The sequence below is a fragment of the Ictidomys tridecemlineatus genome, chromosome 3 (assembly GCF_052094955.1).
Source record: "Ictidomys tridecemlineatus isolate mIctTri1 chromosome 3, mIctTri1.hap1, whole genome shotgun sequence".
NCBI classification, from domain to species: domain Eukaryota; kingdom Metazoa; phylum Chordata; class Mammalia; order Rodentia; family Sciuridae; genus Ictidomys; species Ictidomys tridecemlineatus.
Window position 1 is genome coordinate 192,459,828 of NC_135479.1, and position 1,153,433 is coordinate 193,613,260.

A 1,153,433-nucleotide genomic window follows, 5' to 3' on the forward strand; every position below is an offset into this window, starting at 1 on the left:
AAACATAGAAAAATACTTTGAAGGCTGAAGAAAGAAAAATGTCTCCAAACTAAAGTCCTGAGCAGGCAGAATTAAAGATAAAAGAATGCAAAGAAGTACACATAACTTCATTGAGAAATGTAACTTCTCATACATTCTTCCTGAAAATTATTTCAGGATGCACCCTAACAAAATAAGTAAGAAAATATCAAAAGGGGAAAAAAGGGAGGAGTCCAAAAAAATTGTGGAACAATATGGAAGCTCATTAAAAAGAAGAAACTCAGTACTGTGGCTGAGAAAAACCTCTGAAACCAGTGAATAGAGATCAGAAGATGATGTTAGAGAACTCCAAGAAATATAACTTTTGGACAAAGAATGAAATAAAAATCATAACAGATTACATGTTTGTTAATCTAAAAGATCATAATTATGTGATAAAGAAGACAAAGCAGAAGTCCACTAGAAATTTCAGAAAAAGCTGTGCAAGTAGCGAAAGGCCCAAATATGAAATAAACTAAAATTAAGCATTGATTTGAGCAAATGTTGAAATATAATACATTTAACTTTGATATTTGGAACATTCTGCTTTTAGTGACAGGATTATTTTTATCAGCTGTAAAGTCAATTACATGACTTGATTCTATCGTAAATAACATTTACATCTTCAAAGTATTACAAAACTCTTTGCTTCTAATGTTTAGAATCAGTGTACAAACATAGTGCCTAAAATAATTATATTGGCACAATATGATGTCAACTTTACGCTTCCACTGTAAAGATGTAGTTGACAGCTGTTTAGAAAGTGAAGTCTGATGGGAAGAGAACTGGAAAGAATTAATTTCCTCTTCTTACGTGAAAAAAAATCAGAAATTTGCATTTAGCATCTAAAGATGTAAGGGCTACCAACAGAAAAACCAAATATGACTTGCAATTGGTAAGCTAAGGAGTCTGAGCCAGTCAGAATCAAACAGGAGTCATCTCCTTTTTCTCTAAACACTAGAAACTTCAGAAAAAGCTGTCCATAGTGCTCTGCGAGATTTCTCTTTCCTTCCATAACTAATGTTGGAGTAGATCCCTGGTTCTCACACCACTCTCACCTATGGAAACAATGTAATGATAGACTTTCAAGTTAAAAAGATACGCTTTAGGCTGAATTAGAACTTCACATTCAGATTCAATTCAAAGCACCTTCCTTTACTTCAAGGCCTTTCCTTGGCTCTGAGCTTTGGGCCCAAGGAGAAGTCACCATCTGACATCCCATTTTATATACGAAGCAAAACTTGGGTAAGGGGAAAAAGTATAAGTGAGATAAAATTTCTCAACTTTCATGCCTTGAAATTTGCTACTTTTAAAGTTAATTTAGCGAGAAATAGAGGCACAAACACACCATAAAACACAATGAGAGTAAAAAATGTAGTTTAATAAAATTTTTCTGCCCCTGGATTACATGGAGATTGGAAGTGAAATCAAGGTCAGTTAGAGAAAAATAAAAGTCTGTATTGTTTTTCAAAAATGACGTATCTGTGCCAATTTTAATAGCTCTCTAAAAACTGGCAAAGTTGTCTTGCTTTTCTGTCTTTGATCACATCTCTCTGACAAAACACTGCCCTTGCATCTAACACACCTGCTTTCATGCTCAGCAGACCACTACCATCAGAAGTTCCTTAACTGGACCCTTAACATTGTCCAGTAGCCTGATATACTACTGGTCAACTCTCAACTCCCATTCTGTGCAGGATTATTTCAAAAAAACGTTTCTGTTCTCCTCAAACTTCTGAATGTAAGTTGGTTAGCTCCACAGAGCATATAGAAATCACCATATGAATTTTCTCCACTTACCTTCACCAAATCTATGTGCTTGCTCATAGATTCAGGCACCTACATTCATTTTCTCTTCTATTCTCCTGAAACAATGAATTAAGTATCTTTCTTCCAAATGTCCACTCTTCCACTCCTTGCCTCCCAGTCATATTCCTTCTGCTCTTCTCAAGAAATTTATTAGCAAACTTCCTTTTTTCCAAATCATTCAACCTGCATCCTTTATTTAATTCTTCACATGTACATTTAAATGTGTGATAGTAAATAGTAATGATAAAGACTAAGTATCATATTGACTCCACATTCTAACTACTTCTATTTCTATTTCTAAATCCATATTCTATTTCTATTTTTATAGCCTTATTTCTGTTCTCCACATAAAGGAGAAATTTCAGATATTAATCAGAAAAAGTCAAATATCTTGAAAAATTGGAGTTTACTCCCTTGCATTCCCAAACCTTTCTCAGTTAATGACCAATGACCTTCACCTGGTTAAATTCAGGGATTGTTCTCCAGTTATTTTATTTGACTTCTCAGCAGTTGTTGATGAACTGACACCCTTAACTACTCTCTCTTCCTTCTAATGTTATGCTTTATTGCTAGTTTCATCCTTTGATTATCAATGCAAATGTAATATATGCACAGAGTAAATATGATCACAGGATATCAATAGTATTAAATGGATAGGAAAAGTCACTTCTCCATAGTGCCTCTTTCTAGGGTAGCTTTAGTCACAGGACAATGTTAAGAGTACAGCTAAGGAACTTATGAGAGCAGTAATCTGCTGAGTTCATGGTTTTCTATAGCTGTGCTTAGGCACATGCTTAGAGAAAGGAGATATTTAGGTAGATGCAGGGTTGATATTTTGCCAGAAAAACATGATTGAAGACAGAAAAGCAAACCAATTTTGCCTGTTTCTAAGAGCTATTTAAATTGGTAATAGATATGTAATTTTTTTAAATACAGTATTTTGTTTTTCTCTGGGCTTGATTTTACTCTCATTCAAAAAAATAAATTAATACATGGAATCTAAGCTGAAGAGGAAATAAAATAAAGATGAGAGAGGGATAATGACCAGGGAGATAACACAAAGGAGACTGGGCCTAATTCCCACCTATGGATGACAAGGAGGCTTAAATGTTCTGCCACACTGGTCCAGAATCTTAACTGGATAACACTGGATCCGAAGTGTTGGAACTCTCTGACTTAAGATGATCCATACTAGGGAAGGCAGAGGCCCACAATAAGCTACTGCCAGATGCAAAAGATGACAAGAATAATAAGAAGCCCACATCGTGGCAATTATAATACCCAAGGGCCTTTTCATTCGTTTTTGCCAATCCTGATGTTATCATGTGATTTTCATTTAGATGAAGAATAAAGATACTAGGTCATCACACTAGTTTCATTGAATGCTTCAAAGTGAATTTACCTTTAATTCTTGTTTCAAAGACAAGTGAAATTATCTCTAAATGCATAAACAAGGTGGTATTTAGTAGTCTAAACCCCTCTCCTACATTTAAAATTGGTCTCTGTCTCTGGTATGTAGTTATACAACTGTCTACCCTTTGCATTTTAAGTGAATTGCAGCCACAAAAGCTTACTCAGCTGGGTTGTTTCTTAATCCTATCAACTCCAGTCAGAGTCATCCTTTTCCACCCACATACACTTAGCTTTCAAGTCTAAAATCCAAAGAAACATTTAAATTATTAAAGTCGATCTTGTGAAACAGGATTTGTCTCACTGTAAGGCAAATAATTTAAAGAAATTCCACTATATATTTGAACTTCCGTTGGCTAGCCAAGACTCATTCAAATCAAATCAGTAAAGAAATATTTCTTTTATTTTGGTGGTTTTTTTAATGACCAAGTTTGGATATTACTTTTATGTTTTATTATTTTTATTATCCCTATAATATGGAGTTGGTAATCATAAAATAATCAATTTAACAAATATCTATTTAGTATCTGCTAAGCTTAAGACAAATACTTGTTACCCCAGCTTAAAAAGGGGAAAGGCACAATTTTTGCTTTATAGATTCTAAATCCCCTGATGTGTGTGTAAATGAAGTGCATGAGCAGAACCTCAAACAGCCCTTGAACAAAAATGGAGGAGCATAAAGATGTGAACTGAAGAAGTGATAGGCAGAATTGAAACAATGGGACAGAAGAATAAGATACCTAATTAAACAGAGATGAAGGACTCCAACAAACCTCCATATTTTTTACTCTGAGTCACTAGGAGAAAAGTGTTATATTTGGCAGAAATTGGATATTTAGGAATAATAAGTTGTTTTGTGGAGGAAGGTGATAAATGTGTTTCGAGAAATTTTTAGTTAAAAGAAACTGTGGAACATGCAAATAATGATGTCTAGCAGGCAGTTGGAAGTGTAGCTAGAGTTTTGGTGGAATTAGGGAGCTGAGCTGTGGAACTGGGAGTCATTTGCATGAAGCAATAAAACCTGCTGCAATCTTGAAGGGTGAGAAGTGGATAAAAACATATTGTGCATGAGGTGAGATGGCTGTATGAGAATAGGTGGGGTATTACGGGAAGAAGAAAAGACCCAGCAAGAAAAGGCAACAAAGGGAAGATATGCAAAGTTAGTGGCCAGAGAGAGCCAAAAAGCCAAGATAATGTCAAAGAATTCAAAAAAGGGGGGAAAAAAAGTCTCATTAAGAACAGTGTGATCAACTCTGTCAAAGGCCACCAAGATTTTGGAAATCATGTCTGAAATAATTCAGAATTCTCAATCTGAGACAATCGGGTATGTCTCTTATTACTCCTAACAATATCTGTCAGCCTTACTTAATTTTCAAACTGATAATTATATTTTAATTCACTTTTCAAGTTTAAGAAAGGACCATCACATGAAAGTGAGTCTTTGCGCTAGTCTGAGTGGAGTTTTCCTTTACTGGACAGGGATATGGGGGACCACCACAGGTGGCGGCTCCTTAGTCCTCTTAACCACACACCCTTCTCTTCATATAATTTCCAAGGTGTGGACAGTCTCAGGAAAGGTGGGCTCCTCTAAATTCCACATCTGTTCAAAATCTTCCCTGTTCTTCTGCTTTTGTCACTCAGTGCCCCCATGACAGCCTGAGAAAGGGTTGAGGGCCAGCTTGGAGGGTCATGGCTGCTGAGGACAGAGGAGTATCTCACCAAAAAAAATCAAATCAACTAAAAAAGAAAATAGTAATCCTGGCAAGGGATTTCTAAAGATCACAGTACTTAATTGCAGATGTATTTAGCAAAAAGCCACCCCTTAAAATAATATCACATAGAAACCTCTAATTTAATTTCTCTTAAAATTGGCATTAGGAGTGCACAGTTTGAGATTATTCTGTGAATTTTTTTCAAAGTCGGAGCATGATTCTATTACTCCAATCCCAAAACCACTTTGCTCAAGAGGGCAACAAAGATTTGAAAGGTAAGGGAGTAGCCACTCACAGTCTTTTTGCATTTCAGGGTCTTCTATTTGAGGCTGGAAAGGAAATTCTTTGCCAACTTTTTCTAGAAGTTACCTTTCACTAATAGTTGCAAAGAGACCCGCAGACGGCTAACTTACATTTGCCTCTACACAGCTCTGCATTTTCTCTTTGAAAAGGCTTGACCATCTTCTTCCTCAAATGGTGTTTCCTTATTTTCCCTAGACTATGAAGATAAATATAAGTTAAGTTATATAAGTTAAAGATATATAAGTTATATAAGTTAAAGACAATATTAAAAATATTTAGTGGAATGCGGATGTGGCTCAGTGGTAAAGTACTTGCATGAGGCATGCATGAGGCCCTGAGTTCAAATACCCAAGCACTGCCCCCCCCTAAAAAAAATTATAACCAGTTAAATACCTGGGGCCTGGGAGAGAAGCCAAGGGAGCCAAAAAACTGGAATGCTCTTTGGGAGATTCCAAATATGATGGCCATTTAGCAAAGAGTTTGTTCTTACAAATTCTAACTAGCTGAATTTCCACCCTGAGAAAACTTTTTCTTTAAAAATGATTCCCCTTAAATCCAAATTCTTATTTGTGAAACCCCAGGAGATGCTTCTCATGTACTCTCTTCTCTTTGAGTTTTGCTAAACCTGCCAGAGATGGCACATCCATAACCCAGGGCTCAGTTCTAGCCAGTAAGAAACAGGAGATGGAGCAAGTGCCCAGTGTCACTTTCCATTGCTGATTATTTTGCCCTCCCAACACTTTTTGCTTCCTACACTGTTTACCCTGAAAATATCTCCATGCCAAAAAAAAAAAAAAAAAAAATCAACCTGAGAACTTGTCCTCAGAAGCTCTTGAGTTAGAACACTCAGACATTTCTCAGAAATATAACTTGAAGGTATAAAAATATAAGAGTCATAGAGTTTACCAATTTATGGAAAGGACTTTATTTTTAGTTATATGGTTAGCATGATCCTATGTCAAGGATATTGCATTTTGAAATTTTTACACGGTGTTTTTTTTTTAATAATGTTCTCCATTATCTGGTTTAGTCACTATAGTCTGTAACTAAGAGCAGATAGTAAGTTTTCTATAAAGCTTGAAAGTACTTAGTCTCTGAAAACGAAGGCCAAAAATAAGAACAAATACATGGAGAGAAAATATGATATCTAATGGGTTAATATACTTCCTTTGTACTTTGTATATTACTCAGGAAATGGTCAATGAAATAAAGGGTATGGAAACTATCTTTCTGCTATAAATAACCAGTCCCAAGTAGACCATGCATGAAAATGTATATTTTTCCTAAGATAAGTCAGTTAGAACAAAATCAACACTGAAGCCCTTCTTAGGACTTTGAGGATCAATGATCTGAAAGAATACCATTATTTGAAAATGTAATTTTAATGTATTCCGACCCAAATTGTTTCTCTTCACCTGGTATATACAAGTCCCAAATGCAATCACATTTTATTAATAATATCAAAAACTTATGCTCCATTTTTCAAAACACCCACTTTGATTTATAAAATCACAAAATCAAAAGCTGAAATTGATTGTCTTATTTTTACAGCAATTATATTGGTATGTTCACCGGAGGCTCAGCCTTGTATTCCACAATTCATCCCACAGAGGAGAAAACTGAAACCTAGAGATTTTCAATGTCTTAACCAGGTTCACAAATCAGGATAAATTTGTCCTAAAAGACAGAAAGGAATAGTCTGTGTGTATGAAAACTAAGTCACTTTAAATCCAGATATTAATATAGCTGGTTTCCTTCTTCTGAGCCTTTCAGGAATTATTAATATAGAAAAAGAAATCTGCTGTCAGAGACAAACCGTATGTATCTTGCTGCAATAAAGAACTTTATAATGATCAGATCACCCTAAGAATCACTACATTAGTAAAGATGTTTTAGGTCCCATAACTCAAAGTATGGTCTCAAGGTCAGCAGCTTCTGGGAGCTGGTTAGAAATGCAGAATCTTCAGCCCCCTTCCAGAGCTCCTGAATTATTCTTGCATTTTAACAATATCCCTCAGGGATCTGTATATGCATTAAAGTTTGAAAAGCACTGTTTAAAATGATCTTGGAAATAACTTTTAATCTTCAAAATGTGTAAGCTTTCTGGGTTTAAATGGCATCAAGTGTACATTATTATTCAAAGCAATTCTGGTCTGAATATTTTCATGAGATAAAGAATCCCCTTTAAAACAAATTATCTCCAATTTATCTTCAGTGTCAATGGGGAAATTTTTTTAGATGAACTTCCTGTTGCATAAGATACAGGAATCACAGAAACAGAACTATGAAGAAATAAAATTTTCTCAAAAGAATACATTGGACAAGCAACAAATAAACTGCTTTTATTTCGGAATGTACTAGTGCTTCTGCAGTTTATTATTTCAAAGTTGATTTACATAGAATTCATTTTGATTTAGTCAAAGAGTAGGTAAAATCATATTGCACTATTTATAGACAAGGAAGTCTCTTAAATACATTAATTCCAAAGAAATTTTTTCCTCTAGAAGAAAAGCATTATTTTACAAATTTGCAAGTCTCTCGTTACACACAAGTAATTGCTACATAAGCAAGAACAAGTGTTGTTATGTTTGTACACTCAACTAATTGCAAATGATCCTTAACTAGTAGTTAAAGTAACTTTTAAAAGGCAACATTTAGTTTACTTAGTTTGCCTGACTGTGAACATAAAAATAATATAACTGCTTTAAACCCAGAAGACTACTGATAAATTTAAACAAGTCCAGGGGCTAGAAATGTAGCTCAGTGTTCCAGCATTTGGCTAGGATTCAAGAAGCCCTGGGTTCAATCCTCAACATTGCAAAAAAGAAAAAGAAATGTAGACTGCTCCAAATTAGGCGCGTTGTTGAACTTTAATAGATAACTCACTTAGTAACTGAACACTTTCCTCTCCTAAGATTCTTCGAAAGTGCTTAAGTACAATGTTATCATTTTTATTTCATGAACTTTTAAAATCTAAATAAAGTAGAAAGTATATTTCTACTGAATCAAATTCAATCTTCCAATATAAAAGTGGCATCTTTTTAAAAATTGTTTTATTTGTTCTAATTAGTTATATGACAGCAGAATGCATTTCAACTCATCATACACAAATGGAGCACAACTTCTCATTTCTCTGGCTGTACATGATGCAGTGTACACCATTCATGAAATCATACATGTACGTAGGGTAACAATGTCCCTCTCATTCCACCATTCTTCCCAATCTCACACCCCTCTCCTCTCCCCTCCCTGCCCTCTGCCTAATCCAAAGTTTCTCAATTCTTCCCCAGGCCCACCACCCCCTGCCATTATGGATCAACATCCACATGTCAGACAAAATATTTGGCCTTTTTAAAAGCATTATCTTAACCTTTAGATGCAAAATCTTGTTTTGTAGAGAGGAAAAACTTGTAGGTTTGAACATACAATTTCAGTAAGTCCACAATGCCTGGTAGATGTCCTCTGATCATCATCTTTACAACAATGACCCCCATTTTTAGTGGCTGTTTCCTATCTGCAATGACATGATTTAGTGCATATTTTGAGGAGTTTGCATAAAACAAAAATATAGAAACTAGTTGGTTTTTTTTTTTTGTGGATCTTTTTGAGCATTACCATGAAAGTGCTGTGATACACATGCCTGAAATTTCCAGTTACCTATTTACACTACCCTTCATAAAAAGAAATTGATTTAGAAAACACATGTATTATTATTAGCACTGTTGGGAGTACGCTGCATTTGCCAATTTCTATTGACCTGTGTCACTGTCATTTGTAAAATCTGTAATCACTCTAGCAAATATAATTTCACATGTCTTCTTAGACAGCCTCTGAACTTCAAAGTTTGCAAACAAGATGACACGTAAATTTAGTGGTACATACAGCATATGATCTTACTACATTTAAATCTTTACACTTTAATCTTTATTTCAGTTATTTAAAATATTTCATTATATTAAGAATTCTAAGGATATTCATAGCAAACATCTGCTGGCCATTTTCTTTCATTTTTATATAACTAATATGTAGCATCAGTTATTTAGTGGCCCTATGTAACATCTCCTTCCCTGAAAGAAAGTTATGATCAGGATTCAATACTGAAAAGAGTTAAAGAATACATTTACTCAGTTCTATAAATGGACTATTTATGATAATTCAAATGAAAATGAGAGCAAAGCAAATATTTTCTAGCCTTCTCTAGAATGCTAAGCAGTGTTAAGGAGTGGGTTAATGAGAAAGAAAGTTAAAAGTAAATAGTGCTTGTATGTAGTTTAATAGCTGTCTCTTAGGACACTGTGTTATGAAGATCCTACGGAAAAGAAATTTTCTTCTGACTGCTTGTGCTGTGTAAATATTACCTCAGATAAATGCCATATTTTGGCTAAATAAGTCTGCATAAATATAACACTGTTTTATGTTTGTTGTCCTTAGTTTTTCTGCATTAATTCAAAATTCAAACCATAATTCCCCCAACACACTCTATAAAGTAGTATTCATGACTTCATAGAGTAAAGATGATATTTTCCTTTATAAATGCCACGTTAAAACTGTGGTAAATTTTAAATAAAAAATTGTGAAAATCCCAACATAACCACAGATTGCCCTCTGTCCTCTGTCCAATAAATTTCTAACTTTAGGTTTTTACTGTCTAATAGAAATCCTTTATTGTCTTCACGGGGAGAGAGCAAGCCTATTTTCTTGTACATTTGCCTGCGTGACTTTCTGTGTTCCAGTTGCAAGGGCATTGATGATAATGTTATAATTCATATCTGCACAAGGAAAGTTAAGGAATACATTTTCTCTAGAAACAATCTTGAAAAAACTTAAAAGAGAATTTTACTACATAGAAAGGAAAGAAACAAATAAAAATTGAAGTCTTAAATACATCTATAGCTACTAAAAATATGCTGGAGCCTAAGAGAACTACTCTTCCACTGAAAAAGCAAATAACAATAAATGGTATTTGTATTAAATTGATTTTGAATATTATAGTCATGCATAAGTGTATATCAAGCCTAGAAGTTTAAAGCTTGACTTATATTCTCATTTTAGAATGAAAGTTTAAGTTTTCAATCACCAAAATTCTTAGCAAATGTAAGATTTTTTTTAAGTTAGCTACAAAAATATTGCATTTATCTTTATATTAAAATATTGGAAACAGTCCATAGTCATGTTCAAGTCTTACTGAAAGTGAAACCATTTTGTTTTATATAATATAGTTGATAATAAAGCACCAATGGAAAATTTTTCTGCCTTAAAAATAGGATAAGAGGAGCAGATAGCTAATAATGCAACTGTTTTATATTCTAATTTTTAAAAAATTTCTAGTTGTTGATAGACCTTTATTTTATTTATTTATATGCGGTGCTGAGAACTGAACCCAGTTTCTCACACATGCCAGGCAAGTGTGCTATCGCTGAGCCCCAGCCCCTATATATTTTAATTTTATATGGGTGGTAGCTCCTTTAACTTTCTGATTTAAATTCTAAAATGCATTTATTTAAGAGGAACTAACCTCTCTGTTGCATATAAAATCAAATTTTGGTTTCTACTCTATAGCTGAGGTAGACGAATTACCACTTTGGCAACCCATGATATCATTTCACCTCAGGTAGAAGGCTTCTAAAGCTTTTTATTCTCTACATTCAGTGCTCTCCCACCCCTCTTCCTTTTCTTATTTTTGTAATTATTTTCGAGATTTGGGGGAGGCAGAGTATCTTATGTATACACAGTATTTCCTATTCTTTTTTAAAAACCTGAATCTGTGGTTTTTCAGCTCCCGATGTGGTATCTAGAAAAATTAATACAAGTTAAATCAGTACTCTGCTCCGTTGACTGTTAGAATGTCTTTCTTATTCTCTGTCCTAGATAAAATATCTCACATTCCAGACATGAGGTTAGAAACACAGAAAAGCAAAAACTGTGTTCAGCAATGAAAAAGAGATTTGCCACACGGCAGGGATTTCCCCATTGACCAATTAAAATAAGAAACCCTATCTTCTCTCCTTTAACTGGAGGAGAGTCACAACAAAGGACTGCTTGAGTAGAACATAAAATAGAGAACTGATGAGCATCTTCAAGGCTTCTCAGGGACATTAAACATCCCTAACAAAGACCAGACAGAAGAAACAAACTGGCATGCTGTATGTTCTTTTGGAATATTTGGGTATCTTAGGGAAGAACTAGTAATTTTGTCCTCCGAGATAACAGTAAAAAACTATGCATTCAACAAATTTCAAACCCACTTCAGAAAAGCATGAACTATGCATAACCCATTAAAGCAGGCATTTTTCCTCTTTTACATATATCACATGACCTCAACTTTAAAAAAATGAATATAAAAGTAATATTCACCACTAAAAATAAATACAGATTATATTTTGACTCATGGTTTAGTGTTGTCAAAGCTCATTATATCTCAGTCCAACTCTTCTATTTGCTATGGATTTATGGGATTTGTTTTTCTAAAGTAATTTTTTTATTTGTACATTAAGTATTAAAAAACAAAAAAAGAATATTAAAGAAAACCAACACATATGAGTAATGTCCTGCAGTAAAATGCTTCTTTTGGCTCTAAGAATTCAAATGTTAATGAAGTAGACAAGCTGCACTTTCAAGAACATGAAGCAATAGACATGAGAGACAAAGAAGGTAAAAATATTTAATGAGTGAGGTGTCAACATCAAGTATAAATCCCCATTACCAAAACTAAAGACTATTCACTGCAGGTGTCTCTGAGTCCATATCTTAAATAAACACAATTACCCCACCTTAAGACCAGCCAAAGAGCAAACTAAATGATTCTCTGTGGATGTTTCATCTCTTTGAAAATGGCTTCCTTGAATGGACTAATAGTGAACTTGACCTAGTTAAAAAGTATGCTCACAAAAATTATCTGTCTTTGCCTGATAAAAGAGAAGGTTTATTGATAATGTGGACTGTAAGGATTAAGTGAGTAACTATAAACACGATCCAGAGCCCCTAGCATCTAAGGTTATAATATAGTTAGATAACTTTATTCATGGGTTACATATATTTCATTTCTTTTTCCAATATAAGCAACCAATATAGGCAGAAAAATAGAATTAGTAAAATCTGCATAAAGGAAAGCTAAATTATAAACCATTCTTTTACTAATTCTATGACTCATCCTTGACAAAATTAAGCCCATCCTCCCACCAATGGGACTTAATATAACATATATATTTCTTGGGCATTTGCATTTTAAAAGAAAAATTAAGATTAATACAAAGTAATAAGCTACTAGTCATAAAACTCTCTCCCATGTTCTACAGAACACAGTGAAAAGAAATTGCTCCTCCTAAGAAACTGAAGCCATTTCTCTCTGTTGATACTGCAAGTAAGTTGCATGGAATAGCAGGAAACAGCCAAAGTTACAGACCACCTTTTTAATTAATTTTTTCAGATCCTAAGCTTATATTTTTCCCACTCTTAACCTGTGATAATTTATATTTTCTCTAATCCTGAGTTTTTATAAGCTGATTTGCTCACTGGGAAATTAGACTATGTCATCCAAGAATTCGTCTTCCCCACCCAATCTCACCTGCCCTCCAACTGTTTGGAAGTTTCCTCTTTTCAGCTGTCTTCCTTCCAAATTTAAGCCTTTATAAGTGAAATTTAGTTTTATTTGTACTCTAATTATTTAAAAATCAAAAAAAAGAATATTAATGAAAAACCAATCCATGTGAAGAAGTATCCTGCCCTAGTTCTTTGTGCAACATAGCTCTCTTCTACCTGAATAAAAATTAATTCAGAGTGACACTAATGAAATTGTGAAATAAAATTTTCCCTCTGACCTTCCTGGAGTCCTTGTGGTCACGCTCCCAGGACCTCCAACACAGAGGCCTTGTTCCTCTACCCAGCTGCTGCCCCTCCTTAGCTCCATGTCCTCTGTAGAGCTAAACTTCATTCCTGTTCCAAAACAGGTTTGGAATTTCTCACTTCAGTAACAAAATAGCTTTGTTGCAAAGCTTGAAGTGGGTTTATCTAGTTCATGTTGGTCTCTTACTATAACCTTAACATTGAACCAAGCCAATTTTTCTCTACAAATGCAGATGAGTAGTGCTTTCTAATTCACTCACTCAGGGTTTGCACCCTACCTCAATCACTTAAGCGCACACACACACACACATACACACACACATGATTATTATTACTACTGTAATATATTCATATTTCCCAAAGAACCATCTATTGAATTTGCATTATCTGTATTCATTTTAAATATTTCTGGGAAAGCATTCCTAGAGAACATTTTTATTTTCACTTGTTGTCAAAAAGGAAATGAAGTATTTTTTTTCTTTTATATCTATTATAGAGCATTAGCTGATATAAATATTCCTTGTAGAGTTTCCACACTTCTAATTAAATTTCAAACAGGCTTCACTTTTTAGAAAGCACACCTATTAATGCCCTGAGTCTAAACCAAACCAGATGAACTGCTGCCTCATAATGCAAGCTGAGCACCACTCAAATGCCTTCTCAGTTTCCCAGCAGGTTTCATTCTGTAGTAGCTGCTGCTGTTCCAATGCAGAAGATCTTCATTTTGTTCTTTGTATCATTTAAAGAAATAATTAGTGTGTTTAGATACTTTTCTGCATGTTCTTAATTTTCTCATTACCTTTTAACTCTTGCTGATATTCAACATTCATTCCTCTTTGTTTTTAGAAAGTATTTCTTTTAAAACTTGTTAACATAGGGCATAAAGAGTTCTATTTGTTTCATTTTTGTGTTAAATTGAATAAAAATTCCTGTAAACTTCTATTTGGGGGAATAAACTACTCCCATCTACCTCTAGATGTGTTCAAATGGATTTAATGAATCATATTCCCTTACATAAGGTTTTAGGAAGTAATCATTAATCATCATTACTTAGGAGGCGATAATTATGGAGACAATTGTGGCAATAAATCACCTCAAATAATCTCACAAATGAAAGGGTTTTCTGGGTTAATGTTGTAAAAACTTTGCTGTCCTAAATTGTTTCCTTATTCTACATTACTGAGATATGTTGTTTTAACATATTTCAGTAAAAGTAGAGATGTCATTTCACATTTGCTCAACTCATTGACATAATAACCAGATGAGAAGGTAAGAGAACCACAACACATGTCATTTTCTCCAATATTCCAAAGAAATTGTTCATATAGATGAAAATTCACTGACTTGATTATGCACTCTAATTGCAAATATTTTGAAAACTCCTCCAAACAAAAGGAATCGTAACAGACTCAAGAAGATTTTTTTTAATATTATGAAATTTGGTCTGGACTTCTAACGCAGTGTTTTATAAAGATACAAACTAGGAAACAACAACAGTATCTATGAAAAAATATCTATTTTGGTGGAAAATTTTTAGTTCTACTCAATAAAGTTGTCATTTTTAAGACAAGCTATAGTTACTTATCAACTGCTACTTTATAAAGTAACTGTGCCACTGCATAAAAATGCCTTTTCCCTTCACAAATAAACCTTATCAACAATTTAAGGTTAATTGCTATTTTATTTGAGATTTTTTAAGGTTAATTTCAATTTAGAGCTAATTTTTTTAAAAAAAAATTATTACTCAAAGGTGATTTATTATAATAAGTAGGCAATATAATCAAAATCATGACACCAAATTATCTGAGTAGACTATCAGCTGAACTAAGGATCTAGATTGGAGATAGGGAGGAACAACTTGTCTTTCTAACTGAAAACATGGTGAGATAACAAAACAAACTCCAAAGCACACCCCAAATGAAATTTTATGACCAAAAGAAGCTATTTCCACATATAAAAGTGCGTCTGGACTAAGGTGAATGTCTAGTACCATCTATGAAGCACCCATATTTGGACTAGGAGAAAAGTTGGCATATTCTCCTGGCAAATATTTTAGAGTCTATCATTAAGTTACTAAATATGTAGAAAGCTTTTAGCAAAATAGCTAAACTTCTGGTTGGTGACTTTAAGACTTGGGGGGGAAAAAATAAGTTCATTGCTGCAAATGAAAAGAATTAATTTTTCTTTCTCTCCGAGAAAAGTTTTAATTAAGCATCCCGCACAGGACTACCTCCTGCTCTTTTGTGTTAACTGTTTTTCAAATTTCACTCAATGATCTTGGAAACCTCTAGGGTCTTAAATCATTAGGAATTATGAGAGAGTCACATTGATATGCTATTAAAGCAAAGATAACTCACATTTGTAGCACTAGTTATAAATAATAATAGGACATTAAAGGGGTTTTTTTATTCGAAGAAAAATTGCCTGGAAAGCGTCTTTCTATCGGGTTAACCTTCTAGAACTTCTCAGATAAACCAATTTCCTCAAAATCAAAGCCAATATATGAGTCTGTTTATAAAATTCACCAATTCAAAATGCAACCATTTGTCCTCTTCACTTGTTCGCCTTTGTGTTTTAGCTGAATTTGTGCAGCATATCTTCATTTCAGCTGTAAAATCTCCTGTGCAGCAAGGGCTTGGCAGCCCCAGGGAAGGCAGGGAACACTGTTGAATTCAGTGCAGTGAATCTGGTAACACAAGAGCATGAATAATATTTAGAGATCTAGCACACCTTAGTGGAAACAATGATAACTACAACTGCTCTGAAAACATTTGAATTTTAAATTCCATTGTCTTAGTGAAATTTAATTTTACCTAAATAGAAGGACTTTGCTTAGTCTTTTTCTCCCCTTAACTGTACGTGTTTTTTCCCCAAAACTCCCCACAGGAGATAAATAAGAAGATAAATTTGGTCATAAGTTTCTAAAAAGTAGAAATCACAATTTCTTTTCAGAATATGCATCAGATGATAATATGACCCCCTGAAGCTATCAAATTAGATTCATTTCTGTTTTATATGCCATCATGGTAAAATATAACTGTCAGATTTTTCTCATTAAATGATTGTTGTACGTTTAACCTACAAAACATGTTGGTTCAGGTCTCGGAAGGCTTCAGGGATTTTTGGTTTCAAACAGGTTTATGTATTTTGTTGGTCGTGTCTGACCTCCTATATGTTGTACTCGCCCAGAAAGAGAATGGAAAGGATGTCACAAATACCCATGCTACTCTCTGTACCATTTCTAACACCTTCCGTTTTATCTCCTGTTCCATTATTCCCCTTCATGGAGCTGAGATAGATGAAGAGTTAGGGTTTGGATGGTTTTGTTTTCTCCAAAATTCATGTAGAAACTTAATCCCCAAGAAGGGATGGTGGCACACACCTATAATCTCAGTGACTCAGGAGACTCCAGGTCAAGAAATAAATTTCTGTTCTATGTAAAGTTTCCAATTTGCAGTTTTTTGTTATAGCAACACAAAATACTCCAAGACAAAGTATCTAAAATAATGTAAAATATTCATTCCAGTATCTGAAGAAAATCACCCGTGCTCAGGTATATCTCAGTATTATAGATATATTTCTAGAAATCAGAATATAAATGGTACAAAAGTTATGGTGGTTTAATTTACAAGCTTGTCACTTTATGATTCCAAAGAATATGCATTCTGTCAGACCTGTGCTTCAAATCTGACTGTTGATCTTATCCCATGCTGTCAATATTTAGTACTATACTCCCTCATGATGCTGGGCAGCAGCAGAGAGCCGCAGTTCCCAGTAAGCCATGTGCTCATGAGAGTAAACAACCAATACCCTGCAGAATACTGTGTTGCTAAGATTGATGTTAAAATAAGTGGGATGTATTACTATATCTTTAACTTGTAGTGGGTTTACTCATGATGTAATCCCATCTGAAGATGAGGAGCATCTGTATACTATTGATGGAGCCAGAGGTAAAAGATGCTTATTTTTTATCTGGCATCTCAACCACTTGACACATGATTGAAAACTAAAAAGGAAGTGAATTGTAATTATTTCAGATAGGAAACTACCAAAATAAGAAGCTCAGCAAATACTCTCCCAGAAAAAAAAAATGTAGAAAAAAATTGCCAAAAATAATGATTTCAGAACTCCAGAAATTGTCCAAAGGAACTCAATAAATTGAGAGGAAATTATTTAAAAAAAAAAAAAAACCTTCAAGAAGAACAGTGAGATCTGCAGTATTTTTATCTGTGGTTGCTTCCTCCCCCACCCCACCCCCCGTCCCTCAGCTTTATTGGCATGGTAGTTGTGAGGACAGCAAACTGTGAGAAACAGCAGCTTTGCTGTTGGAGTAGATTCACGTTTGGAGTGGAGCATTGAACAACTCTCTGACCAGGGGGACACTGCCCCAAACAGACACAAACCTGTGACAAAGAAAAAGGAAAGGCCAATGACACAGTTACACTAAGATGGCATTCCTGGTCCAAGGAAGTGACAAAATATCAGACTAGTTAGAAAATTAACAAGATTAGTAAATGAGATGGCTTTAATGGGACTTGATACGCTCCCTCAAGTCTAGAAATTTGGTAGGCTATACAGATATGCACATGTGCAGGAGAAACTAGAAAGGGCTGTGGCCACTGATTCATCCTTATACATGCACAGAAGAGATGTGAAGGCCTGAAAGAAATCTAAAGCTGACAGACTTGTAAACTGCTTGGATTTTGAATATTCAGACACATAGATCAATACAAAGAGGGTGAGAGTCTTACTGGCCCAAGATATTTGAGTACAATTATTTATGGAGCTCTAAGCTATGGTGTCATAGAGGTGATCCCTAGGAGAATATCTTTAAGAACATAGACAATGTTTTTTAAAAATAGCAGAAATATCAGATGATGAACACTTTGCAAAAGAATACATTCCATGAATTTAGTCCAAGCAAGTTACTAAACATTCATCTACAAACACATACAACACACACACACCACCACCACCAACAACAACAACAACATCAACACCAACAATGTGCAAAAACAAAAAGAAGAATCCAGAGTTTTTTCAATATATTATCTGAAGTGTCTAGTTATAGAAAAAAAAAGCCCAAAATTCATACAGAAGAATCAAAGACCCAAAATAGCTGTTTCAATCAGCTTTTTCACTGCTGTAACCAAATTACCTGAAAAGAAAAATTTTAAGGAGGAAAAGTTTATTTGGGGGCTCACAGTTTCAGAGGTCTCAGTCCACAGACAGCCAACTCCATTTTTCCAGGATCAAGGTGAGGCTGAACATCGTGGCAGAAGAGTGTGGTGGAGTAAAGCAGCTCAAGGTCAAGAAGCAAGAGAGAAAAACTCGACTTGCCAGATACAATATAGACAATATATACCTCAAAGGGTATATATTCCCACCTCCTGCAGCCACACTCTACCTACCTACAATTATCACCCAGTTAATCCCTACCAGGGGATTAATGCACTGATCAGGTTAAGTCTTTCGTAACCCAATCATTTCACCTCTAAATCTTCTTGCATTTTTTCTTATGAGCTTTGAGGGACACCTCATACCTAAACCATAACAATAACTAAAGCAATTCTAAGCCAAAAAAAAGCAATGTTAGGGATATTATGCTACCTAATTTTAAATTATACTAGAGCTAAAGTAACAAAAGGAGTATGGTACTGGCAAAACAGACCCACAGACCAATAAGCTAGAATGGAAAGTACAGAGACAAACCCATATAGATGTAGTCATCTGATCTTGACAACAGTGCCAAGATATATATTCATATTGTTGAAAACTAAAATTGTATATAACTAAGTTGTATAATGTGGTGTTTTGATACATGCATATATTATGATTACCAAAATTAACATCCATCACCTTATATAGATGCTATTGTTTTGTTATGAGAACATTTAAAATCCATCTTAGCAATTTCAAGTATACAATACATTATTATTAACTACAGTTACCATATTGTACATTAAACTTCCAGATCTTATTCATCTTATAACAAAAAATTTGTACCCTTTGACCAAAAGCCTCCTGTTTCCTCCATCCCAGGCCCTGGCAGTCACTCCTGGCAGTTCTACTCTGTGTCTCTGTGGGTTCCACATCTTCAGGCTATGCATATTAGAGAGATCATGCAGTCTTTATCTTTCTGTATCTGGCTTATTACACTTAGCATGATATCCTCTAGGTTTATCCTTGTGGCTGTGAATGGCTGGATTTCCTTCTCTTTTTTTTAGGACTTAATTTCTTTCCATTTTACACACACACACACACACACACACACACACACATCTGTGTATGTGTGCATGAGTGAATGCACATGCATATAACATTTTCTTTTCCTTTGACCCCTTGATGGATACTTAGGTTGTTTCTTGACTTTGGCTATTGTGAATACTGCTACAGGGAACGTGGAATGAAAATGTCTCTCTGCAATAATGATTTCAATTCCTTTGTAAATATACCCAGAAGTAGGGTTGCTGGTTTTTAGCTTTCGTTCTGTTAATGTGGTGAACTATATATATTTGATTGATTTTCATATGCTGACCTGTCTTGCATTCCAGGAATAGATCCTACCTCTTCATGGTGTATAATATTTTTAATGTGTTGCTGAATCTGGTCTGTAATTGCTTTATTTAGGATTTTCGCATTAATATTCATGAAAGACTTTGATCTGTAGTTTTTTTTTGGTTTTGTTTTTTTTGTAATGTTTTTGTCTGGTTTTGGTGATGGTGCAATGCTAAGTAGTGGTATAACTCTGTCATATGGTGGTTGTTCCATTTTTCTATTGAGGAGCCTCCATACTGATTTCCATAATGGTTGTACTAATTTCTAGTCCCACCAATACCATGTAAATGTCCCTTTTCCCCCATATGTTTGCCACCACTTATTATTATTTTTATTCTTGACTTGCCATTCTAACTGGAGTAAGATACTATGGAGCCATTTCTGTTTTTTCTGTTGAGAAATGTGTATTTAGTTCATTTGCCCATTTATCGATTGGGCTATTTATTGTTTTGGAGGCCAGCCTGGACAAGATCCAGTCTCAAAATAAACAACAAAAAGGGTAAAGTATCTACCTTAGTGGTAGAGTGTTTTCCCTAGCATGCACCAGGTTCTGGGTTCAGTCACCAGTACAAAATAAAACAAAATAAAAAGATAAAAAATTAACAAATGTTAGCAAGAATGGAGAGAAATTGGAACCCTCTTATATTGCTGGTAGGAATATAAAATGGTGCAATCATTTTGAAAAGAAAATTAAATATAAATTTACCATAGAACCCAACCATTTCATTTTGCCTGGGGTTAGAAATGAGTGAGAGTTGGCACCAGTACAGCACAAAGAAACTCTGAGGCAATGGAATGTTTCAAACCTGGACTGTGAGTTTCGCGTTACGTAAATTAGATTTCAATAAGGTCGGTAAAAACCAAAACACCAAAAGAAACTATATGTCATGTTAATCTTATTTAAAGGAAAGCCCCTTTGAACCCTCATATAAAAACTGTGGACTCTTTTTACCCCAGAATTCTAACAAATCTTTATTCCCAACAATTTTTGATTAAGAAAAAAAAAGAATAATATTGCTGCTATATTCAGGAACCCAGATAAGAAGAATGGCAATTACTAGACATGAAAGAATATGGAAGCCAGCACATGATATTGAAAAAGTACAGTAGTTTATTCTGTTTAGATTACACAAAAATACAATATTATCTTCTTCAACTTGTTCTTGGTGGCCTCCATAAATTTTAGTACAGTAAGTAGGTAACATGATAAATAAACTAAGCTCAAAAAATCTAACCTAAATTTTCAATTCAGATTGTAAATATATATTCATGTGACATCCTTCTCACTTCTAAATTATTTTTAAAGTAAACATATATACAGGAATACACATAGGCAGAGGCCTCATCTTAAGTTTGGATATCAAATTAATGTCATCACTTCTGCCTTCAATAGTTCCAACTGAAGCTCTCCACTTTGCTCTCTCTCAGGAGGGAAACATTTTCAATCCCATTAGTGCTGTCCAGGAGTATTTATAGTGATGCTATAAAAACTGAATCTGGACATGACTTCCTATAATTGAGTCTATATTCCAGGCTACACATGGCTGCCCTAAAATATTTTTAAATATACTGTTGTGTTACCCAACACATATTTGAGGTTTTCCCTTCTTAACTTTCAATTCCTAAAATGCTATAGGATAGATCAATACCTGTAACTTTCCGTAGTCCTCTGGTCTAACAACTGGTTGACTGTTTGATTTGAGACTAACTACTAGAAAAGTATTAAAAATGTAGCATCTACAATTGCCCCACATCTAGTCCTCCTAAGCTAGGAGCTAGACCACCTTTAAAATTGCAAAAGGCTATGTCCAATAGATTAATTTCTAAGATCTTTTGTTCTTTTTAAAGACTCTATTGCTTGATATGGATGTCACCATATTATATGATCAAGCCTTCAAATTTTTTAAAAAAGCAAACACATAATTTGATCAAAACTGTTTTACTTGTTTGAGACAGTATATCATAAGAAGTTCTAACTGGAAGAAGAAAACAAAATTCTTCTAAATTTCTTTCTTTCTAATATAGGGTTACTACAATCAGCTATGGCTCTATGTAGCATAGTGTTTTATTATTCTTTCCTTTCATTGAATGATGGACACATTCATCTTCTTGTTCCCTTTTTCTTTTAATGAGAAAATTGCACTATTTTTACTGCTGGAAAAGGGGAAAGTAGCCAACTTTCCAACACCTGCAGTTTGTTGAAAGAGTTCTATTATGCTCCATCAGATTCTGTTCTCATAAGCCATATTAAACCTACATGAGTGTTGATATTTAAATATCCAAATGGTCATGGCTTTTTGCCTAGAAAATTTACCAAACCCTTATTCCTAAAAGGCCTAGATCAACTGGCATTCTATTTTGGATGGTAGTTTTCCATGACTTTAATCAAAGGACTTAAGAATAATGTGTTGCCCTTCAGTGGGTCTCCTGCATTCCAAAAATACTCCTCCCTCCTGATATTAGATAGAAATAACCTAGTTTCCTCTTATGGTAATGATCCATCATCCCAGGTGAAGGGGTCGGTAGGAAGACTCCTTCTTTACCTGTTGAATTTACCAGTCCAATAAAAACAAGATGTGTTGTGGTTTAGATGTGAAGTGTTCCCTAAAAGCTCATGCTTGAGACAATGCAAGAAGGTTTAGAAATGGAATGATTGGGTTATAAGAGTCTTAACCCTAATTGGTGAAGTAATACCCTGCTAGGGATTAACTGGGTAGTAACAGCAGGAAGGGTGTGGCTGGAGGAGGTGAACCAGGAGGAATGCCTTTGGGTTTATATTTTGTCCTTGTTGAGCAGAGCATTCTATCACTCCCTTCTCTCTCTCTCTCTCTCTCTCTCTCTCTCTCACTCTCTCCTTACTGATACCCTATTCCCAGTTGCTTTCCTCTGCCACACACTTCTGCCATGATGTTCTGCCTCATACCAGGTCTCAAGGAACAGAAAGGACCGTCTATGAACGGAGACCTCTAAAACCACAAGACCCCAAATAAATTTTTACTCCTTAAAATTGTTCTTGTCAGGCTAGGCACTGTGGCACATGCCTGTGTTCAAGAAGGCAACTTGGGAGGCTGAAGCAGAAGAATTGCAAGTTCAAGGCCAGCCTCAGCAACTTAACAAGGTCATGTCTCAAAATAAAAAGGAATGTAGCTCAGTGGTTAAGTGCCCCTGGTTTAATCCCCAATACAAGAAAAAAAATGTTCTGGTCAGGTCTTTTGGTTACAGCAGTGAAAATACTGATTTAAACAGTGGTCAAGCATCAGGCTCAATTTTCAAGTGAAGGGAAGCATTGCTGTATTTTCTAGTGGAAGCATTTCTCCCTTGGGAATAAAAAAAATTCGCATATAGCAGAGCTCAAAGTTTTGGAAAAATAAATTATTAGTACATCTCACTCCCATTTCCATGCTTTGATTCCCTAAACAGTGTACACTGGCAATGAGAGGATGAAAGCCATGTATTACCAACTGATTGCAAACATATACTGCATCCTAAAGGAAATTATAGTCCAACAAGATATCATCACCCAGCTAGCATCGTAACAAGCTTCAAAAAACCACTCCACCATTGTACCAGTCTAGCTTTTTTAAGGAGAGAGAATGCAACATGAATAATGAATTACATGAGCATGAGCTCAGTACCTCACTTTGTTTGGTATAAAATGAGTTCCAAGCAATATTATATGGAATATGGGGGGTTGTTAAGTTCATGGGGGGTAGTTTTGACACAAATATTCCAGGAAGAAAAAGTAAATGTGTGTCCACTGTAAAAATCCATTCCAATAAAAACAAACACTACCTCTTCCATGATATATAATCCTAGGTAACCAACCTGCTGCCATGTAATTAATTGGTTAATACTCTCAGGAGAGGTGTCATATTGGAGGCTCAGAGTGGGTCCCTCCTTGTAACAAATTGGACCCTTAACAGTGTCTGAAGACAGATGAACTTTAGTGAATGAAATCTATGCTGGGAAGTCCATGTTTAATCCTTGTCCTTGTCACCATAGTTACTCTATTCATATGCTCTCCAGCAAAATCAGGGATGGCAAAGTTAAGAGGTCTTTATCTCCAACCATCTACCCTTCTAGGCAAAGCTGCTTGGAGTTCTCTAATTGGGATATTTTCCTTCTCTAGTGACATTTAGTGCCATCCCAAAGGGGAGCTATAGTGCTGTGGCCATCTACTTTGGTTGGTGTCAGCATAATGTGTAGAACTATCTTCCTCTGCTAACTGGTAATGGGAAAATTCCATGAGATCATCAACAGGCAGTATAGAAGGAGTTTGAACCATGGCTCTCTGAGTACTTCCATATACAACTTACAGTCTCTGGCCGATTTAAGCCCAGTTACAATATATATATATATATATATAACTTCTGTTGGAGGACGGAGTGTTGCTGTGCATGTTTAACTTGTGACTATTCTTTTGAAAATCAGCTTGACCATGGACCATCCAGTTACTATGGAATGTGAGCTCCCATCATAAATGGGAGCACCCATCATAAACGAACCCTCACTTAGCTATCCATAGTTACACTGTTTTCAATAGGAGAAATATTACCTATAGGTGATAGTAGCTTTGCTTCAAAATCATAAAAGTCAGTGTGCTATAATTTAACTATGGGGTCCTGCCAAAGACTGTGTAGCAATCCTATCCACCACTGACACTTCAACCACCATCATATCCTCTGGATTTTCTCAAGTGGCAGAATAGCTTGCATAACAATCGGGCCTTGTGATAGGACTTTCTCTTACTTTTGGCATTTTTAAATACTGGGAGCTTTTCAAGTTATCTAGTAAATGGACCAGAATAACATACCTGAATGAAGTATACATTACCTCCCAAGTTAAACGGTGCTTACTAGGCATCGTACCACTTCCTTCATGGTAGAAAAGACAAAATACAGAAATTTGACCTTCACTCTGCCAAAAAAGAAAAAAGAAAAATCTGAAAATACCCTAGTTCTAGACCCTTTCAAATTTTACTGTGGTCATAGATAACTTAAATTTTGTGGTATTTTCCCCCCGTACTCTGATATGTATGTGTTTCAATAAGGTGTCTGGAATTATTACTTATGCTATAGTTTGGATGCAGTTAGTCTCCTAAAAGTTCGTGTGTCAGAAGATTGGTCCCCAGTATGAAAATGTTAAGAGGTCAGTGGGACCTTCAAGAGGTGGAGCATGTGAGGACATGACGTCATTGAAGGTATGCCCTTGGAAGGAATTAATGTTGTTCTTCGGGGACACTGGTCTGTCTCTCTCTCCTCTCTCCTCTCTCCCCTCTCCTCACCTCACTTCACTTCTCTTCTCTTCTCTTCCCTTTCCTTTCCTTCCCTTTCCCTTCCCCCTCCTTCCCCTCTCCTCCCCACCTCCCTCCCCACTTTCTTGTCTTGCAATGTCATGATTCTTTCCTGCACATGCACCCACCATGATCTGGTTTGCCAAGAGGCCATTACCAGAATCCTCCAGAACTGTCAGCTAAAAAAAAACCTCTCTTCTTTATTAATTATATAACCTCAAGTTTTTCGGGATATAACAGAAAATAGGTTGATACAACTGATATTTTTATCCAATACTGATATTTTTATCCAATCATCATGCTATCATTAATATGATGATTCTAAGTAAAATGTGAGATGGAGAGGTAACCCTGAAGACCCAGTTATGACATAAGGATGAAGATAGTGAAGGTATATTGTTATTCTGTCAAGAGAGAGCAGTTTGTGACAGCTTTAATTATAGGTCTAGAGAAATCTTTTGCTGTTAACAACTGCTTATCGGGTACCAGAGTGTGGATTGCTTTGTTTCAGCAATAAATTATGTTTGGAACAGCATCTTTAATTGAAATCACCCCCTGTCTAAGTTTGGCGTAATCACTGTCATTCTTCAAGATCTCTCTGTCCATTTTCCGCACAGGCTGAAAAAGTGAATTGAATGAGAATACGGAAGGAATTACCACACCTGCATTGTTCAAGTCTTTTATGATGGTATTAACCTTTGTAGTCCTCCAGAAATATGGAATTGTTAGTGGTTTACTATTTTGATAGAAAGAGGCAGCTCAGGTAACCAGAACAGAGCTTCCCCTACCTAGTCAAGGAAAGGTCAAGGAATCTATGCGAGAATTCTACCATTTTCTGAATATGTCCATGCTGCTTATACATTCTAAACTGAGGACTGACCATAAGAGGAATCCACTATTCAATGAACACAAGTCAAAACCCGAACTCTGATTGGGATCTTCCCATAGGATCTTCACAAATTAGCTGCAGTCCAGAGTCAGTGTCAAACAGTCCCTGAAAAATGTGATCTTACTCTTCCCCCATACATAATCATCATGATAAACAGTCACAGGCCTCTCTCAGGAGGGCTATAAGGAATATTTACATTATATCTTTTTGCTGTGTAGCAAGATTCCTTTTCAATGGGACCCAGCCTTCCCCCAACCCCATTCATGTAAGAGACCTTAGGTCTATGAACTTGTTTTAAGTTTAGGAATTTGTTGCAGGATCACTCTTCTCTTCTATCACTAAGGTATAGCGACTCCCCCAAATCCTCTCTAGGGCAGATTGTCTTCTCACTGTACAATCTTACCATAGTAAATTTATTCCCACATTGGATGACTTCAATTACCAGCTGTAATCAAATGCCTTATATTTCTATCTCCAGACAGACCACTCCTCTGATCTGAAGACTGTGCCAAAATACACTCCAGATTCAATCCCAAAACAGACAAAATCCCTTCCCAATACTCTACCTCATAGCAAAAGGTTTCACCACCTATCCATCCAAGAGAACCACAATCCTAGGAATCACTTTTAATTCTATCATTCAATCCTTCACTGAGATGCTTAGATTTTATATCCTAATATTTCCCAAGTCTACTACTTATCTCTATTTCCACAACCACCAACATTGTCGAAATCTCTCCTGTACTATTTGCAATAAATTCATGTTTTACTCCTCAAATCCACATTTTCATTTTCTCTAATTTTTATCCACACTGAAGGCAGGATTTGTAAGATTTTAGGACCCTCGAAGGCAATGTATTCCTTCGTAACTCAGATACCTAGCACAGCATCCTGCCCAACTTTTCAACAGGTATTTACTGCTTCTGCTGATGTCTATAGTTGACGATTATTGTGAAGAAACTTTAAATGGAAACAATAGTGCTTTGTCCAAGGAACCGTGGAGAAACAATCAATAATAGTTTGATTATAGACAGACAGCAGCATCCATTCTAAGCTTCTTCCTGCTTATGTGAATGCTCATGTGGTTTTTTTCCTGATGATTGAAGGCCTCATCATCTTCCACATATCCTGCAATGTCAAGGAGCCCCACAGACAAGCCTTTGTCTGAGCCTGAGATTCATAGAGGATTAGTTGGCTTGAATATCAGAAGAGAGTTAAATGCCGTAGAAGATCTGAGCCTTTATTCTGACTGAGAAACTGCTCTTATTAACTTAAAGATACTTGATTGAATTTTTTTGCAACATGATCCTTCTTACCAATATTGACTTATATCCTTTGCCAGAAATATTCTTTTGTTCAGTTAAATCAATATCTAGCAAAATTTTGTCATACAACTTCATTTATCTAGAGAGAAGCCTATTCAATAAAGCTCTTATCTATATGTTTGGAAAAGAGAGAGGTGGAAATACAGCATTATTGCCAATAAAACACTAAGAATTTTGCTCTACTTGTTTTTTAAATTTTTTATTATATATTTTATTGTGTACAACATGACTTTTTTAAGGGGAACACCTTTATTTTCAGTACTATTTACAAAATTTCATTGATAACAACTTTTTCATAGTTCAAAGAATAAGACATCCAAATTAAAATTTACATTTCACCTCAAATATTCCAAAATTCTTCTGGCACTATGGTGCACACCTATAATCCCAACAACTCAGGAGATTTAGGCAAGAAGATCACAAGTTCAAAACCAGCCTCAGCAACTTAGCAAGGCCTTAAGTAACTTAGTGAGACCTTGTTTCAAAAAATAAAAAGGATTGATGTGACTCAGTGGTAAAGCCCTTGGTTCAGTTCCCAGTATAATACATTATTTCATATATATATATATATATATATATATATATATATATATATATATATATACATACACACACACACACACACACATATACATATATACATTCCAAAATTCCATCCACATGGACTTTGGAATTTTAATCTTGCCTAATACTATGGTATTTCTCTTAAAGATAAACTCTGATCAGTACCAAATTCTTCATTTTTGCTATCTAACCACGTTTTTTAAATCTTGTTTTCTGATTCTATACATCCCAGACTATTTTGTGGATTTGTTTAAAAAAAAAAATCTAAGATGAAGAGTGATAGTTCTTATTCATTATTTGCAAAATCTTGGCTTGTATTCATCTTATTAAACTAAAAAATGCTTAAAATGCCTAAAAATTCAGCTACTAAAATTCCTTTAAAGATCTCATTTGCCAGTGATTCCATAATGTGGGCCAATCTGAGGAAGCCCAACCAAGCATATTAATATACTCATCACCTTTTATAGTTAACTTATTGTTTCTCTCTCTCTCTCTCTCTCTCTCTCTCTCTCTCTCTCTCTCTCTGTGTGTGTGTGTGTGTGTGTGTGTGTGTGTGTGTGTGAGAGAGAGAGAGAGAGAGATAAGCACTGAAAATTTGCTCTATAGCAAATGTTTATTCTACAATATCATCGTCATCATCATCATTTTGCAGTATTCATGTTGTCCATTAGATCTTTAGGCTGATTCATCTTGCATTGCTGCAAGTCTGTACTCTTTAATCCACCTCTCCCCATTTCATCCTGCTCCCAGCCACTGCTAACCACCAAGCTACATGCTACTTCTACATATCTGATTGTTTTAGATTCCACATATACATAAGATTGTTCAATATTTTTCTATATGTGTCTGTTATTTCACTTAGCATAACATTCTCTTTTTTAAATTTAATGAATATTCATAGATGATAGATAGATAGGGATATAGATGCCATAATTCCTTTACCATTCCTTCATGCATGAACACCTAGGTCATTCCACATTTTGTTTTTGTGAATAATGGCTGCAATTAATATAGCAGTACCAATATCTCTACAAGGTACTGATTTCATTTCCTTTGGAAATATAATCATGGAGGGATTAATAGTTGTATGGGAGCTCTATTATAAATTTTTCAGAAACCTCTATACTGTTGTTTTTCATAATGCTGTACTAATTTCCATTCCCACCAACAATATATAAGGTTTCCTTTTCTCCACATCCTCACCCACACCTGTTATCTCTTATCTTTTGATGATGACCATCCTAGGAGGTGTGGGGTGATATCTCATCATGGATTTGATTTGTAATTCTCTGATAATTTGTGATATTGGGCACTTTTTCATATCCTAGTGCCCATTTTTATTTCTTGTTTGGAGCTTTTTTGCCCATTGAATTGAGTGAATTTCTTATATATTTTGGATACTAATCCCTTACCAGATATATGATTGTAATTATTTTTTCCCAATATATTTGCTGACTCCTCTCTCTCTCTCTCTCTCTCTCTCTCTCTCTCTCTCTCTCTGTACTGGGGATTGAACCTAGGGACATTCAACCATTAAGCCACATCCCCAGCCCTATTTTGTATTTTATTTAGATACAGGGTGTCACTGAGTTGCTTAGTGCCTTGCTTTTGCTGAGGCTGGCTTTGAACATGCAATCCTCCTGCTTGAGCCTCCGGAGCTGCTGGGTTTACAGGAGTAATCCATGCTGAATTGCATGGTTGATTATAATCTTCCTTTGCTGTAAATGCTTTTGAGTGTGGTATATTTCCACTTTTTTTCTTTTCTTTTTTCTTTTTTTTTTTTTTTTGCCTGAGCTTTTAGTGTGACAATCATGCAGTCAATGCCAAAGTAAATATCCCTATATTTCCCCCAAATTTCCCCTGTATTGCTTCTATAAATCTTACAATTTCACATGTATGCTTAGATGTTTAATCCATTTATGCTAATTTTTTGTACATTATAAGATAAGGGTTCGATTTCATTTTTTCACAGGTGGATATTCAATTTTCCCAACACTATATATTTAAAAGACTATTCATCCCACATTGATTATATCTGCTTGGTTGTCTTGTCACGAATCAGTTGGCTATATATGCTAGGTTTATTTCTGGCCTCTCTCTTCTGCTCCTTTAGTATATGTATCTATTTTTCTTTCAGCACCACATAGTTTTGGTGACAATAACTGTGTAATATAATTTGAAATCAAAAAGTATTATGCCTCCAACTTTGTCTTTCTTTCTTGTGATTGTTTTAACTACTAGGGGTCTTTTGTGGTTCCAACAAATTTTAGAATATTTTTTTCTAGCTTCTGTGAAAGCATGAATGGAATTTTTGGAAGAGCATGAGAAGATTAACGTTAAACAGGGATGAGAGGTGGGAGGGAAAGGGAGAGAGAAGGGAAATTGCATGGAATGGAAGGAGACCCCCATTGTTATACAAAATTACATATAAGAGGAAGTGAGGGGAAAGGGAAAAAAAACAAGGGATCGAAATGAACTACTATAGATGGGGTAGAGAGAGAAGATGGGAGGGGAGGGGAAGGGAGGGGAGGGGAGGAGAGGGGGGGATAGTAGATGATAGGAAAGGCAGAAGAATACAACAGATATTAGTATGGCAGTATATAAAAACGTGGATGTATAACCAATGTGATTCTGCAATCTGTATACGGGGTAAAAATGGGAGTTCATAACCCACTTGAATCAAATGTATGAAATATGATATGTCTATAGCTATGTAATGTTTTGACCAACTAATAATAAAAAAAATGCTAAACTTTTGCTAGATGAAGTTTCAATTCCTGACAGCATAAAACACTAAGTCATCTATAAAGCTGCAAGACCCTTTAAATATATTTGGAACAGGGTGGGAGGAATGAATGAATAAACAACAATAACAACAAAAAAAAGAGAAATGCCATCATTATACAAAATACATGTATGAAGATGTGAATTTGTCAACATATCTCATATACAAATATGATAAATTGTGGTATAAAGGTGTATTAAGAATTGTAATGCAAAAAAATAATAAGAGAGCTCATATATAATGGCATAATTTGGTGTGAACATACTTTATATAAAGAGTTATGAAAAATTGTGCTGTGAATGGATAATTATGATTGTAATGCATTCCACTATTGTCATGTATGTAAGAAATAAAAAAAAATTTTTTTAAAGAAATGCCTCTGATCAGGCTGGGGTTGTAGCTCAGTGGTAGAGTGCTTAACTAGCATGTATGAGTCACTGGGTTCAATCTCAGCACCACATATAAATAAATTTTAAAAATAAACAAATACCCATTGACAACTAAAAACATATTTTAAAAAAAATGTCTCTGATCAAAAATCTTCTAAGAAGAAACACCCAGGACCTAATGGCTTCTTCACAGCTGAATTCTAACAAAAATTTTAAAAGAATACCAATGCTTCTAAAATTCTTCCAAAAATTAGAAGTACAGGAAATCCTTCTAAATTCATTTGATGAGATTATCATCACCCTGATACCAAAGCCAGCCAAAGACACTACAAAACAAACAAAAAAATACAATCAAATGTCTTTGATGAACACTAAGACAAAACTCTTTAATAAAACACTAGCAAACCAGTGGTGCACGCCTTTAATCCCATGGCTTGAGAGGCTGAGGCAGGAGGATTGTGAGTTCAAAGCCAGCCTCAGCAACTTAGCAAGGCACTTAGCAAGACTCTGTCTCTAAATAAAATATTTTTAAAGGGGCTCGGAATGTTGCTCAGTGGTTAAACTCCCCTGGGTTTAATCCCATTGCCCCCCCAAATAAAAATAAAAACTAGCAAACCAAATTCAACAGCATATCAAAAGGATTATACACCATGACCTAATGGAATTTGTCTCTATGATGCAAGATTGGTTTAACATTTACCAATCAATCAATGTGATAGGCCACATTAATAGAATGAAAGTTCAAAGCCACATGATCATCTCAATGGATACAAAAAAGCATTTCACAGAGTTTAACAAAACCTCTCAAAAAATGGGTGTAAAAAGAAATTTCTTACAATAATACTGCCACTTCTGAAAAGTCTACAGTTCACATCATAATCTATGGGGGGAAATTAAAAGCTTTTCCACTAAGATCTGATGCAAACAATGACATCTGTTTTTGCCAATTCTATTCAACATGGTGCTAGAAGGACTAGCAAGAGCAATCAGATGAAATAAACCAGAAAAGAGATAAATCAAAGCCATCTAGATTGGAAAGAAAAAAGTAAAAATAATCATTTGCAGATGACATAATCCTATGGATAGAAAATCCTAAAGAATTCATTTACACACACACACACACACACACACACACACACACATACACACACTGTTAGAACTAATAAATGAACTCAGTAAAAGTGGCAGAATCCAAAATCCGCTAATTTTTTTAAATAAAATTCATATTATTTCCCCATTTTTTCAATTAATCATCATTATGCTACCCTTTTAAAAACATTTCCACTCACATTCTAGATAACTATAGTTTCCACCCTAGCCCAATCCCCCTTTTTAAAGAATCAGCTATATTAAAGTTTTAATAAGAGGACTGTAGGAATCCCATTATTATGTATAATCATAATGCACTATTAAAAACATTTTTAAAAGAGAACAATAGGACAGGTGTGTTCATCATCTGGTAACAAGCTGTAACAATGGGTGTATTCATTTCCTAGAGCCTAAATAACAAAGACCCACAAACTAGATGGCTTAAAACAATAGAAATGTATTGTCTCGCAGCTCTGAAGGTTCCAAGTCTGAAATAAATTTGTTTTGGGATGGTCATGCTGTCTCTAAAATCTGCCAGAAACCCTTCCTTGACTTTTACTAGCTTCTGTTTATTGCTGTCAAGTTTGCTGTGGCTTTGCTTACAACTATAGCACTCTGACTTCTGCCTCTAAGGTCACATAACATTGACCCCTCATGAGTCATATTGGTTTAGGGATCCAATCTAATATTATATAACCTCATCTTAACTGTTTCCATCTGCAACAGCCCAATTTCCAAATAAGCTCCCGTTCTGAGATACCAGAAGTTAGGACCTCAATACTTCTTTTTAGGGAACACAATTCAAATAGAATAAAACACCTGACATAAACCAGAATGCTTCAAAATGGCATCCCTGAAAAGCAGAACCTGTGAGCAAATCAAATATGGGGAAGAAAACCAAGTGAGCAGAAGTCAGGGAAAGAGAAGAGTGAGACCAGGAAGAGCCACTATAAAGGTATCTTATTGTAATTACCACTATGGACACAAGGGCATGATTCTGCTTGAACTTCCAGAAAAGTACACAGAATACCTCCTAAAATCACCTGCTGGAAGTTTGGAAAGCAGAGCATTTATGCATCAGCTCCCAGTCCTTGTTGGATGTCACCTTCCTTAGATGTTGATTCCTCACACTTAGAAGTCAACACACATAGAAAAAGGGAGCCCCCAAACCCTTGCTACTCCACCCTTAGCATCAGAGGAGCTCCTGGGCAAAGAATAAAAATTTGTGGCAAGAGATTGTCATCCTGAAGTGGGTGGAAGCTCTGTCTTACTCTCCTGGAGCCACTTCTGCCTCCAGTGCTTCCTGAAGCATCCTCTGACCCAATGATGTCATCCTTCATGAGCAGTTCAGCCATTTCTTTGCTTTCTTCAATCCAACACAATCTCAATAAGGATTTTTCATTTAAAAAAAGATAAATATCATATGATTCCACTTATATGAGTCACCTAGTGTTCTCAAATTCACAGAAAGGAGAATGTATGATTAACAAGGGATGAGGAGAAGGAAAATGGGGAGATATTGTTTTATGAGCATAGTGATACAGTTTGGAAAGATAAAAAAAAAAAACTTCTGGAAATGGTGCTAATTGAACAACAATATGAATGTCCATCATGCCACTGAACATTTAAAATGATTAAATGGTAAATTTTGTTATATAACAAGGCACTGTGGTACACACTGTAATCCCAAACACTCGAGAGCCTAGAACAGGAAGATCATAAGTTCAAGGCCAGCCTTAACAACAGAGCAAAATAAAAAATAAAAAGGACATGGAAGGTAGCTCAGTGGTAAAGTGCCTCTGGGTTCAAACTCCAGTACAAAAATATTTTTTATTATATATATTTTACCACAATTATAAACAAATTAAATTTAAATCTGAAAAAGAAATCATTAGCTTATTAAGTTTTATTGAAGATTTTGGAAGATTTCAAGGAGCAATCACTTTATGCCATTTCAGTCTTCTACCTTCCTCTGTCTCCCTCTTCCACTTCTGGTCCTCTCACCCTCTTCTGCCATTGCCTGGGGCACAGTAAATTCCACCTCTTATATTACAGAGATAATGATTTTCCTAAGTAAAGGCACCTCTATGCAAAAATGATTCTGGTGATTTTTTTTGCAACAAAATTACCTCCTTATTAATTCAAGTTAGACTAACTTTATGAGTTTAAGAGGCGAAAATTATTTCTGACTAAACCACAAGTGCTTATACACATCGCTTCTAGAAAGAATGAGGTAAGCTTTCTTAAGAAAGACATCCTTCAATCTGTGTATGTGTGATATGAATCCTATAAAAGTGTAGCATATGAATGGGGCATGTCACACATGAATAGTTCCCAAAGTTCCAACTATATTCCAGCAAAAATAGGAAAAAAATGAGGTGTTAGAGAGACATTAAAATAGAGCTTTCATCTTTTGGCTTCTAAATTAGCAGTTTATTAGAAAGCTATGCTTGGATATCTGAAAACATCAGAAAGGAGAGCTGCGCCTCTCTAATTTAATGCCAAACTCCCAGGAGTGGTTTACTGTCAGGGCTTTATCATGTATTATGGAGACGAGTATTGGCAAGCTTCCATAAGATCCATATAAGCTTTTATCTCTTCCCTAGATCAGGTCATGTGACCAATAACTGGATCCTTACATGGGCTTTTACCATCCTTTTAGTAATACACTTGGTGATTGAGTTGACGCCCATAAATAAATCTAGTCCAGAACTACTATCCCACTGGGGTTTATGCTACTGTTCCCCAGCCACTTGTCACACGTGTGCATTAGTGTCTCACAAAAGCTCTGCTTACAGGTATCCTAAAAGCTTTCTCAGATATAGACTAGAGTCTTCACAGCTCTTTTTCTTTCTCAAAAGCTGAAAATCGTTGTCATTCTTGAATAATAATTTAAAATCTGAACATGACTAACTTCTGCTGTGAACTAAAGTACTAAAATATGTCATTTGGACAGCAGCATTATACCAAAGTTGTTAGCAGTGGATCCCATGATTCACATTCTTCTTTGTTACCTACCCCTGTAGAATCACAACGTACCAGTATTTGAAGACTGGTTAAAAATCAGCTAATCAGAGGTTTCAAACTGCTCAGCCATAGAGTGAATGTGGTTTGCACATGCAATCTTTTTCCACACATGGAATTATCTACCGCGTTTTAAAGTGTGGAGATTGCAACTCAATATTTAAAGGTCTGGCAACAATAGGCTGGTAATCCTATGTAGCGATGACAGCTGCAGCCTCATGGCTGCTGATACCTATGTTCTCCATTTTTCTCCAAGTCCTTACCACAATGTGCCATTTTTTGCCATAAGCTTTATTCACCCAAGGATGCTACCTGGATTTTGTACATATTTAAGATTTTGACTCATTTCATTTTAGAGATTAGAAAATATGAGAGGGTATTTAATCAGTTTTCTTAAGAACAAATTGCAATGAGTAGAAGAAACAAAGAGGACTAAGGGAAGTAAGGAGTGAGGAGAATGGGGAAGTACCAGGGAATAAAACTGGCCAAATTATACTGTTCGTTATACTGCATACATGTGTGCATGAATGAATATATAACAATAAATCCCACTATTATGTATAGCTATCATGCATCAGTAAAAAGAAGAAAAAGAGCAGGCAGGTATATAGAACACACCAGTTAAAAAAAATCCATCTATACTGGAGACTGAGAAAAGAGAATTGCAAGTTCGAGCCCAGCCTCAGCAACTTAGTGAGATCCTGTCACAAAATTAAAAATAAAATAAACTGGGGACACAGCTCAGGGGTGTAGTACCCATGAGTTCAATATCCAGCACCAAGAAAATAACCAGGGGGAAGGGTGCAAATAGCAAGTAAGTGACAAAGGTGTCTAAAGCCATATCTTGTGTCCAAATTTCTTGTTGACCATAGAATTTGTTCTTCATGAAAGGCCAAGTGATTCTGAGGGACACCAGTTGAAGAAATCTGCATTCTACAACCATAACTCTTCTCTTAAAGTTGTTTTTCAACTTTTTAAAATACTTTGTTACCTCAATTTATTTCCTAAAACAAGCCTCAATTTATGCCATTATTATATTTCAGAAGTCTTACAGGCTTTAGTTATGGTTTTTATTTACTAAGTAACTATAATTAGATTTTTTAAAGAATCTAACGTATTTTATAACAAAAATGAAAATGTAACTGGTATAATAAAGGCAATTTTTTCCTCTGTATCTTGAACCATTTTTTTAAAAAAAAAAACTGTATTTTATCATATGGAGTATGTATCTAAGTATCTATTAAAATAATGCCTTCTTTGTATTGATACTTAGAGTATACTTTTTAAAGCAATTACTGTTGAAGTTTTTTTTTTTTTTGCCCAAAGTAAATCAGACACATCAGTTCCTATCACTTATCCTTCAAGCTGTTAATTTATAATAATGACTTAGAAGAAAAAAATAATACAGCTTGAAGGAAGAGACTTTGGGTATGATGGAGTAGGATTCTAACTGACAACCCTCCTAAAGATAACTATAAACTTCAGACAGAATTTTAAAATCAACTACTGGAAGAAATTATAACAGAAACATATCAGTCGGATTTTAGAAGGAGCTAAAATTTGGAAGAAGGGACCAGAGAATTTAAACTGCTAGAACTATCTTTCTGGCCTGAAGAACCTGAGGAGAGAGTCCAGGAGAAAACATAGCCCTGGAAATTGATAGGACAATCCCCAAAAGAGGAGAACCAAAGACTACTAGTCACAAATTATTTTAAAACTTTACACCAAAACTTTGACCCATGTACAAGGTCCTGGGTTCAATCCTTAGTACTAAGGGATATATCTATCGATATAGATATAGATATAGATATAGATATAGATATAGATATAGATATAGATATAGATATAGATATAGATATAGATATAGATATAGATATAGATATAGATATAGATATAGATATAGATATAGATATAGATATAGATATAGATATAGATGTAGATATATCCTCTTAGGCATGCTTGAGTGGGGGAGATTCAAAGCAACTTACAGCTAAGGATAAACAAATTTAACTTAGATTTGGGTTTTGAGTTTTTACCAACTATAGGGGAAACAGCAACAATTTTAATCTAACCAACCTAGCTAATTACCTGATAAAACAATATCATCAATACGCTTTGGAAGAATATAATGAAATTTAGACTCTCTAAAAAGTAATATTAACAATTACAAGTTACATTTTGAAATGGGTTGACATATCAAAAAATTCAGGAAAATAAGATCCATCCTAAACAAAAACAATCTGAGTTTTCAGCACCAATATGATCCTGATGTTATTATCAAGCCAAGAGCTCGAAATATGTATCGTAATACTACTCAGTGAGATAAAGAATGTGCTTTAACTAAATGAAAATATACGAGATTTCAGCAACCAGATGGAAAATATTTAAAAAAAAATAAAAGAATAATTCCAGAACAGATAAAGAAAATAAATAACACAAATAACAAAAAAAAAAGTGAGCTGAATTAGGTTTAATATCAGAATACAAATGACATAAGAAAGAATAAGTTAGCTTGAAATAAATAAATATAAATAATAAAATCCAAAGAAGAAAGAAATGTTTTCAGAAAATAAATGGAGACTCGGGGATATTCACGAAAATACCGAAAAATTGAAATATATTACTGAAGTACTAGAAGTAGAGGAAGGGAATAGAGGGGGAGGGAGGAAGGATAAGGGAAGAACAACAGAATAAATGCAACTTAATGTTCCTATGTACATACCACCGTGACTCTTATATCACAGTGACTTTTACCACAGTGACTCTTAGCTTTATGTATATCCACAAGACACTAATTTTTAAAAAACTATAAGTAAATAGCAGAAAGATCAGTAGAATAGAGGAAAGGAAATAGGGGGTGGGAGGAGAGGATAGAAAGGGGTCGTACTGGTGACTGAATTAGAGCATGTTATATTTCATGCTTTTATAATTATGTCAAAATGAATCTGAAATGGTTCATTTGAATTGTCAACTTGATTGGATTAAAAGATGCTGAAGATTAAGAGGTTTCTGGGTATGTCAATGAGGGTGTGTCTAGGAATGATTAAGACGTGGGATAACAAACTGGAGACCCTCCATAATTGTGGGCAGCACCATCCAATAGGTTGGAGTCTTGGATGAAATAAAAGTTGGAAGAACAAGGAGGCAGCAGTAGATGCAAGCTCAATTCTTCTTGACTGGGTTCTTGATTGCTGCTGTGATCACCTGAGGACATCAGGCTCTCCATCCTTCATTCTTCCAAAGCAGATTCTGCCAGTGATTCTCCACGGAGTTTCCAGAAGCCTTCAGTCTCTGACTGAAGTAGCATCATTGATCCCTCTTATTCTGAGGCGTCAGCATCTTGGACTGCACAGCTACTGATTCCTCCAGCTCTCCATCCTGCTGACAGCCATTGTGGGCTATTCGGTTCTGGTTGTATAAGCCAATCTGATAAATCCCCTTTTAGAATCATATCTCCTGTTGGTTCTGTTCCTCTATCAAACTCTGACTAATACAAAATCCTAATGTTGTGCATAACTAGTATGAACCAAAAATAAATAAATAAATAAATAAATAAGTAGACGAGAGAGAAAATGGGTGGAAGATGTATTTGAAATAATAACAACCAAAGCTTCTCAAATTGGTGAAATATGCATACATAAAAATGCCAGTAACATCAAATGAGACACATATGAAAAGAAAACCACAATTAAGTCCTCATAGTCAAACATCTAAAAAGCATAAATAAATCCCAAATCTTGAAAGAAGCAAAAAAAAAAAAAAAAAAAAAAGGAAACAATGCATACTAAGGAAAGATGATGAGAATAACTGTACACTTGTCAACAAAAACTGTAGAGGCAATAAGATAGAGCAATAGCCTCTTCAAATGGATTAAAGATGGGGAAAAACCTTTCCACACAAAACTTTATGTCTAATGAAAACACCACTAAAGAATAAAGATGAATAAAAACACTTTTAAGTAAAAGAAAACTAGAACAATTTATCACCAGTAGAACTACAGACCAAAAAAAAAAAAAATTACAGTTTAAGGAATTTCTGCAAACTAAAAAGATCAGTCACTAGAGGGAAACTTGAATTTTCCAGAAGACATTAAAGCATCAGAAACATAAACTATCCAAGTAAATAAAAAAGCTTATTTTATCTTATAAATATTTTTAAATACATGTGCTATTTAAAGCAAAATTATGCCATTGTCTTGTGAGTTTAATAAGGTATATAGATATATTAGATGTAATAATATGAAGAATAGTAGAAGAGAATGTATCTATACAATTGTAGAAATGTCTTATATTTTATTTGAAGTAATAAATATCAATTCTAAGTAGAATATGAAAAGTTATGTTATATGTTATAATATCTCAAGCAACCACTGAAATAGTAATGCAAAGAGTTGTGGTTTTAAAATTAGCAGATAAATTAAAATTTGGATTCTATTAAGTATTCAAATAAAATATTAGAAATATTTGGGTTCCATTAAGGTTTGGATTGGAAATGTCCAAAGGCTCTTGTAGGAAAGGACTGATTCCCAAGGCAGCAATGTTCAGAGGTGGGACAATGGGAAAGTGATTGTAAGTGAGGGCTCAGACCTCAGCAGTGGGTTGATTCACTGATAGATTCATAATCTGACAGCTTTATTCTACACTGATGTTTCTGCCTTGGAGCTGGTTGACTATGGACTGAAACTTCTAAAACGATGTACAAAATAAGTCTTTTTCCTTTACTAAGTTGTTTATCATATCATAGTTATTTTTTCCCAGTGACAAAAAGCTGACTAATGGTTTCCCATCAAGTGATTTGGAGTTTGATGTGTTTAGAAGTTCTATATTCCAATAGAAGGATGTTTTTTTTTCACAGAACACGAAATGGTTCTGTTGAATTGGACCCTTGACAACTTGGAATTACTCATAACTCTGAGCCACCAGACAGAAAAGGGAGATTAATTTTATTGGAGGATGTGATTGATATCAGTTAACTGAAGAAAACTGAGATGCAAATACATATAAGAGTCTAGAAAGAATATTTGAAACCCCAGGGATACACTAGAATATTTCTCAATAATTTCATGAACTAGGTAAAGAATCATATCCTGTTATGGTTTAGATATTAGATGTACCCCAAAAGCTCATGTGTGAGAAAATACTAGAACATTCAGAGGTAAAATTACTGGGTTATGAGAACCTTCCCCTAATCAGTGTGATACTCCACTGATGTAGATTAAATGGGTGGTAACCATAGGTAGCGTGTGGCTAGAGGAAGTGGGTCACTGGAGGTGTGACTTTGGGGTATATATTTTGTCCCTGGTGAGGGGAGTCTCTCTGCTTCCTGATTGTCATGTCCTGAGGTGCTCTTCTCCACCACACCTTTTCTCCATGACATTTTGCCTCACCTTAGGCCCAGAGCAATGGAGTCAACGGTCTGTGGACTGAAACCTCTGGAACTGTGAGCCCCAAATAAATTTCTCCTCCTCTAAAATTATTCTTGTCACGTCTTTTGGTGACAGTGGTGAAAAAGCTAACTAAATCTTATATAGGTGTTGGCAGATGGCAGATAAACAAAATCAGAGGTAAAAGAAAGTAGATGTAAATTGCCAATTTGGGTTTCATGGTGATCTATAAATGAGGCAGGAATGTAGCAATTCCATTTTATCTTGCTTATATTTTGTTCTCTCCTTTACTCCCATTTACTTTACAGAGGTAACATTCATGGTGGCTAAGGTAGGTTTCAGTAGGGGTATGACTAAGTTAATATTACCCTGTGATGACATAATAACCCATTCAAAAGTACTAAGGGAAAAGGATGAATTCTAAGGGACCTAAAGTTTAAAATATATATGTATTAAAAAAAATCTTCTATTATTCCCTTATAAATCCACAGTCCACCCTTCTTTCTGCCCCAGGAAGTGTACCTAGGCCAAAATTCCTATAGCTTGTGTCTTTTGGCTCCTATCAATGGAAAGACCTCAAAAAGTTGAAGGAACTGGTAGAATAAAGTCAATATATTTATTTCCATAGAGTACTTCTTGCAAGGTTACCTGAAGTTACCTATGCCCTCCATGCAAAAGCCTTCATACAAGGTGAGATTCCACATGTCTTTTTCCTTTCAAATATGTATCCTTGTGGTATAGGACTTAGTGACTGTGTGATAGTTTAATTGCCACTAAGTTCTAGGTTAATGCATCATCTGTTTGAGGCATTGGCCATCTTATAAATCCATTAAGTGAGGTCCCAGTTCCTTTGCTCTCTCAGACATCATCCCCAGTACAAGTTGTACCTTGAATCTCTCTACTGTAAGCGTGCCAGGATGGATGGCAGAATCTGTGGTCATTTTCTAGCTTCTTAGGAAACAAAAACATCCACATTTGATTGTAATTGATTAGACAATTAATTTAAGTAGGCACAGCAAGTCAGTTCTGAAATCTGGGGAATCTGAGGCAGTCATCTTTGTTACATGATACCGGTAGTCAAAACCTTAGAAACCCACTCTCCAACAACCAACCTTGTTATATGTTAATATCTTACTGTCACCTTTCCCCACACACCTTACCAATGGAAAAAAATGGTACAAGTTTGTTAGGTAAACAACCCTACAACCCTACATTTTTCTTCTCACTTTTGAAGATGATGTTAATAACCATAGATTTCATGTCAACATCATTCTGTCCTTTTCTCCTAGATTTCTATTGTCTACATGATATTTGCAGTGTTAACTGATATTGATATTTGATTGACTCTTCCATGCTTTGTCTTTAAGTTGATGTAAAATTTGAATGTTATTAAAAATATTAAGAACATAAACATGGTTTCCTGCAGATTCCATGGGTTGATTATTGTAAAATGTTTTAATAGTCTTGACTTTAATTTTCTAATCATACTCATTTTTTCCTTGTCTTTTTGTCAGTTTCATTTAGAAGGCATTCTATTGACTTGCCACTTACTGATGTCTGTTTGGAGTGGCTGCATATCATGCCTGTTGCATTTTTGTGATTCAGGGATTCCTTTTATGGTGCTTTTAGAGACAAATTGGCTGCACTATTTCAAGGACGCCAAGATTTTTTTCTATCTTAATTTTCTTCTTCATTTGGATGCCACCCAACCTGAAATAACCTGTCTTGAAAGTTTGCAAGAACTATTTTGTGAATCTTTTGACATCATTCATAATACTTCTGAATTCAGCTTTCTCTTCCTTCTACCATTCAACATTGCTGATAGAAAATGTGATTCAGGCTTGGCCTTCTTTTTCTCTTTCTTTCGAGGTCACATCTTTTTTTCCTCAAGAAAAAATTGAGACTCTTTTATCTTTAGTAATTTGAATGTTCACAATGATATGTCTAAAGATGTGTTTTTATTCATTGATCTAAGAACTCAGTGCAGTCTTTAATTGGGAATTTCAGCACTGAAAAATCACTGTGTGTGTGTGTGTGTGTGTGTGTGTGTGTGTGTGTGCATGTGTGTATGTGTTTTAATTTGATAATTCTCCATACCATTTATTTGTTCTCTCTTTCTGGAATTCTAGATAGCCTGTCTGTTATCTCTTAAATTATTCATCATTTTTAGCTTTTTTTCTACTTTATAGAATTTCTCATCTTTACCTGGCCACAATTCTTTTTTTTTTTTTTACATTTATATATTGCAACCATATATGGCATATTTTATTTTAATGTGTATCTATTTTAGTATTTCTCCTCCTGAAGTGAAACTTTTTTTATTGGTTGTTCAAAACATTACAAAGCTCATGACATATCATCTTTCATACATTTGATTCAAGTGAGTTATGAACTCCCATTTTTACCCCAAATACAAATTGCAGAATCACATCAGTTACACATTCACATTTTTACAAAATGCCATATTAGTGACTGTTGTATTCTGCTACCTTTCCTATCCTCTACTATCCCCCCTCCCCTCCCCTCCCATCTTCCCTCTCTACCTCATCTGCTGTTGTTCAGTTCTCTCCCTTGTTTTTCCCCCCTTTCCCCTCACAACCTCTTGTATGTGATTTTGTATAACATTGAGGGTTTCCTTCCATTTCCATGCAATTTCCCTTCTCTCTCCCTTTCCCTCCCACGACTTGTCTCTGTTTAATGTTAATCTTTTCCTCATGCTCATCCTCCCTGCTCAGTTCTCGGTTGCTCTCCTTAAATCAAAGAAGACATTAGGCATTTGTTTTTTAAGGATTCGCTAGCTTCACTTAGCATAATCTGCTGTAATGCCATCCATTTCCCTGCAAATTCCATGATTTTGTCATTTTTAGTGCTTCGTAATACTCCATTATGTATAAATGCCACATTTTTTTATCCATTCATCTATTGAAGGGCATCTAGGTTGGTTCCACAGTCTAGCTACTGTGAATTGTGCTGCTATGAACATCGATGTAGCAGTATCCCTATAGTACGCTCTTTTAAGTTCTTCAGGGAATAGTCCAAGAAGGGCAATAGCTGGGTCAAATGGTGGTTCCATTCCCAGCTTTTCCAGGAATCTCCATACTGCTTTCCAAATTGGCAGCATCAATTTGCAGTCCAACCAGCAATATACAAGTGTACCCTTTTCCCCACATCCTCACCAGCACTTGTTGTTGTTTGACTTCATAATGGCTGCCAATCTTACTGGAGTGAGATGGTATCTTAGGGTGGTTTTGATTTGCATTTCTCTGACTGCTAGAGATGGTGAGCATTTTTTCATGTACTTATTTATTGATTGTATGTCCTCCTCTGAGAAGTGTCTGTTCAGGTCCTTGGCCCATTTGTTGATCAGGTTATTTGTTATCTTATTGTTTAATTTTTTGAGTTCTTTGTATATTCTGGATATTAGGGCTCTATCTGAAGTATGAGGAGTAAAAATTTGTTCCCAGGATGTAGGCTTCCTTTTTACTTCTCTTATTGTTTCTCTTGCTGAGAAAAAACTTTTTAGTTTAAGTAAGTCCCGTTTGTTTATTCTTGTTATTAACTCTTGTGCTATGGGCGTCCTATTAAGGAATTTGGAGCCTGACCCCACAATATGTAGTTCGGAGCCAACTTTTTCTTCTATCAGGCGCAGAGTCTCTGATTTCATATCAAGCTCTTTGATCCATTTTGAGTTAACTTTTGTACATGGCGAGAGAAAGGGGTTCAGCTTCATTTTGTTGCATATGGATTTCCAATTTTCCCAGCACCATTTGTTGAAGATGCTATCCTTCCTCCATTGCATGCTTTTAGCCCCTTTATCAAATATAAGATAGTTGTAATTTTGTGGATTGGTTTCTGTGTCCTCTATTCTGTACCATTGGTCCACCCGCCTGTTTTGGTACCAGTACCATGCTGTTTTTGTTACTATTGCTCTGTAGTATAGTTTGAAATCTGGTATCGCTATACCTCCAGATTCACACTTCCTGCTTAGAATTGCTTTTGCTATTCTGGGTCTTTTATTTTTCCATATGAATTTCATGATTGCTTTATCTATTTCTACAAGAAATGCTGTTGGGATTTTGATTAGTATTGCATTGAACCTGTAGAGAACTTTGGGTAATATCACCATTTTGATGATGTTAGTTCTGCCTATCCATGAACAGGGTATATTTTTCCATCTTCTAAGATCTTCTATTTCTCTCTTTAGGGTTCTGTAGTTTTCATTGTATAAATCTTTCACCTCTTTTGTTAGGTTGATTCCCAAGTATTTTATTTTTTTTTTAGGATATTGTGAATGGGGTGGTTTTCCTCATTTCCATTTCAGAAGTTTTGTTGCTGATATACAGGAATGCCTTTGATTTATGCGTGTTGATTTTATATCCTGCCACTTTGCTAATTCATTTATTAGTTCTAGTAGTTTCTTTGTAGACCCTTTTGGATCTTCTAGGTATAGAATCATGTCGTCAGCAAATAGTGATAATTTAAGTTCTTCTTTTCCTATTTTTATGCCTTTAATTTCTTTTGTCTGTCTAATTGTTCTGGCTAGTATTTCAAGAACTAAATTGAATAGAAGTGGTGAGAGAGGACATCCTTGTCTTGTTCCAGATTTTAGAGGGAATGCCTTCAGTTTTTCTCCATTTAGGATGATGCTAGCCTGAGGCTTAGCATAGATAGCTTTTACAATGTTGAGGTAAGTTCCTGTTATCCCTAGTTTTTCTAGTGTTTTGAACATAAAGGGATGCTGTACTTTGTCAAATGCTTTTTCTGCATCTATCGAGATGATCATGTAGTTCTTATCGTTAAGTCTATTGATGTGGTGAATAACATTTATTGATTTCCGTATATTGAAATCTGGCCACAATTCTATCAAACTGTTTCCTAGCAAAACTTTGACACCATATGGGTCAGTACCTTGGATAGATCCTTTAGCAGCAGCATCATTGTTGCATGGTGAGGATAAAAGACACGAACCTAGTGTGAGGATGGAAGGAGAATCAGAGTGGGAAAATGAAAGACCTGTTTGTAAAACCAGAGTACAATCCCACAAACACAAAATAAACATGTGAGGGATGGGTGAGGCAGGAATTCAAATTTAATGGGCACATATTAAGTTACATGCCCAGCACTATTTTCTTTGATTTCTCTACAACCCTATATTCTTTGATTTCTCTGTTCCTCTACACATACATATTCCCTCTCTCCCCCTCCCTTCTTCTTATTTCTTCCATTCCTCCCTCCCTCCCTAACGTGACTACCACCACAATAAGTTGCCATATTCTTGGAGCCTAGTATCATCATCCTTGACCTCAGTTGATTGATTTAAGGTTGATATCAGAGTAAAACAAGTTCATTAGTTCCTTCACCCATGATATTACCAAATAAACTTTTTTAAAGATTTTAGAATAGTAAGAGATTCGCAGAAAATCTATGAAGATATATACCCTCCACCCACACAAAATTTCCCCATTATTAATAATTTTATATTAGCATAGTACATATCTTGCCATTAAGGAACCAATAATGATCCAATATATCAAGTCTTTCTTTGTTTTTGATGACCCTGAAATATTTAAGTGCTCATAAGGTATTTTGTAAAATTGGATTTTATCAGATTTTTTATTCCCTGATTAGACTGGGGTTTTGGAGTTTGGGAGAAATACCACAGGGATCAATTGTCATTCTTATCGACATTTATCAAAGAGTTTTTACTTTCAACATGACTTGTTGTTAATGTCAATCCACCTTTATCATATGGTTGATACAGTGCTCGTCAGTTTTTTTTCACTGTAAAGTTGTTCTTTTCTCCCTTTCCATACTGCATTATTTGAAAGGAAGATGTTATGGGCAGTCCACACAGAGAAGTGGGGAGTTAGGTTCTATCTCTGTCACAACAAAGTTCCCACAAAAAATTATTTCATATTTTTCTGCACAGATTTATCTCCGCCATTCATTTATTACTTAATCATTTATTTATCTATATCAGCATGAATTAATGGATATTTATTTTATACTTTGAATTAGAATTCAGTAATTACGTGATTGCTCCAAGTGTTCCAGCTTTGGCGATTGGCAGCTTTTGTTACTCCAGAGCTGTAAGAATATACTATTAACATGATTGTAAGATACTGTTTAACCTCTCTGGGTGGCTAAACTTAACTTTATATAGAATTTGAAAGCTCTGGGAGACCAATTCTTGTTTCTTGCAGGGGCTGGGAACCAAAGCCAAGGCCTTGCACATGCTAGGCAAATGTTCTCCTACTGAGTTGCTCGCTAAGCTCTGGAGACCAATTTTTTTTTCTTCCAGAGTAAAGAACTAATGGAATCAAGAGTGCAGGCAGAAAGAAAGAATTAAGCAAATGTAGAGTGAGATGATCAGAAAAGAGGCAAAGTATACACCTTTAGGTCTTTGGTTCCTTAATTATAGACCTATGTCCTGAGACCCTGTTATACCAGCCTGAGGTTTGGTGTGTCAGTCCAGTTCCTACATACAAAATCCTCCTCTTGGTTTAAATAGAGTCTACTTCTTCAACCTAAAGACTTCAAAAAACTACAGGAAGGCACTACATTATTCAGGGGAGAGCAAAGTCAACAATGAATGTATTTGTTTTGCCCACCAGAGATGTTTCTCTTCTTCACTCTCCTTCAGAGCCACTTCCAAGGTCTAAGGTTGAGCCAGAGTCCAATTCAGTCTGATATATACCATCAATAAACAGACTTGTCATGCTCCTCATTCCCAATCATCTGATCTAGGGAAAATCCTTCTCCCATCCCAGGAAAGAGTAGTAGCCTGTGCAGCAAGAATAGGCATCTTGTGGGTGAGGAGCTCCTGCTTATTCAACTTGATCTTGCCCTTCTTAGTTAAAGTACACCATTTCAACTTCACCTTAAAGGACTGATGAACCATCGAAGTATATGATTTGGGTTCGAATGTTGCCCAATTCTTGGTGGACAGTGCAGATCCTTGGCACACCTTAGGGTGCCATGGTCAGAAATTCAATCTCTAGTAGGAAAAAGGAGAAAACCTAGAACTACTTCTTAAAAGCCATAAAGTAAAGTAAAATAAAATAAAATAAAGGAAGTGTGACTTTACTCCAAATTTTTGAGTACCTCAGTTGTAATTCCCCTAATACCTGCCATAGCCTTCATACAGCATCCAGATCTGCCCCAGAAAGGTGGATCTACTGGGGTGTTAAGAAAACATGCCAGATCTGTTGGACTAACTAAAGTGCTTCCTTTTGCTCTGGAGCCTACTCTGAGCTACCTGGTGGCCTCACAAGCTACTTGGTTCAAGGTTTGGAATAAAATTCAAAGAAGATCACCATGCTTTGTGTTGCTTTTTAGTTGTGGAGGAAGCAAATCTCACGGACATTGAAAAATAGAAACAGATGTTTTTCGTTCAGATCTATATTATGTCTGTTTCGTAGACCTGAGAACAAAAATAAAATTTTGAGAAGTACAGTAGCTGAGAATTTATCCTCGTGTTAGTCTCTGGAAGGAAGGAAATAAGAAGAAAAAAATAATGTAGAACAATGAAGCTTAGTAGTACCTATTCTTGGAATTATTTATCTTACTTAATCTTTTAAGCTGATAAATCCTTCCTGTACTTCTGAAAAATATGGAGATTAATAAGGCACCTGTGCAAAGACGACTCATCACCAACAACTTCATATGTTCCCAGTACCTACACAGTGTCTAGCATCTTTATGGCCTCAAGAAATCTCTTACAATGACCGACAGGATTGTTGTAAAGGTGTCTTACATCATTAGTCAAGTGGTAGAGCAGAAATAGTGTGAACTTCAGAAAAAAGAAATCTCTAGATCCAAATCTCCCCTCGAATACTTACCAACTCTGTGACTAAGGGAAATTAGTGAGGCCTCATGATAGTCTGAATAATGGCCCACCAAGATGACCTCATCCTAAACCCTGGAACCTGTGAATGCTTTACCTTCTATAGAAAAAGAGACTATGAAGATATAATTCAGTTAAGGATCCTGAGGTGGAGATATTGTCCATTAAACCCAAAGTTATTACCAGGATCCTAAAGAAGAGGAAGGTAGGAAGATCAGAGTCAAAGGAAGAGTTATGGTCATTCAAGCAGAGACTGAGGAACACAGCCATACTGAAGACATTTTACACCCTCAGACCTTCCAGAACTGTAACACTCTAACAGGTCAAATTTGAGCTTTAGGTTTTTTGTTTGGTTGATTGGTTGGTTTTTTGGTTTTTCTTTTTTTTTTTTTTTTTTTTTTTTTGGTACTGGTGATTGACTCCAGAGGCACTTAACCACTGAGCCATATCCCCAGAACTTTTTATATCCTTTTTATATTTTATTTAGAGACAGGGTCTCACTAAGTTGCTTAAGGCCTCACTAAGTTGCTGGCTTTGAACTTGCAATCCTCCTGCCTTAGCCTCCTGAGCTGCTGAGAAAGTTGTGTTGTTTTAAACCACCCAAATTGAGGTAACTTTTTTACTGTGATAATAGAAAATTAATCCAAGTACCTGGATTCTTAGTTTTTTTTTTTTTCTTCTGGGAAAAAGGAAAATAATTCATTTGTAATGTGAGGATTAAAAAACAGTTTTAAAGCACCCACCATTAGCATGTACTCAATAAATGTCACTCATTGTGGTACTGTATTGTCAGAGCTGCAGCCCAGCTCTGGTTAAAAACCTGGGCTCCAGGCTCTATCCTCAGACAAGTGTTCCTTTTCAGTCTGTACCATTTGCTAACTCGTTCATAAAAAGGAGTTAAGCATAGACTCACATCATAAAATTGCTATGAGAAATCACTGAAATATTTCGTATAAAATGCTTAGCCCCATGCCTGACACAGGGTCAGCTCGTATTAATATTGGCTACAATCAGCCTGCTTCTACTACTACTATTGTTTGTTTTTTGCATTTTCCCTCCAAAAACACTGGAAAACTTCCTCTGTAATTTCAAAAGCTGTGCCTGTAATTTCCTGCCACCAGATTAGTATATCTTGCTGTGGTCACTCCCTCTGATCTTCAAAGGCTAAAGTTTGCCTGGAGCTAAAAATGGTAGCTCTCTCCTGAACTCATCCAAATTGAACCTTAACCATTAAATCCCTCCATTCCATGCAGAAAAGAAAAGAAAAAAATCTTTTTATTAAAATGAATAAGCCAGGCTTCAGTGAACATACTAAAATCAATAATGCTTTAGCTTTAGTAACTAAACCCTTAATATACAATTACATTCTTCTTTCTTGTCCTAAGCATTTTTACCAGCTTATTCTCAGCTGATCCCTTGAGTAAGGCCAAGTATTTCTTCCTGATCTTTATATAATCTAAAATATGTATCCTAGGGCTCACGTCTTAATAAATAAATCATAAAGGATGACTTAAACAACCCCTTTCAGTTCCCCCTTTGTAAATTACAAACTTTAAATTATAAATTAAAGATTTTAAAATATGAAGAAAAATATGAGAAAAAAAGCCAAATGTTCAGTATGTGTGGACATAATTTATTGCTAGCTCTAAAGCAATTAGAGGACTGGGGATGTTGGTCAGTGGTAGCATGTTTGCCTAGCATGTGCAAGGCCCTGAGTTCAATCCTAAAAATGGAGGTGGGGGTGGAGTGGGGGTGTGAGGACAAAAAAGGAGGAAATTAATTTCTGATTTTTATTGTTTTATTCTACTATATTCATGAACATGATAATAACTGTCACCACCAAAAAAAATGTATAAACATTTAGCTATGTGGCAACTTGATTCATTCTCTTGATTCCTTAGATGGAAGACTAAAGTATTTGTACTTACAATATTGTATTTTTATTCATTCACATTATGAGTCCGTCAACATTGCATGGAAATCAACTGTTTTAGGAGCTAAATTTGAATTATAGTACATATATAATTTTCAATCAAACCATGACATATTTGAGAGTAAAAGGTACCACCATTAGTAATTATATCATAAATATATATAATAAACTGAGACTGTCCTGGACATCCTTGATGTGTAGACAAGGTGGCCATTGAAATTCGTGGACTGGACACTACCCTGGATGGGGAGTTGTGGGCCCAAGGGAAAAGCTACTAGCAGTGTACCTTGTTAAAGAAGGCCTGCCTACTCTGCCTCCATATTTACCATTCCCCTTTGTCTGTTATCAAAATCCCTTTCAAGGTTTGCTTGGCCTTCTGGGTTTCAGACTAAACTAGAAGAATGATCAGAAGCTTTTCAATGCTCATTGTCTTTCTTTTCATCCTTATGATTATCATCTTTCACAATTGGTTTTCTGATGTAATTTCTTGTACATCTATTATTCAACAAGCTTTGGCACCTGTTATGTGCTAGCTACACTTATACATGAATAAGAATTCTTAAAGAGCAGCAAATCATATAGTCAGATTTAAACATGAGAATCCATAATATTCTCAAATTAGTGTTGTCCTTATTGTGTTAGTGGGGGTTGAGAAGTGTGTGTACAAGGTGGAACGATAGCATATGGGAAGGGGTACCTATAAACTTAACAGAGCAGGTGGCTCATGCCTGTAATCCCAGCTATTCAGGAGGCCAGCCTCAGCAGCTTAGTAAGATCATTTCAAAATAAAAAGGACTTGGGATGTAGTTCTGTGATAATGTGCCCTGGGTTTAATCCTCAATACCAAAAGAAAAAAGAAAAAAAAGAAAAGAAAAAAGAACTAAAAGAAGTCTTTATAGAAGGCATAGCCCTAAAAAGAATGAGTGTTCTAGGCATCCCAGGCAAAAGAAACAAAAGAAAAGGAGCCAGAGGCTTGAATGCTTGGTACTGAGAGGAATATGAGTAGTGATACTGATAGGGGAGTGAGGGTGAAAGTGGATGCACAGATTCTGGTGGAATCATGAAGGAGCTTACATGAAAAGGAAGCTAGGGAGGCCATTAAGCAGAGCAGGGTATGATGAGATTTCTCTATCATCAGTTCACTCTGAGTCAACATTGCAATCCACTGGGGAGGGTGGACAGACCCAGGGAGATGGCCAAGCAGTCACTGCATTGTCAGAAGAGTCAGAGGCCTCAACCCTGGATGAACAAGAGAACAATAACCTTGGCAGTTTTTAAAAATACTGATGTAGGTTCTCATTATTAGTTTCTGGTCCAGCTGGCCTGGTTTAAGATCAGCAATTGGCCTGTTAAGTTCAGGAACATTTTAATACCTTACTAGTGTTGAAAGCCACTGAGACAGGGAAACACTTAAGCCAGAATAGGAAAAGGGGTAGATGTGAGAACCTGAAGACCAAGGTTAATGGCATGTGGTGGTTGGATGGATAGTGAAAGGGTGAGGGTCAGAAATGTATGTAGAATTCCGATATATACAATATTTCTGGCTTTGACAACTGGGTTTATTTTAATGACATTGAATTAATGACTTTTATTTTAATAATGATGTTTTGGAAGACATTACACAAGGAGTAGGATGTTTCTCAAAAAACAAATAAATAAAAGTAGTTTTAAGAAGAAAACCAAGGAATCTTGACTTTATTTGGTGAGAGATTAAGAATTTGGAAAATGCTGACATTCTGCATTTTTTATGCCAAAAGTTCCTTACCTTCCTTATCTCTGCAGAGGGTGGAGCGGGAGAGGGCAGGAATGTCTCCTGAGTGATACAAAATCATTCCCAAGATCTCAGAGAAGATGCTGCAGACCGATGTGTTAAGTATGTAGTTGGTAGTGTTTAAAACCAGTTGCTTTAGTTTTTAATTCAGTAATGAGTCTTAAGAAGAGAGTTTGGCATGCTGCTCAGTATCCTTCCTTTTTTCCAGATTAAACAACTAAAGATCACAGCTGAGGACCAAAGGTCTGATGCCAGAAAGGATACAATGCTCACCTTTTCTGCTTCTTTTCAAATGTCTAACTATTTCTTTGACAGACAGAACCTTCTATTTTCCTCTTCACGTCACTCTGATATGAAGAAGGGGACTTAAGAGATCGAGTGGAGCCGGAGAAAGAAAGAAGAAAAGTAGAAATACTCAGTGCCTGTTACATGTCATACACTGTTTTAAACACATTTGAATCTGTTCCCCTAACAACACTTTGATGCAGGGACATGAGCACTCTTATTGTTCATATGGAAACAGAGGCAAAGAGAGGTGAAGTAACTTGCTCAAGGTCCCACAGTCAGTAAATTAGCAAAGCTGGAATAGGGAAGTGTCTGTGGGCTCCGTGGTGTCCATCATAACCACTACCATCCCCCCCTTCAGCCCTGCAATGATGTGTTTCCCTGGAATAGAAAGATATCAAGTTGTCTTGGGGTTATACCAATCTGCCAGTACCCAGTAAGAAGGCAGGTCACTAAACATATGTTTATATGTTTAGGAGAAGGAACCAGGAAAGAGAGAAAGTAAAAGATGGAGGAGAGGAGAATCATCGATGGGACAAGGTTTAGAGCAAGATGAAGCTTTCATAACCTAGATGAAAGAGTGTTTTCTTAGGGAAAGTAACAAGAGGTAGGGATGCAGGTAACTTTTTAAATACATGTTAGGCAGTGGGGTGATTTGCACCTTTGGAAGCAGAAAGAAAAATCTGTGCTCAAAGTGAAAAGTCAGGAGTGGTTTGGGGGTGATGAAAGTTTGGAATTTCTGTTTCTACTTAGAGACTGCTAAACAGGTTCAGCAGCATCACATGCAGGACTGGTCCTTTGGCTTGTAGCTACAAGTTTAAGACCTAATGCAAACTGAAAGGCAGAGTTCTTCAGAAATATTTAAGAATTTTAAGATAACAAAAACTCAAGCATTGAAACAATTAGACCTTTCTGAGTATGGAATCTTGTGAGATTGACAGGTCCATGAAGCCGGCCTGATCATAGGTCATGAGTAATATGGGAAAGGGGATCAGAGGTGATACCACAAAATATGTGTCCGTGTCATCAGGATCATTCTGAGCTGAAGGCTATGGAGAGAAAGCAGATACAGGAAACATTCCCTTTCTGCCTACAAGTAGGGTGTAAACCTCCCTTTTGAAAAGGTCACATGAATGACCATCCCTACATGTTTCTCTCTGTCCCACACAAGGAAGAGAATGCTCTTAATTGCCAGAAACTGCCCTTACCAATGGAGAAGGCACCAACTCATCTGCATCACAAATTTTGCTAAATAATTCTGCTGTGGTCTGAGTGTTTGTGTCCCTCTCAAATTCATCTGTTGAAATCCTGGTCCCCAAGATGATGACCTTAGAATGTTAGGTCCTGAGGACAGAGCCCTCATGAATGGGATTAGTACCCTGATGGATCTACTTCACATCCGCCTCCAAGAGAGGTTATGGAAGACAGTATCCCTGAACCCAGAAGCAGGCCTACCTCAGACACCAGATTTTCCAGTGCTTTGCTCTTGGGCTTCCCAGTCTCCAGAATAGTGAGAAGGACATTTTTGTTGTTTGCAAGCTACGAGGTTTATAATCTTTTCATAATAGCAACCTGAATGAACTAAGATAATCTTTATCTTCCATTAATTTCCCATGTATATTTACCTTTTCATAAGTTACCTTCCCTAGAAACCTGAGTCCAACTCCCATGTCCTTTGTCTACTTATGTCTTCACAGTTTATCACTCTGTTAAAATGGCACATAAGGCCCCAAGCCTAAGCCACTTCTGTGGGTCTGTGTTTCTGTGAAAGTTGACATATGCATATATAATAATTCAATCAGTGAATCATTATATATGCATATATAATAATTCAATCAGTGAATTTTAGAAAGCAGAGAATTATACTGGCAGTGGCCTGAACCTAAACATTCCAGATTATTCATTCATTCTACTAACAGAATCTTTCTCCATGAGAAAAAAGAATAAACAGGTAGTGAGGAACACCATCTAATCGCATGCAGTTTTCCATCTCTTGATTTTATAGCTGAATAAAAAAATAAATATTCTCTTCTTTCCAGAAAGGAAAATGTTGGTTATATTTATAAACAAGTCATTCTTATTATCCCAAAGTTATTTTTCAGATTGCTCCATAGTAATAATAGCATATAAACTCTTAACTTAAAATTAACAGTATTTCTTTAAACAAAAGTCACTTCATTTAACAGAACAAAATTATTTCAAGAAATTAGGGAATATCATTACGGGGTAATAGAAAAAAGTTATTTTTATGAAGGAATTCTGAAACTAGCCAATTACCTACGTTCACATAGAGACTGAATGAATGAGTAGTAAATCACATTGTACATTGCAAAGAAATTTTCAAGTTATATCTTAATTTCAAAAAATAGACACTGCGTCGGTGTTTACTTCCAATATAAATCTCTCCTTCTCCCCAAAATTAGTATTTCTCAAATAAAAATATAATCATTATTCAGAAATATTTATCTTAAAAGTAGTGAAATAATCAAATATTTGTTTAAATACTTATAGAAACTGACTTATGTATATAATTGTTATAATTATCTTTGTTTCCCATGAATTCTCAAGATACTGAGCGTACCTGCTGGTTTTGTTTTTAAAAACATTTGTATTATAGGAGAAACCAAAACTATTTTAACTATGTTTGGAGATATTTTGTGGTAGCCAGAATGCACCTGAAGAAACATTTTCAAAATAAGTAAAATCTCAAGAGAAAAAGAAGCAGGTGGTATAATCTACTTCTCTCTCTTAAGAAAATTTACCAGTATAAATACACCATTTTCAATAAAAACTCCAGAAATATAAACTACAATCCTTTGATGTACATATACATTAATGATTGTTTGTGTACTTGTTTCTGCCACTGTAGAATTTTCTATAAAGTTAGGTTTGGATCATACGTTGAGCCTGCTAATCATGATGATTATACATGGGCAACCTGTCAAAATCTGAGGCTGTTTATTCATCTTGCAATGGAAGTTATCTTTCCAGAAATGACAATAAACGCACCTTAGAAAACATAAAGCATCCATTTTTTAAAAGTTTTAAAGAGCCATGAGCGAATCAGGACATACAATCTTCCTGAACCACAGTCCTCAGCAATAATTGGAATATAATAGCAATGACAACGCTGACGAGCTTAAATGAGGACCACATGAGATGATATTATTTGCTCAGTAATAATTATGTGGCTGAATGGTTGCAGACAGAGAGACAGACAAACAATAGAGAGGGGCATGGTGCTATGGGAACATAATTTGTATTTTCAGAAGTTTCCAATGAATAGAGACCAAAATGGACAGATACTCAAATGACTATAGTACATGGAAGACATTTCTTCCATGTACTATAGTCATTTCTTCTCATTTCTGCTGAGCCATTCAAACTTCCTGGTCTGAATAACTTGTCCTTCAGAAAAAGAAATATTAAATCAGTTAACAGGGTTAGGTACAAGAAGAACCAGATGTATAACCAAAATGTGGACTTCTTATCAAAATTGTTAGGAATTTCAAAACAGTAATAGCCTTATGCCAAGAATAGCCCTGGATTAGCCTATTGAAGACATCATAGACACTGCCTCGAAATACTTCCAGCTATAGTTGGAGTTACTGCCACCATAAATTGACAGTTTAATTTTTATTGCATCTACCATCAATGCTAACGAGAAAGTTTTCTCTAGTTTCTACATTTCTGTGGCTCACTAGTTCCTGATTCAGTTTCTAGGGCAGATAACTGATGAACACAGTCTAAGCCGTGTGCTTATGCCAGTCCTCTTCTGCTAGGACTCTACCTGCCAGTACATCATAGAAAATATGAAATTTTCCCAAAATAAGGAGGGTTATATTCTAAACAGCCATAAAAGATGTCAAATTTCATTAGAAAAATAAAATAATTTTCTCAGGCACAAATCAAAGTAATGACATTTGACATACTTATTATCTTTATCCTAAAATTCACAAGTTTATCCTCTGAAGATGCTGATAGTAACAGACATGTATAATACACAAAAGATGCGCACAGGTGCCCTCTTTTTTTCATTTTCTTTCCATTGGAAACCATCTTGGAACTCCCCAACTTGTTTTTAATATTTTCTCAGGGATAAAAGTAACCTTAAACCAAATTGTGGTTTGCCAGTTGCAGCAATAAGGAATTGCTTTTTTGCTGTCCATTTGTATGTTTCTTCCAGATTATGTTCTCTCACTTCAATCATGTGACTATGATCTTGCTACCCCTTACCCTCATGCTTCTATAATCATTTCAGTGCCAATGAGACTGAGGCCCCAACAATTATAAAAGCACCATTTGCCTGGTCATAGCCTTCTAATATAGAGAATCACAAATTAATGTATACGCCCATGACCTAGGGAATCTCTTAATGTGTAGATTATGATTCAGTAGATAGGGGTACATTTTTAACAAACTCACAAGATGAAGCCTATGTGACTGATCCATGGAAAATACTTGGAATAGTAAAAAATAGATATCTCCTGGGGTCCAAAGTTTCTTACTGTAACCAAACCAGGCCATTTGGTCAATATGGGGTAGCAACAGTGTGGAGAGAACTTACTATAAATTTGTTTTGTCTTTGAGCCAGTTGGGCCTCGAGGTTCCTCACTCCAGTTACACAGAGCAGTAAATCCACTCTTTGTTTAAATAAGGCTGCCTTGAATTTCTCTACAAATATAAATTTTCTTTCAATGTAATCTAAGTGTCCAAGTTGTCCTGAATGTAGCTATTCCTCATCTGCTACATTTACAACCTACCTTCAAGGATTATGAATTGTGACTCATGATTTTAAGAAACAACTAAAAATGAAAATCGGTTGTTTTTAATTAACAACAAAAAAAGATAAGTTGAGATCGTTTTTAAAATTGGGCTTTCCATTAACTGCATTGTTGACTAAATCAGTCCTCTTCTATTCAGATGGCATAAATTATTAATCATCCCTGGAGATGGATGGCAATTTTGAACACAAGGTGAAGTAAATACTTAGAGAAATCTTTCCGGTGAAAATGACTCATTGTTCTGAGAGGTGCTAATATCAGTCCTCTGAGACAAACAGAAAAGATATTCTCATCCTAAGTACAAATAGAATAATTAGCAAATTCACAAAGCATGTTGTTACCCTTTTGTTACAGGAATTTATTTTTAGTCCAAGCAACAGTTTTTAAGCCTTTATTTTATCAAGCTAGGATAAATCAAAACAGCAAAACAACTTTACCAGATTTCCTCTATCTCATGGACTTTATGTGCTTCTTCCTGGAGGATGCCTGGTCTCTTCCTTCAGAACCAGGTGAGATGCATTGCATGGACCCCCAGAAACCCCTGTCCTCTCCACTTAATCCTTGGGACCACACCCACTTGCTCATTTTTCTGAATCTCTCCCTGCCTCTTCCATACCTCTTCACATCATTAGGGGTTTTGCACAAAGGTAGAAGTTTAAATATTTATTTACTAGATGAAAGAATGCCAGAAGAGGCGCACTGCAAATCATGAGAGACACCTCTTGCTTGACAGTTGCTTGCCTAGTGCTGCTGCAATCTGCTTTGAAAAAATTTCATACTTCATCGAACTGGGTTTTGTTTTGGTATTTAATGCATTAATATGAAAAGCAGTTTGTTTTTACTTCGTAAAATAAAGCTACACAACACTACCGACTTTGACTTTAAAGTCGGTGGTGTTGTGCTTGCATTCAATAAACTACAATCCCAAAGCCACAACCAAGGGTTTAATTTTACCAGAGAAATAAAGAACAGGTTAAATACCTTTCAAATACTGTCTCAAGGAAACAAGAAAGGAATTGTTGGGTTGTTTTTGGTTTTTTTTTTTTTTCTGACATTGAATTATATCAATAATTACCACTAGGGGGTGCTTTGCCTCTTTTTATTTGCAGAAAAGAGATCACGGTGTTGAAAAGGCACACACTGCCTTCCTATGTCCATAAACTGATATTTGCATTCTTCTTTATATGTGAAAGTTAGTTTACTCTAAAATTTTATATTAGCTCTTACATATTTGACATCTATAAGCCAATAATTTCCTTCATATTTGTTTAATTCTAGTCAATTTACATTCAATTTTATTGATGTAGATTAACAAGAAACTTTTTTTTTCAATTTTCATGGCTTTGCTGACATAATAAGAAAAAAAATGTGTTCAGTATCAATATAAATTTTTCCATTTCAAAAATAGACAATAAAGATACAGCAACTACCTTGAACTTAATAAGGAGTTTCCCAGACTTTATACATGACACATTTAGTGAATGACGCATTTAGTGTCTCAATAACTTTTTCATCACATCCTAAGAACCATGAAAAAAAAAAAGTTATGTTTATTAAGAAGTTAAGTGTAAGAACTGAAGTATTTAGGTTCTAACAATTTAATAGTTATTAAATTACACATATGATTGGAAAAATATTTTTACTTAATTATCTCACACAGATTCTATTAATTATCTAATTACTCCCAAATCTGTGAATTAAGTAAGTACTTAACAGGGCTTGATGGTGCACACTTGTTATCCCAGCGACTTGAAGACTGAGATAAGAGGATCCTAAGTTCAACACAAGCCAGGCATCTTAGTAAAATATAATAAGTTCTGAGCATATAGATCAATGGTAGAGATCCTAGTACATGCAAGACCTTGGGTTCAAGTCCCAGTGCCATAAACATGCACAGTATTTATTGTCTCGCAATTACTTTGAGTCAGGAATCTGGGGGAGGGGTGGCTTTGGCTGATGCCTATGACTTGGGATCTCTCATGAGGTTGCATTTGTGATATTGGCCAGTGATACAGATGCTGAAAGGCTTTGCTGAGGCTGGAGGATCCACTACTAAGATGGCTCTTTTACAAGGCTAAGTAAACAGGAAGACTCAGTTACCTGCTAGTTGTTATCAAATACTCCCCAGGTGGGTACCTCCAGAGGGTTGCTTGAGGATACTTACAAGATGGTAGTGGACTCCCCAAAAGTAAGTATCCAAGGAAGAAAGCCAGGTGGAGTAACATTCTGATGACTTTCATGAGTTTTGACTTGAGAGTCTTATACCACCACTTCTACCACATTGTGTTTTTTAGAACTAGTTGCCAAATTCAGTTCATACTCAAAGGTGGGGGAATGAGGCTCCATCTTTTAAAGGGAATATTTTCAAAAAAAAATTGGACAATTTTAAAGCCATCATATGTACCGATGATTACATGCACCTGACAGGCACTAAATAACAAACTCTGGAATCAAGCCATTTCCTGTTCCACATTCATTTTCATATGGCATCTGATTTTTATCACAGCAACCTCTGAAAAGCCAGCTTCACAAAGATAGGTCTTCTGTAAAAGCAATGTGGAATCATCTAAGGTTGAAACTGTAAACTACTGTGAGCTAGTAGTAGTTCATGCTTTGGCCAACAGATGTTGCTGTTTTTCCCTAGAAATTTTTAAATGTATCACACGGTCCCTGAGAGTTTTCTAAATCTCATTGGAGTGCCTCAGTGCACAGTTTCAGAAAAGACTTAATGCTTTTTCTCAGAGATAAAAATTAAGGTTGAAAGTATGTTTGAAGAAGTATTTCTGGCATGTCAACAATTTCTCATCTATTCACACTCCAAAGAAATCATAAAAGATGGGGTTCTGAGAAGGAACAAAGAGAAACATTCATTCATCAAGAAAAAGAAAGGAAGAACGTTCATTATTTCATTATTTGTGCTTCCTTTTTTATCAACTATTAACTTCCTATGAGTGAGGAAGTAGATGTACTGTGTAATCACTTGGCACAGTCTCGGGGTCATCACTAAAATACCATTATATTAGGAAAGGACAATAAGGGGGTTTTTAAATATATAAAAGGGAAAAAAATATTGGATACTAGCTTTTTCTTTTCAAACTGATTTTTTTTCCCCCAGCACTAGAGGTGGAACCCAGAGGCTCTGTTCCACTCCCAGAACTTTTGTCACAGCTGAGAAACCCTGAGCTAGGGCAACTCAAGCCTTTTATGACGACAGAAAGCAAACAAACATGACTTTTGCCCCAGAGGGAGACACTGTGTTTCCCATACTAGGCACACACCTCTCTTGACACTAACACTACCTTCCAAAGCTGTTCATGATACACATACATGCTCCTTGACTTAAATTGGGTTCACATTCCAATGAACCCACTGTAGGCTAAAAATAATTTCTGATACACCCAGCCTCGTGAACATCATAGCTTAGCAACACAGCACACCGACGCGTTAATTAGTGTCTCCCCTGTGATCTCAGGACTGCCTGGGAGCTGCAGCTGACTGCCACTACCTAACATCAAGAGAGAGTATCTAGCACAGATTGCTAGCCCAGGAAATGACCAAAATTCAAAGTACAGTTTCTACTAAATTTAATATCACTTTCTCCATCAAAACGTCAAAAAACCATAGGTCAACCATCATACATTAGAGATCGTCTGTACTTACACCCTTGAAATGGCAGTCTGAAATAAAACTATCCCTGCTTCTGTTCACAAAATGTGCAGAAATGCAAAAGATCCATGGAAATTGTTGCTAAACCACTATGTGACTTAATTTTGAAAATAATTACACACTTTTAAAAGGTAAATGTTGGACATGGACTTAGCCAGAAATTGTCTTAAAAATATTGGGAATGAGGAGACATGAACAGTGTATTTGGAAAGCAAGACAGGCACAGGAGACAATGACGCCTATATCCTATGATAGGAAATAATGAGATAATATCAAAATAGAAAAATCAAGAAAAAGAAAGAAAACTATCTTAAAGAAGGAAATTATGTTATTTTTTAAAGATGGAGAAATAACTGAAAGTGTTCAATTTGGTATTGCCACTTAGATACAGTTTTCATCAGATGGCTCAGTGGGAACAAGTTACTCATTTACCCATCATAAGCCATTTGACCTTTTAAACTATATACATAATTATCTTTGTGAAATTAAAATATAGACAGGAATGGTGACTTATGTCTGTAGCCAGCTATTCAGGAAGCTAAGGCAGAAAGATCACCTAAATCAGAGGTTGAGACCAGCCTGGGCAACATAATAAGATGCCATCTCAAAATTAAATTTAGAGAAATAAAAAGAAATAGAGAAGAAGAAATCTTGAGGAGCAAGAGTTGTATTATAACCATTAAATCATGGCTTTAGAAAAATTAATCTGCCATGACTCTGGGGCCCTAATGGGAACATAGTGTTGAAAGTGTGGCTTTTGGAAGCATAAATGAAGCCCCCTTATCTCAAAGAACAGATATTCACTGGAGGTGCATAGGATTGGATTTCCAGTCTGACATTCAGTGGGTTCAACATCTCCATGTCCTTCTCAAAGGACTCTGGGAAAGAGAAGATGATCTCATTGCTGGTGCAGTGTCTGCAGTAATCTCTCCCAGTTGCTCTGGGCTGTGTTCACAACAAAGGAGGCTTGACTTGTGCAGCCTTCCAGACTGTTAACTCTCAGGAGCCCATCCATCTATGCCAGACTTTGTAGCTGGGAGCAGTGGTGGACATGATGGTGGAGAAAAGACAGTGGAAAAAGAAGGAAGGCTAGGGACTGGGTTTGTGGCTCAGTGATCGAGCGCTCGCTTAGCACGTGCAAGGCCCTGAATTCGATCCTCAGCACCATATAAAAAATAAATAAGTAAAATAAAGGTATTGTGTCCAACTGCAACTAAAAAATAAATATTAAAAAAAAAGAAGGAAGGCTAATGTACTTCAATTTTGAAAGGAGTCAAGTGTTGTTACTTGTAGAACAATTATGCAAATATATGAGTAAAATGAACAAGAGATAAATTTCATATATGCATGATACGATATTGCAATGGGTGACTAACGCAGGCCTGGATACAAAATAAACTGAGGACACTGTCCCTAAGAATTAGAGCCTGGGAAAAGGAGAGTTCCCTTCCCCTCCCTTTTCTAACCAGCTGGGTTTCGGGGCACTTAATCAGCTCCATTCACCTTTTGGATTGTAAAAGACTTCCTGTAGGATCAAACTACTTTCTTTGGAAATGTAAACGCCCCTGTGAGGGATCCAGGCCCAAGGCTAGAAATTTACTGAAGGCATTTTAAGAGGAGCCTGTTCCCCCTTAACCACACTCTGCTTCTCGAAACACGCTTCTGCTTGAAAACTCTGACTCCTATCATGTATCGTTTCTTTTGAAATCCTGTGCACATCCATGTATCGTTTTAGACTAGAGAATTTATGACACTAGATAGCCTATAAATGTTGTGAAAAACTGGTAAGGGGCGCTCAGAATTTGAGGTGCTAATCTCCTCTGGGCCCGCCGGCATTAAATAAGTTTGATTTCTCCCATTCTTCCAGTGCTGTTTGTCACGTCTTGCCTGATTTCTGCAACAATATTAGTTAGGTAAAAATACATAAAATCAGTATGGACATACATATGCAAGCATAAATAATTGTATTTCTCAAGAGTGTATCTGGAAGAAGACATTTTGAACTATGAAGATGGTTCTTTCTGTACTGCAATCTGTACACGTGGAAAAATAAGAATTCATACCCCATTTGAATCAAATGTATGATATGCCAAGATCATTGTAATGTTTTGAGCAACTAATAAAAAAAAAAAAGATGGTTCTTTCTGAAAAGTGGAAGTGGGCAATGGGATGGAGTAGGATGGGGAGCTTTAGCTTTCTACTTTATGCACTTCCATAGCTTTCATTTTTATTTTTTACTAAAATGAATCTACAGGTGAAATGAAAGGTTAAATGAGATAATATAGGATCTTCCTTCCTCATTTTTTCTAGTGACTACATAGTTACCTTAATTTACTTAATAATTTCTGACTAATAAACATTTAATTTATTCTTATTTCTCCTTATTATAAATAATATCCACACTTTTCACTGTATTATTGTGTTATATGAGTATTTGGGGATTTGTTTCATACAAGGATAAATTCCTCCAAGTGGAATCTGTGTCAATGGACATGTGGAAGTTTAATATAGATCCCCCATTCAGTCTTTTTGGACATATTATAAATAAGGTTGATAAGATTGCCCTTATTTTAATGCAAGAAAATTGAGAATCGGAATGGCTGGTACTTTATCTGTAGTCTACCAGATATTGAGTGCCAAACTATTGCTTTGGATTCCAAGTCTGAGGGTGATTCAGATGCATGACTGCAGGAGCAGCAATAGGGAGAACAGAAGCTTCTGGGTTGAGCAGCAGTTGGAAGCTTTGGGACAGAGCTGAAATATTTCAACTGAGTAGCTTCAGTACTGACCCAGCTCTAGGGCTCCAGCCTTTTGCCTTTTCCCTGATAAGGACAGCTTTGCAGAGATCATATTGTCAAAGAAAAGTTTTTATTTTAAAACACATATATTCAAAGCCAGGTCCCGGGACACTCACATACAATCCCAGCAACTCAGGAGGCTGAGGAATGAGGATTACAGGGTTGAGATCAACCCAGACCCTTTAGCAAGACCCCACCACAAAACAAAAAATAGAAAAGACTGAGGATGTAGCTCAGTGGTAGAGTGCCCCTGAGTTCAATCCCCAGTTTCATAAATAAATAGATAAACAAGAAATAAAACATACATGTTCAAGTTTTCTCTGATTATAAACTGAAAAACTTACTTTCTCTTTTATTGCAATAGGAAAGTGGCAATTGCTTAATACTTACAACTTCCAGGAACAGTGCTAGAGGCCTTTATGTATGTTATGTTTTCTTTTAATCTTTGCAATGTTAAAGATATTTTATTTTATTTTTAAATTTTTTTTTTTTTAGTTGTTGGTAGAACTTATTTTTATTCATATATGGTGCTGAGAATCGAACCAGTGCCTCACACATGCTAGGCAAGTGCTCCACCACTGAGATACAACCCTAACCCCTTTATGTAAAACAAAATCTAGGGTTGGGGATGTAGCTCAGTGGCCAACAACTTGCCTAATATGTGCAAAGCCCATATTTCAATCCCATCCTCAGCACAGGAAAAAAAAAAAAGCTATGATTATACAACCAAGAATTGGCAAACATCTACAGAAAACCTCTAATAAATTGTAGACACTACAGTAAATAAACAGAAAAGAAACTTGGAAAAACAAAGAAACTTTCAAGAAAAGAAAATTCAAAACAACTTATTCTAATGTCATCTGAGAAAAAGGTTGCATATATAAAATTAAAATCTATATTCTTAAAACAACATTCAAAAAGCCAAAAGAGCATTTACACAAACAAAAAAATATGAAATCAGTAATTTATATGGGTATGGGTAGATAGATAAGACTTAGAGAGTTTTCCATAAACCTGGGCTAAAATAAGAAAGAAATCATGAAAATTAAAGAGCCGTATAAGAAGATCAAACATTTCCCCAAGAGGAAATAGGGCAAATCACTGAAAAAATAAAAATTTTAAATTAACCAGAACTTTATGACACGAATCTCCAAGTTGAAAGGCTTCATTACACACCCGCATAATGAATAAAAATTGACCCATGTATTTTATGAAACTTCAGAAAAATGACACAGAAAAAGAAGATTATAAGAGTTTCCAGAAAGAAAAGAGAGAAAAGTGATATACAAAGAACAAACAACTAGAAAAACATTAGCCTTCTCAACAGCAACACCAGAAAATCAAAGGCAAAAGAACAATGTAATTTCTAGAATATCCTCAGGTAATTGGCAAACACTTTAGGTTGAAGAGCATCTTTTCTAAACTGAGATATACTGACACTAGACAGATGTTATTATTTATTACATCAGACTAACAGACATGAATTAGCATGAACAGTCACATGGGTGTGAACAAAAGAATATTCAAGGAAGAAAAGTGATCATAATTTACAAATAGCAATCTTATGGATATTTATATAATAATATGACCACTGATTACTAATTCAAACAAAATTACAATATTACCATAGTGGAAAGATGAATGAGTAGAAAGAGTACACAGATAAAATGAGGAGAGAGAGAAAAGAAAACAAAATTATCTTCTTCTTTAATCAGAAACTGATGAATAATGCATAAAACTGGAAAATCAAGAAGTAGCTATATCAAGGTCATAAGGTGGTTCCATTCACAGTCTTGTGAGGAATGGAACCACCATATGACCCAGTAGTTCCAATCCTTAACATTTATACAAAAGAATTAAAATCCTCATACTGTGATATACATGCATACCAATGTTTATAGTAGCATAAAGCATAATAGCCAACTAATAGGACAACCAGCCTAGGTGTCCACCAATGGATGAATTAATAAAGAAAATGTGATATATACACACCCAGTGCAGTTTTATTCAGCCATAAAAACAGAATGAAATCATGACATTTTCTGGCAAGTGGATGGAAATGGAACTATGAGGCTAAGTGAAATAAGCCAGACTCAGAAAGTCAAGGGTGGAATGTTTTCCTTCATAAGTGGAAGCTAGAGCAAAAAAAAAGGAATTAAAAAGAGATCTCAACAAAATACAACGGAGAACGTAGAGTAGAAGAAGGAGATCAAGGGAAAAGGAAGAGGGGATGAAAAAGGGAGAGACTAGGGAATGAAATAGACCCCAATTATGCTTTGTGAATGTATGAATATATCACAATGAATCCCACTTTATGTATAATTATAATCCACCAATTGAAAAAAAGAAAATAGAAAGGAAAACCAATAGAGTAGAGGAGGAGTACCAGAGAAGAGAGGAGAGAAAGGGGAAGTGCAAGAAGCCCTTCACTGGGCATGGAAGCCAGGGAGAGACAGGCCTGGCATTGGGAACTTTCTCTGGCTCTCCCACGGCAATAGATTGCCCAGTGCACATGACCTTTCCCTCCACTCTGCTAGGAACGTTCCTCACAGTAGCTCTGGAGATGGGCATAACATGTTAGGAACGGAACAGCCTACCTTTTTTGGAGAAGAGCATTATATGGAATCCCTTTGATGTTTCCCAATATAAATAAAACAGGCACAGGCACCATCTTTGCCAGAAGTTCAATCAGTGTGGTCGGCTAGCCCATCTTGTCCCCGCTTTTGAAACCACTTTCTGTGTTCTGTGGTTTTCTCAACATTCTATTTTTCCTAGCTTTTATTTCTCAGCCAGCCCATTCCACCAAGGGGAATCCCATCTCCACAGGTGACGTGGGCAGGAGGGAAGTGCTGGGGAATTGAATTAGTCAAATTGTTATGTGCATGTACAACTGTACAATGAATCCACTATGATGTATTATTATAATGCACCAATAAACACAAAAGAACTCAAAATACTGCAAAGCTTAGCTATATATTGTTTTAGAGAATAAAAATATAAATACAAAACTCAGCAGCTAAACTGGATGAATAGACTTTCCTCTGGAAAGAAGAAGAACAGGGACTACATTTTTTCAAAATTATTTTTCTTTAAACTTTATACATTAATATCTTTGATGCAAGTTAAAAGTAAAAAACCAAAAGAGGAAAAGAAAGTAGAAAGAGGAAGAAAAGAAAAGAGGGAGGAAGAGAGCAAGTTTTTGACAGTTAATACAAATATTAAGTTCAAACTATGTTTGACTGGTTTTCCCAGGACATATTTTTATTTTGTTTTGGTGAGTCACACAGAAAGGGGCAGGCAGAGCCTACAAAGAAACCTCCTTCATATTTGTAAGAATAAGGACATGAAGGTAAGCAGCTAATACTATAGCACGCCCTGAAAAATACATATTCAGAGATGAGTTACTCAGTAGTGTTTATTTTCAAAGTCTTTGATTTTCTTAGCTGATTTTCAATATCTAACAGACTTTACTAAGCAGGCTGGAAAAGGAAATTGTGAAAGAATAAAAAAAAAAAATCCATCGCCCTTCATCTTTCTTTTAAACATCCTCGTTGTTTAATACTATTTCACTTTAGCAGGTATCACCTTTTATGAAGGCACCAACTGCCTGATTGCAGTTTTATTTTCAGAAATTTCAACCTAAATTCTTTCATTAGACCCAAAGAAAATGTCGTGTAGCCTATACCTTTTCACCATTGACTTACCTCCCTCAGTGGTTTAGGGGGGGGAAAAATGTCCTTTTAAAAACATTTTTCCATCAATGACACATCTGTGCAAAGCCCTGCCTGTCTGAACATCCCCAGGGTCCCAAACCCTCCAGTGCATATTTCCTCCCCTTCTCTTGGGTGCCCTTTATGTATAAAGGCATGAAAAATGGATAGATACAAAGAACCTCAGTTGGCATAGATTCCTGTCAAGGATATAAGGCATACTTCTTTTTTTATAACTAGAACTACATTATATAAAATATTTACTAATTCAACTTAAATCTTGAACTTAAAAACAGAGATATAAACTAACTTAATGTCAACAATGGCTGAAGGCAGGAGACTCCTCCCAGGGCCACCCTCTGCTTTTTCTGGCACAGAGGAAGCAGCATGGTAGGACCGGCAAAGGAGAAACACCGTGGATGGAGGACAGACTCCTGGAGTCTGTAGCAGTATAATTTTTGAGACGCTGGTCTCTGTTCAGTATTTACATAAGCTTTTTCCAGAGTAAACACCTCATTTGAGGGAGGCGCTCAACAAGCACCAGAGTTCCCTCTCTCTTATTTCTTGGGGCATGAAGAAAGAGGAGGCAGCCTTCAAGCCTACTGTCCCTCTTACATGGCCCAGGCTCTCACTGACGACCCTGATTTGGGGGACGAGGAGAAAGTGGGAAAAAATGAGCTCATGAAATAACACCTTGTGAGCTTGCATTCACTTCACATGAAAAGATCAGGACAATCAGAATCTAACCCCCTGGGTTCTGCTCTTTCACTCTCAAGTCTGGACTTCATTCCCTCACACGCAGAGATTTTATTATTTTATTTTATTTATTTATTTTTCATTTCTTCTGGTGAAACTGCCAAATCAAAAAGACAGCCTCAGCCAGCTGAGTTGCCCTCTTTGAGAAGGATCTCTTATCAGAGATTTTGTGATAACGGTGACTCCTTTGTGTTCCTTTTCAGGAAAGTTAGGAGGAAAGGGGAGTAAAAAAAAATTTAAAAGCTATATAGGAATTTTTTCATGAATTGGCAAAAAAAATTATAATCATTTAAAAAAAAATTATATGAGTTTATGCACAGGTCATTTCCTGTATTAATCAGACCTAGAGATGGCCTTGAAGGGTCAACCATTTAAAGTACATTTTCAGTGCAATAATTAAGGAGAATACATAAATCTTAGAACCAGGAATGATGTTAAAGATCCTTAATATCAATAATCTCAATTTACATATATAAAAACTGTTTACAGTGGTCCAGAGCCTTTTCTAGCCTAGGACAGCTAATTAGTGGTGGAACCCACTTTGACATGTTCAAGTATGCATGAGAACTCTTCTTTTGTGTGCTATAGATTTACATCTTTGGTTTTTTTAATATATATTTTTTAGTTTTCGGCAGACACAACAGCTTTGTTTGTATGTGGTGCTGAGGATCGAACCTGGGCCGCACGCATGCCAGGTGAGCGCGCTACCGCTTGAGCCACATCCCCAGCCCCAGATTACATCTTTGTATTCTTCTGCTAGTTAGGAATTAACTAATAGGCTTTATGTGTATTTTAAAAAAAAAACGCTCACAACAGTCCAGCTGCTTATTTGGTCAGAAATTTAAAGGAGCGTAAACAGAGAAGCTGGGTATTTTGAGACTCCAAATAGAGAATAAGGACACTGTGTGACACTTTGTTTCTAAGTCTGGGAATAAAGATGAGACTGTTACTTGCCCTCCTTTCTGTTGTTCTTAGGTTCTGCTTTGAGCACAGAAATGTCGAAGGTGGTTTGCTAAAACCCAAAAAGCTGCTACGCAACCTAATTTGAAATTATTTCCCCTACCTTGAATCCTGAGGGATCTATAATTCTGTCATCCAAGAAACACACATACCATGTGAGAAGAAAGGAGAATATAACAGTAGACATCTGAATTGATGGTCACTATAGTTTCCCAGCTTGTCATAGCTCCTTAGATCCTGTTTGAGGAAATCTCACAAATGGAACTGATTTACCATAAAATGTGCCTATTTTCCATTTAATCTGGCTTATTGCTTCACTGAGGCACTGAAATTGCCGATGTTTCAGTGGTTGACCCTGCAGGGCTATCTCTAGGTCTTGTTAATCCAGAAAATGAACCATGCATAAGAGAGGCCTTGGAGGAACAGGTTTTATTCGCATCAGTTGCTTTGCACATTGCTAAAACTAGAGATGTTAGCAGCTCCTTGAAGAGAGCAGCAGTAGTCAGGCCCTTGAGGGCTACAGTGGGAAATGCAACTTAACTGTCACATGCTTGATAGAAACATGACAGTGGAGAGGCAGAGGGCAAATTATAAAAAATCTGTTGTCAGAGCCTTAGTGGAAAGCGTGAAGGCTTTGGAGCCTTATCATATCTTGGTTAAAATCCCAGAGCTGCTACTTACTCATTGCAAAACTTTGATAAAATTAACCCGCAAAACTCACTTTCTTCATATAGACTGGATGTGATAGAAACAACTCAAGGAGTTACTAAGAAAATTAAATTTTTAAAAAATGCAAGATGTTTATTCCAGATGTGATAATCAGTATTACACAATAATGCCAGCAGCCTTTATGATCATGGTGAGGATAGCTTTTCTACATGAAGAGCTGCCATTGACCAGCTGTTTGTCCTAGAATGATCATGTCCTCAATGGGAAGATGAGGACAATAAAATTTACCTGGCAAGGTTTTTTGAGGACTAGAAATAGGGGGAGAAAAGTAGCAGTGGGATCTAGCCTATCACAGGTCGACTTTTGATAATGTGGGTTCTTGTCATTTTCACTAACACCTAGTATCTATATAACAATAATTAAACTTTGAAAGAAGTCATGTTTCATATGTAGTTTGGCTCCTCATGACATAATCAATATTATGCACTGTTCCCACTGATAACTGTTCACTAAAGAGACATTTAATTTCTTTGTCTCCTAAGTCTCTGTTCAAGGTCCCCAAAAAGTTGTGGTCGATAATCAAGCCAGTCTTTTCTACCTGAGCAGGGTTTATCAGAACCAGTATGAAAGGGACACACACAAAAAGAAACCAGATAAAGACAATGTACACTGCCAGCAGTTTGGTGGGTCTTAAAACAACAACTGTCACCAGGGTTAGCGTGCCTAAGGAACATTTTGTTCTCTTTGGCCTTGACCTTCTGAGTGTCTTATTATCGCACACTAGTTTATCAGTCAAAGAAGAAAGAACTTTATCCAAGTAAGGTCTGCAGGAGCTGTAGCCACTCTGCCCACAGGAACACCAGCTTCTTGATTCAATTATAGTTGAATTCACCGGGTTCCAGCATATCTCTTAATACCAAAATATATTTGTTTCAACTGATAAAATTAGAAGAGGTTAGTTGAGGGAGCAGAGCCAAAAATATGGAAGAAAAATGTATGATTGCTTTCTAGCCCCAAATTCTGCACTAGTTTTGCTCTGCAATGCCAGCCCCTCTTTTACCAGTTCAACCTTCACTGGTAGGTGTAGTTTAAAAATTTCACTAGAATTAAAATTATTTTGTGGAGATCTTGTCTGAGCTCTGGGATTTTTTAAAAGTTCTACCCTTGAATTTAGCCACTGTTAGCTGAGCTAGCTATGTTTTCAAACTAATTGGTTGATAAAATTGAATCTCGCTAAGGCTTTTTGTTTTATTTAACCAATTGTCCTATGAGATGTCAATCTAGTGTTTCTGTCTTCACCACCTGAGTTCACTGACACAAGATAAACCTAACTTGGGTCAGGGGGTGGGGGCAGCGGGGTTGGGGGTGTTGCAGTAATCTTAAGGAAAAAGAGTTTGGTAGAGAGAAAGAGGAAAGAAAGCAAGACCACAGATGTATTATCAACCTGGTCATCACTGTGGACCACTGGGTCTTGATCCTACAGCCTCCCACAGGTTCTCTGAGAAGCCATGTTAAAGGTGATCAGAGCTGTCCACAGCAGGATGACAAAAGAGAGTGTGTGTCCAGTCTCTTTCCACTCTTCACTGGTTAAGTGTGGCACCATAAAATGTTAATATTTTCTCTCTTTAGGGCTTTTCCTTGCAACAGAACGTCTGAACAGGTTTCCATAGGCATCTCTGCAGACTGTCACAGAGAAGCCCAGTGAGGAAAGCAAAAGAATCACAGTAGAGCTAAGACAAGAATCAGGCTGATTTCACTTGCCATGGCTGATGGTCATAGCAATAACCCAAGTGAAATTATTTATTCTGAGGAGACATAAGTAAGCCATGGAGTTGACCACATGCTCATTGACCTAAAGGGTAAAATTCACATAAACTGATATTTTGCAATATTTTATTAACTCATAAACTTTAAGTAAAATTTTTATCATTTTCATTTCAAAATCTGAACTCTGTTTTGGAGAGAGATGCAGTTCTTTCAACAGTTAATGTATATTTTTAAACATTACCAATGATATTGCCTCACAGATTGTTATAGAGTTGAGTATTTTAGAAGTGAATTTTTGAAATCATTCATTGAATATTTACTATTCTAGATATTTCTGAAGACAGAATACAAAAAGAATAAAACAAGGTCCCTTACCCTTGGAGATCATAAAGGGTATGATCTCCAAGGGTAAGATAGGATAAGATGAGCAAGATAGGATAAGATGTTTGTCTTGGGAGGTAGAATGGAGCTAATAGAATAAGAGCAATACTGAATGTGCACTAACTTTGTAACATTTAGCAGATATTCAGAATCCTACCAACATGTATAGAAACATGATAGATTTATGTGACATACATGGAAATAACAAATAGAATTAACTTGATTTACATGATTCTGCTCCAAAGAAGAAAAGAGGTAGTACAAGGAGTCAAAACAGAAACTTCCCCATAAAGCTGAGATATTAATACTTGTTAGGCAATAGGGTTATGTCTTCAAAACTGGAGGAGCTAAAATTAAGCCTCCAAACAATAGAACCACAAAGAACTTCCTAATTTATGAAAAATGAACCAAAGTAACATTAAAAAAAAAAACTTGCCATTTAGATATAAATGTAAGCCATTCATACAGTGCAACTCACAAGCCAAGAAATGAATATCCTGGCTCATCCAGACTGTTGGAATTGCTAGGGTTGAAGCAGAGAAAACTCAAAACTGATCATTTACATTTATAACCTAGGAAGAATTCTTTACTGCAAATAGATTTCCATAAAAAATTGTAAACTTCATTTTAAAAAATAAATCATCGAAATGAAGAATTGAAATGAAGAAATGAAAAAATTCATCACTTTGAGAACTGAAAGTAGTAAAATAATTTGAAAGACACTAAAATAAATGTTTGCCCCAGTTAGCTTTTGCTGCATAACGAGGTTCTCCAGAACTTTATGGCTTAAAACAACCAAACAACCTCCATTTTGTAGTCAGCAATTCAACTGATTCTTCTAGACTGAGTTAATCTCAGGTGGCCTCACTCATATGTGTGTGAGCATCTTATGGATTGGCCAGGTTCAGCTGCTTTATGTTGGTGCTGAGATGAACAGAATTCCTGGATCCCCGATCCACATGGTCTCCCATTTATAGAAAGCTAGTGAAGTGAGTGAGGTTTGTTGCTATGCTAATTTAAGGGTTCTGAGAAATAAGCAGAATCGTGGACACCCTCTTGAACCCTGGGCTCTGAAGTCATGCCAGGACCTTCCTTCCACAGTCTGTTGAGCTAAGCAAATCATGAGGTCAGTTCAGATGCAAGGGCAGAATAAGAAGGTGCTGCATCTCAACAGAAGAAGGATCTATGGGCATTCTTGCAACTTGCCACAAAATTGTAATAAAAAAACTTAAAAAGGAATAGAAATTAATGAAAGAAAAGGCCAGATATAAAAACAAGAGGAAATTTTTTGATTAAAAAATTTTTTTTTCCTCAAGTGTCAAACTAGAAAAATGCATGGCTTTTTTTTTTTTTTTTTTTTTTTTTCTGTTCTGGGGATTAAACCCAGAGGTTCTCTACCACTGCCAGGCTACATTCTGAGCTTTTCCTTTCCTTCTTTTTTTCTTTTTAATTTTTATTTTGAGACAAGATCTTGCTAAATTGCTGAGGCTTACCTAAAACTTGTGATCTTCCTACCACAGACTCTCTAATCATACAGGGATGGAATTTAATTTTCTCCATTTCAATCCCCAGTTCATCTGCTTTCACTCCCCTTTTCTCTCTCCTCTTCCCCTTCCTCTACTCCACTGGTCTACCTTACACTTATTTATTTATTCATTTATTTATTTTTAATTGGTCCTTTATAGACATAAAGGTGGAATTCACTGCAATATATTTTTATGTGCACATGAGTAATTTTGCCAAATTCATTCCACATTTTCCCTCTTTTCCCATTCCTCTTCCCTGCCCTTCAATCCCTTTCTATTCCACTGACCTTCCCTCTATCTTTATGATATCTGATGCCACCTCCTATTTTTCCCCCTTACTTTTCTCTAGCTTCCACATATGAAGGAAAACATTCAACCATTGATTTTCTGAGTCTGGCTTATTTCACTTATTATGATAGTCTACATTTCTATCCATTTACTAACAAGTGTCATAATTTCATTTTTCTTAATCCATTCATCTATTGATAGATACCTGGACTGGTTCCATGTCTTGGCTATTGTGAATTGTGCAGCTATAAATACTGTAGTGGCTGTATCACTATAGTGTGATGATTTTAGTTCTTTTGGATAAATACTGAAGAGTGGATAGCTGGGTCATATGGTGGTTCTATTCCTACTGTGGAAAAATTAAATTTCATAACCACCACGGCAGGTAATAAACTAAGTGATTTAGATTTACAAAGCTCTAAGAAGACTGCTAAGTACTTTGTATTTGCCTTTCAAACCTGACCAAGACAATAGAGAGAATCTCAGCAAGTGGAAATGGGTAAATCTTTATTGGTGCCCCTGTCTAGAGTCTCAATAGTCTAGAGAAATGTGACTTTTAATTAAAGGCATTTAACTTGAGGTTCCAGACTAACAGTAAGTAAACAGGCTACTAACCCAATCCATGTGGTTTAATGGTAATGATAGATTGCAAAGAAAACAACCAGTTCTAACTACATTTCCAGGAGTTCCCAACCCACTTGTTAGGAACAGAGGAAGGAAGAACAGCCATTCATGCCCACCATTCAGAAAGTTTCCCTGGAATATTTTGTACTCTGATGTGTTTGTCATACCATAATTTCACTATGCACTATTCACTTTCAAAAGTGGATTAAGACATATATATATACATAAAGGAACTCAAGAGTGAGGGAAATTTAAAAACTAGCTATGTTTGTTGGTGGCCTAGTGCTTCATTATTTATATTCATGGAAACTTATTTATCCTTGGGTAATCCCATGGTTTAGTAGAGGAAGTGTTCAGACTTCAACATTGAACTCCCAACTGTGCCTATTTTTTTTTTATAAGCAAAATGCCTGGTAAAACAAAGAGGGAAATTAGTTGGAAAGTAGGTCAGAGGTACTTTATCATATTTTGAAGCAAATATGATGCTACCTGTTTACTCTAATAGTCCTACATTTCCTTGAGCTCATTTTCAGAGGCAACAGAGGCTACCATTTAAAAATGTACTTACCTGTGTTATAAAGAAAATTGCAGTATTTTCAAGTAAAGAAAGTAAAAAAAAAAAATGAACCACTGGATTGTATCCTAGTGAAGCTAGTCAGGAAGACTTTTGATTCTTTTTCTTTTTTCTTTCTTTCTCTCTGTATGAATGTGTGTGTGTGTGTGTGTGTGTGTGTGTGTGTGTGTGTGTGTGTGTGTCTGTGTCTGTGTCCACCCACACCCCCTAGGGATTGATCCCAGGACATACCTCATCATGCTAAATACACACTCTACCACTGAGCTATCAACCTCGCTTCATCAGGGATTCTTGCTCCACTGGGGAAAGAATGAGTTTGTTTTCAGGCATTATTATACGAAGTGGGAAGATCTCTTTCATAACTGTAAATAGGAGAGAAAGGCGTGTAGGTGAAGCCAGATTTAAAGATAAGTAGTTAGATAAATGAGGTCTGATACTGGCTGTGATAGAGAAAATGGAGTCCAGGAGAGTCTGGGAAATCAGAAACTGCCCCTGAGAGATTGAAATGTTAATCTCCCCAAAGCCCAGCCTATACTGCCATCCTAAAGAACTGTTAATGAAGCAACTCCTAGCAAATAGGGGAATTGCTAATTAATTCACCTGGGCCCCCTTCCTGCCAGATCACCCCCCCCCCCAGCCAATCCCCATCAGCACTCGTGTTTGGCCTTCACACCTGCATCCTGTATCACAGCATGATGAAGGGAAATAAACAAGATAATGGAGAAGAATGTAGAGGGACAAAGAAAACTTTAGATATAAAAGGGATGGGACTCCTCATCCCTCAGATTCTGCCTTTCTGGTCCCATTCTTCCTCTGGGGAGAGGTCTGTTCTACTATTCGTTAAATAAAGCCTTTCTACCCTGCACTAGCTTCAGTTTCAGGGTAGCCAGTGGTATCACATGGACATTAGAAGGCCATTAGAGTAGTCTTGGTTGGATCGAGCCTCCCATCTCCCAATATGAAATCTGAAGGAAACCAAGCCTTCCCTTCCCACCCTGTAGTCAGGACACAATCAAATACTCAGATTCAGTAGTTCAGGTTCCTGCCCAGGACTTAGAATTTTAAATAACACCATGAAAACCAAGCAATTAAGAATTCATTCTCAGGTGCAGGAACAGTGGCACAGTCAATAGTAGTCATATCTTCTTTCCAACCGCCAGATTTCTGTTGAGCTACCTGCCTTCTGATCCTCTGGAACGGTCCTCGTTCTTGTTTTTCTGTCAAAATTTTCCCGCACTCTCTCTTTGATTCCTGGAATTCTCTATAACCTTCTTTTTTTAATTTTTTAATTTTTTTATTTTTTTTATTGTTGGTTGTTCAAAACATTACATAGTTCTTGATATATCATATTTCACACTTTGATTCAAGTGGATTATGAACTCCCATTTTTACCCCGTATACAGATTGCAGAATCACATCAGTTACACTTCCATTGATTTACATATTGCCATTCTAGTGTCTGTTGTATTCTGCTGCCTTTCCTATCCTCTACTATCCCCCCTCCCCTCCCCTCCCCTCTTCTCTCTCTACCCCCTCTACTGTAATTCATTTCTCCCCCTTGTATTATTTTTCCCTTTCCCCTCACTTCCTCTTGTATGTAATTTTGTATAACCCTGAGGGTCTCCTTCCATTTCCATGCAATTTCCCTTCTCTCTCCCTTTCCCTCCCACCTCTCATCCCTGTTAATCTTCTTCTCATGCTCTTTGTCCCTACTCTGTTCTTAGTTACTCTCCTTATATCAAAGAAGACATTTGGCATTTGTTTTTTTAGGGATTGGCTAGCTTCACTTAGCATAATCTGCTCTAATGCCATCCATTTCCCTCCAAATTCTATGATTTTGTCATTTTTTTAATGCAGAGTAATACTCCATTGTGTATAAATGCCACATTTTTTTTTATCCATTCGTCTATTGAAGGGCATCTAGGTTGGTTCCACAGTCTTGCTATTGTGAATTGTGCTGCTATGAACATTGATGTAGCAGTGTCCCTGTAGTATGCTCTTTTTAGGTCTTTAGGGAATAGACCGAGAAGGGGAATGGCTGGGTCAAATGTCTCTATAACCTTCTAATGAGATTTCTTTTTGCTTAAGATCACTGCAGAAGCAGTTTTACAGTAAAAGACAAGTTAACGGATAACACCAGCCAAGCAGACAAAGGTGTGTAGAAATTCTGATCCCAGTGGGGTATCAGGTCAAAAGCCAATCACAGAGCTTGGGTCAAAAGCCAATCACAGAGAGTTAAGAGAGAAGTAAAGGTCAGTGACCAGCAAGTCCCTTGAGGCTTTCTGCAGGTAGCTGAATTTTAACCCTTCAAGAGCTTAGCTAATTTCCTTGACATCAGCCGGTAAGGTTGAGGTTCCCCCTATACTGTTCTGGTCAGCCAGATCTCAGGGAATGGCTACTATTAAGTCTGCCAGGACTAAGAAAGCATGTGACAGTCTCCATGAAAACAGAACCAGAGAAATCCAGGACTGAGAGCTATGCACACAGGTACACACGCAGACATAACCCACCATTGGTTAAAATTCCAGAACTGTTTATAAGCTCAAGAATATCCATGGAGGGAAGGGTCTTTTTATACTAAGCTGGGAAATCCTTGAAGATGGCAAAACTTGGCAAGGGGGCAAACGAAGCATCAGGCTTGGAGATAAGAATAAGTGAAAAAATATGTGGCTTCTATTTTGTATATGAAACAGGAAGCCAGACATCTGGCCAAGAATGAGAGAAGGAGAGAATAGATAAAGGTTTGAAGAGTAGGTACAAGTTTTGAATGATCAATACTGGGGGAAAGGCTGCATAAAAAACAACACTGAATGATATTTGTTTTTACATGAGTTAAAAAACAAAAACCATAAGTGGATTCAGTCTAATTTTGTGCTTTTTTTCTTCAATAACTTCCTGCCCAGAAGTACTAGATATAAAAACAGTGGTCAAATCACTTAAAAGCTAAGGACTGTGAAAGTACCAGAAGGTCAAAGGAAAGAGCTGATGAGAGGGCCATGGGGATGTTAAAACAGGTTCTGTCTAGTTCAGTGGGGGGAGAGAAATAGGAAGAGGTTGAACAAATAGGAAGCTAAGAGGGCAATAGGTGGGGGTAGGAAGGAAAATAGGGATTTAGAATGAGAGGAAGGAAGTGAGACAGGTACGGGAAATACCATGGATAGGATTTTACGGTCAGAAAACGGAACAGCAGATTTTATGAAAATGCAACTTCAAAAATCAGTGTTGGGGAAGAACAAAGGTAAATGTCATCAGGGTAGAATTCATTGTACCTGGTGTAAAGATGCCAAATACAACATCCTGAGGACATTGAAATGCCCATGGATGGGGCAGAATTTGAAGAGAGAAGGTAGGTATTTATCAATTTCCTAAATAAATATAAAACAGTGACTTAAGAATCTAGGTGATGGTTGTGGGAAGGAACTAGTGTTACCGCATAGCGGTGCTGGGTGCTGGGTGCTGGGTTCATTGTCTCAGCTCAACAAAGAATTGAAGAACAGGACACATGGATACCAAGCAAGAAATAGAATTATTACAAAAGCAACAGAAATATACTTCTATGAAGAGAAGGGCCCCACTGTGTCCAAAAGCCCTTTCTTCAAACAGTAAGTTGACCTCATCAGAAGACCCTCCCCATGCTTCTTTGTTCTGGCCCACCTCCTCACCCTTGCCATTTTGCCCTGGCTGCCTAAGCCCTTCTATGTCTCCTTCACTAGCAGAGCTGAGTGGCATCCTTATGACACTGAAACAGAAATGGAACACAAACATATTTAAACCATTTTATTTTAAAGAAATATTCTAATTACCTCAAATGGAAATCCAGAAGTGGGATGGGTTTTGAGAGTAATTGAAAGAGCCAATCATTACATCAAACCTTGGTTCTTTCTGTCTTTATGCTCAGCCCAGATCTTCAATCTAACTTGACCTGGAAGTTTCACAATGGTTTCCAGTAGCAATCAGAGTTATGTGATCCTTGTTCACATTCAGCAAGAGATGGAGATTGGTTTCTCATCTAGCACTTTCAAAGTGGGGAAACATTTCCTGAACACCTCCAAGAACCTCTCCTTGCATCTCATTGACTGGAACTGGGTCACATACCAGCTTTTTGAACCGGCAGGGGAAAAAAATACATAGCACTTCCTTTAGACAAGACACACCCAGCTCTGGAGATGAGGTCATCTCCACATTTTACACCATTGCTTCTCTATGGAGAGATGGGGGAGCAGATGTTGGGGAGTCTAGCCTAACCTCCATCACTCACTTCATTTAAGACTACAAGGTTTCCAGAGTTTCTTCTTGTAATGTGGCAGATCTAGAATGGGTAACAAATAGTGACTTCAATTCTCTGAGTAAACAGAATTGTGTCTTTCTAGTAAAGAATCAAATTTATATTGGTGCCACTGTTTAATTCATAATCCTGCTCAGGAGAAGAATCCTCATATTTGCAAATTGAGTTTAGTGCCACAAGCATATTTCATTCTGTTATAAAAATGCTGCAATTTTGTGAATCCCTCACTAAGGCTCCAGGACAGTCCTTTTGCTAAATCTACAGATATTCTCCTCCAACAACACACTCTAAAGACCATGTTGTTTCGGAGTTAGGTCCCTACATCCTACTTGCTGAAACTGGAGACCATGAATGATACTAAAGCTCAGAAGATGGAAGTCTTTACTCGTGTAGCAGGCAAAGAGACAATGGACAAGGGTGCGGATCAACCAATGCCAATACAAATACAAGACTTTCACAATCTTGCTTCAAATCAACTGGTGGCTCCCACACATAGGACAATGTCCCAACTCTTTAGTCCTACATAAAGAACTATTAACAAGCTGGCACAACCAACCTACCAGTTTCACTGCCCTTCTTGCATTCCAAATATATTCTTGACATTCCTGAACACTCCTTTTGTCTCTATGCTTGTGAAGGTTCTTTTTCTGTTATCAAGAAGACCTCCCCTGCTTTTCCAACATGTGATTCCCCTCTCTTCCTTTAGGAAGTGGAATATCCCCTCATCTGAACTCTTCCAAGCATCTCAAGCACCATCCATCATTCCTCTGTGCTCCTGGAGCAGTTTCCATTTGCCTCTGCTATTGTGACCATGTGTCTTTGTATTTGTCTCTATTAATCAAAGGATGAATAACTTAGCAACTTTTTTCCTCTATTTTATTTCAAGAACTTAAAAAGTAAAAGTTGTCTAGGTTTATTGGCTAAGTGGACCATTTATCTTGAGAAAAATATTAACTCACTATATTAACACCCTTAGCCAAACTCTGTAAGAACAATAGTCAATACTTGATGCTTTAAAAGAAAAGTTTAGTAGGGAGTGCTGGGGAGTGATATAGGTCAAATTATATCATTATACTGTGTGCATGTACAAATATGCAACAACAAATGCCATCATTATGTACAACTGCGTTCACCAATAAAAAAAAATGTGGAAAGAAAAAAAATAAAAATTCCAGCATCTTCTGAATTTCTCAACTTGGTATCAAAAGCTATAAGTAGTTAAGTACATCTTTGTGAATAAATCATTGGACTGCTCAATTGCAGCAGGGGATCTGTTATCACACGGCCACAACTTTAGACATCTGTAGTTGATTGACATAGAGAGATGGTACTAAATGGGGTGAAGTGAAGCAAACCAGTAGGGCAGGATGGAAGTGTCAAAACTGATTGGTCAATGTAAATTCTTAAAATGGGTGAGCAGTTTCCCTGGAGGCCAAACCCACAGGGTGGCTTGTTTTGGAAATAACAGCATCACCCTCTTAAGCAATTTTTAAAATACATTTAACAGAAATATAAAACTACTGCATTAAGACAATTAATCATTGTATTTACCTTGTTCCTCTGCTAAAGAAACAGAATTTTTTTTCTTTCTTTATAAGATAAGGAAATACTAGACAGTGTTCTAAGCCTGAGAGAACATGAGACCTGTTACTCCCACGACATACTTCTGGGAATTTCTTGGAACAGAGAACTCCCATCTGACCTAGGGCCGTGTCTGGCCTTGTTATTTCCAAATTGTATCATCCCTCTCTCTATTAAGAAATGACATGAGCTTTCAGTTTCGTTCTTGAATTAAAGATCATCTCTGAATATTAGTATAATGCAAGAAATAAATGTAAACTGTAAAATTTTCTTCTTATTTCCTTCCAAATCCTGGTAGTAAATAACTGATATGCTGAAGAAGGAAAGGAAAGGGAACAAATGGCACCCAGCAGGTGCTCAGTAAACATTTATTTATTAACCAGTCTAAATCTATTCCAGATAAAATTTCATTCAATTCTTGCTATGGTTTGGATGTGGTTTGTCCCCCAGTGGTTCATGTGATGGGACCGTGGTCTCCAAAGTGGTGGGTGCTAAGGTGATGGAAACTTTGAGACAGGGCCCAGTATAGATTCCTAGGGGATGGGCCTCCACCCTCAAGAATGGATTAACGCTGTTCTCACTGTGTGGGATGGGTCTTGCAGGAGTGAATTTGCTGTTGCCAGAGTTATAAAGGAAGGCCATCCCACATCTTTGTCTCTTTTGCTTGCTATTCTGTTTCTCATTTTGCTTCTCCTCAATGTTGTTATCCAGCCAAAAATGTGGGTGCCAGGCTGTTTGGACTTTCTGGCCATCAGAATTGTGAGCCAAATAAACCTCCTTCCTGAGAAATTACATAGGGTCAGGTATTGTTTAATAGCAATATAAATGGGCTAAAAACAATCCTCACAACCACTGAGTTGGAAAGAAATTTCTTCATTTAACAGAAAGATTGCATAACTTGCCCAAGGTCACACTGAAAGGCTTGGATTACAAACTAGGGCTATAAGATTGAAAAACATCTCTGAATCATCTAGAAAAAATGTAATTCTTTTATAGATAAAACATTCAATGAGCTGACTGTCTCATATAATACACTGCTATGAAAGTGAAAATCAAGACAAACACATACATTCTTAATTAAACCATTCTAGATAATGAGTCTGACCAAACATAATAATTAATGCATGTGATTCAACTAACCTTTATTAAGAACACTGAGTGTCCCTGCAATGTGGCAGGAACAAAGATGACTGAGCAACAGACCCCATCAATGTAAATCTGAGCAGAGAGCAAAAGTAAAAGGCAGAAACAGAAATCATACAATAAAGCAGACCCTGTATCTTCACAGGGTTATGATCCAAGTGCTGTGGGCTGTGGGGAATGAATGGCTTTACAAGGAAGAAGGGCTCCCCATGTAGCTTAGCGGTACAGTGCTTGCCTCATACGAGGACCTGGGTTTCATGCCCAGCACTACCAAAAAAAGGATATTGCTAAAGAAATAAGAGCAGGACAAAGGACAAAATCACACACACAAAAAAAACTTCATGTAGAAAGACAGTTATGAGGAACTCCACAGGGTGGTTCCTTAGGATACGTGGGAGGAAATACTAGGATATAAGTTTGGAAACACAGATATCAGATGTGAAGGACTCTGGTAACCCAGTCCATTTGCTAAAGGGATATGAATCTTTCCCTTAAAACTTTTTTTGCTAAATACCCAATATGTGGATCTACTCATGGTATGGCTATACATAGAATACTTCCTTTAACTTCCACCGGCTCGCTCAGCTTGTTGTTGTTCTAATTAGTTATACATGGCAGTAGAATGCATTTTGACACATCATACAGAACTAGAGTGTAACTTCTCATTCTTCTGTTTGGACTCTTCCAACTTTACAGCTTCTTTTGTTGATCATTCTAGAAGGAAAAACAGAGTCCAAATAATTGAATCTTGACCCAGAGTCAAGCAGTTACTTCTTCACCCAAACTTTCCATCCTTCAAACCCAATTTCAGTAGTGTAAAAGTGCTCTGTTCTCCTAGTACAGAAACCAAGTAAGAATTTCCTTATCTGAGCGAACCTACCTTCTTCCCATGATAGAAAGAGTTGGTGTACAAAAACTTAATTAAAAAAACATACACATGAGGCAATTTAAATAGAGCATGTAGGTCAACAAGATGGGTGGATAGGTTGGAATCCCAATGCATAGTTAAAACAACTTAGGCAATTGTTTTTATACTAAGTTTTGAGAACTGATAATGAAATTTCATATTAAAGATATCCAAATGCTTTTAAAAGCATTACTGGAATCTGTAATTATTTTTGAATAGGTAATATAAACTATAATGTTTCCTAATATTCGAGAGGCTTTTAAGCCAAACACTAGTACCACATTTCTTTCCTAAGCACATGGAACTAAAACAAGCCTGTGTACCTAATGATGGCATGAGTATGTGACATCATGATTTCACTTACCAAGGGATGAAATGAGTCAGATTTGAAATTGCTTCATGCCCTGTAGGCCAAACAACCTGTGAGTTTAAAGAATAGGGGTTCAGTTTATTTGACAGAATGTGTAGGCTAAAAATGCATGTCCTATTCTATTCTACTGAAGTCAAAGAAGAATAATATGTTGGTGTGAGACGCATCTCCATATCTACTTCATCTTGAGGAACTCACGTTTCTTCCAGACAGCAGGAAAATTTTTTCTGCCACAACTTTTTCTTCACTTGTGGATGTATCAGTAGGGTTCCAATTCCTGGTATGGTTCCTTTCCTCTTTTCGACAGGCTCATCTGAGTTTCAGACATTTCACTTATTTTTCAAGTTGGTACAGGTGGACTCTGCATTCCTTTCCCTTTGTTTTCTGAGATAATCACTTATTTTTTTCCTAACACACTCTGCTATATTTGGCCTTAAGGAATGTACACTATTGAGAAATAGAGATTTAATGATTTCTGGGATTGCAAAAAATATCTGTATTCCAAACAAAACCTGTTCAAACATATTTCCCTAGTTTGGATCTTATTACCTTCTCATTAGCCTAATGCAGATCTCAAACCTGATTTCTATTTAGTATTGGCGTACCTTTCCTGGGGGTCTTCACATATTCTGAATGTTATCCATATGACATGTACTTTACAATCCTCCCTACTTACTGCAAATGTATCAGATGGAGAGTCATGGAAGAGGGCCTGAGGCATTCCTGGCTAAACTTTCAAGTTTTCTCCTTCCAAATCTGTCCACCTATCTATACCCTCCTTCTGTAACTTTGTCAGCCTTTGAGGGCTGGTTCTCCACTGATGATTACTTACTGTCTGAGCTTTCTAAGGCACACCCCAAAGCTTTCTCAGATCCTCGTTCCATCTGGTGAAGTCAGTTCAACATGACCTCTAGAATCTTGCCATTCTTCTGATGCTGGAGATCTTTAGGCAATATTCCTTTTTCTTTGTCCCATCTTTAAGAGTAATTGGGTTGAGTTAAACAGAGAAAGGAAATTATTGGAAGGACATGTGGTTGTCCATATTCTCAGGAAGACTAGGGAAGCAAGTTCAGAATGGCCATTAAAGAAGGAAAGCCACACAACCAAAACCATAGACCAAATCCAGTGATAGAACCAGTCCAGCAAGACATCCAAGCAAATCAGGCCCACTGCTGAGACCATCCACCCTGCCAGCATTGATACCAGCCCACCACTGCTTCAGTCACCAGCATGCATGCCAACACCCCTAGCCAAAGAGGTCTCCCCCGGGGTGGTTCCTGATCCTTTGCTTCTGGCTTGCTTCTGACTCCAAGTCTGAGACTCACCATTCTGATGGCCACAGCTACGTCCTGGGTCTTCAAGATCTGAGCTGCAAGGGAGGTTGGGAAATAGATTTCAAGTCTATTTCCCAACTTCCTCTTTAGATTCCATAGTAAAATTTGAGCTCTACTCCCCGAAAGACCCAAATAGTACATATTTTCCAAATATAAGGAGATTCGGATACCAAACACACAAAAGAAAAATATGTCTGTATGCCACACAACACTAGGAGTCCCACGGAGAATGCCTCTTTTTCATCCTCCTTCACCGAGCCCTGCTTTTGCCACGCTGGGCCCTGAGGTGCCCTGTGTGCCACAAGAACTTGGAAGACTCAGCAGGATATTTTAAATTTTTGAGGATAGGACAGCAGCATACATCAGATACCACTGGATCCATCACTCAAGGTGGTTCAGTCTTATCAGATCAGGCTCTGTTCGCTTCAGTGACATGCTTTTCTTTGTAAAGCTGGGTTTTCAACAGTTAAAACAAACACCACCTGAAAAAGCAGGAAACAAGAGTAGCAGTTCCAGTCTGAATCCCAGGTAGGTGAAGGGCTGTTTCTCCAAGAGTGAAACTGAGTATGACTCTTTATTTATCTATCTACCTACCTACATATACATATATATATTTGCTTTATAAACAATTCTTGATTATTAAAACTTTAATTATGCAAATAATTAAAGTATTAAAACATAATACTTTCATAATCTCTTGATAATAAAATGGTGTCTTGGGGCTGGGGTTGTGGCTCTGTGGTAGAGCACTTGCCTAACATGTGTGAAGCACTGGGTTCAATTCTCAGCACTGCATATAAAATAAAATAAATGAAATAAATGTCCAACAACTAAAAAATAAATAAAAATAAATTTTTTTAAAAAATGGTTTGGTTTTGAGGGATTTGGTTTTAGTTTCGGGTTTGTTGTTGTCTGTAATGGGGATAAAACCCAGGTGTTCTCTACCACTGAGCTACATCCCCATCCTTTAAACTTTTTATTTTGAGACAGAATCTCACAAATTTGCCAACACTGGCCTCTAGCTTGCAATTCTCCTGCCTTAGCCTCTTGAGTTGCTAGGATTTTTTTTTTTTTTTTTTTTAAGTATCAGGGATTGAACTGAGGGGCACTTAATCACTGAGCCACATCCCCAGCCCTTTTTATTTTGAGACAGAGTCTAATTAAGTTGTTTAGGGACTCACTCAGTTGCTACGGCTGGCTTTCAACTTGGGATCTTTCAGCCTCAGCCTCCCTAGCCACTGGGATTACAAGTGTGCACCAACTCTCCAGGCACTTTAGTCATTTCAAGTTTGTTGTGGTTGTTTTGCCTGGCAGTGTTGTGAAAAGATTATTAAGACATTAATGGTGCCACGAACCAAAAAGAGCTTGGGAATCCCTGAACTTGCGCAAAGTCTATTGATTTAAACTGTCATTGATAAACAGTGTTATGTTTCACTCTGCACAGTGTTTGTTCATAGAAGCCTCCACTGCTCTCTCTAAAAGAATAATTTGTGAATAAAGTCAAAGGTAACAGACCAGCTATAGTCTCCACTCCTAGGACAGGTGTCAAGTTGATGACTAGGATTTTCATAACTGAACCACTCAGCTGGGGGACACAAGGAGGTGAGTGCCCACATAAGACAGGCAAATGCTCAAAGTCCCCCAGGGGATAAGGACAGAGTCTGGGAACCTCCCAGTCTTTTGGAGAAATGGATCCTTGTGCTAATTGCCTAGCAGGATTGTGTTGTGTCTCTGCTGATAAACAGACATGCTTATATAGATAAGTAGGCAGGGTTAGAAAATTATTCTGTGGAGAAAGTATTGAATGTAAGGGAGGAAAAATCCCAAATTTGGAGAGCAAGAACTTGGTTATGGACCTTGTAAAAATAATGCAATGTTTTTGGAATATTACAAATTGGAATGCTTGGGGATGAGCTTCAAAAGAGAATACAGATAACAAGAAGAACCCTGTGATATTGCACAAGCCATGTAATTCAATTTTCTCTTCCATAGAAAGCATGTGTTCACAGAGCAAGCAGCTTGCTATAAATCCTCCTCTGAACTCAGTTGAGGCCGCCCAAGTCCTCAAGAGTGAATTTTGTACATAGAAAAAAAAATCTAAATGGTTACTTACAGAGATTATTTAAATCTATTAAAGTTATAGATGCAAAATACCTTCTTTTTAATATTAGGCTTTTAGGATCAACTTGTAAATATGATTTTCTTCTTTGTAAGTCTAGTGAGTCTCAAGGAACACTAAAGCATTCTTGAATTGTTTAATCCCACATGTGCACTTGAATACGTAGCTTCAAATGTTTTCAACTGAATTAATAAATTTAATATATTCCCTGTCCTTTTAACATATTTCAGTAGTCTAACTTAGCAAAACTTTCCTATTTATATTAGTTATCTGTTTATTAATAATGTAATTCTGAAGTTTCTTAAGTGTTATAATTACATAAAAATAAAAAGTGTTATATTCTTTTTCAATACAAAATATTAATCATATGGCTTTGCTTCTCTTAAATGTTTCTATAGTTCATTTTAAAGCTTCTCAAGGCAAAGCTTCCCAATCACTAAATTTACCTACCCATTAGGGAAACATTTACAAACCCAGTTAACTGAGATTACTTGTGACTTCAAAGCTACAGTAATGTCAGCTGATCAGTAGACCTGGAGCTACAGACAAACACAGCAAGTCTTCTCGTCACATCAGTAGCATACCAACTCCCCCCCTCCCTTTTTTTGTAGCTGGACACAATACTATTTATTTATTTATTTTTATGTGGTGCTGAGGATCAAACCCAGGACCTCACACATGCTAGGCAAGTGCCCTACAGCTGAGCCACAACCCCAGCCCCATACCAAAACCCTTTTTATATCACTGTCATGGGCTTTAGAACCTGAGGGCATGGAGCTTAAATAACACATGCCTTTAAGTAATCTGTTATATCTTCCATACAGTCACCATGAAGATATTACAGTTGAAAATTTCACTGCAAAGCCCTCGGGTATAAGATTAGAAGTCTTGCTATCACCCTAGAGCACCAAATGGGAACAGGTTATGGAATCAGCCAAATTTCCAAATACCTCTCTCAGTCAGCCCGTTTCCACCTCAGCTAACCCTAGAAATCACTCTACTTCCTGCCCAATTCAGCTCCGAATTTAATTTCCAGCAAAGAAACCTGGATGGAGTAGTCTTCTGGATAACAGACAACTTTGGATTCAGCAATGCAAATCCAGGTGGGCCACCCTCTTAGAAGTGGACTAGGTAAAATACTTTAAGCAATAAGAACTGATTACAAATTATTATCAACAAATTATCCTGCCACAGAAGCCATATATTTTGCCCAATAATAATGACTGCTCAAAACATTTCCTAGAATTGCTTTTAAATGACTTAGCAGTTGCCTAAGGGGAAGATAAGGCTCATCCTATAAATCACACCCAGTGATGATAAGTACCCAGAATTGGCTGTGAGCCTTTTATAATAATACCTGTCAAATTGGGACAGTTTGTGGTTTATGAAGCATGTAAGTGTAAAAGTATATGTGGTTAATATTTAGTAAATGTTACATTGGAAAGCATAGTTCATAATTATGATACTTCAGTGAGTATTTAACTATAACAAAAATACTGACTAAAGCACATGAGGGAGAATCCAGGATGGCAGGCTAGAGGGAGGCTGCATTCTGTTTTGTTCTGTGACCCGAGATTCAAGTAGTGGGAATACTGTTTCTCTGCATGTGATTAGAGGAGCCCCCAACAGCTGCTCCTGCACAGGAACAATGGCCACCTGCCTGAGCAGGTCTCCTGGCCTCAGTAGCAGAGCAAAATTTCCAGCCACTCATCCACGCAGAACTTCTGGATGCCCGAGCAGGACCAGTGGCATCAGCACCTTCCCAGGACTCACGGCCACCACTCCCAAGGCTGCCACTCCCATGTGGACTCCCATCTACCAAAGTGGGGATCCTCCAGTCACCTCCATCTTGGGGCACTGCCATAGTCCCCTACATATGGTAGCCTGCACCTGGGGACACTGCACTGGGTCTGGAGACAGCCACCAGCCACAACATGGCATGCCACTGAACTGAATCTCTGAACATGCCACCCAGCCCCATCTGACCTGACACTCCATTGCTGAAAGCAGCTGCCTTCATCTTAGAATACCTTAGTCACCATCTTTAGTTGGGGCAACCCTCAGCTTGGAACACCAGCTGGGGCTTAGAAGCAATATCAAGGTATCTTTAGTCCCCAACTCCCCTATCTCCCAGCAGTTGCTAACCCAACACAGTGCTTTCAAATACTCACCAGTCTGTAGCTCACAAAACCTGGTTCTGAACTGAACAATACTAAACAGCTCTCCGTGACAGGTGCGCAGCCCCTAGAGTGCAGCCCACAACACCTCTGGAGGAAAAGGTTCCTGATTGGGAAAGTAGAAAGAGAGGGGGTAAGTGAGATACAGTTGAGAGATTAAATTAGAGACCAGGAACTGTGAGGTTTACAGGTGATATAAGGAGATAAGTCCAGGCACCCATAATACACGAGTGGGCACCAAAGAAGATCCTTGGGATGCAGTCTCCCATTAGGGACCAGCAAGTGCTATACCCCACATTTAGGAGCTCTGCCCCCAAGACCAACCCTCCCACCCTAATAACCTTCACCATCCTAAGGGTGGAGATAGCAGCAAATAAGAGACACCCCCACCTATTGGATGAGAAGGGAAGCAGGAAAGCTACTGATCTCCAACAAAAACAATCCTTGTATCTTCCTTTAATTTTTTTTTTTTTGTTGTTGTTGTTGTTTTGTTTTTTCTCTCTCTTTTCTCCTGGTTTCACATCCCCAACATTTGTGAAATCAAGTACTTTTCATAAATTAGGCTACTGAGGACTGGGATATCTGAATAGTATATTATAGTTGTGTTGTATATTCTTTTATCTCTTATTTTACATTTTTAATTTTTATTAATATTTGTTTGTTCATTTTTTGTAATCTATTGCCTTCTCACTTATTTGTCTCCCCCAAATCACTTTCTCTCTCTTGCTACTAACCAACTCCTTTAGATTCCTCTTTCACACTTTCTAAGCTCTAAAAACTCTATATTCTCACCTCTTACCCCCTTAACATCTCATCCTATACCTCACCACTGGTTCTTTGGCCACAAGCAGAAACTGTAGACTCTTTTTCAAACTTACTGTTTATATTGTAGATAATAATTGAACTCAACATTTCTGTATTTTGTGACAAAACCATAAACATCTTAATAGCAGCTATTTGGTTTAAGGTTGTATATGATTTGTATTGTGATCTGTTAATATTGCTCTCCCCCTTAAAGGAGAGGAATTGGAACCCTGCAGGGACACTATAAGCCTATATGGTAAAAATGTAACGCCTTGGATCTGCAGTGCTAAAGGGAAGACAAACAAACAACATGAAAAAACAAGGGCAGGAAATGCCCCAAACAAACCAAGATACTACATTATTAGAATCCATGGCCAGCACAGCAGAAGAAATTACCAAGAAGGAGTTCAAGGTGTACATAATTAAAATGTTCTGTGAATTAAAGGATGATATAAGAGAGCAAATACAGGCAGCAAAAGATCATTTCAATAAAGATCAACATAAGCAAATACAGGAAGCAAAAGATTACTTCAATAAGGAGATAAGAGTTTTCTGAAAAAAAAGAAGAAAAAAAAGAAATTCTTGAAATGAAAGAAACAATAAACCAAATTAAAAATTCAAAAGAAAGTGGCAAAAAATTAGATAAATAACTTGGAAGAGAGGACCTCAGACAATGAAGACAAAATATATAATCTTGAAAGAATGTTGACCACACAGTGAAGATAGTAAGAAACCATGAGCAGAACATTCAAGCAGAACATTCAAGAATTATGAGATAACATTAAAAGACCAAATTTAAGAGTTACTGGGATAGAGGAAGGCATAGAGTTCCAAACCAAAGGAATGAACAATCTATTCAATGAAATAATATCAGAAAATTTTCCAAACATGAAGAATGAATTGGAAAATCAAATACAAGAGGCTTACAAGACATCAAATGTAGAAAATCACAACAGATTCACACCAAAGCACATTATAATGAAAATGCCTAGCATACAGAATAAGGAGAGAATTTTAAAAGCCAAGAGAAAGAAATCAGATGACATAGAGAGGTAAACCAATTAGGATAGCTGCAGATTTTTCAACCCAGATCCTGAGAGCTAAAAGATCCTGGAACAACACATACCAAGCTCTGAAGGAAAATGGATACCAACCAAGAATCTGATATCCAGCAAAATTAAGTTTTAGATTTGTTGATAAAATAAAAACCTTCCATGATAAATAAAAGTTAAAAGAATTTACAACTAGAAAGGCTGCACTACAGAACATCCTCCGCAAAATATTCCATGAGAAGGAAATGAAAATCAGCAAAATGAGGTTTTACACTAAAGGAAAAACTAATCAAAGGAGAAATCAAGTCAAGTTAGAAACCAAAAATAAAGAAAAAATGGCTGGGAATACAGATTATGTCTCAATAATAACCTTAAATGTTAATGGCCTAAACTCACCAATTAGAAGACATAGACTGGAAGGCTGAATTTTAAAAAGGACCCAACAATATGCTGCCTTCAAGAGACTCAACTCATAGGAATAGACATCCACAGACTGAAGGTGAAAGTTTGGGAAAAACATACAACTCACATGGACTGTGGAAACAAGCAGGGGTTTCTATCTTCATATCAAATAAAGTAGACTTCAAGCCAAAGTTAATCAAAAGGGATAAAGAAGGACATTCCATACCGCTCAAGGGAACCACACATCAACAGACATAACAATTATAAATATATATGCCCCAAACAATGGAGCATCTATGTTCATCAAACAAATTCTTCTCAGGTTCAAGAGTCAAATAGACCACAACACAATAATTCTGGGTGACTTTAACATACCTCTTTCACCACTGGATAGATCCTCCAAACAAAAGCAAAACAAAAACTATAAAACTCAATAATCCAAGCAATAACGTAGACTTAGCAGACATATAAAGAATATTTCATCCATGGATGAGTGAATACACTTTCTTCTCAGCAGCACAGGGATCCTTCTCTAAAATAGACCATATGTTATGCCACAAAGCAACTCTTAGCAAATACAAAATAGTAGAGATACTACCCTGCATTTTACCAAATCATAATGGAATGAAATTAGAAATCAATGGTAAAATAAAAAATAGAAGCTACTCCAACACCTGGAGACTAAACAATATGCTACTCAATAAAAAATGAGTTGCAAAAATACATCAAGGAGGAGATTAAAAAATTCTTAAAAGTAAATGAGAACACTGATACAACATATCAAAATCTCTGGGACACTAAGAAGGCAGTAGAAAGAGGAAAGTTCATTGCAAGGAGTTCATTCCTTAAGAGAAGAAAAAGTCAACAAATGACCTAACATTATATCTCAAAGTCCTAGAAAAAAAAGAACAAATCAACACCAAAAGTAGTAGAAGACAAAAAATAATTAAAATCAGAACTGAAATCAATAAAGTTGAAACAAAAGAAACAATTTTAAAAATTGACAAAACAAAATGTTGGTTCTTTGAGAAAATAAATAAAAGTGATAAACTGTTAGCCATGTTAATAAAGAGAAGGAGAGAGAAAACTCAAATTACTGACATCCACGATAGAAAAGGAAATATCACGACAGACACTGCAGAAATACAAAAGATAATTAAAAGTTATTTTGAAAATTTGAACTCCAATAAAATAGAAAATATCAAAGGCATCAAAAATTTCTAGAGTCATATGACTTGCCCAAACTGAATCAGGATGATATACACAAGATAAACAGATCAATTTCAAGCGATGAAATAGATGCCTACCACCCCAGGAAAGCCCAGGACTGGATGGATACACAGCCAAGTTCTACAAAACCTTCAAAGAAAAACTAATACCAATACTCCTCCAATTATTTCATGCAATAGAAAAAGAAGAAACACTTCCAAACTCATTCTATGCAGCCAATATCATCCTAATTCCAAAACCAGACAAAGATAGATCAGAGAAAGCAAACTTTAGACCAATATCTCTAATGAACATAGATGTAAAAATTCTCAATAAAATTCTGGCGAATCGTATACAAAATGATATCAAAAAGATGGTGCACCATGATCAAGTAGGGTTCATCCTAGGGATGCAAGGTTGGTTCAACATAGAGAAATCAATAAATGTAATTCATCGCATCAATAGACTTAAAGATTTAAGAATCATATAATCATCTCAACAGATGCAGAAAAAGCATTTTAAAAAATACAGCACCCTTTCATGTTCAAAACACTAGAAAAACTAGGGAAAAGAGGAATATATGCCAACATTGTAAAAGCTATCTATGCTAAGCCCCAGGCTAATATCATTCTAAATGAAGAAAAATTGAAAGCTTTCCTTCTGAAAACAGGAACAAGACAGGGATGCCCTCTTTTACCACTTCTATTTAACACAGTTCTTGATACTCAAACCAGAGCAATTACACAGAAGAAAGAAATTGAAAGAATATGGATAGGAAAAGAAGAACTCAAACTATCACTATTTACTGACAATATAATTCTGTACCTAGAAGATCCAAAAAATTCCACCGGAAAACTTCTAAAACTAATAAATGAATTTGGCAAAGTAGCAGGATATAAAATCAACACCAATAAATCAAAGGCATTCCTGTACATCAGTGATAAAGCCTCTGAAAGAGAAATTAGGAAAATTACCCCATTTAATATCCTCAAAAAAAAAAAAAGAAATATTTGGCAATCAATGAAAGAGGTGAAAGACCTCTACAATGAAAACTACAGAATGCCAAAGAAGGAAATTAAAGAAGACCTTAGAAGATGGAAAGATCTCCCTTGTTCTTGGATAGGCAGAATTAATATTGTTAAAATGGCTACACTACCAAAAGCACTATACAGATTTAATGCAATTCCAATCAAAATCCCAAAGACATTGTCATAGAAATAGAATCATCTGGAAAAATAAGAGACCCAGAATAACTAAAGCAATCCTTAGCAAAAAAAGTAAAGCAGGTGGCATCACTATACCAGACCTTAAACTATACTACAGAGCTAAAGTAACAAAAATGGCATGTTATTGGCACCAAAATAGACTGGTAGACCAATGGTACAGAATAGAGGACACAGAGACAAACCCACATAAATACAGTTTTCTCATATTAGACAAAGTCAGCAAAAATATATATTGGAGAAAAGATAGACTCTTCAACAAATAGTTCTGGGAAAACTGGAAATCCATATACAACAAAATGAAATTAAGTCCCTATCTCTCTCTCTTTTTTTTTTATTGGTTGTTCACAACATTACAAAGCTCTTGACATATCATATTTCATACATTAGATTGAAGTGGGTTATGAACTCCCAATTTTACCCCAAATGCAGATTGCAGAATCACGTCAGTTACACATTCACAATTTTACATAATGCCCTATTAGTAATTGTTGTATTCTGCTACCTTTCCTATCTCCTACTATCCCCCCTCCCCTTCCCTCACATCTTCTCTCTCTCCCCCATCTACTGTAATTCATTTCTCTCCTTGTTTATTTTCCCATTCCCCTCACAACCTCTTATATGTAATTTTGTATAGCAATGAGGGTCTCCCTTCATTTCCATGCAATTTCCCTTTTCTCTCCCTTTCCCTCCCATCTCATGTCTCTGTTTAATGTTAATCTTTTCTTCCTGCTCTTCCTCCCTGCTCTGTTCATAGTTGCTCTCATTATATCAAAGAAGACTATCTCTCACCATGTACAAAAGTCAACTCAAAGTGGATTAAGGACCTAGGAATTAAACCAAAGACTCTGTACCTAATAGAAGCAAAAGTAGGCCCAAATCTTCATCATGGTGGATTAGGCCCAGATTTTCTTAATAAGACTCCTATAGTGCAAGAAATAAAATTAAGAATCAGTAAATGAGATGGATTCAAATTTTAAAAAAAATCTTCTTTTAAAAGTTTTAAAAGTTTCTTTTAAAAGAAATTTAAAAGTTTCTTTCTCAGGAAAAGAAACCATCTATGAGGTGAATAGAGAACCTACATAATGGGAGCAAATTTTTGCCACATGTACATGAAATAGAGCACTAATCTCTAGGATATATAAAGAACTCAAAAATCTTGGGGCTAGGAATGTGGCTCAGGCGGTAGCGTGCTTGTCTGGCATGCCTGCGACCCAGGTTCGATCCTCAGCACCACATACCAACAAAGATGTTGTGTCCGCCGAGAACTAAGAAATAAATATTTAAAAAATTCTCTCTCTCTCTCTCTCTCCTCTCTCACTCCTCTCTCTTTAAAAAAAAAAAAATCTTAACACTCCCTGTGGGAGGCAAACCTTACATTCCCCGGCTGGGTGCTGAGGTGCTCAGTCACAGAAATGTGGTCAGTATCTCGTGCATGGGTGTGTCTTGCTATATCCCCATGGGTGAAGCTATGCTCACCTGTCCCTTTGTAATATAACCCTTGCCCTGTTTAGGATAGAATCTTCCATGGAAGTGCCTTGTGTGTGTCCCCTTCTCTTACTGTGCCTTTGGGTGTGGCCTACCCAGGTGTTAGTCAATCTGCTGACAGTGGACATCATGAAGATACTCAGCCCCCTGAAACCTGACCCCTTGCCTCATGTGAATAGCTTCTCTCAATAAAAGGGGTCAGCACGTGCTCTCGCTCTCTCTCTCTTCCTGTGGGCCCTTAAGGTCAGAGGAGCCATCACAGCAACCCCAAAGAAAAAGGTATTTGTATCTCTTGTGTGGTTATTTTGTGCAGCCCAGTTAGCCCAGTTTAACTGGAGTGACCCCTGAGCCTTTTAGTCGCGAGAACAGACCTGGCAACCCCCCACCCCCCAAAAAACAAATAACCCAATCAATAAATGGGCCAAGGAACTGAACAGACACTTCTCAGAAGATGATATACAATCAATCAACAAATATGTGAAAAACTGTTCACCATCTCTAGCAATCAGAGAAATGCAAATTCAAACTACTCTAAGATTTCATCTCACTCCTGTCAGAATAGCCTCAATAGAGAATACAAACAACAATAAGTGTTGGGGAGGATGTGGGGGGAAAGGCACATCATACATTGCTAGTGGGACTGAAAACTGGTGCAACCAATATGGAAAGCAGTATGGAGATTCCTTGGAAAACTTGGAATGGAACCATCATTTGACCCAGCTATCCCACTCCTCAGTTTATACCCAAAGAACTTAAAAACAGAATACTACAGTGACCCAGTCAATCAATGTTTATAGCAGCACAATGCACAATAGCTAAATTGTGGAACCAACCTAGATGCCCTTCAGTAGATGAATGGATAAAGAAAATGTGGTACATATATACAATGAAATACTACTCAGCATTTAAAGACAATAAAATCATGGCATTTGCGGGTAAATGGATGGAGTTGGAGAATATTATGCTAAATGAAGTGAGCCAATTCCAAAAGACCAAATGCTGAATGTTTTCTCTGATATGAGGAGGCTGATTCATAATGGGGATAGAGGTGAGGAGCATGGGAGGAATGGAGGAACTTTAGATAGGGCAAAGGGGAGGGAGAGGAAGGAAGGGAACATGGGGGTAAGAAACACAGTAGAATGAGATGGACATCAGTACCCTAATACATGTATGAAGACATCATTGGTGTAACTCTACTTTGTGTACAACCAGAGATATGAAAAATTGTGCTGTATATGTGTACTATGAATTGAAATGCATTCTGCTGTCATGTATAACAAATTAGAATAAATAAATCAAGTTTTTAAAAAGCACATGATGATTTTATTATAAATGATGTTACCTTACTGTTCAGTATTAAAACTACCAAATCTATGAGTAAATTCTTAGTTCAAAAGCCCAACTGCTATTGATAAAAATTTGCTAAGTTATATGGTCATTCAGTGGGAAATTCATAATAATTTTTTTTATTTTATGAGGAAAATTATTAAATAAATAAATGCGAGTATAAGAAAGAATAAACCTAAATATTATTGATTTCTAGTCTCTCTTATAGTTTTAGGAATCTTAGGTTGTTTGTTATATGATTGATCCTTTTACTTCCTAATAATTATTTAAGATAGACTGCAAAACTAAATAAATTTAATGAAGATGTCAAATTTATAAAATGAGATGGTTTAATGAAATAAATCATTCAATATACAGTTAAATCCATGAACACTTATTGATAATAAACACAAAAATAAATAAATGAGGGTGAAAGAAAACCCTTCTTTAATCTGAATGATAGCTAATAAACACTAAGGTAAAATACAGACAGAAATCACTATTTTGCAACCACCATCCTAACTGACTCATGTATGAATCATCTCAGAAATGATTAATGGATAAAAATTTGAGAATTCAAAGGGAGGTTATTTACAAAATTTCAAATGATTTCTCCACATACTGGAAATCTGCCCTGAGGATCCAAGAGATTAAGCCCAGGTAACTAGAGCCCACAAATAGTGAGCCAGAATCCCTAAGGGGAGAGAGCTTGGGGAGACTAACCCCAATTCTGGTATGAGCCTATGCACATTGATGACTGGTCTCAAAAACACAACACAAACACACACACACACACACACACACACACACACACACACACACACGCACGTTCTAACTCCAAAAAGCTTACAGCTGAAGCTATGAAAAATCTCAAGACTTACTGTCAAGATTTTCATTGACAATTCCCACAGGTGGAACAGACCTTGTATTTTGAGACCAATCAAATTAATTTCTTTTTTACAACAAAAACATCAGTTCTCTTTGAATGAATATAACTGAAGATAAATTCTTCATAATATAACACTCACAATGCCTGAATATAGATCAAAATTTCTTAACACATGAAGAATCAGGATAAAGTGATCACTTCTCAAGGGGAAAAAATTAAAAGCCTCAACCCTAAAATGATGTCATAATTATGAAAGACTTTAAATAACTATTTTAGCTATGCTTGATGAAGTAAAGGAAAAGATACTGTAAATTGAAGAAAGGAAAGGAAATTTCAGCAGAGAAATTGAAAATATTTTATAAATCAAGTGGCAATTTCAGAATTGAAAAGCATAATAATGTCTCCAATTACAAAGAAAAAAAATATAAATTTATTATTGAGAAATTTGGTGTTCACCACTTGAATCAAGTGATTCAATTTTACATCAAGAAGACAACAAACAAATATCATGTTAATTCTAATAAGACACACTGAGAATGACACAGTATTTGATTCCATGATGTTCCTGCCAAAAATGTGTGACACAAATTTAAATCTGGGGAAACTTATCAAGGAATTCTATCTATACCCTTCAATGTAATGAAAGACTAAGACAGGTTCTTTCAGATTAAAACCATGATAGACATCCTCTAAAACTGACTCAATAATCTCTGGCTCCTGATATTTTCACCCTCTCACAGTTCCCTTCCCTGAAGTGTGGGCTGGAACTAGTGACTCAATTCTAATGGAGAGACTACAGCAATAGTAATAAATGCCCCTTTCAATATTAGTTTTCAAAAATACTCTATTTTTGTCTTGCTCAGAGTCTTACTCTCAGTCTGATGGAAGTCAGATACCATGTGCCAGCTGCTTACCATACAGGCTACCCTAGGTACATGTGGCAAGGACCTGAGGAAGGCTTCCAACCAACAGCCAAGGAAAAACTGAGGCCCTCAGGTTAGCAGCCCATAAACAACTGAATGCTGCCAAAAGTTCCAAGTGATTTTGGAACTGGATCTTTCCCCAGTCAAGCCTTCAGATGAGACTGATCCCTACCTAACCCTTTAGTTGCAACCACTGAAGGATCTTAAACAGAGGCACCAAGGTAAACAGCACGTGGGTTCCCTGTCCAACAAAAACTGAGTCAGGGTTAGAATTGTTGCACAGTGGTAGAGCCCTCCCCTAGCATGCATAAGACCTTGGGTTCAATTCCTAGCTTTGGAAAAAAAAAAAAATCTGTGAGACAACAAATGTCTGTTATTATGATCTTTAGCTTTGGAGTAATTCTGATGCCATAATAGATAACGAATACAGAGTATAACAGTGACATAAAAAACTAAATATAGTGTGTGACCCTGGATTGGACATTGGAGGTAGCTGGGGGTGCTGTAAGGATATAATTGGACAATTGGCAAAACATGAAAACCGGCAATTTGTTAGGCAATGATATTAAACTTCCTGAATGAAATAGTGGATTGTGGTTATTTATATAAGACCAAGTTCTCTTCATTAAGAAATACACATTGAAGAATTTAGAAATAAAAAGACATGATAACTTTTTTTCTACATGGTGCAGGAAAAATTAATAATACATATTGTAAGTGAAGGAAATGATACAGTAGATGTTGCAAATTGTTAGACTGTGGATCTGGAAACAATGGTAAACAAGGATTGTTTCTAATATCTATAACTTTGACAGTTTTTCTTTTTTAGGTGGTTTAAAGGAGCCATTGCACATACATGGTTAAACCAAAAATAGATTGTTGTAGCATTCTAAAGTTTAATAAGATTCACATTTCTTTAGTAGGAAAGAAAAGCTTTAAAGTTTTTTTGTTGTTGTTGTTTTGGTTTTTTTTAGTAATGATGATCCTTCCCTCATGGTGCATTTAAAACCAAATACCAGCATAAAATATTATGCATATTATATTTTCAGGAAGGCAAACTTAGATTAAAATTTTACTAATAATCTTTTTCATTTAAATCCTATACTTATTCTGAAGTGGAGTATTTGGTCAAGAAAGAAGACTCATGGGAACAAATTGAAGGGTTAACCTTCATACTCTAAAGCCTATCTTGTGCAAAAGTCAACGTTTGACTTTCGTGCCTTCTTGACCTTCTATATTGTCCATGCTTCCTGTTGACTTAAGTTGTCACCATCCTCATCCTCTTTTCTGTGCTACTTCAAGGATATTTTCTGGTTAAAAAGTTTCATGTTACTTAAATTTTTCACATTTTAAAGCACATGTTGTGAAAACTAATATATCCCTATCCCTTTCATCAATCTCCTCGTCTTCTACTCCCTTGCCATGCTACTCTTTTTTAAAAATCTTCTTTGACTCTCTTGCTTCATTTTCTCTCCCGTATCTTTCTCTATCTCTTTTGACACATTTTTTTTCCTGCTCCTCCATACTAACTCCACCTTAATCCCAGCTTTTATCATCTCATGTTTGGGTCATGGCTATCAACTCAGAACTGGCCCTTTGCCTCCAGGCTCTCCCACCCACCCTACACGTTACAGAAACCTCCACCTTTAGAAGATCAGACTTGTCTATCATGTCCAGCTTAAACATTCCAGGTCTCTACTGGAATTTCCTGACCTCCAAGAGTCCAAGCCAGTTTGTTTAATCCTTTGACCAATTTGTGCTACTGTCCCTCTCGCCCTTTGGGGTTACCTATCACTAGTGTATTTTGGAAGAGGGCACACATGAAAAGTCATCACAGTTTGCTGTTGGGCTCCCTCTGCTACTCAATCTTCACACTTTGCTAGGGCTCATCCGGTCAAAAGGAATCTGGACCCTATTCTCTTGCATCTCATCTGTCACTCCTCTCCCACCCAACTTCACGCATTTTTGAGAGGAGAGATGATAAGGGAAAACATCAAACGTAAAAAGAGAAATTTGAAACCATTCTCTACTGCATACGACTTTCCCCAGAGTCCAAGTAAATGACTTCTAAGGAGTTAAGCTTTTTGTAGGGAGTTTCTCTGTGAACATAAGGAGCAGCCATATTTAGAAAGAGATTACTCAGAGTGGTACAACCTTAGTTACACAAAGATCTAGCCACAGTTTTAAAAGCACTGCTTCTGAGGAAAGAGCTTGGGAATATTCTCCCAGGAATGTAGCTTTTCTTGTGGACACTTTCTCTCTATTTCCAATTCAAATTTATGACTGTATATATATAATTTTATATAAATTTATTGATATAAATTATGTAATTATATATATATAATTTATTCAATATATATTGATATATATGTGTGTGTGTGTATATATATATATATGCATATATATATACACACATGCATGTTTATATATTTCTCAATAATGTCCTTAGTAGCAATATTTTTCCCATCCAAGACCCCACATTACATTTTGTTGCCTGTCAGGTGTCCTTAGTCTTTTTTCACCTGGAACAGTTCCCTGTTCTGTCTTTGTCTTTCATAGAGTTGTCATATTTATAAAGTGTATCGGTCATTTGTTTTATAGAATGGCTCTTGCCTTGGGTTTGTCTGATAATTTCCTCATGCTTAACCACAGGTCATGCATTTTGGCAGGAATAGTACAGGAATAACATTGTGCCCTTTTGGGTACATGCCATCTGGTGGCCCATGATGTTAATTTGTGCTACTATTAGCAATGCTAAACTTCTTCACTCCTACACTTGAAAGCATCTCTTTTTACTGTTGTGATTAATTAGTAATCTGATCTGTAGCAAGTCGGCTCATAATTGTCATAAACTGGAATCAATTCCAATGTTCTTCAATGAATGGATAAACAAAGTGGTACATCCACACACTAGAATAGACTCAGTAATAAGAAGCTGTCAATAACCTTAAAAGCATTATGCTGAGTGTACAAAGACAGTCTCAAAAGATGATATATTGTATGATTCCATTTTTATGACATTTTTGTGAAGACACAATTGCAGAAATAGAGAACAGACCAATAGTTGTTAAGAATTAGGTGAGGTATGACTATCACCAGATGGTAAGGAAGAGTCTTGAGGTAACAGTAATGTTCTGTATTCTGATTTTGGTGATAATACATGAATCTATACTGTGCTAAAACTCATAAAACTATATACCAAAAATAAGTAAATTTTAAGGTATGTTACTTTTTAAAATAAAATTTTAAATAACATCTGTAGGAGATTCTTGGAGATGTGGAAACATCCCATTTCCTTAATAAACACAACAGTTTGTATATCATCCAATTCTTCCTTTCAGTCCCCATACGAGCCCACATCTCTACTTGTACACAAACCTGACAGCAGCATGAACATTTTATAGCTCTTGTAATTTTTTTGCTATGCTGAATCAACCCCAATTATACAGATGGAAAATTTTTGTAGACAGGGACCATGTTTTGGTCACAACCTCTAGTATAGTGTTTTCTCATCTAGGCATAGTTGGGGAACTCAAGAATGAGCGTGACTTGGCATGGTACCTCTTATGTCAGCACCCATACACCTAGACACTTCCTGATGTCCTGGCACATTTTCTTAATCATTAAATTTTTAGTGCATAAAATATAGTTACTTTACATATTAATTTCTTCGATCTAGTTAAAGAAATTAAAGTGCACATAACACAAAACATTACACTATGGACATGGCAGAGGCATTAATAAATAGAGCACATTTCTCACTATAAATGGGAACTTCCTTTCTCATGATCCATGAAATCCGTCACCTTTACATCTGTTCCTGTCATTTACTGGTCACAGAATGTGAAAGAAATATCTCATGTTACATTAATGAACTGTGATGTGCAGATTTTTTTCTATTATTTTGAAATTTGATGTATTAAATCTTATAGAAGAGTGGAAAAACTCAATGGGGACCCTTCATGTTAATAGAATAAATTTAATTGTTAAAATGATAAGGCATGCATTGTGATATGGAGAGGAAGCAGAAAGAAGGAAAAACTAATATTTACAGAGCACCTACCACTTGCCAGGCTCTGCCTTAGTTGCTTGATAAACATTTCCCCAATCCCCACCCAACCCTAAGACACAAGCCCCATTATGCTTACTATAGGGTGTGGCCCAGGTTAGTTCTACTCTGGTCAGAGGGTTAGTTCTACTCAGAAGGAGATGCCTCATATGCCCGGTTCCCATCCCCTAGCCCACATGACATTAGTGCCCCTAATGTGGACAGCTGCATTCGTGGCAAGTGCGCGCCACATCCACTGGGCATTGTAGTGTCCCTTGGGGGAATTCTCCACCAACATGGAAACTTACAGAGCCTGAACAGGGGCACAGGCTGAAGCATGGGGGAGTCAATAAGTAATTGGAGATGGACATCAGTGGACAAAGGCCCCAGTCTCCTTGTCCTTCAGTGGGGCAATTCTGAGACACAATCTATGTGGTTCTACTGATGACACCCAGAGCAAGTCGGCCTCATTTTTCCATGGTGGTTTCCAGCTGAAGAACACTTCCCTTATTGGCTTTCTCCCTTCCTTCCTTGTCTTTCTGATCTCTCACTTCTCCTGTCCAGGATCAATATCATCAGTTATTAGTTAAATGTAAAAAACCAAAAAAACAAAAAACAAAAAAAAACCTACCTAGATCCAAGTCCTTGCCTTAGGTTCTGGTTTGCAGGAAAGCAAACTAAGACACACAACCATATTCATTATTAAGCTCTTCTTTCAATAATGAACCCCTATGTTTTAGCTGTCCCCATGACCATTTCGTTATATGCTACTTTTTCTCCACCATCTTTGCAGATAGGTATGACTATGTTAGTTTAAAAATATATATATTCACTTTTAGTTGTAGTTGGACACAATAACTTTATTTATTTTTATGTTGTGCTGAGGATCGAACCCAGGGCCTCACACGTGCTAGGTGAGCACTCTACCGCTGAGCCACGACCCCAGCCAAAGACTATGTTTCTTTTTGAAACTAGGATATAAATGATCTTATATACCAAGTCTTGCCTTTAAAAAGAAGGTGAATGAGTATTTCTCTCTCTTTTTTTTTTTTTTTTAATTTCCATTCCCACAGACACAGATGTGAAGGCAAGAGGTAGCGCAGCTATCATGGCCCAGAGGTAAAAGCTATATCCTGAGATAGACTGACTTGTCCATCCACCATGTGCTGCTATAACAGTGTAGATTGTTACAGGAGACAGAAAAATTTAAAAAAATCTTTTTCTTAAACTACAGTATTGTTTAGATCTTTCTGTTAAAGTTGCTTAGACTGTATCCTTACTGAGGATAAGACACTAGACAAAGACACACAGCTTTTGAGAAAAGTATAGACAGAAGGTTTGTATCCAATTCTATGCCCTTCTCTTGAGTTGGGTACATGATATCCCTTCAAATGCTGGGTTAGCAAAAGATTGAGAAATGCTGCAATATCTACAATACCTCCCAGAAAGAAATGTTTCTGTTCTCCCTTTTTCTTATGGGAGAGAGAAAAGTTGGTTCTTTTCTCATCAAAAGACAAGTGAAAAATGAAGCTATGGAGAAAGCTTAAGTCTACTAAAGTCAGTACTGTCTTTTTCATAAGAACCAAGGGGAAATATTTAATTTATTTTATGAGCTGAGTTGTGTCTCCCTCCCAAATTCATGGGTCAATGTCCTAACCACCCCCCAGGACTTTCCTCCCACTGAAGTTAAAGTCATTGAAGAAGTAATTAAGTTAAACTAGGCATTAAAGTGAAACCTGATACATTCTAGCTACTTCCCTCATAAGAAAAGGAAATTGGGGCCAGGTGCAGTGGCGCAGATCTGTAATCCCTGTGACTCAGGGGACTGAGGCATGATGATCCCGGGTTCAAAGCCAGCCTCAGCATTTTTTCAAGGCCCAAAGCACCTTAATAAAATAAAAATCAAAAAAGTCTGGGGATTAGCTCAGTGTTTAAGCACCCCTGAGTTTAATCCCTGGTACCAAAAAGGAAAAAAAAAAAGAAAGAGAAAAAAAGAAGGAAATTTGTACAGAGTCCCCAGAAGAAAAGATCATATGAAGAGGCAGCAAGAGAAGGACCATCTACTACAAGTAAAAAAAAAAGAGTCCTCAGAAGAAACCAAGCCTGCTGGCCCCTCCAGGACTGTGAGGAGTAGATTTCTGTTCATGAAGTCACACAGTCTGTGTACTTTGTTATGTCAGCCTTATAAACTAATACAATCATATACTTCTCAATCAAGGGAGGCTATAACATCTGTTTCCACTGGGAAAATAACTATGTAAATGAAAAAAAAATAAATGATAGTGTCACAGTATTTGACAATAAGACCATTTTGTTCTATAACATGCCATTCATTAAACAAATGTATTTCATTCAGCTTGACTAAGGGAAATGAATGGTAGCATGGCCCAGCTCAGGAAAATGTTCAGAAAGAACACAGGAGTCTCTGTGAAATAGTCCAACTTTGCTAAATACAAAATGACCTAGGCCTGAATGCATCTGTAGCCAAGTCAAGAAATTTGAAATGATGAAACAGCAGAATTCAGAAGCACAAGCTATATGGTTCCATGAATTTTCAAAACTGAAGGATTTCTTAAGTGAACCACTAAAATCTTTCCAAAAGCAGACTATAGCGGGAAACCAGAGGAAAATGAAGTTGCACAATCCCTAAAAGAACAATGTCTCATATTTGAATTTTTTTCTCCTGATAATGGAGAACAAACCCAGGGTTTTGCACATTTTTGCCAGGTAAATGCTCTATCACTGAGCTACATCCCCAGCCCTTTTATAAAATTTTTATTTTTGACACAGGGTTTCGCTAAATTGCTAGTCTCACACTTGCAATCCTCCTGCCTCACCCTCTCAAGTCCCTGTGATTGTAAGCCTGCACTGCTGTACACGGCTTCATGTTTGATCTTTAATGAAACACTTCCATGGTTATAGGAAACTTCCTGTAGTCCCATATAAAGCACCTTAAACACAAAATGCCCCCAAACTGAATATTTTTTTTTTCCTGAAAATTGCTGTCTTACATATTCAGTTTGGTTTATTGGCACCATCATCTTCTTAGCCTAGGTAGAATTTCATTTCTGTATAGGTCTAAGACAAAGCTTTCTCTGCCATATCTTTTTATAAAATATTATCCTGAGATCCCTAGGTAATCCATTTTAAAACTGTTACCATTTTCAACCACATATCTGGGTGAATCAAAATTATCTTGTGCCACAGACACAACTCAGACATAAACGAATTGCAATGCTAAGGCTAACATGTCCGCTGTCACTCCTAATCTGTGTATCAACTTTATATTCAAACAAAGGTCGTGATTTCATTGTTTTAACTTATAAGGAAAATGTGTACAAATTACATTTCCTCTTAACCTAACTTTTATGGGGTGTGCCATATCAGATTAAACTTGGAAAAAAATGTCTGTTGCCAAAAATCCCTTGGGAGAAGAAATCACTGATCTCAAGAAAAAAAGCAAGAGTCTTAACAAAAGGCATCACAAAATGACTCTATTTGCTTCATAGCTCCATCATTCACTACTCAGTCACACACAGATCCCTGGGAAGTCATCTTACTCCATTCTTCCTTCTGCCAACCCCATCTGCAACACCCTCTCTCCTTTGCTTCATGAAGGGCTCACTCGGGCACATGCTTTAGGACTTACTTCAGACCTCCCCAAAGATACCTCACCCACCAGGACATGGCTCCACATATCTCTTTCATACATTCCTTACAACATATGTTTTCAACTCTTATAATTACCTACTTTGTCCACTAAAATGAGTTCTGGCGAAGGGATTGTGTTGGAAAAAGCCTGACATGTGGTAGGCATTCGGAAATATTTGATGACGAAGGAAAGGAAGGAGAGGGAAGAGAGGAGGAAGACAAGAGCACATTTAAGGACGTAACGAGGTTAGTGTTGCTGTTACGGTTGGATTTGAAGAAAACATTGCATGATATATTCCTCAAAACTTCTTTACTATCCAACTTTCAAGCTACTTGAAAACCCCACCAAAAGAGACTCATTTGGTTAAAAATCAGGAGGCTGAGAGCAGCAATTCAAGTTGGAATACTCCTAAAATGTGAAAGCAAGTCCTTAAATCTTTAGCCCAGGTTAACCAGAGGAGAGAAGGACCTGGGGAGACAGGACAGAAAAGCCGAGGATGACACCCTGTCCTGCCAGTATCCTAGGTGGGTGGAAAAGAAAGGGCAGAACAGTACCCGCCCCACAGCAACAACTCAGCACCCAACTCTGACATGCTCCAACTCCCCGCCTTTTTCTGCATTTTTTAGCAACTCTGTGACATGGAAGGGTAGCATACATTTCTTCATCTGGAGAAACTGAGCCCTTGAAAGATTAGATGGAGGCAAAACTGGCAACAGCAGCCAGACCTTTCAATAGCCTTTTCTCTCCCAGACCAGTGCCTTGCAGAAGGGAGAGAAACTACATGGCCTCCCTAATGATAATGTGCTGATCCTGCTTGTTTAACTAAAACCACACCAGATTAGCAGACCATAATTACAGCTGAAATCCTTGTCTCTGATACAGTTGACAGAATGTCTGCTTCACGGAGCTGAACTCCCAGCAAAGGTTTTGCTCAAGGTTAAGCCAGGCTGCCTGAAAGCAATAGTGCTGTTTCAGTGCCCTCTGGATACCTTATCTGAGCAGTGGGATTTCCTAAGGCTTAGGTTTCAGATGGTTTACTTTGATTTCTTGGGGCGATAAACAAGTTTGCTCATCTTTAAATGGTATCCTTAGTGGCCACACCATAGTAAAACCTTAGGTTACTTTCCTTTGTGTCTAGGTGGGAAGAGATCCGCCTTTTTATTGTTCCCGGCTTAATTAGGGCTTCTTTTAGGAAACACATACACACACACATAATCTCTCCTTGCCTTCAGGCTATGCAGAAAATAATGAAGTCTGCTCTTAATTGTCCTTCCTTCATCTGGTCAACTTTGAAGTTTATTCTTGATTCCTTGAGATTTAGAAATAACAATCAGTCAATGGTATCCATCTGTACTGGGTCAAGAAATGTTCTTACTATGTCTGGTCCCCTTTCCTATCTGCTTTGTAAATCATCAAGCAAATTATAAATCAAATGTAACTAAAATTTCAAGCATAAATGAAGACAGGGTCATTAAGCTGATGTTGCTCCTCTTACAACCAGCCCTGAAAGCAGGGCTGGTTGTAAGAGGAGCAACATCTCGACAGACCTGTTTCATGCCCTCCACATCCAGACAGCCAATCATCCCAGACTTCCCTTAAATAAAACCCACAGTTTGTGGGCTGTCTAATGAATAGTGGCCAAGGGGCAACCCCATACTGTAGGCATGTTATTACCTTTTTAACATTTTTTTTTTCATTCCCTCTCCTTAATTAGGGGCTTTAGAGGGCGGATGCGCATAGTCTCTGACAGTGTTAGTTCCTGAGATGCAATGCCTGATCCCAGAGCTCTTTCCTAAAGAATCGTCTGTTTTTGTTGAAGCAAAGTGGGTCTGTGACATTCTCTGCAACTGTAGAATGCAATGCGGGAGGAAGACCAGGACTGAGAGTCAACAGTGGTGCTTATGAAATCCTAAATCCTAAAGACCGCCCCTTCTAGGACTTATTTTATTGATAAGACAGGAAGATGAGCCAGATCCATTTACACTGGGCTTCATGGTGTGACTGAGACCTAGGAGAAAACACATTTTTATAAGACTTGTGTTGGAGCACTTGCCTCATGTATCTACATGTCTGAGGTACTAGATTTGATCCCCAGGACCAAAAAAAAAAAAAAAAAAATTACCTGTAGCAAACAAACAAACAAAAAATTCATAAACCATACTTACCCCTACCACCTGCAATGCCTTCTACTTCCCATTCTATTTCATTGTTTAAATGCAAATCTCCACCCACTGAATTGATTCCTTCACACTAAGGAGTGGCAATCACGGTTTGGAAAACACTCAACGGGATGTCCTTTTATTTTTCTAACCTGGTAATTCAATATGGGGTGATTTGGAATTGAGGACAAGCTTGATGAGTTTGAGGTATGGAATAAAGGAATTGGTTCGTCTCTGAGTTCATTGTGTTTTTAAATCTTTCTCTGTGTGTTCATTCTCTTCGCTGCAGAGAGGACTCTATTATCTTTGCTCAAAGAGCAGACAGTGCTCTGGCTGTTTCCCCTGGTTTCTCTTTGATCCCTGCAGCTAGTCTCAGCCCTTCCCCCCAGCCTCCCCTGCCTGGCTGGCAAGGCAGTGGGGTCTCTGGGGTATTCTGGGTGGGGGGGGGGGGGCGTCTCAGTTCCCACCTCCAACCTACTCTGCCAGGGACTGTGCTTTTCCAGATCTACCAAGCTAACGGGATTTCTGTACTTGTCTGATTATTAATGCTTCTATTTCATACAGGATTTAACAATTGTTCATGGGGGCAATTTTTAGTTTGCTGTTCAGATGACAAAAGTGGATGAAGATTTTATTTTAGGCATAAGTGCCTGTTAGCTAGGATTTAGTGTGGGAGGATTTGGTCCACTCAAATTAATTACTTTTGGAGTTGACTCAAAAAAGAAAAATTTTAAACAGATTTAAGACAAATGCATTATATCTGTTGCTGCTGCTACTGTTGTTTTGGTGCTGGAGATGAGACCCAGGGTTTCACGTGTGCTAAGCATGGAGCTACACCCCAATCCCCTGGTGCAATGTATTTTACACCACAGCCACATTTTCAAAATTATCATCATCAAATCAATACATGCAGCATTTTAGTTTCAAAAAAAATTTTTTTGTTAGAAAGGTAAATGGATAGGCTGATTATGTCATTTATTTTACCCATAATATTCAAGAATATTTAATAAGCATCTGTCAGGTACACAACATATTTCATGACCTCAAGGCCTCTAGACCTTCAGAAAGGAGATAAGAAATATGTGCAAATTTCTATCCTTTAAAATAAGAAGATAGGAAAGAAATCCATGCAGGCAGGCCTGGTGGCACAGGCCTATAATCCTAGCCACTCCAGAGGCTGAGGCAGGAGGATAGAAAGTTTAAAGCCAGCCTCAACAATTTAGGGAGGCCCTAAGCAACTCAGCAAGACCCTGTCTTTAAATAAAATGTAAAAAATGGCTGGGGATGTGGCTCCTTGGTTGAGTGCCCCTAGGTTCAATCCCCAGTACACACACAAAAAAAAACACACACAAAAAAAAGACTTCAGTAAGTGACTTAGTATACAGTGCAGTACCAAGCCTAATCATAGCATCTCTCCCTTTTCAAAACTCATAAGAATGAAAAAAAAAATCATTCATTCCTAGTACATCTGTCTTGTCACCAAATTCCTCTAGCCTCCATTTGAACTGAATGCAGGATTGATGGATGGAATGAATGAATGAATGAATACTGAGTGCCAACTTTGTGTCTTGTGCTATAAAGATAACTAAATGTCCTTCGTATTGATCTTTTTCTAGTTTCTTGATGTTCTTCTCAAATGAATTGGCTGCCCAAGTACAGGACTACATCAGGAGAGAGAGAGAGAAAGAGAAAGAGAGAAATGGAAAGACAGGTGGAAGTGAGGCTATGAGGACTCAGTTCTTCCCTCCCCCCTCCGATCGTCTAGGTTACTATTATGCTATAGAAATACAAAGTGATAACAAAATATAGAAATGTATAGTAGCCACATTTGAAAAAGTCAAAAAAGAAAATAGATGAATTTATTTTAGCAATATTTCTTACATAACCCAACATATCCAAAATATCATCATTATTACATGTAATCAATGTAAGAAAAATTAACAAAATAGTTTACATTCCTGAGTGGGGACTGTCATTTTCAAAATCTCGCATGTGTTTTCCACCTATAGCACATCAGTTTTGACTATTTCTATTTCTATTGAATCCTATTTCTAGAGTTCAATACCACAGTTCATTGGGAGCCACTGTATTGAACAACACAGATCCCAACAAAGAAGCAGAAATAAAGAAAAATCCAGTTATTCATGGGTTTCCTTACCACTTACACAAAGGATTCTTTGGGGCAGGAGGACCCTAAAAATGATTTTTCCCTTCCTTTTGAGAGAGAAATGGGAGTTGCCAAGTCAAGAACCTCTCCTTTCTCTTCTTCCAGCCTCAGACTCAGAACTTGGAGTGAAACCTCCCTAATTCTCCTGAGTGCCCCAAGTTCAAGTATCTGCTCCCAAAGAAAACAGAGATGACCTCACATTAATATCACGCCTGACCACTAATAAATGCTTTCACATAAGACGTCTCACTGAATCATTTTAATCATACCATGAGGTCGCCAGTGGAAGTATTATTATCCCCATTTTACAGATGAATGACCTGCAGTTCAGGAACATTAGATGATTTGCCCCAAAGTAGCCCAGTTAGTATCCAAGTATTTTGAAATTTAATCACTAAACCACAGCTGCCTGGTGAAAGGAAGTAAAGAAAATATTTACAGAAGTATGAATCTTTTCTTCTTCTTTGGCAAAACCCCATTTATGTTCCCAAACAATAAAAATAAGAAAAAACAACAACTGGTGATCACTTCACAAAGTATTATAAAATTAACTTTTTAGCCAATTAAGCCTTTAACGAGGGTTTTTGTTTTAGGTTGGATTTTGTTGTCTAGTTTAACAATTTAGAGCATCTAATTTTTAAGAGAAAGTCAATACATTACAATCGTGGAGTTTTTGCATGGCCTTCCAATCATTTTGTCTGGGAAAATAAACAAAAGCAGATCAGCACAGTTGTTATATGAGATGCTGGCAGAGTTCCAGCCCCCAGGACATTGGCTTACCTACCAACAATACCTCCCTTTCAGGCAATGCCAGCTGTTTTATGAGAAGATCACAGTTCTCTGGAAGTGAGCTTTTGTGTTTTGCTTTAGTCAGCAGGATCTAACTTTACTACTGTTGTGTAGGGAATTACAGCAATTTGATCAACTTTTAATTCATCCTTCTTCTGACACTGTGTGAAAGACAGGGTCTAGAAACTGAGAATCAGTCACTCCTTGAGAATAGGAATTCTGTCTTTTGAAAGGTCCCTAGAATAAAAGACATTTAATAGGTTTATCACTCTCAAGAACCACATTTTCATTGGTCTGTTTCAACTGCTCATGTTTTTTCTGTACCATCCAATTGTGTTCCTAGTTTTTATCCATTTCATTCTACTCTGGAGCCAGATTGCTCCCTGGTTAGCCCACCATTTAAAACAAGTAATTTTTCCCCCTTTCATTTTATATCATTTTCTTAATTCTTGGCTGTTACATTTTTTTTTTGGTTAACCTTTGGCAAATCATAATGAAGTTAAGTTTAGCTGCCTGTAGAGAGCAAGAGTCACTATGGAAATTGGGATAATCTAGAAGCAAATTAAAAATCATTGGGATAACCCTCAGAATGTGGACAAGTAGTGAGATATAGCTGAGTCAATGTGTCCAGCTGGTCTTTTTCACCCTTTTATAGGCTCCACAATGATGCTAGTAATGGTGACTCCTTGGTTAAGTGCTGAGTAGTGAATCCTTTGCCCTAGTTCTTTTCCATGTGTAGTGATTTCCTTAACAGTAAGCAGATATTAGAAGCACAAAAGGACACTATGGCCCACTAAAACACTTTTATTGTCCAGTTTATCACCCCAATCTGTCCCTTCCTTCCTCTACTGAAAATGGAGATGAGTAATATCAAACTTGCAGAGAAATATTAAAATATCCAAATACTTGCGTAGTAATCAGCATCATTCTTAGTAGAGGTCAAAAGCACACATAAAGGAATCTACCATCCTCAATTTCTATCTCCTCAGTAGCTTCTTCTTTAGAAATCCCACTCCCAGAACCTAGTTAATGGGCATTATAGCAAATTACTTGCTCTACTAGACCAATTTGAGTAGTTTATTGGATATCTTTCTTTAGACTTGCATTTTAAAATAATGATTAGCCCAATTGCAAATCGGGGAAAGTAGGCAAACTTCATTGGTAGTTTAGAGTTAACATTATTTAAAAATATGATCCAAGGGAGCACATGTTGGAGCAAACATACCTTTATTCCATAATCACCTACAAGACAGAACACATCTATGGCAGTTCCTATTTGTAGTGTAAATTCTACTCTGCATTAAAGGACCTCAAAGGATTCAGATAATACTAAGATATTTCACAGGTAAGATTTTGTTCTGTATTCAAAACTCAAATGGTTTCTTTTTTCTAGACTACCTATAATTTTTTTGTTGGTTAAATGATGTGTTAACATATATCAAATTATGTGGCTGTATAATTGGCCTATCTGACTCATATAGTCTTTCTCAATTTCTATACTACTAAGAAATTTCATCTTTTCAATAAGCAGCTTCAGAAGTATCTTAAAGGGTATATTACTTGAGTTTAAATACAAACACCAATGCAGCTTGTAAAATACTTAGAAAATTAACAAGTACTGTGAGCTGATTGTCCTCACATCTGAGTATTGGTGTTAGGACTTCTGCCTGAAGTCCACACTCACAATCCCAGGAGCTTTCATCCAGCTCTTCTTTTGTTGGTTTACTAGATCACTTCGCAGAATCTCTCTCTCTCTCTCTCTCTCTCTCTCTCTCTCTCTCTCTCTCTCTCTCACACACACACACACACACACACACACGCACACAAAAAAAAAAAAGGAAAGAAAGAAAGAAAAGAAAACCATTAAGTTATTGGTTCACTAGAATTGCCTAGGGAAATTGTGTCAGGACAGATGTCAAAATAGTAAAATTCTTACCTATGAACACTACTGGGCACTGGGGCTTACAAGAAGGCCCTGACTCTTTATACAGCTCTTCCATGCCCAGAACTACAAGGAAAAATGCAGCTCCCATAGGAAAAGGGAAGGAAGCTCTTACCTCATTTTTAGCGAGAAGGGTTTAACATTATGAACGAGAGTGAAGTGATATGATAAAATCAATTATTTTTCAGGGAATAGTAAAATATTAGAATCCTAAAAGATCTGATGGGGACCAAGTCTTCCTTTCTTTATCTTTGTCAAGTGAATTGTATTTATTAAAAGTATAGAAAAATATACAGAAATTATTATGATCCCCTGCAATTCCTCTTCCTACTTGTACATCTTTATAGACTATGTGTGTTAATCCCTCATTTGGAGATCATTTACGGATAGATGAAAAATAGATCTTTTCAGTCTGGTAGGTGATAATTTGTATTTCTCTATCTTTGTGTGCTTTACTTTGGTATTAATAGTTTTTTTAATGTTTGTTGACCATATGTAGTTTTATTTTTTAAATTCTCTTTGCCATTTTATTTCTTGATTTGTCACTTTCTAACTGAACTGTGAGAACACTGTTACATAGGTTACTAAAACTTTGTCAAAAGCATTGCAAACATTTTTCCAAGGAAACACAGATTTCAAATGTATCCTAATTTAAAAGAAAGGAGCCAATTGTCCATATCTCTGCCTCTGTGTTTGTCCCAGGCCTTATGACTACCAAGACACATGAACCCAGCCTGTCTTCATGCTCTTAAAGAATCCTCTCATGCAAAAAATCTGAGTGAACATATAAACATGAGCAGAGTTTTCAAAGAGAAGATGGAAAACAGGTTTTGCAAAATATACTCCATAAGAAAAATCCCTCCTAGACTTGTCTGTTCTTATCCCTGGGGTTGGAGTGGGGAGTTTCTTGCAAGATCCAGTTCTTCTCTCTAAATTGCTTCCTCAAACTTGCCTTAATGCTCAGCCAAACAAAGGGCCCTCTGGTTCCAGAAAGTGCCCTCCTTAGAAGATAGTTAAGCAATCATCTTCACTTGTTTTGAACATGCCCTTTGGGGTATCATGCCCATTGCTGGCAGAGTATTGCTTCAGATCCTTTGGTGTTAAATCCCCCAAGAGAGTTAACATTTTGCATCTAATTTCTGAACATTTCCTATCAACTTTACTTCAGTGTATTCTCTCTTCTTTTGCATTTTCTTTACTTCTCTGTTTTTATTAATATGTTATATCAATTACCTACAAATAATGATAGTTGTTAGGACTTAGATATGAGGTTTCCCCCCAAAGTGTGAGCCCAAGAATTTTCAGAGTTGAAATAACTAGATTATGAGAGCTGTAATCCAATCAGTGGATTAATCCACTGATCTGGATTAACTGGATGGTAACTGTAGGCAGGTAGGGTATGGCTGTAGGAAGTAGGTCACAGGGAGCAGGGGGTGCCTTTGGGGTTTATTTCTAGTCCCTGGTGATCTCTCTCACTGCTTTCTGGTTGTCCTGTCTTGAGTGACTTTTCTCTGCCACTCCCTTCCTCCTTGCGGTTTTGCCTCACTCAAGCGCAGAGTTAAGAAGTTGGCCAACCATGGACTGAACTTCTGTGAGCCAAAATACATTTTTCCTCCTCGAAGTTGTTCTTGTCAGGTCTTTTGGTCAGAGTGACCACAAAGCTGACTAAAACTTGAGTCACTTAATGACATGGATATGTTCTGAGAAACGTGTCATTAGGTGATTTGCCATTCTTTAAACATCAGAATATATGCTCACAAACTAAGATGGCTTAGATGTCACAGGTGATATAGTTTAATGGGATCACCATCTTATATGTGGCCTGTTGTTGACTAAATTAGGTGCAAATTAGGGCAGTATGTTTCCATTCATATTTCTTCTTTCTGATGTCTAATTACATTGGCTATATATTTCTAAACTAGGAGTACTATGCTAGTATTAATGATGGGGTTTCTTTGCCTTTAATCAAAAAACACTCCAAAGTTTCCATTAAAAGTAGTGTTGGCTTTTGTATATTATGTAAATATGCACATACATGTATAAAATTTTACTGTCAAAGGAGTTTACCTCCATTTTTTCCTCACTGATGTTTTAAATTTCTTATATATATTTGCTTTTTTTCTTATAATATAGGTTTTGACAAAGGCCTTTTAAAGATAGCAGTCAAATGAGTCATAGTAAATTAAATTATCACCTTTTAAAAACACATAAATATTCTTACATATGTTTGTGGGATTTTAATTCTCTTGAACTGATTTACAAGCATTTCTAACACCAGCACTATACAAGTCTATTTATTGAACATTTTAGCAGTCATAATCACTAGCAATACAAGTCCCTTTATCTTTGATTTTTTTTAAAGAGTTGAGAGAGAGAGAGAGAGAGAGAGAGAGAGAGAGAGAGAGAGTTATTTTTAATATTTATTTTTTAGTTCTCAGCGGACACAACATCTTTGTTGGTAGGTGGTGCTGAGGATCGAACCCGGGTCGCACGCATGCCAGGCGAGCGCGATACTGCTTGAGCCACATCCCCAGCCCATCTTTGATTTTTTTACTATTTTCTTGGTTAGTACATCTTATTAACCTAATCATTATATGTATAACTACCATGTAGATAACAAAACAAAATAATAAAAATAAATTGGAACACTTTGATTTAAAAAATAAAATAAATTGCTAAACACGGTGGCACACATACCTGTAATTCCAGCTTCTCAGGAGGCTGAGGCAGAACAATCACAAGTTCAAGACCAGCCTTGGCAACTTGGTGAGACCCTGTCTCAAAATTAAAAAAGAAAAAGGACTGAAGATATAGCTCTGTGGTAGAGCACCCCTGGATTCAATCCCCATCAAATACATAAAAATTAAAACAAATCAGTACCATAAATGCTAGGGGAGACAGGAATCAAAACGAGCTTAATGAATGATGAAAATTTTTTTCCCAGCTAATGAAGATAAAAAACAGGAGGGGGAATTACAGAGAAATGAAATCATGCACATGATTAAGGGAGAAATATGTATGTATAAGGAACCACCCTCTTTCTATTTATAAGAAGGATGTCTGTGAAGAAAAGCAATTTATTTAGCCAAACAGTAACAGGAAATAAGAAATTATAATTTGGGATAAGAAGTGTAACCCTCGCACAATGATAATATTGGATTGATCAGGAATGAGAAAGAATTTTTGAAATCTTAACAGGTGAATAAGTTTCTCTAAACCAGAAAACTGTTGTAAGCATGTTTGAAATCATTCTCTTTCCTGGTGAGTTTATTACCATTTGAATTTTTTTAAATATAGTAATATACATTTCTGAAAACACCTAACTAATGTCATGGTGGTCCTTATAAAAGAAGAGCAGTTGAGCAACTCCATTAAGGTTTAGGGGGGAAAGGTAATTAGAAAAGTAAAGTTCAAGTAAATCTCTTGGCATGATCTCCCTCCATAACTTCTCTATCTTATCATCGCAAACTGCCCACGTTACACTGATTTGTGCTTCACAGAGAACAGCATCCCACCCTCCAATTTCTACCGCACGTTGCTTTGGATACCATACTTTCAGACACAGGATTGCTCTCAATTAAAATGTCTCACACTCCCTGGCATCTGATTTAACTTATCTGATTTGGCCAAGCAGTAGTATTTTTAAAGTTCCTCAGATTCTTCTAATATTCACCTAGAATTGAGAACAGCTAATCTTCTTCATTTTGCTGATGAGACAAACATCAAGCCTCTTGGATACACATGAAGGGATCACTCTGAAAAACCACTGAGCTTACTCAACATGAATCTAGTCATCTTCCCATCAGATCATATGTAATTAACAAATTGTTTCTGGAACAATGAGTACATGGAATAAATCCTGCAAGGTCTAATGGAATAGGGTGCTTCATTATAAAAGGGAAGATCAGGAAGATCAAGAGGCCAGGAAGAACTGATTTACTTAGATGGCTACTATGAGTACATGAGTTCAATTGAAAGCAAAGTAACCAGGAGCTTCATGTGATGTCACTTCAAACAAGAGAAGTGGGATATAATGTGAACATGAGAAATGTCTCCAACTGGTAAGCATGGAGGAAAAAACCTAGCTGAAAACACAGAACTAGCTAAGACTGTTACCCGAACATTGAGATTTATTTCTAAATTAGACAAAGCTGAACTTTATAGCAACTCTACTTTTAGTTTCTAGGAAACTAAATCTTACACTGCTAGTGGGTGTTTATTTATAGCACTGTGCAAGACTTTTTCCTCGAGAAAAGAAATATAAAAACGACTTCCAGGTTCAAAGGAACTGAGAACAGAAGTTATATTAGTACAAGAGGTCAGATTTTTCTCAGATTTGTCTTGCAAAGTTGGAATGTTTAAAAATTATAGTGAGGATGCCTTTCTCAATTGAAAGTGAATGATTATGATAAGGTTTTTATAAACATAGATAACTGGGTTCAAGACTTACCATCTTGAAGTAGAGTTACTTCTCAGTTCACTTGGGAAATTATGACTCTCCTTTCTTCTTTAGCTTCCTGGTCCATGACACTGGCTCAGATCACCAAGGACAACTCTGCCTTTCAGCTAGACCTTCCATGTGTAGAATGCAATGATTCCAATGTGGGAGAAAAGGTACACTCATACATTGCTGGTGAGACTGCGAATTGGTTCAGCCACTATGAAAAGCTGTATGGAGATACCTCAGAAAACTTGGAATGGATCCATCATTTGACCCAGCTATAGCACTCCTCTGTCTATACCCAAAGGACTTAAAATCACCATACTATAGTGATGCAGCCACATCAATATTTATAGCAGCTCAATTCACAATAGCTAACCATGGAACCAACCCAGATGCCCTTCAACAGATGAATGGATAAAGAAAATGTGATATATATATATATGTATACATATATATATATATATGACGGAATATTATTCATTCTTAATGAAGAATGAAATTATGGCATTTGCAGGTAAATGGATGGAACTAGAGAATATCAGGCTAAGTAAAATAAGCCAATCCCCCTAAACCAAAAGCTGAATGTTTTCTCTGGTAAGTGAATACTGATCCATAGTGGGGTGGGTGTGGGGGTGGATAGGAAAGAATGAAGAAACTTTGGTTTGTGTAAAGGGGAGTCAGGGGAAGAGTGGGGCTGTGGGGATGGGAAAGATGGTAGAATGAAATGGATATTATTACCCTATATACATGTATAATTACTACTGGAATGACTCTGCATCATGTACAGCCAGAGGAATGAGAAGTTGTGCTCCATTTGTGTACAATGTCAAAATGCATTCTACTATAAAAGAAAGAATGAATGAATGAATTCAATGATTCCACAAACTTGGATTTCTACAAAAATCAACTATGGAGGCTGAGAAGGCCCATGACATGCCATCTGCAAGATGGAGAACCAGGAACACTGGTGGAATAATTCAATCTGGATTTGAAGGCCTGAGAATCAGGAGTGGAGGAGATAGGGACACTGATGTAAATTCCTGAGTCCTAAGACCACAGAAGCAGGAGCTCTGAAGTCATAAGGCAAGAGAAACTCTTCCTTGCATTCTTCAACAGAGTGTACTGAATATGATTTCATACTTTATATTGATGACTCAACACAATGAGGTGATACATTGCCAAGAAAGGAAATTCAATGAGAGTACACATAACAAAGTTCAGGAAAAAAATAAGAAGTGGAGATGATTTGCTTTCTAGTTAATCACTTCAGCCCTGAACTTTGGTATAGATACTGCGTGTGCCACTCCAGGAAGCACATTGGCATAGTGGAATATTCTAGAAGAAGAGTTCACTGGGATGCTAAATGATCTTGAAACAAGACTCAATGAGGGAAATGACTCAAAATATTCAAAGTGAGTGAGGGCTGTCTCCAGCCTATGGCTGTAGTCCAACTTCCCAAGAACAAGCTGGGGTGTATGACTGGACAGGAACCAGCTCCCAGGATAAGATAATCAGACACTTCTGCAGCTTCTAGTCTGGCATAAGGGTCTCCCATGATCCTCAGATGAAATGGTTCCAGAGCTTATGGAATGGTACACAAGATCCATGATCCCCATAGTGGCCACTTTGTAGTCCTCAAGAACATGTCAGTGCCAGATAGAGAAGGATTGGAGGAGGCTTCTCCACCAGTACAGATATTAGAGTAGCCTTACTGAGGTGGGTAGAGGCTTTTTAGAGAACCACTGTTATCCAGCTGTGGACATCTGGGATATCGCCTGAGTTGAATGGAAGATCAAAGTGACCCTGGTGTTTAAGTATGTCGACCAAGACCTAAGGACACATCTGGACAAGATACTCCCACCAGAATTGCCAGCAGAGACTGTCCAGAGTCTGATGAGCCAGTTTCCAACTGAATCTCTTTCACTGCATCATTCACTAAGACCTAAAGCCTAAGAACATTCCAGTGACAACAGGCAGGACAGTTGTCAGGCAGGCAGACTGTGAGTTAGCCAGAATCTACAGCTACCAGATGTCACATAACCCTGTGGTTGTTACTCTGGTATCATGCTCCTGAATTCCCCCTGCAGTCCACATATACATTACCAGCAGGTGTGTGGCACGTCAGGTAGGCCTTTGCCAGATAGTTGACAAAAGCTCTCTTCTGTGGAAACAGTGAAGTTGACCAGCTAGGCAAGATCTTTGACCTGATTCTCCTGATTGCCTCTGGAGAATGCCTGGCCTGAACGGTGTTTGTGCCCTTAGGACCCTTCCTTCCCACCCCCAGGGCTCATTCAGTGTAATTAATGCTGCCCTAGGAAGAGGAGGGAACCCAGCTGCTGCTGGAAATTCTGATTTCTCAATCCACGAAAGCCCATATCTGCCCTCTCGGCCCTGCAGCACTTTTACCTACAGAGGGAAAGAGGCAATTCCCAAAGACCAATAGAGCAGCTGCCACAGAAGGAAGAGAAGCTGCCACATCCCCTTCTTAGGATGCCCAAGTGGAGAGAAGCTCAGTGAGAAGGCAACCTCAGCCTTCCCCTCAGAGGCCAGGGAGACTCCTCCTCCAGCTCTTCCCCATCCCCATCTCTGTGTAGACTGAGAGCTTTGTCCCTTCTTCTCCTCTTCCCTACCATGATCTCCCGGTCCTTTCTTAATACAGGAAAACAAAATGAGACAAAGAAATATGAAAAAAAAAATTTTAAAGAATTAGGCTTAACTGAGAGAAAATTTACAAAGAAGATTTAAATATTAAATGGTTAGATATTTAGAGATATCAATATATAAACATTGAAAGTCTTGTCTTATGAAGATGCTCTACATATTAATTTGTAAATATCGACAGCAGCAAACCAGGATCAGTGTGGATGACTGTGATTACAGAGAAGCAGATTTGGTTCAATATAAAAGGAACTCTTTGTAAATTCATTTCAGTTCACAGTTTAGGTAGGAGATCCTACTCGTTTTGCCCTTCATAGAATGATGCGCAAATAGAAAATGTCTCAGCCTTAAAAAAAAAAAAAAAAAAGACAAGGCCCTACTGCAGTTGGAATTGAGACTGCAATGTGAGGAACAAAGAAAGTTGAAAAGCTAGGTGGAAATAGATCACAGAGCACTGGGAAGGTAAGTCTGGGATACTGAATTATTTTAAACAGGCAATTAGGAGTAATAATGCATTTTAAGATCCTTTATAACTCAGAGTTGAATTTCAAAAATAATCATTATAGAAGTAAAGTTTGTTGTTTAAAATTCATATATATATATATATATATATATACACACACACACACACACACACACACACACACATAAAGTGAAGTTATACACCAACCTCAATTCCCAGAGGTATCCATAAGCCATTTAACTTACGTATTTACCTAACCTTCTCATTTCTCAGGTGTCTCATCTATTAAATGAGGTTAATAATAGCATCAACTTCATGTACTTGTTATGAGAATCAAGTAAATTTTTGCCAGTTCCATGGAGGCAGGGATTTTGTCTGATTCGGAGTTTCTCAATATCTGAGTTTCTCAACATCTATTGACATTTTAGGCTAAATAATTCTTGGGTATGAGTGGGAGCTACTGTTCTGTGCATAGTAGGATGTGTAGCACCATCTCTGGCTTCTGCCCACTAGATGTCAGGAGGAAATGCTTTGTACACACACACCATGACAACAAAAAGTGTTTACAAACCACCTTGGGTTGAGAACCACTGATCTGATTTACTTTTGAATACCTATCACCCAGCACAGCATTCAATCAATATTCATTGGACTGAATAAATTAAATGAATTAATACATACAGAGCTCCTTAAGTAGTTCACATGCATAGGTGGCTGACAGGACATGTGAGCAGAGTTAGTCATTTTTATTGTACTATTTTCCTATTAGACTATATACCATATAACTATTTCCCACATAAATGGGATCAAATTATGTATACTTCACTGCAGTTTGCAATTTTTTTACTAATAGTCTATCTCAGGCACTACTTTATGCCACCATCACCATTTTATATAGTTCTACTATAATCAATTTTGAAGGCATAACAGTATTGTACCTTATGGGATATGACCTGTTATAATTCATTTATTCAATTTACTATTAATATGTATTTAGGCAAATCTCCATTTGTTTTGCTTTTGCTTTTGTTTTTTGTTGTTGTTGTTTGTTTGTTTTTTGTGGTTTTTTTTTTTTGGAGATTGAACTCAGGGGCACTCTACCACTGAGCCACATCCCCAGGGGTATTTTGTATTTTATTTTAGACACAGTGTCTCACTGAGTTGCTTAGCACCTCTCCATTGTTGAGGCTGGCTTTGAACTCGTGATCCTCCTGTTTCAGCTTCCTGAGCCACTGGGATACCTTTGTTTTGCTATTATTGACAGTGATACAAAGAATATTTTCCATCAAGAATTATTAGTAATGACATAATCAGAGCTATGTAATGTTTCATGTCCTGATTTGCAAAAGGATTCTGTATTAACCAGGGTTTTTCAGAAAAACAGAAGCCATGGGGTACACACACACACACACACACACACACACACACACACACACTTACTCACTCACTCACATACACATTTATTTATTTATTTTAAGAAATTGACTCACATGATTATGGAAGCTGCCAAATCTAAAATCTGCAAAGTGGACCAGCAGGCTGAAGACTCAGGCAAGATGTTGCAGTTCAAGGATGAAGGTCATCTGCCACAAACTTTTTTCATGCTCAGGAGAGGTCAGTTTTGTTCTCTTTAGGCCTTCAACTGGTTGGACAAGGCCACATTAGAGGGGCAATCTGGTTATTCAAAATCCAATGATTTAAATGTTAATCTCACCCAAAATGACCCTCACTAAAACATCCAGAATGATGTAAAGATATTTGGGCACCATGGCCCAGCTAAATTGACACATAAAATCAATCATCAGGCTGGGCACGATGGTGCACGCCTGTAATCCCAGTGGCTCAGGAGACTTGAGACAGGAGGATCATGAGTTCTAAGCCAGCCTCAGCAATGGCAAGGTGCTAAGAAATTCAGTGAGACCCTGACTCTAAATAAAGATACAAAATAGGGCTGGGGATATGGCTCGATGGTTGAGTGTCCCTGAGTTCAATCCCCAGTACAAAAAAAAAAAAAAAAATCAATCCTCAGGGATTCCTTGTAAACTCTAGAGAATTTCATCCCTGTCAATTCATAAACAGAGGCTGTCAGGCCACCCGAGAAGAACCGTCGAGACAAATCACATGTTGACTGGGGTGCTGCACTAGACTTGACTCACATGGGGGTCTAAGAATTCTGGCGATGTGTTTTGGAAATGGGGGTCTGTGGCTCTCTACGTCCCTCTGACTGTGACTGCAGACTAGAGTGTTCTTGTGGTTTATATGCCTCCTCTTTCCAACTACTTATGGTGCTGCCAAGCAGTCAACTGCCACTTCTTGGTGCTACTGCTATGTCTGCCTTGAACAATGAATAATGGATGTGAAAACCCTTTGTGTATCAGTTAATGCCAAAATAAAAATGTGCAGCTATGTGCTGCTCTGGTTTCCTAGGACCTGAATAAACCCTGATAACCAAGCTTATTATGTCTACAGTTGAACAAATAATGAGTGAGGGCCTGAGTGGTTTTACTATGGTTGACAGTCCTGACTGACTTAATGCCTGAATCCTGTAGCATCTATTTATATGCACTGAGATTTGGGAATCATTCTAGTTTCCCATCCAGGTTCTAGATATGTCAGATAGCAGGGTAGGAGAGTTTTGCATAGATTTGGTATTTTCCTAAGGTTACCTATCATTTCTGTCTAAATTGTTTGTGGAGTAAGGCACCAAAATACAAATAAAATAGGATAAATAAGCAAACAGACAAGTAATTCTCTAATCTCTGTGCATCCAGGCTCATAAAATCAGCACGAGATTCCTTTACTTTTAAAATCAGATTTCTGTTTGTGAAATCGGGTTAGAAATCCAGCAGAGGGAAGAAATCTACTATTTAAAAATACACCACCACATTTTATTTTTAGCTACCACTATCCAGCACCTAGGCATTAAAATCCATAATGAGAAGGGTCTAAGTGCAATCTAAGTCATCATTCACTCATCCCAAGGCCCCTCATTAACCTTTCCATTAGTTCTATATATTTTAGATCTTCCTAAATCAACACCTATGCTAAGTTACTGCTCAAATTAAAGCCTACATCTGCGCTCTTTCTGTTCTAGTCTGAAAAACATAACAGGCTTTTCTGTCTAGGCCTCATTTCTGCCTCACTTCAGAAACTGGCTTGAAGCCCTGGACTTTACAAAAATGTTCTCATACCCGGCTGCTGGCAAGCGAGTCTTCGTAACAGACAGCTCTCTCACATGTCTATGTATTAAAAATAGCTAATAATGACTCACTAACGCGGCACAGTTACTCACATTAGAGGACAGCTCCTGAGGGCCCCTGGTATAGAAAGAGGAGGGCAGAGTATGAAGAGAAACACCAACAGAAGCATTTTCTTGTAAAAAAAAAAAAATTATTATAAAAATATTTGTTTCAGTACTGAGGACTTAACCCAGGGCATTGTGCAAAAGAGAGAGAAAAAAAGAACTTTTAATTTTAATTGACGCATACTAATTGTACACATGGATAGGGTACCTACAATGACATTCAGTGCACATGTACAATGTGTAATGACCAGATCAAGGTACTCTGCATATTTCTCATCTCACTATACATCATTTCTTTGTTTTTCTAACATTCAAAAATCCTCTGTACTAGCTGTTTTGAAATATTCACTTGGTTGTTGTCAAACAGAAATGATTTTCTATCTTCATTAAATGATAAACTTATCCCTGGTATTTCCATCAGGAAATATATCTTCAAGTGGTTTTATGTAGAACTGTCCTTTCTGATTGCCTGGGGAGGCACATTTTAAGTGGCTGGTATGGCTCATACAGCACTGTCACGCTTCTTCCTTCCATTTAGAGTAATTGGGTAACAACCATTTAGAGTAATCCTGATTTCAAAAAAGCCTTTGTCAAATTCTTCTGCCTTAATTTACTTCCTTCCTTCAAACAATTATTGAATGTCACCTTCTATGGAGGCAGGGCTGCTGTGACCCCACCTGGAGAGGGTGCCATTCTCAGCAGTCTCTGGGGTTGAGCTCTGAAGGCTGAGTTTCCTGAAGTTGTTTATTTAACAAAGGGGTTAGAAGAGCAGATGTGACATGGTCCCCTACGCTATGCCACCCAGGGAGTGATTAATAAGCATTTTTTCAAAAGAAGGAGATGATTGTGCATGTGTTCTTCATTCATACCTGCTGGTTATTCACTAGTGAATAGGCCAGGCTTGTTTTTTTTCTTGGCCTCCATCTAGGGGCTTTCTCAATGTCTCTCTGTCCCTGACATGAAAGTACACTTAGCAATCAAATGTAAACACAGAACAGGTAGAGATTCAAAACCAGCTACGACCTAGGCAATAAAAAATACTGACTTTCGTATTAGGTTTCTGTCTTATAAAAGTGGATAACTCTTATCAACCAGAGGAATAAAGTCCAACACAGCAAACTATATATAAAAAAAAAATTGTTTCTCTTTCATACCATCAAGCCAGGCAAGTCATCATGTCTAGTTGCCAGAGGTATATTTATTATCATTTACAAAAATGTTCTCGTTTCCATAATAAAAGTTTTCCTGAAATAAGTAACAAATTTTTGTCATAAAACTTTTCACCCTGTCAATCCTTTCTAAGACTTGACATAATTACTTAATATTAGTTGAGTGAAAAACATGTGATCAGGTAGAACTAATTCCTCAGAGGAATTTATATAACTGACTTTGAACATCCATTAAGCAACTTATTATGTTGGGTCTACTTGTAATGTGTACCAATGTCAACTTGTAGGAGGAAATGACTTTCGGCATTTTCACTAGTTTATAATTAGAAATCACTATTTCAAATAATCTTCACTAAATACTCCTCTGTACTGAGCCCTGCACAGAGGGTGGTGTACAAAGATAAAGACGGCTCTATGAAAGCTCTCTACATGTGTATACCTGGTGCCTGAAACCAACATCTACTCAAAGAACATGACCAAAAAGCAAACAGGTCAGGAGCTATGGCACACACCTGTAATCCCTGCAACTTCAGAATCTGAGAAACAGAAGGACCGAAAGTTCTCTCGAAAAATAAAATGGTCTGGGAGATGTAGCTCAGTGGTAGAGCACCCCCAGGTTCAATCTCCAGTGCCAAAAGAATAAATAAATAGGTTAAATTTAAAAATGTATAAAGCAAACTAGCAAGAAACTAGCAAGGGTTATAACTGTGGATTAAACTGAGTGCCTTGAGAATACAGGAAGATGAATTCCAACTGGGGGATTTGCCAGTGTGTATAGCAACCACGTGGGGATGTCAGAGGAATGGGAAAACAAGGAGATTAAGGGATGAAGAGAGACTTGAAAATTTTAAGAATGGAAGTCTGTTTTGAAGAATTCAGACTTTAACTCATGAACTCCTGAACTTGGAAGTAACATGCTTAGACTTTTCTTAGCCAGGGCTTACATGTTCTCCCTGCTTCATACAGGATGCAATCTAAAATATATTATTTAAGGTCTACAGAAATTTCCCCATAATCTGTCTTCTGTTGCTGATCCTCTTACCCATCCATACCTGTAAGAGAGCACTTCATTTCCACCAAGTGGACCTTCTCTCTGACCTCCCAGGGGTCTTCGGCTCCATCAGCTCTGTTGTTTCCCTCAAGTTCTGCCACCACCTTAAATGCAAGGAATGCAATAGTGAGCATTCACTCCTCTTCAGACTGAGGCACTGATTGTCCCCACAACTGGCCAGTGGTGCCTGATGAGGGTTTGCCCCAACAGAGCCACTTTCCTCAGGGGCAACCCACATCTAATAACTACTCAGTGGATAAATGGTGAGTGGAAAGATGGGGCCTAATCTTCTTGCCCAGCTCCAGAACTCTCTGTGAAACGGGCTGAGAACTTTGTTGTAAATGTATTACTTCTTTTCAATATGAATTTCTTCACTCCTCAATAAACTTTTTATATGCAAGTGTCCATCTCAGGATCCTCCAGAACAATGGACTTAAGGCAATGGGGTATATAATCTTGGATACACAACAACAAAACAAAGGACAACCCATAAGAGTAGGATATTGCTATGGTGTGAACATAGGCAGTGTTCCCCAAAGGTCCCCAGGATGGTACCAGGAGAGGTACTAGAACCTTTAGGAGGTAGAGCTCAATGGAAGATCCTTAGGTTACTGAGGGAGTACCCTTGAAAGGGAATGTGGGACCCCACCCATCCTCTTCTCTCACTCTGTTCGTGGCTCCAGATGCGACTGCTCATTCTGTCACTTGTCATACACTATTTTCATCAGAGACCAAAAGGTTGCCCATTTTAAGACTTGAATCTCAAAAACTGTGAGCCTGTGAGCTAAATAAAACTCTCATTACTTCCTAGGTAGCCTGTGTCAGGTATTTTGCTATAGTGACAGAAAACTGACCAATATAGATATATAACTAACTGATTAAGCCAAACACACACACACACACACACACACACACACACACACACACACATAAAGCAATAATAACATTAAGGCATAAAACAATGAGACAGAAAAAAACTAGATCTGGAGAAAACCTTTAATTTCATGTTAAGGAATTTATATTTTAACCTCTGGATAGAGGTTTCCAAAGTGGAATGGCCAAAATGATGCTTAGGGGTATAGGAAGAGAATTATTATTATTATTCTGCTTTTATAGACCTTTTTAATTTTTAGTTTTTAGTTTACTTTTTTTTTATTTTTTTCAGTATGTTTTTCATAATATATATGTTAGTAAAATAGGACATCTCTATAATTTTAAATGTATACATGTAGAAACTTTGTCATGTGTTCTAAAATATTTTCTTTTTAACCAATAGATGTGTGAGTTAAAATTGGGAACCATACTGCAGACAATGGAAGAGTCAGTGAGGTCTTTTTTTGTGAAGAAGGATATACTCAGAATATAAATTAGAATAGTGGTCCTCGCCCGGCCACTCAGGACAATCTCCTGGAAACTAATAGAAAACACTGATAACCAGATAACTTCCCAAACCAATGATATCACCTCTCTGGGATAGGAACTGGCATCAGTGTTTTTCTTTTTCTTTGTTAATTCTAACATGCCATGTTTAAGACCACCATATTAGTGTTATAATCAAGGGCGATCTGAAGTGGTAAATGAACTATTTTAATAATTATTAATTAATTATTAATTACTTCAAAGGGTACGAGAAACAAAAGCTAAAACTTCAAGAAGTACTAAGTGTTAAATATGAAAAATAATGAGATTTTTTTTCCTCCACTATTTTTTTCTCCACTATTTCCTCATGAAACCTAGGAGTCATGTGACCTCCAGGAGCTGTTCCCTGGGAAGTAATGAGTAACTCACTCATTAAAAGACCTTTTACATAAAGCCACTTTCTTATCTGCAGGAACTTGAGTGAGCTCCCTTAGCCTCTCAGCTTGTTTCCCCAAGTTTACACAATAATCAAATACCCTCAATAACCCTCTTACAATTCTTTTACCAGCTTTTACTTAGTACTGATTAGCTTTGAAATGCAAATAGCCCTATCAAATAGCAGCTCCTTGCCTTCACCCGGGTTTAAGCTACCTTGGAGTGAAAGTCAAAACCATTTTATGCAAAGACAAATAGTCTGTCCAAAGGCCCCTAGAAGATCTTCAATATTCTCAGGATTATATTCAGGATATGAAAATCTCTGTACTTGACTAACAGATTATCTCTTGGACTAAATTCTTGTTTCCAAACTCTCAGTCTGCTTCAGCATGCTATTAACCCTTTACCAACTATTAGCTGAATTTTCAAACCAAACATAATGCTTTTATCATTTGTACCTGTATCACAATAGGTACAAATGCTATGTCAGTCAGTCAGCATGAGAGGGAGTTTTAATAGAAGAATCTTATCTAGTCTATTATATTGGCACCATTATTTGCTGTTTCTAAGCATACAAATTTAGAGCTACAAATACCTTTAATTTTACCTAATCCACTGTCTTCAACTCACAGATAAGCACAGAGGCCAAGCATGACTTTACTAGGTCAGTTGGACTGGAGCAAACAGGGTTGGGTTGCTGAATAGCAAATTCCTGGTGGGGTAGAAACTGAGCTGGTATTGGCAGGCGGGTATCATACTAACTGGAGTCCTGGGCCTGAAATTCAAGGCTTGAAAGGAGTCAGAGGCTGAACAGGACTTAGGAAAGATTCCAAAATTAGGGCTGATTTCTCAAAAGCAGCAAGACTCTGTGAGGCTGTGGTCAGGCCCTCTGGCCCAGACAGGATATACCAAGGACTCTGGAGTTGCTGGGTGCTGGCTGCTCCCAGGTAAGCTGTCAAACTGGGTGCCCCTCCTCAAAGTCCATGCAGAGAAGCTGGATTAAAATCTCAGTAGAATCGTCTGAAAAATGACACAGATCTGGAGCAGAAATCCAGTGCTTGCTACCAGCTATGGAAATACCATCCTATTTCCTCTGTCCTTAAAAATAACTGCCATTAAGCCAAGCAAGGTGATATGCCCTGTAGAAGCAGAAGGACCATTTGAGCCCAGGATTTGAAAATCATCCTGGACAACATAGCAAGACCCAGTCTCAAAACACACACACACACACACACACACACACACACACACAAGAGGTTAAAATGGTATATTTTATCTTATAAACATATATTTTACAATAAAAGTCTGCCATTGGTTTTGTTAATCCAAAGATCTTGAGACCAAGGATTCTCTGAAATAAAAGGGTTAATTGAAATATACTAGTAAGAACCAGATCCTGAAACATATTCCACCATTACCAGCAGCAAGACTGAATAGCAGTTGGAAATATGTCCACCAGACCTAAGAAGCAAGAGCATCTTTATACTAAAAATTGGGGAGAGGATGTGCGTAAGTTGTTGACACTGAACTTACATTGGCTATGGATGGGAGGGGCAGAAAAACATGGAGCAAAGGAGTCTGTCTTAGACTCTGGTCTCAGCCTCCGGAGCTGCTGGAATTAAAGGTGTGTACCACCGCACCCAGCTGAGCAAAATTGTATAAAATTTTGTCAGAAGCAGTTGGTACTCAACAAACACAGCAGTAAATTTCAGAGAACCTAATTTTCTCACAACTCCAAATAAAAATGTTCATTCCCAGGATTAATTTCCCCAAATAGCAAATATCTTAAAAACAAATAATTTTCTCCCTCTAAGTGTTTAAAAAGTGTGCAAAAAAATATCATTTAATTGCCATTTTGCAGCCAAGAAAATGGAGAACTTTAAAAGTTAATTATCTTGCTCAAGGTCACACAGTTTGTCTTATATTTGAATCTAGTGCTATCAGACTCCAAATTCTCATTGTTAACAATTTACTATTCATATGTAAATGTGTTTGTGGTTTTTTTTTTTTTTTTTTGCTTCCAGCTACGTGATAATTATAAATAATGATGTGGGATCCAGGTAAGGTAATGATATTGAGAAATGTCCCCAAGTAACTGTGAAGTAAATTGCTTCTAAACAGTGGGAGAGAGTTCTCATAAAGCTCTCTGCCTTGAAACTTCCCTCCAATAGCTGGTAATCAAAAATACCCTCCCACTATAGGAGGGAGAACCAAATAAAAGATACTTTATGGAGGGTAGAGGGAGAATCATACCATGCATACAGAACTAAATGTAGCAAATAGAAACAGAAATACCTTGAATAAGTAGCATGGGAAAGAAGTTCAGTCTGAACCTTGAACAACTGTGAACAGAGACTAAGAATTATATAGTTTCAATATTCAGCTTTGTTAAAGGAGAAAATTATAACAACTTAAAGATCTTAATTGCCTATGGTTTTCATTCTAGAATTGGGAGAATTGGGAGACACTGCTGCTATAAAATAGAATAAATGTTCTAAGAAGCTGAACAGAGGAGGTTGATTTTTAAACAGAAAAGGACTGAAGAAAGCAGAAACAAACTAGAGCAGAGTGGTTACTGTAGATAGGACAATGGAAATACAATAAGTTGGTTAAAATCAGGTAAATTTAGGTTATCTTTTTTTGTTAAAAGATTAAGACAGTGGGAAATAAATTATGCCAATCGAAACTGGCCTGTTCGGGTTATTTGGCTGTTACCCATCTCTCCTGATTTCAAGGAAGTTCAGATAAACAGCATAATTTTATCCTGGTGATGTGCAATTTTAATGTAACTAACTCCATTTTTATTTTCAGCTTATTTTCTTTTGTCGCTTTCCAAAACAATGTCCTCCTGTAATTTTTATTTAATAGCCCGATGCCAGGATATTCCCAGCCTGGCATGAAGCTGGTATGGCACAGTCCATGGCAGATTGGCATGAGTTTCAAAGGGATTGGAGCCAGGACAGGAAAGAAAACAAGCACAGATCTGTTTATCTTACTTTGAGTACAGGTTTATTCCAAGACCTTACCGAGAAACTGTTATGAATCAATACCCTCATGGTCATGTACAGCATAAATATCTTGGTTTTCATGTGTTCTGAGAAACTGCACATAGAGACATATTTACACTCAGGAAAGCCAGGCCTGGGACAAAACTATGAGAAAAGGCAGCCCTAGATCTGCTCCTTCTATTCTTGGGGAACTCCCATTTTCTCGTATTCTTTCAAAATCATTCTAGGAGAGACTGAAGAACATTTTCCATGAGCAGCTTGGTCTAGTTCTTGGAGCCCTATGAGTCCCTCTCCTCTTCCAGTTATTAGATGGGACTGGTCACTTCAATCTGAAAAGCGATAACTGTGATGCCAGTGTCTGCTGAAGATCCCTGTTGAGCATGCAGCGGTGTGCCCCTGTCTGATGTAGCAGATGACGTGTCCTTTACCTGACATTTGAAGTTGGAGAGCTGGAGTTCAAAGTACAACTTTGTCATTCATTAGGTATATTGATAGTGACAAACATTTGTATCACTCTCGGTGATCCACGTAATAAATTGCTTTGCCAGTTTTCACTTAGTCTTTCATTGCAGTACCTCCCTTTAAAATCTAGACTAGCCTCGAAAAACACCAATGACAGATATTGAACTACACTTAAAAACAGTCTTCTGCACAGACGTAGATGTGAACCATGTGGAACTTTATTGGTATCCAGAAAATGTAATAATTTTTACCTGGTTCATTAGTTACATAATTCCAGTTCATTGTTCACTTTTGGTCTTCAAGTACCAATTAAAAATTAACAGAGCCGGGGGCTGGGGATGTGGCTCAAGCGGTAGCGCACTTGCCTGGCCCGGGTTCGATCGTCAGCACCACATAAAAACAAATGTTGTGTCCGCCGAAAAACTAAGAAATAAATATTAAAATTCTCTCACTCTTTCTTTAAAAAAAAAAAAAAATTAACAGAGCCAAGCATAGTTGCCCACGCCTAGCAGCTTGGGAGGCTGAGGCAAGGAGGATCATAAGTTCAAAGCCAGCCTCAGCAATGTAGTGAGGCCCTAAGCTACTCAGCAAGATCCTGTCTCTAAATAAAATGTTTTTAAAAGTGGCTCAGTGATTAAGCATCTCTGGGTTCAATTCCTAGTACCAAAACAAACAAACAAAAACAAAAAAAGCAAACAATCTTATCTGTGAAAAGAAACATAATATTCAGACACTTTTATGAATTGTTATAGAGGAGCCCCAATATGCCAAACCCCACTAAAATGTGAATTTCCCAGTCTCAAAAGGAGATAAAGAAGTACCTTTTTCTGAGTAGTGCCTGGTGAGTCACACCAAACTTACATTTATAATTTCATGAATCCCTCCTTGAAACTTATTCTAGTAACTCATGCACACATATACACAAATAGCTATATGAACAAAGATGCTTATTGCAGCAGTGTTTACACGTGCATAAAAAGAAAGAAGCTGGGCACAGTAGCACATGCCTATGTTCCCAGGAACTCAGGAGGCTGAGACAAGAGGAATGCAATATCAAGGCCAGCCTGGGCAATTTATTGAGACCCTGTCTCAAAGCAAAATATAAAGAAGGCCTGTGGAGTAGCTCAGTGGTGGAGTACGCCTCAGTTCAATCTGAGTACCACTAAAGAAAATAAATACAGAAAAAATTTTCTGTAGAGAACTGTAACTAAATTATGATACTTTGGGGCTAGGGATTTAGCTTAGTTGGTAAAGTGCTTGCCTCACATGCACAAGGCCCTGGGTTCAATCCCCAGTACCACCACCCCCCCCCCAAAAAAAATGATACTTCTGGAAAAAAAATCAAATTCAATCTGAGTTTTATATGTAAACATTTCAAATATTAGTAAGTAAAAGTAGGTATAAAAACGAGGCTCTAGTCCTCGTTTATGTAAATCTGTATTTTAAAATATGATATGTATCAATTCCAGAACTATGTACTAGAAATTACCAGTGAAGAAGTCAGTGGCCAATAACAGTTTCAGATATTTTAGAAAACCTTGTTGACTTTGTTTTTCATAATTTTATGAATGGTCTCAAAATAGGCAAAAAACAAACTAATCATTTCTGTGATATTTAGGAATCAAAACAACACTCTAAGTCCCTCCCTCCTGATGGTTTTGCAATATTTAATTTTGAAAAAAAAAATTCAAAGAAAGAATTGGGATACTCTCTAGGAGTTTTTGTAAAAAGGATCAATGATTGTATAATTTTAGGAAGAAAGATTAATTGTAATTTGTTTTTACTAAACCTGCATCAGGGTTGACTTTCCTGGATTCCTGGGGACATTTCACAATGGATAAGGCTACATGGTTACCTGCTAGGAGGGAAGAGAAAAAAAAAAGCACTTCTATTTCAGGGGTCTCAGACCTAGGGGACTTGAAAGTTGCAGAGTTATTCAATATTATTGCATGTTCTCCATTTGGTTATTATGATCCAATCCTACTGGAAGATATTTAGGGCCATCTATTATAAATAAAATAATAAAAGAAAATGTCTCATGATGTTTTACACTAAAAATGGCTTAATGAAAACATGAATTGAATAAATCAAGAAGTCTCAGATAAAATAACCAAAGAATGATATTTTAGAAAAAGATAATTATTGCAGTCCTAAAGGAATAAAAAATGACAACCAAAACAACACAAGTATATAACCAATGAATTGATAGTAAATGGTAAGGAATATAATAAACACAGATTATAAACTGTCACTGAAAGAGATAATCATATTGAAAGCAGAATGAAGAAGACAAAAATTAAAGCTACTAGAGAAGGGCTAATATATATGAAAGTTGATCTAAGAACAATTGGTGTTCTTGAAGAAGAGAATCCAAAAAATGCCAAGAAAATCTTATTTTCTTCAAAGATATAATGTAAGAAATATCTCTGAGATGAACCCAAAACTAAATCTACATAATGAAATGTCACCTCCAAGAAAATTTGGTAAAAATATTCAACTCACAGACAAACTAATGAACCTCAAAAATATTTTCTTTCAGGCATTTAGGTGTTTGTTTGCTTGTTTGTTTGTTTTTTTAATTACATAAGTTACTACCAAAAGGAGAATTCTCAGGCTGCTTCAAAGTGGATTTCAATGAATGCTTTCTGGCATTCATATTCTTGTATAGTTTCACAAGGTAGTCTCTGACCAATGGAATCCTGCAAAAATGACAGTATATCATTCTTTTTTTTTTATTACTACAAATCTTCATTTTAATCATACTCTAAAGAAAAGTGATGCAGAAAGATAAGATAATTGGCAAGGGTAGGTGGCTGACCAGTATATCATTCTTAAGACTAGGTTATAAAAGAAACTGCTGCTTCTGTCCTGTGGCATTCTCATTTTTCCTTGGACCACTCAAGTCTGGGGTAAGCCTGTTGCTATGCAAAGGCTACTATGACAAGGAACTGAAGACTTTTGCCCACAAACAAACGAGGAATTAACTTCCCAGCAGCAACAACATGAATGATCTATCTTGGAAATGGATCCTCCAGCCCTACCCAGCTCTTGAGATGACTACAGACCTCACCCACAGCTGGAAGGCAATATCTTTGAAGAGATCCTGAGCAAGGCCAAGATGCGAAGCCACTCCCAGATTCCTGATCCTCAGAAACTATGTACAATAATAAAGGTTTGTTGGGTTAAGAGGCTAAAATTTCCCGTAATTTGTTTCACCCCAATAATTAAAACAATTCTCAGAAAGGAAAATAGAATGTGACCCAAAAATAATATACATTGTGACCCAAGAATAATATATTCAGACAAGATGTTATTCAAGAATAAAAGTAAGTACATATTTTCATAGATGAAAATTGTTAGGCAGTGCAAAATACATTTAAAAAACTATTGTACTCGTTAAGGGAAAAGAGCCAGTTAAGACATTCATGAAAACAAAGCATTCAGAAATGAGAAACCCCCCGGTGAAAAAAACTGGTGATGAGCCTTGACTCTGCAGTGGAAGAGATGATACTCAGTTACTCTAGAAATTTTGATACAAAATAGAAAATAATTATTCAAATTATACAGTGTATTCATAATAATAATGATGTGATTAAAATCCAGAGCAACTGTGGGAGTTCTAAGGCCTTCAAGCTTTTTCTAAATGATGTTAATTGATATCAACTAAAATGCAATGATTTTATGTAAAAGTAAACACAACTTTAACCCTTTTGTATTTTTCATCAATTCATTGTTAGCATAGAAGAGACCTTTTAGGAATTAGTGTCTCTTATGGTGACAATATATGTTGATTTCAAATTTCAAAAATTCTTTTAGTTTTACTTTTTTCTTTTCTTCTATTATAAATTTGAAGTAATGCTGTATTTAGGAGTAGGATTCATATGATGAACTGATTTGTGGAAAACTTTGCCTTTCATTTGTTTCTCCCCCTTCTAATAATGTCTTCAGCAAAGTTACCACTATGTTATTTCTTAATGATAGTAGGTATATAAAAAAAATCAAAATAGTAGGTATATGAAAAATCAAGAATTTCTTGATTGTTTTCATTTTCCTTTTTGCACCTTTCTGTATTATATAAATTCTTTGTAGCAAGCATATATTGTTTTCTATAATAATTGAATAATTCTTAATAATAATTAAGAGAAAATGCTGGAAGCATTGCCTTGGGCTTTCTCTAAAATGGAGATAATAATTATTTATCCTATTGTAAAAATTAAATAAAACAATGTAAGTGAAATTTAGTAGTGCCAATGCAGGAGCTCAATATGAGTTAGTTATCTAATCACTACCATTGTTATTTATAAAACTCTGAATATACCTTGTGTATTTTCCATAAAACCCTCCCGGGAATGTTGTTGACAGATTTGTGGAACTGCAGACTATGATGGGTTCTGAGTGCTAAGAAAAATACTTCAACAAAAATGACATGCAGCAGATTCCACTTCCTGTTGTTTACATATCATGTATACCTCCTAAAGTTGTTATTTAGATTTGCCCCACTAAAATTCCTTTCCATTTTTTTTTTGCTGGTATTCACTTTAGAAAGGAAATTGTAGATAAGTGGGAAAGCCACAGAATACTTTTGGTAAGTCAAATTTTTTAAATTAATTTGATGCTAAAGTTCTGGTTAATGAGGACAAAACTGAGATTGTTTGAAATTACACAGAGAGAGAGAGAGAGAGAGAGAGAGAGAGAGAGAGAGAGAGAGAGAGAGAGAACTGAATATTCTTTTCTGGTTGGTGTTTGAATCACTAATAAAGTAGATTTATAATGAATTTATAAGTGATTTTGTATCGATCCTTTGCACTTCCTCATTGAAGTAAATTGCATTGCATAAATGTCATTGCTTTAATCAATATTTTCTCACAATTTGTGATTCATTTACAGTAATGATCTCAAGAATTAAAAAATCAAACATAATTGTTTTCAAAGTACAAAAAATTTTGATGATTACTTTCATCAAAATATGAAAATTAAAACATGAGCTAGATTTTTCAAAAAATGTCATTTTTCTTTTAAAAGACTTTTAAGTTAAAGGTAAAAATACAAATAAGAATGAAAGAATACCAATTTTAAATCAACTTTATTAGGTGCTGAATTTTAACTTTTTGGAAATTTAATTCTAACTCAATAGTTTTTAAAATTAAAATAAGCATAATTCTAGCATTCAGTGTTCCTCTAGTTGCCAACATAAAGAATAAAGATCCTATTTCAGTATGTCCAGGCATATATATGTACATTTATGACTAATAGAACTGTCCATCCTCATGTGGCACTGTTCCAAATACTATGTGATTCTTTCTGTTTTGTTTTTTAGACAGAGTTTCACGCTGTAGCTCAGGTAGGTGTGGAACTGGTGGGCTCAATTGATTCTCCCACCTCGATGTCCCAAAGAGCTGGGACTACAGGTGTGCCCACCAGGCTGGGCCACGAGATTCTGGAATACCTTCAGAGGTGCTCACGCTTGGGAACATGAAGACAGCAGAGAAATGGAAACTCCTCACTAACTAGAAAATAGTACTTTTGTTAAACTAGGAAGGATTTGACCACTTGTCCCATCTCTTAGACGCTGGTATTCCTGCCCTGCTCTCTCCCCACGTTCTGAGGCAGTGCATATTTCTGAGATTGGCAATGGCCTGCCTTCACCTCACATTTGGTTACAGTGGCCTTTTGTTTCAAGGACATTTGTGTGGAGAATCAGTCATTTCCCTGGGGTGTGGATAATGTTAGCCTTAGGAGGGACCATTTAAGGTGGCCATTCTGGGCCAGCATGCACATTAGAATGACAAAGGTGCCCATGTCCTTGAATATATTTGGAAACATATATATTTGTTTCTGTGATGTGTGTGGCTGACTCTCGTGTGAGACCCGAGGTCAGAGAGCAGAATGACTACAGGAAAGTCAGTATTTCAACTGTCTTCAAAGCCTTTGTCCAGAGCTCCCAAGCAGACATTGCTATTGTTAGGGCTGCTGGCACCAAGCCCTTTAAAATATGAAGCAGAGGAAGTACTGGTATTCTCTGAGACACCAGATTTTCAAGAAAGACCTCTAAGAGGCAGGCTCTACCTTTACAATAACAGCAACTCAGGTAGCAGGTGGCCCAGGACAGCTAATTCAGAAGTTGGCCTCAAGCCCTCCTTGCTCCCACATCTTCTTCCAGAGTGTCTGCTGCATGACTTGCAGCTGTGCCTTGGCCAGAACTACCCTGGTCAAACCTCAGGTGAAAAACTTGGGAAGCAGTTACCCAGAAACTTTCCCAGAAGCTTCTGGGTTCCTGGTAGTGGTTTCTTTCCACTTCTCCATTTAGGAACTGGTTTTTAACAAAATGGCTCTCTTTACTTTTGTGCCATTTTACCTCTATGAAAATGAATATAGGGGCTGGGGATGTGGCTCAAGCGGTAGCGCGCTTGCCTGGCATGTGTGTGGCCCGGGTTCGATCCTCAGCACCACATACAAACAAAGATGTTGTGTCCGCCGAAAACTAAAAAATAAATATTAAAATTCTTTCTCTTTCTCTCTCTCTCTCTCTCTTTCTCTTTCTCTCTCTCTCTCTCTCTCTTTAAAAAAAAGAAAATGAATATAAAATTTCTTATCACTTCCAGACAAAGAAGATAAAATTAATATTTTGATAGAAGAAAACATAAGGTCAACATTCCATTACATATGTGCAGATACCAACATCCTCAACAAGACCTCCAAAGTTCAAGAAATAAACCAAGAATCAGTAAGTGCAATGCCTTCATATTAGAAAGGTTCTGCATACCAAAAGATACTATTAGTAGCATATAGAGGGAGCCTACAGATGGGAGAAAATCTTCGACAGCTACTCCTCTGACAGGGGATTAATATCCAGAATATATAAAGAACACAGTGCCAAAAATAAATAAATAAATAACCCAATCAATAAGTGGGCAAAAGAACTAAACAGAAATTGCTCAAAAGAAAAAATACAAATGACCAACAACTAAAAATGTTCAATAATCAGGGAAATACAAATCAAAACTACACAAAGATTTCATCTCAGTCCAGTCATAATAGCAATTATCAAGAACATGAATAATAATAAATTCTGGTGAGGATGAGGAGAAAGGTAGACTCTTACTTTGTTGGTGGGACTGGAAATTAGTACAGCCACTCTGGATAGCAGTGTGGAGATTCCTCAAAAAATTAGAGATGGAACTACCATACAATCCAGCTATCCTACTCCTCAGTATTTATCCAAAAGATGTAAAATGAGCATACTATTAATACAGCCAGTTTAAGGTTTATAGTAGCACAATTCAAAATAGCCAGATTTGGAATCAATCCAGGTGTCTGATAATAGATCAAGAGTATGTGGTACAAATATACAGTGGACTTCTACTCAGCCATAAAAGAAGAATGAAATAGTAATATTTGCTGGTAAATGGATGGAAAGGGGGAAAATCATGCTAAGTAAAATAAGCCAGACTCAGAAAATCAAGGGTCTCATATGTGGAAGTTAGAGCAAAATAAGGGAAAGAAGACAGTTGGGGCAGGGGAACAGATACCATAAAGCATAAAGATGTAGGGAAGATCAGTGAAATAAAAGGAAGAGAATGGGAGGGAGGGAGGGAGGAAGATCTCCCATGCTCCTGGATAGGCAGAATTAATATTGTCAAAATGGCCATACTACCAAAAACATTATACAGATTTAATGCAATTACTATTAAATTTCCAATGATATTCTTCATAAATAGAAAAGAAGCACGAAACATCACAATACCAGACCTTAAACTATACTAAAGAGCTAACAGTAACTAAACTTGTAAACCAATGGTACAGAATAGAGAACACAGAGACAAACCCACATAAATATGATAATGTCATACTACACAAAGGTGCCAAAAACACTGTAGAAAAGATAGCCTATTCAACAAATAGTGCTGCAAAACTGGAAATCCGTATGTAGCAAAATGAAATTAAATCTCTATCTTTCACCCTGCACAAAAATCAACTCAAAGTGAATCAAAGACTTGGGCACTAGAACAGAGACCCTGTGCCTGCCTAATAGAAGGAAAAGTAGGCCCAAATCTTCACCATGTCATCCTAGAATCTGATTTCCTTAAATAGACTCCTAAAGCGCAAGAAGTAAAATCAAGAATCAATAAATGGAATGGATTCAAAGTAAAAAGCTTCCTCTTAGCAAAGGAAACAATCAATAATGTGAGGAGAGAGTCTAGAGATTGGGAGAAAATCTTTACCACATGCACCTCCAATAAAGCATTAATCTCTAGAACATATAAAGAACTCAAAAAACTTAACACCAAAAAAAAAAAAAAAAAACCAAACCCAATCAATAATTGGGCTAAGGAACTGACCAAACACTTCACAGAAGAAGAAATACAGTTGATCAACAAATATATGAAAAAGGGTTCAACATCTCTAGCAATTAGAGAAATGCAAATCAAAACTACACAAAGATTTCATCTCACTCCTGTCAGAATGGCAATCATAAAGAATACAGGCAACAATAAATACCTAAGAAAAAGGTACCCTCATACATTGCTGGTGGGACTGAAAATTGGTGCAACCACTATGGAAAACAGTATGGACATTCCTCAGAAAACTTGTAATGGAACCACCATTTGACTCGGCTATTCCACTCCTTAGTTTATACTCAAAGGACTTAAAATCAGCATATTACAGTAATGCAGCCACGTCAATGTTTATAGCAGCTCAATTCACAATAGCTAAACTGTGGAACCAACATAGATGTCCTTCAATAGATGAATGGATAAAGCAAATGTGGTATATACATTCAATGGAATATTTCTCAGCTTTAATGAAAAATGAAATTATGGTATTTGCCAGTAAATGGATGTAGTTGAAATAAGCCAATCCCCAAAAAATCAAAGGCTGAATGTTTTCTCTAATATGCAGATGCTGATTCACAATAAGGCAGGGGGCACTAGGGAAGAATAGAGTTACCTTAGATTAGGTAGAAGTAAGTGAAGAGAGGAAAGGAGAGGGAATGTGGGGATAGGAAGGATAGTAGAATGAAACAGGCATTATTACTGTATATATATATATATATATATATATATATATATATATATGTGACTATATGACCAATGGGATTCTACAACAGGTACACTCAGAAAAATGAGAAATTATGTACATCTATGTATGATATATCAAAGTGCATAAATACATTCTGCTGTCATGTATAACAAATTAAAACAAATTTAAAAACTTTTTTTTTAAAAAAAGCACTGGCGATATGGCTAAGCACCCTGGTATAATCCTCAGTACAAAAAAAAATAAATAAATATATAAATAATTTCTGGTTTACTATTGTTTATTCAAGCAAATTTCTAAAAGTAGAAATTTGGGCTAAAATATATCTATATATGTTGCAGTTTCATGATACTTCCTGCAAATTACATGCATTTACCCCATGTTCTTTCTCACTTTCCACCCCACATTAATATTAAATAACTAGTTAATACCCTCACAGAAAAAGGCATACAAAAGCCTGATCCTAGCATCTTCTGTCATGGAGCATTATATGTTTTCAGTATTGTTAATGTTTGTAATTACTAGAGAAGGTTTTCTTTTTTATATCTGATTTCTTAGGTTGCTTTACCTATTTTTAACTTGGGTGTTCAACTTTCTTTATTATTTTTTACCTTGAATAAAGTAAATCTTAAAGTAATATTTTCCTAGTTTGTCATTTCCCCCTGTATTTTGTTTGACATTTTTTGATACACAGATGTTTTAAATTGTTTATGTAGCAAAATTTATCAATCATTTTCTTTATTTTTTTTTTCCTTTGGTTTTATGAAGTCACTTAGGAAAGTTCACTTGGTGAAAATTATCTACCACATTTGTGATTTGTACTCTTTTCCATGTGTTTGTTATATTTTAATAAAATTATAGAAAATAGTAAAGTCTTTTCTGGTTTATATGCATTCTTTCGATATTATTATTATTTTTTTCAGTGCTAAGAAATGAGCCCAGGGCCCAGCAAGTTCTCTACCATCAAGTTACATTCTTTTTTTAAAATATTTTTTAGTTATAGTTGGACACAATAGCTTTATTTTTTATTTTATGTAGTGCTGAGGATCAAACCCAGTGCCTCATACATGCTAGGTGAGCTCTCCACCTCAGAGCTACAACCCCAGTCCCAACTTGCATTCTTCAGGCCTCTTCTGATTACTTATTATTTTTTTAAATTGTTTAATACATTTGTTCATGTTGTTATAAATTGAGCCATATATTTTTCCAAATTTGCCAAATAATTTTAGCAAAATCATTTGTCTCTGAATAATGGATATAGTAGCTGACCTCCTCTCCAACCTCAGCACTGACATTTCTAAATGAATAAGAGAGATTGATGTCTTGGCTCTTCTCTGTGTCTAAGGTTCTATGACTTAGTAACACAGATGTTAGAGAATAACCCATGGTAATTTAAAACCACAAAGAAGACACTGAACTAAATACATCCATTAGGCACTTCATCTAACATTTCTGAAAAGTCTTGAATAACAACGGTTGAGATCCTAAAAATGAAAAACTAAAAAGGAAAAGTGTTTCTTCCAGATGGCTTAGATAAATAGTTCAGAAAAGAAATGATCAGAATCAGCCAGGATAGCCACATTAACAACACAGCAGCTCTTTATTTTATGGGAGGGCTGGCAACATGATGCCACCTTCTCCTGCCATTGGTAATGGTATAGTCATTTGGTCCAACAATTCCTGCACATCTCTATATCCTTCGATCAGTTCTTGATATTGATCTTGGAAACACTGTAAATTCTGGAAATTGTACTGACATCACCATGTCACATGATTTGTCCCTGACCTAATTTATACTTAACATCTATAGAGTATCCATCACATATTTGTTGGAAAAATATTTTTAGTTCTTTATATTTTGAATAGATAATGCATGCTGCTATGGTTTGGATCTAGAATATCCCCCCACAGCACCATGTGGTATAGGATTGGTCCCCAGCTTGACATTATTGGGAGTTAGGCATGGTTGGAGGTTTTTAGGCCATGGGAGAGTGTCCTCTAAGAGAACAGTAACCTCAGCCCATTCCTCTTCCCTTCTCTTTTATTACGTAGCCATGAGGAGAGCAGTTTTGCTCTGCCTAGGCTTCCACCATGATGTCCTGCCTGGACACAGGAAAGCAGTGAAGCCAGTCAATCATGGACTGCAGCCTCTAAAACTGTAAACCAAAAGAAACCTTTTCCCTTTATAAATTTATTAACTCAAGTATTTGTTATAGTGATGGAAAACTGACTTAACACACAGAAGAATACAAAACATAGTACAAAATTCAAAAGATATAAAAAGATGTATAGTGAAAATTGAGTTTTCGTCTCCCAGCCACCAAACTCCCTTTCTTTGAAGCAACCACTGTCATCAGACTTTATCTGTATCTTTCCAGAAATAATCATATGCATTTAAGCATACATACATAGACATATTTAACACAAATCATGATATGTGATGGACATGTTTTTATATCTTGCTTTGTTTTCAACTCACGAAATACCTTGACATTGTTATTTCACAAAGAGAAAAATATTTATATTTCTTTAAGTGCTTCCTCAATGAAAGAAAATCTTACCTTTTCACCCAGGTAGTATGTGAACTTAGTTAAGACTATTTCTGTCTTCCCTTGAGAATGCTGAAATTTATAAATATGATTTTTAACTGAACTTCTAAAAATAAGGGAGAGAAAATGAATCCAGAAATTCTCTATCCTCCTGGATTGGAATATACCCTATAATTCAAAAATTCTTCCAGAATGTCCTAGGTTTCAGATAGATTCCAGCAAAGTCCTTTCAAGATCAGCAAGATGCTAAAAGAGAAAAGGCCTCTCTCTGAGATTGTGAGTGTTAAATCCCCATATGGAAAATACCTACCCGAAGTAAAGCTGAACTGAGGAGAAAAGCCTACAGAGCTGAGACATGAGGTGATTGTTTTAATTTCTGGGTCCAGCTATGCCTGCAACTGGCTCAGGATGAAGGTGTGATAAGTGAATCACTTACCTCAGGAGCAAAATTCAAGGGGATGAAACACAATTCAGTAATCAAGAAAATAATATTTTTTAAAATAAAAAATACATACAAAAAAACCATGAAAAAAATATCAAATTTTAAAATAAATCATGGTCCCACTCTGCACTCATAGATCTTACTTCAGTTGCCTTTGTCTAACCAAGCTCCAAAACATCCCAGATATTACAGGAGTAGTTAAATTCTACGCATTCTTTTTTTTTTTTTCACTGAAATTAACTTTCCTTAAGTTTCTCTCGTTTGCATTTGAAAGAGTCCTGCCTAGTGTATCACTTTGCAGTTACTCTAGGCATTCCATTATTTAATGCATGTGTAGTAAGGGCTTGGTGCACATGTGCGTTGTTTTTGGTTGCTGTTCTTCACTGAGACTTTGCTGTATCTCGGCTACCTTCTGGAAACACTTGAAACTCCTACAAAAACTGAATGTAAATATCTTCAAAATTGTAAAAACTGCCCTGTTTTCACAGGTGCCAAGGGATGATTCCAGAACTGAATTCACCACAGCCTGGACACCCAGGTTAAGCTTCCCGCCCTGGACGGCTCTGAGCCAAGGATCAATTGTGGTGGGAAGACAAAGGCAGACCCATTCCTATCCTGACACCTTGGTTGACCCCGCCTGGGCCATGCCAAGACATTCTCAGCACTGCACTGTAGGCTAAGATGCTGCTTTCTTCCTCCCCTCACTCCTTCCCAGGCTCAAACCAGATATGTGACCTCAAATGCTTTCAGCCTCCCCTGATCCCTCTCCATTTTTCCTCACGGGCATTTTCTGCAAGAAATTTCTCATACTATCTTGACATCAATTACTTTTTTTTTTTTTTTTAGTTTTCACTACTTTCCAATTTAAATGTTGTTTATTTTTGACTTTTAATTCATTTTTAACTAGTACCTAAAAACATAAAAATTCTACATATCAATGGGTAGCATGATGTTTTCATATGTGTGCATTATATAATGATTAAATCAGTTTAAACATTATATTCTTAAGTCTTAGTCATTTCTTCATGGTGAAAACTTTCAAAATCCTTCTTTCTAGCTTTTTGAAACATGTAGTACATTATGTTTATCTATAGTCACTCTACTGTGCAATAATAGCATGCTGTAAGTTTTTGCTATTATCTAACTGTGAGTTTGCATCTGTTGATCAACTTTTCCCTACCCTCTCCACCACAGCCTCAGTAACCACCATTCTATTCAATTCTAAGATCAACTTTTTTAGATGCCACCTGTGAGTGAGATCATGGGGTACTTGTCTTTCCATGTCTGCCTTATGGCACTTAACATAATGATCTTCATTTCCATCCTTCTTGTCACAAATGACAGAACTTCAGTCTTTTTATGGCTGAATAGCATTCCATTGTAAATATATACCACATTTTCTTTATGGGTTCATCAGTTGATGGACACTTAGGTTGTTTTCTTGACACCAACTTCTGGAAGGACCTGAACTAACACATGTCTATAATCTGTCTTGTCGTTACTGTGTGCACATTTCTCCCTAAGTGACTAAGGCCAAGCAGAGATATCAAACTTGTTAAACATACACATACAAACATGCACACCCATACTCCAAACCAGAGGCCAAAACTGGCTGGTCATCAGGAAGACTTTAGGGACTGAGTGGCAATACTTAAAGGAAATCAGGATGGTTAAAATAGAAGACAAAGAACCACAAAGCACTGGCAGTTTATCAAAATGCTGAATCATGGACAATTATTCCTCCTTGTTCTTTGTGGGGGTTTGTGGCCACAACTTATTTAAATTAATCAAGCAGTAGTATTTTACACAACTAAATATCTTATTTAATTTTCTGAAACACACATATTTCTGGTACCCAAGAACCGGAACTTCTGGTGCACAAGTCATAGATCCTTTCTCCCATTCCTCAACTCTGGTGACTCAGTGGTGGCCTCATGCAGGCCAAACACTTTGCCATCATTATTTTTCTCCGGAGCAACAGGTCCACTCAAAAAACAAAAGTACAAAATTCCCATGTCCTTATGATGTCTACCCTGACCAGCTCCCAGTTAAGAGAAAGGCTCTCTCTAGGCAGTGAACCTGACTGCTGCCAGTCTAGCCTGCCGTGTACACCAGAAGCCAGGATCTTCACACACAGACCTCACCAGAGGGTCACCAGGTATTCTTTAAGGTGTAACCCAGCCACAGGGATGTGCAGTGAAGCCTCACCCACCATAATGGAAAAAATGTTCATATCACAACATGCAAGAAAGAAACCAAAACCAACCAACCAAAAAACCTCCTTTGTCACCTGGAGTAAGCATCATGGATGTTCTTACTGGTTTTATCGTGTTGCCTTTCTTCCACAGTCATGATGGCATAGTAGCAATTATGAATACTGTCTTAGTAATGGTTCATTTTCTTAGGTACTAGGACTATCATTCCCACAACCATTCATATCACCATGCTAGAAACTGATAGCAGTTACTGCTTCTGAAGGAATTCTAGATGACTAGCAGTCAGACATAAGGAAAAAAATTACTTGTATATCCTTTTGTGCCTACTGGAGTCATAACTGCAATACCTACTTAAACAAAATACAATTTAAAATCGACTATTGCGCTGTTCCTCCAGGACTGTTGGATGGCCACATCAGTATCAAATTAGGGTCTACCGTTCTCCTAACTTGGAAAGATATTATTTTTTTAGTCTCTAAGCGTCTCTCTGGCACGATACCTTTACAATGACATTTTCATGATTTTGCATGCCCTATTAACACCTGACTTTTCCTCCTTCATATAACTGAGTTCTGCCAGGACGGTTATCCATCCCTCAATCAAGATCATGGTGTTTCCATATAACTATAGACTCTGTCATTCAGATCTCCCAACACTTTTTTTTTCATAAGACCATCCAAGATTGATAATTCTCTAGCTAGTCCCAGCCATTTTGTATTTGTCTTCCAGCATGCTGAAAAGAGGTAAAAATATTCTATAAGCCAGCATGAATTCCTAAAGATACAGACTTTGGTACTTCAGGTGAAAATCCCAATAAATTAAATGAAGAATCATACACATATCTGCATTTATTATTTTTTTCTAATGAGATAATAACTTTGATTCGATAAGTGATTGATAATAAAACACACACACACACACACACACAAATTAAAACCAACAACAACTGAAGAATTATGCAGCAAATGCTAGAGGTGCCTTTCCCATATTCATTCAGCATTAGCTGGCCCCACAGTTCCTACAGGTAAGCCCCAAAGGCTGACTGCCTGAGGGCTTTCTCCAGCGGCTGAAGTGCTAAACTCCTAAGGGACAGATGAGGAATGCTTGGGAGTTAATGCCTCTTGGACAGCCTTCAACTATTGGCAGATGGTGAATAAATATCCCAGCTACTTACCGCTCAAATAAGGAACTCCAAGACCAACTCTAACACAGTCTTTCCAGGCTCTCCCAATGGGACTGACCCAATAGTTAGCCTGCTCATAAACATACCCTCTATGACTTTATTCCATGGTTGTCTCACTTCCCCATTCCCCTGCCCGTGTTTCCTGAGGTCACCTTCCAACCTGGACTTCAACATGTACTTCAGGGTCCACCTCTGGAGGAATTCAGCCCAAGTCAAAACACTATCCATTAGTTCTCTTATAGACAATCTATTCTGGCTATCAACTGGGTCATCCATAGTCAAACCTACCAATGCTAACGTCAGCTTGCCTGCGAAAAGGGCCCAATTCTGTAGCCATCTTTGGCTATATCCACGTTCATATTTCATTGATCTTCCCTCTAATGGGAAATAAGACTCTACTTTATGTTCATACTTTCCCCCCAGCCACAGCACACTAGAGGTGGCTTAAGGAGAAAAAAAAATTGCTTTTCCTAATATTTTAATTTTTTATGTTCAATGCAGGTGCTTAAAAATGCCTTGGAGCCTTGTTGGTGTGTGTGTGTCGGTGGGGTGTCGAATGAATAAAAATGAACTAGCTTGGGATATCATGGAGGCTAACTATTTAACTGATCTTATTTTGTGGAAGATCACAACATATTCTGTTGGTTTTTTATTTTATTTTTTTTAATCCTTCCTTCTTTCTGCCTTTGCTTGGCTCTCATCTTTCTTTGAGAGTAATTGTAGTGTTAGTAACTGTTACAAGAAGCTGGACTTGAAACTATAGGCATGTTGTCCGGCAGATGGGTTTTTGCAGTTCTGCAGTCTAAGCCTAATTATCCATTTTGAGTTTTTATTTGAGTTGCCAATGTTTGTCCATTTGACTTTTCTCCTGTCCATTAAGCAATTTTACTGCATGATAGAACATCTACACAAAAAGAATGTCAGGAAACCAGCAGCCGTGTGTTGACAGCAATAGGAGATAGGATCGCACTCTTCACCGGAAGTCCACTTCTCTCCTGAATCCAGCGTGTAGGAAATGCATGATATTAGAATAAAGAATGCAAAAAAGATGGTCTAACATATCTATGGAACAGAGTCTGGAAAATTCCTATTGGGTTAGTAAAATCCAACATGTGCACCGAGTGCCTTTCTACTTGTTTAAGCCAAAGAGCATTTAATCTCCATCTGAATAACAAAAACTAAGAGGCTATAAATTGCAGCCACCAAAGATTTTTTTAATCAATGCATATTAAATATGTTTAAATGTTATTTCCTCATTTTTCTCAAGTTTCTACAAAGCACCAAAGGCCACGCCTACCCAATATCTCCTGCCAAATGGGAAGTTTATCTGACTCACTGACACTGCAGAAGTTCATCTCCCTTTAGTGACACCTCTTAAGAGATTCCTTCCTCCATTTTATCATTGCTCAACAATAGCATTGGGGAAAAAGGAAAACACACACAAAAAAAGAATAAATTCAACCACCTTATTTTTATATACAATAAATTTCAAATTTTATACTAAAATGAAATCATGATGCTTAACACCAAAACAAATGCTTTTTAATGATAAGGGAACTTCAACGTTTCAAGTACTTTTTCTTTTCTTTTTTTTTTTTGACATGGGGGTCTTGCTGTGTTGCTCAAACTAGTCTCATATTCCTAGGCTCAAACCATCCTACTGCCTCAGCCCCCTGAATAGCTGGGATTACAGGTATACATCAGCACACTGGCTTCAAGTGTTTCTGAATAAGAAATTCTTAACTGACTTTTTTATTTATCTATTTTTATTTGTTCTAATGACAGTAGAATGCATTTTGACACATCATATATAAATGGAGTATAACTTCTCATTCTTCTGTTTGTACATGATGTAGTTACACAGGTCATGTAATCATATGTGCACATAGGGTAATAACGTTTGATTCATTCTACTATCATTTCTACCCCTATACCCCCTTCCCTCCCTTCACCCTCCTCTGTCTAGTCCAAAGTACCTCTATTCTTCCCCTCCCCCTTATTGTGAATTATCATTCACATATAAGAGAAAACATTCCATCTTTGGTTCTTTGGGATTGGCTTATTTCACTTAGCATAATATTCTCCAGTTCCATCCATTTACCAGCAAATACCATAATTTCATTCTTCTTTAAGGCTGAGTAATATTCCACTGTGTATATATACCACAATTTCATTATCCATTCATCTCTTGAAGGTTGGTTCCATAGTTTAGCTATTATGAATTGAGCTGCTATAAACATCGATATAGCTTCAACACTTTAGTATGTTGATTTTTAAGTCCCTTGGATATAAACATGGGAGTGGGATGACTGAGTCAAATAATGGTCTTAACTGACTTTTAAACCTGTAAGAGTAGGGCCAGTTAAGATCACCTAGACAGAATTTTTACTTTCACAATAATAGAATTCCTCTGTTATTGGAAGTTTAAAAGCTTTCTAGTTCTTTAGAGCCTGATTCATCAGAAGTATATGTTCTCTCTACCAGCAACCCTGCATTAAATCAACATATTGTAGAACTGGTTGTTCTAACCAGGGACTCACCTGGTGTCAACAGAACAGCATTTGCCTGCCTAGTCCCACTGCTCCTGGGTACCCCTCCTATTCACCTTCCTTCTTTTCACTACTGATTAGCAGGATGCATGACTGGTATCCTCCCAAATCACCAAAGTGGCCCAGGATCTGTGACTCCCAGGCCTCCCATTCTTTGTTATCCATGACTCACTCTTCTATCAATAATCAGGGTCCTTCACTCCAACTTTTCACTCCATCACACCAGCCCCAAACATGCTAAATCACTTTTCCATACCTGAAACATCTGCCAATTCTCCCTCTTACTTCTTTAAATGAAAATGTAGCCCCTTCTCCCTAAACCTACAGAAAGAACTAACTCCCCACTACTTACCCTTAAACAATCTATGCTCTGTTGTTACTGGGAAGAGAAGAAGTTTGGGCAAAGAAGTCTCAACTAACAATTGTGTATCGGAGCAAGAAAAGATGTTCTATTGTAGTACTGAAGTGGCCTGGTGAATGCAAGTCCCCACAGAAACATTCTTACAAATGACATTTCATCATGTTCTTTCAGGAAAACTAGAGGCTGAACGGGCATCTGTGGGCTTCCATGGGAAATTAACCACATTTGTTATGAGATGAATTAAGGTTTACCACTGATATAAAATACATACTAATTCCTCAAAGGAGTGTAATCTAGGTTCCTAAATCAGGTCTTCTGTCTTTCTGGCAGATCCATTTGCATGTCCCCCGGGCGCCAAAAACCTAACTTTTGACCCACTAAACCTGCTCTTCTGCTCTTCCCTATTTAGTTAATAGCACACTTACCCAGAGATTGCCCAAACCTAGAAACCTGAGACAGCCTGGATGTCTCCTTGTCCTCACTGCCCACATCCACCTGGGCTCAAATCTTTCTAGTCCTTCTCCCAAATCCTCTCAGACCTCATTTGTTGCCACGACTTGAGTTCAGACCCTCCTGCGTTCACTGAGACCACGGCAATGATTTCTTCGCTGATTTCCTTCCTTTGGTTTCTTTCCATCCCCTTCCGAGCTGTCTTTCACACTGCCTCTCGAGTGTTCTTCTCAAGTCCCAGATGGGATTATGATAGGCCCCTGTGCCAAGAGGAGTGGGGAGGTGGATTGTTATTTGTACTAAACCCAAGAGCCTGACTTCAGAAGAAAAGGGATTCTTGCCCATTCTGTCACACTTGAGCACCCAGACAGTATGACTAAGGTCTCTGCTGACTGTAGATCTCCAGGAGTCTCAGATGTGAACCATTCAGTAAGGCCTGAGAGTAGACGGCTCTGATGTATTCAGTCTTCTCACCTCAAGTGCCCTCAAAAAAGAAAATCTACAGAGGAGCTAAAGGAATGTGAGAGAGGAGTCCACCTCATGGATTCAAGTGGGGCCTCCTGTTACAGAAACAGTCTAGTAGCTTTCTTGTCTAATCTCTTATTTCTAAGGACCAGAGATAATTTTCCCATTAGTTATGGTATCTCTCCTCAATCTCAGTTTTTCTGAACCTTCCTGCTTTCACCAACCACATTTCTAATTTGTTTCAACTTACTCGAGAGTTTGAATGGTTTTATTTGAAAGTAAGTTGCTACATATATTCTACACATTCTTTTTATTAAAATATGTTAAAGTGACGATTTAGAGCGTCAATTTCAAGTTGAAGTTCCAGGATTTGGATTCAAATTCTGAAAAAAAAAAACAACAACAACACATTTTTCCCTAAGAATACAAATCAATTCAGTAATAAATCTGCGTAAATTCCATATTTAGCACAAAGTGTTAACCTCATGGTGGGGTTACAATGGTAAGGAAAAAAACAGACATGCTCCTTGTCTTCATGGAGTCTACAGTTGGGGGAGGGACGTAGGCCTTCATAAAACAATCCAACAATGCGTACATTCAAATATGAATTGCAATTGCGGCAAGTGTTCTGACTGGGAAATACCCTAAAACTAAAATACCAGTTCCACCCATAGAATCTGCAACTGACCTTTGTACAATCCACGTTCCATCATCCATCTATGCTTTAGAAACAATAATGCTAGAAGTTGAATTAATTGGAAGTACACTTGCCCAAGTCCCCCTTTGGGAAGGGACAATGAACTGAAAGGCGAAGGGATCCACTAGGAGATATCCACTTGATAAGTGGTAGGTATCCAGGCAGAGGGAACAGCATCTGCAAAGGGGCTGTAGTTACTGTAGCAGATGAACTTGGAGAGGCAGGTAAGCACTGCACTCTTCAGAGTTAAGAATTATTATCTTTCTTGTAAATGTAATTGAAACCCTTGAAGACATTTATAGGGAGGGAGTGTGTGCTGTTGGTTACAGTATAATCAAAGAAAGGAGGATTTATTCTGAATTCCATCTCTGATTCCTGAAGTGCCTGGTCAATACTTACACCACCTCCAGTTTTGTAGAGATAATTTAAAGAACAATGAGTCATAATTACTGAGTTCTTTGAACTCCTTGGATGAAAGATGCTTTACTGCCTATAAATGTAAAGCATTGTTATTATCAGACAGAAAGCTGTCTCCAGCCAAAAAGAGACCAGTGAAATGTAAAGTACACAAGACTCTATACACTTCTGTAATATATAAGTTTATAACCTGGGTATAAATTAAATAGGTGTAGTGCTGAGTAAACCAAGTATCTTTGATCTCTAATGCCCAGAGTGCTATGCAAACATTAAATCATCTAGTCTCCAAATGCCCTATGGGTGTGCAGGTCATCAACATCAGGCGTTATGACTTGTTCTTTAAGCTTTCTTTATGAAGTTCACTACCAACTTTAGTAGAAAATCTCTGAAAGTGGGTTTAGGGAATGTAGCTCAGTGGTAGAGCACTTGCCTAGCGTGCATGAAGTCGTAGGTTCAATCCTCAGTACCACAAAAAATTTTTTTTAAAAATGAGGGTGAGGAACCTCATTTGAGAATTTATTTATAAGTAGAAGCCTTTCCTCAGGCTCATTTCTGATACAAACTTAGAAATGTACTTTGGTCAGCAGTGCCCTAGGATCCTGGCAAAAGCCAAATCGAATCCCCTCTCAAGGAGAATTTCAAACCTTCAAATAATGCACACAGATAAAGTTCCATAAACATGAGCTCACAATAAAAAGAATCATAAAACACACGAAAAGAGGAACAAGAATCTGTGTGAACAACAAAAAACAAAGTGAGACACTGAAAGCTTTCAGACAATCTAATTATTGTACATAATATATGTACAATATATATTTATATTAAAGTATGTCATATAGAAAGTACAGTTGCTGTGTTTTAAGAAGAGGAAGAGAAATTGGTAGTATGAGCAGAAAATAAGAAATCAATGGATGTGAAAATAAGAATAAATATCTATGAAAACATAATTTCAATTAAAACCCATGCTATGGTTTGACTATGGACTACTTGTTCCTCCCAAGCATTCATGTGATTATAAAGTATTGACTCCTTGGGTGGCACTCTTGGAAGGCGATGGACTCCTTTAAGAAGTGGGGCCAGTGGGAGGTTCTTAGGTCCTGAGGGTGCTGCTCTTAGAAGGGAATACCAGTCTTCTGTAGTGAGCTATGGAGAGTGACTTGTTCCAATGTTGCAGGAAACAGGTCAAGAAACAGCAAGCAGCACTCGGAGAGGAAGAGAACTCCAAACTTTATTTTACACCAACAGGCCCAGAGGAAAACAAAAACTCCAATTCTGACCCCTGATCCATAATTTCTCACAATATGTATAGGTTATTTGACATCATCTGAGACCCATCCTATCATTGGGCTTTTTCTTCTTAAAAAAAAAAAAAATTCCTAATCTATGTGGCTGAAGGCCTTGTGCAGGGTTTCTAATATAAAGCATGCTTACAGATAGATAAGAAGAAAGCGCCCTTTTCGCAGGCATCTGTTACATTTCAAGAGGGAGTAGTCAGACTCCCAGGGCAGTTATTTACAATCCAAAATGTAGGGAACCATGGTTCATTAGGTTTCCTGGAGAAAGACTGAGAGAGGGGAACAGAACTGATCCCTTCCCCAGGCATTAGTTTCTTACCACAATGTTTTTGTAATTTCATTTCATAGCTAGGTCTGCTTTTGCCATCACACTAAAAGTCTAAGCCTGTTCTAAAGTCCACCCAGAGTTCTTTGCTTTCTGGTTTGAGATGTCCCAGATATGTGCTCTTTCCATTGCCACCCACCATACACCATGTTCCACAGGGCTCTCCCCAGAATCAAGCAGGTACTAATGACCTTGAACCTCCAAAACTGTGAACTAAATCAATATCTATCTATCTATCTCTCTCTCTCTCTCTCTCCCCCCCCTTTCTCTTCCCCCAAAGTAGGCTGTGTCATGTATTTTCTTAAGTGATGAAAGCTAATACAACCCACAAAAAGTAGTGTATAGATTCAATATTCAGTACAATTGAAGCGCAAGGTTGTTAACTAGTAGAAAAAACTGCAAACATGACCCAGAATTCAGCTCAGAATATAAAATACATGCAAAATAAAAGAAAATAAGATAGAACGAGAAGGTGTAACACATACCTAAGTGGTACCCCAGAGGATGAAATTAGAGAATATGGGAAAAGCAACATTCAACAAGAACTTGAATATTGAGATTTCTCCAGAATTCAGGGATAACACAGATACTTTTAGACCAACATAAGCAACACAGATCTTTTACTTTAAAGAGATTGTCTGTGAAGAAGTTTGTAAAGTACACACTTCTGAAAGAAGGAAAAAGATCAAGAAGTGGTTTGAGATGACAATGAAATAGTGAAAAAAGATACATGGTAAAATCTAACTGAATGTTGACTATATGAAAAACATGACAATATATTGTTCACAAGGCAGACAGAAAACATGTTAAATTACAACATAAATCAGGAGAGGAATATGAGAGTCAGAAGAATGAAGATGTTCATTCTTTTTTAGACTTTTAAATTTTAAATATGCATGGGGACATTTCACTGCATTTGAGGGCAGATTTCTATGGAAAAGTAAAGATTCAAACACATACATTCACCTCCACTTCTCATGAAAACTTCATTATAATTACAGTAAATACAGCTGGGGATATGGCTCAGTGGTTGAGTGCTTGCCTTGTAGGCATGAGGTTCTAGGTTTGATCCTCAACACTAAAAACAAAACTATAGTAAATGAAGTTTTCAAAAGACCTGTAAGCAAAGGACAAAGAAAACAGGACAAAAGATAATATCTGAATTTGGGACTAGAATGCAGAAAGATGATTATTTTCTGACAACATACTCAAGGAAACAGATTCTAAGCCAGCAGTAGTCAAAGTGAACATTCTAAGAGATTCAGAATTTGGTAGAATCAGGATATTTGAGAGTGGATGGAGATAAGGCTGAACAGAAGGAGATTGACTCACAGTTAATTTTAAAATAGTTTTAAACACCGAGATCTCATCTCTATCCCTTGTGCACTGTGACTTAAGACTGGATGTTTATTCTGTGAAATGAGAAAAGAAGAGAGATTAGGGGATAGGAATATAGCTCAATGGTAGAGTATTTACCTAGCACATTCAATCTCCAGTGCCACAAAGTAAGTCTTCAGAGAAGGAGTCATCAAACCAGTCAGTTGGGGGAGTACCCTATGGAATACATAGGGATTAAATAAAAGTTCATAAATGGGTACTTAAATTGATGCTCCCATCCTTTTCCAGTCTTCTTTCCAGAACATTGGCCACCCTGTGTTTATAACTGTGTTTATACTTGAGGCTTGGAAATTAGTGGAATTTTTTTTAAAGCAATTACTATGGGGTCCTCCTTCAAAAGACCTAATCTGAGGCCACATTGAAAATGTAATACCTACAAGCCCAGAATTTCCATATTTCTTTTTTTTTATACACTATTTTAACTGTTTGACAGAAATCCATGAAATACCAGAAATCAGACGAAGAAAACTAGCATGAAATGACAAGAGACAGAGAGGGAAGCAATATGAAGAAATAGATTTATCTTTTTTCGTTTTTTAAATTTTAATTTGTCATATAGGACAGCAGAATGCACCACAATTCATATTACACACATAGAGCACAATTTTTATATCTCTGGTTATATACAAAGTAGAAGAAACAGATTTTTCTTGGATAAGATATATAAAATAAAAGCTCAATTTTGGTCTGTATAAATTTATCACTTTGCGTATTCATTTTTGCAGTCTGTATTACAGGAATCTAAAAGACTTTTGGTCACTGGTTAAAGGTTAATTTGTAAATATTATATATATGGCATAAAACTAAAATTATATATATTTACAAAATCATTGCTTAGGGGTAAATACTACCTTCTTGATGGATCAAGAATCACCTTTCTGTTGGTTTAGAGGCTATACAACGTGGGGTACTTGGTACTTTACATAGCTTTTGGATGGTATTACCAATGTCCGTAGTAATGTTAATGCTAGTAAAGTGAGAAACTTTGGTTCCTTATTAAAACAGCACTATGGTTTCTCCCCAAAACATAAAAATCAACAGTGTCATGTGTGATAGAAAATTTCTGGGGATATAGCTGAATCAGTAAAGTGCTTGCTTTGTATGCACAAGGCCCTGGGTTCAATTCCCAGCACTACACACATACACACACACACACACACACACACACACACAAACACACACACACAAAATAAATATATAAAAATTCTGACTTTAGAGTCAGAAGTGGGGACACATCCATGTAATTTCAGTGATTCAGCATTGGGCGTGGATGGAGGGGAACTGAGACTAGAGGATCACAAGTTCAAGGCCAGCCTCAGCAAGTTGGCTAGACCTTCATCAAGTTAGCAAGAATTTGTCTCAAAGTAAGAAATAAAAAGAACTAGGGGATGTAGTTCAGTGGTAAAGCGCCCTTGGATCTGGATTCACTCCTAGTACCTCCCTCCCAAAAAAAGTTTCTGACTAAATATGCCTTCATAGTCTAGGCTGGGGACAGGTGATGATCCTTTAATTCTTAAGTATAAATTAACCTTTGAATGTACTTATAGAATTTTAATTACCTGTGGTGTGGGTGTGTTCAGAGATCCATTACTGCTGACAAATTTGTATAAGGATGGATGTTTTATTAACCACAGAGTTATTTATGTCTCTCTAATTACTACTGTCTTGATGGACCAGGAATCACCTTTCTGTTGGTTTAGAGGCTACACAACGTGGAGTGCTTGGTACTTTACTAAGAAAGAATAATTCATTTAATGATTGTGCACTATTTTCTAGCTTGGTTTAAGCACACAAAACAGTGAATAATTAGACTGTTCCAGGGTTAATGAGATAATCTCATTACAGCTTCCAGAAGACATATTTTCCAAGCTGACAACAGCACAAAACTTTTTTAAGGTGTCATTAATAGGTCTCACCTAAATGCATAATTTTAGCAACTATTTACATGAACTGTTAGTCACAATCCAAGAACTAAAGACAATTTCTTATAACTTTTCAAAGAACAATACTCCTCTAAAAGACAAAGTGTTCCTTTTATGATTACTTATATCAGAATGATACAACTGTAAAATTTTGCATTCAGCAAGAGGCAGAAAACAGTAAGTTTATAAAATTTACATTGTTAAGAAGTACATTCTCAAAAGATACATCAAATGTAATGATTTGCAATTGCATAAATACTTAAACATGATATTATATTAACATATAAAAATGTTTTAATATATGAAAATATTTAATTCAACAAACACTTGAGAACCTAAGATGCTCTGTGCTTCCATTTCATTTTCCAATTGAAATGAATAATATGCCTAATATGCCTTTTCTTGCTTTCTAGGAATATTTAGAGTAAGAGAAATGAGTAATAGATATGCAAATTCCTACTACAGAAGGAGGCAAAATGTGAGGATTACAAGAAAAAGTGCCAGGAAGAGAAATAAAATGAAAATTCATTTGGATAACTTCTAAGATTTATTCTAGTAAGTGGTTGAATGACTCCTGAAGAGTGGGTTTGATTTCTTCTGGAGACCTAAGCTTAGCAACATTATGACAAATGTGTGCTTCTATGGAGCAGTGCATATTAAGGAAAGTTTTCAGAAACCTGTGGAGAGAAACAACTTTAATGCTTGATCTTTTCTATTTATAAAGTATAATGTGGTGTGTCAGCCTTCCACTACTCTGACAAAATACCTGATTTAAACAGTTTTGCAGAGTTGTCAAGGCAGAGGTCAGGAGGGAGAGATGGCAATTTTAGTTTCAGAGTGTCAATTTAAAGTATCAGTTTGGAGTGGCAGCTTGTAGTGGACCTGTGTGCCACGGGAGGAAAGATTTATTCTGACTCATAGTTTTAGAGGTTTCATTCCATGGTTGCTTGGCCCCCATCATTTTAGCTTTTGGTGGTGTAGAATAAAATGATCCGGAGCATAGGGCAAGGTGGCTGGTAGGCAAAGAGAGAGGGGAAAGGGAGAAGAAGAAGGAGGAGAGGACAAAGATGAAGAGAAGGAGAAGGAATAGAAGAAGATGATGAAGAGAAAGAGGAGGAAGTGAAGGAGGAGAGAGTGGGAGAGAGGAAGACAGAAAAGACCAGGGAACAAAACATAACTGCCATGCGCAAGCTATGCCATTAATGTAGACCAAACATGTTTTTGTCTTTCCACAATGTCAGGATTTAATAACAATAGATTCACAAGTTATACCATTTTCAGTGGTTGTGATTCACTGAATACTTACATATCACCTGATAGTCATAAATCGGGCAATGACAAATTCTTTTATTCCATTTCATTCTTAATTTCTGGTATCTGTAGCACTTAATTTACACATCATGCTTTACACAAGAGCAAAGAAAGGGTTAACCCTTTCTGGTGTATGGTTAGGGAATGCTGTGTCAAGAGCACAGGTAGATATGAATGCAAAGAGTCAACAGTCAACGTAGGTGGTCAGATAGGGATTTTAGGAAACCAGTTTTGCAGAGTTGTCAAGGCAGAGGTCAGGAGGGAGGGATGGCAATTTTAGTTTCAGAGTGTCAATCTGAAGTGTCAGTTTGGAATGGCAGCTTGTAGTAGACCTATGTGTCATTAGCAGGAGAGACTGGGCTGTGCGGAAGCCTGGAGGGACAGAACCAGGTCTCATTGCTGTGGCAATTGTCCTGAGCAAGTGACACTAGAGGATGGAGTCAGGATGCTGCCATGTCCAGTCTTGGGGGACTCCTGATTTTATGGGTCTTAAGTGAGGGGGTTACAACAGGTAAGGCTGATAAACTCCTGTGTTTCTGATGATTTAGAATCACTGTCCAGATGCTTCTCATTTAGTTTGATAGTTGACATGAATAAGTTATTTATTAATTTGTGCTTCATGGTTGTGGTAGGCAAATAGGCGTTGTTCACTTGGACAAGCAAGGTGTAGAGTCATTCTATCTTACTCAGAATGGAGTAACTCATGGCAAACTAATGCTTTCACAAAACAGAATTGCTCAGGGTTAGGCACAGCTTGAAAACTACTGTTCTATATCATGGGTAACTCAGAGCAGGGCCCAGTCTGCTTTCCACAACCCTTCAAAGTCCCCATTGATCTACTAGACCCCCACTTCCAGAGCTCCTCCCCTCCCCCATAGCACCACCTGCTGAGGAGGCAAGGCTTTTGAAGGACATTCCAGATCCAAGCTATAATATGTGATTAGTAAAAATTTGAATTTCAAATATTATATATCTGCAATTATATCCAGTAGAAATTCTGTTTCCTCAGTTAATAGTAAGTCCCTGTTATTGATGTTCTCTCACATCTACACTTGGATTTATTTTAAGATAAGCCAGATTCCACTCAAATCATAGTAAACACTAGTGTGAGGCTTAGGCATTGTAGAATACTTTTGAAAATTTCTACACATAATTTTAATGTGCACCCATGATTGCAACCCACTGGGATAAACTGAAGCTGAGCAATTTTGGTCTTCTAGATAACTAATTTATTTACTTTGTCCTTTCTCCTTTCTGATTCAATAAATAAAAAGAATGTTCCACTGTTATTTTTATTAGCTTCCATTTACAGAGAATACTTAACTAGGTGCAGTGTCAGATAGGGAACGCCCATTTTTATGCATTAGCTCATTTAATGTTCCCTTCAATCCCCAGGTGGGTGCCACTTCTGGATAACTTGCCCACAAGGAGTGCAAGCTTCTTCTAACCATGGCGCAACACTGCAGCTTTTTTCTACTTCACTTCTGATATGGGACCATTGTGCAATCCAGTCTCTCAGCAGTTATAAATAAACGTTATCTGGGAAAAGCAACCAAGAACAAGCCACAAAATAGCACAAGAACGAGTCCGTGGAGCACACCAGGAGGCGGGAGCGACACTGCAGGGTTGAGGAGACTTTGAAGATCCCTAATTCTCCAGATCCCCCTATACCCCACCCTACCTAAAGCCTTGACCTGCCCCCACTTAGTCCCACTTTTAAAGGTCCCTGTTGGCCAATTTCAGGGCTAGGATAACTATCCTACACATGCAATGAGGAAAAAACTGAGCGTTTCCCAAATCGTAGCCGCAGTTGATAGGTTCAGTCATTCCTGGAGAAGGAAAAAAAGCCTTTTCTCGCGCCTTTTACATCAGCCCACCGAGTCAGTAAGAAGACAGTTAAGGCTTAGGGCTGCCCAGCTCGCTTTCTCACAGCACCTCGCGGAAGGTGGGACCGGCGGCTGGAGTCCTGCGCCCCTTACCACCCCGAGGGTGCCGGCGGACCGACAGGCCTGGGGAGAGGCAAGCAACCATTGTCCATCGCCGCGCCCCAAGGGAGGGCGTGACTGCAGTTTCAGCCGCCCGGCCCGATCCTAGGGCACAAACACCGATTTAACTGAGATGAAGGCTGGGTCCAGGGATTACGTTTGGGAGCGTGGGAGGAGGCTACCAGGCGACTCCCGACGGCCCGCAATGCAGTCGGAGGAGTACTGGACCTGAAGTGTCCCCAGTGCTGCGGCGCGCTGCACCCGGTTGCCATGGCAACCCCACGCGGTTGGTGCTGCAGGCACTTACTGCCCAGCTCCGATTGCTGCCGGAAGTGACGCTAGTTCACCTGCCGAGAGGGGGCGGGGGAAGGCGGGGGTGCAGAGGTGCCGCCGCCGCCTGCCAGTCGGGAGCGCGCGAGGCGCGGAGAGACCCAGAACCGGAGCTAGAGCCGCCTACCTGCAGCCGCCGCCCACGGCCGGGCAGCCACCATGGCGCTTCTGCTGCGCTTCGTGCTCCTGTGCGGAGTCGCGGGTGAGTGGGCGCTGTTTGGTTTCCAGCACGCTCCCAGCCCGGGGGCGCTCGCTGCCCGCGGCCACCCGGGAACAATGGGTGTGGGGGAGGGGGCGAGATTTGGGGGTCGCTGCGGCACTGGCGGGTGGGCACAATTGCACCGGAGTGATTTTGCAATGCCGAGCGCGCGAGCCGGGTGGGTGGGACGGCCCTGAAGGGAGCAGCTCCGGGGGAGTGGGGTGCTTGAGGTGCCACGGCAGGGCTGAGGACCGGGCGAGGTGGTGAGGGGTGGGCGCGGCGCACGGCGCGCGTCTGGTCTGTCTCCCAGAGCGTTCTCTGCCTCGGGTACTGCTTTGCGTTCTTTGCTCCTGCCTATGCCGGTGTTAACCCTGGTCCAGCGTTACCCGATTTCCAAGCCTTGGGCGGCGAGTTTCAGGTGTCGAGTAGCCCAAGCCGGGAGGCTGAATTACGAACGCCATTATTCAATGGACACTGAGCTGTTCCAAGCCTCGAGTCTTCCAAGCTACCTCTAGGAAAGAGGCGCTGGACGAACACTAGCCTGGACATTCGTAGTCTCCTAGAAGAGACTGCTACCTAGAGGGGAAATTGGGAGTAGACCGTGGGAAATCAAAAGTAGGTGCCTGCAAAAATGTGGTATCGATTTGTGCGGTCCTGGGCAAAGTGCAAGGGAAAATCTAATAACCTTGGTTTGAGTTTGTGATGAGTTGGTTCATGTTAAAGATAAGATATGGCAACTTGTACGGGGTAATTCCTAGAGGACTACGCCTTGTACATTTTTTGACTGCACCTTTTTTTTTTTCTTTCTGGGAGGAGAAAAGGCATTTAAAATATGCGTGGACCATTAGACAGCGTAAATATTTTGACACTTGCAAAAACTGATCTGTTTCCACATGTCTGTTTTAACCACCTGATCTTAGCCCAAGCACTTGCGGCCTTTTGTAACTGAATGATTCTTTAAAAAATAAAATCCATAGGTGGGACTTTATGTAGCCTACGGAAGAATTTTTTTTTCTTTCAAAGTGCTCTGCAGCAATATCGGGTGGCCTTGTCTGTTGGGATGGCTCTCAGCTTCCTGTTGAAATGTTAATTTCATTGTTGGATGCCACAGCTGTGAGCATTACTCATGGGATCAACATTCTATTAACAAGTCTAATCTTCGATCTGAGTCTAAAGCACTACCTCCACTTTTTTTTTTTTTTTTTTTGATACATATCAGTTAGGCTGGGCTGAAATTTCGAAAGAAATCTCCTGGGGGAAAAAATAAAAAGGTCAAATAACCAGTTTACTTTCCCACCTTTGTTTTGTCAAGGCCTAAACTGAAGTTAAAGTTGAGAACATAAGATTTGTGTTGTCAGGAAAAAAAAAAAAAAGTCCTAGTCTGTATCTCCAGCAGAATATAAACCACCACGAGGAGATATCCCCACCCCCGCCCCGGGGTGGGGGTGGGGGGGTCTTCAGGTAATTAGACTTAATTTTTTTTCCCCCAGAATACTTCACTTTGGTAGGCACAATCCCAGTTGAGGATTTATTAATACTATGTAGTCATTCTGTTCATGAGGTATGTGTACATTAGGGTTCAGTGAATAACTATATTATTAAAAGATAAACGTCTTCTGCCAAACAGGACAACTCTTTTCCCCCCAGTGTTGCGACTTAAGAAACAACTCAGAAACTGTGTAATTGATAAATGCTCAAGCATTTCTTTAGATATTTCAGACCACTGTAGAAATGCATTGCTGTGAACTCAAGTTCATTGTTAACATTATTGAATCCTATATTGGCAAAACAAGGCTTGCATATTAAAATTACAGTGCTATATAACAGCTATTCATCTAGATTTGTCTCTTGAGTTTTGTGGTATACTGTAGCTGGTGAGGGGACTCTCTGGTGCATTTTTTTTTTTTTTTTTTTTGCAAAGGTGCCTTTTTATTTTTTAGTATCTTTATTTATTTATTTCTTTAATGTGGTACTGAGGATCGAACCCAGGGCCTCACGCATGGGAGGCAAGTGTACTCTACCTCTGAGCTACAACCCCAGCCCCTCTCTGGTGCATTTTTTTTTTTAAATTTTTAATTTTTAATGTTTATTTTTCAGTTTTCGGCGTATAGAACATCTTTGTTTGTATGTGGTGCTGAGAATCGAACCCGGGCTGCACGCATGCCAGGCGAGCACGCTACCGCTTGGCATGCCAGGCGAGCACACTACCGCTTGAGCCACATCCCCAGCCTTCTGGTGCATTTTTAAGGCCTGTGTGGCAGCAAGTCTGACTGTCATGAATAGTAGCAACAGTAGAGCAGTGGCTGTAGCAATTGTAGTATTAAACCCTTGATTCAGCAGTTATTAAGTGCCAAACTCTTTTCCAAGGACTTTACATGCACTCAATCTATTAAGTAACCCTTGAGGGTATTTCTTATAATTATTCCTGTTGTGTAAGCAGAGAAACTGAGGCATGGAATAGTTATGTAACTAAACTTGTCAGGGCATAAATTTGCATTCCAGTCTGTGCTCTTATCACTATGCTATTATGTGTCTGAAACAGCCACTTTTCTCTTTGATTACCTCTAATTGAAATCCTAATTTCTGTCATTGGCCACCTGTCATTTATTAAGAACCTGTTGTTGGGTTGATTGGATACCAATTATTAACGACTTTTCTTATTCACTTTTAAACTTCATGATCTTAGGTGAATACTTTCAGGCACTGTGAGTGCTCTAGGATATTCTCCAGAGCTTAGACTGGTGTTGGAAACTGTGGCCCATGCCTAAGGCATCATTATTAGACTTGGCTAAAGTAATAGGGTGATGCTGGTTTTCACAGCACCAATGAGTGGGAGCTAAAAAATGTTCAACCAATAGCTAAAAAAATGTTAGCTATTTGATGGTGACCAGGCCACTATCCTCTCTATGTGCTCCATTTGCTTTATGTGTCAAGAATGGAGATACTGCAGAAGGTGTTTGGGAGGTTTGGTCAAAGGATAAAATACTTCATGGAGATAGGAGGAATAAGTTCAAGAGATTTGTTGTTCAACATGCTGGTATAGTTAATTGCAACGTCTTATTTTTTTGAAAATTGCTGAGAGTAGATTGGAAGCACCACAAAAAATAAGTATGAGATAATGCACAAGTTAGCTACATCATAGTTATTCCCCAGTGCTTTATCTCTGACCTTACTGTTGTATCTTATGTCCCCCACTCCCCAGTTGTCATAGATAATAACTCATGTACCAAATGCACTTATCTCTTTGGAGCTTCATGACACCTATTTTGGTTCTTTTCAACCTTGTTAACCTGCCCTTAATTGCCTTCTGTAACAGGTCCTTTAAATGTCATCTTTCCTATGGTTTGGCCCAAAACCCTCTTCTCAATTTCAATCTTAACCCTGGATGACCTTCTCTGTCATCACTGTAACCACCAAGTAGTTGCAACTGTGTGAAAATATTTCCAGCCAAGTCTACTTTGAGTTCTGGGCTACTATTTTCAACTAATAGTCAGTTTTTGAGGTTCTTGAGTACCTTAGACTTTCCAAGTTTCCCAAAATGAATTCATCTGTTAATTGATTTATTAAATGATTCAGTCACCCAGCACTTTATGGTCTATTATGTACTAGGCCCTGTGCTAGGTGCCTCTAAAATAGAATGTGGCATTGCAAATTGCACGTGGTGTGGTTTTCCAGGTAGATGGTAGTTTTTTTGCAGAGACATGAAGATGTGAAGGGTATGATGTATCTTGAGAGTTGAGAAGTTCAGTGTATATAAAGCATCTAAAGAACACTGCTCAGACATTTAATATGCATCTGAGTCATTCTTATGAGGAGGACTCGGGTGGGGCCTGGGATTTTTTTATTTTAACAGGTTTCACGTGATGTCACTGCTGACCTCATTTCATGTGGGCAAAGAGCTAAAAGTTGTGCTTGAGAGCTCCATAGGAAATGATAGGTCAGTCACACTATGTCCCATACCCCTATGGCACCAAGAAGCCTATGGAGGTAATGAAGAAATAAGATTATTCTCTTGAGTGGTATTAATGCAGCAGTTCTGGAAGCAAGTAGAACCAATGGATCTGACACAGGAGTTCCTCTGGGATGATCTGGATGGACATAAGCAGTCCCTGTAGAAACACAGTCGAGCAAAGTTAGGCTTTCTTTTGATTTGGAAAGCTTGTCTGAGGAAGTAGAACTTGGTAGTTGCTTGAATGAGTGGCAAGAAAAAGCTGAAGAAAAGCAATCGAATTTCTGACTTGAGTATATGATAATGTCACTGACCTACAGGAGGAATACATAAAAGAGGAGCAGGTTTTAGGGAGGGAGCAATGAACTTAGCATTTGAGGTGCCTGAGAATGTTGGAAGTTAAAAAAAATAAATAAAACCAGTAGAAAGATTTAAACAAAGGACTGAATCTTAAAAGAGAAGCAATGATTGGTGTTGCAGAATTGAGAAATCCCTGCTGTTACGATTCACCTGTGTGAGGCTAACCTGGAAATGCAGGTAGGACTAGTAGATAAGGTGAAAATGAGGCAGGAGAAACACCAACCTCTAAGAAGTAGACACAAAATGAGGAATGTAGGAGGAAGAAGATAGGAGAACCAGAAGGTGACAGTGTCTTAGGGACTGATGGAGAAATGAGGCTGGTCTTACCATCTGGCGACTATTGAGAAATTCAGGAAGTTATTGATTCCACAGGAGGGACAGTTTTTGTACTGGTGAGAGCAAAAGCTGGATTTCAGTAGGTTGACTGCATATCAGGTTAGTGGAAGATGTGCTGTACTTTGCACTTGCATGTAGTGTGATGGTGAGGCACCACCCATTGGCCTTAATCCCAGAGGGCAGTGCATACCCCAAGAAAGAAGGTGGAAGCTAGCTAATAAGGACTCTCTTAACTTTCCTCCTTTTAGACCTGTAATCTTATTCACCTCCTAATTTCCCCCTAGAACACTGTATTTCTCCTTCAGATTAGTTCCTGAACCCTTCAGCTTCTCAGTGATGTCATTCTCTCTCCTCTCTTAAATCTCCATCTCATCAACTTTCAGCAAGCTTATTTATTCCTCTTTATAGCCCTTCTCCTTTCAACACTGCTCACCCTTCTCCTGTCTTAACCAGGCTTCTTGAAGGAGTTGCCTGCATTTACTGACTCCATTATCTCCTTTCTTATTGCTAATTCTTCCATTCTTTGAAATAGAATTTTCACTCCCTTTACTGTAGACTGCAGTTTTCCAATGGGCACCTCATGCCTTCAGCCTCCTAAAACCCTCTCAGCACGAATAGGTCTGCTGAACACTTTCCCCTTTGACCTATTCTTCATCTTCTTTTATCGTTGTCCCTTTATAAATGCAGAGGCTCCTCAATTTATGGTTTCATTCACCATTTTTGTGTGGATAGCCTGCAGTCTATTTCTAGTTTCTGTCTCCCAGGCTTTACCCGTAAATAATATCAAACCACCTTCCTGGCATCTCTGCTTAGACTTATCATGGGCATCTCCAACTAAACCTGTTTACACATTATTCCCACTCACATTAAGTGGCTTTTTCAGCTACAAAAAATGCCCAGGCAGAAAAACAGGTCTTAGATTTGACTCTTCTTATACTCCCACCTGCTCCCATCCAATTTTGAAGACCCTTGTATCCCTCCAGCCACTACCTGTAATCCAGGTTAAACCACCATCTCTTGTTGAAGTATTTTCATAATTGGCCTTGGATCAAGTGAGCTCTTCACTGCTCCAGGCATATCCTGTTACAGCAGCATGTCCTAGCATTTATCAAACATGCCTTTATTGTAATTGTTTTCTCTCTCCATGTGCTACATTTCATTAGGTCAGGGACTATTTACATTTTGTTTCCAGCATATGGCACAGTGATGTTCATTGAATGTATGGGAAGAGGTGTGCTAGACAGGAATCTATATGCTTGTGGCTTGGAAAGGATCTACAGGGGAAAGAACATTTGTAGATCAAGAATAGGCACATCTTGGAAGACATGGGCAAGGCTGGGCTCTGTATCATGCACAGTCAGCTTTGTGTATGTTGGCTTTGTCAGGGGTTCAGGAATGGAGTGAATGCACATCTCAACACCAGTCTCAAATTTTAATCTCCTGTTTGCAGTCTGTTCTCTTCCCTCCCCTTCTCAGCATTTCTTCTTTCATACATAAGTCATTATTGGGTGAAAATTGATCCTTTCTGTAATTAAAGAAAATAATAGGGGCTGGGTATTTTGGATTGGATTGATTTGATGGCCAGCAAGTAGTAGATGTGAACTTTAAAGTAATTACTAAAGTTATACAGAAAGTAATTAAATATTATCTAACCAAAATGACCTTAGGGCTTTATCTGATTTTCATCTAACTTGTGTTTTTTAAGTAAACAAATTTCATACTCTAGAATAATAACTGTTGGATTGGTTTGGATTTAGATTATTTTTTATGGATTGTGGTGCTACATAAGAGAAGAAAGTAAAGAGGAATGACCTTTTTGAGTTCTGGTTTCTTAACCTTTTCTACTTGATTTCTCCAGTGGGGTTGGAAGTACAGATGGCAGTATGTGGGGGATATGGAAGAAGGTCACCTTGGCATGGGGAAGATCCATTCAAGAAGCTGGCACCCAGGTCATGGTTTACGTTGGTAGTCTGTATGGGGCTCTGTTATTTGTATTGCTTTGTAAATGTTCAGAATTTAAACATGGAGTTTTGTTTGGTTTTGCTGGGTATGGTACACAACCTGTAACCCCAGCAGTTTAGGAGGCTGAAGTAAGGGCATCACAAGTTCAGAGCCAGCATCAGCAATTTAGCGAGGCCCTAGGTAAGTTAATGAGACGCTGTCTATATCTGAAGACTGGAGATATATTTTCTTTCTCTCTTTCTCTCTCTCTCCCCCCAACCCCCCACCCCTTCCTGATCATCTTGTGAGCCATTTCCCTCCATTACACTCTTCTACCATGATGCTCTGCTTCACTTAGAGCCCTGAGGAATGGAGCCAGCCTTCTGTGGACTAAGACCTCTGAAATCATGAATCCTCAAAAAAAACTTTTCCTCCTCTACAATTGTTCTTGTTGGGTTCTTTAGTCACAGCAGCATAAAAGCTGATTGAAACAGAAATTGGTACCAAGTTGGGGTCATTGATGTTACTAACCTGACCGTGGGGTTGAGAAGCTTTTTGAGCTTTTTGGAATTGGTGGTAGGAGTTTTGAGATGCTTAGCAGTGAAAGCAGAAAATATTTTAGATTTTGCAAGCAGAGCTTAATGGATGATTCCGATGGGCATTCAGAAGATAAGAATGCCAATTGGACTGTGGACGTTGAAGAAAGGGCTCAAGAGGGTTCACAGGAGGACTCTATTGGAATTTGGACTAGAGGCCATTCGTGTTATGTTCTGGCTGAGGGGTTGCCTGCATTATACCTGTGTCCTGGGACCTTCTGTGAGGCTGATTTTAAAAGCAATGGACTTCTTAATCTGGCAAAAGAAATATCTAGGCAGCATAGAATTCAGGCAGTGTCATGAATATTGGCTGGAAGCTTTTAGCCAAATTTATTGTGATAATCAGGAGCAGAAAGCAGAGCAGAAAGATTTGAAAACATAAGACTTTAAAGGTGGGAGTAAAACTGGGGCTAAAGTAGTTGCATTTGTTAAAGACAAAAGAAATGTTACTAAAGAAATGCTAAAGACTTTGCTTGGAGACAATGGGAAAGATTGGCCTGAGGGGATCTCTAAAGCTAGCAAGATCACACCCATCTCAAGATGGAGGGAGTAAGAGTGAAAATCCTCTGGAGAAGTGACCAGTGGGGAATCCTTCTTGCACTGAGGGCCTGGGAAGTTTTTTCAAAGTGCTCAGACACCTAGACACTCAGAGGCTGGTGCATTCTGCTCAAGATGGTGGCAGACCTTGGCATCAACCACATAGTGCTGGTTCTGCTGGAATACAGGATGCTGGAGTTAGGAGGTCTTGGAGGCGTCTACCAAGATTTCAAAGGAAGGCCTGGGAGGTCAGACAAAGTGCAGCAGGGTTGAAGTCCCTGCAGGTAGCCCACGAGAGAGTGAAGCAGGGAGATGTGAGGAGGAAGCCAAAGCTGCAGTGGAGACCCCCAAGATTAATGCCAGTAGTAATGTGGGACATCATCCTAGGAAAGGTGCAGGAATTGATCAGAGAAAAGCCAATAGAAAGGCCACTTGGGCTGCAGCCAGCAAGGCAACAGGGGTGGAGCTACAGAGGTCCCTTTAACAGAACATGACCATGCCAGGTGCCGGATGTGGAGCTACAGGACTTGTTTGCCCAGCTGGATTTCACTCTTGCTTTGGTCCTATCACTTCTTTCTATACCCCTATTTTTTGGAATGGAAAAATTTAGTCTATATACTTGTATATTGTATACTTGTAAATTGCTTTCAATTTCATAGGCGCTCACAATGTGAGATTGCCTTGAATTTCAGAGAAGACTTTGGACTTGAACTTTGAGCAAATTCTTGGAACTTTTGAGACTGTGGAGACTCTTGGGAATGGACTAAATGTATTTTGCATTGTCAGATGAGTGTGAGCTTTTGGGGACCAGGGGTGGAATGTTATGGTTTGGATGTGAGGTGTCCCCAAAAACCTCATGTGCGAGACAATACAACAGGGTTCAGAAAGATAATGATTGGATTATTAGAGCTTTAAGCAAATCAGTGAATTAATCACCTGATGGGATTAATTTAGTGGTAACTGAAGGCAGGTGGGGTGTGGCTGGAGGAGGCAGGCATTGGGGGCATGGTTTTGGGTATGTATTTGTATCTGGCAAGTGGAGATCTTGCTCTCTGCTGCCTAATTGCCATTGTGAATCATCTCCCTCTGCCACACTCTTATGCTAAGATGTCCTGCCTTACCTTGAGCCCCAAGGAATGGAGCCTGCTGCCTGTGGATTGAGACCTCTGAAACTGTGAGCCCGTCGATAAACCTTTCCTCCTCTACAGTTGTTCTGGTTGGGTCATTTAGTCACAGCAGCAAAAAGGCTGACTTTAAAAAGGGCTGGGGATGTGGCTCAGTGGTTAAGTTACCCTGGGTTTAATCCCTCGTACTGCAAAAGAAAAAGTTAAGCATGTTTCTGTAATCAGTGACAACATGGTAATGGAATAACATTTTAGCTCTTCTGTGAATTTCCATTTGTCTTTTTAAATACCCTTCTCCACCTCACAGCCCCACCCATTCTGATGTAGAATAAGGAATTAGGCAATTAAAGTCTTACAGGTAACTTAAGTCAGCAGTTTTTGCAGTTTAGTTGGCAGAGTGCTTATAGGAGAAAAAGACTGTTTCCTGCTCTGTGGGCAAAGTGAAGATAGGAGAAGAGAGGGAGATAATAACAACAGTCTGTTTTTAGGGTAGGTATGAAATCAGTGGCAGGGTTTGTTTTGTTGTTTGGTATTTGGTGAGAAGAAGGATTAACAGTTAAGTGAACAACATGTTTACATACTGAGGAAAGGCAAATTTCTTCGGAAACCATTAAATCATTTTGATGCCTTCAAAGGTAGTTTACAAATTGGATTGGGAATGATTTTTACTTCATTTACTTCTAAGAAATAAAAATATGTTTGAATTTCTCAAAGAAACAAAAAGTTGTGGTTACTTTTGTATCATCCTGTGGTATAGACATGTTTTCTACGTGAGCTTTACAGACTTATTCAAAGAAAGATGGTCAGTCTGCATAGACAAAGTTCTCTCCAGGAATCCCATGGGACATCCAGATACAGGGAACCACCTTTGTTGAGCCATGTCTTTGTTAAATCCAAAGTGTGACTATCGCTGACCCACCTCGGTCTTTACAAGTAAGTGTCTTGAACTGTTGAATACCAGAACATTCTCAAATAGGATTTCTCTAATGGACTAGACAAAAACTTTTGACTTTGTGCCAGAGTAGTTCTTCAGTAAGAATAGAGAAGACTCTAACTTAAGTCAGTTGTACAATATGAAGTCTGATATTTCTAGAATGAACTGTTAAGTCTGGGCTCAGCAGTTAACATACCTTATTTATTTATTTATTTTTTTAACATGATTTCACACACATCATGTTTGAATCCACTCAACAATCTCAGGGCAAGAACGACACAGCCTAATGTTCTTATTGAACATTCTGAAGCCAGGTTCTGAAGCCAAGACCTAAGTCCAACATGATGTGGCAATAGTGTAAAGCAGCGTTGTCCTGCATAAGTATCATGCAAGCCACAGGTGTAATTTAACATTTCCTAGTAGCCACTTTAAAAGACCATAGGAAAGAGGTGAATTAATTTGAATGTAATTTGTTTAACCCAATTTATACAAAAGATATATATATATTTACATAAGTAGTCAAATTAAAAACACTAAGCTGTTCCTGGTTTTCATGCTATCTTTGAAATCTGGTAAGTGTTTTACTTGGCTAAAACCGCTCATTTTATTGTTTGATAGCCCTCTTTACAGTGTTGGGCAGCTGCCTTAATGGTCAGCATTGGGCTAGAACTTGGAGCTTTACTTCTGTTTAGTCCTAGAATGTCTAACCTGAAAAGGTATGGGTGCACAGTGCCTTCAGAACAGCTTTGTCCAATGGAACATGCCTTTGGAATTGTTCAAGTGAGGGTTCTCTAAAATGATTATTCATGTCATAAAGTATTTCCTTGTTGGCAGTGAGCTTAAAGACTATCATTTCTTAGTTTCTTGTAATCATGAGAGAATTTGTTACATGCACACAAAATTATATCAGTTGTCCTTATCAATAGTTAGGAACATTCACATTTTAAGTATAAGGCAGAAAAAAAAATAAGTCTGTGCACAGAAATCATATTTTTAACTTGACCATAGCGGGGAAAATGCATTTCTGTAGAGGTGCAAAATAAACAGGATAGAATGGCCCTCCTAATGCTTGTGAGGAGATTTGAATTCACTATAGTATGTTAAAAAGGAATTTATACCAAGATTGAAGCAATGAATTGAGATATGCTCCCAGTGGGCATGATTTTCTTATTGTGAGTAACCATTTCTGTGTTGACTTCAGGCTTTTTTATAAGGAGACACATTATTTACTCATTTTACTATTTCTGAGGTTTTTTATTTTCTGTGATTTATAAGATACTTATTTCATCTGAATGCATTTTTCCTTGGGGGCAGGGAGAGCAAAAAGACACTTTTTCTCTTATGTTAATTAAAAAAGAAGTAAGCTGAGGTTTTTATGAGCAAGGAAGCAAAGGAAGATTTCCTAAAATGGAGTGATACATATTCTATGAAGGTGATGAAAATATTCACCATGGCAACTGGTCTGCTTTACCCATAATGCAAAGCACCATATTTGCATTTCTCTTTTTTTCTTTTTTGTGAGAGAATTCTGAAATTAGCATCTGTGTATGAGAGGCCAAGGGAGAGATAATATTACTGTTTAGATTGAAATGAAGGACTAGGATAATTTGGATTGGAATTGAGAGTTGAATGCTTCCCTCAGATTTATGTCTGCTCCGGGGAAATAGGGAAGGGGTGGATCTCCATTTCAGGAGATGCTTGTGGAAAATCTGTCTGCTTGTGTACTTTAACTCCCTCTCTGGCTTTCCATTAGGGTTTACATTTCCACTAGTCCTGCTTTCTAAGAAATACTAAATATTTCTCAGAAGCCACCTCAGTCCCTGTGGAAGTTCCAGGGTAAATATGTACTATAACACAAACAAATAGCCAAGGTGTTGTGATGGTGCTTCAGAAGACAGAATTAAGACACCATTCCAGTACTCTTGGCAAGTTTAAGTCCTGAGACTGGAGTTTTCGCTCTCTTTATTCTAAGTTAATATAGTTTGCCTCCTTTGTCACAGAGAAAATAGAGCTTTGCAGGTATAAATTCCCTTAATTTCTTGAACCCCAATATGTGAACTTCATCATAACTGTACCAATCCTTAGGTCCTTCTCTCCCTCTAGTATTTTTCATTTATTTGGTTTTAGAGTGCTGGGGGTGGAACCCAAGGGCATCTGAGCATGTTAGGCAAGCACCCTACCACTGAGCCATGCCCCCAGCCTCTTCCCTCCAGTCTTAATTAAAGGTGTCTTGTCTTTTAAGTTGTCCAGGCTGGTTTTGAACTTGTGATCCTTCTGTTGGTATTCATTTTACAGAAGAAAACACCTGGTCATAATGAGGTTAGAAATTGCCGGTGGCCAAACGTTTAATTTGAATTTGAACTCGGATCTGACTTAGAAATCCATACTGTTTCTTTCTTTTTTTTTTTCTTTTAAGTTTTATTTATTTATTTGTTTTTGGTACCAGGGATTTAACCCAGGGATACTTAACCACTGAGCAACCATCCCCAGCCCTTTTGTATATTTTATTAGAGACAGGGTCTCACTGAGTTGCTTAGGGCCTCACAGTTGCTGAGGATAGCTTTGAACTCTCAATCCTCCTGCCCCAGCCTCCTGAGTTGTTGGGATTACAGGCATGCACAGCCAGTCACACCCACACTCCTAATGGGCTAAACTGCTCCCATAATTCAGGATGCCAGTATTTAAGAAAAGTTCTCATTTGGGGGGAAGGGGACTCAGAGGACTGTTAATGCCGTTGAGATGTGTGGAGGGCAGGGGAAGAGACAGTGTCAGAAAGACTTCTTATTAGTTGACTGATTGATGGCCTAGAATTAGAACATATTTAGATCTGAAATATGTAGTTTAGCTTAACACCCTTAATTTATGTTTGAGCCCTAGAGAAGCAGCTTGTCCAAAATGATTCAGAGCTTGTTTGTTTGTTTGTGATCAATTTGACAATAGATTTCTAGTCTGATATTTAGTTCTGTTAAGAAAAAAGAAAAGAAGAAAAGAATTATTACCCCAACTCTACCTAAATGGCTACCTAGAAATCTAGTGTGGAAGAAAAATACGGTAAACTCTAGACCTTCCTCCACTATGGTGATTGGAATGGGGTTTCTAATGGTGTACTCACTGAGTGTTATAGTGATTTCAGAAATGAAATCTCTGTGCGGTGTTCACTGATTGACTCTTACACCCAGGATCAATGTGGCTGAGGAGTCATCTGCCTGGGTTTGTAATATTGTTCCATTAGTTCACTGTCCCTTTTTCTACCCCCTAAAATGGGAATAATACCAGTAGTACATCTTTCAGGGAGTCATTCATTATGAGACTGGAAAGAAGTGTGAACAAGGTATTTTGAAAAATGCTTTACTATTTGTTGTTGAGATGATGGTTTCCCCACTTTCATCTCAGCTTATTTCCAGTGCACTTGCTTTTTTTATTTTCAATATTTTTATTTTTGGGTTTTAGGTGGACACAGAATCTCTATTTTACATTTATGTGGTTCCGAGGATTGAACCCAGTGCCCCACGCATGCTAGACACGCACTCCACCTCTGAACCACAATCCTGGCCCCGTTGCACTTGCTTTTTGATTCTCATTGTGGATAGGAAGCCAGGAGTTGACATTTTTTAAAAGTACATAGAAAAGCAAAAACTATCCTTGTGGCATTTCACTCGTTGTTAGTAATTTATTTGTTGATTTTCTTAGTTCTGAGCACATATTAGTATTCTACATATGGGAATTAAACCACTAAAACTCCTAGACAGCAGAGGGCCTAATTTCTACCTACCCTTGTTTTCTTATCTCCCTTAAAAATGTTTAGAGGCCCCGTTGGAGTAGTTAATTATATTAACATGTTTAAAGTGTCTTTCTTTTTTATTAATAGAAATAGGAGCATTTGCCATTTAGGTAACTTTCACAAATATCTAATCCCAAAGCAAATTTGGTAAGGAGCAAGTTGGCACAGATGGTTGAGGGGGAAAGGATATAGTACTGCTGTGCTTTTTTTTTTTTGCATAGGTTTGGAATGTCTGCAATTTGCCAACCTAGACATCTATAGTATTTGTAGTCAAACGCACACAAAATTGTCCTTGTCCTTATCAGTCCCTTAAAAATACTAGTTCCTGGTTTTTCTAATTTATTTCTTAAAATTTCCCTGGTGAATCATTTTTCACTATTATGGTTTGATATTAAGGTTGATGAGTTCTGGGATCTGAACTCAGCAATATTACTGAATGTGTCCTCTCTAAAATAGTGACACTGATGACATGCTCTGACATGTCTCAAAAAGCTTAATATTAAGTAAGTTTCACATAACACTTGACATTGAAGTCATTCTAACATCCTTTTGAAAAAAAATATGCAAGACTTTTGGAATGTGAATGTAAAGTTCTTTTATTATTATTTCTAGTTTTTTTTTCCCTTTTGCTAGTATTTTGGGATAACTAGATACTTTGCATAAATGTGAAAATTTTTTTCTTTGTGCTTCATTTTGTGTTAGAGATAGTTGAAAGAGAGTCACACAAATTTTCGTTATATGTAGTTGTGCTTTTAGAATAACTTCATGCAAACGTTTTTCTTAACACATTTCTCTTGTTAAAAATACCCTATCGGTAAAAATAGTAAGTATTCTATTCCATGTATAGCAGGCAGCAGTGACCAGGATTGTTCAGCTCCTTCTGAGCCATACTTCATGACTGATTTCTTTTCTTTCCCTGCAGGTCTGATGGTCCTCTCTGCCATCCCTATTCCTCTTTCAGATAGCTCCTTCACTTCACCTTCCCTTTGCTCTGAGTCCCTTCCCTCCATTTGCAATTTAGTTACAAGTTTTATCCACTTGCGTGGTCCACAGCCCATTGAATGAGGCTTAGGAATGCCCCCCCCCCCCCCGCCCCCCAGGTGAACTCGGCAATATTATCAATGTTACCAGGACCTTGTTAAATATGTGCTTCATGAGAGGTATATGAAACAATTACCTGTAATGGAGAAATTTGATAATGCAGAGGAGGAAGCAGTTAACACTGCTTTTGGGAACCAGGGAAATTTCAAAGAGGAGAAGACAGGTTAGATGTACTTTAGTGAATGGCTGGAGGTGCTCTTGATTGGAGAAGACAGAGCAAGGAAAAAATAGACCTTTCAGACCTAAAAGACAGAGCATATACCAACATGGGTGTTCCACAACTATAGACTTAGTTATTTTTGTTCCCTTAATGCTTTCTCTGATTTATTCCCTCAAAGATTGGACCTAGACCAGGACATTTTTACTATTGTGGTTACAGCTTTAGTAGAGAAGGGACTTAACTTATTCTTGTCTACTTTTAGTTGCATTTTATCTTGTTAATTTCCTCCCCACCATTTTGGAATATTTCATCTTTCATCTCTATAGTGTATCTTCTTTTTTTTTTTAATGAAGGTACTTAAGCTTTGCTTTCTCTTCCCTCAACATATTTCAAACATGTTATCTGCTTACCTCTAGACATTCAAAATTGTTTGGTTGGTGTTTTATTCTGTTGTAATAAGCACTTTCTTGATTGCTTAGCTCTCGAGACAGGTTATATAGTTGCTTATCTCAAAATTCGTAGCCCCTTTCTGCACCCAGGTGAAAAGATGTCACCTGTCACTGCTTGAATTCTACATGATATACTCTTTAAAATCCTTGTACATAAGCCATCACTGTCCAGATTTCCCATTTAGTATCTTGATTAGATAAGTAAAAACATAGAAAATGTTTCCAAACATTCCTTTGTTTGTTTCCTTATGATAAAACAAAGAAAACTTTCATTCAGCAAGTATTTAGTGACTTCTAGCTGAGTACTTGAAATTTTTCTGTACCAAAGGAAAACAGTGATGATCAAGACCATCATGGTCTCTGATTTCAAAGTCAAATGTGAAATGGTCACTAGAGGTGGTCAGAGTAAAGCAGTTTTTGGAGATCTCTATTTGTGATGGTGGCATTATCATTGGCCTGAGGAGTGCATGGAACACCTAGTTCAGTCACATATGGCACAAGAGATGCTTTCTGAGAAAAGACTGAACTGAGGCTGTGGTGGTAGGAGTTATCCTCAAAGATAGGATGGAACAGAGGAGGTATCTTAAAAATGTGCACATGCACAGTGGGGAATGAAATGTAGCATGCTGTGAGAGTGGGAGTAGGAAGAAACGAAGGGTGGAGGGTTTCAGATCACACAGGGCATTGGAGGAGAAGTCAAGTACCTGAAGCAGTGTGGAGCCATTGGAAGTTTTCAGACATGACAGTGACATCTCTTAAAAAACAAACATACAAAGCACTCTATAGAGAACACTTTGTAGTATGGAGAATAGGTTTGAACGAGAAGCGATGGATACAGGGAAGCCAATAGCAGGCTCTGTTGAGGCTGTGGGAGAGGTGATAGTGGGCTGCATGTGGATAAAAGTGGTTGGATTTGGAATATATTAAGAAGGCAGAATTAACAGGATGTAATATTTGGTAGAGTGAAAAAGGAAGTGAATGTTGCTGCCCCTTTAAATTTATTTCCAGGTTGATGCAAATCAATTGGTAATGCAGATGTTTCTTGTATCCATGATCTTACACAGGGCTTGATTGCCACTGGTGATGGTGGTAGGTCTCAGCACCAAGATTGGGCATGAAGGAGATTCAGTGTTTTGCTGGGGGAACAAACTTGATGTCACTGGGCCCCTTTCCCCCAAGTCAGGTATGTGGGTTGAGTTCTGAAATTAACCTCATTTTCTTACACCATAAAGGGTCTTCCAGCCCATTTTTTATTTTTAAGAGAGAGAGAAGAGAGAGGGAGAGAGAATTTTTTAATATTTATTTTTCAGTTTTTGGCGGACACAATATCTTTATTTTATTTTTATGTGGTGCTGGGGATCTAACCCAGCGCCCCGCGCATGCCAGGCGAGCGCGTTACTGCTTGAGCCACATCCCCAGCCCCTTCTAGCCCATTTTTAAAACTGTTGGTGGTGTTGCGCTTTGCTCATTCTAGATCCTTAGGGGATCTACAAAGATCACTCTTGCCTAATCAGTTTTTTTTCCTGCTTATGAATTTTCTTGCCTTGTTTTCTCGTTTTTCTTATACCAGTGACTTTTTATTATCAGTTACGCCCCTTTTCTCCTTCTTATGGGTCTGGAATAAGTAACTGGTGTTATTCAACATTTACCCAGATTTCACATGAACAGTTCCTTGGTGTCATTGTCTGTAACACCTATTTTATATATTTTGTAAAGACTAAATGAAGGTGTGGGGGGCCGAGGGCAGAAGTTAATTGGATTAGACAAAGGGTAATGAAGGGAATGGGGAAAGGGAATAGGAAAGATAGTAGAATGAGTCAGATATAACTTTTCTATGTTCAAGTATCAATACATGGACAGTGAAACTCCACATCATGTACAACCACAAGTATGGGATCTTAATTAGTATTTAACTTATATTCCATGTATGTATAATATGTCAAAATATATGCTACTGTCATGTATATCTTTAAAAAGCACAAATAAAAAAAGATTAAATGAAGTAATAAATGTAAGGCTCCTTGATAGTGCCTACTTAGAGATAAGCGGTAAATTTAAATTTTCATTTACTCTATACCTTAATAATTATCGATTATTTTTACTTCCTTGCCTGGGAGGGTTATTTAAGGAATTCTCTCACAGTCATCTTTACTGGCTGTGGATTGATTTGACTATGGATTGATAAGTACATTTCCCCATTGTTTTGTGAATTTCCAATATGTTTTTTAAATCCTCTTGAGAATTTTTGTCCTGTTGAACAGTGTACCTCTTTCAAGGAACTAAAACACAAGGTAGTGTATATTAGGCTATTCAAGTGGCCATAACAAAATACCATACACTGGATGGTATTGGTTTTTGTAATAAAAAAATTACATAATTAAAAAATAAAAAACTTGATTTTTATAATACTGGAGGCTGGGAAGACTAAGATCAAGATATGAGCAAGTTTGGTTTCTTTCTTGTTTTTAAGCAGCTGCCTTCGAATCATTTTGGTCCTCTCCAGGTGGAGAAAGAGTTCTGGTGCCTTCTTTTCCACCAGTTCTGTCAGTACAGAGCTCCACCATTATAATTTCGTTTAACCTTAATCACTTGAAAACCATATATATATATATTTTTAATTTTAATTTTTTGTGGTACTGGGGATTGAACCCAGGAATGCTTTAACACTGAGCTATACCCCCACCCTTTTTAATTTTTTAGTTTGAGATAGAGTCTCACTAAATTCTTCAAACAGGCCTCTAACATGCAATTCTCCTGTGAAAGGCCATATCTTTAATGCAGTCATATAGGGGATTGGGGCTTCCATATATGAATCTGGCATTCGGCCTATAACACAGTTCTCTCCCATAAGTATTTTTATTATATTAGTGTGTTTATTATCACACATTATTATATATTTAAAGCCATGTGTTTTTTTGTTTGTTTGAAAGATATAATTTAATTAGATGATTCATCTTGTTGTCAGGTGAATGGAAGTAAATCATAAGTGGCAGTGTTTTGTCTTACTTCCATTAATATGAAGGAAGTAGATTGTATGGCTTAAGCCAAAAGCCAAATTTTTGCTGGAAGAGGAGTTCTACCCTGATATAGTTATTCTAGGTTTTTATCACAGGGAGATGAGCTTGGATTATTTTTACCCTAACTTTCCTGCCTGTTATTTGAAATTTAGATTTTTTTGTTGTTGTTGTTGTTGTTGTTGTTGTTGTTTCAGAATATATCAGGAAATAAGATTGTGTTGGTAAATGATATTCTCACTCATGTGAACTCTTCATCCTGGGAGTTCAGTCCACAATTGTCAAGTTGTGCTAAAACTGTCAACATTCCCCAGGCCTTCTGTTGATAGTGGGTTGTACTGATTGACTTTCCATGTTGCCACAGTTTCCAACAGAGTCGCCAAGGTTGCCTTTCTTCTTCTTTTTCATCATTATCATCATCATCATTGAGCCAAACACTGGGCTTTTTATTTTATTATTTTGAGATAGGATCTCACTAGAAAACTTTTCTGCTTTAGCCTTTCAAGTAGCTGAGGTGACAGGACAATGCCATCATGCCTGACTTATTAAAATTTTTAAACACTGAGTTTTATATGAGAAATAAAGTATTACATTGTTTGAATTTATATTTCTTCAGTTATGAATGTGGTTGCATATTCTCTCATTGTCTTTTTTAATATAAAATTTGTATCGCAGTTTTAGGTTTACAAAATTGTGTAGATAGTCTAGGGTATTCTCTTATAACCCCTTATAACCACCTCTACACATAGCCTCCCTCATTGACATTTCCTCTCAAGGGGTACATTTGTTAGAACTGATGAACCTGTATCCACACATTATTATCACCCATGGCCCATAGTTTACACTAAGGTTCACTCTTATTGCAGGTTCTTATAGATTTGGATGAATCATAATGACATGTAGCCACTGTTGCAGTGATATAGAAGAATTTTGTTGCCCTAAAAATCATTGACTCCACCTTTCATCCACTCTCCTCTCTAGCCCCTGTCAACCAGTGATCTTTTTACTGTGTCTATAAGTTTTGCCTTTTCTAGAATGTTGTATAGTTGTAATTGAACAGAATGTAGGATTTTCCCATTGGTTTTTTTTTTTCACTTAGTAATATACACCTTAGGATTCTTCCATGTCGTCATGGGTAGGTTATGCATTTTTTGTTTGGTGTGCATTCCCACGAAAGTATACGTTTGAATTAGGAGGCACATGATGTTCATTTGTTCTGAAGGTAACTTTGATCATTTGGTTAAGGTGGTGATTACGTGAATTTCATGTTGTGAAGTTTTTACTTTTCTCTCTGTAATTGATAAATATTTTGTGAGATTTTTTGACATTGTGTAAAACATCCTTTTTCTGATACTCTTACACACTAATTTTCAGCATCTTGCTTGAAGCAGTTATAACTCTGATTTTGCTAAATGGTGATTTTCTAATTGAAAGTGTTTATCATAGTCAGATTTTTGGTTTTCCTTCATAGGTTCCTTTTGTCTTTTTCTGCTTTTCTCAAAACACTTAAAAATTCTCACATGAGATATATCACAAAGAGGTCTCTTTTTTTAAGAAGCAACCACAAAATTTCCTGAAATTATAATCATTCCTAAAATTATAACCCATAATTGCCATACTTACTTTGATTTTTAAGGCTGGAAGGAAAAGATCCTTTAAATCATCTAGGTTAACAAGTAACTTAAACTTGGAAAATCAGGTTAAAGAAATCAAGGCTTGTCGTCTGTTCAGAATATTGCCTGCCTTCCAAAGGACTGGCTCCTTTCATTGTCCCAGGTTATACTCTATTCTTAGTTTAGAAACCAAGCTTCTAAGGTCTTAGTAGGAGGTGACTTTAAGGGCTTAAAAATACTCTTTCATGGACTCATGTCACTTTGATGCTCAGATAGAAGTCAGACTAGACAGCAGAGTAGTTCTAGAGAGCCAAATGATTTGGTATTTTGAGATTTTTTAAAAAGCAAGTAGAAAACCAGTAGATGTTATTTTAACCATTGCCAATGTGGGATGTGGTTATATATTGTTTATATACTCCAATATGAACCACTTATTAACTGGACTCTAAAATACACATAGCTTATGTATGTGCTACATATTTCATCACATTCTGAATGTGAGGTTGAATAATAATATAAGATTTGAAAATTGATTTAGTTTTCAAGTCATCTTTGAACCTGCAAGTGGCTTGCAAATTAAATTATCACTGAATTTGCTGCACAAATAAAATTGGGCAGTATTTGGAAAGAAGCCTCAGGACACTACATGAGACCAAGTGTCTGCCCTTTGTCTCATACAACTAGTGACTGTTGGGAAAAAAAAAAAAAAACCCTATGTGTCTGTGAGAAGAGACCTTTCATTGTTGCTAGGAAACCCAACTGTTTTGCACAATCTTGAGATTTCAATTCATTTTTAGTTCAACACAAGAGCAGTAGAATGTTTTAAACATTGAAAAAGAAACCCTGACAATCATCTAAAAATCTGTTTACAGTTTCTTAAGCAGTATAGTTATCTCTCGATATCTGTGGGTTTTGGTCCAATGGACCCCTCACAGATTTTTAAACCCACACATGCTCATATTTCTTATATAAATGGCATAGTATTTCCATGTAACTGAAGCATGTCCTCTGGTAGACTCTAATCATCTCTGGATTACTTATAATAACTAATACACTGCAAATACTATGTAAATAGTTTTTAAACTGTTTCGGTGATAAGGGTAAGAAAAAAGTCTGCACGTATTCAGTATAGATGTAATTTTAAAAAATGCATATTTTCAATCCAAGAATAGTTGAATCTGTGGATGCTAAACCCACAGGTGGATGGTCATCTGTATATAAATAAAATTTCACAAAAAAGTAGAAATGGACATTTCCCTTTCTCAAAATCTCAGCTCTCAAAACTAATTGCTGTAATCAGTTCAGCCTATATTTTTACAGATTTGTATCCAGATACTGTTATAGTTTGGATCTGGAGTGTTCCCCGTAATTTCACAAATTGAAAGCTTTTTGGCTAGACTCTGTTGGTGTTTGGAAGTGGTAGAAATATTAGGGGGCAGAGCCTAGTGGAAGGAAGTTATGTCACTGGGGGCGTCCCCTTGAAGGGTATGTTGTGACCTTAGCTGCTTCCTCTCTTTTTCGCCACCATGAAGTCAGCAGCTTTGCTCTACCATGTGTTTCTCACCATGATGATTTGCCACACCACAGGCCCAAAGCAACCATTGAAAACCATAAGAATAAATCTTTCCTCCTTGTAAGTGTTTATCTCAGGTATTTTATTACAGCAATGGGAAATTCACACACACACATATAATATTTTTTTAAGGTGGTTGTACAAAATAAAAGTATTTTCTCTACGTTAAACAAGAAAGAATGAAAGATAATGTCAAACTAGGTTGCATTTTATTCTGATGACTTTGTATAGTGTTAAGTACTGAGAGCATGAATTAGACTTTGAATGGTTATACATTTAGATGTCTAATCGATGTCATTTAAATTTTTTATTTGATTTCTATAAAATGAAAACTCCAAAAACATATTGTGACCATGAAGTTTTAATTGTTATTTATAGTAATTTGGCATTCTCACTTATGTGGTTTTTTCCCCTTCATATTTTTGGACTATGTCTTGATTCATTTTGAAAAGGAATTTTTATTCTGGAGTGTACTTATGGTATTCTTATCTTACTTGGTACATATTAATACTAGACAAATGCAGACAGTAAATTCTAGTAGCTATTAAAAGGACTTGAAGTAGCGGGAATTTCTTATGGTATATTAATGCTTTTAGAAAACATTTTTAAAATTTATCAAACTTATATAATCTAGTTACCAGTTATTTTCCACTGAATGCAGGGAACCACCTTAATAGGTAGATGTATCCATGATTTCTCCCAGCCTTAATGGAGCTAATGATTTAATGGCAAACCAATTCCTAAGAAGACAAGGTAGGAAGATAATGGGAAGAAGATAAGCTCATCAACATCTAGGAGATGTGATAAAACCCTGGATGCAATCAAAGTCAACTTCACCATAAAATTGATAGATGTGGGGGAGGGGAGAAGAATCCAAGTAACCATATGCTAAGTGCCAAATAGGTGACCCAGATGTTGTAAAGTACTGTGAGCATTCATAGAAGGAAGGACAGAAAATCATTGTCAGGTGGAGAGTGATGAATGCCTAGAGAATATGGTAGGAATGGAACTAAGTTTATTAGAAATGATAAAAAGAATTAATTCAGAGGTTTAAATATTGGTTCAGAAACATTTGCAATTGCACACATAAGTATAAAGTAACATAATTTTAAATAAGATATGTGGGTATGAAGAGGAGATGGAGTAATTTGGACTTTTGGTAGTGATTTGGTCTGAACCAGTGGGTTTGGATGGTGTATCATCAATATTTGCTGTATAACAAACCAGCCCCATCTTAAGAGGCTTTACATGAAAGTCATGTATTCATGATCTTGCACAATGCTCGGCTAGATTAGGCTGGAATTGAAAGTACTGGGCTCATGCGTGGGACCTGCAGATAGTGAACTGAACTGGGGCTGCGTGTTCTAGGGTGGCTACATTTGGGTGGGGGAAGCTGTTGGTCAGACTGCAATTCTTTCCCATGTGGTTTGATACGTAGTGGCTGGAGTCCAAGGAGGGGAGGATGAGCACAGAAAGTGCTCTTGAGAACTGAAGTCTCAGTTCACACAGCACTCTGGCCACAATCTATTTATTGATTAAAGCAAGGTCAGACTCTTTATTTTATTTCATTTTGGTATTGGAAATTGAGCCCAGAGGCGCTTTACACTGAGCTATATCCCCAGCACTTTTTAGTTTTTATTTTGAGACAGGGTCTCAGTAAGGTATTTAGGACTTCAATAAGTTGCCCACACTGACCTCGAACTAGCAATGCCTCTGCCTTAGCCTCCCAAGTCACTGGGATTATAGGAGTGCACCTCCTTGCCCAGCAGATGTGTTTATTTTTATGGGTGGAAGCAGGGGGACAGGAAGGAAAGAGAGGCAGGCCTCTCCCAGCTCATCATCCAGCCATGAATGTTGGTGTCAGGCAACAGGGTGGTCCAAGTGGCAGTGCTGCTTAATAACAGACAATAGTGGAACTTTGGGTTCTGTACACATTAGATGCTTGAGTTTATACTTAAGAAGATGTTAGGTTATCAACAAGGAACCACAGATGTGACAGTTCGTGCTGTGCATACTTTCATATTGTAAAGAGTAAAAAATACATGTTTTATATGATTTTTTCTCTTATAGATGAAAAACTAGAATAATTTTGTTTATGGTTTATTTCTACACTTTATGCATCTAGTATTATAATAAACTATTACATACAGTAGTTATATATAATAATATAGTACACGTGTAACAAACTATCATATAGTTCATATAATAATTTATATATGTACATATATATATGTATGTATATAAAATTAACTATTAGCAAGGAGGAGACTGTGAGATCTTGCCTAATTGCAGGTTAAGACCTCTTTAACGAACCTAACTGGAAAAACGTTTATGGTAATTTTTTTTTGTAGCTTAGGATATCTTATTTTACATATTTTTCAAATGTTGCCATCTAGCATTGATTTTTCTCTTAATTAGGATGTAAATGAAATTTTTGTAGAATACAAATTTCAGAATACATTATGGGATTTGAAGATATCTTTTTAAATATGATTGGTAGCTTTTCTAGAAGGAAAAAGTAAGGGGTGAACAGTACAAAATGTCTTAAAGATAATATTGAAGTTAATTATTTGGCAAATTAAAAAAAATTCAGTGATGGGTCACTTAATGATGGAGGTAAGTTATGAGAAAATGCATTCTTAGTTGATTTTGTCATTGTATGAAGAGTGCATTTACATAAATCTGAAAGGTACAGTCCATTATGGACCCATGCTATATGTTGTACCCACTGTTCCTAGGCTATAAAACTGTATAGCATAGTGCTGTGCTGAATACTGTAGGTAATTAAGACAAAATGGTGTTTGTGTAGCTAAACATAGAATGGGTACAGTAAAAATACTTTAGGTAATGGGAATTTTTCAGCTGCGTTATAATCGTATAGCTCCACTGTCAGATATGCAACCCACCTGACTAAAATAGTTATGCAGTGCATTACTGTGTATAAATCAAGTGTTTCCTTTCATTTTGAATTGTCCTCATTGAAATTTCTTGCTTGTAAATATTTAAGCATTTAATAGAAACTGGATAATCGAGTTTAATAAAATTTTAGAATTAAATAAGGCAGAAAATGTGTCAAAATTTATCAGCTTGTGCCCCATGAACAATGAGTTCTCAGTGCTTCACGGCAGTTTGGCAAACATGAATTAATGTAGCCTTGAATCTGGATGACATAACTGACCTTTCAGATACTCTGCCTAAATACATTTTTAAACATCTGCTGGTGTGTAGAGACCCTCTGTTAGTAGAAACTTTTTAATTTTTACACAATGCTGCAAAGTTCACAGGGCTCTTACAAGGAATTGTATGGTGTCAGATAATATTAATAGTGTGATTCCATTTTTCTGATGGCACTGCTTGAATTTGAGCTCCATCCTTCTGGACCCAAACCCTCTCCTGTGTCCCTCACATCACTGTGCTCCCTTCAGTGGCTGCAAGGCCATATGTCAGAATCATCACAGATGCTCAGTTCTGTGTGTGTTTCTTTATACAGATTTCACCAGAAGTCTGAGTATCACCACTCCTGAACAGACGATTGAAAAAGCCAAAGGGGAAACTGCATATCTGCCATGCAAATTTACCCTCAGTCCAGAAGACCAGGGACCACTGGATATTGAATGGCTGCTCTCCCCGTCCGATAATCAGAAGGTGGATCAAGTGGTGAGTCTGATATGTGCTTATTCGCTAGTGGATGTCTGTGCCTCTGTCTCCTGTGTCCATCACTGCTTATCACATAGATGGGGTATAAGCAGCTGGGAAGAGAGCCCCCTAACTGCCCAAAAAAACTGGGTGCAGATGAGGAAGGCGGTCACACTGGTGGACACTGAGGACTTCTGAAATGGAGTGGAATGGATAAGTGTCCTAAGATTACAGAAGGGGACAGTCACTAGATTTCTTTAAGAAGGCTTCAGAGAGGAAGAGGAACTTGTGAAAATTCTGGAGATTTGGGTTTGAGGCAGGGCATAGGGAGAGTTGCCTGGGGTAGGCAGACCACTGCTCTGATGGTGTGGGCAAGACAGGAGAGTGTGGACTTCGGGGCTTCTGTCTGAGGCACACAACACGTGGGAAGCCTGTGACAAGTGTGTGCAGAGACTACAGCACGGTGTCACCTGAGCCTGGAGTGTCCTCATGGAAGGAAGACCCAGATCTTCCTGGCTGAGTGACAGACACAGCCTTGTTCTCCACAGGAGTTGTGAGATGGGTGTGAAATTGGGTGCTCGGCCTTTAGTGTGTCCATTTCTGGGTTAAAAACCTAGCCTCAAACCTAAAACACCGTAAGATCTGACTAAAAGAAAAGTGGAAGGATTAGAGAGCGATTGCAGGAGAAGAAGCTTAATAATTTAAGAATTATTAAGAATTTCAGGTATATATTATGTTAGCTGAATGTGTATCTCAGTTTATTTAAGCTAGTAGACAATGGTTACAGATGAGAATTTGGAGGACTGGGCTGGAGAAATTTTCATCCTTACTCCTGTGCAGTTACTTCAGTTAGCAGTTAGCATGAGCTGCATGCAAGGCAGGGTTTGATATGCTCTGTACAGTCCTTCATGGCTGCCCATCTAGAATATATTCCGAGAAACTTGAGATGGCTGTGAAGTAATCTGATGATACCACCTTTGTGTATATGCACTTCTGGTGGACCGAAATATTGTTATGTAGTTTGTGACTTTATATTGTTTAAGCCTTAAAACAATGCCCTGTAGTGTTGGTTTTTTCCCCCCTTTTTTCACTGAGCTGGTTTTGAACCCAGGGCCTCATGCATGAGCTCTGCCATGCAGCTACATCCCCAGCCCTAAAGTGAGAATTATTGTACATATGAAAAGGAGGAAAAAGGCCCGGAAATTTGAAGAAACCTGCACAGAGTCACATAAGTGACCATAGATACGGTAGAGATTTTAATCTAGGTCTCTGTTATTCTCACACCTGCACTTATTTAAAAAATCTATTGCACTGGCCTTTCCTGCCTCCCATATTACATAAACCTCTGTTTCTTCATATGTGCAACAGGGACAGATATACCTACCATTTCAAGGTTGTTTTGAGATACTGTATGCACAGGCATGTTGTGGGCTGATACAGAAATGTCAGTTGTGTACTGTGCCACATCAAATAGATCAGGCTTACATCTTAGCTGTGTTACCGGGTAGAAGTTGGTGTGTGCAAGCCACTAGCTCTCCTTAGGCTAATACATGAGGACATGTAAAATTGCCTGGTAAATAAATATTAATTCCTCACTTTGTGACCCCTTCTTGGGAAGATACTAAGGTAGTTTACAAGATAACTACCAGTGAGGACACATCTTGTTTGCCAGGCCTTTCTACTAAAGTGTGCATGTAGCAAAATGAGCTACTGAAAGTAGAATAGATTGAGCTTTTTGGCCTTTCACAGCAAATAAGCCAGTAGTTTAATACAAAGGATGCTAGAGCAGTCCATTTGTGGGATTCACAGTGTTGCTGCTGACAACTGGGTGTGGCAGGAGGATGGAGTGAATAAAGTAATCGTGTGTGTGGCATGAGCCAGCTGGGGACCGTCCACCTGATTTTTATATTTACTTAGCAAACTGGTTTGAGTTCATCCTAGTTGCAGATACTTGGTATAAGTAAAAGATCTTTAAGGGATTAAGGATGGGATCATTGTGGTAGGGGAGGTGAAAATAAGAAAAGAATCCAAATTCCTCCATTCAAGAGGTTCCTAAAGAATAAACAAGGTATTTTTAACTGGCATTTATTCTGATTATACTGCCTATAATCAGCATCTCAGATTTAAAAAAAAAATCACTTGCAGGGTAGTTGTACTTGTTTTCTTGATTATTATTTGAGTTTGGCACTCACTGCTCTCTGGCCCTTGAGTCTCACGTGACCCAAAGAAAGAATTCATTAGTTCCTCCAAGTGATAATGTGAAAAATTATGAAATGTTTTAAACTAATTTTAGAGATTATTTGAGTTGGTTACCACAGTTTGCTTCTAAACCAAATTTAACACAGATTTTCTTTCTAAATCTAGCTTTTAGTGGTTCCCATTAAAACCTATCAGAGTGCATTGCTCTGAAAATGCAATGTAATAGGAAATGGTCTTTGCTTTTAGTCACAGAAGATTCATTGCCAGATCCTGTTAACCTGAGTCCACTTATCTCGGCCTTCTTTTATGATTTTTGTATATTAGAGTCTAGAACCCTCAAGTGCTTTTAACTATTAAGATTAAAAGCAGTTTTCTTTTTTGTTAGATTCTACAGGTAAATTATGATAAATCTTTTGGGGAAGGGGCAGTATATGTTTGATTTGTACCCTAAACTGACGCACTGTAACCTTCGAGGCAGTGGAAAAATAGAGTACATAGGAAGGAACAAATTTGCACCCTTTTGCAGTTTCACTAAATCTCTTTCTTGCATAAGAGTGTGTTATATAGTAATGTTGAGTGTGCTTTCCTCCATTTAAAATGGGAGCATGGGACTATATTCAAGGATCCCATTGATCTCTTTCCATTTCCTGATTCTGTCATTTGGATGGTGGTTAAGTTTTGTCTTAATACAGTGTTTTTCTTCTTTTTCTGTTCTTGGATTCTACAATGTCATAGTGTATGCAGAGATCCTTTAATGATTCAGGTGTTTGTCCCACTGTTTTTATTTTGGCTTTCTTTTAGATTATTTTATATTCTGGAGACAAAATATATGATAACTACTATCAAGATCTGAAAGGACGAGTACATTTTACAAGTAGTGATCTCAAATCTGGTGATGCATCAATAAATGTAACAAATTTACAGTTGTCGGATATCGGCACATACCAGTGCAAAGTGAAGAAAGCTCCTGGTGTTGCAAATAAGAAATTTCTGCTGACAGTTCTTGGTAAGTTGCTTTATTTGTGTTAACGGGTTACTTGGTTTTAGAGTCAGTGGTTATAGTATGGTAGTCGCAGCATTTATGTGAGACAAAGCTTAAGTTTCATAGAGTAACAATTTTAAACATTTGAACTACTTCTGATGTTAGTTCTCAAGGAACCTAAGACAGAAAACCCAGTATTGGTTTTTTTGGTTTGTTCATTTTTTTTCTTTGTTTAGGATAAGGAAAATAAGAAGTGTCCCACTTACTTGTGAAATTCTTAAGAGTTTAAAAATAAGGGGCTGGGGATGTAGCTCAGTGGGAGATTACTTGCTTAGCACATGTGAGGCCCTACGTTTGATCCTCAGTATTGCAAGTCAGTCAGTCAGTCGATCAATCAATCAATGGAAGTATCTTGTGGCCAGGAGATAGAACTCTTCTATGGTTTGAATATGGTTAGTCCCATCAAAACTCACAGACTTAATTTCCTAATGTAACAGTATGTGAGAGCTGAGTAGACCTTTAAGAGTTAATTAGGTCATGGAGGCTCCCCAGGTAGTCCCTATGGTAGTGGATTAGTTCTCATGACAGTGGGTTGTTAAATGGGTCATCTTCATTTCCCTATTCCTTTTTTCCTCTGATGCCCATTTTCCTTCTGCCATGAGGCCTTCTGTAGAAGCCAAGCAGATACTGATGCCATACTCTTGAACTTTCAGAAATGTGTGTGCTAAATAAACCTCCTTTCTTTATAAATTATCCAGCCTCAAGTATTTTGTTGCAGCAACAGAAAACAGACTAAGACAAACCCTAAGCCAGGAGTTAAGAGATCTAAGTTTTTTGCCTTGTCCTCATAGTTAAATAGAACCTGCACATTTCCTTAAGTTTTAATTATTAAGTCTATCAGATCTCATTCAGTTCAAAGTCATTTCTGTGTGCTTTAAAGTTTTTACCTTTGTTATTCAAAGAATAAATGAGGTTTCTATGATGAATAATTGGAGAATAATGCAGTGTGGTAGCAGGAGTACTGAATTAGAGCAGGGCCATTAAACATCAGGTCGTTTTTTGAACCCCAAGTATCAATGTCTTTCATCCTTCAGGTGGAGGAGTTAGACAGTTGCTAGAATGTCTTGAGGTTCGTTTGGTAAGGAGGTGAATGTAAGTTACTTTCTAAACTGTCCAAGACTCCGGATTCTGTGATAATGTGTGTAAGCATTTTTAATCTCTTCAGATTGAGAAACTCTGAAATTTCAGATTATAGCGCATAAATAAACTTGTAAAATTTTGTTTACACAAAATGTATGATGGCTACCATGTAGAAAAATACAGCTGTCCAGTTCTCTATTCTGAGCCTGTCAGTCCTCCTGTTCTGTGACCTCTAATTTTGTTCTGGATGTCATTTGGAGATCTACTTTTTGTAAGAAATGGTGACTGCTAGAATTGTTTAGCATACCCAGAAAATAAAAAATCAGGGAGTGTCTTCCCATGTCAAATGTTACCATATTCTTTTGTTTTAAAGATCTGGTTAGGGGGGCTGGGGTTGTGGCTCAGTGGTGGAGCACTTACCTAGCATGCATGAGGCACTGGGTTTGATTGTTGGCACCACATACTAATAAATAAAATAAAGGTCCATCAAAACTAAAAAATATTAAAAAAAAAAAAAAGATCTGGTTAGGGATAGGATAGAGAAGTAAATAGTTGTGTTTGGGGCCAAACTCCTTTTGAACACCATCTCTTTTCTTAAGAATGAGTATCAGAACAGGGATTGTCTTGGTCGGTAAGGTGGGCTTCTGCTGGCAGCCTCATTGAGTGGGCATCTAAGGGGTTCCTGGTAAAAAGGATTCTATACTAAATGGCACTAGTTAAAATGTTTCCTGTGGTATGAGAGCAGATGAACTGAACAAGAAACCCAGGGAAGGTCCGGGGTTACATTGGAAATCCTAGCTTTCTCGGTCTGTATTTTGTACACATGTAGTAACCTTATTTTTTTTCTTTTGTTTTGTTTTTAAAATAAATGTGTAAGCAGGTGAATGTTTCTTTAGCCATGGTCTGAACTCTTATCCTAGGCCTAGAGGTATCTGAGATTATAACTCTGACCACACCTTCTTTCACTGCTATTCTCTTGGAAACATGAAGGTGAATATGGTCTTTTAATTGGTTCACGATATACAAGCAGATCATACCTGGTTATGGAATCAGCATCTGATTCCTCAGAATGGATAAGTGAGAAGCACTAACTGTCCTGTTAGCTTTGTGGAGGATTATTATAGTCAAGTAACCTTTGAATTCATATCATGGAGAAGGGGGTAAGTTGGGGATATAAGGAAGTGGTAGCTGAAAGTAAGCAGGAATGACTAATGCTGTGATCTCATGAGGCTGTCACAGATCCAGAGAGGAACTTCTCATAACTCTTTCTTGCATGTTTGTAGATGAGTCATGACCTCTGCTGGGAGAAACCACCAGAATTGTTTTCTCTAGAAAGTAAGAACTAGAAGGAAGCTTAGCTGTTAGCTTTGCCTGAAAATTCTGCAGTGGACAAATGAAGTGCCCTGTAGTGACCCAGCTAAGTGGTAGTCATAGGAGCTCTCACTTGGTTTGCTGGTGTGGCTCTGCCTATTAATCCTTTGATTCTGAAGGAATCGCCACCATGACATTCACAGGGTGTAATGGTAGTTCATTCACTGAACCTGTATTCTGTGTGGCCATGAACCATGTGAATCATGACTTAGTTGACTGGATGTGAAGGGTGGCATGTTGCTATAACTTAACTGCATTACCAGAGCCTGCCCTGGTTTTTCAGATAGCCCCAAAATTCATAAGGTAAAGAAGCTGAAATGGGTAATGATCACAGAGGTAAAGGTTGATATTGTGGTCTTATATCACTAATGCCTTCCCCTGGAGCTCTGGAAAGGTCTTTTGTGGAGACCTTTTTACATGAAGAGTTGTTTAAGAGTATAGTAAACGTAACTGATGGTCTCCTAGATGTAAACGATAAACAATACCATGCTATCAACTCAGGCAGGGCAGTTTGTATAGTGGTTCAGTCAACTCTGACCATAAATGCCCTGGAGGATTTGCAAGCCATTGATACAGGCCAGAGCCTCCCTAACTCTTTTTAATTGAAATAATTTTTATTTAATAGAGATGTTGGGAAAATACTAGAGAGTTTCTGAGAATATAACCATCATCTAATTTCCCCCAATGTTAATATCTTACAAAATCCTTGCAATTGTCCAACTCAGAAATTAACATTGATATAATACTATTAACTAAAATACAGACTAATTTGAATTTCATAGTTTTTCACTAATGTCCTTTTTATACTAAGATGAAGTCTAGAATCCATGTTGCATTTATGACTCCTAATCTCCTCCAGTCATGTCAAGGGGTACATGATGTCATATGTTATTGTTAATCATAATTTCTTGGTTTAGGTTTTATCTGATGTGTTTCTCCACCATAAAGTTGCTATTTTTCTGATTAAAATATAAAATATATGTAGATAGATAGAGGATTCTATTTTAAGGATACTAAGATATATATATCTTAAGGATACTATGACTGTGAATAAATATCCTGTTTCTCTTAATTTTTGCCCATTAAATTTAGTATGCATTGATGACTTTTGCCTAGAGTCTGGATATTTTTAAATCAAGCAGAAATGGCATTCTTAGAAGGATGACGTAAGATAAAAGTGTAATTTGTCCCATGAAGGGCTTTAGAATGTATTTCCTGAAGGCTACAGTGGCCACTAACATGGGAGGATGATTCAGTACCAGTGTAGAGCACAGCACTACTAGGTTGATGGGATGCTATGGCCAAGTGCAACTTGGTGGTCTCAGTGATCTTAGGGCCACACTGACAGTCATGGAGACAAATGTTCCAAGGACAATGAACAGGTATTCTGGAAGCCTGACCAGAGAAACACACAAAGGGCGAGACATTAACTGTGTTGCCTTTGTGGTTTTCTTTCTTCCATGTCAGCACCGAGTGTCATGTGTGAAGAGGTAATTCTCCCTGTTGTATAATGACTGGGAATTGGCATAAAAGAAGACTTTCTTCTCCATTGGAAAGGAGTTGGGCCACTCCTAAGTAAAGCTCAGAAACCACTGTTGATAAAATCTTTTTTTTTTTGATTCACTGTCTCAGAGACACTGAATATCCTAAACAGCCACTTTAAATAGCCACCTATTATTGGAAGTGTTGGTATATCAAAGAGGAAAGTTTACCATAGAAAAGATAAGGATTTGAGTTAGGGTTTTAATACTGTATTACCGCTAGCTGTTTGATATGCAAAACATTGCTTTAATGTCTTATTTTCTGTTAGTATATTCTAATAAAGGATTCATTGATAGTTCAAAGAAATGGAGACAAATAAGACTCATCTCATTGAAGATTCACAGGGTAAAATAATTTACCAAACTTATTTAAAAGTTCAATGGATATAGTCTCTAGATCAGTCTGGAAAAAAAAAACTTAAGAAAAATTAATAATGCAGTTAAGTACTTCAGTGGATTCTTATTAATTAAAAAGTATGAGTGGTGAAAGGGACATAAAAGGGAGAAATCAAATTTGCTAAGAGTAGTAAGAAATTTTGATCATGATTGACAACCTTATTTGAAGATACCCCACTGGCATGGTCTCATGCCTTGGGACCATCACATCCTGTTGTCTGCCTCTGGGAAATACTTTGGCATTTTTTTTATAGAATTAAACATACACTCACCATATGACTCAAGCAGTTGCCAAGAAAAAGGAAAATATATGCCAATATTAGAGTGTTCAAGCAGTGGTGTTCGTAATCGTGCAAAACTATAAACCCCATTCATCTTTCTTCATAGTAACGAAGGAATAAAAACGCTTCCAGGACTGTAAGAACGAAAGCCAACTTAGACTGAAAAAGAAAAAAAGCATTCCTAGCAGATATTGGGCTGGGAAGAAAAATTATGAAGTCAACTATAGAATTTACAAGAAACACCGTTTCTCTCAAGGTCATAGAGCAGCAGCAAAATATTGACTATAATTGTTTTTTTAATGTTGTTCCCAGACTCCCTTTGCACTACACATCCCCCACTAGGGTGCCAATTACTGAAGGGTCCTACCTACTGACAGCACCCATTCCACATTTGGTTCCCACTTCTGACCGCTCCTCAGAAACAGCTGATCAAGAGCTGCTGTTTTCCTGAGTCTCCTTAAAATCCACAGGATCCCCCCTGGCCAAGTAGCATTCCACAGAGCCTCCTAGTGCCTTCCTCTCTGGTCATTCTGATATTGACAGATGACACACTTGCTCCTGGTCAGTTTGGCCAGTTAGACTTAAACAGTAACCCCCTAACTGGAAATCATGTTCATTAGCAGGTAAATGGAAGAGCTCATGTGCTATAGCCATTCATTGAGTCTAATCTGCAGTAAGAAAGAATGGCTCCTGACATATCCACCAACATGGATCAGTCACAGAAACATGCTGAACAAAAGATGTAAGATAAAAAAGTACATACTGTAATGTTATTTTTCACTCGTGTGATTCTAGAAGAAGCAGAACTAATCTATAAGGATGGAAATCAAATTAGGGGATGCCTTGGGACCAGGGTTTTGAATTGAGATCGACTACAGTCAGTATGAGGGAACCGTCTTTGGAAAGAATTGGACTGGGTATACAGTTGGTCCTTTGTATCTTCCACAGCCTCAGATTGTACAACTGTGGATTGAAAATATTTGAAGAAAATTTTGAAAGCATACAGGGTTTTTTTCTTGTCATTTTTCCTTAATCAATATATTATAACAACTATTTATGTAGTATTTAGATTGTATTAATATTATAAGTAACCTAGGGATGATTTAAGTCTGCAGGGGAAGGTTATATGCAAATACTGTGCTATTTTATATAAGGCACTTGAGTCTTATAGTATTTTGGTATCTACACTGGGTTCTGGAAACAGTTTCTTCCACAGGTACCAAGTTATAGATGTATATAAAGTTTGCTAAATGTGTTAAACTCACATGACTAACACATGTTAATTTTATTATTTAAATATTATGCCTTAATGCAATTCAGCATTAAGGAGGGCATGTAATGCCAGGGTGTTAATCCAGGTTTGGGGTAATGGGTTGGCAGCTACTTTAAAGAGTTACTTAGAGAGATACAGATGACAGCCTCTGATTTACCTTTATAACACTGTTCTCTCAATGGATCTGAGCTAATATAAATATAGACTGTTAAGTGTCTCTGCTGCACTAAGTGAATTGTCCCTGTTATCAGCATTATTGATTATAAATCCCCTGATTGTCGGGTAAGGGCACCAAGAGATGTAACTTGGCACATACTCCAAGAGGGCTACATTTCAAGCACGACGGAGAGTAGGTAAGGAGGGAAGTGGGAGCTTTCTAGAGTCTCAAGTGGCCCAGCCCGCATCATCCTTGCTTTTTTATCAAATGTGCCTCATGGAATGGAGGGCACCAAGCTGCGCCTGAGATGTTGCCCGACCTCCTCATGCAATGGCTGCTTTCCCGAGCTTGTTATTACCTGTTTTGTGTTTGATAAAGCTGGATAAACTGTGCTGACAGCCTATTGTGATCTTTCATTCTTTTGTCAATTCTGAACCCAGGACCAACTGATAATGAGTCAGTGGTTGTACACCCCATGCTGTGTGCTTTAAGTCATGTTATCGAGATAATTTCCTTTCTCTTGTATAAAGTTGTAATTTCTTTTTTTTTTTTTTCTTTTAGTTAAGCCTTCAGGTACAAGATGTTTCATTGATGGATCAGAAGAAATTGGAAATGACTTTAAATTAAAATGTGAACCAAAAGAAGGTTCACTTCCATTGCGATATGAATGGCAAAAATTATCTGACTCCCAGAAAATGCCCACTTCATGGTTAGCAGGTACTGCTGATGATACAAACTGTACCATGTGCCACTGATTTGGACTTAAATCCAGTAGGGTTTGTATGAGTATTTACATACTAATTCCCTTTTCTGTCCAGAACAAATTTTCCATGGGAATTATTCAGTGCTTTATAATGACAGCCTAGTGTCATAAATGAAGAAATATTTCTGTAATGATTTTACTTTTTAGAATATTATAATTACTTACATTGGTACATTTTATTTTTAATTGGTGGTAAATGTTCATGACCATAAATTATTTAGTGGCTAAAGTAAGTACAGCAAGAGTTGGATCTGGAGTGTTTTGCCTAGATTCATGTTGATGCTACAGTAAACCAGAAAGTTACAAATGGTCTAAAATCTGATTGCTCATCCGTTTATTATAATTGACCTATTAGTTCAAACTGATTACCATGCTCTACCTTCTTCCTTTCCACCACACTCTGATCTCCAGTAGGTTTTCTCTACCCTTCTCTCTCTCTCTCTCTCTCTCTCTCTCTCTCTCTCTCTCTCTCTTTTTTTTTTTTTCAAAATAGAGGCCAAACTGCGTGAATGATGCCTTCTGACTTTCATGTGTATGTTTTTCTTCCATCTAGGGCGATAAAATAGATCTTGCATATTTTCCTGCTGAATGAAAGAGCCGTTGTGGAATAAGTTGTTTCTTTTTTTAATAATCAGATGTGACCCAAAATGGGATTGTCGCTGCTGCACAGTAGACTAGCACCCTTGCTTTAGCTGAGGCTCTGTGGATGAGGGATTGTGGAGACTTTTGCCTTGGCTGTAGGAATGTCAGGCATGCTTATTTGAATTCTAGAGATGTGCATGTGGCTTCAGGGCATTTTGTTTGCGCCCAGCATTTTCTGTCTTCCTTTCAGTTGGATTGTCAAACTTGGTAGGGTTTAACTTTATTAAAAAGGTCAGAGTGATACATACTGTAAACGTGAGTTTGCTTGTGGGTAAGGGTGTAGCTCAGTGGTGGAGCTCTTGCCTAGGTCTGTGTTCCATCCCCAGCACAGCAAAGAAAAAGACTGGTCTTTTTTCTTCTTCTTCTCCCCCCACCACTCTACCATAGAAATGACTTCACCTGTTATATCTGTAAAAAATGCCACTTCTGAGTACTCTGGGACATACAGCTGTACAGTCAAAAACAGAGTGGGCTCTGATCAGTGCCTGCTGCGCCTAGATGTTGTCCCACGTAAGTATCTTTCTGTTTTGTTATTTTTTTACATTCTTCTTTAGTTGTCAGCAAGGGTGTATTGAGGGCATGGGGATGCTAACTTTGATTAGAACACATTTTGGCTGGGTTATTACCTTTTCTAGCCCATGGAGAGGGAAAGTACATTTTATTGATAAAACCTGCATCTTTTTAATGAGCTACATTCCCAGCCAAGCTTATTTTTTTTATTTCGAGACAATCTTGCCAAATTTCGTGGATGGCCTTGAACTTGTGATCCTCCAGCCTCCAAAGTAGTTGAGATTACAGGTTTGCACCAGCATGCCCCGTTAGAACATTCTTATATGCCAACAAAGATGATTTTGAATATTATTTTAGTCTGGTTTTACCATTTTTATGCTGGAAGTATACAGTTCAGAAGAAAAGTCTTTTAATAGATTTTTCCTACTGGATCACAAATGACTAAGTAGTTTGTCTCTTAAAAGTTAATATATGCAACAAAATCAATCAATTAGTGTATATATCTCCCATTTTCCATATCAATAGATTTTTTTAAGTATTCTTATTAACATCTCATTCTAGCTTCAAATAGAGCTGGAACAATTGCAGGAGCTATCATAGGAATTTTGCTTGCGCTCGTGCTCATTAGTCTCATCGTCTTTTGCTGTCGTAAAAAGCGCAGAGAAGAAAAATATGAAAAGGAAGTTCATCATGATATCAGGTATTTAAGTGAAAAGAGGGGCTGACAGATTTATATCACCTGTATCTCTGAAGAATTAGTTCTCTTAAGCATCTGCAGCATGTTATTTCTTTCTGAAAATTGAGTAAAAGTGTTGGCTCCTCCCATAACACATTTCAGAGCATTTACTTTGAATTTCAAATATACTGGCCCAACCATATTTCATTATTCTCTGCCCAGATTTTCTTGTATCCCATTTTGAGAACTACTGCAAAATATCAAGACTACCTTGCCTGCCTTTTCACAATAAGATGGCAGGAATGAAGTTTTAAGAAATGGAGCAGATGTTGAGGTTTGACCTAATTATATCAAGTGATATGGATAGTTTGTTGAACTGTTGGTAGTGTAATTTTATTTTTCTAACCAGTAGATAACATATTGGATTCTAGAAACTTAAAAAATAATAATACAGGACATAATTTAACACCCTTAAAGTTGCATTTGGTAGGTCTGGGGTGGGATTTGAGCACTTATACTTTTAAAGTACATTAAGAGTTACTCAGATATATGTCCTTTGTTGGTAGTTGGTATGAAAATTCTTAAGTCTCAATTCCCAGGTTTTATAGATTTAGATTTGCAAGGTTTTCAGCTAGACAATTTTCATAGCTAAAAGGTTTTTTCCCTCCCTTTCCTGTTTTTTAGGGGATAAAATTTATATCTGTGGTGTTAATACTTTTAGAAAGTATTATATCACTATAATTAGATTCTCTTCATCATAGATACTAGAATATGGAGCTATTCAAGATTTAATAAATAGAGCCTTAAAAAAGCATACACATTTGTGTAGAAATCACATTTCATGTTGTGAAGTTATACACTCTTTAATCAATAAAGCATATCAGTTAGGCTCAAATACACAGTTCATGACACTGTGCCTTATTCTGTTTTTTTTTTCTGTGTGTGTGTGTGTGTGTGTGTGTCTGTGACACACAATTTTATATACTTTGTATTTAAATAGAGGCCCTTCCGCATGATTCATATCTTACACAACAGTAGATTTTTAAAAACTTGTTTATTTAACTTGCATTGCGGACTCTGCTTTCCAGGGAAGATGTGCCTCCTCCAAAGAGCCGAACATCTACTGCCAGAAGCTACATTGGCAGCAATCATTCATCCCTGGGATCTATGTCTCCTTCCAACATGGAAGGATATTCCAAGACTCAGTATAATCAAGTACCAAGCGAAGACTTTGAACGTGCTCCTCAGAGTCCGACTCTTCCACCTGCTAAGGTAGCTGCCCCTAATCTAAGTCGAATGGGAGCGGTTCCTGTGATGATTCCAGCACAGAGCAAGGACGGGTCTATAGTATAGAGCCTCTTACCTCTCTTCTTTGTTTTCAGTGTTTCTTTTCTTCTCTTGATATATTAAAACCTATTCTAATCTAAATTTTGTTACCAGCCTCAAAAAAAAAAAAAAGTTAACCAGAAACTGTAAGAAATATGCTTCACAAAGTTTTGTTTGGTTATATTGAAACAATAAAGTTATTATAGTTAGTAAAGACAAATTCATCATCTGGAAAAGGTGGATTTTTTTAAAGAGGTTGATTTCAAAGGTATCTGAGTATTAATATATAAGCACTTTGAATATTAAATCACAGGTGAAGAAATTTGTAAACATACATGTATACTAGATTGATACTTGAATCATCTGAAAGTGGTAATTTATAATTTCTACCATTATTTTAAAGATGTTTGTCTCATTTATTTATGACTCAACAATGTCTCCCAGATTAGTAAAGAAATACCCATGGCAAAAATACTCATGTATGTTTATACTTGTTTTTCTAGCCTCTTTGAAAACACTAAAGATGTTTGGAATATCTCCAATAATGGAAAACACTACAGTATTTTAGAAATGACTAGTTTTACTGCTAAGCTATTCATAAGCCTTGGGTAGGAAATGATTTTTAATTGATAGACTGCTACAGGCAACAGGGCCATCATAACCTCTCTTGTATGCTCGAGAACAGAAGCATCAACAGATTCAGTTAGAACATTTGCTTCAGCTACATATAGAGTTGGCACCATTGGTCTAATAGTAGGGGCAGATTTTAAGTGTTGAATGGTCTGATGCCTTGAGGCCTATGGCCATCTGCATGTGGTGACCAGATAGATCCAGATGTATTTCACATTGTCCAACTAAACACTGGCTCTCCACTTTAGGTGATGTTTTTCTAATAAGATAATGTTGTAATTCATTTATTATTTGACAGTTATAAATGAAAATTCCCTAATTATTGATACTAAATTTTAAGTGGTGTTTCGTTTGTTTTGGTGTATTTTTTGTTTGGGGATGGTGTTGCATATTATATATACTTACCTTCTTGAATGCAATTCCTGGAGGGTATTTTCATCATAGACTCAGAGATTCAATACATTTTACACAAATAAAGATCCTCCATCAATTCTGTACTGCAGACTTTGGAGGATGTACAGTTGCTGTTGTGTGGCCAAACATGTCATTGTGTAGTTTCAGCAAATCAAGTTGAGCTTTGAAAAAATTTGAGTCTTAAGTTTTGTGAAAGCAATTTATTCTTAAAAGAAAATGGAGTAAAGGGAATACTCCTGCCTGCCAAATGTGTTCAATAATGTTTAAGTAGAAGAGAGTGGATTTATTGTATATCCCTTAAGATTGTGAGGGAATGTGCATATAGTAGAATGAGCCAACAGTTTTATAGTATATAAGGTCTGTAATAAATTATTTCATTAGCTCTAAAGCCTTTTCCCTAGATTTTAGTAGGGAGTTGGTTTCTGTTAATCTCTTTGGGTGCTGTGGTGGTAAATGCTACATTATGAATTAATGTTGGCATGTATTCACAATTAGGAAGAGTGTTGTGTATACTTTTTAATAGTAAACTTAAGCTGAATGTCTGCATAATGGATTAGTGTACAGTTTTACATATTTGGAAACATTTTAAGTAGATTTTTAACCTTACATAAAGTTGCTTTTTATACTTGTGTTAACATCTTCATCTGTGCCTTTTTGGGTAATTTAATTTCTATTATGATCTGGTGCCTATGAGCTAGCTATCACCTACCTGAAAGGTGCTTAGAGGTGAAGGTACTGTTTCTGAAAACACATCACTGTGACACCTTTCTACCCTCATTCTTTGAATCTTGACTCTTCCTTTCTTTTCTTTTTCAAAGTAACTTAAATAATTGTATTCTTCATAAAAATTTAAAAACTTTAATATCCCCAATACTCTTTGACTGTGTTTCTGATTTTGAAACAGTAACTATTTTTGAATGCTAGATGTTTGGCTTGTTTTTTAAAGATATTAGGAGACTAAAACAGAACATAGACTTTAATAACAAAAGATTTTTGGCCTGTCCTATTTCTGATTTTCAAATAGTGAAAATTATGCTATTAATCAAAGTAGAAATTATTATGGAGAGTATACCTGTGTAAGGTTTTCCTTATGTTAAACTCTGTATTGGATTTAACTGTAAGTAAATCAGAATCTCTTCCAAAAAGTAGTTTAGTTTAGATCCATAGCAACTATAATCCAAAAAACAAGCTTGTGAAAAATCACTTGTATAACCTGAACAAACCTTTCAGGTATGATTAGGTTTAGAGGACCCAGCTCAGTTTTAGGCTTGATATTTTCTTTATTTACTTTTATTGTAAATTTCACTTGATCTAAAGGTCAGATAGTACTAGTAATTTCCCAAATAATTCTCACTGTTAAATTTTAATTGAACCAGATATCAACTATTTATTCTAGAATTACTACTCATGATGATCAAGTAGTTCAATAAAAAAAATTATAAGACTATTTCAACTAGAGCATAGTAATATCAGTCAAGGACAACACTGCATCTTCAAAGCAAAACTGTTTGATTCCACTTTATTCCTGAGAGACTTTAGTACCATCTTTTAAATAAGTTACATTGGATAATTTGAAGAGAAACAATATTGTGGATTAATAAGGTTCTGTGTTTTGAATATGGAGTAGTTTATAGGTATTCTTATTATTATTGACCAGTGTTACTAATATTTTCCTTAGAAAGCCTACCCACCTAAAAAAAGGCTCATTGATTATATTTACCAGTTATTGTGGGCAAATTTTCTTTATATTTAAGCTGTCTGCCAATGATTTGTTACAGTAGAAACACAGCCTGAGTGTATCATAGGGGGAAGTTAATTGAAAACTTAAAAATCCATATAGATTACAGATACAAAGAAATATCTGATTTCTGTTAGATAATTTTAAAAATTTTAGAATGGGTTCTGGAAATTTGGATCAAGTAAAGGGGCAAGTAAACATTTTGATTAAATATAAGAAAAACTCATTGCATGAACTTGGCTATCAAATTCTGTAATATGTGGCTTATTAAAATAACTTCTCAGTCTCTTTTTGTGTGTGTGCAGCATGTAAGTTTGAAGTTACATGTGAATGTTTATAGTTTTTTTCTAATTCTCATTTCAACAGTGTTTAGGGCTTTCAGATGCCTTATTCTAGTGTAAACAGGAAAAGTCCATATTTTTTGTGGTTAATGCTTTGGTGTGTCACATATGGAGTAGTTTGTAGAAAATGTTGGCACAATTTTAGATTTTCAGTGGCTTGTGACATATATTATATATATATGTATATATATATATCTTTATAACATTTCTGTGTTCACTAGTATAAATGTTCTGGGCAAGTTTTAATATTTCAAACGCCTTTGGATATTCCAGCAATAAAGGCAACATGTTCTGCAATAGGATTTCATACTTATTTGCCTGCTTCAATACTAAAATAGTCTATAACTGAGCACAAACTCCTTTCATAATTGTTATAGAAGCAGGGAAGAATGATAAATAAATTCTGTGAATTGTGGTTCTGTTTATTTCTCTTAAGGGAAGGCTGATCATTTATCTTATGGATATTAACATTGGTCTATTATTAATTAAAATCCAATTTTACAAAATACGTATCCTATTTTGTAATTTAAGAAGACATCGATTATAAGTTGGGTTTGGTATTCATCATGGACTCTAAAGGTTCCGTCAAAGAAGAGCGAGCTCTATTTTCTGCCAGCTTGTTTGAACAACATAAGTATTAAGAGAACCACAATTCACTGATGCACTTATTCTTGTCCCTAACTGTGAATTTTAATGGTAAATACACTTGTACTACTGAGAACTATTTTGACACTTCACATTTGCAAAATAGAGCATTGGTAATATCAGTTGCAGATTTTGTATTTAAAATTCCTGGCTTACATATCCAATGGTGCAGATTTTGAAATTTGTAAGAACAAAACTTGTTTAAAAAACCAAGAACTTGCTCTTATAGTTTTGTGACCTTGTGTACTTTTGAAATAAAACCAAGAAAGCAGTTCTCTCTGCCTTGTGGTGTGGCTTTATTATGCCTTTTTCAAAATGTGTACTAAAGCTTCAATATGTTATTTTTTTTTTCCTACTTTTCTACATGGAGGTTTCCTTTCCCCAGCCCCCATGTATCCTTTAAACAGGAAGAATAAAGATTGTAACAACCATATATCAGTGAATATGTGTCAAATATACATATTTATTTTCTCACCCCTGTGTCTTTATATGATGGTATATATTTGAGATGGAGCCTCCAAAGTTATGTCATTTCAGAATTTATAATATAAATTCAGTTTTTCAGCTGAATTAAAAATAAGCACACATTTATGTATTAAATGCATAATTGAACAAAATCTCTTGGACTGGGTAATTTATAACAGAATTTTTTTTTCCATTTTTGAGATGGGATTTCACTGTGTAGCCCAAGCTGGTCTCAAACTTGTGGACTCAAGTTAATACTCCTGCCACAGTCTAGCTGGTGCTGGGACTACAGGCTTGTGCTGCGTTGCCTGACTGAAGAACAGAAATTTACTGGGATACATGATAAAGGAAGACATGCATAGATTAAGTGTCAGGTGGGGGCTTGGCTCACTCCTTCAAAAGTGGCACCACTTCCTGTGTCCTCAGAAGGTTCAAGTCTCTTACGTAAGGATGTTAATTTAAAAGGGTGAAACCCTTGTGACTCGATTTTTCCCAAAGTCCTTATCTCTTAATACTATCACATTGAGTATCAAGATTTCAACATAAGAGTTTTAGGGATAACTAAAACATTCAGACTATAGCAACATCTCATTGTAGTTTAAATTAAGCTATTCTGATTGACTTTAAACACTGATTTCAGGATAACCCAGGATGGAATATTAATAATGCTTCTGTAAGAAGACATCTTCAGGAAGGCTTTGTTCATATGAGGTTTTCTCAGCCTCAGCACTACCAACATTTTTGGCTAGATAATTTTGTTGTTGTTGTAGGGAACTATTTGTAATGTAAGTTATAGGATATTTAGCAGCACCTCAGGCTTCTACCCACTAGATGCTAGTAGCACCCTAGTTCCTACTCCTATAATTGTGGTAATGAAAAGTGTCCCCAAACATTGTCAAAATGTGCCCCCAGTGTAGGCAAATCACTTCCATTTGAGAGCCAGTAGCTTACACTAATGTGAAATTTTTCTACTCTGGGATTAAGAAATGAAAAGCACAGGACTTAGAAGTGTTTCAAAATTGCTTATTACTAGTTGCTTTACTTCAGTTTCTCAGTGTTTAAAACATAGATAAAAATATCTATAACACAAGGGTATTTACCAAACCACACGGGACATTAAAAAATTGTAAAGAGACAGAATTAATGTAATAAGGAAAATTCTTTGTATTTATTCCTGATAGCTGAAATGTGAATGACAGAGACTTAAAAGAATCAAGATTATATAATAAAATATGCTAAGTGAAATTACTGAGTATAATTTAATTCCATTAATTTAGATCATAGTTAAAAGTCTCGTAGCTCTATACCAGATCATATTTCTGGTTCATTAAGTAACAAATAGCAAAGCTGATTAAATTGAGATGACATTGAATAAGAAGTAATTTGTCATTATAGTGTATGTCAGAGGCATACATAATTAAATGGAATTTTTAAGATGCAATCATGACAGCCATGAAAAGATAAGGAAACCAGTCCTCGAAACTAAGCTTCTCTTGTATAAATCAAATGCACTTTAGTGTTAGATATTTTAAAATTATTTTTAAATTATATTTTTAAATTTTAAATTATTTTTTAAGTTATTAAAAATTTTAATTTTATTAATTATTTATGGGGGGAAAAGAGTTGCCGCCCTAAGGTAACCACAGAAAGAGAAGATATTATGTTCTTGATCATGGTTATTAAAAGAGGTTATTAAAAGAAGAATCTCTAAAGCTAATGAAAAGCTGAGAATTAAATATTCAGTCTAGGTAACCAAGGACTAAGTTCTTGATCAGTTTCTTCGTTATTGCTGAGCTATGAAAATTCTAACTGTAATGGTGAATGGGAGAGGTGAGAAAAATACAGGAAATTGTGGAGTTGGATGTCAATTCCAAACAATGTATTAGAAGCTGTTGTGATCTTGGCTTGTCCTCAGCCATTCTTCCCAGTCCTAGTGGATAGATTGTATTAAAAGGTAAACATGATCATATTAAAGACAAGATCATTTTAACATGACACAAAATGCTTCTCACAGTTCATTATGTTTCTCTATGGTTTATTTTCTCCATACGTCCACATAGAACTGGATGATAGTCGTACTCAATAGCTAAGGGGCTATAGTTTATTTCTGTGAACATGCAACTTCTTCAACCAGGCAGCATCCTTTTCTTTTTTTCTTGCCCACTGCATATTTGCCCTGCAACTTTTAAATTCAAACACTCTTTTTTCCTGATTCACACCTCTACTTCTTGAGCCCATAGCTAAAGCAGGGGAACTTCTGGGCCCTCTTCATTGCCAATGAAGTCTTCTATTTCACAAAAAGTCTTTGGCATTTTCTAATTGTTCCACATGCTTAATATACCTCTCAGGAGTCTGAAGGTGGTTTATGTACCTCAGCCCCCAATGCCTGACCATATGACTTGCAAATTGCATAGTTAATGTTGAATTGATATTTAATAAGGAAATGAACACTTAGGGATAGGCATTCATTTATTAAGTTAGGTGTCATAGGGTCAGCAAAATGCCTGACCTGGTCTCTAAAAGGTGATTTCATGAGAAAAAAGGGTGAGTTAAGTACACATAGGTGGAAAACGTTATACTTGGCTTAAAAGGTGAACTTGCCCAAATATAGAATGGGGTGACCTGATTGAATAGGAGCTGTCACTAAAATAGGATTCATTACTACAAAATCTGGAGAAGTATCTTACAGATTTCTAAAGACCTCCTTAGATATTACAACTGAGTAGGTCTGGGGAGAAGTCAGTGATAACTCTTCTCTGCCAGATTATTTCAATATCTGCAACTTTGGGAACCTCTGACTGATCTAAGAAATTCATATAACTGATTTCCAAGTTCAGTCACTAATGGCAAAATATTTTTTTCTTACAAACATATCTGACTATATTTGTAGTATGTTTGAAGAAAAACACACTGTTGCCTAATTTTTGGTAGAGTAATATTTTTTGGTATCAGAAATTAAGGAAACCTGCTTAGATATCCTAAAACACCATTTCTTAGAAGATTTTTAGTTTTCAAAAACAACAGTATTGTATCAGTTATTTTCAAGTCTTTTAAAATGGCAAATTATATGAAATGACTGTTCATTTACAAGTCATTTCTATGTGTAATTCTATTAGTTTGCTAGGGCTACCATAAGAAATAGCCACAAACTTTGTGTCTTAGATACAGAAATCGAGTGTGTCTTACAGTTCTGGAGGCTAGAAGTCCAAAATCAAGCAGGGTTGGTAACTTCCAAGGAACTGTGAGGGAAGGATCTATTGTAGATGGCTTGTTTCTTTTCACACTGTCTTCCTTCTATGAAAGTTGTCCAAATTTCCCCCCTTTTAAGGACACTAGTTGTGTTGGATTAGGACTCACCTTAATGACTTGATCTTAAATCAGTTGTATCAGTAACAAATTTATTTTCAAATAAGATCATATTTTCAGTTACTGGGGAGATTAAAACTTCAATATGGCAACTTAGGATGGTGGGGACAATTCAATTCAACAGTAATTGAGTACAAATTATGAAGAAGGACTAAAAATAGTGAAAGTTGGTGTGGAACACATACCCAGAGGGTTTTCTGTTTGTTTAATTTTCAGTGATATAATAAAAATACCAACACCAGGGCTAGGGCTTGGACTCAGCAGTAGCGCACTTGCCTGGCATGTGTGAGGCACTGGGTTCCATTCTCAGCACCACATATAAAAAAATAAAGGTCTATCAACAACTAAAAAAATATTTAAAAAAAAAATCAACACCAGAAGTTACATCATGACCTTAAATTGTCTCCTTCTCACTCTAGGAGTATCCTGCTTATATTTCAAGTATGGATGACTATAATACACTTTTTAAACCTCGCATCTGCTTGTCAAGTGACAAAGGAGTAGTTGATGGTTATGAACTTCTTTTTATGAATCTTGCTGACACGGTGAAACTTATTCAGGGAAGGACAGCTTTCAAGAAGTTTTTAAAGTTATTCATAGGTTTTTAAAGTTATTCACAGGTTTAACTTTATAGATTTAAATATTTTTCTATAGTTTTTTAGTATTTCAAAAAGGCAATAATGCACAAAGTATAGAATGGAATGTAAGTTACCCTCCCCACTCATGTTTTCAGCTTCTATTACCACTTGCCCTACAAAAGGCATAACAAAATTGTTTTTTAAATTTAATTAATAGTTTATCTATTCACAGAACACAAATTCAAAAGTATGAATATATTGTGAGAAGTATAATCAATCGTATTTTATCCTTCTGGGAATGTTCTGTACACGCACACACACGTTGTGTTTTTGAGTTTGTCCTGAACATTTATTAAATGTTAAAAAGTTAATGTGAATGGATTGCTCATGAAGGATGAAGGGATATTAGGTTTTTGTTTGGAGCAATTGAGTAGAGAATTGAGGTGGGAAAGATAGGATTAGTAAATTTTAAAGTAGAAAGAGTCCTGTTATAACCTTGCAACATGTAAAATGTTAGAATCTAGGGAAGATGATAGTTGGCAGGTGAATCACAGACTTGAACCAAAGAAATTAGAGCTGTGATTCTTCTAATGTGTGAAAGTTAAACAAAGGAACATATTGAGTTTGAGTTTATTAAGAGTATGTAGGTGGAGACACTGGAGTGTATGATTTATACATATATGCATATGTATATATGATTTTTCCCATTAACATTATGTTAGCTTTTCATCACTGAGACCAAAATACCTGATGAGCAATGTAGAATAGGAAAGTTTATTTTGGGTTCATGATTTTAGAGTTTCAGTCCATGGTCAGCCAACCCCATTGTTCTGGATCTGAGGCAGAACATCATGGCAAATGGGTGTGAAAGAGGAAAGCTGCTCAGCTCATGGCATTAAAAAAAAAAAAAAAAAAAAAAATGAAGCAGAGAGAGAACCAGTAGCCAGGGATGAGATCTAATCTCCAAAGGGATACCTCCAGTGACCTGCAGCTTTCAGCCATGCCCAGTCTACTTGTAGTTACCACCCAATAGTCCCAACTATTAATCCTTCAAACAGATTAATTCACTGATAAGGTTATAACTCTTATCACTGCCTAAAAGCCTACCTCTGTACTTTGCTGTGTTGGGGACCATGCTTTCAAAACATGCCAGACAATTAGACAAGCTACATTTTTATTGATGCAATGATCTGTACACCACAATTGAAGGAACCTGGTAAGGAGAAAAGTGAAGTCTGGCTCTCTCTTTTTTTTTTCTTTGCCCCACTCGTCCCCATCCCAGTTATGGTAACACTTAACATGAAGTCACAGTAGTAACATTTTAAGTGTTCAATATACTATTGTTAATTATAGGAAGTGTTGTACAGCTGTTATCTAGAACTTAATTGTCTTTTATATATAACTGAAATATTTTACTTGTAGAATAACAACTCTTGATTTCTGCCTCTCCCCAGCTGTCAGCAACCATGATTTTACAATTTGTGTGTGTGTGACTTTTTTATATAATTGATACAAATGGTATTACACAATATTTGTCCTTCTGTGACTGATTTCTTAGAATAATGTCCTCCAGGTTTACTCATGTTGTCACATATGAAGGACATTTCTTTTTTAAGGCCAAATAATGCTGCTTTGTATGCATATACTACATTTTCTTTATCCAATGTATTAACATTTTGATTGTTTCCACATCTTTGCTCTTGTGAGTAATTCTGCAGTGAACAAGGAGTGGAAATATCTCTTTGAGATTTTTGATTTCATTTTCTTTTTGGAAAAATACCCAGAAGTGGGATTTCTGGATCATATGGTAGTTCTATTTTTACCTTTTTGAGGAACCTCCGATGTTTTCCTTAATGGCTACATCAATTTATATTTCCAAAAGTGTACAAGGGTTCCATTAATTTCCATATTTTTATCAACATTTATCTTTTGGGCTTTTTGTTTCTTTATTTTTAAAGGTGTTAGGTGAAAATTTATGGTTTTAAAATTATGGTTTAAAGTTAAAGACACAGGTTAAATCCATAAGAAGGATTAAATAATCAAGAATGAGTGTGTAGAGTGAGATGAGAACCCAAGTGAGTACCCAGGGCACAAGAGAACTGAAAAGAAACTATTTTGAGAATGATATCATTCATGACAGACAAGTTCCAGTGGAATGGTCCTGAGAATGCTGGTAAGATTTGGATCATAAATTCATTAGGCTTGGCCTATTCAGGGCATAGTACATTTTGCTGGCAAAGAGTAAGTGCTCGATAAAAGTGTATAAAGGCATGATTTGTTTCATTCCTTCTATTTTATAAATAGTAACAAACTTTCCTATTCATTTTCTACTGTTTATGGAGAATTTGGAAGCATATGACTTTAGGAAGACATGAAGTGGCCATGGACCACTTTAGAAATTAGAACCCCACCTGGTTATAGAAGCAAATAGATGACTATTTGACATATAAGTTCTCCTAGATGAAAGCTGATTAAAACTGTTGCTTCCAGGTTTATTTTCTTGAAACATTATGTGCACTCTCTTGCTCAAAAGCTTTTCTATCTAACTTCTAATTTAAAGTCCAAACCTTTGCTGGGTGCAGTGGTGTATACTTATATCACAGCTATTTGAGAGGCTAAGGGAGGCCTGCAAGTTCAAGCCAGCCTGGACAACTTAGGGAGACCCTGCCTCAAAATGAAAAAATAAATAAATAAATAAATAAAAGGAGTGGAAACAGCTCAGTGGTAGGGTGCTCCTGGGTTTAGTCCCTAGAGTCCAAACTTTATCCTGGCTTTTCACTTTTACAACTGACTCTACTCTCATACTTACTCTGCCCTAACACTTGCACATACCTGTGTTTATTATTTTTTTTTCTTTAGAAAGAAATATGTCAGGCTGGGGATATGGCTCAAGCGATAGTGTGCTCGCCTGGCATGCCCATGGCGCTGGGCTCGATCCTCAGCACCACATACAAATAAAGATGTTGTGTCCGCCGAAAACTAAAAAATAAATATTAAAAAAAAACTCTCTCTCTCTTAAAAAAAAAAGAAATATATCATTTTACATATATATAAAAATATCTTAAGATAAATGCCTGAAAGGAGAGGTATAAGTACAGTATTTTGATTGTAAAAATACTCTCCTAAAGTGTGGTAGAAATTTATGGTCTCAGTGGATGAGAGTGCTTTATCAATATTCTACCCAAATTTCTGATCTTTCCTGATCTCAGGAGATAATGATTTTGTGGTCTAAAATTCTATGTATTTGTTCACTTGATCAATTTTTCCTTTGTCTGAACAATATTTCTATTTTGGAGAACTGGTTTGGTATCCTTTGCCCATTTTTCTTTTGTATGATTATTCTGCTAACTTGGAGGAGTTTTAATTTTTTCCCCCTCAGGTTGTTATTTCTACTTTGCTGTTTATGGTTTTGCCCTTTCTTGACCACACAATCCTAATTCTTCCCTAAATCCCACTACCGAAGAAGCTACCTCCATATTGTTCTGATTCAATCTGGCTTCTCCCTCCTTGTACCCTCAAGGAAACTGAGGTTCTCAATTCTCTGAGCAGATGTCAGACTTCTCAAAGGTGGAGACATCTTTACACCTAAATATTCAATATATAATAGATTCTCAGTAAACTTTGTTGATAATTCTAACAGCTTTGTTCTATGTACTTATTATGTTACTGTCACATTATCCCCATCACATCGCAGTGTCTCTCATTTATTCATCGTTTTTTTTTTTTTTCAAGCTGTAGGAGTTTTCACCTAAAACAATTTTATGGAATCAGTACTAAACTAATGAAGAAAATAAATTTTCTTACACCTAAAAAGAAGATGCATCTAGGTCACGTGTGTTAGGTCAGCTGTCATACACTATTCCAAGTTGAATGTTGGCTGCTGGCACTGTGCTCTTCTAACATTGCTAAATAGGACATCTTTCCTCTCACATAGTCCTAGAACTGTCAACAATAAGAACATTTCTATGGAACAGTAGAATGACCCTACAATTCTGGGAGGACAGAGTGTGATACAGTTAAAACCAGTAAACTGAGTAAAAAACAGTAAACTGTTTGAAAACTACTATCTCCCAACATTCACCAGTCTTTTAATCTGACTAGTAGGGGACATTTTATGTGTTCACACAACATATACTTTGGTACCAAAGAAATATTTAAAATACAGTGTCTTCTCCAAAGTAACCACAGATGATTTGGTATGCTGACACACAGTTTAAAATTCATTTGGCTCTGCAGAATTAAAGTAAAACTATTTTAATGTTAAAATACTCAGATGTTAATAAAGAAATAAAGTTATCTCTTCCATTCCCATTTGCTCAAAGAAAATTGTTTTAAAAATTCAGCACTATCCTAATTATTTCATGAGAATCCTTTTTGGATCCTTTCTTTGAGAATTTACAGAAGCAACCAAAAAGACATTAAGATCTTGTCTCATCTGTTAAAAAACCCTGCAATGGATTCCAAGGAAATTAGGGCTGCTCATAGGTATAGCATTTCACCTAGATCTTAACTTGTTTGTTTTTGCTGTGCTAGAAGGGGCTTCGTCATGCTACAAGTTGGAGTTTTTCAAGGCTTGCAATGAGAAATTCATATTCCTGGCTTTTTTGGGGGGTGGGGATTGTGGTACTGGGATTGAATTCAGGGTACTTGAACACTGAGCCACATCACCAGACCTACTTTGTATTTTATTAAGAGACAGGGTCTCACTGAGTTGCTGAATGTCTCCCTTTTGCTGAGCCTGGCTTTGAACTCGCAATCCTCCTGCCTCAGCCTCCTGAGCTGCTGGGATTACACATGTGTGCCACCGCACCGGGCCTTATTCCTGGCTTTTTTGTTTTTTTAAATGCAATCAACTTGGAAGGGAAAGGTTTATGCTTGCCTGTGACTTACAAAGGATTCAGTTAGAAGCAGTAAATATAAGTGTTAAGAGGTAGGGATCAGGAAATGTGGATCCTGGCTCAGCCATTGAGAAGATAAGTAACTAACTGTTCATGAATATATATACGATAATGTGCCCAGCATAGCACTTGGCTGGTGTTTGCCATTAATATGTGGTGATTCTTATTAAAGATGAAGCTTTAGCTTTTATCTTACTTGTTTTGGTCCATAATAGGGATGTGAAGATAATCTTCTAAGAGAATAGAGTACTGTGGCAGAGGTTAATGTACATGTTGTGTCATCCTTTCATTACCTTGGTCATTATCTTGCAAACTCTCAGATTTTGCCATGAAGGACTTGCAAATGTGAAAATTAAAATTCCTGCTCCCAAGATGACAAAGCTAGAGTAGGGAACAAATGCTTTGGAAAGAAAATGCTTACTTGATGAAAGATGGCAGTTCAGAGGCAGGTTTTTTTTTCAAACAAGATACAGAGAAGTTGAAATCACTAAGAATGATATAGTAACAAAAACTACTATATAATACTGTTCTAGTTCAATATCATTTTATGAAAAAAAACAAGATCCATAAAAGTTTTGATTTCCCAAGGCCATATAGTTAGAAACAGAATCTATGTCTCCTGATTTCTAGTCTACTATTTTCCTAGGAACCTTGAGTTCTTGGCACTAGTCCCTATGAAAACTGATAGGAAAGAGTGGAATAGTGTAAGGTTTCTTCATTCCTCTCACAGTTCCCCTTGCCAAAACCAGCCAGAGAGAAGGCTTTTGGAAGGCCAGCTGACCCTCATAACTGGTGCCTACTGTCCCCTATTTGAAACATGGTCATTGCTACCCTGGACACATCGAGTGTTAGGAACCCAACTCTTCTGATATCCATGGTGGCCTCAGTGGGGTGTATATAATGAAAGTAACCTTTGTTTTGGTACCAGTTGCTTGTGATTGTTATACTTGTTATAATTATATAATATAAGTAAATAGTACATATCAACTATGCTAAATATGATGAAGACAACATATCTAAGGAAAAATAAAATTCTGATTCTGGGAATGGGGCTGTCTATAGCTCAGTGGTAAGAGTGCTTTAAGGTCCTAGGTTTGGTTCCAGCACTGGGGGTGGGGGAACATGATTGTGCTGCCATATTGCCTTAAAAGTATATTAAATTTTCACTCTCCCTAAAAAAAACCAAACTTCAAGTGAGGATCCATGTTATGGATGGAGATTACAGAAAAAAACAGATAAACTTCTAACAATAGACCCTCCCCCCACCCCCCCTTTACTTGAAGTACTAGGCCTTGTACACATACTAGGCAAGCATTGTACTTCTAAGCTATATGCCTAGACCCAAAACATTCTTTACAGCAAGCCACTGATTTATGGTGGTCTGTCTTAGGACTTTTCAACTTTATGATGGTGCATCCTTTATGATGGTGTCATCATAAAGTGATAGGCAAAAAAACGCAAAAAACCCACAAAAATTGATAAGTGTTCAGCAGAAACTATATTTTGAATTAAAATGTTTTTCTGCCCCCTAGGCTAGCAATATGCAATATGATACCCTGGCAATGGAGGGCAGTGGCAGTGTGCCACAGCTGTTAGTCAGCTTTGGGGTCTCAAAATGATGCTTTATAATATACTATGTTGGTAAGCTATGGTGTTGAGTAGGTTCAGTATATTAAATGCCTTTTCAAAATCTTGATAATTTGAACTTATGATGGGTTCATCAGGATGTAACATGATCATAAGGAGTATCTGTAGAATAAAAATCAGTGACTAAAATTATATTGATGTGTTTAAACATTTAAAATATTTAAGGAATTTGTTGTATCTAATGGATCCCCATCTACATTTTTTTTTTTTAAATTGCCTGATTGTGTCAGGGAAGAGGGACTGTAGTGTAAACCTGCATGGCAAATCTTTGTCACATCCTGCATTTTAACTTATGTATGTTTTTCTCTAGATATGATATTTTTAGCCAAATAATCTTTTTTAGTTACCAATATCAAATTTTAAAATACAATCTATCTTATCACTGGGCACTCACTTTTATCAGAGGGATTGAACCTAGGGGTGCTATATTACTGAGCTACATCCCCACCCTTTTATTCACCTTATGTCCTAAATATTTGTGCTTTTTTTCCCCTAATGGCAGCTTTACTAATATGCCAGCCTAAACAGGTGTAGTTATTTTTAAAGATACAAAAAAATTGTAAACATCAGGAATACATTTATACACAGCAAGCAAAAGTTCAGCAATGCAGTCTATCAGAATTTTTATAGAAAGATTTGATTATCATAATGAAATTTTCTTAATCTCTTGCCATCTTTTTTTAATATTTATTTTTTAGTTGTAGTTGGACACAATACTTTATTTATTTATTTTTATGTGGTGGCTAAGGATCGAACCCAGGGTCTCGCACGTGCTAGGTGAGCACTGTACTGCTGAGCCATAGCCCCAGCCCCTCTCTTACACTCTTTAGCAGAAAGAATTACAGGTTGCAATTAACCAGACAAAAGAAACATGAAATAGGTTTCACTTAGTAGTTTCTTTTAATTTTTTTGCAGTGCCAGGAATCAAACCCAGGGCCTTACACATGCTAAGCAAGTGCATTGAGCTACATCCTCAGCTACCGTTTCATTTTTGATCATTATATTTTATTACTACCTCTTCTCTAGAAGTGTTTGATGGATGATTTATATTGCTGCAAAACAATGTTTGCTTCCCATTGAATTTAATCAAACAATCACACTGGCTATTTTTTCTGTTGAATTTTACAGCTTTACATATTAATTTGACTCTAATAAATGTATTATACATATATTTTCTATGAGTAAATTGAAAAAATTTTGCAGTTGTTATGAGATCAACTTGTCCATTCATTTCTAGACCTTAAATGAATAATCCCCATTCACCCCAGATGGCATATACTGAGATACTTGATGAAAAGACTTTTTCAAAAGAGATCTATAGCTTAGTGTCTACTGGTAAAGATTGACTAAATAAATTAAGGCACATATATATGAATACTATGAAAACTCAAATTTAAGAAAGAAATCAGTTATATAAAAATATTCGATATTTTCAAATTATGACCATAAAATTAATTTTTCATAGCATAACACACAGTGCAAGATCATATAGAAGTAAACGCTCCTTTGTTCTTTAAAATATTAATAGTAGCTACATTTTCTGAAGGGATGATAGGTAATTTTTACTTTTTTTCTTTGTGCTTCTGTGTATTTTTTAATAGAAAAAATAATAAAGAAACATTTATGATATATAATAACTACAACATCCTAAAACTATTGAAAACACAGTGCTTCAGAATATCACCACTAATGTTTTTCATATTGATGCTTTGAAGTTGGAAAACAATATCTGATGCCCTCTTGTGGTTTGTAATTTTTATGGGTAATTTTTCTTTTCATTGAAATCTGGTCTAAACAAAGAAAATACCAAAATAGTATCTATTTTATTGCTTTCTAAATGACAAAAATAATGATCATGCACTATTATTAACAGTTTAAGTTGTAACCATTACTAACAATGAAAGAACTGTATTCACAACCCTCTACCTACCTTCTAAAAGCCAATGTCCTGAAATACCAATGCTGGGTTAGAGTATGAGGGGCAAGTTATTTGAATATTTAATTTCCTCATCTGTAAAGATTAATATACAAAGGTTTACCATAGAATGAAAAGCACTTAGCAGTACTTAATTCACTAGATAAAATGTTTTTTATTTGTATGTACACAGATGAACCATAATGGTAACATTAGCCTGTGATAAATGTAGGTGGATTCTATTACTATCCTTATCATACTCATTTTCACCCCTTCTGTAAACATAATAAAATTCATGCAGCATTTAATACTTACTGTACTGCAGTTTTACATTAATCATTTCATTCTACAATAAACTTATAACTATTATTACCCTCCTCTTTTGTACCTAGTTTCACCTCTCACATGAAATATTGTGGACATCTTTTCACTTCAGTAGACACAAAGCATTCTTTTATTGATTCATTCTCTTACATAGTATGAATGAGTTATAATCTTTTATTGTCACAAATGCTGTAATAAAACATTCTTTTTTAAAAATATTTTTTAGGGTCAGATGATGCCATTACTGTATGTTTTAGGCAAATTACTAATGAAGGGAAACCGTTTACCATTATACCATTGGATTAAAAAGTTAATCACAAATATATATATATATTTTTAGTTGTAGATGGACACAATACCTTTATTTTATTTATTTATTTTTATGTGGTGCTGAGGATTGACCTCAGTGCCTCACACAGGTGAAATGAGCACTCTATCTCTCAGCCCCAGCCCTAGCCCCATAAAACATTCTTGCATGCCAATTTTTGTATCTTTGTGACAGTATTTCCATAGGCTACTCAGCAATATGTTGTGTTTGCATTTTCTAAAAATAAAATCCACTGAACTTGTATTAAGCATTTCAAAAAATGTCTGTCTTCTCTAGTTACATAGTAATAACGCTCATTATAAGAATCTAAAGATTAAAATGTACAAAGTAGAAAAATAAAATTATCTGCACTTGTCCCCTTTGCCCTGAGACATTAACTACTGTAAACTTGATATTTTTTCTTCTGATAGTATATAGACATTATTCTAGACATAGCATTTTCATTGCCCCACTTGCAATATTTTGTTCTAAGTCCTTATATATTGTTATATTCTTTTTCCATGGCTACATGGTATTTTCCACAGTATTTCTGAATACATGTGTATATTTTATTTAATTGTTCTTATCTTGGTGGTTACTTAATTTTGCCATCCAAAAATTTTTTTCTATAAACATATTTACTGGCCCCCTTATTTGAGTACTTCCATAGGCAAGTTTCTAGAAGTACAGTTGCTTGATTAAAGCATGTACTTCCTTCAAAAAGTTTATATACCTTTAAATCTCCACTAACACTAAGAGAATACTTATTCACATATGCTCACCAGCAATGAGATTATTATTTTTCAATTAAATTTATTTTTAACTGATAGATAAAAACATAGAAGTGTACATACTTGTGGGAAACCATGTAGTGTTCCAATACATGTACACAACGTATTATGTTTAAACAGTGTGTATTATTTTTTGTGTGTGTGGTGCTGGGGATTGAACCCAGGATCTTGTGCATGCAAGGCAAACACTCCACTGAGTTATATCCCTAGCCCCAACAATGGGTATTCTTAAATGAGGGGTATTATTCTGATTACCAACTCTATTTTAACTTGTATTTAATTTCTAGTGATGAGGATATATTTATTGGCCAGAACACTAATATTATGTCCAGAAATAATATATTAAAACTTTAACATGGGTTGAAATAACTTTAAGCTTGTAGATTTATATTTTATAAACTTTTTCTATTTTACACATAAAAACATGGTAAATTTTTTTTTTTTTGCCATGCTATGGCTAAATTGATTGTTTCCAATTCATATGAAAGCCCTTTCTGTAGCCATATAGTCCTTTTATTTTGTATCAGGTATTGAACCCAGAAATGCTTAACCACTGAACCACATCACCAACCTCCCTTTAAAAAAAAAAAAAAAATTGAGACAGGATTTCAGTTATGGTATTGCTGTTACTAAAACTGGCTTTGAACTTGTGATCCTCCTGCCCTAGGCTCCCAAGTCACTGGGATTACAGGTGTCTGCCACTATGCCCAGCTAGATATTCCTTTCTTGAGAGTAGAAAGAAAGGAATTCAATACTTTTATTTGTGCTGATTGTGTGCTTTAGTAATAAATCCCAAATCACTCTAATTGCAATGATGTATCTGCTACAAATCCTAATGCTTTTTCCTAAGGGTTAAGTGTGTTTCCTTTTTTTTTGAGATGGGAGTCTTGCTGTTACCCAGGTTGATCTTAAACTCTCCAGCTCAAGTGATCTTTCCATCTGATTTCCAAGCAGCTAGGACTGCAGGCATGTGCCACAATGTCCAGCTGTGTTTCCATTTTGGGTCCTTATGTTATTTTAAAAATTACACATGAAAGAATCCTGGAAGATGGCCTAAAGCTATGAAATTGGGAAGGTAATGGTTTCTGCAATGATAAAGTGTACACATTTTAAACTGGAATTGCATGAGCCTTTCCTATTCCTTGTGCTTGTGTGACAACTTGCCAGAACAATATGTCAATACCATGCCATCTGAAATGTATAGATATTATGTTTCCCTAAGAACTTCAGTGTTATTGTTTCACCCACTGGAATATAAGCAGGATGAAATTGCACAATGTTAAATCACAAAATACTTGATAACTTAAAAAAATAAGTTAAAAATTGATAAATTTGGATATTACAAAAATTACTAGATCTCTAGGAATTACTAGTTCCCTTGATGAATCATTTATAGAGTTGGCTTTCTTATTTCAATTTTTGTCCAATGGACTATACTGCAATTTGATTTATGGTTTAACTTAATAAAATTGTTATCAAGTTATTAGTTCCTTTCCAGAAATACCAGAGTATTTTGTAATAAGGAACTGTTATTAGTAATATGGACACTTTTGTGTCTCATATTCTCAATTCAATATAACCTTTGTATTAGTCCTTTTTTCTTTTTTTTCCAAATATGATGAATCTTATTTTTTAATTTGTTCTAACTAGTTGTGCATGATAGTAGAATGCATTTTGACATTGTACACAAATGGAGCATAACCTCTCATTCCTGTGGATGAAATATTGATCTGATATTGAACATTTTCACAAGTTTCAAGAGTTGATAAATTTTGTAGATAATAAACAACATGGTGCCAAGGCAGGAGCACTGGCTTTTTAAAAAAACCCAACTTGTTTCTAAATCAGGAATTGTTACTTAGCTTTCTATCATCTTTGGCATTTTTAACTTTTCTAGGAGGCCTTAGCTGAACCAGGAAAATAATGGTAGTTATGAGGATTGAACAAAATTTTGGCACATAATAATAAAAACAAGTTTACAGTTTACTATTGGTAAAATGAATAGAATGGCTACTCTGCCAGGTAAAATATATAGGGTCCGTGTGTTTTTTCTTTTCTTAATCATCAAGTAAGAAATTATCAAAACATGATGGCCTAGTAGAATTCAACATAAATGCTTTCTTTTAGCTTATAAATTATAGTTTACTGAAAAGGTAAATACTTTTAGATAAATATTATGCTAAAAACAAGCAATAAATACTTTAGTATTAAGGCACTAGAACTTACCAAAAGAATTTGTACTTTTCAAACATCCATGTCCAATTTTAACCTTTAAAATTTAAGAGTTTTGAAGTTATGTCTACAAATATAAAACGGGGAATTAAAACAAATTATCTTCAGCATTCAGTCACAACCACTCCTGCTCAAAATAGCCTGAAAATATTTTAGAGCTGTAATTATGCAGCCATGTCTTCATTTACAGCAGTCCTGGAATTTTGTGAAGGGGTTACAAACATGAACTCCAAGTCCTAATTTCCATTACAAAGGGTTTTGGTACATTATTCTGTATAATTTAAAAAGAGGTGGGGAGACTGTGCAGTGGCACATACTTGTAATCCCACCTACTCAGGTGGGGGCTGAGGCAGGAGTGTATCAGAATCCAGGTCAGTCTGGGCAACTTAGTGAGATGGGATGAAGCACAGTGGTAGAGTGCTTCAATCCCTAGTACTGCAAATAAAAAACAGGGGTGGTGGTGGTGAGGAGGATGTCTGGTAAACTTTTATACCCCAGGTTTACTAGAATTAAGACCCAAAAGCTGAGAAAGTGATGATTTCTCTCATTAATAACAGACTAGAAAAGTTATATTGATGAAGGTTTTCTATATTATTTTGACTTTAATACAATTTTAGAATAAGGTGAAGGATAGACAGTTAATAAAAGGCAAAATGTTCAACAGGTAGTAACCTAAGATGAAGTCAAACTCGGAATTGGCATTTTCTTTTAAGAGGTTGTCATTTAGTTGTCTGCACCAATGAAGCAATTTAAAGTTTGTACTGATGTGGAAAAAATAGTATGGTTATGAGGTGTGTCAAAACAACAAAAAAAAAAACCTTTTCATTCCTATACTGGCTATTATGCTTCCAATTTTCCCAAGGAACTTATACCTACAACATAAGCAGACTAATAAAATAAATTATACTGGCCAAATCTTGTAATAAAAATACTTGAAACTTTCCAACAATTGTCTACCAAAATCTCTCATTATCACCCTAAAACTCTGTAGGACCTAAAAGAAAATAGTGAGATAAATGACAGCTAAACTTGTTTTTTATTTTAAAACTCTGTGATGCCAATTACTAGGAAAAAATTTCAGGGGGAAAAAATGTAGATATTATGGTTTAGAAATATAAGATGTTTATTACTTAATAGAGAACAAAATTAAGACTAGAAAAGTCTCTACAGTTTGAAAATGTTTCCTCATAAAGTTAAATTCCGTCAAAACTGATTTCATATTTTCACAAAATTTAGCTACACCTTTATGATTTTTGTCCTTTTCTGTATTCTATACTTAAAACAAATTTTAAAAAAATGACAACAGGAATTTTTGGAATTGCTAAGGCCATCCAATGCGTGGCTTTCATAATTAAGTCAACTAATTTAATACTAAAAATTTAAAGATGGAGATGATGGGAAAAGTATTGCTGATCTCAGTTTTTAAAAACTTACTTTTGGAAAAAAATATCCAAACTCTTAATAGATGTGTCTCTTTTTTTCTTTTTGTAGTTCAAGTACACTTACAAGACTGATGGGATTACAGTGGTATAAATAGAAGGACTACTGAAGAATCTGAAGTACTGTAATATTTGACTTTATTTTAGACCTCTAGTAAAGACCTAAACATTAAAGTGTCCAAAAGAACATTTCTGCTTTATGTAAAGGTATAAGGCATGTAAGTCAAATGTCATATCAAAATTACCACAGGTCAAATTCTTGGTTAGAAAAATCATATGTATAGTGACTGTGATAGTTAAAAGGTATTTTATTATATTTATTTTCAATTAGTTACCACTAACAAATTTTAGGCTTTTTATATGTCGATTTTGGCATGTGACCTTTGGGAGGGTATGATTAATAAAGTTGACTTTTTAAAGGAAAACTTAAAATTCTTATTGTTTTTCTTTTTTTGCTAAATATTTAGTTAAAATACATTGAGGTAAAATAAAATGTTCCTTCTGCTTTTTCCTTTGTTTTTTAAGGCACAGAACAAAAACACACATTATCATGCCTCAAACTACTTTTTATTTGCAACTACATGATTTCACGCAATTTTTCTAAAGAATGACATAAAATAGATTTCCTTGTATATAAATAACTTACATACTCTCCATAAAGTAAATGCTTAAAGGTGCTAGAACAAATCGTCCACTCCTACAGTGTTTTGTATACAACAGAGTTGATGCACAATATATAAATACTCAAGTCCAATATTAAAAACTCAGGCACTTGACTAACTTTAATAAAGTTTCTCAAACTATATCAATATATCTAAAGTGCATATATATATTTTTTAAGAAAGATTATTCTCAATAACTTCTCTATAAAAATAAGTTTGATGGTTTTGGCCCATCTAACTTCACTACTGAGTATGAACTTTGAACTTTTAATGTGTAGTAAGATATATTCTATCTTACTCTCAACATGACACTCACAGAATCAAAAGGAGCTAATGAGGTGCTAACATATGAGGATTAATCCAGTGATTCCGGTCACAATGCATTCCAGGAGGAGGTACCCATGTCACTGGAATTGGGCGATACGGTTTATTTTTCCTTCCCTGATTTGGATAACCAAATGGAACAGGAGGAGGATAGTGACTCTGATGGCCATTCCCTCGGTACATTCCTGGTTTTTTCCTGGGCAAAGGGTGCCACACTGGGAGAGGTGGGAATATCAGTTCTGAAATCTGTAAAGAGAAAATATTGAGTTAATTCAAAGGAAAAATCAGTCATGAGTTCAACAAAAAAACTACATGATTTTCCATGTATCTCATTAAAGACAAAAATCACTCATCTATAACCCCAAAAGTAGATCTAAGTAGTATATGGTTAAGTCTAAATATGTTAAAATCTTCATCAGTGATAGGTGATCAGTTTTCCCAAATGAAGAAATGAATAAAACTCAAAACACATTTAAGACAACTTCAATCAGAAAAGATCAAAACATGAAACAAATCGAACCTTATATGAACATACAATGTTTTAGACCTGCAGCTTCCACAGCTAGCTAAGTAAGTAGTCATTTAGGGAGCTTCTAAACACAAAACATTCATATTTTAGCCTTTATTTACTGAACAATAATAAAATCTTAGGAATAGAGGCTAAATATTTTGACAAAACTCTCCAGATCATTCTGTTGTAGCCAGTTTAGTGTTTGGGAACAAAAGTCTTAAATTGGCCCGTAGGTCAGATAGACATCAACTTCACATTATTCAAAATGTTTCTACCAGAAGTTTTGGAACACCTCTGCTCAAAATGCTGCATGCTATATCAGAAGCAGTGGCATATTTCTGTAATTTTAGCAACTTGAGAGACAGGCAGGAGGATTCTAAGTTTGAGGCCAGCCTGAGCAACTTTAGCAAGGCTCTAAACTGAACAACTCAGCAAAATCCTCTCTCAAATAAAAAACAGAAAACATTGGTGATGTAGCTCACCTGGGTTAAATTCCCAATACCAAAAAAAAAAAAAAAAAAAAAAAAGCTGCACCTTGTGAATTTCAGGTTTCTCTTGATCTCTAATCTGACCAAGTATACATTTTAAAAAATATTTATATTCTGTATAGCATTATATTCATGATAGAATATAACGATAAAAAAGATAGGGCTAGAGTTGTGGCTCAGAGGTAGAGCATTCGCCTAGCATGCGTGAGGCACTGGGTTCGATCCTCAGCACCACAAAAAGCAAAATAAAGCCATCGTGTCCACCTATAACTAAAGAATAAATATTAAAAAAAAAAAAAAGATACAAAATGGTGGAGAGTGGAAAGTCCCTGTTCTTTATTGAACTAAGCTGCCTAATTACTTTCCTCAGGAGCAACTGACCTAAGGGAGATTCTATGCATGTACCTATGAACGTATCTATACATTTTAAAACACACATACTATTCCTTTTTTTTTTTTTTGTACTTGGTTATATAAACATGTTTTTTTTCCTTTTGGCAATACTGAACCAGGGTCACATTACCACTGAGCTAATATGTATGTATATACATATATACATACGTAAACACACACACACACACACACACACACACACACACACACACACACACAATTTTGTCTCAGTGTATGGTTTGACCATTCATTTTCTTAGTTCTTTTTTGTGTTTTCAGTACTGGGGATTGAACCTAAAGGCATTCCTCAGCCCTTTTTATTTTGAGACAGGGTCTTGCTAGGTTGTTAATGCTGGTCTAGAACTTGCTGCCCATCTCTTCAGTTGCTAGAATTACAGGTATGTGCCAGTGTCCAGTTCTTAGTAGTTTCTTTTGATGAGTGAAAAGATTTTTTTTTTTAAATTTTTTGTTTTCTATAGTTGTAGATGGACAAAATGCCTTTATTTTGTCATGTGGTGCTAAGAATCAAACTCAGTGCATCACAAGTGCTATGCAAGTGCTCTGCCTCTGAGCCATGCTTCAGTCCCAAGATTTTCAATTTATGAAGTCTGATTTTTTTCTTTTTGTGTTTTCTGTGATTCCTAGAAGAAATATTTGCCTCTATCAAGATAATGAAGGCACTTCCTTATGTTTTCTTCTAAAAGCATCAAAGATTTAGCTTTTATGTTTATGTTCCATCTGTAATTTTTGGTGTGTATGGCCTGGGCAGCATATCAATTTTTTTAATACAATTGTTTCAGTACTAGTCCCTGAAGATTTTTCTCAAATGAATTGCTTTATTACCTTTATATTTATGCTAGAGGGGAGACCAATTGTACATATATGGGTTTATTCTTAACTTTCTATTCTGTTCCATTGATAAGGATGTGTTTCTTTAAACCATTAACACACAGTCTCAATGAATGTAGTAATAGCTTAGTATTAGTAGTGAGAGTTTCCCAATTTGATTCTGTTTTAAAATTTTGAATCATTTGTCACTTTCTAAAAAAAAGTGTTTAGGATTTTGATTAATATTGATAAATACTAAAAGCCAAGTCTCTAGGATCAATTTGGGCAGAACTGACATAATCTTCACTTCTTGATCTGTGGGGAGCTGACTCAAGGAATACCTTTCAAAAACACTCTAGTACAAAGACCATAAGCTAGGCATTTTTTTGTCCTTATTTGATAAATCCCTTTAAAGCTTTTGGCAAGCCCAGATTCAGGATGAAGAAGGGGACAGAAAGAAACGATTACAGTGGCCCATTTGCCCTGGCTTTCTACACAAAGGCTTGTAACTGGAATGTTTCTCTGCAGAAGCATGTAAAAGCTTGACTTTCATGCCTTTCTATTGTCCTATTGTTCTTTCATGATGGAGGAAACTAAATGCATTTTAATTTTAAAAGAAATCCTAAAAATTAAGAATCTATTTACTTATAAAGAATAACCAACAATCAATTCACTTTGAGACTTAAATTCTTGCTTGAGTAATAAAATTGCTACACATCTGAATGCATTACAGGAAATTTAATAAAGGTAATTTACAGTACATAATGCATGATACTGAGAAAAATAATGTCCAAAATATTTAAGGCAAAGGTTTAAAAATGATCCTGAAATGCAGATATATTTACTTATCTATATAGGAAATGTCTATGGAAGTATACCAAAACAAAACAACAAAAAACCCTGGTGATGAATGTCTCTGTGGAAAGGTACAGGACTGGCCCCTAAAGAGGGAGGGTGGACACCTAATTATTTTACTCTTTTATATTGAAGTTTTATAAAGCAGGTGTGTGTTGACATATACATATATCCCTAGTATGATAACCTTCACAACTAATCTTCCTCTCAAGCCTAGGAAGGATAATTCAGCAACATCTCCCTCCAAAAAGAAAGAAATCAAAAATAACTGTCACTGAAAAATTGTTCATTATATAACTATATGCTAAATTCAGAAGTTTTGTTTCTCATATTCAAAACTCCCATACCCTTATTCTTACTCATTAGATTTAAATTTTCATTTTAGTCCAATTCTAATCTATAACATGGTATAATAAATGATGTCTGAGACAAATTAATAAAAACAGGCACATTAAAATATACTTAAAATTAGATATAAGTACATGTACAAAATAAAGCTCAATCCAAAAGATCTCCATATTTTTCTACTTTTAAAAACTTTCTTCTATTCAAGAATACTGTTGGCCAAACTTTTTTAAAGTACATTAACTATTCTTTAATATAGATATAAGTAAGTGAAAGAGTCTCTAAATGTATCATATGATTCTTTAACTATTAAAGCCATGAGGGAAACTTCGTTTTGGCTTAAATAAAAAATTAACCAAAATATAATTTAGTGAAATTTCTCTTTAATAATGGAAATAGGAAGAACAAGAATAAAGTTAAACCCAAAGATAAAATTGGAAATGTTCAAGAGTACAAAAAAATGAGTGGCAATTTTTGAATAAAATATCAGGTATATTTTAACTTTTCTATTTTTTTTTTTGGCAGGGGGAGGGCACATATTCTGAAATATATTTACCCTAGTCATTGAGTAGTTGAGTAGACTTTGGAAAAAGTGATGCAGAATGCCAATTTACATCTCAGAGAACCAGGTTCCCTGTATATGGGAAAGGCAAATAACTGAATATAAAGACAGAATACAAAGTCAGAAACCACAGGCAACACAGGCAGGAGTACCTGCAGAACACAAGCAATTCCTACTAATGTCTTTAATATGAGACTATTACCTGGTACACAGGGCTTGGGGCTGCAGTCACAGAATTGGGTTTCACTTCTACTTCCTTACTTGTGTCTTCATCTGAAGAGGAGGATCCTGAGTGATAATCAGATGTAACTTTATCAAGGGCCCTGGTAACTTTCTTGGAGATCTCATCCTTGTTCTCATCCTCATTTTCAAAGCTTGCAACAATGAATGCATTGTTTTTCTCTCCATACCTAATAGTATATAAAAAATTAACAAACTTTAAATCACATCAACAAAGCAAGAAAATGTCCATAAAAACAATCATATTGATCTGGATATGTAATTATTCCAAGGAAACAAAGAAAGGAACCATCCCAGAACTGAATTTGACATATTTAATAACCTAACCCAGCTACATGCCAGCAAGAATGCCATAATTTTCTACTTCTGGAGTGATTCCATTTTCTTTCTTTCTCTACTGATTTAACAATGTTTAAAACATCACAAAAAGATTCATTGTTTTGACTACATTTTTGTATACATCAATGAAATTGCTTGTAAAGTAAAATTTTCCAATTTACTTCTGAATGACCACTGTAAAATATATCCTAGTAATTTAAGTCACAAATCAACTAAACATTTATTTTTTACCATGGTTATACTTAAAAGGGGCCTGTTTCTTATGTTCACACTGACAAAAATTAGATTTCAGACAATTATCGATACTGAAGAAAAAAATTCTTCTTTGGGAAAATAAAGGGGTTTTGCTTGAATTATACTGCTTACTCATATATTTCAAGAACTACTCAGTTCTTAATTAAAAAAAAAAAACAAAACAGGCTGGGGATGTGGCTCAAGCGGTAGCGCACTCGCCTGGCATGCGTGCGGCCCGGGTTCGATCCTCAGCACCACATACAAACAAAGAAGTTGTGTCCGCCGAGAACTAAAAAATAAATATTAAAATTCTCTCTCTCTCTAAAAAAAAAAAAAAGAAGAAGAAGAATACAACCTAACTCAAAATAAAATAAAAACAAAATAAAAATTATTAAAATAAATAAATAAATAACATATGGCTTTTTATCCTTCCAAACATTTTTGAAAGCCTGCTATAGGAAAACTAATTATCGAAATATGAAGTGTTGGGTGTTGATTACTTTTAAAAAGAAAAATTCTGCAATGAGAGAAAAATGCATAAATTTTACTCAAAAAGGACAAAGGAAAAACCCACAAAGCTATTCAAATAGACTATACAATGTAAATACTGTGAAACAATTTCTAATCAGTGTTAGAACAAAAAAAATTATTTTTTGAATAGTTCACATAATACATACTTTGAAGTTAGAAACACAAAGTGATTCAAGGCTTGAAAAAAGATTAAACAAGTAACTTCAAGTGGAAATGTTAAACTTGATAGACTTTAATAGAAAAATAAGGTTTTACTGCTGTTATTTAATTACATTATTTTTTAATCATGGCTATTTCTTTAAATAAGTGTGCTGTGTTCCATTTCTATAGGTTGAATAAAGATATCAGTGCTACCTAAATGTAATGTACAACACTTCTTTCCTCTTCTTTTTCTTTTCTTGTTTATCTCACAAATGGAGTTGTTATAGGTTGGTACAAAGAACATTGGACTAGTTTTTTGTTCTGGCTCTGCCACTAACTAGCTCCATGACCCTCAGAGACAAGTCACTTAATTTCTTCAGGCCTAACTTTCCTATATGCTGAATGAGGAAGCTGGAGTTGACTGGATAAACTCAGATATCTTCAACTAGAAATTCTTCTTATAAAAAGCCTAAGCAATTGGGTAAGTTCCTTACAACACAGAATGCATGTATTATATATTATTTCCAAGTTTATTTAACATGAATGTTTTAACAACAGAAACTTACCACTATGTCTTCTCCATGTTTTAAAGGCTCAATTTTGACACAATCAAAGCTTAATTCATGTTAATAACAGTAATATTAACAATGGTTAAGTATATCTTGTTTTGTCCATTAATGAACTTAAATTTCAAGCGAAAGAGAAAAGCAAGAAATCTGTGAAAAATCCTTTGTAGGAAAAAGGTAGCCATAACAACTGAAGAATCAGCTTTATAAATTCAGATTTCTTTGACACCAAATTAGGTTCTGTATCTTTCCCTCTGTAGTATTTTGGTATGAGGGCCTCATTCACAGTAAGGATAGCTGCTGGCTGTATTACTGTAACATTAGAATGTCCAATTAATTCCTTAGGAGAATTAGTATTGGACAACCTCTAAACTTTCTAGTTTTCAATGATGCACTGCTAAAACAGGTTAATTTAGTCAATATGAAACAAATCAATAGTTATCTAACGTTCTTTATCACAAAAAAAGAGACAGCACATATCGTGTAAAAAGTTATACAATATGTTGAATAGGTAATAAAACTGCCAGCTATTCTCAGAGTTTTTTCATCCTAAAAAAAATCTGTTATCTATGCTGTCTCCTCAAATATTTCACTAAATGATAACCTTTTTAACCATATGGTATTCTTTGTACTCATTCACCTTTTCATCCTGACAGAATAACTGAGGACTATGAAGAATGTTCTGAATGCACCAATTCTTTTTTATAATCTCAGTTTCTAGTATACCAATGAGTTAGTTAGCACATGCCTATAATCCCAGCATCTCCCGGAGGCTGAAGCAGGAAGATGGCAAGTTCAAAGCCAGCCTCAGCAAAAGTGAGGCACTAAATAACTCAGTGAGAACCTGTCTCTAAATACAAAATAGATCTGGGGATGTAGCTCAGTGGTCAAGTGCCCCTGAGTTCAATCTTCGGTACCCACCCCCCACCCCCAAAAAAGCACTTAGTGTTCTGGTATCTCTGATTAAGTATATTACATACTGGAGGTGAATTCTATTAGCAGTGGGAAGAAAAAACACATCATAGCCATTTTGGGGCAAATTTTAATTATGTATAAATTATTAGAAGATTAATGAATATGAAGACTTTTTAAAATAACAAGATGAATACGTAGTGTTTTTCATCATCTGGTATTGTCAAATAAGGCAAATATCCACTGAAGTAAAATGTCCATATAACTAAAGCTTTTATCCTCAGGTTCTAAGACTTATTTTAAGCATTCAAAGTAAATATGTCCAAAATATTCATACAATTACCCAACTTCTTAAACATCCTTAGATATAAAAATTTTCCCTAACGATTTAGAATCATACTATTTAACTATGTGATAATACATTTGTGCTCAACTTTTTAGCTTTTTACTCTTATCTCTGTCAAGACTAGATAACAGTTTTTTGTAGTTTTATGACTACCATGAATAATTTTCTTTCAAATGCTATTAATTTTTTTTAATGGGCAGAGAAACTATACAACTAACTTAGAACTATGTGTTAAATAAGAGTTAACTATGGTAAACAAGAAAGTAAGCAATTCAATATGACAGTTTTTCTTGTAAACTGAAGTCTTCTGCGGGAGTCCAGTGACCATAGTCTCCAAAGTCAGACACCAGCCTAAGACGATCTATCCTTAATTTGTCCCAGAATCTTAACATTCTCAGACCTAAACTTGTGATGGCTTACCCTTCCTTTTTCCTACCTGAAAAGAAGTGCTGGAGAATCTAAATCTCTATAAATCTCTACTTCCTCCATGAGGTTTCCCAAAGCAATAAGTTTATATCAACTACTGGCAAATCAAGTAGTAATTTCCAGGTGTTCCTGATAAAATTTAGTGGAAGAATAACCATATATTTTTAGCACTACATATCTTTACTCCCCCGCTCACTGCTGAAGCTGAGAAGCATAATTAGGTTTATAACCAAAGGAAGCTCTACTACAATCAATACAGAGGCCAATAGAATTGTACCTTAAAACCAAAGAGAAACACCCTTCAGGTTTGGTCATAGGAAAATTCTTGTGGGGATTCCATGCCTCTGGTTCCTCCCAGAGGAACAGCATTTCTGCTTTGTCATCTAGTCAACCTCAAATCATCATTTCTCTGTCAGCTTGAGTTTCATCTTTTCTGACCACCCCCCCGCCCCAGCACAGCCTCTAAATTTCTCCTTGGTGTCACCTATCACTGCACTTATGTATAATTTCTACTTTTTTTTGTTTATTTGTTTTATAGTACTGGAGATTAAACCCAGGGACTTGTAGTCTACCACTGAGCTATATCCCCTTTTATTTTAAGACAGGGTCTCATTAAGTTGTCCAGGCTACCCTCAAACTTGTGATTCTTCTTCCTCAGCCTCCAGAGTAGTAGTGATGCAGCATGTGCTACTGTACTTGGCTACATAGATCCAACACAGCACAGATCAGACTATGGTGTCAGGGCTTACCCTTTCTTCTTCCTTATTACACTATGAACTACCTAAAAGGTGAATGTTGCTTTTATTTTTTAAAATCCCACAACTAAAAGCATCTAGTCCATAATTTTTTTTTTAATAGAGTTCAAACAGATTTCACACCTAGCACTCATCTCTTACAATTCTGTGAGATAAGTTAAGTTCCATTATGAAAACAAAACCTTGAAAATATCCCTCAGTTAACTGCAAATCAAAATAGGGAAGGGAAATAAAAAGAGACCAATCAAAAATTATTATCCAGTATTATGTGGAATTAGCTTCTTTCCTAAATTGAAGGGAAAGTATACCACTATGAAAGACAGCCAGGGCACCTTAGCAAAATCCTGTCTCAAAATAAAACTGAAAAAGAAAGAAAAAGAAGATAATATCTGGGGATGTCACACAGGTAGAACACTCCTGGGTTCAATCCCCATTACCACATGCAAAGTATTTCATAAAATAAATATTTGAGAAGACCAAACCACCAGTTTACAATCATAAATCTATGTAGGCAGGCCACTCATGAGAGAATTTGGTAAAATCAGTTTAGTTGTCAAAGTTTAGAACTCACCGACAGCACACCTCACATGGATCCACCCAGAGAGTGAGCTCCTTTGGCAAACCCAGGTCACTGTATAAGATGCAGCTGTTCTCACAGGCTTTTAGAACATCAGGATCAACTCTCTGAAACTTATTGACACGAATGCATCTACAATAAAGTGAATTATATTCATAGTCTAGGGTTTAGCTAAATCTTAATCATAATCATACCAATCAGCATTTGCCAAAGTACATAATAATAACAACAAAATCCCTGATGGAGAACAAAGGAGGATATTTTACCCTAAATAGATATATATGTGAACTACAAACTAGGAGGTACATTTAGACTCCCTACTCTGCTGAAAAGAAGGCACCTATATGAGCCCAGAGTAATCACTAGAACTGGCTCTACCTCAGTTTACCCAGAGACTATTTGACTGCACATGTACAGTTCATGTGCATGGAGTATGAAAGCTGCATGGAATTACTTAGAACTCCGAAAGCAAAATTTTTGTGTGCCAAGTTCCTAGATAACAAAATTTTCACAAGCTAGGAGGCAGCATCAAGACAACAAAATCTATAACTAACAAAATACCACACCAGTGTTTCAAATGATATTTGAAAATTCTTGTGATATTTTAATGTGTCACGAACCTGTTTTTTTTTTATCTCAGATAATAATGTTGAGGACCCTTTGCCTTACCTATAGCTGTTCTAAAAATATAGAATTAATCAAGGACATAGAATCATTCATATTACATACTTATGATTAAATTGATACTAAAATGTTATTGGTTTATTTCATATAACTTCTTTATTAAAAAGAAAATAAGTGACAACTAAAGCCTGTTATGGTTTTATCTAAGAAACAATATTTATTTATCTAAGAAACAATAAATACATCTACAATCAAGAGAACCTGAGTGTTAGCCCATATTTACTGGTGATAAATCATTTACCCTCTCCCTCAAACCTTAAACTATAAATATGATGGCACAAAAACAATTAGTAATTGTGTCACAAGATACAAAAAATGAAAAAGTTCTCATTAGTAATAGCTAATAACAACTGTCTGAATGTTTACTATTCAATGGGCAATTTCTTAAATGCATTGATTATATTAATTCTTAATTCTGACAATTATCACATGAATTAAATATTATTTTCAACCTTATATGGAAACAGGAGGCAGAGAGTTTTAGTAACTTTCCAACATCATACAACTAGTAGCAATAGATCTAGATTTCAAATCCAGGCACCAGACACCACAATTCATGTTATCTGACAATACCCAGGGTTGGGGATGTAACTCAGTGTTAGAATGCTTGCCTAGCATGTGTAAGGCCCTAGTTTCAAGCTCCAGTGCTGCAAAACAATAACAACAAAAAATACAATAATACGGGTATCTATTCTGATTCTCTGTACTTATCTTAATATCATTAACAATAGAATGTAAGAAGGTGCTTAATCCTTTATAGACAGATTCTAATGTTGTGTAAGGTTAATTCAAAAGCCCCAGCATCAAAAGCAGTTAAGGATAAGGAAACAGATGTTACCCATAATGAAGGTGATACAGGCTCTAAGCCTAAAAATTATATGTAAATATAGATGCTTAAGCAGGATTTTTCTTCAACAAATGTACACAAGTGTGTGTGAGTGTAGTTGTTACTGGATATTAAACCCAGTATCTCACACATGCAGGTGTTCTACCACTGAGCTACATCCCCTGCCCTTGAGACACAGTCTTCCTAAGTTGTCCAGGCAGCCCTTGAACTCTAGGAATCCTCTTTCCTTAGTCCCTGAGAAGCCTGATTTACAGGCACATGCCACTACACCTGGAAAGTACCTTATATATTTTTATGCTACTTGTTTACACACTGTGACTACTTCTCCTTTAACTACTCTTGAAAAACAAGACTTTAAAAGTTGCATAAAAATAGTCTACCACTCAATGTTGTCAGTTTAGTTCTTTCCAATTACAAAGTGTAAGAAACATCCATATTCATATATATTTGTCTGCATTTCTAATTATGCTTCCAGAATAGATTCTTAGACTTAATGCTTAAAAGGCATGAACATTTTTACAGTTCTTAATGTCAAATTGCCCTTGGTAAGTATCTTATTAGTATATATTACAGAGAAAACATATTTAATGTATAAACATTTGGAAGAAAAAGAATGCTTCAACCTACTCTATAAATTGAAGAGATTTTAATAACTCTAGTTAATACTATATTTTCATATCTATAACATTAACAAATTACCATGAAGTCAAATGGTATTCTACCTCAAAGACTTCACTGAGTTTTAAAATGAGTCAATGATACTTCTGATCACTTGCCAATTTAATCCTGTTCAATTAATTTTTTCTCTAGTTTTTAGAATTAGTGGAAATGAAATCATACAGTGTTTGACCTTTACTTGACAGTGTCACTTTTTGTTGTTGTTGTTGTTTTTGCTGTAATAATACAGTGTCTTGGCACTTCCAAAAGCCTTCATCAATTAGGTCCGTATAAAAACTCAAAAGCTATTCTATCAGAAATGTAGATGTGAAAAAGTCAGATGTGGTGATACATGCCTGCAATTCCAGCTACTGGGGGATGCTGAGGCAGGAGGATCACAGGATCCAGGCCAGTCTCAGCAATTTAGCAAGACACTGTCTAAAAATAAAAGGGGTCAAGGATACAGGTCAAAGGTTAAGTACCCTGGATTCAATTTCCATCATAGGGAGTAAAGGGGAAGAAGAAAGAAAAGTACATGTGCAGAAAAAAAGGAACCCCCCAAAATGACCAAGCCTATGTTAACATCCACATTTCTACTTCAATCCAACAATCCACTACATTTTTTAATTTATTAAGAAACCTCTTTGGATATATGTGAAAGAGGAAATATTCTAATCTTTATTCCCTTGTCAATAGGACATTAGATCTTGTCTTTCAGCAAATGAGAAATAAAGGAATTATATTTTCACCCCCTCCGAGATTCCCTGAATAGTCCTATACTTGCAATAGCTCAGTAAGAAAAGAACTTTTTACATAAAAACACAGAAGACTGATTTGCAGAATAAACTTTAGGGATAGCAATAGGCTCAAATAAAAGAATTTGTTGTATTACAGTAGTCACAACTGTTCCACTTTTATTTTATATGGCCACATGTAAAATGGGGAAAGGTTTGACAGCTAAGTTTAGGAAGAGATTCTCAGACCCAGTTCTAAGCGGTCACATAAATATTAGGTAGTGAACATGCCAGGACACATTTTGTAGACACCTGCTTTTCTTTACTTCAAACTTCAAATGTAACTCATCAACCAGAGTATAAAAGATAGTTCAAAGAAGAATTTTCTTCCTTCTCAGTGCCAAGTGGTAGGCAGAAAGCTCATGACAATCTGGTGAGTTAGACTTGAGTTTAAATCCTAGACTCAAGGATTATTAGCCATGGATCATAGGTGAGTTATTTCATCTACAATATTGTTAACCCTGGCTTCTACCAAAAAGAACTATGCATAGCAGCCAAGCATAGTGGTGTATGTCCAAACTACTTGGGAGGCTGAGGCAGGAAGATGGTAAGTTCAAGGTCAGCCTGGGCAACTTAATGACATCCTGTGTCTCAATATAAAATAATAAAAAGGGCCAGGATGTAGTTCTGTGGCAAAATGTCCCTGGGTTTAATCCCCCCAAACTGTATAGCATATAATTTACTTTTGGATATAAGAAGACTCAACTCTTACCATGCTTAATTATGAATGATTAGGAGTCCTCTAGAACTGTGAAAAACCCCAAGTACCTATGATACATAGAGAAATGTACTCAGTCATGAACCATTTTATAACCACAAGAGACTAAATCCTATGAGCCTACAGCACTGGCCGCCCAAGTCTAGGCAGTAGGAGTCCATCAACAAATACTTTAAACTGACACCTCAGAAATTGTCTATATTTTGCAGGTAAAATCGTTATAGGGATGTTTGGCACATCCTTCAATCCTCTGGCCTTGCACCTTTTCAGGAGTTGATTTGCCTCTAGTTCAATCCAACTGTCCAATGTAATCATTTACCTGTAAGCTTGTCCTTTTGATGGTTTTTCTGGATACCAGTGATTTTTATATTTTTCTTGAAGTATTAGAGTCAATTTCTCAGCAAATCTCTCAACTGCCTCTTTTTTCAACTTATCATGTTTTCGAACTAGCTTTGTGAAAAAGAAGACAACGGCAGCAATTTCATTCTTCATTTTTCCCTGCAAAGATAAAATAGATTTTTTTCAAATAAAACAAAATATAAAAACTGGAAGATAAAGCTCTGCAAAAAATCCTCCTTCAGCTTTTCTTCCTCCTTCCAATTTAATGCTGTATTTCATTAGCTCATATCTGAAGTAGGGAACAATCACTGATTTATGTTTATACAATAAAGAGCTTATTATAAAATACTATTTCAGAACTGTATCACTTAGCTTTGCAAAGAAGTAAAAAGAGCACACCAAATTGTTCCTGTTGACTGAAATGATATCAGATATTAAAGAGAACCACAATAATAAATGATATTATTATACAGATTTCACTAAACATGTCAGTAATTATTTCAGCTTTAAAACATGCAAGAAAGTCCATTTTAAAATTGAGTATTGAAGAGATATTTTAGAAGTTTATAGTTCCTAAAACTGTTATAAATAGTTATCATATTATCCAGTAATTCCACTTCTTAGCTATATGCCCAGGAGAAATGAAAACACATGTGTGTACAAAAACTTGTACAAAATATTTACAGAAGCATTATTCATAAAAGCCAAAAAGTAGAAACAACCCAAGTGTTCACCAACTAATGAATGCACAAATTATGTATTTACATGCAGTAGAATATTATTTAGCAGTAAAAAGGAATGAAGTACCAATACATTCTATAACATGGATGAACCTTGAAAACATTCTAAGAGAAATAAGCCAGTCACAAAAGATCACATATCATATGATTCCACTCATATGAACTGTCCAAAATAGGCAAATCTATAGACAGTGGTCTAGGGGCAGGACAGAAGGGGAAGAGGAGTGATGCTAATAAGTTTAAAGTTACTTAGGGTGATAAGAATATTCCAAAACTGGGTATGATAATGGTTATACAACTGTGAATATACAAAAAACCTTGAACTATGTATTTTAAATGGGTAAGTTGTATGGTATGTAAATTATATCTCAATAAAACTGTTATACATAAAAATTTCAGCATTGACTTTCTGTAAGTACTCTTTCAGGAATAGATATAAAGTTCTTTAAAAGATAAGACAAAAAATAGTGGCTCCTACAAAACGTATTTAAAAGAGTAGAAATTCAGGGTTGCTCATAGAAGAACTAAAAGAAATAATTAGAGATGTAGCTGCATTTTGAAGAAAAGACTCTTTTAAAATGGCAGATCTGATTTATCACTAATTTAATCCATAAAGACAAAAATCTTGTCTTGGGATTGTTTTGATATATATTCTGTTTACTGGATGAGCTCATTTCTTTGGCTGCTGTAAGTATCTTAGAGTTATTTGGATGCTGCATTTACTAAGCAACACCACCTTTTTGGGAGACTCTGCTATGTTTAGTATAAAACCCAACTAACTTAGCAAAGAGTTTGTTCCTACACATTTTAAAACAAAGCTGATTCTGTTAGCTTTCTTTCTTTTCTCAACCTGCTCTTTTAAGTCTCTCTTCATAATGTGATTCTTTTGCTCTATGTATAAATTCAAACATGGGAACTTACTGTGAAATAAATTCTATATAATTTGAGAAGTGTGGTGGCAGTTATGTGCTTTCTGATCCTGGAACACACCTGATTTTTTCCCCTAGGGCCCTAGAATGTCAATTCAGCTTCAACTGCTAGGTACCAGGAGCTGGGCACAGCTACTTACATAACTACTTCAGTGGACTGCAACTGCTATGGAACTCCCTCCTGAAAAATGTAAGCCATTTCCACTTTATAAAGCTACATTTATACTCTGCCACTTTATGATGGAAAAGAAACCTACTGCAATTTAATACACCGTTTGGGAAGAAACTTGCTGAAGGAACTATAGTAACTTCTATCCCACCAAAGAAAACAAGGAACCACACTTTAAGAAATGGACTGAATTCCTTGAATCATTGTCCTCATTCATTAAACTTGCCAACTATGTGATACGTGTATCAGAATTTGGTGATTTACTCTTGTTTGCTTAGTTTCATATAAAAAATAAAAAGGAAGAAGGAAAGGAAAGAACCACTTAGTGGCTGCTTTTGGTTGTAACACAAGATGAGTCATATGGACTTTATTTATTTTTCTGTTTGAAGCAATGGTGACTGGAATAGCTAAAAAGCTAACCCACCCCCAGCCGTATTCTAGGATTCCCAAAGAGTAAAAGAGGGAGAGTTATAAAGTCAGAGAGAGAACAAACAGAAGCAGGAAGGGCCAGTAAGACCATAGACATTTCGAGTAAGTGGCCACAACCCTTCCAACCACCGTCAGAGCAAAGAGCTCCCATTTTAAATATCGCACGGTGACGTCATCCTGGGACGTCGTCACCGCCGCGGCTGCTCCTCAAGTTCTACTTTTGTTCCAGTCTCCTCAGCTCCTGGCTGCGTGGATAAAACCAAAGGAAAACCAAGCCCGGCCTTCGAGGAGTTCATAAGTTTGTAGTTTCCCCTCCCTTGTAACGAAGAGCTAATCGCATCCGTTTCCAGAAACAAATTTCTCTAGATAGACGTCCCAAGGTTGAGGGAGCGGAAGGCTGGCCTCGGGGATGCGGAGTCCGTGACGGGCCTCGGCGGCGTCACTAGGCGGGATCCCGACCATGAGGTGGGGGAAAACTTCAAGGGACAAGAGTTGGACTTTCTGAAGCCATCAGAACCAGCTGCTAGGCACTCCCGCTGGGGATTTAAGAGGGCTGGGCCGAGCGCCACCAAACATCTCCACCCGCTCTTGAGGACGACCTGCAAGCCGGTCGGACTTCTGCAATCCTGGTTTTCCCCCAAGTTCAGGGGGACGGCCCCCGGGCCCCAATTCCCGGCCTCCCACAGCATCCTCGCTAGGGCGGGCTGTCTCCGGTTGGCGGCCAGCACCCGGGGACCCGGGTTCGAAGACCCGGCTTCCTTGAGGAGGGACCCTCTGACAGCAAGCCGGGCCCCCGGGCCGCGGAAACGCCACCGACGCGAAAGGGGCTGGCAGAGGGTGGGAAGGCGCAGGGCAGTCGCCCACCCTAAGGCGGAAGGTAACGCGAGGTGGAAACGTGGCACGAGCCTCGAGGCGGCGTCTCCTCGCTCTGGGGCCCGCCGGGGTCCCGCGGAAACCCCCGCGAGCCGTCCCCGCGGACCCCAGCCCTTCCCAGAGCCGAGCTGGAGCCCGTGCACCCGGGTTCGAACCCGCACCCTTCCCCTTCCCCCCCGCTCCCCGCCCGCCAGCGAGCCTTCGACGTGGCCGCGGGAGCGCTCGGACCACCCTCTCCCGTTGCCCTCAGACCCGCCATCACCGCCTCCCCCAGTTTGGGTCTCCTCACCGCCGCGGCGCCGCTTCTCTGGGGCTGCAGATTTAGCGGCCGTGACCGTGTCCGGGCCGGAAACCGAGGGCGCCGGCTCAGCGGCCCGCGCTGGGCGACAGGGAGCGCTGCGAGCCTCGTCCGGCGCGTGCGGCTCCCGCGTCGTCGGGCCGCCGAGCGCGCGCTGAGGGGACCCGCTGGCTGGCGAGCGGGCAGGCAGGCGGCGAGCGCGCGTACGAGCGAGCGCGGTCCCGAGGCGGCGCGCGGGGGTCTAGAGGCCCGGAAGAGGGGAGGGGCGATGACCCGGGAAAGGGTTGGCGCCGCGCGGGACCCACTCGCGCGCCTAGGGGGAGGAGCAAGGGGCGGGGCTTCAGTAAGGGCCCGCCCCCCCGAGTCCTGGACCTTGCCGCGCTGGTCTTGGCGCTTCTGTGACCCTGCTAGGAGCTGGGCACAGAGCCTGGGTGTGGGTGGCGATTCCCACCGCGCCGCGGACTTCCCTTCTGAACATCTGTACAGAGACCGCGCCGAGGACCGAACGGACCCGGGTCTGGCCTCCATACCTGCCGAGGTGCCTTCGGGGGTCGTGCGGGTCACATCCCTTGGTTCTCGGGATGCTGCTTCCCGCTCTGGTCACTCGTTTCTACTCTGCGTCCTCCCGTGATACTTTTAGATTCTGTTCTCAGGACCCAGGGCTTTTCCGAATACAGGAATGGCAACTTCACGTTTATGGACTGGTCCCCATCCTTCTTGCTAAAGTAATTTCAGGAGCATTAACTGTGCAGCTCCTCTGCTATATTTGAGGTAGTTAGAACTCCTATTCCGACTCTTCTATGTGGCGCCCTGTCTCTCTGCCCAGGGACTTCCTCCTGTTGACAGTTGTGGCCCTATCTTGCCCTGATCAGCGTTTTGTCCAAAATAGAGGTTTCAAGGATGTTGGCTGAATGAAGCCTTGAGTCCAGGCTTTCTATTTCTGAAACATTTCTGCTCAAGGACTTGCCACATACAAAGCTCAATTTTTGAACAAAAGGAAATATGGAAAAAAGGAACATCAACTTTGTGAAGAAAGGATAGAATATCTCCCCATCTTTTCATATTGAATTGGCATCACACCGAGGTATTAGTTTTGTGAAAGCACTTTATATCAATAGGGTCAGAAAAGTACTTTAAAAAAAATTGAAAGAGGGCTATAAACATATGTTACTCAAGAACTGATTGTTAAATTTATATATTGACCAGGTGTTTTACTGCCCACTAGGCTTGGGAGCATGTGTTTAGTCCAGTTTTATGAATATTTAAAATTTTTGTTGCTGATGTTGGTGATTATAGTTTATTATCAATTCAAGCTTTTTTTGACCAATAATAAATATACAACTCCCAAATCAGTACAATAACTTCATTCGTTTAAAAAAAATTTATAGTGTTCTAGAGCTAGGGTTACCTACTTCTCAATTTAAAGTTATGCCTTGGACTCTTCTAGAAGATGTGAGGGTGTTTTCATTTTAAATTCATGTTCATCAGATTGAGGTTATTTTACTGATACAGATTTTTTTTTTTTCTCTGACTGGTACTGGGAATTGAACCTAGGGCTTTAAACTGCCCAGATTGGTCTCAGCCTTTCTAACAGCTGGGATCACAGATGTGTGCTACTGGGCTTCACTTCAAAAAAACTTCTAAAACATTTTCATAGCTGAACATGTGAAACAGATAATAGTACATACTAAACATTATATACGAAACAACTTTCTTTTCACTCTCATCCACTTGTCTCCCAAATAGTAGCTGTCTTTTAGAACTTCCCCAATTCTTCTTTGGTCCTATCTGTGTGCTTTAGATCTTTCTCCTCAGCCAAAAGCACAAAATCAAATAAAATCTAGCAAGACAAACTCTCTACTTCAGGGAATGAAAGGGAGAAGCTGCTATGGTGTAATATTTGTGTCCCTTCTAAATTCATGAAAACTAAAATCCTCAATATAGATGGGGGTCTTTGGAAAATGATTAGATCAGGAAAGTAGAGCCTCATGAATAGAATTAGTGCCCTTATAAGAAGATACACAAGAGAGATGATCAGTTTCTCTGCTCTTTGCCAGAGGACCCAAGAGCAGACTGCAAACCAGGAAGCATACCTGTACCAGATACTGGGAACTGTTGGCACCTTGATCTTGCACTTCCAAGTTAGTCTCCAGAATTGTGAGAAAGAAAATAATTTTTTTTTTTTTTTTTTTTTTTTGGTGGGGATGCCAGAGATTGAACTCCGGGACACTCAACCACTGAGCCATCCCCAGCCCTATTTTTTATTTTATTTAGAGACAGGGTCTCACTGAGTTGCTTAATGCCTTGCTTTTGCTGAGGCTGGCTTTTAATTTATGATCCTCCTGCCTCAGTCTCCTGAGCTGCTAGGATTACAGGCATGTGCAAATATGCCTGGTGAGAAAGACATTTCTATTTTTTAAACCACTCAGTCTATGGTTTTCTGTTATGGAAACCTGGACTAAGACAGAAATAGTTAATATAATTAATTACATTTTGGTATGTTTCTCTTTAATAGCTAACTTTAAGTGTTCACTACTGTTTTCTGTTAATAGGTATAGTTTGCTTCTGTCTATGTGGTTTCTTTTGAAAATGAGCCACCATGATAGAGCTGAGGCTTTATCATCACATACATCCTGTGGTTGTTTTGCAGAGAACAGAGTCATAATCAACAACATCTGTAAATAACTTTCAAAATTTTATTTTCAGTAAATAACTGTATAACTTTAAAATCTGTTGTTCCTTTGAACTCAGAGAAGTTCAGCATTGCAAATAAAAAGTCTCAAATATCATATTCTCAATACACAGAATCTGAATACAAAACTGTCACTTTAAAGACCAAGCCAAAAAAAAAATACAAAAAGAGAAAAAGCCCCTTCACTTTTATACTGGACATAGAAGGTTCTGTTACTGTATGTAACATCAGGGGAAAAGGTATAGCCATTGGGGGTCATTGGAAGTCAAGCAAGTGGAATCTAAGACTTTTAATTCTAAAAACACTTCAATACATTTTGCATCAGTCAGCTGTTTTAGTAAGCTTTTTCATTGCTGTGACTAAAGGACCTGACCAGCACAATTGTAGAGGAGGAAGAGTTTATTTGAGGGTCCACAGTTTCAGCAGAGGTCTTAGTCCATAGAAGGCCAGCTCCATTCCTTGGGGCTTGAAGTGAGGCTGACTGTGTGGTAGAGGGAAACAGCTCACATGAGATAAGGAAGCAGAGAAATAGAGACTCCACTTGCCTGTTACAAATATATACCCAAAGCCACGCCTCAAATTCCACCTCCTCCAGCCATATCCTACCATTTCAGTTACCATTGTTAATCCCTATCGGGCAATTAAATCACTGATTGGGTTAAGACTCATACAACTCAATCATTTCTCCTCTGAACCTTCTTGCATTGTCTCACATGTGAGTTTTGGGGGGATACCTCACATCCAAACCATAACATTCCACCCCTGGCCCCCAAGAACTCACAACCATATCACAATTCAAAATACAGTTTTTCTATTTCTAAGAGTACCCATAGTCAACAGTTTGGAGATTGTTCAAAGTTCAAGTCCAAAGTCTTCTCTGAAGCTCAAGATAATCTCATATTGTGAGCTCCTATAAAAGTAAAAGCAACTTACAAGTATTCAATATATAATGGTACAGAATGGGGCTGGGGCTGGGGCTGAGTGGATGAGCGCCCGCCTCACATGTGTGAGGCACTGGGTTCTATCCTCAGCACCACATACAAAAATAAATAAAACAGATATTATGTTCATCTACAACTAAAAAAAAAAGGTCTTTTTAAAAAATATATATAATGGTACAGAGTAAATGTTTCCATTCACAAAATTAGGGGCATAGAGAAAAGGGATAGGACTAAAGCAAGACCAAAATCCAGCTAGGCAAACAAGTCCTGTAGCTCCACATCCAGAATCTGGGCACTGACATCTTAATGTTCTCTCCAAAGGGCATTTGTAGCTCCACCCCTGTAGCCTTGTTGGTTGTAGTCCAAGTGCCACAGTCTGGCTGGGCACAAATCACCGAGCCACCACAAAGCACTTGTATGTTCAAACAGGAAACTTTATTGCCCGAACTCCCCCAGCACTCCATGCACACTCCCCGGGAACTCTCTCAGCTCAGCTCTCCACTCGGCTCTGCCCCAACTCTCTCGGACCCGGTGAGAACTCCACGGGAACTCCAAAGTAGTGGGCACCTGAGGCAGCAAGAGCCGCCCTATTGCCGGACAGTAAAGGTCTATATACTATTGAATACACAGCTTAACATACCCATCATCATCTCAATGGCTCGCTGGCTTCACCTCTCAACCACTCCCTTCTGGCAAAATGCCATGCAACATCCCACTCGGCTGTGGCCCTCAACATCCAAGTGGTATTTCTGTTGGCTTGTCTCAGCTCGATTCCTGCAGCTTTTCTGTGACTATGTGCCATGTTACTGGCATTTCTTAATCTTGGGGGTCTCCACTGCTGCTTCGACTTCCTTCTCACATCTCCACATTTTTGGCTTCACAGGGGGTGCCTGTAAGGACTCCTAACCTGCTGCACTTTGCCAGGCCTCCCAGGCCTTCCTTTGAGGTCTTGGTGGAAAGCTCCATGAACCTCTAGCTCCAGCATCCTGCATTCCTGCAGAACCAGCATCACGTGGTTGATGCCAAGATGGGCTGCCATCTCAAGCAGTAGCCCAGCCTCCAGGGACCCTTCATGAAGCAGCCTCTGAGTGTTTGGGTGGCTGAGCATATTGAAAAAACTCCCTAGGCCCCTTTGGACAAGAAGGGTATCCCACTGGTCTCTTCTCAAGAGAATTTTCGTCTTTACTCCCTTGAGCTTGAGATGAGTGTGGTCTTGCCAGCTCCTGAGATGCCCTCAAGCCATCTTTTTTTTATTGTCTCTGGGCAAAGTCTTTAGCATTTCTTTAGTGGCAGTAATATCTTTAACTACAACTTCCTTAGCCCAGTTTTATTCCAGCCTTTCAAGTTTTCATTTTTTTCAAATAGTTCTGCTGTGCTTTCTGCTCTTGAATATCACAATAAATTTGCCCAAAAGGCACCAGCCAATATCTATGCAACCTCTTGAATGCTATGATGGCTAGACATCTCTTCTGCCAGATTAAGAAGTCCATTGCTTTTAATATCAGCTTCACAGAAAGTCTCAGGACACTGGCAAAATGAAGACAACTTCTCAGCCAGAACGTAACAAATGGCCTGTACTCCAAATTCCAATAGTTTCCTCCTTTTCTGAACCCTCTTGAGTCCTGTCCTCACTGTCCACAGAACTCCCACCAGAATCAGCTATTAAGCTCTGTGTAGAACAGTCTAAAGCATCTCAAAATTCTTCCCAACAATTCCAAAACTCTGAAAAATCTTCTGAATCACATGGTCAGCTTAGGCTTAGCAATGACCCCACTTCTCGGTACCAATTCCTCTCACAGCAGCAAAAAAAGCTGACTAAAACAGTCAGCTATCCCTCACTATAATGAAATATCTGAAATAATTAACTTATAAAGAGAAAAGGATTATTTTGGCTAACAGATTTGAAGGTTCCAGTCCAAGATCAGGTGTACCCATTACTTTAGCCTTCTATTAGATGTGCTAGATGGCAGTGGTGAGGAACAGGTGGTAGAGCAGGGTCTACCATGAGGTGCTGCTTACTTCATGGCTAGGAAGCAAAAGAGAAAGAAGAGATCAAGGTCCCACAATCCGCTTCAAGGGTATGCCCCCAATGAACTAAAGACTTTCTTCTAGATCCCACCTCCTAAAGGTTCTACCACTTTCCAATAATGCCACCAAGACCAAGCCTTTAAAGCAAGAACATTTGAGATATATTCAACCTCCAAATGGCAGCAAAATTTATTGAAAACTTTCCAGAACTTAGCCATTTACTTGAATTAAACTATTTCTATTTTTTAAACTTCTCAAATATCCATAAGCTGGCAATGATAAGCATAAAGAAAATGTGTAATCTTCATTACTTTCTCTATTACATTATTTCAGAAAGCTAATTTCTGAAAGTCACAGAACAAACTCTTCATTCGTGATGCAAACTGGACGTACCAACCTTCTATTTGGGGGTTACGTTCACTTTGAAATTCTCCTTTTTGCCCCAACCAGACCCTGAACATGGCCTCTCTTTTTCAGAAAAGAATAGTTGGAGCAAATCTCTCAGTTCTTTATTTGTAAAGTTAAGTTTTTGTATGAACTAGGTTAAGATAAAACTTACATGTGCTAGACACTCTAGACTTAGTTAGAACTTTATATTGGAAGCCCCTGATGTAAAATTTCACTGCTTGGCAGGGAGAGATACCAGAGTTGTTGGATTCCTTTGACAATATTCTCCCTCCTTCCCTCTCTTCCTTCCTTCCTTTCTTTCTCTCTCCCCTCCCCATATCTACACAGAGAGAAGGGAGGGATTTATTTTAAGTAACTGGCTTGTGTGATGGGGGGAGTTGGTAAATCTAAAATCTATAAGGACAGCAGGCTGAAAACTCAAACAAGAGTTGAAATTATAGTCCAAGCCAAAAATCTATAGGTAGGATATCTATGTTATGGTCTTGAGGCAGAATTCCTTCTTCTCTAGATAAAAAAACAACTCAGTTTTTGCTTTTAAGGCTTTTAACTGATAGAGGTCCAGTCACATCATTGAGGGCAATATTCTTTACTTAAAGCCAACTGATTATAAATGTTAATCACATCTACAAAAATACCTTTCACACCAACACATTAGACTAGTATTTGATCAAACAACTGGGCACTATAGCTTTTACAAGTTTACACATAAAATCAACTATCACAACAACATTTATTCCATAGTATTTCCTTAAAGTCTTGTTTTCATTAAGAAAATAAACTCTACCTAGCATGGTAGCACACACCTGTAATTCCAGTGACTTGGGAGGCTGAGGCAGGAGGATTTACAAGTTCAAGGCCAGCCTAAGCAACTTAATGAGACCCTGTCTCAAAATAAAAAGAGGTAGCAGGAAAAAAGAAAAAGAAATTCCCTCATTTTATTTTTCTTTGCTCTTTTCAGTCAGTTATGTGGTAGTGAGGATAGGTGGGGAATGGGAGAGGGAGGATTGGATGCCTGTTTTCAGACTGTCTTCTATATAACCATATCAAACGACCATATCAAATATTGGTGTTAAAGCATTAAGGACAGTGCATCCATTATGATCAAAAGCAGATATGTTGGTATCTATTTGAAGATAGAGACATGGTGCTATGATTTGAATGTGTCCCCTCCAAAATTCAAGTGTTACTGATGTGATAGTATTAAGAGGTGGGCCTTTAGAGGTCATTAGGACAGGAGAGCTCCTCCTTTGTGAATGGGATTAGTATTAAAAAAGGCCTTGACGGAGGGAGTTTGTCTCCTTTGTCCTTTTATTTTCCTCTAAGTGTGAGTACAGCATTTTTCCCCTCCAGAGAATGCAGCAGTAAAGTGCCAGCTTGGAGGAAGAGAACAACCTTCACTAGACACAATTCCGCTGGCCTTAATCTTGAACTTCACAGCCTTCAGAATTGTAAGAAATAAATTTCTGTTATTTATAAATTACCCAGTTTTTGGTATTGTGTCGAAGCAGTACAAATGGATTAAGACGCATAGGAACAATCTGTCTTAAAGTTTATTACAAATTATGGACCACATAAAGATATAAAAGCAACAGTGGTGTAAGTGGATATGACTGGGCTCCCAACTGAAAGAAAGTTTTATAGACTTATGAAGGCATCCTTGCAAACCTTCCTCACAAGTTTTTCAATGCAACAGGTAGATGGGGAGAGGCCATAAATGTAAGAAAATTGCTTCCAAGGCAGAGTCATTCCTTTAATGCAGGCAACATCAGTTGCACCACAGAGATGGCTAGAATTAATCAAATTTACACAGCAAGTCCTGACACTTGATGGCCTAATTAGAGTGATTATGGGTAAGCTTTAAAAATCTGCTTTGTCAGCAGATGATCCAATAAGATGATACTCTAAAGAGCATCATCCTACCACACCCTGATCTAGTTAGTTGTAGTTTAAAACATGGACTGAACTTAGGACATTAATAATTGTTTGTGATATGGTTGGCAAAAATATTTTATAATGGTGCTTATAGGAGTGATTTAGAAGATGATTGAGGTAGGTCAGTTTTTTCTTTTCCTTGCAGGAAGGTTTTTATTAACTTTTTAAAAAAGTGTGTGTGTGTGTGTGTGTGTGTGTGTGTGTGTGTGTGTTATAGACACTTTATTCCTGGGGATAATTAAAAGGCAGAGAATTTATAACAGAGAGCTCCTCCCCGCCTCCAGTGTTTATAAATATATATATATTAATCTGAAGTGCTCAAAAATCTTTATTTTTTTCTTTTTTTCAGGAGAAAAGTTACTAACTATGACCTATATTCTTAGCCACAACTGAAACACGATGGTGACATCATGTTTGGAAGAAAATGGATCAAAGTTGTTGGGTTGGTAATTTGCTATTTTGTTTTGCTTTTGTTTTTAACTGCGTTGAATCCTCATGGTGCTGGGGAACTTTAATGAAAGAATAATATTTCTTTCCAGATGTTCAGCATAAATGTTATATAAAAAGGATCACAATTCTAAGACTTTAAATCATCTTAGAGCGACATCAATTTGGGAATACGAGTCATTTGTCGTTTAATATGAGTGTGGAGCTTCTGCTAATTTCATTGGGCTTTTTCAACTATATAATCTGTTTAATTTGGAAGAACTAAAATCAAGTGATGACTCTTTATATTGTTGTCAGTAATGGTATGGTTTTTATTCAATTTTATTACTTTTAAGGCAGTAGATACATAGCTAAATATCTTAAAAATATTTTGGTTTGTGGGATTCTCCATATATTTGTATTTAGAAGTCAGAAAAAAATTATAGTCTAGGAAAGACTTCCAAAAAGAGGTAAACCAAGAGGTACCAATCTTCTCTCTTTATATTCATTTCTTCCACGTTTGAATCAATCATTTCATAGCTTTGTTTTATGTGTGGAGGGAGGGGTACTAGAGATTGAACCCAGGGGCACTCTACCACAGAATTATACCCCAGGCCTTTTTATTTTTTATTTTGAACTAGGGTCTAGCTAAGGTGCGCAGGCTGGCCTCAAACTTGCTATCCTTCTGCCTTAGCTTCCCGAGTAGCTGGGATTATAGGTGTATGCCACCACACATGCTACCTCATGGCTTTGCAAACCGTCTATGAGAAAGTACTCCTGCATGAATAGTTTCAGCTTCAGACAATCCTCCGAACTCCACACTGTACCTAGCAGTTTAGTGAACATCTCCTATTGGCTGTATGATAGGTATTTCATATTTATATGTTCCAAGATGAGTCCATGTTTGTCCCTGTCCCACAAATTCCACTAAACTTGCTCCTCCTTCACTATTTGCCTTCTCAGTATGACTCTTATCTATGGCTTAGGCTAGAGATTTGAGTCAATAGTGACTCCTCTCTTTCCCCACCACCCCATAAGCCTTCCATGAACAAATCTCTTGACTCATCTTTTGGTTTTCAACTCTTTTGACTCTCTTTAATAGCAATCTTATAGAGTGCAACCTAGTATAATCTGAAGCTGATCATTCCCATCTTCATTATGGTTTCTCTAGCTATTACTTGACCTATATCCAGCATCTGTTTAGCTGGATTCTATACAGGGTAGTTCATAACTATCCTTCTATAAGTCTGATCCTGTCTTGCCTCTGCTCCAATGCCCTGTTGACTCCCTATTTTCACCCATTGTAAAGACAAAGGCTTTACATGGTCTACAAGACCCTATGGTAGCTGCTTCCTCATTTGCTCTCTTTTTCCAACTCATGCTCCTACCATATTCCTCTCATATCTTTATGGTCTTTATTAGTTTGCTGTTGCTGGCATAACAAATGATCATAGATTGCCACACACTTAGCAGCTTAAAACAATATCTGGATTGGCTCAGCTGTTTTCTCTGGTTGTTGGAAGAATCCAGTGTCTTGAGTTGGTACAATTGAGAATCCTATTTCCTTGCTGCCTGTCAGAGTGTCTAGGGGATACTCTTAACCTATTAGAGGATTCTCTCTGGTCCTTTCCTATAGGACATTATGTATCAGAGCCAGTAACTGTGTGCTATCCTTCTCATATTTGGAATATCTAATTTCTCCTGAAACTGAACTTTTCTGCTGTATCCAGAGACTGTTCTCTGCTTTTAAGTTCTTGTGATTAGATGGGATCCATCTGGATTATCTAAAATTAAAATTCTGAAACATAAATTCTATCTGCAAAGTTCTTTTGCCATGTAATATAATAATGGGTTCTGGGTTGTAATATAATCATGGGTTCCAAGAATTAGGACATTACTAATGTTTGAATATGGCTTGAGTATGTCCCCTCACTCAATTAATCCCCATAGTGAGATGGAAAGAGGGTATAAACTTAGTTCAGATGTAGTGTTTATAGATGGGCCTTTGGGTAGAGATGAGGATGAAGTTAGTGGAGTGAAGCCCCATGGTTGAATACTGGTGACTTTATAAGAAGAGGGAGAGAGAGAAGAAGATATGTACATACATGTGTTCTCCATGTTTCTTGCTATGTAGTGGCCTGCACTGCTTCTAGACTCTGCAAGCAAGCAGGCCATCCTTATATGTGGAATCTTGAAATTCCATAACTATGAGCTAAATAAACTTATTTACTTTATAATGTTACTCAGCATCAGGTATTTTGTTATAGTAATGCAGAATGGACTAATACGGGCATGAACATCTTTGGGGAACGATGATTCTGTGTATTATGCATCCTCTTGGCCAAGCAGGTTTATATCTCAGGCCCTTATGCTTGGGTTCCTGTTATCTTAATATTCTTCCCCTTGAGAATTACACAACTCATTCCATCATTCCCTTCAGGTTTCTGCTCAGTTATCCCCAGATCCTATCAGCTTCTCTGACCAGCCTTTAGAAGAAACATTCCTGTTACTGTTTTTGTACCTTCCACTTTTTCTTTATTTCACCACAACCTGATACAGAACACATTTGCTTACTTGTATATTATCTGTCTCCTTTTACTTTTATTTATTCCCTTGAGAGCAGAATTTGATTTATTCACTGTTGGATATCCACTATCTAAGGCAATTCCTGATAAGTAGTAAAGTGTTCAATAAGTATTTGGGTTTTGGAGTACTGGGGATTGAGCCAGGGGTGTTTTACTACTGAGCTACATTGCCAGCCGTATTTACTTCTTATTTTTAAATGGAGACTAACTAGGTTACTGAGGGTTCTGGTAACTTCCTGAGGCTGGCCCCAAACTTGTAATCTTCCAGTCTCAGCCTCCGAAGTCACTGCAATTAAGACAGGTTCCACCATGCTTGGCCGATAAGTATTTGTTACATGAATGTAAATCACCAAAAAAGCTGCAAAGGCTTCATTGATTAATCATGTCTGAGAAAAATTAGTCAACTAACTCGGAATTGACCTCAAAGAAATACTTTTAAAATATCTTTAAAAAAAATTTTTTTTGTAGTTGTAGGTAGACAGCATACCTTTATTTTATTTGTTTATATTTTATGTGGTGCTGAGGATCGAACCCAGTGCCTCACACGTGCAAGACAGGCCCTCTGCCACTAAGCTACAGCCCCATCCCCTAAAATATCTTATTCATAAGAAAATAATTAGTTTGTCAAACACCTTGTCAAAATCATTAGTAATAACTTCTTTCATCATCTCCTGATCTGTCAATGAAAACTTGCAACTTTGCATTATCGTCCTTGGTACACCTAAATACTCAAAATCTTCATCTCTTCCTCACTAAATGCTGGCAATATGTTTAATAATCTGTGCTAAAATCTTGAAAAAGCTCAAGAACAAGTCTGTAGTTTTCAGAGTTCACCCTTTTAATTCTTTCAAAATAAGGACATGTCACACTGTCCAGTTCTTGCTATTTGTCTTATTTTAAATATTTCCTCAGAGATTATTGACAGTAAACCCTAAATCTATGAATGACTTTAAAGCTAGAGAGATATTAATTAGTCCACTCAAAGTTACCACTCCTCCTTTTTCTTTAACTGCCCTCAGTATGTGTTGTTGTTTTCTTGATCAGGGTTGCTTTCTTTGGATTAAAGACTGAAGCTTTTGTTTTCAGCTGCACTGAGCAGGGATCTGAATAGTCTCTGAACTTAGCTAAACAGCCCCTTGTGAAGTACCAGCTCATTCTGACATTCAGCCTTTTCTTAGTAGGAGTTTTAGCTGATATCTTTTACATTTGTAACTGATCTATCAGGAAGCATCTGATACAGTTTCTTCAATTTTCTAAGCACCCCCCCCCCCATTTTCTTTTCTCCTGTGTATTGTTTTTGTTAATACAGTTACCCATCCCTCATGAGTCATTTTCTATTTTAGGTCTTTGTCAATGCAAGTGTACCTATCTCTTAGAATTAAAACAGATTTAAAAGAAAAACAATTTTGAGCCTATGCTAAGTATAAGAAAAAAAAAAAAAAAAGTGTGCTATACACAAGTGAAGCAGTTTTTCTTTAAAGTGTGGTTCCCAGATCACTTGACTTAGAATCATGGAGCAGGGAAGATGGTCCTTATTACAGTATAGATTACAAATTACTGAATCAGAATTGGAAGAGGAAAGTTGATTTAGGATTCCGCATTTTTCAGCAAATGTCTCAGGTTTTACTCTTCAGAGTTTGAGAACTTTATCTGTCAAGGATCTGCTTTGCATAAATTCCTGCTATTAAGAAGCTAATATTGTATTTAGTATGACAAGGCATAAAATGTGTATACATATACATATATACATACACACCCACACATATATAGTGGAGGTACCCACATCTCAAATGAATAGCATAGACAATGTACTTGAGTCAGCAAATTCAGGTGTTAGGGATGAGGTAGTGAAAGTTAAGGTTAGATTCAGAGAGCAGATGCTTCACTCAAGAACTGTTGAATTAATGACAAAAGTTGTCCTAAAAAGTAACCATAACATTTTTTAATTGAAAAAGAACTTGAGATTATTTTTTCTTTCCCCATTGTGTCATGCAGATAAAGAAGTTGAATTCCAAAAGGGTTGATTGACAGTTACTCCATGTCACAGAACATGGCGATATTGAAAAAAGTGAGAATCAAGTTTTCATAATTCCAGACTTAGTGATTCCTCTACTGGTCTCTGAGATAATTTGGATTGGCTAAGAGTAAGGGAAGAATGTGTTTTACAAACTGGAGTAAATTCAGTTCAGTGTATATCAAAGACAAATTCATTAATTAACATTATAAGAAGGTCAGAGGATTTGATTGAGAGATTGATAATAGATAAGCCCGAAGAGGCAGAGTGGGATTAAATTGTGAGCAACTTGAATACCAGGGTAAAGGGTATAGATAGTGGAGAGATGCTAAAAATTTGAGGACAACAGAAAACCGATATATGAGGAATATTAACCTATAATTGCTAATGGGAAAGTTGAGAAGAGTAAGAGGCCAGAGTCTGGGAGACATGTGAGAGGAACCAGTTTCATGATCCATAAAGAGAAAATTAAGACTCAGATTGATAAAAGGATGGATATGTAAAGAAATTTAAAAGTTTAGATCAATAAAGCATATGATATAGATTAATTCTAATCTAGTCTAGTAGTAGTAGTTTCCTTATTTTAGTTGACTAACTTTCTAGTTGCATTTTTTTTAAAAAAGAGAGACAGAAGAGAGAATTTTTTTAATATCTATTTTTCAGTTTTCAGTGGAACATCTTTATTTTATTTTTATGTGGTGCTGAGGATCGAACCCAGCGCCCTGCACATGCCACATCCTCAGCCCAACTAGTTTCATTTTTTAAAAAGCAAGGGATTTACTTTTTCTCGTATAATGCAGAACCCAAATTTTCTTTTCCCTACAGTTCGACTTTTACTTTAATATAACTATAATCAGATTTAAGTCTTAAACATAGGAGACTATAAAAGTACTGTATTAAAATACCAAATAATTCACTAGACCTTTAAAAGAAGCACCTACTTTTTTTCAGGTATGTACCAAGTTTTGGGATCTCAGAAATGCATAAGGTATGATTTCTGTTTTCATCAGTTCTCCAGAGAAAGAGAACAAATAAGATATATATAAAAGAATTTATTTCAAAGAATTGGCCCATGCAATGATAGAGTCTGGCAGGTCCCAAGATCTGTAGGATGAGTCAGGTAGCTGGAGATCCAAGAGAACCAATAGAATAGTTCTTGACTGAGGATAAGGAGAGCCCAGGGTGTATATCTAATCCAATCGCTTGCAAGCTTAAGACCTAGGAAGCACTCTGGTTGGAGTTTGAGTACTGGAAAAGCCAATATCCCAGTTTGAAGGCAATAAAAAAGGAAAGATTCTCTTTCACTTGGAGGAAAGACAGCATTTTCGTTTTATTCAGGCCTTTCACTGATTAGAGTACATCACAAAGGGCAATCTACTTAACCATTCAAATGTTAATCTTATTCAAAAGCATACTTACAGGAACACCTAGAATAATATTTGACTGAATATCTGAGTGTCCACTTGAGTGGACACTAATTTAACCATCTTCAAGGTGCTTAAAATTTACTTGAGGAAAGTGTACAGTAAAATAATAATAATAGTACATAATTTTAGTGCTGAAAAACCCAAACTCCTGAGACCAAGAGGTCTCTGAACCTCTATTAAACCATTACAGACGCTAACCATAAAAACAAAAGACAAACACTGGAAAAGCCCATGTTTCTGTCCTGGGACAAGTTCTCATAACTATCAGCAGTGTCTACAGGACCTATCAAGCCAGAATACTTCTAAATGAAAATTTTGAACAGGAAGGAACAAACTATTTACATTGAATCTGGACTGGTCTGGCTATTAACAAGAAGGGCAGGGTTATCTGAAGTGGGAAGGCTTTTGAGATGGGAGGGCGTCTATAAGTTGAAGCAATCATTGTTTCTGAATTGGTTGGGCTAGCAAGCAATATGCAGTGGCAGCTAGGGAATCACCATAGGACTGTTTTTTTTTTTTTTTTTTTTTTTCACAGTGGATTAAATCCAGGGTGCTTTAGCATTGAGCTACATCTCCAGTTCTTTTTATTTTTATTTTGAGACAGGGTCTTGTCAAGTTGCTGAGGCTGGCTGGATTTACAATCCTCCTTCCTCAGCCTTTCAAGTAGCTGGGATTTTAGGAGTGTGCCTCACCACACCTGGCTTCAGCAGAGGATTTTAGTTAAAGTTTGAACATACATTCAAAAATGTAAAATTATCTTTGTTCTTTAGGTCTGTAGCATGTTGTTATGGTTGGATATGAGGTGTCCCCCAAGAGCTCATGTGTGAGACAATGCAAGAGGATTCAGAGGAGAAATGATTGGGTTGTAGCCTTAACCTAATCAGTGAAGTAGTCCCTGATGGGATTAATTTGGAGGTGGCTGGAGGCAGGTGGGGTGTGGCTGGAGGAAGTGGTTCATTTGGGCCGTAGCTATGGGGCATATATTTTGTATCTGGAGTTGGGAGTCTTTCTCTCTCTACCTTCTGATCGTCAAGTGAGCTGCTTCCCTGCATTATACTCTTCCACCATGATGTGTGCCTCACCTCGAGCCTTCAGGAATGGAGTCTGCTGTCTATGGATTGAGACCTCTGAAACTGTGAGCCCTTAGATAAACTTTTCCTCTTCTACAGTATGCTGGTCAGGTCTTTTAGTCACAGCAGTGAAAAAGCTAAGATGTATATTGCTGATTAACTTACCCTATCTTTATTTCCTTCCATACGCCAGCCCTTTTGTAATTAAATTTAGGACTTAGATCTAAGAATGATTCTCTTGTCAATTGCTCCAATGCAGTTATTTTTTTTTTAATTCTATGGAAATGCAGTAAAAGAATGATAAATTTTGCCTGTGGATAAAGGGGAAATCAATGAAAATTATAGGAAAAATAGTATTTGTTTAGGGAAATACCTGTACGAGCCATTTTGTTTATGGACATCAGCTCTCTGACAATTGCCAGAATAACCCAGGATTTCTAAATTGTCTGGATGCGAAATAAGTGGGCATTAGAAGAAAATGGTCTGTAGGTTAGGTTGTGAAATGAAATCAAGTCTATCCAAAATATAATGGGCCAATTCTTGAATAGAGAAAACTCTAATACAATTTTCTAAGACTTGGGATTTATCAAGAGTCCTAAAACAGGAATATGTATTTTTTATTTTTAAATTTAAAAATAATATGAAATGAAAAATTTAACATGCACAAAAAGAGGGAACACAATGAAGTCCCCATATCCATCAAAATTTGATAGTTACCAAGATTGTGCCACACTTGCTTAATCTCTTTTTCTTTCTTTTCTAAATATTTGAAAACGATGTTCAGAAATCCTGAAATTTACTTCTATGTACTTTAAAATGTGTCTATAAAAAATATGAACTTTTTAAACAACATAATTTAATGCCATTTTTATACCTACCAAAATTAATAGCAATTGAGTATGGTTTGAGGTATGTGGAAATTAAAAGCTTCATAGGACAATTTTGTGGTTGTTAATGGAAGCCAAGAGGGCACATAAAGTGTTCTGTAGGAGTCAAGTTGTGAATATTGAGAAGCACTGTACCTGTGTAGGATGCTGTTTTGCTCCAATTGATGAATGGAAGGAAAGCAGTTTGCATTATCATCTCTTTATCTAAAGATTCAAGACTTTAATGATGCTTCATTGTTCAGTTTGTTTAGAAAAGATTTTTTTCATATTACCCAATATAAATCATTGTGAGTTAAAATTAATAGCAATTCTTTGATATCATTTTGTCATTTGCAGCTATTCATTCCTAAATATTAAATGTCCTGGGGCCTGTCCATAGTACTTGCCTAGCATCTTAAAAATGTCCCTAGTTGCCTCAAGATTTTCTTTATGACATTTGGTTGATTAAGTGATAATACAAACAAAGTTCACACATTATATTAGAATATCTTGCTTTCATGTCCTTTTAATGTAGAAAAGACTTCCTTCTTTCCATTTTTTGCTTCACATCTTTCACTTTATTAAAGGGACTGGGTTTGTTGTTCTTAAAAATTCCAATGTTTTGAGTTAGCTCTAGTATTTGTTTTCAAGTTATTTTTTTCTATTATTCTGCAGTGTGACTCTTTATATACTTTTAGTAAATTCAGCTCCCTACGGAGTTTTGAATCAGAGGATTTGATGAGTACAAAAGAATTAAGGAGATACTTTCCAGCACAGCAGTTGATTATAGCAAAGAGAAAGGAACTAGTTCATTTTGACTTTGATATATAAGGCATAGATCAAGAAGACAAAAGAAGCAGGAATGGAGAGGAAGAAAATATACCATATCTCCCTGGCTACCTGATGCTTATTAAAGGAAGTGAACCAAATTTGAAAAAATGGGGTGAAGGGATGCAGGATATTTTCCCTTTGCCCCCTGAAGGTTTGTTAAAATGAACTGACAATAGACTGATTAACAGGAGGAAAGTCATACAGATTTATCAATGTTCATGAAAGCATCCCAAGAAGGTGATTACTCATGACCAAATGGGATTCAGGAATTTCTATGCCCCTTTTAAGATTTTATTTATTATTTGTTCTTATTAGTTATATATGATGGTAGAATGTATTTTGACATATACATATATGGAGAATAACTTCCCATTCTTCATGATGTGGAATTACATTGGTCCTGTATTCATATATGCATATAAGAAAGTAATGTCCTTTTTCATAATGGGAGGGAGAGTGGGGAACATAGGCAATTTTAAGGTATAAATGATTTTCAGGGGACTTAAATGGGCCCACAATAAAATACTTTGTAAATGATTCTCTCAAAGTTGAATGGACTGAAGAAAATAAATAACTGTGACAAAGTTTGTCTAGGAGTGATGACAGTCTTCATTCTTCCTTCCTGCGATATGAGTTTAATCTTTCTTGGTTTATGGAATCTTAGGGAGGGGATCAAAGGCAATTGTGTGCTTTTTGGGCAGATCTGGTCTTTAGGTTGAAAGATAATTTTAGAGAATAGTTCTTCTCTGTGCTTGGGGTAGAAGGAGAAATAAGAGAAGACTAGAGAAAACCTTGATTCAAGGCAGTCTTTCGATTTCTTTTTAATTCAGAGGTCTCAGCATATTAAACTTACTTCAGGGTTTTATACTCTCTAAGATAGTCATAGAAGGACTGACTCCTTATTAAGAGGATTATGGAAATCTGAATGCTAAAATGCATTAAATCCACTAAATAGATTATTGATACATTGACTTTGTAGGTCCTTTAGCCTAAACATAGAATTTGTGCATCTTTCTTGAGGAAGAAATAGATTATGATACTTATTGTAGAATCATGTAGAATTCCAGGGCAAATAGTATAGTTTTGTACAATATAGTTTTATGCTTTGTTGCTTTTATGGTGTTAGACCATAAAATAAAACAAAGCAGTTGAACTGAAAATATCTTGCTCTTACTCATTTTCATTGCCCCACTGCTTTTCACGCTCTTTTGCTTTTTGTTGGCCAGCACACTAGTTCATTTTAAGCCAAGTATTTCAAAGTGTCAAATAAAAGTACTGCTGCAACCAGGCAGTGCTACCTTTGTTTTTACTTAAGTGTGAGATAACACTCACAGCTGTCAATTTATATTCTTTTTGCATGAAAAATTTTTTTGTGAATTCCTAGTATACTAAAACAGTGCCAGAATGCCCTTTGAAAATTTACAGTAGTCAGGGCAGATTTCAGCAACACTGCAAGTATAACAAGTATTTCTCCTTAACAAAACCTATTGCAAGCACATGATAGTATTAATAATTTAAGCTTTTAATATTCCCCTTGATATCATTTTCATATTTTACATTTCTCCACAAGTTGTCACTTCATACTTTTTTCCATATTACTGCCATCTAAGACAGATTGGGAGTTCAAGACATTTGTTTGTTCTGCTTAGTCACCCCAAGTGCAGAAGACTAGATACCACTTGATTACAGTGACAATGAAGGTAGACAAAGCATTTCACACTATTTACAAAATTTAAGAGACTTCAACAGAAAGCAGAAAACATGTTTGAGAATTTGGGTATGCATAACTTATTTATTTCCAGTTTGAGTACCACAAAGTAAAAGATTCACAGTAAACCATTTGAGATCTAAAAGATTTTACAGTCTTATAGCTAAGAATGAAGCCCGAATGGAAATGTCTGTGAAACACAAACTTTAAGGGTTCAGAGGGAAACTTATGGGGATACAATATGAGTTAACTTTCTACTAGGAAAGATCAAGGATGGGAAGAAGTATTTAAAAGAACAGATAAGGATGGCGCTCAGAATAACAGTGGTGTATTGATATAGAGACTCAGTTTATCTGTTTGGACAAGCTGATCAAGGTTTACAAAGGGCAACATTTATGATACACAAACTATGCTGTTCAGTCAGGTGGTCATTAAAGATGTAATTTGTATATGTCTTAGATCAAAGCATAAAGGGAATAGACTTGGATCAAAGCATGAATCTATTGGTTTGAAGGACAGAGTTAAAATTCTAGCTAGAGCTAGGGTCATGATGCTCTTGAGGATGCTAAAGTAATTGGATAACATGGAATTTTCTTTATATGTTGCTTATACCTCAAAATGGCCTAACACACACACACACACACACACACACACACACACATATACACGTAAAAAATTAGTAGATCATTTGGACCAATGTGTGCTTTGGAATAATACAAGAGGAAAGAAAATCTCTTAATGTCATAAATCCAAGAGTATAATCTTCAGAGGAGAGATTCCATCTCTTTCTATCTCTTTTTATTTTTATTTATTTATTAGTTTATTTATTTATTTGCAGCACTGGGATTGAACCCAGGGTCTCACATGGGCAAGCACTCTTCTCTTCCACTAATCCATACTCCAGCCCGATTTTTTCATAAAGAATAGAGGATATTTTCCCTGGGATTTGTCTTGGCTGAATAAAGTAAAGTTACCTCATTCTTTATAGCTAAAGAACAAAGTACTTTTTTGCGAAATTTTGTTCATGTTATTTATAATTTTGAATTTTGGCTTTCTGCACAGAAAAGAGGTAGCTTAAACAGGGCTCTTTTTGGATAAAGATTGTTACGAGCCTGTTGTTTCTTCCAATAAGAAAAGAATTAGACTAACAAGATTCTGGAAAGGAGTTTTTCAACTGCAGCTAGAAAAGGGGCAGGTGGACTTGAACTTGTCATTTTGGTTTATATAACTGACCATTTATTTAGTTTATGTAACAAATCTTCCAATATTCTTGACTGCTTTGGAAATCATTAGAGAGAAATAATGGTGGTATTTCATGTAGGTTATGTAGCAGAGACTACAGTTTGGAAGGCTGTGGGAAGAAGAAAAGCAAAAGTATTCATAACTGGTAGTTGATACATGTTGCTAAATCCCTTCTTCACTAGTCCCTGATGGTGAAAAGGAAGACCATTTTAGACCCTTTGATTCCTTGGATGCAAATAAAATAATCTCATGGTAATAGTCTCTAATAAACATATGTAAATTATGAGAAGTTGGAGTCTATAGAGAGGAAATGAATGAAAGTTGTTTCAAAATATAGCAATACTGAAATATTAATAAATAAAATCTTGGCAAAAATATAAAAATAACCCTTCGATAACCCCTTTTTGAGGGTTGAGGTTGTGGCTCATGGTAGAGTGCTATCCTAACATACATGAAGCACTGGGTTTGATCCTTAGTACCACATAAAGATAAAATAATAAAGATATTGTGTCCATCTAAAACTAAAAAATAAATATTTTTTAAAAGTCCTTTTTGAAAATCAATGAGGCTAACATGTGGAGGGATGAAGTTACATACCCTAAATTAACTAGCTGGCTAGTGACAAATTCAGAACTTAGCTTTATATCAGCAGATTCTCAATTCAGTGTATTTTCTGAAGCTTCTAAAACTTAATAAGTTAGTTACAGTTTGCTCTATTAAATCATATGTATTAACATCAAATACTTATAAAACATGTATAATAGAAAATATTTACTTTTATTTCTTAGTAAATTTACTACTATTTGTCACCACATGAATTAATTAATGTAGTGGTACTTAATTAATTGATTTTTAATTTTATTTGAAGACAGGGTCTTGCTAAGTTACCCAGTCTGACTTCGAACTTGCAATCCTCCTGCCTCAGCCTCTCAAATATTTGAGATTACAGACAAGAGCCACCATGCCTAGCTATTAATTCATTTAATAAATTAGGGAATTTTCCCTTGTCTATAATAAATGTCAGCAGCAAGTAATCTCATCCATCCCATTTCATTCTCACCTGGTCTTCAAAGGGTCAACTCAGGCATTTCTCATCTCTTAAAATTTTCCTATTTACTTTAAAACTATTTAACATTTACAAGGTTTTTGAGCTCAAAATTTACTTTAATAATATGTTGGTTTTCTTAAAGATATTCCTGGCCTTTTATCCACTAATTCTACTCCTAGAAGTTACTTCCAAGTAAATATTTTTTATGTATATATTTTAGTTGTAGATGAACACATCGTATCTTTATTTATGTTTATGTGGTGCTGAGGATCGAACTCAGTGCTTCACACATGCCAGGCAAGTGCTTCACCACTGGGCTACAACCTCAGCACCCCCCCAGAATATTTAACACACACATATACTGCTTTCTGCTTTTTTTTTCCCCCCTTATTTGTTCTGTCTATGCTAGGTCTTTTGTGCTTTCATATATATTTTAAAATCAGCTTGCCACCTCTACAAAGTAACCTGCTGTGATTTTTATTAGAAGATCTTAAATCTACAGATAGATTTGGAAAGAAATGACATTGTAACAACATCTGCTCTTCCAATTTGGGAAAGTGGCATATCTCTTTGTGTACTTATTAGGTCTTTTTAAATTTTTTCTCAGCTAATTTTGTAGTTTTCAGTGTATTGGTCTCAAACTTCTTTGGTCAAATTTATCTTTAAGACTTTTTTTTTTTATATCAGAGATTGAACCCATTGATTCTCTTAGTTTTTATTTTGAGACAGGGTCCCATTAAATTGCCCAACTTGGCCTCAAACTTGGAATCTTCCTGTTCTGGTCTTCTGAGTCACTGGGAAGATATGTATGTGCCACCATGCCTGGCTTCCTCCCTTTTATCATGCTTCTCTACTTGAGCTAGGACATTTCATCTCATATGCTTTGGGACTGGGATTTTTCACCATAAGCTCCCTTTCAGGCCTTCTGACAGACTGAATTTTACCCCTGACTTTCCCTGTGTCTCCAGCTTGCAGACAGTATATTGAGGGACTTCACAGCCTTTATAATCCTTTGAGCCACTTCCTTATGATAAATCTCTCTCTTTCTTTCATGTGTCTGTTTCACTGAAGAACCCTGATTAATATACCCCTGCCTTGTTCCCTGTCTTGGGAGGATTGGGTTGTATACATTATATTTGGTTACATATATGCTTATTGGATTTTCATATATGCTTCTTCTTGGGTTAAGGGAGTTTACCTCTATTTCTATTTTTCTGAGGTAATATGCAAACTGCAAAATAGTTGTCAGGTTGGTATGATTATGAGTAATTAAAGTATTGTATTCTAATTCTTCAGTTTATATATATATATATATATATATTATGATGATGATAATGATGATGATGATGTTGTTGTTGTTGAGGATTAAACTTAGGGCCTTGCACATGCTGGGCAAGCAATTTATCATTAAGCTATATCCCTACCCTCTGTATATTACAAGTTAATAAAATTTCATCTATAATAATGGCTGCGTCAGTCAGAACTCTTCTTGCTTCTGATAGAAAGTTCTGTCCCCATTGATTAAAATAAAAAGGAGGCTTATTTGATCATATAACTGAAAGTTAGCTACTGAGACGTGGGTGTTGCCATTAAGGCTGTTTCTCTCAGGCTTTCTGCTCTTCTCCATTTCTCTGGGACTGTTCTTATCTTCTCCTTTTATGATGGCTACAGCAGCTTCAGATCTTACATATTCTCAGCTCAAGGCCACCAGAAAAGAGCATCTGCCTCTGTCCTCAAAAGTTTCAGAAAGTTTTGCTACATTTCCTTTCATTTGGGACACTTGCCTATCCTGATGTGAATTGCCTGGCTTGGAAAGTATGAATAGTTGACTGACTGAATACTGTGTCCACTGTGCCACCAGAAATCGAGATGTGTTGCCCATGTCCCACGCAGGCGGCGGAATCAGGGTTACTCCCGCGTGAATTGGGCTGGCAACGAAAAGACCATATAATTACAAAATACTTTTTTCAGGGGGCAAGGACAGCTCTGTGACCTCAGGGGTCAGCTCCACGCTGAGGCAGCGCTGGAAAAAGCAAGAAAGAAGGAGCACAACCTGGAGCCCCTATATTTACTAGGAGAAAGGTTTGCTAGAAAATTCCACCCAAATAAGGCAAGGGGGAGGTATTACAACAAACAGGGGGGTGTAGCCCAGTCCCATTGGCTGACGCCCAATACCAGAGCTGCACTTCCTTGCAGAGTGAAGGTATAGCGCCAACCATGTGCTTTGCACTGTGTGAGATGTCAGTTCCACACCCCATTACTCAAGGCTAAGGGGGTGTACTTAGCTTCTGTTCAGGGTGCCTGACAGAGGTGGGTCTAGAGCCAACAAAAATCACATGGTCTGAGAGTTACTGGGGTACTGTTTCAATGGAAAATTGGGATACACTGGATTATGTTAGCCAGAATTGATAACGGTCGCTTATACGAGTACTTTTTTAGAATACATGTTTAAGACACTGCATATTTCCTCACTTATTCCCCCTCAAAACAGCCACTAACACAGGAACTTTTATTTTCCTTATTTTACAAGTGGAAACTGAGGTTCAGAAGTGTTACAAAGCCCCAAACTCATTCATCCAGGTTGTTCGACTTCAAAGGCCAAGCAATCAAAATGCCAATGCAAATGCCTTTTGATTAAGCTACTGTCAAAATAATATATGATCTAATTACAATAAAGAAATAAAATAACACTACAGTCAAACCTAGCAAGAAAAATCTTTTGTAAAATATAGTTAAAGGTGACATATTTCGATTATAGAAATTGTCTTCAGTGTTTTTCTTTTAAATTGTATTTTTCAAAATAGACTATTTTCAGAGCAAAACCTCTTTATCAACATCCCACACCAGAGTGATGTTTATTATTAATGATGAACCTACATTGACACATCATTGTCAACCAGAATCTCTAGGAGCTTTTTTCTTTTCTCTTTTTTTGTGGTTACAGATGGAACCCAAGGTCACTCTTCCACTAAGCTAAATACCCAGCCCATTTTCTTTTTTTATTTTAAGACAGGGTCCTGCAAAATAGCTCAAGCTGGCCTCAAACTTGTGATCCTCCTAACTCACCTCTCAAGTCACTGAGATTATAGGCATGTAGCACTGCACCTGACCAGAATATGTAGTTTATATTAGGGTTCACTCTTGGTGTTGTACATTCTCTGAATTTTGAAAAATGGATTCTGACATGTATTCATCATCATAGTATCATGCAGAATATTTTAACCTCTAAAAGTCCTCTATGCTCTTCTTGTTCATCTTTTCTTACCCCCAGAATCTGGCAACTATTGATCATTTTATTTTCTCCATAGTTGTAGTTATTTTTAAATTATAAGTGCAGAATAAAACAAAAAATTAAGCAAGTACAAATACTATCCTAAGACTTGGGGAAAAAAAATAAGCTTGCTTAGGTTTGTTTTCCTAAACAGGCTATGAAAAGAGATAATAAAGTCATTGAAGCAAACTACATTTCTGGGTTAAAGGCAAAACTAAAGGACAGTGGGCTGGGGTTGTGGCTCAGCGGTAGAGCGTTCACCTAGCATGCGTGAGGCCCTAGGTTTGATCCTCAGCACCACATAAAAGTAAATAAAGCTGGGCTGGGGATGTGGCCCAAGCGGTAGCCGGCTTGCCTGGCATGCGCAGGGTGCTGGGTTCTATCCTCAGCACCACATAAAAATAAAGATGTTGTGTCCACCGAAAACTAAAAAATAAATATTAAAAAATTCTCTCTCTCTCTTTAAAAAAAAGTAAACTAAAAATTAATAAACATTAATAAAAACAACTAAAGGACAGTTAATTATTGTTTAATAGTTATATCTATTAAATGTTTATTGACTGATTTCCTTTACCTACTATCCCAAAAGGATAAGTTAGCTTTTTAAATAATGTATTAAATGGAATAATTTCTTTATGTGTCTGAGATCACTGGTATATTGTAAATTCCTTGAGGGGAGTCCTGTCTATAACCTGGTGCCTAGACTTAATATGATTAATATGATTGTAAGCCTTGTTCAATGCTCCAGAGAGAACACAGGGATCAGTGAAAATGTCTTGGCTCTTATGCAGATTATTGTATCTAATAGGGGACATGTCAGTATCAGTTATGCCAGATCTAAGAAGACAAGAATAAATGCTAAAAAAAAAGTATATCATTAACATTGAATTCTGCTCAATGACTTCTCAGTGAGATAAAAAAGAAAGGGGGTTATGCTTCTTACATAATAAGAAGCACATAGGAAAGAAATCTGGATTGATATAGATCTCCAGGGAGATTCCAGTGAGTCTTCAAGGATACTAAATCCTTCTCATTTAAACTCTACTTACTTTGGAACCATGACTGGCTATGTAATTTGTTATGTCTGGTGCAAAATGAAAAGGCAGACCCTTGTTTAAATATTAAGAATTCCAAGATGACACCAGGCATATAATACTAGCAACTCAGCAAGCCAAGGAAGGAGGTTCACAAGTTCAAAGCCAGCCTGGGAAACTTAGTAAGACCCTGTCTCAGAAAAGAGCTGGGGATATAGCTTAGTGGTAGAGCACCCCTGGACTCCATCCCTCATGCCGAAAGAAAGAAAGAAAGAAAGAGAGAGAGAGAGAGAGAGAGAGAGAGAGAGAGAGAGAGAGAGGGGGGAAGGAAGGAAGGAAGGAAGGAAGGAAGGAAGGAAGGAAGGGAGGAAGGAAGAAATTTCAAGATGGTGATGACAAAGCATTAAACCACAATGTGCCTTATGTGACTGCATGGGTTGCACACATGAAGCTGGACCTTTATCTTCATTGTTGCAAGATGGCTCCAGACCCATTTCTAAGCAGTAGGATGAGAAAGGTGAAGGCAAAAGGCATATTAACTAAGTCCATTTCTTTTTGTTAGGAATAAAATGCTTTTCTAGGAAGCCCTAACCAGGACATATGCATTTATATTTCATTAGCCTGAAATGAATCATATGCCAATTCCTTTTTCCAAATTATCAGGGGAAGTAAGTTTTGTAACTGAATGTTTTACTGCTCAAATGGAAGTTGGAATTTAGACAGAAAGTGAGAAAGACTATTAGGTACACAAATAGCAGACATGATATTAATACTGATAGTTACTGTTTATCTAATACTATGCAACAAATCACCCCAAAATCTAGTGACTTAAAACAATTACAACATTTAATTTGCTCATAAGTTGGAAGTTTGGCTGAAATCAGCACTCTGATCTTCTCTGCCTCAACTGTGGTAGTTCAAGGCAGAAGGTTAGAATCATTTGAAGTCTTACTCAATTGTCTAGAAGCTGATTTGGGCTATTCACTGGTATTTCTGCTTGGAAAAGTGGCTGGAACACCTTCATTGCCTCTTCCATATTGCTGTTCGTCTTTGACACATAATGGGGGCTAAGTTGCCTTTTATGACTTAGCCTGGAAGTCACATGATATCATTAGTGCTGTAGTCATTGCCCCAATTAATTCACTGGGAGGGACCTAGACCCCATGAATTGATGGTAGAATGCCAACATCATATCATAAAAAGAGCATTTGGCTGAACTATGTTGGTGCTATCATCTTTGGAAGATGGAAGGCCATTATTTTCTGACACTGAGTCACATCTCCAGCACTATTTTATATTTTATTTAGAGACAGGATCTCATTGAGATGTTTAATGCTTTACTTTTGGTGAGGCTGCTTTGAACTCCGCAATCCTTCTGCCTCAGCCTCCAGAGCTGCTGGGATTACAGGCATGCACCACAGTTCTTGGTGCTTGTACATGTTTTTTACTCCTGCTGGGACATTCTTCCCCAGTGTATTGGATGGGCCAAACTCTGTTTATCATTCTTTATTTCTCAGAGGGCGTTTAAATAGGTGATCAGCCAAGATATCATATATTAACATTGATTTTTACTCAGTTATTTGCTCATTCTCCCTCTGAAAAGAAGCTTCACAGCTGCAGAAACCTCATCATTTTGGCCACTACTGTAGATCTGCTACTACTGTGCTTGGCATTTCATCATAAGATGATGAGCTAAGTACTATTACCATTCCCATTTACTGATAGGAACTGAAGCCCATAGCTCATAAATGGCACAGCCAGGCCTGAAACTGAGGGACGGGGACTCAAAGCAATACTCTTTTCTTGTAAGAGAAAAGAGGCATTCAGTAGACCTGTTGTAGCTGATCAGGAAAGGGCTTCATATAGGCAAGGTCATTTAAGCAGGACCTTGAATGATGGGTACAGTTTTATCACATAATGATGGGGAAAAGGATATCGTAGGTGGTGGGAACAGTGTGAACGAGAGCAGAGTTGGTACATTCTGGGGATGATGAGTAATTGTGGAATAGGATGTGGAGGAGTTAAAACTGGAAAGGCAGGTTGCTTTATTCTGTAGGTAATTAGAAGACATTAATTTTTTTGTTGTTGTTTTGTTAACAGGAGACTCTTATCTCATTTTGGAAGAGAAAGCTATACAGGAGAAGTGTAAGGAGTCAGTTATGAATTTTGAATATATCATAAAAATACTCAGAGTCCCATTTTCCTTATTTTTAAAATGATGCAAATATCACCATAGCCATAGTTTTTTGTGTTAAGTAAGATGATCTATATGAAAATACTTTGAAAGCTAGAAAACACTATATAAATATTAGCCAGGATTTTCAACATAGAGTGTTCTTCATGTTCTGGAATAGGGAAAATGTAGAAGGAAGCAAGCAGGCAGGCAGGCAACCAGGGAGTTGATAAAAGGGCAGAGAGCCAGGTAAAAAGGAGCCAAAGTCTAAAAAGAGGATATGATTGTAAGAGACTTGTGGAAGAGACTGTCTCCCCTGCCACACCCAATGCTGGGGATCAAACCCAGGACTTCACACATGCTAGGAAGTCCCTTTACTGCTAAGCTACATCCCGGCCTCCAAAGGCAAGTTTACATGGAATTGTATTTAAAAAGTTCTTGGAATGAGTATCTGGCTCATATCTCATATGTGATTATATGTCTATATCTGGATTATATATATATATATACACACACACATACACACACACACATATATATGTATATATGTCTATGTCTGTATATCTATATTTATCTATTATCTATCTAACCTACCTGTTTGTCCATTTATGTTTGTTAAGTAATAAAAATGCAAAAGACATTTAAAGATAGAACCAATTAAGATTATATGCTTGAGCTGGGCATGATGGTGCATATAATTCCAGCTGCTCTGCAGGCTGAGACAGGAGGATTGAAAGTTTGAGGCCATCCCCAGCAACTTAGTAAGATCTCTGAAAAGGAAAAAAAAAAAAAAAAAAAAAAAAAAAGGACTGGGTATGTAGTGGTACAGTGCCCCTGGGCTCAACTCCCAGTACCACAATGAAAAAAAAAAAAAGATTATATGCTTTATCAAATGCAGGTTAATTGCAGAGAAGAATCAAAATTAATTTAAAATATAACCCAGAGGTCCTTAGAGTGTGTTCATTAATGAGATAGGAAAGAAAGAACAGTTTTTAGAAGATATCAAGACCTCCTTTGAATGTACACATTGTCCATTAAAAATATAGCATGTGGGCACTGTGGTGCTTGCTTGTAATCCCAGGCAATTCATTAGACTGAGGCAGGAAAATCATAAATTTGAGGTCACCCTGGTAACTTCATGAGACCCTGTCTCAAAATAAAAAATTTAAAAGGCTGGGGATGAAGCTTAATGGTAGAGCACTCCTTGGTTCAATCCCCAGTATTGGAAAAGCAAAAACAACAAAACCACAAAATAGATGTTCAAAACTTCTTGAAAATGGGGACATAGTGTACAAGATGGAATTAGTTTATGGTTGGAGGAATAGACTATGGGATTTTTGCTTAGAATGCTTAGTTGGAGATTGGACAAAACCATCTGGGATAAGGAGAAGGTAGAGAAGGATAGAGACAGGAGGTGTTAAAGAATATAGCCAAGGGCAGACTCTTAGAGTAATGCTTCTCAAGCTTTATGCATATTGCAATATCCTGAGCATGTTATTAAAATGCAGATTCACTAGATCTGGGGTGGAACTGGAGATGCTGGACTTATAAAATGATTTCCTGGTTCATACTTCATCCATGGCTACACTGAGTGGCAAGGTCCTCCAACATGGGATAACTAAAGTAGAAAATTCAGAAGAGAGAAGTGGGGAGGTGGGGGAAATAGGAAGGGAGAGGGAAAAATAATTAACAAAGCAACATAATGAAGAGAGTGAGCTTCTTAGTGCATGTCAATAAATAAGGCTGTTGATTTTGGCAAATTAGTTGAAATGTAAAAATTAAAGAATAGTTTAAGTAGATAGAAGATAGAAGTCAAATTATAGGTAGTAGGAAGAAAAATTCATCAGTAATTGTTAACCATCTGGTAGAAAAATTCAGCAGAGAACAGAAGATGTGTGATAGTTCATAGTTTAATAGGGTGGTAATTTTAAGGCAAAAATTGTTTTAGGAGTAGAAAGACTCCCAAGTTCAGAGGCAAAGAGAGAAGAAGCAGTAGAGAAGAAATGACTGGAGAAAGAAGAGAGGAGGACAGACAGAACACACACAAGAGAACAAAAATGAAGGGTTAAATCCAAAAACAAACAAAAATTAGACTTGGAAAGAGGATAAGGGATTTCAGAAATGAGTTCAAGCAGAGAATATGCTAGGAAATAAAATTAATTTCAAATGGTTAAGTCTGCTGAGGTTGAAATACAGAGCTAAGGCAAGGTGATTGAAGGAGCACAGAAAAGATTTGTAGCAGTCTTTCTGGTTGACATGACAAAGAGTGAAGATGAGTAAAATAAGGATGACCACACAAAATGAGGACACTCTGAAGTTAGGTGAAGTGAATACATAGTAGTACCATTAAGTGATTTTCTTTTCTTTTCTTTTCTTTTTTTTTTTTTTTTTTTTTTTTTAGAGAGAGAGAGAGAGAGAGTTTTTTAATATTTATTTTTTAGTTTTCGGCCGACACAACATCCTTGTTTGTATGTGGTGCTGAGGATTAAACCCGGGCCACACGCATGCCAGGCGAGCGCGCTTCCCCTTGAGCCACATCCCCAGTCCCAATTAAGTGATTTTTTAAAACCATGCACAGCTTACAAATGTCTATTTTTATATAGGTGTTGGAAAATGAACACATGGGTACATGTGCTGGTCATATTCTGTTGTCTTTGCTACCTTAAGGTTGAGTAAAGAGCCAGGTAAAACCAGAGGAGAAGGCACAATCATCAAGTCAAAGCAACAATACAGAAAAATGAGCACCAGATTAAGGTTCCAATCCTGTCTCACTGTTTAGATGATCAACTTAAGATAATATTATTTCTTCATCTTTGTAACCAAATTATTGAATTAAATCAATTTGTAATATTGGCTAAACATGGAATTGCTTGGGAAGTTAAAAGAACATTGTTATAGTGCAATTAAATCAGATTGGGAGATGCGACCTGGATGTTTGTTATTTTTAAAAGCATGCCTTGTGCTATATAATAAGCAGCTAAGGTTGAAAACCACTATGGCAGATGATCTCTAAAGTTTCTTTTTCAATTTAGTCTTTTTAAGATTGAAAGTAAGATAATGGTAAAAGCCTAGAAGCAAAGCAGTCCACTCATTCTGCTATAATAATATTCCAAGTTAGTGCAGTGGCTAACTGTAATTCCAGCGGCTCAGAAGGCTAAGGCAAGAGGATCCCAAATTCAAAGCCAGCCTCAGCAAAAGTGAGGCACTAAGTAACTCAGTGAGACCCCATCTCTAAATAAAATACAAAATATGGCTGGAGATGTGGCTCAGTGGTTGAGTGCCCCTGAGTTCAATCCCCTGTACCCCTTGGAAGCCGGGCAGTTCAACAGTAAGTGCTGATAGATTTACTATCTGGTGAGGGCCCACTTCCTGATCCACAGATGGCTTTTTGTTGTGTATTCATATGGTAGAAGGGGCAAAGTAGCTCTCTAGATCCCCTTTATAAGGATGCCAGTCCTATTCATTGAAAGATCATGACCTAAAGATTCTACCTCTATCACACTGGGGATTTGGTGATGGTGGATGGGTGTTAAATCATTTGCAGTGAGTGATAATGAATGTTAAAAAAATAAGTCAGGACATGAAACTTCAGATTAATGGTGAATTTAGGGTAAAGACACCCCCATGTTGGTGGCAAACACTACTTAGGACTGAATTTGTGACATTACAGAAACAATTTTTTACCTCCTATTAGGAACACTGTTCAGGGTCTGTGAAATAAATGCCAGTCAGAACAGTCAGTAGCACCTGGGTTCTAGCCAGTGTTAATCTTAGCATTTACAGACTGGGCCACTGACTAACACCATTGGTCACCTGGAGCCTGAGCCCAAGCTGACACTCAAAAAAACCCCCACAGAATCTTATTTACTCTTAATTCTTCTTATTTCTCTAATAGCTGTCACCCACAGGTCTAGAATGTAGGTTCCTCAGACATCCCTCTTTTTCTTTTTTCTCCATTCTGCTCTATGTTTTCTTTCTCTGAGTCATTTTCTTATTGCTTCCCACTGTTGACCTCTCTCACAACCCTTTTGCATGCTCTCAGGAAATCTCATTCTATTTTCTATAATAGCCTTAATCTGTTTGCAGAATTTCTATGTTCTTATCTTAATGGAAATTTGACTTTTCCTTGACATCATCACTCCACAGGCAGTTTTTGCTAAAGAAATTGGCATTCTTGTTTCATATCTATCTCTAGGTAATTTAGACCATCACTGGCACTTCCAAAACTTGACTCTCCAATCATATCCCAAAAGCCTTCTTCCTTTGAGTGGTATGGCACACAAATCTAACACTCACTACCCTGCCTCAGTGAATGTGGTCATCTTGAAAGGGTAAAGTTTCTAAGCTGCAAGGCCTGAGTTAAAAAGTGAAGGACCAGGTATTGTTAGGTTCCTCTGCCACACCCAGAACCTGAAATTCCTGAGGCAGTTAAGACAATGCCTTACTGGCCATTTAGTTGATTAATAGCCTAGGGCCCTGTGCAGCTTGTCACGTAGGCATACAGGGCCCGAACCAATCAGTTTGAATGTGTACCCCGCTTAGGAGTGACCAATCACCCTCGCCTGACCTGTTCCCGCCAATGAATGTACTAATCAAGTTTAAGAATTGTTTGATTTTCCTGTGCCTCATGGTGATTTGTCCTGATGTATGCAAAGCCTCCGCCCTCCCCAAAAAGTGTACTTAAGCACCGCTTAACCTCTGCTCTGGGCTCTGGGCTGCTCTCCCTTCTTGAGTGAGCATGGAGCCCCAGCGTGCTGAAATGGATCCCCAATAAATCCCCTTCTGCAATTGCATGAGTCAGTCTCTTGGTGGTCTCTTCCTCTGACGCTTCGCCGGACCCTTACAATCTACACCATGACCGAGAACTGTGGCAAGTGGTTCCTCATTAAAATAATATAAAATGAAGCCACGAGCAGTGTTGCATGTCTGTTCTCCCCCACAACCTGGTGTTACCACTGTTTATAGCTCCTTGCTTCCCTGAATGCTTAAGTATAACACCAGAGAAGCACACAGAGGCAAGTGTAGAGTAGAAAGTGGAGGGCTTTATCTAAGGAGAGCAGAAAAGACTTCCTCCTGGAGGAGGAGGAAGAAGGGGGCCAGAAAGGTGGAATCTGTGGAAAGGGAAGGTCTTCCCTTAGTTATATCTCAGGTCTTCTTTTAATCCTCCCACATTCCTATCCTTTGTTTCCCTCTGTCCTGCAAGGATAGAAAGTAGGTGAGAAGGCCAAAAGGTGGGAGATGGACTGATGGGGCACTGATAAGAGGAGTAATCTGGGCAGGCAGGGCCTGGGTGGTTTGATTAGCACCTACAGGTTTGCTGAGAGCTACTTCATTAACATTTCTTTAGGATGGGTTCCTGGCCTTGGGTACCTTAACATTTCATTCCCCAGGTGTTGTTCTGGTTTCCTGGACTCCTTTCTCAGTATGGTCTCCATTTTCTTTATGTACTGGATATTAGACCCGATTTACCTAACTAACTTCAAATCTGGCTTCATTGGTAAGCTGAAGCAAGAAGCCTGCAAGTTCAAGGTCAGCCTCTGCAACTTAATGAGACCCCATTTCAATTAAAAAAAAAAATGGCTGAGAGTTAGACCATTCCTGGTTCACTCCCTGCTAGTGCACACATACACATAAAAATTCAATGTTACATTTTACAATTGTGCTTGTATAAAGATAAATATATTGATATATATATTAAATCTTTTTCTGATCTCAGTGTTTATTCTTTTTATTTAAAAAAAAAATGAGAACATTTCTGTGGGTATCACGAGCTTTGTAGACCATAGACTCTGATACTCTTGTGTCTGAAGAGTCAGCTAGCTCTGCTTCTAGGCAATAGTTCACTACTTTATCCACTTTATTGATAATACCTTCTGCTCTCTTGGCCCTTTTTCCGAGCATACCTGCACTGCCAGCCTTCAACTCTAGATAAATCCACTGCACTCTACATAGAAAAGTTATAAAGGTACTGATACTTTCACAGATGCTCTCCATATAGTTTAGCAATTTTCTACCTGTCCCCGGTCAATGATCTGTTTCATTGCTCATATTAACTATTCCAAATCATTTAGAATTTGCCTCCATTAAGAGAAAATAAAATATGAGCTTTCTCAATTCCCTTCTGTAATGCCAGATTCGGTGGGACCCCAATAGACTTCCATGAGCCCAATCCGACAAGTCTTTATTGCTAGCTCGAGCCTGGACTCACAACCATTTCCGATGCAGTGGTCCCGAGGAGTGAGCCCTGGTCCTTTGTTCAGTGAGATTTTATAGGTTTTTGGTGATACTCTCTGTGTCATAACAACACACAGTAAATCATTTCACACCATGGGAAAATCAAACAACTCTTAACATTGATTAGCACATTCACTGGCGAGAACAAGTTGGGTAGGAGTGATTTGTTTGAACTAATTGGTTTAAGCCATGAGGGGTGTACACGCGCTAAACGACAAGGTTTCCCAACCAAGACTATTGGGGGGTCATCTGGCATCCAAGGTATTTTACCTTTCTCATGCTGATTGGTGGTTGCTAGGTGGTTGCTATGGGTCCTCACCTAGCCTAACTGAGTCAGGGACATCTGGCGCTACAGATCTCTCTTGTTATTTGAGGCAGACAACTCAGCAGGGTGGCTATCTGCCTAGGAGTGCTCTGTGGGTTTTTCCAAGGACAAGGGTCACGCCCCCTCCCTCTGGACAGGCCTTGAGGTAGAAGCTGTTTTTTAAAAATGGAGTCAATGTGGTATATATACACACAATGGACAGTAAATGTTTACCACTGTAAGGGTCTGGCGAATTGTTGGAGAAAGAGACCACAAGAGACCAGCTTCATGCAATGAGCAGGAGGGAGTTTATTGAAGAGGATCCTAATTCAGCGTGCTGAGGCCCAAGGCTCACTCAGGAAGGGAGAGCGGCCCAGAGCCCAGAGCAGAGGTCAAGCAGAGCTTAAGTACACTTTTTGGAGAGGGGGGGGGGCTTTGCATACATCAGAACAAATCATCATGTGGCACGGGAAAACTGAACAACTCTGAGACATGATTAGCACATTCATTGGTGGGAACACGTCGGGCGGGGGTGATTGGTCACTCCTAAGCGGGGTACACATTCAAACTGATTGGTTTGGGCCCTGTGACAATCTGCACAGGGCCCTAGGCTAAATGGCCAGTTGTTTTAACTATCTCAGGAATTTCAGGTTCTGGGTGTCTCAGAGGAACTTAACAATACCTAGTCTTTTACATTTTAATTCAAGCTTTGCAGCTTAGAAACTTTACAAATTCCCGGTCTTTTACATTTTAATTTAGGCTTTGCAATTTAGAAGCTTTACAATGCCCAGTCTTTTACATTTTAATTCAGGCTTTTGCAGCTTAGAATCAGTTTAGAAATTTTACCTTTACACCACGTGCACCTGAGATACAGTATTAATCTCTAGGATATATAAAGAACTCATAAAACTTAACACCAAAAAAAACAAATAACTCAATCAATAAATGGGCAAAGGAACTGAACAGACTCTTCACAGAAGAAAAAATATAATTGATTAACAAATATATGAAAAAATATTCAACATCTCTAGCAATTAGAGAAATGCAAATCAAAACTACACTGAGATTTCACCTCACTCTAGTCAGAATGGCAATTATCAAAAATACAAGCAACAATAAATGTTGGTGAGGATGTGGGGAAAAAGTTACACTCATACATTGCTGATGGGGCTGCAAATTAGTGCAACCACTCTGGAAAGCAGTATGGAGATTCCTCAGAAAACTTGGAATGGAACCACCATGTGACCCAGTTATCCCACTCCTTGGCATATACCCAAAGGACACAAAATCAGCATAATATAGTGATGCAGCCATAATAATGTTCATAGCAGCTCAATTCACAAGAGGTAAACTATGGGAGTGCCCTTCAACAGATGAATGGATAAAGACAATGTGGTATATATACACACAATGGAATATTACTCTACCTTAAAGAAGAATAAAATTATTTGATGGTTAAAAAAATAAAAAAAAAATAAAAAAAATGGAGTCACATCAGTTTCTCACTTCCTTCTGTGTTATGATAAGGCTTCACTAGGTAACAAAATACCCCAAGATTTAGTAACAAAAATTATTTTAATCTCAAGATACTGTAGGTTGAAAGTATACAGCTGGGCATTTATCACTTTCAATCTCTCAGTAATGCAGACTGATTTATAGATAGTCAACTTGGCCTGTAGATAAAAATTTGACTGGGCTTAATGATGTCTGGCAACTGATGCTAGTTGTAAGCTATAAAATGGGTTTGGGCTGTTGTTCAGAATACTTACATGGGGAACTGGGGATGTAGCTCTCTATGGCTTGGGCTGCTAATAGCATGGTGGCTGGGTCTCAAAGGTAGCATCCCAAGAGCAAGCAAGGATTCTAAGACATTCAGATCTTAAGTCATGGATGCCCAAGAACATCTGTTCTACTGTATTTTATTGCTTAGACAAGTCACCCAAAACAGACTGTATTCAAGGGTTGGCGAATAAGACTCTACTTCTTGGTGGAGAAATGCTTGGTCACATTATTAAAAAGCATATGGTTTGGAAAATTCAATATGCTACATGCTAACACCAAATGCGTTGCCACCATGTCCATTCTTTCCTTTTTTTCATTCCATCTTGGAGGAATTTTTTTTTTCCCCATTCATGATTGATCTTTCAAAAGCTTGCTCTTAGCCTTGCTCACCTCTTCAAGGACTTCATTTTATCAAATCTCCTCTTGCATGCTCAGTCTTCTCCTACTCAGTGCTTTCTTCTTAATATCCTCACCTCCCCCCCCTTAAGGATAAACATTTATTTTTGCCTCTATGGTCCACTCCAGGTAACTAACTCATATTTTCCTTTCAATATATATAGTCATGATTTTTTAAATTTGGATTTATCCTTATTGATTTCTTTTTTCTTACTTCCCATTCACTGCTCATTTACTAGATACTGCATATGGTTCATTACCTTTATTACCATATTGAAACTGTCCTTTTGGTCACTAAAGACTTCTTGGTTGTTTAATAGGAAATTTGCAACTTTTATCTTGACATTTTAAATTTTAACTTTAAATATTATTAAAGATATTCATCACTCCTGTTCTTGATTCTGTTCATAGGCTTTTATGAGTCCTTTTTTCTGTATGACTTCTTGGCACAATGTAGACAGGGAATCTCAGAGAAAGGAGGTAAAGAACAGGACAGTCTATGATTTTAATATAGTTTGTGTCCCTGGAGGGTCCATTGTGATTAAACCTTTGTTCCTTGGGTGGCACTGTTGGGAGGTAGAAGAACTCTGGGAGGTGGGTCCTCTAACAAGTCAACAAGGGCATGATGAATTTCTTGTGCAACCCCTTAGTAGTTCCTGGTGACTCCTTTGGTTATTGTCACTAAAATGTAGTTATATAAGGAGCAAAGCTAGTCCTACTCCTCCACACCCCCCCCCCCCGCCTTTTTTTCTGTTCTTGGTTTGAGATGTGACTGCTTACTCTGACCAGAACTCCTACCATTGTTACCTCACTATGCCTTGAGCTTCCAAAGCTGTGAGATATATAAACATTTAATCTTTACAAAGTTAACTGTCTCCCATATTTCACTGTAGTAAATCAGAGGTGATTAATACAATATGTACTTGTATTAACTGTAACAAGTTACCCCACAAATTTGGCTTAGGCCAACAGAAACTTGTTCTCTCACAGTACTAGAGGTCAAAAATCAAATGTCAGTACCAGCGGATGGAAATAAAAGTGTCAACAGGGCTGTGTTTTCTTTAGTAGTTCTGAGGAAGAATCTGTTTCTTGTCACTTCCAGCAGCTGATAGCTGCCAGTTTTCCTGGGCTTGTGGCCACATCACTGCAAACTTTTTGTTTTAATATTCTTTTTAGTTGTAGATGGGCACAACTAGGGCTAGAATATGTGGTGCTGAGGATAGAACCTAGTGCTTCACACATATGACGCAAGCACTCTATCACTGAGCTACAACCCCAGCTCCATTACATCTCTCCAGTTTTTAAGGCCAGAATCTTCAAATCTCTTTCTGTTCTTTTTTCATATTGCTAACTCTGTGTGTACTGAATCTCCTTTTCCTCTTTCTTATGAGAATATATGTGACAGCATTTTGGGCTACCCAGATAATCCAGGACAATCTCCTCAGCTCAAGATCCTTAATTTAATCAAATATACAAAGACTCTTTTCAAACAATGTGACACATAAAGGCTTCAGGGATTGGGACATAGCTATATTTTGGAGAACTATTTTCAGCCTCATAATGAAGAAGGAAAACTGACCTGGAAATTCAAAACTTGACTCAGAGTCAAGGATAATTGACTGAGTTGGGCCTAACTAATGCAAACAAATAGTATGAATCTCAAATGAACAGTATAAACACATGGAGGATGATTTTTATTTTTTATTTTTGGCTGGAGACTATATGGTCTGGAAGAATAAAATGATAATTCTTTTGTGTGTGTGTGTGTCTGTGTGTGTGTGAGTGATGCCGGAGATTGAACCCAGGGTCTTGTGCATGCTAGGCAAGCACTCTACCAACTAAGTTATATCCTAGCCCTAAAGTGACAATTATTTTGCAGTTTTAGGAAGAATAGAAGGATGTGAGTGTCATTGGAATGGGATGCAAGGGAAGGAATCAGAAGAAAGCTGAATTTCGGTTAAGAAGATAGAAGTAGGATTAGATGAAACCCTACCTTAATATAATAGTTATGATACCATAAAATCTTGCTAGCATATAGAAAGACCATTATAAATCAACCTGAAATATGATATATTTCAAATGAATAGTGATAGCAAAATCCATTTACCATAGTTTCCAAGTTACTGTCCTGGAAGAGATACTATATAGTTAGTGTATAATTGATTAATTGGGCTTGATTTGGGAAGACGACTAAAATTTCAAACAATAATGTCTGGCTATGCATTTCTTCAACCATCTTAGCTGAATGGAATTAATTAAATTATTGATCTAATGAACATAGTGATCTTTAGGACTTGTAGTCTGACCTCCCACAGCTGGCGAACAGTTGTCTTTGGAGACTGATTTGAGCACTGACCTGTCATGAGAAGCATACTTGCCTGTATAACCAAGTAGTCATTCAAATCCACAGCTCCTTAAATCTAATTTATACACTGTTTCCTTCTTCTTTATTTATTATCTGAAATGGTAAGAATTTAAAAAGCAGTCAATTCTTAATCACAGTAAGATCATATTTCAAATTATCATGAATTTGCTTTAAAATATAGAGAAAGATTTTAGTGTTGGACATAATAGACTGAAATTCAAAAAGAATAAAGTAAAAAAAAAATGCACCATAATTGCTCCTGAAGCAGAGGCTATTGATTTCTTCTCCATTATCTCATCAAACATAAAGTGAAGGGAGAAAAATAAAAGTTCAAAGGGACCTGCTACTCAGGTAACAGGCAGGAGCTTGAAGTGAAAATTTCTGCCTCATTAAAAACATATAAAGGAAGCAGCTTGTCTTCATGTAGGAATCATTATTCTCAGTTTGAGTTCATCCTCTGGAGTTTTCACCTCTTCAGAGGTTCATTCTGTGCTATTTCTAAGAAGTACTTCTTTAATGGGAAGGATTTATGTTAAGTTGGTTCAGGGGACGTAGACAATTGTGGAGCCTTTTTAATGGACTACAAAAGACTGTCGAGTAATTAAATAGATTTCTTTTCCCTTAGACTGTTCCATGGTTTTAAAAACACTCTGCTGAGCATGTAAAATCAATTTCCATTACTGGCCTTGACCTTTGCAGTTTTATAAACATGTTTTTCCCTGGGTTTGGAATGTGTTTCAAAGGCAATAATAGAAGTCTAGAGGATGAGGAAAGTTCTTTTAATAAAAGTTACTTCTTTTATAGTGAAAATCTTTTTTTCTCACAGTATTCATTCAACTGTACGATATAAATATAATTATATATATATATATACATATATATGTATACATATATACTTCTCTTTGTTTATAGTGTTTATGTATACATATATTCACATTAGAATAGATAAATATGTGTTGTTACTTATAATTGGCAAATCATAATTGTATACATTTATGGGGAACCGTGTGATGTTTTTGTACATATATATGTGGAATGAATAAATCTAGCTAATTAACATACCCATATTCATTTACTTGTCATTTTTTGTGGTGAGACATTTGAAAATTACTAATTTGAAATACACAATATTTGTTACTGAGTGTAGTTACTCTGCTATGTTGATAGATCTCAAAGCTTATTCCTCCTAACTGTAACTCTGTACCCTTTGGCCAACAACTCTCCTGTCCCCTTCCCCCTCCACATATGTGTATTTATACTTTTTTTTTTTCTCAGCAGTTCAGATTTGTACTTTGTTTTCACTGCTAAATGGTATTTTTCCCCTTCCCATTCCAAGAAAGTAGCCAAGCCATTGTGTTCTTTTGCCCCAGGGGCTTTGGATTGCTGAGTGGAAACCTAATGTTGCCAGAGGAGGACTTCATTCCACTTTTGTTTTGTTTTGTTTTGTATCTTTAGAGCCCTGGTGGTATTATACCATGTCACCCAGAGTGGAAGAGGAGATGAGATCTTTTGGGAGGTGCTGGGAGGCTGAGACAGACTTGACCTCATGTAGCAATTCCTTGAGACAAAGAGAAGGAAGAGAGTTTGGATGGTTTCCAAGAGGGTAGTAAACATCCTCTGTTAATCCCCAGTTGAGTGGATTGATACAGGATGCTAGGAAATAAGGACTCTAGCAATGGTGGTCTTGGGAACTGCCACGATGAAGACCCTTGTCCAAGCTTATCAAAATTACAACTTCCATCAGGGACAGATCTTATGGCCCTGGATAATGAGCATAAAAGTGGAGACCAGTGGGGCCTCACTCCTTCCTTTCAATATTTTTGGCTGCAGAAAATCATTCCCATCATTCCCAACCTTTGCTTCACCTGGAAGTGGGAGCATAGGAGGGAAGTCCAGAAATGATTGAAATGGAATTTCCTGCCAGCAGATTATTACTCTCAGCAGCTTAATTTGATTTAAGTAAAATACAGAAAAGTGATATTTCTACACAGGGCTATGATAAATTTTCACTGCTTTCTCCCCCCCCCCCCCACTTTTTAATTCTTTCCAAAATGGTAGCTATTAAACTCACCTTACAGAGTTGTTTTAACATTAAACTAGATTACTCAAAGTGACTATATGTTCAATAAATTGTTACCAGGAAATCAGTATGTGTACATACTGTTGCAAAAATGGAATAAGGTACTAGATTTAAAAATGCACAAAACATCTAGTTCTCAAGGATTTTATGTTATAATTGGAGTCACAAATTAAGTATGTAGAACTATCTGGAAAGACTGGTTCAAATCTCTTAGCAAGAAACACAGGTAGGTGAATCATGACAGCAGACAATTAGATGGAAGAATTTGGAAGCAGGAGTCATGAGTGGGACAGAAATCCTATGGGAAGTTTAGAAGAGAGATGGCAACAGGAGAGGTGAGAGGAATTTGTGTATGCTGCTATCATTGGAAAATTTTCTGTGAGAGATAAATAAGTGTTCATATAACATCTGGACAGCAGGTTTTGATTTTCTTCATGGTGCCTTTTTACCATTCAATTTTTTTAAATTAAAATTTAGTGCATAAAGTTTAAAGAATAAAATAACAGAATGTGTCAAACAAACCATAGTTACTCTCATCCATTTCTCTTTACCCAGAATCAACCATTTTAACTTTGAATTTTTTTTTTTTTCTCTTAGGAATAGGACCTTCATGTTTCCAAATAATGTGCTAATGTTCTCATTCTTTTTGAGGGAAGGAGGAGTACTGGGGATTGAACCCAGAGCTCTTGCATGCTCAGTAAGTACTCTCAAGCTGAGCTACACCCTTAGCCCATGTTTCCATTCTTTTTTTTTTTTTTTAAGAGAGAGAGAGAGAGAGAGAATTTTAATATTTATTTTTTAGTTATCGGCGGACACAACATCTTTGTTTGTATGTGGTGCTGAGGACCGAACCCGCGCCGCACGCATGCCAGGCGAGCACGCTACCGCTTGAGCCACATCCCCAGCCCCCATGTTTCCATTCTTGATCTTTTTTTCTTCTTCCTTTCTTCTTCTTTATTCTTTCCTTTCTCTTTCCCTTCCCTTTCCTTCCCTTCCCTTCCCTTCCCCCTTTTCTTTCCTTTCCTTTTTTTCTTTTGTAGTGGCACTGCCTTTCTCCACAGAAAAGTCTTAAGTGGGCTTGTCCAGAAATCTTCACCGTGGCTGATTTTAGGACTGTCAGCAAAATAATTCAATGTAGATAAACTTCCTATTTTTATGTTGCTCTGTTTCATTTGGCCACTGGCTGGGAAGAAATCTGCATTCCAGGTGCTGGACACCCCCCTACTAGTTTTTCAAACATGTATCCAGTATAGTAGTTTGTAGAAATGTGTAAACAAGGCCTCTGGCCTTGAGCTGGAGCTTCACAAAGATGTTTACATTTCTAAGATAAGAGAAGTTACCAATTGGGCTCCAGCTGGCAGGGGGGAGGAAAGAAAGGGAAGAAGAAGCTCTCCCCTTCTCTGGTGATGTCCTTGAAGGGTTAACTTGCCCAGAACATTGAAAGAAAAAGCTGCTTTTCTGTGAACTTCTAAAGACTGTGAACTTCTGAGCCCCTCCCCTTACGTGCTGGGTATAAAATTCTGAAACTACCTGAACTTGGGGTTCAGGGAATTGATTGATTACTACAAAAGCTGTGCCCTCTGAACATGGCTACAGCCAAATAAAACTGTTTCCTGCTCTCTTGGGTGCCTTGCCTGTCAGTCCCTACAACACTTTCACTAGGGAATGAACCCAGTGATGCTCTATCACTGAGCTGCATCTCCATCCTTTTATTTAATTTTGAGACAGGGTCTGGCTAAGTTGCCAGGATGGCCTTGAACTTAAAATCCTCTTGCCTCAGCCTTCCAAGTAGCTGATTACAGACATCTACCACCATGCCTAGCTTTGATTTTTTTTGTTTTGTTTTGTTTTAGACATTGTCTATTATTATTTATTTCCCATTTTGGAATATGATACTTTTAACTCTATTTCTCATACATACACCCACACCTCTACTCCATCCCATGAATTCCTTCTTTTGCTCTTCATCTTTCCAGTGTAATTATATAATACTTTGATATAAAGCAAAATTATTGTATTATTATGGTAACGCAGATTCTAAACACAGCTATACTGTATAGAATACAATAATTTATGCAAGTTCATTATCTTCCCATTCACAAACTATGTTTTTTTGGATTATATAATTGTCCTTAAATATTTAAAAAATCATTTTTTTCTATGTGTTCCTAATTTTCTGAAAATTTCTTCTTAGTGTATTCAGAACTATAAGTATTCTGGTATTAATATATCCCTGAAGCAACCCTTTTTGAAGAATGATAACCTGTTTTAATATGAAAAGAGTGAACTCAGAGCCAGCCACACATTTGTGATCATGAATTTGCTTATGAATATGGTTCTTTCAGGGAGAGAGATGGAGAGAATATTTTTCTTAAAATATATATTTCTTTTCATTTATCCACAGATTTTAGTAAAGCATACTCTGTAAGTGGCTGAGAGAACGCACAGATAATGCAAAATTTTCGATACCCTGAATGTTTGAAGATGTTCTTATTCTTCTTTCATACTTAATTCACACTTGACTGGATATAAATATTTCTATTGATAAATATTTTCTTTCAAAAATTTTAAGGTATTGCTCTTCTAACTTCCAACTGCTGCTGAAAAATCCAAAGCTATTTTGACTCTTGGTCTTTTTAGGTGATAATTTTTCCCTGTCTCCTCTAAACTTGTATTTGTCACCAGTGTTTTAAGATTTTTATGATGATGTGGTTTTGGTGTATTTTATTTCAGTCATCAGTGAGGTACTCTGATCTCTTTTATTCTGAATACTTAGGTCATTCTATTCTGGAAATTCACCTATAATGTTTCTCAAATGATTTTTATCTGTTTGTTTTTTGGGACTACATTTTATTTGAATGTTGAACTTGTGAATTTGTCCTCTTTCTGTTTTTTTTTTTTTTTTTGGTTAGACTTTTCCGTGTCTTTGTCTTTTTTGTTGCTGTTCTATTTTCTGGAATATTTCTACAGTTTTATTTTCTGACATTTCTATTGAGTTTTTCATTTATGCCTTTATATTTTTAATTTTCATTATTTTATTGGTTGAATTTTTCTCTTTTTATAGCAAGCTGCACTTATTTCATACAAAAATTATCTCCTCTTACCTTCTTCAGGATATTAATGCTTATGTATTTTCTTCTGCCTGATTCTTCCAGTTTGTTTAACCTTGTTCTCTATTTTGTATTGAAATGTTGTGGGAATCTAGTAACACTTTATTCATTCTTTGTATGTATTTAAGAATATAGCACACATAGAGTGTGAGGGTCAAGATTTAATTATTAAAAATTACTTTGGGGAGATTTATCTAGGCTAGTGCTATGCAATAAAATTTTGGGTAATAATGGACATATTCCATATCTGTGCTCTATAAATACCATGGCCGTTAGCCATATGGGCCTGTTGATCACTTTTCAGTGGTTAGTGCAACTAAAGAAATGGTGTTCAAACTTTACTTAATTTATAATTTTTAAAATGAATTATGGGGTTGGGGATTTATCTTAGTGGTAAAGTGCTTTCCTCACATGTGCAAAGCCCTGGATTCAATTCCTAACACTGAACAAAAAAAAAAAAAAAAAAAAAGGAAAAATAAAAAGTTGCCAATTGTAATGTAAAATAATAATAATAAAAATCAGTATACTAAAAAAAAAAAAAGTTGCCACAGGTTGTTATTCGTTACTATACTGGACAATGGGGGTCTAGACTTCCTCCATGCTTTTCTTTTTTCTATCTTTTTTTTTGTTGTTGTTGTTGTTGTTGATTTGGGTGAATTTATTAGGAAAAATAGTTTAAATTTTGGGGAGATGGTTTAGATCTGATTGCTAGCATTCTGAGAGCCAGGTAGAGAAAGAGGATGAGGCAGCAAGAATGAGTTTTAGTTTTCAATATGTCAACATCCACCAAATCCTATTTTTCTGTTCAGTGTTATAGCTGTCACCTTTTCCAGAGCCTTCTGTTTCAGTTTTTTTTTTCTCCAAATAAACTTCCAGACTCTCACTGAGAGCAAACAGGGGATTTAAGGTTCTAACAATAAGTTGTTTTTGCTCAAATTTTGATCTTTCTTCCAGAACTAATCAGCACCACCAGTTTCCAGGACTTGGGTGTAGTTAATGGTTTCTTAGTTTTTCTTCCACTGTCTTGGGACCCAGCACTGTTGAGTCTGCCCCATAAGTGAACTTTTACTCATGTCCTTCCCAATTTCTGAATTTTGATGCTATTGTATCTTTCCTAATTCTTTGTCCTGAACAAAACCAAACCAAAACTCTTTGCCCTGTTTTTAGTGGGGCTTCAAAAAACAAATGAACATACGTCTTTGCTCCATAGTTTATTTCATACATAAGTCTGTTTATGTCCTTTCCAAAATCACCATTTACTTTTCTGCTTTTTAAATTGATCTTTACATGGATTATTTACAATGTCACTGTGTTTGTCAGCTTCCTGCTATTGTGACAAATGCCTCAGACAATCATAAAGAGAAAAGGTTTATTTTAGCTCACAGTTTTCAAGACTTCTGTTCATGGTTAGTTGGCCCCACTGCTTTTGACAATGGAAAAATAGTACATCAGGGCAGGAACATATGATGGATCAAGCTGTTTACCTCATGGTGATCAGAAAGCAGACAGAGAGGGAGGGACAGAGTTCTACAGTGCCTCTCAGGGGCACACCTGCAAAGACTTGAAGACTTCTCAATAAGGCTTACCTCTTAAAGTTTCTACTATGTATCAATAACACCAATCTAGGCACTAACCCTTTAAACCATGGACCTTTGGGGGACAATTCAGATCCAAATTATAGCAATCATCCAACTGTTTTAATTTAGAATTTATAATTTGAGGAATAATTATAAATCTGTATAAAATATTTTTTGCCTCTAACTCTATCAACTCTATTGGCTGACCTCTATAAACATTTAAAGCTTTTACTCACTTTTTTATTTGTTCTAATCAGTTATACATGATAGCAGAGTGCTCTTTGATTTATTGTACACAAACGAAGCACAGTTTTTCACTTCTCTGGTTGTACACGAAGTAGGGTCACACCATTCGTGCAATCATACATGTACTTAGGGTAATGATATCTGTTCATTCCACCATTTTTCCTAACCCCATGCCCCCTCCCTTCTCCTCTCTCTCCTTTGCCCAATCCAAAATTCCTCCATTTGTCCTATCCCCCCACCATTATGGATTAGTATCTATTTATCAGGGAAAACATTTGGCCTTTGGTTTTGGGGGATTAGCTTACTTCACTTGGCATGGTATTCTCCAACTCCATCTATTTACCTGCAAATGCCATATTTTATTTTCTTTTAATGCTGTGTAATATTCCATTCATCTTTAGAAGGGCATCTAGGTTGGTTCCATAGTTTGGCTACTGTGAATTGTGTTGCTATAAACATTGTTGTGGTTGTGTCACTGTAGTATACTGTTTTTAAGTCCTTTGGGTATAGATCGAGGAGTAGAATAGCTGGGTCAAATGGCGGCTCCATTCCAAATTTTTAAACGAATCTCCACCATACTAATTTCCAGATTGACTGCACAATTTTCAGTCCCATCAGCAATGTTTGAGTGTGCCTTTTCCCCCACATCCTTGCCAACACTTATTGTTGCTTGTATTCTTGATAACTGCCATTCTGACTGGAGTAGTTTTGATTTGTGTTTCTCTAATTAGTAGAAATATTGAATATTTTTTCATATATGTGTTGACTGATTGTAGAAGAAGAAGTTTCTGTTCAATTCCTTAGCCCATTTATTGATTGGGTTTGTTGTTTTTTTTTTTTGGTGTTAAGTTTTTTGAGTTCTTTATATATCCTGGAGATTAGTGTTCTGATGTGCATGTGGTAAAAATTTGCTCCCATTCCATAGGCTCTTTCTTCACCTCATTTATTGAATCTTTTTCTGAGAAGAAGCTTTTTAGTTTGAATCCATCCCATTTATTGATTCTTGATTTTTATTTATTGCACTTCAGGTGTTTTGTTAAGGAAGTCAGGGCCTAATCTGACATGATGAAGATTTGTGCTAAAAGTTCTACTTACTGAGACAGAATTAAGATAATGTGTCTTCTTAAAATTAACTTTTGAGAATAATTGTATAGGCCTCTCGTAACAGGATAGAATTTGTACCCATTCAAATATAAGGTGAATTTATATTACTAAGAAAAAAATTGGAAAACCTACCTTTTATTCAGACACATACAACTAGTTGTTTAAAATGATTGGATTGGACCCTTATAACTGAAGATATTTTGTAAAACCCTGAAATAAAGCAATTGTTTTATGAAATAATTTTTTGGGAAACTACCATCTTATATTCAAATCTGGTCGAAATATAAAGCATGGGTATAACTTGAACACCCAATTATTGCTATAGTATTTTCCCTCCTCTTCTTTCACTTAAGAGGGTGGTCAATAATGACTAAGACTGAATTTTCCTTGAGTAAATATTCTGATTAGTGATGATATACAGAGATAAAGTGCCACTTATTATATCTATGTTTATGGAATTGGGCATAAGCTCAATATATACATAAAAAGGAACATATGAAGCAAGGTACAGTGCACACACCTGTAATCTCAGCTACTTGGGAGGTGGGAAGATCTCAAATTTGGGACAACCTCTGCAACTTATTGAGCCCCTGTCACAAAATAAAAAATAAAAAGGACTGGCGATATAACTCAATGGTAGAGTGCCCTGGGTTTAGTACTGGGTAGTGTGTGTGAGGGGAAGGAGTTTATGACAATGGAGATCAACAGAGTCATAGGGAGACTAAGCCATTTTAACTTTATACAACAATAGTTTTTAAACTTGCATTTTAGTTTGGACATTTTATGAACTTGGATGACTTATTTCTGCTCCCTGCATCCTAACTTTCAACCAACTCTTCCTGCAAAACAAAGATGGTGATTCATCTTGTATCCATCACAGATAAACCCAGTGAAGGATCATGTTTAGAACTTTCAAAGTTCTTATTTTCCATAATATTTTTGATAATATTGTGGAAAATAATTATTCATAACTTATTGGTTTTGATTGCATGTCCTTCATCTATTAAAATGGGCCTCTTCTTGTTGAATTTGTCTTCTGCTTTTATTAAATCTATATATAAGTTCTGTGTAAATCTTAGCAGTTTGCAAATCACACTTGTGTTTATTTTTCTGTTTAATGCTTGAAGTTATGCTTCACTCTCATTGTTCTTCCTTTTCACTGAGTTTGCCCCTCCTAGAATTTGTACAGCAAGATCTTCTACCTAATTATATAGTGCCATTTTGCTGCTGCTTTCTTCATACAGTCCTACCACCCCACCACCTCCTCCTCACCAACATTTAAATTTTGATGGTTTAGAAGACAAAAGTCATGCATTGTACATTTTTGTAACCCACATAGTGCTTGCTTGCAGAGGTATTCAGATAAGACTCTGTAAACAAGAGACACAGCTATGATATGTGCCACCACTTATCTTGTACCTCCTCACTCTCAAGAACCGTGTAGGCACTTTACATACTATTTCTCATCCTTATATAAATCCTGAAAGGGAATTGATATTTTTACCTCATTTTCCAGTTGAATCTAAAACAAAACAGAGAAGGCAAATAACTTGCATGTAGTTATTAAGTATCTGAGTCAGGACTTGAAGCCAGGTTGAATCCAGGATCTGAATACATGCTCTTTCTACCACCACGTACCAGCTCCCTTCATTCTCAGAGCTCACCTATAGTCTGCATATTATGGAAATATACAAGCTCTCAATTGCAGCATTGTTTAGTTTTTATTTAGATCTGTAATTTGGACTACTAACCTGTATGGAATCCCAGTCCTATCCTAATGATTTTCAGGGTTAGCTCTGTCCTTTTGAGAATTAGGGGACCAGCTTTCTGAACAAAAGTACTTGTCTCTTGAGGGCCATTGGAGCTGGGGAGAGCCTGGAAGGGTAAGATATCATTGATGAACAGCCTGGTCCTGAAATCCAGGAACCCCTTCTGAGTCTAACAATGGCAAGATTATTATACACACAAAGTTTATAACTCATCCTTTACTTCCTTCTCTGTTTCATCACTCCTACATTTGAAAAACAACAATCTCTATGATACAATAGTGGGCAAGTATGCTGAATTTTCAAGTGATAACTTAGTGCCAGAGATATCTTATTTGTCATAGAAAGATGTAAATTCTTGGGTCTATATAGATTCCAGTGGCTTTCAGAGAGACAGAGCATGCTGCCTTCCTTAAGAAAGGCCACCAATGAGAATGATTTCTGGTGATGCAATGCTGATATTTTAGTACCATTCTGGAGAAGGGAAGAGGTGGGGTTTCTCTGGAGCCAGATGAACTCATAATTAGTTCTCACCCAGGCTGCTTAAGCAATTATGGTGAAACCAAATCACATTACTTTTTTCTGCTGCCCTGATAAAAGCCTCAGCCCCACTCCTTCTGCCTATAGGGCTCTTGGCTGGCCATTATTCCTAACACCACAGACGCTCTTCTTCACTTTTGTTTCCAAGATACAACTGTCACTGTGTAAAATAAGAAGTGTGGGGGAAATAATGTACACCTCTCGGTCTCACTACTTCAGAGGCACCTAGCAACCCTGTCTCCAGGCAGGCAGTGTGCATCTCCCTGGTAGTTTACTGCCCACTCACAGCAGAGGAGGCGGCATGCTCTCTGCAAATAGCCTGTCTTTGCCGGTGCCAGCTTGGCGGTGGGGTGGTGGTGTCATTTGGTGTCCTTTGGGATGTTTGGTTCTTGTTCTGGGAAGACTAGGGCAATGCAATGACTATTTCCTCAAAGCTGTTTATGGAATCAGAAATTAGGTCAAGAAGATCCATATTTGGGGATACATGGTCTAAAGTTAAAGCAGTGGCTTTCAACCTTGGTTTTTTCCAGTCTTTGGTACTTTTATTTCATGAACCATCCATAATGTGCTGAAAGGTAAAAGGGGATGTTTTCCAGGTATATTTATGCAATGAGCAACCTTCCTGGTTGTTTTGTTCACTTGTCAACCCACCCAACAATGTGATACATGTCACTCATTTCCATATCCCATATCCATCCTCTGTTTCCAAATGAAGGAAGCTTTCCCCTGGTTCACAAACCAACCCGTGTGGACCTTCTATTTCAGGCTCACATATCAGAGGACATTACCCTATGAATACTGAGACTTGTAATCCATTTGATTTCTGTTGCTCAGGGAATGTGTAGATTGTTTCTTTTTCTCCCTCCTTTCCTCCTTCCTTTATTTTCCTTCCTCTTTCCCTTTACCTTCCTCCCTTCCTCATTTCTTTCTTTCTTTCTTTTTCTTTTTTAGTACTAATGATGAATCTAGGGGTGCTCTACTGTGGAGTTGTACCTCAGCCCCTGCAAATCTTTTTAAAATTTTAAGTCAGGTTCTCCATAAGTTGCTAAGGCCACCCTTCAAACTTTCAATAATCCTGTTTCAGCCTCCCAAGTAGCTGGTATGACATGCATGCACCACTGCATCAAGAAATTCTGTTTTTTTTTTTTTTAACTATTTGCATTTTAAGCCTCCCCTAGTAGAAGAGTCTTGGAGGATGAAAATCGCATCTTTTGGGGAAGGAAGCAAAGATTTTCCTCCATGGTGGCTTGATCAAAGAATGGAAAGACTCAGGTTCTATGAATATAAAGCTTGATTTGGGAAACTCAGAGTGCTGCTGGGTAGAGGGATGATCCCAGTATTCCAGGTCAGGGAAAGGTGGCAAGAGTCATCCACTCACAAAATTATTATTATATTCTTACCATGTGCCACATCCTCTGTCAGCAAAGGAGACAAATATGAATGAGAAATCTTATTTGCAATCTCAGAGTCTGGGGGATATTTTAGTGAAAATAACAATTGGGAGCCATGTCTCGTTTGTTGTAACAAGTCTTTACAAAGCGCTTTGGGATCTCAGATAGGAATGGGAGGCTCTTCTAGGGAGATGGGGGAAGAGAGGGAAGTTTATATCATTAAACTTTTAATAATAACTATGTTGAACAACTGGCTCAAAAATTCCTTTGATGAATGTCTGTTATCCTATATATGTAAAACTCATTTCTTAAAACTCAATAAGAAAACAAATAACCTCATTAAAAAGTAAGGAAAATTCCTAAACAAATACTTCACCAAAGAAGACATGCAGATGGCAAATAGAATACCATTTTATATATAATTAGGGAAATGAAAATTAAAATAACATTGAGATATTATGAGATATTTGTTAGAAACACCAAATACTAGCAAAGATATGCAGCAACAGAAACTATCATGTATTGTTGGTGGGGATACAGAATGGTACAACTCTGGTAGAACTTTGACAGTTTCTTACAAAATGGTATATAGCCCTACCATAAAATCCAGTAATTGGACTTCTTGATATTTATACAACTGAATTAGAAACTTTTGTCCATGCAAAAATCCCATTCAGATGTTTATAGCAGCTTTATTCAAACTGAAAAACTCAGAAGCAACAAAATATCCTTCAGTTGGGGAGTGGATCAACAAATGCTGATAAGTCCAGACAATGGAATATTATTTTACACTAAAAAGAAAAGGGCAATCAAGCCATGAAAGACAGGGAGGAAAGTTAAATGCATGATACTGAGTGAAAGAAGCCAGCCTGAAAAGGTTTCATTCATATATATGATTTTGACACAGATGCTCCTTATTTTATGATGGAGTTAGAGTCTAAAAATCCATTGTAAGTTGAAATATCATAAGTTAAGAATGCACTTAATACCCTACTGAACCTTATAGCTTAGCAATACAGTATACTGTAGAGTATCAGTTGTTTCCCCTCCTGATCACATGACTGATTAGGAGCTGCAGCTCACTGAGGCTGCTCAGCATCATAAGAGAGCTTCTGCTGAATCTTGCTAGCCCAGGAAAAATTCAAAATTCAAAATTTAGTTTTTATTCTAATACATATCCATCCTCTGCTTTCAGCCTTTCTGTGTGGTACTACAATGGTGGATATATATCATCATACACTTGTCAAAACCCATAGAATATACAACACCCAGAATGAACCCTAATGTAAACTATAGACATTGAGTTTGTTAAACAAAATTCATAGGAAGCCATTGTTTTGGATTAGCTATTTGGACTAGGTGCAAGAACAGTCGACCAGGTAACAATAGGGGCACTCATGTGCCACAAAATCAAACTGAATTTAGAAATGGGCAAGTTTTCCAGAAAAACAGGAGACTACAGTCAACCTGAATCAGCATAGTAAGGAAGTCCCCTCTATTTTAACATCATAAAGATACTTTGACATGGCCAGTCTGCTTTTTGTTTCCTGCTTCTGCTTTCTTTAGCTCTTTTCTGTATATGAATCCAATTCCTCTGCTCAGCTAATCAAAACAGTCTTTCCATTTTATAACATGAGGACTTCCCAGTTCTAGAATCTCAAATTAAAGTCAATTTGATTATTTTTTTTGGCACTGTGGATTGAGCTATGGCCTTGTACATGTCAGGCAAGTTCTCTACCAGTTTTTATTTTATTTTGAAACAATGGGTAAGTTGCAGTGGCCTTGAACTTGCTGTCTTCATGCCTCTGCCTCTCAAGTAGCTGGGATTGCAAGAATGTGCCACCACCAATCAGATCTTTAAACTAACTTTGTGACAGTTTTGCCTTTTAATAGTGTTTAATGATTTGTTAGTGTAGGTTCATCAGTTTTAACAAACATACCACTCTAGTGCAAGATGTTGATAGTGGGGAAAGCTGGCATAGAGCAAGGAGCATATGTGAGCTCTACTTTCTACTTGGTTTGGCTATAAACCTGAAATTGTTCTAAAAATAGAATCCTCTTAAAAGTAGAAAAACATTAATCTGGAAGTTAGTATGAGGATTCATGATTCCAGTACCTAAATGGTAGTTTTGAAAATCAGAGTATTTCTATATCGCCTGCAAATGGTAATCTGACCAGTAGGCTGCATTTATATAAAGATCAACGAGCATGTCAATAAAAACACATGTCAGTGTGGCAGGAAGAAATTTAGATACATTGATTGTTATGAGTATGTGTTGAAGAATAAAATATGAGAATTTGAACCAATAGTTCCATGAACATTAGGTAGTTTTGGACTTCATTGGAATCCTCTAATCATTAGGTGGGGTGCCAACTCTGTTTCTAACGCCCCACCCCTCATCTTCCTACCAGAAAGTTGTAGCAAAAGTACTTTTCAGACCACGTTATTGTAAGCAAACAAATACCTGCTAGCAAGCAGGTAGAAAACAAATAGTGTGTGTATACTTGGAATATTTTCACTGTCAACCATGAAGAGCACCTTCATGATAGAATCTGAGAGAGAGGGGTGTGTTTTGATGGACAAAGGCTCAGGACTTTTGGTCTAATCATTTGCTAATGGGAGGAGCATGGAGCCAGTGGAATCTGGAAGCTTCCCTTCTGTCAGGAACTACTGGCCCAGGCAGGTCATTATTTATGTGTTACTCATGGAAAGGTAGAGGTGCCTAACTTCTTATAATTGTACAACTTAAACTCTACTCATTTCACTGATTAAAAAAATTTTCTAACATTAAATAATAAACCTGTGTGTGTGTGTGTGTGTGTATTACATACTCAAAGATTTCTGAAATGAATTCCACATGTCAAAAATCCTTTTGAGCCAGATAAGTGCATATGTCTATAATTCCAGTGACTCAAGAGGCTGAGCAAAGTAGACTGCAAATTCAAGGTCAGCCTTGAACCTGGTATAAGGAAGTGATCTTGAAGTTGCTCTATCAGTTTCAGAGTGTAAAGCGCTCATGAATCTTCTCATGAGAATTGTCCTCAATAACAGCAAGGATCAGTAGGATACTAGGACATAGGGAACTAGTGATAGATACTTCATAGGATATTTGTAGAACTAAAAGTAAGATATATAAAACCCCTCCAGATGAAATAATGAGGCACAGAGAAGTTGAGTTGTTCAAGACACATCAAAAGTGGTAGAGCTTGGACTCAAATTCAAGACTGTCTAACAACCATGCCTCTAACTTCTCCACTGGCTGAACTAGTAAGTGATTGATAACTGGTAGGAGTTTCAATTGTCATGTGATAATACAGCAAAACATCACAGCATTTGTTGATTGTTTCCCCTTAAGTTTAATTTTCCTAAAGCACATGGAAGAAAGTGTCATCTGGATGACAACCTCTTTGTTTTCTATTCTACCCTCCTCACTTCTCAAATGTAGGGCTCCATGCTGCCCCAGCCAATCTACTGAGTTTATAAATTGAAACATAATCTTAATCTTAGTCCTCCTACAAAGTTCTAAGAAAAACAGAAAAATTCTCTTTACCTCTTTCTCTTTCTTTTCTCTCTCCCTTTCTTTCTCCCTCCCTTCCTTATTTTCTCTTTCTTTCTCAGATGGCATTTCCTTACTACACATTACAAATATTTCAAGGCCCTATGTTATGGGCTTAGTGTTGCACCCAATTCCTATGTCATGGTTTTAATCCTCAGTTAAACATCCTCAAAATGTGACTTTATTTAGAGATATAGTCTTCAAAGAAGTAATTATGGTAAAATGAGGTAATATAATTGGGCCCTAAATCATTATAATTGGTTGGTATTATAGAACAGATTAGGACATAGACACACAGATGAAAGACCATGATGGGAGGAAGACAGTGTTGGGGCTCAGAACATGATACCCTATTTTATTTTTGGAATCCTCTAATCACTGGGTGCAGTGCCAACTTAGTGCAGTACTAAGAATTGAACCCAGAGGTAGTTTGCCATTGAGCTACATCCCCAGCACTTTTAATTTTAAGGCAGGTTCTCACTAAATTTCCCACACTGGTCTTGAATTTGTGATCCTCCTGCCTTTGCCTTCCAAGTTTCGGGGATTACAGGGGTGTGCTACTGCTGTAGCCATTCTGAGTACCTTGAACTGAAGAAGATTGAGAGGGCCTCAGAAGGCCCTGATCTTTTTCTACCTTTCTGCCAATTCTTTCTCCCCCAAGGCAGGTCACAGAAACAAGTTTCCTCTTTTCTGAGCTGGTCATAGAAACTGGAACTCTGTTCTCCCAAAGCAAACCATTAAAACCTAAAAATGTCACTCTGCAGCCTTCTTTCTTCTTCCCTGAAGAGCCTCATGTGACAGGGGTCCTGCCCTGTGCCTTGAGGAGTGTTTCCTATGTGCAATGGGCAAGAAAAATCTTTAACAGTTAATTACTATTATCTCAGACCATTTTTGTCCAATCACATTTCCACACAGCTGTCCATTCTTCACTGTAAGTATATAAATATACATTTTCCTTTGGGTTTTGGGGTTTTCATTTCTGAAGTGTCTTTTGTCATGTAAAATTCTGATTGAATATATTTGTTATGCTCTTCTTTTGTTAACCTGTTGTTAGTCATCTTTCTATCACTACAACAGAGATAATCAACTTATAAAGGGAAAAGTCTTATTTTGGCTCTCAGTTTTAGAGGTCCCAGTCCATGATTGGTTGGCTCTGAGTGCTTTGGGCCTGTAACAAGGCAGCGAATCATCATGGGAGTGTGTGGTGGAGCAAAACTGCTCACCTCATCTCTAGGAAGCAAAAGGGAGAAAGAGGAAGAATCCAATGTCCTACAATCCTCTTCAAGAGATTGCCCCCAGTACCTAAGGACTTCCCACCAGGCCCCACCTCTCAACAGTTCTACCACTCTTAAATAGCACCATCCCGTGACCAAGCCTTTAACCCATGGGCCTCTGGGTGATATTCAAGGTACCAATTTTAGCCGGGCATGGTAGCCTACACCTATAATCTCAGCTACTTAGGAAACTGAGTCAGGAGTATTGCAGGTTCCAGGTTAGCTCCTGCAACCTAGGGAGACCCTGTGTCAAAATAAAAAATAATAAAAGGGCCGGGGGTGTACTTCAGTGGTAGAGTACCCCTGCTTTCAATTCCCAGTGCCCAAAGAAAAGAGAATCCAAATTTCAGCACCTGTCTTTTGCTTAGTGGTGGTAGCTATGCCCCTTGCAAAGGGTGGTGAAAGAGTATTACTCTTTTATTCCCTACAGTGGCCATCTACAGGTCAGAGAGAAAGAGAGAGGTGTCAGATGCAACCAACACTTTTGAGTCCTTGATCTCAAACTTCTAGGCTCTAGAACTAAGAGGAAATATACTTCTGCTGTTTAGGCCACTCAGTCTATGGCCCTTTGTTATGGCAGCCCTGTCAAATGAGTATATATCATAAAGTAGTCTAAACAACAAAGCAATATTCAAAGCTGTGACACCTTTTCTTCCTTTTTCTCTACTCTTGGTGTCCCATGACTTTGTTCCACAGTCACTGAGCATCAGGTGAAGAGTGAGAACCATTGTATAAAAGGGTACAGGTCCACTTTGGAGTTGGCCATGGGGTGGGCTGAACTAGGAAAATTAATCAAGGTACATGCTTTCCTTTGTGTTCTTATGCCTGCCTCCCACCTGCTGATGCTCTCCCAGGGAATAGTGCCTTCCTCAAAGCTAATACCACACTTTGTTCATACCTAGACACAAGTTCTTACAGGACCGCATCACCATTAATTTTTTATATGTATGTTTACTGCTTTCAGTACATCCCCAATGAAATTCTGAATTCATAGACATTGACATTGTAGCTATAAATTATTCATCTCAGCAGTCCCAGCATCTACTACAATTCTTGGTTTAAAGAATGCATTAGTTTATGTTTAGATTTCCCTTTATTTCTCCCTCCTTCCCTCCCTCCCTCCTTCTATCCTTCCTTCCTTCCTTCTTCCTTCCTTCCTTCATTCCATGGAGACTGAACCCAGGAGTGCTTAACTACTGAGCTACATCTCCAGGTTTTTTTATTTTATTTTATTTTTTATTTTGAGACAGGATCTCACTAAGTTGTTGATAGTCTCGTTCAATTACTGAGGCTGGCCTTGAACATGTGCTTAACCTGCCCCTGCCTCTCAAATGGCTGGGATCACAGGAGTGTGTTACTGTGCCTGGATTAGATTTCTTGAATGAATATATTTAAATTTTTTTCTTTCTTCCTTTCCTCTGAAATTTTTGTAATATATTTTCTAGGGAAAGAAATTTTAAACACATTAAATATGTTATGCTATTAGCAGTAGCAATGCTATAATAAAAATGATTTGACTTTATTTTAAATATTCCAATTAGAAGAATCTGAAATTTCTGCGTTTTCTGAGAAAATCAGTCATCAAGGATCTTACTGCTTACTCTACTCCCAAGACAGAGCCGGCACCTCTGGGAGGGGTATAGGCATCTTCAGTGAGGCCAGGAGAGAAAGGAGATTGTAGACAAAAGAGCCTCCCAGGTGCCCACTCAAGGCAGATTCTGAAGTACTGTCAGGCACCATATTGGAAAATAAGTATTTTGTCTCGGGACATTCTTAGGACTCCTTGTATGTCTGCGTTAGGTTTAAATTATTATGAACTATATCCAGTTTGTCATGTTGAATCATAGAAGCACAACACAACACCTCTCATTCACTTCCTAATTCTGATCAGAAGAAGGTGCCTGCTCTTGTCTGGGAATTTGGTTGGAAAGAAAATACAGTTGACCTTCCTATACGTGGGTTCCATATCCATGAATTTAATGAACCATGGATCAAGAATTTTTGAAAAAAATAGCATATATACTGAATATGTATAGACTTAAAAATTTGTCATTATTCCCTAAAGAACACATTATAACTATTTATATAGCATTAACTTTATATTAGGTATTGTAAGTAATCTGGAGATGATTTAAAGTATATGGGAGGATTGTGCGTATGTAATAGTGCAAACACTAAACTATTTCACATAAGGATCTTGAAAATCTACAGATTTTGCCTCTATAGGGCATCTTGGAGCCAATCCCCTGTGTATACTGAGGGATGGATGTACAGTCTTTCTGCCCTTCATCCATTTCTCCCAGAGACACAACCCAAGCTTCTAAAAGTCTTAGTGAAAAGCTGGGTCCTGAGCTTTTGCTATTTTTAGACAGCAACAGGAGGTGGATGAATCATGATATATAACCAACAACACAAGTTTTTGCACTACTTGGAATGCAGTCCACCTTTAGTTTACTGTTTGTAAGACAATTGCCAATACCCCACAGACTTGTGTTTGGGAACACCAAAGAACTAGAATCAATCATTTGTGGAGAAGCAGAACAATCTTCTATTAGACTTTGTATATTACTAAAAATGAACACGAGTGAAGCTCAGATCTGCCCTGTAGGTCCCTAATTATAATTCAGAGAGCCAGGAAGGAAAGGGAATGGAGAAAGAAATTTAAAAAAAATGAAAAGACTGCCTGGAGTTTGGAAACACTAAACTGAGATGGAAGATAGTTCCGTCTTTGAAGCCAAGCATCCTCATGTTCACTTTTCCCTCCTAAGGGATTTAACTTTGCAGGATTAAATTCTCCTCTCTGACACCTAGAAAATATAAATGCCAACTGTTTGATCTCATCTGGTTTGTTTGAAGTCTGTTTGTTTATGGGTAGGGAAGTTAATACCACAAAAACCATTAAAATCTTACAACATGCCAGCAACAGCACAGCAGTCACAATATGGGTCAGATGGTATATTTCTGACCTTAAAAAAAAAAAAAAGAAGAAGAAGAAGAATAAAAAAAAAAGCATGTGTCTAGAAAAAAAGACAGTTGTGCTGTTTATTATACAATGAAGGCTACATAACATAGGAACATGGTTATTTTAAGTTACATTTTGAAAAAACAACCCCAATTTGGGTGTGGGGTGGGGCAGATACCAGGTATTGAACTCAGGGGTATTTGACCACTGAGCCACATCCCCAGCCCTATTTTGTATTTTATTTAGAGACAGGGTCTCACTGAGTTGCTTAGAGTCTTGCTTTTGCTGAGGCTGGGTTTGAACTCTCAATCCTCATATCTCAGCCTCCCAAGCCACTGGGATTACAGGTGTGTGTCACTGTGCTTGACAACCCCAATTATTACTGAAAACAAGACAAAAAGGAATCAAAATTGATAATTTGAACACTTTTTTTCCTACTGGAGATTGAACCCAGGGATGCTTTATCTTTGAGCTACATCCCCAACCCTTTTTATTTTTTTTAGTTTGAGCCAGGGTCTTACTAAGTTGCTGAGGCTAGCCTTGAACTTGTGATTCTCCTCTTTCAACCTAAGTCATAGATTATCAGCGTGCACCATCATACCTGGCCAGTTGTTTTATTTTGTTTCTATATTTTGAGTGCTGGTGATAGAACCTACAGCTTAACACATACTACGAAAGCTGAACAGTTTTGAAAATTGCAAAAAAAAAAAAAAAAAAAAAGAGAGAAAAAGGTCTTTCACATAAAATATAAGGGAGATTTGTTGAAGAAAATGAGCTTCTACAGAAGAACTGATAATGGGACACATACTCATTCTGATCTAAATTTAGCACCTTCTCATTTTCAATGTTCCAGTGACCTTCAAGTTACTATAGTGATCATAACTTGCTGCTCAACATTTAAATTCCTAGGTAACAGACAACAGTCATGAATACCAGGGCGGACATAAGCAGAAATCTGTTTAATATGATCTGCTTGAAAAGCATGTCTCACTCACTTTCTTTGTCTCTCTCATAAGCATACTTAGGCTTACCTAACATAATGAAGAGTTTGAAACACTTCCAAATATAAGTTGGATAAGAAGAATCACGAAGCATGTATAGTCCCCAATTCTGAATTTAAGAATCTTGACATATTAAAGCATTGCTAGGGAAACAAAAATTGAGGGTTCTTAAATTAGCATTTTCCAGCAAGAGCTGGCCTAGAAATTTACTCTTGATGATCTATGAAAATGTGAACAAGGATACCCTCAGATAGCTAGAATAGCTGTTTCATCCAAAAATGTCGTATCATACTCAATGTTTATTCTTCTCCTAAAATGGACAGACAGGACTGGACATGTGCTTAGTGGTAAAGAGCATGTGTAGCATGAATAAAGCTCTGGATCCAAATCCCAGCACTGCATAAAGGAAGTAATAATAATAATAATAATAAAATAAATGCAAAAGTAATACATGCTGTGGGAGTTTTTTATTAACAAAACCAACTTGCTATAGAAACTTCTATATAAATGCAAAAGAATCTCTTGACCACTGGGGGCGGGGTGAATATTAGATTCTTACATATAAGGCTAGCCCTACTTGTAAAACATCTATCTGGGGGCATTTCTTTCAGCTCTCCAATAAAGTTTCATACCTAAATAGCTTAAAAATACTCCACCATTTACATTTCTAGGTATTGGTCTTATAATGCAATCTTCCTGTATTAGAAATAGCAATAAGTCAACTTCTGAAACAGGAACCCAAACTTTACAATCTAGCTTTTCCATTGCCACACAGTAAGCAAAGGCAAACATACAAAAAAATAACAAAATAGACCAACCCATGTAATAGAAAATTGACCAAAGGAAAGGGGGATTATTGGGAGAATAAAGGGTAAGAATATATTCAGAAAACCTGGAAATCATACAACTATAATATTTATGAAACTTTTTCTATGTTCCCAGTCTCATTTCAGATATCTAGTGATTGGAGGGAAAGGGAGGGGAAAGGGGGATAGGAAGAGCAGCAGAATAAAATAGACACTAGTATTGCTGTATGTATATACGTGACTGTATGACCAATGTGATTCTGCAACCTGTACACTCAGAAAAATGAAAAATTATACCCCATTTGATTCAAATGTATGATATGTCAAGATCATTGTACTGTCATGTGTAACTAATAAAAAAATTTCATTATTGTATTTTATCCTCATGACAGTTATATGCGGTTACCATTATTAATATTTCCATTTTACAGATAAGGAATTAAAGCAGAAAGTCTTAAAGGAAATTGCCCAAGGGACCCCATCTAATTCAGTATAAAGGTGAGAAGTTGTGTGGATACCCTTCCTCACCATAAGAGTCTGTTTTTATGCTTAGGTTCAATGAAGAATGGACAGCTGTATAGAATGTGATTGGGAAAAATGACCTGAGATAATAAATTGAGGGGGAAACCCAGTAAGACCTGTCTGTTCAAATTCTTCTTGGCTTCTCTGTGTAGCATGCCTTCCTCCAAGAGATGGGGCAGGACCCATTGAAATGAGGGTCTTTGAGGGAGAAGGGAGAGAAAAACCTTTCTAGGCTTCAGGGCTTGTTTTGAAGAAGAGGAGTTGTGGTTTCTGTGACTCCACTTGCTTCAGGGGAGAGGTAATCGTGGGAGGTAGGAGGGCAGAGAATGTCAGAGAGAACTTGCTTCTGAGATCTTCCAAACATCTCGAGTGCAAAGTACTTTGCCTGCCAATAGTCATACTTTAGGAAACTGCTTTATGAGCCTCAAAAATCAGTAAGTGGTAGGACTTGCATATGTTTAAAAAAAAAAAAAGAGTCCAAGCAATTTGGAGACCCAGATCTGAACTTCCAGTGGATATTATAGAAATAAGGAGAAGATTAAACCTATTTTTAGGTAACAAAAGAAAAATTAATATGTGTTGTGTCCACAGGTGATATCGCAGGTGGTTTTTCTCACAAGTGCCAGAATATAATCAAGAGGATCCATGAGACTTGCACTTTATCCCAAACCAATGAATTCACAAAGTCAAGTAGCCAGAATAAATAAGTACCCAAAGGTTCCCTTGAAAGGTAGCAGCCAGACAATGGGATGTAGAATTGACTTTCACAAAGCCTTTTCATTCTTCTAACTAGGAGAATTTTTATGTGCTTTTGATAAAATTGTTTACACCTATTTATGTATTCACATGCTCAAATTGGAAAGCAGAATAGACAGAAATTCTTTATAACTTCTGACACGCAAGAATATAAGATCATTTTACATTTTCCTTGTGCAAAGTAGTCCTATGGACTAAAAATGTATGGCAGGTTAATAGATTTAACTCAGGGTGGGTGTGATAATCATAATATATATGGTTGAAGGTTAATTTTAGCAGTACATATTGCAAGTTCAAGAATGTATGATTGGCCGGGCATGGTGGTGCACTCCTGTAATCCCAGTGGCTTCGGAGGCTGAGGCAGGAAGATTGCGAGTTCAAAGCCAGCCTCAGCAAAAGTGGGGCACTAAGCAACTCAATAAGACCCTCTCTCTAAATAAAATACAAAATAGGGCTGGGGATGTGGCTTAGTGGTTGAGTGCCCCTGAGTTCAATCCCTGGTACCCCAAAAAAAGTATTATTCTATATGAACCAACTCTAGATGAAATGTAAGATAGGGTGATGTTTTGTAAAACGAGTTACATGGAAGTTAACAGTTCCATACCAAACTTTTCAATTAGTAGTTAAAAAACAACAAAACAAAACAGTAGTTGCAGCATTCCACAAGAGGGCGCACTGGTACTTTTAAATATCAAGATGACGGGCGCACAAAGACAAGGTACAGAGACAAGTACAGGCTGACTTGATTTTTTTTTTTCCTTTTTCATTTTTGGTTCTGGGGATAGAACACAGGGGTTCTTTACCAATGAGCTACATCCTCATTTATCTATTTATTTATCTATCAATCAATCTATTTATTTATTTATTTAGAGTCAGGCCTGGAACTTGTGATCCTCCTGTCTCAGCCTCCTGAGTCACTGGGATTAAAGGTGTGCACCACCATACCTTGCTCAACTTGCTTTTAAATGCTAACTGAATATGAAATCTGAAAGATTTTCTTGGTAACTTTCATGAAATTTGAAAAAAAAACCAGGGTTTTACTCATTACTAAATAAGCTATACTGCTTCTTACTTTCATTGAAAGAGATGAGCATTTTCTCTAAAAAATTATGTTCCTGTGGTAATATTTTATTAGATACATGTTTTGGGTTGTTTTTAAGGTATACATTTTGTATCATTATCAAATATCCAGAAGACTTAGGGAAAAGTAAATGAAAAGTCATTTCTTTTTGTTATCAGCAATACAAATTACATATTGGTGAAATTGGGGTTTATTTTAGCAGATAAAAGGTTAAGAATTATGTCAGAAAATTATAGCAAATTTATAGAGATTCATGTAATCTCCATACTACTTCCTCTTATACATGTAACTAGGTGATTCACTATTATTAAAGAGGAACTTTTTGGGTTGTGGGGATGGGAGAAGGATTGAACCTAGGAACCACTCTACTTCTAAGGTACATCTCAACCCTTTTTATTTTTTATTGTGAGACAGTGTCTTGCTAAGTTACTGAGGCTAGCAACTTACCCTCAAACTTGTGATCCTCCTGTCTTAGCCTCCCAAGTCACTGGGATTGTAGTCATGCACCAAAGAATGACTTTTTATTGATAAGGCTTTATATCATTTTTAGGCCCATATACAACTTTTTAAATAATCAGTAAAACCTGAAAATGAAGTTGAAACAATAATCTATATGTTGTGTCTTCAACCAAATGATTAAAAATAAAAAAAATAGGTAAACATCAAAATTCTCACAGAATATGCATTTTGAGGTGATCCTGGAGCTACATGTGATGTTTGACTTAGAAGAAGATTAAAAAAAATTTTTTTTAGTTGCAGATGGACACAATATCTTTATTAATTTATTTTTATGTGGTGCTGAGGATCGAACCCAGTGCCTCACACATTCAAGGCAAACATTCTACCACTGAACTACAACCCCAGCCCTAGAAGAAGATTTTATACATATTTTCACTGGAAATTTTCCTTTCATCCAGGGATCAATAAACTTTCTATACACATTCTTAGTTTTGTATTACTATAACAAAATACCTGAGGTAAACTACTTTTGAAGAAAGGAGTTTATTTGGATCACAGTTTTGGAGGCTGAAAGTCAAAGATCAGGTAACCCCATTGGTTCAGCCTCTGGGGAGGGCTTAATGGTGGATGACATCATGATTGGAACATGTGTGAGAAGAAGAGATCATATCACCAGACAGGAAGTCAGAGAGTAGTTCAAACGTTGCACTTATAACAACTTGCTTTTAAGAGAACCCAGGGTTCAACGAGGACTACCTTAATTGCTTCCAAGGGAAGCAGTCCAATGACTTAAGTACCTTCCACCAGGCTCCATCTCTTAAAGGTCTACACCCTCCCAAACTAGGGATCAATCTTCTAATGCAGAAATCCCTAGGAAACAAACCACATTCAAACCCTAACAAACCAAGGAATAAATATTTCTAACTTTGAAGACTGTATGGACTCAGTCTACTTCTGATTACCTTGCCACTGTTGTGTGCAAGCAGCCAGAAATAAGCAAATGAATGGACATGGTTGTATTCCAATAAAACTTAATTTAACAAAACAAGTGTGAGGCTAGTTTTGGTGCCAGTGTTGTAGTTTGCTGAACCCTGCTTCAGTCCAGCCGTGGATCATTTCATAACAAAGGAGTGAACGAGAAGGAAAAATAAACTTTTGAGACCTGGACATAGGGACATAAACAACCTTTAACTGGAGAACAGAGTAATAGAAAAATTCCATCTCAGGTCTCAGGAATCCTCAACAGAGCCCTTAACAAGAAGCAAAAATTGTCTTAGGAAAACGTATGTTTTAGGAAATTGGTTGAAACACGTGCACAGATCTACACCTAAAATAAAGTTCTGGAGGTGCAATAAATCTACAAATGTCAGATGGGGAATTTGTCCTGAGTATCAGAAGCTCTAGCATTGTGAGCTACTGAGAAGTTAAAAAAAAAAAAAAAATCTTGAACCTTCAGAAAACTGGAGTTTTGAAGCAAGACTATTGTGGGTGGTAAATTAGCCCCAAGAATGCATCCTCATTTTCTTAATGTAAGGAAGTATCCTTTAAGTCCCAACTCAAGGACATTTTTAAAAGACCACTGAAACCAGAACACAGTTTCATAGGTCACAATGTAGAGTTACTTGGTTCAATTCTCTGAAGCCTGTGACCCATGCCCAGATGGGTCTTGGTAGGGCCCAGGCTAGCACCAATTCAGGGATAAGTATTTGGGAGCCAGGGGACGAGGGACAAACTTCTGTTTTGAGGTCTGCCATGTCCCGTTCACCAGCTCTGTCATTTGTCCCTGAGATGATGATGACTTAACATTTCCAAATTTCTGTTACCATCTTTATAACATGGGGCCAATGCCTGCGCCTATGGTAAGGATTGAAAATATAGCTAGGTGCGGTAGCATATGCCTGTAATACCAGGGTCTCAGGAGGCTAAGGTAGGAGGATAGTGAGTTCAAAGCCAGTTCACAACAGTGAGGTGCTAAGCAACTCAGTGAGAACCTGTCTCTAAATAAAAAAAAATAGGACTGGGGATGTGGGCTCAGTGGTCGAGTGCCCCTGAGTTCAATCCCTGGTCCTTCCTCCAAAAAAAAAAAAAAAAAAAGAAGAAGAAGAAGAAGAAGAGAATATGCTGATGTGACTCTGTGAGGGCTTAGAACATAAATGTGATGGCACTTTGATATCCCTCTTTTCTTCCGGGGGAAAAATTTAACTGGATTTGCTCCACTTATACAGAATTTTACTAAAAACAAAAACATTTTAAAAAGATAATGCAATTCTAGTTTTGCTCCATAGAAGCAATTCTTTTAAAATTTCCTTTGAACTCTGGGCTCTGGTGACATTAGTGGGAATAAGGCAGCAAGGGCAATGTAGTAACATGCCTGCCATTTCTACTTTTAAGTTCCAGCTGGGGAGAAGGGCATGTCAAGGCCTCCAACAGCCCATCATGTCTTAGCCTGTACTGACTTTCTTTGCATTTTGGCATAAGGTAATTAATTCCATCTCTTGTTGCTTGAAAACTGGCTTTCAATCCAAATTCCTGTTGTAGAAGAGCTTTGTTCTTACATGTAGGTTGTCAGAGGTTGTTTTTTTTTGTTGTTGTTGTTGTTTTTTCTTCTTCTTTGTTAGAAGTTCAGCTCAGGTGGTGATGGATTAGGCCATACCTGTTGCTTATTTTATTATTTTTCTCCCCAGTTTATCTGAACAAAGAAAAACATCATTGCTTCTGCATTTGGAGTGTGGAAAATCAGCCTTTGGATTGTTACTTGGCTGGGGACCTGATAACAAGTATCAAGCCGGCAACTCCCTTCCACAGCCAAGAGCTTGCTTCTTCCTTCTAAGCAATTACTCATCAGCTCTTTGGAGGCGGGGTTTCTGCTTCTTCCTGAACACACTAGGTTAACAGACTCATCAAGGAAGTAAATAATTTCACAATGTGTATTGTTAAGTATTTATGTAACAGAAGAAAAGTGGAGATGAGCAATCACTCTGTTATTTTCTTAAAAGAAAAAAGCGAAGGAAAAATCGTGGTTAAAGGAAATGTTGCTTCAGTTTACAGGTCCTCCAGGTTTACAGGTTCCTACATTGAGTGTGGCCTGCATATTAGGAAACCAGATTGACATTTCAGAGGTTGTGGACTCAACATATGAGTCAGCTTTCTCTGCAAATAACACCTGTGGGAGTTTTGTTGTATTCTATATTAAAGTTGGTCATTAGCGAAACTAAGAAAAAAATCTTACTTCCTTTGCTACTGAACACCACTATTGGTTCTACTTAGCAACTTTAAGCACTTTGAAGGAGGCAGCATAGTTTTTCAAGGAACCAAGATAGGACAGTAGACAACATAGTATATTACATCTGCAGCCCTTTTGAGGGCTGTCTCAAAATATTGAGACAGAATTTCACCAAATTGCTCAGGCCAGACTAGAACTTGCAATTCTCCTGTCTCTACCTCCTGAGCTGCTGGAAATGCAGGTCCATGCCTGGCTTAGTGTGTCTTTTTAAGGATGATAGCTCTATAACTGTAATGACAATTCTAATGTCCAAGAGTAAATACAAATATAAATTTGTAGTTCCTTTAAATCTATGCATATCTTAGAATCTCAGGAGAAATAAATATTCTAAAAGAAAAGCATGACTTTGTATTATTTTTACACCCCCCCCAAACTGTCTTCCAAGCCAAATATTAAAGTAACGCACAGCTGTTCAAATTAATCAGAAATAGCTTTGTTAAATAAAGCTGGAATGCTTATGTGTGTGGGGCAGGGGAAGCAAAAATAGAATTGATAGCCTGCCACTTTTTAAAAAATTGTTTTGTTTTCACGTTAGTAGACCCGAATAGAGAGTTTTACCTCTAAGATAAACTATATAAATATATTTTCATTTTTCTAAAATAACATTTCATGGGATAATATGTTGGGGTAAGAATCATATTACTTTTGGTGGTTGAAAATGATTGCTGTATACATTTTAAGCATTTTTGTTATTTGTGATGGAGAAAACTGGTTCAAGTTAAGGGGAAAATATTTGATGTCATGGAACTTAGAGTGCTTTATACAGACAGACTGTGATACCCAGTGACATAAATTAATAATGGTGCTCCTCCATGCATGAAATCTTTTGAGTACGGTTAAAAACCAGGGAACCAAGATACAGAAGCAAAATATCTGATCAAACTAATAAATCACTTCATAAAGTTAGATACCATGGTGACATCTTTGCCTCTGTCCTCTCTGCCTATAATCTGTGATCAAGTTTTCAGATCCTTCCTCTCCATTCTCTCTGCCACTGCTTTGCAAAATTCTTCACTCTTTTCCCGAACTACTAAAACAGACTTCTAAATGTTTTCCTGCAATTACTCCTGGAGTTTTCTAACACATCTTGATGAAACATAGATCCAGTTTTGTCAGCCTCCTGCTGAAAGCCTTTATTTTTATAGTGCAGATGATTCTGGCAAGGACCTCTGTCTCTCTGTTTTGGATTGAGACCCTCACTAACAAGTAGGAGCCAGCCACACAGAAAAGAGTGTTAAGATTTGGTAGGTTATTGTGCCCCAGCCAAGCAACTCAGGATTTTTGCAGAAGCTTCTAGACTTAGTCAGACTAGAATACTGGTGCTGACACTGAGACAGAAGCCGAGCTATATGTATCAGGCATCTGTGGGAAAGGATGGAAGAAGACAGAAGGCCCAATGGACATTGAGTGTCCAAGTATATTGGGCAATGGTTAGCAACACCAAGACTTTTAAACCCAACGCCCATGCTCTGACGGATATGGGATAACAAGTTGACCTCCTGCCCTATTTAGGAAGTCTCCAAGGTCAAACCGACCGGTTTTATATCTTTGTGATCCCAGTCGAACAAGACGAAGAAGGGCTTTTTCTAAAGTTATAATTTCAAGAGAGGCTGATCATGTGAATCCTGGGAAGATTTCAGAGACCAATAAAAAAAATACTACAATGATACCCACTATTCTGTATAATTAATATGTACCAATAATTTAAAAAAGAAAAATATCCTGAATCTGATTGTCCAGATCTGACTCAGAGAATATTCATCTTAAGCAAGTTTTCCAGGTGATTCTTTTTTTAAAGTTGTCAATTTTCTATTTATTTATAGGCAGCATGGAGATTTGAACCCAGTGCCTCACACATGCTAGACAAGCACTCTTCTACTGAGCCACAACTACAGTCCCTCCAGGTGATTCTCAATTGGCCAGTTTGGCACAGTTTAGAGAACCTGTGAATTGGAAGGAGAAAGGGAAATCAACATTCCTTACCCTGACATTCAAGGCTCTTTGCCAGAACTCTATTATTCTGTAGCTTTTATCTTTGTGGTTTCTCCCACCCCTTGTTCATGATCTATCTTTCTTCTTCTCATTTGCTCATATTTTTTATTTCTCTTTGACTTGAACAATCTTATGCATTTGGAAAAAAATCCTATATTTACTTCAATATCCAACTGACAATCCATTGTGAGGTTTCCCTTGATCCTACCATCAGAGTTAATTGCTTCTTCTATATTCCCAACCAATTTGTTCATACAAACAATATACAACTATTTATCATACTAAATTTATCATTACAAGTCAAGCTAGTCTGAATCCCAAATGAGGACATATGACCTGGCACTATTAGAATTGTCCCTGATTATTTAAGATATTTGATTATCACCGTTAACAGTCTTATATCTTCCCTGATAAAAGCATGAGCTCTTCTAGGCTAGAGACAGAGCTGAATTCACCAATGTAAGATATAGCCTTTAATATAGTACAGGGCACATAGAGGGTGCCTAATAAATATTGAACATCTCTGTGAGCATGGCAGTACCATTGTGAAGATCATGATACTTTTAGCATTACTCAGATTTGACAGCACAACTCTCCTCTCAGAAAAGTGAATGGGAGTAAGTTTTGAGTTGTTCTTTATCATATTTTAATTAAGGTATAAAGCCTGCTGGAACATTCCTGGAATTGGGCTAGGAAGGTGAGAGAAAATATATACATATGACTTGCTGAAGGGGACTGGAATTGGCTGTATAGCATGTGCACAAGATCCTGACTTTCATAAAATTTAAATTCTAGTAGGGAGATGGGCTAAAGGCAAGTTAAACAAATACATTTCTAAAATTATAAGTGTTTATTCTGATAGAGGTAATAAATGATAAGCAAATACACAAATCAAATAATTTAAACAGTGGTAAATGCCATGAAGAAAATAAAAGGATGATGTGTCCAAAAGGACCTCCTTGTTGAAAGAGGTGGGTCAGGATTAGGTGGATTAGTGGTTGGAAAGGGCTCTCAGAGGTGCCTTTTGTGTTGAGAAATGGATACGAGAGAGGAGCCAGCCTTGAAAAGAACTGGCAGGGACAGTTCCAGGAAGAGGAAACCTCAAGTGGCACAACCTTGAGATGTGAATGAACTCGAGTGTTTGGGAAACAGAAAGAGGAACAAAGTATTTAGAGCCCAGTAAAAGAGGAGCCATGTTATATGAGAGGGACAGATGGCAGAATATGTAGAACCTTGAAATATTCATTTGATATTGCGTACAATGGAAAGCCATTGTAGAGTTTTAAGTAGAAAGTAGCACGATCAATTCTGAGAAATAGTAAAGAGGTATAATTACCAGAATTAGGTGATTTCTATGGTACTTTTTCTTTTATGCTGGTTCTTTTTTGTTTCTTTTTTTTTTAAAAAAATTAGTGCATTAAAATTATACATAGCAATGGAATTCTTTGTTATCTGTTTGTATATGCACACAATACCTATGGTAGTTTTCATATTTGTATTTTAATGCTGAATAGGATAGGCTGTCAAAATAAGGAAACCAGCAAGATTTCTCCTTCAAAAGTTTATAGAGGAATATGAGCTGCCTTAGAATTTTTCAGAACTGTGTCTTACTTTCTGGAAATACTATGTATATTACTTCTATAGTTTTCTGTCAAAGGTCAACATCCAAATTTTATTCAAAATATCTTTGGTTTCAATGAGCACTTATTTCATTCTGTATTGTAGAATCAGTTGTCTCATTTTTATTCTGAAAATGGTATATTTTACTTTAAAATTAAGATATCAATTTTAATTATCAATATTCTCTCATTAATCCAAAAAATCTACTATGTAAGTTTCTGGTGAATGCATTAATATAGAAATGAGACGAAGATCATTTTATATCTTAGTCATATTTACTAGATTTTTAACTCCTTATTTTTTCTACTGGTTTTGCTTCAGTTTTGAGAGATTTGCCACTACTCAACAAAATCAGAAGCCCCTAAGAAATCCAGACTCTGACATTACAGTAAGTTATAAGAAAATAAAAGATTATTAGAATATTTTTAAAAAGAATTAGCTACACCCAATACACTTAAAACTTTTTCACTAGGGTGAAAAAGTTCAAAGATTCAAAGGTAACTCTCAGGGCTTCAGTTTATCTAATCAGATGAAGGTTTCTTCTACAGAAAGAGAAAGCTTTGTATGAAATTTGCTGGGTTACTTTGAACCTTGTGAATCTGATTTTTCCATGGGGCATCCAGATGGAAATGTTGGTTAGTACATAGTACTTATAAGAAATTAGACATATGTGCCTGAAGCTTTGGGGAGAAGTCTCAGTCAGAGATACAGATCAGGGACTCATCTTGAAATAGGTGGTTGTTAAAGTTACAAGAGTGGCTAAAATGACAGAGTGTAAAGCATGTATTGGCTGAAAATGAACCCTTGGAGCACCAGTATTTTAAGATTAATAGAGATAACAATAGCCACAAAGGAAATGTGGGAGGAAATCAAAGGAATAATTTTTACAATAAAGACTTATATATGTTCGTTAGATTTGATAGTATAGAGTCATCCTTGACCTTGGTGAGGGAAATGGAAGCAGAATGTGAATGTTGATTGCTTTTTGAAAACCTGGCAGATGTATATATATATATATATATATATATATATTAGTGTTTCTGGATCATAGACTAATCTATCTATCTCTTTTGGTACTGGGGATTGAACCCAGGGCACTTTACCACTGAACTATTTTATCTTATGTTTTAACTTTGAGTCTTTTTTATTTTTTATTTTGAGACAGGGTCTTATTAGGTTGCTGAGGCTGGCTTGGGACTTTGGATCCTCCTGCTCTACCTCCTGAGTAGCTGAAATTACAGGTGTGCACCACCATATTAGGCTAGACAAATTCTCTTTTTGAAATGTTGAGGAAACTTTATGTGCTTTTCATAGTGGCCATACCATTTCATATTCCTACCAGGAGTGCACATTCTCACCAGCACTTATATTCTGTTTTCTGTTTGTTCTGTTGAGAGTGGCCACTCTCCTAGGTGTGAAACGATATCTCATTGTGGTTTAGATTTGCATTTCCTTTTTTTTTTTCTTTTTTTTTTTTGAGAGAGAGAGAATTTTTAATATTTATTTTTTAGTTCTCGGCGGACACAACATCTTTGTTGGTATGTGGTGCTGAGGATCGAACCCGGGCCGCACGCATGGCAGGCGAGCGCGCTACCGCTTGAGCCACATCCCCAGCCCCTGCATTTCCTAATAATTGGAAGCATTGAACTTCTTTTCATCTACTTGTTGGCCATTTGTATATCTTCTTTGGAGAAATGTCTATTTAAGTCTTTTGCCTTTTTAAAATTTTTTATCTATTTTTTAAATTTATTTTAATTAGTTACACATGACAGTACAATGATCTTGACATATCATACATTTAAATCAGATGGAATATAATTTTTTATTTTTCTGAGTGTACAGGTTGCAGAATTACATTGGTCATGCAGTCACAGATATACCCACAGCAATAATAATGTCTATTTTATTCTGCTGTCTTCCATTCCCCCCTTCTCCTTCCCTCCCCTCCCATCACTTCCCTCTACCCAATCTAATGTGACCCACTTCTGTTTTCCCTCACATCTTCATTCTGTATAATGAAGGGGATCTTCTCCCCTCTTCCTTGCAATTCCCATTCTCCCTCCCTTTTCCTCCCACCTCTCTTCCCTATATAAAGGTAATTTTCTTCTCCTGCTCTTCCTCCCTACCCCATTTTGAGTCACCTCCCGTATATCAGAGAAGACATTCAGCATTTGTTTTTTTGGGGATTAGCTAACTTCACTTAGCATAATCTGCTCTAATGCCATCCATTTCACTGCAAATACCATGATCTTGTTATTTTTTAGTGCTGAGTAATATTTCATTGTGTATAAATGCCACATTTTTTTTATCCATTCATCCATTGAAGGGCATCTAGGTTGGCTCCACATCTAGATATTGTGAATTGTGCTGCTATAAACATTGATGTGGCTGTGTCCCTGTAGTATGCCATTTTTAGGTCTTTTGAGTACAGTCCAAGAAGAGGAATAGCTGGGCCAAATAGTGGTTCCATTCCCAGTTTTCCAAGGAATCTCCACACTGCTTTCCAAATTGACTGCACCAATTTGCTATCCCACCAGCAACGTATGAGTGTACCTTTTTCCCAGCATCCTCTCCAGCACTTGTTGTTGTTTGACTTCATAATTAAAGGCATAAATATAAGAAAAGAAGAACTTAAACCAGCACTATTTGCTGATGATATGATCTTATACCTAGCAGATCCCAAAAGTTCTACCAAGAAACTTTTAGAACTAGTAAATGAATTCAGCAAAGTGGCAGGATATAAAATCAACACCCATAAATCAAAGGCATTCCTGTATATCAGTAACAAATCCTCTGAAATGGAAATGAGGAAAACTACCCCATTCACAATATCCTCAAAAAAAAAAATACTTGGGAATCAACAAAAGAGGTGAAAGATCTATACAATGAAAACTATAGAACCCTAAAGAGAGAAATAGAAGAAGACCTTAGAAGATGGAAAGATATACCTTGCTCATGGGTAGGCAGAATTAATATTATTAAAATGGCCATATTACCAAAAGCACTCTGCAGATTCAATGCGATTCCAATCAAATTCCCAACGACATTCCTCCCAGAAATAGAAAAAGCAATTATGAAATTTATCTGGAAAAATAAGAGACCCAGAATAGCTAAAGCAATTCTAAGCAGGAAGAATGAAATAGGTGGTATCGCTATACCAGATCTTAAACTATACTACAGAGCACTAGTAACAAAAACAGCATGGTACTGGCACCAAAACAGGCTGGTGGATCAATGGTACAGGATAGAGGACACAGAGACTAACCCACAAAACTACAACTACCTTATATTAGACAAACGTGCTAAAAGCATGCACTGGAGAAATGATAGCATCTTCAACAAATGGTGCTGGGAAAACTGGAAATCCATATGCAACAAAATGAAATTGAATCCTTATCTCTCACCATGCACAAAAGTTAACTCAAAATGGATCAAGGATCTAGGAATGAAACCAAAGACTCTACATCTAATAGAAGAAAAAGTAGTCCCTAATCTCCATCACGTGGGGTTAGGCCCCAAGTTCCTTAATAAGACACCTATTGCATATTTTTTTTTATTAGTTGTTCAAAACATTACATAGCTCTTGACATATCATATTTAATACATTTGATTCAAGTGGGTTATGAACTCCCATTTTTCCCCCATATACAGATTGCAGAATCACATCAGTTACACATCCACGTTTTTACATACTAATGTCTGTTGTGTTCTGCTGTCTTTCCTATCCTCTACTATCCCCCCTCCTCTTCCCTCCCCTCCCATCTTCTCTCTCTACCCCATCTATTGTAATTCATTTCTCCCCCTTGTTTTTTCCCCCTTTCCCTTCAGCTCCTCTTATATGTAATTTTGTATAACGATGAGGGTCTCCTTCCGTTTCCATGCAATTTCCCTTCTCTCTCCCTTTCCCTCCCACCTCTCATCCCTGTTTGATGTTAATCTTCTTCTCATATTGCATATTTTTTAATAAAGATTTTTTAGTTTTTATTTATTTATTTATTTATTTATTTTTTATTTTTTTTAAAGAGAGAGTGAGAGAGGAGAGAGAGAGATAGAGAGAATTTTTAATATTTATTTTTTAGTTCTCGGCGGACACAACATCTTTGTTGGTATGTGGTGCTGAGGATCGAACCCGGGCCGCACGCATGCCAGACGAGCGCGCTACCGCTTGAGCCACATCCCCAGCCCAAGTTTTTTTTTAATATTGAGTTTAAGAGTTCTTTAAGATCTTAACCACTTACCAGATACATGGTTTACAAATATTTTCTTCCATTATGGAGGCTGCCTTTTCATTCTGTTGGTTATTTCCTTTGAACGTAGAAGTTTTAAAACTTGGTGTAGTCCCATTTGTCAATTTTTGCTTTTGATGTATGTGCTTTTGGTGTTGTGTCCAAGAACCAGTTGTCAAATTCAATTTCAGGAAGCATCTCTTCTATGTTTTCTTCTAGTGGTTGTAAAATTTCAGGTCTTATCATTAGGCCTCAAAACCACTTTGAATTAATTTTTATATATCTTTCTTTTGCAAGCAGATACTCAGTTTTCCTAGAACTATTTCTTGAAGAGACTACCCTATCCCCATTGTATAGTCTTGGTGTTCTTATAGAAGATAATTGACCACATATGTGAGGGTTTATTCCTGGACCCTTCTTATGTGTTGGTCTGTATATCTTATCAATGCCTTTACCATATTATTTTGATTAATGTAGACCTCGTGAAGTGAGAGGTCTTTGGCTTAGTTCTACTTTCTTAAGATTGTTCTGGTTAATGACCCATGGGGCCATTAATTTAAGTTCCTGGACCAGATGGTGAGGGGTAAAGACAAACAGACACACAAATAGAGAGTCTTAGTGGTTGACTACAACCCCAGTAAGGAGGTAGTGATACACAAGTTCAGCACATTTATTATATAGGTATCAACATCAAAAGGATTTATTGTGAGAAAGTTTCTTCAAAGTAAGCAGCACCAAGGTCATGAGTATGAGCAGCCCCATTATGATTATCAGCTTGTGCCCATAACTTTCTACTCCCTGAGTAGCTGGCATCTGAACCTCAAGGTGAAGAACTGAATAGTTTTGTGGCTGGCACAGAACTTCCTATTGAACAGAGCATCACCTTAGCAACTGGAAAGTCTCAAAGCATTGCCTTTGCACCAAGAGTTCCCAAGAGAGGCAAGTCCTCTGTCACAGGACAGTTCAAGACCCATAATTCAGTTGCCATTCCCGATAGTTGTCCATATAAATGGGGTTTGTTGTTACATATTCCTACATGCATACAATGTAACAATATAATTAATCAATATCACTCCCCAGAACTTCCACCTTTCTTCTTTACTGTTCACCTGTCCTCTATTGATCTTCCTTTGATTTTGGACAGATCTATCCCCATCTTTGTTTTCTCTTTTCCTCTCTGAATTCTGTATATGAAAGAAAACATAAGACCTTTAAACTTCTGAGTTTAACTTCTTTTGCTTAACATGTTGGTCTCCAGTTTTATTCATTTTCTCGAAAATGCCACCTTATTGGTTTCTATTCTTAAGGGTTTTTTTGTTTTGTTTTGTTTTTTTATGGTACCACAAATGGAATTGTTTCTTAATTTCCTTTTCAAATTTCTCATTGTTTATAGAAATGAAATAAATATTTTTATGTTGAGTTTACATCCTGAAACTTTGCTGAATTTGTTCATTAAGTCTACCAGTTGTTCATTTTTATTTTCAAACTTTTTTAGTGGTTTTCTATGTACAAGATCATATAATCTCTAAAGGGAAGTAATTTTACTTTTTCCTTTCCAATTTTGATATCTTAATTATTATTATTTTTTGCTAACTTCTCTGATTATAAGTTCTTATATATCATTGAATACAAGTGGTTAGAAGTAGTATTCTTGCTTTTTCCAGAGGAAAACTTTTCAGATTTTTACCAGTGAGTATGATGTCAGCAGAATCCTTTTTCTATCTGGTCTTTGCAGTTATTGAGGTTATTTTCTTCAGTCACTACTGTGTTTTTTCTTTTCTAATTTTTAATTTTTGTTATACATGATAGTAGAGTCTATTTTGATATATTTATACAAGCACAGGATATACCTTATTCTAATTAGGATCCCAGTTTTATGGATGTACACAATATTGAGACTCATTGTGGTATATTCAGATATGTACATAGAAAAGTTATGTCAGATTAATTTTACTGTCTCTACTGTTCTTATCCTCCCTCCCTTCCCTTCATCTTCTTTGTCTAATCCAATGAGCTTCTATTTCTGCCCTCCTCCCCCGCTTTTGTGGGGAATCTCAGCAGATAGAACATTTGACTTTGGCTTTGGGGAATGGCCATATTTAACTTAGCATGATAATTTCCAGATCAATCCATTTATCAGCAAATGGCATAAAGTCATTCTTCTTTATGTCTGAGTAATATTCCATTTTATATAGATACCACATTTTCTTTATTCATTCATTTGTTGTTGGGCATCTAGGTTGGTTCTACAGCTTAGCTCTTGTGAATTGTGCTGCTATAAACAATGATTTGGATGTATCACAGTAGTATGCTGATTTGAAGGCCTTTGGATATGTACCAAGGAGTGGGATAACTGGATCAAATGGGCGTTCCATTCCTAGTTTTTTGAGAAATTGCCATACTGCTTTCCAGAGTGGTTGCACTAATTTGCAGTCACACCAACAATATATGAGTGTACCCTTTCCCCCACATGATCACCATCAGTTGCTAGTTTGTTAAGTGTTTCTGGTGTGGGAAAATCTTGAATTTTATCAAATATTTTTCCTGCACCAGTTGAGATGACCAGGTGATTTTCATCTGTTGTTCTCTCAATACAGTGCATCATGTGGATTTTTTCCCCTACAGCTTCATTGAGGTAAAAGTGAAGTACAATAAAATGCACATATTTGAAATATGCAATTTGATCAGTTTTGACATGTATGTAGCTAATACAATCAATATAAAAATCATTTGCATTACTTTTTTTTTCATTTGAAATCATGCAGGATGTGTTCCTTCATGATTTATTACATTAGAAATCAGTCACTTTAAGATAATATAGAATCCCACTCTCATGAAAACTTTTTCAAGATTAAGTGGTACACTTATAATACTCTCAGAGGTCAAGGAAAAAAGCACAGGAAAAGTAAATAAAAAGTACTTTGAACTAAGTGATAATAAATGCTTAAAACATCAGGATATCTTGGATGAAATGGTACTCAGATGAACATTTATAAAGTACTTATATCAGAGAGAAGCTAGAGTAACAATCAAATTATTTTCAAATTATGTAGTAGGAAGGAAAAAAACAGGTTCAGAAATACATGAAATAGAGAAAAAATATGACTAAAATTTGATAATAATCAAACAAGTCTAATCAAGAAAGAAGCAAGAACATAAAAATTAATATAAATGGAAAGGGAGCTATCAAAATAACCCTACAGATGCTAAAAATATATTAAAGTAATATTATTGTATGTCAACACATGTGATAGATAACATGAGCTGTATTAGAGAAGGGTATGTGTGCTGCTGAGAAGAAAGTGTATTCAGTAGTTGATGGATGAAATATTCTATATATGTCTGTTAAGTCTAAATTATCAATTGTATTTTTTACTTCTATAGATTTTTATTTAGTTTTTGTTTGGAAGATATACCAGTGGTGACAGAGGCATGTTAAAGTTACCTGGTGTTATTGTGTTGTGGTCTATTTGATTCTTGAAATTGAGAAGGGTTTGTTTGATATATATAGATGTTCCATTGTTTGGGGCATGAATATTTATGATTGTTATGTCTTGTTGATGTGTATTTCCCTTAAACAGTATGAAATGTCCTTCTATGTCTTTCTGATTAATTTTGGCTTAAGGTCCACTTTATCTGATATGAGGATAGAAACCCCTTGTTTACTTGATTCATATCACATGGATTTTTGTTGTTGTTGTTGTTGAGACATCCCTGCATTCCAGGGGCAAATCCCACTTGGTAAAGGCACATGATTCATTTAATGTGCTGTGCTATTGAATTTGGTTTTTCAACTAGTGGTTTTTATGTTTGTTTGCTTTATGTGTTACTGAGGATTGAGTTCAGGGATGCTCTACCATTGAGCTAATTCTCCAGCCCTTTTTACCTTTTTATTTTTTATTTTGAAACAGGGTCTCACTAAGTTGCCTGGGCTAGCCTTGAACTTGAAAACCTTCAGCCTCAGCCTCTGAGTGGCTGGGATTACAGGGTGCATTACTACACCCAAATCAACTACTGTTTTGTTTTGTTACGTTATGTTAGAATTCCATTTATATTTTTGAGGCTCTAGACAGCAGGATAAATTATAGGAGCAAGGCGATGACTGGATGGGGAAAAGATAGTGAGTCTCATCCTCTCTGGGTAAGAGTAGAGGATAGCAAGTTTACATGATGGAGCTGGAGTATTCAGAAAATCACCAGCTAGAAATAAGGAGAGCCAGGCAGAAGCCTTCAACTGAATCAAAATATTTAATAGGGAAACAAAAGACACCAACTCTAAGAGGTTTGTTTAGTATTCTAAGATTCCTAGTAGATGGGTAACTGCGGAGTACTGCTCTTCTTAATTAGTTTCCAGGCTCTGTCCTAGGAGTCTGATTTCATTTGAGACATTTCAGAAGGGACACTGTGAACAAGTAACCTTCTGACTATATAATAGGGTGAAGCAAGAGCTTCTGGTGGGAGATGATCATCAGAGACCTTCCTTGGCTTCAGGGAGCAGGAGATCCAGGGGCTGGGGAAGCCAGGAAGAAGTCCAGTATTTGCTTTTAAAATCTCTTTACTTTCCTTACCCTCTTCTCCCTTCTCTTTATCCTTCCTCTGTCTCCCCTTTCCTTTCTTCCTCCTTTTCTCCTTCCCACTCACTCCTTCTTCTGGTTGCTATTGTTCCTCTTAATTCTTCATGGACACTCTGTACAGATAATAGGTTGGGAGTAGCTTAGAGGATCTATCTTTACTTACTCTTGTTATCTTTGTACTGTCAGTTCCCTGCAGTTTCTTAGTTCTTTGTAGCCACGGGACAACCAAGGAGAGTCTGTAAGGGCAGCACCACCATTCCTGGCAAAAGAACCCATGGTCACCTGATGTTTTTCAAAGAAAAAGCCCAGATTCTTTCAAGGGCTCTACCATGCTCTCATTGACAGCTGAGCAAGTGTGTGCCTGCCTGAAGTTCTCTCTACTTTCCCTCTCCCACTCCAGATTTAGAGACAAGGAAGGAGACTGTCTGCACAGCCCCAGGCACCTATAAAGAGGATGAGAAGTCAGACACAAATGCAGCATTTGGCAGGGGTGGCTTCTCTTTGAACTTCTCACCACTCCCTTAACTGGCTTGGTGACATTAAATACTTCTTCTTCTTCTTTTTTTAATATGTATATTATTTTTTCACTGGGTTGTTATACCTTCCCCAAACAGAGACATTCAATAGTAATTAGAATGGCCATTTCACAATATTTTTAAAAAAGAAGAAGAAGAAGAAGAAAAAAAAAGCCTGCACCCTCCAATTGTGAGCGAAGTAAAGAGTAGTAACCTGGAGTTTAGCTGAGTAAGCCACTGTGAGGGTTAAATGCTGAAATCTTTCAATTTTAGAACAATGTGTTTTCAACTCATACCATCATTTCACTGGAAAACACATACTTTAATTTTGGTAAAATCAGATTCATCTCCTGACAGGATTAGTAACAACATTCACTAAGTTTCACAGTCTTCTTTTGTGAATTGTGAAGATAATAAATGGTAGCTAGAAGATCAATGTGATTCCAGCTCCAGCTGCAGATGAATGACAATATGCCAGGGCAAAAACTCCTATATCTTGACTTACAAAGCTAACAGCAGTTTTAAATCTGCCATTTAATTCCAGACCAACAATACCACAGCCTTTTCAAAGGGCAAAAATACAAAAAAGTGCTACAAAAATATTTTAGTAAAAATGCATAGTCTAAGTGCATAGTAAGTAAAAGCACTGTACAATATCTTGTTGGAGGGAGTTTATCTTGGAAAATTGATCACCAAAGCTCAAAAATTTTATTTTATTCTCACTGTGATCAAACATTGCTTTATAAGATTAATTTTTGGCTGTGAGTATCAAAGGTTTATTAGTCAAGAAAAATTGACGAGGGTGGTTATAGAAGAACACACAAGGCTCATACCCCAAAGGTTCTGGCTTACTAAGATTTCTTTGTTATTAAGGTATCAAAGAAATGCGTCCCTTAATGGAAGAATGGGAAATCATAGAATTAATTGTTGTAAAAGTAGTTTTCAAATAAAAAAAATTAAATTTGACACAATCTGACCACACACATGTCAATTTACAGTTTTAAAGTTATTTTATAAAATATGTATATTTGTACAATAGGCTCCTGGCAGCATTTTCAGTCAAGTGTTCTTTTTTTTTTTTTTTTTTTTTTTTTTTTCTGAAATAGCTTTTTATTAAACAGCAAAGCAGAACTGTGTAACACAATTTTAAATATCTATAAATTAGGTCACAGAAGGGATGCAAAATGTTTGCAGTTTAATTATATATTCATACAGCTAAAGTCACATATCAAATCTTACACTAATACATAAGATTATTTCATGATTAAAAGTAGTCCAAATCTAATAATCATAAGCTATATTAGTGGGTCTCTTTTCCTATTATCTTAATATTTCCAATACTGATTCCCTTACCAAATAAACTAAAAACTAAATTTTAAAAAAATTTAAAAGAATGACTAAACCTCTGCAAACTAAATGGTAGAATTTACAGAAAATTCTGGGAGAATAAGTGAGCTAAAATACTAAGATTAAAATTACCATTATTGTACATGTATACTCTACCATGTGTTCATGATTCTGTTACTAATAAACTCTCAAAGAATTCTGCAAGAGTTGATCTATTGGGTAAATGTCCTTGAGACCAAATGGTAACTGGTCTCCCTATGTAGCTTACATAAAGTTATTCAAACTTAATGCACTTTCATATCTATCTTTTGTCCGCCAAAAGTCTATTCTGCCAGAGAGAACACAAATCTGGAGTGAAAGAATTTGAAGTAGTATTTACCAAGTTCTTTCCTGTCCCATTTCTATTTTTTCTCAAGATAGATCTATCTTGAACATACATCCATGACCAGAACTCCTATCTTTTCAGGTCCCAAGTGGGTTATTTTGTGCAAAAGGAAGTTTTAAACAAATCTTCCCAGTATGAGACCATTTTTATAGTTTCAGTCCATCTTCAACTGCTTAAGAGAAACCATCAATCCTATCTTATTATTAAATACCACACAGGACAAGCCCTAGCTAAGACAGTATCTTATTTTGGTTAAGTTTCAACAATTAGAGTCATGTTACTCTCATCAGTGATTAACTATTAAAATTACTTTTACAAATGTGAATTTTTTTTTTTTCCTTAGGGGAAGGGAAATGGGAAGGAAGAGGCAAATGGAGAAGAGGCACAAGATGGTGGACAGGGTACATAAAGCTGTGCATTCAGTACATGATTTTGGTCACTTTTTCACAACATGGTGGTTATTTTTGTATATATTTTACTAAGCCTATATAATAAAAGACAGTGCTAAACCTATATATCAAAGCAAATTTGATAAAACATTCATCTTCAAGTCTCATAAATATATGCAGTTCTAATTATAAAGTCTCTACAATACATTTGCACATTTTCATAGACTAACATAATACACAAACTCTCTTGTTATGCAGTTAATTTTGCCTAGATCTGCCATTATCTTCATAAATATTCAATGAAGCCACAAACAAAGGTACTGTAACTTTTGAAATCTATCCAAGTTTTAAAGGGAAAAAAAAAAAACTGGTCAGCAGCAATTCCTTAAAACAGAAGGGAAACCAATCCCTTACTTTCTTTTGCTTTTTGTATCAGTTGTTTGAAAAACACTAGAAGCAGACATGAGGTTTTCTATATATTGTCCAAGAACTTGGTTTTCTGATTTTAGCTTCAGATTTTCTTCTTTAACTGCATCTACTCTTGCAGAGAGATCTTCAAGTGTGTGTTGAAGTTCCAACACTTGATTAATAAGTCGTGTTTTTTCTTCAAGTTCCACCTGATTTTCAGCATCAACTGCATCCATGTCAGCACTCATCATCTTGGGTAAAAAACTTTTAGATTTTCGATGTAAAATTCTTGATGAATGATCTTCCGTTTGAGGCGCTGGGAGGGGGTGGGATCAGGAGGATGTCTCAGGCCGGGACACCTGGACCAACTCAAGTGTTCTTTTAATTAATTTTGACAAGCTATAAAACAATAAATTATACTATTTAAGGAATTATCATCAATAGATTTTCTTTCTCTTGGGTAAGAGAAAATTAAAAGAATAACCAACTATGATTGAGAGGAAGTACAGGGACACAGGTAATCTATAGAAGAGGGTGGGGGTCTAGAGAGGGTCAACCATCACTTGAACTTCACACAGTGTGATGTTCTTCAAGGTTAAGAGTCGACTGCTTATAGCCATTTCACAAGTATTTTAAAGAAAAACATTTTGTAGTCCAACACTTTAAGGCTTTCATTCTTACTCAGAGTCAGTCTAGCTGTTGGTCAGTGGCAGCAGGAGTTATAATGCCAACTTCTGGCAAGTGCAGTACTGGATATTATGCCTACAAGTCATGAAAAAAAGAAAGAAAGAAAGAATGCCTTTTCCCTTCAGACCAAAGGAAAACAATAAATTAAAAATGAGAATTTATAACACTAACTCTTAATAGATTTATAAAGTAATATCATGTAATAAGTGGCTTGAAGTAATCTATCAAAAAATCAAGGATGTTTATATTTCATAGTGAGTCAGCAAGGCATTTTGTTGTTCGTTTTTTAAAATATTTATTTCCTTATTGAAATAGTTTTTAGTGTTTAGTGAACTTGTAAACAGAAAGCTCCCATTTCAAAATAATAACCAAATCCCAGATGATGGAGATGTTTACAGTGATTACATTTATCAAAGCCATATGTGTGTGTGTGTAGAATCTTAAGGATAAAATATTAGTCACTAAGTTTTTCTTAGGTCTTTATTTTTTTTTAATTTTTTTTGGAGGGGGTGAACGAGGGATTGAACTCAGGGGCACTTAATCATTGAGCCACATCTCCAGTCCAATTTTGTATTTTATTTAGAGACAGGGTCTCACTGAGTTGCTTAGAGCCTTGCTTTGGCTGAGGCTGGCTTTGAATTCGTGATCCTCCTTCCTCTGGTTCCTGAGCCAAACTGCTGGGATTGCAGGCATGTGCCACCATGCCCGGCAGTTCTTCACTTTAGGTGCTGTTATTTCTTAAACAGATAAGAAAGCAGACTCTCTCATATGCTCTAGTACTAGAATGTGGTTGCTCCCATAGCTGGCTTGCAAACTAGAAGACAACCATTTGAAGAATGTTTTAAATGAATAGTTGCAAACCATAGAAGTGGGGAAAAAAAACCCAAGAATGCATAATTGTGAGCACTTATAACCATCACAAGTGTGAATGAAGACTATTAATACCATTTTTCTGAAATGAAATCTCAAAACAGTATAGTTCAAAAGAAAAATTTCAATAAAAAATGCTATATGCAAGATTTTACCAATTTATGTATTGTCAATCATATACTTAAATTTTCTGCTTGAAAAAAATCAATTGAAAACCAGGTACTATGTTTCACTATTGCAAGGTTTTCTCAATTTGCTTGTCTCTGGGGGTTTAGATTTGCTGGCCCTACCCGTTGGAAGAGGTTGCCTGTGTTGCTTTTACATTGTCCAATAAAATTTGTAGCCATATTCATGGTTCAGGGGCCTGAAAGGATGTGAAATAGCTGCCTTGGATAGGCTCATGTAATCCAAGACTTCTTCCAAGTGTAGATTAGGACAATATTTGAAGTACATAGCAAATTCTACAGGAAACCCCTTACATAAAATTTATCAAGAGTGGACATTTTTACATCACTAATCTTTTCATATTTTCTGTTTCTTTGTTGCAGCCTTCATTCCTTGCTATGGTAGGATGGTTTTATTAAAATATATCAAAACATCCTAATGATTTCTTGTCATCTCAGTGACTGCACAATAACAGGATGTGCATTGATGCCAGCATATTGGGCAGTGCCAGAGAGGTTTTAATTTTCTCTTTGTGGTATGTGTATCCTTATCCTATCATCTCTGTTCTTTGTTTGTTTGTTTTTTGTTTGTTTGTTTTTGCCAAGCTAAAGTCAATGTGGAACAAAACCACAGTGATGCCCAATACCCATTAGAAAGTTATCAGGTTTAATGTCTTTGTATATAAAATTCTTTGTGTGCACATGTTCAATTCTGGTCAGCTAATATAAACACAGTTGTCATTGTGAACTTTCCTGAGCAGAAATTGATGGGATCTTCAAGGCTGGGTCCCACAAGATCCATGACTAGCACATTATTGTCTTTTTCCTAATCATAATCCCATATGTGGGAGATGCCAGTTCCACCTGAAGGCTAACAGTTTGTGCTCCTACAGCAACTAGGGGATGCATTCTACCTTCAGTGCCACTTCCTTACTGGTGGTGATGTTAATTGCCAGAACTATATCAGCAAAGGAGCAAGACTGGATCTTCAGTACCAGCTTATACCCTCTGCCCCCACCAAATGAATTTGACCTTGGAATTACTGCTGCTCACCACACTAAGAGACCAAAAGGGAGGCAGGCAGGTGTCAAGCCCCTGTACCTCCAAAAGATGAGGGCAGGACAGGGGCCTCCTGGCTCCTTTCACCCAGCAAGGCTGCCAAGGAGAGCGACAGGAAATGGCCTTTCCCAGAGTCACAAACAAAACCTGACCATCACCACTCACTCAAGCTCCTTTTTGCCTGAGTGATTGGTGAGAGGATCTTATGGTGAGTGAGGTGAAGCCACTGGTTTCTGGAGCAGTAGCTGCTACCTCGATTTTGCATTGCAGGCTGGAAGAGGGTGGTTAGGGCGGTGATATTGCTGACACCACTGTGAGGACTCTGTCTAGAGGGACCACTGTTACTCTGCCTGCACTGTGTCTTGTTACCCAGCTCCACGATGAACTCTTCTTATGGGTGCAGAGTTCAAAGTCTTCAGTTACTTACTCCTCTCTTGTCCATGCCAATCCACCAGAAAGTCTTGCTTCAGTGAGCCTGCAGGAGCCAATTCACAGCTAACATGATTACAGAGGCAAGTAGGAGGGGTTGAGGAGGCCAGCTTTATGCTCCCCAGCTGGGGAAAGAGGAGAGCAGAGGGACATTACCTGCTATATGCTAACCAAATGAGTAAGGAGTGCTTCTTAGGTATTCTGCTCAGCAATCCACAGTCTACCCAGTAGTGACATTTTTCATGGACTCATACTTATGTATTTCCTTTATTGTACCTTTTAGTTGTTGATACAGTTTCCTTTAAAAAATACTCATCTTCTTTTGTTTTGGCCAGAGAGAGGGGAGAATACAAAGTCTTGGCTTATGTCTAGGGTTGCAGAAGGGAGCTATTTAGCACAGAAATTTAATAAAGCTGTTAAAAGTAGCCCAGGAAAAAGGTGAGGATTCAATAGGAGAAGGTTTTGTTAGAGACCCCTTGACTATTTCTCCCTGACCACCTGGGATTGTCTGTTGCATAAACTTATCTCTACATATTATTTGGAGGAATTTTGCTTGATTTGGCTTCCAGTGGTGAAAGTATTTGCTTCTGATTGTTTAGCAGGTAGATGGGGGGAGAATCAGGAGGACTCTGATTCAGCAAGTAGGTCTCAAAGGGGAACTTTGAGTAGAGTGTCATATAGCAATCATCTATCAACTATAGTTGCATTCAGTGATTTTTGTCTACCTTAGGTGACAAATTTGGAGCCTGTCAGCACAGCCAATACATTGTTTATGAAAATATGGTTCCAAATCCTAGATAACTGCATAGACATGAATTCTTGAAGCACCAATATTTAGACACTATCTGTATGAGAAGTACCTTTGTTGTTTCTTGTTCTAGAGTGAATCATATTAGTCATAGTCAGATTCAAGACAAGACTAGTCTGGGATAATTCCTCTTGGCCAGCTGTGGAGGAAGAGTGGGTACCTACATTGTGCAAAAAAACCTAAGCCTGATGAACATTGAAATTTTCATTCTCAGGAAGTTCAAGTTTCTAGTCATTCTTCTCTGGACTTAGGACCCAGTTGTACTGCAGATGTTGTGAAGACAATAACACTGATGATGAGCCTGTCACAACCATGTGATCTCTGATATGTGGTTGAAGAGAATGTAGACTATCCCTTGGTAAATGAGAGTGACCTTTAGAATCAGACAGGGAGTTGATTTTATAATGTTTATGTCACAGGAAAGGATCAGAAAGGTTATCTCTTAGCCCTTCTTAGAAAGTGATGACTCAATTAGAGGAAATCTCTAAGGAGACTTCTGAGTAGCTACTGTGCCAGGTAGTCAGATAACACACCAATCTCACACAAAATGAAAACATCTTTGCTCCTCTCCACAGAAGTTGGAGAATTCCTATAGAACAACTTTCTCAATGTTTTCCACTATATTTTATTTTTTCCCCAACATTTCTTTTTCTCTTATGCCTTTTGTTTTTCCTTTCTAACTTTCAGGTTGCCAAGGGGCATTTAGGATCACCTAGGCTGTTTTTGCTAACAAACATGAGAACTCATCTGTGTTAGTCAGCTTTTCATCTCAGTAACAAATAACCACAAAAAACAACTTAAATAAGGAAAGATTTATTTTGGCTCACAGCTTCAAAGGCTGTAGTCCAAGGTCAACTGGCTCCATTGTTTTGGGCCTTAAGTGAAACAGAACATCATGGCAGAAGGGCATAGGAGAGGAAAGCTTCTCAGCTCATGGCAGCCAGGATGTGGGGTGAGGAGGGGTGGGGGTGAAGGGATGAGGGGTGGGAAGGGTCAGGGGTAAGATATAGTCCATAAGGGCATGCCTCTAGTGACCTACTTCCTCCAGGCATGCCCCACCTGCCTACATTTTCCTCCACCTCCCATTAATCTGTCTGAATTATTAATTCATCCAGGGGGGTAATCTACTTGCTGAAGATTATAGTTAAGCAGATCTGGAATGGAGCCTGAGATTCTGCACTTTTAACCAGCTCTTAAGTGATACCGAAACTGCCTGTCCAGGATTCTGCTCTAAATCCAAACATTTGTCAGCCCCTGTGCTCCCTTTGCATATGCTTTGCACATGTTATTCCTCATTTTCTTTAATATTTTTTCCTCCTATCATCATTTAAACACATTATGCATATCTTGATTATTGTTACTTCTCTGGGAAGTCTCCTCTAATCTCTCTGACTAAACCAAGTCCCCCAGCCCTACTGTAAAGTCTAACAGAGCCATATGTGTCTCCTTCTGAGCTCTTAGCATAGTTGAGTTCTATGTGTTCTGACATTTTCTGATCAAATATTTTCTCTCCTATTGGACTATACAGGCTCCATAATGGAGCGCCTGTATCTGATGCCAATTCATCCTAAAGCCCCAAACAATGTGGGGCTCTTAGAGGAACACTCAAATATTTGTCAAGTGAATTAATTGGTGGCACCAACTCCCTACTAGTTTTTTCCTTGACTAGCAGAGTAAAGGAATGACTTAATCAAGTTGTTGCAATAAATATTTAGAGCCTCAGGAAAAAGAAATATGACTTTGTTTTTCCCTTTTTGTAACTGAGATTCTGACACTTCTATTCTGGGTGGCTTCTGATGATATCAACAACCTTGGTATCTACTCTGGATTTGTTTCTGCCTTGTGACTGCTCAACTCAGATAGTGACTTGGAATTAATAAAAATATGTCTCTGTGGGCAACAAAGAGTCTCCCTAGTTTCTCCAAACAACAGGCTTGATTGTCAGACGGATATGGAAATAAGGTAGATGAGGAGCCCAGCTGGAGGGATGGTTGTCGAGGGTTAAATGCAGCTCTTGAAGCAGCCTCCTTTCACTGTGTCAACAGTGTGACTGATTACTCTTTGCTGTGTGGCTCCACTACTAAGACAGCTCAGCTGTTCTCCTGTCTCTGGATTACTTGGAGTAGCTTTCAATTTCTGTTTTTAGTGCCACTTGGTTATCTCTCACTACCAACTGCTCACTGATAGTTTCTACCACTTCCTGGTTTCTGTGGCATCACTACGTCTGCTGGCTGCCTTCCTAGCTTTTAATCCCTGGTATTTGCTGCTCTTATTCTTTACATATGTTGCATTCAAATCATATTGCTTTGTTTAATACTATTATTTTTCTCTGATTCTCATGTCAAAAGCCTAGTACTGATGACAGGCCTGTTAGATTTGCTGCCCATGAGTTCAGTGCTTATCCTAGTCCAAGAAGTTCTGAAACACGAATGATTTGCTGGTAATGGCACCTACTGGTCCTTAAGAACTGATTGTAAAATATTTGGAAAATTGATGAACACAGTTGTAAAACAGTTGAAGCCTGAAATCAGCCAAGGTAGGAGAATTTATACTCCAGATTTTGGCAAAAAAAAAATTACAAATCAATGTCTTTCCACAGAGCCAGCTTTCAGCACACTACTAAATGGAATAGAGAACAAGGCTCCACCTTGAAGACACATTCAGAGTCATTTCCTGTGGTTGTATGGTTCCCATTCTGAGGTTTCCCCAGCGGGACAGTATAATTGACGCATCCTTGCATGGCCTGTTCAGTCTAACCTGGTCACTCCCAGAACTTCCAAAGTAAACACAGACTCCTTTCATCAGAATTATTCCAGTAATTGCTGCTGTGCTTATGTTTTGGGTTAAGTTTCCTGGGAAACAAACTCTAAGATGAGGATAGGGAAAAGGAGATAAGGATTACACAGAGGAAGGAGTTGAACAGTAATGTACTCATCGAAAAGATTTCAGCCAATCCCACGAGAAAGAACAGCAGCTAGATGGGGGCAGCCCATTGGACAACGTGGCTTTTTTCAGAGTGAGGTGAATTCCAGGGAGGAACTCAGATGAGAAGCCTAGACCACCAATTCTGGGAGCAGCTAGAGGAAGAAGTGCTTCGGTCTTGAAGGGGAAGTGAGTAGCTCACATACATTCGCTATGTAGAAGGGGAACAAAAGTTTGTAAAAGTTTCCCTAGAGTACATTAAAGTTGTCTTATTAAATTCCCAAGCAAGAAAACTTTAATCATTTTTAGTAAATGTCTAAGGGCAACTGTGCAATGTCATTTCTGCTCTTTTCTGTTGTCAAGGCAATTACTGAGTCACATATTGTCAAAGCAAAGGGATATAGTTATCCCACTCCAGCCCAACCTCTTGGTAGAAAGAGATTCAAAGAACTCTCCCTTTTCCCTCCCTCTTTGAAATATATTCCTTTTGATCCTGATTATAGCCCTACAAAAAGGAATATGAAGAAGATGATGAATAGAGAGTTCAAAGTTTTGTTGTTTGGAACATTCTGCTGTTCCACTGCAGAATGGAGTAGTATCCTAGGACATATACCATTTATCAATTGGAGGATTTATCTTTCCACAAGGCATAGAGTTAGATTCTCAATTCTTGGAGACAGTATATTTATCCATTTGAAGCGAAACTGCAAAAGTCTGACTTTTCTACGAAGGCATTGTTAGCTACTCTCTTTCCAGAGGAAAATCCAACACTTTGGAGAAGGCAGAGAATCAGTTTTCACTGAAAACTTTCAATTGTTTTTAAAAAGAGAGAAAATAGAATTTTCACTGAACTGCACTGAAATTATGGACCTCATAGAAGGAAATACAATTGAGAAATTATTCCTAAACTAAATTGAATAAAGCACAAGAAGTACATAATTTCTACATACTGAGGCTTAGCCCCTATGAGCCTTGCTATTGTAAAATCTCATGTGGTCAGAGAAACACAGATGCTTTGAGAAGCCTCCTGAGAATTCTTTGCAATTTAGTTAATTTTGCATTCCCTGTCCTTCTTTGGTGTATTGTTGGATAAGTATAGAGAGGACTGATGAACAGATGGGGGAAATAGAACAGAAGTGTTAACTACTCTGTTCACAAGAGCAATCACATTCTTCTGTGCATTAGAATTACAGGTGAAGAGGGATTTGAACCAAATCCCTCTTCTACTAATGAAGTGAAGCGAAGCTCAGATAGTTTAGATAACTTGTCCAATATTACACAGCCAGTTCTCAGAAAGTTGGGATTGGGGAAACAGTCTTTGTGTTGTTAATGTAACCACATTAACTTCTACTGTTTTAAACATATTCATTCTTTCCAAAATACCTATTGATTTCTATCTTATTTTGTGTATTGTAATACTTGTAATGAAGAGCCAAATAAGACAGGTAGTCTTAGCATCATGGAGTTCACTCAATGCAATCTGGTGGGCTGAATCAAAATAGTACTTCTTAATGGGTAATAGAATTAACAAGATGACAATAAAATTAAACTTTTCTTGGCATAGTCTTACTAGTTGAACTAAGGTGAGATCCAGCATAGTTTCCTGTATATCCAAACATATCCAGCATAGTTTCTTATATCCAAACGTTCAAAGGGGAGAAAAGTTAGCACTTCTTTTCTTTTATTAAAAAGTTAGAGCTTAAATTTACAGGCTTTGTTTCTGTTACTTTGCTACAACTATTGCCCTTGTTGTCACAGAAACTTGTTGGGTAGGAACTCAACTTAAGTTCTCCCTGCTAAGTTTAAAAGCCCTAGAAAGGTTTATTAGTCTAGCATTAGTGTCAGGGAAAAGAATTTATATATTCAGTGAATTTTGGTTTAAATTTTATCAAGTGGAACCAATTGGTAAATGTGACAAATAGATAAACTGATATAGTTGTTGGAGGTATAGTAATATTGATAATTCTGGAATGTTAAAACTAGTGTCTGGAAGAAGATTCTAGGGGCATAAGAAGCCAAGCTACAATCAGACTTCCTGTCTAAACATGTCAGAGCAAAGCTGAATAAGAAATACACATAAAGATGGGATGGAAATTATTAGGATAAGGCATGCAGAATTATCTATTTTCAGTGATTTATGACCTATAGAAATGGAAATGTTGTATAATTCAACCAAATATATTCTATTGCATGTTTCATATCAGCTTTTTGTTTAATAAATGTTTCTTTTTGATCAAGGGTTATGGGTAGTTTTTCCCCTACATGGAGTAGGGATGATAACAACAGAATTTATTTATATATTATTTACTGTTAGAGTCAGTTCATCTTTTCTGGCACACATTAATTAGTCCTTCCACAGACAAGAGCCCTAGGTGCTATCCTCTGATTGGCTGGCTCTCATCTTTACCCTGCCTTTTGAATTATCTAGGTCTTTCTTTGTTTTTATTTTGAAACAGGGTCCTGCTAAATTGCCTGGTTCGTCTCATACTTGTGATCTTCCTGCTTAATCCTCCCAAGTCACTGGAGTTGCAAACATTCTCTACCATACCTACTATGCCTTTTTTATTGAGGCTCTTGGTTGCAGGTTAAAATTACTCTGTCCAAAGTCACATGCATCTTAATTCATTGGCTCTAGCACATTTATGTTGCTTCTCTTATCTTTAAGGTCTACCTTTTTAGATCAGTGGTTCACATCCTTGGGTGCATGTTCGATCTACCTGGTGAGCTTTTAATAGATACTATTGCCTGGAGTCTATCCTAGAGCTTCTGAGTTCATTATTCTGTGGAGATACCAGGGCATCAATACTTAAGTAAAAATCTTCTTAGGTGATTCAAATATGGAGAACAAAAATGCCCTGAGAAATCACTCTATATTCATGCATCTTGATTAATGATTCTTTTCTCCTTCACAAGGCCCCAGAATCCCAAGGACTTATCCAGATCATATTTATTCTGCTTGTCTGGTTTTGATATGCTGCCCTTCCTATCTTACTCCCTATCCTTCTGCTTCAGTAAGTTGTGGGTGAGGAAGAGGTTCTTTTTCCTGACAGTCTGTGGAAGAGAGGCACTCCAAATAGGGCTCCTGACACTGGAGACTGAGGGTAGGTGGGAGGAAGCTCTGGCTGCTACTGCTGCAGGGAATCTTCTGTTCCTCATGGAATTCCCAGCAAACATGAACATGGTGGTAAGACCTGCCCAGGGGATTCACAAGGTAAACCTTTGAGGTGTCCTGAAATATGTTGAATGGGATACCATGAGCTATCTTTTGTACCTTATACCATCTCTTATTCATTTATTTGTTCATTTGGGTACAACGTGAAAATAAATCATTGTCCCATTATCAATATCTTTGTTGGCCCATTCTTGATTCTCATCTTTCTAGCAGAAATTCTATCCACCCTTGAAAATTGATTCCAAATACATCTTGCTCTATGAAGCCTTTTTTTTAAGTCCATCCCTTGCCAGCCTTCTGTGTTATTTTGAACTTGCATAACATCTAGCAGTAGGAAGAATAAAAATAACAATGAATTAAAGACCAGACCAGGATCCAGTTCTGTGCAAACCAATCTGAGCATCTATATTCCATTTTTTTAAATGACTGCATGAATGGTTTGATTTGGGTGGGAATCTTTTCTGTGTCTCCATTATTTTAGCTGCAAAATAAGGCCATTGTAGAGAGGGTTTTACTCAGCTTTGTGTCACTGTGACCCGTATATCCAAAAAGAACAACTTAGAGAAATAAAAGTTTATTTTGGCTCAGGTTTCAGAGGTTCAGTCCATGGCTGGTCAGCTCCATTGTTCTGGGCCCAACATAAAGCAGAACATCAATCCATAACAGAGAGCTTATTTCCTTAAGAGCGGTCCTTGGAATGCCTGTGTTAAAATTATCTAGGCTTGTTTAAGTGTGGAGTCTTCTCCTTCCATTTGAATCCAAATCGCTGGAAGATTGTGAATCTGTGTTTAAAATGTACCCCTAGGCCTTCTTTGTTTTTATTTTGATTAGGCTTAATAAAGTTAGAAAACCATGGAATTACTGGGTTTTGGTCAATTAAAATATAATAATGGTAGTTGAAAATGTAAAACCTTGGTAGACATAGAGATACAAAATTCCATTGTTTTTTTTTTTGAATTTTTAATATTTATTTTTTAGTATTTGGCAGACACAACATCTTTGTATGCGGTGCTGAGGATCGAACCCGGGCTGCACGCATGCCAGGCAAGCGCGCTACCTACCGCTTGAGCCACATCCCCACCCCCCCATTGTTTTTAAAGGTAGACAGAAGAAGTATTTTGTGGTTTGGATATGAGATGTTGCCCCCAAAACTTCTGTGATAGTGCAGGTAAAATGACTGGGTTATGAGAGCTGTAACCTAATCATTCCATCATAGTTTGAATGGACTAATAGTGTGGTAACTGCAGGCAGGTAAGGAGTGACTGGTGGAGGTGGATCACTGGGAATATGCCCTGGAAGAGTGAATTTTCCCTGTGGCCCCTTACCCTTCTCTCTCTGCTTCCTGGCCCCCAGGAGCTGAATAGCTTTCCTCTGTATGTCCTTGGCCTTGATGTTTTACCTTGTCTTGAGTACATAGCAAAGGAATTGGCTGACCATGGACTGAACCTCTGAAACCATGAACCAAAGTTAACTTTTCCTCCTCTACTTTGTTTTTGTTGGGTGTTTTGGTCACAGCAGTGAAAGACTGATGCAAGCTCTCTTGGTTGGAAAGGTATCAGGTAGTGTAAAGAACTTGAGATACTCCAGGACCATAGGTATTATCTCCACGTGGAGGTAAATTGAGGCACAGGAATAGAGAAACATTTGAATATTATTGATTATTTACATATTCTCGAGGATTCTTTTTGCATCAAGGATTGTGCATTAAATACCTGCTTATCTGGTTAGGCTAAGCACAGGGGATAAAAGTTTTTTTTTTTTTTTTTTTTTTGCCACAACTCTTTCGTGTGGATGTGGCCATTATTATTATTCATGCCTGGACCAGAAGCCCCAGAAGGTAACTGAGTCATATTTTCAAGATGTTCCCTTGTCCACTTTTAGATCTTTATCTATGAAATGCAACTTCTTTTTCAGCTAGGGTCTATGAATTTTTTTTATAGGAATCATTTTCTGAATTTTATAAATGGGATAATTAGGGAAGAATAATTTTTTCAATGCTAGGTATCAAACCTACATGCTAGGTAAACAATGTACCCCTGAGCTATACCTCGAGTCCCAAGATTTTTTTACAATAATTTTTTGGTAGATATACCAAATTCAAATGGGAGTTACATGTGATTTTATAGGTTTTTAGACTGAAATTCTCCCAAAGATAAAAAACCCCTAGCTGCAATGACTTCATCCCTGCCCAAATTGGCATTTAGCTTTAGATAAATTTTCTAGTCATCAAAGACTAGACTTGTGCTGCTGATTAATTGTCAGAGAACTTCTTGTTATAAAACCAGATTCTATTTCTGACTGAGCTACTGTGTGACCTTAAGTATGTTAAAGAGCTTTGGGATATCTTTGTTTCACATTGTAGAGTGAAGATAAAAATACATTGCAAACATCTTAAAAAAAAAAAAAAGAAAAGAAAACCAATGAGGATTAATGAGATAATGTTAGCAGGCATATTAAAGTCACCCAGTTTTTTTCATATTTAAATTTCTGATCCATTTCCTAATACTAAAATGGGTCATGTATTTAAAAAACGAGTATGCAGGATTAAGATTATGGTGAACAGTAATAGTTATTCTCCCCCCCCCCAAAATGAGCAGATGACAAGTAGGATTATTAAACTTCTTTATATAAAATTTCCCTTTTACTTTAATTCCTGTTATGTCCATACTTTAGAAGAGACTCTTTCATAGTCCGAGGAATCTTGATCCATATGCCAGACTGTTTGCTCAATTTAAAAGCCACTGAAATGTACTGAAACCTTACATCGTAAGTAACAGTTTGCTTTACTGAGTAACGAGGATGTTATCCCTAAGTAAACCATAAGCCCACTGCCCAGTTCCTGGTAGAGTGTTGTTATCTCTGGGATAATTCAGTTCTTGCTGGAGTAAACCCATGAACCATAATTCATGGAGAGGAGTGATTTATCCAGCATTGCCTGCCCATCCATCATGCTGCCGCCCTGCATTGTGCAGGGAGTTTGCTTGCCAGCATTTCATCATTGGCGGTATTTCATAAGTCAAGCCTGGTGATCAGATAGGGTCACCCTGAAATCCCATCTGCTGAGCAAGGCATCACGTGGCTACATTTCTCTTCCAGACTGACGGCATTTCCCAGCATCCATAGGTTTTAAAGATATGAAAAGCAGCTTAGAGAAGGCTAGGGGAGCAGCTCTGCCACTAGTGGACACAAGCAATGGGAATTAGAGACTGAGCAGGAGGAAAGGGGATAAAAAATTAAAAAAAAAAAAAAGAGTGAACAGATAAAGCAGAAAATAGAACATACAAAAATGAAAGCCAGGTAGGGGGAAGGAAATATCAGAATTATATGTCAATGTGGGGATAAAGAAAAAGAAAGAAAGCACAGATGAAAATAAGCCAAAATGTTATTTTGTTTACATTCACCGAGATGATAATTTGGAGGGTAAGTCCTCCACAAAGTTTCCTGTCAGGTCTAGATGTTCCTGTTATCCTAGGAAACTTTCATTTTCAAAATATTTATGTATTTTTTCCTTACTCTATCTTTTCAGTAAGTGAGGTTAATATTAGCCTTATTTTACAGAAGAAAAAGGAGGCAGTTTTGTTGTGAAACAGAAAATCTTAAACCTTTTAGTTGGATACAATCCCATTTACCATTTTTGCTTTTGTTGCCTGTGCTTTGGGAGCTATATCTGAGATCTGGAATAGTAAGATAGAGGATATCATTGTTACAGAGACCAATGTTATGGACTTTCTCCCTGTGCTAGCTTTTAGTAGTTTTTCATTTCAGAACTTACAGGGTAAGTCTTTAAATTCATATTAAGTTCATTTTTGCCTAAGATAAGGATCCAATTTCATTTTTTCTTCATGAGACTCTTCAATTTTCCTAGCATCATTTACTGACAAGACTGTTCTTTTCCCATTTTGGTACCTTTGGGAAAATCAATAGACCGTAAATGTGTATGCTTATTTCTGGGATCTCTATGCTATTCCCTTGATCAATGTATCTATTTTTATGTCAGCATTGCACTATTTTCACTAGCACAGAATTCATCTAAAGCTTCTAACAATGTGATCACATTAGCACATGTTTTTGTAAATTTTACATAAGGAATCACAATCTTTCCTTTCTGTCTTTCCCTCCATCATGCATTGCCTCATATTGGATGACATTTGGACATTTTGGGCAACTGGGTGAGAGACATTGAGATAGGGATGCATTTAGATGAAGTAGAATTTATGGAGGGGGGTTGTTGTTCTAGGTCTCTTATGTATGGCTATCATTTGCTGTTCCAGGGTAGATGTAGTTCCCAGATATATCCCATGGAGCCTGGCTGTAAGCAACAGAGAAAACAGAAGACTTAGAATGGAGACATCAAGAAGCCACTTTGGGGAAATTTTTTCTAGTCATCAAATCTATAAAATTGTAAGCATAAAGATTCAGTTGTTTTTGAAGCCTACTCAAAGTGGTGATTCCCTCCTGTCAGGAATATATTCAATAATGTAGCATGTATGACGACAAGTAAACAATTTTTATTTTTTTTCAGGCAAGATCAATAGAAGTAATGCAAACTTCTATTGTGTTATTATTCTATTGTATGAAGTTGATTTATTATGAATCCTAACTATAATAATAGAGGAAAAATATCAATAGTCATGCTGGAAAAAACTTTTATTTTTGTTCCCTTTAGAAAACATTACAACATTTTCATATGAAAAAGTTACCAATGAATTTTCAGCAAAAATTTAGGGGGAAATCTATTGTAAAGGTATGTCAGACAGCATAAAAGTATCTTATTTTTCACAATTTTTGATATCTATGGTTTTTGTCAGCTTTAAAATGTTTCATTATTATTTCATTTCTCACTGTGAAATAATATTTATGTTCATGCTTAATTTTTGATTAGTAAAAAAGTATTGTGAATTTTTCTTAAAGAAGATCTCTAAATTGCAAATAATTTTAGTTTCCATGATACCTGGATTTGATCCTAGAGGTAAGTCAGGTAGTTTTCTAAAGATCACATGACAATTGAGCACAGAACTGCTGAATTCTCTTCAACCTTCTGTCCAGCATTTCAGACTGCTTTGAATGTGCATTCTAGGAGTTATGCACATATTTAATAATGCCAGAAACACATGCATATCAGAAGATTGCAACCCAGAAGGAAATGACTACTAAGCCAATAATGTTATTCAATGGCAAGTTTAAGGATATTAAAAGGGAAAGCAAAAAATACCTAATCTGCTATTTTCTTTTTAAATATAGATGAATGGAAAGTATAAATATAATTCAACAATCAATTGGAATAACATCAAATATGAAATACAAAGACCTTGATTAAAGTTCTTGCTCCATTTCTAAGGAGCCTGGTGATTGTGTGAGATCTGATTAATTATTCCCATAATACTTTCTTTTTCTTCCTTTTAATGTTATTCCCTAAGATGTAGCCTTCCAACTAGACTACATTCCCTGCCTATCTCTGGGTTAGATATAGTCATATGACTGAATTTTGGCCAATGGTTGCAAGTGAAAATTATGTGGATAATTCTGCATAAAATTTTTATGTTTGTCTTTCTTTCTTTCTTTCTTTCTTTCTTTCTTTCTTTCTTTCTTTCTTTCTTTCTTTCTTTCTTTCTTTCTTTCTTTCTTTTTTTCTTTCGAGATAGGTGAGAAAGGGTCTTACTAAGTTGCTCAGTCTCGCCTTGAACTGTGACCTCCTGACTCAGCTTACTGAGGAGCTGAAATTACTATAGTGGACCATCATGCCCAGCATCTTGACAGATTTAAAGAATACTGGTTGGAAATGTATGATATGTCAAGACCATTGTATTGTCTTGAACAACTAATAAAAAAAAAGAGTACTGGTTGGGAATATTTGTGGAAGGTTCCTCTATTTGGGTTTATCTGATGTTTTAATGATTGGATTGGGATCATGTTTTAGAGGCATTTATTTATTTTGCAGAATCAAACTCAGGGCCTTGCCCATGCTAGGCAAGTTCCCTACCACTGAACAACATCCTTAACTCTTCGAGGTTTTTAATTTTAACATAAAGGTAATATAGAATAAAAAGGAAAGGAGAGAAGGGGAGATGGAGAGAGAATAAACTCACTGTTCTAATAATTACTTCATTAGCTCTAACTGCTGTTCTATTGGTATGTTCCTATAGTAGAATAGAATTTTGTACTCTAGCTCTATGATTACTATTTGTTTTGCTTTGTTTTTGTCATTGTTGTTGTACTGGGGATTGAATACAGAATTTACCATTCAGATACATCTCCAGCCCTTTTTATTTTGAGACAGGATCTTGTTAAATTGTTAAGGCTGGCCTCAGACTTTCGACCCTCCCGCTTCAGCCTCTCTAGTTGCTGATATTACAGGCGTGCAATACCGTGCCCAGCTCTATGAAGTACCTTTGAGAATCACAAGAATATATTCTGCTTCCTTTCTTTCTCCTAATACTGCTGAACAGACCTGAGTTGCCCTCTATCTGTCCATGTTGTCATCCTGGAAAGATGCCTTATAAAGCACACAATATGAGTACAGAACTTAATAACAAATAGGCAAGGGTACACTGGAGCTGGCATCTAGTCTAGTTGTACAAAGGTTTATTTTATTTTTTAAAAAGTATTTATTTTTTAGTTTTAGGTGGACATAATGTCTTCATTTTATAATATGTGGTGCTGAGGATCAAACTCAGTGCCTCAAGCATGCTAGGCAAGCACTCCACCACTGAGCCACAACCCCAGCCCCCAAAGGTTTATTTTAGAAAAGCTGACTACTGAGAGCTCCATACCAGAGTGAACTGTCAGCAAATGCTTACTACTTTGGGAAGGTTTTTCATTGTTGTTTTTGTCTTTTTAAAGGAGAGAAAAGAGAAGAGAGGGTGCAGGATAGGAGAGAGGGAAGGAAGAAAAAAATTACGATATTACAAAATCAAATGCTAATTATAGATGAGAAAAAAGATGAGACTTGGTGAATTTAGGAAAATGAAGGAAAACAAGGAAACTGAAATCTTTTGGGGTGCTCACTTTTAGTTTGATTTCTCAGACACAGTAAGGGGAAACATCATTTTGATTGGGACAGGAATTAGCCTACCTATTTCTTTATTGCCCTTACTTTTCAAATTGTGCAAATCCTGGGCAAAAGCCTGCTGTAACTGAAACTTTGGGTTTTTTACATACCTGCACTTAGTTATGATCCAAGTACAGTTAATTAGCAGTTGTGGAAGGGGTTGCATGCTTCCAGAAGGATGGATTGACAAGAAGCAGAAAGTGTAGTTATAGATCATGGTAGCAATTCCAAAAATATTCAGAACCAATGTTCCAACACTTCTATATACTCTATTCCTGTGTTGAAACCTTCAACATTTAACATTTATATTCTCTCATCCTTCTTTTTTGGTATATGTTGATATGTTTAATCATAAATCTTTTCCCTTTGAAAGTCCTATGCATTTTTCCTTGGTAATTTCTTGAGAGAAGTTTTCAAGTTATAATGACAGCTTTTTATTTAATCTTAAAAATTTTGCTTTAGTATCAAGAAATCTCAATATTGTTCTTTAGAAGTTATTGAACACAACTCACAAATTTCTGTCACATATATCTACTCACATTTAAGGTAAAGGGCATTCATATCTATTTATAGTGCTATGTTACTAGGGATCCTATGTTTTATCCTAACAAAATATACTGTATTATGGAAAAATATACAAGATTGTTCCATTAGGACTTATGATTGGCTTGCTGTGACATTCCATCCTACAAATTAATACATCGTAGGTGCTAAAATGTCTTCATTCCAAAGAAATACATAAACAAGGAAGGGAAGTAATTTAATTTTAGCTCTTATTTAACTTTGACTTAGTGGTTCCTACTTTGGGGTGACAGCCACAAAAAGTCAAGCAAATCCCCAGGATGCCAAACCACAAGGCAGTTTCCGGCAACAGCAAGGGATTGCAGCTCTGTTCCTAGAAAAGTCCCCAAATATAACTTTTTCACGACAAGTGTTTAAAGGCAAACAGGATTACATTCTCTTGCTTATGAACATCCATCCACCTATTGTATAAACATGTGCACTTCCCTTTTGCAGCTGCTATCATGTCTCTCTCACCCTGAGGTTAGGGACTTCCTTATTTTATTGGTCCAGCTGACAGCATCCTGTCGTCTTCTCTACCCAGTCCTCCACTTGCTTGCCTCCTCCCCCTCTCCTAGCACCACTCCTGGCCTTAACTGTTTTTGTCACTCTTCTCTTCTTTGATGACAGAGCAGAGTTGAGTTTCATAACTCTGGATTTGTGGACATGCTTGATTGAGTCCAAATTGGAACTCAAAATGTGTTTCTCTTTGGGAATTCATGTGGTAGACCACCACCTTCACTTGTGGGTTTTTTTCTTGACTTTGGAACCAAATCATCACACAATAATGGTCACATGGAAGGTATGTTTAACACCAGTTAGGGGAGGGAAGGTGTCGATTTATGAAAAATTGAAATTATCTGAGCTTCTAGCTCTATTCATGTACTATTCATATTCACTTAGTTTAAAGAATGGATTGTGATTTTTAAGAGATCTATCAGTTTTGAAGTAATCAAAACTGCTATTTACTGTATAATATAGCAATTCAGTCAAAGTGAATAACAGACCTCAGTAGACTGGCTTCTCAGGGAACTTTGTTCTTATTTACAAAAGTGTTGTAATTCTAAAATTTTGCCAAAGAACAGCTATGTGAAATCTGGATAATGGAAGATAATTTTGAATCTCTTCCACTGCTCCCACATCTAAAATGTGTGTGTTTCAGAAGCAGATTTAGAAGGTAGATGGTGTTTTACTAGAGTATTTATGCTTTAAATTTTTTTTTCTCCTAAACGAAATGTGTCCTGAGGCCTCCTTGGGAATTTACTGAGAAATAATTGGGTAAGAAAGAAAAGAATCATTTGTTTTGGTGAGACAGAATATACAGCTGATCAACAAAGTCCTATGGCTGTAGAAGTGAGGATAGTCTCATTAACTGAAATGAAAAACTCAAAATGAGAATCACACAGAAAATAAAACATTAAATGAAATAAAAAGCAGGTTTTTAAAGTTAGAATTAAATGATTAAGTCACGCAAAAATAGTCTGTAGGGGGCCACTTTGAATGACCCACACTTTCCAGTCCTGAAGCAAGAGGCTCTGACCGATCACTACATTTCGGGTGACTTGGGCGTTGTCCCAGCTCAGGAAGTAGAAGGTGTGTCTGCAGATGTAAGTGTCATCCCTGAGGCTGAATTACACTCATCTGTCCCTTGTAACCCTGCCCCTTCTGGCCTTTTTTGGATAGAACTTTCTAAGGACAAGAGTACCCCAATAAAAGCCCACTTCCAAACGTGCTCCATCTCTATTGCCAGCCTCTCGTGACTTTCTCTTGCTCTCCCTTTTGGAGAGCCTGAGGCCAAGAGCTGAGAAGCCGTCCAGAAGCTTCTTTAAAGGTAAAGTGTGTCTGCATTTTATTTGGAGTCCTTGGAAATTCACATGAGTGACCCCAAGTTCAGCTGCTCATACAGAATGGGGGCAGCAATAATATTTTCTTTGATGAAAGAAAAATGTATAATTTTGGGGATAAAACATGGAGGAACAGAATGGGAAGAATAAGCAAAATATATGAAGGATTTTCATTCAATAGACAAAATCTTCCAATTAATGCTTTATTCTTTTTTAAAGTATGGCGGGAATTAGGTTTTGTAGGGGTAAAGAGAACTTTCCCATCATCCTCTGAAGTTTTGATAAAGTACATCTTTGAAATAAACAGACATTAGGTCAACAGGAGAAAATGCTTCCAAATTTATTATATGTACAGGTATATCACAAGGGAAAAAAAGTGAGTACCCAACAATCCAGTGAAATGTAAGAGTTTATATGCTGACTTCAGTGGAGAGAGGGGAGGGGCATGTGGGCAACTTAGGGGAGATAATCGAGGTATCTGAACAACTGGTGATGGACTGTGACGTAGACTGTCTGGATGTGCTGTTAACCTTTGGTCTTCTTTCCTATGCTTTGAGTCAATTTCCTCCAATGAAGAGATTCCTGGGGAGGGGATATGACACAATTTTATTCTTTAAGGAGGATCCATTTTCAAGGTAGGCAAGGAACATTTAGAGAAAATTTCTGTCTGTGCTTTGGGGAAGAAAGAGAAATGAGAGACAGGAGGGCAAGAGGAGGTCAAAGAGACCTTGGTTCTCATTTAGTTCAAAGCAGGGAGCAATCCAAAGTGCCATACTTTGGAGTATCATTTCCTGAGCCCCAGTAGTTCTTTCTAAAACATGAATCTCTCATGTATGACTGTGTCTTTTACTGTTTGACTTTTAGACTTTGAATTTCTTGCCTTTCTAAAAGCAGCTTTATAGAAATATGCAATCTAAAGTATCAAGGGACTGATGAGTAGCAAGGAGATGGGACTGCCTGAGAAGAACCAGGACAGTGAGGGAACGAGAGGAGGTGAGAATGCAGAAAAGAAATTGCATCTTACTGCAGAAACATCTGTTCTTGGGGAAAGAAGGACATGAGGGGCCCTGTGCTTATAGAAAGGAAATTCCAAGTCAAATGTCACATCAGACTAGAGGGAAGGAAAGACCAAGACCAGGAAACTAGGTCTGGGTCGAATGGTTTAACATGCAGAGATTCAGGTCTATATTGTGAGATTCACAAAGATCAAGTTCAGGACCAATAATCAGAATTGCAAGTCAGCAGAACTCAGTTCACATAGTTGAGTACATGAAGAGCATATGCTATGCCAGGAACTTTGTTGAGTGCAGAAGGTGCAGCCAGAGATGCAAGGTAGGGTTTGTGGGTATCCAGGGCCTTAAATGATAGGGGGTATTAGCAGGATGAGATGTGGGTAAGTGAAGGGCAGTATGGGGTGGAGGATATCTTTTTTTAATTCATTTTAAGTTTATGGTTGAGGCCCCTACCATAAAAGACAGATTAACAGGAGATAATCACATAGATTATTTAAATGTTTTATGTGACACAGGAGTTTTCATCAGCAGATGAAAACTTGAAGGACTAGTTAAGCCTAAGTGTATAGTTTTAATTAATAGGTTATTATAAAGAGTAGACAGTTGGCCTGATTTCCATCCACAGTACCCCCACCCTGCCAAAAAAAGTAGGCAGACATGGAGAAATATAATGGTAGAAAGCAGGTATGAACTAAATGTAATAAGTTAGGGAAATTTAGCAAGTCCTATTTGTTCAGATTTTTCTCTGTGTCCCTTTGAGGTAAGGATGTTCCTTTCCTTATGCTATAGAGAAGGTACCTTTCACACCAGGGTCTTATGACCTGCTTCAGAGGATAGTAAAATTTTCCTTAGATTTCATGACTTGTTTCAGGGAATAAGGGCAGAGGAAGTTCAGAGAGACCTTCCTGCTTCTGTGGTTTTTCTCAAATTCCTTCAGCTTAAAATACTCTGGAGTAGTGTTTCCTGAACCCCATCATTGGCAAAGGCAGGCAGAGATATGAGTGGATGTCTATTACTTTCGATTTAAAAGAAAAAAAGTCCCGTTAATATTAGAGTACACACAATTTTAAAGGAGGTACAAGTGAGTTTATCCAGTGACATTTCAGAGCTATATTCCTGAGTTTTCAAGGGGACCAGAAACTGAACAAATGGTGGTGACATTCTTGAACATGAGTCTGGTAGCTCACTGAAGAAGGAAACTTATCTTAGTCTTCTTTGGGTCACAGGTTCCAGAGCTCAGAACTGAGTTGTGGTTCAGTAAAGTATTCACTCTTCTTTATATCATCCTTTCAAATTCTTTGTTAGTGACTTTGGAAGAGTAGTTTTTATCATCCCAGAAAAGATTTAAACACTTCAAAATAGATTCTATCGATGGGTATCAAAGTGACAATTGCGAAGCAAATTTAGCCTACTGACTTATGGTCTCTCTCTCTCTCTCTTTCTCTCTCTCTCTCTCTCTGTGTGTGTGTGTGTGAGAGAGACAGAGAGAGAGAGAGAGAGAGAGAGAGAGAAAGAGAGAGAGACAGAGAGTGTGTGTGTGTGTGTGTTCAGCTCAGATTTTAATTTATTGTTGCATTTGGATTCCTTGGAAGAGGGAGAAATTCTCCAGTCATTCTCAATCACAATCCCTCCTTATTATATGATGCAATTATTTCAACAGCCTCATACTTGATGGCATTTGAGTTTGTCCCTTTCTCAAAACCTGGGAAGCAAAGAGTGAACTCACATGTAAGAAACATAATTTGTTAAGTTTGAAAACAGGATGTTTTCAAATTTGCATGGCTGCATTAAGTTACTTCCTAAACTAGAGATAGATAGATAGTCATGTCCTCTTATTTGCTGAATTAATTTGTCCAGTAAACAGTTACCCTGTCAGGAAGACTACAACATTCTTTTTAAGGATCTATCCAGTGGTTTAAGCACTCCAGCCAGCCTGGTCATATTTACAAACACCATAATTTCCAGATACCATCAGAGACAGATGGCAGTAGGTTTACAAAATTCTCTTGGTACATATTAATGCTTAGTGCTAAATTTTCTAAACACTGATGCCAGATTTTAGACCTGGTCAATGTGTCCAGCATCAGCTATCCTCTGTGGTCAAAGCAACACTTCCCCTGCCTAAAAAACTGCTTTGCAGTTCCTTCTCAGACTTAAGTATCCATTCAGAGTAAAAATCCCTTCCAAGTAACTATGGACTCTGGTTGACCCTGAGAAAGTTTTTCTAGTTTGGGATCCTGTGAACAGAGTTGGACCTTTGGTAACTTGCCTAGATTCTGTATGTAAATAAACACATTTGATTACAAGCAACAGGTTTGCTTACCTCCAGTTTCCTTGAATCATTAAACCTTGCTGGAATAACAAGTTTCCTTTTCACCTTTGAGCACTGTATCCACCCTACTGCTTCAAGTTCGTCTACATTTACTTAACTAAGAAATACTTCTCAAAACTTTCTAAAAGAGAGAAGATTTGCCTGGGCAAGACGTCCTCTAATTTATTTTCAAACCATATCAGGTATCTTGTGTGCTCCTGCACAGGTACCCTATTGCATTTATGTGTTTTATGTGAGGATTTGCATTGATTTAAAAAATAAAAAAACTTGAATATGAAGAATACATGAAGAAAGATGATCAAATCTAGTAGTGTGGGTAAATTGAATACTTGAATTATAAAGTATGTGAGGCTATGGGATTCAGTTTTTAGAAAGCTCTTTTTGAAGATTGGAAGATGACAGATTAGAGGCACCAGCACTCACCTGCTTCTTCACCAGATTAAACTAGAACAACAGGTGTGTAGGTATAGTTGAGGTGGGTGTCATAGGAAAGGGCTGGAGTGCCACGCTAGAGTAAGTGACCAGGTGAAACTCAGAAATACTGGGTATATTAGAATAGCAAAAAAAAAAAAAAAAAAAAAAAAAATCAGAGCTCCCCAGCACCAAGTTTCTTTTTCACCTTTGAGCACTGTACCCAGTGCTTGGGGCTCAGCAGGAGGAAGGAAGTATCCTCCAGAATAAGTAGAAGAGAGAGGGTCTTAGAGAACTCCACAAGCAGAGCACTCAGAATCTTGCAAACATACAGTCTAAGCAAATAAGAGACCAGCCAGCTGGTTCTAGGGAAGAAGTTCTCTGCACTTCCAAAAGTATTCATACAGTTTCTAACTGGGAGCAATCTTAGGAAGGGTTCTGTTATGTGAGTTTACTGCTCTGGTTGTCAGAAGCCTCTTCATTTTTCTATCTTCAAGACTCAGTGAACCTGCTGCGCTGAGAAACGGTTTGGACTCAAGGAAGTGACTTTGGCATAAAACTGCTGAGAGTTCTCTTTGGTGAGAAACAAGGTTTGCTATCTGGAGGGAAGTAGAGGTGCTTTCTTTTAAGAACTGATTTCGGGAAATCCAATATTACAGCCTGCCAGAATAGAATAGTTGTGTGTGATTTGTTCTCTTCTTTGTTGTTATTGGTTTTGGTATTATTATTGTTACTATTTTTACTTAGTTTTTACCTTGTTTCTTTATCTGATTTGTTTTCATTTGTTGTTATTACTTGCTTTTCTTTTTTGTGTGTGTGGGGCTGGGAATTGAGCCCAACACTTTGAGCATGTTGGGTAGATGGTGTGCCACTGAACTACCCTCCCAACCCAGCTGAGAAAAATATTACCTTATTTCACCTATGACCCAACCCTGTTGGAACCTTGGTAGATAATTCAACTTAAAGAATAAAGAATATAAAATCTCCAGTTGATTACCTGCACCAAGTAGGCATGGCTAGGTGTGGGGTGGGGGCTGAGGACCTGTTTCTTGTCATTCACCTTTGTAGCAACAGCAGTGAGCACACAAAAGTTGGACACTTCACCTATATGGGACCTCAGCCTAGGTTTCTTCCTGCACATTGATGACAAGACTGGAGGAGTAACCACAGGGGATGTACCTCATATTTTTTGCTGTCTACATCATACCTATCCGAACTATGATGGTCAGATGACTGTATCTTTGTGGATTTGTCTCTGTGTCTTCTATTCTGTACAGTTGATTTGTGTCTGTTTTTGTGCTAACATCATGTAGTTTTTATTATAAGCTATATATTATAATTTGAATTCAGGTATTATGGTGTCTCCAGCACTGCTTTTTTGGCTTAGAATTGCCTGGACTATTCTAGTTCTTTTATTCTTCCAAATAATTGACAATTTTTTTTTCCTAGTTTTATGAAGATTGTCATTGGTATTTTAATGGGGATTGCATTGAATCTCTATATTACTTTTGGTAGTATGGGCATTTTAGTCAATATTATTTCTGCCTATCTGTGAACATTGAAGGTCTTTCTACTTGTGTTGTCTTTAATCTTTAAGAAAATGGCAATAAAATTATTAATTCAACAAGGATAAAATAAATATATGAGTGAATTAAGGAAATCAATATAGAATATGAAACATCAATTAAATAAAGAATTAGGGATTCTGAAAAGGTACCAGATTGAAATTTTAGAAATAAAAAGCTCAGTAAGTCAAATTAAAATGCAGTTGAAAGCCTTACTAAAAGACTAGGTTAAGCAGAAGAAAGAATCAGGAAGTGAAGGCAAGGTTGATAAATTATCACATTCAGATCATAATGAAGAAAAAAATGAGAGAGAATGAAAATGACATATAAGGTCTGTGGAACACCATCAAAAGACTAAATGTATATATAATTGGCAAAGACAAAGCAGCAGAGCTATAGGCTAAAGGCATAGAAAACCTATTCAGTGAAATAACAGCAGAACATTTTCTAAATCTTGGAAAAGATATGGACATTTAGGTACAGGAGGAATTTATATCCCCAAATAGACATGATCAGAAAAGAACCTATCTGTGACACATTAAACTGCCAAAAATATAGAAGAAAGAATATTGAAAGCTATAAGAGAGAAGCACCAAGTCACATATAAAGTTAAACTCATCAGAATAACATCATATTTCTCAGCAGAATCTCTTCAGGCCAAGAGGACATGGAATGATATATTTTAAGTCCAGAAAGAAAATAATTGCCAACCTATATTACTATATCCATTAAGTTATCTTTCATACTGAAAGAAGAAATAAAGATCTTCCAAGATAAGCATAAACTAAAGGAATTCATGACTACTCAACCAGTATTACAAAAGATATGTTTAGGAAACTTACCTACAGAAGAGAAAGCAAGATAAACACCATGATGAAAGCATGGGAAAGAGCAAACCTCACTAATAGAGTAGGTAAGCAAGTGAGAATAAGAAAATAATCAAACTTTAATTCTGTAATAAATACTTTAAAATGAATAAGGAAGAAAGAGACGAACATAGATCACTCATAACAACTAGAAAAACAACAAAATGGTGGGAACCAGTACATACCTTTCAATAATAATATTGAGTGGAAATGGCCTTGATTTTTCAATTAAAAAGCACAGAATGGCTAACTGGATTTAAAACAAACAAAGAAAATGAAACCAAAACAAAAATATAAGACCCAACAATTTTCTGCCTGCAAAGACATACACAGACTGGAAGAGAAAATATGGAAAACAATGTTCCAAGCAAATGAAATCCAAAAGGAAGCAGAATTAGCTATACTCTTATCTAACAAAAGAGGTTTCAAGCCAAAACTAGTCAGAAGAGACAAAGAAATTCACTACATTTATATTAAAGGAACAATTTATCAAGAAGATTTAATAATTTTAGATGTGATGTACCAAATATCAAACCATGCAATTTTATAAATCAAATACTATGAACATAAAGGGAGGTAGGCCCCAATACAATAATAGTGGGTAATTTCAGTACCCCACTCTCATAACAGAAAATCCTGACAAAAATTATCAATAAGGAATCATCAGAGTTAAATCACACTATAGATCAACTACATTTAACAGATTACCTAGAGTATTGCATCCAACAGTTACAGAACACATTCACATTCTTTTCATCAGTACATTAAAGTTTTTCCAAGTAGATTATATAATAGACCACAAAGTAAGACTTAACACATTTTTAAGAATATAAATAATCTTTTGCAACTCATTAGGTTATAATGAAATGAAACTAGAAATCAACAACAAAAGCAACTCCAGAAATTATGCAAACACAATATTCTTTCTCCATATTTTTTATTGGTGCATTATGATTGCACATGTTAGGATTTGTTGTTATATATTTGTACATGCACATAATATAATAACAAATATTTGGCCAATATCCTTCACCAGTATATTCCTTTTCTCTCATTTCCTTTCCCTCCCTCTTGTCCCTATACTCGATTGATCTCCTTTCAATTTTCATGAGTCACGCCCTTTCCCACCTTTCTTCTCCTTTTTCCTCTATAGTTTCTACATATGAGAGGAAAAATACAACCCTTTATAGTTTCTGAGTTTGGCTTATTTCACTTAATATAATAGTCTCAAGTTCCATCCATTTTCCTGCAAATTATACTATTTCATTCACTTTTATGATTGAGTAAAACTGTATTCTGTATATATGTCACATTTTCTTTACCCATTTATCCATTAAGGGACACCTAGATTGGTTCCACAGTTTGGTTATTGTGAATTGTGCTACTATAAATATGGGTATGCCCAAAGGACTTAAAAAACAACATACTACAGGGACACAGCCACATCAATGTTTATAGCAGCACATTCACAATAGCTAAACTGTGGAGCCAATCTAGATGTCCTTCAGTGGATGTGGCATATATACACAATGGAATTTTACTCAGCATTAAAAGAGAATAAAATCATGGCATTTGCAGGTAAATGGATGGCGTTGGAGAAGATAATTCTAAGTGAAGTTAGCCAATCCCCAAAAAACAAATGCCGAATGTTTTCTCTGATATAAGGAGGTTGACTCATAGTGGGGTAGGGAGGGAGAACATGGGAGGAATAGATGAATTCTAGATAGGGAAGAGGGGTGGGAGGGAAAAGGAGGGGGCAGAGGATTAGCAAGGATGGTGGAATGTGATGGACATCATTATACAAAGTACATGTATGAAGACTTGAATTGGGTGTCAACATACTTTATATACAAACAGAGATACAAAAAATTGTGGTGTATAGGTATATTAAGAATTATAATGTAAAAAAAGTACATGTATAAAGGCATAAATTGGCATGAACATACTTTATATACAGAGATATGAAAAATTGTGCCATATATGTGTAATAAGAATTGTAATGCTTTCCACTGCTGTCATATATTTAAAAATAAATAAATAAATAAATAAATAAATAAATAAATAAATAAAAAGATAGCAACATGGATCACTCTGCATTAGAGATTGTTATGGTTTAGATATGAGCTGTCCTCCAAAAGCTCATGTGTGAGACAATGCAAAAAAGTTTAGAGGTGAAATGATCTTGTTATGAGAAACTTAACATACTCAGTGCATTAATCCACCTGAATGGATTAACAGGGTGATAACTATAGGTCAGTTGGGTGTGACTGAAGAAGGTAGGTCTCTGGGAGCGTGCCTTTGGGGTTTATATTTTGTCTCTGATGAGCCAAAATTAGTCCCTCCCTGAGCTGCTTTACTCTGCCCACCCTTCCATATCCTCTGATGTCCTGTCTCATGTGTGGCCCAGAGCAATGGAGTTGGCTGTCTATGGAATGAGACCTCTGAAACCATGAGTCCCAAATAAACTTTTCCTCTTTTAAAAGAGAATAAAATCATGGCATTTGCAGGTAAATGGATGGAGTTGGAGAAGATAATGCTAAGTGAAGTTAGCCAATCCCCCCCAAACAAATGCTGAATGTTTTCTTTGATATAAGGAGGCTGATTCATAGTGGGATAAGGAGCAGGAGCATGGGAGGAATAGAAGAACTCTAGATAGGGCAGAGGGATGGGAGGGGAAGGGAGGGGGCATGGGGTAATTAATGATGGTAGAATGTGATGATCATTACTATCCAAAGTACATGTACGAAAACACGAATTTGTGTGAATATACTATGTATACAACCAGAGATACGAAAAATTGTGCTCTATATATGTAATAAGAATTGTAATGTATTCTGCTTTCATATATAAATTTTAAAAATTACATTAAAATACTAAAATAAAATAATTATTATCAGAAAAAAAATGGGTAGGCATATAATGCCATAGTATATTGACTTTAATTCTTTAGGATAAATACTAATGAGTGGTATAGCTGGGTAATATGGTGGATCCATTCCTAGTCTTTTGAGAAACCTACATACTAATTTCATACTAATTTACAATCCCACCAAAATGTAGAAATGTTTCTTTTTCTCCACATCCTCTCCAGCATTTTTTGTTTGTTAGTTTGTTTTTACATGAAGAAATTAAATGATAAACTTAAAAATTCCTTCAATCAAACAAAAAATGAAGGCACAACACACAGGATTATCTGTGGGATACAGTGAAAGCTATACTAGGTGGGAAGTTTACATCTATCAGTGCCATCATTAAAAAACAGAGAGATCATAGTTAAAGAACCTAACACTGCATCTCAGGGTCTTAGAAAAATAATAATAAATGATATCTAAAATCAGTAGAAGAGAAATAAATAATAAAGATCAGGTAGAAATAAATAAAATAGAGAATGAAAGGACAATACAACAGATTTATGAAATAAAAGAGCTAGTTCTATGAAAAATAAATAAAATTTACAAACCATTAGTTAGACCTACCAAGAAAAAAAGAGAAGATCTAAATAAATAAAACTAAAGATGAAAAAGGGGACATTACAATGGGTACCAATGAAATTCATAGCATCATTATGGAATACTTCAAAAAGCTATATACCAATAACTTGAAAACCAAGAAGAAGTGGACAAATTTCTGGACATATGATCTACCAAAATTGATCCCAGACGATATAAAAAAACTAAATACAGAACAAGCAATGGAATTAAACAGAAATAAAAACTCTCCCAACAAAGAAAAGCTCAGGACTAGATGGATTCACTGCTGAATTTTGCCGGACTTTTAAGGAAGAAAAAAATACTGTTGCTTCTCAAATATTCTATAAAATAGGGAAAGAAACCTCCCAAACTCATTCTGCGAAGCCAGCATTATCCTGATACTTAAACCTGATATGGACACAACAACAAAAACAAGAAAACTTTCGACCAGTATCCCTGATCAACAGTGATGCAAAAATCCTCAAAAAAATATTTGCAAATCAAATTCAATAGCACATTGGAAAGATCATATACCATGATCAAGTTGGTTTTATTGCAGGGATTTAAGGGTGATTCATCATATGCAAATCAATAACTATAATAAACCACATAAATACAACAAAGATAAAAAAGATCACATAAACATCCCATCCGATGAAGTAAAAGCTTTTGAAAAATTCAGCATCTTTTCATGACAAAATCCCAGAATAAATAAAGGAGATATATAAAATAAACCCCTAGCTAACATCATCCTGAATGGGGAAAAGCTGAAAGTATATCCTCTAAAATAAAAAATAAGACCTGGTTGTTTACTGAAAGACTTTTGGAACTGATAAGCAAATTCAGCAAAGTAATAGGATATAGAATTGACAGACAAAAATTTGTACATTTTTTAATATAAAAATAATAAACTCACTGAGATCAGGAACCTTAATATAAGAGCCAAAACTTTGAAACTGCTTGAAGAAAACAGGAAACTCTTCAAATAGTTTCACAGGCAAGGATTTCCTGAATAGAACTCCAGCAGCCCAGGAAATAAAGGTAAGAATGGACAAATGGATTACATCAACTTGAGAAGCTTCTGCACCGTGTTATGGTTTGGACATGAGGTGACCTCTGCAACCACATTATTATATTATGAGTGCTGTAACCTAATTAGTGATTAATCCCTTGATGAATTAATAATTTGAAAGGACTATTATAATGGGTGGTAACTGTAGGCAGGTGGGGTGTGGGGTTACATCTCATTCACCTGGCTCCTCCCCCTCTGCTTTCTGGCTTCCATGGGGTGAGCGACTTTCTTTCCTCTGCCACACTTTTTTGTCATAATGTTCTGCCTCACCTCTTGCCCATACCAATTGAGCAAGGTTTTCACAAACTAACCTCTGAAACTGTAAGTCAGATCAACTTCTCTTAAAGTTGTTCTTGTCAGGTATTTTTGTCCTAGAGTCTAATTCAGAGACTGATTAGTCAGACTAAAAGTTGACTAATACAAAAGTGAACAATCAATGGAATAACAGACAACCTATTGAATGAAAGAAAAATCTTTGCCAGCTAGTCACTTGACAGAGGATTAATATTAAGAATATGTAAAGAACTTGAAAATTTTAACATAAATTGAACAAGCAATCCAGTCAAAAGTGGGAAAATGATCTGAGCAGACACTTCTCAATCAAATGCCAATGAATACATGAAAACATACTAAATACCTTTAGCCATCTGACCCTAGTCAAAATGGCTATTATCAAAATAAAAGTCACAAATGCTAGTGAGGTTATGGAGAAAAAGGAAACCTAAACCCTGTTGGTGGGAATGTAAGCGAGTACAGCTGCTAAGAAATGCCATGGAAAACAATAGTGAGTTTTTTTTTTCAAAAACTGAAAACAGAACTACAATCTCACTCAATATTCACAATAGCTAAGTTATGGAATCAGCCTAGATACCCACTAATGGATGAATAAAAAAAGAAAATATGTATAGCTACGTGATGGAGTATTATTCAGTCATAAGGAAGACTGATGTCAATTGCAGGAAAACAGATGGAACCAGAGAGATAATCAGTGAAATAAGCTAGAAAAACAATATTTTTTCTCATATGTGGAAAGTGAAAAAAAAAAAAAAGACCTGAAAGTAGAAAAGGGACTATTAGAGAAAAGGATGGTGAACAGGGAGAGGGAGGGGAGAAACATGGGAGGGTAAGAGAAGGTCAAAGGGAGGGTAGACATGATCAAAGGACAAGACATGCATGTATGGAAATGGCACAGCAAAACTCATTAATTTGTACAACTAATATGTTTTAATAATAATAATGAATTATTGGTGTAAAAAATGAAGTGTCAAAAGTTAAAATAGACATTAAAAATATGGCTCTCTTTTTACCAAATATAACAATTAATCAGTTACCAGAATAGTGTAGATGCTAAATTGCTTCATTTATGCTCCCTTGTGTTTCACACGTATTTTAAAATCCAAAAGGAGTTACCCTGAGAAAACTGTAAACAGGAGTGCAAATCTTGGCCAATTAAAAGAATTACTTTTCTTTTTTAAAAATTTTATTTGTTCTTTTTAGTCATACATGATTGGAGAATCTATTTTGACATATTTATGCAAACATAGGATATGTCTTATTCTAATTAGGATCCCAGTCTTGTACAATAACTAAGCTATGAAATCAACCTAGATGCGCATCAACAGATGAATGGATAAAGAAAATGTGGTTTATATACACAATGGAAAAATTTTTTTTCAAACAGTTCTACCAATGTGTGTCCATCTGATTGAATTGAGAAAGTAATTTATCACATTTGGAAAGAGGGTAACCTTTTTACTAAGTGACAATTATGTTAATTAAATGGAACTATCTGTTTATCTAACTCAAATGCATTTTCCCTTACTCATTCACTGCAGGTCTGAGTATCTCAGATAAATATTCAATGAAAGGCTTCAGGCATAGGGTTTCTATTACTGGCAATTTAAATAATCAGATATAGAAGTGTTTTAAGAAAAACGTGGGCATTTATGATTATAATAGACTTTTCTTCAGTTTTGAGTCAAAACAGACTTAGTTTAAATGGCACGTGTTCACTCTCTATTGACCCTCCTTTAAAAAATATTTTAAAAATAGTAATGGATCAACATGGTTAAAAATATCTCTAAAGAGTTACTTGGTAAGAAGTCTCCTTCCCACTCTGTCCTGTATTGCCCCTGTGACAACCTCCATTCAATAAGGTAACCATCTTTACTCAATTAATCTGGAAATTTTAAATGTATATGTATGTACATAAATATATACTCATGATATATATGTACATATGTGTACTTATTTAGTATTGTGTGTGTGCCTTGCAGGGGTAAGGGGCAAAGAGAGAAAGAAGATGTGAGAGAGAAATGGAAACTAACTCTTTTAATGTATAAAAAGATAATAATGTGATTTTTTTTGCCCTTTTTATACATATGACAAGCAGCACACTGAAGGAGGTTGGTAAATACCATCCCTTAATATGTCATCTTCTGGACTTCAAACTGAGGGCACGTGGGGTGCAGTGAGCATAGGGAAGGATTTTCTCTGAGCTTTCCTTGTCTGATTAAAGACAGATTCACCAGAGGGAATAAAAGTGCCCCAAGTCTCTCCAGGAATTTTTGTCAGCGAGGGAAGATTGTGTCACCGGAGAGGAGACTGAAGGTAAGCACCAGGCTCAGGCAGACTTTGTCCTAGGTATCACTTACTCTTCTTAGGGCCATTCTTATTCCCCCAAAACTGTTTACTATCCCCTAAGTTGCCTAAAGCCCTCTTTTACTCTCCCATATGAAGAGAGTATATAAGATTCTTGGTTTTACTGGCTTTTGGAGTAATCACTTTTCCTTTATAAAGTTCCTTCCAATGCACATAAAAAATCCGAGTACCTTTTCTCTTGTTAATCTGTCTACTGCCTGTTTATTTCATCAATTTAGTTACTGAGCCTTCAGAGGGACCATTTCCTTTTCCCTACAGTACTATGCAAATTATTCTACATCTTGGGGTATTTTTTGTATGTATTAATATATCTTGAAGATAATTATATGACAGTATATAAATTGCTTCCTCATTCTTTTGACAGCTACATGGAGTTTTATTGGGATGTTTCCAACTTTGTGCAATTACAAATAATGTTCCAATGAATAACTATGTGTGTGTGTATGTGTGTGTGTGTGTGTGTGTGTGTGTGTACACACAATTGTACCTATGTGTGAAGAGTTTAGAATTAAAACATTTCAAAAATATATTCTGAATGTATTATTCTTATAGATATTATCCTATTCCATTCCACTAAGTATTGTGCCAACTTACAATCTCACCAGCAAGACTTTAGAGTACAATTTTATCACAGTTTAATCAACATAAATGTATGATTTTTTTTACAATTTTTGTCCTTCTGATAGATAAAAGTGAGCAATTCAGTCAGTTTTAATCTGTGTCATAAATGAGATTACACATTTTCTCATATTGTAACCGTGAAATGTCTGGTTCTCTTGCCATCTGGTAAAACCAATGACTTGAGAAACAATAATAGGAGTAGAAAGAACTTTACTGGCTCCATGCTGGCAGGTTTGAAGATGGCAGACTCCTGTCCTGGCAACATCATCTTCCCTAATAACTGCAACCCAAGAGAAATTTAAGGAAGTGTATTCTTCCCACAGATGGGTGGGTGCCAAGAGTAATCATTAATACTGTGGTGGTCCATTTCTTTTCTTTCTTTTTTTGGTGATGGTAAGGATTGAACCCAGGGCCTTGTGCATGCAAGGCAAGTACTCTACCCACTGAGCTATATCCCCAGCCCTGTAGTGGTCCATTTCTTGTTGCACATTCTGATGTTACCTGAAGATGACTTGGTGTTCTGGGTTCTGTTAATCTAAAGAAAGATCAATGATTAGGAGGTCTTGTGACCAGTGTTTTTCTTGTTCCTTTTTCTTGGAATAGCTGACTCTAGCAGTTAATACCTAAAATCGTGTAGGTGCAGTTTTTCTTTTGAATTTTGAATACTAGGCAAAGAGAAAAATTTGAAAAGAACAATTTGTAAAGGATAATTTAACCCAGTAGGTGACTTCAACATATTTAAGATTCATATTTTCTTTTTCTTTTTTTTTTTTTTTGGTGAACTGTCCATTTGTATCTTTTATCCTTTTAGTTGTTCTTTTCCTTATTTTTTGAAACATTTATTATATTTTAGGGTTAGTAGGTCTTTCATATAATATCAATTTCAAATGTATTTGCCTATTTGTTATTTGTTTTGCTTAGTGTTTTTCTTGTTTCTTCTCTGTTTTTCCCTCTCACTCTCTTTCTCTCATGGTGCTCAGGATTGAACCCAGGGCCTTGCACATGCTAAACAAGTGCTATACCACTGTCCTTCAGTCCCAGTGCCCCCCGCCTTTTTTTCTTGCTTTGTTTTATTTTTTACACGGTTTTTAAAAAAATATTATTTAATTGAATTCATTAATCTTTTAAGACTTCTGGACATTGGAGTCACAATTTAGAATGGTCTATTAATGTTTTCTTCATGTACACTTGTATCTTCCTTGTTTAATTTAAAATTTGATCCATTAAAATTTTTTTCTAGCATTCATTTTGAGATTTGAGTTCTATTTTAACATTTTAGCAGATGGCTACCCAGCCCAGTAACATATTTTAAATGGCTTTTCTTTTCTTGACTGATGTGAACCACCATCATTAATATACACTAAATCCCCTTATGAGATTTGGTTTATTTTTAGACATCTTATTCTGTGTCTTGGTCTGTTTGGTAATCTGTTTTTAATGTGGGAGACAATACTATTGTAATGGTTAAGGCTTTGTTACATATTCAATATCCAGGGAGGCAAATCTTCGTTGTTCTTCATTGTCAATTTTCCTGGCATTTTTGTTTATTTACTTTTTCAAAAGGGCTTCAGTGTTATCTTGTCTAATTGAAAAACTCCTATTTTTACTGAAGTTGCATTAAAGGGATAAAAATCTGTGCACTTGACATTTTCATGATGTTGGGTTTTTCTCATTTTAACACGAAGTATGCCTTGCCTTTAGATCAGTTCTTTTGTGTTCTTCAGAGGATTTTAAAAGTTCCATTTTTCATTCTTGTTCATTTCATATTTAGACAATTCAGAAGTATTATATGCTTTTCTTCCTACTATAAGTAGGATGCTCACTGGTTACGAATATGAATAAAAGCTATACCTAAGTAGTAAATTAGTAAGAGTGGCCTCTTCCTGGGTCAGCTGATATTACATAACAGAATACAAACAAGTTCATTTCCAGCAAAACTTTCGTCTATCACAGTTTTTAAACTGGAGTTCTAAGTAAGGAATCATCTCAGATAATTTTGATGGATCTTACCTTTTCCAATCTCCTATTACCAAAAAAAGAATTATAGAAGGGTAATAATTTCTTCTATAGATGGTATATTTTATTGTTTTATAACAAGAATACAATAGGCAACTTGATCTGCTACCTAAATATTACCAGTGGAAAAATCAAATTTTTCTTAGAGTTGAATCCTGATCTATCTTTTTTAAATGAAGCAATGCACCCAACTAAAAGACTGTTCTGCAGCTGTCTGGGATGCTAAGTGTATCCATTTAAGGAAGTACTGGCTAATAAGATATAAATGGAAATTTTTCTGAGATTTCCAAAAATGTTCCTCAAAGGAAATTGATACATGTAAGAAAAATGCAAATTAAAAGTAAGAGGCTTAATTTTCCCTGTTCAAAGTAAAGCTAGAGATTTCCCTTCCCTTAGCTCAGAGCATTTATTTTGGAAACTTGTAACTGGAAGTACTTTCCTGCCTCTTAGGAAAGTACAAATCTTTTTAAAAAGATTGGTCTAGGAATACAGGTCCTCAAAACTTGGGGATCCATCACCTCTAAATGTAAATAGCAAAGGAGAAGAGTTCTGTATCCCCCACATTATGCAGGAGATAATTTTAACCTGGTGACAAGTTGTAAAACTATCTCTTGTCCCCAAGAAATTGATCATTATTTTTCCTTTGTTTACAGTCAGTTAACCAACTTCAATTACCAGCTAGATTTAGGCTGAACTAAGTGCAATAAAATGTAAGGGACAAGTCCTATTACTTGAAAACTAGTCATTATTTATCTTGAGAACATGTATGTAACGGATTGTGCATTTGGCTACATGAAGGGTGAGGTCTTACTCTGTCTTTTCAATCTTATCATATTGCTTGTGATGTGCATTATGGTTTCATGCTTATTCAAAAATAAATGCTTTCTTTCTCCACTACCTTTGTTGGAAGGATTTCTGGATTCAGAGATTTTGCTTTTAAATTGTATTTCTCCAGCACTCAGTTGAGAATTGTGGTCCCTTTTCTCTCCCCTCTTCATATTTGTAAAGTGGTTATGTGGGAAGAAGCCAAAGCCACCATCTTGGATTATGTGGGTGTCTTTGAAGATGGATATCATCTAGGATGCTCAGAAGGAAGGGAGGAGGAACTTTGGTCCTGATGACTATGGAGACATTGCACCAGCCCTAGGACTTCTTTATGTAAGAGAGAAATAAAATTCTTTTGTTTCAGACAAGGTTATTTTGGTCTTTCTGTTAAATGAGGTTTAAATTTATTCTAACCAATACACTGCCGGAAAGAGTAACTTTGGATAAAATATAGCCAAACCAGATTTCTTAGTTAGGCATCCACTAGCATGTAACCGGGTTTTTGCTTGCTTATATCCATTACTGCAAGTCAACTGATTTAGTTACCAAGGCATACATTTTGTAACCAGTTTATTTTTGGTCCTTTACCATGAAGTCATTTGCTCAGGTTTAAATATCCTCTGACTACTTTAAAAAATGGCTTGAAGGGGCCAGGTAAGGTGGTGCACGCCTGTGGTTTCAGCGGCTTGGGAGACTGAGGCAGAAGGATTGCAATTTCAAAGCCAGCCTCAGCAAAAAGCAAGGTGCTGAGCAACTCAATGAGATCCTGTCTCTAAAATAAAAATACAAAATAGAGCTGAGGATGTGGCTCAGTGGTCAAGTTCCCCTGACTTCAATCTCTGGTACCCCCTGCCCTCCCCCCAAAATGACTAAAAATACATTTGGCTGTATTTTTTTTTCAGGCAAAAATGTTAAATTTTGGTAAATTTTTGCCCATCAATTACTGTATTTGTGCATATTTTGGAATGGGCCTAAAATATTTTCAAGGAAAGACTTGACCTCTCTTAACTTACTTTTATGCAGAAGAAGCTAAAATTTATATTCCCACATGGGACAGAAAGCCTCTTCAGCTTTAGTTAAAGGATATTAATTCTGGATGAACTTTGCTGATGATTAGAATCCATTGTTCTGTCCTACAGCTGTACCTGTTAATATCTCTAGGCATGTGTCAGAAACTATAACATTAAATTCACAATCACTCTGTATGAAGCAGTAGCCTACTGAGAAAAGTAATATTTATGGAGAACAGCTTCAAAGAATATGTAATCCTTGCTTTTCTCAGATGATCTGAATCCATTCTTAATTAAAACAGATTATAACAGGACTTTCATATGGGACCCATAGTTTTGGTCCCTCATACAATAGTTTTTGTTCAATTATGTTTGTTATCATGATACCTTCATGTTATTAATACAATAATTACTGTGAAGATGTTGTTGGCTCACTTACTCATTACATGTCATGATATGTTTTCTTTATAAGGTCACATGTAATGACTTTCTTTTTATTTTATTGCAAAATATTGCATATCCATTGGGAGAATGGTTAATTTTTATTGAGCAACTGGTTTATTTGGGGGCATTGATTTTTTTACTGTATGTGAATTACTAGTCTGCATGACATTTTCCCTGAAATGAGAAAATCAAAATAAATAACTTGGCTTATTAATCCCCTTTCTACTTTCACATATTGTCCTCCTTTTTTAAGATCACTGTTTCAGTGACATTTTCTTACCTGTCTACTATGGTCTGAAAGTTTGTGTCTCCCTAAAAATCATGTGAAATCTTAACTTTCAAGATGATAGTATTTGAAGGTAGGACCTTTGAATGGAATTAATAGAATAAATGGAATTAATGCTCTTATAAGTGAGGACTAAGAGAGATGTCTTTCCCCTTCTACCATGTTATGATCTGGGAAGAAGGTTCTAAAGCAGGCCCTCTTTGGATTCTTAATCTATTGGCAACTTGATCTTGAACACCCCAGCCTCCATGACTGTAAGAAATAAATTTCTGTTGTTTATAAACTCGCCAGTCTATTTTGTTATAGCACCACGAACAGACAATGCCTTTATTTTTTTAGCTTTGATTCTTTTGGGTAAAAGTGATACTTGGATCTTTTTCTCTTACTTGGCAGGATAAAACATTTTATCTATCTATCTGTTTATCTACCTAACCATCTATTCATCTAATCTGTCTGTTCATTATCTATATCTATCCAAATCTACTTATCATCTAGCATCTATTTTTCAATTTTTATTTTATTTTTTTTGTGGTGCTGGGGATAGAATCCAGTGCCCTGTCCATGCTAGGCAAGTGCTCTATCACTGAGCTACGTTCCTGGTCTCTATTTTTTTCCTTTTATTTATTTATTTTTATTTTTATTTATTTTATTTTATTTTTTTAAAAATATTTTTTAGTTATTGATGTACCTTTTTTTTAAAGAGAGAGAGAGAATTTTTTAATATTTATTTATTTTTTTTAGTTCTCGGCGGACACAACATCTTTGTTTTGTATGTGGTGCTGAGGATTGAACCTGGGCCACATGCATGCCAGGCAAGCGCGCTACCGCTTGAGCCACATCCCCAGCCCTTTATTTTTTTTTTTAGACTGGAGAAATTTTGTTGAATATTTATGAAAAAGAACTTCAAAGTGACAGTCTTTCAGAAGGATTAAGAGAAATGAGATTTTCTATTTTACTTTTTAGGCTGATAATTTAGTTAATTTTAAAAACCTGTTCAGAAATCTTATTTTACTTCATTTAATTTTTAAATTAAATTAATTTTTAACTGCCACATAAAAATACATGAATCATACCTATTTATGGCGTACAATGTGATGTTTTGATACCTGTAAACATGGTATAATATTTGAATCAGGTGCAACATTATTTATCTCTTTAGACATTTATAGTTTATAGTGAAAACATTCAAACCCTTTCTTCTACATTTTTGAAATATTCAGTATATTATCATCTAGAGACACATTACTGTCCAATAGCACACCAGAACTTCTTACTCCTATCTAACTGTAACTTACTGTGCATTGATTAACCTTTTCCAACCCCCTCTTCTTTATATTCCCCAGCCACTAGTAAACACCATTCTACTCTCAGCTTCTGTGAGATCAACTTTTTTATACTCTACATATGAGCTCATATGGTGCTTATCTTTCTGTCCCTGGCTTCTTTTACTTAACATAATGATCTCAGTTTTTTCATGTTGTCCCAAATGACAGAATTTCATTCTTTGTTATGATTGAATAGTATTCTATTGTGTGTATTTACCACATTTTTAAATTCATTCCTCAGTTAATGGACATTTACATTTCTCTGAAGTTGTCAAAAGAGTGCTACAGTAAACATTGGAGTGCAGATGTCTCTGACAGATTTATTCCATTTCTTGGATAACTCCCCAGTAGTGGGATTTCTGGATAATATAGTAGTTCTATTTTTAATTTTTGAGGACTTCCATATTGTTTTCTGTAATCATTGCACTAATTTACATTCCCACAACAGTTTGAAAGGACTCATTTATTCCACATTCATGCCAGAACTTATTATCTTTAGTCTTTTTGATATTAGCCATTTTAAAAGTGATGAGATGTTATTTGGTTGAGGTTTTGATTTTCATTTCCTTAATGATTAGTGACCTTGACAAATTTCTCATGTACCTGTTGCTCTTTTATGTGTTTTCTTTGACAAATGCCTATTTAGAGCCCTTGCCCATTTTTTTTAAATGGGATTATTTGTTGTTTTGCTATTGAGTTTTTATAGTTCCTTATATTTTCTGGATATTATTCCCTTTTTAGACAGTTTGTAAATATTTTCTCCCATTCTACAGTTGATCTCTTAATTTTGTTGATTATTTTTATGGTGCAGGAAATTTAGTTTCATATAATCCTATTTGTCTATTTTTGCTTTTCTTACCTGTGCCTTTGGGGTCTTATTGAAAAAGTCTTTGTCCATTCCAATGTCTTGAAGTATTTTCTGTTTTCTTCTAGTAGTTTCAGACCTTATACTTAAGTTGTTATTTCAAGTTGATTTTTGTAATATTCAGAGATAGGGGCCATTTACTTTTATATAGACAACACATTCATGCAGCTGTAAACCTAAGGGGCACAAAAGGGTATGCAGTGAAAAGTCTCCCAACTGTTTTCTCTCTTTTTTTTTTTTTTTTAGAAAGAGTGAGAGAGAGGGAGAGAGAGAGAGAATTTTAATATTTATTCTTTAGTATTTGGCAGACACAACATATTTGTCTGTATGTGGTGCTGTGGATCGAACCCGGGCCGGGCCGCACGCATGCCAGGAGAGCGCGCTACCGCTTGAGCCACATCTCCAGCCCCCCAACTGTTTTCTCAACCACTTAGTTCCTTTCCTCAGAAGTTGTCAATGTTATCTTTGTTTTGTATCTACATTTCTTGAATACTTTTGTTTATTTGTTTATTGGTACTAGGATTGAACACAGGAACATTCTACCACTGAGCTATATTTTGTAAAATTTTGAAACAGAGTTTCACTAAATTCCCCGGTTGGTCTGGAACTTGTGATCCTCCTGCCCAGCTTCCTGAATCTCAGCGATTACAGGCACATACCACTGTGCCTGGTCTTGTATTTATTTATTAATTATAAATCAGCATATAAATCCTTGTCCCTGATTTTTTATGTTAATATACTGACCACATTATGCTGTCTCTGTCATTTGTCAGGAACTGTATATGATGGAGCTCTTTCCATATTAGTATATAAAGTACTTCTTCCTCCCCTGCTCTCGTTACCAAGTGTTCTACAAATGTTCTTTATTCAATCATTTACCTATTTATGGTCATTTTTGTTGTTTACAATCTTTTTAAAAATTGTTATTATAATTTATACTTTATTGGCTGACCTTGTACAGAGCCATTTTGCCTATTTGAGTATTTCTATAAGATAAAAATCCTAGAACTATAACTTTTGGCCTGCATTTTAGATGTATTTTAAGTCTGCATTTTCATTGCCAAATTGCTGTCCATAGAAGTAGTACTAATTTACATTTTCCTAGCTATTTTTGCATTGCTTTTTAAATGAGGCCTTCAAAGCATTTGAATGCTGTATAGAATTAACCATAGATAGTCTTTGCCCTCAGGAACTAACATTTAAAAGATTAATTATTTTCTAAGCACATACACATTTTTAATAAGTTGTTTTGCTTATTATAATCCATTTGTCTACATTTCTGTACCTTGCCTTAGAAAAGTCAGGAAGAGTGAGTGTAATGAAGTCAGCATAAAAAGCTTAAAAGCTAGCTAACAAGTGATATTACTCCCTCTCCTTAGGGCCCATCATGTTGTCACAGATGTCTCTTGCCCAGGGATTTAAAGAGGATGCCTATTAATCCATCCACGACACCACACAGGAAATGAGGGTGGAGAGAGAAAATGAGTTGGAAGTCTAGTGTCTAAAAGTGGAAGCTTAAACACACCCTTGCTCAAAAACTCTCCAAACTACAAATTACTTGTAACGTAAAAAAAAAAAAAAAAGCCATAAACAAAAACCAGAACAAACCTGTCCTCATGAGAGATTTCAATGTGAAAAAATAAAAAAGCAATTTACAAATAGCATCTTTTGCATTGTCTGGCAAGACCATAAAGAAGCATCTAGTTCAAAAGGATGGAGCAGCAATTGCTTTTGCCGCCACGTGGCTCTCAACACATTTCTGCCCAACTGACTTTACCTTTGAAATAAAAGGACAAATGTATTTTTCTCTTTGTGAAAATAGCATCACAGACTGATTACTTGTTTTCTTGGGGAATCATACAGTGGAAATGTGGCTATGATTAAGCAGGAATTTGAAGGAATGAGCGCTGCTCACCCCCATTACAGGACTCAGAATACTGTTTTCACCCTCATTCTGAGAAGCCTGAATTCCACCTTGCAACCCAAGGCCTTTACTCCAAAAGTTGGCCTCATACTATTATTCTGGTTTATTCTCAGATTAATCCTTTTCATAGAACTCAAATCCAACACAAGAGAATTACTCATTCATCTGGAAATACACTATTCTTTCCCAACTCATGCCTTTATGTTTTTCCTGTGTGGGAAGGTTCTTTTCCCTATTACTACATGTCAAAATTCCAGTTATGGAGTGCTTTTGCTAAATGTTGCTAACCCTGTTTTCATAAACTCCATGTTTTCTCTCCTCTTAGTCATGCCCATAGTACACTTTCTGGTACTTAGTTTGAATTCTGGGCAGTATTATTCTTGTCTATAAATTTGCTTTTCTTATTCTGTCCATTAGGTTGTAAACCCTTTTACAACACACAATTAGTCTTATATCCATTCCAGTGCCTGGCTTACTTCAGACACACACACACACACACACACACACACACACACACACACACACACACACCACACTTAGCATATGTATAAAAGTAACTATGATTGAAGTACATGAATGAATAAATGTAACTTTCCTCAATAGGTTGAATGGTATAGGACATTTATCACAACTGATGCTATATATTTGCAACTAGAAGTATTGGTTTCTTTTATGTATAAGAAGCCAGTAGTTTTCAGAGGTATCAGAATCACCTGGATATTTGTTAAAACACAGGTTGCTACCCCTGCCCCTATGATTGATTCAGAAGGGTTGAGGTTGAACAGTTCTAACAAATCCACTGAGCCACAACCCCAGCTCCAAATGATAGTCATTTTTAATACAAACACTTTCCCTACCATCTCTTTAGAGGGTGGAAAGAAACCTGTGTTTCTAAAGAAATGTTGATGTTACAGGTTCAGGTTTTGAGACCTATTATAGTTGTACAGTAATATCTAGTAATCATGTGTATATAGTAAGAGAACTATACCCCATCCCCTTAGTCCCCTTTACCCTCATTTGCTTACCCAGGAGGACGTTTGGCAGACCCTAAGAACAGTTCTGACTGGACTAGTGTATCAATGGACTGTGACTGAAGGGAGAGCAACCTTTCTAACTGGCACTGTGTTGGAAATTATTGGTTCTTTGAGTCTGCGATGGAATCCAAAGGAATCCCTTTATCATGGTCCTTACCTCACCTAGGAGAATTGTTGCACTTGAAGGTCAGTCACTATTTTGTCTTCAGTATGCTTTTATGGTAATGCCTGGGATGAAAATACCTTATGGGAGTTGGACACTGTGCTAATATGGAAACTGTACAATCTTGATCTTAGATTTCAAGAGTCTGAGGTCACAAGAACATCATTTGTGATTCCTGTGCAAAATAAAAAAAAATGAGAAATCCTTTGTTAAAAATTAACTATTTTCCTATGACAGACAGAGGACATTTAACCAAGTATGAGGCCCGTTTAAGAGCAGAACTTGTGTGTCTGTCCAGGTCACATGTCTGTAAAGTTATTTGTGGAAGAGAAAGTAAATTCCAGGAATGAGCATGGAGGGTGAGGTACAAGTTGCCGTGTGATGCATACGTGGATGTTGTGGCAGGTCACTGATGCTAGAAAGAGATGACTTTCCTAGCCATTATTTCTCTCTATATTGTTAGAGAGTTGCTTTTACGGGGAGGGGGACATCTGAAAATCTGGTGCCTGAACCTATACCATCAGCATTGCCTGGGAAGTTGGGAGTTTTCTGGAACACAGAAAGCAGAGAATGTCTGGTTTGTTCCTCAGAATGGATATGGACTATGATGGGTTAAGAAAGAATGCCAAGAATTCAGTTAATAATCTTTAATACTCTCTAAAGCAGTGAAGAGCTCTGCAAAGCACCAGGCTGGTGGGAAGCCACCCAGGGAGAGGTACTAGAACTTAGGGTCACTGCTGTTCTCTTCCTTTACAGCATCTCTGTTTTCAGGAGCTTTCCCTTAACTTTTTAAAAATACATGCATTATTTTTCTGTGGAAAAAAAATTCTCTCAAGAAAATCTTGTATTTGTTTTTTAAAACAAAGGAATATGTAGGTTTTCCAGTAAGTGCTACTAGATAGCAAGCTCCTCAGGAGTTAGATCTGCTTCATTTGTCTTTCTGTCCCAGCACAGTATCAGGAACACAGACGAACCATGATACATATGTGTGGAAAACGGAATGGAATTATTTTTTATATTTGCTCCAAAGTGTCAACTTTTCTCCATAGTATGAAGCACAGTGTTATTGCTTAAATATTAAAAAAGAAAACAGCTAATTGGAAGCCCACATTTGCATTATGTAATAAGTCATTGCCAGTCTTATTGTAGAATTTTTCTTGTTATAGTAAAATTCTTTGCTAGATTATATATTCAAAAAATATTTGAAGGATTTTGGGGAGATTTACTTTGTCACAAAGCAGCTGTTCCAAAGTCAGTTAACAAGTCTGGGTCTCACTTTCCTTATGCATTAATTTATCATTTAATTTAGTAATGAATGAATTGATGCCCATTTATTGAGTCAGTATAACAAAGTACCATAGACTGGGTGACTTATGAACAACATAAATTTATTTTGCAAAGTCCTGAGACCTAGAAGGTGAGACCAAGGTGGCAGCATGGTTGCATTTTGGTGAGGGCCCTATTCTGGGTTTCAGATTGCCACCTTCTCCTTGTATGGCAGAAAGAGGGTTAGAGAACTCTCCAGAGTTTTTCTTCATAAGGGCACTAATCCCGTTGATGGGGGCTCCACCATTAGTGTCCCTGCATCCTTACATGACCACATGGAAGTTAGGATTTCAATGTATGAATTTGGGGGAGAGGATGTAAACATATCAGTCCAGTTTAGTACATGAGTATCTGGTTCTTACTTTCTTATCATTTGGTATCCATTTGCATGTAAAGAAATGATATTGCAATTGTGACATGTGCCAACATAGTGGTAGAAAGAGGAGCTCTGTGAACATAATGGAGAGCCCCTCTAGCCCTGCCTGGGCAGTTGAGACAGAGTAGTGTCTACTCAGAGTAGTGTCTGAGGAGCCTCAAACTTGTTCTTGGTGTGTCAGTCAGCAGAAGAGTCTGTCATCCCCTTCAGAACTAGCATATGAAAATACAGGGATTAAGGGATTGTCTTAAGAAATGTCTGAGAGCAGCACATGTTTCTACTTCGCCTATTTTTTTTTCCCCTCAGATACTCAGCTCTCTCTCATTGCAAGACATAACTGTTCTGGCAAATGGTTCTGTTTTTTCATGGATAACAGATTGCTCCTTAATATTTCTATTTAGGAGCACAATTTCTGCACTTACCACTACCATGTACTGATTTCTTCTTTTTCCCCACTTTCTGTTTATTTTTAAACACTCTAGGAAAAGTCTTGTTTCACAGAACACTCTTGAAATAGAATTAATTCGCTTTAATTCACGAGCCTTTCCATAACCCTGATTTCTTGAATTTCTGGTGAAATTCCCTTATCTTCTGAACATATTTGATGCTATGCTAGTCATTTTTTATACCTTTATTTATTGATTTATATGTGGTGCTGAAGATTGAAACCCAGGGCCTCACACATGCTAGGCAAGCACTCTACCACTGAGCCACAACCCCAGCTCCAGATGATAGTCATTTTTAATACAAACACTTTCCCTACCATCTCTTTAGAGGGTAGAAAGAAACCTGTGTTTCTAAAGAAATCAAATAATATGGAATATTTTATGATGATTTTATTTTAGGAAACATTTTAATTTGAGCTGTTTTTTTTTGTTGTTGTTGTTTTAAAGAAAAGCTGTAGAGTTTCATCCTATCAATTTTCCAGAATCTGAGAACTTGTTGAAGACAGAGGTTCCCTAAGATCCAGAATTTCCACAATAAGCAGTCTAAACCCTGAGCAGCATTCCTATGTTCTGAAAGTCACTGTAAGGAACCTGTAAAGGCTTGAACCTTTGTGGGCTTGAAAAACAACAGCGGTCTCTTAGAACCTTTGTTTCTCTATGTCAAAACATCAATTCCCATCTCATGATGATGTTGCTTCAGTTTTATTTCCTCCACATTGGGGGTGGGTAGGTGGAGGTTGGGAATATCACTGGATGGGTGATTTTGTTTTTTTTTCTTTTACAGAGTGACACGTATCAGTATTTCATAAGGCTCTCTTGGCATTGCATGTGGCATTCTAGAAAAAAGAAGGGAACCTGCTGAGTTTTGTTTTTCTCTCTTTGTGCAAAAATTCTTGGACCTTTATGCAAATTTTGTTCGGCTTTTTGAGGATGTGAGTGGGCTGGGCAAACTGTATAGAGATAAGTTTGATGGGGGGCAAGCACTCAAAAGCTTGCTGTCTGTCCTTAGTCTTTATACTATTCTTAGACTTCATACTTCATACTATTTGGTAAAGACTAATTTTTGTCTATTTTATGACATCGATCTGATTCTCTCCTTCCCTGTTACTTTCCCCTGAAAATTCTGAACTGTATGGTATAAAAAGATGCTGCAACTGGCACTCAGCAGTTTCAGGAATGCTGAGAAGAATGAAATATTTGAGTTTCATTCTCTCCCCAGCATGTTTGTCCATGGATTTAAAAAAACAAAACAATCCAATTGCTGAAACAGTATTTATTGGGTAACTATTATAACTGCTAGAACATTATTATTCTCTCAATTTACCTTTCCCTGTGTAGAAATTGTTTCTTTAAAATATTGCTTCAGTTGCTAAATCACAGGCAAATAAAGATGAAATATGATGACAAATTCCTAAGATATGCTCCACTACTTGCTCATTCAGTAGAAGGTGCAGCCAATCACTTAGAAAAAATTACCTCCTCAGCAGAATTTGCTTCTGTTTCCTCCCTATAATTTACTACTTGGTTTTAGTTTAATAACAAAATAAACTCTAGTTCACGGTCCTCATAAAACCTGCAGGCAGGGAAACAGCTACATAAGTCAGAAACATTCTGAACTTTGAGAAATGAAGATTTTGAAGTTGGATCTTGGTGGAAATGGAACTGTGAAATTAAAAGGCATACTGAGTTTACCAGTCATTTTTGCTGAGATCAGGATACCAGACTCAACTTGCAAACCTCCTGGGGGCCTGTTTCATCAGCACACTCAACTGCTCTTGCTCAGTTTAATTTCAGAACATTTATTTGTGTTGATTGTTATTGCCAAGTGATATTATGTTGCAAGGGTTCTAAGGTGAATTGAATAGTGCTTCTAGAACTTTCCTAAAGAAAAGAAAACACTCTTAAATATCAGATGAGGTTAAATCTACACAAATTTTGGCATATTTTTGATTTCTGTTTTTTTTTTTTTTTTTTTAGCAAACATTTCATTTAGTAGTGAGGAGAAGGAGATGTAGAATTATTGAACATGGAATGCATCGGTTTAGGTGCCTGTTACACATGGGGATTTTTATGACTCAGGAATAGATATATGAATAGGCATTTGCATAACTGAGGAAATGGTATCTTTGTTTCCTTTCTTTTTTTTTTTCAGTTCTAAGAATGGAACTTAGGGTCTTATGTATGGTAGGAATATGCTTTGGCTATTTAATTAATATTGCATAACTGTTGGAATGTATAATTTCAGCCTGAGGGTTGTTTGAATGGCAAATCCATCAATGCTTAAAAACCCAAACAAATGGGACAAGTAAAAGGAGACAAGAACAGTATGTTATATAAGTAGAATTTAGTAGAACTAATTGGAGCTAGTGATCAAGAGTCCAGATCTTGTTATCTAGCATGCCTGGTCTCATTTCCCAGCTTTACTACTTATCCCTGTGTAATGTAGTTACTACTTCTTGTGCTCCCGTTTCCTATCTGTAATGTAATAGTATCCACTTCTTAGGTTTATTAACAGGACCTATTTAATACATGTAAAGCAAGAGAACAACTTGTGACACATGGTGATCCCTGTATGATTGTGTTATGACTATTTACTATTATTTATTCCAAGTCCTCTGGATTTTAATCCAGTACTTTATTTTTTAATATACTAATATTACCTATAAAATAAGGAAAAGAACCTAATCTGTAGGCTCAAATATATTATTCTAGTAAAAAATTATGTATACACGTATGTGTGAGTGGATCCCTAAATAGTCTATATTTCAAATAATGGTAGAACAAGAAACTTCAAATAAATATCTGTCTTCTTCTAGACTATTGTAGGTGCCTCCTAAGTAGTATCTCTTTAGTCACCACTCTTACATGGAGTTTCTTTTCAAAGAAACATTGGAGCTTCTTATACTTGTAGAATTTCGAAGGTCACCAGTGATAAAGCCAGATGTTTTTTTAAAAGATGTTTCTCAAAGAAATGTCTCAAAAGGCAAGTTTATTATAGAATGTTGACATCAATCATCTGTAGGGGACTTTAGATTTGACAGCTTATTAGTAGGAGTCACCAATACAAATATTAGCCCCAAGATCAGGAACATACCTACAGAAGCTATGTATTTTTTTAAGGGATGTCAGGATTTCATCACTGAGCACAATCAGCATTGAATTTATTGTTTTAGTTTTCAAGAATCTTGCTCTGTTCAGAAAACCAAAAAAAGTGCCATCACCTAAAGGCCAAAATGTAAATGTGTGACACATATTTCCCCCCAGGCAAGTGACTCACTGCAGATGCAATGACAAGCTATCTTTCTGTTTGATAGTTGATCAGTGACCTGAATGTGTAACTGCAGCAAATCTGCAAAGCTAGGAGATTAGATAAGCAAGATTATCTCTAAAATAAACCTCTATTTTTAAAAATGATCTGTTACTCCAGCCAGTTTAATGGCTATCAAAATTTGGAAAGAGCATATTCATAAATTCACTTCATTCTCTCAGCATTAATTTAATGGCACCCATTAACTACAGTCCCTGTGCAAGGGGTGAGAATATGAAGACCAGGAGATATTGTGCTTGCCTTTAGGGCATTTTCAGTCTTTGACTGAGATGGACCCTAAACAAATATTTGCCAATATAGAGTTGAAGCAAAGTGTTATAGGAGCATGGAAATTTGGGGAAAATCTTGCCAAGAAGATTACTCACTTAAAATAAGTCTAATAAAGAAAAAGAGAATTTCTGGGAGAGAAGGGAGGAAAGGGTATTCTATAAACCTCGATAGAGCTTACATAGGAATAGAGAAGGACTAATGGCATGGTTTGAACAAGTACCTAAATATTCATATGTTGGAAACGTAATCCTCAAACCCATATGATAACAGTAAAGGGAGACTTTTGGGAGGTACTAAGGGTTAAATGAAGGCATCCATGTAATGGGACATGATGGTGCTATTGGCTTTATAAGAACAGGAAGAGAGACATGAGCTAGCACCCTTGCACTGTTCTCTGCTACGTTATGATATAGTAAGAAGGACCTTACCAGATTCCAATGACCATGCTCTTGGACTTCTCAGTCTCCAGAACTGTGAGCTAAATAAACCTCTATACTTTTTACAAATGACCAGGTCTTAGGTATTTTGATATAGCAATGAAAAATGGTTTATGACAGATATATTTGCAGCATTGATTAGAGAGAACATTTCATAGAAAAGTGTGGTCAGAATTGAACATGATGGTACAGAGCTTTGAATACCCTCTGGGAAGTTATGAACCCCATCCTCAGCCAAAAAGTACCATCACACTTTTTTATTTTATTTTTGCAGTGCTGGTGATTGAACCCAAGGCATAGTGCATACTAGGCAAATGTAATGCCACTGAGGTACACCTCTACCCCGTACTTTAACTTCTGCCTTACCAGTCTGGTCATAACCCATGTGCTTTTTCAAAGGTGGCCATGAAAAAAAATGGAAGCCCCAAGATCATCTACCCTTACTATGTGATTTGTAATGCTCTGGAAGGACATGGAACATCTTTTGAAATAAATCTTGATCTGTCTATTTTGAGCCTCCCATGAGTTAATGAACTTTTGGGGTGGAATTGGGCTTCACTTAGAATAGAGGATCATAGCTGAGTCTAATTTACATTTTTGGTACAATTTAGGATTTTTAAACAAGGTCTGAGAAGTCCTTAGGGTTGCACAAACTCCCTCAACTTGGGCCCCCTCCTCTGTGTTGGGCTAAGTTCTTACATTCTTTGTACCTCACTTTTTTCATCCATAGAATGGGGATAATAATTTTACCTACTTCATGGAAAAATTGCGAAAAGTAAAATGTGATAAGGCATATAAAACACTAGCAGGGGTGCTCTATAAATATTACCCCTTCCCCACCCCCCATGGGTTGCTGTCTCTCTCTCTCTCTCTCTCTCTGGATATAGTCTTCATTCTCCCTTGACTGAGTAGCCCTTGGTTTACCTTAAAGGCATCTCTCTGTGAGATCACCCCCACTCCCCATTCTCCCTTGAATATGTATCTATTTCCCTAAATAGGCCTCTGCCTATGCCTAACCCCCCCCCCCCAAAAAAACTCGTCTTTCAGTAAAACTCTGAATAAAATACTATCTACAAATAATAAAATAGTATTTTATTACCTATATATTGAATAGTGTGACCAGCAATTTAGAGCTTCTTTCAAATTGTAAACATCTGAAAGTATAGGAATCAATGATTTGTGTTGAAAGCTATTAGGTGATTTTTAAATTTATTTATTTGTTTTTATTCTGTTGTTCTGTATTGAACCCAGGTCCTCTCTCATGCCAGGTAAGTGCTCTACCACAGAGCTTCATCCAAGCTCCATATTTTGATTTATATAGACAGTCATGGGTTTGCCCCATTATCTTTAGTTCCTGCTAGACTCATAGGGTTCATTCTAGTTCTCTCCTTTTCTGTATTTGTAACTCTTTGAGGGATGAGAAACCAGGCTTCCATTATCCTTAATATATTTGCTTATCTGATCACCTTCCTGTACATAACCAATCTTTCATGGCCACTTCTGCCCCTTTCCCCTGCACATGCCCTCTTCAGTCCACTGAGGCTCTGACTTAAAAAAGGTCTCTCCATCTCCCTCTGCTGCCCCCAGGGGTGTTCTCCTAATCCCACTATGGATCTGACATTGTGCATCAGGCCAACCCTCTCACCCCATGGGAGATCTTGTCTCCTTCATCTCTGGTGACCCTTACCAACAGCCCTATCCCCTATACTCCTTTGGACACCTGCTTTGTTAGTTGTACCTAATAGCTCTAAGACTGTATTGTTCCAGAAGGAGATGAGCAGCGTAAGTGTTTGGGGTTTTCTTAGGGCATTTTGCTGGTACTATTTCTGACATCTCTTGTAATGACATTTTACCTAGGTCAAGAACTGATCAGAACCACTCAGCACACCCAGCCATGTGGCCAAACTGCAAGATGCATGCAGACATGAATTCTTGCTTAGCAAGAATTCTCTTCCTGTTCATTAGCACAACAGGAAACCAAGCAGTGGGTAATTAGATAGGTTTTCCTTTCACTTCTAATGAGCATTTAAGTTAGTGGTAATGACTAAGAGAAGGGCTACTTACCTAAGATTTTCAGTTTGTGTTTGAAAGTTCTATGTATCTAACTGGGTTTCCATTGCAAATTCATTCATGTATAAGATTGGAATTTGGCTTCTTAATGAGCTTCTTTGTTGCTCCAGCTACCTTAAACTTCTTCTCATTAGTTCCAGGGTGCAATATAGAAATATAACATTTCTGCCCAAGAGATGCTTGTATTAATAAAGGACATTTGGGGCTTTTGTACATATCATTGTAATTTCCTTCTGTTGACACAGAAAATCTTAACCACACCATGCACAAGCCTTTGAAAATACAACTACAAGAAATAATGGTTGGAGCTCCTCTGTTTTGAAGACTTAGTTAGAAGCAGCAAGGTATGCATTTTCTTTTCTTTTTTTTTTCCCCGCTAGGTAATAGCAATGGACATTCATACACTTTGACATTTCCTTGTTATGAATTTTGCTGAGACTGGCTTTTTGATGTAAGGAAGGCACTGCTGTATTCAGCTTCTAATGATTTGACTTGTTCTCATAGTTTTTGCTGTTTGCCTTTTAGAATAAAGACAACTAAGATGATTCTTGATTCAGTACAAAACTTACACTGCCTCTCTTGGCTATTTCTGTGGTCCATCAGTGTGGAGAAATAGACTACAAGTCCATTAGACAGAAGATCTTGTGTGACAAAAATAAAAACTAGAAACCTAGTTGGAGACGGTCTCATGTCATGGGAGCTCTGGAAATAGAATCAGGAGATTTTGTGATTTTGTCCTTATCTCTGGGACTAACAGTGCAGAATGTTTGAAAGTTTCTTAAGTGACTTAGGCCACCTGAGGTATTAAAGTAGATAAGCAATTTTAAACTGTGCTTTGTAGGCACCCAGGGCGCTATAGGTCTCTCAGATCTGCCTCAATGGCTTCTGGTGGCAGGTCAGTAAACTGGGAGGATAGTCACTGAGAGGGATATGAAGGGGTCCTTGCCCTAGGAATCTCCCTTGTCTTTTAAATAAAGCAGCAGCTTTGTTTTCATATGTATTATGTATTAGTTGGTCCTGAAGGATGTTCTTTTAAGAAAGGCCTCTGTTATAAGAAAATCAAATTGAACCAGTTCAGAACCACAGACTCTAAAAGACCCCTCTAGCTCTAGTTAGTGGTTTCCTGTGATATTTATATATCTCACATGCTGGTTTATTTTATCCTATGAGATGAGACCAAAGCATCAATCTGGAACATGAATTCTTTCCATTTTGATGAAAAGCAGTGGTTCCCTGTAGGATGTGGGAATATTGCCCCATATGTGGTTCACACCAGTTATGAAGATGAGAAGAGACAGAAGCAGCTAAAGAAATGTGGTTTTGCATGTCACTAGTTCTACTCTCCTGCATTTTCTTTTAAGTGTAGCAAACTTCTTTGATCTCTCGGTAGAGTAGCAGCAGCAGCAACAGCAGCACAAGGGGCCCCCACATTTTTTCTGTTGCTTTTGTGCAGAACAGTTTGGAAGCAAGAGTAGAGGGAAACTTAGCAGGAGGTCCAGATGCTGCCTCTTCTAACTTCAGAGCTATCTAATCAGGACTGCAAGGAACAAACGCACCCACAGTGAGACTGCCAGCAGTTTAGTTGTTTACCCAGTGAGACTTGGAGAGTTTTGGAGCTCTTCTGACATCTCAGACTATCTACATTTGTTTCAAGGGAATGTGTGCTTTGAGCTGGTGGTGGTGCTGAATAGTATCTTTCTGACACAGACTAACTCTCTTATGTATGTCCTTTGTGCGGTGGAGATGAGGAGGAGTAAGAGATGAACATGGCAAACATTCAATGTGAACAACCTTTGATAATTTACCTAAAATTTTTTTGGTATTGAATCTACTTAGAGCAGTATATTCATTACTTTTTATATAAAACTAGAATTCAAATTAATTTAGTATTGAACATGAGAAAAAAATCAGATAAATGTCTTATTTGTCTTTGTTAATGAAGAACTGTTAAAAAATAATAAGAAGCTCTGTTAGAATACATTAAAAAAAATCCAGGATACTATGAGTCTGTTGAATACATTTCCTTCTTTAAAGATTATAAAGTCTGCTGGAGGGTGTGGGGAGTGCTGCTTAGAGACAGCTGTGTAAAATAAATAATGCCAGATTTGTGGTTTACAGACTTGTCAAATTCATGGAGTATTAAAGTTGAAAGGAGAGACTCACTGTCATGGTCAATTTTATGTGTCATGTGGACTATGCTGTGGTGCTGCCTGTTTGGTCAAACACCAGTCTAGATGTGCATGGAAGTATTTTTAAAAGACATGATTAACATTTAAGTGAGTAGACTTAGTAAAGCAGATTTCCCTCCACAATATATGTGAGCCTCATCTAGTTGGTTGGAGACCTCGAGAGAAAAAAACTGAGGTCCCTAAGCAGGAAGGAATTCTGCCTCCAAACTCTGTTTTGGACTCAGTATTGTGACATTAATGCTTGCTAGAATTTCCATCTTGCCTGCAGATTTGCGACTTGCCATATGAACCTCTCTTCCTCGATATATATGTGTATATATGTATATGGTGTGTGAGTATGTACACACACATACACACACACACACACACACACACACAGTCTGTTTCTTTGAAAATTCCTGACACATAGGATCGTGCTTTTAATTTGACCAAGGACTTAAAATTTTAAAAAAATCTAAAACACCAAATAATAAACCAAATAAAAAAAATATGAAGACCTATCATCCATTGTCATCTTCCCTATAATAGGAAAGATGTAATCTCAGAATAAAGGAAAACTCTGATTAAATAAAGTATGTTCTAGTAAACAGCTTACCACACCACCTTCACACTTCTCATTTTCCGTGCACAGGTGGAAATGTCTCTGTCATTAGGAATTGTGTTCCTGGGACCCATCTTCTGATGGTGTGTCAGAACCATCCATGCCACTGTTACTCCTGAGAGAGCATCACTCCAAATAGTTTCCCCTGATATAAGAATGTGGAAGAATAACAAGTTGTCAAAACTTTTATAGTGCTTTTCCTTCCCTTTCTGCAAACTACATGCTCAAAAATAGTATGTGGAGAATTGTGTAGCTTATGTACTAGGTAGACCCAGCTGTCTTTTTTGCTATAGCTGATAATAGAAAGATCTTGCTGTAACAAGCTTCTTCAAGGAAACCACACTTCCTTTGTGCCTTAGTGGCTCAGTACTGCTGTTTCTGCAGGTGCTGGGGTGATTTTCCACTGCAAATTTCTTAACATTCATATTATCTGTAGAATGTGATTGCCGGAAGTTCCCCTAAGGATCAAGTTCACTTCTATTTTCAGTAGATGAGAGCACAGAAGTGAAAAGAGGTAGAAAGGTGCCCAGTGTGGCAGAGAAGGATTAGAACTGAACTTCCTGAGTGTGAGGCTGCAATCCCCTTGCTCATTAGAACTTCCTCTTCTGCCTTCCTTACTTTTCAATTCAATTGCTCTTTTCCCCTAAAGTGGCTTGTCTCCTTTTACTTTGCCTTTTCTTTGCTTTGAAGTTATAGATCTGAAACTCTGAGGTTGGCTGTGTCTTGGCTTTCATCCACATTCTGTATGCTGACCTATAATCTTCTCCAATTTAGGTCAGGTTTTTCCAGAATTTATTTTGGTAAATCTTGATACTTAACTGACCTATAAGGGCTTCGGCCTTTGAAACAGTCTTAGTTCACTTTTGTCTCTATAGCGGGCAAATGAAATTATTACTTGAAAAGAATTAAGTTAAAGCTACAGAATTCTGATTTTTCTCCACACACCATTTATACTAGCTCTTCAAATTTCTTATTTTTCCAGCACTTGCAATTTCATCTATTGAGTAGGGTTTCTGTGGATATTCTTGAGCCACACATTTATCTGAGTTACAGTTTGTTTTCAGTAGCACTCTCAGTTTAGTTTACTCCAATTAAAAATATACAACAAAATATGAATGCAAATTTAGAGAACTTTATCCATTGGTGATTCATAGACCTCAGTTCCCACCTTTTCTGAATAGTCCAGCAAACTTCCTGTGGTAATCTGGGCTCCTCTCACTACTCCGGAAGAAACTGTGAAGCCCTTCACCATTTCCCTGAGCCTCTGACTCCATTAGCTCTTTCTTTTCTGCCACAGAAAATAAAGGCAATCAAGTAAGGATTTTCTCAACTTTCTCTCCAATGAATTTCCTTCAAATACACTCATCTGCAGTTTTACCTTTTTCTCAATGTCAAAGCCTGAGGTGATCATAAACCTCATTCAAAGACAAGTTATTCTAGGGGGGATGTCCTACTCCGGCTCTTCAGGTCTTGATTCTTTTTAACTATTGCAACCTCTTCATCTTTAGCCTTTCTACTATATCTGTCATCTTAGTATTTACTCATGCTTAAGTACTTTCCAACTTAAACAAACAAACAAACAAAATACTTGGACCCACATCCTGACTGCCTGAACTTTACTTTGGCTAAACTTCTTAAAAGAGATCCTACCCCAAATCCAGAGATCACCTGTACCCACAATTTAAAAAAAAAAAAAGTAGTTGTAGATTAACAGCATGCCTTTATTTTATTTCCTTAGTTTTGGTGCTGAGGATTGAACCCAGTGTCTCACTCTTGCTAGGCAAGCGTTCTGCTTTTGAATCCCAGCCCTAGCACCCACACTTCTATCCATTGTGATCCAACTTTGCTCCCAGAGATCTTTTAAACTGTTCTTAGTAAATTCTTGGTTGATAAATCCAATGTACATTTTTCAATTTTGATTTTTTTTATTTGTAATTTTTTGGCGGGATCCTTTAGTTGACCAACAGTCTTATTGGCTTCTATGTCCCCTGGATCCAAAGTTTGTAGGGTTTGGTGGAGTGCCTGGCACATAATGTTTTGATGAATTGAAATGGAAAAAAAAATGGATCAGATGGCATAGGCTATAATATCTTGCTTGAAAGATCTTTGAATAGAAAAGCAGTATCACATTCTTTTGGAAAGTGAACTATAGGGCAATGGATGGTTTGAAGCACTGGTTTGCTAAGTGCTGTGTGGAACCAATTAAAGGAAAAATTCTTGGGCTTCACTCCTGACCTACTGATTCAGAAAATCTGGAGGTGAGGCCCACTAATGTGCATATTTGATGAAACACAAAATTTAGGGAATCACTGGTTTAGAGGAGAAATGAAAACAGCTATCAAAAGCTATAAAGTCTGGAAGGTGAAATAGAGTGAGGTACGTGCAGAGAATATGTAGTACTTAACCACTTACTGAATAGGGGGCTCAGACATTTTGGGGGATTGGGGTTGGGGAGCTACTGATTTAGAGGACAGGCAGCCCCAGTACTGTCTATGAAATCTGTCATTCACTCATTCATTCAATAGATGGTTACTGGAAGGCTTGGTATTACCAAAAACACAGGCTGACCCCTGCATGATCATCACTGTTCTATCAGACCACTCCTTCCAAGATCCTTGTAGATAGAAACTGAGCAATTTTAGTTATTAGTGGCAGACAGTGGGGTTTCTCTAAGACACATCTCTGTGAACACAGAATATTCAACAATCAAACTTAACATCTGCCATTACCAAGAGGTTTAATTTTTCTTCACAAAAAGTTTCAGCTGATCCAATAGGCAGTCACGAGGCCCTGAGGAAGTTTAGATATGCAGTGGCTCTCAGTAGTACAGTTCTACAAACCAGTTTCCTAAGATCTCCAAGGTAGGAGTGTACTACATATAGAACAGAACTCTTGATTGTAAGCTAGAGAAAGCCAACTAATTGATTTAGGCTGAAAAGAAATGTAATCAATGGACAAAAATCAATCACAAAGCTGGGAAACCACAGGAACAATGGCAACTAATCAGTTAGGTTCATGTCAAATATACACATAGCAATGGCTACTATTCAACGCCAGATGCCAGCTCACCTATGGCCTCACTGAATGTGGGTAGTGGCTATTGTGCCCTATTGATAATTAGAACTGATGCTTTCAACATGGACTCCCGCTTATCCAGCTTTTTTTTTTTCTTTCCCTTTTCCCTAGACAGAGAAGGATGTCCCATATGCAAAGGAGGTTGGGATATGAAATTTTTGCTTCTAGAGGTGGTTTGGTGGATTGTGCCATCCAAACTCTGGGATGGGATTCATATGTGGAGGGATGATGATTATTATTATTTTTAATTAAGAAAGAAAATCCACTGATGTAAACCTGCAGGTCATAAGCAATTTTCAAGTTAGAAAGAACTTAACACATTATTTAGATCAGACTCCAAAAGTAAACCCCCTTAAAATGCTTTTTAAAAACCAATATCAGTAAATTATATAAAAGGGCATTTTTTTTCTGTCTATAGCTGCCCTTCCTATTTTATTCAAACTTACACTTGCTTGTCAACCTCTAAGATACCTACAAAAAAATTCTGAGTTCTATTGTGACATTAAACAAATAAAAAAACCAAACTATTTTAATAGTTTTAAAAATTTCTAGAAGGCTGAGCAACTGAGCAGGAACAAAATTTAGTGAATCCAAGATTAGAAAAGTCAAGCTGAATTTACTTTAATGTCATAGAGTAGTTAGAGCTAAACAGGAGAACTTTGTGGTCTACTATCAACATTTTTTTTCAAACCAGACTCTTAGTCTCCATTTCCTGAAAAACAAAGTACTACGACTTAAAAGTTTGAAGAGTTTTCCCAGGGTTAAGATTCTTCTAGCAAGAAAACATAGGGGAAACACTTGATTGGCACAGGTAATGATTAACTGGATAGGAACTTTTGGGCAGGCACAGTGTGTCTGGAGATGCATCACTGGGGGTATCCCTTTGGGGTTTATATTTTGTCTATGGTGAGCAGAGCTGTTTCTTGGTGGCCATGTCCTGAGCTGCTTTCATCCCCCATGCCCTTCTGCCTTGATCTGTCCCAGAGCAGTGGAGTTGGCCCTCTAGGGACTGAGATCTCTGAAACTATGAGCCCTTAATAAACTTTTCTCCTCTAATTGTTCCTGTCAGGTCTTTTGCTCACAGTAATGAAAAAGCTTACTAAAACATGATCTGAATAGATACTTCTCAAAAGTATAAATGGTCAATAAATATATATATAAAAAAATGCTCCATATTTTTAGCTGTCAGGGAATGTGAGTCAAAAACTGTACTGAGATTCCAACCTACTACAGTTAGAATGGCTATTACCAGAACTAGAACTGCCCCCCAACCCCCAAATCACAAATGCTGATAAGGGTGTGGAGAAAAATGCTTATATATTGTTGGTGAGAATGGGAGTATGATAATTAGTACATGCACTATGGGGAACAGTATTGGGGTTACTCAAAAACTAAAAGTATAACTACCACATGATCCAGTTATTCTACTTCCTGGTTACATATCCAAAGGAAATGAAGTCAGCATATAAAAGCAATACCCATAGGGGCAGGGGATGTGGCTCAAGCAGTAGCACGCTCGCCTGGCATGCGTGCAGCCCGGGTTCGATCCTCAGCACCACATACAAAGATGTTGTGTCCGCCGAAAACTAAAAAATAAATATTAAAAAATTCTTTCTCTTAAAAAAAATAAAAATAAAAGCAATACCCATATACCCATGTTTATTGTGTTACTATTCACAGTGGCCAAGATCAGCAATAAGCCTTCTTGCCCATTAAATGAACAAAGAAAGAAAATAAGGTATATATAAACAATGATGTACAACTCATCATAAAGAATGAAATCCTGCCATTTGCAGGCAAATGGATAGAATTGGAAGACATGTTAAGTGAAATAAACCAGGGCGAGTTTTGCATGTTTTCTTTCCCAAAACAACAATCAATTAGTCAAAGAGACCTGAAAGCAGCAAAGGGACTCTCAGGTTAGGAAAGGGGTATAGGAGAGGGTAGAAGGGAGGGTAGACACGAAGAAAACATGATATATGCTTGTATGGAAATGCCACAGTTAAACCTATTAATTTGTATAATTAATCTGTGTGTTAATTACAAATTATTTTTTCTATTAAATGTTTCAATTCGCAAATATTTATTCATAATCTGCCTCTGATCTTTTGAAGATTTACCTCGTTTTAAATTATTATCACAAACACATCATATAAAAATAACTTTAAGTATTATTAAAAGGGCAATTTGTTACATCCAGATTCATAATGCTAATACCACCCAAAGAATATTAAAAATAGATCAAGATCTCAAATATTTTATTTTCCTATTTTTAATATTCTTTAAAAATCCAGTTAAAAAAAATTCCTAACAGTTTTATTCTTAGTAGTTCAAAGTGGAAACAACCCAAACACATCTATGAACTTCAGAGTGAAGAGAGGATAAACAGACTGATTTCAATACATTCATACAAAGGAACACCAGTCAGCAAAAAATGGGAATGCACTATTGATCTAACATGCACTACACTGAGCTAACATAAATGAATTTCAAAAGCATACAGATGAGCGAAAAAAGTCAAAGGCAAAAGAGTACATACTGTATGAGTACACTTAAAATTCTAAGGCAGGCACAGGAAAATTATGGTGATAGAGATCAGAACTATAGGCGGAGATGGAGTGAAATAATTAGAAAGGGGAGCAAAGGTAGTAATAACTGAATACCTATATACATTTGTTAAAACTCAAAACAATGTCCTTAAAACATTACACACTAATTTATTTACTTTGCAGTTTGTACTTGCCTAACACATTATTAGGCAAATACTCTCCACTGAACTTCTCCCCTAGCCCTGCACTCCAATTTAAAAAATTACACATATATCCAGTAAGTCACAGGAATCCTTTGAATCTTTATTTCCTGCTTCTGGAATCTTGGGACACAGGGACTATCAAGTATCAAAGACAATGTAGAGAGAAAAAAATAATGTAAGAGTCTCATAAGCCTTATTTTTTGGGCACAGTGTTGGGGATGGAGCCCATGGCCTTGCACATGCCAGACAAGCACTCTAATGTTGAACTATGTCTCCAGCAAGACAATTCTAAGTTAGACTCCCTAAACATGAAACATAACTCTCATTACAAGTCAACTTTTAAAAAAACAGGCACTCTTAAATACATGCGCTGAAGGTAGCAGATAACAAAATATTTATTTTATTGTAAAATTAAAAATAGTAGACAAGCATATATACAGTTCCAAAGCAGAATACAAATATATAAATTATTGCAATTTTCAAAGAAAATATAACAACAAATAATGTCTAAATAAACTTTTTTGAAACAAAGCTAGTTTTGACCATAGCAGTTTCATTTTCTTTTTTCAAATGTCTTAGCACAATTTTGTAAAATATATTTGTAACATCAAGCAAGATTAGCTCAATGATCATAGTATATGTTACTCAGATTTAAAGCAAGATTTATACATACAGACACATTATAAAAGTAGAAGTGGCATTCAACAGCAATTACTACCAAATACTTTCTAAATTGCCTCTTTTGAAAGTAGTAGGATAGGGAAAAAAAATTAGACAAGTTTAAAGGAATCTAAAACACTCTTTAGTGCACTTGGGGGAAATTCAATTAACACTTTTTTGGGGAAAGGGTAGTATTCATCTCCATGATTTTTGTTGTTGCACTTTGGTAAGTTTAAAATTCAAAATCACTGAGATGCACTTCTAATATGAACTAAACTTAAAACAGCAGAGAAAGATATGTTATAAACTAGGTGTTAAAAAAAAGTAATGGAACCAACTTGCAATAATATGATTCACAGCAAAGTAATCATATAACCATAGCCTGAAGTTACTTAATAGGTTAGCCTACACCAAAACAATGACAAACGTGAAAGGCAAATATGGAGATGCAAGATGGAACCTCAATATCCCAAACACAGAATTGTAGCCCTCCTCCTTTGGGCCAAATCCCATTATCTTATTACTCTGGTAAATAAATGCTCCTTTATCCCATTACCACTTAACTTCGCAAGCATAACTTGTTGAGAGCTTTATCTCTTACTAATTTTTACCACAGATTTCCTCAAATAATCATTTCCACAAATCTTAAGTGAAAAATGCAATCATATACTGAAATCAAATCAGTTATGTTTGCTTTACAGTCACATCTGAACAGATGGTATCTGAAAATCTTATAGAATATTAAACTTAATATGTACTTAAAATACTCAAATATCTTATTTTAGCATAAGCAATGTTATTACATGTCTATAAATGAACTGGCAAAAGTCATAAAATATAACACTACAAGGACTTTACACAATATTCCATTTAGAAGTTTTCATGTACATCTAACTTTACAGTTATTAATCTGAACCTAATAGACTATACAAATAGTTTAAAATTTCTACTTAACTTTAGAGCTCAAACATTTTTTATGACATTTTATAATGTTAACAATAAAAGCAGACTTCCTCTAAAATAAAACAATAAAATCAAAATAGGTAAACTTTAACACAAAAAGAGATCTAAAAAACTTATTTAAAAAAACTAGCAAAAACTGGTAAGTCTCAACAGTGTAAACACCAAGGTAAACAATTATTTTAAAAAACCCCAAACACTTTAAACCATTTTCAATGGCAGAAATACTGTAAAACAAAACCAAGAAATCTATCAAGATGACAATAAAATATATTTCAATTATATTTTTGTAATAATTTTCCAACATGAACTTTCTATTTAAAAATAACTCTTAAATGCATATAAAAATGGGCACTTTATGGTAAAATGAACATGTACTTTGAAAAACTAAGAACATCTCTTTGCTCTGATATCAGCATATGGGAAAGAAACTACATAATGGAATAGAACATCATTTGGCTGCCTGAATCATGTTATTGGTATCTCAAGTGCATGTCTTTTTAAGGACTTAGATATTAACACCAGGATTAATGGATAAGATGATGAATCTCAAAAGTAAATATTACAACAATTTAAACACTTTATTTAGTTACTTATCTTTTTGTGATGCTGGGTATCAAATCCAAGGCCTTATCACATTTGACTTCCAGTTTTCTAAAACTCAATTTGTCTAATTACGAAACTAATACAAAAAAAAAAAAAAAAAAAAAAAGCTCTGAAAATGTCAGTAGTGTCTCACTGGCAGTGATTTTTTTTTTTTTTTTTGCCATTTTTGAAACTGAAGTCATACGTGAGATATTTTTCTAAACTTTCTCAAAATGTACTAACAACTGTACAAAACAGCCAAATATGGAATTTGTGATTTCATGTTCTCTCAAGTTATAATTCAACTCTGTTCCTGAACCTTATTTTAGCATACAATACTTGCATATTCAATCAACAAAGGATGAGAATATATAAGTTTACCAAATATTTGGATAGACTGCTATGCAAAATATTTCAAAATTTTTTTCCTAGAAGTTCATCTGAGTAAGTACTAGTGTGAATACCAGCACCATAGACAGTTTAGGAGCACCTTTCCCTTGAAAACAAGCTTAAGCAGAACTATCTAAATGGAATAAATAGAAGTCCTCAATTAAACCTTAGTACATGCACAATCCTACCCAATCATTCTGAACTCATTAGTAAAAGCTATGTATTTGCCAAAAAACTCTAAGGGATAAGCAAACATTTCCTTTGGATAACACTACTGTATTTAGGACTGTACCATATGGCTCATATTCTGGAAATATGCTACTCCTGATATGAAATGCAACACATCCCAAACTTTTATGACTGTCCCAAAGTTATCTAAACAGAAGCCCAAATATGTGCAACTACTCAGGCTGGTAACATTCTTAATGAATTATGCTAAAAAAGAGTAAAGTCAAATTTGAAAATGTAACCATAACAACTAAGCACTAAAATACTAACTGGCATAATCAGCACAAGTCTTTAGTCAACGTATACATTTGGATATTTTCATATTGCACGTATTCAATTTAAAGCTTATTAAAACTAAGGCAATGCATCCACATTCCTACTCCCTGGATTTAAAATTCATTCTGGATGACTCAAAGAATTGAGAGAAACTGAAAGAATATTTCAAGAGCTCCCTATAAAAAGCTTGACAGTTATGTCATATTTTAAAGAAAAATTAAATCAATGAGATTAGCAATTATTATCCTCAGTCCAGTTTCATACATCTTAGCATTATAGAAAGTTCCCTTCAATGAGACTGAAGAATATCTTAAATACTGTTTGTGTTTAAGACTAAAATCTGACCCAACCTGGGATAAGCTGCCAAATTTAAGCAGAAGTCATTCATATCTTTATGTATGAGGCTGCTGAGTGAATAGACAGACTTCTCTGTAGATTCTTTCAACCAAAGGATCTACCTCATAAATACATTCTAAGCACCAGCAGAAAACAGAATTTAGAATCCACTGGTATTTTTCATTGATTATAGTATTTGCTGTAATACATCATTAAAACTATCTAGCTGCTTGATAGTTAACAACTCTTTGGAAACATCATAGGCAGCTTATAAGCATAACCTTCTAAACATAGGATTATTGAATTAGAAGCTTTATTTTTCTAATATCAAGCAATGTTATCTTAGATTCTAAAATTTAGAAAAACACCTTACAAAGCTTTCTTGGAACACTAATTTCAATGACACTGATAACAGAATTCAGACAATTTAAGAATTCTTGAAATTATGTGAAGTGGAAAATAAGTTTTTTCCAAAATAGGACACTTTCAGATTGAAGATATTACTTTTGACGTGGAAGTGAGGCTTGACTTACTCTATCTAAATTTTAACACAACAAAGTCATTAGAATGAAAGTAATAATAAAGTAGAAAAGGTTTTCACTTCTATGGAGGCAAAATTAGATTAGTATCTTCTTCCTAAGCCATCTCAGAACTACTTTTGTTAGAAAATAATAATGTATTTTATATACTTGGATATTTACTTTAAAAAGTTATTCTTATTTTCATAAGTTATTAGAAGTTAAAACAACTCAATTAGATAGATTTCTACTCCAAAATACATTTATCTTTGGAAGGAAAGATAACAACTGTAAAAACATCATATTTAAGAGAATAAAATGAAGTGATCTGAAATATAGGTGAGCATATTCACACATATAAGTGTAAATATACAAAGCCATTCAAATACACATTTACAAAGAGAATGAAAAGGTACCTAAAATAGCATTTTTATATATAAAATTTTTTATATTAAAATATTGCTCATAGTAAATAAGAGGTGTTTATTATGAATCCCATTTCCCTTTTAAAATTATTTTTAGTAATTCAGGCTAATATATGGAGTTTGTTAATCTATTGTTTTGACAATAAAATCACACTGTAACAGTATTTTTAAACATACACGTGATAAAAGTTAGGGAGAGACATTTAGTGATTATGAGAAAGATTCCCAAAATGAAGCCAAATGATTATCCTAGAAGACTAGGGTATAATGATCTGCTTTATTAGACAAAGATGTTAAATACTGTGCCTTAAGCTTTGCAAATTTAATGACCATAAAAAAAATGGACCGTAACCTTCTTTAAAACTTCTTCAAGTTGCATTCTTGGCAGACTGATAAAAAATAATTAGTTCAGTTGTTTATGGGTAGGTGTGTCTTCATTCCTGTTCGTCCTACTTGTAGGCATGGTAACTTGGAATAGTTCTTGAGAAGCTGTTCAATGGCGACATGACGGACATGGAGCTCTGAAGATAAAGAATCTTTTTCTTGTACTTGATGTGTTAACTCTTCAAATACTTCTGTAGAGATTTTAAAAAATTGCCTTTTTAGTACACAGAAAACTAAAGCGAATCCTATGACTTATATTTTCAAAATATATAAGTACTCTGAAAGGAATGCATTGGGAAAATTTAAGCAATGAAATTGAATTGACTTCAAGGAAAGAGCTGGGTTCTCAAAGATTATTTAGTTCTGATCATCCTTGGAAGTCTCTGTAGTTTGAAACTTAAAAAGAGTCACAAGCAATAACTACAGACCCACACAGCAGAAATGGTGGTTACCATTATAGCTGAGCCACTTCTCAATTAGGATCTCTAAATAGGTTTCACCAATACGCAATAAAATTTATGTGTGCATAGAAAGTGCCCATTAATAACCAGGTCTGGAAACTTCTCTAAGAGGCTTTGGAATCAGATTATCTAAATTTTCAAATTCTTAGTCCTACTATTATGTACCTCAAGCAAGTAATTTACAGCTTTCTATTTCAAATTTCTTTTATGTTTAAGATTGAAAATAATAGTGCTGGGGCACTGTGGCTTATGCCTGTAATTCTAGCAGCTCAGGAGCCTGAGACAGGAACATTACAAATTCAAAGCCAGTCTCACTAACTTAGTGAGACCCTGTATCAAAATATAAAATAAAATGGGCTGGGGATGGTTAAGTGTCCTTGGTTCAATTCCTCATACAAAAAAAGAAAAAAAAAAAAAAGAAAGTAAACACTAAACAGGGTTACTGCCAGGATGAAATGAGATCATATTTGTAAAATACAAAGAATAAGTACTTGATGAATACAAATTGCTATTACTATCATCATCATCATAATCACTCTCAGTCTATAGTTAAGACTATTAGCTTTGGAGTTAAAAATGGTTTAGAATCCTTGATCTGTTACTGATTGAATGGCATAACTTTGTAAAAAATGGCTGAAAGTCTCCAAAGTGCAATATCCTCACCTAAATGGGAACAAATTATAAAGAAAAAAAGAGGGAGATAATTAGAGCTTTATTAACTCTTGGTGTTAACATCATATTTGATGATGGTAAGGAATTATTAGCATTTTAAAAGGTATGAGATAATAAGATTGTAGGATTTTTCTTCTTTTTAAAGTCATCTTTTAGGGAAAATCTTGGAGTGTTTATGGACAAAAAAAATGTTTTCTGGGACTTGTTTTTAAAATAATCCAGGCTGGAGAGGAAGTGGGGCAAGAGGAATGGATACAAGTAGAAATGAAGAAAAATTAGCTATGCATTGATAATACTGAAGCTGGTAAAGATGGGTAAAATTTCACTATGTTGGTGTCACTACATTTATATGTTTTAAAAATTGTTCATAATTAAAATAAAACAAGCCAGGCACTGTGGCACATTTCTGTAATCTCAGGGGCTTGGGAGGCTGAGACAGGAGAATTGCTAGTTCAAAGGCAGCTTAAACAACATAGGAGGGCCCTAAGCAACTTGGTGAGATCCTATCTCCAAAAAAAGGAAGGGGATGTGGCTGAGTGGTTAAGCACCCTGGGTTCAATCCCTGGTATCCAAAACAAAACAAAAATCAGGGCTAATATTATCTTCCTTAAAGAACTATCAGGGAGCACATCCACAATCCCTGGCACAGTAGTTCATAATCAGTAAAATGTTAGTAACAGGTTAACTCTAGTATCCATTTTTAATTAGAAAAGGAAAGGACCAATTTCCCCTGCAGTTCATAAAGAAGTTGTTTTCTTATTCTCTTTGCTCTGTAAACTAAAAAATTCAAATTTCTATTTTCCAAATATAAATGCTGCTAAAGCCAATGGTGTCTTGTCACAGAGGATTTCTGATTCAAAATTTTCATGTGAAAAAACATTTAAGAATGATTCTTTACCCTGGATTTGTTGCCGGAGCTTTGCATTCAGTTGCTCTACCTCACCAAGAGTCATCAAATTCACTGAAACATGAAAATACATTCATTGTTACCACTACAATATAATTTGCCTAATATAATAATATTATTTGCCTAATAAGTTGCCTAATACGGCATCCTATTTTTAAAAATTGCAGTTATTTGCCAACGTAACACTAAAGAGTACCCCAGAATTCATTCATTAGCTCTTATTAATATGGAGAACTTTTCAAATACACCTACCACATTTGACATTTCTAGCAGTAACAAACCCTCCAGCAGAAGCAAAAGTTTCACAAAAAATATTTAATAGTAGGTCTGTTGAATTGTGGTATCTCCAATTCTATTTTAGGTTTTAAAAAGTGCTAGTCTTTACCCATCAAGTCCCTTCTGACTCTAAGTATCTGATTCAAAGTCAATTAATATTACCTTAGTTTCTGTGATTTTTATTCATATAAATAGGCAGTTACTTTTTCTAAGTTTTAAATAAATGCATACATTATTTTTTAGCCTTTAGTAAAAATGTCAGATTTTTGCTTTTAAATGCCACACCCAGTCAGTATGGTATTGATTAGCAATGTGACAATGTGTATTAGCCAATAGTTGAGGCTATACTTCTGAACTATATGAACCCTGAACTTGCCAATTGAGTTTGCTGATTCCATTCAATTTAATCATTAAAATAGCAAAACAAACGATAGAGAACTCCCAAACATCAACACGTGAGACATACACATGACTATTCTAAAACATAGTGTTTTAAAAGCTGCTTTAAATACAAATCATTTTTGCTAAGGTGAATCTTTTATTAAATACTATGCTTAACCAATCTGTGGTTCTAAATCAAAATTCTTGACACATCCTTCATTTATAAAACTGCAAAAACCCAAACAAAACCCCTCCAAAACAACCAAACAATACATCCACTCCAAACTTCTGTTTACCTCTCTTCCCATTTCACTTACATTCCTCTCTGCTGTAATGTAGACTCTGGGTCTGGCCATTAGCATCTGGACTTGAGAGAGTCTCTTCTTTTTTTTGTGCCTGGTTATGACTGTGAGGCCATAACATGCTGTCATGGCATAAGGTGGCACCTGAATCTTGTAACACAGCAAGGCCAAAGTCTGTATTTTCCCTCTGCTCCAAAATTGTTTGTGTACAGTTTGAGATGGCACCTGTACTTCCATCTATCCATTTTGCAGAATATTTTGGTACTTGAGAGTCAAACTGTGGGAGTAATTTTTTATCTGTTTTATGCCTAAAATTAAACAGATGATGTTGGGGATTTTTAGAACATTCGGAATCTGATTCCAGGTCTTTATTTTGTGCATACTGTACAATCCAGTTTATCTTCTTACTCAAAATAGTTTTAACTCCTTCATAAGTACTTTTGGTAAGTTTAGATCGAGAACAATCCTGGTTTGCAATTAAATGGTATTTTTCAAAGCAGTCTTTATGGCCCCTTAATGACTTGGTGTGCAAAAGATTAGATTTTGGTACTCCTATAGGAAGAAAAGAAAGAAACGTTTATGTTTATAAGCTACTTTAAATACAAATCTTAGTAAAACAGTCCCTTATAGCTTATAAATTAGAGGAAAAATGCTACAGAATATTGGCATTAATAATATAAAATGTGGCCTAATAACTTGTGTTTCAATTTAACTATATATTCAGTAATATTCTTATAAAAAAACAATGCCTTCCTAAGAACTTAACGATTCAATTTTAATCCTAGTCCATCAAGAGTCATTACAAAAAACATTACTGAACCCAGAAGTTTATTCTTCTTTTGGGTGTAGGGTACTGGAGATTGAACTCAGGGGTACTTAACCACTGAGCCACATCCCTAGCACTTTTCTGTATTTTATTTAGAGATAGGGTCTTGCTGAGTTGCTTAGGGCCTCTTTAAGTTGCTGAGGCTGGTTTTGAACTAGTGATCCTCCTGCCTCAGCCTCCTGAGCTGCTGGGATTACAGGTGTGTGCCACTGTGCATGGCCAGAACTTTAATGACTCCTGGCCTTTTCATCAATGCTTTCCTTACAAATCTTCCTGAAGTGCACACCTGCAAAAGTTTCTTTTATAAGGCTCAATATCAGAAATGCTCAAGCCTCTCCTCCCCCAAACAAAAGATAAATCATGTTCTTAAATTACTAGTTCTGTTTTTATTGGAGAGATAACCAGAACCAGAAAATATACAATAAAAGACTTAAAAAGTTAATAAACTGTTTGTCAAGTTAAAAAAAAGAAAGAAAAATGAAAGCATCTAATATTTTCATTTTCATTTTATAGTAAAACTTTCAAGATAATTTTATCTTCAAGAAGAAATGCATTATACACAATTATTATTTATATAGCTGTAAGCTCAATCAGCCAAGATTCAGTAACCAGTACAATTCAATTCACAAAAATTCATTATATACCATAAATAATGAAATTATTTATATTATATACTATAAATAATGAAATTATTTATATTCCACTTTATATTTCCTGATTTCCTAATAAACTATTCTAACTTGATTTTTTAAAATTTAGAATACATTTTCAAACATATAACAAATACATAATCATATGCTAAATTATCTATCAGTTCCTTCAAAAGTTATCTTAAGCTATGTGAGCATACCTCCAGAACATTAATATTATAGCCACATAGGAACAGCTGTTCTCATGAGGTACATTCAAACATCGAACTTTGTTTTTTCCAATGTGCATAAAAATTGTTAAATAATTTCATAAGACTTTCCTACTTACATGGTAAGTACAAGTTTTATTTACTACTTTGCTGGTGATGATGTGGGAAAAAGATACACTCATACATTGCTGGTAGGACTACAAATTAATACAACCACACTCCATAAAGCTGTATGAGGATTCCTCAAAAGATTAGGAATAGAACCACCATATGATCCAGCTATCCCACTTGTGGGTATTTATCCAAAAGAACTAAAATGAGCATACTACAGTGATACAGGCACATCAATGTTTAAAGCAGTGCAATTCATAATAGCCAAGTCATGGAACCAGCCCAGGTATCTATCAACAGATGAATGGATTATGAAAATATGGCATATATACACAATGGATTTTTATTAGCCATAAAGAAGAATGAAATTATAGCATTTGCTAGTAAATGGATGGAAAAGGAGAACATCATGCCAAGTGAAATAAACCAGATCCAGAAAGTTAAGGATTGAATGTTTTCTCTATTATGGGGAAGCTAGAACAAAATAAGGGAAAACAGTGGGGGCAGGAAGGACAGAGCCCAAAGAAATCAGAAGGGAGATCAGTGAGGCAGTAGAAGGGGACCCAAGGGAGGCATGAGGTATAGGAAAAAATGAGCACTTGTGAAATGAAACTGACCAACTTGTACTCTGTATCTATATGAACGTACCACAGTGAATTCCACATTATGTCTCTAGAGGAAGAAGAATAGGGTGTGGGAAGTGAGGCAAGTATTGAGGACAGAAATGGAGCAATTATATTCCACAAATACATGATTATGTCCAAATGATCCCCACTATATGACTATAATGCATCAATAAACTTTTTTCTATTTTTTAAAAATTTTATTTATTCTAATTTTTTATATATGAATGCAATTCAATTCATAGTACACACACATACAGAGGACAATTTTTCATGTCTCTGGTTGTACACAAAGTAGAGTCACACCACTCATATCTTCATACATGTACTTGGGGTAATGACGTGCATCTCATTCCACCAACTTTCCACCTAACCCTAACCCTAACCCTAACCCTAACCCTAACCCTAACCCTAACCCATGCCCCCTCCCTTCTCCTCCTTTCCCTTTGCACTATTTAAAGTTCCTCCCTTCCTCTGATCCAAGCCCCCCAATCCCATTATGGATCAGTATCCTCATATCAGAGAAAACACTCAGCATTTGGTTTTTTGAGATTGGCTTACTTTACTTGGCATTATATTCTCCAGTTCCACTCATTTACCTGCAAATGCCATGATTTTATTCTCTTTTAATGCTGAATAATATTCCATTGTGTATAAATACCACATTTTCTTTATCCATTAATCTACTGAAGGGCAATGGTACAGAATAGAGAACACAGAGACTAACCCACATAATTATAGTTATCTTATATTAGACAAAGGCACTAAAAATGCTCATTGGAGAAAAGATAGCCTCTTTAACAAATGGTGCTAGAAAACTGGAAATCCATATGCAACAAAATGAAATTAAGCCCCTGTCTCTCACCATACACAAAACTCAACTCAAACTGGACCAAGGACCTAGGAATTAAACCAGAGATCCTGCATCTAATAGAAGAAAAAGTAGGTCCAAATCTCCATCATGTCGGATTGGGCCCTGACATCCTTAATAAGACTCCTATAGTGCAAGAATTAAAATCAAGAATCAATAAGTGGGATGGATTCAAACTAAAAAGCTTCTCAGAAAAAGAAACAATCAGTGAGGTGAACAGAAAGCCTACAGAATGGGAGCAAATTTTTACCACATGCACATCAGATAGAACACTAATCTCTAGGATATATAAAGAACTCAAAAAAACACCAAAAAAAAAAAAAATCAATAAATGGGCCAAAGAACTGAACAGACACTTCTCAAAAGATGATATACAATCAACAAATATATGAAACAATGTTTAACATCTTTAGCAATTAGAGAAATGCAAATCAAAACTACTCTAAGATTTTATTTCACTTCAGTCAGAATGGCAGCTATTAAGAATATGAACAACAATAAGTGTTGGCGAGGATGTGGGGAAAAAGGCACACTCATACATTGCTGGTGAGACTGCAAACTGGTGCAGCCAATATGGAAAGAAGTATGGAGATTCCTTGGAAAATTGGGAATGGAACCATCATTTGACCCAGCTATCCCACTCCTTGGTCTATACCCAAAGGAGCATACTACAGGAATGCAGTACTTCAATGTTTATAGCAGCACAATTCACACTAGCTAAATTGTAGGTCCAATATAAACATTTTAAAAGATGTTTTTCTATCTACCTTAATAGATTTTTCTCCCATAAACCTAGCAATTACAACATCTTAAATCATTCATTTCCCTCCATTCACTGCAAATTGAAGTCATCATCATCATCCGTGTAGTTCTCACCTTCTCTAAGAATCCTTCTCTAACCAATACATCTTGGATAGTTTATTTAACAACTGCCTCTTTATTAGAGGTTATCTCTTGATACTAGGAAAGTTCTATTTAAGAGGGGATTTTCCTATTTTTCTATTTTCCACATATGCATTCTCAGTGTTATTGTGTCTGGCATATAGCAGGTACTCAAGAAAAAGCAACTATATTAGAAAAAAATTAAAACTATGTTTTTAAAAATCCCAAACAAACCTTATTACCAATTATCATTTACAGTCTACTACAATGAAGTTTTGCCAGTACTAGGAAGAATGTGCAGTTCTACCAGGCTGCTCAGAGAATAATTAAGAGCAACTTTAAGTAAAGGTACACCTATGTTTAATCTGACATATTTTTAAATATAAATTTACAGACAGTGCAAATATAAAGAGGGCTGTTTTACTATGTACACTGTAATTCATTCTTTGAGATTTGCACCTCTAACTTCTTTAGCTATATCAATTATACTAACATTTTTAAACAACTTAATTTTAAAGTTCAATTTGGACATGTTTGTTTTCTAAATATACTTTAAAATATCCCATGCAGTAGAGAAAACAAAAGAAAAAATTTTAAAAATACACTACTTCATATAACAAATTACTTTTTAGTCTAAAAAAATAATGTAAGTAGTTCAATTTACAACAGTAATATAAATGTCACTTTTTAAATTGAATTCTTGAAGCTATATTTTTTCCACTTCATCATTTCAAATTAATATGGGAGAAACAACCATTGCTATTATTAGAGATCTCAGTGAGTTTCTCAACTCACTTTTCTATTTTAATTGCATTTACAAGTGTAAATAGCTCTCAGCACTAATTTGTTTCTTAAGCAGCTTTTGAAAAGGAATGAATTTAAATGTAATTAAATGAATGGATACTTTTGAGGAACTGAATTATAAGGAATTTCCAAATCAGTTCAAAGATTTCTTTACAATAAAAATTCTGAAGGCCAATGTCACATAGTAATTATTATGAAAATTTCCTTAAAACATGCCTGAAAGATACCCATGTCACTTTTTTGGTGAAAAGGTCATTACTATTAGAGAACCAATACCTTACTTGGCAACCATACTGGTGTATTTTTTTTTTTAAAGTACTAGGTTCTTCTGGATAAGATTTTAGAAATTTCTGTATGAACAGTGGCATTTTACAAAGTTAAGCTGTTCATATTGAACAGTTATTTTTTTCTCAGATTTTTTTATATAAACCACTTATATACTTTGAAAACCCTCCCACTAACCCATCTGGCATGCTATCCCCACATTGGTTTTCTTTAACTCTTTCATGGTAATTCTTTTATGTAAACTTAGTTAAACCCAGAGAAACTCAAAGGCTACTAAAATGTAAATATCTTTAATTACCACTGTTACTCTTACAATTAAGAGTATTCCTATACCTATATTTAATATGCCTATTGCAGTAATGCAACTTTTTTCCTAATAAAGATGATACTCCAAATAGCACAAAAAAGTCGTAAATACCAAAACACTTAAAAACTTTTATCAGATATCCTATTATCCTCTGCCTTTTATCCCTAATCTCCCAAAGATCTTATTTAAAATATGGAGGTAATAAAGTAAGCAAAAGTAATCTTTCCTAATGGTTCACCAGCTAGTCCTGTCAATCAGTCTCTACACTGATGCTGCATAGTTTTATACTTCACATTCCTGAATCACAGCATCTGACTGCCTTATGCATGTTTAGTTGTTATCAACCAGACTTTATTTTGAATTTAATTATTCTATCTTCCAATCAAAGGAATGGTCTTATATACTTTGTTGCTCCATAGGTAGACTGAATATGAACAGTAGCTGGTTGTAAAGTTGTAAGATACATGTATCACAGCACGTCAACTTTAACCTCAAACTCTGAGCTGAATTAGAGAATTGGCAGCATGGGTTTTCCAAATGGTGAGTTTGTATGTTCTTCCTTGATGTTTAAACATGGCAAGAAAATTAAGTTATGATTTAAGTTCCAGGTTGTTAACATGCTGTGAAAAAGTTTTAAGTATACTGCCATCAAATATCATAAACATTTGTACAATTTGTGTAGAAATAAACTGCTTCAAAATCTTTTATATGGAAATTCACATTTTACCCAGCTGAAATAATTTCCCAAGATGTGAGGTGTTTTTCTTTTTGTGATAATCTTAGTTCCTAAGAAAGGGAATACAAGCATCTGCATTTATAGGAGTTTCCCATATTAAAAAGTATTATTGTGCTTCTTTAAACAAGCATTGTTTATAAAAATGGGAGGAGGGCCAAACAGTTACAGTGGGAAAGACTAAAAGCACTAAAAGATTACTTTATTCTCTTGAGCAAATAACCATTTCTTATAAAAGGAATATAGGAAAAGCCCTATTAGGTACAGGTGGCACACTCACAGCCTATGGATTGGATCCATACTGCAGACAAGTTTTGTTTGGCCTTCACGTGTCTTAAAGAAAATAAACATTAGGTTCATATACAATTCTCAGCTTTTTGTTTTATCTTTATAATCAAAATCAGAGATCTGGCAGCCAATAGGTTGTACTAAAGAGCGCTACCAAAAGAAAATAGAGAAGTGTTCTTCAATTCAAAACAGTTCTTATCACTCTCTTAATAAATGTCATATAACTAATTTCATGGGCTCTTGAGCCACGCCAGGCCACCTGTCCTGTACTAGGTCTATATACTGATATCTCTATGGATTGCTGCAGTTAAATACTGCTTGTATGAGTGATGCTTTGATACCCAGTTTGACTAAACTACTATGCATCTGATGAGCAAGCAATAGCCATGCCATGATTCAGGAAAAGCTATTACCATCTTATCTATTGCCAATAACTAACTGTTAGTGGGATGATGTTCAAATTGTCTATCCTATCATGGAACTAAATATGGTAGACCAAAAGTGGGAAGGCAAGATTAGAATGCCTACTTCTGAATCCAAAATAGGATAGATTTATGCTTCTTGGAAAATTTTATCAGCTGTTCTATGAAATTTAGAGAGTACTACAGTAAAGGAGTGCCACATTCTTTTCCCTCCAGACCTTTAGTAACTCAAGAGCCACTTAAATGACTAAATAGAGTCTGCCATGTTCAAGTACCCAACATACTGTTTGAAAGTAAAAGGTAATTGTTTATTTCTGTCCTAGTAGCAGATGGAATTATTGGCAAGCACACCAAGCCAATAAACAGATGGGTCCAGCAACTTGCTTCTCCACATGTGAGAAGTATTGCCTTAAAGAAAGATATGCCAACAAGTGGTCACTAGACAGAAGATTTCAGCTTAGGGATGTCTGTAGGGATGTTCAAGTTTCTGTATATGTTATGAGAAGGATCAAGTAGTTAATCAAATCAGCTTAATCCAATAAATGAACTGGAAGGGCCATTGTCACTAAGAATTCAGACAGATAATATTAAAAAGAAAGACCTTAATCTCAAATAACCAAGAAAGCCGTAGAACTGGGTTGTTTTATTGACAGGATATATAAACTTCAAATGACTTGTTAAAACAATAACAACAAAAAACATCTATCTCAGTGAATTCTACGTTTTCATTCTAACAGTTGGAAAGTTGAGGAAACAAACCTACATAACAACTGTTTATTATTAAAACGGTACAAAAAAATAACAATTCATACTCAAGTCTACTCCCTAAATTTAGCTACCTGTTTTTAAACCAGCAATATCCAAAAGAGCTTTATGTGATGGACATGACATATTCTATATCTGAGCTAACCAATAAAGTAGCTGGCAGTCACAAGTGACTATTAGCATTTGAAATACAGTGCATATGATTTAGGAACTCAAGTTTTAATTTAATTTAAATAACCACATCCTGGCTAGGCTACTAAATTGAACAGGGCAGCTCGTATATAGTTAACTGATAAACAAAAGGCTACTGGAAAGCGAACATGGATGTAAACCATTACCATGTCTTTAATATAAGATTAATATAAGATACTAAGCTCTTAGCAACACTTAATATAAAAGGCTAAATATTTTTTGCAGTATTAAAATACATCAAATTTAGACTATAATTTTTTAAGTAGCACAATAATTTAAATTATACTACAAAAATTTTAAGCCAATAATTCAATTTACCTAAGTAACCTTCTCCATAATTCACTTTTCCATTACGCAGCTTTAATTCAGTGCACTGACACTTATTCTAAAATAATTTTAACATGAAGTTGTCATAAAAGACTCCTAAAAAAGCTACTCAAATTAACTATGATAGGATTGATTTATTAGTTATAAATATCCACTTAAATGTGACATACAGAGACACTAACTACACTGTAGTCAAAGACAAATGTTATTTAAACAAAACATAGCCCTAAAAATACCTCATAATAATATGATGAATGGAGGTGAACCATTATGACAATGTAAATTTACGGGTTCCAAATCAAGAAATGTGATAATTGGATGAATTCTTTGCCTTTCATCTCCTCAACTGCTATCTGCTCAGTTAATATTCTGAGAAACTGATTTTCTTTAGATAAGAGAAACAAAAGGAAAAGCTGATCCAAAACTATTAATTCAACTTCTTCACATATATTTGAATTACTTATCCTGAAATTCTAGGTAAATGTTCTTCAGGATAAGTATTTTATAACAGCATTTAATAAAGAGACTAGTGAATTTTAGCTAGTGAAGTTGAGGTACTTCTAATTCAATTACTATTCTAGGTAATAAATAGTAAAAATTAAAGCTAATTTGAAAACAATCATTTCAACTTACCAATCACTAGTAAGAAAACTAAAGCTAAAACGAGAAAAAGAAATAACCGAGGAATCATTGCAAAAAGGTAAAATAGAAATAAGAAATGGCAGTGCAGACCAAAGTGAACTACATAAATGTAATGATATAACAACATACACTTTAGCTGATCTTTATTTCAATCATATTTTTATAAGCATTTCTTTTAATTACACTAACTATACACAAAGACAAGGATTTGAAACTATTATTGGGGCAAGAATATACTGATTCATAACCAGGAATCTGAATTCTACTTTTAATTGGCATTAATATCCTTAAATACTATGACTCTTTTGTCATAAATATCATAGCAATTCTAGAGTAAAAAGAACTTTCATCTAAATACGGGGATTACAAAAAATTAAGATGAAGTATTTCTGATAACAGAATAGCTTTTTTTTCTAATTTTTTACTGTTATATTACAATTATACATAAAAGTGAATTCATTATGCCATACTTGTAAATGCACATAATTTTATCCCTCTCCTTCTCCCTCCCCTATCCAATCTAATGTTTTCCCTTCTATTATTACTATTATTATTTCAATTAGTACTTAATTTTATGTGTGTATATATATATATGTATGCATGCAAGATTCATTGTGCTATATTCATATGTGGACAAAGATAATTAATTAATAGATTTGCAATGAATCCTTTTATAAACAACAGATTACATGCTATCAATTTAGTAGTAATAGAAGACATTAAAACAAATGATGCTTGTAAAATGGGACATGACTGACCTATAAGCTTAGTTGTGGATATTTAAGCCACAACACAATAGGAATTTAACCAGACAAGCAAAAAAAAAATACCATGTAAGAAAGTTTTAGTACTGGTAAATTGGAAGTATAAACAGTCATCACCAATGATATACTGTTAAACGAATTATGAATGAGATTCAACGTTAAAAAAAATTGATGTAAAATTTTACCTACTGACATGAAAAAGATGTTCCTTAGATATTAAATGAAAAAGCTGGTTATTTCGTGGCATAAATGCTTAAATTTTATTTTTTAAATACAATTTACCTCCTCTTTAAATGCCCTATTGCCAAAAATTTAGAAGCAGAACACACCAAAAATATTGAGATCATTAGTAAGTATGTATGATTAGGAGTCTCTATATTCATTTTGCATCCTATATTTTGACTGTCATGTAATAGGTAAACTTTGTGTTTTCAATGAAATAAAGAAACTTTATTTTGGGAAAACAAAATTTTTATCATTTTAAGTAGTGAAAGTAAAAATTTAAAACATTACTAAGGTGCCCATGAAGAAATACATCTTGGTTTGGAAAAAAACAAATTGTTCCTTAGTCCAAGAGAAACTAGACTTTAGGTACTAACTATACTGTGTGTTCCAGTGAATTAAGTGAACAAAAAATTAAGAAACTGAATCAGAGAAGATTCACCCTAAAAAAACTTAAAATATCTTAAAAATCTGAATTTTTTTTGATTGTGAAAATTTGTTTAGACTAACAATCTGTCTAGCAAAGAAAAGTATTTAACCCTCAAATGAAAGCTGTCCCCCTCCTTCAAAGTAAACTCATAAACACAGTATGGCTTTATTTGCCAATTCTTGTTGGATACACAAATACTGCAGGAGTATTAGAGAACGCTTTTTGCTGTAGTAAAGAAGAAACAGGAAAACTGAGGGAATTTCCCCCATTTAATAAAGTACATCAGTAGCGGCTGATTGAACACACAAACTGGTAATAGTAATCTTTTAAATAAATTCCTCAGTAAAGTCCAGAGTATGCAAGGAATTGAATCTCAAGAGTTTCTCTCATTTGTGGGTATGCCTGTGTAGGGGAAAGATGTTAAATGAACACAATGCATTGTACGATTAAAAAAATGGTGAAAGCACTTGGTAGGTATTTGGTACAGGAAGAAAATGAAGGAAGCCAGAGCAGAAAAACCTACTGAAAACCACAGAAGGGCTAACTCAACATCAATTTAAACCTCCTCAGTGTCTAATACTTGTTAATGGAGAAGTTGTTCAATATATCATCCAAATAATAGCTATACCTTCAGTAATATTTCACCTTTTCAGATAAGATGAAAAGCCTCTGTACTTCGATTTGAATACTAACATTTGCCTCACATCCTATATATATATGTATATTTATATAGTTCCTATAGTCATCATTTTTTTCTTATCTCTACGGCAGCCCTGTGACATAAGCAATGGTCTTATTTATGATTCTTTCTTTTTCAATAACATACTCCAAAAGTAAGCAGTTGCATATGAGGAGGAAGGAAAAGAGAGGGAAGTAGATAATCAAAGTAGAGAAGTCAGAACGAAGGGAAAGGAAAGAGCAGAGCATGAATGGCTTGTAGAGCGTCTTTCTAAGGATGACAAATAATGAAGATGGTCTCTTTAGGGAGTTAATAGCTTAAACTGAAGAAAATGGTAAGAAAAATAAATGTCACGTTCAGATTTTTATTTTAAGACCTTTCTGATTACAGTGAGAGGACCTAAATATGTGAAGTAGGGATAAGGGATAGAGGATAAAGTCAGTGAAAGCAATAAGCGGTTTTGTAGGAAACACTGGTAAGAAGGAATAACCCTGTACTGAGGTATAGCAGAAGGAATAACAAACAAGGAACAGATTGGAGAGAATCAAGAGTCAGAGACAGATTACATGGAGAGGGTAAGGGGGAAGGAAAGAGTGAGGGTGACAGGGCTGCCCATATCATTTTGCAAACTGGAAAACTATCCTCTGTCAATGTACACAGCTTGAAAAGCACAGCTTAGACTAGATTTCAGTGCTACTCAACTCATCACTACACCTACACAACTCAACATGTTAAGTCTTTAAGAACCTGGTCCACATATCACCTGCATTTAAGTGTCTGCTGGGATTCCTGTTAAATGTAAATTCCTAAAGTTAACTCTAGATTTCAAATGAATCAAAATCTCTGGGAGATGGGGCTCCATGTGAACTGATAATGAGAGCAGGTATAGAAGTAAGGAGATACATTTAGTTTAAGAAACTTAAATTTAAGATAACTACAAAATATCTACTTAGAGAGGTCTAGCAGTAAGTTGTATATAAAACTCTGGTGCCTAGATGAACTATTTGCCTGGCAAAACAAGTTTGTGGCATTTCAGCTAACTTCACCAAGCTTGCAAATGTATAGTTGAAGACATGGCAGTAAAAAAAATATATAACTACAAGATAGGGGCAGAATTCAAAGAAGGACCTAAAGTAGGAAATGAATGTAGGAAAACAACAAAAAAGTGGGAAGAAATAGAGTTCAGAGTTATTTTATCATGGAATCCATGGAGTCCAGTATTTCAAGAAAGAGCAAAATGTTAAATGTCAGACTTTGAAAACTGCAAGAACATGAAAAGTATTTATGGTGTTGATAGGTAGGAGATTACCAAAGCAAGAGGCTGGCAAATTATAGGAGGCTGATGACTAAGTTGGAAGGAGAGAAAGAAGATACTGAACAATGCTCTTTCAAGTTTTATAGTTTGAGGGAGGAAAAGGAAGATTTTTTCCTTTTCTTTTAAATATGGGATACGTGAGCATTTTTGCTACTCTAATCCTTTTGAGCAATATGCTAGGTTATATAGAAGATTCTTGCAGATAACTGTTTACTTAGATTATCATCTATATGGAAACCATATCACACCACTCTCTTGAGGTCATTCAAAACAAATTTTTTGGATATTCCATAGAATGTATATTAATTAAATAACTGCACAGGTAGAATTATTTTAAAATTATGTATCTCTAATGATCCAAATTTTGTTCCTTACTTCATTGTAATTCATTTAGACTTTATTTCTGAAATTCTTGAGAGTCCATGAAATTTTCTTTGGGAACAGAAATGATTTAAGTCCTTTGGCTTTCTGCAATCAAGAGACTCTGAGTTTGAACATCTAAACTATAATTTTGGACTAGTTCTACATTTTCCTTATTCATGAAATTGGGATAACATAGCACCTGTCTCATACAATTGTATTAAAATGAAATAAAATAATGCATATAAAGTATATAATATATGGCCAACAACACCTCACTATGATTTGGATAAGGCATTTATCTAAAGTACAAATTCCTTCAGTATTTATTTAGAACAGATTAGAAGTCCCTTCTCCCAACTAGAGGGTGGGACCTCTCTTCTATAAGAGATAAACCTCTTTGTCTTCTTTCTTCAGGGGCCATTGTCATTTACATGTGCTTGAGAAGTTACTTTTTACTCCTGAGCAGCTTATATCTCTTTGTCAATTCTCCAGGAACAGTATTATAAATCATTTCAATCATGAAAAATGTATCCTTTGCTGGGAATAATTCCGTCTCAAGTATTAAAGCCTTTCAATCTTGATATAATCTGTTTTCATATCTCACAAAACAGTTTTTTTCATTTTCTGTCATTTACTGGGATGAATAAACTGTGACTCTGAACCAGAATGTCATTTTTATACATTCAAATAAATCCTTTATTTAAAATTATGATATTCTTATTAACACCTATCCTGAGTTATATGTTCTGCATACTTGTTTTAACTTTATATTATTCTACTGTGGTGTCCAGAAATAGTTACAGTGTATCAAATGAATCTAGAAAAGTCATTCTAAAGATAGCCCTGCCAAAATTACTTGCTCTATGTTTGGGGCAAAATGCTGTTTTTTATTCTCCTGATTAAATAAGGTAACCAGATATCACTACTGGTATCATTACTGGCTATTATTATATTTCTCTTCTGATTATGAGATAAAACTCTTCCACTAGTAAAGTTCACAAAACTTAATAGATTCTAGAAAGATCTCATGGGATTTGGTGAATGAATGAAAGAATTTCACAGTGGACAAGTTTAAAGGAAGAAACTCAAAATGGCAGTTCTCTAAAGTCTCCTTTAGATTAATTCATTTATCAAATAGTCTTTCATTACTCTCTGACAGTCCTAGCACCATGGCTGGTCATATACTAGTAAATAAAATAAACTCTAATCCATAGTCTTATGGAACTGCAAACACCAGAGGGGACAGTGTATTAAATGAACATGTAAGAAAATTACTATGTGTTAGACAGCCCTTTACCTTCTCTTCTCCATATATCATTTTTAACCTCACTATGGAATGAGTAGAATAATAATGTCTATTTAGATATGCAGTTTGAAGTGCTCATGGACTACACAAGATGTCTACATCTTGATAGCTTGAGAAGGAGATGAAGTAGAAGGTGATCTACTAGATACTATATAGACAGGGTCACAAAAGACCAGGGAGAGTGAGTCTGGAAGACCCAGGATAGAACATGCCATGCCAATATTACCTTTTCTTTCTTTCTTTTTTATTTTTTTTGGAAACCAGGAGTAATCAGAGGCATTGGGAAAACCAAGGTGGATGCCACCATCATAGAGGGAGTGGTCTACAACTTTATTTGTCTGAGTGCCTTCATTTCACCATATATAAATGAGGATGATAATATTCTTTCTTCTTATCCCTGATGGGAGAGCTCTATATATTAGCTATGATAAATGATCAATTATACTTACAAATCATTTTATAAGGTAAGGTTTTCAACCTTCCTGTTTATCTCTACAGGCATTTTTGCTATGTTATCAATTCCTGTTGAAAACTTAGATGGGCCAACCTGACTGAATAATACATGCAAGTAACTTGCTCAACATCACACAGTAAATGGGGAACCAAATAGGAGAGCTCTATATATTAGCTATGAAGAGATTTTCTAATTTTATAAAATATGAGAACTTAATTATGCTTAATCACACAAGTTTCTGACAATAAAGAAAGGGGGTTCTCTTTATGGGCAGTAGCATTAATCATTACATTTATGTACTGAGATGGGTTAAAAATTCAAAATTTGACCCAACTTTCTGGCAACAAGTCCACTCAAGGTCTGTTTGCATGCTCTTTCTCAGAATATAATCTCTTATTTTGCTAAGATCGCTTTCCGTTCAAACAGTAAAAATAAAGATTCATCAGAGCATTTATTGTTGGTCTTAATTGTAGCTCAAATAGTTTGCCTCAAATGTAAGATATCCTTTAATTACTAAAAAGGCCTCTTTGTCGCCAATTTCATGAGTGCCCTACTCAGTATCCATTGTTCCTTTCTTAGTAAAATACTGATTTAATTTGGAGCAGCTTCTCTTGTATTAAGAGCAGTGAAATGGGGAATTACAAGGGACTTTAAGGAAAAGCTTCTTTTAGATACAGGAGTGAATCTAACATCTCCTTTTTTTTTTTTTTTTTTTGGAATAAGGAAGCAATGGCTAGAGTTCCAGTAGCCAGTAACCTGAAAGATCGAAATTGGGTATTAAAGGAAGGTAGAATAGAAAAAAAATATGTATTTCTTACATAAGAAATACAAATATTCATTTATTTTTTCATTATATTTGGATTTCCTATTACATACAGACCTAATTCCTAACAGGTATATCTTCAAAACCAAAATTTGTGTATGATTTAAACTTGTTTTTACCAGATTTTGTTAGCTTATTTTCAATTACTTTTCTTTTAAAATATTTTAATTTAATAATAATTTAAACTTATCATCAATTCATCCCACATTCCACTTTTATCCCTTCTGTCCAAATAATCAAGTTTTACTATTAGAACCATTTAAAAAGTACTCAAATGTATTTAAAGTGACAATCAGAGGCATTTAAGGAGAAAAATAAATCTTTCAGTATTTAATTCCAAGTATATAAAAGAAAACCAAGATAAAGGTCAGAATTTATGTTAGGCTTCATATTTAAAATGCTACTTTAAGTTAAAATATGATGTTGTCATTATATGATGAGAAACAAGAGAAAGACTGAATTTGCTATTTACAGTTTAGGGTGGGTCCTTTTACTTACATGCAAAGATGATATGTCAGAAGTAGGACACAGAGAAAGACTCATAGATCTTAATCAGTAAATAACCAGTTCTGACTTCCAAACTAAGTCAAATTTAACACTAAGATTCAAACTGATTCCTGACTATTAACCATGACCAGTATACAGTCAAAATCAGAGAAGTAAGGAAGAAAAGAAGCCACTAGGTGCGGTGGTGCATACCAGTATTCCCAGAGACTCAGGAGGCTGAAGCAGAAAGATCACAAGTTGCAGATCAGCCTTAACTTATATCTCAAAATAAAAAAATAAAAGAATGAGGACACAGCTTAGTGGTAAAGTGCCCCTGGGTTCAATCCACAGCACTGCCAAAAAATAAAATAAAAAAAAAAGTAATAATAAAAAGTGTGTTTACCTGTGCCTTAAACAAGAGAAAACACCTACAAATTTGTATTGCTGAAAAGATTACTAAGGAGCTGAATTTGCTTCTGCTTCCTGGAAAGAACACTTAGAATAGAATGAAGTCCAAGATGGACTACACATAGAGTGGCCAGAAATATGCTTGCTCATCAACTAGCAAGGTCAACTTATACTGAAAACTTTGTTTGCTTGGTATAATAGGAATCAGCCCAATCTTCTAAAAGAGATTTTCTCCATAGAAAAGAAAGCAAGTTAATTATCAGAAAAAGTAAAAATGATCTTAGAACTATTTGCATAATTTTCTGACACAAAATGAAAGTAGAAAATATGAAGTTACAGTATTGAACCCTGGATTTCCCCCCTCTGGTCTCATTTCTGACTGTTACATTATATTTGAGTTTTATTATTGGCTGCTGACTATTCTAGGCTGCCTTGCTCTCTGCCTCAGCTAAGGGAATAGTAGTGAATAGCTTCAGAGATTTTACCATGGTGATCTAGATGTGTATATGGTCATTAACATGTATGAAAAAAATGTGGTGTCTCAAGTCAAGGTTAGCCCATAGGTAATAGGAAGTTTATAGTGTCTTAGTGCCAAGGTTAGGCCACAGGGATTAGAAAGTTCATGCATCTGTCTCCTCATCTTAAAAGTTGACAAATTACACTAATAATGAATTATAGGCTTAAAACAAATCAACTTTGAGAACATTTAAAAACATTTGTCAAAATCCATTTTTTAGATCCTTGAAGCATATCATCTATGGCTGGAAGTACATAAAAGTTAGATACCCCATTCCTTTTAACTACTGTGAAGTCACAGAAAAAAAAGACAACTTAGAGCCATGCCCAGAATACAGAATCTCTACAACAAGATTAGACTGTCTTTTGTTGTTACTCTTTTCTTCCTTTGTTTTGACTTCATAAACCTATGCAAACACATAGCTTTTAAACAAGAAGCCAGTTGATTAGTAGGAGACTGGTGTAATTTGATATAAATCCAAAAAGTATAAAGTATTATTTTTATTTATTACAAATGTGTGGACTCAAAACTATCTTAACTGTTAACATTCCTCAAAAGAATTTATTTTTACTAAGCCTCATTGTGGAAAAAATGAAAAGCAGAATTATTTAGCTCAAACTTAGCAGTTATTAAACCACAAAACCAGGTGACTATGGTATTACCATACTACAAAGAAAATTATACCAAATTACTAGTTAAATGTCATGTTTTAAGAGTGAGTGTGACTTTTGACTGGCATTGTGTTGAGAATTTAGCAGTTGAAAAAACTCTTTGAAAAGGTTTTCTAGGAGCATTTTTTTGTTTTTGTTTTGTTTTGTGGTGCTGGAGCCTTGAGCAAGCTAGGCAAATGCTCTACCACTGAGCCACATTCCAAGCCCCCCAAAAGTTTTCCTAATGAAGAATATAAGCAATAATAATCTGGTATGTGATTGCTTTACCACTCTTTTTCTAATTTTTAAAAACCTGTAAACTGATATAAAAAGTGAAAGTCCACAAAATATAGAGCTGGAAACAAACACTAGATACCTTGAGAAGAAATTTAAACTATTTTTTCCTCACTAAAGTTAAACTGGCATTTTAATACACAATATCTAAAATACACATAGAATATCAAATGAAGTAGTTTAAGTTCAAAATGAGAATGGTTTTTGTCTTTCAAACTGTAACACAGTATTACTTCAAAAACATAGGACTTATGCTTACATATCAAAAGCTGAAATGTTTACAAAGATGACACCTGAGGACAGTTTGTATACTTTCTATATAATGATTGAGAACCAGTTAAAAGGCATATTTAAAAAGGCTAGAAAATCAATTATGAAAATTTAGGTTTTGCAAAAAAGTTTTAATATAATGTGAACCCCTCTAATGATGACTTAGCAGGAAGCACTGGTTAAGAAAAGCTGGCAGAACAAACAGCAAGTATAACGAACTGTAATTCAGGAGGACAGGTTTCTAACATCAGTCTTAAAATTAAAATAACTATTGATAGTAAATAAATGGATTATATACACTAGAACCAGATGGTCATGAATCAAAGCCCAGGACTGTCAATTATTAGCTGTATGACTTCAAAGTCCATTTCTTAGGTCTCTAAGGTTCAGTTCCATCACATTTAAAAAGAATAATCACAGTAGTCATTCCAGAGCTATTCTGAGCAAGATAATCCATGTAAGGTGCTTAGTATAATGCCTGGTACAGAAGTTTTCAAAGTAAATGCCTGGCATAAAACAATAGCCTACCATCACCACTAAAATAATCTTTAGCAGTTCCAACTGTCTTGCCCTCAGTTTCCTCAGATGTAAAACACGGGGTTTGGGCTGGATAATTTCTAATGTCTCTGCTTATCTAAATGTGAAATTCTACAACACATTGGTATATCCAGGGACAACTCTATATCCAAAAAATATTAATTTTATATCTTTTACTCTAGTATGATTAAGAAAATAGTAATTTAAATGCTATAGAACACTACTTTTACATCATCCTTTTGAAATTATTTGTAATTACTACATTCATTAAAGCCAAAGTTATAGGTATTCTACATAACTCACAGGAAATCCATGATGCTCATCACACACTATTTGGTGACTACACCATTTCTGAATAACAAGTCCTAACAGGAATTTCAAGGTACACAATCATAGTGTATATGCGTGTGGTTTGTGTTCATTATAAGAACATTTCAGGATTGGGATTGTGGAACACTTATCTAGCATGTGTGAGGCACTAGGTTCGATTCTCAGCACCACATAAAAATAAAAAGTTCAGCAACAATTAATAAAATATATTTTTTTTAAAAGAGAGAGAGAGAGAGAGATAGGGAATTTTAATATTTATTTTTTTTTAGTTTTTGGCGGACACAACATGTTTATTTGTATGTGATGCTGAGGATCGAACCCAGGCTACACGCATGCCAGGTGAGCGCACTACCGCTTGAGCCACATCCCCAGCCCCTAATAAAATATTTTTAAAAAATTTCATATCTCTTAACAAACAGAATAAAGATTAGGAAAAATTTCAACAGTCCAGGAAAAAGGAACTCCTAATATTTAGAAATAGTTCACACACAATCTAAAGGTCTAATAAAAATCCTCCTACAGATAACCTATCGGTTAATAGTCAAAATTTAAATTTTAGGGAAATTTTTATTTTTGCAGGAATATTAATTTTTTTTAGAGCAACTCAAAAATATCTAAAAGGATTGAAAGTTTTAATATAACAATGTCAAGATTAAGGAAACATATCTCACGTTTCCTGGAAGCAAATGATTGATATCCATAGATACATTAATTGTGCACCAACACAAATACCTTCAATAAGAGACTTTTTAAATCTCTAGAGAACTTTTTTCTCAGGTATCTAAGTAATATTACTAAGAAATTTTATAAGCCTTTTTAATTTTTAAAAATTACCAAGTGTGTGTGTGTGTGTGTGTCATCACTGAAAAGAGTTTATAAAAAATTTCAGAAACAGGGTGCATGAATACAAATGGCAACAAACTAAAAAAAAAAAAAAAGAAAGAAACATTTTTCCAGATGATGGAAACACTAAGGGAAAAGAGTTGGAGCTCACTTCATTCAGGTACTAGCATGGTAGGACCTAATTACATTTGCTCATCAATTAAATGGTATGCTAGTTCTTAATACACACAAGGGATGCACACACACATTTAATAAGATCTCAACCAGAAAACGTGTTTAGGAGGCAACATCCATACCTTGCTTTTATACTGGCAAAAAGGGGATGGTATGTAGGTGTTTAAAAACAAAGCTCTCTCTTATATTCATCATTTCAGCTTCATTTCCCTTTTAATTTCCACACTTTATACTTAGCACAATTTCCAATCATTCAATAAATGTTTATTTTACCTTATAACCAGTTCAGCATAAAGTAGTTGTGTAAAATTCATGTCACAAAGTTAAATTTATACTATGTTCTTACCTTCAATATTTAGCTCAAAACAAATGTGGCAAAAGGAGAGTGTTTCTTTGTCTGTTCCCAGTTTACAAACGCTGCAAATATTGTCATCATCCAAATCAATGTTTACAAACTGCTCCTCTTCGTTCATACTGCCCCTATTAAGAAACAGGAAAGTTATACAATTTCGAGAACTTGACATTATGGCATGCAATATCTGACAACTTCTAGGAAACAAGAAAGGTGCTCTTCCCCACAGCCCCATCACACAAGCATCGCCATACTTGTAGTTCAATATCATACTTTTAATGTGGAAAACCACAAAGCCAAGTAAAAGCCTGGCCACAGGTGACACTACATCCATCCATCCACCCACCCCCTTCCCATATTTCACTGGGCTATGGGGATCTAAAGGCAAAAGCTCTGCGGGTATTCTAGTCCTCCCTCTTCGTCCCCAGACCTTGAATAATCATACACAAGGAGTTTAGCGCGGCCTTTCAGCCCGGGTTCTGTCAACCAACTTAACCCTGTTAAAAGCAGAAAAAGGACCCTGCTCCAGGCACTGCTTTGCTAACTTCATTGTGGGAACCTTAGAGGCGTTTTTGCTAACTCGGCGTAGCGAGGCTTCCCATCGAAGGTCTGCGGTAGGGAAAGGCACGTGGGAAGGTGGATACCCGGGGAACACGGGCCCCGTCCCGGATGCTCGCACCCAAAGTCTGACGGCGACCGGTGAGGCACGGCAGAAGGGACCCTAGCTGGGGTCAGGGCGGGAGAAGGGTACCGGAGCCCGGCTGCCGGGAGCGCCCGTCCACTCGCCCCGGGTTTCCTCCCACTCGGAAGGCTTCCGAGGGCCACAGCAGCCGTCCGTCAGTCTCAGCGTCTCGGGAACCGGGTCACCATCCGGCCTCCAGCACTGTGGGCGCACGCCCGTCCCTCAAACAGCCTGGACCCGCGTCCGTCTTTCGGTCCTTAGGGGCACTCGGCGCGCAGCAGCGATAGGGGCTATGGGACGTGGGGCTCGAAGGAGGCAGGACGACCTGGGAGGGGGCGCGGGCAGGACAGGGACTGGACTGTGGGGTCTTTACCGTCCGGCTCCGTGGGCCGCCGCAGCCGTTCTGCGCGGCTCGGGCTCCTCCACTATTGTTTCCGGCCGTAGCGGAGGCGGCCGCAGCACAGGCTGCGGCCGCGCGCCGGGCTCCGCCCCCTCCCGCCGGCGCCATGCGGGGCATGCTGCGGGGAAGAACGGCGTGACGCGGGGTAAAGCCGTGCGTTCGCACGAGGGCCGCTGGCCAGCTGCTCCCCATGCTACACCGACGACAAACCTTTGACTCGATTTTTTTAATGGTCGTAGGTCTGCTCGCCCGGGTTCCTTACCGTTCAAAGGAAAGTGGCTCCTCACACACCCCTCGTCGAAATGCATAGATAGATGAGCCCGTTACTACCTCCCCCTTTAGCGTAGTGGAAACTACTGCCCTGGGGCGCGGGCTGCCGCGATGGGGGCCTGGAAAGTGACGGGTGAGTGGGAGAAGGGGACCGAGAAGCGTGGGTTGTGGCACTTGATTTGAAATCAGAAGACTAAAGCGAAATACTACCACTGAACTTCCAGTTAGATGCCCGTTAACTTACATAACGAGGGACAACTTCATATTTTATGTGTCTCGATTTAAGCGTAGTTTAAGTACAGAAGCTTCTTTGTTGAATATTATTTTTGATGGGGGCGCCCCTTTCCCGTAATATGGTACATTCCTTTCAAACCCCGGGAGTAATCCCGTAGCCCCAACTCTCTCGTGTTTAGGTCCTGCCTCTTTCTCAAACTCTGCTGGACTTTTAAATTCTTTCTTCCTTTTTTTTTTTTTTTTTTTTTTAAGGTTACCGTTCTTGTAATACTTTGGCGTACATTTTATATTGTGTGTTCACAACAGAAGGAAAAAACGGGAACTGATTTCTCATTTTGCAGCCTACAGTGACTAACCCAAGTCGTCAGGGTTACAAACTGAGCTAGGATTTGAACTCAAACTCAAGACCACTGCTTTCCACAGCATCATAAGCACCTGTTTCGTTTACATTCACCAAAGGGAAGGGAGCTGGGTTGACAATTTACATGTAAATATTCTTGAACTGGTAGAGAGTGGATTCCATACATCTTAGAAATTTATGGACTAAACAGCGCTTGATGGCAGGGCTCCAATACCCCAGGAAATGATCTGCTACTAGAGTGTAGTCAATAAAACAACATGGACATCACCAGATATCCTGTTACAAATGCAGAATCTTAGGTCCTACCCCAAATTTCTTCAATCAGAACCTTCAGTTTAACAAGATTCCCAGGTTATTCCTATGCTTTTGAAGTCTGAGATACACTAACTGAAAGAGAAACATCTATGTTATTTTTATTTGAATTTCTCATTGTAGGTTAGTGTGACTATAAATCTTTCATGGTTTTAAAAAAAGTGATTCAGTAAAAATTTTCCAAAATTATTAGTAATTTACTTCTATTGAAGTTGTTTTTGATTCTTAGTTATGTTTGTACAGTTTACTTGCTGTCTTTAAAACTCTTTTATTTATTTACTTTTTTAAATTGATTGTTCAAAACATTACAGAGCTCATGATATATCATCTTTCATACATTTGACTCAATTGGGTTTTGAACTCCCATTTCTACCCCAAATACAGATTGCAGAATCACATCTGTTACATACTCACATTTTTACATAATGGCATATTAGTGACTGTTGTATTCTGCTACCTTTCCTATCCCCTACTATCCACCCTCCCCTCCCCTCCCCTCCCATCTTCCCTCTCTACCTCCTCTGCTGTTGTTCAATTCTCAAAAGCATCTAATAAATTTACAGAAATAAAATTTTCACATTTTGAAAACAAAGTGTGATGAGTTTTGACAAAAGAATACACTACTGTAATCACAACCACAATCAAAATATAGAACATTTATACAATCCAGAAATTCCTTTCTCCCCCTTCCTATCAAACTCCCCCAACAGAGAATCTAATTTGTATCACTAAAATTTTTTAACCTTTTCTAAAATTTCATATATGTAAAAGTTAAACTGTGGATGGGGGCAGGGAGAGGGAGTCGGAGCAGGATTGAGAAAGTAAGTTTTTGGACTAGAACTGCTTTGAACTTTCATGTACAGATCTTTTTATGTACTTAAATTTCTTTTTCTCTTGGTAAATAACTAGGAGAGCTATTGATAGGTCATGTGGTAAGTTTATGTTTAATTTTACCTTCTTTTTTTACAATGCTGGGTGTTAACTCAGGGTTTTGCATTTGCTAGACAATGGCTTTGCCCAACCCTATATGTTCACTTTCAAACTGCCAAACTCTTTTCTAAAGTGGTTATATCATTTTATACATTGATTGTTAATGTCTTCCCAATTAATTGATCTGTTGTTCCTAAAAAAGAAAAATAAATTATCTCTGGTAACATTCCTTCTCCTGAAATCTACTTTCTCTGATATTAATATAGATACTTCTGCTTTCTTATGATTGGTGTTTACTTATGTATTTTCCTATTCTTTTTAGCTTTACCGCCAGGTGTCCTTTCATTAATGTATATATTTTTGTAGACAACATAGTTTCATCTTGTTTTTTGTTTATTTGTTTGTTTTTTCAGTGCTGGGAATCCAACCCTAGGGCCTCACACATACTAGGCAAGTGCTCTAAGTACTGTTCCACTGAGCTACACATCCAGATCTGATTTTTTTTTTTTTTTTAAAGAATGGGTCATACGGGGCTGGGACTGTAGCTCGGTGGTAGAAAGCTTGTCTTGCAGGTGTGAGGCCCTAGGTTTGATCTTTGGCACCACATGAAAATATTAAATAAATAAAGATATTGTGTCCATCTACAACTGAAAAAAAAAGGGGGGGTCTTATTTCAGCTGCCAAGGATGGCCTTGAACTAAAGACTCAAGTGATACTTCTGCCTCAGGCTCCCAGGTAACTGGAGACTATAGGCATTTTGTTTTATTTTGGTTTTGTTTGTTTGTTTTTTAGGCAGTACTGGGAATTTTATCAAGGGTCACTTTACTACAGAGCCATATCTCCAGTTGTTTTTTGAAAAAAATATTTTGGAAAGGGTCTATGTTATTGAGGCTGGCCTCAAATTTATGATCTTCCTTCCTTAGCCTCCCCAGTTGCTGAGATTACAAGAGTGTGCCACTGTGCCTGGCTTCTTTCCTCTCTTTGCCTTCTTTAGATTAGCTGAGATTTTTTTCTTCTTAGTATTTTCTCTCCTTTTTAAAGTCTTATATATACATATTATATATATATATATGATACTATATATAATATACATGTATAAATGTATGTATAAATTTATCCATTTATTTTTGGTTTATTATAGGATTTAATCCATTTTAAAAAAAATTATCACAGCTTACCTGAAATAATACAACACTTCATGTAAAACATAATAACATTCTTATTTTCTCCACTCTCCTCATTTATTGTCATGTTTCACTTTACATATTATAGACTCCAAATATATTATATTTTCTTAATTGACTGTCTTTTAAGTAAATTTTAAAAGAGAATGAAATATCTTTTATATTTACCCATATATTACCAGTTCCAGTGTTCTTCATTCCTTTATGTATATTCAGATTGATCTGTTATCATTTCTTTCACCCAAAGGGCTTCCTTTATCATTTCTTGTATCATCAAGGTTTTCTCAGATAAGCAGAAACTGAAATAAATTATTACTAGTAGAAATAATAATTTCTTTTAGCTTCTGTTATCTGAAAGACCTTGATTTCACCTTTGTTTTCAAAGGCTATGTCATCTAATTATAGAATTCTAGGAATATAGTCCCCACCCCTTTAACTTTTTAATGATGTCATTCCATCTTTTTGGGATTTGCACTGTTTCTGATGAGAAATCAACAGTAGTTCTTAACTTTTCCCCTTGTTTATGTCCTTTTTTTTTTTTTGTCTGTCTACTTGAAGATTTTCCTTTTTATCATTATTATTGCTAATTTTATTATGAAGCATTTTGGTTTGTTTTCTAGTATTTATCTTATTTGGGGTTTATTGAACATCTTAGATATAGGCTATTTTTTTAAAATCAAGCCTAAGAATATTTTTATTTTACTTTATTTTAGTTTGGGATTTCAGTTACACATATGTTTGTGACCAACTCAGAGATTACTCAAGATTTGTTTTATTTCTCAGTATTTCCTCTCTATACTTCAGTGACTGATCTTTAATTCTATAGTGTCTATAACCTGTTACTAAACCCATCCAGTGAAAATATCATTTCAATTATTATACTTTTCAAAAATAGAAATTCCATTTAGTTCTATTTGTTAGTTTTAATTTCTTTCTTCAGCACCTTCATGTTTTTCTTTAAACCATGACATACATTTAAAATAGCTATTTTGGAATCCTTATCTGTGAATTCCATCATCTTCAAAGCTGTTGCCTATTTCTGTGGATAGATTTGTTTTACCTACTGGTTACTGGTATATTCTCCTGTTGCTTATCTGGTATGCTTTGATGGATACTCATGTTGTAAGTGTGACATTGGTGTCCAAAAAGATCATACCCCATCTCTGCTTCCTGTGAATATTTTTATAACATATTAAAAGGTAGGTGAAAACCCAGTCTAATCATATGAATTCTTAAAGGCAGAGATTTTTTTTTTCCTCTAACCAAGCTCAGAGAGCAGCAGTAGAAGACTAAGTCAAAGCAACTGGAAACTTAAGAGGGAATTGACCCTTTATTACTCTGTGACAAAGATTAGCCTCTACCTTGGAGAAAGACTTGCATCTACACCTTAGGCAAAGACTGACTCTACCCAACAGTCAGAAAAGTTCAACCTCAGTTCTAAAACTGCAAGGAAATGAATTCAATCCACAATGTGAAAGGTGTAGGAAACTAATTCCAATACTCTTCCAACACCTTGATTTTGGCCTTGTGAAATTCTGTTTATTTTATGTATTTTTTTGGTACTGGGGATTGAACTCAGGAGCACACAACCACTGAATCACATCCTCAGCCCTATTTTGTATTTTATTTAGAGACAGGGTCTCACTAATTGCTTAGAGGCTTGCTTTTTGCTGAGGCTGGCTTGGAATTCAATCCTCCTGCCCCATCCTCCCAAGCTGCTGGGATTACAGGTGTGAGCCACTATGCCTTGTGAAATTCTGAACATAAAATTAAACTTAACCACTCTATACTACACTTCTTAGCTACAGAACTGTGAAATAATAAGCAGGTTGTTTTAAGTCATTAAATTTGTGTTTGTTATGGCAGCATTAAAAGAGGGCTGGGCTTTGTTTTCGAGGCTATTATTCTACTAGTGATCAGCTTGAACCCTTCAAGGCTTGTTTTTATTTTTATTTTACTTATTTATTTATTCAAGGCTTGTTTTTATTTTTATTTTACTTATTTATTTATGCTAAGTGGTTCAGTCTACCACTGAGCCACATCCCCACTCCTTCAGGCTGTTTATAAATTTAGTTTGTAAAGATCTAGACTGTTGTTGTAAGGGTATTTTAGTCCTATCCTTAAGGAGTGGCTCCCTGGGCTCTCTATTGTGTGTCACAGATGTTCAATAAAGATTCTATGCAGATTCTACGCTCCTGCTGAATAAAGCTCAAGTGACTCATGCTCCTGTGGGTTTTAGTAGGTGTTCAGTTCACAGTTCCCCAGTAATTGTCCTTTCCCTTGTGGTTAATTTTTGCCTACCTTCTTGGAGTCTCTTACCCCACACATGCGTAGTTCAGTCTTCCAGTGAAAGGCTTAAAATTCTGAAAGTTTCTATGTATAGTTCTTCCTTTCTAGTGCTGTGTATTGCAAATTCCAGTTACTTCAATATTCTCCAAGCTGAACCTTTTTGTCCTTAGCTCATATGTCCTTATACAGACCATAGTCTGAAAATACCTCCAGGCATAACAAAAAGGCAATTGTAAGCTATATCTCATTTGTTCCTTTCTATTAAGAATCACATATTCCTATGGCCTATGCTTTGGTGTCAAAAATAGGTGTTTCATATATTTTGACCAGTTTTCTTTTCTGGTACTCCTTACTCCATTCTGGCTGGAATCCCCTGATCTTATGTAAATTGATTTTTTATCTGTATTTAAGTCCATCCCTCAGAGTCTGCATCTGAAACAAATGCAGATGACATACTCTTCTAAAAAAATCATGATGGCTTTGTGCCCTTCTCATAACAATAATAACATGAATCTATTTAGCATCTAGGCAGTTACAGATAGCTTTCAAGTTTACTTTTGTTTTGGTGAAGCCTCATTTATTTACTTGTATAGTCAAAAATTGTATCTTTAACCACAGCCATTCTAATCTAATTATTCAGTGCAGTGTGCAAAAAAAAAAAAAAGTGTGTTTTCAAAAAGTGAGGCAGTATACAGGGGCTGGGATGTGGCTCAAGCCGTATCGCGCTCGCCTGGCATGTGTGCAGCCTGGGTTCGATCCTCAGCACCACATACAAACAAAGATGTTGTGTCTGCTGAAAAACTAGAAAATAAATATTAAAAACATATTCTCTCTCTCTCTCTCTCTCTCTCCCTCTCTCTCATACAAAGATTACAAAAATTAGTTCTTGACTTAAAAAAAACTTTACCTTACCTTTAGGTTTAATTCAGCTAGGAATCCTTTCAGATAGATGGAAGTCAACAGAAAAATCAGCAGTATCTGAATCAAATGAGGGTTTATCTGTTTCACAGAACAAGATCAAGGGAACCAAATGCTGTCAGTCCTCATTGTTGTCAAGACTACCCTCTCTGCAACCTATCTCGGCTTTCCTTCCAGGTCACTGTCCTACAATTAGACAGCATATTTTATTCCAGGGCAGAAAACAGGAATAGAAGATCTGAGAAAAGCAGGGAGGGAAAGCTGTATCTCCCCCTTTGCCAGGGGAGAAACTGTTGTATGATCACTGAAACTGTTGTATGACCTTTGGTGACAATGGGCTTTGGGAAAATGAGTATCTTTTTCAGCCACCATGACAGAAAGCAAGAGATTTTGCAAATAAGCCAACCGTGTATGCTGGAGAGGTCATACAATTTTCATGTTTACTTGTGTGATGGTGAATATCATTTTCATCATCAAAAGTCCAAATCAAATGAATGAATGCTACAAAAATTTCTCCAACCTTCCTACTTTTCTGGATTTCCATAACTTGCCAATGCTGCTACTATTTTGTCTTTTTTTTTTTTTATGGCAGGGTTCCATTTTAAATAAAAGACTTTAGTATATTCAGTATCTCCATTTACTCATTTCTTTGCTTCATGTGTTATCTCATTCTTTTGTGTTGGGAGAGGTACTGCTTCCATTTAGCTAGGAAGATTGGCATATACAGAACCAGGCTTACAGCCTTCAGTTACTATGACCTTAAAACTATGGGAAACTCAAGGTGTTTGGAAAATCAGTTGCATTATTATTTCCACTTCCTTAGTCTCTATCATGTGATCTTATAGCTCATTAAAGTGAAAAGAATACATTACCTTATTCTGGAGAGATAGTAAGTGACATAGTAATGAACAGAGACCTCAAATGTATTGTATAGTTTAGCTTGAATTCTTTTGCCCCTGTCGCCTATCAAGAACTTGACCAAGGTATTTGCTGGTCCAAGGCAGATGGGATATATGTGAGAAGGACGAGGGCCCAATCTGTAGCTTAAGGCTATGTAGACCTAGCTGACTTTGAGAGCCACAATAGATGTTTGCTATTGAAGCACTGAATTGTGGGTTATTTTCTGCACCAACAACTGAATGATACAGTGAGGTTCTGAGTGGCTAAATTAATTTATTTAATTCATATGCTTATCCCTGAATCAATTTTAGTGATTTCGACTTTAATTGGCCAGGTTTGATTATTTTTCCATCTCTGCCCCTGTCCCCAAATATCTGAAGTTGGATCAGGAATGGATGTATAGAGATTAAAATTCAATATTTTCATGTGGAAGAAGAGTAGACATTGTTACCAAAGGGAGTATGTTGGTTTGAAATGTAGTAAGTGGGAAAGAAAAAATCTGTTTCATAATCTACACCAGTGGTGTAGGCACATTAATTTTCATTATTCAATTTTAAGTTGGATGTGCAACAATTGTGTTATTCATTTGCATTAATTTTAATACTTACTTAGTATCTCATAATTTTTGGTTGCATCATTAAGTTTTATGGTTTGCATCTGGAATTGCCCCAAAGGCTCATATATTGAAGGCTTTGTCCTCAATGTGGCAATATTCAAAGATGGAGTGATTGGATCATGAGGGTTGTGACCTCATCAGTGGATGAATTCATTGATAGCTAAATGGACTACTAGGAGACAGTGGATGCTTTGGAGAAGAGTCCCAGTTGGAGGAAGTAAGTCACTGGGGACATGTCCTGGAAGGGTATTTCTTGGGCCCTGCCCCTTCCTGACTGTCTCTGTGCTTCCTGGCTGTCATGAGCTGAGCAGCTTTCCTTCATGACACTGTTTAGTCATAATGTTCTGCTTTGTGATCAGTCCATCATGGATGGAAGCCTCTGAAAACATGAGGTAAAATAATTCTTTCCAGTTGAGTGTGGTGACACCTGTAATCGCAGTGGCTAGGGAGGCTAAGGCAGGAGGATAGTGAGTTCAAAGCCAGCCTCAGCAAAAGCAAGGCGATAGATAAGCAACTCAGCAAGACCCTGTCTCTAAATAAAGTATAAAATAGAGGTGGGAATAAAAAACAACAACAATTTTTTTCTCTCTGAGTCCCCCCCACCCTCAGGTATTTATAACAGTGACAAAAATCTGACTAAAACATTAGGATTAGGTTTTGCTGCAATTAATGTAAAACCCCCAAATAACAGTGACTTAAAGAGATAGGATTTATTTATTTGTTGTTCAGGGATCTAATCCAGGCGTGTTCTACCTCAGAGGTACATCTCCAGCCCTTTTTATTTCTTACTTTGAAACAGGTGTTGCTAATTTGCTGAGGCTGACCTCAGATTTGTGATCCTGTTGCTTCAGTCTCCTGAGAAGCTGGGACTACAGGCGTGAAAAACTGTACCCATCCAAGTCGTTATTTTTTTCTCTTGCTTTAAGTCTAGGTGTGGGCAGTCTGGGCAGGTTTGCTCTGGTCCACAAAGTTCTCAGGTATATTTGTTGCTTCTAGTTTTCTCATGGCTATCCCTAGTTTTGTGAGTCTCATTTTTTTATGCAAGTAGTTCCTTTCATTAGAACTGTTTTCTTAACAGCAGTGGGGCAGGGGACTGGGAAACTGAGACTATATACCAGTTGCCTTTAAGGATGTTTCGAATAAGCTTTCACATAATTTCTCTGGGTAGTTGAAAAGGAGACTTGAAGATCATGCCTTTATTCCAGGCATCCATATGTCCAGCTAAAAATCATGGATATTGAAAGAGACTACAAGCAATCTCTGTTGTGGTGCTCAATAAATAGTTTTCAAATGAAGGTGTGAGTGATTGAATCAATATTAAAATTAAAATTGGTTAATAAAAAATGAAGACTTAATTTTCAATCATAGATTCAAAATCACCTTAATAAATTTGAGGTTAAAATACCTATTTAAACACTCTCATTTTTAATAAGCAAGAAAGCACTAACTATTTGTTTTAGAATTTCTTTTTTATTTCCAGTTGACTTGAACAGTGTGGCAGGCTTATTTCAGTTTTGTTGATCCATTTTCTAAAAATCTAATCCTTTCAGGATTCTATACAGGGAGTCAAGTGCTGCTCTTTTGAAATCCTTAATGCTAAAGAAAATATCACTGTTAAAATTATGACTTTTGTTAAGCTTAGATAAGCATCACTTGGAAAGTTAGGGATACAAATATTTGCATTAAAGGGACTTACCATCTATAGTTTTCGTAATGCTGACATTATGAGTAGGCTGTCTGCTGATCCATTATTCTATTGTATAAGCAGAACAAACCAAACCTATTTCCAGGCTCTGGATAAATTCTGTGTTGGCATTTCCAGGTAAAGATTGGGAGTTAACTGCCTTGCTATTGATTTCTTTCTTTTCCCACTGGGGACCAAATCCAGTCTTTAATAATGTGCACGATTTCCACTGTTCAATTCAAGGTGATAAAAGGAAAGTTTAGGGTTGACGTAGCTGAAGTTAGAAGGGGGTCTGTTTCATAATATTTTACCAGAGGTTTATTTTCTATTTCTTTGTATAAATATCAAAGTCTGGATGTGAATATTTAAACTAGAAATTGAAATCCAGACATATTTCAGAGTTAACTATTGGTGTGTGCCCATTGAGCTAGGCATAAAATTTAAGGTTTCATTGTAGTTCAGAAAGAGTTATTGGTGAGAGAAGATAACATTAAAGGGTAAGTGAAAAAGAATACAATGTTTTTGTTTTTTGAGTTTCTAGAACATATCATACCTTTTCAAAAAATAAATTAAAATCTAAATAATTTCACTCAAGAAATCATATATTAAATGTATATAAAATGTGAGATATTGTGCCAGGTGTTATCTGTAAAGTAAAAAGCAAAGCAGAATTTATTTTATAGAGAAATTTACCTTTTTTGTGACAGGTTTTAAGTAATGGCATTTGGAATGGAGTTTTTAATGGCACTGAAATACATTTGCATTTCAATTGTTGTACCATTGTAAAGATGTCTAGTACTACATTGGCAAGTAACATTGTTATTTCCTGTTTTTTTTCAGTGTTTTGTTAAATCTTATATGTTAAGTACAGAAATAATTTATTATCTATAATATGGGAAGAGATCAATGAATAGCATAGCTAAATAGAAGAAGTTCTGATGTGTTATTGCAGAGCAGCATGACTAAAGACAACAATGTATTATATTTAAAAAAGCTAGAAGAAAGGATTTTTAAAGTTTCCATCATAAATAAAGAAATGGTAAATGATTGAGGAGATAGGTATGTTTAATCTGACTTACCATTACACAGTGTATGCGTGTATCAATGCATCACATGGTACTCCATGAATATGTACAATTTTCATGTTTTTATGTATAAGTTAAAATACATTTAATTTAAATTTTAAAGAGAGGGGTTCTATCATAATATTTTTAAAAAGCCTAGAAAAATGTAAGGTTTAAGAACTAAAATCTCTTAAGCTATTTTTGGGGAAAAAAACTTTCTAAAGAGTATTTCTAAAGTGTATTATATTCTTTTTTTTGCCATTTTTAAACATACAGAAGACAATTTCTACAGTAGCCAAATTTTATTTTAGAGTAAATATGTTTTTATAAACAAAGTCTTAGAAAATCAGTGACTTAATGAACAAGGAGATGATTTCTTGGTTAAGGACAGGTGCTCCAGGTTATTAGCAGCTCTACATGGTGATATAAGGGTTTATCCTTCAACTAGCTTGTGGCTCTTTTGTCTCCTAGGACTCTGGTCTCAAGTCCAAGTCTTGGCCATTATATTCATATTTCAGCCAGTGTAAAGGAGAAAAGTTGGAGGAGGCAAAATTCTCTTAAAGTTTTTAGTCTTGAAGAGGTGGGGCACATATCACATTCAGGTTTCATTGCTGAGCATTTAATCACATGATTACATAAGTCTACAAGGGAGACCAGGAAATGCTCCCTAATTATGTGCCAGGAATGAAAAGCAGATGAATTTTGGTGGATGTTCAGCTATCTCTTCCATTGTCTACAATTCTGGCCATCAAGTTTCTGTGTGTGTCTTTCTTCTTACACTTTTTTTTTTCTCCAAGCAAGACACAAATGGCACTTTCCCCCTTTCCCCCCAAAGAGACAATTCAAAGTTCTGTCTCCTTGGTGTATCCACCTCAAAGTCCACAATCCCTGGGTGATATTCATTCCTCTCACTGAGGTTCCCGATGGAGCTCCTAGTTGTCTGGTAACCTATTAACTGAAGGTAAGATGCCTTACCCTCCATGTCACTCCTCTCCCTCCACTAGAATAAATGGTGGATTAGGCATAGTATAATTATAACTAATGCTCTTATTCAGAAACAGTAAGAATAAGAAATGTAGCACTCACTTGTCCATATCACTGATAGAAACCAGCTCTAGACGTTAGTCTCAAAGACCTCCATCCTGGAAGTGGAAGACATTTCTTGAATGGATCCTGTTTCTGTTCTCTGAAAGGACATTTTTTTGTCTTAACCACATCTGAAAAGGGGTTTAGGATTTGTTACCCTTAGGGGCTACATATTTTGCAGCTCTCTTTGCAGGCGTAGAGTCATTGCTATATGATTCTTAGGCTCTTAGAGTCTTTAACAACAGTTTCCTCAGTTATAGTATGCTCCTACTTATTTATTTCCATTGGACTTTTTAAGTATAACCCAATTTTTTTCTGGATGTCTTCTACACAGCATTTCAGTTTGTGACTTCATGTTCTTTTCCCATCATGCTCTTTCATTTTAATGGTGGCTATCTGAATAATTCAGCTTGGCTAATTAGCAATAGCCCAACTTTTCCTTATTCAGAATCCAGGCCCAGTCAGCTTTTCAGAGGGAGGAATGCTTAATCTTTGGCATTTTCCTCTTCATTATTTTCTTAGGACATCTTTCCTTATCACTCCATATAAAACTTCCATTTGGATTCTTACCTTATCCTGATTTTCTTGAATAACACACACACACACACACACACACACACACACACACACACACACTCACACACACACACACCCCTAATTATTTATTATCCTTAATGTGTATTATCTATCTTCCTCCTCTGGAATGTAAATTCACTGAGGTTTAGAAGTTTTATTTTATTTTCTGAAATCTCCCAAAGAAAGAGAACTGTGACTGTTGTGTAGAGTATGGTAGAGTCTCAACAAATATTTCTTGAATGAATGATTTCAGAAAGTGCTGACTTCACAATCTGCTACATATGGTGTAAGTTAACCATGCAAATACTGCAGGTTATAGCCTTTGATTTCTCTCCCTTGTAAACAGAATTCCCACTTTGTTCATTTTGTAGAGTAGGGCAAAGGAACTGCATCTTTTATACCTAGTACTAGAAGGGAAGTTGAATGTACCCGGCTCCTATTTATTTATTGATTGATTGATTGATAATTTAAGGTCAAGTGAAAAATGCTCAGGATGAATCTTAATCTCTTAAAAGTATGTCATTTAATATTAGATTCACTGGCCTCTTTTTAAATATTAGGTTTATCTAGAGAAAAGTTTAATCTAAAAAACTTAAGAAAAAGTAATTACATAGGGTAGTACTCTGATTTCTGACAAACTTCCCAAGTACATGAATTTATATGTCCATTGAAACTGTTCAGGAGCAATTTTTTATTTGCTTTATGTATTTAAAGTTTGTGTCAAATACTTTTAACTCTAACTGTCTCAAACTTTGTCTCTCTGTTGAAAAATGCTTTTGGCATTTCCATTCTTTGTTTCTCTCTATGCTGTGATTACCACGTTCTCTTATGGCATTTGAATATTTCCTTTGTTAGCTTTAGATTTGTGAAATTATGACATATGATGGCTACAGGGAATTAATCAGATAGAGGGGAGAAATTATGATTTTCACCTTTGATACATGTAAACTATTAGTTTAGAAAGGGTAACCATTTATGTATATATTTGTAGGGAAAACCCCCCAAAGATTGTGAAAAATGTAGAGGAAATAATACTAGCAGCCCTACCTGTACTAAAGCATATTTTTTATTTTTGTAGTGCTTTCCTCTAAGGAGATCAAAGATACTTTAAATATTCCTTATGTTAATTCTTGCTATTGTATTAGAGCAGATGACATCTCCACTCTATACTGTGGCATTGAAAAGTGACTTAGAGTAACTCATCCATAGTGACAGAGATAAACATGACTCTAACAGCAGTGAATGTCCCATCAATCATGAAAGGCAAATTCATGCACTACCACTCTGTATTAGGCATTTGTGTTGTGTACAGACTTATTGCAATGCTCAACAGGGTGTCTCTAAAAATTCTGACTCACAGGACTTCCATAGGGCATATTTGACATCAGATTCTATTAGAAGGTTATAGGGCAGCATCAGGCATTCCTCCTCAGCAAGACTTCATGCAGGAGTCCTCATGCCAGGCGGCTAATCTCTGGCTGCCAAGTGGACAGTTCAGGTGCAAGAAGATGAGACACATATATGTAGTCCATCTTTCTCAAACAGGAAAGTTTATGTCTTATAACAACATTTGAAGTGTCAATTCTAGAGTCCTTGCAAGCAGCCTTGCTATGAGGGTCATTGCATTCAGAGAGCCCAAAGCTATGATTTCCCACCAGGTATTTATAGTTCATATATAGCTTCTCTCCTGCCAGATACAATTTGTCATTTTTTTATCATAAGAAATATTGGTGCCGAGTAGCACCACTTCCAACTTACCATTTTCAGGTTTCCAGGGAAACAGTGATATAAAGTTAACTCAAGGTCGAGTTTGTTCATAAAGGACAAAAGATTTTGTTGATCCTTTGCCCACCGTTATTTGGTCTCTTCTATACTCTTGTGATGAGTTCTGAGATTTGGCAGATGAACTTACTCATCAAATGACACATTTTCTTTGGACCTTAAGAAAAATGAAGTGGGAGACATTTAATTCTACAACTAACAAAAATATTTCCAATATTGTTGTCTTAAAATAAAATTTGGTAATATTGTATTTTGTGTTGACAACTGTAGGTAGAGAAATAATTAATTCTTGGTAGTAGAGAAAAGAACCTCACTATTAGAAATTTCCATTGTATTAAAGCATTGTGGTCCTGAGTGCAACAATCCCATGTATAATCTTGACTCTGCACTTATACCTAAAAAGATAAAAGGACAGATCTTTCTTGGTAGACAGGAAAAATGGCACACTCCAACAGAATTTCTCTCAGTGTTTTTCCAGCAGAATGTGTTATGATTTTTAAGTTTATAAAATGTACATCTCTCTCAACTTCTGTACATTTTAAAAACTCAAAATGGTGTGCATTTTTGAGGTAAAATTTGCATGTGATGAAACATACCAATTGCTAATATACTATTCAATAACAAATGAATACACTATTATCATTACAATCAATGGAAGTCATATCATTGCCAATACCAATGTGGACCACACTATTGTCAAGATATAAAGCATTTCTATCACTTTAGTAAAATCCTTGTTTCCTGCTTGGATCCCACCCGAGATAATTTTTCTGATTTATATCAATATAAATTAGTTTTACCTGTTTTGAATTTATGTAGATGGAGTCATTAAGTATGTATTTGCTATGGTTTGGATAAGGGTCTCCCAAATGCCCCGTGTTAAAGGCTTTATCACTAATCTGTAATGCTGTGTCACGAGCCATCCATGTGCTGTGTATGAATTGTGTTGCGCATAGTAGCCTCTTGAGGGGACAGGCCTGGCTCTGCCAACTCCCAGTCAGGGATTGAATGCAAGATGCAGGTTGGTTTCCCCTCTAGTTCTGCCTAAGTTTCCACACAGCACCTGAGATGGGTATGACTCACCAAGATGTCAATCTGCTGACCATGGAACATCACAGAGCAAGACTCCACCTTTGAAGCTTTATCCCTCTCTGATGCCCCTGCTATAAATAAAAGGATTCTGGGTGCAAGCACTCTCTTCTTTCCTGTGTTCTTTCCAGTTTGGAAGCTGACCCTTAAGGTTGAAGAGCTGTCTGTCTCTCCCTCGATCTGAAAAACTTATGTCTGTATTCCATGATTTTTTGCCACTTTCTGAGCTTAATGTTGCAGCCAGCTCTTTTAAACCCAGTTCATCTGGTCTTTAAAAAGAGGTGGTAGAACCTTAAAGAGGTAGACCTAATGGAAGAAAGTTAAGCAACTAGGGACAGGCTTTGGAAGGAGATATTGGAACACTGGCTCTTTCTGCTCTTTCACTTTCCAGCCACAGTGAGGTGAGGAGCTCCCTCTGCTAGTATTCCCACCAGGGTGTTCTTCTATCTTGTGGAAGTCAAGCCCTTGTCCCAGAGTGGTGGATCCAAGCAAGCTGGAGTGCAGGTGGCAAGCACAGGCCATGTCAATGAGGAGTCCACCATGTTGGTATGGGCCTGAAGCACAGTGAGCCAGGGCTGAAGCAAGCCGGGGCACGTCTTCCTGTTGCACTGAGGCAGCCTGACCTGGCCAGGTGTGGACACCTGCTCTGTACAGCACCACAGTCCTGAACCCCTGAGCATCCATGATCCCATGACCTCAACCTCCTGCTTTCCTATGAGAGGTGAAAAAACGGAAATGAAGAAGACCAGGATGGAAGTTCAGACTCAAGAGTTAATCAATAGCAATAGTAATTTTCACAACCCTAGTTGGCATAAATTTTGAGCAATAATGTTAGCATTTTTCCAAACTCTAATTAGTAAAAATTTGGACCAAGTGCTATGTAAACCCCTAGAATAGCATACTCAGGTGGCAACCCTTATGGGCTCCCCTTTGACATTGAAAGAGTCCTGTTTCCATTTGTCATGATTTAATAAACTCTATGCCTTTCACTATTGCCTTTTTTTCAGTTTTTTTACATGACAGTAGAGTATATTTTGAAATATTATACATAAATAGAATAAGTATAACTTGTTCCAATTGGGATCCCATTATTGTGGTTGTACATGATGTGGAATTAGGTCATGTATTTATGAGGATAGGAAAGATATATCTGAGTCATTCTACTGTCTTTCTTATTACCATTCCTCCTCTCTTCCCTTCATTCCCTCTTGTCTAATCCAATGAACTTCTTATCTTCCCCTCCCTTGTTGTGGGTTAGCATCCATATATCAGAGAGAACATTCTGCCTTTGGTTTGGTGGGATTGGGTTATTTCATTTAGCATGATATTCTCCAGTTCCTATTTACTGGCAAATGCATAATTTCATTCTTCTTCATGGCTAAGTAATATTACATTGTGTATACATATCACATTTTCTCTATCCATTCATCTATTGACAGGCATCTAGTTTGATTCCATTGTTTGGCTATTGTAAATTGAGCTGCTATTAACGTTGAAGTGGCTGTGTCACTGTAGTATGCTGATTTTAAGTCTTCTGTGTATAAACTGAGGAGTGGGATAACAGGGTCAAATGGTGATTCTATTTTAAGTTTTCTGAGGAATCTCCATACTGCTTTCCAGAGTGGTTGTACCAATTTGCAGTCCTACCAGCAATGTATAAGTGAATCTCTTTCCCTAAATCCTCACCAACATTTATTGCTGCTTATGTTTTCCATCATTGCCATTCTGACTTGGGTGAGATGGAATCTCCATGTAGTTTTGATACACATTTCTCTAATTGCTAGAGAGGTTAAGTTCCTTAGCCTTTTATTGCTTGGGCTGTTTTTTTTTTGGGGTGTGTGTGTGTGTGTGTGAGTGTGTTTTGTCACTCTTGCCTTCTGTTGTCCCACGAATCTTATTCTTCAGATTCGGGGAGAAAAGAACTTGGAAAGAAGTTGGCAGTGAGTAGCTGGGGTCTGTTGCAACATGGGAGGGCACAGCCCGCCATCTAGATCTGTAACATGCTGCTGGATAGCAGCAGAGAAGAACCTGGCCTTACCACCTGTGACCCGGGGAATGGTTGCCGGTAGGCCTGCTGTGACCAGCTGCCCACACAACAAGTGTCTTTCTCTGTTGAAGAGGCCTCCAGCTTACAAAGATCTCACCTACCAGCAGAAGCAGAGATTGGAGTTTTGTCTCAAACTCCAGTTTCATTACTACATTCTCAAAAGCAATGGAACCAGTTGACCTGGGATGGAAACTTCTAAAACTATGAGCCAAAATTATCCTCTTATCTTTTTTTTTTTTTTAGTTTTATTGATATTATTTTTTAAAAATATATGACAGTGGAATGCACTACAATTCTTATTACACATATAGAGTACAATTTTTCATATATTTGTATATAGAGTATGTTTATGCCAATTTATGCCTTTATACATGTACTTTATTTTTTTGCATTACAATTCTTATTACACATATATACCACAATTTTCCATCTCTGTTTATATATAAAGTGTGTTGACACCCAATTTGAGTCTTTATTTGGATAATAATGTCCATCACATTCCACCGTCCTTGCTAATCCCCTGCCCCCTCCCTTTTCCTCACACCCCTCTTCCCTATCTGCTCCCTCTCTCTACCCAACTATGAGTCAGTCTCCTTATATCAGAGAAAACATTGGGCATTTGTTTTTTGGGGATTGACTAACTTCACTTAGCAACATCTTCTCCAATGCCATGCATTTACCTGCAAATGCCATGATTTTATTCTCTTTTAATGCTGAGTAAAATTCCATTGTGTATGTATGCCACAATTTTTTTTTATCCATTCATCCATTGAAGGGCATCTAGGTTGACTCCACAGATTAGCTACTGTGAATTGTGCTGATATAAACATTGATGTGGCTGTAATATGCTGTTTTTAAGTCCTTTGGGTATAGTCCGAGGAGAGGGATAGCTGGGTCAAATGGTGGTTCCATTCCCAGTTTTCCAAGGAATCTCCATATTGATTTCCATATTGGCTATACCAATTTGCAGTCCCACCAGCAATGTATGAGTGTACCTTTTTCCCCACATCCTCACCAACACTTATAGTTGTTTATCTTCATAATAGCTGCCATTCTGACGGGAGTGAGATGATATCTTAGAGTAGTTTTGATTTGCATTTCTCTGATTGCTAGATATGATGAGCATTTTTTCATATATTTTTTGATTGATTGTATATCCTCTTCTGAGAAATGTCTGTTCAGTTCCTTGGCCCATTTGTTGATTGGGTTATTTGTTTATTCAGTGCTTAGCTTTTTGAGTTCTTTATATACCCTAGAGATTAGTGCCCTATCTGATGTGTAAGGAGTAAAAATTTGCTCCCAGGATGTAGGCTCTCTGTTCACCTCACAGATTGTTTCTTTGCTGAGAAAAAACTTTTTAGTTTGATTCCATCCCATTTATTGATTCTTGGTTTTAATTCTTGTGCTATAGGAGTCTTATTAAGAAAGTTGGGGCCTAATCCCACATGATGAAGATTAGGGCCTACTTTTTCTTTTGTTATGCACAGAGTCTTTGGTTTAATTCCTAGGTCTTTGATCTACACAGAGTCTCTGGTTTAATTCCTAGGTCCTTGAGTTACGTTTTGTGCATGGTGAGAGATAAGGGTTTAATTTCATTTTGTTGCATATGGATTTCCAGTTTTCCTAGCACCATTTGTTGAAGATGCTATCTTTTGTCCAGTGCATATTTTTGGCACCTTTGTCTAATATAAGATAATTGTAATTTTGTGGGTTAGTCTCTGTGTCCTTTATTCTGTACTATTGGTCTACCTGCCGCAACCCGGCTGGGCACAGAATCACAAGCCGCTCGAGCAGAAACAAAGTTTTATTTTAAAAAGGCCGCCAGTGATCCGTGTGTGCCCCACTAGCAAGCTGGTCCACACACGTGTGTGTCTACCGGAACCAGGGGCCCAGACCTCCCCCAGAAATTCCCTCCTACTATCCTTCCCCAACCAATGGGAACTCTCCGGGAGTCCCGTAACATGAGTCCCGTAACATGAGTCCTGTAACATGAGTCCCATAGCAGGCAAGGTGAACAGCAGGAGTCCAATTTCCATATGAATGTAAATCTTAACATAATCATATCATCTCAATGGCTAGCTGGCAGTCACCTAAAACAAAGGTGCCATGTATCATAATACTTTTGCTGTGGCTCCTAGCATCTACCCATCTCTTTTGGTGCCAATACTATGCTGTTTTTGTTACTATTGCTCTGTTGTATAGTTTAAGGTCTAGTATAGCTATGTCACCTGCTTCACTCTTCCTGCTAATGATTGCTTTGCCTATTTTGGGTCTCTTATTTTTCCAAATGAATTTCATGACTGCTTTTTCTATTTCTATGAGGAATGCCATTGGGATTTTGATGGGAATTGCATTAAATCTGTATAGTGCTTTTGGTAGTATGGTCATTTTGATAATATTAATTCTGCCTATCCAAGAGCAACGTAGATCTTTCCATATTCTAAGGTCTTCTTTGATTTCTTTCTTTAGGGTTCTGTAGTTTTTATTATATAGATCTTTCACCTCTTTCGTTAAGTTGATTCCCAAGTATCTTATTTTTTTTTTTTTTTTAGATTATTGTGAATGGGGTAGTTTTCCTCCTTCTCAGAGGCTTTGTCACTGATATACAGAAATGCCTGGGATTTATGAGTGTTGAGTTTATATCCTGCTACTTTGCTGAATTCATTTACTAGTTCTAGAAGTTTTCTGGTATAGTTTTTTGGGTATTCTACATAGAATAGAATCATATCTTCAGCAAATAGTGCTAATTTAAGTTCTTCTTTTCCTATATATATAGTCCTTTTGTCTTTTGAAGTTGATCATCTCAGGTATTTTTGCTACAGTAGAAAAAAATAACAGTGTGCATTTGAGTCCATTTTTTTTTTTTTGCTCAGTGTTAACATTTCTGTGGTTCATTTATGCTATTGTATGTATCAGTAGTTCATCCACCAGCATATAAATGTATTATAGTTTATTTGTTTGAAACTTGTTTTTGGATAGTGATGCTATTCCCAGTATGCTTTCTTGTGGGGGCTGTCTGTGCATTGGGGATGTTTAGCAGTATCTCTGGTTTCTACCTACTAAATGCTAGTGCATGTCCTCAAATTGTGACAACCCAAACTACTTCCAGCTACTGCTGACTGTCCCCTGAGTAACAGACTACACTCCACATCCCCAATTAAGAAGGACTGATGTAGAATTTATCCTAACAACACATCCATTTCAATAGTTAATGATCTTCTCTGAGTTCTCTAGACTTCAGCTGAGACAAGAATGGATTGGAAATCTTTGAATTGCTGAAGAATATTGACTAGAATCACCTGATGACACAAACACAGATTAAATTAAAATTAGAACATGCTTCACAGGAGCAGACCAGGGAGGAGAAAAATAGTAATTCACTTTGTTAATGTCAATTTAGTGTTGAATCATTTCAATCGATGATTTATTATGTTCTTTTCATTTTAAAATAACACACGCCATAGTTCCCCAAAGAGAGATCTTAATCCTTAAAAAATCCAGTAAACTTCTTTATAATTGTTAAAGTATCATTTTTATAGCTCCTAAAGTGATACATGCAAAACAGGCATTCTATTTTCCCTTAATTGAACTTAATTTCTATCATATGCCCTATTTCCTTGATGGTAGAAAACTAAATCTAGTTATTTCCAGGTGAACTTAGCTTTTATCATGCTTTCTTGATCACTTCAAGATTAAAACCATCTCACTTCTGAAGTTTACTTTTCTCTCTTCTTCAGGGTGTTAGTCCTGTTTCCAGTGTAATTTTTGAAAGGATGGAGATGTGGGATTGAGGGTGGTCAGGTAGGAAGTTGGTCATGGCGGTTGTCATTCTTTCAAAATCTACTTCCTTAAATCTCTGAGATTATAAAAGTCTCATGCTTGCATTTGGGTTAAGAATTCAAGTCCCTTTCACCCTCAGCCATGTCTTCCAAGTAAATTCTAAGCCCTGTTTGTGGAAGCAAGGAAAGTTTATTTGTCCACTTCTGAGGTAGGGTCAGAGCTGTTATCAGAGCCTTTTTGTCCCTTGATGTCACACAGAATCACATCTAAATACTGGCCCAATATCATTATTATTTAGAGATCCATACTACAATTTCTGCCCTGATGCTGGAGTACCAAGTTAATGCACTATATCTAAAACACCAAACTCTCCTCCAACTTTTCTTCCCAGGCTACACACCTAGGGATAGGGTTAGTTTCTAGTTATCATTGCATATGCACATAAGCCTTTTGCTGCTACTCCATGAATTCTTTGCATCCTACTCAAAAGGCTCTTACCTGCTGGGTAGTGGAGCTTGCATGGGGAGAAGGATGTGACTTGTTTCTGCGAGCACTCTTCCAATGTCTTTGCTGTCCTACAGCATTGCTTTTGAAGCTAATAGCAAAGAATATGTCATCCTTTTATTCTGTTCTGCAGCAATGTTTCCTGAGTTAGAGAATGCCTCAGAAAGAATAGGGATGAGGGAATGGTCTTAGGGCCACAAGAAAATTACCATTACATCAACAATTTAAAACAAATAAACTTCATCTTTTTGTTACTTGACATATGACACAGTTCTTCCATTCTTTTTTCCCCTAGAATTAATTAGATTCCAGATCTTAGTTTTATCACTTGCATCCAGCTCTTCTTTTCCATTGCCATGGATACCTTCTTCTATGTGCATACCCAGCACTTCACAAAAGCCTGCCAGCTAGGCTGTGTCTCACTCTCTGTTTTGCATCCCACACACTGACTCTATATGAGTCCTACTAATAAGTAGTACAAAAGCCTTCAATGGAACCATATTGTCTCTGAGATAAGTTACACTGACATGCTCCATAATCAGACACCAACCTCTTTTATAAAATTAATCTCCCATTTCTTCCATAAGATCCCTACTTTATTTGTGTAGAAGCAAGACCTGAGGGCTTACTATGTTCCAGGCATCATGCCAGATACTAGGGAATGAATGAAAGATTTCAGTCACTGTGACTCAAGGATTCTTTGTGATGAGAACAGTGATCCAAGGACCTAAAGAAACAGTGGGAGTTCTAATGACTTTGCTAGGTTTCATGCATCTGTATGCATTTTATAATTTGGTCAGGACTGGTAAAAAGGGAATTCTGGAAATAGTTCTCAAGGGAGCTGAAGAAGGAGGTATTGAGAGAGAGAGAGAGAGAGAGAGAGAGAGAGAGAGAGAGAGAGAAGAAGAAGAAGAAGAAGGAGGAGGAGGAGGAGGAGGAGGAGGAGGACTGTGTTTCAGGCATGGTTGTAAGCTATGGAGACAAACCATATTATGATACATGGAATAGTATTTGGTTTTTGTTTTGTTGACTTAGCTAGCATGAACATTTTGTATTGGAGAATTCTCTGTTTCATTGAACAGAACCCATCTGCACTGCAGAAAGTTAAGATGCCAATGTGAAGCTAGGGCTTGACTTAGGTTCCATCCATCAGACTTTAAATTGAGATTAGTGATTCCAAATGTCATGGACCACACAAAATTCATTCTGGTGCTCCTGGCAGTGGCAAAGGGTAGTACCATCCAGTGAGTCAGCAGTGCAAACTCAAGTTTTGAGGTTCAGAGGGAGGATGATGGAATTTCCACTGGGCAGGTTCTGTGGCTTGATTTGAGACATTATATTTTTTAGATTTTACTGTATAATAAGTCATCCCAAAATGAAATGGCAATTTACAAAAGGTATCTTTTACACAAAATTTTAGACAGGCTACTTTTTGACGAGGCCTCAACTGAGGCTTATAAAAATTGTAGATTCTCAGTGCTTGTGATTTTGCCCCCACCATCCCATTCCATGAATGTACATGCACATACACACACTGAATGACTTGAATAAACAACAACATGCTTTCCAGTTCAAGGCCACATCCACAGAGTAGAATGCCCCGGCCCCCTTTAGATGTCTGCCTGGGAAAGCAGAAGGTTGCCATGAGAATTACTGTTTGTTTTTTTAACCTAAATCTGGTAATAGAGAGATGGGAACTGAACTCCAGCTATTGCAACATGTTCCTTAAAAAACTTGCAAGATGGTCAATTCTTTCTCTCTCCCTTTGAGATGTAGATCTTCTACCATGTGTGGGAAGCCACCTCTGAGCTATTTGAGTGTCTTCTCTGGTCCTTGAGCCAAAGAAGTTTAGGTTGCAATCCATTGCAATCTATTTTGTGGCTCCTCCCACTGGATGGATTGTACAATGCAGTGACCTCTGTCTTTGTTCTGCTAGGGAGACCAATCTCATAGCTCCAGAGATAGGCTAACCAGTTGGAAACTGTACAGCCCACCTCCTACCTAATTTGGCAAAAGAGCATTCCATGGAAAAAACTTTGATGTTTCCCGCATATAAATAAAACAAACACAGGCTCTTGCTCTCTCTTTCCAGTGCAGAAGCTTGACCCTTAAGGTTGAAGAGCTACCCCATCCCCTCTTTCCAAAATTTCCTCTACGTAAGACCTTGTGGAGAAGCTGCCTATCTGCTTTTTTGGTTTCATCCACAGAGCAGACAGAAACAGGACTTCCTCTATTCCGCCATCTTGTGATCCCTCCCTCTTTCCAAAAGTACTTCCTGAGTCCTGTGGTTTCTTCGCCATTTTCTCTTTCTTAGCTTTTATTTTGCAGGTAGGTTACACGCAGAGGAAACTCAAATTCCATCGCCAGCACGGAGTGTAGGGCAGAACCACTCATAACTGTCTTCTCAAGTATGTGAGAAAAGCTAATCTCTTTGAAATATAAATATTAAGAAAATAACTCCTGCTCAGCTTTCCAGCCCTTTAGGTGACTTGCTCCAACTTATACCACTATGTCCTGTCCCGAAGACAAAAGAAGTTTGCTTCTCCTTCATTTAAACAACAATTAACGAACTAAGTCTCTGCCCATTTCCATCCTTTCCCTATTTCCTCATTATCCTTTTAAAAAGCTTAGATACCTCTTTACAAATTGAAGTTGAGTTCATTTTGGTGCTGGACCTTCTTTCCCCTTGCCATGGTTATTATCTGAATAAGGTCTACCCTTTAAATGTATCTTTGACACATGACACCTCAGAGCTTTGTAGCCTGTTTAGCTCATGATTCTGTGGAAACATCAATTTGAACTGGTTTTATCTGAGTAGCTCTGGGCTCATGTGTTTGAAATCAGCTGCTGATCAGCAAGGCAGTTCTGTTTTTGTGGTTTGGGTGACTGTCAGCTGAGGTCTGGGAACAACAAAATTTCATATCCCTGTCAACCACCATGCCAGCCTGAGTTCTTTCAAAGGGCACCTGAACAGGGTTCCAAGAAGGAAAGTCTTCATGAAGACTGGAGAAATGATGCAGCTGTTTCTTCTGCTACTTTCTCTTGATCAAAGGAAGTTACAAGTCCACCCCAAATCAAAGAGTAAAAAAAAAAAATGCACTCCACTTTTTGACAGAGGGGCTTTAAAGGCATGTTCCCATGGGATTGGTTATAGGAAGGGGAATAATGGCAGCCATATTGAAACTGTCTAAAAATGGTGTACTTGACTTTAGCCTCCTTTAATTGTTAATAAAATATTTTGTGCTTACATTAGCCTAAGTTTTCTGTGACTTATAGTTAAATATCTTGCTGAATATTCTGAGTCATGCACACATTCTCTTTCTCTCCTTCATATATATATATATATGTATATATATATGTATATATATATATGTATATATATATATTTTTTTTGTCTCTCTCTGTTCTTATAAAAATAACTTTTACACAAAGTCTAGGGCAGTGCTGGCTGTACAATGGAAGTATAATAAATCACTAAAATAGTTTAAAATTTGTTGGTAGACCATATTATTAAAAGAAGACACAGGTGTATCAATGTTAATCATATATTTGATTCAACCAAATATAGAAGTATCACCATATCAGCAAATCAATATAAAAATTATTCACAAAATATAGTCTCTTTTCCCCTTACTTTTTGAAATGTTTTGCAGCTTACATTATTATCACCTCTTAATTTGGACTTGCACATTTTAAGTCCTCAGTAGCCTTATGTGACTACCCTTTCTAGAGCACTGTTTTGTCCAGAATGAGTTATTGCCAAGAACTGGAAAGCTGATTCACTAGTAAGCATTACTGAAGAGATTCAGAGAAGGGAACTATCATGAACCAACTGTGAAATTTTGTACTGGGCACTGTTGAAAGCACTTTATATAACATCTTCATTTAGTTTTTTTCTGATAGCCAAATCTCTAAAAACCTTTGAGTGAAGGTAGGTTATTTGAAAGATGTTCCAGGAAGCCAATTATGGATGCATTATTGAGCCAGTTATTTCTATGGGTAATTGGTGCTTGAATTTAATGGGGACCCCTCAGGAAATTATATATAATGGGCTTCAGAATTGTCCTTCCAAGGAACAGAAAACTGGGACATTTATTCATTGACTCCTCTTCCCCATTGACTGAGGGTGCTGACGCTTCCATGTTTCTGGATTGTCCTGCGTAACGCTGAGGAATCATATCTTCAGAATGAGTTCTGAGGCAGAAAAACTGAACAACAAGGCAGACATTTGGGTGATGTTTTGCCAGTATGCATGGAAATTTTCTGCCATCAGTTGGAATTGGAGTCATTGAAAGGGTAGGCTCATGGCAAAACTGCTGTTGTGTGTTCACTATACAACTGTCTTCGTCTTTGGGTTATCGTAAAAAAAATGACAAAAACTGGGTGGCTGATAAACAACAGAAACTTATTTCTTGCATGTTAGGGAGCTGGGAAATCCAAGATTAAGAGACCAATAGATTTAGTGTCCACTGAGGGCCCATTTCTTGACTCATAGAATAGTACCATCTAAGTAGTGTCTTATATGGTAGCAGGGAAATACCCTGGTCCCTGTGGTCCCTTAAAGATCACTATTTTCCTTTATGAGTGCTCTACCCTCATGACATAATCACGTCTTGATATACCCACTTCTCAGTACACATTGGGGATTAGGATTCATCATATTAATTTTAGGGGAACACAAATATTTAGACCATAACAATAATACATGCTAAGTAGACATTATTATTTCCAATTTAAAGAAACTGAAGATCAGAAAACCTCCAATGCCTATTCAAAGTGGTGTAATTCTCTTTCTATACACATGACGCAAAGTCCACAAAAGTCATATTTCAAGGGATTTTTCTCCTTTGAAAAAAACCTGCAGACTTTTTTCTTTATTGCATATTACTTATTACTTGAGAAATATATACAATTCCACAGTGTTCATTTTGCTTGAGCCATCTTTAACCAGGGTAACAACATAAACCACAACAAGGTATTGTAAGCATGTGATGTGCTATTTTTTAAAAGGCACATTTGACACTGTGGTTGGTATCTAATAAATTTTGTAAACTCACTTATTTCCATCACTCACCACTGAATCTGTAGTGCAGATCTCATTTTCAAATCAATTATTATCACAACAGTTCCTTTATAAATGGATATCACAGACTGAACAGCTTCTAATATCTAAAATAGTGGTTTTACAGCATAGTATTGGCACCAAAATAGTCTAAGTAGACCAATGGTACAGAATAGAGGACACAGAGACTAACCCACAAATATACAACTATCTTATATTAGACAAAGGTGCCAAAAGCATGCACTCGAGAAAGGATAGCATCTTTAACAAATGGCACTGGGAAAACTGGAAATCCATATGCAACAAAATGAAATTGAATCCCTATCTCTCACTGTGCACAAAAGTTTACTCAAAATGGATCAAAGATCTAGGGATTAAACCAGAGACTCTGTGTCTAATAGAATTGGGAATAGTAAGGGATGATGGAGGCAGGATAAAAGGAGCCTTTTCTGTTTCGATATTTGCTTATTGCTTTATTTGAATTTTTAAATACATAAACATGTATTATGTGTAATTTATGCAACTGAAATAATGTTAAAAGAAAATGCATGCAGAGACTATTGTTTCAGTTTTATCTCATGACTATTGCCTCTAATCTAACTTCCACATCTAATTACATGTGGTAAGAATTCACTGGACATTCACAGAAGAAGGAAGGAATTCCTCAGAATTTCTCATGTTTTCATTAATTTCATTTTGCACTAGCTTCCTTGATGTTTACTCACAAAGTAAATTTTACTCTTAAATATGATTTATGCCAGTCAGACTCATTCCATGCTGTGAAGGACATGATGCCTCAAAGGAAGATTTTTCAGAAATAACAATCATGAAAAGCTACATGAAAAAAAAAAGAAGGAATCTTTTTGCAAAAAGAGGGAAACTCTGATTTTTAAAAATATTTCTTGGTACCTTACATGTTAATATGTATTTGAAACTACTTATATTATAAAAATCATAGTACTCTTTTGGAGTTATATTTGGGGTCCTGCATGGCCATTTCATTTGCAGTTACCTCTCATCCCCACTTTTGGCTGAAGTGGTGTGGCGTGACTGCCGTATTTTGACCGGCTAACCTCCTATTTTTAGATCTGGTTCACTGAGCCAAATAGTGAGACTTGATTCAAGTTGAGGCAATCAGCTTGCCTCTGTGGGTTTTATCTAAGACAAAGACCCAGCCATGTGATGATTGTCTCTGGAACTATGAGCTGAGAAGAAGAGCAGCCACTTTGCGGTTCTGTGCTTCATTTGGCAAGCAGAGGGACCCAAGGCATTGATGCAGAAACCCAGAGAGAAAATATACACAAGTGAGAGGGTGTAGTGGCACCCCCTTCTCCACAGAAAATCTTAATTAAGCTTCTCCAGAAATCTTCACCATAATTGATTTTAGGACTATCAGCAAAAGAGTCTCTACAAAAGAATTCAATGTAGGTAAACTTACTATTTTCACGTTTCTGAATTTACTTAGCCACTGGCCTGGAAGAAATCAGTACTCCAGGTGCTGAACGCCCCTTTACAAACATTCATCCAGTATAGTAGTTTGTAGAAATGTGTTTGCAAATGCAAAATGTGATTTAAAAAAAAAAAAAAGCAAGACAAGACAGATCCTTTATTTAACAAGGCCTCTGGCCTTGAGCTGGAGCTTCACAGAGATGTCTACATTTCTAAGATAAAAGAAGTTACCAATTGGGCTCCATGGTAACAGCTGGCAGGGGGAGGAAAGAAAGGGAAGAAGAAGCTCTCCCCTTCTCAGGTGTTGTCCTTGAAGGGTTTCCCAGAACAGCAAAACAAAAAGCTGCTTTTACTGAGTCCCTCCCCTTATATACTGGGTATAACGTTCTGAAACTACCTGAACTGGAGGTTCAGGAGATTAATTGATTATAGCTGTACTATCTGAACTTGGCTGAAACCAAATAAAACTGTTTTCTGCTATCTTTGGACCTTGCCTGTCTGTTCCCTATAACAGGGGGAAGACTCAGAATTTTTTATTTATTTTAATTGCTTTCAGATTTAAATTTCTAATGGTATCTGGCTTTACTTCCTGCCTTTGGTTATATGAGGTAGTCTCAAATACTAGCTTACATAAGATAGATTGAATGAGTTGATTTTTGCAACTAAGAGAATGTAAAAGAAAAAAAGTATTGTTTCTTAAACCATTGATGCCCATAAATTTTCTGTCCCCCCACCCTAGCCCCACTCCATGGAAGCACTAAAATTATCCTCTAGTGAAAATTTTCTTTCTTTCTTGTTTTTACAAAATTTTGAGCATTCCCCATTTTGATAATTCCAACCCTGCTTAAATACAACTCAGTTTATCAGGATCCATCCTTTTCTGGCTAAACATGCCCAGAAGAATATACAATCTTGCTGATTTGTCTCATTTTCAGTGCTTTGCTACTAACTACAACCTGATGTTTAATCTGCCTGGTACTACACTGTGTTGCCCTTGGTCCAGGACCCAGCCATTGACTGTTTCCCTGTTTCTTCTCCTTCCATGGTGCCTCCCCCTGCCTCTTCACTCTTTACTGAAACCTTGCTTTCTCTTTCACTTGGATGGCAGAAGACACCAAAAGATCCCTCCTATCTGCTTCTGCCACCACAGCTACCCAGCTGCTTAATCTCTGCCCTCCTTTTCTGCTTTTCTTATTAGGGTGACTCTCTACACCCCAGGCTAAAATCAACTCCTCCCATCTCCCTGCCCCTCCATATTCCAAAGCATCACATCAGCAGTAGGACTCTCTTCTGTAAAATAATGCTTGGCCATTTAATGAGCTTATAAATGCTATTATTTTGGCTATCTTAAGGAGAACACAATTTTTCAGACTCCTTATCTCCCTGCAGTTACTGGATTATTTATCTGGTCCTGTGAAAAGTAACTCTTCTCAATATTATTTCTACTTGATATCTGTAATTTGCTTGTTTATGAATCAGGCATTCACTCTCACAGCTTTTACAAAACAGCACTTGTCAAATTGCTATTGACTTCCACATAGCTAAACTGTGATGGATCACAGTTTTCATCTTACTTTAGCTGTTGGCAGCATTTGAAAGAGTCCATCACTCTTCCCTTAAATACTTTCTTTACCCTAGAACACTAAACTCTTGGGTCTGTTTGTATTTTATTAGCCCTTCCTCTTTGGCTGCTTTGCTGGTCCCATTATATATAACTATCCTATAGGCACTGGCATTCCCCAGACTATGTCTCAAATCTCTCTTATTCAATTTCTACTAGTACAGTGGTTTTGAAGTATTATGTACATGTTAAGAAATCACAAATTCACTTCTTAATCCCAGACCTCTTCTAAATTCCAAGTGTCCTTCCCCAACCTCCTATCAAAATTTCATGATGGATGTTGGAGAAATGTCATAAGCCCCCAAGTGTTCAATGACCCTAGGATTTAAACCTTAGAATAACAACAACTCCTCCTCTTCCTCCTCCTCCTCCTTCTTTGGTGCATCTCACAGATCATTTATTCATGCCACATAGTAAGTGGTACTTATATAAGGTTATGTCGATGTTTTGTGTTCCCATTTAACAAAGCCTGCTTAGATTTACAGGCATACCAACGATTCTTTACTCAAGCTAGCTGGATAAGTACTCAAGCAAGCTGGCTAATGATGACCATGAGCAGGTGCAGGACTTGAACCTTTCCAAGCTTTACTTCTTTTATTAGCACTCCTGATTTTATAAGCAATGAAGCTCATCAATCTCATTTCTACCAAAATCTCTTGGTAAACCTGAGTATAGTAGGGCTTCAAGGGGACCCAGTAGTTTTTAATAATGGTTTGAAACATCTCATCAGAACCAATATCTCCGGCTGCACTAGACAGTGAAGCTGATCCGCAAAGGTCACCGAGTGCACAGTAAACCTTAGAACTTCTTAAGAAACAACTTTATTGAAATATAATTCACAAAGCACAATTCAGTTATTTGAAGAGTACAATTCAATGGCTTTGAGTATATTTACAGAGTTGGGCAACTATTACCATAATCAAATCTAGAACATTCCCAGGGACAACCTTCACCTTACCATCCTCACCCTCAGGTGGCACAACATTAGCATCTGTTCTAAACTGGGTCCTAAAGGTCCCCAAAGGATTGAGCCACAGTGGCCCTCATTAATGAACTGTTGAATTTGATCTTCCTACTCTTCCTTCAGAACTTCTTACAGATGCCTCTAGGGTCATTTTGAAATAAGAACAAAGGAAAGGCATTTAGTGTAGATTAGTGATCCAGTGGGTTTGGAAGATGAAAGCTGACTTGGGTCTGGGAAGATAGAGACTGCCTCTGGGGTATTGAAATGCCAATATCTCCAGAGCCCTTTACCCCTCCCTACTCCTCACCAAGGTTACCTGCCAACCAGGAACTGTTCCTCCCCAAAGGCTGTTAAAGAAGCACCTCCTGAGTAGCCCTTCCCCTGCCCATTTACTCCTCACCTTTAGGCTCATCCTCTGGCCACTGGTCACACATGCAGAATGGGGAAAGGAAAGAAGCAAAATAATGGGAGAAGAGGACAGGAAAACAAATAAAAACTAAAATGTATAAAAGGGACAGGACATCCCTGTCTCACAGATACCAGCTTTAGGTCCCCTTCTTCTTCCAGGGAAAAGTCTGTTTCTATCGTTAAATAAAACTTGCTTTGTTCTACTGCCTCGGTGTTTCTCAAATATTCAATCTTTACATCTAGGGAAATGGAACTTGTTGACACTAGTAACAGTTTCACAAATGAACTGTTTAGTTCTATGTCTGTTCCTGGGAGGAGTATCTAAGAGAAAAATCTTTGCTTATATTCTTATTTCTCTTTTAAAATATATTTTTGGACGGGGAGCACACAGCATAGCTGTCCTGAGCCCTGCTGCCTTTGCAGCGTCTCCCGGTGTTCCTGGAAATGTCAGGCGCAAATGACAGGGTCACTGAGAAGAACTTCCTTAAGGAGCAATTCGATGAGGAAAATGTGATTTTAACACTGGTCCCAGTTACAGAGGAACAAGAATATCCAATAGAAACAAGTGTTTCTTCAACTGCAGAAATCCATCAGGAAGTCTGCTTTCCTGAAACAAAACCTAATTGTAAAATACTACCCCTTCCCTTGCCGACCATTTTGCCTCCAATTAGTAAGGTTTCTCCGGATACTTTGCGAAACTGGTGCCAACAATATAATTTGAGTACTGATGGCCAGAAAATAGAGGTTTATTGGAGGCTACAGAAGCATGCATATCCCGAACAAAAATATGATATTCCTGAAACATCTCAGGAGGCCAGATTGAAGCCAGTTTCCAGGAAATGGAAGGCAGTGGCCAATGCGGCAGGGCTTCAGGAAAGTCATAATAAGGTTAAAAGAGATGAAGAGACTAACATGATTGAAGTGGTAAATTCAGCTCAGGAGTCCATATTGGCATCTTGGGCAAGGATCACTGCCAGAGCCAATCAGCACAAGGCTGTGAATTCGTGTCCCATTCCCACTTCTGTGGAGGCCTTTTTGCTGCAAACCTCTGGTGTCAGGTGGTGTGTGGTCCATGGCCAATTTCTTTCTGCAGAAACAGCAGGCTGGGTTCGCCTGCAGTTCCATGCAGGTCAGACTTGGGTCCCTGACACTCCCAAGAGGATGATTTCCCTCTTCCTGTTACCTGCCTGTATTTTTCCACCCTCGGGACTAGAAGATAATATGTTATACCCCGAATGTGTAAAAAGGAATAAGATGATGAAAGGATTAATTATTACAAGAGAAAAAGCAATGCACTGTAGGATATCAAAAGGTGCCACCTTAAGCAATGTTGAAGTACTATTTTGATCTGAAGGCAATTGAGAAGAAACAGACAAAAAGTTTTCTGCTTTCCAACTATTGGCCCCAAAACAGGACATAAATTTGCAAATATTCCTCTTCCCTCCCAGGATAAGTGGTGGAGAGCCCATAGGTAAATCATCACACAGCCTGATGAATGCTGGGCTGGTTTCTGTCCATCTTTCATTTTCAGTGTCTTCTGATGATTTGTGTCAGACTCAAGTATTAACTATATATATATATTTCTTTTTTTAAGCAGAGCTGCTAGGTTTATGGGGAAACTGAGCAAAAGAGTTCTTTTATGCTTCTCTTTAATATTGATTTTTTTTGTGTGTGTACTAAGATTGAACCCAGGGACACTCTACCACTGGCTATAACCCTAACTCCCTGCCTCTTTTTTTTTTTGTTTATTTTTTGGTACTGGGAATTTAACCACTGAATCACATCTCCAGCCCTTTTAATTTGAGACAAGTTCTTCCAAGGTTGCTTAGGGTCTCACTAAATTGTTGAGACTGCCCTTGATCTTGGAATCCTGTCTCAGCCTCCTCTAAGTAGCTGAGATATAGAGGTGTGCATTATCTCACCTGGCTTTAATATTAACATGTCCTATAAGTGTTGTACATTCCTTAATTGATGAGTAAATATTGGTATATTATTAATTTTGGTGGTGGGTGGGGTACCAGGGATTGAACTCAGGGGCACTCAACCACAAAGCCACATCCCCAGCCCTCTTTTACTTAGAGACAGGGTCTCATGAGTTTCTTAGCACCTTGTTAAATTGCTGAGACTGACTTTTAACTTGAGATCCTCCTGCCTCTATCTCCAGAGCCACTGTGATTACAGGCATGTGCCACCACGCCCAGCCTATTATTAATTATTAACTACACCTATTATTACTAGTTATAATGAATTATTATCTTTATGTGGCACTGAGGATCGAACCCAGGGCCTCACACGTGTAGTCAAGCACTCTACCACTGAGCTACAACCCCAGTTATATATTTGGTTTCATGCTTTTTATTGAAAGTCTTATGATTTTGATCTGTGTGTGTGTGTGTGTGTGTGTGTGTGTGTGTGTGTTTTACTAGGGATTGAACCAGGAAAACACTACTACTAATCTATATTCACAGCCCTTTTTTTTATTTTGATATATAGTAAATTACTGAGGCTGGTTGGGTGTGGAGATACACATTTGTAATCCCCCAGAGACTTGGGAGTCTAGGTCAAGAGGATTGCAAGTTTGAGATCAGTCTCAACAGCTTAGCAAGACCCTGTCTAAAAATAAAAAGACGGGGTGTGGCACAGTGGTAAAGCATCCCTGGTACCCCCCTCCCCCCCAAAAAAAAGTTGCCAAAGCCAGCTTTGGATTTGCAATCCTCCTGCCTCAGTCTCCCAAGTAGTTGGGATTGTGGCCCCCACCACACTTGGCCACTGACTAAGGTTTGACGTGTATCCAACATTCTGCATGATAATTCATAATTATCTAGGCCCTAATGCTCCATTCCTTAGTTCTACCTGTTTTTTCCTCCTGCCAAGCCTCTATAAATCAGATCTTTTTACTAACATTGTAACTTTGCACTTTTTAGGATGCTTTATATTTAGAATCATACACATGTATTTTAAAAAAACTTGCAATCCTCTTGACCTAGTCTGAAATATGTATTTAAGGTCTCTTCATATCTTCATGGATTATTTTTTTAGTGCTGAGTATATCCATTCTCAAGATATACCACAGTTCATGTATTCATTCAGCAACCGAAAGACACCTTGGTTGCTTCCAAGTTTTGGCAGTTATGAATAAAGCTGCTATAAACATCAAAAAAATTATATTTTTGTCTTAACATATAGTAATTGTACACACTTATGGAGTTCAGGGCTACATTTTAATGCATGCATACAATTTGTACAATGATAAGATCAGGTAATTGGCATACTTATCGCCACAGCCACATTAGCATTTCTTCAAGTTGGCATTAAAAATCTTTTTTTTATGAGCTATTTGGAGACATTCAGTAAATTGTCAACCATAGTCATCCTCCAGTGCTATAGAATTTTAAAACCTGTTCCTCTTCTCCAGTTGTGCCTCTGTGCCAAATAATCATCCTCTCTCCATCTCTTCTTTTTTTTTAAAATTTTTTTATTGGTTGTTCAAAACATTACAAAGCTCTTGACATATCATATTTCATACATTAGATTCAAGTTGGTTATGAACTCCCAATTTTACCCCAGATACAGATTGCAGAATCATATCGGTTACACATCCACATTTTTACATACTGCCCTATTAGTAACTGTTGTATTCTGCTACCTTTCCTATCCTCTACTATCTCCCCTCCCCTCCCCTCCCATCTTCTCTCTCTACCCCATCTACTGTAATTCATTTCTCTCCTTGTTTATTTTCCCGTTCCCCTCACAACCTCTCCATCTCTTTTGTATTTTAATTTCTTAAGGTTATATTCCTTATCAGGGAAATATTAGGTCAAAGAGTGGAATTTTTTAAAGTGACTTTGAGCACTCCATGTCAAAACCTCTATCAATATAGGGAATCCTGCTTTGTGTGTCTGAGTGGGAGGTGAGACTTTATTTTCTTCTGAAGACTCTGCAAAAACTTTGTTGGCCTATTTTAAAACCAGAGCATGGGCATGTGACCCAAGTTTGGCTAAGCAGAAAGATCTGTCCCAGATTAAAAATTTGGAGGAAGTGGAGATGTGTTATGGTTTAGCTATGAGGTGCCCTTCCACCAAAAGTTCATGTATCAGACAATGGGTTGATCCACAGATATGGGCAGTAACTGTAGGCTTGTGGGGTGTGACTGGAGGAAGTAGGTCACTGAGGCTGTTAACTATGGGGTTTGTATTTTGTCCCTGGTGAGTGGAGCTTGCTCTCTCTGCTTCCTGGTTGTCATATTTTGAGCTGTTTTTGTTTGCCCTTCCACCATGATATTTGCTTCACCTTAGGCCCAAAGCGGTGGAGTTTGCCAACCACAGACTGAACTTCTGAAGCTGGTAATAAAAATGAAACTTTTCTTCCTATAATTTGCTCTTGTCAGGTCTTTGGATCACAGTAACATAAAGCTGACTAAAACAAGATGTAAAGAAGACAGAATAGGACAAAGACTTTCCCCTGTTATTTTAGCAGCTTCCTGTCTCTGGAGACCTCATGGGGTAGTGGTGCCAGCAGCAGTTACTTACATCCAGTGCCAGTAGGGTAGGCTGCAAAACCTGCTGTGGTCAAGAGCTGTGCTGCCCAGTAGAAATGTCATGTGAACCACATACGCCACTTTCTAATAGCCTAGTAAAAAAATAGAAATAGATAAAAATAATTTAAAGAGCACATTTTATTTAATCCAAACGTCCAAAATATGGTATTTAGTAATCTGAAGCAAAATAGAATTGGAGGACATTATATTCAGTGACATAAACCAGACACAAGGACAAGCAAGTACTGAATGTTCTTTCTCATTTTTGGAAACTAGAATAGTCAACCTGAAAGGATCATAATGACTAGGGATTACTGTGTGTGTGTGCATGTGGGTGTGTACAGAAGCAGGATGGGAAAATAGTAGTTGGGTATGATTAATGCATGATGTAAACCTGTATGAAGGTATCATACTGAATTTCATTCATATGTACAATTAATATATGTTAATAAGTGAATAAAATATTCACTTTCCTTCTCTTCCCACTGTGGGTGCAGTACATGACTTTGCTGTTAAGTTTTTGATATGAGCTATCCCTCCAAAGCTACTGTGTTAATGCAGGAATGTTTGGAGGCAAAATTATTGGATTGTGAGTGCTATAATCGAACCAGTCCATCTTAGTTTGAATGGACTAAATGGGTGGTAACTATAGGCCAGTAGGATATGCCATCCATCATGTGATGTAGCTAACAGGCCCCTCACCAGAGTGAAGCAGATGTTGGCACCATGTTTTTGAACCTTCAAAACTCTGAGTTAAATAAACTCTCTTTTCTTTATAAATTACGTGGCCTCAGGTATTTTGTTATAGCAATGGAAAATGTCAAACTAACTGAAATCAGAGATGAAAATGTTGGTAAGTGACAGGTCTCTGACAACCTATGGTATCTACACAGTGTATTAAATTATTTACCCTGGAATGTAGCATTAGTTTTAGCATTTCAACCAGAATTTATTGATCATTTGTGAAGAACTAAACTGGAAATACTTTTTTCTAAATTATTATTTATTTGTGGATATAATTGTATGTAATATGTACTGCTAATTGAAGTAAGGTTTTGGGGGACCAATTAGCTTCTGTTCAGGGCTAATAGGAAGAATTATGCAAGACCTGGACCTGTAGTCTATAACATTGCTGTTAAAGTTTCCACACAGTTTAAAGAAATAGATTAATGATTAAACATTGTACAATTTTCTATGTAATATATGGAATAAAAATCTTTTTTTAACTCTGAAAAAGAATAAAAATTACATTATTTTTTGCAGCTCAGTGGGTTAAGAAAACCGACACACATGTGCACACACACACACACACACACACATACACACACAAACAAACATTGAGACTGCATATTGCCAAAATTAGGGATTAGTTGAATTTTCAGCTTTGCCATGTTTTTCAGATGTAAGGTTTGAGTGTTGATCAAGTAGTAGGATGTGCAAATGGAAATTTTGTTATATGTGAGGACCTTAAACTCCCCAGTGAGCTTTATTGGCAAGTAAAGTTGCTCTTCTCTGACGATGCTCTTCCTCCTTTGCATGAAGACTCTTTAAAAAAGTCCTTTAACAAGCCCAACTAAGCGTCTTACCTGGCTAGGGGAAGCCACTTTGTCATATGTCCCATCCTCAACCTGTTGTCTCCAGCTTAACTATTGTCAGATCCCTATGTATTCTTGAACCCAATTTAAAAATAAATATGTGTTATGAAAGAATACTCATGAAAATTTGCAAAACTATTTCCATCAGAATTGTTTTTGTATGCTAGTGGGTGGGTATGTGGATATGTCTGTGTGTTTGTGCATTGCAAGTAGGCCAACAGGGAAGTGATAATTTTAGATCAGGCTGACTTTAGTACAACGAGGACAGCTCACTTAGATTCTGGATTCAATGTGCCTCTTTAATCTGGGAGTGATTCTAATTGTTTGTTTGCTTGGTTGACTTGTCTAAGAAACAAAACCTCACATTGTGTTGAATCTGAAACAACAAGTGGCATTATTATTCGAAAACCCAGCAGATGTTGGTAAAGAAGAACAAATTGAACTGCCTTCTCCTTGCTTGAAAGTTTATATAAATGTGAAGGATGTGGGGCAAAGAAAGAGAAAATAAGTTGGGGGTATTCAACAATGTAGGTTAACAAAATAGACCCATAATTCATAAAGTAATACTTTTTTTTGACCCACTGAGATACTCATACAAAATTTAAATTTTGGCAGGATTTTGAAAGAGAATAGTTTACTCAACATTTCAAATATTTATTAAACATTTAAAAGGTTCAGACCCAGTATTATGGGTATTATAGATATAGCAGTAAACTAGGCTGGATGAATATTCTTTCATGTAACTTATTTATTTTTTTTAAAGAGAGAGAGAGAGAATTTTTTTAATATTTATTTTTTAGTTTTCTGTGGACACAACATCTTTATTTTATTTTTATGTGGTGCTGAGGATCAAACCCAGCACCCTGCGCATGCCAGGTAAGCGCGTTACCGCTTGAGCCACATCCCCAGCCCCGTAACTTATTTTTTCAATGAATAAAGTCAGCAAGTGAACAAATGAATGAACATGTATAATATGTCAGAGGGGACTTGAATAAAAGGAGAAAAATAAATCTGGATAGATCAGGATGCCAGGATGAGAAGGGTGGAATTTTAAAAAAAATTGTCGGAGACAGTGTCACTGAGAATGTTACGTTTGAGCAATACCCTGAAGGAGGTATTGAAGCAGCCTTGTGCATCTCTAAGCAAGAGTCACCTAGACAGAAAGAACAACCAAAGCAAAGATTTTGGGTGTGACTGGCTTGTGTCACCTCAGTATGACACAAGTAGGAGATGGGGTCAGAGGTATAAAGCAGAGTGAGATCAAATGATTTCTTTTCCTAAAAGATGAAGGATAGATGATGGTATCAGAAATAGTGAAGAATTAGAAACCCACGTTGAAGTTGGATGTGGCCAGAAGTCCTCCATTAGTGAGTTGAACTGCTTTATCCAGGATTAGGTCCAGGCCAGCATGAAGGCAGAAATAAGTTACATAAGTCATTTCTTTGGCTCTCACCTTGCCTCCTTGCTGCCTTGCACTTCACTCTCCTGAGGGAATTCCTTCAGCTCAGTTGACTGAAGAGGAAAACATTTGATTGAAAATGGTGTGAAAGTGGTGAATGTTTCTGCATGTGTTTGTACCATCCAGAAGCAGATTGCTCAGGTATTATTTCCTCCCTCAAAAGTGGTCTTAAAGGATTGAGCAGAAAGGAAATCCTCCCTGTGAACAGAAATCCAAACAATTTATCTTATTGTTCACTCTGTCTGTTAGTAGAGAGCCTGAGGCAAGTGTCCATAGTGATGGACGGTCAGTCTGATGGTACAATCAGATAGTCAGGAACCTAAAAGAAACAGAATTGTAAGATTAAACACGAAGTATTTCGGGGAAGACAAATATGGATGACCTTCTTTGAATGTAGTTTCAAAGTGTGACTAAACATCGTATGTGAATGACCAACACAAGGTCACAGTGGATGAAACCTGTAATTAATATTAGGTGAACAAGATGACTCACTCTATTTATGTCAGTTTACTTCTTTCCCAAGCCTCTTTAGTCCTGATCAAAGTGGATATGGTGATAGACATTAAAACATGGACTTTTTCTAGAAAATTTGACCTTCTTGCAGTTGCAGCAACAGCTATTAACCTTGAGTCTTTATAGTAAGTAGTACAGTAGTACAGCCAGCTAGACTCCTTCCATTCAGGAAGGGGTGTATGATACTTTAAATTTGAATTTTCCTTCCTTCCTTCCTAGTTTTTCTTCTTTCAACATCATCCTCCAGGGAATATTTTATAGTTTATTTTGATATTCTACCAAATCCTTCTGACCAGGAGAGTTTATTTTACAGAGAAAGAAATGAAGTAAAGGCTGATTGACAAGTCTAAGGATTCCTAGAAATAGCTGTGTTCTAAAGGAGCTCACCTACAACATGGCTGAGATAACACCTTGAGAGTAGAAGACTCACTTATAATATCCTTTTAGCCAAGATCAGCATAAAGTATTATATCTTCCATAGGTTGAAAATGTGGACTTATAAACAAAAGTTTGAAAGTGAAAGTGGAACTTATCCTGTTGTACATAATAGTCAATTTGCAAATATTTCACTTTCTGTCTCCACTCTCTGAACATAATTTGTTTGAAGATCTTAGTATTGAAGAATTGAATCTTTTTTTTTCTACCTGGAATTTATATTCGATCAAATCTGAAGCATAGACTCTATCTTAGCTATTTAGAATTCTTCATACCCCTGAGTAAATGGGCAAAAGGAAATTATGGTCACTGATTGATTAAGACTACCAAAGGTGTCACTACACATTGGGTCCAGAGATAAGCATGAATAGAATTAAACCTATGTTCTGGATTTTCTTCTGGTAATACCACACTCAGTGTTAATTTCATAAATGATTAAAGCAATGCTTATAAGCAGAATAATCAATGGCTGACTCAGATGCATTAGGACTGAAAGTTTGAGTCATTCACTGCTTGAACAACCAGGACTGTCTGGAGTACTGATTGAAAGCACCTAAGAGCATACAGGCTGTGTCATGGAGAAGGTCAGCCATGAGTGTTTTCCTTTCTCATGCCAAAGCTTCAGTATTGATCAAGGACTCCCCCTTTTTTTTGGGGGGGGGGTCCTAACCTTGCACAGATGCATGAGACTATCACAAGCTCTGGTTATTCCGGAGCCTCCAGTAAGAATTAACAAATGCCCTCCCTAAGAGGAAGAGTAACTCTGTCAGGTTCACCTCTTTGCACTTTCCTCCTCTCTTTCTGGTCCATCAAGTACAGGTTTGGTAGCTTTGTGACATATTAAGATTTTTTTAAAAATTCGATTTTTCCAGTTTTCTGAGACAACTTGTCTGAAACCACCTGTCAACAACTCATAGAACGACATTTCTTTTCTTCATAGCATTTGCCTCAATTAACTAACTTCCGTGATGATTTTTCTGAACACTTGTCTTCCTCAGGTAAATGTAATAAGGTACCATACCTGTCTTTGCCTCCTAGAGGATCTGCTCCCTAGTTCAAGGCACATGGTAGATACCTAATATTTACTGAGAAAAGGGATGAATGAAGCTTGGGCAAATTGCTTATCATTAAACAAGAACAAACACCTGACATATACCACACATCAGGGGCAAGTTCTGGCAGGTGGAGACTAAAGCTCTCTGATCTCATCATATCCTATAATTTATCCTTCAAAATAAAATAAGACAAAATGTTTCACCCTCCAGATCAAGGCTTTGTCTTACATGGATTTTTAAATGGCTCAATGTTTCAGTCAATAATGAGCCACATATATAATGGTGGTTCTATAAAATTATAAAAATTTTATAATTTTATAGAACCAGCCGAAAAATTGTATCACCTAGTGACATTGGAGGTGTCACAACATTGTAGCACAATGTACTACTTATAAGTTTGTGGTACTGTTGACATAAACAAACCTATAGTGTCAGTCATGTAAGAGTATAGCAATACAATTATGTAGAGTACATATAGATAATAATAACTATGTAACTGTTTTCCTCTTTATCAACAGAGTATACATATTTTTTTGTGATTAAAAATTAAAGTTTACTGCTAAACTACAAATAAAACATGAAGTTTAAAAAAATAAAATTTGCTGCTATGTTGTGTTGGCAGTAGCCTCATATATCTTACATTTATTGTGTCTATTGATTGTATCAAGAGACTGGTTATATTGAGGGATGAACCTATACCATTTGGGTTTGTGTAAGTTGACATTCACATGATGAAATCACCTAATAACACATTCCTCAGAACCTTAGCTTGTAACCCTAAGCTTCCTGTTATATTCTCGTTGACCCACTCTTAAATTTGGTGTATACATGTTGTTGTTTTCATTGTTCTATTTTATGTTTTTAAAAATGAAGATGCTAACTTAAGAATTTATGTTTTCAATCCACATAAAGATTTATAAGTATGCATACATACAGATACATGTAGTTCAGAGTATATAAAGAAGATTTATTGATGGTTTCTTGGTTTATAAATCCTTATAAAAACTCTAATAATTTGTCTTGGGTTTTTAATTAGACATTATGATGCCCTTACATTAGCTAATAGCTACAAATAAGAGTACTAGAAAAGTTACTCAAATAATTGACTCACAAACTCCAATGTAGCAACAAATTATAAATATTGAATTAAAACTAGAAAAACAAAGTAATTCACTACTTTTTCATATTAAAAGTCATTTTGACTTCAGTTCCCGGGTGAAGTAGACCAATATATTTAGAAATAGAAGTGTGTTCCATACTAGATAATCCTGCTTAAGTATTATTTCATGACCAATTTTAACTTTCAGTTGTATTATTTAAGAAGAAACTTTTATTTCAGAGCTAACAGCTAATGTGCATTCAGCTGCAGGTAAGGAAGACGAGCCAGGCTAAACAAAGTATGGGTCATATTCTTTCATGTAATAAAAGGCTAAAAAATGCTATCATGGGCTCTATAAAAGCTCCATGGTTATTAAGAAACTAGACTTTTATCTTTCTTTAGAGCATGGCTTTGCATCTTCAAGGGCACATGATGTCTCCTAGAATTCCTGTCATTTGAATATATTTTATGCAGCAGGAAGGGAGGAACAAATGACAAAAGAACATTTCCCCCCCAGCTGAGTCAGCTTCCTTTAAAGTGGTTTCAGAAAGCTAGCAGTGAGTTCTTACATCTTACTGATCTATCATGGAAAAGGAGAGTGAGAAAATGAAGTTATTGAGTGAGGGGCATTGTTACCTATACAAAAATTGAAATTCTGTTAATAAGAAAAAAAGGCTAGGGGCTGGGATAGTGGCTCAGTGGTAGAGCGCTTTCCTAGCATGTGTGAGGCACTGGGTTCAATCCCTAGCACCACATAAAAATAAAAACAAATAAAATAAAGAGATTGTGTACAACAAAAAACAATATTAAAACAAGAAAAAGAAAAAAAGGCTAAAACAGATAATGGATTGTGTCACAGATATTCAAAGTGACCTCAAAAATTTCAATGCAATAACTTTTCTTAAAATTTATTCTGATTAATTATACATGATAGTGTCAAAAATGCACTTTGACACCTTGTACACAAATGGAGCACAACTTCAAATTACTTTGGCTGTCCATGGTGCCGAGTCACACTAGTAGTGTAATCATACATGTATATAGGGTAATAGGGTCTGTCTCATTCTACCTTCCTTCCCATCCCCACACTCCCCCCATTCCTCTCTGCACAATACAAAGTTCCTTTATTCTTCCCTACCCCCACCCCTACTATGGATCAGCACCCACTTATCAGATGAAACATTTGGCCTTTTTTTGGGAGGGAGGATTGGCTTATTTCACTTAGCATGATATTCTCTAGTTAGGACCTGACTTCCTTAGCAAGACTCCTAAAACACAAGAAGCAAAATCAAAAATCAATAAGAGGGATGCATTCAAACTAAAAAGCTTCTTCTCAGCAAAGGAAACAATCAATAATGTGAAGAGAGAGCCTACAGAATGCAATAGCTATTTTTGATACTCATATGTACTAGTCTATTCACAACATCCTGGGCACAGAGACAAATATGTCATCGGGCCAGCTGTCAAGGAACGGATTGTTTAGTGGAGGAGACATACTATAGGCAGTTCATCTCAGTGCATGTAGTGATATTGAGATGTTTGCTGAGTTGTGGGAAAGTAGAAATGAATTCAATTTGACCTAAGGGGTCTGAGCTTCCTGGAGGACATATTCCCAGAATTGAACCTTGAGGGATGAGTTAAGAGCTGGGTTGCATTCTGCACTGGAGAACATCACAAAGAAAGTGAGGAACGAGGAGGGAAACATCATTGTTTAATAGAAAATACAATGGTTGGAGATTATTAGAAGGTAAAATAGGAGGTAGAAGTGAAGAAGTAAATAAAGAGTGAGTTTAAAGAAGGCCCAGTATGCTGAGTAACAATTCTATGAATAGCCTTGGAAGAAGTTTAAATATGAAAATTTTATAGCCAAATTCAATTTTAGGTGTCATTCTGACTTATAAGTTGTGGAATTCCAAAGGAGGGCCATTGGGGTGCTATGTCAGTAGTCAAGTAAGAAAGAATGGAATCTTGATTTGGCAGTAGTAGTAGGGATGAAGAGAAGGGTTAAGAACCATGTAGGAGGAATAATTAGTGAATGAAAATATGTGGGTGGAAAGAGAAAAAAAAAAAGAATTTAGAATGACTTCAAGATTTCTGCTTTAAGAAACTAGGTAATTTATAGCACTATTAATTGAAATTATAAATGTAAAAGGAGGAGGAGGAGATGAAGGAGTGGGAAAAAGATGAAATCAGTTGAACATGTTGAGTTTGAAGTGTCTGTAATGTTCAGTCGGAAATACTTAGTAGGTGATTAGTATAAAAAGTGCACACACTCAATACTCAAGTTGAGTATTGTTATGGTTCTATGCAAGAATAAGAACAATAGGATATAATGGATATGTAGATAGAGATGGCAGGATATAGTTATAGATATGGCATGTGTATCAATGTACATACATGGAGGCTTTTTAAAATGGGAATTGACTTAAGCAATTAGAGGTCAAGGAGTTCCATCACCTACTATCTGAAAACTGGAGAAACAGTAAAGCTGATGCTTTAATTTGGGTTACATCCAAAGGCCTGATAACTTAGGGGACCTATGGTATAAATTCTGGTCTGAGTTTGAAAAAGGCGATGAAGGATGGCAGTTGTGAAAGGTCAGCCTGAGTCCCAATGCCTGAAAACCTGGAGCAGTGCTGTCCAAGAGCAAAAGAAAAAGAATATCTCAGATCTGAGAGAGCAAATTCATCATTCATTTCCTTTTCTTTTCTATTCAGGTTCTTTATAGATTGGCTGTTGTTCACTCACATTAGTAGGCATGGATCTTCTTTGCTAAGTTTCGCTGATTTAAATCTTAATCTCTTCTAGAAATCTCCTCATAGACACATCCAGAAATAATGTCTAATAGCAAGAAATCTGGGCATTACCTGGCCCAGTTGAGTTGACACATAGAATTAACCACAACCAGTCCACCCTTTGCCAATTTAGCACTGAACCACATCTCCTAAGAGCATATTAGTCTCCAAACAGAGATAATGACAAGGTTATAATAAGGCAATGTGGTAGTGACATAAATATATACATAGACCAGTGGGACAATATAACTCAGCAATAGCCCCATACATATAAGGTCATGTAACATGACAAAAGTGCCACACTATAATAAGTCTCTGCAAAATATGTGTCTTAGCCTACTTTCTGATGCTATAGTAGAATACCACATACTGGATAATTTATAAAGAGAAGATAGTTAATTGATTCCTGATTCTAAAGTCTGGGAAGTACAAGATTGAGTGGTTGCATTTATTGATGGCCTTCTTGATACCCTTGTTCGATGGTGAAAGGCATCAATTGATGAGGGAGGAGAAAGAGAGAGAGAGAGAGAGAGAGAGAGAGAGAGAGAGAGAGAGAGAGAGAGAGAGAGAGAGAGAGAGAAAGAAACCAAAGAGGGTCAGACTTTTATAATAAGCTCACTCTCAATATAACTAACATACTCTTATGATAAGGACCTTAATCCATTCATAGTAGCTCTGCCTCATGCCCTAATCATTTTCTAAAGGTCCCACTCTTACTATTGTCACAGTAGAAATTAAATTTCAACCTGAGTTTTGGAGAGGGCAACATTCAAATCATAGAGAAAATATTCTGGGTAAACCATTTAGCCATGTGTAAAAAAAATGAATCTTAAATACCACTGTAGATGATATTTATCAATCAACTCTAGGTAGATTATATCTAAGTAAAAGATATATGTGTATATGAAAAGATAAACACATGAGAATACTTAATGGCACATTACGGCAGGTAAAATTCTTTAAGAAACTATAAAAAACACTGTCCACTAAGAGAAAGATTGATAATCTGAACTTCTTAAACATTAAGAATTTCAAACCTCAAAAAATTTTGTTAAGAACTAGAAATACCAACTCAGAGATTATAGGAAAGGAGATAATTGCAATATTGCAATGTATATTTCTGGTAAAGTGCTACTAGAAATATAAAAGATGACAGAATACTAATGAATAATGACAAATGACTTTAGCAAATACTTCACATTCAAATGGAAAAAATGCACTTGTAAAGGTACCTTAGTGACTGTAAAATGCAATTTGGAATACAATGAGATAACAATAGATACTCATGGGGACACCTATCATTAAAAAGTCTTAGCATATTAAGTGTTGGTGAGGATACAGAGCTATGAGAAATTCCTATTTTTATTAGTAGGTACAACCTACTAATTAAGTGGTTGGTACAACCACTTAAAAATTATTTTTTGGCAATATCCACTTTTATTTACTTATTTATTTTTTGGCAATATCTACTTTATTGGCAAACATAACCCTATCAAGTAGGCATAAAACTAATAAAATACATACATGTTTGCACCAAAAGGAATGTATGAGTGTTCATAGCATCTTTGTTCATGCTCATCATGTACTTGAAACAACCAAAATTTCCATCAGCAGTAGAATTAATAGATAAATTTTATATAATGTAGACTCACAAGGTAATAAGAACAAATAAGCTATTGTCATGTGCAACACTGTGGGGTGAATCTCACATATATTATTTTGAGCTAAAGAAGACTGATCCAAAGAATCACATGATATGATTCCATTTATGTAAAGTTAAAAAACTGGCAATGTGAATGGGTAGTAATGAGAGTTAGGATGATAGTTTTCTTTGGGCATAGATGAGATACTGGTCATGTCCTACTTTCTGTCTGTGGCAGTGACAAGGGCATGTGTATACTTGGTGAAAACTCATCAAACTGTACATTCTGATTTGTGTGCTCGTTTTAAATGAGTTATATGTAAATAAAACACTTATTTAAAAGATGAGTAGAGTTTCAAGAGGGGATGTTTGTATTGGGATGAATGCTTAATTATTTTGGCAGTACTTGCAGATTAAAATTTGGAGAGCAATACAACCGAGGATCTTTTTTTCTTTACCATATTTTTCCCCTCAATATTCCAATCTTCATCATTTCAGGTGGTGGCTTTCATTATCTAAAGGAATAACACAATTCACCCTAGAAAAGAAGACAAGAGTTATCTGAAACTCATAGCAGTGATATGATCTTAAAAGCTCAGTTTTCTATGAAAAGCCTAGCTCTTGAGCCAGAAAAGTGTTTATGAATATCCCCAAAGTAGGATTTTTTTTCTTGCCCCTAGATAACACAATGGGGTGAGAATAAATTCAAATCCAGTTTTCTTCTGACATTCAGAGAGGAGATTTTTAAATGTTTCTCTTTTTAAAAACATTTAAATACTATTGGCCCTTTGTATGTGTGAGTTCTGAATCCAAGGAGTCAACCATGCATGGATTGAAAATATTTAAAAAAGAAATTGCATCTGTACTGGATATGTACAAACTTTTTTTTTCTTGTCATTATTACCAAAACAATATACCATAATGACTACTTACATTGTTTAGGTATTTTAAGTAATTTAGAGGTGATTTAAAGTATGCAGGAGGATACTTTATAGGTTGTATGCAGGTACTGTACCATTTTATAAAAGGGACTTGAGCATCTGCTGGTTTTGCTATTTGTGGGGATCCTGGAACCAGTTCTCTGTGGGTGCTGAAGGATGACTGTATTCTTGGCAGGTGAGTGGAATTTCAGGATTGTGACAAGGAAGTAAGAGAGAAAGCAGCTGGTGTGGGTTTCCAAGGAGTGGGACACCATTCTTAAGATCTAGATCTCTATGGGTAGAGAGTTGGGGGAATTATAGGAATGTCTGACCCATTGGGTGCAACTGAGTCCATACCTTGCATTCTTGGGAGTAAATTGGGGTTACTGCTGTTGTTCAAGAGAAACCTCATGCATAGGGTGGCACTAGAGTGACAGAGGAGTGGTTACTCAGAGAGATGTTGGATTGAATGGGTTTAAGGGCAGACTGAAAAAGTTCAGCACACCCATGCAGTGTGGTGTGCGAGAAATATTACAGGTCTTGAGTTTCCTAAGAGGGAGAAAACAATGCACAAAAGTGCATGCTGAGGAAGGTAGGCCCAAATGATTATGGATTTAATGAATTGATGTATGTACAGATTTAGAATAAAATCCAGTTGTTATCATCACTATTATCAGTGAGTTGACTATCAGAGGCTATGGGAAAGATGGAGGACATCGTTTGTACAGGTCACTCAGGATGAGAGAAATCACAACAGAGCTCAATGTGGATGAAGGATGGTTATGAAAATTGACTGCCTACATCACCCTTTTGTGGATATAAAATTTGTAATCATCACTGGATTATAGATCATCCTTCAGTGGAAGACACAGTTTGGAGAATCTTAAAAAGAAAATTGAATTGATTATTTACCCCAAATCACATATTATACCTTGATCTTTGAAAGATTCAGTTTTCTACTGATACAAACATTTGAGGGCTTTAAAATAAGGCTGATTTTTACAGTCATAAAATAAGCTGCTTCCCAGAAGATTTGAATTCTGACTCTAAGGAAGTCATACTTATTATACATTTACAAATGCTCACTCTTGCTCTTGTGTTGAAAACGGATTGGTAGAAGGCAGCCAGCAATTGAGGAAGATCATTAAGAGAATAATGTACTCTTCTAGATTAGGGTTCATTTGAATACTTGGCTGATGGTGGTGTTCTTTCAGAGAAGAGAAGCAGACGTGATCTGAGATGTACTTAGAAGATAGAATCATTAGCCTCTAGTAGGTGGGCAGTGAAGATAACAGAGACAAAGGTGCCAGGGTTTTTGACTTGAGAAATTTAATGAGATAGTGAACACTGCTAGAAAAGCAGGTCTCAAGTTTAGTTTTGAATATATTAAATAATGAGGTGCTTATAAAACATACAAATAAAGATGGTGCATAGGCTGTGGACACCTGAATTTGTCTGAAAAAGGAAGCCCTAGGCTGGAAATACAAAGATGAGGTTATTGACAAAGAGGTGATTGTGGAAGCCATGGAGTGAAGTGATCTTTGCTAACAAATCCTAGCTCTGTGTAAGAATGGACAGTGAGGTTAGAAGAAGGTTTAGGGTACTTTTCTGAAAAAACCCAATGTATATTGTTAGGCAAAGATGGAAATGGTACCAAGAGAGGAGAATTAGAAGTAATGGCCAGAGAACAAGAAAAAAAAATCTTGTTTAATAGTTATCTGGGAACAAGAGGTCTTTAAGAGAAGGAATTGACCAAATGTGTTGAATGTTATTGAGTATTCAAATAAAATAATTAAAAATTGTTCTTTAGATTTCTTTACAGGAGACTGCGTTAGTCAAATTTTCATTGCTGAGACAAAATACCTAAGGTAACCAACTTAATGGGAAGAAAGGTTTATTTTGGAATGGTTTCAGAGGCTTCAGGAACCTTTGGGCCTCTGGTAGTATAGGACATCATGGTGGGAGCATGTGCCAGAGGTACTTGTTCATCTCATGGCAACTGGAACGCACAAAGAGAGATAGGAAGGGCCAAGGCCTCAATATCTCTTTCCAGGGCACCTCCCGGTGACCTCACTTCCTCCCTCTAGGCCTCACCTCCTAATAGCACCAGTCTGAGCACCAAGCCTTTTAAACACATGAACCTTTGGGAGAACCCCAGATCCAAACGGTAGCCGAGGACATCTAGTGATTACTGAGATGGCCTTTTTTGGAGAGATGAAGGGAGTAAGCAGAGGAGTCAAGGAAAGATAAAAAAGGTAAAAGCAGATTTATTTTTAAAAGATATTTAGTTCTACAGGGGAGGAGAGACATAGGGAGGACATTAGTGGGAAAGGAGAGGGTAGGAGACACTGCCCAAGAGAACCATAAGATCTTTAGAGAAAATCCTATTTAGGAGTGTAGCTACCCTTCCATCCCCACCACCCCTGTCCCACCCCCCGGGCTCAGGCTAATTCCAACAATACAGAATTATTGGAAGTTGTATGTTATCAATAAAGACATGGTGAAGGTTGTTCAATTCAGGTTTCAGAGAGCATTCAAGAAAAACCCCAAGAAGTGCTGAAAGCAAGGGCAATCACTTATTAAGAAGACAAAACACTTTCATATTTCTCTCTCCACTTCAACAAGGCAAAGAGTTTGAAGGAAATTAAAAGTCTATTTACAGGATAAAAATTGAACTTTGGGGCCCTTAACTATCCCCGCAACCCTCCCCGGCAGCGACTGTGCTTCATTTGGCTTTGTACAACCCCAACCCCAGTGGTTGGACATGGAAAATAATCTGTGGCTGTTGAAATGAATGGATGTACTTTTCATTGAGAAAATTACACGGCAGCAGCTAGAGCCCACAATGTACCACACATAAGGAGCCCTGCAGACCAGGGGATAGTTGTGCATTTGGGAAACTATAGCCAGAATCAACAATCCTGTTACAGCTTCCCCACTCTGCTACTCTAATTGCTGACTAGTCTCTCAGGAGTGAAGGAAGATCTTTTCATCTAAAGTTACCCAGTTGAAATACCTATGTTTGCCTCATCTTAACTCTCCCTTGTTAGTAGATCAGCATGTTAGCAGAAGAGGTCAACTCTCTCTTGTCCCTGTAATCTCTAAAGGAGTATCCCTTGGATATACTACCCTTGGGTTCTATGGCCTATCCCTGAGTGTTACTTCTCAGCCTATCCACAATATAATCCCTGCAATTCAAGCAGTGGTGGGAGCTGGCAGCCTTAATCAGTGCTCAATATTCTTGACATACACTTCAGCAAGAAATGTATCTCCCTTAGAGACCCTGAAGGGGTAAAGATTACCCAGAAATGCTTCCTTTAGATATACTAAGAATTATTAGGCTGCAACAATATTCCAGACCCCATGTAAGGTGGTGTTGAGTTCTGTACAGATGCTGCAGCTTCCAGGAATTTCAGTTTGTTTTTATTTATATTTCTATCTCCTCACCTATCCCCTCTCACAGTTCCAAGTGGATTTGCAGAAGCTTATAACAAGCACATACAACAAACTAACGGGGAATGAGAAAGTCAGAGTCATGACCAGAGGAGACATTAACAAGTATATGGAGTCAAGAAAAAATGTCCAGGCCATTACGACCTACCTGGTGGTTACATTTGCTCTGCCTTTAGCCTTGAGTTTTCTGTTAATCCAAGGAAGTGGGAATACTTACTGCTTCTTTTGACAAAATAGAAAGCCTCACGGGTCCTTAGGGAAGGCAAAACTTTCGTTTTTAGCACCAAGTTCTGCAAAGCGTTTTTAATGCAGTCCTTTATACAGGGCACTGAATAATGGGCACCGTTCTTGACTTCCTCCAAATAGCAGCTGCAGGATTTCATATGACTGTTCTCTGTGCTGTCTTTATATAATAGTGACATACATCTCAAGGAATTATGTGAAGACCCTCCTCTGGGCAAAATCTCCCTGGAAGTCTGAATTTCTAAGACATGCCCAAGGAAAAGAGTTGAATACATTCAGTTTTTCTCTTTTTTGGAAGAGTCCATCTTTACTAATAGCAGAGCACTTTCTTAGTCATTTAAGTGCCTCATTCTAATCTTAGTCCAGTGGTCTCTCTTTTTTGTTGTTTATTTATTTATTTATTTATTTATTTATTTATTTTGCTGTCTTACTCCCAAATAGCTGTTAATGTATATAATTCTCTAATAGGCATAAGAGCCACAATAGTCATATGAATTCTGGATTTGTTGAGTTGAAAATTCTTTTTCAAACATTGTTGTATTCTTTGGTCTTTCATATGCTAATATACATTGTGACAGTTTAAGAGAGAAAAATCATGTTAATATTCCTGGACCTTATATGAGCAATAAACACCTTAATCATGTACTAAACACCCGTTTGGAAATGTTGCAGAAAAGTTATTCTTTGATAATGTCTTTTAATATTTACATTAAAAGGGATACTTGTGCTTTGGTATAGGATTAATGATGGCCAACACATCTTTGAAACTGAAAGCTATGAATCTCTAATAGATCACCTTTGGTGTCCTGGCAAGTAGATGAAATATATTTAGGCAGATGGGTCTTCCTAGAGTCCCTCAGGTCAAACCATGTATTTTATAAGACACAATATTAATCATGGTTTAAAATATTTCTTTTTTCTATGAAATCAAAATTTTTTTCTTCAGCCTAATCTTTGAATTCCAAATGAATAAAATAACCAATATAAATATTGTTGAGATAAGAGGAAACAGTCATTTAAAAAAACACTATTACTAAAGAGAATAGTAAGAATTATAAAGAATGTGTAAAATGATGACTTTAGAAAATGAATATTACACTCCAAATGATGTAAACTAACATGAACAAACATTTTTTTTAAAGAGAGAGAGAGAGAGAGACGGAGGGAATATTTTTTAATATTTATTTTTAGTTTTCGGTGGACACAACATCTTTGTTTGTAAGTGGTGCTAAGGATCGAACCTGGGCCGCACGCATGCCAGGCGAGCGGGCTACCGCTTGAGCCACATCCCCAGCCCGAACAAACATTTTTAGTAGTGAAGACACTTCAAAATAAAACAGTTAATTAGTGACACCAAACACCTCCTCAAAAATCTTTACAGGTGGAAATCATTAAAGACCTTGTGTTTAAAGAGAATAAATCATTTCATTTAGAATAAATATTTGTAACCATCTAGAATCTATTTTCTGGATTGAGGACAAGAGCAATAATCTCACAAATTTATCTTTGGAATGTCATTTCTAACTTTTAGTGACTAAATAATACCATAGTTTTCCCATTACATTGAATACATTATTAAATATTTTCTTTTTAAAAATAGAATTGTAACATTTTTAAATGAAAATAGTTTCTATCCTCTTAGCTACAAAATTAGTCACCAGAGAACAGAATTTTGTCTGAAAATTAGGTTTATTATAAGACTAAACTGACTACTCTTAATTATTCCACTCTTCTGTGACTTTGGGTTATTGTTATATTTACCTGCTGGGAACTCTTGCCAATGCATAATGAACTCTTATTCATTCTTTAAAATCCAACATGGTTTCCTTTTCCAAGAATATTTTCCTTAACCTCCTTCTAGCTTTTAGATACATCTGATCAGTCTTTTGTTTGTTCTTCTTTTGTGTTTACACCTATTTCTATTTTCCTATTTATTGTGTTGTGTTCTTATGGAGTGTTTTTTCCCGATAGAGTATGAGTTGAAGGATGATATGAACTATGTGTTATTCATATCTGTATTTTGAGGCTAAGGTTTCCGCTGAGATAATGATCTGCACAAAATATGCTACTCCTTTGATTTGCTGTAATTGATCTTATCTAGCTCTGTGTACCCAGGTCTGTTACTTAGAGCAGCATGAATGGTAGAAACACTTAATTGACCTATTAGAAGTTTAATGAAATTTTCTTTGCGATTGATTTAATCTTTGTTATTAATTTTTTAAAAATATTTATTTTTTAGTTGTAGTTGGACACAATACCTTAGTTTGTTTGTTTGTTTGTTTGTTTATTTATTTATTTATTTATGTGGTTCTGAGGATTGAACTCAGGGCCTCTCATGTGCTAGGTGAGCGCTCTACCGTTGAGTCACAGCCCCGGCCCCTCATTGTGATTAATTGTCTTTAGAGTGGTAGTGTTAGTGCAAAGTTCAAGACTTTTCCCCCTCTTCTCCTAAAGGCTCCCCTTTTCCCTCCTTTCTCCTAAGATGGCATGTTTGTCTTGAGAGAAGACTGAATTGCTTAATACAGTATGGAGCAATCTTCTGGTGTTGGGCTGCCTTCTTAACTTTCTGTTCCGGATTGGTTAGACTGTTCAGTCCCCGATTTTCTTAGGTTAGTATCTATGGTATAGGTCATCCCACCTACTTGGGCTTCCCACTGGGACTTTCTCTTGAAGTTTAGTTTCTTCCACTTATGTGGCCTTTCCAGGGTACTGTATTCTATAATCTCACTCTCTTGGTATCAAATTCTTTAAATATTTCAGCATCAAGTACCCCAAACTCCTTATCCAGAACAATGGGAACTCCAAGTTCTTTTTTATGCCAAATATTATTCATGGAGAGTAGGTATGTGTACTAGCATCTGCTTGTTTATAATACTCTAGTTTAAGTGGAGGAGTGAGGAATAACTGGACTCTCTTTTGCTCTCTCTCAAATAAAAACAGTCTCTCAGGGGGTCTGCTTTTTTTCATTACTTGACTTTGAATTTTGGGAACCATGTTCCTTCTTAGAGACTCAGGCTATATTCTTATTCTAGTGAAATCCTTTCCAAATTGTTCTTTCCTTTTTACTGAATGAGATGAATCCCTCTGCATCAAATCCTTACTCTTTCTATTCTAGAACTTTTAGTAAAACTCTCTGATCCAAGTTGAGTTGTTCAGGTTTGGCTCCTAGTATGAGAATGAAGTTTAGAGGTTACTTTTCTTTATTAAAATAGCCTGTTTTACCAAATGAATTCCTCACTGTGAATTGACGAGTATATTATTTTGTTAGTCAAAAGCTGAATATTAGTATATTCTTCTTTGAGTTCCTACTTTAATGTTTATGTTCACAGTCAGTAAGGGGAAGATCGATCATCAGCACCTGAATGTTGATTTGGATTTTTCTTCTTTGCTGAGCTTATTGCTTTTCTGACTATCCACAGATGTTTGCTGTAGTCAATCTATAAAATTGTCATATTGTCCCAGTTGCTCATAATTGTACAGTTTTTGATCAGTCTCTGCAGAAAAAAATGTTTCTCTGTGTTTCTTTTTCCTCTGTGTTCAGAGCTAAACTACATTTTTTAGCTTCTTTGCAGTTAGGTGGGACCATGTGTCTAAAAGTTCTGGCCAGAGAATGTGGGTGGGAATGATGTACATCACTTGAAGGCTGCCCACTAGAACTTCTTTTGCAATTCTTCATTACTCCTATGGTTCATCCGTTGGCCAGAGGAAGAGGATTCACTGAAAGAAGGTCCTACAAGATGACATAGATCAACGAGTGAGGTATGCTTATTACCTACTAACCTCTATTTGAAATTTATCATTCAGTAATAGATATAATCTAAACTTGGAGAATGTTTGCATTATCTTTTAGTTTGTCACTTTTAGAATTACAGGTATTTTTATATTGCATTACAGATATCTCAAAATATTATGAATGCTCATCTCATTTTGATATTGAATTTGTTATTACACTTGCCTCTGGATTTGTATCTATTGCATTAGAAACAAATAGAGGGGCTGGGGATGTAGCTCAGTGGTAAAGCACTTGCTTAGCATCAGTGAGGCCCTGGGTTCAATACCCAGCACCACAAGAAACAAAACAAATATATATATATATATATATATATATATATATATATTTACTTTATTTCAAATAAAAAGTATTTTTATAACTACATCTTGATATAATTGCTTTCTTTCTCATCTTATTTTCTCTGTATTTTCCTTTTTTCTTCAAAATTTTGGTTCTTTGCCTATCTCTTGGTATATCTGATAATTTTTGTTTAAGTTCTGGATATTGCAAAAAAGTATTTTTAAAAATAAATTTTAGAAGGAAAGCCACTTAGAATAGTTGACAGACAAGCACCTATACTTAAATACTTACCTGTCTTAACTCCTTACCGTAGCATGTTTCTCAATTTGGTTTAAGAGAAATACCTTATAAAAAATGAAATGAATGTGTGATTATTTTCCCATTTCTGCCACAGATGTTCTTTAACTGCTATTATTCTAGATGCATAAGGAAGCAGTTCATTATACATGATAGGCTACTTGTGACCTTAAGATTAGTCTCTAAGAATGCTGGTTGAGAAAGGCTGTTCTAGATGATAGGAAAATTTCAAGAAAGAAAATAGCTTCAATCTGTCTGAACCCAGAAAAGGGAGTGACCAGTCAGAAAATCATTGTTGTAAGGTAGCTGGGAGATTTAACAAAGGTTAAATTTTAACAAAGGTTTAATTTAAAAAGGTCAATTTTGCAATTCTGGTTGGTGAAAAGTGGGCATTCAGTTAGCCTCTGCTGGGCTATTCAGCTGTGCTAGAAAATGATGGTTATGTCAAAACAAAGAATTAATCTAGAATTACTGAAGAAAGCATAAACTGGGTTTTCAGCTTTGCATACCTTGAAGACTCAGGCTGTTTCGAATTGATGCATTCAGGAAAGCTTAGAGAGATATTGTCAGTTTTTTGTGTCATGATTTCTATTATTAGCTGTCAGTAAAAAAAAATACTGTCAAGGTTGGCGAATGGGATTTCTTACTTGTAATTGCCTAATCCTTGGGGAAATAAATAAATGTGATATTAGTCTTTGTACTTCTTTCATTAAAGCACTGCTGTGAAAGAATAGAATCTGGTGGGTAGTGGGTAGATAACTAAAGTAGTGAACAATATAGTTACTCTCAGAGATCATTTGGCTCAGCATCATTTACTTTTCCCCTTCTCTTGAAAATCTCTAAAAATGTTTGAAAAGCTGTGAATATAAAAAATTATGACTAAGAACTCCCAGCAGGCTGAATTATTTGCTGAAATGCTTAGGACCAGCAGGTATTTTGGGAACACATGGCATCACAAAACATTTTCTTTCCACTGCAACAGTTTTTTCATGTAGAAGTATGAAATGGTATTGAGATCCAGACAGGAAAAATGCTGAAGCAATCCGTCCTCATCTCTGTGCTTATTTTTTTCATTTTAAATCATTTTAAGCATTTTATCTTTTGCTTCTTTCTGGTGTTGAGGAATCAACCCTTATTTACTATTTATTTCTTTGGACTTAATCATTAATACCCAAATAAAGCATTTATTATACAATTAGTTAATTATAACTTCTTGAATTATACTGTATCTGAAGTAGTATAGGAATTATAGGTATTATCTTTCAATTTATCACCTAATTGAGTGTTATTTTGTCATTACTTACCACTACTTATTATGTATATCTTATTTCTTTTCTAAATGAGAGGCTTTTTGTATATATGGATGTGATGGTTCAACTTTTGTGTCAATTTGTGCCATGGCTGCCCAGACATTTGTTCAAACTTTACTCTGGACGTTTCTGTGAGGATGTTTCTGGATGAGATTAATATTTGAATCAGTAAACTGAGTATAGCAGATCTCCCTTTGGCCCTTCCTGATGGACTCAAGACCCAAATCAAAGAAAAAGGTAGAAGAAGGAGCTCCTCCTGCATGGCTACTTGGAACTGAGCATCTGTATTTTCCTGCTTTTTGATTCTCTTAGTTCCTTTTGTGTTGCTATAATTTAGTATCACAGAATCATTTATAATGATCAGAAATTTATTTATTAGCACTCTCCAGTCTGAATAGTCCAATGTCAAGGTGCCAGACTGTGGTGAGGACCTTTTTGCTGCATCTGTACATGGTAGGAAGCATCACGTGGTAGAAGGCAACATGGAGAAGGAAAAAAGTGTGGGGGGGTGGTGGTGGAGAGAGAGAGGGGGAATATCTTCTCCCAGGATAAATAAACCCACTCCCCTGGTAGCAACATTAATGAGTGGAGGCCTCATAACCCAAACACTTCATCACCCACACTTCTTAATACTGTTACAATGGCAGGTACATTTAAAAATAAGTGTTGGGTCAAATATTCAAAACATAACAGACTTGAGATGAACTCTAGGCTCTTTCTGGATATTGAGCCTGTTGATCTTCCATCTGGAACTTACATTCTTGTTTCTCAGGCTTTTGGACTTGGACTGAAATCACACTATCTGTTCTCCTGGGTTTCTAGCTTGCTGATTGCAGATCTTGGCACATATACCCGATAATTGTATGAGTCATGAGATGTGTGTGTGTGTGTGTGTGTGTGTGTGTGAGAGAGAGAGAGAGAGAGAGAGAGAGAGAGAGAGAGAGAGAGAGAGAGAGAGAGAGAGAGGAGGGAGAGAGAGAGAAGAGAGAGAGAGAGAGAGAGAGAGAGAGAGAGAGAGAGAGAGAGAGAGAGAAAGAGAGAGAGAGAGACTGAGAGAAAAAGAGATCTCTGTCCTGTTGGTTCTGTTTCTCTGGTTAACTCTGGCTAATACAATAGATCATGTCTTTGGTATTCATTTCATACTCACATTGTTATGTTACAAACTTAAAATAGACTTTTAGAAACAGCGTTCCTTGATTAAAGTGATTCATGAAACACAGAGCCAGTTACTCTGAGGTAAAAAGTTGACCACACATTTGTTGAATCTTTGAGTGCATGAACTACTGCATGTGTCAGTTTTGATATGGATGGAAATAAAGGCAGTGGCAAATACATATGGATCTTGATTAGGTGGTGTCAAATGAGGTGAATTGCTATGTTTAAATGACGAATTGCAATTACCACAATAATATAGCTTGATTTTCATAACAAAAGATATTATTTAAATGATAGTTTAAGCTCATTTGCCACAGTTGAAAGCCCATGTATATATATCATCTGAAAATTCATGATATTAAGTCACATAAGAAAGGCTCTATTTATCACTGCTGCTTGTAAGATTTGTAAACCAATTAAGACACATCATTTTTCCTGTAGCAATTCGAATTCTTGACCCAAGTCAGAGATGTGTTTGAATTTGTTTTTAGAATTCTGGTGATGAATATCTTGTCTGGTTTCACCTGTGTTCCTTGACATGAATGTGTAGGAAGACTCATCAAGATATAAGTTTAAATGTGTTTGCTTCTAAACAGAGTGAAGCTATGACTAATTTGTGTTAAATTGAACTCATTGATTTGTGTTGTAACTAAATCAATGGATTAAAGTCAGAAACTGTGCCAAACCATAAACTAGAAGTAAGTGAGCAGAGAACTACATTTATCCTTAGTGTATATCATTGTGTTCACATCTGAGTCTGATCGTATCCTCACATGAAAGACAACTGTCGTCAACTCTTACATTTATTGAGACCAACAGTTAGGTTCTTTTAAATGTGAACATAATTTATGAAGGTATGAAATGTTCCTTGCCACTTGAGATGTTTCAGCTGAGATATCTGAGAAGAAGAAACATCAGATTGCCAAATATGAAAGGAAATTCTTCTCTGAAATATCTGAAATTTTCTATCAATATAACTTTTATTCACTTTTAGAAAATAATTTCCCCTGATACTTTGCTGTGCTAGAAATATTGAAAAACAAATCTTAGGCTAATGTTACGTCTCTGAGCATGAAAGAGTTAGATTCCTGAGCTGCAATTTCTAGGTCAAAAGTCAATACTATTCCAGATCTAGGTACAATATACCTGTTACTGTCCAGGATGGTATGTATTTTTAGCTCTGCTTTCATTAGGTAATTTTTTTTAATTTCAAATATGAGAAAAATAAATTCTCTCAATAACATTAACATGAAGTGAACACAAAGTTAAAAACTCCTCGTGGGACACGAACAGAGAAAAAGGGCAGATGGTATCTTGCAGATACATTGGAGAACAGTGAAGACAACTGCTTTAGCCAAATATCAGACTGAGAAGAGTGGATATTAAATGGAACATTGAGCAAGATTGTGAACAGATAGTAAGCATAACACCTCTGCTAGGAGGAAATGAACTCCAATACATGTTTATAAAACAAAAAGTATGTGGCTTTTAACCAAAGGGATAGAGAAATTGGATAAAGGTAGAGAGAGAAATCAGACTCAGATTGAACACAAATATCAATGATTCTCTTAATCTTCTGTATCTGGGGATTTTCACCAAAGATTTACTGAGAAAAATGTTAGAAGTTTATATTAAAACTTCCCTTTATGCTTTTACTCTTCATTTTCAGTATGTAATTATTATTAATGAAGTAGATTATAATGTTTACTTTGCAGTGCAAATCCATTCTGTCTAATTTAATCTCTTTGTTGTCATAAAGTTCTTTTTTGGGGTGGGGAGCTGGAGAACAGGAGATCAAATCTAGGGGCTCTTTATCACTGAGTTACATCCCCAATCCATTTTTATTTTGAGAGAGTCTCATTGAGTTGCTAGAATTTGCAAACTTCTTGCCTCAGTCTCTTGAGTAGCTGGGTTTACAGGCATGCACCACCATCCTGGGGCATCACGAAGTTTCTGAGTTAAAGAGTGCTTCACTTGTTATTGTAGATGCTTGAATATGGAAGACATTATCTAAAAACAGCATTCAGCATCTGGATCCAGAGGAAAAAATTCTGGAAACTGGTCCTTTATTTAGATAGAATTCTGCCTCACCATGCACGTTTCGGTATAACAGTGCAAGAAATATCCATATATTTTTTAGGGATCACTAAAGTGTTCCCAAGAGGATTTGAGGGGAAAAATTAATGTGATAACAGAGTGCCTTTAGCATTTTACTTAAATAATTATGTTCAATTTCTTACTAAGTGTGATTAATTCTTGATTGTGAGAAAATGCTAGAGAAGAATGTAGACATTTGTTATTCCCTTCTAAAATTCATGAATTCTAAAGTGATACCCCTCCTGCCCAACTCCAGATGTGGAAGCAAATAAAGTAGTAAATATGTATTCATCATTTTCTATGGGTCTCATTTTGAGCTAAATGTAAGGAATACAAAATGCAAATAATTGCTATTCAAATTCCATGAAAACATTTATGAAAGAATTGCACTGTCTAAAATGGTTCACATTAACTAGTGAGGCAATAAAATAAACTAAGAGAAATTAATATGATTTCAAGGAAAGAATTTTCATCACAGAGGCATAATTTTTGAAGTACCTTGATGGATAAAATATCAGAACTTTCAGGATAGCACTGGCAAACCCATTCCTGGGTTTGTGCATCATCGTTGAGCTTCAGCCTAGCTTTTGCAGGTGTTGATGCACCCGTATTTCTACAACTCATGCCATGATGCCAGAAAATAGGATAACTTCTGTGACTGTTTTTTTTTTTTTCCTTTTCTTTGTGGTGCTGGGTATTGAACTCAGGGCTCTGTGCATACAAAGCAAGCACTCTACCAACTGAGTTATATCCCCAGCCCCCATAACAGCTTTCTTAAAATTCAGTTTCTGATATTAAATTTCCTCCAAACTCAATTCCACTCCACTATCTTGACTATTTGTTTTCCAAGACGAAAGAAAAAGTGTGTGTGTGTGTGTGTGTGTGTGTGTGTGTGTGTGTGTGGTGAGGGCAGGGGTTTCTGGTATCAGGACTTAATGGATATCATTTCCTGAACTCGCTTTTCTCTGGAGGAAGAGTTATTCCTTCTGTTTTTCAGCTAAACATTTCCAAATCCTTGTTAAACAACCTACTTACTATGACAAAGATTTTAGGTTCATCTATTTCTTGAGCACACTTTCCAGGCTCCCTTGCAGGTAAGTAGAGCCCTGGGAGTATCCTGGGAAATGGCTGCTGAGCAGGAATGATGGGACCATTTTCAGACTAAATCAAAGAAGATCTCTTGTGTACAGATGTCTTTTATTTTCTGGCTAATTGGAAAAGACTCTGAAGGACAAAAGGAGAGCGGAGCCTTTGGTGGGAGGGACCCTGTGCCACTCTCTGAGATGTGGGGATGCATCAGAGTCTCTCCTTCCTCCCACTGCACTCGTATCAGGCTACGATGTAATATGATTGATAAAGAATGCTAACTTTGTATTGGCTGAATCACCAGTTGATTATCCATTGATCCATTTAACATATATCATTTGTTTTTTTTTTTTTTTATTGGTTGTTCAAAACATTACAGAGCTCAAGACATATCATCTTTCATACATTCAACTCAATTGGGTTTTGAACTCCCCAAATACATAATACAGACTCACTTCTGTTACATACTCACATTTTTACATAATGGCATATTAGTGACTGTTGTATTCTGCTACCTTTCATATCCCCTACTATCCCCCCTCCCCTCCCCTCCCCTCCCAGCATCCCTCTCTACCTCCTCTGCTGTTGTTCAATTCTCTCCCCTTTTTTTCCCCCCACCCCCTTGCCCCTCATAACCTCTTATTATTTTGTGTATCACTGAAGGTCTCCTACCATTTCCATATGTTTTCCCTTCTCTCTTCCTTTCTCTCCCCCCATTCGTCTTAGTTTACTGTTAGTCTTTTCCTCATGCTCTTCCTTCCTGTTCTATTCTTAGTGGCTCTCTTTATATCAAAGAAGACATTTGACATTTGTTTTTTAGGGCTTGGCTAGCTTCACTTAGCATAATCTGCTCTAATGCCATCCATTTCCCTGCAAATTCTATGATTTTGTCGTTTCTTAGTGCAACAAATGGGCCAACGACCTGAACAGACACTTCTCAGAGGAGGACATACAATCAATCCACAAGCACATGAGAAAATGCTCAACATCTCTAGCAATCAGAGAAATGCAAATCAAAACCACCCTAAGATACCATTTCACTCCTGTAAGATTGGCAGCCATTATGAAGTCAAACAACAATAAGTGTTGGCGAGGATGTGGGGAAAAGGGTACACTGGTTCACTGCTGGTGGGACTGCAAAATGGTGAGGCCAATTTGGAAAGCAGTATGGAGATTCCTGGGAAAGCTGGGAATGGATCCACCATTTGACCCAGCTATTGCCCTTCTTGGACTATTCCCTGAGGACCTTAAAAGAGCACACTATACGGATACGGCCACATCAATGATTATAGCAGCACAATTCACAATAGCTAGACTGTGGAACCAACCTAGATGCCCTTCAATAGATGAGTGGATAACATATATCATTTGAACACTTCTCACATTCAATACCACACTTATATTGATATTCTAAAGTAATATTACTATCAATTTAAAACATAGGAACGGATATCTTACAATGGAGCATAGACATTTTTGGTAAAGATAAGAAAAGTTGTGAAAACAGAACAAAGAACACCTGTATGCTCTTGTTCTAGGTTCACTTGTGTTTTATTATATTTGCTTCATCTATTGTTCTTTCTTTACATGTGCACATTTGATTTTTTCCCTGTATCTTATTACTTCCTAATAATAAGGATACTGTCCTTTATAACCTCAATACAGTACTGTTGCCCCTCATCTCCAACCAATCCACTGTCTATATTTCTGTCTGTGAATTGACTCCATGTTATCTATAGCATTTCTTTTCTCTCATTAGAACAACATCCAGCCTAGGAACATGTACTGATTTTTTTTTTTTTTAAGAGAGAGAGAGAGAGAGAGAGAATTTTTTTAATATTTATTTTTTAGTTTTCAGTGGACACAACATCTTTATTTTATTTTTATGTGGTGCTAAGGATCGAACCCAGCACCCCCCACATGCCAGGTAAGCGCGCTACCGCTTGAGCCACATCCTTAGCCCACATGTACTGATTTTAATTATCTCCCATAATCTTTGCCTTTGCCTTTAATTTTTGTCTTTTATGAAACTGATAGTTTTTGAAGAATACAGTCTTACATTTTTAATAAGATGGTTTTCATTTTGAGTTTTTCTCACCTTTCTTCATCATGAGAATCACGTTACATATTCTTTTTGGGAATTTATCAAAGTACAATAAGCAAAACATTTTGAACCAAAACTTTGAATAACACAGAGCAAGAGTTAGAGATTGAAGTATCACGAAGCAGTTGTTTAGTTGCTGGGTTACCAGGTAGAGAGAGTTTCTAAAAACAATTACATTCAACATAGCCAACAGAGAATATTGTATTTTTTGGAGAGGGAAAATTATATGCAAAATTAGGGTATCAGAGGTTTGTTGATGGTGAATCACAGCTGCCCTTTCTTTCTGCATTTTACAACCTCCACTACTCCAAGCTTTCAGAATGCCTCAGATTTTTTTTGTCTGGAGAAAAATAGGTGATAACCTGGCACGCATACATTAGTGTCTAAGTAGGCATATTAACCTATAAGGGTGTATGCATTTTAAGATGACATCTAGAAAGAGCAATTCATGTCTCAAAGTGTGGTGTTCCAAGGTTGGCATTTCTGGGACATGGCACCTAGGCAGGGAAATGTTTTGGAGAAGGTGTTATGGTTTGAGCATGACATCTCCCTCAAAAGCTCCTGTGTTAATGCAAGAATATTCAGAGGTGAAATGACTAGATTCTGGGAGCTGTCACCTAGTCAGTCCATTCTAGTTTGAATGGTCCGACTTGGTGATAACTGTAGGCAAGTGGGGCATGGCTGGAGGAGGTGGGTCACTGGAGTGGTGTCCTGGAAGGGTAGATGTTCTCTGTAATATGCCCCCTTGCACTAGGCTTCTTGCTCATCATGAGTGGAGCAACTTCCCTTCTGCGCCCTTCCCTCATGATGTGCGCCCTCCCCTTGGATCCCAAGCAATGGAGTCTGCCCACCATGGTCTGAAAACATAGGCCAATATAAACTTTTCCTCTTCTAAGTTGTTCTTGCTGGATGTTTTGGTCATAGTGATGAAAAGTAACTAACATGGGCAATGATGTTTAATTATATGTGTTGGGCTTGATGGGGTGTGGTACCCAGCATCTAATCAAATACTCAAACAGATGTTGCTGTGCACGTATTTTGTAGATGTGGTGAATATTTGCAATCATCAGTTAACTTTAAGAACATTGACTTTGATGGGCCTCATTCAATCAGTCAAAGGATTTAAGAGAAAAAAGCAAAACAAACCCTCTCCCCCGAAACCTGGGGTTTCTGAGAGAAAAAGAAATTCTGCCTTAAGATTGCAGCATTTTTTCCTGTGTGTGGATTCCCAGCCTTATGGTCATCACTTTAGGTCAGCCCTCATCCCTGTATGAGCCAATTTCTCACAATAAATCTCTTTATATACACACACTCACACCCCACACCACACATATTTTAATATTATACTTTTCTTTCTATTTCTCTGGAGAATCCTGATATAATGACACAGGCGGGCAGTCTTTTTTGTTGTATCTCAGAGCATTAATTACTAGGTCAATGATTTGAACATGAGATGTGTTCAAAGAATATATGTTAAATGGGTCAATGAGTAACTGGAGATTCAGCTAATATAAAAGTTAGTACTGAGGATTTAAAGTAAAAATGGCTTTAAAATGTACAGCCTTATGATCATATTTCTCCATAATATTGAACTTCTCTGTAAGTAAGCAGTACAGTGGTAACTTTTTAGTCTTAAGAAATAAATTCTTCAAGTATTTCCCCCCCTGCATAAACTCAAAGTAATGTTGCCGTCTAGTACTATAATGGTATCCTATTTGTAGAGATAAAGTTCACTCCCAATTTCTATATTGAGTAAATATAATTCACGTATTGCTGCCCTCTAGTGGATATAGTTCAACAAATAAAAAATTTATGAATATATACCTTGTTCTATAGATTAAACAATCTGCTATTTGAGTATATTCTCAAAGTTCCTTTCTATGCTTTAAATACTGACAGCATTTTTCTTTTGGCTCTCTTTTTATTCATTCTTTTTAGATATACCTGACAGTAAAGTATATTTTGACATATTATACACACATGGATTATAACTTCTCATTCTTGTGGTTGTACATGATATAGAATTACATTGGTTGTGTATTCATATATGAACTTAGGAAAGTTATACCTCTTTCATTATGTCTTTCCTATTCCTTTCCCCCTTTTCTTCATTTGCCTTTGCTTAATCCAATGAGCTTCTATTGTTCCTCACCCCACTTATTGCGTGTTAGTATCTGCATATCAGAGAGAATATTTGATCTTTGGTTTCATGGGATTGGATTATTTCACTTAGCATGATAGTCTCCAGTTTGATCCACTTATTGGCAAATGACATCATTTCATTCTTTTTTTTATGGCTGAGTAATATTTTGTTGTGTATATATATACCACATTTTCTTTATTTATTCACCTTTCGAAGGGCACCTAGTTTTGTTCCATAGCTTAGTTATTGTGAATTGAGCTGCTATAAACATTGATGTGGCTCTGTCACTGTATTATGCTGATTTTAAGAGCTTTGGGTATATACTGAGGAATGGGATAACTGGGTCAAATTGTGGTTCCATTCCAAGTTTTCTGAGGAATCTTCATACTGCTTGCCAGAGTGGTTGTACCAATTTGCAGTCCCACCAATGATGTATGAGTGTACGTTTTTTCCCACATCCTTGCCAACATGTATTATTACTTGTATTCTTGATAATTGCCCTTCTGACTGGAGTGAGATGGAATCTCATAGAGTTTTAATTTGCATTTCTCCAATTGCTAGTAATGTTGAACTTTTTTCATATATATTTCATATGTATTTAACTGTATTTTTTCTTCTGTGTAGTGTCTGTAATTCTTTTACCCATTTAATGATTGTGTTTTTTGGTTTTTTTTTTTTTGTTGTTGTTGTTAAGTTTTTGAGTTTTTTTTATATATCCTGGAGATTAATGCTTTACCTGGGGTGCAGGTGGCAAAGATTTTCTCCTATGCTGTAGGCTCTCTTTTCAAGTTCTTTTTTTAAAAAATATATATATTTTAGTTGTTGATGGACCTTTATTTTATTTGCTTATTTCTATGTGGTGCTGGGAATCGAACCCAGTGCCTCACATGTACAAGGCAAGTGCTCTGCCACTGAGCTACAACTCCAGCTCCTCAAGTTCTTGATTGTTTCCTTTTCTGTGTAGAAGCTTTTTAGTTTGATACATCCCATGTTTTGATTCTTGAATTCACTTCTTGCACTTTAGGAGTCTGGAGGAATTTGGTTCTTAAATTGAGATGATGGAAAGTTAGGCCTACTTTTTCTTCTAGAAGGCAGAAGGTCTCTGGTCTAATGCCTAGGTTCTGGATCCACTTTGAGTTGAGTTTTGTGTAGAGTGAGAGATAGGGGTCTAACTTCATTTTGCTACATATGGATTTCCAGTTCTCCCAGCACTGTTTGTTGAGGAGGCTATCTTTTCTCCAATGTATGTTTATGGCACCTATGTCTAGTATGAGATGACTGTATTTATGTGGGTTTTTTTTCTGTGTCTTTGATTCTGTTCTATTGGTCTTCATGTCTGTTTTGGTGCCAAAACCATGCCATTTTTGTTAGTATAGCTCTATAGTATATTTTAAAGCCTGGTATTGTGATGCCTCCTGCTTCACTTTTCTCACTAAGGATTGCTTTGGCTATTCTGGAGCTCTTATTTTTTCCAAATGAATTTCATGATTGCTTTATTTATTTCTATGAAGAACATTATCAGAACCTTAATAAGAATTGCATTAAATCTGTATAGTGCTTTTGGTAGTATGGCCATTTTTACAATATTTATTCTGCCTATTCAAGAACATGGGAGAGCTTTCCATCTTCTAAGGTCTTCTTTGATTTTTTTCTTTGGAGTTCTGTAGCTTTTATCATAGAGAGATCTTTCACCTCTTTTGTTAGAATCATCCTGCAATATTTAATTTTTTTGCGATTATTGTGAATGAGATAGCTTTTCTAATTTCTTTCAGTTGATTCATCACTGATGTATAGAAATGCGTTTGATTTATGGGTATTAATTTTATTTCCTGCTAATTTGCTAAATTCATTTTTGAGATCTAGAAGTTTTCTAGTGGCATTTAATGGGTCTTCTAAATATAGAATCATGTCATTGGCAAATAATCATAGTTTGAGTTGTTCTTTTCCATTCATATCCCTTTAATTTCTTTTGTCTGTCTAATTGCGCTGGCTGAGTTTCCAGGACTATGTTAAATAGAAATGGTAAAAGAGGGCATCCTAATCTCATTCCAGTTTTTAGAGGCAATGTTTTCATTTTTTTCTCCATTTAGAAGGATGCTGGCCTTGGGTTTAGCATATATAGCTTTTACAATGTTGAGGTATGTTTCTATGATCCCTAGTTTTTCTAGTGTTTTGAGCATGAATGGATGCTGTATTTTGTCAAATGCTTTTTCTGCATATGATTCTTGTATTTAAATCTATTGATGTGATGAATTATGTTTATTGATTTATATATGTTGAACCAACCTTGCATCCCTGGGATGAACCCCATTTGATCATGGTGCATTATCTTTTTACTACATTTTTTTTGGTATGTGATTTTCCAGTGTTTAATTAAAAATGTTTGCATCTATGTTCATCATGGAGATATTCAATAATCTTAAATTTTACTTATTTATTGAACTAACACATCAATGTGAAATGTGAAAAATCTATGTTTAACAAATAAACTTGTCACATAAGAGTTTATCGACTCATTTATCTTTTGATGATTGTTATCATGATAACAGTGCTGAGATAACTTGTGTTGAGCTATAACTGATACTATTTTTCTTTAGACATTCTTACCTCAATTTCCTCCATTTGAACAGTTAGTCATTCTGCCATCATTGATTTTAGGAATGGACAGCACAGATAAATCAGATTACAAAAGACTTGAGTTCTTGGCTAATTGATTTCTAATTCTTCAAAGATTTGGAAGATGAGATAAAAGATTATTTTTCTATCTCCTGATTCTCTGATCCCCTGAAGGAAGAAAATAAAAAGGTAAATGAGAAACTCCATGTGATGATGTCACTGAAAGTAAGAGGCTGACACTTGATTTCTTTCTTTCCTTAATTGTAACCCTAGAGGGATGACAGTTACCCCAGATAGGTTTGTGGGCTTTGATAATCAAGGGGAATTAAACCACTAGGTGTTGGACCTGCGTGATTCTAGCTTGTGAAAGCCAATTATTGAATTTTTAGTAGTTTTGTGAGCTTATTGGAATTACATTGGTAACTTGAAATCAGCCATGGTGAGAATTTTTCTCCATGGAAATGGGTAAATGCTACAAACCAGTCCCCCACCCTCTTCCCTGGGGAGTTTATTATTAAACATTTATCAGAACTCTACTCAGTCTGTGCCTCCCTTCCTATGTGGAGTCTAGAAAGTAGACAAACTGCTCAGGACACATTATCTTCTTACAAATTTCACATGAAGTATAAAATTGTGATGTGTTCAGGAAGACATGCCTCTTCCTATTTTTTTTTTTTTTTGTGCAATAGGGAAGAGCAGAATAATTTACCATGCATTCAAGAGCAGGACAAAATTTGTAAGACATCTCAGATAACCTGAATAACTGACCTGAAGCCCCAGGGTGGTATGGGAGAGCACACTCATTTTCTTAACTCTTTCAAATGATCATGACTATGATTAAACAAGGTCAGAGTATGAAGGGCCTTGAAGTTCAGATCTAATGATAATGTGTCAGCAAATATGTGTGCTTCAGTAACCTTGGATCAGATAAGTACCATGTATCTCAAAGTAAGCTAGAGTAGATAAAAACCAAGCCTACTCTCTTCATTCTATCTTGACACAACAACTATAAGCTACTGGATCTTAGACTTGATCCCAGGGAAAAGAGGAGGAGAAGGGTTGAGATTAGGGTAAGGTGACTGAGACACAAAACCTTAAGTCTTAGGTGCAAAATTTAATGTGGTATCAAAATAAAAAAAAACAAATAAGCAAGATAAATATCATTTTAATGGTCTATTTGAAATATGAAAATGAATATAAAAGTGCATGATGAGAAAATATCAAAATTTTCAGTAATGATAACACCAATGTCACTGTTTTCCTTTTGCCTCCAACATGTCCACAGGGGTCACCATTAGTGATCCTTCTTTACTTGTCCCTCTCTGGTCTTGGGTAGAGGTGGGACTGGAATGGGGTTTGAGATGCTTGCAATTTAGTTTCTATAAGGGACTTTGAGATAGAAAATGAGTTGAATTTCAGAAGAATAAAGCTGTATTTCTGTATGTGTGACTTGTGGGCTCAGATTTGTATTTCCTGTGCCTACATCCTGCTGCAAACTATGTTTGCCTCTGTAGTTTATAAATGTCTTATATCTTCATGTAGAATTAAATATTTGGTTAATTGTTGGTAATAGCTGAAGTCAGGGATACCTTATCCTTATAGAACTATGTTCCTATTTCCTGGAGTGATTTCAGATCTGTAGGTATATTTATGTTTCTCTCTCTCTCTCTCTCTCTCTCTCTATATATATATATATATATATATATATATATATATATATATATAAATTTTTTTCCCTGAATTTTATTACAGTGTACTAGCTTTTCTGGTACTAAAGTTAGAATCAGTATACTATAGTTCTTATGATCCCTCCAGCAATTTGTCAAAAATGATAGACAAATATTTCCACCAACAATTCCATAAATTCACCCTTTACTTATTTTCTAATGGCTTCAGTAATGTCAGCTTCCACTTCATCTCCCAGGCCCTGCCATTTCTAATAATGATAAAGCAGAACTATCTGACATTTTATCATTCTAAATATGCATTAAGAACTTTTGAGATTACATGACATGCATTAGCTCATTTATTATGACAGCCCTATAAGTGATAGGCTATTAAAATGTCCACTTAAAGATGGTCACAGGGCTGGCGAGTGGTAGACTCAAACCCACGTTGCTTGGTTTCAAAGCCCATTTGTATACTTGCTATACCACACCACCAAATCTAGTGCCCTGAGTCTCAGGATGTGGTCTACAGGTCCCTTTCCCCAACCTTGAGACTATGTTTTGCACCCCCACCCTTTTAAGAGCATTTCTAGTTTTCAGGAGATGCATTATCTCTACTTGTTCTTATGAACATAAGGACTTATGAAGTATCACAACTAAATTTTTTATGACAAGTAAATCCCAAAAAGAATCTCAAAAGATAGTGCTGATGGTGGAAATAAATAGAAACTTAGAAAGCACAAGAAAAAAAAATCATCATTCTTAGGCACAAAACAGAAGATTTACAGAAACAATGACAGATTATGTTGATGTTTGTAAATTAGATCAGGTTTCTTTCCTTTGCAAGTGACAGGAACTTTTCTTGCATAAGACATTCAGAACTGAGCTGGTTGCACTGTGAGGGTAGACTGGAATGCAGATCTAAAGTGGCAGAAGTATAGGGGATATTTGCCTATCAGAGCCAGAATAGTGGAGTAGTTTAAAAGTCAGGGAGCCAGAGTGAGACTGGACAAAGAGGGTAAGACAAGTGTTATATAGTGGGCATCTTAGTGCACTCAGGTTGCTGAAGTGAAATCTCATAAATTGGGAGGCTTATAAACAATACACGTTTGTTTCTTACAGTTCTGGAGGCTGATTGTAAAATCTTAAGATTGCCAGCACACTCTGCGTCTGGTGGGGGCCAGCTTGCTCATGAATGGCTATAATCTCACTTTATCCTCTCATGGCAGAATGGGTGAGGGGTCTCTATTGAGCCTATTTTATAAATTCAATCTTGAAGACTATTGTCCCTATGATCTAATCACCTCTTATAGTATTCCCCCACTCTTACTACTATCATGTATCTATCATGTATCCCATGTATCTTCATGGGATGAAGATTTCAATATATCAATTTTAGGAGGACAAAAAAAATCCAGACAATAGTACAGGACATTGACATATAATTTTTTCTTACCTCTCATAAGTTTGTAGTTGGGTCAGATCACTGTAACAAATGAGAGATTAAAGAAACAAATAAGTAGGCTTATTAATGTGCAATGCACATCACATGGGAGAAATCTCAGTGAACAATGACTCAGTACAGTGGCATAAAACTCTGGTTTATATAGGATCCTCAACAAAGAATAAAATATTTTAGAGAAGTTGTAGGACAAAGGAAGACTATTTTTGGCTTTCAGAGGTGGAAAACTATGAGAAGGTACATTCATGGGGTGGGGAATCAGTAGTAGTTAAAGGCTTGCTAAGAGCTGTCTGGGCTAAGAGCTGTCTCTGGTAAAGAATTTATTTCCTGTCTTTTGGTAGAAAGGGATGATGGTGGTAGAAAGACCCCTTCCTCTGTGTGCAGCTTCTTGATTGCTTTCAGCTCAGTAACGAAGTCGAAGAGGTATATTTTGGAATGACACATTATGGTTTTCTTTAACAGTAAAATGGGAAGATAAAGGTTTATTGCAAGAGTCACAGAGGGGATATAGCCACTCCCAGAAATCCACCTGGAAGAAACAGAGGACAGGATGGTGGGGCTGAAATCTCCAACCCTCTATTCATGCATTAGTGCCTAATCCCCCATCATCCTAAGACTATTAGCTGGGAGCCCTCACTCTCTAGTTCATAATGTACAAAAGGACATTTTTACCATCTCAGAAATTCCAAGATTTTTCTGAGCTGTGTGCCAGAAATGAGGACAATCACCAAATTTATGTATGGCGAGAGAAAGGGATTCAGTTTCATTTTGTTGCATATGGATTTCCAGCTTTCCCAGCACCATTTGTTGAAGATGCTATCCTTCCTCCATTGCATGCTGTTAGCCCCTTTATCAAATATAAGAAAGTTGTAGTTTTGTGGGTTGGTTTCTGTGTCCTCTATTCTGTACCATTGGTCCACCCGCCTGTTTTGGTACCAGTACCATGCTGTTTTTGTTACTATTGCTCTGTAGTATAGTTTGAAATCTGGAATCGCTATACCACCTGATTCACACTTCCTGCTTAGCTCTAGTAGTTTCTTTGTGGACCCTTTTGGGTCTGCTAGGTATAGAATCATGTCACCGCAAATAGTGAGAATTTAAGTTCTTCTTTTCCTATCTTAATGCCTTTAATTTCTTTTGTCTGTCTAATTGCTCTTGCCAGTATTTTGAGAACTTTATTGAATAGAAGTGGTGAGAGAGGGCATCCCTGTCTTGTTCCAGATTTTAGAGGGAATGCCTTCAGTTTGTCTCCATTTAGAATGATGCTAGCCTGAGGCTTAGCATAGATAGCTTTTACAATGTTAAGGTAAGTTGGTTCTTTGAAAAAAGAACAACCTAGTTATCCCTAGTTTTTTTAGTGTTTTGATCATAAAGCGATGCTGTACTTTGTCAAATGCTTTTTCTGCATCTATTGAGATGATCATATGGTTCTTATCTTTAAGTCTATTGATGTGGTGAATAACATTTATTGATTTCTGTATATTGAACCAGCCTTGCATCCCTGGGATGAATCCTTCTTGATCATGGTGCATAATTTTTTTGATATGTTTTTGCATCCGATTTGCCAGAATTTTATTGAGGATTTTTGCATCTAGGTTCATTAGAGATATTGGTCTGTAGTTTTCTTTCGAAGTGCCTTTGTCTGGTTTCGGGATCAGGGTGATGTTGGCCTCATAGAATGAATTTGGAAGAGCTCCCTCTTTTTCTATTTTCTAAAATAACTTGAAAATATTGGTATTAATTCTTCTTTAAAGGTTTTGTAAAACTCCGCTGTATACCCATCCAGTCCAGGGCCTTTCTTGGTTGGTAGTCTCTTGATGGCTTCTTCTGTTTCCTCCTTTGTTATTGGTCTGTTTAAATTGTGTGTATCTTCCTGACTCAATCTGGGCAAATCATATGACTTAAGAAACTTATCAATATCTTCACTATCTTCTATTTTATTGGAATATAGGGTTTCAAAATAATTTCTAATTATCTTCTGTTTTCTGTAGTGTCTGTTGTGATATTGCCTTTTTCATCCTGTATGTTAGTAATTTGAGTTCTTTCTCTTCTTCTCTTTGTTAGCATGGCTAAGGGTCTGTCGATCTTATTTATTTTTTCGAAGAACCAACTTTTGGTATTGTCAATTTTTTCAATAGTTTCTTTTGTTTCAATTTTGTTGATTTCCACTCTGATTTTAATTATTTCTTGCCTTCTGCTGCATTTGCTGTTGTTTTGCTTTTCCTTTTCTAGGGTTTTGAGATGAAGGGTGAGCTCATTTATTTGTTGTTTTTTTTCTTTTTTTTTTTTTTTGAGGAATGAACTCCAGGCAATGAATTTCCCTCTTAAAACTGCTTTCATTGTGTCCCATAGATTCTGATATGTTGTGTCTGTATTTTCATTTATCTCTAAGAATTTTTTGATTTCCTCCTTTATGTCTTGGTGTCAATTTGGTTGTCTCACCAATGTAGCTTGTCCTCTGAGATTTTAACTTACCCTTATTATCAATTTCCTGTATACTTTTCTTCTGATTTAAATACTCACTGGCTTTCATTCTCTGGTCTAATCCTGAATTATTCATGGTGCTATCTTTGCTTTTTCATAAGCTAATACTCTGGTAATATGTTTTTTAAATTTTTTTTTTTAGTTGTAGATGGACATACAATATCTTTATTTATTTTTATGTGGTGCTGGGGATCGAAACCAGTGTCTGACACATGTGAGGCAGATGCTTTACCACTGAGCTACAGCTCATTAAAGGCATAGTGTTTAGAGAATTTAAATATCAAAGCAAGAAATATATATTAGAGCTAGTGTTGTAACTTAGTGGTAGAGCACTTGCCTCGAATGTATGAGGCACTGGGTTCAATTATCAGTATCACTTATAAACAAACAAACAAATATATAAAAGGGCCATCAGCAACTAAAGAACAAAAAATAATCAAAAAAAGAAAAAAAAGAAAAAAATTAAAAAGTTTCTTAAAAAGAAAGAAATATGTATCAAATTTCTTTTCAAAGCAGGACAGTGAATGGGATGAATTGATGGTAGGTACAAGGTGAGAGTCCCAAATACATTGACATGAAGATTGGAAGAAACCAGTAGACAAGGTGGGTAATTGATTAAATAAAGATTCTAGTGTTGCCATCTTGAGGTGAAGGACATATATGGGAAGGGGAGACAACATTATTCCTAAGGTGCAAATAAATGGATGTGGTAGAAAAAGAGGGGTGTTATTAGAGACTGCTTTTTGCTGCAGTAAAGAAGAAACAGGAAAACTAAGGTAATTTTCCCCATTTAGTAAAGTATATCAGTAGCGCTGATTGAACACACAAACTGGTAATCTTTTAAATAAATTCCTCAGTAAAGTCCAGAGTATGCAAGGAACTGAATCTCAAGGGTTTCTCTCATTTGTGGGTGTGCTTGTGTTTATTATTTTCAAGTGGGCAAGGTGATTCTCTAGTTGGTCTTATTGAGACATATGAGGACTCTTTAAAGGATCTTTTTATATGACAAATATAGCACTTTTTAGATTTTTGAAATTCTTCCATATTTGCCTTCACCCCTTTGCCCTTTATTCCTTCTCCCCCCGCCTCCTCCTTCTCCTTTTTGTGTACTGGAAATTGATTGAACCCAGGACACTCCATCACTAACATATATCCTAAGTACTTTTAATTTTGAGAAGGGTCTACCTAAGCTGCTGGCCTTGTTTCAGTCCCCTTGCTTCAACCTCCCAAGTTGCAGGGGTTACAGGCAGATGTCACCATGCCTGACTGTGTTGTCTAAAGAGGAATGTGGAGGAAGAAAACAGTGAAATCAAAATGTTTTTCTTTCTTTTTCTGGCTTTTCTTTCCAAAGTGTTAAGCCCCTTAGGGAATAAAAAGCAGAGTTGGGGGTTTGAAGAGGGTAGAGCTTCTTTAGGCTGATAGTAAAATTTCAGATCAATTTGTGGAATATGAGTAGAGATATAGACTTGCTCCTTAGGAAGAGCACTGGGGAGATGGCAAGATTCCACCTGTTTTGCTGCTTTATACATTATGTAGTCTATCATCTGTCATTTTTATAAGCCTATAACCAATAATAATTTAATCGTTAGATGTGTACATATTAAGGGCCAATAAAAATTTAGCACAAAAATGCCATATTTTGGAAAAAATGACTTCGTAGCACTCAGAGGTGACACCTGAGGCAATCACAGAGATGACTGATAGTTCAGGGTAGCATGGATGTAAAATAAGACTTAACCCTCAGGAGTCTCACAGAAGTAGCAGAGATTGTATTGAACCTGAAGGGACCGTGCAGACAGGGATGAAGCATGTCTCCATATATCTTGCTGTACCAATAATTAGAAGAAAGAAATGGGTATGCTAGTGTATGCCATTGGCATTTTTGAATGATACATAGGACCAGGTAATTTATGTGTACACATAACCCAAGAACTCAAACACAAACAAGGAAAGTGAAAAGGAAGCACAAATTAACTGAGATTAAGAAAGATAACTTTATTTTTTAAAGTTTATATCCAGATTTGTTCTCAAGTCATTTGTTGTAATAGTAAAATATTTTAATGACATACTAGATTATTTTTATGTTTAATCTATGCTTATGACTTCCCTTCTATGCCAATGGATTGTTTATTTATTCTTGATCAGTTACTGCAGTTTTCTAAATATTTCAGCCTTGTAATAGTTTTATTATTAGTAGGACAACTGCTTCTTCCTTATTACTCTTCTTTTTCATGTTTATTTGTACTGATTATAATTTTATATAAACCTTAAGATTAGTTTTTTTTAGTTAAAAGTATTGCTAATGTGTTTACTAGAATCAAAATTTAAAATTAAGGATTTATTATGGTTCTTCTTCCTATTCAAATATATGATATGTTTCCCACCTATTTATACCTACTTTTGCATCCATTACAGGTGTTTTGTAGCTTTTTCATACAAATTTTGCTTGTTTCTTATTGTTTTCTGCTAATGTGCTTCAGCCAAATTCCCACCAAGAAAGAAATAAAATATATTCAAATGGGGTAACGGAGGAGAGTTTGATGAATGGACTGCTTTCAAAGATGTAGAAAAGGTCAATGAAACTCAGCAATGGACAGCAAAATACCCTGGAACTTAGCACGAGCAGAAAGTAGTAAGAGGGTGGAGGGAGTGGCTACCAGGCACTGGAGGGAACACTTTTAAGAGAGGCCTGCCCCATAGGAGCTGTGGCCATCTGTAGGGCAGCACAAATAAGCCAGGGGAAGAGATCCCCTGATCTTGCTCTTCTCTTGCCATCTGCTTACCCAACATTGTCATCCATTGGTTGAACTCAACATAAGCAAGACTATGAAGGAGATCAGTGATATCGTCCACCAGTGCCACACATTTGGGGCAGTTAGTGAAGAAGAGAGGGATAAAGAATGCATCTGCAGAGGCAAATGAGAGATATTTAGCATACCAAATCTTCTATTTTAAATAAAATCCTTCTCTGCTGTGTGTAACTGGTGTGTGTGCGTGCGTGTGTGTGTGTGTGTGTGTGTGTGTGTGTATGTGTGTATAGTTCTGCTATCCCCCAACCTAAACTCTAAGGAAGATAATGAACAATAAGATAAGTAGTTGCAATAAATGCACCATTTTATGGAAAATAAATGTTTCTGCGAATGCTTTAGCAAACAGACCTAGTGAAGTAGAGTTATATATGGCTCTCAAAAGAAGAGACATTTAAATTGATATACTGAAGATCAGAAGATGTTAGGCATATGAAAAGGCTGGTGGTTGTGGGCTTGGCAAAGGGAAAATGGGGATGAAGGGAATTTTCAAGTTAAAAGAAGGGTTTGAATCTTGTTTTAATGTTGTGTGATATTTATATTTTATGCAACAATATTTCCTTCTGTAGAGTAGTGATAATACTTACTTTCTGGGGTTGTTGTAAAGAGAAAATGTATTTAAGCTTTTGGGACCATGTTAGATAGATAGTAAGCACTCAATAAATACTGGCTATTATTATCAACATGTTTAAGGAAAACCTAGAGATCCATAAAAATAATTCATGGAGGATATACTACGAGTGGAAGAGGGTCTGAGATACTACTAGAGATGTAGATAAAGATAAAAATTTGGAGACTCTATGGTTTTGACAATTTGGACACTGTTGATAAATTTGGATACTGTTTTGAGGGCAATGGAGAGTCTCTGATGGACTTAACACAGGATAGTTTTGTGGCCAGGTGTCTGTTTGAGGAAAGTCTTGGTGTTCAGTATTCTCATGTTGCTTTTTCTTCCCGGGCACACAAGCAAGCTGCATTTCTGAACCCCCTTGCAGTTAGGGGGCGTAGGCCTAACTTCTGGCTGAGAGGGTATATTTAGTCAGGGTGCTCTGGAGAAACAGAATCAATAGGATGAATGTGCATATGGATTGGCTCTGGTGATTGTGCAGGTTGATGAGTTTCTGAAATGGGGGCTAGTAGGCTAGAGACTTAAGAAAGTTGATGGTGCAGATGAAGTCTGAAGGTAGTTTGCTGGAAAAAATCCTTTTTGTTTGTGCATGTTGGTATTTTTGTTCTATTCAAGTCTTCAACTGATTGACTGAAGCTGACCTATATTGTGGAAGACAATTTGCCTTACTTAAAGGTCACCAATTTAAAAGCTGATTTAATCCAAAACCACCCTTAAATTGATACATAAAATTAACCAAAATAAGGATTGTGCAGAAATGATGTATGGCCCTTACAGACTGGATGTCTAAACCTTGTATTCACAATGATTAATGCTTGTTTCTTTGCTCCCTGGCAGGGGTGAGGCAGAGGATCTAGAATAGCACTATAAACTCAGGGGAATGAAGGAGCCACTAGATAGAAGAAAACTGTGCCACTGAAAGATGTGATGGATCAGAACCTTCACCCCACATCCATCTTTCATTGAATTACGGTGCATGTCAGATTAAGTATATGTTGTGCAAAGGTTTGGGAATTTGAGAGGCTGTTTATTATGGTAGTTAGTGTATCCTGGCTGATGCCAGCATTCTGGCAGCAGTGAGGAGAATGTGTTGAAGCAGGCAAAGGGTTGAGTCAGGGAGATCAGTTAGGAATTTGTGGTACAAGTCTAGGCAAGAGATAATGTTGTTGTGGACTAGACTGGTGCTATGGGTAGGCAGCTGATGTCTAAATTAATCATGCTGCATGATACAATTTCTGGTTTCTTAGTTCATGTTGGATTAAAAACAAAAGTCTTAGACAAAGTTGATGCTTAGTTAGGAGGTATATCCCAATGTAACTAGGGAAAGTGTGAGAGAGAAGGCAGGAAGCAAATTCAAGGTGGTGACCATGTGGACTACTGCCACATGGCTCTAAAGAAAAACTACCCCTCAGAATAACCCTGATGTTGGAGGGCTCCAGAGGAATTATATGCCTGCTTACTCATTTCTCCTGTCCCCTGGTTATAGACCATCCTGGAAGGAATCCCCTATACCATTCTGCTGCTTCAGTTGTGGTGGGAGAGTCAGAGACTCTGGACAATTGGACAGCTGGACAGCCGGACAGCCTGCAATAACTTGCCTTGGCTGCAATGGCTGCAAAGCAAGCAGCCCCCCAAACAGGTTAGGTTGAAATATCAGAGGAGGCATCAAAGATGGGCCGATAAACCTGGTTTGGAATTCAGCGGCAGCTCTGATGAGAAGATTGTTGGTGTTGTTATCTTAAAGTGCTTCAAACAGGGGGTGTTCTAAACCTCACATTGCCCGTGTGGTGTGACAATATTATTGCTATTTATGTGGAAATTAAACAAAAAGAACAAATTTTGCATTAGGCTATCAGAAATGTGGAATGGCATTTGCTATTCCTTAGCTTTATAAGTTTATTCTTCTACTAGATGTACTGAGATCAAGTTCCTGACAGTTTTCCCTGACACAGAGAAGTTTTTGTCCTATTTCTGTTTACTCTGACAAAATCTGCATTATCACATTTAGGTCTTATAATGGACCTATGAAGTAGTGGCAGTAGGGCCCTTATTTTACACTTTTGTAAAATAAATTTTGAAAAGGTAAAAAACTTTTTCAGGGTCACATATGACATTGTATACAACATTTTTCTTTATCCTTGAGCTTTATCAAAAGCCCCAAAGGCCAAGAACAAAAAACTTGGTCTCAAGAATCCCTAAGTTGTTAAATATATTGAACAATCTACATAATATTTGAAAGATGGTGACAAAAAATAAGGATTAGACAAACACCTATTTATGCTTCGGAACAGGTAGAAGTTATAGAAACGGAGAGTTAAGAAATGACTGGAGACTATAGGTGTGCTGTTCCTCCTCTCTCATTTTGTGGAAGAGGGAAAGGATGTCAAGGAGACTGGGTCTTCTGGAATTTAAGCGAGAAATAGGAACCCACATTTGGCTCATGCCTGAGGAGGCTAAAGGTGGGAGGCTGTGGATGGAGATGCTTCTGCCTGTTAGTGTACACAGAAGGCTGCACTGAGCAAGGACTGTCACAGGTTGGATAGAAAAAAGAGGTGCTTCATGTGAAAACATTGTGAATACAGGAAAGACAAGGATTGGCATCTCACCCTATAATATGTCTGAGTGTGAAGGGAGTTAAGGAAAAGAAAGCATAAGCCAGGTCTAGGAAAGGCAGAATAGTAAGCCCACGTGCTGCAGAAAATGCAGTTGTTACCCCTAGTGAGAGTTTCTCCAAGAGTCTGCCCCTCAAATCCTTTCAGGGAACAATCAGCCTTGTAGATCAGAGGGCAATGATGAAAGGTCACAATTGTACCATTTCGTGTGAACTGGCTTTCCTGCCAACTCCTTTTCCCTAGACCTGACCTAGCAAAAGAGAAAGGTGGGGGAAGACATGGAAGAGACAGGAATGCCAACTTTATTCTGTGTGCCTATTGCAGGATTCTAAGCCTGAAGCACGTGAAAGATAGTAGAAAGAAGAAGTTTTAATTTGAAATTTAGACTGCACTTGTGTGATTAGTCTGGCCTGGACTGAACTGAGCTGACTCTCTCTCTCTCTTTTTTTTTTTTTTTGAAATCATCTAAAAGATGCAAGAGAACTCTTTATTTTTATTTCTTTATTTATTTTTTTTATTGTTGGTCTTTCAAAACATTACATCTTTCTTAATATATCATGTTTCACAATTTGATTCAGAATGGTATGAACTTCCATTATTACCCCGTATACAGATTGCTGAATCACATCGGTTACATCAGTTACATTTCCATTGATTTACACATTGCCATTCTAGTGTCTGATGAATTCTGCTCTCTAACCTATCATCTACTATCCCCCCACCCCTCCCCTCCCCTCCCCTCTTCTCTCTCGACCACCTCTACTGTAAAACATTTATTCCACTTGTGTACTTCTTCCTTACCCCTTACTTCCTCTTGTATGTAATTTTATAAAACCCTGAGGATCACCTTCCCTTTCCCTGCAGATTCCCTTCTCTCTCCCTTTCCCTCCCCCCTCCCATCCCTATTTAATGTTAATCTTCTTCTCCTGCTCTTCGTCCCTACTCTGTCCTTAGTTACTCCCCTTATATCAAAGAAGTCATTTGGCATTTATTTTTTAAGGATTGGCTAGCTTCACTTAGCATAATCTGCTCTAATGCCATCCATTTCCCTCCAAATTCTATGATTTTGTCGTTTCTTAATGCAGAGTAATACTCCATTGTGTATAAATGCCACATTTTTTTATCCATTCATCTATTGAAGGGCATCTAGGTTGGTTCCACAATCTTGCTATCGTGAATTGTGCTGCTATGAACATCGATGCAGCAGTGTCCCTGTAGCATGCTCTTTTTAAGTCTTTAGGGAATAGACCGAGAAGGGGAATAGCTGGGTCAAATGGTGGTTCCATTCCCAACTTTCCAAGAAATCTCCATACTGCTTTCCAAATTGGCTGCACCATTTTGCAGTCCCACCAACAATGAACAAGTGTACCCTTTTCCCCACATCCTCGCCAGCACTTGTTGTTGTTGGACTTCATGATGGCTGCCAATCTTACTGGAGTGAGATGGTATCTTAGGGTAGTTTTGATTTGCATTTCTCTGACCGCTAGCGATGGTGAGCATTTTTTCATGTACTTGTTGATTGATTGTATGTCCTCCTCTGAGAAGTGGCAAGAGAACTCTTTAGCTGAGCGTGACCTTAAAAAAAAAAAAACGGCAATAAGGCTTGGTTGATTAATGAGTCAATGAATCCAGAGAACAAATTAAAAGTCTGGATTCTTTTTTGTACACCATCACATCCATCTTGTAAGATCAACTAGGTGCACTTGCCTGTATTGCCACGAAGGTTTCCCTTATTTGAATCTGATAATAATAAAAATAATAAAATAAATAATAATAGTAATAATAAACCACATGAGAAGATAGAAACATCAATTAATGATCTGTCATTAAGATACAATTTAGAGTCAGGATTAAGATAACAATCTGGAGCCCAGGGCACTGGGAACACTGGGGTGAGGAATACAGTAGTAGTCAATTGGGGTAAGCTAGCTGAGGGGAGAGGCTCTGGTATCTGGGTGAGTAGGAGAAAGGACAGCAGGGCCATTCTGCAGATGGGCAGCCTCAAAAAAGTCCACGTGGCCCGACCTCTAGTGGCCACTCCAGCACCACATTTCAATGTATATTTCCAAAGTCCTGACAGGTAGAACTTCAAATTTTAGAACTTTTACACTGTGCAGGCAGGGTTCTTAATACATGTTAATGACTTGATTGCTCAGGCAGATAGAGAGAAGAGGTGAATGTGAATGTACCTAGGTCAGTTTTCTGATAGCTCTGATTTTGATGCTGAATGTAAGTTTGGTCACATGCTTCCATTATCAGAGGGCATATAGGGGAGAATTAAATAATTCATTGGTTTCTCAACTGACCTTTGATGTTATTCAGACAGAATATGTGGAAGACTTGAATAAAAGTTTGATGAATAAATAAATGGGATCTACACTTACAGGATTTGCTTCTTCACCATCATGAATTAGGAGAAAAATTTAAGCAATAGAAACATCAATATATTACTATCCACAAGTTTGAATTCACCTACAAACAAAGGAATAACTTAATTTATAGTGGATTTGAGTGTGTCCTCCTTTTGAATCATTTTTATTTATTGAATTTTATGTAGAGAATCCAGGACTATGAATTGGAAACACATTTTCTGAATTATTTTGAATTAAATTCTTATTCCACATCATTTGGCCATAAAGGTTAAGTAATAGATTCAATACTTTATATTGGTATGAACTTGAAATTTAAATTTTAGAGTTTAATAATGTAGTGATTTCAAGTTTTTTGGAATTTAAAAGACAATTTGTATTGTAGTAATTTTTGAAATTTATGACTTGATTGATAGAGTCGGTAATTTAATAAGTCCCAAGAATACTAATATAATGACAACATTAAAAAGTGCTCAATTTTTGGAGGTGATGATTCATGACTCGCCTCCAGAGGGCAGCAAAGCCGCACAGCTCAGTTCTCAAGGACAGGATGAAAATCTTAGAGACCTGTTCTCAGACATTCCCTTAGTCATATTTGACCAACAAATTAAACATAATATTTGTTGATTCTGGTATTTGCATTTTATGGAAGATTAGCCTTTCCTTTGTGAAATAAAAAAAATTCTATGTTTTCCTCTTAGGTTAGACAAAAGAATTATACTTGTTTAAGGGTTTCAAAATGCATTGTTGAAACAGGACCAAATGTTTAAATAAGGTCTTTGGATAATAAAGAAAAAAGAGACTTTCCCACCCTGAAATACTGAATTTGTAACTAGAAAATTGTTGTGCTTGAATTTCTCTCTCTCTCTCTCTCTTTATATATATATACATATATATGTATATGGAAAATTTGAAGATTGGCTTCAGGGAAATAGGAAAATGAGAGAGAGAGTCAAACACATCCCTGCTCACCTGTATGGAAGGAGTCTGGGTGTTTTCTAGGCAGATTATAAGGAAGTTTACCTTTAGCAATTAACACATTGCCTTCCACAGTCATCTCCAGTACAATTCTTGCATTCAGACAATAGTTGAATAATCCTGGTAAATGTGGTTCACAATACATGGCTCAAAATTTCCTCTTTCTATTTGGGAGTTTTTTTTCCTCATTTTTCAACTCTTTTGAAATCCTGTGAAAATTAACATTCATATTTATCAAGCACTTATTCTTTGAAAATCTTTGTGCTAGTCCACTATAGAAATGCACTGCAGAGTATAAAAAGAAGTGTAAATGTCTTAAATAAATTTATAATCTCCCCAGAGTCCCAAGACTAGCACACAAGAAAATATCAGCAACCATAAAAGTATAGATTATGAATGCAAATGAGTGAGTGGCATGCCTCAGGATTAAAAGGGTTCTGAAGAACCAGAACCCAGTAAGTTAAGGGACCTTGGGGAAAGCTACACACAGAAAGAGAACCTTGAGCTAACTCCTAAAGTGTAGGTAGAGTTTGGAAACAGAAAGATGATGACCTAGGAAGGACAACTTGTCTATAGATGTAGAGGTGCTGAGCATGGTATGCTGAGCTGGAACATGACTACAAATTGGGTAATAGGGTTAGAGTTGGAAAGAAAATAAGTTTTTTGAAATTGAAACTATATAACATCCTTAAGTTGGTGTATAATGAAATGATAGGCATTTTCCTAGAAAATTAGTCTCTGCATTTTCATGCTGTGGAAATCACCAGGAAGGAGAGGGATGTTTGGGGTGGACAAATGACAGTGGTATTTGCTTACTCCCGAACTGTGAGTGATGTTATGGTTATTGAATTGAATTATATGTCAAACTTATATAATAGTATATGTTTATAAAGTAGGTTAAGAAATAATCTATGGGCCAATTTTCATTCTAATATAGTATTAGTGATAGATTTCAACCTGGAACTCATGCATGTATCATACTTACTATAAATCCACTTTGAATGAATGATGAGATCCAGTGGTGACATATTTTATTTTTCAATAAGAAGCTGTGTCTAACACCAAACACTGATAAACTTATGGTTTCTTGGAAGAAAATAGACCTTTTAATAGGAGGCCAACACATTTCAGTCAATACAATTTTACTTGTTCCAAATGGAAATAATGCTTTTTTTTTTTTTCCTTTTCTGAAGTGAACATATATTGCAGAAACAGATGCAGGATATTTTTATACATTAAACTTATGTCTGCCAGACTGCTATTGTGTACTTTCATGATGTGACTATTGTCATAAAAATCTTTCAGTTCTAAATTAGATTTCACTTCAAGTTCTCAAATTGATCATTTAATGACATTTAAAAATTTTTCTCACAGAAAAAGTACAAATAAACAATAAAGTTAAAATAATACATGAAAGAAAGTATAGCACAAACTGCAGAAAATAGGAAAAATAACTTCCTAAAGTTCCAGAATTAGGGGTATTTCAGCACTGATGAATTTGGTAAATGGAAAGAAGGAACTGTGTAATACCTCATTAATTGTCTCTCTTACTCTTTCAACTTTCCATATTTTCAGTAGGCATTGTTTCATAAATGTTTTAAACTTGGGCATATTCTTACCCACGGTTTTTCCTTCTTTTCACCTGTTTTTATTCAAGCTGTTGTAAACACCTGATTTTTTCCCTTTAGTTTCTCAAATTGTATAATTTGTACTTTTCTAACTGCAAAGCAGTATTTTCATTTGTACTTTTGTACTTTTCTAACTGCAAAGCAATATTTTCATTTGTACTTTTGTACTTTTCTAACTGCAAAGCAATATTTTAGGGTTTTTTGATTATACATTTTTCTCAATAAATATCTTCATCTTATTTCTTCTTTCTATAATTTTCTGTGGAAATTTTTATGTGTGAGGAGGGCCAAAGGGGTCACAGGGAAGATGAACCTTTGTAGGGGCACCCCGTGACTCATCTCCTCCACTTACGTCCCACATTCCTACAGTTATCACTCATCACTCAGTCACTTCTATCAAACTAGATGGACAGATTAGGTTACAGCTTTCATAGTCCAATCATTTTCTTTCTTTTTTTTTTTAATACTACACATGAAACATTTATTTTTTTATTTTTATTTTTTTTCCATTTTTTTATTGATTGTTCAAAACATTACAGAGCTCATGATATATCATCTTTCATACATTTGACTCAATTGGGTTTTGAACTCCCCAAATGCATAATGCAGACTCACTTCTGTTACATACTCACATTTTTACATAATGGCATATTAGTGACTGTTGTATTCTGCTACCTCTCCTATCCCCTACTATCCCCCCTCCCCTCCCCTCCCCTCCCATCTTCCCTCTCTACCTCCTCTGCTGTTGTTCAATTCTCTCCCCTTTTTCCCCCTCCCCCTTGCCCCTCATAACCTCTTTTAATTTTGTGTATCACTGAAGGTCTCCTACCATTTCCATATGTTTTCCCTTCTCTCTCCCTTTCTCTCCCCCCATTCGTCTTAGTTTACTGTTAGTCTTTTCCTCATGCTCTTAGTCCAATCATTTTCTTGCATTAACAGGAGGTTTTGGGAGACACCTTACATCCAAACCATAATAGCCAGTCACTGTTATAAGAACTTGTCACATATTTGTTTATTTCCTCATTAAAACAGTCATGTTATCATAATCATCCTTATCTTATAAATAAGAGGTAATATTGAAACAAAAGGTGAAGTAACTTACTAATGGTCACCCAGCTGGTAAGTGGGGGAGCTATGGGTTTAAACTCAGGTAATCCATTTGTAAAACCCACAGTCCTAATCACGGTTGCCTTTCATTTTGCTGCATTTCGTATCCATTGCCCAGAAGCTCACTCTGGTTAGGGGTTGTCTGTCTCACAGAGTGTCTTAGACAAATTATAAATTTCTACATCATAGAGACATTCAGGAAGTTACTAAAAAATCAGTAACTTCAGTGACCAATATTAGGAATTTTTCTTGTTTACAAAGTGCATTTAATATCATTGGAACAATCAAATCTATGTGGGTGATACAATTGGTGAGCAAACTAGAAATATTCATACTAAATTTTCATACTTCCAGCCCTGAATTGTGTTTTTACAAGCTCTCTCTTTTTTTCTTTTTGCTGTGAGCTAGGATATTTTTTGGAGGGTTGGGGGTCAGGGGCTGATCTATTAGATTCAATCACAGGAGAGGAAGCAAGAAGCAGATTCTTGTAATAGCTCATATCTTAAAGTAGCACTAAAACATTGTTGTCCAATTTAACTTGGGGGATCACCTATTGATGTAATATTTCCTACTTTACATAGTGAGCTAGTAGGCGGTTTCAATATCCTTAGTATAAAGGGCCAGGGATTTGGGTAATGAAGAACAGGAAGGAAATCTGGAAGTCATTATGAATTGAAAGAGCTTGGCAACTGGTCAGTGGTGAGGTGCAAATATTTAAAAGAAACTGGCAAAAATGATCTTAGTGTTTCTTTATTTTGGAGAACAGATTACTTATGAAAAATGAGGAAGTGAGTATGGAAGGCGAATTTGAAAGACAGGTAGGAGAGAGATCCTATGATCTTTTTCAAGGAGTCAAAGACCTTACAATATGAATAATAAAAAAAAGGAGTTATCAGGCAGATTTCAATTAGAAATATTTGGCAGTTCAAAAAAATTCCACAGTATATAGAAGGTGGTACAGATTCAACAGAAGATTTTTATCTTATTTTGTTTTAAAGTTAGGCTCTATATTTGTGTATTCAAAATCATAATAAATGTAGGGATGCATTAGTGTGGAAGAATTTTGGGGGTAGATAAGTGATAAATATGGTATTCAAAGCCCCCAGAAATCAGGGAGAGGTATGAATGAGAACACATACAGAGGAGGGGAGAAAACATCTCCCATTAAAATTTTAGGAAAAAAGGATAGACACAGACAGAAATAAACTCTGATGAGTACAGAGGTAAAGGTCAAGAGCTTGATGATCCCAGTGCCTCAATTTTCTACTTAAGTAGGTAAAGCTTTTTGCCAAGCAGAGAAGAAAAAGAGAGGGCAGGTGAGAAATGAGAAAAGAAATTTTGAAATAGCCACTGAAAACCTGGCTATAACCAGGATTGCCCAACACAAGGGCCCCATTTGAAGTTAAACTGCATGAATTTGTGATATGCCAAGTCTAAATAGTTCTCTGTCTTCTCTCAGTAGTGTTCACTATCCTGGGAACGGTCAGAGAGAGCTCACAGTGAAGGTAATTCAGGTTTGTCATTGTTGTGGATTAAATTGTTTGCCTTAAATCATACCTACATTTTTCTCTAATCCACTTGCATGGTTTTTCTTTCTTCCTTTTTTTTTTCATAAAAATACAACGTCTCCCTATAGATACATTTTAAATTCCTGCAGTTCTGATAAGCTTTACCCTGGCCTGAAATTCATCTCTCTAACCACTGGTGCCTAAATTTTATTTTTATACTTGGCTGTTTATTATAAACCATGATTTCCGTTTTCGGATAATTTTTTATACTTTCTTGCTTTTCCATTTTGATAAGCTTTTGCAAATCACATTTATTGATGGAAACATTTTCTATAATTCTTGATAAAAGTTTTTCTCCTCATTTAACCCAGCCCCCAGAAAGCAAACACTCATATTATTGAGTGTTTACCGTGTCAGGTGCTGTGCTAAGAGCCAAGGATTTAAAGAAAAATGAAAATGTCCTTGGTGTGCTTGTAGATTGAAATGCTGTTGATGAGGTGTATAAGTAGAAACAACTTCAACACTACAAAAAAGTGTAACAGAGTTTCTTAAGCTCCTAATATTTTATAACTTGTGTAACAGTGGCTTTTACTCTCATGTTGTTTAGCAACCTACTTTCCCAAAAAAGTCCCTTCCTGTTCCTCCCATAGTACAGGTTTGCTTTTCATCAGATTTGGCTAGTTACTGCATGGGATGAACCATTTTCCCCTACTCTTCTTTGGTTCCCACCTTATCACAGTAGGCGCCATGGTTTCTGCACTGAGTTTTGACATGTCTGTGCAGAAATACTGCCTCTTTTAGAATCTGTATCAATGTCTACTCATGTACCAGAGTCCTTGAGTGGTAGAGACAATTGCTGATCGACTTTGACAAGAAGACACATTTCTGTTTTTCTATTTTGGGATGCATTTATTTAGAAGAAAACCAGTGAAGGAATACAGTGGCTATCAAAGTATGTGGGCATATTTTTACAGTAGCTTCTCCCCCTCATCTGCTGTTTTGTTACAGTTTGTTTTCTGTGTCAACTGGGGTCTAAAAATGTTAGATGGAAAATTCAAGAAATAATTCATAACTTTTAAATATCATTTATTGAAGCATATTACAAAAGTCCTATTTTATTGTTATTGTTTTAATCTCTTGCTATTTAATAAATTAAAAGGAGTCTACTTGTGTAGACTCCTTCCCTACTGTTCAAGAGCACAAAATGTAAGAAAAATTTTTTGAAAACATGGGCAAAGAAATGATTTTTAAACATGATATTAAATAACAAAGAAAAAAAGAACTGGTAGCTGAGAGATTGCTCTTAGAACCATGTGACTGTACTGTGCACAAAACAACAAGCTACTCAAATAGAAATAACAATTACTATTTTTCTAGCTTTGTAAGCTTGTTTCATCAAATTGAAGGACATTCTCCTATTTCTTATATATAAACTGAATAAATTTCCCCATATGGGATATAGAAAAATGATACCAGTGACCTGTAAATAAAGAATGTGTTTTCCATGGTTTCTCCATTCTTGGAATTGTGGTCATTCAAGCATAATCTGCTCATCCCTGTTTACCTTGTGACCAAGCACAAACATTTTAGAGAGAATCTCAAAATGTCAGGGAGAGAATCCCTGGGTAGAAAATTATTATAGCAAGGAGGTACAATGCATTATCTTCATGTTTGTGATAATACTGGTGAAAATAAAACTAAAATGCTGCCAGTTGTATAAAAGTATAGTGCCTACATTAGGTATGGTACATAATATTTGGTAGTGATAAGTGACCATGTTACTGGTTTATATATTTACTACATTTTGATTTTTATCATTATTTATTGTACATTCCTTCTATTTATTAAAAGAAATCTACTCTAAAATAGTATGCCATGTTAATGTGAGCAGCAGCCTCAAAGTATGCTACTTTCATTTTATGATTATTATTAAATGAATAAATCAATTAAAAAAATAACTGATAAATTTTGTCATGGGCCTGGCTATACGGGCAATGATCTAACAGACCCCATGTTATGTAAGAAATGCATATGGGGTAAAAATGGGAGTTCATAACCCACTTGAATCAAATGTATGAAATATGATATGCCAAGAGCTTTGTAATGTTTTGAACAACTAATAATAAAAAAAGGATACACAAAAAAAGAAAAAAGAAAAAAAGAAATGCATCTCCCATGGGAACACCCTGCCTCTGTATGCATCAACAGTTGCTTAGCATAGTATGTTTGACAACACAAAATGGCAACAATAAATGTAAAATTGTTCACTTTTTGGTTCCTGTGTTTCCTAGACAATGTACCCTCTCAAATAATGATTGCCTAGACATTAGTAACCATTCTTTAACTTGTACTCAACTAGGGTCATTTTGACCTACTTCCCGTTCTGCTTATGATTTTAGATCTCATCATGTTTGTTTATGTTCTTGAATCAGAGCAATAGCCACTTATGATTAATGTGGTTTGGGGGCTATAAAAGTGGACTCAAAGCCCAGGAGGGGGTAAAAGAGTGTAGACCTGCAGCCTACCCCTTGACCAGCCATCTGGTGGATCAGGACCACTGGCTGGTGAATAAAGGTGGTTCCATCTCCTGCTTTCAGATTGACTCTGTGATTTATTGCAATCTTGACATCACAATTTGATACATCACTAGAAGTAAGTCTATTTAATTAAAAACATCACATAAATTAAAGACCAAAATGCTTCAACTTGCAACTTTTCAACTTTATGTTGGTGCAAAAGCAACGTGCATTCAGTAGAAACTGTACTTTGCATGTTAAAGTCTGATCTTTTGCTGGGATAGCAATATAAATTATGATAATTCTTCAGGTTTGCAGGACAGTACAGCAAGCTCTGTTCTCAATCAACCTTGGTATCATGAAGTAAACAATGGATACTTTATAGTGTTCTGTGCAGCTAAGCTGTTTGGTAAGTTAGGTCCAATAAATGCATTTTTGACTTAGGATATTTTCAGCTCACAATTGGTTTAAGAGGATGAAATCCTATCACAAGTTCAGGAACATCTGTAACATGGTGTTTGGCTTTATATGTCTACTTGTGTAGACTCTTTCCCCCCTATTCAATCAAATGCTAATGTAGGTGTTAACATGAAGGTATTTTGAAAATGTGATTGAAGTCCATAATTAGTTGACTTTAGTAAAGGGGAATATCCTATGTAATAAGAATTGGCATGATTTAATCTATGAAAGGCCTAGAAAGTAGAATAGAGATTTATCTGAAGGAGGAGAAACTCTACTCTATGGACAAAAGTTTTGGTTTGAGAGTTCCATCTTGCCCTTACTGGCAGCTTGCCCTACAGATTCTAGACTTGGCTAACTAGTCCCTCAAATTGCATAATCCAGATCCTTGCAGCAGTAACTCTGTTGATATATATATATATATAATGATATATATATATATGAATAGAGTATATATATATATATAATGATATATATATATATATGAATAGAATCACTAGGAGATATATATATATATATATATATATATCTCCTAGTGATTCTATTCACCTTGATTAAAACTGACTGATACAAGCAACAGACTTGAAGAAACTGTTTCTGAAACATTTAAAATGAGACTTAGGAATAAAAAATATTAAAACAATATTCTAAAGAAAAATGGCACAGAGGTGGCAGGGTTATAAAGGGGTGAGAGTAGAGTGAGGTTATCCCTGGATAGTAACAAGATGGAATTAGGGGAAAGTTACTCAAAGAGGAATTTACATCTTATCTGAAATGTTTGAATACTCTAATATATTTAGGATTTACTGTTTAATTAAAAATATACATATATAAATATTTACAAGTTTATAAACAAACACATATGCATGTATGTACTAATATATATATTGTGATGAAAGAGACAGATATATAGAGAAAAGAGACTTTTCTTCTTTAATAATTTTAACTGCTTGCCTTTACTCTTTGTGCTCTCAATTAAAGTTGCAAAAAGAATTCTCCATGCTTTCTGTGATCTAACATTATGTCAGTCACAGGCTTCTCTATTCTTTTCCCAAATTACTCATTAGAAGAATAATTGCAAGGAATGTTTAGTATGACAATTAATAAAGTATTCAGGGAAATTTGTTGTTAGCATACCAATTTTGCCCAAACTGTACCATGGTCTTAAACAGAAACTTTTGTGGGTTGGAGGGGGTAGTCAGTGACAATGGAATCTGTGTTACCTCATCAGCAGAGCATCAGCATCTAACCTCCATTTTCTGGGTTTCCTGCTGAGATCTGGATGTCAGACTTATTGACGCCTATGCCACACTCGTAAGAGTGACTAGCAATCTGTAGCTGCCATGAGTTCTGACCCATTTCTGTTGCTAGGATTGTATTCTTGGTACAAGAAATCAGAAAATGTTCTTGGACCTTTGTTTCAATGAAACATGAAAAATTTTTTTGTACTTGGTAAATATATAAACAAAGGGAGTTATTTCTAGTTTGAAAAAAAAGTCACTCTATAATAAGATATGTACCCAATTTATTAGTTTCCAAAGTATAAATGAACATGAACTACATCAGAAACAAAACCAGAAACACAGATGTTTTTTGGCAATGGACCATGATCAATTTGACAGACAATAAGAGGAGCTTCCTTTTCCTCCATTGACAGGAATGTTTTAATGTTCTTCTACTATTAATCTGACTTATTATACCATATGATTCCTTCCAATATGAATCCTGTTCCTAGGGAGGTGAAGAATGAAGGGCAGATGATTCAAATGGCATAAGAAATATGGAATACCTACAGTTTGGACTGGTCATGGCATAGACTTGCCAGGAGAATTCAAACGAAGTAAAACAAAGACTTCTATTAAAAGGGAATAATTGGAAAGGAAAGATTACTTTTAAGATATTTTAAAAAATATTGGATACTGGGCTGGGTTTTCAGCTCAGGTAGCATGTGTGAGGCCCTGGGTTCAATCCCCAACATGAAAAAAAATCTTGAAAATTGTTCTGAGAAAAATGCCTGTAGCTTGGAAGGTGTATATAAGCAATGATGAACTCCAACATAGCCAGAAGCAGGAGACTTCTCTAGAGCAGATACTCCATTTGAGTATCTGAAAAATTGGATTAAGATGAGAGAAGAGGTAGACAAATTTTAATCCCTTACCTGTTTACTCCAAGAGACACTGTACAAAGAGATACAAATGAGCTTGTGAAAATTTATTTTTCCCTTTTAAACTGTAACCATATCTTATGTAAGAAGCTGTTGCTATTTGATATGAGATATAAAAATTGAGAGTAACTGATTAAAATCAATTTTCAGTTCTTTTCAAAATGCTTATTTTAAAAGCACACTTCCTGGGCTGGGGATGTGACTCAAGTGGTAACGTGCTTGCCTGGCATACGCGGGGTGCTGGGTTTGATCCTCAGCACCACATAAAAATAAAATAAAATAAAGATGTTGTGTTCATCGAAAACTAAAAAATAAATATTAAATCTCTCTCTCTCTCAAAAATAAAAAACACACTTTCTTAGACCAATAATTAAATTGTTTTGTTGGGACCTTGTATTCTTGATATAAGAACTGTGGTGGATGGGAAGTTATATTCCATTTATGTATAATATGTCAAAATACATTCTACTTTCATGTATATCTAAAGAGAACAAATACATTTTTTTTAAAGGACTGTGGAGGTTTTTTTTGTTTTGTACATTTATTTGTTCTGGTGTGGAAATTAGTTCTGAATAAATGCAACTGGTTATTGTAAAATAATGGCTCTTAAAGGATTACATAGTTCCTAGAGTTTTCTTTTGAGTTTTAAGGATGCTTTACCTTATCATGTTTAGAAGGGGCTGAATTATAGAGAGCAGTATTTGTAGAACTATTGTATAGTCTATTGGTACCTCCCTTCTGCCCCACCTACATTTTTGCTGAGAAACACACTTTTTCCTTTTCTACATATGACCCATTTGGCAGTGACAAGAAGTGGTGAAAGTGATAAGCAGTTAGGTACGAATGTGGTAATTTATTGTTAGCCTCATTTTATATGAAGTGGACTAATTGAGAGTTGATTAGTTAGCTTCTACTGATCAAGTTTGAGTGTGAAAAGGGATATTAAACTGTTTCAGAGAGTTCCACTTTTGTCTAATAAGAATGACCCTTTATACCTAAAAATATTTAGTTATAGTGCTTTGTTGTTGACTGGGAATGTTTTGAATTTTCTCCATTGCCTGATAAATCAGGGTCATAACATAAGAATCTAGTTAATGCTAAATTGGAAATATGGACTTAGGATCCTTTGCTTTCACCTTGGTAGGAGATGCTTAATGTATTTATTAAGTGCTGTTTTGAAAGCATTTCTCAGTTTGGGAATGTATTACTGGTTGGAGAAAAGGAGAAAGTGGTCACAGATTAATTAGATTATTATTGTGTGATATTTGAAAAGCACTTCCTGTGATACATATGACTCTATGACATGTTAAATTTAGATATGGACTTAGAATGCCTGGCTATGTAACAATTTGATTACACTTGGCTGAATTCCTCTAATTGGGAACTAATTTTGCTGGTTTTATGAATCCCCCAGGGCAATGTTAGCTTCGGTCGCAATTGTGACATGTAGGAGGCATAACAACTACCCAGTGTTCATTTCCTCTTGGAAATTGTTTCTGGAAGGAAATGGAACCCTAGTTCTTAGTTGTGATTTAGCTGCAGAATAATGTTTGATAATACAAGAAGTTTCCCAGCTTAAATCGTCTGGGTGAGAATAATAAAAACATACATATTCTGAAAGTACAACCTAATTCTGTCACATCCTTGGCTTTTCAGTTGGAAGTTACATATCAAACATGTATTTGAAGAAAGAATTTTAGTTAAAGATTGTGGAGAAAAGGCATTTTATCTTCATTTCTTTCACTCAGTAACTGCTGAAGAAACAATCTAATAAAAAAGCTGTATGTTTGTGGGAGAGAGCAGGGAAGTGCAGAACAGGTGAAGTTCTTCTGCATTTTCAATGAAAAAGGAAATGGCTATAATACTGTATTCTGAATTTGTCACAAACCTGCCAAAAATATGGAATGTGGACTGAAGTGAGGAAGATCATGCTTATGGTGACCTGTCTCAACTGATTTTGGCAGGAAATTGTAAACATAAATGTAAGGATCATGAAAGGGCTATTATTTGATTAAAGTGATGTGAGCCAGAGGAGAATGGATAGGCAATCTAAGAATAAAGATCGTGAATCATTTGTCACACCTGAGATCTAGCTCTTGGTTAAGCAAAAATGCTAGGAGAGGAAAAAGTGAACACGGGCTATTTCCAGATAACCTACAGAGCTTGACTGACAGACACTGACTTCTTAAACAGAGGCACACCCTCAGGACAAGGAAGAAAGAGATTTTGTAGAAGAGTGATTAAGACAGTACCCTAAGCATAATTCCAAAGTGCTTCACTTTTCTCTCTTTCCCACAACATTTTTAAACAAAAATATTAGACTTATTCAAAGATAATTTATAAGTGGAAAGGGAACAGTTTGAGACACATTTTGTTTTTTAAATAGAGGATAAATTGCATATAAGAAGAAAAATCAAAGGAAAATCATGTATTTAAGGGAAATAGTTTTCTACATTTGGAAAAATTACAAAATTAACTCTTAAAAACTGCTATAAATCTCCTTCTTATTTTAAATTTCTTTTTTAGTTTTAGATGAACGCAATACTTTTATTTTATTTATTTACTTGTATGTGATGCCCAGGATTGAACCCAGTGCCTCACTTGTGCCAGGCAAGCGCTCCATCACTAAGCTACAACCCCAGCACAGGATGTAAATTTTATAATGTGATAGACATCATCATCCAAAGTACATGTATGAAGACACAAATTGGTGTCAACATACTTTATATACAACCAGAGATATGAAAAATTGTGCTGTATACATGTAATACGAATTGTAATGTATTCTGCTGTCATTTATTTATTTATTAAAAAATCAATTGAAAAAGAAACAACAACAACAAAAGAAACAGACAAGTGAATATTTTAAAAAATGTAAAAAATTAGATGAAGATGAAGAGTAAACTGGTAGAACTTGAGAATTTAATAAGAGAGAAAAATAGAAATCCTGCTGAGATGAAATGTTGTCTCTGGTTAGGATGTAGAAAAAGGTGAAAAGCTTATGGTTTTATCAACAAGAAACCCCACTTATACTGAACATGTACATGTATACACATGCACACACACAATTTTTTAAAAAGCTATCTTAGAGCTGTGGATGAAAAGCTGTGGTTTTGATATAAAGTGTTTCCTCAAAGCTCCTGTGTCAAAGCAGCAGTAATCAAAGGAGAAATGATTATATCACAAGAGCTATAATCTAGTCAGTGGGTTAATCCACTTGAATGGATTAACTGGGTAGTAACTGTAGGCAGTTAGAGTATGGCTGGAGGACGTTAAGTCACCTGGGGAATGCAGTTGGGGTTTATATTTTGTCCCTGGTGAGTGCAGCTCCCTCTGCTTCCTGGCTGTCATTTCTTGAGCTGTATCCTGTGCCACTTCCTTGGCCTTCAAGCCCAGAGCTATGGAGTAGGTTGACCATAGACTGAAACCATGAGTCAAAATAAACTTTTCTAAGTTGTTCTTGTTGGATATATTGGTCACAGAAATGCAAAGTTGACTGAAAGAGAAGGTTAACGGAGTCTAAAGAAGTCTGAAGATTTCAGAGGGATGAGGCCTTCCTGTTTCCTATGTCAGATGGAACTGAAGGGTGCAATTGAGCCACTTGCAGTGACTGGGGGGAAGGGTAGACAGAGGAGTGTCTTTTGTGGGTTGGAGAGGAACTAGTCACATTTTGGTGAGCCAGGGAGATATCATGCCAGACTTGAAACTGGAAGAGCACCACACATACCCAATCTTCTCTGGCCAGTATTTCTTTCATGTGGGAATTTTGTGGCATAAGTACAGATGGGGAGAAAAAAAAGTCTGAAAAAGAGAAATGGATTTGCAATCTTGAAATATCATGATTTTGACATCTCATTGTCCTGCATTCTTTTGGTCTTATTATCTCACAGTCACAAATGCTTGTGACTCAAAGCATTGTTATTTTTGGTCATTCTATTTTAAACCTGGCCTTTGGCATTTGTCCAGTCCTAAGACACACACACACACACACACACACACACACACACACACAAATACATATCTTACGCATGAGAAAATACTCCATTAGGGATGGGGCATTGAGTTCAATCAGAAGTTAAGCTGTTTGGGACATGTTGATAGCTCAATTCCCTCTGGTGGGACTTTAGGAGTAAACCAAGAAGTCTAAGGAGACCTCTAATTTCTTTCAGCCTAGGCTTCAATTTCCTGTGCTGTCATGGGGCTCATATGTTTGATCTGTTGAATCTGCCTTGGAACAGGCAGGTAACATCTATAGCTGGACTCAGTTCAATTGTGCCTTCAGGCACTTTGAAGATGAAGCAAGGGTCTTCCTTCAGGAGGGGAGAAGGACAGAGCACCAAACTTCAATACTGGGAGTATTTAAGAATAAAGAACCATGGAATTTCAAAACTGTAAGACTGTAAATCTATGAAAGATCATAACTTCAAAGTTATAAATAATAAAATTCTGTGTATACATATACACACAATTCAGATAATGGATTTAGCAGACTAACTTTACAGTAACTCTAAAAATATATTAAAGAATTTGTAGGATAAAAAGAGAAGAGTTCAGGAGTTATTTTAGCATCCAAAATGAAACAAAACTAAAACCCAATTTAGAATTAAAAAATTTGAAATAAAAAATATTTGATGGGTTTACATTAGCAAGGACACAGAAGAAAAATGTATCAGTGAACTTAATTATGAATCAAAAGAAACAATCCAGCTTAAAGCACAGAGAAGAATAAAAAGATTGAAAAACTGAAGAGAGCATCAGTAACCTGTGGGAGAATTGTACGTAGTCTGACTTGTAATTTTATTCTAATTAGTAGGAATACTAGGAAAGACAAGAGAGAAAATGGTACAGAGCAATGGTTGAAGAGATGATGACCATATGTCTTAAAAAATATTAAGAAAGATGTAAACCTGGAAATCCAAGAAGGATGACCATAGCAGAATAATTACTAGGAAAACCACTTTTAGGTACTTCATGGTTGAATTGCTAAAAACCAAAGATTTAGGTTTTTAGGTGTCTGGAAAAGTTAGACATATTAGTATAGAGTAACAATGGTGAGAATGACGTCTGTCTTTCATCCGAAACAATGAAGGCCAGAAGATTATGGAACAACATTGTTAACAAAGATCAGTGGAGTAGAAGAAAGGAAAGAGAGGCGGGATGCCATAGGAAAGACAGTAGAATGAATCTCACCTAGCTTTCTCGTGTATGTACATGAATATGCCACAGTGGATCTCACCATAATGTCTATCTACAAGATACAAATTTAAAAAATCCTCACAACTATAAGTAAATAGAAGAAAGATCAGTAGACTAGAGAGAAGGGAATAGGGGAAAGGAGGAAGGGGAAGTATTGGGGACTGAATTAGAACATATTAGATTCCATGCTTTTATGATTATGTCCAAATGAATCCCAATGTTATGTATAACTAAAAGGAACAATTAAAAAAAGAAGATGAAAGATTAACATGGAATTATATATCCAGAAAAAAATACCTTGTAAAAATGAGGCATAATATAGACTTAGGATAAAGGAAACTCAGGGGAATTTATTTCCAGTTGAATTGTCCTATAAGAAATGCTAAAGGAATTTCTTCTGGTTGAGGAAAAATGACACCAGATAAAAACTTGGACCTATAGGAGAGATTATGGGCATCTGTAAATAATCAATATGTGGGGACTATAAATGACCATGTTTTCATCTTAAGAAAATTGACTATTTAAAGCAACAATAAAATAACTTATTTTAAGATATATGTTGAAATAAAATACGTGTCCATGTAACCTGAAGAATGAGGTGGAAGTAAATAGAATTGTAAATTATAGCAAATAAGTGTATAATATTCACTTGAAGTAGACTATAATGTGTTAAAGAAGGCTATTGTAACCTCTAAAGCAAACATTAAAAATATCATAGATATAGCTAACTATTCCATTAAGAAAATAAAATACTCTAAATACTTAATACTGAAACCAAAAGATGAAGAAAACAAGTACCAAAAGACTAAGAAATACAGTGGACAGAAAAATCAAATAGCAAATGATAGGCTAAAACCCAACTTTATCAATAACTACTTTAGAGATAAATGGGTAAAATATGAAATTAAAATATAGAGATTGTCTGACAATTTAAAAAGTAAAACCAGATGTTTTTCAGTTCATAAGCATGATGACTGGGTATTCATGTCATCTAAACCTTGTTATGATGTTAGCACATGACTCAGATGGCATTTAAAACAAAACAACAACAGATTAATTTATAAATTAACCAATTTATTAGGAAGAAATAACATTCTTACACGATTATTCATCTAATAAGAAAATTTCAAAATACAGCCTAAATGGGAATAAGAGATAAGCCATAAGCCTAGTTGAAAATTTTAACATTCTTGTGATGGATAATTTTACATGCTAATTTGACTGGGCCAGAGATATCTGGTTAAACATTACTGCTGGCTATGTCCATGCTGGTGTATCCTGAAGAGATCAGTATTTGAATTAGGGCACTGAAAAACACAGTTTACCCTGCTCAGAACAGGTGGGCAACCAATCTTTTGAGGGCCTGACAGAAGAAAAAGACAGAAGAAGGAAGAATTTGTTTTTCTTTTGCCTGGCTGCTTGAGTTGGGACCTCAGACTTCTCCTGGACTTGACTGGACTTATACCGTCAGTTCTCATGATTCTCAGGTCTTTGTATTTGGACTAAAACTTACACCATTGGTTTTCCTAGTTCTCAGGCCTTCATACTCAGGATGTAACTGTACTACCATTTTTCCTGGGTCTCCAACTTGCAGATATATGCCATGAGACTTCTCAGCCTCCAAAATTACATGAGAAAATTCCCCATAATCTCTCTCTCAATATATGCCTGCCTATCTATCTATCTATCTATCTATCTATCTATCTATCTATCTATCTATATTAGGTCTTTCAGGTGTTTTGAAACACCATAATTAGATAGCTTATAGATGCCATATTTTTTTTTATTTCTTACATATATGACAATAGGAGTGCATTACAATCATAATTATCTATTCACAACACCATTTTTCGTAACTCTGCATATAAAGTAGATAAATTATTGGTCACAGTTTTAGAGGACAGTAAGTGTAAGATCAAGGTGCTGGAAGAGAGTTTCTGGTAAGAGCCTGCTCCCTGATTTGTCTTCTTGCTGTGTCCTCATGTGGTGGAAATTGTGAATGAGGCCCCTCGGCTTATTTTATAAGGGCATTAATCTTATTCACAAAGGTTCTGTCCTTATACCTAATAATTCCCTAAAGCCTTCACACATCCTAATACTATCAACCTGGGAGTTAGGATTTCAAAATATGATTTTTTTTTTTGGTGTGTGTGGAGGGGGTGGTACACAAACACTGAGACCATAACATATACAAAAGGTCCCAAACTTATGATGCTTTGACTAAGTTTTTACTTTACCATGGTACAAAAGTGATATGTTTTCAATAGAAACTATGCTTCAGATTTTGAATTTTGATCTTTTCCTTTCTTTCAATGCTGGATGGTGGCAGTGAGCTGCATTTCTCAGTCATTTATATGATCTACAGAGTAAACAACTACTCTATATTGTACTGTGTTGCTATGCTATGATATTTGGTAGGTTAGGTATATTAAATGCATTTTCAACTTATAAAAAGTTTATTGCAAAGAAACTCCAGTGTAAGTTCAGGAGTATTTGTGTGTGTGTGTGTGTGTGTATACACATGCACACATGCATACATGTGCATGTGTATATTCTATTATTTCTGTTTCTTTTGAAAAACACTAACTTGTACATTCCTTTTATGAATAACTGATAGAACTATTAGACAAAATATCAATAAATCTAGAGAAGATTTGAATAGCACTATAAATCAATTTGACCTAATTGATATTTATCGAACACAGAATCTACATTATTTTTATGTGCACCTGGAGTGTTCACTAAAATAAACCATATGTAAGGTCATAAAACAATTATTTGTAAATTTCAAAGGATTAAAGTTACAGCACATACATTTCTTGATCTCAGAAAATTTAATTGGAAATCTCCACAAAATGAAATAACCAGAAATTCCAAAAATATCTGGAACTAACAATATGCTTTCTAAACATAATGTAGTTAAATTTATCAAAGAGGAATTGGAAAATACTTTGAGTTGAATGATAGTTAAAATATAACATATTGACATTTATGGGAAGTAGTAAATTGTTTGCAAAGGTTGGCTGTAATAATGTGTATTTTAGTCAACCTTTTCACTACTGTGACTAAAAGATCTGAACAGAACAATTGTAGAGGAGGTTAGGAGCTCATGGTTTCAGAGTTGTCAGTCCAGCTCCATTCCTCAGGGCTTGAGGTGAGGCAGAATATCGGCAGAAGACTGTGGCAGAGGGAAGCAGCTCACAAGATGATCAGAGAGCAAAGAGAGATTCCACTCACCAGATACAAAATATATACCGCAAAGGCAAGCCCCCAAGTACCCACCTCCTCTACTAGACAGTATCCACTTTCAGTTACCATTCAATTAATCTCATCAGGGATCAATTCACTGATTAGGTTAAGGATATAACTTAATCATTTCTCCTCTGAAAGTCTTGTATTGTCTCATACATTTCGGGGACACCTCACATCCAAACCATAACAATGTGTCTCATCCCTTTGTGAATGCTCTTTTTGCAATATGACATTGCTTCTCCTCCTTTCAAGAAGTGGAATTAGTTTCCACTCTCATATTGGGTTGGCTGTGTGATATGCTTCCTTACCTACAGAGTGTGGCAGAAGTGATGTTGTGAGGCATCTGATCCTAAGTGAAGTACATCTTTTCTTGTGTCAATGTAACTGGAGATTATCACACGAAGAAGCCAAAGTTGGCTCCTTGAGGATGACAGGCAAGGTGGGGTCAAAAATGCAGTAGAAGTTTGGTTCCACAGTTTGGCTATTGTGAATTGAGTTGCTATAAACATTGATGTGGCTGCATTACTATAGTATGCTAATTTTAAATCTTTTGGGTATAGATCAAGGAGTGAGATAGATGGCCTTCAATAGATGAATGGATAAAGAAACTATGGTATGTATGCACAATGGAATATTACTCAGCATTTAAAGAGAATAAAATTATGGCAGTTTCAGGTAATGGATGGGGGTGGAGAATATAATGCTAATCAAAGTAAGCCAATCCAAAAAAAAAAAAAAAACAAAGGCTGAATGTTCTCTTTTGATAAGTGGATGCTGATCCATAATGGAGGAGGGAATGGGAAAAATGGAGGAACTGTGGTTAGGCGGCAAAGGGTAGGGAGGGTAGGGAAGGGGGCATGGGGACAGGAAAGATGGTGGAATGAGATGGACATCATTACGTACATGTATGACTCTACATATGGTGCAACACTACATCGTGTACAATCAGAAAAATGAAAAGTTGTGCTGCAATTGTGTGCAATGAATCAAAATGTATTCTGCTGTCATATATACCTAATTAGAATAGATAAATAAGTAAATATATAAAAATAAATAAATAAATAAATATCACCAAACAAACAAACAAACAAACAAACAAATGCCCTGGAAGGTCAGCACCAACTACTAAACATGTGAATCACGTGAGGTGTGGTCCTCTTAGGGACCCATCTCCAGAAATCCAGCCACACAAATGGTATCATGGAAGAGGAATCATTGATCTGAACTCAGCTCAAATTATTGGTTCCCAGGATCATGCACAAATAAAATAGTTGTATTTCCAGACATTAAATAGAGTTATTTAATATGTAACACTAGGTAATGGATACAGAAATAGAAACCAAGAAACAGGATACTGCTATAAAGAAGTCCAAAATATGTGGCATTGGTTTTGGTACTGGTCAGCAATAAGTAGTTGAAAGAGTAGTGGAGATAGGAGAATGTGAATGGAATATTAGAAGTTTGAAAAATCATGACTTGTCTCAAGTGTTAGTTATTACATTGTTAAAATTCTACCTGAGCCAAGTTGCAAAAACAGGAAATGACTCTAGCCATGGAGATTATCAGGAAATATTATACATTTAACAACTGGTTTCTTTTGCTTATACATAGTAAGTATGGATGGGTGGGGGAGGCGGGAGAGGAAAGAGAGAGAGGAGAAATAAGGAGCAGGATATCCAGTTTGGAAGCAAAACTTAAAAGGAAATAATATTGGAAGTGTCTTTTTTTTTTGTACCAGTGATTGAACTCAGGGGTACTGGACTACTGAACCACATGCCAAGCCCTATTTTGTATTTTATTTAAAGACTGGGTCTCACTGAGTTGCTTAGTGCCTTGCTTTTGCTGAGGCTGGCTTTGAACTCCAGATCCTCCTATCTCAGCCTCCAGAGCAGCTGGGATAACAGGCATGTGTCACTGTGCCTGGCCATGGAAGTGTTTTTTTTTTTTTTTTAATTTCATGGTTAAAAAAATAGCTATTAGATATTTTGTTAAGACCTACAAAATATTTGGGATAGTAGACTCAGCTAGACAAATGGGATTCAAAGAATTATAAGGAACTGACTCACAGTATTCTAATGCATGGTGCAAAGTTAATAGGAGAAGAGATAGAGTTGTTTTATGTCTTCACTTGAATAATACTGACATGGCTGAATATAATTGACAAACATCAAACTGTACATAGAAAATTGGTATCTTTTATCATCTGTAACCAATATTTTCCCAAACATAAAAGAATATTATAGGTATGAAAACCACGTGAACTAAAAATAAAAATATACCTTGACCAGAAATTTCATGAGAACATATAATCTCAGAGATGGAAAAGAACAAAGACCCAAAAATGAATGTGTCATACATTCTACAAAGAAAGACTGACAAAAGATAAATGATCTATATTGGTGAATGTGAAAAAGGGAAGAGAGTAAAGAGAATAGAAAACATTCAAAGATATAAAAAAAATCCCAGCCTTCCTTGTCTGTCAAAGGAAAATGAAACTTTTTTTTGTTAATTTATTATGCTGAAGATTTTAATTTTTTTCTTTTTAAAAAATTCTTTCAATTTTCTCTATGTCCATTTGATATTATTTTTCATAACTAAATATTGCCTGCTAAGGTATTCTAAACAAAATAGCAATTTTTCTTCTATGAAGTTTTTAGCCTATTGCACCAATTGAATCAATGTTCAGCCAGTTTAAAAATAATTGTAATTCTTTTCTTTCCCCTTAACCCACCTTACTTGCCTGAAGTCATGGATTAAACCCTAAGGATTATTATCCTGAGGGTTCACTTCATGATTGTAGGTGGCATTCAGTGCATGATTAAATGGCTACTCTTGATCTCCTCTTGTCTATCTCTAAGAAACTTTGCTGGAGAATAAAATATTTCCTTAGAAGGGTTGTGCTATTATTGTCATAGCTGTAAATGCTATCTGATTGTTCTACTCCTTGCTTGTAATCTTAAACCTGACTTTAAGCTCTTCTGTTATATTACTTTTCTTTCTTCTTGGAAACACTTACCTTTAATCTCCAGGAGAGTTTTAGGCAGATTCAATTAAAACTCTGCACGATGACTCTTTAGACAGACACCAGGGGACAGCTAATGCACAAGCCACCACAGCAGCTTATCTTAGAATTGCCAAATAAACCAGAAAATCATATAACAAGTGGATTCAATCTAACAGGTAGGTTTCAGAGTAGCTGAAGTTTTGAATTGCACTTGGAAATGATGTGCTTTAGGGCAACGTTTGTTGAGTTTTGGGAATAGGATTCTATAAAAACCTGAAGTGTGGTAAGGCAAAGCAGGGGAGGATATGGATGCCATGCCATGTTCAGTTACTAATTGTACGGTTAGGTGTCTTCATATTTTTATTTGTCAATTTCTGGTGCTGTTTTAAGGATTAAACAAAGGGTGTCTCTGAAAAGAACTTTAGATATATGTTAAAGACAAGCCAACTATTTGCTTAATCTAATGCCCTTAATCCATGAATAAAAAGATACAAAGATTTTGGGGAGTTCATTCACCTGCCATTGAGCCTTTTTAAAGGTATTCTTGGAGTTTGTGAGATACAAATAAGTGAATAAAAAAGAAGGGCTTCCACCCTCCTAATCTTTTTTTTTTTTTTATATCCTGTTTGGACTAGTATAACAGAAACACCATAGACTGGGTGGTCTATAAACAGCAGAAATTTATTAATCATAGTTCTAAAGAATGGGAAGTTCAAGATTGAAGGGCTGGCCCGCTCAGTGTGTGCTGAGGGTTGGCTTCCTGGTTTATAGATAGTTACCTTCTCACTCAGAGCTCTGAGCATGCAAGGTGGAAACAGTAATGGAGCTGTCTTTTGGGGAGCCATATTGAGGGCTCTGCCTACTTGCCTACAAGACCTAATCACCTCTCCAAGGCCCCATCCTCAAATGCCATCATATTGGGGATCAGGTTTCAATTCATGAGTTTTGCTAGGACACAAGTGTTCAGACTATGGCAATCAGATATCTGAGAATTGTCCTGAAATTTTCTCTCACTCTTCCACCCTCATCCTCCCTCCAGCCAATCATGATGCCTTATCAACTGTGCCTCGGAGATCCCTGGAATCCACTTGATGTGCTCCATCTTGACTTCTGCTACCATGTTTAAGCTATACCCACATCACACATCTCACTCTATTTTATTCTCTGCACTTGCGGAATTGTTTTAATTAAATAAACGTTGGATTATGTAACTTTTCAACTTGAAATCTTTCAATGCTCCACCATCCCTGAAGGATCAGTTTCAGCTTCTTATGCTCTTCTTTCATGCTCCACAATCTTGTTCTTACTTCCCTCTTGTCTTCTTCTTTTGTAATTCTCCTCCATGCTTTGTTTATCAAGCTTTAGGGAACCATATGGAGTAGGCTATTACAGTGTCGTAAAATAAATTCACCTGTGAAGAGACCATGGGTTATAGAAATTAGAAAAAGTTTATTTTATTATAACCTTAGCTCAAAAGTCAATTTGGATGTCTCAGATTCTATAAACCAGAATGTCTTTATCTTCTGTTCAATAACCTCAGAGCCCAAAAGGGCTTAAGCTGTTAAACGTAGATGATTTTGCAAGGAAAAAAAAAGCCGCATTATATAAATAATTTAAAAATATTTTAGTGTAAACTTCTGGTTTTTAAATCTAGTCAAATAAAACTTGGTATTGTCAGAATCCTAAATATTGTTTATGAAAAAATAAAACAACCTTTGGGCTTGGAAATTTCTGCCTGACTTTACCTGTTAGGTAGCTAAATTCTTATAAATATGCCCCCAAACTGGGACTTCAAAAGGTTATTTGATTTAATTTTTTTCTTTTGGTGACAGAGAAATGCCTTCAATTAATTCAGATTGTTATTGATGTTTCCAAGAAATTTTACAACATTTTGTTTTTGGCAGTTTACTCCAAAGTTTCAGCATCAAGGCCAAGAATGTCTTCCTTATGCCTAATCAGACTCTCTCCCCCTTTTTCTAATTTTAACTTGTTTCCTCTCATGGTTTCCTTGGTCAAGATGAAGAATAGCTAATTTTTGGTCACTAGGATACCTGACATACATTTTTTTTCCCCATAGATGTTCCTTTTCCAAACTAAATGATCCCAGTGCCTTTAATCTTTTCTCTAAATAACAGTTTTCTATTATTTACATTTTATTTTTCCCCATTTTTAAGATCCTATCAAATTTCTTCATATTCTTTGAAATTGCAAAGACAAACATAGGACACAGTATTCTTTTAGCATCAGATCATTGCCAAAAACAAGTAGAATGTTGCTGCCTGACTCTTGGCAAGGTGCACTATTGTGAATATACCCTGGTATTCAGTTTCCCGCCTTCCAATAACATTATCTTCAAAAGCATTTGTTCAGTGTCTGTGTGAAGAGCCAGCTTGCAAAAGTATCAAAAGAAATTCAGATGCTCATCTGCTCCCATCAGACTTGTGGTAGGAATAGGCATCCAGTGTTGTAAGCCAGAGAGCTGTAAATAAGAAAGACTATAAACCAAAATTAAGATTTTTGTCAGTGAAGGTTAATGAAAAAGTAGGAATCTAAGATGATTTTTTATGTCTTAAATGGCTGGAAATAAATACAAAAAGAGAACAACACAATAAAAGCAGGTTTATTTAGCATCAAGCCTTCCATATAGATAGGAAAATTCACTCTGTTGCTTAATTGTGTGGGAAATACACATGGATCTTTCAGTGACAAAACTAAAGGTCCTTTCCTGGTCCAGAAGGGTTAGGGTGTTTCTTCTTTTGCAAGTTTGGGGGACTTGCCTGATGTGCCCTTCTTCTCTGGATGACACTACTCTATTCCATGGCTGTGTTTCCTCTTTTGAAGTCTTTGCATCTTGTTCTTTCTGTTTGCCTTCCAAAGATAAAAACACAGGCTCCTTTATGTGGATGTCATTACCCTCACTAAAAGGAAATAAGCAAATGGGAAGATCTTTAAAAAGTAGGGAGAATGTACATTAATTACTAAAAGGGACCAATGTGCTACAATGTTTCCTCCTTCATTTTTCTCCTGATTATCAGGCATTCCAAATCTCTTGTGTCTTTCTGATAGTAGCCTAGAGGTCACCAAGGTCAGGTCATCAACTTAATATAGAAAAATGGCGAATCTCTGGCTCATGTGGGAAATGTGTGTTTCTGAGACTTCTCCATCAATTGTACTTGTGTTCACTGGGATTGTGACCTTATTTCCTCAGTAATCCTCAGTGTATATAGATGTGTGATATTGTGAGCACTAAGTTCAAGGAACTCTCTTTTCTGAATTAGCCACTTGGAATTTAGAAAAGATCTGGAAATTTTATATTCTGATATTCGATTAAAATCATGTGTAATAGTTTGATTATGTGTATTGACTTTAGAAAATTCTCCCTTATCTAATAAAGATGAAGACAATAAAAAAATGAACAAAGAGGCATAGACTATAACACTTATTACAAGTAAGGCAAAAATCTAACATAAATAATACAAGTTTAACTCACTCAGGAAATTACCTCCTTTCCTCTTTTAATTTCTAAATGTTAACAGACTGAGTCAATTGGCATTTATATTTGTTATTTAGAGAAGTCAGGTCTTACCAGGGAAAAAGAGACAAAATTATTTTCATATATATTCATTTTTAGGGATTTGAATGTTACGTTGAAATGGGTTTAAATTAAAAAGGTGATTCAGTGTTCTAACAAATATGTTAAGTACAATCGTATTTATAAATTTTCAGGAAATAAAAATATAATTACTATCTTTTGAACGAGATTAGAGACTCTGCTATAAAGTATTATTTAAAACTTGTTATCAGCATTGACATCGTCACTGGTGAGTGGTGCCTAGGAGAGCCCATGGCTTTGTGGAGAAGAGTTGACAGATCTTTCCTGAGTTGGGCCACATAGCAGGGTGTATGTAATGTGTGCATTTTCTGTCCCAGATGCTTTTGCTGGAACCCTGCAGATAATCCTTCATCTTTATCTACTCTTTTGTGGCTCAAATATAGTAATTGCTCAGTTTCAATCCAAGAGGCCTTGGAATCTTAGAACTGAAAGATCAAGACTCTGGAACTGGAGGAGACATTAGAACACAAGTAAACCAAAGAATTCTTTAATATACAAGGCCAGCTGAGACCAAAGCAGCAGCAGCATCAAGAACAACAACAAAACAGACAAAATTTTTCCTTTCTCAGGATTCCACTATGAAACATTAGAGAGAGAAGCATGAAGTTCTGGTCTACTGACATCTAGCCAAAGCCTGGCTTTCCTCTACCAACTGACTTGCAAGTTTCACCTTTGTTTATTTAGTGACAAATATGTGCATGAAGGACTAATAAAGACTGTCAATCATATTTACAAAGAAAGCATTTCCACTAATAACTGATTTTTCAGTACAAGTTTCACCTCTGAAAACCCTCTTTAAATAACGTTATTCAATTCGATCATTCCCTTGAGCTTGGTTTTACATCTATCTATCTATAATATATATATATATATATATATAAAATTCCTTCATTTCCTCTGAATTACTACATCATTAGTTAGTGTTAGTAATTATTTTCAGCTATTTTAGGTGTACACAATTTGTTTCTCTGAATAGAAATTAGGGTCAGATGGGTGTGAGCCTTCTACCTGTCTTAAATCTTCCACTATCTAAACCTGTTAGATTCTCCAACAAAAATATATTCCCTATGTACATACTGAATAAAAGATACAGAAGGCATATGAAAATATATATTTTGTCATTTATGATTAGAAATCTAATAAGTTTAACCTGAAATTATCTGTGTGGGTCTAGGGATGTGCCTCAGAGGTATCATGTTTGCTTAACGTGAGCAAAGCCCTGGGTTCTATCCCTAGCATCATGGGGGAAGAAAAGAAATTATCTGTGTGATTAATTTTGCATAAGTATAGATATATTGCTATTCGGTTCATCTCTGATCCTTTTCCAACTCAGGATTTCAGTCCCTTCTCATCAGATTTTCTAGACTTCTCTATGTTGACAGAAAAAAAAGGGTTAAACCTATCACAAGGGTCTTCCAAAGACCCAGCATACCACCATCACTGTGGGTGTCCAAGTTTTTTAGATTCAGAATATTTTGTGAAAGTTGACAAAAACTGTCTCTTATAGTTCACCTGAATACTTCTGTATAAAAAGCTGAGACTAATCACCCAATAAATAGTCTAGTGTCTCAGCCAATGTGATTTTTTCTAAAGTTCTTCAGTTAAAGTTGTGCTGGATGATAGATTAAATGACTCCTAGGGTACCAATATACCCACTGCTATGCTGCTTTCAAGGGTCTGTGGACTGCTTGATTGCTCCTGCCATGTTCAATAACAATTTCCTAATTTTCAAAGTCCCAGAAACATTTTCTCAGTCCCTGTCTTCACTTTTCTGAGACATGTGATACAATCGACTGATTCCTGTTTTGAAACTTTCCTGGGTATCACGGAAGTCACTGTTTTGGTCTCCTTCTTCACCAAATGTCATTTCTCACTTCCTTCATCAGATTCTTTTATTCTGTCATCTCCTCACATATGATGTTTTTTAGAATCATTTCTTGGTCTTTTCCCTGTCTCACAGGATAACAGGCTCTCACCCTTTTCCAGGATTTCCATCCATACCTGCCCACTGATCACTGCCACATCTGGACCTCTTCTTCTGGCCTCTCTTCTGCATTCCTCCTGCATTTTCTATTCAGTATCTCAAACCTGAATGCATCTCTATCCACACCACCAGTCTTCAGGAAATGACGCTTGTTGTTATTTCTTAAGTTTCTACTCTCTTTTCTGCTGGGTACTTCTCACTCGAATCAGATCAGGCCATCATTTTTGTTTCACTTCTTTATTATTTTAGTAACCTTCAAATTAAATAGCAATGTACTTGCTTATCTGTCTCTGTCCTTAGAAAACTGTGAACTTCTGGCATGTAAGGACTGTGGCTTGTTGCCTCTCTATCCCTAATGCCTCACAATGTCCTCTATATTAAGTGCTCCATAAATGCCTGTTGACTCAACAGTTCACTGTATTTGGATGTTCATTTTTTGGGGGGATTCTTTTGTCTCTGTGCTTTTGTATCAGACTTTGATGCTATTGTGTCCTATTTGTTTATCACTCCTTATGCTTGAGAATCAAGCTCAGGATCCTTGGAAGTGTCCACAGTCCCTGTGTTTATCAGTTCAGCTAGTGCTACCTAAAAGCAAGTTTGGCCCACAGTGAGCATCTTGTTATAAGTGATCAGCTTTGAAAGGCTCCACTGGGAATCTAATCAATCTCTGTGAGTACAGACATCTTTTGCTGCTGCTTTCCAGGAAGCTGCCAGATGGCTCACAGAAAAGCATCCTTATTTAAAATCCTTTCAGAAGCGTCCTGGGAAAATATTTTGGGCAAGCATTCAAACAAGATCAGTGAGTGAAGCAGTGGCTAGGGGAAGGACATCATTTAGCATACCTATCCCCAGCTGATCTTTGTGCTTGCTTCTGAGCAAAGACTGATTTATCAACTCATCACAGTTCCTAAACTCAAATTGCTAATTCTTAACAAGCATCTCCTATGAGCAGAGCACAAAGAAATATCTTAATGATGTCTTTAAAATATGCCTTAGATATGGGACCATGTTGATAATAGGATTTTCATTAAAGAAAGACTAGTGGATGGGGCTGGGGATGTGGCTCAAGTGGTAGCCTGCTCACCTGGCATGCGCAGGGCACTGGGTTCGATCCTCAGCACCACATAAAAATAAAGATGTTGTGTCCACCGAAAACTAAAAAATAATTATTAAAAAATTCTCTCTCTCTCTCTTTCTCTCTCTCTCTAACAAAAAAGAAAGACTAGTGGATAATAATAAGTGGTTCTCAAATATAAACAAGCTTTTGATGATAAATGCTCAGTATGTGTAGCTCAAAAAAGAATGGACAATAGTGAATGGATTTATTTGAAGAAAAACAAAGGCTCTAGTGTTTGCTTCCCTAAGGTTTTCATTGTGTCTTCCTCAGTCTTTAATGTGACCACATCAAAAGAGCTTGGGATATTAGAATTGGAGGCAAGACAAATTCAATTCTATGAACAGAGTTTCTAGGAATTTTCCTGGTTCTGGATAGATCAAACCACATCAGTAAAATGAAATCTTCCAAACTGGGGACTGGATTACCCCATAGGTCAATGGGCATGTGTCCAGGGACCTGTTTTAAAGGGCAAAAAAAGACAGAAATACTTGGATTTTCTTGAAAATGTAGAATCCAGAACATTCATCTTTTCTTAAAGTATATAACTTAAACGTATAAAAATGGAGTACCTAACTTAAGCATAATAAATAAAATCAATAATCAATAAATGGGATGGATTCAAATTAAAAAGATTCTTCTCAGCAAAGGAAACCATCAATAATGTGAGCAAAGTACCTACACATTTGGAGAAAATCTTTACCACATACACCTCTGATAAAGAATTAATCTCTAGGATATATAAAGAACTCAAAAAACTTAACACCAAAAGAACAAATAATCCAATAAATAAATGGGCTAAGGAACTGACTAGACAATTCACAGAAGAAGAAATACAATTGATTAACAAATATATGAAAAAAATGTCCAACATCTCTAGCAACTAGAGAAATGCAAATCAAAACTACACTAAGATTTCATCTCATTCCAGTCAGAATGGCAATCATCAAGAATACAGGCAACAATAGGGGATGGGGTTGTAGCTCAGTGGTAGAGTGCTTGCCTCACATGTGTGAAGCCCTGGGTTTGATTCTCAGCACCACATAAAAAAATAAACAACTAAAAATAAAAATATTGTGTCCATCTACAACTAAAAGAAATATTTAAAAAAAGAATATAGGCAACAATAAATGTTGGCGAGGATGTGGGGGAAAAAGTACACTCATACATTGCTGGTGGGACTGCAAATTGGTACAACCACTATGGAAAGCAGTATGGCGATTTCTCAGGAAATTTGGAATGGAACCACCATTTGACCCAGCTATCCCATTCCTGGGTTTATACACAAAGGACTTAAAATCAACATACTGCAGTGATGCAGCCACATCAATTTTTATAGAAGTTCAATTTATAATAACTAAACTATGGAACCAACCTAGGTGTCCTTCAATAGATTAATGGATAATAATGAAATATTATTCAGCTTTAAAGAAGGATGAAATTATGACATTTTCTGGTAAATGGATGAGTTGGAGAATATCATGCTAAGCAAAATAAATCATTCCCCCAAAACCAAAGGCCAAATGTTTTCTCTAAAATGTGGATGCTCATTCACAATGTGGGAAACACTAAAGAAGTTACCTTAGATTATGTGGAAGGAAGTGAAGGAGGGTAGGTTAGGGGATGTTGAGATAGGAAGGACAGTAGAATGAAACAGACATTATTGCTTTGTGTATATATATGTGACTACATGACCAATGTGATTCCACAACATTACTCTCAGAAAAATGAGAAAATATTTCCTATCTATGTATCAAAGTACATAAATGCAGTCTACTGTCATGTATAACTAATTAAAACAAATAAAAAATTTAAAAAAAATTTCCCTTTTTTGAAAATTGGAGCACATAAATAGTTTTTTTTTCCCCTGATAGATTGAACTTCTGTTCTACAATGTGAAGAATTGATGATGTAATCAATTCTATTAGAGTGCGTTGAATGGGAGGTCAGGTTTAAATGCATTGAAAGTTTTGGTCTGAAAAGCAGATTTATCATGAGGTGAAGGTAGATTTGGGCAGTGATTTCTGAAACACGATTCTCCTGATTTCTCTTCCAGGAGTCAGATGCAGATGGGCTAGCTGACCCTGAGGATGTGTCTGCTGTCTGGGATGGAGTAGCTTACTGGCCATCTGTGAGCAATTATGCATAATATCCATACCTGGGAGTAGGGAGCTGTTTTATCACCAGATGTGACCATTAAAAAAGAAACTCTCAGAAAAACTGGTGAGAAGCCAACTAGCTGATAAAATGACATTCTTTTCCCTGAAACACAAAAAGCCTTGAGAAAATAAGTTGTGTTATAAACACAGTAAGCAAATACTAGATTAATAAATCTAGTGAAAACTGTTGTTAAGAAGGAAAACTTCCTCCATGGAAAGATGGTCAACTAATTCTTCCCCAAAGAGCTGATGATGAAATGGATTTCCTTCACTTGATCTTTTATTCAGGTTAGATGTGCCAGGCAATCCATTCTAATATCCATGGCTGTTCACTGCATGGATCATGTTCCAAAAAGGAGTGCGTTAAAACCCTCCTAATTTTCTCATTTTTTTTGGACCAATAGTTTACTCATAATTACACAGAGAAACATCTGATTGAGAAAATGGTGGTAGAACAGAGCGCCATCATTGTCATCGTGCTTCCAACTGGTTAAAAAGACTTTCCCCCTCTCTTTCTTTGCCTTTGGTTTCTATGTCTTTTTAAAACTCCTTCCTGCTATTCATCTGTAGGTATGCTGCTATTGTGTTCTGCCTCTCTCAAGTCCCTGCAATCAGTTCACCCATTTATGACCCTTTTCATTAATGCTAAGAGAAAAGCATGAGAAAAATAAAGGGATTTAGCTAAAATGAAATCACTTTATATCTAATCTGTTAATGGCTTTTATTCTCCCTCAATAGAACAACTTGCCAAAAAAAATCACAAACATACACAGTTAGGAGAAAATGTATTCAAAGTGCATAATCATACCCTGTTATTTGTGTTTGACTATGAAAGTCATAAAGTATTTAATCAAGAGACTTGTTAAATCAGAGATTATACAAATTAACATGACATTCATGTTTTGAAATTACTTTTAGAAAGAAAAACTACCTTTGAAGCTGAAATTAAATAAAAGAATTCTTTTAGGGATCAAACCCATCTCATCTAGACAATGATAGATACATGTGTTTTGTATTTTACATGTGAATAACATGAAGAAAGCAATAAAACTTAGGAGAACAAAAAGGAAATTAAAAATACAGAAAGGATTGGTGGAATGAGTCCATATATATGCACAGATATAAACACATACACATACATCCTGTGCATGAAAATGGTCAAGCCAAAGGGAATTAGTATATTTAAGTTTATAAAATAAACAGTTCAGTTTAGCAGAGATTGCATGGGACGTGACTGTGGCCATGCTATAAAGGGGAATATCTTTTTTTTCACAGTAATTAGGTTACATATATTTGCGGTGAGCAGAACATGTTGTCTTTTATGCAGAAATTTGTTCCAGTCTGTTTCAGTGTTGTTGTTTTTTTTTCCCTCTAAAGGTATGCTTTAAATTATTTGTTTCCAACAGATTTGAGGTTTATTTTCCAGACAAAATATTTCTGGTTTAACTATTAGTGAATGCCCATCAGCATTGCCAAATTCTCCCTTCCCTTTGTGAACTGTCTACCATAATTGATGTTCACTGTCAGTCTGGATATCTTAAATTTGGTTTGCATGATCTGTTTCAGGTTTGCTTGATTTATTTTGATCAAGTTAACCAGATAACTGTCCATTGCCATTTTTAATATGTGCCATGGTGCTACAAATGTGTTAGAGAAGAAACGGCTGGTTTCCCCCTGTCCTGTTTTAACACTTTCCTTTGTTACATGTAGACAAACGGAAATCAAGAACATCTGGAAACAATCAGTAAACAACAGTTTGGAAATTTCTGCTTCATTTAGACTTGACATTCTTCAGAAAGAAAAAAAAACTATACATAGAATAATTAAATTAACATTTTAATTTCATCTGGAAAAGTCATCTACTTCATATCTCTAAAACCATTAATTTCCCATTTTCATTGTCATTGTCCTAATCTAGCGATAATTGTACTCTGCCCCCTTGCCTCTTCAAAATGTACACGTCTGGTCTCCAGTCATAAGAATTTTCTTCTTAAAACTTACAATGAGGCATTCTGTCACTTTTCACTTCATAAATGTCTGAAGTCTGCAAACAGACCCATGCTGTCTGCCTGTCTTTTTGCATAGTTTAGTGTTGACCCTTAGGTTCCTTGCTATGGTCTGCGTTTCCCAATATTCTTGTCAGGATGCCTTTCTGTATCTTAAATCATTAGTGTTGGATCTTTTCCATATAGGGTGATATTTGGACTGAATGGTTTACTTATTGAAATCCATTGTCACCCAGTTTCTACCCAACTCAGACCAACCCCTAAACTTGTCCTACTTTAGAGTTTGGCTCACTTCTGGGAGCCACCCCTTCCTTCTAATAACCAGTTTTGATGAAAGTGTATGTTCAAAACATGTGTATTTTACAGTTTTCATTCTTGACACATTAACCATTCCTCAAGTACTATTTGTATAATGTTAATTATATGTACATCTTATACACAAACAAAAGTATAAACCCCATGAAGGAAAATCCAGGTCTTGTGAAACTCTGAATTCTCCTTCTCTTCTCCCTAATGTTTATCATAGTGACAAACACAAAGTGTGACCTGATAAGCTTTGACTAAATGGAAACCAATAGGAACAATACAAAGTTTATTTGGAACTTTTCATGTTACAGTGCATTTCTCTTAGTTGGAAGAAGACAGCTCTCTTTGTTATTCTCACTGTTAATTCTTATGTACTTGGAACTTTTGCCATTTCAGAGCCCGGGGATTGTGTCTTTCAACTCTAGAAATCAAAGGACCTTTAAGAATAACTTTCTTTGTACTCCAGGATTAAGGGTTTTCTAGATGCCATCAATGGTTTTCTTGTAATTTTGAAAAAATTATATATTCCAGGAATGTGAACACCTAGGGTATTTGTTTAAGTTGTTACTTTTAAGAATTATCAATTTATTCTTTTGCTCAACATAACTAAACGAAACCATTGCTCCCCTGATTTCCTCCAATTTATGGATTGAGAGCATAAATAAGTTGCTTCAAATGCCAAAGTCTTGGGTAATTTTTTTTTCATATTCACTTTATTCTAAATACTCATCTTCAGCTTTCTTAAATGATGAAAAGATAAAATAGGTCAGGAAAGATAAAATAGTTCTACAAATTATATTGTAGAGCACTTTATGGTCATATAAAAATTAAATGATAAATACTTACATGAATATCTTGAGTTTTTTGAATTCATATTTTGGATATGAGAGAAAAGAGATGAATACATAGCAGAAGAGAAGACAAGAAAAATATGTGAGATATAGAGAAGGAATATGCTAAAATAGTGCTAAGAATGCCATTTGAATTACTAATACCTCTCTCTTTCTCTCTCTCTCTCTCTCTCTCTCTCTCTCTCTCTCTCTCTCTCCACACACACACACAAATTTGCAACAAGCTGACAACTAGAGTTTTTTTCATTTTAAATGCTGAATACATTTTCATTAGAAAATTAGTATTTGATTATATTACATTTTGAAGAGGTCTTACTTTTTTATTTTCCTTAGTGATAGTATACCACAGAAGCTTGAGACTTCATTACTAGACATTTCCTAAGGATTCTGTTCCAAGAATTCCACATACTTCTTACTTACTAGCCTTGTTAGGTTAATATCTACTAGAAAATGCATCCAGGACAAAGTAATACTTAGGTATTAACAAGACTCTTGTTCTACACTTTTTTCCGCTTTGCAATTCTCTTCTTCTTGTCAACTTCTAGCAATGAAAAGATAAAGTTAAAGAATTGATTCAGAAAATACATGTAGGGTAGAGTCAGTTAAAAATCCAGATACAGTGAATGGAATGAGAACTTGCAATAGTCTATCTGTTCTTCTGTGGTGGAGTGGGAGTTCTGTAGAAGCAGGTGCTCCTTCTTACCATATTCATTTCTCATTCTGAAAGCCTTATAATTTCTTTAATGAACTTTGAAAAATAAGTAATGATGGGCTGGGGACACTGATCAGTGGTGGAACACTTACCTAGCATGTGTAAGGCCCTATGTTCAATAGATAGCACCAGGAAAGAAAACACAAGAAAATAAGTAATGTTTTACAAAACAACATCAATGAAGATATGAAGTACCAAGATAACAATTATAATAAATAATCTGGTTAGAAGGGAATCAAGTATGTTAAATATTGACTGCCTCTCTGGTTCTTTACTTATTTTTAGTTTAAATATAATTTATTCAAATAAAGATATCAATGTCTTCTAACAGACTATCCACTGGAAAAGGAAATAAATAAATGAATGAAAAAATGACTTGATAAAATTATCTTTATGAAAGTTAGTTTTAAAGTCTTGAAATCTTGTGTATTTTATATCATGGTAGATATTTGAAAACTTCTTTGGTAAAAGATACATCAAAGGAGATAATTCCTTGAAAAAATAAAAATTAATCACAATGAAAGGTTCATTCATAAGTCAGTAAAGATGGAAGGTGAAATATATCAGGAGAATAGGCACTACCAAATATGAAATTATTTTATGGGGGAGGTATATTAGTGATGGGGTAATCAAAATATTCTTTTACTCTTTGTAGAAGAAGATCTACTCTGTTCATCATTCAAGACAGTCATTTGAAGTTGTGTTTGGAAAGACCAGTGATGTCTTCTCTAAGTTGCTAGTTATTATGCAATGTATGTTAATAGATTACAGATTCTATTATGCTTAGAATTTTATACCAAACTCTTAAAAAGATGATTAAAATAGAAGTAGAAACTAAAAAACAATTTAGAAGAAATACATATACTTCAAACAAATTTTTTTTCATTGAATTTACAGAAAGTCTGATTTAAAATGGTTTATAAACCCTTTCAGTGGCTGACTTCTATTTTTCTACTTCATTTAGTATTATTTTTCTCATGACATACTATATTCTTGGCAGACTGTCCATTTTTTACTTTCTTGAATCTATTCCATTTTCCCCTAAACTCAAGGCCTTAAATCCAGTGTTCATTCAATATTCTGCCACAAATACTCTTTCTTCACTCCTGGAAAACTCCTTACATTCCAAGGGCTGGTGTCACCTTAAATATCATTTCCTCTTCAGTGCTTTCTCTGATCACACTTACTCCAACATCCAAGAATCTTTGATTCTTATATTTAATTATATTCATAAATATAAGTGGCATAAGGTTTCTAAAATTTTATAACCCTTATTAAAATGCTAAACAATAAGGTCAACAAATATTTTAACTGTTTATAAATACCCAGTACAGATTTTAAAATTGTTTTGAACCATGAATCTTAAAATAATCAGTTATAGTTTTTAAAAGACCATGTTATGTTCTAATGCCTATAGTTTCTATGAGTGGCAGACTTTTGTTAATGTGACAAAATAAAACTGATAAAAGAAAAGACACAATTTGCTTATTTTTTTTCAAGTTTCTATACTTTTAGTTGGATGTCTGAGAAAGTAGTGAGTAGATAATTGGTGCTTTTTTATTTTAATCATCATCAGAATAATATATTGTTCCAGGAATCTCCAAGTTATATTTAAGGCCAAATATAATGCCTATACACATCATTCATTCAGCAAATATTTAATGAGCACCTTTTATATGCCAGTGAGAAGCTGGCCAAATTCTTGAAAGTCAATTCTCATTAATCAATTCATCAAGTTAAAAGTCATTGCTAATTGTTTCCTAACAGGCCTTTAGCTATTAAGTTATCAGGGTACATTCTATACTATAATTTTTAACATTACAATAGGGCAGATTACCCATGTTTGTTCAGCTTTTCCTGTTATGCCCCTTTCCTTAATTATTTCTTTTCTGTTTATATCTTGTTTTTTGGGGTATGAGGGATATATCTTTTTTTCCCCAATTTACTAAGACCATTTCAGTTTCTATTTCTGTCACTCAGATTGTAAGCAAAAATTACACGCCTAAATAATCAGGTTTTCATCTTTTATTAGAATCATTACTGTGTGTAGTAGTAGTATGACATCATCCTTGACTTCTAGGAGATGGTTCTTGAAATGCTTTCCAGGAAGATTTCAATCAATGGTATTAGCTTCTCCATAAAACTGGTTGTTCCTTTGTGTGGTGCTAACAATGATTGTTGTACTGGGGATTGCAGCGTGCAGAAAGCTTTAAAGGAGACCATGGAAGAACAAAGTAAGAGGGGTTCCACATTTTAAATATGCTTTTACATTTATAAAATCATTCCTCATGACAACCCTGTCAGGGAGATCATATTCTTCCAGTATATAGATGAGGAGACTAGCCCTTTAGGAGATTAACAAACCTGCTTGCCATTTTTTCATTAGTTCTTTACAGTCTGCCATTTTACCTCTGTGAGAGGCTGTAGGAGATGATCTCAAGAGCAGGCATTAAATACCCTATCAATGCAAGTTTGGGGATCATACTGAAGCCAGAATTAGACAGGCAGTTGGTATAGATAGGTAAATTGAGTTAGGTTGGCTGACCAGGGAGGCCAATTTGAGTGAGTCCTGGAAGTTGGAGACTGCCCTCTGAGGAACTGAAATGCCTTCAGAGGCATTTCTCCACCCTAATCAAGATAACCTGGCCCTACCCCAACCTGTTGCTAAGGTAACCTGTCCCAGGGATTGTCCTTTTCTACAGGGACTTGTTAATTAGGCCCCCTTCCTACCCAGATAACTCTGACCATGGCTCCTCCAGCCCATCTGCTTCTCATCTTTTGGCCATCCCACTGAGCATCTCCTGGGCCTAGTCACATATGCAGGGAGGAGAGAGATTAGGGAAAAAGATCAGGAGAACAAAGGAAGCCTACAATATACAAAAAAGACAGAACTCCCTCACTTCTGGGGATAGCAGGATACCAGCTATGGCCCCCTTTTCTCTCCCAGGAGAAGTTTATGTTACCCCTTTTTAAAATAAACCCTGCTTTATATGCTTGCCTCAGTGAGCTTCTCTAATATCATACTTCAACATATGAGGAAACAGGACTTGTCACCAGTAACTGGTGGCATCAATATCTTAAGGCTACCTTAAGGCATTGTTTTTATTTATGTATTTATTTTTTAATATTTCCTCTTTCTTTTGGTGACGGGGATTGAACCTAGGCAAGCACTCTACCACAGAGCCACATCTCTAATCCTCACTGTAGACTTTTAAAAACTTCTTAAAAAAATAATTGAATGGTAAAAGGTAGAGGAAAAACAAGTTTTGGCTTTGGAGATACATTTGTTTTCTGTTGTTGGCATAACAAATTACAATGGATTTAGCAGCTTAAAAGAATTCTATTTGTTATCTTGCAGTTCTCTAGATCAGAAGTTCTAGTTGCTTTGTCTGGGTTCTCTGCTCTGGGTATCACCAGAAAGAAATCAATAACTGGTCTCCTAATGGGGGGTACTGGAAGAAACCATTTCCAGAATTAATCATGTTGATGAAAGATTTGAGTTTTTTTCTTTCTTTTTTTTTTTTCTCTCTCTTGCTTTCAGCAGAGAGCTGCCCTCAATTGCAGCATGAACTCTTTGGTTTGTGAATGTGCATTGCCACATCTCAGTCAGCAATGGTGGGCTAACTCCTTCTCATGTGTGGAATTTCCTTTGCCTTCCTCTTCCCCTTTCATTTGTACCAACATTTCACCACTTTCAAGGGCCTGTGAGATTGGATGAGGCCCATCTGGATAATTCAGGATCCCTTACTTTTTGATATCCTTTTCTATGTAAATAAAATGGTCATAAATTCCAGGTATTAGGATGTGGACATCTTTGGGATCATTCTGCCTACCACAGGCAGGAGTGAAAGAGGAAAAACGTTTTCTCTATTAAGATATATACTCAAAGGAATTCTTAAAATATTTTGTTAGATAAAATTTAAGTACAGGATGTCATGTTTAATGTTGGTTTTCATGCTTAGTTGAAATTTGTGGGTAAATATGCAACATCATAGTTTAGGGTCTTTTTATCTTCCACTTTTGGTGTAGGCCATTTTATTTATATATTTCTTAGTTCTAATTTATAACTTTTCAAGCATAATTAAATTTAAATTTTTTTGCTTGTCCTTTTGCTATACATTTTTCTTGATCACTACTAATGTAGTTTATACAGCTTTATTTGAATTTCTATGGTGATTTACATCATGACTGAAGACAGAGGTTTGGAAATCCTGTTTCACTTCTAAAGATCTGAAAGTTGAAGAAGTAAAAGGTTGGCAGTAATGAATTATGAATGGTAACTTGTATTTCATTTGGAAAATTTTTTCCTTGAGGAATTGTGCTTTGTATTGTTTTTCAAATTAAATGTCACTTAGGGCTTTATGCAGTTTCTTAAACTCTTTAAATTAGCAAATTATTCTTATTCCAAAGAACCCAAGCAGTTCAAGGTTCAACTGGGTTTCATTATGATGTCAGGGGTGCCTCTGCTTCACTCCTCCAAAAATGTTCTCTTCCATGGTTTCTGTTCCTACTTCAATAGAAAAATATTGACATAAATTAAAAGTGAGCACTGAGTTGCTCTTTTGGGAATTGCCCCTTCCTTTTCTTCCTGTACTGACATTAACATCATCCATTTCATTTTGCCTGGAGACAGAATCTGTTATATCAGTTTCTCATCTACATTTTGCTTGAGAAAAAATGTGGAAGACAGCTGTTTTTATGTTGAAATGGATCCAGTTTCTACTAAGTCTCTCCTAAGAGCTTTTGGGGGGTTATTTTTAATTCTGTCAGAATTAATTTGGACTAAAGTATAAATGACCACTGTTGTCCCTACCTAATTTTTAAAAGAATGTGTGGTTACCCCTGCCTCTGATTAAGCAGTAGACATGTATACTCCCAAGTAAAATAGAAAAATACCACTTCAGGGAAAACTAACGTATTTACTCAATTCCTGTTGTGGTCCTTTGACTTGACTAATATTTTCACCAACTGATCAGGAATTTAAAAGAAGTTATTAAATCACTTAAGCAACAAACCTGAGTAATTTATAAAGTCTCTATGTAAAGACATTGCTCTAATTTATGTACCAGTTTGTGGCTGATGGTGAGAGTAAAGTGTGAAGAGGAAAATTATGTTGCATTAAATTCCATTGAAAATCTTCCCCCCTGGGAGATCAGCTTCCATTCTTGGGCTTTGGGGAAAACTGGACTTTCTTTTCATGACCTGGTAAGAGAAAAAACATAACAGTTCTTAAACACTTCTGAGGAGCATGACTCCCTCTCACCTCATTTGGCCTCTGGTTGTTGAGTCCTCGAATTGCATCTGAGTGCATGTGACTATGACACATGCCTGTAAGTTGAGGGTAGGGATAAATTCCCATCTCTCTCTCTGTTCCATTCTTCACTTTGAAAATGATGAGATCAAAGCCTTGGCTCCAGAGTGGACTTGATCTCCTTCTGATTCATAGTTCGATTCCTTGTCAATTTATATGTGACCTTCAGTGAGTCTTAGTTTCCATGTGAAATTGGGAGCTTAATACTGAGGACTCCAGTTGTGTATGTAGAACACTCTGGACTTTCCAGTCTCATTGCAGGCAGTTAGCAAATAATAATTAGTAGTTATTATTATTGTTCACTATTATAGAAACTCTCAGGTCCCTGTATTTAAGGAATGTATTCCAGGTATGGGAAACACATATGAATAGAAACAAAGCAGTTATTGTCATTGCTTAAGAAACACATGTTTGGAACCCTGCTCTGCAGGTGGCTTCACCCCCACAGTGTGCTCTGAGTGCGTAGGTGCAGCCAGAAGGAACTTTCAGAGCTCTGCTTTGTCTTTGTAGTTTATTAATCTGCTACCATGGAAACAGGTATTTAAATTCTCAAAAAAAAAAAACCCAAAAAAACAACAAGAAAACAGATTTAAACAAAGCCCTATTTCAAATAATATGTTGGTGATGGGCAGTGTGTTTCTTTCTTCTTAAGAAAGTATGATTCTTAAGTGACTAACCTCATTTTTGGCAATCTGATTTGAGTTTCCATGGAAACGAAAGTGACAGCTGAGATTTCCAAGCTCTTGTAACTGATGGGGTTCAGGTTAAGTCTTGTAAATGTCAGTTGTCCCAAGGCATCTAAAGGAGCCAACAGAAATAAGAGTCAGCTAATCTCTAGGGAAAAGGAAGGAACAATAAATCAAACATTTACAAAATTATACATACATAATCCTACAAGTTGGAGAAAAGCATGTGAGATGGGTAGGCTGAGAGAGACTCATCATTGTAATCGTTGTAGTTTGAGGTTGAAAGTTATGTGACCTAGCCTTATACCAAACATCATTTCTTATTGGCCAAGCAGCTTCTTTACTAAATATTTTTGTTACTCTGAGTACAAGCATATTGGAAAAGGCTGAAAAGTTGAAGTACTAATAAAATGTCACAAAATGGTCATACTGTTTGTTAGCATGAGAACTGTGAAGGAAGAAAAATGAAATGAAAATGTATAAAAGCCAAATTTAGAAAGACAGATGTGTTTGTATGACATAGGCCCAAATACTTGTTTGTATTTTTTGTAGAGTTCTTTCCTTTCCTTTTTTTCTCCCCTTTGCTCTCTTTTGTTGCAGTGCTGGGCATTGAACTCAGGACCTCACACATGCTAGGAATATGCTCTACCACAAGGTATAACTCAAGCTCCAAGATTTTTCTGATTCTTCATTGTTAATAATGATGCTATATATTTTCCAGTTAAAAATAAAAAAAGACCTTCCAGCAATTCCACATTAAATTAGAAGAAAAAAAATTAGACTTTCATGTCTGTCTTGAATTCCTAAAATGTAGTCTAAAACCAAAGGCCACTCCTCATCCCCAACTCAAGTATATTTTGTTGTTAGAGTAAATAGGTCACGAGAAATGAAAAAGGGAGGTAGGGAAAAGAAGTTCCTGAGGCTGATACCAAACATGGAACCTCCTGCCTCAGCCTCCTAAGTCACTGGAATTACAGATGTGCATCACTGTGCCCTATTTATGTGAGTCTTTATTGCTTTATTATATCCCTATGAGAAGAGATGTACCTCTCAATTGTTTTGTGATTGGTGAGGATCATCCAGCATAGGCTACTGTGACCACCAGATCCTTTACTAAAACTCTTATTTTGGACTTGTGGGTATTTATAAATTTTTAAGTATATAAGAATTTTCAAAAACAAAGATTTTTATAAAGGAAACAAAAGATTTGGTTGAGAACTAAGTTTGCTTTATGGCATGAATTATGTACACTTTCTTAACATTTAAGCACAACATTGGAAAATGATATTTATATAAGGAAGTAACCTCATTTTTTATCTCTCTTAGAAATTATTATAGAAAACTTTACTATTTCTTTGTTATAAAACTACTGCATACTGCACTCTTCTCAAAAAGCTTTTATAAATACAAGAGAGTATTTAAAAAGTCATTCAGATCTTGCTATCAAGTTAGCATTCACATGTGAAGCTTCACATATAAAATCCCCTCACTTACGTTGTAAATTTTGACATAATTCTAATCATAACATTCTTTTCCATCTATACTCTCGTATATATACTTACATAATTCCCCTCCCCCTGCAGGGCTTGTTATGGAACCCAGGGTTCCTATGTGCCAGGCAAATGCTCTATCACTGAGCTACACCCCCAAACCCTTTACATGTATTATAAACATAAATTTAATCATAATTCATGTACACTTTCCAACCTACTCTATTTTAAATCTTGAATGTGTCATAAGAACCATTACATACATATAACCAAAGGAAAGAAGTAATACTAGCATTAGTAGTGGCTTTGCTGTATTCCACTGTGTGTATGTACTACTCAACATTTAACAGTGTCCCTATTTTGAGGACACATACATCATTTTTCTTTCACATTATTTATAAATGTCTTATAAATATCTTTAAATGTACATCTTATGAATTTGGTTATTTTCTTAGATACATTTCTAAAAATAGTATTTTATAGTTAGGGGATATATACATGTTTAAGGTTTTAGGTAGAAAGTATAGATTTTCCTCCAGAAACTTGTAACAGTTTATGCCACTTCCTCAATGCTTAAACAACTCATTCCCCACATCTTCACTGAGACTCATTCTTCGCATTTGATTTTTGTTAATTGGATAGATGAAATATTTCAGAATTGTTACTTTATTTGAATTTCCTTTATTACTAATCAAACTTATTTCATGCATTAAAAGCTAATTGGTTTCATGTTATTTGCCCATTTTTTGAGAAATATATATATATATATATATATATATACACACACACACACATATATATAATAATAGCTTATATTGAAGTATAATTGATATACAAAGAAATGCACATATTTAATATGTAGAATTTGATGAGTTTGGATGCATGATCCCATCACTGCAATCAAGGAAATAGGCATAGAACTTCCCAAATTTTCCTGTTTCCATTGGCTGTGTGTATATATATATATGTATGTGTGCATGTGTGTGTGTGTGTGTGTGTGTGTGTGTGTGTGTGTGTATTAAGAACATTTAACATGAGTTATACCTTCCTAATAAAGTTTGAAGTACACAGTATTGTATTGTTAACTATAGATACTAGGTTATACAGTAGACCTATAGAAGTTCTTCATCTGGTTTAATAGAAACTTTGTACCCAATGAAGAACAATTTTATTTCCCCCCCTCTGCCTAACTCCTGGCAACCATCACTGTAGTCTCTGCTTTTATTTGTGAGTTTGATTATTTTAGGTACTGCTATAGACGGAATCATGCTGTGTTTCTTTCTGTGACTGGCTTATTTGATTTAGCATGATGTCTTCCAGATATACATATTGTCACAAATGGAGAATTTCCTTTAAGGCTAAATAGTATTTCATTGTGTGTATACACTTCTGGAACTGTTCATCTCTCTGTGGACTCTTGATTTGTTTCTATATTTTGGCTATTGGAAATAATGCTACAATAAAAAAGGGAGTGCAGCTATTATTGTGAGGTGTTGATTTTAAATCATCTTGATATATATATATTCGTTAGTGAGATAGCTGGATCATATGGCAGTTCTTTTTGAAAAATTAAGAGGAGCCGGTGTACGATTTTCCATAGCTTCTACATTATTCTCTTTATATAGAAATGATAATAACCCTTGATCAAAAATATAAAAATATTTTTCGGTTTATCTTCTGCATTGGAAAAAATTTTTAATTTAAAAATTTCATTTTTTATGTAGTCAGTCATACTAGTCTTTTTCTTTATTAATTTGGCCCTTTTTACAATTTGTTTAAAGGCTTCCCTTACCAGAAATGTATATCAACAGACATTTAGACTTCCTTCTAATTTTTTCATTCATACTTACGTTGATTTGTAACTTATTTTAATATAAGATTTGAGATATAAATATTTCTTTTTATGAAATTGAATTCATTTACTTTCACATCAGTTTTTCTACTGATTTGAAATCCTCCATTGTAAGTTATTTGATCTTTAGAGCCTTACCTTTAGGAGTCTTCTTTTCTATTGATAAGTTTTCTAGTTTGGCAGTAACATTGCACTATTTATTCTACCTTTCTAACAGATCTTAGTATATTTTTTTAAAAAAATTTATTCTAATTTATTATGTTTGACAGCGGAATGTATTACAATTCGTATTACACATATAGAGCACAATTTTTCATATCTCTGGTTGTATACAAAGTATATTCGCACCATTTGTATCTTCATACATGTATTTTGGATAATGATGTCCATCTCATTCCACCATCATTTCTAACCCCATGCTTCTTCCCTCCCCCCTACCCCTCTTTCCTATATAGAGTTTGTCTATTCTTCCCATGCTCCCCTTCCCTACCCCACTATAAATCAGCCTCCTTATATCAGAGAAAACATTCGGCATTTGTTTTTTTGGGATTGGCTAACTTCACTTAGTATTATCTTCTCTAACTCCATCCATTTACCTGAAAATGCCATGATTTTATTCTTTTATTATTGCTGAGTAAAATTCCATTGTGTATATATGACACATTTTTTTAAATCTATTCATTTATTGAAGGGCATCTAGGTTAGTTCCACAGTTTAGCTATTGTGAAATGTGCTGCTATAAACATTGACGTGGCTGTGTCCTTGTAGTATGCTGTTTTTAAGACCTTTGGGAATAGACTGAGGAGTGGCATAGCTTGGTCAAGTGTGGTCCCATTCCCAGTTTTCCAAGGATTCTCCATACTGCTTTCCATATTGGCTGCACCAATTTTCAGTCCCACCAGAAGTGTATGAGTGTGCTTTCCCCCCCACATCCTTGCCAATGGTTATTGTTGTTTGTATTCTTGATAGCTGCCATTCTGACTGGAGTGAGATGAAATCTTAGAGTGGTTTTGATTTACATTTCTCTAATTGCTAGAGATGTTGAACATTTTTTCATATATTTGTTGATTGATTGTACATCATCTTCTGAGAAGTGTCTCTTCAGGTCTTTGGCCCATTTATTGATTGGGTTATTTGGTTTTTGGTATTTAGCTTTTTGAGTTTTTATATACCCTAGAGATCTGAAGTGTGAGGGATAAAAATTTGCTCCCAAGATGTACGCTCTCTGTTTCCGTTACTGATTGTTTCTTTTGCTGAGAAGAAGATTTTTAGTTTGAATTCATCCCATTTATTGATTCTTGATTTTAATTCTTGCACTGTAAGAGTCTGATTAAGGAAGTTGGGGCCTAATCTAACATGATGGTTCAAACGGTGGTTTCATTCCCAGTTTTTCAAGGAATTTCCATACTGCTTTCCATATTGGCTGTACCAATTTGCCTACTTTTCTTTCTATCAAATGCAGTGTTTCTGGTTTGATTCCTAAGTCCTTGACCTATTTTGAGTTGAATTTTGTGTAAGTGAGAGATAGGGATTTAATTTCATTTTGTTGCATAGGGATTTCCAGTTTTCCTAGCACCATTTGTTGAAGAGGCTATCTTTTCTCCAATGCATGTTCTTGGCACCTTTGTCTAATATAAGATAATTGTAGTTTTGTGGGTTAGTCTCTCTGTCTTCTATTCTGTACCATTGGTCTACCAGACTGTTTTGGTGCCAATACCATGCTGTTTTTGTTACTACTTCTTTGTAGTATTGTTTAAGTTCTGGTATAGTTATGCCATCTGCTTTACTCTTTCTGTTAAGGATTGCTTTAGCAATTCTGGTTCTCCTATTTTTCCAGATGTATTTCATGACTGTTTTTTTCCATTTTTGTGAGGAATGTCATTGAGATTTTGATTGGAATTGCATGAAATCTGTATAGTGCTTTTGGAAGTATGATCATTTTGATAATATTAATTCTGCCTATCCAAGAGCAAGGTTGATATTTCTATCTTCTAAGGTCTTATTTGATTTCTTTCTTTAGGGTTCTGTAGTTTTCATTATCTAGATCTTTCACCTCTTTCATTAAATTGATTCTCAAGTATTTTTTTTTGAGGCTATTGAGAATGGGGTAGTGTTCCTCATTTCCCTTTCTGAGGATTTGTCACTGATGTACAGAAATGTCTTTGATTTATGGGTCTTGATTTTATATCCTGCTACTTTTCTGAATTCATTGACTAGTTCTAGGAGTTTTCTGGTGGGACTTTTAGGGTCTTCTAGGTATAGAATCATATTGTCAGCAAATAGTGCCAATTTGAGTTCTTCTTTTCCTATGTGTATCCCTTTAATTTCTTTTGTCTGCCTAATTGGTCTGGCCAGTGTATCAACAATTTTTTTAAATAGAGGTGGTGAAAGAGGGCATCCCTATCTTTTTCCAGATTTTAGAGAGAATATCTTCAATTTTTCTCCATTTAGAATGATGTTGCCTTAGCATTAGCATAGATAGCATTTATGATGTTGAGATATGTTTCTGTTATCCCATTTTTTCTAGTGTTTTAAATATGAAGGGGTGCTGTATTTTGTCAACTGCTTTTCTACATCTATTGAGATGATCATATGGTTCTTATCTTTAAGTCTGTTGATATGATGAATTACATTTATTGATTTCCATATGTTGAACCAAACTTGCATCCCTGGGATGAATCCCACTTGATCATGGTGCACGATCTTTTTAATATGTTTTTGTATTCAATTTGCCAGAATTTTATTGAGATATTACACTATGAGTACTGCCTTCAATAGCGTCCCAGAGATTTCGATATCTTGTGTCAGTATTCTCATTCACCTCTAAGAATTTTTTAATCTCATTCTTGATGTCTTTTGCAACCCATTGTTCATTCAGTAGCATATTAATTTTAGTCTCTGAAACTTCAGATATTGGTCTGAAGAGTATTGGCATTAGTTCTTCTCTAAAGGTCTTGCAGAACTCAGCTGTGTATTCATCTGGTCCTGGGCTTTTCTTGGTTAGTAGGCTTCCAATGGCATCTTCTATTTCATTGCTTGATATTAGTCTGTTTAAATTGTGTATATCATTCTGTGTTGTGGCCAATTTGACTCTTGAACTTGAGAGGAATTTGTTTGATGAGCATACGTGCTCCATTGTTTGGGGCACATATATCTATAATTGTTATGTCTTGTTGTTGTATGGTTGCCTTGAACAGTATGAAATGTCCTTTTTTATCCCCTTTGGTTAACTTTGCTTGACATCTACTTTATTTTATATGAGGATGGTAATTCTTGCTTGCTTCCACAGTCCATGTGAATGGTATGATTTTTCCCAACCTTTCACCTTCAGTCTATGGATGTCTTTTCCTATCAGGTGAGTCTCCTGGAGGCGGCATGTTGTTGAGTTCTTTCTTTTTTTTTTTTTTTTAATCCAATCTACTAGCCTACGTCTTTTGATTGGTGAGTTTAGGCCATTAAAACTCAGGGTTATTATTGAGACATGATTTTCCAGCCATTTTAGTTTATTTTTGTTATTTATCTTGACGTGGTTTCTCCTTTGACTAGTTCTTCATTTAGTGTAATACTTCCCTCTGCTGATTTTCATTGTTGTTTTTTGTTTCTTCATGGAATATTTTGTCAAGGATGTTTTGTAGTGCTGATTTTCTAGCTGTAAATTCTTTTAACTTTTGTTTATCATGGAAGGTTTTTATTTCATCATCAAATCTAAAGCTTAATTTTGCTGGATACATGATTCTTGGTTGGCATCCATTTTCTTTCTGAGCTTGATATATATTGTTCCAGGATCTTTTAGCTTTCAAGGTCTGTGTTGAAAAATCTGCATTTAACTTAATTGGTTTCCCCCTATATGTAATCTGATTCCTTTCTCTCATGGCTTTTAATATTCTTTCCTTACTCTGTATGTTGTGCCTTTTCATTATAATGTGGCTTGTTATGGATCTGTTGTGATTTTGTACATTTGGTATCCTTTAAGCTTCTCGAATTTGGTTTTCCAATTCATTCTTCATGTTTGGAAAGTTTTCTGATATTATTTCATTGAATAGATTGTTCATTCCTTTGGTTAAGACTTTTATACCTTCCTCTATCCCAATAACTCTTAAATTTGGTCTTTTTATGCTATCCAATATTTCTTGAATGTTCTGCTTGTGGTTTCTTACCATTTTCACTGTGTGATCTACATTCTTTTTAAGATTATATATTTTGTCTTCATTGTCTGAGGTCCTGTGTTCCAAGTGGTCTATTCTGTTGGTGATGCTTTCAATTGAACTTTTAATTTGTTTATTGTTTCTTTTATTTCAATAATTTCTGGTTTTTTTTGAACCTCTGTCTCCCTATTGAAGAAATATTTTGCTTCCTCTATTTGTTTATGTAGATCATTTTCAAAATGATCTTTTGCTGCCTGTATTTGTTGTCTGATATCATCCTTTAATTCACAGAACACTTTAATCATGTTCATCCTAAACTCCTTCTCTAAAATTTCTTCCACTGTGCTGGCCATGGATTCTGATAATGTGGTGTCTTGATTTGTTTGGGGCACTTTCTTCCCTTGTCTTTTCACGTTGCTGGTGTTTCTTTTCTTCTAGTGCTCTCGGTCCCAGGCGTTATCGTTTTTACCCTATAGGCTTATAGTGTTCCTTTAAGGTTCCAGTACCTCTCCTTTGTGGGGAAGGACAATGTTCACAGATCCTATATGAACAATATACCACCTATAAACAATTTGTTGCTGTTAAGACGTAACAGTTTGGTTACAATGTACAGAAATGTTGAATTTGATTATTATTTATAATATAATCAGTAGGTTTGTAAAAGGGTTTACAGTTTCTGATGGTGAACAATGAACTGTGGGTCAGGCATAGGACGATATGCTGAGGAGACAGGATGTAAGGTTATAGAGTTAGTATATATTAAGAAGTGTGAAAGAGAAATCTAATGAGGAGGGTTAGTAGCAGGAGAATAAACAGGATGTAATTTTGGGTAGATAAGAATGAGGGAAGATGGTAGAGTATATAAAACAAACACACATATGTATTAAGAAAAGTAAAGGATGTTAAAAATAGTAGAAATTGGAGGAAAAAAAGGAAAGAAAAAGGCATACACAACACAAGTATAATATACTATTGTGATGAGCTAGTCCTCAAAATCATAATTCATGCAAAGTACTTGGTTTCACATATGTTGGGTATGTGAAGGCGGGAGAATAGATAGGGAGGAAAAAAAAGAGAAAAAAATCTTCAAGGAAGAAACCAGGACTGTTAATTGTTTTGGTTGGAGAGCAGTATCTTTCCTGCTTCCCTGCTCATCCAATAGGTGGGATCGTCTGTTGTTAGCTGGTATCTTTGACTTCAGGATGGTGAAGGTAATCAAAGTGGGAAGGCTGGTCCTGGTGCAGGGCACCTCGAAGTAAGGTGTGGCTCTCCCCCCACCCCCAGTCCCTGAAGGGAGACTGCACTTCAAGGGTCTTTTTTTGGGTTTGCTTGTATGACTTGAGTGCCCAGTCCTATCTCCATATCTTGCCTGAAGATTTCCTAGTTCCTAGTCTCTCTGTTAGTCTCCAAACTGTTGCACCCTGTCTCCCTCTCTCTTAATAGTTCCCAATTAAGGGACCTCTCTCACTGGGGCTTCCATAGGCAGCATCCTGGTTGCACTGTGCACACATTCCACTGAGAGCTGTTTTGTGTTGGGCAGTTACTGTGCTGGGTTACCAGCTGCTGGGGAGAGGGGTGAGTTGGAAACCAGATCCCTGGCAGCAGCTTCCAATGCCCGGGTTGGGTGGGGGTGGGACCTGGTGATGGCATTGTGCAGTGTATCCAGAGATGAGCTCTGTGGCATGCAGCATTGTGGCTTTTGACTGTCTTCAGAGCCTGTGGGATGTCTCCAAGTGCAGGCAGACTACAGGAAGACTACCAAGGACTATGTCGGTAGCTGCCAAATTGCAAGATGGAGGCAACTGGGGAAGACCCATGTTGGTAGAAGGGGATCCATCAGGGAGTGGTGGCTGGAGTTCCTATGGATGGGTAGCAGCTGAGTGTCCTGCTTGGGAGTGCAGTGGTGTCTGGGAGTTCTGCGCCGGTGCTGATGCGGTGAACCTGCTAAGGCTCTCACAAACTGTGGGAGGCCATCCTCACACATGATTTGAGTTACCTCCCTGGCTGGGTGAGAGGCACTTAGACACAGCTGTGTCAGAGCTTTTCCCACCCTTTTCCAGATCCTAGGACTTGTCCGTGCAGAGGTATGTCTGGCCACTGCCCTGAAGACCCAATCGTCACCCCTGACCTTGGGATGCTGCCCCCCTTAACCTCCATTGGATGGGATTTTCCCTTGAATTTTTTGTTCCCCAATAAATGTCCACTCCCTGGCGTGTTCTCTCTCTCTCTCTCTCTCTCTCTCTCTCTCTCTCTCTCTCTCTCTCTCTCTCGTCTCTTCTATAAACCTCGGTACTGCATTAGGTGGCTGTAGGCGGGAGCTAGGAGAAGCCGTCTTGGAGCTGGTATTAAAGGTAATAAGAGTCTTGTCTCTTTAATTTAAAACTCCCTAGCATTTATTCATGAATTGAACATTCTTTCATGAAGCCAGCACTGGTTGCGCGGCAGAAGAAACCCTGTTTGGGCTAGTAGTTGGGAGTTGGGTGTTGGTAGTCGGGAGTCCTGCTCTAATGCTGAGGCCTGGTGTCCTGCATGGGGGCACAGTGCTGGTGATTTATGCATGAAAACAGTTGTGTAGCAGTTCCATATCACTCTTAGAGAAGCAGTATTCCTACTAGTTGAGATCCAGGTCATGGAGTGACACAGAATGCTGCCTCTCTCTTGCCTGCCATATTGGATCCTCTCACTGGTTAGTACCTTGAAAGGGAAGTTTCTCTTCATTAGTGTTTGTTTTCCTATGTTTCTAGATGAAATTGAGTCATACAGTCTAGTTTTAAGTAGATTTTGATTGGGATTCCACTGAATTCACAGATTAATTTAGATAAAATTTATGTTATTATAATAAAAACACTTCCTATTCAGTGACCATCACTGTCACTTAATTTTTTCAACTGTTCTATTATGTCCCTCAGTTGTTCATAGTTCTCTTTCCCTAAACTCAGCATTTTACTTTATTACTCTTGTAGCTGCCATCTTTCTTCTATATGTTAAGAGTGTTACTTTATGGACAATTCCTGTACCTAACATTTAGGTGTGTGCTTCTGAGCATCCACTCTCCTATGCATCACTCTGGAATGTACTATTTACCTGTTTTAGTTGCTCCAAATTACAGCAAACCCTGCCATGTATTATGCCTAGACGTTTCCAAAGAGCTACATGGTCATGGAGTAGTATTTCTACAGGGAAAGAAGGAAAATTCCAGTTGTTTTCCTGCCTTCTAGTTTCAATTAGTTCCTGAGATAAATTGTTCTGGCTCATATGTTGCAATTTCATGGTAACTACAGGGTGTGAATCAAAGAGCAAAAAAAGTTTTCTGTGACCTAAAATTTAGTTTCTATTTGTCTTCCAAGAAAGGCTGAATTCTACAATTTCAGGGCCATTGTTTTGGATTGAATCTTTGTCTCCAAAAAAATGAATGTAACTCTTAGAAGAATAATCTTAGTCCATTGTGTTAGTCAGTTTGGGCTGCTATAACAAATTTTCATAGACTCAGAATCTTAGAAAGCTAATATTTATCTTCAATAGTTCTGGAAACTGGAAGTCAAAAGTTCAAGGTGCCAGAAGATTTCACATGTGAAGAGGGCTCAATTCCTTTTTGCAGAAGGCTGTGTTCTCATACAGTGGAGAGTAAGGACTTGTGCTTCTTCTTATAAGGGAAATAATCCCACTTAGGAAGTCTCTGCTTTCACGAGACTTCCTAAAGGCTCCATTTCCTAATAACATTTCATAGGGAGGGGTTAGGATTTTAGCATATGAATTTGGATAGGGAGACACAAACACTCAGTTTATATCAACTATTATAACCCACTAGCACTTCAGTTAATCAGAGTATTTCCATCTGGATTGCTATATAAGAACAAGAATGTGAATATTACAAAATACTAGACACAGGTTTTCATAGTGGTGGGGAAGGACCAAAATTAGGAGAGTAGCCCACGTAGAAGACCACAGGTGCAAAGTGATGAAGTTGAAGAAAGAGGCATGGGCTTCTGGAGAGAGAGAGGATATTATGAACTTAGGAGAGCTCAGAAAACAAGGCATTTTTGTCTACAGATTGTCTTGCCTGCTAGTGAAGAAAAATTGCATTAGAAATAGACAGGGTGGAGGTTATAGCTGCCTTTACAGTAAGATCCATTAAGCTTCCTCCCGCTAGCCCATTCTCAGCCAACAGAAGACAGGGTTATTACTACTAAAAACTGAGCCAGCAGCAGGAGTCCTACCTTAGACAGATTTCTACCACCATCAATGCAGTCATTTTTAGTGACATATCCAAACAAACATCCAGGCCAGAATTACTTCTTTAAAATATGTTTTCTCCCAACCGTAATCATTAGGATATCATTCAATGCGGCATTTTCTAATAACACATAGCCACTTTATTCTACCTAGCAATCTATGTGGCATCATTACTGATATGACAAATTTTTAAAAAATCACTTTCAAGCAGCTACATTTTATGTGCAGCACACACAGCTGCCACTTGAAGCTCAGCTCACAATCAACTTGATAAGTCAATCAATTTTCATTTTGTCCTCATCTCCTAGGTAACCAGAGCATCCATCCAGACCCTTGCCAAGGAAGAACATTTAAAAAGTAATATGTATTCATAATCTGTTTTCTTCGAACACTGACTTAATAGAAAAGCAAAGAGCTACCCATGCAATATTTTAAATCATAGTAGCACAAAATTTTCTTTGATTCTGATGAGAGAGCTTGAGGGGAAACATACCATGGAATATAACATCATTATATTTTAGTCTCTTATGATCTATCAGGAATGAAAACTGCACCACCTGCTTAGTCTATTATGTATTTAATGTGAATAACAAGCATCCCACTGCTGGTTATTAAAACAAATTGTGTGCCATCTGACATTATACTTATAACCCATACCCTGCTTTGTGGCTCTGAGAAAGACACAACTTGAGGAGGGTGGGTGCATTGGGGAGAGTCTTTTGATGTAAGTACAAGGCATTTGGCCTCAAAGGAAGACATTTATCTGCCAAAAAAAAGCATTACATAAAATATAATTATAAAAGAACATTATTGGCACAATGTAGACAATAAAAAATTCTAGCAGTTGCAAAAAGCATTATGTTTAACCTCTACCTTATCATGGTGTGTGAAGTCATGAGAAAAAAAAATGGCATTTTAGAAATCACATGCAGGAAATCATAGATCTTGCTTGACTCTAGGCACAGTGCAACATTTTAACTGCACAGGCTTCAAGTTCACCTGGGCCTACTTCATCTACCTGGACACAGATAATTGTTTATTGGTTTATTGGTATTGTAGGAAGTTTTACTTCCTGCTCTGTAAAGGTTCAGCACTAAGTATGGCTACACGTTGGAGAATAATGTTTGCCAATTACCTATTAGAATTGAGAAGAGGAAGAAATAAAATAATATGAATGGGAGCTTCAGTCCTTGACTTTCTATGTAGTAATTATTCTTTTGCTAGAGTATTTTGAGGGATTTGGAGATAATCCAAATAATCCATATTTTGAGGGTTCTGAAATAAGATGAAAGGGAAGACTGGAAAGTTATCTTTTTGTGAAGGCCACTTGCCTGAAAAATCTGTCCCAGGTTTCTTTGAATCCTTTTGTGGGATTTTGAAGAAATGACAAATTGCTTTTTTTTTTCTTTTTTTGCTTTCTTTCTTTTTTTTTTTTTTTTTTTTTTGTGGTGTTGGGAATTGAACCAAGGTCCTGTGCACGAGACGCAAGTACTCTACCAACTGAGCTATATCCCCAGTCCGAAATGACTAATTTCTTTTTGGGTATCATATATAAAATTAAAAAAAATGTTGATGAAGACAGCACTGAGATTTTCCAACTCTAAAATTATGTGGCTGAATCTCATAGGCTATGAGTTCCTTATGAGTTTCTTCCTATCCACACATATATACATATAGACTATATTTAAAATGCCCAGAAACTCTGAGGAACAGAAAATGAAGTAGAGAATACATAGGTCAATTTATATTAGAAGTTCAAAATGTGATTTGAGTAGTGTCTATAAAATATAACAAACCAAAAACCAAGCAACACCATGTTTTTGAATTTACGTGAGTAATTTTATTTCATATCAACCTGAATTGAAAGAGCCAAATCCCAACAAGTCTGAGAACTTTTAAGTTAATAGATGAACCACATGTCAATTAATGCAAGAATCCTGAAGATGTTTACAATCTAAGATGTTTACAATCTAAGTACATACATTGCATTTTGTGGAAACAATTGGGTCTATAGGTAGACTGAGCATTCAGCATTTTACAAATTTGTTAGTTGAAGGTGCCACTCCTGAGTAAACATTTCTGGTGGTCTCTTGATTTTTTTTGGCAAGCATAAGAAATGCAAGCCTTTTTTTTCTAAACATAAGAAGAGACAGAGTAATAATTTAAATTTAGTGAGAACTATTCTCTGTTTTATTTAATTATTGTTTTTTATTTGTATATGATAGCAGAATGCATTACAATTCTTATTACACACATAGAGGACAATTTTTCATATTGGTGTGCAATTTTTGTCTTCATACATGTACTTTGGATAATAATATCCATCACATTCCACCATAATTTCTAACCCCATACTCCCTTCTTTTCCTTCCCACCCCACTGCCCTATCTAGAGTTCATCTAATCCTCCCATGCTCCCTGTCTCTAACCCACCATGAATCAGCCTCCTTATATCAGAGAAAACATTCAGCATTTGGTTTGGATTGGGGGATTGGCTAGCTTCACTTAGCATTATCTTCTCTAACTCCATCCATTTACCTGCAAATGCCAAGATTTTATTCTCTTTTATTGCTGAGTAATATTCCATTGTGTATACATGCCACATTTTTTTATCCATTCATCTATTGAAGGACATCTAGGTTGGTTCCACAGTTTATCTATTGTGAATTGTGCTGCTATAAACATTGATGTGGCTGTGTCCCTGTAGTATGCTGTTTTTACGTCCTTTGGGTATAGACTGAGGAGAGGGATAGCTGGGTCAGATGGTGGTTCCATTCCCAATTTTCCAAGGATTCTCCATACTGCTTTCCATATTGGCTGCACCAATTTTCAGTCCCACCAGCAGTGTATGAGTGTACCTTTTTCCCCACATCATCACCAACACTTATTGTTGTTTGTCTTCATAATAGCTGCCATTCTGACTTGAGTGAGATGAAATTTTGGATAGGCAGAATTAATACTATCAAAGTGACCATACTTCCAAAAGTACTATACAGACTTAAAGCAGTTATAAAATTCATCTGGAAAAATAAGAGAACCAGAATAGCTAAAGCAATCTTTAACAAGAAGAGTGAAAGAGGTGGCATGACTATACCAGACCTTAAACTATACTACAGAGCAATAGTAACAATAACAGAATGATATTAGCACCAAAATAATGGTACAAAATAGAGGAAACAGAGACTAACCCACAAAATTACAATTATCTTATATTAGACAAAGTTGCCAAAAACATGTATTGGAGAAAAGATAGCCTCTTCAACAAATGGTGCTGGGAAAACTAGAAATCCATATGCAACAAAATGAAACTCAACACTTATTTCTCACCATGCACAAAACTTAACTAAAAATGGATCAAGGACCTAGGAATTAAACCAAAGATTCTGTGTCTAATAGAAGAAAAAAATAGGCCCTAATTTCCATCGTGTGGGATTAGGCCCCAACTTCCTTAGTTAGACTCCTTTGGCGCAAGAATTAAAATCAAGAATCAACAAATGGGATGGACTCAAACTAAAAAAATTTCTTCTCAGCAAAAGAAACAATCAGTGAGGTGAATAGAGAGCCTACATCTTGGGAGCAAATCTTTACCCCTCAAACATAAGATAGAGCACTAAATCTCTAGGGTATATAAAAATTCAAAAAGCTAAACACCAAAAAAAAAAAAAAAAACACCCCAAACCCACAAATAACCCAATCAATGAATGGGCCAAGGACCTTCTCTTCTGAGAAGAACAGACACTTCTCAGAAGATGATATACAATCAATCAACAAATATATGAAAAAAATGTTCATCGTTGCTAGCAATTAGAGAAATGCAAATCAAAACTACTCTGAGAACTTATCCTCCTATAGAGCTCTGAGGGTGTCTTGTGGTCTTTTCTGAGAAACAAGCCAGGGTGTCTATATTTTTGTATAAATACAATACATAAAATATTATGAAATAATATTTTACTTAATTTAAAAATATACAAAATAAAAAAAATATATATTCCTTTTCTCTTCTTTCTTTTTCTGTCTCTGTCTCTTTGTGTCTCTTCTCCCTAAATTTCTTTCTCTTTGCACTACACACACTTTCAGGTTGCATGCTTTTATAATTGAAGTTATTTTTCTATTCACTGGGCTATATAGATCTTTTTTATATCCTTTTTCTTGCATTGAAGATGAGAGGATTTCCTTTAGCCAACATGCTTATATGTAAGCATTTTTATTATATCTTTACACTCTGCATACTAATATTTACAGTAGAGTTTCATGTAATCTACATAATTTTCAGTGCTGAATTTGAGTATGTTAAAATCTAAAAATATCAATTTGTTTCAAGTTGAAAATTATCCTAAGATTTTAAAATATTAGTATATTCAAGGCAATCATGTTCTTAAATAATTCTAAGTAATAATTCTATCTCTTATGCACTGAGCCCTTGTCCCCACTGTTACCACCACTTTCTTCTTCTATGTCTTTGACTCACTTCTTCATATTTGGCTGATGAACACTGGGTCAGCCAGGACTGGGTATTATGCCTGTGACCTAATTACTGAAGTTTTGAGAGAAAAAATCAATTCTTCAAGTTTGAAGTGAGAATTAGAGCCCTGAATCTCATTGCTTTTGTTGACTTTCAGATGAGACAGAAGGTTGTTTGTAATTTGAAGCCTGTCTCTTTACTGTGATTACCTGATAAGGTTACCCTCATATTCCCCATCTGCCGAATGGAGTGACCTGCCATTTCCTGTATATGTTAGGTGAGGTCTCAGTGAGTGACTTCTTATTCAACATTTTATTTTCTCATTATCTTTATTTTTATTTATTTATGTTTATGTGGTGCTAAGGATCGAACCCGGGGCCTCATGCATGTGAGGCAAGCGCTCTACCACTGAGCTACAATCCCAGCCCTCTCGACATTTTATTTTCTCTGCAGATTCTTTTCACTTATGACCACGTGCTACCTTGCCTGTCTTGAAGTGTCTAACTCAAATACCATTGATTATATTGATGTTCTCCTAGTCTCCAAGTCAGAAAATTATCAATCAGTGCCAATTGTTAGTAAGTTGAAGTCTAGAGGCTAGAGAAAATCCAGACTACAGTGAGGGTACTGTACCAAGAGAGGAAAAAGTAATGTTTTTCCTTCAAAGGTCTGTTACCTCCCTTTGACACTGGTTCCTTTGGATTTTTGTTAAGGTTATCAGTGGATGTGTTTTGTCCTTGATTGTGGATTTAATACAACTCAAGGGCAGGAACCATTTCTGGTTATCGTGGGTCCTCTGTAAGACCTAGTACCGTGGATTAGCATCAGCTCTCCTGAAGGAGGCAGCCTTATAAGCCAAGGAGAAAGTGTGTTGTGCTAAATTGCCTCATGTGGCCAAGTAAGAAATGCAGTGAGGACCCAGGAGGGGATCAAGCAGACTCTTCTGAGAGTTATTTGACCTTGGATTTGAACGATGAGTGCATTTTTGCTAAGCTGACAAGGCAGTAAAGAGCTGGACGTTTAATAAGAAGAAGGACTTTTTAATAATACTCACTCTCTAAGAAAGCCTGAAGTACCTCATAAATTCATGGATCTGGAGATACATAATCAGAAGCCAGTCGACTACTTTTGCAGAGATTATGGAGGAAATTCATGCTCTCTTTGGTGAGACCTCTGATGAACCTGAAAAAATGAATTTATGTGATTCCTTTCATAAAATCCTAGAGGAGTTTAAAGACTAAAAAATTATTAGTGAATTTTTATTAGCTAGGCACATATTACTTTAAAATATTGACCAAATACCATTTTTTAATTTTTTTTTTTGAGACAGGGTCTTGCTATGTTGTCCAGACTGGCCTCTAAGCCTGGGCTCAAGTGGTATTTCCATGTTAGCACTGTGAGTGACTGGGACTGCAGGCATGCACCTCTGTGCTCAGTTCATTATTATTTTTTTTTAATAATAGAAAAATATATTTTATTCTGCAAAGGAAATTTGAAAAGTTGCTTTTGTAACCAGAACATTGAACTCACAAAACTAAAAAACATCCATTTTTATTTTGTTTCCTACCTTCCCCTTAAATCCATATTAGAGAACTAGTTATTCATGAGTCATATTCATTATCTAAATAAACTCAGTTCAATAATTTATGTCTAGACAGAGTGATAATCAAAACTTTATTCTTGACTTAAAATCAAAGCTTATTCCTGTTCCAGGTGAGGTCTTCTACAGACCAAAACCTGTGTGGAAAACTTGGCAGACTAGGCAACACAAGCCTCTTTTCCCCCACTCCTGGCTTTTCTCTTTCTCCTGGCTTTCATCTCTCCTCCCTCTTCTTGCTAAGGAGGTTTCTGGCTAAATCTAATCATATAGAGGAAGGAACAAGAAAGGTCTCGCTTAACTAATCCTGTATGAGCAGATATCAGCTTGGTAGAGTTGGTGAATGGCTCTTGGGTTGTGTGCGGGTGGGTTGGTTGTACACACTCTGTAGACTTTCAGAAACCCTGAAGTTTCTTGACTTGGATGGTCATCCTTCAGTTGGAAGGATGTTGGAAGACATGTGCCACATTTTTCAAATAGTGGAATCTTTCTTTCTTTCTTTCTTTCTTTCTTTCTTTCTTTCTTTCTTTCTTTCTTTCTTTCTTTTTCTTTCTTTCTTTCTTCCTTTCTTCCTTTCTTCCTTTCTTTCTTCTTTCTTAACCATGCTCAAGGTGGGGAGAGAAATATTCCCTCTTTCCCTCCATACTCAAAAAGAGAAAACAAGCCATAGTACTCTAACATTTTTTCTCCCCACAAATTTCTCTCTGAAATATCAATTTTCAACTTCTTAAACACTGTTGGCGGCTATAATGAGAGTTGTAAATTTAGGTTTTGACTAGTTCCTTTTCAAATATTGTTGTGTTTCAATGAACCAGGAAATTTCACATCAGGAAAATAATTGGTATTTTTAATTTATGGCCTCAATCATACTGGAAACGGAGTCCTATATTAACAACCTCTATCTTAGGATCATCCTAAACAAACCACAAAGGCAAGATTCACTATTTTTTTTTTTGCTTAATTTCCTGAACATCACAGGCTTGTCCTCTGGCTTGGAAGGAAATATGTGACAATAATGATACTTTAATTGGTTTATAGCCTTACAGTATTTTGAGTTGGGAGTGTTCTTTTGTTTGTCTCTCCTGATTTCTAGAAGTCCTTTATGAACTTTGATAACTATGTATTACTTGACAGGGCCAGATATTGAATTAGATACTTATATTTGCTACAATTGTGTGTCTTTTTTTCCCCCAGTAATTACTCTTTTCACCTACATTTTGGGTATAATATTGTTCAAATAAGGGAAACATGTCAGTTCTACCTCTTTTGTGAACTTTAAAAACTTCATTTGGGAATTAAAAAAAGGCTCATCTGATTTTCCAAGTGTTTATCCTGCTTCCATGTAGGAAGGACTTCCTTAGATTCCCCACACTAATAATAAATTAATAAAGCAGTCTCATGAGCAAGAGGGGGGAAATGTGGGTCTGCTGACAGTACTGTGACAAATATTCACATTAATTATAAAAAATAACAACAGTAACAGTGAAAGTTCAAAATCCAAGTTTGCTCTCAGAGCAGCTTTTTATCCCATGAGATAGGTTTCAACTTTCAACATTAAATTTTCTGAAAAAGAGACTGAAAACTGATCCCAAAGATTAGTTTAGCATATTCCACTTTTTGCTTTGGTTTCTAAAGAGAAAAAGAAAATGGCAGGAATTGATGATCATCATCATCATCATTCAGAGCATGATAAGTTCAGTGTCCTGGTTCAGCTAAGTAGGGAATGAGAAGCTGTTTCAAATGCTGGGCATGGGTCACCTTCTAACACAGAGGTAAGACTTGTCATCAGAGATTAGAGAATAAATACAGGATAAAATAGATTAAAAATAAAAATAAATAAGAAATTAAAAAAATCAAATGACTTTGGACTATAGCTGATTTGAAAATCAGAGGACATTTTCAGTTAATGGAGGCAGTGTATGAGAAGGAGGGTCACCCACTTAAGGGAATTTTGATAACAAGTTGATAACATGCCAAGCTTTGGCTTTATTGGTCTTACTGCCTACTTGGGAATCTTTCCTGTGGGTCTGTTTAAAGGGCCCGTGAGGCTCTTGGCAAATGGTCTGTAAGGATGCCTTTCTTTTTGTTATAAATACAGGGTAATCACACGCCTCATTTGCCAGTTAAAGCTGTAATGGCTTATTCAGATCCATCATGCTAAGGGCTACTCAGGGACTGTGCAACAGACACATTGCTGCCAGTAAACACATTTAGCTCTCTTGTTACTCTACATTGTGATGTGCTGTTTTTTTGAGTTGTTAAGAAAGAGTAGGTAAGGAAGGGAGAGAATTGTGTCCCGTACTATCATTATAGTCCATTTCTTTGGAAAAAAAGAAAAGAAAAAAAAACATGCAAAGTTAATAATTAGAAAATAGGCTGCTTTTGAATAAAACATTTGGATATTGATGTATTTTCCATGAATATAATACATCAGTTTATTAGTCAATCCACTAGTTTTCTGGACATGTTTAGTTATATGAATTAAATGATTAAAACTTAATCTACTGACCCTAACTATGACCCTATATTCTTCTTTAAAGATTATATTTGGTGGTTCATGTGTGTAATTCCAGAGACTCTGAAGACTGAGGCAGGAGGATCATAGTTTGAGGCCAGGCTCAGCAATTTGGACCCTGTCCCCCCCCCACCCCCCAAAAAAGTTAAAAAGGATGTAGTTCAATGGTAGAATACTCCTGGGTTCAATCTCCAGTAAAAAAATCAATCATCAATCATATTTGCAAAGCTACTACTTAAACCTATATAGAAATGACTCCTAACAGAATTTCAGTCTTAAGAGATGTCAACAATCGTTTGTTTCTATTTCTCTTGTTTTAACTGTTACAATTTTCTTTTTGAAAAAATTTAAATATTTACTTTTTAATTTTAAATGCTTTTGATACATTCTGTCTTCGAACAGAATGTAGTGAGATAGCTGCTCTGAGACACATGAAATATGTACATAAAGTTCTGACCTTGAAGCAGGATATCAGCAAGTGGCCTAGAACTTTTTGTCCATAAGCATACCGTGGTGGATACTTTAGCATCTCAAAGAAGAGACTGCCACTTTGTTTCTCAGTCCAGCACTCAGGCTTCAACAGGCCCCACAGCCTGTGGGATGGAAGATGCTTCTTCGTTTCACTCTTAGCTGTTAACAGGGATCCTGGTCTATGGTTTGATAGACAGATATCTTCAGGGGACCCATGACACTAGGGTCACTGGTGTCATTTAGATTGATACTCGATGGGGCTGAAGACGTAGCTCAGTTGGTAGAGTTCTTACCTGACTTGCACAAGGTCCTGGGTCCAATCCCCAGCACCACACACACAAAAAAATTAAAACAATAAATTGATAGACTCTGGTTGGGGACAGAGTGCTCTTAAAAACAAGACCCTTAGAGTTCACCCTCACTAGCTTCATCTAGCTTCATATGTATTTCTTTTCTGTCTTAGAAGACTACGGCTCAGTACATGTCAAACTTTCCCTAAATGCTGGATAACATTCAATGACAAACCTCCTTGTGAAGATCACTCTCACTTGGATAACATTTCTGATACTGCTTGCACTTGCACATCATAAGACTTTAGAAAAATATTACTTTAATACTCTAAAGCATAATGTTAAAAATGAGACACAATACTGACTGATTGCTTTCTAAATGGTAGAAAGTTAGGTGCTTAATGTGTACTATTTCATTTAAGAATACATGTGAATTTCACAGTATGTTGAAAGGATGTCACTTATTTTACATATAACTCACAAGTAGAGGCAAAATTTCTTTATTTCTGCCTTATGTAGAAGTATACTGTTTACCAGCAAAGAGAAATGATTTATTTGTAGTATTTTCCCTAGAAAAAAAATAATTAATGAAGTAAATAAAAAATAAATAGTCAAATCTAGCCAAACATTATTGACCTTAGAAAGGCAAGTTAGTAAAACTGGTACTATTCTCATGTTATTGCCAGATTGAGGGGATGCATTTAATCATATATATTTTAATTACTTATTGTACTTAATGGATATTATAGTGGACAACACTCTCTTGCAATCAAGAATAATATGTAAATTGGTTTTTAAAAGAAAGAAGGTTTTAGCCTTTACTCTGTGAGTGGTGTCAAAGGTCTAAATCAATATGTATTAGCATGCTGAACTTATACTACATTAAATCTTCCTCAAGGATTAAGACACCCACATACACATCAGTAACAACAGAAATACTCTTGGGAAGATAAAAATAGAATGATGTGAATGTTATGCTTGTTTATGTACCTAAAATGTATGCCCATGACTTTTAGGAAATATAGTATGCACTCATCTGAATTAAATGGAAAAGAGATCAAATGAAGACCAACTTTTATCATGTATCTATTTATTCATTTGTTCACATGATAATTTAGTCACACACACACACACACACACACACACACACACACAGAGACTCAGGCACTCTGTGGCCCCTGCTTTATTTTATTTTCCTCTTATATACCCACATACTATTTCATAGATGTGAGGTCTCATGCTTTCTATTTAACTTTAAGGTCATACACACACACACACACACACACACACACACACACACATACACACACATATACATATATGTGTGTTTATATGTATATGTATATATATAATTATTTTTTTAAAAACAGCTTTTGTTTATTTATTATACATATTTATTATGTAAACATTTTGCATATCATACAGTTCCCGCATTGAAAGTTTATATAGCCCAATGGCTTTTAGTATGCTCACAGATAGTACAGCCATTCCTACAACCAAGCCTAGAGCATTTTCATCACATATAATAAAGAAAAAACTATAACTGTTAGTAGTTACTCTTCTTTTCTCTCCCCCTCCTCCACTTAACCCCACTCCACTGTCTCAGGCAATCACTTATCTACTTTCTGTCTCCTATATTTACCTATTTTGGACACATAAAATAAATTAAAAATATTCCTAATATCTAACTGTAATTATTTATCCTTTGACCAATATATCTCTATTCTACCTGCTGCCAACTATCTACAAATTCTGGAAAAAGTTTATTCCACTATCTCTATTCTGTGCTTCTATGATATCAACATTTTTTAGATTCTGCATATGAATGAGATCATGTGGTGTACCTCTTTCTGCACCTGGCTTATTTCAATTAACATAAATATTCTCTGGGTACATCCATGATCTACAAATGATAGGGTTTTGTTCATTTTTTTTACGGCTTTTTGAATAACATGTAAGTGCAGATATCTCTTAACATACTAATTTAAATTCCTTTAGATATACCCAGTAGTGAGATTGCAGCATCATATGCTAATTCTATTTTTAATATTTTGAGGATGCTTCATATCATTTTCCATAATTACTGTATTGATTCACATTCCTACTAACAATGTACAAGAGTTTCCCTTTCTCTACAATCTCAACAACATTTGTTACCTTTTTTTTAAATGTAGTTATTCTAACTGGGGTGAGGTGATGTGTCATTATGGTTTTGATTGAATTTCCCTGATGATTAGTTTTGTTGAATATTTTTTTCATATATATGTTGGCATTTCTTTTGAGAAATACCTATTCCTATCTTTAGCCTATGTTTTAATAGGGTATTTGTTTTCTTGCTATTGAGTTTATTTCCTCATACATTTTTATATTATCTCTTTATCAAATGCATACTTCATAAATATTTTCTATAATTCTCTAGGTAATCTCTTCACTTTATTGATTATTTCCTTTGTTGCACAGAAACATTTTAGTTCAATGTAACACCATTAATCTATTTTATTTTTTGTGGCTTTTGCTTTTGAGGTCCCATACAAATTATTGCCCAATGATGTTTTATTTGTTTCTAATATGTAAAACAGAAATCATGTATTCCTTGTTCCATTTAATATATTTAAAGGATCAAATGAGAAAACAAATTGAAAAAAATATGTAAGAAGTCCTCTTGGACACTAATAGCTACTATAATTTTATTTGTGTAATGACATCCTGACATCACTATTGGCAATGATGTGATAAAACTTATGACAGTTTGTGGTACACTTACTAGGTGCTAGATACTGTACTGAATTTTGCTTTATATATAACAGCCTACTTAATTTTTATAGATAATAGTAGCCTTACTTTACTGATAGAGAATATGGATTCAAATATACAATTATTGTACAACTGCTGTGCTATTTGTGAAAACAGGAATCGCTTCTGAGAGGCACATAGCAGAGCAGCCTGAACTCTGGGGACAGAGCCTCTGGGTTCAAACCCTGGGCTCTGCCACTGCCTTGCAGCATGATTTGGGCAAACTGCATATTCCCTTCCCTTCAGTGTCTTTGTGAACTCTAGTTAACATTACTTAACTCACAGTGGTTATTGCTATTAATGGAGATCATGTCTGCAAGGCACTTTAGAATTCTGCCTGGCACATAGTCATAGTATGTGCTATAAAAGTGTCTGCTTAATAAAATAAAGTGATTCTCAGTTACCTTTATCTGATAGGAAAAATTCATAGGCAATTTACAAATGTATTATTCAGGAATCTCTGTGAGTTTGTTGTAATTTACAGATCTAAAAAGATCATGTAAAGTTATTTGGAGGTAATACTAGATTCAGGAGAGGACAAATTACCAGATATTCCTCAGATAATAAGAATCTTTTGTGTAAGTCATGTCTACATGATGTCCCATCTTGCTGAAGCACCACCAAAATCTGACTATACCAGCTCCAGTCTGAGGGCTCAGCCCAGACTAGAGCCTATAGAAACCCATTCACTTTAGAAAACATGGAACTCCTATCCTAACCTCTCCTCCTCTCTAGATAGGAACCAAATGGTGACCTGTTCACTTACAAGCATTAGTCACTTCTGTTGCTGGTGTATTATGCTTCTCTTCCTGGGCAGGAGCACTGAGGGTCAAACAAACCAAAAGGAAAGAACTCAGTTATATCCATACTGATATTTGGATTCAGTATGAGTGCTAAATGATATAAGTGATAAAATGATTATTCTTGTGCAAAACATACTTTCCATTCTGCTGTTAGAATCATAGTGAGTGCTCTTGTAGACTAGAGTGATAAGATTGCCCAGAGACTGTCTCACAAAGGTTATCTTTCTATTGAGAAATATCTCTTAAACAGACTTCATATACATCCTTGGTAACTCTTCTTAATGCTTAAAAATTTCACTACCAGGAAATGGGTGGCTGAATTATAACGTTGCCTCCGGTCTACTCTGACACCCTTTTGCAATTTGGCAGCCTCACGAAGCACTTAAGCTGCTTAGTGCCTTCAGTCTGACACTTGGAAATTGGTCATCAGCTAACAATTCTTGGCTTAATTTTACCGATGCAACTCTGAGGCTACAAATGAAAATGAAGAAGTTTTTATTTTCTAATTTGGGGTTCAAATCTGCAGTTATTACATATTCAGGTTTTGATTAGATGTATGCATTGTGCTTTGTGTCTCATAAATTTTGATGTGAAGATTATATAGGCATGTATGGATTGCATACTTTGTGTAAGTTGTACAAATTATTTCATAATTCCTAAAACAACCTGGGGAACTCCTTAAATTGAATTACTATTTTTTGGAAGTATTTCTCTTAAAAAATTTTATTTTTGACTGTACTCAAACTTAAAGTAGAAGTTCTCAGAGAAGACAGGCTGTGTCTCTTGGTGATTTGTTCCTGGCATTTTTCTTTGGCTTCTTTCATTCTCTTGGCCCAAAGTGTAGCATATTCTGAAGCCTCATCCTTATTCTCCTTAGTATGCTGTTTCTTTAGAGCAATACACTGGCACTTGTGTTACAAGACATGGGGAGTAACAAGACACTAAATCTTTGGTGCTTTGGTCCTGTTTTTTTTTTTTTTTTTTTTTAATTTCCTTGTTTTAAGGGTTTTCTGACCGCATATTGGCAGACATCATCTTCCTTAGAGAGACTGAAAAGTTTGTGGATTCTGCTAGCTCTTTTGAGTCCCAGTCTGCAAGGCACAGTAGTATCCCTAAATCCAGGAATATCCTTCTCTTCTTTTCTTACAATAACCAAGTTGAGAATAGATTGGCATTCACAATGCAGCCTTGAACAGATTTGCACTTTCTCTTTCCAGTTGGAGTTGATCTATAACAGGAATGTCCCTTACTCAGTAGCAGACAAATACAGACATGGGTCAAGACACTCTGCTTCATGGGGAAACCTTGTTTGTTGCTCCCACCACAGATATAGACCACATAATCCTTCTATTCTTCACCCAGAGCATAAGCAGCAACTTCTGTGCGGGTACGATTCTCATAAAATGTTTGAAGTTTGCATTCATCATCCACTTCCATGGGTTTCTGGCAATGAGTGGCCAAAAAGGAGATATTCAGCTTCATCTTGGTACAGCTGATCGCCTACAAGGCGCCATGAAAAAGAGCTGAACTGCTATTTTTTTCTTTTCAGATTAAGATACAGAAAATAAATGAACCATGTAGCAGAGGTTATACTGACAAAGAAACTTCCTGGAAAGTTTTGCAATTTATAGAAGAGGTACAGTGGCATCAAGCATGACTCAGTAGAGATTTTAAATCTTGAGAGTTTCTGTATTATCTAAATAGGAATTGTATCACTATACATACTTTGGATGTATTCTTGCATAACATAAATTTTATACCCTTTGCAGAAATAGTCTCCCTTTTATCCCCCTGACCCTTATAAGCCATGGCAACAACCACCTATTCTTTCCTATGGTCTTGCCTATTTTTGGTGCATTATATAATTAGTATCATGCAGTGTTTGTCGCCCTGTGACTGGCTTATTTAACTTAGCATATGTCCTATAGTTTCATTCATGTTGTTACAAATGGCAGGACAACCTTCTTTTTCAAGGCTGGAATAGCAGGAAAACATGATTAACGTGTTATAATTCCCCCTGTGCAAATTGTTCCAAGTTTTATAAGAGTAGAGATGGCCAAATCATATTTTATTTTGCATTACTCTCTTGGCATATTGGTTTCAGGTAGATGGCTCAAAATTAGCCCAGTCTGGCATTCTTTAAAAAAGGTTAATTAAAGTGGATGAGATGTCTCAGAAATAGACTCTGATTACTGATGTTTTGAAATAAAATCACTTTAAAATGATATTGGATTTTAGACATTTAAGTCACATAGAGTTGTTATGAGAAAGGAGAAAAATATCAGTAAGTTATTTGTTATGTTGCTTTTCTAACTTGTGATATACTGAAGATTTGCTTTCTCATTTCTTTTCCACAACACATAATTGTGCCCAAACCCTAGTTAGGATATTCTTCATTAGTATGGCTATATTTAGTTGAGAAGGGTCAATGCTCATTTATTTATTTACAAATTTTAGCTTATATCATTAAAAACATAGGGGATGCAATAGATGTGTGGTGATTTCTCTTCTAATCTCCTTTGTTTTGAACTTCTGTTCGACAGATAATTCATTTTAAAAGAAACTAAGACTAAATTTTAAAAAAACTACCAAGGAAATGCACTTTTTATTCTGAATGTACAAACTCATGAGTTGAGAAGTGACTGATATATGCCTAGTGAACACAATGGGGTTATAAAATATAAATTACACAGGTCATATTTTATTTTAAAATGTTTTATATAAGTTAGTTATGTATTAAAGCATAGAATGAGAAGAGTGTTAAAAAATAATCCATAACTTGAAGACTCCAAGTTTATTCTTAGTGCCATACAGTCTAACTGAAACTCATAATACATTGGAATTGTTGGTTGGCTTGCTTTTCAGAAGAACAGAATTTGAGTCAAAAACAGTTAGGCAAATAATTCTATCCAGACATACAGACTTTGCTTACATTGTTTTGAAATCACTGCCATATTCTCACTCTCAAATAGCCAACTTGAACCATCCATAGTTAAAAATAATTTAAAAAGGAAACTGGTTCCATCAGTGAGTGTTCTGATGGGACAAATATGTGAACAGGCAGCCAGAAAAGTTTCATCTAGTGAAGATCTAAAGTTGACACTGTTGATAATTTGTGCCAACAAATTTGCTTCTTTATGGGTGTCTTATATTTAAACTCTTCATAATAGTATTACTGATCCCTTCTCAAAATCCCAGAGTTCTATATCTTTTTAAAATCTGTTTTATTTAATCAGAAACCCATTTTTCCACAAACTTGATTTTCTTGTTGTGCTGTCTATTTCTTCCACAGGTAGCCTTTATTGTTAATGTGAATTATTCATGAGTTATAACCAGGAAAAGTATGGTATTCAAACCCTAGCTATTAAGAGAGATAAAAGGAAAACACAAATTTTACTTTTTAAAGAAATCTCAAAATTTTTGAAACTGACTGCTTCCATTTAATTTTATTTTTAGTATGGGATTATGAAGGTTCTACCAAGTTCTGGCAGCCTATTGTTTAAGCAAGATGAATGTAAAACACAACAATTATTTTTAGCTTTTAGAAAGCAAGCTTTAATTTTGCCTTTGTAAGTATTAACAAGAACCACTTGCTAATATGGTTAGAAGAAGTATTGGCTTCTGAACACTTTTCTAAATATTGCAACAATAGGGCTTTTTGAATTTAGGATTTTGTTTGGAAAATATTTTTTAAAATTTTCATATTTACTACTGCCAATTTTCATATTTACTCTTTTCTGGGGCAAGTTTGTGGTAGTGCAGATAGGAAGGTGAGAAAAAGAAAATTATATATTCTTGCCCAAATATCGAATGATTGTTTTAAACATTAATGAGGAGGTAAGTATTAGAATTTTTGGTTAATTACTTGGCTGAGAAAAAAAGTAAAATAATGCTTCCACTTTTTCCCTCTATGCTTCTCTATGTCAGTTTATTATTTCTTGCATATATACCTGGCTGTAGTTAGTAGTATTTAGTGCTGAGTAGATGGCAAGAAAAGAAAAGATAAATTCATGGAAAATAAATAAATTGGTATTTTAAGAGCAAATTTGGAATTTGGCTTTGAAGATGCAGGTGATGGAGTTTGTTTTTCTTTTAGAATTTAGAAGAAATAATATAAAAATATAATTTGGCATAACAATTTTTTTCTCTTAGCAAAACATTTTCCCTTTCTTTAATAAAGGGAAAGGAAAATTTTGTCCCTATTAGTTATAATAGTTTTTTGCTAAAAAGTAGAAATTTTTATTTTTGAAGGAAGCTGAATTTTGGTCCCTAGCTGTAATAGTTTTACTGTTAATAAATAATTCATTGTCTTAATATGTGGCAGGAAGTTTTAAAATTTAGGTAATAGGAAGTTGATGGCTTTATAAATGCTCTTACACTGTTGATACTTACCAAAGACAGAAACATTTTGGTAAAGCAGGTTTGCCAAGGGAGAATTCAGATATTTTGCATACTGTAGAAAATATTCTTCTGCAAGATTTTTCTCTAGGGTTTCTCAGAGCATTCCTATTTCTTTTTCAGAGAAGATGACAAAAATTGGACTCAGTACATTTAATAAATATTGAGTGCCTACTATCTGTTAGACATTGTTCTGGGTGCATCTTCAATATATATTTTTTAAATTGAATGAAAGTGATGTCTTTCAGTCTGACAAGTACATTTAACTTTCCATTTGAAGTGTATGCATGTTTCATCTCCTCTGTTTTGACATGATTCTGACACAATCAAGAAGGATTGGTGGCTGGGCATTGGAGACTGGTGCTGCGAGTGTTTGGGCATTCAGTCAGTGGCATTATGCTCTTCCCAGACACCCAAACTAAATGACATCGTGACTCCTGCTCCCTTGATCCCATTTGTCATTGCAAACATCTTTTTTTCTCTAATACATCATTCCCCCCTGTCTTTTACTTTTAATTTCCACTGACAATCTCTGTGTTGGTCTCTTCTTTCACCCTTATGTTACTGAAGTGGCCTCCGACTTTCTCACTGTCTAAATGGTACTCTACATTAATCTTTCTCATGCATTCCTATGAATCTGTTCAAAAATTGAAGAATATGTCTTCAAATAATCTTCAAACACATCATATCACCTTTATTGTTGCACACAGGATTATAAAATAATTTAATTGAGATACTCTAATTAAGCAGAGAACTAGACAGTCGAAGAAATTGAAATCTAAAAAGCTTAGCAGATCCAGGCTTATTAGTTATAAGAAAGGGCTATTGGAACTAAAACACAGATCTCTTAAATTTCAGGTCTGTGCACTCTTACTACACACTGTCTTGTGTTTAATTTAGTGTTTTCTCCTTTCATATAAGAGGTCTTAAAATCAGATTATGATAAAGCCTCCAGAAAAAATAGAAGAGAATTTTGGTAAACCAAATTTCAAATTTGGTAAACACTGTGCTGAAGGACTTGTAAATCAAAACTGTCCTCTTTAGCTGATATATGTATTGTTCAATTAAAATTACATCTAAATTGTGGCTGGAGTAGGATGATAGTTCAATAAATAGATGAATAAATTAATAGAAATTGCTACTGCAGGAGTCTTGTGTTTAAATTTTACATTTATTTGTCTACAGAGGTAATGTCATCTAATATGCAACTATTTGTTAGTTTAATTTACTCCTCTATCTCACTTTCTCACTCTCTTACCAGTGTTTCTTGGAATTACCTCTTAAATAAATTGCTGTCTCTCAAGTCTATATTTTAGTGGTTTTTTTTTCCTTTTTTTTTCTGCAACCCAAGATAAAACAATTATTTGGGATAAAAATTTAAAGCTAGTTGTTGTGCCTGGTCATAAAAAGCAGTTCTAGTGGACATCCCCTAGGAATTTCCCCCACTGTGTAGTGCTGCCATTTTGATTGGAAATCTCCTAGACATTGCTTCGATGGCTCTCCTGATAGTTTTAGAACTTCTTTGTACTTCCACTTGAGGTCCTTGACAAAATTAGGAGAGATCCCTGCCTACTGTGATGAAGTTTTTAAGGTACAGTATGGAGAGAGTTTAAAGTTGTATTTATTTGTTTTTTTCTGCTCTTTACACAAGACAGCATCAAATTATGATACATATTATTGATTGTTGATTTTCTACTTTGGTAAGACTGACAACACAACTTACCATCACTAGATGTTCATTTAGTTGGATTTTGGGGATGGATATGAAAGAATTTTCCCAAAACATACTTCTAGACTTTGTGAGCAAAAACAGTTTGATTAGTATGTCAAAGAAGGGAGGTAATCTTATCCCTCCTAGTACCTTTCCTGTGGCAATAATGTGATGCATTTGCTATGGTAGCTGGTAATATTCATTCTGAACTATATTTTCTAGTTGGGAGCTGATAAATGGATAGGCTTGGCTTAATCTCTTTCCTAATAGCAGAACCAAACTTGTAAGTAGAAAAGAAAAACATACAAATAGTGAAATTTTGATGCACATTAGGTGGTCTTTTGGTTCATGAATGAGAGTCTGAGCACAAACCTCCCAGAATAGTCTTCTACTTCTTGTGATATTTTTCATCATTATCTTTCCCTTTGAACATCTTACCTTCCAACCCATGAAGATATGATGAATCCAGTTCACCAACCAGTTCAGATTAATTCTCTTGAATAGATCACTTGAACCAGGTAGAGACTTGCCTATTTTTTGAGATAAGAGGAAAGGACAATGGAGCTGGAAGAAACTCATGACACTCTAAAAGCTTCTGCTGGGACATGACATCCCACTGACCAAATGTATCATCCTCTTATCCTCATCCTTATAGCCAAGCCCACATCCTCTATATTGGAATCTTTTTTCACAGGAAGCATGGGCAAGTTTTGTGGAAATAAATGGGGATGGAGAATCTTTCTTCAGGGGAATGTGATACTGAGTAATTGTAAACAACAAAACAATCTACTGCTAGCAGACTTCAAAGTATGTTTCTTGAACCCAAATTTTGTTTAATTTTCTCTTAGGAAGTTGTTTAAATGGCTCAACCAAGTACTCACTAGAAGTTCCATGGAATAACTATGGATTACTGGTCATGTAAGACACAGATGCATGCAAATTTATATGAAAAATTGTAGTCTAGGTCAAGGAAGTAGAGGAGGTAAAAAGATACTTATAATATGACTAACTATTTGTGTTTCGAAGTGGTTTCAAATTACAGTTGTATCCCAACTTATCAAGCATAGTCTACTTAAATATTGACCTTTAGTCATTATCTATCAATCACTAACATAAGTAATGTGTGATAAAGCATGAAGCTCATTCACCTTCCTTTTTGGCTTTTCTCCTTTTGAGAGATCAAACTATTTCAATCATTGACTTATTCTTCAGTTTTGCTTGCCTCTTTTTACTTCATTTATTATGGACTGAAAGTTTGTACTGTCCAGATTCATGTGTTGAAGTCCAAATTCTGTTGTTGAGATTTGGAAAATATTTTAAAGATAGAGCTAATAAAATCTATTGATGGATTGCCTGTGAAAGAAAAGAAGAGTCAAGCACTCCTAGATATTTGGCCTAAGCTTTTGGGTAAATTGAGGTACATTTTAATGAAATGAAGAAGTCTGAAGAAGTGAACTGTAGGGTGGAGAGCATAGACAACTATTTGGATTTGTTCTGAAATACAAATATCTGCAACAAACTCACACTAAATGTTAGGAGAAGGATTAGAAATATCTGTTTGGAAGTTATCAGCATAGAGAGGGCATTTAATATTATGTCTTTGGATGAAATTGACTAGGTTTGAATACAGTTTGAAAAGACACTAGTACTAAACTCATAAATGACTTAATATTTAGAGGTCAGTCAAAGAAAGAAGTTCCAGAAAATAGGAGCGAGAAGCAGCAGCCAGAGAGGTGAGGTAAATAATCACTATTAAACTTGAAGCTACATGACAGTTGAGAGAGTCCTCATCGTAGCTTTAGTACCTCAGGCATATTCATCAAAGGTTGACCTACATGGTCCTCATACTCCTGATCATGTTTTTCTATTCCAACTCTAGTCCACCTTTTCCAGTGAACATTTTCCTTCCATACCAGGGAGAGATAACATGAGGCTTGTTTTCTTTTTTTGTTCTGGTGGAAGGTAGTTCAGGGCACTATAGATCAAAGTATTCCATATTCTGGATGGCATGACAATGAAACAGTTCTAATCTCCTCTACTTTGACCTTTAGGAATGTCAATTAAAAATTGTTTAATGTGTGTGTGCATATGTGAATATGTTTATCTCTATATAATTATTTATTATAATATGTATGGCATACAAGAATATTATATATTCTTTATTTGTATATATAAAGATGTAAATATGCATAACTATTTTATGTAAGTAAATATGTGAATTTCAGAGTGACAATATTAATAACGAGAGTAATAGACAAGAATGTTTAGAAGTTACATGCTAAGTCTCTATGCTTTTCCTACTACCTCATATTGGCAAATATATAGGCACCTCTTCCTGAGTGGAAAGGTATATGAGAATATATGATGTTAATAAAAAGAGAACTAAAATATCCCTCTGAGAAGAATTTATGCTCTTAAAGTATCACTGAAATAGTATTAAAGATCAAATATTTGTGTTTTTCCCCTGCTGAGACATAACACCCAGTCTGATAATATTTAGAGCCTTTTGGAGGTAATAAAATTTGGATAAGGTCATGAGGGTGGAGTCAGTTTGATGTGATTAGGGCATTATAAGAAGAGACACCACAGAGCTTGCTGCCTTTCTCTTTTGACTGTGTAAGGATACTACAAGATGTCCAGGAATTGGTCCCTCACCAGCCACTGAATCTGCTGACAACTTGATCTTGGACTTCCCAACTTCCAGAACTGTGAGAAATAAATGTCTGTTATTTAAGCCATCTGGTCTGTGATATTTTATTACAGCAGCCTGAATAGACTAATAGAAGAGTTTTTATCACTGTATTATATTCTCAGGGTTGCCATGACAGATTACCACACATTTTGGTGGCATTAAACAACAGAGAAATTTATTCTCTCATATTTCTGGATGCCACGAGTGTGAAATCATGGTGTCAGCATAGTTTGCTTCTTCAAAGGTTCTTGTGGAGGTTCTGTCCCTCACCTCCTCCAGTGTCAGGCTGCTGTGTCACTCCAGTCTGTGCCTCTGTGATGGCTTCCTCTCCACTTCTGTCTCAGATTTTCTTCTCTCTTTCTCATACAAGAACAGTGTTCATTGAATAGAGGGCACACCTCAAAAATACCCAAAGATTCATTTTAAACTCCCTAAATTAATAAAAAAAAAGAGCAGTTTTCCAAGTAAGAGAACATTCATAGGCCACAGTGATTTGGTGTGGGTATCTTTTTTTTTAATATTTATTTTTTAGTTAGTAGTTGGACACAATACCTTTATTTTATTTATTTATTTTTATGTGGTTCTGAGGATTGAACCCAGGGAGGATCGAACACATGCTCAGTGAGGGCTCTACCACTTAGCCACAATCCCAGCCCTGATGTGGGAATCTTTAGGGAATGTTTTCTGGCCAACTATAGTCCCTGTTGAGTAACACTTCTTTGAGATTTGGACAATTTGAAATTAATCAAGTGGAAGATTTTTTTAAGGAGAAAAATGAATGTTTGGGAATCTATTTTTTCCATTCTCAAAGTCACAAATTTCTAATGAATTTAGAATAGCTAGAGTTGTGGGCTGTTTCAAGAAACCCTTGCATTTACTCTCATTGTTTCATTCTTTTGGCATGGGAAATCTTTTTGAAAATTCAATTCAAGTTTTGTTCATATTGTTTTAAATTCTCTAATAAGCATTATCTTGTTTAGTCTTCACAGCAAATGCAGGATCTTAGTGATTAAGTGGTCACCTTCTTTTGGAGCCTAATTTCTTGGTTCCAAGTCCAATGCTTTCTACTGTTCCTTAGAAATAAGCCTGGAAGAGCATGGTTAAGCAAGGAGGAAAGAAGGCACATGTTAAGTTTTTAATAGCTGTGGCCTAAATGTCTAATCAAAGATTAAGTAGGAATGATCTCATAGCTTCCTGCAAGCAGAAATGGATCTTGGGTTGCCCTGCAGAGGCTAGGAACACTTAAAGGAGAGGTAACCCACTTACTTCACTAGCATTCTTGGGTTTGGCCTATGTGAGGATAGAGGAGTGTCTGATTGCTTAGCTGCAGCAGCTGGCTGGGACCAGCTGGGTATAAGTGGGTGGGGATGGCTCACTACAAAGAGATTCCTCAGCTGGAGCTGCTCTCAAGAGGAGGTAGCATAGGGCCAAGCTGCTGTGAACAACTGGGTGGGCCAGTTGGTTGTGGTATGCACCAGACTGAAAGGTATGCTATTCCCAGGAGCCAATTCCAGCTGGTAGTCTTGCAAGATGGAGGCCACGCTGCAGAGGTGGAGGCAGGCAGGTGTGGGAAAAGTTCAGGCTAGGGAACAGCTTGAGGAACAAAAAGAATGTGATGAACCCAGTCCAGAATAAAGAGCAGCCAAATGTCCAAATGTGTGTTCTTGGAAGTACATCTGGGTCTACTCTTCTCCATTCAGAGGCAACTGGTTGGGGCAGGTATGGTGCCCGACACTGTTCTGATCTTGATCCTTGAATCATCTTGCAGAAATGCTGAAACTTATTTTCTCCCTCTAAACAACTACATAAGTAAGGGAGTCCGTAGGATTAGGTTTTAAAGCAGTAGTTGCCATTTACCTTTCATATGATCTTAATATTTTTGATCTGCCCAATGTAAATATTTCCACATTCCATGTCTCTTTCTCATAAAATAGGTTATGATTATCAATAAAAGAGTATACAGATGACTTTCCTGGAAAGAATTACTGTGTAATATAAACACGACTTGGAAAGGAATTGAAACAGCATAGAATATCTGATTTTCAATGCATGAAAACCCTGTGATTAGTTACGGTAAAAGAGAAGCCAGGAGACAAGTTTTCCCCCCTAAGAGAATAATTTTGGCAGCCTTGTACCCTTTAATGTATACTTGGTCACAATGATAAAACTATTTGCCCAAGATTCTCACATAACTGTTTTTGCTGCATTTCTACCTAAAACCATTTTTTACAATTAAGGTGCTGCTTATAAGGAAATCTATATGTTTGCAATGTATTTTAAAAACCCCTTTCACTATGATGATACAGACTTGGTCTTATTTGCTTGCCTTGGCACAATTGATACCTTTTTCTTGCTTTGATTCTGATCGCTATACTCCAGTAAGTGGAATTCTGGGCATGACAACGGTAGAGAAAAAGTAGGACCAAGAACAATTTGTGACTGCTGATCTATAAGATTTAGAAGTTCAGATGAATAAGATCTTTTAACTGATTTACTTGGGACTAAAGATTAAAAAAAAAAACAAAAAACCCCAAACTTGAGGATAATGAAATTTTTGCCATATTTGTGAACAACTCTCAGGATGTTCTCCAGGGGTCATTTTGCTCCTTTACTTCCATGCCTAATTGAAAAGAGGAAATTCTGAAGAAAACAAGTCCATGGATGGTATTTTTCTGGAATGGGAAGTGTGTATCTCTGGATGAGGAGGAAGCTGGTGAGTAGTGGCCAAACCATCTGACTCATTCTGTACCACAATTTTTTTTTTATGATATCATGAAACATTTTGCCAGGTTTCAGAAGTTCTATTTTGTTAGGTATCATGGTCTTAGAAAATTCCAAGCATTGTTGTAATTTCATGGGAGTTTATTTGGCTAACCCACAGAGGATGGCAGAGTTGCATACTTTTTATTTTATATATATATATATATATATATATATATATAGAGAGAGAGAGAGAGAGAGAGAGAGATTTTTTATGTACTGCCTATTGCTCACTGGTCCAGAGAATTTTACATTATTACATAGAATATTTCACAAGGCTAATTAAATGGAGTACTTACTCCACAGTCTAATCTACTTGTATTCACATCATTTAACTAATGTCTGGGCTAGTCTTAAGAATAGTGAGTGTATCTTGTGAGCTACTCCCTGCCTGACCAAGTCTGCACACCAAAATGAGATCTTCCAAAACCAAAAGGACAAGACAGTTTTGTTTCTACTATTACAGTTAAAGGGGAAAAAAATTCTCAGTATGTTGTCCTTGATTTCTGCTATATCAGATTCAAAAGTACTGAATTTTGGACCCGAGACATGTAGTTACATAATATTATAAAAGATTTAAGAATAAACATTTATATTTGTTCTAGAAAATTGATCAAATAAGATGCTAAATATTAAACAGTCTGGTTCAATATTGGTCACTTGAGCAACTTAACCTTAAATATTAAACACATTAGAAAATTTTAATGGTGCACAGCCTACCCATGCATGGTAATGTGCTCTATGATCATTATCAAAGAAGAATGTAAAAGAAAAATAATTGGTATTGTAGAGTCTTCATGAAAACATTCCATTTTTTTAAACCAAGAATTCCTCTAAGTGTGGTCTTATTAAAATAATATCAGTAAGTTTTACAATTATTTTTTTCAGAGATAAAAAAATAAATTAATGCTGACCCTATTTCACAGTTCTCTTTTATTCTATTTTCTTTTTATTATTGTAATCATTAGCATATTAATTCTAAAATTTAATGGGTTTCACTGCGACATTTTAATATATGATATATATCATGCATAAATCCTGTCCACCCTCCCTTCTACTCTCTCCTGCTCACCTCCTCCCTTACTCCCTTACTAGAAGCTAGTAATCACTGTTCAATTTAGGACTTTAATTTATTTTTATTTTATTTTTTTATGGCTGAATAATAATACTCTACCGTGTATATTTACATATATTTATACTTATGTGCATATATATCCTATTTACATTATCTGTTCATCTGTTAATGTTGACAGACACCTAAGCTATATTTTCCAGTTCTGTGAAGAATTTCATTGATATTTTGATGGGGATTGCACTGAATCTGTAGATCACTTTGGATACTATGACCATTTTAAGAATATTAATTCTGCTAGTCATCAACATGGTGCGGGGAGGAGTCTTTCCACCTCCTAGTGTCTTCTTCAATTTCTTTTTTCAATGTTTTATAATTTTCATTGTAGAGGTCTTAGATTTATTTCTATTTATTTATTTAGTTACTGGAATTACTTCATTGATTTCTTTTTTAGTGACTTCATTATTGTTGCATAGAATAGTTATGAATTTTTGGATGTTGATTTTGTGTTATACTTCTTTACTGAATTTGTTTATCAGTTCTAAAAGTCTTTTGAGAGAATTTGGAATTTTGTATGTACAGAATCATATCATCTGAAAACAGGGAGTATTTGACTTCATTTTTTCCTGTTTGTATTCCTTTTATTTTCTTTTCTTGCCTAATTACTTAGTGTAAAATTTCCAGCACTATATTGAATAAGAGTGGTGAGAAGGGACACTCCTATGTTTTTCCAGATCTTGGAGGAAATGTTTTCAGATTTTCCCTCTTCAGTATGTTGGTTTTGGGTTTGTCATATACAGTATTTATTACATTGAGATATTATCCTTCTGGATCTAATTTATTTAAAACTTTTATTACAAAGAGATGTTGAATTGTATCTAAGAATAAATTTTTCCCCATCTATTGAGATGATCATGTGATTTTTAATTTGATATGATTATGTGCTGCATTGCATTTATTGATTTGTGTATGTCAAACCATCCTTGCATTCTTGTATAAAATATGATCATGGTATATGATATTTTTAGTGTGATACTAAATTCAATTTGTAAGTATTTTGTTGAGAACTTTTGCATCTGTGTTTATCAGGGATATTTATTTGTGGTTTTCTTTCTTCCCCTTCCTTCCTTTTTTTCTACCTTATCAGGTGTTGATAGTAGGATAATACTGGATTTGTAGAATGTTTCCTTCTGTTTCTATTTTATGGAGAAATTTGAGGAACATGGATATTAGTTTTCTTTAAAAGTACAGTGGAATTTCACAGTGAATTCATCTAGTCCTGGATTTTCTTTGTTGGGAGACTTTTATTACTGAATCAATTTCATTGTTTTCTATTGACCTATTTAGGGTTTTTTATTTTATCTATTTAGTTGACTTTTTACAGGTGATGTGTATCCAGAAATTTCCCCATTTCTTCTAGATTTTATAATTTATTGTCACATAGTTTTTCAATGATTTCATATTAATTCTTTGAATTCCTGTGGTGTTTGTTATCTCCTTTTTTCTCTCTAATTTTATTTATTCGTGCTTTTTGTCTGTTCTTTTCATTAGTTTAGCAAAAAGTTGTCAGTTTTGTTTATTTTTTTAAAGAAACAGCTCTCCATTTCACTAATTCTTTGTACTGTTCGTTTAGTTTACATTTCATCTATTTCTGCTCTTATTTTTTTTCCTTGTACTGATTTTTCTCTTGTTTTCTTGGTATGCCCCAGTAGGTTTGTTATTTGAGAACTCTTGCTCTCTCTTTGTTCATCTGTTCATCTTTCCTTTTTTCTTTTTTTTGATATGGTACTAATTGTTATAAATGTATCTCTTGGCACTACTTTTTTCTATATCTCACAGTTTCTGGTAAGCTGCATTTTCATCTTCATTTGATTTAGGAAATTTTTTATTTCCCTTATGATTTCTTCAGTGATTCATTGTTCAATAGTGCATTATTCAATCTCCATGTATTTGTATAATTTCTGCAAATTTTTTTTGCTGGTGATTTCTAATTTCATCCCATTATGATACAAGAAATTATTTCAGTTTTTAAAAATTTATGAAGACTTGTTTTGTGACCTAATATATGGTCTATTTTGGGAAAAGTTTCATGTGTTGATGAAAATAATGTGTACCTCTAACTGTTCAACATAATATTCTGTAGAATATTACCTGCAGTATAATTTAACTGTGTATAACCTGCAGTGTAATTTAACTCTGATGTTTCCTTGTTGATATTTTGTCTAGATTGATGAAACTGGGTATTGAAGTTGTCAACTATTATTATATTGGGTCTTATCTCGTTCTTTAGGTCCAATAGTGTTCATTTTATAAAGTTGTGTGCTCTGATTTACATTTTTAATTGTAAAAATAAAATTTTATGTGTATTTATAGATGTTATTTCTTCTTGATGTATTATTCCCTTGGTCAAGATATAGTTACCTTCTTTTTCTCTGAACAGATTTTAGCTTAAACTCTGTTTAGTCAGATTAAGTATAGCTCTTCTTGGTGACTTTTGGTTTCCATTTTCTGGGAATATCTTTTCTGATTTTTTCATTTTCAATCTGTGTATTTCTTTACAGATGAAGTGAGTACCTGACAGGCAGCATATTGTTGGATCTTAGTTTTTAATCTACTCAACCGTTATGTGTCTTTTAACTGGAGAATTAAGAGCATTGACATTCAGAGTTATTATTGAAACATATGTACTTATTTTGGATATTATGTTAATTTTCTTAGCTTTTGAATATTTCTCAGAATCTTCTGAGAAATCTGCTTCTATATAATGGGCACATCCTATACTTTAGCAATTTAACTGTAGTATGTCATGAAGAGATTCTTTTCTGATCATGCTTATTTGGGGTTCTAAATAAGAACCTCTTGATCTGGATGTCCATGTTTTCCTCAAGATTTAGGAAATTTCTGGTATTATTTTACGGAATACATTTTCTATGCCTTAAGCAATAGCTCTATCTCCCTCTGGAATGAATGCTAATTATGTAGATTTTTGACATTTAATGGTGTTCCAGAAATCTTGTATGTTCTCTTCATTCTTCCTTTATTATTTATTGCTGCCTCAGTATAATATTTTAGAGTTATCTTCAAGTAGTATTTCTTCTGCTTGACCTAGTTTTTCATTGAAGTTTTCAAAAGAGTTTTTCTTAAATTTTTTAAATTATTATTTTATAAATTGACATTGTGAGAAATAGAAAGTCTGGTGGTCCATTTTCAAAGTATATTATTTGGCATTTAATGTAAAATATTAGGGGATATAAGAAAAAAAAAAACAGCTGGAGGAAAAATAAACTACATTGGTTAACAGCAGTTAACACCCGAGTGTGACAGATTCACACCCCTTGACACACAGGAGGTAGAGGGGAAGGGACTGGTCTGATCAATAAAGATGAACTGTGTATTTGTCAAGATGCACTCATCCCCAAAAGGCCTTCCTGCCACACACACACACACACACACACACACACAAACACACAAACAAACAAACAAACAACAACAACAACAATAAAACACTAAAAGGAGGTGGAGAAAACTAAAGGTATCTTTCTTTAAATAACCCAATAGGAGACAATAAAACTTAGGTAAGATCATGAAGATTGTGCATCATGAAGATTGTGTAGCCAATGAAGCTACCTTGTGCTCTAGTGGATAAAAAGGTGATTCTAATTGTTCTGGGTGTGCCTGCTCACCCAGATACTGGGATCTTGCAAAACCATCAGTAAAAGTCTTGCTTTCTCTGCACATTTTGTCTCTCATTCGATCCTTCTTTGGGTTTCACAGGTGAGTATGTTTCTCACATTATGAAATTTTTCATTTCCAAGTGTTTTACTTTTCCCCAAATCTCTTTTACTTTATTGAATTGTTCACTTATATTCTGCATTGTCTTTCTTCATTCAACTGTGTATTTGTAGTCTCTTGAATTTCACTGAGATTAAAAAAAATCATTATTTTGGATTCAAGTGCATTATGCCTACTTCACTGTCTGAAATCTGTTATTATGGAGTTATGAACTCCAGTAGGTGACATATTACCTTTTTTTTGTATTTTTTGTGTTTCTGTGTTGAAATTTTTGCATCAATTGAAATGGTTATTTCTTCTTTTAGGTGGTATCCATCTTCGCCAGATATCAAAGGAAATCAGTTTGGTATGAAATGTTGAGGTAATTTCCAATTCGAATACATAGTGTAATCTCTCTGTAGTCTCTTTGAGTGTGATTCTTGGGTTTGGGCACAGAGCATAACATTTCAGAGTTAGAAAGATCTAACATCTGCGCAATTCTTTTAAGAGTGGGAACTTTCATTTACTTAAGGCAGAGGTGGTCGTAATAGTTAATTTAAATTGCCAGCTTGGTTGGATTAAGAGATGCCAATGACTAAGAGGTTTCTGAGAGTATGTCTAGGAATGATTGGCATGTGGAACAGCTGAACTGAAGTGGAGACCCTCCCTAAGTGTGGGAAGCACTGTCCAATAGGATGATGGCTTGGATGGAATAAAAGTTGGAATAACAAGGAAGCAGCAACAGATACAAGCTTGATTCTTCTTGAATGGGTTCTTGATTGTTGCTGTGATCCATCGATTGTCTGAGGATATCGGGACTCTCTTTTCTTCATTCTTCCAAATCGGACTCTGCTAATGTTACTCCAGGGAGCTTCCAGAGGCCTTAGGTCTCAGACTAGTGTAGCATCTTTGTTCACTTTTGTTCTGGGGCTTCAGCCTCTTGGACTGTACAGCTACTGGTTCTTCCAGCTCTCTAGTCTGAAGACAGCCCTTGTGGACTATCCAGTTTTGGGTGGCATAAGCCAACCTAATAAATCCCCTTTTTATAATTATACCTCCTGTTGATTCTGCTCCTCTAGAGAATCCTGACTAATAGAGTTGTGTACACAGTGCTTACTCCTACTGTGGTTGTGGCAGTGTCTATCAGGGGTTAGGAATTTCTGCAATCCTTTTTATTTTTTCCTCCTGTGCTATGGACTTAATCTAGTGATTCATGCCTACTAGGCAAGTGCTCTACCATTGAGCTACATCCCAGCCCTTCTACAGACACCTCTGTTACCCAAAATAAATTCTAATGTTGGTTGCTCCAGTCATGTTAAAGGGTCTGAGTCTTTTGTACTCTCTTTGGACTCTGGTGCAGATGTAGGTGTTTCATGAGGAAAAGTTGGGCTGAAATCATAGCTCCCTCTCAGCAGAATTCACCTTCAGTCTTTTCAACCATATTTGAACTGACCAGGTGTGGCCAGGATGCAAAGAGGGAGAGAGGAGATATACCCTCCGAGAACATGCCCCAGTGATCTACTTCCTTCAAGTAGGCCAGTTTTCTATAATTTCCACCACCTTCTAACAGTACCATTTCCCAATCACTATTGGTCCTAACTGGGGACCAAGCCTTCAACACATGAGCTTTTTGAGACATTTCAGATCAAAGGATGTCTGTCCAGGAGAAAGACCTCAGCCTCCCACCATCTGAGCCTGCCTAGAGACTGGACAGCAACTAGGAGCTTATCCTCCTCCTCCTCCTTTTTTTTTTTTTTAAGTAAAAACATCTGCTAGGGTTTGATCAGACTGATTGCAACTAGCATTTATTACTTTATCTCAACTGAGATGAGAGCAGAGCCCTGCACAATGTACATGAGGCCTTGGGCTTGATCTCCAGCAGTGGAAAAAAGATTAAAAAGATAAAAATAAAAATGGACAAATGAAAAGGAGAAGAAAGAAAAAATAAAAACTAAACTAGAAATGGAAAGAAGAATGAGAAATTAACTCTTTAAAGATCTAATCTTCAAATATAGTTGCATTTGATGTACTAGGATTAAGAGTTCAAAATAAGAATTTTGAAGAAGGAAACACAATTCATCTCATAACAATTGGTTTATCTCTAGTTACTATAATACAGGTTATGCGCACCTAGAGAATTTTGTCTCTTTTGGTTCACTTCTATATCCTAAGAACCACATGAGTGCCTGGAACATAATAGGTACTAAATTAATATTTGTTATATGAATAAATGAATGAGTCAGTCAATGAATAAAACAAATAAGTCCACTGACAAATACGTAAACCTCAGAGTTCTCTGCATATAACAGATGTCACATTTGCTACTGAAGATAATTTGGACTTGAATTAGTAAGATTTGAACAGTCTTAGTTATGCTTTTTCTGGCATATGGGCATATCAGTAACATTTGTGGATAAAGTCTGTAATTAGAAATAAGTACCAAAGAAAATGCATTAATAATTTCAAAGTAAACTGATGAAATGCACATCAACTATGGGGAGAGACAGAGAACAGTAGGGGTTCTTTCAAGCCAATAAAACTTTAAGGGCAAAGATTTGTAATTAAAACTGAAGTGAATTTAATCTTTCTTGCTAATCACTCCTGCACTGTTAGCCTATTTCCATCAAACTAATTGATGGCAGATGGAACAGATGCATGGAGAGATTATAGCTTCACTTTATGGCAGGGTTATAACAAATGTGGCTTTTCTTCTTTTCTATGCATTAAACATGTGAAAAATGCACTCCTTTGCTTTCTTCACAAACTGAAATTTCTTCCTCATTTTTTTTTTGGGAGACAGATTCAATAAAATTAAGGGATATTTAGTATAAATGGAATCTATTTGATTGTTTTAGGTCAAACTTAAGCATTTTTCTAGTGCTCTGTGCATCATAATGTGGGGGGATACACATTCCTAAGTTCAAGGTATCTACAAGAAAATTTATAGACATAAGGGTAAACACAATCATTATTTTCTTTTTACATATTTCAAAATTACACTTTCTGCAGTTTATGAGGCTTAGAATTGAATCTCATAAAATTTGCCTCTTTTTTCTCTGTGTCAAGATAGCATAAGAGAAAAGCTAAGAATTTCTGTCCAGGGTTGTGGGTACACCTCAGTTGCACACCAATTTCTTAGCATATACAAGACCCTGTGGTTGATCCCCAGCATCATCAAAAAGGAAATACAGCAACAACAGAAAAGAATTTCTGTTCAGAAACAACATTCCTTTTTTCATCAGTTTTCTACAGCAATTATTAAACAAAAATTTTAATAATTCTGTTCAATTTTAGATTTGGAAATCATTGAAGGAATGTGAAATACAAATTACTATTATTAATTATGATCACTCTATAATTACACACAAGAGTTGAATGTGAATCACCCAGAATGCGATATGATTCATGTATGTTATGTTTAACATAGGTAAGAAAGTAGTGTTAGGTGGTGGGGCTTTTGGTAGGTAATTAGCTCATGAGGGGCTCTCATAATTGGAATTGGTGCTCTTATGAGAAGAGACATGAGAGCTTGCTTTCTGTCTCCACTCTCCACGGTGTGACGGCACAGAAAAGAGACATCTGTGTCCTCATCAAACACCAGGTGGGTAAGCACCTTAATCTTGGACTTTTAGACTGCATAATTGTGAGAAATAAATTTCTATGGTTTAAGCCACCCAGTCTATGGCAAGATGGCAGCTCAAACTCACTAAGCCATGGATCCTCTAGTCAGTAAAAATATACCAAATGGAAGAATCATGATATTTCTGTATGAACTCAAATATCATCTCTCTCTGGAGAAGGATGCTTCAAGCTTCACATAGATTAACTACTCCTACTGTTTCTTGCCATCATAGCACTTTTTTGTTCAGTCTATCTATCTATGATCTTTGTAACTTGTTATCTATATTTACATATATTTCTGAAGATCAGAGACTAGGTTTTCCTTGTTAACTGTTTTGTTCCTAGTTCCTAGAAATTACCACCAAGTAATATATACCTAATAAATATTTATTGAATATTGTTGAGTAAATGATTTCAAAATTTCTTATTAGCCCAGCTCAGTTTGTTTTGTTATCTAAGATAAGCAGTTAATTATCTCTTTCTATGATAAAAATGAAAGGAAATTTTATAAATTCATTCACTCTTTTCAGTCCTTGGGCCTGATCTGGTTTAGAACAAGACATGAAAAATTATGAAGTGGACTAAGTATGTTATGTTCCCTGATATGCCTCCTTTTTGTCACTCACCTTAATTTCTTAGAGTTCTTAGGGCCTTTTAAGTTTTTTCCCATTTAAAAAAAATAAGATGTCAGTTTCACTTGGGTATAAATGAACTAATAACATCTCTCCTAAAGATATGTATATATTTATGGTGTTATCAGCTTTAAATAAAATGAATGGTATGTCAGACTCTAGGCATGTGTTCTGATAGAGAATGGGGAGAGTTTGTAGGAATTCCTATATTAAATTATGGCATTAGAATCATACTCTGCTTGAAGCCAGACATTTGGTGACATGTCTGATCTTGACTGAATCTGTTATGAAGCCAGTCTGTGTACATTTAATATTTTTTTCAGAAATGAAAGAATAAAATGAGTTCCATCAAAAGTATAGAGATACAAATGAAAACATGAATATTTTTGAATTATAATCAAAATAATCTATTGCTTGTTTTCACCTGCAAATGAAACAATTCAAGAAAATCTATACATCAGATAAGTATAAGGAAAATTCTATCTATGTATAAATCTATCTAACTCTCTATCTGTCTGGTTATTTATTTCTGGCTATCTAGAATCTGCAACCCTTCATATTTTAGGGGGAATCTCAAATAGGCTGCACTTACCACGTTGAGAAAGGGGCAGATACTCTCAATTTCCTGTCTGCTAGGGTGTAGGCAAAGGATTTAGCCTGAGGAAAATGGATGTTCAAACCCAGGTCACTGAACCTCATAATTTACTGAAAGCTTTTACATTAGTGTTAACAGTGAAGTTAAGTCCAGAAGTGCAGCTGTGCCAGTGAATACCCAGAACTGAGACCTTGTTATAGTAATATGGATATCACTGGTGTTCTTAGTAACATAGACTAGGGTAAGGCAAGGGATGAGTTTGCCTTGAGTGCCAAAAATCTCAAAATCTCAATTAAATGCCATTTTAATGAAATATTTTCAAACGTTAAAAACTGCCAAATTCACAGTATCAAAAGTTTAAATAATGACAGAAATCAGTAACAGCACTATGCTGAACCATGTTAGAAACTGAGGGAAAGGAAAGATCAATAATATGAAAACTATTCTAATATGGTTTGGATGTGGTGTCACCAGAAAGCTCACATGTGAGACAATGCAAGATGGTTCAAGGGAGAAATGATTGGGTTGTGAGAGTCTTAACCCAATCAGTGAATTAAACTCCTCATAGGGGGTAACTGAGTGGTAACTGAAATGGTAGGGTGTGGCTGGAGGAGGTGGGAATTGGGGCTAGCTTTGGGGTATATATTTGTATCTGGCAAGTGGAGTTCTTTCTCTCTGCTTCCTGATCACTGTGATGTGAGCTGTTTCCCTCTGCCACCCTGTCCTGTCATGATGGTCAGGCTCAACTTGAGCCCTGAGGAATGGACCTAGCTTTCTATGGACTAAGACCTCTGAACCATGATCCCTCAAATAAACTTTTCCTCCTCTATAATTGTGCTGGTATGGCCTTTTAGTCACGGGAGCAAAAACGCTAACTAAAACACTGCCTTCATTTAAATTTTATTTATTGTGATCTTTTGGATTAATCTTAAAATTTAAATATTATATTAGGATTATATTGAGTATTGTACTTTTAACACTGCATAAATTTTGTACCCAGAAGTACCACACTTAACCTCACCCTGGTGCCATCTCTGCTTGAGAAGAGATCTTTAATTTGAGGGATGAAAGAGAAAGCCTAATTGGATGTTGAGAAGAGAGTGCTGGTTAATTGTGTAGACAGAAGAGGAACTGGATAAGGAAAGAGATGGATGGCTACTCCTTAATCCTGGGTCCAAGAGTAGTAGATGTAATAGACAGAAGCCAGTCACAGTTTACTTGCAATTTGTTCATAACTTAAAGGAAAATAAATCTTTGTTCTTGTCAGCTTCTGAGATTTTGGAGTTGGTATCACAACAAAGATGATCAAGTGTGGCTTTCATCCTTAATATAAAAACATTTGAGGACGCTTACTAAGCAAACAGTTTTGATTAGTAGAGGTGCTTGTCTGTCAGTTGAGGCTGCCATAATGAAAGGCTCTAGAGTAGCTGGTTTAGAAATCTACAGGAAGTTACTTCTTATAGTTTTGGAGGCTAGGAAGCCCAAGATTAAGATGCTGGCAGGGTCAGTGTCTGATAAGGGACCATTCCTCATTGACAGCCCTCTCTTCACTGCATCCCTGCATGATGAGAGTAGTGAATAAGCTTCCTTGGACTTTTTTTATAAGGGCACTAATCCTGTTCTTGAGAGATCCACCATCGTGACCTAACATTATTACCTTGGGGTTTAGGATTTCAATATATCAATTTTTGGGACAGAAATATTCAAACCACAGCATACTGTCCTAAGGCAAAGAGAATACAGAGGACATATCCAAGCCATAAATATTGATTACAACCTTATAGACAATGAATGCATAATTGTAAACTATAGTCTATGTCTATATTTTCTTCTTTGCTATGCTTTGAATACTTTTAGTTAGTTGAACTTGTTTTCATTTTTTACACATTTAATTATTTTTTCTTATTTCTTTTCCTATTCTAATACATAGAAAGTTGGGTGTGGCGAGATTTATGGTTTAGTTCACTGATTGTATAATATCCACATAAAATTGTGAAAAAACTGTAGGCAGATAGTTATCATCTAGATGAAGTAATTTCTGAGGCTTTGGGAAGACACGAAAACTTGTGCAACTATATCAGGACAAATTGCATTGTGTCAATAACATTTTACTTTAGAATGGCAAACATAAAATGAAGTCAATGGGGATTCTGGGTAGTGAAAGTCCTGAATACTAATGAGTTTGGAAGGCCTCAGAAAATGAGTGAGAGACACAAATCTGGGGTAGCAGGTGTTTTAAGCTCATTGAAGTGGATTCTTCTGCCTGGGTTTAGAAATCTTTGGGGAAAAATACAAATTCAGGCTCATAAACAAAACTTAAAAGGCTTTGATGTTGAATATTCAACTCTGTGTAGGTTAGTGTGGCATTAGATATCTTCTTGCAAAATTATGTCCTTGGTAGGACATGGGTGCTTTTCCTCCTTGTTCTTAGTCTGATAGTCCAGCTTTCTCTCAGTTGTGTTAGTTACTAATTTTCTTCCCGATTGGACACTGGTACGTTGTAAACCAAGTTGATTTCTTTTGTTGCAAATAAGAATCCTGACTAGTACACCCAGACTCTGAAGAAAGGCAATTAATCATATCTCCAAGCATTCATAAACTAAAAGCCGGAACAAAACTCATCTAAAATAAGATACATTTTGGAATTACTTCAGATGTTAGTTTGTAAGCCTTATTAAAAAACTCCCACTTATGGGAATCTAGACCACAGAAATAAAATCACAGTAACAGCACGAATATTTTAGGATGTTTTTGACAACACTGTTAATCATGCATGAAAACTGGAAACAATGCAAACTACTAAAATAGGTCAATAATCAAGCAAATGATTGTACGTCTATGTTTTGAAGAAATATGCATCCATTGGAAACAGTAAATTAAATTGATGTCCATTATCTTTTAGGAAATTCCATGAAATATTTATTTATAAGGGTTAGAAAAATATGCAAAATTGTTTCATTTTGCAAATATATCAGTGTTCAAAGCAGAAGTAGAAAAACAACCAAACTTGAAATTATATTTTAGGAAACTGGCTTTTGCTTATCACTCACTGGAATAATTATTACATTAGAACCAATGTTCACACTTGATGTGAATACACTTGTACAATGTAGGGTGATCTTTCTGTTCTATACTATTATTTTTTTTCTATCCTATCCTATTTTATTTTACATTCTGAAATATTGATAAAGACCAAATGATTGATTTCATGGTCTACAGATTAATTCTTTGAAAATCACCATTTTTCACAGGCACATCTTATCCAGTGCACACTTTAGTGGATGGCCATCATGCACTATCTTGTTTTCTTCAAGTGACATCAAGAATTAATTCCTCCTGAATAACAATAAATGCCAGCCAGGATGGAGGGTGGAAGAGGAACTCTTATGTACTGTTGGTGGGAATGTAAATTAATAGTCACTATGGACATCAGCATGAAAATTCCTCAAAAACCCCAAAATAGAAGTACCATATGATCCAACTATACTAGTCTTTGATATTTACTCAAGAGAATGAAAGTTAGCATACTTTAGAGATACATACATACCCCTGTTCCATGTAACACAATTCGCAATAGGTAAGTTATGCAATCAGCCTAGGTATCCATCAACAAATGAATAGATAAAAGAAAATGTGGCATATACATAATGGAGTTTTATTCACCAACAAAGGAGAATGAAATTATGTTATTTGACCAAAAATATTTAATGGAACTAGAGTATATCACATTAAGCAAAATAGGCCAGACTCATAAAATAGTGCATGTTTTCTCTCATATGTGGAACTTAGTGGGAAAAAAGGCGGGGAGAAAAAAGGACATAATGAAAATAGAAGGGAGACTACTACGGTACAGGAAGAGAATTTTGAGGAGGGAGGAGAGGAGGGGAAGGGGAATTGTTGGGGAGTAAAATTGATCAAATAATATTATATACATGTACCAACATACAAGAATGAAACCCACCATTCTGTATAAGCGATATGAAACTATTCAAGAATAATTAACTACATCTGTGGCATCCTGCATAATATTGCAATTTTAATATAAATGTTTAGATTTATTTGTGGCAAGATCCCATCAGGTAATAAGTCTATAACTTCTGGCTACAAGGACCAAGTCACTATAACTTGGGTAATGACTAGAACATGGTATTCACTTCCAGCATGGGAAATATGGGAGTGACAACCCATTTGTATTTTCTAGTTGTCAAAGTTCTTCCAAATGTAGAGCAGAATGTAGCCTTGGATCTGCATAACTCCCCATTTCCAAAAAATCAGTATACTAGAGCCATCTAGAATGTATGTACATAATGGACCATGAGAACATTTGGGAAAGAACTCAAGATAAAAGAAGAATCAAAGATGAAAAGGAAAATCAAGATGCAAACACACAGCAGTAATTCATTTAAAATACATAAGGTTTAAGGGGTATTGATATAACTGCTCCAGTATTCTTACAAAAATTACTGTGAAACATAAATAAGGAAGAAAACTCATAATGCCTAATAATATATTTGAGCATCAATCTAACTGTAGAATCTGAGAGTAATTTCCACTAACTTAAAGCTTTATGAAGTTGATTTCAGAACTGTCAATGGCCCATCTAAGCAATGACAGGGCAGGCCTGCCCACTGTGTTCCTCCTGTCAGTTGGGATATGACTGGACTTTCTTCTGGGAATGTTCACACATTAAAACTGTCACCAGGAATGCTCAGTACAGACAGTCTAAGTACATTCTATTCTTATAAAATGATTCCTATAATTTGTAATGATGGAAATGTTATGAAAGATAAAATACCTTTTAGATTTTTATTTCTTGCACTGTGTTATACAGACTTTTATATCCTTGGTTCTTTGAAGTCTCTATGTGGGAAACTACAGGAGTGTCTTTTCTCTGTGTATCAGGTGAAGTAAAGTGAGTTATATGATGTCTACACAATTTTTTTTCTGGGAAAACTTTACAATTGGCTCAGTAACGAGGTACATTAGGGGGTTCATATGATGTTGAAGTCCATTTCACCAGGGAGGAGAAAGCCACTGGTCACATGAGAAATTTGTGTGTAAATTCAGCCTGTTTGACTAGAGAAGGAGAAATAGCCTCAATTGGCTTATAAGGCAACTAAGAGAGAGCTATAGCTGCACCATTGCCAGTCATCTCAGATAAGGGAAAGTCACCACACGTAACTCTAGTCAGCCCTCTTTGCTCATACCTTCCAGATGAATGGAGGAATAGAAATTAAGGAAATTAAGGAAATTAAATTAATAGAAATTAAGGCTAATTTCTATTTGAATTTTTCCTAGTAGAGGACTAAAAAGTAACCTCAGTTTTAGATTACCCTTTATATATGTCTACATGTTTACTGTTTTCCATATTCATTTCCTTTTGTGGGTCCATTTTTCCAGTAAGGGTTGCTTTTCCCCCTTCCTGAAAGACTTTGTTTGGAAAGATATTTTGGCCGTGTGTCAGTTATTCTCATTCTTTGTACCTAATGTGTGCATTTTTCTGATTTTAAGATTTCTTTTTTATGTAACCTGTTTTAAGCAATGTAATTATGATTGCTTTGGTGTAGTTTTCTTGATATTTCTTGTGCTTAGTGTTTTTTGAGCTTTTTGGTTTGGTGCAGCTTATAGTTCTCCAATTTGGAAAAAGTTTAGGTCACTTGTTTTAGTCAGCTTTTTTACTGCTGTGACCAAAACATCTGACCAGAACAATTTTAGAGATGAAAAGTTTATTTGAGGACTCATGGTTTCAGAGGTCTTAGTCCATATAAGGCCGACTCCACTCCTCTGGGCTCAAGGTGAGGCAGGACATCATGGCAGAAGAGTATAGTGGAGGGAAGCAGCTTACATGATGATTAGAAGCAGAGAGATTCCACTCACCAGATACAAATATATACCCCCAAAGTCATGTCCCCAGTGTCCTGCCTCCTCCAGCTACGCCCCACCTACCTTCAGTTCCCACTCAGTTAATCCCATCAGGGATCAATCCACTGATTAGTTTGAAGCTCTCACAACCTAATCAATTCCCCTCTGAACCCTCTCAAACTGTCTCACACATGAGCTTTTGGGGGACACTGCACATACAAACTGTTAACACCACCTTATCTTGAAACATTTTTTCTTTTCCCTTTACTCTCTCCCTTCTTTGGTAGAGTCCAGTTACATTTTTTCTAGCCTATCTGAAGTTATCCCATATCTTATGAGCAATGTATTTATTATTTATTTTTTCAGTTCTTTTAATCATGTGTTTCCTTTTTTAGAGAGTTTCTAGTGGTAATGTTCAATATCTAAGCTGTTGTTAATTTTATTCTGCGTATCATTTATTCATACTTTAAAATTTTACCTCATATATTCAATTTGGGTATTTTTTTTTTATCTTTTGTGTTTTTACTTAAAATGCTTTGTCCTCTACATTGGCAAATCTTTAGAAAATGGTAATGTGAATCTTTTAATTTCTGTATCTAAAATTGCTATCATCTCTGACATTTCTGATCAGTTTCTGTTGATTGATTTATCCTCATAATGGATCATATTTTCCTTCTTTATATGTCTGATAATTATTGAGTGGCTGGCAGACATTGTGTGTTTTATCTTGTTATTTTTGTATTTCTGTAAGTATTTTTGAAATTTATTCTGAAATACAGCTAAGTTACTTGTATACTAATCTTTCATTGTCTTTCTTTAAAAATTTGTAGGTGGAACCTGTAGTCTAGGGTTAATTTTTCCCTATGACTAAGGCAATACCTTTCTGAATCCTCTACTTGATGGCTTATGAATTGTGAAGTTTTCTAGTGTGGCTAGTGGGAACACAAACTCTTCCTGGCTATATGAGCTCTAGGGAATACTAGGAGATCATTTTGTGTGTGACTTTTTTTTTTTTTTTTCCCTTCTGGATTTGCATGGTTTCTTCACAGACATACAAAGATCAAGATCAAGAGAGATCCTCTGTTTAATTTAAATCAATCTCTCTCTCTCTCTCTCTCTCTTTCTCTCTCTCTCTCTCTCCCTCCCTCCCTCCCTCTCTGTAGTTCTGTTTTGTATTTACCCTGTCTCCTGTGAATTCAGGCCTCCTGGTTTCCTGGGACTCTTAAGTTTTCTGTTCAATTCAGAAAAAATCACCGGGCTCTGCTTAGGTTCCCCTTCCTTACACTATGGCCTGGACTCTTTGTCCAGGCAATAAGGTAAAACAATGATAAATCTCACCTTTTTTTGTTTCCCCTTTATTAGAGGACAGTCTTTTTTTTTCCCATCTTGATTGGAAACAGAAACCCTGATGTATTTATCATGAATAAATAAAAATTCATGACAAAGAAATGTTGGAAAACTCTTCTGATACTTTTTGCTTGAGATCATAAATGTTTTTTCATTATAAAAATAAGCTATTTTTTTTTGATTTGGCAAGGATAAGGGTGACTTCAACAAAATTCCACTAAAATAATTGGAATTAAATATTGGCTGGAAACTTGGATAGTGTTCTTTCCCCTGTAAAGATTTTACTGTCTGTGGCAGCTTGAATAATATTTCCTTAATGTGTATAGTCATTGCTAATAATATTTCATCTAGGCAAAGATTACACTTTCTGCAAACTAGAGGAATTTGTGGAAGACTGATATTCTAGAATATTAGTACTCCCAAAAAAGGACAGAGAACCCTGGTAGCATTACCTTTTGGAGATTTTCCTATATAACATTTTTCACAATGTTGGACAACAGGAATAAGAAAATATATTTACATTAATAGAACTACATAAAATTAAAACCTGCAAGATACTGTTAATTAGGAAATATGTATATCAACGTACCCTATGTCTTGAAAGATGATTTGATACCCAATAAATAGGAAGTAGGGCTGAGTAAAATCTACATGCTCTGACTTTTATGAAATTCTGGCTATGAAAAATTTTCATTTTATCATCAAGAGTAGACAATATAAATGGGGGGAACCCTATAAAGTTTTCTAGAAGAAAGATAGAAAGCATATCCTAGAATGGGAGGGGAAGAAAAGACCTTTAAAAGTGTCCATTGTGGGAAACAGGAAAAATTATTAGAAGACTATTATCTGTTATAGTGCTGTGAAGGTATATTCTCTATGAAACACAAACAGAAAGTCATTGGGAGAATGGAGAAATTCATTAGAAGATGAAAAGGCAACATGATAATGGAAGAGACAATGGAAAATTTTAAGAGTTAAAAGAGTGGAATTGGTACCATGGAAGAATTAAATCAGTGATGAAGGATATCACTCACAGAAACTCCCCAAGACTAGAGAGAATAAAGGCTGACCCACACAAAGAACAGTAGCAAATTACACATATGGAGGGAAAGAATATGTAGTTGGGTGCTTAATACTTGTATGAAATCTGACATAAAAAATAGAGACCTTGTCTGCAATAACCAGTCTTAAGAGAGGAAAATAAAGTAAATTAAAACAAAAATCAAGTATTCAGGTTTAAAGTTTATTTTTTTTTTATAGAAAATCAATTACACAAGTATACACTTAAATATAGCCTTATGAAATTTTGGGGAAACAAATCAGAAGAACATCTGACAACTTGTAGTTAGGGAAAAGTTATTAGATTGCTGAGAGAGAGAGAGATTATATAATCTCTCTCTCTCTCATATATATATATATATATATATATATATATATATATATAGAGAGAGAGAGAGAGAGAGAGAGAGAGAGAGAGAACAGAAAGGAGTTCTAGACTTCTCTTCAGCACTAAATGGCACAATAAAGTGAAGCATTTTGAAAAGGAGAATTGAAGTACTAAATTTTGCATTTAATCAAGTTGTCTCATGTTTTTGAGCAGTAGAAAGACATTCTCAAACAGCCCACAATTCAGATAATACATCTCAAATATAAATCAAACAAAAGTAAAAAAAATTAATATCAGGCATTTGGGTGATGATTAAAAATTTAGAAATTCAAGAAAAGTGGCAATTATGACAGAGATTGATTATGAGTCTTCCTTTAGTCATTTTGATATGAATTTGTGAGTGCAGTACAATATTATAGTTTTAGTAGGATTTGATATCATGGGAATAAAAATTATTTCTACAATATTTCACTGAAATTTTGTTTTTCTGCTTATACTCCAATTCCAATGACAAGAAAAAACATTTCTTATGCAAAACCAGCTAAGAGGGGACTCTCTTTCCATGTTTGGTGAACACTTAAAATAAGTGGTAACATACTTGCCAATAACTGCTAACTTGCCTGAAGTATTGGGACACCCCTCAAAAATTACTGAATTTGTACTTCAGAGTAGAAGCATAGAGAACAACTTAATGTCCCCTGGATATGAGTGACTAATTTCTAATCATTGAAACAATGTAAATGACTTAATGAGGTAAATTTTGGGGAGTTTTAGATATTGGGGATGTCTATCAAATAATCTAGTGGCGAACATCAATTATGAATCCCCTCTTAAAAGTCATCTTACACACAGAACTTTTGAACATTCTGTTATTTAAAAATTAGAACGGAAAATTTGTTTCCAGGTATATAAGCAGAATATATACTTGCTTAAAAAATCACAAGGAAATTACCAAATAAGTTCATGGGAGGCGCAAAATGATTGTTAAAATTCATGGTCCAAAGTAAAAATTTTAGTCACATTTTATCCCACTTTCAGATAGGAGACATTTGGTATATTGATAATTCTGATTTGGAGGATTCTTAATGGTCCAGGATTTATGCTGCCTCAATGTCAAGGATGTATTAAATAACTCTTCTGTGTGAACACATTGTAAATAATTCTGAAAGATTTACAACTATTATTTATTAACTCTGGGATATTTGCTTATTAAGTTTGCTATTCTAACATTTTAAGAAGGAATGCATTTTAATTTTGTATGAAAATATAATAAAAATTATAAATTCAAAGTTTTAGCAGTTAGGACTAGGTGTAGGGTAGAGAGTGAAACATGTAAGGTTACAGAGTCCTGTAAAAAATTATGGAGTTTCCATTCAGTTCCCTGAACTTGACATCATGTATGAAATACGTTGTTTGCCTATTCCTTCTTCTCTGTAGTAGGTATAACAATATTGGACCTGAGCTGCTGCTGCTGCTTCTTTTTTTTCTGAACCTCTTACTTGAGATTTCCTTTATATCTCTTTCCATTTGCTTAGTCTAAATATTCAAATATTAGCCAACTTTTCTTTCTATATCCACCGAACTCTAAAACTCTGAAATTGACTTTGACTGTGTGGATGTGTGGAATTCCATTCTAATTTGTAGTTCCTTAAGAGACCATGATTATAAGCAACTCACTATCTCTATTACTTATTAAAAAAACAAAACAACAACAAAACAAAACTCAAATCTAATCCTTGTCTATCCTATCCTGATGTCACCAAAATTCAACTCTGTGTAATGTTATTTTTAAAAGTTAATTAAAAAATTGAAAGAATAATTAAAGCCATCAGGTATTACTTTTCAGCGATTTATGGTTTGTAATGTTGCTATTTAACATCACTGGAAGGGATTTGACATTTATATGGCTATCAGCTTCTGTTTAACATATGTTGAGACTTAAATTAATCTTAATTGATTCTCAGTGAACTTAACAAATATGAACCAAATTCATGGGGGTAATTTTTCTACAGATGAGCCAAATCACATAAATAAGAATATGATTTCACTCAGAAAATTCTTCACAAAGAAAGATGTTATTTAATCATTCAAACCACTTGTAAGAATTGAGTCTTATAATTTATTTATTAATGGGGCATATATGTCTTTGCTCATGAAATAAAATATTCAAAACCAGCTTATAAAGGAGCATGATCATGCCAGCTTGGTAGAAAACCCAGAATACTTCATGTTTGCTATTTTTCCTACACGTGAACTGCCCTTTGCTGTATCCACATCTCTTATCCTTTCACACTTTATTATCTTTACAAAAGAGAAGGAGACAACATTCAAAATTAATTTAAGTAAAGGTCTGCATTACAAGTAAAAGCCATTAACTGGCAGCCGTTTACCAAAGCACAGGCAAAAATCAATTTTAATTAGTATTTTTGGCTTTAATGAAAAGTGATTACAAAATTGGCATTTTAGCTAATACTGTTGAGATTTATGGTGAGCTGATGCTAATTAATTTTCTGTTGAATTGCTGCGGGCCTTTATTATCTGCAATAAAATGGCATATTTGCTGATACTAGGACTGCATCAGCATTTCAGAATTTTGTTACAAAAGGCTTCTTAATGGTTTACAGGTATATTTCATACTATTGCTCCCCAGCTGTAGAGTATTATTGTTTTTTCCATAAGATACTGTTACAGGCAATCAAATTTCATGCTATTTTATAAATTGGGGCCATTTTATTTTAATGTATCTTGAGTGTTAGCCAAGGAACCTTTTATTTCAAATATAGCTTTCTTTTGTCTAGTTTGCAAGTGATAAAAAGGTAACATGAAATACTTTAATTAGAGATCATTTAATGAATGATTTCACTTTATTTCCCCACTTTTTCTTTGCTTTTGATTATATTGTTAATAAATTGGCTTCTGTACCTAGTTACATGTTTTAGATCCGTCTGAAAGCAGGAAATAAAGAACTAAGCTTTATAATTTACTGTTGTCAGGATTTGAGTTTCAAATGCTCTTCAGCTTGCTTTAACTGAGCTATTTCCTCCCTTTTTTAAAAAGGAAAAACAATATTTATTGAAGGCTTTAAAATTGTGTAATATTTTACTACAGGTTCAAAGTCTGTGTCTTTGTATTGATTTGATTTGACTTGTGATTGGAAAGTCATTTTTTTTTTCTTCAGTTGTTTTTGCTGTTGCTATGGTCATAGACAGACTCAAGATGGCATAAGCTAGACTCAGTTAAAAGAACAATGTGAAGACAAAGGAATAGTGTTGGGATCCTGACTCCACCATCATTGCTCTGGGGCCTTGAGTAAATTGCTTGACCTCTTTAAGCCTCAGTTTTCTCAACTATGCAATGGAAATAATTAAACTCATGTTCCAATATATTTTTAGCACGAAAATATATGAATAGACATTATTTTATTTTGCAAGCAAAATCCTGTCTGTTACTGTTAAAGCATCATCTTATTGCCCACTGGAATGAATATATAATATATATAAATATATATATATATACACATACATGGGTGTGTGTATATATATATATATATATATATATATATATATATATATACACATGCATATATAAATGTGTACTTTTTTCTGGCATAGCCCAGTGATCTTTCCTTTATTCCATATATCCAATATCCCAGAAGTCAATAAAAAATTTTGTTCAAAATGTGCTTCAGAGCATATTATTTACATCATTTTGTGTTTATAAGCTCTCGTATAAAATATTTTAAAAGAAAAATTCTCTTGAGTATGGAAGTAGTTAATGGGTGTGCACAGCTTGCACATTTTTAAAAAAATTGGTGCATTGTAATTATACATAATAGTAAGATTCATTATACCATACTTTTACTTGCACATAACATAATTTGATCAATCTATTTCCCTAGTACCTTCCCTTCCCCTCTCTCTCCCCCTGATCCATTTACTCTTCTCTACTGAGTTCTCTTATATTTTTATTCTTGTGATCAGTAGTAATAAAATGTAATTATATATGAAAGCAGAATTCATTGTACTATATTTGTGTATGGACATAGCATAATTTAGTACATTTCATTCCCCAGTACTTCTCTACTCCTCTCCACTCTCCCTCTCGATTCATTTCTTCTAATCTGTTGGTCTGCCTTCTAATTTCATAAGATCTATTTTTTATTTCTTTTTTACCTCTAGCTTTCACATTTGAGAAAAAAGAAACTATTCAACTTTTTGAATCTGGCTTATTTCACTTTGTGTTGAATTTTCAATGTATCATCTTCGATCATTATTTAGTCTTTACATAAATAGGTCTAGAAAACTTTATTTTAAAAGTATATTTAATAATGGTCAAGTTTGAGTATAATATATGTCTACATATTTGGGATATAATATTTATTTAGGACCCAAGTATAAAACATACAAATTTATTTTTTGTAATAATAAAAGCTGAAGTATAATGTAGGATTAAACTGTTAATCAAAAAAAACGGAATGACAGAAAATGTAAACTAGAAACTACAGATTCTTAGAATTTTAGAATTCACTCAATAGAATAGGCTCAACTGGAAATAACTGAGGCATTCAATATAGTTTCTTTTAAAAATGAGTTAGTGGAGATTTATAGAAATAATTCTTAGGGTTCACAAGATGAGTAAGAATTCCTCTCATTCTTCAGAGCCACAAGTACACATACTAGGTTTTTGTTTTTCAGGTATTATAGAATTATAGAATTGTAAATCAGAAAAGGGACCTTAAGGAATATATATTCTCAAATCCCCATTTTACACATGAAGAATTTAAAGCAAAGAGGAGTTATAAAGCTTACTATAATCTGCCAGCCAGTTTGAAACAGGTCTGGGAACTATAATTCAGGCACTGTAAATCATGGCCTAGTGATCTTTTCTTTATTTCATATATTCAATAGTTTATCAATGTTAAACATTTGGTTCAAAATGTGCTTCACATCCCATTACTTATATCATTTGATATCAAAAAGCTCTCATATGAAATATTTTAAGAACCACCCCTCCCTCCCCCCGCGCCCATGAGTATGTTTTCTCTCTCTTAATTTGTACCAGGGATTGAACCCAGCGGCACTTATCTACTGAGCCATATCCCCCGTCCTCTTTTGTATTTTATTTAGAGACAAGATCTCATCGAATTGCTTAGGGCTTCACCAAGTTACTGAGGCTGGCTTTGAATTCATGATCCTCCTGCCTCAGCTTACCTGGTTGCTGGGATTACAGGCATGCACCACCACACCCTAACAATAAAGATGTTTTCTTGAGCACCTGAAATAATGGAGATAGGTATCTTTGATGGGTTCTAGGACATGGATATACACAATTGTTGAAATTTCAGCTTATAAACTTTGGCCATTATTTAGTCTTTAACTTGTATGCCCAGAAAGTTGATATTAACATATTTAATAATGTTTGTTTTTAATTAATCAATTCAAATTACCCTTAGGCAAAATGACAATATAGAATTATATTGAGGAATTTAACTTCTGAGTGAATTAATAAATTTGCTATCTGGAGAAAAGTCTATATTATTAAAACAAATTGTGAGATTGCTAATTCATCATAGGCACAGAGTAAGGGAAATTGGTTGTATGGTCCTAATGATTCAGGTTAGTAAGATGATTGCCTGAAGAATCCATCTCCGCTTAGGAATATGTTGGCTTAAAATATCATAATACTCATTGAAGAACTGGCTTCAAAGGTGTGTAACCTGTGTAGTCACATAGAGGCAATACTCAAAAAAACCCATTTTTGGTTTAAAGCTCTGCTGTTGGACTTGAAATTCTTAATAATGAACTTGTGTTTTGTAAGTGACATCTGTTAGGACAATATACCCAATATGTGTGTCTGCTGCTTCTTTCTGCTCCATTCTCATATTGCATTCAAGATGCTTCATGAGCATAAACAGGCCCATGATGTACGGAAGTTCAGAGAGATTCCAAGTATGTTGCTTGTACTAAGCAAACAGAGTGTTGACAGCCCCAGAGCCCATGCTTTCCATTCTAACCAGAATTTTCTAAGTATGCAGAAAGATAGTAATGGTGCTACAGAATCACAAATGACCATGGATCCCTCTCTTCTTCTTTCTTACTCATTTTATTTGCCTTTGTTACCCAACCGCTTGCACTAAAAATGATGGTGTAGTAGGAAAAATGGAAATAGAATAACCTATACTGCCTTTTAGTTTACTTATATATGTTTTTTGCTCATCAGTATGCCGATGATAGAAAATGTTGCTAAAATATACAAATGTCAAGAAGTGAAATAAATAAGAACAGTTGGGTTAGTTTTGTGCTATGCTTCCACTTTCCTGGTAAGAATGAAATACACATGAATGTATGAGCTACAAAATATGAATTGCATGTTTTCAGTGGTTTGCCATACAAATAAATAAACACACTGATGTTTGCATTTAAAATTAATATTGCACAATAGAAGATAAACAGTAAAGTGAATGCTAATAATTTAAAATATTAATTTTCCCTAAAGTAGGGAGAGAGCAAAAAATAAAATGGCACATTTTTCAACTGTATTTTTTTTTTTTTTGCTACTGGAAATGTTGAATTCAAAAAAGTTCTATCACTGAGGTACATTCTGAGCCCTATTTATTTTTTATTTTGAGGTAGGCTCTCACTAATTTGCCCAGGCTGGCCTTGAATTTGCAATTCTCCTGTCTCAGTTTCCTAAATAAGTAAGAGTATAGGTCTGTACCACCATGCACAACAAATTCTGCTGTTTTAAAAAATGGCCCTGCATTTTCCTTTCATACTGAGGCTCATTAGTTATAGATACAGTGTGACTCATTATAGCCCAAAAGAAGTGAGCAACCTATGGCATCTGGATGTATGCTGCCATTTTCTTGTTTTAGGACTTCCAATTTTTGATTTTCAAGCAGATTATTTTCTTTCTGTTGATAAAAGAAAAATAAATTTATTTCCTTTATTTAGATTTATAATATAATTGGTTAGATAACTTTTTAATGTATCAATAACAATCAATGTCTTTTTGAGATTGCATCCCTGGTCTTCTTGACTTTTGGTGTCATTTTTGAACTAACCTATTTTTTGTGTGTATTTGTTTATTGGGTTATTTAGGAATCATTGATAAAGCAAGTGGTACAGAAGATAGAGGTATATAAACAAACCTTTAAAATTCAGGCATGTAACATGTTAGAAAAAATAAGTGCTATGCATGCTGTGCGAGGGGATGAGACTGGACCCCAGGATCCTCAGGATACCTTCTTCCTGCACTGAGTGTGCAGTCTGTCTTCTTTTCAATGAGGTGGTCTGTGCAGGCTCTCCACATGCTTAGTATTACAGGTTTCAGAGGTTCAGTCCATGGTCAGCTGATTCCATTGCTCTGGGCACAAGTTGAGAGAGCATCACAGCAGATAGACATGGGAGAGGAAAATAGAATTAGCCTATGTTTAAGTTTCCTACTCACATGGCTAATTTCATCCTACTTTATCAAGTTTTGTGGACTAAATTTATGTGTTCAATATTTACTGAGCAGCTAATACACATGAGGTAGTATGCCAGATCTGGGAACTCGGTGATAAGTTGTACTCTGAGAAGACTGACTGAATTCTTTTGTGAGAGGCAGACAATCATAAAAAGAAAAACCTCTTGGATTTGGGTAAAGTTGTGATGAAAGCAAGTATGGAGAGAAAGAAAAAAAGTAATGAGAGGAGTCCATTTTGAGTAGGATTGTCATGGAAGAACTAAAGACACTGTATAATATCTGAGCCAAGACTGAAATTATGAGAAGAAGTTCTGAAAAGGAGAAAGTTCTAGTGGTGATAAAAATTACAAAAGCCTAAGACAAACCCCCCCTGGTGTTGTGAGTTGAAGGGTGGCCTCCAAAAAGATTATATTCACATATTTGGAAAAAAGTCTTTATAGATCTAAATAAGGATCTAAAGATGAGAACATTTTGGAATAACAAGATAAGCCCAAAACCCAGTGAAAAATGTGTCTATAATGGAAGTGGGAAGACATAGACACAGAGGAGGAGACTATGTGATGGCAGAAGCAGAGGCTGGAGCTATAAGGGATACCTGGAGTCACCAGCAGTTGGAAGAGGCAAGGAAAGGATTTCCCTGGAGCCTCACAAGGCCAATGCATTAATCTTGAGTTCTTGGCCTCACAAACTGTGCCGGAATAAATATTTTTTTGTTGTCATTTTAAGGCACCTAATTTGTATGATTTGTGTGGTAGTCTAGAAAACTAATATATTTAGTGAAGGTGAGATGAAGTAAGCAAAGTGGAGGAGACTGAGAAGAGATTAGAGAAGGTTTAGGAGTCAATGGAAGCAATGGAAGAGTGTTAAGCTAGAGTATATTTTTCCCCCATATATTTATTTTGTGATGCAGAGAATGGAAGGTCAGATATAGAAAGCAAAGTAGACTAAGGTAGTTGAATTATTGAAAGAGCATGGTGCATAGACTGCTTGGTTGTTCCAGAGACAGAATGAGTGGACACAGTGACATTCTGAGACTGAAATGGCAGGATTTGTTAATGGATTAGATATAAAAAGAATCAAAAATGAATTTTGAGATTTTCAAAGTAAACAAATGGGTAATGGTATTTTATTTACTAAAAATGGCAATGACTAGTAAGAAAAGATATCCACTGGTGAGGGTGGGAATCAGGAGTTTCTTTAAATGTAATTAAGGATTAAAAATCCAAATGGTCATGCTATTTAGGTAAAATTAGTTGAGATAATAAAATTAGTTGAGATAATACACACCCAAATCACGATTAATTGCAATTGCACTTATGTATTGTTCAAAAATGAATGTGTCTGCTAAGATTTAATGACTTGATTTTTTTTTTTGTTTAGTTTAGTGTTAACAAGGTAACAATTATATCTCTTGAGGACATCACTCCAGCATTGTTATCACTGTAGCAATTAATTCTTACCTTCATTTATTTTTAGAATAGACTAATATTCTTTTATGGCAAGGTTCCAAGAGCCAAGCTGGTTATGAAGTCTCCATAGTTTATATTTTTACATGAATCCATAGAATATAATAGTAAGTTGAGGGCTTACTCAACTTACTCAATATAATAGTAAGTTGAAGTTGAAGATTTATTTGTATTAAAAATTAGCTCTTGAACCCCCAAAGGAAGTAGTTCCCTCAAGCTGGTAATTTGTTTGAGTGCTGAATCCACTAAAAGAAGCATAAGAATTAACTTTTTGTCCAAACTCTACTTTAATCTTGGCTCAAGAATGTTGAAAATCTGGGCTCAGAGATGCTCTTTCTAACCCTTTCCATTTAATCAATAATAACACTGGCAGAAAGAGAGAGTATATCTTTTTCCCCTAACACAGATAATTGAATATTGCCTAATTAGATTAACAGCACTACTTTGATGCCATAGTGATAGATGATTTATGGGAGGCCTGACAGTGATAATTGTGTAAAATATTATTTAATTAAAGTGGGAGATACAAGGTCTAGAGGTCATGGTTTTGAAAATAGTGTCCTCTCCCCCACTTGAAGTTTGAGTATATATTTTTACATTAAAAACAACATCTTTTGAACTACTAAAACATGCTCCACTCCTTTTTATGTCCTATAACTTTATCTATTTTGGATTTAATTACTTAAATTTGCCTGAATTATTTCTGGCTAGGTAGGAGACAGCATCTTAGTTCTCTTCTGAGCAGTGTAAGAAGGGGTATACCTATGCATTTCCTTATTCACCATATTCATCTTTGCAGTAAATGTGAAAACAATACTGGGAAAAGCCAAGGTGCCATGTACAGTAGTCCTTTTAGTCACATTTTCATTAGATTCAGGCTCAACTACTGTGTGTTCTAAGAGTCTGGGTAGCTTACCTCCTTTGAGGAGGAAATTAGACATAGAATGACTTGGAGAAAAGCTACCATCTTAGGCATGATGCTACCTGTTCAAACCTAAAGCATTTCGGTAAAAGGTGAACTATGACAAAAATGTGCGAATCTTCACAATTTAAGGGGTGAGGACAGGAGACCATTTATAAGAAAGATATGGCAAAGGTTCCATATATGTAACCTTAATCAGTAATTTTAGGGAGATGGTCACAGACCTCTTTTTGTATTGCTTGTGCTATATTTTCACAGTGTTCAGGAAAAGGTTTACTTTCTCTCTTGTCCACTTAGCAACTATTGAACACTTATTTTGTCCCAGGATCATAAGGAATATGTGGGCTTGTTTTATTTGATTATGTGGTAGCTGTATATAGAGAAATGAGTGTACATTGGTCTCTGACCAATCAAATAAAAGAGGACAAACTTTAAATATCTTCTTATGAATAAGAAGAATTGACATGTTTATTTCATAATACCTGAGCTTTCATTTTTCCCTGAATACCCACATAGAGGTTTAGAAGGGAAAGTTATGAAAGAATTTGAAAATGCTTCTTGGCATCTATACAACTATGAAATGTTTATGAAAGCAACATGGAATTCTGTAATTTAAAAATACATTTTTCTCTTTGAAAAATGAGATAATTCCTGAGTAGACAATTGGTGTAGGATGAAAAAAAAAAAGAAACATGATTGAAAGAACAAAATATCAGGACCTGTGACTTTCCATACCCACACATTTTTTGATGCATCATTTTCATGTCCATAAATTTAGGAAAACATAACACTTAATAGTGGGAAATAAAAGAGCTAGATAATATAGCAGTAAAGTAAAGAGAATTAAGAAATTTTAACCACATTAAAGCCTATTGACAAAAACAATTGGCAAGATTCTATATTTGCATATTAACTCTATGACAAAATCTGTTTATGATCTTTAAACTTCAAAGTGAATGGCATGGCAAATGACTGAATAATGCTTTCAAATGAGGAGTAATTGTAAGCATCAGAACATAGCAAAACTATTGATGATGTTGTAGACTGAAATTCTTTTCCTGGGTCCATTCTGGATTTACAGAACATATGTTCCTTGACTTATGATGGAGTTATGTTTTGACTAGAAGCCATGGCTCACCACCACTGTCCAGCATCATAAGATACTAATGCATATCTATTAGCCTTGGAAAAGATCTAAATTCAAAGTAGATTTACACTGTTATACGGAGTACCACTTTCACACTTTGTAAAATTAAAATTGTAAGTTGACCATTATAAATCGGGGACCATCTGTAGTCAATACAACAACCATATGTAAACCTATGTTTGACATCTGTCAAAGTAGCAAAGTTGGTTGGGGAGGGGAGGCAGACATGCAGCCCATCAGAACAGTTTAACTTTAGCCTGATAGAATTTGTCTGCAGATTTTCCTAATGTTCAGAACTTCAAAATTTTGAAAAAGATAGAAGAGTGCTCTATGTCTTCCAACTGGCTAGTGGGGAGCTTAGGTGGGGAGCCATTGTGTTGACACTTGATGCTGTGGGAGCTGGGGAGATCACAGCAAATATTGCCAATACTGTGTGGCCTAGGGTGTCCCTAGAAGAATGTGATTGAAACAGGTACAGAGATTTTACCCAGGGAGATTCAAGTCAGAGATATGCTGGAGAGTACAACTCACTTTTTCCTTGAGTCCAGCTGCTCAGATAACTGATTGAAGAGGGTTGGGAAACTGAATAGGCAGTTGTGATCATTCTGGGGATCAGAGCCTGAGGTCAGTCTTGTGTAACAGAGCATGTGAGACCTGTGCAGAAGGGGTGGTTCCTCTGCCCTACAGGTGGGAATTCTTCAGAGGCTCCCGATGTCCAGAATCCCAGCAGAGATATGCATCTGGACTAAGGATGTGTCTATCTAATCTCTCCAGAGCAGGTACCACCCAACAAAGTCCCAAAGGCCTGATTAGAACTAAGCCTTAGCTGTGGGAACTCCCCACTTAGAACTCTGCAGTATCTCCACCCTGGGAGTACATGGATCCAGTTTGTCTGGACAAAACTTGTGACAGTATTTCCCACTCCATCCTACCCTATACTAGGGAGAAGGGAAACTGAGAGCTATTTCAATCAGCTTCAGTTTTAGGCCATGCCAACTGGCAGCTCAGTGACAAACACAAAAATAGGAAGGGGTTAACAACCCCTAACCCTTGCTCTAACAGGTACATAAATATCCCAAGAAGAAATTGAAGGATAGTCAGGCATAGAATTTTGGTTTATAATAATTTTCAGATGATAATAAAGAATAATTGAATATTCTTTAATCATTTAAAACTTGTTAGGGAAAGAAGTTCTATGACTATTTTGTTTGTGGATAGTCTATGCAACATGATCCATTCCATTGTTGGTGAATTATTTAAATGTATCACAGTTTTTAAGCTTCAGCTTCATCAATAGCTGCTGTGATACATTTAAATAATTCACCAACAATTGAATGGATGAGGCTTATTTGAATATGTTATTAAAGCATGCCATTAGTCAATGTTGTCTTTTAATGCAGATCAAATTATATTAGGTTGGTAAATAAGTTGGGGAAATTTTAGAAGTTTGCAAAGTATATATGGAAAATATTAGAAATTTTCTGTTTTTATTAAACCAAATCGACTACATAATGACCTGATGTGCAATTCACTGGACACTGTTCTAATTATGAATTAAAGATCAAGCATGACTAAAATACATAACAATTCTACTTGGGAAAATAATGAGATTTATTTTTCTATTTATATACAAATTCTAATTGTATTCATTTACTAAAGTTCCATAACAAAATACTATAAACCAGGTGGCTTACCCAACATAAATTTATTTTTTCATAGTTTTAGAGGCTGGAGGTCCAAGATCAATGTGCTGGCAGGTTTGGTTTCTTTGGAGGCCTCTTTCCATGGTGGGCAGATGGCAGCCTTCTGACTGTGTCCGCACAGGTTCTCTTCACTGTGTGCCTCTGTGTGTGTCCAAATTTCCTTTTATTATATAAATATGAGTCAGATTGGACTGACTCACCCTAAAAGCCTCACTTTAAAATGAGGCTTTAAACATGTTATATGTAATTATGGTTACATTCTGAGGTATTGGGAATTAGACTTCAATATGTAAATTTTGGGGGCAGGGAGGTGGGGGACACAATTCAGACCTTAGTTCCAATGTAATTCATACACCCTCCAGTATTTATTTAGCTTCTGTTGGACATCTGCACTGAGCCAGGCACAGGCTATACTTTCAGGGTGGATTCTTTGCCCTCCTGGAACTAGCAGTTTTATAATAGAGAAAAAAGTCAATTAAGAGTTAGCAAACAAACAATTGCATAATTACAGAGGGTTAATTGCTAATAAAGGCAATGAAATGAACATGTGATGGAGAGCAAAGAGGTAGGAGTTGGGAAGCAGTGGTAATGTTGAATTTGACAAAGATTGCAGCAAATCTATGAAGAATTAAGATTCAATATTTTGGGCTGAGGTTGTAGCTCAGTGGTAGAGTGCTCACCTACCATGCATGAGGCACTGGGTTTGAACCTCAGCACCACATAAAAATAAAGAAATAAAGACTCAATATTTTAAGGGTAGTAATGACAAGACTTGAAGATGAATTGAATGTGTAGAGTGAGCAGTGTAGAAGAAAGAATAGCTCCCAGGTTTTAAAAGTGTAGTAGGTGTTGGTGTCATTTAATGTGAAGAAGTAGGAGGAGAAAGATTTACATAGGGAGCAGGATTGAAAAGATCCCAGAGTTTAGGTTCATTCATGTTGACTCTGAGGTGCCCATTAAGTTCTTCTGGAAAAGTTGTAGGGTCAGTCGTTCAAGTAAGAACACGATATGGAAACCAAAACATAAAAAGTATATGAAGCTGGAGTAAAATACATCTATTTGCTAATGAACATGAGTGATCCATAATTTGAACAATATCTGTAAACTGGGATAATTTCTTTTTAAATTAAACTAAAGGATTAGGTATGACATTGTCCTTTTTCCTGTATAATAGATGTTAGACATTTATAAGTAAAGGTAGACTCTGGACTCATTCAAGGGGTCTCTATTTTGTGTTCCTGTTTAACTTAATGACACTGTTACTAAAGAAGTCTTAGAGGGGCAATGTCAAGTTTTTTGAAACCATGCTAAATTTTAGAAGCATAATAGGAGAGTATTTTGAAGCTTTAATTGAAAGTGCCGAGAAAAATGCTTTTAGTGTGACTTTGCAAATTGTAAATCTGGCAGAGATTATAAGAAATGTTTGGCTCCTCTTGCTTTAGTGATTTAGTGATTTAGTAAAGACTCTGTTAACAGTTTCTTAAATATTTAATGCTCTAGGCAGAATGATAGGATGATAAAAACTTTGCTGTTGATGAATAAAGTAAATCATGTGGCTTACCTCAAACTATCAGAGCCTAAAAAAATATTTTTTTAATATTTTGATGTTAAGAAAGACTATTGTGTTACTTTTAAAGGTTTTATAGTTTTGGAAACATTTTTTAATGAAAAAAGTGTGGGCAAGAAAATAGAGTTTAATATGCATAAAACATGCACATTAGAGGCAAAATATTACTGAGCATTTTATATAGATGTTAAATATTTGAATATAATTTTAGAGATGATGTGGAATAACAGTTTAGCTTTTTGTGGAAGGACTTTTCTGAAAGCTTGTTTTACAGGAAGAATTATATTTTTGGGGATTTAAATTGGATCCAGGAAGAAAGTATGGTTTACTAGGAGAAGTTTATTACTAAATTGATCTGTAGAAATCTTTGAAGAGATTAGTGCTCTATCTGACGTGTGAGAGGTAAAAATTTGGTCCCCAGATGTAGGCTCTCTATTAACCTCACAGATTGTTTCTTTTGCTGAGAAGCAACATTTTAGTTTGAATCCATCCAGTCAACAAATGGGCCAAGGATCTGAATAGACACTTCTCAGAAGATGATATACAATTAATCAACAAATATGTGAAAAAGTGTTCATCATCGCTATCAATTAGAGAAATGCAAATCAAAACTAATCTAAGATTTCATCTCACTCCAGTCAGAATGGCAGCTATTATGAAGACAAACAACAATAAGTCTTGGTGAGGATGTGGAGAAAAAGGTAGCCTCATACACTGCTGGTGGGACTGCAATTTGGTACAGCCAATATGAAAAGCAGTATGGAGATTCCTTGGAAAATTGTGAGTGGAACCACCATTTGACCCAGCTATCTCTCTCCTCAGTCTATACCCAAAGGACTTAAAAACAGCATACTACAGGGACACAGCCACATCAATGTTTGTAATAGCACAATTCACAATAGCTAAACTGTGGAACCAACCTAGATGCTCTTCGGTAGATAAATGTATAAAAAAAAATGTGGCATGTATGCACAATGGAATATTGCTCAGCAATAAAAGAGAATAAAATCTTGGCATTTGCTAAGTGAAGTTTGCCAATCCTAAAAAAACCAAATGCCGAATGTTTTCTCTGATATAAGGAGGCTGATTCATAGTGAGGTAGGGAGGGCGAGCATGGGAGGAATAGATGAACTCTACATAGGGAAGAAGGGTGGGGGGGGAGAGGGGACATGAGGTTAGAAATAATGGTGGAATATGATGGACATTATTATCCAAAGTGCATGTAATGAAAACATTAATTGGTGTAAATATACTTTTATACAATAAGAGATATGAAAAATTTGTGCTCTACAGTGTAATATGAATTGTAATGCATTCGGCTGTCATATATAAATAAAAAAATAATAAAATAATAACAAAAAAGAAATATTGGCATTTGTATGTGCTAAGGGTATTCTGTATTTACTCAATAGTAGGGCAGTGAGAATCAGTAGGGCACCAGATTATTTTCCTGAAAGTAGTGACTGACTTTATAGGATGGTTTAAAAATATTTTTATAAAAATTTCCCCCTATTTCTCTTCCTTTTACAGATGAGGAAACTAAGATGCAAATTGATGGAGTGCAGCCAGCACACAGCTGGTTATTGGAAGGACTACAGGTAGAACCCAGGGATTCTGATTCTAGACTAGTGTCTCTCAACTCTATGAGGTTCTGTTTTATAGCCTGGTCTCTTACTCTGATAAATAACAAAATGCTTAGTTCCTTTGTTAAAAGTACTAAACCTGTACTTTGTTAGAAGTATTAACTAGAAATCAGGGTTTTTTTGGGGTAGTTTTGCTATAAATCAAGATGGTTTGCAAGGAAAGGTTCACTAAGTTTAAAACAGTTTGGGTCTGCCATGCTTTCACTCAAACATTTTGGTGTCTTTTAACTAGTACTGATTCTGTTTGGCACAGTCTAGTTGTCCTTCATGCTATATCTTATTGCCACCATTGTCAAGTATGAGGGACAAACTGTTGTTTTTATATATATATATAGAAGGAGAGACCAATTCTGAAGGAGTCAAATATGCTGGCTGCACTAGAGTTAGTCTAAGTTCCAAAAGTTTAGGAAACCGAATGAAAACTATACTGAACAGCTAAAGATATTGGAAGAGGAAGGATGTAATAATGTAAAGTAAATTTTGGCAAATAAAGGTAAATAGTTTTTCTCTTGCCACGAATCATGGGATCTTTACATCATTGATACTGGCATTGCTATCCTAAAGTATTATTTATTGAAATGCTGACGTAGATGTTCTGTATTAACCTCAGAAGACATTTTGTTGCCCATAGAATTGCCAAAGACAGAGGTAGCCAAAACAGTTTTTGATTTCCATTAAAATACTGATCTAGTCTGACACTGATTAATTTGTGGTGGCTAGAAGAACAGAATTTTATAGTGACTTCACTGCAAATAGCGTTAATATTTAATACCAAGGTTCTATTTGGTCACTGATGATATTAAACTCTCAAGCAGACTTACAAAGGTAAATCAACAGTAGCATGATTTAGGGGAAAATTAGGAGATCTGTTTGTCTATATTCACTTTCTAATACTTAGTTTGGAAAACCATCTTCTTTCTCATTTGAAAGAAGTGGAATCCGTGACACATACAAAGAGCTAGAAGGAATTGTGCAGGTGGCAATAGATTTCTTTCAACATTATTGCCATTCTGAGGACCAAAAAGCTTAAAGAAGAAAGTAGCTTCATATCAGTCAATGTCTGGATAACTAAATTCATAGCCACATATCTGTATCACTAATAATACCTGTATCATTTAAATCTGTATTTCTCTATATTGCATACCTACATGTAATAATACCTACATGCATATTCATATATATAATATGTACATATATGAGATGTAACATGTGACACATGTATCACTTATGATATATACATATATAAAATTGCATACATATTATATCACACATGTGTGTATTGTGTGTGTGTGTGTATGTATGTGTGTGATGAAAATATAAAGCTGTGACCCATACTGAAGAGTTTATGTGGAGAGTTTATAATAATAAAGACTTAGAAAAAATAAGCACACCTGTCACAGGAGAGTGGGGCGCCCAAGTTCCAGACCTCAGCTCATGTGTGCCAATGAAAGAGAATTTAAAGTCAGACACCAAAAGCCATGCAGGAGAACTTTGTTGTAAGTGAAAGTAAAGTGAGATTCAAGTAAAGGATGCTCTTGAGAAAGAGTGGGCTGTCTTGGAGCAGAGAACGTCAAAGGAAATAATGCTGCTTTCAAATGAATTACTGTTTGATGTTTGCCTTGAGAATTGAGGACCACTCTTGGCAGTCTTTGCAATCAGCTGTTCAATTTCTCCTTCACATCAGCCAGTGGAGTTTTGTCCCCTAGTTGGTCCTTTCCAGAACTGTCATAGTGGCCATCCTGTTGGGATGTATAAGAAAGGGAAAATCTTCCATGAGTACAGGAGGCCTAACAGAAGCTAGGTTGGATGGGGTCTCTGGTTCATGGTCTCCAGGCATGAACTTCCTTGAGATTTATAAGTACCTTTCTCTGGGAAATTAGTGGGCAAGAGCATGAAGTAAAATGTGATAAACAGAGGGCTCACCCCTGTCAGGGTGGCTAGTTCTTACATATGGGAAATTGTGGGCAGAGTAAATAGCCACTCTGTACTTTCTGCTTTTGAAATCATAAAGATTTATCTTCAGGTCTCCAGGCTAAGTCAAATACTAGTGTGTGTGTATTTGTCATTATGTGGAAGAAGAACATCAGAGGAAGGTAGGAATCTTATAGATCATGTTCATGACAATCCTAGTACAGAAAATACTCTAGGTCTGAGTTACCTGGTCATCCTATCTTTAGGTTAAAATAATAGATAGTATGATGGTAATATAATAACATCCATTTTTCTATCTCTTTTGTTATATGGTTCCAAATGGAATGATTACTCTTTTCTACTGGATGTTAAACTGATATCCTGGGGTCTTCCTTTCCATCTTTTATATGGAGTGCCTTTGCTTTGTCTGCTGTTACAAAGTTCTTGTTCTCATATCTTCCTCTTTTTTAGGATTTTCTTTCTGATTACTTCTTGATAAAAAGTGCATGAGGGTAAATTTTTTGAGAACTCTAATGTCTGAAATGTTTTAAATTCAATCTTCTTACTTTTCTGATTTTCTTTTTGAGGAATATAGAAATCTGGTTGGCAAACCATTAACCTTTAGAATTTTGAAAACATCTTTTTAGTGTCTATAATATTTTAATGTAATTTTTAAAATTTATATATGACAGCAGAATGCATTACAATTCTTTTTACATATATGGAGCACAATTTTTCATATCTATGGTTGTATACATAGTATATTCACATCAATTTGTGTCTTCGTACATGTACTTTGGATAGTAATGATCATCACATTCCACTATCATTAAGTACCCCATGTCCCCTCCCTTCCCCTCTCACCCCTCTGCCCTATCTAGAGTTTGTCTATTCCTCCCATGCTCCTGCTCCCGCTCCCTATCCCACTATGAATCAGCTTCCTTATATCAATGAAAACATTCAGCATTTGGTGTTAGAATGTTTCTTTGAAATTTTATAATGAAGTTTCTTGGCATCTATTTTCATTTTTTTTATTATTATCATTGTTATTTGATAGGAACTCTTACTCTATAAGGTTTTATAATCCCCAAACTCAAACTCATGTCCTTCAATTCTGGAAAAATTTCTTGAGTTCAATAATTAATTAATTATTTCATTTTTTAAAAGAAAATTTTCTCTGCTTTCCAGATGTTTCACCATACTCTATTTTTTTTCCTCTTACTTGTTGTCTCTTCAACTTTTTGTCCTCCTTGTGGGAGATTTCCTCAGATTTATCTTCTATCCAGGCTGTTGTGTTTTTCCTTCTTGTTATCATGTTTTTAATGATTTTATGAATAAAATATTTCCTCCATTTTTTTCAATAATATTGATGGTAGATATTTTACAGTTTTGTCTTAATGATTTTTTCCTCCATTCTATTTCTTTTTTTCTTTTTTTTTATTGTTGGTCGTTCAAAACATTACATCTAACTTGATATATTTCCCAGTTTGATTCAAAAGTGTTATGAACTCCCATTTTTACCCCGTATACAGATTGCTGAGTCACATCAGTTACATCAATTACATTTCCATTGATTTACATATTGCCATTCTAGTGTCTGATGAATTCTGCTCTCTAACCTATCCTCTACTATCCCCCCTCCCCTCGACTCCCCTCCCCTCTTCTCTCTCAACCCCCTCTACTGTAAAACACTTCTTCCACTTGTATTATTCTTTCCTTACCCCTCACTTCCTCTTGTATGTAATTTTGTATAACCCTGAGGATCACCATCCCTTTCCATGCAATTTCCCTTCTCTCTCCCTTTCCCTCTCCCCTCTCATCCCTATTAATGTTGATCTTCTTCTCCTGCTCTTCATCCCTACTCTGTCCTTAGTTACTCCCCTTATATCAAAGAAGTCATTTGGCATTTGTTTTTTAAGGATTGGCTAGCTTCACTTAGCATAATCTGCTCTAATGCCATCCATTTCCCTCCAAATTCTATGATTTTGTCGTTTCTTAATGCAGAGTAATACTCCATTGTGTATAAATGCCACATTTTTTTATCCATTCATCTATTGAAGGGCATCTAGGTTGGTTCCACAATCTTGCTATCGTGAATTGTGCTGCTATGAACATCGATGTAGCAGTGTCCCTGTAGCATGCTCTTATTAGGTCTTTGGGGAATAGACCGAGAAGGGGAATAGCTGGGTCAAATGGTGGTTCCATTCCCAGCTTTCCAAGAAATCTCCATACTGCTTTCAAAATTGGCTGCACCAATTTGCAGTCCCACCAACAATGAACCAGTGTACCCTTTTCCCCACATCCTCGCCAACACTTGTTGTTATTTGACTTCATAATGGCTGCCATTCTTACTGGAGTGAGATGGTATCTTAGGGTGGTTTTGATTTGCATTTCTCTGACTGTTAGTGATGTTGAGCATTTTTTCATGTACTTATTGATTGATTGTATGTCCTCCTCTGAGAAGTGTCTGTTCAGGTCCTTGGCCCATTTGTTGATTGGGTTATTTGTTGTCTTTTTGTCTAATTTTTTGAGTTCCTTGTATACTCTGGATATTAGGGCTCTATCTGAAGTGTGAGGAGTAAAGATTTGTTCCCAGGATGTAGGCTCCCTATTTACCTCTCTTATTGTTTCTTTTGCTGAGAAAAAACTTTTTAGTTTGAGTAAGTCCCATTTGTTAATTCTAGTTGTTAACTCTTGCGATATGGGTGTCCTATTGAGGAATTTGGGGCCCGACCCCACGGTATGTAGATCATAGCCAACTTTTTCTTCTATCAGACGCCGTGTCTCTGTTTTGATATCAAGCTCCTTGATCCATTTTGAGTTAACTTTTGTGCATGGCGAGAGAAAGAGATTCAGTTTCATTTTGATGCAAATGGATTTCCAGTTTTCCCAGCACCATTTGTTGAAGATGCTATCCTTCCTCCATTGCATGCTTTTAGCCCCTTTATCAAATATAAGATAGTTGTAGTTTTGTGGATTGGTTACTGTTTCCTCTATTCTGTACCATTGGTCCACCCACTTGTTTTGGTACCAGTACCATACTGTTTTTGTTACTATTGCTCTGTAGTATAGTTTGAAGTCTGGTATCGCTACCCACCTGATTCACACTTCCTGCTTAGCATTGTTTTTGCTATTCTGGGTCTTTTATTATTCCATATGAATTTCATGATTGTTTTATCTATTTCTACAAGAAATGCTGTTGGGATTTTGATTGGCATTGCATTGAACTTATAGAGAACTTTTGGTAATATCTCCATTTTGATGATGTTAGTTTGGCCTATCCATGAGCAGGGTATATTATTCCATCTTCTAAGGTCTTCTTCTATATCTTTCTTTAGGGTTCTGTAGTTTTCATTGTATAAGTCTTTTACCTCTTTTGTTAGGTTGATTCCCAAGTATTTTATTTTTTGGGGGGATATTGTGAATGGAGTAGTTGTCCTCATTTCCATTTCAGAGGATTTGTCGCTGATATACAGGAATGCATTTGATTTATGCGTGTTGATCTTATATCCTGCCACTTTGCTGAATTCATTTATTAGCTCTAATAGTTTCTTTGTAGACCCTTTTGGGTCTGCTAGGTAAAGAATCATGTCATCTGCAAATAGTGATAATTTAAGTTCTTCTTTTCCTATTTTTATGCCTTTAATTTCTTTCGTCTGTCTAATTGCTCTGGCCAGTGTTTCGAGGACTATGTTGAACAGAAGTGGTGAGAGAGGGCATCCCTGTCTTGTACCAGATCTTAGAGGGAATGCCTTCAATTTTTCTCCATTCAGAATGATGCTGGCCTGTGGCTTATCAAAGATTGCTTTTACAATGTTGAGGTATGATCCTGTTATCCCTAATTTTTCTAGAGTTTTGAACATAAAGGGATGCTGTACTTTGTCGAATGCTTTTTCTGCATCTATCGAGATGATCATATGGTTAGGTATATTAAATGCATTTTTTTATACATTTTCAACTTATGATGAGTTTATCAGGACATAACTTGATTTTATATTGACGAACATCTGTATTTGTTGATGGGAACACTTCTGAAATAGTCAAATTATTCCTATGTGTGGACTTTAGGAACTCACATGAGGGGTCAATGGGTAAAAGCAGATCACCAATTATTTAGTCCAGGGTGAAGTGATGTGAAAAAGTAGGAAACACCTTCTGTAAGTGGGTTTAACACCAAAAAGAAAAAAGAAAAAAAATCTCTGAAGCTGAATTCAAGAATCAGGTGTTTCAGTCTTGTATATTCCATGGTAAGAATCATAATCCTTTTGTAGATGGGGTAGAGAGAGAAGATGGGAGGGGAGGGGAGGGAGGATAGTAGGGGATAGGAAAGGTAGCAGAATACAACAGTTACTAATTGGGCATTATGTAAAATTGTGGATGTGTAACCGACGTGATTCTGCAATCTGCATTTGGGGTAAAATTGGGAGTTCATAACCCACTTCAATCTAATGTATGAAATATGATATGTCAAGAGCTTTGTAATGATGTGAACAACCAATAAAAAAATAAAAAAAGAATCATAATCCTTTTATATGTAAAATGAGATGCAGAAGAGAATATTCCTATTACTAACTTTCCATGTTCAGATGTTTTTTAAATTTTGGAATAAACAACTAGGGAAATGGTCAAGTATCCCTATCAAGTATGCCAAGGGTGTTCCAGGAATGGACTAAGAGAGTAAGTACTAAAACTACGCCAGAAGGTAAAAAACAAATTTATTTTCAGCAACAGCAATCTCAAGATGTATATTTATGAGAACATAGGGTTCGGAAACTGAACAAATGAATTAGAGAACTAAACTGACTTCCTGTAATAAGTTCACAGTGACTATGATGATAATTCTTCAATGGAAATTCACAGGAAATACTAGCAGTGAGAAGAAGTCTTAATGTAAGTGAAGGGGGTACACTTTGATGTCATACCTCATAGGAAAATAACAAAGTGATATTGTGGGGTTTAGATAAAGATGCTGAGTGATGATTCATCACAGAAAAGAAATGAATAAAAATATTTCTCAAATGTATTGTGTTTTTTGTTTGTTTTAGTTTTTTATACAGAGCCTTGCAATGATGCCCAGGCTGACCTTGAACTCATGGTCCTCTTCCCTCAGTCTAATGAATAGCTGGAATTACAGGCCTCACCACTACACCCTACTGCTTAAAGGCAGAGATGTGAATGTGATGCTGAACTTAAGTCTAAACTGGATAAAGATGATTCGTTTTTATTGGTTCTTGGTAGATTTGCAAGCCAGATATCTGAAATAACAAACCTAATGAAGAGAGATGTTTAGCAGAAAATAGTGCTTAAAAGAAGCTGTTGAGGGTAGATTTATGAGACAACATACAGTGTGAAAATGTTTTGTTTTCGGGTTGACATTATCCCTGGGTTGAATTCTGATAGAAGCAAAGTAAGTGAAGCAGGAATTGAAAAACAGTAAAGAAGAGAGGAGAAAGTATATAAAAATTAAAGAACCACCTAATAGTAAAAATATTAAAGAATTCAAATTCAGAGAGAGAGATGAGTTATCAAATAGCACAAAGTTTAAAACTTTTGAGAATGACAAGCAGCAGCTTGGTCTTTGATCTGAGTACCACTAATTTTGGAAGTTAGAATTTTATTTCTTTTTATTTTTTTAATTGGTTGTTCAAAGCATTACAAAGCTCTTGACAGGTCATATTTCATATATTAGATTCAAGTGGGTTAGGAACTCCTATTTTTACCCCAAATACAGATTGCAGAATCACATCGGTTACACATCCACATTTTTACATAATGCCATATTAGTAACTGTTGTATTCTGCTATCTTTCCTATCCTCTACTATCCCCCCTCCCCTCCCCTCCCCTCCCCTCCCCTCCCATCTTCTCTCTCTACCCCATCTACTATAATTCATTTCTCTCCTTGTTTTTTTTCCCCATTCCCCTCACAAGGAGGTTGGAATTTTAATTTTGATGTAGGAAAGCTAAATTTTAAAAGGGAAATAACCAGAATTAATAGAGGAAATAAAGAAGAGAAGAAAGAAGAATAAAAGAAGGAGAAAAAAAAGTGAGCCCCTTGATAAAGAGACATAAGTTCTTCTGTTATTTATTTTATTTTTTACAATACTAATCTACTTAATGGGAAATTTCAATCACAACTGCAGAAAGACTCAAAAAAGAGTGAGAAAACAAAATATGTTCCAAAAATGAGGGATAAACTAAAGTATTGCTTCAAAGGCTAACGGTAAAAATAATCTTGGGTCCAAAAAATTTGTAAGAAAAATGATTAGATCATTTTTAGATTAATTTCCGACAATCTAGAAATGTGTGGTTCATTTGTGTGTGAGACCCTGAGGAACAAAGGAATCAAACCAATGTAGAACTGTTGATGGTCTAAAAGTTCAGAGAGGAGAATGCAGAGAAAAATGGCAGAAAAGACTGGAATGATGTGTCAATGGTAGAATGAACTTAGAAATTAAGATTCGGTAAGCATACTGCCAAACTTTACTGACTTCCTTTAATTCATTAGTGAAGGAAGATCTATTGAAGATCAACAGCATGGCATTAATTAATTTAAAGTGGACTGTCTCTGTTTTTGTACAGATTTTCCTTGGGAAAAAATTGATTTCAGAGAGAATCAATTTTGTGTTCTTCTTGGGGTAAAAATAAATGTTTGCAAGAAACCAACCCAGACTCACACGTTTTGAGAATAAAGAGAAATAATTGCAATTATTTTCAAATACATTAATTTTTATACAGATTTTAGTGTTTGGTTGGGTAAGGAGTGTTGAATTGAAGTATGTTTAGGAGATTTACAATTTGCAAGCATAAAAACAATTCCTGTATAAGTAATTATGTAAAGAGTATTAATTAAAAATACTTGAGGGATTCCTATTGCTCTTAGTACTAAGATCAAAAATTTAACATGGTCTTCAAAGTCAAGTATAACCTGCACCCACCTTTCTCCTCTACATCTTCTCCCCCTCTCCCCAAACATATTTCTCATTCTATTTTCTTTTTTCTTTCTGCTCGGTTCCTCAGTGTGCCTAGTTGCATGTTACTAAAGTTCGTTTTTTCCTCCTAGATAATGTCCCTCCTCCCATTAAGCTTGTCTTCACCTCAAACTTCCACTCTTCCTCTGAGATTATAGATCCATTTTCGCTTCTAGGAATTCTTCATTGGTCTCTTGCCTTTGGTCAGAGGATCCTCTCAGTGCCTTTCTTTGTTAGTACTTTTAACAATTATAATTTATATTAAATTGTGTTATAGTTTTAAAAAAATCCCTATCTGTCCCATAAGAACTCCAAAAGACTAGAACTTTATTAATTTTTACTTAGTAATATATTTTCAGGGCCTGATACTGTTCCCAAAACAAACTCTAATATTTTGGATATAATTTTTAAAAACATATTCAAATTAAATGTGTGAATGAGTGTTTCATTAATATTTCAGTAGTTGTCTATACTTATGATGATTAATGGCTGAGGAAATGGAACTCCTGCTACCTGATTGTTTTGAGCTGGAACATTGATCTTTTCTGAATCTTTAAATTTGAATTGAAACATTGTCTTTTCTTGGGTCTTGAGTCTGCCAGCTTTGAGACTGAAACTTGAACCATTAACTCTCTTGTTTCTCAGCCCCTTTGTATTGTCCTGAAACTACATTATCAATGCTCCTGAATTTACAGGTTGCCCCCTACAGATCTTGGGTGTTTTTCAGCCTCCATAATCATATGATCCAGTTCCTTACAGTAAATCTCTTCATATATATGTGTGTGTCTGTACATAAATATGCATATGTGCATATATGTGCATGTGTAATATACTTATTAGTATCTGTTTCATATATATTTACATCTCCTTTTGGTGCTGGTTCTGTTTCTCTAGAGAACTATAATACCATAATTTATTAGGTTACATGAAAATATAACAAACAAGAATACCATTATAAGTATACATGGAATCATAACCTCAAATGATTTGTGTCTATAATATTAAGCATCATTTCATCTTTGTGTGCCAAACAAGGGCTATTTGTGAATCAACTAAGCTCATGCTTCTGAAAATGGTGGTTATCATCACCCTCTGAAAGACAGCATTCATGGATAGGCTTAGCTGAAAGGATGGGTGCTTATCACTACTGATAACAGTATGGCTATCTCATCAGTACTTTCTTTATGAACACTAAGGGCACATACACAAAACCACATGAACACACACACACACACACAGACTCTCTTTTTGTAGTCAGTCATGCCTACTTTCTGATTTAAACTAGAGTTAGAAATCTCACATTTGAATAGGGATTATAGGTCACTGTAAGCCTCCTGTGGGCATAGACCATCTCTTTCGAAAATCTTTGTATTTCCAAAACATCCAGTATACTTGGTCCATAACATATACACTTAAAAATCTTGCATGATAACCGAGTGAATTTAATGAATAAATGTATTCATAAGAGACATGATCTTTTCTGATTAATATATATTGCACTTATTTCACTAATGGTCATTTGAGAATTAAAAAAATGTCATGTGTTTGGATACTTGAAGTTTTGCATCAGTAATGTAATTTCTTTCCTAATAAGATGGTGTGTTTAATGTTATTTAATAAGTGAAGGATTTTAACCAGGGTGCTAAACTCTTGGAGATTGCAATCAAGATGCTGATGGTCTGTGGATCATCATTGCATTAAATATTTTAAGAAGTTTAGGAGGAGAACATCAGTGTTTTAGCAAAGCAAGTGATCATTTTTCATGAAAAGTCACTTATTAAATGCAGTACTGGAAGCAAATTTGATAGAATATGAGAGACTATGGCCCTTCAGTTTCCTTGGCAAGAAGAGCTCGAGAGAAGTCTTGGTTAATTGTTTGGAAGTATTAAGAAATGCATTTTTAAAAAAAACTTTTAGCAAGAATGCTGTGATGGCACATTTGAGAAGGAGGAAGCCTACAGCTGATAGTGATGCATTGCTATTTAACATAAGCAACCTAATCCAATTTAGCTGCTTCATCAGAAAATTAGAAAGGCAAATATTTGCTAAGTTTCAATGTCCACCCAAATCTGTAAACATATAGTACATTTTATTAAGAGAGTTTCTGGGGGATTTTGGTACTGACTGCTGACTCTAAGACTGGGTTAAGAGTGAAATTTGTGGAAAACTTTAAAATTCTTTTTTTATGCCCCGAATTATCACTTATGCCACTAAGTTAAATTTTCTGTGAAATATTAGGTTATGTGTTTCACTTTATGTTATTAAAAAGCTGGAAAATCATATACTTGATTTCCAATCTTATTTCATAAATATGCAACATTTGTTTTCCTGTAAACTGAGATTTCAGGCCAGTAATTTCTCAATTCTAAGAAAGATACTTTAGCAGCTTTCTCTTTTTAGTTACATACCTGGTTTTGCATCTGATTTTGAAGCCATAATATGGGAATGTCTCAAGATGGTTTAATTTACATTTGAATATTGTTTCTTGTCATATGATGACTGGTGACTGGTGAGAGCCGCTCAGCTCTTTCTATGAGTAAGTAAGTGATCTCATAACATCTTTATGGAACAAACCTTCTAATAGGGATAGAGAAAACGACATAGAGGGAAGAACAGGTAAATCAACACCATTACCCAAACTTAGACTTGGCTTCCGGTTACCACATTTTCTGGGAAAGTAGCTTAGAGGGCTGTTATGGCCTAAATTATACTGTCCTCTCAAATTCACATATTCACTCAGTACCTCAGAATGAAACCCTATTTAGATATAGGCTTTAAAGAGGCAATTAAGTTAAAATGAGACTGTTTAGGTAGCCCTAATACAATCTGACTGGTATCCTTATAAGAAGAAAAATCTGGACGTGTAAGGAGACATTATAGGATTGCACGCATGGCAAGAGGGCCATGTGCATAGACAGCAAGTGGATGGCCACCTACAAGCCCAAGAGAGGGGCCACAGGAGAAGTCAAATCCACTGACACCTTGATATTGAACTTTCTGCCTTCAGAACAATGACTTAAAAAATTCTGTTAATTAAGGCACCCAGTCTGTGGAATTTTTTTTTTTTAATGGCAGTCCTAGATAATTGACACAGGAACATAGAAGCTACTTAGGGAGTTGTTTCATTTTAGATGGTACCGGGCATTCTTGCAGGCATGTACCTCAAAACACGTTGGTATCCCTTTCAAGCAGTGGAGAAAGATGTCTGAGCTATCAATCGAGACTTTTCTTTGAACAATGAGTATAAAGTTTGTTATGGGTTTGTGTTCCCCACAGAAAAGATGCCGAAATTCCAACAACTCAGAACATGAAGGGAGACATCAGAGTGATGCCTTTACAAGCCGAGGAACTCCAAGGATTGCCAGCAAATGACCAGAAGCTAGAGAGAGACATGGACTAGGTGCTCCCTCAAGCCATTCAGGAAGAATAAATCCTGCTGACACCTTGATCAACCTCCATAACTGTGAGACAATAAATTTCTATTGTTTAAGCCACTGTATGTGTAACTTAACTATAGCAGCCCTGGAAGACCAGTGTATACTTGACTGGGCTTCTTCTTCTTTCATACCTGAGCAATGTGGATCTCTAAATCATTACTAGCGATTATTTATTATCTCTAACTATAAGCTTCTCTGAGCATTATATACCAAAGATAATCTTCCTTTTTTTTTGTTCTGTCATATTCTTTTTTAAATTTTATTTATTTTTTATTAGCTACACATGACATTACAATGACCTTGGCAATTCATACATTTGAATTATTGGGGTATAATTTCTCATTTTTCTGATTGTACAGATGGTAGAATCGCACTGGTCATAGAGTCACCTATATACATACAGCAATCATAAGGTCTATCCTATTCTGCTCCCATTCCTATCCCCCCTACTCCTCCCCTTCCCTTCCATCATTTCTCTCTAGCCAATCTAATGTGACACACTTTTTTTTCTTTTTCTCATCACAACATCATACATGTATTCTGTATAACCATGAGGGTCTCCTTCCATCTTCCGTGCACCTCCCCTTCTCCCTCTTTTTCCCTCCCACCTCTCTTCCCTATTTAGTGGTAGTCTTCTTCTCATGCTCTTCCTCCCTATCCCATTTTGAGTCACCCCCCCTTATATCAGAGAAGACATTCGGCATTTGTTTTTTAGGGATTGGCTAACTTCAATTAGCATAATCTGCTCTAATGCCATCCATTTGCCTGCAAATGCCATGATCTCGTTATTTTTTAGTGCTGAGTAATATTCCATTGTGTATAAATGCCACATTTTTAATCCATTCATCTATTGAAGGGCATCTAGGTTGGTTCCACATTCTAGCTATTGTGAATTGTGCTGCTATAAACATTGATGTGGCTGTGTCCCTGTAGTATGCTCTTTTTAGGTCTTTTGGGTATAGTCCGAGAAGGGGAATAGCTGGGTCAAATGGTGGTTCCATTCCCAGCTTTCCAAGGAATCTCCTTACTGCTTTCCAAATTGGCTGCACCAATTTGCAGTCCCACCAGCAATGTATGAGTGTGCCTTTTTCCCCAGCATCCTTGCCAGCACTTACTGTTGTTTGACTTCATAATGGCTGCCATTCTTATTGGAGTGAGATGGTATCTCAGAGTAGTTTTAATTTGCATTTCTCTGATTGCTAGAGATGGTGAGCATTTTTTTTCATGTATTTGTTGATTGATTCTGACTGTCATATTCTTAGACAAAAGTTTTGGGGCTGGGGATGTGGCTCAAGCGGTAGCGCACTCGCCTGGCATGCGTGGGGCGCTGGGTTCGACCCTCAGCACCACATAAAAATAAAATAAAGATGTTGTGTCCACCGAAAACTAAAAAATAAATATTAAAAAATTCTCTCTTTCTCTCTCTCTCTCTCAAAAAAAAATTTAGCCAGAAAGGTAATTTGTGGTGGATTTAACAGATTTTATTTCTTCACTCCCAAGGAAATGCTAAGTAGATTTAAAAGAAAAAAAACACCTAATTTTCACATTTTCAATTTTTGCCATTTTATTTATACTTCCTAGTAATCTTCCGTCTCTCTTTTCAGCTAAATATTGGCTTTTTCCTTTTATTTTTATGATGTCTCTCCTTATTTTTAAAAATAAAATAATACACAATTTTTTTCATTAATATTACCCTTCCTTAACACTATAATATCACATATTTACTTCATTTCAAGATCAACTTTCTTTATATGTTTGAAACTGTTCTCACCATATCTTTCCCTGAACTTAATTTCTTCATCCAATTGGACCTCATTCTTACACTCTTTTCTCACCTTAAAAGTGCCCTTGTTGCTATAACCAAATTAATTTGGACCTTTTGAAGTCTTTACTCCATTCTATACATTTTTTAACATTTCTTTTTTAAAAATTCTTTCTCAGTTTTGTGTGAAGGAGCATTTCATTGTGTCTAGGTGACTACCCCTTTTCAATATCATAAATAAATCTTTCATTTCAGTCCTGAACATTGAGGTTTTGCAGGTGTTAATAACTGTGATGAGTCTAAGATTTTACTTTATTTGTGAATTAACCTATGACAATTTCTTAAATTCTTTGGTCAGAGACAAAGAATATTTTCACTCTTAACAATAGCAGTGGCCAGAGAACCATCATTTGTACCATTTGCTATAACAGGGTGACTCAAAGGGCCTGGCAGTGCCACCACATTTGGTGAATTGCATTATAGCAGAGGAACCTTGATCTTAGAATAACTGAAAATTTTGTAATAGACGGTAAGTCTATCTGACTTTTTTTCCAGCAGAGAGATATCTTAATTATTCTGGGCAGCAAAAATACCCTCTTTATCTCTGGAGGGAAATGCTATCTCTATCATCCAAGATCACTATAGAAACATCTTTGAAAAGACAATCTAGAGCAAAGGCTATCATAGCCTCTGCTCCCAAGACATGCAAAACCCAAACATGTCAATTGGGAACTGCCTCCCAAATGAAAAAAACTTATTGTCTATCTTCCAGGTGTGTCTATGTGTTCCTCCTGGATGACTTCAACTTCATCATAACCTCAACTACTATTTATACCTCTAAATTTCATTCTCATTTGTTCTTTGTAAACTCATTAATTATGAAACATGGATAATATGTCCAAATAGCAGTTTTGTTTTTTTTCCTTACCCAATTTGTACTTCTTTTGCATTTCTCTGTTTAGTTGATGTCATCAATACCTATCTGTTTTTTCCAAATTTGCAAAATTAGAGATATCATTTGAACATGTTTCCTTCACTAAAATGAGTTATTAAAGCCCTGTGTATTTTTCATGAATTATATATATATATATATATATATATATATATATATATATATCTCCAATTGTAACCCCTATTAACTATATCTGTTTTAGTTCAGAATCCTACTCTGGACTATAATTGCATTTTCTTAATTAGTTGATCTGTTTCCATGACCAGTCCTTTACTTCTATCCTCTACATAGTTGCCTGAGTGATCTTTCCAAAAAAGGATCTATTTCATTTCAGGCTCAAAGCCCCTTAGTAATTCCCCTATCAACAGTATTTAATGCCTGTCCTCTTTCCTTTGAAAGATGTGGATAGATTCCTAGAAAGATAGAATGTGGATAGAGATTTATCTTTGTGATATACATTTCTATTATATTTGGTAGTAAATCATACTTGCCTGAATTATATGATATTTAATGTTCAAATTAAGTTTTACCTTCATCAGTAGATATTATAAATGTCACAACTGCCTTCAAATATTAGACTTACTTTTGTCTTAATTTATGTTTCTACTCTGTTGGTATAGATGTGGTTAAAAATTTTATTTTGTTATGGGTTTTATATAGAAATTTTCAAATTTTTTTTTTGTAGAATGATACAGTAGTTTGTTTAAATAACTCTGTTTTTAAAATAGTTGAACTGAGTAACAACTATATGTCGGAGTATTCAGCAACTAGCAGATCTTGAAGCTTCTTCTAAGATATCAATAATAGATTTATAAAAATGAATTCTGAATGAATAACAATTTGAAAGATCTATGATTAACTAGAAGCTTTCCTGTGGCTTCAAAGTGATTTCTGTCACAATGTATTTAGTTACCAGCATTAAAAGAACCACCTATAGCTTGTCATTTGACGTTATAGTGAGAAATATTTTTCAAGATACATGGTCAATGACATGGATGAAGCCCTTGTTCTTTTAGAAGAGTTGGTGCAAAGGCTTCACACTAGAGGCAGGAATTGGGAAGAAAGGCTTGAGCAAAAGTGAATTGAAAGATTGTTCAAAGTTATGCTGAATGTAGAAAGATCAATAACACATGAAATTTTAATAATTCTAAGTTATTTCCAGAAGAGTAAAATTAAGCTATAAAGTCGAGTCTCAATTTTGTGTATGCCAAGTAGCAGTTCATTAGATCTTTTCTTAGGAGAAAAAAAGGTTTATTTCAAGTCAAGGAGGAGTAAAATCCTGTGTATAATGTAAGGCAATTTTTACTGACCATCAAGAGTCTCATTACATGAGCATAACCTTGGCAGATGGACTTCCAAATGCTTCTTGGAAGGGTCACAGTCTGCCACATCCCCTGAGGCTGGAAAACTTCTTATCCTAAATACATCTATACCATTTTTTTTAACATCCAATGGCCTTTTAATTTTGAACTATGTTATATTGAAGTTTATTATAATTGCTTTTGAAACATGTTAATATCTCCATGCATTTTGATATCTCTTATTATTAAAGTTTATATTTTGATCTATAAAGACTCAGCCTTTTGGAAGGCTTCTTATCAGTGTATAACCTCTTCAATAACAATGGCATTTAGATAAGGAAGTGTATTCTTGTGGCGTTTATCTCATTTGTAGTGACTGTAGTCTGTGTTGATATTGAAGAATCTATTAATATTGCTACATTGGAAAACTTGAAAGAGTCAAAGCATTAGTGATTTTGATCTGGAATATAGAGTTAGAGTTAGTTTAAAATTTTTAAAAATTAAAATTAAGATGAAAAATCTAAAAGTAATGCCAAGCAATTGGTCTAAAAACTGATATCCATAAGGTAAATAAATAATTTAAAAACAAGGGAAAGAGTTTGCATTTTGAGTTGGTTTCAGATTGTAGTTTTATCTTAATAAATTCACCCATTGCAGTTTTCCTGAATAATTACCTTTACTCACCATCTATCTTTTGCCTTGGCAGGATATGCCTTGGCATGAAGTCTCTTTATACTTACAATGATTATACTAAATTGATTTAAACTTTAAGTAAAATTTTATGAATTTTTCTCTTTTTAACTATTCACCATAACTATAATAATGTTTCTCATTTTATTTTTTACTTTATGAGTTATAATAATTATTTAGCCAGCATTATTTATCTGAATTAAGAAGTACAGTGTTCATATTCAAATTTCAATTAATATCTGTCTAAATTTATCTTTTAGGAAGAAAAAATGTCTAAGGATAAAGATGGCTTTAATCAAGGATATATTTTACTTAATCTGTCTCTAAAACTCACATATCTCAATATATGTGTCTATTAGTTATTCAGTATTTTAATTTTATATTTAAATCACTCATGTAATACATTATATGTTAAATTATTTTCAGATTATATGTGGATTATACTTACTTTGATACAATTTATTAAGATGACCTTTACTTTTTGAAGAATAAGGAGTTAAAATAAATTTCATAAATTTAGTTTGTAATATAAGCTCATTTTATTTTCTTATATTTTTTATTTTGTATCACTTAAAGAATTAAACTGATGTGTGAGCTGAAATGTTGAAGAGAATACTTTATTTTAGTGCCTGAGACAAATGAATCTAATTGATTACTGCTGAATGAATTGCTGAGCTATTGACCATCATAATGGCTGGTGGATTGATTATATAGAAAAACAGCCACTCTTTTCCTAATGATTGAGTGATGGGAAAGCTCTCACTTTGCCAGTCAGTCCTTATGGATTCTTCTTTGGAAAGAAATATTAACAGACTATATGCATGCCTATTAAGACATTAGAAATAATTGCTAAATAACTTCTGACTTAGATAGGAGTCACTTGCCACGTGAGCATAATTTACTAGAACTTAAGTAATGAGCTTTTCAATGTTGTAGGGCTCTTTAAAAGGAAGTTTTTACTTGGTATGGTTTGCTGTATTGAAGAAAGGTATATAGGCTTTATGTAAGTTTAAGACAAAATAGCAATGTGTATGAGATAAAAAAAAAAGGTATGAGTGAGACCCTGCTTATAAGGAATAGATGAGATTGAAATGGATGAAAATAAAGTATTTTCCCTGTGCTTTTTACAATTTTCACTTGATGAATTGATTCAAATACTTGAGGAACAAAAGGGGAAAATATCCCTAACTTGTGGTGGAATGCTCTTTTTGAAATATTCCTAAGAAGTTCCTTTTGAATTTTCTTCTTCTTCATTTTTCTTTCACAGTCATTAATAGGCTTTTATATGTTTACTGCCTGGTGAAAGAAAACAAATATAGATAAAAAAAATTAATCCACTCCTGGCAAAGACAATGTGCTGAGTCATGGAGAATTTCTTTTTGAAGCTTAGATTAAATTTAACTACTGATGATGGTGAGAGAAACAGACTTAAGGAGCCTCAAAGAAGGAATGGAGAGCTGATTCCCTTCAGAGACCAGAGGCTGAGGACCAGATGTACGGAGTGTGTTTGTGCAGGGGCCAGGGGCCATGGTGCTTTAATAGGTAGGGCTACCAGTGGGATATTCCAAAACCAGCTCCTTGGACTTAGACATGACCCTAAAGAAAGGGAGCAATGAATCCAGTGTAAAAATCTAAGGCGTTTTTTCTAAATATCAACTTATAAATGCATTTGAATTTATAAGTTGATATTTAGAGTCACTTGCAATGACTACCGTGTACATAGAGAAGGCAGGAAATTTAGTCTTTAGTTATAACCACACAGTTCTCAGACACAGGACTAGAAGAATGCTTTCCTTCCCATTCCACCTTTTCTGGGTGAATATCACTCCTGAGAAGATGGACTATGAGTTATAGAAGTTGCCAAGCTCTTAAAATCTACATTATCTGTGTCTGTGGTTTTAGGCAAAAAATATTCTAGTACTATAGTTCTAGAAAGAAACTAAACTAAGATTCTTCTGTAAATACCAAAACAAATTCTAAGAAATCTTTTTATATTTATAATCCCCTATGACCATAATCAAAACCACAAACTCATACTTCCCTACTTCTTACTGCCTGTGATAAGTTGGGCAAGATACTTAACTTCTCTGTGTCTCAGTTTTATTATTTTTATAATATGAACATTGGTATTTGTATCTTACAGGTAACAAATGGAACATTGGTAGGTAGTATTGAATCAGTGTCAGTTGCTATCATTATGATGATGATGATGACTGTTACCGATCAAACTGTCCCACAAGATTTTATCCATCCTTTGGCTGCTGATGACCGCTCTTCTATTCTGTGTCCATCTGTACATAAACCCTGTGTCTGCTTTTGTCATGGTTTGAATATCTGTATCCCCCACTCCCAACTTCATACATTCAAATAGTAACCTATAAAGCTGATAGTATTACAAGGTGGGCCTTTGGAGGGTCATGAGGGTAGATCCCTTATGGGGGAGGATTAGTGCCCTTATAAAAGACACCCCAGACAGAGAGAGGCTTTGTTCCTTCTGCCTCATGAGTATACAGCAAAAGACACCTGACTGTGAGCCAGAAATTTGGCACCATTCAGATACCGAGTCAGCCAGCACCATGATTCTGGACTCATCAGCTTCCAGAATTGCAGTAAATCAATTTCTGTTTCTTACAGGCCATGTAGTCTATGGTGTTTTAGCAGCCTGAATGGACTAAGGTAGAAATCGTATAGTGATAAAGTATTATACATTTCAAAAAGCTAGAAGCAGATATTTAAAAAAAATTGTTTTTAGTTGTAGATGGACACAATACGTTAATTTAATTTATTTATTTATATGTGGTGCTGAGGATGGAACTCTGCCTCACACATGCTAGGCAAGTGCTTTACCACTGAGCTACAACCCCGGCCATAGGAGAGGAGATTTTGAAAGTATTCATCATATAGAAATGATGAATGTTTGAGATAGATGTTTAGTCTCACGTGTGTTTAAGTATCACATAATATATACATGTATTGAAACATTGTGCTACCATATTAATATATACATTTTTTATATATCAGTTATAAAATAAATTTAATTGGAAAAAGGAAAGGATTTGTACTGAACAGTGGGGGTACTACATTTAAAAAAAAACACCTAAAAATATGGAAGTGGCTTTGGACTAATGGGTAGGGGCTGGAAGGGTTTTGAAGCAGGTGTTAGTAACTTTATCACTTTATCCCTACTCTGACAAAATACCTGAAAAAATTAACTTAAAGGAGGAAAGATTTATTTCAGTCCATAGTCACTTGGCTCCATCACTGTGTCTTGTGGTAAAGCAGAACATCATGACAGAGAGTATATGGTGGAGCAAAAGCACTCATCTCATTATGGCCAGGAAACAAACAAACAAACAAACAAAAAATAAAAAGAGAGAAAGAAAGGGCCCAGGGACAAATTATACCCTTCAAAGGGGACACCCCCACTGACTCACCTCTTTAACCTAGGCCCCACCCCCTAAAATTTTCACCACTTCCCAATACTGCTACCAACTGGGGACTAAGACTTCATAGGAGTTTTTGAGAGACATCCCAGATCTAAAGTACAACAAAGTGCATGCTAGAAATAGTTCACATTACCATGGATGGACCTTTAAATGCAATTCTGATGAAGCTATAGAGAAAGCCTCAATCTTCTCAGATAATATCTGGACAGAATGTCAGTAGGAATAAGATTGGAGAAAGTCATTATGATCCAGTCTCAGATGTAAATTAGGAACACATTGAAAAATGAAGGAAAGGCCTTCTTATTATAAAAAGAGGGGGAAAAAAAGAAATTGGCAGAATTGTGTTCATGTCCTAGTATTGTGTGGAAGGTAGAGCTTGTGAACGATGAAATTGGCTACTTGGGTAAGAAAATAAGCAACAGATTGAAGATAAGGCTTGTCTTTTATTGACTGCTTACTGTAAAATTCAAGAAGAAAGAATGATTTAAAGGTAAAATTGTTAATCAAAAGGGAAGCAGAATGAAGATTTGGAACGTTCTCAGCCTATCCATGCTGAAAAGTTGGAAGTATCAGAGAACACAAAGGATGTGGCCAAATGACCATCTGATGAGGAGGTTAGTTGGCCAACTCTACAGAAGCCAGGCTTTATTGTCCATGAAGAGAGAGGAATGACTGTGAAGTCCATTTACATCATGGGCGCAGAGTGCCAGAGGCCCAGTGAGGTAGAGACCTGCTATTAGATAATGCCTAATGGAGTCATGGGGAAGGATCACCCTATAAACTCAGACTGGTAGAGGCAACAGAATGATTCTAGCCTTGAGGAACTGTGTCTCCAGGCTGAGGCAGAGAGGTGCTGCGGAAGCAGGACCACTACCAAGCACCACAGCACGGGTTCCAAGTAAACTCTCTTCAGATTTACTACACAATCTCCTGTGACCACATCCAAAAATTATAATGTCACCCTTACGTTCGAAGGTGATAGGTATGTGACAAAAGATGGAACATCCCAAGTGATGTGAGCAGAGCTGCCTGGGACCTTGGAAGCCCCAGGGCACCACTCCATTGGATCTGGAAGGTGAGACCTCTGCCTCAGTTAGCCTGGACAGCACAACTTTAAACCAAAGATTATTTTCAAATCTTGATGCTTTGGGCTTGTTCAGAGCCTTTCATGCTTCTTTCACATTTATTTTTTTCCTTTTGGGATAAGAATATGTTTTTGCATGCATGATGGTTGTATTTTGGAAGCATATAACTTCTTTGATTTCATATATTCACAGCTGAGAGAATTTTGCCTCAGGCTGAATAATACCTTGAATCTCACCCATATGTAATGTAGATGATTGAGTGAGATTAGAGTCCTTATAAAAAGCCAACAGACCAACTTTGCTCCTTTTGCCAAGTGGGGACACAGAGAAAAGACCACTCTCCAAGAAGCAGGTTCTTACCAAACACTGAATCTGCTAGTGCTGTGATTTTGTACTTTCAGCTTCCAGAAATATGAGAAATGAATTTCTGTCATTTACAAGCCACTCATTGTATTTTGATTTAGCAACACAAATGAATTAAGACTTGATTATCAGAATCTATAATTATCCACCTGTTTGTTCCCCATTCTATATCAGGGTTCCACCACGCCTAAAGTTATATAAAATAGACTAGAAAAAGGATGAGATATTTAAGAGCAATTTCAGAATGTTGTGCAGTTAGGAATATGTATTCTTGAGTTGGACCACTGGGGTTTATAATCCAGGCTCAGCCACTTACCTGCTGTCTCTCTCCCACTCTGAATAAGTGGTTTAGTCTCTCTGTGCTTAACCTGATTCATTTGTAAAATGATGAGATAACAAGTAATATTTACTTTATAGAGTGGTTGTGAATATTAAATGAGTCAATATATGCACAGTATTTAGAACATCAAATCCATTGAATAATAAGTACTTGAGAGAGGTCATTGTTATAGTTGCAAATGTAATTCTTAAAAGACTTTTGAAATATTAATGACCTTTCTAATAGATAGATTCTGCTTATACTTTTATTAATATTAGTTTCAAGGATAAGAATGCCTTTTCCATATAATAAAAATCATCTTAATTTTTACTCTTCTTCACCACATATTACTTGCTCAAATATGTTTTGAAGGCCATTTATATCCTTTCTATGTGTTATGAATTTTATGGATGTTGTCTCAGTTAATTCTCCAAGAGCCTGTGAGAAAGGTAATATTTTCCACAACTCAAGAAAAATATGTGGCTCAGAAATGTTAGAGTTCATGTAGCTGACATGGGTCAGATCCAGGGTGTGCACTCAGGCAGTCTAATCAGAGCTTGTATTCAAAATCAGTCTACTACATGGCTTGACTTACTATTGAAGATAATAAAGGTGCCACTGGTCAAATTGACTCTCCACTGCCAAAGACTTAAATGAGCAAGCAACTCCATAACTAAATGTCAGAATTCCTTCCCTTAACTTCCTATATTCACTTTTACTCTAATTTCTGACCAATTGTTTCTCAGTGATGAGGAGAAATGTATTCTCTTTGTATTCAAATACTGTATTATAAACCTCTACAGAGGCTGGGGTTGTGGCTCAGCAGTAGAGTGCTCATCTGGCACGTGCAAGGTCCTGGGTTCGATCCTCAGCACCATATAAAAGTAAGTAAATAAAATAAAGGTATTTAAAAAACACTTTAAAAAATAAAAAATAAACCTTTACAAATAGGCATACATATTTACATATAGTATATAAACTACTATTTATGCCACTAAAGATACATGTGTGTGTTTACCTCTACATATGAATGTATATCTCTATCTATTTTTGACAAGCATCCACTCCTACCCCTTACATGCTGTCTCTCACATACTGGGATGTGGAGGTCAAGAAATACATTCCCTAATTAAAAGCAAGTTTCAGTTTTTGATTTTGCCATTGGAGGGCATAGCATGAGAGTTGGAAGGCAAAGATGGAGCAGAAGCCATATTACGTCTTTTTTGTCCATCCTGGCTGATGGTGGGCTTTGACAGATGGTAAGTTTTGCAATGGCCCTTGCAATAGCCTGTAAGTCACCCTCTGTGGTGCTATCAGCAGGAGCCTCTGGTTCCTAATCTTTTGGAAGCTGGCAGTCAACTCAGTCAACTGGAGAGCTTAGGCCAATGTAAGAATTTTATAAATAACTGATTTTTTGTGTTAGAGTCCTTCTTGATTGAAATACCTGGAATGTTTTCTGTTTCCCTGAAAAAAAACCTTGACAGATATGATTTATGTATATATTCAATGTGAAATCCTCTACAATTTTCTCTTTCAGTCTCTCCTATTTAAATGAACATATCGTCCAAATAATTTTCCCGAGCCAGTTGGTTTATCAGGCCAATATTTCAAGATAAAGTCCAACAAAATCTGCCCCAGTTTTAACTTTCTCATCTATAAACTTCCAGTCCTCCATGAGGTCCCCATATCCTGTAGAGTCTGCCAAATGGTTTATCTGCAGCCATTAGACAGGATTACACCTGCTTATCCTAGCTCACACTATCATCTCATTTATGTTTTCCTGTGGGGTACATTGCTCCAACTATCCATGGTCACTAGTGCTTCAGGATTAGGCTAAGACCCCTATTTCCTTATGTAGTTTTCCTTGGTTCATCCCCACTCACCGTAATCTCATTTACCTTTGAACTTCTACCATCTGTATCATTCTTTTTGATGCTCCTGTTTTGTTGTTTGTTGTTATTCTTCATTATTGTGACTTAGAAATAAATTTAATTGCAAATATCCTGAGGGGTAAATATATTTTCATTTGTAAATTTCTGCCCCAATTCAAGTTGTATCCAAGATGAAACAAGATATAGAAAAAAATACATTATTGTAGATAATGTGAGTTAAATACCTCCATCACTTCAAAAAAGCATTGTTGATCTCACATTATATGTAAAAAAGCACAATTTCCTATATTATTGTACATGAAGCATTGATCAGTTTTCCTTAGAGCTCTAGTTGAACTCTTCTGTTCCAGGCTGCTGCTTGTTATAGGCTATGGATGAACTTGTTATCCTCATCATATCCTCCTTCCCACCTTAACTATCCATCACTTGGAGCATCTGCTGCTGAGCTGTACTTTCATTTCTACAGATGTTCATTTATTTTTCTTTCAAAGATGAAGTTTCCTTGTCCTGAGGTTAATTACCAAAGGAATCATTCTATTCACGTAAAATATGCATTTCTTTCTACCAACACAAAGTATATTCCTAACAAAAATAACTTTTATTTCTCTGAATAGTATAAATCCTCCAAACAAAATCCTATAAAATTAGATCTCATTTTGACATGAGGCCCCAGGCCAAAATATGACTTTTCAGACCTCTTCCTGTTGTCCCATCAATAGTACTATAATATCTTATGGATTGTCTACCCTTTTTGCATAGTCCTCTAACGTATTCAGATGCAGCTTGATGTGGTCACCATCTATAATAAACTTGTTTTTGCATATGTGTTGCCCCCGCAGTGTACTGCCTTCCTGAACCTTCATTATTTCTTGGCCTAGTTATAGCCTTTTAAATGATCCTGAAAACTCAGCCCCATCCCATTTTTAATCTATTGTTTATCTTCCTTCCAAATTGCTCTAATCATACTTGGATCTATATACTGTCCACTTCATTAAAATAAAAGTAGCAACATCTCAAAACTTTCTATCCCTGTGCCCCTAATTGCTGGAGACAGTGAAGGTAAATTCTCAGGTGTGGCTAGCATCACACTTAAAATATCTTTAATGTTGCACATTTTAATATTAAAGTCGATTAAAATGTCATTATATTCTAACAGTGAAAATTCTATCATTATCAATCTCTGCTTCAGTATGCCAAGAACATTTTCCAGGGAGTATGTGAACTTCTGGCAATTTCTGCCTTTTCTTGTGTCTTCACATGAACCAGTTTGAGAAGCACAGCCTTTTGTAAATGGGCCTATTTCTCAGCCTGTTGCTCACCATCACCTTCTGTGTTCTGTGCTCCAGCTGGTGGATAATTCCATGCATCCTTTTCAGTTCTTTTGTTCATCCTGTTCTGTGAGCAATTTCTTTTTCCTAGCTATTATTTCAACTTTTCAGTTTTTTTCTTTCATTTCTTCTCTCATATAAAGGTATATAAGTACAGTTATTTAATTCAGTCTCATCATATCCTTGTGCCATTTATAAATTTAAAAACTTTGCTAGGAGTTCAGTTTCTCTTCTGCTCATAGTTCTGAAAGCGAGTGGAGTGTTTTTCTCACACTCTATATTGCCTTAAATCATGTCAGTCATAGAAAGATTTATATCATAAACTCTCTAGCCCATTTTGTTTGTCACTGCATCTGACATGAAAACATCACACAGAATTCCATACTGTATTTCATTTTATAAATGAAGTCATAAAAGTATTGTATTTTGTAACTTGTCTATACTGTCTCCATCAAAAGACAATTGATTCTAGGGTATGAAATAATTTGTAGTTTCTGTTTCAAGACTACAGATTGAGATCATGTGTACATATCCTTTTCTTCTGAGAGACATCGTTAAAATGACCATTAAAAAAAAATAAGCTTTTGAGCTCACAGTGAATAAGAGGATAGGTGGAAGGCTATCAGGAAATAAGATATTTCAACATATTTATTGCAAATGGAAATTAGATGGATGATTTCATCTTAATGAGCCAAAGTAAGGAAGATTCCAATGTAAATATTTATTAAAAGTTTTATAGGGGAAATGAGTTGCATACTGAGATATTGCAAGAGAAAGAATGTCAAGTGAGAAGAACGAATCTAAGATGAAGGGCATTAAGTGGCTATCGTCTGAGGTCATAACGAAAATACTTGACAAATGATCCAAAATAGTGTCAACCAGTCAAGAATTAAAAAAGTTTTAAGCATAGAATAATAACCCTATCAGTGCATACAGACCAATTATAAACACTGTAAGCCTAGAACAGTGCACTGCACCTACACTTGAGCACAGAATGCCTATAGTAGTTTGATATTCTTCCCTGGCCACAAAAACAACAACAAAAAATACACCTTTACTCCCACCTCCCTTAAACAGCAAGACAAGCAAAAACCAAAGCAAAACCCCAAACCAAGAGAGATTTCTTTTCTGTAGAAAAGTAAAAAGCTGAGTAGTAATAACCACAGCAGGTAATATAGCATGTGTCTGTCTACTTAAGGGACACTGACTGTAGTGTCTTGGATACCCATTTACAGCAGAACCAAAGAGCCTGCCAATCAACACACCCCACCATGGTGCTCAAAACAGTACACATTTGAGAAAAGCCTGAAACATAAAAAAGAGTAAGATGATTGAACAGAAGAAGTATTCCTAGGGGAAACAGAGAAATCTCAGGTATAGGAAGGTAACTTACAAAAATTCCAATTGAGAACTTCACAACAATTGGAAGGATTTTACATCTTTAAAGGATCTTACATCTTGAAAGTCTTTAAAATAATGTGGAAGAAGTATACTAGAGAACATATAAAAAAGAGAACAGAAAACATGAGAGAGAAGATTTAAATATGAAGAATATCATTTCTAAAGTATCAGAAACATGTTGTAAAATGAGTTTTAGAGAAAAATGAGACCAGATATATTATATTACAATATAATTTATAGAATTCAAAAAGGGATGTATTTTCCATTTTAAAAGTCTCACTCATGCCAAATTCAATTAAAAATAATAAAAACTGGCTCCCAAATATTATTATAAAATTTCAACAAAGGAGAATAAAGCTATAATCCTAAATCTTTCTGAAAATTACCCAATAAAAGATCAAAATAAATCAAACTTAGAATTTTACCAGTAATAGCTAGATGATGAAAGACAAGCACTTTCTAAGTTCTAATAGGAAAGTATTTTCAATTAAAAACATCTATACCCATCAAACTATTAAACAAATATATGTATGTGTACACACACACCCCATAAATTCACATGATTCAGAAAATTACATCTGTACACAATTTTCAAAAGTTACTTCAGATGTACTTAAAGAAAATAAGGAAATAAACTACAAAACAATCCTTGCATATGTGTGATCCAGACCACTAATACAGATCCAGCTTTGAAGAGAAATAATGTGAAGTTCTCTGATGATTTTTATGAAAGGAGGATTAGACAGTCTTGATTGGGACAGGAAGCTTGAGGGCTTTAGAAGATATCAGAATAAAAAGTGTATTGCACAGTTAGATTATTATACTGGACTGGATAAACTAAAGGGCATGACAATAGTGAAGAGTGAAAGAGAAAAAAATTACAATTAAAGATTCTAGAAAAAGTAAAATAATTAAATAAAAGTTATATAAGAGAGGAAAATAATAATACTATCACCTTATGTAGACTTAGATTAAAAAAATATGTATTCCAGGTAATGCAATTGCTATTTTTTCATATCTGACATGTTGAATCAGCATGAAGAGTGCAGGAAAGGACACATTACTGATCTTAAAAGTTTATAAAGGCAAAGATGCACATATCAGAAGTTGAAAGATGAAAGACAAACAAGTGGCAAAATGAATAGGAGTGATGATATCCTCATAAGCATCAGCTGATTTTGAGAATGTGTGTTTTGAAATAAATGTAAAGGGAATATGAATATTTAATAGAGGATGTAAAAGTAAAAATATAACAACACCAAGAAAAGGACATGGGAGACAGAAAGTAGGGCATGGTGGGTAATTGGTTTTGAAAAAGCTAAAATATTTATGTGTGTGTGTGTGTGTGTGTGTGTATGTGTAGTAGGATAGGAATTCAATATTTAATGCCTAATGGTGATAGATAAATAAATATTGGTTTAATATCATTTAAGATGGAAGGACATCCAAATAGCTGTGGAATTAACTTGTTTGGAGGAATGGAGCTGGATGGGTGGAAGGGGTTATAAATTAATGTTCTTATATAATGTATGTATTGTTTTGATAGACACAAAAACTAATGCTCAACTAATATTTTATTAAGATTTTTCTTCAGCTTGTTGAATACATACAAATGATCTGTGTTTATGTATTGTTTTAGAGAAAATCCTATGGTTTTATGAGTTACACCTTACATAGAAATAGTGGTCTCTTAAAATTTCATTCCAATTCCATGACTTCAGGAAAATCAATGAGTGTTTCAAAAACTCAGTCTACTTAGCAGTAAATTGAGAGTACAGGGCTAGAGATGGATGTGTATTTTTATATATTTTAAACAATACCGTCTTTATTCTTGTTTTGCAAGTTGTTTTTCTTAACTAAAATTCTTAAGTTGTCTTAATTTTCACACCTCCATTTTTTTTCTGTTTTCTTATTTCTATTCTTTTCATTCAGCTAAGGAATTTTCCAGGATGATGTATGTAGATATTTCCCTTTATTTATGTATTTATTTTTATTTTTCATGGTATGAGGGATCAACCCAAGGTCTTATCAGGGATTTCCTTTTAGTACCTACAAGGGAGACATTTGAATATTTTTGTCATAGTTTAAAAAATATATCTGATTTGCATTTGAAATATGTCATCAGAACATAATTGAAAATATGATAATACTAAAAAAAGAGAAAGATGAGAAGTGAAGCCAGTTGTTGCATTTTCAATACCATAATCTATTTCCATTTACCACATTTTTTCCTTATGTCTATACTTAAAGAGTATTTAAGAAAGTTTCTTATCCAGAATAAAGAGCATTACTGAAATTACTGTGTTGCACTTTTTGAAAAATGAGAGAAAGCTGTATTTAGTTTTCATAAGGAAATTGATATTTGCTTGGTTATGGTCCAAATTGGTTTTGAAATGTATATATTTAATTGAGGCAGATGAAATGGTCCCAAATTTAATAAGGATAAAAAAGAAGAAAATTTTGAAGAGAACATTTCCAATTAAAGATGAGTAACTGTTGATTGCTCAGGTCCAAGAATTAATACTGATTAATTTTATACAATTCAGCAAATTTTGCCAGAATAAAGAGGTGTATGAGTATAAGCCCAGTGCCTTAAAAAACAATTGCTTTGTAACTTGCACCGTTACATCTGTCTTCATTTTCTGGTCTAAACTCTCAGGGTGGAATTTTGCTTCAATCAGACTGAATTTACCATTCTAGAGAAATTCTTTCTTATAACTTCTGGATTCTCATACTTGTCAATTACTCAGGAAATGCTCAACACTTCTTTTTACCATATTAGGATTCTGCTTTATGTCCCTTTCACTGAATATTTTCTGATATGCTTTTCAATACAGCACGTTTCTATAGTACACTGCACACTGAGTGCTAGTAAGTTTTGGGTGAATTTTCATTTTGTGAGAAGACTGAACATGTAAACAATGGCTATTCCATTTTATATGGGGAAAATGTCGATAAAAGCTGTATGTATTGTGGTTTATTTTCAATTTATTCTTGCAGTTATTTTTGAAAAATTTATAAAGCAATTAATGATACAACAAGGGGTGAGGGTTTAAAAACAGTCAAAAGAGTATAGGGTATATCATGTTCAACTCTAAAAATGTGCTTTATAGTTGTTTAACTCATTTATTGGTTTCATACTTTTTAGACAAGTAGGGCCAGTCATATAAATGAACATTTGAGGAGAATAATGAGCATTTTGCTGATAGAAATACTTCCAGAATTTCTATGCCAAGTCAAGGTAATGCTCTTTAATACAGGGAGAGACAGCTTTAGAAAAATGGGATGCTATAAAACTTAAAGTAAGAATTGGAACTGAAAGGAGCAATATTAATTTCCTTGGCATAAATTTCTGCTTTCTCATCCTGAAGTTTTATTTTGGCATGAAGACAGCAATAACACTAAGCCCTCCATGGGAATCCAAACCAAAGATAGATGATTTTGTTTTAAAAATTTAATTATAAAGGACTAAGTATGGGATAGATTAAAAGTATTTTAATTTAGAGTGTCCATCTTAGAATCAGATAACCAAGATTTAAGGCACAGTTTCAATAGTGTGTAGCCTCCTCCCTTATAAAATAGAAATAAGATTTAATGAGAAAAGTGTGAAATATTTTTCAACTATAAGTTATGATACAAAAATGATGTTAAAATAATACTTCGATATTTTGTCTATGTAAAGATATATTTGAAGTATAAATATCTAATCTCATTGGAGGCCCCATGGAACAAGTAAATTATAGGCCTCAACATTAAAACAATCTAAGTTTGACTCCTGATTTGAATACAAGTAAAATAAAGAAAACAATTATTGTGCAGAGGGTGAGGCACAGGCCTCAAGGTTTGGGGCTCTGGTATCTGGAAGAAGATGTGAGGTATGGTTAGGATATTAGTCATGCTTTACTTGGGGGTGGCAATAGCACTTAACCAGCCCCCAGTTTCAGCTTCAGCCCTTAGCCAGTTCCATTTAGCACCCCCAAGTCTTTTCCATAGTTCTTTTTTGAATTCAGCCTGAACAAAGGAGGCACACTGCCAACAGGTAACACAAGTGGGCACATGCTCACAAATTAATGTTTATGACCTTGAGGATATATGCTGAACCAAGGTGTTTATGACCATGACTACACACTGACCAGAGCATAGCCAAATCATGGCCTTGGTTATACACTGAAAACCTAACATAGCTTGCCAGAAGCCCTGGTAATGGAGCCTAACTATAACCATATGGGGTCTGTCCCGATACCAATTAATGTATTTCATGTATTTCCTGGCTATCTACTGCTGTGAAAAAAAATTACCCCCAAACGGAATGGCTTAACCTAACAGCGTTTTATTATATCTCCTGAGTTTGTGAGTTAGTAATTTTGAGTGGGTATGATTGGGGATTCCTCAGCTCCCTGTGGAATTTGCTGTTTCTCAGAGGTACTCAGGTAGTGGGTGGGCTGCTCTGGGGTGGCCAGGTGAACTTCTGTTGGCGCCATGATGGGGATGATTATAAGGCTGGGCTTGGCCTGGGCTGAGGAACAGCAAGCCAATGCCTGATGAGTCTGGCATGACAGTCTACAGAAACTTCCATGGAGTCTGCTCTTCTGGGTGAGCATCCTAGGGAAACCAGGCAGGAGTCACCAGGCTTTGTGTAATGTAGCCTTAAAAATCCCAGAACTTCCCTTTCTGTCACATTCTTTTCATGAAGGGAGACAAAGTCTAGCCAAGAATAACACATAGGTCACCATATTTCACCTCTTAGTCTGTCATAGTATCTCTGAGTCTTAGTTCTATTTTTTTTTCTTGTGTAAAAGCTACTTCCCAAGAGCAGTTATGAAGGTCCAGAGGGATAATATCTGTAAAGTATCTCTTGTAGAATCTTACAAAGAAATATTCTCCTCTCTTCTTCATGCCTCAGGACATCAAGTTTCTCAATGTCTCCGTGAGAGTTACGCAGCGTTGGAGTGAACCCAATTAGTTCTCTCTCCGAGTGTTCAAAACAGCAGTCAAATGGGTTTATGCACTTTAATACAGAAAATACCTGAGGCCCACACCACACAGTGGCTTTAGCCCAGTGAAGAGCTGGGCTGTTATATGTAAAACACAGAGCACCAGAGCTTCTGTGCTTTTTAAGTGTGGTCACAAAAGGCTTCCAACATCTCAGTAATGATAGCTCTACATCCTAAATTTACTGATTGTTATTCTATACACTAAGTTACTGATTGTTATTCCTCATTTTTTTCAGTAATAGAAGTTTAAAGTCTGTTTTGTGTCTTCTGTGAGTATGAGATTCTATAATCTATTTTAGAATGATTTTTAACCATAATGGTTACCATTAAGTGTATATCTCATGTAAATTAGTAAGCTTCAAGATTTCCTGTGTGTGGAGTTTCTTTTTCTACTAATACTGCTATATAATTGATATCTCTGTAGAATGCTCTGGCACAGTATGGGAAACAGTCATTCTTCAATATCCACAGGGGATTGCTTCCAGGAAGCCTTGCAGATACCAAAATTCAGATGTTCAAGTCCATTATAGAAAATGGTGTGGTATTTGCATAAAACTGATACATTTCATTCCATATATTTTAAGTCATCTCTAGATTACTTACAATACCTAATATAAAGTAAATGCTATATAAGTAACTGTTATACTGTGTTTTAAGCGAATAAGGACAAGAAAATAGTCTGTACATAGTCATGAGAAAGAAATTATTTTTTCAAGATATTTTTGATCTGTGGTAGGATGACTACATGAATGTGGAACCTATGTATATGGAGGGCCTACTATATTTGTTATGTTTTGGTTGCCTGAAATCTGAACCCTCTTATAAAATTTTGAGTCAGAGTGAGACTCAGAGAATATGCTTTAATAAGAAACTGAAAGTGGGCAGGTATTTCTTTTTCTTCCTGGCAGCTGAGGTAGACCCAGGAGGTAGGCTTACAAAGTCAGTGCTGTTCCAGATGAAGACAGAATGACCTAAAGCCATCAGGGTCTTAGAGAGCATATTCTGAAGGCCAGTGGTTCCAGCTGCATGTTGGTATGAAGAGCAGCATGTGGGGTGGTGCATCAGTAGCCTCTTGCCTCAGGACCAGCTTTAGCCCAGCAAGCTGTGGTCCCCACAGCAGAATTGTTCTGTTGCAGGATTTTACCCTAATCCTGGCAGATGCCTCCCTTATTATCTGTGCCTTTTCCCAGGCCAGGTTCTTCAGTTTTCTCTGCAGTTTTGTGACTTATGAAGTATCTACTCTCTAGATATCTTTGTTGAACTCAGTTGAAGTCAGATTACATTGTCTGCAATTAAGCTTTGTGATTATTAAAGAACTTTCTATCAACAACACTCACAAGTCCACAGACCCACAGGGAAAGGGAAGTAGCAGTTGTCCATTTTGGCTGCAGATTGGAATCCCCCAGAATATGTGAAAAATACCAATGCTTCCAAGAAACCTAGATCAATCTCCTTGAATGTTCATGGGTAGAAAACCAGAAATAATATTTTTTAAAAAGAGATTTAGGTGATTTTAATGTGAGAATTGATATAAAGAAAGAAATATAATGTCTGCTGGGAATACAGATGTGGAAGGGGATGAATTATGTGCAATCTGACCATCCATTTCCAAATCAACTCCATGACGAGGGCCTGAACTACACTTTCTATTTTCTCCCCCCACCCCCCACAAGATCTGGGTGAGTACACGCATTGTTGAAAATCACTTCTGTAGCTGTTCTCTGTTCTTCAGAGATGATGGAAACATTGCCATGGAAGTAGGTTTTCTGATACCACTCAAGATAACATAATCTGGCAGTTGCTGACCAGTCATATCTAACTTCTAGGAGCAAAGAAGGGCACAGTTATTGAAGTAGCCTGAAGGGCCTTCCCAATGATCATAATGATTGGTCCAGCTGAGATCTTCAACTGCCAAAGTCTGGCTGGGCACAAAATCACGAGCCACTCAAGCAGGAACAAACTTTATTTTTGAAACTGCCGCCAATACCCCTGTACATGTCCAGGAAGAAACCGGTCCACACATGCGGCAGGCGTTCTCCCCGCCCCCCGGAATTCCCTCCTACTGTACTTCCCCAACCAATGGAAATTCTCCAGGAGTCCCGTAGCAGGCCCAGGTGAACAGCAGGAGTCCAATATCCATATGAATGCAAATCTTAACATAATCATATCATCTCAATGGCTAGCTGGCGTCACCTTTCAACCAAAAGTGCCATGCATCATATTACTTGGCTGTGGCTCTTAGCATTCAACGTTGACAATTAATCATGGATTTCCAGGACGAAAATGGATGAGAAGCCCACAATGTTTTTATTTGATCTGTATAATTGGAGAATTTCCAAGTCTAGCAAATGGAAGGTTGTCTTAGTTCATTTTTCGAGAGTCATGGATCCATATCTAGTTTCCAAACTTAAGTCAGTTCACACACCCAGAGCCCATGAATAAAAATAGACTATACTCCTGAGGATGGAATGTGTGATAACATAACTATTACTAAACAAGGCTGTGACTTCCAGCCTTTTGTGAAGGTCAGTTACCAGATAGGATAAAGGGCAATATAAGACCTTTCAAAACACCCTTCTTTCCTTCCTTCTTTCTTTCCTTCCTTCCTTCCTTCCTCCCTCCTTCCCTCACTCCCTTCATCCCTCCCTTCTTTTCTTCCTTCCTTTCCTTTCCTTCCTTCCATCCCTTCCTTCCTTCTTTAATTTCTTAGATTTATGTTGATTATAATTCCTGGGGGTGAAGAACACCACTGGAAGTCAGAACACAGATGGAATCTTGGTCCATCTGCCTTATGCTAGCCCTGTGGGACCATGGTAGCACACTGTGGCTATTATCCCTGTACTCAAGTATACAGGAGGAAGGTCTATGCTCAGTAATGGGCAAAATCTGCTTTTATTTCCCACCCTTAAAAGCCAGTTATGATGAGAAGACCCTGTAGACCCTAAGCTACCTCTTCTTAATACATTCAAGGATATACAAATAATAGTGCCATTTTAAAACTTGAAGAAAGAGTGGTAATGAGTTCTTTACTACTCTTTTTGGTTTTTGTTTTGGTACTGGGGATTGAACTCAGAGGTACCGTACCACTGAGCCACATCCCCAGCCCTATTTTGTATTTTATTTAGAGACAAGGTCTCACTGAGTTGCTTGGTGCCTCGCTTTTGCTGAGGCTGGCTTTGAATTCATGATCTTTCTGTCTCAGACTCCCAAGCTGCTGGGATTACAGGTGTGCACCACTGCACCCAGCTTCATTACTATTTTAAAATCTATCAATATGGCCATTGTTTATAGAGGTTGGATGTGAATGATACTACATTGCTGGAAGCTTGATCAAATGCTTGTTTCTATAGTGGCTACAGTTTCCTGTTGTGGTCCCTTAATAGGAGCAAATGGAGCACTAAGCTGTTGGTATGCGGATAACAGTCTGGCTAAAGTTTTTTACCTATGCCCCCAAAGTAGAGAATATCAGATGCATTCTGCTTTCACCTTGGAAAGAACCATGAATGATAGAAGTAAAAGGCAATTCTTCCCCCAAACACAGGGGCCTGTCAGCTTAGAGTTAACTGTGCTAGGCCATAAGATCCTGAGGGCACACGCAATGCAAAGAGCTTAGATGTGTCTATTTTGCCATTGTGTCATTCTGCCCTCAGATGACTCCATCAGCCATGTGAAGAGTTTCTTAGAAGTGGGCCCTAGTGTGACAGGGAATACACTGCTGCAGCATTGTAGCCTACATCAGGTTTTCCCTGAGGGAAAAAAGTGAAAAAGAAAATCTTATGGAGCAGAAACTTGAGCACTACACCCCATTCTCTATAGGGCTTAAATGAAGAAATGCTTGTATTCAGTAGTTGTATTCTTTCCTAGGTCAGAGCTAAAAGTTTCGTGGTGAGGTTAAAGGTAGATATGAATTCTTTGCCAGGATTTCCATTGAAAGGTGATCCCCTTACCTAGACTCTGAATTGGTCTCCTGACCTATTTTCATCAAAAGAATGTAGCAGAAGTTGTGTTGGTTGTTAGTACATGAGGCCGGCCCCTAACAGACCTGCAATTTCTGAGATGTTCCTTTTGGCCACCGAGTGGCCCAAACCACACATAACCACCCATCCCAGACAACACCTAGATTTGAGCTCTCCCAGACACCATCACTGAAGATGGGAGTCTTTAGGACAAAAGTTTCATAAAATTGGTTTTCCTTTTGGAATATGATTCACAATGGGAGTGGAGAGGACACCATTGTTGGCTCGATAAGGTATGGAAAAATTTAAGATTGCTTTGTAAGTAAAAATCATGAGTCATATGCCTGTGTCATGGGACAGATCCAAGTAACAGACCTCAGTGTGCTCAAGACTTCCCATCTCTTCCAATGACCAGGGTTTTTTATTTTTGTAATTTCTCCTTACTGAACTGAATTCATTGTGCCTAGATTCTTATTTTTTAAGGATTTTTTAATATATATAGAAGCTTCCTGAGTTACTCTGTAAATGGAGTCCTTGTATTTTCCCCGAAGTTCTACCCATGAAAGTTCTCCATCTCACTTAGATTCAAACAGGTACAGCTTCCATGGTAGAATATTTAAGCACATGTGCTAGAGTTGCAATCATGACAAATATTGAGCTTTCACACACTCACACACTCTACAAATGAGTGTGATGTACAAAGCCAGTGAGTTTGTGCACCAGGGCATAAATGAGTTCTTGGAGATCCTTTGTGGTAGCTAAAAAAATATTCTCGTTTTTGGAAAGAGACTTTCACATGTCTTGCAGTAGCCTTTTCACACTAAAATTAAAACAACTAACAATGGAAGCAGGAGAGCTGGTACAAATTCAGTTCACATTTCTTTTTTAACTTACTGGCTTTCACTAATTTTATCACTCCACTGAGGGGTCACACGTATTATTCAAGAGTTGCCATTTGTTATTTATGTGTGATATCCCGAAGAAAAGAGGTGAGCTGGGTCAGTGGAGGGGTGGGATTCTCCTAGTATTTAATGGTCAAGATTTTCCTTGGCAACGAGATAATCTCCTGTTGTTTTAGGCCACCTGGACTCAGTCTGATTATTGCATCAGTTTTATTGACCTTTACCGAATGACAGGCTGGTTATTATTTCTTTAAGCTGCGTAGTCTGGCTCAGATATTTTAATCACAACGTAGGCATAAAGTTTTTCTTCAACTTTTGCTTTTATGAAGTATGTGATAGTTCATAATACACTTTTGGTCCACTGGCAAATGATTCCTTATCAGTTACTTATTTATATCACAACATAAATTGATTATACCAACTCAATTGATTTATATTCATGACTTTAAAAATATTACCATTATTCCTAGTGTACTTTGAATTACATTGCTCTGTGTTTTATAGATTTCTTGGGTGCATCCAAGAGAAGTGGTTTGCTCAAAACTGTAGAGTAACTCAGGTGAACTTCATGCCCCTTCTGGGGGTAAAAATTCAATCAGCAAGTCTCTTTTGTTAGTCTTGAATATTGGAGGATGTGAAAAACTATTGCTTAGTTAGATATTTCTTTACTCAAAACATTTATTGAGTATATCTATGGTATGAATATGCACTATGCCAGGTAAAAATGTGAAGATGAAGTCTCTGCCCTCAGCCTGCTAGAGAGAACTATTGCACTATAACAGTAATTATAATATATTGAGATAATTTCTATCAGAGGTATGTGTAAAGGATTGTGGAAGTCTTGGGGGTTGATGGGAATGACTGTTATGCAGAGTGAGGTAAGCCTTGTGAAAGAAGCAAAATCTAACCTTGTCCTTGAAAGTACAACAGTTCAATAAGTAGACCCAGAAGAAAAGGAGCCTCAGTAGTGCCAGTCATTCAAGGCAAGATCACCATAAAACAGCCAGCTCCAGATGATAGCAAGCCAATTGCCAGACATCTGAGTGAAGCCATCAATGTCCACCAGGCAGCAAATATTTGAGTGAGTCCAGTGGAAGAACTGCCAGACATAACCCAGCCCAAATTGCCTTTCATGCATTCATAAACTAAATAAATGCTGTTGTTTTAGGTGCTAGATTTTAGAGTGGCTTATTATACAGCAACTAATAACTGATAAAATCATACTTGCCTTTTAGGTAGATTAAAGAAGAGTTGTAGAGGATACAGTATAGGAGATGAGAGTGACTTAGATAGAAAATTTAGGAAACAATTGCAAGATCCTAGGAAAAACAATTTGCTGCTTCTCAGGAGATTTAATGTCAGAAGCTTAGAACTTAGACCCTCTTCCTGAGGTCTTGTGCAAATAATCAGGGTCCTGTCTGACTGCTCCCAGAGTACAGCCTCAGCTCCTCTACCATCAAAGGCTGTTGATTTTTCCAATATGAAAGTGAATCGTGTAAAATAATGGTCCTTCTAGTTTACTTAACAGGACTAGCATTCTCTTAGCAGAACTCCTAGCGAGACAATACCAGACTAAATTCTGAGATTTTAGGAAACCCCTCTGCCCTTCTCTCTTCTTTCCATATGCCCATTAGTATCAATTCCCCTATGAATTATTCATTTGGAGAACTTTTAGAGAGAGTCAACCACACCAAGTCTTTCTTATGTGCCATTCTTTTGTATTGTTCAAAGTTTTAACCTCTGACTCAACTTCTCTCATAGTGCTCTTCTTCTGCCTTCACCTTCTATGACTTTACCTTCCCTTCTGCACAAATTTTTGCATTCAAACTCCACTATTCATGATCCATGATAAAAATAAATCTTCTGATTCTTCACTGACTGTTTCTTCTATTGTCCCAAACTTGCTGTGAGGACACTGCTTTTCCTGCAGGTCTCTCTCAAACACAGGCTGTTTCATCTTCTACATCTTATTAATAAACTTGGGAGGTAAAAGCAATGACTTCCTTATTGCTCCACTCGATCTACTCTTGAAAGGTAATCAATGACTTACTAAATGAATTCAGTGGATACATATTAGTGACTTTGGATGTGCTTGTCCACTGTCTTCAAAATGCTCTTTTCTTTTCAATTCTTTAAAATGTTTCCTACTTTTCTTATCTTACCCTTTAAGCATAGTTTATTTATCTTTCTTTATTACTTAAATTGTGGTATTGTTTAGGGCTACATGCAAAGCCTTATTTTATTTTTACATACTTTATAAAACTTTCTTGAATGGTTTAATCTTCTCATGGCTTCAGTTACCAACTCCACGTCCATGCCTTAAATGCAGCAAAGTTTGTTTCTGAATAACTGACATGTATAAGAAGTTTATGTGGCTCTTTTGGGTTTAAGTCAAGTCAACCTTTCATTTAAACTTATTTATCTTTCTTTCCCTCCTCTATGTTATCTCATTTAATGGATTGCAGTAAACATAGCCAAAAACCTAGTTTCCATACCTCTGCCTTGACCTATTCTCGAAAATCCTATTGAATCTGTCTTCTGCATACCTCTATGATCTCTCTTTGCACTTCCACTGTTCTAGCTCAGGTCAACAACATCTGACTTCTAGATTAATTAAAAATCAAGTTCTCTCCGTTTTCTGAAGGGAAGGGTGGAAATTGAAAGATGGAGAAACACATCTGATGGACCATGGGATCCCTATTCAGTAAAGTGGGGTTGAAGAGAAGAGTCAGAGACTAAACTCTAAACTCTTGATGAGTGGAGGGGAGTGGGGATCCAGGACATCATTCAGGTACCCCTGCTAGGTGAAGTGGTACTTCTTGGAGAGAAGGATGTGGGCCAATCAGAAAACATCTCCCACTAAGATGCAAGAACATTAGGGGCTGACGCATTTGAAATATCCCGCAGCAAATACAGAACAGGAGCACCTAAACTCTCTGACACCCATGCATGAGCCACACTGAGAGAAGAATCACCCTCCTCCGTGTGTTCGGGAATCACTGTGTGCCGAATGAATGAGCAAAGATGCTAACAGAAAGTGGACCACTGAGGAAGCCAGGGCAGGTTGCTCCACTGGGCTCACATTTTTATAAATAGCTAGATATTTAGTGAGAAGTTATATTGCCACTGCTTTTCTGAAGGGGTCAGAGACTAAGCCACCAACTGTCAGCAGGCATAGGACCCTGGTTGGGCTATAGCACTGTTTTACTATCAACAGCAAAGAAGTAGTACAGTAGGTGATACTATGTGGGTCACTGTATGAGCTGTCATGCCAGCAGAAGCTTTGAATCAGTATCATTGCTCCCCAGCCTGTGGCAAGTGTTTACTGATGGGTTATTGATCCCTTCAGCCCTTAGGATGGCTGGGCAGAGACTTGGACAGCTGGAGCCCCCAGGACTGTTGTGTTGGCTCATTTATTCTAACATATTCATGATGAGATAAATATTGGAAGTGCTGTGATTTAGGGAACTCTAGCCATCTGCTAGATGAAGTGACAGTTCCATTCCCCTTATGTTAAGCACTGAGTGCTGCCTGATGCAAACTGAAAGCGCACGGCTCAGAGGCTACCCCTGTCTCCTGGGTTGTTGGCTTAAGACACCCAAGAAGTCAGTTACGTCTGTTTCCAGTCTTGCTTCTGACAGTATTTTACTGAGTCATTATAATAATTATTCCCCTAGTCCCAGATATAGATTGACCAAAAGATTGATGAATTTTGTACCTTCACAAGTATCTTATATTTTAGGAAGGGAGAAAAACAACAAATGAGTCATAATTTTGATTTTAATTAAATATCTCGTAAAGCTTTGCAATAGGAATTTTTAATGGAGAAAGCTATTATCAACTAAATTCAAATTTGGAAAACTTGATATGGGTGAATTGTTTAAAAATTGCCGTTAAATTAGCTTTAAGAAAGAATCCTTAAAAGTTAAAGAAAAGTTATACTTATAATTCTATATTTGACTTGCTGCATAAGAATCTTTAAGTTTTCACTACACTTTGAATAAACTAAAACCTAAAATCATATCTATATATGTTATGGTGGCTTACGTATAAAAGTAAACAGGGAGAACTCCTAACCAGACTTTGCATCATCTAGGCCTTGAGTTGAACTGGAAAAATAATGTGCGTTGACCTGTTTCAACTTGAAACACAATGTTTGAAGCACACGAACATTTTTGTTTTGTTTTGCTTTTTAGATTTTTTTAATATATGGCAGCGGAATGCATTTTAATTCATATTACACATATAGAGCACATTTTTTCATATCTCTGATTGTAAATAAAGTGTATTCACACCAATTTGTGTCTTCATACGTGTACTTTGAATAATGATGTTCATCACATTCTATCATCATTTCTAACCCTATGTCCCGTCCCTTCGTCTTCTACCCCTCTGCCCTATCTAGAGTTCATTTTTTCCTCCCATGTTCCCCCTCCCTACCCCACTATGAATCAGCCTCCTTATATCAGAGTAAATGTTCGGCATTTGGTTTTTTGGGATTGGAAGCACACGAAGACTTTACTTCATAATTTTCAGTTTTAATTGAAATCTTTATGAATTCACAGTGTGATTTGTTTTATGTAAAAGACATCTATCCTAATTCACTAAATAAATGTCTATTGAGCATCAACGACTCCACCAAAACACTGGCACACTCACAAGAATCCCATTTTTAATGACCTGTTGTTGGAAAGAAATAAATGCAAATAACTTGAATGTAGTAGGATTGAATGTCTCCTATTTTCCCTCCTCAAAAATACTGACATCCTTAAATATTTCTCAAAAGTCTTTTAAGATCTTATTCTAAAAGTTACAAACTTCTGTATATTGTCTGAATAAGCCTTTTCCACCATTATCATCTGCTCATGAATCACTCTTCCAGTAAAAAGTATAAAGCAATGGCCAATACTGGAGTTTCTAAGATGCTAACAAATGCAACATAAGTAGGTCTTATATTTCAAGTAATTAGGTTGACACCATGTCTAGTAAGGAATTGATAATTCTTTTCTAAATAATTAACTTAGGAAGGAATAGAATAGGCTTCTAATACCACTTAACAGCATAACAACTCCCTCTAAGTTCCCCTAATACTTGTCTCTTCCACTTCTCCGTCATTAATGATATGTTTCCTTTCATAGCTTTCTAACTATCTTGAAAGAGCAGTTACTATGAACACAGTTGTATATTCAACATTGAGCAAAATAAGGACTTGAGACTTCTAGGTACTTTTTAAGTGCCTAGAATCCTTGCATATATATCTTTCTCTTCAAATTTCTGCCTCTTTCCCAGCCCCATTCTCCAAGTACGAGGAAGAGGCAGCCTGGCTGGCTTCATGTACAGTAGTCAATTTTAGTTCCTAATTCTCTCTCCCCTTCTCCTTTTGTATATGTTTTTATTTCTTTTTAATTCCACAATTTTTTAAAAGCATCTTATTATTGAGGTATAAGTGATGTGATAAACTGCACATGTTTAATGTGTATAATTTGATAAGCTTTGACATAGGTATATACCAGTAATAATATCACCACTCTCAAGATAATGAAGACATCTGTATTCTTAGGTTTCCTTGTGCCATTTTTACTTCTCCTTCACATTCTTGCCTGTTCCCATTATCAGTCAATTGCTGATCTATCCTCTGTTCCAGGTTCCAAAGTCTGGCTGAAAGGCAGTAGACAAGAAGTATTGGTATGCTGAGTAACTGGCTGCTTACTTACCTTCTAAGGTTGTCTAACTAGCTGGAGGCTGATTCTAATTCGGCTTCCTACTTCTCTCCCAAATGTCATAGACTGCTTGTAATGCAGAGTTCACAATGTTATTCATGGTTGTGGGCAAGGAAGGGGATGCTTATAAAATGATTTAGGCATGTGCCCCCCAAAAGAAAGGTAATATGACTTAAAAGCTGTTAAAGTAGTGATGGGAAGGATTTCTGGATGCATGGATCAAGCAAGAGGAACAGAGGTCAAAGATTTGGGACATGAAATGTAGGATTTTGATTCCTTCCTTCTTTCCTCCCTTCCTTCCTTCCTTCCTTCCTTCCTTCCTTCCTTCCTTCCTTCCTTCTTTCTTCCTTCCTTCCTTCCTTCATTTCTTCTTTCTTTCTTTCTTTCTTTCTTTCTTTCTTTCTTTCTTTCTTTCTTTCTTTCTTTCTTTCTTTCTTTCTTTCTTTCTTTCTTTCTTTCTTTCTTTCTTTCTTTCTTTCTTTCTTTCTTTCTTTCTTTCTTTCTTTCTTTCTTTCTTTCTTTCTTTCTTTCTTTCTTTCTTTCTTTCTTTCTTTCTTTCTTTCTTTCTTTCTTTCTTTCTTTCTTTCTTTCTTTCTTTCTTTCTTTCTTTCTTTCTTTCTTTCTTTCTTTCTTTCTTTCTTTCTTTCTTTCTTTCTTTCTTTCTTTCTTTCTTTCTTTCCTGTGAAAAGGTACCATGAACTCAGGGTAGACATTAAGAGTGGAGGCAAGAGAACATAAACTAGTGATGGAAATAAATAGACATTTCTGTAGCTTTTTAAATTATATTTTAGTGTTGGAAGTAGCTTTGAGAACCACACAGTCAGTGCTCTTGATTTAGAGTCATGGAAATGAGGTAGTGAGGGTCATCCAGTTCACTTGTGGCAGAGTTGGAGCTGGGAATTAAACTTCCTGATTTGGAATTGGTAGGGATTGTTTTTTGTTGTTGTTGAATTAATAATGCTGTAGATAATGGCTAAACATATCCAAATCTGCTAAAATTATCTGCTATGTTTGGCACAGATTCAGAAGTTCAACAGTTCAAGAAGTGCAACAGTGGCTATAGGTCAATTTTCCTTAGAGAGTAGGTGAAAAATAATCTCTAGTACTTCTTGGATAGCCCTAAAACCACTAGAACAAGAAAAAAAAAAGAAGCTATGGGTGTAGATTTTGAGAATATTGTTTAACATTGTGCTGATGATATTAGATGTACAAGTGAATCTGTATCCAACACAAGGTTGTTTTCTGATTTATGCAGAGTCAGACTTACCCTTTGTATGGGATAAAAAAATGGGGAAATAATATCAACAATTGTCGTTGTTAATTTGTTTTCTGTAGCCAGTTTTCTTCCACTTTCTTGTCATTTTTAATCTGACTCTTAAGTCTGTGAGCTGAAACTAGAGAGGCTGAAAATTCCATCCTCTTAAACCTTTCCTATTTTATCTTAGTTTTGTTCCCTTTCCTGATAGTGGATCCCATGGACTCAAATGAAACATTCATCAGTAACCAAAATGAATCTATTTATTACTTGTACTTTCTTGTTTTAAAAATGGATATGACCATGTGCTTATAAAACATACATCTATCTATCTATATATCTATCATCATCATCATCTACCTACCTAATTATCACCTTTAATATGTTTATATATTGTCCATAGGCTAATTAAATTTTTTACCTTATTCTGACTCAACATTGAGAAAAGACCTCGGTGAATAGGCTGATAATATAATGGGCTAATATGGGCTGATAATCTATTCATTTCAATCATCTTATATGTAGGAATCTAAATTCCTACATTCAAATTGCTTGTATTTTTCCACATGTACTCACACTCCATTATAAGCACAACCAAGAAAAACACAGTAAAAGTGTAAATTTTTAATTATTTTTGGCAAATTTTTGGAGGATAGCATGACAAACAATTGTTATTCAGTTACCTTTCATTACAATGCTGGAATCACGTTGGCAAAGCATTAATAAAAATGTTTTCTAGTTTCTTATATTCTCTCCTTTTCAAATCCCAACTCACTTGCCTTTTCTTTTGTTTGTCTACTTTGACTTTTCTCAAATTCAAACTTTTCAAGTTATCTAGGGTTCTTTGACAAGATCCCTTCTCTCAGGGATCTCATCCATTTCCATGGGTTTTTAAAATATCATCTTTAGAAGATGATTCTAGTCCCCACTCTATCAGAATTCTAGCCTGACAGCCAGCTGGTTACTTGAGATTTCCACTTAAATACCAAAAAGGCATCTCCCATTTAACATGCCCCAAACTCATACTTTCTTGTTCCTCAAATATGCTCCTTACTCAACTTCCTCATTTCAGTTAACACCACAATATTTTGCTTCTCCAAATGACTTTGGTTTAAAATATCAAGTTATTTTGTATTTTGTTTTTGTTGTGATCATTACCAAATCCTTTGAACACATTTGCCTTCCTTGTGGTCCTCCTTTGACAGATGTGTCTGGAATCCTTTTTCCTTGTGAAATCAGAGTGATTGTATCACACCTGTTTTAACTCTCTACTTGCCACTGATCACAATTAGAATAAAACCCACCTCTTTTCCTGGTTTATTAATCTTACTTGCCTGTCTTTACTTTTCCAAATAGTCTCTTACAACTTTTTCTTTTGCATACCACACTGCAACCACATTAGACTTAATTTCTTTTCATGAATTTCTACCTTGAAGCCATCAGACTGGAATGATCATCTCCCTAATATTTATATCCTTTTATTCATATTCAGAAACAAGCTTAAAGAACACTTTTCAGAGTGGTTTTCCTAACTACACAATTGAATGTAACACTATTTAACATTATCATTTAATTTTATTAATTACATAGTGTTGATCATTACTTAATATTTTTTCTCATTTATTGTTCCTTTCTCCCATCCTTCAAAGTATAAATTCCATGAATGTAGGTTTTTATTGCCAGTTCTAAGTACTTAGTAAATGGTCTGTCTGTCTATCTATCTATCATCTATCTATTAGTCATCTATCATCTATGCTAAATAAATGAATGCTGTGTTAATCCACATGAATTATAGCCTTTAAAGAGCAGCTATCATCTTAAATTTACTACAAATTATTATTTCAATCTCCATTCATGAAGAAATTAATTTTATGCTAAAAACCCTGAGGTTACAGAATGCTAAAACTGTTCCAACTGAAATGATTCTTTTCCCATTTTTATTGATGTGTTTGTTCTAAACTCCAAACATAATAATATATGAGATGCTTTTAGAACTACCAGTGGGCATACATTCTTTCTAGTCTTTTAATATCTTTTAATATCATATACTTTCTTACAGTCACTGGATAAAGTCCATATGCTACATTAAATTCTTGTAAAATATGGGTTTTCTACTGAAGGAAGATAATTAATTTGGGCAGTTTAAATAGAAAGTTAGCATATTGTTGCACCATTTTCTGGAAGAAAGCCCCAGTGTGCTTGAGTGGCTAATTAAAAGACTGTGCCAAATCTAGCAACTCAAAAACTATGATAAAACTCACCAACACATTTCTCCTCCATTTTTGTTATATTAATGCACTCTGTCAATGCCAAAGAGGTCTACCACATCAATATGGATATAGTGATAACATCACCAAAGAATAGAACACAGTTGAAAACAGCCTAGGAATGAGGGTAGTTTACAAAGGAATGGTACAGCTATATTAGAAATAAAGCATATAACAGCTAGTGGCTGAATATTTAGAAAATGCATTCATCACATAAATGTACATTTCCTGTCATCTGTAACAGCAGTGTTTCCATTAAAGGCTTATTCATTTACCAAGTTTAAGGTGTCTGTCAATTTAAAGTGGTTTCATTAATCACTTTATGTTTACTGTTTGACATAAAGCAACATCAGAGCTGTATGTTCAAATTTATGTATGTACAAATTTACAAAATTTCGTTTCCGAGTTTATTTTGTTTTCCTTATGAGATTACTGAGGTTGAATTGGATTTTAATGTTGAAGGCTTAAGGGTTGACACCGAAGGCATCTAACTGACAGAGTAACACAATAAGCAGCCCAACTCTTTCACGTATAAGTCTGCTTATGGGAGTGTCTCACAGACAGCATGGACTTGTGCAAAAGAATGCTTTAAAGATCTCCTTCAGGAGTCTTTTCAGTTGTTCTTTCCCCTCAGGTATCTAAGGTATCTATCTTCAGATAGCAGAAGATAGCATTTTAAGGTAAAAATATACCCTAATCCAATTTAGAGATTCAACATAATTCCTATTAAAATCTTAGAAGACCTTTTAATTTTTTTGGGGGGGGGTAAGAATTGGCTAGCTAATATTAATCAAGAGAGTATAGTATTGGCATAAGTATAGACATATAGATACAATTATAGTTGAGAGTTATACCCTTACATTTATGCTTACTTAATATTTTGACAAGACTGCTAAGAGAATTCAATAGAAGGAATAGTTTTTTCGACAAAGTGCCCAGATTACAGGATGTTCCATGCCAAAAAAATGAAGTTTTTTGCCCAAGCTTGTGAATTTTATCCCCACTTTGCTAAAAGAAAAAAAAAACTTAAAATGAATTATGTACTGCTACAGTTGGATTTGGAACATTCCCCAAAGACTGATATGTTAAAGGCTTAGTCTTCAGTTTGGTGCTCTTGGGAGGTAGTAGAAGCTTTAAGAGGGGGGACTTAGTGAGAGGTCTTCCAGTCATTGGTGTTGTGCCCTCAAAGGGGATAGTGCGACTCTACCACTTTCTTTTCGTTCTTGTTCATGAGGTGAATAGCTTTGTCCCATTTACTGCTCCTTCGATGATTTACCACCCCAGGCCAAGGCAACAGGGCCAGTCAGTCATAGACTGATCTATGAGTCAAAATAACCTTTTTCTTCTTACGAGTTTCTAAATCTCAGGAATTTGACAGAGTGATATAAAACTCAATACTACACAAATTTAACTGAAAGAACTAAAATTGTAAAAGTATTAGAACATAGGAATACATATTTGTGATCTTAGATTGCATACTGTCCTCTTAGATGCCATGCATGCCCACACCCAAACACACACACACACACACACACACACACACACACACACAATAAATTTGACTTCATAAATTTAAAACATTTTGTTCCAATAAGGACATTATCAAGAAAGTAAAAAGACAGCCCACAGAACTAGAGAAAATATTTGCAAATTTGGAGCAAAATTTGTGTCTGAATATCATGTCCAGAATATCTAAAGAACTATAAAACTCAACTACAAAATAACAATCCAATTAAGAGTGGACAAGACTCTGAGTGCCGCAGTCTGATGGGGGGGGTGGGTGACGAATAATTTGTGTACGTTGATACAGCAGGAGTAGGAGCCGTTTATTGTAGGACAACAGAGCTATTTATACATTCCACACAGCTTATCTTAATTAGCATAAACTAGATACATCAGTCAACCAATAAAGAATCTCCACACTTAATGGCTTGCTTTTGTTACTTCTCAAACCACTCCCTCTGGCATTTTGCCAGGCACCATCCAGACTTGTTTACGAACTCTAACATTCCCCTGGCAAAATACCAGGTGTTATTTTGACTTGTTTACAGACCTTAACATCTGAGCATTCCCTAGAAGACAGGAAAAGACAAATAGCAAATGAAAAGTTCAATATTTTCAGCCATTATAGAAATGCAAGCCCAAACCATGAGATACCATTTCATAGCAAACTAGGATGACTAAAATGAAAAATGACAAACAATAACTGCAGGTTATTCTCTGGATAGGATTGGGCCAACCTGATTCTCCAATTTCTTAAGTGTAGTTCTCAAGAATTACTGTAAAATATGCTGGTTTTGTGACATCTTAACATTCAGAATATCCTTGTATCTTTTCCAGTTTCCATACCCCCAACCAACAAGATGTCCTCAATAATTTAACCTCGTAATTTTGTGGAGTGTAAGTGGAGTACATGCAACTGAAGTTCTATTTGCCCTGGACAATTTTCTTGATTATTAAGGGACCAGCTCACACTGAAGCCTAGGCTTCTATGGTCCCTTACCACCTATCTCTTAGTAATAAATCCACTTCATGTAACTTGTGTGTTTGAGTGTTCTATATCCATGGACTGACACAAATTGGTGACCAGTGTGCAGTGAACCTGCTTCACAATAACAAATGTTGGTGAGGATATGGAGAAATTGGACCCCTCATACATTGTGAGGGAGAGGATTGTAAAATGGTTCATTTGTTTTGGAATATAGTTTGGCAGTTCCACAAATTATTAACAGAGTTATTGTGTGATTCAGCAATTTAATTCCTAAATATTAGTGAAAATAATTGAATACTTGAATCCACATGCAACCCTCTACAGGGATATGTATAGCAGTATTTTTCATAATAGTCAAAAAATTAAAACAGGAAAAATTCCCATCAACTGATATATATGTAGACAGAATATGGTATATCCATTCAAAGGATTAACTATGAGCAATAAAAATAGGAAAGAGTTACTGATATATGTTAAAACCTTGAAATTACCCTGTTTGGAGTGAAAAATGTGCAAAAGAAACCTGGAACCACAGGTCATGTCAGAAAGAAAGGAATCTAATAGCATGTGTCACTAATATTTAGAAGCCAATGTGAATATACTAAGGTTGGCCAAAAGATGAAAGAATTTAAATATCAGTAAGGAAAATAATTAAAATAAATTGAAACACATAAAATGTATTTAATTCTAAGAATTGATAATGCAATTATGAAACTATGTCTATCACTGAGGTAAATTTCTAGTTCTATGTATTGGATAACCAATTACATGCACTGTGGTTTAAAATAGCATTATTTATTATTTCTAATGGGTCATAATTTAGGCAAAGCTTGGTTTGCTCTTGACCTCGTAAAGCTGAAATTGAGGTGTCAGAGCTGTTTTCATCTGTGTTGGCTACGACTGGCTCTTATCTGAAGCCTAACATCTTCTCCTAAGCTTAAATTATATTGGAAGACTTTATTTCCTTGTGGCTGTATGATATTCTAGCTAACTTCATGTTTAGATATTTCTCTTCATTACTGGGGACCATTCTCAGGCCCTTGATATATACTTAGAATACTTAGAGGGAGGCATATGGCAGCTTACATTCTTTGAGAAGAAAGTGTTGTCACCAAAAATGTTAGAGTAGAGAACTACAAAATGTCATTCTCCCATTAAAAGCAATGATTAATTTCAGAAACAAACCCCATTTTTCAAAGATTTTAGTCAAATTAAAAAAAAAACAGCTCAGAAAAGCTACAGGAATGCTCAATGAAGAAAGAAATTGGTAAACTTTAGTTAGCAAGTGTTGTGTGGTATTTTAACTTATCTGCAGCCCACCTGCCACTCCCAGTTTGGCAGTAGCACTGGGGATGACAGTGCACCTTTTTAGTGAGACTTCCTGGTACTAGACAAGGTAATGCAATTCATCTTCTTACATAATTGTGTAAATATTAAAGGCTGGAAAAAAAGTGAGTTTTGATTTGTTTGGTAGTTCCTTAAGAAATAGGCATAGGGACTTGTCCTTGTTTTGCCTGACTTGGAAGTTTGCCAGGGCTGAAGCAGTGGCTTCCTGGTGTTGTGTCAAAATCATGTAAATGAAAATACATTGACTACAAACACTTGAGACAAGGGATAAAAGATGGTGCAAATAGAAGATGCATCAAAAAAAAAAACTTATGAAAGAATACACTGGGGAGGGAAAGACGTAATGGAGTAAGGGCTTTGAAAAGCTTTGGTGTATATTAGAGAACTAGAAGGATTGTACATACTTAAGTTGAAGATGCACTCAGAAAATAATTGAGAAGATCCTGAGCTTTTGACTCTGTCTGACTTTTTGGACTATATAAACAAAAGGTGGAAGTTAAGGCAGAGTCACAAATGGCCTGCCTAAGCTCTAAAGGAGTCCCCAACAGAGACTAGACTTTATATATATTTTAAAGGAGATAACTGCTGATCTCAAAGCTAAGGAAAATAATCCTCATGAATTTTACATGTCAAAGAATACAGTTTTTACAAAAATAGTTAAGCAAACAAGTAAACAACTAGAACTCACATTAAGCAAAAACAGCAAACACTGGGGGAAAAGGAGACTCTGATTTTTCACAGTTCCTCATAATACTTGAAATGCCCATTTTTCAACATAAAATATTGAGACATGTGTAAAAACAAGAAAGTATAACCCGTTCAAAGAAAGTAATAGAAATTGTCTTTGAGGAAACTCATGGTTTATTCTAATCTCTCTTAAGTATGCTTAAAAAGCTGAAGGACTCCATGGGGAATGAACTAAAGGAAACCAGGATAATGGTACCTCGTTCTATAGGAAATATCAACAAATATATGTAAGTTATAAAAGGAAGGGACAAAATGGAAATTCTGGCACTGCAAATAAAATAGCCAGAATGAAAAATGCGATGGAAAATTTCAACTACAGCTTTGAGCAGCCAGAAAAAAAGAAAAAAGAAGTTGAGGATAAAACAATTGAGACTGCCCAGTCTGAGTAGCAGGAAGAAAAAAGAATGAAGTAAGAATGAACAGCTACTAACAGACCTGTGGACACCCTTAAGCCGACCAGTATATATCTGATGGGAGTTCCGAAGGAAAGGAGAGGACATGGCAGAAAGAGAAGCTGAAGAAATAATGGCTAAAAACTCCCTAAATTTTGTGAAAGATGTGGTTTACACATTCAAAAGTCTCCAAAAACTCCAAGTAGAATAAACCTAAAGATTCAAACACCAAAACACATTATAATCCAGCCACTGAAAGACAAAACAAAGAGGAAATATTGAAAGAATTAGAGGGAAATGACTCATAACATATAAGGAATTTTCAGTAAAAATAAGGAATGATTTTTTGTAACAGAAGTTATAGAAACCAGTAGGTAGGGACAGGAAATATTTTAAAAGCTGAAAGGAGAAGAAAAAGGAATCCTGTGAATGAATAATTTTATATCTAGCAAAATTACCCATCAAAAGCAAAAGGATAAAGCAACATATTTCCCAATTAAAAAAAAAAACGAGACTCATTAGCAAGTGACAAGAAATGATAGAATCCTTCCAGCTGAAATCAAATGACACTAGAGAGTAATTCAAAGCCATTAGAAAAATAAAGAAAAACTCTAATGGTATCTGCTTAGGAAAAAATATAAAGCTATTATTATTGGTTTATGGATTTCTTTCTGTATTCATGATAAAAAAGCAAGGAAGAAATATCTTTCTGGAAGATTCAGTCTTTCTTTTAAATATTAATTTCTTTATCACCTGATTAAGTCAGAATAACTAGGATAATCTCTACTGTGATTAAATTCATTTCAATTCATGACCTTCCATCATATTCACAGGCCCTACCCTGAGGAAGGGCTTACATTAGGGAGAGATTTATTGAAGATCTCTCAGAATAATGCTCACTGCCGTTGTATTTTGAGTCATGTCATGGAATTAATCCATCTTAAAACCTGCTAAATAAGAGGGAAGAATTAAACATTTAAACTACTTTTTTAAAATAACTTTTTCCAATTTGGCCAAATGATATTGTTATCATGGTATTGTGGGCATATATGAATATGTAACAACAAATTCCTGTATACATCACTATGTACAACTACAATGAACCAAAAACAAAACTGGAAAAGAAAAGATTAAAAATGGAGAGACCATGAGATATTACTTATGCATGTGGAAGAACAAATTGATTATAGTGAGAGAACAGCATGGATGCAAAACTACAATCAAGAAGATGAGGTTGCTAGTAATTGTAAATGAGGATCACAGCATAGGTAGTAAGAGAGACGGATGAATTTGAAAGACATTTCTTTGTTTTCTGAAAGCACTCATTAGAGTGGTTCTTAACCCTCTGTTTCATTAGAGTCCCAAATTACTAAAATAAAATGAAATAAATTTTCCTTGTGCCATCAACTATTTGATGAGGGGAAGTTTCTGTATATATGTGTACTAAATCAATAAAAAAGAAGGGATGCTAAGAAGAATGATATCATTATTTAACTCTCCTAATGAAGTAGTCCATCAAGGAACCAATCATCGAACACTGTTAATATATTAAATAAAACAAAGATAATGAGATAGCTTGACTGAAGAAAAAGCACTATACATATAACTGACCTTGCCAAAAATGAAATTGAACTTGAGTTTGATCAAGAAATTGAATTTGATCAAGCCTCTAGGACTTACCATCAATCTGTAAGAAAAACAAGCAACCAAGAACCATGATATACTCTCGCAGGGAAATATTCAGGAAAATCTATTCTGTAAAGTACTGTACAGAAATTAACAAAGAAATTATAAGTTAAAAATAAATAAAGCCAGAGAGATGAAGTGGGAACTTAGAATGGACAACTCAAGCAATTACAATGTTTCAGTAAAGAAAATTTTCTTGAACTCTGAGCAAGTATAAAGACTTGCCTACTACATGATCCAGAGTATGCAAGATGGAAGAAGTTGGGTAGTACTATGTAGGTGGGACCATAACTTCATGGAGAAATAGATGTAACAAACAGAACCTGTGACTGTCAGGAGTCTGTGATTCAGCGGCACAATCCATATTCAATTAAGGGAACTGGGAGTGGGAGTTGGGGACAGAGCAGCAACCTGCCTCTATTCAGTCTAGTCCTACATTGATGAGTGGCGAGCTGTTTTGAAAGACTAATAATTTTCCCTATAATGTTTTGAGGATTTTACATTGCCTCTACCCTCACCCTTGCGTTTGGTCTGGATGACAGTTTTCAAAGGGACTTTTGTAATTTTGGACATTCCTGTATAAGACTTAATTCTCAATATTTCACCTAATGGTTTGAATATACTTTATCAGTTACTCTGAAGTTCCTATCCCACAGAATCTAGGTTCTCCGGGTTGGATCAAGTTTTCCCTACTTTGCCTAGTAATAAGCATATCTTAATATTCATTGTCTTGTATTTCTTTTCTTTTAATGACAATTCCTTATTTGAATCCATATTCAAACAAACAATTGTAAAAATAATAAGCAATGTAAATAGTGAATTTAGAATATCGATTAAATAGTTGATGTTAAGATATTGTTGTTAATTTTGTTGATGTGTAATGCTATCACTTACAGTTACATGTTTTACAATCACTATCTTACGGAGTTACAGTGTGTGTACACAAAATTTGATAATTTTATAAGTTGGGTAATGAGTACATAGAGGTTCATTATACTATTCTGACTGCTCTGGCATGTGTTCAAAAGTTTATGTAATAGAGTTTTTCAGAAGATATCATTTACATAGATCATGCATTCTAATGGAAAAGAGACAGCCAATAAACAATATATTTATGATGTTATAGACTGAATATTTGTGTTCCTCCAAACTACATATATTTGAAAGCCTAACCCCTAAAATGATGGTACATTAGAATGGAGGCTTTGGTCTGTTATTAAGTCTTAGGGTAGAGCTATTGTAGATGGGATTAACACCCTTATAGGAAGAGACTCTAAGTCTCCTCTCTCTCTGCTCTCCACTGTGGGATGATACAAAGAAAAGTTGGCCATCTGCAAAAAAGAAAGTAGACCCTAATCATACCCTGGATCTGGTGGTAACTTGGTCTCAGAATTTCTAGCATCCATAACTGTGAGAAATAAGTGTTTGTTGTTTAAGTCACTCAGTCTATGGAATACTTGTTATAGAAGTCCAAACTAAGACATGGTAATTGCAATTTTAGAAGGCATAAGTGATATTGTAAGGAGAATAGGGTATGAGGAGAATTCAATATTCAGTAAGAGAATCAATAAGATGTGCAATTTCTATATAAATATATGCTTCCATATATCATCATCTCACATATATATCTTCTTACATACATATTCATACCTTATTTGTACATATTCATACCTTATTTGTACAATTATCTTATTATTCCCATTCTTAGAAATGATACTGATATGGAATTTACTATATATTTGTGAGACTGTAGTTCTTTAAATCCCCTAAAATCTAAGTGAAGCATATTCTTTATTTAAATAATTTAGACCCACTTCATAGTTTAAGGTTATCTACTTCCACATAGAGCCATATTTATCCACATGATATATATATATATATATAATATTTAATATATAATATATATAAAGCTATCTGAAATATATTTAAATTAAATAAATCTCATATATTGATTTGTTTTCTTGTCACTTGATGTATATTCTGCATGAAAATTTCTATTAAAGGAAGTTTACTTAATTATAAAAAGAAAATAATGGTAGATTTATTTTAATAAAGTTCTACCTTCTAAATATTAAGAAAAATAATTTTTATTTTAATAATATTAGATCCCTTATTAACACTTACTAAAAATCTGACAAAGGAGTTTTTTTTTTAAATCATGTATCATTTATGGAATTGCTTTATGGAATTGCTTTGGCCTATTGCCCTGTAATTCCAATTCTAAATTAACATTTTCCATGACAAGCTTCATTAATTTTCAGGAACTATTCTTTCTGGCAACATCTGTTCAAAATGCATTGTAATAGAAGGGCATGCAGTGGGGGCTGGAGGGAAGGATGGAAGTGAATAATGTAATCAAGAGGAAAGTGTGATGCCACAGTGCCAGACGAAATTCCATGGATTTGAATAATAGATGCTGAAAGGTCTTGAGTTCTTCAGAATGTTACCATCTCTGTAATAAAGCTTGACATTTGGAAGGACCCTCACAGATCATCTGGCATTGCCTTACCTTCAATAGAGCCTCAACTAAAGCAGGTTAGGCAGAAGTAGAAACCCATTAGAAATCCTCTGCAGGAGGACATTTATCATATTCTCCCCATGGGCCACTTATCCTTGGGAAAATCATATTCAGATAAGTTTCTGATAACATAGAAATGGTGTGATGTTCCTGGAATGTGGCTGATGAATGATGCCTGGCAGTTATAATGCAATATATTTATTGAATGCTCACACACCAAGAATCCTAACAGCGACTATCTCTCTCTGATAGATATATTTAAGAAAAACTTATTTTGGAAGGCCAAGAAGTGTCTTTCTACAAAGAACTGCACTGCAGCAACGTGATATACAAAAAAATTGATATCTCTGTATGAAATGGCAGCTTTTTTTTTTTCCAGTTTTGGTTTCTATTTTATGAGATCCTAGCTATAAGTGAGTAGTATATAATGCATATGTTCACTTAACTTCTATAAACTTCAGTTTGCTCATTGGTAAAGTTGTGTTTTAGTCAGCGTTTTCTTCACTGTGAACAAAATACCCAACAAGAACAAATTAGAGGAGGGCAAGTTTATTTGGGGCTCATGGTTTCAGAGGTCTCAGTCCATAGATGGCTGACTCATTGCTCTAGACTCCATTGAGGCAGCACGTAACAGGGGAAGGGCCCAGTGGAGGAAAGCTGCTTGATGCCCTTCCAGGGCATATCTCCAGTGACCCACCTCCTGCAGTTGCCATCCAGTCTGTTCATTCAAACCAGGATGGATCAATTAGATTACAGCTCTCATAATCTAATCATTTTTTTTCCATGTGAATATTTTTGCATTAACAGGAACTTCGGAGTGAGACCTGCTAAAGGTCTGTTCTTCAAATCAGCTGACAAGAGCACAAAGTCAAATTGTGAAAGAACACATGATATTACTCCAATAACACCAGCTTGGCAAATGTTTTTTGCCCCAATTTGGGATAGGTATAACTGTGTTCTCATAGAAGACTTCTATTTATCCCAATTACTTACATGTTTGTTTATTTATTTTTCATTTCATTCAGTTACTTATTGAACTATGATGTTTACATGTTATGTTTACATGTTGTCAAATTCAAAAAATACAATAATATATTTATTCAGTGAAAGGAAAATCCCCCAGTGCTGACTCTAGATCCCATTTTTCTTCCTCCAAAGCAACAACTGTAGGCAGTTTCTTATGCTTTCTTTCAGAGGACTAAGTAATAAATGAATACTTGCACAAGCATATAGAGGATTTTTTTCCTATTTTAGAAAACTTTAATATCAGGATATTATATATTATTCTGTATAATTTTTCTTTTTATTTGGTTGTTTTGAAGCAATTATAGTTATTAACACATGTTGATTGTAAAAATTAATGTGATTCACAGACATTTCCACACATGCCTGTATTATGTGTTATTCATGTCCACTCACCATTTTTCTATTCCCCCCCAGTGCCTTGTGTCCCCTACCACCTTGTTCTCATCCCAGTACCTAATAGTCAGTCTTCTACTTTTAGGTTTGTTGTCATCTTCTTCTTTCTTCTTAATTTCCATGTGTGAGAGAAAACATGCAATGCTTCTCTTTCTGGATCTGGCTTATTTTGCTTAACAGGATATCCTCCCAGGCCATTCATTTTCCTGAAAATGTCAGGATTTAATTTTTCTTTATGATTTAGTAATACTCCACAGTATTTAGATACCATATTTTATTTATCCATTCATCTGTTAACAGGCACCTATTCCACGTGTGAACTATTGTGAATATTGCTACATAAATGTGGGTATACAGGTATTTCTTTAGTATACTGACTTTATTTTTTTCAGGAGTGGATAGATAACTGGATCATGTGGTTAATTATCTTTTTTAGTTTATTGAGAATCATTAATATGGTTTTTCTTAGTGGCTATACTGATTTATATTTTCACCAATAGTGTATAAGACTTCTTTTTTCTCCATGCCCTTGCCAACATTTCTTATTTTTTTGGTTTGATGATAGCAATTCTAGTTGAAGTGATATGAAATCTCATTATAATTTGATTTGCATTACTTTTACGGCTAAAGACATTGAGCATCTTTCCATATATTTATTGGCCATTTATATTTCCTTGTTTGAGAAATGTCTATTCAGATCATTTGTCCAATTATTTTTAGATTATTATTTTTATGTTGGTAAGTTTTTTGAGTTCTTTATATATTCTGAATATTAACCCTCTGTCATATAAATAGCTGGGAACATTTTTTTTCCCATTCTATAGGTTGTGTCTTCACTCTCTTGGTTATTTCCTTTGCTGTGTGAAAGCTTTTTAATTTGATACAATCCCATTCCCATCCCATTTGCAAATTCTCAATTTTGTTTTCTGAGTTATTCCTATCGAGGAAATCACTGTCTGTGTTAATATCTTGAAGTGTTTCCCCTATGTTCTCTTCAAGTAGTTTCAGAGTTTCATGTCTTACATGAAGGTATTTAATCTATTTTGAATAGATCCCCTCCTCCACAGGGTGAAAGACAGGGTCTGGTTTCAATTGTCCATGTGCAGATATCCAATTTTTCCAATAGAATTCATTGAAGAGGCTGTCTTTTTTCCAATGTATGCTTTTGGCAATTTAGTTGAGAGTCAGTTGGCTGTAGAATCATGGATTTATTTCAGGATCCTCTGTTTAATTAGTCTTACTATGTGGTTTTATGTCAATACAATATTTATTTCTTGTTGTGGCTCTGCAGTATGCTTTGGAATCAGGTATTGTGATGCCTCCAATGCTCCACCTTTTGCTCAGAGTTGCTTTGGCTATTCAGGTTCTTTGGTGCTTTCATATTTGGGGATTTTTTTTCTGATTCTGTAAAGAATATCACTAGGATTTTGATGAAAACTTTAATGAATTTGGAAATGATTTTGTGTAGTGTAGTTCATTTAAACAATAGTTATTATCTTAATCCATGAATATGGGATGTCTTCTCATCTTCTAGTGTCTTCTCCTATTAATTTTTGCAGTTATTATAATTTTCATCAAAAAGTTCTTTCATATTCTTATTAATTTATTTACTTTCTTATTTTTGTGGCTATTATGAATGTGATTAATTTCCTGATTTCCTTCTTATCAAGCTTTTTATTGGTATACGGAAAAACCACTGATTTTTGTATATTCATTTTGTATTCTACTGCTTTATTGAATTTCTTCATCAGTTCTAAAAGTATTTTGGTATCTATGTATAAAAAATAATACAATCTGCAAACAGGAATAATTTGAATTTCCACTTTCCCATTTATATGCCTTTTGTTTCATTCTTTTGATCAACTGCTCTGCCTCAAAGTTTTAGTACTATGTAGAATAATAATGGTGAAAGTCTTGCCTAATTGCTGTGCCTAAAACTTTTGGTACTATATTGAATAAGAGTGGTTATAATGAACACCATTGTCTTGTCCTGAACTTAGAGGAAATTCTTTCAATTTTTTCTATATTCATATGATATTGACTCAGGATTTGTTATTTATAGTCTTTATTGTGTTGAGGTATGATCCTTCTATACATAATTTACTCAGAATTTTTAATATAAGGGGATGTTGAATTATATCAAAAGTTTTTTCTGCCTCTATTAAGATGATTATGTCACTTTTTTTAAAGAGAGAGAGAGAGAAAGAGAGAGAGGAGAGAGAGAATTTTTTAAATATTTATTTTTCAGTTTTCGGTGGACACAACATCTTTATCTTTTATTTTTATGTGGTGCTGAGGATCGAACCCAGCACACGGTGCATGCCAGGCAAACGCATTACCGCTTGAGCCACATCTCCAGCCCCTAAATTTCTTCTGGATTTTCTACTTTTATTGATAGAAATTTTCAAAATATTCACTAATGTTTCTTTGAAATTCAGTAATATTTCTTATAGTGTCTTTCTAAAGACTTGTCAGGTTTGCTTATTTTTTTCAAAGAACCAACTTTTTGCTTATTGATCCTTTGTATTATTTTTTCAGTCTCTATTATATTTATTTCTTCTCTGATCTCTATTGTATTTTTCCTTACACTGATTTCTAGTGACTTGGGTTTTGGTTTGTGTTTGTTTTTCTAAGGTCTTGATATGCATCAGAAGGTTATTAGGAAAGGGAGCAGAATACAACAATTACTAATAGGGCATTATGTAAAATTGTGAATGTGTAACTGACGTGATTCTACAATCTGCATTTGGGGTAAAATTGGGAGTTCATAACCCACTTCAATCTAATGTATGAAATATGGTATGTCAAGAGCTTTGTAATGTTGTGAACAATCAATAAAAAAAAGAAGGTTATTTGGAATCTCCCTATTTCTTATGTGGGTACTAATTACTATAAACTTCCTTCTTAGAACTTCTTTTGATGTATCTCAAAGGCTTTTGCATGTTTTGTCCATTTCCATTTGATTTAAGGATTTTTAAAATTGTTTCTATGATTTTTTCACTGTTAATTTAAAAGAGTGTTGTTTATTCTGCATATATTTCTATAATTTCTGACATTTTCTGCTCTCAATTTCTAGTTCTGTTTCATTGTGATCAGAGAAGATGCAAGCCACTATTTCAATATTTTTTAAAAGAAAGACTTCCTTTGTGGTCTTCCTTTGTGATCTATTGTAGAAAAAATCCTATGCACTTATGACAAGAATATGTATTCTGTAGCTGTTTTATGAAATATTCTGTAAATATCTGCAAAGTCTATTTTTTGTTTCTATACTTCAATTGTGATATTTCTCTGTTGATTTTTTGTGGGGGGGGGGTCCTAGTGATCTATCTTTTGGGAGAGCAAGTTAATGAAGTCATCCACTATTGTTGTTTTGGGCCCCATTTCTCTCTTTATGTCTTATTTTATAAAATATAAAACAGGATTTGTTATGGTTTGGATGTGATGTGTCTCCTAAAAGCTTATGTGTGAAACAATGCATAAAGGTTTAGAGGAGAAATGATTGGGTTGTGAGAGTCTTAACACAATCAGTGAATCAACCCCTTGAGGGAAATTAACTGAGTGGCAACTGAAGGTGGGTAAGGTGTCACTGGAGGAGGTGGGTCATTGGGGGCACGGCTTTGGGGTGTATATTTTTTATCTCGCCAGTGAAGTCTCTGTTTCTTGATCATCGTGTGAGCCTCTTTTCTCTGCCACACTCTTTTACCATGGTGTTCTGCCTCACCTGGAGCCCCAAGGAACGAAGCCTGCTTTCTATGGATTGAGTCCTCAGAAACTACGAGCCCTCAAATAATCTTTTCCTCTCCTAAAATTGTTCTGGTCAGAACTTTTAGACACAGCAGTGAAAAAGCTGACTAAAATAGAATTTCTTGTTGTATTTTTAATTGTAAACATGAATACATATACATTTATAATTTTTATTTCTTCTTGATGTATTGTTCCCTTGATTAATATATGGTGACCTTCTTTGTTTTTTATAATTTTGGCTTTAAGTCTGTTTATGGCTTTAGGTCTATATTGTCAAATGTAAGTGAAGCTTCTCCTGATGGCTTCCATATTACATTATCTTGGAATAACTTTTTCTGTTCTTTTACTTTCAGTCAGTACATAACTTTGCAGGTGAGGTGAGTTTCTTGTGGGGAGTATATTGTTGGTTTTTTATTTGTAATCCTTTCAGCTAGTCTTTGCCTTTTAATTGGAAAACTATGTTTGTTTATATTCAGAATTTATTATTTGAAATTTATTCTTAGAAGTTTGATGGTTTATGGTGTTGAGAACATTTGAGACTTCTGCTTTTCATTTGTATATCTACTCTTCTAGTAGACTTTATTCCTTCACATTTCCTCATTATGTTGTATATCATTCTTGCTCTTCTGGGTGTAGTACATCCTTAAGCATCTTCTGTAATGCTCATCTAATGATTATTAATTCCCTTAGTTTATTCTTAACTTGGAATGTCTTTATTTCTTCTTTGAATCTGAGGAGTTGTCTTTGAGTATAGTAAGCTTGATTGGCAGTTGTTTTCTTTTAGGACTTGAAAGATATCATTCCATAACCTCATGACCTTCAGGGTTTCTGTTGAAAAATATGTTATTAGTTTAATTGGTTTGCCTTTAAATATGACTTGGTTTATTTCTCTTGCAACTCTTAATATTTTTTTTTGTTGTATGCTTTTGGCCATTTAGCTCTGTATGGCATGGAGAGGTTCTTTTCTGGACATGCTTACTAGGGGTTCTAAATGCAGTCTATATCTGGATGACAATACTTTTTCCCTAGATTTTTGAAATTTTCTACTATTATTTTATTTGAATAAGCTTTATGTATTCTTAACATGCAGCTCTCTTCATTGAGCATGCCAATTATACAGCTATTTGATCTTTTTGTCTTAGAGATCTTGTGTGGTTTGTTCATTTATTCAGATATTCAATTACTTTATATCTGTCTGAATGTAATATTTCAAAAGACTTATTTTCAAACTCCAGTATTCTTTCTGTTGTTGATGCTTTCAACTAAGTTTTTTTTTTTAATCTAGTTGAAATTTTATTTCCAAGATTTCTGTTTGGTTCCTTTTTCAAAATCTCTTTACTGAGTTTCTCATTCATGTTATGTGTTGTCTTCCTTAATTTATTGAGCTCTTTATCTTACATTTATTGAAATTTTCAAAATCATTCTTTCAAATTATTTATACAATATTAATCCACCTTATTGTTATTGGAATTTATTAGTAGACAGCTATGAATTTTAGGATGTCTCATCTTGGTTTTCCATTTACTCGTGTTTCTATATTGAGATCTGTGTGTCTGTTGGTCTTCATAGCTCTTCCACATTTATTTGATGGACTTGATAGTAAATGCCTTTTTCTGGACAATTGTCTCAGGGTTTCAGTTTGTTTTGTAATGCTCAGTTTCTATGGTATTGGACTCCATAGTATAATTGCCATGTAGTTTCTTTGGCTGTGATTAATGGGTTTGGCTACAGAGTGTATTATATTAGAATTTGAGAGACCCATTATTTCTGTATATCTTTCGATTATGAAGGCCTTTTGATAATGTAGGCAGGTATGATGTAGACAGAATATGTGAGGTACACCCTTACAATTACTTTTATGGTAGAGAAAGCTCCTGTGTGATTATAGGGTTTTCACAGGAACTACTGACATTGGCTTTGTTACTAGGAAGTGATTCTGATATTGGTTGCTCCAATATCAGATGTGGTAAAGGGCCTGAAGCTCCTAGCCTCTCTTCAGACACTGGTGTAATTAATAGAATTTCATGAGGAAAGGTAGGGGCTGAGATCACACTACCCACATGGCAATCACATTCAGCCTTGTCAAAGATGTGGGATCTATCAAAGTGTGGGTGTGACCAATAGGAATTTCATAAGTCTGGTATACACAATAGTTTTGTTATTTTTTTCTGCTGTCATTATAGGAGTATCTTCCTGGGAGTGGGACCTCAGACATGCTCCCCTGGTACACCTACCTGGGGACAAGTAAAAGTCTGAGATCCTTTATTCTTTCTTTCTTTATCTTTTCTTCTCAAAATATTCATCATGGTTTGTGTGGGACTGGGTTGCAACTATATCTGGGTACAATTACTCTCAGCTGTGTTGGGGTGTGTAAATTAGTAGTATAGCTCCTTTCCCAGATTTGTTCTCTAGCATGACAAAGAATTTTAACAATAAATAGTTAAAAAAATTAACAAGTCCAACAACAACACATAGAGTGAAAAATTTAAAATAAATATATTTTTTAAAAAAACCTTATGAAAAGAAGCAGGGGAGAGAATATGAAAAAAAGAAAAAATAAATAGGAGAGAAAAAAAAGAATGTTATCCTGCATGAGGTGCTCAAGTGAGGGATGAGGGCAAATGATCATAATGATCATGACATTTGCCAATCAAAGTTTCTCTTCCCCTGGGGTCTTCTTAGGCTCTGTGGACAGAGCAATGGATAGGACAATGGAGAAGGATTTTTTAGCCCGTGAATTTTCAGTTATGTTGACTACCCGGTGACTAACAGGAGTGATTCGTGGCTGAAAGTAGTTGATTGAAATTCCACTCAACTGTATTGCACAGTGAATCAGAATACAGAGCACTGCAGGCCAAAATTCCCTCTGGAGATTTTTAGGCTGTATGCTCTGGGGTAAGGGCAAAAACATTAGTGCTTCAGTATGTCCCTGTATGCCTATGAGGGTTGGAAACACAAGATCTGTGTTGGGGATGGGGCATGATCCATGAGATCTGTTGCCTTCAATCTTGGTGCCTTTGGATTTGGGGATCCCCCTAAGAAACCACATATTCAATCCCCTGGACTCAGAGGGAAGCTTCCCTGAATCACCAGTTTTACAGGGAAGTTACCTTCTGTTCCTCTCTGCATCGCAGTCAGTATCATCCACAGCATAGAACTCTCACTGAGATTGTGTCAGTTACTTCTCCAAGCCAAGACTGCCTCAGAAGGTGGCCACTTGGTATGATGGTAAGTGTGGTGAAATGGTCACAGGGTCCTGGAGATAGAAAAATGCAGGGGTTTCTGCAGAGAACCTTTCTCAAGATGGCCTCTAACAATAGTAGCTTGAAAATTTGCTGGGAGATTCATCAAACTCCTATAAAGCCATCTCGCTGTGCAGATCCCAAGTCTCTTATTTATTTAGACTGTATGTCTGTAAGGTACTGATTTCTATACTAGGACCGTTCTCTATTTTACCTACATCCCTGAATAAGGTCTTCCCCATCCACTTCCCTGCACAGTAGGTGCTGGAGTGCTCTAATTCTCTTGGTATATTATTATCCAAATTCTCTGGGTTTCACCAGGTCTTGTCTCTCTAAAATTGAATTCTAGTACTGTCCCATAACCACCCATCTTCACGTGCAGATGCCCACTTGTTGTTTTGGTTTTGTCTTATGGAGAATCAGGCAAGTGCTGGTTGCCTCTATCCTGCCATATTAGATTATACTATTAGTATTTTTTAACTTACACATGACATTTGTACAAGAGGTATAATTTGATGCATATATTTGTTTCACATGCTGGTGAATCTTTTCAAATATTAAAACATTAAAATGGATTTTTTGGTGTGACATATTTGTATTCCTATTTATTTGGTTAATGAATCTGAGTCAGTTCATGCTGCCATAAAAAAAAATACCATAGACTGGGTAACTTAGAAATTATTTTCTCACAGTTACGGAGGTTAGAAAACTGAGATCAGAGTGCCAAGCTGACTGATTTCTGAAGTCCTCTCTTCCTGGCTTGCAAATACGCATCTTTTTGCTTTATCCTCATATGTAGGGGGCGAGAAAGAAAGGAAGCAAGCTCTGTGGTGTTTCTTATTAAAACACTAATGAGATCTGATCAGGGCCCTTCCCTCATGTCCTAATTGCTTTGCAAAGGAACCACCTCCTACACACTGGGGATTAGGGCTTCATTTTGTTAATATGTGGATGGGGCAGGGACACAAATAGGTCATACAATGTCTTAAAATAATGAGGTAGAAAAAGTTGTTTCATGCCGAGGCATTTCCACATCCCATTATGGGTTGATATGCCTGCAAGACTCACTGTTCCTGGTAGGTTTAGGCAATGATTGGAGACATCTGGTTACAATGTCTTGTTCAAGACATTGTAAAATTTGGCACTTGACACTCTATTATAATATTCCTGCAAATGAAAATACTTTCCTTATTTTCACCTTGGTGCCTAGCCTGAAAGAAGAGGATTTTCAGATTTAGATGAACATTTCTTTAATTAAAATGGCTATTAATATGACTTCAAATTTAAGGTAATAAAGAAGAGTGATACAAAGTGAAGTCAGAAATTCCAAGCTTCTATTCTGTACTTAGTTACCCATCATACATCTGTATGCCTATGTGAAGAGTCAGTGCTTCTTAGCAAAAGCAGCCTCTAAGTCACTTTTATTTACATGCACACTCATGCCATAGATCTCTTGTATTTCTATATATTTTGTATTAGCTGTTATTCTCCATGATCTTCACAGAGTATTTGTATAGCCAACAGAGTTTCCTTGAAACAGAAAGCAGATAAGTTGGCCGTCTAGAAGGATAACATCTCCTTAGAGACTTGGCAGATTTGTTTGCACTCTCTTCGTAAGATTTGGGGTTTCCTAAGCTTAGAGTTCCTCAACTGAAAGATAAACCAATTGTATGTGCAGTAGCCTTCTGGGCATTGCACCCCATGATTTAGGGATGAAAGGAACCTATATGGGTTTGAAGCTCATGCTTCCTTCTTGCATTGTGAATAATAAATCCTTTTGTGTCTAACCCAGAATTCTCAGTCTCTGAAACTGTGTCAGGATGATGTAACTTGCACGTAGGTTAAAATCTCAAGTTCTTCACAGTTCTTAATCTGTTTATGTGTGTATATACTATTATATCATTCATAGGAACTATTTATCTGCAGATATGCACATGAGAAATTTTCTTTGTCAATAAGAATAGGCTTTCCACTCTTTTATTTTCCACAATGATAAATATTCTTTTTGTGTGTGTGTGTGGAAAAAAAGGACATATCACTTTCTCATGTTTCTTTTTATATTTTCACATCTGTGTCATTCTATACAAATCCTTCAGGGCTTTTTCAGTGCTTTCTTGATGAATGAGGTTGTTATTTTTCTGTAGAGTGGGTGTGCAAGTGTTACTTTTCCTGGTCTTGTTTTCATATTTTCATGATACCTTCTATCTCTGTCAACTTCTGGATGTTTCCACTGCTGTTGATAAATAGTGGTGACTCTAGTTTGCAGTCCTTCTAGTGAAGGGTAGAGGTGGCTTGGATGAAGCTGATACCTTGTTTCTGTAATTATACCTCTACGTCTGTCATCACTTCCTTGGTCCATCTTGTCTTGCTCATTTCCTTCAGAATGAAAACACTGAACTATAATATTGGTACTACAGACCTGTGACACAAGAGCTGCAAAGCTTTCCACATATTAGCATGGGTGCTGATGTACAAAGATAGGTATGGTGTAGAACTAGTGGTCTTGGGAATTGTGAAAGTGAAAATGTTTGTGCTTGTAGCCAGTAGCCATCTGTTCTACTTTTTCTTCCCTTTTCAGCTATCCATTTAAATTATGCATGATGAGACACTTCCTCTCTCAAGGTACTTGCCTTCTCTCACAAGATGAGGAGATTCCTCCTTAAGTCTTCAAAACTTGGACAGATTTCGAGGTTAACCCAAATGTTAATGGATCTCTCCTCTGATCAAACTGTAAAAAGTTTGGAAAGTGGTGTTAATTCTAGTTGTGTCCACCACTAGAGAAAGCTACCTTAGTCTATAATGGGTTATGTAAGATGTAAAGTTTAACCAAGGTTAAAGTTCTTTTGGAAAAAAATTAAGCTTAGAAGTATATTTTTTTCCATTAGCCTGAGTTTGATCTTGCTCTGAGTGGTAGATTTTACCATTATCTTAAATAAGAAGAATTTAGGGTTTTTTTGAGCTATCTAAATCATACTTGGATTATAACATAAACTATATTTAATGAATGGCTCTTGTTTTCTCCTTTTTTCTATTGAGGTGTGATGGTGACAGTTCTGATTAGAAGCTTGCATCCTTATATAAGAGGAAAGTTTTATTTCATCTTGTTACACTTAGGTTCTCATTGAATCAAGTTTACAATTTACCCTTTGCCAATCCTGTTGATTTAATTTTCTACCATTTTCAAACATACTTCTCAGTTGCAGCTATTTCAAATTTCTCCCTGTTTCCTACTATAAGCTCCTGTCCTTTCTGATTAGATGAAACTTAAAAATATAGAACAGATCAAAACATAGTTGCTTTGTGGAAGCAAGGCAGTGGCCCAAACACTGTGTTCAGATATCTTCTTCTAGCCCATTCTCATACTGCTGTGCTCCTACTGAATTCTGTTTGTCTCTTTTTCCTTTATCTAGCCAATGTCTTTTTCTTATCAAGGTTTTTCTTCTTTGAAGTTGTTTCAAACCTATCCTGTTCTCTAAGATGTCATACTAGCAAAATCTACCTGCATAATATGTCATGCTAATCTATTAGGGGAATATATTTGCTGAATGAATTCATGAATATGTAACATTTTGTATAATACCATCTCTGCCTTAAAGCATCTTTAGTAAGTTAGTTTTACCCAAAATTTATCTGATCTTGATTGTCCAGTTTTGTGGAAGAAGAGGAATTAAATCCAAAATATTAAAAATAGAGTCTACTTCCATACTTAGTGGGAAATATAATCTTTGATTTTCTGGACTATCCCAATGTTTTACTCAAAATGACTGATAAAGTTACCTCATGATAAAGTTGGCTTATGGAGAAGTTGAACAGTTTTGAGTTTTGCTATTATATTTCCTTTTAAAATAATTTCCATGTCCCAGGCAGCCCAGGAACAGGGAGCATCATCTCTTAAATGAATGATAATCACCATTTTGAAATGAGTCACCCTAGAGTGTTTTATTAGATCTTGAAACTTCCCCTGGGGAAATTACTATTTTTTACAAATTATGTTTTTACTCAGTAGCTTATTGTCTATGCATCCATGCCTGTGTGTGTTGGGGCAGGAAGGATCTAAGGTGTAGACTGTTTATAGAGAAAGTTTACAGAAGCAGAAACCTTCAACAAAAAAAGTTAAAGCATATATATGGTAGACACATAATGTATTAGCAGCTTTTGTTATGAGGTACATTGTATAATCTGTCCCATTGAGATGATTTCATCAGATGTACTTAGTTTGAAAATTAAATGCCACCACAGCATGAGAAAGAGGAAAAAAATTTACTTTTTGTTCATCTCATTTCACATCTGAATCACACTGCATTATCAGTTTTATAATTCATTCATGGATTGCGCTAGCTCTAAAAGTACTAATGATAAATGGCAAATGTTTTGAGTATTCTCAGTAGTCCAAAGTCTTCTTTCTAATATCTTCTTAAAATAAATAAATAAATAAACAGAAAAATAAATAAATAAATCCTTTGCCTATTTAGAGCATGAAACCAGCACTCTCTTCCTGATTTCTGAAGATTTTTAAGTGAATTTGTGTTTTCCAAGTAACTCTCATTCTGCATTCCTTTTCTTACTAAATTATGAATTTTTATTAATCTACCTTCCCATCATTGCTCCTATGATTGCTTTATTTTCTCCATGAATAATAAGTGTATATAAACTTATTTTTTCTTTAATCCTCACTTTCAAAGAATCCAACTTTAAATAGCTATGATGATCAGTATTTTTAAATGGACTCAGGACGGTGAATGGGAAATACAACATGCCAACATCTTCCACTTGCATATGTGAAATACATTTTCTTGTTTGCCCTACTAAAAGCATTTCCCACAGCTACCTTTCTGTAATGATCCATCCAAATTGCCAAGATCTTTCTACCTTTCCATCAGTTCCGTCTCTCAAACCCTGAATTAATTTCAGGTCACTTTTATTCTCAATCTTGATTCTACACTAGGCCAATAGAACTAACTTTGCAGGTCTAAAAATGTCCATGAGCAATCTTCTTGAAGAAAATTGTCATCTACTTCCAAAATAAATAATGTCTTACTAGAAAGTGTAAGTATATTTTATTTAAAAATAACAGTAGCTGATTTTGGTGGCACATGTTTATAATCTCAGCAACTCAGAAAGCTGAGGCAGGAGGATCCCAAATTTGAAGCCAGTCTCAGCAACTTAGTGAGCACCTAAGCAACTTAGAGAGATACTGTCTCACAATAAAAAATAAAAATGACTGGAAATGTGGCTCAGTGGTTAAATGCCCCTGGGCTCAATCCCTTGTATCAAACAAACAAACAAACAACCAGAATAGGATGGTATTTATATGTATGTACATGCACACATGCCTTCTTATATACCTAGAGGTACGGAGATAAATGGTTCAATAGTACCCACTTCTCCATTACCATAATGACATGTGTAAACATCAGCACTTATATATGTAACATAATATACAGTGTGTGCATTTTTATGTTTGTACACAATAAAAATATTTGCTTCCTGAATAAAATCTTAAAGACTCAATTTATCTCAAAGGATTCCAGTACAAAGAGCTCAAAGACATTATAACTTTAAAAAAAAATTACTCAGGAATTAAAATATGTATTGTCAAGCTCATTTTCACTTTTCCAATGAAATAGCATTTTGTTATACAAGTTCATCATTAAAACAGATTATTTTCCCATGTGTCTAACAACTCATATGCTGATACATCTTTTACTTTTTAGAAAAGAGTTTCAGAATTATAAAAACTGAAAAAATTCCCCTTGCTCTGTTTTCCACTGCAAAATCCTGTATATTTCATTTATGTCTATATTTGGAATTTGACCACTTTTAAATCAAATTAAGGAGTTGTTTGATGCATTTTTAACTTAAATTATGGAATCTGAAAAAGTTTTAAATAAAATCCAATTAGTATCATACCCAGCTTACTACTTTTATGGTATTTAAAACATTTTCCTGAGGCAAAAGTATATTACCATGATAGAATTACCTCCCTTCACATTTTTTAATTTAAATAACCATCAATTAAAATATGACAAGTTTTTCTGTTATCATATTTATAGTCATATTGATGGAGATTCATTTTATTTACAGAGTTATATTGATTTTGCAAGTTCCTAAAAGGCACTTGGAAAGAACAGTAATGGAATGGATGGATGCATTGCCTTGTAGATCAATCAGTGAGAATTTCATGGATTGTAAAGTGAGGACAAATTTACTGAGCTCAGCATTTTTATTCCTGCTGCTGTTTCTGGAACTGCAGCCAGAGACTTATTAGTCCTAGTTATATACTTTCTGGAAGAGCAAGCATATAAGAGCACAATACAGGAGATTTCTTGGCAGGGAGTTGCATTCTTTTAACTGCTTTAATTCTGGTGATTGCATTAGATGCCGTTCATCTCTGATGAAATGCTCTCAGCCAAGACCTAGGAATATATCAAATAGGAGCTGATGCCTCATTTCTTTGAGCAGGGTACTCAACTGCAGATGTAGGCATGGATAAACTTAAATGCAGTTGCATTAGAAATGAAAAAGCTAACAAATAGTTTCTGTAATATTTTACCTTATTCCCTGTAATGTCATTCTGTGGAAGATAATAATGCTACAACTTGGCTGGTTGTGTGTGTGTGTGTGTGTGTGTGAAAGTCTATGAGTAAATATGTGAATTTGTATATATGGGTGTGTTTACACCAATAAAACCCATGTTAACTCGAGTCACATATGCAAATCCAGTTGATTGTGATAATAACAGTGCAGGTAGGAATTTTTACATTTTCTGGAAATTACAAACATATTAAGGATGGGCTGGAAAGATGCTCAAAAACAGAATATTAAGTAGGGTGAAAGATTACTGGAGAATCTACTGGAGACAAAATTCATTCTATGACAAAAAAGAAGGGATACAAATGAGAAAACAAATGGCAATCTTCAATAAAAGTGATAGAATTCCCCTCCAATGAAGTGACAGACGTTATGGAGTTCTGTAGTATAAAATTTATTATTGGAATTTGAGGCATGAAAATTCAGAGTCCAAGTAACCTGGGAGCAGAGCCTGGGTTGAAGGAAATGAAATGCAACAGTTAATGGCTTGTCCCAGAGCTAACCACAATTTCCTGGTTACATGAAATATTCACCAGGTACAATGGAATCCTGGGAAATTTGGGATCTGTGCTCTGGTACTCTGAGGCTTTGAAGTTCCTTTCAGAAAACTAAACATAACATCAATGGTTACAGATCATGGCAATGAGTTTTATAGCTAAAATAACCTAAGAAATTTCAATGTATATTCCAGGCTACAAGCTTAGCATTGGCCATATGCACTATGTAGTATTTTCTTAACTATTTTTTAAAAAGACTACTATACTTAAATGTCCAAAATTGATAGAGAAAAAAGTGGGAATGGAGTTGGGAAAATGTACCTGTATTTCGTGACTCTAAATACTTAGGTGAACTGAAGAAATATACCACACGGATTGTAGTGTAAAGAGAGCTCTGTTATCTATTTGAATTATTTGTCCCAAATAATTATTTGTCACAAATCTTTATCTCATTGTTCTACCCCATCTTCTGCCACCTAAAATTTGCAGAAGAAAAAAAATTCTAGTGTCTCTCTTCTCCTTCTTTTACAAGACTAATTTAATAAAAATGGCTGGATTTCTAGGAAGAGCATCTTTTTAGAGTCCATTCTTCGTGCACTCTTCTAGGATTTGAGGGTAATTGGAAAGATGAGAAAGGAGTTGAAGAATTTGAAGCCATGGATAATTTACTTTGACTTTTGTCCAGTTTAGTTAACCTTATTACATGTCATCTGCTTTCTTATAAAACGGGAGGCTAAACTCAATAATCCCTAAAATTTAAAAGGCCTGTAATATTACATAGTAGGGACAGTGATTAACTCAGAACCACTGTCCTTTGAACACACTTATCACTTTATGACAAATATATAACCCTTTTAATGTAACACTGATGTAACACTATTCCCCGTTTGACTCACCAATGACTTTCTAACATTTATTTTTTTCTTAGACCTCAAAATATTATATGAAAAACACTTTTCAACCTATTTGACCCCAGGGGAGGGGAGATATGTGAAGTGTGAAAACTGAATATTAATTTGAAGGTCTTTCCACAATGGCGGGCTGCTTGTTCCAGGACTGAAAATTCTCAGGTACAAGAATAGCTGGTGTTTTAGTCAGTTTTTTTTTTTTTAATTGTGACTAAAATACTTGACAAGAATAGGTTTTAGAGAAGAAAAAGTTTATTTGGGGGCTCATGCTTTAAGAGGTCTCAGTCCATATATAGCCAGCTCTCTTCCTCTGGGCTCCAGGTGAGGAACAAGATCAGGGCAGAAGAATGGGGCACAAGGAAGCAGCTTGCATGATCAGGAAACAGAGACTAAGCTCAGCTCACTAAATACATACCTTAAAGGCATGCTTCCAATTACCCTCCTTTTCCGACCACACCCTACCCACCTGCAGTTACCACTTTCCTTAATACAATCAGGGGATTAATTTATTGGTTGGGTTAAGGCTCTCTTAATCAAATAATTTCTCCTCCAAACTTTCTTGCATTGTTTCACACATAAGCTTTTGGAGGACCCCTCACATCCAAATCATAACAACTGGAGAGATGGAGGTGGTGGGTCATACCTGAATTCCCAGCAACTCATGAGGTTGAGGCAGAAGGATCCTAAATTCAAGGACAGTCTCAGCAATTTAGTGATGCCCAAAGCAATGTCGTGAGACCCTCTATCAAAATAAAAAAAGGGAATGTGGCTCAGTGGTTAAGTGCCCCTGGGTTCACTCTTCAGTACCCACCCCCCTAAAAAAAAAAAAAGGAGAGAGAGAGAGATCCAGCATATGGGATTAAGAAAGACTCTGAATAGTACAATTGTCCATGCTCTTGCTGTCTTTAATAATGTGGAATTTGGTAATGGAGGTGGTATTGGTGATCGGGATTTTGTGTATGTGTAATTGAGTATATAAATATAATTACTTTTAGATCTCTAACAGTTTGGTAATATTACTACTTTGTGGCACTTTCATCATATTTAAATATGTGATTTTTTTGTTTACATAAAGACTTTTGTATTTGCTGTTTTTTCATTTTAAGATGTAAAATGTTTTATTAGCTTAGTTGTTTTTCATTCTTAGATATTAGCAAAAGATAGCATTTTTGTTTGTTTGTTTGTTTAGGTGTTAGTGAGTCTCACCTGAGGTCGATGATGTAGTTCATTACCCAGGCTAAGCTGTGCTATTTCATAGGTTTGGAGTATCAAATGTATTTTCACCTTACAATGTTTCACTTTATGATGGTTTTATCAGGGTGTTACCCCATTGTATTTCAAGGAGTATAAAACAAAGATAAAAGTGATATATATATACACACATACATCAATTATAAAAGAAAGCCAGTCAACATATTGAAGACCAGTGGAGGTAAACCTAGAAAATGGGTTTGCTGCAATGAAGGATTCCTGAGCTTTATTTGCAAGTAAAGCCTAAAGCTCCTAATGTTTTATGTGCTGTGCTTTAAGAATGATTTAGTACAAGTGTTTAAAAGAAAATGAAACATGGAAATACTAAAACTGGGGAATAAAACTAGAAAGATATTTCCATACTACTCTCAAGTAAGTAATAAAAGAAACACACACACACACACACACACACACACACACACTTGCAGAATGGAATCAACAGAGGAAAGAATTTCTGGATGACAGGGTTTAGTGTCTGAGTAATTGTGTTACCATTAGAAATGGGCCACACAGGAGATGACTGGATTCAATTGGGTGTTTTTTAAAGAAGATAAAGAATTTATTCTGAAAATTGAGTGTTGGAGATGATAGCATGCTATACACATGAAATTTCCATCCAAGTATTTGGAAATGCTGTGAAAAGTTAGGGCTTAGAACAAATATTTGTGGGTCACTGTCATGGGATGGTGGCAGTGAAATGGGAGGATATTTCCCTTGACAAATAGTAGGAAGAAAAAAGAAAATGGTGATGTGATATTGTGGAAATGCTTACATTTACAGATTATCAGGAGAAAGCTAGGCTAAGGCAACAAAGAAACTGAAGATGAGAATTAAGAAGCATTTCAAGAAACCACATTGCCTCTGACTAGTTGACCTGAAGAAATTGTTGGCAACTGCTTGAGTAGTATTGATCTGCTGTGAACTGATGTGTGCTTCACCTAAAATTTAAATTCTCCAATCTTTTATGTCAAATAGATCACACAATGGGGAATAAATAATGAAAGTTATAGGAAGGTTCCCCTAATGAACTTAGAAATAAACATTTTGCTTTTTGAGAGTAAAACAAAATAAAACAGAAAAAGGTCAAACTCAAACCTACTGAGAATAGAAATCATTTTCTCTAGATATGCGTAGAAAATTTTGATTAAAAGATAAAATGATTGGCTTACATACAGCAGCTCCTTTTAGAGAAGTAAATTTTGGAATTTCAGTTCTAACATTGTCCTGGAAGAGAGATGTGACATTTTAGGGACTTGGATCAATCATAAGCAAAAGGTTCTCTGCCATGGGCAGAATTAATTTCTTGAGACTTTACTGGAGTAAAATACTCCCCATGTCAATCCTTGGGTTTTGCGTTAATTCTGTTTCATCAATCAACTTACTGGTCCAATTACTGGGTATATATATTCAAGGATATGTGAGCACTGGAAGTGGATTCTCCACTATGAATTAATTTTGTGAGAATTTAGTAAGTCATTTAATCATTTATTTGGGATTGCAGTGTTACATCTGGGTTTCTGGCTGTGAAAAGTTGAAAGAGCAGATTTCAGATAGCAGTAAATCCTTTTGAGCTATGTCACCAGAGAGGCTACAGTGCGTCCATTGCCACGGGAGTTTTCTTCCTTCTCGACTTTCTGCCATCCATTTTCTGCTGTAAGAATTCTCAAATCTGGAGTTCCCTGGTGTTCAAAGGTCTTTTCTTATTAACAATGTAGTCAGATCTGCTAGGAGAATCATCAGGTGTTACACGACTTTTTGATAAATACGTGCAGACCATAGCTGGCTGAATGCCTAGATCAGTGTGTGGTAAACATACTGACTGATTGACTGGGTTCTACTTTGCATTATATGGATGCAGAATACTTAAATGCTTTCCTCATTTTTATGTTCAGGATGCTGCAAACATAGAGTCCTAATGTTTTAGAAATGCAGTATTAAATATGTATCACAAAATGAGAAACAACAGAGCTGTAGTTAAGACTTCACTAAAACCAGAAGAATCATCAATTCTGATAGCTCCATTATCTTTCCTTCCATATTTGTGTTCTCTTTCAGTGTCTAGAATGGATTGACTTCTAAGAAATCCCAGAGAAAAATATTTTAAAAATTAATTGGTAATTACATAAATATAGTATTTGTCAAGACACCAAGTGCTAGGAGCATAGACTTTGGGTTAAGTTCCTCCTTAACATACTAAGAAGATAAATGGAGAAACACTGCAACATGGATATATTCTGCTGAAATGTTTGTCAATTGACCTGTTTTATTTTTTCTCAATACGCAATAATTTTCCAATATCTATTTGTCTAACATCTTCAACATCACAAGTAACAGAAAAACTCATAATTTAAATTGTTATGGCCAGTAGTGCTTTTTATATAGAGAGATGAATTTCCTTGTTTATTTTTGCCAGTATTATTGTAAATAAATTCTTTTAAAACAAATATGATTAAGAGTATGAATTATGAAGCAAGATGGCTTGTTATTAAATCCTAGTTTTCCCAGATATTAGCTGAACGGCACTGCACAGTTTACTTAAACTCAATGTGCCTCAGTTTCTGCATCTGAATCATGAGAATAATAATAGTTCTCAGTGGGCTGTGGGTGCAGCTTACTGGTAGAGCACCTTCCTAGCAAAGCCCCAGTACTGCAAGAAATAGTTCCTAGTGTTGTTTTTAGAATAAAATGTTTCAATATATGTATATATCACTTAATATGTCCCAAAATATTAAACGATATAAATTGTTCATCATAAATATTATCATATATGTATTATTTAGATAATAAAAATCACACAGAGATTTTTCAGTCTTAACATCCTAATTTATGTAATATTGCTTCGTGCTGATAGATATTAATTAGTCATCCATTGACAGAATTATATATTCAACATGTATTCAATATAATTGAACATTGATTTCCCTTTTATATTGAGATATCATAATCCCATCATCTTTTTTAAAACAAAACATGAATGATTACATTGAGACAATAACATGAGCAAGATTATCAAAACTTGCAGAATTGCACTAATACTTTGCTAGCTACCCAGACTGATCTGAAAGTTTTTTTTTTTTTTGCATGTAATTAGTTGGAGTACTTGAGTTTGGTCAATAATATTATCTGATTGAACAATTAGTATCTGAGGCTAGCTATATCTATTTGTATGTAAAACTTGACTTACTTAAAATTCCTAGGATCTTTATTATAAAGGAGATCGTATCAGATTTATTTGATATTTGAGAGAATAATTTTTTATATTTCATAATTATTATAATCCATGTGTCATTTATGGTATTTTTTCTATGAATCTCTTAGCTTAAAGCACTGAAATGCAATGTATTGTATTAATGTAAAACAATAGAGGTATTTTATTTTACCCTTAGGGGAGCTGGTACAGCTTATTCCAGTTATCACTCTTCATTCTACATACACAACACTGACCTTAAGGCCATGTTATGTGGAAGTTGGTTCACTTCAACCTGTATCTCTGTCACTTGCAATGATTTCTAGTCTGTATCACACACAGTAATTTCAGTAAGTGCTTAATTCAAGTGATTTACATTCACACATGGACCTCAGGTTTTGCACTTATAGATTCTATTCCACAATAAGCTCTCTCATAACCCTCTATTTCTCTATAAAGAAGTTTAGACATTTATATTAAGCTATCTTGTTTAAAATATTAAATGTTTTTTACTTCTTCTTTCCCTATATGTTAGGGAGAAAATGTAACTCCCTCCTACCTTCCTGTGTATGAAGATATTTATATTTTTATTTCTACATTATTATTGAATTTGAGGTGAAAGCAGGGCAAGTGAGTTTAGAAAGTAATAAATATTAATGTGTTCTCTAAGAGAAAAGAAAAAGTCTTCCAGAAAACAGGTTATACTCAGAATCACATTCACAAAGTAAAATTTCAAAACATTATTTTTAAATGAAATATCACAACTTTGAAGCTTTGAAAATAAGTTATGATGATGGTAATTTCATTTATTTTTAGTTATTCTTCAGAGTAACAAAACCCTCTAAGAGTGATCTTTCTCATGTTAAAAACTTGCTTTAATTTACTATGAGGAAATTGTGTGAATAAATGGGAAATTAACTGAATGACATAGAACACACACATAATGTTCATCAGAAACCAGCATCCAAAATGATGTTAAGTTCACCTTGCACCTATGTTATGAAATGACTGAGTGGCAGTCACTGTAGAATTAAAGCTTGGCTGTATACTATGGAATGGGGAAAGGCTGTAACAATGAAGCAATAAGCTGTTTCATTCAGAGTTGATTGTTCAAGAAAGAAATACTTAGGTCTGCCAAGTGTTTATGAAATATATTATTGTATTTTTTCAGCTTTTTTCTTTTTAATTTATTAGTTATTTTTAGAATGCATATTAGGGTCCATTTTAATATACTATATAAGCATAGAATATATCTTATTTTAATTAGGACCCCAGTCTTATGGATGTACATGATAGTAAGATTCACTCTGGTATATTCATACATCTACACAGGAAGTTTAGTTCAGATTCATTCCACTGTCTTTCCTATTCCATCCCATCTCCGTTCCCTTCATTCCCCTTTGTCTAAACCACTGAACCTCTATTCTTCCCCTCTCCTCCTTATTGTTAGTTAGTTTCCACATATCAGAGAAAACATGCGACCTTTGGTGTTTTGGGATTGGCTTATTTCACTTAGCATGATAGTCTCCATATGCATCCATTTACTCACAAATGTCAAAGTCATTCTTTATGGCTGAGTAATACTCCATTGTGTGTGTGTGTGTGTGTGTGTGTGTGTGTGTGTGTATTACATGTTTTCTTTATCCATTTGTCTGTTGAAGGGTAGCTACCTAGGTTGATTCTATAGATTAGCTATTATAAATTGAGATGCTATAAACATTGATGTGGCTACATTACTGTAGTATGCTGACTTTAACTCCTTTGGATATATATACTGAGGAGAGGAATAATTGGGTCAAATTGTGGTTCTATTCCTAGGTTTTTGAGGAATTTCCATACTGCTTTCTACAGTGGTTGCACCGATTGGCAGTGCCACCAACAATGTATGAGTGTACCCTTTTCCCCATATCCTCACCAACATTTATTGTTACTTGAATTCTTGATAATTACCAAACATCTGAGAAACTTCCAGTTAAAAGCCTAAGAATGAGGACTTAGTGCTTTTATTGAGAAAAATAAACCAAATGATGGTAATTTTTCCTTTCACTCTGATGATTCCTTTGATAATTGAGAAAAATTTAAACCTTTTACTTTCGTGAACCTGTACACAAAAACGTGTCTTTTCCGTGTTGTTTTCCTGTTTGCAACATTACAAAAAAGAATACTTTTAAATCAACTCTTTTTAAATTTGGTCTCATCAGAATTATTTCAAGTTTGCTGGACTTCATAGTATTTCTGACTAATGTTATTTTCATCAAACCTGAAGTGTCTACCTTCTTTTTTTCCCATTGCTAGTTTTCTGGGATCTTGGAAGAGGGTGAAAAGTGTCTCATCGTTTTTCTAACCCTTTTCTAATCCTTTAGCTTCACCTTCTTGGCCCCATGTACTTTTCTTGGCAAAGGGAAAAGAGCTTCATGTTCTAACCATCGGAAAATAGTTTTGATGTGTTTTAAACGTGCTACAACCCTTGGAGATATGCAGCTAGCCAGGCTTCATGTTTGTCTGAGTTCTTCCTTTCACTTCTGTGTTTCCAATTAAAAATAACTTGAAGAGTACATTTGGTTAGTAATGCTTTAGTTTGGCTGCATGTGTACAGAGAAGAGGAACTGTGTGTTCTGCAGACTGGGCAAACTATTCTCCAGAAGGCTCCTGATCATGTGGAAATAGGTAGAGCCTTCCCGCACACTAAGGTAGTACCCTTCTCTCCAAATGCTGACTGTCGTCTTGCTGCTCCTCTTCTCAGCAATTACATTTGCTTTGCCAAGCCTTATCTCTGTTGAGCAACTGTCTAACCACTGGCTGAATCTGCTAACTAAAAACACCAGACTCTAACGTAGTAAGTTCTGTATGTGTGGATCATAGCTAAGTCTCAATTATTATATCTTATATGATATTATCTCAAAGTTGAACAATAAATACTAAATCACCATTGGTATAAGATCGGGTACGCTCTGACGAAAATTAGTGTAACATAGGGTAGCATATATTTCAAATGCTAGAAGAAACAACTTTGAATGCTTTCACCGTAAAGAAATGATAAACATTTGAGGAAGGAGATAATGCTCATTTAAACATCACACAATATAGGCAGCAATGAATAATGGTCCCCCATTATTGTGTAAAAAAAAAGGTAAAACTTAACAGATTTCAAATACAACATATTTGAATTTAAAATAATCATAATTTTCTTATCATAATTATAATGAGTGGTTCTAGAACTTTTTAATCTTTGTTATATAAGTTGTGAAAGATACTTCTGATTGCTTTAGTTCAGGGATTGGCATACATTTTCTGGAAAGAGTCTGGTAAATATTTCAGGTTTTGTAGGCCATGTAGTCTACGTCACATCCACTCATCTCTGCTTTGTAGTGTGAAAGGAGCCATAGACAACATGTAAACAAAAGAATGTGACTGTAGCTTGCTACCACCTGGCCTATCAATTAACTGTTTTCTTCATTTCTCTTTTGAAGCCCAGTTTTGTTGAGCTATTAGGTTGGTGAGCACATGCTCAGGAAGGTAGGCTCCACCCTCCAATTCAGTGATGAAGCAGGATTAATTTAAACAGTCATTCCAAGGATCACCTTTTGTCTGTGGTTGGTATAATTAATTTCTGGTACATACATAAAAGGAAATTCATTGGGGCCTTCTAGTAACTATATTTTCGGAGAAGTGGCATGTGAGAAAACCAGGTTATTTAGGCAGCCACACAATGAGGTTGTGAGAATGAACATCTATTAGTACAAGACAAAGATAATAGCAATCATTCATGGTAACTTCAAGTAACTCATTATCTGCAGAGCACATTGGCACCACATTTTTTGGTAGAGATTTTCATATTTAAAAAGGGATTTTTAGGGCTGGGGATGTGGCTCAAGTGGTAACGTGCTCGCCTGGCAGGCGCGGGGCGCTGGGTTCGATCCTCAGCACCACATAAAATAAAAAATAAAGATGTTGTGTCCACCAAAAAGTAAATATTAAAAAATTCTCTCTCTCTCTTAAATAAATAAATAAATAAAAAGGGATTTTTAAAATTAGGATTATAAGCAACTGTAATTCATAGCAAAGACAAACTTTAGATCTCTAAAAATCTAATTAAAAATTCCATGAAGATCATAAATATTTTTAAAAACTATATTTTCAAAATATATTGCAAAATAAACACTTTAAAAAGTCTCTCAGAGAGCAAAGAATTATTGTTTAATAATTTTTATGTATACAAGAATATTTTCTAAGATTTAAGAGAAGTTATAAAATAAAATTTAAGTTAGGGTCTTGTGGGAGAATAGATAGGTTTTAGAGAGATTTATTGTACTTACATGCATACATACTTTATTCTTTAATTGGGAATGAAAAAATACATCTCACATTGAGTTGGTTATGAGGTGTAAAGCCACATAAGCCAGGCTCCAAATATTAAAAATTAAGCAAATTACTTTTTCTTTCTGATTTTTTTTTCTTGTACAAGATATATCACTATTGCAGGTCACATGATAGTGGATTCCTATAATCCCAGCATCTGTGTAGGCCTAGGCAGAAGAACTGCAAAATGTAGACCAGCCTCAGCAACTTGGCAAGACCCTGTTTCAAAATAAAAATAAAAAGGACGGGAGATGTAGCTCAGTGGTACAGTGGCCTTGGGTTCAATCTCAGAACCAAGAATAAATGAATAAATAATAAGAAAGAATAAAAAGAAAAATGAAGACTCATTACCATACATTTATACTCTACATATTTCATTGTATCTTGAAAGTCCATACAGCTAAGCAGTTTAGTTACTAAGACTGGAAAATTTTATATTAACCCAGAAATATCTTTGTCTTTCTATTTATTATCAATATTCAGTGGAAATTTATTTCAAATTTATCCAGGGTGTAAATCTTAATTCTGAATCTTGGCTGTCAAATGGGAAAACGTTCAGTTGGAACCCCTTTACCATTTGTTAGTCGTTGGATAAAAACACCAATTTATTATAAAAGCAAGATTTTTTTTTGCCTGGAATAATCTCTCCTTAATATAGGGCCTTCCTGCTTTCTGTTTAGTGAATTTTTTTTTCCTTGCTGGACATTCTGTTTTAATTTGTTTCCTTGTCATTTTTAATTTCTTCCTGATTTATAAAAGTAAAACATAACCATGAGAGGCAGGTTTGGGATTCAGCTTTAATGACATCTGAAGGAAAAAGAAGAAAAAGAAAATGGCTTTTTCCATGAATTGTTCTCTTGGCCTTCTTTTATTGCTCTTCCCTTTGGGAATAATTGTCAGGTCTGGTCAGTATCAGGAAAAGGGGTCTCACAGTGAATGACACATGTATAACTCTGAGGTATAAATGCTGTTTTCCCAATAGATAATGAATACTGTATGTGGTATGTACATATAGTTTGTTTTGTTGGCAGTGGTATTTGGTATTATTTAGAAAGATTGTGGAATATTCAGAATCATATATATCAAACATTTACAAGAAAATTTGGTGGTTTTTTTTCCTAAGAGAGAGAGTCTTATGAGTTTGTAATGTGAATATCTTTTTGCTTATGGAAGCATGTAAGGTCTATTCTTTCAACTACCCTGAACTGTTTGGACCCTAAGTGATTTTAATAAGTGAGAACAGACACAGACTTCACTGTGGTACATTCCAATGAGAATATCAAATTAATTACAAATATCAAAAAATTTAAATTTTCTGGAGGAGAGTTGCCCCTGTCTTGTAGAAGTTAACATCACCTAAATGGCTGTCAGTAGGTTGAATTGTCCTTTGATAGGAAGGTTGCTAACTAGGATGCAGCAATATCTCAATTCAAGCTGTTATGTCCAGCTACCATAGGTAGGATGGCCTATCAACCTAGAAACTTATTTCTTACAGGTAAGAAGGAATACCAAGACCAAGGTGTCATCATGGTTGGATTCTGGGGAGGGCCCTCTTCTGGACTGCAGATTTAGGACATCTTGTTGCATCTTTGAATGATGCAAATAGAGAACTCTCTGATATCATTTTCATAAGGGCACTAATCCTATTAGGGGGGATTTATTATCATCACTTAACTACTTGTGAAAGGCCCTTCCTTCTGATACTATCTCATTGTGGGCTAGGATTTTAACATTAATTTTAGGGGGAAGATTTCAATCAATTTTAGGCAATATGTATTTACTTGTGTGAGGGTACATGTGTGTGCATGTGTATGTATGTATGAATCTGTTTTAAGTCTATTGGTATTATAGTATAGGAATTATTTTAATTGTTTGATAAAAGGTATGGAATAACTTGGAACACATGAGTAATCCATTCGACAGATAACAGTTATATATCTCATGAAAGCACAAAACTAAAACCTGAATTTTAGTACCAACTCCACAACTCACTAGCAGTTATGCATTTGTAGGATTATTACTCTTGAAAGGATCATCTAGGAAATGATAGGCATGGACTAATTTATCAAATCTATATTTGTTATATATTGTTGCATAACACTTTACTATCACAAAGTCTAAGTCTGATCAATAGAGACCTCTCTTCAAGGTGGCACTAGACTCAGATCAACGTATTGGCTGAAGCTGATTTCCCATCTGGAGCTTAGGGTCCCCTTCACAGTTCATTGAGGTTGTTGGAGGAAATTATGTACCTTGCAGTTGTAGAACTGAAGTCCCCATTCTCTGGCTATCTAGGGGCCCGGGGTTGCTCTTAGCTTTTAGAGGCTTCTTTCAGATTCTAGACATGTGATCCTCTCAAACTATGGCAGCTTACTTCTTCAACAGAAGTTTAATTCTATTTACCAATATTAAAATCCTATTCCACATTGCTGTGTATATCTTACAAGATGTGATATAAAGCTATCCCAGCAGTAGCATAGATCCTCAAGTGAAAGAATTGTTCAGAATGTGAATACTAGGGACCAAGGATCTTGGGGGACCATCAGAATTCTCCCTACAACATGGAAATATTAAGATATATATTGCTACAATAATTACATGACTACTAATACATCTTCTGGCAAGAAGTGAAGAGGAGGAATGTCCACAGTCATTGCATGGATGAAAAACCCTGGTTTGGGGCTATCTCACAGTCTTGATGTCCTGTAGAGATTCCCGTATTTATCTTAAGTATCCCCTTGAATGCAGCAGACTACACATAAATGATTAGTTATTATTCTAAGTAGTATTCTCTCTGTGAATTTTTTATTGCTGCCATGACACATTGATAAAAATGGCCCCTTAAAAAGCCCACCAATTTATTTGTTTAGAAGGACAAAAGTTCAGGCACAGGTAGGCTTAGCTAGTTTATATTCTATGAAGTCAAACTTAAGGTACCAGCAGTGTTGATTTCCTTTCCATTTGTCCTGGGGGCAAATGAACTTCCAAGCTTGTTAAATATACTGGCAGAATTCTGTTCCATGTAACTACAGAGCTAGGGGCTTCATTTTCTTGTTGACTGTCCATTGAGGGTCATTCGTAGCTTCTAGAAGCTGCCAAATTCCTTGATTCATCCCAACTTTCTTTGTCTTCAAAACCCACAATGGCAGATTGAATCATTCTCATGCTTCGAAAGTTTGACTCCCTTTTTGAATTATATATCTTCTGTCTTCCCCTCTGATATTTTTTTGCCTTAATTTTTTTGCTTTCAATGGATCATATGATTAGGTTTATATATCTTGGTAAATACAAAATAATTTTCCTATGTTTAGGGGATCAGAATATGCCATTCCATAATATGCTACCTTAGCATAAGAATTATTTTGAGCTGATGTCATTTGAGAATCAACAGGTATAGGTCGAGTTCTCTGTTCTACTCTTATGTGCCTGAAAGCAGGGTATAAATTTCCTTTTAAGGGAGGTGCCTCCCCTACTCCTATACCAAGGAGGGAAAAAATACTCATAGGAAAGATGGGAAGTTGACACCAAACAAGTTTTCATAAGCAGACCTTACTAAAATAATCTTCATCTTCCATTCCATTAGTTTCCTCATATATTTTCTGGTCACTTCCCCAAAATTAATTATTTATGTAAATATTAATAAAATTACATGTCTATCTTATTTTTTATTAATGTAATTCATAGACACCCTAGATGCAGAAGTAAGATGATAGGGGAAATATTTTTCTTCATCAACAAAAGTAAGTTAATAAGTAACTTTAACCACATCTACCAAAGCCCCTCCACAGTATTTAAACTGAATAACCCAGGGATGGAAATCTTGGGATCACATCTTTAGAATTCTGCTCACCATATCATTTATATCTAAAACAGTGAATTAGCAAATATTTATAGTGTAACTTCTCTGTTTAATGTTCTGTATTAAAGATGGAGGAAAGAAAAAATGAAGATAATGTGTTCACTGTTCATGAAGAGCTTAAATTTGATGGAGAAAAGTGGTCCTTAAAAGAGATTCTAGGATGGAGATGAGCAGAAATTGTAGTTGGGAAGGAGAAAGACTGGGATGTCAATGGTGTGCAGGAACAGTCATCGCCACACAGGGCATAGCTTGGCTTATTGAGGACAAACCTGAAGTAATCCTGGGGAAAGAAGCACTTAAGAGGGTCTTCTGGCAAATCTGAACTATGAATTATAATATGGAGGTTAGACCAACACATTTCTTTATTCTGTTCACACTATAGGGGACTATTTATAATACTCTGTTTCCCACCAGAATATGGAACCAAATGAGAAGTGGAATAGAAGCTAGGCTGAGAGATCAAACTGACACCAACATTTCTGATAAATCTGATACCAGAGCACAGCTTAATAAGTCAGCCTCACCCAGTCACAGTGCCCAAGGATGTCAGGCTTTGTGTTCCTTTGTAAACCCAATGGCATGGAGGGACTCATAATTTGTGCTACTGTGTATAAACTAACCTCTGAAACCTTCTTACAAATTTCCCTCTGAAGAAGAGAAAGTAAACTTTTGGACTTCGAAGTTGGGGATATTAGTAGAGTTGAACTTTTTCCGCCAAAAAACAGGAGCCAGGAGAATATGTGCTTTTCCACTAATTCTGCAAAGACCTTGCTCTCAACTAGAGATAGCAGTGTCCACTCTCAATATATCCCTTAAGAATAATTTAAAGGGGATGAGACTGGAAGAAGGAGCTTTGAGCGTTTTAGAGAACACTTGAAGTATAAATACAAGGCCATCAAAGTTTGGCTAAATCCTGTTACTTATGTAACTTGTCAATAAGAAAGCTGTTTTTCTCAATCAGGCTATTGGCATAGAAAGTATATCATGGAAACAATGATCTTGACTGGAATTTTTCTTTCAGATGGAGGCTTTAGGCTTCAGTCTTGTGAGAAAGCTACTGATTTAATTCTAGTCCTTTCAAGGCTAGCTTAAATGGCTAAGTAATGCCAGACTAAGGTCACTGACACTAAAAAGTTTTAAAATTTAAGGGCTATCAATTCACTAAAAGGAAATCCTGGAACCAATGTCCAAGACTTTGTAGACATTGAACTTTCACATTCAGGTCAGAGGTCAATTACTAGTGGGGTTCAATTTTGTAGTGATGGATACTCAGACAGCAACTGGGAAATTATATTGCTTGCTCAAGTGTGTGGCCTGATGCATTTCTTTCCACCTTAGTCTCTGAGAGGGAAACAAAAGTGACTCATTCACTTTATCTAAGAGATCTGACGAAAATTTTGTACTGTATGGGTAAAGAGACACTCCAGACATCCGGCATTTGTTTTTTAGGGATTGGCCAACTTCACTTGACTCAAAATGGGATAGGGAGGAAGAGCATGAGAAGAAGATTACCACTAAATAGGGAAGAGAGGTGGGAGGGAAAGAGGGGGAGAAGGGGAATTGCACGGAAGATGGAAGGAGACCCTCATCGTTATACAGAATACATGTATGATGTTGTGAGGAGGAAAAAAATAAGAAGTGTGTCACATTAGATTGGTTAGAGAGAAGTGATGGGAGGAGAGGGGAGAGGGAGGGGGATAGGAAGGGCAGCAGAATAAAGTAGACATTATTATTGCTGTATGTATTTATGTGACTGTATGACCAATGTGATTCTGCAACGTGTACAATCAGAAAAATGAGAAATTATACCCTTTTGATTCAAACGTATGAAGTGTCAAGATCATTGTACTGTCATGTGTAACTAATAAAATAAAATAAAATAGAGACACTCCAAAAAGCCACTTACTTTTAATAATTTATCTTCAAAGGAAAAAAAAGGGCTACTCAAAAAGTTCACATTTGCTTACAAATTTGGGAATTAAACATTTTACTGTTAAAAATAATTTTAATAAAAATAAAACCCAATCATCTATATAACTGGTAAAGCAAAATCTGTTGAAATTATTTAAAGTCTACTTTCAGGAGGCAATATAATATCAGTAACGTTCAATGTTCAATACTAACCATAGATTTGTCATTGTTCTTGTTAAATTTAACATGAACATCATATTGAAATATATTTACCTATGATTATCCCATGTGTTCATATGACTATTTCCCTGAAACAAACATGTTCAAATTTAGTGATATAAATCAAGTGTGTTCAAGGAAATTCCTACATGCAGAGTGGAAATGGCTTTTGTCTGCTCTACAATGTCTGAGACTTCAGGCAAAAGATTTAACAGGTAGGAAGAATGTTTGGGGTTTAGTATTATCTGATGCATAGTCATTAGAATATTACCCCTGTCCTGGGAGAACTCAGACTCTAGGACTGCCAGCAACTGGCCTCTCCCAGTGGTTTTACTTCCTCATTGCATGGCAGCTGGCATGCAAGTTCAGGGTTTCAAGAGCAAGGGTTGCAGTGAACAAGGGAAGAAAGCCGGTGGGACCACTCTCATCACCATCTTCATATCTATTGGTTACAAGCAAATCACACACTCACTCACATTCAAAGGGAGTGTTGCACAAGTACTGCCTCTCAGTTGCAGAAGTGTAAGGCCATGTCAAAGAAGCCCAGAGTGTATAAAATGCAAGATATGCTGTGGCTATCTTTGAAAATGCAATTTGTCATAATGTTTATGAGGGTGTTTCTATTTATTAACCAATTGAGAGTGTCCTCCTACTACAGCCTGTCTTCTTTACCATTATACATCTGGGAACTATTCAGAAAGAAATTTTTGTGATTAAAAATAAATGGAATCACATCTTCTATAATCATGATGAACAAATGTTGAACTGAAAAGTGCATTCTTTTACTATTTGACTTGCCAGGAACATTGTAGATATATTCTGCTAAAATTCTATTTGTATATTTCTCCATGAAAACTTTATTTCTCTTCATTCAGGCAGGTGGTGCCGGCCAAAGAGCAGATGGTGTGCCCATAATGCCTTGGGGCAGATGTTCTCATTTGGGCCATAACATGTGAATAAAAAAAATGCCCTATTCCAAACTATCTCATCATCTGGAGTAATTACTGGATACTGTCCAATGTGTACACAAGTCTTTTATAGCTGTGGATTATATTGGCCAGACCTACTGCTGGAGGCTTGGTTGATAGTAATACTATTTTGCTAAGTTTTGGAATGGATTATTTCACTCTATTCAATTTAATATTTTCCAAATGTTCATAATCTATATAATGTCTTTGATAAGGTCACAATTATTTTATTCATTCTGACTTTCTGGTTACGAATTTTATAGATTATGTTGCCCAAACAAATGAGTATAATTATACTATAATATATTAGAAAATTGAAAATAAGTCCATTCTGGAAAAGAAGTAAAAAGAAGAAAAGCCAATAATAAATCAGTTAATTAGAACAGGAATATGATTTTAAAGTGTGCTTTATTTGAGGATTCATTTCAATAACAAAAGATTCCAAGAATCTCCCCACCCCAAGATTCAGGTGTTCATCATTAGCAGAATTTCTAGAGATACTAGAAGCCAGAAGCAAGTTATTATGAGTGGTGGGAGTGAAAATAAAAGACAATTTTTCCATTTCATGAAAGAGGAAAATATTCAGAGCTTGATATACAATAGGCTTCATGTAGATAATTTTCTTTCAATCTTGAATACTATTCAATCACTCCTACTTTCTTTATCCAACCTCCAGTTCTAAGAAGATGACCCCTTTTAGCATTTGCCTGAAACTTTGAAAGTGGCAACAGAAGGCACTACGTATGAAAAGTGCTTATTGGTGTTGCTCTGCTAGGGAAAAGACAGAAGTACAGATTATTCAAAAGACTTAATTAGAGGACAGACTCTCATATTACCTTGCACCTGCAACTTCTTTTTATGCTATTCACTTTACCTACATACTCAGGCAACATTGCTGAGAAAAATGACATTTTAAGAAATGCAGGCATCAGAATAGATACTCTTCAATTTTATTGGTATATTATGCATGTAGGCATTTATCACAAGCAGGTTCATTTTTTACAAACATTTTGGCAGTGTGTTCAAATTTTACTTTTAGTGCTATTCTTCAAATGTGACTCCATTAACCAGACAGCTAATAGATTTAAGTTCAGAGCAATGGTTCTCAACTGTAGGCAATTTTGACCCCCCAGGGATATTTGGCAATATCAAGAGACACTTCTTTTTTCACAACTGGGCAGGGCAGAGGGTTCTGCTGACATCTGATGGGAAGAGAATAGAAGGCTGCTACAAGTCCATAATACATAAGACAAAAAATGTTCCCCACCCAATAAAGAATTACCCAGTACAAATCACCAGTAGCACCAATATTGGGAAACTCTTTATATAGGTTGAGAAAATTTTGGATTATGCTTAAACACAAATGATTGGCAGATAATTAACTGGTACATAAGGTTGGAAATGGTAATGATCATACTATGTGAACTATTTTCATTTCTTCTACCTCCACTTATTACAAGTTATCTGTTGTCTTGAGACCATTTTTGATTTAAAAGAATCCATATCAGAGATTGCAAACTTTAGTTTTGCAGGATATCTTTAAATATTATTGGAGTGGGTTTTTCTTACCAAATGATGACTTGTTTGTTCGATAAAAAACTGGAATTTAAAAACAAACTGACAGTTGAGCACTGGTTAGTATTGGGGTAAGTAGACCCACCCGTCCATACTCTAATCCTTAGAACCTGTGAATGTGTTACTTTAAATGACTAAAGGGACTCTGCATGTGTGATTGAGGATGAGGGTCCTGAGATGGGGATTCTTTAGGTGGGACTAATACAGTCATGGGAGGCATTAAAAATGGAGCACCTTGTGGTCACAGGGTGAAACAGATGTCAGCATAAGAAAGACTTGATCAGACTTGCTGACATTGTTGGCTTTGGCAGTGGAGGATCAGGGTCCTGAACAAAGAATGTAGTGGCCTTTGGCACACAGAATAGGCCAGGAAATGGATTCTTCCTGAGACTCTCCAGCAAGGAATACTTTCCTCCAGACACATTGAGTGCCCTAGTGAGACTCTCATTTTGGACTTAGAGAACTGTAACATAATGTATTTGTGTAAAATGATTAAATTTGTAATAATCTATCATGTATAAAGAGAATTCTAATACAAGAATTTTATTTGTGAATCTCATTTAAAGATATTGATTTCTTCCAATCACAGATGGGAAATGAACATCTAGAGAAATAAAGTGATCTCCTTAGTGTCAGAAGGCTAGTGGGCCTGAGGACATGGTCTCCAAGGCAGGTGCACTTAAGTTTAAAGCCAGTGCTTTCCTAATAGACCCCTAAATTATTTTTTAGGTTAAAGTTCATACCTTTTCAAAAACATAAAACATACACCTTATCTTTGGTGAATGTACTTTGTATAAAATGTCAACCTTGCAATTAATTTGAACAAAAAATCCTTTTCTGGAATTTGCAGGCTCAATTCCATTTTGCAAAGGGAAGAGTTCATATTTATGGATTTATACATGTTTCCCTCAATAACTGAAGAAAAGCATTGACTGGTTTCTAATTAAGTCATAGCAATGCCTAAATGCCCTCCAGTTTCTTTGAAAGCTCTCCATACTCTAGCCATTGTTCTTTCTCCTGCCTCCTCTCTCCAGGTGTCACACTTTCCACTTTAGGTGCCAGTCAAGTGGAGCAACTTCTAGTTTCTTAAATGGGTCATGGTCTCTTTTACTTGTTTTTCCTTTTTTCTGTTACAGTTGTAGATACTGTTTGCTATTTGTACTCATTCTTCAAGTACCAGTTTTCTGTCATTAAATTCTTCTGAAAGTTTATTCTCTGTCCAACTCTACCCACCAAGACAAAGTGTTTCATTTTTACTTCAACTGTATTCCTTTTCAGAATTCATTTCAATATTATAATTTCTCCTGACTTTGTCTGTATCTCCCTTTAGACTGAACATGAAAGTTCCTCAAAGGAAAAATATTAGTAAATATTTCTCTTTATAAATGTGTGGATCTAGTGATGTATAATGTATAAACTGGAAAGTGCACAATTTTTTTTGAGAGAGGGAGAGAATTTTAATATTTATTTTTTAGTTTTCGGCAGACACAACATCTTTGTTTGTATGTGATGCTGAGGATCGAACCCGGGATGCATGCATGCCAGGTGAGCGCGCTACCACTTGAGCCACAACCCCAGCCCCAAAAGTGCACAAATCTTAAGCATACAGCTGGTTGAGCTTTTATAGAATGATATGCACATGTAACTAGCACTGGGATCAAAAGAATGCTAGTTCCCTCCCTGGCAACTTCTTCTCTCTACAAGTGGCTGTCCCTTCCTCCTCTCCACCCACCCAAAGATAGTCACTATCTTGACTTCTAATGGCACAAATAAGTTTTGGTGTTGCATTAGTTTGCCAGTAGCTAGCAAACTCCAGTAGCTGCCATAACAAGATACCAACAAATAGGTGATTTAAACAACTGAAATGTATTGTCTTGTAGTTCTGGAGGCCACAAATTCAAAATCAATTTGTTGGTAGGGTTGGTTCCTTCTGAAGGCCATGTGCTGGTGTATGTCTTTTCTCTAGCTTCTGATAGTGGGATGCCAATCTTTAACATTCTTTGGCTTGTATAAGTGTCAACCTTATCTCTGCCTGCTTGTTCACGTGATGTTTGTATGTGTATCCAAATTGAGCCCTGTTATAAAAACTCCAGTCATGTTGGATTAGATTCACACATTATTGCACTATGACCTTGCCTTATTTAATTACAATTGCAATGATTCTATTTCCAAATAAGATTACATTTTGAGGTGCTGAAAGTTAGGTCTTTAACGTTTGGGTTTAGGGCAAAGGACCAATCCAATTTTGAATAAATAGAACCATATACTACGCATCATTTTGTTTGTTTCAAATTTGCTTTCATGCAAGTTGTCCCTGTTGTCTTGTTATTAGTCACTTCTTCATTTTGATGAATGCATTGTGTAATACTGCACATGATTTATCTATTCTACCATTGAAGAATATTGGAATATGTATCATTTTGAGCTACAATACATAGTTCTGCTATGCAATGTTATACATGAATTTTGGAGCATATGTGAAAATACATATCGAATACAAGAATTTTTACAAGGCCAATAAAGTGCTTTATTTATAGTCTAGTAGCTTTGTTAAATGATCAAATGTTAAAGTTTGGGTGGGGTGGGAGTTGGGGAATCAAATCTTTTTCCAAATATGTTTCTTGGACTATTGATGAGAAAAATCTTACTGTGTTTCAGTTTCTAAAACAGTTTCAAGGCTTAAAAAAAAAGGAAATATTATATTAAAAAAGTAAAACATTTTATACAGGATTTTCTTTTGAATTGCTAATGTAAATTGTGCTTCTTCTAGAAAATGAATAGAAAAGACATTTCTTAAATTTGACAGGAAAGTGTTTTGGTTGTTTTGTGGAAGATATAGGTAGGAAGAAAAATTCCATTAGGATCTATGCTTTTTTTTTTTTTTTTTACCAAATAGGTGCTTGATTATCCTCTTTTCAAATGACATATTATGAGTCCTTTGGTAAATTAATTTAAAAATGTCAAGAAGATAAAAACATGGTTTGGGCCCCTGTCTATCTGCTTAATAATCTTCATGTGTTTCATTTGTTTGGGTGAGAGTTTAAATGTTTTTGTAGCAACGTGTATATTCCAGTGCTATTCTGTACTTTTAGAAGGGCATCTCTTCACACACAGGTTCCCTTTAATAAAAAAAAAAAATTATCTAGCCAGGTCTGATAGCTCATGCCTATAATCCCAGCAACTCAGGAGGCTGAAGCAGGAGGATCACAAGTCTGAGGGTAGCCTCAGCAATTTAGTGAGACCCTAAGTGACTGAGCAAGACCCTGTCTCAGAATCAGAATAAAAGGTAAAATGGATGGAAGATAGCTCAGTGATAATGCACCCGTGGGTACCAAAAAAAAAAAAAAAAAAAAAAAAAAGACTTTCTTTGTTTTTACAAAAGAGAAGCCTCAAAAATTAGCAAGAATAGTTAGTAATCAATCAACCAAGGCTAAGCACATGCTATCCTTTTACTGATCCCTGGTGTAATTAATGCTTAAAAAGGAGGAACAACCCCATTTCAATTCCTTTCTTGACTTCTTTCTTAGCAGTACAATGGATTAAATGCTCGCAAGAGGAGTTGTTCCCATTGTATATCTTAAAAGAATTAAATTTTAATTACCAAGTGCATTAAACCTGTATATTAATTAAGTGGTTTTGAGTTGCAGTGGTCAGGCATCAGCACTTTTCCTGATGTCTCATTTTGCTGACTGCAGTCTGCAGGGAAGCTTGCCCCCAGACAGCAGCAACAGGACCATGCTGCCAAACAGCACTGAGGCCAAACAAAAGGGCTTGCACCCCAATTAAGTTAAAAGTCTCTGAGCTGCTCTTGCATTCCAGATGGCAAGTAAATTCAAATCTACAGGAGGGATTTAATTAAGATACGTTGATTGCAAGCATGAAGCCAGGAATTCAATCTTAAGCAAGAACAAAAAATGTAGTGGCACTTAAAAATGACTGCAGTATAAGTATGCTCTAGGCCACAGTCAAGAGTCAGAGACCTGATACCTAATAGTTCCCTTCGTTTTGCACTTATTACTGCTTAGACAACTTTAAGTCTGGCGTTTTGGGCTGGTAGTCACTTCAGTGTTTTGTTCTTGGTGGCTAAAAAGACGGTCTTTGGAATTAAACCAATTTGGTTTCAAAGGCTAGTCATGCAATTACTAACTAACTCTATGACTTTTCCTGGAACCTCTATTTCCTCAATTTGGGATGAGGTCACCTATGTCATAAGATTGTTGTGAGGACGGAAAGAGAAACATACTAATCATTCTCAAGAGTGTGTCACTAGCCCTGGTCTTTCTGCAGATATAAATTTGTCTATCCAATTGCTTGATTGCTGCATTTACCTGGATTTGTAATAGGCATCTGAGTCAGAACAAAACTGTGAAGTGTACCCAATACAAAAATCTGTTGTTCCCCAGCCCCTTTCTCAGTACTACTATCTGTCCACCTGCTCAAGCCAAAGAACCAGAGCTAATGTTCTTCCTTTTCCATAATCTGCCACAAGTGTCCAGTCAACTCTCTCTCTCTGATGGGTATCTTGAATATGTCCCCACCTCTTTCCAGGTCCATTGCTGTTATACTAGTCCAGCATTTATCAAGCTTGATACTATTGGTAATTTGGAAAAGATGGTTCCTTATTGTGGGAAATTGTTCTGTGTATGCAGAAACCCCTGATCTCTACCCACTAAATGCCAATAGCACTACCCCAGTTGTGAACCATGCAGGTCTCCAGATACTGGTGAAAAAACATTAACCTCAGTTGCAAACTACTAGATCATCATTACATATTGACACAAAAAATTAGCTATCATAAACTCTTTGAAATATTTTATATTTGCTTTTATTTCAATAATTTATTTGTATTTTTCTGTTATCTTGTCATGTAATTCACTACTTCAGTAAAGGTAGTTTTGCCTCTTTTCAAACTTTAAAATGTTTTTCCTTTGTCTTCTGTTATTTGTTATATTATTTATTGCTACATCAAAGATGAACTTAATAGTTTAAAATCATCTAATGTTAATTTTGCTCACAAACTTATGGTTTGGACAGAAGTTGGTGGGAACAGCTCTTGTGTGATCAGTGCATGGCCCCAGGATAGCCAGAGTCTAGACACTGGACTGCACTACAACAGGGTAAATGACTTCTGGGAGTGAGTGGCCCAAGAAGGAGAGAACCAAATTATCTCCTAGGATCTAACTCCAGAATATATACAATGTCTCTCCTGTAATATTTTTTTGTGAATTTCAAGGACAAGGAAAATAATTTTCACCACCCCCCACCGCCACTGAGGGAATGACAAAATCCCAGAAGAGTGTATAAAATCAAAAGATGATTGTGGCCTATTGTGGAAAATACTACCTGCTGTACTGTTATTTCAAGATGAAAGTTGAATTGGAAGTTTATGCTTTTGTCTTAACTTTAAAGTGTATTGTTTTTCTATTTTGTATTACAATTTGCCAAAGACTTAGAGCTGAAAACCACAGAATTTCACTTTAAGGCTTATGTAAATCAGAAATATGATCTTAGCTTACCTGGATTCTCTGTTTAAGATTTCTCAAGGCCTCAAGTTGTCAGTAGGTTGTGTTCTTCCTGGATTCTGATTTCTCTATTAAGTCGACACAATTATTGGTAGAGGGCAGTTCTTTGTGGCTATGGGATTGTTCTTTTGCTGGTTGTCAGGTGGTGTCCATCCTTGGCTTCTAAGAGCCACCTTGGAGTTTCTTGTCTCTATCCTTCTTGCTTACCCCCAACCCTAATCGTTGTGACATTTTTGGTGTTAGAATTCTGGAAATATTGCCCTCATAGAAAGAGTTGAAAAGTGTCCCATCTTCTTATTCTGCTCTTCCCTCACCCCCCCACCCCCGCTTTTTTTTTTTTTGCATACATCTGCAAAGCATTGAAGTTATCTTATTAGTTGTTTGACAAAATTCACCAGCAAAATCAGTAAGGCATGGAGTCATGTATTATTATTTGCTTACCTGAAAATGTTTTAATTTCTCCTTAGTTTTTGAAAGACAGTTTTGCAGCACATAGAATTTTCATATGGCATTCTTATTTCAGAACTTTGGATATGTTATCCACTGCCTTATGCCCTGAATGGCTTTGGATGAGAAATAAGCCTTTAATGTTATTTAGATTTGCTTCTGTGAAATGCTTTTAAGAGTCTCCCTTTGTCTTGGTCTTTTGGACAGTTTGATTATGGCATTAGGTGTAAGATCTTTGATTTGCCAGCTAGTTGCATTTTTTTGATGTGGAGGTTAGTATCTTTTCACTGAATTTGGGGTGTTGTCTGTGGACATTTTTTTTCATACATTAATTTTGACTTTTTCATTATTTTTATTTGGGGAATCTCCTTGTGTATATGTCAGATGCTTAGGCTCTGTGCCTTTTTAAAACATTTTAATATTTTATTTAATCCCAAACATGTAAAATACTATCATTTCAACATTTTATGAGCACAAAATTATTAGATCTGTAATATCATTTTTTTTTGTAATAGCAACTCTTTAAAATTTAATTCTAGATGCATTTGTTTCTTTTTATTGATATATAATTATACATATTTATGGAGTAAAGTATGATAATTCAATACATGTATATAATGACTAATGATCAAATCAGGGTAATGAGCATTTCCATCTCCATAAACATTTATCATTTCTTGTTGGAAACCTTTGATTTCTTTTCTTCTGTTTTTTAAAAATACATAATAAATTATGAACTATAGTCACTCCATGCTGTGTAACATTAGAATTTATCCTGCTGATGTACCCGTTGCTAACCTTTCTCTATCATTGTCTCCCAGCTTCTAGTAATTGCTATGCTACATTCAGATTCACTTTTTTAAAAATGCTTTCAAATATGAGCAAGGATGTGAAGTATTTGTCTTTCTATGCCTGACTTATTTCACTTAACAATCACTGTCTTCCTCACATCATGTTGTTTATTCTTTTCTTTACCTGTAGACACTTGGGCTTATTCTATGTCTTGGCTATTGTAAATAATTCTGTGATAAACATGAGAGGTGAGGAATTTATTTGAACAACTGATATTTTCCCCTCTGGATATACATCTACTAGTGGGAAAACTGGACCATATGATAATTATATTTTAAATTTTTTAGGAAACTCAATACTGTTTTCCATGATGGCTGAACTAATTTACATTTCCACCAACATTATAAAAGAATTCCTCTTTCTTCACATCATCACCATAGTTATCTGTTTCTTGATTTTATTTACTTATTTTTATTACAGTCATTGTAACTGAGGTTACAGATATCTCATTGTTTTTTCAGTAGGCATTTACTTGGGTTTTAGTGATGTTGAACATTTTTTTCACACATTTGTTGTCAACATATATCTATATTTGTAGAAATGTCTATTTAGACTATTAGAATATTTTAAAATGAGATTATACATATTTATATATTATATATATATAGCTTTTGTGGTTATATGTATATATATATTATATATAGAATAAAACTGAAATGTTTATCAAAATGAGATTATTTGGTATTTTTCCTATTGCGTTTTTGGAGTTCTTAGTGTATTCTGGATATTAATCTCTTATCAAATGAACAGTTTCCATATATTTTCTTTTCATCCTACAGGTTATCTCTTAATTATTCATTGTTCCTTTGCTGTTATAGAAGTTTCACAGTTTGATATAATTCTATCTATAATACAGTCTGGTTTTGCTTCTGTTGCTTATGCTTTTGAGTTCTTATCCACAAAAAGTCATTCCATATACTGATGTATTAAAACGTTCTTCCTGTTTTCATCTATTAGTTTCATAGTTTTCAGTATTACATTTAGGTCTCTCATAATTTTGAATTAATTTTTGTATATGGTGAGAGATATGCATCTAGTTTCACCCTTTTTTGTATGGCCTCCAGTTTTTCCAGCATGATAAATAAATATTTCAGAGACTTTCCTTTCTCCAGCATATATTTTTTGTTATTGTTATTGAAGAATAGCTGGCTATAGATGCACTTGTTTATTTATAGATACTTTATTATTTACCATTTGACAACGTGTTCATATTTATATCAGCACCAAGCTGTTTTGGTAACTGTAGCTTTATAGTATGTTTTGAAGTCAGGTATTATTATGTTAATGTTGTACTTTTTTTTAATTTTTTATTTTTTTTTATTGGTTGTTCACAATATTACAGAGCTCTTGACATATCATATTTCATACATTAGATTAAAGTGGGTTATGAACTCCCAATTTTACCCCAAATGCAGACTGCAGAATCACGTCGGTTATACATCCACAATTTTACATAATGCCCAATTAGTAATTGTTGTATTCTGCTACCTTTCCTATCCCCTACTATCCCCCCTCCGCTCCCCTCCCTTCTTCTCTCTCTACCCCATCTACTGTAATTCATTACTCTCCTTGTTTATTTTCCCATTCCCCTCACAACCTCTTATATGTAATTTTGTATAGCAATGAGGGTCTCCCTTCATTTCCATGCAATTTCCCTTTTCTCTTCCTTTCCCTCCCATCTCATGACTCTGTTAAAATGTTAGTCTTTTCTTCCTGCTCTTCCTCCTTGCTCTGTTCATAGTTGCTCTCATTATATCAAAGAAGACATTTGGTATTTGTTTTTTAGAGATTGACTAGCTTCACTAAGCATAATCTGCTCTAGCCCATCCATTTCCCTGCAAATTCTATGATTTTGTCATTTTTTATTGCTGCATAGTACTCCATTGTGTATAGATGCCACATTTTTTTTATCCATTCATCTATTGAAGGGCATCTGGGTTGGTTCCACAGTCTAGCTATTGTGAATTGTGCTGCTATGAACATCGATATGGCAGCATCCCTGTAGCATGCTCTTTTAAGGTCTTCAGGGAATAGTCCGAGAAGGGCAATAGCAGGGTCAAATGGTGGTTCCATTCCCAGCTTTCCCAGGAATCTCCAAACTGCTTTCCAAATTGGCCGCACCAATTTGCAGTCCCACCAGCAATGTACAAGAGTACCCTTTTCTCCACATCCTCGCCAGCACTTGTTGTTGTTTGACTTCATAGTGGCTGCCAATCTTACTGGAGTGAGATGGTATCTTAGGGTGGTTTTGATTTGCATTTCTCTGACTGCTAGAGATGGTGAGCATTTTTTCATGTACTTGTTGATTGATTGTATGTCCTCCTCTGAGAAGTGTCTGTTCAGATCCTTGGCCCATTTGTTGATTGGGTTATTTGTTATCTTATTGTCTAATTTTTTGAGTTCTTTGTATACTCTGGATATTTGGGCTCTATCTGAAGTGTGAGGAGTAAAAATTTGTTCCCAGGATGTAGGCTCCCTATTTACCTCTCTTATTGTTTCTCTTGCTGAGAAAAAAACTTTTTAGTTTAAGTAAGTCCCATTTGTTGATTCTTGTTATTAACTCTTGTGCTATGGGTGACCTATTAAGGAATTTGGAGCCCGACCCCACAATATGTAGATCGGAGCCAACTTTTTCTTCTATCAGACGCAGAGTCTCTGATTTGATATCAAGCTTCTTGATCCATTTAGAGTTAACTTTTGTGCATGGCGAGAGGAAGGGATTCAGTTTCATTTTTTTGCAAATGGATTTCCAGTTTTCCCAACACCATTTGTTGAAGATGCTATCCTTCCTCCATTGCATGCTTTTAGCCCCTTTATCAAATATAAGATAGTTGTAACTTTGTGGATTAGTCTCTGTGTCCTCTATTCTATACCATTGGTCCACTCGCCTGTTTTGGTACCAGTACCATGCTGTTTTTGTCACTATTGCTCTGTAATATAGTTTGAAATCTGGTATCGCTATACCGCCTGATTCACACTTCCTGCTTAAAATTGCTTTTGCTATTCTGGGTCTTTTATTTTTCCATATGAATTTCATGATTGCTTTATCTATTTCTTCAAGAAATGCCATTGGGATTTTGATTGGCATTGCATTAAACCTATAGAGAACTTTTGGTAATATCGCCATTTTGATAATGTTAGTTCTGCCTATCCATGAACAGGGTATATTTTTCCATCTTCTAAGATCTTCTTCTACTTCTCTTTTTAGGGTTCTGTAGTTTTCATTGTATAAATCTTTCACCTCTTTTGTTAGGTTGATTCCCAAGTATTTTATTTTTTTGGAGGATATTGTGAATGGAGTGTTTTTCCTCATTTCCGTTTCAGAAGTGTTGTCACTGATATACAGAAATGCCTTTGATTTATGCGTGTTGATTTTATATCCTGCCACTTTGCTGAATTCATTTATTAGTTCTAGTAGTTTCTTTGTAGACCCTTTTGGGTCTTCTAAGTATAGAATCATGTCATCTGCAAATACTGATAATTTAAGTTCTTCTTTTCCTATTTTTATGCCTTTAATTTCTTTCGTCTGTCTAATTGCTCTGGCCAGTGTTTCGAGAACTATATTGAATAGAAGTGGTGATAGAGGGCATCCCTGTCTTGTTCCAGATTTTAGAGGGAATGCCTTCAACTTTTGTCCATTCAGAATGATGCTAGCCTGAGGCTTAGCATAGATAGCTTTTACAACATCAAGGTACGTTCCTGTTATCCCTAGTTTTTCAAGTGTTTTGAACATAAAGGGATGCTGTACTTTGTCGAATGCTTTCTCTGCGTCTATTGAGATGATCATATGGTTCTTATCTTTAAGTCTATTGATGTGGTGAATAACATTTATTGATTTCCGTATATTGAACCAGTCTTGCATACCAGGGATGAATCCTACTTGATCATGGTGCACAATTTTTTTGATGTGTTTTTGTATTCGATTCGCCAGAATTTTATTGAGGATTTTTTCATCTAGGTTCATTAGAGATATCGGTCTGTAGTTTTCTTTCTTTGAGGTGTCTTTGTCTGGTTTTGGAATCAGGGTGATGTTGGCCTCATAGAATGAATTTGGAAGAGCTCCCTCTTTTTCTATTTCCTGAAATAACTTGAAACGTATTGGTATTAATTCTTCTTTAAAGGTTTTGTAAAACTCCGCTGTATACCCATCCAGTCCTGGGCTTTTCTTGGTTGGTAGTCTTTTGATGGCTTCTTCAATTTCATCCATTGATATTGGTCTGTTAAAATTGTGTGTATCCTCCTGACTCAGTCTGGGCAAATCATATGACTTAAGAAATTTATCGATGATTTCACTATCTTCTATTTTATTGGAATATAGGTTTTCAAAATAATTTCTAATTGTCTTCTGTATTTCTGTAGCATCTGTTGTGATATTGCCTTTTTCATCCCATATGTTAGTAATTTGAGTTCTCTCTCTTCTTCTCTTTGTTAGCATGGCTAAAGGTCTGTCGATCTTATTTATTTTTTCAAAGAACCAACTTTTAGTTTTGTTAATTTTTTCAATAGTTTCTTTTGTTTCAATTTCATTAATTTCCGCTCTGATTTTATTTATTTCTTGCCTTCTGCTACATTTGCTGTTGTTTTGCTCTTCCTTTTCTAGGGCTTTGAGATGAAGTGTGAGCTCATTTATTTGTTGGTTTTTTCTTTTTTTGAGGAATGACCACCAGGCGATGAATTTTCCTCTTAAAACTGCTTTCATTGTGTCCCATAGATTCCGATATGTTGTGTCTGTATTTTCATTTATCTCTAAGAATTTTTTGATTTCCTCCTTTATGTCTTCTGTAACCCATTGATCATTCAGTAACATATAGTTCATTTTCCATGTGATGTAGGATTTTTCCTTCCTTCTTTTATCATTGATTTCCAGTTTCATTCCATTATGATCAGATAAAATGCATGGTATTATCTCCAACCCTTTATATTTACTGAGGGTTGCCCTGTGGCATAATATATGGTCTATTTTTGAGAAGGATCCATGTGCTGCTCAGAAAAAAGTATATCCATTTGATGACGGTTGATATATTCTATATATGTCAGTTAAGTCTAGGTTATTGATTGTGGTATTGAGTTCTATAGTTTCCTTATTCAACTTTTGTTTGGAGGATCTGTCCAATGGTGAGAGAGGTGTGTTGAAGTCACCCATAATTATTGTGTTGTGGTCTATTTGATTCTTGAACTTGAGGAGAATTTGTTTTATGAATTTTGCAGCGCCATTATTTGGTGCATAAATATTGATAATTGTTATGTCTTGTTGGTGAATGGTTCCTTTTAGCAGTATATAATGTCCTTCTTTATCCCTTTTGATTAACTTAGTCTTGAAGTCGATTTTATTCGATATGAGGATGGCCACCCCTGCTTGCTTACGAGGACCGTGTGCGTGGTATATTTTTTCCCATCCTTTCACCTTCAGCCTGTGTATATCTTTTCCAATCAGATGTGTCTCCTGGAGGCAGCATATTGTTGGATTTGTTTTTTTAATCCATGATATCAGCCTATGTCGCTTTATTGGAGAGTTTAAGCCATTAACATTCAGAGTTAGTATTGATATATGGTTTGTACTTCCATCCATGTTTGATTATTAATCCTTTTTTTTAAAAAAAAATTTAGTTTGTTTCTCCATGATTATTTTTCCCCTCGCCCTCTGTCTTTACCGAGGCACTTCCCTCTGATGGTTTTGGTTATTGTTTTTCATTTCTTCCTCGTGTAGTGTTTTGCTCAAAATGCTTTGCAATGCTGGTTTTCTGGCTGCAAATTCTTTTAACTTTTGTTTATCATGAAAGGTTTTTATTTTGTTGTCATACCTGAAGCTTAATTTTGCTGGATACAGAATTCTTGGTTGGCATCCATTGTCTTTCAGTGTTTGAAATACATTGTTCCATGACCTCTTGCTTTCAGTGTCTGTGATGAAAAATCCGTTGTTAACCTTATTGGTTTACCCCTGAATGTAATCTGTCTCCTTTCTCTTGTAGCTTTTAATATTTTCTCTTTGTTCTGTATATTGGATATCTTCATAACAATGTGTCTTGGCGTTGGTCTACTGTGATTTTGTGTGCTCGGTGTCCTGTATGCATCTTCAATTTGTATATCTGTTTCCTTTTTTATTTCTGGAAAGTTTTCTGTAATTATTTCATTCAGCAGGTTACTCATTCCCTTGGTTTGAATCTCTGTACCTTCTTCTATCCCGATGACTCGTAAGTTTGGCTTTTTTATGTTATCCCATAACTCTTGCATGTTTTTCTCATGATTTTTTACCAGCCTTTCTGAGTTGGCTAGACTCTTTTCAAGATGAAATAATTTGTCTTCATTATCTGACGTTCTGGCTTCTACTTGTTCCACTCTGTTAGTGATACTCTCAATTGAGTTTTTAATTTGGTTTATAGTTTTCTTCATTTTTAAGATTATGGTTTGATTCTTTTTTATAATCTCTATCTCCTGATAAAGGTGCTTAACTTCTTCTTTTATCTGTTTGTGTAATACATTTTCAATGTGTTCTTTCGCTGCTTGAATTTGCTGTCTCATATCCTCTTTAAGGTTCCATTCCATCTGTCTAAGGTATTCCTTGAGTTCTTTATAAGACCATTTTTCTGATGACTCTAGGTCCTCCTGAATATTTAGGCTGTCCTGCATTGTTTGTACTCCTTTTCTTCCTTGCTTTTTGAAGCTGCTCATGTTACTTCTTGTTCTGTTTGACTGCTGAGTTACTGTTTACTCCTATAAATTTATTTGATGCTTGGGAGGAAAGGTATTAGAAGGGAAGGGAAAAAGTCACTAAAGAGAATGAGAGTAAGCAGGTAGAATTCAAGGAAGGGGGGATAAGATAATTGAAAAGAAATGAAAAGACAAAAGAAGAAACAAAATAGGAAATAAAAAAAGAAAAAAAGAATTTTTTTTAAATAATAAAAAAAATTAAAATTGGAAGAAAAAAAGATTTAAAAAAAATTGTAAAAAAAAAAATTAAAAAAACAAGAAAGAAAAATGAAAATGAAAGAAAACCCCAAATCAAAATTAAAAAACAACAACAACAACAAAAAAAAACAACAACAACAACAACAAAAAAAAACTAATAAATGCAGTCTTAGAGTTTGATTAACTTCTCTTCCAGTAGGTGGCGCTGTGACCACCAGGCCAAGTTTCTCCTATCAATACGCGGAAACCAATCACTGTGCAGCAGCTCCTCCTCCCAGACTGGGCAAGTCTCCAATCCTGGGTGCCTAGGGCGTCCTCTTGTGTCTAGTCACTTCCCCACTTTTCCTCTAGCCAGGCCCCTCTCACGGGTGCCGCTCACCACAATACTGGGTACACGCCAGGTCTGCTGCTCCCGGGAGCCCTGTTGTCATGAATGACTGGGCACACTCTTCCAGTTTGCCATTCCCTCAGACCCTAAGTTTGTAGAGCTTGGGGCTGAGAATCCTCAGCGAATTTTACTGCCCCTCCGGTAGCCACACTCCCAGTAGCTGGTGCAAGAGACCTCAGCTGTCAGCACTGGTGGGAGTGGTAGTCCCGCGCCGCGGGTCCCGCGCCACCTCTAATTCCCTTGGTCTGGCTACCGTGCTCACGGGAGAGCTAGGAGGGGCCCTTACAGGAGAGCTGAGATTGGCCCTTAAGGTTTCCCTGATGTGTGGAGAGGGAAGGCTAGGGGATTACACACCTGTAGCCGCAGGTTTCAATGAAGTTATCTCCTCCGCCGCAGTCTGATGACGTCAGTTGTCTGCCATGGTGGTATCTCTTGCAAATGGCGACAGTTCATTTCCCTTTGCCGGGTGATCAATGCAACGGGTGGGTCTTTACTGTCTCTCCCAAGCCCCGTTTCAAACCTGTGGCCACTACCTATGAAGGCTCAGTAGGCATTTACCTCCGTAGGATCAGAAGGGCTGACCAGTTATTTCAGCCGGATGGATTAGTGCTGAGTCACAGCTGTTTGTCTGCGGGAAGCAGGCGAACGGGAGCTTGAATTCAGCTGATCCAGGTTCAGTGTGTGTTCTGAGAGGCCCAGACTGCTCGTCCCAGATCCACGTCAGCTCAGCATTGCCTAGTGATCCTGAGCAAACAGAATTAGGCTGTTTATGACTCTCTATGCCTGCACAGCTGAAGAGGTCAGAGACTTGATCTCTCCGCTCCCGCTGCCATGTTGGAATCCTGTACTTTTTGCTTAAGATTGCTTTGGCTACTTGTGTTTTTTCATCGCTCCATATTAATTTTAGAACTTTAAAAAAAATTACATTGAATGCTAGGCACGGTGGCATGTGACTGTAATCCCAGCTTCTTGGTAGGCTGAAGCAGGAGGATTTCAGGCTTGAGGCCAGCTTTAGCAATTCAAAGAGAACCTTACTCAAAAAGAAAAAAAGAAGAAAAAAAAATAGAAAAGAACTTGGAATGTAGCTCAGTGAAAAATTGCTCCTGAGATCAATCCCTAGTTCTGCAAATAAATAAATAAGTAAAAAAGAAAAATTTACATTGAAAAAATATGACTGGTATTTACTTTTTTAGGAAGTCACTTTGGGCAGTATGACATTTTAAGAATATTAAGTTTTACAATTCATAAACATAGGACGTCTTTCCATTATTTAGTGTATTCTAAATTTTTGCCAATGTTTTACAATTTTCACATTATATGTAACTCACTTTCTCAGTTAATTATAGTCCTAGGAATTTTATTTATTTTTAGCTGTCATAATATAATTTATTTTTAAATTTTTTTCAGCAAGTTCAGTATTGACATATAAAATACTGCTGATTTTGTATGTTTATATTGCATTCTCCAACTTTATTGAATTCATTTATGAGTTTTATTGCTTTATTTGTGTGTTTATATGTGTGTGTGTGCGTGTGTGTGTGTGCGCGCGCGCGTGTGTGTGTGTGTGTGTGTGTGTGTGTGTGTGTGTTTTATGGTACTAGGGATCAAACCAGGGCCTTATGCCTGCTACACAAGCATTCTATCACTGATCCACATTTCTAGTCTACTGGTAGAATCTGTAGGTTTTACAGTCTATAAAATCACATCACCTTCAAACAGGTAATTTGACTTCCTCCCTTTATATTTGTGTGCATTTTGTCCCCTCCCCCGTTTTTTTGTTGTTGTTGTTGTTTTTTTTGCCTTATTGGTCTGGCTAAGTCTTCAATATTACATTTGATAGGATATGACAGTGGAATCTCTGTCTTGTTCTTAATCTTAGAAGAAATTATTTTGGCTTTTTCCTATTCAGTATGATGTTGTCTGTGGGTTTTTCTTTTTTAAGAGAGAGAGAGAGAGAGAGAGAGAGAGAGAGAGAGAGAGAGAGAGAATTTTTAAAAATATTTATTTTTTTAGTTTTGGGCGGATACAATATCTTTGTAGGTGGATCGAACCCAGGCCGCATGCATGCCAGGCGAGCGCACTGCCGCTTGAGCCACATCCCCAGCCCCTCATATGGGTTTTATTGTGTTGAGATATATTCCTTCTACAAATAAGTTTTGATAACAAAGGTACTAGTTATTATCCTTGTTTTAAGAAGTTATGGAGTTAGACAATTGTCACTTTTTTATCTTTTTTTAAAATAAAAATCTTAGGAAAAAACAGTTTAAACTGAGGGAGATTTGAGCTTGAATCAGATAAAAACAACACTTATGCAGGAGATTTCAGGAGAGTAGTCTAATAGTTTAAATAATAACAATTTTCTTGGATTGGTGCTTTTTGTCTCAAAACAGTTAAAAACTGCTTAGCCCCATAAAGCAACTGCCATGCTGACCATTTTGATGGCTGTTATTTTTTTAGGGTTACTTCAAAACTAGAGAGAAAGCAATAGGATTGATGCAGGTTACAATACCATGAAGTAAGTTTTTCTTTAGATTTTATCATTTTTTTTCTGGACAAAACATGCCTTAGATTGGTGAATGTTTTGATTATTTACAGAATTCTGAAAAATGTGTTTGACAATTTTGCAGGTTTCTTTATTGCTTTTATTAAGAAGTATCCTCATTTCTTTATTTCAGAAATCCCATCTTCTAGTCTACTAGTTTTCTCTGCTGTGTAACTAATAAGCACAAGTTTTGTGACTAAAATAACACCCATTTATTATCTCACCATTTTATAGCACTGCCACAAAGAGCTCTACTCACTTTGCAGGGCTAAAATTTAGATGTCATCCTGGGCTATGTTCTCATGTGGCACTTGAGGTCCTCTCCCAAACTCATTCAGGTTGTTGATAGAATTCAGCCCCTTGCAGTTTGAGGACTGACACTCTCAGCTTTAAAGACCACCCCTTATGCTTAGATAACTTACAGTATAGCTGTCTGCTTCTTTGATGCTAGCAAGAGAGTATCCCTCTGATGACTTACAACTCTAACCTATCACCCTTATGCTAAACGGCTTACCTTCAGTGCATCCCCAATCATGACAATTTTCCTTTGGTTAACTTAGATTCAATTGCTTAAAGACTTTAATTACATCTGTCCTGCCAAATCCCCTCATCTTTGCTATATAACATCACATAATCACAGGAGGGATATTTCATTTCCTTTGTCATAATTCATTTTTTAGAAAGAAGTTATAAGTCCCATCTATGATCTTGAAGAAGGCATGATTCAAGGTAATTGGACATTGGAAATAGTCTTGGAATTCTGCCTACCACCACATACAATAGATTAGAAAATGTTTTCATTTATTTAGGCATTTAAATTCATAGTTTTGTAATTTTCATAAAGTAATTATTGACTTCAAGCATTATTATAAAGTAATAATAGATTCATTATATTCTAACCATCAAGTATAGTAAAAAGTTAATGCATAGTGTGACAAGATCAAGTTCATATAGAGTTACCTTTGAAAGTCTTCCTTATGTGGTGGATTTACTATCAATTACACAAACTGTATTGCCATCCTCATAAAACTCTCAGTGCCCTAGTTTAAACTCATATGTCTATGTTGTCTACACTGGAAGTTTTCCAGATGAGATTTTTCTTGATAAGAGATAATAAGAAAATATACATACAGTTTATTCAAGCTTCCCATGACTATGTTATTTTTAATTAGGTCATTCAATATGGTGACTATTACTAAGCTTCTCAGCAAGATGATGTTCTTTTCTTTTTTTTTATTTATATAAAGTATTTTAGTATTTTAATATAAAGTAAAGTATTTTGTGTGGTAAAGTATATTATTTTGTATGGTAAAGTTGTAGAATGTCTAAGTTTCAGAAGGATTATAGAGGGTAAATTTCAACAACTTTGTATGTAACTAAATCATATGTAAGTAGCACAATCATTTAAAGTTATTCAAGGTTAATAATATTTGACTTGATGTTCTTTTCTTGATGTAAGTAAATTTTTTGAATTTAAACTAATGCATGGAATGAAAACTATAATGTCTGTGTTTGACTCAACTTTGACTTGTTTATAAAAAACTTATAATTGTTAAAAAGGAAACAAAAAACAGCTTGTCTTTTTTTAATTAAGGAAACTAAAGTTTTCTTTTAAAGTTAAAAAAAAGCTAAACCCCCAAAATGGAATGTCTAAATATATTCACATAGAAAAAGCTAAATAATCATCAGTAGTGTTCCCAAACAGTTTTAGAACCCTTTCTTTAAAAATAAAAAAAAACCAATGTAATATTAGATACAGAGACTGTATTGGAAAATCACTTATAAGTACCACACAAAAGAATTACTTCTCACAATTTTTTTTTACACTTTGGAAAGTGCTGTTCCAAGAATTGGCTTTAATATCTCCTAGTTTTCTTTAAATCTTAATGCTAAAGTTCTTATTAAATGAAATTTTTATGGCATCAATAATTATAAAATTTCTTAAGGACCATGTTAGATTATGAAACAGCTGTTCTTAGCCATTAGCTTTCATATTTAAGGCCATATTTATAAGCTTTTCTTAATTTGCCACTTTTTGAAAGATATAATTTTTGCTGGCACAGCTCTTTTGGAGATAACTAATAAATGAATAGGTGATTATGCAAAAAAATGTTGAAAACGATTAAATTTTTTTAATCCAAAAATATTGGGTCAGGAAATTCCACTTAAATCAATGAGGGAAAAATGTGCTCAAGTTGTAACTTGATAGAGCTTGTTTGTCTACTTTATTCTATGCCACAGATGTAATCCTGGGGGTTTACTTGTGCTTTGTATTTTTGCAAATTGAACTTTATTTAGAAGACTAAGAGATGCATAGGAAGAAGCAGTTTGGCGATTTTTTAGAGTAAATCATTGTGGAATGGCATGCAGATGCTGAAAGTTAGTTTATCTTTGTCCTCAGATCCTAGATATTCTATTTTTAACTATGTGCAAGACATAAATTTCCTCTTCAGTTTCTTTTTAAAAAGCACATGATTCTCATAAGGGTATGGAGAGGATTAGGTGCATTAATATCTGTAAAACACTTAGAACAAAGTGAATATTGAATGAAATAGTTATCATTTATTAATACTATTATGTTATAGTGTGATTTTTTACTTTACATGTTGAGGTTTTCTAAATTACAAAAATAGATCAGTAAACCTCATTGACAATGCTATCACATAACACATTCATCCAGTAAGTTTTTTTCTTTTGCATCTATTCATTCATTTAGCTAATATTTTTAAAGGTGTGGTTATGTATAAGTTCTGAGCTAGTAGATTGAGCAAGAAATATATGGTCTCTGCTATCATGGAATTTATAATCACAAAGGAGAAAGAACAAAAAATGAACAATGCATGTAATATTTAAAACTCATAATAAATTCTTTGGAACAAGCAAACAGGATTGAGATAGAGAATATCAGGGGAGAGTCTTTCATTGAATAACCAGAGCCACAGTCAAGTCAAGATGGCACCTGGCACTTTGCCAGAAGGAGTGGTTTGAGAAGTAACGCCAGCGAGCCATTAAGATGATGGAGATTCCTTAATGACTGACTGCTGTATCTAATGATGTTAATTAAGTTAAGCTGTGTATAATTATTAAGATGATGAGGATTCCTTAATGACTGATTGCTGTAACTGGATGATGCTAAATTGAAACAAGCTGTGTATTCAGTTATGTATATATGCCTCTACTGTCCTACAATAAGGCGGCTCTCACTGTATCAACCTTCACAAGTTGCTTGTCTCCCCCCGGTTATTTTGCCCAGCCAGAATGCGGCAAAAAAACAGGAAAGCCCTTTTTGAGGAGATGACATTCCAACACATTTTGTATTTTAAGTGCCAGTTTGGCTGGCAGAGCATTCCAGATGTGTGAAAGAATATTGAGGTATGAAAGACCTTTTTAGAAGAACTAAAGAAGACAATATCATGGTGGTTGAGAGAAAGACAAACTTTTTTTTTTTTTTTTGGTGGGGAATCAAAAGTTCAGTTTTGGATGCACTAGTTTTGTTAAATTTTTTTAGAAATCCAAACTGATGGATAGTAGGTACTTGAATACATAGATCTGTAATTCAGAGGAGTCTACTCATAGAGGAATACTTGGAAAATAACCATTTAAATCTTTATAACTGTATAATGTAAGTTAAGGTGAGTTTATATTAAGGGAAACCATCAAGGACTGAAACAGTAGGAAAAAAAACAGGCAATCATAAGAGGAAGAAAAAACAAATACATAAAGAAAAGCGGAGAATAGTGAGATGGAAACCTAGAAGGTGTGAGGTCAGTTCCTCCAGGTCCATTCTTATGGAAGGCTGAACCCATCAGAGAGTCTATGCTTCTTAAAAATACAGAGACTAAAGCTTGCTAAAACAGTATGGTGGAATTTAATATCATTATGCATACATAGTTGAAAACTTCAGTAGTTAACATCAAGGGGAAATAAAAATTATGAACACACATAGAGACTTTAATAACCATTTATTTTAAAAAAAAGATATGCACAACTGAATGAACCATTACCTCCTTTGTGTTGGCAAATACAATTCCTTCAAAATAGCTTTTAAGTTTTTGTATTTTGTCATCTATTATCCTTAAGACTAGGAAAATTATTTCTTTGAAACTTTATAAATATTACACAAAACATGGTTAAAACAAAGATGCTCTTAAAGACTAAGAAAATTAAACTTTGTAGTCAATTAGGAACCAAAATGGATTTATTGAAATGGAGGAAACATATGATCAAAAAATGGTGATCTATTAAAACTACTCTATGGGCAGCATAAAGAGTGCTGGGAAAAGAGATGACAGGCAGGGGTAACAATTAGGAGACAAGTTGGAGGGGTGACCCAAAGACAGGCAACTCTAGGAAGGAAGGAGAGAAATAGATGCAACATTCATTGCAAAGAGGAAATAAATGTCTTAATTACAGGATGCATAAGGAATTAGAGGGAACCAATTATTTACAGAATATCTTGATCTATGAGATAAATATTTATAGAAAGTCTTAATCTATGAGATTGGTAATAACTCACAAACATTAGGAAAAACAGGTTTGAGGAATGTAGTAAGAAGACGAATTTTTTTAAGTTAAATATAATGTGTGTCCACTGGACATAATAACTTTTAATAGAGGGAATTACATTTCCGACAGGAACCTAAAGTTAGTCAAACCCTTACCATGCTAACACTGTGACTAAACCATACACTGTCCTCTATTTCATTTGAGGAACAAGTATCTGTTAAATTATAATCACTTAATTGGTTGTTTCTGTTTATTATTTTCTAGATTTTTTTTATATTGAGATTCAGACTTTTGTGATTATTTCTGGTGTCTCATCTAATTTTTAAGCTTCATCTTCCCAATTTCCCAGATTAAAGCATTTTTGTTAGTAATTTGTCATGTATGTAAGTTCTATATTCTCTTGGTATCAGAACCCCTCCATAATATGTGAGGTTAACATCTGTATTCCACACTTACATGTAATATCCAGGATACACACACAATGTTTTTTTTCTCCTCATGGAGGAATGTCTACCTAGCCCAGTATTTGAGACATAAAACCAAAACTGGTTTTAGTTAATGAGGAAAAGTAAAGCTGTTCATTATAAATGCAAAAGTACTTGATATTGAGATGTGTGTAATATTATAAGACATATACAATAAAATGGTATTGGAAGTAATTTAGAGAAAGGCATTTATTATGGAGCCCAGAAGAAATGCAATTATAAATAGCAGAGTTAGAATTGGAAACATAGTCAATACTTCTTTTTTATTAGAAAGAGCAAAAGAGCTGAGATATTAATAAGGCTATTTTTAAGTGTAGTAAACTGTTTTAGAAGTAATTATGTAAATTGTTTAGAATTTTGAGACAGTAAAGAAATCAAAGTGGTGAGAGTTAAGTAATTTCAGTCAATTTTACTTTACAGCATTACGTTTTCTATAATGCAAGCATTTATAATTTCTTCTGTTTACATTTTTTTTCTTGTACATGTAGTTTGGGCATGATTCTTGATGCATAAAAATTCAAAATTATGTCTTGACCTTATGTCAATGAAATCCATAAAAATGTGTCATATTGGACAATTTAATATTAATCTACTTTAAAAATAATAAAATAATATTTTTTACTCAAATTTGAAATGCTCAGATACTTTATAGACAGTAAAATAACACCAGAAACTCTGCCATTATTCATGAACAAAGTGGTGCCAGTCTAGTCAATAAGTTGTTTCTCTAGATTTTACTAATTGTCAAAATTTGCTCAATTTAATGTTTACTTAGAATTACATCAATTATTTAATTGACATTAATGAGTTATTTGAAATGTACTTTAAAGAAAAATTCGCTGAATCTATTTAATTGATTTAGAGTGGCACATCATCAGCAAATTATTTATAATATACTTTAATGAAAAGTTAATTGAGTTCATTCGATTGGTTTATGATAGCACTACATAAACAAATTTGCTAATAATTAAAAGATTGTTTACTTGAGTGCAAATGAAAATATTTATTTTCAAGGCAGGTCGCATGATGCAAGCCTATAATACCAGCAACTTGGGATGCTGAGGCAGGAGGATCACAAGTTCAAAGTGAACCCCAGCAACTTAGTGAGACAAACAATTTAGTAGACCCTGTGATGGGGTTGTTGATCAGATTTTTAATGCTGGATTCAATACCTGATAAAAAAAATATTTTTAATAACAACACTGCAGTGATGTTTTTCAGTATCCATTTCTCAGAACATATTTAAACCATCAGAAATTAGCTCAGTCATCAGGCTATGGCTGGTAAAAATTAATTTGAAGATCACATGCATAATTTTAAAACCAGCATTTTTATAATATAATTTTACTATATTGCTCAAATAATACTTATGGTATAAATTTCACAACTACATGTTAGTTACAAATTAACTATCTTCACAAGGCTAATGGATAGTCTACATTAATAAGTTATGACTTATATAACTTATTAATGAATTCTTATAATAATATAACATATATTAGTGATTGTAATATAATCAATAATATAATTTATTAATAATATAAAATCACTATTGATATTACTAATATTACTTAAGGCATTTGAATAGCATTTAGAATACTTGTCATCATTTACTTTGCTCCTCTTTGCTCTACCTTTATCAAACAGATATCAACAGGAATGTAAAGGGAAGGTTTATATATAATATTTAGCTTTGCACAAATGAATTCATATGGGTGTTTTCATGTTTTTGACTATTTTTAATAGTTCTGCTATGAGCATTTGTATATATAATTTGGTGTGGAGGTATGTTTTCAATTCTCCTTGGTGTGTACCTAAGAGTAGAATTGCTGGGTCATATGTTAACTTTTCATTTAACATTTTGAGGAAGCTTGTTTTACTGGCTGTACCCTTTTAAATTCTCATTAGCAATATCAACTTTAATTCATAGAGCACTGTATTTTATTGTAATATCAACATTATTTATTCATATTTAGTAGTTCATTACAGTTATATGTAACAGTGGATTTCATCTTGACATGTTCATAAATACATATAATATAGTTTTTAAAAATTTTAATCCCTATCTTATATATATATATATATATTTATTATATATAAACCTTCCCTTTACATTCCTGTTGATATCTGTTTGATAAAGGTAGAGCAAAGACGAGCAAAGTAAATGATGACAAGTATTCTAAATGCTATTCAAATGCCTTAAGTAATATTAGTAATATCAACTAGTGATTTTATATTATTAATAAATTATATTATTGATTATATTACAATCACTACTTCCTCTCTTCCTTCCCTCCTCCCTTCTCCAATTTCCTTCCTCAACTCTATTGGTCTTCCTTAATCTATCTATTTTTATTGGTGCATTACAGTTATGCAAAAAAATGGAACAAATTGTGATATATTCATATATCCAAATGGCATAATTGGACAAACTTTATTTCCCAATCCTTCTCCTTTTTCTTTCCTCCTTCTCCCCCTTGGTCCCTCCTTCTACTGTACTGATCTCACCTCTCGTTTTGTGAGATTCCTATATTTTGTGTCTTTTTTCTCTCTAGCTTTTACATATTAAAGAAAATACCAAACACTCAACTTTCCTTGTTTGTCTTGTTTCATATAGCATATCTCTCCACTTCTAGCCATTTACTAGCAAATGACATATTTTTATTACTCTTTATGGCTAAGTAGAACTTCCTGCATACATATACTTTATCCATGTATTTATTGACAGACATCTAGGCTGGTTTCATAACTTGGCTATCGTACATTTTGCTGGCATAAACATTGGTCTGCCTGAATCACTATAGTATACTGATTTTAATTCTTTTATATAAATACCAAGCAGTGGAATAGCTAGGTCATATGGTGGCTCTATTTCTAGTCTTTTGAAGAGTCTTTATAGTGCTTTCCAGATAGTCATATTATTCTGTAGTCCCACCAAAAACTTATGAGTGTACCCTTTTCCCTACATTCTCACCAGTAATTATCATTATTGTATCCTTAATGATTGTCATCTCCCTGATTGCTTACGATGCTGAACAGTTTTTTGATATATTTGTTGTTATTGGTATTTCTTCTTATAAGAAATTTCTCTTTAGAGAAAGTTTGCCTATTTATTAAGTAGGTTATTAATTTTTCTTGGTGTTAAGTTTTTTGAGTTCTTTAAATAGTCTGGTCATTAATCCCCTGCCAGAGGAGTAGCTGGCAAAGTTTTCTCATATTCTGTAGGTTCTTTTTCAGACTCTTGTTTCATTTGCTGTACAGAAGCTTTTACATTTAATTTTATCCAATTTATTGATTCTTGGTTTTGTTTTTTGAGCTTCAGGAGACTTATTAAGGAAGTCAGTGTTTGTCCCAATATGTTGGAGTGTTTCCCTGTGTTTTCTTCTAGCAATTTCACTGTTTCTAGTCTTATTTCTTAGTCTTTGGTGTATTTCAAGTTGATTTTTTTTTGCAAGATGAGAGATAGGGATCTAGTTTCATTCTTCCACATCTGGATGTACAGTTTTCTCAGCACCATTTGTTAAAAAGACTATATTTTCTTCCAATGTTTGCTTTTGTCAACTATGTTAAGGATCAGATGACTATATTTATGTGGATTTGCCTCTGTGTCTTCTAGTTTATTCTACTGGTCTTCATTTCTGTTTTTATAGCAATATCCTGCTGTTTTTATTGCTAGAGCTCTCTTATATAATTTGAGAACAAATATTGTGATCATCCCAGTTTTACTCTTATTGGTTAGAATTGGTTTGGGTATTCTGGGTCTTTTCTTCTGCCATATCAATTTTAGGATTATTTTTTCTAGTCTTGTGAAAAATGTCATTGGTATTTTGATAAGAATTGCATTTAATCTATAATTTTGGTAATATAGCTATTTTGATGATGTGATTCTACCTATCCATAAACATAATAGGTCTTTTTGAATCTGCTTTGTCAGATATGAGAATAGCCACTATTGCTTGGTTTTGGATTCCATTTGCATCGAATATATTTTCCATCTTCTTGCTTTCAATTTGTGGATATCTTTGCCTATAAGATGACTCTTTTGCAAGAAGCCTATAGTTGGACTTGTTTTAAAATCCATTCTGCTTGTTTATGTCTTTTGGTTAGAGAGTTGAGACCATTTATATTCAGTTATTATGGAGAAATGTTTATTATTTCCAGTCACATTTTCTTATTTAATAGATTTGATTCATCCCTATTTTTTTTTATTTGTTTAATTGTCCTTCTGCAAAGCTTTGTGTGAGAACTCTGGGGTTTGTTTTTGAATTCTTCTTTTTGTAGTTTTTTCTTTAAGTGTTTTCTATAGTACAGGTTTACTGGTCACGAATTCTGTTTGTAATTTATACTTACTGTGAAGAAAATTTATTTCTTCTTTCATTCTGAATGATAACTTTGCTTCACATATAAAGCTTGACTGACAATATTTTTCTTTCAGAACTTGGATTATGTCATTCCAAGCCCTCCTGGATTTTAAAATGTAAGCTAAAGTGAGACTTATTGCTCTTCCTCTAAATGTGATCTGACATCATTCTCTTGAAGCTTTTAATATTCTATCCTTATTCTTAATGTCAAGAATTTTGACTATGATGAGAAGTGTGGGAAGCCACCTGTGAATTACTTGAGGGTTTTCTTTTGGTATGGCAGCCAGGGAGATTTTCAGTTTGGCCTTGGGAACTATCCATGGTTCTCCATGCAATAGATTGCCCAAGGCACATAACATTTTATCTCTGCTCTACTAGGAAGATCCCTCACAGTAGTTCCCGAGATGGGTGTAAACCACTGAGAACTGAATAGCCCTCCTTCTACCTTTTATGGTGAAGAACATTCTGTGGAAGGCTTTTGATGTTCCCAGATGGAAACAAGCAAGCGCATGCTCCATTTTGCCTTTTTAGTATAGAAGCTCAATCCATATGATTGGCTAATCCATCCTGTCCTTGCTTTTTGAAAATATTTTCTGTGTCCTGTGGGTTTTTCATTGTTCTATTTTTCTTAGCTTTTATTTTGCAGCCAGCCCATTCCACTGAAGGGAACCCCATTTCCATTGCCCGCGGGGAAAGTGGACAGGAGAGAAGTTCTTTTTTGTATGTGCATTTGGGTTCTATATGCATCCTCTATGTGGATGTCCATCTCATTCCCAAGGTTTAGAAAATTTTATGCTATTATTTCACTGAAAAGATTCTTTATAACTTTAACCTGTATTTACTTGCCCTCTTCTATCTTGATGGTTCTTATTTTTAGTTTCCTAATATTGTCCTAGATTTCTTGTATATCCTGATTACAGTTTTTTTTTATTTGTTTTTCTTTACCATTGTTTTTCTTTATTGATTGTCCCACCTCAACTATGCTGTCTTCAAGGCCTAAGGCTGTTTTCTGTGTAATCTGGACTCTGCTTGTTACACTTTCAAGTGAATTTTTACTTGATTTATTGTGTTATTCATTTTTAGGAGTTATGATTGATTTCTTTTTAGACTATATTTTATTGAAATGGCCTTTCACTTCCTGTCATTGGTTTCTTAGTTTGTTCTTTAGCCCATTGCTTAGATATTCTCTTAGCTTATTAATCATTTTAATAATCAATTTAACACATCTTTTTTTCCTGAAGATTTTTAAAAGACTTTTGGGAGAAAATTGTAACTTTTAAGGGGAAACTTTTTTTGCCTTTTTTCTCATGTGTACAGGGATCTTGAGATGGATTTCTCTTTTGGGAGGATGTGCTATGTTATGTAGTCATCTCTTTTGTTATAAGCCCTGTATTGTTTGTACCTTAGCTTCACTGTGTAGTACAAGTTTTAGTTCCCACCACAAATGCCTTTCAGTTTGCCACTATAAAACTGCTGATTTTTTTCACCCTTATATAGCTTCTATACCACTGTGAATATTTCTGAGCTATCATTTGGAATCTTTCTCTGATTATCAAACGGATAGATGTCAAAGAATGGGATTTAATGTCCCCCTCTAGGCATTTCTATTTAGGGCACAGTCATTGGTTTGGATGTTGTCTTTCCCTTATTCTCTGAACTAAACTATTGTTGAAGCTGAAGCAGTGTAGTTTGTGTATAAAGGTAAATGAACTGTCATTTTGCTGAATTGTGAGTGTAGTACAACTGTGGAGCTTCTACCCTGTGAATTCATAATGTACTAGTTACTTCTCAGCCCCTCTCAGAAAAAGTGAAAATAAATAACAGCAACAACAGTAGTGGTCAATATACAGAATTAGAATAAATGTCTCATGCCTACTATGGAATATTACCCAAAAAAGGGAATACTGGAGTCAGCATTTAACAATATAAACAACAATAATTAGCCATTAACTAGATCTAAGCTTAAAATATACAGCAATAATAACCACAGCAAAATTAATTCGAGGCAGAAATTACATGAGTTAAATTGTTATTAAAGATAGTAAAATTACAGTTCATTTAGATAAAAAATGAGGTGTGAAATAAAAATAAAGTTTAAATATTCAACAGGTGAAGAGAGAGAAAGCAGGAGAGAGATAGCAAGTAATGATTATAAAGAAGGAGTAATCAGAAGTAACTAAATAATAAGATAAAACATGAATGTGTCTATTGAAGAGGAAAGAGAAAAGTCATAATAAGATAAACAATAATGAGAGAAAAATCAAGCAAACAAAAAAACCAATCCAAACAAATAAGAAAAATTCTTTTACCCTTCTATAGTCAAAACAAAACAATATAATAAAAGATTAAGGAAATAAAAACAAAAGAGGAAGAAATGTGATGAAAATGAAGAAAGGAAAAAAATACTTATATATACATACATGTATATATTACATACATACATAAATATATATTTATGTGTATCTGTATGTACACACACGTGTGTGTGTATGTGTGTCTGTATACATATATCTATGAATTGATCTGCCCAGGTAGTATACACACACACACTCACTCACTCCTGCTCAGTGGAAAAAAAGGAGAAAAGAAGAAAACAAATCTTAATGAAAAATGAAGTGATTGGAATTGTCTCTGCTGAGGTAGTCAAAACTGTTGGCAAGAATGGCTGATCATGGCCTGAGCCTTAATGTCCTTTTCTTCTATTTCTTCTTGGACTGAGTAGCACTTTGAGGGAGTAAGGGCTGTGTGTTGTTACACTGTCTTCCTTGAGTTGCTTCCTAAACTGTCAGCTGGAGTGGTCTGGTATCAAAGCTGACTGTCGCTCTCAGCTTTCCTTTTTATCAGTTTAAGTTAGGACAGAGGAGAAGTTGCAACAACTTTGCAAATTTGTCTATGCAAACTAGGTAGCTGGAGTACCAGGTCGAGATGCAGGGTTCTAAATATTAAGTTCAGGTGGCTGTCGATTAGAACTGGCCCACCTTTCATAAGTTTGTTGTCAGGTATCTGCTCTAGAGAATAGCTCCAGCCATCCTATTGCTGGCAGATGCTGATCTCTGCTGGGAATCTGAAACTTGAGGGCCTCCTGAGAACCCCATTCTTGGGGCAAAGTCACCAGTCCTCTGTTGGTCTCACACATTTCACTGCCCATAGATGTGGCCTTTCCAGAATCAGACCTTGAGCACAAATGTATCCGCCTGTCCAGTGTCTGCTTTCTCTGGCTAATCCCACAAGCCATCAAACTCAAAAGGAAAGCAAGTGCACTCCACTCAGTGTCCCTGGCCTCAGTCCCCCTATGTGCAATCAGATCTGGGTCCTTCTTGGTCATGCCCATCAGGCAGACTCTAGATTTCACAGCAGGCATAGGCAGGGACAGTTGGCTAAAGCTTGTTGTACACTCTTGGGCCCCAGCTGAAGAAAGCATTTACTAGGCCACTTCAATATGGCATCTCACCTCAGCTGTCTGCTCTCCAGCTGAGAAGAGGGCAGCACCACTCACACACTGGATCACCACACTGCTGTCTCTGAGTCGCTCAGATTCAAACTACCTCTCCATTCTATAGGTTCCTTGTGCTAATTTTTCTTTGTAGCTTCATTCTCTCTTTCTGTTTGGGTTGCCCCTTCCCTCTGGTGAACCGTGCTACCAGCTGGATCCCTGAGGTTTTCTTTTCTGCCCTGTTTCAAGCACCGAAATTTCTGTCTCTCTTTTATTCTATTGTTGAATTTTAGTGAATTCCCTCTGTTATCTACCTCACTGGAAAGGAATATTCCTGTTGCTTGAATCCTAAGCCATGGAGCAACTAGAAATCATACGCCTCCTCTGCTTGACCATCTTTATTGTCCCTAGAGAGGTATTCATTTTCTTTGTTCTTGGAAACATGTAGAAGACTCTGACTTAGTGAACTTACTGTCCTCAAACACAGCCAAAATGGTTTCAGCAGCCAGCCACATGAATAAAGGCGTAACACAATACTTTGAAATCTACTATTGAAATTCATTATGAACAAAGCACCTTATGTTCAGGTGATCTAGGGATGTTACTGATAGATATATAAGGAGGATTAAGTGAAGGCAGAAATTAGGACTGAGCCCAGGACGACTTTGTTCCAAGGTCTGAGCTTTTTCTTCACTCCCTTGGCAAGTCCTCAAACGACGTGCTGAGGCACAACTCTTTAATGAGTTTCAATAAGAATTTCTGATTCCAAAGGTTAGGGATGTGGCTCAGTGATCTAGTGCTCCTGAGTTCAATTTTTGGTGCCCCCCACCCCACAAAAAAGAATTACTGATTCCAAAATAAAACAAGAGCTTTTGTACTTTTTTGGGCTACTGTATTTCTCTCTATTTTTAAAATTGTAAGGCAAAAATCTCTGGCTACTCTCTTCATTTTATTATTTTAGAAATTGGTCAAGGAAAAAGTATTCTGGATTCTACTCTGCCTACCACCCACTCTTTCCATATATGCAGTATAGAAGTTAGTATTAACAAAGATAGATGGAGGTAGGAGGCCAAGAGGATAGCTTCCACCACTGCTATTCTGATGTTACAAAATTTTTTGTTACACAATGTCTATGTATGGTACAGAAAACAAAATGAATCATGTTATTGATTGAATGCAAAAGACATTCTTCACAGGCTTTTTTTTTTTTTTTTAAAGATGACAACTCTTAAAAATGCTTCATGTTTTCTAAATACGTATTTTAAGGTATTTGGAGTTAAAAAAAAAAAAGCGGGGGGTCCCTTTCTCCAAGAACATATTTCACCTTTCCTCATATTTGTCTACTAAGGTATTGGGGGTATTTCCCTAAGACATGTGCTTATGTCATATTATATTTATGTTTATATTATCATACTATTTCTTGATAATATGAGATTGGATCATGGGGTTGGCTCAGCCTGAATCATATCATATCTGTTTACAGAAATTTAAAATTGTACAAATTAATAACTGGCAAAAAACCATTTAAAATTGTACAAATTAATAACTGGCAAAAACATTGTCTACCATGTCATGTAAGTGGAAAAAAATAGTGAAGGTATATAAAGTAATGAAAGAGAAGAGAGATTAAGATTCTAATTCTTGAAAAACCAAATATTTCTTTCTTTTTAGTTTTTTCTTTTCTTTCTTTCCTCCTCCTCCTTCTTCCTTTGTGTATTTTGACTAAATCTACACAAATTCTTCTGTCTCCTATTCCTGGAAACCATGAAAGAAACCAAATCTTAAATCTGCCCTCAATGATCACGAGATATCCCTAACTTTTCTTAGTATCTTTCTTCCTATTTTTCCTCCTAAAATAGCTTATTTTTTTGTTACTTGTAACTAAGAAATAATAATGATTCAAGCTTCCTAGTGTTTCAAATAAAAGAAGGCAAAACATTTTTATTCTCATTTTCCTTGAATTTGCTGATAGATTCATACCCAAAATGTGATAATTTTGTACACACTAACAGATTCTGCATAAAGGGTGTTTTTCTTGGTTCATGTAACTCAGTGAAGGAAGGAGCTACAAAGAAAGTCAACAATCTTGCTTTCAACATTAGGGGTTTTTAAAAAGAAACTTTTATTTGGATCTGTGATAATTTGTATCATTGAATTTTCATTGAATTTGTAGCACCAAAGTTCTAAGTTTTTGAAAGCCTGATTATTTTTTTATTCACAAAAGCACATTCTTCATGGAAAACAAAACAACAACAAAAATCTGACTCCACCTCATTTAAAGCATGATGTTAAAGGTAACTTTTCCACAATTGTTGTGTTCATTCTGAACTAAAAGTAAGATTTAATTATTTGAATTGTTAATTATTTGGGATTAGTTTACTTTTTTGGATAATGGACTCTGTACAGTTTCACACACATTTCTCATTTTCAACTAACAAAAAATAAAAGGAAACCTTAACATTTTCATAATTTGATTATTTGGTAAAGAAATGGAAGCCAAGTAAAATAAGTACCTGGAAAGGAATTTTCTTCATAGGTGACTGATTTGGGGATTTAAGGCTTTCTTTTACATAGATACATCCAGCTATATTTTGAATCGGGGTGATTTACTTTTTACTTTTGAAATGCGGGATGTATGTAGACTAGATGTTGTTCATACAATACTAAGTGAAATTCAGACTAATGAGGAATTAACTGAGAAAAACCAAGTTTAAATGATTGCTACTAAAATTGCAATTTTGAAAAATTAGAGGATGATGTCAGAAATAAACATTTTTTTTCCAATTTGCCAAAGTCTTCAACTATGCATTTAGTATGAATTTTCTTCATAATGCCCAAGCATGTAAACTATGAGCTGTTATTTTAAGTTGAATTGGGTTTGAGTCCAAGTTCCAAGTTATCAGGGTTCTTTTACCATGCCTGGTGCATGGTAAAACCCTGATAACTTAGGGGAAAGAAAAACTTCTGTGAGGGTTGTAAGTCTCCAAATTACAAGGAATTTCTGGTTTCGAGCATACCAGAGGCAGGGGCTAGATAATGACCTATTATACATAATAATGGGATTCCTTCTGTGCCTACTAAGGACAGGGACTCTCACCAAGATTTCCAAAGCTGGTGGCTAGTGTTCAGGTACTTGAGATACATCTTGAGGATGATTTCTGTTTGGAAAGCTGCTGACAAATGGGAGCCAGTTCTTTGTCTCTTATGGAAACATTCAAATACCTGCTATCAAGACAGTTTGCAGATATTCACAAGTTCTCTCATTTCTTGAGTTTCTTTTCTCCTGTTAACAAAATGCCATCATCAGTTTCTCTCTTTCTCCTTGAGTCTCAACCTTTCAATTAATCCTGGTGACACCTTGCATGAATCAGGCTCCTTCAGTTGCAATGTCCAAGGATGAAATTCAGACTCATTTAAGCATATAAGAGGGTTTATTGTTGTCTTAGTGTGTTTGAACTGCTGTAACAATGTACAGTAGACTGGGTAACTTTTTATCATTATTCAAAACATTTTTAATTGTTGCATTATAATTATCCATAATGGTGGGATTCATTGTGCCATATTTGCAAATGCACACAATTTGACCAATCTCTTTGCCCAGTACCTTCCCTTTCACGCCCATCCTCCCTCATCCATCCACTTGTTCTCCTGTACTGATTTCCCTTCTGTTATTATCATTGTCATTATTATTATTTCAATTTGTTTATCACAATTAGATGCATAAGTGGGATTTATTGTGATATATTCATAATGAACATAACATAATTTAGTAGATTTTTGTTATAACTGGGTAACTTTTAAACATCAGAACTCCAGTGCCCCCAGACTCAGTGTTTGGAGAGGGCCTGTGTCCTGGATCATAGATGGCTATCTATTTACTGTGATTTCACCTGATGGAGAAGGACTCACTATCTACAGTTTTCTATAAATGCACTAATCTCATTCATGAAGGAGGAGCACTTATGACCTGATCATTCCACAGGTCCACCTTCAAACACCATCATCACCTTGGAGATAGCTTCTACTATTCAGAACACAGTAATTGGCTTAATAAAGTGAGATCTCCCTTGGTGCCATTGGTGTAAGGTGAACTTTCACCAAGTGGTTGAAACATTATACTTCCTGTTCTGTAGCTTGCTCTGATTTTCTCCTTGTTGGGCTTTTTCTAAAGCAGATTCACTTTACTAGTGTCAGAAGTGGCTTCTAATAGCCTTTGGCTTACCTTATTCTTACTTGTTTTTGTTAAAATCTCTGAGAATGCTCTGATTGGTCTAGTGTTATGAGCTTATCTCTGAACTAGCCATTGTGGCTGGGGAGAAAAATAATTTGAATTAGCCAGACCAGGAAACAAGGAGTATGATAAAGTCCATCTGAATAATCAGAATGGGGAAGAAGGTTTCTCCTTAAATAGAACTACAGGAGAAAAGGAAAAACAAAAAGGTATGCTTACTACAGGGCTCTCTTTCACAGGGACCCTGATGTAAGGAATCCTTTTATCTTTCATGTTTTTACATAAAGAATCTACTGGTCAGTAGTAGTTCAAGGATACCAAGATGGTAGAGACAGGTATAGGACAAAGGGAAGGGAGGAGAAGGGAGGAAACATGGGGGTAGGAAAGGCGGTGGAATGAGATGGACATCATTACCCTAAGTACATGTATGAAGACACTAATGGTGTGACTAACTCTACTTTGTGTACAACCAGAGATATGAAAAATTGTGCTCTATATGTGTACTATGAATTGTAATGCATTCCACTGTAGTATATAACAAATTAGAATTTTTTTAAAAAAACAAGATAAAAAAGAAAGATGTCACTCGGGGACAGGACAGGAAATCAGACAGTTGTGTCCCATTACCATGACAACTCCTGCCACATGTACAATATTTTAAAATAACCAATGGGGGTAAAGTGGGAAGCATTCTAATTAGATTTTCTAAAGTAACCAATGGGGGAAAATTGAAGAATATTCTAATCAGGTATCATAAGGTAACCAAAGGTAGCAAATGGGGCAAGGTCTTCAGGTCTGTATAGGAAAGAGAATGCCTCATTGCTCCTCAGTATAGAAGACCCTAATTTGCAGACGCTGGGGCATTCAGTCTCTCCTGGTCAGCCCACTCAGCTCTACTTAATGAAGTTCTAACTTCACCCTTAATAAATCTGCATAAATAAATTTACCCATTACTTCTGTGTGTCTTGTTTAATTCTTTGTTTAGGACACCAAAGACCTAGACTCCAACTGAACACCTCAACAGTAATATATTTTCCTTGCCCAGACAAAGGTCTTAAATTCAGGACACAAATATATAACTATTAGGTTATAATGGAACAAATTATATCTCATTCTTTATTACCACTTTTATCAGGTAAACCAAATTATATCTTCACAATTCACATATTCTGTTATAATATCTTAAAAGGTATTATATATCTTAATAGTCAAATGACCCTAAATGTTAAAACTATTCCTTTTTTTATCATTTTGCTTAGAGTCATGTTATATCCATACAATGATACCTCTGGGTTAGGTTGGAATCTTAACTTTCCCAAGACTCACAAAATCAACTTCCACCTGTGAAACTTCTTCTAGTCATTTTTTTTTTTTGAGAGAGAGAGAGAGAGAGAGAGAAGTTTTTTATATATTTATTTTTTAGTTTTCAGTGGACACAACGTCTTTATTTGTATGTGGTGTTGAGGATCGAACCCAGCACCGCGAATGCCAGGTAAGCTAAGCGCACTACCGCTTGAGCCACATCCCCAGCCCCTCTTTTAGTCATTTTTGAAACGCATTTGAATGGTTGCTTCCAGGTAAGTCTTAATAAAGTTCAACTTAATTTGTTTATGAAATAAAGTTTACCTTGCATTTATTATGTTCTACAAAATAGGCAAGGCTCTAGAGCCACAGGTATATGACACAATGCTATAGGAGAGCTTGTGGTGTTGAAAAGGAAAGATTTATAATCACAGCTAACAGCAAGTCACAAGTACTGTAGTCAAGATCCAAATGCAATATTCGGGCAGAGTAGATTAGGGATGAGTTCCCATTTCCAGTAAGTAAAATCTAAAATTGTTAACATGATGTTTGTAGACTTCAGTACTCCAGCTCAAATTTTCCTTTTGAGTCTGTCTTACCTCTGCACCTGCCTTGACTGCAGTGAGATAGATGAGCTGGCTGTTGGGCTCTTCATGTATTGTGCTCTCCTGTCTCCAACCTCCTCTTTATTCTGTTATGAACTATGTGTCCCACTTAATTTCTATTTCTGATAATCTTACCTTCCTATAATACCAATATAAAAGTTTTTTCCAGTCTCCTTCTAGTATTAAAATTTTCCACTTTACTTTGGGATTTGATTGCTCTCTTTGATGATACCATAGCTCTTTATGTTTCTTCTCATAGTCTTGTGTGTGTGTGTGTGTGTGTGTGTGTGTTATGTGTGTGTGTTGTAATTGATATGATGCTATAGTTTATAGCTTTCTCTCTTCTGCCATCCATTCCAACCTCCTACATTGATTCTTCTCTTAGCTCACAACTTTGTCTCAATTTTTATTATGATAGAAATTGAAAAAAGAAGTTTCTTGGGAATGAAATAGACCAAATTGTTCTATGTGCAGGCAATCTCATCACTGTGTGCAATTATAATAAACCAATGAAAAACATAAATGTAAATAATGGAAGGAAGATCAGAAGTAAGAAAAGGGAGTGGGAAGGGATGTAGTGAGGGAAAAGGAAAATACCAAGGAAAAATTTGGAGCAAATAATGTTATCTGCACATATGAATATGTCACAATGAATCCTACTATCATATATAATTTAAACAATCTGATAAAAACATAAGAAGGAGAGCTACATGAACAAAAGAAAATAGAAAATGCAGGAGGTTTCCTTTTGCCCATCACTTGTGTATCTTGCTTAATTCCTCTTCACTGTTTCCTGAGGTCAAATTGTCTCTGCAGTGTGGTGGATCTCACTTTTCCTTGGCTCAAGTGCTCTGATCCTGAAATCATTATTACTGCATTTACACTATAAGTTCTTTCCCTTGTTTTGTTTTCTTTCCCTCAGCATATAAACATTCTTTGGTATCAGGTATTTTAAATTAAGAACCCTCCTCGGCCTGAAGTCTCATTTCAGTCATTTATCTTTTTTCTTTGTTTACCTTTATGAAAAACATTCTTGAAAGGGCTTAACATAGTCTGTTTGTTGCTCAGCTTTTCATGCCTGTGTCCACAATACCAGACAAAAACAACTTAGAAGATTTATTTTGACTCAGGGTTTCAGAGGCTCTAGTTGGTGGTTGGCTGGTTCCAAGACAGAAACATATGGCAGAAAGGCATTATGGAGGAGAGTTTCTCAGTTTATAGAGGCCAGGAAGCAGAGAGGGAGAAAGAAAGGGGCTGGGGAGAAGATAAACTCTTCCAGAGCAAGTCACCCCAGTGACCTACTTTTTCCAGCTAGGTCCCACCTTCCGATAATCCATTCGTTATCAATGGATTAATCCTTCAAGTGGATGAGGTCAGATCCGTCCTGAATCCAATCATTGCCTGAAAGCCCCACCTCTGAACCTTGTTACACTGGGGACAAAGTTTTCCACATATAAGTCTTTGAGAGGACATGCCAGATTCATTTCATAACAATCTTTTTTTTTTTTCTGTTTCTTCACTATAGAGACTTACATCAGTGGAGTGACCCCAGTACTACATTTTGGGTCACACATCTTGGAACATACCATTGTCTTAGATTTCATGCTTGTTATGCTTTGGTTTTGAGGTGTCCCTCAAAAGCTCCTGTTATGCAACAATATCCAGAGGTAAAATTATTAGATTATGAGAGCTATAACCTAATTAGTTCATTCTAGGTTAAATGTCTGGGTGGTAAGTGTAGGCAGGCGGGGCATGGCTGGAGGAAGTGGGTCACTAGGGATGGGCCTTGAAAGGGTACATCTTCCCTGTTGTGGCCCCTTCTTCCCCCTAGCTCTTTCTCCTTCCTGATCCCACTATAAGCTAAGCAGCAGCCTTCCTCTGCTGGGCTCTTCCTCCATAATGTTGCTTCACCTTGGGCCCAAAACAATGGAACCAGATGTCTAAGGACCGAGAGCTCTGAAACTTGTGAACCCCAAATAAACTTTGCTTCCTCTAAGTTTTTACTGTCAGGTATTTTGGGTTTAAGTGACACAAATTTGACTAAAGCAATGATAAACTGACTTTCTCATTTGTCTACTTGGATTGTTCCTTGCCTGCATTTTATTTTTAAAATATTATAATTCCTCAAACTTAATTCTTGGATTTTTAAAAGCCTGTGTTATTGGATTCATTCATCCATGTGTGCATATACACACAGAGTAGTATGAGGCTTTACTGATGAGATATGAATTTCACAGAAGCAGTGACAAGAAACCATTTTGGAAGCAGAGACAGCCAATCTTCAGCAGCTACAGAACCTGATACAGCCTTGATCTTGATTTTCCCCGCTTCCATACTATGAAAACTAAATGTCTGTTGTTTCCAAACTATCCAGTCTCAAGTATTTTGTTATAGCAGCATAAATGGGCTAAAATATATGCCTTTTTTTGCATAAATGAACAAATTTTCTCACCAAAAGGGAACTCATGCTGTTGGTAAAAATGTTACTAATGGCAGTATATAAAATTATGGAGAAAATACTGTAAAAAGATGTAGTATAGGAATTTGAGAAAGTTTTACTTGGACTTGGTAAGACTTGTGATGTCACATAAGGCTGGAGAGGTTTTATGTCATAAATTGATTTAAAAAATAGGTTTCCCATTTAGATTGATGAGTCAGTAGATTTCAGCAATAGTTGTCATGTTGCAATATTTTAAAGATTCACAATGTGATGATAAAATTCAAGAAAACTTCTACTAAAAACAGTTGCACAGTATTAGCAAAGTCCAAGATAGATTTAATTTTGCATCCTATCTGGAAACAAAAGGCTTGTCCTGGAAGATCCATACTTGTGTCAGTACTAACACTAACTCATCAATGCTGCCTCCAGGAGACATTTGTCTTTATTGTTATAAAACGCCAACACAGTCATTAAGCCTTGCTTTCTTCAGAGTTGCACTCAAAACTGATCATAGCCATCCCCACAGGTATCAGAATGATATCTGGTGGTGGTATTAATTGGTCTTTCTGTGATGATTAGTAATATTGAGCATACCTTTGCAAAACTTATTATCCATTTGTACATCTTCTTTGGAAAGATGTCTATTTAAGCATTTAGTCCATTTTTAAATTAGGTTGTTAGATTTTTAAAATTGAGTTGGAATCCTTAAGTGAAATATATCAATTACAGAAGCAAAAATTCTGCATTAATCTACTTATCTGAAGTTTCTACAATAAGCAAATTCATATAATCTGAGAGAATAGACTGTAGCCAGGGGAAGGAGATGGAGGAAGGAGAAATGAAGTTGTTCAACGGCCATCAAGTTTCAGTTGTGCTAAACAAATGAGTTCTAGAGATTTTCTGTACAACATTGTATTAAGAGTTAACAATACCATATTGTGCCCTCAAATTTTTGTTGAGGGTTAAAAAAAGGAAACTGAAACTTCATGGAAATCATGTTAAAAATGAAAACCTTGATGTTTTCATTGCTGCTTCAGTTAAAGAGAGAGAAAAATGAGTGTTGAGAGAAGATAGTTGTTACCTGCCAGGTGTCACGAAACCACCTGTGGAACAATGGTGTTACTGTGGTCCCTCCTTTCAACACACGAATATCACAGGGGAGGATCCTTTCTCTGTCTGTTCTCCTTAGTCTGGGAACTGGGCTTTCAGAGAAGGACTGCCATCTGATAATGTACTCAGGATGAGGTTATCTGATCTGTCCCTAGACAAGTTCTGGATTTCTGCAAAGATGGCTATCCAACCATTATAGGATGGTAATAAAATTTTGGCTGCAGTTAACAAATTGTTACATCATTTACAAAGAAGGAAATCATCTCACTTTTTGGAACAATTAGTATTTATGCAGGGGAAAAGTACAGTTTTCACATTAAATACCTAAATTTCTGTCTTTAGTTTAAAACACAACACCTTTGATTGTTGTATATCTTAATTTTGAAAGATTAAGAAGATAATGGATTTTCCAAAGTCTGTTAGTTCTATATTTTAATCTGAATGTATCATTTAGTAAAAAAAAATGTTTTCAACATTTTATAAAATAATTTAAATTACTAATTTTACATTTAGAAAAAAGCAATGTCCTTTTGACTTAAGTCAGTCATTTATTATGTTGTTATCATGAGTTTTTAAAATTTATGAAAAGAATGAGATTCATGTCAAAATCATAGGTAAACTTAATTACCTTTTTAAAGTAAAGGTTACCTTTGTAGCCATTTAAACTGGAGAATAAACTACTCTTGCAACACATTGCTCTTTCCCATCTTGTATTTGTTTATGATAAGAGTTTTAAGCTTTCATAAAGTTAAAAGAATCAGATATATAGTCAAGAAATTAAAAAAAAACTAAAGTTTTCTTAGCTTAATACTTACGTCTCTGGAGAGGGTATCCACACTAAAGAAGAATAAACTGCTGAAAACAGTACGTGTAATTATTACTGGATTACTACAGATGCTGCTGATTATTTTAATATATGAAATTTTTGAATAATAGTGCAGGGGTTTCTTCAGGTCTAAAATGTTTTTATAGATTCCTCCAGGGTAAAAATTTGAGAAAGGCTGACCTAGACAGCCCAGGATTATGCTACTCAAAGGATTTCATAGGAATCTCCAGATTCCAAACTTGGAAAGACCCTTGTTTGTCTCTAGTTAGTAAACTCATCAGTCAGCATTTATAATGGCCCCAAACTTCTCTGATTTTCTAGGAAGGACTTCATATTCAGATGTATTGATAGTGTTTTTCTTCCCTGCTCTTGAAAGCTACTACTCAGATTTTCTCATCTTGGTAAATGTTACCATCATCCATCTACAATTTCCAGGTTGAAATTTCCTTTTTCCTCACTCTTTCCCTGCTGTTGAGTAGAGAAAGTCTAATCTAATCTATCTTTAAAGCAAATCCTGAATCCTCTTCCAGCACCATCTGTTACCACTTATATTCTGGGCAAACAATGGTATCTTTTGCCCTGATTATCCAAACAGCTACCTGAATAATCTCTCCTGGCTTTTCCATTGCTCTCTCTCTGTTTGTTCCCCCTAAACTGAAAGTCTCAAATCAGATGAGTTTTTTGTTCCTTGACTTCCCTCCCTAACTAAACATTCTTCACCTGTGCAATGGTTTGGTTATGAGGTATCATTGAATAAGTTCATGTGATAGTGCAGGAAGGTTCAGAGGCGAAACAGTGACTAATCTATTTGATGGATTAATAATTAATAATTAGAAAGAACTACAGTACTGGAGTGTTAACTGTAGGCAGGTAAGGTGTGGCTAGAGAAAGTAGGTCACTGGAAGTGTGCCTTTGGGGTTTATATTTTGTCCCTCTCTTCCCCTACTCACCTTTCTGGCTGCCTGAGCTGAGTATCTTTCCTCCACCATGCCCTTCTACCATGATGTTCTGCCTCACTCAGACCCACAGCATGGACTGAACTTCTGAAACCCTTACCCTCAAACAAACTTTTCCTCTTCTAAGTTGTTCTTGTTATGTATTTTGATCACAGTGATGAGTAGCTGACTGACACAGGTAGCTTCCCATCATATTAAAATAAAATAGGTTTGCTGTCCCCAAGTCCTGTCTGACCAGTACCTTGCCCACAGCTATACTCACATATCCTGTGACATCCCTGACTCGAGTCTCATGCTTCAGTCACCTGCTCTCTTTTCCTCATTTGCACTTACTAGTTCCTTTTCCTGGGTATGTCTTCCTGATCTCCTTTCTGCTTGTTCCATCTTGCCTTTCAAGTCACACCTTAATGTAATCTATCAGAGAAGGCTTCTCTAAGCTCCAATTTAAACTTCACCGAGTTACTCTTTTTTTAAAAAAAAATAGTTAAATTTTACAAATAAAATTATATGAATTCATGGTATACAAATGATGTTTGATATAAATATACATTCTAAGATTGTTAAATCAAGTTAACAAATGTTTCCATCACTTTAAATGCTTTTGTTTTGGTTGAGGCAGCACTTGAGATCTATATGTCTTAGCAAATTTAAAATACATGATATGTTTTTCTTTCATTTTTAATTTATAAAAACCATATATATATATTGTATACATTTTGAAATATGTATACATTGTTTAATGGCTAAGTCGGTATAACTAATTATGCATTACCTTGAATACTTATCAATTTTTTTGTGGTAAGGACATTTCAAATCTACTCTTGAGGTCATCTCTAATAAATCATGTTGTAAGAACCTACTACATTGAGTGTTGTTATCAACTAGAGTGGCCCACTGTTTATTCCTAACTGAAACTTTGTACTTTCAGGTATCTTCAACCATGTTACTCTTATCCTCAGCCTCTGGTAATCAACCTACTTTCTGTTTCTATGAATTAAACTTGTTTTACAGTTCACATACAAGTAAGATCATATTATATTTCTCTTTTTTTTCCTAGTTTATTTCATTAAAAGTGTGTCCTCTAAGATCATCTATGTGAGTGCAAGTGACAGGATTTCTTTGTATAGCCTTCTGTTTTGATCTTCTGCAGGGCACTTGGTGTTTGTGACAGTTTCGGTTTTACATATGATTTATTTATCTGCTTTTGATTTCTTTCCTATTTCTATTGAAGGAAAAATATTTAAGGCAAGGATATTATCTATTATCTGTGCTGTTCACCACTGTAGCCCCAACCAGTAAATGTACTTGGTATGAAAAGCACTTAAATATTGAATAAACTTGTAAAAATGACCCACTGTGCAAATTGACAGTGACCAGCATTCAAGGCCAGAAGCATTTGTTGATCCTTCTAAGTATGGTAAACATGGTGCGACTTGTGCAAGTTTCAGACACATCAACATCACCTTAGTTTCTACATGTGTAATATGAGAATGTTGGATCAGAATGATGCTCAGGACCCTTTTCAACTGTACAAATACACATTCTATAATGAACTGTGATAAGTTGCACTTTAAACTTCTAATGGCTCTTATCACAAAATATTTATAGTAATCTCTACTTTAAACTTTAACAGCAAGAATATCATGCATATTATCAACACACAGAGTCTTGAGGTATTCGAGTCAGATGAAATGTATTCCTTTATAACATGATTTATTAGAGATGATCTCAAACAACAATTGCTATAAACTTTTCAATATGAAACTTTTATTAACATTATGAAAAAAAGATAGTAACATTTCTAAATCTTAGGACATGTTTTCCTCCTTTACTGATGTGGGAATCTTTTAAAAAATGTATTTTCCACCTTCAGTTGGAAATGTTTATTTTCATTTCATACAGAATTGCTATGTTACAATTAACAGTAAGTGGCGGCTGGCAGGTATAACTGACAAAAACACATTATTTTTGTGGGAAGGTAGAGAGAAACATTTACAAAATCAATATGAATCCATTTGGGGAAGTGGAGTTTTTTATAGAAATACAAATATCTTCACTCAGTTTTTGTCCATTTACTGAAAACACAGTGTGAAACTAAAATCGAAAAAGCAATATTCTTCTAAACATGCTCATTAAATAACATTCCATATAAAAACATGATTTTATTGCTATCATCACAAATATTTTCCGTACAGTCAATATTTTCCTCAGTCCCTTGTGACTAACTTTACATCAATGTTAGCAAGGATTCCTTAAAAGACAATTCACAAAATTTTCAAATACCTTAAAGCCATTCTTTTAGCATGTTGACTATATAATATTAATCATCCCTTTAGGTCAAAATAGATATTAAATTTTATATTAATCAGAATGATGTTTTCGTATATTTTTCTACTTTAATATCAGAATTCATTTTTTCTTCATAATAGTGAAGCTGTAGCAGATGATTTGTCAGGCTAGTCAACAAAGCAAACAAACTAAATCCCCCTTTATTCCCATAATATTAACCACAGAAAACCAAATGAAAAAAAAGCTTATCCATACAAGACTATCACTGTGTTCTAAAATTGTGTTCCAAATATTTTTCTAATTATTTTTCAATATAGTAAGTTTGCTTTTACCACTTCAATGATTACCAGTGTTCATGTGACTAAAACCTATAGCTGCAATCAAAGGCTCAGTTCTGTGTTGCCAAATCTCTACCATAGATTTAAGTTGGAGAGCAGGGTTGAAGACACCTTCTTCCTTCATGTAGAAGGAAGTGATGATGTATATTGTCAAGCAAACTATCCATTGAAGGAAACTGATTGAGATATATGTTTTTTTTTTTAAATCAACAATCAAGATAAAGTTTCCTGAACATGAAACTTTTTCTTTAATTTCAAGAAAGACTTAAAGGATGAGGTTAATGAAAGATAATAAAACAAGGGGCTGGGGCTGAGGCTCAGTGTAGAGCACTTATCTAGCACACGCGAGGCCCTGGGTTTGATCCTCAGCACCGTATAAAAATAAAAGGTATTGGGTCAACTACAGCTAAAATGAAAATATAAAAAAAGATGAGAAAACAACAAAATGGATTTTCTCCTTCTAGAGATTGTTTCATAAGTTTTTTTGTTGAGAGCTAGGAGGCCTTTTTTAAAAAAGAGTAACTCATTAATACATTTTTATATTAATTGCTTCATGCATATGAATAAAATAAGATAATTATATAAAATAGTCACTTTTTATTACACCACTGTCACTGTCAAGATAGCCTGTTGGCATCTTTGTCATTTCATCAGGATTCTTGCCTCTTCCAGATTCAGATCTCAGACATATTAAGTTGATATCTCAGTATTCTTTTCAAAACATCTATCACAATCCTGATGGCTTCATTATTTTATCTGGATTATAATTCAATAATTTTTCCGTATATAATTTTTTGATTGAGTTTGTTATGAATTCCTAAATAAACATCAGGGGATCAATATTAATTATATGGAGAAAAATACATATTCTATGTATGAAAGTCAAATTAAAATTTAAAAAAAGCATTTATCAGGAATACATTACCCAGGAAGATGGTTTATGAGATACACATCATTCCTATATTAGTTTGTTGCATTGTTAATATTATCCATACATTTGGGGGAAAAAAAGCATTTTTAACTATTTCAATTAAAGTACATCTAGTAGTAGGTATAATTCAAGATGGTAAGCTGAGCACAACTATTTTTCACCATTTTTGATGGTAACAAATAAATCATGTCTTCCTTTTTCCTCACAGGGATATAAACAAAATGATACACAAGAAAAGAAGGAAATTCAAATCAAAAATATTAACTCCATTATTACTAAACCTTAAACTGGAATATTTGGCTTTATGTGAAAGTCAAATCAGCCTGGAAAATGAATGCACCTATTTAAGTATGGCAAAACAGAACCAAAAAAAGCTTCCTATTTTAGAAGTCACTTCCTGGTGCTGTATTCTTCCATCTTACAGGCAAAAATTACAGACATGGAATAATCAGAATAGATAAAGTAACTGAGGGCCTCTTAGTGGAGAAGGTAGCCAGAGAGGATACATAAAATCAGAAGAAAAGAGTGGCTTAATGAGAACACTGGTAAGGAAACTCTTTAGAAAGAAAAAAAGGAGAGGATGAATTGAGCAGTCTAATGATAGTCTTATCATATTCCCTAATTTAAAAAGTCACTGCATTTGCCCTTAGACAAAGTGAGTTAAAGCTTTGGAGAGAGACCAGGGATATTATACTTTGTGATCAACTTTTATATGAAGAAAATAAAATCATTTTTCCTTTAACATTTCCCAAATGCTTTATTCCCTGATAAAATTTGATGGAATACAGCTTTTTTTTTTTTTCATTCAAATACCCTGTTTTGAAAGAGGAGGTAGAATATACAGAAAGGTCATTATCTTGATAAAGTAAACCCATTGTACCCTTCCATTCCATAGAATTTGACTAAACCATCTCATGGGTACAGCCCTCAGCAGAAAAGATCAGCAGTACTCTCAACAGTGCTTCCAGCTGCCATTTTCATGAGTCAATTTCTCTGATATCAGCCATTGCTTCTTTGGGTATTTTTCTGTGAGCAGAAGACCTAGAATAGGACAGTAAAGATACATACTGCAAGCTCACCCTACAATAAACATTAAAAGTCTATCATCTTTTATTTCTCACTTAAAACTTCATCCAGTTGCATCAAAAGTTCTTTAGAGAAATGAAATGGTAGCATAAATATATTTTTTTAAAAAAATTCTTACAGTCCAGCAGTAAAATGTTAGCACTGTAGAATTATAACAAATTTGACTATAAGTCCATATAAGTCCAGTCAAAAATGTCATATAGGAAAAACATTCAAATATTAATTCCTTTGCAGGTTAAAGTCTCATAGCCAAAAGGTTGAACTCAATTTTTTTTTGAGGGGGTTACATTGTGAATGAAAAGCCCAAAGCCATCTCTCCGGTGTCTTTGCCTATTGTTTTTGATCTAGAGACCTTCTCAAAGCAGAGATGAAGCCAGGCTTCTAACAGCCATGAGGAAGCTATATATTTCCAGAGTGGGTTCAGTCACACAAGGGGCTTCTTATTTGCAAAGCTAGCTTTCCGATTCACTTTCCTTTTAAAAGAAACCAAATAATTAATAAGACACGTGGGATTATCATAGCACTTTCCTCATCCACACCAAATTTTGGAAACAGGCAAACTTCCAACCACTGAAACAGTGAACTGAGATCAAGTTATGCTTTCAGAATTCAGCCCAAGATCAAAACAGAGACTCGGTGGTATCTGAATTTATTTGCTCAATGTGATTTTCATCAGGATACCAGTTACCCCATAATCCACAGATTGAAAATGAAGCACAACTCTCTTCTGGGACAAATTAATTTTGATGCTATGGATCTATAATACCTGAGTAATAACTCACTGCAGATAGTATATTCTCACTCAAAGAAGAATATTTAATAAAAATGTGGCATTTTTGCAAAGTTTACAATGCTCATGTTTAGCAATCCCTTTTGTAGATACTACTTGAAGTTCCTTCATTTCCCATTCAGCATATTTAAAAATATCCTTTCACATTTCTGCTTAAAATTTCTTTCTGGTACTCCAGTACTGACCTGAGTGTGGGTTAGATCTAGCCTTGACTATCTTTAATGTCAGGAAGTTTGTAGTCCTGTGACAATTCACTTTTTGCACTGTATCTTTACAAGGAGCCATTTAAGCCTGATAAGCCTGTCTGTAGAAATTTTACATTCTCATTTACACTAAAACCATTTAGGGAAAAAGTAAAACTCTTTGGTGAAATGATATTCAGAACTATGGACAAGCAAGAGGAATTCCAAGAGAGCTCCTCCAAAGTTCATTTCTTAGTTTTGGTCCTAAAGATAATTCAAAGTAACATAAAGGAACCACTTTATTAGGGAAGTCCTTTGATGCTGCCTATCTCAACCTAACACAAATAATTCACTAGAGCCAATATCTTTCTTTCCCATCATTTTTTTGCCTCTGGCATGCTTTCTTAGGCACACTGGGTTCTGTTGTTAAACACTGCAGAAGCATGCACCTGGGGCCATCTGTGCTATGTGAAGGCTTATGGCTTTGCCAAAGAGTTCTGTCCTTATTCATTGCTTGCGAGACTGTCTGCATCACCATGTCTGATCATGCCTCCTGGCATTCTCTGTGCATTTCCTATTTGTTTAAGCCTCATATGGTAGATTGCAAACTGTCCTTTCTCTTTGGCCCATTATTTAGCAGAAGCAGGCAGTCTGCTGTCCAGAACTATCAGATTTTCCATATTACCTTTGAGTTAATTGTGGTCATTGGACTCTGTTCCAACAGAAAGTGAGCGAGAATGATAGGTGCAGCTTCCAGAGCTTAGACGTTGTAAAGTGGCTGTACTTCCTCCCTGCTTTCATATCCTTTCAAAGAACTTGAGAGTGGACATATCTAGAGGCTGCGTTTACCATGCAGATGCAGATTGAATTGCAGAGATCCAGAAGGAAAGAAGTTGGATCCTGTTCTTTCACATGATCATGTGAACTTGAGCTACCTGTCAACCTGGAATTCAGATTGTTACCTAAGAGAGAAATTAACTACTGACACGTTTGAACCATTCTGTCTTGCTTCTCTTTGTTATGCAGATAGCATTACTATAAACAAAATAGTCAATGTTGCTATAAAAAATAGTATGGAAGTATGATTTACTTGAAACTGTGTAGGTAGTCCTGCCTCTAAAGATAGGTGATAGACTATGATTTAGACCAAGACAACTTAAGCATAGCCAGAGAACAGAATCTTACCCTTGACAAAATAAAAGAACATCTGCTTGGTGCTGGGATGTAGAAGGGAGAGAAAAGAGTAACAGTGACAAAATGGGAAATCAAGTGATATAGTTGATGGAACAAAAATTGAGATTTAGTGCTGGGCTTGGTAGCACACACATGAAATCTCAGTGACCCAGGAGGCTGAGGCAGGAAGATTGCAAGTTCAAATCCAGCCTGAGCAACTTATCAAGGCCCTAAGTAACTTAGAGAGACTCAGTCTCAAAATAAAAAAAAGTAAATAAGAAGGGATGGGAGTGTGGCTTATTGATTAAACACTCCTTGGTTTAATCCTTGGTACAAAGAGAGAGAGAGAGAGAGAGAGAGAGAGAGAGAGAGAGAGAGAGAGAGGTATTTAGAAATGCTAGGATGTCATCAAGGAGACTGTTACAAACATGAACTAAAAGGAAAACAAAGAAGAAATGTATGACAAAGAAGATAAATTCAGTGTGGCTAGTTCACCAGACAATAGTTTACTAAGTTAAGAAACAGTGACCTAAGTATATTCTTTGAAGGTATGCACATAAACAATAGAAGTAATAGAAATAGAATTAATTAAAAGTTATGACCTTTCAAGAACTAGAACAATGGAAGAATTTGGATGGAACTTTTTTTAATTGTCAATTTTATGTACTATTTGCTGTTTTTAAAAGTATGTTTCTCTCGCTCCCATCTTCACAGCAGCATTACTTGGAATAGCTAAGGTATGGAACCTAAGTATCAACTACCAAAAACAAATGAATAAAGTGTGATATATGCAATAGAATATCATTCAACCTTAAAAAAGAAGGAGATCCTGTCAGTTTTGACAATAGGAATGAACCTGGAGAACATTATTCTAAGTAAAATAAGACTGGTTTAGAAAGACAAATACTAAATGGTTTCACTTATATGTAAAATATAAATATATTGAACTCATAAAAGCAGAAAACAGAATGGCTATTGCTGGGCATGGGGAAAAGGGTGAGTTAGTCAAAGGATCTATAGTTATAATTATGCAGGAAGAATATCTTCTGGAGATCTAAGGTATGTCCTAGTAACTCTACTTAATAGTAATGTACATTTGAAAATTGCTGAGAGGGTAAATCTTATGTATTCTCACCACACACAAAAATGGTAACTATAAGAGGTGATTGATACATTAATTCACTTTATACTGGCAATCATTTTACAATGTACATGTAGACAAAAATATTACACTGTACACTTTAAGTATGTGTAATTTTATTTGCATAATTTTATTTGTCAGTAAAGCCAGAATAAAATAGATATCTGTATTTGTATAACTTTAAGTACTATACTGAGATCAATACAAATTTAAGTATGTATTGAAAATCTGAAAATAGTGTAAAATGGCTATAATATAAAGGATAATATGTAAGACCATTATTCTCCATTTAAACTTAGTACAAACTAGCTTAAAAATGATGATAGCCTTCCAAGAAACCATGAAAAAAATAAGATATAGGACAGACGAAGTTTGAAAAGTTGACCAGAGAGGAAAAGACCCAACTTTTTAGCTTGGGGGATATAAATTAGAATTTATATTAGAATTCCAATATAGGGATCCCAAGGAAGCCAAGGAAACGCGTTGGAGGCAACAAGTACTGGGGTAAAGAACCATCAAATAGAAGAAGAAAATATAAAAGCCGAAAGGGAAGCTTTGTTGACTTCACAATTATTCTCATGAGTTTATAATTTGCAAAAGCAACCAAATAAATATTTCATGATACTTTAAACTTACCTAAGCACTTTGAGTCTTAAGGGGAGAGACACACAGTTGAGTTGGTGATCACAGGGCATTTACTTAATGAAAAGCCATTGTTATTAGTAGACTTTATTATTTATTTGAAAATAGCAAGCTGAAAGTTATCTACAGGTCAGCAAATAACAGACAATTGAAAGCACACAGGTCCCTTTAGCATCTATAGTTTACCTAATTAGATTTTCCAGATAGACGTGGGTAGTGCATTATACAGAGAACTTCAGTATTCCCTAGGTAGCTTTAATAGTTTATGAAGAGGCCTTACATTCTATTAATCTTGGCATAATGGGAGATTGACAGCAAGTTTATGCTCCATTCCACAGAAGATCATGTAAATGTTTGCAACAACATTAAAACAAACTATATTTCATTTAACAATTTCTGTTATTTCCCTCTTTGTATCTCAAATGGCAACATGTAATTTATAAGATGTTATTATTATGAAATAATGTTTAAAAGAGTAGAAGGTGGTTACAATACAGAATAATATTAAATGATGGGATACCATAATAATTTAGTCCATATGATTTGAAATTATTTGTCATAATTGATACCCATACAGAACAAAACAAAATCTCCAAACTGACAAACAGTAATTTTTCTCAAAGTTTTGCATGTTTTAATTTTGTGGTTGTGTTTGTATAAATATAGCAGAAGGATAAAAGTCATACTATTGGGGAGAGAAAATTAATTGTTTTATTTTTCTATGTGACTACAGGATATACTCATTATAATAATATGTTATATATTGCTACACAAGTGGAAATTTTTAGATGAAGGCAATAGTAACATCATCAAAAGGATAAGGGGACATTTGTGTGGAGTTGGATAGCCCTGCCCCTTAATTACTCAAAGTGAGAAAGTAGAAATGAAAAATTGAAAACATTAGAGTTTTGACATTGTCATTGAACATACACAATTTCTCATGAATATAAAGTATTATAAGTATTATAAAATTAATGTAAATGCTATTTTGGATTAAAAGGGAATTTTCAGTCCTTGTCTAATACCATTTTAAAGATACTGAGAGAGATCCTACAGGCCAAAGAATTAAAATAAGTTGATTAAGTAATTTCCTGCAGGATAGAAAACCTAAAATGCTAATAAGTTTACATTCAGAGATTTAGTCCCCAAATAACAGATTTGATTTATGTGTCAGCTTTTAGATATCATTGAAACAGAGCTTCAGAAAATAGAGAAAAGAAGAAAATACAATAATTGCTGATAAATTAGGCACCAAGGGCTCAGGAGAATAATCCTAGATGGGTCTGAAAAATGGTATTGTTTCAATCAAACTTGACTTAGGATAAAAAGAAAAACATTTTATCATTTTAATTTCTTATGACTAGTCTTTATGCATTTTAATTAACTAATTAAATTAAAATTTAATTTATAAATAATTCAAAGCATTTTTTCCACCGAATTAAATATGTTTAATTGTATATATTCATGAATAAATTTAGAAAAAAATCATTTTGAAAACAGTTTTAGACTTATAGAAGACAGAGTAGATACTGCAGAGTTGAACAGATATGGCAGAGTTGCTTTTCCATGACACAATTTCTGGACACAATTTCCCCTATTAATTTCTTGATTAATAATCATGGCTGAGGAATTGGATCATTGCTTAGCATGGTACCTTTGATACAATTGATGTACCAATATGGATACATTATTACTAAATAGAGTCCATAGGTTTTACTCTGTATATTTCAGTATTTAAGGTTCACTTTATATACTATGGTTTACAATTTTTGATAAATGTATAATGTTATGTATCTACCACTATAGTATCAGAAAAGATAGTTTCATTGTCTTAAAAATCCAATGAATTCTATCTGAATCTCAATAGCAGTCACTAATTGCTTTACTGTAACTATAGTTTTTCCTTTTAGGTACTGTCATATATTTGACATTATATAAAATGTAGCCTTTACAGACTAGCTTTTTTTTTCAATTAGTCATATCAATTTCATATTCTTCCCAGTCTTTTAGTAGCTTAATCATTATTTTTATTTCCGACTATTATTCAACATGTAAGGACATACAAGGATTTATTAATCTATTTGCCTTTCAAAGAACATGTTGGTTGTTGCTCATTTTGTGCCATTATGAATAAGCTCTGAACTTCTTTTTTTTTTATTGTTGGTCGTTCAAAACATTACATAGTTCTTAATACATCATATTTCACAGTTTGATTCAAGCGGGTTATGAACTCCCAACTTTACCCTGTATACAGATTGCTGTATCACATCAGTTACTCTTCCATTGATTGACATATTGCCTTTCTAGTGTCTGATGTATTCTGCTGTCAGTCCTATTCTCTACTATCCCCCCTCCCCTCCCCTCCCCTCCCCTTTTCTCTCTCTACCCCTTCTACTGTAAATCATTTCTTCCATTTGTATTATCTTGTCTTACCCCTCCTTTCCTCTTATATATCATTTTGTATAACCCTGAGGATCGCCTTCCATTTCCATGCGATTTCCCTTCTCACTCCCTTTCCCTCCCACCTCTCATCCCTGTTTAATGTAAATCTTCTTCTCAAGCTCTTTGTCCCTACCCTGTCCTTATTTACTCCCCTTATATCAAAGGGGTCATTTGGTATTTGTTTTTTAAAGATTGACTAGCTTCACTTAGCATAATCTGCTCTAATGCCATCCATTTCCCTCCAAATTCTATGATTTTGTCATTTTTTAATGCAGAGTAATACTCCATTGTGTATAAATGCCACATTTTTTTATCCATTCATCTATTGAAGGGCATCTAGGCTGATTCCACCATCTTGCTATCGTGAATTGTGCTGCTATGAACATCGATGTAGCAGTGTAATAAGCTCTGAACTTCTGTGTGCAGATTTTTGTGCACATGTAACTCTTCTATTCACTTGGTTAAGTATGAAGAAGCAAAATCACTGGATTTTATGCTAAGACTAAGTTCAGCATTCTAAGAAACTATTTTGCAAAGTAGCTGTATTAGTTTACATTCTCACCAGCAATGAAAGACTGATCCTGCTATTCTTCATCTTTGTCATCATTTGGTTTTGTCAGATTTTGGCTTAGTGTTGATTCATGGTGTATTTAAAAAAAAAATACAACTTCAATTTGCATAGTCATAATACCATTAAGACAATAAACTCTTGAATTAAATACAAGGGGAAAATGAAAGATATAAGTATGTCTAATGAATTATCCTAACAATGTAAAAAATTAAGAACATTAATGAATTCAATAATCTATTAAGATGTGTCTTAAATCCAATAAATTATGTTCTAATAAGGAACAGAGAGGGCATTCACAAAGACAGAGAGAAGTCCACCTGAAGGCTTACACAGATTAGAGTGATGCTACAAATAGAGGAATTCCAAGTATTGTTGGGTGTCACCGGAAGTGAAGAAGAGGCAAGGAAGAATTCCTTTCTAGATCCTGCAGAGAGAATAGAGCACTGCCAACACCGTGATCTCAGCTTTCCAGCCTCCAAAAATGTGAGAGAACATTCTGTTTTAAGTGATCCAACTTGTGATAATATGTTGTGGCAGTGCTAGTAAACAGAGCATAGTTAGTGTCTATATAATATTATTATCTCATTCTCAGTAACACAATGATAAGAAAGAACTAGATTATTGGGTTAATGAAGCTGAATTTAAACCTTAACTATAAATGAGGTTACTGATTTTTTTTTTATTGGCAGGTTTTTAAAAATTTACTACTATAAGCATGATATTGCCTAAAAGCTTTAATGTCTCAATTTAATAAATGGAGAATTGCTAAAGTGCTTATGGAGATTTTTTTTTTAATTTCAAAAGATCGTATAGAATCATTCATTTGATTTGGAAAGATAATAAAAATGTAGTTTTATTACATTTAAACTCTGTTCCCACAAAGGTATTTTTCTTATTAATTTGGTGTTAAATTTAATAACAATAAAAGCCTTCCAAATTGAAGGTCAGAAGATAAGTAAACTTCCTTGGCTAAGGAAAAGTATAGCCAAACATTTCATAGGTACTTGTTCTGAAAAGATCTTCTTTTTTCTTGATATACTAAAGTAAGACAGAAACCCTTTATAATTCAACAATAAACAATTGACACAATGAAATTATCTGAGATTTAGGCCATGTTCTTAATGCTAAATTGTTTAGATGCAGAGAATTGTCTGAAATTTAGAGGTTGTGTCCATAAAGAATTTTATTGCATAAAAAATGTTGTGGATTCTCTTCTAGACCAGATGCTATGGTTTGGATCTTGATTTCCCCAGAGGTTCATGTGATAAAGATTTTGTCTTAAAAGACCATTCTAGTAGGAGGTCTGTAAGTCTTTGGGGGTATGCCCTTGAATGAGACAGTTGGACCCTTGGTCTTTCCTCTTTCTCGCTTTACCTTGTAGGCCATGAGGTGAGCAGTTTGCTCTACCACACACTTCCACAGTATGGCCTCATCCAGGCCAAAATAATAGGGCAAATTGATCATAGACTGAAACCTCCAAAACCATGAACCAAAATAAACCTTTTCTCTTTATAAATTGATTCCTCCAGGTATTTGTTACCACAACAAAAATTTAACACAGAAAATTGGTACTGAGAAATAGAGTGATTTTTGCTATACTCGATGTGATGTGGAAAGCCTTTGGAATTAGTTTACAGGAGGAGTTTGAAAAAGTTTGTAAGCAGAGCTTAGTAGGTGACTCTGATGAAGACTGGGAACATTAGAATGCTCATATGAATGCATAAAGTAAAGGTGATGATAAAGAGATTTCAAGCCAAGATGAGAATTCTATTGGAAATTGGATTAGAGTCCATGCTTATTATACCATGATGAAATACTTAGCTACATTTTGTCCACTATACCCTGAGACTTTGTGTTAATCGGAGCTTAAAGGGGATGAACTAATTTAATTGGTTAAGGAAATTTGCAGGCTGCACAACATTCTAGAAGCAGTATGGGTATCTTAGGTTACTTTTAGTCAAATTTACAGTGAGAATTTGGGGCAAAGAGGAGCAGAAAAGAAATATTTGAAAATTCACAGCTTGGCAACAAAAGGAACAGGTCTGAAGTTTTAGCTGAGAAAGGTTCAGTTAATAAGCTAAGTGCTTTGTATTAGGAAAATAAGAAAGATGTTTTGAGGGTATCTCAGGAATTGTCTAGGCCGCCATCTTAGCCTAAGAGTTGTAGAAATCTAGTTTTTTAAAAAAAAAATTTTTTTTTTAATCTAGAAGTGCCAGATTGGCCTAAGACAACAAGACACTAAGAGGCAACTTCAGCTGTGATTTAAGTGGGCCCAGGGAAGCTTATGCTTGTGGCAGACTTGGTACTGTGCTTGTGCTTGTTCGTTTTACTGGTTATGGGTCTTGTGGACTTCCACAGAGCTTTCAAAGGAAAGTGTCAGAGGGCAGGCAGTGTGTTGTGGGGTTGGGATTCCTGCAAGCAGCTCCTGGACAGGTTAGTGCATGGCTCTTTGAGGGTGAACTGTAATGGAAACTCTAGGAAGAAGAGGTGACATGCCTGGGGAAGAGCTGCTGAGGGAAGGTAGGATATAAAGCCAGCCTATGAGAAAAACCAGGTGGGATGCAACAAGAAAAGCCACAGGAGCAGGGCTTTATAGCCTTTGGGAGCCCCCATCCCACTATAATATGTCCTGGCTGCTGGACATGGAGCTGTAGGGCTTACCAGTTTTCCTGCTGGATTTTGGTCTCATTTTGGTCTGATCCTTCCTTATTGTTTTCTTATTTCTTCCTTTTGGAATAAGAAAATTTACTCTTTGCCTATCCTATCACAGCACTTTGGAAGAATGTAACTTTTTCTTTCACTTTTACAGTAGTTCACAGTCAATTTCCCATTAGTCTCAGAGGAGCCTTTGGACTTGGACTTTAGCAATGATGTTAAAAATCTGGAGACTCTTGGGGATTGACTAAAAGCCTTTTGCAATGTGAGATTGATAAGAACTTTTGGAGGTCAGGGGGCAGAATACTATGGCTTGTTTTTTGAATGTTTCCTAAAGATCCATGGAGAGAAGACTTTGTCCCAGTGTGGCCCCATTGGGAGGTGGTAGAGCTTTTAAGAGTTAGGTCCTACTGGGAGGTCTTTATGTTATTGGGGTTTTGATCTTAAAGGGAATAGTGGGACCCCTAAGGTCTTCCTCTTTCTTTCTTTCACTATGCAACCATGGGGTGAGCAGTTTTGCTCTTGCCATGCTGTCTTACAAATCCAAAAACAATGGGGCCAATTGATTATGGACAAATCTCCAAAACCATGAACTAAAATAAGCCTTTTTATTTTATCAAGTGAGTATATCAGGTATTTGTTATGGTGACAGAAAGTTCACCAACACAGCTAAGAAAAAGCCAAAGCACATTTTAATAAGGTTTATATTTTATGAAAAACTTTTTGTGGAAGTCCATAAAGCTATCATGAAAACTTTCAGTTGGTAAAATAATAATAATAATAATAATAATAATAATGATTTTTATTCAAATAGTATCTGAGAAAATGGGGGATTAGATTCTTAAATGATTCATATTAATTCATTTTAAGTTAAAATTATTTATTGATAATGTAGATGAAAAATAGAAAAGTTTGTATTAGGTGCTAAATATGTGTGCTAACCTCACTAAGAAAGAAGGAATTTATGTTAAATAGGATCACATTGTGAGGCTTGAATTCAAAAGAATGAGTGACCTTATAAGAAGAGTTACCAGGTAGCTCTTAGTCCTCTCTTACTCAAGAAAAGCCTTGTGAGGACCCAGGAAGAAGGCAGCTGTCTATATATCAGGAAGAGAGTCCTCAACAGAAACCAAAATTTGCTACCCCTTGATTATGAACCTCTAGCCTCCAGAACAATAGCAAAATTTTTTATTGTTTAAGACACCCAGCCTGGGACATTTTGTTACAGCAATCTAGATAGATTAGTTTAGTATGTGACCACAGAATTAGTCCTTGGTTGAATGCTTCATGTTTCTTATGAATTTTATATAAATCTCACTTTCAACACAGATTATAAAAGCTAATAGAAAAAACATGTGATTTTTGATAAAATGACATCAGATTTTCATCTGGCTTCATCTTTGTCTTTAAAGGTATAATATTCTGTACAATTTAACATAGATAGTAAATATGGTGCACTTTTCAAAGCTAACTTATTACTCAATGTCAGTTCTCAATATAAATAATTTAAAAGAAAAGTTCATCTAAAAATCATTGTTCCATTTTTAGTATAAATCAAAATATTTAATTGGTAAAAATTAATCAAATCATTAAATTATATCCTGTATTTTAAGTTTAGTGCTTTTTAGGTTTGCCAATAAAGTTTAATTAACTATCAAATTATTCACTTACATTATTTAATGTTTTTAGGTTCATAGGAATTTTGTTTTGTTTAAATCTGAGAGGATCCTTGCTTAAAGATTTTTTAAAAAGATAAGATAGAAGCAAAGGTTTTAGGAATCATTGAGTAATTAGCGGTTTTTAATAATTGAGAGAGAAGTCAGTTGAGAGGGCTAATATATCTTTTTTCAATCAAATTTTGAAAGAAGCTCAGCAATAATCTTAAATGATTACTAAACATCTTCATTTTCTGCATAGATAAGTAGGAAGTTTGCTTTAAAAGTTCACTTTTCTTTCTGTGCTTCATTTAAAGCTTAAAATAAGAACCATTATGGATTTATGATTTTCAGATTTGTTTCTGGCTCACATCCATTACCTTGTTATAACTGAAAGTGTAAAAAAAAAGCTTTCAATTACATTAATTTGAAGTCTGTACTTATATTTACTTAAAAACCTGTTGTTTTCCAATTTTTCACAATAAGTCTTTTTGGTTATTTTCTCCCATTTACCTCAAATTTTGTAGGTTTTTAGTCACAAAATGTAGTATCGAGACAATAATACTTACCTAATTTTGTATTAATCAAAGGAACATAATACTGTGTTTTTGCTCAGTATGAGATACTCTTTCTGGTCACTATGTTGACATGAGTTCAGTAAAATAAGGCAGTCTGGTATTAAAATAACCTGAGTAGTTTGGTCCTAGCAAAGCTAAGCAGTTGTATGACTGTGATAAAATATTATGAAATATTAATCTGTAGCCCTAATTCTTATCTTTAAAGGTTCAAAAATACGATATGTAAAACTGAAATTAATCTTCAAATTCTATTTGTATGCTTTATATGCTAAACTATCATAGTGACCTCTATTATTTAACACCTAAATTTTACTTAAAATCTGTAGTGTTTGGGAAATAGACTCAACAAAGATATTTCTATCAAAAGTAGCAAATTAATTAGTCTGCTGCTATATACTTTTAATAATCTGGAAAGTGATAGCTGGAACATACTTTAAAATGAAATAACTGAGAGATACTTTGAGCAAGTCACAATTACTTAAGATGTCTGCAGTGGAGACCATGCAATCATATCAAGAATACAGAAAAATCACATGACAAAATTCAACTTCTTTTTATGACAAACTCTTAACAAATTAGGTATAGAAGGAATATTCTCAGCACAATAAAGGCCATAGATAAAAATCGCACAGCTAATGTGAAAAACAATGATACAAAGTTCATAGCTTTTCTTCCTCTGAGGTTAAGACAAAGATGCTCACCCTTACCACTTCCACTTAACATAGTACTAGAAGTCCTGACCAAAACCATTAGTGAAAATATCAAAATGAAATGCACTTAAATTGGAAAGGAGGAAGTTAAATTGTCACTGTTTGCAGATAACATATTTTATATGTAAAAATACTCTATAGACTCCACCAAAAATCTGTTAGAACTAATTACTTCAGTAGAATTGTAAGGTACAAAATTAACATATAAAAATCAGTAGTGTTCCTTTACACCAATAGCAAATTGCCTGAAGTAGAAAGCAGAAATGCAATCCTATTTACAATAGCAACAAAAAAATTAAAATGGAAATAAATTTAAGCAAAGAGGTGATTTGTATATTGAAACTACAAAGAGAGAAATTAAAGATGACTCAAATAGTGGAAAGATATCCCATGTTCATGAAGTAGAATTAATACTGTTGAAATGTTCATACTATCCCAAACAATCTACAAATGCAACACAGTCCCTATCAAAATTCTGGTGACATTTTCCACAAAAATAGAAAATCCAACTCTGAAAGTCATAGGGAACCACAGAAGATCCCAAAACAAAGCAATTCTGAGTAAAATGAATAAAGCTGACAGAATCATGTTAATTGATCTCAAAATACACTTCACTACAAAGCATCAACACAATGTGTTTTCAGTGCAAAGTGGTTCTGTATACTGATGGAACAGAATAGAGAGTGCAGAAATAAATCCATGCATTGACCAACTGATGTTGAACAAAGCTGCCATGAAGACACAACTAGAGCAAGAAAATCTCTTCAATAAGTGGTAATAGGAAAGCTGGATATACAAGTGCAGAAAAATGAAATTGGAACATCAACTCACCCATACACAAAAATCAAGCAAATGTCCTAAAGGCTTAAATGTAAAAATTATGAGGATAAAGCATAGGGGAAATATATCAGTAATTAAAAGGGGCAAAATTGTTTTTATTTTTTTTTGCACATGACCTCAAAAGCACAGGCATCAAAAAAAAATAATAAAATATGCAAATGGGATGGCATCAAACTAACAAGATTTTATACAGCAACAACAACAACCACAAAAAGTAACAGAGTAACGTAAAAAGCCTATGAAGTGGGAAGAAAATTTGGGAACCATACAACCGATAGGAAGTTAACATCAAAAATAAATAATTAATTCAAACAATGTAGAAACAAGAAAACAAATGAATCAAAAAAAAAAATGGGCAAGAATCCTAAAGAGACATTTCACAAAAGAAGACAGGAAAAGGATGAACAAGTATATGGAAAAATAAATATCACTAATCATCAGAGAAATGCAAATCAACAACTACAGTGAGAGATCATCTCACATATTCTAGGACAGCTGTCATAAAATATATGAATGACAAGTTCAGCAAAGATTTAGAGAAACAGAACACTTGTACAACATTAGTGGGGATGTAAATCAGTATAACTATTATAGAAAAGGAATGGAGCTTTCTTAAAAATTAAAGATAGAATTACCATAGTCTTGTGATGTGAAGGTAAAAGATGTCCATTTTGACATCTTCAGTTTATTAATTATACCATTGCTTTGGGGCTCAGTGATTAATCAGAGAAACAACCAAGCATCAGTTTTGAGGTTTTTAGAAATAGTTGTTGCTACAATCTGAATATGTCTGAAGCTCATATATGGGAACTTAGTTGATAATGAGATCACACGTAGGCTTTTAGGAGGTGATGGCATTGTGAGAAATAAATGTATGTTCTTTATAGATTATTTAGTGTTTTAGTCAGCTTTTTCACTGTTGTGACCAAAAAAAAAAAAAAAAAAAAAGCTGACAAGAACAAATAGAGGAGGTAAAGTTTATTTGGGGGGCTGATGGTTTCAGAAGATTCAGTCCACAGACAGTTAGCTCCATTGTTCTGGGCCCAAGATGAGACAGATCATCATGGTAGAAGAGCATGGTGTAAGAAAGCAGCTGATGACTTGGAACCAAGAAACAGAGAGAGCTCTGCTCAACAATGACAAAATACATACCCCAAATGCATGTCCTAATGACCCACCTCCTTCAGTCACACCCTACCTGCCTACAAGTTACCTACCTGCCTACAGTTACCATCCAGTTAATCCCTGATAGGTTAAGGTTAATAATCCAATTGTTTTACCTTTAAGCTTTCTTACACTATCTCATAAATGAGATTTTTGGAGACACCTCACACCTAAACTCAGTCTCAGGTATTTTGAAGCACAAATGGACTAAACCACTTGTTGAACATCTCACTCTCAATGACTTTATCTAGCAGTTTGTTGTTTTGTGGTTATTACTAAAAATTGCCTATGGGACGTATGTATCATGTTTTGGGGGGCATTTTTGGTTGAATTTCAGTTTCAGACTTTTGACGTTCTGGCAACCTTTGAAAACAAAAGCATGTAGATTTTTGAAAGATTGTCAAGGTTTATTCTTCAAAGAACTTCTGAAAAATGTATTATCTAATACAGTAGACTCTACCTAGACTTTTTTAAAAAGAACATTTCAATCTAACTTATTTAAAACAAAGCAAAATGAAAATTTCAGTTGCAGTAGCCATATATTAAGTGTGCAACAGCTACATATGGTTAGTGGTTTCTACACTGGCCAATGTAATTAAGCTTAATTATTTTATTTTTCATCATAAATTCATTCATTTGAAAATATTTATATATATATACACACACTCATATATATATACACATATATGTGTATATATATATATATGTATATATATTTGTGTATTCAATGAGTCTGTTAGGTGTGTTAATGGAATTTAAAGAACTTAGAATACATGCACAAAACAAAACCAAAAAACATAAAACATAATATTCATATAATAAATGTTTCAATAGAAGCATGTAAAGAGCACTATATAAACAAAAATAAAGCAGTGATTAATATTGGTTCATATATGGGGTTGGTCATGTAACATGTTTTCAATCTTTCTTTTTGCTAGGGTCATACCTGTCAGAAAGAAATAGCTGAACACTTGTGCCTACTATGTTTATATTTATTGTCAAAAAAAGCCAATCAATATCAATCTGACCATTAACTAATAGCATGGCTTTACCACTGCCCAAACAATATCATAGTTAATAGCAATTTTAATGTCTGAAACTACCATAATTGCTCCAAGAAATCAATAAATCAATACAAACTCTTTTTGGTTTTAGATACAAGTATTGAACGATACATCACATTTTGAAAAGGTTACTTTTGATCATGACAACCCAGACAAATCTAGAGCAGTTTGAAAAGTAGATAGAAACAGGTGAATTTCTTTTTATTAAGGCCCATAAATTTAGACTTAAAGAAGTGCAAACATAGATTTACTAATCTTAGTATATACTAATTTAAATTTCAGAAAACTTCACGTTTCGCTTGCAAATGAAAATCTATTAAACTAAGATCTTTCAAAAATAAATAAAGTCACACTAAATAATAGTGTTCAAAGCAAGAAAAATCTGTAGTTAAAAGAGGATTAACAAAAATATACTGAGAAAAGTATTTTGGATTTTAAGAAAAAATTTGATCAAAAAATGAATTTATATAAAGCTTTCTATAATCTCTCAAATTGAGAATGATTTTCATTCATTTCTTTGTTCTTTATTTATACACAAATGATGTGTTGAGATTCTTCTATTATAATAGTGGTTATGAAGTGAAATATTTAAATGCCACACTTACTGTGACTGAAAGCATAAACTGAGATGGAAGCAAAAAGCCTCAACCCATCCTGTTATTTGGAGGAGGTGATGGTGTTATCATTTAAGAGTAATCATTTATATTGATTGCACGCAGCATTTAGGGAGCACTAATAGAGATGCAATGGCTGGTTTGTTTTCTGAGCAGTTAGGTGATGTCAAGAAAATTATCTGGGTCTAATCTCTCATACAGGAACAATTTTTTTCTGACATGTGTTACTGGAATTGTAATATTCTGACTGTAGATACATCTTTTGAGAGGTTCTTCTAAGTTAGCCAGCCTTGCTGGTTTAGATTGCTATTTGGACATTTCCAAATTTTAATATCCATAAGGCTTGGGCCAGTACAGACTACTTATTACTTAAGAAATGGTTATTAGCATGATCAAAATGCCATTTCTAAAGAGAGAGAAAATCCTTTCGATCTAGAAACCAAAGAAAATGTACCAAAGGGATTGATGGGTTTGTCTTATTTAGTCTATTCCAACCAAACAATTGAATGCTATTACGCCAAGTTCTCCTTTTTAGCTGTCTGAGACACAAAGAATGTTTTTCTGTTATTGCAATCAACAGAGCTCGGGAATCAGCATGTCACCTGTTATTTGGTGGGTTGGAGTTGTGGGTGTAGGAAATCAGTAGGAAAAAGACAAAAGTGATCTTGGGTAGGAAAGGAACCCACCTGACATCATGAGAGCATAAATTTGAACAGAGGTGAGGTAAACAAGACCAAAAGCCAAGAACTGAGGGGCACCAGTAAATAAATGAATAGTAGGAAGACCAGTAGACGAAGAAGAATAGGGAGAGGGAGGAATATGGGGAACGTTAGGGGCTCTGGGGACTGAAATGGAATAAATCAAATTCTGTACATGTATGATTGTCAAACAGAACCTAATTATTATGTAAAACTATAATGCACAAATAAAAGAAAAAAATTTAAAAGCCACCTTGCTTACACAGTAGAAACTTTGCATAGGGAATTTATCCTTAAAATCAAGGCAGGGGGAAGAAAAATTGACCTCAGCTAATGGAAAGTGAGTTTGGTCAAAATGAGTTTAGTCAACAGTTTTGAGTACTTCAACTACTGTTTTGCCCCAGTGAATCAGTTTGACTCAATTGGTGGGAGACATCAGTTTGACTCATTGGTAACCAAGTCAGCTTGGGATTCCTTCTGTAGTAGGAAGGCTGCAGATAGAACTTCCAAATAGATGGAGACAAATGACAAGTCTCTCCTCAAATTTCAACAAGTCTCTGGTGTGGTCACTGAGATTAATTTTTTTAATGAAATCTAATAAATTTGCAATGCTAACTTCATCATTGACCTATTTTTTCCCCATATTCACTTTACTCAAATTTCTACTGGTTTTAATTTTAACTTGTATTATTACATTCATTGGGCCTTCTCCCTTATTTGATTCTGAGAGTCTTATTTATATGTTAGAGGCACATTAAATGTCACATCATTTTTGAATGCTTACCAGATCTGTTCATCATAGTCAATGACACCTTCTTCTGAACTTCTGTTACTTGGCATCTAAAGAGTAGTTATTTCATGCTATGGTTATGTTTGTTTTTATATTTTTCCTATTAAATTTCAAGTTTAGAATAGATAGGAATATTGTCTTAATTATGTTTTTATTTAGCAGAGTGGTTTGCATATAATAAACACCAAAAATATCTATTCAATCAAATACATGATATTTACATAGATTTTAAGCTGGATTTAGTCACTTTTTGGCTTCAGAGAATTTTCTTCATTTGTAAATTGAGGTGACCATCTACTTTCACTGAATTTATAGACGAATTTTAGGAATTAAGGAATTCACAGAAAGAAATAGAAAAGACAGCATGTACTTATCGAACATCTCAAATTTGTCAAGCACTCTTCTAGGTATCACTTATTAGCTGCTAGAAGAATCTGGGTGAATTCAAGGCAGAGAATATTTGAACTTTGGCCTGTATCACAGAGGAGAAAGCATTTGATTTCCCTGATTTACAACATGGGCCAACCTTCCACACATTTCCCTGGTTAGAATGATACTTTAAAAAAATAGTATGAAAACAATAAGAATGTAAAATTAGTGTGTGTGTGTGCATGTGTGTCTGTATGTAATATACACACATAGGATATTATATATGTATATATACCTAGGATATATGTGTGTGTGTATAGAACAATAAAAGCAAAGATATTTGTGATAAAATATAGTAAACCTATGTAAAGTTAAACATCAATAATTTTGACAAAGAATGGACTTTGAAGTAACCTCCCATGGTCAGCAGCTGTACAGCTTCATCAGTATCTCTGGATTTGGGCTTATTCTAGGTAATCCATATAGGGAAGAGAGACTTCAAGTATATACTTTGATTTCACTGATGCTCAGAATCATCTCCTTCAGTAAACCTTTCATATCATTCCATAATAATCTTGCCTACTCTGAGTGGGGACATTCTCCTGCCAGCCAATAGGAGATGAAGCAATTGAGCTTCCTCAGCAGAATTTCAGAAGCAATTAGGATTGTAAACATCTGTTGCAAGTAGAATAAAAACCTAAGAATGAGGCCAAGTAGAGAAGAAAGAAAGAAAGGCATGATCTTGATGATGACTTTGAATCCTTTAGTCTGGCCATCTTCAAATTCAGTTCAGTTCCTTGGTTTACCAGTTATAATGGATAAATACAAATATAGTATGTGGGTAGTGCACACGCGTGTGCACACATACAGATATTACTAGAGTATATATTTTACTTTCAGCCTAAGAAATCTGAAACATTGCTAGGTCGTAATGCTAATCTAATATATATGTGTGTATACACACACACACACACACACACACACACACACACACACACACACACACACATATATATATAATATATTTAGCATTTCATTTGTGTCGCTTCATGTCATTCATGATTGAGATTGGACTTGATTCTTGAATTTGCCATTTAGCTTAGGTTTCCTCCTAAATGTTATGCCTAAGAATTGAATGGTTCTGAGAAACTGGATCTCTTGCTATTGTCAACGTAAAATAACCAGATAAAGGTGTCTTTTGAAAAAAATTAGATTTACTTGGTAATGAGGAACATAGGAATGCAATCCTGCATGCACAGATGAAAAGTCATAGCATAGGTGTATCTAGAGAAGCTGAAGAAAAGGGAAACCTTTAAAGGCAAAAAGAATAATCCAGGACATAAGCTGCTATGAAAGACATTTCATTCACTTCAAGCATTAGCTTAGCTGGTTAGTGGAAACAGCAGTTGCTAATCCAGTGTCTTATCTGAACTTCTGCAGTCCTCAAGAATTTCTTATGGTAAACAATGTTACCGAAACATGGTGGATGTTCAGAATAAGCAAGGGACACGAGGCAAGGAAGGCATGAGATGCACATAAGATGTGAAAGAATTTCCTGTGGAAATTAGAAAGTCCCCATGATAATACTTATCTCAGACATAAAAGCATGAGCATCCCCTACCTGCCTTCATGACCTCCCAGCTTTGTTATGCTTTTTTAGGGTTTGACAAGAATGAATCCATCTTTACATTCCATTTTCACAGTGTTATCCAACATTAGTGTATCAAGAATCTTCTAGATCCAGACTAAACCAGAGCTCATTAGGGCATCCTGGATTATCTGATAGAGAAAAGTCCTGGTGAAACATTGAAATTACAGTGGTATATTTGTTTACTCTCAAGCCCTCTTGAAGTCTTAAATAATTGTTCTCTCTGAATGGGGAAGATTAAGTAATAGTTTCATCTGGGTGAAATTTCCATTGAACTCTACTTAAGCAGTTAGCAAAGATTTATTTAATGTATTATTTGGCTTTGTAAATGGGACCAAATATTCAATTTTGAACAGAATCATGTATGATAAAATTTCTAAGAATGTCCTAAATACAGGGATGCAAAAAGACTTATGACTGGCAAAATTCTGTATTAAAGAAATAAAAATGTTATAATATTTCATTTGAGGAGAAATCACATAGAACAAAGCATTAAAAAAGTAAAATTGTGGGTGATGTGTAGCCTTATAAGTGGGAGAAATTATTCAAATATTGCTGAGTATTAATAAGTTAGTCTCAGAAATTTAGAACCAAAGCTATTGGTGAGAAGAGTTCCATCAGTATGTTTTATAGACTACCCTCTCTCCAACATGCTGTCACTGGAACCAGGGAAAATAATAGACAAATCTTTCTGTACCCCTACATTACAAAATTAAATTAGTTCAAATTACATTAAAATGCAGTGATTTATGGAGAGTCATACAGCATCCCCAACAGAAATACAATTTGTGTAAGGACTTGGAGGCCTCCTAGGGGGAAATGATCACAGAAATTTGAGACTAAACGTTGAAGAACCAAAATGCCAAAATCAATAATTCAGAATAAGGGAGCATGGCAGGAATTTCCTAACTTCCAAGGGTAGGCTGCATGTGGTAGACGGATAAGGCTCACCAAATATGTGCCTTTATAGCTCTCAGCTTCCTTTGCGGTTAGTGTTCACAGCAGGAGGTATTTTTCTGTAGATGTGTTTCTTCCATATTTCTCATTCATCAATGGCAACCTTGGAAATCCATCAATGTAAGGTGGCGTAGCTAGAAAGATGGAGAAAGGCTACTTTAATCAAATCAGATGTCTGATCATAAAATAGTTCCTATGTTAGAGACCTGCTTCTTTAGAAATAAATCAGCCATGCTACGTTAGAAATAAACAACAAAGGACTAGCTGAGGAGGAACTGACCAAATCTCTGAGGGACTCTGAATACTGATTTGAATTCCTGTTCCCTGAACTCTTTTTTAAATATATATATATGTATATATATATATATTTAAATATATATATATGTGTGTCTATGTGTGGTGTGTATGTGTGTGTGCGTGTGTGTGTATTAGTTGTAGATGGACACAATACCTTTATTTATTTATCTTTATGTGGTGCTGAGAATTGAACCCAGTGCCTCACCCATGCTAGGCAAGTGCTATATTACTGAACCACAACCCCAGCCCCTGAACTCTTGAATCTGGAGTTTTATAAGCTGTTGCTTTACTGACTGAGGTGGCTTCATTCCTTTTTCCATAAATATGTTGTACTACTTCTTGCTGGATTCCTTAGACATCTTTAGAGACCCTTTCTTAGCCACTCATCTATTAGAATCAGAGAGATTGGTCTGAAATCCTGGCTCCAAGGCTTCTAAGCTGCATGATCCATCTTCAATTGTTTTAACACACTAACCCTCTCTATTTCCCTTTGTTAATCTTTAAAATGGAGATAATTATGAGTCTTACCTTGTAAAGTTGAAATGAGGATTAAGTGCTTATACAACTTATACCACTATGAAGCACTCAATATGGGCTAGTCATCCTGATAGCCTTTGTTATTATTGTACAGGTGTTTAAAAGATGCTGAATATTGATATCCACAAGAAGCCCTGACACTATTTTTGGCCCTTGATTTTGGAACTAATCTCTGAGATTTAAATTTTTGATGTAAATTAGTATAGAGACTAGCCTATTCTATTAGTATTGGGAATTTGGATTTATCTGCTCTTCCTGTATATCTTTTATTGTTCAAACCAGCAATTTCTTTTGATTTCAAACATGGACTGTTTTCATAGCATTTGGTATGAAAACGGAGAGGGTAGAAATGTATAGTCAGACTGTAAGAAATTTAGAGTAATATTTTCAGGAGTTTAACAGGGTTTTAATAGTGTTTCTTCAATGTCTCATAAAAGATTTTCAGTCATTTCTTTATTAATTAGACAGGTGTCTTCACTTTGTGAAAATAAATTTATAGATTGGTTATTTATAATTTGTGAACCATTTAGCAGATGTCACACTTCATAAGAGGGCTTCCACAGAAGTACAGTCTATTCCTTACACTGTTGTGCTGGCTTTTCTGCCATATTAGAAACTTCATAATCCACTCACACTATTGTATGATTTGTGGCATTACATAAAATAACTGTTATCATAAATGTAGCAATCATAAAAAGGCAATTAATAAAATGTTATTTCATTTAAGTTACACATATATTTTGTTAGTTAAAATTGTACTCATCCTTGAAAAAGAACTAGTTTTTAAAATTTCTCTTGTGTATTGAACGTGTTTGGTTTAGAGCAATAACTTATCAATTATATTTCTTATAGTCACAAATTTTCCCCTAAATAGAGAGGAATCTGATAAAAGTGATAATGTAGCAAAATTTTATATTGTTATTGTATTTAACATTTAAACTATTTCTACAGCATAAAATTTTTTTTTACTGTTAATATAATTAAAGTGAATTTATAGCAATTTGAAAGAATAATCTCTTTTGTAGCCAAATACAAAAATCTCCAACATATACTGTGAATTTTTAAAAGGCTGCATTAACAATCACCTTATATGCTATTCTATTATTTGAATAAACAATGAGAAGGAGAGAGAATGAATATTTAGTTTTTCTTATATGTTTAAGAGATATCTTAAGGAAAACAGAAAAGAGCACTAAAAAATGATGGGGTTTTGGTGGGAAGGGTGAGGACAGAGAAGATTAGGAACAAGCTTAGAAGTAGTAAATGTCTTCATGAGTCCCTCTTACTGACATATATACTGACATATGATACCCTACTCAAAATTAAACAAATATCATACCACAATACAATAAATCTTCTAAAATATTGATCATTTATGCTTTAGGTACATTAAGCCTGAAGACCTGTGGAAAAACCACAGGCAACCTGGAAAATTGGAGGGATGACTCTAAGCAAAGGAATCCAGCACACTGGGGAAAGAGAAAGGAAGAGAGGGGAGGTAGGATGAGCCTAGGGGAGTGGTGGATTGGGAGTCAGAGGTAAACTTTGCTGCCTGTAGGGCAAGCCTTGTTAATGGCTGTGAGGGCTGCCAACATTGGGGAAAAACTAAAGTACATCATCGTCACAAAGATTCTTCCTCTTCATGCTTGGGAAGACAAATTGCTTATTTCTTGCAGAGTTCCAAGGTATGAACTCATTATTTTAAGTTATAGGTGGAGAGAATGGTGATTGAAAAGGAAATGTTTTGCATTTTATATTCTAACTTGAAGATACTCTTCCTGTCTCTTGCAATATTCACTGAAGCATTGTTCTAGTTTACATTTTATAGAAATTGATTTTCTTTTATTGCAACCATTTGGAACTTCACATGTGTTCTATCATTTTTAACAAATATATGGATGTGTATATTTAGAATAGTTGTTTAAAGTATTGTTTAAAGCATAAAACATTTTTTTTCTTTTATGGAGGTAGAGAAAAAGAGAGAGAAATGATGGATACCAATCCAGAGAAAGTAAGTCTTCTAAAACATTCCTAAGTTAGTCTACTTTACTTACTCACATGTTTCTGCCAAATAAACTTTAAGTAAAAGAAAAAAAAAACTATCTTTCTTCAGTATACCATAACAAAATACCATGAACTTAAATTTATTTCTCACAAGTTTGGAGAATGCTTTAAATACTAAGTCATTCAAGATTGCTCAGATTCTCTGTCTGGTAAAGGACCACTTTCTCATAGATGGCACCTTCTCACAGGCCCTCATAAGGTGGAAAGGGCCAGCAGCCCTCTGAAACCACTTTCATAAGGACACTGATACTATTCATGAGGACTCTTCCCTCATGATCTAATCACTGTCAGAAAGCTTGACCTCCTAATCACCTTGGAGGTTGGGATTTCAACCTGTGAATCTGGGGAAGCACAAATATTCAGACAATAGCAATTATTATTCTAAATATTATTAAATTTTCTAATTATGATAGGTTCAAATAAATAATTCTGTTTTTAAATAAACATTCTTAACATGAAAATGAATATTTTCTGTATATAATATTTGCATTTTAAAATATTGCTTATAATTATTTTAAATTTTACAACATATATGTTATATGTACTAGGTACATGTAACTTCATGGCAGTCACATGAAGAGGGCAAACATAATTTAACTAGTAAAAACAATCTCTATATAACAAAGGTCAATTTGATTTTAGGTTGAGGAAACTGAAATTCAAGTTTGTCTGCTTTCAGTTTCTAACTATGCGATGGGGTGGAGGAGAAGAAAATTTATATGTCTGGGTCTCAGATGCCCCATGGGTAAATGCAGGTGATAGTGTGTAAAATATTTGATGGTTAATAGAAACACATGTGAAATGGTTTTAAACATTTTAGTTATAATCTATAAAATATTATTCATATACGATTTAGATTAACTTTCTATAAGACCAACTTTTTGAAAGAGCAGGTTTCTTGTGTTGAAGTCACTACTATGAGAATGGCTATTACATAACTACTAAGAATAATTAGTTGGTGGTGGCTGGGCCCCACTAATTTTTCACCTTTTCAGGAGACAGGAACCAGTATAGTCTTTCTACATTTTCATATCATTTGTCCACTATTTTGTAAAACTATAGATAGTAATCTAAAATTGGCTTTCCTCAAGTCCTCTTATATCCTGCATCAACATTTCACACTAATAACTTGATTAATTTGATTGCTAACTCATTGCTGCCAGTCGTTTAATTTTTCAAGCCACTGGCTTCACACACATGAGTGTGGATGGTACAACACAAGACAGCACGCAAATGAGTTTCAAATTCTGGAGGAGTCATCAGGCTGTGTGAACACACCAGTGAGCACCCCACCCCACATTGCTTCCTTGTCATGTTCTTTTACTTCTTAATGCACCTCTACACGTGACAAAATGGAGGATGAATCAACCAACAGATGGCTCTGTCTTAATGGCTGCATCACAGGATGCATCGTTAACTTCATGTCTGTGCTACACGAGGAATGCTGGCTTGACTGTGGGCATCTGGCTAGCAGCTCCTCTGGGGTTTGTCACTCGTGCAATCCAAACATCTCAGCTGTGTTTTCAGTTCCCTGGTGTCCACTCTGGCATGGAAAGGCACTCGTGGGCCAACCCAATCCTCTTGTCAATTTTGTGAGCCACTAGAAGAGTACTCTTAAACCCTAAAACCCTATTATCTGCACTGACTTCCTCCTTTCATATAAATTGATTGATTTGTCAAAATTTTTTTTTATTTTTAGTTTTGATTAACAATATTTCAACTTCATTTCATAACAAAATTCAGGATGATTGTGAAACAGAAGGGACTTCGTGTCTCAACTTCTGTGAAACAGAAGATCAAAATGAGAGGGAGCTAGATGGAGTGATAACTACACAATGAGGCCACTACGAAATGTAATCACAGATTTTGTATTTTTAGACAAAATGACAGCTTATGCATAGTTTTTAGACTCACCTTTCTAATTTATGATATAAATACAAGTCCTAACAGATTAAATGTGTAAAAAAGTACATGTGGAAGAATTAGTTGAACTTCTGGGCTTAGTAATTTATTTATGAAGCTACTGTAGCCCCTTGGATGTCAAAGAAAAGTTTGGTAAAAACAACGGACACCAGTGAAATGTATATTTGCAACATGGTGCAGTATACAAAATACACAAAAGTGGGAGAAAGAAGGAAGACAGGATCAAATGAAATCAGGTAAGACATCAGTTGTTATTTTGTATAAATTACTGATCTGATACACATGAATTGTATATTAGATTTTTTTGTGATGATTTTGAATAACAAACAACACAACTACTTCAATGGTTTGCATCAAAAACCATTTACTTCTTATAGATATGTGTGATACATCTCCTCTTAAGGCTCAGGGTGTACTAGATGTGTTCTGGATGAGTCATTCTGAGATGTGGACTGAAGGGACAGTGGCTGACAAAAGCATATTTTATCAAGCTAGTTGGGATAGTAAGAGACCAAATCAAAACACAGAAGCATGTTTAAAACTTGTGCCTGATTAGGGCACAGGTCATATTTTATTTCATTCTCTTGGTCAAAGCAAGTCACACAATCAAGTCCAACATTAATGAGGTGGAAACTTCTGTGATGGTGTGGGAAAAATAGATACTACTTGATGATAATACATTATATGTGCTATTTGTTTTCTGTACTGTTATACAGAAATATTAACTTTCCTTTTCTCTGTTCACAAAATATATTTACATCTGATCCAGTGAAGACTTCTTCCTCCCCTCAAAATTTCATGCTTTAACAATATCATAATTAAAGTCTGAAATATTTGGATAATCTTTACATCATATCTTCTGTAACCTGAAATAGGGCAAGATATTCTCCTTCAATTGTAGGTTTCTGGCCACCTGTATCTGGGCCCAATGCCAATCATAAATTTTAGGTTTTTCTCCAGGAAGCTACTTGGCTATGGAATAGGTGTAAGGGAAAAGTAAATATTTCTGAACAGTAATATGACCTACCTCAAATGACTAAGTGCGCTGCAATTGTGGAACTCAGGGGGCAAAAGTTTCAAGAGGTATTCTAAGAGAAAAAAAAAAAAACTATTTCCTTTAATACACTCTTCTTTAGTTCCGGAGATAATTTTCTGCATTTCAGTCAGTGTCCCCTTAGTTCTAGACCACACAGCTTGCTTTGCTAAAAAATTTATTGTGAAAAAGAAAACTGGGAATCATACAGTATAAATCACAGAAATTGTAGGCCATAGATTCTTATTCTTTATTATACAGAATACACAAAAGAGATTATTTTCAATAGAATAATCATGCAAGATTCAGGATTACATTCAGGACCGCAAAAGTAGCATTTTTAGTTCTTTGTGAAATTTTAATTCTTAATTAAAAACCTTCACTTTTGTATAATTAGTAAGAAGGGGAAAAGGGAATCAAAACTACATAGAAATTCAAGTGTTGAGACTTATGATTACTTGTTGTTTATTAGTTGAATACAGTTAATTAATATTGCTTCATTTGTAAATAAAATATTAAGAAACAAAAGAGAAATATAAATATGAAAAACAACAGAAAATGTATGTCGGATAGCATTTTATAAAGAAAAAATCTAAGAAGATTATGTGGAGTTTAAAGGTATATTAATAAACCTCTTAATAACAGCATTACTCACTAAAATACCAATCAAAAAGGTAAAAGATATGACTATAAATCAGTATGCAATCAGAGCTATAATAATCTTGGCATGATTTTTGTCATTATTGACCAGAATTATTTTTATGCTAATGAGTTTTTCAAAAGATGGTAATAAAAGAAGAGCAATACAAATAACTAGAAATAGAGAGGATTTTTTATTTCATGATTTTTCTTTTACTCATATTTATATGATCTTCATTTATTTTTTTTAAAAGGGTTTCAATTTTTATAACAACTCTGGTTCAATTTAGCAACCATTTATGTAACCTATACCACGGGGAAGACTGTATGAAAACAAAAGTGGCCCTTTAATATGTTGATATTAGTCCACAGGGGAGAATATGTCTGTTGTAGCTTGTTTTTGAAGAAACAAACTTACTCAGTTTAAACAAACCTGTGCAGATTTTAAAAGTAATTATCAGTGTTACAATAAAGTAGCCATGCTTCTAATAACTATTTTGACTAAGTAAATGGCTGTTCCTTTCCCTGCCAGCTCACTAAAATGCTCAATGTATTGGATCCAGCATCACGAAATGACACTGCTTGGAGAGTGCCCTGCAGTAGCCTATTTTATTTTATAACCTACTCAGCAGAAATGATTTCCGTGGCTGCTGGCCACAGTGCGTATACTGACGCCATGACTTGGCACCACGGGACTTCCATTTCACTTAATTTAAACATGCCTCTTCTCCAGCTACACTTCAGTAAATGCTCAAGTCTTTTTAAAAGTGAAGCTAGAAATAGCCTTGCGAGGCCTCATTGAATATCCATGTGGTGGTTCGGAGTTCATGACTACGTAGGACATTCTACGTTATTCTTTTACTCTATTAAAAAGAGTATTGGAAATATATCTTTTCAAGGTCTCTTTCAGCTTCATTTCAACCTCTCTCTGTTGCTCTCCCTCCTCAATCTGCTCTGCAAAGTGCAGAAATCTTTCAGAACCACAGAAGCTTGGCTCCGCTCACATCTTACTTGATAGCGATGGTTACCCTATCTGTAAGAGAGGGACAGCCATGCCTTTGTCTCCACATCGCTTAGCAGAATAAGCCAGCTGAAGTTTGTGCAGTACAGTGCTTAAGATGCCACTTGGTATATAGCAGGTGTTTTCCCTTTTGTACCCCCAAGTGTCACAATTCTTGTTCCTTTTCATCTGGCCTCACCTCTCCCTCTGTTTGCCCCTCAGGGCTGGCTTCATGACAGGGCCTGGTCAGGTGTCTGGAGGGCAGCAGAGACTTGAACCCCACTGTGCTGTACACAGTTCTGGGTGGAAAAGTTCAAGTTAACAGTGGGCACAACAACCTTGGTGGTCCTGGATTGTTGTGATAGGAGAAAGCTGTGTCTTACATAATGAAATGTTGGGAAAGGCTAGCCACACTATGAAATGGCCTCTAATTATCCTGAGACACTCCAGGGGTAGTGCATTTGGAAATTTAGTTCAGCGAGAGAAGCAAAATTAAGACCAATGATCAGTGACTTACATCAATCAGACATTTTCAACAAAATTTCTACCCCATCTGTCTACTAATAGTCCTATTATATACTTACTAGGTGTTTTTTTTAAAATGACCCATAATTTTCATTATTTAATGACTTTTTCAAGTACCAATATCTGTAAGATCATGTTTTTGAGATTTTAATTATTTCCTAATGAACATAAAATAAACATATAACTATTTGTCTTAGCCTTTTGAGGCTGCTATAACAAAAATACCTCAAACCGGATAATTTATAAATAACAGAAATTTACTCCTTACAGTTCTGAAGCCTGGAGAACCCAACATCAATATGTTAAAAGATTTAGTGTCTAATGAGGGCCTCACATTTTGGAAACACTGCCATACCTTTATCCAGAATTGACCAATGGCTGTGTAATTGGCTGAAGAATTAGAAGCCATGAAGTAAAAAAAAAAAAAAAAAAAAATCTACTGTCTTGGGAAATAGTGATTAGTGGAAACTCCAGTATTACCACTTCTGTAGCACAGGAGGGCACATTCCTTTTTGTTTTATTTTGAAACTTAATATTCTTTACAATTTCTTTTTGTCAGATTGACAAAAAGTTTATGTTACAGTGTATGTTTGAGTGTGTATGTTACAGGATATACAGCGATGCATATATTACATGGTGTGGAATGACTGAACCAATCTAATTGACATATTCACCACCTCAATCCTTTATCTTTTATTTCTCCTGTCTGACCATTACTTTATGCCATTTGAACAACATCTCCCCTTTTCTCCCACCCCTTAGCATCTGTTAACCAACATTCTACTCTCTGCTCCTGAGTTGGATGATTTTATATTCCACATCTAAGTGAGAAATGCAATTTTTTTTCTTTTTTTTTTTCTTTCTGTGCTGGCCTTATTTCTCTTAACATAGAAGAAGGCCCATTGTTGAGAGGTGGATGATACTATGTTTACAACACAGATTCTAGAATCTAATTTACTGGGTTCAAATATCAACTGGCACCCTTGACCTTGGGCAAGCTGCTTAATAATTTTTTGCCTCAGTTCCCTTTCTTTAAAATAGGGACAACAGTAGCGACATAAGATATTTTTGAGGATGAAGTGGATAAATACATATAACCTTTCAGAACAGTGCTTGGCACTTGGTAAGTATGAATCGTTATTACTGATGTGTGTGTGTGTGTGTGTGTGTGTGTGTGTGTGCATGCATATAATTTAATTAATTAACTAATTAATTAATTAATTAATTTTGTATTGAGCATTGAACCAGGCCTTGTTGATGCTAGGCCAGCACTATACTCCTGAATTACGTTATCAGCATTTTTAAATAAAAATTTTGTTTTGAAACAGGGTGTTACTAAGTTGCGCAGGCTTGCCACAAACTTACAGACTTTCTGCCTCAGCCTCCCAAGTAGCAGGGGTTATAGGTGCACACCTGTGTGCCCAGGCTTCATATAGTTATTCTTCTAAGAGAAAATGGAGAAATCAATACAGAGTCACCACAAACATCATCATGAAAACATAATTTTAGTTTTAATAGTTTAGTTTCTTTTTGGTAAAACATCAAAAGAAATACTTCAAATATTTTTATTTTGACTAATATTATTTGCCTTTATTTCATAAAGATTAGGTTGCTTCTGGTAATATTTTGTGTACTCTATTTTCTTCTCTAAAGTGCTAATGAAAAGATTTAATATTGAAAATTCTATTATTTATTGCTTTACATTGTAACTTAAAACAATAAATCTATCAAGGTTTAAAAACTTGAGTCAATAAATTATTGTCTGTATTCCAGCTACAACTTTTCAAGACATGTAAAGCAGAATACACAATATTTTAATTCTTTGGTGATATAGTATATAATGCTATTCCAAATTATATCATTTACACAATGAATCAATAGACATTAATGTTTTAAGATACTAGAATAAAAAAGAAAGAAATTCACTATTCTAAGGCATTTAGTTAATTAGGCATATTTATGTAAATGCAAGAAAACAAACCATGCCTTATTTTTTTTAACTTAAAGAAAATAAATAAGTTACTCAGTGTGAGAAAAAATATATGGGTCCTCATTTTATGCTTCACCTTCATTCTGTGGCAGATGTCAGAGGTCCCTCTGTGAGTGCAAGGTGAGTTTTTGCCAGATAACTGTCAACTATTTTCTATCCGGTTACTTATTTTCCAAGAAGGGTCTTAAGCAAAAAGAAAGCAGAATTTAGAATATATGCTTGTCCTTTCCTGGGCATGAAACCTCAAGATGCGATGGCTTGTTGTTAAACAACTAGCTTTTTTTTTTTTTTTTCTATATCTGGTATAATTTTTCTGTCTTTTCTGTCCTGTTGAAAACATGTTTTGAATGTTTGCTATCTTTGATGGGGAACTCATGAAGTAGTGGTTGTTTGCAGACTATACATCTGAATTTTGAATATATGCAATAGCTGCAGGAGAGAAGGTAATGTCACTCAAAGGAGAGGCAATAAGCAGTACTGTAATCCCTTCACCTTTAAGCTCTAGGATGGTCCCATATGATGTCTTGGGACAAAGTGAGGTGCATCAGCATCTGTCACTGGAAGATTGGAAGGGGCTGAGACAAAATTTCCTCACTGAAGACTCTGAGAAGAAACTTCACTAAATTTAGTAATATTGGGCTTGAGTTGGAAAAAGATGGTTCTGGTTTGGGTGACCTTATCTTCTAGTTTAGAAGGTAAAATATACACATGTGAGCAGCTAAGTAATTTGTGAGATATTTAAAGAAAGAAAAGTAATGGCTTAAGATGACTTTTTTGAGGAAGGTAGAACCCATGTTTTGGACAGGAACAACCAAAGAGTCAGGCATTATAAGGACAGGGAAATTGTACATGGGTGTAGAAAGGTAAGAAAACACTAAAAAGATGGCCAGTTACCCAGCTGGTGTTGCTGGCTGATTTATAAAAGTAGGATACGGAAATGAAGGTAGAAAAATAAAGAGGGTCAGATTTTTGTGGACCTTGAATGAAAAACAGAGAACATCAAGCTTAATTCTATTGTTCATAGTTATAATTGAAAGCTATTTGAGCCAAAGAATATGTAAAAAGCCTGTGCATTTTTTTTTAATAAAAGCTTGTGAGGGTGTCCTTGTGCCTAAAGTTTTCTTCTAGTTTTGTCTTATACTCTCTGCAAGTATATTTATTTTAATGGGAGAAAATTAAGAAATTAAAATACTAAATATATGAGAACTCTATATGTTGGGTGAAACAATGTTTTGATGAATATAGGATGACAAGTGGCTGTTCTAGGACTGGAAAAGAACAAAGACTAAATCCTAGTTAACTCTTTGGATTGGTGAAAGCATGTTTGCATTTAAATTTTTCCTCTCATCTATGAACATTAAGAGTTATTGTATGCTGCTTAAGGGTTAATAAATATCAGTCATCAGAAATAGTATGATCATTTTTTTTTAAAAAATAGCAGACTCTGTCATACATGCAACCATCTGAATGTATTCCACTTACAGTAAATTAGGTGTTCCAAGCAGGTTCTCTAACAAAACTTATTGAAGATAGCATTTAGTTGCTATGACAACCTAGAAGAGCAATTGAAAACTAGAACATTAAAGGTGAGATAGGAAAGACAGACAAATAGCTCCTATTTATCTAAATGCTTTCCTTTTTAATTTTTATGAATTCAGGGAGGAACCCTAATAAAGTGTTCAAAAATGAATACTTTTTTCTTTAAAATCATATAGATTTAGAATGTCCAGTTACATTTGCATCATCTGCTAGTTATTAAATAGATAAATCAATTGTCTACATTTTTTTCCGAATCTCAAAAATGTTCTTTATCTATTTCAACTTTGGGTAGCATTTAGATGGTTTCCTCAGGATATTAGAGCTCTTTATTGATTGAAACTTTGGTCTTCAAAGCATATTTAGAATCTCTAACATTATCATCTAAGAAGGTCAGTGATCCTTGAGTATCTGTGGGAGGTTGGTTCCAGAAGCCCCATAGGTATCAAAATCTACAGATGCTCAAGGATTATGTATAAAATGGTGTATTATTTGCCTGTAATTTATGCATATATATTTTCTTATATATATGAAATCATCAATTATATCTAGGTAACTTATAATTTTTAATGCAATGTAAATGGTTTCTATACTTTATTATTTAGGGAAAAATGACATGAAAAACAGACCAGATTTTTTTCCAGACATTTTTTGATCTGCTCTTGGTTGAACTAATAAGTGCAAAACCCAGGGATATGGAAAGCAGACTATACATCTGAATTTTGAGTTAATGCCCACTCCATCTCAGAAAAAAAAGTACCTATTAAGTGAAATGAGGATGACAGCAATTTCTCCAGAATAGAAAGAGAATGTGCACCTAAGCTCCTGGAATGCAAGTGACATGAATTTCTCCCGCTGGCAAGCCTGTCATCCTTTGGTGTAAGCACTGGCAACTAAGGTTTCTAAGGATTCTTCTGAGCCACTAAAGTCTTCTTTCATCTTGGCACCAGGAGTAACAGCATATGAAGGAGGGCAAAATGTCCTTCCTATGCCGGTTGTAGTTGTTAGTGAAGATGCTTCCCGGTTTTCCACCATCCTCACTTCAATCTTTAGAGCAGAAAAGAATAACCACCAAATCCAGCTGCAGATGTGAGTAAAAAGAATGAATGAATTCAAAGACTCACACATTTATTTATTTGATACATATTTATGTTATTATTAAATAAACTTTAATAGTATTATATATTCCTTTTGAAATAAATATTAACTATATTTGATGTTTATTTTTTTATTTTTGAAATAATTAGTAGGTATTCCCTACCTACTGTTCTTTTATTAAAATTTATAAAAAATCTAAATCTGTATATTTATCTAATCAACACTTTATTTACCAATAAAGGTGGGGAATAAAAACATCTACCAGTAGGGAGTCATACCAGTTTAGACTTTATAATCTAGTGAAGAGAGACAAACATTAAGTAAGTATACCCACGATTTTAACAGAATAAGTGCAATATCTGCTCAGCAAATATTGCTGTTGAGTGAATAACACATACTATTATAGAAAGAAACTGGGGGAGGGAAGGCAAAGGGGACTTGGAATATGTGGTTGGTGAAGTCATTTCTGCAGATTCAAGCAGAGGCAGGACAATCTCTGCTTTCTTTAGGATCATCCTAAAGTTTTTCAGCAGCCTGAACTTGAGTTAGAGGAAACTGTGTAGCATCTGGGATGTGGCACCAGGTTTTTAGTGTCCCTTGTGTTTTAGAATAAGCCATGTGAAGCCATGTGGTCACATGAAAGCAATAGGAGGGCTTCTGCAGCTAAGTGATGAAATCTCTCAGGGTATTGATATTGAGGTAACCTCTGTTTTCTATTTTGTTCTTATTTAAATGTCTTTCAAAAGTCTTTTAGAATCACAAGTGAAGGAAGACCCTCAGAGATGGGTCTGAGTCCACAATGATTGTCCTTCTCTTGAATCAAGAATTTTATATATATTTTATAATTTCTGTAATTTTTCAACTCTACATATATTTAAAACTTAAAACATTATTTGTGATTTTTTAGTATAAGATTCAATGACTCCTATGATTAGACAACATAGGAAATATTTGGCTAATACTTTCATGATGATTTTTTTCTCTCTCATTTTCTTTAAAGCTCTTGAAAATTAAGGATACCTTATGATATGTTTGTGTCCACTCTTTGTAAAGAAATATAATACCATAAATTCCTTATGTAACATGGTCAATTAATTTTTTTCATGTACAAAAGATTTGGCAATAAAATGCACTTAATTTTGCTATTTTCCTCCTTTCTGTTCAGATTTATTTTAAAGGAGTTTCTGTTGAATGCTGAATATTTATCTACAAGTTAACTGACAGTGAGTTCCCTATTTCCAAAATTTCCATTTTGTCTTTCTGCAATATATACATGGATTTGGCATGTGAGTTATTTATGCTTAGAAACAGTGTATTAAAAAGTAGCAAAGTGACAGATGTACATCCAGAAGGATATTCAAATTGATTTTCTTTTCCTAATACCCTTTTTCCCCAAAATTCCCTCTAACTTTATATATCATTCCACATAACTGGGTTTATTGTTATGATGTATGGTTTTAGATTTACTATTTTCTACTCACTTGATACATTTGAAAAAAAATATATTTGTGAATACCAATAAGATGTAGTTTATGTTTTTTAGGTTGTTATTCTTTCTCTTTAAAATCTTTCTTTTAGTAAATGGAACACATTTATAGAAAATAATCTAGGTTAATCAAATATTCATCTATATCTTTATGATCTCTTAGTTGGATTATCTTTCACTCAACTTGGCATTTAGATTTATTTTGCTTTGGATTTTCTGTTTATGTGACATCTGTGTAATATGTTGATCGGTTACAGAAATGACATAGAAATTGTAGGACTCCTATTTTCTGAGTAAATTGGAAATCAAATAAATTATAAATTGGCATCATCTTTTTTATAGAAAGAAATGTGAAGAAGGAAGGAAGGAAGGGAGTGAGGTAGGAAAAGGGAAGGGAGGATAAGAAGGAAGGAGGGAAGGTGGAAGGAAGGAAATAGAAAGGGAGGGAAGTGGAGTCAGGGGAAGGAAAGGGAGAAATGAAGAAAGGAAGGAAGATCTCAGGCTTTCCTAATATTTTAGTCAACTTTTTTGCCACTGTGACCAAAAGACCTGACAAAGACAATGAGGAGGAAGAAAAGAGGTCTCAGTCCATACATGGTTGACTCTGCTGCTTTGTGCCTAAGGTGAGGAAGAACACCATGATGGAAGGATTTAGAGAAGAAAGCAGCTCGCCACAGGGCTACAGGAAGAGAGCTCTGCTCACCAGGTCAAAATACGTACCCAAGGGCACTCCCACAGTGACCTACTTCCTCCAGTCACACCCTACCTGCCTATAGGTTACCATCCAGTTAATCCCTGTTGGTGGATTAATCATTGGATTAAAATTCACTGATCAGTTCAAAGCCCTCATAATCCAATCATTACACCTCTACAGTTTCTTGCTTTGTCCCACACATAAGCTTGGGGGAGATGCTTCTTATGTAAAGCAGAACACCTAACTTTAGAGAAATGGAATTATAAAGCTTAAAAGGACATCAGAAATAATCAAGCCTAATAATTCCCATCTTCTTAGAGTATGAAGGTTTATTTTTAACATACTTTTTTTTTCATGACTCCACATAATATTAAGTGCTCTTTCAGAAAATGTTGATAAAAATATGTGCAAAGCAATTTCATGAATTTAGTGACATTTTAAAATCAAAGTATATTTCATTAGAATCATAGGATCTGAATACGTTTGTGGAATTAGTGTTTATATGCAGAAAACATGTGACATTCTGGCTGGAAACAGTAAGGTTTAGGATTTGAAAAAGTTTTGAAATATAGTAATATAGTAACAGAGCTTCTGGGGCAGACTGTTGTCCACTTGGTAAGCATAGAACTTCTTTAAATCACTTTTTCATATTTTAAAAGTGAAACAAAGAGAAGAAGAAACTTGTCAAAGATGGTACCTAAAAATTTGGATTTATATTTGTGCAAGTCAAGTGATCTTTCCAAAACCACCCTCATATAAAGTTTGTCAGTAAAGTACCTAGTAACTAAAATAAGAAACTTTAAGTAAAGATAACTTTAGCTTATATATTTTTTAAAAATGTGTGATTATCTCAATGTGGTTGCTTGCATTAATGTATCATATTTAGGCCAGATTTAGTAAGTAAGCTACAGTTAAAGTAAAAATATTGACTTATGCTAGATAGGTAATATTGGTAATTTATTGAATTGTTTTATATTAATAAATAACCAAAGAAAATAGTAATTTACTAAGTGAACATTTAGTTAAAAATTCACATATATGATTCTTCAGATCTGATAAACTATATTCCTGTTCATAGAGATCTATAAATATTTTTTACTTATTACTTGAATGGCCACAGCATATAAAAGACTTACTGGTTACTAAATTTAAATTTCAAGTTATAGATAAACAGCTTTTGTACTGTGTATAATTCGTCATTGTATTTCTAACATCTCTATGAGCAATAGAGAATTCCTAGTTAGCTCGTGAAGGTTTAGGCATCTGCTATTATCAGGAACAGTGGGACTGGCTCCTGAATGAGGTAGGTCATGCATTGTACAGCACAGACATGTTTTGAAAAGAACAAGAGAATCTCAGGGGAATTTAACTGACTGCACATTCTTGCATTTGAGCTAGTTATATGCCTGCATAGATGCTAAGATGTCTGTAAAAATTCAAGAGGAAAAAGTTTAAATTCAATGCTCTTTTACTGTAAGTTTTGATAAACCATTACCTAGAACAACAACAAAAGTGATTTTTGCTTTCTGCTGTAGTTGTTATATAGTAACGTTTTATTTTTAAACTTTCAAATATTTGTTTTGCTATGTACTGACAATATCGTGGATAGTGCTTAGGAGAATCATTAGTCATCATAAAATGAAGTGTGACAGAATGAAAAAAATTAGTATTAATTTTTGATGACATTTCAAGTATATGTATATAAAATTATGATAATTTGTGATTTTAACAAATTCTTTATAGACCATTGTACATATGAATGAACATTTCTGTGAATGAGGCTGAGGCTACTGTGTAAAGGTGTCCAAAGAGAAGCCACTGGATGCAAATCAAAGCCTAGAATTCAGGCTCACTGGGGGTTGCAAACATTGAAAGTGAATGGGGAGAGTAAAAGAGCAAATTATATTTTAGATACCCAGATTCCATAATATGCTATTAAAGGCACTGATGCTAGCTTTCATATATCATGATTTTAAATACTGTTGCTCTATTGATGTAACAAAGTGTCTGGGAATTCAATGATCAACTCAGTCCTGAGATTACTTTGGGGCCATCTTTACTGAGGTCACCTTTCTATTTCTTGGCATGGAGAGAGATGTATTATAGGTGTTGAATTGTTGTTGTACTTGTTGGCATAATCAGTTTGACATTCTCATTTGAAAATTTCTTTTGTATTATTATTATTTTATTTTTTAAAATTTTACTGGGCAGAAAGCTTCTCCTTGAGGGGGTGCTTCTCTCCTGGTTGCCAGTCACATGGCGTTGTTGTATCTTGGCTTCAGCTGACCTGGGTCCTAGCTCCAGGCATAGACAAACAATTTCTTACAAACACTGGGTCTCTTGCTTGCCCTTAAGGAAGTCCTTCATCTTATGATTGATCTGCACACAATTCTAATACTTATACTTTTTTTTTTTTTTGGTTCTTTTGAAGCTACATTTTTTTTTTTTTTTTTTTTGGTGGTGCTGGAGATTGAACCCAGGGTCTTGTTCATGCAAAGCAAGCACCCTATCAATGGAGCTATAGGCCCAGCCCAAAACTAATTTACATTTTCTATCAGGAAGCCATTGTCTCCTATGATCCATCATGCATCCACAGTGGGGGATGAAAAAAAATCATTTACTGATAAGGTCATTTGCAGACAAAAACAAATATTTGTTACTTTTCACCCACTTTAATAACTTTAAAACATTGTTTAAAAATGAAAATTTGAGCACATGCCAGTAATCTCAGCAGCTCAGGAGGCTGAGGCACGAGGATCAGGAGTTCAAAGCCAGTCTCAGCAAAAGCAAGACACTAAGCAACTTAGTAAGACTCTGTTTCTAAATCAAATACAAAATAGGACTGTGGATGTGGCCCAGTGGTTGAGTGCCCCTGAGTTCAATTCCCAGTAACAAAAGAAAAAAAAGAAAAGAAAAGAAAATTTGTGGCAAGTTTTAAATTTATATTCCCTACTATGCTATGTGTGTGGGGGGGACTATCAAGGGAATTCCTCCTGTGCTCTCCAAAAAGAGTATCCAATACTTTTAAATTCTACACGTAAGACTACTCAAACCAGTCTCCCCAAATTTAATGATGAGCCACTCAGATGGTTTTTAGTGACGGAGACTCTTGCTTATCTGGTTATTCAGACTCCTTTAAAACATCATATTTAAAAAGAGTATTTTTCCTAAACCAAGCAACTATCAGAATAACTGTTGAGCAGCCTTAGGTAAGATGTGAGGCCACCTTAGACTGATATAATTCCAGCCTAAAACATCAGAATCTACATTTTAGGAAATTTGTGCAACCATATTGAGGAGTCAGTTATTCCTACAATATGCAGTACTAAATTGAAATACTAAAATTATGAGGTGGCTTTCCCAATAATGGTTTCAAGGATTTGGTGGATTTTAAAGCATCATTGAAATTAAAGACAATAGAAGTATACAGATATATTGAAATCATATCCAGAGTTTGTTTTGCAAACTACTGGTATTCCTTCCCAAAGACAGACATTTCACAATAGGTCTGGGTTGTACACAAGTATCTGGGAGTTAGATGACATGAAAGAGGAAAGTAAGTCAAAATTAGAATCCTAGTTCTTCAGGCATCTGGAGAAGATAATGGGGTCATAAGCCAATGGAGATCATGGTTAACCTTAAGTGCTACACAAGAATGCCCTGAAATGTATATCCAAATGAATTCCTAATTCCTCTATGCTAACATTACACTTAATTTGCTCTTGTGGGATAGGTATTGCTTTTTTAATCATATAGACATTATTTTATTGCATTTCTTTCTCTACACTGGACTGGGAGCCCCTGGAGGACAGACAGCTCCTTGATCATAGCCATACCCAGTGATCCTCTTTGACATGGGTTTCCAAGGCTGAAATACACCTCTACTGCCCTCAGACTTTGTCAGTTTTCCATTTTCTGCACAAAACACCAACAGTGTGTGTTTCTTGTGGACATCTAGATTATAGTGAGACTCACAGGAACTCTACAAGACAGATTTACTAATTGCTTACGGCCCAGTAATAATTAATATATTTACAGGTAATACAAGGATATAATAACTATATGTAGTTGTGATTATTTTGGAATTCTACTTTCTTAAGTAGAGTGGTTTTAATAATATTTAAAATCCTTCCAAGGGCTAAATTTTTGGATTCTACAAGATTTGTGCTTACTGTGGCAGTGCAGTTCCCTTTTTCCAAGAAAACAATACTACAAATATTTAGACTATTCTTAAGACTGATGAATAGTCTAGAAGGTGAGACGTGAGAGGAAGGTGTACTACCTATTAAGACGAAAGAATTTTATTTAATAAATTCTGGTGCATTTAAGCAACATAATGGGAAAATACTCATTCTAGTAAAGCTCATTTTGAGAGCATTTTCAGGGCTCATACCATGGACTAGATATAGATAAAACTCTCATGAATTTTTTTCCAATACACCAGGAAACTGGTAGAACAATCCTTGGGTAGACTGGTAAGGTAAATGCTGGTCAAGCCCTTTATAGGTCCTAAAATGAGCTTTATTAGTAATGTAAACCCTAGGTCACAGATTATTGCAAAGAAATCCGGGAATTTCCCAAGAAGTGAGAATATTTATTTTGTCTCCATGGCTTTCACCAGTTGCAAAAACTGAGACCAAAATCATTTGGGAAAACCATGTTTCCAATATTCTTTTCAATTTGCTTCTGTGGCAATTTAGTCAAACAACCTGCTTGGAAATAAGCTATTTGCAGAACCGAGGTGGGGGAAAACCTGCCACAGTATATAATTCACTGAGTAGGTTTTGGCTCCCACTCTGCCAATCCATTTTAAACAGTGGCCACTGCCCTGCATCTAGCAATACATATGATCAAGCAATTTAGCACAAAAAGAGAAAGGCCCCACGACTTGGCATCGTTGTGGACATTTATCTTTGAGAAAACCAAATGGATCCAACTTTTGCCAGAGTTTAATAGCAAAGCTGTCACATTTTACACAAATGAGTATCCAGTCTGTTAGCGAATGGCAAGAGGGAATGGGGAGGAGGGGAGAGAAGGAGTGGGACTGCTGACTGGACTGTTTTCAAAGTGGCTCCAGTTTTTAGGGGAGGGGCTGGGGATGCTCCGCTGGCAGGAGAGACGAAGTAGTTAAAAATTATTACTAGCTAGGGGCCGGAACCTCGGGATGTGGGTATATAAGACCCGGCTTCCAGCGCAGAGCCGCTGGTGCTGCTGCTGCTGCTGCTGCTGTTGTGAGAGTCGCTATCAGAGCGCAGGGGTTCAGCAGCTCAGTATCTAGAGGCCAAAGGAGAGAAGCAGGGGTAACTGTCGGGTCCAAACTGGGGTTCCTGCTTCACCTCCGGAACAGATACAGGACCTCCTAACTTCTGTCCCCTAACCCCCAAACGCGCATCCCTGAAGTTCTGCGCTCTAGTTCAGCACACGCGCGTGGCACAGACACGCCTGGCGACAGGTCCTTGCCCAGGGCGATGCCTGCAAGAGTCCTGGAGGCTGGGTTCGGGCGGAGGGATTAGGACCCAGCAGGGAGACAGGAAGGCTGCGGAGTTAGAACCGCCCGCTGCACCACGGGTGGAGGCTGCCTGGGCTCCACGCACACCTGCTGCTGCCGCTTTGCCGCGATGATCCGGGTGGTCTCACTGCTCCTGGGTGCAGCGCTCCTCTGCAGCCACGGAGCCTTCTGCCGCCGGGTGGTCAGCGGTGAGTCAGGGGTCCGCCAGCCAAGCGGACTGCATGGGACAAGGGACCATGAGGCACCGTGGGCAGCCTGTCCCAGGGTGGAGCCGGTCTCAAAGGTTGGAAACCTGTACGGGTTGGGGGATCGGAAAGAGATGGGGGAAAATGGATGGTTTTATTCTTACTCGTTTTCTTCCAAACACATAGGAAAAAAGTTTATTTTTTTTTCTTAGTGTCTAGCCCAGAAGCTGCGGAGCAAACTCTTGCTAAATAATGAAAGGTAGACTCTTTTGCAGGAGTGATTTCCACTTTCTTTGTAAGACAGTTGACCACAAGGCAAAGGCAGGGTTGGGCACCTGCAAAAGGGGCGGGGTAGGGTGGAGGCCTGTGGATCCTGGAAACTGAGGAGCTTCCACAGAAATGCCACCCCCTGTTGGCCTGACTCCATGTCAGTTCCCTCACCATATTCACAGGGGTGATTTCTGAGACCAGACCAGTTCTGTGCTGGTCGCTCAAGGATGCCTGTGCAAAGCAGCCTTTGTTCTCAGCAGGCCAGGCAAGGAATGAGGGACAGGTTGTTCTGCACAGACGCCTTTCCTTTGCACACCTCTTTCCAAGATAAAGGCCTCAGAAAATTAAGTCAATTGAGGAGTTGGATTGAGGTGTATTTGGTAACCACTGCAGGTTCGTGCATACAGAAGGTATAAAATTAAGTTTGTCAAATTAGTGCAAGGGAAATAGATAAAATTGGCAAGCTTCCCAGCTTTATCTCTGATTTTTCTTTTTCGGTGTTCACTGTCTTGTTGAGCTATTTATATGTCATATAAATAGCTCCCTTCCATTTTTTTTTTTTTGGAAAAAGACTCAAAATATATGTAGATTCTTAGTGGTTAGGATGATGTGAATAGGGCCCTACTTGAAGGTTATACATAGCCATGTTGGTCATTGTAGAATTACCTTGCTGTGCTTATATTAAACTGTTACAATAAACATTTGTTGGATGCACATGGGCATATATTTTAAGGGTGAAAGGGCCTTTTTTTTCTTTTTACATAAAAAGGACTTACCTCCCTTTTCATATCTTGTGCATCTGTACAACAGGTGTCACTAGATGTAGAGATAGATGACAGCAACTTAATCAGTTGTGAAGCCGGACCTGTAGAACATGGCACATTAAACTTAATTGTTACTGATCTTCCCTTCAGCAATGAGTGTTGTTCCACAATGACAGAATATAATTCTGGAAAGTGTGCTTATCAATCATTCTCCACTAACTCTTTTTCAGGAAGTGCAGAAGCTATGACCCCCCCCCCCCAATTTTTGCTGAGAATAAAAAGTTCACTGCAAGGAACTATCTAACAGTTTAAATTACATATTTGCCTGTATCAACAAGAAAATTTCATGAAAATGAACGAGTATCAGAGACCATGCTTTGAGCATGAGGTGTTTTTTAAACAAATAGAAACACTTTCTTGACTTAAAAAATAATTTTCGATGTGTTCTTGTTTACATGCCTTAAAATTTAAAGGAAGGAAAAAGATTCCTAAAGTAAAAATAAAACTTAATGAAATTGCTGACAAAAAGTTTATTTTGTGTTCTTTCAGTACATAAATAATTCCAAACCTTTCACTCTATTTTCCTATTAAGAATTTATAGGCATCTTGAAGGTGACATCTGGAAAATTTCTAATTAACTGAACATGATCTATTTGATTTAATATAAATGATGATGTTTACTTGATATTAAGACAATTACTTGGTTATGTTTTTCTTATGTGTAATTAGATTGTCTTTACTCATAAAATTCACATTTGAAATTTAAACATCTGTAAATTGATTTGTGACTTTCATGCTTTGATAATTTGTTTTCCAAAAGATAAACTTCAGCCATGATGAGTTGAGCAGAGAGCAGCCAAATGCTTGTCATCTTTGAAGCAGGGTTTCCTAACAGGTCTGCTGGTATGCCCTGACCTTCTCATGCCACTGAGACCATTAACTAAATCTCTTCTAAAGTGTCTGAGAACTGAAGAAGCCTCTTTGGGGCCATTTTATTTGGAACATACATCATATGAAATAAAGTTTCTATTTATTAAATTTCAATAAAATACTTCATAATTTCTAGGTAGTACACTAAAATATCCCTCAAAAAACACTCTCACAAAATAATTCTTGATAGAGATTTGTTAGTTTAATATTTAAAGATATTCAATAATATAGTTTCCAATAGTACTAAATACATTATTTTTAAAGTTCAGAACATTATTTAAAAATAAGATGAAATTATTTTAGTAAACAAATACCATTTAAAACAACTTCATCATTATATTCTACCCATAAGATTTAGTAGCATAGAAGAGTGATAAGGAACTATTTTAATTCATGAATAAACAATATATATATATATATATATATATATATAACTGTGGTGATAGTAATTAAAGAGTATTTGTGGAATTTATGTTCTAAGTGAGGAAGTATTTTGAGGAACTTAGACATGGACTGATTTCTTACTAGACACAGATGTGTAGAGAATATTTATGGGGGATGAATTCATTTAATTTTGTAATGTTACTAGTAAGTAGTGACATCTTTAAAACAAAGGTAAGAGAATTTTACCTGTGCTTCATGGATACATATGAAAAACGAGGCTGAAAATTCGGGTCTCTAAGTTGCCAGAATATGTCTAAGAACAAGCAACATTTTTAAACATTTGAAGTATTTTTAAATAATGCATTTATTTATTTAACTTATGCTTTCTCTTTTCTATGCACACAGCATTGGTCCCTAGCCTGCTTATGCTGCAAAAATGGCATTAAGTGTATTTCATGGCACCTCCAGATTTCTCCCAAATACTTTAAAGTTATTAGTTTAATCTTATTACAACTGCCATATCATTTATTTCAGAGACAGGGTGATTTAGAAGCTTCTATTTCTATCTTGCAGATAACATAGAGTATTGCAAATTCATTGTTGGTGAGAAGAATACTATAGGTTAGTATAATAGTAAAGGAGATACAAGAGAACTGCTGGGTGTATCTCAGCCTGTGCAACAATTTCATGACATCATCAAAAGCAAAAGAAAAAATGATGACCATGCAGTTTCCAAATATGCAATTACTTTAAGTATCTCTTGGACAAGGAGGGAACAAATTAATTTCATTACTAGTCATTTAATAAACTACCCATTTATCAAAATCATTATTCCTTAACTGCCGTTTGTCATAATTTTATAGTTTTGGTTTTGCCACTTTTTCCTAAAGATGGAAATTCCTATACATTAATGTTAGAAAAGAGGCAGTAACAGATAAAGAGATACAGAGGGTAATCCAGCTGATGCTTTGCCAATAATTTTTACTCTTTCCAACTGCCTTTTGTATCAGGCAGTTGCACACAGTGGATGGGTGTACACAGCTGTGAGGCAAGATTGCTTCTCTCACCATTTTAGCATATCATTGAAAATCTAACACAAATATAACTTGGCGAGTTACTTTATTTTGGGAATACATTTAGTTTGGGTCTAATTTGTTTTGTTTAGCATATAAAAGGGCTAGATTAAACTTCATTAAGTACATATATGGTTTGAAAAGTCTGAGACAACATGTATTCCAATATTAACTCTGGTCTAAATTCACTAAAAGTAAATTCAAAGGCTACCTAGAAAAAAGTTCTTAATGCACAAAACTTTCCATCCACTAATCAATAATTACTCCCTGTAATCAATAATTGATCAATGCTAGTGATTACAATAGATAACATGCACAATGTATATCTTTGTATCTTCAGTATCTTTGTTCATGAAATATTTCATTGGTATTTTTTGTTTGAGATAAATATGGAGACAACATCAAAATCAGGTTAAATGAATTGCAGAGCCTGAAAGGTGGTTTAACCCCCTGCTTTGACACCTGTGATATGTGGGAAATTGGAAAAATCATTAAACTTCTCTGCCTCCTTTGTCTCATTTTAAAAATGATGAAAACACCTACATCACAGGTGTGCCTGGAGAACTAAATGGTTTCAAACACAGTTGTGCAAATTGTGCTGTGCTCAGAAATGCATATCAAGAAGATAAGAGGAACAAAGATTGGTAAGTGCTGTGCCTAAAGAGGAAGCTTCCTAGAGACGAAGGAAACACTTCCTGGTTGAACAGGTGGTAAGGGGGACTTCTTAGCCATCCAGCGTCAGGAGAGATCATGTTTTCCTAATTTATCCAATTACATGGATTGAGATGGAAGTGAGGTACTGCACTCTAAATTATTGATAAATGGCAGGATGTGGTTATTATGTTATTTATACAAAACTCATAAACACTCTGATTTCTTTTTAGGAAAGAAAATTCAGACCAGGAAAATTTAAGTAATTCCAATACCCATAACCCATGTGTACATTGGAAACTTGTTCTTTCTGATTGGAAGAGTGGACTCTTCAGTCACACTGTTACATAATTTCGTTTATTACTCTAATCTCTATTTCAAATAACAGGATTTTGGAAAAAAAACAACAACAACACTAAGTCTCATCCCTTTCTCAGAAAGCTTGTAGTATTTCCCAGCTGCAGAAGTAGGGCTTGCTTTTGCAACCGGCATCCATAAAATGACCCATGACTGCAGATTTGATTTTATATGAGTATGATCTCCATCTGTAGTGCACTCTGTAACTAAGTGCATTATAAAATATCTGATGCAAAAACAAAGTTTCTATAATAAAATGTTTTACTTAAAATAAAAATTCTTAAGGGATTGGTGTACTGAGACCTAAAAGCAGAACACTCAAGCTTAATAGCATTCCCTTTCTCTTTAGTTAAAAAAATATTGGCATGTTTCTCAGAGGTCATGCTATTCAGTACATTGTAACATCAATATTAATTTTAGTGAGATTTTGAAGAAGGTAGAAAGGAATTATGAAAAATTATTTTATAGACTTCTATTGAAATGTCCAAAGTTCATTATCTCTAATTTTTCGTAATTAGAGATAATGCATAATTAAAAGTAAGAATTTATAATATGTCTTCTATGTTTTGATTGAACAAATATGATCTAAATTCAATACTTACCTAACACTTATAGTATTTGATTATAGTTTGGGACATAAGAAAAGTTTTGCCACCTTCATAATTATTGTATATTCAACTATAAGAAAATAAATAATAAAAGCAAAATAAAATTAGCTAATCGATCCTTTCTATTCTGAAAGAAAAAAACAAATGCCATGACTTTATGACTTTGGCCTTGCTTTTTACATCATTCCCCAAAGAACTTCAAAGCTCTGCCATTATTTAGCTCTACAGGAATTTTCATAACTAAGGAAAAACACAAGACATCTATTAATGGTAATAGTAGCAGAATTTTAGTTGTGAGTGATAGGAATGTTTATTTTAGAAGCCATGACTAAGAATTATCTCCAAATAAAAGTATGTGCATATATATCTGGGTGTGTGTACGTGTGTATATATATGCAAATGAAATAATAGGGTGAATATTTCAGTACAGAAAAACTTAATTATATATTTCTTAGATTTAAACTGTATTAATCTCCTGGTGTGTATTCAGAGTATGTTAATGAAAATGAGTGCAATGACACTATCTTAGATTTTATTTTTCTCCATATATTTTTAAAAACTTGGGTGGAAGCTCTTTTGTCTGTCTCTCATATATAATCCCATAATTAAAGAATTTTTCCAACTACAGATACTGGGTTACAGTTATTTAGCATTAGTATAAAGCTAATCTTAGTATAATAAAAAACACTATAATCATTCTAGGAATACTTACCTTTCCCATAAAATATGGAAGGTTTTAGTTGAATATTCATTTGAAAGTAAGAGACAGGGGAATTCTCCATGTGATCTCACAGAAAGAAGGAGGTAATCATAATTGTTCTCTAGGAAGATTAGCATTTACAGAAGTGGGAAAGTTGCTTCCAGAATATCTGCATTAACAGAAGGTTTCTGGGAATTAGGACAACATTTGTTTCCCAGCTGTTGGAGTTCCACAGTGATAGCAGCCAAATGGGATCAGTTGAAATGCAGCAAGAGGTTCAGAAGCTTCTGCTTCTGCTGATTTTGCTGTAACTTGGACAAAATTTGCACAATAAGGTAGAAATCTGTAGTAAAATAGAATTGGATATAAAGAAATTCACAGTGTCAGCTTTAACTGATTATATGTAAACCATTAAAAAATTGTGTAATGTATCCATAATTTCTTGGAAATTGCCTTGCTAGTGGTTTTTTATTTCAAAACCTGAAGGCACAGTTAATATTTAGTCAATACCATTTGGAGTTCATATATCTGTTCCCATTTAAAATTGGCTACTGTCCTTATCCCCCGTGGGTCCCTTTTCTGTGCAGCCATCACAATCTCCACTTCTTCATCCAGGACTCATGTACCATTCCATTATCCACAACCAAAGATTGCCTGCTGCAAAGAGTGTCAAGGCTCTCTGTTGTCCAGAGTCCATGTGCTATTAGTTGTCAATTATTTTAAATATATTACCTGTCTATACAGTTTTTTATTATCATTTTATTTATTCTATAAATTAACAGTAGTGTTAGGAGTTTCCATATGATACTTAAATCTGTCCTCTGCATTTTATTAGAACTGCTGTCTTAATTTTACAAATGAATTGATTCTCATCACTATTTTTGTATCCTCATCACTGGTTAATCATCTGGCACTTATTTTTTAATATATTGCAGGAAATCAGTTGTGATTTTTTGCATATAAATCATAGCCAGGCATCTCCTGATATATGCTGGCTTTGTTACAAATAAATACAATTTACTTGTTAAAACATCTGACTTTTCTGTTTTTTTTTTATTTGAAATCTTTTTGACATCTTATAAAACAATCTTCTTGGAAAATTTAACATTTCAAAAGTCTGGAATCAAATCCAAGTTTTGAAAGTTCTTGGATTAAAAAGTTAGACAAATTGGAAACTCAAGGGAATGTAGTTAAGACACACTTGGAGACTCAGAAATATGTAAAGAATGTAGCAGATGAAAATAAACACGGATTGCTCTTAAAATACAAGCATAAAAATATGGGCTCAATAGCACAATAGGAACAACCATTTTAAACAATGAAATCATCACAAAATCTAATAATGTATAAGGATAAATTTTAAAACAATATTTATATTAGAGTTAACCATTGGAACTTCCATTATCTCATCTCAAAGATTATTTATTTTCAGACCAAAGCCTGAAGCTTCCTGCTGAAGTCTCTTTTACTTGTTTCCCAAGGTCATTCATACTTAGCATGTTATTTTTTGTTAACAGTGAGTTTAGTCAGTCTGTTAATTTGTTCATATTTTTCAGTATTCTGTTGCTGTTTCCAGATCACAGTTAATAAGACAAAGGAGAAAACGGGCTGGCTTGCTGGCATTGCTGGAATCATTATTTTATGTTCTCAGCTTGTGTCAAGATTCTGAGTGCTTGTCACTCTGACACTGTTGTGAGGTTAATGGCCTTCTGCTGATTTCTGCTCCCTTCTGTCTGAGTGTTATCATAGGTCATTAATTGCTGATTCTGGGGAGTTGGGTGGATATGATATACTTGCTCAGTGTGCTGTACTGTAATTAAGAGTATAAATTTTGAAAGCTGTATGATTTTTACAAGTATTGAAGTATGTAACACCCTCTAAACCCAAACTACTGATAGTTTAGTGTGGTGAGCCGTTCCTGCGGACTGTGGTCGCCATTACATGATGGCGCTGGCTCCGTTGTGGTCTGTGAAGGACAACTCCATATCAAAGAGAGTTGGCGTGTTCCCAGCTCCTTATCAGAGAAAGTTGGCGTGTCATTTTCTAGCACCCTGTGAGAAGGGTACACGTGGCAGCTTTGCATTGGGGTTCGCGGTGCTTTATTAAGGCTGGGAGGGGCATCCGAGGAAGTAGTAGTAGAAGAATTATTAGAAGAATATCAAGGGCCTGAATAAACTGCTGAAAGAAGATTCCTGAGTCGCGTCTTCCTTGCGGGCAAGGGGGGTCGCGACAGTTTAGAGAAATAGTTGAAAAAGGCCTTCAAACCCAACAAGAGTAATGTTTATGCAGATGAACTGTAAGAAAGTAGTAAAAATATCTTAACTGATTAGAAAAGTATTTTGACTTAGTTTTACAGAAAATACTAAATGGTCTATTTTACAGGACCCAAAACATCAGAACAGGACTAAGAGTTTGCAAAGTTAACAATGGAGGTTAGAGATGAACATTAAACACCAAGGAAAACCAAAACAAGAAAGCATGATCTTTCTGGAGATAGTCTTTATAATCTTGGCACTATATGCTTGGTGGTGAAAGATAAGGGAAACATGAGCAGTAGAATAATTGGAATTCTGTTGCTGGTGAAGTTAGATAAATCCTGTCTACTGTGATGTTCTTTTACATATGGCTTGAATGTGACCCAATAGGATCATTCATAATTGAAGTTTTGCCACTAATTAAAAAAATATTCTGCCTAATATGTATGTGAAATTCTATTTTAAATGTTTATTTTAAGCAAAATCTTGTTGCTTATGTATTTACAACTTCATAGATGTTTTTACCAGAAGAAAATTTATGATGTCATAAAATTAAGTTTGAGAAAAAGGTGATGTTCCATTGAGAAATTTCAAGAGTCATCTTGAACTGCTGTGTAGTTCTGGATAACAAAACAAATGTATTCAAAAATATATAATGCTTTTTAAAGTCAGTAGATTTTGGGATAGGTGATTAAGTGCAGTGCTAAAACTTACAAATGGCTTTAATATACATGTAAAAGGTAAAGATTACATTTTAAACTTTACTTGAAAACTTTGAATATTGTTTTTATGTATAGATTTTGAACATTTGCCTGACCCTGATATTTATTCCTAAAAATATGTAATAAAATCTCAAATAATTAATAAATTAATTTAGAATTACTTTTAATGTAATTTTGAATTAAGGAATGTATTTAAAATGCAGGGTTACTATTTTCAAACTAAAAAAGAACTAACTTTGGTTTAATGGAATGTTCTTTACATTAAATTTTAAGAAATCATTGGTATTTACTATATGTTTCATGTAGAAATAGATCCTCTACAATGATAAATAATTTGTTCTCTCAAGTCTGCCAAATATTTATCACCTTATCGCTTTTGGGCTAATCATTTTTAAATGTCTTCAAATGACAAGTTTGTTCAAATTTCATCCTGTCCTTATCTCCAATCAAATTAACAGAAAGGCTATAATTAGTAATTTGAGATCTGTTACTAGCCTTTTTATTTCATTATTTCTTCATTCTTTCATTTTTAAGCCATTTATATTTTTTGTAATATTTAAAAAAATTAAGTACTCAGTTCTCTAAGTTCAAATTTGGGAGTTCTCACTGAGAATTTATTCATCTTAGATTTTTCATAAAGTCAAAGAAAATGTTGGCATAGGGATTGAAGTTCACATACAACATGTCAAATAAAACCAGAAAATACTCAGTAAATTGATAATGAGTGATCCCCCCCCCAAAGATAGCACTCTGAAAGTCTATCCGGTTACTTCTGGTATACTTTTATATTAAATAATTTTTATTTCTATAATTACTTTCTTTATGGCCTCTATTAACTTTTAGTTTTAATGGATTTGCTCTGAGACATATAAAAATAAATTTTCACTGTAAATATGCCACTTTGCTTCTTCTTCAGAACATCACAGGTAAAATTGTTTTACTATTTTTGTTTTTAATAAGTTAAATTCCAAATGAGTTATCTTCCAAATTTACAAATGAATCAGCTTTCTTTTACAAGTTGAAAGTAATAAGCTAGAAAATAAATTTTACAAAAGAATTCAATAAGAAAAAACATTATTGATGGTGTGTTTCCTGTCTTGATTGGTTCTTTAATTTTGATTATTAGTGTCCTAATGAATATAGAACAGGGGCTGGGGATGTGGCTCAAGCGGTAGTGCGCTCGCCTGGCATTCTTGCGGCCTGGGTTCGATCCTCAGCACCACATACAAACAAAGATGTTGTGTCTGCCGAAAACTAAAAGATGAATATTTAAAAATTTTTTTCTCCCTCTCTTTCTCTCTCTCTCTAAAAAAAAATGAATATAGTACAGACAATAAGTGTATGTGTATGTTTTTTTTCTCCTTTTTTTTTTTTTAGGCCAAAAGGTGTGCTTTGCTGACTCGAAGCATCCTTGCTACAAAATGGCCTACTTCCATGAACTGTCCAGCCGAGTGAGCTTTCAGGAGGCACGCCAGGCTTGTGAGAGTGAGGGAGGCATGCTCCTCAGCCTTGAGAATGAAGCAGAACAGAAGTTAATAGAGAGCATGCTGCAAAACCTGACAAAACCTGGGACAGGCATTTCTGATGGTGACTTCTGGATAGGGCTTTGGAGAAATGGAGATGGACAAACATCTGGTGCCTGCCCAGATCTCTACCAGTGGTCTGATGGAAGCAGTTCCCAGTACCGGTCAGTATGGATCCTAAAGAGTCCTGTGGTGCTCTGGGGAATGAAAATTCTGTTTCCTGTAAAGATGTCAGAAACCAACAAACAAAACTACTCAAAAAGTATTACTGTCACTCTCTTCCTGCAGAAACTGGTACACCGATGAACCTTCCTGTGGAAGTGAAAAGTGTGTTGTGATGTATCATCAACCAACTGCCAATCCTGGCCTTGGAGGTCCTTACCTTTACCAATGGAATGATGACAGGTGTAACATGAAGCACAATTATATCTGCAAGTATGAACCAGGTAAGAAATAGCATCAGTGGTATAGCAGATTTTATGCATATTTTCTCATATTAGGTTTTGTCTTTAAGCTTTGCTACCTTGGGCTTTTTTTTTTTTTTTTTCTGCTGTGAAATATAAATCACCTTGCAGCTTTTCCTATTGCTTGGCATAATGAAGCAAATTTGTGTCCTTTATAGCAAACTGTCCAATGAGATAAATAGAAGGGAGTTAATAGAAACATCTGGAGAAGTGTCTTTAAGAAAAAAAATAGTCATTAAAAAACACAAATTGTGTTTTTGTGATCGATTTTATTTTATAAACAATGAATGTATATATTAAAATAGTTTAATATTTAGTGTAGTGGGTGGAAAGAAGGTATAAGCCAGCAAAGTTCCTATAGACTTATACATGGAGTGATAATCCTTCAGATGATTTCCTTTGAACCCAAGGGAACAAAGCAATTTTCTTCTGGAGTGTTAGTTTGGCATGCCGTAGCATAATACTTGGCACATGGTCCTTAGTAAAAATCTGTCTGATCATAGCTCCTTTCACCATAGTGAAAAAACGTAGAGACATTTAACATGTTCTCCTCTGATTCCCATTCTTTGAATTATGCTTTCTTAATTAGATTTCTTTTGAAATCTCTACTCACTTAACACACAGCAAACAGGAAGATTGCATTGACCTAAGCTAGACTACTGTGGTTTCCTGCTTAAAATGGTAATTTTGAATGACTTTGAATAGGACACCTCAACTAAATTGATGTTTAACTGAAAGAAGAACTAATCAAAACTATGTAAACTCATATTTTTTTAATCATCTGACAAAGTCAAGTTAGATACTTAAGGTTTTTTGTTGTTTTTGTGGCTGTTTTTTCTGCACGGTGTTTGAAAGTGTCATTTTAACTCCTCTAAAGGGCTGTCTGCTTGACCTTATAATATGTTTTCACAGAAGGCAATTATAACCAAGTACTGCTGTTTCCATTATTCTCTTGAAATTACATGATTTCTTTTTCTCATAAGACCTTAAAGCGTAAGGGATTATTTGGATTAGATTTACCCTTCTTTCTGTTTACCCTGCTCTTGAGAATATGAGCCAACTTTGTATATCCCTGGTGAGTTTATTCTTTAACCTCTTTGCTTGTTAAATCCATCATTACCCTCCTGGAAGCCTTTCCAAAGCTAAGACTGTTATGTACTTTTGCTCTTCCTCTTTGTATTTTTCTCATGGAAAAATATAAAGTAGAGATAATCTAATATTTAAAATTTTTACCACTATGTACTTAAAAGTATTGGATGAAACAAAGAATACATTATAAGAACATTCTTAGTAAAATGTCTCCCTTGTGTTTCTTTTGACTTATTAGGTGAGCTACCTGATCATTTTATTTTACTATTATTTTATTTGCATTCAAACTTTCTGTGTTATTTATGACATAAGCAAACTTACAATATTCTTTTCTTATTTTTTGTTAGTAATCTAGGTTTATATTATTCATATAAAAGAATTTAAGACATTCTACATTCTGCCCAATCTTCAAATAATCTACATTTATTAAGTAAGACACCTTTTACATACTTACTGTTTCTTATCATATGCACAAGGTTAGAGTTGCTTTTATAAATCTGCTTAGAATTTTTATTCTTTATTTTAATTTTAACATTTTACTCTTTGTTTTCTATGTAGTCAGGTTTCCTCAAACTTAACTTCCTACTTTGTAGAGGATTTGGTTTCATTAATTTCCCAGGTTTATAATCACTCCTTGACTTTCAGTGGTGAGGAGTTAAAGGACGTAGAACTGTAACTAATTAAAAAATATAAATTATAATACTGATTATTTTGAACTTTATTTTCCAACTTTACTAGAATTACTAAGTGATATGAACTCTTGTCTCTCTGCTCCTGCACACCATCTAATAGTATTACCAGTGACATCAAAAGTGGTGAAAAATATTAACCTTGCTAGGAAGAAATGGAATAATTCACGTTTAAGCTTCTTTCTCTCCTCTCTTCATTTTTTGTTAGTGGACTGTGAGTTGCATAACTGTTCCTTGGGTCTACCAATATCATCCAAAGATATTTTCATTAGGTTAGATCTGAAGCTAAAATTTACATATTAAAATGGTCTTATGCACTCTTATTTTAAAAAAATGTATGCAATTATGTTCCTAAAATTATATTTAATCAGCAATAATATAAAAGTTTGATGAAATTATTTTAAAAAGTAACTAGTTCAATGTTGATTTATTGCATATAGTCTATAATTTGCTCAATAAATACCAGTTGACTACCTGAAGTCATAGAATGACTAACATCTGTAGAATATAGGTTAGGACTGAATCTGGAACCTAAAGGAGGCTATTAAAGTGTTAAATGACTACAGACTCTATGGCAATAAAAGAGTAGTAAACTTCACTTTTAAAATATCTGTATTCTAAATATGATATAAGATATTGCACATGATTTTTTTTTCACATCAACTGGCAAAAGTAAACAGAATTATATTTTTAGAACAAATGAAAGCAAATTTATAGGTTTCTTGATTATAAAATTTACTTTCTCTAAATTATTAATAAACAAAATAATTCCTTAGATGAAAAATACATTAAGTGGTTGTTACAGAAATAGGTAATTGGTTCATGTGCTTGACTGTATCAAGTACAAAACTGCACTTTCAAGCACTTCTTCACATTGACCTCAGTGAAAAAGTTGTTATTGATTGGGGAAGTTGTGCTCTACATGTAGCAAATCATGGTAAGAAATTTCAACATTTAAAATTTTTGGTTATTGAAGAAATCTCATATCATAAAATCAGAAAAGAAACAACTTCAGCCTTGAATTTATTATTGTAATATAAAGAAGTAGAGACTATTGGAAAGCAAGTCTAAGAATGGCATTGTTTGTGTAGGACAGGAATGTTCTTCAGAACATTGTTGAGTCTTGAATCACTGATTCAAAACGCAATCCATAAATAGTCATCTGCAGATTATTATACAAGAAGAAACCTAAATATTATATTGATGTTAGTAAATAGGTCATATTTGCCTGTCTTTGAATTGCATCTGAAGTCTCCTTCTTGTGTTTGCAAGTTCTTTCTTCTCTTTGTCTAACTTCGCTTCTGCTTTGTCATTATTGCCTGTAGCAGAGTGTCATCAACACAGACCTGCCCTCAATTGCTAAGTACAGTTTCAGAGGGAATTCATCAAGGGATCTTTTAATTCAAGCATAATTTAAGTGTTGACTGTATAGTTAGAACATTTTATGTTAACCACAGCCACATCAATGTTTATAGCAGCACAATTCACAATATCTAGAATGTGGAACCAACCTAGATGCCCTTCAATAGATGAACGGATTAAAAATGTGGCATTTATACACAATGGAATATTACTCAGCACTAAAAACTAATAAAATCATGGCATTTGCAAGCAAATGGAAGGCATTAGAGCAGATTACGCTAAGTGAAGTTAGCCAATCCCTAAAAAACAAATGCCTAATGTCTTCTCTGATATAAGGGGGGTGACTCAAAATGGGATAGGGAGGAAGAGCATGAGAAGAAGACTACCACTAAATAGGGAAGAGAGGTGGGAGGGAAAAAGAGGGAGAAGGGGAGTTGCACAGAAGAGGGAAGGAGAACCTCATTGTTATAGAGAATGCATATATGATGTTGTAAAACAAGAAAAAGAAAAAAAAGTGTGTCACATTAGATTGGATAGAGAGAAAGAATGGGAGAGGAGGGGAGGAGTAGGGAGGATAGGAAGGGCAGCAGAATAGAATAGACAATATGATTGATGTATGTACATTCCATGTATGTATTATATATCAAAATGTATTATACTGTCATGTATGACTAAAAAAAATAAAAATTTAAAAAAAATTTAAATTCAGAACACATTCTTAGTTGTAAACAATTCAGAAATCAAAGTCAGTATGTTTTCACTGTTTTAATAAAAAATTATTTTTATCTGTTTGCATTTCTCTTGTTTAATTATTACTTATGATTTCTGCACTAATTATTTACAGAGATTAACCCAACAGAACCTGTAGAAAAGCCTTATCTTACAAACCAACCAGGAGACACCCATCAAAATGTGGTTGTTACTGAAGCAGGTAATTGGTTCACATGTATTGACTCTGTGGAGTACAGAACTTCACTTTCCAACATCTGTTTGTTCTGACCCCAGTGAAATAGTTCTTGTTGCTTAGGGAAGTGGTACACTAAATACGGTACGTTGGGAATTTAATTTTGAACTAATTTACAACAAATTATGCTATGCTACTCTTTTAGTAGAAGAACCTGCTTTTGTTTCTTAAGATTTACACTTCTAGGGAATATATCTGGTACTAAACTAAGTGATCCATGTGAAACCCTGGATCTACAAAGAATTTCCCCAATACAGGGGAAAATTTCATGCAATGCCTCCAAACAATGATGTGCTGGTAAGTGGAGATTGTCTGAGTGAGGTGTAAAATGAAAAGCCATATTTTTAGACTTTTCCAATTTCTGTAATGTAAATATTGTTACCTGGTTAGTTTTAGACTACCAAAGTGACATCACTACATACCACTTTGGGAAGAGATAAGTACTTTGAGCTCTCCACTGCCTGTCTCTCGCATACCATTGCCTACTAAGAAAATGAAATGCAATACCCAATGCAAACTACATGTTAATCAGAAACTGCTCCAATATCTATTAGGAGCTCTTTTTAGCATAAGCCTATGCCAGTTGGATAGAAGATTTCTTTATATTAGTTGCTTTGCAAAGATTGAGCCCAAGACCCAAAGTCTCAAAATCATTCTACAAGTGATTCAAAAATTCATAAAATAGTAAGAAATATTTACTCTTTACCTTTATCATTATATATTAAATATGATAATGATATTTTAAAAATAAAATATTTCATTAATTGTTAAAATGCTTTCTATCACTATTGGAGGCTCAAAAGAGGAGATGAAATATCCCCAAATTACCCTTTCACTAAATCTCACTAATATTTCTTCTGTTAAGAAAGGAAGGGATATGCAGTTAAAAGACTAGCTTGTTCTTTATCTGGTCCACTTTGACCAGTTATTTAGATGAGTCATAATGACAGCTGAGAGCTTACAAGCTAAATTCATGGGTTGTTCAATTTCCACTCCTTGTACAGGCGTGATATTAAGACAATACTTTTCAGTTTCCAGGTGTATGATCTAAAAACTGCTCAGAATATCTAAACCTAATTAAAGATATCAGTAAATAATTATGTTAGGAATATTTCATCTTGTACAACATTGAAAAGATATCTAATAAAGTCATTTCATGCTGTGTAAGACTTGAGTGCCGCAGATTTTTTGTTTTAAATTTTACTAAGAATACCTAACATTATCAAGTGTGATGGGAAAGGATTAAAATGATTCATTTTAGAGTTTAATTAAGATCATGTCTTTGTGCCTGTGGAGTCTTATGTCTCTGGGTTATGATTGTATCATTAGTTAATATTTACATATTTTGACTTAATCCCAGAGACTTGCATAATATCATGGCACTGTTTATTGGCTAGGATAATTATCCAGTAAGTCAACAACAATCTTAATAATTATTCCTTAATAATCAGTGCTTGTTTCTCTAAGTAATGACTGAGAAGGATTCATGAAATAAAGAAACCAAGATTACGAATAGATTATAAGAATTAGTCCATGTCTGAATTGCAGATTTAATAAAAGTTTTAAAAGTACAGATATTGAATTGGAGTATGACAATTGGTGGAGTAAAATTTAGTTTTCTAATTTTTACTAAAATATGGATATTTTATTTCATTAGATTTATAATAGTTTGGGATGAAACTTGTCTGGAATCTATTTATTGGTAATAGTTCTATTTGACCTTGATTTTTTGGGGGAAATTCTTATGTGATTGGTATTAGAATCCTTCCTCACTATCTTTGTACACTGTCTGTTTTACTTTTGTAGGCATAATTCCTAATCTAATTTATGTTATTATACCAACGATACCACTGCTTTTACTGATATTGGTTGCTTTTGGAACCTGCTGTTTCCAGATGCTACATAAAAGGTAAATAATTCATTTATGGAGAGACAACTTGAAAAACTTTAAATGCCTTTTTTAGACAGCTTCCTCATCACTGTGACCAAAAGACCTGTCAGAAACACTGTAGAGTAAGAAGAGTTTATTTGGGACTTAGGGTTTCAGAGGTCTCAGTACATAGATGGCCCACTCCACAGCTCTGGGCCCAAGATGATGCAGAAAATCATGGCAAAGGGAAGCAGTTAAAGGTATGGCAGTCAGGAAGAAGAGAGAGCTGCACCCTTCAGGGACAAAGGCATGTGCCTTATGACTTACCTCTTCAAGTCACAGGCCTACCTGCCTACATTTACCACCCAGTTAATCTGTCAGTGGATTAATGCACTGATTAGGTTAAAACACTCATAATCCGCCAGGTATGGTGGCAATCACCTATAATCCCAGCGATTGGGGAGATTGAGACAGGAGAATCTGTAGTTTAAAGCCAGCCTCAGCAAAAGAAAGGTGCTAAGCAACTTAGTGAGACTCTTGTCTCTAAATAAAATACAAAATAAGGCTGGAGATGTGACTCAGTGGTAGAGTGCCCTAAATTCAATCCCTGGTATCAAAGACCAAAAACAACAACAACAACAAAAACCCAAAGACACTCATAATCCAATCATTTCACCTCTATTCTTTCTTGCATTGTCTCACACATGATATGACACCTCATATCAAAACCATAATACGAGTATTCATAAATCTTTAAAAAATATTACTGTAGTATTAGTTATGTTTTAAATTTGGCTTCTGATGTTCATATCTGCCAATACAAATCCAGTACATTCAATCTTACATAATATACCTTGATTACAGAAGTCACACAGTGCACAGTTTAATCCTCACAACCTTATGAAGTAGGTGTTCTCTGTTTCTAGTTTTCAATTGGAAAGATGGTGCCTTAGGTGGTTAACTTAATCTGTCTTGGGTCCCACAAGTAGCATAGAGAAGGGATCTAAAATTTGAATGCTTATAAACTTAATAATAGATGCACTATGCTATACTCTCCACTAATTATTAAATATAAGAATTAATGCTAAGTCTTCCAATACTGACATCAATTTGTATGTAAAACTTGATTTTTGTAGACGTACTTATAGTACCTTTTTTCCAAATTCAAGTCATAGGATTCTGATTTTTTCCAAAGGGATATTCTAAGGATAGGAAAGAAAGTACAGTGGTAAAAATATCTCATTCTTTGCAGGTCTTTGAAACAAAATCAACCTTAGAAACAGATTTCTGAGGAATATTCCACCTTTTATATCTATTTGTCCATACCCTTTTGTTAGAGAAGTTTTTCTTGTGTCAATTTGTCAATCAGATTTAAAAATTAAATATAAATAAGTAAAAGAAAAGAGCAAAAGATATTGGATTTCAAACTAAAAGCATTTTTGTTAGAAAAGCCTAAACATCTTTGTTGGAGTATTTTAGATGATACTGATCTTAAAGAATGCCTCAAACAGAGAAAGATCTAATGAAATCATTCCTTAGATAAACCCCAAAGACTCCACTAAGTAACCAAAGACCCTAAAATAGTGTAGGTTAATGTAATTCACATACATTTTTAGAAGGATATAATCTGTAATTCCCTAGATGTAAAATCATTCTGAATAATGACAAATAGAGCCTCACAAATCAATATCATACCTGTGTCTTCCTGGCTTTCTAATATATATGTGGGACACAATGGAGGTTTATTTTTCAATATTGTGTACAGAATAAGGACAATAGTACATATGTAGTTGCTTGTTCTAATTCCTAAAACAATAGATGGAAAGATGATTTCTCATTGTGAAAAATCTGTGAAGCAGAAGGATTGGATATAAGTCCCCTTCTAACCCGGCAAACTGTTAAGGAAGACCAGTGAGTGGCAGATCAGCTTGAGAAAATATGAATTAGAGATTCTCACCTGTAAAGTAACTGCATTTTCTCAAAAATTTGTTTTGTTTTTCTCTCAAATAGTGTATTGTTATGGCAACTCTATTCATTCAAAATCTTGTAGGTTTATAAGGAAGCACAGAGATCTGTGGGCTTTACCATGTTTGAAATTCTCAAAATGAGAGAATAAATGAAAACTCAGCATTTCCCGATGCCGGAATTAACTCCAGTACTTCATTCATTCATTCTTAGATCCTCCCCTTTTCCTTTCTTCCAGGAAAGCAAGGAGAAACTTCATCAAAGACTCAACTCCATTATCATCTGAATGCCTTGCAGAAAGTTTAAATTCCAATCTGGTACACATGGTGGTTTCTGTCATTCCATGTCATGTTCAAAATAACTCTCATTCCCTTAACCAGCAGTGATTCTTAAATACTAATTTTACACAAAAGTCACATTAATAACTTAGCCAGTTTTTTTAACCATTTAAAAATGTGGTTCTAATAAACTTTGCCTGACATTTTGTATTTATGTTAGATGACTTTGTAGAATACAGTTATGTTTTTATTTATTTGGAGGAAAATCTACAAAATATAAAATTTGAATATAATATTTTTGTCATGAAACAGTTAAATTGAAGAGAATTAAATAATATTTAAAATACAATAGTAAGATGTGGTTAGAAATAGTTCTTCTCTTTGATGGAGTTCAGCAATGTCTGTGGATGGTGAGGATGGGATGGGAGAGGCATGGTAGTGGGGGCTAGGGAAGATACTGCAGGTTTCAGAGTTGATGCTCATGGGAAGAAATTAGTGCAGAACACAGTAAACAAGGACAGGTTAAGAACAGTGATTCAGGTGAGAGATTAACCTCGGAAAACTAGACCAAAGGAGTCCAGGTCTTGACAAGTAATCTGGTAGAGGACTTAAGAAAACATGAATACACACTTCTGTAGGTCCCTGGAAAGACCTATTACAGAGAGAAGTTAAACCACAAGCACAGCTTGGAAATGTGGGCTAGAGTGTTAGCTCTGACAAGAGTAAATTATAACTCAGGTCTGGTTAAGAAACTCAGATCTTCCCAAATTACCAAAGCATGGCTCTGCCAATGAACTTCATTGGTTTCAGAGGCTGAGGCATAGTTAAGTTTTTAGGGACCAAGTGACATAAGTATAGAACTGGAAAACTGATGGGAGGAAGGCCTAGGTGGCTCTTACACTTAGTACCAGAACAAGTTTTCTGATGATTTGATATTAAATGTGACATACAACCATGGAAGTATACTCACAAAGCAAGATTATAAAAAAAGAAAAAAATTAATGACCAAGAACAAACACAAACACACACATGTTTACTGGGGGAAAATGGACATTTTTCTATCACCTTGAATTATGAAGTTTCAGAGAAAGACACTTTTGGTGTTTGTCATCATAAGAATTGTTTGCTGCCTTTACACATTGGAATAATCCAGTATTTTTTGTAGGACTGGAAAAATATGCTGGTGAGAGAAGAAAGACTCATTCATAAATAAGTGTCTGAGAGATCTCCATTTGGACCAAGACTTGATTAGTTTGATAAGAAGTTTTAGGTGCTGAACTTATTTCTTTTTATGTTTTTCAGTAAAGGAAGAACAAAAACTAGCCCTAATCAGTCTACTTTGTGGATTTCAAAGAGTACCAGAAAGGAAAGTGGCATGGAAGTATAATAATATCTTGACTTACCTCCAGAAAACAAAATTGTTTTATAATTCTGGATCAGCATAAGGAATGGCATCAGAACATTAGCTTGGAATGGCTTGAAATCTCAAAGGATCTGCAAGATGAACTGTAAGCTCCCCCTTGAGGCAAATATTCAAACAAATTTTATATGTTTATTATTTCATTTATAAAATATGCTGTGCTAATAATGGAGTGAGACATGCTTATTTTGCTAAAGGATGCACCCAAACTTCAAGTAAATGGAATGGACCATGCAGATAAAATTGCTATCAACACATCAAGAGTATGTGTGTTGGAAGCAGTTATTTTTATTTTCTTTCACCTTTCATAGGTTGTAATCTAGTTAGAGTAAAGTAAATTGTATTGAAATTTACAGTGTGCAAAAATATTTTACCTTTGCATAAGTGTTTGATAAAAATGGACTGTTCTAATATTTATTTTTATGGCATTTCATTTTTCAATACATGCTGTTTTGATTAAAGAAGTCTATCACTGTTGTTAACTAAATTCACATATACTCACACACACAAATATACTACCATGGGGGTAAAAAATTCTTTTCTAGAAGTTAATCATCTTCATTTGGTTTTTCTGCTTTTGGTTGGACAATGTTTAGGAAATATCTTCAGAAAGAAGCTGTTTCATTAACTGTGGTATAAATCTCCTGAAACACTTTACCTAGAGGCAAGCATTGTCTATTTCAATTGTGTAAGACATGTGCCTTACAATAATTTTTAGTTTAAAATTCAACAGATTTTGTAATAGAATAACTTTACTAATAGCTATATAAACAGTAATGCAGTCAGTTGTGAACAAAAGAAGCGACATACACAGTATAAATCATATGTCTTCACATGTTGCCTATATAATTGCAAGTAGCTCTCTGAGGGTTCTGGAATCAATATGGTCCTTCCCTTCCCCACCAAACAAAGGTGGTTGTTTGGGGTTTGGGATTGACTCTGGAGGCAGATAGCTGCAGCATTTGCCCTGGCTGAATTTAGCCTAAGTATATGAAGAGGTCTTAGAGTTGGGACCAGGTGAATGGTCACCATCAATATGGAGCTAAGCACAGCACATCAAGTTTTCAGGATGGGAAAAGTACTACAAATTAGGTGAATGAGTGTCACATGGGTAGGAAGTTATTAGTGTCTGAATATTCATTGAAGAGGGTTTGTTTGCGCTAGTAAACAGTGGCTCCTTTCTGTCTTCTAATTTCTTCGATGCTTATAACTTGTTCTTCTCAAGATAGAGTTGTAACTATTTGGTCTTCAGATGTCCCTGTGCTCCTTTTAACCAAATAAAGAATCCTTGTTTCTGAAGAATGATCCTTGGTGTTGTCTAAATTTCTTATGTGAACACAAAGTCCATATGTGGCATCACTATATGAAGATGAAAACTGTTCAAGTGTGGTAAGAATGAAAGTTGTGGGCATAGAGCTAACAGAAAAACTTTTCTTTGTTAATTCTTTTCAGTTGGATAATAAAATGCTGTAATTAAGCATTTCCTGGGGTTCATTGGCAAAATTGAGGTGTGGAATAGAAAACAGTAGTTACTGACCCTTTTTCAGGTGCTTTAAGACTGAGAGAATGTCCATCTGCAAGCTGAGCTTAGTTCTGGCCTCATTTTACATTTCTTCTTTCCATGGCTACTCATCCCCATAGGAGGAACTAGAGACCAGCTGCTAGCACCTCCCTGTTCCATCCAAACTACCATCACACACTTCTTCCCTTATTCAGGACTTGATGAAAGGGAGACTAGGTTTCTCCTGTGTTTTGCCACCCAGGACTGTAACAGCTGCACAGCAGAAGCAGGCAAATGATGGAGATCAGCTTTGCTTTCTCCTTTATCTTTATCCAGGTCTGAATAACTCTTCTGGTATTAATGACTAAACCCATAAATGACTAAAGGTGGAAAAAGCAAACTCCTCTCTTATTAGAAGATGATACTGATTGTCCTAAGAGTTTTCTAAAAGTTTAGCTGACTTCCGAAAATGAAAAGGAGAAGATGGTATATCTGTTGTGTTCATGTTTTCAGAGCATAGCTTTAATATGTGCTGGAAAATACAGAAGAAATTCGGAATAATGTTCAAGTACTAAACACAAACAACACAACCTATGCCTGCTGCTTCATCATTCCTGTTGACCAAGAATTAAAAAAAGTTCTTGAAGAGTGTGTTCAGGGGCTCCTGAATTTTGTCCTAAGAATAAAGTACACAGTTCTCTATGGGCATCTGTAGTCCTCCATCATGCTACACATTTTTATATGACATTTTCTCCTTAGTATGACTGTTACCAATGTGATGCTTTTGGTACCAGAATACATGCTACTGACCACTCTTCCCAAACTTACAAGATTTCAGGGACCACCTTTGCAGTGGCCTTGCTACCCTATTAAATGAATCTGTAACAATGATTCCTTCTGGGCATAACTCAAATTTCCTCTCTTTCATAAGGCCAATCCATACAGACTAATCCCTTCTTTAAACTTCTCTAAATATCACTCTCTTTTCTATCATATGCGTATGCAAGAATGTGTGTACATATGTGTTTTGCATTAAGTAAGTATAAATTTTGTGTACCCCAAATCAACAGATTCTGTGTGGGTCAGCTAAATTGAAGTTTGCAGTTCCTCTGGAAATGATCCAAGACATTAAAGAAGCAAAGAAAATTCATTTATTACACATTTTTGGCCTTCTAATGGGCAATTCAGCTGTGTCTTAACAAGTTTTTCACATGCTAGAAATATCAAGTATAATACACAAGTGTAAACCAAGAACAGAAAAAACATTTCTAACGTTCTATTTCTTTAATATGCCTGTTTATATTCTGAGACTTAAAAAGACTAGCTTAAAATAAGTGGACGGTATGATTTATCCAGGTAAAAATGATGTGTATAGACTAACCATATTTGTTAATTTATTTTTTGTTTTAATGCTAAGGTGATATAGAGACCTGTGTGTATTTGCTGCTCAGTTTTATATGAGGGAAACAGGCAACTAATCATGTCACAATTAGGTCTGTGACATGAACTTAAAATAAATATTTTATATGATCAGGGAAAATATTAAGTTTATGCTCAAGTTGAAATGGAAATTCATTGGGTGGAAAAGCAAGAAAAATGTTGAGATTCTGGAAATAACAAGCTAAACTGAATCCAGACAATTTAGAGTAGTTTATTTCAAACAATGACATACTTTGGGTAATACAATTTATTTCGCTTCTTTTTTAAATTTTTATCAAACTTTTAAAAATGTGTGGCATGTGTTTTAAAATCAAATCAATGTAAATAACAGACAATGACAAAAATAATAATTAAAAACCAAGGAATGATATCTGTGAAAGAAAATCTGTTCAGAATGAAATCAAAATTGAGAAGTTACTTTGTGTCACAAAGATTAATTTTAAGATTTTTGTATTTTGTCCCTTCCTCTCATTCCAGCACTTTAAGTGGCCTATACTAGAATAAATAAGGCTTGTGGTAACTTTTCTTTTTTACCCACAAAACTCTCAGTTTGTATGTTTCTTAGAGTGGGATAGAAAAACTGCCCACTTTCGTGTTTTCGCAAAGGCTTAATGTAGGAAACTCTGAATCCATTCTGTGAACCTTGTAACTCGGGCATACACCCCTGGGTGGTTAGGAAGGGCACACTTGTCTCCAAATGATGTCACACCAGCAAGGAGCCACCTGTTGTTTTCTTCGCACATTAATGGTCCTCCTGAATCTCCCTAAAAAGTGAGTCACATAAAAAGTTGTGGGTGTGTGTGGTTAATGAATATAAACAGAAGAGATTGTGTTAAGCAAATCAATCAAAAATAAATATTTATAAATATAATTTATTACAAGCTCTCTGTAGATGTTCTTACCATCACTCTAGGCCACAAATGAGAACCCATTGCTCCTCAATAGGAAGAAAGAGCAAATTATGACAACTCAAACATAATTTGTAATATTTTAACAATACCCTAAAACTTTCTTTAATTATGGTGTTATACTCTAAAGCACAATAATGAATAGGAATGTAATTACTAGCAAAATATAAGTTGATGATTTTTTTAAATAGATGCTGTAAAAAACATCTTATGAAGGACTCCAGAAAAATATAACTGATTCCATATTGTGATTTAAACAATAACTTATACATGGTGTTGATCTTTGTACTCTTGAGTGGGATTAAATTTTTGGCACTGAAAAAACACAATCAAATTTGAAAACCTCAACATTTCAAATGAAAGAGGCAAATCTTTGATATAATTCTATTAATAAGAACATGTTTTCATCAGAGATTTCAACTGATATAGAAAGGTTTTAATTTGAACAAATGCTAATTATAATTGATCCTAGTAAATTACACAACTTTTATTTGTGCACAATGATTCCTGAGTAATGATAATGATAATGGAACATGTATCATATTTAATGATGTAAAAGTGACAAGTATTTCTCCTATGTTAATTATGTGAACATTTTAGATTAATTTATTGCCTTTTTATGAAATAATTTAAAGTCTTATACACTTTGTTTAAATATACTGGTGTAGAAGAATATTTCATTCTTAGATTTATGTTAGAAAAAATCAGAGAGACTTTTTGTCTGAATCTTTATCATCTCTGATCCCTCTATTTAAAGGAAAAAATGGGGTCTAGCAAAGCACTTTTATTCTAATCTTGGGTGCACAGGAACATAAATTACATTGGCAATCACAGGTTACCTATATTCTAGATGTAAAAAATATATTCAAGTTGTTTGAAGGTAGGGACTATGATTTTTATTTCTGCATCCTAAGCCCTTACCATATATATTTTTTTCCAGGAATATTTATGAAACAATATTTATCCAAGATTTAAATTTCACATATAGTTTATGTCATTAAAAGTACATTTCAATTGCTTGAATATTTTCAAGAAGAGTTATTTGATTTTCTTCGTGTTTTCTAAAATAATTTAATTTTTATTTTAAGAGGGACCCAGACATTGATTATACAAACAAGGATTTTAGCTTACCCAGCCCATACTAGGTCAGTTGCAGTTATTCAAGACCAGGCAACAGACTTGCTGCCTTTCTGGTGTGTGGTCTATCTGGCTGGGAGCCTGAGGTCTGTATCCATCATGTACCATCATCTCACTAAGCATTTCAGTTTAGTTATGGACCTTCTTGTCTTAAATATCTAATATGCTCAATGATGGTACTTTCTTCTTCCACTCTGAAATATGTTACTTCAAAAATATGAATTCATATCAAGAAGACAAAGTATTAACTTGAAATATATTTTTCCATTCACATGTTATATTTATTAATAAACCTAAAAATCACTACCTTTTCTGAGTATAAGGGCTGGTAACCATTTTTGTTTTGAATGATGGTTCTGAAACTTAACTATCAGAATCACCAAAGGTGATAAATGTGGAGCTCAAAATGCCAGACTCCAATCTCAGAGGTTCTGATTTACCAGGTGTATGATGAGGACCAGAGGATCTGCACTTCTAAAAAGTTCTGAGGTGATGCAGATCTATCTGCTGGATTGAGGAAGGGTTTGAAAATTGCTAGTATGGAATGGTGAAAAGAATGCCATCCCCTTAGTTTTACAGAGAGAGGTCATTCTCTAGTTATTGTTCTTACTTTTAAATCCAGACAAAATGCAAACCTTTGGTAATCCAGATGTTTAAGAACTTGTGAATGCATCATGAGGCAAATTCTGAGGTTAAAATCTTATGCTTCAAAGTTATTCAAACAATATATCAATGACAATTTTAAAAAGCGTATTAATCAATCAGTTAATCCTCTTATAAAACAGAGCATTAAAGTTGAACCAAGAAAATCATGTGACAATCTGAAGTAATGATTACTCAATTATGATAACATTTTGTTACATAAGGTATTTCCTTGTATATGAGAGATTTCTTACTTGTTGATGAATAGCATACTTACACTCTGAAATCAGAGCCAAACATAAGATCTCTAAGATCTGGCATGAGTTATCAGCTTAATGTGATCTTAACATCAATAGCATTAGCCATCGTATTTTCTGCTTAGTGAGTGAGGTGTCTGCCACACAATCCCCATTAACTATAATTGAGGTCGTACAGCTGATTTCCCTCCTGCACAATAATTCTATAAATCTCCCCTTAAGTGACAATATATCTTACCTTTAGTACATCTTTCATTTTAAATGGAAAGTATAAGATCCAGGGGTAATTTTTATACAAGAAAGCTATTCAATTTTACTTAAAATTGTGTGTTCATTAAAGCAGAATAAATGGAAAACTTAGTTGAAAGTTTAACATGACTTGAGACATTGATTTATGTGATTATATATATATATATATATATATCTGCATAAATATGTACAGTCTTGTCAAATTATAATATATATGTGTTAATAAATGAATCAAGTTGTTATATTTTAACACAGTGAAATCACTTTCCATGATACAGGTTTCTACTTCCACATGTATAAATAATTCATTTGGTCAGTAATGCTTTCAGGTTTAATCTAATTCAGCAGATGTTAATGCATTAATATTTTATTAATTTTTAGATACAGAAAACTTGCCAGAAAATGTATTTACTAAGTCTAAAACTAAAAGCTGTTAATATCTTTGAGTGCTTGCTTTGTGCCTTATAAGTGAGATATCACTTAAACTTCTCAATAAATCTCAAGTGATTTGCTCAAAGTCTCACCAATAAGTGGTAAAGCCAGGGTCCAACAGGGAAGTCCAAACATAGAATTAAAAAATTTGTGAGTAGAGAAAGAAATTATCACAAGAATCATAAATGTAATAACTAACCTATTGTTACACCTATAAATTGATTATGCTTTTAGAATTTAGTAGAACTTCTTATTTCTTAACTGTATGTGGATTTCATGAAGCTAAACAATGTCTACATTATTTCTAGGTGGTAAGATGTTTCACTGAGGTAGTAGGTAGGTAAGAGATTTCTTCTGATGGTCATATGGGTCAAAATCAACACTTCAAATTAATTGCAATAATGGCATTCCCACTGCATTGAGTACATGTTATGACATCTCTAAAATGTAATGTAAAAGATAAAAGAAATACTCTAGTGTAATACTTCTAGAGCCAAAATTATCCTAGGTTATTAATTTCTTTGTTCATTTTCCACTTGATTAGCTATAACTGGCTTTTACCAGGCGACTCATGTTTGTTTTGGTTTTTCATCTAGAAGTTATTTTTGGTCACCAAACACCTGGACTATATTTTAAAAACAGGATTGAATATTATAGAGCCACAGACTAAAATTTGCCCTCAGCCTTGATTTATTTGTTTTGCATTTTGCCTCAGGTTTAAAATGATTGAAAATTTGAAAACAGATGCTTTTAGATAAGGTACAAATTCTCTGATTTATTCCAGGTCCACTACTCCCCATTTTTATCTTGCCACCTTGCACATTCAAGTATTATACCTAAAGACATATGGTTTGTAATCCTTGTTCCTAAACATTAGTTTTGTTTCTAATGCTCAGGGCTACTGAGTAGTAGCATGCAAACAGGCAAAAAGTCACAATTTTGTAAAAGAAGAGGTGAAGTTAAGGGGTCTTGATGGTTTCTTTACTCCCAAATTCTTGTTAAGAATAAAATAATTAGGTAGCAATATTTTCTGAAAGTGTAAGGTGAACAGTTTTACATATTTACCTTGCAGGTATCTATTCCTCCTTCTTCATAGCCTGCACATATCATATTTTCAGTAATGTTATATGCTGGCATCTGTTGCTGACATTTCTCATTTGATAGAAGAGGAACATCAGCTTCTTGTAATATGTTTGCAGTAGGCCCTGTTCGGAATGGATAATGCAGGCAGCCAGTCAAAAGTGATCAGCATGCACCTCCGAATGAAGCACCATCAGTCTTATTTATTCCTGCATTTTGCTCTCATTATCGTGTAATGTGCGTATATATAATGGAACTAACTACTAACCTTGAACTTTAGAGCATATAATAAAGCCCATGTGTGGATTTTGACAAATGGGTTAACAGTAGTTCATTTTTTTCCCCTTTCCCAAGGGATACTTGGAAGGGTAGATTGGACTAGGGTGAGCTTTAGGCATTTTCAGTAATTTAAAACAGTTACAGTATTGCTCATGGAAATAAAGCCTGCCAACACAAAGAGATCTACTCAGGGAAATTAGCAACAACATGGAAATTCAGAAGTGCTTTTCATTTGGCACCTGAGGAGTTGCTCCCTCCTGTATAATGACATTCAGCTTCTTTGTGGTGCTCTGTGAGTGAGCAGGTGCAAACCAAGCAGAGGACAAAGCTCAGTTGAACTGTGCCCTGGTCTAGGGGCAATCAGCTTGTCATCCACATGCAGGTGAATAGAAAGGAGACACACTGTAGCAGAGTGCATTTCCATTCTTTTTATAAGAGGATTCATTCACTGGGAGTATGAGTTTCTGTTTACTGAAATACTAATCCAAAGAGGAATGGAAACAAGCAGGTGTTAGTGACTTAGAAAAGGTACCCAATAAGCACTTTCTAATAATTTGCAATTCTATTTGGTTCTTTAAGACAGGCAAAACGTTGGGGATAAGTTAGTACATTTGACAGTGTTGTTGCAAAAATGAACATGAACTCACTCCTAGCTAAGTTTAAGTCATGCACTAAAAAGATTGAAGAAACAGACAAGTGCATACGTGTGCATGTGTGACTTAGGTGCAATGCAGTTTGTGTGACTCAATGGTTTGTTGGCAAATATGTAGCAAGAATTTCTCCAGGAAAAATAAAAATGTACCAGTTTGCTGCTATAAACCTTCCACCATAACTGACTTTAAAGAACAACATGACAGTGAAAATAGAATTGGGAGGAGTCACACAAAAATGGCTACTAGCAGCCAGTGCCTCAATATCCAACAGCACATGATGGAATGGGATAAGTTTTACAGTTTGACAGGATATTTTAAGTGAAGGAAAGATGGAGGAGCAAATTAAGCACATCACTGTCATCTATCCTATGAAAATCAAGGAATGGGCCAGTTGATTAAATTTTACAATAAAAACAAAAGGCATTTTTTTCCTCCTAGCCAATGAATAGAAAATAATTTGAGTTGAGAATAAAATTATTTAATAAAGAAAAATTTGAACGGTGTTCTTATATTTAATATTTATTTCTTCATATGAGGTGCCATGAGGATAGTTAAGTACATATGTGACCCCCCCATAAACATTTCAGTAAAATTATTTTAAGCTTACTGATCATTTTAAAGAATATCGCCTCTTTTCTTCCTAATGGACAATATGGTCATGGTTTTCTTGGCTAATTAATTAGTGCAATATACTCACAAGATGGGAACCTAGGATTTTGTGAAATTAATTAGGTGGGACTCATAAGGCAAAGTTCATAAAATTCATTAAATTTGAAATCATCTGGGAAATATTAAACATGACCTGGATGTTTATTCCAAAATGAAGTTGATCTCAGATCTATGTTTTTTCCTTGTTTCATACCATTCTTACAGACTTCCTGATGTCAATTAAGCATATATTTTAGTTATAATAAATAAATGTGAACCTAGTTTGCTCAGCACAAAAATATTTCTTATGGAATAAAGAGTCTTAAATTTTGCTAGTGGACAATTTGGTTTTGTAGAGTCTATATGTGGCCATAAAATGCATTTTAGTTTGAAGTCTGAAAGAAAAATATCCATTTAGAAACCATTTTTACTATTTAATAAATCATGCCATTTTTCAAATGAAGGAAATATAAGAATACATAATTTTTAACTTTGATTTACTTTATGGACATGAGGCATTTTCAACAATATAATGTGATTGCTGGGGACAGCATTTACTGGTATCTGTAAGCAAGCATCTGACTCAGAACTTCATGCTTTTTCTAAGGAGAAGGGAAATTTTCAACATGAGTACTTTAATTCTGCACCTCTCCACAAGATTTTTTAAATTATATTAAATAAATTGATACTTTTAAAAATTATAGCTATAATTTCTTGTGACCACTGAGGCACTTCTATCGACTAAAGAGTCTTTCCTTTTGATTTACCATTATTAAATGTTCAAGTATGTCTTTGATGGGATATTCCTGTTAGGAATAATGTTGTCAATCAACCTCATAGTCATATTTAAAGAGTACAAAGTACTGGAAAACTTTTTAAAAATTCAAGTTTGTATGTATATTTTGAGTTATAAATTCTGCTTTATTTTTTAACTCATACATGAAAACATCAAAATCATACATATTAATGGAGTGCCATGTAATAATGTACATAAGGTAATGTTGAAATCAGGTTAAACTTATCTATATTCTCATTTGTCACTACTTTACAGTAAAAACTTTCAAAATCCTTTCTTCTAGTTTTTTGAGTGTGCAATACATTATTGTTGGCTGTTTTCATGCTACTATGTAGACCAAAAGGTCTTTTTAACATACTCATGAGTGAGATTTTTGGAACTATATTGTGGTTTTATTTTTAATTTGGGGGCAATCCTCCATCTTTTTTTTTTCAATAATGTCTGTACTAATTTATCTTTCCACAAACAGTGTTCAGGGGATCTTTTTTCTCCACATCCTCACCAGTACTTCTTATCATGCATCTTATAATTGCCATCCTTACTGGGTAAGGTGATGTCTCATCCTGGGTTTGATTTGAATTTCTCTGATGACTGGTGATGTTGTTTGGATATATTTAATATGTTTTGCATTTATAAAACATGTGAGTAAATAATAATGGGCATATTTCAATAGATAGTCCTTAATGTAAGATTCATGCTGTTTCTGAGTTCTCTTGCCACTAGGCAGTGTCAGTGTGTTGAAGCTAGAAAAAATTTCATTCTCATTTTGAGGAATTTGAATAGGAGGTCTTTACATTATAAATGAAGATACTTCTATTGATTAGAGAAATGGCTTTTGATAAGACATTATCAATATACTTTACAAAAATAATTATCTATAATCTGGGATTATATTCATTTAAATGGTGCATCTTCTCTATTTGCCAGAGTGATTATTATACAAAATATGAAATATTAAGTTTTGTGAAATATTTGTGATCTTTCTCAAGAGCATTATAGTTTTATAATATGCTCTAAACAATCTATAAAAATTTAAAATACTATATGAATACACAATATGTTAATATAATCCTGACAATGCTTTTAAGAAATATAAAATATCATAGTATGAGTGTTTTTAAAAATGTTGAAAATATTCACAGGATAGTACAGTTGCATTCTTGTCATTAATGGGCATGTCTGTTTTAAAAAATCTGCTCAGTTACCTTCATTCTCAATCATTCCCCATCCAGCTATAGAACAATTTCTTCCTGGAAGAAAAACTTGATTTTCTTCTGGTAAACAAATGGGTTGTATGTAATCTGAAAAAAAAAAATTAAACAAAAAATAAAAACAGATACACATTTTCTTCTAACAAATTTTAAAAAATCAATATGTTCACCATTTAGTTTCAAACACTTGTATTTTAGTTCTTCCTGCCTGAAAAACTTTCAAATGTCAATCATAGAAGAAAAAGGAATTTGAGAATAATACTTCTGTGACAATGGACTAGGTGCTACTGTTAGTCTTTGTGGGATTCTCTACATAGTCTCATAATTACTCCTTTATATGGCAAATAATGTCGTATTTAGGGAGTAAATTATTTTTATCTGCTTTTTAAATAATGATAGTACTCAGTGAATATAGAGCCAGATCTGTGAAATCTAGGTAAGGCTGATTTTCAGGATCAGTTACAAGAAACTTGGGTTAACATTATAAAGTTTTTAGATAATTGTTTGACAGGGCACTTATGAAAGAACTAATATTAGTCACTGACTCTGAAAGTTCTTCTGCATCTAACTCCTTGGTGTTCACTTAGCACCTAGTACCTATAAGATCCAAGTCAGACACAAAAAGGAAGAGGGTGTGGTGATTACCCTCAAGGACATGACCATGCAACTAACCACAGTAACCATCTGCCTTTGGTTAATGCTGTGATGCCTGTACAGATGGAATTTCATGAGAACACAGAAAGGGGAGCACTTTCTCTTAATTGGGCATTGGAAGACTTCAGAGCAAAGATTGGAATTGAGCAGAGGCCTTCAAGATAAAACTCCACTTCTCAGGTGACTTTTGTTATATCATCTGTGCATTTGGAAGAAGTTCTTCATTTGCTAGTCTAGTAATATTATTTAGTGTCTTTTAAAATCTTCATTACATGGATAATGCAATTCTTTACTCTGAGAACACATCCTTTTTTTTTTAAAGTTTACATCTTAGTCTTTCCTTTTGATAGATGAACCCACCTGTCAATTACAGAAGAAACAGAGAAGGCATGAGTAATATTATGAACTATTTCTCAGTGCTGTTCCTTTGAGTTTACTGATATAGAAATCTTTAAGAGTTTCATTCTACTGATCCTTTATAGAAGGTTGAATTTAAACACCTTGACAAAGGAAATTTAATATTTTTTCTCTATTTCTCAATTCAACTTAAGTTATAATGACTTTGTTTCAGATTTTCCAATTTTTATAGGCTACTAATATGTTGATACTGATGATATTTCAAATCGTATTTTGGGTTGATTTGAGAAGATAAAATAAATAAATAAAAGTGATTCCTTTTACCTGTATAATTAACTTTAACTTCAAGATGCATCATGGCAATATCACTGTCCTTTTCCCGTTTATTGTAATGAGGGTTTATGACAATTTGATCTATCAAGCGAGATACTATATGAGGAGAAGTCAAATTTGATCTCATGTTCAGGCCTAGGAATGCTGTCCATTTGGATTGGTCCATATTTCGCCTAAAGTTGTAAAAAATAAGTATAAGTTTTGCCTTTCAAAGCAGTTACTCTGAAAAACTATCTAACTGCAAACAGTAGGAATTATGAATTTCCATTCTGCAATATTCCTGTATTTCTCTGTAGAATTTTTCTTTACAATATTTCATATTTGTTTCTATCATTCTTAATTCACATAAAATTGGACATATGTGTGGGGTACCATGTGATATTTCAATACATGCATACATTAAATAATATTCACATCAGGATATATATATCATTATCTCCTCCAACATTTATTATTTCTTTGTGGTGAAAACATTCACAATCCTTTATTCTAGTTCTTGTGAAATATATAATACATAACTGTTATCCATAGTCACCCTACTGTGCAATAGCACACCCAAACTCATTTCTCCTACTTTAGCACCCTGGACACATCTTTCTCTTTTCTCCCTCCCTTCTACTCCCCCTTGAATACTCCAGGTTTCTTTGAGATCAAATTGTTAGATTGTAAAAAGGGTTAAATTTTTATATTTTGATAAGATCACAGAAAAAACCTTAAATAGGACTAATCTCTGTGTCACTTCTCTCAAATTATCTCTTGATCTTTAGTTATAGATTGTGATTCTCCAATCTGGATGTACATTAGAATCACCTGGAATGCCTTTAAATGATGTAAACAGTGGTTTCCCCCTTGTCTCTTCTAATTTAATGAGTATGGTATGGACCAGCAGGCAATTTTTAAAATAATTTAAAAATAAAACCTCCACATTTAGAGTAATATATAACCACATTTGAGGGCCTCTGAATTGGATTGAATTCTACCATGGGATCCTTCAGAAACCACAGCAGCTGATGTAGTAATAGAAGGAAGTTCAGAGACATTCTCCAATTTAGGGAGTCACTGAATTTACATAGAGTTAAGGTAAGCAGTAAAACTTATAATGATACTTACTCAAATAATTTCCACATACAAGGTTGGCTTTCAATAATGTATTGGTAAAGGATAATAATTGTGTTATAGGACAGATGAAATTAGATAGTAAATTATAATCTGAAAGTGTTTAAGGACTCCTAAATATGCTATTGGTTTGCAATATCTTTATGCCAAGAAATTTCCAGTGAATAGATGGAATTAAAGCCAATTAAGCTATGTTCACAACGATGTCAAAATCCAATGACTGAAATTATAGATAGAGAAATCGATTCAATTCTTAGCAATTTCAAATGCCTAGTTTAGTGTGATATTTAGATGGTTAAAATTCAAATCATCTGCAAATACAAAAAGGGCAATAAAACTATTTTACATCTATCCATCTACTTTTTCATCTACCTATTCATTAAGAAGATCAAAATACTAAAAGAGATTCCATTTACATGTCTAAAAGTTTTTATTTTATTCCCCAAATTATCATGGTTGGTCAAGTAACAGTTATCACTAAAAGCAATAGATAACTAAAGCTTCCAAAGAACACCTACTGATAGCACACTGTATTAAAACTGGTGATTTAAGGAGTAGTGGGTGGATGTGAACTAGGTTAGACTTTAGAGCCTGTGCATGCACCAGCAAACACCTAGTACAGCCATGGGTTCTGCAGGAGGAACTAGAAACTGGCAGGTAGGATTGAAGGTTTGGCAAGCAGGAAGGAGAGGCATGCTCTGCCATTGGATTACATGCTCAAGCAGGGGAGGTACTTCTGCTCCCAGTAGTTGCAGGCAGCTCCTGAAGTGGCCCAGATGCTGAGCTAGGAACATCTTCTAGTGCTATAGGGAAGAAGAAGGCCCTGTCTGCTTGTCAAGAAGCCTTTCTGTTTTTCTTCTTAAAGCTAGAGGATTCATGCTTGGCACACATAATTTCTGACATGCTGAATACATTCTATTGTCACTGAACACTGGTACTCCCCTGTGTACTTTGGCCTACCTAGACTAGAGAGAAATCTCTTTCCTCTTGTCTTGTTTCTGAAATTTCTCCTCTATCTATCATATCTAAACTAGATTTCCTCAAGTTAAACTGCAAAGCTTTCTCCTGATTTGCCTATCTGTTAACACTGAGAGGAAGCTGATAATTATGCAATTTTAAGAATTGTATCTTTTTCCTCAATATTTAATTTATATATACACCCAGTATTTATAATAAATTAATCTTAAAATTACTACATCATAAATTTCTTCCTTTATACTTCATTATATTTCTTATATATTTTATATTATAATTATTTACATAACTTACATATGGAATTAATATTTTATATTTATAGTGTATGCACATAAATTATCTCTATAAATAATATTTATTGTATCAACAATCTAACATTTAAAACATCACAATATTTGCTTAGAGTATATGAAACACATATATATTTTTTTGAAGTTAACAGAGTATATATTATCATTAAATTATAAGATATTTTCTCAAGTGTTTTCTATATATTATATCTTCAGAATATAATATATATGCATAAAAGCATATTGAGTTAATTTGTTACAGGTTTAAATTAGTATTAAATTAAAGCAATTTAGAAAAAGCATAGCTGAACTCCTAAATTCATATCTCTTTTGTAAGAACTATATTTGAGAACAAATAAATGTGTTACTGATGAGAGTGTAAGTAATGTAGATTTTAGTAATTACTATTTCCTCTCATTATTTTGAAGTCTTGAGTAGAAAACTGATATATGAACCATGAGCTGTGAAGGTTAAATATACATGCTTCAAGCTAGTGTCTAATTAAATGCAATTTATGACAAGATTAATCTGACATATTCTTCATCATTTATAAAATTGTTATTGTGCTGCATGGAAAATAGCCTCCTTTTTCATGTTATTTCTTTCAGCACCTGTAAGTAGTTCCATGGTTAGGAAAAAAAAAATCCCTTCAATACATGTTATTTACATTTATCTCTCAAGTCCTGCTCAGAAACCCTTCTGTGCCTATGAACTTAACTTTCCCACAACAAGTCCATGACCAGCACAACCAGCACTGCTAACACTCCATCCTGTGGTAATTCCAGAGCTTTTCCTCAGTGGAGAGTGACTGGAGAAACCAGATGTGACAGCCAGTGCTTTCAAACTTTTATAAATCACTTGAGAAATTTTCCAAAATTTAGATTCCTAGTTTTCATCTTCAGAGACTAATCTGGAGGGTCTAAGTGGGTTTCAAGAATTGGTGCTTTTTAATCATTGGGATACTGTACCATGCAAAAACCTTCTTAGCTTTTTCATTAACCCAAAGCTGAAGGATGAGAGAAGAAACCCATTAGAGATATCAATTCTTATTCAGGTGAAAAGAAGAGAATTAGTATGTTTTAAAATCGTTCTGGTCTCAAATAATTTACAGTCTAATTAAGAGAGGAGGAGCTACAGGATAGAAGATAGAAGGGCATGGGGAAAAGAGATGATCCTACTGGACAGACAAACCTCAACCCACAGAGGTTAACAATGGGAGATACAAGGCAGCATTGGACAAGAACGATGGCTGGTTCCACCATATTCCACCTCCATTTTTACTGTAAACAAATGTTTATCCCAATGTCAGGAAGAGTAGGTTGGGAGGGAATAGACAGGAATGCCCTCCTGACTTCTGGAACCTCAAAACTAGCACATTTCCTAGCACACAAGTGGTGCACCGGATGGGTGAACCAATGCTATCTCCGAACTATGCTGCTATGTGTTACTGTGTAAATAACTTTATTGCCCTGAGAGTCAATATTTTAGAAAGTAAATATAGTAAAATAACTGTGCTAGAGAAACACAATATGTTAAAAGAGAAAAAAAATCAATAGGGGTTCATAAATGTAAATTGAATTTTTTTTTGTGTGTGTGTGTGTACTAAAAATGGTGCAAAACAGCACCTCAGCAAGTTTGTCCACAGCCAGCACTAATGTGTACTCCCAGAGGAGTGTTTTTGTTCTCTATTTTTATCATCTTTTGCAAAAGATAATAAAAATTCTCGGAAGATAGCCAAATTCTAATTTATAAGACAAATAAAAATTAGGATGTTTCCAAAATATAGGTTTGGTGCCAGAGAACAAGAAAGCTTTAGAGGAAATCTGAAAGAATAAAGAGTAAATGGGATTACACCAGCCACATTCATCAATCTGATCATCAGCATAATTATCCTAGTTAACAAAGTAAGCTGTTTATGAAAGGACATGGATCTGGAATGCATGTTCAAAAGGTAGTTGTGAGTGAAATGGGGGTGGGAAAATTGGATATGTTCAATTTTTAATTCTTTCCCAAATAAGGAAAATAGTTTTATTATATGTGTTTTTATTTCATTTATTAAGTAGCATTCTGTTCTTAAGATGTAGGTACACATGTAATTATTTAAGGCACCAGGAGTGGTAAGTACAGATAACTGGGAGTAAGGTATATAAACCTCAGCAGTTTTTGACTTTGTGTTATTCACAGAAACTTAAGGAACCGTCTTTGAATTCCGTCTTCATTTGACTTCCAAGACTCTCCACGCACTTGTAATTTTCCTTTTGTTTCATTCCTTATTGTTTTCTCCACTTTTTCCCCCAGTTGCCTTTCTGTTTTCAAACTCTCTATATTAGAATACTCCTGGATTTCACCTTTGTCTTCTATTCTCCATCTATATTCAGTCCATACATGATCTTATTCAGTGCTACCATCACTTTACCTGAAATATACTTGAAACTTACAAACTTTTATCGCAATTACTGCATTTCTGAAATTTAGGTTAGCATACTAATTAATCCGTATTAGTAGAAATGTCCAACTTACATGTATAAAATGAGAACACTTATTTCCTTGTTAATTCTATTTCTTCCAATTTTCCTCATTTCATTCATTGCAAGTATATCAAACTCACCCTGCTGCTTACTGTTTCAATCAAATTTTTCGTTGTTGTTGCTGTGAACAAAAGACCTGACAAGAACAATTTTAGAGGAGGAAAAATTCATATGGTGCCCAGAGGTTTTTGCTTCAGAGGTCTTAGTTCATGGATGGTGAACTCCATTGCTTGGGCCAAGGTGAGGTAGACCATCATGATAAAAAGGGTGTGGAGGAAAGCAGCTCAGCACATGGCAATCACGAAGCAGAGAGAGATCTGCTCACCAGGGACAAGATACATATTCTAAAGCCAAGACTCCAGTGACCTACCTCCTCCAGTCATACCCTACCTGCCTATAGTTACCCCCAGTTAATCCATGCAAGTGGAGTAATGCATGGATTAGTTTATAACTGTAATAATCTGATCATTTTACCTTTGAACTTTCTTGCATTGTCTTGCACCTGAGCTTTTGGGGGACACATGTCTACACCATAACACATATTTACACGAGTAATTCTTCTCTACTCCTTACTTCTTATCTCTGTTTATTAGTAAATTCAGATGAATCTGACATAAGAACTTATAAATGACATCTAGCCACATGTCCAGCACCCTTACTGGTGATCCTAGGACACTATTTTCTCTAACTGGTTTCTATAATTTTGTCATGACACCTCCCAGTAGTATCATCTCCACACAGAAGCTTGATTAAATAAAGTTATTATTTAGTTTTCTAACTGGTCTCTCAGTCCATTTACCAGGGCCTACTGAGTCCTTTTCAGGGCCTTCTCTGCACCTTCAATCTTGTTCCTGTTACAGCCAGTCACTTCCTGGCCACAGCAGCAGGGCTTCTCAAGGTGTTTTGGAATCGGCCTAAATCCTCTTACCCAAGAGCACTAGTACTTTGTTACCTCTACAGAAATTTGTGGAACTTCTCCTTCATTTTGTTCTTCAACATCTATTGGTTCAGTGAAATTTCCTGTAATCACCGGATCCAAAAAGGCCACTTTACTCTTTCAGTTTATACTATTTTATATTTCTTTATTATACATATCACTCCCTAAAATATTATATTGAATGGCTTTCTGCCTTAGCATATAGCAGATCTGCCTTAGTGGATCATTCTGCTCCGAAAAACTGGGGCCAAGGAAGTTGCATTTTTTAAAGATATCACAGCCTTTAAAGAAGCACTTAAGACTTTGTCCAGTGTCAATAGGAAAGATCACTCCAAGGCGTCTCAGAAATTGGCAAGACCACACCCATCTGAGGCTCAAGGGTGTAAAAGTAACCATTCCCTTGAGAAGAGACAGTGGGGCACTCTGCTTGCCCAGTGGTGCCTAGGAAGTTTTTTTCAGTGTGTTCAGTCACCTAGGCACCTAGCAGCTATTCCACCAGGGGTCCTGGAGATGTGGCTACTGTGGTCAGATGGCCTAGAGCTTGGTGGCAACCACCAGGTTCTGGTTCTGCAGGAATGCAAGATACTGGAGTTAGAGGGACATAGAGGCTTCCACTGAGATTTCAAAGGAAGGCCTGAGAGGCCAGGCAAAGTGCAGTAGAATCACAGTTCCTGTGGACAGCCCCTGAGAGGACCATACATGATGTGTGAAGGAAGCTGATGCTGGAATGGAGACTCCTGAGATGAAGAAATGCCAGTAACGTGCAATGTTTGCCTAGGAAAGCTGCAGGAATTGAGCATAGACCAGCCAAGAGAGAGAAGATGTGGTCTGAACCAGCAAGGCCATGGGGACAGAGTTATACAAGTCCTTTGCAAAGAACGCCAGGATGCCAAGTGCTCCAGATGCCAGACATGGAGCTAGGGAACATGTTTGTCCAGCTGGATTTTGGTCTTGCTTTGGTCCCATCCCTTCTTTCTATGCCCCTATTGCTTCACATGGAAATATTTACTTATGTGCCTTTATATAGGATGCATGTAACTTGCTTTTGACTTTTATAGGAGTTCATGCTGAGAATGTGCCCTTAGTTTCAGAGGAGACATTGTACTTGGACTTCTCGGCAATCTTGGAACTGTTGAGACTATGGGGACTCCTGAAAAATGGACTAAATGTATCATGCGTTCTGAGATGGGCATGAGGTTTTGGGGAGCTGGGGCATAATGTTATGGGTTAAGACATGTGGTGTCCCCCAAAAGATTCTAAGTGAGAAAATGCAAGAAGGATTAGAGGTGAATTGCTTGGGTTAAGAGAGCCTTAACCCAATCAGTGAATTATCTATGATGGGATTAACTCACTGGTAACTGACAGTGGGTAGGGTCAAGCAGGAGGAGGTGGTCATTGGAAATGCACCTTTAGGGTTTATATTTTGTTGTGTTCAGGACAGTTTTTTTTTTTCTCTCTCTGCTTCCTGATGTCAGGTTTCCAGCGGCTTTTCTCTGCCTCACTCTTCCACCATGTTGTTCTTTCTTACTTTAGGCCCCAAAGAATGGAGCCTGCTATCCTGGATTGAGACCTTTGAAACCATGAGTCCCCAAATACTTTTCCTCTTCCAATTGGTCTGTCTTTGGTCTTTTAGTCACAGAAGCAAAAAGGTTGATTAAGACATCAGGTTACATTAGCATGAGTGCTTACAAAATAAGAAGGAAAAAAAAAAAGAGTTCTGTAATGTGTTTTAAGATGTTGACTTAGTTCACAAAGTAGAGATAGATGGCTTCAGAGATCGGATACTAAAATTTCTTAAAAACAAAATTTCTGGGTGGAGTAAAAAATATAAGATACTTGCTTAAAATAGTGCTAAAATAATAGTATTAAAAGTGGATTATAAAATATGGATCAAGGTATATTTAAATAATACATAATTTGAAGTAGAAGACACAGGTTTGACATTGGTAAAGAGAAGGTCATAAATTTAAAAGTCCTAATGAAATAGTAAGATAATTTTAACTTCTATAAAAGATGACTAGTGGCTCAAATTTTAAATACAGTACAAAAGGTATCAAGACTTCCACTCTAACTAAAATAAAACATAACTTAACCTTAAGAAAATCACTCCCCCTTTTTTTCCTGGTGCTGGGATTAAACCTAGGGTCTTGCTGGATAAATGCTGTACCACTAAGTTACATCCCCAGCTGTTTTTCTTTTTGATCTGCAAAAATTACTATAATCTTCAAATGGTATTTTAGTATTCCTGCAACCTGGAAGAGATAATCATTATTAGCTTACCTCCTTAAAGATTTAAGAGTAAGTAAGTAGACAGAAAAATGAAATTAAACCCATGATGTTTATATTTTAGAGTAGATAGAAGTAGCAAATAGTTTTTCAAGTATTTTCTTTGTGTATGTCTGTGTTCTTTTTAAGATGTATGAGGCATTCAAAATAATCTGTTTTAAACTATTATTTTAGTGTTCACTAAGAATTAAAGAATATCAGACTTGAAAACCTTAGTGACTGTAGTATTCACTAAGACATGTTACTTTGTAATCAGTTATTCACTGTTGGAAATGTTTACTTTCAAAGTTTTATTAGCTATACAGTTTTATAAATTTAGTAACAAATAAAATGTAAACAGTATATGTCTTTCTCACCATACCCTAAATACCTCCTATATGAAATCATCCATTTCAGGAATGTTAACACCTGTTCCAAGAAATTGTTTTAATAAGGAATGAAATAACCCATGTGTCTGCTCTGAAGAGCTAAATTAAATAATGGAAGATCAGCAAAAGTTCTTTTGGTTAATTTTATATATGTCTATTCAAGGACTGTGGTCCAGACTCTAAATCTATATATGACTACCCACCCAAATGACTCAATAGTGGTAGCTTCTAGAAACAAGATGGAGATTAATTGAGAAGGGGCATGAAGGATGATATTTAGCACAGGACAAGTGCTCAACAAATACCATTGGACTAATGAATATACTAGAAAGGAAGCAATCCAAGCCCAGGATGGGTGATGAAACTGTTTTATATCTTTATGAGACTGCTAGTTTCACAGGTTCATAAATTTTTAAAATGCTTCAAATTGTACACTTCAGATTGTGCATTTTGTTATATGTAGTGGGAAAAAAGAATGGAAAGCCAATATCAAACTCTAATAAGTTTGTTTTACATGCAGTGTGAGGTAGCAAGACTTTTTGTGTTTTGAGCTTGAACACAAGCATATATGCAAATAGTTTATAGATAGTAGAAACAATGTTTTTCATTGTTGAAGACAAAAATAACTAATGCAGAAGAGACAAGATTAGAATATACCCTGTGGTATTTTATTTCAATTAGGTTTGTTATTTTGAGTTCACATTTATAACTATGCAACTATGTCTATTAAGAGATTTAAAAAGACATATACCAGCAGCAGCGATGAGCACACAAGACCTTATTTACTACAATGTAGATAGGACTAAAATTAGTTAAAGGGAACTGGAGTCTCTTATAGAAAAGCTGACTTGAGGGGTAGGGCAATGAGAGTATAAGATCAACCTGAAACTCTTATTTTACCAGAAAGCAAAGTTCTCAGAGACTGAGGATATACCAAAACTGATCGTGGAGCAAGCATGAAAGTTTTTCCAAAATAGAGGGACTTTCTACAAAATATGTGGCTTGTGTTCAAATACATTAAAGGTAAAAAGGAAGGTGGAAGGATTATTTCCAAATAAAGATACAAAATGTGTAGCAACCAAATGCAGTGCACTTACCCTGGATTGATTCTTACATAATAAACACAAATATAAAGAGCATACCTGAGAGAATTAAATGATTAAATTGCATCAACATTAAATTCTATTATTAGTTATGATTATGTAGGGAAATATCTTTGTTTTCAGTAATAAAACACTGAAGTGTTTCACAATATAGAAGCACAAAAACTAGATACTACTAAATAGTTCAGAAAAATAAAATGTTTTTGATTTGGAGAGAAAGAATAATAAAGCATGCAGAATGAAATGTAAGCAATGATGAATCTGGGTAAATGTCTAAAAGAGTTCCCTATACTATTCTTGCAATTAGTGTGCCTGTGTGAAATTGGATCAACACAAAAATTTGGAAAATAAATCTGTTGAATGTTCTGCAAGACTTGGACTCTTCTTTTGCTGTACTTTCTTATATAAGAAGTGCAATAAAATAAAATCATTATTGCATATTTATATGATTCATGGTATGCAAAAGTATTGTAGCATTTTAATTGCATCCTGACAAGCACATCATGGGATATATATTCTTATGGTCACCCTACAAATGAAGAAGGTGAGGTGCAGAGATACTAAGCTGATTATTTATAATCCTCATGGAGTCATATATGGGATCAAAATCATCTCCTCTGGTTGCACTTTAGGTCCTAGTAACGTTGGCCCACACTTTTTCCTTTTAAGATTGTAAAGGGAGACAAATATCTTTGATAGAGGAACAGAATGGGCAAAAGGATATTTAAGATCATCCAGGGAGAATAAAGCCTGAGGGGTGCAAATGGAAATGTTGACAAAAAGACAGGATAGGAGAAGGACTGCTCAATTAAGCCATTTGACTACCTGCAAGTCAAACCCCAGAACAGGTATGCATTGAAGAAAAGCCACTTGTTTAATGTGTGTTCTGTGAACTGCTTGATGGGAGTTATTCTTAATATTAGGAAATTAAACTTTTCACAGCACCAATTAGGAGTTTAAAGAAGTCAAATAATGGGCAGTATTGGAATTCTGGTACAAATATGTTTTAATGACAAAATCTAAAATAATATCAGAAATTTTCTTGATTTTCTAGAGAAATGAAGTAGAAGGCAAAAAATCAAAGCAAAACAAAATCTTGGCAATTGGGTAAAAAAATGAATTCTACTGGTGGCTAAGTATCGTCAAATGCAAAGTTGAATTCATAATTCTAGCACATTTGCCTTTGTTCACATGTTCAAACTGAAACTATGTGAAAAGACATTTTATGTTCTATATGATTGAAATTGTGTTTACATTAAGAAGAAACTGCTTTATATTTCATACACACATACACACACACATATACATATCTGAGGTTTGAAAAGATATGATAGTGGTATCACTGACCTTTAAAAAACATCCATAAGTTAGATAGTTGAAAGATTAAGTTAGATAGTTGAAAGATGTCACTAACCATACTGTAACCCTGACATTTAGAAAGAATATGTTCTAAAAGAATATCAAACAGAGGAATTACCAAATCCCAGGTTAATATAGCAAGGTTACTAACCTGCAAAGACCTACCTATGTGCAATAGAAAAGATTAAATGTTTAGCTAAAAATGTCTCATATTTACAACAAACTAATGATATAGATGTTACCCATCTGGGATTGTCCAGTGCAGAGTATATGTATAAGTAAATATTGAAGCTATATTTAGTAGGAGTGTTAGCTTTGTATCACTTTGGTCAAAATACTCGTCAAAAACAGTTTAAAGGGGGAAAAGCTTATTTTGGGCTTGTAGTTTTAGATGTCCAGACCGTAGTCAGCCAACTCCATTGTTCTGTGCCCAAGATTAGCCTATGCATCATGGTAGAAGTATGTAGCCAAACAAAGCTTCCCAGCTCATGAGCTAATGGCAGGCAGGCAAGTGGAGAGAGAGAGAGAGAGAGAGAGAGAGAGAGAGAGAGAGAGAGAGAGAGAGAGAGAGAGAGAGAGAGAGAGAGAGAGAGAAATAGACAAAGGCCATAAACACACGAATAGATATAGTCTAGGCCTTGACCCCAGTGATGAACTTTCTTCTGCCATACCTCATCTGCCTACAGTTACCACTCAATCAAATTATTAACCTATGAATTGTATTAATTCATTGAAGAGGGTCTCATAATCCAATAATTTCACCTCAAGATTTGTCTGAATTGTTGAGCACAGGAGCTATTCAGGGGATACCTCATAACTGAATCATAACAGCAGGGTAGGGAAAATTTACTTGCTGTAGATACTTTTTTATAGTATGATTGAACAAATATAAAATATAAATAAAATTTAACTACAAGAAGCCTGCAAAGTCATGACAAGGCACTGCAGATACAGACAGAGACTTCAATTTAGGCACTTAGAATAGTACCCGGTGCCTGGTATCAGAGTGTTAGTGGAATATAACCTTGCATGGCTTCTCTGAAGGTCAGCTGGGTGGCCCACCTGAGATCTAGCCAAGGATTCTTTCTCTCCAGATTCCTAAGATTATGCTTTTGAGTTTATTATCATTCTGTTACCATGAGAATTTAGGCAGAGACTCGCTCTTTTAATTCTTATTCTCCTTGCCTCTTCTTATCTCCCCTAAAACTCTCATAACTCTCTGCACCTGACAATTTGTCTTTATTTACTCAGTAACTTTCCTTGTCTGTGTTGGTTGGAAGAGTTTAAGTCTTTTCAGTGATTAACTGCAGCTGCCTCTTCCTGCACCTACATAGGTCACACAGAGATTCTGGATGCTGGCTACAGAGATGTATCCCAATCCTCACAGATAAGGTTACTGGCTGAAGGCCCTGCTTACTCAGTTAGAGGCAGGAAATCAAGTCCTAGGAGAAAGGTATCTTTTTTTTTTTCCCCCTGAAGTAATTCAGAACTGTTGGAGTGTAACTATCTAAACAAATTCCTTATCTCATATGGAAGCAGAGAATTAACATGTGCTTGGGCACAGGATCGCTTATTTTCTCCTTCTTCCCTTGTCCCTCCCTATTCCATCTACTTCCTCCTGAGGCACTGCTTTTAGAGAGTGAAAATAAGCCTTAGGATTCAGCATTCATTTTGCCTTATTTTGTTACAAAAACAAAAATAGAGTCATTATTTTAAATTTTAGTTACACATGACATTAAATGTATGTAAACTCAGAACTAAGTAAACATTTACAACAAAATGCTTAAAAATGAATTGGAAGACTCCTATGGATGCTTTTTGATATTCACAATTTGCTAACAATAAGTACTGGCCTAATTGAAAAGTAATATACACAGTTTATACATTAAATACTAACTCCACATTCTTAAAAATGCGTATCTTGTGGCTAGGTAAAAATTTCAATTTTAATATATGTAGGAAATATAATACTTGATATAAATACTTAATGGATAATTTTAATTGAACTTTCTCTATTATACATGATTTCAATGGGAAATATCTGAAAAGTTTGCAATGTCAGGAACTATAGAAACATTGTCAGAGCAGTGTGGTTTTGCAAGGCTGTAGGAAATGTGGCTGTGGTTTTGCAAGATTGTGGTGAGCCTATTCGGGAAGGGACATGTGATACTATACTCACGCATATACGCAGTGTGCAGCAGACACAAGCCAGTCATTACTGACAAGAGATGCACCACAGACCATACGGCCTTGATAATACAGAGCAACCATCCAGGGCCAGGCCCCTTCTTTGGAATCACTTCCTCCAACAATCTTTGGACTCACTTTTTGAGCCACCAGTTTTTTCCCACACGCTGTTAAAATAATTGAAGAAAGAACATATATTTTATTTTGGGGGAGGGTATTTCTTTTGACCATGAAAATTTAACAGGGACATAATAGCTTCAGGTGACCTAAAGCTCTATTCAGAATTTTAAATTGAAGGCTTGAAGGGGAAGGTGACAACATATTGACTTACATTTATGGTTACATTGTAACAGAATCAGGGAATCCTGCAAGCACTGTTGACTGTAACAGAAGAATAATTATATTTCAAAAATTGTGCACTTAACGTTTTACAGTAAAACATAATGTAGGTTATCTTACTGTTTTCTTATTTAAATGAGCTTTTTATTCTACATATCTTACATGAAATGCAAGTAGGCACAAATGAACATCAGAAAACGCCCCAGTTTAATGCCAAGTACACATAAATTGATATCCTAACTACCATTTACTCTTCGAGTGACTTTGGGTCAGTTACTTAATATCATTGAGCCTCAATTTCCTAACCTTAAAGTGGGAGTAGTAGTACTTCCTGTATTAGACTTATGATGATTAAAAAAATATTTGCAATGAGTTATTATTATGCCTTATACATAATGAATACTCAATCAATGATAAATACTCCTATTTTGTTTGAATCAACTTTGGATTTCATCTTCTTTAATATAGTGGTCCCTCCAATCTTATTCATGGGGAATAGATTCCAAGATCCCCAGTAAATGCTTAAAATCACAGGTAGTACCAAATCTTATCTTTAATGTCTTTTTCACTATAACTAAAACCCAGGAGTTATAGCTCACAGAAATGCTAACTTTCTTGAATAGCCCAATAATTACATAATATGTGTTTTTGCAGCTTGAGGTGTGACAGTCAAACTAGCACAAATTTCTTTTTCTTTCTTCATAATTTCATGTATAGAAAATTCATTCTTATTACAGATCAGAGGTCTTAGAAATCTCCCTTATGACTTTTTTTCATACTAAGTTGAGAAACTTCAACTATTTACTTAAAGGTAACACTTTATGGCTTCCCTTCAGTATAATAGCCAGTATCATTGCATTGTGTTTAGGGGCCATTATTAAATAGAATGAGAGTAACTTGAATATGAGCACTGAAATACTGTAAGTCAATCTGATAAGGAAAATAGCTGCTAAGTGACTAATGGGTGGGTAATTTAGACAGTGTGTATATGTTGGACAAAGGGATGATTCACTTTCTGTGCCAAACTGAGTAGGACAACTTGAGATTTCATTATGCTACTCATATTGAAAGCTAATTTAAAACTTAAGAACTGTGCATTTTTGGAATGTTCTATTTAATATTTTTAGACTGTGAGTAATTATGGTCAATTGAAATCACAGAAAGCAAAACTGTGGATCTGGAGAGACTACTTTGCAGAGTATGCCCTAGTATGGACAATCCCACAACTATTCAGGGCCAGACAAGGTGTGAGGCTGTGTGCTTGGTTCAGGGAGTTGAATGATGAATGAGTCATAGGAACTGCTTTCCAGGAAGGCAGGCATGTAAATAGTAAATACTAAGTAAAGTGTATGCATAAATTATTGAAGAAACTCATTTAAAAATGTGGATACCAATTTTTACTCAAAGCCAAGACTCCTATTTTGAATTTTAAATGAAAATTGTTTTGCAATGTGTTATACAGTACAACCACTAGAGATCAGTATAACACAATAAATTGTAATACATGAACCTAATACAGCTTCCTTAGATATCGGTCACATTAATAGACACATGCTCACATACACACATATATACTTAACTGAATCTGTTCATATTTTTAGGTGTTTAAACTTTGGAGATAAATAAAATGAAACAAAATGCAAAGCAATGCTATATGCTCAAATTAATTTAGTGTTTCTCGAACATGCATAATAAAATTTACTTGAAATTACAAAACTCTCCATTGCCTGATTGACATATCGTCTATGATAGAGAATAATTTTTATAGAAATATAAATAAATAGATGTAAATTTTATTAATAACCAATAATGTGAGTATGCATTTCTCACTATAGATATATAATTATGTATCCATGGTGAGTATAAACGAATTCCTGTTCAGGGATCCACTTGAGTTGGAAAAAGAAATTACTTCTAAAATGCTTCCTAGTATATATCTCAAGTCTCACCAAAACTCTTTCTAGGCACTGGGGTTGTAGCTTTGAGGTAGAGAGCTTGCCTTGCACATGTGAGGCACTGGGCTCGATCCTCTACACCGCATAAAAGTAAATAAAATACATAAAGTTATTGTGTCTATCCTAAAAAACTTAAATAAAAAACTCCTTCTACATCTATAGCACTTACCAATAAAAATCCATATTCAAAATGATTAGTTTTTCTAAGACGTGTTGAATTGTCTTAGAAAGATTAAGCAATGCTTAATTTCTTTTTATCAAGCACAGAAAAGTTTCTGGTTAACTTAGTAATTAGCCATAAAATTCAACTGCACTTAGCACCTCCTTCTCCAAGTATTTTGGATAATCAAACTGTTGTTACAAAATCACACGCATGCATGCATTATCTCAGGGTAGAGAACATTGCATATTCTCTAGGCAGAATGAGCAGCTAATCCTACTTTATCAAGGTGAATTTACAAAGTTGGAAAGAATTATAATTACTGTTCTGGCCATTGTCTTGGAGTCAAGCTAGGTTAGCTCTCTCTAGTGCAAGAATAGCAATGTCATGATCCTGCCTCTTTTCCTTGACCCAGTGGGGTAATACTGTGATATGAAATGATGGGTTTTAATCTACCCTCTTGACTATAAAGAACTAATTTCTATTTGCTTTTATGGCTAATATTTCCCTTTTTCTTATTGAAAAATCATGGCTTTCATTTAAATTTTTTGCATTTTTTCTTTATTTTTTCTCTTGCAAAATACTACTTAAAGTGAGACTTGGAAAATTTTGAAGATAGTGTGTTAGAGTAGAGAAGTAGAATGCTTTGTAGTCAAGTCCACTTGGATTAGAATCTTCACATTGCCTATTAGCTCTGTGAACATTTCGTGGCTCAACACCAGCTTTCCTATCCTCATCCTTATAGGGGAGCAATATTATTTAAGTCATAAAGCTTTTACAGGGATTGGAGGTAACTTGTAGAATATTTGTATCACAGTGATTGTCACATGATAGACATTCAGCAAAATATTTGATAAGCATTTTGCATTCTGTGTCTAATACTATGTTTTGAGCATAATATTGATCAGTACATATCATCACATATCCATTGATATCTCTTACCATAACAGAAGTAGGTCACTATTCAGATTGCTGAGTATATTTTAGGTAGCCTTTTCCTAGTGGTGGCAAATGGTAGTTTAAGTCTTGTGCATGCCTCATAACAAGAAAAAAATGAGTGTACAGGCTAGCAGATTTTGAGAGTAGAGACTAATTTTCTCTGACATCCTTCCCCTTCACTTATTTTTATTGTAACCACTAGTGCAAGGGTATTTTCAAAAGCACCAGTTTTCATAGGCCAATAAACATAATTGTCTCTGCAATAAATAAATAAATAAATGCACAAAATAACTAATCAAATGGATAAATGAATATTTTTGAATGTTTGCCAAGACAGCATAATGTAGCTAATTAATAGGAAGGGATTAAGGACATTTAACTAACTGGCTTATTTGTTTTGATGAGTTTAAAGAATGTCTATAAATGGTGTCTCTTTTGAATATCACGAACATACTTAAAGTAATGACGTCAATGTAAGCTGATATTGGCATTTTGTTGATAAGTATGGAATAACCTAGCACTGGTCTGAAATATGCATATGATTAACTTGAATGGTTTTTAAATTCTTTATCCTTTGCTTTTTCTTATTAAGTGAAGTGTCTATGACATGAATAGATGAAATTCTCAATATAAAAACTGCTTCAAGATCTATAATGGTAATATAAATTCCGGCATGTCTTAGAGAAAGGAATCTGGAAGGCTGCTTTGTCACTTGCAGATGGTTTACTGCATCCTCAATGAGACTCATAATAACAGTCAAGGTCCTACAAATACCAATACAAAACATTCAACTCAAAGGTCCTTTTATTAGCATTAAAAATACTCCTTTTTCAATTTGGTTTATACGTTGAGATCACAGAAGTGTTACCTTTCTTGAATAGCCCAATAATTACATAACATTATTTTCTAACATTAAGAATAGTTGAACAAAATATACCAGCAAGAGCATTAAGGCAGAACAGAAGAAATGATAACATCTAAGCTAAGACAAATTCTTGAATACAGGAAAGTTGTTGCTTTTTAATACCTTTGGAGAGGCTTTAAAAATGAGCCTTACTTTTAAAAAGAGAAGAGACTGCATAGGCCCAACTAGAGGTTTAGATGTCATTTAATACTCATCTTCTATTTGCTAAGTAAGAGAAAAAAAATATACTATGATGCCTTCCCCCATTTATCTTATTTTAATGGTAGCTAATTTTTGTAATTTGTGTTGTTTTCTTTAGTCTGAGTCACACTAAACCTATATCCTAGATCTCACAATTTCTGCCTGTAGGATTTAATTGTTTACAAATCTAAGAATTAGAATGAAGAAGCAAGTGTATGTTATTAGACCTTATCAAACCCCTATTTGTGTACACAATGACTGTGTAGTCAATATCTCATTTAGCTCTCTTACCATATATATATGAGAGAATCAGTGTTATAAAAAGTATAAATAGATACTGCTTGAGATCACTGTTGTGGATTACATGCCCAGGCTATGAAAGCATTAAAATTTGACTGTCTTCAAAAATTGATCTTCTTTCCAGTTCATGTGCAAGACCAAATTTAAGACCCACCTGGGTGTCAGTATTAAGCTTCCATTTGGTGCTGCACTTAGTTTTACAAATGGTCCATCTCCAGTAGAGAATATTGGCATTGATGAATTTCCATTCCTATGGAAAAAAATATATATATATATAAATAAAAGAAAAACACAAGCAAAAAACATAAGCTACAATTTTAGTTCTTTATATTGTGAAGACTGAGAAAAATTATTGGATTCTGTAGAAGAGGAAACCATTGTGATACAAAACTTTGAATGTTTTGCTACCTACAAAAATAGCATAGATCAAGAGAAGAATGGCCATAATAACAGGAAATATAATTTTAATTTTTACTTAATACTTCTAGTGTGTGTTTATATTCTCATATTATTTTACAAAGTTGAAATCATTGTATATATACCTTAGATATCTTATTTTTACTAGGGTTTCTTATGTTGTTCAGCAGTTTTTCTGATGGTTGATTTGACTATTTCACAGAACTATTGCAGTATCATTTAAGCTTTTTTTCCTTACTGAGCACAATTCATCTCTTTTAAAAAATGCATGTTGCCTAAGGACAACATAGAAAAATAAGATCTTCAGTTTTCCTATCTTTCATAATGTTGCTTTGTTCTTGACATTTTGTTCAATTCAAAGGCTAACAAGCCTTAATTTAAAACCAGAAGCCACTGTTACTATAAAACAGGGAGTATGTAGCCTGAATCTTCAAATATCAATGGATGAGCCAGTGCTAGGTGGAGGCACCTCCCTCCATGAGACAAAAGACATCCAGTCCCCTAGGTTCTCTTTCCCCAGAAAGCCTGTTAAGCCCCTGCTCTCCACTGTGATATTTAATTAATGATTTCTCTTATATATCCCCAATCTTTTCTGAAAGTTCAACTGTATACTTAAGCTTTCAATTTCTAATCTTTTTTCTTTTATTCCAGGTTTAATTTTTACATGCAAATATGCTGTTAAGCTGGAAACATCCTGATTCTGCTCTCTTCCACTGGCCAGCAGGGCGATGGTACAATTCCTCTCTCTTGAAGTGGCATGATGAACTTGCCCTTGCCTCTCTACGAGAAGGCCCAGTGTTACTTAAGACTGCAACCATCACTGATGCTTTGCTCTTTGTGTACAGGAATTTCCAAGGAGCACTCAACACTATTATATTTTTAACAAAGAACTGGGTAGAGGGTTATTCCTTTTACTTCCCATACCTTTAATAAATGAAGAATGTTTGGTATCTCTCCTCTGCTGAAGAGAGAGTGGGGACGATGGAGCCACTATCTAGTATGCTAGAATTTGGCTTTTTGAGCTTTTATAAATGAGATTTAAAATCCTATGTTCAAAGACAAATGTCTCAGAACTATGAAAGACCAGACAGAGATTAATATGTTATATTAAATTCTGTATCTGAAAAATGCACTTGAGGCTCCTCCTGCCTCTGTTTTCTTTCCTTGAAATTTTTATAGAGACACACTGTGAAAACTACAACTAGAGTGTGAGCTTTTAAAATTTCCCAAATTCCAGATCTGCAGATTAGATAACTCCATTACCTATTTACACTGATCTCTGAAATCAATAGAAATTTAATGTCACATAGAAACACCGTATAGCATTACCTTGTTGACATACTAGTGCCTCCTATTTCTAAACATTTATTACCATTTTTATAGGTTATGTACCCTCAAAGGGCTGTTCGGACTTCAGAAAAACTTTATTTTATGTGAGAAAGGGAGCATACACATGCAACCATTATCATTTTTGAGGCCATGGGTGGAGTATAAAAATACATTCATAGATGAATTCTAGGGAGAGCAAAAGGAATATCCCAAGGCTACTTGCATGGTATTAAATCTTCTGCCTCTTTTCTCAGGCTCTGCTTAGGTTTCTTCTTTTTTCTTGCTCCTAAGACTGTCTTTGCTGTGATAAGAATTCTTCCCTGAAGCAGGAGCTTAGGTAAGGATGTTTTAAGCCTTTGGACACACTAAAGCTAAAAAGAATAATAAGGCAAGCTGCAAATACTGCAGCCAGGCACTGAAGCTCATTTCATATCCCCAAAAGCTTAAGTAATGAATAGAGCCAGGTGGGATTAGCCTAGAAAGGCTTTCAGAGGAAGATGGTCCTTTCTTTTCAGATTGGAGGGAAAGAAGAGGATGGATTTGGAAGGACAGAAAGGAAGGCAGAGCATTCTATAGGCAAGGAGGGGAATAGTGGGTGGAAGGGATTTGATGGCAAATCACTCCATTAGGACAGTCATGGCATGCAAACATTTAGGTAAACACCACATCTGTACTGTACAAGTTATGATTACAATTGCTTACTCATTTACTACATTTAAAGCAATATATTTAGCACTCACCTAGCCTATGACAGCTTTTAGATACAGTTAAGTTTAATTAATTTAAAAATTTCTGACCTTGACACTTAAAGTTGTGACATTTACATAGAATCACATCAATGCAAAATTTACTTAATATAATCCCTTTTCTCTTTTGTGAAATCTACTGCATTATGAGTAAGATAAAAATAGATGGGTTAGTTTGGTAGCTTCTCTTTATTTGCTTTCAGATGTAATGGTACTAGGAAGAAAACAAATTCCTCTTACCGTCTATGAAAAATATGGCTGAGAGAAGTGATACTTCTACAAGATTGTCAGGGAGACAGGTTCTCTGTGGACAACATCTTGGACACTTTGGGCACCATCATCTACTTGAACATGATTTCTTAGCTGCTACTGGAGCTTGAAGTTGCTATTGTTTATTTTTTGAGCAGGGTCATGTGGCACACACACCCACATTTGCTCAGATGTTTTCTCAGTACCTATATTTTCTTAGTGGATTATTACTTTACAAACACATATGTGTGAAATTCCTTTAGCATTTACCATTAGGTGAAATCTGCATTCCCCTTAGAATTAGTAGCTTTGTGTGTGTGTGTGTGTGTGTGTGTGTGTGTGTGTGCGTATACCAGAGAATGAACCCAATAGCGCTTAACCACTAAATCACATCCACAGCCCTTATTAATTTTTTTTTTGATACACAGTCTCAATAAGAAGTAACTTAGTGCCTCACTAAGTTTCTGAGGCTGGCTCTGAACTTGCGGGCCTCCTGCCACAGACTGTACAGCAACTGGTATTACAGGCATATGCCACCAGACTGGGTGGAATTAGTACCATTTCTTATCTCATCATGAAAGCTATGTGACATGGAGAGCTGTGGCAGAATATGGGAGAGTAATGACTGAGATTGGGGGTCTCTGATAATCTACATGGCTATGGCGTGCCTGGTACCTAAGAATGTGTCTCTGCAAAGGCATAGGATGTCTAGCTTCTTTGGTAATGCCCCACATGAGGAGGCTCTGAAGAAGAGTCTTATCAGCTTCAACCTTGATCTCAGGCACATAGCTCCCGGGGATAGAGGAATTTTCATGCTAGACAATACAGTGTTTCACCAGCTCTGCTACCCCTGAACCTGCCCGCTCAACAGCAACTTTAAACAATGGACCTTTTTGAGTGCTACACAAAGCTCCTAACATTGAACATTGCAACTGTGGATTGCAACTGCTGAAAAGCTGCATAGATGTTTCCAGTTCTGTAACTTTCTGAGTACAAAGAATTATGCTTGCATAGTCTTTAACCTGATAATAAAACATATGTAAATAAAGATAGCTCCATCAGAGAGCAGCACTCCACCTTATCTCAGCTATTTGTCTTCAAAATCAGCCTGTGTGAGTTTTTATTTTTCTAATCACCATTGCCCCTCACCAGAACTTCAAATTTGGCCTCACTAGATGTGGCAATGTGATGTCAATGTTTTCCTTAATGAGTGGGTTTCCAGGAATCTCAGACATGAATGGTACCATTGTAATAATCTTGTTATGTTTCCTAGATTTGTATCCTTATTTCTTTGGGCTTTAATTTCATGTATTACTCTGTTAATTGTACTGCATATGCTGTCATCATGGATATCTGTGTATTTTTTAAAGGAAGTGGGTATGAAGAAAAGGACATGGGAGGAAATGATGGAGAAGAGAAGGTGACCAATAAAGATGTAAAGAAGAAAGAAAAAATAAGGAAGTAAAAGAAAATTAAAGACAAGAGAGGAAAGAGCTGTTTTCCTTTGGATTTCATCAATTTTATTTAAAACTATCCTTTGTCTCAGAAAACATACAGCATTAATAATAGGTGGTGCCTTAAAAGTACTTTTTAGAAGAGAAGTAGGATGAATAAAGAAGGTTTTGTTATAAATTTCACAAGACTGAAGTTTTTTCCTCTTACCTGTTTCTGTTTTATAATGTAGAAAACTCTTTCTCCCTTAGAACAGGCTTATAGGAAATGCTCAGTGGAGTTGTCCTTAGGCAAAAACAAACTCTCTCCTTGTGTCAATGTAGCAGACTAAATGTTGCAGAAAATTAATGGTATATAATTCATAATTATACCAAAACATAAAAGCTTTTCTTTCTCTTTTTTTTGTATGTATCATTTATATTCTCAGTAATTCCCTGGCTGCATCAATCTGTTTGAGGTGTCAACATACCCATTAAAAAGTGTAATCTCAAATAGAAATTCAAGACAAAGAGAATTTTCCCTGAATTGTATTAGTACAAATAAGCAACTTTCATAGAAAAGAAACTCCTAAGTCAAAGTAGTATATTTTCTTATATATTTAGTTGGTGAAATCAAGAATGAGTTTTCCCAAAAAATATATAACAGCAATATAGGCTTTGGTAAAAATCTAGCTATGGACAGTTTTACTCTTTAACGAAATCTTTCTTATATGGATCTTCCTAAACTCTCCATTTCTCTTGATCTATTATGAGGGTGGGAGTAACATTTCCAGAAAATTAAAGTTAATGTCAGAGTTTACAAGCTAAGGGACCCCCTGAATTAAGTCCACTATTATTCTCAATAGGGTTCTTAGATCTAGTGGCAGTATAAAAAGAGTTTTTTGAGGTTTGTATTGTGTTGCTTTGTTTTATTCAGATGAAATCAAACTACAATGTAGTACGTTTTATATCAAACCAAGTGCACAAAGATCATGATTCCTTAGATAAGAGAAAACTACTGTGTTAGAGTCACCTGGGTTTCTTAGAAAGCGAGAGACTTCTAGCCTCCCAGAAGTAACAAATATGGTAGTCAGTCTTGCATTTAGAAATGTACTGGTAGAAGGGATATTTTCATAGATTATGCATTCTTCATTAACACTTTTGTATTGCTGCTTGCAAAATCTGCATTTCCAAACTTAAAATATAGGTGTGAACAGTGTGTATCAATTAAAAAAAAAAGAAAGTAAGAGCCCTGGGTCTCACTGAAACCAAGGTCCTTATCCTCTTAGCCTGGTTCCTATAGGACCCCTGGTAGTTCATGATAACATTATGGAAGTTTGTAATTGGGTAATAAATAGTTACATCTTTATTTTTACAAATTTATAACTGAAATTTAGATTTTTTTCTTCTAGTACACGGTGCCTAATCACAATGTTATTGGCAGCACCTATGATATTGTCACCAAAACGAACTTAAGATATCTTTCTATCATATTGCAGTTATTCAATATATGTGTGTGTGTGTATATATGTATATCTATAAATATATATGTAAATTATGTATAATTTATGTTTATCTTTGATATTATTTATTCAAACAACCAGTGTATCTTATTTAATACTTTCATTAAAATGTATGTTACCATATCATATTTTAATATTTTGATAATTATTTTTCAATGCAATTAATTTCTTTTGTGACTAGGTGTGTTTTGCTTTATACAATTAAATATATGAATCACTGAAGAGGTTGGAGAGTTTCTCCAGACTTATAAAAGTGTCCATGACACAAAGGGAAGGTTAAGAATTCCTACCATAGGTAATGGTTCTCAAATTTGGCATGCATCAGAAGGGTTTATTAAATCATGTTTTTTGTACTGTACTCTAGGTGTGAAATGGGGTTCCATAATCTGAATAACTGATTCCAAGCAGATTCAATGTTGCTGGTGAGAACCACTGATTTTGATCACCTCGTATACCAGTGTCTGCAAACCAAATCAGAGAATTCTAATTTATAACTAGGTGCTACATCCAGGAGCTGATGTATCATTTGGATTACAAGTCAGGGTATACTTGCTATCATTATCTTGGCCATGGCAGATATAATTACGGAACCAGTGTGCTTTTACTAGTCTTGTTAGATAAAAAAACCTATCAAAGATTATCTTAGAGAGTTGTAAAACTTACTGTAGTTTACTACTATTTGTTCCTTAGTTAATTTTAATTGGTACATTTCTAATTTTAAGATAGGAAAGTAAATCAGAGTTATAATTTGTTATTTACAGAAATGAGGGGCTTTTTATTAGTCACTTAAATCCAGTAAATACATATGTTCTGTTCCACCACAGAACTTGCTCACAGCTTCTCCCACCCCACCGCACCAAAGTACCTTGGTAAAAAATATAAAGTGTTTCTGGTGCTGAAGTTATGAATTAAAAGTAAAAATAAATTCAATTATCTGTTCCCATATAAAATAAGCAACAAAGCCAAAATGAGTTGTTTAATATCAAAGAGAATAGTTGCGATTTTTCTAATATTTTCCATTTTTTGCCCTTGTTTTGTGTTCTGAGTTGTCATATGTTAAGGCCTAGTGGAAAACTCAGGAGACACTGACAAAAATCATAGGCAGGAACAGGAGGGCTATTTGCCCACTGATTTCTTAAGTAGCATAGAATAGCAGTTTTACTTTTATTTTTCCAGGACCCAGTGCTAAATTATGGAAACAAATTTATTATGATGTTTAAAAAGAACTCTAATTATTTTCTTTTTAAAAAGAACCATTTCATCCTTTCCTCCGATATTTCACAAACATGTCTACAATGAAAGAACACTGAAATTGGTCCATTTCTTAGTCAGGGTTGAGAATCTAATGGACCTTTATGATATGTCACATGAAGCTATCTTGCACAGGACTATTGTGGGATTCAAAAATATCACATCACGTCCTTATAGAATTATTAGGATACAAGTAATTCACTCTTTTTAATCCATGAGTATTTTCTAGATTCTGAAGTTTTACAGAACTGATGGCTTATTCTAGTTTTAAAAGCTAAGCAAGGCAAGTCAACTGCATCATTCATTAATTGGTTCAGCAACAGGGTAGTGTTCTTTCCTAGAAAATACCATTGCAAAAAAAATTACTATCATTTATTCTTGCCTCAGTATAAAATGTTTCCTTTCATATTCTGATAAAGGACATAAAAACGTTATATAAAGTACTTTTTACTTATGCATGCTATAAATGGAAGGGAATTAAAATGTTTAATATAAAAAAGTAAAGGCTGATGAAATCTGCCTCATGTGATTTACTAGAATCTGTGGGGAATTGCATTTCAAAACCTATCTGCATAAATAATCTTGAGAGACTGCAGTGCCTTTTTAATAAGTTGACTCCTAAATTACTTTCCACTGTACCAAACACACATCATTTAAACTCACTAAGTTTTCTTTCAGTTACCATGCACCAGTCTAGACAAATTCTCATTAAGGCTACAACTTATTTTCAATTATTAGAGCACTATGGAGATTATTTAATGAGCAAGCACAGGGTCAAAGATTAAAGTCTTTGCAGAAATTACCTGACTCATTTCAGAAGAAAGCGAGTGCCTGGCCTTCATCAAAAATACTGTGTCTAAGACAGTAGAAAACACCACTTGTTTCTTATGCTGACAAACCTAGCTCTTTGTCCCTGTCTCCAGCTGGAAGGTATTTTCCACAGGAAATAAGGTCAGTGAACTAGAAAGTAGACTCTGACTGGGGAAAAGAGAAACATAAATAAATAGTACACGGTTGTACGGAACTGACTTTCATCCATTGAGGTCAGGTCATTTTCTGGAAAGACTTCCCTAATACGACCAAAGTGAGTTAGGTTGTCTTATATCACATTGTGTTTATCACATTACCTTGTGATTCTCTATTTATGTTTCTACCCGCGCTCCCCCCCCACCTGCACATAAGCATTTACAACAAAAATCATGTCTTATTCATTCACGAACATGACACAATTTCATTGCTAATACTAGTTCTAATCCAGGAGTAATAAGAATAATATATTTATTTTATGTACTGTTGAAATGTAGTGAAGATATATTCTTTCTTCTACATTCTATCATATGAATGTAGGATTTAGCATTATGCCCTACCATTTAACATATTTCATTTAAATTTATTGAAAACACTCTTTTTCAAAGTAAGTTTGACCTTTGCAAAGAAGTGACTAATCTTAATCCCAAACGTGGTCTAAGAAGCAGTTTAGCTCTGATTCACAAGCCACATTGAAAAGAGCCACTGTATATATAATTAACTGATGATGTTTAGGAAGTTGGTGAATTGAGACACAAGGCTCTTGGGCAATGAAAGTTCAACCATCCAGAACATTCTAATGCAGCCATCTGGAGAGAGGTCAAGTTACCAATCTCCTTAGCTTAATCTTTACAAAGTGGGCAACACAGAGCTCCTTAGCATTACAGACAACTTGAGCAGCAGAAGCAAAGCACTTCCTAGGGTCTCCCCTCTCTGACTTCACTGTTGAACTAAAGTCAATGTTAAAGGCAGAAACTGCAATCAATGCCACTTACCCAGTGTTCCACTTGAAGTGAGAATAGACTATCAGTTTCAGTGCTTTGTTGACTCAGTATTCCTCCTACAACCCACCCTCTTCCCAGACTCTTGCCTGATCCTCTTCCTCAAGTTGAAAGGGTTTTTGTGAGAATACAATGTGAAACATAATAGAAAAAATATTACACAAACACACATGCTCATCTAAAGTACAGAAAGTTTCTGACTAGTACTAATAAACATAAACTAAATCAATAATTATTTACATAACGGAACTCTGTTCTTGACAAAAATTGCCTTCTGGATAAGGCTATTATCACTCATATGAGGCCTTCAATGGAGGAGTTCCCATTTTTAATGCACAGAATTTGGAGAGGCAAGGAAACCTGGAAACTTCAAGTCCACGTACAAGAAGTTATGGATCACTCCTAACGTTCTAAGTAAGATCTCAGCATAGTTTCCAATGATAAAAACTGTTTACATGTAGTGGCTGTGTATTATCTTGGCACTGGTATAGAATACAATTTTCTCAGTATACTAGAATTAACCAGGCTTTGTGTGTTAGCCTAGAGACTTAACTATTACATATAAGGCTATTTCTAGTGAAAATATGTTTTGAGATTCAAACAAAGCTAAAGTTACAATACTAATTTGAAACAAAATTTGGAAACTTGTGTGCCACATTAAGATTCTGCTATATAAATTAGTCAATTAGAAAGAAAAGTCCCTTATACACAAGGCAATCAATTGCATTTGATTGGAAGAACTAGAGATATTGGGGATATCTATTAAATGCTTATGTGTGTATACACATATACACTCTTGGATTATTTCCTTTTTTCTTTATATCTTTTAGAATATGTTAAAAAATCAACAGTTTAGGACAGGAAGAAAAAAACAATTTATAATTGGACAATATTTTGTATGCATTTTGCTAGGTAGATGTATATATATTTATATGTGCATACATGGACACATTATGAATAATTTATTGTCTTAATGAACATTTACTTTGCACCTATTTTTTTGAGGCAAGGATTAATCTTGATGTAAACAATAATGAATAAAATATGTAGGAGTAACTTTTGGTTTGCAGCTAGCAGCTATGAGCAGCTCAGAGTGCTTGAAAAACCTAGGCTCATACAGGCCTGACAGGAACACCTGCAGGATGGGGCGCTCTGCCCTAGGGAGCCATCTGAGAAAACATAGCCTCAGTGACTGAGGTCAGTATTGCCAGGGAACCGAGAGGCAAGGGCCTCAGGGCATGATTCCCCTAACTCATAAAGCCCCCCTTTCATAGCAACAAGGATCCTTCCAGACTGCCTTCCACCATGTAGCAATATTTAGAGCTTCTTCATAGTGTGGTGACATTAATCATAAGACAATTGTTTTCTAGATGTTGTATAACCTGCTTTGCTTGTGTATGATTGGAGGATGCGGCCCTACCCATGCCCTACATCAATTGTAATCACTTCCGAGCTTGCTGAGGTTGCCACCTGCCAGCTCCCATTGTATGTGTTTTGACTCCATGTCCCCCACACCTGCTGTGACTGAGGTAGCCAGTGACCCACAGCAACAAAAATAGATATGTGATATAGTTTGGGTCTTAAATGTTTTCCAAAGCTCTGTGTATTGGAGGGTTAGTCCCCAGGGAGGTGCTGTTCAGAGATGGCTCTACTACTAAGTGGTAGAGCCTACTGGGAGTTCTCCAGGTCACTGAGGAGCACCCTAGAAGGGGACTGCAAGACCTCATCTTTGTCCTTCTTTGCATTCTAGGTTATGAGTAAAGCAATTTTATTATGCTAAGTGTTCCTTTCATGATATACTGTCTCCCCAGAGGCCAAAAGCGATGGAACTGATTAATTATGAATAACAACCTTTGTGCATGTCAAAATAAACCTTATCTCTTTATAAACTGGTTGTCTCAGGTATATGTAATAGAGATGAAAGTTATCACAGCTTGGTTCTTACCTTTACAGACCTCAGAGTTTTGTTATTACTCCCTAAGCAATATGTTATAACAACTATTCACACATTGCTTATATTGTATTAGGTACCATAAGTAATCTAGAGATGATTTGAAGTATATGGAAGGAAGAGCAAAGGTTACATGCAGATACTACATTATTTTATACAAGGGACTTGAACATTTTTAGAGTTTGCTATCCATGGGATGTCTAAAGATACCAAAAGTTAACTGTCTTTCATTTTGTTAAAAATTATAATCTAGAAAAATGAATAGTACTCATTTGAAAGTAGGCTATAGAACACAACACATTGTGTATAATATATTTATGTATACTTATTTATGCAATAGAAAAGACTATTAGCAGTAGTTATTATTTGAGGATACGGTTTAGTTGATATTTTTATTTCTTCCTTTCATGCATATTTTAAAATTTACAACTTTAATTAGTTTCAAATAAATCCAATTTGATATCAGCAAAAATTTGAGAATTTCTTTTTCTTTTTTGGGGGATGGTATCTAGTATCGAACTCATTCAACTACTGAGCCACACCCCCAGCCTTTATTTTGTATTTAGAGATAGGGTCTCACTGATTTGCTTAGTTTCTTGCCATTGCTTAGGCTGGCTTTGAACTAGCAATCCTCTGTTTCAGCCTCTTGAGCTGCTGGGATTATAAGCGTGCATCACTGAGCCAGGCCAAAGAGATTGAGAATTTCTAAAAGATAGCTGAGTAGACTTACTTACCCTAGTCCCAGCATCTGACAAACATCATTTGAAATCTGGGTGGTCCAGTTGTCAGCACAAGCTACATGCCATATGCTCTGGATTCTGAACTGCACCAAACCATTGTTGTTCATTGTTCCATTGAAAAGACGCACTAAAGATTCAAAAGATAGAAAGGTGGTTACCAGAGAGTGGAGGATGGATAGAATGGGAAAATGGTCAAAAATATACAAAATTTCATTCAGATAGGAGGAAGGTTTTTGACACCTATTGCACAGCATGGAGGCTGCAATAATGTCCTGGATATTTTCAAAATTCTAAGAAGGAAATTCAAAGTTTTCTTGCCAAAAAAAATAATAGTTATTTGAGGTGATGGGGATAGGTCCATTGACTTGATTTAATCATTCCATATTGTGTATGTATATATATATATATATCATAACATCACTTTGTACCCCATAAATACATAAAATTATAATCTAATTTATAAATTTTTAAAAAAAATAACACACAAACATGACACTCAGATGTATTAAAGAGATTACATTACAGATAGGGTCACTTTGACCTAGGTTACTAAGAATAAATGATAACATTTAAATAAAATGTGCAATGCTCTTAAGATTTGGACTTTAGAATTTGATTGTAGTTTTCCTTAAGAGTATGTTGAAGGGTGTTAAGTTGGAAACATGGATTTAATTGATTTAATTTTGTTCTTTTATATAACTAAAAAAAATGGAGGCAGTAGAGATATGCAAGTCTATTGCATATCAGTAAACAGAAAATACAGTTATTTATAGAGAGCATACCTTGGAAACTTGTCTCTTATACAAAGAAAACCCAAGTTCAGGAAAAATTTTAGACACTTTTCATTCATATTTCTTTTCCTAAAACTTTTATTTTATTTGCATTTGCTGGTTTGCTGTTTAGTGCTGTCATCTTCCCCAATGTCTCACCAACATTTTGGTAGAATATTAAGGGTGTTCATGCCTAGGTAGGGACTAGAGAAAACTATGCTAGTTTATCAAACAAGACAAACATCAGCCATGGTTTATAACTACATATTCAACATTGTATTTGTTGTTTATATTTTATTCTTCTGAAAAGCATAAGGTATTGACTTTAGAATTAGACTTAGGTGAAAATATAGTTTTAGCCCTCTTAAGGGTGTGACCTTTTGGCAGCCATATAATTTCCCTAAAACTCAATTTCATCATAGCTAAAGTAGAGTCAGTCTTTATTATTGGAGTGTTTTTACTGGGCTTAGTTAGTCTGTAGAAAATGGTATATATGTGTGTGTGTGTGTGTGTGTGTGTGTGTGTGTATGTGTGTGTGTATATAAATATATATGATATACATTAAATATTTTCTTAGAAATAAAAATAATACATAGAAAATAATCTGCTATTTATATTGCTACAGTGATCTCCAAGGGGACTGGGCTGTATGTACAAAGCAAGGCCTCTGTTCTTTGTATGCAATGGACAAAACACACGGTTACTATAAGTGGGAGTAAGCGTCTGTTTGGTATCTTGAATCTGTGGCGTTTTGCTTATCTATGAGGATTGATTGTCCCAGACTTATTATTATTAAATTTAGCCTAGTTTAAATAGACAAACAAAAAAACAGAGGCCAGCATATTAACTTTCTCCTAAACCAGAATGTTACAGAAGTGCTAAAATCACTGGAAGGTGTTCACACTCAAAAACATCAAAATACAATGTGACAAGTACAGTCATGATCTCCCTTTCACATTTGTGGATCCAAATTCAGAAGCAAAAGTCATATGAGTATTTTCATAAAAACAAGACCTACCACAATGTGTTTCATCTGAGCCATCTGTACAGTGTGGGTGACTGTCACAGAGATTATTCAGGGGAATGCATTCTCCATTTTCACACTGAAAATTGTCTTCCTTGCAGGGCTCTGTGTAGAAAGAATGTTTATTGTACAGGGCAAGGATATTGCAAGTAAATGATTTTGGTATACCCACTGCATTTAGGCCCCTCAAACATCAGCCCGTTGTCACACACATGACAGAACCAGCTTTGACATTAAAAATGCCATATGCTTAGTTAACACAAATTGCTTCACAAGTAGTGTCAAACCAATACATCTGATTTCAAGGAAGTGTTCATGAAACAACAGGCATCTCCTTTTCTGAGTTTGTGGGACAGTTCTAAATGTTGTCTAAGAGGTTTGGGATACATGTTTCTTCATCATTTCTGTTAGACTCTCAATTTATGATGGCAAATTATGATAGTACTTGAAAGGAACTGTTTCTGTTTAGAATATAGCTTGCAAACCTATATCTGAGAGCATTAATTAATATCTTATACTATAAAGTGATATAGTAAATCTACATAATACACAAAACAACAATAACAGAATATCACAAATGGATTGGTCAACTATCGATATTAATCACCTATTTATAGATATTAAAAATTAAAAAATTACCCCAAAGTGGATCACTGTTCTTTGTTTATGTTTATTTCTGAAAAACTAACAAACAAACAAACTAAAGACTGACTAGCCTTAGATCTTGAAAGAGTGCCCTCCTGTGGGGGGAGGGAAGAAAAGTGCCATACAGCAAACCATGTGTGGAATTCCCTAAGGGAACCAATTCATATTGGGTTGCCCAGAAAAAGGAAGTCAGAATCCCACTCCCCAGATAAGTTTATAATACTACAGAACCTGTGGGACAAGTACAAAAACTTTCAGATTTTTTTAAATGCTAACTTTAGTTTGAATAATTTTGATCATAACTCCAGAACATGCATCAATGTGTGTTTGTGTGACTGAATAAATTTTCTATTCTATTCTATCCTATCCTATCCTATCCAATCCTATTCTATCCTCTTCTATCCTATCCCATTCTGTTCTATTCTATTCCACTCTATTCTATCCCATTCCATCCATTCCATACCAAAACAGGGAAAGCTGGTGAAAACCAGATAAACTGATTTCATGACCAACTTCTGAAAATTCCCATACTAAACTTAGGTTAACTACAAAATTTCACAGAAGATGATGACTTTAGTTTCCTAGGTTTGTGAGAAGAAAGCTGTGTAAATATTGATGATCAATTCCCATGTAAAGAATTTAGAAGTCAGAAAGTTGGTCATCTAAAAACTGGGAAAGATGTGCACATCCCAGGGCAATAGCAGCCTTTTGGGACAACCAGACTGTAATACAAAGATGTCCAGGACTGGATCTTGGACAGAGGTAGAGGTGGGGAGCCTTAGCGATTCAGAATTGTGTAGCATTATAAGAAATGATCTTGGAAGTGAACTCTTTATGTTGTAGTCTGGGGCAAAGAGGGAAATCTCCAAAGACAACGACTATATTCCACAACGCCTGAGTTGGAAGATTAAAGAATGTTTGAATTAGATGATATGAACACTTGATGCTATTCTTGATAATACATTTTATTAAAGTTTTCTTAGGTATTCAGTTAAGATAATTTAATGCCTGAAGTAAGCAGAAAAGTGAAGAGATCTGCCTGAAATATCAAGGGGGAAAAATGGGAGATTTTAAATAAAGTAGATGGGAACAAATAAAGATCTCTTTGTCTATACTTTCATTGGGTCCAGTCATTCTAAAAGCCGAATATACAATGTAAGAGATAAAAATCCAATTTGCCATGTTTCCTCATTGTAAGCTCAAGACTTGGCAAAATTACATGCAATAGTAAACTAGTAGATATTTGTTGAACATTAAAGAGACTAATATATGTTAAATGATTGATAGGCTAGAAATCAGCATGGTTGATAAAGTATAAGGTACTTTTTAAACTGCTATTACAAAACTATGTAGTTTTACATTTAAGGCAATTGATTGATGGTGATTTTAGTGATTTGAAAAAATTGATTTTTATAAATTTATAAGGCAAAATTTGTTCATTTAAATTTGAATAGTGTTTAAAATACTGGCTCTGGAATCATATGACCTTTTTCTGAGCTGCAGTTTAGCCATTTTCTTTTGTATTTTTTTGACCTTGGGCAAATAAAATAATCTTTTTGAGACAGTTTCCTAGAATGTCAAATAGGAATAATTATTAATTTTGTCTTAAATATACCATGAAAGTTAATTTTAAAATTATTTTTGCTTACAAATACAGTGAATCCTCAATAGATAATATTAATATCAAAACAGTAATATTTTAAAAGAGATTCTCCTTTTGAGGATATTTTAAAGTTAACAGTCTCATTCTATGTGCTGGTTGCATTACTTTCCCCTCCAAATAACCATATAAACAAGAAAATATGCCTACTCCTTCCCTACTGATATCTTACAATAATAATTGAAGCTATCTGTATACTTTAGATTTTGAAAAATTCTGTACTTTTTCAGAACAAATCTAATTTATCTTAATAAAAAATGTTTTTAGGAAGCCATGGCTGGTTTTTTGTACAAACATTGATACCATGAGGAAAGTGGATTTCATCTCTCAAAAATAATACTATTAGGGATGTTCTTGTAAATGTAATTACCAATTTGTTTCACAAACACATATTTTTAACCAGATTAGTGAGATGACAAATGGACAAAGATTATTACATATTCTACAGGTAGATATTAATACTTTAACTGAAACTATATTTTATTTTTTAGTATTAATTTTTATTCAGAAAACAGGGAGGTTTAAAACTGGGTACACATGTTCAAATATGTATATATTCCTTCTTAAATCCGTATTTTGATGTATATTATATTTATTTTAAGAAGTTGAGAGTACTAATTCCATGCCCATAATCAAATACCTTAATATGCTTGTAGAATGTTTGTCATCATTAGTTATTTTAAATGATCTCATCATATTTTTCATTGTTTATTAAAATAATTATGTAAAAAATGACTCAATGCAATAATTTAATCATTGATAAATTTATGTGTAATTTACTCTTTGACTAGAGTAGTCATGGTATATGTAATTGAAAAAAATGAGCTAAGTAGAAATAAATTTAAATATTGAATACAATTTTAAATGAAAATACATATTATAACTCATTTTTGTGTTTTAGCCAAAGCTATTAGTATTATACCTTATGAACACAGAGAAAAATAACTTGTTTCTGCAGGCTGAATGAACTGATTTTAAAATATGCTGAATGCGACAAAATAATATATTGTTGCTGAAGTGAACAGAAAGTATAACATCTGAGGAGAGGTATAAATAAGCTATTTTAAAATTTTCCTTGCATGCATAAGCTTGATTTTGATTCTCTGCAACATACAGCAGTTCAGCTTCATTAAGAAGTCTTTAATCCAACAGTTTAACTCTCTCTGGACTCCAAAATCTTATTTCTGATAGTTTTATGTTCATGGTGAGAGAGGGGAAAAAGAAATATTGCTAAGAATCAAATTTCCCTATCTTGTCTTTATGAAGTCTCCTGTAGCCCTGCCTCATTTAGTCAACATATGCTTGACTTTAAATGGCTTTAAACTGGTCTCTAAGGCACATGCCACACAATCCAGGGAGGACTTCAAATCCCTAAATGTAATCATTTGGCACTTCCAAGTTGCTTGATAGGTAGTACTCAATTCCTTAGACTGATTCTGATTATTAGGAAAGAGCAATGAGTCTACTATTATAGGACAGTTATCTCAATAAAGTACCTGTTATAAATATTTTTCTTGTTCAATATAAGTGGAAATGTTTAAAATAGGATAAGTAAAAGATATAAAATACATTACATGATTATATTATATCTCCATTGAATGCCTTGAAAGGATTTCTAAAATGTCTCAGATGGTAAATCAAGCACATAAATACTCAAAAGAATTCACAATACCCTTTATATCTACTTTTTAAAAATGATCACCAGGGTAGAGCATCTGTATACATAGATATGTGTGCTAATCTCTTTCTATCACCAGCTTGATTATCTTTCATCACCAAGTCCATTTTTTGTAATTGGTTTACAGTCTTTTGGTGTCAAGAAGTCTGATGGAAAAAGACTATACTGATGACAGCTTGATGCCCTCTTTTTCTAACAGCATCTATCTCAGCTCCAGGAGGAATTTGAAGCTATAACCTATTTTATTAAATTATATGTTTATATTCTAATTTGTTATACATGATGGCAGAATGCATTTCATTTCATATTACACATATAGAGCACAATTTTTCAAGTTACTGGTTGCACACAAAGTATTTTCACACCATTCGTGTCATCATACATATATGTAGGGTAATGATGTCTAACTCATTTCTACCCCCTTTTCTCCTTCTTTCCCTTCCCTCCCCTTTGCCCTATCTAAAGTTCCTCCATTTCTCCCATGCTCCCCAACCGCATCACCATTATAGATACTTCTTAGAAAAGGTTATAGAATCAATCAACAAATATATGAAAAAAATGTTCAATATTGCTAGCATTTAGAGAAATGTAAATCAAAACTACTCTAAGATTTCATCTTACTCCAGTGAGAATAGAAGCTATCAAGAATAGAAACATCAATAAGTGTTGGTGAGGATGTGGGAAAAAGGCACACTCATACATTTGTTGCTGGGACTGCAAATTGGTGCAGCCAATCTGGAAAACAGTATGGAGATTCCATGGAAAACTTGGAATGGAACCTCCATTTGACCCAGCTATCCCATCCTCAGTTTATATCTGAAACAGCATACTACAGGAACACAGCCATATAAATGTTCATAGCAGCACAATTCACAATAGCTAAATTGTGGAACCAACCCAGATGCCCTTCAGTAGATGAATGGATAGGGAAACTTTGGCATATATACACAATGGAAACTTACTCTGCATTAAAAGAGAATAAAATCATAGCATTTGCAGGAAAATAGATGGAGTTGGAGAACAAAATGCTAAGTGAAATAAGCCAATCTCAAAAAACAAAGGCTGAATGTTTTCTTTGATATGAAGCTATCACATATAGATCACCCAGTTATGAGCATGAATGATTCCATTCTAGCTTCAATCAAGAATTTTTTTTGAATAATTTATTTCATAAATTACAAAATAGAAATCACTGAAATCTCACTGTATGGAAAAAAGTACAAAGAACCCTTAATACTATAAACCTGGTATCTCTTTTATGTTAAGAGCAATAGATGATATAATTTGGGATTATACTTTGAATAACAATTGTTTGTAATATTTTTTCAAAATATTTGCTATTGTTTTTATTTTATAATAAAAATGAATAGCAAATATTTAAAAAATATTTAAAAAATAATAAAAAATGAATAAAAATCAGCAACTGTAGTACTTTTTACTCAAGACACTTGTTCTTATCTTCCTTTTCTCAAGTCATTCTTCTCTTTTAGTTAATTTATTAATTAATTGATTGTTTATTTAATTGATTTAATTTTTTTTAATGCATGACAGTGGAATATATTACAATTCTTATTACACATATAGAGCACAATTTCTCATATCTTGTATATAAAGTATGTTCACACCAATTCATGTCTTTATACATGTACTTTTTTTTGCATTGCAATTCTTATTACACATATAAACCACAATTTTTTATATCTCTGTTTGTAAACAAACTAGGTTGATACCCAATTCATGTCTTCATATATATACTTTGGATAATGATGTCCATCACATTCCACCATCTTGCTAATCCCTTGCTTCCTTCCTTTCTCTCCCTCCCTTCTTCCCTATCTAGACTTCATCTAATCCTCCCTTGCTCCCCCTCCCTATCCTACTGAGTCAGCCTCCTTATATCTGAGAAAACATTTGACATTTGTTTTTTGGGGATTGGCTAACTTCACTTAGCATTATCTTCTCCAATGTCATCCATTTACTTGAAAATGCCATGATTTTATTCTCTTTTACTGTTGGGAAAAGTTCCATTGTGTATATATGCCACATTTTTAATCTATTCATCCACTGAAGACATTTAGGTTGGCTCCACAGTTTAGCTATTGTGAATTGTGCTGCTATAAACATTGATGTGGCTGTGTCCCTATAGTATGCTATTTTTAAGTCCTTTGGGTACAGTCTGAGAGGGATAGGTGGATCAAATGGTGGTTCCATTCCCAGATTTCCAAGGAATCTCCATACTGCTTTTTATATTGGCTGCCCCAATTTGCAGTCCCACGAGGAATGTATGAGTGTACCTTTTCCCCCACATCCTCACCAACAGTTACTGCTGTTTGTCTTCATAATAGCTGCATTCTGAATGGAGTGAGATGAAATCTTAGAGTAGTTTTCATTTGCTTTTCTCTGATTACTAGAGATGATGAACATTTTTAAAATATATTTGTTGATTATTTTTCCAGGTGAATTTCTCCTCTTAATTTATGTCCTCTCTTCTCATTGGCAAATTAAAATACAAATTTACAGATCTACTATTTTTCTAAAATTGTGTTTCAAGGTGCCTTCAATTTTGCAGATGTAGAAATGCCCTATAATTCATACAAGTGCTTGGATTTATGAATAAATCCACTTACCTATTTTTTAGAGCATAGTATTTTAATTTCAGTTATTTCAGTTTCATTACTCAGTTCCATTTAAAAACCAGAATATCTCTTTTAAAATTTAGTTTCAGGATAAAAGTCCTTGAAAAATGTGGGGATATCCCTTCTCTAGTGGAACAAGTACTAGATATTTGTTTGCACCATTTTATGATACTTTGCATACCAGAGCACATAATTCTACTGATACATTACTGATACCTGTACTTTTTATAATTTGTAGCAGTATCTTCTTAAAAATTTAGAACTATCACTGTTTTTCACATGTTAATCATTAAATGTGAAGCTGTTTCCTTTTTAATACCTGAGGAGAATAATTATTTTTATTTTGCTTAAGAATTCACAAAAATTTCCTTAAAAATGTAAAACTTAAGTAGGAAATGTTATAACATTAATTTGTGCCTATTACTTTTTTAAAAATGAAACACTGTAAAACTTCACAATTTTTTCAGGTAATTTTAGTCAGATCCAGAAAGTGTATTATTTTTCCCCATTGTATCTTTCACTGTCAGTTTTAACCTATTCTTTTCCTTTGGGAATATTCATCATTTTCAGATTGTGGTTTGGGTTATCTCCTGCATGCCTATTGCAAATATTCTTATTTTCCCATAATTTATTGTTTTTGGATTCATCATTATATTTTTATGTAGCAATTTTTTGTGGAAATATAGGTAATTTTTAACCTGAGTCTTTGAATTATACCATTAACCTGAAGATTATGAGGTTCATATTATTAACAAAGACTTCTATTATGCCAGAGAGTAATCTGGTAGTGGAAGTTTCCCAGGTAATTGTTTTGGCTAAAGACAACCATTGTTTTCCAAATTTCTGAAGGGAGGCTGTGTTGCAATTGACATTGGAAATAGATGCTAAGCGAGAACTATTCTGACAGGCACTAAAAATTATATACTAATTTTTAAAAATCAGATTCACTATTTGAGGTGTAAAAATAATGGTGCAAATGTTTTGCTTTTTCTTTTCTTTAAAATTTATTTTTCTATTAAACAAATTGGTTTTTATCAAACAATGTAATGGTTTGGATGTGGTGTCCCCAGAAACTTCATGTGTGAAACAATGCAAGAGGGTTTCGAGGAGAAATGATTGAGTTATAGCCTTGGCCTAATCAGTGGATTAATCCCTGATGGAATTAAATTAAGTGGCAGGGTATAGCTGGAGGATGTGGGAATTGGGGCATGGCTTTGGTGTATATATTTGTATCTGGTGAGCTGATTTTTTCTGCTTTATGATCATCAAGTGAGCTGCTTCCCTTTGCCACACTCTTCCACCATGATGTTCAGCCTCACCTAGAGTTCCCAAGCCCAAGAAATGGAACAGGCCTAAGACATCTGAAACCATGAGCCCATAAATAACCTTTTCCTCCTCTGTAATTGTTCAGTTTAGGTCTTACAGTCACAGCAACCAAAAAGCTGACTTAAACAACATCCAAAGTATCTTTTATTTTAAAGTAGTATAAATTAAGTACTAAAATTTTCTCATCTTTCCATTACTTGTGTATACTTTAAAAATATCATCAAAAAATCAAATGATTATCATAAGCTGGATCAACTGTTGAATCAAATTAAAATAAAGGGTACATCTTAAAAAGAAAGAAACTGAAAGTGTAGATAAACTCTTGACAGATAAACATGATTATCATAGTATAATAATATATAATCAGCAGTAACAAAACTATCAAGGGACAGGGTTAATGACTAAATTCAAAATGACATTCACCAAATTATCTTTATTAATATTTCCAAAGCAGTAATTTAATTTTCTTCTGAATTTTATTCCGCTTATATATATAGACAAATTGTTACTGATATTTTTGTCAATGCATCTTATTCTTTACTATTTAACATTCTTCGATTATATTCTTGTACATTTTTCGATTTATATGAACTTTTTTTTTCATTTTCTACTTTTTGTTGTTTTTAATTTTTAGATAAATTCTAATTTTCTAAAGACCTTGTGTTCATTTCTTTTGTGCTATATGTTTTTCCATTGGCTTCATTATGTTCATTTATTTCACTAATTGATTACTTTGATTATTTGTGCCACTGTTGTTTGTTAGTCAAAAGCAACTGTTCTAAAACCAATTACAAAATCCAGAAAGGAAGACTAGTTGATTGGGCAAACTACCCATCCCTAAGTAAATAACTGGTAATAACCAACATTGTGGTTTATTTCCAGGGCCAGAGGGTAGTCCAGGTGAAGATGAACTTTCTGAGCTGCAATAAAACTAAAAGCAGAGAAGTTCTAGGGATGTGATGAAAGATCTAGGCCATTATGGGTAGAGGAACAGATGAAAACAAATATAGTTGCACAGCAAGATTTAGGATTAGATAATAGGCAAGATGAGGATCAAGCATGCAAACATGTCTATTTTTTTTTAAAGATATTCCAATGAAAGACAAATAGACCAGTCTCCTACAGAGGAAAAGAGAAATGTAGGAAGTAATGTGTATTTTGTATTTCTGATATATTTCTACCTGGACAGAGCCACTGCGTTGTGGAGCAGTAGCTGTGTAAGATAAATGACAGCCTGAATTGATTGGCAAAAGTTGTAAAAAATTTCCCTGGAGATTACTGAATGCAAAGAGCTACATCATTCTGTATATGTATGTCTATATCCTCTGTGTGTGTGTGTGTGTGTGTGTGTGTGTGTGTGTGTGCGTGTGTAAATGTCAACTTAAATAAATCTATGCATCTCTGTCTATACACACACACGTAGATCACAATTTTGTTTGTTCCTGCTGATTGTGTTATGTATATAAAAAAAGTTCAAGATAAGAAAGTTGCACATATCAGAAATATTAGTATTAATTCCTTTATTGCAGCCACCTTATACTGGTTGTCTCTAATAAGTTGATGAGTTTAAATTTTTTAATTGGATGTTGCTGGCATTTCAACAGCTCACTTGTCTGTCTCCCTGATGCTTCTGAATATGATCCTGGCAAGGGAACATGATAAAGTCCTTCCTTACAGGGGCAGTTGCTACACTTTCAATGCTTAACATGACCCTTTTTATTGAGCAAAGTTCAAGACTCTTAGCAAACCCCAAAGAAATGCAAGTGGATCTGTAGAAAAACAATTCAGATTCCTGTTTTGAACATGTAGATAATGATCATATAGATGAGGAAGGATACATATCTTAGAATACAAACATCTAAGTTGTGATTTAGGCCTTGAAATCTTGTATATTTTCATTTTTTTATGCTTCAAAAGTGATGGACCTTGTGCAGTTTTGCTTACCTGGAATTCCCAAGTGATAACCAGTGGTGAAATTAGCTTTAAATCCCCCTTTGGCCAACAATAGATCAGTGATGAAAAGCACAGTCATTCTGTTGGTGGTAGAAAACACGTCCTTCACTGGACCAGCCCCTGTGTACACAGCTGCTCCAAAGGAAAATGAGAAAATCAGTTAAACCTTTGACTCTAGAAAGAAGCAGACCGTTTATTTCACATTCAAGGGCTGGTCATAGGACTACATGCACCACAGCTCACTCATGAAGCAGCTATATATGAACAAATGTGTGCATTCCTTTATATTTTAGACATTGCTTTCATGAAGCCAGCATCTTTCTCCATCTTTTAAAATATTACTTGAAGTTCTGAAGCTCTATGATTCCATAATACATTACTCAAAATATTATCTGGCTTAACACCACCACTGTTTAAATAACTTGTTAGCCAAGAAAAATCATCATTTGGCTTTTTAAAAACAGTTTTATAAAACAATTGACAGTCTAGTCTCCCTTTGTAAATTTTTGTCCACATTTATTTCATATTTTTTTTGTAAGTTGAATCATAAATGTAATCTGAAGGATGGATTACATACAATAAACTTCAATGGTGGTTTTTAAAAACTATATCCTACTAATCTCTGGGCTTTACAGATTTTATAAACACTCTTTACTAAATAATACTTCAGCTAATTAAAAAGATACATTCATTTTTAAATTATTTTATATGCTAGAAGTACTAAAAATGATTCAGAGAAATCCTACCTACAAATATGAAAACAATGAGCTCTCTCTGGAATTCTTATTTTCTTTTCAATGATTTGTATAAAGAGTAAAAGAAAAAATTTTGAATTTTTATTTTTCTTGGTCATGAGAACACCAAAGTTATTAAAAAGACAATTTGATGTAAAAAGGAAAAAATTCTCAAAATATGTTCATAAATGGGAATATGAAAAGCAAATTTCAAGTTCTCCAGTTCTTGAGTATCTATTCTCCACCAAGGCTTTTGTTATTTATTCTTTCTGTTACTCTCAAATTCCTTTAACAGGAGGCTTGCATTCTAGAACTGTGTGAGATCTTTCTGAAGAATATTTCATGGGCATGGGAAAGCTTCCTGTGCAGCCTTCACCCATTGACTGCAGTGTTTTACAAAACTGTATTTTGATTGCAAGGATATCAGACTGGATTTTAAAGTAAATGATGAAAATGGGTCCAAAGCACACTCAGACAAAACACTTTTAAGTCCCAAATTGTGTTGTCTCATGCATTCAAGCTGACTGACATGCTTCAATATCTTCGTAATTTAATATGTGACTTGGCATAAGAAACTCCTTTCTCAAAAATTGGTATTAGTAACAACTATGTTTGACTTTTAATTTTTCCACGTGTATTTTGTGATAAAGCTATAAAAATTTTCTCTAGAAGAGCATACTCCCCCCATATTTTAAAAAAATAATAGATAATAGGAAAAAAAAATCAACTTAGATCAGTTTTTGAGACATTCCTAGATACCTATATAGAAGGAGCTAGTATTAGAGACAATGGCAGGAGAAAATAATAATGAATGTAAACCAAAAATAATTAAAATTTTTTATGTAACAAATGCAATTTGTTTGGATATTTTAGCATGAAATAAACCCTGGGTTTAGGAGTTATTTTTATGCATATCTGATATATACAGAATACATAGAAAACTACATGATAGGTACCTTTAGTGCTTAGTCTCTGAATTATAGGGATTGTTGTAGAAAATTAATGCTAGCTAGTGGGAATCAATGACTCAAAAATATTAATCTTTGTTGGCTAAGAATATTCATAATAAATGTTATTTTGTCACCATTGCAAACATGCCCCATACTGAAAGTTTCACTTAAAACTCAACAAGTTACCCTACTTCTATATTTTCATTTTGTTAGTTGTAAAATGAGCACAGCTATTTAGAAGTACTGAGTCAGTGCAATGTCTAAGATGTATGACTTTTACAGTCTTCATATTGCATACATACCCAGGAACAAGGAATCATCTTCTCCGCCATCTCTGATTTCAACTACATCTGCAATATTTTCTAAGTCAAATTCTTGAAAATGAAGTTGTATATTCTTTCCCTCTGGTGCATTTAAATTCCAAACACCTTAAAAATGATAAATAATAACATTTAATTTATAATACACTTATTTTGATTTCCATTAAAAATTTCAGTCTTGAAAATTTCAAATTGCTTAAGATATATATATTTTTTAATTCCAGGAAAACCAACACTCCAAACTTCCTTCTCTGTCTTTCTTTCCTTCTTTCCCTTACCTTTCCCCCATCCCTTACTTTCTTCCTCCCCTCCCTTGTCCTTTTCTTGAATTTTGACTAGGAAATATATTGCTTTGGTAAATAATATTTATGTAAACCTTCAGTTAAATTTGAGTTAATTTACCACAATTGTATTTGTTTTATTCTTATGAAAATACTTTAATAAAATATAGCAAATAGTCATTTACCTACTACAGTATGAAATTTATAGATATCTAAAGGTATTAAGATTGTGATTCATTTCACTTAGTTTTCCACGTCTAAATTTATAAGAAAATTAAATGTTGAAGTGTGATATGATACACAGGAAAAGTAAATTTTAACATTTATTTTATTTTTTTGTGTTTATTATGTATGGTGGTGATCCAATTTTAAGAAAGATACCCAAATTATCAGTATCTATAAATATTGGTTTATAGATTGATTTCTAAAGTGTTGTAACCCTCAGATTCTGTTCTAAGCCATTTTCTCCCTGTGTAGGAGTGCTTTAATTCAAATTAAGGAATAAAACTTCATGTATTTGTAATGACTTCTAAGTTTTTATTTTCTGCATTTTCATTGGAGAGTAGACAAAGACAAATTTATCCAATTACTGTACATGGATGTACATATCTTGTGTCCAATTAGATCCAAGGAGAATAGAGCATTATTTATTTTGCAAACTCATTTTTCTTCTTCCTATCTCAGTGAATGCTGCTACAGATTCACAGATATTCAAGACAGGAAGTTCACATTTTCCTGAATGTGGTCTCTCTCATGGTATCTAATCATTTGCTAATGCCTGTCAACACAACTTCATATATCCCTTGAATTCCATTTATTTTTCAATATCCATTGCTACTGTCAAAGGTTAAAGCACTTCCATCTCTCATTCCCCAATCGGTGATGCTGATGCCTCTCCCTTACTATTCTTTTTTGGCACTGTAGCCAGATAGATCTTTCTAAAAGGCAAACTTGATTTTAACACAGTTTTCCTGTAAACTGTTTGAAATTTCCCTTCTGCATCCAGAAAAAGAAATTCAAATTCTATAACATAGTGCAAAATTAGTTCACACTTTCCATTTTAGCTGTCATTGTTATTTAATTTTCCTTAGAGAGTCAGAAATAGTAATGGCCTTTTGTGTTTGTATGTAAATACCCTTCCATGTTTCTCCTGCATAATGTCCTGTGTTCACCCTTATTTTAACATTTTATGCTTGAATCATTATCTGATTTCCTACTAGATTATGATATATGTTCCCTGTTTTACTTATTTCAATGCCTAACAAATAAAGCACTTAGTAAATATTTAGGTGAATAAATAGATACTTTAATTTATTTTGACTAATGTTGTTTCAATGTCCCACTGTTTTTGGATATTTTTAAGATCATTACTTTCTTCAAATGATCTTTAAAAGTTGCCTGCAGTGTGAAGTAGAGATAATAATCTGTTTCCCTATACAAGTCACATTAGATTAATAGCTGTTTATTTATTTATTTATTGGATCAGATAAATATATTTGACTTTGAAAGTGATGCTTTCTTATCTCTTGATCATCTGAAGGAAGAAAGGTTGATATTTTCTAACAATGCATTTTCTACTGCCTTTGGGACATTTTTTTCCATTCTAGTTATAATTCTATAACTAGATTAGCATTCCTCATTAGGCATGATCATGGGACAAAAATGTCTGTTTTTCAGCTCAGATCTACTGAAGTAGGATCTTTGTAGGGTGGGCTGGGGAATCCACATCTTCAGTGCAACAATGAGTTTTTCAAGGTAAAAATATTGACCTGAAGATAGCCTTTATGCAGTTTTTGCAAATTATTTTCTCTAGAATTTGGGTATTGCAGCTGTTCTCCCTTTTATTTTCTCTTTAATACTGTGAGTCTAATCACATTACTTTGGGTGTCTGCTTAATTGAACTAGTATACATTTACACAACGTGTAAATGTCACAAATGGCTCTTTACTTTTGATATTTTTCTCATTGACTTTGTATGATGAACTTGAAAACTTGTTATGCATGCTAAGACATTATGTGCAGAAGCAAAGACAGTGAATAAGAGAGAAGTACCAGGAGTAAGACAGTTCCCTCATTTGTTGGTTTTATCCAACTTTCTAATTTAGAATTATAATAATAGCAACTTTTTCTAAAGAATAACTGTGAGAATTGACTGAAATAGTATTAGACATTAGCACTTTGCCTGGCATGAAATATAAAATGTAGTGGCTATTTTGATGCTTATTTTTATATTAAGCAATCACATAGGCAGACATGATGGATGTGCCCATGTTTGATAAATTTATAACCTATTTTATTGTTTGAAGAAGTGACCTAAACTTGATTTATAAACTCTTTACTATGGTCTAGAAAAAAATGGACTCACAGAAAGCCTGATTAGGGTAGTTGTTTGGGAAGTTCGGAGAGCTGAAGGTTGTGTTTGGTTCCCACAGTTCAAAAGGCCCTCCGCAGTCCGCTGGAAAGAAAAGCAATACAAATTCATTAGGAGCATAGAGTTTATTTCAGAGAGATAACAGTATATGTCAGGAAATTTCCAGTTACATTTCTTTTAGTATAATTATGACAGATACGTGGTAGTCTTTGTGTGAAAAAAAACTTTGCAACTTAAATTAGGCAAAAATAAAAGTAAATTCATCTCTTAACTGAAGACCTCCTCAAAATCTTTATATTCTTATTGTCTTTGTTAATCTGCAAGATTGAACATAATTTTATTTCCTAAAATTTATTTTCTAAGAGGAAAACCTTTTTGTTAAACATCTTTTATACATTTTCTTCATGAAATAAGACATGAAATCTTTGCTATAGAAAAAATGAATATTTATAATAGAACAAATCCTATACCTGCCCCTATCTTATGAGAAGGGGCAGAAAATCATGAATCCTGTGTTTCTTTCCTTTCTTTTCTTCTTTTGTTTTTACCTTTTCAGAAGAATTGAAAGAAAGCCTCACTATCCTGTATATTGAAGCATTTTATATTCGGAAAAGGAAAACCAACTGACACTACTCGTTCATAATTTTCATGGGTTGATCTGGCATGCAGCATTTTCTGGGATTTAATTTGGAAGTTGATGTAAATTAATTGGAAAAATAGATCATAGATCTTCTAGCCTAGAGTATGACACTTTAGATAGATTAGCTTTATGGTGTTCTTAATATATTTTGTATTATCTTCTTATTTATTGGAAACACATTCTAATGTAATATATAAATTAACTACTTTAAATATCCCAATTCTACTAATTTTGTTATCATTATTATATGTAAAAAATACAAAATGGAACCAAATTTAAAAATATAAAAAACTAGTGTTAATACATTTTTTATATTACTAAAGGGAGATGATATTGGAATTATTTACTCCTAAAAAAGTAGAAATCAGATTATGGGAAGGGTAATTGTCTCTTAATCCTAGTGAAACACCTCTTCTTTGATCTTTTAAAAATATATCATCAGCTTTACTTAGGTCATTTGAAATTCATCTGCCTTATTATGGTTTACATATGAGGTGTCCCCCACAATCTCATGAGTGAGACAATGCAAGAATGTTCAGTGGTGAAATGATTAGGTTATGAGAATCGTAACCTAATCAGTGAACTGATCCACTTAAATGGATTAGCTAGGTGGTAATGTAGGCAGGTAGGTTGTGGTTGGAGGAAGTACATCACTGGTGGTATGATTTTGGCTTTATACTTTGTCCCTGGGTCGCTACTCTGATTCAATAATAGTATCACTGCCAGACTCTTTAGTTTTGTAAGGGAATAGGACGTGGTGTTATCTTATGTCTTCAGGCCCAGGTTTTCCCACACTAAGATTAACTTATAAAAAATTTTTTATAATTATTTATAACTTATAAATAATTTTTATTTCTAATAAAAATTATTAGAAACTCACAACATTTTATTGTTTGTAGAATGCTTCCAGGTACCTTGTCTCATTCATTTGGGGGAAGTATGGTGAATAAAGGGAACATATGTTGGAGTTACTGGATTAAAATTGTGCTCTAAAGTGTTTGTTTTTGTAAGACATGGTTTTCTCATACATAAAATAGATATTAAGTGTTTGTAAAAAATCAGATAGAATTCATTTAAAGCACTTACACATTACCTGGCATACTTGCTACTAATTTTCAAAACATCCTTGAGTATTAGGTAATTGCTATTATTATTTCAGCATTATGGCAATCTTAAATTTTGAGATATTCAATTATTTATTAATGTCATACACACTCTCCCAATGTCAAAGCCAATAATTCAACCCAGTTAATCTCATGCGTATCTCACAATACAATACTATCTCTGGATGGTTTGATTAAATTTTGAATCATTTGAACCATATGATCCAACAGACTGAGTCTCATTAAGTATATGACTTGGTAAGTATGTGACAAAAACAAGAAGGATGGCAAGGAATATGATGAAGAAACTGACTAATATAAAGTTAATGAGGAGTAGATCTAAAAGGAAGAAATTAGTGTACACGTGGCTCTGAAAAGACTTTTGAATCAGAGACTCATAACAATGAATGAGGGCAGGTTCTCCACTAGAAATGAAATATCCTTGATTATGTGGCTCACTGTTTGGCAAAGATCTCTGAAGAGAGATGTGTTACAATTCCATAACCCCTGAATACCCACATCTCATTTAATTTTAATAATTTTCAACTTCCATTAAATATTTCCACCAATCTTCAATGAGATCAGTGAGGAGGTAAAGTATAACCAATGGGACAAAAATTAGAATGCAGTTTGAATACAGGAAAAAGACAAATTTTACTCTTTCAAAAATGTAGCCATGAGCAGGGTAATCAGAGCAGTTTGTGTGTGTGCGTGTGTGTGTGTGTGTGTGTGTGTGTGTGTGTGTGTGTATGTGACCATTATCCAATTTTCTATTAAAGGAATAGGAACATTTCAAAATATTATATTGCTTATAAAGTGCATAGTTGACATTTTGAAAATGTATTGAATTTACATAGAGAGTACATTACATTTGAAGAAAGATGAGTAAGGAGGACTTTAATAAACTCACAAACAGAGCTAAAAGATGGACATGTGGAATTATAAAGTCTGAAAAGGCAGGAAGTTCACTTACTTAGCATTTCTCCTCTAAACCTAAGTTTTGTAAAAATTCATTCCTTTAGAATACTTAAGAAATTTGAAATACATTTAAATTATAAATTCACATCAAATAACTGACCAGTAAGACATCTCTGGTTCTTGCCCTGATAAGCTATTTCAGTTACTCTTTGCATATAAATGAGTGTTAGTATTGACTACAGTACTTTAAGGCATTCTAAATAACATGATACAATTTAATTTCATGGTAGTGATGCTATAGTGGAGACGGGGCATGTGCTCCTTAGCAGAGGAACAAAAGATTCATAAATCATAATTCCAGATATCACAGTCCTGCTGTGTTATTTGCTAAACCAGGCCCACCGAGGCAATGAAAGCAAAGTAGCCTGTCTACTGAAGGAAATTCTATTCATTCCCAGTGTTCAACTCTTTAATTTTTCCTTTTCTAGAGTTTTTGTCTCAAATATTTGTACTCTGATTAGTTTCTTACTATGCCAATAAGGATTTTCACTGCATATACTATGTAAATAACACGCAGCATTTTGCAAAGTAATTATCGGGACAGATAATCCCCTTGGGGCGTGGCATTTTAAATCCATGTTTAAGCTTTGTCATTCTTGAGAAATGTGTCAACATGGAAGCATGTGTTATAGGGTGAGAAGGAAGAGAGCCTAGCTTTCTTCTTTATAATAATAAGAGGATCTTTATAATAATAGGGTCCAAACTGAAGATATCCAGTGGAAAACAAGAAATAAGAAAATGGTTTCAATCAAAGGTTTTCAATTTGTCTTATTAGAGTGAGGGTCATAGTAGATGTTGCCTGAAATATAATACCTAAGATTGATGATTATGTTACAATAGGTTAGTTTTCAAAGTCAGGAGTTGTTTTTTATTATTATAATAATAGGTAACAAATCCTTTAATATCATAAATAGCTTCTTATAAGTCTAAGTTGCAGTCCAAAATGAAATCTCATTTAATATTTTGCTTGTAATTTATTTTGCTTTAATTTATCAAAATTTGTATTTCCATTAAGTTATTGTGATCAGTCATAAATCCTTTTATTAATTTTGTGATGATCAAGTTTAGGTTTTCATTCCAAATGGTCAACATTTTATTTGTTATTAATAGATATCCAACCAATGATAGCTCTAAAAGTTAGTACACTTGTTTTAAAAATAAGATGAATAAAACAAAATAGATTAGTTAAAATCCTTGATACAGGGTCTTTAAGTGAAGTTAATGTGGAATTTGATGGAGGTTTGATTCTTAAGTAAAAACAATGTTGTGAAATGATAATGATGTGCTGAATAGGCCATCAACTACAAGAGCGAGACGTACTAAGTTATTTCTAGATGAAAAACTCAAGGTAAATTATTTAAATCTAAATATTGTGGCATGTCAGTCAACTTTCCAAACTTACTTTTTGTGTGTATTTGGACATTAAAAATGGTTAAATATTGAGCAAATAAAGGAAAATACTGAAATAAATAATGAATAAGTAGTGAAAAATATTGCTTGATATTTTTATTGAATTAGCTTTATGAATAAGTCAGACAATAAAACATGGATTTCTTGTTGAATGCACTTATTATATTTAGTAGGTATTTTGTTGTGCATCATCAGAGTACCTTACCAAGCTGGTATGATGGTTGTGCAGTAGAATGTTTGCTTTCATAAACATTTAATTTGTGCCAAAGTCATAGGCACAATTGTGGAGTTGATGTAACACCAAGTGAATAAAATCACAAAGTGGAAGAATCCCTGTAGTTAGGAAAAATAAACTCACATTTCCCTGAACTAGTTACAATGTGGAACCCTAGGATTCAGTGAAGAAGCTGAGTTTTATTATTCCCTTATTTGTCTGGGATTATTATTTTTTTTTATTTAAAGGTTCTAAAAGAGATGACAAAAAAAAGTCTATTAGCCAACAACCATGGTTTCCTTTTAGTTTTGCTTAAACAAATCAGCGATCTGGAACCAGAGCTCTGTTCAAATAAGAATTTCACTGAACCAACTGCAAATAGCATTAGAATGAAATTGTTCAGAAGGCACTGAATGGTAATTAACATTTTCTGCTGTGCTAAACATTGTCTTAAAGTGAACTATTTGGAAATTGAAACAAGTACTCTGGATGGATTCTTAGTTTGTATGTTAAAGTCAGGTGGGTTATTCTACCATTATAATTTTCTAATATTAAAATGTGTAAATGATACCAAACTGCCAAGACATCTGTGTTATCTATTTTATTTCTGACTAGAATAGACATGAAGATAGTAAGTACACATAGATAAATATTTAACATGGGAACCCATTTTTAAAGTTTTAGCTACATGTATGATATTTTCAACAAAAGTTCTCTCAAATTTATATTTTTGTTAATGATATTTTGCTATGTCTTAGATATTGAGCATATGAAACTGTTATTTACTTCCACAAAAGTTTTCTTAACCAGTGATCAATGAATAGAGGGACAGACTGACAGGATTAAGGGGAAAATCTATTGTTTAGAGTGATTGAATCATTGGCAACATTGAAATAACAAATGTTGTAACTTTTTTTTTTTTGATACAAGGGATTAAATTTGGAGCACTTGACCTCTGAGTCATACCTCCAGCCCTATTTTATATTTTATTTAGAGATGGGATCTCACTGAATTGCTTAGTGCCTTGATTTTGCTGAGTCTGGCTTTGAACTCACAGTCCTTCTGCCTCAATCTACTGAACCGCTGGGATTACAGGAATGCACCGCCGTGTTCAGCAAAATATTGTAATATTTAGTCTATAGGAATTACTTGTGAAACCAACAATGATTTTAAAGATTCTGAATGCTTAGTGCCACAAAACTCAAATTATTGTTGGTATTTTCTCTACATCTACTCTGCCATCATTTCCAAACTTTAATTTTGCTATTAAATTTTTGTTTGATAAAAGTGTTTGTGTCACCAAAAGAAGATTATAGCCAAAATAATGAGAAGAAGAGAAGAAGGTTTAGTCCACGTTTATATATTGATCACCAATTTATGTTGTATTAGGAAACAGTTGGACACTAGTGAAGTAAAGGTGAATTAGATGTAGAGTTTAGTGTAAAGAAACACACTTCTCATCACAATTTTATGGCTAATATTATCACATGAAAATACATGGTATTTTCTCTTTTTCTTTTGGCTCATAAGGGTCATTCTGTTTTTATATGGATGTTTCTTTAATATATTCTCTTAGGTCACACTCTCTACCCTCTACCACTTTATTCATGTATTAGGCAGATGTGCTAGTCTAAGATTTAAATATTTATTTTATACTAATTTTTGAATATCAATGCTTATTGATACATCTTACATTTCTTATGTTTTTTATGTTATGGATATTTATAATTTGAATGAATGTTTTACAATTGTGTAATAACACATTTAAAATTGTTATTACACAAGACGGCAAGCGGAAAAGAGCTTTTTGATGGAATGTGAGTACATATTCAATATGGTGGCTTGAGTCCAGTAGGACAGTATAGTTATATCACCAATATAATGGAAGCTTATTTATTACATGTTCTCAAACTCCAGTCATTAAATTTTATAGTCTTTGACTTGTTGAAAGTACTGTTGTAAAAGCTTTATTTATTTATTTTTTTAACTTGAAGTTGTAATCAAATAAATAAATAAATAAATAAAGTTTTGAAAATGAATGTGATATTTCAAGGATATTTAGAAATAATTGTGAAATGGAATAAATGCCATGTTTTGGGGCTCAGATTCATGACAGAATAAAATATCCATGAGGTTCAATTCAAACAAAGCTATGAACTATATAAGCTCCAACCAGCACTATTGAAAGAAAAAAGGAATGCTTTTGCATAAAAATAACAATGTGGTAAAAATATTCTAATAGAAGGACACTGGGTTTTTGATATTACTTGTCATTAACTGGGTCTTTTTTTTTTAATCTGTCAAATCCCATAGTCTGAAAATAGTAAAATGATTTTGTCTCCTTTGACATGAAAGAATAAGATGAATGGTAATGAGTTTTTCTCTGAAATGTCATGTTTCTAGTTTGACTTAAGAGCACAAGTAGGCATAGAACATTTTGTTATTTTGAGTTAAAACATCCTGTAGGGCTAGAAATCATGGTCAATATTCAGCTGCAACAAATCAGTGGCTCTATGAAGGGTTGCAAAGGCTTATAAAAGTACATTTATAGGTCAAAAATAGGTTATGTGAGCTTGGTCTGTATGTTTAAAGTCTAATTCAACACTTTTTTTATTAAAAAGGCTTGATGGGCTTTAGGCTAAACTGAACTCCTCTTGACATCTTAAAATCACTCCTTCAAGCCATGAGAACCTTGAGGTTCCTGTCCCCAAATCTGTAGACCACTCCATGTGGGCAATACAGTAGGATTTTATTTTAGTGAAAACAAAATGATAATCAGCACCTTCACTACTTTCAAGAGAGAGAAAGAAAGAGAGAGAGAAAGAGAGAGAGAGAGAGAAATTAAAATGATCATAAATATGATCCAAAACAAAGCAATGAGTGTCTTTCTTTGTGTGTGTAACATGCAATAGTTTGCTAGTCTAAATTTAATTATGGACTCCAGTTTACTCACTTTAATATTTGATTTTCAGTGAAAAACATGATATAAAGCTGAAACAACAAAAAATAAGTCACATTAAGATCTACCTGAGAATGTTAATGACTTAGGGAAAATAGACATTAACGTTACTTACTAGGAAGTTCTGGTGGAGAAGTTGGGACCAAAGTTGGCTCTGGATAAAGACTCTGATTACAAATCCCATGTGTTAGGCTAATATCATCCAATGCTATGTCACTCAAGATCTGATTTTTAATAGCGCTAAAAACAACCTGAAATTCAGAGAGGTATATAAAGTGATTCCACTCAAATATTTTCTGACTTAAGTCTTCTTGTGACTCAAAATCCTCTAGAGAAACAATATCCATTTCTAAACAAATAATGACGAGTTACTACATAGTGAAATGTTGATGAATCATGATTTTCAAGTTCTTCTGATGAGACCGCCTTTCTTATTAGGTGTACATACACACGCACACATGCACTCACATATAATATATAAAAATACGTATTATCATATTTAACTATATCTATAAATTATGTTAAATATATAAATATATTAATATACATTCTTATACTATATTTATTACTAATGATAAAGTACAATGTATAAATCAGGCATATTAAGAGATTAACAATTATAGCACAATGAAATAATAAAATAAAACAATTATAGCAAAATACTAATAAAAATACCAAAAACTTATGAATTGTTTATTTCTGGAAAAAAGGGGAAAAAAGGGAAGGAAAGAAAGAGAGAGGAATATGATAAGGGTCATCGATTATCACTTGCTTTACATCATGTCACAGGGGAGAACTGAAGCCTTTGATGATCAGTGTCTGTCTAAACATACATCTCCTGGAAGTGTTTTAATCTTATTTAAAAATCACCCATAAGAACATTGTTAATTTGATCAAACTAATAGGATATGATCCTATATTTTAATTGCAAAAACCCTTAGGAATAGAACACATTAAACTTTTATTTGAAAAATTAATCCACCTTAATGTGAAATAAATGATCAAAGAACTCCCAAAGATACAGCTTAAAGAATTTGTTTCTTAAGGACATTAAGTCAGAGTACGGGAAGTGGGTAGACACCAATGGGCATGGATGTCCTAAAAAGAAATGGCAATTCCCTAGAAAAAGTGCAGGGCTGACACTGGTAGGGTTTGTGTTGAAAATTTGAAAGTCCTGGGAAAATAGGGGACTTAGTTGGTCTAGTATAGAAATTTGCTAAAGAAACATGTTAAAATCTTCTATGAGGTTTCTACAGATTTTATGGACAAGCTAAACTTTCATGTAGCAAAATCTTCCTCAGTAATTTGTTTTAATGTCAACAAATAAATAAAAATAAATGTAATCAAAGAAAAACTAGGGTAGATTAGAAAATAGAGAAAATGACTTGGAAATCTTTAGAAAATAAATTATTAGGTTTTCACCGTATCACTGTAAACTATAATTGCATTAATACCATAAAAAAAGAATACAAATACAAATCACAATGTGTTTTGCAAACCTTAAATTCCTCTGTTTCATTTAATGTTACTTGTCCATAGTTCCAATTTTCTCCATAATTTCCTTCCTTTTGGAAAATTGTTTTCTCCATGTTTTTGTCATTGCTGATATTAATACTTAATTTATAGACATTTTCACCATACATATAATACCTAGTTTGGAAATAAGAAGAAATGTTTAGATTCCTACCACAGTAAAGTAAATGCATTTTAGGTTCTTCTGAATTCTTTACTGTCTTTTCAACATCCTCTTTTCCCTTGGGAGTGGAAAAGCAAAACACTGGAGTGTTCCAGTGTTTTGCTTTTCCATAAATTGGAAAAGTAATACTTCATGCCTTAAAACTTTGACCACCATGTCAGTGGAATCTGAGACTGGTACCCTAAAAGAGACAATACCACTCATTAAATAAAACGGCATTTAATATGTGCCTTACCAGAAACTAAGAAAAAAGTCAGCAGAAACATACCAGAAACTAAGGCAGGCTGGCTCCAAAGTAGGCTCCAACAGGAGGCTCAAGAGTCCGACTCTTTCTCTTCTCCCTCCTGGTCCAGTTGGTGTAGAGATGTAAAATCCTATAAAACCAAAGAAAACGTTTTTATATGCTTAAATATTAACATTTTAATTTTGTGAGATATATTATTCATAAACAAGACTAACAGATGAAAGCATTAGAAAACATACACAGGACCCTGGACTTGCGTTCAGAAAGCAGCACCTCTGTCATAACAAACTGCTATTTAGGAAAATCATGTCACAGCTGACAGCCTTCTAATTTAATTCCAATTTTCTACATGTTTAGAGACAGTCAGTACTTTGCAGTGTGAAGATATGCTGGTGGGCTAACTCATGATGTACTCAAGTATTTAAATTCACATGTGAAGGCAAGATTAAGCATTTCAAAGACTGTCAGTTTCATATTACATTTACTATATTACATATCTGTAAATAAAAATTCACCTAATTTTATAATGTTTTCATCTTCCTGTGCTCCTTTGAATGATAACTAATCAGGTCATAGAAGAACAGGAGGCATGCTAATCCATATAAAAGCTTTTAAAATAGCACAGGCCACTGCATAAAGTGCTGTCTGGTCTAGAATTCATTATCCCAACCAACGATTTGCGTCATTGGATGTGTACAAAGTGTTGTTGGATAAGAACATTTTGAACATTTTCTTAGGGGAATTTATTTTATTCTTCATTTACTACTCATATATTATGACAGGAGGCAGGGAACATGAGATATGATATGAAGCAAGTAAAATATTAGATTAGTCTAATTCGATTGCAATGCAGTTTTTATGAAATGGTAAAATTTAGAGTTTTCTTGAAATCAAGCATCTTCTCTCCTGTGTTTTACAACAGAAAAATATAGGCAATGTTGCATATAAATTTCAAATTCATACAGTTATAACATGCAGAGTAAGAACAAGACATGAAGAAAAGAAATACTAGTAATACTTTCTTTAGATACATAACTGCACATTTAGAACAAGGAGATAAAAATTACTCAGAATAAATGAGTGTTTTATCAAGGTGAAATTATGGTCAAATATCTTAATAAATGTAATCTATACATATTCATTTGAGTTGACCATAAAGTATAAAATAAATATAAGTGTATTTAACATTTTATATTACTAGCACATTATGTGTATTTTATATATGCTATGATATTTCATGAATAATCATTTTAGCTATTTAGTGCTCAGTTATACAACCCAAAGAAAAAGAGCAGTATAGATATAGAGGAGAAGTACCCAAATCTACTCTTTAAATGCCCAACTCTAAATCCATATTGAGGTGACTTTACTTTTAGTTGCTTAGGACAGTAAGGGAAGAAATAACTAAAATAAACTTGAATGCCATAGATAAGTAATGAAATGTTTAAACACTTCAAAAATACTTGTAATTATTTGAAATTATATAACACTAACACACGTCATGCTTCTATTTATGTTTGGTCACATTCATAGTCAATTGGTTATGATTTGAAACATTTTGAGTCTGTTATTTACTCATTAAACTATAATATACATAGGATTTTTAGTCATCAAGATATGACTTCATTTACACATAAAATAGATTAATTATATCGACTCTAGTACTTTATGAACTTTGCTTAAATAAGAAAATAAATAAACAAGCACAACTTAGCAAATATTATATAGATTTATACATTCTGGAATATAGTAAAATAATATATAGCATTAAATTACTATTTTTGTGATATCACTTAACTCTTTAGAAAATGAAAGAAAATTATAAATTCTAAAAGCTGAGGATTGTAGTTTACCTAAAAATACAGTCAGTCCAACCACCTAAGTGTCCTTTAATTTGACAATAATTTACCTGTACAATCTTATTTAATACATGTCAGATACATTAGAGATCACTGCATTCCAAGGAAATCCATTTCATTTCATTATGATTAGAATTTTTTAAGATTACACATTTATGCATATATCATTTCTAATTTTGACCTTTGGAAGCAAAAATGATAGATGATTTGTTAGATACGAAAATGTTTAAGGAGAGCTGGGGGTGTGCCTTAATGGTAGAGTACTTGCCTAGCATCTGCAAGGCTCTGGGTTCAATCCCCAGCACTGAAAAAAAGTGTGATAAACAATGTTTAAAGACCTCTATTTTGTCATTTCTGTCTTCTCAAGATTTTGCATCCTTTTTGCCTTTAATAATTTGAATGTGATAAAATTTATGTTTGGATTTTGTTAAGGTTTGGGTATGAGGTACTCTCCAAAAGCTCATGTGAATGCAGGAATCTTCAGAGGTGAAATTATTTGATTGTGAAAACTGTAACCTAATCAGTCCATTCTAGTTTGAATGGACTAATTAATTGGGTAATAACAATAGTCAGGTGGGGTGTGGCTAGAAGATTGGGTCACTGGAGGTTCATTTTTCCTTTGGCTCTCTTTCCCTCCCTTTCTGTTTCCTGGGTTCCAAGAATGGAGTAGTGTTCCTATGCCACTTTGGTCTACCATGATGTTCTGCCTCACTTTGAGTCCAGAGCTATGGAGTTGGCTAACCATAGACTTAACCTCTGAAACCATGAGCCAAAACAAACTTTTCTTTCTCTAAGTTGTTTTTGTTAGGTATTTGGGTCATAGTAATGAAAAGCTCACACTCATCTTCATTTGATACGTTCTCAATTTTTTGTATATCCAGTTGATTCCCCTCAAAGTAAGAAACCAGATACCAGATATTCACATAGTATTATTTCTGGAGATCTCATAAGGTGGAGGAGAATATGACAACACTAGAAATGATGAATTAAGTCACAATCATCACTTTTCTTTATTTCCAAATGTGTTTTCGTCCAAATTCTCTACCCCTCCTTGGAAGTTCTTCATCACCTACACCATTGCTTGATAATGCTTCCTTGTGGGCAATCTAAGTTGATCCTTTATTCAAAATCACAAACTTTCTCTCTCTCTCTCTCTCTCTCTCTCTCTCTCTCTCTCTCTCTCTCTCTCTCTCTCTCTCCTCACTCTCTCTCTTGCCTAGTAACTAAATTAAGTATAAATTCACTCTGAGATTTGAGGGCTCTGTCCTAAACCTTAGTATCTTCCAGACATAGTTCTTCTTATTCTTCTAATTTTATGTAGAACTTCCATAAATTTATTTTAATATTTCCAAATATTTAGAAGTTTTATTACCTTTTGTGTCTTTCCCCTCATATTTTTCTGTTCTTATATTTTCTCTTCTGATTATGTCTTATTAAAATCCTATTTTTTGAGATAATTTTAGTCAAATCATCATCTCCTTCAGAAATTTTTCCAGTTAGAAGCATCCATTTTTTCACATGAATTCTTAATGGCATGTTGAGAGAGAGAGAGAGAGAGAGAGAGAGAGAGAGAGAGAGAGAGAGAGAGGTGCTGGGGATAAAACCCAGGACCCTACACATGCTTGGTAAATGTTCTATCACTGAAACACCCAATCCTAACATTTAACTTTTAAAACTTGTTAGAAGTTTGGGAGAAAGAAAGATAACTTGTTCATATTTGTATTTTCTATGTGGATTAGTTAACTATTGTTTAGTACATTTTTATGCTGATTTAATTTACTTTTATGTTTATTAAAGTTCTATACAAAAAGGAATGATTAAACAGATATTTTCCATAAACACATGGAACTCATATGGTCAAATGATAATATCTCCCAACTTTCTTGAAATGTCTTCTAGAATTTTCAGAATTTTTTAAGTTGGTTTAAACCCAGAAATATGTTTTTTTTTTTTAAATTTGAGCACATAGTCTACCCCTTTCTTGAGCTATTAGGCTTTTCTTACAGCTTCCTTGTGTAACTTTTTCTGCCTATTTCTCCATAAACAAAACTTAACCTCTTTCTATCCAACAAATCAGTTCAAGAGAAAAAATTGTTTGGGGTGTGTGTGTGTGTGTGTGTGTGTGTGTGTGTGTGTGTGAGAGAGAGAGAGAGAGAGAGAGAGAGAGAGAGAGAGAGAGAGAGATATGATGATGATGGAGAGAACCTGGAGAAAGCCCTGCATTCTGGAAACCTGATGCTCTTGCTCAAGAAGAGGCTGATAGAAGGAGGTTTGTGAGAGGTAAGTGTGTACATGAAATTAACTGGAAATTATAAATGAATGGTATTGAAAGTTTTAGGTTGGGAAATGGTTAAAATTCAGTCAGATTCTATAAACAATAGAATCTGACTGAATTTTAACCATTATTTTTATTTAAAAAAATTTAATATCACAAAGAAGATAAGAAAACAAGAATATTACTTTGAAAACACTAAAGTTACACTTGGAAAAATTTTGTATGCTAAGAGACATCTAAAAGCCTAGCACACTTTTGAAAATTGAGCCAAATAACTGTTTTACTCCTCAGTATGCTACGGTACTACAGACAATTTTTGCCTCTGAATACTTTTGTGGCATGAAGAGAAAATAGTTATAACAAAAAACATTTATATAGCATTTCCTATGTGTTAGGCATTTTTCTAATTTTTTTTAAACATAGCAATCAATTGAATACTTATGCCTATTAAACTGGGGTCCTATTATCATCAACTTTACTTTCTGGAATAGAAAACTGAGGCAGAGACAGACAGACAGAAAGAGAGAGAGAGAGAGAGAGAGAAAGAGAATAGATAATTTGCCTAAATGGAAGGTCTGAGATTTAAACCTTGCTAAGATTCGCAGGTCCACATTTACATCATCTTCAGTTCTACATACACTGGTTCCAAAAGCATTAGAAACAATTACAGTTTCCTTGAAAAAGGCGAGGAAAGAAACACTTTCTTTGGGCTATCTAGCCCTTGGGTGACCCTTCCACTTGTGAAGTCTTACATATTGCTGACCTCGCTTTTCCCTGTGTGTTCTGAACAAATCAACCACTTAGGAACACCCTGAGATGGTGCCCTGCATCAAAGCTTCCATTTTCCCCCAATTTCTTTGCTTCTAAGAAGTAAAGAGAAATCTGCACATTGACAGCACACAGATTTAGGAGCTGTGGCTCCACCAAGAAAGAGTTCTTTAGAAGGTCTGGAAAACTGAAGGGGCTTAGATGTTCTTCCCTAAAGCCATGCTAATTCAAAGTTCATCTGTTTCATTTAGGCCTTCCTGTCATTTAAAGTGGAGGTAAAGAAAAAAAAAACCTGCATAGATAAGAGGAACAGCAGGAGAGACTTAATTCTCTTCCATTTCACAGGATGTTCTGACACATGAAAAAGTCAGTTGGAAGAAAAATGTCCCTGGGGGTGAATGACTGGTAGATTATGAAATCACACATAGGAGAGTTAGAGAGAACCTATGAAGACCTACCGTGGTCCTCATTACCTGGCTGCCTCTGGTGTGCTCTGACCTGCTCTACCTTGTCTAATTTTAAATAACTCCTGCTACAGGACTTTCTCCTGAGACTTCATTTCCCACCCAACTATTTAAAATCTCCATCTGACATTCCACCTGCTTCCCTTTCGTCAATTTCATCTACTTTCTTTAGTTATGTAATCTGTGGGCAACCCAAAGCCTTTTCTCTCCTGTGATGCACTAACACTCTTCAAATATCAGTGAAATTATTTTATCTCTTATTAGGATGACATAAAAGTAGAAAAATGATAATTCAAATGTCAAGGATTTCAACTACATAAAAGGTTTCTGTCATAGTCAATAGATATAAATGCTTTCTTCACTTTGCTGTAACTACTCTTGTCCAACTGTGGTAGAGATATTTTTTGATTACACCATGGGAACAACTGATCAGATCGTTTGACTCTTAGGCCTTCTATAGAGGGCTAGGGTGACTATTGTATAGGAGTTAGTCTTCCTCTTGTAGATTACTACTTTATCCATGGAGGATCGGCTCTGAGATATAATTTATTCAAGAAAGATTAATTATATAGAAGAATATGCATGTCACCATTCTGGGTACTAAATGCTTTTGGCCTTATGGGACTGACCATCAATATATAGCAATGTTTTTTATATTTAGGTCCACACTAGTGACTAAATTGCAATATCCTATTATGACTCCTTTCAGACTATGTCTAGAATCTAACCTCTTCTTACCATATCTAATCCTTGATCTGAGTCCCTTGATTTCTTCTCTAGTGTTATGGTTTGGATGTGAGGTGTCTCCCAGATGCTCATATGTGAGACAATGCAAGAAGGTTCAGAGGAGAAATGATTGGATTGTGAGGATCTTAACCCAATCTGTGAATTAATCCCCTGATAGGGATTAACTGGTCATGGAAGTGGTAGGGTGTGGCTGGAGGAGGTGGGAATTAGGGTTGTAGCTTTGGGGTATGTATCTGTACCTAGTTAGTGGAGTCTCTCTTTCTTCTTACTGATCCCCATGTGAGCTGCTTCCCTCTGCTATACTCTTTCACCATGATGTTCAGCCTCACCTTGAGCCCTGAGAAATGCACCTGGCAGTCTATGGATTGATATCTCTGAAACCATATACCTTTCCAAATAAACTTTTCTCTTCTCCAATTGTTCCGGTTAGGTCTTTTAGTCACAGCAGTGAAAAAGCTGACTAAAACATCTAGGTCAAGGGAAAGAAAGCCTTGCATAAGTCTCCCTGTGTTATGGTTTGGATCTTGAAAGTTCCCCACAATCTCATAATTTGAGGATGTGATCCTCAATGCAGACACGTTCTGAGGTGGGGCTTTGGAAAAGTCAGGATCATGAGGGCTCTGACGTCATCTGGGGATAAATCCATTAATAACTGAATGAACTACTGGGAGTTCATGAAAACTGTAGGCAGATGGGCATGGTTGGAGGATGAAAGTCACTAAGGGAATTCAACTGGGGACTATATATTTTTCCAGGCTCTCTCCACCCCCTTGTTTCATGACTTCCATGATCTGAGCAGTATCCCTTTGCTATGCCCTTTAACTATGATATTCTTCCTCACTTCAAATAGAAAGAAATGGAAAGAGTGGACCATGATCTGAAAAGCTCTGTAACTATGAGTCAAAATCCATTTTCCTCTTTTAAATTTGGTTATGTCAGTTATGTTGCTGACAGCAACAAAAAGCCAGCTAACAAATCAGACAACACTCTTGCCCTTCCACTCACTATTCTGCAACTACCCGTCAGAGTGAATGAAGCCTGCCACTCCAGTGCTCACCTTAACTAGCTCTTCATTTCAATTAAACAGTCAGAACCATAGAAAAGAAATCATCTGAACCCTACACCCTACTCACTGCACTCCAGCCACCCTGGCCTCTCCTCTCATCTTCATACCAGTTGGGCATGCTCCCCTTTAGAATCTTAGCCCTACTTGTTCCCTCTGTCTAGAATTATCTATGTGTTTAATTCCTTAATTGTTTGGGGTATTGATTTATATGTCACTTTTCAATGATGCCAAATCTGATTACCTTATTTTAAATATAATGGCATTTTAACGCCTGACTTTCCTTTTTCCTTTGCCAAGGTTCACGGTTTTTCAGACTATTCATCTACAATTAACCTAGCAGAACTTCCTATATGTTCTGCTTATTTTCTACTTTTCTGTTGCAGAATATGTGATGTGCGAAAGCAGGAAATATGATTTATTTTGTTCATGGATGTATTCTGAGTATTTTGAATAGGGCCGGGACTCACAAAAAGCTTCTCAAATAAAGGAGCGAAATCATAAATGGAAAAGAGCTCTTGGTGATGATTATGAACATTAGTTAAGATAATTCATTTTTTTTAGAGAGAGATTTTGATCCAGATGCAGAATGATGAACTGTATTTTAATATTTTAGAGATGTCATTATCTAAAGAGTCAGTATTTATTAGAAACATTACTATTCTGAATAAATTAACACTGTAATGTTACTTAACTCTTTGTCACTCATAATTAGCACTAAATTAACCATTTACTTTTCATGGGATAAAAATGAAGATACTGATCTTCATAACAGAAGTGACTATTAATAACAAATTACAAAGAACATGTACTTAGTTTTTTTGCTATAAGATATTTGATTTATCCAAAAAAATATTCAGAATTACTTATTGAGTCAAAATTTTAGACATTCGCTCATCTGTTAAAATTAATGTTACATTCTGATTAAATTTAGGCATTGTTAATACTGTAGAAATTCAAATATAAAAAATATCAGATTATTGTTCCTGATACTAAGAATAATATAATGAAAATAAACCACTGGGTTAGAAGATGCAGTGTTCTTTGATAGGGGGGATAAAAAAAGGGCTTATCATATTTCTTGAAAGGAAAGAAAGGTTTCAACTTGAAATTTCTCAGAGTGTAGAATTGGTGATATTTGATCTGTGTTATTGATGTCTGGAATTGCACATTGTTAAAGGAGACTTTTTTGTTTTGTTTTGGTACCAGAGATTGAACCCAGGTTGCTTAATCACTGAGCTACAACACTAGCCCTTGTTTTTATATTTTATTTGGATATAGAGTCTCACCGAGTTACTTAGGAACTCACTAAATTGCTGAGGCTGCCTTTGAACTTGTGATCCTGCTGCCTCAGTCTCCAGAGCCACTGGGATTAGAAGTGTGTGCCACCATGGCTGGCCAGGAGGCTTTTAATATGTATTTAAAAACTGAATTGTATTTTCACCAGCAACTTTTCAACTAATTACATTGTAGGATGGATTTTGTCTACTAAAGTTGTATAAATGCACAAATTCTATTTTGTTCTTTTTGTAGTTTTCATTAGTTTTTTTAAGATTCCATTTCTTCTAAATTCACAAACCTTTGTTTGGTAATTATATTTGTATTCTGGTTATATGCTCTCAGGAGTGACCTTCTCAACAGAAGATTCTTATCTCCTGATTCTTCTCTATGATTCTGGTTTTCTTAGTCAAATACTATCATCTCTGATGTCAATGTGTCCACCAGGAATCCAATTCTAATATCACACTCTCTATGAAAATGCATTAAACAGATCACAGCCTTCCCTTAAGACAGTGATCTACCATCAGGCTTCCACAGGGTCTCCAGAAAAAGTTCATCTATCTGTCCTGCAATGTGATATGATATTATAAATAAAAATTCTAAGGAATTATTTAAAAATAAACTGAGCTAACAAGTTCATCAAGACATCAGGGTATAAGATCAATATACAAAATGAATATTTTTTCTGTGCACTAGCAATGAATAATCAGAAAATAAAACTAAAGCAAAGAAGACCAACACTCTGAAAAGGAAACTACCTTACATAAATCATTTAGTTAATAATAAATGGTAAATGTAGGACGACAACCTGTCTCTTTATTTCTAATGGCCTTTTTGTGTATGCTTGAACATATTGCAAATAAATATATATGGTAAAAGTATATTTCTTGAAACATTAAATTTTACTTGTTGATTATCATTTTTCATTTAAATAAATTTAGTAGCGCATGATTTTAAGAAAAAGTTCTGAAACGTCTTGTTGATTTAATATTCCTTTGACATACCCTTTTTGTTTTAAATTATGAATTAAATATAAATTATACCTGAAATATTGCCAAAAGTATGGTCAAAATTTGGTCCAGTAAAAGGAGGGTAGGTGGACCCTTGAATCCTTTCCCATTCATTGTCATCATTTAGATCCTGGATCCAGAAACAAAAGCCATCCTCAAAATCACAGTTAATTTTTTCATAATCTGTGAAATAAAAATGAAAGAAAAAGCCCTAAAATTAAGTTCACAATATAAGTAGTTACATTAAGTTATGTTGAAAATAATCTAACTTTGTAGAGTTTATAATTGAGTGGGATAAGTAAAAACATCCTTTTCTATTAATCTTCACTTTATGTCACTACATTAAGCCTGAAAAATCTTTTCTTTTCAACTGTGTTAAATTAATGTTTCTAATATTCATCATGACGTGAGCAAATACAAGCTTTTGTTATCTAAGTTTTACATCTTATCTCCATTGGTTTATCCACACAAACTTTAATCCCCCAATATTTTATTAAATTTAGTACTTTGATCAAAATTAAGTCTGCATGGAAACAGCTCTGAATTAGTTTAATCAATAATATTTTACTTGTAATATTGCACTATATAACATTTTAAATTTAATTTTTATATTAATTTATATTTTTTCTCAAGTTGGTTATTAGATTTCTATGAAGAATGTGAACTATATTATAATTTATAATTTCTTTCTGGCATTAAAAGAGATGTACATAAAATATGTTCATAATGAAATTCCATGATGAACATTTTATGTCTTGATACTTTTAAAATTCTATTAAAATATTAGGAACCTGAAAATGCAAAGGATTAAGAGTAAATTATACTTACTATTAAGCTCACTGCTGTTAAATGCAGTATATGTTGCACTAAAGCCAATATAATCATTTTCATCAGATTCTATGAGAAAGGTGAGAGTAACTTGATTGGAAAAGATTCTAATCGTGCCGGGACTACTTTCCCAAAGGGAAGCTACAAAAGAAAATGAATTACAGTTATAGGAATACATCCATTTATCCATCATGCTGATATTACTCAGTTAACTAAAAGCATTACATTTGTGATTTACTTAATTGAAGTGTGTTTTCTAAGTATTGGAAAACCTCAAATTATTACACATATTTATGGTTTAAAAAACTTTTTCATTTTTAATTAGTAGGTACATACATTGTGTACACATATGAAAAGAAAAGATGTATTCTTTTACTGAAAATGTTCCTGTAAGAAACAAAAATTTAAACAGTTCTTAAACCAAAAGTTAGTTTGGCTGATCAGTTATATCCTATGCCATACCAAAGGAGCTAAAATGCAGTCACAATGTTAGAAAAAAGAGTATATCTTTGTTTCTTTTTCTGATATAATTGTAGGACATCAATATAATACTTGGTGATTAAGTATTGAATCCATAGCACTTTATATTGATTTTTTATCCTTGTTCTTTCTGCCTTAACTCTAAGCCACATAAATGTTATCTTTCAATTTTGATTCTTAAGGGAGTGAGAAATAGCTTTAGTTTTTAATTTTTTTTCCATTTTATTAATTTATTAATTTGTTTGTGCTGCTGGGGATTGAACCCAGGGCTTTGTGCATGCAAGGCAAGCACTTCACCAACTGAGCTATATCCCCAGCCCATGTTTTTAAATTTGTAAACCCCAGATATACACACATAAACAGATATACATAAAATATTTAAATTACCTGAACATACAGAAGAAAATAAGTCTAAAAGAGTTTCTTATTGGTAGTTGTAATGAAAAAACAAGTTAGGAAAGAATGATTTAATATTTTCTCAGATAATGTGACCTAGATATCAGATTCTGGTCTTTGAAATTGACCACACTTGCAGACAAAGCATCACTGTTATTTTTGAGTTTTAAATTCACATCTTAATATTTTCCTCCAAAATGTGTGTCATCCAGTGTTTCCTAATGAAGAATTATATTGATTATTTAGACTCCTCCTACCAGCATATGTAATTGTGTAAACAAAATTGCTCTCATGTTGAAAAACTTTGTAGTTCATAAGTGTCTAGTCACTTAAGGTATGCAAATATTCCAGAAAGTTTCCTTTAAACCTGTCTGCTTTTCTCATTCTTGCTTTCTTTCTACAGCATTGGAATTCTCTGGCACAACTGTTTTTGGATGGATGTGAATGAGGCTGGTGGTGGCTCAGTGGCACCTTTGATGATTGTAATGTGTTAGGATTCCTACGTTTTCCAATGTTATTGCACTGGTCTAAGTAGACTGTGGGTATGTCCTCAGATCCATTAACCTGCATCAGAAATAGACAATAACCCCTTATAAAGAGTATAAAATATGTGTCTGTAGACATTTTTTAAAACTTTCCTCAAATTTTTAAGGTTTCCTTGAACCACGGATCCAATGAAAGACATGTATCTTATGTATAAACAAAGACCGTAGAGGGTGGTGGTTAAGAACTGGGGTTTCAGAGTCAGTATTCAATTCAGTTCTTGCTTTATGTCTGAGTAGATTTCTCTGTGCCTCAATTTTCTCCATTATAAGAAATTTTTCATAAAGATTTGTTATAAGGAGTAAATCATTTCCATTTGGAAGAGGGACTACTGATATAGTAAGTGCTCAATGAATGCTAGTGATGGTACATCTCTCACACCAAATTATTATAAGCCCTGAAAAGGCACAGATTATGACTTAATGCTTTCTGTATCTCTGCCATTATGTCAGAGTATGGGAGAAGTTTAGTCAATATTTGAGCGCATGTATTAAGATGTGAGTACACAGAGTAATACAGTTTGCCTACATAAAAGAAATGCCTTTTGTTGAAAGAAAAAAGAAACCAATTGCCTGATAATTTTATCAAAGGTGAATTTTTCCTATATTACATGATAGAATAAAATTTTCAACACTAATTCCTTACAAAAATACAGTATTTTTTTCCAAAAATTCAATAATCTATAAATAATAATTTACAGAGTTGTCAAGCAGTCCCACCTGAATGTGAACTAACTCCTCATTTTTCTTCTAACAGCAATGACCCTGGTGAATAGGTTTTGTGAAAGAGAGCAGGGAAACATGATAAAGATGCTGGAGAGTTGGGATTTGTTTATCCTGATTAGCCTAATCAAGAATACAGCAAATATTTCATGGTGTTATACAGTTTTATAATTTCTCTAGATAATCCATTTTTCCTAATTTCCTAATATCTAAATATTTTCCAAGTGATAAAAATTACAACAGCATTTGAGAAACATTTCCTAATTGGAATTGAATGAAAGTAAATCTGATAAGTATCTCTCACACAAAAGATTTGCAGAGCTTTTAGATGGGCTTGTGAACTGAAAACGAAAGTTTTGAAATTATTTCAATATGAAATAACTCTAAAGTCATGAAAAATTACTGCTTGTCTCCATTGAAAACTCACCTTAATACCATACAATAGAAATATAAACCTATTAATCTAAATTTAAATCCACAAATACTGAGATTTTTTACATTATACCATTTACTATGCTTGATGCTAGGGGTATGATATTATTGCTTTTCTTTAAAAAACTATTATTTTCATTATAAAATTTGTTTTAACAAGCAAATGTTTTTATTTTTTCTGATTACAATTAAATTTTTTTTCAAAACTTTGAAATAAAAATTTTAGATAGTCTTAAGCAAAGGATCCTGTTTTAATTTGAAACACTTTCATAGACCTCTTTGTACTCTCTTTCATATTACATTTTTAAGGTAATTATTTGTGCATTATTTGCATCATTACATTTAACTATTTTAAAATTTATTCATAAATTACTGATAGTCTAAGCATTGAAAATAATATTTAGATGAATCAAGGTGTTTGAAGAGTAAAGGACTGTGAGAGTACCTACCACTTATAGAGCATTTAACTTTCTTTAATTTAGATTTCATCATCTGTAACGGAGAAACTATCATAATTGTTGTGAGGGGAGCATTTATTAAGCTGGAAAAGTCCTGACAGAATAACTCCATGCATTATAAGAGATCAATGTATGCTAAAATTTATTAATGTCACATTAGCCTTTGAAAATATTTATATAAACTTGAATATTTACCCATCTATGTAAATATTTATGTTGATTATAATTTTAAAGAAGAGCATTTTTCAGTAACAAAAATGATTATGAAATAATTGGTCCATTTATTTGAGCCAAATGTTATTTACCATGAATTCACGTTTTATGTATTCTCATTACTCTATTTGAATTTGGGCTTTCGAAGCACAATGAAAAATTCCATTATTCATTAAGTATTCAACTTTTCTAGTCAATTAATTAATTAATTTAGCTAATAAATCAAATTTTAATTCAATTAAAGTTAAATAGGTTATGTAAAAATAAATTCATCAAAATTTAACTTAATTAAAATTAAAATAATCTGTTTAAAACAATAGATTAAGATAACTGAAATGCAAAGAGTTTTGATTTGATTTCTGCCTCTAACATAACTATTTCTGTGAACTTGGGATCATTTGACTTTTTGGATCTCATTTGACTCCTATACATACTTTGCAGATTTGTTGAAAATATTAAATAAGAAGATCTACATAAATCATTCTGTAGTGTCAGATCAATAGCATCCATAAAATCTAAATATTATTAACACTTATTTAAATATTTCCCATATCACTCAATCAATTAAAGTCATTTTATTTTAGATATGATTTACTTTTCACTACCCACAATCTGGATGTTAAAATGACAAAACTTTACTAATAAGATTCCTCCTAGAATTTTGTCCCTTCTTAAACTGTATACTATAAATAGAACTGTGAACTCTCAGGCCAAAGAGAACAAGTGGGCTGGGAGAATACATATTACTCATGCATCTCTACCTTCTCCTCAGATTCTATTAATTTCTATATACTAATGATAAGTTGTATGTGTAGCAGTATTATCTACACTACTGTTTACTGCGTTTATCTCAGATGATAGACACTGTTTTACCCAACAGAGTGAACACTGACAGAGTTTCTGTGTGTTTATAACTTATGCAATGTCAGAGAAAATAGAATAATAAGATTTAGGGTTTGACTGAATTCTGTTTAATGAAGACTAATGTTTGAAGAATGTATGATAAACAAATATATAATATTTCTTTCACATTTTTTTAAAAACATCAATTAGAAGAGGACCATGTGAAATAGTCACTATTTTGTTACAAAGATAACATGAGAGCACTAGTTTCCTAATTTTCTTAATGAGGACTAGTTTTGCTTTTTCCTTCTAGTAACCTAAATTTCCAGTTCATATTTAGTTTAAAATTAAAGGGAAAACACCTTACTCCAAAAAGCTTCCCACATATTTTCATTTTGATGATGGATTATATTATATGCTTATAACTTACCTCTTAAAATCTTGCTTGATCCTATACCTTCATAAATATATAAAACATCTCTATAATCTGTTTTAAAGGAATCGAAGCTCAGTTTGATGGAAAGTCCTTGGTTTATACTAAATTAAAGGCATAAAGAGGTTACAACAGTTTCAGCCATTATCATAATTCTTAATGTTGTCTAGAATGTGCATATATTTTCTTTTTTGGTGTTAAAAATCACATGACACCTACTTTCTTAGTGCATAGTACCATATCATTAATCATTAACACAATGTTGTTAGCAGATATCCAGAACTTATCTCTCACAAGTGAAGTTTTACAAACTGAACACCAACTGCTATTGCTCTGTACCTCCTGCACCTGGCAACCACCATTCCGTTTTCATTTCTGTGAGTCTGAGGAAATTCTTATAAGGGAAATCATGCAGTATTTACTCTATATGCCTGACTTATTTCACTTAACGTAATGTTATCATCCACATCATATCATCAACAGGGCTTCCTCCTTTTTATTGTTGAATAACATTCCACTGTGTGTGTGTGTATAGGTCATATTTCTTTTACCCCCTTATACGTTGATGGAAACTCAGTTTCTTTCCACACCTTGGCTATTGTGAATAATGCTAACATATGCAAAGGAGTCTAGATACATCATGTGAGATCCTGATTTTAGTTATTTTGGATAAATACCCAGAGCTGGGGGATTATTAGATCATATAGTTTTTCTGTTTTTAATTTTCTTTTTGAGAACCACACATAACCGTATTATTTTACATTCTTACTGTTAGTGCGCAAGGATTCCAATTTCTCCACATTCTTATCAATGCTTACTTTGTTTTGATTTTGTAATGGTCATCCTAACAGGTGTGAGATGGTGTCTTGTGGGGATGAATTATAGGACATTTGAAAATGAGTAGAGATTTAGTCTCCAAAGCCAAGCAGTTGACCTGTCCCAAAAGCTGGCCCTGGATGAATGAGGCCTTCTGGCTAAGGAAACAACAAGCTCATTTTTAGGTATAATTTTAGTAATAACTTGGCCTAGCAAACAAATGAGGACCTTCTCTCTAAAGGAAGTTAATTTTTAAATGTCTAAAGGTCTTTACTGAGAAATGACTATTTGTGATAAAACCCAAGATTTAACAAATGCTACATTCTAAGTCTAGTCAGGCGCTGAAGTTCATGGCTGGAGTTTAGTCTTCAAGGAGTAGAGTGACATAAAATGAAATAGTGGCTGGGAGCAGGGCACAATTAAAAGCCATTTAAGAAGAAACCCAGGTTTATGTATCTGAGTGGTGTTTGCTGCCAGGGAGATAGAACAATGGCATGTGGTTAAAAAGTTTAAAAAAATAAATAAATAAAAATTTTAAAAAATAAAAATGAAAGAAAAACCAAAAATACAAAAATAACCTGACATGCTCTTTGTCCCTGGGTATTGGGTTCAACAGTTCTGGAGTGGATTCTGGTCTGCATGCTTTGAAAAGCTCCAGTGGTGACTGTGAGAAGATACCATTCACAGGCTCCTCTCAGATGTGCTTGGTAGCCACAGGAGGTTGGCAGGAACAAGGAGATCAAGATGAAGGAGCAGAAGTTTTCAGGCAGAGTTAGCCTGCTACTGAGATCTGTAGGGAATCCAGAGTCAAAGCTGAAGAAGACAGAGACAGAAGAAATAAAGAAAACTTCAGAGATGACTTCTGCTCTTTTAATTAAAGTTTTGGTGTCTGCAGGCAAGAAAAGACAGTTCTTCATTAGGTGTTGCTTTTAAGCCATGATACTAAGGAATGCAAGAGAAGCCATCTAGGAGCCTTTTTGTTCAGGGTCCTTTGTCTTCTCAGAGTAGCAAATTGGAGATTGAAGAGAAAAAGTGCATACTGTGTTTAGTTCTTTGTTTTTTTTTTTAATTCAAAACAGCCAACTCACTTGCAATAAAAATAAGATTACCAGAAGGCTATAATCTGATGTTTTTTTTTTATCATATTAGGTATCTTGGTTTCCTTCTTATATTTTTAAGAGAATGAATATTTTTTAAATTTAACGTATACACTCTAACACAATTAGTAATAATTGTATTATTAGACAATCTTTTATAATTTACTTTTGTTGAGCACTTACATATACAAAGTAGTCTATATTAATTTTTATCTTTTATGATGACTTTGATCCAAGTGGTTGGGACTGCTGAGCTCTACAGATGTAAAAATTTAGGTTCACAGAGATTTATTAATTTGCCTAAAATGACAAATCTCAGATTTGTCTCAGCAACACCGGCATTATTTGTCTGGGACAAATCTGAAGAAACTTGATTTGAACCCACACAGACTGTCGCACACTAACCTCCATGTTCTTAATAATTTGACTCATGCTAAATGTAGTCACAATGTCAACGGTGGGTTGGTCTAGCCCAAAATATAGTTTAGTTGCATATGAAACATTTCTCCACTTAATTGGTCTTCTATGCACATAGAAAAGTCATTGTCTCTATACTCACTTTGATCACCATTGAAAAAAACAATAACTATATGGTACAATGAATCACTGATATAGTAATTAGGATGGAGAAGAAAAATCACTAATTAATTATGTAACTAATTCAATTTTAATTTCATCATGAAGTACAATATTTGATTTAGGATAACATTTTAGATTTTTCAGGTTTATATTATCATTCCATATCAAAAGTGAATTTCTTAAAAGAGTTTTAAAATTATTTAATAAAAATGAAGGAGACAGAAAAGAAGCACAAATTCTTAATTGATAGGATGATTATTACATAAATGACATTATTATTACAGCAAAAATTTTTACTCTGCTCTGCACATAAACCCTTCAAATTTGAATTGTCTTTATTATGATATAAATTTAACCATTAAATTATTTTCAATGGGTATTAAGATTGTAAAGATTGATAAGGAAATTTTTATATACATGGGTTTAAGTGAGTTTATTTCAGTACCCCTCATATTTATCTAGTATGAATTCTTTTTCCCTTGGAGTATTTCCTTCTTCATGAAGAATGCTAGGTAAACATTCAGGTTATATAATTCGTCAGCAGTCTGCTTATTTTAATGAACAGCAATTTAATTGGTCAATTGAAATAAGAACTTGCAGATGAAGTATATAATAATGGACCCAAATGTCATTCAAGATATAGCCAAAAGGGGGCCAGGGGTTGGACTAAGTTGTAGAAGTTGTAGAAGTCTTTTCTAGTTTGCTTGAGACTAACTGTGTAACACTGATGAAGATTTGCAAACAATTTTTGGCATAATGATAAAGGATTGCAGTTGCCCTCCATAGCCATGGGTTCTATATCCACAGATTTAACCAAGTATGATCTCTTATGGTTTGGATGTGAAATATCCACCAAAGGCTCCTGTGTTGAAGAGTTGGTCTCCAATGTTCAGAGGTGAGATTTTGGGAAATGATTGGATCCTGAGGGCTCTGATCTCATCAATGGATTAATGGATTGATATAACAAAAAGGACTATTGGGAGGTGGAGGGGATTTCTGGGAGGTATGTCCTATCTGAAGTAATTAAGTCATGAGGAGGAGGTTGCCCTGGGAGGGTATATCATGTATCTGCTCCTTCCCTTCCTTCCCTCCCTCCCTCCCTCCCTCCCTCCCTCCCTCCCTCCCTCCCTCCCTCCCTCCCTCCCTCCCTCCCTCTCTCTCTCTCTCTCTCTCTCTCTCTCTCTCTCTTTCTTTCTTTCTTTCTTTCTTTCTTTCTTTCTTTCTTTCTTTCTTTCTTTCTTTCTTTCTTTCTTTCTTTCCCCCTGTGCTTCTGGAAGCCATAAGGTGAACAACTTTGTTTTTCATGCTCTTCTTCCATGATGCACTGCCTCACCTTAAACCCAGAAGCAATGGGGCCAGCTGGCCATGGGCTAACACCTTTGAAACTATGAGCCAAAAATAAATTTTTCCTACTTTAAATTGCTTTTCTCAGGTCACAACAATGAAAAGCTGACTAACAGAATCAAACATAATTAGAAATAATTGTGCTGAAATCGAAAGACTTCATTTCTTGTCATTATTCCCTAAACAATCATCACAACTATTTAAATAGAATTTACATTGAACTAGTTGTTATGAGTAATCTAGAGATGATTTAACATATATGGAAGTATGTGTGGGGGTTCTATATAAATACTAGGCCATTGTATATAAAGGAATTGAGCATCCACTGATTTTGGTATTGACAAAGGTGGGGGATTGGAACCAATTCCTTGTGGATATGGGCAGAGAATTGCATTCTGAGGACAGATGCAGATGACAAGAAATTCCATTTCTTGTGACACACAGCTGTATATGTGTGCTAGTTACTTTAGTAGCATGTAATCTGTGCCAATCACGGAGAAGGAAACAAACTTGTTTCAGAGTCCAGTGATATGGCTTCATCTATTAAAATCTGTTATACATAGGACAGACTATTTTATAAAGGTAAAAATGAGAATGAAAAACTTTTGAACAGTTTGTTGTTTGAAAGAATTTTGTAGTTACTGGTAACAATTATTGTTAAAAAAATACTACTGGAAGTGATAAGACATTGCATCAGAAAAAGACTTTATAACTAAAGAACAGAACATAGAAGATGGACTCTTACCCTATGACCCACCGGCAAGCAATACTTGATTTAGATGGCTTTGGATAATGGATAGCCTGGAAAGACCCAGAGGATCCAGTCAATAAAAACCTTCCATCGCAAGCTGTGGCTGCAAAAAAATGCCAATTAATGTTAGACAAGAACAATCTTGAGATTTAGAGGGGTTACATTATTATCAGGTTTCCCAGCTTATAAACAGCAATTCAAAGCTGGGCAGTCTTACTGTGCTCTTATTTTCTAATACCATAATAGAGCTATTGTAGACAACATAACCCATTCTGAGCAGGTTAAAGTGTACATGAAAGAAGAAGAAGGAAATTTTCAACAATTCCATCTTTTCCAATTTTCTGAAAAATGGAATATAGACCACACTTATAATAGCATTCCACAACAAACAAGAGGAAGCAAAGCATGTGCAGAATTAAGAAGGGAACAAAACAACATCAATTTACAAAATCAATTTGCAAAGCTGGTGAAACTTTCGTAATTCTTCAAACTTTACAGATGGTTTTAGAAAGGTATAAACAGACTTGTGCTGCACAAGATTTATAGTTTTCCAAAATGTTATGTCCATGAGTCAGAGATTTGTCTGTTTGCTGGACTCTGTTTCCCAAGGCAGGATTATATCACACTTCTCCAAATCCTTTGCAGTCAGATGGAGTCATGTGACTAAGTTGGTCACTAAACTATTGTGTCTATTTCCAAAAGTTTTGAAAAAAGATGTTCTGTAACATTATTATGTTCTCTGTGAGCAGGTTGTAGAGAATTCTTTGGAGGACTCTGGGGGCAGAGAAGGTAAAGGAAGAAGACCTGGAACTCTGAATGCCTACAAAGAGTACAATCCCTTCCCATAATTCCTGGTGTGATATAGGTGAATTATTATTGTCTCAAATTGCTAAGATTTTTTTCTTATCATGGTATTAATTCTATGTTAAAGAATATGATTGGTTTGCCTGTCCCTGGAATTGGAAAGCTTTACTACAAGTGGATAAATCCAGGGTAAATCTCACTCAAAAGGGCCTCTTACAAATTTCTGAATGGAATCAAAGAGGGAGAATATTCCTGAGGGACCTTAAAATTGCAGCAATATTAAACTATTTATAACACAAATTTCAAAATGTAAAAATGCTATCATTTCAAGATGTGGGACTGTGCTGTGAGCCTTTGTAAAAATGCTTTCACAATGGAACAAGATAGGCTTTCAGGTTAAGCAGATGTAACTCAACCATGGATGAATAGGATTCCTGGGTGTTCAGGACTGTGACTGTGCATTGCTCAATGCTTTTTCATCATTAGGAAAAAAAATTTTTCGAGAGTGAGAATCTGTCAAATTATACCAGCTATGTTATCAGAAATGTTGCCTGTAGTGGGATGGGATTCTGAAGGGTATGTACTGAGAGCTCCCCCTGCTGGTTCTATGTTTACCAAGTGCTTATTTGGTCCAGGCACTGAATTCTCCAAGATGTATATAAATCAATCATGACCTATCCCCATCCACAATGGTCTATTATACACATACATACGAGGCATGCAAATTTTGAGGACACTCTACAACTTTTAAATAGGCCTGCACCTTCTCTTAAAGACTGTGAGTCAGCATCTTTTCTTCTCACAGGTCAGCTAAAAAGTGAACTTTCTTGCTGATGCAATTCTAATCAAAAGTGAAAAACAATTTAAAGAAATCTTGGTTTAGCTATAGTCAGCTATAAGTTGTGCAAACCTAAATAACCAAAGACTAAAAAAAGAAGCTGTGTGAGGAAGTTAACATTAATGTGACTCTATTAATAACACAAACTAAAATTAGAGCTCACAGCTGGAGCAAAATAAATGAGTAAGAGACAGGGCAAAGGTTAATTTCATATAGAGAAAACCTCTTAATGTTATGCATTTTTCTGTGACTGTAGATTGATGGACAAGGGCTTTGAGGTGGAAATTATGCTACTAAAGTTTAAGTTGGTGCTGCAGTATAGTCCACTGGGCTTTTTTGCACACCATCAATAATTAAAATGAATACAACTTGACTCTTGAATTCCCACTAGATAAAGATAGAGTAATTGATTGAATTTTCCACTACCTTATTTCACAAATAATTCAAATTTATTTTCCAATATATACAAGGCTGACTTTAAAATGCAAATATGATAACTGGGAAAATGAGAATTAATATTGATACAGAGGCTAAAGACAGTTACATGGAAAGCTGATCGATACTAAGGTTAATAATCATAAAGCTTCTATGATAGTAAAAATAATAGTGCAGTTTGATTATGTCTTTAAAGAAAATTTAGCTAATTAATTCTAAAACTGAAGCTCGCCTGATGAGTTTATAAGGACTTTGAAAAGTAATCATTACCTTAAAACTTTTTGGGGGACAAATTGTCACTCTTTCATTGTTATTTTTTGATATACTTTGATACTAGTTTATAAAAATTATAAATTCCATGAAAATAGAGACAAAATTATAGGTGTGATATATGTTCTGATTATTTGATTCATCTAATATATTAGTTCTGCTTTTTCTTTCACTTTAAGTTATTGATCCTCATTACATAGGCTTAATGCTGTGTGTCTGTCTTTGACATTCATTCTTACTTTTGAAATAAAAATCAACATCACCTCTGCTACCTCTTGATGGCACACTTGCATCATTCTCTTGAAAAGGTTTCAGAAAATCTGTGGAAACTATAGCAAAAAAGATCGCTTTTTTTCCCTCTTTGAGTAACTTAGTTATATAAAATAGATTAAAAAATATTCTGTAGCCTGCACTTTCTACCAATATATTCTGAGTGCACTTCACAGAACATAGTTAAACTTTGTAGCTTTGAATTTTATCCAAGAACATTTGAATTGGGTTGCTGAGTAGAAGTCTCTTTAGCAGAGTTACCTTTTGTTGAGTTGGTGCTGGGAAACAGATCAACTGCCCATCTTATAAAATATGTACCCAGTGAAGAGGTAATTTAAAACATTTGGCTCCTCATTGAAACATTCATCTTCAATTGATATCAAGCAAAATGAAAAAAGTGTAATATAATAGAAGAGGCAAGTGCAGCAAATAGAAACTGTGCCCTTAACACACTTCAGGAACTAACTGTATTCACAGTCAATTTAAAAACTAATTATAAACCATATCAAAAAAAAAAGCAAGCAAGCAAGAAAGAAAAATTTAAAAAGGAGAAAAGATACATGTTTTTTGTTTAATATTTTAAAAATAAATTCTTGCTTAGTTTATCCAAATGATTCTTCACATTGCTGACTAATTCATGCTGACATTTATGTGGTAATCTTCTTAAGTATGACACATATCAAGATAAATTACCCAGGAAGATATTACTTTTGTTATAGTTTAGATATTAAGTGTCCCTCAAAAAATCATGTGTGGGACAATGTAAGAAAGTTTAGAGGAGAAATGATTGGTTTATTAGAGCCCTAATCTAATTAGTGCATTAATCCATTAATATGGATTAACTGGGCCATAACTGTAAGTAGGTGGGGTGTGGCTGGAGGACATGGGCTACTGGGGACCTGCAATTAGGGTTTATATTTTATTCCTTTTGAGTGGAACTCTCTGCTTACTGGTGGCCAAGTTCTGAGCTGCTTTCTTCCACCACACCCATCTGCCATGATGTTCTGCTTCATCTCCAGTCAGAGAAATGGATTTGGCAGTCAGTAGACTGAGATCTCTGAAACTGTGAACCCCAAATAAACTTTTCTCCTTTAAGTTGTTCTTCTCAGGTCTTTTGTCACAACAGCAAAAAGTTTACCAAAATAGTTTTCTAATAAACTTTTCTAAATGGAACTGAATTATAAAATGAAGTAATAAGCCAAAGAGAAAATATGTCTGATCATTTAGGGTCATGTTTGTTATATGCTACTGAAGCATTTAATACTAATACTGATACTAAAATAATAAAACTAAAATAAATGCTAAATATACAAATAAAACATAGATGTTTTATCATAAGACAATAAGTTGTTAATTATTAGTGTTTGCATTATTGACAGAACTACAAGAGGCAAACAAAAGCAACAATCAAAATTGGGTGGTGCCAATCAATAACCTAGACTTAACTGACATATTTAGAATATACCAACCATCATCGAATGGATATACTTTTTTCTCAGCAGCACATGGATCCTTCTCAAAAATAGACCATATATTATGCCATAGGGCAACCCTCAATAAATATAAAGGGGTAGAGATTATACCATGCATTTTATCTGATCATAATGGATTGAAACTGGAAATTAATGATAAAAGAAGGAAGGGAAAATCCAATATCACATGGAAAATGAACAATATGTTACTGAATGATCAAAGGGTTACAGAAGACATAAAGGAGGAAATCAAAAAATTCTTAGAGATAAATGAAAATGCAGACACAACCTATCGGAATCTATGGGACACAATGAAAGCAGTTTTAAGAGGGAAATTCATCGCCTGGAGGTCATTCCTCAAAAAAAGGAAAAACCAACAAATAAATGAGCTCACACTTCATCTCAAAGCCCTAGAAAAGGAAGAGCAAAACAATAGCAAATGCAGCAGAAAGCAAGAAATAATTAAAATCAGAGCGGAAATCAATGAAATTGAAACAAAAGAAACTATCGAAAAAATTAACAAAACTAAAAGTTGGTTCTTTGAAAAAATAAACAAGATTGACAAACCTTTAGTCATGCTAACGAAGAGAAGAAGAGAGAGAACTCAAATTACTAACATAAGGGATGAAAAAGGCAATATCACAACAGACGCCACAGAAATACAGAAGACAATTAGAAACTATTTTGAAAACCTATATTCCAATAAAATAGAAGATAGTGAAGACATCGATAAATTTCTTAGGACATATGATTTGCCTAGACTGAGTCAGGAGGACACACACGATTTGAACAGACCAATATCAATGGATGAAATTGAAGAAGTAATCAAAAGACTACCAACCAAGAAAAGCCCAGGACCGGATGGGTATACAGCGGAGTTTTACAAAACCTTTAAAGAAGAATTAATACCAATACTTTTCAAGTTATTCCAGGAAATAGAAAAAGAGGGAGTCCTTCCAAATTCATTCTATGAGGCCAACATCACATTGATTCCGAAACCAGACAAAGACACAGCAAAGAAAGAAAACTACAGACCAATATCTCTGATGAACCTAGATGTAAAAATCCTCAATAAAATTCTGGCGAATCGGATACAAAGACACATCAAAAAAATTGTGCACCATGATCAAGTAGGATTCATCCCTGGGATGCAGGGATGGTTCAATATATGGAAATCAATAAATGTAATTCACCATATCAATAGACTTAAAGATAAGAACCATATGATCATCTCGATAGACGCAGAAAAAGCATTCGACAAAGTACAGCATCCCTTTATGTTCAAAACATTAGAAAAACTAGGGATAACAGGAACTTACCTTGATATTGTAAAAGCTATTTACACTAAGCCCCAGGCTAGCATCATTCTGAATGGAGAAAAATTGAAGGCATTCCCCTTAAAATCAGGAACAAGACAGGGATGCCCTCTATCACCACTTCTATTCAATATAGTTCTCGAAACACTGGCCAGAGCAATTAGACAAACGAAAGAAATTAAAGGCATAAAAATTGGAAAGGAAGAACTTAAATTATCACTATTTGCAGATGACATGATTCTATACCTAGAAGACCCAAAATGGTCTACAAAAAAACTACTAGAACTAATAAATGAATTCAGCAAAGTGGCAGGATATAAAATCAACACGCACAAATCAAAGGCATTTCTGTATATCAGCAACAAAACCTCTGAAATGGAAATAAGGAAAACCACTCCATTCACAATATCCTCAAAAAAAATAAAATACTTGGGAATCAATCTAACAAAAGAGGTGAAAGATTTATACAATGAAAACTACAGATCCCTAAAAAGAGAAGTAGAAGAAGATCTTAGAAAATGGAAAGATATACCCTGTTCATGGATAGGCAGAACTAACATCATCAAAATGGCGATATTACCAAAAGTCCTCTATAGGTTTAATGCAATGCCAATCAAAATTCCAATGGCATTGCTTGTAGAAATAGATAAAGCAATCATGAAATTCATATGGAAAAATAAAAGACCCAGAATAGCAAAAGCAATTCTAAGCAGGAAGTGTGAATCAGGTGGTATAGCAATACCAGATTTCAAACTATACTACAGAGCAATAGTAACAAAAACAGCATGGTACTGGTACCAAAACAGGCGGGTAGACCAATGGTACAGAATAGAGGATACAGAGACTAATCCACAAAGTTACAACTATCTTATATTTGATAAAGGGGCTAAAAGCATGCAATGGAGGAAGGATAGCATTTTCAACAAATGGTGTTGGGAAAACTGGAAATCCATATGCAACAAAATGAAACTGAATCCCCTCCTCTCACCATGCACAAAAATTAGCTCAAAATGGATCAAGGACCTTGATATCAAATCAGAGACTCTGCGTATGATAGAAGAAAAAGTTGGCTACGATCTACATATTGTGGGATCAGGCTCCAAATTCCTTAACAGGACACCCATAGCACAAGAGTTAATAGCAAGAATCAACAAATGGGACTTACTTAAACTAAAAAGTTTTTTCACAGCAAGAGAAACAATAAGAGAAGTAAATCGGGAGCCTACATCATGGGAACAAATTTTTACCCCCCACACTTCAGATAGAGCCTTAATATCCAGAGTTTACAAAGAACTCAAAAAATTAGACAATAAGACAACAAATAACCCAATCAACAAATGGGCCAAGGACCTGAACAGACACTTCTCAGAGGAGGACATACAATCAATCAACAGATACATGAAAAAATGCTCACCATCTCTAGCAGTCAGAGAAATGCAAATCAAAACTACCCTAAGATACCATCTCACTCCAGTAAGATTGGCAGCCATTATGAAGTCAAATAATAACAAGTGCTGGCGAGGATGTGGGGAAAAGGGTACTCTTATACATTGCTGGTGGGACTGCAAATTGGTTCGGCCAATTTGGAAAGCAGTATGGAGATTCCTGGGAAAGCTAGGAATGGAACCACCATTTGACCCAGTTATTGCCCTTCTTGGTCTATTCCCTGAAGACCTTAAAAGAGCGTACTACAGGGATACTGCCACATCGATGTTCATAGCAGCACAATTCACAATAGCTAGACTGTGGAACCAACCCAGATACCCTTCAATGGATGAATGGATTAAAAAAATGTGGCATTTATACACTATGGAGTATTACACAGCACTAAGAAATGACAAAATCATGGAATTTGCAGGGAAATGGATGGCATTAGAGCAGATTATGCTCAGTGAAGCTAGCCAATCCCTAAAAAACAAATACCAAATGTCTTCTTTGATATAATGAGAGCAACTAAGAATAGAGTAGGGAGGAAGAGCAGGAAGAAAAGATTAACATTAAACAGAGGCACGAGATGGGAGGGAAAGAGAGAGAAAAGTGGAATTGCATGGAAATGGAAAGAGACCCTCATTGTTATAAAAACTACATAAAAGAGGTTGTGAGGGGAATTGGAAGAAAAATAAGGAGAGAAATGAATTACAGTAGATGGGATAGAAAGAAAAGATGGGGGGGAGGGGGATAGTAGAGGATAGGAAAGGTAGCAGAATACATCAGCCACTAGTATGGCATTATGTAAAAATGTGAATGTGTAACCTATGTGATTCTGCAATCTGTATTTGGGGTAAAAATGGGAGTTCATAACTCACTTGAAACTATTGTTCGAAGTATGATATGTCAAGAGCTTTGTAATGTTGTGAACAACCAATAAAAAAAAAAGAAAAAAAATAAATAAACCTACAAAAAAAAAATGGGTGGTGCTTACTGGATTAGATGCTGTTACACTGTAGGGGAAAAGGCTTATTAAAATATGATAGTGAAAAAAATTATTTAAAAATATAATGTCAAATATAAGAATTCAATTTTATTAGAATTAGTAGTAATTTAATATAGAAAAGCGATGAAAACCATGACTCTCATCCCTCATTAATTATAGACATTGCTGATCACAGAGTTCTTTTACAGTTATGAAGAATTCTGTAAAATTAATAACATCTTTAACATTATGTAATAAAGTTTAGGAAAATATTAGTACTAATATTTCTAGAGTTTGTATGAAATTATACACATGGCTATTGGAAAAGCTCATTCTTCAATACTTTTAGATGTCTGATGAGTGTGTATGTAGAATGAGAGAGGACACAGGGAAGGGGGAGAGAGAACAGGTGGGAGACCTTACCACAAATTTTATTGTCTTCATCGGAACCATCTGGACAGTTTATTTCTCCATCACAAAATAAATCAATTGAAATACACTTCAGAGAATCAGCACAAGGCCTGAAGCCAGGTGGACACTCTATTGAGGCATTTCCTTAAAAACATAAAAAGATTTAAATTATAAGCTTGTACTGTAGAATTAATTTCCAATTTGTGAAAAATGTACAATGTTCAAACATTTGTTATTTTTTTTTGTAATTTACCTCCTTAATTAATGAGTATATACTTCACTTTCCAATAGAAATATTTATTTCATTTCATGAATAAAGTATTTTTAAATATAGAAGATTTTAAATTTTGAAAAAATTTCTTTGTAAATGTTAAAATGAAAATTTTATTTTAAGCTTTATAAAGTAATATTAGAGTTTAGAACTTAGTCCTTAATATTTATAAATCCTGGCATTGTTGTACTGTATGGGGAATTTATCAGCAGCAGCATATAGTAACCACTTCATTTATTCTTAAACTTATTATTTGGAAATACAGTGGATTCTAGCGATAAACATTTTGCAGAATAAAAATACATCAATGAAAAACATTTTAAAGTAAGATAACAAATTTAATATTCTCAGTACATTGCTACATTCAGCAGTAAAGAATCCCATGGTTATTTTGGTTTCATATCTCTTTGCTTCTTGAATCAGAGATTCTTAGAGGATAAGATAAAAACACACTCCTGCAAGTTTCTTTGCCATAATCTGACCAGGATCTAATTAATTTACAGATCTCAGCCTGTCTTCCCTTTCACCTGCCCACTTCCTCATATGTAGGTATAGAGAGGAACCAAGAAATACATTTTACATCTAGAAATTGTCTTGGAAAATTTTAAGTGCAACTCTAAAAATCAGAAATGTTCTCAAATATCCACAAGATAAAATATGGTTTTAGTTTTCAGAGTAATGTGGGTATTTGAATATTTTTTTCTCTAACTATAATAACAATGATGGCCTAAAGATTTTGAAATCTTTAACTCAATAGCATTTATTTTGTTATTGGTCTTAGTCTTAAAGCCAGAACTGTACTGCCATCTGCTGGGTTTTAAAAATATAAAAATTTGAAATTATGAAATTTGTTATGCTCCAAAAGCAACTAGGAAAATAAAAAAATATTTTTATGTCAATTAATCTACTGAGGTAAAACTTGATTAAAAACTTTCATAGACAGGGTTATATACACACACACACACACACAACTAACTTAGTTTTTTGTAACTGACTCTAATTAAAATGGACATAAACCATTGGGAAATTTATGGAACACCTAATATCTAAAATAGGACCAAATATCAGAGTCATTCAAAAATGGCATAATATCCCATTTAAGAGAATAAAAGAATAATAAAATGTTATTTAATAATGCCCAAAGTAGAATTCATTAGAATTGTCATATATAAAAGCTATTTATCCAAAGAGTCATTATCATTGAGTCCCAATCTGGAAAAGGCATACTAGTTGATAGTACTGAATAAATGTTTGATAAATCAATTTTATTTATTTATAGTAATATAAATAAATAGATGGGGAAAAAGAACTTTACTTGAAATTTTATATTATTTTAACAGTTGTTAATAGGATCCTGTGTATTCAGAACTTAGATTAGATTTGGGGATATAGCTAGGAAGATACATAATTTTGGCTGTCCTTATTCTTCTCATGACAGTGTCACTTCCAGAAGTTTCACATCTCAGCCCACTCTCTATTGAACAATAGATCAAACCTGGGCAAAAGATAGCTCTTGGGACCCTTTGATCTCACTATGGACCATTCATTTGCTCCCCAACTCTTTATTGTCTACTACTTGTGTCATGGAACTTTAAGGGACAAAGAAGAGAGGATGAGTAAGGAAGAGCCTCTGTTCTCACAGAGCCTGGAATTTAGTGGGAGACTGGTTCATTAATTTTTTAAAAAGATGTTTAAAAAAAGTGTGGTAGAAGCAGCAAGAGTTAATTTTCTTCTGACGGAGGGATTAAAGATCTCATCCCAGAAAAGGCTGTGTTTAAACTAGATTTTGAAGGATGGTTAGAAGGGAACCAGGAGGATAGGTGTATGTGATGATGTGACAGAATCAGATCCCTGTGTGGAAACCAGATGAATCTGTTATCTAGAAAAAAAGAATGGAACCCATAACAGGTAGGGGATTTGGTGCCAGGTTTTAGGGGCCCTTTTAATCTTCGTTAAATGTTAGAAATGCTTTTCTACAGGAAATGACATAGAAAGTTTTCTTATACTTGTGTGATGTGACCAGCCCATGTTTCATAAAGGCGATTCTGGGGTCACGAGGAGAATCAACTGGAAAGATGAGAGCAGTGGAGAAGCTGTTTCAATTCCCCAGGTGGACCTTCATAATGGCTGAATTCTCTTATGGGCCGGAGAGATGGGGCTTGGAATGAATCGCAATTTAACAGAGTGATGAGCTTCAGTGATCAAATGAGTTCCTGACCGAGACCAGAGGAGGTGGAAAAGGAGCAAGTGTAAGTGATGGGCAGTTAAATTACTAATGGTGTTTAGTCACAATAGTGACTAGAATAGAAACATATGATAGGACTAGAAAATGAGTCTATTTTAAAGCATTTTCACTGGAAGGTAGAAATATTGGATACTCTTGTTTGGGTTTTGTCCATTATTTCTCTCCAGATTATTTCATAAGTACTCGTCAGCTGATTTGATCCATGAACAGACAGAAGTTTCTCATTTAGAAATTAAAGTGGAAAACACAAGTATAATTGTTATATAAGGATAATGAGTTTCAGGATTTTGTCAAATCATAATTTTACCCAGTCTTCTTTCTATTTTCCCTTATTTATACAGTCATAATTTCAGTTTCTGACGACATGATTGACTAAGATATTAGTTGTTACAGAAATGTATCACAGGCCAGTCTTTTTGTAAATGACTTCTATTCTTAAAATGAGAGTTCATTGACTTACAACTTGGTTTGCATCTCATTCCTTAATCATTCCTTAACTTCTGCCCTATTATTTCTTCTTCTCTAAGAAGTACTAAGCTGTACTTCTTAACAGAAAATGTTTGGAAGGAGTTAATGAATTCTACTTAAATAAATGTACTCAAAGAAAACAATAAGTGGTTCATTAGAAGCTGATCACATTACCTGAATATTAGTTACTGTTTATTTGAGTGGAAAGAAGATTTGCACATATTTTCATATTTGTAGAGTATTTTTCTTCAGGATACTGTTTTTTTTACATAGTATGAAAACACATTAGTAAATTTGCATTGTTTTGAAATTATCCACATAGATCATTTTAATTATCTAATTATATTTGTATAGAGGATTCAGTATATACATAAATGAAATGTGGTTACTTCAGAGTGATCTAAAGTCAAAACAATTTTTAGTGATGTGGGACCAGAGAACTCCTATATGTACATTGTGCAAGCTGGTGCTAGGCAGCATGGAGAATAAGAGTAAAATTCTTGCCTTTATTCTAAATCATGTGCAAGAAATGTTATAATAAGACAAAAATTAAAAATTGTAATTTGGAAATTTTGAATTTCTACTTTCCTTTCATTTATATAATAATGCTAGGTGTCCAGAACTTACTTAAGACCAATTAGCCCAAGATTTCTATAGCTCACATACTACTGTCAGGTGTGGTGATGCACGCCTGTAATTCCGGCAGCTTGGGAGGCTGAGGCAGGATCACTAGTTCAAAGCCAACCTCTGGAACTTAGCAAGGACTTAAGCAACTTAGCTAGACCTCATCTTTAAATAAAAATTTTTTTAAAAAGGGATCAGAGGATGTATCTCAGTGGGTAAGCACCCCTGGGTTCAACCTCTGTTACCAAAAAAAAAAAAAAAAAAGGAAAATAAATACATAAATAAATAGTATCTGAATCTATGAATGTCTGAATTGGTAATTAATTTCATTTCACTCTGTCATCACTTTACAGAAGTTCTCATCTGCTTTGATAGAACAAATCTAGTCTTTTAAGCAAGACTGTGGCATTTCAATTCAAATGAAATTATTATGGATGAATCTTTTGAAGTACTGATATTATTGAATATGAACATCTTAAATTAGTGCTAAATAAATATTATGTTGTCAAATGCAGAAGAAAAATATTTCAAGTGTATAAATTTATATGTGAGTGTGAGTGTGTGTATATACATATGTATATATATATATATATATACATATACATATATATGTGTGTATATAAAATATAAAAGGAATAAAGCCTCTGTGCTTCAGTCTTGGAACAATTAAATTGAAGGGCATGATTCTATCTTAGCTTCTTTTGGTTCAATTTCAAGTTCTTCACAAAATCAGCCAACTTGTCTTTTTCTTCAGTCCCCAAACTCTTCCACATATTGAAGTTATACCAAGATTACATTTTGTTTGAGATTGAGAAAGCCCATGATAGTGACATTTTTGTTTTTCTGCAATCAATGCCTGCACAGTCAGCAACAAAGGACTAGAAAAAGCTGCAGTCTAGAAACCCTTCAAGCATATGAGTAATTGCCCAACAGCCCCACTAGGCACTCTGTAGCAGCCAAAAAATCAATCTGTATAATGCCACGTTAGCTCCTAGTTCTCTCTGCTAGTGTTCCAAATGGGTTAGTAAAACTTTACAGTAATTGGCAGCAAAGGCTGTAGAACAATACAACCTAACCCTCATGGACTTTGTACCTGTTATCATACAAAAATTCTCTTGCAGAATTTATAATAGTACTGATGCCAGCTATATGATGCATGCATTTGTTGATTTTTCTCAAACTCTATCCTCCAGGCATATAAAAATGAGAATAAACTTAACATCCCTGAAAGGCATATCCATAATAAATTACTGCTTGGAAACCACAGTTCTCAAGTTTAATTGCCTCATTCTCTACTATAAATCTATACCATCTTGCCTTGTGAGAGGAATAAATGAGAAGTATGTTTCAGAACACATGCAATACATGGATTTAGTGAAAAAGGGAATGGGATATTTTGCCATCTATTTGTCTTATAATAATTCTTTGAGCCAGTGAGCCACCTTCTCCTCTAACCTATAGCGCTCACCTATAATCCCAGCTACTTGGGAGGCTAAGGCAGGAGGATCAAGAATTCAAAGCCACTCTCAGCAAAAGTGAGGCCCTAAGCAACTCAGTGAACACTGTCTCTTAATAAAATACAAAATAGGCCTGGGGATGTGGCTCAGTGGTCAAGTGCCACTGAGCTCAATCCCTGGTATAATAATAATAATAATAATAATAATAATAATAACAATAATAATAATAATATTTTGAAAACAAATTAAAGTCAAACAACACAACATTCAATAACAGGAAATGTTTTGAAATTAAATATTTTTGGTTAAAAGTGACTCTATTAAAATGAGTACTGCCAAATATAATCATGTTATTTTATTTAAACTGAGTTTTAAAAATCTTCTTTTAATAAAAGTCTACAATTTTAACTATTATTATTTTTCTCTTTTGGGTCCAAGTCAGTAGGGGAAGGGGGAAGTGATCCAATACTGATTGTGACCCTCTGATGTATGAGTCACTGAGTTGACAACGATGTAGTAGAATCTATATGACCTCTTTTTAATTCTCAATCACCCTTGAAGGCATAATTTTTTTTTTACTCTTTATTTTTCAGATAATAAAAATAAAGATCAAAGAAGCTAGTTAACTTGCTAAACAGGTCTGGAGTAATTGGCAATATTAGGTAATGGTTGGATTCACTCATGTCTTTTCAACAACTGAGAATTTTATATTGTATTGGACTTTTATTTGAAATCTCAATTAAATTGTGAAAGACATGCTAAGCATATCTGACCCCATTCTTGTAGTTTAAACAATGGAGAGGTGATGGATCTCCCTTATTCTCTATCCCCTCATTCACCATCTCCTCCAATCACAGGAAACTGAATATGTGATTTAACCAGTTTTCTATATTTATTGGCAGATTTGTCTTTAGAGTAGTAAGGGAGAAAAAATTTGTTTGAAGTTCAAGGACTTCTTGCTTTATTTGGGGCTGATTCTTTTTCCCCTAAGTCATTCCACATAGTTCTCTTAGGACATTTTATCCAGCTAAGAGGAGCTCAGTAACTGGGTGACATGAATCATTCAATAAATCCACAAACATAAAAATTAAAAAAATGGGCATTAATTTGGATATTTGGATTTTAAAAGTTTTAGCAAGAAGTTTCTTAAAACATATGTAAATTACCTTTTTAGTTTATTTTTAACTTCAAAGAATTAGTCATTAGCAATCCTAAAAGCATTTTTTCTTCAGATATGTTAAAGGCTGGTTTGGGATGCTGTAAATATTTTTTTCAACTTAGAGAGGGAGTGTGGGCTTAATGATGACAGTTTTTAAGTATGTCGAGCTGCTGTGTGGCTGTACCAGAACACAACAGCAGGCTTGCTTATGGTGCCATATAGATTTCTCTATGGGCTTTAGAGTTCTGATGGCTTGTATTCTAAATTATTTTGATTCATGTTTCATGTGTATATTACCTTGCATTTCAAATATCACACCAAACCATTTTAAGCAAGAATTATTGACTCTTACAAAGAATGGATATTTATGGTTTTACAAATGTTCTTTTCTTTTAATATATAACATATAATATAGACTTTAGTTCCATGAAGTCTTAGTGCTGTAATTCCCCTTTATCCATACTTTCATTTTCTGTGCTTTCAGTTACTTTAGGTCAACTATATTCTGAACATATTTAATGGAAAATTCAATAAATTAACAATTCACAAGTTTTAAACTCAATTTCATTCTAAGTAGCATGATGGAGACTTGCACTATGCTGCTCTAATCCCATAGTGGGTGTGAGTCAAGCCCTTTTTTTCAGTGTATCCACATGTTATACACTATCCACTCTTGAGTTACTTAGGAACTGTCCTAATGATTAGATTGCTGTATATTGCAGTGCTTAAGTGCAAATAACTCTAATTTTTAAAAATAGCCCCAAACTACAATAGTAATGATGCCAGATGACAATTTAGACATAACCAAAATGATATCTTACAGAGATTTTCTAAAACAGAAAGGTAAAATGAGAAAAAAATATATAAAATAGAAAGGAGCTGGGGATATAGTTCAGTTGTTAGAGTGCTTGCCTCAAATGCACAAGGCCCTGGGTTTAATCTCTAGCATAAAAAAATAAATAAATAAATACAGAAGTAAATAAATAAAGAAATAAAATAGAAAGGCAGATGTTTATCACAGATATGTATATTTAATAATTTATATATATAAATGCTTCTCCACTTACAATAGATTCACATCCTAATAAACTTGTCATTAATTGAAACTATAATAGGTAAAAATATCTTTAATACATTGAATGTACCAATATCATAGCTTAGCTTAGACTACCTTGAACAGGCTCAGAACTCTTATATTAGCCTACAGTTGGGAAAAAATTTCTCACACAAAGTCTCTTTGATAATAAAGTGTTGAATGTCATGTAATTTATTAAATATTATGTTGAAAGTAAAACCAGAACAGTTGTATAGTACAACACCATCATAAAATTAAAAAATCATAAGCTGAATTATTGCAATCTGGAGACCATCTATATAGAGCTTAGTGATATCAGCAGTTTCAAGCATCTGCTGGGCATCTTGAAATGTCCCCTCTATGGATATGGAGTACCACCATATTATGGGAGTTGATGGAAGATCTACACAACTTTTACTTTATTTAGTTTAATTAAAAGGATTAGGGCTGCACATAGGCTATTTAGCATGAAGACTAAATCAAAACTAGGGAAAGCATTTTAGTTGCTTGGCACAAAGATGGGAGCACAAATTACTAGAAATCCAGATAAATTGGCTAATCAAATATTTATAGTAGGAATTGGCATAAAGTAGACACTGATTCAAAAAAAATATTATTGAGTGAATGACTTCAAGGCTAGCTTGGTCATGGTTTGGCAACCAGTACTTTGGTAATAGGAAGAAGCATGTAGAACTTGTATGTAGAGAGAGAAATCAAAAGAAAAAAATCCTTAATATCTGATGAAACCATCATGCTTTCTGGAATATATTTTCACACTATTGATCCTTAGCAATAGATAATAAACTTTGTTCTGATAGAGTGAGGTAAGATAACCCAAGCATTAGCTCCCCAAAATATTGTCACTTTAAACCTGAATCTAAAAGTACAATCTCCTATGTTTCCATTTTCTTATCTTTACAATAAGGGTAATGTTAAACTGCTTTGGCATCACAGAGTTTTCAGATCTAAACTGGAACATGAGTAAAACCTTTTAAAAACATATAGAAATTATTATTTAGACTGACCTGTAGTTGCCAGAGGACTTCTGGTTGTTAGGATGTCTGTAAAGATAAATTATATCATTGTGAATTATTATTATCTATTAATTTAAGAATATGTCATTTGTATCTGGATCAAAGAATAGATCTTCCATGTGTTCTTTTTTATATTTTATATTTTATTTTAAGTGATAAATAATTGTTATATATATTTATGAGGTACAATGTGATGTTTTGATATGTATATATATATTTTACAATGTATAATGATTAAACTAGGCTAATTAACAAATCCATCATGTTGTGTACTGCTTCTCATTGATGTTTAGAGTTATAGAGTGAAGGTATTTAGATTTGCACCTCATGTTTATTTTCAAAGTACATAAGAGAATGATGTTAAATAATCATTAAGTAAATATGAAGATTTACTTACTTTATAATGGCTGTAGACTTAAAGATTCTAGGTTAAATAGAAGCATTTTATATAGAAGAATGAGATATGCTTAGATTGTGGGCTCTGGAATTAGGAAGAATTGATTTTGATTATTAACAATTAATCACCTGTGACTCTCAGAATGTAACTTTACTCATTTCTTTTTAAGTAGAAAAATGTTACTTCCTTAAAGAATTATTTTGAAAATTGTGATATAATATTTATCAAATATAAAACCTGATGCAGGTAAATACATTAAAAATAGGTCTTTCAAATATTATCAAGGTGACTATGATTATAGAGAATACTGAAAGTTTTACCTTTATAATTTGCACAACCATTTATATTTTAAAATAATTTATACACTAACCCATTTAGAATTACTTCTAAGATATGCAAACAATTTAATTATTCACAATATTCTGGATACAGATTTTCAGAGGGATAAATAGTTGTGCTCAATTATTCTGGTAGTTTGTAGAACCAGGATTAGTGCCAAATTTTCTGGTTTCAATTCCAATAATTTTTATACAACAGAAAAGTTTTTATAGTTTAAGATAACTAAGGTTAATTCTAAAATTTGTTAAGTTTTCCAAAGTAAACTTTGTTGGTAGTGGTGTGATCTTGATAAGACAAAGTGAATTTCTGAATTGTATAAGCAATTGAAGTTAAGATGGAGTAAAGAAGATGCTGAAGTAGGGCAGTTAGCATCAAACTTTGGATTCTCCTTTCCAAAGAGTAAAATGAATTTTGAAAGTCATCATTTGAATGCTGTTAAAATTTTCTTTCATAGTCAGTGATTTTATAAACAGTATGGCTTCATCATCTAGTCTACATGTCTGAGTCATATTTTGAAACAACACACACAAATACACAAACACATGCAGAGAAAGTTCTAAATATGACAAGAACATTGAAATTGAGAAGGTATACCACTGACATAGTAACTAGTACTATGAACTCTGTGACATTCTGAATGTATTGTTCCTAACCAGATGTATGCTACTTGCATTTTCATACAAAGACTAAATATATCAGCAAGTGTTACAGGAATAAAATACCATGGATGTTGATGACCACAAATATATGTTCTTAAAAATGTCTTAAGTACTGACCTGAAATAGTTGCAGGAACAACAGTAGTTGTGGAGGAATTCTCCAAAGATGCTAGAAGAAAGTAAAGTTGATATGACAATTGTGCTTCCAATGTAAATGTATTACAAATCACCGAATATAGTTTGAATGTTTGTTCAAAGGGCATCTGATGTTTTAGAGCTCCTGTTTGTCCTCTCTCATGTTAAATGTTCCTATTCATGATATGGTTGTGTTACATTTGATGAATTTCCAGTATTTGCACATTCTGTCTATACAATTTATTTATGCAAACAGTTTGCTTTATGTGCTACATTTTAAGAAAAGTATCCATTCATTGGTTCTGTAGTCATATTGAATAATTAATATTTATATCACATAATAATGTAACATTAGTCTCTTGTGGTTTTACACTGAGACATGTAGAAGACCTCAATCACAAAGTAATTGTGCCTATAACAATATCTACTATGAACCAAGTGCAGTATGAGTATAAAATGTTCTTCACAGAAAAGAGTTGTATGTTGGTCCTCGGGAGCACCATGCCAGTGTGCTTACCATGACTAAGAGTTGTACCTATGCCTATGGATTATGCTTTACTTTTCTATGTAGCTAGTGTACATAAACGACAAATGAGTCTGATTATACATCTAGTCTTCTAAAGAGGTTGCCAGTGCATGACAAAAGTAGAATTAGTAAACAAATTTTGTATGTTTTATGTTAAAATTCCTAGGAAAGATTCTTTTCTGAAAATTTAAGCATTATAGCCCATTGGGTTGGTGAAGGGCCAGAATGCTGATATTTTGAAAATGTTTTAAAATTAGGACTATTGTTATATGTGTGCAGTTTATTCAAGACTGTCATGTATATAGTGAACAAATTGAGTCCTTACTTGGAATATCTAGTCTGTCTAGATGTTTAGAAGTGTCCAATGTATATTACATGTAGAGGTAGTGAAATATCACTTTTTAAATATCTTTTTTTTTGCTAAAATTCACATGAAATATTGTCTTTTGAGAATCAAACTGTTAAACCACCTCTGTGAGCAATATAGCACTGCTTGTACTTGTCCGGTGATGTAGAGTAGGTGGGAAGGAAACAATTGTAAAAAGTAATTCATACTTGTATATTTTCAGACATCAGCCTTCTTTATATTTGGTGCATTTTGCTTTGTTTTGTATATGGTGTGTGTAATGGAAAAAATGAATAACAATTTTGCAATATCTAGTCTCCAGATGTTAAAGAGGTTACCAGTGTATGACCAAGTAGTTAGTAAAATTAGCACATTTTGCATATTTTGTGTTGGAATTCATAGGAAAGCTTGTCCTCTGTAAATAACTTTTGGATATGAATTTGTTCAACATCTCTAAGCACTAAATATGCCTGTACTTTTCCACTGGACTGAAAGTAGAGAGAAGGAAGTGAGGAGGGAAAAGTTCAAGGACAAAATGGTCATGTTAGAAGATACCTCAGATTATAACCATTGCTATGTGTGCTATTTTATCTACCAGTGCTGTAAGCATAGTGGACAGAATCTTATGTGTAATATCTAGTCCTTCTCTACATTTAGAAGTGCTTGATGTATTTTAAAGTAGAAGTAGTAGAATTAAAAATTTTTAAATAGCTTTTAAAAACTGATGAAATACTGACTTTGGAATTGTTAACCACCCATGAACAGAATACCATCTATACTTGTTCATGAGTTGAAGGAGGTGGGAAGGAAGAAGTTTCAAAGGTGTTTTGTTAGAATTTGCTAGAAAATTTCAGCTTACCCATTGCCCTGTAACATGCATTTCATTTAACTTTGTTACACTGTATATATTGTATATACACTGGACAAAGGAGTACTAATTTTATAATATCTAGTCTCTAGATATCAAAGAGATTTCCAATGTATGACAAAAGAAGAAAAATATCATTTTCTTCAATTGTTAATATACTTAAAAGTTTTAAAAGTACAGTGAATCAATTTACAAGCTACAAAGAAAACTGAAGCATATGTCATCAGCCATAGGTCTAGTAAATTTGATTTTATTCTTAACTGTATTGATGATACATAGACTAAGCATAATGTTCTTATCTGCTAAATTGCTCATTTCACTATTTATTTATTTTCATCTTGTATTGTTCATATGAGATCTAAGACAGCTTTTAAATGACAAGTGGCAGATTATTGATGAAAAGATAACAGGATTTATAAAAATTTTTTATAAAGATAATATTTTAAATTTTTCATTTTGACAGTATTCACTAAATTTAAAGATGTGCATGGAATTCTTAATCAATTTACAAAAAAATCAACTTGAAAATCATATGATATTAAAAATCATATGATATTAAAAATATTAAAAATAAACACCTAAAATTAAGTTTGTCTTGTTTATAAGTTTCTTTTAATGCAGTTCAATAAATCAAATAAATTTTAACTTCAACTTGTTGTGGATATTTATGAATTGATGTTGATATAAGGTTTATGGCATTTGTAAAACAGATTCGAAATTAATTCAAGACAAAAGGCATGGTTTTATATATATATATATATAATAAATAATATTTATATAAAATATTTATGATAAATTATATATATATATATATATATATATATATATATATATATATATATATCTCCACACTGGGGAGTGAACTCAGGACCTCACACATGTTAGGCAAGCAGTTTATCACTGAGCCATATCCTTGGCTCAATATTTTCTAAAATCATAAACTTCCCTCCTTAAAACTGTCCAACTGTGAAAAGTCATGAAAATAAATGTCAGCATAACTCTCAAATTATTTGCCAAAACAGGCCTCAAGAAACCAAGACACATTTAAATAAAGATAGCAAAAATCAACCAAACAAAAAAAATCTCAAAAAACAAAACAGAACAAAAAAGAAATAACTAAAAGAAAATAACAAAGAAAACTTTTTAGGAGAAAAACACTACTGAAAACCCACCAAAGAACATTTTTCAAAGATAAAACCATTATAGATAAACTCTAGTAATGAGGGTTAAGAGTACACACATTAGGAACAGATCACCTAGATTAGAATCCTTTATTTTACTATAAATAGCATGTGCTTTTAGGCAATTTTCTGATATTATCTGTGCTTTGGTCTTCTATTCTGTAAAATGGGGTTAGTACAGACATCATATAGCAGGATCAATGTGGGGAGTAAATGTGTTGTTAGGTAAACCATCTGTTCTAGTTAATAATGGCTGATAGTAACTTTTAGCTAATCTGAATCAGACAAAGGTCTAAAGTAGGTCATCTATGCCCCATTAACTGTGCTAAAGAGAAGCAAGCCATCATGGGGGAGGTACTAAGAACATGAGCTTTCTCAGGGAGCAGGAGTTGTAGGATGCAGGAAGAGACATTGTGGTACAGGAAACTACTTGACAAACCAACATTGGAAAGAGAAGCAACTGGAATTGCAGTTTTATATCTACTATTCTAAAATCAAAGAACAGTACAAAATCTGTACTTCTGCATGTTTTCATATATTCAATTTAAAGGCAAACCTATATTGAATGACCTTTTTTGTATTAAAACTATTTAAACTGAGGTTTGGTTGTTCTAAATTTGCTTCCATTCTACTTGGTATGCATATGTATGTGTGTATATCTGTCTCTATATATATAATTTTGCATGTGAGCTTTCAAAAAATCTGTGAATTCCCAAACACACATGGCCCCAAAATTTATAGCAAAGAATTGTGAGCCTAGCAAATTTCTACTGTTCTTAACCAAAATAATTACAGTGTATATATTGCTGAATTGAATTGAACAGAGAGTAACTAGAGTGGAAAAATTAAAACAAAGCATTGATAGGTGTGTTGTCCATTTTCTATTATTTTTGATACATCAAATATCTTCTCTTTTGGTTTAATCTTATTGTAAATATTATCATTTAAAAAAATAAGATTTAATTTTTATAAATAAGGGACAGGATAGATCAAATCTATTGCCCTCCCTTTTTCCCCTAACTTTCCAATTACAGATTGAACCTTGCCCCTTGAAAATATCTATCCCTCAATCATAAAACCTTAAGTGGTGCTTTCTGATAGAAAGTTCCTGAAAAGTCCAGCTATACTTGACTGATGTAAAGAATGTGTCAAGACTTGCAAACATTTATTCATACCAATATTTTTAGAAGCTTTATGATATTTGATATTTTCACAAACTTTTTCTCACTGACATTTTTCCTTTAAATAGTTTCTCCATATTTCACTTTTCTCATGTTAATGTGTTACCTCAGGCAAAAGACAGGCTCCTAAAGTCAAGGACGATCCCACTGCTTCTATGGTATATTGCTAGAATCTTAATTTCATAGCTTAATGATTCAAAGAAATCAAATAATGTTCACAGATACCTGTGATATCAATGCTGTTCAAATCAATATGGAAAGTGACCAGTTGGCTGGATTTATTTGCTTCAATGCCTTGAATCAGTTCTTCTTTTACATTTTCATCTGACACCCACTGAGCAAAAAAAAGGTCAAATAGGACTATAATGCTGCCATTTCTGCAAAGCAAAAGATGATATAAGAGGAAAATGTCAGCTGTCTTCAAGTGATTTATGCTCAATTCATGTAAAATGTCTTTGAAATTCCCTTGTTATCATCTTGTTAATCCTCATTACACCAGTATAAGGTAGCAACTCTGTAATATGCATTTTACAAGGTGATTTTTTTTTGCAATTTAAAGTAAGATAAAAAGAATAAGATAAGTCATGTTAAATATTATCTTTACTTTTAAGGTGGAAAGAAAAAGAATTAAAACACAAGGTGATTTTCTGAGAACAAACTCCAAAACAGACACTGGAATTCAGATTTTCTGGGTTCTACATTAGAACCCTGATCCCAAGGCCAGGCTATTCATCAGAGTCACTTGTGTGAAATTAAACAAAATCACATGGTATCATGACATTTATTCTGATTTTACTGTTTGAAGGAGTGAAGAGTGTGGATTTGTAATTTCTCTGGTTATTATTTTTTTTATTTGAGAAATATTTATTTATTCTCCTTGAAGTAACCATACCAAGCACCAATGCATCTGCTTAGTGTACTTCCTTTTTGCTTTAGTGTTAGATACAACCATTAAGTGTGTAGCATGACAAATATTTCCTCAGCTTATACCCAAAAGACTTAATATATTTGGTTAATTTTTAAGCAGAAACCTAATATAGTTTTGCATATTTTTTTTCTATATAGTTTAAGAAGTCCTGATATTCTAAGCTGATAGTGATTATATTTACTATTTTCTTCTTTATTCTCTTTAGTCTTAAAATGTCAATATGCTCTGGTTTCAAGGTATAAAAAAAAGAAAAGAAATATACCTAAGATGATTTAGGATTTATGGGCTATTCAGTTTAATTGCAATTAGTCTGAATTGTCTTGCTTACATCATCTCCCACCATGAAATTCAAATTCAACCAGGTGGTTGTAATCAGCTTCCCTTTTATTTTAACTCCTGAGGTGCCATATGCATTTTTTTCTTGTCAAGATTTTTTTCTTGACCATTTATAGAAATACAAAAACAAATACTTTTTTTTTGGTAGTAGAGGTACTTGAGATTTTTGTTTGTTTGATTTTTTGTTTTTTGCTTTCTTTCCTATATTTCTACTAACATGATTGATAGTCTTTTAGGATATAACCATTTGAGAGAAAACTCCTAATTCTGATGTTCATTCTGTACCTGTTTGTAAGCAGTGGGTACTCAGAGTGTACTTGATTCCAGAGGGACAGACAGACTAAGGAGTATTTTTATATGATATATTTGCTGTTTCAAAATATAGGTACCACACCCATGTATCCTTGTGGTATCAGTAAGTTAATGAGGTCTCACTGGAAGAATTTTATCAACTCCAAAAGAGTTCTTTATTTATATAGTTGCTATGGTTTGGGTATGTAGTATTCTGCAGAGACTCATGTATTTGAGGCTTAGCCCCTAACACAACAGTGTTCTGATTTGAGGCCCTAGGAAGTAATTGGATCATGAAGGCTCTGACCTCATCAGTGAATTAATCCATTAAGAGATTAGTCATGTGGCTGGATGATTGGGAGGTGGTGGAAACTATAGGAAGTGGAACTTAGATGAAGGGAATAGGTCCTCTGGGGTTGCTCTGAGCTTTCCTCTGCCATGCCCTTCCACAGTGATGCTTTGCATCACCTTAGGCCCAAAACAATGGAGCTGATGATCATGAGCTAAAACCTCTGAAATCATGAGCCAAAGTAAATTTGTTTAAGTTGTTCATGCCATGCATCCATGAAAAGTTGACTAACACAATGTCCATCTATTACTATCCACTATCCTACTGCAACCTAGAGTAAATGTTAACTTTTTCCTTCTTTACTGTATGAAAGACCAAAATCTTCCCGAAAGATTATAGTTGTTCAAGATCCTCAGGAGATAAGACACCCTTCTTAATGTCTGTACCATGATTCAGGTTCACAGGAATGACTCATGTAGCTGTTATTTTTTTCATGTTTGAAAGAAACAGATTTCTCTGATACAATGATTTCATATTTCATTTCTATTGCATTAATTACTTTTAAAATGTGACAAGATTTAAACATCCAACTATTTGCTTAAATCATTGTAATAAAATCTTGTAAATGACAGGGCTCCTTAGTGACTACTTTTATCTGTGTTCCCAAACATAGACAAAGAATCACTTCTTGTCTTTAATAAATATGTATTTTGTCACGGACACTGTTTCTAACTCTTCTTCCACTCTTATTAATTTTTGCATGCCGGCTGATCCCCGTGTTGAAGAATAGTTCTGCATTCTCTCAAGGATGCCATCTTGAACAATTCCTCATTTCAATCAAGGTTTGAATGCAGGGGCAGATGACTGTACTCTGCTCAAGAAATCTGGGGAGAAAATTATGGCTAACTTTTGGAAAACTTTTTCTAATGATAGAAGGGTTATAGAAGAGTACCATTTTCTTTGTTAAACATAACTGTGTCTACATATGATTGCCACATTTCCTCATCATTGTGGGATGAGGAGGTGAATCATGGTTGACAAGCTAAATAGAGTATAGTAGAAAAAGAAAAGCACCTAAATCTATGCCCAATCATATTATGACCATTATACCACTGAATTAGATTCCACTGAAATCTCCTGCTTTCATATGATGTCAGGTAATAAACATGTACTATTTAAGGTGCTTGTAGTCATGTGTTATGTTAATTGAAAATTAAAAAAAAAAATTAACCGGAACACATCTCGCAGGCTTCATTCCACATTTGTTGGAACAGAAACTCCCGAAAAGGAGATGTGCTTTGCTCTGTCTTTTCAGCTCATTTTGGTCAATATTTTCATTTTAGTAAGAAAGCTATTGAGACTCAGGTTATTGTAGGTGACTTTTCCCAGGGTAGTAGAGCTTATAAGTTAGAGATAGGAATAATACTTATGCCTCTGTCTCCTGGATGTATTTTTACAGAATTCCTGATCTCTCACCATCAACTCTGTTCATTCCTTCTTCCCTCTTCCTCTCTTTCTTCCTCCCTTCCTTCCCTCCCTTCCTCCCTCCTTCTTTCTTCTCTCTCTCCCTCCCTCCTTCCTCCCTCCCTACTACCTTCCCTTCCATATTTCCTCACATGTTTATTTATTTATCTTTAATTCATAATGGGAATTGGATACAGGGGTACTCTATCAATGAGCTGTATCTCCAACCGTTTTCATTTTCTTATTTTGAGACATGGTCTCACAAAGTCGCCCAGGCTGGTATCCATTTGTGATCCTTCTGTCTTATCCTCTCAAGTAGCTGTAATTACAGGCATACACCACCATATCTGGCAGAATGCCACTTCTAGAGCTACTGTTGTGAGCTATTTCCAACCAGGAAAGATACTACAATGCATTACTTTGGAGGAAGTTCCAGGGTTTTATGATCTTGCATTGTTACAAGAATTTGACATTCAAAAAGATAGAATAACTATCTGGGTATTTGGTGAGGACACTAAAGATATTTATTCTCTACGCATTTTCAAGATATAGACACTCTTCCTCCTATTTCTACCTCTCTTCCTTCTTCTTCTCCTTCCTCTCTTCCTCCTCCCTTCTCTTTATATCTCCATAATCAACCTAACCTCCAAAGATATGAGTAATTATACATGAGCTTAAAAAGGGCAGGATGAAATATGATTTAAGTAAGTGTGAACTATATCTGTTATTTTCTTAACTGTCAATGGCGCATTTTCATTTTATCTTTGGTTGCACAGTATATAACTTAGAATATAATTAAGTCTGTTTTTTCTTCATGTATTTTCTACATGTTTAACTTGACTGAACACTTGCTTTTATTTTATTTGAGCTAGGGAGTAGAAAAGTAAAATACATAGAGTAGAAAAAGTACAAATCTGTAATTTTCCTAAGCTGAGTTGAAAGTGATTGGATTAGTTCATCCTCAGGCAAAAAAAGGTTTTTGTGTGAAAAATGTGTTCTCTTGGTTGTGAATTATACATTGCATTTAATAATGTATACTTTGCAAGGATAAAAGTTACATATTCTATAACCACTTACAATTGGATTATTTAAAGTTTTTTTTTTATTCAGTACATGTTGAGATAAGAAAGATGTATAGATGAAATTAAGAAAGCCATACTAGGCATTTATTTTTGTTTCACCTCATGAGAAGACTATAGATTTTTATGTGTTTATGTGTGTGTGTGTGTGTTTTAGTATTTTAATAAAGATCTCTATCACTTGCTGTGTGTTTGAGTTTATTTATTAAGGTAAATGAGACTTATTTCTATAATGGAAAATGGCCCATTTCATTTCAAAGTACATGTTTCAGTAGAATAGCTGAGTATTTCTTTTTTTAAAATGCAGATAAATCCTGTCATTTCACAGCATGAGGGAAATAGATCAAAATGTTTCTTATCTCATATTTTCATTAATGATATTGATAAACTTTAGGTTTGCTGAGTAAACAAAAGTCATTCTTTTCCTAACTTTGTGATTTATCTGTGTTCAAAGGGCAAAATTAGTGCACATGACCACAAAGTGTAAACAGTATTTTGTTAAGAGAATAAAAGCACTTTCCACAAAGCACGATAGCAGAAAATATTCCCAAAGGAGAGCCAACCATTTGCTTATTGTGAACAGGACAACACACACACACAAACACACACATACACGTATATATATACTCTATACACACACTATACACATACACACACATATTAGCTGGTGACAAAAAGTAATAAAAATATATTAATGGATAATTTCAGTTATTCTGACTGATACAATCTAACTATGTATACAATCTAACTATTTATATACAAAATGTGCATTTAATTAAAAATAATAACAAAAAAGAAAATAGGTATTTAAATTGTTTTTTAGATGTACTTTGTTACAAATGGTATGGATGTTGTTATTTTAGATGAGATTTCAGATACTTCTGTGCCCTGATTTTATAAACTGAATTTTAAACTAAAAATGACTAAAAAAGCTAATTATGAGTGTGACAATTTTTCTAGGAATATGTCTATTCATACATGATTACTTAAAGTCATCCTAAAAGTTTCCTTGTTACTCTCTTTCCCAATTCTGAATTGCTTTTGCTCTCTTCTTCTTGGTCTCTCAATGTACCAACCTATAATTTATCATGCAGACATTTTCATGAATTTTTTTTGCATTGCATGTTTCAAAAACTTACTTTTGATTCAGTGACCACCAGAGGAAACTATCTCTACACTGATAAAGTACCTTATTTGAGAATCATCATAAAATATTTATCAAGGTGTAGGCACTCTAGTGGTCTCCTATGTTGCCGTGAAGGAGAAGAGCAAAGTATTTTCTCAACTTAATTAAGGTGTAGTTTCAAATACAGGGGTCTTACCGTGTAGAGAAACAGATTACGTACTGTCAAAGAAAATGCTGATATTTTGATACATCACCAATCCCCATCAGAAAAAACTCTGAGTTGTCTTAAATTTAGTTATAAAGGACAGAGGGTAGAGGATGAAATTGATAAGGAAAATTAATCAATTAATAGCTCTAGGATGAAACGAACACATATCTGAATGCACTTTAAAATCTTGCCTTAAAACCTCTAGTGATCAGCATCCCCAGACATGTCTCCTCTTGTATATGTGTAAACTTGCTGGACTACTAGCTCTGACCAATCCAGAAGCAACTAATACTTCTCCTCCATGCACTCCTCCTAGTCAGACATTTCCTACTGCATGCTCTCCTGTTCCTCTTATCTACATGCAATATTAGTTCAAAATTCAATATAAATGATCTATGCTTTTCTTCCCCAAATTTTGATTATAAAAATGCTTTTGACTCTTAGGTCCTGTGCACATATTTCCAGCATTTATGTAGCATTGCTGCTAGTAGTTGCAGAACTTCTCAGGGCCTGGTGCTTTCTTGTCATCATCTGTTATGGCATAATGAACACTTTTATTTCAGAGAAAAATTGTACTTAAAAGTTTTGGCTTATCTGTAAAAGAAGTCCATATTCAACCTGATGAAAGATGGTATCAAGAATAGTAAGTTCTGGGAACAATGGTAAAAGTCTTTGTGTTGTAAGTAGGAATGAAAATAGGAGATGGGTGTAGGGTTGGTGACTGAGATTAAGATGTCATGAATATGCAATAAGTTAAAGAATAATAAAGACAATGCAGATTAATGAGCAGGTAAGAAAGAAACAAAGAGAGAGGTGGGTAGGAAGAAAGAGAAAATGTAAATCAATCTTATATATATATTATATAAAATGTAATATACATAATATGTATACATATATATATATATAAAAAGATGAAACTTTCCACATTTTTTCATTGCATCTTCAATTATTAGAATTAGCTTTGTTCCAATAGGAATGGCAAGATTCTGACCTTTCTTCTGCCCATTAAATAATCTTCATTTGCCCTTCTGTAACTGTTTTTATAAACATGATTCTTTTGCCTCTGATTTTACTGTCCTACTTTTATTTGATCAATAAGAACTAAGAATTCTCTTGCCAATGTTAGGACTAATGCAAAGAGTGTATTCCAAGTGTCTCTGATCTCATGCTCTTTCAATTGTATTGCGTCTTAAATTATACCTTCAACATACAACATTAATTCTTATTCCTCTTACCCTCCTTCTCCTCTGTCTTTTTCTTCTTTCTACCAGAAATGGCTTCCCTTTTTTTTCTCTAGTAATCTCTAACTGTGCTTCTCAAACTATTTCTTACATTTTTCAAACTTTCTAGATCTACCACTCCACTTTAAGGGGCTCTGTAATAAATAAACACACTTGTGCTTTCAGAGAATCATTTCAGAATTTTTGAAATTAGAAGTATTTTAACAGAGTGAAGAAACTAAAAAAAAAAAAAAACAGTATACCTATTTTTATATGTATAGGTCAAGGTTTAAAAAACACTCTAACAGCTAAAATAATATTCAATGTTTTAATAACAAGTGCTAAAATATTTCATTCATTTGCTAGAATTTTACAGAGAAAGTACAGTGAGACAAGCATTAGTTAGGTTTGGAAAATGCAGATACCAAAAATACATTCTCTGCCCTGAGGGAGCTAATAGTCTACTCAGGAGGCAGGCAAATGCACAATTACATTGCAGTGTGAAGATTGTAATTCATATATTTGTAGAGGTGTTAAATGAGCAGAGGAGACAAGTCTCTCCCTCAGTGTAGGATACCAATTAACCATCTCTGGAGAGATGACATATACTGGTTCTTAAATTGCAAGAATGGAGTGAAGTGGATGCAGTATATAATAAGGGGAGAAAGAGGAATATAGCCAGTGGAAAAAAATCTACAAAATTTGAGATGATTTACCTTAAGCTGTTTGAAACTTTTTTCTGAGGCTAAGCACATTACAGTCATACCAGTCCAACAAAAGCTAGACTGTGTCATTTTATGTCTTTATATATATATATAAATATGTATATAAAAAGATGAAACTTTCCACATAAATATATATATATATATTTTTTGCAATTTGGTGTGTACTTTTCCGATTCATTTCTCTCCAGCAATATTTTAAATTCCTCACAACAGGAATTTAAGTCCTGTCCTATCACATATTTCCCAGAGCCTAACTGATTATTAATGATAGTTGTATATTCATCACTATCTCTTAAGAAGTTTTTGTAGACAGTCAACTAAAAACCTTGTAATCCATTTGGATTGCAAAAAGAAGGAGGAAGAGAAGGAGAAGGAAAAGGTGAAGGGGGAGGGAGGAGAAAGAAGAGAAGAAGGAAAGAAGGAGAAAAGGCGAAAAGAAACAGTTTTAATTACAACCCAAGAGAAAATGTCTCATTGATGGTGATTGTGTGAGCTCCTTAATAATATTCTCTCTTAATATCTGTATTCTCAGAACCCAGTTAATTGCCTGGTTCCAAGCAAGCCTTCTATATATCTGTAATATTAAAAGTGAGGACACAGATGGGTGACTAAATGAGCATTTATTCAAGCCTATATTAAGAAGTCAAAGATTTGCTTCAGTTATCCAGAGCGACTTTAACTTCATGTTTGGTGCACTATTTACATTCCTTTCTTTACCGTCATCTTTGTGGTGATTCTGCTCTCTACTTGTTGCTTTAGGGGATTACAGAAACTTCAAAATAAGTTTCCATTGCACCACAATTAAAGAGATGATTTTAAATGTTTCAGATGAGACAAATATGCCAACAATGTGTCATTGTTAGGAGAAAAGAAAAAAGAAATAATGATAATTTTCATTATAATGGAAATAAGTTCTTTAATGTTTAATTCTTTGTCTATGGCATTCTCCTAAATACACACACACACACATATAAACTTTTCATATTTTAATATATCTATAAACAACATATAATGTACAGTCACTGTAGACTCCCTACTTCATCTTCACTTGGCCCATAACTTTTGCTAAAACACCAACTAAGTTATTGCTAAAACATAACTAATTCATACCAAATTTAAATTGTACACAATCCTAGTGTTAGAAAAAGCCCTTATAAATTTTTGCATGAACTATCACATCTTCACATTCTATAATGTATCCTTGCAAAGATTATTTCATTATTCATTTAACTCATTCAAATCTGATTGATTATTTTCCTATATGCTAATTCCAGCAAGTACCATTGATGATTCAGAAGAGAATACCATATGTCTAACCACTAAAAAGATAAGATTTAAGAAAAAAGTATATTGTAAAATAAGATGTATTTTATTGATTTTTAAAAAATAAATGACAGTGGAATGCATTACAATTCTTATTACACATATACAGCATAATTTTTCATATCTCTGGTTGTATATTATGTATGTTGACACCAATTCCTGTCTTCATACATGTACTTTGGATAATGATGTTCATCACATAAGATATTTCTTACCCTAATTTGAATATAGATTATACCATACATTTTCCTATAAAGTGCTTGATTCAATCAAGGTTAGAGATAGGGATGGAGAATAAGAAAAGGCAGTGCACAAAGACCTAAGATATTTTAAGAAATTCAGAGAATGAGCTATCCAGAGAGGAACTGTCGTCATCAGGACTCACATACTAGAAAACACCAGTCTGACAAATTTCTGAATATGTAACTCTGTAAGCTCAACTCTTATTGTTTTCTTTCTGTTTTGAGTGTTTTAAATGAAAATTAGCCATAGAAAAAGCACATGATCATTTTAGAAAGACATACATTAGTATTAGTATCCTGAAATGGAAACATTACCTAGTCTCTCTGAACCTCTCATTCTCTTTCTAGCAATACTTTTTCATTCTGAGTTATTTTGAAGGCTTTCTCTTCCTCTTTTACACATATATCAGGTCTTGATCTGGTATTTTTTTTCATTTTCTATTTTTTGAAAAATGGAACACTGTCTTAACATAATTTTCCAACCCGCATTACAATTTTCTTTGCTAACATGGCTGCTGATTTGTAACTCTGTTTCAAAGACCCTTTAATAATCTCAGTTAATTCTAGATTCATCATGATGCAAAAAGGCAGATGTCATGTTAAGTGTTTCTACATTGATCTAGTGCTCTCTCTCTCTCTCTCTCTCTCTCTCTCTCTCTCTCTCTCTCTCTCTCTCTCTCATACACACACACACACACACACACACACACACAAACACATACACACACACTTCTCTGTATGTTCTAGTTTCAAGCATATCATTACCATATTAATCTAAAAATCATTCATTTTGCTCCGAGGACAATCTTAATGCCCTCTGGGTACAAGAGTGAACAAGTCCCCTGTCTTGCGATTTATAATGTAAATAAAGACTTGTGATGCAGTAGTATTTTATTAATAATGAACAACCTTCTTCCACATGTTCATAACACATTAAATGCTATATCTGATCGTGAAGATACTCAGTCCCCACCCTTCTATGTATCCCTGAAAGAGTTTACTCTCAGGAGAGAGAAACATGCAGAAACATGCTAACATTTGATTAATTGTTAGAAATTATTATTATGTGCTACTAAATGAAATTTTATGCTGGACTACATATCAATCCACACCCAGTGTTAAAAATTCCAAACTTTTCTTTTTTTCCCCCTATAGTGATTTTATCATATTTACATATCTCATATATATATATATATATATATATTCAAGAAGATCAGCAGTTTGTGATCAGTGATGTCAATTAAACTTTTGTGAGTATACTCACTCAAATTGTAAAATTCTTGAGTTTTTATATTTGTTCTTCAGATTACTTGATTGAAAGATCTCATCTATCTAAAAAATTGAAAAAAAGTACATTAAATTTAGAATTTCAACTTTTGTTTGAGAATTTATATGAAGTATAGGTTATAAAATTTTCTTCGTGTTGATGGGAGACTCACACATTTAGGAATCTCAAGTGTCCGCATTTATTTATTTATTTTTTCATAAAGAGAAAATGGGATCTATGCATATTTTGGCAAAAAAGGTTAATGAAGCTGTGTTATAAAATTTTAAACCAGCTGAAGAGAGACAGTCCCTTACCATTTGCTGAAGGTCAAAAGCAAGAACTTTGAAATCCACAGAGAGTTTGTCTTGCAAATTAGGATTATATGTAGCTCCAGATGTTATTTTAAATGTTCCTCTGACTTTATGATTCATACCAAATACTGCATCTAGATAAATTGATAATAAAAACAACACTGAATTATGAAGAGAAGAGAATATGTACATAAGACACAGAAGTAAGCAAAATTCTTGCTTGATATGTTGGTCCCATTGCTCTTGCCTTTTCTTTGTAGTCTTCCTGTTTCAAAATCAATTGCCTTTTCCTACCTTCCTTCCTTCCTTCCTTCCCTTCTTTTTTTTTCTCCTTTTGGAGATCTGGTTATATCAAAAGATTAAAAAATATACTTCTTTCTTCCATTTTCTTTCTTTGAATTCTAACAGACACTATCAGCTTCTGATTTTTAATTTTTATTTTTTTTTATTTTTTGAGGTTCCCATTGAAAGACAAAGGGACTAATCAGTTTCCACCAGTTATGGGAACTGATTCAGGAAAACATGGTGAGAAATAGACCATTAAAAGTTTTGTAGTTGCTTTCAGATACTTCTTCAACCCCTAGAATCCAGGGACACTGCTGGTTTTCTACATGTGGATTACTGTGAAAATTTCAGTGTATAGGTTACTTTTAAACACAGATTTAAAGCTACTTCTTGCATTGTGGTAATTATAAACTTGGCATGGAAGGCATTTTGACATTAGATGCGACTATCTTTATTGAAGAAGTTATTGAAAATGCTATAAACTATATCAAGTTAACAGGAAAAAATAAAAGAAATGATAAATTCAATAATCACATTATGAGAATATTTTCTTTGATATATTTATATTTAAAATGAACAACTTCAGTTGAATCATACAATAATGAAATCATTAGTAAATGAAATAACAATGACACATAATGCTCATGGTTACATAGCATGAGAGGATGTTGGTTTTCCTTCCAACAATGGGGAAATCAGGGCTTAGAATAATTTAAAAATGTCCTAAGGTTGTAAACATAAAAAGTGATAGATCTGAAATTTGGATATAGCAATACCTGAGTCTACAACCCAACATCTGTCATGGGTGCCAAACTTTCTAGTCCAGAAGAACATTCAAACTTATATATTAAACAATTAATTTGAATTTAGTTTAAATAGTTTTCATTATATAAATGATATATTTTATTTTTAATACATCATTTTGAATTTTTAAAATTTATATTCATTAATTTAGCAGATATACAATTGATTCTTAATATGTGTGTCAGACAAGAAATTCTAGGACTCTCTGTGGAAACCAAAAGCCCTGTATTCTCAAGTGCTACACATAAAATGGAATATTATTTGTATATAACCTATTTGAATATAACCTATGCTATTTCATTTACTCAAAATCACATTTAAATTTCATGTTTAAATTTAGAAGTCAAAGAATGAATTGTCATAGATTGGGGAGTCTAAGGAAATATGTTAACTAAATTCAATGCAGGAAATAACATTGGATTCTGAACAACAGAACATTGGTGAAATATGAATAATAAGTATGGTTCAGTTAATATTTTATCAATAGAATTTCTTAGTTTTGACAATTATTATAGATAAATAAACCACTTACAGTGAGGAAAACTGGGTGAAGTTTGCATAATATTTCTGTAAAATTTTGATAATTTTTTAAAGTTGATTTTCAAAAAAGTAAAAAAAATTAAAATCACTGAAGTCTATGTTATGCTCTCTCATGTTCTAATCAATATTTAACTCAAATTCCTTTTTATATTTAGTTGTTCCCTCTTAAATTGGGATAACATTTATAAATAATTATTTCCCATTTTGCTTATAAAATAGTAAACCTTTATATCTTTACTAAGCACCAAAGATTCTAATAGAGTCCTAAATGATTATAAATTCTTGAAGTTCTTCACACCATTTAAATAATACCAAAGCAGCCACTCTTTCAAAAATATCATTGACCCTCTATAATTGTTCATATAAATGTAAAAAAACATTTGCCATTCTTCTTTCTCTTTAAAATATATTCCTTGCATATAGCAAAAGTATCAAATAAACCAGGTATTATGTTTAAATTATTTTATCAAACTTTAATTTTATTGCATTCTAATTAAAGCAATTATTTACTACAGTAAAATAACTAACCCAAAAGCTAAAATATTTTTTAATGAAAATAATATCACTTACAATGCCAAAGTTCCTACCTGTTGAGGTTTCAGAAAGTGTTAGTTTGCATATATATTTCATCATTTAAAAATGGTGAAGATGTTTCAGAAATTGTATACTCTCAATACTCCAGTTATTGCTATGTTTCTAATTTAATTTATAATGTAAGTACATAAGTGGCAAATTTGAGCACAACTTTTAGACTCTGATCATGTAGTTTGGAATCTTTTTACTATTTACTGATGATGTAAACTTAAGCAAATTAGTACTTTTTTTCTCTTAGATTCATCACTAACCCATAGATTTATTTTTTAAGTTAATGCCATTTAAAATCTTTTGAAAGCTGTTGATACACACTAAGATAGTTCTAAATAATGAGCTTTTATCAAAGTTTCTATTCAGTTTGAAAGCCTTGTAAATCTACACTTACATTCAAACTGTGTTAATGATTTTTTTTTTGCTTAATAAGAGAAGGAAGATATATTCTATAAAAATAAATAATAATTTTCATTAATTTTATATTTATCAAGTTGTATCTTCTAAGATATTTTAATATGTTTAGAATTTTAATTCTACATAGTGAATCTACAGGCTGTGAAATCTATTTTGTCTTATGCTACTGAGAAACATTATTCACTAAAAATAAAAGAAAAAAAGCAAACTTTAATCTCAATCTTGAATTCTGGATTGTTTTAAATTATACACTAAGTAACTTCATCTAATATTCTATGAAGAGGATGACAGAGAAGTATCAGAAGGCAACAAAAATATCTTTTCATGAAAGGACAGCAGTGAATAAAATACACTGATAGGAAAAGTGAGATTAAAGTGTCAGGATGCATCTGTAAAGACCTTCAGCAGCCAGGTCTGGGACTTACCTCCTTCGGATTCCTTGATTGCCAACCAGGACACTGCTATTAGTCCAGCACACAGCACCACCAATGTGGCAAATAGAACTGCAAACATGACTTCATAGGAGCTGAGAGAACCATGCCTTGAAGATGCACTTCTTTTTGACCCCATTTTCGGGTTTTTGAAGACCTGCTAATTTAAGAACTGTGAGAGAATAGAGATATTTATGTTCTCCACGTCAGCAAAACCGATACTCCAGCACCAACTGAACTGTAAAACCCTCTCAAAATTTTAAGGATTTGTTGAGCAGTAACTACTGAAGTGCACACTCATACCAGTCAGTATAAATGTGTTGTGTGTGTATCTTTGGCAACATTATATCTCTATACATTAAGTAGCTTTAAAAGGGTAGTTAATCTTTAAGAAGATATAAATGAGTACAGATGATTAGAGTTATAAATGGCAATCTTCTGAACAGGCTTTTTGTGGAAGAAATGAAATTAAATTCATGTTGTAAACAAAAAGAACACTTTATCATTTTGAGAACTCTTGGGGAAAATATGAAATTCATGATAGACTGATTAGTCATTAGGCATGTACACTTGATATTTGCAGAGAGTTTCTAACAGATCAACCTCTTACCCTCTGACTCAGCTCATTATACAGGCACTTCCCCTCTTGTACAGGGGTATAGACATATCAAAAATAACTTATGTACAAGTGTATATAAAACTTAATTTATACCTTGTCTCTCTCACTCTTATTTTTTTTTCTTATTGAAACAACTGAAAACTTTGTTATGTTCCTCATTTGAAGTGATGCAATGTAAGACAGTATTGATTTAACTTAAAGAAAATATCCTTAAGGCCTCATATGGTTGTTCTTTATGGCTGTGCAGTTATCAATATATGGGAGCAGCTGCAATAAGATGACCAAAGCATTTGTTCCTATTTTAAGTAAGTATTCTCCTTGAGGAAGACATTGCTCACTTGCCCTGGACTTTATTTCCTTAAACATGCCAATTATAGCAAGAGATTAAGATAACACCATTTAATTGTGGATGTATGCTTTATGGGAAAAATAAAGTTATTTTCTGATAATTAAGGTACAGCATATCATTGAAACATCCACACCTTGGATATTAAAAATTATGTCAGGATTAAAATTAAAATGTATTGGGGCTGGGGATGTGGCTCAAGAGGTAGCGCGCTCGCCTGGCATGCGTGCGGCCCGGGTTCGAACCTCAGCACCACATACCAACAAAGATGTTGTGTCCACCGAGAACTAAAAAATAAATATTAAAAATTCTCTCTCTCTCTCTCCTCTCTCACTCTCTCTTTAAAAAAAAAAATTAAAATGTATTTACAAGTAAACTAGTTTGTCTTTTTTTTTTCCTGGTAGATTAAATTGGTGAGAAATAAGGAAGCTCTTTAGAAACACTTAATAAACTCAAATTGTTGAATATTATAATTGGCTAACATGATATCATTTTCTTCTTTACCATGGTTAAAAGAGAATAGCATGTTGCATTCAAATACTTTATGATCAAAACTAGAATAAAGGTAAATGAATCTAGGTCATGGGAAAATACTTATATTTAATTGAAGTAATACTAATTGTTAAAGGTTCTATATATGAAATAAGAGAATCCATTGAAGAAATGGTAAGAAAAATTATTTTATTTATAATATAGGGGACAGTTCTAATAGTAAGCCAGACTCTAATAAAAGATGGGTCTAGAAAAGATGCCCTTAAATCTGGGAAGCCAGAAAAGTGAATGCACAAAGGGTGTTTTCTTTATATTGCTGATGCAGAAGCAAACACTTTTCAGAAAATCAAGCAGAACTTCAAGTTACATTCCTTTTGATTTTTTAGAAGGAAAGGATAAGACAGTGAAGAAAGTTCATATGTTCTGTTCCAAGCACAGGGTATATAAATAGATAAAACGTACAATTAGAAACCCAAAATAACTTATTTATGTTCAGAAACAAAATCAATATCCAGATTATAAATTTTCCTCCACTGGTATGTTGTAAATAATTATACTTAATATTTTCAAATAATTGAATGGGAAAATATCTTTTTTATCAAGGTAATAATCTGTAAAGGACAGACTATAATTTAAGCAAACAGTTAAATGTGAAAAAATATATTATGTCTTAAAGTTTAAAAAACTATTAATATGAACTAGAACTTACCTTATCAGATAACAAAACCCTTAACAGAGTTGTAATAGTAAACACAATGTGGTATTAGTGCAATGAATGAGAATAAAGAATCCATAAACAACTTGTTTCGCCAGTGAAAATTCCATATTAACTAAAAAGTTTCAGTGTTAGCAGGTGGAAGAAAATGGCTATTCAATACATGGTGATATATTTCAATATCGTTGAAAAAAATATTAAGGAGACAAATACAATATTTGTGACATCTGAAATTTATCTATGAGGCAATACATAGAAATTCCATGAGAAATAGGGAAATGAGAACGTCGGGGGTGGGGGGTGGGAGTGAGGTGGATCATACAGTGAAGGCTATCCATAACCACCATAATGAGGTGTCTGGAATGCGATCCTGCTGGAGAAAAAGCCTGTGAAACAGTGAGAACAGATTCCAGAGGTATCCAGGTTAAGGGGCAAGGAAGGGGCTATTTGCCAAATAACCATGTTCCTTGACTCAGAGTAACTTTGGGGTTTTCTCTCTGGCACTTAGAGCTTGTGCTTGGTGTGGGGAGACCAAGAACTTTCCTAGGAAGCTAATTTGAGTGTGTGGAGATGAAGGAGCATGAACACGGGTGTAGAATTCTTACAATGTCTGAAGCAGCTTACCAGTAGAAAACAATATCCAAGATTTCTCCTAAGAAAATAAAATAGCAGGTAATTAATAAAAATGAAAAATCAAAAAAGTAAATATACAGTTGTCCTCTTTTATCTATGTGAGATACATTACAAGACCTTGGGATCACTGAAACCATGGATGGAACTGAACCATAGATATTATGTTTTCCCTCTAGGTACATAAATATTATTAAGTCTAATTTATATATTAAGCCCAATAAGAGACTAACAACAGCAGCAAATATTAAAATAGAACAATTGTGACATTAAACTGAGCATTCTAGGTATACTTGGGTACATAGTAATAAACTAGGTATACAAATATGCTTAACAAAGAAATATAGACAGAAGCAGAAAAGCATGAGATTTCATCATGCCGGGCAGAATGGTTTGCAAATTAAAACTTGGGAAATACTGTTTGTGGAGTTGTCCATTTAGTATTTTCAGACACAGGAAAGTATGATTGCAGAAAGTCAGCCCACAGTTAATAGAGAGCTATGGTAATATGGTTAATAGAGAGGTATTTGGGTTGGTGATTGATAATAATTTACTCCTCTAGATTGGTAAACAGTGAAAAGTGATTTTACTGCCTAACTCCAGGTGAGAAAACTCAAGTGGCTTTCTCTTTTCTCCTTTGGGTCCCCTCTCTCCTCCTCTTTTCTGTCTTTCTTCCCAGGTATATTTACATGGTTGCTACAATATCTCTTTTCATCTGGTACGTGTTTTACTTATTTCTGTCAGTTTCTTTCCCATTGTTTTCCCACGGAGTGAATGAAACCTTGCATTTGTATGAACTGAAGTTTGAGGAAAATAACTATATGCTTTCTGTTTTCTGCAACCCGAGGGGATGAGGGAAGGCTTTAAGAAAGTCATATAACTACCTGACAGCACACACTGCCTTGCTGTGACGTTTCCTATTGATTTCTTCGGCAATTTTGTTAAACATGCTACCCAAAGCCTCCCTTGAACTAATGCGGGGCTTATTTTATTTGTGAAAGTATGTGGAACACCACTGTGCTGCATACTATTCCCTAAAAATTAATAAGAAACACTTAGAAGTGACAAGCTTCTGTCATTTTCTCCATCCCCACTGACATTCTGAGGCAGTCCCCGGTCCCTCCAGGTTGCTAGTCTTATTTTTCCTTCTTGTTTCTCAGGGTGCCTACTCACCAATTTTACCTGCTCTTTTTTTTTTTTTCCCCTGCAAACTGCAAGGCATTATTGGAAATTAAAACTTTTCCAAGTTCATTTTCAGAAATTCTGTTGAGGAGAACAGAATTTATAGATTAACAAAATATGAAAGGAGCCATTAGCCTCTTAGTATTATTGTTCTATGCTATTGTCTTTTTGTGCTATGAAATTCGGGTTTTGTCTGTTTATTTGTTTATATTATTGTGGGAGGGTGTTTTCCTTGTTTTTATTTTTGCTGCTAATGAAGTTTTGATTGGCTTGTAACTGGTACATAACCCTTCAATTCTAGATAAGAATGCTTTCAACTTCAGTTTCACTTTAGGTTTACCTAAAGGTCCTTCTAATATAGTTTCTGACCTAAAGACCTAAGGACTATTAATTTTATTCTATCAAAACTATACCTTACAATGAACTTAGATGTCATGTCAAAGTTCTCTGAAAACATAGAAATGACAATATTATTTAATTCTTTTATCTACACAATTGAAAATACTACAAAATTCAGTAAATTCAGTAAAATTCTATTCATAAGTGGTAATCTCTCATTTTGTTTATAATCCCATTAAACAGAAGTTGGGTTCCTCTATTGCTATTAGTTTAATAGCAAACAAAGCCCTTATGCATGCTGACTGAAATATTATTTTTATAATTGCCAAAGTACACACCTTTAATTGGCAAAATATGCATTTGCCATTAAAAAGGTGGTGAGAAATATAAAAAGCTCTAGACCTGTTGACAGAAGACCCATCTTTACATACTGACACTGACCTTCACTATGCAAACTTGGACATTTTACTAAAACTCATCCTGAGCTTCAGTTTTCTCATCTGGAGAACAAAGTTCTTGATCTTAAAATCACTTTCATTCCTGAAATTTTATGACTTTATAATTTTTATAGTTCCTTCCAAAGGGAAGTATATGATGTATGTCTCTTCACATTTTAAAAGCCTTTCTTCCTGAAATTTGTTTCAGATATTCACCTAAAAATCATCTAAGTGAGACAATGTCTTTTAAAACATTTTCTTAAGATCTTTGCCTTCTTATCTCTCACTGACCTTTCATTCTCATTGCAGCTTCTTTTATCCATCTCTTGTCTGACTACAGGGAAACCATATTTACTTTCCCTTTGCTAATGCAAATTCTGATTTTTCGCTCTTCAATCCTTTGTTCCCAGCTCCACATGTGGCTTCTTCCCTTGCCATATGAAAGTCACTCTCACCAAGCCTATCTTCCTAATCTACTTTTATCTGTAAAGTGGATTATGAAACTTTTGAATAAAAGGTATTATACCAGAGCATGCTGAACTGCATAGCACTTAACTGTTCAGGAAGGAAAGAACTCTATTCATGGCAGTATTCAAAAATAGACCTGTATTTCAGGAAAGAAAAATGAACTAGGTTGAGGGAGATTGGTTTTTCCTAGTAGGGGTTACCACACTTTTTATAGCATCTTAGTTGGTTAGTAGGGAGCTTTGAAAAAATACCAGCATGTTCTTTCCTATCGGCTGCTAGTTTAGGTCATTTTCAAAGAAACCCCCTATGTATACAGAATCCTAACCAATTCACAACCCCATGATTTTATATTGTTGTGCCAGCCACATCTGTAGCTCAGGCAGGATTTATCTTCTCACCATGCTGCTTTTTAACTTTAATCATCTTAGTGCCTGGAGGTCAAAAGATTTCTTGATATTGAAAAAGAGTGAGCCCACTTGTCAAATTTTCTCGGTGCTCTTTCATCTAATTACCCTGTTATCATCACTATACTTTACTTTTTTCCATAGAATAAGTTTTCCATATCAGCTTGATAAGTTTTCTCTGTCTTGTCATTGAAACAAGTCCAGGAAGCTCATATTTGTTTCCTAACAAAAAGACTAAAAACAAGACCCAATTAAGAGATCATTTAGTTGGTTCCTGGTGTGCCTTGGACCTCAAAACATCCACACAAAATTTGCACTTTATTTTTATGACTATGTCTGTTTAGATACTACCCAAATCTACTGAGTAGTATTTTGTACTGTGTAAAAACACAGATTCATTATGTGAACATTATTTGCTTTCCTTTATTATTAAATGAGTATTGGTTTGTAGAACACAGCAGTTAAGTATATAGTGTAGTTTTACTTAAAGAATGTTGTACTATACCCAGAATTATAAATTTCATCAATATTTTCAGTAATCTAACTGATGCTGCTAACAGGAGCATTCCAAAAAATATAGCTCCTGGTAACCAGGAGAGTATTGTGTTTAAGTTATTAAGGACTGTGGCATCAATGGCAGAGGCATAAGTTTGGCGAAGTTATTTAGGTATAGTTAACTAAACAGAATAAGATGGACATTATTACACTAAATATATGTATGATTACACTACCAGTGTGGCTCTGTACTACATACAGCCAAAAGAAGGAGAAGTCATGCTCCATTTGTACATAGTGTGTCAAAATGCATTCTACTGCAATGTATAATTAATTAGAACTAATTAAAAAATAAAAGAAAGAACATATTTAAGTTATATTTGTTATATTAGACCCTAAAGAGATTGTGTAAAATACAATATTTGGGGTTGGGGATGGAGCCCAGGACTTTGTGCAGGCTGCAAGCACTCTACAATTGATCCCCTAACCTGAAACATTTTATGTACACCTAATTGTGATGGAAATCAATCTGTCTTCATACTCCCCTTCCTCCTTTTTGAGAGGACTCCCTGAATTCTAGCTGTGGGCAACCAGCTGTCACTCTTAGTTTTCCTTCACTTTAGATTTGGCCATGAGGTTAAGATAAGGATGAGAGGATACGAGAGAAAGTGATACATGCAATTTTTGGATCCTCTTGAGGAAGCTTGATGAAATTTTCTTCTTCCCTTCTAAACGCTGCAAAATGGGGAAAGTAGCAGTTTTGGAAGCCACATGAGAATGGTAGAGCCAAGCTAAATCCCTTGGCCCTTCCTAGCTGTACTGTATGTGATAGTGAAGCTAATAATAAGTGGATTAGTCAATCCACTTATTATTTTTATATGTATTTATACAGTGAATTTTGAGTATGGATTAAAAATTTACATACAATTCGTGATGTACTTTAAAAAAATTCCAAATCATTTCTTTGAGAGTGCTTATTTTATTTGTAAGAAGTAATTCCTCAATTATGTTTCATTTGTATTTTACTTTCTACTAGTAAATATTCCAGGAAAAGAATCTATTGGTTCTGAACTTAGTAGATTATCACTAGAATGTTAATTAAGCTATGAGCTATTGAGTTAGTTAGTTCTATTTAGATTTTTTTTTTGTTTCCTCTAACATAATTTTAAGATATTTATACTCCATTCTTTAAAAATTTTATTGGGAGTATAATCAACATACAAAAAAATGCTATAAATTTCATGTGTACAGGTGGCTAAGTTTGGACATAAACAGATCTGTGACACCGTTACCAAGATGAGGTAATACAAATATCCTGAGCCTCTCAAAGCTTCTGGTGTCTCATTTGTGTGTATATGTGTATGTGTGTGTTTAAGAACATTTAAGATTCACTCTATTAAAAATTTTCAAGTGCACATTACCTTATTATTAACTCTAGGTACTATTTCATACAGCAGATTTCTAGAATTTGTTAATGTTGTCCAGCTGAAATTTTGCACCCATTGAATAACAACATTTGATTTCTCCAGTTCTCAAGCCCCTGTCAACCATTATAGTATTTTCTAATTCTAAGATTTAACTCTTATGTATGTGTCATATCAGTGGAATCATGCAGGATTTGTATGCTGGTGTCTGGATTATTTTCTTTAGCACAATGTCTTCATCACATATTGTCTCAAATTTTGGATTTCCTTCTTTTGAAAAGCTGAATGATATTGCATGTTGATACCTCATTTTTGGATCTATTCATCTCTCTGTGAACACCTGGATTTTTTCCATATCTTGGCTCCTGTGAATAATACTTTAAAAGAAACAGGAGAACAGATGTCTCTTCAAGATCCTGATTTCATCTCATTTATTTTGACTTGAATGCCAAATTAAGAATGCTATATGTATCTCATGTTCACTTCATTTCTATTTTTTTGAAGAACCACCAAATGATTGTGCATACCTGCTGCGTCATTTTACCTTTCCCACAGCAGTGTTCAGTGGTTCCAGGTTCTTCACATTCTCACCAACATTTATTTTTGTTTTCTTGACATTGGCCAGCCTGACATGTGGAACTTCATGTAGTAGTTTTTCTTTGCATTTTTTAAAAAAAAATATTTATTTATTTTTAAGTTTTTTTAGTTGGACACAATATCTTATTTTATTTTTATGTGGTGCTGAGAATAGAACCCAATGCCTCAAGTGGCGCTACCACTTGAGCCACATCCCCAGCCCTGCTTTGCATTTTTATAATAATGATATTCAGCACTGTGTTGTATACCTGTTGTCCATTTTAATGCCTTCTTTGGAGACATGTCTATTCAATTCCTTTGTCATGTCAGTTTTCATAGGTGTTTTGGATTTTGCTATTGAGATATCAGTATTATTTTCTTATATATTGCCATTTAATCCTTTTCAGATCTGTGATTTGTAAATATTTTTTATCATTCTGTGAATTGCCTTATTGCTCTATTGATTGCATCTTTTGCTGTGCAGAATCCTTCAAGTTTGTTGTGGTTCCATTTTTCTATTTTGCTTTTTTAATGCCTGTATTATTGGTATTATGGCCAAAAAGTCATTGACAAAATCAATGTCAAAAAGTTTTTCTCTATCTTTTTCTCTAGAAATGCTATAGTTTTATGTCTTGTATATAAGTCTTTAATCCATTTTGAGGTGAATGTTGTGTCTGGTGTAAGATGAAGGTCCAATTCCAGTATTTTGTATGTGTTCATCCAGTCCTCCTATTTCAATTTAATTAGAGAGTCTACTCATTTACTACTTTTCATTCTTTGCATGCTTATTAAAGATCAGCTGATCATATATGTGTAGGTATATTTCTGGACACTATTCTGATCCAATCATTAATATATCCGTCTTTATGCCAGTAACAAAATTTCTATAGTACTCCCTACTTCTATTCAGTATAGTACCCGAAGATCTAGCTGGAACAATTAGGCAGGGAAGGGAAATAAAAAGAATCCAAATTTTTTAAAAAAGCAAAATTTTCTCTGCTTGCAGATGACATAATTCTATACCCAGAGAACACTTAAAACTCCCAAAACCAAAATATTAAACAGAACAAAAGCAAACAAAATAAAAACAAAATAGTCCTGTTAAAATTAACAAAAAATTCAATAAAGCTTCAGAATGTAAAATCAATATGCAATAATTAACGTGTTTCCCTTCAATAAAAATGAACCATCCAAAAACATATTAAGAAAAAATATCCATTTACAATAGCATCAAAAATAATGAAATATTTAGGAAAATTTATAAGAAGTAAATTTATTTTTTACAAAGCATAGATTATATTATTTAATTTTTAAAGTTATACTATTTAGTGAAAATATGAAACCCTTTTGTAGATTTGAAACTATTTGTAGCATATTCTAAAGCATTTTGAAAATTTGTCTTTTTCTGTTTTCTGCTAAAGGTGCCAGATAGATGGTTTTTTACTTTCTATATCTCTTGCTGTTCATCATGATAAACGCATTCATTCAAGAACACACAAGAATTTAAGGTTCTGCTAACAATTTAGTTGCACTTATCTGATGGGGACACATTTTCTATGACATATTGCTTACAATAAGGTTATAAGTCATCAGTTCAGAAGCAAAGTTGACTCATATCAAATTAATTTGAAAAAAAAGTGCCAATCAACTCTGCAACTTTATAAAGGTAATGGTAAATAGACCTATGAATTTGCATTTTGACTAATTATAAGATTAATGTATGTATAAAGTAGCAATTTTAACTGAGAATGAATACCGCCCCCAAAAAAATGCGACATAGAGAAAAGTTGTGTTAATTATAATAGTCAGCTGGATTTTACGTAAAAAAAAATGAGGGAGGGAGAGGGGATAGTAGAGGATAGGAAAGGCAGCAGAATACAACAGACATGAGTATGTCAATATGTAAATCAATGGAAGTGTAACTGATGTGATTCTGCAAGCTGTATACGGGGTAAAATGGGAGTTCATAACCCACTTGAATCAAAATGTGAAATATGACATATCAAGAACTATGTAATGTTTTGAACAACCAACAATAAAAAAAAAAATCCCAAAATTTAGTTTTTAAGATTTTGGAGCATATGTAAGCCCAATCACCATTTATTTAGCTCTTCTACTTTTAAACTGTATTTTCTTCTTTGTCACCAAAAATGTTATTTAAAATTCCATCAAAAGTCTTTACTTTGTGAGGATAAGAAGGCAACAATCTACCATTCCAACCATTGTCTCCTTCCCTTGTATAGGAAGTTGCATCATAGCAAATAAACAGGTGCAGTGACAGGCTGAAATCTCTGGATAAAGAATAAACAAAGATGTTGTGGAGAGATTCCAAAACATAAGTTATGCAATTAAAATATGTAATTAGAACAGATAATGCATTTCCTTTTCTTGGCAGGAGACTACAAAAAAGAAAACTATTTTTTGAGACATTTTAAGATTCCTACTACATAAGCTAGTATCCATGCTGAACAAGATTTGGTGTGTTCACAATTTAATTAAATTCAAGCTCTCAATAGCCCTGTGATAAAAATAGAGCCTAAAAATCTCAGATATTTGTACCTGCCACTTGTTTATGATCTAGGAAATAAAATTAACTCTTCAGTGAAAAGATCCAAATATATGGCCAGAAATTAATAATAATCAGTGAAAATTGATCCATATTAGGAAAATAACTAAGAGAATGCTATTGTCTTTAGCTATCCACAATGGCTATGTGTCAATCAGAAATCCAGACTGACTACATATCTGTAAGAACAAATACACAGACATGTACTTTCACGTGTAGCTACAAAAAAGTGCACACTAGTATAATCGTGTGCATAAACATTCATGCACATACACACACATACACATATACATACACACACAGTTGAAATATAATTGCCAAATGCTATATCCATTTCACAAAAAAATTGTTTAAAAATATAAGAAGCCTGACTTCTCTAAACAGAGTTGGGTAAGGAGAAGTTGAGCTTGCTGCCTGGTCTCTTTCTTCAACTGCAAGATAACCAAATGTATTTCACGTGTATTCTTTCAGTCATGACAAATAAACATAAAATAAATAATACCTTCTTTTCATCTCTCCTCCAAATGTTTTCCCCCCAGCCTTTATCTCACTTATTATTTGTTTTAATACTAGCCAGAAGATATTTATATAAGGATTTTAAGATACTCTGCTTCTGCAGATTATGGCTAAGGATTCAAGGAGCTCTTCTTTTTTCCTGTAACTTTTATCATGTTTATCTATTGTGGAAATAAGAAACTGGATTGAGAACAATACTCTGCAACCTGTGCTGTAGAATCTTAATACTTGTATAGTCACATATGTAGCAGTGACACTGGTCACAATTTTATGAGAATGGTGTTATCAACTATCTATTTGCTGGATGAGGTAAACATGTCAATCTCCCTATCCTTGGGGATTGCTCAAAATATGGCATCCTGCTAATAGAGGGAATATGTCACCCCTCCAAATATTTCTTACTCTCACATTCTGGTTATGCTTTTCTTTGATTTGATCTATGCATTTATGTATCTTTTTGATCCATAATCGATTCACTTCAAAATGACATAGCTCCTGCTTATAGCTGATTCTATTCATAGGAAATAGAATTTAAGTGATTTAAGTACTTCAAGATAATCTTGACCAATCTTTGCTATAAAATATTGTTGAAATTGGACTTACCAGGGAAGTAAAATGGGCACCTATTTGTGATAATATGTTTTTAATTGAGGGTGTGCTGTAAGTGCTAGATCTAGGCAAAAGCAACAAAGTCCTACCATTTGTAATCAAAGAAGATAGAATAACTTAAAGATATGATTATCTATTCCACAGATATCAAGGTTTTTTACCCTCTACCATGAGGAAAACAATATTCCAGATAGGGCATCTGTCAACCTGGGTTGCATAGTAATGATAATGTGAAGCACAGTCACAGATATTCAACAGTGGACACACAGCATGGGTGAGGAATGGATGGTTTTTATTGTGTGCCACTGGGACCTGAAATTCTGGTGTTTTTGAATGGGGCATAACCTAACTCATCCTGACTGATCTAGTGATATTGGAAACATGTATATACATGCAAAGGAGGGATATTATCTCCTACACATTAGATTAGAAGTAAACAAATCTTCAGTTATCTTTTTGATTTGGCTAATATCATTCATTACCTTGAACAACTTACTGAATTCCTCAAGCATTAACTTTTACATCTATATATGGAAAAGTCCACAAGACAATGTTAGCCAGCTTTACCATCCCTTAAGTCTATAAAAAGAGCAACCCCAAACTTCATTGCTGAAGTTGGTATTATCTATTTTGTGGGAATCGTCTTCCTTTCTTCTTTTCTTTATTAGTTAACTGGGAGGTATTTTGTGGCTAAATAGTATAAACATAAAATTGAACTTGTTATTTTCTTGTGATGTAAGAAAAAATAGACCTTCAAAATTGGAAGATATAAGAAAGATTTTCAAATTGTGTTGTGGGTCACATTAATCACTAATAGTACTTTGCATGTAGTAAAATCTACAAGCTGCCTAGAACAATTAGTAATTTGATTTAATGCTACTGTCATTTTTAATGCCATCATACTAGATGGAGATGTGTAACAGATGACAGGAACATTTGATCTTGCTGCTATATGAAATAAGCTTTTGATCTTTGACTTTCTGTCAAGTTCCTTGAAGGGAGTAGTACAAATAGCAGGGTTAGGCTTTGGTAGTTAGGGTGATATTGCCAGTGGGGTTCACCATATAGACTGTCACATTAGGTCTTTGTCAGATTAGACATCACTGCAGTGAGCCCCAGCAATATGTAATCAAAGAGTTTCCTGGTACATGGGTTTTTCTCTACTTCATCCCTGAAAAAGATCTAGAGAGGATGTGAAGAGGTTATGGCTTTTCCTCTTAAAGAATGGCCCCTGATCATTGTCTGAAAGCTTGCTAGAAATGCAGACTCACCCCAGAATTATTAAATAAGAAGAGCCATTTTAGCAATATCCCAGGGGACTTACATGCACATTGAAGTTTGCAAGGAGTGAGTCTGAGGAGAAACTCAGAAATTCTTTTTTGTAGCTATTATTCTAAATATTTGACTTGGGAGCATTCTATCTCTGAACATTACACCACTAAAAGTGAGAAACTTTACAGCAATAATATAGGGTGAATATGACTTGCAATGGTACAAAAAGATGCAGTGTATTAAATATTTCACATTAAATATATGTGCTCTCAGTCTGAATATCATGCAAGAATCTGGTATTTGGTGTGTCAAGATGCGGGTCACAGTCTTCATTCTGATTGCAAAGGGAAGACAGTTTGCATAGATGTTTGCAAGCAGTGGCTTTTGAATACTAATTCCTGAATGCAAATCGTGGCCTCTGTTCCTGATTGTAAAACCTCTTTTTACTTCATTTCCTTGAACTTCAATTTCCTCATCAGTACAGCAGAGATAATAATTGCCTAACCATTAAGGGAAATCCTTAGAAAAGTTCTCCTTTGAAGCCAGAGAATCCTATTCCTGGTCAGCTAACAAGTTTCCCACTCTAAGTTTCACTACTAAAATTATAAGCAGTGTTTTTAATTTAGGCATGCTAGAGGTCAGTATGTTTCTGAAAGATAAGTACAGTTTCATTAAAGAAAAATAGATGACATATGTGATTTTCATGCCTTTTTTTGGAGACTGTATTCTCAGTCTTTGAATACCTTTCTCCTTAATCTATTTATGGAACAGTTTACTTCTTTGTTTAAGGTCTGAATAGAATTTTTCTGATATGAAACTTTTCCCAGGAAGATAATGGATTAAACCTCATGGAGAGTCTAAGTAGATTTTATCTTTTTTAACTTCAGACCTCACTCTGCTGAGAAAAATGATTGTCGACATATCACTTCAGTTGTGTCCACTGAAAATTGCAGTGCCAGCTTTGGGCATGGGGCTGCTCAGACTGGAGCTTCTGCCTTCAGGCAGAGAGCTGAAAGCAGCATATTGCCCTTAATAGAGAACAGAAGGTGAAACTCTTGCTGTCTTGATATTTTGCCTTATTATGATTTTAAAAAGAAATCATGACATACTCTAACTCTGAGTAAAGAAGCATGCAACTTCGGAGAATATCTCAAAACATCATTTCCTGAGACTACATGTTTATATATATTTTTTTGTATATATTTCGTTTTCTTCTCCACAATGGGATCAAACCCAGGGCTTTGCACGTACTAGCTGAGTGCTTTACCACCGAGCCCTTTTTTTATAAAAAAAAAAATAGGATAAAATGAGGAAAAGCATACATGACATTAATGTTCTATAAACACATTGCATGTATTTATTTATTTCTCACAACAAACCCGTGAAGCAAGTTCTATTGTTATCCACACTTGAAACAGGTGGAAACTGAGGCATAGAGTGTTCAAGTAACCGACTTAAGGTATCAAACCCAGTGTTGATTTAGGAAACATTCAGGTAGTCTAGATACTAGATACTAAATACTTTTTTCAATGGTATGTAACAGTGGTCCACTTCACCTTTGAATATAGTCCTTGCTGCTTGTTTTTATAGGGACATGTCTTCCCTTTTCTTTTCTCCCTCTCCCTTTCTCTCTCTCTAATGGGGGACAGGGAACAAGGTTCCCTTGAGTTATCTGTCCTTGTGTGAACACCCACGGCAGGAAGGAGATGTCACTGGAAGATCTAGGAAGTAACTGTCTCCCAGATTAAGAAGTGAATTTCAACACACCCCCTGGATGCACCTGGAGCCCACTGTCAGGGAATACCTGGAATGTAGCTTTTGAAGAGCTTCTTTATAAGTCCTCTCTTTTACCCAATAGGCAGAATCATAGCCTCTGGGACAAGAGTCCCCTGTGCTTCTCTTTTGCAATGAAACTTTTTTTTTCCTTTTTCTCAAATCTGTGTCCTTGATATAGGATTGGCACTGGGGACAAGGACCAAGCTATCGGTAACAGTATTGTTCTATTTTCATTTGGTTAAATTCTAGTTTTCAAATGCTCTTCTCTATATGGTTCTGGGGTAAGCTGGATGCAAAAGAAATTTGTGAAGTTTGGAAAGTGGCTATAAAATTTTAATCTGGAAGCTGGGGCCCGGAAGACATTACTTTAGTCTCAGATGTGCTGCTTATCTGGTGCTTATCACAGGGACAGAGGACCGCAGCCAACACAGAGTTCTTTTAGGTCCCTATACAGGTCAAGTTTGTAGGTAGTGTGTATGTGTAGGGCCAACACAAGGAAGAACACTCACGGCTAGATGTGGAGTTATAATTGATGAGAAAAACAGTGAATGACAGATATGGCTTCTCTTTATCCTCATGAGCTTACCTTTATCCTCCTGGATTTTATTTATCTTTTTATTTCTCCCGCTTTGGGTACAGATCTTATTTACAGTTGCTTGCTCTGCTGATCATTAGGACTGCTCATGCACCCTATGTGTAGAGACAAAAGCCTTCTACAGATTTTGCTAACATTTTTCCTTCCTTTAGTGACTTTCCTCTATCCTTACTGATCTTTGCTTCTGTATCTTTTTGATACACTCGAAAAGTCTAATCTTCAGAATAAACAATCTTCCATATTCCTTAGAATTTCTGCTTCTCTGGAAGAGCATTCACTGATACACATCTCCAGAAATCAGAGAAGATATTGACTCTCTATAAAATACAATTTCCTAATATTAAGAGATTGTAGTTCCATGTGATTAGCATAATACCAGGGACATTGTGCTCTCTTAATGATGTTTGGGACCATCTTCATCTTCATCTACTTCCTGTTTGAAAAATTCATGAAAGTCTTACCACAAAGTAAAACAAAGAAGAAATATTCAAGTATACTTTAGTTAAGGAATATTTTCAGACTGGCATGATGGCTTGCCTAACTATTTCAAAGGGAAGAGAATTTCTTCACAAGTTTTCAAAAGGTAGGCTATTATATTTTCAGCTTAAGGGCCAATGTTAAACATTCTAACCAACAGATTCTTTGTCTTATTAAAGGTCTTGTATTTATTCTTTAGGCTTTCATTTACCTTGACAATAATTCTCAAACATTATAATTGCTGCTGAAGGTTCTATTTTCCATTCGTTTAATATTCCTTTACACTCTTTGCAAATCTGAACATTTTGCTTAAACTCCAGTGCCCAGACTGTTCCCAATTGTCTAATAAAGCTCTAAACCCAGGCAAACATTGTGGAGAAACTATACAGCAATTCTTTTATGTACCACTCTTGTTTTGAAATCTCAGTGAGTCTATTTACATGTAGTAATTTCCCAGTGCCAGTTAAAGTCAAAAAAAGTGATTCACTGTGGCATTCTTGCAAAAGATGACAGATGGGCTCATTAGTCTTTTGATTCATAAAACTCATGATGTTGTTTTGCTTAAAATAAGAAGCAAAAAATAAGCAAGTCCCTGATAGGTTTAATTCAGAGTCAGAGCAAAGTAATGCCAACTCTGCAGATTCATGTAAAGAACTGACAAAAGGAGCAGGAGGAAAAAAAATAAAAATGACTGTGCAAATGAATGCATTAGGCTTTGTGAAGAGTTATAAGCTATAAGGTGATGGTTTAAAATGAGCTAGGGATCCAAAAGAGCCAGGCATAGGAAGTAGAAAAAAGCAATGACTATGCAGTTACATGCCATTTGTTGAGCTTCCTCCATGTAAATACAGCAGTAGAAAGAACAAAGAAATTAAGTAAATGAGCCTTAAAAGAATGTAAAAATATGATGCCAGAGGCTTTTAAAAAATCCCTATCAGCAGATGAAAAATGTAATACAGAATAGTATCTGTTCACAAAGAAGCCAAAATTTAAAGGAAGGCATCTTTTAGAATGTCAACACCAAAAACTCCTAGAGAAAGCTCTAATAGAAGTGGCTGAATGCTACTTATTCTTATTGAAATTTTCACTTGTATTGATTAGCCATTCATATTTTGTTGCAATCAGCAAACCTGCCTGCTTAAAAGGATTCCACACTAAAATCTGAATTTAAAATTATGGATAGCAGGTGTTCAAATCTTATCTGTTGTCTTGCCTTCAAATGCTGCTTACAGAAAGGATGTAAGGTTAGTGGTGTCTTTCCACTTTTTAAAACAAAAACGAAGACATGAGAAAGTTGTGGAAGAAGAAAAAAAAACACCTCACACTGTGAATCACCATTGAGAAAATAAATAAATAAATAAGAAAAGGATTTGATTAAATAAACTGCGACTACTGGACAAGCAGTAGTACTTTAGTTTTCTGATGTTTTACATCTAGTTTTGTGATTGTCTTCCATGATATGGGAATTTTAAGAAATTTACTCTATCTGCTAGATAGGTAATTCAAATAATTTAAAATTTTAAGTCCATATGTAGAAATAAAAACTTATTAAAATTTCAAATGTTGTGAATATTACTTTCATGAAAAACTTTTTTGCCTTATTCACATTTCATGCAGAAGCATTAAAAAATTATTTCCCAAACATAATAGACTCATTTCTTGTAAATATTTTGATGGTTCACATGAACCAGTACTCTGGTCTATAAGCAGCTTTGGTGTCAAAATATTTAATAATATCAATGAAACATAATAAGAAAAATATATTATTTGGTGAAACAAGAGAAAGAGAAAGACATTATTTCTCGCTTTATGCCACGCTCTGTGCTGTGAATATTAACTAATTTTAACAAAATCTCTCTTTTTATCCATATATTTATTCTTACCCTTTTTAAATTTGCGTATCTTTCTCTGTATGATATATTTTGTTTCCTTTTCAGTTGAAGGACATGATTATTTTGCCAACCTTGTTCAGAATCTGCACATGTGCACACATTTGCACTCAAGAAACAAAACCCTAATTAGTGACCCTGTACATATTACCTCACTTATTTTTCAGATGTACTGTAAGAGGTGGAATTAATACTGTGCCTTTATATGATAGAGGATAGAGATATCAGTTGTTCACTTTCACATAGCCAGTAAGAGGTGGATTCAGAATTCAAGGTAAGGCTTATGATCTGGTTGGAGAATATGTGCTTTATTATGTGCACAGCAAATCCCTGAGGAGCTGAACTCAATAACTTCCTACTTATGATTACAAAACTGTGTATGTCTTGATTTTATTAAAAATATCCTTACTGATAAATGAGCAATCCCAATAAAAATCTGTGAAATTTTATCTCAGCTTACATTATTTCTGGATTGGCAAATATGTCTTTCATTACAAAACCATATATTTTCATTGATAAATTCAAAAAAATAAAAAGGTAGAAAATTCATAGCCAAGTGGTTCACCAATTAATAATTTAATGACAAAGTATTTCATTATTATTCTTCCTAGTTCACTCACAGGTCATATTCTGTCATCTTCTTCTTCCTCTTTCTCTTCCTCATTCTCCTTCTTCATCTTCCATTCAAGAGAACAAGTAAAAGGATAAAGAAATGCTCCTCTTCCAATCCACCCTTCACTATACCTGGTTTACTGTAATTAGCCTCTTGGTGTTTGTGTTAGTGATAAAATATGATGTTATCAGAACTTCATTTCATTGTAATCTAGGGTTGCAGGTTGTTTAGCTAGGATTTGTATATATTTTGAGAGCGTCTCTATGTTGAAATTTAAACTTACTGTAAGGTATTAGGAGATTAGAAACTTAATCCTAACATGGTGTTTAGAGGCAGGGCCTTTGGGAGGTGTTTAAGATTGGAGGAGGTCATCTAGAAGGGGGCTACATGATTAAATACTGGTAGCTTTATAAGGAAAGAGAACAGAACACACATAAGTGTGTCACATGCACACATGCTCATGGACAAACATGCTCCATGTTTCTTTCTCATATGATACTTTGTGTTTTCTCAGGGATTCTGCCAACAAGAAAGCCACTGACATACGAAGTTTCTCAACATTCAACCAGAAGAAACCTCTTTTCTTTCTACGATAGCCTGCTGAAGATATTTTGTTATATAACAAAAAATGAACTAATACACTAGTTCTCATAGAGGAGTGATAATATCTCATCATCACCCTAATAGGCAAATTGTAGATGACAGTAGCTTACTGAAAAGAGATTTATTGTTCTGCCCTCTTCTTACTTATCTCTGTCCATCTGTGGCAAACAGTATTAGTTACATAATTAAAAATTCACACTATTTTTCTTCTTTGCTAACGGATTTCAATTTCAGTCACATTGTCAAAGCGTACAGTTCTTGACAAAGAATCTTGTTCAATCTAATACTCTTACATATTTTATCTTATTCCACACTCATGTCCCAAATGACTAGGGATGTAGAGATGGTATATTCTCTGCCTGGGGATCAGATGATCTCTGTTACCTCTTACTGCACAGGCTATGCAATTACTTCTGTATGTTTTTCTTTTTTTATATAGTTAAGTAGGCTTGGTACTCGGTGACATTAATTATACTCCATGGTTATTATTGTCAATATGAACCTATGACCAAAGCTACCGATTAAAGAAAGTGGGTGTTTCATTCTTTTTATCCATTTAGATTATTTTTTCTTTATTGTACAGTGGGAAATTTGTGGTGTTTCCTCAGCTCTAACAATCTTTTGTTTTGGATTTGAATGTCTGGCATGCCCCCTATTGAGGTCCTATTAGATGGACTGTGTAACTTGAGATCATTTGTATTGTACTTTAAGCTTAACCTAATTTTCGTACTCAAATGATTAAAATATACATGTTTTACTGTTATTCAACACTTTTGATAGGACAGTGAATTATAAATATCAAAATTAAAAGAGAGGTATATGTTGTATCAAGTAATTTTTTGATACAAACATAGTTTTAGTTCATCAGAGCATTCAGCCAAGTAATTAAACATGTATATTCTTGTACCTGCATACATACAGTTCAAGAAACATCCCACTATGCTTATTATCAAAAGTGACATGTTGTAGTTCCCAACAACGTTTCAGAACATTAGTGTCAGTCTTTGTGGAAGCTCCATGTCTTGGTAATTTATTTTAAAAGGGACATTAAAATTTGATATCACAAGTGAAACCATAGTGAGATGTGTATCAATGCTAGTGAATATGACCATATGCTACAGTTAGTGTCTTGTTTTTCTATTAGATTCTATACCATTCTATATTAATAGTTTAAATGGTGTTTTTCAAATGTGTGAATCTATGCTCAAAACCTTGATCTCAGGGAGGTAGAGAGTAGAATAGTGGTCAACCCAGGGTGAGTGAGGGGTAGTGAAAGGAAAGATAGTAGTACATACCAAAATATAGCTGGGTAGAAGGAATATCACAAAACTCATTTACCTATTGTTTATAAATTAAACATTATGTAAATTATAATATAACTTTACTAATGAAATCTCTCATGGATATTTAGTAGAATTCATTTCTGAGAATTTAAACCAACAAACAAAAAAAATCCCTCTTCTAAATTTATGGCATCCTCAGTGTTCCTTGAGGAAGGAACTCTTTGTAAGAGGCAAGACCCTTTATTTTGTCCTCATAACCCATAATTGTATTTTACATTCCTCAGATAAAAATTCTTCTCTAGGTCATTCCTTACATTAGAAAATTATAAAATAAACAGACATAAACGTGATTTAGTAAGGATAATATTGTTTCATATTTGTGGGTTGCTTTATTCTTTTTTTCCTCAAAGACCTTCATACCACATTATACTATAAATAACTGCCAACTCTGTACACTGCACCTGGTTAGAGTAGAAAAAGCAACAGCAGAATCAAACACCTAAAAACAAATCACACTTGACTTGATTGCATGCAGAGTATAGGCTTGTACACATGTATTTATTTACTGTGGTGGTGTGATGTTGAAAACTGACACCCTGTGATGCTGGTCTAGAAAATAAATCTGAAGTAGAAAAGGTTTGTGGGAGACATGACTGCATATCAATTTTTGTTTCTTTTTTGCAGCCTCCATTTAATGAAAGTTGACACTTCACCGAGGAGAACATTGATCTACTTTTAATTAATGACTTCAAATCATTGTTAAGGAATGTGTTGATGTTGAATGGTATAAAGCATTCATTTTGTTTTTTCTTAAAGTCACGAAGCCTGGTAATCCATACGGTTTTCTTTGAAATCTTTTAATTAATCTATGCTCTGCATTCTTTCTTACAAATCTTCTTTCATACGGTTAAACAATGTTTAAAACAATCTGCTGTAAAAGTCCATTCTCCCTTTATATCCTGAACCAGATTAAAATCTCTTATATGATCCTCAGGAAATACTGCTGGTCATTAGAGGTTTACACAGGTTCACTTCTGTATTTGCGTTATCAAAAATACCCATAGCACGTGGCGTGGCCTTTTTCATTACAATGTTTTGTGATTCAAATAGTTCATTACATTTAAAATTTTCAATTAATTCTGCTGATACCTCCATTTAAAGAAAACAATATTTTCTATGATCGTATTATTGATGAAAAAAGCTAGTTCAGAACATTTTCGAAATGTACCCAGACGTGGTCAACAAGGGACCAGTTTGGTTGATAACCATGCAGAATAATCTATTTTTAAGCAGCTTTCATTCTTCTCTTGGAGCTGCTTTTTTTATTATCCTAAGTATGTATAATGAAAATTTGGAGGAATTTCAAGATAACACTAGTGAATGATTTTTTTTATTTTAGTATAAAACATTTCAAATGCTATTGTCATCTGAGTATAAAATATGTAGCCCAGAACTTTTCCAGTTACTCCATTATTTTTCAATTCAAATAACATCCATCGTTTTCCTTTTTTTTTTCTTAGAGAAATAAGATTTTGAAAGAAGAGATGTTATTTTTTAGATACTCAAATTTACAAAAATATCATGACCAAAATAGTAACAATCAATAACAGGAAGGCAGGTTAAGGAAGGGTTCAACTGGATTTTTGGGTGGAGAAGAACAGATGAGTTGAATTTAGAGGAGGGAGAATAATAGCACAGGGGGAGATTAGATATAATCTCCAGTTGGAATGTAAAATATTCTGAGCCCATAGCAGTATGATCCAGTTCTGAGACTCTTATCAAAGCAAGAAATCACTTGAAAATAGAAAAGAGCTATAAAAATATTTTGTAAGAGTTGCAAAGGGAAGGGTTGTGAATAAGTAATAGTTAAAATGAATTCTATTTGAAAAATGAAGTGTCAAAGAATTCCTGTATTCCTGTAGGATTTTAAAAATGATCGATAGTATGGCCATTTTGACAATATTAATTCTGCGTATCAAGAACATCTTATGTGTATGGTTGTTCTCCATTTGTGTACAATGAATCAAATGCATTCTGATATCATAACTACTTAGAACTAATTTAAAAAATGATTGACTTTAGGACACCTTTATATCACAAAGCTCCTTTTATGGTAAGTTTAGTTTTCCAAGACTAATGCAATCACCTACTTATTTCCACTTATTCCTATGTTCTTACTTCACTGTAATTGGTCTTTCTGTCTTTAAAATTTCACATTCCTGTGAACCAGCCTGAACTTTAATATTAATGAACTGTTTTTTTTTAGTTATCTTAATTCTTATTTTGATCAATTTTATTAAAAATATATTATTCCTATATTTTATCTGCTTTCTCCATCAAATATGGCTGTTTCCCAAGAAGGATATGTTTCCTACTTTGCCCCTCATTAGCTCTTGGCCTGAAAGCCTCTGATGTATTTGCTAACAGATTGTCTACTATAACCAATGGAATATTCTGGCACCCCCTGGCTACTTATACAAATCAAATAAGTGTTTTCTGTGCTTCTCACTATTTATGTATATTTTGTATACTCTTTCAAACTTTTACATCATATATAAAGTAAGTTTTAAAACAGCTACTTATATTTTAAAATAAACTATGTAAGATAATCAATAAAAGGTTTTCATTATGATATACAACTTAGGTGTTCTTGGAACAGAAAACTCATTTTCATCACCTAAGGCCAAAGCTATAGCACCTTGAATGCTATCATTCCTGCTACAGTGAATGAAGACAGTTTACCTAGCTTCCTTAGCCATTCAGATGGTTTGTCAGAGTTCAAAATATTACTTTTACTTATTTTTTTTTCTCATTCGGAAGTCAATGTTAATTCCTTCCAAATTAAAATCAGGGCATTTATTCTAAAACAACAACAATAACAACAACAACAACAACAACAACAAACACCCACTAAAACAAAACAAAACAAAACAAAAACCTCACGATTATTTCATTTTTATTCCATTAGTGTTTTAAATAAATACAATTAGTGCAAAAGTAGAGTATGGTTTAACATGCAGCTGATATATAGATTCTGTTTATTTTGAGAAAAAAAAATCTCTAGAGCTTGTAGATACAGTTAGTTATCATAAGACATTAAGAAAAAATTTATTACACAAACTAGAAAAAGAGTGATTGCATGTATATATGCTTTTTTTTGTGGATTCCTACCCTCAACCCTGTCCATAAACCATTTTTGTGTATATTTTTAAATTATAAAAAAAATTGGAATCTTACCCAATTTTATATGTGTAGAGAAATAAAAATGAAGGGAATGAACAAAAAGATAAATACAGCTCAAGTGTGGAGACCAAAAGCAGATCTGTAAGGAAATTGCTACCGGTTTTCTAAAATAAACTTGGGAGATTCTGTTGGAAATGGAGAAGGAATCTCAACATGTCCTGAGTCTCTTTCTCTCCTGGCTAATTTCTCCAGAACGTTAATTGCTACTCTTGTAGTCACCCCAATCTCAGTAAGAGGAGCTGCTCTTCAGCCCTGTATTCTACAACTGAAGGTTATAATATTTACATAACAGTCAACAGAGAGTGGACACTAACAGAGGGCAGGTAAACAAAATATCAGAAGAGAAACATCTAGTTCAAAGAGCCTACACATTAGAAAAAGGGAAGCAAGAGAAGAGAGGGGGGATTAAAAAAAAAGAAAAGAAAGACAGTGGAAGGGATATGAAATAATTTTTCTATGTGTTTGTATGAATACAACATAGTGAATCCCACCAGCATATACGTCCAAATGGGGTCCTAACTAGAATAAAATATAGTCTGTGCTTGTACAATGATATAAAAAATGAATACCACTTTTATGTATAACTAAAAAAAAGAAACAAACTATTAAAAATATTTTTAGTTTATATTCCAGTACAGAAATGCTTTTATGTCCAGTCTCTTGTCTGTTTTAATCAGAAGAAACTATCAATGGACACCATCTGGGCACAACAAAATTATCTCTGATTTTCAAACCCACCATCTGGAGAAATTGTTTGTCTATGGTTAGACTTATACTAGGAGGCTTTCCCTGTTCTCTCACAATGTGTAACGATTAATCAAATTCCTTTTTTTTTTTTTTGGTACAGGGTATTGAACCCACAGGCATTTAACCACTGAGTCATATCTCCAGCCAATTTGAATATTTTATTTAGAGACAGAGTCTTGCTGAGTTGCTTAGGGCTTCATTAAGTTGCTGAGGCTGGCTTTTAACTTGTGATCCTCCTGCCTCAGCCTCCAGAGCCTCCAGTACCCATTCCCAAATTACTTTTAGAGCACACTGTAGGTGAGTTTAGATATGTAAACTTCCTCAATGATCACTTCAACAAAACATTCATATAAAAACTCAACATTTATATAAATAAGACATAATGTCTAATGCTGGGAAAGGGCACCATCCTTTGTCATAGAGGAGATAACACCCATGGTCACGTGAAATTTGGGCACTTTCAAATTTGAATTTTCAGTTGTGTATTTCAATACAATTTGAGAATTATTGGAGAAATTAAAAAGATGAGAGACACTGTTTCCTTGAGAAAGTCAACAGTTAAAATTATAGTATTTTTATCTTTAAAAAAGAGAAGGAATCCAGGGTATGGCTTTGTAGTAGAGTGTATGCTACCCACCACTCCCCCCCCCCCAAAAGAGAGATTTTCCTTCTTTACATGTGATTCTTAAAATATTGTGTGGTGCTTTTTAGAGAGAGAGAGAGAATTTTTTTAAAATATTTATTTATTTTTTAGTTTTCATCAGACACAACATCTTTGTTTGTATGTGATGCTGAGGATCAAACCTGGGCTGCACGCATGCCAGGCGAGCGCGCTACCGCTTGAGCCATATCCCCAGCCCTGTGTGGTGCTTTTGATACAAGCCTTCACTGTATTTTTCCCAAAGGAGTTAAATCTATTTTTTAAAACACCAAACACCTTCACACCTGCACAAATCCTGGGGTCCTGTGCCAAAGTGATGGTCATTGTGGTAGAGCAGGTAAAGCAAAGTGGGAGAGGGAAGAATCCAGACAGCTTGGTTGAATTTAACATATGAATAGAGTGCCTACTGGAGATATTATTTTTTATTTTATTTGTTACTAATTATTGAGAAAATCTTTCATCTAGGCAGTATTTTTTTATATACTTTATTTCACTTGAACTGAATGTGTCTGGTATGTATGTTTCAAGAACTGAGAACACTGACATAATCATATATAATGCTTTTAAAATTTCGAGTGTTAGTGAATCATCTGTGAATTTGTTAATTATTTAGAGAATTTTAAAGAATGCACATTTCTGGACAGATTCACCAGGGATTCTGATTTAATTGGCCTTGGGTGATCCAAGAAACATGAAACATAATGCATATGAATCTTATTCCCTGAGGACACATTGAGAATATAGGCTTATGCATCAAAAAACAGATTGTGGCATTGTATTTAATTGATCTTATAAATAAATACTAAAAGTGAGTGACTACAAATGCTGGTTCTGGGGCCAGATTGCATCATTTCTGAGCCTTATTTATGTAATAGTCAAGAGCTCTATGGCATTATATTCCCATCACTTTTAAGTGGAAATATTTTCACTTACATCACCTGTCTGTTATGATTAAATGAGGTAAGAGATGAAAAACATCATGAAGACACATATCTCATTTTGAGGAATCAGTAAGTTTTGGTTCTTTTTCTTGGTTATACTTTGAAAAAATATATAAAAATCATGAGGGTACAATATGACCAAACTTCAATTAATGATGTATTACTTAAAATAACAACAGTGAAATCTTGTGATACACTTGTGTAATTTTAAGTACCATATTGTACTGAGTCCATTTCTAATATTCATATTTCAGAAACCATCATATTCACATTTGTATCCTCACTTTCATTTATAAATTTTAAGACCCTTGCTTTGATTAGCTTTATATCCAGTTTTTGCTGCTACTGTGCAAAGTAATAATAATCAACTAGCCATATATCAAAATAAATAAAACATTTCTTTCAATGATTTGAAAGTTTTCTGATGTTTTAAGATATAGTCTAACCTTTCTTATTCTTTTTTAATACAGAAAAACTAACTTTCAAAACAAATCTGATAATTCTGCTGTTCATAATTAGGGAGTTCAATGATTCCAGCTATGAATGAGAAACAAATGTTTCACTAATCAAAATACAGAAACATAATTTTCTTTTCTTAAAGGCTGTACCTGCGAAGACCTATTGCTTGTTGATATGAGGTATCCACCCAAAGCTCCTGTGATTTTGCAGGAATATTCAGAGATTAAATGAACTGTGAGAGCTGTAACCTAGTCAGTCTGTCCTAGTTTGAATGGACTGACTGAGTTGTCATATTGGCAGGAGAAGCATACCTAGGGGAAGGTGGGTCATGGGGGACATGACCTAAAAGGGTGAGTCTTCCCTTTGTCCTCTTTCTCTTTCTCTGTCTCTTTCTCTGCTTTCAGAACTGCCATGAGCTGAGCAGATTTGCTGGGCTTTTCCCTCTGTGATGTACTGCCTCACCTTGAGCCTAGAGCAATGGAGTCTACAGACCAAGAACTCTAAACCTGTGAACCCAAATAAGCATTTCCTCCTCTAAGTTGGTTGTGTTGAATATTTTGGTCATAGCAATGAAAACCCAACTAATATGCTTTTTTTTTCTCTTTCTTTCCTTGGGAAAAAAAGAGAGGAGATTAATATTTCTCAAATGGATACTGTCTTTATTCTAGGAAGTTATGAAAATATATATTTTATATAAAACAATTTCAATATAAAGTACAGAGTTTAATTAGTTCACAAAACAATCTTCCACCCATTAGTTGCTACTTAATGCATATAGTAATTTTATGAGATGGGGCTGTTAATCCATTTTAGAGTGAGGGAGTGGCCCAGAGTTGTGTTCCTTGTCAAGCCAGTATGGGTGTCCTCTGACTACCCTGTGGCCTGCCAACTTCTGTACAGCCAAACTCGTGGTACTAGTGAGGGGCAATGGGAGATTAGAAAATAGACTCACATATGCAGATATGAACATAGATCTGGGATCAAGTGGAGTGCTTCTCTCTGATGGAGAAGCAGATATAGAGTTATGCCAGCAATCACTATCTATATATGCCTCATTATTAGGTTAAAAAATATTCTTTGTCTTTAACCTAGTCAGTCTGTCCTAGTTTGAATGGACTGACTGGGTTGTCATATTGGCAGGAGAATAATGCCTAGGGGAGGTGGGTCGTGGGGGACATGCCATAAAAGGGTGAGTCAAGAAAATTTCAGAATTAGAAACATCCATGCAGTTTTTCTACAGTTGCAATATGCAATGTTAGGATCTTTGTGTAAGTTCAAAGAGGTCCACTGTTTAAAGTTACTTTTAAGTAAACAGGCTCAGGAGCAGCAGAGCTGGTGAAACATGTGGTTGTCTAGTATGAGAATTCCTCTATGCCTGGGAGCTACAAGCTTTAGATCAAGGTAGAAGCTGATAAGACTTGCACAGAGCCTCCTCATACAGGACATTACTATAGCAGATAGGCATCCTGTGCCCTGGCAAGGAAACATTCCCAGGCACCAGGTCTCAGCCACTGCTCTCCCATTCTCTGTCACTGTTCTCCACAACTAACAGGTAGGGGAGAGGAGTTGTCTTTCAATTCTCTTTTTTTACTGTGTAAATCAAGACTTAACATCCTTGAGTTTAATTTGTGACATTGCCATTTCTTGATTATGCGATTATGGTTAAATTATTAAATTTTATTTGGGACATTTTCTTCCTTAAAATGAGAATACAAATTGAAACATTTTCCACAGGTGTTTGCAAATTGAATTGAGTAAAGTTGTGTAAAATGTTTACAAACCACCCCAGCACTCTGAACACTCAATACCTATCACTTCCTGATATTGTCATTCCTTTAAAAAAACCTTCCAAAACTGTGAATATCTTAGCAGTGAGAAATTTTGAGGCCCCTATAGTAGCCTTTGAAACTCTCTCAGCTCATTCCATGTGCAATTTAATGGGAAAGTTCTATTCCCTGAGGCAATCCAGTAAGCCCAATGACCTTCTCAAAAACAAACAAAAATGTACAAAAACACAAATCCATGAAAGAGAAGTAATATTTCAATTAGAAAGTAGAAAACACAATATATCATTTATAAAATGCAGCCTTGTTTTTCCTTGATTTACTCCTCATGTTTTTATCACTTGACTATAACAATTCTCATTTTAAACTTGAAGAAGCAATTGATTGAATGAAAAGTCAAAAAAAAAAAAGAATGGCCATAGAATATAACTCATTCACTACACATTTTTGCATTCTCTTATATACAATGTACTTTAGTTTTCAGGTTAATGAAAATAATCTTAGCTTCATATTTTCATTGCTTGTGGGAATCATCACTTGAAATGAAATAGAATGCACATTCCATTATTTTACCCTTTTTGTAACATACATATTCCATCTGAGGTTGCATAATGAAAAGATCTATTTTCTTCTGAAATCGTTTTTCATAGGTTGAAAAGATCAATGACAATTCTCTGTGATTCAGTTTCACATGGCTATTTCCTAGGAGCCTTGAAAACTTCGAAGTGCAATGCATTTTTGTCTGCTTAAGAATTTTAAATCTTCTTATTTCATTCTGTGATTATGCCATCCCTTGACAATAGTTTTGCTAAAAGATTTTCAAAAGCTGAGTTCTGGGAGTAGAGACAGGTTTCAACTCTGAATGCTATTTTCTGATCAATTGGAGCTTCTTAATCCTCTTCTTCCTTTTCTTGACTGTGCTCTGGTAAATAGCTGTCAGCAAGGGAAGAAGTTCAATACCTTTGGGCCATGACCCACTTAAACACTACTTCTGCTGGGGAAAAAATCCACAGCAGCATTAAATGTCAGTGTTGTCCTGGAATCCTCTGGTGTGGGCCTCAGGGGTTCAATCGCCATGTGTGTATATAAATCCCAGCCTTTTCAAATAAAATACTGGAAGTTATTACATCTGTCAGGTGAAACAGAGGTAAATGTGAGCCTGGAATATAATAATTTGATCCATGTACACTGTAAACAATAACAAAACCAGAAGTGCCTTTTAATATTTGGATCTGTATTACAAATTCTGTGATTATGTGTTACATTCATAAAAAATCGACTATTGAGTGTGTATGCATGTGTGTATGTGGTGACCACAGGACCAGAGACTTGTTTGTGTGTGTTAAACTAGGCATTTTACCTTTGAGTCCTACCTCCAGTCAGACTCATTATTTTTATCCTACCTGTTTCAAGATAGTCCACAATTAATCACTTGCATAAAATTATAATGCAGTGTTCCATCAAATTTATGCAACAGATTGACCTACTTTTTTTGTTAATACTGACTGTTCCCTTTTTACTTCAGATATGGTGGTTTTGTTAAGAATTTTATGATGATATGGTTCTTCAGTTCCCTAGGAATTTATATCCATGTAAAAAGTCATTTCTTAATAAAAGACCCATCACCAATAGAAAAGGTAACACAAAATAGTGTTTCAAATACTTCTTTCAGTTTATTTTAGCTGACATGGAATTATTCTAACTACAAGCCATTCACAATATAATTACTGAATTAAATGTCCATTTTTGTTGTAGTAAATTGGTTATAGATTTGTATACCATTTAATTTTGTAAGGCATGTTAATCCAGAATTTTAAAAATTATTATTTTGTAAAAAACTGCAAATAGATGTATTTTAAAAATGTAGAAATCTTAAAAACTAAAGCCAACATTCTTCTTAGAAGGGATGATTCTTGGTTTCTGGAATATACTGCATTGAGTCCTGGATGCTTACCTGACCTCTGCTTTGATTTTTTTTCCTGCAGGTTTCTGTAATTATAAAAAAATGGTTAGAACAGAGCTTTTGCTTCCATGAGACAGGTAACATGTTTTACTTGTTATAAATTCATTCTTGTTCTGCTGTTCTAGTTTGTTTTCTGTACTTCCCTGAAGAAAAAAGATTCAACTTTTATATGGCATTGCAAGATGAAAGCAGAGTAATAGGCTACATGTTTTAACTCAAGTGAATTTAGAGCCAATAATTGCTGTCAATCCAATTCTAAAGTTCACATTCATGGCATGCAGAGTACAACTATTCTTTACGTTATAATTTTATCCTCTCATTGCAATTTTGCTTTCAGTTGATGTAGTTCAATTAAAAAATGATTTATTATGGTTTTCTTAGAGGCCAGTACTTCAATTTTCTGGAAGCCAATGCCAGATCAAGGGACTGCCACACACACTGTGCTCTTGAAGAGAAACAGCATTAGGGGAGCCGATATTGGTGTGATAAAACCTTGAAGTATATAGAGGTTGAATGGGTAAAAGACATATGCAAGATTCACAGGATTTCTTTTGTTTTATAGTTTCACAGGCATAGTTTGTAGAAATTTGTATACACAGATTCAAGGAGTAGGAATACATTTTTTAATTTATTCTCTACTAATACACACATGGACAGATAGGGTACATAAAAAGATCACAAAAATCTTTGGCAGGTATTCTACTACGTTGATTGTAGTGATGGTATTATGGGTGTTTGCAATTGTCTAAACCCAATTAAAAACACATTAAAAATGTCTATTTTTGCATGACATTTATGCCACAATAAATTGATAAGCAAATGAGATGTTTTCTATTGGTTCATAGTATTAACTTTACTAAAACTAACATCAATTATTTTCCTTACTATATTCTTGTTCAATAATATAGTACTCAAAAACAAAACAATCTTACTGAATCTTTTCCCCCATATTTTTATGGTGCATTAACTAACCCAACCCTACTATATCTTAATGTTACATTACATTTGCTTTTTGTGGTGTGTGTGTGTGTGTTAGGAACTCAACATGAGATGCATCATCATTAACATTGAAGTGTACAATACCATATTGCTAATCATAGCAACTGCACAATACAGCATATCTCTAGAATTTATTCATCTGACCCAACTAAAACATTACAAACTGAAAATGCCCATACTAACTTTGTAAACAGCTCTGCTTTAAATTTTGCTATATGAAGAGCCAATCAACAACTTAAAAAATTTTGTGCTGATGTGTCAGTTTTTACTGTCTTTCTCATACTAAGGTAGTAACTGCCAGCCTTCAATTTTAATCTATAGATCTGGATCTCTCAAAAACCCCTTAAAATAAAACCAGTTATATTACCATGAAAGCCAGCCTCAGCAAAAGTGCACCTCATGAGACCTTGTCTCTAAATAAAATACAAATTAGGACTCAGGATGTTTTTCAGTGGCGGAGTACCTGTGAGTTCAATCCCTGATACCAAAAACAAAAGCAAAACCCACAAAAACTACTAATATGTACCTATTTTATGCACCAATTTAAAAAATTTCAAAATATGATATATGTATATAAAATGCAATATTATTAAAAAATACAAAGAATGAACTCTTCTCAGTTGAGGCAACATAGAATTATTTGGAGGGCTTTATATAAATGAAACATTAGGATCATAGAAAGATAAACACAACTTGGTTCCACTTACATGAGATGTCTGTAACAGTCAGGCTGTGGGTAGAATGTATTTTCATTCTTTTCTCGACTTTAGCTTTTTGAAGCTTAAGTTTCAAATGCATGGTTTGAGCATTAATACTGAAATGTTTAAACCTCAGTTTTTCAACTTTGGAAACAATACAATGTAGGAAACTCAATTTAATTTGTGGAACTTGAAAAACTATATGCATAATTGTTATATTACCCCTAATTTGAAATTTGTACAACCTGAAGATGGTTTTTAGAAAAATAGCCTGGTTCTTAAATGCATCACCTTTTCCCTTATTAATGTGACACTTTGGTACTCTTATGTGATCTTTTCTTCTATGAGGATCCCAATTAATTAAGCTCTTCAATTAGGATTAAATATTTTCGTTTGTACTCAAGCCATTTCAATAGATAGATACATATCAAATATCTATCAGATATCAATCAGAATCAGAACCAATACAGTATATACAGGTATATAATAAAGGATTTATTTTGAAATTGAATCATGCAATTATGAAGGATAAGAAGTCTTGTGATCTGCCATCAGCACACCGGATAATCCGGAAAATCAGTGGTATAATTCAGGTCAAAACCAAAGACCTGAGAAATGGAGGGGTTAATGATATAGCTCACAGGCCCAAGAGGAAATCCTAATACCTGAAGAGACTGATGGTTAAATCCCAGAGTCCAAAGACCTGAAACACTGAATATCTGAAATCCCAGAGAGAAGATGGATGTTTCAGCTAAAGAAGAGAAAATGAATTCATCTTTCCTTGTCTTTTTCTCTATTTAGGCCCTTATGGATTGGATGGTGTCCATCCACATAGGTGAGTCCATTGGTTCAAATGCTAATCTAGTCCAGAAATCTGTTCACAGACACACTCAGAAATAATGACCACCTATCTGCCATTCCTTAGTCTAGTCAATTTGGCTATAATAATTAAACATCATAATATGGGAAAACCCATAGTTCTCAGGGGCATAGGAGATGGATGAATTTTAATGTGCTAGAACAGGCTCTGTCTATTGAATCATATAACCATAGACCTTTGTTGAAAGCTATCAGATAGCTTCTATGTATTTCTTCAGTAATATTAAAGATACATGAAAATATATCGTTAGTTAGAAGATATCTTCATTGATGTAGTCATAATCTCTCCTTGCCGAAAACACCAGAATTTGCTTTTCTAAATTTCTATTAAGCTTAAAAGAGAGTGGAATTGTTTATTTATCAAATTTTACTCTTGAATATTTGTTCCTTGCAGAGGTTCTAAGCATTTCTTTATGCAAGGAAAACATTTGCTCAATACTTAGTCTTGTGCTCAGGGAAAGCACACCTTAAATTTCTCAGCAAGGGGTTGTAGTTTTGTGTTAGATACCAAAGGTGACAATCAATGAGCTTAGAGAAAAAGAAGTATAATTATTTAATTTTATAAAAATATGTTAGAAAGAGATAAAACAATTGTAACCAATCTTAATAATCTAGCAGATCAAACAAGTCCAAAAAATTTTAGTTTCCTCAGAATTATTAACTTCTGGATACTTGTAGATTGCTAAAATGAATAAACTAATGTTCTTGCAAATTATTTAAAGTACGAATGCAATTAACATGGGAAATAAATACCTTAATTATAAAAACAAATAACTATTTTCTTCAAAGAAATGAAATAACTGCAATTACCTTTTTGAATAGAGAGTATAAAATTATTTAGTAGATATTTTTAAGGTGTCTAGTGCAAGAAATTTAACAAATGAGTAAAATATTTACAGGACATTTAGGGATTAGTCTTCCCTTCTAGGAGATTCCTTAGAATTTTGGTATTCATTTGCAAATGCTAAAATAAAATGATTAGTCAACATCAGAGTTTCACTAAACAACTACTTGGACAATTTTAGTTTTATCTTAGAAATTAGTAGTTTCATATAGGCTCCTAAATTAACAATGTGCTGTTATTTAGAATTCCCTTTAACATACACACGCACAAAGCTCATTCAGTTTGTGACTTAAATTTCTTAGTGTTCAGAACATTTGAACTGATCTTCAGTTTTTAAGAGGGAATTTAATAATGGAGGTGAGGAGAACTAACTAATTTCCCAAATTCCAGTATAATACTCAGATCATTAAATTGAAATAATCTTTTAAAAAATAACATGGGGAAACAGTACAAATGCTTATCAAGAGTCTTACTATAGAGCTGGTAAAAAAAATCATTAATTAGAGCTGGATATTATTTATGAACCTAAATCCCAGGTGAATAAATTAAAACATAAGTAATGGGGCTGGGGATGTGGCTCAAGCAGTAGCACGCTCGTCTGGCATGCGTGCGGCCCGGGTTCGATCCTCAGCACCACATACCAACAAAGATGTTGTGTCCGCCGAGAACTAAATAAAATAAATATTAAAAACTCTCTCTCTCTCTCTCTCTCTCTCTCTCTCTCTCTCTCTCTCTCTCTCTCTCTCCTCTCTCACTTTCTCTAAAAAAAAAAAACATAAGTAATGCTAAAACTGCTTATAAAAATAGAGTGCATACTTGCAATAAATGAATTATCTGTGATACACACACTTTACATCAATAGTAATTTTTAGAAATTTATATATTCCCCTATTAAAATGTGGTAATTACCTACAAAGAGGAGAGCTCTCTTTAAGGCAAGATAAAATATTCTACATATGCAAAATATAGGTATTCCAAATTAGGCTGTTAATAACCAAATTAAAATGTTATATGTTGGATCCTATTAAACTTAGAAAATATAGTGTTATTTTTAAAAAAGTGGGCTCTGGGCTGGGCATAGTGGGGCATGCCTGTAATCCCAGTGGCTCAAGAGGCTGAGGCAGGAGGATCACAAGTTCAAAGCCAGACTTGGCAACATAGCAAGGTCCTAAACAATCCAGAAAGACCTTGTCTTTAAATAAAATATTTTTAAAAAGGCATGAGGGTGTGGATCAATGGCTAAGCACCTCTGATTTAATCTAAATATTCTAAGGTTCAATCTAAATATTCTATCTGGTACAATAAATAAATAAATAAACAAATAAATTTTTAATAGTGGACTCTGGAATCAGATAGATGTGAATTTCATTTTTCCCTTTCCTGTGTGATCTTTGGTAAATTGCTTGACTTAGTTAAGCCTCAATTTAATTATTGTGAATATCAGAAATCATTTCAACTATTTTGTACAGTGTTACAACCACCTTCATCATTACAATGTGACTTTCAGAGAACAGAATTTGCTAATGGTCTTTACATATGTAGTCCATACTAATTTACATTCCCACCAACAGTGTATGTATAATTGTTCCTTTTTTCCACCTCCTTGACAGTATTCATTGTTATTTTTGTTCTTGATAATAGTCATTCTGACTGGAATGATATGGAAGCTTAGTGTAATTTTTACTTGCTTTTTCCTGATGGCTAAAGACGTTCAATATTTTGTCATATAATTGTTGATCACTTGCATTTTTTTCTTTTGAGAAGTGTCTGATTAGTTTACCTATTTTTGAATGGGTTATTCATTTTTCTGGTATTGAGTTTTTTCTTTTTTTTATGTGGTGTGGACATTAATCCTCTTTTGGAAGAGTAGCTGCCAAAGATTTTTCTCTTATTCTGCAGGCTCTCTTCATGCTATTGTTTCCTTTCTTGTGCAGCTTTTTAATTTGATGCTATCCCATTTGGTTCATCAAAAAACTCATAATGAAATTGCCACATGATCCAGCTATACCATTCCTCAGTATTTATTCTGAAGATTTAAAACCAGTATGTCTTAGGGATATATGTATTCCCATGTTCACAGGAACACAACTTAAAATATACAACTTATGGAACAAGCCTGGGTGCCTGTCAACAGATGAATAGAAAAAAAATGTAGTTATTATTCACAATGACTTTCGATCATTCATAAGGAACAAAATTATATCATTTTCAGGAAAATGGATGAAACTGGAGAGCATCATCTTTAGTGAAATAAACCAGACTCAGAAAGACAAGGGCCATGTTTTTCTTATATGTGGAATTGAGAAGAGAAAAGGAAAGAGGAATATCATGAAATAGAAGTTATATCATTAGGGCAGAGGAAAGGGATCAAGGAGATGGAGTGGAGGAGAACAAGGAAGATACTGGGGGTAGAAATTGATCAAATTATGTGCATGTAGTAATATGCCAAAATGAAAACCACTATTCTGTATAACATGTACTGATAAAAAATTAAAAATAAAATATATTTGGTCTGTTATAATACCTCATGCAGTATTAGACATAAAATAGTAATGTGAGAATGTAGATGATGTGAACCTTGGAATATTTGAGGATTTTTTATATAATTAGGACATAAAGAATATTGGAGACACATTTTTCTTTTCTACCCCAACTTTCTTAGGAGAAATAAAGCTGTGCCCCAGAGTATACACACTTAAAAACTGGATTATATCTTCACTGAAATTGGAATGGGAACTGATGTGAATTTTAATACCTCTAGGTGGTATCACTATACAGAAGATTGCTTAATTTTTTTTCTGTTATGATTTTATCCCGAAGGTTCAGGAATGCAAAATAATGTACAAGGTTTTCTTTATAATTTTGAAAGTAATAATTTTATACTAGATTTTAATAATGCAAAAAATGTGTGCAATACAAACTAGAAATCTTGAAGTACGAAACTTCATGTCAGCAAGCAAGATGTATCAGTTGGGCAAATAAGAAAAGAGCTTCCAGTTCTAATAAGATCGGACTGTATAGGCAATCTGACCAAAACTCCTCTTCCTGGGGAACATAGATAATTAAGGAGCAGGTGATGACATCTAAGTCTCTATGAATGTGTGAGGCCATAATTGACATAATCTGTTCTTTTGTTTAACATCCTGTAGCCTCAGCACTTGGATTAACTTCATTTTGGAGCTCAGAGACTATCAAGCATAACTCTCAAGAAGTGACCACTATCTCTTTAATTTTTCTGTCACAGACTTTATTAAGTAAGGATTCTATCCAGGCTAGGAAAGTATTCTATGTGGGTATCAAGACCATTAATTTTAGCAGAATTATGAGCATTGACACTATCTCTTTCTTTGCCCACTAATCAGAGATAAATAAGTTTAATAGCTGTATATTAAGGAGGTTCAGCTAAGGTGACAGGATTAGAGAATTGGCAATAAGTTTTTTTTTTTTTTCCCACTGTTATTTTGTCATGTAGATAACTCTGACACCCTGTGGAATTAGCGATTGAAATCTTGTGTTTGGGCGGGGGGAGGGGGAGTGTGGGGGACATTAATGTTTTGAGCATTCTCTGACAAATTACAGTGATACATTAGGAAAAGCAGGACAAAGCCCACTTTTGGCTTCTATGCTCAGTGTGGAAAATTTTAGTCATTTCAGTCTATTAGTCAATTCTGTCAATTTAGTAATTTCCAGTGCACATTATGCTAGAACTTTGTTGAATCTTTGAGATCTCAAGATAAAAACCCTTAGGTGGGTTTTTAGTAGCTTAAATTGAGAAATGTTTGCTGGGTATTATTTTTGTAGTTTTAAATTTTTTATTAATTCTGTCTTATTTTAATAAAGGGCTGAAATAGAACTCCACAGAAGAGAAGCTGGATTTGACAAAGTGATTGGACGAAGTGTCCCCATTCAGGATATTTCGGACATGGGTAGCAGCTAAGTGAGGGATATGTGGGCCTGTTTCTAAGAATAGAAAACCTCATAATTAACATAAAAAAAGACAAAATCTATGCATTTATATCCACAGGAGAAATGAAGGGTGAAGTCTGAATGTTGTCCCTATAAAAGTGTAGAAGGGGTTCCAAACCCTGATGGGCAAATGGCATTTTTCCCAAAACATATTTCATAGTTGAGGAATACACAGACTACAATAGGTGCTGAAAATATAGTAAGCTTTCATTTCTCTTGATCATATGAGCCGTCTGGAATGCAAAACGTAATAATTGTACATTTTCATTTTTACAAAATCAAATGAATCATTTTTTGTTTACTTTAATCTTTATCTTATTTATTTGTCTAACTCAGTGAGATTGTTGACATTGTTTTCTTCTGGTAACTTTATAATTACATTTAAATTGATGATATATTTGATTATGTTTTTGTATATGCATATGATGTGATATATATAGTGTCTGCAGAACTGGGTTCACTTTCATTTCATATAAATATCCATTTGTTCCAGCATGATTTGTTGAAGTAAATTTTTCTCCAGTTCAAAAAGCAATTCATCATATACGGGTGCATCTGTTTCTGGACATAGCAATCTGTTCGGTTATCTATATGTTTAGCTTTAAGCCAAGATTTCATCTCTTAGTTGTTATAGATTGAAATCAAATACATATGTCTAATAGTTAAATTATGCAACTGTGTTGACCTTTTACAAATATCATTCTCATGATACATATTCTAATTTCTGTATAAATTTTATTATCAGCTTGCAAATTTCTATAGAAAAAGCATGCTGAAATTTTGGTGGTGACAAATTTAAGTGTCTACAGAAAACATCCTAATATTCATTCTTCTAACATGATATGTTTCTATAAACATGATGTAACACTCCATTTATTTAAGTTATCTTATATTAGCTCAGAAATGTTTTATAATTTACATGTAGAAATGCTACACATAATTAGTAACACATTTCTAAGAATTTTGTTTGATGTTATATATGGGGTTTTAAAAATTCTACAATTTAATGATTATATTTAAAGTACAATTATTATATTTTGTAATTTCATTCTGACTTTAAAAAATTACTAAATCTGTAGTTGTTTGGAATGTGTATATGTATACACACATATATTTATAGTGTGTGTATGTATAATTCACAGGTTATTAAAGGCACATATATGTCTAATGTATGGAGAGAGAGAGAGAGAGAGAGAGAGAGAGAGAGAGAGAGTCATGTTTTTTGAAATACAGATAATTTTTCTATTCTTTAGAAATTTTGGCTTGTAGTTCTTTTATCTTGTCTCATTGAATTGGAATTTTAGGGCAATATTAAAAAGAGTTGTTAGAGATGAGATTCTTTGTTCTCAGTGCTAATAAGTTCAATATTTTACTATTAAATATGGTATTAACAGTGTGTTTGTCATAGATATTATTTCTCAAATTGAGGAAGTGTTCTTATATGTTTACTTTGCTAAGAGTTTTTATCATGAATTATTGAATTTTGACATTTTTTTAAATTGAGAGAACCATAATTTTCCTTTTGTTCTGGATAGATAATGAATTCAATGATAGCATCTATAATATTTTACCTGAATTATCCATTGTCTATATTGTACAATAGCCAGGGTTGCTAGGAAAAAAGAACCAATATGATGTGAATATATAAGAGATACATTTATTTTTAAAAATAGGCTTGCATGATTATGAAGGTTGGTAAGTTCAAATTCTGCAAGGTGGAACAAAAGGCTGATGCAATACAGGGTAGTCAATGCTCTAGTTCAAGCCAGAAGGGTCTGCTCTAGATTTCCCTCTTACAAGGTAATTTCAGTGTTGTTCTGCTAGGGCTTCAGCTGGTTGAATGAGATTCACCCTTGTGCCTATTTATTCAAAATCCACCATTTAAAAATGTTAATCTCATTCAAAAATACGCTCACAGAAACACCCATACAACTTTGATCATACAGGTAGGCACTGTGGTCCAGGCAAGTAGCATAAAAAATTCATCATCACACACTATTCCTGTTTACTTTATTGAGTGTGTCTTATCACATGGCACCCTGTAATTACATACAGTTTTATTAGTCAATAAACCTTGAAACATTTTTTGAAAAGAAAATTAATATGCTTTAAGCATTATTATCATTAATAATTTCAAGAAATTAGGAGAAACTAATCTCTTCCTACCTCCTCTATCCAGGAGGGAAATCAACATTGCATTAGTGCAGTTTCTATTCTGAAAAATAATATATTTTTTTAATGTAAGCAAAATCTATAACATAATATTAAATAAAATCATTCATAGATTTTAATTCATTTTTTCATAACAGTGCCTCATTCAAATATGCCCTCTTATTCCTTTACCTATTCAATATATAATTTTAGTCATGACTTAAAAGAGTATTTATTTTTAGGGTCTTCTAAAGTTACAGATTATCTTTAGATACTGTGATTGTCCTGAATTCAATTACATGTGATAAAACAATAGAGTTTTTCTTTCTAAAAGGGAGAGTTTTTTTTCTTTATTTTCATTTATTAATTTGTTAAAATTTATAAGTCTTCTATACAATACTTCTCTAATAAGCCTATATTAAATTTTAGAAGTGAAGCTTTTCAACATATAGCAGAGTGATTTTATCACATTCTTGTTTTGATGACAATTATGATGTGATATTTATCTACTTTTTAATGGCTATAAATGTATGCACATGAGGTCAAAAATAAGATAATTACACAGCACTGATAACACAAAGAAAATATGTTTCCATTCAGAAAAGAAGCTGACTCTTAGCCCTCAGGATCCAGAATGTTGACAGAGAATTGGATTTTGAGAAATGGAATCTTGAAAGAAGATTAAAAATTACATTTAAACATTACTCATGATTCTGTACAATAGCAATAAACAACATAATGTGGTAAATTATAATAAATTAAAATAATTTGTTTCTAGAACCTTTGTTGTATATAAGAAAGTGTGATATAATGTTTTAGTTTGTGCTTTTTTTCTTTTCTTTTCTTTTTTTTTTTTTTTTGGTCCCATCTGAAATGCAGATCTCTTGCCTGAGGAGCCTACAGTATACCTGGAAAAGAATCTACATAATGAGGAAAATCACAATCAAGCAATTATTGTTTGCAAATAAATATATCTGAATAAAAACACAATAATGTTGGAATATAAAATCACATGATTGAAATAAATAAAACAAAATTTTGAAACTTTTGGCAGAGTATACTAAATGTATCATTTAATATACTAAGAATTAGAATTTGGAAAATAAAATTAAGGAATATGAACAAGGAAAACAGTCAATGTGCACAAGTGGCTTTCAGTCAAGTAAAAAAATAGGATACCTCAGTTTATAAGGCACTGAGAGAATTTGATATTTAAAAAACAAGGTTGTTTTGCTTATAAACTTTCTGTGAGTAATATGTTTTAATGAATCTTACATTAAGACGAACATTCCAGATAGAGCATTCTTTTTTTTATTATTTTCAGACAAAATAAATAAAGGTCTTAAAAATTATTTTACTTGAAAATATTTTAGAGTGATTAAATGAGGTGAAATTGGTGAGCTTTGGGATCTAAAAACATAGGGCCAATCCATGATGGATTTTTGTGTGTCCCTGGAATAAAAAAGTAGGGTCAATTAGGAATGGGAACCAGGGACCTAAAATTTTTGTAACAAGAATAACAAGATTATGAAGTCATTTTTACAGTATTTCCCTGTGGATTTAACCAAGAAATGAAGCTCAGAAGATAATGAAACAAAAAGGAAAGAGATATTGGGGTTGGATGATTTCAGAATTTCTTTATATTTTGTTGTTGTTGTTATTTGAAGACTGAAGAGAAAGAAATGACAGATCGAGGGGTGAGAAATAGAGAAGAGAGAAAGATTACTAACCAGATATTACATTTATATACAAATTAAAAATTATATAATATAAACTTGATTAAATATTTTCTACAAGTTTCTGATTTCAGAAGAGTTACCACATTGAAGTCTTGCTCCATTTTCATCTCCTTAGAGGTTTAGATGGCTTATGTGGACAATTCATCTCCCCTTTTCTAACCCACTCATTTTCCTACACAGAGCAGAGGCTTCCTTCTGGGAGTGATTTAGTCTCATTCTGCAAGTTTTTCCTCTATGCTGCTGCCAGGGAATCACTCTGGCAAGCTAAGAGTTGCTTCATTTCATTAGGAAAACATGTCAGGAGGTTCAGGCTTGTGAACAATTGATATGTGATTGCTGGTTAATAAAGAAGATATTTCTCTTGTTCATTCATTATCTATGGCATTTCTTCCTGGCTTAGTCTTCTTCAGCTTCTCTAGGAACTAATTGTTGGTGCATATACAAAACAGAACAACCCTGGGAAATAGCTAGTCCTTCAAGCAAAACGGTAATCAGTGACAGCCTTGTCTATTTTTTATAATCTACTCTATCAATTGTTTCTGTGAACTTTTCTGCTATCTACATTTATAAATCTTATATTCGATTTACAAATTGAGAAATGAGACAAAAGTAGAAATATAGAATACAAAAGCTGCTTCAAAAAAGACTAATTACTTCTTTTGCCCACACCTAATGTTCCATTTTATTTCATTTAATAAAAAATAATTGTACTTCATCTGTATAATTTGTCCCCTGCTTTCTAATTTACCTTCTGCAAGACCTCCAGGTGGTACCATATGTAATTGTACCTTTCAGAGGCCAAGCTGCACCCTGTGAGTTTTCAATAAATATTTCCTGGTAATAACTTTCAGTTTGGATAAGCAAAACAAAATGTAGAATATTCAGGCACGGTCATAAGTCAGGACTTCCTCTAAGTGAAAGATAAATCATTCTGGTACTAATAAAATTTGCATGTATATAAAGTTGAAAATCACATGCTTTAATGTAAATGCCAATTGCATTTACATTAAAAAAAGCAATTGCAGCTGGCTGCCGAAAGCTTTGGCTCTCATGTCCACCTGGCTGATGAACACAGTCCTATCTACAGCTGTACTTCCAGCAGTTTCCTTTTAGTTTTCAATTACAGTTTTGGAGGAAGAGGGAGGGCATGTACGTTTATAGAATTCCACTGAATGTAAATGAATGTTTGTAATGAAAGAAGAAATTCACTTCCTTTTGAAGTGTTTGAATGAGTAAATTCAACACTCAGATTTTTAGAAATTGGAGTTGATACTTTCTTATATAAATTTAATTATACAATTTGATATCTTACATTTTGATATATTTCTGGAATTCAGAATTCCTTGGAATTATCATCTTTAACTTCATTTTTATAATAAAAGCAGTATTATTATTTATTGTTTGTCAATGGTAGTAGACTAGTTAGCTATGAATAGGTGAGTAGGGAATATACAATGAATGGAAGACATGGGGCATATGCATTAAGAAAAAATCCATTAATAATAAAACTGAAGTTGCAGGGAACCTTATTGATATAACAGGCAAGCATCTGGAGAATGAGCTGGAATGCCCAGGCTTTCCCAAGCTGTAGGTAACTATAATTCTTTGTGGGAATTATTATTTAAATCATGGGGAATATTATCAAAGCAGACAATAACAGTAGGGCCTAGTAAGTGAGAATTTCCCACAGTGCTAGTTAATTATAACTCCTAAAGGGAAACTACTATTTCCAAACCAGGACATCACTATCTCTTGTAACCATGTCTCTAGGACACTCTTTGATTACCAAAACTATGTCACAATGCTCAACCACCCTTGAACCAGGACATCAAGATCCTTGCAAAGAAAGTTTTCTGAGAGGTATCCAAAGGGTAATAAACTGATTAATGGGATATGAGCAATTGTGGCACGGGAAAATGGGACTGAATGTCCTTAACCATGACAACTCTGAGCACCATGTTGCTCTCTTCAAGATGGTCCATGCAGTTCCTATGCTGTGTGCCATCCTCATTTCTCACTTGTTGTATTAAACTTTTGTTTGCTACTCTCTGCCTTGTTGAAATTCTTCCATCAGAGTTAAAAGAACTGGTTACCAAGGATCTCCACAGCCACCCAGGCTCCAGGGTGGGCCCCTTGCGCTATAACATCAGGATATAAAAATATTTAACTTTATATTTAGCTTCTGTAAAACCTTTGGGGAAACTTTAGAGTTTGTTTAGTAAACATGATATAAGTCTACCTGATATTTTAGCGAAATTTTAGGTAAGCATGTCTACTAGAGCCCTGGTTGTACTTTCCAGAGCAAGTTAGAAGATGAGGAATAGCCATTGCCTATGTCTCCCAACTGGGGTGACACTAAGGCTGATCTCCATTTCTTTCATCTCTCTCCAACTTGTTTCTGGGACTTCAAGTCATGCTTTGCTTTTTTTTTTTTCCCCTTGTATACAATTTCAGTTCCCAATATTTAATCTGCTATATTCCCACCAATATACAAGGCAAAGATTAGGATGCTATCTAAGAGCTTCCTTGTCCTTGAAAAATTCCAAGAATTTTGTACAAAGTGACTGAGAACTACACATTTCTATGATATGATACTGTCTCTATCTTCTTATATCTAAAGCATACAAAGAATGTGTATTCCAATAGAAACGAAAATTCATTTGGCACAGACGCTAAACTACTCACCACTCTGATATTTCAAAATATGATCAATGTGTATAAAACAAGTGGTGTAAGAATACGGTAAAGTTTCAAAATTTGTTTTTAATGCAAAATCACATCAATAACGTCTTCCAAAAAATTGCAGATTCATCTCACACGAGTTGCAAAGGTTGCTTTTTCTCTCTCCCTCCTTCCTGTGAGTGCACTTATCAATAGTGGTAAGCCTTATTGTATTTTGATATTAGGAAGAGAAGAAAGGAAATATGAAACAACAGGAGATAGAGAAGTCATGTAATTTTATTTTGAACATCCAACCTAATAGAAAGCATGTCAGAGATAATCAAGATGTCTTCTAAAAACTTGATATATCTATCATAATATTTTCTAATAGTAGGAGATTTTCATTCTGAAAAACCATATGATGATTTTCCAAGAAACCAATCTATGTGCTACATACAGTGGCACACTCCTGTAATCCCAGTGGCTCAGGAGGCTGAGGCAGGAGGATCGCAAGTTCAAAGCTAGCCTCAACAATTTAGTGAGGCAGGCCCTAAGAAATTTTGCAAGACCCTGTCTCAAAAACAAACAAGCAAACAAACAAACAAACAAACAAAAAACCTGAGAATGTGGCTCAGTGATTAAGCACCCCTGGGTGCAATACCCATTATCCAAAGAAAAAGAAAAAAAAAAACCAATCTGTGTATCTTTAATAAGATTAGGCTAGAATTAGATGATACATATTTGTAAACTTTTGGATCTTTTGCTTATGGCTGCCTCTTACATTTGTATTACTCATGAATGATTATTAATATGAAAGAAAACATTGTCTGTCATTTTCTACAAGAAAACAAATTCCATAGTGAACTAGCAGAGAGCTCTCTTTTCTTGCTTTCAAAGTCAGAAATATTGGTGTGAAACAGAATTGTATCAAGGTTCCAAGCTGTCTTCTAAAATGAATTAGGCCAATTTTGAAAAACAGGGTATGTTTTACAAGAGTGTTTGTAATCTCAAGCCTATGAATTAGTTGTAGCTTTTTGTTTTGTTTTGTTTTTCTACAAAGTGCTATGTTGCTATTCTGTTAGGTTGTTCACCACTGTCTTGGCTATTTCAGCTGTTTGCAAAAACTAAATCAAAGAAAGTTATCTAAACCTCTGACTATTTATCACTGTAATACCTGCAGTGATTTCAGTCTTCTCAGACTTTAGATTTTGAAAGGAAAACAGTGTAATGTGGTTTTGTTTTCATGTTTTTTTAGGACTACGTTATGATTCTTTAAGCTGTTGAACATATAATTCAGAAATAACCACACTTCAATGAATAGGCTCATGGGCTAAGTACAGTGTCTTGAATACATGGTACAAAACTACACTTATTTGAAAGTTAATGATATTCTTTACCAAGACTTTTGCAACCATTCATTCTAATGGCAAAATCAACTGGAGTGTGAAAATTCCATATGTTTGCATGCTGGAGATATCAATGCAAATTTATCTACTGCAGTAGATCTTTGCTGAGTCTTTCTATAAGATGGAATCCAAGGAACATATTCTAACTTGGTTGTGTGTGGAAAATAAAAAGATAAAAGGAATTAAACACAGCCAAATGAACAGTGAAGAGAATCAGCAAGTGAACATAATTACTGTGGAATGTTTGTGGGGCTGAGAGCAAAGGGCAAGGCAGTATGGACATTGTCCTGTTTTGTGAGAGTGGAATGACACAGAACTGATAATGCAAGAAGGAAAATAAAAAAGCTAAGGAGAAACAGAACCATCCATTTCTCTTGAAAATAAAATTGTTTCAGTCAGAAGTGGTGCTGGAAGTAGAAATCATTCAGTTGATATATAACAAAATCAAGATGAATAGTTGAGACTATGTAACTATTAAAAATAGTTGTTTCACAAGAAAATTTATTTCTTTGTGAGTGATTATCTGCAACTTTATTTGCTTATCACCACATATTTTCTGCCAATAAAAAGAGAGACTGGAGATAGAAGTAATGAATAAGTTTCAAAGTTTGTATATCATACTCTAATAGAAACTAGCCCAGAATTAAATCAAAATCAAATGTTTTCCAGGGATGAGCTTACTTGTTTTAATATTTGGGAACTTACTTTTTTTTACTATGTAGCCAATTAATTGAGTGATATTTCTTAGAATAAATACATAGCAATGGTAATACTTTAAAGCCAAAATGGGCCAAACATAGTGGTGTCCTGTAATCCGAGCTCATCTGGAGGCTGAGGTGGGACGATCATAAGGTCCAGGCCAGCAAGGGCAACATAGACCCCATCTAAACCAACCAACCAACCAACCAACCAAACAATAATACCAAAACAATGATATGGATGTAGTCATTTAATTGGTTAGCTTTGTAGCTTCAGGATTTTCAAGTAAAGTAGCTTAAAATAATTTCACACATTGCCACAGTAAATAAAGTGTTGGATGAATAGAAAGCAAGCAATGAGTCCAGTAATAAAGTAGTACGTGAGGGAGAAAGTGAAATTAGGAAGAGCACATAATGCCAGTGGTGCAGTTGAAATAAATACATTTAAATTTCAATCACAGTAACACAGTGGGAAAGGGAAAAGGAATTGCATAAATGTTAAAATTAGGAAGTGGTGATGTATGTGGTGGGGCTAGAAAAATCACAGTATAACTATCCTAAAATATCAATGTGATCTCTAGGTACTCATTTAGCATGTAAGATTGATAAGTTTCATTTAATAAAGACTGTGATTACAGTGGTAACTACTGTAAGATGCATATTATTTTTTTTATTCAAATAAAATTTTATAACAATCATTTTTAAAGACTAGAATAAGAAATCTGTTCTAACTGGAGACCTAGCTCAATTTTTGAAGTTCCAAGGGGAAGAGTTAATAAATGAGTTAAATAGAATAACAAAGCAGCTTTATCTGAAGCTGAGATTCTGGTCCAGCATAAAAATCAGAAGCTCTTTGTGCTGGGGTGGATTTATCAAAGCACAAGTTTCTCTTTGCCTTTGAGTAACTGCCTGTATAAAAGAAAAGGGAGGTCACCAGCCACGGGGAAAATAGTATGGTTTATTTTAAAATTCAGCTCAGGTTAGTTAGTAGAACATTATTTTATAAAATGTATGTTTTGTGATTATGACCCTGAAATTTGCCCTTACATTTATTGATAATTCTGTAGGCTGTATTCATAATCATGACAAAGCCAGTCAGTTTTATTGATTATAATTGGAAAAAGCATGCTATATAGATCAAAATAGGACCTCATAATTATATGAAGAAGTAGTCAAGTGGCCCAACTTTGTCATTATTAACACTATTTCTGTTTTCTTTTTGCTATCTTCATTTTTAATTTATATGTTGTGTGTATGTATGTGTGCATATGTGCATGTGAGCATGTTAATCCTTCTCCAAGTTATCTATATTTTACAAAAATATTTTGAATAAAACAATCTTTAAGGAGGATTCTTATAGCAGCTCCAGGGAACTAGACTCAACAACTGATTTTTCTAAAAAACAAAATGAAATTGGTTGCAATATGAATGATTTTATGTACTCACATCCTAAGACTGTCCATTTATATTTTTTTCTTTCCCATCTTCGTGTCTGAGTATTTTAATTAATTATTGAGTTTAGCAATTTTTAGGAATTATGATAGCCTCCCTGTAAATGTACTTTTACTATTTTTATTAATGAATAGGAAAGCTGACTTCATTGATATAATTAACTATCCTGTCTCAATTACTCCTAACAGGTTGCCACCAGTGATTTGTGCTTTCTTGGTCAAGGTCTCATTGGTTGTGATTGAACAGAGGACGTATTAAGCACATGGATGGTATTAAAGAGAAACCATAAGGCAGTGATCATTAAGTTATGGAATGGGGTCTGGGACGTTTTACTTTCACTGGAGCAATTATAGAATACTGTAGCCTTTATGTAAGATATATAAAATTTCATGTAAATCCATATATATGACATGAGTATATGAATATCTAGATATCTATGCCTTTCTATCTCTCCTGTATTATATATTCAACTCTCTCTTTATACATATAATTATTATATATAAATCATATTATAATATATATTATAATTGCATGTACATATATAAAGGATATAACTAGATGTGTATGTAATATATATCTGATTAATCATATTAATCTATATCTAATTAATATATATATTACATATAATTATATGTAATATATATATTAATTAGATATATATTGTATATGCATATATCTGTCTATATAGTCAATATGCAGAAAATTACATGGATAGGTAAGTAGGCAGAGATATAAAAATACATAGAAATTTTGCTGTTTTTGTATGGCTGTTATGTATGATATGTGAACTGGCTGTCATGACCAACAAAGGAAATTTTATGAAGAATCTTGGAAAATTTAAACAGTTAAGCTCTGGGTTAAGAGGTACCCAAACTAAGTTTTCATGTACTGTTTTTTGTGGTATTAACAACAGATGTCATTGGATTTTTGTACTTTTCCCCACTTTAGATTCTACTTCATGGGGGTAGGGGTCCAATTAGCCTAATTTCACTCTGGCTCCTTAAGTGAATCTTCATCTTCTGAGGCAGGGGCAAGAGTTGTGGAGCCTAGTGACAGGTACTGACTAGCACTTGATCTCAGAGGATTGGAATGATGATGAATTTAGCAGTCTGTCTGTAGACCCCAGGCTGGTATGAGTTTGATGAGATCATGCTGCTTATCCAGGAAGAGGTGGGACAATGATACAAGTATCTCCAAGTGAGCATTCACTCTCCTCCTGACCTTTATGATTGTAATTATTTCTAAGAGAGCTAGAACCTAAATGTATTCTTTGCTTGGCTTTCTAATAGAGGCTCAACATTTTTATGGTCTCATATAATAATCCAATAGAAAGATAAGTAGATATTTTTTCCACTGGAATCAAATAGGAATGCCAATTCTAAATTATTCTTTCTATTCAGTCGATTGTTAAAAACTTTCAAAAATTATGTAAGGTTTGAACTATAAAAAAGTCAATTTTTAAGAATGGTTGATGTTGTAAAGCAAAAAGGACTAAAAACACGAATTACAGTCAGTGTTTTCTCCAGTTTAAAACCTATGTTTTCCTAATAGTCATTTTGAAATGAGGCAAGGAAAAAGGATATTTCATTAAAATATGATGACTTTCTTCAGTTAATCTTGAATAAATGGTTATTCTTTGGCTGAACACTGCTTGTTTAAACTGACTTTATTAGTTACTAGTAGCAAGTGATTTAGAGATAATGCTCATGTAGAGCAAACAAGGGAGCAATTACTCTAACTTAAAGCTTACACAAGTTTGAACTTTGGCTTTTTTTCTTCCTTGCAAGATCAATTTTGGACTATGTACAGATTTTATTTGCTCATATAAAATTATATTCCTTATCTTCATCTTTTAACAGCAAGATTTACTTTTATTGACAGAAATATAGAAATGCCACATTAATTGCCAAGGGCTTGGTGATTCAGAATATGGTAAATTAACTATTAATGAGAAATGTATTTTATTGTATTCCAAGAAGCCAAAAAGTGTTTGATATAACACGTGCAACTCGAAATTATAGGACTATCCAAACAATATTATGGAATAAAATCATTGAAAAAAATAAATTAAATATCATAAAACTATTTTATGACTCATTTATTATAAATTTACTTTGTTATATAGCTGACTCAGGGCTTTGGAATTATGTCCTTCTATGTGAAATAATAAATAATTCATGACAAGAAAACTCACATTTACTCCATATTTTTAGCTGTATTAAAGCATGTTTTCAAACTGCAACCTCAGATTTTTCTCCTTATTGAACTATTTTTAGATGTGTGGAAGAAAAATATGTCAAATCTTTGTAGGAAAGAAATTTTTCTCAAAAGAAAAGTATAATACCAGAATTAGAGGCTTTTATTTCTTTTTTGCCATCTGTTTAATTAATGGAAGAGAAAAAAATGAAGATCATTTTCATGCTTAAATTAATCAAACTATTTTCTATTAAAACATTATAAAATAACTGCTATCATTTATCATGCAATCAGTAAATATTTATTGAGCACTCATTGTGTTTAAGAAAACTCTTATATTCATGTATGTGTATGTCTCCATATAGTATAAGTCTTTATATATCCATGTCACCACAGCTCTTTACTTTAGGGTTGCATTATTTAAATTAAAATATATTGCATTGAATAAATTACAACCTGAAGAATGCTTTCCCATGTCAGTTGCAGTGCAATGTAAGTATTTAAAACTGAATATCTAACTAAAGGTAGCCGAGTGCCTGAATATTGGTTAGATAATAGTAACAATGTTGACTCACTTCACATCAAGAACTCTGAGGAAGCACCAGAGGGGCAGGTCAAGGCATTGATATTCTTGAATTTTTTAATTCTCTATTTTTCTCTTGATTCAAACACATCTGTGTTAACTTCAAACAGTGCATTATTTTTTTCATTACAATGTCCAATCCTGGAAGAAAAGAATAACAAGAGAATTATCTTACACTTTGCCTTTCTTCAAATGGTTAAAAGAAATAGAGTTGGAAAGTTCTTCCTTGAGTCACCGAGAGTAATGAGATCAAACAGTAAGCACAATGTCTAGACCAGTGGTTCTCAAGGTACCATCTTTGAGAATTTGTTAGAAATACAAATTCTGGGACCCAAACCAATGGTACCAAAGGTGGTTGAGGTGATTGACCTTCTATTCAAATAATGCCAACGTGCTCTAACATTTGGAAATCAGTACCTTAGACCAATCACAATCTACCATCAGAGGCTGGTTATGAATTATAGTTTTAGGTTTGTAATAATATATCAAAATTTTCATTAAACCTCATGTTGTTCTAGGTTTTCTCTTAAATTTGAATTAAAGATCTATAGTCATGAAAGGCCTCAACTTCACAGATATGAAATACATAAATGATAGAATCCATTATTGTATACATTCTTTATCCTTAAAGGCCTTTGGTTGCAAGTGACAAATATGAACATTTAACTTAAACCAGCTTGAACAGGAAAGGAGCAGGCAAAGTACTTATGTAATTCAGGTCATGTAGGGTGTGATTAAGAAACCCAGGGGAGAGTTGTCGATGGTCTCTCTTATATTTAGTCCCTTTCAGGCTGACTTTAATCATAGCATTTGGTTTCTAGGAGCTCTCAGACTACATTTATTAAAGTGAATTCAAGGGAAAATATAAATTTACTTTCTGTAAGATTGAATTTCTGTGTCATTTATTCATCCTGAGTTAACTCTTTCTTTTCATGGTAATGTTTTAGATTGCTTAGCCCAATTCTAGTTTATATGGCCATTTTTAGATTTGGGAATGGATTTAGCCTCCAATCCCATGTTTAAGAATGTGGTTACCACCCACAATTGGGAAGGGATTATATTTCCAGGACAAGGGTGAATAGATTTGACTACCAAAAGTAAATAATGTCCATATAAATATAAATTTTGCCCATGAGGAATGAAATTTGTGAGGGTAATTTTATCCTATCTTGGGTCTATAAATGCAACTAAGCAGATATAAGGTGTTGAAATCTCTTAATCATGATTGTGAAACCGCTAATTACTAAAAACAAAATTTTGGAGCACCTCTACCTCAGTTTTTCCCTTTATTATTATCTTATGTTACATTCTTTATTTGTCAAACCTAACACATCAACATTCTGGATTACTTGATGTAAAATCAAGTTTTCACTTGGGTTTCTCCTTTTCTCTAACATGGTCTCTCTGTGTCAGAAACCAACCCAGGATACCACAATACACTTGACTGTTATATCTCTCAAGTTACTTCTGATCTGTGAGAGTTTCTATCTTTCCATGTTTCCTTATCAGATTTAAGAAATATTGGCCATAGACTGCACTGAGTATCATCATCTGGTTTGGATTTGTCTTGTATTATCATCATGATTAAACTCATTTTCTTGGGAAAAAACTCAAAGGTACAGTGATCTTATCACATTATGTCATGGAATATCTAATATAAACATAAAATCACTGATGATAATAACATTCATCATTTGATTATGGTAGTTTTTGTCAGGTTCTCCAGTAATATTATATAAAATTACTAATTTTCCATTTTGATACTCTATTTTTTTGAAAACCTAAGGAATATATTTATGTATATGTATATAAAATGAATAAAATAAATATATATATTTATTTGTATATATATGTATCTCTCTCTCTCTTTATCTCTCTCTCTCTCTCTCTATATATATATATATATATAGATAGATAGATAGATAGATAGATAGATAGATAATGCTTTCATGTATCAATGGCCTTGAAATTAGAAGTTCAATGTCCAATCTATTTGCACACAGGGGGATGTGTTTTCTGCAACATTTTGACATCTATAAGCTGATACACTTCTTGTCATTTCTTTTGTTGTGTCACCTAACTTTTGTATAATTACTTAATTTGGTATTAATTATCTATTATTTCTTAATGTAATCTAATGTTCTTTGGGAGCAAATACTCAGGCCTATTTGTCTTCACAAATTTATTTTCAATTCCTTTAAGGGGTGCTCAAAATATATTTAGTGTCTTGGGAAGTTTCCCCAAATAGAAAATTATCTGTCAATATAAAAGTATATGGGCAAATGGTCAGTCACATATACTATTTTTGAGAGGTGGATTTAAGATATTTTAATATTTTAAATTGGTTAAATAAATATAGTTGATAAGTAGGCCTCTCTGAAAACCTTTGCCTCTTTTCATTCCAGACTCTGTGAGCAATCACTCCATTTATTCCTGTGGCTAACCATACAAAACTCTGGCACTTAATTGTATCTATCACTGCTTTGAAATTTCTTTGAAGATGAAGAGTGGGAATTATTTTGAGCCCAACTATTATATGCTACTTACTGAATAAACATCTGTTAAATAGAATGTAAACTATGTAATTTGGGTACTTGAAATTTTTATTTTGTTATTACAGCAAAACCTGAAATATTTAAGGTCATTGGAATTATACTGAATAAAATAAAAAGTTACATTTTGGTAGCCTCACTTTAACTTCTTTGTAGTGGAAATCATCTCTATGGATATAATTATTTAGGTTTGGGGAGACACATTGTCACTCTAAATTCAACTCTCTGCTTTACTATGATTAATATATGTAAGGTCAAGACATTTTGCTCTTAAATAGTGGAAAGAATTTTATGCTCATGTAAAAATAACACTCATCAAAAGGGGACAAACTGATTTTTCCACATGTGGCAGCATGGCCTGCCAGCTGCTACCAATTTCAACCTGTCAACGTATTTGTCTAAAAAAGCAGTAACATTATTATTTCAGCATTTTGTTGCTTTTTTTTCTTTACTTTGAGAAAAATGAGTTATACCAACAAAACAAAACAAAAAATTCTTTAGACTTAGTTTGTAAGTAAAGATTAAATGGGTGACATCATCAAAGTACTCATCAGTGGCTGACAACAACTCAGTGGACTTTGAGTTGTTTTACCAGGGTGATGGTAATGATGCAGACTCATCTATATGGTTTCATCTTGCCTCCTTTGTGACTCAAGTTATTCATTTTTCAGAGAAAATAGCTAACTTGAATTCAAGAATACAGATCAAATACAGAAAATTCCTGTGACTCTAATGGGGTTTAAATTTATGACTCTACTTCATTAATATTACATGCTAAGCAAGTGAACAAGATAAAGGATTTTAACTCTTGCCCCATTATCATGTGCTCTTATTATATTGCTCGGGGTAAGAAAAGGTTGTCCATGAGCATTACTTGTAAAAGGAGATTGACACTTATCAATAAGATAGCATAATGAACAAACAAAAGGAAATATACTTTGTTACGATTGATATTATGAGTCATCAGTAGCCTTATTCATCAGACTCAATGATTTCTGAAATGCTAGGATCTTGGAAGCAAACCTGAAGCCAGGTATCTATGATGTGAGGAATAATATAGAGAAATATGGGGTTGGATTACTATGATTCCAATCATGGCTCTACTATTTTGTAACTATGACCTCTTGGATGTTACTTGACCTTTCTGAGATTTTGTTTCTTTATTTATGAAATAGTATAGCTAATATTTTCTCCTTCATTTGATTACTAGGTGGCTGACTTACGTCTGTTTTAACACGTCTGAGCTTCCTTTTGCACATTGTTAAAATATCAGCTTTCACTGCCTCAATTAGTTGTGAGGATAAAATGAAATGATGCATATAAAGATCTTTACCAAAACTATAATTAATATTTACTAGTTATACAGGTATTATTTATAATTTAGCTCCCAAGAGTAAAATATTCTTTTTATTCTACACATAATTTTAATTTATAAAATAATTTATTATGATCTGATTTTTCTTTTGCTGATGTTTGTTTGGTGTCGGGGAAGGGAACATTATCTGCTAAAATTTGCACACAAATTGTCAGTCCTGAGATCCATACTTGAGTTCATGAGAAGGGACCCTGGAAAACCTCAGCAGAGAAGAAAGAAAGGGAAAAGAAAAGCCTTCAGAAGATGGATTAGAAAATAAATATTTCTTGAGATAAACAAAAATGCAAGTCTTAAACATATAAATTTTTCCTTCCCACATGCATTTCATTGGTAAAGTTCTGCTTTTGTTATCTCTATTATATTTTATTCTTTTCTCCCATTATAACTTAAAATGATCTTTCCTAAACTTTATGTACACATAAAAGGCAGGCAAAACCATACAAATTTCCTTTAATCAGGGGTCTATTTCAAGGCATTATAGCCAGGAGGTAGATTTGTTTTCTGTTAGGAATTAATCTCAAGGTATATTGTCAAAAGCTATGAGAAGAAAAAGAAAGCCTGAAAGAAACTTCTGAGAAAATACAAGTTTCATATTTTCTTGGGATATAATTTAATAGTAACAATTTTTTGTCATATATACAATTAATTCCTTTTAGTTTCCTTTTTTCAGCAATTATATTTGTATTAATATAGTTATATCTAGGATAATTATCATTTCAATTGTTCTATACTTATTTGCACTTCTAATTTTCCTAATTATATTTAGACAAGTGTGATATTGCTTCACTTTATTTTACTAATATTTTCTTAGTTTTATTGAATAAATTTATATAACAACAGACTATCTTTGACTTGAACATAAGGTTGAGAATCATCCATTCTCAACATCAATTTTGATGATATTCCTATAAATTTAAACTTCCAGAAAGTATAGCTTTTGAATAATATTTTTATACTTCTATAGATACTACATCTTAACATGTTCTCAAATAAGGATGCAATCTTAAAAAGAATGTGTGCTGTATATATGTAATAAGAATTGTGATGCATTCCACTGTCATTTATTTTTTTAAAAATCAATAAAAAATAAAATAAATAAAACTAACAATTCTATTATTTTCACTGAAACTGATATTCTTTCACATTTTATGTTTTCTTTCTTTTTTTGTGATTGCCATTTTGAAGTGGTGATATACTTATATAATTCAAATTGAATTATTTTGTGTGGAGAAGTTTTCTTTTTTCTTTTTTTAAATGTATAATAAAGATTACTTTATTTTTCTGTGTCTCCCATGTGTTTATCATTTTCCCCCTTACCCATAAAGTCCAAAAGCTAACTAAAAATCTAAACAAAATATGCACTTTTCAATCTATTTTAATGTAAAAATTTTTCTGAAATTTGGTCTGGAATTTTATGAGTTGTAATTGTTTATTTATGGCTTTTTTTGAAGTATGAATGTTTATCCTTGAAATCCAGTTTGGTATGTTATGACTCAGTATTTATTAGGAAGGCATTTTCCCCTAAACTCCATTTAAATATCTTCTTTGTCATTTTAAATTTACTTTATTCTAGTGCTTTTGAGTCTACTGATATATACCATTTTTTTTTAAACTGGGAGTCAGAGCAATATGACTTAAAAATACTTTGCTTCTTTCTTTTTTCCATTCTTGCAGAGTAATACTAAAATCTTGGGTTCCAGAAAGCCAAGTTGTTTTCAAATACTGTGATTAGTATTATTAACATCTATATGTCCCAGATGTGATTTAACCATAGAAATCTGAATTTTATATCATTATAGCGAAAATATAATTTCTACATTCCCTACCAAATAAACTAATATTTTACCTATAATATTTAGTTTTCTTTGAAATTATTTAAAGTAATCTTATATGAATTTTTTTCAATCAAAGCACACTGGATTTCAGAAAAAAAAAAATGTGGTTTTCAAGCAGGCAAAAAACACTGGGCAGCCTTTCCTTGCCTTTGTTATTTATTATTTTTCCGAACAGCAGTTAGGTTCTCTATACCTTGGGCTATTTCTCAAATAAAATAGATTATTCTCTGATGTTTAGCAACTGCTTGTGATTCAGTACTTTTGTTTAAACATTACAGCTTTGGTTTTAACACTTGTTATACATCTTGATATTTTTTTAGACTGAGGGCAATTCCTGGAAGATGTAACTTCTTTTTCTGTCTATGTGTTTGCTAGAAAACCCATAAAAATTATTAGGGAGTTGTAGATCAAAACTTTCTTTAGATATTTGTGTAAGTTTTGTTTTGGGGGTAATACGTTTGTGTGTGTATAAATCTATGTGTATACATAATAAAAAGTAGGAAAAGACCTAGATATCATTTCAGCCTGTTCTCAAAAGGGATTTGATATCTGGTGCACTAAGAAATCTGTCCACAAGAAATAAAGAATCAATTACAGTAAACTTTTTTTTTTTTTAAATATTACCCTATACCAAATTTAGTAAAAATTCAGAGAGAGCATAGTAAAACAATTCCTAGTATTTGGAAAGGTTCAAGACTGTTGTTGTTAATCCCTAAATGATTTTCATCTGTTGCATTAGTAAATATCAATTTGAAATTAGCAAGAAACATAATGAATTTTCCAGTACACTATTTTCGTACCTTAATAAGATAGAAATTTAATTAGAAAAATTTTTAAATTCCCAAACTTTCCCCATTACAGAGAAGAATGCTTGTCTTCTTACTCAGAAAGCTGTATTTATTCATTCATTTATTCATTCACTCATTAGTTTTTATACATCTACATTTAGATGTAAATAGGGTATATTTTATATATCATGTAAATATGCATATATTTTATATATCATATGTAAATAGATGTAAATTTTATATATCATATGATGTACAGATTAAGACATAGTTTTTCCAATTAAATTTCCAAATAGCTTAGCATCATTTTGTTCTTTTGTTATAAAGTGATCATATATGAACAAATTCATTTCTGCACTTTAAATTATCTTTCCACTATTACTTAGCATAATTACCACAGTCTTAATCACTATAGGTTTATCAAATATCTGCCAGTGTACGTATTTCTGTTTTATTATTCAGAATTTCCTTATTCTTAGCATTTTGTATTGATTCATAGAGTTTAGAATTATTATTTTCTTTATGAATAAGATATTTTAATCAATTTGGGGAGAGTTAGCTCTCCCTAAATAGCATACATTTTAATAGTATTGTTTCAACTCATTGAGTTACTTTGATCTTTACTTTGATATTTGAACTTTTAAGATTTAATATAGAGATTTTATATAAAAGTTAATTCTATTTGTAATTTTTTGGTATTTTGTTGCTATTATAAATACTATCTTTTAAAATTTCATTTTCATGTGTTTATAGTGAGTAATCAAAATCAGCACAATTTTATTTCACTTGTCATCTTGTATTCAGTATGTTTACTAAATTAATGGATCTTCTATACATGCAAATCATTTCATAGGTGAATAGTGACAGTTTTATTCCCTCTTGCATTATTTGACCTCACTATACTGGCTAAAAACCCTTAGTAAAATGTAGGATTGAAGAGATGATAGTGGATTTTTTTTTTCATTCTTGATGTTGGCAGTAAAAAATCTTAATACTTAACATCAAGTATAATATTAAAAACCAGATTTTTATAGGTCCTATAAGACTAAAGAAATTCCATAATCTGTACTTTGGTGAGTGACTGTTTGGGTTATTTCTTTCTAGTCATGAGTTGGTACAAAATTATTCCAAAAGATTTTTCATCATTTAACAAATTATTTATGTAATTTCTTTCTGTTTTTCCACTAACATTGTAAATAATATTAATTGACATGAATATTTACTTACCTAGAAATTTCCTGAACAAGACATATTTTGTCTGTTTTGCTTTATTTAAAAATATTTTGTATAGAATTTATGTTTCTAAGATAGTTCTATAGCTTTGTAGTCTATTACATCTTTTTCAGATACTGAGAAACAGATCATGCTAGTTTCCTAATCATTCAAACCTCTAAACATTCTTTTAAAACCACTTGAGTATGTTGTATATTTGTGTTATTTTCTCTTTAAATACTTTAAAGAACCCCCCCTTCCCCCAGAAAAGCTACTGACTGCTGGGCTTGGGCCCAATTTTTAAAGTACTATTACTACTAGTAGTAATTGTTATAGGCTAATATATAATGAGTATTTATTTATTTTTTACCTATAAAAAAGCAGAAAAATCTGTGAGGTATTTTTAAAAAATAGGGAATTGAAGTTTACAGAGGACAAGAAACTTGCCCAAAGTTTCACTGATATTTGTTAAAAGAGCCATATCATCTCATTTTTCTTTCCCTCTGCTGACAAACAAAACACAAGCAAGTCACCAAACCCCAAGACTGCATAATACATTCCTTTCTCTACTACTCTCAACTTCCCAGTGCTAATATCCTCCCCCATCAATTGTAGAATATCCACTGGAAAAAACTTTCTCTAATAAAAGCAAAACAAATATCAGCTTAAAGTTAAATACTCATATGCCTTCCACATTTTCCCAAGTAAATTTTTTTAATCTTTTTGCTAATTGAATCTAAATTTTATCCTAAGAATGCCATTTCCTTACCTTTCTATTCTGCTACCCATTTTCCTATCTTCCATGAAGAGGTTGACTTGGGATCTGCATTTTCCCTCTAGCCTCAAACTTTCACCTTAAACCATTTCTGTACAGTTCAAAAGTCTTCTTGGAATGTCATGCTCTGGAATTTGAGTCTACTGACATATACTAAAATATCCACTGTTAGAGTCTGTAAACAAGTCAGGATGGCGCCTGGCAAATGTTAGAGTCTGTAAACAAGTCTGGATGGTGCCTGGCATTTTGCCAGAGGAAGTGGTTTGTGAAGTAATGCCAGGGAGCCATTAAGTGTGGAGATTCCTTATTGGTTGACTGCTGTATCTAGTTTATGTTAATTAGATAAGCTGTGTGGAATGTATATATACCTCTCCTGTCCTACAATAAACGGCTCCCACTCCTGCTGGATCAATCTACACAAGTTCCTTATCACCCCCCGGTTAGTGGTTAGTTTGCTGCAGCCAAGGTGGCTGCGGCAATCCACCTCTGCTGGTATTTGCAATTATGGTATGGTAGTCATTTTTCCAAAGACAGTGAGGATTGCCATAGTCGGGTAAAAGTCTCCTACTGCTTCTTTTTCCTTTGTCCTGAATTCATGTTGGATTATTTCAATACACTGAAGTAGGACTTACCAATTTTTTATTACCACAATTCTTTGATGTTATCAATTTTCACCTCAATTTCACTCATATTTTAGGATGGTCTCAGGTTATGCGGTGCTATTTTATCTAGGTCTCCTACATTTCTTATCTCACATTTCAGCATCCTGCTCTTTGAATACAGCTTCCTTCCTCTCCAGGTCTCATTTGTCTTTTAATCCACGACAGATTTCCTTCAAAAACACTGTGACTTTTAGGCTCAAGGCCACATCCACCACTTTCATTAGAGTTTCTGCCTCCTTTCATTTCCACAACAGGAGAAAATTAGAGCTCCCAGTTTCTGTTGAGCTGGATTGACCACTTTTTCCACTACTACACCAGGATGGTGTCTCAGAGAGGAAAATGCCAAGAGTTTTGTGAACTGCTACAACTCTAGATTCATCTTCTGCAATTTTCTCAGTGGTTCATGGGACGGATTTGCTACCTGCTGAACTTTCTTTTCTATTTCCTCTGTGGCTATTTATTTTTTCACATCTATTTAAAGGTCATAGAGCAATTTAAACCCATGTTCTTGATCAATCTTTTCATTTGTATAAAACAATTTTTGGTTTAAAAAAACCTATCAATTTCTCACATTAAAATTTAAAGACTTCCCTCTGTATCCATAATTATACTTACATGGATTCCTCCATTGTTATTGACAGATCTGTCTCCACTTTTATACCAGAAAATATTTCCACCCTTGCTTCATTTCCTTTCGGCACCATTATTCTCTTTCTTTATTATGATTTGGCATTTTTATTTCATCCTTACTATGTATTAACATGTCACTATATGTTTTATATATATATATATATATATATATTCTGAATTCTTGGTAGATATATTATAATGGGTTGGAGGAGACAATAAACAAACAATGAACTATATAAAGTACAATTAAAATATTAAAAACTGGTAAGCATGGAAAAAAGAAAGACTAAATCAAAGCGAAGGAAATAAGAAGTATTTGGGGAGGGATGAGCAAGCTACAGAAGTGAATAGAGTCTTATGACTGACTCCACTGAGAGAGATCTGAGCAAAGAGGGGATTTGATAAGAAATTTACAAATTGATGTAAGGCAGTTGTAACACCTGGAGAAAAGACTAAATTTATCACATGCTTGATGGGTTTCAGGAATTGCAAGGGGACTGGAGTTGCTGAAGTTGGCTGGTGAAGGAGGGAACAATAGGACATGATGGCAGAGAGTATTAGCTTGATAGATTACATACAATCTTAAAGTCCACTATAAGAAATGGAGACATCCAAACTTGATAGACTGAGACAAAGAGGAAAAACCATAGTTATACTGAGCAGCAGTCAGTGAGACAGGGAGAAAACCAGAAGAATGTGGCATGTTAGAAGCCAAGAGAAGAAACGGTACCCAGGAATGATCAACTATGTAAAATTCTAGTGATTAGTCAAGTTAAAGGAAAACAAGAATTAAGGATTGGTTTTGTCAACATGAAAATCATTATGGATGTTATCAAGAACTGTTTCGGTGGAAATTGAATTGACAAATTTAGTGGGAATTGAATTTAAGATAGAAAGTGATAGTATTATCAAAAGAGAATGTGGAACAAAAAGGAAGCTTGCACACTGTTGGTGGTAATGTAAATTACTACAAGCATAAGGGATTTACCTTATCCTTGGAGAAGTAATAGACAAAAAATAATAAGTTAAGAAAACGCCAAAAGGGTTTAAGAAATAGCAAGAGAACTGAAGTTCATGGAGTGGGCTGGCAAAGGCAGCATAATAGGAATGACAGTATAGAATATTATGAAAACAACATGGAGCTTTGTTAATAATTAAAAATAAAACTGCCATATAATAAAGCAATCCTGCTCCTGCATGCATATGTAAAAGAAATAAAGTCAATATTTCAAAGAGACATCTACATTTGCATATATATTTGAGCACTATTTACAATAACCAAGAAATGGATGCAACCTCAGTCTCAATAAACTGGTGAATGAATAGACTAAATATGACATATATGTGCAATTGAGTATTATTTAGCCATGAAAAATAAAGAAATACTGACATTTTTGATGCATGATTGGAACAGGATATTATTATGCTAGGTGAAATAATTCAGGTACAGAAAGACCTGCATAATCTCACTCACATATGTAATATAAAAACATTAATTTCAAATATGAAAGATATTTATCAAAGACTGGGGAGAGTTAAAGGGTAGGAGGAATGGGGAAAACTTAATCAATTGTATACTCTTACAATTAATAAGAGTGAGAAGTTTTGATGTGCCACTATAAGGTAGCATGACTATAGATAACAATTATAAATTATGCACTTTATTTTACAAAGCTAGAAGAATGGGTTTTGAAAGTTTTCACAATGAAGAAATGACCAACATTAAAGGAAATGGGTATGTTTATTCTTATGTAAACCTTACAAGAGATACACATAGATTGAAACATATGGGGCACTCCACTAATATGTACCACTTTTCTACATTTATGTATTAACATTATGGTTTGGATTTTAAATGTCCATAAAATGCCACATGTTACAGACTTGTTTGTCCATCTGTGGCAATGCTGGAAGGTGGTGGGATCTTTAGAAGATGAAATGTAGTTGAAAGAAGTAGGTGATTAGGTGGGTATTCTGGGAGGTGATATTGGTAAATATCTCAGCTCCTCTATCTCTGTTTCCCTGCTACCACAAAGTGAGCCATTTCCTCCACCTTGTGCTCTGCCATTCTGTAGTGCTTTGCCACAGACCCAAAGGAATCAGGATCAAGCGCATATGGATGGAAACCTTTGAAAACATGAGGTTTCCTCATTTCCCCGTTTAAGTGGTTTTTGTTAGGTATTTTGTCCTAGATACAGAAATCTGACTAGCACAATGACTTCAAATTTAAAAAAAAAAGAATCAGAAGGGTATCTATAAACAGTGAGTATAGACATTTTATCAGAATCTTGCTGAAAGGGAAAGCAAAAAAGTCAGCTGGGATTTAGGAAGTTTAAGATCAGAGCCATATAGTCAGCATATCTGTATATGAATCATAAAATAGAGTGTGAAATATTGATTAAGTAGGAAAAAAATAGGTTTCATATCTCTAACTTGGCAAGAAAATAAGAGATCTTACTCTAAGAAGTGGGGCAGCTTTTGGGCATGTGGCTCATGTCTGTAATCCCAGTGACTCATAAGTTTGAGGCAGGAAGATCACAAGTTTGAGGTCAACCTCAGCAACTTAATGAGACCTTCAGCAACTTAGTGAGATCCTGTCTCAAAATAAAAAGTAAAAATGATTGGAGATATAACTCAGTGATAAAGTATCTCAGGGTTCAAAAAAAAAAAAAAAGAATAAGAAGAAGAGGAGGAAGAAGGAAGTAAATACAGGAGAATAAATAGTGAGATAGTGAAGACCCTTTAAGATTGTTTTGATTTTTTTCAAGGAACTATCAAGCAAAGTCAGCAACTGAACAAAGATGGAGGTAGTGACATAGGACATTGTTGGATAAAGCATGAAAGAGTATAAAGAATTTAGAGTAATGACTATATCTATCATAAGTCTTACTGCCATCATTAAGGGTTTAGTTTTAGTTGAAGTCCATTAATATTAATTTATAGAAAGAACAGTCAGTGCAATTATTGTTTTTGTCCAACATCCTAATCCAAATCTTTATTTTGCTGTAAAGGCGCAGTCATGAAGTAGATACAAGTTAGCATTGTGTTGGATTAAATAATGTTTATGGTTTCTCAGATGAGCAAAATGAAGCAAGAGCTTAAAAGAATCAATGGTGCATACAAAGGAAAGTTCTGCTGATTGTACATTGAATTTAATGCTAGTGAGGACCTTGTGGGAATGCACAATCAGGAAAACAAAGGATCAGTGAACTGGAGACTCCGTGGGCTCAAGGATGGCCAGAGTAGAATCACCAGAGAGCTGAGTACAAAAAATGTAGTTGTTGTTCTTCTGTCTCCTACTGCAATGCTTTCTGTCAGTTGCTGTTTCCCTCATAGGCTCCCACTAATATTCTGGAAACCTGGGGGGGGGGAAGTATATAAAAAATATCTGCTACACTGAACTTCAATGTCTTTATAGTGATTCTCTCAATTTTTGCAAATTGCTTCCTTTCATCTTCTTTCATGATAAATGCAACAAAGACAAATCTGAACTAAACTAGATGGCCTTCAATAGACGAATGGATAAATAAACTGATATCTATCTATCTATCTATCTATCTATATATATATATAATATTACTCAGCATTAAAAGAGAATAAAATCATGGCATTTTCAGGTAAGTGGATGGAGTTGGAGAATATCATGCTAAGTGAAGTAAGCCAATCCCCAAAAGCCAAAGGCCAAATGATTCCTATGGTAAGTGGATGCTGATCCATAATGAGGGTGTGTGTGGAGAGAATGGAGGAACTTTGATTGGGCCAAGGGGAGAGAGGGAAGGTGAGGGGGCATGGGGATAGAAAGACGGTGGAATGAGACAGACATCATTATCCTACATACATGTATGACTATATATATGGTGCAGTTCTACACCATGTACATCTGGAGAAATGAAAAGTTGTGCTCCATTTGTGCACAATGAATCAAAATGCATTCTTCTGTCATGTGTAACTAATTAGAAAAAATTTTGAAAATTTTTAAAAAATCTGAGTGACAGTCCTCTACTGGTGTCCATCATAAGCAAAGGATTTCATGTTTTCCAGTGCTCAGGGTATGTTGCCTTCCAGTAATCACATTATTTTCCACCTGAAAATTTCCTTTATTGTTCTGCTGCATCATTGAAAATTTGTCTGAGGCTCATCTTATACATTACTTTGTATATCTCTCTTCTTATGAATTACTCAAAATCTTAGTCATCATATTTATATATGAGAAATAATCAGTGACTAGCCAAAACAATGTATTCTAATGGATGAAATCAACTATTATCATTGGACATTCAGCTCCGTGTCTGAAGTTAGATACTTTATCTGCACTGCCCATTTCCCATTTCTGGCAAATTTAGAAAAGATAACATGGAACACATTTATCACTTACTTAATCCATCTTTCCAATGTCTTTATTGATTTTATTTTAGTATTAACAGCACTTTCTAAACTAACTGTATTCTACTCCCTCACTACATAGTCTATGTATATAATTTATAGTTCTCTTTTACTCCTTTTGTTATATATTTATAATAGCCCCTCTTTTCCTTTGATCTTTAATCATTTATTCATTGTAGAATATTATTGGTCTCCTACTAAGCAGTGACAGATACCTACTGTGTGCTGAATATACAGTTTTATCTAAACCAGGCAAGGGCCTTCCTCTCACACAGCTCATATTCTAAATACATAATGAGAAAATATTAAATGATGTTTCTATGCTATTAAAAACTTAAAACGGAATGATGGTATGCAGAGTGACTAGGAAGCAACTCTAAGATAAGTGAGCAGAGTATGACGTAGAAAGTGACCTCACCTAATGATATTTGACTGATACCTTTATTGGCTACTCTGGCCTCTTGCATCTTACTCTCTCCGACATCTCTCCTGTCTTTATACTTAACACACAATATAATCTAGCTGTTGAAAATTTACAATTTTGTCTTTTTTTTCTCATAAGTATCTTAGGTTTATTAAGTATGGATTTGTTGGAGTATAAATTCTCCGACAATGGGAGGATCTCCATCTACACAAATGCGTAATGGAAAGAGGATCTGTTTGGGAATTAGAAGTCATACATTCTATTCCTGCTTTTCAACAAATTTATTCCTTGTTCCCCTGTAAGGGATTTCAGTTATCTTATTAGTGGAATGATATGTTTGTATGATCTCCACGGTTTTGTTCATCTTTAAAATTCTGTGAATCTGTAGAAATTATAAGTAATTATCATAATAAAAATGTAGAAGAGTATTATATTTTATTTTTAAGTCTACTACTCAAAATTACCAGCACTATAAGATTTGTTAGCACCTGGCATTTCTTATTTTACAAATAATTTCTAGTAGCTGGAATAAACATGTAACAAGAGATTCCTAAGAGGAAAACTAACCTTCCAAGACGAAAGCTCAAGGGAGTCACAATTACAGACTTGAAGTAATTAGTCTAGTTCTTTAGTGTTGTACCCCTTTTCTTCTTGCCATTTAGTCTCACCCTGGAAGTTTAACTAATACTGAATGCATTGACATTCCAAATTCATGATCGTACCTTGTGTCTAGCAATATCTCAGGTATCGAATGATTCATTTTGTGAAGTAAAAGCTCTTTTTATTTTTTTCCTCTTCTCATGGCTCAGTATCTTAATTACAGTGACTCATGAGCTGAGTCTGTTTTTTTTTTTTTTTTTTCTGCTTGCAGTAGTGCTGATGTGTCACAGAATTGTGACTACAACTTCTACCATAATTGATGGAACAAATTCTTCTGGGATATATTAATACAGCTGCAGGCAGCAAGGCAAGCAGTGAATGGAAAGTAAATGGGTTCAGGAGCTCTAGAGACGTAGATGTTGCTGGAGGCGGGAGGTAGGCAAGCACTAATAACTACAGCTAAACAGTGGGAAGAAAGCATGCACCAGCTTTGTTTCACCAGTCATTATATGTCATTTGTACGTGGCAGTGATGACCAACTGTTGCTTTCCCAAACCAATTAGTGTGGTGGTAACTAGTGCATATGCAATTTCTGTTTAGAATGATCCCCAGGCCTTTGATTTTATGCCCTCATGTTAAAGATACAGATTTTGGGGGCAGTATGAAGACAAATATTTTTCTCTTCAACACTTTTTTTTCAAAGATCAACATTCTAGTCAATTTGGAATTATAAGATTATCCCTTTGTATTTTTAATTGAGTACTCCAAACCTGAAACTACACAATTATAATTCTGATGAAAAAATTATATTGGACTAATTAGGAGCTTGGTCTAGAGAGAAGGAATATATTGCCCAAGATCCAAAAATGGTATATGGGCATTCCTTGAATAAAAGCACACAATGAAGTTCACCACAGTTAGACTGATCAGTAATTCAGTAAAATATATGAAGTGCTCATTCTGTGCTAGTCATAAAAGCTGAGTGGGGGTAAAATGTTAAGATTCATTTAATTAACAATCACTTGGAACTAAAAAAAAAATTATTTCAAGGTTTATATTATTTATCCATGACATAAAGAAATGGTGTTTATGGAAGCAAGGAGGAATAAAATAATTAGATTGAGAATTGGGGGACAATGAAACACATAAATCAGGAACAGGTACTGAGAGGAAAAGCAGGCCTGTTGCAGAGTCCTTGGTGGCATTTTGTGAATGTACTTATAGCGCAAGTTTCACAAATACGTAAAGCCACAATTTTCCTGCTGGATTTACATTTGCCTCATGGAATCATGGGGTGGGGTTAGATTATAGGTAGCTTTTATAAAGTGGAATCTTTTTAAAAACACACCTTATGTTCATACCTCCAGAAATAAATATGTTCTGTGCTCTTGTCATGGCCAATTTTACATACTAAGTAACAAAAGAAGAAAGGCATACTGTCTGATTCAGGCCTGTCCACCCCTGGCTTGTTGAATCCCATGACTGCCCACACCTATTTGATTTCGAGACGAAAGATGGCATCAATCACTGTTACCAGATAGATGATTACATTTTCAAATCTTTATGAATAAATCCTTAAACAGACATATTTCTTTGTAAATAAAGCATTGGGCAAGAAGTTAACTTGCATGTCCAGTTGGGAAGAATTTAATGACTCTAGCACCATATGGCATCTTCCTAGTGAGCAAGTCACACTAAGCATAAAAAATCACTGCACTATAGTTTCCGGTGTGGATTGCAACCTCCTGCTGAAATACTCGAGAAGCATTCAATATTGTTGTTGGCTTTCAGCAGGCATTTTGATGAATATGAATGTAGTAGAAATGTCTGAATCAAATATAAACCAAACATTAACTGCCTCCCAGGAGAAAATACTTTGATTTCTTTGTACTTTTTTTTTTCCCCCTTTCTGCCTGGTCATTTCTTAAGGCATCAGACATCAAACAGGCTTAGAGTCAGAGTCAAATTCTCCTGGGGAGGAAGGACAAGTTCAAGGGACACATAAGAATAATATAAAAATAAAAATGTCTTCAATCTGTTATTTTTGGAAGGACCAATATTAAGTTTACTATCTTCAAAAGAAGTCTTAAAATTGATAAAGTGTAGTTTTATTTGAAGGACTTATAATTTTGCATAGTCAGGAATTCATGAAGCAATATTAAACTTTCCCTTATATATCTACTGCTCTTTTCAAAATAATTTTTCAAAATAATTGGCTAAAATGCATTGTTAAGACATCATTAAATATTATGTAATTTGAGCACTTAAGAGGTTAGAAAATAACATGATTTTCACTCCCTATTTGAGGAAATAGTCAAATTGGGCATAGTAAAATAGAGAAAGAGGAAATAAGAATGCAATACTGTTATAATTTTCCCATCATGGGAAATGTAGCTGCAGAAGCTTTATTAGCTGCTAATTGGTGCACAATGGGTTTATTAAATACTACAGTCAGGTTTTAAAACATTCTCTTTGCAATATTGTTCAAACACTTGGTATAATTCCTTTAGCCCCATAAGTTGTCGATGAGAAATGTTTCTTTCAAAAGAAAAAAAATATGAAAACTACCTAGGGACATATTTCTCTGACCAAAATTGACCAGCCATAGTTTTAGGACACCAATTTCTTGAGTGTATATGTCTGTACCTTTAGACATTGCTGATTATTATAGAAAGGGAGTAGGAATGTTCTCTTTTTCCTATCTGTCAAAAAAGAAATAATATGGTTGTGCAAGAGTTAATGTGTGGTGTGAAATTGAGTATGAAACCCATGCTTAGATTAAAAAGCATGACGAATATAGACTTGTTTTTTTTTTCAGGTATAAAATAAAGGATTACAACAAATGACCTTCAAACTTTAATTCTTTTTGCTTTATGATTCATAATATTGATTCTGAAGAACATTACTCTTCTTCCCCCCCACCCACACACACCAAAAAAAAAAAAATGCCTTGGAAATAGTATTTAAATAAACCATTCTGTGAATGAGTCAATAGAACATCCTTCTCAGATAACTATGTTTTTTTTATAAACTTGTAAAACATGTGCTAAATAAAGATTCTATGCATTTGGATTCTTTCAGTTAACATTTTTCTGTGCCTTGTACCTCACCCTATGTGCCCACGTGCCCCATGTTGAGTTAGGAAGTCAGGTTTTGGAGGGACAGGGTCCCTATCTCTAAATTAATTTTATTGAATCCTGTACATTCTCATAATGACAGTTATTCTTTAGTATTTATCGAGAGAGAGAGAGAGAGAGAGAGAGAGAGAGAGAGAGAGAGAGAGAGAGAGAGGGGCACTACATTGACCTGAGGATGTCAGGAAAGACGAATAAGTCCCTTTCGAGGTTTATTTTTCTGTCATGGGTTGAGTGGTCCACCAAAAGCTATTTCTATCTGGATATTGTGAAAGAATTTTTTTTTTCCTGGAAAAAGGGTATTTACTGTTAAGGTCTGTAAACAAGTCAAAATAACACCTGGTATTTTGCCAGGGGAATGTTAGAGTTCATAAACAAGTCTGGATGGCGCCTGGCAAATGCCAGAGGGAGTGGTTTGAGAAATAACAAAAGCAAGCCATTAAGTATGGAGATTCCTTATTGGTTGACTGATGTATCTAGTTTATGCTAATTAAGATAAGCTGTGCAAAATGTATAAATACCTCTGTTGTCCTACAATAAACGGCTCCTACTCCTGCTGTATCAACGTACACAAGTTATTCGTCACCCCCTGGTTATTTTGCTGCAGCCGGGCTGCAGCAATTTACAATGGAATTAAATAAGCATATTGAGATAAGAGGACCTTGAATTAATCAAGGTGGGCCCTCAGTCCACTGACAAGCTTTCTTATACAAGAGAAATTCAGAAGACATGCAGAGAAAGCCATGTGACAGCAGAAGGAGAGACTGGAGCTGTGCAGCCCCCAAATGTCTGAAACAGTCAGAAATTGGAAGAGACAAGGAAAGAGTCTAATCTACATCTCTCAGAAAGAGTAAGGCACCACTGACATTTAGATTACAGACTGCTGGTCTGCAGGAGTATGAGAGAATTGTTGTTGTAAGTTATCCAATTTATGGTAATCGTCATTGTGGCCCTAGGAGATTAATACACTATCATGCAATTCACTTTATAAACCCAGGACTAGCACAGACATTGAAAGGTGAATGAGTCGGAGACTACATGCACCCTCAAATTGAATCATTCAGAAGAATATAACAAATAGTGCAGACTGGGTAACTTAAGCAACAGAAACTTATTTTCTCAAAGTCCTGAAGACTAGAAGTCCAAGATAAAGGTGCTGGCAGAGCTGGCTTCTCTTGAGGCCACTCTCCTGGGTTTATGGATGGCCATCTTCTCCCTGTGTCCTCATGTGGCCTTTTTGTTGTTGTTTTGTGTGCACATCCCTGGTCTCCAGTGTGTCTCCTAACCTCTTTTTATAAGGACACCAGTCAGATTTGATTAGATCTCATACTAACATCCTCAATTTTAAATTGACTACCTCTTAATATAGCCAAAGTCTAAGTTAGTCGGGGCTAGGGATTCAACATATGGATTTTAGGAGGATGCAAGTCATTCCTTAATAGTGCTCTTAGCAAGAATGGGCACTGAGAGTGACAAGAATCTAGAGCCAGAGAGGACTTTGTTAACAGAGATGCCTAAGAGAACTGTGAGCCTTGTTGGAGGGATGGAGTGAAGCTCTAGAGGAAGTGGGCTGAGGAGTGAATTCTCTTCCTTTGTTCTACTGCTGGAAGAATAGGAGAGGGGGAAAGACCACTTCTGCAGTCTATGGACATTGATCTTCTAGAGAACAGAACAAGTTTGAAATGGATACAAAGGGATTCTTCAGGGGCCCATGAAGACACCCCAAACTAATGAATATTGTATTCAACAGTGGTCACTGGTAGCCAATTCTGCAACTTGAATGCATTTGCAAAATTGGACTAGAGGGCTGGGGTTGTGGCTCAGTGGAAGAGCGCTCACCTAACCCCTGTGAAACACTGGGTTCGATCCTCATCACCAAATAAAAATAAATAAATAAATTGAAGTCATTTTGTCCATCTACAACTAAAGAAAATATTTACAAACAAACAAACAACAACAAAAAAAACTGGACTAGAATAACAAAGTATTTATTAACTTTTTTATTATAATTGAGGAGTTAATACAAGTTTGTATAATATATTCTCAAAAGTATAAGCATGCTGGTGGCAGTTTTAAAAACCTACTTCTTATGGAATTATTTTACATATTTTCAATTAAAATGCATATGTCTTAATGAACAGTATGAAATTTAAAGATATTGACAAGTGTTCTAGGATTTAAGTGCTGAATTCTTAGCAAGGTTTTATTCCCGATATTGAAAATGCACTTAAACATATTTTAAACACTTGATATTCTTATTGTCTTGTTAAGAAGAAAGATTATTCATATCCAAAACTTAATGAAATTATGGGATATCATTTTAATAGAGCAATTGCTGAAGAAATGGTTTTAGTGAGTGTAGTATATTTCTTACTGTATCTTTACCACCCAGCACTAATTGATATTTGATAAATATTTATTTAACTGGATTAAACTGCAAATAGATGTGGGCTCATTTTCCTAGGTATATAAATAAACCACTAGAAGATAATTACTATTTGAACATCTTTATGTATTCTGGGAAATGAAGTAATTGGTGGTAAATATTTGGATTTATTACCAGTCTGTTCTTTATTCTCATGGACTCCTTAGTTATATTTTTATTAAAGTGTTTCACAGATAAAATAAATTGAGTTAAGGTTTCCACAAACTATCTCACATATTCTTATGCATTTTGAATTTATGATCATATTTAGAAAGGAAATTAAGCTGGTTTGGGTTGAAATTATCAGAAATGTTCTAGAGACTATTTCTTCATTTAAAAAACTAATTGTTGATTGCCTGAAAATAATTAAATTAATGGTTGCATAGGTTTTGATATATTTTACCAGGAGAAGAAAATGTAAAATAAAATTACATACAACAATAATTTGGGGAAATTCTATTGAAAATGTTCAAATAAATAAATAAGAGTCAAAAAAATGGTTGAACTATTTAAGGAAATGAGCATATAGCGCTTCAAAAGAGAGTGGCCACTAGAGGGCACTGCTGCTCTTTGGAAAACTAACTTGCAGTCATAATAAATACTGAGCATTTCAAACTGGGGGGTTCAGTTTGGTAAATTTGAATTTTGCTATGAAATGGTATAAAAGAAGAAAATAAATTCATTATAGTTAATGCTACTTATCAAACAATTTAAAAACTCTGAGCACTTAAGTTGTCATTGCCATCAAACAAATTTTACTCATCTTTGAAATGTATATTTGGAAAAAGAAAATGCACCTAAAGGAAATACACTTATGGCACCCCACTGTAACTTTCCTCAGATGAATCCTGCCATATATTCATTGTAATGTTTCTAATCCTCATAATGTAAAATATTAATGGTGATAATAACTCAGCTACATAGATAGCTTCCCTTTGAGTGACTATGATATGTTTATGCATTTAGAGTTTATATTCATAACACAGTAAACATTCATGCTTACACCTTCACAGTGAGACAGGAAAGACAGGTGTTGTAATGACTAATTTTAAAAGGGAAAGAATTGAGGTGTAGAATGTCATTGCTAAATGTCATTATCTAAATCACAAAGGAGTTAGTCTGTAAATATGCATGTCTACATATACACATATAAGAACAAAACTGAGAATGAAGAAATGTTTTCTGTAAATTTAATAGAATGAATTATTCACAATAAAATACTGTATTATATACAAACACCACCATACACATTATGGAGAGGGACAAATGTAAGTTTGTGGTATGTTTCATGTTGTAAGTATTATGATCTTCAATGAAAATCAAGTTAAACAACTTAACCGTGTTTATTATAACCTAAAAATAAATAACTATTATTCCAATATAAGGTATATTTTCTGGTGCAAATCAATGGAAATAGAACTATAGAGATATATGCATATGCCTAAATAGCTTGCATTGCATAACTAATGTGAATAATATGCTGAATGTTGTAGGTATGGAATGTAGGAGATGACTGTAGGTTGAAGTAAACCAAAGTGCTTATGGAGGAAATAGAATTTGAACTTGGTCTTGAAATGTGAGAAAAATTCAGATGGGTGTACTAGGCATTACAGCCTAGGAAGAGACCCAGAGATCTGATTAGAGTACATAGATCTGGCTGTTTTGGTGAGTAGTGTCAGAGAGAATTGGATGGAGGAATTTAAGGAGAGAAGCTGCATGTGCTTTTGAATCCTGACTGATTTAAAATATTTAAAGGAGATGCATGACATGATCAAAGCAGTATTTAGGAAGATCAACCTGTTTGCACAGTAGATGTGTGTGAGGAGAAACTGCAGTGAGACAAGCTGTTTCATAGAGCAGAGGAGCTGACATGAGCCTTAATTAGGACAGTGGTGATGGACATGGAAAAGTGAGGACTAAAAGCAACGTGATTTAGAAATGTGAAACTCTATGTCTTTTGATTGATTGCATGTGCAGTTCTCAGAAGGGAAAGAAGATAGAAAGGGTCATGAGAATTTAAACCCAGAGGACATGAAACCAAAAGAAGAGGAACTGGATTTGTACCAAAAAAGAAAAAACACATGGAAATCAGTTCAGCTTTAGATATGGTAAAATGTCTTTCATTTGATTAAATATAATGATTCTCTTGAGAGATATGGGGCAGAGCTGCAAAAAGAAGTTAGATTGTCAGTATAAATTTAAATAGTTATATTTAGAAATGCTAATTAAACCAGAAGGAAGGGTAAATTTCTGAGTGAAAAAGAAAGAAAGGAATGGGGATTAATAGCTAAAATGTGGGTTAATCCACATTTTATTGTTAGAGGAAAGAATAGTTACCATTGAAATATCTCCTATATCTGTGTGCAGAACTGAGATCATTCATAAGTGCAAAAGAATAAGGGAAGCATTCAAGTGAAACTCTAAAAACAATTTTGATGGGTGGTAAAAACGTTATAGCACTAAAGTAGCTGTGAGGTCAGTTCCACTTAAGAAATTGTCATTTTATCAATGTGCTGGAGATGGAGGTAAGATAAGATGTTGGTGAGTTTCCAAGAGGAAGGGAAATAGAAGCTAGTGTAAATAAATGTTTAGGGGTATTGTAAATAAATGTTTTCACAGTGAAATGAAATCAAATAGAAAATTAAGATCAAAGAGTTAACCATTGTATTTAGCTGTTATGTTTTAATATTTAGGAAAGGAGATAGCATACATGCAGCTAAAAAGGAGAAAGAAAGAAGAGAGAGAAATGAAAAATCCATGATAAAGAGAGAACAATTGAAGGACAAAGTGTCAGAGGATACAGAGGGGACTGAGGATGCAGCCAAAGCAATAGCTGTGGAAAGCTGTGATAATACAGCACTGATAAGCCTGAAGAGAGATGTTAGACAGTGGGTTTAGAAGGGGATATTCTCAGCTATCTCAAATCTATTTTGAAATTATATATGGGACAAGTCAATCAATAAAAACCAGGATGCCTTCAATCACCTTTGTGTTGTAGGGATGAGATATCTCACACACATACATGCACACACACACACAGACACACAGCAACGCATGTAGTGTACAGAGGGTAACCTTGCTTGCCTCACATATGTTCTGATATTTATTGCCAAATAAGAATCCCTATTGCTATGCTGAATAAACAGTGAGACACTTTTCTCCATGAGACTCTTGTTGATGTTCCTTTTTATATCAAATAACAAATGAAAAAAGAACTGTGCCATTTTTGACTTCAGAAATGAGTAGGAATATTAAAGCATATTGACCAGTATTCTAAACCTATGTGGAGTTGCCATTTCAGTCTGATGGGTATCTCTTTATATTTTTAAATAGATAGTTCGACCATCAAAAGCCAAACAATACAATTCTGGAATATTTTGTAATTCACAAAAAAATAGAGCAGCAAAGTGTCTGGTTGTGTCTAACCATCACTGGGCAAAGAGCTGCCTGTCAAATTTTCTCATCTTGAGCTGATCCAGATACAGAGCTTAGGTATGACTTTGCTCTGCTGCTTACCTCCTTCACTTTTCTGATTCTTGGCTACCTGCTTGGCCTCTCAGCCATCCAGCATCTCTTCTAGTAACTGCTTACCTGTGTGGTTTAAATCCCTCGCCTGTCTAGCTGATTAACTACAATGCTCTGATCTCCTGTACCAACAAGGTTGTTGATCAAATATTGCTCACTTTTGTGTTGAATTGCCACCCGGAATTGCCTCCTCTAAGTTGGCATGGGACATGTCGACATGTATAGAGTGCCTGTCGAAATGCTTGTACCTGATCTTTCTCTTCGATGTCTGCTTTCCTAATCCTGACTCACCACTGTTCTTCAGAAGAAAATCTTTTTCTGAAGTCCTAGTAGAACAGCTGTTAATGATGGTGCTAAGGTTTTCAATCCTAGGTTTTCAGTGATGGTATTAGAAGCTTAGGAAACTATGAAGCAGATAGTGAGCTTGATTGTGGACCTATGTAATTTATAATATATTTACAGTCACATGTCACTCACTGGTGGGAATATGTTCTGAAAAATGTATCAGTTGGTGATTTTGTTGTTGAGCATCGTTAGAGTGTACTAAGACATATATATTATGACAAATGGCTCTGTCACTGGATGATATATGTTTATGCAACCACCTTCCTATATGTGAGCTGTTGTTGACCAAAATTTTATTGTGTGACTTATGACTGTATTGTTTTATACAGTTTAATACTCAAAACAGTTGAAACATATTTACTATTATATCACCATTCATGGAGAAATTTTGATCACCTAACTTTATGATAATGTATTAAATGTTATCCAGATGTAGATGTCTGAAAATTCTACATTATATTTTTAATATAATATATTTTGTATATTTTAATAATAGAACATATTTTATATAATACATTTTAAATTTATATATAATTTTACTATATTTCTAATATAACATATTTTTAATTTTAATTCTCAATTGTGGAATGCTATCATGGACTTTTCTAGTAGTAAAGCAATGCATCTTTCTTAGGACAAAATCATTTTAGACATAGTGTGGCATTAAAAAATCTAAACTATTGCCCACTATAAATATGTGCATTTTACCATTATGGGTTTATTAAAGTTCTGCTGGGGAATTACCAGCCTCCAGTCAATCAACCTGGAAACATAGAAATTGTCCTTCCTGCCTCCAGGTCCTCCCCAACTCTCCCCTCCACTCCCCTACAAACTCTTCCCCTTTCTTCCTTCCTTCCTTTGTGTTATTGGGAGTTGATCCCAGGCTGCTCTACTATTGAGTTGCATATCTATCTCATTTTTTATTTGTCATTCTGAGACAGCCCTTGCTAAGTTGCCCAGGCTGGCTTCAAACTTGAGATCCTCCTACTTCATTCTTCTGAGTTGCTGGGTTTACAGACATGGAACATGGTACCTGGCTAGGAATTGTCCTACCTCTCTCCATCTTTCTCACTCTCATTCTTAACCAAAATACCTAGAAGTATTTTGAATATTTTCCTTCCATTTCGTACCACTATCTCCTGTTCTAGTTCAGTAACATATTTTGCTAGAATTATTTCAACAACTAGCAGATTAGAGATTCCAAGTTGGGAAAAATAGCTCAAGCATCACCTGATGAAGACTTTCTTGATTATTTATATCCCCACATTAACTTAACACTGCAAAGAGGCCCTGTACATGTTTTCTGTACAAACTTTTACATGTTGCTGTCCCTGATTGTGAACACAGAGTCACAATCAGACTTCTGGAACCATTTCTCTCATTATATTCAAAAATAATGTGGCAGAAAGAATATATAATAATGATTCTCCAGTATTCAGTTTGATGATTAATATATAAGAGGCACTCAATAAATGCTTGTCAAATACATAAATTAATAAATTTGTCTTCCTACTTTATTTTTTTTATGAACAAATAAAACTTTTATTTTTATTATTTGTTATGGTAATAAAAATATAGGAGAGGCTTCATAAATATTTCATGACTCTACCAATGTACTGTATACAGGTATGAGTATGATACATTTCCTTTACTGAGTCCAATGTGAGAGGGGATAATACAGCAATGGGTGTGTATCACACAAAGAAAAACGTGATGAACATTGTATGGATAGATACAAGTAGTGCAATAGAGATCAGGATATATTTGTAACTTAATTTACTTCCTGTTGACTTTAATTGGCAAAGTTGGAAAATTAATGCAGAATGGGTTTCTCTCTTGAGACCAGCACATTCTGAACCTAAATCTTGGGTTTACCATGAGGTTTCAAAAAATATTTTAAAATGTTGAATTCATAAAATGAATCTGATAAGACAGAATTTAGTTCTGAGAAATGGAAATCCCTGTATAACTGAGTCCAAAAATCAAAGAATGTATAAAAAATACTTAGAATAATTTTAACTCTAAGTCAAATACTAATCAACATTGAGTTTAGTTTTTAAAAATGTTGTAAATATGGGATTTTAGTGATACCATATTATCTCTGTTTAGATAGATAATTATTTTCTCTCTGGTGTGTGAGTATTGGAATTCACCAAGTCAATTATATTACTGATTCATTATGTGCTTAATGTATATCTTATGTATTTTCCAAAATGATTTGTGACAGCTACCTTGGCTGTTTTTTTTTTTCACATATAAGTTGTAGACCAGGTAAAGTGCAGAAAAACGAGAGAAAACCCAAAATGCTGACTAACATCAAAACTGTACTAACATCAACAACAATTATGGAACTACACATTTATTGTTCACTAACAAAAAAATATTGAGCAAGTACTTGTTGAAGATCTACCATGTTCCAAGTACTCTACTGAATTCTGGAGATTTAAGAATGAAGTGGAAAACAAAGGAAAAATATCTCTACAGGATCTAGATGAGGAAACACAGTATCTAATGGTCTCAGAAATATTTTGCAATTGCAACCATGGTAAGTCCTGAGAAGATAATGTTTTTCTCTGATGATATAACTGATGAGAAGTATTAGATTTGGTTAAGATGAAAACTGAGTAGACATCTCATTAATTGATGCAATATTGTAGGTATATATTCCATATTCTTTTGTTGTTGGATGAGGAAAAAGAAATAATATTTAAGGAGGTAGTTTGCCATTAATTATCATACTATATATTGTGAATATTCTTTGACTCATTGAAAGTAATAGTACCCCAAATTGATTAGCACATCTAGAAAACTAAATTTCCAGAAATCTGACTAAAAAGATCTTTGAACTCATGACATGAGGATGTATGTACTAAGCTGTTTTCTTGACAACATTACTTTTAACAGCACACACTTTTAAACAATTTAATAAAGTCTATATGTGAGAAATTAATAAAATTATGGTCCTTCCATATCATTAGTCATAAAAGTAATCTTTGATTTTTTTGGCACAATGTTGGTCTTAATATATTTTTCTTCTTCTTTTCTGTTGTACCAGGGATTGAATCCAGGGAGGCTTAACCACTGAGCAATATCTCTGGCCCTTCTTATACTTTTTTATTTAAGGTCAGGGTTTTGCTAAGTTGCTTACAGCCTGGCTAATTTGCTGAAGCTATCTTTGAACTCATGATCCTCCTGTCTCAGCCTATTGAGTGCTGGGATTATAGGTGTGCACCACTGCACCCAGATTATATATTCATCTTTCATTTAAGATTTTGATTTTATGTTTATGAGTGAAAATGGAACAATTTTCTTTTCTTATAACTTCTATCCTGTTGTTGATTTTTCCCATACCAAAGTTTTGTTGGCTTTCTGGTGAATTTGGAGATTATTGCCCAATTTTCAATTATTTTAACAAATTTGTATAAGATTAAAAATTGTTAAAATGTATAAAATTTGACAGTCCTTGGGTTTTATTTGTCGGATCATTTTTATGTACTACTTCAATATTCTTAATTTGTGAAAATGACTTCTTTTCTCAGTATTGTATATTTCATTTTCTCTCTATATATGTATTTATTTTTTATTTCTATTTTATATGTTTTTTTTATTAGTGCAGTGTAGTTCTATATAGTAGTGGGGTTCATTTTGACATAATTATACATTCATGGATGGAATTTGTTCAATTTCAGTCTCTAGTACTTCCTATTTCCTTTATCTCCTCCCTTATGCTTTTCCCTTTCCTATATTCTATTGTTTTTCATTTTATTTCTTTATAGCTTTCTTAAACTGGTGTTTTACAGATATATATAAAAGAATCTGCCATGGTGTATTCATATATGTAGATAGCAATAGTATAATTTGGTCAGTTTCATTCTGCATTTCCTTCCTATTCATGTCCCTCCTCCATCTCCCTCTGTCCTCATTCTTTACTCCAGTGATCTCCCTTCTGTTTTCATGAGACCCTTCCCTCTTTTCCTTATTGCTGTCTAACTTCTGCAAATGATAGAAAACATTCAACTATTGACATTCTGAGTCTGACTCATTTCACTTGGAATGATGTTCTTCAGTTCCATCCATTTGCCAGCAAATGTCATAATTTCATTCTTTTTTCTGGCTCAGTAAAAACTTCACTCTGTGTGTGTGTGTGTGTGTGTGTGTGTGTGTGTGTGTGTATAAAATCACATTTTCTTTTCTCATTCCTCTGTTGATGGATACCTGGGCTGGTTCCATAACTGGGCTATGTGAATTGTGCTGACAAACTGATGTGTTATTAAACACGGATATGCTTGCATATTTATTTATTCTTAATATTTTTTAACAAGTTGAAAGAGTGTAGGATTAAAAGTGAGGATTATGTTGTAGAGGAGAAATTTAAAAAATCCATAGATATGAGAAGCAGATGCTTTTGGTGCTCTGTGTTATAGTTTCTTGCCTTCATCTTTCTGATTTCAGCTGCATTCATGGTTGACAGTTCCTTTGTGTGCTGGTCATGCTGACCCTAAATGACCCACGTAATCCCTCTTCTTTTGTAATCCAGAATTTTTTTTTCTAAATCTTCAGTAACTAGCTTAGCCTATGAATGAGGCATCCCAGAATTGGAGGAGAGTTAACACTAGTGGGAGCAAGCATGAACCAAAGGGGATCATGCCCCGGCCAGCCTTTCTTCTAATGAGCTATTTGAAGCTCTTCATGCACCATTTCTCAAAGGGTCCTCAACAGCAGGTTCTCCAGTTGCTGAAACAGTAACCAGCGCTATGATACATGAAGTCTTGCCACTATTTCCTTTCCTGTCACACTTCACATTCTCTCTCTTTCCAAGTGCTGGTGTCACTTGTCAAATTATCTGCACCCCAAGCTTTTTTATTTATTCTCATATTTTTCAGGTTCCGCATTAACAGGAACACCAAAATATAGCAAGAACAAAAGTAAAACAAGCAATTAGGAGAGAGGATTGGTATTAATCCAGTTTGTGATCCTGTATTATGGATTAGATGTGAGGTTTCGCTCAAATGCTCATGTGTGATACAATGCAAGAAAGTTTAGAGGCAAAATGTTTGGGTTATGAGAGCCCTAATTTAATTAGTGTATTAATTCACTGATAGGGATTAATTGCATGATAATTATAGGCAGGTATGGTGACACTGGAGGAGATGAGTCATCAGGGATTTGTCTTTGGGTTTGTATTTTGGCTCTGGTGAGTCAGTTCTCTCTGCATCCTGGTGCTATGTCCTGAACTGTCTTTCTCCAGTACACTCTTCCACCATGATGTTGTGTCTCACCTCAGGTCTGGAACAATGGAGCCCAAGGTCTATGGACTGAGACCTCTGAAACTGTTAACCCCCACATAAACATTTCCTTCTCTAAAATTGTCCTAGTGAGGTCTTTTTTTGTCACAGAAATGAAAGGCTAACTAAATACTGTGTAGGCATCAAAAAAAGACTAATAGTTTTTGAGAGGAGAGAATATTCCTGAAAAATCTTTCAGTGAACAAATGTAATGTACATGATGTGATACTGGCTGAATAAGAGCTAATCAAAACTGTACATAAAGTGCACATCAAGTCCTATAAAGAAACCAACGTGTGAGTGAAATTCTCTAATTTATTTGGCCAGTATTGGTGTTTACGGTTTGAAATAACCAGCTCAAAACTACAGAAATATAGCTGTATATTAAAAAGAGTTTATATGAAATCTTTTGTTATTATGTATATTAACTGCTTTACTTAAGAGAACAAATCAAATTGTGAAAGTCTTAAAGAGTTGGCGGTCTAAAAGCCCCTCTATCCAAGTAACCACCAATGTCATCTATTATTGATTTGTTGCTTGATACAGTAGGCCAACTTCCTGTTTGTTTGTTTGTTTGTTTTTGTTTATTTTTGGTAGTGTCAGGAAAGGGCTCATAACTGTTATTGAAATTTTATAAAAATTTCTGCAGTAAAGAAGATTTTGTGAATCAGGTGGAATTTGGTAGGAATTTACCAGCTGTACAGTAAAATTATGATAATTTTCATACTAGATACCATTGATAAAATGTACTATGTAAACATTATTTATAAACATGAAAAGATAAACAAAAATTATTTACTCAAATGCAGCATTTAAAGTTCAGAATCATGCCTCAACTTTATTTAGAAACTTTCCCTAGTTAAAATATAGACCCATCTTTGAGTTGAATTGCTGATGTCTCCTGCCCGACCTAGCTGGTTCAGAATGAGAAACATCACTCTTGATATTTCCAAAGATTTCTCCTCTTGCTATTTCTAATTCGATTACTCCAACCATTACTTCTTTCACCTATAGACCAGCTCCTGGACCAGGAGAATCACCACAAATCTTATTTACATCTCTATCCAATCTCTGTATCACTGAAAAATAACCTAGGATTTAAGAGTGCCCACTACCAGCTACCTGAAGATTTCAACATGACTTCTGCTCTTTTAGCATTCCTTTAATGGAAGTAGGGAGTATTATTTGCAGGAAAATTATATCTGAATTCAATAAAAGTGATTTTGGAACTCCTATTTTATGCCAAACACAGTGTAACAATAGTATCTGATTTCAGTGAATAAGATGAATTTGGGCCTGTCCTTAGGGAAGTTCCATTCTGTTTTAGCACAGCCACATAATCTAGAATGCAGCTTGTTATTAAAGGGATGGTTAATTCCTATTCCTTATCCAGGTAGAGTCAAATTAGGTCCAAAATACTTCTAGCCTCTTCCGTCTTCGGAAGAAGGAGTGACTTTTTAGGTAAGAAAATCTCAGAAAAAAACATTGGGCATTGCTCCTTTATCAAAGGAAACTGGTATCCTCAAATTGTTCCTGCCGGCCCAGGTTATTTATTAGGGATAGCCACCGCTTCCTAAAATGAGGTGCTACATTTATTCAGTCCAGTGTTCCATTGGGCTGTCACAGAATGTTAATACTTCAAACTGTCATTGTCAGTTACAGAGGTAATGTTGTTTTACTTCTTCCATTGCTGTTTTGTTTGTTTGCTCATTTCTTGAATTTATTCAGTACCTGGTCAAGAAAGATTACTGTTATATGTTGAGATTCCTTAGAGATTCTAAACACAGCTAAAGCAGATGAATGGAAAGAATATGCATTGTTCTCTTTTAGTACTTATTACTTCAGTGCACATTGTTATAATGGAAAGAAGCAATGAACACAGATGAGTTTTAAAGTTACTATTTTCCTGCATTAATATTAATAATATGACCAAAAAATCCTACAAATCCTAGAAATTCTCCCTCCCGTGCTCATTTAAGATTTTTGACCTAAATTTTGATTAAGGTAAAATAAATATTGGTTATTTCTGTTGTAGAATCTTTGTTAATGAAGTTATGTTCAACAGGTAAATAAATGGTATTTAAATGAGAGAAATCATTCAGTTCAAGAAGCAGAAGTCATGTGGTTATACTCGCTTGGGTAATCTAGACATAAATGGCTCTGAAAACTAGTTGATTTAGAACCTAAAACACAAAACCATCTACCACTAGTTCTTTATCAGTTTTCAGCTCCAAATATGTTAAAATGAAGCAATTTATAAGCATCTCAATTTCTTTATGTTTTGCTGCCACTGAAAGTAATTATATATTTGTGGATATTAAGGTATTTTTAATTCATCATCTTTGTGCATACCAGGATGTTCAATATTACACTGGGCTTTTAGCAAGATCATAATGCGTTATTTTTTCATTTTCACCCTCCTATCCAATAACCAGCACTTAGTAGGTAGTGATGTTGGAATCTAAATTCCAGAAATTATTAGTAAGTAAATGACATAACTGTTATTCCAATAACTGTACCATAAATGTTTTGCCACACCAAAATTCTTTACCTTGTAAGTATAACCATCTTAGCTTTTATTACACAGTCCTCTATGGTGCACTATTTTCTAATGTTATTTTAACATTCTGCAATTTTTTTGATATACCAGACCTAACAATCTCAGCTATAATAAAATGGATAACTTATAGCAAGTAACAACAAAATCTACAAGTATCTGACCTTTCTCTTTCACATTTCGAGGTATATTTTAGTCCAGTTAGGAAAATAGTGGTTTTTTTCCTATAATTCTCTGAGAAATGTAAATGTTTTAAAAACTTCCTGGTAATACAGAACTAAAGCAGATTGAAGCAAATTTTTCCAGATACAAAAAAAATTTAAGAAGTAGAAATTAAGTTGATTTATAAGCTTGAAAAACTAGAAGATTAAGAAGTTGAAAGCACAAAATTGAACTTCCTCAAGAGACCATTCAGAATCAATTACCTAAATTACAAATTGGGACAGATATTGGACAACAAGTAGTGATGGGGATTTTGTTGAATAAGCAAATAAATGTCTAGACTAGAGTCTTGCTTTTCTCAACCGCAGATAGTCTCAGTGTTGCTATATCTTCTTAAGATTTTTTTTTAAAAAAAAACTGGAAACTGGGCCTTTATATGAAACTTCTCAATTTTTAAAAACCATTTGGCTTTCTGAATACAACAGCACAAAAGTGAGACTGTGGGTTAGTTTCGGCCTTGGAGCTACCACCCAGAAACTGTTGAAGTAATTGAAGTGGGGAGAGACATAGACACTGAAGTTCCTGGATTTGGGGAACAGAAAGAGACTCCTAAGCTCCAGAGGGAAGGAACAGCTTCCAGACAGAACCATGGCCATGCTAACCAGCCTGAAAGACTGCAGAGAAGATATTCACAAGTGTCAGAATCTCCTGGTCTTAGAAGATATTTTTACTACAGGGCAGTGAGTTATTTTGCTGAACTCATCCCAAAAGGCTTCAACAAGCCAAAACCTTCCCCCAGTGCTTGGAAACTCAGACATTCTTGAATGTAGGCACTTTCAGAGAAATAATTTGTGCAAATATATGTAATTATCGGGTGCCATATTATTCTTGATTTAAGGACATATTACTCTTGATTTTCTCTGTAGACTCTGATTATCAAGCTTTGTTTGGCTCCTATTTCTTCAGATGCCAACCATGGTTCAAAAGTTATCATTGACATATTTATCTATATTTCAGATAAATAACATTTAAGTAACAGCAAGGATACTTCATTCCTAAATTTCCTACTCATTTTTTTCAATGACATATGTTCTACTATTGTCCAATTCAATTCTCTTAGAATTTCATAGAATAATAGATACACGGGACAGATACTCTTATGTTAAAATCATCTCAGTAGAAGTATTCATAATGGTAAACATTTAGTAATTAATATGAAGTTACATTTCCCAGGGCACTCAAGTAACATCTGTGCATGTATTTGACCATATTCACCTCCTGTTGGTAAGCAATAAAATATTTTTGAGTGATCTTCCTTAGAGAGATTTGACTAAGAAATATCATTTCTAATTCTATTAAAGCATGCATTAGAAATGCATTATTTGTTTATCTATTTTCCATTTAGACATTTGGATCAATAGGACATGATTGATTTCCTCCTGGAATGTACAGTTGGGCAGATTGAAACTAAACAGTAGGAAAGGATTCAATTTATTCTTCTTAAAGAAGAATAAATTGCCAAAGGGGTGGAAAGGGCAGAAGTCATTTTTGGTTTTTTTTTTTTTTGGTATAGAAAAGTAAGCACTTTAGGTGAATAAATGAAGGAAAGAGCATGTGTAAAGAAGGGTAAAGATGATATCTGCTGATGAAATATGCATGACAAATACTTTTATGACAGTTTTTGTGGAGGTCAGCATTTTCCATTTCTTCAAAATTCCCTTTGTGTATATTCTTTATCTTTTTCAGTGAGGAGAATGATCAAGGAGTTTGTATATGGTCTTTCTCAGAAAGAACCTCACTTCAGAGCATTAACTTTAATTCTACTGGAAGTTATCAATAACTCGATCGACTTTGGAAGGTCCTCAGTTGTGAGCCTCACTGAACATCTTTACATCCTTTTTTATTGGGAACCTGTAATTTCTTCTCTCAATGCAATATTGGGTACTGGAGAAAGCATAAAATTTAAAGGTAAAAAGGGAGGGATATCACTTGTTGGAAGTTTTTTTTTTTTTTTCTCTTTCTTCCCATAAATGGCTTTCTTTTCCATCTTTGTAAATACTTTGATTGACTTTTAGGAATTTTTATTTCATTCACCTTTCAACCTGTCTTTCAGATACATCCTAAGGCTAGCTTGTATTTCTACTTGTTACAGTTGCTAACTATGGAGTTATCAGAATTACTATCCAGTTATATGGTAAATACATATATTTCCTTTATTATGATTTTACTACAACATAATTCCAAAAATTTTGTATTTGATTGTACCTGGGCACATACACATACTCGCATAGAAATGTACAACCTCCACATTATCTCCACATATTCTTCATGATCTTATATCATGCCAAGTACTCTGTTGTCTCCTTCAAGTTTGCTTCAAGAACTGAATTGATTCTGTTGATCCTAAATAATCTGAACCTCACCACCATTTTCTCCTAATTGAATAACATAAACCATAGCCAATTATATTGTGCATTTTCAGTAAGAGACAAGAAGTCAGAGGAGTTACAGCAGAGATATAAATGAGGGTACAATTCAAGTAACACCAATGGTCTCACCTTCTGTAGGTTGGGTCAGAGGTGAACAGTACTTCCCTTATTAGAGTATATATTGCCTGTTATTTTATATATTTTTCATTGTTATTACTTTTTAAATTAAAGCTTTATAGTTATACATAGTAGTTGGGTTCATCCCAACAAACTCTTATATTCGTAGAATTCTGTTCAGTTCATGATCCCTGCTATGTCTGTCATAGCATTTTGAAATGTACCTCCAAGTGGAGTATAATAATCCTCAAAATATGAGGCCCAAAGAATACTATTTGTTCATTTTTTTTCCAATCTCAGCAGAGTGTATCACGTTGTCTCTGAGAATGAGAACTTCTCAATTAATGTGGTTATGGTCCTGCTTCACAGTAAAGCTCATATGCATTAATACTCTCATGACAGTGGCTGACTGATGAGTATTGCCAAAACAAAACAAAAAAAAGTCTTCAACAATTAATCTTGAACATATGTCTTATGTTTCTAGTATCTTGTGTTCAAATTCTTCATTGTCAATTGCAGCTTAGGAGCAAGGCAACATAGGTCTCAGAAAAGGGTACCTTATGTGAGATCTGCAATTAGGAGCAAGCATGGCTGACAAAACGAGAGTCACAGGCTCATGCGGTGAGCATGTCAGTGAAAAGCTGCCACTGAAAAAGTTAGAAGGCAAACACTTAGCTGACATTGCAGTACCAGCAAATGTACATGGATTTTTCCCCCCCGTAACTATCCATCCTTTATTGTAACTATCAAATTAGCAAGTATGTTCGTGTGAGTGCCATGCTCCTGGGAAGGGGCAATGATTTCTCCTCCTCTCACTCATATTCCTGGTTGACAGTTCCCTAGGGGGACAGCTGAAGTAAATTTAGACCTGCCCTGGTGGAGGCGAGTCAGCTCATTAGCAGCTGCCATCACAGCACTTTACCCTCAGCTCACAGATGGAGACAAGGGCTCTTTGAAGGCGATTCTGAGGCAGCTTCGCATGGAGCAGCATAAGTGGGGATTCTGTGAAGTGTCGTTTCCCTGGAAACCAAGTGCAACAAATACCCTGTTGTCATCAGTTCAGGATGCGTAGAGTTCACACATAAATGCCAGGTTTGTGGAGAAATTTGCACAGTGGATGCCTGTGTTATAGATACATGTAAGAAAGAAGTCTTAAGGACCGTCAATCAGCTTTATGGAGTCTTGAACCTCCTTTTGAAAGAGCAGCTTGTTAAAAGGTCTGACATAAATTACTCCTATGTGATGTATGTGTGATACAGAGTTCCTATGTGAAATACAACATTCCCCTATGCAATTTAGAAAGAGGCATCAATTTTAATTGAATTTGAAGTTGTTTTAACATAGAGGCCTATCTCATTAATTTAAATCCCCAGGTTCTGACTTGTAGAAGACCAATAGTGATTTTTTTTCTTATTAATAGTTAAATTTCATCCATATTCATTTGTTTCAAAATATGAGTGAACAGGAAGGTATTTTTTTTCACAATGGTTTTTATTTGTACATTTCAGCTCTCCATACCTATAGGCTCAGCATCTGCAGATGAAAGCAACTGCAGATGAAAAAAATACATCTGTATTAAAGATGTACAGACGTCTTCTTATACTTATTCCCTAAACAGTGCAGTATAGCAACTATCACATGGTATTTACATTACATTAGATGTTATAAATAATCCACAGATGATTAAGGGTATACAGTGGGATGTGGATGGGTTATATGCAAATACTATACCAATTCATATAAGAGACTTGAGCATCTATAGATTTAGGGGTTCACAGGTGGTTCTGGACCAATCCCCCATTTGGGACATCTGTATATGAAAGGAGAAATATATAACCCTATTTTAAAAGATGCCTGTTTTACCTTATATTTGTTTTTAACATTTTGGATATCTAAACTTAGATTCTAATAAGTAAAATATAGGTTTTAAGAGTTGATAGTTTATATTCTGGGTAATAACTCTTTCATCAGATAATGTGTTCAATCAATGCCACAACATTGCTCATAAAGAAATTCAGAGGATGATTGCTCAAGTAGAAAAGTTCATAAAAAATAAGTTGTCTACTCATAATATAGAGAAATTTTAACAATAGCAATTTAAACGGATCTCTTACTGCCTCATAGTACCATCACTGAGCTAGAAATTGGTTAATGTGACAGCTTAGTCTTTAATTGCTTCACATGTTTTATCTAATAATTCAATTTTGCTAAGTCAATATTTTTGTATTTATAAAAAGTGTCAGTGACACCACAGATAAGCAGTTTTTACACTGTTTTGTAGTTTTTATGAATCTTTTTCATATTTTCTACTTGAATCTTCACTCATTTTGAGTGACACAGTCTTTATTAAAAATGTCCGGAAACTATTGGGTCCAGGGAGGTATTATCCAGAAGTTACACAAAGAAAAAAAAACATAACAAGAATCTCAGTGATTCATCTACATTCACATGATGAGCTATTAATAGAGTCAGGTCTTGGAATATTTCATCTTATCATTTAATCACTGGTTTATGATAGGCCACAATTCAACTCTACCTAATTAGTCTTTATAATCATAATGGTTGATTAGTTAATACAGACACATATACTTACTTAGCTGCAATTTGATCTACTTAGGTTTGAAATATGGTTTTTCACAGTCTGGATTGTCAGGAGAATGAAACCCTTATTTATTTTTTTTCTTGCACATCAAATGTCTCTTTCTCTCTGGTGATAATGATCATAGCTGATTCTGAACTATGGATTCGTTATGCAAGTTCAAGTCTTCACTTTTTAGCTGTTGGTCACATAGTTCTAAATGTATTGCAAAAAAAAAAATACTGAAGTTGAATGTTTTTATTCTACTCTGTTACTAATGGGATTTTACCAAAGAGCATGACCTCTAATCATATTAATATTTAATCAAGTAATAAACATGACTTGCTGTAAAGTTCAAAGCCAGCAGAATTCTCTATAGTGATGATTTTTCTATTAAATTGACAAGGATTTCTTTTGCTTTATCTCATTATTGTAAAATTGGGGAAATGTCTCAGTGTTTAATTCCCTACTAGTACTCCCAGGGCTTCTTCTTAGCTCTCCTACCTAAATAAGTGAAGTATTCAAAACTGAAATGTAATATATGACCCCAAATCTCTATTTCTTTATAAATAACCTCAAAATATAGTATTCATTATAAAGGTGTTGGAATAAGAGGAAGAAGGAGAGTAGTAATTTGTTAAATCTAAATCCTGGCATTATAAGATATTGAAAATAATTTAAAAAGTATGGCCAGGGAAATAATGCTGATTTTTATATAACAGTAGAAAAATTAGCCCAAAGGAAAAGTAACGTGCTTTTATTATACTTTGGTATTTACCAAAGTATACAGCAAGTTGTGACAATGTTACAGTCACTGCACTATGACCTCCTCCTTCTGGGTATACACAAAGTAATTACCAGATCACTGCACACCCCTGAAGTCAGGATGGGGTATTAATTACTGAGTTTGGGTTAATAATTTGTGGGTAGAGGTGTTGTAAACCACCTTCCCTCCTTTTCTTTAAAATCATCTCTGAGATAGTATAGCTCCAAGACTCAATCCCCTATACCTTAGGAAGTGTTTCTTCTACTGTTAATACTTAGGAGACAAAGCCAATATTCTCAAATTTTTTAAAAAATAATTTATAGGCTGATTCCAGCAGTCATTGTGAGATCAACTAAAACATAATTTTTAAGTTATTTTTCAAGTCAGTATGAATGGTTCATTAACCATGATGGAGATAAGTTTCTTCCACTGATCATTTTCATGTTTTGACTTTGTACTTCTCCAGCTTAGAAAACTGAATTTGTGGCTATCTAAACATGCTACAATCACAAGCACACACACCTACTGTACCAAGGGAAGGTAAGCGAGATTAGTGCTCCTCTCACTCCAGGCCTCTGGGTGTTAACATTTGTGGTTTTGTGGTGGCAGAAGTGGCCCTCGTGAAGGGCTCAGGGAACAAACCTGGGCCTCAGGAGCTCCTGTATTGTTGGTCCTCAGGTCTGATCAAGCTTGATGGAGAGTGAAACTCTACTGGCTGCTTCATGTTTAATATGCCAGGTCTTCCCAGTACTTGTTTTGCAGTAAATCTTTCTTTAAAGTTTAGAAAAATTGACCGTTATTGCTCAGCTTGTGGTCTTAAAGCAACAATATAGTCTTGATGATTATTTTGACAATCATTTTGATCAAAACCTTGAGTTCTCCTTGCTTTGGTTTGCTTGCTGTCTCAGTTCATTTTCTGCAAGGTGGACACTAAGGAATTGATAGAGCAATAATTATTTGTTCTTAAAGAACTTCCCTCTCATGTGGAAGTTGTTTATTCCTTTGATATAGAGTCTAGTAATGATTTTTTTTTTTTGGTTGTTGTTGTTCATCTCAACTTATTCACTCCCAAAATGAACAAATGTGGGAATAGTCGGATCTTTGCTATCTCTTGATGAAATTCTGACCTCAATTATTCCGTTCATAGAATCAGAAGAGGATCTCTCTATTTCATGAGGAATTTAAGCAAGGGGCTCAGAATAATGGTCTTGAAAGTATAAATGTTACTGTGGATTTATTAAGTACAAGTTCCAAACAAATGCCATGGAGTACAAGAGTAATTGCCAACATTTGTGTTCTTAACTCAATTTCCTTAAAAAAAAAGAACTGCAGGAAAAAAAAATAAACTATTAAAAATCCATTACCTGTTGTTTAAGAACTAAAACAGCATTTTTCAGAAGCTCCTTATCAAGCAATTGGATGCATCAGGATGATGTACAGTGGGGGTGAGACTTGGGCTGGCATTGACGTTTTGCTTCCTCACTTAAATGATTAAACCTTTACTAAATTAGATCAAGGAATTTAATTTCTTTTCAAGCCTTTATGAATTTTCTCTAATACAGAAATGATCCTAGACAGAACACTCAAGAAAATTAAACAGAGACAACAATTTTAAAAATTCTTCAGTGCACCCTGTGGAGGGCACTCATGGTCCATCAAACACATGCCCGGGAGTTTCACATTCAGATCTCTCACTATCATTTCCAAGACAAATTCCAATTTACTTGCTATATGTTCACTGTGTTCATGAAACAAGACTCAAATGGTAGAGCTAAGACTATAATGGAGGTAACCACTCTTTCTATGTAGAAGCACTTCTTTTTACATAGAATCCCTTCTTTCTACATAGAATCCCATCACAGGTTTAGTTGTTAGATAAATCCAATACATACAATTTTTTTTTAATCTAAATTTGACATGAGCAGAAGTAAATAACAAGGGGAAAGTCAATATTAAAATGGCCACATTTTAACATGGGTCATATTGCATGTGACAGAGACAATAAGGGCTTAGGACTATGCAGTATCTATCACAGCAGCCAAAGACAGGCTGTCCCTAAAATTAGCAAGGTCAGTAAGTTGTCAGGTCTTTCTCTCAAGGGCCAAGGCAGAAAGATCATCTCTTGTCCATGAGGAAGAATTGAATAGAACTCACAGGTCAAAATGATCACAGCCAGCCCCATGTCTGAGTCCTTTTATAAATAAATAGTAGAGATACCAAGGAAGTTTTCTGGAAATGTTGGAGATCTATCCCCTAAAGAGCCGATAAGTCTCTTTTAGTATTAAAGTGAAACACTAAATATCATTTTAGGCTATTTAAATAAATATACAATCCAAATAAAAGTGCATACTAGTATAAACACTTATAAGATACACAATAAAATGAGTGCCCTCCATTTCCAAGAAAACTGCCCCAAATTAAGTCCTTCTTCTAAGAAACTCCTACTCCTTAGACATAGCAGTATCAATAAAGGGAAGAGGTACATTTTCTTCAGGAAAGAAAAGAAACAAAAATTGGGGTAGACCAGGGTTCCTTGGTCTAAAGGCAAAGGAAAGCACATTGCTGGGGTACAGCATATAAGAACATGCACACATACATATGTGAGTAAGTTTAAGGAGATTTTCATCTGTGAGGATTAAGAGGAAGTTGGGCTTATCTAGGTGGTAGGAGAGTCAGGAGTGACGGAAACTGGCATTTATAAAGGTACAGCCATATTATGTGAAAAATGAATAAAAATGACATGGTTACTCACTGAAATGTCACCAAATTGACAAACTAAAAAAGGCTGAGAACCATTCAAAGCTGAGGACTTTTTTTCCTTTACAAATACTTGAAAACTTCAAAAGTCAATGCATGTCAGTGTAATTTGCCGGCTCCTAGATCTTGAGAGAATATTAAGGAGATTATTTTTGTACATTCCATTTCCACATTCTCCATGTCATAAAAAATAACCAACAATTTAGTGTTTTTAAAAATGTTCAAGGAAAGTGCATATAGGGATTCTATCAAGCCAGAAGAGTCTAAAGCTATCTGTGATAAATGTAACTACTTATGCCCAGTCTCTTGTAGGTGTTTGTTATTTATGAATGACATGTTTAATACTCAAAACATAGCATATAGTCTACTTACATAAAAGGATGTGTGAATTAATAGAATATTCAATAATCTGAAATGAAATTTATTCTATTAAAAATATTACAGTGATTTGTTGAGAAATACATGGGAAAACCCCATCGCTCTTAAAGAGTGACACTGAAGAAGCTGATAATTAAGACCTCAAGTGCAGGCTGCTGAGGGGCTCCTTCTGCTTCCTGCATGTGCTGTGGCACAAATCAGTGTCTCTGATATTTAGAAAAACTGTGTTTCATGCCCCTGAGATCAACTTTCCTGTTAAGTTGCTCAGTTTTTCCAGGCCTGTGAAGTTAGTCACAAAGTGACATTTGAAGAATTATACCTGTCACAAAGAATATCCTCAGCTGGAAGGGATGTCCTCAAAACATGAGCTTCTTGCTGATGAAGACTTTTATTGTTATTTCAAGAACATTAATTGTTAGATGACAAAAACCCTGAAATCCTGGATTGTAATAATGTAATGTTTTACAGGTGTTTCCCTCATTGAATATAAAGAAATAATAAGTATCAATAGATGTTGTAGACAGAATTCAGGGAGATGGGTTTCATACCATTGTTGCTTCATCAATAGAAAGAGAAGCATTCAAATTCCAGATACATCTTTCTATTATGGGGCCTCATGCATCAGATTGGCCTTTATGACTTTTTGCAAGATGATGAATGTGTGCCTATATATACACCATATATATACATATATATGTATATATAATTATATATATATTTGTAAATATCACCATGTACATAAAATCATGGAGTTAGGTTTTTTGTATACACACACACACACACACACAAACATATGGCCTTGTGGTCTGCTGGTTACTGTAAAGGTATATTAAAGGTTCATTTCTGGATTGCAGCTATTGTTTTCTTAAGAATGCTTGAAAGGCAGTTGTTACACAAAATATCTAAATATCAACAGCAGTCAGCAGTGAACTGTCAATCCAAGGTTCATTACTGATATCTGTAACTAAGAGGACATTGGCTTACCTTCTTGTGACCATGGGGAGCTTGGTCATGGTATTGTGAAGCCCCAAGAAAAAATTATCATCTACTCAGAGTTGGACTGGAACTATTTTACTTTGCCTTTGCAGATATTAAGGTGTGATGTGAATCATTGGTGGTTCTAACCATATATCTGTTGTTTGGGTGATGTTATTCTTGACTCCACTAATTACGTTTATATAATTTTTGCTTAAACTATCAAGGCTTCGAAGGTAAAATGAACACAGTAGAATTGTCATTATATAGGCACCTTGCAAATACTCTTATTTGCTGTTTTGGCTTCTATAATGCTTATTATGAGTGGGCAACTAAGATATTTGGAATTGCAAAATGCCAAACACATTGGATGGAATACTGATTTGATGATGCAATTTGGAGCTTTTTTTTCCACCTATCCTTATTATTATAATGTTTTTATGGAAACCATCTGCAAATAATGAGATATGCCTTCATGATCTTAATACATGATTCAGACGAGAAAGTTGAAAAATTCATGGTAAAATTTGATAATTTAACGGAAGTAAATTGATTGCAATGGGAGAGCTTTGATTTGTATACTCATGTGATTTACCACTGGAACATATGGATGTTTATGTTTAATTTGCCTTCATGTTTTTTGATCTAAAAAAAGACCATGTTTGTAAATATCACCATGCACATAAAATCACGGAGTTAGGTGATGAGGGCCACAACCAAGTTAAGATGGCACCTGGCAGTATGCTAGGAGGAGTGGTTTCTGAGTAATGCCGGCGAGCCATTAAGATGATGGAGATTCATTAATGACTGACTGCTGTGTCTAGATTATGTCAATTAAGTTAAGCTGTGTATAATTATTAAGATGATGAGGATTCCTTATTGGTTGACTGCTGCATCTAGTTTATATTAATTAAGTTAAGCTGTGTGTAATTAGTTGGGTATATATACTTCTCTGTCTTGTAATAAAGCAGCTCCCACTGTATCAACCTTCACAAGTTGCTTGTCACCCCTCCCCCCGCCCTGGGTTATTTTGCCCAGCCAGACTGTGCAGTTAGGTTTTTTGATCTCAGAGAACAGAAGTACACAGAAAGAAAATATTAATGGTCACTTCCAAAGAAGTGCTCTGTTACTGTCCCCTCCCTCAGGCCATGAGTACAAGTGCTACTGCTGATTCCGCAGGTAGTGAACACCTGGCCACCTGGCTCCCCCAGTTTACCTGGCAAGCTGGCAGACACAGAACTGGCAAAACTTATGGAAAATGAAATTGAGTATTTTAAATAATCTTAGTATTTTCTATTTCATGATAAAAACACATTTAACTGCCTAGAAAAAAGTAGACTTCAAGGTCAAATGGTAAGTGATTGTTTTTTGTTATATTTTTGGTGAAAATATTAAACTCAAGTCACTAACTGTGTTGGTTGCTTAAGTTGTCATAACAAAAAGAACAACAAGCAGTTTTTCTATGATTTTTAAAAAATTACATGGAATTGTACAATGGGATAATGTGTTAAGACTTTATCTTCTACCATTAGTGTCTCAGTTTAAGTTAAGTTAAAAAGGTGATATCAAAAGCCAATGTTATTCTTATGGGACACAGCGTTGCACCATTTTCTATATTACTAGAAATGCTTGTCATACTTGTCAGACTTTACTTATCGAGGTGCTGGAATATGAATACACATAGGGAAGTGGAATGAAAAGCTTCGCTTCCTTACAGTTCCAAACATGAGTTCAATATAGATAGACAAAAAATTCTTTAGTGCATGAGCACCCTGTAAATCATGACAGTATGTCTGTGCCACCCACTGATAAACTGCCTCATTTTCAAAATGAAAGTAACAGATATGTCTCTCCAAAACACAAAAACAAAAAGTCAGAGCCACCTTTCCAAATGCCAAAGCCTGCCCCAAAGAGGCAGGTGCATCTGGTTCTGTTACTCTGTTCTGCTTTTCTCCAAGTGAAGGTGTATGCAAAACAACAAGTTTTGGACAATCTTAGGGACTTTCCTACTTTCCTAATTTTTTTCAGAGAAAGAAATTTAGCAATATTTTACCTGAGTCTTTATCTCAGGAACATTTTAAGTTTCTTTTTACTTAGTGCTGCCTGCACATTAACTGAGGGACATTTTTAAGAGAAGCACAATTAAATCCACAGTCAGCAGGGACAAGTTTGCATCCATGTTCCTTTCCCCAAAGTTCCCAGATCATATTATAATACCTCAAAGGACTTCAGTTAATGATACTTGTCAAATGAATATGTTTTTTTTCACAACAGACATATTTGGTTGTACACAACAAATGTGCATTAGTGTTCCCCTGACATTTTTCAATAATGCACCTTTCTATAGTTCCTTGATTCAGAATCTAATTGGAAAACCTTTCTTCTTAGAATATTGGTTGGTATACTTAGAAATTTAGTCACTGATTTGGTCACTATTATATAAATTCTGTCAATAATTTAACAATGTTATCAAATGGTCAAAACAAACTTGTTTCCACGTATTGGTATAGTTGAAATTTGATGTGCTTTTTACCAATGTTAGTTGAATGATATATCATTTATTTTTTTTAAAAATACATTTTCAAATCATGGTATGTATACACACATTTTATACATACATACATACATATAGTATATTTATCTTAAGTTGATATGTATGATTATATTATAGACTATATATCAGATTTTGTGATTCTAGTTACAAGTAATAGAAATTCTAACTTCTACTTACAAACATATTAGGCAGATCTATTTATCTAGGTAATCACAGACTCCTTTTTCTTTCCTTCTACAGTTGTGTTAGCTTTAACCAAAGGCTGTACTCCATCTTGTTTGGCATCATCAACTCCAGATTTTCTGCCTGAGTCACATACAATTCTGTAAATCTTTTTCTCCAGAAACATCTAGCGCTGGTCTTGTTCAGATTGTTTGGATGAACTAAATCCCACATTCATCACTATCTATAACTCTGATCATGAAATTTAGCTAATTGTCTTGGGTTTCATATATGAGCCACAGTCCTTGAACAAAGGTAGTCAGTTTCTTTCAAATCTATGGATTTAATTGGGAAGGTTTCAATGCCTAAGTGAAAACTGTGGTATTTCCTTGGTGAAAGCAGGATGAATTGAATTTGGGGGAAGCAGCCAAAAATAATAATAATAAAATAAACAAAAAAATAAAACCAAAATGAAACAACAACAATAACAAAAAACACTGTACTAAATTAGCTTACTGAATGAGTGAAGTCTACTCACTCTCCTTTCTCTATGTGTGTTTCTAGAAACTCTCTTGTAAAGGGCAACAAATATCCCAAATATGCTGAATTACTTCCTTCTTCTGGGCTTGTTAATAATAAGATTTTTTGTTTTACAGAGAAGGTGTGAAGACATCACTATTTCCATATATCCCCCATCCAGTTTTCCATATTATTTATATGTTACATTACTGTGGGACATTTGCCACAATTAAGGAACCATCATTAATACATTACTTGCAATTAAAGTCCACATTCTATTCTGATTTCTTTAGTTTAACACCTATAGTGCTTATAGAGTTTCAGAATGCCAGACTAACTTGTAACTAATGTTTCCTTAAGTTACTCTTGGCTCTGAGAGTTTCTTAGTCTTGACATGGTGGGGGAAGGGGAGCTTGTCAACTTTAAGAAATCAAATGATTTTAGAATTTCTAACAATTGGCACTTGTCTGGTTTTATTTTCTCATGATGAGCCTGGGGTTAATGGTACTTGGGGGAAGATTACAGAGGCAAAGTGCTATTTGATCATATATCAAGGGTGTGCACTGTCAACCCAATACCATGTTTGATGTTAAAGTTGATCATCTGACAGAGGTAGTGACTGTGAGATTTTTCCAATTGTGAGTTACTATATGCAACTCACAATTAAGGAATTAATAGTTATGCTTCACTTCAAAAGAATTATCTATATAAATTATTTGGAATTCTTGGAAGATTTGTCTATTTAAATTATTTGCTTATTTAATCATTTATATTGGTAAGGATCCACCTGTATCTATTTTGTATTTTGTCTTAAAATCCAATATTACTTTGTTGCTTGGATAACATCATTCTACCTTCGGTAACTGGCATCTGGTTTGGTTGACTCCTGCTTTGCTTTGATTACCCCTGCCCAACTCTTCTCTTTCTTACTTTATACCCCCTTGGAGTTTTAATCACTGCTCTGGAATGTTGATCTTCAAATATTGTTGATCCCTTGATTAAGGACATCACTGGTATATGGAAAATTGTTAGGATGTGTGCTCTGCTCCAGACCTACCTACTGAATTTAGAATCTCTGGATGTGATACCCAGTGATGTATATTTTAATGAGCCCTGATGGTCATTCTGAGGCATGGGAAAATATGAGCACAGGTGTCCTATAGTAATAATAAGAAAAAGAAGAATGTATTTATTCCACAGTAGGTAATGGAAGAATAAAATAGTAAATCACTCACTCAGAGGCACTCAGCAAATGTTACATTCTGGGTAAAATGTGCTGATTTCTAGTCTGAATTCATTTATATGATCAATAATCTAGTTTCTTCTCTTTGCAGGATTGTCTCCCTTTAAATTTAATCATCATGTAATATTTTTAAAAAAGTTTTTAAGTCAATTACTGTTCATTTTAAATTATCTCAAGTTTGACTATCATCCTATATTACTATTCTGAATTCTATTTTCTGTCAATCTTAAAAATCATTAGATATTTTATTGTGGGGTTTTATATATCGTTTGTACAATTATTTATGGGAACAATTCAGTAAATGAAACTAAATTGCCCAGATTCTCTAAAAAATAATATTAAACAATTGTCTTTCTTAATCCCAAACTTCTTAGTGGCTTTATAAGTGTGTGTGTATAAGTGTGTGTGTACTGTTTCTCACCAAAGAAAATTAATATTACAAGGAAAACATTGAGTTGCATTCAGTTTTGGAGTAAGTCTTGAGAGAGAATACAAGTTTGGAATTAAATTTTGCATTCCAAATTAGGTGAGACATAGTCTTACATATTCTTAGATTACTTTTTTCTACTATTTACCTCAATTATTTATAATATTTCATTTTGAATTAATAATTATTTCATATAAAATATTTTACTGGTGTCTTCATAATCTCATTTCAGATTTTAAAATATTAAAATACAGATATGACAGCAATAATTTATGATGATAATTATTTTAAAGGGAAAAACTTACTATACTTCCCTATCCAGATAAAAATCTTACTTTTGTGTCACCTGCCCCAGCTATAAAAGCTATTTCTGACTTGCCACAGAGGTTAAAATGCAATTTAAAAATATTTGTGGATAAACTAACATTCTAAAACATCAAGTTTGTCCTTTTACCTGTTAGTTTATATTTCTCATATTAGGCATTTAAAATTGCAAAAGAAAAATATAATGGCTTCTTAAGAGCTTTATATTTCTACAAAGGAAATAATTAGTGGCATTATGTTAAGTCTTGTATGGTACCAATATGTCTATGATTAGTTTTGATGAATACATGTTTAACCTAGTCAGATTATAGTTCTTCAAAAATGTATTACTGAGTTAGGCTTCATTCTTCAAAATCTGTAGCTTATGTCATCAAGAAAAAGGACACTAACTTTGATCAGGTCTGTTTTGTATTGTCTGAATCATTTCTCACAACCTCAAATATTCTACACAGAACTGTTGCTGTCACTGTCAAGGACTACTGCTCCCACTCTTAGTCCAGATGATATCTGATTGCCAAAGTAATACATCAGTCATTACACACGATGACTCACGCCATCCGCCTCTAGGCTAGGATAAACACATTGCTAACAATAGCATTTCTTTGGAAAGCTTTAATCATTAATGCATTCTATTTTTATTTAAACCCAAACTCCCAATCAAAGGAATATTGTCAGCTTTTTAAACCCTTTACAACTAATCCTGGGAAAAATTTTAAACCAAAACTGGAGAGTAAATTATATTCTTTAATAATGTTCTTATAATTAGTTTCTATACACCTGTGATTACTTCAGAATTATAATCCTTGTGATGTGTACTTATATTTTCTTTAGTGTCCATTTGTAAGGTTGATTCCATTAATTTAGGAATTTCCTAACTTGCTGAAACAAAATACCTGAGGTTAAATATTTTGTAGCAAGAAGAGATTAATTTTGCTTAAAATTCTGGAGGCTAAAAGTATGAACAGGTTAGCACCAGCTCTGGCAGGGGACCTTCTGGCTGAGTCATTTCATGGTAGAGGGCATGGTGGCAGGAGAAAATACAAAAGGTAGACATCACATGGGAGACAGAAAGCCAGAAGGTTGGAAGAGAGATAAATCTTGCTCTTTTATAACTACTCACTCTTGTAGAACTGACTCTGGTACTCCAAGAACTACTTAATTCCTTCTAAGTGCTACTATAGGCAATGCCCTTAATAGCCCATTCAGTCATCCTGCATTAGGCCCCACCTTTTGAAGATACTGACACTTTTTAATATTCCTACACTAGTGACCAAGTTTCCAACACATGAACATTTGAAGATCACACTCAAATCATATCAAAACTATGACTTGGTCCTTAAGGTCCATGTCTATCTCACAATGTAAAATGCATTCATTCCATTCCTAGTAGTCTCAAAATCTTAAATCATCCAGCATCATTTAAAAGTCCAAATCCAAAGTGTCATCTAGGCTTTGGGAACATTGTTTTAGCTGTGATCCTGTAAAAATCGAACATCAAGTTATCACTTGCATGATATATTGGGGTATAGGGAAAGGCTAAATATTCCTATTCCAAAAGAGAGAAAAAGGGAAGCAGGAAGGAGTAATTGTTACAGAGAAAGGCAAACAAGGAGCCTTTCAGACACTGCACCTTAAAGTTCCTATCTGACACCCTTATACACCCTGAGCAGTGGGACTCTGAAGTCTCACACAGCGCTGCCCTTTTGGCTTAGCTGATCCGGGGCTATGTGGCTGTTCTCTCAGGCTCATGCTGATGTCTGCTGTTTTCTTAAATGACTGCTGGTTACTCTGCTTTTCTGGGGTCCCAGCTGTGTTTCCACTCCCATGATTGCATCAAACCAGTGAAGAATCTCTGACCTGCAGAATTAGCACCTCAGGGATGTCATAAGGTATGCCACCAGCACAAAGGCTGTACCTGATGGCACAACAGCTGAAATGGTCAAAGAGTGACTTGCAGATAAGCAGGCAGTGGAGCCCCAAGTGGCCATGGGTAACATGCCCTTGGAAAGTGCCTTTGCCTCAGTATCTGAAATAAATATGTCTTTCTAAACCTCTGGGTTTGTGAATGAGGGAGGCATCCTTTCAGATTTCTGAGATGTCCTCTGGACCTCTTTCTCCATAGTCCTCATGTCAAATAACTGGCTCTCTTTTATGCATGCTAATCTCTCCAGTTTTTCACACCCCAGTTTGTTCTCTGGAACACACATATTTTTTTTTCTCTCTCTTTCTGGTTAGGCTGTGGATTTTACAAGTCTTTTCACTCTGTTTCTTTTTGCTCCCAAATTTAACTGAAAGCACCCAAAGCTGAAAACAGGCAATATCACAGCAGCCTGTCTTTATTTTGTTTAGAAATTTATTTTGCCAAATACCCTGGTCATCACTTTTATAATAAATTTTCACAAAACTCTAGGGCTTAGGCATAGTTCCTTGTAATGTGTGTAACAAAGTGTCTTCTATTTATATATCTAACTGAATCCTTATTTCCATCTGAGACTACTTCACTAGTCTCTTTGTGTTCCAACCAGTCATCAGAATTTTCCACAACTTCAATCTCTGCCCATTGTCCAATCACAATGCCATTTCCACATTTTCAGACACAGTTATAGCAACAACCCCACTGTTGGCACAAGATTTTTTTTTTTTTTGTATTAATGAGTTTCCCATTGCTATAACAAAATATCTAAGTTTAGGTATTTATAAAGAAAAAAAGGATTATTTATCTAAGTTTTAGAGGGTGAAAGTCCCAGATTGGATTGTTCTCTGTACTTAATCTGATAAATGGCTTCATAGTAGCAATGCAATGTCAGAGGGAAGAAATCACAAGCAAAGACAGAAAGAGAGAGAGACTGGGACAAGTCAGTCACGCTCCTTTATAACAATCCTTTTATGGGAATAATCTGGGGTCCCATAAGAATTATGTTAATCATTTGCAAGATCATGCTCCCAGTGACAAAATGACTTCCCATGAAGAGCTTATTTTTAAAGGTTCCCACCACTTCTTAATATCACCATAGTGAGGACCAAGCTTCCAACACATGTACCATTAGGGTAACAAAATTCAAAACATACCCAAAATGCAGAAAAATATAATGTAAAAATATGAGAACAAGCAAAAAATAGTTGTCATGTGAATAGTAAGTTTAATATTTAGAAATGAGAATATTTAAAAACATTTTTTTGGTTCATCAGGCATTTTTCTTTTCTATTTAGTAAAATTGTATATTCAAGGAAAGACTAGAAACATATCTTATTATATAAAATTTTCTTACATTTCATAGAAAAATTTGATTTGTTTTAATATTTTTTCATCTTTAAGATGTGAAAATTCTTTAAATGCATTTGGTAGTTATTTTAAAAATAATTATTTTATAAATCATAAAAGTGCATAATCTTAGAATGAATATAATAGATTTACTATGTACCATACTTCAAGTACTGTATCATTTAAAAATATCTAATATTTAAATTTTCTTTGCAATAGTTTGAAATGATTTTTAGTATTAAAAATGGAATGAATAAGTTTAGAATATACATTATTCATCAAAGAATATTTAATGATTCAATTACTCTTCTATAAAATTGACATGATAGTCAATAGTGAGTTCAAATTATTAAGTAAATGTTAATTTCCTAGAATCAAATGAGGGTGAACTTGTCCTTTTGAACACACACACACAGTTTGAAAATGCTAGAACAACATAAGCTTGATTTCATGTATTAAATAGTTTGAGATATTTAAAAATTTTAAACAATCACAGTTTTAAGAAACATGTATTAAAATACCAAACCAATATACTCTACTAGAAAAGTTCATACAAAAGAAATATACTGTCAGTTTTTAGAAAAAAAATAAATAGATCATATAAAATATGCTGAACTTAAAAAAACATTAAAGATTTCCATATACATGAATATGTTAATAGCTCTAACAAAATTTATAATTACTCTGTTTAATAGTAAGGAATAGTGATTGTGTAGAAAGGTTAAAAAAATACAGCATTATCAGACATGCCAATTTGTATGAGTAAAATATAAAAGCAATTTATTAGTTTTCAAATTTTGCAAATTAAATATAAAGTAGAAAATATGTAATAAAGAAAGAGAATTATTGTTTCCTATAAAGTAAGACTAAGAATATAACTGGAAATGTTTTAGAATGGAAGTAATTCCTTCCAAAGTGGAAAATTAGAATATGTTGAGAAGGGGGTGGTGCAAGATGGTGGCAAAATAGAGTTTGCAGCTGTCTCCCCAAAGAAAAGTCAAGAACCTTCAGGGAAACATGCAAAATAAGGTGTCCCAAATTGGCCACATAGCAGAGATATGTGCTAACTCTTGGACAGAGATATTAAAATATTTGTTTTAAGAAAAAAAAGATGTGCTAACTCTTGGACAGAGATATTAAAATATTTGTTTTAAGAAAAAAAAAGATATGTGCTAACTCTTGGACAGAGATATTAAAATATTTGTTTTAAGAAAAAAAATTGAATACACTTTAGTAAAAAAGGGAAATATTCAGTATTTCATTGGAGAATATTTTTAGAGAGATTGAATAAATTCAAAAGTACAAACAAATTCTCCACCTGAAAATTACTCAAAAACTAAAGAAAAAGACATGATAGAAATAGCAGAGTAATTTAAATCAATAGCAGAGTGAATTAAACAGAGGGAAGACAGTGTGCTCAAAGACAGGCAATTTTAAAATATGTGGTCAAAAGACAAAAAGTAGAAAAGAATAAAGATGAATGAAGAAAGCTTCTAGAAAAATTGGGATGGTATTAAAAGAGCAAATGTTTACCTCTTAGGATTATAGAGAAACTTTGGAATACCTAATGGTAGAAAGCTGTTCAAAAGATAATAACAGAAAACTTTTCAAACCTAGGAAAAGATACACATATCTGGGTACATAAAGATTGCAAACAACAGAAATTATCAGATAAATTCATTTGCAAATCTTAATTTCTGGCATAATCTTTGTGAGTTAAAAAATAACAGGTGAAATCAACATTTCTCCAAAATAATGGGTAGTTTACCTTTGTAAGTATTTGCACAGTCCTTACAATATTTAGCATTGTGAGTACTATGTGGAATCTCTAAGAGAAGCATTCACTTTTGTTATAATAAAATAATTCTCTAAATTTTCTCAAAAACTTCTGAAATTTTATTCAAGTTGGACCTTATTACATTTTTATATGTATATATGGAAATGTATAGAATAAAAAAGTTTGGAGTATTTTCTCAAATACTTGCTTGAAATAATCTTTGACTTTCCACTCTTCTCTCTAGGTCCTGATTATAAATTTGAATAGTAAAGGCCAACTAAATGGCTCTTATATTCAATATCTTTTTGTTGTTGTTGTTTGTTTCTAATTTGTTTCTTACTAACCATACTTTTCAAGGAGGGTTTCTGCCAAGCTCTGCCCTTTGCTCTCTACTGGCTTTTAGTCATTTGCTCACAGGTTCACGTAGTAAACCCTCTACAGTTTTTCCTCCTTATATATCTAACAACCTTTAAAAATATAACTAAAATGCAAACACTCACAAAGAAGAATTTTCTTTACTTAGTTAAGAAATCCCTGTCTTGTGTTCCCAATGTCCTCTGGGCTTCTAGAGGATCCTTGAATTCCTGCTGCATGACTTGATACACACAGGTGCACTTGCTTACTGGATATTGGTGATCATTATTTGCTCACCCTTATGTTCTTATGCTTGGTTGAATGGGACAGATCTTCCATTAGTAGCTGATATCTATCTCTCTTTCTCTCCCCTCCCCCGCTTCCCCCCCCACTCTTTGTGTGTGTGTGTATGTGTGTGTAAATTGACTCCTTAAGGCTATTGTTATTCTTTCTTTTTGGTTTTTCTTCTGCATAACTTGAGAAAGAATCATAATTTCCAAATGAAAACACCTTTATGATTTCATTTACCCAGGATTAAGCATCTGTATAAATTATTCTTAGATATGAAATATTCTTTTGTGCTGAATCCTAAGTTTCTGTCCAATATATTGTGGTAGTACATGAAAATATACTTTAAAAAATTATCATTATTCCAATAATCTCACCATTGGTTTTGAAATCCTGCTGTTGATAGTAAACTATCAATATTATAGAAATTTTATGCCATTTCTACTTAATTTTATAGAATAAAAATAAATACTCGCCTAATTTATATATAAATAAAATACTTTTGGAAGACATATACGACAAATAGAGGACACTTTCAAGTCATATATTTTATTAGTGAGAATTGAAAATTTATTTTAAAAGCAATCCACATATAGGGAAATTGGTGCCTGGGGCTTCTTCTATAGAAGCTTCAATTGTTGAATCCAGTCTTTTTGTAGATAATAAAACACATGCAAAAATGTTCACAAATAAAACATGTCTACATTGAAGTACATTTTTAAAAAACAGTCTTGTAATCATGCCTCAACCCCAAAATTCCATACCAACACTCCAACCCCTGTAGCCATGTTGCTATCCTGAATTATTACCACAGGCTAATTTTGTTTCTTGTGAACTTTATATAAATGAGAAGAAACAATACTATTATCTATATTTGCATTGTTTAGGGATACTCTTGTTTGTGAAATCTGCATATGTCTTTGCATAGAGCAGTAAATTGGTTCACTGAGATTGATAAAATGTTTTGAACATGTTTTATGTGTTTTGTAAATATAAGCAAGCATTATGTTGTACAGAATTTAAGTCTTTAATCTTTTCTTCTGTGTGCATATGGTTCCCAATTATATCCTTAAGTCATATGTTCCTGATTATAACAAGATTATGTGCCTCTTCCTGTGTTCAAGCCAAGACCTTAGATAAGGTGGACCTATGGTGCTCCTCATTGGACACTACTCCTTCTGCCTCAAGAATTACATTTCTCATTTCTTTTAGTGTGATTCTACTGCTGACCATTTATTTCAGTTTTTCTCAACAAATATACCTGGTTTTGATCTGCTTTTGGAAGTTTGTTATAACTAGATATAAAACTTTAGAATGTCCTTTTTTTTTTCCTTTAAGTATTTTGAAGACCTTTTTCAATGGTTTCTGGCTTTTTTTCTTATTTTCACTTTTTCTTGTAAAACCCCTTTTTTCAGTCTTTCTTCCCTTTAGTTAGTTTTCGTTGTTGTTACTGTTAATTCAACTATAACTTAGCTTTTTCTTTGAATTTTATATTACCACCAGTTGAGATTTTATTTGCTTGGAACTTTAACTGCTTTAAAAAATTGTGGCTTGATGTCTTTCCTGTTTTATCTTCACTATTGTTTCTGCTGTTTTTATTTTTTATTTTTTCTCTCTTTTTGTGATTTCAATTACTCACATATAAGAGCCCTTCATTATTTTGATATATCTCCTATGGTTTTGTTTTTCTGTTTCACTGTTTTATGCAGAGACTTTTATTCACTCTGTATGGAGTAAATTATTATTTCTAACCCTCTCAAATCTTTTAAAGCTGTCGACAGGTTTTTAATTTCACTCATTTTGTTTTTCAGTAGGAAACTTCTAATATATTTTTCTTGGAATTTATACTTATTTGTCAAAATTCACCATGTTTCTGTTAAATGTTACACAAAACACCTGCAGTTAATTTTAATAGCTATAAAAAAAGATTCAGTATATTGTTTACTTTGTTCTTGTTTTCATTCATTCTTACCATTTATTTTACTTGATAATTCTTTAATTGAATGACAATGTATGAAATACATATACTTTTATGTACCATGTAATATTTTCTTTCTTAAAAAGATGTTTTACTTTAGAATACCATTTATTTCAGTTAGACTGAGGATAGATGACCAGATAGTTATCTTGACATTACTTTTTATACTTACTGATCTATACCATATTTATTTACTCCCAGTGTTCATACCATCTTGCATGATTAAAATCTATTCTACTAGGGAGTTTCATTAATTTTAATCATGCCAGCACTGTAATTTTCCAATATGCTAGGTAAGCTTCTGATTCTATTACCTATTGCTTTGGAATTGGCAAATATCCTAATATGGAGAACTAGGAAGGACATTGAGCTGAAATCAGGGAACTTACTTTCCATCCTCCTGTGGCTTTGAAAACTCTTCAGTGCTTTGCAACAGATTTTTAAAACCTATCTTTCTTATTTCTTTTTACTGAGCTTTTGTAGTTCTCACAGAAGACAGGTGGTTTTTGCAACAGAATTTCTGCACAGTCTTGTTACACAATTTCCTAAAACATGAAATACCTTTAAATAAAGTAAAATAAAAACACCATTCTTTCAAGCAGAATTAACAGATGGAAAGAACAGTAGTATACTGTAATAGATTGATTCTGATTAGGATGTATTTTATTTATATTATCCATTAACAATTTAAAATTAAACATTTGAAACATTTACTGGAATTATTCACAGCATTAGGAAAGACTTTACCTAATCTATCTATCTATTTCTTGGTCACTGATCTTGGCATAATAACTTATTATTGATTTTAATTACTACTCACATAAATTTTCTTTCATTAATGTGTTAAGTATTGATTTTGCATAGTTTTTAAGGTATATCATTTAGTGGGCAATCTTCTGAGACAAAAATATGTAATTCTTAAAAATATTTTACTTAATGTTATTCATGTACTATTTTCATTCATATTATGGTTTTTATCACCTGTTTGTGTGTGGAGGGCAGGTACTAAAGATTGAACTCAGTGGCACTCGGACCACCAGGCTACATCCCAAGCCATACTTTGTGTTTTATTTAGAGATAGGGTCTTACTGAGTTGCAACTCCACATTAAGATTGCTTTTGCTGTGGCTGGCTTTGAAATGGCAATCCTCCTGCCTCAGCCTCCTGTGTGTACCAACCTCCTATTATAATTTTCAAATTTTTGTATTCTTAAACTTTAAAATCCTATATAAATTATTATTTTTTATCCTCATTTGTCTATTTTTCCATAGTATTTACTAGATGATTATACTAATATACCTTCCATATTTTTTGATATTTTTTTTGCAATGAAATACCAAAGAATATGTTCCTTTTCACCTCAAAAACATGAACCAGCTGGGATTGGTTGCACACTCTTGTAATCCCAGAGGCTCAGGAGCCTGAGGCATGAGGATCCTGAGTACAAAGGGAGCCTCAGCAAAAGCAAGGCACTAAGCAACTCAGTGAGAACCTGTCTCTAAATAAAATACAAAATAGGGCTGAGGATGTAGCTCAGTGGGTGAGTGCCCCTAAACTCAATCTCCAGCAAACATCCCCTCCAAAAAAAAAAGAAAAAGAAAACGAAAAAGAAAGAGAAAAGAAATCAAAGTTTGAAATAAACAACTCAGACTTTTATTTTCTGAAATATATTATCTAAGTCATTACGTATTTAGTGAGTTGTTTTGGAAACTTGATCTATTGAACCCATACAGAAATATATGACCATGAATTTATGATGCCAAGAAAAACGAATTCAATTGACATTAGTTGAGTCCTTTTTGCTAGAAATTGTATCAAAACTTTGAAATCATACTGGTGAAAAATATATGGTTCAAATAAGCATGGAGCTTACTTTTTGACATTTAAGCACATATAAACTAACATGTAATGTAGAATTTTGAGTGCTATAAAGGAGAGATTTTTTAAAATTTGTAGATGGACATACTTTTAATTAATTGATTAATTAATTATTGTGGTGTTGAGGATTTAACTCAAAACTTCACACATTCTAGGCAAGCACTGTACCACTGAGCCACAAACCCAGCCTCAAGACATTTTTTAAGTGCTAGGAAAGGATTTCTTCCTAGAATATTGAATGCCATATAAGTTATCTTTATATCAAATAATAGATTCCAAGTATTCTGACTGCTCATCAATAAAAATCTTGGCATTTATAGAAAGAAAAGCTGAAGGTTTAAGTGTGTTGAGATCAGGTAATAGAATCTCTTTTTAAATAGATTCTTCTATATTTATGTTTTCTCCTTAAAAATGGCTTTGAATATCATTAATATGTTTATAACAACCAAATTCATACCTGTGTTTTGATTTCTATTGATCTTTAAATAAGCACTATGTCATTGGAGAGGGTCAATGCTACTTCATGAGAGATTTGCTATGGTAGTATATTGAATAAGTCCATGGGTATATAACATTTATACTAATACATCTGGGTGGCTTTCAAAGCCTATTAATGAAAATAGCAATATGAATGCTACTATAATAAATACCATTTACTGAATCCTGATTTTGATTCATACAAAAGATAATCTCATAGTCAAACATGCTATGATATTGGCATTATTTTCCTAGGATTGTATATAAAAATGGAAAGCACAGAAAAATTAATGATCAAACATATATAAATAATAGAGTCAAAAATTAAACTTAGATCTGTCCCTGTAAATTTGAAGCATATGTTATGAAATATGGAAGAAAAACAATGAATTGTCTGTTTGAATAGTTAGGTTTTGAGAAGGATTTTGGACATCCATGAGAGGTGAAGAATTCTATGGAATTTTTTTTTTCAGAAACCATTGAAAATGATCCCACATAAATGTTTGTCCCTAAATGTAATATGAAGAGCTGGTAGAATGTTGTGTTGAGACTGCTGACATTAATTGTGCATTAAAAGATAAAATACTGAATAACATATAAAAATTTTATAAAGCAGTTAAAGAAGAATGAGCAATGGAAGAAGAAACTCTTTACAAGGAGAAAAATTAAGATCTACTATGACATGGAAACCAAGAAAGAATGTTCCAAATAATTGGAGATAGTTCATAATGTCAGTGCCATAAAAAAGGGAAGTAAGCTGAAAAAAAAATGTTGAGCTTTATTACAGCTCAGATTTATTGAATTCTGCCTTCATTCCCTCGCCAAACAAATCCTTTCAGTGCAAAGAACTTCCAGATCTTTACTAGCCACATCTCTTGTAAATAAGAAAAAAACATATCCTAAGAAAGTATCATATATTGCCAATAATATTTTATCTGAATGTTACCATCCAGAACTGAATTGGTGAAGCTGAAATAGGTGAGAAAAAGAAAGAATTTCCAGATATAGTTGTATCTATTTAAGGATACTTCTGGAAATATTTTGTAGTTGACTAATCTTACTTTCTCAGTTAAGACTTACTAAAGGTATAAACATAATGGAAGAATCAATATAAACACTAATAGAAGCATATTTTGTTTGAATTGGTGTACTGTGTTTACTCTGACTTCTCCTGAACCCACATTTCTCTACCTTCTGAAACATTCTGTGTGAACTCTTGGGAGCCATAGTCCTCATTAACGAGTGATGATTATGTGAAGCACTTGAACACATATTCTGTCAGTGTCCCAAATTGAATGAGACTTAGAAAATTGGCAGAAAAGGATTTTGAACTTTTTTTCATATTGAGTTGCAGACATTCTCAAAAGCATCCTGTAGAGGGGAGAAGTTACATTAGAACCAACTCTGCAGGAAAGAAAACAAGGATACTTGAATATTAAGTATTCAGAAAGAGATAGACCTATGAAGCACTCCACAGACAGAGAGCAAAGGGGCACTGCTTCCAGGAGCAATTCAATTCTATGAGAAAATTGTTTCATTGCCATGTCAAAATGTCTTCAAAATACAGAGAAGTTGTGGGAAAGCTGATATTTCCATTTAAAGTGGGAGAATATTTTTACATGCATTTTCTCTAATATTTTCAAAGCAAGTAATGATGCCCATGCTTTTTCCCCTAGTGAAAAAATGGTGGTGTTTTAGAAGACAGTTTTCACATTGCACTGAAACTTCTTGACTAAAGCCATCCTACATCTGCATTTCTACAGGCTGTGGTAATTTGTTAGGAAAAAATAAAGTATAGTGTAACCAAATGCCATATTCTCTTGAACGTAGCACATGAATTACTTCACATGTAGATGTCAATAGCAGATGGATTACATATTACATTTTATTGAAGTTTACATTTATAATATCTACAGGCTGATATTTAATCTGAATTTAGGATGCCTAACATTTTATTCAGAATTATTTATACAATGCTTAAATCTCAGTACCACTGGCTGAACCATTCTTCACCCCCAATCTGACACAAGTTACAGAATAACTGAGTTTTCCTGAACTAAGTGGACAGTAATTTTTTTTTTCCCTTCTGTTTTTCATTGTTCACTACTGACTTCTTTCTATTAGGAGAGTGTTTGCGGGGGGTGGCCATTTGTAATTTCTACTACTCTTGTTCTTTTTGTCTTCAACAAATTTTTTTTTCATTCTTTTTCATTCTTTCATCTGGTATATTGGATTAAGAAAGGAAAAAAATAAGAGGAATAAAACCTTCCTGTATTATTTTTTAGAAATTTACCTAACCAATGTTTTTATTGTGTAGATACTGAAAACAGTTTTCCCACTTACCTGTGGCACAATGAGGATTTTTGTCCTATGTTAAAACATTACATATTGCCAATAGCTCAATTATATATACTTTTATAGTTCATTACCCAAACCTTCTCTCTCCCTGAGAATCTAAAAAATCTAGCTATGCCTCATTGGTTCCCAGTAGATATGCCAGTCTGGATGGGTTTTTTTTTAAAGAAAAAAATATAGTACAGAATTAAAAACAACTGCTTTCATTTATGAATGTACCGTACTAAGATCTTGTCTATTACTTCACTGCAATGATCCTTCTGTTAGTCCATAAAATTATGTTGTATTTTTTTACAGAAATATCTAAAAGCAAGTTCAGAATCTGATCTCTGTATCTAACAGCAGGCCTTTCTCAAAACCAGCCTTATTCAATTCTGCAGTTTGTTGAACCAACAGAAGCTGTAATTCACTGGAAGTTCCTTATACTTTATTGTGACCTTAATTTCAACTGTGTGCCCTTGCTCCTGTGAGGAGCATGTGTGTGATTCAGAAAATAATGGCTATTATTAGAGGATACTATCACATTACCCCAACCATGAAGGTTTCTCTGGAGTCTTTAATGCGTGAAAGGACAAACATTATAATTAATATTACTATGATCATTAGAGATTTTACTCAACTGTCATCTGGAAGAGTTATTCACCTTCTTTAATAATTTGCACAGCTGTGTCTATCACAGCTCTTTTTTTTTTAAACATAAGTACATTAAAAAAATTAGATCACATGTAATTCAGGATGTTCCACTGATGATTCAATAATCAAAATCTGAGCCATATAATATCCTCCTATAAATTTGTTTCAGAAATCATTAATAATCCTCTAGCACATGGGAGATTCCCGTTTACTTAATAAAAAAAAATTTACTACTGGTTATCACCTATAACTAGTAATTGAAGTTATTGCTTAATTTCAGCAGCATAGATAAGCATGTTCAGTGCAAGGAGAAAGCATACACAAACTTTCTAAATTCAGTGACCTCCCAGGTGGTTTTTATTTATTTTTAAATGTTATTTAATTGTTTATTTATTTAGCTTGGCACTGCAACTAAACTCAGGGGCCTTGGGCATGCTAGGGCTCTCCATTGGGCTACATCATTAGCCTTTAATTTGAGTCAGGGTCTCACTAAATTGGTCAGGCTAGTCTTTAAACTTGTGATTCTCCTGCCTCAGTTTCCTAAGTAGCTGGAACTAGAGGCATTTGCCACACCTTGATCATAAGAGGTTTTAATTTAACAAAAATATTTTGAGAAAAATATTTTTTATAAAATTACAGATATCTTTGATATAACTTTTAGATTATTTTTGTTTTTTCTGTATCCAGTATTATGCTAACAGAACTCTCCAAATAACTTTGAACTTTTTTTCAAATTGAGCAAGACAATTTTGTTAAATTCTGAAAAGCATGTCAACTGTATTAAAATTTTCAGTTCAATGAAACATTCATGTCATTAAAATTTGTTGAATATTTGCTAAAAAAAATAATAAGAAAATGGGATTTTTTTTCTTCATATTATTTGTGAAAATTAAACAATTTGGTTGAGTTCCTATTCTTTACTCTGTGGATCTATATTATGTTTTGATTTTGCCAAGTTGAAAATTTCTATTTTTTTCAATACTTAAATCAGGACTTTTTGATATTGGCATTTTAATTTCTAATCATTGGCAGATATGAAAATGTTTCTATGCCATGTAATGTTTTTTTTTCCTGAAACCCTTGAATGTTTACATGTTTTTTAGATTGATACTCATCTTTTTAAAAGTTATTTCTTTTGAATAATTATAAATAATTTTAGGTGGATGTTATTGCATTGCTTTATTTAAATTCATTAAGTAAATATAAAATTTAATTCAATGTACTTTTAAAGTCTATTGAAATTAAATTAAATTCTAAACCTTTTAAAATTTAAATCTATTAAAATAAAATTAAATTTAAATTTATTAAACTTAAGCTTATGCAATGAAATATCGTGGGGATATTAAATATCAATGTGCAAAAACAAAAACAAACATAAAACAATGTCCCTTGAAGGAAATTAGTACTTCATGCATTCTGAGGTGTAGATAGTCAAGAAGGCTCACTAATCAGTAAATTAGAATGAGCTAAAATAGGAATCCTTTTAGTACTATTAGTGCCAAATTTGTTCTATCAGGATCTTAATAATAGATACAGAGAGTTCTCAGTAGCAGGAGTAGTAGGCTAATTACCTTTTTAAGTATGAGATGGCACAATTTTCGTTGCAAACAATTATGATTTAAAATGTTCACTTGTAAGACTATTTCTATATACCTGTAGTTAATATATTTAAATGCACAACATCTAAAATTTTAGCTATAATTGCCCATAAATATTATACTTTACCACATAGGAAAATGTGTATAGTTTTATATATATACACACACACACACACACACACATATATATATATATATATATATATATATATATATATATACATACAAATCTTTGGGAAAGCACATAGATTTGTCAAAAACTGAAATATGCATATGGGGAAAGTATATGTGCTTAGGAGAAACTGAAACAAAATAGTGAGTATCACTATGAAGTGTTTTAATATCATAAAATCTTTAATCTTTAGTGAAGGAATGTCTTCAGGGGGAAATTCTTTTGCTTCTCTTTTGTTTTCTATTTTGTAGAGTTCACCTTAGAAGACTGTATATATGGCTGAACATTTTCATTTTTCTTAGCCTTTAAACTTAAAAGTACAATTAAGATTTATTCACAATAGTCACATAATTTTCCGATACATGATTTCAGCCAAAGAACAATCATTTGTAACCTGTATCATGATTGTGAATATACACCATTTCAAAGCTTCTGTCTGATTAACCTTTGTGTTAATGCCACAATTTGTTTACAAAAATGGTAGACACTTAAATATTTTCCACTACCTGCACAACTTTTTTTTTTGCTTCAAAAATAAAAATCTTTGGTTGATATATAAGTTAGATTTTGAATTTGGGGAGGACCTAAACTATATTAAAAATAATGTGTCTGATTCTTTATAAAGAGAATTGCAGTCTGAGAGAAGTCAAAATTAGAAATCTATCATCCTTCATAGGCTGTTGGGGACAATGAATGGATTCCTCATCTGAGTCAGTTTGGGCACTCCAAATTCCTATGTGTAGCTACTATGAAAGATGAATATTTTGTGAATACTCTTCTACTTGAGAGACAGAGTGTTATACAATGGTCCCAGCAACAAATAGATTTTGAATGCATCCTATTTTAGTTTATTATTGAATAAATGTAAACAAAAATCGATTAGCTTTCTAGAAATTATTGCTTTCTTATATTTTCGTTTTGCTCATCCTTGGAATAAGAAGTTGTTGTATTAATATTACCTTACTACAAAGACGTGCAGGTTTATTGTCTGGGAATTATGTGTGCAGTTTCAATTCATTTTCTAAAACATCTGTGTAAGTGTGATATTCAAAGAATTTACAGTTAGCCCTAATCCACGCAATGCAAACCTGACATAAAATTATTCTTTTCCCTCACTGCATAACCTACCATTAATTTTATTAACGAGTTCAATCTTCAAATAACACAAAGTCCTTGGATAGTGACAAAGGTCAAATCTTCTTTGAGCTGGGCATTTAAAAATATATTTGAAAGGTCAAACTAATTTAAAACACTATGTTATTCGCCTTCAGCTGCTCTGATCCATAAATATTTGTACCACTGTTTGTCCTCGTGCAGAATATACTCTGCAACAAAAAGTTGAAAAACAGTGACAGTCACTGCCAGAGGTCAATTCTGAAAGGATTTTTAAAAGTTCTATTAATAAAGTTAACCATATATGATTTTAGCAAGTGCTGACAGGCAATACTTTATCAGCTGCTTTTGGAACACCTACTACTTTTGCATGACAATTTTCATTGTCGTGATAATTTGAATTCCCACCACCAAATAGCATTGCTGAGAGTAGGACACTATATATTGTCACATCCAGTGCTATATTTCAAACAGGATGACATGGTTCCTATTTTCTAAACATATCAGGACTGATGAGAAATACCTAGTGAAAACAAACACAACAATATCCTCACATAATTGCAAGGTCATTGACAAATTTTATCATATAAATTAAAAATACTAGGTCAACTGGAATGTATTAAACAAACTATAATTGATAACTGATTTTGTCAAAGATTTATCATAGCATTACCTTAAAATAAGGCTTATTTGAGCACTCTACATTTCAGTGAATTTATAAAAGTAGTTTCAAAACATCCATTTTTATTAATGCTTTTACTACTTAAGGTTTCCAAAACACGTATATACATATAAAAATCATATTCACATGAAACTTCACCTTTTTTAAATTCTTGGTGGGCCTGGTCATGAAGGAATGTATAAAAGAAAGCAACAGATTTTTAAACCTTTGCTTCTTTAAGAAACACTTTATTGAGAATATATTTTCTGCTTAAACTTTTCTTTTAACCAAATTTATACTTGCAGCTTTACTTTCCTTTTTAAAGCACTGTAGTATAATCACATAATTTGAAGTAAAAGTGAAAAAAAAGTGTCCTCTTAAAATTGTTCTTTCTTATTTCCACCCCCAGTCAACTGGGTTACATTTTCAGTTCTTAAAAAATGTGATGAATAGGAAATAGAGTCATTTAAACCTATACATCACCTAGGAAATGCATAGAAAAGAATCTGAAAACTAGGAGACATTTTTTAGTGATAATATGCTCAGAATTTTATCAGACTTTTACAACAGTTAATAGGGTGAAGGATGGCAAAGCTTCACAATATGAGAGATAATGTTCCATTCCCACAAGTACTTATATAATACCAATCACAGCAGCACTTAGTTTTTAACAAAAGACCAAATGAGTTCTTTCTAGGAGTTACTTAATCCATGGACCGGGACAATAAAGAGACTGAATGTAACTGTGCATTATTCAGAAAAAGGACAGAGTAATGGGGGCTGGACAAAAGAAATAGTTGTATGTGAGACAGCCTTGCTACGAGGCTAGCTTGACACATTTGTACTTACAAACCTTGGCAAGGCCTTGGTTCCTGCTCAATAAATCCCTGTGAGGCTTAAAGATTTCTGAGACCAAAAATACTTTGAAGGATTTATTCTAGTAGTCACTTTCACAATTCACATTTCTGGTGAAGTAGAGTAATTTCTTATCTTTGCAAAATTAACTAACATTATTCACAAGGAAGTATATGAGACTTCCGTAGTTTAGAAATCACTATATTTTGAAATATTTGTATGATAGCTTTTGGATCCTGATTGATATCTCTGCTTGTTGAGAATTTGTAGTTCTTGCCTGAAGTTCATAGACATTGGTGGAAAAAAACAGAAAAAAAAATCAAGAAAAACACTTTAAAAATGTTAACTCTTAGTTCTTCTGTATTAGTCATGGTTCTCCAAAGAAAAAGAACCAATAGCAAAGCACTCAGAATTAATAGATTTTATCATAATAAATTGATTCATACAGTTTTAGAGGCTGAAAAGAGCCAAGATCTACAGCTAGCAACCTGGAAACTCAAGAGAGCTGATGTAGTTTCAGTCCAAGTTCAAAGGCCTAAAAACCAGAAGAGCCAACAGCATAGTTTTAGCTCTGTTCTGACATTCAACTGATTATGTGAGGCTCACCCACATTGGGGAGGGCAATAACTTTATACAATTTATCAGTTCACATTTTAATTTTATCCAGAAACATCCTAATCCACACAGCCAAAATACTATTTGATCCAAAGTTTAAGCAAGCAGTGAGTCAAGTTGATACAAAGTTACCATAACACATTACATATTTGTTTCTCCATATTTAAAGACTTCACTCCTTTGATTTGTAGTCCCTTTTAAGATAGAAGTTAAGGAAAAACATAAAGGAAAGTGCATTTCATCAGATGCATGTGTTTGGAACAGTCAGGAGCCCCCCAAATAATTTCCCTTTTTGTATTTAGAGATCAACAATAAGTCTCTGATGTTTTTAATTAACTCAATTGTATTCCCAAATGAACAAAAATGAACTCAGTAGCATCCTCTACATTTCCCACCTACATATATATTTTACTGGGTTTTGGATTGGATATGATCTCCCATAAACTCATGTGTTGAAAGCATGAGCCCCAATTCAGCAAGGATCAGAGGTAGAACTTTTAGGTAATTCATCTATTTGCTGCATCAATCCATTACCTGAATTTGGTGCAAACTGCAAGTAGGTGGGGTATGGCTAGAGGAAGTGGGTCACTGGAGTATGGCCTTAGGCTATATCTGTCCTTAGCCTCTTCCTCTCTGCTTCCTGCTGCCATGAGCTGAGAAACTTTCCTCTTCCATGTCCTACCAATATGATGCTCTACTTCATTTCACGCCCAGAGCAATGGAATTAGATGACCATACACTGAACCTGTGAAACTATGAGTCAAAGTAAATATTTCCTCCTGTAAGTTGTTCTTGTCAGGTATTTTAGTCACAGGGACAAAAAGGTTGAGTGACACCGTCAGATACTAAGAATGAGATATCTTATAGCTGACATAGGTTTATTGACCAAGTTTCTATTTTGATATAGCTTTATCTGGTGTTTTAAACAATATTTTGTAAATTTTCAATAAAGAAAAATGAGAAGGTCAACAAATACTTCTTGTCTATACATCTGGAGGGGAACACACTTGCTGGGTGGTGGGTAAGGTGGTGGGTAAGGCTGGCTTTAACAGGAACAATAAATATTTCTAACCGAACAGTACACTATACAGCATAAGAAATATCATCATGCTATTCTCAATTACCAGCACATGATTAATATTCATTTGCCATTCTAGTTGAAAAGGAACTAGGATATAATGTTTTATAGTGTTGTTATAAATACTATATATTAAAATGTATTTTAAAAATTATAAATCACACAATTACTTGAATTGGTCTTAAAGGATTGTCATCTTTATTATATAGAATAATGACAGTTTATTTAAGACAAACTTTAAATAAATCATAAAAATGTAGATAACAAGCAAATAATTTTTAATAGAATTTGTGAATGATTGTTTATACCTATCTTGGTCTGCTATACCACATTACCATACACTGGGTGACTTTAGCAACAGATCTTTATTCCTGTCCATTCTGAAGATATGACAGATAGATGGTAGAAAGAGATAGACATTATTATACTATATGTATGATTATACTATTGGAGTGACTCTAAAACATGAACAGCCAGAAGAATGAGAAATTGTCCTCCATTTGTGTACTATATGTCAAAATGCATTGTACTATAAAATACATAATTAATTAAAAATATAATTCCATTTATATTTTAGTAAAGTTATTATTAATTTTTTTCTTATTTTTAATTGAAAAAAATCCAACATCCCTTTTTGCTAAGCAAAATTCAGCAAACCAAGAAGAAGTAATTTCCTCAACCTGATAAAGCACGTTGAAAAGTTTATAGCCTACACCAGACATAAAGAAAAACTACTAAAACTAATAATGAGTTTAGTAAATAAAGGTCTATATACTAGCAATATTTTGGAAATTAAAAAATGTTGTTTCTAAAAGTATAATGCTATGAAATATTTAGGAATCTCATAAAACACGTGAACTGTCTATATTTTGCATCCTGAGAACTTCATAATATTGCCAAGACAAATTAAAGAAGACTAAAATAAATGAAAACATAAAGCATGTCCATGATTCTGTAGGATCAATTTTTATGTTTTCTTTTTAAAATGCTTTTATTAATGCATTACATTTATTCATAATATTTGATATACTAATACAAGCATGGGATATAATTTGCTCTTATTTCAGTTCCCATTACTCCCCCTTTCCCTCCCCATCTCTCTCTGATTGTTTATCTTCCTTTACTCAACTGATCTACTTATTTATAGTTTAATTAATGCTTTATATATACACATAAAGGTGAAATTCACTGTGGTATATTCATATATATGGATAACATAGTTTTGCCAATTTCATTCCACTATTCTCTTCAGTAATACAGGCACATCAATGTTCATAGCAGTATAAACTTACAATAGTCAGATTATGGAACCAACTTAGGTGCCTATCAACAGATGACTGCATAAAGAATATGTGGCATACATACACATACAATGAATTTTACGAAGCCTTAAAGAAGAATGAAATTATGGCTTTTGCAGACAAATGAATGGAACTGGAGAACATCATGCTAATGGAAATAAGTCAAACTCAGGAAGTCAAGGTTCAAATGTTTTCCCTCATATGTGAAAGTTAGACCAAAATAGGGGGAGAAAATGGTTGGAGAATCCCATGAAAGTAGATGGGAGATCAGTTGTTTTAGTCAGCTTTTTATTGTCATGACAAAAACATCTGACAAAAAAAATTAGGGGAAGAAAAATTGGGGGCTTAAGTTTTTAGAATTCTTATTCCATAGACAGCAGCTCCATTCTTCATGGCCTGAGGTGAGGCTGAACATCATGGCAGAATTGTGTGGTAGAGGGAAACAGCTAGGTACATGGCACCAGGAAGCAGAGAGAGGGGGCTCTGCTTACCAAGAACAAAATATATACCCCCAAAACATATTCTCAATAATCACCTCCTCCGGCCACACCAAATTAATTCCTATCAGAGAATTACTGTACTGATTAGGTTAAGAGTCTTATAATGCAATCATCCCACTTCTCAACTTTCTTGTATTGTCTCAAGCATGAGTTTTTTTTGGCTACCTCACATCTAAACCAAAACATCAGTGGAGAAGACAAGGGTTACAGGGAGGATAGATGGGTAAAAACAGTAAATATTTTTTGAGATATAAATTTATCCTAATTTGTTGTATAGATCGAATGAAATCCCAATCAAAATTCCATCAAGATTTTATCTAGTATTATTAACAAATTGATTCTAAAATCAATATTAAAATGCAAAATAATAACAGGAGTCAGAGTACTATTGAAAAAGAATAAATAAGTTAGAAGAGTAACAATTACCTAATTTGAAGACATATTATAAAGACAAAATAATCAAGACTCTCTTGTGTTAAAATAGCAAATAGATAAATGTAAAATAATAGAAAACCCAGAAGTGTGTGTACACACACACACACACACACACACACACACACACATATATATATATATATATATATATATAGAGAGAGAGAGAGAGAGAGAGAGAGAGAGAGAGAGAGACAGACAGACAGAGAGAGAGACAGAGAGACAGAGAGACAGTGAGTTTTCTATATGGAATGAAATTATGAGAAGTGTTCATCTCTTCAACAACATTAAGTAAGGCAGGCACTATATAGAACAAAGATTTATTTCTAAGCTGAGGCCCATAGCTCACAATCAATGAGGTAAGCAAAAATGCCAATGGATAAACAGATTAGGTATTAGTCAATGATGGAGATCACCCCACTTGTTCCTAAAGAGGATAGATTTTCAACCAAACCTAAATAATAGTTATTCTGTTTTGATGATCACATAAATACATAGGATTGACTTTAAAAGTGTTAGAGTTGAGGGATTTTGTCCAGTCTTGACCCTTATCAAAACAAATTTTATCTATCAAGTCAATGACATAGATTTTATCTTTAATAAATGGTTATTTCTTAAAAATAGATAATAGTAGTAATAAGGATGAAACATCTTGGCAGAAGATGTCAAAGTTTTAGATAGAATGATAGTCTGAACATCCAGCTGATCATTTGAAAGTTTTAAGCTTAATATTCATCATGGTTTTAATTTTGTCCAGATAATATAGAACTGAAATATTTGGTTAATAACAAGTATTCCATGTATAAAAGAACACTTTTGGTTACTCTTAGCAAACAGTATTAACAAGAAGAATGGAAATGGAAGATTAATTTTAGCATATAGAAAGTGCTATGGAAGGTACAGAGAGGGAAGGAATCTGGGGAATTTCTTGTTCTAACTATACATTAGTAAAGAATGTTTGTAAGCCCTGTGAGTTAAAATAAGAAGTAAAACTTATTTTTCTTCTTTACACTTATTCTTAGGAATAATTTTTTGTATTATTATTTTTTTAGGTTATACCCCTATGACTACTCAGAAAATATTTTTAAAATATCAAAAGAATAATGATTTAAATACACATAAGTTGAAAATCCAGAGATAGAAGTTATAGGGATCATTGCCTCTGGAATGATTTAATATTCTATTTTTACCCCAGCATCCTCAGTTTCCATATATACCATTGAATCAAGTCATGCTCAAAGGTGGGTACTAGGGTGTCATGTCTACTTAAAGTCACATGTTAGGAAAAGGCAAAAAAGCCATATACTCAACTTAAGGAGGATTTATGTAGCCTTTTTGAAAGTCAAATATGGCCTTCCACTTTACATTTTATTATTCAGAAGCTATTTTATATGGTCATATCAAAGGGCAAGATTAGTGAATGATATTAATTAGCTCAAATTCCCAGATATATAGATGAGGAGAGGAGATTAAATGAATTCTGGGTAAAACAACTGGCAAGCTCTGCATGACTATTAGTTCACACTGAATTTTTAGATTACATCTCTGTACTGAAATGGGAAATTATCAGTTAGGATCAGTCATCCTCAAATTTATAAATGTGAAAGTATGCAGTTGCAAAGCTTGAGTCAGTCTGTTTGCATTTCCACATTGTGCTCCAACAGTACTTTTAAAACATCTGTCTTAGTGTCATAATCAAATAGTATTATATTTATGTAATTGTAACCACTTCAACTTTATTCACTGGAGGGCATAAACTGCATTTTATGCATCTGCATAAGTCAGCTGTTGTTATATGACAAACAGCTACAAAAACTCAATGGCATATATAAATACACATTTTCCCCTTCAAGCATCTGCGAATGACTAAGGCAGCTCTTCTGACCTCATCTGGGTTGTCATAATCATCTACCTGTTGACTGATCTAATCTAAGCTTTGCAAGTTGATTTTTCATCAAGTGTCTGTCCAAAGGGAAAAATCCTGATTCACTAAGTCTTGATTGTTCCTTATCTATTAACATTCCACCAGACAAACCAAATTACGAAGTTCAGACTCAAAAGTCATGGGAATGTACTTCTTTCTAAGAGAAATTATAAAATCATATGGAAAAGAGCAAGGCTATAGGGAAGGTGAAGAATGGGGGTTGGTCATTCAACCTACCATAGAACAAATCTTCAGGACTGATTTTAGGTCATTACACATCTGACCCCACTGAACACAAATAATATGAACAAAGAATGAAATGCATTTCAATTAAGAGTATAAAGACAGAGCCACTGGAATGAGAGAGAAATCTTTGCCAGCTATTCTTCTCAGAGGAGATTAATATCTAGTTAATATAAAGAATTCATTAAAATTAGCACCATAAAACCAACCTAATTAATGAATGGGAAAATGATATAAAATGTCCCCAAAAGAAAAAAAACACCCAAAAATACATGAAAAAAATTTAACATCTTTATTGGGGAAATGCAAATGAAAACTACACTGAGACTTCATCTCACTCCTGTTAGAATGGTAGTCATCAAGAATACAAAGAGCAATGATTGCTGGTAAGGATGTTGGAAAAAATGTATACTTATAAATTATTGGTAGTATTGCAAATTGGTGCAACTACTTTGAAAGGCAGCATGGAGATTTCTCAAAAGTTTAGGAATGGAGCCACCATATGACCCATGTATCCTACTCATTGGTATTTATCCACAAAATCTAAAATTAGTATACTATAGATACATGCACACCAATGTTCATAGCAGCTCAATTCACAATAGCCAAATTATGGCAACAGCCTAGATGCCCATCAACAGATGAATAGATAAAGAAAATGTGATATCTATATCTATCTATCTATATATATATGTGTGTGTGTGTGTATAGATAGATAGATAGATAGATAGATAGATAGATAGATAATGGAATATTAAGCATAAAGAAGAATAAAATGATGGCATTTGCTGGTAGATTGGTGGAACTGGAGAACATCATTCTAAATGAAATAAACCAGATTCAGAAAGACAAAGGTAGAATGTTTTCTTTCATATATAGAAGCTGGAGAGAAATGGAAATTTTTAAAGCAGGACCTCAAGATAACAGAGGGGAGAACAGTTGAGCAGACTAAAGGGATTCAGGGTGAGGAATGTGTTATGTTAAAAGGGAGGAACTTCAGAACAAAATGGATCAAACTATGCTATGTGCTTATATGAATATATTACAATGGATTTTATGTCTAATTATAATGCACCAATTTAAAATAATAAGTAAATGCAAGCAAGATCATTAGAGTTCAGAGTCGGGTAGGATGAGGAGAGGGAAAGGAAATTTACTGGGGATTGAAATCAGCCAAATTATGTTATGTTCATCTGTGATTATGTCAAAATGAACCACACTATTATGTATAACTATAATGCAATAACAAAAACATAAAAATAAAATACATTTTAAGCTATCACCTTGTTCAGATTTTTTGATCATACCTTTTCCAAAATATCTCCAATGTATAGCCTCACACTTCTTCATAAAATGATCATTTACATTTGATAAATTACCAGTTTTTGACTACATTTTTTAGTGGTGCTGGCAATCAAACCCAGAATCATACACACTCTAAGTATGCACTCTACCACTGAGCTACATCTCAAACCATTTCCACCATTTTCAAGTTAAAAATTTGTTTACCATTTTTCATTCGAACCTTTCCCCATTGCAGATATCAAAGTATTTTACTATGCAAGAAATAACTATAAATATAAATGAAAACAAAAAATGTGGCATCAACCAAGATCCATTAAAGTTGTAACCTAATGGAGTTATTGTGAGAAGTAAATGAATTTATATGTATAAAGCATTAAGAATGGATGTCAAGCAATTTCAAACACTCAATTTCTGGTATATTAGTATTAACAAGTGTTTATTGAACATGCATTATTTGCACATCAATTTTAAGATAATAAAGTTATATTGAGTGAAAAAATGGACATTTTATTTTAAAAGAAGTGATGATTTCCTACTCACAGGCTGTATGAAGTGGCAAGTTATTCTACTGCTATTATTAATGTATTATTTTTTTATGTAAGTCATAGGTGGTTTGATATAAGATATACATCTGAACTATTTTTCAATAAGCTTGATATATAGTAGGCCCTAGGTAAATATCATCTTCTCTTTATTCCTCTCTGTATCATAGTCGAATCAGGACACGAAACCCACACTGGTTATTTTAACCATATGCTTTAATGTAAGCAATTGTTAGTCATGTACAAACTTGATAACTAGGTTACAAGAAGTCTAATGTAAAACTATAAGAGTATCAAAGAGGCATCAACTACAGGAATCCACCACCATCCTATGTCTAGAAGAACAAAAGAAAAGGGCCAGTGTAGCAGAGATGCATGAGGACGCTGGTTCTGCAAATGCTAGAAAAAACACAAACTGGATTCAGTGTTTATCCAGGGAAGAACTGCTACTGCTGAGGTGAAGAAGCCCTGTGAGGACCAAACTCAAGGAGGCTATGGGGGAAAGGAAGCCCACAAGAAGTACACAGGAAAGAGAGTGTCGTTTCCTCCTACAGCCTCCTAGTCACCAAGTACCTCTGCCTTTTGGCAGAGTAGGAAGTAAGTTTTGTCAGGTTCCAGTCGGAATCACAAAGCAGAGCAGATGAGAAGCCAGACAAAATAGTTTAATAAATGGCCACTTTCCATCTCCTTGTATAGTTTCTTCCTTTTTTTTTCCCTAACAAGTTTTTTCCTACTTTCCTTCCTTCTTTTCTTTCTTCCTTTTTTCCTGTCTTTAACCATTTTTTTTCTCCTGTATATCATCCTCTCCTTCCTCCCACCCTTCCTGAATGTTACTCTTACAGGTTTGAAAAATTTTGTTAACAGAAAGGTAGGCAATTGTATTTATGAAATGAACAGATACATAAAATTATACGTATATAAGTACATTGATTGGATTGCTAAAGTAAAATTGCATCCTGCCAGGCGTTTTACATTTTCTTTTTCATTTTATCAAATTTTCACCATGATGAGGCTAATGGAAGACCTAAGATTTGAACCAAGATTTTTAGACTTCAATTTTTATGGTTAATCTTTCCTTATATTATGGATCTCAGTATCTTAGTTCTCCTGCATAATTAGGGATGGATAGTTCAATCATTGCCATTTAAACCAGGTAGGCCTCAAAGGAATGTTGAGAATTTTCTTAGACTGATAATGTGCAGATCATTATAAACACTACAAATTTTATAAGCAAATTTAAGATAAGGCAATAAATGTCCATACACATAATGCAATAAGGTTAGCAATCTGAAAAATCATAAAATAATTGCAATAATAACGAATATAATTATTTAGAGAGAGAATGAGTGCATAAATGTTTTTTAAAATATATAGACAGAAATTTAAGAAGGATCACAGAAAGATATCATCTGTAATATCTCAAAATGTGGATTAGATGATAATTAAACTGCACTGAGTAATAAAAGAAATAAAGATAACTTTCTTAGAATACTGAATTGTTTATTAACTGTTGTGTTGATAGCAACCTCAAGAGCACATTTTTTTAAATCTACTACTGGAAAATTCAAATCATGTATTTCCTAGTAAAGAGATAACATGATCTAAGAATTACAAATATAAAAATATAATTGCAATCACCAGAGATTAAAAAAATTAATTTCTTGTAATTACATTCAAAAGCTTCAGAAAATATGTATGTTAGAATGAATTACTCCCTGTGTGACTAAATCACTATAATTCACAACAAATGGTTAAAATAATGCTTTATGGGGGGCTGGGGTTGTGGCTCAGTGGTAGAGCACTTGCCTCGCACACGTGAGACACTGGGTTCAAACCTCAGCACCACATAAAAATTAATAAACAAAATAGAAATATTGTGTCTGACAATGATACTAAATCACACATAAGAGGTTGCGAGGGGAATGGGTAAACAAACAAGGAGAGAAGTGAAATACAGTAGATGGGGTAGAGAGACAAGATGGGAGGGGAGGGGAGGGGGGATAGTAGAAGATAGGAAAGGGAGCAGAATACAACAGTTACTAATAGGGCATTATGTAAAAATGTGGATATGTAACAGATGTGATTCTGCAATCTGTATTTGGGGTAAAAATGGGAGTTCATAACCAACTTGAATCTAATGTATGAAACATGATATGTCAAAAGCTTTGTAATGTTTTGAACAACCAATAAAAAATAAATAAAGAAAGAAAGAAATATTGTGTCTGTCTATAACTAAGAATTTTTTAAATGTGTTAGGATGATGGACAATTTGTTGTTATAGTTCTAGCTACTGAATACAGATGTCTTCATCTAATAGTTAAAGTATTAAAAGACACATATTTCCCTCTAATTTTATCTGTCACCCTGAAGCCATGAATTTAAACTAGACTACTATTATGGGATTAGAAGAAATGTAGGAAATTATAGGTCCAAAGTTGAAGACACAAATAAAGAGCTGAGAGAGAGGGGAGGAGGAGAAAGACCAAGAGAGAAGGATGTAAAAGGAGGAAAAGGGGGATGGGATTCCTCACAATGAAATCTGTAACCAGTTGCAGCGTGTCTGAACACAGGGACAGAGTGGGATACTTACCTAGCACCAAGAAGGAGGAACAGAAGGAGCAAAGGAGGAGGAGGAAGATGAGGAGGAGAAGGAGGTGGTAAGAAGGGATGGGAGGAAATGACAAGAAGCAATAGAGGAGGAAAAGCACCATGATTCTGCTGGATGTATATGGGAAAAGATATTATAGAAAGTGACAATCATGAAAATGTAATCTCTTAGTCTATTCTTACACATTAAATATAAACTTTGCTTTCACCTCTTGTTAACAGTTTCCAATGAATAATGGATTTGAATAATTAGAATTTAGTTTTCTTTATCAAGCTTAATATCTGATAATGATAATGTTCAAGTTAAATGTAGAAAAAAGAATTTCACACATCCCAAGTGTAAAAGAGACTGGATAATTAACATTGAGAAATAAGTTTCTACTAGGCTACTCAAGAGAAAATTTAATAGTTCTTTTTCTTTCTAAAAGTTCAATTTGTCTGGGCATATGAAGGGAATTCAAATGTTTGAAATTGTTAGGAATATTGTTATCCAGGATCATAGAATATTTACAAATGAACTTTAGCCACTTTGTGAGATGAAGAAGAGAAAGTGATGAAGAGTCAAGTTCATTAGAAACTGTTTAAATTCCCTGCACCAAAGTATTGACCTAGAATCAAATCCTAAAGAAGGACTTCTTTCTAATCATGTCCTTAAGGTGTAACAAAAACTTCTTTCACTAAAGCCCCTACACAAGCATCCTTGCCTCACAAGGCAATCTGCAATTTACAATTTGCAGCTTGTCTGGACTCAGGGATAGAATGGAATACTCTCCTAGAGAGCAATGGAATGCTCTCTCCTTTCAGACCTCTATTGATTGCCTCCCTAGTGCTCCTTCTCTCTACCCTGAGATCCATAAAGTTCTGGTTACTGGACATCCCAGCTTGGTTTACTATTCTCCTTGTATAAGTGATTACCATTTTTAAAGTGCTGTAGTGATCCCTCATAATAACATAAGATACTTTATCTTCAGGAAAAACATAAAACTTGTACATCAGGTCTACTCTTAATAGTTAAGCTACAGATCTGTTGTAATTGGTGATCTTCTGTGTACCTTTGGTCCCAACAGAGGTTCCCTGCAGCTTGGGGAGAACAGTTACTATACATGTCAATGATTTTTTCCTTCCTGAAAATATATCTACCTGCCCTTTCTCTTGTGCCAAGAGCATTATCAATTGCTCACAGTACAGAGGAGAAGTAAGAAGTTAATGTGCCAATGAAGGTTTATGGCAAATTATATTTTACCTGCTGAACTTTCAGAGTGACAAATCTGACATGTGTTCTACATAGTCTTTTAGAGGGTCTCTGATGAGGGTAAGCTCTATTTCCTATTAATTTTTAATTAATTAATTACTGGATATCTTTCTGCAGCATATTACCCCCACTGGTTTGATATTCTTCCTGGGATTACCTCTAAAACTATTTCAAAGATTTAAAGGGTGCAGGATAGTTGTTCTTATCATTTCCCATTTAATTCACTAGTACTCTTGTGAATTGGGGAAAATCTCTGCTAGGAGATTTGGTACTAACCCTAGAAATTAAACTCTCAGAATAAGTTTCTGAAAGATTTCATAATATGTTTATTGATTGACCACAACTCATTTATTGGTTTATTTGGAAGGCCGCCCTTCTTGAGTAAGAACTTCGAGCAGGAGAGGCACTCCAGGAGATTCAGGAAAACTATGGCTTTAATTCCATGTGTTCTTGTTTGTTATAGATATTAATGCAATACAGAATCGCTGGCAAACCACAATGGGAAAATTTGCTTTGGGATTTGGTAGGGAAGTCATGATGTGTGCATCAGAGAATTATTCATTGTTCAAAATTAATAAGAGATGAGGTAAAATTCTCCAAGCAGTAAGTGATTGGAATAGCACACTTTTAATGATATAGAAATATGGATGATGCATGGAAAGTTACACATCTCTTTTGGCTGGAAATCTAGAGGCGTGGAAGAAAAGAAAAATTAGAACTAGGGCCAAGAAGCCTATAGATGGACATTGAGATAGGTCACAAAATGTGTAGATATTTGTGATTCATGTTAACCTTCAACTGTGGAAAAAAAACTGCAAACCAGAGTTATAAGGGCTCATCCCAGTTCTTTTATACTGAAGCCACTAGTGAACAGTCATGGTTGCATGAATGGAAGCTATTGATAAGCTCTTCTACAGATTAATTTAACTTTTTCCAGGAAATAATAATTAAACTTTCAGCAGTTGAGAAAATTTCTGATATGTACACTTCAACAATTTACCTTCCCTTAACAAGAACAAATAGCTGTGTTGTGCAGGGATGTCTACCATGAAAGCAACTCATTCTTACTGGAATGGATAATGGTATGTATATTTTTTCCTAACCTCTGTGCTTTTGTTCATACTCTGCAGGCTCAGAGAGTCTGATTTTCCCTTGAAAGGCCCTACATTATATAGCCTTGGATCAGGGACACATTTGAGGGCCAAGGAAGTAAAAATGAGTGCCTGTTCATAAAGTTGATGAGTCATTATAAATTGTCACCCAGAAGCCACTAGACAAATAGAAAGTTGTAAAAACTTCCCAAAGACAGAGCTTAGAAGAGATCTTGTGAGACTTTTTGTGTTATCCCTCATAATTCAGTATGTACATAAAATCTATAGTCATTATATGGTTATTTGTCTCCAAAATCTAGAATAGAAGTCTTATGGAAATATTGAGTTAAAAAAATAGCCGATTGCACCATCCCTCTGAATGAGTCACTTGATGAATTTGGATGTGCCAGTCTGCAACTGGCATATCCAAATTCATCATGTACATTTGCATTTGAGCCCCTGCTTCTTGAAAGAACATGGTGCTTCTATGAATGAATACAGCAATATTTCCATTAACATAAAAATTGATGCCTGCCACCTGGTCATTTTGTACTTTGTATGTTTACAAACTGGAGTTTATGTAAATGGTTTACATGAGAGCTACTACTAGCATGCATAGGATTTTCATGCTGATTATTATGGAGAACTAGAGGTGCAATGAGAATACAAAATACTATGTCTGCAACTTAAGGCTTTCCCTAGGATACTGTGTGATATTTCTATGCACAGGGAAACAATGGACAGGAGATTACTGGAACCACAGCCTAATAAAGGCAAGGTTATATAGAGTAGGACTCAGGCCTTTCAACTTCATCCTATTTTGAAAATCAGCTCTCTAGGGAACTAATCTAGATCAGTGCAAGCCATTGGGTGAATGTGAAGGGACACTGAAAGTAGTGCTAAAAGAAAGAGGAAATGAATATCATTATTCACTTAAAATTTTATTTCTTTGAGCCAGACAGGATGTCACATGACTTTAATTCCAATGGTTTAGGAGGCTGAGGCAGGGGGATCACAATTTGAAACCAGCCTTAGAAATTTAGTGAGACCTAAGAAACTTGGTGAAACTCTGTCTCAAACTAAAATAATAATAATAATAATAATAATAATAATAACAACAAACAAAACAAAAATGGACTTGGGTGTGCTCAGTGGTTGAGTGCCCCTAGGTTCAACCCCTGATTACTGTTATGCTGTAATTCTTCTTCTTTTTTTTATTTTAGGAATCATGATCATCCATTACCTTGAAGAATCAGTGAAGAGCAGTGTTGATTTAATTCTATCCATGAGATCTCAATGCTGCAAGGTGACGTAGTCAGTGTTCCATAAAAAATCTCCTTAGCCCATTCCAGAAGATAACTGAAAGTTTGCTGGGATTTTCCTATATGTCAATGTTATTCTACACTATGCACTTATATCTCTCAGTGTAATGGCTCTGTCTGGATATATGAGCAAGATCAATGTGCCCACGGGACAGTTCAGAAGTGTCAAGGGGTTAATGATAGCAGTAGCGACCCTCAACCAATGCAGATGAATATTAGAGAATAACCAACTCATTCCTCAGGGACAAAATTTTGAGATATTTTAAGCACAGTTATCATTCACTGGGATTGAACCCTGGTTACCTGCAGTGGTTACTGGCTCTTTAATGTACCCTTTATTGCTTATCCTCCTTTACTGTCTCACTTTTCTACTCCTACTATGCTTACAGATTACTTCCCAATGAACTATTAGCAAAAGAAAAAAGAAAAATTACTTGTTTTAGAAACTCCTTTTGGGGGAACACTATTTAAGACACGGTTATCTCATAATTTATTACTGGACTAGTTTTCTAACAGTCTAAATAATAGAAATATGTTTGGTTGAATAAATTATATTCTCTATAAGAAAAAAATCCAGAATTAAAGATAAGACTCAATAAAGAAAGAAAGGAAGAAAAAAACACTCATGTATGACTACAAAATGATCATCAAAGCCAGATTCATGAAAGAGGTAAAACCATTAAGGTCATGAACTGACAAAAATAAGAATCGTCATAAGGAAGATGAGCATTTTAAATGAATAAAGTATCAGCTTTCCATAATATGGTTTTCTGTAAAAATATTGACAGGGCTTTGAGGTCATATAGCCAACTCTACATCAAGAGAACCCGTTCTTTGAGTTATATTTTCAATGGATTTATCACATTTACATTGTGTATGAAGATAGCTCTCTTAGAGGGAAGGCAGCAGTCAGTTTTCTATGCATAGAAAGGAAAACTGAATCCCAGGAAGATCAGGACTGTAAATTAAATGATTTGGCTTTAGCTCCTGGTATGACCACTTTAGTTGCTTGACCCTTGTCCACAGGCTCAGTTCTGCCCACTGTTCAGGATCAAACATGCTTCTAGTCTGGACAAATTTAGAAAACCTTAATTCAGTTGACAGAATGGTCAGTACAAAAGCACAGTTGTTGCAAGTCTTTCGTCCAAGAATAGCTTAACCCTGCCTCATTGCTGTGACCCACCTCCAACCAGTGCAGTAAGGCTGCTCTCTTACTTACTAATGACTCCTCAGTTAAAGCCCTATGCTCTCCTCTTAGTACCCATTCACTGATGTTCCCGTGGTATCTGTCCACTCTGTTATTTTTTTTCTTTCATAACTCCCTTCTTCCTCTCTTGATCTAATTCCAGTCATACAGTTTAAAAGACATTTCTCTTTTTGTTTTAGCATTCTAGAATGAGAGGAAATGATAAATATAAATAGGTATCAATACATCTGATGGTAAATGCATATAAATGCATATGATGGTAACCATTTAAACAAGAAGAAATGAATCATGCCTTAAAAGTCAAGAGAGCAGTGCAAGAAAAAAGAAAAATATAATGATATTTACCTGAAACTAAACCCATGATAAAGGCCTGAACATACAGTTGATTCTAGACTCTCCTACTGTATTCTCACTGTGTTTCACTAGTTATTTATCCCCACTTTGTCCTTTGGGGAAGAGGACCTGTGGGAAGTAGAGATTAACTTTCCCATCTCTGGCCAGGATACTAAATTCTCATTTTTACTATGCCCCATGATTTATGTAAACTTTCCTGGTCTCATCTACCATGCCATAGCCAGTTCCTCCTAGTTGTGTTTTTGACAAGAAAAAAAAAATGCTTCTGAGCAACCTTCTTCTTTCTGAGAGAGAATATTTACTAATATATCTTGAACATTTAGAATTGGACAATTCTTATATTAAATGCTTGCTATTAAGGGTTTCATCTCAGGCTCACCCCATGCCATCATTCAAATCTTCCTGTTAGTCCCATTTTATAGACAATTAAATTGAAATATAGGCACTACAGAAAATTTTGCAGTGGTCTCATAGCCAGGAAGCTTCTTATCTAGAATTCAAAACCAAAATGTTTGATTTGAGAACCCATAAAATTCTAATTCATGTCAGAAATGTGCTGGCTCAAAACCAAAACAGAGTTAGAATTTCACATTTTAGTTTCAAATGAAATTTGGAGTTTACATAAACAGACTGATGTTATTTGTTGGCCAATGGATTAACCTGTGAGTTCTGGATTTCTGAGCCATTTCTTGGTCTGGTCTCACGAGTGCTGCTGGGAGCATGTAAAGTAGTCAGTGTCCAAACAGGCAGAAGTGACTGTTTGCAGAATGAAGTTATTTGAACTTTAATTTTTTTTTTTTGGTACTGGGATTGAACTCAGGGGCACTCAAACACTGAACTATATCCTTGGCCGCCATATTTTGTGTTTTATTTAGAGACAAGGTCTCAATGAGTTGCTTAGCATCTTGCTGTTGCTGAGGCTGGCTTTGAACTTGTGATCCTCCTCTCTCAGCCTCCTTAGCTACTGGGAGTGCATGCCACCACACCCAGCTTGAACTTTAATTTGCAACTTTTGTTTGTTTATTTTTAGATTTTTCTCTTTACATTAAACCCTCTATGATCCTTTTACAGGGTCTATAAAAGTCTTTTCCAAGGCCTATCTAGCTGAATCATAATCCAGATGCAAGTTTTGCTCTTTAATAGTGGTCTAGGTAGCCTAGAACACTCAAGGAGAGGCTGACTTAATAGGGCCATGTTTTAGTAGGTCGAATATCTACCCTGAAAGATTTGAGATATCCTTGACTCATCTGGGTCTTACAAACTGGACTTATCTAAACTTTAAGCCTTTGTTAGACAACTCTCTTCCCCCTACTTCCTTGCCAACATAGTCAGCTGCTGTATACCCCTACCCAGTCTGGTCCTGGCCAGTTTCTATCCCTCCTAACTTCCTAGAATTAAAATGCCTACATGTGTGTTCTGTTTGGACCCCAAAAAGAACACTGGAGACTTGATCTCTGAGCAAAGGTGTGATTAGAATATGATAGTCATGCCAGGAGGCAAGGTCTGGGGATTGAACAAATTTAATTCTAGGCTATCAGCTGAACACAGGCCTTTCCTTCACTTTCTGTCACAGAAGGGCATCTAGGACCTTATTACAAACTGAATAATGATCTCTTCTGGGGGCAGCTTTTCCTTCCTTTGCCACTATGCTCAGGGAATTAGAGGTGCAGAAAACATCTCACCAGTTAGCAATGAATCTGTGCTTCATAACCAATCACCTCATCACATATGAATATTCTTTGGAAAACTACACCATGATATAGCCATTGGATAGTTTTGTGGAAGTTCCTTGACACAAACATAGAAGCCAAATTTGCCATAAAATAGAGCTTGAGGAGGATGCAAACCTCCTGTATGGTTTCTCCATGTGCCTCCTATAACAATGGAAACCTCAACACCCCGCTAGCATAGGGGTGTAGGGTTAGGTGAATGGCTGGCTGGGATTCCATGTACGAGCCAGAGTTAAAATGTGAATTCCATTCAGAACAATACTTACAATTCACTCATTGTATGTGACCCTCAGAAAATCAAGATGCTTTTGTTTATATTGTCATAGAAATGTGTTTATTAGAGGTTGTCTTCCTCCTTCAAAGTACTTTTAAACATTATTAGCAAAAATTAACTCAGAAAAGTCAGGAACAGAGGTTTTCTGAGTAGTGTTCTCAACCATAAAGAAAGGAAACCTAGGGCTGGGGATGTGGCTTAAGCGGTAGTGTGCTCGCCTGACATGCGTGCGGCCCGGGTTCGATCCTCAACACCACATACAAAGATGTTGTGTCCGCCGAAAAGTGAAAAATAAATATTAAAAAATTCTCTCTCTCTCTCTTTCTCTCTCTCTCTCCCTCTCTCTTTAAAAAAAAAAAAAGAAAGAAAGAAAGGAAACCTAATCGTAAGAGAAGAGAAATACTTAAAAGGAATTTTCATTAAATTTGAAATGTGAATAAGGCAATGAAAGAGTTAATTAAATGATATGGGAGAAGCCAGAATATGAAAATATGAATAGTTTTTGGAGGTGAAAATATCTCATAAAAAAGTCCAGATGAGAGAAAGCATGGTGCATTTGGAAAATCATACTAGTAAAATTATAGGAAATCTCTTCAAAAGGGGTTTCCTAAACTGCAAGATCCTTGGGTATTTTTTTAAAATTTTAATTTGTTATATATGACAACAGAATGCATTACAGTTTATATTACACATATACAGCACAAGTTTTTATATCTCTGGTTATACACAAAGGAGAGTTATAGCCTTTGTATCTTCATACATGTATTTTGGGTAATGATGACCATCATCTTTCCTACCCTTATGCCCATCCCCTTCCCCTCACTCCCCTTTTTCCTATCTAGAGTTCATTTATCTTCCCATCACCTCTCCCCACTCCCAGGCAGTATATTATGAATCAGCATCCTTAAATCAGAAAAATCATTTGGCATCTGTTTTTTTGGGATTGGCTAATTTCACTTAGCATTATATTCTCCAGCTCCACCCATTTACCTGCAAATGTCATGATTTTATTCTCTTTTAATGCTGAATAATATTCCACTGTGTATATATACCACATTTTCTTTATCCATTCATCTACTGAAGGGCATGTAGGTTGGTTCCATAGTTTAGCTATTGTGAACTGTGGTGCTGTAAACATTGATGTGGCTTTGTCCCTGTAGTATGCTGTCTTTAAGTCCTTTGGGTATAGACTCCTTTGCTTACCTTGTCGTTTTAACAAGAAGTTATATTATTATTGTTTTTATTATTATTAACCAGGAATTGAACCCAGGGGCACTTAACCATTGAGCCTCTTCCTTGTCCTTTTAAAAATTTTTGAAAATTTTGAGGCAGGGTATTCCTAAGTTGCTGAGGCTAGTCTCAAAATTGTGATCCTCCTGACTCAGCCTCCTGGGTTGCTGAAGAAGATTTTTAGATACTGAGATCAGGTTCTATCACAGCTGAGAAGAGAGTACCAAATCATATGAATCTTCTAAAACAATAATGATTTAAGATATAAAAAATCTGCAAAGGTAATACAGAATGGAAATGAAAACTGAGAAAAATCTTTTAGCCATGGACAGGAACAAAACAGAACATGGAGGGGAGGCACACTGAGACTTAGCAATTTTTTAAATTCTGAGGTTTAGAAGTCAAACCTTTGGCAGTCAGGCTTGACCTAGGCAATTATGCTAATAATGAAATTCTGGTCCAAGCGGGGTCCCAATTGACCCATCAATTCCCAAGATTTCCCATTAGAGTTGGAAGCAGTTATAGTCTCAGGTAAGAATGTGACCTCTGGAAATTGGGCCTGGGACTTGGGTTCTGATATTACTGTTTTCCTAATGATGACAATGTTCTCTATTTCCCAAATTAGAAACTTTGTTTGAATGCACACTTGCTTTGTATATGTACGTACAATTAAAACAGATGTTTCACCCCTGCAATGTCTCATTTCCCTTCTATTTCCTTTTATTCCAATTATCATCATTCTCATTAAAGTGAATTTATTGAATTATTACTCATATCTTAACATATGTGAAGATATAACAATTATCCATTAAAATAATAAAAAATAAAAGGAAAAGAAAGTGAATAGATTTGTAATTCACAGTTATCACACAAAATAACTATAATTACTAATTTTTCACATAAAACATTTTTTCTACATCTGCTAAAGCAAACTACTTTTTATCTTCTCAATTTTCTTGCTTATTTTAACTTTTGTGCTTTGGCTCATGCTCTTTACTTAATCATAATTCTCTTTGTGGTATGCACCCATTATATTCATTCCTATAATTCAATAGCCATCTGAAACATAATATGGCTACCTGAAATTTCTTCTTTTTTCCATCCACAATTTTTTTCTCTAATTTGACTCTGCATAACTGTATGCATATCTGTTATTACAGGGATTCAGTTTGATGTGACCATAGCCATCTTGATTATAATTGTCATTTTACCTGACTAGTGACCCTGGCATGCATTCCAAAGTCCTTCAGATAATCAGTCAAATGTGTTGTGCCTGCCACTGACATTTAGACTATTTCTTATCTGAACTTGAGCAAGTGAACAGTTCTTCAAAATGATAGGTACATTCTGGTTGCTCGTGGCCATCCTTTTTCTAACTTAGCACACTAGCACCATTTTTCTGCTATAGGTGTGGGAATCTACGGTTTTACTACTACTGCCCAAGATATGTTTATGTATATAAATCCAAATAATTTGCAGTTTGTACTGTCCTGGATCTATCTCCCTCTTTGTTCAGTCTTGTGATATCTTCCAACTTTGCAGTCAGTTCTCATACACTGGAAGGGGATCTTTCCCAAAGAGAAAGCCAAAAAAAAGAGGAACCCATATTTTACTCACTGATGTAGATGCTATGGGAGTCCCAGTCAGGGATAAATAACAGATTCTTTTTTTAAGGTTTTAGCTATTGGGAGTGAGACTCCAGAAGGCTCTTTAAGAATTGCTTCATTGGAAACTGGAGCTTAGCTCAGTGGCATGGCCCATTTGGGGCTGCCTGTTCCCATGAATGGTCAACTTGAACACATGAACACCCAAACAGTTTACTTCAAATGAAGACAAATAAAGTCATCAGAGGTTAGAAGATCTTCATAGACCAGCTTCTCAGTCCATCAAAGAAACTATATCACAGAAGAGATCTTCCCCAGCCTTCTTCCCCTTTCTTCCACAGGTGTCAATCCTCAAAAAAAATCCTCTATGTGTTTTCTTTATCTTCTAATGGGATTCTTGGGGAATATGAACTGTGTTGTCATTCATCTTTTATTTAAAGTATGGAACTATTTGTAATGCAAATATTAACTTATTTATGTGCAATGCATAGTTTTAATTGTGTTTGGGGAAAAAAGGAAAACAGAAGAAGAAATAGAAATTATAACTAATAAAGGATCTGAGGTAAAAGATTAGTTAAATATATTTATAAAAGACACTAACGCACATACACAGATAAGTGACATGGGGAATCAGAGACAGAAATTGTGTTTCCTATCTTCAAAAAGAGATTTTCAGTTCCTTTAAGGTATGCATATGTTTTTATAGAATTTTTGCTGCCCTGCTGTATCCAGTGACTTGAACAAAACTGACACTTGGTGTGTAATTGCTGAATGATCCCATGTTGGATTGTTCTGAAAAAAAAAATCCACAAGAAACATTTAACAGAGTCTCCCTTGCACAATGATTTAGAATAACTACAAATTAATTTGAATGCCCAGGGAGTCATTTTATCCCAGGGGTTTATTTATTACTGAGAATAAGAATTATAGCTAAAAAACTCTGAGGCAGAAATGTCAGTGCTAAAAGCTGAAAATGTGCTGAGGTGCATGCTGAAACAAAAAATAACATAATTTCAAAGACTCTCAGATTGATTGGTTCAGCTTCCTAGACAGGTGGGTACTGCCCTCCATTTACAGGAGGCAGAAGCTATTATGATCTGTATTTTTCCAATTCTAATTTTCTTCATCTCTAACATCACTCTGTTGCAAGGCTAATGCACAAGTTCATTATTTATCTATTTGTTATAGCAAGTTGTTTAAGAAATTTTGAGATGGTTATATGGGTCACTAAGTGCTTAGTCTAAAGGAAAGAGAACTGTGTGTCAGTGTCCTGCAGCATTATCTTATTTAACCTGAAAAAAAAAATCTTGTTTTAGAAGAAGCAAATATAAGTGTGGTTCAACAATCAGAACAGGAAAATAATGAATTAAATATAAATGTATCACTGAATACTATTTATTTTTGTTTTCTTAGAAAAATTTAAGACAGCTAAAATGATTTTATTAAAATAATTTATTAAAGAATCTATTTCACTGAACATTAGTATTTACTAACTATATTATTTTTTCATTTAGCACCATTTGTCAATGTGATGAAGAGGATATACAGACACTCATTTTATGAAAGTGAATGTATACATTTAAAAATAGACAAAAAGGAAAATAATGGTGATTACCATAAATTTTCCGGAAGCTTCATTTAGTGGTGAAATCAAAAGGGAACAATGGAAGAATTAAGGTAAATTTTGAATCCCCCAGCATAAAAGTTTATCCTAAGTTCACATCCAGACGCAACATATCATAAACATTTGAATTTTAGTTCTATCCTTACTACCCATAAGTGACTGTGGATATATCTATGTGGAGTCTCATTTCCGTTCTTTCTTGCTGTTCAGTTCCTTTTAAAATTTCTTAATTAAAGAATAGTTGATTAATGACTCATAAGCAATTTATATTTCAAAAATGTCAAAACACATCTTTGCAAAGAGATGTTTTTTTAAGCTTAGATACAGGCGCCTAAATTTCCCTTTGTGATAAACTTGGCATCTACTCTGTTAAAATAGTTTTTCTTTCTTTATAAAATGTACCCAAGCCAGCTCAAATGAAGATATCATTTTCAAAGCTTAGTGTTTCAAAAGAAATAAATGATAATTGCACATATGTTATATAATGTACTTGCATTATATGCACTTAGATTATTTTGTTCTAAGTGGATACTGGTTCTCCTTAAGCTCTTTTTAAAATTCCTCCACCCAGCTTTTTATACCTAATTCCATGGGTCCTGCAGAAGAAGCATTTCTTATTGTCCTTTCTTATATATTCTGACCTTTCTTGTTTCTGATTGCTTTGAATTTCAGGACATCTGACTATTCCAGATAATACCCTCCTTTTTCCAGGTACTATCCACTGCCTGGTCACTACCTTTCCTTTACTGACAAACATAAACCTTGACTTTTGTGAAGATTTTTGTTCCCAAGTCACTGTCATGTCAATACCACTGCTCTTACAATGCTGGTCTTATTATCAATATTCATGATCTTCCGAATCAAGTGGAGGTGTTTTGACTTTTTTTCACCTTTAGTGAACCAGTCTATCAGTCTATCCTCATTTCTTGCACTGACCTAGGTGTTGTTATCAACAATAATTACAATTCTTTATCCACTTCGGAATAAATTATTTACTTATACCCTGAACGCCAGCTTTTAGCGTTCCAGAAATTTTCCATAATATCCGGTTTTGCAGACATCACTAGCACCTACAATTCAATGATCTTGCTATATTTTCATTGAGACTTCTCCCACCCCAACTTTCTCTCATGTGTTAAACCCTTTAGTTTATTTTTCAGCTTCCTAAGTGAAACATTTTACTGAATTCCTATTGTTCCTTTTATTTCACTTGTTGCATAAAAATCAAATGCTTCATTTTTCTGTGTGGCTGGGAAGAACACTAAGCAAAGCAGTCTGGACTTAGTTTACGTTCATCAAGAAGCACACAGTGACTCCTGGCTACAGTCCTGCATTTCATTGACCCAGTAATTCTTTGTTCTCTTAACCATCTTCTTCATTTTTTTGCTCATTATTTTCCAACCTCCAATGGATACCACTGGTTACTGGTTACCTTGATGAGTCCTGCTTCCTCAAATGTTGAAGTATAACACCAGAGAAGCACACTGAGAAAAGCATAAGAGTAGAAAGTAAGAAGCTTTATTAAAGGATAGTAAAACAGGTGTAAGAAGGGGACCCAAAGCAGGATCCATGGGATGAGGAAGTCCTGTCCCTTTTATATACCATAAAGTTTCCCTTGTTCTCCTGCATTCTTCTCCTTTATCTTGTTCATTTCCCCCCATCCTTCATAGTGACTGGGGGATGTGGGGGGGATGTCCAGGGAGTGTTCAGGTGGGCTAGAAGGACCTAGGTGGAGTGGTAGACAGGAAGGGAGTGGCAGCTCAGGGGGCCTTGATAAGCAGCTTCTGGTCTACTTAGAAGTTGCTTCATTAACAAGCTTTTTAGGAGGAGGAATATGAAAGGTCTTTGGGGATCTGAGCATTCCTTTCTCCCAGGGGCTGTTTCCAATATCCTGGACTCAAATCCAACTCCATTTTCTCCATTAGACCAGATACCTAGCTACACTAACTACTTATCTTTAAATCTGGCTTCACAACCCTACTCAAACTTCTCATGTCTAGTGCTATTGCTTCCTTATACACTGAGGTAGGAAAAATATGGCTTACTTTCATAAATGTCCACCTCCACGTTGTTATTTTTTATACATGAGTTGTTCACCAGATTCATCCACTGATACGTATTAATTGGGTGGTAATTGTAGGCAGGTGGGATGTAGTGGAAGGAGACCACTGGAAGATACCTTTGGGGTTCATATTTTGCCCGTGTTGTGATTTTCTGAGCTACTTTCCTCCAACACACCCTTCTTCCATGATATTCTGCTTCACTTAGGCGATGAAGTTGGCTGATTGCAGTCTACCTCTGAAACCATGAGCCAAAGTAAACTTTCACTTCTCTCTGTTGTTCTTGTCAGTTCTTTTGGTCCTAGTGCCACAAAAGCTGACTATAACACATCTACTCAAAACAAACAAACAAACAAAAAAAAAACAGCTCTCTTATATTATATTCTTCCATACTCTGAATTCCCCTGATAAATAAGAATAATTTAGCTTATATAAGATCAACACTTCCTCTATTTGGGACTAAATCCTTTTTTTTCCCCATTTTTTCTCATGGACAGTGTCCTTGAAACATATTCTTTCTTTCTCCCCTCTACCTCCTTTCTACCTACCTCTCTTTCTCATCATTTTCATTTCCAAGGAAATATATACCCAATGGGACATTCCAATATTTATGCTTCTTTCTAAGCAAGAGAAAAAAAGTAACCAATTAAAATTAACTTTCTTGTAAGAAAGAAAGTAACCAATTGATTCCCACTGTTAACACTGGGTCTAATAAGTTTAGTCATAGACTGATGAGAAATTTATGTTACTTTGAGATTTCCCTTTTAGGTGCTTTGGACATATTTAAGTTGATCATATAGTGCATGTTATGATGCATTACTCTCAACTTAAAAGAGGTTTGAATATTAACCAGAAAGACTTGGGCTAGAGGCCCAGATATTACTACTAGATGTATCAAAAGAATATAACTATGGTTTTTCTCTTCCACAGAAGCATGACAGACTTTGTGGTTAGAGGGAGATGAATCTATACTTTTAGTTCAACTGTCATTTCTTCTGGTACTGAAAACAACTATTCCTTTTGGTTTTCTTCAAGTCCCTGATGTCAGCCCATATTTTCTGGGTTGTGATAGTTGGAGATGCAATCAAAGGAAATTGTATGATTTATGACAGGCAAAAAAAAAAACACAATATCATAATTTTGGCTGTTATTTTCTAAAGAGAAGACTACTTTTCTTCTAAAGATGACTAGGTAGTGGAATATAACTGGGGATTTTCTGGTGGCTACATTTTACTATTGCATATGAAGAATCATCTTCTAATTAAATCAGTAAATCTTAAAGAGTAATGAAAAACACACTACTGAGGACATTGTTTGAGAAACTAGTTTTAGCTCTTTCTAAGTCATTCTTCCAGGAATTTTCATTTATTTGTGCCAACTGGTTTCAAGTTTGAGTTAGGTTTCTATCACTTACTGAAGAAGGAGTTGTGACTAATACAGACATAAAGGTGAAATATAGGAGAAATGGACATTTTCTCAGCAAGCTGAAGTGACAGATACATGACATTGTCTCTTGCTGCTACATCCAGTCAAGAATTGTGATTCTGCAGGATTTGCAGTTACATACTGAATAGTTGGATTTTAACATATGGCAATATTTGGCTATTTTACTACCAGAAATAAGTATCTACACGAACACTAAATGACTGACTTTATTTAACCTTTTCCCCCCTCAACTGCTTATCTTACATTTTTGGAAAATGTATCTGTCCCTAATTTTTAGAGTTTCTGCCATTCTGAGTTTGATGCTGTGAGAGGTAGTACTTGTACACTTTTTTTCTGACTGATTTAGGGAGAGAGACTGCATGAATTTTAGCTAATCATTTTTCCATTTGGAAAGTCTATTCCTCTAATCAATGATGATATCTTAATTATTGGCTCCCATCCTAACTTAGAGATACTTTCCTGCTAATTTAAAACTTGGAATTAGTAAGAGAAAACTATTTAGGGAGATAACAGCTGAAACATCTATACTTTTCTGTGCTTTGGGCTGCCCCTTTTGAGCATCTAGAAAGAGGTCCAGGTTGAGAAGAATGGAACCAATATGCAGAAACAAGTTACCAAAGGAAAAAGATAAACTCTTTTGCCTGGTGGACTGACACATGCCTGTACTTCCAACAGCTTGGGAGGCTGAGGCAGAAGGACTGCAAGTTCCAAACCAGTCTCACTAACTTAATGAGAACTTATCTCAAAACAAAACAAAACAAAACAGGCTGGGATGTAGCTCAGCTGTTAAGCACCTCTAGGTTTAATCCCTGGTAACCACCCCCGCCCCAAAATGAGAAAGATAATGACCTCCTAATCTCCCTACAAGACCTAGGTCTCCAATTTTATTCCTGAGGTCCCTAGTGGTATTGCATAAAAAAGTTCTACTACCCTCTTAATAAATCTATTTAGTTTCAGTTAAGTTTTAGTTAGGTTTCTCTTGTTTTAACCAAAAATGAAACTAACTATGGGGCAGTTTATTGGGTGCCAATAAAGCATATGATGTACAAAACTGATAGAATGGCATAAAATTGTGTCTCAACAAAAGCATTTCATCAAATTTGTCATTTTTTATTGCAAGAGGAAAATAAGAGATGATTAAAATCAGAGATATCAATATCTCACTGTTTCTGTAGCAATTAGTAAACAGCCAGTTAATGATCTTAATCTTTTGATAGTTTTCAACCTTATAAGGTTTCACCCCAACTTTGTTATTCTGAACATTTTAAAATTAGTAATTTAAAAGAAGGTGTTGGTAACATGCTTGTTAAAATCAAACAAAACAACAATGTGGGAAGAATGGGTGGGAAGAATAGAAAGATACTTTGGCAAAATAAGTAATTTGGAAAAAAAAATGTTAGTATACTGAACATTTCATTAAAATCTAGTAAAAATAATTGCAAATACATTAATTAAGATTAAAAAATACCGAAGACAAGTAATGAGTAGGGGAAAATACATCTAAACAGCAGAATATGTAAAAATGTATTAATTTATTTTGAATAAAGTTAAGCTCCCCTTGTTCAGCAATATGATAATGCTACTAGAAATTCTAAATTGGTAGTCAGTAGTATTAATAAAAGTTTGATGCCTAGAATAATGTCAGAATCAGAACATAAATTCAACAGTAGGCTCCACACTATAGCCCATCTAGAGAAGGACAGGCTAATTCATGAATTCATAGGAAATTTTTCATGTTTAGTACCAACAGTTGAAATTAAGGCTGGTTATTTTGAAGAATTATGGGGTAAAGTATGAACTTCATGGGCATATTCCAAAATAAACAATAAAGACAACATGGTAAATTATAATTACATTTGTTAAATTTTAATTGTATTAAGACTAAAATGATACATTTAAATAACAGACAGAAAAGAAGAAAATTCTAACCCATAAGAAAAAGATATATCTCAGAATTTGGAGTATATGATAACAAAATATGATATAGCAAAAACGTTTTTAATTCTTTAGTTTATAAAGGAAAACTTAGCACAAATACTGAAAGAAAGTTACAGAGGGAGGGCCTAAACATGAAATTTAGTAGATAATTTCTAAGATCCTTTGACCCCAATATTGTGAGACCTATCAATTTCACTATATCAAATGCTGATATGGTTTAATTATGTAGTTTCATTTCTATAAAAATTCACTTGATGTTAATTCAATTTTCTAGATAGACGTAAAATATATCCAGGAGGAAGATGATTTTTATAAGTTGAGTCAAACCAAAAATATGGTCCCATGAATCTTTTCCAAAGGGGATATGTTAATTTGTAAGAATGTATTATTAAATTTCTTGTCTGTTTATCTACATACTTTACTGGACTCCACAATAATGATTATAAATACATTTTTTAAAACATCTGATCAAAAAAAAAAAGAAAAGAAAAATGGAGAAGAGAGGTAAAATAATGTAGTTTTGAAAGGTGAAACATTTAACAGAAGGAGTAGTTAAAATCTAAGTATCTGAGGAAGGGACTATTATGAGACCCACAGAATATACTCCTCAAACACTTAGAGACTGTGAGTAGAACTGTCTGGCTGATCTATAAGAGAGGATGAGCTCAGGATGTGAGAAAGGGAATTGCAATTAGGGTTAAGTTTATATAAAAGAAAAATTGTGCATGCCTCTTCCCAGCCGCCTTTTCTCAGACAAATGATAATTTTTTAACTTAATTTGACAGTCTCTGCTCTTTTAAATGAAATGATTAAATAATTTGTTAATTAAAAAAAATAGGTATCTCAAGCTCTGGAGAAGGTAGCAACAGAAGGTAAACATGAATCTTATTTATCTGAGTCTGGCAACAAGGGAATTCATTCAAGATTTCCTAGAGAAACTGAAAGATTCTAACATCTTCAGCTGATACATAAACTATGTTGGCCAATGCTTATTGTTTAATAATTTTGACTACCTAAAAATTTCTGTGACCAAATCACTAGGGTTCTTTCATTCTCATTTACTGATTTTATTTTCTTATCACTAAATCACCTTCAAACTTTTAAATGGAACTTTAAATCTCTTCAAACAGTACATACATCTATAAAATCTCAAGGTTCCCATTGTCTTCTCTCCTTGAGGACTTTCCTTCTGAAATTGATCAGCACCATGTCCCAGACTGAGCTGGCTAAAATCTAGGTTGGTCTTGCTGCTATTACTCTGGAGATTTTCTTCGCTTCGTACTTGAAAATTTCTTTGGCATCTTTGTTGTGTTGGATCACCACCAGTGACTATCATATATTTAATTTTTCTTGATTTTTCTCCTTTACTTGTTGGAGTATACCCTTCTGAAGCTTCTTGAAAAAGATTGCTTGGAAGGTTAATATTTTCAGGACTCATATGTCTGAAAATATTCAGACTATTTCTGACTTAATATATTGGATGTTTAAACTTCTTTAGATCAATACTAGTTTAAAAGCGATTATCTTACTCTCTTCTAATTTCTAGCATTGCTTTAAAAACTCATACTGGTTACATGGTACTGAGTTTTGAGTAGTCAGGTAAAGAGTAAATTACTATAAGCCACAAGACATTTTTAAAGAAGGAATTTAATCAATAGATTATCTATCTATCTATCTATATATATATATATATATATAAAATTTGGCATAAAATTTTTTAATGCAATAAAATGTTTTATAAATTATTGAGATATTTTATACCAAGAAAGGAAAATATGTGGTAGGACCACAAATAAAGCCTTTTCGAGTACCTGAATAAACATTCATGTTGTATTCTGGAGTTCAAATATGAGTGACCAGTAAATGAGGTAATTAGTGAGGTTTTGTTTTCTGCATTTAAAAATTGGAAACACACTCTAGATTCATGTTTTGGCACACTACTTCTATGTTTCTTCCAAATATTAAAAATGACTTGCAAAAAAAACTTTTAAAAGCTTAGTTATTATGACAGTCTTCAGAGATTGCTAGGCAAGCACAAAAACATCTGAAGACATTCAAATATGTTGGAGGTTGCAAAAACCCTCACCTGCACTCAAAATAGTATGTTCTTAAAAGGCAATCCACAGGGTAACCAAGCAACAAACCAACCAACAAAACTTCAAATGGTTATGTGCTCTTTTCATAATATTCTTTGAAAATAATTTCATTCCTGATTAATGCAAATGCACTCTCAGTTTAGGTCCATATATTACCTTTCAATGCAGTGTAAAATGTGATCTGGTTTATATTTCTGAGATAGAGTCAAGGCTTACATCTTCTCTTTAGACTCCTCATCCTTCTTTTTACTTCTTTTCTATTTCCTACACCTTCTGAACATTACATCATATCATATCTCTAATATTTAATGGGCACCAAAGCATAGATAGAGCATTTAATTTCTTTTCAGTGAGATGAGAAAAAACAATTCTTAATGGAAAACTTGGTCAAATAGGAAGCCCAGATTATCTGAATTAAGTCCTCAGCATATCAGAGACACCTTAAGTAACATTTTGACTTTGTCCTTTGCTCATAGGATGGTGTGATTTGAAGAAAGATAGGCCATACATTCACTCAGAGAAAATATAGCACTTACATAAGGTGGTAATTTAAAAATTTTTTTTTAGTTATAGATGGACACAATGACTTTATTTTATTTATTTTTATGTGGTTCTGAGGATCGAACCCAATGCCTTACATGTTCTAGGAAAGCTCTCCACCACTAAGCTACAACCCCAACCTCCAAGGTGGTAATTATTATAATATGCATAGCACATTGATAATATTACCTTCAATAAATGACTTTCATCTAATTTCACATGAGTAAAATATAGGTCATTGTATTGCCTCTGAATAATGAATGAATTTTTGTATTCAACAGGATTCAGAAAAGGAACTTTCTGGGAATTTTATAGTATGGTTAACTTTTTAAATGGTTAAGTTATGGTAATTTTCAAAATTATGAAAAGGTTCTAGGGAATAATAGCTTCAGAATTTAAAAGGACATTTTCATTAAAAATTTGAAAAGTATATCACATTTACTTGAAATTTAAAATGAACTAATTAAGATGTTTGTTTAGTCTCCCAGAACCTATCTTTATGCGTAGATTTTAGATTCTGTTAAGTAGGAAAACAACAACAGCAACTGTATCTTAAACTCAACTTAGTGTGTTTAAAGGTTAGATTTTGAAAACCTGTTGGACTTCGTATTGAATGTGATTTTATATATAATATATGTAATCATTACATAGCACATTGCATTGTACAATTTGCCAATTTTGAAAATCTATATCATGCATGCATAGATTTACTTTTATTTCAAACAACACAATTACATGTGTCTTTTTATCCCAAATCTATGGTTTCTACACTTTTTTTCTATAGCAATTGTTTCATGTAAAAATGCATTTCTTGAAATTTATTCTGGTGTGGATGAATATCTTTGAAACAGTGAGAATGTCACCAGCAAAGTGCACTTTGACCATTGTGTTTGGCCAATATTTTGAAGAGGGTCCTGCATCATAATTACTTAAAAAATATTCTAGACATCAGATTTTGGAAAATATAAGTTAATATTCTTAGAATAGGCAATGAAAGACAAAAAATTATTCTTTAAAATTCTAAAACATACTTATGAATTCCTTTGGCATTTAGTTTACAAAGCTCCAGTTATCTAAAGGTACAAATTATTTGAAATTCTGATTATTTTTAAATAAAAATTTATTTCAACTACTCAGACTCACTAGAGAATATTAATAAATAATTAGAAATCTTAGAACAAGATACTTTGCAGGACTGATTCTTGTGTTTGTTGATTTGGTTTTTGGAATTTTAAGGTGCAGATGGTGTAATAGACTCTAACAGTGGTTTACAGCTCACACCGTCTCTGGAGTTTTAAGTTCCAATTGTACCTATAAAAAGGGGCAATTAGTCCTTTCTATTTTATTGCTGTTGAGGGAAAAAAAGCTATTTCAGTTAACTGTCAACAAGATACTACTCTAGATTAAAATCCTGGCATCAGTAATTTATTTTCCTTTTCAAATTCTAAGTCAAGAGTTCAAAACAATTGAGAAGTGTGTCACCTTTGTAAATATGATAGTCTATTAATTATTTCACATTGCTGAAGTCTATTGATATAATTAGTTGATATGTAGGAATATCATTCTTCATAAAATTATATATGGTAGGGACAAGGTTAATACTAATTTCATATGCACTAATGCTATGATTGAGTGCAAGAGATGAGAGAGCTGTAAGATTATAAAGTGACATATTCTAATTTGTTTAAAAGTTTGAAAATAAGAACATGTCTCAAGAATGGTTTTCTTCACCGATCCAGTAGCACTGGCAAATTGAAAATGGGTATTTTAATTATTTTCCACTTAGAAATGCTTTATTTTGACAGCTTTTCAGTCATATAAAATATAATTACCTGACACTACAAAATAATTTTTATTTCCCCCCACTATATAGCTAGCTATAGTAGAAACAGAAACATCATTTTATTTTAAACAAAAGCATAGGATAGGTTCCCAAATCTTCTTCCAATATCTTCCTAAATCACTGTTAAAAAAAAGAATTAATGTTAAGCATTAGCTTAATTACTTTAAATTATATCTTTAGAACTTTATTCACAGAAGCTTTGGAATATTTATGCATTACCTTGCTCATTTCAGAAATCTGAAATCTAAGATAAACAGGAAGATATATAAATTGAATTGATCAATATGCCACATAAACTAGCAAAGACATTAGCATTTGTTTGTGGATTAATTTTATTAATGTTATAATTAGGATAATTTGAGCTTTTGCATTAATATAATGGGAGTTTACTTGTAATGTTTAGTCTTATTTTTTAATTCTGCCAGCTGTGAAAAAGAGGAAAATGTCAATATTAAGAAGGAAGCAGAATTTGCATAGGAATGGAAACAGCTACATCATGACAAACATCTTGAATTAGCCCATGAGCTGAATAATGTCATGAGTTTTTGTACTTGAAAATTTATTTTTTAAATCCATATATAACATGAAAGATTGATGAAGGCAGCTGCATTTTTAATTCAAATAAGATCAGCTGTTTGGCAGAGCAAAGAAAAATTGCTACAATCATTTAAGTGAAGTCGGAAAATCAAAGACAAAGTGAAACAGTGAGATCATCATGCAAAATACACATTAACGTAACTTCACTCATTTCAAAAAGAAAGTTTGTCTAATTTGCTTTTCAGTGTGTCTAGCATAGTTTATTTTAAAAAATTTAAATATCTCATTGAGGATATAAGAAAATTAAAGGTAATTTTTTCCAGTTTCCTATTTAAGGAATCATAGTCTTTTCATCCTGTTAGTCAGCATTAAGTCACCATCACAATATATTTAGGGCTATGGGCTTTTATTTCACCTTTTAAGGCAAAATATTCACCTCATATACTTATTCCTACTGTTTCCTGGTGCCTCATTCCATTTTGTGAGTGATAAACCTAACACAGTACCAAAGAACTCAAATGATCAGATATCTACATTATTTATTAAGTTTTATCCTTGCCCCACTGAGTTGCTTAATGAAATTCACTTCTAGCAATTATGTTCATTCATTAAAAATAGTCATGGATCTATTCTTTAGTCAGTTAAGATGTTATAACAACACAAGAGATGTAGTATTTACTTGCCTGGACAATATATATTAGTAAATTCCATAGATTTTATAGATATACATAGATAAATATATATGCAACTAAGATCTTAATATGATAAAAAAGGTACCAATCAGAATTGTATGATACATTCTCAGAGAAAAAAATATAATTAGAATAATCCCTGAAACTTATTAAGAGCTATTAAAGTGTTAGCTATATGGTGTTCTTATTATAATAATTACTAATATGTTAACAAGGACATTTCATAAACAGAAAAGCCTTTATTGAGGATTTCAAACACATTATACACTTGTTTATATGTCTTCCATATATTAACTTACTTAATTCTTTGAAGTAGAAAAAGGAAGTTTCATTTTATAGATGAAAAAATGCAGTTCAAAGCCGGGGTAACTTGCCTAAGGCCACCTGGGTACTGAAAATTTCAGATGGGGTTAGAGTGTAAGTGGTCTGTCTTCAGTCTTCACACTTCAACCACAATATTATACCACTGGTCAAATGGACTACAGCCAACAACATGTAAGTAAGGCACAAAAATACTAAGAATCTGTCCAGTATCCTGCAAAAAGAAGAAAAATCATGCATAATCACAGTTGCTTGGAACAGAGCTGGTGTGCAGTAACAACTGGGGTGGGCAAGAGTAGCTCAAGGTGAGGTCCCAGGGATGTACTTAATAGAGTGAAAGGAAAATCATGAAAGCAGTTTGAGCAGGTCATTGACCTGATTCAACCCATGTTTTTTCTTTTTGCATTATTTTGTTTGCTCATTTTGAATGTTATTTGAAAAAAAATAGTTGGAATAAAGAAGTAACAAAGTGTTAACTGCTCAGGATTAACTTCTGTGTGTTAGGGGAAAAAATGTGATCATGATCTGGACTATGGCTGAAACAGCAGACATATAGAAAGTTGAAAAGTATATAGTACCTATGGGAAAGATAATTTGTTGGGGGAATATGTGGGAGACCCTTATTCTAACTTGTATAGATATATTAAAATTAAATTTTAATTCAGTTATGAGCATTAAATATTCTTGATTTTAAGCAAATGGAGTAATAATTCTTATTATTTGAAAGTTGAAATATGATAGCTGACTAATCCAATAATGAAGAGATGAGTCATCTTAACCCCTTCCTGAGATATGAAGAATCAATGACAAAATAGTGAAAGAATTATAAACAGATAGATTAGGGAAAATAACAAAAATGTACTTGTGTAAGTTCTTCCTCTTATTAGAAAACTATGCATATATTAAAATGAATGTTCAAATAGTAATAACATATTAGTATAAATACCAATGTCATAAATAATCGTTACAGATTAATTTGGAAGGTTTATGTATTTAAAAAATACTGAAGGAAAAAAATAAAGCAATTGTCACATATTTGTACATTGGGAAAGTATTTTATACTTTTTTCTAAATTTTTCTTTGCATAATTATTGCTGTAGAATGAATTGTTTCCCCCTAAAATTCATATGTTGAAGCTCTAATCCCCAATGGGATGGTATTTGCACATGATGATTTTGGGAAAATATTAGATTTAGATGAGGCCATGGTTATAAGGGATGAGTGCCCTTATAAACGTGAAGAAGAGATACCACAGCTGTCTTTAATAAAAGGACACAGTGAGAAGGCAATTGTAAGCCAGGAAGATAGTCCCCATAAGAACCCAACCATAATGGCACTGTAATCTCAGATTTCCAATTTCTAGAAATAAATCTCCTTCGTTTAAACTACCCATTATATGTTATTTTGTTTTGGCATCAAGCTGACTGAAAAAAAAATCAAAGCTTGAAAAACAATTAATATGCAACCCATAAATTTAGATAAAGATAATGTCCAAGACCTCTATCTGATAAAGATTATTTTTGGTAGCTTTAAATCTGAGATTATTTGACATCTCAAATAAGCTAATAATTAAAAAAAATCAAAGGAGATATAAACCAACCCAAACTTGGAATATTCTCAACTCTGAGCTTAACGACTTGAAAAGTGGCAAGTGATATATGGAAAGTCAGCAGCTTTACTTACATGAGAAGGCTAGGTCTCTGAGAGAAGGCAAAGGTTAAGATTAATTTAGCAGCACTGCTACTTATAAAACACATTAATGAGTAATGCAAAGGTGGAAACAATTCCAGTGAGTATGGAAATGGGTTGAGAATCTTTCCAAACAGTAAAAACGTAGAAGCAGTAAGATTGATGAGAAAAATTTTTCATTCAATCACATACATGCCGACCATCTGCTTGGCTCAGTTATGGATGACTCACTCTCTACTTTCTTAGGTTTTCAGAATGTGAGAGTAAACTAGTGTGTGTCCACTATGGTAAACCCAATATAAAATTAAGGTTTTTCTTTGTTTAGCTTAAGTAGATATTAAGTTTAAAGAATGTCTAAGTAGTATTGATGTGAGCAATTTCTACTTTTATGAAAGTTCATTTCTCCTTTTAATATTTTACACATTTAATACATAAAATTATTTAAAAATAATTTTAGTATCATACATGTGAAATATTAAATTTAGTTAAAAATATTCCTATGAATTATAGCTAAAAAACTATAAGCGTTCATATGATAAAATACCTTTTTAAACTCAGTGAATTTATTTATGTCTGGAAAGATACCAGGAAGTAAACTTTGCATTAATTATCAAGTATAGCAAATATATAATTTATTTGTGCTATTGATGACCTTAGGTTTAATGAGGTAAGCAGGAGTATTAAATACAAATTCAACATCTGTGTCAGTCAGCTTTTCATTGCTGTGACTGAGATGCATGAAAAAACAAGTTAGAAGAGAAAAAGTTTATTTTGGACTCATGGTTTCAAAAATTCAGTCCATGATCTGCTTGGGCTTTATTGTTCTAGGCCTGAGGTGAGGCAGAGCATCATGACAAAAGGGCATGGTGGAGAAAAGTTGCTTAGCTCATAGCAACAGAAAATAGACATATCTCAAGAAGCCAAGGAAAAAATAAATGATCCCCAAAGAATTATCTTGGTGACCCACTTCCTCTAGCCTCACGGTAATCCATGTAGATTATTAATTTATCAAATAGATTAATCCACTAATCACATTATAACACCCATAATCTGATCATTTCATCCCCTGCATTTACACAGGACTTTGGGGGGCACACTTCATAGTCAAACAAAATTGAAGACTTTTTAGAGTTAGCCTTTGTTGGAGAAATTCTTGTGTCTGATTCTTCCTTCATATGTGTTATTGGTGATAATGATACATCCATATATATGAGAAATAGTAAGGACTGGTCAGAAACAGACCAAAGATCCAGCCCAAGAACAGACTTGCAATGAATAGAGAATTGAAGAAATTTAACTGTGAAAATATGATAGCAGAATATGCATCAATTAGTGACGAGAAGTGAACCATGGATACAGTAACTATATTTCATGACTCTTGATAATAAATTCTTAGGAAGCAGGTTTATATTTCTTTGGGGAAGGTTATTGTTAATTGAAAGGATGCATAAGAAATGGAGTTATCTAAGAAGCAGATGGAAAAGTAATTTAATCTAAAATATATTTTGGAGAAACTTTGACTCATAAAATCATGCAGTGTAAAAAACTCATCCAGTGTAGGTTGTAAAGTATTATGATAAGAGATATTTGAAATAATATTGGAAAATTAATAATAAATATATAATTAGTAATTAGTAATATGCATCATCGTATTTTTTCCACTTAAATTATCACTAGTAATTTATTCTATTTGGCTATTTAGTACACTGGGGAAAATATTCCCTTATATTTACCAATATATATACAAATTCTTTGTGTTCATTGATATAAACAAGCATATATGCACAATTTGACAAATTAAATTTTATTCATTTTTTATGATAAGCATTATAAAGTGAAGAGTTGCTACTATCAGCAATTGCCTTTGTTATAAGACTGTCAGCCTTACAGTGCAGTTGACAAACTCACCCATTCCCATTTTTCCTCTTCCCTTAGAAGAACAACACCAAAGGGGGTGCTACATAATGACTGTCAGAAAGCCATTTTGCTTAACATGAATAATGTTATTCAGAGGGCTGGCCATCTGTTGGTTGAATGTTTTTAAGACCTACACCCACTGTATCATGAAACAATGCATGTGGGCACCCTAATCATGGGTCTTCCAATTAAGATTTCATCTCTTATAAAAATAAAATGAAATTATTTAAAATCTTAATTATATTAGAAACAAATATACTTAAATACTGTGTATTTTGTTGCTTTATGGATTCCAGATATGTAAATAAAATTCTGAGTTTAGGATTCTGTGTACAACTTATGATATTATAAAGAAGATACTGAGGAAATTAATGATAGTTTAAAAATATATGATATCAAAATACATTTACTTTACTATTTTAATATTCTTATACTTTAGCTCATACTTTTAAACAAGTTTTTTTCCCAGAACATTTTTATTTCTTTTTAAAAATTTATATTACTTATTAAGTAACAAAGAGCCTCAATTCCAACATTTATTCTTTGAGTAATTTCTCAGAAAAGTAAATCCTGAGAGAAATTCAATAAATTGAATGAATTGAAGATTTTTTTTGTTATGTTACTTATTTCTTACAATATTGCTAATGATAACCACCGAATTATCTCTAGTTATTGTTAGTTTCCACTTTTTTTATCACTAGAAATCTGTGATGCTGCCTCTAGAAATAATTCAAAGAATTTCTGAGAAAAAAAATAATAAATATTATTTGGAAGATATGTATTCGTAAAAATTTGGTAAGCACATTATTATGAATCATGTGTCTAAGTGTGTATATATATTGAATATATATATAATCATACAGATCACTTCCTATAGCCACAATCATCACAACTATTATCACAAATATTATACATGCTTGAAAAAAATATTCCTGCTCCAATAATTTATTATTATGTGCTCAGGAAACAAACAATATCAATGCTCAATTTATAACTGGCAAAGTGGATTTGGAGTTCCTTAAAAGTGCAGAAACTTTCTGAGGAATTTGATTTCATCTACTGCATGCCTTTTCTTATATTCGTGAAACTATATGACATGGTTTACAAGAAATTCACCTGTGAATTAATATATATGATAGATGAAATTCAGTGATTATTGGAGTGATAAGCAAAACAAAGAGTCCCACAATTGTACAGAATTTCCTGATCCTAAGCTCTATGATACCCTAATATTAATGCATAAACTTAGAACTATTTAAAAACACTTTCTATGTGTCCAGATTCAGTAAGAGAGTAACTTTAGGAAATTCAAGTGCCTACTTAGGACATTTGGTACTTTGCTGTCACAGCCATCATTGAATATGTATCAGTCAGTGTTTATGGTTCTTAGTAATATTTTAGGTATGGGGAATGTAGAAATGCATCAAGGAAAATGTACAGAGAAAATACATGATCCTGATCTTGGGATTCTTAAATGATTGCAGGCAAAGGAGTTAAATATTTCACAGACGTTGCAAAAATATACTCATGCTAGTGCAAGTGTGAATTTGTAAATGAGATCTATTCAGTATCTCTGGTCTGAGTACTTAATTTGACACTGGTTAGTGGAAATGAAGACTCAAAATAATGATAGAAAGTCTACACCTTGTTCATGATGATGGCATATAATAAGGTCTTGTATCCACAAAGGAGGGTTTTTTTTTTTTTTTTTTTTGTGTGTGTGTGTGCAATGACTGAAAGCATGAAATATAAGAAGAGAAAAAGTAAGTCTGAACTAGAAATATGAAGGTCATAAGAAACAAAATAAAAGCTTATAAATATTTATTTTCATAGCAAGAAGAATCAAAACAGAATTTGTGTGTTCTACTTTTAGAAAGTGATTAATTCAGATGGTGAAAAGTGCAGGAGTTTACCAATTTCAGTAAAACAAAACTGAGATAAAGCTCCTGCTGCATGCAGTAGCCTCTTCACCTAGGAGATGATAATAATGTTTATAAAGAATTAAATTAATATATGAATATTATAGAACCTGTGCAGAAAAGTGTAATGAAATGGCAAATTCAACATATCTGTTTCCATGATTTCTCTACGTCATTGCTCTTTAAATGCACTTATACAACTCTTTTTTATAACATTAACCGTCTCAGTTCATATTATATTTTTTCATATTTCTGGTTTATTTTGTGTACTACACCATCCACTCGCCATAAAACTAACATATTTTTTCTTCATATCCCTAGTACCTACCAGAGAATCTGGTACATAGTATGCACAATGATATTTATTGAATGGATAAATAACATTTAAAACTATTTAAGTTACATTGTGATTCTATGACTATCAACTTAATTCATTTAAAATTTGTTTTTAGGTTGTGTCATTTCTCTTACTTTGGGTAATATGAATTATTCCAAATAAATGTAGGGTTGAATCTATCATCAGAAGAAAGACTAGGACTGCATAAATACATGTGTCAGTTGCCTTTATAAAATATGTGCCTGATACTGTCAAAGAGATTTGAAGATAATGAGAATATTTCCCCATATATTTAGCCATCAAGAAAAATGTAAATCACAACCTCTTTGAGATTTCATTACACTCCATCTATCCTGTATGGGGTATATATACATAACATAAATATAACCCAGCTATCCTACTCCTGGGTATGTATCTAAAAGAAATGTATCTGAAGACAGCATACAAAAGAAATAGTGCAGGCTCATGTTTATTGCACCACTATTTGCAATACCTAAGATATGGAAACAGGTGCCAATCAACAAATGAATGAATTAAGAAAATATGATATATATATATATATATATATATATATATATATATAATGTGATATTATTCAGCCATGAAAAAGAAAAAAAATCATATCATTTCCAGTTAATGGATAGAACTAGAGAACATCATGTTAAGCAAAATAAACCAGACACAGATAAGCAAGTGTTATATATTTTAGCTCATATATGGAAACTGAAAAAAATATTATCTGAATGTAGAAGAGGGTATTATTATGGCATGAGAAGGGGATTGGGGGGAATGGGAGAGAGAGGAGATGGCAAAAGAGGGTAAAAAGGGAGGGTGGACATGCTTAAGGTACTATATGTGCAATATAGAGATGTCACAGTGAAAACCTTTACCTTGAACATTGAATAAATGTTAAATGTGAAAATATTTGTTATAGATGTGCAAATTGTTACAAATTCTACACACAGTGGGAGCTCTGGAGTAAGAAAAGGCAGATTCTATCTCAGTGCTCTGTGCACAGGATTCTCAGAAATGAAATATCTCTGAGAGGTGGACCTTTGAGTGGACTTTTTATCTCCTTTTTTCCTGCTCCTCAGTTTTAGAGGTAGGCCTGGAAGGAAGCCTGAGTAAAGGAAGTCTATGATAAAATTGGTAGAGAACAGTAATCTTATTTAGGAGGAGCAATTACCAGAGTCAGATTGTGAGATTCCCTGTGTTTTACACTCTGCAAGTTGCTGCTCTGATATGCTTAGTTTTAAATAATGAATAAAAAAAAAGCACAATATTCCCAGAGCCAATTTGTCAGTTGACGAAGAACTTGTAAGAGTGTGGAAAGCACTATCACTTTAATTGGGAAATATTTTTCATAATTTTGCCATACTAGGAAGAATTATAAAGGGAGGGCTAGCCAGATATTATTAAAAGTTTACTTTTAGCTATAATAATCTAAGATTTTATAGTGACGAGAAAGAAATTATGCATTATACAATGCTAAGCTTGACATAGATTCAAAAGATGTTTAGAAAGCTGCATTTCTTTGAAAGGAAAAACAGCTTGAAGTTTTTGTGAAAGTAGAATAATTAAGTGGTGATGATAATAAACGATGGCAGATAATATATGAACAAAGAACATGGAAATACTTCTTTCATTACCAAGCTCATAATGAAAAATTTGCAAATCAGTACACCATTTTTAGAAAATTATATATTATTCAAGGACAGCTAGTTTAAAATATATCTTATATGTATTTCAACTTTAATTTTAAAGTGAATATGAATTTTACATACTATTTCTATATTTTTTAATAATTATTAATATAATGCCTTTTAACCAGGCCATATTCTGCCACTGAAGTGAAATGGAAATTTCTAATGATCATTCCTTAATTTTGAAAGAATCCAATTGATGAACTAAAGCAATTAAGCAACATAAGATATATGGATTATTATAATTTAGTTGTTTACAAAATGAGCACAGTTTTACACAATAGTAAGTATATATGTGCATATATGTATATATATCCACAGGTATATATAGTACATAATGATTGGTTATCAAACCCTCATTGCTATATTTATCAGTATTATTCTACCTCACTGTAAACTTCCTTTCCAGGTCAGGATCAGATGTCAAAACTTCTAACCCCAGTCCAGTCATCTTTTGGTTGATGGAATCGAAAAAGCCAATACCAAGTTCACAGAAGTTTTGGAAATTCGTGTTTCTCTAGCTTAAGATTTGAAAGAGACTTTTCCCCACCTGCTTCCTGCACAAAAATTTGAAAAAGTCAACAAGAAGAACATTTTGTTTCTGGTGTTGATGCTGGTAAGACTCATCCTGATTGACACAACCTGGGAATGAGGTTTCCAATAAATCAAAATAAGGGAGTCTAAGTTTCTTACAGTTTCACGATTACTAATAAAAACTTTTGCTTAGTTCTTTTTTTCATGCATTTATATTTATAAGTGGTTGAAATATTATACATCCTTTATTTAATTGCCTCATTCAGCATAAGGTTGGAATTCATAAATAATTGTGAAATGCAAACTTTAAATAAATGAAATAAGTAAAGCTAAATGGAAAATGAAAAAAAAAATGAAGCACCAATTATAAACATACAAATACAAGTAACCATGAGAGGTGAGTATTGTACCGTGGAAGCACCAAAGATTATTTGCTACTAAAGTTTTTTGACATAGTTTTTTTTAAAAGCTTGGTTCTAGAGTTTAATTTCAAACTTCTCCTGGAAAATACCATCAAAATATAATAATTTGTGTACATTAGACATATATCCTATTTTCTACTCAGCTGTGCTAACAAGGGCAAAGATCTTGTACTTGAATTTTTTTGTAATAGAAAAAGAGAGAAATATTTAATAGACTAATAAGACAAAGCTTTACCAAAAAATAGGTGTTAATTTACATTCCCCATTAAAATCCATGAAAATGATATTTCAGTAGGGTATAAACACAATAATAAAGAGATTGTTAGAATTATATTTTAAGATTTTCTGGAAGAAGCAGTGAAAGCTGAAGTGGAAATTAACTTAGTAGATCAGGCAAACTGTACTGGGGATGAGCTTCTAATGTAAAAAAAAAAATACAAACAAACAACAACAAAAAAACAAGTGTAACATTCCTTATGTGGTCAGACAAAATGTAATGAGGAGGAATTTATTTGACAAAAAAGTACATAATCCCATGTGATTCACTTGACAGAACATTATTGATAACTTAAAAGGAAAGTAATATACTGGGTGATCTTTAGGCTAAGAAATTGAAAAATGAAAATTAGTGAAGTGCCAAGTTTTTCTCAGCTCCATCATGGAAGAGCATTGATGAAAGAGAAATTCATTCAAGATATGGCCATTTTGCATTGCAGAAATAGTCATATGCTGAAAACTCTGATGGATCTGAGTTTGTTTACTACTTGCAAGCTAATTATCCCAACACAATTTCATGAGTGGGTACTGGCAAAACACATGAGACTTCTGGATCAGAGACACAGTGATAGAAATATTAGTAGCCAAAGTGCCAGCATTTTGTGCCATTCTTTTTTGCAATGATTATCAGAGTGAAGAGGGCCAGATGGCATCTGTGCATGCATTGCATTGCATTACAATAGAGAAACTCTAAGCTTAGGAAATGCTAATATTGTAGGGAAGGGAGTAAATACATTTGCCCTTTGCTCTAGAGGAGGAATTTATCTTCATTTTCATGGAAAGTAAGCATGCAAGCATTAATTATATGATTATTCTTGAAAAGTAAGAAGTCAAAAACAATCATTGTTTTACTTGCAAGAGGTGTCAAAAAGAAAAAAAAAAGATCCATGGAAAATTGTCCTCCAATAAAAATACAGTACAGAATTTCATAGACAAGGAGTCAGAAAGGGATTCAGGCTAATTAGTCTCTCTTTTAAAACAAACATTTCTCTTGAGAATGAAGCAGGGTCTCATAAAACTTACATTAATCCATTCCAAAGGCAGTTTCTCCATGACCCAATGATCTTACACTAAGTCCTACCACTTAGAATTTTCATCAATCCTCATATTATCATTCCAGTATGTGAAAACCTGGCACTCTTGATACCACATGCAAATTGTAGCATTGTTTGAGGGTACTTCCATGTAGAAGAAGTAATTCAGAAGGATTTATTACAAGAAGGGTCAACTACAGAAGACTGTTTTAACATTTAAGAATTCCTGCTACCCCATCCTGAAGTGCATTTTCCCTCCTTAGGTACACTGATATCAGACTTGCTCTAGAACTTTCTGGAGCAATGAGTAGAGAGCAAGAGTACTATAGGTCACATGAGCAGAAAAGCTTTGTGAACAGTGCATTGTCTAATACGTTTTTTTTTCTTTCTCATTCATGATGAGTGGCAAGTTCTAACTAGAAGCTGCTCTATCAGATTGAGTCCAGAATAAACTCATACATGGGACAGAGCTACCTCAGAGTCACTATGAACACATAACTTTTATACAATAAATCTTTGTTGTTTCTGATCTGGTGGTGATTTCCACAGAATAATGTCACTTATTCCACACTAATCGTGTAATATCATAGTAATTTTATCTTGTCTCAATTTAGCTTGTTGGAACTATAATTTAGGAACATTCATCCCTACATGGTTTTGGATTCCAACACATATCATTTCTTCTGTCTTCTCAAAGTTTTGAGGTAAAGGTTTGCAGCTTTATTGCAAAAGGTGTCATCTTCTCTTGTGGGCTGTCTGCATCTGAATGCATCACATATTAATAGGTCAGTTTAAATCTCCAATTTGTCTTTGTGAATTCTAATTTGTGTTCCTGTGCTCCAGTATGTTCCTTCTCTCTCTCTCTCCATATATATATATATATATATATATATGTGTGTGTATATATAGATACACACATATATTTATATGTGTATGTATAATATTGATGAAATATATATAGATTATATATATACATATATGTGTGTGTATATATGTATGTATATAAATAATGCATATACATACACATATATGTATATATGTATTATTATATGTACATATGTATTTACATATGTGTAAATATAATATATGTGTATATGTATATGTATTATTTATATATACATACATATATAGACACACACATATATGTGTATATACATACATATATATGTGTATATATATATTGATGAAACTTTACTGATAAAAAGCAATTCCTATCTGGAAAAGTCATTTTGCACTTTTTATTATCTATCACCATTTTTTCTGGAGTATGGAATATAGAAGTGAGCTTGTATAGTAAACTGTGCACCCATTTCAGAGGCCAAATAATGACAGCAGAGAATATGACCCACAGAATATTACTTTGCATGCTGCAGTGCATTTACACACAGTAATGAAGGCTTTAATATCAGCAGGAGAGAGGAAAGTGACAATGAACATTAACGCTGAGCTCTTGCATCCTCTCTCAATGGAGCATGAAATAAGGCATGTCATCATGTCAGCAGGCGCTAGGAAGGGTTCGCTGAGGCTCTCATCCCTGCAGTACAGTGAGTCATTTCATAGCTAGTCAAATCTCCAGTACTGTGGCTCTCTCACACCTCCTCATTTCTTTGCCTATTCAATCTTCTGCTTTTTGCAGATCCATGGTGATACTAAATTGCTACCTTGTCAGTAATATGTACAAGCCTTTTAAATTTCTCATATGGCAGTGAAGTTTCTTGAAAGGCTGATTATTATAGTACTGCCAAAATATAATTTCCTAAGAGGGAAAAGGCATTAAACCATAGAAAAACGTATCTTCATCAGCACTGTCCTTCTCATCAACTCATTCCACATAAATAATGACACTGTTACCCTAATATTAATGCCAAATTCAACCTCAGGTTTATAGTAACAATCCTTTCTAAAATCTCATAAAGCATTCATTTTAAAAGTACTGCCATTTATTTTGTCTGCAGTAGAATAAATATGTTACCATATCAGCTTAAACAAACTTTCTGGATCTTCTATATATGTAACTCTTTTTTAAAATAGGGAACAAGTCTGAATCTGGATGATCTCAAAACTACTTTCCAGGATTTATATTTTATGAAAATTTATTTTCTAGGCTTCATCTCAGTTCTTGCATAATGATTTATCTGCTAAAACATTTAGTGCCATGTTTAATAATAGAAAAATGCCATCGTTTTATATTCATTCTGTTTTAAGATTTCACGAATGCTATATCTGACCAAGTTAGGATAAATTCTAAGAAAACTTATTGCAGTAATAATATTTTATTTAAAATAGTTAGCATAGGAACACACTGTTTAAAGTTAAAGCAATGAGGAATTTCAACTTTTTCTTTATATATTAAATTGGATACATTTTTATTTCTTTTCACATATGCTTAGAAATCATCTCCACAAGAGAAAAATGTTGTAGACAAGCCTACAGAAACTTTCGCATATTTATTTCATAGATTTACAATGAATTTCAGTAAAATTCTAAGATGGTCAGCTATAAAGAAATTTACCTGATCTGCACTATGGTTTGCATTTATAAACAGTTTATGTTGTAGATTAAGTGTAATTCCATTATTTTAATTATAAAGCAAGAGTGCCTTGTATCCATAGATTCATCTTTAAGTACAAATTTTATCCATGTAAGCAGTTAAATAAATAATACAAGAAATTATTCTAATTGTATTTCTGTAGTCTTCTTCTTATAATATATATATTTCATTTCTTGGGAAGCTTCAGTATTGAAATGTACTTGTTTTCTTACCTTAAGACTATGTAAAAGTAAATATCCTAAGTGGTTCTTGCATAAAAACACAGCTATATGAAAGATTTTTCTCCAAAACAAAAATCAAATATATATTACACTTGAGGAAAATAAAACACCTTCACTAAAATTAAATACCAATGACAAATTTTTAAACTTTACTAAGAGACAACAAAACAAATGTAAAATTTCATTTCAAGCATGAATTCCATATAATGGATGGCAGTAGTGAAACAGACATTTATTTAGGGGATGCATTAGAGATTGTGTTTAGTATTTTAATGTTTCCCAAGTTTGTTATATCCGTTTTTCTTTTACTTTTTTTGACTTCTGAAAAAGTGCATTCTTAAATATTGATTCCATATTTTCTTGCCTTTTGATCTAACCAGAAAATATGTAGAATCAGAAAACTCTCTTTTTATTGATGTTTCTTTTAAATTTTTATTTTATTTTGAGAATTCAGTGAGTACCTCAAGTAGACAAAATATACCAGACACTTAATAAATAAACATTTCCTTCTTGGCATTATATTTATAGCAACCTCAAATATCCTGCAAAGAGCTTTTCACACAATCATGAATCCATGATTACTTAGTACAATACTAACTGAAGCTTGATATGTATTTTTCAAAGGAAATACAATCTTTTATGTTTTTATCCATAGTTGAGTATCCAGTGCTTAAGAAACACATATTTTTAGGGAAGAACCTAAATGTTTGTGTATATTCTTGATCATTCAGTATTTTACCCTGGCAGTTGGTTGAATTTCAAAATATGCTAGATTTATATTAAGTTGATCTTTTTGAATGAAATTGACATATTCCTGTTCTTGTTGTTATTATTTAGAATTTGTCAAAATCTGTAATTGGTACTTTAAAATTACATTAAATTTTTTTTTAAAAAAAGGACTAAAAACTCTTCATCTCAAGGTCTCCAAATTCCATTTATTAAGCTTACTAGATTTTTCTTGACCCTTACACCATTATAATTGAATATCCAATATGAAATTTCTATCCAGACTGAAGATACACAGTATTGGTATGATAAGAAACAGATGCTGTCTCAATAGCAGGTCCTGAATAAGAAAAATTAGCTGAGCTGCCACAGTTTTTGTTTTTCATTCAGCACATATTCACTTCACAGGTAGCAGTCACAGTGGTCTTATTTCAGGTAGTCCTTATGCCCTTTCTGCTTTCTACAGAGAAACATGTTGACCAGAAACCAACACACTTATAGGCATTTACCTTTAAAGGAGAATGTGTCTGTGTAAGCAGCAGATAAGAAAGTCATGTGACTTCTTTCCTTCCTTTCAAGTAAGCATCTGGGTTCAGGAAAATGTGTATTTATATGTCAAATAGAATTTAGGAACCAGTTTGGACTTCTGAAAGAAATCATTATATTTTGATAAGTTAAAGGATTATGGACAACTAAATAAAACATAGCATAAGTTAGTGCTTTATCTTTTTTAAGAAAAATGTTTGTAAGAGTTGAGTTAGCTGTAGAATTGTACTATAAACTTTCCTCTCATTATCAACAAAGGGATAGGAAGTGATGATTGAAATACTAAAATTAGTAAAATGTGATTAACAGAGTTCCTTCAAATCTATAAAACCTCAGTGAATAAAGTTTGGTCTATGTTGCCACTTTTCTAATTTCTCAAAAATGATAAAATATTAATAAAAGACCTAAATATTTTTTTAAATTCTAAATTTTTAAAAGATTTTATAATTTATTCAGCTGAAAAATTGTTCACTTTTAATGAAAGTTAACTAGTACTGAATAAGACATGAAATGTGCTTCTATTAAATAAGTATCAATGTCTTTTAGTACAGTGCAATACAGAGAACATAAAATTGGGGTTTGTTACTCTTAAGTATATAAGAGCATTATGCTTAGAATTATCAATGACTGCATGGCTGAAAAAGTGAGTAACGGAAGTCAAAAGCTATACAACACCTGTGTGTGTGTGTTTGTGTGTGCAGAAATAAAACTATTGTGGTGAATAACCAAATTTAATTACTAAAATTTCCAAATATTCTTATACAGAAAATTGGGGCACAATGTTATCAAATAAGAAATACTTTCTATTATAGAATTATGAGTTCATTGACAGTTCTCAATCTTCTAACATAATGAAGACATGTATTTTTATTAATTTTAAAGATTCAATAGAAGAAACATAGAATTTTGAAAACTATGAGAATACCTACTTTGCAGGGCTAGTCTCCATGATTATTAGAAGTAGTTCTTTATATAAACTCATATTAAATTTCTGAATTGTTTCTGAATGATATCCTAAAATATTTAAATATGGTTTTCCCATATCAGAACCCAAAACTGTTACCTTCTTTCTAATAGATGAATAATATATGAAATAATTATTATAAATCTGTCCTTCACTTGTATTAAATGTGCAGAAATTTCTGCCCTGTTTTGTTTTAATGCTTATTATTAAATCCAAACACCAGTAATTTTCATTGAAACTAATAGTTCTAATTATTTTGGTAAATCCAATAATTTTTTGTTATCAACTCCTTTATAATGGAAAGAAAAATTTTCATTAACATGTGGCACCATTTCTCTGTCTCTTACTTTATATCCACCTATTCACTGAACACTGACTAGCAAATGTATGGGATTAAGAAAAGCAAGAATAACCCATAGTACCACAAGCTATTTATTTTTTAAGATAACTTTTTTTTCTCAAAATAAGCTTAAGATGTCTTTCCTTTTTTCTTATGGCCATTCATGCTGACCTAATCCCCTCCTGCCATGTTTTCCATTTTGCTATGAGTGTGTTAAATGTCCACTCTACTGAAAAGAATGTGGGGGACATTTGCTCCTACTTTCACCTGCCACATTCAAAAGATGATGTACCCCTGTGTATTATTAATCAAAAATAATTTTTGTTTTCCCTTATGCCACTGTACTACCCAACGTGTTATCTTGTTTAAATATAATTATAATTGATTTTCCTTTTTTCCAAATTATTTTCTATATTTACATTGATTTCAGCTTCACAGAATAACCTTGGCATTTCCAGATTATGAAATACCATTATTTTACCTGTCATCTTTGGCTTAAGTAAAAAAATCACAACTTCTTTAATTGTAGAAACTTGGAAATCATATCTTGAAGCTACAACTAAAATAATCTAATAGAAGTTATTGTTACTTTGATTTTACTATAACATTGTTTTCTAAACAAATACTAAATATTTAGTTATCACTTCCTTTGTTTTGGGCGTGGTTTGTCTCCCAAGGTTAATATGTTGGGTGTTTGGTCCCCACTGGGGATGTAGGAGCTGATGGAACCTTTAGGAGTTGGGGCCTAGTTGGAGGTCTTCTGGTCATTGGAGACAATAAGAATCTCCTACTGTGAGTTCTATGAGAACAAATTGATATAAAATTTTGAGCTTAACTCCCATATCTCTTTATGGCTTCTTTGTTTTCAATGTGATCTCTTACTCACACCTTTGCCCCTGCCTTCTACAATGGAAACCTCATTAGAAATGGTATCATATTTGGGGGGCTTTCAGCCTCTAAAAAGATGAGCTAAATAAACCTCTTTTCTTTATAGTTAACATATTTCAGGTATTTTGTTATAGTAGTGAAAAATAGACTAATATACCATCACACTGGAAGCCAATTTTACCTCTGTCCTTATCTGCTAAATGTATCCGTGATTCCTTTGTATTCTTTATTCCCAAAGAGCTAGAGTTACATTTCACTGAATATGACTTTGATCAAGATATATTTTTCTTACTATCTTTTGATAGATTTCTATTGATATTTTTAAATATTTTCAAATCACTAAGTGGTCCACCATATCTTGAATAAAGAATAGAGGTGAATGATAGGATTTGATCCTCTACTCTTAGATTTTACTAGGATTTTTCTTTAACTCCAAAATTCTTCTTAGTCCCTTTTACCTTCTGGCCTTTTCATTTAATATTTTCCCCTATGCTTCTCTTAAAACATAATTTTGTTTGAACACAGACAACTTTATCTCCTCAAATTTTGTGTTTCTTAAGGAAAATCTCCTTTGATCCACAAATATTGAGTGTATAAGAACATCAATATTTCTTTCTTTTTTTTAAGAGAGAGAGAAGAGAGAGAGAGAGAGAGAGAGAGAGAGAGAGAAAGAATTTTTTAATATTTAATTTTCAGTTTTCAGTGGACACAATATCTTTATTTTATGTGGTGCTTAGGATGGAACCCAGCGCCCAGCAAGTGCCAGGCGAGTGCTTTACTGCTTGAGCCACATCCCCAGCCCATCAATATTTCTTTACAATCATTTCAGTTTACTTCCATTTGAAACGCGTGGTGAGATATCAATAGCTGTCTCTTTTTTGAGTACAGACCTAATCATGAGTCTTATTGAGATTTCAGATTTCTGTTTCTTACTTGTAATAAAATTCAATTTTATTCAGTTTGATAAGCAAAGATAATTGATCACTGTTAGATGTACCTTAAAATATAAGTGGGCTTTGGCACAACCATTTTACTGTTTGAGTGGCTGCTTCTTGTATTTGTAGAATGCTAAATGTCCTAATATTATCATGTCCAGTTTTGGTAGATTCTAGTAATCTACATGGCAGACCAAGCATGAGAAGAAAGAAAATTGTACAGACTGATCTTGAGATTTGAATAACTTTATTAATGAATTAAATTGAACACCATATAGATTTAAGCCTTCTAAACTAGTAGCCTCTCTACAAATACCCACTCAAAAACACAAACATTTTTGAATCTTACATTTGAAGTATTGGTTAGCATTAGAAAGTTAATGATTATCAGTCAAAATAAATTAACTTGTAAAAGATTCTGAGGAAAAAAGTCAATGAAGAGAGTAGGAAAAAAGAAATCACCTATGTTTACTGAGATTACAAATTATTTCCTTTAGAAGAGGACAAAATTAAAATATCTGGCCTATAATCTATATCTTTCCTAACCACTTGGATTTATGATCACTTTAAAGAGAACAAGAAGGTAAATAATTCAATCTAAACTTGAATGCATGGTGGTAATTGGACTTCTCAGTAGCGAGACTAATGATATTTATTGGAGAAAAATACACACACACACACACACACACACACACACACACACACACATATATATGTAATATTTGATAGTGCATGCATTCCTTGATGAATTTTTTTAAAAAACATGGATTATTTCTTTTATTTTATCTGTTGTCTCTGCTTATCTACTTCTTCTAACAGACTTTAGATTATTATATACATACATATAGATATTTGGAAGATGTCCCACATTTAGAAATGAAAACTAATTTTTAAAATATATATGTTATTTAAAAACATATATAAACTTTAAAAAATATATGTTATTCAGAGATGGATGGCAAAGGAAAAAAAGACCTAGTAATATGACTTGTTCTTATGTTGCCTATACCTTTAGAAATTTTGCATTCTTAAAATTATTAGTGAAGTTCACATTAGGCAAGCTCTCTGATCTGTATGAATTAGATTTAATGATCTTATTTGCTTAAATGGCTCAGCTCTTTTAAAAAAATAAAGTGTTATGAAATAAGAAATTATTTTTGTGGGAATATAAAACATAACATAATAGCTTAAAATAATAGAAAATTTGAAGGATAAATGTAATAAAATCTGTAAGAAAATAAAAAAATAATTCAGAATTATGACGACAAGAGAAAAATTAAGATGGGAACATCAACTTAGGAAGTTTAAAATCAGCTAGGAGAAGTAGGAAAGCAGAGACAACAGATTAAAAAAGATCCATTTTTAAAAAGAAATTCGATAACAGATTTCATGCATTATCAAATTGACAAGAACTCTAAATTATTTATTTTATTATTCGCATAAGAAGTGGGGAAAAATCAACATATTGCCTTGGTTTGTCAAAGTTCCTGATCACCCACAAGATAAAAGTTTATTACCCCAAAGCATAAAACTGACCCTAACACATTTCTCCAGACACATAAAGGGGAAAGGTTAGAGAAATTTTCCAAAGTTCTCTAACATAAAGTATGATGGATTTTTAAAAAAATTTTGATTAGGTGAACATTAGTATATAACATTCATAGTGTCAAATATTAATTAGAATGACTTGAAATTAAAGTCAGATGGCTATCAAAATGTTAAAATCATGTGGCCTCACACTGTTATCTTATAATGCTGGCATAAATGTTTTTCTTCCTCTCTTCTTAAAAATTTTTTAAAATTTGTTATATATGGCAGTAGAATGCATTTTGACGTATTGTACACAAATGAAGCACAACTTCTCACTCCTCTGACTGTACATAGTGCAGTCACATTGGCTGCAAAAATTTTTGACCCCCAAATTTGAATCACTTCCACATATTAAGATCAATATTTATTGAGAAAAATAAAATAGAGAATCATGTTGACATTGACAAATTTCTAGAGACATATGTCCTACCCAAATTGAAACAGAAAGACATAGAAAATTAAACCAATCTCTTTCAAACAATAAAATTGAAGACTCCATCAAAAGCCAACCAAGAAAAAAAAAATCAAGGAAGAGATGGATTCTCAACCAAGTTCTACAGATCATCTTCAAAGAAGAACTTACACCAATACTCTTCAAATTATTGCATGAAATAAAAAAAAGAAGGGAAATTTCCAAAATCATTCTATGAAGATAATATCACTCTGATATCAAAACCAGATTAAGACACATCAAGGAAAAAAAGCTTCAGTTAATTTCCCTAATAAAAGTTGATGCAAAAATTCTTAATAAAATCCTGACAAATTGGACACAAAAATATATTTTAAAAATAGTGCACCATGATCAAGTTGGGTTCATTCCAGGGATGCAAGTTTGGTTCAACCTACAGAAATCAATAATAGTAATTCATCACTAGACTTAAAGAAAAGAACCACATGATTATCTCAACAGATGCAGAAAAAGCATTCGACACAATTTAGCATCCATTTATGTTCAAAACACTAGATAAACTATGTATTGTGGGAACATACCTCAAAAATGTAAAAGCTATCTGTGTTAAACCGAAGGCCAATATCATTTTAAATTGAGAAAAATTGAAAGTATTCCCTGTAAAAACTGGAACAAGACAGGGATACTGTCTTTAACTACTCCTATTCAACATAGTCCTTGAAACCCTAGCCAGAGCAATTTGACTAAAGAAAGAAATTAAGTGGATATGAATAGGAAAAGAGGAGCTAAAATTATCCCTATTTGCTGTAGACATGAGTCTATATTTAGAAGACTCCAGAAACTTCACCAAAAAGCTTCTTAAACTCATAATTCAATTCAGCAAAGTAGCAGGATATAAAATTAACACCCATAAATCAATTGCATTTCTATATACTGATGACAAAGAAGCTGAAAGAGAAATCAGGAAAATGATCCCACTCACAATAGCCTCAAACAAAACAAAACAAAAACAAAAACAAACAAACCAACCTTGGGAATCAATCTAACAAAAGAGGTGGAAGACCTCGACAATGAAAACTACAGAAGAGTCAAGAAGAAATTGAAGAAGACCTTAGAAAATGAAAAGACCTCCCATGTTCTTGGATAAGCAGAATTAATATTGTCAAAATGCCCATACTCCCCAAAGTGCTGTACAGATTTAATGCAATTCCTATTAAAATTCCAATTATGTTATTCATAGAAATAGAAAAAAAGCAGTCATGAAAATCATTTGGAGAAACAAGAGACCCAAAATAGCTAAAGCCATCCTTTGTGAGAAAAGTAATGCAGGAGGCATCACAATACCAGTTCTTAAATTATCCTATAGTGGTACAGTAACAAAAATGGCTTGGTATTGGCACAAAATAGCATTGAAGACCAATGAAACAGAAAAAAAGACAGAGAAATACCCACATAAATACAGTTATCTCCTAGTAGGCAAAGGTGCCATAAACATACTTTGGAGAAAAAAATAGCCTCCTCAATTGTTGCTGGGAAAATGGGAAATCCATATGTAGTAGATTGAAATTGAACCCCTATACCTCACCCTGCACAAAACTAGCCTCAAATTGGATCAAGAACCTTGTCACTAGACCAGAGAATCTGTGCCTACTACAAGAAAAAGTAGGCTCAGCTGTCCATCATGTTTACTCAAGAATGGACTTTCTCAACAAAACTACAACACAGAAAAGAAAATCAAGAAAATTATGTAAAATTGTGGATGTGTAACCGACGTGATTCTGCAATCTGCATTTGGGGTAAAATTGGGAGTTCATAATCCACTTCAATCTAATGTATGAAATATGATATGTCAAGAGCTTTGTAATGTTGTGAACAACCAATAAAAAAAATAAAAAATTTAAAAAAAAAGAAAAAAAAAAGAAAAAATAAATGGAATGACATCAAACTAAAAAGCTTCTTCACAGAAAAGTAAAAACTTGAGAACATGAATGAACATAGAACCTCAGAATGGGAAAAAATCTTTATCATGGGAAAAAAAATGAATAGAGGATTAATCTCCAAGACATACAAGGGACTCGAAAACTTAACACCAAAGAAAACAAATAACCCAGTTAATATATGGGCAAAGGAACTGAACAAGCAATTCACAAAAGAATAAATACAAATGGTCATAAAATAGATGAAAAAATGTTCAAATTCTCTAAAAATTAAAGAAATGCAAATTAAAACTCTACAAGATTCCATCTCCCTCCAATTAGAATGACAATTATCAAGAATACAAGTTACAATAAAAGTTTTTGAGAATGTGGGGAAAAAAGTTCACTCATACATTGCTGGTGGGAAATAAAATTGGTGCAATCACTCTGGAGAGCACCATTGAAGAATTCTTAGACAACTTCAAATGGAACTACAATTTGACCCAGCTAGCCCACTCCAAATGACTTAAAATCAATTACTACATAGAAGCAGCCACATCAATGTTTATAGCAGCTCAATTCACAATAGCCACTCTATGGAACCAACCTAGGTGCTCTTCAGCAGATGAATAGATAAAAAAATGTGGCATACATACACAATGGAATGTTACTCAGCCATAAAGAAGAATTAAATTATGGAAACTGCTGGTAAATAGATGGAACTGGAGAATATCATACTAAGTGACATAAACCAGTTCCCCAAAAAACAAAGCCAAATGTTCTCTCTGATAGGTGGATAATAGATTGAAATTGAACCCCTATACCTTACCATATCAAGCGAGGGTAGGTGGGGAAATTTAGAAGTTCATTGGATTAGACAAAAGGAGTGAAGAGAAAGGAAGGTGGATGGGAATAGGAAAGAGAGTAGAATAAATCAGACACAATTTTCACACTGCTCATGTCCAAACACATGACTAGTGTAACTCCACATCATGTTTAGCCACAAGAATCAGATCAAAATTGTAAAGGGGTTGTACTCTATGTATGTATAATATGTCAAAAATCAGCCTACTGTCATAAAAAAAACAAATAAAGTTTTATATATATGTCAATGCATCCAAATCATTTTTATTTCAGCTTTAAAATGGTAAAAGGGTGAGCAAGGTAAATTTTTGGCTAAAACTGGTGTGGTGCTCAGCTCTCCATAGTTACTTAGTTCAGAGGGCAAAAGAGAAAAACCCTAAACATATCCAAGACAGCAATGAAAAGTAAAGAAGAATGAAGTTTAAAAACTTATATTTTCAGTTCTGCCTATGCAGACACCATTTGGAAATCTAAGCTATCACGCAGTTTTCTTGGGTTGCCTATTTAGTTTTGTTTTTAAGATTGGTAGTTACAGGTGGGCATGGCAGTTTTGGGTAGGTATTCTTGCCTAGCTGAGTTCTGAAGAAGACAATCAAATGTTCAGTTTGTCCTGAGATAATATTTGTAATGATATGGACATGCTTAAAGATGTCTTGGGAAATGTCCAGAATTCTTTTTGCAGCTATATTACCACAAAGAGAAGCAATCATTTAACAATTTCTGAATTTTTTTTTTTTTGGCTTTTTGGACTTCACTTTGTCCACAAAGTTGAAAATTGGTTCTTGGATAACTCTGCACCTGTACATCATGACTTTCTGCTAGAATGGGAAAAAAATCAACCTCCTGCTAGATTAGGAAGAATCTTATTGAAATTTGTTAAAATGAAAAAAAATAATATAAAGGTCAAATAATTTGCCTTTACAATGTGAAGCATTAGAACCTCCATATTTTCCTGTGTTCCCTTTCTCTTGCCCCAAGTCATGATTGCCTTCATATTATTTTGGGTCTAAAAAAGAATTCTAGTCTCTATGCAAATCTGAGCTAATATATGGAATCATATTTTCCTATAAGATTCACACAAATCAGAGATCTCCAGAATGAATCAGTCTCACTAAAAATTTCAAAGAAACAATCAAGAGGCTGAAGAAAAGCAAAGGCTGAACATTGAAAGCAACTGTGTCCCTTACATGTTGGATATATTTTTTCTGGTGTAGAATAAGTAAGATCTGTACTGATATCCTCAGAGTTCTTTATGTAGCTGGGAAATTTTAAATTATAAAATCTCCTTTTATAATCCCAGAGACTTGTTTGGCTTATGAGACATTTCCCAAGGGCTGCTGCTCACAAATTCTGTGTTCTTAACTAGGATTATGCTGATAAAGCCTTTGTAGAGATATATTTTCTTGTGAAGTGATGCTGTGCTTCCATAATAAACATAGGACTTTCTCTATCAGTATGGTGAAAATTACCAGATATTTGAACTAAATATAAATAAAAAAAGATTACCAGTGATATCTCTAAAGAAACATATATTATCTGGTTTTTAAATCTGGGAACAACACCCCCATCACACACACACACACACACACACACACACACACACACACACACAAATATACCCATACATTTATACACATACACATATATACACAACTTGTATTTTAATTAAGACCATATGCTTATTAAAATTAAATATAATTTAGAAATTTTAACTCCACATTTGAAATATCTTAAATTTTATTCTATTAAGCTTTATGCTATTACAGATAAATCTATGCTGTTTGCTTCTCAGATTCATTGTTTCTACCTTGCTTACTTATTCTTTATTACATAAGGAAGAAAGGAATAATAAAACCTGTTAGGAAGCAATGGTTTTACTAATCTTTGTAGAATTAGTCATGACTGTGGATTCAGATACTCTATCAAAATCACAATGAAGAACTGATAAAATTATTATAGCAATGAGAAAGGCCTTGGTCTCTTCTAATAGAATTCATTTCATGTCTCTTGGAAAATTTGTCTGAATATGTTCAAGCACTTGCATATTTTTTCTCATTGTGGGGTTGCTTGAAAAAGTGGTTTTAAAAATCATTTGATTTTTTTCCTCAGAATTTTCTTATTATTAATTGGTAAGAGTACCATCTTTGGGCTTCAGGACAGATAATAAAACAAATCAGTGATTTTAAAAAACTATCTATATCACTGTTCTTACAATCCTCACAGTATAAGAATAATGTTCAAAGAAATTTAAAGCAGATGCAGCACATTACTACAACTAGTAAAATTGACCTCCATCTTGATTTTTCACCTTAATGACTACACTAAAATAAAACAAGTTAAAATATAAAGAGTGTTATAAACAAATTTATATATAATATAATATGTGTCTATATGTCTATATATGAAAATATATACATATACAAAGAAATTCAGGAAATTACTTGCTTCTGCCTCATTACCTTAGACAATATGAATCTTCAAGAAGTGAAAAAATAATGTAACCACTAATTATCCTTTATTTTTTTCTTTATCATTTACAAGTGAAGGTAACTGTCTCTGATAACTCCCATGAAATTTTAATTATTCCCAAGTCTAACCTTATATCTGTACTTTGGTAAGCAACATCTGTTATGGAAATCCTAACATTACACTGGCATATCAGTTCAGAGGCATTTTTAAACCTCATGCTATTATACTGTGCTAAGGTCCAGGAACATGTATATACAGATTCCCCTGGGGTAGCAAAATCCCTCACCAGCAAAAATCAAGGAAATAAAATACATCTTTTGGATCATCCATAACACTTAATATCTTATCTACAAAACATAGAACACAGAGCACTTTTATATAATACTACAAATTAAGTATTCTCAAAAAGATTGTCAACTTGTTTACATAATGACCTCTTTCATCTGAGTTGTGCTCTACACAAGGAGGTCCTCAATAGACATTATTTGTTTCACACATAATCACTGGAAACATTAGGTAGCTAGAAAGGGTCAATCAAAAAAGGGAAGAAAAAGATAACAACATCAACAAAAAAGACTTATTTTCAAGCAAATTACTTCTGTGGGCAACTGGAGTGTAATCCCACAGGGGAAACCTGGGAAATACAGTAGAACATAGGAGACAGAGTATCCTGACTTGAGGAACAAGTAAGTTTGATATTTATTTACCAGTTGCCATTGGTTTTGAGGACTGGCTGGTGGCAGGTGGGATTAATTGCCCAACATTGTCAGGCTGCACTAAACACAGCAGATGATCTCTAGTTGCTAGAGGAATACCTCAAGCAAATAGTTTTAATGCATGGCAAATAGCACCTTGTATATAGCACCTCTTTTTCAGAATCCAGGATTTAATCTATGTAGAAGGGTCTCATGTAGGATTTATGATATTGAATGCTGTTTGTTTTCCTTGGACCTATCTAGCACATGAGGACAGGGAACATATTTCCAATTGAGTAAAAAGTCTACATTACTGCTTTCCCCACCCACCCCTTACTGCAGGCCCAAAGCTTTCTGTGTATGAGACACCCTGGGAGATGGCCAAGTTGATTTGTTGATAAAAATTTTAATACCCTTGCTGATGTTTAACTATATTACAGTGTTTCAGTTTATATCATTATATTTCTAATTTCCTAAATCTATTTTGTGTGATATAAAAACTCCCTCACTGGCCTTAACAAAGAGGAATTGCTAAAACTGTAATTTTCCCTAATTTCTAAATATAATGCTAGTCCACTTTTTGTCCAAGAATGGACTTTTTCCAAAATAAATATTGCTGTAAACATCCAGATCTAGCTTTAGCAGTACTGCAAACAGTCCACTACTGTGGAGGAATTTATAAGTGAATTTTTAGGGTGCTTCTTCACCACTAACACAAAGCATAATATGTCTTAGTTTTTAATTAGTATAATTTTTAATTAGTGCATAAAGTTACACATATTATTGGGGTGAATCGTGACATAATTATACAAGCATAGAATAAATTTTTTTCCAATTTGGTCCCCAGTACTTCCCCTTTACCTCCTCTTATCCCTTTCCCTGCTCCATTTCCTCTACTCCATTGGTCTTCTTTCAGTTCATGGACTTTTTAAAAACATTAGTGCTTTATAGATATACATAAAGGTGAAATTCACTATGGTATATTCATGTAGAATAATTTGGTCAATTTCTTTCCACCATTCCTTTTTTTTCCTCATACTTCTTCCCTCCTCCCTCCTCCCTCCTCCTTTTCCTCTGCTCCAGCGATTTCTCTTCTGTTTTCATAGGTTATCCCCCTTTTCCCCTTACTTTGGTCTACCTTCTTCATATGAGAGAAGACATTTGACTTTTGATTCTCTAAGTCTGAGTGAATAAAAAATATGTGGCATATAAGGCTTATTTTTGTGATACTCTGTAAATATTTGAACATCATTTAATATGCTTGGCTTTTGTATTTAACATTTTTTTTTGTTTTTTGGTACTGGGGATTGAACTCAGGTGTACTTGGCCACTGAAACACATCCAGACCTATTTTGTATTTTATTTACAGACAGGGTCTCAATGAGTTGCTGAGTGCCTGGCTATTTTCTGTGGCTGGCTTTGAATCGTCGATCCTCCTGCCTCTGCCTCCTGAGCTGTTGTGATTACAGGCATGTGTCACGACGCCTGGCTATATTTACCTTTCTATAAAGTGTCTAAGTTTTTTATTCACATTTTAAATTGGGCTGCTTTTCACTTTTATTATTAATAGTCAATACTCCCTCGACATAAACTTACCCAGTGTGTTGAAAAAGACTTTTATTCTCTAGATTATTTTTATTCATTTAAAATATGCCATTTCATAAGTTCTTTTTCTTTATTTTAATATACTACAGTTAATTTTATCATTTGTTTTTTATTTTGTACATCTGTATCCTATTTAATAAATAGACCTGACCAATGGTTTAAAGTTATCATCCTACAAGACTGTCTAGAAGTTGTGCTGTTTTATGTTCACATTGGACGTATTGTTTGTTTGCAATGAACCTTGTGTTTGGCATAAGGTAACAAGGGGTCTCTAGTGCTGGATTCTCTCCAAACCTGCTGTACCACTGTCAGCTTCAGCTTTTCTTGAAGGTTTGTATATATTTTTTCATTAATTCTAAGTTTTCTTTTTTCTTGGTTTAAACCCTGATGTACATCAGGATTGAGTCTCTCTCATATCTCAAGCATCATCACAAGAAATAATTCATGGGAAGTAAATTAATTGAACTAATGATGGGTAAAATATTTGGATTTTAAAAGCTTGATATTAATTCTATTCCATGTTCAAAAATATTTATATTATTATAGATTTATATTATTATAAATATAATTATTTATATTATATTACTTTTATCCTCTATGAAATTATATAGATACTGGAAACTCCACTGTGAATTTTGTTTCTGTTTTAGTTATATATTTTCCCATTCTGAAACTATATTTATTAAATGTTTATACTCTGAAATTTCATAATTACGGATCTTATTTTTTCATTCTCTAGGAAACTTTTAAAATTAGGTCTAATAATTTTTTATTTTAAATTATTTGTTTTTTGATTTTTAATTTTTTATTTATTTTAATTAGTTATACATGACAGTAGAATGTATTTATGCACCTTGATATATCATACATAGATGGGATATAATTTCTCATTTTTCTGAATGTACATGTTATAGAATCACATTGTTCCTGTAGTCAGATATACACATAAAATAATAATGTCTGTTTCATTTTACTATCCTTCCTGTTCCCACATTTTCTCTCCTCCCCTCCCTTCACTTCCTCTACCTAATCTAACTAATTATATTCTTCTAAAGTGCCCTATACCCCTTATTATGAATTAACATCTGCATATTAGAGAAAATATTTGGCCTTTGGATTTTTGGGAATTTGCTTATTTTGCTTAGCATGATTATTTCATTTTTCTGTAAAGCCGAGTAATATTCTATTGGATATATATACCACATTTTCTTTACCCATTCATCTATTGAAGGACACCTAGGTTGGTCCCACAATTTAGCTATTGTGAATTGAGCTGGTATAAATATTGATGTGGCTGCATTACTGTAATATGCTGATTTTAAGTCCTTTGAGTATAAACCAAGGAGTGGGATAACTGGTCAAATGGTGATTCTATTCCAAGACTTCTGCGGAATCTCCATACTGCTTTCCATAGTGGTTGTACCAATTTGCAGTCCCACCAGCAATGTATGAGGGTACCTATTTCCCCACACCCTTGTCAACATTTATTGTTGCCTGTATTCTTGATGATTGCCATTCAGACTGGAATGAGATGAAATTTTAGTGTAGTTTTGGTTTGCATTTTTCTTATTGCCAGAGATGTTGAACACTTTCTTAAATATTTGTTGATCAATTGTATTTCTTCTTCTGTGAAGTGTCTGTTCAGTTCCTTAAACCTACTTATTGATTGGGTTGTTTTTTTTTTTTGTGTGTGTGTGTGTGTGTGTTAATTTTTTTGAGTTCTTTATATATCTTAGAGATTAATGCTATATTTGAGGTGCTCAACTAACACTATTTGCTGTTGACATGATTCTATATCTAGAAGATGTAAAAAGTTCCACCAGAAAACTTCTAGAACTAATAAATGAATTAAGCAAAATATCAGGATATAAAATCAACACCCATAAGTCAAACACATTCTTATACATCAGCAATGAATACACTGAAAGAAAATTTAGGAAAGCTATCCCATTCACAATAGTCTCAAATAAAATAAAGTAAAATACGTAGGAATCAATCTAACAAAAGAGGTGAAAGACATCTTCCTTCTTTAGTGTTCTGAAAACTACAGAACACTAAAGAAGGAAATTAAAGAAAACCTCAGAAGATGGAAATACCTCCCATACTCCTGGATAGGCAGAATTAATATTGTCAAAATGGCCATATTACCTAAAGCATTATACATATTTAATGCAATTCCTATTAAAATTCCAATGGCATTCTTCATAGAAATAGAAAAAGTAATCATGAAATTTACTTGGAAAAATAAAAATAAGGTCATTAGCCAAAACAATCCTTAGCAAGAAAAGTGAAACAGGAGACATCAAATACCAACCCTTAAACTATACCCCAGAGCTATTATAACAAAACCAGCATAGTATTGGCACCAAATAGACTTGTAGGCCAATGGTACAATATAGAGGACAGAGCGACAACCCACATAAATATGATTATCTCATACTAGACAAAGGTGCCAAAAACATTCACTGGAAAAAAGATAGCCTATTCAACAATGGTGCTGGCAAAACTGAAAATCCATATGTTGCAAAATGAAATTTGACCTCTATTTCTCACCCTGCAGAAAAATCAACTCAATGTGCATCAAAACTTAGGCACTAGAACAGAAATCTTGTGCCTAATAGAACAAAAAACCAAAAATAACAACAACAAAAAACTAGACCCTAATCTTCACTATGTCAATCTAGGATCTGACTTCCTTAACAAGACCCCTAAAGTACAAGAAGTAAAATCAAGAATCAATAAGTGGGATAGATTCAATTTAAAAAGCTATTTTATGATTTTTATTTTTCTATATTCTATTTTAGTGATTCATAATTGGATGGCAAGATTCCAAATAGTCCCTTTTTCCTATATGTTAGCAATTAAAAATTTAGACTTTTTCTTCTAAAAAGAAAAGGGAGATAATAAAATATTCATGTTTGTTTTAAAACTTAGACAATACAAATAACATTATAGATGGAATTTAACATCACAAGTAAATAACAAGAATTAGTACATGCATTTTTATTGTTCTTCAAATCTTCAGATTTATGAAATTTTTTTACCATACTTTATTTGTCATTGACATAATAAAATATGAAATAGAATAAGATTAGTTCATATATAATCACTGATTAAAAAGGATATTGGTAAAAGTAGCAAGAATATTTTAAACAATAAATATGGAGGAATATGGTCTTTTCACAATATTAGCAATAATATTAGCAGCCATTTTGAGAAATGTATAAACATTCATACTTGTAGAGTTTTATAGTCAATGTACAACTAATATTTTCTGAATATATACTATGTCTTCCACAATAAATTCTATAATGACAGAACTTTCTTGATTAATAATTTTAGCAATTATTAGATTCAAATTAAAAAGCTATTTTATAATTTTTATTATCTATTTTCTCTTTTAGTGATTCATAATTGGATGAAAAGATGAAAGAAGAAAAATTTTAAATTCAGAAGAAAACAATTTAGATAAATTTTTTACATTTTTAAAATTTAATTTTTTAATATTTCTTAAAACCTTCTCCCTAAACATCCATGATGTACATTACTCATTAGAGAATCCATGAAAAGTGAAATTTCTAGAGCCTGTGATTTGGGCATATTTAATAAATAAATTTGGGCATATTTAATAAATGAGTTGCCCTCATCCTCCTTCCTCAAGGTATCTTAATATACTTCATTAACATTCTACTCACATTATCACTGTTCTCTGAAATGAAGACAAATATTGCATCATCTCTCCTACTTTATAGCTACAACTGATAAATTACATAATTTGAATGATCTATGTAACATTGGGTTATTAGAAAGGGTTCATAACACCAAACACTTAAGCCTGTCCTTCTTCTTGCCAGAATCACATAATTAATCACTGTCATTGTGGGATAACATGAGAGATTGAAATGTCATATCCCCAAGTATCTATTACATCATCCATTTCATTGGGATAAAATGTTTATCAAATATATTGTTCATTCCAGAATGTTTAAATTTTCCTATGTACTAGGCAATATGCCAGAAATTGGTCACTTTATACTGAAATTAAAAACAAAACAAAATCATCTATATGCCCATGCCTTCATGAAGCATAGATAACAAAAAAAAATAAAAGAGGAATATTGCTATAGTAGACAGATTTTTGTCATTGCAACCAAAATATCTGGCAAGAAAAATTTAGAAGATGAACATATTTGGGGGGCTCATGGTCATTAGACTCCATTGCTCTGGGCCTGATATAAGGTGGAACATCAATGACAGAAGGAGTGGTTGGGAAACAACCTACCTCATAGCAGCCATGAAACAGAGGAGAAAGGGGAAGGGGCCACAGGGAATATGAATCCTTCTAGATCACACCCCCGTGACCTACCTTCAACAGCTATGCCCCACCTGCCTACACTTACCACCCTGTTAGTGCATTTAAACTAGGATGGACCAGTTAGATTATAGTTTTCATGATCTAAACATTTTACCTCTGAACATTCCTGCATTAACAGAGGAGTTTTGGGGAGATACCTCATATCCAAATGATAACAGTCATAAAATGCCAAATGTAAAATAGATGGGACTGAATGTTGGATATAGCACAGAAATCCCTGGTATGACATGTAGCATAGAATATATTAAGGAAATCTTGCATGGGTAGAAGTAGTAAGGTATAGAGATTTGCATGAACTCTCATTTTTCTACATCTTAGGACAACCACAGATGCTCTGCATATATTCAGGTCAAAGCTCTAGTAGAGAAAATACAGCCTGTGTGTATAACTAAGATTATTCTAAGTATGGAAACAAACCACATCCTGAACTATAACTATATATTGCATATAAAATACCATATTATGTAGTTGTGCATATGTGTGTGTGTGTGTGTGTGTGTGTGTGTGTGTGTATCTGGTTATGGGTAGTCAAGAACACCTATGTTCAAGACATAGGTCAAGAGATTCTCAGGCCAAGAAATAGTACCTTAAGTTCCAGTGTCTGCATACCAATATCAGGTTTTCATACCAGAAAACATACTTTACAGAGGGCACACTAACATCCAAACTCTTAAGGTAAATTGTGCCAGATCTTGGCAAAGCTACTAAAAAGAGGTTGAAAAATGAATCCCCAAGTCCTTCTAGAATTATTCTATCTTGTTACCTAGTTAAGAAATGCTTCCCTTAGGAAAGGCGCTGAGCTGAGATAAAAGTTGGAGCAAAAGTTTGGAGGAAATGGGGTTTGGGACAAAAAATTTTTTAGGTAAAGTGAAATGCCTATAAATGGATGTGCAAAGGTAGAAGACAGCAAGGTAACTCAAGGAGTAGCAAGAAGATTGGGGGCTGGAGTAAGAGAGTGGAAATGTGTGGAACACAGAGCTAGAGTGCACATAAGTATGAAATCATGTAGGACTTGAATCAACCAAAATTCAACTCTTAGTTATAAATTATAATAATAAATGGATATATTGTGTGATTAAGATCTAGGGTAGAAAGAACATACTACTACCAGACTTCATTTTAAATCACATGAGTGTAGTAGAGAGGAAAAACATTAGGAGGCTCAGAGTGTGTGTCCAGCAAATAGTGACAAGTCCTTAATTTCAGATGAGATTTTGGTGACCAGACTGAGATGTTGCAGGGCATGGATTTCAGAGGTATTTAGACAGAACATTTAGAAACACAAGTTATTTATAATGTAATTTTCTTTTTTCTGTTTTTAACAGGTGATAATTTTGTATGTAAAAACTAAAACAACTTAAAACTCTAGCCACAGCAATTAGACAGACGAAAGAAATTAAAGGAATAAGAACAGGAAAAGGAGAACTCAAACTATCATTATTCACTAATGATATAATTTTATACTTACACAATCCAAAAAAAAACTCCACCACAAAACTTGTAGAATTAATTAATGAATTCAGCAAAGTAGCAGGATATAAAATCAATACCAATAAATTAAATGTATTTCTATACATCAGTGATGAATCCTCTGAAAGAGAAATTGGAAAAACTATTCCATTCACAATAGCTTAAAAAAATACTTGGGAATCAACTTAACCAAAGAGGTGAACAATCTATTCTACAATGAATACTATAGAACACTAAAGAAAGACATTGAAGAAGACTGTAGAAGATGGAAAGATCTCCCATGCTCTTAAGTAGGCAAAATTAAAATTGTCAAAATGGCCATACTACCCAAAGCACTATATAGATTCAATGACATTCCAGTTAAAATCACATTGTTACTTCTTATTAAATTAGATGAAAATCTTAGTTAAAAATGCATCACTCTTCAGTTTCATTGCATGTAACAAGTTTGGGAATCTATGCAAGTGCTGCTGAATAGGGAAAGGTGACTGTGCAGTTAATGTTCAACCAATACTGGAAAATTCTTTCTGAAAAGTGAGATTTATTATGTATTTAATTCACCAGTTGTTAAGGCACATCCTTGGCACCCAATCAAGTCCTTCATACATAGATAGGTAAAGGAAAGTCTGAAGTATTAGTAGGTGAAGATGTAATTTATTGCCCAAACCAAGACATTTTTTGGAGTGAGGATGGAAGTATGATTAATGGTTACCAAGAATATTAGGTATACACCAACATTGTCCCAATGCAAATAGGAACATACGGCCATCTTAGGTAGCAAGTGTTTTTATAATTTCTAATAGCTAAACAATTGTTCCTGACAACTACTTAAATATTATATTTAAACATGAAAAAGTCTTCACCCAGCTAATCAATATTCCTCTATCTCAAATACACTAGAAATGCTATTATAATAATTCCCTGTTCAGTCAGAATGGTAAATGAATAGGCTAATTTTCTACTCACATGAGTCTGGAATTTAAGTGATAATCAACTCTGTGGAAATACTTAATTAGAGTACTTTAAAATGACTTAATAGCAGACTTTTCAGATTTATTGTATAAATAGTACTTTGAAAACAGAAATTATTTTGAATGATTAGATCTCTTAAAAGATTATAATTTTAGAGTTAAAGCTCTGCAAATATGACATATATCTATATATAAGTGAGGAAAATGTGATAAAATCATTAAATTTAATTACAAGAGAATTAAAAAAAAACTTTGTGTGTTAATTTATGGTGATACTTCATTACTTTACTAGTGCCCAGAAATCAACTGAAGATTAGTTTAAAACAAAACTAATTTCATGTAGTTATTCAGTCTAAATAAATGTTTTAAAAAATGAGATCATTTTTCTCCATAAGTAAGTGTGAAAGAAATATACAGTTTAAAAGTAGATGTGACACAAGACTAAAAATTAAAACTGCTCTTAAACTTTGGAACTCAGTCAAATCATATCCTAAAACATAAAAAAAAATTATTTTCCACTTTGTTTTGTGATCTTTGTAATCTCCTAGTTTCAGATGTGGATTTCAAAGGAAAAGAGAATAAATGTTCACTAGCAAACAATACATAGATCATGTAATATCTTGCCTAGAGCTAGGCATATTCTGAATTGTTTGACAGACAACATATTAGAGTTTGAATAATTATAAATGCCCAACAATAAATTAAACATTAAATCTGCTGAATGACCTCTACAGCATGTGTTATAAGTTTTTCTCAGATTTATAAAATGTGACTTTATAGACTAAACAAGAGAATACTGAAGTACAATGTCACTTCACTAATGTCTCATTTTAGATGTAAAATCAGCCATGACTTATTTATTTCAAATCTGAGAATATATAATTGTCCTCAGTATTCATGTATACTTAGAAGCTGAGACTGTGACCCTCTCTGGAAATAAAATCTTTCCAAAAGTAATTAATTCAGAAAAGGTCGTATTGGATTAGAGTAGGGCTGAAATTCGTTCACTCTTGTCCTTTGGAGAAGCCCATCGGACAATACAGGTACAGAGAAGTATGCTATGTGCAGATAGAGGTAGAGGTTTGAGTGATGTGTTCACAAGCCAAGGATCGCCTACAACCACAAAAAGCTAACAGAGACATATGGGAGAGTTTCTTTCTCAGAGCATCTGGAAAGAAGAAACCCTGCCAATTTCATGACTTCAGATTTCAGTGCTTTGGAACAGTGAGAAAATAAATTTCTGTTGTTATAAGTCAACTTTTTGGTAATTTGTTCCAACAGTTTTAGGAAACTGATACACATTGTTTCTTAGTAGTCAAGAAGCTTTAATCTATTCTGGATATTATACTTAGAACGCAGGAGTTTAGTAAATTCCAATTGATTTTGACAAGATTTAATGAAAATCAATCAAAGAAAAGAGTGATAAGACATGGTTGCTGTCCTGAAGATAATTATATGGTTTTTTTTTTTGTTGTTGTTGTTGTTATTTTGTTTTCTTTCCCCTGCCCCCAATCCTAATGGGCTATTTAGATAAAGGAGGAAAAACAGAAGACAAGGACACAAAAAGTAATTATGGTCCTCCACATGTAGGTTCTTACAAGATATTTATTGTCTTAAAACAAAAATATAAAATTACATTACTATAAATAGAGGGATAAATGTGCTTTGCCATAGATACATATCCCTGGTTTCCTCTACAGAAATATTATACTAATACTGCCAATCCCACAGGATATTTTTCATTCTTGCTATTATTTTAACTATCACTCATTTGCTGATATTAACATTAATTTCATAACTATTTAGGTAATCTGGCTTATTACCTAATGAGTTATTCAATAAAATGATTGTAGTTTTTGTATTTTTTCTATGATTTGTCAGTTTGCATATTTTGTAAAACAAAAACAAACAAACAAACCTATAAATTCATAAATACCTCTAGTAAGTACCTTAGAGTAGACCCTTATGAGGTGAGAGTAGATTAGATATAGTTATTTGCTTCACTTAATTAGCCACTAGGATTACAGACATGCCCCACCAGACCCTTCTAAACATGATGTTTTAAAACTGATTTTTTCAACTTAAATCTCAGGCACTTTTGCAAGTAAATATTCATAGCATCATTTAAATCTTTATTTAAGTTACTTTGTATGACTACATAGACCTTTTGAAAAACCAAATTCCTGAGTATTAAGAGTGCCAGTTTCAGCAGTGGCATAGAAAGGCTTCTATGCTTACACAAAGTCCCACTTTCTTTTGAACCTCAACATGAGTATAAACCTAGTCCATTGCCCTGTTACATAAAGGCTCATAACCAAGGAACTACCTGGATGGTCATCATCAGAGAGAGGAAATGTTTAGTATAAAAATGTGCTGTAGTGGAAGGAGTTTGGAATTTATTTTCCTTTTTAGGCAGTTTCTACTTAAGAAATGCTGACCAGATAAATTACCGGCGTCTACAGGTCATGGAGTCAAATCCAAGTTGCACTAACTGAGTAAATATAAATTAAGTGGCAGACAAAAGAAAGAGAAAAAAAAGAAAAACATGAAAATAGAAAAATCATTCAATTGAAAGAAAGCACTCTAATGTGATCACTCTCCACTCTTATTTTCTGAGCTCAAATATATTCCAAATTGTGCAAGCTTTGGGAATTGTTATGTTTATGACTGAAGTGATTTTCCTAGCTTTGTGGTGTTTCCCTGCATTTGCAGACCAATAATTGCCTGCAGGCAGAATGCTGGAGTAATTGGAGTGTCCATATTGGTTTTCCTTCTGCCAAGACCCAGTCCAATGCTGCTGTGTACACTGTCTGAAACCAGTTGTTTTATATAATTTCATAGTTTCTTGTTTTCAGTGAAAAGTTAAGTCTTATTCTTGTTACTCTATTATGGCTATTAATGAAAATCCATAATCACATTTCATTCATTTGAATTTATTCTGATGTAAGGAAGGAGATAAAAATATATTTTAAAAAATTTTGGATTACTGGTGATTATTGATTATTGTGAATGTAATATTATGATTCTGTTTGTTCATTTAAGAACGAACTTTTTCCCACATTTTGGTAGAGAACAAAATAATTTTTTACTTAATTCAATGATGAAATTACATCAGAATGAAGATGACCTATCACAAATTTTGCATTTTACATGATTTTATAAGCCCTCATGAAACTGTATATTACTGCTCCTGCTCGTCAGTAATTCCCATAATGCATTAAATTACTGTATTCTTTATTTTAATACAGAACAGCAAAAAGAGAAACAGCTGCCACAATTACTACATTGTGCCAACAAGTTATTAAAACCACTAAAGGAGACTAACATTACTCAGGCAAGAATTATGCAAGGTCTGTCCTCTGATCTCACAAAATATTTCACAAAACCAATAAACTATAGTAAGGAACACATTTCTCAATTCAGCAGACAGAAACGGAAACAAACAAAAGAAAAAGAAAAGAAAGTATAAAACTAAAACCAATGCTCTTTAGCTAAAGAATGAAGTAGGTAATATTTATAATCATCATTATTCAGGAGTAAAAAGAGAGTTATCATCCATTTCAAACTTGAATAGTATAGTGATAACTTTTTTGTTATTTTACTGTAAATTTCAGTATTGGTGATATGGTAAAATGCTAAACTCTTCTTTGTGTCCTAGTAAACTAAGGACACCTTTGTGACATTTAGAGAATGATTTAATCATTTTATAATTTATTCATTGCTTAAAATATTCTTAAACAGACTCTTTTTAGAACAGTTTAAATTTACAGAAAAGCTGAGAAGCTAACAGAGAATTTCTATATGTCTACAATCCCACTTTACCTTATTATTAACATCTTCCATTAAAATGTCACATTTGTTATGATTAAGAACCCACATTACAAGTTATTATTATTAATTGAAGGGATATTGTTTATTGACATTTATCCAGTTGCTATCTAATGTCTGTTTCTGCTCCAAGATTCCAAACAGGGCAGCATATTTATTTGCTTTTCATGCTTCCTTAGGCAAGTAAAGATTTTAATAGTTTCTCAGTCTTTTCTTGTTTTTAATAACTTAGCTGCTTTCGAGGAACATTAGTCAAATATTTTATACCCTCTTTTGCAAATTTTGGCCAGGAGTGGTGGTGCACACCTGTTATCCAAGGAGCTTGGGAATCTGAGGCAGAAGGATCACAAGTTCAAAGTCAGCTTCACCAACTTAGTTACTTAGGCCCTAAGTAACTCAGTGAGACCCTGTCTCTAAAAAAGATACAAAAAATGGGCTGAGGATGTGGCTCAATGGTTAAGCAACACTTGTTTCACTCCCCAGTACCAAAAAAAAAAAAAAAAAAGTTATTTGATTTTTTTTCCATTATTAGAATGAGGTTATCAGCTTGGGGGAGAAAGACCATAGAGTAAAGTGCTATTTTTGTCACATCACATGAAGGTTTCATTACATACTCATGACATGTCATCACTGATGTTGATCTTAATCACCTGAAGTGTTTCTCAGGTTTTTCTCATTGTAGTTACTCTACCCCAAACACATTCCCTACTGCATCCATTAGCAAATTAATCTGTCATCCTGAATTTCCCCCATCGCCTTCACTGAGGTTTTGTGTATTTGTAATAGAGTTATTCAGTTTTGACAGTTTATATTCCTTCCTAGAATTCCCCAACCTCCAAAACTATTATCATCAATCTGCATATGTTAAGATTAACTTTTATTGTGCTGTAAATTTCTATAGATTTTGGTAAATGTACCAAATCTCTATTTAGCTTTATAAGTAGCTATCAAATGTCCTTCCAAAGTATCTATACCATTCAGCTGTTGTAATCCCCAAAGCAATCAATAAGTCATATATCCACAAATATTGTACCAAAAAGAGTGATTTCACTTCCCTGTAAACTACTGAGCCTCATCTGTTCAAACCTCTCTCAAATTCCTAGAAACCATTGATGTTTCTATTGTGTCTATTATTTTGCCTTTTCAAAATGTCATATGAATTGAAATCATATACTACGTAATCTTTTCAGACTGACTTATTTATTTTGTGATATTCACTTACAGTTCATTGATGGAATTTTATAATTTGCTATTATACTTATATTTATCTTTGAATAATATATTTTAATTATCATTGAATAATATATTTTAAAACCATGCATATATCTATCCTTTCAAAATCATCTTGAGGGCAAAATTCCATCATAAATCATGGTGGTTCATGTAGAATACACACAGAAGTCTCCTAAATCCACGTTTATAATCACCTCAAAAGCAGAGATCAAAAAGTCTTCTTTTCTTTGGTTTCTGTACAGAAGACCCGCATCATCCTCATATGCAAGTAATACCACTTTCTCATGAATTTTGCAAATTCCCGCCAAACACACATACAGGTAAAATAAGCACAAAGGTGATATTACCTTGACTATGAAGCTAATTTTATACAAATTTCTAAAGAGGTATGTAGAAAGCATCATAGACATTCAATATGCATAGGATTGCATTGCTACCCAGGGGTCTTCAGCTTTAGTTTGCAACTAGTTACTTTAAATATCTGGCCTAATGAGAATGTTGCTTCTCATTACCTACATGCTCAATTTAAATTGCAAATTCAACAGGTCATTTGTGCTCTACTTCCTTTTTGCCATCATTACTGATTTGTGGTATAAATCATTTTTCATGGTTTACCTGCATTAATGTTTTATTAATTTTCAACCATCCTTTTTTTTTCAGCTAAATGGGGAAATTTTCCTTTTTTACTAATGAACAAGCACATGAAATAATTAATATGAATCTAAACAAATGGGCTTCTTCCTCACACCATGCTATTTTTTTCTTTTTTTGCTATTATATTACTTTTGTCACTTAGTGCTCATGTTTAGTCTTATATTTGATGAGTCACACTACAGAACTAAATAACAAATTGGTTCAAAATTAAAATAGTCAATTTTATAATGAATTATTTTGGAAGTTAGAAACTGGAAACATCATGTCTGAATTTCTAAACTTGTGAGAATTGGCTAAGTTGGAATATACGTCACTGTCTTAACTACCAGATTTCCTCATTGTCTGTGTTGAGTTTGTGTGTGTATATATTCATCTTATTGAAAAGTAAGATAATAAGCTTCATCATGAAGTATATTTTCTTGCATGTTATTCTTTCTAATATATAAATAGAGAAAACATTATAAATGAACTAAAATAATTTTACTATATGTTAAATCAATTTTAGTGTGTATTTCAAAAACAAATGATGATTCTTGTTTGAAAAAAATAATTTTCTTCCAAGTAAGATGCATGGAGTCTATCATACAAAGTAAATTTATAAATTATTTTATCTTTATTTCAGTATCTCAGGTATATTTATTATTAATAAAATGTGTTATAGTGACATTTATCTAGTTTGAAGTATCAGGTAGCTTACTTTCATATCTCTGAGACTGGAAAGGTATTTCATGTATAAACTTAACTGAAAATTATGTGTTTCTTTTCAAAGGGAATTCCAGGCCAGTTGTGGTGCTGCATGCCTGTAATCTTGGGAGGTAGAGGCAGGAAGATCTATAATTCAAAGCCATCCTCAGCAAAAGCCAGACACTAAGAAACTCAGTGAGGCCCTGATGTGGCATGTGGGTGGTAGCTCAGTGGTTGAGTGTCCCTGAGTTCAGTCCCTGGTACCCCTCCAAAACAACAACAACAAAATAATCAAAGGTAAGTCCATCCTTATATTTAGTTATTAAATTTTTATAGTATCTTTGCATTGCCCTTTTATAATAATTTAAACACATGAACTGTTCACCAGAATCTGGTAGCACTGCCTCACACAGCTAATTGTCATTGGCAAAGAATATCACACAACAATGGTTTTAAGCTTGTACTGGCCCTTCTGAAAAATGTCAGAGTTCAGTAATAGATTTTTCATGATGATTTTAAAATGTATGATTAGTTAATAAATTTTTGTTTTTTTGTTTTAGTGAATTTTGTTAGAATACTCTAAATCTTAGTTACTTATAAAACATCCGTTCTTTCTTAATCTATTCGGAGACCAAAATTTCAGAGAAAATGCAGAGGATATGGCTTGTCCCTTTTCTAGAGTAGCTGGACTCTTAGTTCAAAAGACTTAAAATGTGGGTGGGTTTGGCTGCTTGCAGCAATTACCTGCAGAAAGATTGTGTCACATTGGTGGTTATTGTTGTTTTTGCTAGCCTAGATCTCAGTTGCACTCTCGGGGTGAACACTTTTATGTGAACTCTCCATGTGACCTAGGCTTACTCTCTGCATAGTTGACATAGAGTCATTTGATTTCCTCTGTCTACAATTTCGGCTCCAGTGTCAGGAGTTCCAGTGAACAAGACAGTACTCAGGCTTGGCAGCCAATGAGCAAGCAGCACTTCTGCCCTGAGTTCTCTTGATCAGAAGCAAGTCACAAGTCTACTCAATTAAGAGTATGGAATTAAGTATGCTTATAGGGTTATGGCACTGTTCTAAGTTATCTTGATGAGTGGTAAGTATTGTGATCTTCAGAAAATATAATTTAACACTAGTTACTTAAAGAAAAATCAAATTACGCCATTCACATATAAATATATACATATATTAATACGAAAGTATGTAATGTATATGAATGTTATATATGTGTGTTTTATATATATGCACATATATAAAACTAGTTACACAAAGAGTATAATTATATCATCTGTGTTACAAAGCCAACAAGGGATTACAAGGGATTATATATATATATCCATTCCCACAATACTTTTTGGGGATTATATATAATTCCTTTTTGGTTTCATTACTCAGAGAGAGTTTTTAATGTATAAAAATCCTTTACAGTTTACTTATATCACATCTTTTATATGTTTACCTAAATAATCCTTTTGGTTTTGGCTTTCCCAAAATCCTACACTGCTTATTTCCCAGAGGATAATTAGTTTTAGGATTTGTAGATGATAGCAATTGATCTATATATACACTTGTACCTCAAAACATAAGATAACTTGTATTAAAGTGTTACAATTAAGAAATGTGAGGTTTAAAGTGGCGATTGATATTTATTATCAGAAATTAATGTATTGCTTTATTCCCCTGAGCATATATTCTATAATATAAACCTATGCTTCTAAAAATATTGAGAGCTTTGCCAAAAATTTTAAAAACTATGAATAAGAATGCACTACATGTTATTAATTACTGTGCAATCTTTAAACAATTGCTAGTACTTTATCAAATATTTGTTTAGTGTTATATCATAGTATATATTGGGTTCAAGTTCCAAGAAATAATTCTAATTCTAATTGCAGTTATGAACTCATTCTAATGAGAACAGCTTAAGCATTCAAAACCAGATAATAAGCAAGAGTATATACATTGATTAACATTTGTTTTCCATGTTTAGAATAACCATTAACATTGACAGTGCAATAAGTTATGGTATAGTATATGCTATGTGCTCAATATTATGCTAGGGGACGGTATGGATTTGTGAAACAAAATATACTTCATATTTTCCTGCTATTTGCTTTTTGAAATCAGATATTTAGTTGTTTAACCTTTGCTAGTTTTTACATATCATTTATTATTTCTTCCTTAGCTGTTCTGCCTCTAAAATACCTGTATTCCTTAGTCTTAATATCAGTCTTTTTGTCTTCATAATTTAAATTTTCTCTCTCACAACTTTGTTTATGCTTTTTCTATTTCATTGTATTTAGAAAAATAACCCCAAATGGGCTTTAACATAGCCAAATAAGTTTTATTTAATAATCAGATATTTAGAACACTGAAAAACATGTAGTACAAAAATATTAGCAAAAAACGAAAATATCCCACTAATCTAAAAGGAGATTCAGAAATGTAACATTATTAGCATCCTTGAATCCTGTTCCTCTTCCTTTTGACAATAACATCCACCCACATCACATATTTACTTTCTTTTTAAATTCATGTTACTGGGCTGGTGAAACATGTACTCTTTTTTAAAATTATTTTTTAAATTTATATATGACAGTGGAACACGTTACAATTCTTATTACTCATATAGGGCACAATTTTTCATATCCCTGGTTGTATACAAAATATATTCACATCAATTAGTGTCTTCATACATGTACGTTGGATAATAATGTCCATCACATTCCACCATCATTTCTAACCCCATGACCCCTCCCTTCACCTCCCACCCTCTTCGCTATCTAAAGTTCATCTATTCCTCCCATGCTCCCAATCCCTACTCCCCACCATGAATCAGCCTGCTTATTAACAGAGAAAACATTCAGCATTTGGTTTTCGGGGATTGGCTAACTTCACTTAGCATTATCTTCTCTAACTCCATCCATTTACCTGCAAACGACATGATTTTATTCTCTTTTATTGTTGAGTAATATTCTGTTGTGTATATATGCCACATTTTTTTTTATCCATTCATCTACTGAAGGGCATCTAGATCGATTCCACAGTTTAACTATTGTGAATTGTGCTGCTATAAATATTGATGTGGCTGTGTCCCTGTAGTATGCTGTTTTTAAGGCCTTTGGGTATAGACCTAGGAGAGGGATAGCTGGGTCAAATAGTGGCTCCATTCCCAGTTTTCTGAGGACTCTCCATACTGTTTTCCATATTGGCAGCACCAATTTACAGTCCCACCAGCAGTGTATGAGTGTACCTTTCCCCCCACATCCTTGCCAATACTTATTATTGTTTGTATTCATAATAGCTGCCATTCTGACTGGAGTGAGATGAAATTTTAGAGCAGTTTTGATTTGTATTTCTCTGCTAGTGATGATGAACATTTTTTCATATATTTGTTGATTGATTGTATATCATCTTCTGAGAAGTGTCTGTTCAGGTCCTTGGACCATTTATTGATTGGGTTATTTGTTGTTTTGGTGCTTAGATTTTTGAGTTCTTTATATACTATAGAGATTAGTATTCTATCTGATGTGTGAGAAGTAAAGATTTGCTCCCAAGATGTAGTCTCTCTATTCACCTCACAGATTGTTTCTTTTGCTGACAAGAAAATTTTTAGTTTGAGTCCATCCCATTTATTGATGCTTAATTTTAATTCTTGCACCAAAGGAGTCTTATTAAGGAAGTTGGGACCTAATCTCACATGATGGAGATTGAGGCCTACTTTTTCTTCAATTAGATGCAGGGTCTCTGGTTGTATTCCTAAGTCCTTGAACCATTTTGAGTTGACTTTTGTGCATGGTGAGAGATAGGAGTTTAATTTCATTTTGTTGCATATGGATTTCCAGTTTTCCCAGCACCATTTGTTAAAGAGACTGTATTTTCTGCAATGTGTGTTTTTGGTGCCTTTGTCTAATATAAGATAATTGTGATTTTGTGGGTTAGTCGCTGTGTCCTCTATTCTGTATTATTGGTCTAACAGTCTGTTTTGGTGCCAATACCATGCTGTTTTATTACAATTGCTCTGTATATAGTTTAAAGTCTGGTACAGTGATACCACCTGCTTCACTCTTCCTGCTAAGGATTGCTTAGCTATTCTGGGTCTCATATTTTTCTAGATGAATTTCATGATTGCTTTTTTCTATTTCTATGAGGTATGCCATTGGGATTTTGACTGGAATTGCATTAAATCTGTATATTTCTTCTGGTAACATGGTTATTTTGATAATATTAATTATCCCTATCCAAGACCAAGGCAGATTTTTCCATCTTCTAAGGTCTTCTTTAATATCTTTCTTTGAGATTGTTTAAGTATCATTATATAGATCTTTCATCTCTTTCATTAAGTATTTCCAAGTATTTTATTTTTATTTTTTGAGGCTATTGTAAATGGGGTAGTTTTCCTCGTTTCCCTTTCACAGGACTTGCCACTGATACACAGAAATGCATTTGACAAATGGGTGTTGATTTTATATCCTGCTACTTTACTGAATTTATTTACTAGTTCTAGAAGTTTTCTGGTGGAACTTTTGGGGTCTTCTTGGTATACAATCTTGTCATCAGCAAATAGTGCAAATTTGAGTTCTTCTTTTCCTATGTGTGTCCATTTAATTTTTTTCATCTGTCTAATTGCTCTGGCCAGTGTTTTAAGAATTATGTTAAAAAGAAGTGGTGAAAGATGACATCCCTTTCTTATTCCAGATTTTAGAGGGAATGCTTTTAATTTTTATCAATTTAGAATGATGTTGGCCTGGGGCTTAGCATAGATAGCCTTTATGATGTTAAGATGTGTTCCTATTATCCCTAATTTTTCTAGTGTTTTGAACATGAAGAAGTGCTATATTTCGTCAATGATTTTTCTGCATCTATTGAGATCATTGTATGATGCTTATCTTTAAGTCTACTTATATGATGAATTACATTTAGTTACTGTGATGCACGATCTTTTTGATATGTTTTTGTATTTGATTTGCCAGAATTTTATTGAGAATGCATCTATGTTAATTATAGATATTGGTCTGAAGTTTTTTTTCTTTGATTTTGTCTTTATCTGGTTTTGGAATCAGGGTGATATGGGTCTCAAAGAGTTGGCCATACAATTGGTCTCATTGATCTCATAGTTTGGGAGTGCTGCATCTTTGTCTATTTCCTGAAATAAATTGAAGAGTATTGGTATTAGCTCTTCCTTAAAGGTCTTGTAGAACTTGGCTGTGTATCCAACTGGTCCTGGGCTTTTCTTTGTTGGTAGACTTTTGATGGTGTCTTCTATTTTGTCTCTTGAAATTGATCTGTTTAAATTGTGTATATCATACTGATTTAATCTGGGCAAATTGTATGACTTAAGAAATTTGTTGATGCCTTCAATGTCTTCTATTTTATTGGAGTACAAATTTTCAAAATAATTTCTAATAATCTTCTGGATTTCTGTAATGTCTACTGTGCTATTTCCTTTTTCATCACTTATGTTAATAATTTGAGTTTTCTGTCTCCTTCTCTTCGTTAGCATGGCTAATGGTCTGTCAATTTTATTTTTTTCAAAGAAGCTTCTTTTTGTACTGTCAATTTTTTCAATTGTTCCTTTTGTTTCAATTTCATTAATTTCAGCTCTGCTTTTAATTATTTCCTATCTTCTACTGTTTCTGGTATAGATTTTTTATTTTTCTAGAGCTCTGAGATGTAATGTTAAGTCATTTATTTGTTGACTTTTTCTTCTTTTAAAGAATTAACTCCATGCAATGAATTTTCCTCTTAAAACTGCCTTCATAGTGTCCCAGAGATTTCAATATGTTGTTTCTGTGTTCTTATTCACCTCTAATTTTTTTAAATCTCTTTCCTGAAGTCTTCTGCAATTCATTGTTCATTCCGTCACATATTATTTAGTCTCCAGGTGTTGGAGTAGCTTTTATTTCTTACATTATCATTAATTTCTAATTTCATTCGATTATGATCTGATAGAATGCAGGTAGTACCTCTATTTTTTTCCAGTGTCTGAGTTGAAAAATCTGCTGAGATACAAATTGACCTCCCCCTCTATGTGATCTGATTCCTCTCTCTTGTGGCTTTTAAGATTCTATCCTTATTCTGTATGCTAGGCATTTTCATTATAATGTGATTTGGTGTAGATATGTTGTAATTTTGTACATTTGGTGACTGTGAGCCTCTTATATTTGGTTTTCCAATTCCTTATTCATGCTTGTAATATTATCACATTGAAAAGACAGTGCATTCCTTTGGTTTGAAACTCTGTGCCTTTCTCTATCCCAATAACTCTTAGATTTGATTTTTTGATGCTGTTCCATAATTCTTGGTTGTTCTGTTCATGGCTTCTTACTATCTACTATGTGATCAACTTTATTTTCCAGATTGTATACTTTCTTTTCATTATCTGATGTTCTTTCTTCCATGTGATCTGGTCTATTGGTTATGTTTTCTGTTGAGATTTTTATTTGGTTTATTGTATCCTTCTTCTCAAGGATTTCTGGCATTTTTTTTTTCAGTCTCTATGTCTTTCTTGAAGTAATCTTTTGCTACTGTTTTTGTTCTCTTCTCTGTTTGTTGGAGCAATTAATTTTTGCCTATATTTGCTCATTTAGGTCATTGTTTAATTCACAGGTTATTTTAATTATGACCTTCTGAACTCCTTCTCTGACATTTCATCAACTTCACTGTCTGTGGATTCTGTTATTATAGTGTCCGGGTTTGTTTGGGGCACTTTCACTTGTTTTTTCATGATATCTATGTGTCTTTCTTTCTTGAAGTGTGCATCTGAGACATTAGAGTTTTTTCTTATATTCTTTTAGTACACATGCAGATTGTCTGTACCTCACCTTGATTTGGAGCTTCCAGACTCTGATGGTATCCCTCAGTGTATGCTATGCTACTGCATGTAAGATTAGTGGTGGCAATAGCAGAGGGTAACTCGAGATAATAGTTAAGGTGCCCAAAGATGGAAGCAATGTCCTACAGAGATGGGGCTGAAAGGATGGGCCTCACACTCTCTTTGGAAAGTCTGCTCTGAGAAGCTGCTGCTTCTAGGCCCTGTCTACTCTCAAAAAGTTAGGTACTACTGCATGGGGAAAGCTACGGCACTGACTGTGGTGTCCCAAGATGGGTTAGGCTTAGGCTCCCAGGTAACTTACCCTAGACCTGGGACCTACACAAGTTGGTGTGGGAGCATCTGGTCTGGGCCTGGGCTCACATGGCAGTCTTCTGGTAGGAAGAGATGGTCCTGTTGTGGAGGCTGGGCTCAAGCAGGTGTCTGCCATGCTGGTAAAGGGGTGGACCCAGGCCTGCTTTGATCCTGGGTCCCACTCAGAGTGGTGTGGGCTGATCTGGGTTGGGCCTGGGCTCGCGTAGTATGTCAACATGTACTCTTTTGCGTAGTATGTCAACATGTACTCTTTTTTTATATAGGTTCTTTTAAACAATATTTTTGGAAATAAATCATCCATATTTTTGTTGATTAATTTCATCATTGTATTCCACTCTTTAATATTTATATTTGTAAATATAAGAAAACAAATACACAAAATATGCCCACATAATCCACGCTAATCTTGAAATATAGATGGCTATTGTTGTATAACAAGATGGTGAAATGGAGGGTGAGAGGTAAGAATGAGGATGAGAGAGGGAGAGAGGGAGAAAGAACCAAAGTGGTTCTAAAAATATGCATTCCCAAAACAGGATATTATGTTTTTCAGATGCATTCCATCCTTGATAAAAGCCAGTAGTGCCCCTCATTTCAGCTTCATCATTTGTTGAGTGTGGAGTGATGTCTCACTGTGGTTTCAGTTCATATATCCTCAATTTTTAAAAATATTGAGAACACATTCAAATTGTCAACTATTGTATGTGAAGTGCCTTTCAAGGGCATCTTTACTTACTTTTCAATTTATTTGTATTTTCTTACAATGTTTAAAGAATCTGTTCTATATTATCAGTATAATCCTTTCCTAATTGCTTGTGATGCACATGTATTTCTCAGTTTTTCTGGTCATTAACTTAATAGACTAATTTTGTTTTTGTTTTTTTTTTTTTACATTGGTCACCAGTTTTTCACTATGTTTTTAGGGTTATTAGAGCTTACCAGTCTATCATATAGCTATGAAAATATGTTTTTGTACTCTGGTCTAGATATTTTACTGATTTATTTTTCACCATTTAGTTCTTCAAAACAAATATTACTGGTGATCTCAGAAAAGATACAATATTTAGCTTTTCTATTTGAAAGATTAATTGATCAAACATTATATGTTGAAAACCTTTTCTTTGTAAGAATATAAATCTATAAATCTCATAGTTAATTAGATTATTAGGATTATATATATATATTATCATCTATAATATTAAAATGATTATTACATAAAATTATTGATTTTATTGTTTTTGTTTCTTTTTTCTTTTTTAATTTGATAGAATTTCAAAGATAGTAGTGGATTAAAAATCGAAAAAAGACATATTTTCTTAAGGATTCAGAATTTTACCATTATAAGGTTTGTTAAATTTTATTGAATCATTTCTTTAACCAGTATAAGGAATTTTTTTTATCAGCCTTCATAGTATTCCCAGAAAAACACTAATAGATTTTCTGTCTTTATTTAGACACCTCTCTCATGCTAGGCAAGTAAAAGCTCTGCCAATGAGCAATACCCCCAGACTTCAATGGGTCATTTTTTATTACTGACTAGTATTCCACTTTATGAAAATTTCACAGTTTCTTTATCCACTTATGTAATAATGGACAGTTAATACCTTTATCCACTTACCTATTCATAGACAGGTTTATGAATGGACTTACCTATTTAGGGAAAGGTTTTTTTTAATAAAGCTGCTGTAAATCCTTGTGTAGACTCCTTGATCTTGTCATATACTATAAATTTTTTAGAGATAAATACTGAGAAGTTGAATGTATATATTGAATTTTAGGTATTGTTTAACTCCTTGAGAAATCACTGACTGTTTTGTATAGTTCTTGTAGCATTTTACATTCCCTAACAATAGTGTGCATGAATTCTAGTACCTCCATATTCTCATCTCATAGTAAATGTGCAATAATTTTAGGTTTTTCCCATTAAGAAGAAAAACATATTGAACTTCAAACATATCTGTTCTATTTTGGATCCAATTTATAGAATTCTCTTTGCCTTAAATATCTTCCCTTGCTCTATAATTTTTAATTACCTCTCAAGATCAACCTGTGATCTACCTCCAAAGTATATTTTAATTATTTCCTGTATAATAGCTCTTTGTTCTTTATATTCTCAATTCCTTATACTAATAGCAAACATATTTTTCTGACTATTTTACTTCATTAAGTATTTCTTGTAGGCAGAATCATATATTTATTATTTATTCCTATCACCTGCCTTAGAACTTAACACATGTTATGAGCTCAATATATTTGGGGTTATTAAGTGAAATAACAAACAGAGTTGTGTAATTCTATGTCTTGTTGATTATCTGTAAAAGCTTATAAATGAATATTTCTTATCAAATGTAAAGGCACATAGAATTGCACTGATTACTTCTAAGACTTGGACTATTCATACTGCAATTATCAAATAAAATGAGATATCAAGATACTTCTGAGAACATGATTTGATTTAAAATGTAATCATTGCTCACTCATGACTGCAATAGAAGTTTAACTTATTATATACCATCTGCTGCCTAAACATCTAGGGAATATTTTTAAAGTATATCATTCTAGAGGAAATGATAATCTTGTGCCAACGTGTTTATCACTTATCTTGTTGCTGGCATTTAAACCATGTAACAACAAAAATTACAGCTGGGTTCATAAGGCAATAAATGAAAACTAAATATGATAAGAATACAATGAAAATGTAAATGACATCTTTTTCCCTCAGATTCATTACAGCTTGTCTCACAATGAGCTATATAAATGTGGGACTGCCTTACACAGCAATTGTAGAGTGATTCAGAGAAAATTTCATTCAGACAGGTGCTAGTGAGTGTGTTGGCTATACCTTTAAAATATCATTTTGACCTTGCATCAATGGGTTACCAATCATATTTAATTAAAAATTTTAGTTTTATATTATGTTAAATGAATAACAATAATAAAAATTGTAGTGAGTGTGAGCATGTATATTTATATGCTTGATTAATTTTTTCATGATTCACAAAATTTAGGCAAGATGGTTTCTTTGGACTCAAGGGTCCATAATCTACCAACTCACAATATGACATTTTGGAATAGGATTATTTTGAGTCAAGAACAATTGACAGTCACTAGATGCAGAGAGATCCTCTGCCTTTTCTTTTTAGGAAAGGCAAAATTTTGCCTTGTGACGGTGACAAAGTTTCTCTGTGAATGTATCCTCCTTTTAGGTATAAAGAAAACAAGGTCCACTCTTATCATCAGAGATAGAGGGTTGGCAACAGCATAAATCTGCATAAATAAAACTTGCTAATTTAGCCCTTATTTTCTATTAGATACTCCCTGATAACCTAGGTCTTTCCCCTCAATTCATTGTCCCTTGAGATCCAAACCCTTTTCCTTTGTGAAAATATAATATTTTTGAGCTGAATTCTTATATGTTTGATATCTAATAGCCATATCACACTCATTAAATGAGCCTGTCAGTTCTTGTTAACCAATTTTAAAATTTTATTTTGGATTAACAAGTCCTAATTATACATATTTATGGTCTATAGTGTGATATTTCAGTGCATTTAAATAATGTGTATTAATCAAACAGGGAAATTAATATTTCCATCTCTTTGTAATTGCTAAATATTTAGAGCCTTCTCTCCTTTAATAATAAAAGAGCTTCATAAAATACACAATAAGTTATTGCTAACTTTAGCTACCCTACTGTGCTACAAAACTCTAGAACTGATTTCTTCTGTGTTTTGACAATTATTCAACCTCCCTTCATCCCTTATCCTTCCTAGTTTCTAATGATTATTATTCTATTCTCCTCTACTTTGAGATTAATATCTTTTAATATCTACATATGGAAAGAACATAGAATTACTTGTCTTTGTGTGACTGGCTTGTTTCACTTAGAATCATGTTCTATAGATTTGTACACGTTGCTGTAGATGACAGGAGTTCATTCTCCTTGATGGCTGAATAATACTCTATTGTATACATATGCCACATTTTCTTTGTCTATTTATTTCTCAATGAACACCTAAGTTGTTTTCATTTCTTGGATATTCTTAAAGTGCTGCAATAAACACACAAGTGCAGGTTTCCCAGAAGTAGAATAGTTGAATCATATGACACATTTTATTTTTAGAACTTTGAGGAACCTCCATACTGGTCACCAAAATAGCAATGATAATTTATATTTACATCCATAGCATTGAATGTTCTCTTTTTTTCCTGCATCCTCAACATCTGTTAATTTTTTCTTTCTTAATAATAGTCCTTCTGCAATCTGCATTTGGGGCAAAATTGGGAGTTCATAACCCACTTCAATCTAATGTATGAAATATGATATGTCAAGAGCTTTATAATGTTGTGAACAACCAATAAAAAAAATAATAGTCCTTCTAAATACAAAGTAAAAGAAGTTTCAAAAAAAAAATATCCTCTCCAAGACACTCTACATTTAAAATGTCTAATATATAGAACAAGGCTAGAAATTTAAAGGTCACAAGAGAAAAATGGGAAGTCACATTTAGAGGTAAGTCAATTAGTCTTTTCACTAATTTCTTAGACCAGACACCCTAAAAGCCAGGAGGAGGGCTTGGAATAATATATAAAGATAATAGGGGCTGGGTTTATGGCTCAGTGGTTGAACACTTGCCTAGCATGTGTGAGGCACTGGTTTCCATTCTCATTACCACATATAAATAAATGAATTAAATATTTACAGATAATATGTTCCAATCAAAATTGCTATATCCAGAAAAGTATAATTCAGAATTGAGTATTTCCATGATTAGCAGAAACTAAATTAATTAATAATCACTAAGCTAGCAATATAAAAGATACTCAATAAAATATTTCATTCAGAGGAAATAAAAAATAAATATCAGAGCCCTCATATAGAAGGCTCTCACTAGAAAAATAGTGAATTAAAGGAGAATCAAGTCTGAATTAAACATTAGAAGTCAATCAAAATGTGAAGAAATAAAATAATTTCTCTATAATAACAATGAAATTAAATGAGCTATACTCTCCAAATTCATAGAGTTGAAGGATAGACTAAAAACAAAACCCAATCTATGTTTTTGTATTTTGAGACTTTTTCTACAACAATGATTCTTAGATTCAGTCTCTTAATGTGATCATGAATTTCTTTAATATTTTTGTCATGATCTCTTTATATCTTTACTTTTTAATAAACCTTATTTTAAAGATTGTAATTTGTCTTTGAGGTCTGTGAATCTGTTTTATGTGTGATCTAATCTATTAATTGTGCTTTCAACTGAATTTTTAACTTGACTTACTGAACCTTTAATTTTTAGGATTTTTGTTTGGTTCTTTTTCAGAATCTCTACTTCTTTTTAAAAATAATCTTTCACTTACTGTGATTTCTGTCTTCTTTTATTCTTCATATCTTCTGTAATTTCATTGATCATTTTAATTTTCAACTTTCTCAATTACTTTTCTGGCATTTCCTCCACTGTGGTGTCAATGGGTCAATTGATGTCATGTTGTGAACAATTTGAGGTGGCTTGTTTCCTTGATTTTTTATATTATTAGCTTTTCTACCCATTTACTGGGATGATGATCTCTTTTACTTTCACATAAGGGACTTCTTAGCAAGATTCTTTTCCTTTTATAAGTATTTTGGATTTGGCAAATGTCTTAGTGTCAATATTTTCACTCAATTTGAACTTGCTCTTCTGTTGAGTCTCTACCACTCCATTTAGAGTGGATATTATTTGACAGAATTAGAACTGCTTCAGATCAAACCAGATACTCATAAATATTTCTACAAAAATGATTCTAATATTTCCAGCAGATTATAATATCAGGGGTAAATTGGAGTGATTTTCTTGAATTGTATGAGAAAGTAGATAATAATGAATAAATAAAAATTCTTTTGAAACTAAAAAAATAATAGTCCTTCTAAGTGAAAATCATTGTGTTTTTTTATTTACATTTCCCTAGTGAAATTTGATGTGGAACATATATATGTACACACATATATGTTCCTGTGTGTCTCTATTTATCTATCTAGCCATTTCATGGAATATCTATTAGAATTCTTTTTTCTTATGGCTGGGTATGGACTGCTGGCTTTACATATGCTAGGCAAACATGAGGCTCATTCCCAGTACATTTGCTCAGTTTTAAATTTTATTATTTGATTGTCCTTACTGAGTTTTTTAGTTATTCATATAGTCAAGATACTCATTCTTTTTATATAATTTGTAAATAAATATATTACTTTCTCAGGGGCACTTGACCACTGCACCACATATCCTGCCATATTTTGTATTTTAATTAGAAACAGGGTCTCATTGAGTTGCTTAGCACCTAACTTGTGCTGAGGCTAGCTTTGAACTCATGATCCTCCTGTTTTAGCTTCCTGAACCTCTGGGAATTGCAGTGTGCACCACTGTGCCTGGCTCTTTGAAATTTTGTATACTCTGTTTTCAATGTGATCAGTTGTAGAGGTGTTCCTGGCTGTTTGGAGTCTTCTTTCACCTTGTTTTTTTTTTTTTTTCATACTGCTTGTATGTCTGGCCATTTATTGGAATTATTATTGCTTCCTTCTTTAATGCAAAGAATTATTTAGTGAGCATCTTTCTCTTAAGAGGCCCAGGCTGGGTGATATCCAGGCATTGATAATTTTGCTCTGTGTGTGGTATTAGCACTACTTACAGAGAAGACACTAAACACCACTTACAATAATCACTTTAGAGAAAAGCAGTATACTAATCAACCTTAAGAAAAACCAACTCTTAATGATAATGTTCCCTAAGGTTCCATTAATCCATGTGTAAACTTGTAGTAAAGTTCTAGAATACATTGAATATTTAGTTATTAAATATAGTAAATTAACTATAATATTATATAGAGGTTTAAAAGGGAGGAGTGTTCTAACCAAGTCTTGTCATCCACATTGTCAAAAGATCTTTAGAGCTTTCTATACTATTTTAAGTGTTTATCTTAATGATTTTGATGGTAGTACCTGTGGAATCTATCAAAATAGTTTATTGGGGATAAAAAGCTGCCTTTTTGTCAGACATTCCCATGGCATACATTGATTCATCTTTGAATAATTTAAAAATTTTTGAAAATTTTAAAATTAAATGTTAATTTGTAAGCAGTAATTTTTATGCACTTAAAAATATGTTGTCATAAAAATTTCTCCATTTTCTTGTAGTTGGTTCACTGTAGCCATGGGTCTTACTATGAAAATCATTTATTTTCCTGCTTACGCTAATCCCTAGTTTCTCTAAAACTCACTAATATTATGCGGATAATTTGGTGACTTCTACTTGGAATGTTCAATACATTTATTAAAACTAAGCAGAATCTTATAAAAATAAGTTAACATGGTTTGAAATCATTAGATATGAGTTTTAGTCTAAACTCTGATATTGAGCAATTACAAAAGGAAAGATATATTGCTTACTATCCAGCTTTGTTAAAATCATGAATTTGACTGTTTAATAACCATCGGATTCTTTTTATTTTTGTTCATCTATGTTGAGGAAAGACATTTCTAGACCTTAAACACTTCTTCAAAGGTCACACATCTATTACTACAGATGATTTAAAAAGTGAGGAACTGCACATGTTTGGCCAAAAGAGTGCTTTATAAAATAGATACAAACCCAAGAAGCTGTTTCCTTATATTTTATGCTGCACAAATTGATTTGCTTATACAATTATTCATAGAAGTATGATTTATTTATAAAGAATCAACTACAGGCTCGAACATATTTTTCCCACTTCTTGAATTTAAGATTACTGTATCAGACACTCCTGGCTATATATTTTTGGCATCACTGAATAAACATCATTTATACTTATGTCTTGAGTGGCAAATTTTATTTGGCACATTTCTTGACATTATTTCTAGCATTTCATATTTCAATGGTAGATATAATCAATGGCAAAGATTAGTATTGCATTAAATATTGTATCATATTTCTCATGACTGCTTTGTTTTTGCTTTCACATTTATGTTTATAATTATTTCCAGAATATATTTTTAAAGAGTTAAATTTTTCACAGATAAGTAAGAATTCAGGAATTCAAGAGCTAAAAAACAGTTCTAGGTACAAAGTTAACTCTACCAACAACTTATATATGAATTAACATATATCTTTGGACTCTGTATCGATCTCTCATCTATCACCTTCTGATGAATACATCTTAAGGCACCCTTTTATTATAAATAGCTTCAATTAATCATACTGTCAAAAAGAAGCTTTATAGAATTCAATTACTTTTAATCTTTATATTGTATAAGTTTTAATGAACATAATTAATAATATATCCTATAACGGTTATTATTTCCTAACATTTAATACTAAGAAATAAATTTTTCACTTCTTTTTCCATTTTTCTCCAACCAAACCAACTTTCCAAAGTTTTACTCTTAAAGTTATTTACCAAATCTGGGACGTTTTTTGTACAATGAGCTATGTCTCAAGATAAGCCAAAAAAAAACTATTTTTCTGGAATGCATTTAAACCAGACATTTTATATTTTATGACCACTAAATATTTCATTAGGAGCTAAGCTAAAAATAAACTTTCTTAGTAAAGAATGTGAAAAAGTATTAAGATGCCCTAAAAAATAGTTTTATCATTGAGTGATGAATGTCTAATGCTTAAAATCGCATATTTGCTGAAAAAAATTGAGAGTAATATATTTAAATATATATAATAGTATTTATTATGTACTAAGCACTCGTCAAAGAAAAAAATTATGGTCTTAATTTATTGAATGCTTACTAAAATCCTGTTAGATAGCATCTTCTTATTTCATATTGAGACTTGGAGATATTACATGACATGCCTTAGGATTCATGACTTGCAGGTACATACTGACTATCTCAAGAAACATGTGCTTAAACACATGCTCATAAGACAAAAAAAAAAATTCTTTCAGCTACCTTCTAGCTTTAAAATTTAAAATAAAAAATGGAGTGCAAACACATAAAAGGATATATTGTTTAGCAATCTTCAATACTTTATATTTTGGAAATTTTGTAATATAAATGATTCAACTCTGCAACATAGGTAAAAAATATCCTACAAACTACTTCTATATGTTGCATACACCAAGAATGGTTTGATATAGTACAGTGATTTGGAAAAATTCAAAAGAGGAATAATGTTTATCATAGGTGTAAATAATCTGAAAAACCAATGTGTATTCATAAATGATATTGAAACAGCTGCCTATTAATTTCCATATTGACTATGGATGTTTTCTTTCTATAAGACATTGATAGCTACATTGGAAAGTTGAAAATATTCACTATTTTGTTCTGTAAGATCATATTTACTCATCCCAGATCTGTAACACTCATCAGAAAATAATGGTTTGTATTGAGTTAGTCATAGTATATCAACAACTGTTTGTATGATCATGTATAAAAAAATATCAAAGACCTTGAGGGACACCAAATTTAACACAAATAACTGGGCATTGAATAAAGATACGAAGCTAACATATACTAAACAATTACATTTTAGTATTGATGATATATTTAATATAATTTTTATGAAAGTCTCTGATCATATTTCAGGAAAATTTCATACAGAGGTAATGTGCTTTTATGGCTAGACGTCTTTGGGTAGATGTAGCAGGGGAGAAGTGTTACTTCAGATAATAGCAAGAAGTTCAGGAATAGGTAAGAAGATAGTAAATACAGAGTCAACTTCAGCAAATTAACAAGGCATTAAGCAACTTACCCAAACCCCATCTCAAAATAAAATATATATAAAAAGGGCTAAATAGTTAAGTACCCTTGGGTTCAATCCCTGGTATTGAAAAAAATTAAAAATAAAAAATACATCTTGTTAAAAAAAAAGTCCTTAATTTCTAGTGGAAAAAATTCTCATCAGTCATTATATGTATAAAGACTCTGACCTTCCTTGAGTCTTCAACATTCTTTTTTTTTATTGATTGTTCAAAACATTACAGAGCTCATGATATATCATCTTTCATACATTTGACTCAATTGGGTTTTGAACTCCCATTTTTACCCCAAATACAAATTGCAGAATCACATCTGTTACATACTCACATTTTTACATAATGGCATATTAGTGACTGTTGTATTCTGCTACCTTTCCTATCCCCTACTATCCCCCCTCCCCTCCTCTCCCCACCCCTCCCCTCCCATCTTCCCTCTCTACCTCCTCTGCTGTTGTTCAGTTCTCGCCCTTTTTTCCCCTCCCCCTTGCCCCTCATAACCTCTTATAATTTTGTGTATCATTGAATCATCCTATGGTGTGTTCATGGAACGTTATCTGTCTCACTGCTCCCAACAATTATTTTGTATCTCTGATGTTTTTAAATCTTATAATTTCTATTATTTTTCTACATTTATCAAATTGTTCTGCTTTTCATTTTGTTCTTCTTTTTTATACAGGAGAATGAAGTAGACTAGACAGGAATTAAGTCAAATTCTACCAACTTCACTACCCATTTATCTGTACTAACACCTTAATGTCCTTCTTCCATTAAATGACAAAAGAAAGTATTATTATTATTTTTTTATTTTTCCTAAATGCAAACCACTCATTGTCTTGAAATGTTCTCTGCTCTCTCCCTGTAAATGTAACTTAGTTTTCTGGATCTACTGGCATCTTTCCCTTGGCATACAAATATACCCATTAAACCTCTGATGGTCTTTGGCATTCCTTAAAGCTTGAGATAGATCTTTTTATTCTGAATATTTTATCAGGGCAATTTATTTAGTAGTGGTGTCTTGGGCTCTCAGTTATATTAGGGTTATTTCTCAAAATCTTTCTCCTTCTCACATATTGTCACTTGTGACTCAAATACTCCAAAGTGAGTTAGTTTAGATCCTAATCTAGCAATTGCCAGCTCATTCCAACTTTTTGCTATGTTACAACTATGTTCTTCAAAATGTGTGTGTTGGAAACTTAATAATCAATGCAACACTGTGAAGAGCTGTAACCTAATTGGAGGTTTTTAGGTTGTGAGGTCTTTGGCTTCATTGATAAATTAAAATTGGTATAAAAAAGGATTGAAGGATTGGGTTTGCTCCTTTCGACATTCTGTCACATGAGCACACAGTAAGAAGGTCTTCCAAAGATACCGGTGCCTTGATCTTGGACTACCTATGTTCAGAGACTCAGAAATAAATTTCTATTCTGTATAAATTACCTGGTCTATGGTTTCTGTTATTGCAGCATCAGGCAGATTAAAAATCCCTCCTACATTCCATTTTTCACAGAATGAAACCATCCATTTCTTCTGTTTCAAAAACAACAACAACAAAAAAAAAACTCGAATTTTTTTTCATAAATCCCTGGTTCTAAGATCCCACAATTGTTATTCCAAAATATTTTGGTGCTTGGTGTCAGTTCTCCTGTGTGATATTCACATCTTTTCTCAACAAAATTGTTTCACTTCTCACATGTAGACTGCCCTGCCACTGAGTGCACTCTTGTCCAATCTTACATCTTCTATTCTTGCCACTCTAATCTCTCAAACTTTCGAATGTGGTTATGACATTAATATGGTTTTGTCCTCCTCCATCTCTTCCCAGTATTACCTTTGGCATGTAGGATGAAAACTTAACACACTGTGCATGATTTGCAAGCCCTTCAAGAATCGGCTCTCCTCCCCTTCTTTCCTCACAGTTTATGCTTCACAATTCCTCATCCCTGACAATACTAGGCTTTCTTAGAGCTCTAAGAAATTGTTGCTATATTCTTAGAATATCACTTTTGCTGACTTTCTTTAAATCTTTTCATCTTCTGTTTTGAATTCAAACTGTATAATCTCTGTGTAGTAGACCCTGATTTCTCCAGATGAACCTGAACACAAACACATCAATGTTCCATGTTTACTGAAAATATTTACTGCACATCCATTTCTTTTAAATTTCTAGTTTGATTTTATAACTGTCTGTTTATCACTCTTGATAAACGTACAGTGTGTTCCTTCTGCTGCTATGGAGATTATAGACTTAGTATGATGATTCAGCTTTCACATAGTTAAATAACTTTAGATGATGAGTATAAGATTCTTTTCTCCACCAAACCCCATTATCACCATAGTATTCATTAGGATTGATTTTTATTTCAGTATAGCAATCATTATACAAATAATTACTGACAATTATCTTTTGTAATCCATGTAACAGTATTTTTTTTCAGGCCAGGGAGAAATATTATCCTCACTTTATAGGGGATGAGCTGAATCTAGATTCATTCAGATTAATTTCAGATTCTATATTCTTACTAAAATATATTCTCTGAAGCCAAGGTTTGAATCAGAAATTATTGTGTATAGAATCCTCAATTTTGTTACTAAGTAATCTTCATAAATAATAAAAAATACTTGCTTCTCTTCTCAGTTTTCTAATATCAATCATGCAGATTCACAATGTGAGAAATACAGGATTTTGGAAGTACATGTGAAAGACACTTAAGGATTTTACTGGGCACCATAATCAATCACTGTGTGACTAAATGTGATCTTAGTCCATGAGCACAGAAGAAACATGGCATTCATAGTTAGTAATTTTATACCTATAATTCCTGTTGGTTAAACTCTTCATGGGGAAGACACTCTGAGTAATAGGTTTAAAGAAAGACATCTAAATTAGTTGGGTTATATTTAAAGGAAAAGAAACTTACTGGGAAAGAGCTTCTAATACATTGTTTGCAAAGAAAAGCATGCTAAAATATTTCAAAGATGCTTTCTAAATATTTGAGTTCTCAGATGGAAGAGGAAATATATTTTGCCTTGACTTGTATGGTCCTATGGGTTAGAAGTTTCCCAGGGGTTGCAGCCAGGGTGTGCTGAAATGCAATGATTGTTTGATGAAACATTGATTCCAGTACAGCTGATGGTGATCAGTGATGTCCCCAATGAACACTTAGTGGGGAAGAAAGAAGAAGCAGAATGTAGTTTTTAGAAGTGTTCTGGAATTTGATAAATTTGATAAATTTTAGATCACCCCAGTCTAATATATATATTATCCTAAATAGAATGTGTGTGTGTGTGTATGTACACACACACACACACACACACACACACACACAATTATATTTAGACATACTATCATACTATTTGGGTTCATTTTCACATAAAAATCTTACCTGCATAGAATTTGGTTTATTCCATTTCAGTCCTTGGTGATTGTCCTTTTTCTCCCCTCTTACCTTCCCTTATTTGCTGCCCTCTATGCTCCAGGTTTTCCTTGTATTAATTTCTTTTTGATTGACACTTTATAGATATGTATAAAGTAGAATTCACTATGGAACATTTATGCATGTACATAGCTTTATTTTTTGAAAATTAATTTTTAAAAATCCACATTTTCTTCCCTTTCAATCTCCTTCTTCTACTCCACTGATCTTCTTAATATCATTATTATATATGATCCACATCTACCCCCATTTCCCCCCTTATTTTGCTTTAGCATCTGCAAATGAGAGAAAACATTCAATCTTTGATTTTCTGAGTCTGGTATTTTCTTGTAGCATAATGTTCTCCAGTTCTTTCCATTTACCATCAAATGCCAGAATTTCATTCTTCTTTATGGCAGAGTAAAAGTACATTGTGTATATATAAGACATTTTCTTAATGCATCCTTCTATTGTCAGGCATCTTTTCATACCTTGGCTACTGCAAATTTTGTTGCTATAAACAATAAAGTGTATTGTTCAATGTCCAGGTGTTTTTGTTGTTTCTATTTTTTTTTTTGCTGTTGATTTCTAATTTCCTTTTATTATGATCTGGTATGACACACAGGATTATATTTACATCTATCTATATCTATATTATTATTTTAAAGATTTTCATTGTGACCTATAATATGCTTGCTCTATTTTGGAAAATGTTTTGTGAGCTGCTAAGAAGAAAGTATATTCAGCTATTTTGGGCTGATATATGCTTTAGATTTCTATTAGATCCATTTCAGTTTTAGTATTGTTTAGGTACAAAATATTTTTATTGATTTTATATTTGGATAATCTGTCCATTTGTGATAACTGTATTGTGGTCTATTTGTAATTTAATGTTAAGAAGTATTTTGCTTTTTATGTAATTAAGTACACTGACATTTGGGACAATTATATTTACTATTATTATAGCTGCTTGCTGTTTTTTCCTTTTACCAGTATGTAGTAGTATTCTAAAAACTTTATTTTCATTTAAAATCTCCTTTGTCATATATGGAAATAGTTGTTCCTGATTATTTTAAGATTCCATTAGAACAGAACATTTTTTCCATTATTTATTTTCAGCCTATATGTATCTTTGTGTATGAGATTAGTCTCTTGACAATAGCATATAGTAGATCTTGTTTATAAATCCATTTGTCCAATCTATGTGTTTTCACTGGGGAGTCAAGACCTTTCACGTTCAGTGTTATTATCAACAGATGTGTATTATTTCTACTGTATTGTTTTGATCAAGTCTGTGTTCATTTGCATTTAGTTGATTGCTCTTCTAATGATCAGCATCTAAGTGGGAGGTTTGGTGCTAGATTTTGAGATTTTAAAGAAAAAAACTGGGTGGAGTATTTATCTTTAAGTATTCTTTATAGTGCTGATTTGTGGTCATGAATTATTTTAGTTTATCCTTATTATAAAAAGTTTTTATTTCTTAATTGTTTCTGAAAGATAGCTTTGATGGATGTAGCAATATTGGCTGACAATTGTTTTGTTTTAGAGATTGTAATAACTCATTCCTGGCCCTTTATAGCTTTAGGTTTGAGTGGAGACATAAGAAGTAAGCCCTTTTGGTTTGCCTCTAATTGCGTCCTGATGTTTTTCTATTACATCTTTTAATATCAAATATTTAATTTATATGTTAGATATTTTGATTATGTTGTGCCATAGAGAGGTTATTTTGGGGCTGAGACTCTGGCTCAGTGGTAGAGCACTCATCTAGCATGTGTGAGGCACTGGGTTCAATCCTCAGCACTACATAAAAATAAATAAAATAAAAGTATTCTGTCCATCTACAACTAAATTTTTTTAAAAAAAGATAAGTTACTTTTATTTTGTCTATATGCCACCTGCATATGAATGTCTATCTCATTTTCTAATATGCAGAAATTTTTTCTGCTACTATCTCACTGAGGAGATTTTTAGTGCGTTTAGCCTATGTCCCTATCTTTTCTTCTATCCCAATGACTCTAAGATTTGTTGTCTTTATGATGACACAATTTCTTGCATATTCTCATCATAATCTTTTATTTTTTTCCTTTATTTCATACTGAATATTCAAGTTCATATAATCCTGTCTTCAAGGTCTGAAGTTTCATTTTCTATGAAATCTAATATCTAGGTGATGTTTTGATATGAATTTTTAATTTGATTCATTTTCAGGAGTTATGATTGGTGTCTATTCAATCTTTCTATTTATTTATTGAGATGGGCTTTTATCTCTTGTATTTTTTCTCTTCCTTCATTCTTTAGATATTCTTTGAACAAATTAATACGATATTTTTTCGTTTTCATCATTCATCTACTTCCTTATCTGTGGATTAATTTCTTGGGGAATTGTGAATTATTGATGGGAGGTCACTTACCTTTTTCCTTATTTTTTCAAAGGCTTTGATCACTCACATGGACAAACAATCTTTCTTGTTCTTGAACTTGTATTTTTGATGTATGAATAGATGTTCAAGAGTGGGACCTGATATCTCTTCTAATTATTCCTCCTTGTGAACTGATTTGAGGTTTGTGGTTTTTGTCTCTCCTATTCTAAATGTGTGAAATATTATTGAAAGCTGAGTGGCACTAGGTCACATGTAGAGTTATAAGTATTGTTCAGCAGTAGGATCTCTACTCTGTGAACTTGAAGTATCCCAAGGACTTTCTAGCCACTCTTAGAGGAAGGAGAAGCCAAGAATAACAATAATGTTAGTAATATTACCACTTTGAAATTTCTACCACTGTTTAATACCTGTCTGGAATTGGTGGGGTCAGCATTTAAGAAAGAAAATACGAGCAATAAACAACTGTAAACTAGATCAGACATTAAATGTTGTTTGTCTACTACATCATCCACTATATTAATAATCACATGAATTGGGTAGGGATTACATAAACTATAGAACTCTATCAGATAGCAGGATTATAGCTTATTAAGTAAAGTGAAAGTAGGGTAAGAAGCAAGAAAATGTTTTAAATATTTGAAAAGTGAACAAATGATAGGCAGGAAATAGGTAGCAGATGACAGCTACAAAGCAAAAGGACTAAAATTAATTAAAAGTGAGATAATAATAAAAAAGAGGGAGAAGGGACAGGAAAATCTGACAATTAGTGGGGAAGAGAGTGAGGAAGGGGTAATGAGAGGAAAAAATACCAAGGGGAAATAGTAAAAAAAAAAAAATAAAAATTCTTAATGAGATACAAAAAGGCTTGTTTTTGCTGAGTTGGTCAAATACTTGAAAAGGATTTTCATTCTTTGTTTTTCATTTTTGGGGTCTGTATCCCTTAGTGCAAGGGTAGTTGAACATATTTGTGCTTCTCACCAAAATGCCCACCACTGCTGTCAGGAGCCAAAGCTGGGTTTAGCCGTTTTCAGCTTTCTGTCTCGCTGTATAGGTTGGGATAGATTGGGAAGTATTGACTAGTTGTATACTTCTGTAGCCCGGGCTGATGCTGAGTTATAAGTTGGAAGTTCCAGTAGTTGGGATTTAGTCTTAGCTCACCTTTGGAATTTTTCTATGTGTCTTTGAAATCTGATCCACATCCCGTGCTGCTGGGGAGATGCTAATCTCTCTTGGACTTCTTAATCTCCAGGCCTCTTATAAATTTCATTTTTAGGGTGTGGAGTCTAAATTTCCACAAGTTGTACATTCACTGCTATGGATGTTAATTACCCAGGATCAGATCTGGAGTGCAGATGCTCCTGTCTGGCCATTATTGACACCTTTCTAATAGATCTATCTTATGGGACACTGGCGACAAAGGAACCTCTCTGTCCTCAGCATGTTGTGATGTGAATCACACTAGGCACGATTCTCAGTGTGCCTGCTTTAGTCACACTGATCCTGGAATATTCCGAGTTCACCTAGGCAAATGCTAGATTAGACTGGCAACTTTATGTGTTTCTGATCTCCTACCCCTACTGTCTGTTGTGTGGTGCTTTCAAATGGTTGCCATGCGGGGACCTTGGTTCCCACCAGGCTATCTGTCTTTGGGCCAAATTATTTTGATCACTTTTAACTCAACAAGCCCCTTCCTCAAAGTGCTTCCGTTAATAACATCTTCCCTCTCCATTCTACAGGATCTCCAAAGGCCATATTTTTCTACTGTGCTGATCTCTGCCTCTGCTTGTGCTCCCCCAACCACTCACCTCCGCAGCCACAGTCTCTGTTGTAATCACTGTTGCCACCAACAGCCAAACTGGCTCACCGCTAACATATTGTTTCTTATATTATCTTCAAATTTTCTGACTTTCTGTGTTTGGGTTGGTTGTTTTTTATTGTCCAGCCATAAAGTTTAGTAAGTTCTCTTGGTTTCTAATCTTGCTGAGCAGCAGTCTTCCCGCTTTTAAAATCATGAGATGAGGAACTGTTGGTAAGTGCACCCTTCCTCAGATCTACTGTCTTGCTGCCCTCTGACAATCCTGTTTCTATGATACTAAGATTATATTATTCTCAACTTATTACATTTCAAATTTCTTGAGTATTATATTTGTAACTCATTTTTAGTTATGTACCTTAAAACAGGATTCAAGGGTTTTTTTTTAACTTAAAAATATGATTCATTTCTTTCCCTCAATAAATAGACTTTGATAAGTGCAATACATTGCCATGACATGCAACATCATATCCACATTTTAATGTCAAAACTTGAAATATTGCAAAGCCAAGTGAATTGTTATTCAGAGAAATGGAAAATGTATTTAAAAGTGTCCCCATAAATCTGTCTCCAGTTTGCAGTTTACATCAGATTTTAAACATTTAGAATGATGGAAAGTAAACATCCTAAAATGATCAAAAAATCATACTGAATCTTTCAGAAGAATTCTTCATTGTTTAATGTGAAATGGCAATATTTATACAGTAGAACAAAATTTGTACTGAGGTTAAACACAAAGAATACTTTTTGATAATCTTTCCAGATTAATAAAAAATTTTAGGAGATGAATTGTTTAAAATTAAAATAATACAGAAAAACTATTTACAAAATCATAAGATGCTTTTATAAGAAAGTAGAAAGCTGTAGGATGAAATGCAAATATTCATATATCAGGAAAGTTTATTTTTTAAAATATTCCCCAGAAACAAATTTTAATTAGAACTAACTGAAATAAGAACCAAATTTGAAACTGGTAAAAATTCTCTTGAATATTTGCATAGGACAATTATTATTAAAACTATGGAATTTTCCTCCATGAACTCTTTTTAACCAATTCAATCTTACACAAGTTTAAATTTTATATGTATATAATTATATATATATATTATATATTATATATATTATATATCATATATATTACACAACAGGGGAGGAATTTATGCTTCAAAGTAGTACTATGTGGGAATAAGAGAGTATTTTTATACTAACCTTTGGAAATATTTAATTGATAAGTATCAGTAAAGATAAAATTATTAAAACATATTTACCTCTTATTCAAATAAAGTAAAGTGCAATTTCAAAATATATATCATTGTGTTTGTGGTGACCTGAGAATTTTGCTTCATTTTTTAAAATGAATATGGGTTGACAAATGCTCTTCCTTACTCTCTGGGAAAGAAATTTGGCTACCCTTGAGAAATAGACATCCTTTCTTAGTGACTGAATCCCCTGGGGTTTCTGAATTTCAAATTCTTTGCACTTGTGCTGTTCCTTCCAGTATTTCACATTGAATACTAAGCTCATAATATTTCAGAGAAGCATTCCCAGATGGTAGAACTATGATATTTAATTTTTAGAATATAACACTAAACAAAACGGGACACCATTCACCAGATGCTTAATCCTCCCTGATGTAAAGAGTACAAACCAAATGACTAGTCAAGAGTGAGCAGATCTTAAAGAGGGACTTTTAATATCACATGGACCACCACCTTCCTCTCCACAGGCACAAAATCCATTGAGACTATAGAATCTTTATCAAGACACTATAGTGGCAATCTCTACTAATTTATTGGAATTACTCTGAAAGATGAATTCTATTACCTAGCTCAGCTCTCAGATTTGAGGGATCAATTAAGGTTAAAATGAGTAGATAGAAAAACTTGTAAGTAAATAAAGTGTTCTTAGGAGGTTGTAAGCACTATTGTTAAAATTTCTTTTATATATTTAATATCAATGATCAATTAAAATAGACAATCCAAGTAACAAACACTGTTTGTTTCTCTTTTTGTTGGTAATGATGTGCTGCTTTTAAAATCGTTGTGATGATTACAAAGAATAGCTCACATATTGCTCAACAGTTGAAATAACAGTAACTCTCTACAGTAAGTAACAGTAACTGTAGAGAGTCCCCAAATGTTTCCAATATCATATCATAATAGATATAAGAAAATTATAGACTGTCAGGAAATATAAAGTTTATAGAAAAGTAGATGATATAGACTACTGAATTAGACACATTTTTTGTATCTAATCTTAGATCCACTTTAAACAGTTGAAACATGAACTATTCTTTTCTCAATAACTCTTTTGAGTTGAACAGAATTTATTATGATTTGAAGGAAACTTTTTATGTACATGTATTAAAATATGGTTGTACTGTAAATTAAAAGCAGAATAAAAACATATAATTACAACGATCAAATTAACTCAGATTATGCTCCTTCATGTCAAATTTTCTCTTCTTTACTTTTAACAGTACTGAACATCTGTATTTAAACGATCTTTGTGCCAAAGACTGTGAGCTAAAGACCTGAAAAGAACAGCTTATAGGAGTAGAAGTTTATTATGGCTAACGGTTTCACAGGTTCAGTCCATGGTTGGCCAACTCCATATCTCTGAGCCTGAGGTAAGGAAGAAACTCATTGTAGAAGAACAGGAAGAGCAAAGCAGCTCAGGTCAGGACAGCCAGGAAATAAAGAGAGCTTCACTAACCAGGAGCAAATCATAAACCCCAGTCAGGCACAGTCCACATACTTGTAATCCCAGTGACTCAAATGCCTAAGGCAGGAGTTTCATGTGTTCAAGACAGCTCAGCAACTTAGTGAAGCCCCAGCAACATAGCAAGACCCTATCTCAAAAATATATATATATAATAAGGACTGGGAATGTAGCTCAGTAGTGAAGTGCCCCTGGTTAAATCACCAGTACCAATATGTACATACATACAAACAGATATCCCATAAGCGTGACCCCAGTGATCTGTTTCTTTCTCCAGCTACATTCTACATGCCTATAGTTGCTATTCAGTTAATCTTTACCAGTCTTTATTAGTTCATTGACTAATTTAATGCTCTCATAACCTTATCATGACACCTCTGAACATTCTTGCGTTGTGTCACATGTAAGCTCTTGGGGACACCTGATATCCAAGTCAAAGCATATGTATGCTATACATGTGTGTGTGCATACACAGTGGCACAAAAGCATAGATAGTATATATGCATATATGCCAAATATTCAATATTTCTGATAATTTATAACTGAGAGGCTGACATTCTTTTTTTGTGAAAATGTTTGTCAACACAATTTAGTAAAGCTTAAAACTTAGAAATACAATACTTTAAAGAAATTATCTTAGTCTTAAATAAGATTACATTATGTACTAACATTTGTTTATGTGAAATAAACTATGCTAATGTGTTGTCTCTAAAATTGGGAGTTAAAATGGATTTAATCTTTCTATTGGAATACTAGAATGTACTTTCTAAAATGATATATTCAGTTAATTCGCTGTGCGACTCAAAAAAACATGAATTTCCAAGTTATGACCAGGGCATGGAAATAGACAATTCCAAATGTCTCCTTGGCATAATAAATTTAATTCATTACATGGAAACTCTAAGCTGAAAAAATTTTATAGGGTCCCATAGTCCCTATAACGATGCCCCTCACTCACCACTAAAATATAACTGCCTTTAGAACAGAACACTCTAATATTCTCTGCTGCTATCACTGTTCACTAGAGATTTCATCCAAGGAAATGAGAGTGTTTTTTTAGTGTCCCCACCAGCAGTCTTCTGACCATTTTAAAATTCTGTGTAGTATCATAAAACAGTCAATGGATATTCAAAATAAAACCTACAAAAAGCTTATTTTCCACAGCAAAATGTGTTTTATCATAGGGAGGAAACATTTTACAATTCATATTTCATTTAAGATCATATAGAAACATCTTACTAAGTGAGATATCTAGTTATCATTTACTACCAGATTTTTTATTGACCTGATGAAGAAGCAATTAACATTTAATGAAGTACATAATTTAAAGTGCTAATGTGAAAATATTTGACAGATAACAACACAGAGATAATGAATATGTCCTATCCATCAGCTGTAAAAGCGTCTTTGTGTTGTTCAGTAATCCCTCCTGCCTAAGTCTACTCCATTCCACCTCAATCTCAGGGAATTTTTGCTAAGCTTTCTGTTACTATAGATCTTATGATTTGCATCTTAATTGTCCCCTAAAACATCATGTGTTGAAGGCTTTGTCCCCAAGGCAACAGTGTTCAAAGGTGGGGGACTTTCAAAAGTGATTTGGTCATGAGAGTTTTAACCTTATCAATGAGTTAACCCATTGATGGGTTCACAATTTAATGAACTATTGGGAAGTGTGGGAAACTTAGGAGGTGGGGCCTAGTTGGGGAAAGTAGGTTCTTTGGGGCATTTCCTTGAAGGCTGTATCTTGTCCTGTTCCCATCCTCTCACTCTCCTTTCTAGATGCCATGAGGTGGCAGCCTTGCTCAACCACACTGTCCCCACATTAAGATTTTATTTTTTTTAAGACCTGGTTTGTCCATAACCTATGATCTGTCCTGGAAAAATCTCTCATGTGCTGATAAGAAGAATGCATATCCTACTGTTGTTGAATGAAATATTCTGGAACTACCTGTTAAGTCCACTTTCTCTATAGAATGTTTCAACTCTGACTTTGTTGTTGTTGTTATTGATTTTCCGTCTGGATGATTGAGGAAAGTGGGGTGTTGAAGGCCCTCAGTATTATTGTATGAGAATGTATTTATCCCTTTAGATCTAAAATACATATGGGTGGCACTGTGGTGGAAATATACATTTTACACACACACACACACACACACATAATTATTATATTCTCTTCCTGGATTCTTTTATCAATATATAATGACTCTCTTTTTATAATTTTTAACTTAAAGTCTGATTTATATGAGTATAGTTAGTCTTGTTAAGTTTTGGTTTCCACTTTCATAAAATATATTTTTCCTAACCCTTCACTTTTAGTTTCTATGTGTCTTTACTAGTGAAGGGAGTTTCTTGTAAACAGATTAGAGTTAGATCTTTCTTTTCCCCATTCAACCAGTTAATGTCTTTTGATTGATTAATTGAACTTATTTACATTCAAAGTTATTATTTACTGTGAATTTCCTCCTCCTATGTTGACAGTTGTACTCTGCTCGCTTTGTATCTTTTGTCTTCACATATTTGTTATTATTTATTTCTGTGATTTGTAAGTTTTCTGTCATACTATTTTTATTCTCTTATATATTTTTTTTCATTTTTTCTGTCAAGTGAGTTTCGTATATTCGTGAGTTTTCATGATGATAGTGATCACATTTTCATTTTTAGTGTTTTTAGTATACTAGTATATTTACTAGTATATTTTTAGTGTAGGACCCCTAATTAAGATGTTTTATTGTAGTACTGGTCTACTGGTGATTCATTTCTTCAGTTTCTATTCATCTGGGAAAGACTTTTGTTCTGTTTTCAGTTTTGAGGTATAATTTTACTGGATTTTGTATTCTTGCTTGGCATTTCTATTTTTTTCTCAGTATTTGAATGTATCATTGCTTTCTCTTCCTCATATGTGATTGGATGCTTTTTTCTTCTTCTTTTTAGGATTTCCTTTTATTTTGTATTCTTTTTTGATGCTAGTATGCCCTGCCGAAGTTCTTTTTTATTGAATCTAGTTGGGGTGCTTGGACATTCTTAAATCTGGATGTCCATATCTCTTTGAAAATTTGGGAGTGTTTGGCTTCATTTTGTGAAATAAACTTTCAATACTTTCCCCATTTTCTTCACTGTCTTAAATTTCTCTTGTGTGAATATCTGTTTGCTTAATGGTGAACCATAAGCCTCATAGACTTTCTTTGTAACATTTATTTATTTTTTATTTCTATCTTACTAAGCTAATTCAAAAGATCTGTCATCAAGTGCAGAAATTCTCTGTTTTTACTACTCTCCTCTGCTGTGGAAGCTTTCTCTTGCATCATTCATTTCATTAATTGAAGTTTTTAGTTTCAATTAATTTTTCTGATTGCTAATTTTATTTTATTTTATTTTATTTTTCTTTTTTTATTGGTTGTGCAAAACATTACAAAGCTCTTGACATATCATATTTTATACATTAGATTCAAGTGGGTTATGAACTCCCATTTTTACCCCAAGTACAGATTGCAGAATCACATCGGTTACACATCCCCATTTTTACATAATGCCCTATTAGTAACTGTTGTATTCTGCTACCTTTCCTATCCTCTACTATCCTCCCTCCCCTCCCTCCCATCTTCTCTCTCTACCCCATCTACTGTAATTCATTTCTCTCCTTGTTTATTTTCCCATTCCCCTCACAACCTCTTATATGTAATTTTGTATAACAAATGAGGGTCTCCTTCCATTTCCATGCAATTTCCCTTTTCTCTCCCTGATTGCTAATTTTATATGATATCTATCTATCTCTTTGGGAAAATCTTATTTATATCATGAGTTGTTTTTCTGAATGTGTGCTTTTTAAAATCCTGTGTGTGTGTGTGTGTGTGTGTGTGTGTGTGTAAGCAAAATTGTTACTAGAATTTCTTCTGGAATTAAATAATAATGATTTCATTCTCAGTTTCCTCATAAATTTTTATGTAGGTAATGTTTTATTATCATTTTAATGTAGGGTTAGAATAAATACAGGGCAAAGAATATCCCATTCAAACTAGGAGGTGCATAAAATTGATTATGTCCAATTTTATTTTATAGAAGAAAACATGATACTTTTCTAGTTTGGAGTTATTTTAAAATACTAAAAATTCGTAATTTTAAATATCATGGAGTAGGATTCTTTTTCTTTTTTGTGATGAATTTTTAACCTATTTGGTATAAAGTATGCTATAAATGGAACATAAACTTTTACGAAGTCCATCAAGACATTACATATTTTTCATTTAAGCATGTTTTATCCTTAATTTTTAAAAATGACCAAATGTTATTGTCTATATTGTGTGCATATACAAATATGTAACAACAAATCTCACTATTATGTGCAATTATAGTGCATCAACAAGAACTATGAAAAATATGTCAAATGTAGTACATCAAAAAGAAAAGAAAATCTCTACCTCACATCATTGCTGATTTTGATTATCAGAGTAAGATATAGAAAATATACTAGTAATTAATATATCAAACATTACTAAGATCAGTATTACCTCAGTGACATATGTCCCTAATCTGACCAACTCAGGAAGATGAGGAAGGAGGAGGATCACAAGTTCAAGAATTCTCTCTGCAACTTAGCAGCAACCTAAGCAACTTGCAGAGAGACCCTGTCTCAAAATAAAAATAAAAAGTACTGGTGACATAACTCAGTGGTAAATCATCTATGGGTTCAATCCCCAGTACAAAATAAGAAAATAAAAAGAAAGAAATTATTACCTCAGAGCAGTAGACTCTATATTTAATATACTGCATACTTAAATTATTTTCTGTAGATGAAGGGGGAGAGGGGGTTTTGTGAATTTTTTACTATACACATTCAATAATACCAGTCAAAATATAGAACTGTGTGAAGGCCATGTGTAGTACAGCAGCAGTCCTGGGAAGAAGTAACTTAGTTTTTGAAATGCAAAAAAAAATACAAAAAAAAAAAAGAGAGAGAGAAAGAAAGAGAAAAAGTCAATAAGAACTATATATCTCAATGGAAAGTTCTTGTATTTATATGTGGATTTGTTTGTATGTGAAGACATGTACATTTATACACGTATGTACAGGGCATGAATCCAAAAATAATGATATAAAAATATGTCTCTTCCATTTCTTGCATTTAAAAAGTCTGTTGAACATCATGGTTACAAATACATGTCCTCATAAGGAACTCACTTTTGCTTAGACCGTTTAGCACAACATAGAAAACTGAACAGAGATTAGGGTTAAAAACCAGCCAAATTTTAGATTCCTAGAAAGACAGGTCTGTAAGTTTTATAAAGAGAAATAGAAATGTGTGCATAAGTTATGTTAGGGTCAGGCAAACGTCGGAGGAAGAGACCACCAAGAGACTTGTCTCATGCAAAAGCAAAGGGGTTTATTGGGGAGGGGGGGACCAGCATGCTGGGGCCCAGAGTTCTCCTGAGAGAAACTGGAGCCCTGAGTACAGCTTAAGCAGAGTTTTTATATAGTGTTTAAACAGGGAAGTTCATATAGCAGTTAGGGTGCAAGAGTGGGATTGTTGCAAAATTACCATTACAGAATAATCATGCGTTTTGTCAGGGGGTGTTGGGTCAGGGTACATTTTGACATAAGTAACTGTTTTTAACATAAGTTTCAGGTTCCAGGAAAACAGAACTTAAACTTACAGAAAAGCAAAACTTAAACTTAACAGGAGAGAAAAACTTAAATTTAACCTTTACATTCCCCACTCCTTTTTCTGAGTACTTCTAATCCTAGAAGTGATAGATTATTGAGGAGTATCACATTTTGTTTCTGCTAACGGGACATACTGTTGTCTTATTACCATAAGTTTAACTTGTCCAATTTGAGCTTGGAGAAAGGAGACCACATGGTTGAGTAGACAGGGTCCCACAGTTAACAATAACATGAGGACTATTAAAGGACCAGCTAGGGCTGCTGGGGGTTAGGATTGCTGGTGGTCAAGGGGAAAGTCCATAGCCCTATCCATACGGCGAATACTCAATTTGAAAGGGTTACCAGTCTTTTTTAGTTTCCAATTGGAGTCTGGAGAGGGAGCAGGCTTGAGATGGGAGGCATGGATCCAGGAAGCGATTCCATCCACTTTTACTGCCGTAGGTGTTATAAGCAGCACTTGATAAGGTCCCTTCCAGGGAGGCTCCAGAGATGACACCTGATGCTGCCTTACATAGACGAAGACTCCCACTTGGTATCGGTGTGGGGTTCCTTCGTCTCCAGGTTGGCAGGAAGTGGCCAGCTGTCTCCACAGGTACCGTTGGGTTTTTTCAAGAGCTTTAAGTCTGTCAAGCAAGGGAGTATGGAAAGAATCATTAAATCTCAAAGTTGAGGTTAAGTCTCTTATTGGAGGAGGGGTACCATAGAGGACTTCATAGGGAGTGAGATTACATAAAGAAACAGAGGGAGTGTTTCTTGCACGAAACAGTGCATAAGGTAGGAGCATAGTCCAATCTTTTATGCCGGTCTCTAAGCTTAATTTTGTTAAGGTCTCTTTGATGGTTCTATTCATCCTTTCTTTTTTTTTTTTTTTTGAATTTTTTTAATATTTATTTTTTAGTTCTTGGCGGACACAACATCTTTGTTGGTATGTGGTGCTGAGGATCGAACCCGGGCCGCACGCATGCCAGGCGAGCGCACTACCGCTTGAGCCACATCCCCAGCCCCCTCTATTCATCCTTTCTACCTGTCCTGAGCTCTGGGGTCTATAAGCACAATGTAATTTCCAATTAATCCCCAGGGTCCTGGCCAATCCCTGACTTACCTGGGCCACGAACCCTGGTCCATTATCAGACCCTATTACCTTAGGCAGGCCAAATCTTGGGAAGATGTCCTCCAGGATCTTCTTGATTACCACTTGAGCTGTTTCTTTTTTCGTGGGGAAGGCTTCAACCCACCCTGAAAAAGTATCTACAAAAACTAGGAGATACTTAAGTCCATACCTTGCTGGCTTAATTTCAGTAAAGTCCACTTCCCAGAATTGTCCTGGTCTGGTTCCTCGCAGGCGTTTTCCTGTGGGAAGCTTGGAAGGGTAAGCATTAACCAATTGACAGACCCAGCAGGCTCTTATTACCCGTTCGGCTATTTTTTTGTTGTTGTGTGTCGGTCAGCGGAAATTTCTGCTCTTGATCCTTCAGGAATGCTGTAGTTTCTTTGAACCAAGGTGAGTGAGTTGATGTACATCTTTAACATATTGTAGGGCTTTTTGAAATTGCAGGCTAGGCCCAGTGGAGTTAAGGAGTTCAGTGTCAGTTTCATGAGGTGATAAGTTGCCTGAGTACTCCGACGCAGTCAAATCTCCTGACTGTTGCTCCCCCGGTGAGGAAAGTGTTAACATGATTACTCCGTTTAGAGCTGCCAATCTAGCTTCCTCATCTGCCCTTCTGTTTCCCACCCTCATGGGATAATTTCCCTTTTGGTGCTCTGGGCAGTGTACTATAGCTAATTCTTTGGGGTTTTGCACTGCTGAGAGAAGGCGGAGAATCTCATTTTTGTTTTTTATTTATTTATTTTTTTCAGCTGAAGTTAATAGTCCCCTTTGCTGATAAATAGCCCCGTGTATATGGGCGGTAGCAAATGCATAATGGCTATCAGTATATATGGTGGCCTTTTTGCCTGCTGCTAGTTCTAATGTCTTTGTAAGGGCGATTAGCTCTGCCTTTTGAGCAGATATCCCTTCCGGGAGACCAGAGGACCAGATGACTTTAGTCCTGCTAACTATTGTTGCCCCAGCTTGTCGCTTACCGTCCTGGAGGAAGCTGCTGCCGTCTGTGAACCACATGACTTCAGGATGGGGCAGTGGCTGATCCTTTAGATCCCGTCGTATACTGGTCTCTTCTGCCAGTATATGTTGACAGTCATGAACGACAGGCTCTGATGATTCTTCAGGTAGGAGTGTAGCTGGGTTAAGTGGGGCTGGGGGTCCCAGTGTTATTCTGTCTTTGTCAAGCAACAGGCTCTGGTAGTGAGTTATTCTAGAGTTTGATAGCCATCTGTCTGGAGGCTGAAAAATGATGTTCTCCAGGGCATGAGGGGCTATAATGGTTAGCTTCTGCCCCAGCATTAATTTATCAGCATCTTTTATTAGAAGGGCCGCTGCTGCTATAGCTTTTAGGCAATGGGGCCACCCGCTAGCCACTGGATCTAGCCTTTTGGGCAGGGCCCTAAAGTCTGAGTGAGCACTCCTCGTGCTATTCCTTTCTTTTCTTCAATGTAAAGAGTAAAGGGTTTTTCTACATCTGGAAGTGCCAGTGCTGGAGCTGATAGCAGCGCCTTTTTAATGTCATTAAAAGCTTGCTGATGTTTGGGGGTCCATTGGAATTGGGTGTCTGCCTTTAACAGTGGGTATAAAGGAGCGGCTAGGGATACAAACCCAGGAATCCATAATCTACAAAAGCCAGCAGTCCCAAGAAACTCTCTAAGTTGCCTCCTATTAGATGGGGGTGGTATCTGTACAACAGTTTGTTTTCTGGGCCCCGTGAGCCATCTTTTGCCATCTCTTAGGGAATAGCCCAGGAAGATAACTTCCTGTTGGCAGATTTTAGCCTTTTTGGCAGAAGCTCTATAACCAAGCCGAGCAAGCTCAGATAATAGTGCTTGTGTCCCAGACTCACAGTTCTCCTTGGTGTCAGCTGCCAGCAGCAGGTCATTCACATATTGAAGCAGGGTGACTTCTGGGTGTGTAGTCCTGAAGTTATGGAGGTCCCTGTGGAGGGCTTCATCAAAGAGAGTGGGGGAGTTTTTGAACCCCTGTGGGAGTCTAGTGCAGGTTAGCTGGCCAGATGTTCCTGTTTCTGAATCCACCCACCCGAAGGCAAACAGTAGCTGGCTGTCCTTATGTAAAGGCAAACAGAAGAAGGCATCTTTTAAGTCCAAGACAGTATACCATTTTCGCTCAGGATTTAGAGTACTGAGCAAATTATATGGATTAGGTACTGTGGGGTGAATGTCCTGTACTCTGTTGTTGACCTCCCTTAAGTCCTGCACAGGGCGATAGTCTCCTCCTGGTTTATTCACTGGTAGTAGAGGAGTGTTCAGGCCGATTGACAGGGTCTTAGGACCCCCAGAGCCAAGTATTTTTGAATATGAGGCCTTATTCCATTTCTAGCTTCTTTGCTTAGAGGATATTGTTTAATATTGATTGGGGAGGCAGAGGTTTTTAATTCCACTACTATTGGAGGCTTTTTGACTGCTAAGCCTAGTCCAGCAGTTTCTGCCCTGGCATCAGGGTAATCTATTATCTATTTCTGGGGTAGTTTGCCCGTTTGATCAGTCTTAAAGGGCGTGAAGAGTTGATGTTCATCATCTACTGACATAGTTAAAGTTGTGACTATGGGAGTCTTCACTGAAGGGTTTAGAAATTCCACTTGGGGACCATCAGGGTTAAAGGTTATTCTGGCCCGAAGTTTGGTGAGCAGATCTCTGCCTATTAATGGGGCCGGACATTCTGGGATTACTAAGAAAGAGTGATGAACTTTTTCCTTCCCCAAGTCCATAGTCCTCTTAGTTGTCCAGGCCCGATATTTACTGCCATTAGCCCCTTGAACTAGTGACCTCTTGTTTGACAAGGGGCCCAATGGAGTTTTAAGGGCTGAGTATACTGCTCCTGTGTCCAGTTCAAAGTTTACTGGGGTCCCCTCTACATCAAAACTTACCTTGAGCTCGGGGAGGGGATCTGAGCCCCGACTCCCCTAATCATCTTCCAGGGTCAGGATGGCTGGCTGACGTGACTGTTTCTTTTTAGAGCATTCTCTGGCCCAGTGTCCCTTTTTCTTGCAGTAAGCACATTGATCTAAAGCCAGGGGCGATTTTTGGCATGGGCCTAGGTACCCTTTTTTTGTCTCCTTGCCTTTTAACTTCTAGTCTATCTGCTGCTGTGACCAGGACCTTTGTCAACATCTTAGTCTGTCTTTTATTCCTCTCATCTTCCTGTTTTTTTTCCCTTTCTTTCTCCCTTCTTTGTTCTTTTCCTTCCTCTGTCTCCCTTTTATAATATACTTTCTCAGCCTCTCTGACTAAATCTCTTAAAGTCATATCTTGTAGTCCATCTAAACGTTGTAGGTTTTTTTTTTAATATCTAGGGCAGCTTGCCCGATGAAGGATTGCAACAGATGCTTTTTGGTCCTCTGCCTGAGGATCAAAAGGAGTATATCTCCTATATGCTTCCATAATTCTCTCTAGAAACATTGAGGGAGACTCATTAGGCCCTTGGATAATCTCTCTTTCCTTGGCCAAATTAGTTGGCTGTATGGCGGCCGCTCAGAGACCCGCTATTAGAGCCTAGCGATAAGTGGACAGATGCTCCCTACCTTCGAGGGTGTTGGGATCCCAGTTGGGTCTGTTCAGGGGAAAGGCAGCTTCAATTAGATTGGGAAGTTGGGTTGGTCGTCCATCTGGTCCAAGAATATTTTTCCTGGCTTCCAGGAGGATCCGTTAACAGAGACACTGAGTCTGAATCAGTAGTAAGATTAGATCTTGAGATTCAGGGAGGGTGGAGGGAAGAAGGGGAGGAGGAAGGGAAGGAGCGGAGGGTTTTAGGGACAGAATGGTGGGGGTAGAGGTAGAGGCAGGTACAAGAAAAGATTTCACCATGAAGGGGGAGATTCACAGAGGTCCTGCCAAGTAAGAATATATGGCTGTTGATCTGGATGACCATGTGGCCCCGGCTGGAAGACAATATCTCTGACTTTTTGGATTAGAGGGAGGTGGAAGGATCCTTCTGGAGGTCATCCAACTCCGAGAGTGGGCCATTTTGATGTACAGAGAGTCTGCCAGGTCCGGCGTTTCACTGAAAAAGAAAGATTCTGGGTCCTTGAGCGGACTTTAGTCCAATGATAAAGAGTCAAAGACAGGGGAGTTGAGGCACCTTGTCCCATAATGAGAGATATGCAAACAGTAAAAGTAATGACACAGACAATAAAGACAAACAATAGACGTCCACCACGAGTTTGAAACAGAAACCAAAACTGAGTAGCCGGCAGAACCTGACGGGCTGGCAACAGAGTCACTGAGTCTGAATCAGTGGCAAAATACACCTGAGCTGAGGGCTCTTCCGTCCCTAGCATCGGGGGCACTTCCGTCCCTCGATTTCCCGAGTCCACCAAGGCGTCCCTTGGGGACGTGGTCTATGGCTTTTGGACACGTCTGTCCACCACCGCCGGGGAGAACTTATGCTCTCTGCCGACAGCCACCTTGCCAAGCGCTAAAACTGAAAATCTTGAGCGATCGCAATGAAGAAAACAAAATCAAAACAAAAAGGAGGCGCCTTCCTTACCCCGAGAGATGTCCGTTGAGGTCTTTCGTCCGCCCCTGCTGGATCCCGGACAAGCCCCCAAATGTTAGGGTCAGGCAAACGTTGGAGGAAGAGACCACCAAGAGACTTGTCTGATGCAAAAGCAAAGGGGTTTATTGGCGGGGGGGACCAGCATGCTGGGGCCCAGAGTTCTCCTGAGAGAAACTGGAGCCCTGAGTACAGCTTAAGCAGAGTTTTTATACAGTGTTTAAACAGGGAAGTTCATATGGCAGTTATGGTGCAAGAGTGGGGTTGTTACAAAATAACCATTACAGAATAATCATGCTGCGTTTTGTCAGGGGGTGTTGGGCCAGGGTACATTTTGACATAAGTAACTGTTTTTAACATAAGTTTCAGGTTCCAGGAAAACAGAACTTAAACTTACAGAAAAGCAAAACTTAAACTTAACAGGAGAGAAAAACTTAAATTTAACCTTTACAGTTAGAGTAAATGACACTTTTACAAATGAAATAAGCTGCATTATTTCATCCTGTAATCAAGTATGCAAAACTCTCCATGCACTTTATCAACAAATATTATATATAAAGGCAGTTTGTTTAATCAATGTAATGACACTGAAATAATAAGCCTTTATAATGTCCTTTTATGTGTCTGTGCATTTAATATTCTTTGAAGTACTATAACACTTTTCCCCCGGTCCAACGGTGCTACTGGGAACTGATGAAACAGAGGCTTATCACAGTAAGGTCACTGGTGTAAGTCCTTGAAAAGGACTCAGGGCAAAGTCCCCTTCGACTTTCTCTCTGTTTTGCTTTCCAGCAACATGGTGAGTAATTTTGCTCTGCCTCATATTATTACCATGGTGTGTCATCACCAGGCTGAAGGCAATGAATCCAACCAATCATAGACTTAAACATCAAAAACTGTGAGCCAAAGTTAACCTTTCCTTTTTATGATTTGATTATCTCAGGTGTTTGCTGTAGTGTTGGAAAGCTCACTAACACAAGAATCTTGGCACAGATTAAAATTATATAAAGAAAGTTTCAGACACAAAACAAGTGATTAAAGAAGAATATGAAGAATATCTATCAATTCTTGCTTAAGCATATTTTGCAAGTTGTCTCATTTGCATTTTGGGAAAATCTGGAGAGATTATTAGCTTTTCTGGAATGTGTAATGATTTTATTTATTTATTTTACTGTGCTGTGCAAAAAAAAAAAAAAAAAAAATGGTCTTCATCCACAATAGCCACATCCTAGTTTCTAAAAACCTGTGACTGTGTTACCTTACTTGGCATAAGGGTCTATTCAGATTTCATTATGAACATGGACTTTGAGTTGTACACATTGTCTTGGACCAGGTGGGTGGGATCAACCTAATATCATTTAAAAAGTAGATGTTTCTCAACTGAAGTCTGAGGAGATGTGACTATGGAAAAAATGATGACAGACTTTCTAGTTTTCTGACTTTGAAGGTGGTAGAACAGGACTATGACCAAAGGAATGCAGGAAACCTCTAGAATATGGAAGTCAAGGAAGTAGATATTCATGTTGAACATACAGGAAAAAAGTAAATCTGATAACATGCTGGTTTTAACCCATTGTTTTAGATTTCTGACTCATATAAATATAAGACAATAAATTTGTGTTATTTTAGCCCACTGCTTTTGTGGTAATTTATTATGGCAGTAATGATATAGTAATAAAAGTTTATATACAAATATATTTAATCTAGTTGCATATAATTGAATTATTACTACATATAAATTCATGTTTTCTCACCCCAAATTGATGGGATTTCCTTTTCAATGCAGATGCTTAATAAATATTAGAGAATAATTTAAGAAAGATATCTGTATCATTATTTCTTAGCTGTTCATTAACAGTAAAGGGTAAAAGTTGATAATTTTTACACTATATTGGTGCTATAACAAATTAACTCAAATTTAATCTTCATTTTCATCTATAATTTTCATGAGTAGAAAAGCCCAGGAATAGCCTTGCTCCACTGGGTCTCCGCTAAAAGTCTTACAAACTGAATGCTCCAAGTAGCACTTTGTTAAGGTCTGTAAACAAGTCAAAATAACACCTGGTATTTTGCCAGGGGAATGTTAGAGTTCGTAAAAAAGTCTGGATGGTGCCTGGCAAAATGCCAGAGGGAGTGGTTTATGAAGTATCAAAAGCGAGCCATTAAGTGTGGAGATTCCTTATTGGTTGACTGATGTATCTAGTTTATGCTAATTAAGATAAGCTGTGCAAAATGTATAAATACTTCTGTTGTCCTACAATAAACGGCTCCTACTCCTGCTGTATCAACGTAGGCAAGTTATTGGTCACCCCCCTGGTTATTTTGCTGCAGCCGGACTGCGGGACTGCGAGAGCACTTTGTTTGTTTGTTTGTTTGTTTGTTTGTTCCTCTCGGCTTCTAGACCACACACATCATACGGTTCTTCACCACTGAGTTATTCCATATTGTGCTATTAAAAAATACCACATATTGGCGAATTTATTGCCTTATGCTTCTGGAGATTAGAAAGGTTAAGATTAAGGGGATGATATCTGGATAGATCCTTCATGCTACTTTTTTCATGGAAGAAAAGAGAGAGGGAGAGAGAATGCACAAGCAGGGATCAATTCAACCTTTCAAAGAAATCCACTCCTACAGTAGTCAACCTACTCCCATGATAATAGCATGAATTTATTTATGAAGGCATTTTCTCTATGACCCAATACCTCTTAAGGTATTACCTCCAAATACATTTGCATCTGGGATCCAGTTTCTCACACACGCAATTTGGTGGGAAACCTTCAAAACATATCCATCACCTTCTCTCATTTTCAGAGTTAGCACTGCAAGATTTGATTTTTATCGTGCTTTCAAATACTCCTGCATCTTTTTTTGCCATATCTTTTTTTTTCTAGCTAAAACAATACTATGTAATTTATACAGTTGTCTCTTTACCCTGTTGAGAAATAGGAAAACAAAGATGCAAATTTGCTTTGCTAAATATTTTATAAGTGCGATCTAAAACTCTACCTACTGTCAGTGATGCTACATGATTCTGAACAAGGTGATAGGATATAACTATTTGTTATTGTTCTGCTCTGTAGAATAGTAGAAATAAAGGGAGAAAAATAGATAATGAGTAATAGATGGTAGAATTTTGTGGTAGAGTAATATGCACTGTTTATTAAATGGTATAGATTACATAACACTGCAAAAGGCAAATCCATTAAAATAGTTTTGAAAAAAATAGTTGTTGCTATATATAGATTTAAAGCGTACAGTAGTACATAAGCTAGAAAGAAAATGAAGTTGTCTTATTTATAATAAGAATACAACAAAAGTGGTACTTATTTAAAAAACAAACAACTCAGCTCAAAAATATTTTCACCTAATGGTCTGGCTCTTTGTGTCCTTGGTTTTATAATGATAGAATATCCATTTTATATAATTATGATTTTTTTATTATTTAAATATAACAATGAATAGTTTCTTTTCTAAGAGGCAGAATTTCCAAAACACACTGGTCATCTATTTGTAAAAACTGTGCGATGGTGATTTGTTCATTTTATACAAAATGGGATTCCTGGATCATATTAAATTCCTATTTATAATTCCAATTGCATTCATCATAGAATGATCTTACTATGCTCCTCAGAGCCATCTCTATTCAATGTGGTCACTAATTGCAAGTGATTGTCTGTATTGTGGTTCAATACTATGTTAAGTGTTGTTCTGATGTCCTTTTACCAGTCCAGTTTCGAATGCATCAAAATACTGAGTTGGTTGGTGAATTATCTAGTGTTATTATACATTGTATGTAAAATAGTGAACACAGGCCGGGTGCACCTACAACTGGGGATATGACTCAGTGCCCCTGAATTCAATCCTCGGTACCCACCCCCCAAAAAAATAGTGAACACAGATTATAAATGGCCATAATGGGGGACCTAAAATGTAAATAAAATTGTGTTCATAAAATACTGGTTTGACTTATACAGAAAATGCAATGACTCATTAAGACAGTCCTCAAACGTTTGACCTTGAAAAATTGAGGCATATGATAAGGTGCTGCTACAGAAGGCCAGACTTCTTATGGATTACTTTTTTCTTTATTCTTTTGGCTGGGGGACCGAAATAACTTTTTTTTTCAGGATGACAGATATACATTCTAAAACTCTTCAATTGCAGATATGTGGGCATTGGGTACATAATTTTGTCAGAATCCATGACTTGTTCTACTTATTTCTAATTGACCTGTATAATAATGCCACCTTGTAGACATGTGGTAGCTCTCCCAATCTTTGAAAGAAATAGAATATTATCTAGCATCATTAAGTAAGGTGCTGCTATGAATGCTTTCCTTATGTATTATTCAGCTTTCCCTTACTGAGACAAAATACCTGAGATAAATAACTTATAAGGAGTGCAGATTTGTTATTGCCTATGGTTTCAGAGGTTGCACTCCATGGGAGATTGCTTTTGGGTATGTGATGAGGAAGAACATTAAGGTGGGGAGTGTGTGCTGGCACAAAGATGCTCACTTCACAGAGGACAGGAAGCCAAAGAAGCCGAAAAAGAGAATGGAAGTAGTAGGATTCCCAGTATATCCTTCAAGGCCACACCTCAGACCTAATTTCCTTGCACTAGACCATGACTCCTAAAGCTTCCATTATATCCCAATAGCACCAGAAAACTGGGGACCAAGCCTAAGACCTGGCCCTAGGGGGCATTAGAGATCCAAATAATATGTGGGAAATTAATGGGATAGTCATAAATTACTCTTTTAATGAAAGTTAGCTAAGAGAGATATTGTGTGTTCCAGCTTCTAGCAATGCAAATTGAACAAGTAGCCATGGAGATTGTAAAATAATACTGTCAGTCAGAATGAAGGAGATTTTATATACAGAAACAAGGTTACCTCAGGATATGAGGAAAATTTCTTTGTTCATAAAGTTAATAGTAGATGTAGACTGAGAGAAGTTTTATAAGATTTATCTGAATTCTTAAGAACATAAACATGGTATAATACAGCAGGAAGTAAGGAGATTCTGTTCACAATTTGGATTAATTCCCTTACTGGCTAAAACAATTTAATTATTATTAGGTAATGATTTATTGATATGCCAATGAACTCTCAGATCACATTTCTAATGACTGTTCTTTTTTCTTTCACTTAAAATTTGCCATCCTCATTCA

The 1,153,433-nt window shown here is 35.0% G+C and overlaps 6 protein-coding genes, 1 long non-coding RNA gene and 5 pseudogenes across 17 annotated transcripts; 4 read left to right on the top strand and 8 right to left on the bottom strand.

Annotated features, from left to right (window-relative positions):
* Window positions 1–81,454: 81,454 nt before the first annotated feature.
* On the bottom strand, window positions 81,455–84,833 carry LOC144375900 (uncharacterized). Of its 2 annotated transcripts, XR_013435752.1 has the most exons (3): window positions 83,850–84,833; window positions 83,012–83,330; window positions 81,455–82,454 (listed from the first exon to the last, which is right to left on the bottom strand). It is a non-coding gene; the product is annotated as an uncharacterized LOC144375900 (long non-coding RNA). The 2 variants fall into 2 exon arrangements; XR_013435751.1 differs by having other exon boundaries at window positions 83,012–84,833.
* A 31,935-nt stretch (window positions 84,834–116,768) lies between these two features.
* LOC144375754 (cyclin-dependent kinase 4 pseudogene) lies at window positions 116,769–119,293 on the top strand (annotated as a pseudogene).
* A 40,715-nt stretch (window positions 119,294–160,008) lies between these two features.
* Cxadr (CXADR cell adhesion molecule) lies at window positions 160,009–220,722 on the top strand. Of its 3 annotated transcripts, XM_078044482.1 has the most exons (8): window positions 160,009–160,209; window positions 185,165–185,331; window positions 188,311–188,515; window positions 195,212–195,367; window positions 196,443–196,565; window positions 197,127–197,265; window positions 198,330–198,513; window positions 220,350–220,722. In XM_078044482.1, the coding sequence occupies exons 1-8, from the start codon at window positions 160,167–160,169 to the stop codon at window positions 220,389–220,391; spliced, it is 1,059 nt and encodes a 352-aa protein (XP_077900608.1). In that variant the 5' UTR covers window positions 160,009–160,166; the 3' UTR covers window positions 220,392–220,722. The 3 variants fall into 3 exon arrangements, with proteins under 3 accessions (XP_077900608.1, XP_040142890.1, XP_005324368.1); XM_005324311.4 differs by lacking the exon at window positions 220,350–220,722 and having other exon boundaries at window positions 160,013–160,209; window positions 198,330–202,606; XM_040286956.2 differs by lacking the exons at window positions 195,212–195,367; window positions 220,350–220,722 and having other exon boundaries at window positions 160,011–160,209; window positions 198,330–202,606.
* Window positions 220,723–220,848: 126 nt separating this feature from the next.
* Btg3 (BTG anti-proliferation factor 3) lies at window positions 220,849–237,931 on the bottom strand. Its single transcript, XM_078044481.1, has 5 exons — window positions 237,800–237,931; window positions 234,351–234,529; window positions 230,326–230,463; window positions 225,467–225,674; window positions 220,849–221,529 (listed from the first exon to the last, which is right to left on the bottom strand). Exons 2-5 carry the CDS (start codon window positions 234,521–234,523, stop codon window positions 221,290–221,292), a joined length of 759 nt encoding a protein of 252 aa, XP_077900607.1. The 5' UTR covers window positions 234,524–234,529; window positions 237,800–237,931; the 3' UTR covers window positions 220,849–221,289.
* An 80,270-nt stretch (window positions 237,932–318,201) lies between these two features.
* Window positions 318,202–319,940, bottom strand: LOC101967352 (short coiled-coil protein). The gene has a single exon (XM_013356228.4). The coding sequence runs from the start codon at window positions 319,804–319,806 to the stop codon at window positions 319,558–319,560; it is 249 nt and encodes an 82-aa protein (XP_013211682.2). The 5' UTR covers window positions 319,807–319,940; the 3' UTR covers window positions 318,202–319,557.
* A 1,443-nt stretch (window positions 319,941–321,383) lies between these two features.
* Window positions 321,384–323,181, bottom strand: LOC101968033 (casein kinase I pseudogene; annotated as a pseudogene).
* Window positions 323,182–380,263: 57,082 nt separating this feature from the next.
* On the bottom strand, window positions 380,264–409,284 carry C3H21orf91 (chromosome 3 C21orf91 homolog). Of its 5 annotated transcripts, none has more exons than XM_021725735.3 (5): window positions 409,152–409,284; window positions 407,802–407,935; window positions 387,669–388,205; window positions 386,686–386,748; window positions 380,264–384,845 (listed from the first exon to the last, which is right to left on the bottom strand). In XM_021725735.3, exons 2-5 carry the CDS (start codon window positions 407,926–407,928, stop codon window positions 384,679–384,681), a joined length of 894 nt encoding a protein of 297 aa, XP_021581410.1. In that variant the 5' UTR covers window positions 407,929–407,935; window positions 409,152–409,284; the 3' UTR covers window positions 380,264–384,678. The 5 variants fall into 5 exon arrangements, with proteins under 5 accessions (XP_021581410.1, XP_077900609.1, XP_077900610.1 ...); XM_078044483.1 differs by lacking the exon at window positions 409,152–409,284 and adding an exon at window positions 408,863–409,001; XM_078044484.1 differs by lacking the exon at window positions 409,152–409,284 and adding an exon at window positions 408,815–408,947.
* On the top strand, window positions 409,246–798,900 carry Chodl (chondrolectin). Of its 4 annotated transcripts, XM_078044485.1 has the most exons (8): window positions 600,651–600,778; window positions 601,529–601,596; window positions 613,798–613,984; window positions 787,349–787,658; window positions 787,783–787,940; window positions 791,943–792,029; window positions 793,869–793,971; window positions 797,478–798,900. In XM_078044485.1, exons 4-8 carry the CDS (start codon window positions 787,393–787,395, stop codon window positions 797,560–797,562), a joined length of 699 nt encoding a protein of 232 aa, XP_077900611.1. In that variant the 5' UTR covers window positions 600,651–600,778; window positions 601,529–601,596; window positions 613,798–613,984; window positions 787,349–787,392; the 3' UTR covers window positions 797,563–798,900. The 4 variants fall into 4 exon arrangements, with proteins under 4 accessions (XP_040142892.1, XP_077900611.1, XP_013213642.1 ...); XM_040286958.2 differs by lacking the exons at window positions 600,651–600,778; window positions 601,529–601,596 and adding an exon at window positions 409,246–409,292; XM_013358188.4 differs by lacking the exons at window positions 600,651–600,778; window positions 601,529–601,596; window positions 613,798–613,984 and adding exons at window positions 776,709–777,260; window positions 796,136–796,214 and having other exon boundaries at window positions 797,478–797,559.
* Window positions 439,173–439,369, bottom strand: LOC101963131 (ATP synthase F(0) complex subunit j, mitochondrial pseudogene; annotated as a pseudogene).
* Window positions 440,464–441,366, top strand: LOC101968324 (developmental pluripotency-associated protein 2 pseudogene; annotated as a pseudogene).
* LOC101968619 (small ribosomal subunit protein eS6 pseudogene) lies at window positions 556,592–557,360 on the bottom strand (annotated as a pseudogene).
* A 1,324-nt stretch (window positions 798,901–800,224) lies between the features above and the next one.
* Window positions 800,225–920,760, bottom strand: Tmprss15 (transmembrane serine protease 15). Its single transcript, XM_005324323.4, has 25 exons — window positions 920,616–920,760; window positions 917,563–917,693; window positions 917,246–917,313; window positions 906,976–907,127; window positions 901,111–901,146; window positions 892,799–892,930; window positions 884,552–884,660; window positions 879,968–880,074; window positions 875,451–875,591; window positions 874,656–874,805; window positions 865,180–865,285; window positions 864,715–864,865; window positions 863,331–863,466; window positions 855,906–855,995; window positions 853,242–853,367; window positions 851,247–851,387; window positions 841,352–841,462; window positions 839,558–839,690; window positions 828,274–828,369; window positions 823,653–823,702; window positions 823,314–823,488; window positions 810,164–810,345; window positions 808,823–808,918; window positions 805,227–805,366; window positions 800,225–801,300 (listed from the first exon to the last, which is right to left on the bottom strand). Exons 1-25 carry the CDS (start codon window positions 920,758–920,760, stop codon window positions 801,145–801,147), a joined length of 3,060 nt encoding a protein of 1,019 aa, XP_005324380.2. The 3' UTR covers window positions 800,225–801,144.
* Between the last annotated feature and the right edge of the window lie 232,673 nt (window positions 920,761–1,153,433).

Bases quoted from the DNA above. Each gene is read 5' to 3' on its own strand.
- Cxadr (XM_005324311.4), top strand. From the start codon at position 160,167: ATGGCGCTTCTGCTGCGCTTCGTGCTCCTGTGCGGAGTCGCGG. The intron at 196,566-197,126 runs GTAAGTATCTTT...ATCTCATTCTAG, and splicing joins GCGCCTAGATGTTGTCCCAC to CTTCAAATAGAGCTGGAACA. The intron at 197,266-198,329 runs GTATTTAAGTGA...TCTGCTTTCCAG, and splicing joins GAAGTTCATCATGATATCAG to GGAAGATGTGCCTCCTCCAA.
- Btg3 (XM_078044481.1), bottom strand. From the start codon at position 234,523: ATGAAGAATGAAATTGCTGCCGTTGTCTTCTTTTTCACAAAGCTAGTT. The intron at 225,675-230,325 runs GTGAGTTCTAAA...ATATACTATTAG, and splicing joins CCATGTGAGGTGTGCTGTCG to GTATGGAGAGAAAAACAATG. The intron at 221,530-225,466 runs GTAATAGTCTCA...TTCTCTTTACAG, and splicing joins CCCCAAGCCCTGTGTACCAG to ATTTCAGAACTGATATTCCC.
- LOC101967352 (XM_013356228.4), bottom strand. From the start codon at position 319,806: ATGATGAGTGCTGACATGGATGCAGTTGATGCTGAAAATCAGGTGGAA.
- C3H21orf91 (XM_021725735.3), bottom strand. From the start codon at position 407,928: ATGAACGAAGAGGAGCAGTTTGTAAACATTGATTTGGATGATGACAAT. The intron at 388,206-407,801 runs GTAAGAACATAG...TTCTTCCTATAG, and splicing joins TTTTGAGCTAAATATTGAAG to GAGTACCAAAATCTAATCTT. The intron at 386,749-387,668 runs GTAAGTGAAATG...TTCATGTTTCAG, and splicing joins ACATTACAGCAGAGAGGAAT to TGAATTTGATGACTCTTGGT.
- Chodl (XM_005324320.5), top strand. From the start codon at position 777,182: ATGATCCGGGTGGTCTCACTGCTCCTGGGTGCAGCGCTCCTCTGCAGC. The intron at 787,659-787,782 runs GTCAGTATGGAT...CTCTTCCTGCAG, and splicing joins GGAAGCAGTTCCCAGTACCG to AAACTGGTACACCGATGAAC. The intron at 793,972-797,477 runs GTAAATAATTCA...TATGTTTTTCAG, and splicing joins TTCCAGATGCTACATAAAAG to TAAAGGAAGAACAAAAACTA.
- Tmprss15 (XM_005324323.4), bottom strand. From the start codon at position 920,760: ATGGGGTCAAAAAGAAGTGCATCTTCAAGGCATGGTTCTCTCAGCTCC. The intron at 810,346-823,313 runs GTGAGTATAGTA...TTACAACTTTAG, and splicing joins GCTGCACACTGCGTATATGC to GCGAAATATGGACCAATCCA. The intron at 808,919-810,163 runs GTAAAAGGAATC...TTTTTTTTTCAG, and splicing joins AGTTAAAGTTAATTATACAG to ATTACATACAACCCATTTGT.